General features: G+C 46.0%; 2 protein-coding genes across 4 annotated transcripts; one reads left to right on the top strand and one right to left on the bottom strand.

Annotated features, from left to right (window-relative positions):
• The first annotated feature begins 167,597 nt into the window (after positions 1 to 167,597).
• EZR (ezrin) lies at positions 167,598 to 356,276 on the top strand. Its single transcript, XM_069607887.1, has 14 exons — positions 167,598 to 167,745; positions 174,054 to 174,155; positions 271,799 to 271,882; positions 293,114 to 293,209; positions 306,414 to 306,688; positions 315,084 to 315,167; positions 321,742 to 321,888; positions 344,041 to 344,137; positions 345,106 to 345,269; positions 345,797 to 345,927; positions 346,276 to 346,436; positions 346,968 to 347,060; positions 350,233 to 350,490; positions 354,367 to 356,276. Exons 2-14 carry the CDS (start codon positions 174,144 to 174,146, stop codon positions 354,529 to 354,531), a joined length of 1,767 nt encoding a protein of 588 aa, XP_069463988.1. The 5' UTR covers positions 167,598 to 167,745; positions 174,054 to 174,143; the 3' UTR covers positions 354,532 to 356,276.
• A 14,636-nt stretch (positions 356,277 to 370,912) lies between these two features.
• SYTL3 (synaptotagmin like 3) lies at positions 370,913 to 1,149,400 on the bottom strand. 3 transcript variants are annotated; one of them, XM_069607884.1, is made up of 16 exons: positions 1,149,274 to 1,149,400; positions 1,066,721 to 1,067,324; positions 900,584 to 900,799; positions 892,693 to 892,757; positions 819,581 to 819,632; positions 759,716 to 759,782; positions 753,716 to 753,788; positions 742,284 to 742,411; positions 723,996 to 724,133; positions 570,402 to 570,574; positions 550,992 to 551,094; positions 541,718 to 541,888; positions 427,514 to 427,628; positions 400,309 to 400,414; positions 393,716 to 393,921; positions 370,913 to 371,386 (listed from the first exon to the last, which is right to left on the bottom strand). In XM_069607884.1, the coding sequence occupies exons 2-16, from the start codon at positions 1,066,828 to 1,066,830 to the stop codon at positions 371,256 to 371,258; spliced, it is 1,854 nt and encodes a 617-aa protein (XP_069463985.1). In that variant the 5' UTR covers positions 1,066,831 to 1,067,324; positions 1,149,274 to 1,149,400; the 3' UTR covers positions 370,913 to 371,255. The 3 variants fall into 3 exon arrangements, with proteins under 3 accessions (XP_069463985.1, XP_069463987.1, XP_069463986.1); XM_069607886.1 differs by lacking the exons at positions 370,913 to 371,386; positions 393,716 to 393,921; positions 400,309 to 400,414 and adding an exon at positions 428,072 to 428,135 and having other exon boundaries at positions 427,536 to 427,628; XM_069607885.1 differs by lacking the exons at positions 370,913 to 371,386; positions 393,716 to 393,921; positions 400,309 to 400,414; positions 427,514 to 427,628 and adding an exon at positions 476,080 to 477,596.
• Positions 1,149,401 to 1,153,433: the final 4,033 nt, after the last annotated feature.

The raw sequence follows: 1,153,433 nt of genomic DNA, 5'->3' as shown, positions 1-1,153,433 counted from the left end.
GTGGGTATGCTAGGGTCTAAGGTTGGTCTTTTGAGCAGTGGGATAACCCAAGCATCTTTGAGGTTGCCGAGGACTGTGCCAGTTTTAAAGGAGGAATTAATGAAGGCCGTGATGGATGGGGCCAGGTCGTGGGCCGAGTCCTTGACAATAGCAGCAGGGCACGGGTCACCATGGCAGTTTGAAGGTTTGATTCTCGTGATGATTTCTTCGACCTCAGCGATGGTGAGAGGGGAGAATGTAAATGGTTTGATATTAGGAGAATCAAGAGGGGCGGCCCTTGCATTTGTAGGTGGACGGTTGTCCATCTTGAGACTGTCTTGTTTGTCCTTGATTTTAAATTGCAGAGTGGAGATTTTGTTCAGAAGGGCGGACTGAATATTGGCACACCATTTGCTGTCTTTAGTGCATGTGTCAGGGGGTGGCTGGAGATTTGAGTTCTTTTAAAATTTTAAAGAGTTGTTTTGTGTTTAAGTCAGCTTGCAGGATACAGTTGTTAAGGGAGTCCTTTTTGGCTGTGATAATGGCATCTTTGTAGGTGATGGAGGCGAGGATGAAGCCGTCTTTATGCACGTCAGAAGGATGACTTTTCCAACGATTTTCAGCACAGTGTTTAGCTTTACGGAGCACTCTTAACTGTGGTATAAACCAGGAGTTGAGATGTGCACATGGTTTGGGCATTCTAAGTTTGATAGGGGTGATGGAATTAATGGCAGAGAGCATGGTGTGATTATAGGTGTCTGCCAGAGATGTGGGGTCAGTGCAAGAGTATGTGGCGGCATTGAGAGATGGGAGTAACAGTGGGAGTAGTTTCTCCTTTGTTATGTCTCTTTTATTTCTAGTGGGGAGGGCCGGAGCAAATAAAGTTGGGGCACGCGGGGCTGCTTCAATGTTGAAGGTGATGATGTGGTGGTCAGACCATAGACAGGGGTGTTGGAGAGGACATTAATGTTACAGTTGGAACTGGCTAGCCAGTCTACAGTTCTCCCTTTGGAGTGGGTAGGTTCTTGGATGTGCAGGGAGAAGCCGAGGTCAGTTAGTACGTTCTCAAGGTCGGATGCAGTACAGTCTTTGGGGTCAACAAGTCCTAGATTGAGGTCACCTAGGATGATAATTTGTGAATTATTTTTGGTTTTGTCAAGGAGAAAGGTGGACATACCACCAGCAAAGGAGGGTGCAGGGCCAGGGGGTCTGTAGATAAGGTGGAGGGTGGCGGTTTGGTTGGGCGTGAGTGGTAGTTTGACTGAAAGTAGTTCGGCTGATTCAAGTTTAGAATTAGTTGACAATCTTAGACCAAGAGAATTTTTATGTATGAAGGCCACTCCACTGCCTCTGGTGTGTATGAAAGTATAATTGTTAATACACAATAGTTTGCTTTTTAGGATGAAAAAAGGGGAGGGGGATTTGTATGAACAAGACATGACATACAAAAACAAGACATTCACGAAAGGAGTAGCCAGTTCTAAGAGGGGGCAGGGGGAGGAAGAAAGGGAGAGTGCGTAACACATTTAAGATATGAATCTAGTTAAAACATTGATGATTTTTTAAGAAATTCAGTAAAGGGTTTCCACTTGAGCTCATGTTTACGCAATCAAAATACAGTAGAGGGGTTACAAGTTTCCAGTCTATGGGTATTGCAAATAACATTGCACCATTTTCTATGGTAAAGTTTATCTAAGTTTTTCCATTTAGATGTAATTGTTGTTATGGCTAACATAATAAGTAAATCAAACAAAAACTTGCATGTGATATCTGGAACAATAGCACTGCCAGCAAAGAGAATCTGGGGGCAGAAGTCCAATGAAGTATTAAACATGTTTTTGATGACTTTCCAAGCACCTGTCCAAAACACTGAAACAAATTTGCAATCTAGGATCATGTGCTTAAAGGATCCTGGGCAGTGAAGACAACTCCAACATTTGTCATTTAATAAGAGGCCACATTTGAAAAGATTTACAGGAGTAATGAAAGTTCTATGATGAAAAAAGAACATTGTTTGCATTACACTTGCCGAAGGCGTGATTTTGGATATATGATTCCAGACTTTGGGCCATTCAAGTTGGTCAGTTGAAGGTGTATAATCCTGTTGCCAGGCCAAGAGGCAGTCTTGCAAATATTAGAAGATAGATTTTGACAAAGTGTTTTGTAATATGAGGCAGCAGAAAAATTCAATTTGTAGAGGTATTGTAGCATTTCAGCATTTGGATAAGTAATGAGAGAGTCATAGTTCTCAACAATAACATTAATAATAGATACAAATTGTTGTAAAAATGAGTGAGGAACATTACAACTGTCCATACGTACATTAAAATTAATAAGTGCACCTGGAACAATCAATTGATCAAGATATTTAATGTTTTTTGAGAGAGCCATGGCCTCCAAAAAAGTGACTTATTGTTCATTTTGATTAAAGGGTTGACCTAAATATAGGATGAAATATATTGATTTGGCTTATTAATTGAGGGAAACAAGAATGTTCTTAGGTAGCATGTGGATGATATGGTAGCCGTGCACTTGATACATTTTGTTTTTGCCTTAATAAGGCAGCAGTCGGCTAAACTTAGGGGGATACTATCACTCTTTCTAGACATAACCATTGGGGTTCATCATCATAAAATTCATGGGTAAACCACAATTGAGTGTTTTAAAACAAAAGCAATATGATATTTCCTAAAATCAGGAAATCCAACTCCACCCATTGCCTGTGATAGTTTAAGTTTATGAAGAGATAATCTGTGTTTCTGTGTTTCTTTTTCTTCCAGAGGAATTTGGTTAAACAGGAGTCAATGGCTTTGAAGAAATAAGAACGAAGAGAGACTGGTAACATATATAAAAGGTATAGGATAATGGGCTTTATCATCATTTTAATGGATTCTATCCTACCCCACCATGAGAGGTATAGAGGGGACCGGGAGTCATTTGTTTTCTGCATTCTCCATAAAAGGGAAGTGGTGTTATGTTTAATAATGTCTGTGATGGAAGAGGAAATGTGGATGGCAAGATACTTGTAACCATTAGGACACCATTTCATACCCATAGTTAATATATGATGTTTGGTACAATGTACATTAAGGGAAAGGATCTCAGATTTGTCTTTGTTCAATTTATATCCTGATACAGATGAGAATTCAGAGATAATAATTAAGATGTGTGGCAAGGAAGAAATGGGATCTTTAAGCAATAATAATATATCATCAGCGTATGCCGCTAACTTGATTTGTACATTACTACAATTTATACCCTTAATGTCGATATTATGTCTTATTCTCTCCAAAAAAGGATCTAGTGCTATGATAAATAGGAAAGAAGAAAGGGGGCATCCTTGATGAATGCCTCTAAAAACGTGGAAAAAATAGGGCTATGTGTCCGTTAATAAAAATGGAGGTCATCGGATTAAAGTACAGCACTTTTACCAAATTCAGGAAAGGGACTTCCAAACCATGCCATTTGAGGGCTACAAACATACATTTCCATTCGACTTGGTCGAATGCTTTCTCAGCATCAAGGGCAACCGCAGCATATGGGTCATAGGAGGTCTGAATCTAATCTATGGAATTTGAAACTAATCTATATAATGGAGGAAGAAAGTCTGCCTTTGATATAGGCAACTTGATCTTGTTTTACTAGTCTGGGCATTACTAATAAAAGTCTACTGGCTAATATGTTCGCAAAGATTTTGCAATCTGTGTTAATGAGGGAGATGGGTCTGTAGCTTTCGGGGAGTTCAGGATCTTTACCGAGCATGGGTAGTACTATTAGCATTGCCTCTAGAAACGATCCTCGCGCTTCACCATTTAGAATAAATTGAGAAAACAGCTCATTGAACTTGGGTGCTAGGATATTAGTGAAATGTGCATAAAATCACTAGAAAAGCCATCTGGCTCAGGGGCTTTACCTTTCTTAAGGCTTTTAATAGCTTTGTGGATTTCACTAATGGAGATAGGGGCGTTAAGGGGTTGGAGATTAACTGATGGATAAGAAGAACGAGGAGCGGCTTCAAAAAAATTCTGTATGAGCTCATTATTGGGGGATATTTCCAAAGAGTATAATTTGTTATAGAAGACTGAGAAAACTTTTAAATTTTCTTTATCTGAAAACTTTCCTGCCAATGCTATCCTTCACAACTGCAATTCTATTTTTTATCTTTTTTAAGTTTTAAGTAGGATGCCAAGGATTTGCTTGATTTATTAGATAGTTGATAGATCTTTGCTTTGTATTTGAGATGATGATCATGAGTATTGGGTAACAATTTTATTATATTGAAATCTAAGTATAATGATAGAATTTAATATTGAGACTGAGTTGGTGCGTGAAAATTGAGATTCAAGGGCTTTAAGCTCTTTCAGAATATTTTCTGACTGTAGTTTAAGCTCTTTCTTTTTGTTGGGCATAAAAGAAATAATGTGCCTCTGAAGGACCGCTTTATAACAATCCCAGTTGTTAGGGACTGAGGTTTCTTGACTTGAATTTTCGGAGAAGTAATAATTATGTTGTTGTATATACATGGTGTATAAAACAAATTAAGAATTGTAATAAGCCAAAATATCTGGATAATCAATTGAGGAAAGGTGAATATCATATAAGCATTCAGCAGTGACACATCATGATGGAGACGAAAGGGGAAAAGGGGAAAAGGGAGACTAACAAAAATCAGCATGAAAAACATCAAACTTGAGAAAATGAAACCTTGAACAACGCTAGTGGCTAACAGGAAGCAGCCACTCCAATTCATGCTGAGCAAAAAGAAGAAAATGGGGGAGGAAGAGCCTCAGGGAAGATGGCTAACCTAGCGCCCGCTCCAAAAAATAAGTTTCATGGCGAAGATCAGTGATAAATATAACAACTTGAGTAACAGAACTTTAGCTAAATGGTCGAGACGTGTCCATATCTTCTTTCCTCTGATTTTGGATAAAGTTCTTTAAAGTAAGAGGGTCTTGAAATAAAGATGTGTGCCCATTCAGAGTCATTTTAAGGATAGCCGGGTGTATGAGGCCGTATCTTGCATTAAGTTGTTTAAGAGCAGGTCTAAAAGGCAAGGAGTTATTTCCTTCTAGCAGCAGTGGCATTTGATACATCCTGGGTGATGAAAAGTGTTCTACCATTCCATGTAAGATGTTTTAATAGTTTGACTTTCTCCATTATCATGTGCACGTGAGTATGATCTAATAATGCAAAAATCATTGCTCAGGATGGGCTGCTATTGGAGCCACTAGAGGAATACGTAGAAGTGGGAGGCCCAATTCGATGAGCTCTTTGGATATTAAGCTTAATTGATGATGGAATTTCCAAAAGCTTCACTAGAAGATTATTGACGACAGAGATTGGGTCCTCCCCTTCACACCTTCCTGAAGACCAACAATTCGTAAGTTGTTCATCCTGTTACGATTTCCAAGATTTTCGGTGGGCTTCTGTTGGGAATTAACAGTGCTTCGAGTTCTTGGACTCTTCCTGTAATGTCTTCAGCGTTGCTTACCCTTTGTTCAACTTCCAAGCTTCTTGCCTCAAAGGTAGACCACTTATCATCTATTTGCTGTAGTTTTGTATTTGTTGCCTCCATAAAAGGCTTCAAGGCTTTGATTTCGGCGAGTATGGCTTGCATGGTATCATCCGATGTATCTTCTTTAGGCGCCAGCGATTCACTCTTTGGCCTTTTGTTTGGAGTGGAGATTGATGTCCCTTTGACTTGATTTTTCTTAGACGTCATACTGAAAATGGGTGTAATGTTTCACTATTTGTTTGAGCAAAAAGCACCTAGTCGGTGAATCATGAAGAAAGCAATACTTGTAGGTGTTTTGCTTACGTGAGGGTACATTTCTTTATTTCTGAGATAGTAGCACGATTTTCCCAAGTGCTTTGGTATGATGGTGCTCAGACCCCAAACTTTTGCTTTTAGATTCTTGAAAGCTTCCAGTTATTGTATAGAAAGTACCAACCAGGAGCTAAGTGGTGCATTGCAGACTTTTGAGCATAGGCACTTCTTTGTTTTATCACAACCTCTCAAGCTTTTGTTACTCCCTTATATGGGAGCTACAGCATCTTATAATTCTACGCTGGAAGTTAAGGGTGCAAAAGATGATTAAAGTAATCTGAGTGACCAAGTAGCAGAAAAAGATCAAAAAGTCTCAAATTCTTAAATTCAAGTTAACCAGCAATTGCCAGGTGTTTGACTGTAAAGCTTTAAAAGGAAGCAGCTGCTTAATTAATCATAGCATTTATGATTATTATATGCTATCACATGAGAAGGCAGTTCTTAATGATAAGAATAGGAGGGAGCAATCTTGACTTCCAAGATGTTGGCGTGAAAAATTAGCTGTGTCTTTAAATCGAGTGCTAATAAAAACATGTACTTGATAGTTTTCCCAGGAATTAGCATTTAAATGCTCCCTGCGCCTTTAAATTCGCTGAAGGAACGGTCTTTCAGTGTATATGAACTGCGCCGGGCACGTGTTATGTATAAAATGGTTGTCCCGTTGTGTTAGCGAGTCCTCTCACTTCCGCGTACCCGGCCAGCTGATTAGAACATCAGAGAGCACGTCACGGGACTTCCCTGCTTGGCAGGCCCGTCCCTCCTCATAGGCGTCTTACCTCATTTAAGCATGACCCTCGGTAGAAGTGCCCCACGGACCACCACGGATGCAGAGACAGGTAGGCAAAATGTTTTAGAAGTAAATTCCATATGCCATACCGTTCAAGCGATATGAAAGAAGATTTCGGAGCAGGAGCTTGCTCGTCAGGCGGCCATCCCGAAATAACGCTTAGCCACGCCCCCGCTTTTGCTCCTCTTGATGGTATATGAAAGTCAATAACCTGGGTACTAAATAAATTCTAGCAAACTCCATGTAGATTAGAGTTAGGGAAATTAGAATATTGATGTCCATTAACAGTGGTGAATAATAGTTAAGGCATTGATTTTATTATTATATGTATATCAGTATATCTCTTTTTGGACAATTGTATTAGTTTATTGTTACTATTAGTTTGTGTGTATATTTTATGGATGAAATTATGATCTGAATACATTTCATTTCTCTATCGGATTCTGTTTCTGTAACTCCTCTAGTGGAATCGCTGTTGCCACCTCCTGACCGATTTCCTCAAGATCTTTACACATTTAGCAAATCCTTTTGATGCTTAAAAATCGGGATTATGGTAATAATTTAAACAGCGCTGGTGGATGGTAAAAAGAGGGAATACAGATTAGAGTTATTATCATTTGGCTTCTGATATCCTGTGTTGTGTTAACAATTCTTTACACAGTAAATGGCCATATCAAAAAATGTATTGCTTTTGTTGAATATTTCATTGTGTGATATTGGCATGTGCTTTATGAAAATCGTCGGCAAATGACTGTAGTTCTATTGCTAATCATCCCAAAATCAAGAATAAGTCATCAACTTAGATTGTGAAGTAAGTGATATGTTTGCTATGGGGATTTAGCCCAAAAAATGTGGACTCAAATAAATTGCATATAAAATGTTATGAAACAAAGAGAAAAATGTGCTTCTTGGTAGACTACTTTAAACTCTAAATAAAATCTTTTTTTTGTCTTAAAAATCGTGCTTTTGAATACTGCTTCCAACAGAGGTAACAGGTATTCAGGATTTAAAAGCACCTCTTGAGTTCTTCTCACTGTGTAGGTATCATTTCCACCCTTTCTAACTGTGATAGGTTCGGGTAAAACATCCATGGTAACCAACCGGTCCGGTTGATTACCCAGTTTAACATCACACATTTTTAAAAAGAAACCTATGGTGTCACTATTGAAATGCTGTGTGTGCTTCATAAATTGTTGTAAATAAAAATCCAGCATAGCTGAAAGAGGTCCAAATGTTTTTTCCCTTTGTAAATGAATGGGTATTCTGGGCAGTGAAGGATTACATAGTCAGAAATTCCGACATATATTAGTCAATGTAATCCAAATTTACGGCTGTGCCTGTCACAGCTTTAGCCGTTTGTAAGCGTTTTCAGACTGTTTATTACCAGCGTTTTGCTATGTTGTTGTGTCATTCAGAAGTCTCTCCGCCTCTTTTAAATAGTCCAGTTTCACTTCTGCAGTGCTATTTTGTGGGTGGAGTTTGCCTGATTGACCTGGTAAACTACGTTGTTCTTGGTGTTTGTTGGGCGTGGGTGACTGCGGCTTATTGCTTCAAATGTCAGAGTTGATTCATACCGGTCCGGCTCTTGCAGATTCTTCTGGAAAAATATCTTAGGTTGCAGTGCTCTGAACAGTTGGTGACATTCCAAATGAGTGCTGAAACGTTTAGGTTTAGATGTTGGCATGAATGATAAGCCCTCTCCAATCTTCATTGCTTATTCAATACAATATTGATCTCTGAATCTTACACCTGTTGCACTTTCAGGTATTGCATCCTTTTTCTTTGCACTCTTCAGGATTTCTTTGATCTAAAAAGGTTTCTGAGGATAACGTTGTGCATGTTGTCGATGAAGTTGAGTAATGTTGTGAATCTCCTCAGGGAATCCCAGAAGTTGTAGCTGAAGGCTTTGTAGTCTCCTGATTAGCATCAGAGGTGAGAGTTGGAAATGATTTTGCGTGTCACCAGGACTTGTTATTTTTTTTAAAAAGCACTTCAGTCTGCAGACTTCTGATCTGTCATCCATTAAGATGTAAACCCTAGTGTATTGGTAATCCAAGGTATTTTCAAAGTTTAGTTTCTAATAACTCAAAACAGACATGTTCAGCCATTTCATCTAATTGTGTCTTCTCCTGATTGTCTTTTTGTTAGACTGTACTCCATTGGTTACTTGCATTTTCAGTACATCTGATGTGATTTGCAGTTCCTTAATTGTCAACCACGTGCTTAGTATCATTTACCAAAATGAAATCCTTATTTTGATTGTAGGTCGTCAATGAGGATGATGCCAGTATCAGCCTTCACCATCACCACATGAGTACCCCTAGTATCTCTCACAGTTGCCTGAGTGTAATGCTAGTGTGAATAATGCGAGCCAGAATAACAAGGTGTCGATGCGCAGCCATTTTGAACACTCATCTTCCATCGCAGTTATAAAGTCTGCATTTCCGCGGGCCTCACAGAATGAGCAAGTAGCAGCGAAAACAGGGTAATGTCATGTAAATATTATCTGAGTGGACTGACTCCGGAGAATAGTTATTGTATTTTCCATTGAAGTACGAATACAGAAAGGGAGTCGGAGCACACTGCAGGTTCATGATAAGGGGTCTAGGAATGAATGCGAGAGAGAGGGGCACTGGGTTTTTCCACTTCTAACTGGATTTTTCCACTCTCTGTCCCTTAGACTTGTTATCTGCTCTTCGGCCGAGAGCAGAACACAATTGAAAAGGGCGAGAAATGCCCCCATAAAGGAGATAATATTGTGTGGAGAAAGTTAGTTGCAACTTCAACCCCGGGTGATGCAGTCTCGCTGAAAGGAGAACGCTCCGCTCCAGACCCCGTCAGACGCAGTTATCTCTTTACCTTGTAGAGGAGGTCCCAGATATGGCCTGCACACCAGCCACCCATTTTGAGATACCAGGAACATACTCGCCAAGATATGTGACGTATGAGGAGCAAATAAACCAACAGAGAGCAGCGCTAGGGCTCTACCCAGTGCCCATCAGAAGAGCAATACCTGTTGACATTCCTATAACCAGACAACCGTGGGCAGCACGGTACCCGTTGAGACAACCGTACCAGCAGTTGACACGAAATGAAGACTACTTACAAACTGTCCCCGAAGAGAGCCAAAGGGCCTTAATGGAAGGCGAATAGTGATGACACAAGGGACTTGACAAGCGTACTAATGAATGAATCGACAAGCAGGGAACGGCACGTAAAGATGAAAAATAAGGAATAATGGTGTAATGGACTTAAAAAAAGAAACGATGTTGCAACACAGAGAACATAACCATGAAAGAAGGATGAAAATATGCAACTGGCTAAATGCCTGTAAATAGGCATGGAACGCAAGAAGCTAAGGAAATGGTACTGCTTGCGATGCTTAGTAGAAGGATAGAGCGGCAAGCGCCAACCATATATCTACCTCAAGAAGCACATTATACAAGTGCGACTCCATTTTATAAAATCAGAATTAAGGCCTGGATGGTGGAGGACAAAAAGGCCAGGATTCATATACTAGCTCAAAGACAGACGAAAGAGCAGAATTGAAACTCAGTAAGAAGCAGCTCATGCCTGGGAAATCGAGGTCAACTCCAGGAAGGAAGGAGAGCGGTAACTTCGAAGACACAAAACTTAAGAGCATAGCAGCCAGCCAGTGAAGGAGGCCCAGGCAGGTGGCAAAGCTAAAGGAAGAATCAAATACACAAATAGAGGGAAAATGAAGTAGATTCACGGTGAACTAACACGTGACCAGTCAAGCGTGAAGAGGTACCAACGTATGATGTCACCCAGAACCCGAGGATGCCATAACTTTTCCTGATAAGAAGCTACAGTTTCGAGGCCATCCTCAGCCAACTAATTGACACATAGCCCTAAGGTACTGATTAATGGAAGGGAGGCAGGGTGAATCTTGGGGCACACCGCGTCTGGGTGTCCATTCTGCATGCTGCTAATTAAATTGGAGATTTATGTCTAGGGGTGTAACCTACCCAATCACAATAGACCAAATAATTTAGGGACTATAGCTAGTAACACCAATGAGACATCGTGCTTGTAGTGACGTCTATCATGAGTGATGTAGAGGGATGGGCGTAAATGCCCACCCAATAAGAGTTATCCAATCCCAATCCTCACACTCTGTTACCATATACAGACATAGGGCCTCATCACGAGTTTGGCTGTAATCTTTAAATCCGGCGGTAGCGCTATTACCGCTGGATTTAAGGGTCCGCCAAATCAGGGCTTCGGCGGATTTCTCCCCAGCTCTGAGCTGGGAAAATCCACCGGTGGTAAGAGTGCGAAAAATTCCCCATTGAGCCCAATTGGGAATGGGGAATTCCCGAATGTGCTCAGTGGGGAATGGGCAATACCCGTTCCGCCAAACCCATGATCCCGCGCTATTAGCGCCGGGGGGTTTGGCGGTAGGGCTATTAACGCCGGCGCCAAACTCGTGATGAGGCCCATAGCACCTATACTTAAGTTTCCTTTTCCGGCCAACAGAATTGCATGACAAACTTATGAGTATAACACATCAACGATGTCGAAAATCTGCTATAACTGTTGCTGTCTGAATGACGAATTTGGAAGTTGAAGCGAGACGGGTGATTGTTGATTTCCATTTGTTTCACCGTTTTTTGTACTTGTCATTAAACGGATTTCCCTTTGCCAAACCATTGACTTGTCCTTATTGATTGGTGTTGGAGTAAGAGAGTCCTGCATCCCATCCTCCTGAAGGTGCAGCTATCGTGTCTTAAAGTACTTGAGGGTGAGCTCTGATCCCATGGGCCCGTCAGAGGTCGCTCCGCCCTCCTGTACACTTGGTAGTGGAGAGGATGGTTTTGACCATCAACTATTGAATATTGATTATTGATAAGACACTTATTGACCATCGACACGAAGTAACTCTAGGTCTTCGGCAATATCACAAGTCCTTCGCCATTTTGGCCGAGTAGACTGTGAAGCTTCCCGTGGACAATGATAGCTTAAACTTGTCCAAATAAAAACTGCAGTGGGTTTGAAGGCACCCGTTTTACAAACATAAACCCTTCCATTCCTGCGGGCAGTGGATCAGACGAAAGACTAAAAAAAGTCGATTACAGAGGCGGTGATCCCGAGGGTCCAGAGAGGAACGATGTAAGCGGTGAGTGAAACAAAAAAATTATGCTTTGGCAAATGTTGTAGGCAATAGAACAAATAAGGGAAAAGGTAACGGAGGGAGGTGGAGAAAAACAAAATAGTCAGAAACAGAGAAGGCTGTATATATATATAAGGGGATAATGACTCGAGAATAACTGAATAAATAGTGAATACCGGGGTGGACACCTGAGATAAAAGAGAGAGGATACTGGGGCGGACACCCGAGAAGAGAGAGGATACACCTTGTTCCTGTGCTTTAATATAGCGGTCAGAAGAAATGTGAACTCAATAGTCCCACATAATAAGGAAAGGCTAGGCTACTACGACGATTAAAGATGTCGTAAAAGGAGTTCATTTAAACTCCATGTCGGGGTATTGATTAGAAGGCAGAGATATCTGTGTCCAGCTGGTGTCTGTCTAGTCTGTTTAATGTTTGTCATACATGTTATATTGATGTGTCACACGTAAGGAAATTGGTCTCCTTGTTGTTTGCAATTGATCAAGGGATTTTACGAGATTTTATAGTTGAGAGGGAATCGCACATGAATTGATGTTCTTGAATAAATTGGTGATATAAAATGTTGGCGGGAAAAGATTGGATGGGAGCTTGCGGTATTGGTGCTCGCTCATATTATAAGGAGTGGTGAAGTTACATGGAAGTATTGTTAAAAACAGGTTTAAGCATGGAAGATATTACTCCACTAGCACACTTATGTAAACAACTGCCTAAACATGCACCCAAGTTTAAGAAATACAGTACCGAGTGGGTTAAGGGTACCGCCCACAAGATGTTTATGCCGTGGCCACAGAATGGGTCCTTAACAAAAGCCGTCTTACAACACATGATGACTAACTTGCACACCACATATACAGGCAAAAGACTAGAGAAACGCCTTGCTGTTCTAGAACTTTGGAAAATGTTCGAACAGTCGAAGGATGAAGAGCCACCTGCTGACTGGATATTAAACATATGCACGGAGGGGGGTGAGATGCCTACCGCGCCACCTGCCCCACCTGAAACAGAAGCCGAAGGAAGTAAGCCTGAGGGACTCTACCCATTAAGAGAGCTTAAGGCAGCCACGGGGTATAGCAACCCGCATACGAGTCACCTATGTACAGTAGTGACGAAAATAAAGGGAATGATCAGGATAAGAATCTTGCCCCCGCAGTCCCGCGGGACAGGGAGAGACACGATGATGAGAGGAAGGATCAGGCACAGATTAGTGCACCTCTCAATAAAGAGAGAGAGAGAGAGAGGGAAAGAAACGGAAAGGAAGTGAAGATAGAACTGATGAGATAGCATTTGCAAAAAGACAAATGGATGGGAGGCCAGATATTGTTGAAACTCGATGGAAAAGGACGTGATAATGTGAGATTGAGAGAGAGGTCTGATGAGGCACAGAGAAGGGAGAAGGAGAAGGAAAAAGAAATAAGGGACGAAAGGATAAGAAGGCGAGAACAGCTATATCGAGAGGAGCAAGAAAAGCAGCTCGATCGCAAACAGAAAGCAGCCTATGACCAGTACAGATAGAATCAGAAAAGGTTGGAAGAAGAGCAAAGAGTACGTGAAAAAAGAATAAAGAGACGAGAAGATGAGGAAGATAGAAGGGCAAATAAACATAGAAATGAAAGGAGAAGGGAAGAAAATAAGGTCAGACAAGAGGCGAGGAAGCGCAAAGAATTCGATGATGATATTGAACGTAAGCGTAGACAGAGGGCACGCGATCTCGAATATCTGGAGCGGGAAGTTAAAAAAACAGATCCTGTTGTAGAATGGGAAGACATTGAAGAATTCTTCCCTGCGCACAATTCAGTACCAGGCATGAGTGGGGCAAATATTGAAGATGACTTCGACCCCAGAAGCGTCGGGGAAACGATCGATAAAATATATGATGAAATGGGGCTAGAAACAATATCCCAAGGGAAAGACGAGCGCTTGGAGTGCACTCAGCTGTATGACACTGAGGACGTCACCCGAAGTAGTAGGAGCAGGAGGCTGTCCCTGGATAGGCTAGAAATCAGTAAGAACGACGATGACGCAAGGAGTTGCGTGAATTGGGAACAATCAATGTCCAACTCCAGAGAGGAGACAGAGTGCGAGGCAAATGAAGAAGGGAGACGGATCGAAAAGTGGCTCCCAAGGGACAAAGGGGTACGATGGTCAGATGCTAGAGAGTCTGCACCAAGGGCATCAGAGTCTACCACGCAGCCTGACCGGCATGAAGGAACACCCCATAGTCAGAGGGGGGTGTCAGCACCTGCCTATGTAGACAGGTTGAGGAGATTGCCAGGCAGACAGCGATGCGGGAATGTTACCCCAGCGATAGACAGAAGAGCTATGGGGAAAGAAAAAGAAGGCTGCGCATTCCAGTTTCCGTTGTTAGAAAAGGGCAAGCAAGACCACAATATATCCCATGGCCACACATGGATCGGGAAAACCTGAAAAACAAGCTTCCAATGCTGACATCGGGAGCCAGGAAGTGGATACACGAGTTAGAAAAAATGACAGGGGGTGTTACGTTAGCTATAGGGGACATTAAAGGTCTCCTGATCGCCATTGTCGGTGAGAGAGCAGAGGATGTGGGGAAACGGGCAGGATACCCTGGTGTAACCATTATTAGCACTACACACGACGGAGCGCCATTCAATAGTTGTAGAGCAGCAGTATGGAAAGGGCTACGAGTGCTTTACCCAGACACTTCCGATATGGGAGCTATAATGACTCGAAAAATGAAGAAGTCAGAAGATCCGTTGATTTATATACAAAAGTTCCAAGGCGCCTGGGTGCTCGAAACGCAAGAATCTTGGACGAAATCTATACCTGTATTTTATCACATATTGTGCCTGGGGTTACCAGAGCCAGTACAAAAACAGCTTAAGAAATTGGTAGGAGTTGAGGCTAAACCTTGGGCCTAAATACAATTGACTATTGCACCTTACTATAGATTGTTACAAGAAAAGAATCAGAAAATAGGAGGCAATTCAATAAGGTGACGAAGCGAAGCTTGTGCAAAACAAATTATCAAAGTATGCCTTGCTGACCAGCCCAGCTGAACAGAACGTACAACAGGTGGCTAACCCACAGCAGAACAACCAGGGTGCGTAGGATTGTACCCAATGGTAAGGGGATTTAGAGGAAGAGGATGGCAGAATAATCAGGGAGGTTTCCAGAGTAATCAAAGAGGCTTTCAAAACGTACAGATGGGCAGTCCAGATATGTCAAATGGACGAATAGCCCGACCACCGCCAGCGTGTTGGCTGTGTGGATTGACAGGGAATCTGGCGCGCTCGTGCACAAGCCAAGGCACGTGGCAAAATGGCCAAGGAATGGGAGCAGACGTGGAGAATCCGCCTGAAATCTCACAACAGGGCGGTGCACAGAATCACACAGTGCAGCAGCAAGAACCAGGCATGCTGCAAAGTGCGAACAAGGGGCTCAACCCCCTAATGTGGGGAACCTGCCGTAAGGGCAATTCCAACAGGCACCACCGCAAACTTCTCAGGGCACACACTCCGGAAGGGGAGGCAACCCTGGAAATGGAGAGAATCCACAAGTGTACAGTGGACCAAACTTATATATGAACTAGGACAGCTCACTGGGAACCCTGATGTGCTCTATCCTATCAGTGACACCACACCCTAATAGGGAACCTAGGGTGAATGTCGGCAGAGGGGGTAAAGAATATTCCTTCCTAGTTGACACGGGTGCAACACGCTCGTGCATACGAGAAGGTAAGTTTTCCTTGTCAGGCGAGGCCATAGATACTCAGAGTTTTACAGGAGCTCATAGTCGAGTTCCCTTTACAGACGCACTCCCAGTCTCCGTAGGAGAGTGCGAAATGAATGTACCTTTGTTGTATTCGCATCAGTCCCCAGTAAACATTTTGGGTCGAGACTTAATGACAAAATTGAATATGACAATCTCATTCACAGAGGAGGGCATAGTATGCTCCACTCCAGGAATGCATTATTCAAACGTGTGTGAAATAATAAGGGCATACTCAGGACACATAGCCATGAGGGCCATGCCTCTAGAGCCAGAGGTCTTCGCATATGGCATGCGTATGCTTATGGCAGGATTGCCAGGTCTCACAGATAGAACTATGAGAACCCCTGGTGAGTTTCTATTTAGACCAAGAATACCTATGCACGAAGAGGAGGGACAAGTATTTCCCTTGATGATACATGCTGCAGCAGTGCGAGGGAAAGTAGCAGTGGTTGAAGGATATGACGATGAAGGCAGACAATGGTGTGCGATTATCGCCATTGAAGAAGGGTATCGAGTGACTGACGTCACCGATGATGATCTGTTTCAAGAACAACCAGACTCAGAAGAGACAAGAGTGGAAGTGAGTCTCATATTTTGGGTAAAAATGATCAAAAGAGAAGTGCCTCAGAGAATGATGTTGGCACTGAAGCGTCCGGAATATTTTGATGACGACATGGCCCAAGTACCTGTCTCAGTATGGACTACAGGACCATATGACATAGGCCTCCTGAAGGGGGTGGGAGAAGTGAAAATTGAACTGAAACCAGGAGCAATTTTACCAAGATCGCGACAATATCCCATGTCCAGAGAGGCAGATGAAGGGATCGCGAAGACAATTTCCGTCATGATGGATCAGGGAATCCTGGTGACGTCAGAGTCACCCTGTAGCACGGTGATCTATCCTGTCAAGAAATCAAAGGGAGGATCTTGGCGTTTAATCCAAGATTTAAGAGCACTGAACGATATTGTTGAAGCCGAGTTCCCTCTAGTCCTTACTCCATCTACAATCCTATGTGACATACCCATTGAGGCAAAGTATTTCACAGTGATTGACTTGAAAAATGCCTTTTTCTCAATCCCATTGCACCGTGACTCTCAAGATCTGACTTCATTTACATTCAGCCAAATTCGTCTAAAAAGCATGAGGTTGCCACAGGGGTACTGTGAGTCCCTGTCCATTTTTAACAGAGTCCTACAGATGGACCTAAGCAATACTGCATTAGATAGTAATGTCTTGCAGTATGTGGATGACTTCCTAATCTGCAGCACCACTGAAGAACAATGCAGGTGCAATTCGGTTAAACTACTGACCATACTGGCTGAGAAAGGATATAAGGTTGACAAGGAAAAGCTATAGTATTGTCAACAGGAAGTGCTGTACATAGGCCAACTCATCTTGCATGAAGGAAAAAAGGTGACCCCAGAAAGGGCTGAAGCTATCATGAACACAGCAAAACCACTCACGATCAAGCAAATGCAGAGCTTTTTAGGCCTGTGCAATTATGTTAGAGCATGGGTCTTCGACTACAGCTCGTATACCAAGCCCTTGCTCCAGGCATTAAAGAAGGTACCGGTGACAAAGAGAAAGATTGAATGGACCAAGGCAATGGAAAAGGGGTTTACAGAACTCAAGAGAGCAATTTGCACTGCCCCAGTTCTTGGGATTCCTAATTATGCAGAGGAATTCTACCTATTCTCACACACAGATGGCAGCGTTATGACGGCAGTACTCACTCAAAGAACCTCGTTGGGGTACAAGCCCCTGGCGTACTACAGTGAGAGCCTGGACCCAGTGGCCACTTCCCATGCGAACAAAGCTTAGCTGCCGCATCGTTCGCCATAGAGAAGGCGACTACCAATGTATTGGGATGTTCCATGACGTTATACTTCGAGCACTCATTGTTTGCCATCTTAGAGAAACCAAAGGGTACATTGACATCTCAAAGAGCTTCCGCCTATGTAGTGATCATATCTAATCCATCGATCAAAATAGTTCGATGTAAAAGAGTAAACCCAACTACGTTCATAGCTGAGCCAGTCAGTGAAGGAGAGCCGATACATGACTGTGCAAACTATGAAGAATTCTATGATGAAATCCCCAGGGTGAAAGAAAATACCCTGGCGGGAGGTGAGATCGTTTTTATTGATGGTTCTTCGAGAATCGACCAAGAAGACGGACAAAGATATACAGGCGTTGCCGTAATGAAACACATAGCAAACAGAGAATTTCAAGTACTCGTCAGTGCACGAATACCATCTCAATATTCAGCAGAGGCTGCAGAATTATTGGCGTTGATACTCACCATTGAGAATCACGCTGACCAGGAAGTTACGGTGGACAGTGACTCTGCCTATGTGACGTCTACAGTGCACGCAGGCCTAGCATGCGGGAAAAGGAGGGGCTACCTCCGAGCGGATGGCACGCCAGTGCAGCACGCAGCCTTACTGGACAGGCTGATTAAGGCACTACAGGTCACAGTGGGCATAGCGGTCGTGAAATGCGCCGCCCATACCAAAGGGACAGATTTCGTGTCACGTGGAAACCATGCAGCAGACACGGAAGCCAAGCGTGTGGCATCCAAACGTGAGACGATCATGGAAGTAGAAGTGGCGTGCATCCATGAATGGATGATGATAGCACGAGCCACACCAGAAGTCTATAGCAATATGGGGCAGACACAACTGATGGAGCTTCAAGGGGAGGCACCTCAGGACGAAAAGAACCTGTGGAAATGTCGAGGGTGTTCCTTAAACCCCTCTGACGGTTTGTGGTGGCAAGACAGCACTGGTAAACCAGTAATGCCTGTAGCCCTACTAAAGAAACAATAATGGAGTAAGTGAAAAGAATAAAACATTGACATTTGTTATGTTTAAGATGAGGCCCCAGAACAGTAACCTGGTCCTGCCACAAAAAGAGGGGCGCCCCAGCTTCCCTGGAAGGGAATGCTGCCACCTTTCATACCGCACGATTATGTGTATATTTATAGTGATTATCATTGTCTTTCTGTCATTAACAATCAGAACTGCATTCTTTATTGGTGCACGTAGGGTTCCAATTTCAGTGCACCCACCGGATAATGTACACATAGGTCCCACAAAAGCACCCAGACCCTATATAGTTATTCCAGTCCCGAGAAAATCTGATGGTAAGGAAAACTAACTAAAATTTAATGTAATTAGCAGTGATACATACACACTTGAGGTAACAAATGAAGAGAAAAGCTGGAGACAGAGTCAGCGCGGAATGAATGAAAACGTAGCACTGACCACTACACACACACACTGAATGTACACGAACCAAATGTCAATGGCCACAGAACCTCAAGCGAAGACGACTGAAAGCACAGACTGCATATCGAACAACTAGTCCCAGTAAATAATGAAAGAGACCAAAAAGAATCCAGTTAAAGACCAACTAAAGCAGACATAGCAAAAGCCCTCAAGAAGACAGAAGCGAATACGGGAGAATTCACTGCAAGGACACACATATTGATAGATCATTTATTCCCGTTCATAGCTAGAGTGAAGAAACTACATGAGAAACTGAAAAATAAACCTGCAGAGACTGTACTGACAAGCACACCAGTTCCAACACAGGGAACAAGTGCCAAGCTGACGATGCAGCCTTACGTTGGGCTGGGGACAGGCAGGTAGGTGATGGTTAAAGGCACTTATAGAGGGCAGGAAAAGAATGCAAGAAGAGAGGAAGAGATTTGCAAAACCTCCACCTATCACATCAATGCAGATAAAGAAACCTGCTCCACCGACCAGCATACCCGAGAGACCCCCAGCAAGGAAAAGTCACACAGACGCGGTTAGAGATGTAGTTATAGCTAGCTACAGAAAGACACTAAGAATCAAGAGAAGCCCACATGAAGATAACAATGAACTAAACGATTACCTGAACAGCACAGCACATCTAGGAAACAACATTTGGTACCAACACATGAAAAAAGTTGGGATAAGGAAATCAGAAGGAGACTGCTTTGTTTGTGCACTCCTACCATAGAGCATGGGAAAATCAAAAATCTTTGTGGCATTAGAAATTGATGTCTCCACAGCACACTGTCTTTCACACGTAGAAATGTGCAACACAAGAGGACAGTTTATAGGGAGGGATGCCTCATTGATATGGGCAACTGAAACGGATTACCCCGATGAAGATGGCTATGTCCAGGACATTAAGAAGAGAAATAGAGCTCGTACTAGGAATCACATGATCAGGTATGTAAACCCTGAAGTTAAAGGAACAGAAATAAGATGGGAAATAAACCCAAGACTGAACGTCCAGGGAAAAACCCCAGAAGAAGCTCAAATTTGGAAAAACAGAGGCCAAATGCAGATTTGGGGAACAGTGGTTTCCCCAGATGGAAGGGAAGAAGGAGTGGTGATCTGTCGAGCTTGGATGGTCCTTGGAGCTTGCCAGGAAGCAATAGAAAACTTACAAAGACTGTGCAAACCTATATGGCGGAAGTTGGTAAAGTTACTAACATGGGTCGAAGACAGAGGAGGACCCTTGCAAATAGTGCCACTGGAAAGCCCAAAATTGTGCTTCAGGAACAATGGCACGAGGAAGATGGGAGAGAATCAGACCTGCGGACGAATCTTCGAAGCCCCAGGAATGATTCACGGAACTGCAGTAATTATGGATGACTACTGGGCGTGTGGGTCCAAAGCATACATAAGACTGCCGAGAAACTGGGGAGGCATATGCACAATAGTGAATATCCACATTCCTGCGCTGGTGATCCCGAAAAGTGACCTGCACATTGACAGTTTCCCAAAAGCAGATGCTCACCTGAGGAAAAGGAGATCAGTGGAGCTGGTATCCCGAATGAAGAGAGAAAATTACTTTTCTGCCAAATCTGAAGAAGCATTCCATGCAATCCCATGTGAACACAGGCTGTTCAGCCTCACCTCATCAGTGCTCACAACAATCATCATGCCAAGATTCCAGGTTGGAGCAAACACTAAATGGTTGCAAATAACCAGATGGGAATTATTACAGACCATTATTACAGACCATCAACACCACCATAAAAGGATTCAACGCGATTAAAGAAGAATTAAGAGCAATCCGATTGATGACTCTCCAGAACAGATATGTACTCGACATGATCACAGCGATGGATGGAGGTGTTTGCGCAAAATTGGAGAATCATGTTGCACATTTATACCTTCGCATGATGAAGAAAATTGAACTTTAACAGAAGCCATAAGCATGCTGACAAACCTACAGAACCAGATGATCGATGAAACTGATGAAGTGGATGATGACAGCTGGTTTGGAACCCTATTCCCATGGGTCCCACAATGGATGGCAGACATATTCAAGTTTCTGGGAGCCCTGCTATTGATGATACTATTAGGATTTTGTGTTATCAAGATAATCATCACACAATGCCAGACAACTGCGAAGAAAGCCATTGGGATGAAGATCATGATTGATGTCAAACCAGGATGGAAGCCCAGAGACCTGACTGATAAAGAAATAAGAGACTTTGTGAAGGCCAGCGAATTTGCGCCAGAAGGAACAAAGTTTGTGTATCCCTGAAAATGAAGAAAGTATGAAGGAAAATAGATCTATTAGAGCCCAAATGGACAGTGCCAGTTTATGACCTGGAACAAAGATGCACATGTAAAAACAGCAGGAAGTCTGAAAGGGAAAAAATATGGACTCCAAAGAAACACACGTTCACACCATCATGTACAAACCCAGAAGACGATGAACAAGATACAGAAGAACCAACTAAGACAAATCCGAAGGAGAAAACAGAAGTGGTCGAAGAACTGACCAGACGGGGGAGTGTAGAGGAGGTCCCAGATATGGCCTGCACTCCAGCCACCCGTTTTGAGATACCAGGAACATACTCGCCAAGATATGTGACGTATGAGGAGCAAATAAACCAACACAGAGCAGCGCTAGGGCTCTGCCCAGTGCCAATCAGAAGAGCAATACCTGTTGACGTGCCTATAACCAGACAACCGTGGGCAGCACGGTACCCGTTGAGACAACCGTACCAGCAGTTGGCACGAAATGAAGACTACTTACAAACTGTCCCTGAAGAGACCCAAAGGGCCTTAATGGAAGGCTAATGGTGATGACACAATGGACTTGACAGGCGTACTAATGAGCGAATCGACAAGCAAGGAATGACACGTAAAGACGAAAAATAAGGAAAATGGTGTAATGGATTTAAAAGAAGAAACGATGTTGCAACACAGACAATGTAACCATGAAAGAAGGATGAAAATATGCAAGAAGCTAATGAAACAGTACTGCTTGCAATGCTTAGTAGAAGGATAGAGCGGCAAGCGCCAACCATATATCTACCTCAAGAAGCACATTATACAAGTGCGACACCCATTTTATAAAAGCAGAATTAAGCCCTGGATGGTGGAGGACAAACAGACCAGGATTCATATACTAGCTCAAAGACAGATGAAAGAGCAGAATCGAAACTCGGTAAGAAGCAGTTCATGCCTGGGAATTCGAGGTCAACTCCAGGAAGGGAGGAGAGCGGCAACTTCGGAGAAATAAAACTTAAGAGCATAGCAGCCAGCCAGTGAAGGTCGAGATAAAGAGGCCCAGGCAGGTGGCAAGGCTAAAGGAAGAATCAAATACACAAATAGAGGTAAAATGAAGCAGATTGACGGTGAACTAACACGTGACCAGCCAAGCGCGAAGAGGTACCAACGTCTGATGTCATCCAGAACCCGAGGATGCCATAACTTTTCCTGATAAGAAGCTACAGTTTCGAGGCCATCCTCAACCAACTAATTAACACATAGCCCTAAGGTACTGATTGATGGAAGGGAGGTAGGGTGAATCTTGGGGCACACCGCATCTGGGTGTCCATTCTGCATGCTGCTAATTAAAGTGGAGATTAATGTCTAGGGGTGTAACCTACCCAATCACAATGGACAAAATAATCTAGGGTCCTATAGCTAGTAAAACCAATGAGACGTCGTACTTGTAGTGACATCTATCACGAGTGATGTAGAGGAATGGGCGTAGACGCCCACCCGATAAGAGTTATCCAATCCTCACACTCTGTTACCATATACAGATATAGCACCTATACTTAAGTACTTTTTCTGACCAATAGAATTGCATGACAAATTTATGAGTGTAACACGTCAACAATGACGAAAATCTGCTATAACTGTTGCTATCTGAATGAAGAATTTGGAAGTTGAAGCGAGACGGGCGATCGCATCATTGTTGATTTCCATTTGTTTCCCCATTTTTTGTACTTGTGATTAAACGGACTTCCCTTTGCCAAACCATTGACTTTTCCTTATTGATTTGTGTTGGAGTAAGAGAGTCCTGCACCCCACCCTCCTCAAGGTGCCGCTATCTCGTCTTAAAGTACTTGAGGGTGAGCTCTGATCCCATGGGCCCATCAGATGTCGCTCCGCCCTCCAGTACAACCTACCTGCTAAGGGACTAAGCAATGTTGCTGGTGGCCAAGATGAAGTTTTCTTCTGCCTTATGCATGACATGACAGTGATGTAACATATGTTCATATATTCATATATTCCTTGACAGATGAAGCCCCTGGTGCTAGTGAAAATGAAAAATACCTATAACTGATGCCTCAGTGTGGTTCCTGCCGCATAACCCTATTATTGGAAAAATGAAAGCCCAAATAATCATACTCCCTTACTATTTCAACAGGGGCACCGTTTACTATGGGTCTCGTGACTGGGCCTAGATTTCCCCCCAAATCATGTATTTAGATTTATCAGTATTAATGATCTTGCATTACAGTGGGCATCCAGAGCCGCCACGGGTGCTGCAGGGGCTTTCACTCTTCTTGCCTAGGGGAGCATTGGTTTGCAATGAGGAGGAGAGACAACCTTCACCCTTTAACAATGGAAACAGCCAAGGATACCTCTTCCAGTGCACCCTCCATTCATATACAAATTAAAGAGCAGTGGGGCAAAGATGAATAGAAGGCAATGACATCCTCAATGTGCTATTTCTGAGCACTCTACAAAAAGGCCTTTTGGATGGAATTGAATACCTGATGGAGGTCCATGAAGGCAAGGTTGAAGAGTTTTCCCTGAGCCCGTGTCCAGGAGGCATAATTGCTCCATCTTCCCCCACTCCCACCCTAAAACCTCCACGAGCACAGGAAATAGCGTTGCTTCTTATTGGAAGTCCTCTACCTTTTCCAAAAGGAATTTACTGTACGTTCTTGCGCGGCTATTCCAGGTGTGCACCACCCTGCACCTCATTTTGAACATTGGAATTATAGTAACTTCCGTACAGAATGGGTAAGCCGTGCCATTGGACCGGATGCTATACAAGGCCATGCATCGTACAGATGTTCAACGCTTAGTGAGATGTTTATAGAGTTCTGTCACAGACAGTCACTGTTAGACGAGCCTTGCCTGCCGGATGTGAGCTCAAATTACTCAGCACTTCCTGAATGCAAAATGTAGGTCATGCCCAAAAAGTGCTCGGCAAGAAAGAGCTGTATGCTTTTCCCCTAAGGGAAACCCCAGAAATTGAGACACCGACATTAAGTATTTTATTGTATGTAGTGTGTGTTTCGTTGTGTGCATGTGTTTCAAAGTGGACTAATCCATCCAGCCCACCATAGGGCATCATGGAATGTTGAAAAGAGACGAAAGTAGAATTAAGTGACAGAACTCTGCTGCCCAAGAATAGGTTGGGCAGGGGAGAAAAGAATCCATAGAGGATTTTTGAATAAGAAAAGACAGTTGGAAGACAATTCAAAAAGGAAAGGATGAAGAAAAAAAAGACTGGTGCATAAAAAGAAAAACGACAGCAGGGAGAACAAAAAAACAAGTTCCTTGAGGGCACGGTCTCGAGTGGCCCCCCAGTGCCCATAGACATTAATAGTGATAGTGAAGCCCGGCCGCGTTAAGGGCGACTGCTAAAGTTCACTGTTTGGCTGTGCTGCGCTACTAAGCTAGCCTGGACTCTTCCTCTGTGAGTTCCCCCCTCGCACCCCCCGCCCTGAGTGAGGTGAGAGGCTGGTTGCGAGTGCGAGCGAGAACCTCCGCGACGCGGGTTGAAGCCCCGCCCACTTTTTTTTTTTTTTTTTTTTTTTTTCCTTTGGCGCCACCCATTCCAGGCAACAAGGATTCAAAAGAGAATCCCGGCAACCCTTGCGGCGTGAAGCCCGGCCGCGTTAAGGGCGACTGCTAAAGTTCACTGTTTGGCTGTTTGCTGCTTTACTGCTGTTCCTGTTCAAGTGTCCGACAACAATGACCCTACGAGCAGAGGGCCCGCAAACAAGAAAGAAAACCACGCTACAACGCCGTCCGACTAATCCTTGGTCGATGATGAAGGGTACGGCTGGAATCAAGGTAAGCAAATCCACAGGACGAGCGCTACTGGTTGCAAACACCTCTCCAATACTAGCAAGTCCAATAATGACTGGGGGCCGCTACCTTCCATGCTCTAATGAGCCATGTACACCTGAAGACCCACAAACTCTGTCTGAACAGTCTCTTACTCCACGAGGTGCCCCCCAAACTCCACAAATCAACTCAGTTCCGTTGTGCTCTCGTACTTCCAATTGTATCTACAGTCCACCTCCTATTGATGCTTCACATGCTCACGAGAATGTCAGCTCTCACGTTTCCTTTGCACCCAATACAACAAAAACCGATCAAGCACAACTAGATCATACTATATCCGTCATCTCAGTTTCTTCGTCAATCACAAGTCTCACATCTTCTTTTCATCCAATGTCACGGTCTCCAGCGAGCTCCTCTCTCAACCTGGGCAAACTAACGAAAAAGGATGACCTCTGGAATGACAAAGGTCTCCCCTTAAATCTGGTTTCTGATGAGGAATTGTTAAAAATGCCTAATACAGACTTGGATCACCCAATGGAAAAAATTTCGTCTCTTAACGATTTAGTGAGCAATAAGCCATCATATACACCCTTGAAGGCACAAACCTCAGAAGTACTTGTTACAACCCCTTGTCACCAGGAACATGTTTGCAGCAGTTCAAAAACCAACTTAACCTGCCCAAAATCTTCAGGTTTCATTTCCGAATCTCTAGATTATGCGAATAACAGTGGTTTAGCCTGTCAAGCTCCAGAGGCTGGGTTCTCTGCCACGTCAATTATCAGCGACCAACAACATGGTAATAACTTTGAAATCACTACTCAACCAACAGTATCGTCTCTTAACCCACTATTTAAACATCTGGAGCGGAGTGCAGCTGCGCGCGCTAGTCGCTTACAAAGAGTAGCTGAGCTTAAGAGACAAAGCACTTACACCAAACTTCCTCTACCGGGTCATTCCACCCAGAATATAAGTACTCCCCATACCACGAACATTCACTCTGGTGAGGAAGTTCACTCCTCGATTCCTCCGGAAAAATACGGATTAACCAAACCACCTTATAATCCAGACATCTCAAATTGCTCGTCATCTTTTCATGAATACGAACCACAAGCCCTTGGAATCTCATCTGAAGCCCTTACTCAGATACATAATAATGTACTGGCTGCCTCGGCCATTGCCCTGGCTCCATTTACAAAAATCTTTGAATCACTTATTGGATCAATTGGCGACCAAAGCACCTTAATAACCAACCTAATGTCCAAAATTGACAAGTTAGAACACTTCTCGAGCTTTCTTCATGATCAAATGTTAATCAACGCCGAGACCGCCACGAGATGGCAGGACAGGCTGAGTGATCTTGCTGCAAGACATCATTGTCAAAATGACGCTCTCATGGAGGGCCTCTTAGACTCAGTGAAGTGGATGCGGAAGAACGCCCCCTCCCAAGCTTTCAATCATCCGGTGCATCGAGCCATTCCATCTGAACCCGCCGACTCTCTCCTAATTAAAGCCTCAGTGTCAACCTCTTGTGAATCTATACAATCTGGCTCTGCTTCGAGCATGCCCTCTTCAACCTGTGATGTTCAAAAAACAGCGTCGACTATTCCGGACATAGGCCTCCCCACGAGTAATCTCGAACTACATGCAATCTTAACAGGTAAAATGGACGCCCTCCCAATTGCCACGGAAGTAAATTCATTTAATATTTTTAAGGGCTCAACAAAATCCTTTCCTATTACGAGAACAAATAATCCGAAAAAGTCACGTAAAAAACAAGTACAAGCTCCTAGCTTACCAAGAAATATTTTGCCGAAACAACTACAACAAACGACGAATAAGTTTGTAAGAAATCTTACTACACCAAAGAAGCTAAGCTTATTCTCAAGATCTTCTCCCATCAATTCTGCCAAATATATTGATGGTAACAAGCAACAAACCTTACCGCATACAAATTCGAATCAACCTAAGTTAGCGGCCAAACGTAGGCGGATCGATACAAGCATGTCGCCCTCAGTACCTGGCTCTTCAGCTTCTGCAATCGACTTATGCAACTTATCAACCTACTCGGATGATCTTGGAAACTCCACTCCTACATTTTTAGGAGCTGACCCTGCCAAACCTCCCGATAATGCCGTAAGGAGAATCAAAGAGACAGATAAAGGCCCAAAGCCGCCCCGAGTAAACCCAGTTCTACACCATCTGAACTCTGCTCCAAATAAGGCACAGCAACAATTGCTAAGTGCAAGGCTAAATCCTAAACTAACATCAAATCAATCAAAACTACATGCTCCTCCAACCAAAAGAATGTCAGGTTTTGGAAACCCGGAAGCTAGAAAACATAAGTGGAAACTTCGTCTCCAAAATGTTCATTCAGATGGTAATGAAGTCAATCTAAACCGAAGAAATATCTTGAAATTGCTCGCATGTATTCCACCGTTACGAGCCATCTCATCTGATGACATTAAAATTGTTGAATACGTTTCCGAATCCGCTTCTGACCATGTTCTACTGCATATCGCCTCTGCATCCGTAAAAAATATGTTACTCCAAGCAAATGAAGATCTCTTGGTATATGGTTTCGATCTCACTCTGGAACCACCTACTTTGGGAATAACTTTGTCATCTGCCTCTGAGTTAGCTGACGAGGCAAATCGCAGATCTGCCGTGAGTGCAGCCCTACGTAAGTCCTTAATTTCTTCTCCAGATATCTTAGATGCTGCCACACACCAATCCTTTGAAAGAAGAGCCAACAATTTCAAAAGATATCCACAAGGTCCGCGCAAATAACAACGACAACAATCTACCAAGCAGGAGATAATATTATTGTCATGGAACACCAGAGGATTTAAACATTTATTCAATACATTCCAGGAACCCCTGGAAAAAGTCTTCATTATATGTCTTCAAGAAACGTGGCTACGCGAGCCACCAATCTGTGATGGATTTACTCTTCTAATTAATCCTGCCGGAAAAAACTCCAAAGGAAGACCATTCGCCGGCCTAATAACTTTAATAAAAATTGGGAATCAATGGACATTGGTTTACTCTGCCAACCCTAATTCATTTGTACAAAGTACTCTAATCAAATTTTCATCAAACACAATGGTCTCTAACACTCTGATCATAAATGGTTATTGGAACCCCGCCATGATCTCATCCACAGCCTTCATCCAATCTGTTATGACTGAAATTGATAATGCTTTTTTAAATCATGGAAATGTCTCAGTAATAATATGTGGGGACCTAAATTGTAGCTGGTTCAAATTTGATCCTTCTTCAAAATCAAATGTTCGGCGCTCAGACTCTGATGTCATCTTGAGGGGACAACTCTGGGCGAAAGATCTTCTAGATCGCAATTGCCATATGCTAAATGGAACAATCCGAGGTGACTCTCCCGCCAATCCCACTTGGCACAGCTTGACTCGGAAAAACACGTTGGATTATATCTGGGTCTCGTCTGATATGCTTGAAAGAGCAATCTCCTTAAACGTGTTGCCAACGACATCGAGCGACCACGACCTATTGCGACTAGTCTGGTGTGAGAACCTTGGTGTCTCTCCAGGAAATTACTCAGCTCCACTTCAATCAACTGCTGCAGGAAACAGACTGAGAGTAAGTGGCCCAAAGATCACCCACGCCAGCCGGAACTTGTATATACTTCAGACCGTAGAATACATTCCACTCTTGTCAGATTTCACTCAGACAAATCTCAATTTAAGAGTTGTTGGATCAACTCCGAAGCATCTATATAGTCCGGAAATAGCAGTGGCTAAAAAATTACTGAGAAGGGACATCAAGTTGATTAAAAGAACACTATGTGCTCAAAACCACAAGGTAATGGAGATAAAGAGGCGTAGGCAAGTATATCGTAACTGGTTAAGATCACATCTCATAATAATTGATCAAGGTCGAGCGGAAACCATGCTAAAACTATTAGCTCACAGAAACACCCGTGATATTTGGGCTATCTTAAACAAAGGTCGCTCGAAATCTAATCCATCGATCTTCAACGAAATATCAAGTAAAGAATGGCATGACCACTTCACTTCAATATATGCTGACTCGAAGTCTGATATTTCTATATCTCCCATCGCGTCAAGCTCTACTTGGAGTCCTACACCATCATGTGATGAGATCGAGCATGCAATTTCAAAACTTAACAGCTCCAGAGCTGCCGGCCCTGACCAAATTTCAAACTTGACGCTCAAAAAACATCGAGGAGTCTGGGCTGTATTCATACACGAACTATTTTCTCAGATTGTACTTCGCAAGATGATCCCATCAACATGGTCCAAAGCCATAGTGGTTCCGATCTATAAGAAGGGCTGTCGGGCTGATCCTGTGAACTATCGCCCGATCGCCCTTCTGGACACAATTAGTAAGATCTTCGGAACCTTCTTGCGTCAACAATTGGTAAACTGGGCCATCTCATCTGGTAAATTTGATTCTCGACAAACAGGTTTCACGAAGCATGTGGGAACTGACGCAAATCTTACACTCTTATCGTTCCTGAAACTATCAGCAATGGAGGCGAAGAAAAAAATCTTTTTTGCTTTCATTGACCTTCGTCAAGCCTTTGATGTTATCAATCGGACCAAACTGTGGGCAAAATTACAGCTGTGGGAATGCCCGAATCATCTGCTCGAACCTATCATCGCCTTGCATTCAAATACTTCAATCCAAATTAGAATTAACGCACAAGGCGATCTTACAGAACCAATAAGAACGTGTAGAGGCGTTAAACAAGGATGCCCGCTTGCAGCAGACCTCTTTAAACTCTTCATTGCCGACCTACCCGATTGGCTAAAATCTATCCACTGCTTTCCCCCGAAACTAAATGGGCAGCACATCAACCATCTGGTATATGCCGACGACATAGTACTAGTAGACCACACACAAATCGGTCTTCAACACCTTCTCTCTCGTTTGAAAGAATATCTATCTGCAAACGAGCTGACCATTAACGCTGAGAAAACAAAGATTCTGTGTATCGGCCGATCTATGACAAAAAAAGACAAAGCATTTAGATGGCACATAGATGAAAAAGTACTCGAGGCAGTCCAGTCGATCCGTTATTTAGGCGTCATGATCAATGACTCTCTTTCTGAAACTGCCTGGATTAAAGATCTGACAGTCAAAACAAAGATCTTAAGCCTTCAAGCGGCCAAAATTTATTCCGAATACGGAAAATTTTCTATCTCTCCGGTCATTATGTTTTACCTACAAAAAGTTGTCCCGACAATTACTTTCGGGAGTGAAGCTGCACTGAATATCAACTATGATGTCTGGAGTCGACTAGAAGGAAAGTTTTGGAGACGGGTTCTGAATCTCCCAAACTACATCTCAATATCAGCATTAAGATATGAGCTTGCACTAAACTCAATTTATATGTCAGTAGTTTGGAAATCTCTTTCACTTCTGCGTAAGATACAGATCAGTTCCTCCACTTCTGCCTATCACATTCTCCAACCAAGCAAAATTGTGACGACAAATGCGCTGATTAATATATGGAGGAGCAAGCTAAACCGAATTATAGCCGAAGCAGGCATATCCGAAGAAGAATTAATCCACCGTCCCCAACACGCCAAAAAAAAATTAGCCTCTTGGGATTGGATCACAACATATAACAACCGCTTAGCTCTCAAATCAGGGCTACCGTCTTCGAGAAGCATGATCAAGCTGCATTACCCACCAAAATATCTTATACACTGTCCGTCACGGCATCACAGGGCACAATTTTTGAGGTTACGCTTAAACGCCTTAAACACCAACGAGATGCTTTGGATGCGTAGAAACAAAGACGCAACCGATAACAAATGCCGCTTTTGTGGAACATCAGCAATCGAGTCCCTAAAACATCTAGCAGCAGTATGTCCTGCGTTATCCAACCCACGTGAAACACACCTCAAGGACTCGAAATCTCTAACTAACGAGGAAGATGATTGGTGGGATTATGCTGTGGCCGGACACAACATCAAGTTATCCTGCAGTCTAATCAATTTCTTTGACGAAATCCTAACCTTAGCGCCCACACATCAGTTGGCCTAGGCAATTGGTCAAATTCATGAACTTAATAGTGAAACTAGTAACCGGAACTCTGGTAAATGTCTAAATGAAAACTTGAATTGTGTGATCGAGATGAGGACCATATCCTACCCTCTGATTCATTGAAATGTAACAAAAACATGATATACCATATCAAGTTGTAGTTTTACAATAAAAAAAAAATAAGAAAAGACAGTTGGAAGACAATTCAAAAAGGAAAGGATGAAGAAAAAAAAGACTGGTGCATAAAAAGAAAAACGACAGCAGGGAGAACAAAAAAACAAGTTCCTTGAGGGCACGGTCTCGAGTGGCCCCCCAGTGCCCATAGACATTGATAGTGCTTGACCACGTTAGGGAATAACCCAACTTAATAACCGTGGGCCTGGGCTGCGTGCCAGGAGCAGCATGGGCACCCAGAGAGCTGGGGTGGCAGTTGGCCCACCCGGGAGACAGACCGGACGGGCACAGTAATAGAAAATGGCCTGGACAGCCTGTGCAGGGCTGCCCAGGCCAAAGAAGAACTACCCAGTTTGGTCCGCTTGATGGGGGCGGCCTGTGTCAAGCAACCTGGATATGCCCCATGACGCCCTCTGCCTTGTGGGCTGTGATGAGGGCCCTTCGTAAAAGTCTTCTGCATTCCAGGCGGCCCAGGGGGTGAAAGCGGGAAGCCTGGGTCAAAAGGTAGCCCGGAAGAAGTCCTGAACTGCCACCCCAAGGTAGCTTGGGTAAAGCTCAAGCAGCTTGTCATCTGCGTCCCTCGACTTAATGCTGAGGAGGCGGGCTGTGAAGACGACGCAGGCCATGGGCTGTGGTGATGAGAAATGGCGGCTTCCCCATTGCCATGGCGATGCTGCCTGAATTAAAGATTGCATCCGGAGCGCAGCAGTGGCTCGGCAGCTCCCATGGCAAAGGGGTCACCCTGAAGATGACAAGCTGGCCACAGGGCCGGCGGTTTGTGTGGGTGCCCCCCCAGCCTAAAGGGGGACCCTAAAGATAAAGAGTGGTGGTGAGCATCGTGGTGAGTGTGGGTGAGTCTCCATGCCAACTGTGACCTCCCTGAAGATTAAATAAGGCCACTGGTACAGCGCTGAGGTGGGCTAGCGCCCACTTGGGTAGGAGGCAGCACAAAAGCATTTGGAACGGTGGGCCACACGTGGTGTGTTTGAGCGTCCCCACGTGGTGGTCGGGCTACCCAGAAGCAAGAAAAGTGGGGTCAGGCCCCCATACACCATCCGGGTATAGGGCCCCCAGTCAACCGCCAGGGACAGCATTTATAAGGTACTGTTAAGGGGGTGACTGACTGCAGCAGTCACCCCCAATTGTGACATAATGTGTATTTATGCCATTACCGCTTTCTCTCTCTCTCTCTCTTTGTATCTCTCTCTCTCTCCCTCTCTCTCTTTGTATCCTGCTAAACCTTTCTCTTTGTATCCTGATCACCTCTCCCTGCTGGTATCCTGCTCACCTCTACCTCTCTGTACCTGCTCACCTGTCCCTCTCTGTACCGGCTCACCTTTCCCTTTATGTAGCCTGCTCTCCTCTCCCTCTCTCCATCCTGCTGGCCTCTCCCTTTCTGTACCTGCTCACCTTTCCCTCTCTGTACCGGCTCACCTCTCCCTCTCTGTATACTGCTCACCTCTCCCACCCTATATCCTGTTAACCTCTCCCTCTCTCCATCTTGCTCACCCCCCCTCTCTGTATCCTGCTCACCTCTCCATACTGCTCACCTCCCCCTCTCTCCATCCTGCTCACCCCCCCCCCGCTCTCCATCCTGCTGACCTCTCCCTCTCTCCACCCTGCTCACTGCTCCCTCTCGCCATCCTGCTCACCTTTCCCTCTCTGTATCTTTCTCACCTCTCCCTCGCTCTATTCTGCTCACCTCTCTTTCTCTCCATCCTGCTCACTCACCCTTTCCCAGCTGCTCATCTCCCCCTCTCTCCACCCTGCTCACCTCTCCCTCTCTGTATTCTGTTCATCCCTCCCACCCTCTCTCCACCTTTTCATCCCTCCCACTCTGTACCTGCTCACCTTTCCCTCTCTTTTTACAGTTTACACACACACACACTGTTCCCCTACTTCCTAGAAGGGCAAACGCACTTACTTAATGGTTGAGCCACTATGTTATGATGTTATGTTATGAGTTCTTATATAGCGCGCGGGCGCTCAAAGGCACCATGGCGCCGGAGAGGAAGAAACAGAGGAAGAAACAGAACCCAGCGAAACAGACAACCACATGCCATCAGACACAAAGATCAAAACAGGTGAGTTTTTAAGGCGTTCCTAAAAGCCAATTGGTTGGACATCTTTTTCATTACCAAAGGAAGTTCATTCCACAGCTGAGCCGCAGCAATGGAACAAGCACGTCACCCAATACGGGAATGGCGAAAGGAGGGCACGCACAACACACCCGCCGATGCTGAACGCAAAGAGCGCTCAAATTTAATGCAAAGGTACTCTGCCCTCGGGCCAAGCGAAGCCCGATGGACAATGCACAGCGCCTTGGATCCTATACGCTGGGCGACCGGGCGCCAGTGCAGAGAGCGTAGAACTGGGGTAATGTGAGCCCCATCGGGTGACCCAGTTGCCACACGTGCTGCAAGATTTTGAAGACGTTTCGAGTCGATGGACCAAACCCAAAAACTATTTTTGAAAATCAAATTAATTAAAATGATAATGGGTTGTTTAAATATATATTTAGAGGCAATGGGATTCTTACGTGGCCGTAGACTTTCAATGCTGGGCAATGAGCAGCGTTAGAAATCAATAAAGTATATTTTCTGGCATTTGACTGAAATGAGAAGATTTGCTGCCAATCCGTCATCAGCCGCGCTGTGAGGGTGAGAGTCAGTGACCTGCGTCACTTCATCTGAAGCAACGCGTTCCACTCTGCCCTAGTCACCTGGGTTGATCGAAACCAATATCAGCTCATTTGTCCTTGCATCCACGACAGCGATTTCAAAGCTAGGTCGGGCCGACTGGAGCAAAGCATCTTCAAAATTGCGCAGGTCACTGCAGAGCCCGAATTTAGCAACTTCCTAACAGCATCTTTTAACTGTTGAATATTGCTCCGAAGCTGGCCGGGAAGCAGGCTCAGACTGGCCTATCGGGCAATAGCACAATGCCCGGACCAAAAACGCAAAATGCTAGTGTGAGCCAGTTTTTTGGGTTATAGTGGGCTACTTTTATGGTCAATGTGGGTTAGTTTGATGGGTTACTTTACTATACGGCTAGTAGTTCTGACCATTGTTGCTAAATATAAATTCTTTAAATCGCACAATTTGTATGACATGTTATCAAAAACAACCCCTTGGTACTATTCAAACAGTCTGTCGCAAAAGAAGTGAATTGCCATCTGCAACCATGAACCATTTTTTTATTGGTGCCCGAGACAATTGTATGTCCCAGTCCGACCCTGGCGGGAAGGCATTCATCGTGCTCATTTAGCGAGGGCTGGAGCAGCTTCCAAGGACGGATTTTGTGCAAGGAGGAGACAGGGCTTACATGTTGGTGCGATTCGTGAAGTTACACAGCGGTGTAATTCTTCTGGCCTACCCAGGACACAGAGCGTCAATGTAGACTCCACCCACAACTCGTCACATCTTCTTATCAGCCAAAAGAAGGCAAGGGTTTTTATAACGGGCAGGTTAAAGGAAATCAGCAGCCGCAGTGAGAGTGCCCGGTGTGCAGTCATAATGTGGACATCAATAATGTCGACAGTCAAAATGTCGACAAATTAATGTCGAAAAACAATAATGTCGACAAACAAAAATGTCGACATTTTTCAATATTTTTTCGAAATTTAATTTATTGTATGAATAAATAAATAAATATATATATATATGATGTGTTGAGTATGAGGGGTGGTTGGGGGGTGTGGGGGGGTGGCAGGGGGGTGTTGGGTGAGGGGGGGGTTGGGGGGGAACCCCCCCATAGTAAATACTATTTTTATTTATTTAATTATTGACTAAATAAATAAATATATAATTGTTTGAGGGGTGAAAGGGTGGTTGGGGGGGTGTGGGGGGGTGGCAGGGGGGTGTTGGGTGAGGGGGGGTTGGGGGGACCCCCCCTCATAGTAAATGATCCTTTCCGCGCACCGGAGCAAAGTCCCGGTCAAGTCCCGCTTACCCGCAGCTTCTTGCCGACCTCTCAGGATCCTCGCTGAATTATTTGGACGATTACTTGGAAGATTTACACTACAACGCCCAGAAGGCTTTGCTTACCTTTTGTGTGGGCGGTACTATAAAGCCTGCCGAGCGCGCGCACCGCGCGCGCGCACCGGAGCAAAGTCCCGGTCAAGTCCCGCTTACCCGCAGCTTCTTGCCGACCTCTCAGGATCCTCGCTGAATTATTTGGACGATTACTTGGAAGATTTACACTACAACGCCCAGAAGGTGAAAGGAATCGTTGAACTTACCACTCACCATTTTCCAACATATATATTGGACATTAACTAATGCACTTTTCCTTTGTTTAGGCTTTGCTTACCTTTTGTGTGGGCGGTACTATAAAGCCTGCCGAGCGCGCGCACCGCGCGCGCGCACCGGAGCAAAGTCCCGGTCAAGTCCCGCTTACCCGCTTTGCCGCGCTTGTTGCAGCGTGCAGCGATAATATCTAAGGTGATTTGGTGGGACAAGACATCAGTCATCTACCTATCCATCTTTTACTTATTATTATTTATCTATATATTTTTTTTTATTTTGTACTGAATTGTTCAACATGAAACGCAGCATTGTTTCCTTAAAAACAGGCATGCCTCCAGTTTTAACCTCACACTTTTCAAATGATGACATTTCTGCTGAAAAAGTGACAGCTACAAAATCCAAAAAACCACGACTGAGTTCCACCCCTCGTGTGAGCAATGTCACTGGAAAATTCAAAACAAAAACGGACATACTGGCAAGTATGGATATCCGTCCATTTTGTTGTGACTCGTCTATCCCAACTTCCTCACTACATTCTAAATACAACAATGGTCCTCCTTTATTCAGTCCTGTGCTAGCACCCCCTATAGATCACGAAATCGCCTTAGTTGAGCCTGATACAAAGGTAGTAGTAAAAGAAGGCACAACACCAAGGGTTACAGTCGCTGACACTGGTGTAACTGATTCTGTGGTCTTTGCTGAAGAAAACGTGTCTCTCACAGATAGCGTTCTATTAAAGAATGTCTTGACAGGCACTACTGCTCAGCATATAAAGATATCTGATTCGAAGTCTTTGCTTCTAGATGAAGCTCACAAGTTAAAAACAGGTCCCAGCCTAAACCCTCTCTCAAATATTGAAACTGTGCCCATCATTGATTTGGACTATAATGCAACGGCCTTCTCTTCATACACTCGCTCTGAAAATTTGTCTAGATCACCAATCTTGTTCACAAACGTCAGTGCAGCCCAGTCGGTTGCCAATCTGTCTTTTACAGCCCCTACACCGCGGAGAATGCCGACCCAAAACACTAAAGAAGCTGGATTCACTGATTCCTCTACTGTAAACACAGGAGTAGCTCTAATGTCTATGAACACGGCCATTATGGCCTTAGCAAAGTTGTTTGAGGCCCTAATAACGAAAGCAGACCTGCACTCCGCCCAATTAAATCAATTACTGGCAGAGCATCTAACACTTGCCAGTAAACTAGAAAACATGTCCAAAACTGACTGCCTAACAAGCAACAAAAGGTCAATAGCATCTCAGACCTACTTTCCAACTGCAGTTCCCCTGCATGTTTACCAGACTATTCCTTGTTTTGCGAATCCCATAATTGACCTCTCGTGCGACCCAATTAACACTGGGGTGGAACATTCCCAAAAAGCCACATATCCCTTGTTTGACTCAAACAACAAACGGGGACTTAAAAAACCTCCACTTGCAAAAAAATCTAAAAATATTAAATCTACAATCAAAGGTTCCTCACAAATTAAAACCTTTGTTAAAAACATCTCCATTCCAGCTGCTAATTCTGTAACTGCGGCCAAAGCGATTGCCAAAAAATATTCTTCTCAAGCAAGAAACCGAAAAATAAACGATCATGTAGCATCGATAACTCCAGCTCCAGATCATAGTCCTTTAAATGATCTGATCCGTGCTGCCACTGATGTTTCCGAAAATGTCCAACAAAAACAGATCCCCAGTACACCTTCACCTAATATGGTTTCATCAAAACCATGCGTGAACAGAGACACACGACTCAAAGAGTTGAGGCACGCCATTGATGAATATATGGCACTTCAACCAGCCCCCAGAAAGCTAGAATTTAGTACAAACGAGGTAGCAAAACCAAAATTGGCTACATCTGAATTATATTGTACCCAAACAACTACACAGAAAGTCTCGAATATCGCACCTGGAAACTCTGAATCTCAAATGCCGATTCAAGTGTCCCCAACAAAAACATCAAATAAATCCCCTCATGAGCTTGGCATTGCGGGAAATATGGATATGTTGATTCAGTCCTCGTTGGTTAAGTTCTTTGAGAACCATGGTCTTTCTCAGCCTAAAGCCAGTCTGGAAATACCATCGAACCCTAAAACTTTACCATCGATAGGTAACAAAAAGATAACAACTGTAGGATTTAAACGTCCAGCTATTCATGCTCTGACCCTCACTTGTTTACCCGCACCAGCAAAGCAATACAATCTTAATCGAGCTTCTGTCCTTGCAATTTTTGGGGAAATTCCAGAGTTAGATGATATTGGAACAATTGATATTGAACTAGTTGAATTTGTGAATCAATCAAACTCTACATCTGTTAATTTATGGTTCAACTCGAGAGTAGTGGTAAACACCATATGGGCTGTAAAAACTCAATTGCTCGAGTTGGGTTTCAAGCTCCAGACAATGATAGAACCCACAAACTCCGTATCAAGTTATATCCCGACATCTAATTCAATACATACTTTAAAACAAGACCAACCCCCAACTGCAAAAACATGTAAGTGCAACACCAAAGCAAGTGATTGTTAGGATAAGGATTTGCGAAGTGTGACAGTGTCGTTTATTAGCTGGAACTCCAGAGGCCATAATCATTTGTTAAACAATAAGAATGTATGCTTGGTTGATCATGATGTCATCATACTACAAGAAACATGGCTCACAGAGATGCCTTCATGGAACAACTTTGATATCCTCTTAACCCCAGCAGTAAAAAGTCGGTGGGGTCGGCCTACATCGGGCTTGCTGACGGCAGTGAAGCAGTCGGCAGGCCTAAAAATCAAACCATGGTACTCTCCTAACCCGTTTCTACAAATGACAAGAGTCGGGATGGGGATGTTTACATGTGCTATTGTAAATGTTTATTGGAACCCGGCGGGTATCCAGGATGACTGTTTTCTGGACTGTATGGCTAAGGCACTTGACATTGTTTTACTTGAAGGTTTAACAGAACATATACTTGTGGTTGGCGATCTAAATCTTCATTGTTTGGGTCCTCCACGTACCTCTGAAAGAGAACGACTTGATAAGTGGTCGTCTTTTGTGAGGTCCAGGAGTCTGCTTGTGCTGAATGGAACTTTGCCACAGGATGTCCCTCCGAGACCCACTTGGCATCGGAATGGGTCCACGGGAATTATAGATTTCATGTATACCACGACCCGTATGCTAAATAAGATCACAGCTTTCCAAATCCTTCAAACAGATGCTAGTGATCATAACATGTTAAATATGATTTGGTCTTCTACTCTAAACACAAACCAATCATTGCCTGCATATATTCCGGGCATCTGTAACATAAATCCCACAAGGAATAAATTGACGTGGTCTGAGTCGTCCCTGACAGCATTTAGAAATTGTTATCAAGCCGAGTTAAAAGCTAGAAATGGAGTCTCTGGATATAGTGACTTAATATATTATGATCTGATGCAACTCTTTCAGCGAGGCTCAACTATACATAAGCACAAGCAGACTCCTCACCTTCACATTCATGATCATGAAATAAGAATGAGAAAAGCCAAATTCAGAGCTGATAAAAGAAGCATTGCTAAGCTTCCCCCGTCATTGCGCAACCATGCCCTAACTACAATTAAAACTAAATATACAAATTGGATAAGAGGTAAAAGAGCCAAACTTTACCAAAGCGATGGGTTTAACATGCTAAAAGCTTTGGCCACTAAAAACTCCGCGCAAACTTGGAACATCATAAACCAAGCTACATCTGGGCACCAAGTGGCCATTCAAATGAATGATGTCATGGAGGATGAGTGGATCCAATATTACTCCACTGCTTTTGCTGCTCCATCGGATCAATCGGGCATAGCTAGCCCGGGTCCGCTTTCACCTTTTCATATCACGTTCGATAGAGATGATATCCTTCTATGCATATCGCAAGCGAGTAACTCGGGAGCTCCTGGCCCAGATGGCCTTTCGAATAAACAACTCAAATGTTTCCCGGAAATCTGGGCCGACATTCTGTACATGGTATTTGAAACCATTAATGCAACACAGAATATTCCCTTGTCCTGGAAACAGTCAATTGTTGTTCCGATTTATAAAAAGGGCGAGCGGACTAAACCAGCAAGCTACCGCCCTATCTCGCTCCTTGATGTGCCTGGGAAGATATTTTCTCGAATTATTTTGAAGCAGTTGAAGGAGTGGGCATTTCGAGATTCCAAAATTGATCCCCTGCAATCGGGTTTTGTTAGCGGTTTGGGTACACTTCCAAACATTATAATGCTAAACATGCTCAAATCTAAATATGCAATTAGGAAACAAACCTTATATTTTGCTTTTATTGATTTTAAATCAGCGTTTGATTCTATAAGTCGTAAATTGCTGTTTCATAAATTAAAGACTCTGGGATGTCCTACCTCCTTGTTAGCAATAATCATTCAGCTACATACTGACACCTCCATGCGTGTAAGACTCTCCATTGGGGGTCTTCTTTCTGCAGCTTTTGCCACTTCGCTTGGACTAAAACAAGGTTGCATCTTGGCATCGTTTCTATTTAATTTGTTTATTCTTGATATGGGTAACTCCTTTCGTCAAATACTTTCAGATGCACCCGAGATAGGTGGACAGCGCATCCCGTGGTTACTTTACGCTGATGATTTAGTGCTAATTTCTCAAACTCCTGTGGGTTTACAGAATTTGCTATCTGCGCTATCCAAATATGCTCTGGAGAATCATCTATCAATAAATACTGAGAAATCGCAAATTATGATCTGCAGGTCCCTGGGAAAACGCAAACTACAAAACTTTGCATGGTACTTGCAGCAAAAACTGATGGACACAGTTGTAGAATATAAGTACCTGGGTATCTTCGTTCAAAATAGCGTGAATGATCAATTCTACTCAAAAAAATTACAAACCAAACTCATATCTCTTGTATCTCAGGCAAAAATTTTAGTTTATAAGTATGGTAAATTTTCTTTAAATCATTTATTGTTATTTTATGAGCAAAAAGTATGTCCTATACTTACATACGGTGCTGAATCCAAGTTATATACCAATGATCAGATGTGGAATAAAATGGAGGCGACCTTTTGGAGAAAGGTGCTCCATTTGCCAAATTGCGTCCCTATGCCGCTCCTTCGACTCGAACTAGGTATCAAATCAATAAACAGTAGGGTCAAATGGAGCATGTGTGCTTTTTTTCGCAAATGCCTACTTGGAGTGTCTAATAATAACATATTAAGCACAGTTGCTAACTATCTAATCTCATCAAATCAGTACTTCCCCGATAAATGGCGTAATCTAGTTTTGAACACTCTATTGGAAGCTAACATCTCTCTACAGAATCTGATAGAGAACCCAACTAGAGCCAAAACAAGATACTACCAATGGGCGTGGATTCATAACTACGAAAATTGTGCAAGGTATAAAGATTTCAATATAAACATCTTTCGCTCTAACTGTCTGGGACAAATGACTAGCTATCTTCGGAGGTGTCCTTCGGCTAAAATTAGAAATCAGTTCTTACGTGTAAGACTGAACTTATGGCCAACAAGAGAAGTTCTGGCGAGACGAAAAATGATAGATGTTGAACAGATTTATTGTCGTTATTGTAAATCTGGTACCACCATAGAAACACTGCAACATCTGATAGTGACATGTCCTCACTTAAAATCTTTACGATCAAAACAATTTACCGAACTTATAAATCTGTATGTGGACCGAGATGAAAAGGAGATATGGAGTATCCTAGTAAACAGTCCTAGATTTTCAATCATGAAATCAATGGTACATTTCCTGGAAACCATTTTACAAACAGAAATACATCTCTAAACTGGTATGACTAAATTTTACACAATGTATCTAATTCTATTTTGCCATAATATGGGAGAATGAAATCATTATGGGTTCGCATCGAGAAGATTTTATATAAACATGTGATTATTTGAAATTCAATGTATATATGTGATTTTAAATCGCTCGCATGTTCTTTTTTATATTTTGTACCAATGTGAATTTTGTATCAAATAATGAACCATGTATTTATTTATTTGCAACATTTCATTTTATTAATTGTATAAATATGTAAATTTGAAAAGTTGATTGAATTCAGCTAAATCAAATAAAAAAAAAAAAAAAAAAAAATGATCCTTTTTTAGGTTATTTATTTATTGAATAAATAAATAAATAAATAATTGGTATGTGTTGAGTATGAGGGGTGAAAGGGTGGTTGGGGGTGTGGGGGGGGGGTGGCAGGGGGGTGTTGGGTGAGGGGGGGTTGGGGGGGACCCCCCCCATAGTAAATGATCCTTTTTTAGGTTATTTATTTATTGAATAAATAAATAAATAAATAATTGGTATGTGTTGAGTATGAGGGGTGAAAGGGTGGTTGGGGGGTGTGGGGGGGGGTGGCAGGGGGGTGTTGGGTGAGGTGTTGATAGTTTTAAGGGTTTATAGTCATAATGTCAAAAAAAAAAATGTCGACATTTTTTTTCTCGAAAAAATGACTTTTTACATTATAAGTATAGGATGTCGACATTATTATTTTCGACATTTTTTTTTCGAAATTTTTATCTGTCGACATTTTTTTTTCGACATTATGACTATAAACCATACTAACCAGAGTGCCCATTTTCAGCCCTGTCTCCAAGAAAAGTCCCGGGGCCAGCCATCGGAGAGCCCCTGCACCCTTGCAAACTATCCCTGATTCTCCAGGTCGTCCTTTCCCCCCTAAGAACTCCTCCCAGCGGCGTTGCTAGGGGCGTGGGGGGGCAAATGGGGCTATAGCCCCTAATCTTTTGGTTGCAGCCCCGGATAGAATCCCAGGAGCTACAGCCAAAAGACTAGCTAGCCCCCAGTCCCAACAGTTCCAACATCAGCTTAGCCCCGGGTCTTTTCCAGACCTAGCAACTCCCCTGACTCCTCCATTTCCTCCTTTCTCTCTGTCGATGACTTTGCCTCCTACTGATCCACTAAAATCACCAAAAGAAAGGACACTGCGTCCAAAATGTTATCACTGCCAACTTTTCCCCTCATTCTCTCCTACTCTCATCCTTCCCTCACTATCCTCTCGATCTCACTTCTCCGCCACCTTCCCTCCAAAAGTCTACCCATACTTCACTTTGCCAACCCATCCTTCACTCTATTTGACCCTTTTGCACCACACATTCTTAAGAAACTTGCACCATCACCTCTTATGAACTCCTGCCTTATTCTACCTATCTCTCTCAACTTGTATCTTCCATCCCTGCTTCAAAACAACCAGATTTATTCCTGTCCTATAGAAAGCAAGTGCTGACCCCAACCTCCCCCCATCTACAGACCTCTATCTCTTTTTCCCTAACACCTTAAAATCCTTGAGAGGATTGTCATCAGCCTCAAAGTCAATTATCTCACGGTACACTCACTTGCTGACTCCCTTCAACCTGGATTCTGGTCCAAACCCCCCAAGGAAGCTTATCCATTTTGCCCATTCTCTTACCACAGTCCACAACTCTACCTCTCCTCCACTGTCATCCTTATGGACCTTTCCGGTGCCTTGCACACTGTGGCTCATTCCTCCCACCTTCAAACTCTCTCCTTTCTTGCCTTCAAAAGCGGTATAGGTTGTGCTCCTATTTCTCTGACCACTCCCTCTCAAGCTCCTGGGGCTCCATCACCTCCTCCCTGCCACCACTTCCAGTGGGTGTGCCGCAATCATCAGTCCTAGGCCCACTACTCTTCACCCTGTGCACTTGCTCCTTCAGCAAACAAGTTTCATGTTTTGGTCTTAACTATCATCTCTGCACTGACAATACTCAGATATTCTTCTCCTGTCCTCCCTTCACCTCTGCAATCTCTGAATGCATAGCAAAGTGCCCAACCACCACCTGCCGATGAATGGATCTAAGCTGCCTCATGCTAAACTCTTCAAAGATGAAACTACTCTTTCTCTTTGTCCCCAATGGCAGCCCACTATCCCCTCTAACATCTCTTTCTCCCATGACCTTCTCAGCCCTTCCCCCAAGACTCACAACATTGGAGTACTCTTTGACAGTGACCTGTAACTCTAATAGTTCATCCCGTCCAATGGCAGCGCAGCAAGACTAAATCACCTAAACATTAGAAAAATCTGCCTACACCTCACACACCACTGAAACACAATTCTTATCTCTACACTTGTGCTCAGCAAGCTGAACTATTGTGTGAGCCTACTTCTTAGTTGGCTCCTCTACTATTTTGATCCCCTCAACAAAGTCATCACATTTGTGACACACACCCCCTTGTGAACATACCCAAATCTTCCCCACCTCTAACGATGTTTACCATGCTGGATGACACCCCATGTAAAATTGCTCTCTCTCTAAAATCCTGCTACTCTATAAATCCACCCATGGCCTTACCCCATCCCCCACTACCTCTCAGAATGCTTCTCACTGTTCTCTTCCTCTCAAATTGTTCACTTCTAGTCTATCTTTTCACAATCTATAGTCCTCAGTCCCTCCCTGCCTCCTCCATCTTTTGCTCCTTTTCATTACTTGCTCCGTGGCACTGGAATGCTCTCCCCCTGGCCACCAAAGTCATCTCTAGAGTGGAACTATAAAAACAAGGCTCAAACTCCACCTGCTAGAAATGGAAGGATCCGCTCAAGCATCTGACTACTCCATGTAATCTGTAAATATCTAAAATCTGCCCTCATGTTCCCAGTATTAAAAATATTGTTATGTCCTCCAGTCTCTGTCCCTGGTATCTGCTACGATTATTGCTCCTTCACCACCTGGTGTATACCGTTCAATCCAACAGAGCATTTATGAAAAGGCACATTACAGTGGGATTGCCTCTGCTCTCTGTTATTGTCTACTTTGTGATTCATTTCTGTTCAAAATGTCATTTAAATACAAAAAATATCAAATGAAATTTCTCACCGTCCTACATCATAGCCCTTCATAAAAGTTATGTTTCTTCATAAAGGTCCTTAATCATATATCTTCATCATATTACTTCATCATTGGCCTTCACTCTCACAATAGGCCTTCCTCATAGTTGAGCACATGGCTCTTTAGTAACGTGCATGCAATGGATGGGATCGCAGAGTAATTCTGAGTCCAAATAATCAAACCAACTCAAAATGATGGCAAAGTTGCTGTTTTATTAACAATTATCTAAAACAGGGAGGTTACAAAGGACATCAACGGACGTTCGCTCAGCTTTTGGCGATTTTCTCATTAAAACATCCTTATATGCAAATAATACGTCAGAAGTGATGTCATACTACGTAGCAAATAATAGAAAAACGATCAAAGGCTGTGATAGGCTTACGGGGGAACATCTAAGTATACATTGCATAGGGACAAGGATTGTGATTGACTGCCAACTGTCAGGTGGACAGCTTAGGCCTACCTCTAAAAACATGTTATCTTTAACACTATTAAGTGTACAGTTTATCATTGGTCTTCACACTATAAGGCCCTTCATTTTCAGGCCTCTACAATTGGTTGGCACACTCGTGCCATGTCTGGAACATTCGGTTCACTTAGCAGTATGGACGCTCAAAACAAGGTGCCAGGAGATGGATTTGACTTTACCTACCCACCCAATTAGCCCAACATCTCTCATCACCCATACCTTCTGCAATGAAGATTGTCTTTGAATTTGGCCTTGCAAAGTATCCTTGTCTGTGGGAATATATGGGAGTGCAGGCTCTCACTATCGTTGTTCTAGGACTCCAAGCTCAACTCTATTTCCATCCTTGACTCACGTAACAGGAGACCACGATTTGGTCCATTTTGCAGCATTTAAATGTCTTAAATGAATAAACTTGGCACTCTTGGTGTTCTTTCTTTGCACCTTACCAAGGCATGATTCATCCTTCGCACATTCACTGCTTTCAAGAATAGATAACCGACCTTGGCTGCTTCAGTTGTGATACCAGGCCAGACAGCCTCGCCAGGCGCTTCAACAATCTCAGCTTATTCTTGCTGCAACACAATTCTCAGCCTTTCCTCCATGAGCCCAGGCTTACTAAATTCATGTCACTGATGTCCAGCTCTTTTACAATGGCGGCTTAACCTGCAGTCAAATCACTACATATAGCAAGCTTCTATGATGACTTAGTCTACTTGCGTTTCAGCATCTGTACAATTATTGAACGGGTAATTTTCTGTAGCACTTCGCACACGTGCAATCTTCCTTTCGCATATGAAAATTTGCTAGATTCTTAACTTTGTCATGAGTTTCTGTAAAATCCATTAATTCTCTTCAGCCAGTATTCTTGGGGCATCACGCATGTCTCTTGTGATGTCCCTAGCTTCTCTATTCGCTCCTTTTCATATACCTTTATGGAATTCCTCCCTCATATTTTCGTCTCTTCGGGGATACATGCGATAGGGTTTTCTCAGTGGATACATTCTTTTGGATATCCGCAGCGGTATTGGCACAACTGCTGGTGTCAAACATGTCACACTCTCAGGCTTCCAACATATAGGACGTAAGTGGGGGCGGGAGTTCATGCAGAGGCATGCAACTGATCTTCAACATTCCCCCCTCTGGTCGAGTCCTTGACCACCTCCTCAACTGTCTCCACATCTTGATACTCTCTCTTGAAGAAGTGCTTCCTCGGAGTCTAGATCTTCATCACCCCCCTCAGGGTGCTGGCATATTTAACATGCTCATCTGAACACCAGGTCATGTGGTTGCATGGTCCATTCGGAATAAAATAGACCCATCATCCTACATACTTCTTATGATACTTTGGATACAGAAACTTTGTTCCTTCAGGTGCTACGATGCTGGCCTTTATATATTTTCTGACATGTTTATCGATCAATTGCTTGGGTCCGAATCGAGATTCAACATTGATCATGATCTTCATTACTACTGCCTTCTTTGCTTTTTTCTTGCATTCGGCGATCACTATCCTGATGTCAAGGCTGTCCGGGCCTTGTATCTCAACCTCTGAATCAGACCCCAATCCATCCTCCTCACCTGAAGAATCAGGCTGGTGTGTTCCTGCCTTCTTTCTTTCCCGGAAGGTAGATTTCTTTTTATGTAAATACGGCCGACCGCGGAACAACGCCACCTTGGTTTCCGGATAAACCCCGGTCACCAGGGACACCGGTCCGCAGCCGCCAAAGCGGAAAAAGCCTCCAAGGCAAAAAAACCCTGAGCAGTTTCGCCGGAAGAGTGCTCTGTTCTTTCCGATGTGAAGGTAAGTGAATAGAGGATAATTTCTCTGTGCAAAACACAGAGTAGTAACTGCAGGAGTCTTGAGAGAGGATCCGTAACGGGTAAGGGAAGGAGAAACGGGGAAACATCCCAGACGAAACAAGGAACGGAGTAAGCAGAGAATAATCCGAGAGGAGAAAGCCCAGAAGAGCGAACCGGAGAGAAGAAAAGGGAAACAGAAAACAGTACCTGGAAAGAGCGCCAGGAGGCGGCGAAGGAAAGGAGGGTTCAGCGGAGCCGAGGGAAAACACTGGGAGCGCTGGCAACAAAGCGGAGGAAAAGCACAGTTGCAAAGCGAGCGCCGTTGGTTGCAAGCACCAGAAAAGCCGGCGGCGGCCATGTTGGAAGAAACACTAGACCGCAGAGCACGTTGATGCTAACATGATGGAACAATTCTATGGCGGCCACGTCTCCATCAATCCCATAGACGAACATAGAAGGGACGCATGACACCTGATCAGACAGAAACCAAACATCACCATCACCAATATGTCATGACCCTTGCCCCTGGCCCTCACTGCCAAGTCAGCCTTCCAGTTAGGGCCAGGTCAAAGGCCTTAAAACCTCATCGGAGACACTCTTGGAGTCAGTCCTGGCGCCTTTGGCACCAGGCTCATAACCATCATGAAGACCAACATTAGAATGGGACTATTTACTTGGGACTATTTAACGTGGGGGGGGTTCAGCCAAGGAGGCACACATAGCTCAGTTACAAGGAACTGAGCTATGCGGTCTAGTCTTTTGGGTGTGGCAGGCCTGGGACTACTTTACCTGGACTACTTTGGGTGTGGCAGGCCTGGGACTATTTTACCTGGACTACTTTACCTGAGACTATTTTTTTTTAAACACTTTATTAAGTTTGCAATGAACAACAACAACTACCAATAAAGTAAACAATGTCTCACAGTAAAGCGCCACAACTTAATTTACAGAACAATATAAGCATCATACATCTTCAATCTGTCATAATAGCTTTATCCTGTGAAACATAACAGCAAACTGACAAATATACACAGAACAACACAAGAGACAACACAAGTGGGGCGAAAAAAATAAATACATTTAAAAAAAACACCATCACCTCTGCCTTATCCCCCTTTCCTCCTCAGATGACATATCCACCAGATCAGCTCCACTGTCACATTAATCATAAAGAGCCAAAAATGGGCCCCATAACTTTATGTATTCCTCACCTTTATCTTTATTTTCCAATGAAACCTTATCATACTGTGATAGAATATGCAACGCCGTTAACCACTCCTCGACATTAGGCTTTTTCCTCTTTTTCCAAATTCTGAGAATGAATTTAATTGCTACCATCACTGCCCTATCAATCCAATAAGTACATTTTCTAGAAAGCACACATCTATTTTTATGTGACAATAGAACTATATTAGCTGCAGACCTTTGTAAGTTTATTCCATAAATCAGATCAATCCTATCAATGACATCCCGCCAATACAATTGTACTCTCGGACATTCCCACAGTAAATGTAACAGGGTGCCTCTACCAATGTCACAGCACCAGCATAAATCACAAGATTGAAGACCCAATTTAAATATCTTAACCGGTGTCCAATATAGCCTTCCAATGATCTTCTGTCAAATCAAACGCAAACCCATGTCTGCTCCCAAATGTAAATTCACCCTCAGTATGTCACTCCAGTCCTCATCAGTAATAACCCTCCCAATATCATGTGACCAACATTCCTTCAGTCCAGTCCATGTTGATTGAATATTTTCACCAATAGGCATAAATTGTATATAAGTCCGTACACAATATTCCTGACCTTCCAATAATTTGCTAAGTTCTGGTTTTCCCCCAACAGAACCCCCAGCCATACCTATCCTTAAATTAATCATGGAAGCTAGAGCCAAGTATCTATTCAATTCTCTCCGATTCAAACCATATCTACACTGTAGATCTTCAAATCCCAACAATGGGCTCCCATCCATCACATCCCCTAGCTTCAGAATTCCCTTATTAATCCAGTTTAGACATTTATTATGTATTTGCAGAGCTTCATTATACCAAATAGAAGCATCCGGGCCGAAGCCATAGCCCTGCCCATTTTCTCGAAACCATGACCCTATCACCTGTCTAGTTGCCACCACGGGAATTAGCAGTTTTATCTCAATTTACTTTATGACCCGAAATGTCACCTACCTCCTTAAACATATCCTTAATTACATCTCCACACACTTCTGGATTCGACAACAAAAGCATCATATCATCCGTATATGATAACATTTTAACTTCCACCCCCCCAACCACAATTCCCTTGATCAATTTACATTATCTAATATATGCAGCAAGAGGCTCCAGCACCAAGTCAAACAAAAATGGTGACAACGGGCACCCTTGCCGCGTACCTTTCAAAAATGGAAATGAACCCGAAATAACTCCATTGACCAATACTTGAGCTCTAACATCATGATGTATACATTATATCATCTTCATAAAAACCGTCCCAAATCCCATCCTTTTCAAAGTATAATCCATACATTTCCAATTAACCCTGTCAAAGGCTTTCTCAGCATCGAAAAAACCAATAATTTTATTCGAGTCCTTACCATGATGTTCACCAATCACATTCAACACAGTCCTAATATTATCATAACCAAACCGACCAGGGATGAAACCCACCTGAGATTCATCAACCAGATCTCCCATACATGACTTTAATCTATTTGCCCATATTTTTGTAAACATTTTTAAATCTACATTCAGCAATGAAATAGGCCTGTAATTTCCACAATTTCTATGATCTTTATTAGGTTTTGGAATCACTATAATCAATGCCTCTTTCATTGAATCACACATTAGTCCAGACATAAGAAAATAATTGTAAAGGTCACATAAAATTGGTGCCAATTGAGTGTCATATTTTTTATAAAATTCTGAAACTATCCCATCTGGTCCAGGTGATTTCCCATCATTCATTTGAGATATGGCAGTACATGCCTCATAAATAAGGCTTGTTTTTCTAGAGCTAATCTTGAAACCGAAATCTTTTCAAAGAACACCTGCAAACTATTTGTGTCAGGAGTAATATCTTCCCTATATAGTGTCTCATAAAATTTCCTAAAATAATCACAAATATCTCCATTTCTGTGCAAAGTATTACCCTCTTCGGTTTGAATAGAAGAAACGCATGTATCAGTTATCACCCCTTTAAGCTTATTAGCTAACAACTTGCCATTTCTGTCCCCAAACTCCCAAAACCGCTGTTTCGAATAAAACATGCCTTTACCTGCCAAGTTCTGTATTCGATTCTTCAGCTCCGCCTCTAACTGCTTCAATTTTAATTTATCACGGCTCAGATCATCATTAGCACAAACCTTTTGCATTCCTTTAACTTCCATTTCCAAATCTCTAATCTCTTCCTGATTTTTCTTTTTTGCATGAGTTGTTCTACTTATCAGCTCCTGGCCTGGGACTACTTTACCTGGACTCCTTTGGGTGTGGCAGGCCTGGGACTATTTCACCTGGAGTACTTTATCTGAGACTATTTAAACCACACCCAAAGAGCAGAAAATGCTTTGCTTTATTCTGCTATGGGCAGCGTAACGCTCACCGTGTCCAGGTCTTTGATGCCAGCTTACCTGAAACCAAGGACCTGCAGAGAGAGAAAGAACACTACAAAACTTACCTGGAACAGTATCCTGTCTTCAATCCATCGCGGACTTCAGTTCCACTCACCTGAAGATACGAACTCCATCATCCGGCAATGCATGCATCCTGGAATACCATAACCTGGAAAGAGGAGAAAGAAAGACAGCATTAGTAAGCGTTTACTCAAGTTTCCTCCAGAATGAAGAAAGCCACACAATTCTTACCTGGGTAGTCATCTCCTGGTCAGTATCATTGTTGGAACATTACGGCGCTTGGCGAGGAACATCGCAACCTGCAAGGAGAGAAAAGACACAGGTTAGCAATATAAAAGATGAAACAGCGCTGCGCATCGAGCATTACTCACTGGACAGCATCGCGCACAGCACGCTTCGCCTACCGGCCCATGATTGTTTTCAAACTGCATGACAACACCAAAATACCTTTCCATACCTAAAAGGAAAGAAGCAAGACATTATTATTCGAACTAAGAGGAACATAAGAACTGCTTATAAAGACTGTAAAGCAGCAAACCTACAGAGTCGCAGCAGGCCTGGATTCCCACAGGTGGGCTTGCACCAGTGAAGTAAATTGGTCGCTGCTCGCCCCCACATCTACGCGCCCCTGCCACAAGGATCAGGATGGAGAATCCACCTCTTACAATATTAAGACCCATCTTTAACCAGAGGCCTTACCAATGGACAGGGAGAGGGTTCGAGCGTACAAATCCTCCAACCAGGGCTGGGTGGCATCCCCGTGGATACCAGGTGAGCGTAACAGAACGCAAAGCCTCAATAATATTATCCAACTGGGCGTCATGGAGACTTCAGAGACTGACCAGTTAGTTCAGTTGTTGGGACAATTACGTGCTGAAGTACATTCAGACAGGCAAGAAACCAATGCTCTTAGGAGGGATTTGATTGTTACTAAGGATCGTAGCGACGAAATAAGTAGACAATTGCTCCAATCACAGGCAGCACAGACCCCATTGCCTGGTAACATTCTGCCAGCACCTGTACCAACTTCTTCCACCAATCCAGTACAAATAACCCTTCCTGCGGCAGTTCCTTTAGCGCCACCTGAACGATTTACAGGGGACCCCAAGAATTACGCAACATTCATGAACCAGTGTCATCTTCATTTCCTTTGCAGACCTGGGGCTTTTCCTAATGACCAAGCGCGGGTTGCTTTTGTCTTGTCATATCTGAGTGGCAGTGCTGTGGATTGGTCGGTACCATTGGTAAGTCAGGATAACCCATTGTTACATTACTTTGGGGGTTTCCAGATGGAAATGGAAAAACTCTTTGCTCGTCATACTCAAGGCCAAGCATTAGACAATGAACTTCTGTCACTCCGTCAAGGACGTCAAGACTTGCTTACATATATAGCAACATTTAACAGACTAGTCGTTGAAGCTGGGTGGCCTGAGGAAAAAAGGACCACACTATTTCATCGGGGTCTACGAGGGGAACTAAAGGATGTCCTTGCTCAAGTGGTTAACCCACCTAAAGACTGTGGAGAATTCATCAACCTTGTGGTGCAATTAGATCACAGATTACAAGACCGAAAAGCGGACTGGATAAGGTTAGACACTCGAGCTGGGTATGTCCGTTCAAAGGATAATGTTCCACGTACATTGGAAAACACGGTTGAACCCATGCAAATTGGAGGTGTACGGCCCCCTTTAACTAAAACTGAAATAGACAAGAGAAGGCAACAGCAATTATGCTTATATTGCGGAAAATCAGGCCACTTCCTCAAAGAATGTCCAGTAAAACTACCAAGGAGAACTGTTGGAGCCACAGAGAAGGAAGATAATAACAAGGAGTCGGAAAACTACCAATCCCGCAAGCGTAGAGGTCCGCTTGTCGAGCGAAAAGGATGAGCCACAGACCTCACACTTTGCATTACCAGTAATTTTGATCAGTCACCAACAACCGTCTTGGATGCATGCTGTCAAAGCATACATAGACAGCGGATCAGTTGGGAATTAGGTAGACCAAGATCTGGCAGCAGAGATGGGGCTTCCCTTATGCTCTAAGTCAACTACTGAAAAAGTTACTACTGTTGATGGTACAGAAATAGCTTCCGGAGCAGTAACCCAATGTACAGCAGCACTAACCCTACTGTGCAGGATGGACACCGAGAATCTATTGCATTCGATCTCATCAAAGCTTCTCAGTTTTGACTAATCTTAGGGATGCCATGGTTGGTAGCTCACAACCCTCTAATAGATTGGCGTGCCAAGAAGGTGGCCTTTTTACGATGATTGTGCTTGCACCTGTTATTACCAAGAAAAGGGGAAAACAGACTTATGTACATCTGCTACTCCCAGTACGGCGGCAATTGTACTAGGTGTGACTAGTACTCTACCAAATGTATACCAATATTTTCAAGACGTGTTCCAGAAAGAACAAGCCAATACTCTACCACCGCACAGGCCCTACGATTGTCAGATCAACCTCATACCTGGTGTGCAAATTCCTTGTGGTCGAATCTATGCACTTACTGAACCAGAAAACCTCCATTTGAAATCTTACCTTGATCAGTACCTGGCAAATGGATTTATCTGCCCATATAAATCACTGGCAGCCAGTCCCTTATTCTTCGTACCAAAGAAAGAAGGAGTTCTGAGAACTTGCATCGACTATCGCGCATTAAACCAGATTACAGTAAAAAAACATTATCCAAAACTTGGTCGCTGCTCGCCCGCCACATCTACACGCCTCTGCCATGAGGAGCAGAATGGAGAATACACCTCTTACAATATTAAGACCCATCTTTCACCAGAGGCCTTACCAAGGGACCGGGAGAGGGTTTGAGTGTACAAATCATCCAACCAGGGCTGGGTGGCATCCCCGTGGATACCAGGTGAGCATAACAAATATTGCTCCAAGAATCTTGAATATGTTTGCCAACTACTGCGGAATCCATGAGAATATGGAGGCAAACCAGCTATCATCCGCAATGTCTTCTGTCTCGTCTTCCATCTGTTTATGCAGGTTTGTTAACAACGTTATGGCCTCTGTCAAGGTCCCATTCTCGTCACCATGAGATGGTATGAACGTGCAACATGAAGGCCCAATTCTGTCGCAAACTCCTCCTTCCATTGCTGTGATCATGTCAAGGACATATCTGTTCTGCAAGGTCATTAGTCGTATGGCCCTCAGCTCTTCTTTGATAGCATTGAATCTCTTTATGGTGGTATTGATTGTCTGCAGGAGCTCCCATCTCGTAATCTGCAGCCACTTGGTGCTGGCCATTGTTTGGATCCCAGGTATGCATATAGACATAAATATTGAGGCAGTCTTACTGAACAACCTGTGCTCATACGGAATGGAGCCGTATGCTTCTATTGACTTGGCTGAGAAGTAATTCTCTATTCTGGTCCTATTGAGAAATTCAAGCGATCTTCCTTTTCTCAAATGGGTATCTGCTTTTGGAAATTATCCAATGCTCAGATAACTCAGAGAAATCACTAATGCTGGACCATGGATGAGCACCAAGGAACATACTCCACTCCAATCCTTGGGCAGGCAACTTTAAGTAGACTCTAGACCCACAAGCCCAATATTGATCCATCAGGATGGCTGTCCCTTCTCCCATCCTTGAAACGTCAACTGTAGTTCTGCATCCCTTGTTATATCCCACATGATTCTTTCCATGTCTACGGAAGCACAATGTTGCATTAGCCAATGAGATAACAACCAATTGGGCCTGATTCATCTTCTACCCATGTCAATAGCCTTTGCACCTCTTGTACATATCTTGTCTTCAATAGATGAGCTGCACAGGACATCAATCCTTCTTCCCATCCCTTTTCGGACTTTACTCATCCATAGATTAGGACTTGAGTTCGCTCCCAACATCCAGGTGATCCAGCTATTTCCATCACATCAGGGCAGTTCATTTTGTTAATCTCTCAAATTACCACCTCTTTCTGTCCTGCTGCAGGATACACACGCATCTTGCTCATTCATCTAGTTTCCTTTTCCATCGGTGTGATCTTGATATAATCATCCTTGTATGGAAATTACCATTTTGCTCTCCATCATAGAGTGGCCCAACTTCCTTGAAATTGTCCTCTGGTCATACATGCTGGGACATCTCTGGTAATGAAAGTTTGCACTGTATTCATGGCATAGGGGATGAGAGAGCAGACGTAGCAACTCTCCTTGGATGTTCTCTCTCCCACTTTTCTCATGTGCTGGTACTGGTGCTGGTACCACATGTTATTCCCCAAGTGTGCTGTTTTATCTAGATAGGCATTTATACCCTCATTATCCTCCTCTGCATCTCTCTTATGTCTTTTAGAGGCCATGTACCATTCATGAAGTATGTCAAAAGAAGTTTCCATAGTGGGAAGAACCATAGGGATCTCTGCCTCAGTATAAGTACTAACATGATCAAGACTGTGAAAGATGAGGAACAGAAAGACAAAGAAAGTAATCGTACAGCATATAATAAGCATAAGAACATAGGCATCCATCTCTTGCACCATCCTAGTACTCGTTGCACCTGTTCTTCACCTAGAACCGTGCCATTTTCTTCTTTAATAATTTTTAATACAATCATCAAATTTCTTTATACTTGCAACTATAAAATATGCTCAATAATTGCAATAAGAAGCGTTCTTATCACTGTTCCAGTTTTAGGATCCTGTAAGAAAGTATGAATACCAACGTCTCTTCTCACAAGAGCAAGGTAAGCTTGAAGTATAAACACAAAGACAGCAAGCACAAGCCGGTGAATGTCACTGTCAGTAAACACCATATGTTTAACTGTTTAGAAAAGGTATTCAGCAAGAAATGGATCTGGAAACTAATCACGTTTCCAATTTCTAATCAAGAACTGACATTTAGGCATAACTCTGATGCATCAATGTATCGCTAAATGTTAATTTCAAAATTCCTAGAATTCTCTGCGAGTCGTTGGACTCTCTGATAAAATATCCATAAGGAGTGTCCACTGAATTCTAGTCCAATACAAAATCTGTATTAACTGCTGGCTGCTTTATAGTCCTTCTTCTTCGTCATCAATCGAGTCTGCACACGCTGAAATTCTTCTTCTTGTCTTGTTTCTGGATCAGCTACAACGGGAAGGCGGGTCTCACCTGTATAGGTCTTTACGTCACTTAGGTGAAGCCAAGCTCGTCTCCCTATGACCTTCACAGCAGAAGGGGTTATATTCTCAACACAAAAATGACCATTAAAACGTGACTCATGCTACCTTCTAGTAAGATTCTTGATGAGAACTAGGTCTTCAAAATATAACTTAGGTGCCGATAATAGTTCAATTGTGTCAGTTGTTGAATTGTCTTCTTCTGTGTTCTGAGATCAACCCCCTTTGCGCGTGATTTGATCTGAAATGAAGAAATGCTAGAGTTCATACATGTCAAATAGTCAAACAGTTCATCACCTAAGGGTTTAGCTACAATCTGGGCATCACTTTTACTTGTAGATGGAGGAGTAAGGGCAGTTCTCATTGGATGCCCTGTCACTAGTTCATCAGGGGTGAGGTGGTGGTGCAATCCTGGCTGATTCCGAAGGGCATATAAGGCTAGAGTTAGGCAATATAGCCATCCCTTCTTCAAAGTCAATCTAATTTTGGTGATGCTCTCTTTAAGGAGGCCATTGAGTCTCTCACATATACATTGCACTTGCAGTGATAAGCAGAGACAAACTTGTGCTTTATACTAAATAAAAGCCCTATCTGTTCAAGTAGCTCATTGACAAAATGGGGCCCATTATCAGATCTCAGCACTTCACGCACACCCCACCTCAGGAAGACTTTACGTACTAAAAACTTTCTGTGCTAGTGGCATCAGGATGTGTACATGAACCTGCTTCGATCCACCTAGACAAGGGACACACCACCACTAATAGATACCTATGTCATTACATACTTGCAGCATATCGATATAGTTGATGGGTAAAGGCTGAAATGGACCATTCGGTCAAGGTATTACTCCTCTAATCATCCTCAGTGTATGCCCAGCAGTAAACTTTTGACACACAATGCAGTTTTTCCATAAATAGTGCAACGTGCTCCATCAAATAAGGAATTAACCAGTCTTCTGCAATTGTAGCAGCAAGACTCTCCCTAGTTACACGCACTGGGTAATGCAGCTGTTCAAGCGCAACCTTTAATAATGGTGTTGGAATCACAGGCTTTCCAGTGCTGTCTTGTTGCCATAATGCTTCTGTGGGGGATAAAGAACACCCCTTTGTTTCCGCAATTCCTGCTGTTCCTGTGGTGACTCCCTTGAATCCCCATTAGTTGGGTTATCGACAATTTATTAAGCCCCTTTTGCACTAACATGTTTGTGACTAGTTTTTCTTTAATATCCACAGTATAAAACTCGAAGTGTCAGGGGAATATGCAACCCTTTTGGCTTCTTCATCTGCGGCTTCATTCCCGCAGGAGCTCAAATCTGTTCACTTACTATGTGCTGCGCATTTAACAACCGCTATGTCTACGGGGAGTTGTAGTGCCTTGATAAGCCTATCCAGTAAGGATGCATGCTGCACTGCGGTGCCGTCTGCGTGGAGGTAGCCCTCCCCTTCCAAAGTGCTAACCCTACGTGTACGGTTGATGTCATATAGGCGGAGTCACTGTACACTGTCACTTCCTGCCCTTCAGGTTTCTTGAGTGCGACAATGAGTGCTACTAATTCTGCCGCTTGTGCTGAAAAGTTGTACGGTAGCCTTGCACTTGCTACAACTCAAATTCTCCATTTAATCTATGCCGCACTACTCTGGTGCCTGAATGCCTTTCCCCAATAGTCTGATACATATTTGAAGAACCATCAATAAAGAGAATGTCCCTCCTGCTAAAGCATTTTCCTTCACTTGGGGTATATCATCCTAACATTTAACATAATTAGCAAAGTCATGCACATGATCACCTTCTTCTATTGGCTCAGCTACAAATGTGGCAGGATTCACTATTTTACATTTTACAATCTTAATCATTGGATTAGAAATAATAACCTCATAAGCTGAAGCTCTTCGGGATGTTATTGTGCCCTTGGGTTTCTCTAAAAGGGCCAATAGAGCATGCTCCACAAAGAGAGTCATGGAGCAGCCCATGATAATACTTGTAGACGTCTCAATCGTGAATGCGGCAGCAGCCAAAGATTGTTCGCAAGGAAAGTGCCCTCTCATAACTAGGTCTAAAATCCCACTGTAATACGCTAAGGGTTTGTACCCCCAATGTAGCTCTGTGCATAAGCACTGCTGTCATGACTGTTCCATTTGTGCGCGAAAACAAATAAAATTCCTCAGCATAATTGGGAATTACTGAAACAGGGGCTGTACAAATTGCTTTTTCAGCTCCTCAAAAGCTTCCTCCATCTCTTCAGTCCATTCTATTTTATTTTCCCCACTTGCGCCTTTTATAAAGCTTGCAGAAGCGGTCTTGTATACAAACTGTAATCAAACACTCAGGCTCTAACATAGTTGCATAACCCCAAAAACTGTTGCATCTGCTTCACTGTATTTGGTTGTGAGGTCTTCATAATCGCCTCAGCTCTCTGAGGTGTCACTTGCTTTCCTTAATTTGAAATCAACTGACCTTTGTATAACACTTCTTCTTGACAAAATTGTAACTTCTCCTTGTCTACCTTATATCCCTTGTCTGCTAGAATGATCATCAACTGAATAGAATATTGTCTGCACTCATCTTCTGTGGTGCTGCAAATTAAAATGTCATCTACGTACTGTATGATCGCACTCTAGAGATCAATATTTCCTAAATGTATCTGTAAAACTCTATTAACGATCGATGGGGACTCTCAGTACCCTTGAGGCAGCCTAGTATATTTCAGTCGAGTTTGGTGGAACAAAAAAGAAGTCAAGTCTTGTGAGTCCTTGTACTACGGGATCGAGAAGAATGCATTCTTCAAATCGTTCACTGTGAAATATCGAGCTTCCACTCGGATACTGCACAGCATTGATGCCAGATTAGGAACTAAAGGTAACTCTGCATCTGCAATCTGGTTAATCAGTCTCATATCTTGTATAAATCGCCACGATTCTCCTTTAGATTTTTTAATAGCCTACACTGCGGTTTTATATGATGATTCTGAAGGCACCAGAATCCCTTGTTTCATCAGTGCTGACATCCTCTGAAATATACCTTCATGAGCTTCTCGAGACATTGGGTACTGTTTTGCTTGAGGTAAAATCAATCCTGGTTTAAGCTTTATTTTAACCTCTCCTATTAGCTTTAATAAACCTACGTCATAAGGGCCTTTGGTCCAAAGGACACTTAGCACCCTTTCCAAGTCTTCCTGAGAAAATGCTCGAAATTGCCGCATTATCGCCATTCGCTGTGGGACTTCCCTCTTTTATATCCTTATCCAGTATGTGATCACCACTTCATCATCTGTTCGGTCTTTCCTGAACATGTCGTCATGAGTTATATCAGTCAATCTGTAACCTTCCTCAAGAGCTATTATTGTTCTCCATGGTCCGCCCTCATCATCTACTCCTTAGAGCTTTGCCATTTCCCTTTGTACTATGGCTACTTCCAATTCTTTAGGGATAGTCTGTCCTCCCTCTTCGTCCATAGTTATTCGTGGTCTAAACAAAAAACTCATTAGGTATCCTCACAGTTTTTCCCACCAAGCCAGATAGCCATATCAGTAAAATGCTCACCCCATATAGAAAAATCTCTGCATCTACTGGAATGCTTCTGAGAGCCACTTACCCTGTGAACATCAGTATAAATTCTCCCACATTTAAATAGTGTATTCCTGGAGTGGAATGCACTTTTCCTTGATCAGTAAATTAAATTGTCATGTTTTGTTTTGTCATTAAATCCCTTCCCAACCTTTTAACTGGTGTCTGTCAAGAGTATAACAAAGGAACAGACATGTCACATTCCCCTATAGAGACTGGTAATTAATTGGTAAAAGGAATTCAACTCGCAGCTCCAGAGAACCCTTGAGCATTCATGGCAATTCCTTACATAGGATATTTTCCCTCTCGTATACACAAACGAGTTACTCCAGTGTCTACAAGGAAAGAAAAGGATTTGCCTCCTATCATCACACCAACCTTTGGTTCCTCTTGGGGGTCTTTTGTCACGGATAGTACTGAACACATCAAGTCACCATGTGAGCTGTCCTATTGCGGGTACAGGCTCATCCCCGTCCCTGTGAAAAGATTTCCTCCTACCACGGTGACACCTCCTATTCTGGGTGTCAGTACCTGTCCTGTGTTCACAAACTGCTGTGTCTGCATGGGGGCTTCTTGCAACTGCCCTTGTGGTGGATTCATTTGTACTCATTCTTGTTGCTGTACCTGCTGTACTTGCAGCGCTTGTGTCTGATAAAATGTGTAATCGTGGGCAAAGCCCTCTCTAGTCTGTGTGCTAAATGGTGGAGGATAAGCTGTCCTCCCTCTTGAAAATTTACCATTTTGTACTTTCCCTTGGCTTCCACACGTGCATGCAATATGCCCTGTTATCCCACAAGTGCAACATATTGGGGGTGCTCGTCTGACAAGCCCTCTTTCGTTATATACTCCTTGAGTACTCTGGTTCTCATTCTAAATATCTTGAAACCCACCTTGGTTATTCTGAAATCCACCTCCTCTTGCTCTGTTGCCTGTGCCTCTGCCTCGTGGCAGAAACCCATATCCACCTGGATCCATCGGGTGCAGATTACTCACCTGCGATGCACCCATTGCTTCATGCATTCCCAATCATTCTACGCTTTTCAGTAGCACCCTTTCTATGGCACATTTTGACCATTTTTTCTGAACTAACTTGGCTTCCTCGATTTTCCTATTATCATCTTTCTTCCTATTTTTCTCTTGTAATAAACGACAATGGTGTACTATCATCAGCTGTATCTCAGCCCATGGCTGAGCTCCCATCCCCACTTGTTTTTTCATCTGCCTCTGTACCGGCTCTAGCAGCCCCTGGCATAAAATGTGGTAAAATAATGCCACTATCTTTTCCCACGGCTTGCGAGTTTCAAGTTGCCATTTCTCCTGAATATCCTGAATTTAAGCAATAGGGTCTTCATCTTCCTTCATCTTTCAAGTCATAATTGCACCCAAATCTGATGTATCGGGGTACTGTACCCTTAGTGCCCTCCAAACATCTGCTCTGCAATTATTAAACGGTGCTCAATCTTGCGCTGTGTTTTGTGCTGTCACACTTGAATATCCCCCTCTTCTCCATATGTCATCAGTCCTCTGCCCAAGAATAGCTTCCAGTACACATTTTATGTCCCCTATGGCCAACGTGTTTCCCCTTGTCATTTTTTCTAATTCATATATCCATTTCCCAGTGTCCGAAGCCAAACTCGAGAGCTTACCCCTTAAATTATCCTTGTCCATCTGTAGCCATGGGATATACTGTGCTCTTGCTCCCCCTTTTTACAATAAGGGAAAATGAGTGTACTCCCTCTCAGAGTCAGATCCCATCATTGATCTATCCATGGCAGTGATGATCGTCTGTGTCTGTCTCCTCATCGGTCACAACGTTATCCTTCTCACATATGGCGGCGACTTTCCCCTCTCACTATACGATTGTCCTCGGGTACGCTCCAGATATGCTATGGGATCTGGCGTCCTATCTTTAGGCTGTTCCAGATCTGCCCATCTCACTTATTTATCCATTTGCAGACTTCCTTCAGGGGCGCATGCGATCCCTCCTTCTGCCCCAAAACCGGACTCGCTTTCCTCGTCCGACATTTCTATTCCCAAACTAGTGTGATTATCATCCCCTTCGCCCCTATCCAGATTCAGTCTACTTAAAGACAATGCTCTAGGCCTGTGACTGAATGGATTTTCTTCTTCGCTTCGTAATTGAAATGCTAGGGATTGATCGCTCTTCCCTTGGATTCCATACTTGCTATCTTCCTTTAACTGTTGATAGACTTTGTCGATCCTTTCTCCAATGCTTGCCGTATCAAATCTTTCTTCTTGCAATACTACTCTAGATGCCTCTTGGGTTGCTTCCTTTATCGGAAGGAACTCTTCTATTCTATACCATCGTATTTCTGGGCTTGGCCCTATTGGTTCCTTATGAGTGAGACTGGTATCAAAACCTTGTTGTCTCCTTTTTCGTTCAGTTTCTTTGTCTATTTCTCTTCGCTTTCTCGCATCTTGTCTAATTTATTCTTCCTTTTGCCTTCGTTCTTCTTCTCTCCTTATTCCTTCCCTTCTTTCCTCTTCTTCCCTTCATCTCTGTAATCTTTTTCCCTTAATCTTTGCGCTTCCTCTTCTTCCTTTCCCTTCTATCCCTATCTTCAATCGCTCTCTGTCTATTGTCATACTTTCATTGTTCTTCTACCTGTTCTTTTTTCTCTTGCTCCTCCTGATAAATCTGTTCTTGCCGCTCCCTGTGCTTCCTTTTCTAGGCATCCTATTTCAATCTTTTCTCTCATTCCTTGTCTTTTGTTTCTTGTTCATCCTTATCTTTTCTTTGCCTAACTTCCACTATACTTTTCCCATCTATTTTAAGTAATATCAGTACTCCCATCCATTCGTCAGCTTTATCCTTCTCGCCTTTCATCTCTTAATCTCCCTGTCTAGTTGTGTCGACAGATTCAACTGCTCACTCCTTTCTTCTTTGTCTTGTATGATCTTATAGATCTCTTCTTTTCATATTCTCCTCTGGGTTATCGTCACTACTGTAAGCGGGGGGGTTCGTATATCAGATTCTATGACAAGACTGGAGGCGAGCATTATGCTTCATCTTCCTTTATTTCTACTCTTCAGCAGTTCAACAAACATGTACAACAAAATCCTGAAAAGTGTCTTAAAACTAACAACTTTTTTTTTTTTTTTTTATCAAAACTACAAAATCCATGATCCTCTGTAGTCCATGCACCCTCCACCAGTCACAATCCACTTCCTGTGCCTGGACTCCTCCTCTTCTTTTACTGCTCTTCAAGCAGATAAGTACTATTTCCTTTCCTCTCCGAATGCCTGTGGATATATGGGCTGACTGAAGAGAGGAACTGTAGATGGAAAGATCAGATGTTGAGTGTGGTTTGCAAGGGGAACGTGAGATAATTAGTTTAGAGACGTTTTCACCGCAAATGTCACACTACGCGCGAGCGCGTCAAGCTTGAGATTCTCCCTAATACAGGAGCAGTCGCCGAGTGGGTATCGGCGGGGCCCCAGGGAATTCCCTTGAGCTATAGGGACCGCCGTGAGGCTGACGGCCCCGTGCCGTATACCCGACACTTCAGGGGCTCGGTCAGCCTCACGAGCAATAGGCAGGTCGCGCACGGAGTCAGAGCGCAAAGCGTGAGGCGGATCGCCTCATCAGCATAGCCCCCACCCGCGGGTGGGCGGAGCTAGCGCGTGAAGCGCGGAGCGGCTCGCTCCAACAACATAGCCCCCACCCGCGGGTGGGCGGAGCCTACACGCGCTGAGGCGCGTAGCGTCATCGCGAAGCGGCGAAGGCTTATTACCTTCGCCAGCGTTCGTGGACACGGAGTTTTTCCTCCCGACTCCAACTAGTATGAGAAAGGAGTCTAGCGAACAGACGATCGCGCGCAGCTCGATCAGCTGGGACACGGACCTCAGCACCGTGTATAGAACTTAACAGCAAGAGCTGGAAGACTCGGGCATTGGAGCCCTACGCTGCCAAGAGGCAGTTGGAGAGTTGAAAGTGGATTGGAGGCCGGAGGGCTGAAAAAAGACAAAGGTGCAGCCACATATATAAAAAAAAAAAAAAAAAAACAATAACATCATAAGAGAGAGTGGGCGTGCTAAGACACCTGTCCCAGGTATTTTAGGCACACAGCACAAAGGAACATGTCAGACTTTGAGTGGAGTGAGGAGGAGCAATCCCAGGACCTCGCTGCCAGCTTCAAGCAAGTGCTGGGTAGCTCTCTTATAGATGCAGTGGCGGAAGGGGTGAGACCCCTACAAGAGAGGCTGGAGACGTTAGAGGCTATACTCTCCCAGCCAAAGACCAGCACCAAAGCGGATAAACGCACGCCCACAGAACCCTTGAATGAAGGGCAGAAGGGGAGTAAACAAGCCCTAAAGAGAAAATCCTCTGACGACCCCCGGGGCTCATATGAGGAGGCGATAGAAAAGGCCTCGGAGGTGCCTGACGCTTTTGCTAAGCTTAAAGAAGCGTACCTACAAAGCAGGCAGTGCCGAACCTCACGACCCCCGCTCCAGGGGAAGACAATATGGGAGAGGACCTTGGCTCGGAGGAAGAGCTAGTAGATGAGCAAGGCTCTTTAGGAGATGAAGAAGGCGAGGAAGATGACTGGCCTAGACCCAGTGGGGGCAAGAAAGCGAGGAAGGAGAAACACCTCGTAGAAAACGAGGAGGATATGTTCGACCCAGACAGCATTCATAATCCGAGGTCCACCGAGTGGCAACCATCCCCCCGAGTGACCCAGTATATGGCGGCAAGATTACGCAAGCCACTAGACAAGGAAGTGAGACAGCGCCTACGGGCAGAGTGCCCGCGCCCAGATTTGCCAGGAAAGGTGGCGGAAGCACCGGAGCTCGACCCAAAAATGCTGACTTTTGTAGCCAAGGCCAGTAAGGATCCCCGGAAGGGGATTGATAGATCCGGGAAGTCCTGTCAGGAGAAGTTACTAGATTTAGCTGGTCCGCTCGCAAAAATCATGGACCTCGCAGAGAGGGCGAAGGACACGGGTGAAGAGGTTGATCCGGAAGCCCTCGCAGGGTGGGCTCAGAGAGCCGTCTGCCTGCTTGGGAACGCGAATTGTGCCATCGCGGCAGAGAGAAGGAAGGGCCTATTGCTCAAGATAGACTCAAAATTGAGCGACTTATCGTCATATGAAGCAGGGGAAGGCGCACAAGGCCTCCTATTCGGAGAGACCTTCGGGAAGGAGATGGGCCGGTTCGTAGGAACATTCGCATCACTAGAGAAGGCCCAAGCATCTATTCGCAAGATATTCCCCAGCAGAGTTTTTGGAGGGACCGGCCGCTACAGAGGTCGCGCTGCCGGTCGCTACCAAGGAGGGAGAAGACCTCAGAACACCAGGGCACAATACTGGGAGAACAAGAGCCAAGACACCTTTTTCCCATCCAGGGGGAGATTCCCAAGAGGCCGAAGGTCCAGAGGAACGGGAAGAGGTCAAGGATTTACGCCAGGTGAGAGCGATTATGTATCCCCCAGTAGGGGGGAGGACGCGCAGATATTTAGAGAATTGGCGCAAGCTTTCAAGCGATTCCTGGATACTGCAGACCGTGAGCGGTCTGCATCTAGATTTCATATAGACCCCAGTGCAGCGATACGAACCGCGGAGCCAGAGATTAGCGCAAGCGGAACAAGCATGGCTAGACAGCGAGATAGCGCAGCTAGTGACCAAGCAGGCGATAGAGAAATGCGAGACAGCCCCGAAGTTTGTGAGCAATATGTTCCTAGTGCACAGGAAGGAGAAAGTACGCCCGGTGATAAATCTCAAGGAGCTGAATGGCTGGATCATATATCGGCACTTCAAGATGGAAGGCGTCCATCAGCTCAGAGACTCCCTAAGAGAAGGAGATTGGTTGACGCGTCTAGATCTAAAGGACGCTTACCTCACGGTACCCGTTCTAGAGGAGTACAGACCATTTCTAGCTTTTCGCTGGCGAAGTCGTTTCTGGCAATTCAAATCGATGCCATTCGGTCTTGCTTCGGCACCATGGGCATTTACAAAGCTAATGAAGCCAGTATCGGCAGCGATCAGGGAGAAAGGAATAAGGCTTATTATTTACCTGGACGATCTCCTGCTGCTGGCAGAAGACCGGGAGGTATTAGTATACCAAACGAGATGGGTGCAGGACCTTCTGACCTCACTAGGATTTCTAGTGAACACGGAAAAGTCAGATACCGTACCAGCACAGAGGTTAGACCTCCTGGGATTCATTCTAGACACCAAGAAGGCGACCTTAGAGCTTCCAGCTCAGAAGATGAGAGACATCAAGAGAGAGATCAGAGTATGCTTAGAGAAGCAACAAGTATCCCTCAGGACATTAGCGAGAATAGTTGGGCTTCTAGCAGCATCTATCCAGGCCATTTTTCCGGGGCCACTGCACTACCGTGCACTGCAGAGATTGAAAATAAAGCATCTGCAGCTAGGTCTGAGGTACCATCAACAAGTGCCGCTGGATCAGGACTCGATTACAGAACTAGAATGGTGGTTAAAGAATATGGACGCTTGGAATGGGCGAGCCATATTCGGAGACAGACCGGATTTGATAATAGAATCAGATGCCAGTCGGAAAGGCTGGGGAGCCAGATGTGGGTCTTTACAGACCGGAGGCAAGTGGAGCGAAGAGGAGCTTCGTCTACACATAAACTGCCTAGAGATCCTGGCAGGATCATTCGCGATCAAAGCCTTTACGAAAGAAAGAGTGAAATCTTGTGTCCTGCTGAAGATGGACAACATATCAGCAGTGCGCTACATCAACCATTTGGGCGGTACGAGATCCAAGATGCTCGCAGAGTTAGCGAAGGACCTGTGGCATTTCTGCCTACAATCAGGGACGTCGGTGACAGCAGAGTACCTGCCAGGAACACTGAACGTAGTAGCAGATTGGAACTCTCGGTACCTGACGGATTCCAGCGATTGGAGACTGGATCCAGCAGTGTTTCAGAGACTGGACACGAGATGGGGACCATTACAAGTAGACCTGTTTGCTTCCCGGCTCAATACGCAGAGGAGCAAATATTTCAGCTGGAGGCTGGATCCGGGAGCGCTGGGGACAGACGCGTTCCTACAAGAGTGGATAGGAGGTCCGCATTACGCTTTTCCCCCCTTCGCGATGTTGAGCAGAGTATTGGCGAAATGTCGGAGGGAGAAAGCAGAATTGGTATTAGTAGCACCATTATGGAAGTCTCAGGTGTGGTTCCCCACCTTAATGGAACTAGTGTCGGACATTCCGAGAGTCCTCCCCGACGAGGAGCGACTACTCATGGACCCAGCTGGGTCGTGTCATCCTCTGAGAGCGAGAGGGACACTCCCGCTAGTCGCATGCAGGATATCCGGAAACGGTGGGCCTTGCCAGGAATTCCGGCGCAGGCTGCGCAGCTTATCGCGGAATCCTGGGCCCCATCCACTAGGAGGAGCTATGACTCAGCTTGGGCAAAATGGACAAGCTGGTGCAAGAACAGAGGTGTTCATCCTGTTTCAGCACCTGTAGTGGAGATTCTGAACTTTCTAGCGAACTTATTACAGAGCGGGAGAGCTTTCCGTACTATAGGAGTGTACAGATCGGCGATTTCTGCGGGTCACATGCTATTAGAGGGCGTCCCGGCAGGGGAACATCCGGCGGTGGTGAGGCTCATCAGAGGAGCTAGATTCAAAGCGCCACCGGAACCCAGGTATACCACGACATGGGAGGTGTCTACAGTACTGCGTCTTCTAGCGAGTTGGCCGACCAATAAATATCTCTCGCTTAAGCAATTATCTGGAAAGCTAGCGATGCTGCTATGCTTGATCTCCTGCAAAAGAGTATCGGACGTGAGAGCACTAGAAGTTAACAGACGATCCTTCGGGCCGGAGGGAGTTACATTCTCCATAGTCAGAAGGACCAAGACAGGGACATCTACGGTACATTATCCGTATTTCCCGAGTAATTCGAAATGGTGCGTGGCACGATGCATTAAGGAGTACGAGAATAGAACGGCAGAGCATAGAGCAGCGAATACTACTCAGTTATTAATAGCGCGCAGGAAGCCCTATCACGCAGTTGCATCGGCTACCATCGCAAGATGGGTCAAGGAGGTTATGCATGCAGCAGGTTTGGATGTGAGCACGTATGGAGCTCATTCGGTGAGGGGGGCCATGGCCTTGTCCGCCGTGAGAGCAGGAGTGCCTTTGAGTGAGATAATGCTGGCAGCAGATTGGTCAAGCGAGAGGACGTTTAAAGAATTTTATTTTAAGCCAGCGGAAAGTTTAGCAAATATGGTGTTGGGTAAGCTTTGAACAAGCATAATGCTCGCCTCCAGTCTTGTCATAGAATGTAGATTACCCCTGCTATCTGCGCAGGGAGTATTAATTCTATTAAAGACTAGGAGGCGAGCATTAAATTCCCACCCGAGTCTGGTACTAAGTATACAATGGCGATGATTTATTATGTATCAGTACGAGACGTTGGCACCACCCTATCATAATCTTTTGTTGCTCTTTTTCATAGGAGAGGATCAGAAGAATAACTGATGGTGAAGACAGAGCAGAGAGGGTCAGGAGCCCAGAGCATTTGCAGCGATTAAGTTAAAAGTCCAAGAGAGCCTTCGCACAGTTGTCAAGGAGCAGTTAGAGACTTTCAGAGCGAGTAAAAGCAGAGGAGGAGTCCAGGCACAGGAAGTGGATTGTGACTGGTGGAGGGTGCATGGACTACAGAGGATCATGGATTTTGTAGTTTTGATAAAAAAAAAAAAAAAAAAGTTGTTAGTTTTAAGACACTTTTCAGGATTTTGTTGTACATGTTTGTTGAACTGCTGAAGAGTAGAAATAAAGGAAGATGAAGCATAATGCTCGCCTCCTAGTCTTTAATAGAATTAATACTCCCTGCGCAGATAGCAGGGGTAATCTACATTACTATACCCTATCGCCACTTTCAACTCCTTTAAAGGATATAACCCCATTTCTTCCATACCTTTTGCTTCGGGTGAGGTAAGGGCAGCTGAGGGCTCAACACCTTCCTCCTTACGCTGACTAAGCATCCACTCTTCAGGTGACCGCTCTTCTCTTTCTTCTTGGTGCATCTTCCAGAGCTCTAGAATCGCCAATCTTTTCTCTAATTTCTTCCCCGTGTACGCAGCGCATAAGTATATGGTCATGTGTTGCAATACCGCTTTTGACAATGATCCCCCTTGGGGCCATGGCATGAACATTTTATCTGCCGTGCCTTTCACCCAATCCCCACTATGCTGTTTGAGCTTGGGCATGTGCTTCGGTACTGTTTTGCATAAGTGCATAAGTGGAGTGTATCCCATAATGACAAGTTACACTTGACTGTCAATAGTTACCAGACTGTTAAATAACCTCTATACCTTTTCTTAAATAACCACTTTTCAATGCTTTAAAACAAATGAATATGCACCATCAATCGCTGCTCAAGCCTCTAATTTCAACATTTTACCTATTTTCTTATTCAATAAATCTATTTCTTTAATTGACTATATCTATATTCTTGATTGGCGCCAATCACTTTGCTAAACCTCAATCACTGTTGCTCCTCAGCTATTTCAATTTTTCACAACTTCTATCGCTCTTTGATATTTTTACTCAACAAACAACATTCAGACTAGTCGACATTACATATTTATAAACCCTGTGATCACCTTATCTCTCTTGCCTTTATTTCATACCCTATACAGGATTTGAGACATCACCTTACGTAATGCTGATTATACGTTTTATGTTTCGGCTCTACCCCTGTTGGGATTTGAGACGTCTCCATCTGGAACTCCCTTGAGTCAGGACTCGTAGGCGCTACCTTTTCTCTTCACAATATTTCCTGTTACTCAGAAAATTATCATAATCCAATCCCCTTAATCTACTCACCATTCATTAATAGTCGCTAAACCTTTGGTATCGAATCCTCCTTCAATCCAACCACTTTATCGTCCATCCGCTCTGAGCCCATGGAAACCGGGCAGGGATTTCGTCAAAGGGGGACCTGACCACCATCTCGGTTCTTCTTGCATGTTCATTTCTATCGGCCGCTCTCCACAGGAAACCCTGCAACGTTCGGGCTAATGGCAGAGGATGCCCGATCGTCCGAAATACTGGAGACCACTTGAGCATATAGCCCTTTAGTAAGATGCATGCAATGGATGTGATCGAAGAGTAATTCAGAGTCCAAATAATTAAACCAACTCAGGAAGATGGCAAAGTTGCTGTTTTATTAACAATTATCTAAAACAGGGAGGTTACAACAGACATCAACGGACGTTCACTCAGCTCTCAACGATTTTCTCATAAAAATATTGTTATATGCAAAAAATACATCAGTAGTGACGTCATACTAGGTTGCAAATAATAGAAAACCAATTAAAGGCTGTGATAGGCTTAAGTGGATCACCTACATTTACATTGCGTAGGGACTAGGATTGTGATTGGCTGCACACTGTCAGGTGGACAATGTATGCCTACCTCTAAGAACATGTAATCTTTAATACTGTTAAGTACATAGTTTATCATTGGTCTTCACACTAGAAGGCCCTTCATTATACAGCCCTGTACAATCGGTTGGCATGCTTGTGCCATGTCTGAAACATTCGGTTCACTTAGCAGCACGTAAGCTCAAACCCAGGTGCCAGTAGGTGGACTTGACTTTACCTCCCCACCCAATTAGCCTTACATCGCTCATCACCCATGCCTTCTGCCATGAAGATTGTCTTTGAACTTGGCCATGCAAAATATTCTTGTCTGTGGGAATTTATGGGAGTGCAGGCTTTTGCTGTCAGTGTTCTAGGACTCGAAGCTCAACTCTATTTCCATCCTTGACTCACATGACACGAGACCATGATTTGGTCCATTTTTTAGCATTTAGATGTCTTAAATGAATAAACTTGGCACTCTTGGTGTTCTTTCTTTGCACCTTAACAATGGATGATTCATCCTTCGCACATTCACTGCTTTCAAGCATAGATAACCAACCTTGGCTGCTTCAGTTTTAATACCAGGCCAGACAGCCTCGCCAGGCGCTTCCACGATCTCAGTTTATTCTTGCTGCAACACAATTCTCGGCCTTTCCTCTGTGGTTCCAGGTTTACTAAATTCATGACAACGATGTCCAGCTCCGATGTCCAGCTCCTATACAATGGCGGCTTAGTCTGCAGTCTAATCACTACATATAGCCAGCTTCTATGATGACTTAGTCTACTTGCGTTTCAGCATCTGTACAATTATTGAATGGTTAATTTTCTGCAGCACTTCGCACAATCTTCTTTTTTGCATATGAAAGTTTACTTGATTCTTAACTTTGTCATCAGTTTCTGTAATATCTATGCATTCTCTTCAGCTAGTATTCTCTGGGCGTCACGTATGTCTTTTTGTGACGTCACTAAATTCTCTCTTTGCTCCTTTTCATATTCCTTCAGGGAGTTCCTGCCTCAGATTGTTGTCTCTTCATGGATGCATTTGATAGGGTTTTCTTGGTGGATACCTTCTTTCTAATATCTTCTGCGGCATTGGCACACATGCTGGTGTCAAACATGGCACAATCTCAGACTTCCAACATATAAGGGGTAGCGGGGTGGGATATCCTGCAGAGGCATGCAACTGCTCCTTTACATAGTCCTTCACCTTCATCCTAATAATTTATGGTAGTTCTTCACCTATATCATAGTGCTTCATCATAGACCTGCATCCTAGTCCTTCTCATGCATCAGAGTCCTTCATCCTAGTCCTTCTCCTTCACCATAGTACTTAATCATAGTCATGTTGCTTCATCCTAGTCCTTCTACTTTGTAATATTTATTCAACCAATTCGTTCCTTTTCATCATACTTTTTCATCCAAGTCCTTCTACTTAGTCATAGACCTTCATCAAAGTCCTTTTCCTTCATCATAGATCTTCGTCCTAGTCCTTCTCTTTAATCAAAGTAATTCATGTTAGTCCTACACCTCCATAATAGCCCTTCATCGTTGTTGTTCTTCTTCATGATAGCCCGTCATCTTAGTCCTTCTCCTTCATCACAGTCCTTCATCATAGTTAGTCATCTCAGTCTTTCCCCATAATCCTTTTTCTTCATCACAGTCCTCTCATGATTCTTCATCAGAGTTTTTCTGTTGTGTCCCGGCGATGGATGGGCCCCTAAACACCTTAACCCAAGCGGGCCCACCACTTAAAAAACGAGTGCACATTTGTATGTAGAGCAAATTTATTGTACAATCGTCCTGGGCGGAGCTAGATGACGCTGTCGTGTCAAACTAACCCAAGTCTCGCCGAACCAGATAACTTGACACATTATATACATTTCTGCAACAGTTAAACACTCCCACATATTTTAATATAATCCGCCCCTACACATGATTGGACAAAACCTATGCAAAGAAATCCCATCTTTCTCCAATGCTTCCATTCTCATTGGTTATTGATATCTTAACTACCATGTTCAGATCGTACTCATAGCACGTGGTAGGTCATGACATCAGCCTATGGTTACACATTAATATTCAAACATAATTTATTGCAGGTCACAAGTGGCCTGAAACCTCTTAACCCTAAATGTAATTGCACATTGTTCACATGGATACTTCAAATGAAATGAGGAAAGCAGAATAAATAGCTTCCCTTTGAACTGGTGATAACTATCTCATCCACCCCAACTTTACTCCGGGAACACTCTAATCGAATTAAATAATATTTCAGCATGCACAGAATACAATCAAGACCCCTGGGTATTGGTCACTCCGGAATTGAGCGTTACTTCACCCCATGTTTATTTCTGGTCAAAACCAATGTCTGAAACCCTTCTATAAGCTCCTCTGCACTTAAAAGAGATTTCATCTGCTTTTGCGATAGTGCCAGGCCATTAAGACCCTTGCCGGTTTGTTAGCTGAACTGACCGTCTGCAAACGTCATAGTTACTCATTTACCTGTCCTCTGGTCTATGAAACTCTGCAAAACCAGTTTCTCTAAGTCACTTAAAATTCATATTGCGAAACCCTGACTGGAGAATCAAAATGAATTAAAAAATGCTCACTACGTATAAATGTATAGGTTCGCTGTGTATGTAACTCAGTATGCATGCATGTTTAATAAACATTGTCCCTCCTTTACAGTGGGCCTTCCATGACCAGTCCCCTTCTTCGCATACACATTTCAAAACTCCTGGTCACTCAGTTTCCAGGCACTTCAGAGCACACCATAGCTGAATTGTGTTTTAGATTTCATTTGGTGTTTTGGGCATTTTGTCTTTCTACGTGTGTGCAAATCTAATCTGTATCAATTTGAACACAAAAGAAACACTTAAAGTAACATATCCCATTCAACTACACTGGATACACATGAAATTGCAACATCGCACCCATTTCGCTGCACCCCCAGTCACTAACATAGCGTACGCAACACAAACCCCTCTTCATCGTTGGGACCTTTCCTGATCACCCCAACACATACTCCTTCTCCTTTATCATATAGTCATTTACCTTAGTGATAGCCCTTCATAATAGTCTTTTGTCATATCCTTCCATCATAATAATCATTCTCCTTTGTCATAGTCTTTCATCTTAATCCTTTTAATTCCTTGCAGGTCTTTGCCTCAGCGTCTCCTTTGCCATAGACCTTCATTATGTTCCTTCTACTTTCTCATAGTCCTTCATCATCTTCCATCTCTTCACCATAGTCTTCATTCTAATCCTTCTCTTTTCGACTTGCACTAAGTCTAATTCATTATAGTCCTTCCTCATAGTTCTTTATCATTGTCCTTCATCAATGCCCATCTCTTTCTTTATAGTTAATTTCCTCCTCCATAGTCCTTCATCCTAGTTCGACTCCATCATCATAATCCTTCATCATAGTACATTGTCATAGTTCTTCATCATATCCTTCCCCTTATCAAAGTGTTTCATTATAATCCTTTTCCTTCATCAAAGTCATGTTCCCTAATCCTTCCCATTTTTCATAATTCTTCATCATAGTCCTTCTATTTCATGATAGCCCTTCATCCTAGACCTTCCCCTTCTTCATAGTCCTTTGTTCTATTCCATTGTCTTAGACCTTCTACTTCATCACAATCATTCATCCTAGTCCTTCTCCTTCAACACAGTTCTTCATCACAGTCCTTCTGCCTTTTCATATTATTTCTCCTTCATTGTAGTTCTTCATCATAGTCCCTTTCCTTTGTAATAGTCCTCCATCCTAGTCATTTTCCATCATTGTGATCCATTATACGAGTCCTTCTACTTTGTCATAATCCTTCATCATAGTACTTCATCCTAGTTATTCTCTTTAATCTTAGGCCCTTGTACTTCATAATCCTTTATCCTAGTCCTTCATAGTCGTTTGTTATAGTACTCCTCCTACGCCATAGTTCTTTGTCACATTCCTACATCATAGTGCTTCTCCTTTATCAAATTCCGCCACCTTCAACATAGTACTTCATTCTAGTGCCGCTTCTTCATCATAGTCCTTTATAGTAGACTTCCTTCTTCATCATAGTCCATTACAGTCCTTCTCCTTCCTTATAGTCTTTGATGAGAATCATTGGACCTCATCAGAGGTTGGGCAGAGCGGTAAAAATGCAGTGGTAATGATATAACTGTTGCATTACTGCTCCACCCAATCCTGAGTTTGGGTAGAAAGTTTGAGATTTACCTTCAGCTTTGAGCTGGAGGTAAATCTGGCCACTTTCTACCCATTTTCGGTGCATTTACTGGTAATTTCACCAATACAGCCCCATAGAGTCCAATGGCTCTTAAAAAAACGGGGAGTAACAGCATTGCTTCAACTCGCGATCTGGCGCTGATAGCGTTGGACCAAGTTGCGGTAATGCTATTTGAGTTGGGCGGTACACTGGCAGATTTACCACCCGAATACCGCCCAACTTGTGATGACCCCCATTATCTTTGTCCTAGTACTTCAACTGCATCCTAGTCCTCCTCCTTTTTGCTAGTCCCTCATGCTTGTCCTAGTCCTTTTTTCTAGCCCGTCATCCTTTTGTTATGTTATGTTATGTTATGTTAGTGTATTTCTAAAGCGCCAAAACTCTGAAGGCATCCTCTTGCCCTTGATCGTAGCCCTCCTCCATCTTATTCATTTTCCATTATCCTGGTCCTTCTCCTTTATTCATCCTTTGATGTTCCTCTTCATGCTAGTCCTTCTCCTTAGTCCTTCTTCCTAATCCTAAGCCTTCTCACATGTCTTAGTCCTTCATAAAAGTACTTTTCTATGTTGTCCTAGCTCTTCATCTTAGTCCTTATCCTTCATCATACCCCTTCTCCTTCCACCTAGTCCTTCTCCTTCTTTTTTGTCCTAATCCTTCTCCTACATTCTAGTCTTTTGGCTAGTCCTTCTCTTTCATCTTCATCCTTCCCCTTGGTACTAATGCTTGCTCATTGTCCATTGTCTTAGATCTTCATCCTTTGTCCTAGTCCTTCATCCCTCATCCTAATCCTTCAGCTTCTTCTTCTCTGCATCCCTCGTCCTAGTCCTTATTCCTTCATCCCAAGCCTTCGTCTTCTTCCTAGTCCTTCTTCCTTCATCCTAGTCTTTTCATTCAAGTTCTGCATTTGTCCTATTCCATCACCTTCATCCTAAGAATGCACGGACACATAGTCCTTCATCATATTCTTTCACCTAGTCCATCATCCTCTTCCTTCATTCTAGCTCATCTGCCTTGATCCTGTCCTTCGTTCTATTCCTTCGCTTCTGTTCGTCATTTATCCTAGTCCTTCTTTATCATCCTTGTCCTGTTTTGGACAAGCTCTAAACCTTTTACTTCAAGCTAGTCCTTCTCTTTCATAATAGTCCTTCTTCAAAGCCCTAGTCTCTCATCCTAGTCCTTAGTCCAAGTCCAAGTCCAAACCTTTTGCCCTACTTTTTCTTCCTAGTCCTCCATCACTCCAGTTCTCCACTGTTTCAGTCCTTTTCCTTCGTCCTGCTTCTTCATTTTAGTCATTCATCCTAGTCATAATCTTTCATCATTCTCTTCTATCATAGTCCTCCTCCTTCATCCTATTTCTTCTCATTTTGTGTACGCTTTGTCCTTTGTACTAGCCCGTCTCTGCCATCCTTGTCTGTCAACCTTCTGCTTTGTCCTAGCCTTTATCCTTCATCTAAGACCTTACCCTAGCCCTTTCTCTTTGTCTTTGTCCTTGATCCTAGTCATTCTCCCTTGTCCTAGTCCTTTTTCCTAGTGCTTTTTCTTCATCATAGTCCTGTGTTGTTTTAGACCTTCCTCTTGTTTGTCCAAATCCTAATTTATCATCCTAGTCCGACTGTCTCTCGAGCACAGTCCCTCAGTCAGTAGCAGTCACTGATTCCCACTGCTTCACCCCTGTATCCATTCATCTATTGTTTCTTCTTTTCTCCTCCATATGTCTATATGTCTCAATTGTTGTCTTTCTCTTTCACTCTGTCTAACTTTCTCTCTAGCTTGCTCTCTCTTTCTGTCACTGTCCCTTCCTCTCACTGGGGAGTGTGGTGCCGGTCCATTGGGAAAGGCGCCAGAGATGGCAAAGACGAATTAAAGCGACTTGGAGAATTTGTAAGGCGGCTGGACGCTGAATGCATATAATATGGTGTAATCTGTAAATATGCTGATCTGTTATTCTGAAATAACCAACCTCTAAGCCTACCTAAGGATTTGTGTGCGTTATTGTCACATTTCCCAACTGCAGGTCTCGCTTGGTTGGGGGTGTGCATGGAAGATAAGCTCTGTTATAAAGTGTGAAACTTTTAAGCAAAGACTGAGTAGAGCAGCTGCTTCATCAGATCATAACGTAAATGTTAAGGCATAAAAACTGCTAAAACCTTTCTCACCCATGAACGGGTACATGGCCTTTACGCAATGGGATCTTCTTTGATATTATATGATATGATATGGCATTTATAACGCATCTATACACAAGTGTTTCAAGGTGCGACGAGGCAAGGGAGGGGAACAGAAGGAGGACAGACAACGATCCTACTAGGCCAGGTATCATTCAGATCACGCAAGTGGGCGGGAATGGGGCAGGGACAGTGCAGTACATGGGAATATATAATAAAAAAGTGAGTAACAGCATCTGGCTAGTGCGAGGGTAAGTGCAGATATCATGTGTCAAGGGCGGGTAGGGGGACTGTAGGGATACAGAAACAGTGCCCAAGTGCGAGGATTGCCAGGTGGGGAGTGCAGGTGTGTGACGCTGGCGGGGGAGGGACCTGGATCCGAGATCAGAGGGTGTCCAGGTAGCCAGTGCAGTTACAGTTACAGCCAGGAGGTCAGCAGAGGAGAGGAGGAGAAAAAGCAGAAGCAAAGAGAAAGGCTTTGAGGTGCTTCCGGAACCGGAGATGGTTCTCCTGAAGTTTAATGGAGGCAGGGAGGCTGTGCCAGAGGGAGGCACCAGACGAAGAAAGATCTACCACCAACTCGTTGCTTGGAGAAGCGACTGACCCTGAGGGAGTTGGAGGAGGATGAGCGAAGAGCTCGAGGAGGAAGATATTTAGGAAGAGAGAGTTGAAGGTATTGAGGCCCCAGGCCGCAGAAGGCCTTGTGGATGATGCAGATGGTTTTGAACTTAATCCTCACAGCCACTGCGAGCCAGTGCAGAGATTTCAGTCCTAGAGAGATACGATCCCTGGGTTTGAGGCCAAGGACAAGTCTTGCAGCCCTGTTCTGGATAAGTTGCAGAGGGCGGAGAGTAGAGGCAGGCAGATTTAGAAAAAGTGTGTACAATTGGTATGGGAAAAGGGGCTTCAGTGTGTGCACTAGACCCACTAAGGGAAAGTGTGGCAGTGTAGCGTTACCAATACTACACAGTAGGAGTACCCATATGCTCCTATAGTTAGTGAACAAGGATGCCAAAAACTGTAGCAAGCAAAACGCGCATGTGCCAGTCCAATCATTGCAAAGTAAGCTAAAGTTGAACTAAAGCACGATCCATGATGCAAATTAAGTGTCCAAATATTTAATTCTAATTTTCAAATCAGCCGACACGTGTTTCGACAAATAGTCTTCTTCAAGGCAAATAGTCAGATATGCATCAGAGTATAGGTCCTGGCCTAAAGCATGAGTCTGCATCTGTAATTCTGTCAGTCATTTACTGTGGAATGACAATTTCCAAGATTTATATATAAACGGCAATTGCCACTTCAGTGCCGTGTGACCAGAAATCTCGGGTTGAATCCCTTCTGCTGCATGCCATTAACTACGCGCGCGCGTCTCTGAATCTTTCCGTTTATATATAAATCTTGGAAATTGTCATTCCACGGTAAATGACTGACAGAATTACAGATGCAGACTCATGCTTTAGGCCAGGACCTACCATTTAATTAAGGTACATATCCATCTAGGCTTATATTCTTCATTCGGTTTTTCGGATTCTGTTATTACTTACAGCAGCCTTACAACTCTGACGCATATCTGACTATTCGCCTTGTAGAAGATTATTTGTCGAAACACGTGTCGGCTGATTTGAAGATTAAAAAAGAAATATTTGGACACTTAATTTGCATCATGGATCGTGCTTTAGTTCAACTTTAGATTTAGAAAGAGGCTGTTGCAATAGTCCAGTCTAGAGAGAACCAGAGCTCTGGAGACAGTGAGCTTCTGGTGGAAGGAGAGGAAGGAAAGAATACCTCTGAGGAGGTGCAGCTGGTAGTGTGACTTCTTAGAGACGTCGGAAATGTGAGGAGAGAAGGAGAGTGTGGAGTCGAAGATTACCCCTAGGTTTTTAGCCTTGCAGGTGGGAGCAGGAAGTGGGCCAAGAGAGGCTGGCCAGAGAGCTACAGGAAAGGAGGGAGCGGATGTGCCGATGAGGAGAATCTCAGTCTTACTGGCATTAAGGCGGAGGTCATGTATAGCTAGCATGTGTACATGTCTTGTAATACCCTCTTTGCAAGGGAATGGCTGATATGCTGCTGCTGGGTCTTGGGACTGCAGACTATTCTCATCTTGCTGTAAACAATAGTTACCAAGCAGTGCATGCCCTCATGCACGTGATCCCAAACATCATGTCCATCTGTATTACATTTCAGAGTGCTGCAGTCCTACTTTTTAGCCCTTTAGAAAGCAGATTGTTAGGGGTTAAATCATTCTATAGGACATTATTTATGGCCCTGAATGATTGGGGTTTAAAATTGTGTTTTAACATTACTGATGATCCCATGCTGGATGGTACAGAGATCCACTGCATTTTACGGGCCTGCCTCTTTAGCAGGATGTGTAAGCGGCAGTCTTCATGACTCAGATGCCGATGCAACATTTTAGAGGTTTTTAATTATCCAGCAGAGGCTAAGGGGTCAATTAAAAATAGTCACATGCTGAGCATTGGTCCAGCTTGCATGTTCTTTGAGCTGGGCCTGCTCTTTATGGGACCAACACAAAGTCATGCCTATGAATGCAAAATGCAATGAACAACTGCAAAAGCCCAAACTATTGTTACTCAAGCTTGTAATGCCATGGCATGGATTCCAATCATTTTTCCGACAAGCGTTACCCGTACGGCTCTCGACCCCCTTTGTGAAGGGACAGGGACTACTGCCCAAGTTGTAAACTTTGCCAATTGGAAACACACGTTGAATCTCAGCTTCTCCCAGTTCGCCACATTATAGGAGCCTGAGCAAATTACCTCGCCGCGCCTTATTTTCTGTGAATGGGATCCACTGGCAGCGTTTCAACTCAGTACAGGGATTACTGCTAAATGCTCTAAATAGAGAGTGCTGCTCCAAATATAGAAGCAAGAAACCACTTGCGGCATATGTTGCACTTTACAAATGAGTCATATTGACCATAACAGCACTAACGACCTTAAAAAGTGCACACTGAAAGCAGAGTTATCTTGGGCCCTCTCATGACGGTTTCTCTTGTAAGCCATGGTTCTATCCGCAAAGAGAAGCGAAAATAAAGATACACTGCACTTACTATTACATACATTTTAAATCTATACCTTTTTGTAAATTCTCTACCCTTTGCCGATTGTCGTCAGTGCCACCCCCCCTATTCCAGGGTTAGATATTAAGATTCATTGAGCAGAGGGACCAGGATAGAGTGCACAGTGCACTGCAAGCCTAACCTCCACATGGAATGTACACTTTCACCTTTTGCCGATAATCCATTATATTTCAATTCCAAATTGTCCTCATTCTTTTTTTTTTAAACTGTTATTTACAGAACATCAAGTCACAAACATTAAAAGGGTCCTCATTCTTATATTTTCCTTCCCAAACACGCAAAGTTAATTTCGCATCTGCATGTTTGTGAGGCACCAGTTTGCCTGGGGAGCAGGAAGGAGCTCCTGGTGACTGTTGGTTTTAGTAGAAGCAGGAGCTGCTTAGCTCCCAGCTCCCAGCAATTTCTGACACCGATATTCAGTATGCTTCACCATCTAACAGTGATTTTGTGACCACTAATCCAGTCAGTCACGTGTTTAATCACCAATCTCTGCCATTTAAAGTGGGCTAATTTGACATGTCTGTGTTTTTAACAGTTCCGAGATATTTGACTAATGTTTTTCAAGTAAAGAAATTGCCAAGGGTCAGGAGCTCAATTCAAACAGGAAACAGAAAGGAAACTTGAAAAACAAACGGATTGAAACATTGAACTTTAAAATGATGCACCGTTGTCACTCCATCCAAGACCTCCAAAACGCTGCTCCCCCAAAGCCAACTCCATCACCAGACTCACTGCCCCATAACTGACATATTGCACTTATCTGACACCCCTTGTCTGGGCTTTAAGACCCGCACTTGCCACCTTGCTGGCTGCACTACCAGTTGTTGTTTGTATCACTTGCTCAGCACTTTCCACCTCTACCCTCTCCCTTGCACTTCCCCTCCCCCTCTCCCTTGCACTTGTGCGTTCTCAATGTCACTGGGCCTAGTAAGATCGTTGTTTTGTCCTCTCTTGTTCCCCTCCCTTGCCTCGTTGCGCTCTGAAACACGTGTGAGCGAGATACAAATAAAATATCATATCATACAAAATACATAGTTTTTTTTTATTTCTGCCTGCAGTCACCCAGAGCCATTGCATTAGGGCCGAAAAGAAAAAAAACAGTAGCAAAAGAGCTGCATGTCAAAACGCACTCCCACAATTCCAGCAGAAGGTGTGCAAATGTGCAGTGGCTGGTCGGTGCCTCCTACCATGTAAGGAAGGGTCCGTGTGACCAGGTCTGAAGGCAGAAGGAAGACAATAACCGTCCCCCTGACCAGTAGCTGGCCGCCTCCTCCTGCCTGCTCTGAATGAGCCTGCCAGTCGGTGGCGGTCCCATTCCGCCCATTATACGCACCCCATGTACCCCCACCAATAACGGTCTGCATGGGTTGGCTAAGAGGTATGGCTGGGAGGGGTGCAGAGGTCATTATTGCTTCTGCGGTTCTGTAACCTCCCTTGTGGGACAAGTGCATTTTGGGACACGTAGTCACGGGGGATATGCCTACTGAGTGAAGTAAAGGGAATTCTCATGTACGTAGCATGTATGTTGGCATGCGTGTCAATGGCTGGAAGAGAGTGGAATACTTTGCCAGACCAGGGCTGGGAAGTCAACTGTTATGTGGCACTAGATAGTCCACAGCACACTCTACTGGTCTAAAGCAAAATCTGAAACCGGAATATGTACATTTCATCACTACAATACCCACAACACACTATGTGGGTCTAATGGAAGACCTGGAACAGATATGTGCATTGTTAAACCTCCCTGAGACAGTGATATTGGATACAATGACCCTCCTCTGCAAGGAGAAGATCCTCCTTAACACCTAGGTCCACAATCCTCAACTCCCCACCTAACCTCAGACTGGGATATCTGCACCCCCTCCTCCTATTTCCTCCCCTGGTTCCTTCTAGATCCCTTGCTGGTGGCTTTGCTCTCCCATTGTTAGCTCCCATCACCCTTGTACCTCTGACTTCCTCCCTGTACACTTCCCCCATGACTTGTAAAGCGCAGCATTGCTTCCCCAAAGATGGGCCCGCGCTTAATAAAAGCCATTCTAATGATAATAACAATGAAGCAGAATTTGACATTTCCCAGAGTGCCCTGCGCTAGTCCGCTGCAAGGCCGCCCCCGAATCTGATTCTGTACGTTTCAGCCATTGTCTTGCAAAGAGAATGTGACCCGTAATGCTGCGATTGCCTCCCGTATAGCCTGTCACAGTGCGTATTTACCTCTTTATGCTGGGTCCACCATACCCACTGGATCCACTTACCTCTTTATGCTGGGTCCACTATCAAGGACCACATCGACTCCCTGGCTCCTGCCCAGAATGATTTCTGCAATCACTCCTTCAGCACTGGAGTCTTCCCATCCCCCCTGAAGCACTCTCCTGTGCACCCTCGTCTTAAGAAACCCTCTGCCAACCCTTCCTGCCCGGCTAATTATCGCCCAATCTCCATCACTCCCTTCCTGGGCAAGCTCCTAGAGAAACTGGCCATCTCCCAGCTTAATCTCCACACCAAATCTGTTGGTTGTATCCATGACAATCAGTCTGGCTTCAGAGCACAGAAACTGCTCTCCTGAACATCCGTGAAGACCTGCTCTCCAACCTTGACTCTAACACCCCATGCATCCTCATCTTGCTTGATCTCTCTTCTGCCTTGGACACTGTCAACTGTGCCATTCTGCTCAACCGTCTCCATGATAACCTCTCAACCGTCTCCATGATAACCTGGGTATCACTGATCAGGCTCTGGCGTGGCTGACCTCTGTCCTCTCCGACCGACCCTCCCAGGTCCAACTTGGGTCCTTCCTCTCCGACATCTTTTTCTCTACCTGTGGTGTGCCCCAGGGATCTAACCTCTCTCCCTGGCTGTTCAACCAATACTGGCACTCCTTGCCCACTGCATCGCCACTCTCTGCCCCAATTTTCAGTGCATTGCGGATGATACCCAGCTCATTTTCAGGTTACCCTCTGTCTCCTCCTCTCCCTCCCTCATCTCTGACTGTCTGTCTGCTATCCTGGAGTGGTGTGCCGCCAATGACCGCTGCCTTAATGCCAGTAAGACTGAGATTCTACTCATCGGCACACCCACTCCCTCCTTCCCTGCAGCTCTCTGGCCGGCCTCTCTTGGCCCTCTTCCTGCTCCCACCTGCAAGGCTAAAAACCTTGGGGTCATCTTTGACTCCACACTCTCCTTCTCTCCTCACATCTCTGACGTCTCTAAGAAGTCACACTACCAGCTGTACCTCCTCAGAGGTATTCTTTCTTTCCTTTCCTTCCCCCAGAAGCTCACTGTCTCCAGAGCCTTGGTTCTCTCTAGGCTGGACTGCGAGACTTGTCCTTGGCCTCAAGCCCAGGGATTGTATCTCTCCAGGACTGAAATCCCTGCACTAGCTCCCAGTGGCTGCGAGGATTACGTTCAAAACCCTCTGCATTGTCCACGAGGCCTTCTGCGGCCGCAATACCCTCAACTCTCTCTTCCTAAATATCTTCCTTCTCGTGCTCTTCGTTCATCCGCCTCCAACTCCCTCAGGGTCAGTCGCTTCTCCAAGCAACGAGCTGGTGGTAGATCTCTCCCTTCGGCAGGGGCAGCCTTCCTGCCACCCTTAAACTTGAGGAGAACCATCTCTGGTTCCAGAAGCACCACAAAACCTTCCTATTTGCTTCTGCTTTCTCTCCCCCTCTCCCCCTCTCCCCTGCTGAATTCCTGACTGATACTGCACTGGTTACCTGGCCACCCTTCTGTTCTCGGGCCCAGGCCCCACCAGTTGCACACCTGCACTGCCTCCCTGGGAACCCCTGCACCTGGGGACTGTTTTCAGTATCCCTACAGTCCCCCTACCAGCATTTATGTCTGCACTTACCTTGCACTTGCCACCATCTGGCCGTTTTACTATCTTATTTATTCTACCATCCCATGCACTGCACTTTCCCCTCCCCCTTCGTACTTTTCCTTTCCCCCTTCCCATGCACTTGCACGATCTGAATGACGCTTGGCCTAGTAAGATCGTTGTCTGTCTTCCCTTGTTCCCCCTACCTTGCCTCGTCGCGCCTTGCAACCCTTGTGTATAGGCGCGTTATAAATGCCATATCATATCATATCATACTCATCTGCGACTTCCATTTGCTTTCTTCCACTTGCACCATTTTCCATTTCCCGCCTTCAGCCTTTTCACAGCTGTTCTCACTAATCACACCTGCAAACAATGAAGAGGCACGTGATCTTCCAACCCTCTGTTCACACCCTCCCTGTATCTCTCCAGCACATGCCCATTCCAGGCTGGCTCACAGAGTAATAGAGCCAGGCCCAAAATATTTGGAAGGAAAACCAGGGAGATTTGAAGGGAGAGTTAGGGAGACACATTGGCTCGATTGAGGATACTTGAGGAAAGGGAAAGAAGGGCTAGAGAGAGGGAAAGAAAGAAAGGAAAAAAGAAAGAAAGAAAGAAAGAAAGAAAGAAAGAAAGAAAGAAAGAAAGAAAGAAAGAAAGAAAGAAAGAAAGAAAGAAAGAAAGAAAGAAAGAAAGAAAGAAAGAAAGAAAGAAAGAATAACACACACACAACAGAATGTCATAGAGATTGGGAGGGTACTTTAGGAAGATTGGGGCATATGAGAAAGACATCAGCTCTAGTTAATGGGAACGTTAGTGGCATTTGCGGCATGCCATCTTGCCAGTGGTCTCCCGTACTGGGAAGTGTTTATTCTGGGACGTCTGGGACGTGTTCTGTATGGGGTTCTCCAAACTATTAAGTATCATGAATATTGGGACAAGTGATCCATTTGGAGAGGGAGCTCCTCTACACAGAGGCATGGGCTATCCTATGGTCTGCAGTTCTGCCAACATGCTTAGTCCAATAGCAGCCATCTCTTCTGAGAAGGCTAGAGTGCATTTTGAGTCATCTAGCCCTTTTGAGGAGGGTCCTGAAGTGAGCTACACTGTGTAGATTTGGAAAGGTTGACATTCTCTGCTTGAACGTGTGCTCTTGCTCTGCTTCCTGAATTCGCTGACTACAGTATTCCAACGCAGCACTGCGAGCGTTTTGCTCTTGCTGCCTGAAGTACTCCCAGGAGGGGCGGTGCTTCACCCGATCACGTCACTGATCACATGCACAAGGAAGGAAGTACTTATTACTGGCATATACACCCTTGCGGCACTGAGCCCTGGAAGCTGTAAGGGCTGGAATTACTGTTTAGCTGTTTGGCTGTGACCTGTGCCCTTGCCCCTGGGAACTACTCATTGACTTGCCGACGGCTGTGTGCCGAGTGAATGTGTAAGTACTATAAGACTATACGAAACTTCCAGAGTGCTACCCTGGTTATCCTTATTATTTCAACTTTTTAAGTCCACAGGGTGAGGGAGGAGAGTCGGACTCTGGCAGCTCCTCAAGCTGTCGGGCGTTTCTTACCATGTGTCTTTGGACAACTCAATCTTGTTTGGATTACTGGCTGCTGTCTGGGAACTATGCTGTCTATACGTCCTTAAACACTAACACCTATTTTATATTCAGAAGCATAACTCTAATATTTCTTAGTTTAAGATTTATTTGTGAATGTTCTAATATTCGTGTTGCAACTCTACATCCATATTTTATGTTCTAACTTAACTCTTATCACTACTCAGTGCATTTTATTGAAATAACTTGTTTTTATTGTTGATATTATTGAACCTGTGATTTATATATCGAGGTGACATTTTTTCCCTTGTTGGTCTGGGAACTGTTTATCTCATCCCTAGCCTGTTTCTCTGGTTCTCTAGTTCTCTCTGCGGATTTATATTTGAATGACACGTAGGGGTCTTAGAAGTCAATCAGCCATGGAGGCTACCCTTGATTCTCTGAAATCTGGTGAGGAGCTTCTTTCTCCAGATTCCAAAGAAGGTATTCTTCCTCAATCTTTCGCCACTGTCCCCCTAGGCAAACAAGACACTACCCAGGCTGAATTCCTTAGTACCCGAATCCCAAGTCCCCCAGGGGCTATTGTATCAAATACTATTGTACATGTCCAGATCCATCCTCAGGACAGGAATGAGATCTTTAATACTATGGGTATTATTCCACGTACTCTGGGTGACAATAGCTGTATTTTTAATGGAAACCACAATATCTCCATTGATGCTCAGGAAGAGCAACTAGCGGCTACTCTAGCCCTTAATTTGGGTAATAGGAGTAGTTCCTTTTTGGGGGTTCCCCACAGTGTTGAACCAGACGATGCAATGATGAATGCTACCCAAATGACTCCTATTACTTTATGCCTTAATACATCGCTGCATGCCACCCAGTTGGTTGCCCCTGAACCTAAGACTACTAATATTTCTGCTGTTATTAATGCCCCAATTGCTCTACAATCTTCTTATCTGAAGGATTATAATATTCACACAACCTCTCCCCTAAGTTTTTGGGGGGTGTCCTCTTCAGGTGGGATGGCAAACCAGACTTCAGATACACATATGAATCTCTATGCCTGTACATTTGGGAAACCCCGACAGTTTGACTTGGAAAGGTCCGGTTTTTTAAACTCCCTTAAGGAAACCAATGCTTAATTCTTCTCAAAGTAAACCTAAACTAGGTTCCTTGGGGGAATCCATTCCGGTGAAAAAAAATCGAATTACTTTGGGAAAAGAACAGTCACTAGCACGTTAATTAAACCTCCTCCTTAGGCCCTCTCAGTGGTCACTCTTGATCACTTGCATTTGGCAGAGGTGGTGAAAAGATTGGACACTGAGGAGGTCTCACATAATCATATCAATGACATTATTATCATCGAATGTGCAGGCAAAGCAATTGCTGAAAGCAGGTTTCGAAATTAGACCGATTAATACTAACAATGTTACCCAGCAGACATATGATGCTTCATTCATGGGCTCTCCATCTGAACTCACAAACTTTATTGATGAGTACACTGAAAAGCAAAACTGGTTGAGAGAGAGGGGTCTTCTCCCAGACGCGATTAAGGAACATCCCAGTGACTCTTTGCTGCATCACACTCTTAAGGAGGCTGATGAAAGGAAAAGGCTCACTCAACCTACTGTTTCCGCTTTAAACATGGTGTTGAGCTCTTTTGTTAGTCTCTATGATGACATTTGGGCAGATGTTAGATCTCATTCTCTCCTACTCTCGGAAATCTATGTCAGGCTAGAGGGGCTTGATAGGTTTGAAGAGTTGGTGAAGATTATCAGGGAAGATAATCCGACAATTACTAAGCATTACTCTGCTTCGCCAATGCTGCCTCAGCCAAATTCTGAGGGGAAACCTATTTTAATGGCCCTGGGTTTAGCAACAGCTAGTGTCATTGGGGAAGGTTTATACAAGATCCCTCGCCCTTTTCCCTCTCACCTTTCTGGGTTGGTTGTATCTGCTCAAGTTCCAACGATATCCTCTCTGCAGACTGAGGGAGAGGCCACTGCTTATGTCTTAGGGGTAAAAGAGCTGCAAAACATCGAGAAGGCTGCTGCCCCTATAGATTTAACTACTTTGGCTGTCATGCCTGAGGAAATTTTGGAGAGGTTGACTTCTCAAACTCCCTGCATATCTGCATCTGCAGTTGTATGCCACTCTAATATTTCTGAAGAGCCTAAACGTGACAAGGGAGCAGATACTATTTCTACTCCAGGTTCAATAGCTGTGCAAAATCTGGAGAACGCTCCTGTTCTCATAGACTTGATGAAAGAAAACCTCTCCTCTAAGAGCCTTGCCCTAGTAGGAAAATAATCTCTTCAACAAATTAATAAAACAAAAAATCAGAAAAATATTAAAAAAATTAACTCGTTTACAAATAGATTCTTCAAAAATGTGGTTCTACCTACGCTCGCTTTTCCCTCTGCTGCGACTCGACTATGCCTCCTAAGGGGGTTTTGCCTTCTGGGGGAAAAGGGGCGCCTATCCCGTGGCTGTTACTGCTGGTATTATGGCTACTGAGGTCAACCCACTCCCTCTGAAAACAGCTATAGGTATTCAGACAGATTCTCCTATAAATATATCTGCTCCTGATGATAGCAGCGGCTCTATGGTCCCTGCCATTGCTGTCTCGGTTCAGGGTATCACAACTCTCCCTATCTCTAATGACAATCCTGAGGTCTCTGACCCTGTAAAAAGTGGTCTGGGTATTTCGAATTCTCAAAAAGAAAATCCTACTGAAACTCTTTGCTCTGTGAATTTACAATGTTCCCTCCCTGTGAATTTCTCATCTATTCCGATCCCTCTGGATTCCCTGTTCCCACAATTACTGTTCCCACGATTTTGGTCAATATTGATGTGGCGAAACAACTTCTTCTGGATATATATAGAGTGAAGACCACCTCTTTGGTGGATGTCAATCCTACTGCGGGTCCTGATCGGCCCAGTGGTGTTGACACTTGCTCTCTCCAAATACCTGTCCAATCAACTCTTTCTTCAGACGCTCATATCAGCTTGCCCCAATCAGTTATGGGGGACCGTATGGTGGGATTCAAGGCAGTGAGGGATCTCTATGTTCCTGGAATTTCAGGCTCTGCCCACTCAAAATGTATTAATTTAGGACCCATGGGTAGCCAGGAAAGATTTCCGATGGGCCCCCATTTAGTTCAGAAAGGGACTATGCTACGGGGTGCAAGAGGCCCGAGTCTCAAGATAATCTATTCAACCAATTTAGTCAGGATATCTCGGACTCCCTGCCTCAAACTATGGGAAATAGAGAAACCCTAGAGATCCTACAACTTGTAAGTCTCTGGGGTAGCGACATGATCTTGTATCTTAACCAATGGACTAGCCTTACAATTCTACATCAAATTCCTACACTATCTTTGGTCTCTAGCTAAGATCTAGAAAGGGTCTACTTTCTCTCTAAGGATCGTATAGATCTCAGCAATAATGTTCTGAAATCAAGATTGGTGCTGGACCTGAACATGGGAGAAAAAAAGGGCTTTAGGAAACTTGGTTTTGAAATAAAATTGGTAAAACCAAATCAACCACTCTATTTGCATGAATGATCTGAAGAGTATAGGGGAAATCTGACTACGGTTTACCACCCTGAAGGGCTCTCTCAACCTCAACGGAGGCATTTCTCGGCCAGGAATCACGTAGATGCTATAATTTGGCCCAGGTTACCTCTGAACTATGGAACTGAGTTATTTAGTATAAGTCCAGTCTCTGTAGCAAAGAAAACAGGCTTTAATAAATTGGCTTTCATGTCCTGGAATACAAGGGGAATTTTACATCTCCTCACTAATACTAATACAGTAGATATGATTAAAGGTACTGATTGTTTCTATCTGCAGGAAACCTGGTTGCACTCATCTCCCTTTATTGATGGCTTTGAAATCTACTCTCAAAATGCGAATCCTAGTTTGGGGGGGAGAGCCTCAGGGGGTCTACATATTGGGCTAAGGCGTTCTCTGGGCTTCTGAAGCATGATTATCCCTTTTACGCCTTTTGGGGTTCTGGCAGTGGAAACTGCATCTAGAGAGGGATTGATTGACATTCTACTGATTCACATTTATTGGCATCAAGGACCAGCTGTTCTTGAGTCCTTTTTGGACAGCCTAATGGCATTGTTCCTAGCCTGGAGATCTGTGAATATTAGGGGGAAAGTGATTTTGGCAGGTGTTCTGAATTCTGATTGTTCTACGTCCTCTGACGTTGACTATGGGGACCTGGGACACGATTTGGACGAGTCTGATCAGGGGGGTCAGAAATATGTTTGGTGTAGACTTTGGAATCTCTCTATGGAATCGGTGGGTTTGATGTGTTTGAATGGTACTTATGATTCTACCCATCCTCTCCTCCCTACTTGGCAGAGAGGTCTTTCAACCTCTATTGTAGATTATTTGTATGTAGGCCACTCTCTGTTACCTTTCTCCTCTAAAGTCCTGGTACTCTATAATTCCTGGAGTGATCATGGGTCCCTGACTGTTCTGTTTTGTCTTCCCTGTAAAAAATTGCCCTCTGGGGGTCCCCGAAACCTTAAAACAGTGGGACAAGCTACGGGGACATCTAGAGAGGGATTGATTGACCTTCTACTGATTATCATTTATTGGCATCAAGGACTAGCTGTTCTTGAGTCCTATTTGGACAGCCTAATATAGGGATACTTTAAAAAAGACCCCCTCCACAGGTTCGATGAGGAGGTTGCTAGAGAAAAGACCAACGTACGTAAACTCCTTAGAGATACCCGTTATCTTGATATTGACCAGGCCGCCAAAAGCGCTAAGATTAAATCTATATGTCAAAAATATAAAAACTACTGTATAGCAAAAAAATCTAGTATGCTGCAAAATTATGTGGAACTGATGCTCTGTGTCCTGGTCAAGAGGGATCTTGGGGTTTTTGGGCTCTTTTCTCTTCTCAAGAGTCTGTTTCTGCCACTGACCAACTGAATTCCATCGCGGAGGTCCAATGGGTAGATTTCTATACTGAGCTCTTTGGCCAAGGGGAAGAGGGTCCGCTAGAAGCTGCAATGAACACTGTGTGGGACCGGTCCATTGATTATGAGACGGTATTGGGGCTAATCGTCAAGGCTAAGAACTCCAGGGCACCAAGTGCAAATGGCTTGACCAATAATACACTGAAAGCCCTGCGGAAATCTGGGCTAATTTACTCTGTATGCTTTTCCAAGACATAGTGAGAACTGGCACCATACCAACTAGCTGGCAGACTGCACATATTGTTCCAATCTTTAAGAGAGGTCAGCGGACTCTTGTTAAGAACTATAGACCGATCTCTCTCATTGATGCAGACTGCAAGCTGTTTGCCTCTTTGCTCCTCTCTCATGTGAATGTCTGGATTAAATAGAATCATATTCTAGAGAAATTCCAAACAAGGTTTAGGGCTGCCAATTTAAATGGTCTTATTTTAACTGCTTTACAAGGCTGAGCATGGAGCAAATTTGGCGGAACATTATATGTTGCATCAATCGATCTGTCAAATGCTTTTGACTGGTGATTCGGTCAATTCTCTGGGCCAAACTTTCTAAGTGGGGGCTACCGGCAGGCCTACTCAATCTGATTATGACCATGTATGAGAATGCAGGGATCCATATAAGGATTAATCTAGAAGGGACCCTCTCAAGAAGAATTAGAACATGTATAGGGGTAAGACAGGGCTGCTCTTTTGCCCCATGCCTTTTTATTTTATATCTGGCAGATGCAGGGGAATTCCTTGGGGATGCAGGACTGGTGAGCATAAAATTGGGAGACCTAAGGCTCTCGTGGTTGGCATATGCTGACAATTTTCTCCTGTTTGATCAGACCAAAGTCGGCTTACAAAGACATATGTAAGTTCGAAGAATATGCCGTAATAAATGGGTTAAAAACCAACCCTAGTAAAACTCGCATCATGGCCTTCTTAAAAGGAAAAAAAGGTAATAACAAGTCTGGAAAATTGGCAGAGAACCGATTGTTAGAGCTCAGAAAATGGTCTATTTGGGATTCTTGATCCTGGCTCAACCTTCGGTTGGTGAACTCCGACGTTCTATCAGATATAAAGCCTTACCTCTTATTTCTCAGAATAGTAAGTTGGACAGCAAGTATGGTAGGTTCTCTTTCAAGCCAGCGATAGACTTTTTTTCGAAGGAAAGGTTGTTCTGAAATTAATATATGGCATGGAACTTCATTAGTTGGATGTCCATACTTTTTGGGATTCTCTTGAAGGTATCTTTTGGAGAAAGGTAATGAAACTCCCCAATAGTATTCCAACAGTGGCTATAAGGTTTGAATTAGGTCTGGTATCACTGCAAGCCAAAAGCCTTTGGCGGGTGCTGGCGCTCTTTCATTCTCTGCTCTGTCCTAAAGAGGACTCGCTTTATGTTGATTTGGGCAATATTCTTCTCTCACAAGGTTGCTTGGATCACAATGTTTACCTGCTGAAATTCAGAGACCTCTGTGATAGGACTCTATTAGATCTGTCTACGGACAGGGATACCCTGATGACTAATCTGGAAAAAGTGAAAAAGCTCCTCTAGTCCCATGATTGGATTAGTACAACTGTACAATTTCATTCATATCCTTCTCTCTGTGATTTAAAATTTGAACATAAGACGAGAGGTACTATGTCCTTTTTTTTTACACAATTTTCCCAATCGCTTTTATCGCTCTCTCCTTTTGAAATTTAGGTGGAATATTCTCCCTACTAGGGAAGTCTTACACAGAAGGAATGCAATAAAAGATCCAAATGTCCTCTGTCGTTTTTGTCATGCCGCAGGGGTCACTGAAACTCGTCGACATGTGTTTTTAGATTGTGTTGCACTGAAAGATTTAAGGGCACTTTATTTGCGAAAATGTAATACTTTGGGACTTCTGGAGGCGGAAATGTTCATATGGTCAAGATGTCTCTCAATCTCAAATGTTACAGAGGGCCTTGCGGTTGCAGGTTTTATCAAATCTCTAGATATTTATGCATCCTTGGTTTGAGTCTCTGGTTTATATGCTTTTTCAACTAGATTCCTTCTACCTCTGAGGAATGACTCTACTACTTGAGCTATATTAGTTAATTTTGAGTGCCTGTTCTGTCCTGCCCTGTATGTACTCAGAAGTCACATTGTATTTTTACATTGAATTTACACAAAATTCGATTTTTTATATTTCTTTGCACTGATTTTATATGCTACGTATACATTTTTAGAAGGTGTTTAGGGTTTTGTTGTACTGCTAATCTACAGATATGTATTTTCTCTTTTGTCTATTTATTAAATGTAATTGTAAAGGTTTCTTATGTAAAACATATACAAATAAAAAAAAAGAAAGGTTGTCTTATGGGTGACTCTATACCAAGTGATGCAGGTGCATTCTGGGTCATGCAGTCCCCTGGAAACATCTGTACAGTGCAATCGAGTGTGACTCTGTAGAGATGTACTCTGAGTAATATGCATTCCTTGACATGCAGTCTTGCGTGTGGTGGAGTGGAGGCATCTGAACTGTTTGAGGTAGAGCAGTCCTGTTGAAGCAGGCTGCTGCATGGGACGTAGTCTTATGGAGGCTCTTGCATTAAGGGAGTTGCATAGCACTCTGGGATAGGTCGTCTGGTATGGATAGCCACACCATGAGAAGCAAAGTGCATTCAGGAAAGCATAGCTCTCTAGGAACAACTATTCTGGGGTAGAGTGCATTTCGAGAGCAACAGTCCACTATACAAGCTTTTAAAGTAGGAACATGCATTCTACAGGTCTGTGGTGGAATTTGCACCTGGTGAGGTGAATGTCATACGGGCCACACAGTCGTTAGCGGGAACCTATACTGAGTGAGTTAAGAGTGAATGCCAGTGGAGACATTAGTAGAGTGGCACATGATCCATTCTGAGGCGTTTAGTCCTGTCCATATAACAGTGTCGAGTGACACAAAGGACACATCTGCACTGAAAAAGCAGAGTGCCAATGTTGTTCGCTGCTGCATGTGTGTGCACTCTGTACAAGAAGACGCTGGCCGGCATGTGTTTGGGGTCCCTCGGCATAGCAAGGCGTACCATGGCATGTTGTGAGGGTTTCTGAGCTGATCAAGCCTTCTACCCCCAGATACACTGGCTGAGGAGACAGAAACTCCTCAGAGTGGCCCCTACCCTATGCAGCTGCAGTCATAACGCCACCTCCATGCTACCGCGCCGGAAACTGCGCCACACCTGACTGTTCACTGAAGGACGAGGAACTTGCCTGAAATATTTCTATTTCTACGCATGATTTTCTCTGGCCCTCCTATCCCCACCTCACCTTCCTCTTGTTTCCTTGTGATCACGTTATGGTTACTTATAGTGCTACTCACAATTGACTGAATGGTGTGTGATGATACACATTAGATGCTGTACCTAACATACAAGGCTACATATGGCATATGAGCTGCACCAGAGTAGAGGATGGCTATACCTGGCACACAAGGCTATACCTGAGCATAGGCTGAGCAGGGACACCCACTTCTCGTATTCCCGAAAGGGTGCGCCCCCTCAAAACAAAAGTCCCATTGAAAGTATAGGGACTCTTACACAGATGGCCATTGCCAGTACGCAGATGGCCTTTCCAAGGGGGTGGGGGGGGACTCAGGCCCCGGAGCACCCGGGCGCTCGACGTCCCTGAGGCTGAGTGCAGTGGGGTGTATTTGCTCGTGCCAGGGCAAGCGTGTTCCCACTCATCATATGATGGCAGTAGTACCTCAACATGTGAGGCTGCACCTAGCCTATGATGACTGGCACATATGACTGCAAGTGGCCATAAATAAGTCTAGACCTATTGGGTTTGTCAGTGCTTGGTGTCATTTTTGCTCGTTGCAAATCTGCCAATGGCCTTGCTTCTCTTTTCCATTCACTTCTAGCAGATGTGCTACGATGGCTTTCATAGGTAATCGAATAACATGGAGCCAGTGTTCCATGATATAACGATAACGAGGCTCGCCTGATGATGAGCAGGAATGCGTGCACGTTTTAATGGCCCAACTATTTACTGTGTCTGTTAAGGAGCCGCTGGGCATCATTACGATGTTGGCGGTCCAGAAATAAAGGTGCCGTAGCAATATACCGGCACCCTTTCCGGACCACCAAACTACGAGTCTGCCGGGAGGGGAACGGTACTCCCAGCAGGCCTGACCTGCCGGGAGTTCAGGCCGCTACGGGCACGTTTTTCACTGAAGCACCGGCCCTTCAGGTTTTCCATTCCCATGTAGCCCTGTTGGACTCCATGGGAATGGGAAATAACCGTACCGCCGCATGGGATATCCAGAGGTGAGTCTTCAAACGTTTCCGAAACACAAGCAAGTCCCCGGTTTTACGCAAAGTAGCTGGTAAGGCATTCCAGGCCTTGGCGCCTTGGATGTGAAATGCTCTGCCAAGCCCGCAGGCTCGTTTCACGCGGTGGTGAACTAATAAGAGATCTTCAGCTGATCTGAGTCTTCTTGTGGGTTAATAGATATTTATAACATCTTTCAGGTAGTTAGGTGCAGACCCATAAATACATTTATGGCAGATAGTAAGTAGCTTAAACCGAATGCGGGCCTCTACAGGGAGCCAATGTAGTTTTATTCTGGCAGCAGTGACCGATTCAGAGTTTTTCAGTGCCCTTTCACCTGAGGTGACCTGGCTTTGCTTTTCGTACAGGGCGCTGTAGAGCTTATCAACCACTTATCCACTTACCGGCTTCATGTCTGTTTGTGTTTGGTCACAGCTGGAAGAAAAAGGTAAAGCTAAGCATTCCATGTCAGCCCCCAGGTAAGTGCTTTTATTTGCTGTGTCTTCTGCTCTTTAGATCAACCCTTAAATGGCTGCTCGTGGCCCGGCTCTTGGAAGCAGGGCGCCACAGTGCATTCTGTGCATTTGACTTCACACGTGTGAGGTGGCCTGCCGCATTTTGCGCTCTCCCTGCAATTTCTGGATACGTTCAGTGTGTGTCGTTAATTGCACTGAGGGGACCCCGTCTATTTGCACCTAAGTGCAAAAGGTCCCATCTGTTCAATTTTCGTAATTTACCTCAGGTAGTAGAAACTGAAAAGTTAAACAAAGGCGACCTTGGCACTACAATGCAGGAAAAGTGTAAATGCTCCCACAATTACAGATTGTCGGAGGCATTTGCAATGGATTACAAGGGAATCTGCCTGCTCGTACCTGTGGGGTTATTTCAGGCAGAGTCCATATCCATGCTGGAGATAAGGCGTTCACATTTGTCTGTCGGAGTGGTAAATGGAGGCGGACATGGCATGTCTGTCCTGCTCCCCAACTCCTCCTAATATAAGCACCATAGTGAGGCGGCTTGGAAAAAGTCACTGTAAGCACTTTTACGGCCATTTTTTCTGATCCAACTTTGAATTAAAAGGACCCCCAGTGGGGGCTCATGTACTTGGTGGCATAACGTGAAATGCATGTGTAAAATGCATGCATACAAATGTTATGCATGCCGTTCACACCACGCCACATCCATCTCACACCACGCCACATCTTCACTGATTTGTATTGCGGAGTGGGTGCGCGGATCGTAATTCATGATTCCTCTCCACCACTCCTTAGAAAACACTGAAAGTAAATATATAATTAAGTGGAAGCCGTGCTATTATGGCGTCTCAACCATAGTCTGAAAGGCCTCAAGAGAACATGACAAAGCTTGATGACTTTCAAGAGGGGGCCTAGTGCCATAAACTTGATATTTTTCGTTTTATCATTGACATTGTTTGCTGAGTTCAGGGTTGCAATTTTTGATGGATTCAATTCAAGAAAATGCTGATAGCCCCAGTGTCCAATCGACCACATAATGTTAAAGATGTGTTTGGGATCTTGGGTCAACGGTGTGTGTAAATGCGTACACATTTGTGTATTATTAGAATAGTTACAGAAAGAATAAATGAAGGACCAGGTTGCTAAATTAGCTCCGATAATCCTCAGATACAAATATTAAGCAGAAGACGAGATAATGGGGATTGCTGAGGTGCACCACATGATATCTTACAGAAAATGTATTCGAATGGTCGAAGAAACTTGAATTGTGTCCTGTAACTTTGAAAGGATTCTATCTTCTAGAGGGCAAGGTCATGGACCCTCTTTTCCCCTTAGAATTAGGAATGGGACTGGAGGGTAATTATTGTTCATCTTGGCCATTACCTGAAGATATAAAGGTTTTCAGGCCTACCAACAACTTCAACTAGCCTTTTTAGTTGGGGGCTAGATATTGTTCAACAGGCTCCTTGTGTTTTCACCAGAAATGTTTTACTACACATTTTTTTAGCCCAGATTTTATTACTGATTTGTTTACAACATAAGGTGGGAAGACACATCCCGCAGACCCCCATTAAAGTGCAACCTCACCGCCACCTCTCTTAACGCAATATCCCTTTTCCTAAAAATAAATCAGTTTTAATGTTTTTATTTTAAAATTCTCTGTGATTTTTATCACTGAATTTTCTGCACTGGAAAATATGTGCATTGAATATGCAGCAATATGTGGGGTGTAATCAAAGGCACGCTGGGAAATGGACCTTCCAGCATTGAGGAATCTGCACGCTGAAAAACGGGGCCAATTTAGGCAGACTATGCAGTGTCTTTCTGCAAGAGAAATCCAGAGAAGGCTAAAACAAAAAATATTATTTCCGAGTGCAGATTGCAAAAGCACATCACATTGCGGGCTGAGAAATAAACAGAGCAATTTTTTCACTGAAACTGTCACACATCAAAAGGGGGTGCACTGTGACAATTCAGACCCACTATTCAGCAGAAAAATGAACAGCAAGTAATTAAAAGTGTATTTTGTTAATGACTGAAAAAAAACAGCCCTGCACTTTCAGTGCAAAACCAAAGTGAATTCTGATCAGTAAAACACACTAGTTGGCCTGATTCCTGGAGCATTTTCTCATGAGATTGCGCCATTGTAAACCACTTCTGTGAATCAGGCCCACTGTGTGTCAAAGAATAATGTTTGAAAATGCAGTATGTGAGTTCGTTTCAGCCAACAATGGGGAACATTCACAAGTGGCTTCCCCCACTGCCAGCCTGTTTGGCATACCAGCTGTTTACAACTCCAATAAAGTGGGCTGCTAAGAGGTGTTTAAAACAGGCTTTCCCTAGACTTGGGGCCCGATTCTGAGGTGCATGCAAACACAAGAAAGTGGCCATCCATGAAGGATGAACACTTTTTTTAAAAACATCATATCTGATAACGTGCTAACATGGTGGTCTGGCATCAAATCTACGACTTTAGCATGCACCTGATTTACTCCTTGCCAACAGTCTTAGCAACCATGAGAAATGCAGACCTGGCCCTGCAAGGGGGTTTCTGCTCTCAAGACCAGAGCTTTAGCACATCAATAAGAGGAGTTACAATATGACACCAGCGAGGTGCCGTTAAACCATGCTTCACACTTTTTCCTTTATAGAAATGGCATTTCCGAGACTGCAGCACCACTTTTCTAGTTTAATGAAAGCTTAAGAAAAATGTCTTAAACTAGAAAAGTGGCAGTCTTTTAGAAAATGCCCGCAGTAGCACTGGAGCACTTGTTTCTATGTGAATGATAGATTTATGCAGCTTTTGCTGCTGGAAAGCACAACATTTCCTCTCCAATATTTTCAACCACCCCAGAATGGTGGTGCTGGGAAATGGAGGGGAGAATGTCGGCTTTGCACACTATAATCATAAGCTCAGAATCAGGCCTTGGGTGTCTCTGAAAGCTCATTTCTGTGCAAAGAAAATGGCTCTCGCCTGTGCAGATCTCTGTGTTACCAAGGCCCCAGGTTTTACGACCAGCAGCTACCAACTTCAAACAACAAAGAGGATAATAAAAGAAACCAAACCTGCTCATGGGCTGGATGTGAAAGACAAATGGCCTGGAGGAAGCAGAGCTCCCATTTGCTGAACATAAAGATTGACAATTAATTTAAAATGACTTTTATAACTTAGGCTTTTTTTCCCAGCAGCCACAAGTCCTACTGCTTTTATTGATGTGTCTTTTTTAGATAATTTCCAGGAGATTTTGTTGAAATAAAAACATTGATCTGCAATTTAGGGAACTGTAATGACCAGCTAAATTGGGATTATGGCTGATCTGAAAATGTCCCCAATTTAAGAGTTGGTGAACTGGTGGAGCATAAAATAAGTAATGTGGGAAGTAAGTTGCGTGTTCATAATTGTTGTGCGTTTTGTGTAAACAGTGGAAAATTGCCACTCAGCCGTGCAACATGATGTGGAAATGGCTGTTGTTTTATTAAATTCCCCATGAGTAACTGAAGTAGAATATATGTATATCATGGCAGTTACTAGTAAAATTATGAAGTTCTGCTACAAGACTAAATTTTGCCCAAAAGCTGACAGTGAAACAAAAGGGGATTTCAAACGGAAATTGCCATATGTCTGTTCCAGACACTTAAACCAATGGGCTGGATTCTTGAGGAGAGAGAAGGGTAACTGTCCAATCCTGGGTGCGAGAACCCTTGCAGAGAACTCCCCAAGATTGTAAACTTGATGGTGTCATCACTGCTATATAAAGTGGGTGCACTATGAGGAAAAGGGAGAGCTCCTAAAATTACCATCGTGAAAGGAGTGGCTAAAACTTACCTTCGGACAGCCGCAAGGAAACACCAAAAGGATATTTTGAAGAGATTACCTCTGGGTGGAGCTGCCTCTTGCTGGGAAGTTCTAAAAGCTGACTGGGTCCTGTGGCTGGAATGCGTGGGCCATCCTTGAGAGTGGAGTAACCAGACCTCTGCCCTATCTTTCCAGAGTGTCCTGAAATGCAGCTGAATTTCCTGAATTTTAAACAGAGGTTTTTAATGTAAGTAATCTGGAGCCCAGTGTAACCCACAGGTGGGGGAATCAGCTGGTCTTAAATCCTTTCCATTTATAGTGGGTCGGGGGGGCAAAACTGTGTAGACCCTTAGCCTATTTCACTAAAAAATATTAATTCAATTAATTCCCATTGTGTCATGCACTCAGGCCCACAGCACTACATTTCCCAGAATGCCCCAGCAGTGCCTTTGAACACGCCCACCTGCGTTTCCCGTCATGCACCCTCACAGCAGCAGGGGGAGGTCCGCCGGTGCTCCGGGGCGCTCCATCAGGCTCAGGGTTACAACAGCCAGCTGTGCCCGTTCCTCTATTGGCATCTTCCCCGCCACCTTTCACCGCGCATGAAAAGGGGTAGTGTTATAGAGTTGGCTGAGAGTTAATGCAGTCGGTGTAGTCTGGGATGGCTAGCTGGGGCCGACAGGAGGTCAGCTAATTAATCAGCGTTTGTTTCTTGGAACGTGCTGGCCGACCACTGCAAGTAACTGAGCATGTACATTGCAGTGGTGAGTGGAGGTCAGCAGGATCAGCAGCAATGTTGCAAAGGTAACCATCCTGAAGATAGCAGTCAGAGTTCATGCAGTTGCTTTAATCTTTCACACTCGTACCAGATGAAAGCAAGGATGAAGCTTTCTGGGTGGCATTAACTATCGGTTAACATTCAATTTCCGAGGTTATTTGCCTTACATAATTGAGGAGATTCCTTTACTATTTTTTTAACTCCACAGTCATCTATATCAGGTGTGATTATTGGTTCTGGATTGTAAAACAATTATTTTTGATTTTATGATTGCATCACAAAATGTTGATATTAAAGATTAATTGGCTTAAAACAACACTTCTTTTAAACAGAGTGTGACGTCTTGAAGAAGATGGGCATCAACTGTGATACAGCTAGATGCTCTGTACCATTGAAACTACTTTTTACAATCAGTGTCATGTTTTGTACCATTTTTGTATATCATCTTGCATTGACACTTCAATAGTCGACGTACGGTGCCCCAACGCCAGTCTTTGTGCATATTATCACTGTTTGACTATACTTTAGTCAGCAGTCCGCCTACACACCGGGATTCGCCAGCCCCCCATTTTAGTGATTCCCTTCACTCACTTGGGGTTGCAGGCAGTCTAGTTGTGTCTCAGCTGTAAGGACCAGTTAGACGGCCCTTTTGTTATAGATAAGCACTTTATTGTGATGCACTTTATCTTTAGAATTAAATATGCTAATATTTATTATGAGCTTGATGTGTAATTTAAACTCGTATTTTAATATGCTTGAAATGACAATAAAATGAATGTGGTTTTTCATAAAATTCTGTTGTCCTTGGGTTGATCTGTTGTGCAAACATTGGCTACTTCTTTCCTCTATAGTTGGTTCTGTCTTTGTTTATTAAGTACTGTTCTTTTCCGCTGACATATCCTTTGTTCAAATATTGTAGTGTTGCCATGGTGCCACGTATCAATCTCTGTCACGTGACACGAGATTCCGATCACGTGACTGGGTTTTCATGGCACCCCCTTAAAACAGTGAAGACTGCGCCTTTTGCGTGCTTCACAGCTGTTCTGTCTGGCGCTACTGGTGTTTGACTCTTGTTTGCTTTTGAACCTCTCTTGACCACGATTTACGTACTTTGGACTGCTTCTTTCGGATTCCCCTAGGTTTCGGTCTTCGCATCTCCAGCAATCTTCAGGTACTTTGACCTTGACTCCGCATTAAGGACTTCTATTTGGATCACGTTTTGTTTCAGAAACTTTGCTCACTTGGGACGGCTCGGGACTCTACACCAACATTCAGGAATTGTTTGGAACTTACTGAATAAGCTCGCCCAGTGATCGCTTCAGTTTACCATCTCGTCAGGGGCTTCCAGTGAGAGCACTTTACCACCTCCTGCTGCTGCTTTCTCACTGAGGGTACAGCCTACGCTATCAGGGGGAGCCTGTTCCTTGTCACACTCTGCTCCCTTCCAGGCTATCATACCCCAACTCTTAGGTAAGACCACCCTGCTTGCATCCCTGTACTTACTTGACTTGTATTGTCTGCCATTTACCTATTACATGCCTGCTTATTTCCTTTGCAGCTCTCGGGGTTTCGTGCGCTCCTGTACCTGCCACCTGTGACCCTAAAGACTGAACAGCGAGTTGCTCTTACTTCTCTGTTCGGTACTTAGGGGCGGAGGTCCTTTATTCTGCACGACACTCAAGTCTTGACACATTGGCAGAACACTGCAGGTGATTGTTGTTAAAATTCTAAATTAACAAAGCTCATTCCCAGTGTATGCTGACAACTATAGACTGTAGTGTCTTTGGGTACTCCTATGTTGCCTGTTAACCCTAACTTCCTTTAGGAAGAGGGGTGCCTTTGTTCCCAAACCAAACCCCCACCCCCATTTACCATCCAGCTTCCCCAACACAGACCTTTAAGTGAAGGGGGGGGTCTGAAATCCAAAATTCTCAAACCATGGCAATGTTTACCATCCACCTCCCCCAACACACGCCTTTAAGTGGAGGTGAGTCTGAAATCCAAAATTCTCAAATCATCCCACTTTTTACCATCCAGCTTCCTCAACACAGGCCTTTAAGTGGAGGGGGGTCTGACACATCAACATTCTCAAATCATCCCAATGTTTACCATTCATCTTCCCCAACACCAGCCTTTAAGTGGAGGGGGTCTGAAATCCAGATGTTTCTGTCCGACTTCCCCCACAAAAACCAAAGCAGGTGGGGTCTGAAAATCCCACTGCTAAATCACCCTGTGTTTATTTGAGCAAAGATGTGGGTGGAATAGTAATTGCCATATGCATTGTACCAATCTGTAAATGGAACTGCCAGCCCTGTAAGCGTGCAGGAAAATCGAAATTGCACTGCATTGCATGCGTAATTGTTTTTGTTTATCGACCAGTTTGATTATTTCTTGATGCGAAATCTGTAGAAAGTAAAGAATTGTGATTTGTGTTCTTCCCAACCCATGTGGGTGATTTATTTATGCAGAGAGAAGTGTATTGTGTTGCGCCACAGATAAAGTGGTGTTTGACATTTTAGTGCGGTTTTCTTAACAACTAATTCAAATAAATATAAATATATTTCTCGTACATCAGCCTGGTTCTTGGCTCATTGGTTACCCATGGGGAGCGATGCAAGGGGTATTAGATGAATTGGAGATAGGGCCGAATAAAGAACTGACATTAAGCTGTTTATTCCTAGGTGACACCTAGATTGGAGAGGGAAGGGATTCCCTGTGTTGAGGATGGCCTCTCAATAAATTGTTACAAATTGGGAGCTTTTCCAGGATTTGGCTGCCAATTTATGACTTATGACAAGTGCATTGTGACAGACCATTCATTTTGATGTAAGTGCATTAAGGTGGAGGAAAAGTAATCTTTGTTTTGTTAAAGTGTCATGAGGACTTGAACCCAGTTCCAGGGAGGTGTATAGTTGATAAATTAAGATTGAGTAAGAATTGATTTGGATTTGTCATTGTGAGTGGAAAATAAGTGGGATCAAGGTGATGTTTGCCCCTGACAAAAAGAAATTCTACAAAAATTGCAAAAAGGCAATTCTTCAAAACGAATACTATTGTATTAGATGATGCCAGGAGAAATTTTCTTACTAAGCTGTTAATTCGTGATGAGTGGACAGAGGCGGACGAAGGGAGCTGGCAAGCTACAATTATGCAAGATGTCACATCAGAAGGAAATGATTAATTGATTGATTGATATTTTATTTATATCACGCTCGTACACAAGTGTTTCAGAGCGCAAGAACGCAAGGGAGGGGAGCAGGGGGGAACAAAACAACGATCTTACTAGGCCCAGTGACATTGAGAAATTGACATTTGGTGTCAAGGTGGGATATGGCACAAAGCATTGGAGGCATTTTTTATGACCCAAAATGCTCAAGAAGAACTAAGTCATATGCCTCAGCTCACAGCTTATCTATACTTCCACTTGCAGTTAGTGCAAGAGCGAGTGCAGAAGAGTGAGGCCTGTGCGCAGAGTCAGACTGAGATTCTAAATGAGGCACAGAAAGAACGTAAACAGTTAGAAGATCAAGCACTGCAGAACCCTAATTTTGAGTTAAAACAAGAAAGCCTCATGGAACAACTCAGAAAAGAGTTAGAAACCCAGCAACAAGAGAATGCAGAAGGTGAAACACAGTTTTCTACATTGCAAAATGCACATAAAGAGTGTGTGGAAAATTTGAGCACACTGTAACATAAGGTAAATGATCAGACTTTTTAAAATAGAGGGCTGTTAGATGACAATATAGCCTTTCAATTACAAATAAAGGAGTAGAAAAATGAAAACATTCAGTTAATTATAAAAAGGAGTTGATTCCCAAAATGACTTTGATCAGATATATCAGCAGGTACATGCGTTAAAACAAAAGAAAATTCATCTGGTGAAGGAAAATACCTCTTGAACCAGGAGAATAGTGTCCTTGTACAGAAGTTGCATCAGTTAAAATTGGATGCATACAAGAGTCAGTCAGGTTCTCATGAACTGACTGGAAATAGGCCAGAAAATGTAGAACTCATGGAGCGTGTGAGGCAAGCGGAAGCTACCCTGTTACAGGAAGAGCAGTGTAAAAATGCGCAAGAGAGAGAGATTGGTCTTTAGAAAACAAACCGCTCTGAATATGCCCACACAATGCAGGCAGTAAAAAATGAAAATGAGTCAAGTCGGAATGAAATCAGGGAATAGAAAGAACGATTAATGGCCTAGAGTAAAGTGCTTGAGTCCAATCAGGCCCTGGTCTCAGAGTTAAAAAGCCAGCTCTCTGAACACCATAAGAAAATAACGACAGAGAGAAGCAGGTGTGAGAGTTTGGGAAAGGAAATTGAAAATTTCAAACTGGCATTGAGGCACCCTGAACAATTAGGCTACGGGAAAGGGCCCTCTGATCCAGGGGTGATGTCCTCTCCATCAAGAACCTCATGCCATTAAATCACAACTTCCTGTGAGGCAACTGTGACTGACATCATATTTTCCACCTACAACGCCCAAGGAAACATGAGGCACCTAGAAATACCCAGGCCTAGCCAAACTGATCCAGAAGGCCAGCCCTTATATGAGATTGAGGAGTACTCACCCCTATCACACCGAATGCAAGGAGGCCGGACCAGTGTGTCCTGGGAAGTTAAGAATAATCTATTGAGTACTTCAGACCATGAAAACTCCCTTGATGAGAAAATGAGGGGGTTGGACTTAAAAGAAATGAGATTGCAGAGAGACCACCTAGTTCGCTTCGCTGGAGAAGAACATGCAAATCTTCAGCCAAGGAGGGACATCTTAAAGACCTCCTTACATTCACAGTAAGGGTGAATTTCCCCAGTCTGTCTTGAATGGGGATACTACACAATTGAGTCAGTCTGAGGAAGAGACTGAGTATTATCCTGGGCCGAAAGGTGACTACCGAAGAAATGACCCTGAGAATTCACAGCGGCACAGGAAAGAGGAGTCCAGACCCTGTGATTCTGGAAGATACTCCCAGTCTCATAGATATATAGAGCAACTAGAAGACAGGGAAGGGAGTACCAGTAGCAGTTCTGAGTCAGAAGGTGAAAGGAGTCCGGTGCAGAAGAAGAAAAAGACAGTGAAACAGTGCAAGGGTTTTGTGAAAGACCAAATAATACAAATCAAGGCCATTAAGAGCTTCAGGACCCCATACCACAAGAATACCAAGTATTCAGTATGGGAGCACCTGGAACTTTATGAGCAGATTATGGCATCATTCCAGATCAGAAATGATGTGAATTGTATAGCATTTGCTAAATGGACTTTCTCACCTGAGTACTCCAGTTTATTTACAGGAGTGGAGGACCAGGATCATTATAAATGGTCCACCTATGAGGCGGCCATTTTAAAAAAATTCTCGTCACACAGAAACCTACAGGAGGCCCATAAGGCTGCATATAATTTTCAATTTGGATAGGATAAGGTGCTTAAGGAATTTGTGCAGGAGCAAAAACGCTCATTTGCTCCGAATTCCCGGCAAGTGAACACACATAGTAGGGAGTTTGTGACACCTATTTCCATGCGCTCCCCAAATATGAGCAAAGAACTCTGGATTGGGTAGTTGAACAGGCCATTAGGATCTATGACATCCAAAAGCCTGCTGAGAGTAAAAACACCTCCAAAAACCCCAAACCATCTAACACCCCTGTTGCTGCGAAGGTGGCAGAGGTAAAAAGTGGGCCTCTTGCCAAAAATCAAAATGGAAGGCAGAAGAGAACCCCCAACCCGGTGCAATCGAACGGTAGTCAGGCAGGGGTCCAAAACAATGATCCCTGAGACCCTGCCACCTATGTAAGCCCTAGCTACAAGGGCACCAAGCCAATCCTGGAGGTATGTACATTGGCAGGCATGCGCACATCTCAAAAGCTAGGAAATCTGCCCACTGGCTCCCGGTTAAGGACAGAATCAGATTCAAGACACTATCCATCACCCGCCGATGCATTGCCAATGATGCCCCCCAATACCTGACTGAAACAATCAAAAAACACTCCTCGACCAGAGTGGTAAGATCAGCCCTACAAACACTGTCTCCTCACACAAAGATACAACAGGAAAAGAGCAGCAGGGGCAAGCTTCCTAGCCCATACACCTGCTCTATGGAACAAGCTCTCCCCACATCTGCGTGATGAACACTGCTATCTTGCCTTCAGGAAACTTTTCAAAAATCATCTCTTCAACTGACACTCTCTCCCTCCAACCCCCTTCCCTTTCCCCATTTCTTTCTCTGTAACCAGCACCTACCTGCGGCTATGTGTGCTTCTTATAAATGTACAAAATAAATAAATAATAAATAAAATGTATACACTCCCCCGGCCCAAGGGGCGGTACCAATCAGTTAAGTACTGCCCCAGGAAACCTCCCTCCAAACTTTCCTCAGGAGAGAAGTATCACTCCACCTCCCAATTTGAACTCCTTCCTTTAGATATCCCCTGAATCAGAACTTCCAACATAATCCTCCTCTCTCTCCCCATTTTCAGGACAATAGATCCCTGAACCTGGGAGAAAAGAGATTCAGGATGGAAAATTATGGGGGAATGTCCAGTACCCGAGATCATCCGCGAGTAGGGACAGTTGCCCTTTTCAAGAGCAGCAGAGGTATGACTCGAGACCTCCCTACCATCCAGAAAAGGTTTTGCAGCTGGAGCGACAGGTCCAGCAACTGACTGATGATCTGGGACACATGCTGAGGACTGAGTCGTCTAACCCTCCACCTAACCCTACTTCCCAGAATTCCCCAACACCCAGGTCTGATACCCCAGGGCAGAAAGGATGGGTGGAAACGTCTGACAAACCACAGGTTCCTGAGAAGGGGCCCCGAGTGGAAGGGAGATGCCAAGCCCTGGAGGAAGTTTCCTTTGCCACGCAAACAGAACTCCTAAAAACCTCTCAGCCTGAAAGTGGCTCTTCTACCCCCAAAAATGTTAGAACCCTGTTTGCAAAGGGTAAGTAGGAGAGGCCAAAGAAGGACCCACTTTGTGGAGGATGTTAAGATTATCCCCTTTGAAAGAGAAGAGTCCCTAGAGGACTCAGGTAAACAGACCTTCTATTTCAGAAATGGGGGGATCGCTCCCAAAGACAAATTGGTCCCAAAAGACCCTGGGCCTCATGACGAGTTTGGTGGTGCGGGGGAAAAAATGGAGGTGATTCAGTTACCTCCATTGTTTCTGCAATGTGAAATTACACGTTTTGGTGGAATTAACACTGGTGGAATTACTGAGTGGTAATCCTACCGATTTTTTTAGGAACATTGGAGCATATACCTCCAGTATGATGCTGCAGGTGAATCATCACTTTTCTTCCCAAAATTGGCAGAATTACCACTAGGTAATTCTATCAGCTGTAATTCTGCCAAAAATCCCCAATGAAGTCCTATGGACTCCAGAAAATGCAGATGTACACCTCCTACCACCACTTCTAATCCTGTGGTAATTCCACAGGACCAAGTGGTGGTAACTGTAAATCCGTTTGGTGTTATCTCGGAGGATCTACCTCCAAAATATCATCAAACTCGTAATGAGGCTCCTGAGTGGGACAGGGTAAGCATGGAGACGAACCCAGTACCAGAAACTATTCAACCCCAAAATGCAAGCCAGATAGAATAGAAACAGAGGTGTCCATCCCCCAAACAGGTTTTGTAAACTGCCCCCAGGAAAAGGGGACAGCAAAGAATCAGGGGAGAAAGTGAATTCCCCAAATCAACTCGTTGTTAGTTGCAAAATTGTATTTACAGATTCCCAATCTCCAACGCAGAAAATTGTCAAAGATCATACAGTGTCGGAGTTCAATATTAAGAAAATGACCACCAGGCTGTCAAATAACTCACACTTTCTTTGCAACTTGGAGGAGAAAGAAGCCTGATTTCATGTGCCGGTCAAGGTGCAGGGTCAGTGTGAATTATCAGCTCTTGTGGATACTGGATCCTAAGCCACCCTCCTGTCCAAAAAGTCCTGTTCTAGATTTCTGGACGGGGGAGGCCCACCAAATCCCCTTCCTACCACTTCCCAGACAACTCCAAAATTTCGATGGGAGTGATATTTCCGTCGAAGGGACTGCGGATCTGGAAATAAAAATTGGGTGACATCAAGTAAAAAATCTGGTGATAGTCATGACTCCAGAGGACACACCTTGTTTACTGGGAACGATCTCCTTAGGAGGTTATCACCTCTGATCGACTGTGTAAACAAGGTTCCCTGGACCAAGCCTAACCGGCCTATAAAATGAAAAATGAGTACCAGTTATGTAAGCATGAATGGTACCTGTCATTTAATTGATCAACGTTCTGAGAATGTAGAATTCCATTTCAAGAACAACCAAATCCCAAATATCACTGTCATCTCTGTAGGAGAACAAACTGCTGATGGGAACCCTTCTCCATTCTTGAAAATCAGCCTTCCTCCCAGTTGTAAGTGGCAATCCACACTGGAAGGGGCACCCAAACCTTTTACACCAGTCCAAAATCAGAACATACCTGCAGCCCCTTGAAACCTAACAAGTAAGAACCCGCTCAAAGTGTGATGGACATTCAGAAAAAGGGTGAACAGTTGTTTTTCCCCATTCAGTTAAATGAGCGGGAGGAGCCGGTGCTCACCAGAGTATGCCTGAATAACAGAAGGAGCTTCATCAGCAAAATATTATTCCGGAAACTCCAAAAACGATCAGACCGTTCCCACATTTAAATTGATTGACAAATGGGAAACAGATCTGGAAACCCTACATTCCAAACATCTTCTGCCTAGCAGGTGTATGCTAAAAATGACTATTGGTGACAAAAGCATAGAACATAATAGTTGGGTAGTGAGAGATGTCCCTTCTGCCTTTTATATAGGCAGTGACATTCTCAATTGATTCACAATCAATTTGGACCTAATAAATAATAAAGTCTGGTCACCACTAGGGGTGGGGGCGGTAACTGCATGCGCTTTGACAACAGTGAAAAAGCATTCCGGTCAGCTCAATTGCTGCCTTATGCCGTTGAAGTTCAAGTGTGAGAAGAGGTTACCATCCCAGGACAGGTGTGACAATTCACTATTTCCCTCAAAATTCAGTAGGACAGACCCTCAAACATCAGGACGCCTATATACATTTAAATTTCCATCTCCAACAACAAGGTTGTACATGGACACCCAAAACATGCCTCCTTGGAGTGTTTGCATGTTCCAAGAAAGCCATGCCGGAAAATAAGATGATAGACCTGGCCTGGGTGCTGACAAAAAGAATGATAGCAATGGCATGGAAGTCACATGAGGGTCCAAGTATAGACAGGTGGTGGTATGGTATGAAGCAATCCAAACAGGGAGAAGAGAAAGTTCAGATGATATAACAACCTGGAATGCATTACTACAGACTATTCTCACCTCACCTGATGACAAACCCCCTTGATATACCAGAGGCACTGAATAAGATAAGAGAAGTTAGAGATATGGATTTTTTTTTAAAGAAAAAACACAAAAAGACGAAAGGAAAAGGCTACAAAGCGCTCAGTGGTAGAAATTCAGCATCACACAAAAGATAACGCAAGCTGCTGTTCATCAGATCATAGCTGTGGTTAAAGTTCTGGTTTGGTTAAAGGGTAAAGGGGAAGTTTGGTAAAGGGTGGGCAGGGAAGGGGGATTTGACGATTATGATGTGCAACATGTTGTACTAAACAATGTACTGTAAAGAAGATGGCTGAAACACAAAAATCAAGAAACATGTTTTTAAAAAAAGGTTTGTATTTAAATCCGACACCTCTAATAGATCTAGAACACAACACCATTCGAATATTGGTGGATAACAGCAACCCTTGAAGTATCACTTTGGGCGCAGACATCTTTATTGGAATGGCGCTTGATGCCCTACGTTATTCCATTGATTTAGGTAATGAAATCATGGGACCAATCCCAAAAAACTGTTTCGACATCAGCAACGGTATTCCTCCAGAAAAGCTTTTTACTAGGCATGGGGGGAATTTCATGGTGTACTCTTCCTGCCCCTATGTGGTGTAAGAGGTGACCTTTGACATTAAGAGGGAGGAGGTAGTGTTCAGAGTCAAGTGTCACTACCTATAATGCCTGGAACCAACTGTCCAGGTCAACACCATAAAAAGAGATTTCTCCACCCAACAGGACGATACCACTGAAATTGCTAAGCCTGAGGGCTTTCCATGTTTCAAGCAGATGGTCGAAGAAAGGATCAATCTTGCTGATGCCTGTGAGACCACGCAGCAAAGATAAAAGCTGAAAAGGTCTTCCTGGAATTCCAAGATATCTTTTCAGTGGACTCATATGAATGTGGGCACCCATCCATTCATTCAACCACCATACCCACGGACCCCGGGATGGCTCCAGTATCTGTGAAACAATACTGGTCACCTCTCGCATCCATGGAGTCACTCAATGAGATTATTAAGAACAAACATCAAATGGAGACTATGTGTAGACCTGATGGAGTTCAACAAACAGGTCCACATGTCAAGATGGCCCCTTCCCTACATCAATCAGGGACTGGCCCATATCTAAGGGTCAAAGGTGTACATCGCCATTGACCTGACTAAGGGCTACTGGATAGTACCTGTGAGTAGGGAAGACCAGTACAAGCGTGCCTTTACCTTCATGGGGCAGCAATATACGTGGACCTGAACCCCTTTTGGATACATCAACTCTGGCATTGAGTTCAACATCTTTCTACATAAGGCCATGCCTGACTTTGGTGAAAGGGGAAACCTGGCCTATGTAGATGATGTTCTGATCAACAACTCAAGTGTGGAGGAACATATAGCAGAAATCTGCTATGTTCTAACTCAGTTGCAGAAAGCCAGTGCAAAACTGTCTTTTCAGAAGGCACAGTGGTATAAGACCTGAGTGAACTTCTTAGGGCACGACATTAACTCTGTGGATGTTGCTGAAGTTTTCCAAGATGTTCGGGATCCAAGATGGTTTGCTGGTAAGGAGCGCTCTATCAGCCTGTGACCAGTGGGTGGTACCTACCTCATTCTGAAGCCTAATGTTGAACCACGCCCATGATGTGGCCACTGCTGGTCAAAGGGGGGTTTCACACAACATTAGAAACCTTGCGTGAGGTTGCCTACTGGCCACACATGGGACAGGACCTAGACACTTACCTAAAGGGGTGCCTAGTGTGTGCTCAATTTCAACCCAGCTCACACACACACACACACACACACACACAGAGCTCCCCTATGAACAAGGGGAATGACACTGCCTTGGTCAGATTTGCAAATCATTTTCATAGGGCCAGTGATTCACTCCTTTAAAGGAAACAAGTACATGTTGACTCTGACATGCTCATTCACAAGTGGGTAGAGTGTCTTCCAGCCTCGAATAGTAAGGCAGAGACAGCTGCTGCACTAATGATCAACCACATCTTTTCTCATTTCGGCCTCCCCCAAAGTATTGGGTCGGATCGAGGAAGCCATTTTACCAGTGAGGTGATGGCAAAGATGTGGGAGATTCTAGGAGTAAAAAGGAAACTCCACATTGCCTACAGCCTGGTCTCAAGTGGAGGGCGGGGCCTACAGAGATACAGAAAAACAATTGTGAGCATCTTAAAGAAGTCTGTGGTGGACTCTGGACCCAGTTGGGGCATCCGATTACCGCTTGTCTTGATGGCTTTTAGGTCTACACTGTCTTCTGCAACAAAGATGTCCCCATTTGAGCTCATCACCGGACAAAAAACAGTGTTATCTCAGCATCTGCTCTACAGAACTCAGGAGCACACACAGATAAATGCGTCCACTACTCATGAATACAATTGAACATCTAAGGAAGCACCTCCAGCATTATTCTGCTTATGCTCAGCTCAATTTAGAAAAGTCGGCTGAAGGAATAAAGACCTATTTAAGCAATAGAACCTGAGCGTCGGGGGGCATTACTGACTCAGGTAATGCCCCGGGGCATTACCAGAGTCGGTAATGCCCCGACGCTCGGGTTCTATTGCTATTAGTACCCCGGCCTGCAAAAATTGCGTGACCGGGGCACTAAAAGCTTTTTTTTTGTCCCGAAAGCATTTCGGGAGAAAAAAAAAAAAGAAAATGGCCGCCGCCATAAAATCATGCCCTGGTCCCTTTAACATGAGCACCATGCCTGGGTAAAGCATCTAAAGCTGAAGCATCTCTGTGGTACAACCATGCCCAAGGGTGGTTCCCTACCACCTACACTGTACCCCCATCTATCGCAGGTTTTTTGCATGCAGTTTATAAACCCTGTCAGGATAGTGCAGGAGACGCAGAGTAGGGAGAGCTTGCCAAGTCCTGCCTGCTAGGATAATACGTCATTCAAAGCAGTAACATCTGGGAAATACAAGGTCCACTATAAGAATAAACCTCTTTACTTGAAAACATCATGCATGTGCAACCACACACCCACAGACCTTTATTTCACTGATGTGCACATGTGGCTGGGCAATACTGTGCGTCAAAGCAAGACTCGGAGCTCTGCTACCGAACCACCATTCCCAGTGTTAGTGAAATGGAATTCCAAAATGGCCGTCAGCCTTCATCAAGGCTCGGACCCTGTCCCCACGCTGGAAGGTCAGAGAGGAGGCAGAGAAGCCGCAGAAAATACAACGTAAACAAACTAGTTCCAAGCCTGAATAAACTACTTTCTTTGGGGGAGAATGTCACTCTTCAGTTGCCATGGATATTTACCTTTAAAACTCAGTGTGCTTCTCCTTCAATGTGTAACCCCCCTAAATGCTTTGGAGTCTTATGCTCACATCAGGTGATGTGCATGGCCAGTACCACTTCAATCAGTAGGAATTCTGGTCTTTGTAGTTCTCCATTTCCGTACTGGAAAATCTGCTCAATGTATTCCAATTCAGGAAGCCAGGAACTCAACACTACCCAGTACCAAATGTTTCAACCTCTGTGTGGAAGGTGCACTAGACAGTAAGGAGGCGTTCCTTAATGGGGTATGCATAGTCCAGGTCCAAGAATGGATCATATGTATCATTAATATCTGTGTGTATAGATCCATATTGTCAAATTACTGTGAATGCAAGCAGACGTCCAAGGCCAAATGATAATATGTTATTGTATAGCACTTACGCTTAAGCTCTTATTTATAGAACAAATATGCATACAATATCACCCAGCCTGTGTTGGTACTCATTTATCGACTTAAGAAGGATGAAAGGCTGAGAATGCCTTGCTGGGATTCAAACCTGCAGATCACACACACATTGCAGCAGCGAGCGCTCAACCCACTGAGCTATCATATCGGCTATTATAAAATGAGCAATTATTCTGTAGTGGATACCATTAAACTGGTAACTGAGATTTAACAGTAGACTAAGTTCATCTGCAAGTCTGCTGCAAAGTTGACCGCATGTCAAGCCTGCATGCATCTACTTTCAGGCTTCAGAGGTTGGCAAAATAGGGAAAGCAGTGCACTCACAGGATATCCCATACTCATGCAAACAAACATCCTGAACAGCATGCCAGGGAGATGGGAAAGATAGACCCATTGACTTCATTTTGCCACAAAGCATTCATTGTGGCACAATAAAGCCAATGGCCGCTTTATGTGCTATAGTAACATATTTCTACACTGTACAGAAGCTTTTAGACACAAGGATGTTGTCAAGTGACCGAGAACACTGAGATGGAATGTCTTGTGATGATCGTAACAGAGACAACGGCAGAAAAAATAACATGCTATTTTCTGCAACTTGCGAAAGGTAAAATACATAGGGCCTCATCACGAGTCGGGCGGTAACGCTGGCGCTATTAGCGCCGGCGCTAATAGCCTTACCGCCAAACCCCCCGACGCTATTAGCACCGGATCACGGGTTTGGCAGAAGGGTTATTGCCCATTCCCCATTGGGCCCATTTGTGAATTCCTCATTCCCCATTGCGCCCAATGGGGAAAATTTGCTCTATTAACGCTGGCGGATTTCCTGCCAGCGGTAATCGTTCCGAAAATCGGCAATGTTGCCGCGGATTTCCCCCCAGCTCTTAGCAGGGGGGAAATCCACCAAAGCCATGATCTGGCAGGCCCTTAAATGCGGCGGTAATAGCGCTACCGCCGCATTTAAGGGTTACCGCCAGACTCGTGATGAGGCCCAAAGTCTGAAATGGATGCTTATTCTACTCTAAAACTGGCCGTTTCTCACTAATATCACTAATACATATTTATCAAAAATACAACAGCAAAGCAACTCCAGGGGGCACTGTGCCCACTGGAGTGGTGGCACAGTGACAGCCGCCAACCCGGTACACCTTTAGCACTGAGAAAGCCTAAACATTTTGGACAGTTCTGTGGTAGTATCAGGGGCCGATTCTGAGCCTTTTGTTAATCTTTGATTGTAATTTAAAAGTGTATACCTATAGTTCAAAGCATCAAGAAACACGTCCTGGAGGCATTTTCTTTCTCCCGAACCAAAGCCTAGATGAGAGACACACTCAGAGCATCTGTGACTCAGCAGCCAGCACATTAATGACCTGCTTACACATTTCTTTTGTTTTCAGTTTTAGATATGTTGTGCGCTGTCTGGAGAAGTAGTTATTATGCACTCTGGGTTGCTAAGGTATTGCCTAAACCCCACCCACCTATCAATCACTGCTAATCTGTGGGCGCCTTTTTGTTTTGCAACCCTTTTCCTCTAATTAAGCATCCCTCCATCCCCTGTTCCTTGCAGTTGGATAGCAGGTGCAAGTGGATTAGGTCACGCTGCCTTAGCCCCACCCATCTGTCAATCACTGCTAATCTGTTGGTGCCTTCTTGTTTTGCAGCCCTTTCTCCCTACTTAAGCAGCCTTCCACCCCTTTTTTCTTGCTGTTGGTTAGCAGGTTCAAGTGGAAGTAGTTCACATGGCCTAAGTCCTACTCACCATTTTAGCACTCTTCTTCCTTTCTGTTCTTAACTCTTAGAACAAAGGTGTCTCTCGCCTGGGCATTCAGAGTGAAGCACAGACGAAGAAAAGGGCAATTCTGGTTTGGACTTATTCGGACCGGGAGGACCCAGGACCAGAACACTTGCCCCTTTAAACATCAAGTAGGCTCCCTGAATATGTGTCCACCCCCTTTCCAAACAGCCCATTCCTATCATCACCACTCATCGCCAACCACACCACTCACCAGCAACATCATGGACTCTGAATTGCAGACAACTCACCCATGTCACTGTGGAGGAGCAGTTACACGCCTCTGCAGGATATCCTGCCCCTACCTCCTATATGTTGTAAGCCTGAGATTGTGCCATGTTTGACATCAGCAGTTGTACCAATACTGCAGCGAATATTCAAAAGAAGCTACCCACTGAGAAAACCCTATCGAATGTATTCCCGAAGAGATGACAATCTGAGGGAGGAACTCCCTGAAAGAATATGAAAAGGAGCAAAGAGAGAAGCTAGTGACTTCACAAGAAACATGTGTGATGCCCCAAGAATACTGGCTAAAGAGAATGCATGGATCTTACAGAAACAAATTACTAAGTTAAGAATTGGGTAAACGTTCATATGCAAGAAGAAGACTGCACGTGTGCGAAGTACTGCAGAAAATCAACCGTTCAATAATTGTACAGATGCTGAAACGCAAGGTAGATTAAGTCATTCTAGAAGCCGGCTATAAGCATTGAATAGACTGCAGACAAAGCCACCATTGTAAAGGAGCTGGACATTGGAGAGGAAAGGCAGAGAATTGTGTTGCAGCAAGAATAGGCTGAAAATCGTGGAGCTGCATGGCGAGGCTGTCTGGCCTGGTATCAAAACTGAAGCAGCCAAGGTTGGTTATCTATTCTTGAAAGCAGTGAACATGGAGAGAATGAATCATCCCTTGTTAATGTACAGAGAAAAAAAACCAAGGGTGTCAAGTTGTATTCATTCAAGAGATTTAAATGCTGCAAAATGGACCAAATCGTGCTCTCCTGTCACGTGAGCCAAGGATGGAAATAGAGTTGAGGTTGGAGTCTTAGAAAAACGATAGAGAGTGCCTGCCCTCCCATATATTCCCAGAGACAATGATACTTTGCAAGGCCAAGTTCAAAGACAATCTTCATGGCAGAAGGCATGGGTGATGAGAGATGTTGGGCTAATTTTGTGGGGAGGTAAAGTCAAGTCCACCTCCTGGCATCTGGATCTGGGCTTATGGGCTGCTAAGTGAACCATTTGTCCAGACATGGCAGAAGCGTCCCAACCAATTGTAGAGGACCGTACAATGAAGGGCCTTATAGTTTGAAGACCAATAATGAACTGTGTACTTAATAGTGTTGAAGATGACATGTTTGAGAGGTAGGCCTAAGTTTTCCACCTGATAGTGGGCAGCAAATCACAATCCTAGTCCCTTTAGAAAGTATATTTAGATGTCTTCCTTAACTAATCGAAACCCTTGATAGGTTTTCTATTATTTATTTACCACATAGTATGACATCACCTCTGATGTATTTTTGCATATAAGGATGTTTTTATGAGAAAATCATTGAGCAGCTGAGCGAACGTCCATTGATGTCCGTTGTAACTCCCTGTTTGTAAGTAATTGTTAATAAAGCAGTATCTTTGCCATCTTCCTGATTTGGTTTGATTATTTGGACTCAGAATTACTCTGCGATCCAATCCATTGCATGCACATTACTTAAGGGCCATATCCTCACGTGGTAGTGGTGTGGATGGTTGAAAAAGATCCAAACTAGTTCTACTCCAGTGTTTCGGATGATCGGACATCTGCTGCCATTAGCCGGAAGATCGCAGGGTTTCCTGTGGAGAGCAGCCGAATAGAAATAAACTTGCAAGAAGACCCGAGACGGTGGGCAGGTCCCCCTTTGAAGAAATCCCTGCCCAGTTTCCATGGGCGCTATGCGGACAGAAGGCGCAGTGGTTGGATTGAAGGAGGAGTCGATACCGAAGGCTTCGAGTTGATTAACAAATGGTTAGTAGACAAAGGGGAATGGCAAATAAAAGGGAATGGATTGTGATCATTTTTTGAGTAACGGGAAATTTTGTGAAGAGAAAAGGTAGCTCCTAGGAGTCCTGACTCAAGGGAGTTTATAAGGAGACGTCTCAAATCCCAGCGGGGGAAGAGCAGAAACATATAACACGTAATCAGGATCACGTAAGGTGATGTCTCAAACGCTAAATAGGGTATTGAATAAAGGCAAGAGAAAAAGGTGATCACAGTGTTTATAAATGTGTAATGTCGACTAGTCTGAATGTTGTTTGTTGAGTAAAAATATCGAAGAGCAATAGAGATTGTGAAGAATTGAAAAAGTAACAGTGCAATAAAATGATTGGCGCCAATCAAGAGAATGGATATATTGATTAAGAAAATAGGTAAACTGTTGAAATTAGAAACTTAAGCAGCGATTGATGGTGCATGCTCCTATCTGATGATTTAAAATGTTGAAAAGTGGTGATAACTATGAAGGTTATTTAATAAATCTGGTAGGTATTGACAGTGAAGTGAGACTTGTCATTATTGGAGACACTCCTGTTATGCACTTATGCAAAACATTACCAAAGCACATGCCCAAGCTCAAACAGTATAGTGCAGAATGGGTGCAAGGCACAGCAGATAAAATGTTCATGGCCTGGCCACAAGTGGGTTCATTGCCAAAAGCGGTATTTCAACACATGACCACCCTGTTACGCTCACCTGGTCTCTGCGGAGGTGTTGGGGCATGATTGTAGCCCTCCCTGAACTTGAATCACCCCCTTCAGGTCTTTCCCTCAGTAGAAAAGCTGTGAGCGGTGGTACATGGTGATACTGCTCCTGCATGGAGAAAAGAGTGTGTGAGTGCGCCAATCTGTGATTGTTGTACCTCTCGAACCCTTCACCCCAAAGTACGGTTTCTGTGAGCATAAGCCAGCCCATAAAGCCCACCTGTGAATTGTGGAAGATAAGCTCTCCGTCCTGCTACTTCTGGCAGGGGCGTGTCAAATGGGATCTAGTTCCTTCGCTGATCCCTGATAAGTATTAGTCCAGTCCAGCTGCAACTATGCTTCTCCGTATGATTGGTAAGTCTTTCTTGAGCTCTTGTGATACTGTTCGTTCTCTTTAATGTCTTTATATGTTTCTCCTATTTATGCCAGCAATAATGTCTCTCTTCTGTTTTCTTCCCTTAGATGGAAATGCGGCCTCAATGCAGCTGTGAGACGCGGCAGGATGGAAGATGGATGATACCACAATGTTGAACAGCAGATAAGTAATGGTTTAAGGAAAAGCGCAAAGTATGGCGAAGCGCAACCTTAAACTGACTGTTTTTTCGATGTCTAACCTTGTCTTCTGTTTTTCCTTGCATGCACTGCTGTCGGCGATGGAGCGTGTCGTGCTGTGGTGCCAAGATGAAGATTTCGGCATTCCGTAAAGTGTAAAGATGAATACTTGTACACCGAAGAGGTGTACAGGTAAGAACAGCTTCCCCCAGTTGGTAAGTATGCTAGCAGGAAGCAGGATGTCCAGGAAGCAGGATCTTCAGATTTAAGTCTGACCTCAGGCGACGGTGAGCGTTACGCTGCTTGCAAGTGCAGAATAACACGAAGCATCTGTATTGAGGATCGGGGCAGTTTATATAGATGAGATCGTGGGCACGCCCATTAGGGCCGGCTTACCAGCCACACCCTGCCACTCCTAGAGAGTGAGCACGTGCGAAGGCAATCCATTAGCAGCCACACCCAAGAATACACTTGGGGCTGCTTAATGGATGGAATGTTCAAGGTTAATGCATCCTGCTTAATGGATGGAATGTTCAAGGTTAATGCATCTGAAGTGCTATGTCCATAATAAAAGCTTTTTGGATGTTCTTGTTTACCTTTTTTCATGAGCCTGGCGCCAAAGGTGCCAGGACAGTGTCCACCCAGGTCTCCTGTGCATGCGACCCCTGCATGCCTGTGCCCCTGACTTCATGACCATGACACACACACTTGCACGCTGTGTACATAGGGAAGACATTAGAGAACAGATTAGCAATTCTAGAGCTCTGGAAGAAGTACCAACAAGAAAGAAAAGATCCACCACCTGAAGAGTGGATGCTTAGTCAGTGTAAGGAGGAAGGCATTGAGCCCTCAGCTCCCCTTACCTCACCCAAAGCAAAACGTGCTAGAATGTAAGAAATAGAGTTATATCCTTTAAAGGAGCTGAAAGCGGCGACGGGCTATACCAATCCCACATACAAACCCACCGCTTACAGTAGTGACGATAGTCCAGAGAAGATAAAGAGAAAAGAAGAGATCTATAAGATCACACAAGACAAAGAATAAAGGAGTGAGCGGTCAAATCTGTCGACGGAAATAGACTGGGCGAATAAGAGATGGAAAGGAGAGAAGGATAAAGCTGATGAGAGAGCGCTCGTGCAGAACGAATGGATGAGAGGACAGATTTTACTTGAAATAAATGGGAAATGTATCAGAGAAGTTAGGCATAGAGAAGATAAGGATGAACAAGAAAGAAAAGACAAGGAACAAGAGAAGAGATTGAAAGAAGACGAGAAGAAAAGGAACAGCAGGGAGCGACAAGAAAAGATATATCTGGAGGAGCAAGAGAAGAAAGAAGAACTGGCGGAAGAACAAAAAAGGTATGACAATGGTCAGAGAGCGATAGAAGATAGAGATAGAAGGGAAAGGAAGAGAGAAGAGGACGAAGTGCAAAGACTAAGGGACAAAAGATTAGAGGCGAAGGGAACAAGATGAAAGAAGGGAAGTAATAAAGAGAGGAGATGAACAAAGGAAAGAAGAAGAAAGAATTAGAAGGGATACGAGAAAGCGAAGAGAAATTGACAAAGAAATTGAACAAAAAGGAGACAATGAGGTCTTGCTACCAGTCTCATTCGTAAGGACCCAGTAGGCCAAGCCCAGAAATACGATGGGACATAATAGAAGAGATTGTTCCTATAAAGGAAGCAATACCAGTGGCATCTAGAATAGAATTGGAAGAAGAAGGATTTGATGCGGCAAGCATTGGAGAAAGGATCTATCAACAGTTAAAGGAAGGTAGCAAAGCAAATATGGAATTCGAGGGAAGAGTCATCAGTCTCTAGTATTTCAATTATGAAGCGAAGAAGAACATTTCTTCATTCACGGCATGGATGTAGAACATTGTCTTTAAGTAGACTGAACCTAGACAAGGGTGAGGAAGATAATAGTCACACTAGTTGGGGAATAGACATATCAGACGAGGGAAGGGAGTCCAGTCTTGGGGTAGAAGGAGGGAGCGTGTGCGCCCCTGAAGGAAGTCTGCATATGGATAAAGAAGTGAGATGGTCGGATCTGGAACAGCCTAAAGATAGGATGCCAGATCCCATAGCATATCCTGAGCATACCTGAGGACGATTTTATAGTGAGAAGGGAGAGTCGCCACCATATGCGAGCAGGCTAAGATCGTTACCCACAAGGTGACAGACAGTGATGATTGTCCCTGCCATGTACAGACTAACAATGGGATCTGACTCTGGGATGGGATTTACTCAGTTTTCCTTGTTGGAAAAAGGGGGAAAAGACCACAATATATCCAATGGCCGCAGATGGAAAAGGATAATTTAAGGTCTAAGCTCCTGAGTTTGATTTCGGGTGCTGGGAAATGGATATACAAATTAGAAGAAATTACAGGAGGCCATAGGGAACATAAAAGGTCCCCTGGCAGCTATTCTTAGGGGGAGGGCTGATGACATGGAGACGAGTGGGATATTCAAGTGTGACGGCGGAGCAACACAGCGCATGATGGAGCGCTGTTTTTAATTGTAGAGAAGATGTTTGGAGGGCTCTCAGATTACAATACCCTGATAAATCAGATATGGGTGCAATAATAACACGTAAGATGAAGGAAGATGAAGATCCTATTGCTATCATTCAGGATATTCAAGAGAAATGGCAGCTTAAAACTTGGGAGCCATGGGAAAATACAGTGGCATTATTTTACCACATATTATGCCAGGGGTTGCCTGAGCCAGTACAGAAGCAGATCAAAAAACAAGTAGGGATGGAAGCGGAACCATGGGCTGAGATACAGCTGATGATAGTACACCATTGTTGGTTATTACAAGAGGAAAATAAGATGAGAATAGGAAAATTGAGAAAGCCAAGTTAGTTCAGAAAAATTTGGCAAAATTTGCCATAGATGGGGTGGTAATGACAAGCGGAGAAGGATCGTGAATGCAGGAAGAAATGGTCCATTGCAGGCTAGTAATCTGACTCGATGGATCAAGGTGGATATGGGTTTGTGCCACGAGGCAGAGGTATAGGCCACAATCAAGGTGGGTTTCAGGGTACACAGAATTAGAACCAGAGTACTCAGGGAGGATATAACCAAGAAGGGCTTGTCAGACAGGCACACCCAGTATGTTGGACTTGTGGGATGACAGGACATATTGCACATGTATGTGGAAGCCAAGGGAATGTACAAAATGGCCATTTTTCCAAAGTGTGGGACAGCTTATCCTCCGCCGTATAACACACAGACCAGAGAGGGCTTTGCCCAAGATCACGCATCTTATCAGGCACAAGCACCGCAATTACAGCAGGTTCAACAGTAGGGACAAGTACAAAGGAATCCACCACAAGAGCAGTCGCAAAAAGCCCCTATGCAGGCACAGCAGTATGCGCATACAGGACAAATATTAACACCTAGAATGGGTGGTGTCACTTTGGTAGGAGGAAACCCTTTCACAGGGAAGGGGATGAGCCTGTAGCCACAATAGAACAGATCACAGGGTGACTTGATGTGTTCAGTACGATCTGTGACACCAGACCCCCAAAAGGAACTAAGGGTCGATGTGACGATAAGAGGCAAATCTCTTTCTGTTCTTTTAGACACTGGAACAACTGGTTCGTGTATACAGGAGGGAAAATATCCAATGTCAGGAATTGCCATGAATGCTCAAGGGTCCTCTGGAGCTACAAGTCGAGTTCCTTTTACTGATGAATTACCAGTCACTGTAGCAGATTGTGACATGTCTATTCCTTTTTTCAATTCATGACAGAGACCAGTTAAAATTTTGGGAAGAGATTTAATGACAAAACTAAACACTAAACATGACAATTTCATTTACTGATCAAGGAAAACTGGGCTCCACTCCAGGAATACACTATTTAAACGTGGGAGAATGTATACTGGCATTCACAGGGCAAGTGGCTCTGCTACTTTCAAATTTGCCTGCCTCCAACCCCTGATTTCCCTCCCACAGCCCTGGCTCTCCCCGCTTCCTTGTCTCCCCTCATCCCGCCTCCCACCCCGCCCACTGTGCCCCGATTGGCCCATAGGCCATGTGTGTTGTATCCAGGGTCCCGTTCCCTCTCCAAGGCCCCATTTCGTCTGTAGCCCCATCCGGTGAGTGTCTTCTGTTTTGCTGGTCATTTGTTAGATATTTTGCAGCCCTTAGCACTGCTACTTACAAATCTGCCTGCCTCCAGCCCCTGATTTCCCTCCCACAGCCCTCGCTCTCCCCGCTTCCGGGTCTCCCCTCCTCCTGCCTCCCGACCCACCCACCGTGCCCCGATTGGCCCATAGGCCGTGTGTGTTGTATTCAGTGTGCCGTTCCCTCTCCAAGGCCCCATTTTGTCTGTAGCCCCATCCGGTGAGTGTCTTCTGTTTTGGTCACTTGTTTGATATTTTGCAGCCCTTAGCACTGCTACTTGCAAATCTGCCTGCCTCCAGCCCCTGATTTCCCTCCCACAGCCCTCGCTCTCCCCGCTTCCTGGTCTCCCCTCCTCCCGCCTCCCGACTCACCCACCCCTCTCTGATTGGTCAAATGAAGAGCCTTAACAACCCTTCCAGGGCAGCCCTCTGCCCGTGCAGCCCTGCAGCTAAGGGCCAAAGGCAAAGGGCAGCTCCTGCAGATGCAGCTCCAGACAGTATCTGCAGGTATCTGCAGGTGACGCCAGTAGCCTGCCACCATCCACCTGCAATCAAATGTGATTGTAACCTTTGCTCTGCTGCCCACCAGTGTCCATTATTGCCATTAGCCCTAAACATCCGTGTCACAAGCCCCTGATTCTCTCCATCCTACAACCCGACCCGCCCACCGTCCCCTAATTGGCCCAACAACCGGATTACCCAGTCCATCACTGACCCTCCCGAAGGACCCATTACAAAAGGCGAGCCCAACTATGTGGTTCAGTTGAATTTAGAAAGTGTGCCTAATAGCGTAACTGTGGTTTATTTGAATTTAGAAAGTGTGCCTAATAGCGTAATTGTGGTTTAGTTGAATTTTGAAAGTGTGTCTAATAGTGTAACTGTGGCTTAGTTGAATTTAGAAAGTGTGCCTAATAGCGTAATTGTGGTTTAGTTGAATTTAGAAAGTGTGCCTAATAGCGTAACTGTGGTCTAGCTGAATTTAGAAAGTGTCCCTATTAGCGTAACTCTGGTATAGGTGATCTTAGAAAGTGTGCCTAATTGGCCTCACTGTACCAAAGCTCAATCTAGAAAGTGTGCCCAACTAGCTTCCCTGTGCCAAAGCTGAATTTAGAAAGTGTCCCTATTAGCGTAACTCTGGTATAGATGATCTTAGAAACTGTGCCTAATTGGCCTCACTGTACCAAAGTTGAATATAGAAAGTGTGCCCAACCAGCCTCACTGTGCCAAAGCTGAATTTAGAAAGTGTGCCTACTAGCGTAACTGTGGAAAGTGTGAATAATATCATCCTGTGGTATAGCTGAACTTGGAAAGTGTGAATAACCTCACCCAGTGGTATAGCTGAACTTAGAAGGTATGAATAATAACATCCTGTGGTATAGTTGAACTTGAAAACTGTGAATAATCTCACCCTGTGGTATAGTTGAGCTTAGAAAGTGTGAATAACCTCACCCTGTGGTATAGTTGACCTTAGAAGGTGTGAATAATATCTTCCTGTGAATTGAACTTAGAAGGTGTGACTAATACCATCCTGTGCTAAAGCTGAATTAGAAAGTGTCCCTAACTGTGGTATAAGTAAACCTAGAAAGTCTGAATAATATCTTCCTGTGGTTCAGCCAAACTTAGAAAGTGTCCCTAACTGTGGTATAACTGAACCTAAAGTGCGAATAATATCATCCTGTTGCTATAGTTGAACTTGGAAACTATGAATAATCTCACCCTGTGGTATAGTTGAACTTAAAATGTGTGAATAATATCATCCTGCAGTATAGTTGAACTTTGAAAGTGCTAATAATCTCATCCTCTGGTATAATTGAATTTAGAAGGTGTGAATAATATCATCTTGTGCTACAGCCGAATTAGAAAGTGTCCCTAACTGTGGTATAGGTAAACTTAGAAAGTGTGAATAATAACATCCTGTGGTAAAGTTGAACTTGGAAAGTGTGAAAAAAATCATCCTATGCCAACTGTAGCATAGTTAAACTTAGCCACGCCATGAGTCCACCCGGCCCACCAAGGTCCGCCGAAAGAGACCCACTCACGCCCGCCTCCCACCCCCCTCGCCCTACTTCTCTTCCCCCCTCCCCAAACCATCCTGCCCTCCACCACATCCTCAGCCCACTCCCTTCCCAACTCCCAAGACAGAAGAACCAACCCATCCCAAACCAGCCCACCCACCACCACATTCTTAGCCCACTCGCTGTCCAACCCTCAAGCCGAAAGAACCATCACATCCCAATCCAGCCCACCCTCCACCACGCCCCCACCCCAACCCCTATCCAAACACCAAGCTAGAGGAGCCTGATGGCGCGCCGACCATCCTAAAACCCCTGTACCTCCCATCACCTCCACCTACCTGCCCACTATCATCATGCTGAACCCACGGCCCTGCCAACTAACGGCCCTCCCAGCCTTCCAAACACACCCAGCCCCTCCCCCTCCCTCATATCAACTCCCCCAAACATCCTCCTCCGATCCCATTCCTTCCCCTCTCTAAGAACTGCACGTCTCGCCCCTTGCAAGAACAGTAGCCACATTCCTTTTACCCTCCGACCCTTCTACCCTCCTACCCTCTCTCACACACCAACTGCAACAAACACCCTTAAAAGGAAACATAGCTGGTCACCCTCAATCCCTCATTACTCCTCGCCACTCCTGTCTCGACCCACCACGTCAATCCCCCAATTTCGATCATCACCACCATCCCCCCCTTCCTCACCCTGCCTTAAACCCCTCTCCCTTGAATTTTCACCAACCACAACTGGAACTCCTAACCCCCAACACCCCACCTTTGAGTCCCTTGACCCAAATCCAACCACCCTCACACACCCGTCCAACCCCACACCCACCACCTCGACCAACCGCCTACTCTTCCCATCGACCATCCCCGCTCTCTCACCCCTCAGGTCCAACTCTCTCCCCTCAAACCCTTCCACCCATCTCCCCCGCCACCCCTCCTACCCACTCCCCCACTCCTCCCAACCACCACCTCTGCAACTGTCACGACCCTCGCCCAAAACCCTCTCTGGCAAACCCATTGGCCAGGTGGAGTCAGGACTCGGGCCTCTAGAGCCTGGCATCCTCTTCAAAAGCCCTCATGGGGCCAGTCCTAACGCCTATGTCGCCAGGCTCATACACCATGAAAAACAATGTGCTTGGGAACTACTTTATTGTATTGTCAGCCAACATGGAGGCATCCACATAGCTTGGTTCCTAAGAACCAAGCTATGTGGTCTAGTGTTTTGGGTGTGGTATTCTAGGGACTACTTTACCTGGACTATTTTGTTGGGGCTATTTAAACCACACCCGAGCAAGACAACACGCATCGCGTTACTTTGCAGCTTGCAACGTGACGCTCACCGTGTCCAGCTATTCCCTCGAACCTCGGAGAAGCAGAACCTGCAAGGGGACAAAAGGAACATCTTTAGCAGCAGCATCTTACCTGCAGTCTTCATCTTTAAACACTTGCAGCTACTGAGAACAGCTTCCTCGAATCTGCACGCCTCCCGGACAGAACGACCTGAAAGAGGAAGATAGAGGCAACATTAAAGAAAGCAGTAGAGAAATTTACAAATTACGATCTTCTCAAAAGGCTTACCTGGCTGGTCGCCTCTCGGCTGGCACCACTCAGGACATTCCACTCGTGCTGAAGAACACCGCGACCTAAAAGGAAGGAAAACACAGGTTAGCAAAGGCAAGACTTTGCAGCGCTGCATATGGCGCTTACTTAATGCATCATAGCGCTCTTAATGTGCCATCATTTACCAGCGGGCTCAACCAAGCCAGTTCACCGAGCTGAAGCTCTGCATACCTAAGGGAGAAAAAAGAGACATTTTAAACAAAGAAAGGCATGCAGGATAGCAACAAAACTGAAGAACAGCAATAAGACCTACCTGAACAATATCAAACGGCCGGCGTCAGTGAAGTAACTGGACCGCGCTCACCCATGAAAGACAACGCGCCCCTGCAAAGAAGGCAGGACGGAGAGCACGCCTAATTCTACCACAAGGTGAGGAGAGGGGGCCAGAGGGACTGAAATCATACGGGGCGGAGGGAGGATACTTACCCCAGTCGGTCAGTCTTGAACACAGTACTCCTGTATTTTCAGGCAGAACCTTCCCCGCAGACCACATCAGGGCAAAGCTGAGAAGCATACCAGCGAGTAACCCGGCTGGGTGGCATCCCTGTGGATACCAGGTGAGCATAACAGCAAACTCCTATACCGAAGTAAGATGACTCCTTTTTAATGCCCGATCTGTAGCAAGAAACAGACACAGCATCTTTGACCTCCTCGCCTCAGACAAACAAGACCTAGTCTTTATCACGGAAACCTGGTTCTACAACAACTTTGCCCCTATCCCCAATGAAGCCTTCCCCCGAGACTACTCCCTCATCCCACTGAACCGACCCTCTAGAGGAGGAGGAGTAGCGATCGCCTTCAAGTCAAACTTCTCTGCCTCAATCATCGACGGCCAGCCAACCATCCCTTCCTGCAAATCGCTTCTCGTCAAACTATCCCTCCCCCCAATGTTCTCCCACAGCTTCCTAATCATCTACAGACCTCCTGGCTACGACAGACAATTCTCAAGAAACCTCTGCAATTCGATAGCCACCATCCAATTAAACCATCCCACTATCACTCTTCTAGGAGACTTCAATATCTGGCTTGACATCCCCACTAACCCTATGACCCAATCTCTGGTCGACTGCCTAGATGCGATTAACCTCCGCCTCCACATAAACGGCCCAACTCACTATAAAGGACACACCCTTGATGCCATCTTCAGCTCCCACGACCAGATGCATCTAAGCCCCCCCACCCCTATCATCTGGTCCGATTACGTCATTGTCCCTTTCAACATTCGCTCACCCGCTCCCCTCCCCGTACCTGAATCAGAACCCCCAAATCTACGCAATTGCTGGAAGAAACTAAAACTCCTTCCCGACATAGCCGACGCGCTCTTTTCTTCTCCTCCCCCTACCTCCCCACGCCTCCCTACCTCCCCACGCAATGAACACTTAACCACTGACGCCTTTGACTCATGGCTCAATGCCTCATTAATCCCGCTAACACCTACTTGCCAATCATCCGCTCCCCAACTCCCAAGACAGAAGAACCAAGATGGTTTACACCAGAACTAAAGACTGCAAAACAACTATACAAATCCCTCAAACGCAAATGGTGGAAAGACAAAACCACCCTGAGCAGATTCACCTTAGCCCGGCACCATTGTCACTACAAAGCCGAAATACGGAAAGCAAAAAAAGCCCATTACAACTCTCGAATCCTAAATTGTGAAAACCCCAGCAAGGAACTCCACAACATCATCTCTGAATTCAGCAAACCATCATGTACCACCACCCAATCAACCCCATCTCAGTCACTCTGTGAGTCACTCTCTCTCCACTTCTACACCACTGCTCTCAAAAGAACACATTCTCTAATCAACAAACTGGCCCTCTTGCACCCACCACATAATTCACCCGCCCTACCTGCCATTCCACCGCCTGCAACTGCAACCCACCCGACTTTCGACTCGTTCACACCAATATCAACTGACCAATTTCTCAAACTTCTCTCCACCCAGAAACCATCCGGCTCCCTGCTAGACCCCTGCCCAGTCTCAACCCTCAAAGAAATATTCGCATCTACCTGTGCAGGAGAATACGCGAGAACCATCATAAATGACTCCCTCTCCTTGGGAATTGTTCCCGATGCGTTCAAAACTTCTCATGTCAAGTATCTTCTAAAAAAACCTTCCCTCAACCCTCTTGACCCCAAAAACTACCACCCCATCTCAAACACCAGATTCCTTGCTAAACTCATGATCGAACCGCATACTCCCAACTGAATGCCTTTGTTGAAGCCAACAATCTCCTAGACCCTGTTCATCAGGTTTCAGACCCCAACACGGATTCGAAACCACCCTGACCTCAATCTGGGATGACCTTAAAAACACTGCAGACTCTGCGGGATGTGCTGCACTAATCCTTCTTGACCTATCCGCTTGCTTTGACACAATCAACCACTCAATCCTCCTTGACCGTCTCCACTCCCTAGGAATCTGTGGAAACGCTCTCAAGTGTATAGCATCCTTCCTCAGCAATAGGAACCAAATAACCCTCCTCTCCTCCTTTGCTTACGCCACCCGACCAGTCAATACCAGAGTTCCACAAAGTGCGTGCCTATCAGCCCTCCTATTCAACCTCTATATGTCCACCCTCCCACGAGTAATCCGCTCGCACAGTATCCTGTGCTATAACTAGGCTGACGACACCCAACTAATCCAAAAACTCCTTAACTCAAAACCCAGCTACCGGCCCGACCTCGCTGCATGCCTCCTTGACATTGATCACTGGATGACCACAAACCACCTCCTTTTAAACCCCACCAAAATTGAAATCATGGTGTGTGGCAACACTGAACTTCTTCCGCACCCTCTACCCTGGCCATCATCCATGGGCAATCCACCAACAACCTCAACCTCAGTAAAAAACCTTGGATGCACTCTCGACTCTGACGTAACCCTCTCACGCCAAGTCAACAACATCTGTAAGTCCTGCCACTACCACCTCAAAATTCTTAGGCGCATTTTTCCATACCTCTCCTTTCCCAACAGACTCACTGCTGTCCAATCAATTGTAATGTCACGACTGGACTATGCGAATTCCCTCTACCTCGGAGTCCAAGCATACCACCTGAATAAACTACAAGGAGCACGAGATGCTGCAGCCAAACTGCTACTAGCACTTGGCCCAAGAGATCACACCTCCCCAGCTCTCAAAACTCTCCACTGGCTCCCGGTTGGACGAAGGGTGACCTTCAAAACCTAATGCATATATCACCGAGCAATGCATAAAACCGGACCTCAATACCTTCAGGACAAGCTAAAACCCTACCATCCACCGCGTACTCTAAGATCAAGCTCTGCACGCCTCCTAGTGATACCAAACACCAACTCAGTCAGGTTTGGTGGGTCATCATTCTCAGCCTTGGCACCCACTCTGTGTAACTCACTTCCACCCCACATTCGACACACCGAAGACCTCATGTCTTTCCACAAATTACTAAAAACTTGGCTATTCCCTTAAAAATTGACTCTTAAGACAAACAGAATTAACAACCACAATAAACAGAAACCCAAGGTTGTTGAACAAAGATAACAATCCTGCACAGAGACCTGATTGAACAAACAGAAAACTAAAACGGCCAATGTAAACAAAACAGATAAACTGAGTAGAACGAATGAGTGGATGAAACGGATGAAACGGATGACACAGATGAAGTGGATGAAACGGATGAAGTAGATGGAACGGATGGAGTGGATGGAACGAACGTGGAACGAACAAAGTGGATGCAACAGGCAAAGTGGATAGAAAGGACAAAGCGGATGGAACGGACGAAGCGAATGGAACAGATGAAATGGATGGAGTGGATGAAGTGGATGAAACAAATGAAGTGGATGGAACGGAAGAAGCGGATGGAACGGTTGAAGCGGACGGAACGGATGAAGCGGATAGAACGGATGAAGTGGACTGAACAGATGGGAAGGATGAAATGGGTGTATGGAATTGATGGAGTAGATCATGTGGATAAAGGGTTGAGTGGATGGAATGGTTGTAAAGGACTAGTAGATTAAATGGATGTAATGGACGAAATGGAGGAACAGAAAAAGTGGAATGAACGGACAGAGTAAAAAAAATGGATAGAATAGATGGTACGGATGGAGTGCTCAATCTCAAGCGATTTACTGATAACCAACATATCACACTACCATGCTTACTCTCTCCTATACACCACCACTCAACTAGAACACAGCGATACTATGACACATTCGGTATAGCTGTTCTCATACTAACACCCGCCACATACTCTTCATCATCCTAATTAAACACAGCTAGTTGAGCACATACTGCTAGCTTAAGCGTCTCCTCAGGCCTAACGCAGCCAGAAATCAGTCTGGGTGTCCACCCTCCAGAATGAACACTTACAACTGACCTCCCCACTACCACACCTACCGCTAAGAAGCAGCTATCATGTAACTGCCACACCGGCTGCACACATATCCGGTGCACCCATGCACCTTACGACTCTCTCTCTCTACTGACTTGAACTATGGTTCCCGAGGGCGATCAACCTACCAGTGCTTTGAGATCATACCGATGATACATAAGGCGCTACTAAAATGCCAAGTAACATAACATAACATAACATGAGGGTAGACCATGGAGAACAGTAATAGCACTCGAGGAACGGTACAGATTGACTGACATAACTGATGACGACATGTTCAGGGAAGAACAAATAGATGATGAAGTGATGTTCTTAATGAGCATCACGTACTGGATAAGGATAGAAAAGAGGCAAGTCCCACAGCGAATGGCGATAATGCGGCAACAACCAGCATTTTTTCAGGAAGACTTGGAGAAGGTGGCAAGCATCCTGTGGACCACAGGACCTTATGATGTAGGTTTATTGAAGGGAATAGGGGAAGTTAAAATAAAGCTTAAGCCAGGAGTGATTTTACCTCGAGCAAAACAGTACCCAAGGTCACAAGAAGCTGATGGTATATTTCAGACCATTTCAGCACTGATGAAACAAGAGATTCTGGTGCAATCAGAATCATTGTGTAATACCACAGTGTATCCTATCAAAAAATCTAAAGGAATGTCATGGAGATTGATACAAGATATGAGACCGATTAACCAGATTGTAGCTGCAGAGTTTCCTCTAGTTCCTAATCCGGCGACGATACTGTGCAGTATCCCGGTGGAAGCTCGATATTTTACAGTGATTGATTTGAAAAATGCGTTTTTCCTCGATCCCGTTGCACAAGGACTCACAAGACTTGACTTCCTTTACATTCAGCCAAACTCAACTGAAACATACTTGGTGACTTCAAGGGTACTGCTAGTCCCCATCGATCTTTAATACAGTCATACAGGTGGATTTAGGCAAGATTGATCTCAAAAGTGCGGTCATACAGTACGTAGATGACATTTTAATTTGTAGCACCACAGAAGATGAGTCCAGCCAAGAATCTGTTTGGTTGATGGCTATTCTAGCAGACAAGGGATATAAGGTAGACAAGGAGAAGTTACAATACTGTCAAGTCGAGGTGTTTTACATAGGTCAGTTGATTTCACAGGAACGAAAGAGAGTGACACCTTAAAGAGCTGAGGTGACTATAAAAACCTCAAAACCAAACACAGTGAAACAGATGCTACAGTTTTTGGGGTTATGCAACTATGTTACAGCCTCGGTGTTTGATTACAGTACGTAAACAAGACCACTTCTGCAAGCTTTAAAGAAAGCACAAGTGGGAAAAATGAAAATAGAATGGACTGAAGAAATGGAGAAAGGGTTTGAGGAGCTGAAAAAAACAATTTGCACAGCCTCTGTTTTAGGAATTCTCAATTATGTTGAGGAATTTTATGTTTTTTCAGACACAAATGGGACAGTCATGACAGCAGTGCTTACGCAGAGAACTCCATTGGGGTATAAACCCTTAGTGTATTACAGAGGGATTTTAGACCCAGTTAAGAGTAAACACTTCCCTTGCAAACAATCTTTGGCTGCTGCTACATTCGTGATCGAGAAATTTACAAGTATTGTCATGGGCTGCTCCATGACTCCCTTCATGGAACATGCTCTATTTGCTATTTTAGAGAAACCCAAAGGCACATTGACATCCCAACTCGATTTGGAAGATTTTTCCAAGGATATATTGAACTGATTTCTATGTTAACTATCTGTCTTACTGAATTTGTGAAGCAGAGCGTGAGACACCCCAATCCCGACCATATTTCTTCACTATTCACAAACACACATGGGCTTTCTTTTTTGTCTTTCTTATCTTTGGCTTTATGTTCTAACAGAGCCTCTCTGTTTTTATTATATGCTCTTTCAGCCGCCTTTTTAACCAGTCCATATGGATAGCCTCGATGAACCAATTTGTCCATGAGCAGGTTGGCTCCATTTTCATATCACTGGTTGGTACTGCTAATGCGTTTCAAATGCAAAAACTGTCCAATGGGGAGATTATCTTTCATGTGTTGTGCATGGCGGCTCCCATAATGCAACAATGCATTCTTGTCTGTGGTTTTTTGTGTAGGGCCTCACAAGGTGTTCTCCCTGCTCATGATAGTAATATCCAGATAATTAACTTGCCTGTTATTCAAGGTGGCTGTGAATTTTAGATATCTATTTTGTCCATTCAACCATTCTACAAAGTTATTTGCCTCTTCTTCATTACCCTTCCAAACTAAAACCACATCGTCTATGTATCTCAGCCAGCAGATTAGTTTCTCTTGGAAAGGATTGAGACTGGAATAGACAGTTGTTTCCTCGAACATGTTAACATATAGGTTTGCTAAATTAGGAGCCATAGTTGCTCCCATGGAGGTACCCTCCACTTGATTGTAAAATTGTCCCATAAACTGAAATAAATTGTTAGTTAATGCCACCTCAGTGCACCATCTGATAAAAGAATTGGATAATGGATGGTCATCACTTCTCTTTAGTAAGGTTTCCTCTACCACTTCGAGAGTGGCTTGTTGAGGAGAGTTGGTGTACAAGGATTGTATATCAAGACACATAATTTAATTTTCACACGGATTAAAAGGAAGACTTTCTATTTTATTGATGGCATCTTTAGTGTCCTGAACATAGCTCTTCATTCCGGCTATAAAGGATCTGAGCTAGTAGTCAACATACTTTGATAGGGGTTCAAGTACTGAGTTGATCCCCAACACAATAGGTCTACCCGGGGGTTTATCTAAGCTTCCGTGGATTTGAGGGAGGATATAAAAGGTGGTTACCCTCCCACCCTCTTTCACCAAATATTCTCCTTCTTGTTTCATTTCCACTGCCTTACCCACCTTGGTCTTAATAATGGCAAGTAATCCACCACTCAGATCACTATTGATTTTTTGATAACTGTTTACATCAGATAAGAGTCTCAAACATTCTTCAATCTAGTCACTCCTGTTCATTACCACTATCACTCCACCTTTATCCGCTTGTCGAATAATTTGGTCTTTATTGATCCCCAACGAACTTAGGGTGTCTTGCTCTTTCTTACTCAAGTTGGAGTGGTTGGGAATGCCATTGGATTCTAGAATATCTATTTCTTCCATGACCTTTCTTTCGAAAACCACTGATTCAGCTGTATAAGAGTTGCTCAGAGCACAAAAAAACAGAAAGGTTTCGTAGTCTGCTGCAGTTGTCAGTCTCTCTTATTGGAACTCTATTCCGAATTCAAAAGGATTAGGGTACTTGGATACCACAAAATTAAGACCCTTATTCAGAGTTTGATCTTCTATCTTGGTCAATGGCAAGTTGGATAGATTGACAACCAAGCCCTGTGACTGGGAGTCTACATCTGCTCAGGTTCCCATTCTCAACAGTTGTTTTCTCTCTCTAAAAAAGGTTGTGGTTGTCCATTCCTTGTGGGAAAATGTCCTCTTGATCCCCTCCCCCATTTGGGACGGTTGTCTCCCTCATTATCGTACCTACTGGGTCGCGGTCTACTGGGGTCTTCATTGTCCACAGATCCCCCCCACCCCCATTGCTATCTCTATCGGAGTCCAGTTTCTCAGTCCTATTGGTATACCCACACATTTGTGTGGAAAAAAAGTTCCAAGATGGAGTCTAAAGATCCGACACAGAGGTTGAAATAAAGGTCTGCTTTTTTCCACGACCTAATTTTCACCTCTATGACTGGACAGCACAGATGAACAGTTTAAAAAGTTAGTTTTTAAGCGAAATGAAGGCCCATTGTCAGTTTACTTTGGCGTCACATGAGCATGTGATCGAGGACACAAAGTCTGGAGGTCAATGTCGTTTTAAACAAATTAAGTTGAAGAGATTGAAGATGTGTTCCCAGAACTGGAGTACATTTGTTGTACATTTCATTTACCCTGGCTAAACTCATGCACTAAGCTGTGGTATAACGAAGCCCTCCCAGAAATGATGGAGCCGCTCAGTGTGGGCTCATAATGGCATATCACATATTGAGCATTCATAGGATGGTGCTGGCTGTCTGCACCTTTGAATTTATATGTTCAGAAAAAGAACCCTCTGCACTAAGAATGTCTGTATTCATAAGAAATGTTAGTCCAGGCAGCATGCTCTGCGGGCAGGGTGAAATGTCTGCTCCATAGTGGTGGGTACAGATGGTTCATAGTGGTTTACCAGTCGGTGCATGATGTTTTTATAGGTGATGCTCGGGACAACCATAGGTTTTTGGGAGATGCAGTAGATCCTATTTTAGAATATATTTGGTGCTAGGGTATGCATTCCTGCACCTGTTTCATATTTCTAAAGATTGGCACTTCTTCAGGACTTTATTTTTGGTTAAGATGCTGGTGTCTCCAGTACCACAGGGTACGTTCGTGAGAAGTTGGGTGCCTCCAGAGAAGAAAGGGGCTGTACTGGTGTGCACCTTAACTAAAAATACAGCACCATAACTAATAATACAGTGCTGAGGAAGAGGCGATTTTAAAGGCATGAAACATGTTTAGGAGTGAATATGCTCTAATACTGAAAAAAATAGCAAAATAAGATCAACTGTTCCACTTAAATAAACTGTGGCTGGCGCCTCTGGCACCTATAAACGTTTAGTCATTTCGGTTTCACTTTGCAATTGATAACATGAGTAAAAGAAATATACCTCAGTACAGAGCGGCGACTGCAAGGTGATGCGACCTCGTGGAACGCCACGCATTTGAGGTACTGCATATTAAATTGTTGAGCGCATGGTGGCACTGCCATGAGTCTCACCTTCCATTCTAACCTTTGCAGGCAGAGACCAGTTCAGAAATGTATTAACTGTTTACCCGTAAACGAGGTGGTTCACATGTGGTAGCGTTTTCCAGACATTGAGAGGGCTCTGGCTGTTAAACCCTACTTGGCTATAGTAAATCCTGTTCTTTTGCTGCACTAAAAGTCAAATAGTCTCGCTTGATGGGTCAGATGTGTTTTCCTTGTGGTCACTTTCCATGTTTCTCTGTATGGGTGATCCCAAAAGTTACACAAATATACAGCAAAGCGAGCACAGTGCACACTGTACCCAAATTACATTCTGATACGTTGATCTCCTATCTTGTTAAGAAGTGTTGATTTTCAGATCACTGCAGGGCTAGTGCTAAGATGGATGCCAAGGTTCAAGGGCTCTGTAGGAGGATTGCACCTCGCTGTGCAGCTATGCCACGGCATGATCCCCAAGTCTTTTGCCAAGTAATGCATGGCAACCAGTCAGTTGTGAATCAAACTGCAGAAGTGTGCGATTACAGCATGCGTTCTCAGTATTAACCTGCATTGGAGGATGGACTGGTGCACCATACACTCATGGCACAGACTTCTGCACCGTAGTGGAGTGCTTTTTGTTTGCCCTCAGAGCAAACCAAATATTTTAAGCTATAATGGTGCAAAATAGAGCCACCTCCATATTGAAAACTGAGTATGTGGAAAAGAATGCTGTTAGCAAACACGTTGCTTGCATATGACCGCCTCCTAAGAACAGGCTGTAACCCATGACTTGTTCTGCTGTTGACATAGGAACATGGAGTCACTGACAAACAATACAGTAGTTTATAAAAGGTTTGGAACTGGAATGTGTTCATCGAAGGCACGTGATTATATCATTGTCGTATTGAACTGCGTTAAATAAAGGAATTCCAAACTTAGCACACTTGGAGGATTTTATTGAAATAAGAATTGTCAGATTGCTACTAAGGCGACAGAAACAAATACTCTAGTGAATTTGGTCTCAGAAATCTATCAACTACAAAATATATTTAACAACCGTCTATGGCAATATTCTGGGACTGGGTGCTTTTATTATGTATGTAGTATTCAGTTTTCATGGAACATGAAGAGTAGCAAACATAACTCAGGAAATAAAACTGCAATCCTCCATTAGGAGTCTATTGTAAGCAAAATGAAAAGCCTTAAGACCATGGGCCCTCATTATAAGTGAGCCGGTCTGGAAATAAAGGTGCCAGTAACGTCGTTTCCAGACCCACTTTAAGTCTGCGGGTAGGGACTGTGAATTATCGGCAGGCCTGACCTGCCGGTATTTCAGGCCCCTACCGGCAGATTTTTCACTGAAGCACCAGCACTGTTACAAACGGTGCCCGGTGCTTCAGGCTTACCATTCCCGTGGACTGACTCCACAGGAATGGGAACTTACCGTTCTTCCGCTGCCTGCGATATGCCAGTAGCACCGGGATGCCACGTGGCGGAAACAATGGGGTGACGTTGCTGGTAATCCTACCGGCAACCTCATAACGAGGGCCATCATGTGTGGGGTGCAATGAAAAGAATAAACAAAATGTGGTCAATTTCGCCTGAACATTTATCAGGGCCCTAACTGACTCATAAGAGATTTCAATGTTAAGTCCCTTTCTCGAAATCAATCATTTAAGGTAGTCTTGCACAGGACCATCTCAATTCACCGGTGCATTCGTATCCCAGTGCATGGGTGGATTTCATATATCCTTCTTGAAATTACAAGTAGTGACTGCGGCAAGTAATGCATGCATGATAATCACATGCGATAAGCATAGCACATAAGGTAGGGATGTGGGAACCGGTACTATGACCAAGAAGTACTTCATATCATTATGGGAGTCTGCAGTACATCATTTCACCCAGATTTATTTTCCCATTGAAAGTGGAGGATTAAGGGAAGCTCAACTACAGAAACCTAGGACATTTCTTGGGAAGGCCATGCAAACAGACACATGAAAATGATACCTTTTTGGAGGCTGCCATGTCCAGTTTAATGAGTTGCAGTTTTACACTGAATCTGGGCGCAGTAATCCTTGGTTTCACAGGATTAAAGGAGGAGGTGTTTTTTCTAAATACATATTCCCAATATATCTATGAGAGCATTTTCTGCGGGATTTCAAAGATCCTGGAAATATTGCATTTTCTCCAAGAGTCATTAAGTACACATGCTTCCTTAAACAATTGTGTAACTCGGTCTAGCATTTTCAAAAATGTCTTTGATTCATCTTGGATATATTCATTTCCAGCTCTAAAATAATGTTTGACTTTTTCATAATTCAACTCCGCCCAAGAGTATGAACGGAGCAGAGAGTAATATTTCCACTATGTGCCTGGAGAAAGCTAGTTCCCTGTCTCTCACTCTCTGGGCCTCATACAGGGAACCTTTTCATATTATCCCATAGAAAACCTTGAACAGGTTCACAGTGTTTGCTTCTGCATTATTCAGACTCAGAAAAGGCTTAATCGATCAATTGGAGGAGAGAATTCAATCAAAGGTATTGTATCTTCTGACAGTTAAAGGAATATTGCACTTGAACATTTCAGAATAAAACACAGTGGGCCTCGTTACGAGTTTGGTGGTAGCCATGGAGCGCCGCCAAACCGGGCTCCTTTACCGGGTTCCCAGAATGGGGCATTACTGGGCCATTCCGAGTTCGGAGGGCCCGGTAATTCCTCCCTCTGGGAACCCGGACCCGGACCTTCCACATTCCCATCTGAGCCCCCATAGGGCTCAATGGGAATGATAGAGGGAGCTAACAATGGGCCGATTACGACTGGCCCGTTGTTAGCTCCCTCTTCCCCTCGCGGGAACCGGTAACGCGAGGGGATCTCGTATTGAGGCAGAATGGTGTTAACGGGCTCGCCACCATTAGCGGAGCCCGTTAACCCATTCCGCCACACTTGTAATGAGGTGTTTGCCTTGAAACATTCTTTCATGGCCTTGTGGAATACCAGAATTCCTGCTTTTCTTCAGCTCTACCAAGGACATCTCACTGCCCCTGTCTAATCATCTGTCACATCAATTAAAGCCGTTGAGATAGCGGGCACGGGGAAAGGAGGCCAGTGGGTGTTTACGAGCAGGGTAAAGTCCCTTCCCTTCATTAATCAGTGATCCCATTGTGCTACACGCCGTTTGGGTTTCTTCCCTAATTACAGGGAACACAAACGTTGAAATAATAATTGGTAAGCCAAGATCTCACTGTAGCAAATTCTTCAAACTGGAACTGAATCGTATCTGTGGCAAAAGCAATAAACATTGTACATGATCACACTAATGACAGGCCAGTCCTCCCCGGTTGCATAGATACACTTCTTTGCATTTTACTTGTTTTTGTTTGAGATTTTTAAGGAAATCAACTAATAAACTTTCAAGATGTCAATCATGTCAGCTAACATCTAGACAGGGTAGAAAATGTGAGATAGTATTGCCGTCACTACAGAGTTAACTTCTGCAGTAAGAGACACAGGAAGGTCGACCTATCAGGTCTAACTTTCTCCAACTCATTTTAATAAGGAGTTTTGAGAGCTAGGAATGTGTGCCTCCATAAATCGTGCAATTGTATGAAACTTCATTGCTTATGTAGAGGACTCATTTCCTCCCTGTTGCACCCACCACCACACTGTAATGACATCCTGGTAAAGCAAGGAACAACCCCGTATGCGCCCAGATGTTTCAATTGAGTAAGGACAACGTTGACCACCAATCCCTTTAGTGCCAAATGTGGAGTCAAATACAGGAGCCTTGCATTGCAAAGGGCCACATATTTTCTTTCTAATCACTATCAGGCTGTGGCCATGCCTTCTTTTTGCCCTCAGGGTCACTCTTCTGTGAGTGCTGTTCCGGGATTCCCTGTTTTGCTTAATATTTATTTGGTCACTTTAGTTTGCCTTAATTCCTCTTTTGAGTTCCATTCCTTTATTCATAATGAGGACACCCATATTCTTTTGAGATGTGACTATTACGGTCCCAAACAAAATTTCACAGATACGCCATCAAACATTGAATCTAAAAAAATAAAAAGACTTGTTGTCGTGTGCAGAGATATTCAACAACTAATGATCCAGATCTCTAGCTATGAGAGGTGGGAAATGACCTTTCCCTGTGCCGATGGTGAGGGGTACTGGCGTAATGGGGTGCCAAAAGACTCTAGCGCAAGCAGAACAGACAGGCTGGGAAATCCAGCACCCAATGATGGAAATAGTCAAAGTAAATGGAAACGTTCCGCTTTATTAATAATAAGGGACAACAATAAGCACATAAATCTGCACATCTCTCTGGCTCTCCAATAGAAAACATCCAGTTTTAACCACGAAATACGTCATAATTGACATCTTATCACAATCTTATTTTTTTTAAAAACCTGTGGGATTAAGGGTTGGTTGGAGGAATTGTCTACATATAGTTTTTATTTGGGTTTGGGCCTCATTACGACCCAGGCGGTAAGTTACCGCCTGGGCCGTGACTTTACCACCATGGCGTAAACTACGTTTACGCCATGGTGGTTGGCGGACTTACCGCCCCATTCCGAGGTCGGCGGGGCGGTAAGTCCCCAATCCCCATTTACCCTTCCCCATTCCCATTTTTGCCCCATAGGGCATAATGGGAGTGGGGAAGGCGTTAATTACGCCACCGTAAATTACGGTGGCGTAATTAACTCCATGGTACCTTAGCGCCATGGATTTTAACACCTGCTAAAAGCAGGTGTTAAAAGCGCCATGGCGCTAAGGGACCTCGTAGTTGGCGGTAAGGGGTCGGCGCAGCTAACGCTGGCGTTAACCCCTTACCGCCAGGGTCGTAATGAGGCCCATTGTCTTTTTATTGGCTCTGAATATCTGATGGCCCCACCTTGGAACACCCCAAAATTGATAAAGGTAAGAAAGACATCATCTTGGCAACAGATTATTGGCTAATGCAACAATTACTGGATGGAGGTTATTTTGAGAGTTGTGATTCATTTGGCGTATGTTTTACCATCTTGAATATCTGGCAGGTCATCAGCACATGAGCAAATAATATTGGTAGGGGAGCAACATCAAGGAACTGCTCCTTACCATCCCTTATTTCCTAAGCCACAGGCCAGGGCATCTCGCTTTGAACTTGGCCTTTTCTGGCATCTCTGTTCTGATAATTTGAGGGGAGTGAGGACATGGTCCTGTCTATGTCTGGAGTTGATGAATCGGCACTGTTCTCCAATTATTGTCAAGGAGTTCCCCCCTTCTCACCTGAGTTCGAGCTTTGCTGGATTTCTTGATCGATGCCTTCTTGCGGACGGATCGGGTCTTGAATAAGGCTGCACGAGTCTCTTCCGACTCCAGCGTGCGTTCAAAGTTCTGGGATGAAAAGATCCAGGAATCCGGGAAATTTACAGAGTGCGCTACTCAGCACACGAGTCCAGGAATCAAGAAAGGAAGGAAAGGGACTAGGAATGGGGTTGGCTGGGAAAGAACCAAGGAAAACAATACCGCGAGCTACGGATAACACGTCTGGTCGCTACTTCGCAATAGCCTTGAGGCGCGCGGAGCCGCGGGAGTCGTGGTCTATTAATAGAACACGCTACGTCCAACATGTAGAGCGAGGAAGCTGTTTCACAGTGGACGGCCATGTTGGGAGTAAGCCCCGATGAGACAAGGACCATGAAGTCCAAAAGGGGAGTGTTCTGTAGGTCATGACAGCATGCCCCCTCCGAAGACCCGTTCCTCCGGGTTTGCCCGGGTGTATAAGGTGAAATCTTCTGAGCAGTCGAGGGGCCTTGACATTAGAAAGTGGTTCCCAGGTTCTTTCACTAGGAGGATATCCTTTCCATTCAACCAGGTATTGAAGCTGACCCTGTTTATACCTGGAGTCACATATTCGGGATACTTCATATTCCAATTGGTTGTCGACCAGCAGAGGAAGTGGTCGGCAGGATTTCCGGGAGGATTGGGTGTAGGGTTTTAATAAGGATGTGTGAAATACTGGGTGAATTTTCTTCCAGGAGTCTGGTAGTCTGATCCGGTATGAAACTGGATTGATAATTTCCTTGATGGGAAATTGACCATAGTACCGAGGGGCCAACTTGTTTGGCCTTAGATGTTGGGGTAGTAATTTCGAGGACAACCAGACTTGATCACCAATTGCATAAGAAGGGCCTGGTCTTCTTTTGGAATCTGCATACTTCTTAGTCTGAGTTCTGGCCTTCTCTAAGTTTTCTTTGGCCTCCTGGTGTACGTTGATGAGGGTTTCTATCCAGTAGTCGACAGCAGGTACTGGTGTAGGATGAGGGAGAACAGAGGGTAGGTCCGATGGATGGAAACATTGGCTACAATAAAAGGGACTGGTCTTAAGTGCTGAATGATCGGAATTGTTGTAGGCGAATTCAGGCACGGGTATCAGGAGCGACCAGTCATCCTGAACCTTGGTGGCGAAACATTGAAGATACTGCTCCAGGGTCTGATTAGCACGTTCTGTGGTCCCGTTGGTTTGGGGATGATAACCAGATGAGAGGGCGCGTTGGATTCCCAAAATGCGACAGAGATGTTTCCAGAATTGAGAGATGTATTGAGGTCCTCGATCAGATATAATCTTGGAAGGAAGTCAATGCAAATGGAATATGTGTTCCAGGAAGATTCCAGCAAGCTCGGACGAGGATGGTAACTTACACAGGGGTGTAAAATGAGCCATATGAGTGAACAAGTCAATGGTAACCATGATGGTCGGTTATCCTCGGGAAGGTGGTAATTCCACAACGAAGTCTGTAGCAATGAATTCCCATGGCCTTGTTGGCAGTGTAGGTTGCAGTAGAAGACCCGGCGGTCTCTTGTTATCATGTTTATTTTGACTACAGATAGTACAAGCTTTGATGTACTGCTGTACGTTGGTCTTCATTCCAGGCCACCAAAACTGTCTTTCTATGAGACGGAGGGTGTTGGTTATGCCACGATGTCCGGAGTGAAGGGTATCATGACAGAGGTTTATTATTCTTTGTTGTAATTTCTGTGTAGGAATGACCAGTGCATTGTCCTTGAATAAATATCCTTCCTCAACTCTTAGGTTCCATTGATTCCTCCTTGAAATATCCTTCCAGACAACAGAGGATTGGTTTTGCACTCGAATTTCTTCCAGGAGATTGACTGCTTGAGCTACAAAGATCGTGTGGGGAAACATCTTAGGATAGGCCCTATCTTCAGTAGCTACATAGTCAGGACGTCGAGATAAGGCGTCAGCAATCAGGTTTTGTGATCCGGGAACATGAGTGATGTGGAACTGGTACTGGGCAAAGAAGTAGGCCCAACGCGCCTGGCGACTGTTCCTACACTCCAATGACTGTAGAATGTGAAGATTCCGATGGTCCGTGCGGACCTGAACTGGATATCTAGCACCCAGAAGTAGATGTCGCCATTCAGTGAATGCTTGGCAGATGGCTAACAGTTCCTTTTCCAGGACGGAGTAATGTGTCACACTGGGAGTCAGGGTTCGTGAAAGGTAAGCAATGGGGTGTTCCCGTTTATCCTCAAGTTCCTGCTTCAAGCCCGCTCTTATGGCGTAGTTAGAGGCATCCGTTTCCACTGTGAATGGTCGATTTATGTCGCGTTGGGCCAAGATGGGGGCTTGCGTGAACTCTGTCTTTAAACGTTGGAATGCCTTATCTTGCGGTGTAGACCAGATAAAGGGGGTGTCTTTCTTCAAGAGAGCAACGATCGGCTGAACGATTTCGGAAAAGGTAGATATGAACTTCTGGTAGAAGTTGGCAAGCCCCAGGAAGGATTGAACTTGTTTCATGGATGTGGGAGCGGGCCATGCCAGTATGGCCTTTACCTTTGAAGGGTCCATATCAATTCCTTCTGGGCTAAGGGTGAATCCTAGGTAGTGAACAGAAGTAACTTGAAACAAGCATTTTTCGGGTTTGGCTAAAGGTTTGTGTTCACGGAGTCGTTGTAATACTGCCTTTACATGTTCTTCATGCTTTAGAGGATCCTTGGAAAAGATCAATATGTCGTCCAGATAGACAATGACGAAGAGGAACAACATGTCAGAAAACACCCTATCCATAAAACGTTGAAAAACTGCGGGGGCATTAGCTAGTCCAAAGGGCATGACTAGATCTTCATAGTGACCAAAGGGTGTTCTAAAGGCTGTTTTCCATTCATCTCCTTCCCGGACACGGATCAAATGATAGGCACCCCAGAGATCCAACTTCGTGAATATTACGGCGCCTCTCACAGCTTCCAGGATGTCCGAGATCAGTGGCAGAGGGTACCGATCTTTGAGGGTGCGTTGATTTAAGCCACGATAGTCGAGGCAAGGTCTGAGTTCCTTGATGTCCTTCTTGGGAAAAAAGAACAACGAAGCAGCCGCTGGAGATTTTGAGGGTTTTATGGTGCCGTTTTCAAGGTTGGTATCCAGGTATTCTCGGAGGGCCTTTTTCTCAGGTTTGGAAAGGATGAACATTCTGCCAAAGGGAATCACTGCTGAGGGAACTGTATCTATGGCGCAGTCTTCGGGTCTGTGAGGGGGTAAGGCCTGGACTATGGCAGTTGAAAATACATCAGCATATCCCGGATAGGTTTCTGGGACATGTATGATATTGGAAACCATGAGTGGTGTTTGCTGGTCTCTTGGAGGTTCTTTAGGGGGTGTCGAGGAGGGATCCAGGAATAGACAGTGGGACATACAAAACTCTGAGCCTAGGAATAGTGATCCTGCTGTCCAATTGATATACGGATTGTGCTTCTGTAACCAGGGCATACCCAATACCATGGGGTAATGAGCTGACTTAATGATGTCGAATGTAATCCGCTCTTGGTGATGGTTTACAGAAAGCTGGATCTCTTTTGTCTGCAGGCTTATGGGTCCTGAAGTGAGGGGTCTTCCGTCGATTGCTTCCACCGGATGCATGGTGCTTCGTGTCTCGTATGGAATATGATGGCTAACAACCCAATCTTGATCAATGAAAATTCCCATAGCTCCGCAGTCTACCAAGGCCAGAATGGGATAGGTCTTATTCTTGGAGGGCGATAGGCAGGCCTGTAATATCACCAAATTGTTTTGTCCAGGAGAGTTCAAGGATGGAATTGAGGTGGAGCAAACGTCTCTCTCCCGAAGCTCTGCTCCATCTAGGATCGGGAGCTGGTGTTTCCCGAATGCCGAGGAGGGGCTAGAGGACACTCCCTAACCAAGTGTTTGTCTGAGGCACAATACATGCACAACCCCTTATGAATCCTTCTCATCCTTTCTTGCGGGGATATAGGTCCACGGAAGGCTCCTATCTGCATGGGTTCTGGTTCAGAGACTGAGCCTGGGTTTGTGTCCGTCTTGGTGGTACTCTCAAAGGACACTTTCGGAGGATTACCTCTGTATTTCTTCTTCTCTGCCTTCCTTTCCTGGATACGGAAATCTATTTGCATGGCAAGGTCCATTAGTGCCTGGAATGAGTTTGGGTGGGCCACTCTGGCCAACTCATCCTTAATCTCCTCATTCAGTCCTCTCCTGAAAAGGGTAAAACTTGCATCAGGGGACCAATCAGCTTCCTTGACTAATTGCTTGAATCGGGTTACATAGGTGAGCATATCCTGGGATCCTTGCTGGAAGTCTAACAGGCGTTCCTGGGCACTATAGACCTGCTCTGGACGGTGAAACATGCTCTTAAGGGTTTGTATGAACCCATCATAGTCATCTAGGAGAGCATCGCCGGAATTAACAAGGGGTGTAGCCCAGGTTAAGGCGTTTCCTGAAAGGTGGGAAATTATGAACCCCACCTTAGCCCTGGGAGTCGAAAAGTAGTAGGGTTTAAAAGTAAAGTGGACCAAACATGAATCCAGGAATCCGCGAATGGTTTTTGCCGACCCATCGTATTTGTCCACTATGCCTCCCAGCAACACACTTTCTTTTGTGGCAGAATCACGGGATAGAACTAATTGTTTGAGAGCAGCGTTTTCCGCCTTTAGTTTCTGCACCTCGGTTGATAACACTTGCATGCCACGCATCAGGTTCTGGACGGCCGCTTCCATGTCCATATCGAGTTCGGTCGGGTGGCGTCTCAAACTGTCAAGGAGTTCCCCCTTCTCACCTGATTTCGATCTTTGCTGGATTTCTTGATCGATGCCTTCTTGTGGACGGATCGGGTCTTGAATAAGGCTGCACAAGTCTCTTCCAACTCCAGCGTGCGTTCAAAGTTCCGGGATGCAAAGATCCAGGAATCCGGGAAATTTACAGAGTGCGCTACTCAGCACACGAGTCCAGGAATCAAGAAAGGAAGGAAAGGGACTAGGAATGGGGTTGGCTGGGAAAGAACCAAGGAAAACAATACTGCGAACTACGGAGCACACGTCTGGTCGCTACTTCGCAATAGCATTGAGACGCGCAGAGCCGCGGGAGGCATGGTCTATTAATAGAACACGCTACGTCCAACGTGTAGAGCGAGGAAGGTGTTTCACAGTGGACGGCCTTGTTGGGAGTACCAGGGAGTGTAAGCCCCGTTGAGACAAGGACCATGAAGTCCAAAAGGGGCGTGTTCTGTAGGTCATGACAATTATAAGTCATGTGTGAGGAGACCACGTTTTGAATTATTCTGCTCGGCTTTTACTAGGATTTTAGTTCATATTAAAACAGGTGTTATTACTCGTTTTGGCCACTGGAGGCTTGGTGGTCGGTCCATTCGTAGTGTAGTATCAAGCTTTTAATTAATGGGCACCTGGCTTTCAAAGGTTGTTTGTTCTCTACTTTATCTAAGAGAATGATGTCTTAAGCTTGGTTATTAGTATCTTCTGTTCTCTTCGGAGCCATTCAGACCTCCCTTTTCTTCAGTAATCTTGGAAGGCTGATGCGCAGCAATTATCTGGCCTCGACGGGTCTGTATTTCAGCTCATTAAGCAAGTCGCATTTTACTGCCGCTTCAAGGCTTCCCATTCACGCGAATGTAGCTTCATCATCCATTTTATTCAAGATGGCCACTCATTATTTTTGCATTTATACATTTAGCATGCCATATATGTATGTCGTTTATGTTGTGTTTCAGTGTATAAATTGATTATGTTATGTTATTCATGTCTATATGGTGCAGGTAATATTCTTCATGTCTAAATACATGTTTGACCTAATGTCCGTGTTTCTCCATGGTGAGTGCATATCTGCTTAATGTCTATTGTATCTTCATGCATCAGTGTGGCAGTGAGGTCACTTGCTCTTATCCTCTTCAGTTACAACATGTTAATTTGTTCTTCAGTTTGCAGGTTCATTTCTTCTTCGATTATTCCAGAGTAAGGTCGATAGGTCTGTCTTAGTGAATAGCATTCCTCATATTTGCCCTATAGAGGCGGATGAGGGGCCGACGCCATGAATGATGTATTCTTCTCGTTCTTACGATATGAAGGAGGTGCAGAGGCCATGAATGATGTATTAATTTGCCTCACAACATTTCACCCTCTAGTTGAGTCCTCGCCCACATCTCTTTTGGGGCACTCCCCCCAGTAAGCTACCTTGGGGCTCCATATCTTGCTCAACCCCCTCAGGACATCTGAATTTTTTATATGTTCATCCACACCCCAGGTCATATAGCAGCACTCCTCATCTGGTTTGGAGAATAACCAATGGCCCACGTTATTACGAGGGTCTCAGGGATAACAACATTTTAATCCTGGTGGGACGATGGGACTATAGATCATAAGTTTGTGTGCATTCATGAATTTTGATGTCCAAGTTTATCGCTATTTTCATTTCTACCACCTTTTTTGCAGTTTTCTTAAATTGGCTTATGGCTATTCTCAGGCTGCAGAATCCCATTAGCACTAATACTAGTATGGCTATGAGTAGGTTGAATACATTAGCCAGATAGGAGGGAATCCAGGAGAACAGATAAGGGAGCGAGTCATCATTTAGAATATTTTCCACCTCCTCTACTATTTTGGTTTGTAGATCTATTAACAGGGTTATATCTTCTGTGAGGGTCCCATTTTCCTCATCGTGGGCAGGTATGTACGTGCAGCAATATGGTCCGATTTTTTAGCAAACACCACCTTTAATGGCCTTTATCAGATCAAGGACATACCTGTTTTGGAGGATCATGGGTCTTATAGCCCTCAGATCCACCCTTATGGCATTAAAGCCCCTTACTGTTGTGTTAATCGTTTGCAACAGCTCCCACCTCGTAATTTGCAGCCATTTTCCATTTGTGGCTGCCTGTAGACCTGGGACAAACATGGCTGAGAGAACCATTTCTGCCATGCTGAGTAACTTGTGCCCATCTGGTATAGCATAATAGGCATGAGTTGATTCTGCTGAGAAATAATTGTCCCTCTTAAGACGTTTGAGGGTAAGGGATCTCTTTTGCCTTAAATGCATATCCATTTAGGAAATCATTATGTGTAGATCGCTTTGGGGTACTACCAGAGTGGGTACATGTATTAGCACTGTGGAACATAGCCCTCCCCAGTTTGGAGGCAGATTCATATATGCTGTGGACCCACAAACACAATAGTGGTCCATTAGTACTGCAATTCCTTTCTTCATGCCTGGTACATCAAAGATACGTTCACACCCAGTATTTTCCCCCACGTTTTTTGTACCATTATTTTGGAAACATAGGGTGGCATTTCTTAGGGGTATTATCTGTACTGGTCCCCCCTCATCGTCGACCCATGAGAGTAACTTTGTAATTTTAGGCCACTGATCAAGGCATACTTTATTTGCATTTATCACAACCTCTTCCCATTGTTCCAGCAGTGCACACCACTAATCCATGGGCCCACCCTTCAGATGTGAGTACAGTTCCTTTCATTCGCAATTTGCCTTGTTTCAAACATCCAGGTATTTCCTTTAGATCCTTGTCACTACACCGCAGCATTTTATTCTCCTGAAGGGTAATCTATTTGTTCCAGGTTGGGCAAATCTTATTACCGTATGCTTTGTTTCAGTTTCTGGCATGGATTTCAGGTCTTGTATATAAATATCTTCTCGTCGGGATTTTTATTTATTTATCCACACTAGTGAAGCAGTCTGGCCTTGAAATCGCCCTCTAGTTAGTGTGAGAAACCTGAGGGTATTCTCCCAGCAAGACCTCAAGAATCCCTTGTTCAGGTAGCCAGGGAATGGCTGGCACTCTCAGATCCCAACCCTGCAGGTGGACGACAGCGGGAGGATAACCTGGGTAGGGGATACCGGGGTTATGCTCGGGGGAATTCCCCAGGTGAGAAGCAGTATGTTACCAAAAGAAGAGGAGGGTGAGGTCCCTGAAACCTTTATGGGCTATACCACATCTGCCCCCTTCCGCCCAGCGAATCTCTCTTACCCAAATCCACCAACCCCTCTGTATATAACCAATCCCCTAGGATCCTAAATCATGTCACATTCAGAACCCATCTCTCTCAGAATCCCTCCTTTCCTTTTTCCCTAGCCAAATACTCCCCATATTTTTTCTCCACGTCCCTCTGGTTATTCTATCCTGAACACCCACTCTACTTGGACTAAACACTACCATTCCCACAATCCCCCCTGTTCCTTGCACAATAACAATCCCGGTCATTCCTATCAATCTCCTCCTTCTGATGTCATCAACCATCCTGATACAAGGGCTGTAATTCCCTATAACACCTCTTCCTCATCCTACCCCGTAGGATACGCTGACACTTCAACCCCACTCTCTGCCCCCTTTCCGACCTGAACACTTTCTCCTGACATGAAAGACAACGGACTAATATGCAACCTGTTTACCTGACATGTCCCAACCCAAGGGTCAGGCAAAGTCAGGCAGTTGATCAAAATCAGACACACCTGATGTCCCTTTCCTTTCCACACAGGGACAAAAGTTTTAGCAAAAGAGAACAAGATGAGCAAGGCAGACTTCAAGATGTGAGAGCTAACTCAGTACTATAGTTCAAGAGGTGGCGCAAGTCGAGAGGCTATCAAAGAGAGAAGTGACCTTGCCCTTATCAACAGAGCCCCGTGAATCCTCAAGAGAAGGAATCGTAAGACCGCGAACAATAGCCAGCATGTGTTGCTGTCATGACCTACAGAACACGCCCCTTTTGGACTTCATGGTCCTTGTCTCAACGGGGCTTACACTCCCTGGTACTCCCAACATGGCCGTCCACTGTGAAACACCTTCCTCGCTCTACACGTTGGACGTAGCGTGTTCTATTAATAGCCCACGCCTCCCACGGCTCCGTGCGTCTCAATGCTATTGCGAAGTAGCGACCAGACGTGTGCTCCGTAGCTTGTGGTATTGTTTTCCTTGATTCTTTCCCAGCCAACCCCATTCCTAGTCCCTTTCCTTCCTTTCTTGATTCCTGGACTCATGTGCTGAGTAGCGCACTCTGTAAATTTCCCGGATTCCTGGATCTTTGCATCCCGGAACTTTGAACACACGCTGGAGTCGGAAGAGACTCGTGCAGCCTTATTCAAGACCCGATCCGTCCGCAAGAAGGCATCGATCAAGAAATCCAGCAAAGATCAAACTCAGGTGAGAAGGGGGGAACACCTTGACAGTTGCAGCAGATGTCAATGCTACCCGGGCGCCTGCTCCACTGACAGCCAAGCCGGGGAGAGAGACACATGGCGCAATGATACTGGCCTTGACTCTACAAGACAAGAAAGCAAAGCAGTTCATCACAGCCAGTGAGTCGAGGGGAGAGCCGATAAAGAACACAAACTGTGTTGAACGAAAGTAGCAAGTGGGTAATTAAACTTTGAATGAACAAAGAAGTATTGATATGGGAAAAGGGGAAAGCCAGCATAACTTGCTGCTGAACTACAGTAACCAGAGGGCCTTAGGAAAAGGTGGAAGGGGGTGAAAGTGGTCATACAGGGGTCTTGTTAAATCCCCCGTACAGTCGAAAATCTTTGTCCGGCATATAAATGGGATACAAAAGAACCGAATCCTGCATGATATGAAAAGTACATGAATATTGTGTTGGCAAGAGTGAACCTGGAGGAGGGATGTCCACAGTGAACTGTTTTGCAACAATTGGCAAAGTGAACCCAAAGGAAAGAAACTGGTAATCAAAGGGGTCCGAACCTGAAGGAGTGAGATCCAGGGGTGGAAAGCACCACCCAAAGTTCACTAAGAAGAAATTGGCAAGAGTGAACCCAGCGGAGGGATGGTAACGAGAAGGGGCGAATTCTAAAGTCCCATAATGAACTGCATATCATAAAGGTTGGCGAGAGTGAACCCGGCAGGGGGATGCTAACGAAAAGGAGCAATGCCTGAAGTCCCAATGAACAGTATGTTGACAGGCATGAACCAAATCAAGGGAGATTCACACTGCATTGTTTGAAAGGACAACAAGATTCGTGAAAGTGGGAAATACTTCAAGATATGGGGAAATTAAGTGTTCCCCTTCTCATTTGGTGTCGAAGCACGGCTGAGGGAGATCCAGGTGTGGAAAGTCATCACCTTAAATACCATATGAAAATAACAATTTAATAGAATTGTCGAGGAACAACTGTGAGGGGTCTGCGCTCATAGGAGGGAGACCCAGGGGTGAAGCCATCACCGAAAGCCATACGAGGAATATAACTTTTGTGTTTGTTTATTGAAAACTATCAGGCCCTTGGGGGCAAGAGACGTTTTATCGAAAAGAGACTTTAACCCCTGAACAACCTGATAGCTGATACAGAAATGTTGGCTTGTGCTGAGAAAGCTTGAGCGTGTGTTGTGCTCCAAAGTCTCACCTTGTCCTGTGCTGAAAATGTGGGGAAGGCAGACCACTGGCACATCCTGGCTTATTATTTGTGAACACACCTTTCTTTATTGAACCCTTATCTCACACTCTTTGTATACTTAGTTGTAAGGAATTGGCAATAGGTTTTCCTTAGCATAGGCCCTTTTATTTTGACACAACGCCACAAGGACTGCCTTATTTTTCATTTGACATTTGCTCCTATCTTAGATTTAGGTTTAGATCACTCATTTTTCCACCCTGCATTTACAGTTTAATAAACACCCTTGAACTGTGATCACTTTGTGTCTGTTTTTACTGTTGCCACCATGAGTTCCTTACATTAGACAGTAGCTAGAAGCATTATTGCTGATGTGTCTGTGTTTTGTAGATAAGCACGTATGTTAAGTTGATCGCGGGACAAAAGCGTTTGTCTAACGAAATTGAAAAGGCACATCTTCTTCCTTTCACTGGAACTTTCTTGTGGTTTTCAAATGTTAGTCTCTTAGTCTCTACAGGACAAACTGCACAATTATCACAAGAACTCTTTCAAGAATAAAACAGTTTTTCAGGTCACCAACAAGACTGGCGAGAGTGACATTTCTGGTTCGCAAAGCAGGATAGGTATTAACTATGTAAGAGAACATTGCAAATAATATTGTGTATAAGGGCAAGATTGAGTGTATTTCTTCTCCTCATGTAAGTGCTATTTCTTTTTTTGTGCAGGTAAAATACTTGGGAAAAATATGTTATTCAACTTGTTTCATTTGCTGATTGCAAAGGGCAAATGGATTAAGTTATTGGCCCTCATTACGACCCTTGCGGAAATCGGAAAACGATGGCGGAAATGCAATACCGCCATCGAATAGCGCTCGGTGCGACTATGACCCGTCACCGCAAAGTACGAAGCCATTAGCGACACCGTAGTGAACGCCAACGCTAACTGCACCAAGCACGCGCGCGCGCGCCATGCGAAACCGCAAACACCACCATGGCGCAACGGTACGCCAATTCCGACCCTAGCGGACATGTACCTAACGCCATCAGGCATGGCGTAATGTACCATTCCGCCATGGTGAGAAGTACGGCCTCGCGAATCAACCGTAAACGGCCCCACTGAGTGCCTGTACACCGCTCCCTGCCCACAAAGTACAACTCCCCGTAGGTGCAATGAAGCCACAATGCAACCATTGAAATGTACAAGTCACCCATGCATGGCAACGAACAAAAGAAACACAAGAGGGGCCAATGGGAGGTGCAGGGCACAGATGGCACGAATACAGAAGCCATCCCAATGGACATGACCACAGTCCCCCACCAAGAAACGCACGCAAACACAGGCACCTGTGACCAGCCATATTCCGAGAATCACATCATTCCACCAGTCCACCTGGCTGACCGGCATCTGTTACACAAAACCCAATCCCCCGCCCCTGAGCATGACAACATTCAAACTGTCATATTGGCAGCCCCCATCCCTGACCTCACGGGCTTAGTAGGCAAACGCGCCCAGTACAGTACCACGCAACTAAACTCCGAAGCTGGAACCCAATGCAGATCTCCTCACAATACATCGCCCCCCAAATAGGCATATGCCACATCACTTGCAAAGAAAAACGCTACACGGGCCAAATCAGAATAGAAATTTAATGCACATCAAAGTCACCAAGCCCATACAGCCATCAGGCCATGAACTCCTAAACACCAATCACCATTGTGGGCTGCATCCGCAAGAAATGACCAGCCACTACTTGTGTGTCGCCCTGTTCCCCCATGGTACACAGAGCCACATTCACGTACGAAAAGGCAACATGGAAGCGCACAGAACCGCAGGGCCGTCCCAATGGGGAGGCACTAGTCCAGCTGAAAGGCCGAAATGTTGCTCCGAGCCACCAGTACTGCGTAAGGGCATGTGGGCCATTGGCGATCGTCCCATAAGATCGTAATGCTGCTCCACTGATTAACACGAAGCAGCAGGTGTCGGGAGTAAAACCCATCTGCAGGAGTGGCATACAGATGGCAGTGGCAAAAGGGGAGGAGATACCTGTCAACCAAAAGAAAAGAAAAAGAACAGAATGGCCATCAGAACTACATTCCAACAACTCACTTCAATGATCACACGAAATCCACAGCCATATGCATGCTAGCCCACTCCAAAGGATCATCACCACCCCAAAACCACTTGCGACTCCTAACCATCTATATCGAGGTGCAAACACCATCACAAACGAGTGTACCTGTGCATGCGTCTGTCAAAACAGAATCCATCAGATGGGAATGTTAATGTGCATGGACACTAGTGTCTGAGGGCGTGTCGCGACAGGGAGGGCTCAACAAGGCCAGATAGACGATGGTCCCACCATGGCAGCCCTGCATCACATAGCGTAGGGGAGGCGGATAGATCCCAAGAAGCCCTGTACATGGCAAACTCTGTATCAAATCACCTGCCCATGCATCCATTCATCATTCCCTCATCCCGGAATCAAAACGCCTGAATAATTACTCACATAACATTAGAAACATCCATTGAGTCTGTGCGTTATGCAGCCTGCAAAATCCACAGTGCCCCAGCCCGTAATTCCAGTGTTGTGAAGTAACATGTATTTGGGAACGGCCGGCCTCATCGCCCACGTAGCAATTGCGCATCCCAAACTATTCATATCAATCATTGCTTCCTCGCCATGGGCCCTGTCTCAAGGACATTGAACAACAGAACGTTATATTTGCAGTCAGACCTGTGGGCATCTCCTCGCCGCTAGCTGGAAACCGAAAGCGCCGCCCTTCGCATTCCACATTTGCAACATCACGTCGAAGAGGCATCTGTGGCCGTTTGAAATCACTAATTAATCCATCTAGTGCGGCTGTGTGTGAAAATGGCAACTGCCTTCACCCACAAATGGGACGCCCCGCCCGTCATTGCAACTCGGTACAGTGATGCATGAGGGCCCACCGTTACTCGAGTACTACGTTCCACTGACCCTTCACAAGTCTGTTCGCGACTGCACAGATAGTATGTGCAACAATGGGACCACAGCAGAATGAACATGTCAACCAATGTTACACGGCCATCGGGTACAAATACATGATTGCAATAGCAAGATGCCATTCCCCGATTTGCAGCGTTGTGCGCGGGACGTGCTCGGCCAAAGGGGAGAGCAGTTTGCACAGGTGGAATTAATCACCACAGGTGGAGGCCATACAGCCTGAAAACACATAAATTGCACAGCCTGTCTCCTCCCACAACCACACCGAAATGCTACCGGCAGGACTCGCGATGTTGGCCCTGGGGGACCTGATAGCACTGCAAGTACTCCAACTCCAAGAAGAAGACGAACACCAACTGCAACCGGCCGCACGAAGGAGACGCAGGAGGAGGAGGAGGGCAAGGCAGGGCCAGCAAGGGCCGCCAGCACAGCCACTACCACCACGCAGGCAGCCCGCAATCCCACGCCTCCGAGCACATCCGTTCAACCTCACTGATGAGCAGATCCACACCCTCTACCGTCTGGACCGGGACACCATAGCCGCCATTGTGGACATGACACAGGCTGACCTTGTCAGCATGATAGATAGCCCAACCGCCATCCCACCCCTACTGAAGGTGGTGTCTGTACTCCACTTCCTGGCCACAGGCACCTACCAGCACACAGTCGGACAGTTGCATGGCATTTCTCAGCCACTGTTCTCACGGACACTATTGCAAGTGCTCGATGCCCTCCTGCAGCACGCAGACGACTACATCTCTCTACCACGCTCGGAGCAGGAAATTACCAACACAAAAGTGGGATTCCATGCACTTGCCGGCATACCGGGTTGCATTGGTGCCATCGACTGCACCCATGTGGAATTGGTCGTCCCACATGCCATGGAGGCCCAGTACCGCAACAGAAAACAATTTCATTCCCTGAATGTACAAATGGTGTGTGACTCCAACAGGATCATTACACATTGTTGTGCCCGATTCCCTGGATCAACCCATGATTCTATGGTCTTGAGGAACTCTACAATACCACGCTACATGGAGCGACACGCAGGGAACAGATCCTGGCTACTCGGTGAGTCTCATTACATGCATGATTATGTGGGGAATGTGATTTGGCAATGACCTGGCAGGAAGGGGGGGGGTGTGCGTACGTAGCAATGGCATTCCACATCATACGTTTCTCGTCCACATACAGGTGATGCTGGATATCCACTGAAGAGATGGCTCCTCACACCAGTCCGGAACCCACGGGACCAGCATGAGGAGGACTACAACCATGCCCACTCACGTACCCGTGTAGTCATTGAACAGGCATTCGGCCTACTGAAGACTCGTTTCCGCTGCCTCAGCAGGTCTGGCGGGGCACTCCTGTACCGCCATGAGAAGGTTGCAAAGATGGTGATGGCATGTGTCATGCTCCACAACATGTGCGTACGTAGAAATGTGCCCATGCCCCCTGACGCAGAACTGCAAGCACCTGATGATGGTCATGATGAGGGTGGGGATGTGGCAGCACCTCATGGAGTCTGCGAGGCACCGGAGGCCCGTGACATTCGTCAGCATCTCATTGATGTATGCTTCTAGCACTCACGCCTGGTGGCTGATACATGGACACGGGACTCGTGGCACTGTGCGTGTCTGGGACATGCACAATATGGACTGTACGCCTATGATGGCCTAGTACACAAAAATCAATGTCCACACATCTCATTGGTTGATCGTGCACTTTTTATGGCATATGTGATGTCATGTTGAACACCCTATCGACCCGCCACCCAAGTGAGCCCAACACACCCCCTCCACCCTCCTACCTCCCCCCCGAACCCCAGTGTCCAAAGATGCTCATTGTCAGTGGGCTGTCGCTATTGCAAGCCCCCTCTGCGGGTATCAGGGGCACCCCTGCCTGTGGAGCGCAGGTTCCTTCCAGATCTACGTTGGGGGCTGCCCTGGACGGAACTTGCAACGGATGATGTGTCTGCCTGCTCACGTCCATGCATGTCCCTAAGGGTTTGCGAGAGCTCAGTGAGCAAACGGCGCACTGCGGCAAGTTCGGCACATACGTCTTTGGACGTCGCATGCAGTTCCCCCCTCAGGCTCTCGGTGCTTCTCTCCATTTGGACTCTCAGGCTCTCGGTGCTACTCTCCATTTGTGCCCTTAGCGTCTCTGTGCCTCTCTCCATTTCTGCCCTAAGTGTCTCAGTTGATGTTTCTATGTCTGCCTTAGTGCCCCCACATTCATCGGCATGGTCCTTGAGGAGCGTGGCCATTTGCTGCTGTTGCACGATTAACTTGTCGAGGGACTGTTGCCTCTGCTGGGCCATGCCCATTTGCGGGGGTGTCACAGAGGGGCTGTTGTCCTCATGTTGCCTTGCCACAGGGCTTGTGGGGGATGGCCAGTCGTTGTCTTGTGGGTGCCCCTGCGTGGTATCCTCATGTTGTACGGGATGGGACAGACAGGGGGATTGGGACAGGTCATGGATGGATCTGACTTCGACATCCCCGTTTTCTGTGTCGGAGCATGCTGCCATCAATGGGGTGTCACCTATGCTGCTGCTGCCACCAGAGGCAGTGCCTTCTGTGGCATCCATTGGGGGGACCTGTGGTGGTGGTGTTGTGGGCATGCTGGCTGCTGGGGTGCCTGTTGATGTTCCCTCCTCTATGCTGCCACCTGATTTGTGCTGCTGCCGTGTCTTGATGCGTGCAGCTGAGGTGGAGGGTCTCTGGCCGTTGGTCTTGGCCCTCTTTGCAGGTGTGCTGGTAGGGGTGTCCTGTAGCTCGTCGTTTGGATCGGACCCTGTGGTGGAGTAAAGGAGGGCGAGGGTTAATGATGGGTCTGTGGGAATTGGAATGGCATTGTATCACATGCTCTGGGGTGGTACCTGAGGGTGATTTGGGTCGGGTCCTTGGAGGTGCTTTGATTTGTGTGTGGAGTGAGGGTGCAGTTGTTTGGCAGCCTGCAGTTAGGGTGTGCCTGCTGCACGTGTAGTGCGTGTATTAGGGGTTTTTAATTATTTATGTATTTATTGTGGGTTTTTACGTGCGCTATCAGGCCGATGTGTGTGGCCGTTCTCCTGGACATGTGTTTCTGTTGCACTATGTGGACGCATGGTACTTCACATGGATGGACTGTGTGGATTTGGCATTGTTTTATCTGGTACACCTACCTGAATCTTCGGATGTCTGCACTCCTTTCTCCATCCCTCCGACTCCCTCTATGCTCTCCATTCCGATGGTGGAGGCACAGATTTCTTCCCAGGGGGTCAACTTGATGGGTGATTCAGGACCTCCCCCGGTGGCTGTGGCAATGTTGCGGTTGGCAGAGAGTATGCTGCGGACGCGTATCCGCAGGTCGTCCCATCGCTTGCGGCATTGCTGTGGGGTGCGGGGTGCGGTCCCCACCGCACTTACCCGCTGTGCCACCAGAGCCCATATGGTCTTCTTGTTTGCAAGTGCCGTTCTGGTCATTTGCGTGGAGAAGACGACGGCAGCATTCTCCTGGAGGGTCTCGGTTAGCACGGTGAGTTCCTCGCGGGAGAAGTGGACCTGCCGCTTGCGGTCGCACGCTTTCTTCGCTACTTTTCCCATTTGTCTTGGTTTCGCTAGGGTGGGTGACGGGTTGGGGTGTGTTTCAGGGTAGTGATTTTAGTGGTTGTGTGGTTTTAGTGGTTTTATAGGTGTACGCCGGGATGTTTCCCGTTCCGGGCCCATGTTTTTACTTCCGTTTCCGTATATTTCCGGTCACCGTACTTTCCGGTAGGCGCACACTGCGGTGACCGCTAAGAGGGGTGGCGGTATTGCACCTAGGGCGCCGTACGGCGGCGGTGTGGGCCGTTTAGGGGTCATTTCCGCCATCGCGGACTTTGCACTTCCGCCGTGGCGTGGTGCTCGTGCCCGATGGGTCGGAATGGTCCGCACTTTGCTCCTTCGTGCAATGGCGGAAACGCTATTTACGCTGTGGCGCTCCGGTCAGTCACTTTCCGCCAGGGTCGTAATGAGGGCCATTGTCTTTCTCAGTCTGCTAGTTGCTGGTTGTTCCTTGTGGCCGATCGTTTCTGCATCTGCATCACTTCTTCACCTTCAGATTCAGGCAGTTGCAGCAGAGGGGGTCTCTCCTTTGTAGGGTTGGACATCACCGATATGGAGCCAGGCTCACCTACCTATGACTCTTACTACAGTGAGGGAGACCTCCTCAACAAAGTATGGTCCCTCGAAGGGTGGTTTGTGCCAGCACCTCCCAAAGTTCTTCATTAGGATTTTATCCACTGGATACAGGATGTTTTTTTAGCAGAGTATGGGGATCTATTTGTGCGCTGTCTTCCTCCTTCTTCCTTGACCACCGGTGCCGGGCTCCCAGCTTTTGAGAAATAAAAGCAACAGTCACCGTCATTGCAGCCAAGTATTCATGCATTTCAGAACCAAGCACATCAGAAACACTATGGGCACCAGTTTGCACTCGAGTGGGAGGAGCAAGAGGTATAGGCATACGGCGTCCAGTCACCAGCTCGTGAGGAATCAGGGAATGGTCTGAGCCAGGCTGATTGTGTAAATCAAATATGGCTAGGGGTAGGCAATGGAGCCATCCTTTTTGTAGAGTTACTTTTAGCTTAGCAACTTATTCTTTGGGAAGGGTGTTGAGGCGCTCACAAATCTCGTTTGCCTGTGCGTGATAAGCAGAGGAAAATGTATGCTTAATACCCAATAAGAGTATGATCTGCTCAAAAACTTTATTTACAAAATGCATTCCATTATCAGACCAAAGAACTGCGAACACTCCACATCTCGGGAAGACCTCATGTATGAGGAACTTCACAGCACATGTGGAATCAGGGTGAGTGCATGGACCAGCCTTGATCCACCGAGAGAAAGGACAAATGACTACTAGCATATATCTGTAGCCGTTACAAACTTGGAGCATAGCTACATAGTCAATATGCAAATGTAGGAAGGGTCCAGTACGATGGGGTATTGCTCCTTTCACTATTCGCAGCATGTGCCCTGCAGTGCATTTTTGGCAAATTGACCAATTTGTGACAAAAGCAGCAATGTGTTCTGTCAGGTTAGGCACAAACAACTCTTAGGCTGCAAGACTCTCGTGTTCTGTTCTTCTAATGCTACATTAAGTAATCCAAGGGGCATAACTGGTTTGCTGGTGCTGTCCTTCCGCCATAGTACCTCTTTGGGGGACAATGACCACCCCCTACACTTCCAAAAATCATCCTCTTTTGGTGGTGCACGTCCCTGTGCTATGGGCAAGGTATTAAAGCCTTATTTTATTACCATGTCCCGTGCATGTATATATATATATATATATATACATATATATATATATATATATATATATATATATATATATATATATATATATATTAGTTTCAAAGTCAGATACTTTGGGAAAATACGCTGCTTTTTCGGCCTCTATGTCGGCGGATTCGTTGCCGCAGAAAATTAAATCTGCCCCTTTAGTGTGGGCTGTCCACTTCACCACAGCGATGGCCGATGGTAATTACAGTGTGTTTATAAGCCTGTCCAATAATGGCATGTGTTGCACTGGTGTGCCATTTTAGCATAGGTAGCCCCACCTCTTCCACCGTGAAAGCCCTGCATGTACTGTTGAGTCAGAATACGCTGTTATTTCCTCATCCTCATGCATTTAAAGTGCCACAATATGCGTTACTTATTCTGTTGCTTGCGCTGAAAAATGTAAAGGCAATCTCGCACTTTCCACTGTTCCAAAGTTACCATTTTGCTTTACTTTTACCACTGCGGTACCCGTGTGTCTTTCCCCTGAGCTCTGGTCGATCATCGAGGAACTGTCCATAAAGAGGACACCCCCTCCTAGGGCATTTTCTCTGAAATGGTGCATATCATCATAATATTCAGAGTCATGCATGTGATCTCCTTTCTCCACCGGCTCTGCTATTTATGCCGCTGGGTTCTCTACTCGGCATCTGACAATTCTGATCACTGGGTTGGAGATGTTCACCTTGTACCCATATGCTCTCTGTGTGGTCAACCTGCTGTTAGGTTTCTCAAGAATGGAAAACAGGGCATGTTCCATGCATAATGTTACTGAACAGCCCATCATAATGCTGGCAGATTTCTCAATTGCAAAGGGTACCAATTATTGTTCACAGGGATAGTGACCTTTCATCACTGGGTCTAGAATTCCATTGTAGTATGCTAGTTTGCGTCCTGGGGTGGTCTTCTGTGTCAGAACTGCTGTCATTACTACTCCACTTGAATGAGAGAATAAGAGGAATTCTGCACTGTAATCAGGAATCCCTAGAAAGGAAGCTGTACTTATTGGCCCTTTTAACTCAATGAATGCTTCTGCCATTTCACCTCTCCAGGCTATGTCACGGTCATCCTTCTGAGCTTCCTTGAGTCCTTTTAGGAGGTTCTGGTGTATGTACTGGAATCAGAGACCCATGCTCTGCAGTAATTGAAAAGGCCCAGGAATTGTTGCATCTCCCTTTTTGTCTTTAGTTTAGGTGTTTTCATGATTGCTTCTGCTCTCTCGGGGGTAATTTGTCTTCCTTCTTGAGATATCAACTTTCCTATATAAAAGACCTCTTCCTAGCAATATTTTCAGTCAGTAACTTTATTCAGCCGTAAGGCCATGAAAGTACATTATTCACAAACAAATCAATAGGTAACAAAAGACAATAAAATGAAATTAGTATATCCTCCCTCCATTGGGGGCTACATTTACAGTAGTGTCAGGGTACCTGCAGGAATTCCCCATGGACCGTTCCCCAAGTGGTAGTGCGTTCGCCCCAGATAAGACAGTGTAATGGGGCCCAGTTACAGCAGAAACAGCAATGTTATAGTCAAAATGAGGACCCATTAAGTTTCTGCTGTTATGTAATGGGGAGCTTTTCATATTGAAGCCCAGTATGCCATTAGTTGAGCTCTAATCCCGAAGTTCTACCTGAATAAAGTCATAAACACTCTCTCCCTTGTAATGCATCTTGTGCAATTTAATATAGCCTCTCGGGATAGAAATAAGCAGCCACGTGTGATGCAAAGCCAATATAAGCTTTTATTAATCAAGGCCTCCCTAGATTAATGCTGATTGTAGGATAGTTTGTGAACCTGGTGCAAATATACAAAACCGCCCTTAGGGCTCTGCCCAGAGTATGCTATGCAGGCCATTGGGTGGACAGTATTTTTTGCATGGCTTTGTACTGCATGATTAACCCCAATTGTTGGCTTTTCATTTGGCATTTGGCAGGAACCTGGTCTTCTCCCCTGGATAAAACCTGCTTAAACTGCTGCTCAACTTGACTTAGAGGACTTGAGGTCAGCTCAAGGTGGCCAGTTGGAGCTAGGTGAACCTCGGCGGTCCTTGCCTTTTCAGACCCGTTGGTATCTCTGCTTGCACAGGAATGCCCAGCCCCCTTTGTTCTCAATTTAGTTTTACTTAAGGGAGTATCCACATTACCATGAACTGGCACCTCAGGTGGTTGGTTAGCCCATATAGCACCCACCATTCCCATTGGAAAAAACCCCAATGCTCTCCTTCTGCCCTCAGCCTCAATAAAGGCCATACGTAACCTCTTTAGATCCCTGAGGTCTGCCTAAACAAGGCTGCATTCACATCCACAGAGTGTAGGTTCTCCCGCGATGACAGCAGCAATAACAGGAGCAACAATATGCTGAATAGGAGTGTCAGTTAATAATGGGGTGGATAAATTACTCAGGCATAACGGAGGGCTATTCTCAGGGTGATTCATATTTTAATTGGGGCCTACGGGAGGCGTATAAATGGTGGCATTGAAGTCGCATGCCAACAAAATTCATTGTGGTCTTTAATGCTGGTATTTTCTTCACGTCCAAGCATGGATCATGCAAATTTAAACTTGATTTGGATACCCATGGGACTGCATTTGCAATGTCTTCATCCTTTAAGGTCTGTAGATTATTCAGCCCTCTCCATGGGAATTTCCTCAGTTGCACCTCTCCCCCATGTTGGCCAATGGCATTTAGGCATGGTAGGGATTTTAAATCCATAGTTTTTTCAAACAGTTGCGGCTATCAGCAAACGGCCATGAAGGGCTGTTGCATAATCGCATCTATAAATAGCACATGCGTAGGCGCATCCACACTCTTCACTATTTAATTGATTTTACCTGTAGACGTGGTTATATTTGTAGCCACGTCTAAAAACATATATTTTCTGTGCAATAATCATATTGTTATATGGATGATACGGTACAGAATTTTATTTCTGTTTGTTATTTGATGTGGTTAGGTGTTTTCTTATTTTGTTTTGAGTTTTGAAGGCTGACTTAGTTTGATTTTGGGTTTGCAAAAAATGTACATGTAGCCACAGATACAAAGCAGGATCTGCAGTCACATCTAATAGCCATGACTATGAAAGATGCTGGGTGGGGAAAAAGTAGATTTCTGTGAGTTTCATTGTTTGTTATTGGTTGTTGGTACTTTTCTATTTGTGTAGCTGTCTGTGATAGGTTCTGGGAAAAATATGTCATCCATTTTAGTCGTTTTATTAGTATATAGTGCTCTTTTTTTGGTATCCATTTTAGAAAGTATAAAAACCACCATTTTCTGCAGTTTTACCCTTTTGATTCTAGAACTCTCACTTTGGAGGTGGCAGGAGTGGGACTGGTGTGAAAGTAAGTATTAATACATTTTTTAATTTGTTAAGGTTTATTTGCAGTCTTGTGTGTGTTAGTTGTATTTGACACTGCTATCAGTCTGTCATTGTGATTTTTTCCATCTGCTTTGATTGTGTGGCATGTATTTAATGTATTTTTCAAGTTTTAGAAATATGGATCTATAAAATTAGATTTGTCAATTAATGACATTTATATGCAGGCATTTCATTTGTTTATGTTAGTGAGGTTGAAAGGTTTATTTGATTGTGTTTTGTGTAATTTTAATGCACTTTCAGGTATGCAATGCTCTTGGGTTTTTAGAGTGGTGTTTTGTGAGGTAGTTGAATGGTTTGCAAGTTTATTTTAGTCATTTTTTGTGTATTTTATCATAGATGTATCGATCGCATCATTCCAGTGGACTCTTACTGGATGTTGTACAGTTAACTCCTGCGAAAGGTCAACCTATGTTCAAAACATAGCAGCACTGTTGGAGATGGGAGCAGCACATCTGTAGACTGTTCATGAAAAGTCTCCTTTGTGGCCTTTCTAGCATTTCAGATGATTCTTTAAATGCAGTGGTGCAGGTGTTTTAAGACTCTGACTGTTGGTGACAGCACCTTCAATGTGTGGTGGTTGATTTTGTACAACCACCGCTCACAGCTCCAGTGATGAGGGAAGATAACATTTAAGTCAAAGATGGTGATGTTGTTGCAGTGGTGGATGGAGGGGCTGCAGACAGAATGTCGGAAGGCTCATGGTATTGAGTTTTGTTGCAGAATGTGCAAAGTACCTCATTTGCCGATTTCTGGAACAGTGTTCTTTGACTTTAAAAAAGTGCTAACTGTTAACAGTGGTTTCCACCCTATTTGTCTTTTTCCATGGTGGTGATTAATTCAGAACCGAAATGATAATGGCATCACTGCTGTTACTATCATGGTAACAGTACTGGTGTGATTGTTTTCTATCCCTTGTCCTCCAAGTTTACTTATCCTACACTATTCTCTCTTGTTCTCTAAATTTACTTAACCTTCCCATCCTTTGTCCTGCACCCTCCCAGTATAATGTTGTTTGTTTATTTTTACCCAGTTTATATATCCCTATTTGTTTCTTTATGGTATTTTATTCTTTTTTTTAGTATTGTATTCTTTTTTTAATCCAAGTTGGATTTTTTTTCCCAATGACCCAATCATTAGTATGTGCAAAGAGAACAACAGTGTTGTACGTATGAATGCTGTATTTTATATTGTGCATGTGATGCACTGTGTACAAAACATGAGGGTCAAAAATAGTATGTATCAAATTGTGTTTATTAAAGTGTGTGTGTTCTTGAACTGATTATGTTTTCTTTTTTTTCAGACAGAAGGATATAATTTTTTTTAACAGAGATCAAAAGGTCTTGTCCAATGGGCTATTGGATTTTGGAGTCACGGGTAACCGCAGCAATGACTGGGGGAATCCTAGCCGCAGGTTCAATAAATTACACCCTCAGCTATAGCTGTAATGCACAAAAAGTACCCTCTTTTCATGTATTTTTTTTACTGTCCGTTTTGTTATTAATATTTTATATTCAATTCATGAAAAGAAACACACACAATCATATAGCGGTGACTGCAAAACATGGGGCGTCATTGGATTTCTTTTTAGCTGCAACTATAGTACATTTTTGCCCAAAAATGTAATGTGGAAGAAATATTTAAGATGTATTGAGTCTAGTGTTTGTAAACAATTAGTGTAACATTTAAATGCTTTTTATACATTAATAATGCATATGAGTGTGAATATTTGAAAAAGGTAAATAAATATACAAAGTTTGTTGAAAGCAGATTAATTTGGGGGGATGTGGTTGTGGGTTTTCTTTTTCTTTTAGTTGGAACACATGATATATCTTCTTCTTTAGCCCAATTATCTGGATTTTAACTGTCCATGATTTGTCGTAAATTTTCAATGTCCTTTTTCATTGATTGTACTTCTTTTCAATATTAATTTATAGTTGTTTTAATTCTGTTAATGATAATGATGTGTTATTTACATAGCGCCTTAATCCAAAGCACTTTACAGAGCACATATTTACAAACAATAACCCCAACCGAAATTGGTGCTCAATGAATCCATGATTAGTTTTGTGGGTATTGTTTGTGGTGCTTCTTGCTTGATTCTTCTTGATACTTGAATGACTTCTTCATCTGTTTGAAAATATTTGAAATATTTTTAAACAATTGAAGATATCACAAATTTTCTAAACATTTGTGTTGGTTGTATGCACATTTGATAGTAGGTAGATAAAGTATATCTGTTTGGTGACTGATATTTGTTCCTTAAAATGTTATCTTTAGTCTCATTTTAAATAAATATAAAGAATGGATTTACAAAATCCTGAATGTGGTGCATTTTCTTCTGGTTCATTTTCTTCAGCATCTCCTTTTTTTAATGTCTTCCACTGTAGGATAATTGTCCTCCAGCCATTGCATTTAGTTTTCCATTTTAGTGTGGTAGAAAGAAATACTGCTTGTCACTTCAGATATTAGAATTAGTAATGGAGGACGAGTTCATGAGGAGAGAAGGTGGAATGTGTTTTTGTACTTTCTGATTGGTTGTTCATTGTGTTGTGGGTGGCTGCCAATAGGATGTCAAGTACCTCAGATGCTGTTGAATTGTTGAACCTATCAGAGAATGTAAGTTTTGAGTGATGTTTATATATGACAATTAAACTGTGGATTATATTGTATTATTGTATTAAGAGTTGTTTTACATAGTACATTTTTATTGCTTGAGAGTGTGATGTAGTTGTAGAAGATTGTGGTATTTTTGGGGTATATTTATTGCTTGATTGGATATTTGAAACATGCAGTCAATTTTAGAAGGAGAGAATTTTCATTGTTCAGAACACTGTGGAGCGTTTGCGAATTTTGAGAATGGGATTAATAGTGATGTTGAGGGCATAGGTGATGTGTTCCCAAAACATTGGCTAACAAAGTTTTTTTGGTTCTATAATATTATTTTAGATGGAGTGTTTGAAAGGATAGGCTTATGCTGTAATTGTGGAGAAATATTTTTGACAGTGATTCCAGATTTTTTTCTCTTTGGGGAAAAGAAAATGAATTAATCATCTAAAGAAAGAGCACTGAGAACTGTTTCAATTTTTTTAATAGAGATGAAGAGTATTCCTCTGATTAAAAATATATTGTTTGGTTATATACTGGTAAAATAATACAAAGGTTCTTTTTATAGCGACCAAGAGAATTGTTGAAGTATTTTGGAAAAGGAAAATACAGTTCATGTTTTTTTAAATAGCCACCTTTACGACAGCAACCAATAAAATGGTGTGCCCTGTCAGGCGGATTGTAGCCGCGGCTAGCAGTAAGCCAATGAAACGTTGTGTATTTGTTGCGGTTGTAGCCCCGTCTATGACTATCGCACGAGCCACAGGTATAGCGATTACAATATTTTTGGTGGTTGTAGCCGCGTCTATGACTATTGCATTAGCCACGGGTGTAGTGATTACAATTTCTGTGCATTGATCATGTTGCATCGATTTTACACTACACAATTTCAAATGTGTTTCTGATTCTATGCCCGCATGTGTACATTTATGTTGTTTAAATTGATACACCTTGTCAATATGTCTTTTTGAATCTGTAAAAAATGTGTTTTAAGATATATTGAGTGTAATCTTTGTACACAGTTACTGTAACACTTTAATATGTTTATATTCGTAAACAGTACATATAATTGCAAATACTTTGAAAAGTTAAATTAATATGGAAAGAAACATTTTTAAGAATGGGGTTATTTGGGGGAGTATGGGTGCACAATTGCTTTTTATTTTTCTTTGTACACATCATACATTGTTTACATTAGCCCAATTATCTGTATTATTAATGTCAATTGTGCATGGAATAACAAAACCCTTGAAATTCAAGGAACACACTTTACTTGCATGGACGTTAAGGTGAGCAACACATTGTAAAAAAAAAAGGTTGAAATTCAGCTAAAACCACCTTAAAAGAGGGCTTGCTGAAGGGGTAATTCCAGACTAACTGTTTGCCCTGTTGTTTGTCCAAAATAAAATGCCGCATTTAAAAAGGTAAATAAAACCCCAAATGTAACTCTGAAATTGTTTCTATAGCCTGTCCAGTGTAAACCTGGAGAATATAGGGCTGGGGGCCCAGGGGAAAGCAATTTGATAACAGGAACACCAGTGTGTTGTTAAATACACTGCTCTGTGTCTCCCTTTTAAATTGAATATAAAGTGGCATGTAACTTCCTTTAAGTGCAATGCATTTTGTATCGAGAGATGAAATTTAAAACTGAATGCATGTTGGTGCCATTTAAATGCAGAACTACCTTTGTAATATTAAGTAGCATCTAAAATATAATCTGTGGTTTAATCTGGTGTTGAATCATCTGGTTTATAGTGTGCTCATGACACACTATTGCCTAAGAGATGTCATGCATTAAAGCAGCTCGGGGATATCTGGCCATAACTTAGATGTCTGCTCAACAGAAATGAGTATGGAGGGGGGTTTAACATTGTACATATTATTGGGGAATAATATGCCTCCAGCCCTCTTACTAAGAAACTAAGTCCATTGTTTTTATGTCCAACTTTATTCTGAGAGCTGTTTCACCTCTTCATAGTAACTAGCTGTACCCGGCATAAAATTCCTTTTTCTAGCATATAGTAAAAGTCTTTAATTAACTATCATCCCACTTTTATTTATTTATTCACTCATATGTATTTCATTGTAAACACAATTAACAATTTCGTTCTTCTCAGATACAACATTCAATGAGCCAAATGATCGTACTCTTGAGGGAGCAACCTATAGTTGCCCGTGACTGAATACAGGTTTCGAAAGATAACAGGTATATTCTCTCAAAAGTCTGTCCCTGTGACTTATTAATAGTCATTGAAAATGTTAAATGTATAGGAAACTGTCTTCTTTTGAATTTGAAAGGCATATTTGTATCAGATGGAATGAAAGGTATGTGTGGTATAAGAACAGGATCTAAATTCAATCTATTGATTACATGAGCTTCTATGATGTATCTTTGTAGACATGTAATTGTCAACCTTGTTCCATTCCAGAGTGCCTTTTGCAGAGTCCCTGTGATAGCATTATATTGTGTAGTAGCATAATTTCAGCGCATAACTAAGGCAGCTACTTTCAGTTTTAGCTTGTGAGGATGTATTCGTCGTACAGCGTTTCGCTCTTTAGAGACTGAAATGTTGAGCAAGCAATTAACTGTTCATTGTAATTGTTCTTTTATGCTGCACTTAATACCAATGAGTTGTTTCTAAGCAAGGGATTGGGATTCGAATGTGTGTCGCGTTGTCTTGCTTCCAAGACAAAACACGTTGCCCTTGAACTATCCTTCTTCACCGAACCGCATTGCCCTGTGTGAAATAAGTGGGGTTGGAAAGAAGTAACTTCAAATTATTCTGAATGTTTGCAATAGTGGAAGGTGAAGGTGACCAAGTAGAACCGTGCTCATTCTGTTTGTTAAAACGATAGTTGTTGTTGAAGTAGAAGGTCACACTTAGAAGCAGTCTATCATTTGGGCAGAAGAGGGAAACCTAATACTGATAAATTGTATCAGCTGACTATAGAAACATACCTAAGTGTTTTATATATATAGAGAGAGAAGATGGGTAGGTGGGCTGGATGTAATGATCATTTTGTGCCCTACATTGATGGTCTCATGAGAATCAGATCAAACAATTGCAATGTATGTGTCTACATTGTGAAGTAATTGTGCTTGTATAGAATAGCATTCATATTTTTTTTTGTACGCATAGATGTTTGTGTGAATTGGAATAACGAGAGGCTGCATTTTCCTTTCTGTAGACAAGCTGCCGTTATCCATTTGAAATATTGTGGGTGTCTTACCCAACCCTGTAAGTTAGGGGGACATCTTGTACTCTTTGACTTATTATTTGAAATAAAATGAAACATTCACATTAAAATAACCTGTTTCTTGTGCCGGATGGTGGAGTGGGATTGTTGCACTGGGGTGAACTTTAGTGTAATTTTACTGTCAAAAGAATCACTAGGTACATAAATATATTCCACAGATAAATGTAATTGTGTTACGAGCCGCAGATACGAGCCTGTGAGGATACCGCCGCTGGTGGTGATCCTCACTTTCTCGCCATCACTTGTAAAATCATTGTTGGGACATCAGCAAGTCATCGGGATTGGCTCTGCTGAGAACTGTAACTGTTTTAAAGTTTATTCGCAGGGTAATGACTGGACCCAAACCCTCTCCTACCACGCCCTCATTATCTCACTACTGATGTGTATTCATGGTTGTCACTTTCAAATTGAAGTCCTACGTGTATGTCTATGCCCATGCCCTGTTCCAGTTTTGTTTTTTAATCTGGTTACCCTACACTACCCTCATCAGATTTAGCCATGGCTGCTAGATCATATCCACCTTTAGGAAACTGGGACAGCACGTGGGGCCGTGTATCTAGGATTAATGAGTGGTGTCATACCTGAACAGGAACTAAGAGAAATAGTCATTGCAATAGCTAACTACTCCCTCCCCAACCTTTCTTACATGACTCAAGGCGCCAAGAAGACAGGAGACCACGCTGCATAAGGTCCAAGAAACTAATATTAACTATAAGTCTTGAGAAGAAATAGCGTTCCTTTGGTAATAAGTCTATTATGGTAAACTAGGGAGATATGCATTAGCTATTGGAGAGCAAAATCTGGAAGCATGCGCCCCAAAGACTCCTTCTTAATGCCCACGTGGGCGAGGCTGACTGGGCAGGTGTGATTTGCTCTACCAGGCAGAGCAGGGCCAGCCCAATCTCTGCTGGGCAGGGAGCGCTCCAGCCCCGGCAGGGCGTGTGACTGCCGAGCAGGGCCGTGCCATGAAGGGCTTGTTTGTTGGTGCCTGCGCCTCTGCGTGTTCAGAGCAGAGAGCTGGGAGGGGACACGCGGTGAAGAGCGGGAGGAGGGCGGGGGGAGGATAAAACCGACCTGTTGCACCCAGCCTGGCAGCCATATTGCAGCCAGAGGCTGAGGGGTGGAGAGCCCGGCGCGCGCAAAGGAGCAGAAGGCGGCGCCCTGCCAGGGGAAACAGCGGGCAGCAGAGACCGGGTGAGCTTCCGCGCCGGGGCCTTTTTCTTACTTGAGGACCACCATCGAGGGGAGGGTCCGGAGAAGAGGAGAGAGCGGGGACCACTTTCAACAAATAGGAAGTTGCTTTTTCCGCCTCCCTCCCTGACTCCACTTATTCCCTCAGAGGACAGGTGTTTTGCGGATGCCTAACCCGTTGGATGGATGCTGCCTGGAAGAAGGGGTCCTCTGGAGAGCGCAAGGGGGTCGCGCTGTGCGCACCTGTGCAGGCAGCTCCCAGGACCTGTGCGCTCTCGCCAGGCTTCTGCCCCTCCCTGGGATGGGCTAGCGAGCCGAGCCTTGGCAGAGATTTGCTGGGTCTGTGATCTGCCAGGGGAAGTGCAGCTTTTTACGTTGTTTGGTGTACGTGCTCCTGGTGTGAGGTGGGGTCTGCAGGTGTGCCGGCGGCCCTGGGTGTTCTTGGGATCCCAGGGCTGGATGCCCGGCCGCTCTGTGTGTGTGTGTGTGTGTGTGCGTGTGTCACCGCCCGGCAGGCTCAGAGGACGTAATCCGCACTGAGCTGAGCAGTCGCAGCTTTCGGAGTCCCTCCCTCGCCCCACCCGCTGCACACCACTGACACAGGCGCAGGTAACGCGGAGGGGGGCGTCGGATCCGTGGCCGCGCCACAGGAGGGCACGGGGGATATTTCAAATGGGCTAGCGGTTGACCTGTTCATGGAAGCTCTGCCTGGAGAATAAACAGGGAGTCTTTGTCCAGTGCTTGCTGGTGACTCAGTAATTTTTAAAAAAAAGTGTATTTCCAGGGAAGCTTTGTGGGTTTCACTGCCCGGTGTCGTTGACTTGGGATGGGAGTGGAAAGGACAGTGTTGGCCCCCACGTTCCTTTCTATTTGTATTTCGTGGTCTTGTTCGCTCTTAGAATTATTTATTTGCTGCTTGGCAGATGTGACTTCAGTTGCAGAAATGCCATGTGGCAGAGACGATCGGCATTTACTTGGCATGGAGTTTTTTAAACTTTCAAGCGGGGTTGCCTGGCTCAGGGGATTCGTCCTCAGGGCCGCGGGGTTGATTTCATTGTATGAGGGTGAATGCCTAAAGTTGCCCCATAATGGATGCGAGTAACCCATTGAGTGCTGATTTATGTTTGCTCGCTAGCATATGCAGTCCTGTATTCATGACGGCCGTGAAATGGAAACTACAAGGACCAGAATGCAAAGCTGGCAGGCCAAGCAGCACTGCTGCTCATTTATACCGAGGGGCAACTTGTTCTCCTCGACTTGTGCGTACGTGGATGTGTGCGGGGTGTATCTGTGGCGAGTGGCGCCGACGTCAAATCTTTTGGAGGTATTTCGTCCTGGCTTTGCTTGACTTTCTCCCTGCCCTGTGGGCGCTGGTGCCCTTCACCTCTGGGTCCCTGCTAGTACATACTGGAACAGTAGCAGGGCACGACTCCGTTGTTTGAGGCCAGAAACTGTGAACGACGTCCCCCGCGGCGTAGCTGCCAATTCAAGGCTTGCCTGGCACAGGGGTAAGAATCGTTGCAAGCAACACACCAAGTAAGTTGGGCACGGGGAATGCCCTGCTTGTGGGTGAAGTGCAGACTAATCTGTTAGTCAGACATTCGCGAATCCTCTTTTGTAAAATAGTTGTGAGTTTTAGATGGCCTTGTTTTCCCCCAAAATGTACGCATATGAATGGCTTCACAAATGTATCCTTGTATTTGAACTCAGTGCCGGAAAGCCCTCTGTGGGACCTGCGGATGAGCAGGCTTTTGAATGTGCTGTGAAGAGACTCTTGGGTGAAGGTGGTTCAGTCGTGGCATGGACGGCGTCCGGGTCTTTCATCTTTTTCAATTCAAATCGGCTGCGGAACTCTGGGGTGTACCCAGCAGCTGCAGCCTTTTGGCAGTTCTATGTCACAGGCGCGTACTTCTTTAATTTGGGCATTAAGGGCCCGATTCGTGGAATATTTGATCGGTTTAAAGTGAATTTGCACCGCTGAAAAGTGACTTTGCACTGCTAACATAAACCCTGATTCATGGAACCGTGCAAAGTGTATTTTTGCCGTGCAAAGTCCGGGAAAAGCCATTTTGTACTGGAAACATGACTATGCACTGCCCGGACTTTGCACTGCTAAAATACACTTTGCACGGTTCCATGAATCAGGGTTTGTGTCAGCAGTGCAAAGTCACTTTTCAGCAGTGCAAATTCACTTTGAACGGGCAAATATTCCTTGAATCGAGCCCTAAATGTGTGCAGCGTGCAAATTCACTTTGAACTGGGTAAATATTCCTTCAATCGGGCCCTAAATGTGTTCAGTGTGCACGTTACCTTTGCTGGCCCCTCAGGCCTGCCACCTCCCTCTTGCAGTATCCCCCATCGTTCTTATCACCTCGTGGCCTCTTTAACATCAGCAAGTGATACATTTCAGCAAGCCTTTAGTCGTTCAGCCCCCTGCTGTCTGTCCGTCTCGTGACTATCTGCAGCTATTAACCACCTCACTGCATTCTTTTGACTTCATTATCATTTTAAGCACCTCACATGTTCCTCTGACTGTTTTTCTCAGTCATAGGGCAAGGAGGGAGCTTGGGGGTGGGAGGGTGCTCAAACGTGTTGAAATGTGAAATGTGTCCCCATCAGCCCTGGCACACGTTCAGCCAGCCCTGCCCTCCAATGCTCTGTCTTACAGATGGCTGGGTTTATTTGGTACTTTCCACGCCTCTTGTTATGCTGCAAACTGCAGCAGGTCATTCTTGTCAGACAAATACAGCTCTACTGCGTCCGAGACGCACTTAAAATCACTCGTCAGAACTGGCATCTTGCATTTGCAAATAAATGGACATATTTACTTATATGGACCTCTGGATTTGTGTTTGCCAGTACGTTGATCACAGCTTTGCCATTGTTAACGCATCTTACTATTGTGACTGGTACTCCTGTGCCCATATCTACGCCGCGACGCTGCTTCCATGGCACGTTATGAGCAGTGGGGCATCGTTACCCGCAGTGCGGGCTCCTTCCCTTGCAGTAATGAGTAATTACATTATTATAATTGTTCTTTTACAACGCGCGTAATACCGGGGGACCAGTCGGGATTTGAACTTGTGTTGCAATGCGTTGTCTTGCTTCCAAGTTGCCCCTGAGCTAGCCTCCCGGGCCAAGTACCTTCGCCGCCCCGCCTCTTTGCCCTCCTGGAAGGTAGGGCTGAAGTCTGCTCGGTCTTGTGGGTGTGGAGGGCCAAATTACCTCCTTTTTCCGAGTCGCTTTTGGGCTTTATGCCACAGGGCGAGGCAGCTCCTTCTAAGACTGGAATGTCTTGCTCATGCCTGCTGCTGGGATCCAGCCCTCTCCACGGAGCTGTTTCGCAAGCAGACTGCCAGTTTCCACAGACTTTCAAATGACACTCCCTATTTTTGAATTGTACATTGTGTATGCCAGCATTTAATCTTTTCCTCTGCCCAGTTCCAAACAATTTCAATCCTTCATATTCCTGCCAAATGAGGCCCATGTTGTTTACCACTCCTTCTGCCAGTCCCTACCTGTCAGCCAAAAGCGCTAAGTATTCTGGGATGTGTAGTTTCATTTTCGTATTATAAATATGGGCATGAAAAGCCAGGACAGCCTGAAGGTGACACTTAATCAGAAAGGTGGCCACTTGGCAGTTGTTGAGCAGCCTGAAACCCTCCTCAAGTTGACACTCAGCGATCTCCAGGGGACTCTTGTCGGCCTCAAAATACTGCAAAAAGTGTCCACCTAAAATGGGACTATCATTGACAAATGCATGTCAAGCATGTGGCTCCAGGAGTAGGCCATCCAGGGATGGGAAAAGGGTGGCTCTGTATTCACGTAGCATGACTCAATTTCATTGCTACATTGGGGGTTCACAATGTTTTAAATAAGTGGCCGTTCTTAGTTTCATGTTCCGTTTCCGAGGACTGCAGTCCCACGCCCACTGCGCCTAATGGTTCTTGCTATTTTTTTTAAAGGCTCATTATTTTTGAGTGGTTTTTCCAAAGAGTAGTGAGAAAAGCCTTCTCGTTGTCATATTGAACACTTTATCCCTGAAGAAGGGATAGTAACCCGAAACATTGTGTGTAGATCATTTGTGTAGGATTCAGTCGGTGTGCAAATGCATGGTTTTATGAATAATGTCAGACATTTGGAAGACATTTAATTGATTCACTGGTATTTGTGAATGGTTTAGGGATTAAGTGAGCAATGGAACATCGTAATTGATTTCATTAACTCTTAGTTCAATACTTTAAAGTTCAGACGTGGTTGCATGATGTATGCCGGTGTAGTCTTGGGTTGCTACTTTAAGTCACTATCCCTTTTGCCTGAGCTTGCTCAGACCTCCTTTATTATAATAATTATTTACTGATCGTTTTATTTTCTTGAAGCTTTTGCTACTGGTGTGAGAGCCCCTATTCTGAGAGAGAAAGAGCCCAAAGAGGCACTCACACTTTTGGCAACTGTTCAAACACGAGCTTTCACCCCAATCGAGGGCAATCCATACATGGACTCCTTGGTCTCAGTCCCTGGAGAGATACTGCACCACAGCTGTAACACCCTGATGAAGCCCAATGTGATAGAAACACGTATCTATGGTTGTTGTTGGTACTCCTGTTCAGAGGAGAATTGCACAGTATTTGAATGCAGGCCTGTCCATGTGAGTGGAACCAGAATGATATGCAAATCGATAGTGCTACTTTAGTGTGGTACAGAGAGGTAAATAGGCCCTTGCACCCCACAGAGGGACCCCACACCCCCCATTGGAAGATATTATTTAGCCTTTTATGTTCTCAGCACAGGGGCTCTCACCCTTTTGGCACATTCTTTTCTTGAAAGTGTACAGCTGAAAAAGCACAACACAAAGCACCACTTAAAGAGAAAACTGAGCGCCCTTATGCACGGTCCCACCGCTTCCATGCCTAAAGCACTAAAATAGCAGCACGTGGTTACGCCAGCAGTCTGTCTCCCTGTGCTGACCTCAGAGCAAAAAGCAACAATGATCAGATCAGCCGTGGGGCAGCATGTTTTGTCTGTGGGAAATTGTGAGGCTATTTTTAAGGTGGTGATCTCACCACCAGCCATCATGGGAGAGTGGACTGCTGGCATTTTTCATTTGAGCAGAAATGTACCATGAAATCCACCCCGGCCTACTGAGTGTTGAGACGTTCCTTGATTTTGAGTTTTGGAACTACGTTGCTATTCTCAAACTGCGTCAAGAGTCCAAATGTAGATACAGCTCAAACTCTGATGCGTTCACACAAGTAGTGTGTGGTGATGCCCTGATCTCACCACAAAAGTTGCAGAAAAAGCAACAGAATCCTATATGCCTAGCGTGCAGACTCTCTGATATAGTGGAGATTAAGTACACCCAACATGTTGCTTCCTTATATCTCCATGAGGACGTCACATGTTTCAAAGATTTGAATCATCATAGTGACAGTTTCAATATCCTTTGTCCAAGTTGCTTTAATATGAGACAAAGAAAAACTACCTACACGTGTTTCAACCCACACAGGTCTTTTTCAAGGCTAATAAGGCAGGTGATTCAAGTTTTTGTACTATCTCATAAAGGGTCTGCCAATATAGTCCTAAGGGGATGCGGTATCATGTCCGTGCTGTGATCATCTCTTGTGAGTCAATTAATAGCTGTCTAATGAAAACGTTATATTGATATAAAAAGATCGCATCAGATATCTAATCTCAAATGTCACAGATCCCATTGCAGTAACCATATAGCGGTGCTCATATGGCTCTTCAAGTGGTCTGGACTATCGATGCAATATCCATGTTCGATTCTTATTATTATTATGGAGGACCAAAAAAAGTCCAGCACAGCTATGTTCGACCAACATTCCGCTGGTGTTCCTTGAGCAGCGCTTTCATTTCTCCTCTCTTGTTGCACTTATAGAGCATGTCCATTGTTAGACAGATTCCTTACCTGGATTTTGTTACTTATAGAGCACACCCATTGTTAGATTGATTTCTTAGCTGGATTTTGCTACTTATAGAGCATGCCCGATGTTGGATTGATTGCTTACGTGGGTTTTGCTACTTATAGAGAATGGCCATTGTTGGATTGATTTCTTACCTGGATTTTGCTACTTATAAAGCATGCCCATTGTTAAATTGATTTCTTACCTGGATTTTGCTACTTAGAGAGCATGCCCAATGTTGGAGTGATCTCTTACCTGGGTTTTGCTACTTATAGAGAATTCTCATTGTTGGATTGATTTCTTATCTGGATGTTGCTACTTATATAGCATGCCCATTGTTAAATCGATTTCTTATCTGGATTTTGCTTGTTCTTTTTACTAAAACAGGGCACTCCATAACAAGGATTCGTACCTCCACGAGCCACACAGAACTCATTTTTTAACAGAAGGGAAAGGAGACCCGGGAAAAACGCCAAGATGCCTAAGCCGGTAAGACGTTCAATATATCCCATGGCAAAAATGTAAGGAGATGTGCAGATCCAGGCGAGAAGTTTGGGCTGTTAAGGTGGAACTTTAACCCAAAGAAAAAAATTAATTCTTTGTTACCCAACCATACATATTTTGTTAGGCTGCCACGTGAACTATTGTGTCCAATTTATGAGGTCGTATATTTCATAGGGGAAAAAATACAGAGTAGTAACCCCCACACCTCAACTGTACATTCTGATATTTTGATGCCACCTTAAAAGAGTCATTGCTTTATGGAAACAGTGGCCTATAAATGCAGGCACCTAAACAACAAGGCGACTTAAAATATCTATTACAAATCTACTTGATGGGGGGAGTATGTTACTCTACATAATGCCAGCACCAGTATGATTATTTTCCTTTTTTGGTGGCTGACATGTGCCTCAAAGCTAGCCAGATGTAGAGGTGTTTTTTTTTGGTTAGTGACTGTGGGAGCTTTTCCAGGTGTTGAGTGACATCACTATTAGAGTATCATAGAAGCAGTCAGTTGCGTTGTCACAATTGGGGAATTAAGGTGATTTTGGCTAGTTATGGTATAACTATGACATTCTAAATAGAGACCCTTAGTTCCATTATGATATTATTGCATGGTCTTGGATATGTATGGTCTGGAGGAGGAGGAGGAAGGTAGGGGAGACCTTGTAACCCTGGTGGATATATTACAAGTTAATTGGCATGAGCCAAGCCTCCACTTTGCAATTTCAGATTGTGGCCCGGCTGAATCAGCCCTACATCGATGCAAGTTGTTCATTCTGACCTGTTATATTGGCCAATAATAAGAATAGTTAGCATTGCAGAGCTCTGAAGTGGGAGCAATCTAGCATGAGGGGCTTTATAACAACCTGATATTATATTTGCACACGGGGGAGGGCGCTCAACCAATCAGGTGGATGGAAAGTCGGGCGAGGACTGACAGTATACAACCCACATTTTCCAAGTCACCCGAGGCCCGTCCCGTGGTGCTGCAATTTTTTTGCTTAGATGTCTCTGCACCTTGGCAACCACCCGCTAACCAGCTCTTGTTTTTTTTTATTTTTTCCATGGGAGATTGGGCCTTTGCAATACGCGTGTATGCTGTATCCCGTAAAAAAAAAAGATACCCACCCGGACAGAGCCCCTGGGTGCAAATAGCTATTGACCCCTTTTTGAGGGCGTACAAGGCCAGTTACAGCCCTGAGCCCTCGTCAAGGCCTTTTCTTCGCTCAGGCCTGTCCAGGCTCAGGCTGATGGGCTGTTACCGGCCCTACACGCCCCCTGATTCCTACGGTTTTATAGACAAGAGGTCTGCCAACTGTCACTCTCCAGAAGTCTCAGACTGCAACGCCATGATGCCTCACCCTTGACTCGGCTGTCTAGGTCTGATTAGAGCTGTATTGTATTGTATTTTGTTATTTATATAGCGCTCTTTCCCCACTTGTGTGGCTTCAATGCGCTTTTCCTTGGTTGAACGCCTTTGGTGACCGTAGTCGATGTTGTTAGAGAGTTCTAGGGGGGGTAGTTTAGGAGATGCATGTGTGCATGTTGCCGTTCTAGGACCTAGGTGGCTGGCAAGGCTTGACTAAGCAGCCCATAGAGAGGTCAAACACATGGGTGGGCGCTGTTGAGGGTTAGAGATAGAATGCTATTGTTTAAAGAGTTTATGTGGGTCAGCTATATCAAGTCCCATTCGGGTGGTTGTCGCTGCGTGCTAGTGATAGAGGTGTTGTGGTATGTCAGGTGTTTCAGTCCGGACGGCTATAGTTAAAGCACCTGGAGTGCTAAAGATTGCACCACCCCGATATAGACATATTCCTGAGAAAAATGCAGGCGGTGAGCAAATGAATTGGAGATGCATTATCAGGGAGCCTCGTGGAGAGGAAGATCTGGAGTAAATGTAAGGAAGTTCTTCACAGCAAGGACGGTACATGCATAGAATGGGATCCTACCTGGGTCAGCAGCAGCCTCCACAACAGAGTTCCTCGAGGTTTATATGATATGGGGGCAAAGACAAGTACATTCTATGGGTCTTGAACATTACAGTGTTGCTCGTCTTTTCTCTTGCTGGCGAGATCCGCATGTCACTCTTTACTTCACATGCCTTTGTAGCCTACTGCTGCAGAGATTGGCTGACTGGTTCAGCCTGTGTGTTTCCTGAAGGCACCTTGTTGCTTCTCAAGGGAGATGCCTTTTTTGCCCCGGTGTGTCCCTCCTTGAGGTGTCCTGTGTCCGACAGTCCTATCCAGCAGCTCTTCCAGCCCTCCTGCACCCAGCAGTTAACTCCGAGATAGTGAGCAGGAGGGCAGAAGGGCAAGCTTAGTGATGTGAGCACAGGGATGTGGGCACAGACATTTGAGTTTGCACGCTTGCTCAGCCATTTACCGTGCAGTGCCATTCTGAGGAAAATATTATACCTCTGTAGGGTTCAGAACTGTCGGGTGCTGGGAGTCATTTAGCTCCTGCTTCTACCCTCGGAGAGACTGGTTAGTTTGAAACCAATTGCTACCAGAAGCTACTTTTGGCTCCCCATGCCAAGGGGTGCCTTACAAACATGCATATGTGGCATTAACTTTGAGCGATTGAGACTATCAATAAAGAAGAATTGGGACACATCTAGGACACATTTAAACATAATGGGACGTGCATAATAGCCAAAAAGTAAAACTGTGCATCTCATGTGGGAGTTAGCATAGTAGCACGCTGTGTACTCACACTTAGTTTCCCTGCTCTAGCTCCTGCCTACTGGTTGATGCCCGACACCCAGGGGCTGGTTTTAGCTCCTGCGCATCAAATCTTAATTTCGAGCCCTGCACAATGTGTGCCTGCTCCGCTGAGTGAGGCAAGCATAGAGGTGTCTCACAGGTGGCATTGTGGCCTGTTTGTTCATCATCTATCGAGGGCCCCTATCAGAACCTTCAGCAGCACAACGTTCTCAGGATCTGTCTCACAACTCCATCTAAGGTGATGGGGGGTAGGGCGGAGGCGGTGGCAGGGCCCATGCTTCGCTATATTTTCTCTTTTTTCACATGGATAGTTTCTGGTGTGGAATAAAGTGCATGCAGGGGTGGACTGGTTAATAGGGAACTCTGGTGATTTCCCGGTAGCCTCTTTTGTGTGGTAACCTATTTTATTTTCAGCGTTTCTCAGGAAAGGGGTTGGGGCTTGCTGAAAATGTGTGATATGGGTGCAGTTTTGAAAATAATTTCCAAGGCCTCTTTTGGTCCCCAGTCCACCCCTGAGTGCATGCATGGCTTGTCCTGTTTGGAATGATCATGGCTGAGTTCCAACCGGCTCCCTGTTTCAGATGGGTACACCCTAGACTGCAAAGAGAGGTCCTTTGCACTTTCACAGTGGAGGTGTCCAGGTGGACTGTCCCCCACGGTGTAGAGGTCCTCAGTAAAATGGCCTACCTAAGAATGAAAGGTTTGTTTATTTGAAATCCCCTTTACCTAAAATGTAGCCCCGGAGAGTGGTGTACCTGCAGAGAGCAGTCAGGTGTGTTATGCTCACTAGTCTTGGTGGCCCTTTTCCACCCTCCTCAAAGTTACCTGTTGCAGCAGTTTTGGAACAGTGGTCACTAGTGGAAAATAATTCTGGGGCTGGGCCATGACAAAGCAGCACTGACGTGTTGAAAAGAATTGGGTATTTTTTGTTCTGTGTCATTGGATACTTTGGGAACCTGGAAAAGTGACGGCTGTATGTGTTTTTCCCACGTAATTTGTTATGGAAGATTTTTTTTTTAACTGACTTTTTTGCCGCAAAATCCGAGGGAGGGCCCCCTTTGTCCCAAGCCCACTCCATATTGCTTTGTCCAATCAACCCGCCTTCTGCATTTTGTATCAAGAATGAGATGAAAAAAACGCGGTAAAATAACACTGCGTTGAAAATGGTTTGGTAAAAAAGACTGGATAGGAAAGGGAAATGTCAATGAGGTCAATGTGTTTTTAGAGGCTCCCTAAACCATTTAAAGGTCAAGTTTGTGCATGATGGGAATGAAGTGAATGATGACAAATTATTTATTTTGTAGATCCATTGAGAACAAACATGTCGACGACGTGAACATGTCCATTGGATGTTGTAAAATGAAAGTATATCTTGTTGTGTGGCAAGCAATTACCTGCATAGTTTACTTTTCAATCAAAAGACGCTCGGATCAGACGGCTTTCCTTTATCTCTATCTCCACCGTGCATATATTTTCTGGTCCAACAAAGCTTACTAGCGTGATTTGCATATATTGAGCTCATTCTAAAAGTAAAATTGGCACAGCTTCTTCTCGCCTTGTTAAGTAAAAGATCGCTCCAGTCACCAGTTGCGCTCTTGGAGTTTCTTGGCAAGTTTCTCCGGGCTTCAGAATTAGTGGCATTTCATTTGTTTTTAAAACATCCAGAAACAGCAACTGAATACTGCAACTTGACAAAGAGGTGAAATAACTGTACGTTGAAATAGGACATTTGATTGCGGTCACAATGTAGCTCCACGTCACCGGGAGATTGCGTTTCCGGTCCTGTGCCAAATATTTCTTGGGGGAGTTTGCTTCAATGTGGTCAGGGGGCTTTGCAACTGCTTCCGAGTGCTCAATTTTAGATTTGTCCCCCCTATTACTCCAAGACCTTTGGTATCCCGGATGTAGGATTGGTGATTGAAGTAGCAGACGGATTTGCAGCCTTGCTCATCCATGGTACCAGTTGAGCTTCAAGTACCAAAATACAGTTAAAGGAAAGCCCAGGACTGGATCGCATGTCTCCCGGTGACATGGATTTATATGATGAACCTACCACTGAAGCTCCAACCCTCCCACCCCCAAAGCTTTTTATTTTTTGTTGTTACAAAATGACAGATCCTTCTGGAGGGTTTCTTTGACTGGGTCGGGGTTTTCCCGCTCGTAACTTGCTCCATGGGACACTGCTTGCAGTCGGTGATCTACTTTGACATTGGAATGATTGCCGGAGCGGGGATAACCTTGAGTGTTAGCAATAAAACCTTAAAGCGAGACTGCCATACCTCCAAAGCTGCTCTTCCATTTCAAAGGTTTAAAAAGATTTGTCTGCTCTGTAGTCTGTTTCTAAAGAATCTAAAATGTTATTTTAAAAAAAACTTTAATAAAGAGAGCGAGTCTGATTGAAAGTAACCATCTGAATCTTCGGCCCGGTAAGCGCCCATGTGGCACTTAGACTTTGCCCTTCATAACTTGCTGGTGTGCGGCCGAGTGCAAACACAGGAGTTAACTCCATTTTAATCTGGAGAGTCATTTAGCTCTGAATTCTTTTAAAGATTAATCCTTGAGCACTGAGTTGACTGTTTCTACGCTTGAGGACCTGTTTCAGATTTTTTTTTCTTATAGGAAATAAAAAGCTGCTTTAGCGTTTTGTGTCCCCTTCCCATTTGCCACTGAAAGTGCACGTTCAGTTGGTGGAACAATAAAGTTAATTGCGCAGCCCACTCTAGGTGCTTGAACTCCACTTCCCCTACCACTGCTCCCCTGGGCCGGCCATCCCTCTAGACCTCTACCTCTAGGGTCGTGGTCTTCGAGCTGCGTGGCTGGCCCAGAGGATGTCCGGGCAGGGGGTGTGAGGCACTTTTGAAAGGGAAGAGGGGCGCTGCTTTTGAGAAAATATATGAGGATCAGGCATTCGGTTGGTGCCCCTAACGTTAGCATAAACAAGTTTCCGAATTACTGCCCTAGGGTGAGACAGGCACCTATTTTCCACGGCTCTTAACGTAATATTGTCACTACTCGTTCTAGTCGCGAGCACTTATTGTCCCTCTTCACATGAGTTTTATCTAGCCCCACTCTTTTTAGCCAAGCTTAAACGGCTTCTTCTTCCTGGGAATGTCCCACGAATGCTTGGGATCAGATATGAATCCCCCCCCACCTTTCTGTATCTCCCCTCTACCTCTCCCTCATGCTTCCAAGGGGTGTACTACAATTTGACATCTTACAAAACCTCAAAACAAGATATGACCCCCTCGCATGAGGGAAAAGAACATTGCTAACTGTGGTCAAGATTTGAGGTGTGGTCTCCAGTAGGTTTTGACCTCTAAAATACAGTACACAGCCACAAGAGTGAGTTTGCTGTGGTTGAGGCACTTGGCCAATGTAACCAGTGTACATATCTCATCAGACTTTTGTAGACGTGTAGTGGTCTCCATGTTTCTCCTTCCTCGTTCCCACCTCCCTCGAGCTCAAGTCCGAATGCAAGATCACTAATGCTGTGAGAGTTATTTTCCAATGACCAAAGCTTATCCTTGTATCTCCAGTGGTCTCCATGTTTCTCCTTCCTCGTTCCCACCTCCCTCGAGCTCAAGTCCGAATGCAAGATCACTAATGCTGTGAGAGTTATTTTCCAATGACCAAAGCTTATCCTTGTATCTCCAGTGTCCACTAGAATCCAATGTGTATATATATATATATATATACATACTCCCCACGTGACCAAGCGGTGTGTGAACCGCGAAACACGTCGTTTTTCTACTGTTTTCTCTTTTCCAAGGCACATTTATAAATAAAGAAAATTATGTTGCCTGGACTTTTGTGGTGACTCTTCTTCGTGCTGTGGGAATACCTTATCCTCAGCTGCTCTCTGGAGTGCAATCTGCACAACGTACCGCGGTACAGAGGTTTTTCAACATATATATTTATATATCTAGAGAGAGAGAGAGAGAGAGAGAGAGAGAGAGAGAGAGAACATGGGATTTTTTTGTTCTTATGATCAGCCCGATTGGAAGAAAGCACACAGTCAGACAGTCTATGTATGCATTTCCAGTTACATAAAAGCAAGATCACTCTTTCTCTTACTAAATGACACGCAATGGCAGTCATCGGTTAACATCTTCAATGGTGCCTGGCATGCTGCAAGTCCAGATCTGCAAATTCCACCACTAGGTGCGACCAACTGAGCAGTGAAGGCAGTGCTTCATCAGTCTGTGACAGAAGAACAATCGGTCCTGTCCTGGATTTTAAATGTGAAAAAGGTCGAATTATTATTGAGGGTGTTCCAATTGGCAGACTACTTTGTGTAATCTTGAAAGTATCTATTTTACCCAGGGGTCTACAATCTTTGCCTCTCCAGTTGGTGCCTGTTCTTACTAGGGCAGATGGGAGTTATAGTCCAATGCATATGGAGAGCCAAAGGTTGCAGACCCTTATGTGGCTTGCCAGTGGTGGGGGACGAGCAAAGAATGTGCTTTTAGTCCTCTGGTTTCCTGGTATGTGGTGCAGTTCAGTGACCAGTATATCAGCAGGTCTGAATGTGTCTCCTGTGCCACACACCAAGGCTTATGTTAAATGTTAAAGGTATTTGTACCGCGCACCGTCACCAACGGAATTGGTCCCCAGGCGCTCTGGCAGGTCTGCAAACGATAAGGTGGGATGGGTTAGTAAGGTGAAGAGGGAGTAGGATAGTGAGAGGAGTGGTGTTCTGTTGACAGCTTCAACTTGGTATACACCGGGTCCTGAGCTTTGGTGCAGGTATTGGATCGGTGTCAGTCCATGTGTGCTGTTGCTCCGGTTTATGTGTTGTTGCAGTGTTGTGAAGTGCGTGCAGCTTGAAGTGCGAGAGATGGTTGTGTGAGGTTTTGGGTGAGATAAGTATGCAGAGTTTGAGGTTATATTGGTTAGTGGGTTACCAGACTTTTAGCATGCTAACATTCACAGTTTTGTCTAAGTGTGGCATTTTTAAGCCTTCACAGTCCTATCCAGATGCGGTGCAGGCTGGTGTTCACAGTTCTAAGTGTGGCACATGTTAACATTCAAGTTTCATCCAGGCGCGGACATGCTATCCTTCAATCAAAGTCCTATCTAGATGCGACGCAGGCTAACGTTCATAATTCCATCTACGTGTGGGCATGCCAATATTTACACTTATGCACCAGTATGCATTGAGAACCTGGGTAGTCTCTTCCTTTCTGGTCACCGCAGAACAATATGTTGCCTCTTGTAGGCAGGACAGTGACCAAGTGATTCATTCAGTGCAAACAAACTTTGCTGATTGGAGGGAAGACTTTATAGTAACATACAGGCAAATAGTATCATGCAGTTGGTTAGAAATAGATACAGCTAATTAATGTTTTTATTTATAAGCATTTTTTATTCATACATTTAGACACCAATCACAAATCACTCTTCAATGTATTCTCTTACAAAATATACTGTGAACTCCTGCCTAAAACCAAAAAAGTGATGGGTGGAAGGTTTTGAATTAATCTAAACCACTGGCATTGCTCTGGGCAACCTTCCACACCGCCGTTTTTTAGCCCGTCTGTGCCATTGCAAAAGGGGTCCAGCCATATGCAAATCAGTCAGGTACTGCCACCAATGGGAGCAGCCCAGCCCGAACTGCTAGGCCAGGTCCCCTCTGCATAGAAACACAAGCAACCCTACATGTTTCGGCCTTGTTGGGCCGCCTCAGTGAGGCGCAGCTTGGTTCCCTATGGCGCTGCGAGCAAGGGACCCACGTCTGGGCATCCTCTCTCTCACATAGTGAGACAAACTGTAAGCACAAAAGTGATGGGTGGAAGGTTTCAAATAAATCTAAACCACTGCCTATTGCCATTCTAATCTAAAGCATTAGTGTTATCTAAAACAGTATAGTTAGAAACACACTGCAGAATTACCTTCTTTAGTTAGTCAAGAATTTTTCCTTTTTTTTCAAAATAAGTACTAGTGTGTTTTAGCGCTGCATGTGCCTATTTAGATTTAGAATTGCCAGCAGCAGCAGTAAAAAGCACAAGAAAGCGTTTTGTAGTTAGACAAACCACCTTGAATTCCTCTATGTATACATTTTATTGTCTTGTAAGCGAGAAAGTAGTTCAATAAACCATCAACATAGCGCCATGCTTGCATGCTTATATGAAGAAGTGGGACACCGTTTCTCCTGGTTAGATCCTTTAGAAAGAAAGATTTTCTGCCCAGTACTCACCGGATGTGGTAAGGGCAGCGATCTGTACACCTTTCATGCAAAAGACCCGTCAAGCCTGCGAATAATATACATCTCAGCCCCCAATGAGAAACGACATGGCGAACTCCGCAGCTGAAAATCAGATCCGGTCTCCAAAGGGAAGGGGTTGGATCAGGAAGGCAGCGGTTCTCCCAAACCTGTTACCCGTTAAACGTAGCCTATTTCCTTCAATCCCACATTTGAGAGCTCATCATTTGACATACTTCTAATTTTAGCAGTTTAAAACAAGACAGCAAGATACACAGAGAGGCCATTTTGCTTTGGATAGAAAACACGGTAGGACCTTTGACCGCTGATGAATCTGCCTCTTCGGCGGTGTGCTGGAAGCCAGCACTGTATTCCCGGCCTTGTTCGAAGAGAATCCCCTGACCAATCAGAATCCATCCACGCTTGGTTCAGCGTCCTACATGAGCAGAGTCCCGCCCCTGAAAGGAAACAATGATCGATTGGGTTTAAAAAGAAGAAATCAAATTATCCAAGCCCTTATGTCTCACGGAAATGGTAACTCATTGCTTGCGCCTGAGGCAATGGACCCTAGTCGTAAGCCAAAAAGGGCCATCTGCGTGAATAGATCGGATTTCACAAAGCACTTTAAATCTGAGTGCATAGCGCGCATGTTAAGTGTTAGTCTTTCACAATGGGCCGTGTCTACACTTTGCAAGTTCGAATCCCCTAGCAGGGCTGACTCTGCCTTTAATCCTTTCACACACGATACATTGAGCCCCACTAATTGTGATAATAATACCACCTGCTGCTACAGCGTTTTGTGGTGGGAGGACAGGATATAAGGACAGCAATTATTCATTGCAGGCCCGTTTCATATTGAAAATCTTAAGAGGGTGAGCTGTGGGTACCTGGAACAACACCAGACAAAGACGCATGACTATGGAGTATAGACATGTATCCTTATCACCTAGGGATTTACACGGTCATGGGGCCGTGCCAAATTCGCCACCCTCTGGGAATTCAAACCACAGGTACTCCCATTGAAAAATGCCCCTTGCCCGCAAAAGATGTGGCAAGGCCTAGTTGGAAATTTCTGCAGAATGTGAACCGCCACACCAGACGATGGAGCATTTAAAAAATTATATATTTTTTTTATTGTAATATATTTTAATTTTTTACAAAAAACCACCATGTCAGTAAAAAGTACAGTGCATTATGAGCAACTTTTATTCAAGAGGCAGAGACAGTGAAAGGGAAGAGAGGATGGAAGCTGGCTCCTGATGTGGGCGTGATCGTGAGAAGGGATAGCTCAGGGGCAACTCGTTTGTCTTGGAAGCAAGACAACGCAGCACAACACAGGTTCGGTGCTTAGAAACCAATCTCTGGTATTAAGCGCGTTATAGAAGAACAATTATTACATTATATTCTCCACTGCTGCGAAGCCTACGCCTCCCCTTCCTTCCTCCTTTTTCCATGGATTTTTACGTTGTCACATAATCGTATGGACTGTAAATGATCTTTACTTTTTGGCTCTATGGATAATAGTTTTAAAGCTTGTCTGCAAATGAAAGTATTCACTTTTCATGTTGAGCCTCTGCTTACAGTCTTTCCCTCAAAGGAATGATGCTTTCCAGGAGCTCCAGTCTGCATTTAAGCAGGCTGGTGAAGGATGATATACTCACAGGCAGCCTTTAAATTCAGCCTGACCCCGTCCAAGACCTTTCTCTCATCAATATGTGGATAGTCTATTGCGTACGTGGATGTTCCAGTGAGCTTTCGTGCAAAATGTAGCCACCAAGTTTCAGTATTCTAATGAAACATCTAAGGATTGGCCACAGAGCAAAATGGTGCAGCATACATTCTAACGGAACTAATGGCCATGGGTAGCGAAGCCCTGTCTACGTTGCAAGGTGGCGTAGGCAGCACAAGACGTTGTCGGTTATGTCTAGATTGCCCCATGATCTGTCTTGTCAAGGGCGTTTTGCAAGTCAGTGCTTCAGCAAGGGCCGGTAGTGATATAGTCCGCCAGGAGCATGTGTTGGAACGGAATGTGTCGATTGCTCACCAGGGTTTATATTCGTCGTGCTTCGCTTATAGAATCCCATACTTCGTCGTCACCGCTCATAATCCTGAGCCATGCCATGTGCACCAAGGGATGTTAAATTAAAATCAAGTCTTCCCTGAAATTCCACCATTTGATGGACAAGAAAGACTTTTGAGAAGTTAGAGAAGGACTAGTCTCCTGCTGCCGGCTGCATGAGGAGCCATTGGATGATGAGCACAAACCGACCAGCAATGCAGTTGCCGCCCCAACAGAAAGTGTCCACTTTTACTCTTTTTGAGAGAAAAATCTATAAGGTATGATATGATGGGTTATTTATAACACGCTTAATACCCAGAGGTTTCTAAGCGCGTACCCGGGGATCGAACCTGTGTGGCTCTGTGCCGTTGTGCTTCCAAGGCAGGCACGTTGCCGCTGAGCTATCCTCCCGAGATGGTAGTTAAGAACGGTAGCATTGCGATGCTTAGAACTACCATGACAGGGTTCGAAATTGTGGGAAGCTGGGAGCTATTTAGCTCCTGCTTCTAGCATAGTAGAGCCTGGTTAGCTTGAAACCAACAGCTGCCAGGAGCTACTTTTGGCTCCTAGGGCCAACTGGTGCCTTCCAAACATGTAAACGTGACATTAAGTTTGAGTATTTGAGAATGCTAAAAAAGAAGCATTAGAACACATCCAATACACATGTAAACACAATGGTTCATACAAAATGTACACAAATTGAAAGGAGTATCTCTGGTAGATCCTGGTTCCCCAGCCTTAGCTCCTGCCTACAGGGTGATGCCAGACACCCTGGAGATGGATCTTGGTCTGGAAATTGTGGAGAAAGACTGGAAACTGCCACTCAGGTTTGTCAAAATTGTTTATCAAATTACTATATTCAGGTTGATCCAAATTAATAAACTACACTGCACATATACGACCCCTGGCAAAGTAGCCAAATTTAAGTCAGACGAATCCGCAAACTGTCCCTGGTGCAATCGAGAGGGTGCCGATCTCATGCATCTGTTCTGGCTATGTGTGAAAGTAAGCAGCTTTTGGTCTCGAATTAAACAGACCTGTGTAACTGCAGAGGTCAGTAGATATCAATGGCACTCGCTTGAATGTTTACTAGGCGTATACGCCAGATCACGCAAACATAAACACATCACCATATTTATGGACCTAGTGTGCATACTTGCCAAACAGCGTTTAGCTATGTCATGGAAGTCTAAAGGAGGCCCACAGTTTAGCATATGGTTCAGGGAGCTTGAGACCTAGAGCGAAGAAGAAAGAGTGGCTTGGATTGGGGCGATAAAGGTATCAGACGAGGACACCCCGCTGCACTTGAGGCATGCAAAGATCTTATTCATACTGTGTTCCATCCATCCGATGACACACCACCTTGTACCCCCATTTACTGACACCAATTGTTCTATTAACATTAATGATCGGGAAGGTCGATCCGGGAACTGTACATGGGTGTGGATCCTAAGGTGACCCGATTGAACCATTCGGGAACTGCCGCACTGACCCGAGTCAATCCAACTCATATGCTTTGAAACTACGGGCTCTAGTCAAATATTGGAAAAGTTAATGGCTATTTATACTTGCTGAATCTTAATGTTGTAGACAAAATTGAAAAAATAATTGTCAAACTATTCATTGAATGTTGAAAGTGTAAATGTATAGTGAAGCAATGGCAATCTCGTCAATAAACAAATTTAAAAATAAATGAGCTCTCGCTCATCGAATCTCAATTTCGAACCCTGCATGGGATTGTAGGATTTAGAGCATGTTAAAATGTTTAGCTACAAACCAGAAGAGATTGGTTCTTCAAGTTAGCATTGTACCAAAGAGTCAAGAAGAGTCTGGGATCTGGGGTTCGAGTCCCAGCTTCCCCACTTGAGCAGAGCTGTGTGACCTTGGCAAACCACTTGTGAGAAGGTTCCTCCATTCTCTTATCTGCCAAATGTGGGTGTGCTTAGAAACTGGGAAATCCCAAGAAAAGGACAGGTTGGACAGGATTTCTTATCAAGTGTATCAATCTCTGTGTGAGGGTTTTAGAATGTATAATATAGTCCAACCCTCTATGAAGGCCAAGAAGAGGAGGTAGATTTTTTTCTACACCTTTCTTGTCCTGATTGGACAAAATATTGTTATTTCTAACCAAAACCGGCCGTCATTCAGTGTACAAGGATAACAGCTTGGACTTAAAAAAAAAAGAAAATGTATATATTTATATATGCTAAATGTCTGTCTTGGGTTGATAAAGCTATGTTTAAAATAGCACTGCCCTCATAGACAAGGACAATTTCCTGGAGAAAAGATTTGCATTTGAGTTAATTTGCATACCCACAATGCCTTGCTGTTGTGGCTCAGAACTGGAGGTGAACTTCCAGCGATGGCTACTAGGTGGCATTGTGGAATGTGTGATTTGGCTCGTGAACTTTCCTACATATATATATATATATATATATATATATATATATATATATGGTACATGCACACAAGGCCATTTGTATTGGCCACTTTTGCACTTTATGTGGTGGCCACTTTGACATACATAGCTTCTAACATCTCATTTTTGTGGTTCATTGTTTTTATGTCCATGGATTTTGCAGTTCTCCTTGCATTAGCATTTTATACATTTGCTGCTATCAGGTTGAGCAACTAATCATGTATTTATCTGCACTGGCACTTCATACATTTGCTGCTACAGGCACTTGAACTTGATGATTAATTTGCGGGTTATACAATGTTTTTGCTGGTCTATTGTGTAGTTGCATACTGTCTATTGACGGCTATTAGCAACCCTATTTTGGGGCTGCATGTAGTATGTGTACTTTACACTTAGATGCGTGCACTGGCATTTCTCCAATGGCTGCTACAGCATTAGCACCTGATCATGTGCATTGTGCTGCATTATGCCTCTGTCAGCCTAACATGCCTTTTCATACTGTCCCTTGGCCGCAATGAGCCCTTGCACTTTGTTCCATGGTTCAATTTATATGTCCGCTACTTTGGGCTCCTCCTCCGTGCAGTTAGTATTTATTTGCCCCTTTTCAACATGTATTTGTTGTATTTCAATTCGGTACATATAATTGGTCATAAAGAACATTTCTGTTTATTGATTTTGGATTTGTTTACGCATGTTCATCCATTAAGTATTATTTGACAATTTGTTACAAAATTTTTTGCATATCCAATATCTGTCTTTTTTTACACATCGGTATTGGTTGGATGTATTTGATTGTGATGGGCTCCATTCCAACATGTCCGCCTGCATTGCCTGCCTGGTTGGTTTCACTTTCATTACTGCAAAAAGGGTGAAGGGACTACTCTATATCTAGCCACTTGAATCTTTGTGTGAACAAGCACCTTTTAGGTGTGAAACGCGTTACCTAGACTTCTTTCCTGTTGTGCCCTGCATGCTATGCTATTTTTATAATTAAATTGGCGTGTTCTTGTTTCACAGATTTTGGTCATTTGTTAGTCTCTCCTGCCCTTGGAGTGCGGTCCGCCTGTGATTTTGCACTTTTCGCAGCATTTTCGTCCCGTTTTTGATTCATAGATATATACATTTGTTTCCACTCTGTCCCCTTCAGCTGTGCGAAATGAACTATCTCTGCGATCCTTGTCCCCCCTCCCTTCTGTGATCGGATTATACCTGTTGCCATGGCGTCTGTGGGGAGGAAAGTCAAAGCCTGTCTTATCTGCCTCGGGGCATCTTGGTTCAGGCCTGTGCAGAGGGTCGTTTTGTGTTTTGGTTAAATTTACAGCGCTCTAATTGATCTTCGGCAATTATTGTTCTAAGCAATGTACTGGTAGGGCGCTCCCATTCAGCTAGATGCGGTGCTATCGGTAGCAGGTACACACGGGCGCAATTGTGTAGAAAATCGTTTCCACCACTCGAGGCCAGAGTTGGAATTTCTCTTCTGCACCGTGTGGAAGTATTCAGAGTGGAGGCCAGTTCCGAGGGTTCTCACTGTCACAAGCATTTCTGTGTGAAGAAAAATGCTCTGTGGTCAACATTACTCTGTTAGGGCCGTAGTCCAATAGCATATCCACGATTCTTGTTTTTTAGGTTTGCATAGCTCTCAACTGACATGCTTTTGGCGGGTGTCACCCGCCTTGTAAACAGCTGTTTCACCCGCCAAGCCTCCTGCGCGCCCATTCGTTTCAATGGGCCGCTCACCCGCCAAAAATAAAATCGGGTGTTTTCACCCGCCTTTGCAACACAAATGGTTGAGAGCTATGGGTTTGGGGACCAGGCCCACTTAGTTCATGTCAGCCGATGTTTTATGGGTTCCAGGATTACCTTGCAGGCACGGGTGGACTCGGAACCCAAAGAGACCCTGGAAATAATTTTCAAAAGTGCACATTCCCATAAGAAAATTTGGAAAGAAAATAGGTAACCACACAAAAGAGGCCCAGGGTCCAAGGACCCACGAAATCTCTAGAGTTCCCTCTAGGCAAGTCCACGCCTGCTTGCAGGGTTTTTGCACTGCTAGCCCTGAAGACAAGATGTGGACGCCTTGCGGCCTTGATTGTATGCATGTGTTCAGCGTTCAGTGTGGTTTGGCATTTATAACGCTTTAGTTAGGGCAAGTTAAGTATATGACATGCTGAAGCGTGCATTCCAAGAAAGGTACAAAGGTTTCATCTGCTTGAGTGAACCGTACAACCTCCCTCCAGTTTGATGGAGCAGTCGCGTGCTGACCCGCACAAATCATATGCCGCCTGCTCTCCACTTTACGGGTGATCTTGGCATTTGGGTGTCGGTAGAACCTAAGGGCCTGAATCATGGAATATTTGCCTGGTACAAAGTGAATCTGCACTGCTGAAAAGTGACTTTGCACTGCTGACACAAACGCTGATTCATGGAACTGTGCAAAGTGTATTTTTGCAGTGCAAAGTCCGGGCAAATTCAGCGCATAGTCATGCGGCCCTTGGACCTCAGTCATTATAAGCTAATAAACTATACATCTCATCATGCAACTCCATGCGTAGCTTGCAGTCGTTGGGTAAGGCTAGATAGAACACGCTATGATGTTTCCTGGGATAAATTGTAATTGTAATTGTAATGGGTTATTTATAACATGCGTAATACCCAGAGGTTTCTAAGCACGGACCCGGGGATCGAATTTGTGTTGCTCTGCATCATCTTGCTTCCAAGACAAGCGCGTTGCCCCTGAGCGATCCTGCGAACATGCAATGGGGGAGTTCAAGGACGTGGGGGAAGGGATGGTAGTATGCAACAGTACTCATGTGGGTGGACAACAGTATGCAAGTTCTTGCATCGTTGCTGTTTTCAGACCCAAGTCAGTCGTGTATTGCTCGCTCCCTCTTTGGAGGACCCACACAACACCTGCACCATGTCCCCCTCCGTGTCGACTAGCAACTGTGGGAACAAGACAGGCGGTGTGTCATGCAGTCCCAGTAAGCAGCAGCTGTGCTACATCACATGCATGTTGGTTGCAGTGGATCTGTGATCACTGCACGTCCGAAAATGCCGCAAACGAAAATTCTGAATGCAAAAATGCAGGTTTGCAGTGATCACATAGATCTGACATCTATCGCAGAATCGCACAATCCTGGCCTTGAGACTGCGGGGTGACACTTCTGCAACCCCCCGAACACCTTATCGGCGTCAGGGTGTCTGCAACCCCCGATCCTCCTGTGCGGTATATCAGGGATTCAACATTTCGTTTACTGCAAATGCGAAGTAAACGTATATTCAGTATTTTGCAGTGATGCCGGATACAGTGTGTTGGTGTGTGTTTGGGGATTCCCCAGCTTAGCTCAGAACCTCCTACAGTGCAGTGTTGGTGAGCACTGGTCTACGTCCAGGAGTGACTCTCCGAGCTTGCATGACTGGCCTTGCGTCATGGCGCTGCCCTTGGAGCTCTGTAATGGCCAGAGTGAGGAGTCGCCCATGCTCAGGCTTGCCAAGGCTTGGGCTCACACATGTGGCCTTTCTTCCTCTCTTGATTCCTGTCGCTTCCAACCCACATCCAGCCATTTCACGTGGCCTTATGGAGCCTCACACATTGCAGTCCCTAAATGGTGCCAGGAGGCTCACTTCTCTGTCTTGGCCTTGTCCTCAATTCCTAAAAGTCTGGATTGCACCTAATTCCCCAAAAGAAATGTATGCAGGCTTGGCTTTCGTTGGACGGTGGCTTGATGACCTACTTACCACCATTCCCAGCACCTGAACGTTCAGCTACTCCGGCTCACCGAGCCAGAGGGGCGCTGCCGAACAGGAGTCTTGAGCCCTGCACCCATCAACCCCGCAAGTTTCACATCTGCCGCTTCCTCTACCCCACTAACAACCCCCTCCCCCTTTTTGGGTGCTATACACAACACTTCACATTACGTTACCATGGAATCCCCACTTTGTTATGGTTGCCACTGACGGCGCTTGCGGCTCATCCTTTGTGTATTTTATGAGCTCCGCAAATAATATTAATTGCATATGCTGGAGACTAATTCAGGAATCCTCCACAGAAGCCTGTTTTCTTGCCATCTGGTACAATTGTCAGTCGCTCTTTTATTTTGTTTCGGTTTTGGCTCACAATATGGCACCTGGTCGCTTTAAAAACTACTGTTTTGAATATTGGCAGATGATAGATGTGTATGAATGCACCCCCCCAACCCCCGGCCCCTGCATCATGTGTCATTATTCCCTCCTTTTGTGTATTTGTGAGATTGTGATTCGCTCAGAGAAGTGCATTCTATGTGTCCCTTTGTTGCGATTGGTTACCTTGGCTGTCCGTTTAAAAAAAGACCAGGCTTAGCAGAGTAGTGTTTGTTTTACTCTACTTGATGTATTTGAATTGTGTGCCTGTTTAGTGTCAGTCATTTAATGACGGCTATCACTCGGAATTTTGTCGACTTTATTGATGTGCTTTAGTCACCAGCATGAGGTTTATTGTGGTATTTACAGCTATACTTGACACATGACACCCAAAACATATTGGCTTTGCCAATGGTTGTTTTTAATCTCGCTGATTGCTGCAGTCTTCCACTGAGAACATGTGCATTTGAACAGGGGATATAGCGCGTATTAAAACTCACATAAATACTTAACTGTAGCCCCTCCCGGATCCTGGAAGAGAATTGCTATGGCAACACCCATTAACCCTGCCGTTCTCTTCCCTTTACCTCAGCTTCCCTTGGGCCTCTTTCAAACTTGACTCTCTCGCCTCACAAATGGCAATTATTTGGCATGTTGCCTTGTTATAAGTTTATTGTCTGTCCTTCACACACAGGGTTAGTGGTTAGACTGTGTGAGCCAATATTTGCTGGAAGGATTCCATAAATTGAACGGAAGAGTCCAGGAGTGAAGCAATCTGTTACTAAGGGATCTGCAACTTTTAGCTCTCCACATGTTTTGGAGTAAAACTCCTATGCACCCAAGTCAGCATAGGCAATGGTGAGGGATCCTGGGAGTTGTAGTCCAAAACACCTTAGACAACCACAATGTATATACCCCTGCTGTAATTCATGTTCATTCTGGTAATGTGAATGAATATGACCACTGAGGAATGGTAGTCATAAACCAGGCTGACATTACTGTTTGATTGCTTCTCATGTAACCTAGTAGCATCGTATCGGAGCATCTAGTCTCAGTGTGTAAGGTGGTGGGTTACAAAGTTGCTGACTCTCGCATCCTGTTCCCAGGAGCAATCGCGAAGCTGGGCCGTAGTTTCTAATATTTGGCTAATTGACCGCACAGACATTTCCTTCAGCACACTTGTTCTTTCTTGAGTAAACGTCTACCTTCATGGACGGCTAATAGGAATAATGTGTACCTTTTTGTGCCTCTAGTAACCTGATTTATTGGACATTATGATTTGATTCCTCTATACACAGTAAAGGGGATGCAAACATGAACGCATTGTACACTATGACGCATAACCCAGCACAGGTCATTCACAGTGCCAGCTAGCCCTTTTCTGGGATTATATAGGATTTGTTTTGTATTTTATTTGTGCTTCTATTTTGGAAATTTTTTCTGCACAAATGTAACTTCTGGAAGCAACCACACACTGTATACATACCATCTGGAAGTTTTGCGCTTTGCAAGGTTATGGGTATGGAAATAACCTCCATGATCTGTCCTGTGCCTTCGACACTGTCAATCTTGCCACCCTCTTAAATCAACTCAGTGATACTCCGGGCATCATGGACCAGGCACTTGCTTGGCTGCCCTATTTCCTTTCAAATCGACCCCCCCAAGGTTCAAATGGGCTATTTTCACTCCTCTACCTCACTCTCTACATGCAGCGTCCCTCAGGGCTCTATGCTCTGGCTGTGGATTTTCAACATTTACCTTGCCCCTCTTGCTCACCTAATCTCCACATTCTCTCCTCACTTACAGCTTTATGTGGATAACACACATCTTTTTTTAAGCTTCTCTCCTCTACCTCCTCTCCTTCCTCTCTTATTCCCGATTGTCTAACTGCTATTAAGGCATGGTGCGCTTCTAACTATCTCTGTCTTAACGCCAGCCAGTAAGACTGAGATGCTTGTCATTGGAACTCCCCTCTACTTTTTCCCCCCTACTCTCTGGCCGCTCTCCTTGAGCCCCCTTGTGAGCAAAAAACATGTGTGTCATCTTCGACCCCTCTCTCTCTCTCCTTCTCATCTCATATCGCTGACCTTGCCAACAAAGCTCATTTTCAGCTTCACCTTCTCAGAGGCATTCTCCCTTTCTTCACCTTCCCCCAAAAGCTTAATGTCTCTAGAGCTTTGGTTCTCTACAGGCTGGATTACTGCAACAGCCTGTTCCTCAATCTGCCTCTTTCCTCCCTCCGCCCTCTGCAACTAATCCAAAATAGGACTGCAAGACATATCCTTGGCCTCAAGCCCAGGGAATGCATCTCTCCAGCCCTAAAATCTCTCCACTATCTCTCGGTGGCTGCAAGGATCAAATTCAAGACTCTCTGCATCATCCATAAGGCTTTCTGGGGCCTGAGTCCTCACTACATCAAACCTTCTCTTCCTAAATTCCTCCCTGCTAGAGTCCTTCAGGCCTCTAGCTCCAACTCTCTGCACGTCAGATGTCTTTCCAAGCAAAGAGTGGGGGGTAGATCTCTTTCTATGGCAGGACCCTCCCTCTGGAATGGCCTCCCCGCCTCTCTCAGACTTGAGCCGGATCTCTTTAAGATCCGGAAGCTTCTCAAGACCCTCCTTTTCACCTCCTCCTTCCCTCTCCCCCTTCCGTGCTTATCCCCCCCTGCTGCTGCGGCTGGCTGCCTGGTCCCCCTCTGAGTTATACAGGGGCCAGGCCCTCCCTCGACTAGTCTGCCGCAGCACCACCACTCGCGTTCGGGCACCCTTCCCTGACTAGACTACTGAGTCTGGCCCACTCCCCTCCTCGCACTAGATGGCCCTTATCCCGCCCCTCCAGCGCATTTGCCCTCTAGGCTCCCCTTAGCACTTAACAAGCCTCTGGGCCCCCTCACTCATGCTTCTCCGTCCCCCTCCTCTTACCTTCGCCCTGAGCCCCCCCCTGCACTACACTTCCTGTTTCCTGCACTTGCACAATCTGAATGTCACAAGGCCTAGTTGGACCGTATATTGTTGTATATCCTCCTCCTTTCCCCCTCCAACTTAGTCTTGTGACGCCTGGAAACACTTTCTGCTGTATAGGCGCCACACAGATGTTCAATAAATAAAAAAAATGCATAAATAAATAAAATAAGGACAGCTTTGATAGAGGCTATAGCGCAGGGGCAGTGCTCTGGTCTATTACACAAGACTACATTGAGCAGCACGGGTAACCAGTCTTGTTACTGTACTTAGAGGCTTTTTTATGTTAATTACAATTTCATCCGGGAGGAATAGTGGATGTGCTGGGAGTGAATGGGAGGATGGCTCTCAAAGGCAGGCACAGAGCAGCGGCTCACCAAAGGTGGGCAGAATTGCAGCTTTTGGGGCAAGTCGTGAGCTCTGCTCTCATTGCTCCGAAGGTAGGAGCAAGTCAGATTTCTGGGTGGGGAAGAGCTTCTGCTGGTGCACAGGAGGAGTCTAGCAAGAATACGTCCCGGTACTTTGGAGTCTGCTAGTAAGGGAACACTTCTCTGCCAATCAGGAAAGGGACCTACGATGTTGCAGACAGTCTTCCTACATGCCAACCTTCCCGATTTAGGCGGAAGACTCCTGATTTTTCAGTGAAAAATATTGCTACTTTTCACGTTCTGCCGCCTAAAATAATTTATTCCCCAATGCATTCCTATAGGAAAATTGTTGTCTCCCAATTTCTCTGACTAAATCCCCCTCCCAGGTGTGTCAGAATGTTGGCATGGAATGCAGGTTCGCAGAGGAAATCTGTGTACTTTGATCTAGGCGGGCGTCATGCATTTGAACTCGCGACATCCTTGCAGACAGGCTGCCGCAGCAAGGTTGCTTTCCACAGGTGGCCGGGAAGACCTTGCTATGGCTCTGTGCACGGCGATTCCTGGTCCAGGTGGGAGAGAACCAGAAGCTGGACGGTTGATCTGAAGTTGGATCCCGGAAGGAGCACTTTGAATTTGCACAGGTGACAGAGTGGTTGGTTGGAGTTTGAGTTTGGAAGGAGAGGTGGCTCGCGGTATAGGCGTGAAATGATGCGGCACAAGGGGTGGGCTCTTCAACGATTACCTCAAAGTTCTTTTCAGACATCCAGGAGTGTCCAGCTGTAGCCCTAATGGTGGGATTGCCCATGGTGAGTGAAGACGGGGGAGGGTGTGGGGGGGGCTGAGGATGGCTGTCTACTCTTTGCATTCTCCTGCTTGTAGCACTGAGTTTATAAAGGGGCCAGGAGTATAGCAAGCACCCGGATCCTCATATGGGACCTGGGGGGACCGGGCTCAATAGTCTGATACCCCATAAGGGAATCAGTAATCTCAGGGCACCGGATCGCTTGGGCCCTTTCCCTGATCAGTGTTTGAGACCTTCCACCTTCTGCCTACCAGGAGATTTTCCTGCTCTTTCGCCTGCCAGCAACACCTGCAATTACCCCAGACAACAGCATAATGAGCACTTTAGCGTTTCTAATTAAGTTCAAAGGTGTGCCTTTGTGTGCCCAAGCCGTGGCCCAGAATGGCCTTCCCTTCCTCCTGGTTATCAGCAGCCTTCCATCTGCTGGTTGCACCAAGTCGTAAACTAGGCAGGGTCATAAATTCCCGCTCGCAAAATTCCTTTCAGCCCCCTCCCCCACAGCAAGGAAAGCTGCTGCATCTCTCCGAATGAGCTTTGTTGTGCTCATTTTTGATGCTGCATATGGCCTAGGACAGCCAAGGTCTGATAGCTCTGTCAGTTAGGGTGGCCAACATTTTGAGATCCTTTTGTAGGACACTTGCCCACAAGGCGCCCCATTTGTACTTTAAATCATTTGTTAGTGGCTCTTAACACCTGGCTTTATTGCAATGCAAATTGTTTGTCCTTGGGAGGAGATGGTCATGACTGGAGGAACAAAGCTTTAGCATTGGAATGAAGACAGGTGTCAGAGCGTTAGCAGCAAGTCTGGAGCAGCAGCAGCAGCAGCTGGACATGCAGGCTCAAAATAGGAGCCACCCAGAGAAGGAAAACTGCAGGCAACAGCAGGCAGCAGCAGGCAGCAGCAGGCAGCAGCAGGCAGCAGCAGGCAACAGCAGGCAGCAGCAGGCAGCAGCAGGCAGCAGCAGGCGGCAGCTCCGTGGTGTGCAGACGGCCACTTCACTTTGAAGAGTGGCTGTGCTGGACGCAAGTTGTCCCGACTTGCTGTTTCCCGAGAGTCACACTCCGGGGAACAAAGCAAGTCGGGGCAACCTGCGTCCCGCACAGCCACTCTGCAAACTCTGGGACAGAGTCCCCAAATACGGGACAATCCTGCAAAATACGGGATAGTTGGGCACCCTACTGTCAGGGCTCGCCTCTGTGTTCTGCTCTTCATCCGTCTTATGCAATTGTGATTATATTGTGCCTTTATTGTTTAATGATGTAAACTTCGAAAAACGCATCTAGGTCAACAAAAACTCCCAGTAGGCCCCTGTGCGACTAGTATTTCCAGTGTTGTGTAAGCAAAATATTTTGAATGATGCTGTCGACCTATAATCACATCTTAGGGATCTAGAAACTTGGTTTATCCCGTTGCCTGACCCTTAGGGGTTTCTATTTTAATTTTTTTATTATTAATTTTTAATGCACCTATACACGTGTGTGTCTCGAGGCACAACAAGGCAAGGAGGAACTATCTAACGAGACCTTGTGCATTCGGATCATCAAAATACAGGTATTTTTAACGGGCTTTACACCCGAGGTCGATTTTAAGCACAGAACCTGGATTCGAAGCAGTGTTGCTCAGCATGGTCTTTGCCAAGACCCGTGCGTTGCCACAGAGCTATGGGGAATGCTAGCGATTTCCTCCTAGGCCTCTGCACGCAAGGTCTCTTTTGTGTGGTCACCTATTTTTTTCCAAATGTTCCCATAGGAAAAGGGTTGGGCTTGCTAAAAGTGTAATATGGGGCGGCCGCCTTTGAGCACTATTTCTGGGGCCTCTTTTGGTTGCCTGTCCCCCCCTGCTTGTATAGAGCCCTAGACTCTGTGGTTTGCATTGTGACACCCAAATGCATAGGTGGTGCTCTTTGAAATGTATTAATGGTTGAACATTCTGTGATTCACAGGGATTATACGTGGCCCAGTTTGAGTTACTTCACTGTGCGGCAAGTCGTTTTGACCAGTGTGAATGAACACATATTCTCCAAACTGCACAATAGGCAGCAGATGTGTGTCAAAGTGATGCCCTTATTGGTAGTACTCAAACATTCAGACGTAATAGAACAAATTGCTATGGCAACCTTGGGACGCGTTTTCATTGGTGCCTCAGCCAATGTTATTCCCTAGTCTGACCCTGCCTTCCACTGCAGCCGAAACCTCCTCCATTGGCTTTTCTCACTTATGCTAACTGATACATACTCATTAGGAGCGAATGGGAAGAGCGCGCTGCTGGGCCTAGAGACCCAAGCTACTCCTCACTGAGGAGGCCCAACAAGGCTGAAACATGTCTGGGAATGCTTGTGGTCTTGTGCAGAAGGGATGTGACCTAGCAGTTCGGCCTGGACTTCCCCTTTGGGGGTGGGACCAAGCCTGATTTGGACATGGTCTTTTCCCCTTTCTGTAATGGCTTAGCAGGTGAGGAACGATTGTCTGGAGGGTTGCCAGAGTTTTAAGATTATTTCACAACCGGCCATCACCTCTTTGTTTTGCAAGAGTGCACTGCACAACATCATTCTGGAATAAATTTGAGTTACATATGCACTTAATCTGTTTTCTAAATCGAGGCTGCTTTGTAATAATCGATTTTCCATTTGAAATAACTTTTTTCATGACTGTGTTCCCCTTGCCATTTTGAGTTTGTGCTATTGTGCGTACTTCCCTTTTCTTTCTAAAACTGATTAAGCTTTTCTAAGAGTGGGAAGCTACACCTGTGCTCGTGAAAGGAAGGCGGAATGCTGGCGCTGCAGGTGGCCAGTCCCGATGACTGTTGCGGTTGGTTATTTGAATGAGGTCATAGTTCGCCTGCTGCAGGCTCAGTGCCTTCCCCATGTCTTTTATTAAACATTTGTCACCATCCTTTTTTAGTTTTGGCTATTGGGTGGCACTGCAAGTGCTGCCAATAAGCTAAAACGAGTTGCCTGGCAGGTGAAGATAGGAGACAGATGAGTTGTGAGGAGGGTCACGAGTAGCCTGTGTGTTTGGCTTTTCACCCACCACTTGAGTGCCCATTGCCATGCAAGTCTTTGTGGCCCTTTCCCACCCACCACTGGCTGCTGGTTACCCATAACACCCCCCCACCCCAAGATCTCTTTGAGCTGGCGCTTTGCCATAAGGGTAGCCATTGTTATTTCTAAGAAGTCTTTGGAACTGTAATGGCTCAATTGCAGCTACAAAACAGCTCATGGTGCACTAAAAATGTCTTAAACAAGTGCACCTTCAGCCACTTGATTTATAAAATGTGCCCTTGCATGTGTCCCTTGTGCTGAATTCCTATTAAAAACAAGCATTGGCAAAGCCAGCAATTTTGGCTCTTCATATGCCCTTGTACTGATACTGACAGCTCTTGTCATTTTATGGCTAGGTAGTATCATTATGGCAATGCCGGGGAAAATGTCAATCCCATGCATAGACAAAAGCCCAAACTGTTAATGCCTGTGGGTGATATGCTGGGGTTCTGCCGTGGGGCACTCCTACCTATGCCAATGGTAATGGAAGCAAATTGCCTGCGTTTGAATTCAGATGAAAAATAGCTCCGGATTCTGCTTCGTTAGAAGCACATTTCCAACTGCGGCCTGACCCCACGTAGAAGTGCCCGGATCGAGAGAGGGTTGGAGATATGAATGCGGTGTCCCGTTCTGAACAGTAGCCAATCTTGTACAGGCGCAGGCTAGAACAAAACATCTCAGTTGTAAGTTAGTGAGAAGCCCAGCAAAGACGCCACCGCTTTTCAGCTCCTGTTCAAGTTTCGGTGACCTTCGGCCGAGCGAGCCTCAAGTTTTTATGGCTCGCTGCTGAGCCAATCATTAATGAAGTATTGAGTGTTTGATCCTCAGATGCCGGGCCCGCTATCCGAGGGCAGCCTTACTTTCTGGGAAGAGGTCACAGAGGTATTGTCGAGGATTGTTTTTCTCAGGAACGTGCACGCTCGGTGAATGACGTCATGCCAGTGTGGCAGTGTGATGCCGGGAGACGCCATCTTGAGTAGTCTCTGTGGAATGTACACGGCTCGCCTAAAATCCTGGCGGCTCGAGAAGAGTTGCTCTGCCAGCTGCGTCTCTCTCAAGGAACTTTGGGCTCAGGTAGAATCAGGCTTACCCACGTGCCCACACAATTATTTGTAAAATATAACCGCTTCTGGGGATTAATAACTATGAAATGTCACGTGATTCATTTCTTCCCAGCTGGTCCGTTCATCCGAGGCGGCTGGTGCTTGTAGTCCAGAAATCCCTGCGGGTTTCTTGCCAGATGGTATTGTTCCATATCCATCATACAGAAAAGGGGGTGGGGGGGGCTGGCCTGTTCAGTTTGTGACCATCGAACTCTCCTTGTTCTTTAACATTGTGTCTGTGGCAGCCCCACTTAAAGGTTTTACGGAATACGCTATTGCAGATGGCACATAGGTCCAGGAGAGTGGCCTTTTGTAGGAGGAATTGCCATCTTTTCCACCTCGCCCTTTCCATTTTGCCCCTTAAAAATTCCCCATCCCATCGTTTTCTGCCCCGGCATTCCGAAATGCTCCCACGTGGGGCGCATTGTCAAACCACACCGAATGAATGCCCAGTGACGTGTTTGCTTGAAAGGCATACATCAGAGGGCAGGAGAGTTCAGTGGACCTCATTTATACGTGGAATGGCTGGGTATAAGGTATATGTATCATACGCCATTGTAATGTGGATCTTCTCTTTGTGATTCGGTAATTGCTCTGCAAAAATGATTACGAGGATGTCTGCAATATTGGCATGGCCAACGCATGACGCACTTACCTTACTATAAGACATTTTCTAAGGAAAGACCCACATTGTTGTGGATGTTTCTTTTACATTACCCAATGGAACGTGTGCAAAAAAAATTACACTAAAATATAAAAGGTTGCCTGGCCAATTGAGTAATCGATAGGTTGCACTTGTTGCCGCGCACTTTACACCAAGTATTTTCATGAAACCCAATGGCTTTTCTAGATTTTATGCATTTGGAATGTTTTGTGTAACTCTTGTGAAATCAACATACAATTAAATAATTTTAAAACTAGACAGAAGGCGTGTCAAGCCATACCAACTTCCCATCACTCCGATTTATTAGATCAATGCTCGGCCTACTTTGTGCTAGGAAGTACTTGCTATTTGCTCTCTTTCGTCTGAACTACATTTCAAACGTATAAGATGAGTCAGTCGGAAATCTTCTGACCTTATGCCAAGCGCTGTCTTCCTCTTTCCATCGGCATCCATTTTGAATCATTACGTTGCCTCTCTGTTGGGGATCCAGAAAGTGATGCTTGCTACTTCAATGGGCTTTCCATTTTGAGCGTGATCCGCTACTTTGGTGAGGCAGCTAAACAGAATAGGCCGCTAGCCTCTTTTGCCTCTTTGTCGTTGGGTTATCCATTTGGAAGCCTGATATTTGTCTATGTCCTTTGGTGCTGGGGAATCGGGCGCGGCTGTGCAGGACTGGAAGTAGGCATTCGCAATGTGGACACAACCCTTTCTAAATGTATCTACCGTCTCTGTTTGAAGAGGTTGTGCCAGTGGTCTGAGTCGAGCAGGCTTCAAAGGAAATTTGTTTTTCTGCAGACCAGAAATTTGGCTGAAATGTAACTCCAGCTATAGACTTTGCTTATTGTCGGGATATGGTGCGCTTTACCATGGCTGACTATATCGTCTGTTTCTGGCCTCGCTTTAGTGTGGATGCCGAACACTGGTTTCCCTTGGCAGTAGGACATAATGTTGCTACACTCTACAGCGTCGTTGTGCACCATCATCGCTATAAGTAAACTAACTGAAAAGAGCTACCTCAGTCCTGTTCCTTCAGTCCCCCTCACACAAGCCAAATCCATACTTACAACAAAATACAAGATGCCGTTCTTTGAAGTAGCAAGTGTCTTGGCCCTGATTGGTTTCGTTCATCGTTGGTTCAACCTTTTTATCTTTTGATTGTTGGTTTTGGGACGCCGGGCACCTGCTTGCAAACACCATGGTTATTTTGGTCCTGTGGCACAAAAGGGTTCCTTAAGGTGATCGGATTGACACCGATTATGCCACAACAATTGCAAAACAGATTTTGTTTTGCCAACCTGATGCATATGACTAATCTTTCACCAATTATTAAATGAATGTTTCTTGGTGCCTCAGGGATAACTGTCCAGGGGACAGGATATCCAAAGGCTTTGTGGGTGTCTCAGTCTGGCCACGGCTCAACGTGTATATATATAAGCAATCAATCAAAGTACTTCAGGTATTGCAAATCATTGGCCCGTCCAACGGGATTGCATTGTGAGTTCCGAACGCTGACTGACTGGTAGTGCCTGCAGACTGCCTCCTCATCTCTCTCAACCTTTGTACACATGTGTACTTATTTCTTCAGTCTGCGCAAAAGTAATCATTTATTAAACTGCTCTGGGTGTTTTAGAAGCGTCCTCTGAGTCAGGACGGTTTGGGTCTTAGCATAGTTGTACGTGTTTTTGGCACAGCTTGGCCAGAAAAAATGTATAGGTTTCAACACTAAGTCTAGAAGGCAAGATTAGCCCTCGTCCATGGGCGTTAAACTCCGCTTAAGGGTCTGGTACACGAAGTTGAGCACCAACAAAAGATTTGGATTTGGCCCAGTTGTGTTACGCAAATTAACAAGGGGGGTCCTGGGAGTCCCTCTACCAGACATTAGTTACGAGAGACTTACCCAGGGTCTTTAGCTCACTTTCTTTCACAGAGAAGAAATATCCCAAACATATCAGTCTTTGTCCTGCCCTGGGGAAGTCCAGCACCGAAATGCTAGGCAATTCTCCACTGAACAAAAGTACCAACAGCAACCCCAGACACGTGTATCAGTCTGGTTGGATCTCATCAGTAGGGTGGAGCTGTGCCTCTCTAAGAATAGTGAGCAAGGAGTCCACGTCTGGATTCCCCTAATAGCTCAGGGTGGGACCCAAAGCTACTTAAATATGCAAATTAACAAGGGGGGGTCCTGGGAGTCCCTCTGCCAGACATTAGTCCTGGTTACGAGAGACTTACCCAGGGTCTTTAGCTCACTTTCTTTCACAGAGAAGAAATATCCCAAACATATCAGTCTTTGTCCTGCCCTGGGGCAGTCCAGCACCAAAATGCTAGGCAATTCTCCTCTGAACAAGAGTACCAACAGCAACCCCAGACATGTGTTTCGGTCTGGTTGGACCTCATCAGTAGGGTGGAGCTGTGCCTCTCTAAGAATAGTGAGCAAGGGGTCCACGTCTGGATTCCCCTAGTAACTTAGGGTGAGACCCAAAGCTTCTTAAATATGCAAATTAACAAGGGGGGTCCTGGGAGTCCCTCTGCCAGACATTAGTCCTGGTTACGAGAGACTTACCCAGGGTCTTTAGCTCACTTTCTTTCACAGAGAAGAAATATCCCAAACATATCAGTCTTTGTCCTGCCCTGGGGCAGTCCAGCACCGAAATGCTAGGCAATTCTCCTCTGAACAAGAGTACCAACAGCAACCCCAGACATGTGTTTCGGTCTGGTTGGACCTCATCAGTAGGGTGGAGCTGTGCCTCTCTAAGAATAGTGAGGAAGGGGTCCACGTCTGGATTCCCCTAGTAATTTAGGGTGAGACCCAAAGCTACTTAAATATGCAAATTAACAAGGGGGGTCCTGGGAGTCTCTCTGCCAGACATTAGTCCTGGTCACGAGAGACTTACCCAGAGTCTTTAGCTCACTTTCTTACTGTCTTACTGTTTGCAAAAGTGAACCATGTGAAATAGTTGATGTTCTGGGTAGTTTAGGAAAATATCTTAATACCCGTTCTGGTTCTTCATGGAAACCAGTAAAGAAATTAGCCACAAAAAACATCTTTGCTGTTGCAAAGTGATCGATTAGGAGGCACCAAATGTACTTTCTGAAAAATATTAAGCAAAGCTTGACTGGTGCACAGCAGTCAAAATCTAATAGACAAAGCGCTGATTAGATGTGCTGCTGCGTAAGTCCAGACCTCAATCAAAACCAGCATGGGTCATTGACGCCTTCTTCTGTGTGACTGATGCTTCTGCACGAGGAGTGAGGGACCTTCTTAATCTTGCTGCTGATTGGCAGGAGACCAAGATGCCATTGCTGGGTTGGCGGTCGCTGACAAATGATGGAGAGTACTTTTGTGGTGAATTGCTTCCACAAAATGCAAAAATTGCTCACGCATTTCTCCTAGCAAAAATAGACTGTTTGTTGTCTGGGAGTACAATAGAATTCCTTAGTAGGCATGTTAGGCTTTGCAAGCGGAACTGAGTTATGTCCGCTTGACACACAATGGAGGTCAGTGTCACTCCGTCTCCAAACTACTGCCTTAAACAGAAAGAAGTACATAAGACTTGTGTGGCTGCTGCTGCGTGAAGCTGTCGCTGTTGCTTCACCGCACTACCACAAGTTAATGACCCGGGAACACCTTCCCAAATCTGTAGTGTTTTGTGTTCTATGATGACGTGGCTATCTTGTGGAGCTTGCAGAGGAGGTGGAGTAGGGTAGCTGGAGCTGTCTGCCTCTCTGTAGACTCTGCTTCCTAATGCTACCAGGAACCAGAGGTTGAACTATCTTTAGTGAAATCGCCCGCACACTGCACATTTATATGCATGGCAACACCAAAGCTTCCCCTGTCTTACCTCTCCAATGCCTGGAGTAGGATCGTTTTTTAATACATTTTTTTTATTGTGCTTATGGTTACAAATAACAAACCTTGTGCACATGAAAACAACTTCCACTTCCGCAAGGCAAAGATAAAATACATATAAAATACCCAATTAATAATAATAATACAATAATACAAATACATAGTATAATAATCCCATTAAAGTAAATAAAATATGCATATAAGCTATATAGTGTAAAAAGAGCAATATAAAAGCATATATGTTAACCTTGATCTCCTAATCGGAGCTGCCGATAAAATGATCAATTTGAGAACATCTTTCCATGCATGGTATGCAGCCGCAGAGATCAGAATTGATCGTGCACCATATATCGAACTCCAGAACTGATACAATCCACACTAGTAGTCAAACACCTATAACATTTCACATAGAGACATGTTAATTTAGGACATTGAGCGAGAAGGTGTCGTGCCCGCTCAATACGAGAGTTACGTAATCGTCAGGTTCTCTTTTCTCGCGGCATATCAGTCCAGCGACCCGTATGTTCACGAGTCGGCAGAATATTTAAATGTAGATATATAATAAATCTCCGGCGTAGGATAGTGCAGGGGTTTAGGAAATTGGTAAACCTGCCAGCAGATAGTTGGGCCTATCAGTTGCTGATGGTCCTTACGAAGCCATTTAGGGGGGTTATCGATTAAAAAAAAGGCACTTGGGGTTCCTAAAGGGGGAGAGATGGGCATGGCCTTCAGCCTCAAGCCCCAGAGGGCGTCCTTTTGCAGCTAGGGTGAAGTGCAGAACTAGTTTACAAATAATCCCGTGGTGCATGACATAACATACCGAGCCACAGAAAAGCAATAGCCATACTTTCCTCGATAATGTCCAGAAACCAGTTTGACTGGAAACCATTGGTAAAGGCATCGCACACTCACGCAAGTTGATTTAGGCTGCTGCAAGGCATGAGCATCTTTCCTCTGAGCGCAGGGGAGATGCTTTTGCAATGGTAAATACAATGCACATCTCACAGCTGTACAGCACCGCGTGTTCTTTACTGGATCCACCTGGACCTGTAAGTGCAGACAGATGTAAGCCCAAGCAACCTTTCGCCCTAGAAATATGCGCAATTGAGAACCTCTCTCTCAATGCGGGAAAAGGCTGGCTTGATCATCTCGCGACCCCTTTCAGCTCTCACTTGATGTCTCACCTAGATTCAATCAGCCTGATCCTGTTGGCCCATGACCCAAGAGATAGACTGTGTCCGCCAGGCTGGTATAGCCCTCGTTGGTATCGTTGTGAGCCTCCTTGACTGGACAGATCACTAGCAAAGCATCTTCAGCCGAAAGAATTATGTAGATAATGAATCGCAAAGCCTCAACCCTCAAACCATCAAAGAATCCCTCTGTTGCTTGACATTTCTCAACGATTCACCTGGCTGGCTCGTTTTTGCATGACCTCGCAAATCTGTATCCCAGTTCAAAAGACATTCTCGTCATCATCCTGTCTTCTTTCTGAAAAATTCCATTAGACTTACCGTACCCTATGTTAGTAGCATAAAATTTAAGACCATAAAACAATAACCATTTAATATTTCACATTTGCTGAGAGTTTACTAGCAAAAGATTCACTGTGACAAAGTAGTTTAAATATCACACTCAATGCACTTGAGTAAAATCCATGATATCACTTTCAAACGAATGTAGAATTTGCCTTTGGTTAACGTTGTTTCCTGAACCTCATTCCATTGGTTGACTACCACACTGCATCGTGATAGGTGCATTGGCAGGTATTTTCTCTAGCATGACTCAGGCATGAATGCCATTTGATTCTTGTTCCTCCCACTTGCTGATTCAATTTTTCGGTTGCCTTGCCCCTTTATATTAAGCAATTTCCATTAAAAAAATGCCCACATAAGTTTACACAAACAAATCCTGCTTCACGCCTTGAGAAGTCAGTTCTTTACTCTCCTCCACTGCACAACCATCAACCCAGCAGTTTTCCCTCCTTGATTCAAGACTGGGTAGGTAGTCAAATGTAATCCGAGGTCCACCGATGATAGAACATCTACCCTACTGGGTTCTGGGGCTGGGTATACAGATGGAAGGGTATATCTGAAAACTATGTGCCCGGGTTCCGTTAGCCCATAACTCTGGTGCCTGCTGTATTGTTTCCCGGGAGGATAGCTCAGCGGCAACTTGTTCGCCTTGGAAGCAAGACGACACGATTCAACACAGGTTTGATCCCCAGGCCAGCGCTTAGAAACCTCTGGGTATTTAAGCACGTTATAAATACGCAACTAAGACAACAAAAAAAAACAATTACGCAACTAAGAAAAAAAAAATACACTCCTGTAACAGCGCCTCAATGTCTGCGGGCTGTGTGAGTGCTTTAAAAATGCAAATAACTAAAATCTCCAGGGGCTTCAGTTCTTAATTAATACCAATAAATCATACACTTAGGGCCTCATTACAACCTTGGTGCTAAGTGCACCAACTTTACCACCATGGTGTAAACTCTGTTTACACCATGGTGGATGGCGGATTTACCGCCCCAATCCAAGGTGAGTGGGGCGGTAAATCCCCATTTCCCATTTTCCCTTCCTCATTCCCATTTTTGCCCCATAGGGCATAATGGGAGTGGGGAAGGCGCTAATTACGCCGCCGTAAATTACGGCGGCGTAATTAGCACCATGGCAGGTTAGCGCCATGGATTTTAACGCCTGCTAAGAGCAGGCGTTAAAATCAGAATCAGGCGTTAAGGGTTAACGGTGGCGTTAACCCTTAACGCCTGAGTTGTAATGAGGCCCTTAATGTTGAAATCCACAAGAAAGAGTAAAAGAAATGAGTCGGGACAGGAACTGGTCATGCTCCAACTTTCTACTATACTATGCTCCAAAATGAATTGCTGTGGGCGATCAGTAATGTTAGGGTAATCATACAAAAGGGGCAAGACACATGGATCCAAATTAGATATGCGACCAGATGAGGGGTCCCTTTCATGGCTTCCATATCTATGAGCAAGGCGCATGGTGGTATTAGCATCCTTATTAGTCAGCAGTTGACAGACCAAGAGTGTTTTGTGTTCCATTGCCCTGATTGGATACGCAGTGTGCGTGGGTGGTAAGGAACCATTGTTGTAATGGGTCTTCCAGGCCCTGGCCACGCCAGCTTTTCAGGATAACCACTGACTGTGTAAATAACTCCCCTTTAGGTGCACTGCATTTAAATGAATGTTGTATGGATGTCTTTAAAACTTGGAGATGTTTGGCCAGTGAGCCCCGGTCCTCAGAAGCAAGTATTTTCCACATGCTAGATCTGTTAACTTTCCTCCATATGTACATTACAATACATGAAAGTGTAATGCGAGAAACCTAGACCCAGAGGGACAAAATGCCCTGGCTTTTGCTCTCCGTGCTTTAATGCAGCCTCATAAATCCATAGAGGGGCCATTACTGCAGAATAATGACCAGCTTCTTTAGCAAAGGGTCATTATCCCTGTTGATAATTAGCCTTCCCAAGATCAACAAGGGTGTTCGCATATAGTGCTATTTGCAATAAAGGTTTTGGAGTTGTGATGGTGAAGTAAAGCATCCGTTTAATAATGAGTCAAGTGCACAAAATGTGTGAGTAAATTAAATGTGGTTTCATTTTGTAGTATTTAAATAACATGCTTGTCTAGAAGATTAGCACTTTAGTTGCAAACTAGATTGAACTGGGACTGTTTTAGCAAGAGCCTACTTTAGGTGCAATGTTAAAGTGAATAGTTTTTCTTTGCAAAAGTGAAAGAATTGTTCCCTGTTTTAGCTTTCACTTTGTTGTGTTAAATAAGGTTTGGGTGCCTTTTTGAAATTGCATGAGTGCAAGGACATGTTTTCTGTTTCCCTGGCTGCTTTGGAAGTCAGAGGTCCAGAATGGAGTAGATACCAGTAGTTATTCACTGCATTTTGAACATTCTGATTGGCTGGGAAGAGGTCAATATCGTCTTCCATCTGCTAATGTCTTCTGTTTGAACAGTTAACATTATAGACTATCAAAGTACGTTGCAATGCAATCGAGCCGGTTTGAGAAATAATGCCAGTCGATAAGTGACATATGATGTCTGCACAGAAGTCTGTGTTCTTTAATGGCCATTTGTACATAATATGAAGAGATGGCTTTGAAGCATTTTGCTGTTGATGGGCTCATCTGCATGAACGAGTATGATTGCAGCCACAGCTTCTTGGTCTGATCTCTTCTAGATGATAAACGCGTTTTGGTTTTCACTTGGGGAAGGTGTCCATCTTCTGCAAACCTGTGTGATTAGTTTCATGGAGGAATATTGCACACCCTTCAAGAGGTATCAGGTGATAATATCCCTATATAGATGGTCGCTGTATATAATGTTGCAAGGAAAAGGTTTTGACGACATTATCTATGTGACCATATATAAATAGGGACAGGTGGAGCTGGAGTTGCAGGGTGTCCCCTGCTCCCCTTGAAAAAAAAGGGTTTGGGGTTCACAGGTGTGTCGCCCGCATGTTCCATCTAATAATGTCCCTGCAAAAAACGCTAATTTTTAGGCGATTTATTTGCATGCCGTTATTTTTGAGGGGATATTATTACATGGAACCCTTCAAGAGGCTGCTAATCATCCTGGGGGATGCGCTGTGAATGAGAATGACCATGGGGGAGGTAGACTCCCCGTGTGGTATGCGTGGCACAGAGAGACTCTTGCTCATGTTATATTATGTAAGAGGATATTTGCATAGCTCCCTGCTGCCATTGTTATTGCTTTGAAGCCCAGTGGGGAGAATGGCCCTCTGGTAGACCGAAGGTTGACAGACATGAAATAAAAAGAGCATTAGATTGCATGCAAACAGTGTTTTTAATTTTGAGCGGCTGTTCATTTATTGGAGAAGTGGCCAATGTTAATTCAGTATAACAGCGTTAATATGGTGAATTTGCAGGCCCGACCTGTATTACTATGTCAGTGATTATGTAGCAGCTGGACTCATGGATTATTGCTTTGCTTTCTGAGACAGACCGGGCAGTGGCGCACGTGCTTAAGATTTGGAGTAAATGACCATATTTGTACTTTTGATACCCTTATGGATCGCTGGAGAGTCCCAGTGAACACGGCTGTTGGCCTCCCGCTGCTTCAGGATCAGTGGCATGAACTGGTTAGATGCTAGCGAAACGTTACAACATGTGGGTTAGAAGAGAAAGGCACCTACCAGTTCATTTTATGAATGCTCTTGTGTACGGTTGTGTACACATTTTGGGCTCCTTCACAGAAGCAGGGGGGATCAACTCCATCTCTGTGAACCAGCTATGATTCTCATGGCAAAGGCTGGCCAACCTTTCTTTGCCCTCAAATCAGAAAAAACAAAGATGAATGCATTTAGAAAACAGAGTATACTTTGGATTGTACAATAGTGTGGGAGCCCCTCTACTGAGAACGAACCTGGTTCAAATACCCTATTCTATGGGATTTCTTCTACACAGGAGGGTCTACAACAACATTTTCACTGCTCACAGGGGAGAAATACCATTTGCATATCAATCTGGTTGCACCCACGTGAGCAGTCAAGCAGTGGATGCTAGGCGATTCTCCTCTGAACAAGAGTACCATCAGCAACCCCAGATGCGTGTTTCGGCCTTGTTGGGCCTCCTCAGTGAGGTCAAGCTGAGCCTCTCTAAGGCACAGTGATCAAGGGCTCCGCGTCTGGATTACCACGGGTTACTTAGGGTGAAACCCCAAGTTTTACAAATGTAACAAGCGTGTGGGGCCCCTCTGCTGAGGACGAACATGGTTCAGATAACATGTTCTATGGAATTATTTCCACTCAAGAGGGTCTACAACCACATTTTAGCTCACTACCCCTTCACAGAGGAGAAATATCAATTTGCATAAGAGTTTGGTCCCCCCCCCAAAAGGGAAAACCTGCACCAAAAGGCAATAATTTGGTTTGTGTTCCAGACTTTCCCAGGACATGGCTAGAGGAATGCTCTGTCATGGGGAAACCTAACATCGGATCAGCATCTCACTCGCTGCTGCCCAACGTTTGCCCAATACAGATGTTTGACTTTCTAATGGAGGTTATTGTCTTTATTGCAGTCGCTAATTGGAAGAGGGTTGCACACATTGCATGTAATCTGTAAGGCGGCCAGCTCTGCCACTCCCAGCTGTTCATAAGTAGCCCATGTAAGATGCTTACCTAAACTTCAAGCTCTTCTCGGACCCCCTTCCCTCCCACTACCTTTATCCACCTAGACTTGCCCACCTACATTCTTGTACCCCCGCATATCAATATGCGATTACAAGTCCCAGACACGCCTGACCATATATTGGCCTATTTAACCTAAAACAATTGGCCTAATGACCAATTTGATCGAATTTTGCATAGGTAATTTGGCCTTCGGGGCAATTTGGTCACTATATTGCGAAATACCAACCCGGGAGAGCAAAATTGGAGGCGGCGGACAAAAAAAAATGTTCAAAAAATAAATGAATGTGCGCATAAATTGCGCCGGGAGCAGATAAATTGTGGTCACTTTGCTGCAATCAAAAATTATTTGCTCAAACACACCGAAACCCTGTGCTCTGCTTTCTCATTAGTGACCCGGAGAACAATTTCTACTGTCATGCGGAATATGGTGGTGATCAAGCTACCGTGGGGTGCCCCAAACCCTATCCTTGTTCTATTTCAGCTTATTCAATAAGGTGCTCACGATTCGTCTTGACCTGTGTATTGATATCAGTTCCCGCTTCCCCGTTCACTCCTTATCTTCCAGTGGCAATGTTCAACAGGTGTTTGATTGCAGTGTTATTGTTTTATTGTGGTTCTATCATCTTGAATTCCTTCAGCCTATGCTCTCCAGGTGTCGGACTAGCGGCCCCTGTTTGCAACAGTTGGCTTACCCGCTCCAGCTATCAAATCCCTTATACATATGATCTTCCCGTTGGAATTATCCCAAAAACTGCATTCAAGACATGAATTTAAGAAGGCATTGAACATTACACGCACACACACACGCGCGCTGCTGCGGTGGTGTCCCACTCTCTGACATCTACACGTGAATGAGGCGCATCCATCCAGGGTGAGGACCTTGCAGAACTAGATCCTTAAAGCAATCTCAGTTCTGCCATTGTAGTCCATAAGCATGAAGTGCTCTTCAGAAACGCAGCCTCTGTTTTGGTACCGTGTTGCTGCTGGCAGGGGTTGGCATTGCCCTTGTCCCTGGAGACTAAGGCTACTGCTTTGCAAGCAAGGCTCCCTGCTGTGCCGCAGGCATCTTCACAGCCTCCGTGCATGTCTGAGAATTGGCAGAAGTTGAGGACACGCTACATCATACCTAATTAGGTGCTTTGCCTACCGTGTCTTATTGAACTACCCCCGGCACGGCGGCTCCGTGGGTCTTTTGGGTGTGCATTGGGACAGCATGCGCAGAGCATCACGCAGACTGGGAAACACTGGTGGGGAGCATGCACCGCTGTTGGCCTCTGCCCTCCTTCGTCTTTGGGCCTCTCCCCACACCTCCAAAGGTGTGTGGTGTACGTCCATTCCGTTCTCCACGCAAGCCTCATCTGGCGCCCCACTGCCCGAAGAGCACCCCTAGACGATCCTCCCGCTCTGCACCCCAGAGATGTTTTTCTGCTGCCCATCTCATAACTGGCAATGCCCACTCCTGTCCCTCCATGTTTGTGGCTTTCTCAACCCTCGTTGCCCCGAGATGCGCGCTTTCATGACCCTGGGGTTCCATAATGCATTCATCCCCAAAGTTACCACATTTCCCCACCCCTCTCACCCTCCAGCCCCCATCTCTTTTCCCTTAAATTTGTTAACGTTGCCAAGCTGAATTTTTCGATAACAATATAAGTTATCATTTTGGAGTCCCCCCGCACCGCTCCCAGATCACGCCTCCTGAAGTATAGTGAGATTCTTGCATACCCCTTCCCCCCAAAGAGCAGGGATGATGTGCAGCAGCGGACGACATATTAAGACGGGAGGGGAGGGGGGGATCATGTGTGAAAGATTGTCCAAAATAAGTGTAAAAAAACAAATAACCATACAGTCAGTATGGGGGGAAAAGGCGAAAGCAAAAACGAGTGACTAAACATGTTTGCTAGGCAAGGAAGTGGGAAAGCATGAATAGACATGTGTGGGCGAGGACGGATGTTGCTGAAGGTGTGCAGAATGCGGTGCGACGAGTGTGGATGGGGTGAGCGGGGTGCTGAATAAGGGGGAACTCGTAAGCGAGAACAAGGTGTAGGCCTCTGATGCAAGGAACATTTTTAACTCTCGCTCTCCCAATTAATATCAAAGGAGGTCCCCCTAATTGCCGTGTGCGTTTATCTGCGCGGGAAACAGCCGGCGGAAGCTGCGCGCGCTCACCTCATGCGCCACTGGTAAAGGCGCCTCTTCGGGGTTTGGTAGCGGCGAGGCGAGCAGGCTGAAACGGAGAGTCCTTGCGCAGCTGTCACGATGAAATGTGGATTAACTCTGTGTGGAGCGTGCTCCGAGATAGCCGCCGGCCCCCGGTTGGGCCCCGAACAAAGACGCCTTTTGTTCTCTACGCATTATATATGTATAGATCCTTAAGCCCAGTGGCTCCCCGCCATTGTGTGGGCTGCTGTCATCAAGAAGTTATCACTTGGCCTGGTGGCTTATGAAATGTGTGTATCCATGGCAAACACAAGAAGCCGTTCTGTTGTCGAGGACGTGGCTGTGTTTTCATGACGTAAAGATGAAGCTGGGCGGCACTGCAGCATGGAAAGATCGAGAATGTGGCGGTTTGCCGGGAGCTGCCACTGCTAGCAAGACCCACTTTTTGATTGCTGCATATAAAATAAACGATTAGCATGCTGCCAGCAAAGTCATTTGTCGAAAGCTAACTGGGTTCCGTTAATTTTTATCGCCATGAAGACAACCGTGTGTTCTATTTCGTGGGAACCGAGAATGAGGGCACCGCCTAATTACTGTTTTCAGCACGATGAGGTGGAGCCTCAACCTTTAGCGTGCCATGGTAGGCTCGCCCTGCAGCTCGTAATTTCTGACTGCACCATGCTTACGTTTTAGCTTGGGAGCTTTAAAAAAAAGGCTGTAAACGTTGACAGTAGTCTCTTCATCAGTTGTGTGTGTGTGTGTATGTATGTGTGCCTGACTGCACTGGTGTGGTGTGGCGTGGTGGGAGTAAGGCGCGGCCCAGGGGAGGCCCAAGGAAAAGGTAGTTATGTGTCATGGCGACCTTTGAGGCCATGGAATGCAGGTGGAGGAGATAAGGAGCTCTTTTCCTTGGGAGCGGCTGTTATACCTAAGTCATGCCTGTGAAAGCCGGAACGCCAGCAACCAGTGCATACTCTGCACGGTGTCAGCTCAGCGGGCCGCTCAGCTACCCAGCCAAAAACCGGTTTGTCGGGTCGACTTCAGATATGTACTTGACTCACGGAGACCGGCTTCCACTGTTGAGCACTGGAGAAATGGGATGCGGCATGCAGAATGCTGGTTGACAGCAAGTTGGCTACCCTCTTCTGCTTTATCATGAATGGGCATTCACTTGCTCATAGGCGAAGCCTGTCCACAACTTCTTTACACAAGGAACCTGTGGTTACGCGTGGATGCTTAAATAATGGAAACGAGGGGCCACCTGGTATTCCCTTGTGTTCCCATTGAGCTCTGGCAATGTTGAGGAACCAGCACTGATGTTCTTCCCTACTTACCCCCTCAGCCCCCTCTTGCATAAATCTACTCTATTGCAGCAGGGAATGCCAGTGTTGATCAGGACACCGCACACTGGTTCACTCCAAGGTGTCTTAGGGCTATAGGCTGCAATCTTAATATTTATCATGGCCTATGCATGACGCATTGCTTGAATGTGTGGATCCCTACACACCCAGCTGTTGACAAGCGTTTGGGGTTAGTTGCTGTAAATTGAGTGTTCCGTTTCAGGAGGGTTATTAAGATGCTGACTTCTAATTCATGATTGTGATTTTGAATGCAAGGTTGGTTACATGGGGTGCTGCCATGTGGCATCGCTCAATCTAAGTGAGCCACTTCCGCTTGCCATTTCTTGATAAGCTTGTCTGCCACCAGGGTCTGACACATTTTTGTCTGAGCAAGTTCTAGACTGGTTCAGAAGAGAAGAGCGAGTGAGGTGAAGTTTGGGGTTTCCTCCTAATCGGTGCTTGATGCTCGGGTTCTGACCGAATCGATCCTGGTGGGCTGCATTGCACGGTGAGAGTTGTCTACATGGATGTCTTCTGTACAAGTCAACTGCGACACATTGGAGATTTTGTTTTGACTAATGCGCGACTGGGTCAATTAAATGTGGCTGTATATTTCGCTATCCGCGTGGCTGGCCTTGTAAATCTTGTAAAAGTGTATATGGTCATACAAATTTATAATGGTCCAAAAATAATTTTAATATGATCTTCAATCAGTAGTAGTACCATATTGGGAAGTTGGCTTTATGGTTTGCCATCTCATGATACAAGCTTTGGCCGCGTTCCACCAGTGCATCCATACCCAACAGTCCAGCTGGCAACGGACTAGAGACGGTTTCTGCAAGACCAGTTCCCTTTCTTTGCTGTGGCAATCTAGATGAAAAACGTGGGGAAAGTACAATACCACGCTTGACTTGCTGCACACCCGGTAGATAATGAGGACCTCCATTCTCTGTGGCTCTCAACTGCCACCAGAATGGGTTGATGTGGAGATTCGGCTCGTAGTGGTCTCAGAGTTCAAGGAGCACCCAGATTTTGTGAGGCGGCCATCTTTGCCATTTGGCTGTCCCTAGATAAAATGGCTGTTTCGCTAGAGCAGTAAATGAACTCCAAGAACCCGGGCTATAATTGCTGCATATTTGGAAAGAATGAAGGCTTGCAGGGCATCTGCAACCCACGCTCGTTGGTCACTGACATGTTTCAATTGCACACAGAACATGCTTTTGTCACACCTGAAAGCTTTCATGATATGTACATTTATGCCTTCACTAGACACAGAGTTATTCTTCAAACTGTTTTTGTGCCTTACCGCTGATTTACTAACACGCCTTCAACACAGAGCTTCCCTTTGCTTCCTTTGGTATGGAGTGCACCTGTTGCGGATTAGAACGGGTGATATCATCTGAGCATTTTGACTACATTGATGTCCAAACCCCTGCCCCAGGACCAGTGTGTCCTAGTGCTGAAGTTTCGCCTCCAACGCAAACAGGCCAGAAATGTCCATAAATCACTATACAGGGCGGACCTGGCGCACTTACCACGTCTTTCATCAGTCCTTGGCCGGCACAGCATCCGCTGGATTATTCAGGCCCGGCGCGGTTCACCTAGACTCCCTGGTGCAGGATTTTTACGTGTTGCTGGGAGGGAGACTGTTGTATGTGGGCGAGGTGAGGCGCCGTTAAACCCTTAACGCCTGATTACGAGGTCCCTTTGCGGGACCCGACCTTAATGGTTGGTTTCACCAGTCGTTAAAGTAGGGTGCCGCAAAGGGACCTTGGTGCTAAGTACGGTGCCGCAATTTGCGGCACCGTACTTAGCGCCTTTCCCATTCCCATTGAGCCCTATGGGGCAAAAATGGGAATGGGGAAGGGCCCATGGTGAATGGGGAATTACCGCCCCGCCAACCTTGGAATGGGGCGGTAATTCCGCCATTCACCATGGCGGACCCCGGCATGGACCATGGTGCTAATAGCACCATGGTTTAGCGCCAGGGTCGTAATGAGGCCCAATGTCTTTGTGGTCCCTGCCACTGGAGGCCTCATTGCTGGAGGCTGGAGTCCCTGCCGCTGGAGACCTTGTTGCTGAAGCTGGAGTCCCTTCCACTGGAGGCCTTGCTGCTGGAGGCTGGAGTCCCTTCCTCTGGAGGCCTTGCTGCTGGAGTCCCTGCCGCTGGAGGCCTCGTTGCTGAAGCTGGAGTCCCTTCCACTGGAGGCCTTGCTGCTGAAGGCTGAAGTCCCTTCCGATGGAGGCCTTGCTGCTGAAGGCTGAAGTCCCTTCCGATGGAGTCCTCGCTGCTGGAGGCTGGAGTTACTTCTGCTGTAGGCCTTGCTGCTAGAGGCTGGAGTCGCCTCCACTGGAAGCCTCGCTGCTGGACTCTCTTCCGCTGGAGGTCTTGCTGCAGGAGGCCAGAGTCTCTGCCGCTGGAGGCCTTACTGCTGGAGGCTGGAGTCCCTTCCACTGGAGGCCTTGCTGCTGGGGGATGGAGTCCCTTTCACGGGAGGCCTTGCTGCTGGAGGCTGGAGAACTTGCTGCTGGAGTCCCTTCCACTGGAGGCCTTGCTGCTGGAGGCTGGAGTCCCTTCCGCTGGAGGCCTTGCTGCAGGAGGCTGGAGTTCCTGCCGGTGGAGGCCTCATTGCTGGAGGCTGGAGTCTCTCCCACTGGAGGCCTTGTTGCTGGAGGCTGGAATCCCTTCTGCTGGAGGCCTCGTTGCTGGAGGTTGAAGTCCCTTCCGCTGGAGGCCTCGTTTCTGGAGGCTGGAGTCCCTTCCGCTGGAGACCTCGTTGCTGGAGGCTGGAGTCCCTTCCGCTGGAGGCCTTGCTGCTAGAGTCTGGAGTTCCTTCTGCTGAAGTCCTTGCTGCTGGAGGCCTTGTAGATGGAGGCTGTAGTCCCTGCCGCTGGAGGCCTTGCTGCTAGTGGCTGGAGTCCCTGCCTCTGGAGGCAATGCCTTAATTGTCGAGCAGTTTGCAAGAGTGCCCTTTCTGAATGTCATTTTGATCCCTGGTTTTGCCTGACCTCTGATTCACTCTTCGCTCTCTGTAACTGTTGTAGCATATTAGGACTTTTATGTTATGGAACAGGTTTCTATATCGCGCTCCACTGTCATTCGCATTGTCTGCTGGCACTATGTGCCTTGAAAAAGAGTGGGCCAGGTTTGGTGATACGGAGATGTGTTTGATGTTGTATTGCTGCGTGCCATTCATGACGACCCGGTCACTGCACTGTACGGTGTGTGGGTCCGGGTTCTAGGCACTTCGTGTCAAGAGCACTTGAGGTGCCTGCATCCAGACGGGAGCTTCTTGCCCGTAGCAATCCTGCATAACTATGTTGTAGAGTGTTGTATTTTACTATGTGTGGTACGAGGGGTGTTCAATTACTGTTTGTGGGTGGCTTAGTTGGTCTGTGCATTGGAAAATAGAATTTGGACACTTTGTGTAGGGAGCAGTGAGTGTAGACCCCAATAAGCAATTGGAGCATCTGTCTGTTGTAGCTGTGCCCGTGCTTTGCTAGTGGTATATCTCGGGCAAGGTCATTGTGAGGAGGAGTCTTGCTGCATTCTTGAGGGCTTGTATTCCTGCCAATGAGTAGGAGCAGCACCCCGGCCCTGGAAGATGAGGGGAGAAAACATCCTGAGAAGACAACAGTGGCAACCAAGTGACAGTGGAGGAAGATGGCGGTGGATAATCTCTTAGAGTATATGTTTGAGGGGAAAACCTTAGTGGAGTAGGTAACTGCGCAGATGTCCAGGAGTAGGCGGAAGGAGGGACACCCCATGAGGGAATCACAAAGGAGCAAAACATTACAGCGAGGTTACAGTGTGTAATATCTGAATAGCCAGCAGTGGCGAGAGTTCAGTGGAGCAACATAATGCGGCAGACATCCCTGAGGAGCCAGCAGTGGGCGGCACCATGTTGGAATCACAGTGGAGCAAAATCGCTCCAGGGGGAAATCTCTGAGCTGTTGACAATGGGACAGTTAGGGGTGGTCACGACGGGCAAGAGGCGGTGTGGAAAATCCCACAACTGGCACTGAATGGGGCACCTAGACACAAGTGGATAGTCGGCCCTAGGAACGAGACATCACTAGAGTGCCCTGGCTGAGATAGTCTTGGAAGTAATGGTCCAAAATGTCACCCTCAGAATTCCGACTCCCGAAATTCCTACTTTTTTTCTTTGACCCCACATTACACAACATATGTATGTGGGGGGGTAGGGGATATAATACTAGTATGGGGAGTTACGGGGGTCTCCCCCCACATATGTATGCAGTTAAAAGTGGGTTAAAAAAGAAGTCAACATTTTCAGATGTCAAAATTCTGGGGGTCGTAGTGATCACATAGATCCGTCTTGGGTCCAATTTGAGATACCTAGGGTAAATACAGTGGGTACCACCTAGGTCTTCTTTTTGCAGTAAGTCTCAAAGATATCGCCCCCTTCTTGTAACTCACCAGGCGGCGTGGAACTTTGGCCGGTATCTGTGAAAGTACTGCTGTAATGGTGGCACCTTAACAGGCACCCCTGGAGGTGAGCATGGTGGTATGTGTGGTGTGCAGTGTGGTGTTTCATACGGCTGGCTGCTCAAGGGCCTCAAGCTGATGACCAGGACAAGAAGTGCAGTGTGTGATGCCAGTCGTAGAGTGATTGATTCTTAGCGTGTTCTCGGTGGGTGGCCTCCCCAAAGCTCATGCTGTGAGCCATCTTGGAGCCAAACCTTGTTGGTGGTAACCGGCTTCTTTGTCAGCTGGCTTGCGTTGGTTTGGTGTCCTCTTCTGCGGTTGGTGGTTTCTATTGTAATGTTTGTCATCTCTTGTGTATTGATGACACCTTTTTGTAGAGACCCTTTATAAAACGTGTTGCAATTCTTGGACATTTAGTTTAGAATGGTGCACTAGCCCAGTTCTTGGGGGGTCAGGCTTTAACCTTGATGGGGTCCGGGTCACAGGCCGGTTTGATATTAACCTCAATGTGGTGGAACCCGGGTGGACAGTGATGAACCTAACCCGACCAAATGTCCCACCATCACAGTGGCTTTCTGTGGCACTTTCGAACTGCAAACAATGCACCAATTACATTCTAAATGGAGAAAGCAGGGTATGTTCGTGAAACCATTTCCATGGTGCAAAATGTTCACTTGCCACTAGCCGTCGGTTTGTGATAATTGACTCCTTGGCGTGTAGGAAATGGCGAGCTGTCTGGAGCTACAGAATTGAAGTGGCGAGTGACTTATTTTTTTTTTGATAATACATATTATTGATTTGAGACATACAAACAAAAAACATAAGCACACTGTCAATACAGGTCATTGATTGTTTCCCACCGTTATTACAGACAACATTTTAAATCTGAGTTCACTGCCCCTTTGCAGGAGCTACATTCGATTCCCCCGCTTTATTAGTACCCTGGATGTCGAGGGGCGCCACATTCTCTCTACTTGTCCGCTTATACAGAGTCACCTTTCAATGGCCGTCTTCCCACTTTTGCCATACCTTCTGCGCCTTGGCCGGACATCCTCTGGCCGTGTATACCCTGTGCTCCATTGCAACACAGATGTCTACGTCTGTCGACCATTGTCCATAACTCGGAGTCATCTCCGACCCCCATTTCTGAGCAATGTTTCTTTTGATAAGTGCGGTAGTGGTGAACACAAACAGTTTTTCATATTTTGTCAGGTCAACTTCATCATCTATTCCCAAAGTAGCAGCTTAGGATCTCTGGGAATCTCTTTACCTAGGACTCTAGATAGTTTGTTACAACATGCGCCCCAGAACTGCTGAATGTGTGTGCATGTCCAGAGTATGTGAAAGAAGGTACCTTCCTCTGTTTTGCATCACAGGCAGGTTGGATCATTTATCCTTCCCCATTTGTAGAGAGCCACTCTAGGATAGTATACTCTATGTAGTATCTTTAACTGAATCAGCCTGAGCCTTGATGATATGGCTACCTCCCTAGGAAACATCAGAGCCACAACCCATTCTTCCGGTAGTATTGCACCCACATCAGTCTCACGTTTGGTCTGTAGTGCTCGCAATTCTGTCGTGCCAAAGGAGGTTATGGCACTATATAGGACCAACGTCACTTTTTGAGTGATTCGCTCCGGGAAAAGGTTCCTTTCTATTGGGGTGAATTCCGGCAATGCGGTCATATCAGGGAGATTGCCCTGTAGTGCGTGTTGCAACTGAGTGTAATGGTATTGTTTGGTTTGGGGAAGTGCGAGGCTGAGCGCCAGCTCCGAGAATGGAATCATGGTGCCCTCTCTCACGACATCACCCAGTGTAAGTGTTCCATGTTGGGACCAGAGCGACCATTTGGGGAGATTATATACACCCGGGAGATTTCTGTTATTCCACAGTGGTTGGGCTAGCGACAGCTTGTTGCCCCATCCCACAAATTTGTGTGTCTGTCCAGATTTGGGTTAAGTGTGTCTGCATATTGGAGATGTTTGGTCGGGCCCTTTTCCTATAAAGATATTGCATGACAGGGTTTTCAGGAGCGTCAGCTTCTAATGAACAGTTATGCGGCGCAGATATGTCTCTGTGCAATTGGTCATTCACAATTGTCAATTAGCTGGCCCAATAGTATGTCTGTATTCGGGGAAGCCCTATTTCACCCTCCCAAATGGATCTTTGGAGCGTGGCAAGTGCTATGCGGGGGGGGGGTCCATCATTCCACAGCAACTTTCGGATTGATTGATCTATTTTCACAAATACGTTGGGGGGACGTGAAGTGGGACATTTTGTAATATATATAGGAGTCGGGGCAGGGATATCATTTTAAAGAGCGCTGCTCTGCCTAGAAGCGTCAGGGGGAGGGATGCCCAGTGTTGGGAATCTTCTGCGAGTCTTGTCATCACTGGGTGTAAGTTTCTGGGAGCATAATCATTAAGATTATTTGTGACAAGTATACCCAGGTACTTGAACTGTTCCCTTTCAACCTGATAGGGGCATTGTGGGGGTATCGCTTGTTCTAGCTGCCCCAGCGGGAACAGGATGGACTTAGCCCAGTTAACCTGCAGCCCGCTGAAGGCGCCGTATTTTTGTAGCAGTCCGGTCACTATGGGACAGGATCTTACTGGATCGTGCAGGTATACAAGCAAGTCATCCGCATATGAGGACACTTTGTCTTCCCAGCTTTCTGACCAGCGGAAGCCCTTCCATGTCTCATTGCCTCTCAATAGTATCGCGAGTGGCTCGATTGCTATCGCAAATATCATGGCTGACAGAGGGCATCCTTGCCTGGTTCCTTTTCCTATTTCAAAGGGGTTTGATATATAACCGTTTACCTTTGTGACTGCCATTGGTGCTTTATACAGTAGTTTGACCCAGCTCATGAATTGGGGCCCAAATCCCATTCTTTGCATTATCTCCCAGATTGCTTCCCAGTTCACCGAATCGAACGCCTTTTCAAAATCTACCGCCAAAAGGGCTAGTGGGCACTGAATGGTGGGCGCGTTTTCTATCGCCGTATGTAAACGATGTATGTTCATGCGCGTGGATCTTTGTGGCATGAGTCCACATTGATCCGGGTGAATGAAGGAGGATATAATTGGCTGGAGTCAGTTAGCTAGTGTTTTCGCTAGGATTTTGGTTTCGGTGTTGATGAGAGAAATCGGTCTGTAAGAATTGCATCTATCCGGGGGTTTGTCTGCTTTGGGTATTACCACTATAGTGGCTTGTTTCAGGTCTCGTGGGAGGAATCCCTCACTGTGGGAAGTTTCCTACATTTTCAATAGATGTGGTGTAATTATGTGTGTGCCTATTTTTTTCCACACCTCTACCGGGAAGCCGTTGGGCCCCGGGGTTTTCCCGGGTTGGAGGTCCGCCATGGCTGCGGACAGCTCGTCCTCTGTGATGTTCGTGTCTAGGAGGGCAGTTTGCTCGGGTGTTAGAGAGGGAAGGGTAACTCCCGCTAGGATTGTGGTATCAATGGGGGAGGTCTGTGCTTTGTAGAGCTCCCTAGAATAGGAGGCAAACCCCTCCGCAATGTCCTGGTCTGCTGTTAACAGTGTGTCCCCCTGTGCCCTAATCGCCCTGACATGTCTGAGCCCTTCATCTCGCTTCTCCAGCCATGCCAGCATTTTGCCCACTTTATCCCCAGTTTTGTACACTCTGGCCCGCATTGCTGTGTGTGCCTGTTTGGCATTGTCCAGGGCGATGTTCTGTAGTTGTTTTTGTGCTAGTTGCAATGCCCGGAGAGATTCTGGTTGGCCTTGGGATATATGAGCTGCCTCTTCCCTCTGCACTCGCAATTCCGCTTCCTAGATTGATTTAGCTTGTCTTTTCTTATGGGCCGCAATCCAGGAGATAATTTCCCCCCTTAATACCGGTTTATATGCTTCCTATACGGTTGTTGGGCTGCCTACAGCGTGTTCATTCACTTCAAAGTACGATTCTGTAGTTTTTTGTACATGCTCTAACAGTTCCGGGAAACCCAGGTAGTAACTGTTCAGCCGCCAGGTAGGTGGGGGGGTCGGTCTATCGGTGTTGATTTCTATTATGACTGCGGAGTGGTCTGATATGCCCCTGGGTAGGAACTGTGCTGCACTTACTAGGTGTATTTCAGATGTTGGCAGAAAGAAGTAGTCAAGCCTTGATAATGAGGCGTGTGCCCCAGATAGGAACGAATATTCCCTCGTGCCTGGGTGTAGGTGCCTCCACACATCTTTCAGTCCCATGGCATCCGTAAATGTGGCTAATTTAGTGCACGTGGAGGGGTTTCTCGCGCGGACGTGCGTGCGATCAAGCTCCAGGTTCATTACCTCATTGAAGTCTCCCCCCACTATCACCAAGTTCGAGGGATCTGTAGTAATTACAGGTGTTAAGTCGTCGATTAGGGAGGTAAATAAGGTCGATGGTGCATAAATGGCTAACATGGATATGGTGCGCTCCCAGAGAGTCCCGGTTATATGTACATATCTGCCCCCCGTGTCCTGTGCAACGGATAACAGCTTAAAAGGCAATCGCTTGTGTATTAGGATCAGAACTCCATGGGCCCCCATGGAAAAGCCTGAATGCAATGCTATGCAGTAATTTGTTCCCTTGAAGAGGTTGCTTTTCGTGCCCGCTAAATGGGTTTCCGTTAGGAAAGCTGCGTCTGGCGCATGTCGATTTAGTTGTTGTAAAACAAGGCGCCTCTTAATGCTACTGCCCAGCCCGTTCACATTCCAGGTCATAATCTTAATGGACTTGGTGTTATTCCTGTTGTTAGATTCCATCATATCAGATAGGCATTTTGGTGTGGCGGGTTGTGCTGTGTGTGTCCTGTGGTAGTGAACTTTGTCTCTCTGGTGGGAGCCAGAACCCGACCTAAAGTGTGCTGTAACTTCTGTGCCCGAGTGGAGCCACGGGCCATTTTAAAACAAGGAACTAAACAAACAACTTCTGGTGCAATTTCAAACTCCCCTAACCCCTCCCCATACTCCGCCCCAACATGAAGTATCTGTCGCCCGAACATCAGTCCGAGCTCACCAATGGTTTGCTCAGACAACAATTAACAACCCCTGCAACTTCTACAACTGTTCCCACGTAACTAGGGGGGTGCGTGCGTCCGAAACGGCCGCTATATGTTTCCTCATCCGTGTCAAATACCTTGCTGCATTGTTTCTATCGGAAGCCGATCCCCCGTCGTGGGGCCCGCCACTTGGGTGATCGTTGCTGCCTTGTCTCCCGTCTCAGCCCTCCCCCTCAAGTGGTGGCATAATGTCATCACGGTTCGGTGGCTGGTTCGTGGGGGGGTCTCTGGCCGGAGGATTTCCAGGGTGCGCGGGTCTGTTTCTTCGATTCGTTCTCCAGTCGCCATCTATGTGTAGTTCTGCCCACCTCCATGCCTCTTTAGGGTCAGTGAAGTGGACCGTCGTCCCTTTATGGAAAATTTTCAGTTGGGCCGGAAAGATTAGGCCATATTTGACATTCCGAGAGCGCAGCTGTTTTTTGATTTGCTCAAATGATTGCCTCGCCTTTTGCACTTCTCTTGTATAGTCCGGAAATATGGCAATTCTTGAGCCATTGTGGGTTATCGAGCCCCTCATGCGTGCCATTTGCAGCAATGCGTCCCGGTCCCTGTAATTCAGGAACCTTGCCACCACCGTGCGCGGCGGGGACCCAGGCGGGGGACGCCCAGTGGGCACTCGGTGAGCTCGTTCTATCGAGAATAATTTGGAGAAACTCTTTTTATCAAACAGATTGATGAACCATTGCTCCAGGAACAGTTCCATGCAGTCACCTTCGGCCTTCTCAGGCAAGCCTAGGATGTGTGCATTGTTCCATCTCGATCTGCCCTCTCCTTCGTCTACTCTCGCTTCCAGTACCTTGAGGCGGGCCGTGGTTCTGTGCAGTTGCTGCTCCAGGTTCCTCAGTCCATCCTCCGTCCCAGATATACGTTGCTCGGCCTCACCGGTGCGGGACGTCAACCTTTGGAGATCGTTGCGTAGTAGCGAGACATCCACGCTTATTCCATCGATTTTCTGTTCCATGAAGGCACAGGAATCGGCGATCGCCACCATAATGTCCTTCAGAGAGATTGCTCCTGTTTCCTCCTCCATTGTTTTGCTGCAGTCTTGCTCTACCGGCGCATTTTCTGCGGCAGTGGTGAATTGGTCAATTTTGCTTTGAGTACCGGTTTTCCTGGATTTTTCGTTTCCCATGTCAGAGGTCTTTACACAGGAGTTTCTGCATAACATGTGCTGCCAATGTGTCCGGTGTCCGATAAACACCTTCAGCTTTCGATTTGGGCGGCTGTGTGCTGGGGGCCAGTTAGGGCTTGGCACGGGGATAAGTCTTGGTTTGAGGCGCCTCAAGCTCCTCCTTGTGCAGGCTCCTCACTTACTCTCATGCGGTGGCACAGCTGTGTGCCGCACGCAGAGCGCTCGAGGGAATTTCGTCCGTGATCACTGCCCCTTCGACCGGGCCCGTCCTCATATGCGTCCTCTTCAGGCCTGACACTTTCTCTCCCCCGGATGAGCGGGTAGCGCACCACTCCTCTCAGCCCCGCTCCGCGCTTCGCAGTATGTTACTGTCAACCTGCACCCGCCCCGCGCCGGGGGACGTCCCAGGCATGCTCCCCGCACCTCTCGTCCCCTTTACCCGGCGTCCGTTCACAATCTCGTATCTTTGCTGCGTAGGCAGGTTTACATCGGCACGAAGCATGGCGCCATCTTGGAGACGCTTCCTTGGGACACTTCGGGGAGATCTCTATCCTCCGGACGCCTCGCCGTTGCACTTTTCGCTACGGTTTTCTCCCGAAAATTCGCAGCAGCGGTTCCCCTTGCCGAGGGTCTGATTAATAGTTGTCGTTCGACACGGATGGCAGGTGATTTAAGCAGGATGTATGTAGCGGGCCGGGAGCTCGAAGGCTCACGTCCGCATCGTTCCGTAGCTGGCCACGCCCCCCCAGCTAGTGACTTTTTATGGCTGGCTAGTAAGTTACGACTTGAAATTGTGCATCCTGAGTCCCTACTATCAGATAAAGACGCCGACAAGGAAAGGAAACCACATTACAGTTGAAATATTTTCCTCTCCTCTTTCATGCCTTTTTTTTATATATGCATTGAAAGAGAGCAGAGTGTTCGAAATGTAAGCATCCAAGAGATTCTTCCCCCCAACGCCCTCGCAAAATTCAACGTCCCCCCCACAAAAAAAACCTGACCCTCCACAACCCGCCATTTATAGCAGGTGGACCACATATTGTTAGGGTTGGCTTTCACCCTACCTTTCCGAAGTCCCTACAACTCTGCAAGACCCGACAAAGCCCCCACAGACGGGCTGGGTGCGATTCTCTTTTTTTTTTTTTTAAATCACAAGAAGTGATAGCAGCAGCGTTAATCTCGGCAGCTGTTCCTTTTGTGTTATCCACACTTTACAAAAAGTTCATTAGAAAGTTGTTTGTCCTGTGAAATCAGTTCTCGACAGGACGTTCTGGATGCATACAAAGAATAGTAACAATTTCTACTGTGGATAACATTGAAGGCAAAAACTGGTAAAAATGCACTGTCTGGCTCTTTTGCTGTGAACATTCCTCGGGGGAGTTATCCCTGTCCTAAAAAAAATCTCTTTGCTACTGTAAAATATATTGTGTTTTTGAGAAATTCTTGCTGACAGTGGTCGAAGTTTACACAAAGACGTAGTGAAACTATGTTACCTGCTGATCTGCCCCCGCTCCTCACAAACCCCGTCGCCACGCCTCCTTCCGACGCGCAATCCAAACCCCCAAACAAACACACCTGCTGTTTAACGGAATGTTCAATGCAGTGAGTTTCAACTTCTGCCTACTCTTTTATTTGGAAACTAAATCATTCCGGAACGGTTTCTTTTCAAAATAAAAGTATAAGTACAGTAAAACATTTTTTTTTAAAGTAGAGGAGCACCGCTCCCAACTGATCCCGCCCACTTCGAGCACTGCTTACTGAAGTGCTTAAAAAATGCACCATGTGAATTCTGCTTTGATAAAGTTGATGAGCAGCACAATTGCATTTGTTTTTATTAAACTATATCCCGTCAACGTGAGGGAAGGCTTAGGGTCACACGAGGGAGCTAATCCTGCAGGGGGTAGGGCTGCATAAAAACGTGACTTTGCCCAGGAGGGCCAAAAACACATATAATTGGTTTGAAACCGCCCCCTTCTGAGCGCCAGAGAGAAGCGTCATCTCCAACACATCTCTGCAGGTCCCTTTTTTTCCTTTCCCTAGGCCGTGACCTCCTTTAATCTGTCTTCAGGTTCACCTTGAATGCTGTCAATGTTTCAAAGGACTTGCAGGTGCAAAAGTGGGGCGGGCACATTCCTACAGCAGAAGTTGATTCTGGAAGAGGCTGCTGGGCCAAAGGCAACACCGTTTATTTGGTCAGAGGGCCATGAGAAAAGCGTAGTCTTTAGTAAATGAGTTACTTCTGCATATCTGTCTCAGATACTGCTACGAAAGGAACACGATACAAATACCATGTAGCTATGATGGCTCTGTAAAGTCAGAGAAGGGGGTTGGCAGTGCTTTAAATGGGATGTGAAAACGGGCAGAGCATCTAACAAGGACACCTGGCCAGAAGAGTACTGGTTGTGGCCTAACAGGGGCCAGCCACCCCACAAGCAACGCATCATGAGACCCTGCAAACATGTATTTTGCGTCACTCCGCCGATTCGCAGGTGGTCTTGTTTGCATCGAGTCTTCAGATTATAAATACATCTCTTTGGCTCAGTTTGTAAACAAATCACTGTCTGTAAATAAACAATCTCCCTTGCTCAGTATTAGGAACAATTGAACCAGTCAATAAATCACCATCATTCTGTAAATAAATTACCCATGCAATATTGGAGGAAGCCCAAATAGCATTAATGTGGTTTTCTGACTGTTTTGCATAAAATCAAAGAGCATTTTGGGACCATAAGAATGAACACAGATTCTTTTGTTAGACACATATGTCTGTAATAGTTGTTCAAGCATGCAGCCCTTTCAAGTGGGTAACGCACACTGGGCTTGGTGCTGATTTCAATTGTCGCAACACCCTCACTGACAGTAAAGTGTGCAAACAACGAACCATAGATTCTCATTTGGACTGTTTTTTTTCAGTTTTTGGGTATGAGACTTGGACTGCTATGCTTGAACACAGAACTCATTTTCCGTTCCCTAAGTATGCTCCTTTTGCAGCTTGTAAATGGATTGCTGGTACCTGCAATTCTCAACTAACGTGAGTCTCCTATGGCATGCGTTCAGACTCGGAATGTGCACACTGGAGGAATCTTTTTGGGTGCTTACTGAGAGCGGGAAAGAGGGAGCCCCAGCTCTGTAGAAGATTTACCCGGATTGCCCTAGCCCACTTAAATCCCTGGGGTTGGAATGTGCAACTTTTGTGGTGTATGGCCTCATTACAAGTCTGGCAGTCTGGAAATAAGGGTGCCGGTAGCCATGAACCAGCACCCTTTCCGGACCGCTAGACTATGATAATGCCTGCAGGGGCCGGCGCTCCTGCCACCTGACATCCCGGTCTGCCGGGACTTGTAATATCCTGGTGGCACCTGGATATCAGGCGCCGGAAATGGTGTTACGAGGTCGGCGGTATCCCATAATGAGGCCCATTTTCTTGGTGTAAAGGAAGGCGTGCCATGTATATTCTCCTACTTCTTGTCAAATCCCCATTTTGTCTGTTCTTCTTCATTATCCTTTGAGGCTTCACCTGGCCTCCCACGCCAGTTCTCCAGAGCAACAAGTGCACCCGATTTGGAAGATGTCCACTGACTGTTAATAACTGGCTTTTAGATCGAGTGCTTTTTGAGTTGATATGCACAGAACATGGAGTAACTATAGCTACAAAGGACCGCACTAGTTGACCGTTAATATTTCTTAGATTCCCAGAGGATAATTATATACCATGTTTTAGCTGCAGTGCACCCACTGTATTATTGGATTAAACATGTGTTGCTCTGTCTGTCTCAATAGACCATGGTCAACTAAGATTTAATTTGCTGGCGTCATCTTCAACATATATCAATGTAAAAGGTAGCTGCATAGGATGAAAGATGCCACATTTGGGGCAAATACACTGTGAAGGTTACCAGCATTTCATCCTAAAAATAATTTCCCCTTAATTGTGGATTTCCACATTCTCCGTTGTGTTGGGCCTCCCTATTTTGTAAACCTGCCACAATGTTTCAGTTTCATATGTATGGTGTGTTGTGTGCACTTTCACCCGGGAAGTGTGCAGAGTGTGCATTCAGCATCTTGTGGTAACCACCTGTTTCTTAAGCGTCCAACCTGTGGAAATGAGGCGGCAAGGCTGAGCTAGCTGCTCCAGCTGGACCTTATTAATATTTGCAGGGAAACATAAGTCTGGGGTGAGTTTCTTCTACCGTTCCCCTATCTTGGGTAGGTTATGGGAAACGTCTCTGGATTTTCCTCCTATTCTGGGTTTCTTGGGTACTTGCAAGCACTTAACATGCCCAGATGTAGTGTTCAGAGGGATTGCCATTTGGATACTACAAGGGAAGTGAAAAATCACTCGCGATCAGGGCTAGTTATCCTTTTATAAGCCAAAATCTCTCCTATAGCGGCTCAGGTACCTGTGCTTCTAACTCCCTTAATTTATAGAAAAATTATGTTTACATCCACTATGGTTAGATTCAGAAAAATCACTCATCCAAAACAAAATCTTAAGGATTTAATATCTGTCTTCAGCCGGCACATGTTTCGACCTCTTTAGGTCTTCTTCGGGGAAAAATTCTTGATATCCTGTTCAAGGTGTGAACTGTCTATTCAAAACTGTTCCCTATAAATCTCATATCTGCAACCTAGAGAACTTTATTTAAATGGTCACCCAATTGGCTATATCCTGTATTGCATATTCCTATTACAGTGGTATTGCAAGTATCCCTTATTCTTTCTCTGCACAGTCAATTTCTTAAATAATATGTAGTTTAGTCCATAAAGCCCTTGTGGACAAGACTGGCATTCCGCATGTCATCCATTTGAAAGCCCACCTCCGTACATTCATGGTCCCCAGGTAAGACAGCCCCTCTTGAGCAATGATCGTGCCTGATAGATCGAAGCTTAGCTGACACCCACATGCATGCACTACTGTTAGGCTCTGCTACCTATGACACAAGTACTCAAGGCTATTTAGCAGAGTCGAAATGGGAGCAGGTCCCAATGTAAGGCAATTCCAAGGAAAACCTATAGTGGCTTTCCAGTAACATTGCAGGAGGAGATTGTGTATACAGAATGGGCAGTTCTCCATTATGTTCCTGTTGCAGTGTTGCTGTGCCTTGATCCTGACAGTCAGGTGATCCCTGTGCAGACAGCCGCCGGGTCCCCAACCGTCTCGTTTGCCAGTCCACATCTGACTGTACCTCCCAGCCCCCCATTTGGATACCCCCTTCCCGCAGTCTGTCGGTTCCCATGTCTGCTGGCTCACCATGCCATCATGTCATAGACTGGCATCGATATGGCAGACGTCATCCCGGTTTCCCATTCGCCACGACGTATGGCTCCTGATAGTAAGCTTGGGTAAAGATTAAAAATCATACTCCTGCAAAGTGGGTCAATGTAGGCACTGCATGCCTTCCAGTTCTATAGCAGAGATTAACAGGTATGCCACATCCCTACAGCTATTCAACGTACCAGAAACCTTTACTCCATAAAACCAGGCAAATATTCCCAACCAAAAACAGGAGACAAAGGACACATAGAAGCCTTTCTTCTGCTTCTACCCACACAGCTCCAAAGACATGTTCAGATCAGTGGAACATGCAGAACAATGCCACAGGAAGGAGCACCAATATTAATACCTCCTCATATTGAAGAGGAACTTGAAGGTTAAAGTGCACCTTTTAATTTGCATGAATTATTAGGTGGAAAGAAGTAGGAAATACAAATACACATGTTTTACAGTTAAAATATATGTCTCCTCACCTAGTAGCTGCTTGGGAAAGGAATCATTGCACTTCCAACTTAAAAAATAGGGATTACAATACTCACCCTTAAACATCTTCACTGGGTCCCAAGATATTCCACATGGGCAGCATAGCACATGGGTCTGTTGGGAGCTGTGGTTTGTAGCAATGTACATGGCTCTTCCTTGACTTTAACCGTGCGGTCTTGAACACGCTTAGCTTTTCCACGCTAGGTCTTTCTACTCTCAGGCCCCTCCCTCCCACTGATTCTTTTCTATGAAGGGTGGTCAACCCCCCCCCAAAAAAAAATCGATGTGTTTTTTCGTTAAAAGATTTGCAGTAAAAAACCCGGCCAAAAAAAACCCACGATGAAAGGATGTTGAACCGTCCCCACTTAATGCCCCCCCCCCCGCATGCCCTCCTTCATCCTTCAGTTCTTTGAAGGGGGGACCCTTCGTCGCATCCTCTGTTGCCACCCTCGGGCCTCTTCTTTTCTGCTGTCCACTTCCCGCCCCCTTTCTCCCTGTCACTTCTGTCTTCTCCCACCCCGTGCCCCATCTGCAGCATGGAAATCACCTGTGGCAGCATGGGAAAGACATGTTACACTTCCGGTAAGGTGTCACCATTTTGTTTGAATTGAAGAATGGCCTTGTGCTAAACAAATCGACCATGCCAGCTGATCTAATACGGCACACAACCTGCTACCGACTACAATTTCCTCTCAGGAAGCTCTTACCCATGATGCAACCTCGCAGCCCATGACTAGACCGCATCACTCTGGTATGCGGCAGTAGTAGATTGGAGCGGTGCCGCGGCACCTACCGCGTGGACACTTGTGAACACAGAGTCACTTGATGATACTAGATTTACACCAGCAATTGCGGTGAGGGAAGCAAGGAACACTAGAAAAGAATTGAACACGAGAATTCATTATCTTCTCTTCTCTAGCTTTTTGTGTGTGTGTTTTTTTAAGTCCCACCCTGAAGTGTTATGCTTGTAGGAAATGCCTGCGACTGCCCCAAGAGTTGCAGCGTCAGAAACCTTGTGTGGTGCAGGATAGCTCAAAAAGGTTCGGGTGAAAATGATGGTTCTAGTTGCGTTTTGATTGTGATGCGTAAAGGTTGTTTTAGAAGAGGTTGATGGTCGTGAGGAGTTTTTTCTTTGTCTTAACAATTGGCAATTGCCTGCTTAAATCTAGGGGAATTGTAATGTGTTTAATCTATATGCTTATCTGGGAAGCTTCCTACTTTCCAATTACCATAAAACTCTCCATGGAAAAGTTTCTCTGATGTCGGATTTCAGCTGCCACTTTTCATTCAGCCCTCTTCCGGCCTCAACAGGCAAAAATGGCTGTGTTTAAGAAGACCTGAGTCTCCCACTGGCTGTATCCCTGCTGCAGCCCCTTTTTATTTTTATTTTGACAATTCGAGGAGATATCCCCAAAAAACTAAAAACTGACCATCAACATAAATTCAACTGAACAATCCTTCAGAGCGTTATGCCTTAATTCTTTGTCATAATGCAAGTGATTAAGACACCATGGGCCTCATTAGGACCCGGGAGGTAAGGGAATACCAGTACCGGTAAGGGCACTGGTGCCGGTAATCCCTTACCGCCCTATTCCGAGGTCCATTTGCGGATCCTCCCTTAACACCTGGTTTTACCAGGCGTTAAGGACAGGACCCGCAAAGGGACTTTGGAGCTAATAACGGTACCGCAATTAGCGGTACCGTTATTAGCACCTTCCACATTCCCATTGAGCCCTATGGAGGCTCAAATGGGAACGGGGAAGGGCCATGGTGAATGGGGAATTACCGCCCCCGACAACCTTGGAATGGGGCGGTGATTGCTCCATTCACCATGGCGGAATCGGTAAGGTTTTGGAGTCAACCATGGCGCAAATAGCACCATGGTTACCGCCTGGGTCGTAATGAGGCCCCATGACCCCTTTCGTGGCATGGTTGACATCACACGCATCTTTTACGGGCACTGGTTTGCCCGCGAACGCGGTGATGATTGCTACAATCACTTACATTTTTTACATTTCTTTTAAGCATTTCCTATCATTCTCCTTCAGATCAAGGACTGGTTCCATCTGACAAAAAAGGCACAATATGTCACACTTTGGTCAAGCCTTGCTGCTGTAACACTGCTACTGTGGAGATTGGTGCAGTATAAGAGTCAAGTCACGTCACATAACAGAGAGCTTTTGTATTTGTATGGTACCTTACTATTTGCTTCTCCATTAGTTGAGAAATGTAACTTTTAGCACTGCAACTCCCTTTTCTCTACTGCCTGTGATATTGGGTCTATAATTCAGCGCCACGTAAGAAAGATCTACATGTTAGGTTGAGGAAGACCAAATTGCCTCAATACATTTGAGGATCATTCCATACAGTTGTTCTTGACGTACCTTGTCCCTTGCTGACGCCCGAGTCCCGCTGCATCCCTTTTGCATGGAGGCTCACTCCTGGGTTGTTCCAATTTCTACAGGGGGTTTGTTGTTTGCTTGGGCTTTCTTAGGACCTGTCTGTATGGTTTTAGTGTGGCACTTGTGGGTTTCAGAACTCACAGCCCCATGTTGGGTGTTATTTGAATTGGGAGGCTTCATGGACACTCTTTCTCCATAATTATCTGATTCAGCGTTTGTGAGCGTGGAAGTTCTGGCTGCCTTTTCCCTGGGCTCATTTGGAATTCTTGGTGTCATTCTTTTTTAAAATTCTTTTTTTACATTTTTTTTGTCCCTTGGTGGCATTCTTGAAGGCCTGGGCAAATTCTGTTTATTTCTAATGTTCAATCGGCTTAAGTCTTTAGTTCTTGGAAAAGGGTTGTTCATTAATTAAAAAAATATTTAATTGTAGTAGATAACTATGAGTGATTAACTGTTTTTAAAATATGCTTTCTACTTTCTCCGTAAAATGCTTGTGGATAGATAGCTTGTGTATGACCATGTTTTCCTCATGTATCTTGATACTCGCATGATTAAATCAGAGTTACAAAAAGGGATTGAAATTAGCTTCCCACCTTTTCTCTTAATAGGAACCCAAAGACTTTACGTGAGAGTGACCTAACATTGATAAAACAATGGGGCGTGCCAAATACTTAGACCCAGCAATGAGAGCCATCTCATGGCGACCTTTGACCTTCACAACTCATCTCATTGTGCATTGTCTCGACCGCGCAATGGTGTTTCAACTAAGAAAACATCTTAAAATAAATAGGAATCCATAGAAAAATGTCTCCCGAAAGGTGAACAATACACTTTCTTTAGGAAAGCACATGTTTGTAAAGTGGCTTGGCCAGGGGAGTTGCTAGGTCTGGAAAAGACCCGGGGCTAAGCTGATGTCGGAACTGTTGGGACTGGGGGCTAGCTAGTCTTTTGGCTGTAGCTTCTGAGATTCTATCCGGGGCTACAACCAAAAGATCAGGGGCTATAGCTCCCTTAGCCCCCCCCCCCCTAGCAACGCCCCTGGGCTTGGCGAAGGTGCTATAGAAGCACAATAAACAGAAACTAAGATGAGTGAATTGGTACAATAAATTACGTGACGATCAAAAAACAAGAGGATACAATGGAAATTTAGAATCACCAACAGAGACAGAGACAAACTGAGAAATCCACAACAACTGCACATGTGAAAGGCGCGCAACTAAATGGTGAGTTGCAAGATAACAAAACCCGCCCATCCCCCACCAAAACCATAAAGGGGGTTTGGTCAAAAACAAACAAAAGATCTAAAAAATAGTCCAGCGCCAAACTAGGCACAGCGTCAGCTGGTAACCATCGTGGCTTACTAGTTCAAGCAGGCGCTAAAAATCAAAATGGCCAGGTTGCTGACAGAGGGCAGGCCAGGTGCTGAAGAGGGACTTCTCAGGTTGTTCTTTATATGGTGCGGCTTTGATGGGGCAAGCCCTGTTAGTGCAGTCTTGGGGCACCAATGATCTTGCATGTGTTTGATGCCATACTATATGTATCAGGTATCAGGTTTCAATGTGCCTTTTTTCTCTCTCTCTTTTACTCCCTTGTCAATCGAAGGACGTCGGAATCACCGCTCTCTATGGCCTGAATTAGAGGGTAATATTGCTGCTTAAGCACAGATGGGATTTTTGCCAAGGGCAACATGTTTGTCTTGGACAGTTCTGCCGTCTGTTCATTACTAGGTGCTGGCTGAAACTCGCTTGTCTGATAGAGCCAGTCAGCCAGTGACTCCATTTTGTACTCGTGCTTTACTGTTCTCTGCACCCTTTTTGCTGCATGGCACAGTAAGCAAATACGAATCACGTAATGGCGGTAATTCCCTTTTTCCAGAGCCCTGCCGAGTAAACGAACAGAAAGAATTTGCATTGCGTTTTTATAAATGCGTCATGCTACTCTTGATTCGTTTAGCAGATTTTTTTGCAACACCCCAAGCTATGAATATCTTACCCAAATGTGCATTGCCTTTGTTATGTAGGTTATGCACTCATTAAGTGCCATTTGTATTTGAATTGTTGGCTTTTCCAAGGAAAATAACGTGTTCTGAAACACTTTAAACAAAAAAAACGAATTAAATATAAACTCAGGGGGCAAAAATGCAAGTTGCTAACTTCTAGCCAGCCATGAAAAATTCACGTGCCACCTCAATTCTATATATTTATATATATATACACACACAGCACACCATCTCTTACGCGCCAAGAGTCAAATATCACTAGCGCATCCGTGGGTTTTGCAACAGTAATCAAGTTGAAGTAATTTACTGTGACGTAATTACTTTGAAAACACTTCAAATGATATAGGGGTTGTGGGTTAAAGGGTTAGAAGTGGTGGGGAGAGGTTTTGGGCAGGGGTAGTTGTACAGGGGAAGGGTGCTTGGCTGCCCAAATTTGAAAAAAAAAATTCGAGGTGATTTATCGAAGTAATTACTTTGAAGTAATTACCGTCAGAAAAACATGGGACCATCCCTAGCCTATGACTAGTGGTGAGTGGAAATCTTGCACCTGATATACATGTAGCTGGGAATTTCACCATATGTTGTGTCCACACCACATTCCTTTTTATAATCATGCGTGTTAGAATGGTATCCGGAACGGTATCCCCATTGATTTTTGCCTGCAGACCCTACATGCCTGCAGGCTGGGAGGATAGCTCAGGGGCAATGCATTTCTCTGACAACACAGGTTTGAATCCCGGTCTCGTGTTGAGAAACTGGTCCCCGGTATTAAGCATGTTATAAAAGAACAATTATAATGATGTGAATAGCTCTCTCCTTAGGCAGCTTTCAAACGTCACGTTGTTACTTGCTTCGACGGCCCCCACCCCATGGTGTCTTATGGTTGCTTTGTATTTGCTGATGACTGCGGCGCTACTCTCATAAAGGGCTGCATTCCCCATCTCGGGAGGAACCCATGCCAGATGTTTATCATGTCCACCATCTTTACAAATGGACTAGGGAACCAGAAGCTGATCCATGTGCAGCAATTAGACCTGACGTGCGCCTAATGAATGTTGTGACGGCACATTCTGTTAATGTTTGCACTTGTTGGGTGTCCTGACCCACGTTTGAGCTATCATGCTGCAACATTTGGTGCTGTGGGCTTAGAAAATCCAAGATGGCCAAAAAGCCCACATGTGCGCCAGAATCTAGGAGAACCACACAGTTTGTGCACACTAAAATGGTTGCCTAACTTGCCACCCACCAGTGCGAGCAGGATGGGCCGGGGTGCCATGAGTGAAATGTGTGCCAAAGGAAAAACCGCACTTTAAAATCACCTTTTGTTTCTCTGAATGCCAGCTCAAAATGCCTATTTTCAAACATTGCAACACATCCAAAAATCTCACTGAACACCAGCGGACATCTGGCAGAATAAAGTATGTGTGCATACTAAATCTGGGAAGTTGAAGAGCCCCAAAACAATGTTCATAACAAGACTGGCTGAGCTCTGCAGGTCTGCAGCAGCCTAACTGAAACTGGATTTAAAACTACCAAAAATCGAAAATGTTTAAATTAACTGAGTGACCTACTTTTGAGTGTCACATAATTTGTCACTGTTGAAATGTCATAGTTTTGAACTTAGAATCAGCATTCTAGCTGCATATGTAAAAATTGTCTTGACTTAAACTGGGGAACAAAAAATGACATTTTATCTGAAACCTGGCTTAATGAAACTGAATTCTGCTTGACATCTACCCCCACATGAGTTAAAACCTGCTCAGCCACTCTTCCCCTTGCCAAAAGGAGTTGTCACCTCTCTGATTAGATTAGGGGTGGAGCAGCTACAGGGAGTTGAACAAAGGCCTGTCCTGGGCCCAGGCAGATGGTTTATTAGGGTGGCTGTAAAATAGCTTCCTCTTGGCAGAAGCTGGGAGGGGCAGGGTCTCGGAGCTTGGCAGAAACTGGATAAACTGGTTTCTACACCATGTGACCTGAAAAGACACACCCCTGTTGGCCAGAATATGATTCTAAGAAAGATGTATAACTCACAGTGCGGACTTGTCAAAATTATTTAAATGATACCATAATTCTTGTGAATTTTCTGTGCACGTTTTAAGACGCGTTGGCAATTTGTGTGATGTTCTGGGGCAAAACCCCGCTATTTATGGATACTACAGACTCTGTGTTTAAGCTAGAGACATGGGAATTTACTGGAGTATGTATGGACAGGCCGTGTATATGTGTATAATTTTTAATGAAGAACCAAGGTTGCATAACCCACTAAAATCGAAAATGTTGCCGTTTCTGAATGCAAGCCCTCAGGAAGAGCAGATTTGGGACAGAGACTACCTCATGTGATAGGTAATATGTACATGCAATGACAAACCACTATATATTTGAGAAATGTGTATTTTGATCAAATATAGATTTGTGGGCAAACTGACCAGGGGAGGATCCTCTGACCCATAAAACCTACAGCATCACTGTGACTCACAATTCCTTCCCCAATCATGGGAGAGGGGAGAATTGGGCCAATGACAAGTTGAAAGAGGGGCTGGCTAGTGATGCTGCACACACACCCACTTTCAAAAGACATAAAAAGAGCCACTGGAAGCTAGAGAGGACATTCAATTCCATTTGCTGCATAGCATGCTGCCGGACCATACAACTTCCAGAAGATACCAGATTCAACACTTAGACTTTAAAACTCCAAAGAACTTGATTCAGAACTCAAAGCAAGGGCCTAAACCCACAAACTGAGAACTCTTCTCAGTAGGCCTCAGCATCCAGCAAACCTAACAGCGGTAGCAGCATCCAGGAGCCGTGCAGATCAGCGCTGGATCCAGAGAAAGCTGTGCAGAAAGATCCAGAAGCAGTGCTGTACCCAGAGAAAGCAGAGCAATATCCAGAACCAGAGGCCAGAGATCCAGAGTGACCCAGACCGCTGCTCACAGAACCAGAGAGCTGACCCCGATCACTGTGAAGTGCCGAGACCAGAACCGGAGTCCAGTTCAACACCTGACCAGATCCATGGCGAGGCCTATTTTAAAATATATTGTGAGTACCTAGCAGAACTGTGCAGAACCAATCTCTTAGTTAAAATAATATAATTTAATCTATTTTAAATCTAACCAGAACTGCCTCCTAACTGTCACCTGTCATTTGCAAAGCTGTCACCTGTCATTTTCTAGCTGCAAGCTGTAACCTGTCGCTTTGAACTTTTAAAATTTCAAATCCGAAAAACTACCTTTATTTAATCGTCCGTATCTCTGGAACCGTTTGGGCTAGGAACTTGGTTTCACTTTCCTCTGAAAGCTTATACTTTCTCCGTAATCACGATTCTCGCACCCGCGAATTTTGCCGCGATTTGCGATTTGGCCCGATTTCTTTACTTGTAAAAAGATAGCTGCTTTTGCCTGAACTACTAAATTTCGTTTGCCTCTTAAGAACCATTCCTGAATCATTGCTAGAGTGAGCCTGGACTAATATTAACTAGATACCACTCACCCTAAACCTCCTGAAGGGAATTAAAAGCATTTTCAGCATATTTCTCACTGCATTGTCACCATATTCAAAGCACTTGGGTCTGTGTTTCAAAACTCCTATCTGTTGTATAAGCTGCTGGGGGGGAATTGAACAGAACTCTATTTGATTGCATTCCTAAGAACTGAGTCCCATTCTATTCATCTCCTTACATTGCATTAAGGGGGGGGGGGTGAATTGTCCAAGAAAGTGATTACATTGTCTTTTGCTGAAATCCTATCAAGTTATTTTCTGTACTGCATTTCATTCCACATTGCATCCCTTTGAAACCATAAAAGTATTGTTGCTATCGTATCCATCCTATAACCACTCATCATTGATTATAAAGAAGTGTGCTAGTGCCGGACTATCCATTATTGATTACAGCTCAGATTAAGTGTGATATTCAATTATTAATTTATTATAAAGTGTGATATATATATATATTGTTTAAATTATCAAATAAACCTTTTAAACTTGCAAAACAGAACTACTTCTTGGCTCAGTGGGGTCAGGGGGATTCCAAGAGAGGGGTGTTATATAGGGGTAGTCATCCAGAACTCATGAACTGGAAGTAAAGATATATCAATAAGGGTTTCCATTCAGTATCCCAGACTAGGCATTGATTTAGCTGTAGTGTTGAATTGAATCCTCTTACACACTCCACGATCCAGGGGATGCCTACATGGCTAACCTGCCTGGTCGGTACCAACCACAAGCAACATAGAGATTTTCATATCGACGCACGGGGAATGGGTACTTCCAACCTGCGTCCATCAACACCGAAGGTTTCTGCATCTGCCTTCCCGCAATCTAACAGACCCTTTCTGGACATTATTGGCAGAAGGGCGCTGTATAAGACAACATTAGATTTCATTGGCCCACTGTGCACTTGTGAGTGATGGGCCGGCACGTGGACTTGCTTTGTGGATGGCCTTTCTTTGGACAGTATTCACGTGTTTGCAACCTGATCCTTGTGCTTCTATAACAATTGGTAAAACAGAAGAGACATTGGGGAAGAGTGTCCTCCAGGGGGAAGAGTGTCCTACAGAGAACGACAGAGGTGGCTTGCAAAATATTCTAGCTGCTCCTGGCCATACAACTTCACTGGCCTGGGCATTCTCCCAGCTGTGGCCTGCTTGTTGAATACATATACCTGTGTAAGCCACCAGAAGTTTGTTTTGGTGTCCCCGACAAACACGCCATCTCATTTGAACCTGGTTTGGAGATAATGCTTGGAGAGAGAGGAGGCTGTAGTGATTGATGGTGCCAAGTGCAGCTGAGAGGTCAAGGAGTATTCGGAGGCATCAGTCACCCTTATCCATGATTTGAAAGGCATCATCCTGGACAGTGGCTGTCTCAATGCTATACTTGGTGCAGAACCCCGAAGTTATCATCCCAAAATGCAGATTCAAAAAAATGTTGAATGCACGTTTACTGCGCATTCGGCGGTGAAACAAAATTCCGAATCCCATTACACTGAATAAGGGGAGCGAGGATTGCGGTGGTGTCCCTTGCGCTCCCCTTGTTCCGTGTAATGGGTTCAGAGGTTGCAGGGGTGTTCCCCAATTCCATTACATGGATAGCGGGGGAGAATAAAGTAAGAGAAAAAAGAAAAAAGGACCCTGTGTCACCAGTACCAACCCACGTTAGTGGAAGGGATTTGATGCCACAGGTATAGAGGGGAGTCGACAGCACACACAGAAGTGTGCCGCCGAAAGGCAAGCAGGGAGGAAAAGGGGAAGCGGATATGGGGATGCAGGCAAAAGTGTTCTATGTGATCACTGTGCCTCACCCTTTTTGTATTCATCATATTTTTTGTCAGCATTTTCGGCAGCGCAGTGATCACATAGACCCAACCCCCGACTGATAGTAGTTTAGGAGGTGTAGTTGTTCATTTCCGTTGAGTATTTTTGTTGCAACTACTTTTTCCAAGATTTTGTCAATAAACGGGAAGTCTGTAATGGGCCGGTAATTGACCATGCTACCTGGGTCCAGGGTCGTTTTTTCAAAAGAGGTCATAGGAGACCAGTCTTGAGGGTGTCCGAGAATGAGCCTTCTGTGAGGGAGGTGTTAATGATGCTGAGGAGTGCGTTGAGCACTGGTCCCATCAGTTGTTTGATGATGGAAGCCAGGATGATATTGTGAGAGTAGGATGTAGAATTGAGTTAGGCGGTTGTTTTTAGGAGGCCTGAGGCAGAGAGAGGAGAGAATTTGGTCAAGAGGGACAGTGTCTGTTCTTGGGTGCAGGGAGTCTAATGGTGTACAAAGTTGATTGACACTATTTGTTGGATTTTGTCAAAATTTTTCAATGAAGTTGTTGATTCCGTCACATTTTTCCTGAGTTGCTGGCACCTCAGGGTCGGGTGAGGATTTAGTACAACGCTTTTAGTACTTCAAAGACGCCTTTGATCCCGTTAGAGGCTGCTGCAGTGGTGATGGAGTAGTAAGTAGGTATGGCCTTGGTAATCAGAATCCTACAGTTGGTCCAGAGAGATTTGAATCGTTGAAAGGTATCTTTTACTATAACTAGCCAAAATTAATTCAGTCTCGGGTTTTGTCATGCGGAAATTAGAGCCATGGTCCAGTGGTCACCATTCTACCATCATGTTGTATCTGCCATCCCGGCCCTCTGGTCTGATATGTGACCTACAAAGCATCCCGACTCATGCTGGTCCTAAGAATTGCTTCCACGACAATGTTTCAAACAGGTGTAATTCAGGGATAGGCTGCAGCTAAACTACTGAAATATCTGGCCAGAACTTTTGGTGATGCCTGCGACAGAAAATGGCAACAGCAGTGAGCTGGTGGCTTTACTTGGGTATGAGTAAGATTGATTGAATCATGTTTTTGTTTTGGGGAGATGCCCAGGGGTAGCAATGCATAGAAGTGGTTGCGGAAAGCAGTATGCGGTTTGATGAATGCTCCAAATGTCATATCGTATAGTCATGTCTTGACCTGTCTCCCAAGTATCACTGCCCTTGCACTGCGATTGGTTGGGAAGCCTTCCAGTTCTGTGCCCTCTTTTGGTTCCCAGCAGCTGTGAAGGGATTATGCAAAGCCAGAGTAAACTGATCCAAGAAAAATGAAAAGCTTTTGGGAGTTTCGCAGACTGCTTTGTGGAGCTAACAATTGTGACCGCCAATCTAGTCGCGCACTGAATGTTTGCCGCTTCATGCCGAGTCAGCTTCTGCCGGCGCTCCACCTTCAGGGCGTACCACTGGTGCGGTGGAACGGTCTTCTGGTTCTAAGTTCTCCTACGACTTTCCCTGCTGAGGTGTAACATGCATGAATTCGCCATCAAACCTAAACAGCGCGCAGTCCCTCTGAAGGCGTACGTCAAGCAACCAGAATCACGGCAGCATGAACCAAAAAAATGGGCTCACTCTTTTCTTTTTTGCCTGCATTTTTATTTCGTAGTGAAAGGAAAAAGCACAATGCATTAATACCAAGCACAATTACATATTATGACGTTAGTCCATCAAATTAAATTAACAAGAAACACGTTGCTACTCTAAAAGCAATTTGCACTTTAAATGTATTATGAAAACTCAATCAATATGACAGTATAAAATAAACAGTAGTACCATGTATCACATTGATCCTATTTGATATAAACCTTCATTGCGTTTGGCTGGCCCAACTCTGCTCTTCAGTTCACGGCAGCCTAGGATTTAAAGGACAATCGGCTGCTTTGAGGAAAGAGAGTATATTGAGGAACTGGGGTCTCCATCTCGTTCCGGGTCATGCCCTATTCACGTTTCTGTGTGGTCGACCATAAATTCATCTGCGGTGGTTATGATGCCTTCCGATGTGCATGGCAGTGGGCCTCATTACGACCATGCAGGTCCGGTAACAACGGTGCTGGTAGGCCTACCGGCACGTTGTTACCGGACCAGCATAGTACGACTCTGCAGGTGGATGCTGTCCTGACCACCAGGGTCAGACCTGGCGGGCGGAACGACACCCGCCCTCAGAGTTTCACAGAAGCACCAGCACTGTTAACGGTGCCAGTGCTTCCGTGGTCCCCATTCCCCTAGGACTCAAATGGGAATGGGGATTAACTGACTTCCCGGAACGCCAGGGTCGTAATCCCCCGGTGTTTCCGGCAAGCCAGACAACGGTAACTATTGCAAGTCTGGCGGCAGCCCACCTGCAGCATCTGCAGGGTTACCGCCTGACTTGTAATGGGGTCTCTTTAAAGAGACCAAGTCGGCAACTACTATATTCTTTGCCGGGGCAAAAGTTGCCCTACTGCAGCCAGGTAGCCCCCTGAAACAAGATTTGAGCTGCCTGGTCATTTTGATGTAGGGCGCTGTGTTTTGCTGCTTGCAGTTCTGTCGTTGCTGAATAGAAGTACTTTGATAACATGTTGTTTGTGTTGGACACGGTGCTCTGTGTTGTGCATACCTTTTTCCGGACAAGACGTTCTCAGAGAAAGCTTGTAAATATTTAGGTTTCTGGGTATGTTCTGAACACATAGCCCTGAATGATAAACATCCCATGGACCGGAGGACCCCAGAAGTTCTGTTACTGCCATAAAGCGGCTGGTCACCACTGCAGCTATTGCAAGGGGTTATGCCACCTAGGTAGGGCGACCAGACATCCATCCCAGTTTTGCAGGGACTGTCCTGGAATTGAGCCCTCCATATCTCTGTCCAGAGAGTTTTTTTGATTTAAAAACCCAGTCCCGTTTTTTTTTATCACCAACAGTTCTAAACTAAATAAACATAAGATGTTCAGAATGTTGTCGAACCCCCAACCTTCCATAACTGCTTGTGCCACAGAGAAACGTGTAAATAGCAATTTTTTTACATGCTTTTCTTTAAAAAAAATCTTTGGTTGTAGTTGAATTGCTCAACTTTTCACACTAAATGCCAATAATAATCAAGTTCATGACATTAAGATACATCATTCAAACTACATGACAGAAACGCATCTGCCATGCATGTTGCTTAGATGCCGTGGGATGGGTGGAAGGTCGTCGGGTTAAGGGAGGAAGGCGCGGGTTAGTCCTTCTTTTATGTTGTTGGCCATCCAGTTTTCTAGCATGAAAATATGGTCCCTCTACCCCTAACTACAATCCCATGTTGGTGCCCCTCCTCTTCCTTGGGGCAGGATTCTTTGTTTGCAGGAAAACCCTGCCCCCCCTCTCACCCTCCCGCTCCCCTAGAACTGTATTACGGGTCTTGGCCACAGCTACCTGATAGCTTACGTTTATGTGACACTATGTCAATCTGCTCACTTGGGCTTCCGTAGCCTGCTTTTCAGGTTGTGATTGTCTTTCCTGAATTAATCAGGGAGAACACTTGCAGCAGGGGACCGACAAGATGCGCATTCCCTGTCCGCAAGTCAGCAGCCCGCATATCTCGCCCCTCCCCTCTCTCCTTGTCTCTCTCTCTCTCTCTCTCCTTGTCTCTCTCTCTCTCTCCCCTCTCTCTCCCTCTCCTCCTCTCTCCCTCTCTCCCTCTCTCCCACTGCATACGTTCTTACATACGTTCTTACTTCACCCTTCCAATTTCCAAGATTTCTCAGTTTGGTGCATAATTGTTCTGCCATGGGTCCGTAATAAAGTAAATTGGCAGTAGATGTAACTCTCCATGCTCAAATGGTCCACACACTACCTTTGCCTTCTATGTACAAATGACCGGTTTCGAATCTTGGTGAACATGTGAGGATTTACCCAACCTCCGAAGGATGCGAAACCTTGTCATGCGAAGCCTTGAAAGAGCCTCGCAGGCACGAGTCGAGGCCTGCGTGGGTCCTTTCAGCCGGCGGAAGATGCTGGGAACAACGTTTAGCCGTGCACTCGGAGCATTTACAGGACATCCACTCCCCCCTGGAGCTCCTAATCTAATTCTGCCCTTCCCCATCTAGTGCTGGGTACCGTGGATGTTTGCTTTCCCAGCTGCTCCCTGCAGAGGAGGCCCGTGTCATGATCACCTGTGGAGAGTCGAGGAGAGAGGTATTGAGTAACTCTGGTCAACAGAGGCCGCAAGTTGAGGTTATTCACCTAACAGACGCAAGCTCTGTGCACACATCCTCGGGGCCGATGCCTTTCGCTGGGGCGTTCGACTAGATCGATCTCTTGGACCCAGAATCCATCCAGTCTGATTTGTAAACCGAACTGTCTGACCACATCTCCTTGTTTTGAAGCTTTTGATACAACCCCTAAAAATCACATCTGTGGAACCAGTACCAGTTCATTACAGCAGGGGCGGAATCGGTCCCATAGTCCGCCATTTTACCAGTTCGGTATCCAGGGCGCCTGTATTGTGGCCCACAGTAGCTCATGCTCTGGAATTTCTTTTTGGTGCCAAGTTTTGGCATGCCGCCTGGAAGAGTTTGCAACTAGTTCCAGGATACGTTTTGGTATTGTGGTGAGGCATGCATAGGTACAAGGCATCATATGATGCCCTTTCACCTCCATGACCCCCCTCCGCCCCATCCCCTGCCTCCTTTTGCCACCACCCTGCAGCTGGCAGAGGATCTGTGTTGTCTATGACGCTTCTGATACCACAGCATGCAAGACCTTCTGCTGTCAGTGGGATTGTCTGTGTGGGCAGCACAGTGACTAGCGGTGCTTAAACGGGCACATTTCTATGTGTGTGTTTATGTGTGGGTTTGTGTGTTCAGCCCATCCTCAAGTGTCATTGGGTGGTATCGCTTCTGTGATTAAAAAAAAAACAACAGAACATTTTAGGCTACATTTATTTTCATAGCGGGAAATTGATCTTAATAGGCCTGGCTGGAGAAAGCGTGCCTTGCTTTCAGGGGTTTAAGCCCCAGCAGAGACCCTGGTTAATGGAAGAAGGAAGTCAATACCATTGTTCATGGTAGTCTACTGGTGGTAAAGAGTAGGGCACTGCTGGCCATTCATGTTTCCATGCCACGTGCCCGTTCCTGGCGGGTTCAGAGTGGAGGCAAGCCTGTACTTAGCGAGTTTGAACTTCAGCAGAGTCCGAGCTTCATCCTTTCCAGATCGAGAAGCTGCCTACCATTGGACATGGGGGGCACGGGCATGACGTGTCATATAAAGACCTGATATTATTACTGCATGGTGTTGCATTTGAATATCCTACCCTACCAGCAGAAGGTGATGGCCAGGATTTCTAAACCAGGGCATGTTCTGGGCAGTGGTCGTGGGTGTGCAAACCATTTGGCCTGGTAGCGATGCAGCCATCGGACTGATACTGGCTTTTGCATCCACTGACCTTTACCCCTTTTACCCTCATTCTCTGTGAAGAGGATATATAGGAGAATTGGGCAAAACTGTTTGATCTATTTTTTCCACTTCGTCCATATGTTTGTTAGAGTGCAAGGCGGCTATTCTGATTATTAGAATAGTCATGTCCGTGCATACCCCGGAATACCTGTGCCGCCACATACCTACGGCAGTCTCTTATAGATACCATGTGCGCGGCAACATAGGCCCTCACAAATGGCTGTATTTCATTTGGGTGTGTAGTGATGCAGGCAGTGTCTGGGTGAGGTGGACAGTGGCATTGGCCACGAGTTCTTTCCACAGTACAAATGCTCCTAGCAGTGCGCATGGTGGAGCGGATGCCCTTGGCCCTTTCTGCAAGAAATCCGTGTGGGTGGCCAGACCATGGCAAGAACACCCCGGGTTCAGGGTGACTGACCCACGCGGTATTGGCTGGGTTATAACAATAGTTACGCCATCATTCGCGAGACTTAGGCTGTTATGGTTGCAGCAACATTGAATGTTGGATGTTTTTGATTGGCTGATCTGCACTAAAATAATGGAACTTCCAGAGGCTAGAAAAAGAGATGAATGTTTCTCTCTTCTCAGATGTTAGAGCGCCCGCTCCGCTAAACGTGCTTCATGTCACCCAGCGCAAACTACAATGAATCTTTAGACTTGCCAGTTCATTGAAAGGAAGGGATGTGCGGATGATTGTTCATTTGTTGATTGACACTCCTGGATCTTTGTCTGTTCTGTGTTTGTGTCATTGCAATGCATTGCATGGGCTATCCTAGGCCTGGCTACATGCGTGTTGCTAGGTCTGGAAAAGATCTGGGGCTAGTGTAATGTCAGGGCTGTCGGGATTCGAGGCTAGCTAGCCTTCGGGTTGTTGCCCCTGAGCTTCTATCCGGGTCTACAACCAAATGACCCGGGGCTATAGCCCCCTCAGCCCCTCTCTAGCAACGCCTCTGCCTGGCTATCATGTGACCTAGGAAGTAAGTGCGCATGCCGTTCCCTGCAAAGTGTTCAAATGGCCACCTGGCAGTAACCGAAAGCATTCCACGGCTTGTTGTGCTTACATATTTTGGCCTTGAAACTACAGGGTCCCTGCGCTTGGTTGCACACTCAATAGCAACCGGGTCTTGTCTGTGAAATGTTGCCAAACATGACCTCAGTGTAAACAATGTCTTCTGCCACAAAGGGAATCCCTGTTCCTGTGAAGAGCACCAGCGGAGCGGAAGGAATGGGTCCATCGTTTTTTTGTCATTGCGGCCTTCAGTTTCGCTTTCAGAAGCGAGTCAATTCTCTTGCGTCATCCTCTCCAAGAGTGATTAGAGTGCCTGATTTTGGTGTGCTCTGGGTTTGCCGGGTGTCCTTGACTGAGAGTCTAATAAAAGTGTGACACGTGGGGCTTTTCAGTGTAAGCAGTTTATTTGAATGCGTACAGAGTCAGTTATTTTCTGGCGGGGTGGCGGGGTGTATAGTAAGTGCTGTATTTAACTACCAAACAAAATATACTTGGGCCTCCTACTTCTCCCCCTGCTCCATAGTGCAAAGAATTTGGCCACCATTAGTGGTGTCGTTTAGGCACCCCTCGTCCTCTGGAAATAGGGCCGCATTTGCTGCTTCTCAGGGTTATGTGTTCCACTGATCCAAGTGGCGGTAGACTCGAAGACTGCCTTGTACTGCTCTCCCCACAAAACATTGCCGCCACCCCATCGTTTCCCCGTTGCAAGAATTTGAATGGCCGCCGGGAGGATTATACATTAGTGTTCATTGACTTGGAATTAACTGCCTTGCTTCACTACCACTAGCGGAACCTTTCTGGCGCTCGAAGACAGTCAGGCCCGCCGCGATACCGCCGGTAAGCTGCTTTACTGTGATTAGACCTGCAACGATTCCTTAAGGCGCCCGAGCAAGCAATTATTTTCTTTTTTGCCGGGCAGCGGATAAATCCACGAGGTTAGAGAGCAGGCAACAAACAACCCTGTGCAGATGGCAGGTCTTTAGAATCCTACGCGAGATGGCTCCGCGGATATTCCTGTGGAATATTTGTCCCAAGTGATTCTGCAGTTTTTCTCTCGTACCCTCTGCTGCCAAAGTTTGGCTTTGCTAGGAATCTAAATACCCTTGTTTGAACAGATTTGTATTTTTGCCAGTGCTGGAATTGGACATAATGTACTCGGGGAACTCCTCCCCCGCCCGTTTGCGTGCGAGGGGGGGGTAGCAGGTGGGGGCAGGTTGTCAGTGGTGTGGGCAGCACTGAGTGGGGCAATTAGGTGGCAAAGAATGTGGGTGCCTTGAATATAGGATGCTGGATGCTTTTCATGAAAACAAAGTGCATTTTGGGAACATAAAAATGAGCCCCAGCAATGAACAGCGCTCCAGCAAGACCCTTTTGGCCAGAGTGCAGCTCCATCTTGTTTCAGCCCAATTCCTTCGCTGATTTCACTAGTTTTGCATCAGTAGCAATTGCAGGCCATTCAAAGGCATTGGTTAATGCCTGGGGCCTAGCCACAGATGCTCAGAAACACATTAGCTATGCCCAGGCGTGTGTCTGAAGAGGTGGGCTGATTCAAACATGGCACCTGTCAGGCTTGCAGTTTTTGAAAGTGCAAGATACACAAAGGTCAGTTCTGACCTCCGTTTGACCTAACGCTTTACCGCTGATTTTCTTTGTTTTCTATTTGAAAGGAGTGCACATGGGTACACTTGACTGCAAGTTACTCCTCCGGATGGGCCCTTTAAGGCCTATCGTGAGGATGTCCGCTCTCCTCTTTTGCAGCAGAGGCGTCCTGCTCGCAGCAGAGCTCAGGCCCTGCTTTAGAGGGTGCACAGCAGAAGCCAACATTAAACAGCAGTGGGTGAATGCCCCTATCCCGTGTATTTGTGTGGGGAGTAGTCGGCTGTGCAGCAATACGCGTAGTTGACCCTCCTACGGTGCACAGGTTCCATTTTGGAATCCAATTCCAGCATAAATATGACAATGGAGCTCATTTTTGATTGCGGCATAACGTGAATGGTAGGTGTAAAAAGCCTCGGATGCCATGCCATTTTGAATCATTTGTATGGCGGAAAGGAGGTGCGGAACACAACTAGCATTTCCGTTGCCTCCCTTCCTCTACGCCATACAAATGCTGCTGCATTTGCGCCGGCATGGCTTTTCATGCCAGCACCAAATGCTAGTGATCCCTATGGGGTCTGCCAGCTTTATCCTCCAGCAATAAGCAGGCAGACCCCATAGGAATCCATTGTACACGCTGCGTAGCAGTCAGCGTTTACAATTACAACTAAATGCTGCCCGACATGCTCCCATGTCAGACAGGGTTTACTTGCAATTGTGAGCCCTGCTTGCCATGCACTCATGGTAGGCAGGGTTCACAATGAAAATTGTGCGAGCATGTGAGACAGTATTTCATTTCAAGTGTGAGCGCTGCCTTCCAAGCGAGCTTGACAGCCAGCGGTTACTCCCTTTATGATGAGAGTTTGGCAGCAGGGAGAAGGCTACGTTAAAGTGTTGACGAAACGCTCCCGTCCGTCAAATTGAGCCAAATGAGCTCTGTTGCGATTCACACTCCCCCCCTCCTCTGATTTAAAATAGTCAGCAGTAGGGTCGAATAGTAAAGACTCAGCTGGAGAGGTGTAACATGCAGTGATAGCAGACAGAGAACTGATCCCTGCAAATCAGCAGAAAATCAGTATCTATGCCCGCCATGTACCCCATGCACTGCGAACCTGATGGTTTTGCTATCTCTCCTTGCTGAACTGCGTCAGCATCAGTATTGGCTCTTCTGCACCTGCGCCTTCCATATGTGGGCAAATCCTCTCCCTGTTGGGGTGCGTTAGCCCCTTAGCACTCAGAGAGGCTGCCGCTTTCTAGTTCGACCCATTGGGGGACCAGAGGCAAGTCTTCAACCTCAGGGGAACCAGATTTCACTCTGCCTCTGGGCGTAGAGAGCGGCCTCCTCCTGATTCCTCGTCAGCCACCGTTGACCGCCATTTTGGGTTCACTTCTTCTTCAACACTTACTTAGCTTGTGCCCCAAGTAGGTCTGATTGCCTGCTACTTTGGTAAAGCCTCGAGAAAGACTAAAACCGGCCTGACATCTTCGAGAATGTATGCTCATGTGAAGTCATGCGCCCTGTCCCTCCCGGCTCACAACCTGGCTGCGCACCACCGTCCGACAACCAGGAGTGTGGGAATGAAATGTGTGCTGCCACGCAGAGGAGGGTGTGCCTAGCTCCCTTCCTGCTTCCCAGAATGCATTGTATGTGCTCGCCAGCCTGCTATTTGTATTGTTGTAAAGAACTCTGTAATGTCATGTCAACAGGTAGGAGCGCCTAGTGGTTGATGAGATGCCATTCCATGTTTATTCTCAGCCTTCCCAAGCCCCTTTTAGGTAATGGGCCGAGTAATGCGCGTTCCCATTCCCTGGGATTCTGTAGGCGTCGCCCCTGTAAAGCGGCGAAGCGCATCAATGTCCAGGAGTGGCCTGGGGAGGCACGTGCTACGCCTGGATTCTGATTGAACACCCCATTATCCTAAACTAGTGAGAGGGAGAGTCCGTGTGTGTGTGTGCGCGCGCCCTCACTCGCGCCCTGCATAAGTCAGTGCCCCACCTGGGGCACCCCATTCAAAAGAGTCTGGACACGACACTGTCCAAGAGCCCGTGCCAGCCCACACCTGTGAGCCACACTGTCACGAGCACAAGCTCAAGAATGGTTCTATTCTAACAGCCGCAATCCTTTCCCACAAACCTCTTGCCATCAGCTCACACTCTGCTTTCTCATTAGTGTCTGTGCTTTTCTTTCTCTTTTCTAATATAATATGCGATCACACTCAAGAGCAGCCAATCAGGGTGCTCGGAATGGGGGTTGAATCCGGTGTTTATGGCCCGCACTCCAATCAAGTTGTTGCCTGCTCTAGCAGCCCTATTCTCTCTGTCATGACCTTCCATCGAAACTGTGGCACAAAGTCACCCGTCACCTTGTTCCTTGCCACTACTCTTCATCTTGCTGGGTGCTCTGGGCTGGCCACAAAAATGAAAAAGGGACTCTGCTCAGTGCTCCCTTTTTGCCATTTGATTGTAAGGCTGGTGACCGCCGTTGTGAACGCTCCTTGCTTCGCTCTGGAAGGATTAACCTAGACTGCGATGCGGGTTCCCCAGTGCGGGTTACTGTCTCCACAAGCCTTCCAGCAAGCCACTTTCTTTGGTGCGTGGTTGGGAATTGAGAGCTACTAACAACATTCACTAGAGAACCTCGTCAATGTTCTTAACCATCCCAGTGGTGCTTCTTTTGTGAGGCTAAACATGAGAGGCGCTCTGCACAGAGCCATTGACGCGCCACACAGATCTTGGCAGCATTTGCGTGAACCCACTGAACTATCTTATCAACACGTCCCCTGTTCCCTTACTTTGTCTGATCATTCTCTGTTTTTAAATGCCAATATTGTGCCTGAGGGCGTTTTGAGAATGCAGAGACTGGCTCATTTTTTAGGGAGGAAAGACCCTTAAATCCGACACAGGAGGAATTTGGTTCTAGCTAATACTGTTTTTAAAAAAAAGATCTGAAGGTTATATGTTATCTGGTGGAGTGCAGTTGCCTCCAATTGCCAAGGGCCTCCTACTGCTTGGAAGAACCCATCACAAAACGTTTACATCTTTCGAGGACATCATTGGCGTGTGAATGGCCACTGATGTCCAGAGGCGTGGCCAGGATTGTGTAGCAAGTGGGGCAGTGCTTAATGTGTAAGAAGATAAGTGCTAGGGCCCAAACATTGTCTTGCATGAGGGGAGGAGCAGTTCCCTTTCCAATGTTGACACCACCCACTGTTGCTCCATACCGTGTCACGCGGCTGATCCATACAATGTCAACATATTTGGGGTTCAAGCACCAACTTCCACTGGTTCATTGAAAGTAAAACCCACAAATTAGTTGTGTCTTGAAAAAAAAATGCTTATTTGGTTCTTTAAAATACATCATCATTAACATTTTGCTCTAATCGTATCAGTGTCAAGTGGAGCATGTTAACCATCCCACCACAGGAAAAAAGAGCAAAAATGCCTTCCTCGTATCGTAAATTGATGGACGAATGCAGGCAAAATCATTACTGAACTGATCAGCTGCCTGTCAAACACTTTATTTATTAATTTTGTTATTATTTATTTATTTGTAACGTGCCGGGAACCTGCGGACATCAGGGCACACAATAACACACCAAGACATAAATTTAGCTTGACAGGGCGGGAGGGGGGAGTGGCACTGATTACTGGCACTTCTGTTCAATATGGGTCTTTTCACCTTCTTTGTCCCTGTGTTGGGGCTGTTGGCTGGTGACTCTGCTGTGAACCCAGCCTGCTGGTTATTACCCTAGAGTATTTGCAGAAATGTCATGCCTGCTGAGTGGAGCATTGTGTGGACATGGCCAGCATCAGTCCTGCCCTGCCAACCTGGGTCCTCAGGTTTGTGAATGAGAGAAATCAGGACGCAGATACCCTGGCCAGTGCACACTGTTGTTGATTGTTATGCTACTATGACTGACTGACGGTTAAAATAATAAAGTTGGCAAAACACCACAACATAATCAAGCTGGGCTTCAAAATAAGTGCTGGGGTTGAGCCCTAGCAAGCCCCCCACTCCACAAATTAAGCACTGAACAGGGGCCTGAAGCTCATGCAGTGAGGCCAACTACAATGACTTTCACATCTGCACAGTACCACACAGCGCTGATGAGCGGGCATTTACAGATTGTGGGTGTGCCTTGCCCTCTCAGGCCCTACCCTATCTACGTCTCTGCTGATGCTCCACTGCAGGCTGCCCTACTGCCCTGCGGCCAAACGTGGCAGAATTTGAGTATTCTCTTAAGAGAGAGGCTACTGGAACAATCACACGGTGCCAGCTGTAGACAGGATGCAGCCATTAAAAGGCAGATGTTTGCCACATGCACGCATTTGTGTCGACGCTGAGATTCAGTTTTCACATTTATGAACACAGTGGCAAACTCTGCTCTTGGCCCCTCAATATTAATATGGCACTAAATGTAAAAACAGGCGCTATAATGGAGGACCTTGGGCCTCAACTCCCACCTGATTGCGGGTGGATTGGTCACATATGATGAAGTGCGCTATAAATCACAGAAAGGGCCTCATTACGACCCTGGCGGAGTGGGTTTACGCCAGCGGTATTCGCGGCGGACCCGTCCGCCCTACTACGAGTTCCCGTAGCGCCATGGAGCGTTTTCCGCCTGGTTTTTCCGGGCAGAGAAATCCATGGCGCTACGGGACCTTGTTGTTAATTACGCCACCGTATTTTACGGTGGCGTAATTAACGCCTTCCCCACTCCCATTATACCCTATGGGGCAAAAATGGGAATGGGGAAGGGTAAAATGGGGAATGGGGATTTACCGCCCCGCCAAGGTCGGAATGGGGCGGTAAATCCGCCAACCCCCATGGCGCTATCGGCAGCTTTCCGCCGTGCTCCATGGTGCATTTTGCGCCACGATTTCCGCCAGGGTCGTAATGAGGGCCAAAGAGTTCATGCAGTAATCGCTGCCTAATTATGAAGCCAAACACCTATGCCCCCAATATATACCTCAGCCCACCCAATAGGTGAATGTGAACACTTTTAAAACTCCAGCAGAGTTTTAATGTTTTTTCTGTATAGTGAAGGGAAGTGCACATTTTCTTTTTATAAGAATCAATCAGGTGAAAAGTGGCCAGCTCTACCCACCTTCTCACCACCTTTGCCACATATTGCACATGAGGGCCAGGATTGACGCTTCGGCACATTTCAAATCTGATGCAAGGCAGTGGTGTGAAACTCTGCATCCTCCAGTTGGAAAAGGATTTTAAAAATAGAAAAATAATTCCTGCCGAGTTCCAGAAAATACCACATGCAGTAAATCTATATGACTTGCAGCCAACCCGGCAGATTTCTGCAATGAGGTGGATTTGAAGAATGACGACGCGCAGCAATGGCCATTCTCAAAATAATAATCCTCTTAACTCCTGATGGGGATTTCCTGTTAATGAAGAAGGTATTGCACTTGGAACATAGGCTAGCAGCGACTGTAAGGAGCCGGGAGTCATCGAGTATCTCTCAGACTTTTGGATTGGTAGTGGCTAGTGAAATGGGACAGCTTCTAATGCCCCGGATATCCATAACTGGCAAAATGGAATGTTAGAATGTTTCTGCTGGCAAGAGACAGGGTGCATTGAATGGCAGGACTGCAAGACCAGCAGTAATTTGCTCATTTGTAGAAGGCTAATTTGCAGTATTTTGTGACTAAATAACAGTAGCTTATGTTCTATTGAAGGTTTTTGTGTGCATTTTCTGCGTCTTTTTTCATATTTTGTATTGAATTTTTTAAATATATTATTTAGGGACTAATATGCACTTTTATAGTTAATGTCAATGTTAATGTTGAAGGTTACTTGTACCACGCACTATCCCCACCGGAGTGGTCCCCTGGCACTATGGCGGATCTGAAAAAGGATGGTGTGAAACAGGGAGGCTGCGGGAGCGGTTAGTTGGGAGCAGTGGGAATAGGAAAGTGAGATATGATGTTCTCTTGCACCGGTGACTTAGCTTAGGTGCGATTTTCGAGTCTGAGCGATTCCCAGTGTGGTGAAGTACGTGCGGTTTGCTGTACAGAGACAACGCGTTTCTGTAGGAGAAGAGTTTGCGGTAATATTAGGTTTTAGCATTGGGCTAGCAGGTATTATTTTTTTTCCATACCTCTTTGCTTTGGTTTCTGTGGTCGGCATCTATGACCATTTTTTGTGCTTTGATATTTTTTGGCATCATAGTTGATAGGTACGTTGCAGTGTGGTAATTATCTTCTGTAGACATCTAGCGGTATGTGGACGTGGGTCGTGGAGGTGTGTGCCCCCCCAAGCCCTAGGGCTAGAGATGGTTAGGTTAGGAAAGTTATGGGTCGCTCCCTTGACTTCTAGTGGGGGGTCCCTGCTACTGTGGAATTCCTCTGCAAGCTTGGCAGTGTGTGTGCATGAGAGGTCAAAAATGTCCTCCTACGCCCACCAGTTGGGGATGGTTAGGCAATGGTTTGTAGGTCCCTCCCTGGGTTTCCTGTTTCTGCCACAATTTATGATTCCTACTCGTTCCCTTCTGATTCTGGGGTGAAGAGGGTAAGACTCCTCGACAGTGGCAGAAAGGGCTGGGTTTCAATGAGTTGCAGATATGAACACACCTACGTTACAGTCCGTACTGCAATCCATGTTTGTGAATTGATTAACTTGAATAAACAAAGGCACATGAACATACTGCAACATGCAGTACGTTGAGGAAGTTGCCATTCAGATTATTTTACAGAATCACCCCTGAGATGGTGGGGGGCGTTGGCCTTACCAGTCAGCAAAGGCCAAGGGACCAAGTTAAAGACCCAAGTGAAGCGGCAGCAGTGACAGTACGCGGTAGGAAGGCAAGCAGAGTCAGAAGAAGGAGGGGAATTTGTGATCAGTGCCACCAGGTATGGCCGGCTTTCTAGCCAATGGGAAGGCTGGATTGCATATTCCCAGTACTAACATAGAAGAAACTAGGCTAAAGCATAAGAGTGGTACATTGTAGGTATTTTGGATGTTGACTGCAGGAGGACAGATGGACATTCTAGGAGACTGCGAGCCGTACCTTACAAGATCAGGAATTACTGGATTCAATGAAGATTGACTTGTTTCTTGTTTATTGGTGGGAAATTTGACTACCTAGTCTCCAGCACAGAATCATTAGGCCACCCAGAGCTGCATTTGACACCTTGTAGGAGCCCGCACCTTTTGTAGGTGACTGATTACTCCAATGCTAGAATTATTTTGCATACGTCACAATGGCATTCTTTGATAACGGGAGGTGATCTTTTGGCCCAAGTAGACATGCTGAATGAGTCTTCATGGTTTCCATGCAACAGACACTGGCAACATCCCAATGCCACTCATTAGTGTAAGGTAGACTGCCTCTTGCCACTAGGCCTGGCGGAACATCAGAATTGTAGGTTTGGGAACATGTATGTTTCCGCTAGGCCTGCATCTCTGGAATTTGTGTGTCGCTGGCGTTCCAGAATACTCTGCACAGATTTTTGAGACCCTGAACCTCTAGGATGAGGTTGAAGGGTGTCGGAGACCTGCCTAGATAGGAGCTGGTCTCTTGTAGCGTTGTGGCCTGCTGTAGCCCGCTTTAGTAACAAGTAGGGTCTGCTTACATAGAGTGGCAGGTCGATGCTCTGCGAGGTTCAGTTTTGGAGCATTTAGCAACAATGACATTTTCTCACGGAATTGAGACATTTCAGAACATTTTTCTGCAAAAAATGGTCCTGGTACACAAATGTTCCATCACTACTACCTTTGATCAGAGCCTTCTTTCGGGAGTGGATAAAGGATCCCCACCCAATGGGCAGATCGAGGTTGTAAATGGGAATATGAATTAGCATTAAGACATTGTGAAATGCTTAATGGCTGCACAAGGGGAGATATTTCTGTTGCTGACACATGGCACTGCGGGCCATCAAAAAAGACGTTGGACTATATATGGGTGTCGAAAAACTTACATCATTACATCACCGACATAACAACGTGGAAGATCTTAAAAAGTGATCACGACAGGACGCAGGGAAAAGTCAGTCCGAGTATGTGCCTTTGCTAAAGCAGTTTACAACGAGACCTCAAAGAGACAAAATCGAAGTAATGAAATACAAACACCAATTCAGCTCGGAAGTAAGTGTGGCAAAGAAAATATTACAAAAAGACCTATGTATTCTAAAAAAAACTGAAGGCGTCAACAAAAAATATCTGTTAAATAAGCGCCGTCAACATTATCGAAATTGGGTAAGATCATTTAATGCAATTCAAAAACAAGAACAAGCAGAATTGATGCTACGTTTGCTTATCCAAAAAGACTCTAGAAATATATGAGAAATAATAAACACCGGACATTTAAAGCAAGTCTTTGCGTTATCAAATGGGTCAAACGCTGCAAATTGGGTAAAGCACTACTCAGCCGTCTTTGACACCCAAAGAGAAGAAGAAAATCTGGATCTAAGGTCTGTGTTTGGCAACTGGAATGTCTGTGTCCGGTGAAGACATCGAAAAAGCCATTCAAGGTCGAAAGAACTCGAGGGCCGCTGGCCCTGACGGAATATCAAATATAATGTTAAAATCTAACAAAGTTAATTGGGCCACTTTCATCAAGGCATTATTCGACCGGATAACTTCCACAAAAGTGATCCCAGAGTCCTGGAAAAGCACGGCGGTGGTTCCGGTGTTCAAAAAGGGAAACTGGGAGGACCCGGCGAATTATCGCCCCATGGCGCTCCTCGACATGATGGGGAAGATGTTTGTCACCTTTCTTCAAAAAAAGCTCACAACGTGGGCTGATGGCGCAAATTTAGTTGACGTAAGGCAAACTGGCTTTACGAAAGGACTTGAAGTGGAGCTGAATTTGATCCTTCTCAACCTGGAAAAACTGGACGCCCTAAAATGCAAGAAACGTTTGTTTCTTGCGTTTGTCGATCTAAAACAAGCTTTTGACAGCATTGATCGGCAGCTCTTATGGTGTAAACTGAAAGCCTGGTGCTGTCCTAACAATCTGATGCTTCCACTGATGGCTCTATATTCGAATACCACGATTCGTGTACGGCTGAACACACAAGGTGAGGTAACCAATTAAATAAAAGAAAAAAAAGGGGTGAAACAGTGCTGCCCTTTGGCAGCGCTGTTGTTCAAACTTTTCATCTCCGACCTGCCAGCAGCTCTATCAAATGCTTAGACTTTCCCGCCAAAGATCAATGGTCAGCCCCTAAATTGGGTCATTTATGCAGATGACGTTGTGCTGCTCGACTCCACTTAAATATGGCTTCAAAGATTATTGACAGCACTACTAAGTTATTTGGTCTCAAATCATTTAGAGATAAATGTGAAAAAATCAAAAATAATCTCTTTGGGCCCAAAAACTCAACAAAAAAAGAAGATCTTCAAGTGGAGGGTGAGCAACGAAGTTTTGACTTCGACCGATAGTATTCGCTACTTGGGAGTAATATTTAACATCTCAATAAGAGAGTGGAGCTGGATGCACGATGTTGACTCTCGAATGTGGATGTTTGCGCTACAAGGAGCCAAACTACATGCAATGTATGGCAAATTTACACTGTTGCCGGAAATAACATTTTATCTACAAAAAGTGATTCCTGCCGTATCCTTTGGAAGTGAAGCGGATTGGAATATTGATGCAAGGTTTTGGTGTCGTCTTGAGGGGAAATTTTGGTGAAAAGTCCTCAAACTACCACAAAATGTTCCAGTCGTTGCCATTCACCACGAACTTTGCTTGGACTCCTTGTATACCACAGTTCTTTGGAAATCGATTTCTACATTATGAAAAATGCATCTCACTCCCACAGCGAAGCCCTATTTGATCTTAAATGAAAAGAGTAAAAACTTATCTGCTAATTTACTCAACAGTTGGGAAGAAAAACTGCTACTGATATTAAGAGAAGCAGACGTGACAAGGCTGCAAGTCCTGCAAATGCCACAAGTTAAAAAAAAAAGTTCTGTCAATGGAACTGGATTGTAAACATTGACAAGCGAATGAAGTTGGCATCTGCAATAGACTTGGGAACATCGATGCATAAAATGGGTGAATTCCCAAAATATCTGTCCAAATTTCCCTCGCGATATCATCGCGATCAGTTTTTAAGACTGCGTTTAAATCTCTATAACACTAAAGAGGTCTTGAAGAGGAGAAAAGATTCAATAACAAAGATTAATCACTGTCGTTTCTGTGTGAGCGCTGTGGAATCGATAAAACACTTAGTGATTGAGTGTACCAAAATCACTGCACAGCGCTCCTTACACTTATTATAAAACATGGTCATATGAAAGAATGGTGGAGCTATCTCATTTCTGGAACTAATGCACAGTTAACTTGTGGTACCATTAATTTTATGGATATGATTAGGATTTGTTTTGTTTTGTTTTTCAATTTTTTAGAGAATATTGATTGAAACTGATGGACGTATGAAGTGGCAAAAAAAGTTTGTTTTCTTTTTCTAAACTATTGTCAATAAAAAAAATGTTTTAAAAAAAGGATAAGATTTGGGGCAAAGATTAAAAGGAAGCTTAGGTGCAGCCAGAACTAAGGCGGAATGGCGCATCCGCCCCAGACTCTGCCATATTAATGCTATATAGAGATGGGAGAGGGGCAATGCAACACCGTCGGCCCTACTCCTCAAATTGTTGCCAAGGTACCCTATTGTCCCTCACCTCATTTCAATCTGAAAGTCTTGCAGGACAATGAAGGTGACTCTTGCGCTGTTTCCCCATCTAACTTCACATGACACGATTTCCTGATAAGACTCACAAAGATTTTCCCTCCTTCCGATAGATTAAAACCACATGGGGAAGGCGCCGACTGTCTCACACTGGACCCTCTCCCATCACCCTATGACAGTCCTCTTAATTCTGTCTGCATCCTTACTTCCTTGTCCTCTTTACCCAGTGGTCGTAGTGGGCGGGAGCGGTTGGGAGCGGTGCTCCTATACTTTTTAAAATTAAGTTTTACTGTTCCTATACTTTTATTTTCAAAAGAAACCGTTCCAAAATGGATTTGTTTTAAAATAAAAGTGTAGGAAGAAGTTGAAACTTGCACTTCAGTGCACTGCACTGAACATTCCCCTTAACCAGCAGGGCATGTGTCTTGGGGTTGGTATTGCATGTGTGAGGGGGCGTGGTGATGGGGTTTGGAGGGAGCAGGTGGGCAAGCAGGGAACATAGTTCCACTACATCTTTTCATACACTTCGATCACTGTCTTTATCCCAAATCCTGTTTGCAAACCCAGGACTGATTGCCTTATGCCCCCACTCACGGCTTTGGTAAGATCGCTCCCTGGTGTCCCTGGTGTCCACAGATAGCGCAACTCCTGTTTCGCAATGCCCGGCTGGCAACGTGGGTAATACCAGGCACAAGGGGGACTATGGGGTGAGACAAACGTGTAGCTCGTCATGTATACATTTTGAAAATATCTTTAACTAAATTGTACAATATTTTAAAAAAAGAATAGCAGTATTCTAATGAATAAATGTTGCATCCTATCTGCTGCAAAGTACCATTGAACATAAACAGTTGTCCTGGTCAGCTACCCAACATTTTCCCATTCAGTGTTTGCAATCCCTTGAATTTGATAATTCCCAAATCAGGGCATTTATATCACACTGACCCATGAAAGGCATAAAACACATCTGTGAGCCTTGAACACCTTTGCACAATAATTGTAATTGGTTACTTATGCCCAGAGTTTTCTAAGCGCAGACCCGGGGCTCGAACCTTAGTTGCTCAGCATTGTTGCCCATAGGTTATCCTCTCGAGCCTCAGGTAGGAAAGCTGATCAATAGCTGAGATTGGCGAGCACATTTAGATTATACCTGCATTAGATGTAAAGCAGTCCTTAGTGATGATTCAAATGGATCCGTTTCAGATGGTTTCTACTGGATCCTGTTGTGGCACATGGAAGGGGGACTTTGCACGCTCCGAGGAGGACACAAAGTGGTGGAGGCGGTGTGGAGCTACAGCCAATTTTAAACACAAATATCATTAGAAATCAGTAGATACCATTGGGTACCAATAACTTGTGCAACTTTAATCCACTGAAATAGTTTGCGTAGCACTTCCGCGGATGTGCAAACATGCAAAAGCCATAAACCCGGGTCCAGTAGAAACCATTTGTAACTGATCAATGGGCGTCTTCACTGGAGATCAAAGCCTTTTTCCTCAGGGACACCTTATACCACCAAAGCTTTGTTTTTGCCTCGATTCCGGATCCTCGTTACTGAGTGCTTTGACATGTCGTGGGTATCCTGATACTCACGAGTGTTGGATTATCCTCCTCCACCAGTCTTTGTTTTCCAGAATGTGTGCACTTTTTTGCAACACCGGCATGATCAAAAGCAATCAGGCATGATCAAAAGGATTCTGATCTTGTACCTTGGGAAGGCCTTTTCCTGTGTTGGACAAGATGTGCCACACCTTTGCTCTACATTACACACTTTCCATTTTGTAAGCAATTGTGTAGTTCGCACTTAGAAAATGGCTGTAAAGGTGTAACTGCTGCACCAAGGCCTGAGGCATCTCTGAGGCCCTCGAGCTCAATCGCTGTACAGAAGTAACTACGAGCTAGTCACTTGTAGGTTTTTTCATTCCTCGTGTCCGATTCCGTGAGGCCTGTGATGCGACACGACAACCAGTGAATATTGAAATCCGGAAGAGCATACGGTGTGCGGTTGGCCTGGGAAGAGGCCTGGTGCAGAGTTTGCTGCAACATGCTCTCCTTTCATGCTGTTGCAAAGTACTTGGGGGCGTAACCTGCCTCTACATCCGGTCCACGGAGGAGTAGTGCTTAACAGCAAAGCCGATTCTACAGCACAACGGCACACCCTTTGCCCCCCCCCATTACATTTCACGCGGATACGCACAGTTTGTGATGCTAATTGCCCCACAAAATTTAAGGAAATAATTTAAATAGAATGTTAAATTCCTGTGGCTTTTAACGCTCAAACGAATCTTCTGTGCACCCGCGGTTGGAACTACTTGCGTCCAGTGCTTCCCAGGAGGAATTTACTTTACATCAGAATAACTAAGGCCTCACGATTAATATATATATATTTTGCATCCCCCTGGTTCCAAATGACTTCATGGCTTTCAGTGCACATTGGGTTTGTTCAAGCGAGAGGCCCACTGTACTGTGTCAGGGGGACATCGTCTCGCTTTCTGAGTACTATAAACAGCAGACTGTTCAGTGTATCCTGCCAATCCTCCCTGCCAGACCACTCCACTACATTCCACCTTTTCCCTACCCTTATGTGTCGCGTGTAGGGGGAAATGGGTTCATCCCGGACACAGAAAGTGTGGTGTGTCCAGCCACTTGTTGCCAACGCCAGGCTGCCATAGCTTCTGCTCCTGTGGCCCTGTGGGAGTGAGGAAGAACCACAGAGGCGTCAATCTGTGTTGGGCCCATGTTAGATGAGCTGGTTTTAATGGCCCAAACAGCATTGGGGCTGTGCGGCCCACCTTGGGCAAAAATGCCTCCCAATATAGGATCCTTGCAAACGAGGGGGACTTGGGGAGCCTTGGGATGGGGTTGAGAGTACCAATGGGTATGGTATGATATGATAGTTTATTTACATAGCGCCTATACACAATGTGTTTCAAAGCGCTTCAAGGCAAGGGAGGGAACAAGGGAAAATACAATGACATTCTTACAGGCCATGAACAGTAAGGATGTGAAATTAACTATCCTACTCGGCCTGGCGACATTTCAGATAGTGCAAGAGCTAAGACATAGAAAAGGAAGGGAGGGGGAGGCTGGGAATGAAATGGAAACGGACAGGCGACTACCGTACTAGGCCTGATGACATTTCTGGTAGAGACAGAGAAAAACAAAAGGTGAGGGAGAGGGGTGCAGAAAGGGAGGAGAGGAACAAAACAAGTGACTAACGTACTAGACCTGACGACATTTCAGATAGTGCTGGAGTGGGGGGACAAGTAAGGGGAGGGAGGAGGAGACAAACAAGGTTGCTATCATACTAGGTCCAGGGACAAAGGGAGAGGCCATGGATTCACCTGCTGGACTGCTGGGAAAAGACATGTTCCACTGAAATTACACGCTGACACGGCAGGGGGGCGACAGAGGAGATTGACTTAATTGCGTGCAATCCATTGGCTCAGCATTACACCAAGGTTTCCCGACCGGGCGCATCCCATTTGCGTCCGTGACCATAGGGGAGTACAGATGGCCTAAAGAAACCGCTTACTGTGTGAAATGAGGTCCATGCTTTTTTGTGTGTGCCTCATGCATGGCTTCACCCCCCTCGCTACTTCACACTTTCCACTGCATTACGGTTGCACAGAATACCTGGTAAATGGGCAACACTGGGTGGGTTCAATCAAAATATAAAATTACGTGATCACTACCTCCCCAATCCCCTACCCCCAATTTACTTTCCCTTTCCCGGAGGGGACGAGGGACCAAAATGAGCCATCCACCAACTCCACGGCTAGGAAGGTGAGTTATTCATTTTTTAAAATGTCTATATCGCGGCCACCACTAATCAGAGCGCTTCACAATAAACAAATACACAGTATTACAAGTAAAAATAAAAGATCAATGAACAAACAATAATACAAGACATGCATTTTACCTATCCTATAATTAATTACACACAAATAGCGCCCAGATACATTTGGATGAGGAGCGCTTTATAAATAAATAAACAAACAAACAAATACCTCCCACTAAAACCTGTTAAAAATGATGTCTTCAACACACTTTCTAAAACCCTTAAAATTACTAAAATGAGGTTCACGAGAGCACATATCTACATCCCTAATAATTTAAAAAAGCCGGGGGGCACCAACACCATGCTTTTGATGGGAGGGTGTTCCAGAGTTTGAGGGTGAGCATGCGTTTCCTCCTCCCCCAGGCAGCAATAGCTTAGAGGGGGGGGGGCATTTTGCTCGGGCATGTTGCTGTTACCCCTAGCAAGCCAATCTCCTTGGTAAATCGTGTCTCAGTGATGACACATCAGTGCCTCCGCTGGAGGTCAGAATCAGCAGAAACCCATTGAGGAGGCCTCGGAATCCCAATATGCAGGGGTAGAAATGTCAAGTGGCATGCCGCAGGCATGGCAGAAGTCGCCCACCACCCTTACGTGATTGCCAGTTCTCCACATGCACACTGTGGGCCGTTTCTTACTCGCCGGGAGCGAGATATCCCTCCCCAGCGGCAAGTGGCGCATGCAGCTGTGGTGACCTGGTTGTTTCTTCTTAACCTCTGTTCTCTAAACCTAATGCAAGATTTGCAAAGCTCTCTCCTATGAGCGCCAGGAGACTGCCCCTGGGTGGTGGCACTGCGCGGTATAAATCAACATCACATTTCAATGTTGAACCCACTGGGCTTTCTATGGCTTTACATCCAAATGAAAAGTACTATGGGTCCGTGAAACCAGAAAGACACCGGCAAGCCCTGATACCTAATTCCTTTGCCGCCTGTCATTCAACTCTCGGAAGTTGACCTAAATTGCGGCGCTTGTCCTCACCCTGGCATATCATTGGATATTTCCTGCTGCCTTGAGTGAGTGTGGCAAGGATGATCTAGATGTGTCCTCCTGCTTGGTGCACAAGGACTGGAAGCAGCTTCGGGTGTATTAAGTGTCCTTCATTGAAAACCCTCCAACATTTGCTGAAATGACATGGGTTGCAAACAGTGCCCGAGTCGCGGAGTGAACGCAGGGAGCAAACAAAACATTATGCTGGTAGGGGGGGGGGCTTCAGCAGGATTATGAATGAGCCCTCCCCCAATCGCCTCCCCCTCCCAAATCTCCAAGACTTCTATTAAATGTTTTAGTTAGGCCAAACTCTGCATTTAAGATCATACTTTTAAACTTCTTTTTACTAAAAGCGCCTGGCATAGGGGTAGATTATGAAGTAAACTATTACTCCATGGCAAGCGCCAACCGGCTTATGTGTGTATGTGCCCATCTCATCTAAGAGATGTGTGCCCGGGCGAATCCCTGGATCAACAGCAGAAACCTGTTTTGCCGCTGCAGGATTAGTGCCTGCTGGGCGGTGGATTTGATGGGTCTATGTACCAATCATCAATATGCCCGCAGGGATTAAATCAGTTTCAAATACTGTGCCAGGCGATTTAACGCGCATGGCACAGTTCATACCACCCCGTTCGACTTCCTGTGCCAAAACTAAAATCCCATTGATTGGCTGCCCTAGACTGCCGGCAACTGCTATCCCGTTCCAGAGTGCGGCTCAGTGTTACAGAATCCCGCTCAGTGGCCCAACCCATGCCGGGATGCCAGGGTGATGCGAAATATTCCCGCATTAACATCTCTGTGCTACTGAAAATGCCAGCATGCTTGTGTTTTTCTCTCCCTAGCACTCTCCTGGGACAGCTTGTCAAGGTATCCAGGGTTCTGGGGCCCACACAGCTCCCCTGGGCCACCCCGCCGTGGGGTGTGGAGGCGCAAGGGCTGTTCTATGTGAGGTTGTCAACATGATCCTATTGCACTTAAACCTTCACACAATGGGGGTTGCACAAAGGCTCTTTTCCGTTCCCTGTCCCCTTGCACACATCCCTTTCCCCCCTCTCACTCCTCGGTTACCTACACCCATCACTCCTCCGGGTCTGCGGTCACTAACGCGGGACACACCAGAACCCCTGCCACTCCGACCCCACCCCACCCACTCCCCAGTCTGTTTACCCGACCCACCCTGACTCATGCCCCACCTACCGCTCCTCCTCCGCCCCCTTTCGATTCCTGGTAATGCACAATAGATGTTTCTCCCTGGTTACGTGTATAAAGTGTGTTGCACAGATTCAGTACAGGGTGTGCGCCTCAAGGACACATGCAATGCCTTGCATGTCTCCACGCTAGTCTGAGGCAGCCAGATCAACCGGTTTACACCTGCAATTTGTTGTCTCTGCTGGAGGACCTGTCGATTCCTGTCCCATATTACATCCTCAACCAGCAATGCACAGATGTGGAGCGGCCTGGAAGTAGGAACGCGACTGGGGCAGCCTGCAGAGTGCATGCACTGCTCCTAAAAAGCCCACACCTGCTGCCTGCCTGCTGCAGACAGAGGTTGCATAAGTAAGTATAATGCTAGTAAGGGAGTGTATAAGGGTTGCACTTCTGCCCGGCTGCTTCTTAATAGTGCCCCTGTCTTAGCGTGAATATTCTCTCCATGTTTAATGTGAATATTCCTCAACATGTTCAAGGTATGTTCTGGCATTGGAGACGTCTGTTGTTGTTCACGCCTCGGGCACGACAAGCAGCCCTTTAATTATATGGTCCTTCCAAAGTGGCATCGTCGATCTCTGTATTGATGAGTTTGACAGGCTGTGGATTGGAAACACCTTGATATCCAACCGACCATGTTTAACCCTTTCATCACTGTTGCTGTCCTTGTTGAAGAAGGGCTTTGTACTCCACTTAGTCAGCATTGACAGCTCCGTCTACACCGCTTCCTTTCTGCGAGGACATTGGGCGCTCCTGGCTGGGGGCCCAATGCAAGAACCACAAAAAAGGGTCCACTCTGCTCACGAATGAGTGGCACATTTGAAGGTTTTTGCTCCAGAAAAAAAAATCTCTTTTTAGGTTCAGGAGCTGAAAGTGAAACAAAGTCAATCCCACCTTTATTTCCTGGAGCCGGTCTGATAGCACAGGGAGTAGAGTATCTGACGCAAGTTCGAATCCCGGCAGGGCCAAACTCAGCCTTTCATCCTTCTGAGGTCGATAAATGAGCACCACACACCGTGGGTAATAATAAGCTGCGCTCAGATGCCTGAGGGTTTGTAGCGCTATATAAATGCTAAATTATTATTTCTACCCTGAACGCAGTCCTTACTCGTTTTTCTGGGGGGAGGTTTGGCGTGCGACTGTAGCTTCTCGCTTCTCGCCAAACAGCATGGTGGCATCAGTGGTACATGGTTATGGAAATTATGCAACTGTCCTGCGCAGTTCCCACCGCCACACGCATCTCTCTAGCGAGCAGTGGTGGAAATGGAAAAAATGTGGTGGGGATCCCACAACACAAGGGCCGGGGTGGGGGAGGAGTTTGGGGGGTGGTGACTGAGGGGGCGTGGTCTAGAGGGGGCGGGACTCGTAGTGGACATCCAGCAATGCTGGAATACGTTTAAAAAAAAACGCCCGCGACGGCAGCATTGCCTTTTACCACCAGCTTTGGCACTGGTGTGTAATGCACAATGCTCGCTACATGTACAACTGATTCAGTTGTACATGTAGCGAGCATTGTGCATTACATTACACACCAGTGCCAAAGCCGTGGTAAAAGGCAATGCTGCCGTCGCGTGCTTTTCAAAAAATGTTATTAACTATTCCAGCGCCGTTCATGGTCTTGGGCGGCTGACTCTGGCCGGATCCTGAGATCCGCCTCCATATCTTGTGCCGGATCTCAGATCCGCCGAGAGCCGGCCCAATGACCAGCACTGATAGCGAGACCCGCAACCTTACCATCCTTTGATCTGTCGATTTCCCTGACTTTTTTACGGTTTTGCGCTATGCGTCAGGCTCCTTCCTTCCTTCCTTCCTTCCTTCCTTCCTTCCTTCCTTCCTTCCTTCCTTCCTTCCTTCCTTCCTTCCTTCCTTCCTTCCTTCCTTCCTTCCTTCCTTCCTTCCTTCCTTCCTTCCTTCCTTCCTTCCTTCCTTCCTTCCTTCCTTCCTTCCTTCCTTCCTTCCTTCCTTCCTTCCTTCCTTCCTTCCTTCCTTCCTTCCTTCCCTTCCTTCCTTCCTTCCCTTCCTTCCCTCCCTTCCTTCCTTCCTTCCTTCCTTCCTTCCTTCCTTCCTTCCTTCCTTCCTTCCTTCCTTCCTTCCTTCCTTCCTTCCTTCCTTCCTTCCTTCCTTCCTTCCTTCCTTCCTTCCTTCCTTCCTTCCTTCCTTCCTTCCTTCCTTCCTTCCTTCCTTCCTTCCTTCCTTCCTTCCTTCCTTCCTTCCTTCCTTCCCTCCCTCCCAGTGGTGACATTTTTCAACAGTAATCGAGCTAGAAAGCAATTGTTCCGTTCTCCAATTGTTGTTTGCCAGCATAAGGGCATGCCGAAGATGTAGTCCCCAGGACCTGGCCTGGTTCTGTCCAGGATCATGCCCCAGTGGTCAAGGGAATGGAGAGCCAGAGGCCTGTAGCTGAAGAGGAGTAAAGGGAGAGGAAAGAGGAGATGACAGGGGGAAATAGGAACGAGTGAAAGCGAGGGGGAGAAAAGAGGCGGGCAAGAATGAAAAAAGCAGCTCCTAATAGTGAGGTAGATCTTAGAGAGCAAAGTGAGGAGATGAAGTCTCTGCCTGCACTTCCCTCCTTCTCCACAGAGCGTTGGTAAGCGGGTCCTCCGTGCCCACTGGCTACCTACCTCTCCGATGGATACATTTACCTGGAAATGTTGTTTTTCAAAAGAGCATTTAGACTTCTCGGAAACGTGTGGTAACAAAATATGTGTGTAACCAATGACAGTGATCCCACCAGAATGTCATAAAGACTGAATGGCTTTTCTGACATTTTCCTGCGCACCCACAGGTGACAAATCAGCGAAAGCGCCTGCAACCTTATAGGTAACGGACATGAAAACCTGGATTGCCTCGAGATGATCAGGACTCTCAATATGTGATTAGTGCAAGAACATCTTTCTGTGCATGAAAGAATCAGTGGCAACAAGTGACATGGCTGCGGTCGGAAGCCCAAGATTATCCTCTGTTACATTCCTAGTTGGTATTTGAATTGTTCCAGAAGTTCAACATGTACAAAATCAGAATTTCCCCCAGAAAGTCCATTAGTTTAGGGCCGCCATTATGGGTAGTCACAGTTTTAGGGTGGCCAACAAATTACCAATCCCTGAAATCCCAAGCATATCTTTCTGGTCAAAGTTGTGTTTTCTGCTGTTTAAAAGTTACTCTTTCTGGCACCACATAGTTGAAGAATTAGTGAATTTGTAACCGTTTATTGAGAGGCCACCCTCAACACAGGGAGTTCCTTCCCTCCACAATCTAGGTGTCACACAATAAACCGTATAATGTCAGTTCTTTATTCAGCCCTATTCCTGATGCATATCATACCCCTGAGCAACCAATGAGCCAAGAACCAGGCCGGTGTACAGGAAACATATTTGCATTTATTTAGATTATAGGGAGTAGAAGATCACACTAAAATGTCACACACCACTTTATCCGTGGCACAAAACAATACACTTCTCTCTACATAAATAACTCACACAATTTGGTTGGGAAAACTCTAATCTCAATATTTTACTTTATACAAATTTCAAAATAAATGATCATCAACACCGGTCCCTGAATAACATCACTTTACATTTGCAATGCTGTGCAATTTCGGTTTTCATGTCTGCTTAAAAGGCTAGCAGTAACTAAACGCAGGATGATTTAGCAGTGTTTTTTTTCGGACCCCCGCCCCCTACTTTGGTCTGCATTGGGGAAGGCGGGGAGAAAAATTGGGATGATTTAAGAATTTGGGATTTCAGACCCCCTCTTCCCCCCTCCACTAAAATGCCTCTTTTGGGGAAGCTAAATGGTAAAAATTGGGATGATTTGAGAATTTTGGATTTCAGACCCCCCCTCCACTTAAAGACCTGTGTTGGGGAAGCTGGCACTGTAGAGATTATTTTAGTTTAGGGACACCCCTCTTCCTAAAAAAAAGTTTGGGTTAACAGGCCAAGTAGGATTAACCAATTACATTACAGTCTATAGTTTTCAGTGCACACTGAGAATGAGCTTTTTAATTTTTAATGTTAACAAAAATCACCCTGTGGTGTTCCGCCAAGGGGCATTAATTAAATTAATAGTTTTAGTTAAATAGGCTAAAGATTTACCCTATTATGCCCCCCGCACCACCCGGTCAGCATAAAGGGAAAGGATTTAAGGCCAGCAGATTCCCCCACTTTTGTGTTGCAAAGGGTTCAAGTCTACTTACATAGAAAAACCTCTGTTTAAAGTTCAGGAAGGCCAGATGCATTTCAGGACCATCTTGAAGGACACGGCAGGGGTCTGGCCACTCCACTCTCATGGATGGTCCCCAGCACTCCACCATAGGGCCCAGTGAGTTTTTAGGCCTTCCAGGCAATGGATAGCTCCACCCAGATGCACTCTCAGCAAAAATCGCCTTTTGGTGTTTCCTTGTGGCTGTCAGCTGTTAAATTTCAGCAGCTCTCTCCCTTCCTCATAGTGCATCCACTTTATATACTAGTGATTACACCATCACGTTTACAATCTTGGGCAGTATCCTGCAAGAGTTCTCGCAAATAGAATTGGAGAGTTACACTTCTCTCTCCTCCCAAATAAAGCTCCTCTCTAAGGATTGGTTTAAGAGTCTGGAGCACACAAATGGCAATTCGCATTTGCAATCCCCTTTTGTTTTCATGTACATTTTTGGCAGCAAAAATCTAGTTTTGTAGCAAACCTTCATAATTCACTAGTAATTGCCATGATAGACATATATTTTGCTTCAGCTACTCGTGGGAATTTAATGAAATGTCCACAGTTTACGCAAAAAGCATAATAATTATGGAAATGTAATTTACTCTCCACATTCCTAATTTCACCCTCCACCAGTTTCCCAACTCTTAAATCCGGGACAGGTTCAGAGCAGCCAGGTACACCTTTTAGATTGCCATTACGATTCCCTATGTTGCAGGTCGATGAATTCTATTTTAAGAAAATCGCCTGGAAATTACCCAAAGAATGACACATCAATCAAGAAAGTACGACTTATGGTTGCTGAGAAAAATGCCTAAATGATAATAGTCCTTTTAAATTAATAGCAAATCTAAAGGTTATGCAAATTGGAGCCCTCCTGTCTCCATCGCCATTTGCCTCTCTTGGCCAGTGTTTGGTATTAGTCTTTTTGTTGATTCAAGTGTAGGCTGCAGATCGTAAATGGGAGATGCATTTGGTACACAGAGACCATCTACTGCAGATATCTGGCATCCTGTCCTCATATCTGAAGGAGCCACCTTTTGATCTGAAAAGCTTCTATTTTCCTGTAATTTTTCAGAGTTCAGCTTTGATTGCAGCCCCTGTTTTCAAAGCTCCCCCTGCTTTCTGGTCATGCACCAGCTAGGCCATAAGCCCTGCACAGAAATGAGCTTTCAGAGACTCCAAGTCTGGGGGACACTTGGTTTTCACCACCTTTCAGGCAGACCACATTTTTTTTCCGTTGTAAACAGTTGGGATGCACAAAACAGGCTTTCAGAGGGGGAAGTCCTTTGTGAAGTTTGCCCAGATACCCACCATTTGTCCTTGGCTGAAGGGAACACCGATTGCATTTTTTAACATCAGCCTTTATTCTTTGACATGCTGTGTGTTTAACTGATCAGGGTTCCATTTGCTTTTACATCAATGGATTTCTTCTTTCTTTCTGCACAGCATTGATTTTCTTTTTAAAGATGACAGCTGAAAGTACAGGGCGGTTTCTTCCAGTCATTAATGAAATACACTTTTAATTATCTGCACCACCTTTTGTTGGGTGACAGGGTCAGTGAAAATGCTGCATTCATGTCTCAGTCAGCAGTGTGATGTGCTTTTCCAATCTGCACTTGGATTACATTTTTGTTTAGCTTTCTCTGGATTTCAACTGCAGAAAGACACTCACTTAGTCTGCCTGAATAGGCCTCTTTTCAGCTTGCAGGTTTCTAAATACTGGCTGGTGCTTTTGCCAGTGGGAACTTCAGCTCCGTTGGTTTGGGCCTTTGATTACACCCCACAAAGATCTCACTCAGTTCTAAGAGTGGGCACCTGGGTATGTGAAGCCGGAGACCTTAACATTGGGGCAGGCAAAGATCCTACACATCTTTGCCATTTACAGATGGACATTGGTGGGTGCACACAATTCTCTTGTTCTCTCTTTCACAAATTATCAAGTTTTCTTGGTTTGATTTGTAAATAAAAACCTTGTATAATAATTTCCCAGCTAAAACTTGTTGTCCAGTTTTCTGAAATGTGTCTAGGCTCCCTTGTTTTCTTCCTACAACTTTCACTAAGTAGGCCTTGAATGTATCTCACTTCAAATGCAGTAAATTGAACAGTAGAAAATGTGATAATCTATGAATGACAAAATAAAAAACTCTAGCTTGAATGCTATGCATTTTGGGAAAGTAAAAGTTTTTTTGCCATTCTTTCCTTTTTTTCACTGTATTTCAGCATCATTTGGCTATAAACAGTCGGAAAACAACAAAACCTGGGTAGCATTGTGCTTAAATATTTTGCTGACTTACTTTGAAAAGGGTGCTGAGGTTTGAAAGTGCTCATGCAAAAATAACACAAAAATTCCCAGTAGTATGATGAATACACAGGGCACACAAGGGTTAAACCAATTACTTTACCTTCTCTCCAAAATATTATTAATTGCCTTGCCCCTTTGTTATATTTGGCCAAAATCCCTAGGACAAATGTTTCTTGTCATGCAATCTTTGTGATACTGTCTTTTGCAATTGGTATTCACCGGCCTTACTGGGTCCAAGACGGGTTCAGAAGTAGTTTCCTCGTCCAAGTCAATGACTGTGATATGCGTTGCCTATCTTGTGAACCTTATTCCCTCTTTTTCTTTTTCTAAGATCAATGTTCGTGTCACGACGATGGACGCGGAGCTGGAGTTTGCTATCCAGCCCAACACCACAGGAAAACAACTCTTTGACCAGGTCAGTAGAGTCTTTGAATTTTTGACTAAGGAACAGTGAATCTGTTTGCATTGCAGAGTACACAGAGGGCCGGGGGCGCGCATGCGGCTGAGCTCTGGTTTACATGAGGTATCACCACTTACTGAATAGTGGTTTCAATGAGGTGCGAACTACCTGCGCCTACGATGTTAATCCACATCTTGGAACCATTAGTGCTTCTAAAACCTTCTTAGGCCAACAGCAGATCCTGAATGGGGTGGCAAGAATGTATGTGTACAGCCTTTTAGTGGTAGCAAACCTTCATCTCCTATGTCCAGATTGCCCAGAATTATTTGTGTATGGGAAAGGACTATCTAGAAAGCTAATTCTGCGCTCTAGACTCTGAGAGTCCTGTATGGTCAGATTTTGTGCGAACATTCAAAGCACTTGCGTCTCCTCCTGAATACCAAAGATGCAATTTGTAGTTCCGTTTACCTCCTGCTGGTGATGACTTGTAGCATGTCCTCTCCAAATGCAGACTTCAGCATCATCAGCAAACAACAGATTTCTTCCACGTTTCTCCTGACTGCTGTGGCCCTCCCTGTGGTTAATTGTTTTTAGTCATCTGCTTCAATTTTTCAATAGATGCTTAAAGCCGTGGCAGAATGACATCACATTGATCCTGCGGAGGCCTGATCCCTGTCTTGAGTGCTGTTGCGTGATGTGCTCAAACGCACACTGCCCAGCAATGTATAGTGGTTTCCTCAACCAGTTTGTGAGTGGGTATTTAGTTCTACAGTGAATTAGGTTGGATAAAGGCGATTCGCACACTGCCTTCTAAAATAGTCACAAATGATATCATAAATGAAATAAATGGGAATGTTCAATATGAGTCTTCTTAAAGTCTCAATTTAATCATGGTATTGTCAGCCGACACGTGTTTCACACCCAGAGGTCGTTCTCAAGGCACTTTTCTTAACGACTTGGTGTATGAACCGTAATGGTCTTCATAGACTTGTTCGGTGGTCAGCTGCTATGTTGCATGCTAATGTTCTAATTAACTAAGTTTGCAAATAGACGATTTGCACAACTTGAAGATAATGCAGAGGTTGAAATCCGTGTGCCAGCAAGGTAATGACTGCATGGGTAATTCACTTCAAATAAACGTGTATCAACATCCTCCACCTTACATGGCAAGTCTCAATCCAAGGGCTCAGTCCCGTCTACACACGTGTGCCTTGAGAACGGCCTCTGGGTCGAAACACGTGTCGGCTGACCATACCATGATTACATTGAGACTTTAAGAAGACTCATATTGAACATTCCAATTTATTTCATTTATGATATAATTCGTGACTATTGTAGAAGGCAGTGCATTTGACCAGAGCCCTGGCTTGGGTGGGCTCTTTGGAAGGGTGTACGCTGCAAGCCAACTTTCAGAATAGTAGAGAGTGGTCGTAAGCACACAAGTACTATTTCAAACCCAATCCCAGGCATTTAGTGCTACCTGTTTGTTTTCAGCACAAATCCGCCAGAGCACCAAGAGACCACACAGGTGGCAACAGTGTCCAGTATTAGAACATTTAACATACCATAGCATAACATAACAAGCAATTTGGTTCATAGTATCTGAAAATACCCAGAGAGAACGGCCAGCCAAAAAATCAACATCATTGTAGTGAGTCTCTCCTACAGCCTTCTCATCCCCCATCATACCCAATATCCTCTGTCATTTACGCTGCAGGTACATTGCTCACATAGATAAAATGGACACCAGATTCACTATGTCAGCTGAAGGCCTAGACCACATTTATTGAACAGTTTGACCTACTATGTCCTGGCAATCTTAAATGAACTAATTACCCTGCAGCTGCCACTTACTCAATAGACCCTCAATGATAATGTCACCTGGACCATCTGATCAAGACTAAACTTGTATCACTGCAACATTCACTTTGGCATGTGTGCTTCCTCGCCATAGCTATGAGGCTGGCTAGTGTTAAGAAGGTCTTTTCCATAGACAGTGAAAAGTGTATTGTAAAGACTCAACTAATAAACTCTCACAGGGAAATGCTGAGCCGTCCTTGATCTAATTCACAGGCAGCACCATTGATGGAAATTGCAACAATGATCCTTAAAATTAGACAGAACCAAATTAAGTATTGTGTATTTATACAAAAACTTAAAAATGAGCATCTACTAAAACAAAGTTCAATAAAAGCCACAATTGGTGAAGATAGGTTTATGACATGGAGCAAGCTTCCTATTTTTCCAGACTTAGAAAACGTACCTGCAAGGAGGACGCTTGAGTGATTGATCCCTAGTCACTCCACTCCCACTCATCTTTACGAGGTTCATCTGCGTACTTATCGAAGACGCTGTTTGGTTCACCAATTTGCCATACTTCAGGTGTACCCTAAAACGTTCCCTACTAGTTTACAGATTAATGTCCTGATGAAGTTTCCAGGCACACTGGAAACACGTTGCAAGGTGCAACTTGTGATTTTATAGTAAATGAATTATTTGAAAAATTATACAAATGTAAGAATTGTGATGTCAATGCACTTTTTCCGAGCAACCTAAATCGAATGGACACAAACATTCTGTTTCTATGATTAGTAAATATTTTCGCATGAATATAAAAGAACATACTGAATTTGATTAAGTTGATAATGACATTGAATTGAGGAGACTCGGGATCAGTTGGTGAAATGTGCTTCTTTTTAAGTTTATCCAGTCCAGGATGTTGGTTGCTTTCAATTCTAGGTGTCAGGGTATCCTCCAGGAGCAGTGCCTTAAAACTGTTGCTTAAGTATTGGTGATTGGACTTAAAATATCAAATTACAGAAAAAACCGTGAGAGGGGCCTCAGGGAAATGTAATCAATAGCGTGGACATGCCCTGTATTCCCTTATAAAGATGCACAATGCCCCCCATAGTTCCTGGGACCACTCTCTTCACTTTCCAAATCCCCTCAAACTGCAACATTTCCCGCCATGTCTTGTCCTTTATAAAAATGCAAAAGGCATCCAGCCATGTTTACTTTTAAAATCTCAAATTCTGGATATCTGGCATTTCTTTAAATACCATTGCCCTCGTTTCCAAATGGCAGGCAACGGCTTAGAATTGCTAGTTAACATTGTCTATTGTAGAGACCACCATAGTGGGCGCTCCTGATCGCCTTTACTATATATTCATAGAATGGGATATTGACACTGAGAAGACAATGGTATATTACGCTGGTTGTCCCAGGGCCGGTGGAAAATCTTTAAATTGCTACACAATGTATATGAATTGGTGAACATTTTTGTTCAGCAAAAGCCATTGTATTCAAAACCACACAATATACCATAAGTGTAAAAATAGCCATGGGTCAGAATATTGAGCAGAATTAAGTGAGATTAAATAAAGAATTAAACATGTTGACCATGACAAAATAAAGAGTCATAGTGAAGGCAGCAGAAAGATAAGGAAAAGGCCCTGATGGAGTCAGGGAGAATGGGTGAGACGTGTTTGGCGGGTGGTGGTGGGGTGGAGGGTGAGGACAACCAGGTGTGTAGGAAAGAGGCGTTCGTTCCTCTGTTAATGTAACATAAAGGGGTCTACCGTAGAGCCCTACCATTTTGTTGGCCTTGTTGCAATCAGCCCTGCAAGAATAGAAGGTGGGGGGTTGATTGGCAGGATGTAGGTAGAGGCAAAGGGACATTCTGTGGTGTTAATGTTTGCAGGCGGACAGTACTTAAGTCCTGGGTACTGGTGGGATTCTTAGGGGCCGCATCACGTGAGCTTTTTTTGGTTGTAACAAGTAGGCCAAAAGGAAAGGTCAATATTTTACATAAAATCACAGTGCATTGAATAGGAGGCTGATATTTTTTCATCTGGTCCCATGTATTTAATATAAATGTAATATTTGGACTTTCTGATTTTGCGGTTGACTTTAAAATACTATTTATTTTTATCCAAGTCGTTATGGCATGTCTGATTCCGCACTTAAATCACATCACCAACCCTATATATATATTAATTAACACAATTCATGCATTACATTTATTATAAAACCTTGTTCCCATCTAAGCACCCAAAATGAATGGTGCCATGAATCAAAATCAAGGGCAATAACCCACCAAAAGGTCTCCCTTCACTGTCCCCAATGCCGCGCTTCACATCTAAGGGCTTTTCTAGACCACTCTTCGTCCTCAATACCTGTGGCAGAAGGAAAGCAAATGGCGAGCTCTTTCTATGGATTTAATGATTTTGGCTCAAGAGGAAGCTTTTGTTGCAGATATAAATTATACTAACTTTATAATGGAATTCGCTTAGGAATACAATTGCGTGTGTTGAATGCGCCACCTGACTCTCCTATTAAAAGATTCATAATAAGGTGGTCCATGCAACTCCCCTGATTATACGTGTCACTCGGGAGGATGGCTCAGGGGCAACATGCTCGCCTTGGAAGCAAGACAACACGGAGCACCACAGGTTCGATCCCTGGATCCGTGCTTAGAAACCTCTGGGTATTATGTTATAAATAACCTATCATATCATATCTTTTTGAGCTGTTTGTGCATGGTGTGATCAATCCAGCAGGGATCGAGTGGAACCTGCTGGGCAACACCTGGCCCTAGTTGGCTGCCATTAAAGTCTGTGACGGTCAAAAATGGCCTTCACTTACCGATTCTGGCATGACAAAAAACTTAATCTGAGCCCCATAAAAGAAACTTGCTACAGGTCAATAACATATTATTTGCTGTTGTTTTCTAACTTTAAAGCAACTCGTTCTTTTGTGAACCAGTCTGGTAATCCGGTTCCCTTTTGGGACCGGTTAAAGTCCTAAAATCTGCAGGCCACATAGAAATGCGGAGCTTTGTGTCCCCATTTCCTTCAACTTGTTTATGGCCTCTTGGAGGTTTTGTGTGTGGAGAATAACTGCAGATTGTGCGTGCCTAATGAAGCGTGAACGTGGAAACAGTGACCCGCAGCGCGCGCATTTTCTTTTTTTCATTCTCACGCAGACTCTAATTGTTGAAGGCTAAAAAAAAAACGTTCAGACTCACAAAGTTAACCAATAGAAGAGGCCCTTTCCCTTGGGAAGATTGGAGCCGTTGCTTTTGAAGTAGGCATCATAACCTCCGATTGCGCCTAAATGTATTTCTCAGATATCAAATTAACCTTTTGTCTGTATATCTACTTCCGGAGCATGGAATTGCTCCTTTTCATAAGGAAGGGCAGTGTCCATGTTCCCCCACCCCCACACATTCCCCTCCCTGCAACGCCTTCCATCGAGATGGACAAGACAGACATAAAAGAACAATGTCGTCATCTCCCTTCCTTTCCTCGTGTGTAGCAACTGGTGGCAGATGTCCAGAGCATTGCAAAGTCGAAGCAGCCATTTTCTGCCCACACTTACCTGTACAAAACCAGCCACTCTCAGCACTGCACGTTCTGGTGCTGGTCTGACTTGTATGCTCACGAATGTAAATGGGCCACAACCGAGCCGCCACTAGGTTGGTGCACTGCAAAGTTGTGTGCTGTACCTCTGCCTGACTGTATTATAAAAGAAGGATAAGATGGTAAACTTTCTCTACTTCCACCCCTCCTTCTCCCCCAACGATTAGACACCTCTGACAGATTCTCCGGCACTACAGGTCTTGACAACATAGACTGCGTGCAACATTCCAAATTTCAAAAAACATTTTTGTTTAATACAGAATATTTAAATTAAAACATAAGATACTAGCCACACCTAACACAGTGTACACAACTACCACTAAAACCTACAAAATCTAAAAAGCTAAATTTCAAATAAACCACTTTACAAATGGACACAGACGAAATCACATATCACAGTACATAGAAAAAAACCTAAATGTGTCACTAAAACAACATATAATCCCAACATGTTTCTGTTCTTTAAAGCCCCTTTCGGGCGAACATTCTTCAGGGGAACCTTTAAAACATCCACTATTCTTCTCAACACCGTGTTGAATGGGTAGTTTCAGGCAACCAGCCTGCAAAGAAGAGAAACAGAGGAAACTAATCAGATCCCCAGGGGAGGGAGTATTACCAAATGTAAAAGTGGAGTTGACTCAGTCAAGAGAACAATTCCACAAAAAGGTTTAGAAATTAAACCAATTAGATTTACCTTAATGTGGTGAATCTTCAATGCACGTCTGTAAATGACAGATAGGCTAATTTTTCTTCATTGAAAAACCAAGATACTTCAAAAGGCGTCTCAATCCGCCGAAAATATCGTCACACCTAGAAAGGACACATCACACTACCAATGAGCCACAGATCACTACAGGACAACAGTCATGAATTGTTCAGGATATATTAAATAAAAATTACCTTCACGCAAGTGAAGCCACCCACAATGTGGGGCAAGGGGAGGAAATCCCTTGTAATGACAACCAAGTCTGCAGATGATTACAAAAGAGGACGCAGAACCAATCTCTAATATAAGAAGGGCGGTCACCAACCATCTGAAAGAGCATTAAAATGCACTGATACACCACGGCTCCCGAATGTGTAAAAAAAAGGAAGAAAAGAAACCATTTCAAGCCCAGCCTAGGTCGTGCATTAGAGCTCATGCTTCCAAACAGTAGTGTCATACACCAGCGGTCTTCACAGCCATTAAATGTGTAAAAACATGCTGAACGTGACCAAGTAGTGAGAGATAGTACACAACACCTCAACGTTCAGTAAGTAAAAAACTGCGGAAAAGGGATAATAGCCACCAACATCACTAAAAGTAATGTAGCTACTAAAGTTCAAGAACAACATGCTCACCTCTAGATTAGGAGAAACACTTGCGTGAAGGTAATTTTAATATATCCTGAACAATTCATGACTGTTGTCCTGTAGTGATCTGTGGCTCATTGGTAGTGTGATGTGTCCTATCTAGGTGTGACGATATTTTCGGCGGATTGAGACGCCTTTTGAAGTATCTTGGTTTTTCAATGAAGAAAAATTAGCCTATCTGTCATTTACAGACGTGCGTTGAAGATTCACCACATTAAGGTAAATCTAATTGGTTTAATTTCTAAACCTTTTTGTGGAATTGTTCTCTTGACTGAGTCAACTCCACTTTTACATTTGGTAATACCCCCTCCCCTGGGGATCTGATTAGTTTCCTCAGTTTCTCTTCTTTGCAGGCTGGTTGCCTGAAACTACCCATTCAACACGGTGTTGAGAAGAATAGTGGATGTTTTAAAGGTTCCCCTGAAAAATGTTCGCCCGAAAGGGGCTTTAAAGAACAGAAACATGTTGGGATTATATGTTGTTTTAGTGACACATTTAGGTTTTTTCTATGTACTGTGATATGTGATTTCGTCTGTGTCCATTTGTAAAGTGGTTTATTTGAAATTTAGCTTTTTAGATTTTGTAGGTTTTAGTGGTAGTTTTGTACACTGTGTTAGGTGTGGGTAGTATCTTATGTTTTAATTTAAATATTCTGTATTAAACAAAAATGTGTTTTGAAATTTGGAATGTTGCACGCAGTCTATGTTGTCAAGACTTGTAGTGCCGGAGAATCTGTCAGAGGTGTCTAATCATTGGGGGAGAAGGAGGGGTGGAAGTAGAGAAAGTTTACCATCTTATCCTTCTTTTATAATATAATCTATGTTCCTATTGGTGGAGTAAGATGTGGTACATATAAATAGGATCCTGTGTACCTATTTGATTACACAACCTCTGCCTGACTGTGCCATGGCTGTGTGAAGGCTCATAGACAACTCTTACATGGCTGCAGCGGCACCTCCTCATTAAGGGTGGCGGTGTGCCCTGCCTCACTTGACTGGCATACCGTGCAGTGCCCAAGGTTCTTGATTTACCTGGGAGAGATTGCTGCCTGGCTCTGAGCGGGTGTGTGTGCTCCCACCATGTATTTTTGTTTTGGTTTGTTAATGCCGAGCCCTTTGGGCTCCACATAGTTCTTAGGCTGCAGTGATGAGAGGCCGGCGGGGCGTAGGAAGTCTGGCTCCACCACCTCTCATTTTTGCATGAACTGCATAGATAGGCAGAATGACAGCAGAGCACTCCTCTCCTGTCATTCAGCGTATTCACGAGTAAAAGAGGGCCGGGCCATTCCGTCTGTGTGGCAGCGATGTGCGCACTGCAGAGTAAGGCATGCTTTATGTGTGTGTGTGTGTGTTAAATGTGATTGTTTGTATGTATGTGCACGTGTATGTTTGTGTGTTTATTTGTTTTTATGTACATGGAATCAGTTGCATGAATGTTGTATGAATGCACGGATGAATGAGAGAGTTTATGTGGTATGAGTGCATGTGAATGAGATTGTGTGGGCCTGCATGCGTGAAGGCGCAGTGGCAAGCTAACTATAGGGGGTGGGGCAGAGGCTGCTGGTGGCATGGTTTGCTTCACCATTGATGTTCAGTGAATAAGTCAATACGGCATACTTGTTATTAGATGATAAGGCTGGCTTACTTTGGTGGCGCCAGTCTACACATACTTTCTGTGGCATGACATTTTTTATTGGGCATCATGGGTAAAGCAAACATGATAGGTTGTATAAGGTGACTATGCTGGCCTACTTGTCTTTAGCCAGTCAGGTTACGTTTTCTCACTGTGGCATGGCATTTTCTACTTAGTATTCAAGGTAAAGCAAACATGGTAAGTGTTATTATATGGCTAGGCTGGCGTGCAATACTGCAGCCATTCTGGTTACGTGTTTTTTACTGTGACATCAAGGGTAAAGCAAACATGATATGTTATTACATTACTAGACAGGCCTGCATTTTGCTACTCTGGCACTGCATTTTTTTCACTAGGCATCAGGCACTAAGCAATTGTGATAAGTGTCATTAGGTGGCTATACTGGTCTACATTGGTGCAGCTAGTCTGGATCTATTTTCTACGTTTGGCATGGCAGCCTTCTGGCAAAGCCACCAGAGGTATGTTCTTAACTGGCCTATAATAGTGCAGCCTGCCATTTTCAAAAGAAATTTTCTCTTTTCAAGAACCCCGATCCATTAACCTGTCTTGGTTGGTTCAGGCTCCCTCGTTATGCTCCATTGCTCATCCCTTTTTTGTGTGAAACATTTACGCACCTCCAATTGCTTTTAAATATGTCCCATGGTCCTGGCTCTGTGAAGACCAGCTCAAACTGAAATATGTCTCCCCTGCACCACTTGGTAGCAAGCACAGATGGATAAATGTCTGACATCTTTTCTTCGTGCAATTGAAGCTGATAGCAAACCCATGCTTTACTTACATAGAATTAGTTGTTTGTAAATAAGACCTTCGATCTCAGAATTACACAGTTATAATCACATTAACTCTATCCTTCTCATACCGAATATCTCGAATGCCAAATGTGACTTGCTGATGAATTCACCAACACCTTCTGCTAAACCCCTGTAACTCACTATAACCAGCCAGGAACCATAAATGGTCCAGTTTCTAAGGTGCCATCTTTGGATCCAAAGACCCTGGGTTCTAATCCCTGCTTGCCCACTTGATCAAAATGGTGTGATCATGAAAACATATTTGCATTGCGTACTACCTCCGTTCCCAAAGCAGACCACATTGAGAGCCCTTGTAGCACACCGAATACTGGTGCGAAGCCATACAGATAAAAAACATCCAGCCATTTCCATCACCCTAGAAGACCATTCATCCCCTGGTGGTGTGCTGTACGAGCTTGCTCAATCATTTGTCCCTCCTGTCTAGTACTCCTTGCTTGCTTGCCCGGACCCTTTCTCGATCCTCCCTCATCTGTGTACCAGCTCACTATTTCTTTAGACTCTTCCCTGCTGCACTGCCCCTCTGCATTACTAGACCCTTAAACACCATGCTGCCCTAACCATGTCTTGCTCGTCCCGTCATTGTATTTGTTGAGCATTGATGGTGTCATTTGAAACAGAAGCGATGCACATGGGAAGCAATACACATAACAGAGGCAGTCTCACGGCCGGGTGCCTTTGAAATTGGGGGTGTCAGGGGGGTTGCTAGGGGTGGGGGGGCTGAAGGGGCTATAGCCCTGGGTCTTTTGATTGTAGCCCTGGATAGAAGCTCAGGTGCTACAACCAAAAGGCTAGCTAGCCCCGGGTCCCGACAGTCCCAACATTAGTGTAGCCTCTGATCTTTTCCAGACCTAGCAACACCCCTGGGTGGTGGAGATCTGAATGAGGAATAAACAGCTGATGAAGGGTAGCTTGGTGTGGCCTGTATCCGGGACAGACCAAGGGCAGACATAAACAGGGTAGACAATAAGGTCTGAGTGTCGTAAAGTATGATATGGGCCATAGACGTGTTCGCATTAGGTTCACGCTTCACTGGCATTATCAGGAGAGAAGGCTGGGGTAAGTTAGGGAGGTCCAATTAGGGGATTGGGAACGCCCCTTCCATGGCTTATAAGTGGAGCTGTAGTCTGGTGTCAAACCGTTCCGCCGATAGGCTGGTTTTTATGTCGGGTGGAAGGGGGCATATAGAGAGATGGAGCGGAAGTTGGAGGAGGCACCGAGGGTTGGGGAAGGGACGGGCGATGTCGATGAGCATGGAGAATTAGATTTTGGAGGGAGAGAGAGTTTAGAGAGGGAAACAGTCAGCAAGGTAGTTTGGGGGAAGGCCGTGAAGGGATGTACAAATGAGGAGCAGGAATCTAAAGAGAGCGATTTTGCATGGAGAAGCCACCCGGCGTGGGGGTGGTGTGCACTGGTGGGTGATGATCTTGGTAGGTTTAAGAGTGCGAGCATTGAAGGACGTTTCATTTTTCAGTCATCCCGGTACCCTTTCTTCAAACATCTGACTCATCTTACTTTGACCCTCAAATTATCTTCTTAACTTATCACAAAATATCACAACACTGCTTCCACCAGGACATGGTTTTATGCATCATCCGCCACATTTGCCCTTTTCACGCGTCACTCGCTTCACCATTCCATCCTGTCTCTTTTACATATGCAACAATTGCTTTGTTTTCCGTGGAAATCGGGGGTGTTGGATAACACATAATGTGGCATTTAATGAGGCATTCTGGGTAGTAAAGTAGCACGTAGTAGTGAAGTGCCTGATGATGGCCCATTCGATACTTATCTGCTACGTGTTATAATCCAGCACTTTGTGCAGTTTTCCTGCACTTTCAACGCATAATGCTTCCAAGCATATCTAAGGACAGATGTCAGTTAATCTACCTTTCTGGATAACAAAGTGCCACACGACAAACCCTTTGCTAAACCTCTTAGCCACTATCCTATCCGTTTCTGGTACCTCCTTTGGGATGTGCCATATCAGCACCAAATACACCTCTGGCTGCGGCCTTTCCAGATCCTAGGTACTGACCGGCTACCAGCTTGCCATCTGGCTTATTCCGAATGAAGCACCTTGCTAGCAGGGCTGTGGCTGTAACCTTGCTACCTGCTCCTTTCCTGGTCGGTTTGCCTTCCTCATTGTGTTGAGCAATTTTATGGCTATGCATTATAAGCCCTCCAGCACTCATGTGTTAACTGTGAATAAATAGCAACCTGCAAAGAGTCCTCATCATAATGCTTCAAGTTATCTTACCACCTGCTTATTCAGTCGTCTCTTGCTTCCCTTAATTTTTGTATTCCTTTGATTCTGCGATTTCTGCCATTTGCTCTACTTTTTACCCACCCTCATCCCAATTTAGGGACTTTAACGACTTTCGTGTGCAATATGTTATGTTACTTGGCATTTATATAGCGCCTTATGTATCATTGGTATGACCTCAAAGCGCTGGTTGGTTGAACGCCCTCGGGAACCGCAGTTCAAGTCAGTAGAGAGAGAGAGTTGTATGGTGCGTGGGTGCACCGGATATGTGTGCAGCTGGTGTGGTTGTTGCATGATAGCTGCTTCTTTGCGGTAGGTGTGGTGCTGAGGAAATCGGTTGGATGTGTTCAGTCTGGAGGGGGAGCACCCAGACTGAGTTTTGGCTGCGTTAGGCCTGAGGAGACGCCTAAGCTAGCGTTATGTGCTCAGCCAGCTGTGTTTTATTAGGATGATGGGGAGTTCGTGGGGTCGTGTGAGTATGAGAACAGCTATACCGAATGTGTCATAGTATAGCTGTGTTCTAGTAGAGTGATGTGTGGAGTCGACATTCTTTGCAAGCCCTCTCTGCTGCATTGGACTGGATGGCACCCACCTTAATTGTGGGGGCCAAATTTCGGCCATTTTGTTTAGCCGCGGTTAACACGCCTCCAAATGCATACGTGTTTTCCGTCATGGATGACCCAGGGTTTCAACAATGAGTGATTGGTGGCACACATCCACTTAGACATACGTTATATTTGATCATTCCTAAGAGCATGCTCTAGTTTTATTGGATTGGCTGCAAGTTATCTGGTTGTTCTGCTTTGACCTCAGATTTCAGGTCGCACTAAAAAAATGAGTGCCTGCGGTTGGACCACTTTGCAACCGACTGTGGCCCATTCGGAATCCCCCTTGCCAGACATTCCAATGCTCCGCTGCGTGGAAACCCTAAGCAGCGACCTCAGCAAGTGATATAGCGCTATGTTTACATTATGAAACTGAACCATGTCAGCAATAATGTTGTAGCTACCTCAGGAATCTAGTTACAAATATCAAAAAAGTAAACTTAGTCATTAAGTGATGTACTGTACAAATATCTGATATTTGTTTATGAACATGCTTGCACTATAGTGGAAAATACCTACCACATGTGGGCAAAGAGAGTAAATGAAGTTCTCCCAACAATTTGTCTTGCTTGTTTGGGGGCATCCATCCTACTAGCCAGGAAAATCACATTTGCATCCTCCTATGTCCTGATCTAAAATGCTGGCCTTTAGTCATCACTAAAGAAACGAGTTCCTGGTGATCAACCAATGCCTTCCCTCACCTACTGTTCAACTTTCCTGGTTGATTGGTGGTAAAGATGCTGATTCTTCATTAGACCCAGTGGTAGACAGGGTCTTGAGAGCCCATGCAGATCTTTTTGCTCCAATGATTTCCTCCCTCATTAAGTCCTTTGAGGATGGTCTGATGCGTCAATGTCTTGAAATTCTAATTATCCTTTGTTGCCAAAGTGCTCTAGGCCCTTGCGTTTTGGCCCACAAAAAATTGCGTGTTGTTGCTAAGATGACATTGATTGGTTAACTTCACTCCTTTCTGCAAGCTCGCCACTGTCTGGCCCACCACCAATCAGTGCAAACAGAGAATCGAATCCGACCTGTTGAAGATCTGGGAAGAATTGCTTGCGAGGGTAAACCTTGGATGGTCTGTGCCGTGTTCTACAGTAGACCGTTATGTTCTCCTGAATTGAATGACAGAGTCGAGGTCATCGGCCGATCATTATAATGGTTTATCAACTTCCTCACTAAAATTTCAGACTAAAAGTGAGCCGATTTATTAGCCAGCCTGTGGAATTGTTTGTTGTGTTCCACAAGTCTCCCCACGTTTATCTTTTATTTTTTCCATCTTCATGACCGTATTATTTGTACTGCTTAAACCATGCCCATGCACCATACATTTTCAGCCCAAAGATGTGTGCCTTTTTCCAAGGGGAGGGTTCGAAATTGAGGGCTATTTAGCTCCCACTTGTAACTTAGTAGAGCCTGGTTAGCTTTACACAAACAGCTACTAGGAGCTACTTTTGGCTCCCTAGGCCAACTGATGCCGAACAAACACACCTATGTGAATTTAACTATGTGCATTTTGCAAAACCTATGAATAAACATTGGGGCGTGTCTGTACCTCATAGTAAAGCATAATGGATTGGAAATTATGGCAAATGATAATTGTACATCTCATGTGAAAGTTAGATTTGTGGAACACTATGTACTAGCTCCTGGTTCCCCAGTGGTAGGTAGCTCCTGGTCACTGGTCAATGTAGGCTAACCAGGAGCTGCCTTTAGCTCCTGCTTATCTAAAGCTAATTTCGATCCCTGAAGGGTGTCTTCTGATACTGGATCCTTTACATCATTAGCAGAACGTTCTCCACCCCTTATTAAATGGATGAATTTCAGCCAACTCCATATTCAGGTTAGAAATACCAGAGTCTTTCTCTGACTGTGAGGGTAGGGCACTACTGGACAATCTTCAAGCTCGCCCTCAAACCTTCTGAAATGTATTTACAAATAGGAGTGAGTCTCGACTGTAAAATACAATGACCCTGAAATATTCATGGGACACTCCCGAACTCCTATATAGTCTCCCAAAGGGATTATGGACCGGCAGGCAGAGTTTTGGGGCTCTGATCTACCTATTGGCACATGGCATGGTAGCTCCCTCCATTATGAATTGTGGTAAGGCATGGCATGGTGGCCCCCACCCACCATCCCTTGAGATGCAATGAACTTGCCCAACCCTTACCATTGTGTGCCTCTCTCTCTGCCTGCATGCCACTGGTATATCCGCCTGGCCGACTGCCTGTGGTGCATGGATCATTTTTCCACTTCTATCACAGATATACAAAAATTATTTCTGGAGTGGTCAAAGCCTTATTTTCGCAAGGGGAATGGAAGGGTGGTTGCTGACATTCAAATCTGCCAGCACGAACAGGAGGAATGTTTCTGCTAAAAAAGTTTTTGTAAAATCTAATTTAATTCAGGAACTTTGGAAATTTGGGAGGTTCAAAGTATGCTGAAACATGTTTGGGCAGGGCTGCTTCCACTCTTCTGCCACTCTGGGTGGACAAAATAAAAACCTGTGTGGTGTACTTACTGTTCAGCTTTAGATTTCTGAACTAGTCGAGGCGTTTTGTTCAGTGTGCCATCTTTTGCACGCTTACAACTCTTCTGTCGCCAAAGTGCATGGCATTTGTAGCAAGGTTAAGGTTAGCTAGAGGCATGATTACTGCCAAAGGTAGTGGGCGTACACTTCTCAAATCTTTACTTCATATATCTCAGGAGGAGGGTGTAGGGACTAAATAAACCAGGGCATGTCTCTCGTGAGTCTGAATCGACCCCACTCGCACTATAATTGTTCTTTTATAATGCTATGTGCAGCCCGGGATTCGAACCTGTGCTGCTATGTTGTCTTGCTTCCAAAACAAACGCGTTGCCCCTGAGCTATCTTCCCAGCCTCTAGTTTTTTATGGTGGGAAGGATCACGGTGAACTCGAGTTATGTGGCCTATATAAGTGCTTTCTTATTCTGGTACTGGTCACCTCTTGAGAATAGGGTATTTGGCAAACTCCCCAAACCATTGATGCCAATCTCGTGATCACTTGCACGTTCAGAAGCTGAAGGTCTGCTTGTTCTGAGGGTTCAGCAGCGTTAGACCAGTGTCTCGAAAGCGTTTAGGCACTGTGTGGTGTGTTCATGTGGTTTATCATCCAGTCACTTCAAGGGAAGGTCATACAACATTTTCCCCCATGTAAACTATTGTCCTCATTTTGTCCAATCAAGACTTTTTTAATTTTTAAAATGCTTTATTTGCCGTTTGCTTTAAAGGCAATTCAGTAGAAGAGTACAGTAGAAATAATGAATTAATCAGTCCTATCAGACAGTTATTCTAATCAATCTTATCCAAAAGCAAAAGGCACCCGCAAGGTCAATTCTTTCACTCCTCATCCTGCCAATTGTCTTGCTTCCCTGCATTAATTTATTTGTTTATTTTTGCATTTATAAAGCACTCAAAGCCTGCAGGCATCCAGGCGCTGGTTGCAGAGGGGGAATGGGGGAGGGAGACATCAGAAGGCCTAAGGAGGAATACAGAGTCAGTTGAATAGTCTGGTTTTAAGTTGTTTTCTGAATGGCTAGAAAGCGGTTTCGGGCCTCAGTTGGGGTGGCAGGGAGTTCCAGAGTCGTGTGGCGATGGTTGGGAAGCTAGCGCCTCCAGCTTTCGATCGGGTGAAACGCAGGACGATCAGACGGTCGCTGTAGGCTGCTCTGGTTGGTCTTGAATAAGTATGTTTAGTGATTCTGCGTGAAAGGTAGAGTGGTGCAGAGGTCGAGAGGAAGCAGTGGGTCAGAGAGTATTTTGAAGTTGATTCCCTCTCTTATGGGTAGCCAATGGGCAGCTTTTCTGTGGACTGTCACATGGTTCCGTTTGGTCAGGTTCAAGACTGCGTGGATAGCATTGTTCTGTATAGTCTGGAGTTTGTTGAGGTAGCACTTAGAGGTACATGCAAGGAGGGAGTTGCAGTAGTCTAGTTGGGAGCTGATTACTGCTCTGACTATGGTTAGTCGGTCTAGTGTGGCAAGGAAGGGTTTGGCAGCATTAAGGAGCTTGTTAGTATGGGCAGGTGATGAGGCGATAGCATTGACATGGCGGGTCATGCTGAGGTTGGAATCGAGGTAGACACCCAGAGTTTTGACATGTGGGGAGACTGGATGGTGAAGGTGTCGATGGTGAAGGATTGGAAGGCCGGGCATGAAAAACAAAATATGGAAAAACAAAACAGAACAGAACATCAAAGGCTATCATCTGTCCTCCGCGCCTATGGTGAGTGAAATGAGGGAGTGGTGATTGATTTCACATGCTGGTCGGAGACTAGTTCTTCATTTATTTTTTGATTTGTTCATTCAGCCAAGTGTTTGACCACCTGGTGGCCTTTCTTCACTCCCAGTTGCCTGCTCCTCACTGGCATGATCCCGCTGCCCTGGCAGGGGCTGGAGGCGCAGGACTGCAGCTCCAGGCACATGCTCAGCTCATTGCCTTCTCATATTTTCTGCTCTGCCATCTCTCTCATATCAATAGTATACTCTCCATCAATGAGCTCTTGTTGTCATAATTGGCCTCCTTCCTACCTAGTGGTTAAAGTGGCGGCGTCATAGTTTGCACACCATGTGGTCTTGTACCATTTCCCTTCTGTGCGACACTGCATGCTGTGTACGGCAAACCACGTCACTTTATGCCGCCTCCAATATCCCTATAATCCCCAGCTGCTCTTCAATTGATTGAACACAAGTGTGTCATATTTCCTGCCTACCATTCATTTCATCCTGTCTTTCCTACTTGGACAGTCCTTATATTGAAATTGAGCAAAAACGCAACTGACATGTAACCTAATTTAATGGCAGAAAATCAAAACAAGCATTTGTATACAATTTCACCAAAAATGTAGACTACAATAACATGCACCTGCTATGACTACAATTGCCCAACATTGATTTTTGACCTTAGATATCTACAGCTCTACTTTACCCACTAATGGCGTCCCACTTGGCCCAGTGAACACACCTCGCATACACTCTCCCATCCCACCAAGTTTAGTGCGGGAGATGGTGGGCCCGACCCATACAACCCAGACTACTGATAAACCTGACACTCATAAGCCTCGGGTCACCACCATCACCCTGCACCAGGCCCTAGCACCATGAGCCTTTCTATCAGCCTACACTTTGGAGGCCTCTATTACTACCTGTATACTATACTATGGCCGTCAGCATCCTTCTAGTCTGTATCCCTGGACACCTCCTCGAGATTGTTCTTGTGTTTATGAAGCATACTTTTCTCAACAGTTCCTTACTCATAACATTTGTCAGTTCCTCTTTTTGTTCTCTCTTTCATTTTTGTCTTTCTTTCTACTTGTATTCCTCTTTTCCCCCTCACTCTCGTTCTCTCTGCCTCCCCCTGTCTCCTCCGTCTCTAGCTGCAGCTCGGTCACCCTCAAATAGTAATATGCATCTTCTGATTTCATTAGGGTAGACTCCTCCCCTCCCCTTTACTCTATTAGCTGTGGCTTGTGAGCCCACTAGTATTTTTGCTGTTTTAAGTGATGACCTACAGCTATTTTTGTTTAAGTGAATTTTCCCCAAAGTCTCCTTTATGACTGCAACCTTGTGGGGCTACGAGAGCATGAGTACTTTGTTGTCCTCGGCTGTGCCCCCCCCCATACAGTGTGTTCAGTGGAGGTTAGTGATAGCTGTGTGTTGTCTTTACTTGGATTCACCACAGTGAAGCTATATCTACTGTGAGGTAGCCCTTCTTTGTTCCCTGCATGGGCAACATGTCTGTCTGGTATTTTATAAGCTCTGCACTTGAAGCACTAGCTATGTTGGTGTCTTGAGGTAGTTTCCTAGTAGGAATCATCTTATATGGTTATTTACCTTTCCAGACTCTACACTGAGCCGAAACTGGTGCCACTGAATGATTGGAATCCAGTTTGGGCTGGATGATGTGGTCTCAGACACCTTAATCCACAGCTGTGTGTGTGTCTGCGCCCAAGAAAGTGGTATTGTGGCTGGCTAATCCTGATTGGATAGCTGCCTAAACTTTCAATGGTGCACAGAGAATGATTGGAGAGCAGGGCTGACTTCCATCTTCATGAGTGTTGACTTCCATCTCCAAGAAGCCAAGCCATTTCTTCAGACGGCTACAGGGCCTGACTCTGAAGTAGCAGAGAGACCACCACAATGCTGAGGACTCCTGGCAAAGAAGCTCCGGAACTTACTCCTGATCCTCCTCAGTGGAAGCTCAATCTCAACGACCAGAGGCAACCTGTTTCAGGTGATGTCCGTCCTTAGACTGTATGGAACAATTGGTTCAACCCCCACTGCAGCCTTTTGTGTCGCTCCCTTACGTTCTTGCAGCATGATCTCTCATCACAAAAGTGGGAGCCAGTGCTGTCTCATGGAGACTTGACAGCATTTCTCCTGCTGTGTCCATCTGCTGCTCCTCTTCAGGGCTTGTCCGGAAGGACATCCAGAGCTTCCGTTCTGAGGGGCCATCTTTTGTCCTACCTACATAAAGTACTGGCTTTATCATACAATGACCTGTGCCGAAGGGTCTGTTCTGTGTCCTCTTAACCGCTGCTGCCGTTCCTAGCCCCACCAATTCCATGGTCATATCTTTTGAATACTTTTATCTTGTTTGCCATCCCTATCCTCCGGCACCAGAGGGGCTACCTTCAGTCCTTCTTTCCAGAACCTTAACTGTGACATTGGAAACCCGATACTGCAACCAGTCCCTACACCCAGGTCATGTCGCTCCTTAGCAGCCTGGGCAATGTCTCTGAGGCTCTTTTTCTCTAAATCCATTGCTGACATCCATCTAATATACTTGGGATTAGAGGCGCTTCTCTTACAGACAATCTTCCCAGGTGCTACCAATCAAATTGTCTGGCTCGTTCTTTCATTGTTCTTTTCAAATCCCTCCTCCAAAAAGGTCTTAGGTCGGCAAAGCTGGGTCAGAGACCCATCTCCTCAGGTTCTCCATTGAATTGAATTGAATTGAATTGATATTTTATTTCTATCGCGCTCGTACACAAGTGTTTCAGAGCGCGACAAGGCAAGGGAGGGGAACAGGGGAGAACAAAACAACGATCTTACTAGGCCCAGTGACATTGAGAACGCACAAGTTTCACGGGTCTAGGGGGAGGGGAAAAGTGCAAGGAAGGGGGGAGAAGTGGAAAGTGCGGAGCAAAAGGAGAAGAGAATGAATAATCGGCAGTCCTGAGGTGGTTGCTTCTGCAGCTCCCTGAGACACTGCTAAAGTTGACCCTTTTCCTGCAGTGAGGAGCTGCTAATGGACTTTGCGTTCTAGCCTTTACAGAAACTTTCGGACACTTTAAAACTGTAACAAATGTAGCTGAATAATTACCTCCCTTTTTTTTTAAATGTAACTCTTTTATCAAGAGGGTTACCTGTATTTTCTGGAGACAATGTTACTATTTAAAAACTCAAGCCTGGTTTTTAGTACTTAACTGTTTGTAGATATTACTTGACTTCATCACTTGCATTTAAACAAAGGTGTAAATATTTACAGTAATTATACTGTATGGCAATCCTTTACTGCTGTGTGTGTGTTGTGCCATCTTATCACCCCCTTCGAACATTGAAGCCATTTTTCAGCCAGGCTACCATTGTGAGTCAGCATTAACCTGGTGGAAACCCTGCCCCTCCACTAGCCTCTTCTAAAGCCCTCACCAGAGAACACGAGAATACCTCCTAACACCTTCTGCCCCATCAGATGTCCCTCACCCCCACATCTCTAGCAATAACCTTCGAATAGATATCCTTATGTGAGCGTGTGGTGATATTTATTCAGACGGCCCCACAAAACGAACCAAAGATTAGCAATATTCTTCTTGAATCCAGCTGCCATTTCACTAGACAACATTGAACCTAAACAGGGGTTCACAGCTGCCTCCCGAAGGTTCAGTGCTTTGTTTATTTTACAACATGTAATTGATAATGATCCAGACATCTAAGTTCCCAATGAAAGAGCGCGGTACCTGGAATTCTGGGTCACTTGCAGAGGAGCAGTGGAGAGACAGGGAATGTGTGCAGTAAAGTAACAGACCTGGCTGGTAAGGTGTATTGCTGCATATTTGGGATACTTTGGTGTTTTTAGCCTAATCTTTCCAGAGGGATGAGGCCCTTTGCAGGCTGTCGATGAACCTGCAATGTAATAGACAGACAAAACCAAGCTTCTTCTCCTTATCCTCTGGCAAGAGAATAGTGGCCAAATGCTGAACCCACCTGAAGGGGAAGCAGCACTTGGGGTGAATTGCCAGCACCAAGAATGGCAACCCTGCCAACAGTTGGTACATGAGACCCCCTATTCCTTTCCCCATTCTATGGAGGTACATGGCCCCACGTGTGAACTTCATGATTGCACTTTCCGTGATTGAGATTCTGTTGTCCCCAAAGCTCCCTGAAATTGGTGAAAAGGGATATGTTGGCACTATATGAACATTATAAAATAAACGTCAAAAGTTGAAACAAGGAGTGCTTCATAATGGACCTTTCACTCTTGCCCATGCGTCTCCTGGGGTCCATGGGAGGATTCTGTGCTTTACCTGGGGATGATCGTTTTTGATAAATCCCCCCAGATCGATCTGTGAGGCAGGGCTGAGTGTTGCCTTGTGTGGGACATTTTGAAAAGGGTTGGAAGGTGGGGCTTAAGTGGGGCGTGGACAAGTAAATCTTACCTTCTACGTGATTTAAATCACTAATCAAATAATTGCATGCATGATGATTAAACACTTTCACTTGATTCTTACAGCTGGCAGGTGCCAGCGGGTTGACTATAGGTAGCTAATGAAACCATACATCCACTGACAGAAAAATCAGAAATCATGTTTGTTTGTTTTTTAGTTACTGAACAAGCATTATTTTAAAAAATATATATTTATTGTGTTTTAGTTAAAAAAAATCGACTTTTCACAAAACAAGAACAGTCTGTGTTTCAACATCAAATCATGAAGTAAAAAGCAATAAAACATGCAATAAAACGGAACATGCTGTGGGTGGCTTCAAGGAGCTCCGCCTGACCCGCTTGCTTTGGCGCCTGGCTGTCAAACAGTAGGCCGCAAGCACCCTGCAGAATGATACCCTGTGAAAGCTCCTCTTTGACATGTGCACCAACATTCCGTGTGTTTTGTACGCAGGTGGTGAAGACGGTGGGTCTGCGTGAAATCTGGTACTTCGGCCTTCAGTATGTGGACACCAAAGGATGCGCAACGTGGCTGAAGCTTGAGAAAAAGGTACGTGACGTGGGTTAGGCCTTGCTTTATGGAGCCTTCGTGGCTCACTTTGCTGCTGCTGTGCGCGCAGACACTGGTGCAGTGTCACTGCCTGTTGGGTGGCCTGTTGACTGCTACATGTATTTTAAATGGCAGACATGTTCATCTGCAAACTCTACTGCGTGCGTTCACGTAACTCCTGACAGAAAATTATGGCCTAATTACAAGTGTGCCGGGCTTGGAAAAAATGCAGGAAAACAGGGCAGAAATTCCGGCCCTGGCATATTTTCTAGACAGGCACACTTCAAGTTTGCTGGCGGGGGGGCCATGGATCTCCGGGCATGCCTGGCCGCTGCCGCTAAATCAGGCCCCTACCGGCAAATAATTGCCGGAATCACTGGCACCGGTACTACCAATGCTGGCAATTCTGGCAATCCCATCCCATGGAGCCGGGACTCCATGGGAATGGGAATTTACCAGTACTTCGCCACCCATAATATCGCAGTAATACCAGAATATCGGGTGGCGGAGACAGTAAGACAGGTTTGCCGGAATTATCGAGGGGATACCAGCAAACCTATAATGAGGGCCATAGTCTTTGATGAACAGGCAAATAGCTTTGCACATGTGTTGACCGGTTCCTGTTTAAATGCATTTTAGTTCACCTCATCCGTTCCATGCAGGGATCACTGGCTAGCTTGTTTCCTATACTTCTTTCTGTCCACTTGTCCCGCCTCCACCTCATAGGTACGAGCATCCTTGCCCTCACCCTGGCTTATCTCCTTTTCCTGTCATGTTGTGTTTCCTTTTGAGTTCGCTCATTCCTGTTTGCTAGTTTGCGTGCTTTCCCTGCTCAGCTGCCATACGCCTATACACAGTGCATCTCTCCTTCATCTGCCCCTCTGCCAGCGGCCTCCTAGTTATGCTGGAGACCATGAAGGGGGAACTACAAGAACTAAATGCTACCTAGAACCCAGCGATGAGCCCTGCTACACTGATCAAAATAGACAACGTTCTTTGCTTTGAGCGCGAAAGCAGTAGCGTCCAACTGATGGCTCAGGAGCTACTAGTAGCGGTCAACCTGCCGATGAGTATCTCTCCAGCTGACTTTAGCCACCCTCCGTATCGTGCCAGATCAAGTTAAACAGTTAAAATAGAAGAAAGACTCAGGATGTAGGCACTACGACATGCGTTTCTTGGTCTACTCTTGACAGTTATTACATGGCATACTCCCCTACCCAAGAGTCTTCTCTCTACGTTCACCATGACAGGATGCTGCAGAGGCAAAGGGAGTGTACAGGCAGTGCAGGGGGCGGAGCATAGAGATAATACACGCCACAGAAAACTCTCAATGTCTGGCACAAGGAGGCAGGAGGTAGGGGACAAGAGGAACCGGTGAGCATTCTGTAACCCAAAAAGGCTGTATTTATTCACATTCACAAATAGTGCACTAGTGATTCCATTTTTTTTTTTATTTTTTATTAGATGATGGATTCCTAGTGAAGGAGTCAGTATAAGAGATGTCATTTTGGTTTGCGATGTACTCTTCATTAGTTTATACGAGGGACTCTGGATTGGCATTACATCCACCAGTGCCCCAAGGAGCGTCATACATGCAAATAGGTATAACTGGTGAATCCCAAGAAGCTAGTATATACAGCACCTCGAATCGCAGATGCTGGTTCACATGACAACCTGGCTCTCCCTTGATGCACACAACTGACAAGGTGGTCAATTTCCAAGGGAAATGGATGATCCTATGCTAGTTGTGTTTTAACTTGTGTATAATGTACCTATGCACCATCTTTTGTATATAGTTAAGTGGGGCATCTTGTGAGTGCAGCATCTTTCAACCACAGTATCTTTTGAATGTACTGCATGCTCCAGGTTAGGGTGAGATGTTTACCAGGCTGCCCAGGCAGCCTGAAATGTTGTTTGTGGTTGCTTGCATGATTTGTATTTATTTATTGGATATGTATAAGGTGCTTATACAGCAAGGCAGTGTTTCAAAGCGCCACAAGGTCGAAAGGAACGGAACAAGAGAGCAAGTATACTATGAAATTGACAGTGAATAACAGAAACGGACAGCAGTCCTACCTGGCCTTGTGACATTCAAACGTGTAAGTGCAGTGAAAGAAAGAGGGAAAAAGGTGGAAGTGGGGTGGGGTGGGGGTAGGTGCTATTAGGGTCCCCTAGGATAGGAAGTACCAGAGATGCCCGCAAGGAGGGCATCTGGAAAGTGCATGGGCAGAGACATCCCAGGCGAAGAGAGAGGTCTAGCGCTAAACAATGCAGAGTGGAGGCAAAACCCTTAAGGTCGGTGTGGGCACAGAGGGCAGTGTAGGAGGAAAAAGGGGAGAGGATACAGATCAGATGGGAGGTCCATAGGTCTGGAGAGGGGACACAGAAGAGGATATCAGTGATAGTCTGTCTGGAAGTAGCACTAACATAGGTGTTAGCAATAGGTAGGCCAGGATTAGAGGCCAAGAGATCTTTTTAAAGGTTTTTTCTACCAGACTTCGTGAGCGAGGAGGGAAAGGTGATAGAGTAACAGTTAGAATAGATGGGGTAGATGGAGACTTCCATAGAAGTGGCAGAGAAGAGGGGCAGTTTGAGAGGCTGCACAGTGCACAGGCAAACTCACCAGGAAGCCTAGCAGCCGAGGGAGGCAAGAAGAATTTGACATGAAACACACAAATGCAGTACAACATGGAGGGTGCATTGATGTAAACACACCTAAATTCGAATTTTACCAGAAGTGCACAAATGCAGTACAAAATGGAGGGTTCATGGATGTAAAACACACCTGAATTCGAAGTTTGACAGAAGCACACAAGTGCAGTACAAAATAGAGGGTGCATGGATGTAAAACGCACATAAATTCGAATGTTAGCAGAAGCACACAAAGGCAGTACAAAATGGAGTGTGCATGGATGTAAAACACACCTAAATTCGTATTTGACCAGAAGCACACAAATGCAGTGCAAGGTGGATGTTTTTTGTTGTTGAGGGAATTAAGGAAACAGTCGTTAGCATACAGTAAGAGACACAGGAAGATGCATACATCAATTGGGGGTGAGATTAGAATTTGCATATAGGCGGTTAGGCAGAGGATGTAGGCAACGGTCAGAAAGTCAGAGTGACCAGGGAGGTGTGTAGTCCTGGACAAGTGCGCTGTGATGCTTACCGGAGTAACAGAAACCAGGTTTTTCGGTCTCCTTCCAGCTCTAGACAGTCCAGAGAGGGGGTCAAGGGTCTTATGTTTGGGCCTTATGGAGGAGTGCTGGTACTCTTTCCTCACTTGTGTCTGATCAACATTACATCCTCCTCTTAAATCTGACATGCATGGGGTGATTTTCAATGACCTGGATTATTAAACACATATGTAATAAATGTGTAAAAGGTGTGCACAAGTTTTTTATGATCTGGGTTATTTTCAATGTTTTGTATTGCAGAGCGGAATAACTGTTTTGCATGGAAAACCCCAACTTTTAGCACTGTCACATTTCCTTAGAATCCATGTGCACACACCCCAAAATGCAAGTACATGGCATGGGGCTTTTACAGATAGGCGTTGAAGAGGGTGTACAAGTCACAGATAAAGGTCTGTCCAGATTTTGGTGCTGTGGCCGCTCGTCAGAAACTATTCAGAAATTGCACAGAGGACAGCATCCACATGAATGTCAATGAATGTGGTTTCCTCTTGTAATAATTGAGGGACTGAAAAATGGCCCCTTTTGTCTACAATACCTATTCCCCAAGCCTAGGAAGTTGGGATACATAAAAGTGACCCATTTTTGTTTTACACACACACACACATGCGCGCGTTTGTATTGGACCCTGGCTGCAGAGCACGACTGATTTTGGAAGGAAATATGCATCTTGTAAAGTGATACTGAAAACAGCATCCACCAACTGGAAGAGGAATCTTGGAAGTCAACTGCACAATGGGATCCCCTCTCTCTCTCTATCCAACCCACTAGCAACGTGCCCTGCCCTGCCCTCAGGCTGCAGGCAGCACCTGTGCATATGGAGAAACACAAATAGTGCTGAGCAACAGCTGTAAATACCCCTCAGACTGGCAAATGCCTAAGACATGAATGTGGGTAGGTCCTTCAGCAATGGAAGGAAGGCTTGACTGCAGTCCGCGATTCCTCAACATCTCTCTCTGATTTTCAAATTGCTCAAAGCAACTCATTGGCCCTCATTACGACCCTGGCGGAAAGGGGAAAACGATGGCGGAAATGCAATACAGCCATCGAATAGCGCTCGGTGCGACTATGACCCGTCACCGCAAAGTACGAAGCCATTAGCGACACCGTAGTGAACGCCAACGCTAACTGCACTAAGCACGCGCGCGCGCGCCATGCCAAACCGCAAACACCACCATGGTGCAACGGTACGCCAATTCCGACCCTAGCGGACATGTACCTAACGCCATCAGGCATGGCGGAATGGACCATTCCGCCATGGCGAGAAGTACGGCATCGCGAATCAACCGTAAACGGCCCCACTGAGTGCCTGTACACCGCTCCCTGCCCACAAAGTACAACTCCCTGTAGGTGCAATGAAGTCACAATGCAACCATTGAAATGTACAAAGCACCCATGCATGCCAACGAACAAAAGCAACACAAGAGGGGCCAATGGGAGCTGCAGGGCACAGATGGCACGAATACAGAAGCCATCCCAATGGACATGACCACAGTCCCCCACCAAGAAACGCACGCAAACACAGGCACCTGTGACCAGCAACATTCCGAAAATCACATCATTCCACCAGTCCACCTGGCTGACCGCCATCTGTCACACAAAACCCAATCCCCCGCCCCTGAGCATGACAACATCCAAACTGTCATATAGGCAGCCCCCATCCCTGACCTCACGGGCTCAGTAGGCAAACGCGCCCAGCACAGTACCACGCAACTAAACCCCGAAGCAGGAACCCAATGCAGATCTCCTCACAATACATCGCCCCACAAATAGGCACATGCCACATCACTTGCAAAGAAAAACGCTACACGGGCCAAATCAGAATAGAAATTTAATGCACAACAAAATCACCAAGCCCATACAGCCATCAGGCCATGAACTCCAAAACACATTTCACCATTGTGGGCTGCATCCGCAAGAAATGACCAGCCACTACTTGTGTGACGCCCTGTCCCATCATGGTACACAGAGCCACAATCACGTACGAAAAGGCAAAAAGGAAGCGCACACAACCGCAGGGCCGTCCCAATGGGGAGGCACTAGTCCAGCTGAAAGGCCGAAATGTTGCTCCGAGCCACCAGTACTGCGTAAGGGCATGTGGGCCACTGGCGATCGTCCCATAAGATCGTAATGCTGCTCCACCGATTAACACGAAGCAGCAGGTGTCGGGAGTAAAATCCATCTGCAGGAGTGGCATACAGATGGCAGTGGCAAAAGGGGAGGAGATACCTGTCAACCAAAAGAAAAGAACAAGAACAGAATGGCCATCAGAACTACATTCGAACAACTCACTTCAATGAGCACACGAAATCCACAGCCATATGCATGCTAGCCCACTCCAAAGGATCATCACCACCCCAAAGCCACTTGCGACTCATAACCATCTATACCTAGGTGTAAACACCATCACGAACGAGTGTACCTGTGCATGCGTCTGCCAAAACAGAATCCATCAGATGGGAATGTTAACGTGCATGGACACAAGTGTCTGAGGGCGCGTCGAGACAGGGAGGGCTCAACAAGGCCAGATAGACGATGGTCCCACTATGGCAGCCCTGCATCACATAGCGTAGGGGAGGCGGATAGATCCCAAGAAGCCCTGTACATGGCAAACTCTGCATCAAATCACCTGCCCATGCATCCATTCATCATTCCCTCATCCCGGGATCAAAACGCCTGAATAATTACTCACATGACATTAGAAACGTCCATTGAGTCTGTGCGTAATGCAGCCTGCTGAATCCACAGTGCCCCAGCCCGTAAATCCAGTGTTGTGAAGTAACATGTATTTGGGAATGGCCGGCCTCATCGCCCACGTAGCTATTGCGCATCCCAAACTATTCATATCAATCATTGCTCCCTCGCCATGGGCCCTGTCTCAAGGACATAGAACAATAGAACGTTATATTTGCAGTCAGACCTGTGGGCATCTCCTCGCCGCTAGCTGGAAACCGAAAGCGCCGCCCTTCGAATTCCTCATTTGCAACATCACGTCGAAAAGGCATCTGTGGCCGTTTGAAATCACTAATTATTCCATCGAGTGCGGCTGTGTGTGAAAATGGCAACTGCCTTCACCCACAAATGGGACGCCCCGCCCGTCGTTGCAACTCGGTACAGTGATGCATGAGGGCCCACCGTTACTCGAGTACTACGTTCCACTGACCCTTCACAAGTCCGTTCGCGACTGCACAGATAGTATTGGAAACAATGGGACCACAGCAGAATGAACATATCAACCAATCTTACACGCCCATCGGGTACAAATACATGATTGCAATAGCAAGATACCATTCCCCGATTTGCAGCGTTGTGCGCGGGACGTGCTCGGCCAAAGGGGAGAGCAGTTTGCACAGGTGGAATCAATCACCACAGGTGGAGGCCATACAGCCTGAAAACACATAAATTGCACAGCCAGTCTCCTCCCACAACCACAGCGAAATGCTACCGGCAGGACTCGCGATGTTGGCCCTGGGGGACCTGATAGCACTGCAAGTGCTCCGACTCCAAGAAGAAGACGAACAACAACTACAACCAGCCGCACGGAGGAGACGCAGGAGGAGGAGGAGGCCAAGGCAGGGCCAGCAAGGCCCAGCAGCACAGCCACTACCACCACGCAGGCAGCCCGCAATCCCACGCCTCCGAGCACATCCGTTCAACCTCACTGATGAGCAGATCCACACCCTCTATCGTCTGGACCGGGACACCATAGCCGCCATTGTGGACATGACACAGGCTGACCTAGTCAGCATGATAGATAGCCCAACCGCCATCCCACCCCTACTGAAGGTGGTGTCTGTACTCCACTTCCTGGCCACAGGCACCTACCAGCACACAGTCGGACAGTTGCATGGCATTTCTCAGCCACTGTTCTCACGGACACTATTCCAAGTGCTCGATGCCCTCCTGCAGCACGCAGACGACTACATCTCCCTACCACGCTCGGAGCAGGAAATAACCAACACAAAAGTGGGATTCCATGCACTTGCCGGCATACCGGGTTGCATTGGTGCCATCGACTGCACCCATGTTGAATTGGTCGTGCCACATGCCATGGAGGCCCAGTACCGCAACCGAAAACAATTTCATTCCCTGAATGTACAAATGGTGTGTGACTCCAACAGGATCTTTACGCATTGTTGTGCCCGATTCCCTGGATCAACCCATGATTCCATGGTCTTGAGGAACTCTACCATACCACGCTACATGGAGCGACACGCAGGGAACAGATCCTGGCTACTCGGTGAGTCTCATTGCATGCATGATGATGTGGGGTATGTGATTTGGCAATGTACTGGCAGGAAGGGGGGGGGTGTGCGTACGTATCAATGGCATCCCACATCCTACGTTTCTCGTCCACATACAGGTGATGCTGGATATCCACTGAAGAGATGGCTCCTCACACCAGTCCGGAACCCACGGGACCAGCATGAGGAGGACTACAACCATGCCCACTCACGTACCCGTGTAGTCATTGAGCAGGCATTCGGCCTACTGAAGGGCCGTTTCCGCTGCCTCAGCAGGTCTGGCGGGGCACTCCTGTACCGCCATGAGAAGGTTGCAAAGATGGTGATGGCATGTGTCATGCTCCACAACATGTGCGTACGTAGAAATGTGCCCATGCCCCCTGACGCAGAACTGCAAGCACCGGATGATGGTCATGATGAGGGTGGGGATGTGGCAGCACCTCAAGGAGTCTGCGAGGCACCGGAGGCCCGTGACATCCGTCAGCATCTCATTGATGTATGCTTCTAGCACTCATGCCTGGTGGCTGATACATGGACACGGGACACGTGGCACTGTGTGTGTCTGGAACATGCACAAAATGGACTGTACGCCTATGATGGCCTAGTACACAAAGATCAATGTCCACACATCTCATTGGTTGATCGTGCACTGTTTATGGCATATGTGATATCATGTTGTACACCCTATCGACCCGCCACCCAAGTGAGCCCAACACACCCCCTCCACCCTCCTACCTCCCCCCCGAACACCAGTGTTCAAAGATGCTCATTGTCAGTGGGCTGTCGCTATTGCATGCCCCCTCTGCGGGTATCAGGGGCACCCCTGCCTGTGGAGCGCCGGGTCCTCCCAGATCTACGTTGGGGGCTGCCCTGGACGGAACTTGCAACGGATGATGTGTCTGCCTGCTCACGTCCATGCATGTCCCTAAGGGTTTGCGAGAGCTCAGTGAGCACACGGCGCACTGCGGCAAGTTCGGCACATACGTCTTTGGACGTCGCATGCAGTTCCCCCCTCAGGCTCTCGGTGCTTCTCTCAATTTGTGACCTTAGCGTCTCTGTGCCTCTCTCCATTTCTGCCCTAAGTGTCTCAGTTGATGTTTCTATGTCTGCCTTGGTGCCCCCACATTCATCGGCATGGTCCTTGAGGAGTGTGGCCAGTTGCTGCTGTTGTTCGATCAACTGGTCGAGGGACTGTTGCCTCTGCTGGGCCATGGCCATTTGCGGGGGTGTCGCAGAGGGGCTGTTGACCTCATGTTGCCTTCCCACAGGGCTTGGGGGGGATGGCCAGTCGTCGTCTTGTGGGTGCCCCTGCGTGGTATCCTCATGTTGTACGGGATGGGACAGACAGGGGGATTGGGACAGGTCATGGATGGATCTGACTTCGGCATCCCCGTTTTCTGTGTCCGAGCATGCTGCCATCAATGGGGTGTCACCTATGGTGCTGCTGCCACCAGAGGCAGTGCCTTCTGTGGCATCCATTGGGGGGACCTGTGGTGGTGGTGTTGTGGGCATGCTGGCTGCTGGGGTGCCTGTTGATGTTCCCTCCTGTGTGCTGCCACCTGATTTGTGCTGCTGCCGTGTCTTGATGCGTGCAGCTGAGGTGGAGGGTCTCTGGCCATTGGTCTTGGCCCTCTTTGCAGGTGTGCTGGTAGGGGTGTCCTGTTGCTCGTCGTTTGGATCGGACCCTGTGGTGGAGTAAAGGAGAGCGAGGGTTATTGATGGGTCTGTGGGAATTGGAATGGCATTGTATCACATGCTTTGGGGTGGTACCTGAGGGTGTTTTGGGTCGGGGCTTTGGAGGTGCATTGATTTGTGTGTGGAGTGAGGGTGCAGTTGTTTGGCAGCCTGCAGTTAGGGTGTGCCTGCTGCACGTGTAGTGCGTGTTTTAGGGGTTTTTAATTATTTATGTATTTATTGTGGTTTTTAACGTGCGCTATCAGGCCGATGTGTGTGGACGTTCTCCTGGACATGTGTTTCTGTTGCACTATGTGGACGCATGGTACTTCACATGGATGGACTGTGTGGATTGTTTTATCTGGCCCACCTACCTGAATCTTCGGATGTCTGCACTCCTTTCTCCATCCCTCCGACTCCCTCAATGCTCTCCATTCCGATGGTGGAGGCACAGATTTCTTCCCAGGGGGTCAACTTGATGGGTGATTCAGGACCTCCCCCGGTGGCTGTGGCAATGTTGCGGTTGGCAGAGAGTATGCTGCGGACGCGTATCCGCAGGTCGTCCCATCGCTTGCGGCATTGCTGTGGGGTGCGGGGTGCGGTCCCCACCGCACTTACCCGCTGTGCCACCAGAGCCCATATGGCCTTCTTGTTTGCAAGTGCCGTCCTGGTCATTTGCGTGGAGAAGACCACGGCAGCATTCTCCTGGAGGGTCTCTGTTAGCACGGTGAGTTCCTCACGGGAGAAGTGGACCTGCCGCTTGCGGTCGCACGCTTTCTTCGCTGCTTTTCCCTTTTTTCTTGGTTTCGCTAGGGTGGTTGACGGGGTGGGGTGTGTCTCAGGGTAGTGTTTTTAGTGGTTGTGTGGTTTTAGTGTATTTATAGGTGTACGCCGGGATGTTTCCCGTTCCGGGCCCGTGTTTTAACTTCCGTTTCCGTATATTTCCGGCCACCGTACTTTACGGTAGGCGCACACTGCGGTGACCGCTAAGAGGGGTGGCGGTATTGCACCTGGGGCGCCGTACGGCGGCGGTGTGGGCCGTTTTGGGGTCTTTTCCGCCATCGCGGACTTTGCACTTCCGCCATGCCGTGGTGCTCGTGCCCGATGGGTCGGAATGGGCCGCACTTTGCTCCTTCATGCAATGGCGGAAACGCTATTTACGCTGTGGCGCTCCGGTCAGTCGATTTCCGCAAGGGTCGTAATGAGGGCCATTGTGTCCAGAGTTTTAAAATGGAGCAATTCACTTCAACGACACCATCTAATTCGCACTGGTTGGGTGCTGCCAATATTTTGCTGAAGTTACCCTCACTTGTGTTTGCTTCCTGAGTGGCAAGAGGCAATGGCAGCGCACCCTCTAATCCAATCAGTAGGCATTTACTCCTTTTTTGAGTTCTATTTTTTTTAGTGGTGGGCAGCATTTATATTTTCCAAAAGGCCAATCTTGCATAACTTAGCATAAACATGTGTTCTTTCCACCCTTTTCAGCTTCCGAAGCATTTGCTAACCTCCAGTCAGCCTTTAACCATAACCTTCTGAAACGTGGTTTACGCCGGAGCTCAGAGCTCTCTGGCTTCTTCACAGGCAGGTGGAACGCATGTGGCTTATTTCTTACTGCCCTCTGGCTCTCCTGTCACTTTGTAAAGCCTCTGCTGTCTACCAGAGGCCCGTTATCGATACTAAGTGTCCTCACTACACCTCACGGGTTGAACGGGCAGTACATTTGCCTCGTGAACTCTTTAAATTGGTTAAGTAGCGTTCATCAGCCAGTTCTGTTCTGCCATCTCAAGAACTGTGCAACAACCTTTCTTTTTTCAGGATAAAATCGTGGTGTTCCGTCGGAAGATCTCTAACTTAGGCGCACCACTCACCAGATCGGCCCCCTTCATAAATTCCCCTGCTCCTGTCCTGGTTTGCCATTCTTAAAGAGGTCATTCCTTCTATTTCTTCTCCCCTGACCTTGGCAGTCAACACGTCCTACTCCTGTAGCCTGGTTCCGTCGATTTGTAAGCACGCTTTGATTATTCCTTTACTCAAGAAACCATACCCGGACCCTCTGCTTCTTTCAAAATTTTGCCCCATCTTCGGATATTCCTTTCCCACAAAACGTCTGGAGTCTCGGTTTAACCCTTTGCTGCGTTCCTTTCTTGACGACTCTAGGTTCCTCAATTCGTTTCAGTCTGTCTTACGACCCAGTCGGGGCACCGAGTCCGTGTTGGTTTCTGCTGTAGACAAGCTGGCCCAGATCGCTGATCTAAGTAGTGTTGGTGCACTGATATTATTAGATCTCTCTGCTGCATTTGACACAGTCGCCTACACTATCTTTGTCGACAGGCTTGCCTCAGCTGGCATTGCAGGCTCGTTCCTCAACTGGTTTTGCTCCTTCCTTTCTGACCGCTCACAGTCTCGTTTCCTCTCTCATTTTATGTCATCTGCTATACCTATCACATGCAGTGCACCTCAGGGTTCTGCTCTTCCCCTCTTCTCTTCAATGTTTATATATAGCCTTTAGTCAAACTGATTCACTCGTTTGGGTTTTGGTGTAACTCTTATGCAAATGACGCTCAGATTCCGGTGTGCCTTGACCTCTCCCTTCCTTCCACTGCTTACGTGTACCGTTGATGCCTGCTGAAGGTCCATACTCGGATGTCCAGCAATTGGCTTTGTCTTAATGGCGATAAAACTGAGATTCTTTAGATGGGGTCGGCCGCGGATGCTCCACTTTGGTCTGCTGATTTTTGGACATCAGAGTTGGGCTACTTGCCTGTCTCCAGCTTGGTTGTTAAGGACCTGTGAGTGAAGCTTTCTGCTTCACTATGCATGGAGGCACAGGTGAGTGCCGTCTGCCGGGCCTTCCACTTTAAACTTTGAACCATCTACCATTTTTTACCATACCTGCCCCTCCACCTTCGCCCTTTGGTAGTCTCAGCCCTGACATCTGGGCTCGCGGGACTACTGAAACACACTCTATCTGGCACAACCAGCTTAACTTCGTCAACAGTTGTAGGTTCTGTGGAATGGTGCAGCCAGGGTGGCCTTGCGGGGCCTCTCGGTTTACTTTGGCCACCTTCCTCCAAGCCTCACTTCATTGGTTTCCAGTAGCCAAGTGGGTTAATTTGAAGGCCTGAGTATTTGCATGCAAAATGTTGCCCTTTTGTCCCTACTCGCTGCCTCTGCTCGTCGGCGGCGTGCTGTATATCCGTCCCTCTCTTTAAACGGACCTGTATTGGTGAGCACACCTTTTCCATTGCTACTGCATGGCTCTGGAACACTCTACCTTTGTCACTTTGAGTTATATGGGCTAACTTGGCCTTCCACCATTCTCTTAAATTTCTCCTCTTATAGTTCTTCTCTTTTTGTCCAACTGGCCTCCACAGTATTACCCAAATTGACCTTTTACAATTGATCTTTTGTCCTAATTAACCTAATTATAGTGGTCCTAATTGACCTTCTGCACAATTGAACCTTTATATTATTTTAGTTATTTTATATATGTATTGGGTTTGTTTTGGATTATAAATAATATAAGTGGATTAGGTGGGGAGTTGCGCGGGGTTCCCCCCCCCCATAAATGTCCTAATCGACCTTTTAAATTAGGTCAATTCTCCTGAGGTCAATTCTCCTGAGGTCAATTGTGAAAAGGTCAATTAGTATACAACAGTCTCCACAGCGCCAAGATGGCCTAGCTTGTGTATGTTGGGCTTAAGAAATGTTTTAAGATAACATAACATATCTTTTTCGTAACACCACCCCGCCGCAGACGGACGCGGAAACACCGGCACCATTACAGTAAGGACTTGGCATTCTTCCATGCAGGGCTGAATGTCCTATATAGGCAGTGTATGATGTTGTGAATGTGTATCCTGGCAATGCAATTTCTATCTCACACAGATTACAGACATTTTACAATTGGCATATTTGCAAGACCTCATGTTTAAAGTTAGATGAAAGCCCTTTTCAGAAGGCAGGCTAAGTTGTTTAAATAGCCTGCATCTGATCTTTTCTACTTAAGCTGTATGTTTACTGTTAAGGCCTCAAGCTGTGCCCTCCATTGTAGATGGCCTGCATCATGATACCTTTTTTTCCATTAATTTGCAGGTGTCCGCTCAAGAGGTCAGGAAGGAGAATCCCCTCCAGTTCAAGTTTCGGGCCAAGTTCTTCCCAGAGGATGTTTCGGAGGAGTTGATTCAGGACATCACCCAGAAACTGTTCTTCTTGCAGGTGAAGGATGGCATTCTCAGCGATGAGATCTACTGCCCTCCAGAAACAGCCGTTCTTCTGGGTTCCTATGCAGTGCAGGCCAAGTTTGGGGACTATGCTAAGGACGTACACAAACCTGGATACCTGAATTCAGAACGCCTTCTGCCGCAACGGTACACGCTTGCAGCCAGCTAGTTTGTTTTAAGACCTGCCATTTACAAGATGGAGGAAGCCAATATTGTGATTTCTATTTGTTTATAGTGTACACAACTTTCTCTGACCTCTTATGTCCCATTTTGTACATGGTTCTGGAATGGCGTTTCAGGGGTAAGGCATCTGTCATGTGCCCCCGTTCTGTACCTTGCCCTTCATTTGTAATACTTCTGCAAACTAGAATTGTGCCACTGATCCTTTTTCTCTGAGGTCCCCTGGGCTGGGAATTTCCATTGTGGGGCTTGCATGCATTTGATCCTAATTTTTGCAGACTACGGTATGAATACCCCTGACTGGGGCAGAGTACACTGAAAAGCCTTGGTACTCTAACACTACTAAAGATGTGATTTGACACCGTGAAAAAAACCTATTAGCATAACATAACAGTGTTTGACCATCTATGGCAGGGGTCTGTGGCCTTTGGCTCGCCAAATGTTTTGGACTTTCAACTCCCATGATTCCTCACCATTGGCTACACTGGCTAGGTCAGATGGAAGTTGTAGTTCAAAACATCTGGAGAGCCACAGGTTGCAGACCACGGATCTATGATATCTGCATAGGCTTCCTTGGACCCCTGCACCTTTTCTCACTTTATCTTATGGCCATATATCACTAGATGCTCTGTTGGGAACCGGATTTAGTATATTATAGAGAGATTAGATTAAATGATTTCCTCAAACCCAGAACTATTATTCATCATGGAAGAGGTTATTCGGATCAGGTACCACATGCAGCACCCAGTCTGACCCCAGCATCTGCTACTAGAAAGAAAGCCCCCTCTGAATTATAATTTAGACTCTTTTGAGGCATTAAGGCATTAAAAAGGCTTGGCTCCAGCCCTTATGCACCATAGCACATTTCGGAAGACCATTTCCATGGTAATGACTAGCTGTTTCTTTGCTGGGTGAATTAATTTAAGCATTTGGTGCTGGAGATCAGGGACAGGACTGGTCAACTGAAGTGCATAGTCACACCTCTGAGGAAACATTGGCTGCTAGCAGAGCTCTAGGTTGGCCCTAAGTCTATCCCCCGGGAAACCACAACATGAAGTATTTCAGACACGTGCTACTTCCATTAGATAGTAGGCCAATACCAGACTAGCGCTTCATTCTTCAATGAAGAAACGGTATGGATTCTTATTGAATCATTTTTAATGTCAGAAGTCATTGGGGTAGGAAAGTGGTGAGGAAAGGGAAGAAATACTCAGTGTTACGTCCTAAGTAAAAGGTCCCGCGCTGTCCATTCTGGCAGCTCATGCCTGTAGAAGGCCGCTCTATTGGTAAAGTCACTGGACATAATCTCAACCTAGTCTAGACTTCTCAGAAGCTCACTGCAGCTCCACTAACACGAAAAATGGATAGCATTGATCACATGGAGGAGCAATCTAGAAATGTACATCGATAAGTCGTGAGAGTAGATTGTTGTGTATCAGACACACCGTTTATGCTGCTTGGTTGAATAGGGAACACACTTGATTTGAGAACTACAAACCAAGTAAAATGCACACTGTCATAGCTACATTTACATGCAAATCCTTTGAGACTTCGCCATGCCTCACTCTCACAACTCTGTGCCAAGTTCCAAAGCATGTACTGCTAGCTTATTTGTGAACACAGCATCTGGGATTTGAAAACTTGCCACTCTTGTATCCCTTTTGATTAGAAGGTGTTCTCAGAGTTGGAAAATGGATTAGGGTCTGTGGGATTCCACGTGCAAATTCTGTACATTGGTCTTCAAAACCAACATGTTTGGTTTTAAAATACTGCACAGTTAGCCTATGAAATGTTGTTATTTTGTCCCCCAAATTGCTAGTGAGTGGCCACTAAAATATGTTGTCTTTGGCTCACGAAATGCTGTGTGAGAGACCTGCTGAGTGCTATGTCATTGGTGTCCACAATTCTATAGTATCATTAGTGCCAAATAAAGTATTTCCGAGTCCAAGCATACATTTGGCTCTCATGGCAAAGTGTGTACAGGAAACATGTTGAAATGATAACACTTTCACTTTCTAATGTGGACTTGCTCAGGATTCATAGTATCTGCTTTTTCAACCTTCATGGGCTCTGTCTAGTCCTCAGAATCACAGGGTTTTCTTATCTGTTGTTGGCTCTCTAATGAGATCTAGTCTCAAGCAACTTCTTCACTCAGTGCTTTACAGTCTAGATTTTCTTGTCCCAAGTTAGATTCACATGGATTCTTCTTTCCATTGTGTGAAAAAATACCTTCTTGGGTGGCATATAATAGGTCAGGGAGAGTCTGGAGTCCAAAAGAAGTTGCGCGCCAAGTGATTTGACCCTTGGCAGTACTATATGAGATCCACCGAGGATCTATCCAGACTAGCCAACACGATACCCCAGAGCCAGAACCAAAGGTTAGTTCTTCCAGAAGTACCACTACTCACATCTGCTGTATGAGTAACCACTTGGGGTTCGCTAGATTGAAGTCCGAGAGAGAATGCTGTAACAGAGGGCAGAGATAAACATGTCGGCAGACTTGGGTAATAACCACAAGAATAAAATAAGTGTAGCGGGTGCCAAGGCTGAAAACCTAGGGGCGAGGAAGTGCTGAGAGCCAGCAAAGGCAAAGAAACATGGGAAAATGGCCATCCAGTAGACGGGGAGAGAGAAAGGAAATTCCACGCATTGTGAGCAGGTGGGAAACCAGCACAAAGATCCAGAACATGCAGCAATGTGAATAGTCCCAGGGAGCCACCTAGCTGTCATGGCAGTTGTTGTGTCTGATTCTAAAATGGCCACTGCCCCCTGTAAACCCTCAGACTGTGAAGCACAAATCGCTGGTGAAAATAGAAAGATGCAGATGCACAACACGTGGGCGGATGTGAAAGTGGGAATGTAAACACTTGAAGGGGAGGTGGGCCCCAACTCCCCTGGCCAGAGTTAAGGAGGAGAGCATCTACCTAATCACAGACCTCACTGAGGCATGCAAGCTCATGGAGACAAATTAAAGGAAGCAGAAAAAGACCAACATTGAGGGGGTTAGGACATGTAAGGATGTCAAGAGATGAGGGCCAGGCAGAGCAAGGGTCTGAGGTAAAGTGTCTATATTCAGAGGTAATACTTTAAAGTGTTTGTTGAAGAAACGATGACAGGAACTAAAGTTAATATCCTAAACATAACAAGGAATAACTCCACAAAATAGAGTTAAGGAGGGGACAGCACAAAGTGGGGCTTGTCATGTGCTTCCTGCACCTTTGGGTGTTGGCTCCGATGAAAATGAAAAGTCTTGAACCTCAACATGAGAAGTTCTTGTTTGTCCAGGGACACCCAGTTTTGTAAAGAAAATAAAAGTCAAAAGGCCGTGGCCTTAACTAGTTTAAACCGACTCTTAAAAAATCCTTTAGCTTCCTTATGCTTTAACATATATATATTCCAAGTCTTGGAAAACATCAGGTTTCAGCAGACCTACTATATTAATGTCTAGCCCAAATCTATGATAAATCCCTAGGGTAATTTCATGGGTAATCCAATTCAGGTAGTTCTCACCGTTCTGAGCCGTTCAGACACTCAACTTCTACTCTTTCTTTCCGATCTACTCCTCGTTCTTCACAGGGTTCTTTTCCAGACTTCCTCAGTCTCTTGTCTTGGACTCAGTAATTGGCTTTCTCCTAGGAAAGGGGACACACTCCTTCCCCTAGTCATGAATTTGGGAAGTGGCCCCATTCACCCTAGCCATGGAACCACTTGTTTCTACCTATTTGGTTATTAAGATCAGAAGATCCCTTCCCCACTGTGGATCAGAATTAGAGAATTTCGCTATTGCTCTCTCTCGCTCTCTCGCTCTCTTTATCTCTCTCTTCAGCTTTCTCACTCTCTTTCGGTCTCTCTTTACCTCCCTCTCTCTCTCTGTCTGTCTCTCCGTCTCTCTCTCTCTCTCTCTCTTTCTATATATATGTAGATATAAATGGGTCCATGGTTGCTTCGGTGTTTCCTTCTCTCAGTGTTCAATTTCTTCTGGGGCTCCTTCCCTTACCCTGGGATTAGACAGTTACTCCCTTTTCGTTATCAGCCTTCATTCGCCTTCTATAGGCTGAAATGAGTATTTCTCCCCCTCAATCCTGGGTCCTTGTCGGACAGACGATATGGTTACCCACACTGCCAGGGGTTTCTCGTTCTTGAGCTGTGGACCTTGTCGACAGAACTCAATCCTCAGCCCTTCTGCCTTTTCCCTCAGAGTGTTAGAACCCTTTTGTAGGTTCCAGTTCCAAGTGGCAGAGTCTCTGCCTAGTGTCTGGCAGAGTTTCTGTCTACATCACCCCAGCAAGTAAGCTTCCTCTGTCCAAGTAGCAGTCTCCCTTTCCATTCAGGCAAGTAGCATGTATAGGTCCTCCCAGGTTGTGCCCTTTACTGGCATTCTCTACCCCCTTTTATACACCTGGGTCGACTGGGCGTCTGTTAGCTGTCCTTCGATTGACTCTTCTTTCAAGCAACATGTCTTGGACTATTGATTGGTCCCTTTTCCTTTAGTTCCCTTATTGGGTTCTTAGGTCATTATTAATAATTATTTTGTGCTATGTACATAGTAAAGTGCCCCTATTATTCTCACATGCCGCTTCCTTGGCTTTAAATATGCACTGCACCACCCTGGGATCTCTGGCATGAGCGTCTGCAGTGCTTTGGTGCTCTTCAGCTTTCTGTGTGCGGCGTTCACATCTGACCACTCAGTCCATGGCCGGCCTAGCATCTGTTCCCCCCCGACCCCTGGCATGCCAGTATGTGACCTTTCCTAACTGTTCAGCTTTAGGAATTAGTTTGCTCCACAAACTGACCCAATTGCTGACAGGGGCTCCTGGGATTTGGAGACCCTTAAGGACGCTTGCTCCCGGTTATGGCAATCTCAGTGTAGATAACAGAATGCCATATGACGGACGAAGTGTCAAGCCCAGGTAACCCTACTCCTCCCCCCCTCTGGGTGGCCCATAAGGCAGCTGCAAGACTATCCTGGTCTGCTGTGGCTCTGCCCCCTCAAAAAAGGATGGGAGTTCCTATAACTCAGTACTGACAGTTGCTAGGAGCATTTGCCCAGAAACTAGCCTAGGCCAGGAAACATTATGAAGACTGCAATACCTCCAACACTCTCTTCGGAAATATCTTTCTACTCGAGCTCTTTGCTCCTCCACCTTTAACTCCTTGAGGGTCAGGCGCTTTTTCAAGCAACGTGTTGGGGGCAGATCTCTCTCTTCGACTAGCGCCTCCCGCTGGAACAGCCTCCCTGCCTCTCTGAAACTTGAGCAGAACCATCTCTGGTTGTGAAGCATCTCAAGACTTTGCTCTTTGCTTCTGCCTTCTCTCTTCCTCTTACCTGCTGATCTCCTGTCTGATACTGCACTGGTCACCTGGCTACCCTCTAAACTTCGGGCCCAGGTCCCTGCCCACCCAGTTGCACAGCTGCACTGCCTCCTGGCAACCCTTGCACTTGGGTCTGTAGCTGCAACCCTACAGTCCCCTTACCTGCACTTATCTGACATTTGTTGTCTGTACATAACCCTTGCACTGCCACCTGCTGGCTGCACTACTTCTTTTTGATCCTGTGTCCTGCCCTTGCCCTTCCTCCCCTTCCCCGGGCACTTTCACCCTCCCCTCTCCACGGCACCTGCGCAATCTCAATGTCACTAGGCCTAGTAAGATCGTTGTCTTTGTCCTCCCTTTGTTTCCCCTCCCTTGCCTCGCCGCGCCTTGAAACACTTGTGTATAGGCGCGTTATAAATGTCATATCATATCAAGAGTGACCAGCCTGCCGGGGCGATAACCAAGATCCTGATTGGGTCCATAGGCCGCCAGAACCTGCGAAAAGGTACCAGCTTGCTGGGGGCTACAGGCCACACATTCTGGTAGGGTCCTGAGACCTCCCGAACGTGTGAAGGGGAAGTACAAGCCTGCTGAAGCTGTAGCCTGAGGCCTGAGAGGCACTGGTAAACTAGAGAAATCCTGGTAAACTAAAGAATCCAATCACAACCTATAGTGGGCTCAAGCACAAGAGGGTGGTCGATGAATGGGGGGTGAGAATGCTGATCGTCTGCTGGATGGCATTCCGGCTGGTAGGATATGTTGCGCCTACATCTATAGAGCTGCTGAGGACGCCTACAGAACAGAAGCCAAGAGCATTTTATATTTTGGGATACAATAATGTTAAATTGACCCAAATTGCCAAACCTTTGGCCCAGAGTCTTTATGAGTATGGTTTAATAGATGCTTTCAGTTTGGCCTGAAATATATAACTAGATGACAAAATACCTGTGTTCAAAGCCTGTTCTCCATCTAGCACTGGCACCCTTCATCTTGTTTTTTTAAGGTGTCCATTTATTGCCAAAATGTTGTACATTTGGTCATGCAAATGCCACAAATCAGTCTACAAAAGCTGTCAATCAGACCCCAAAATGATACGGCCCCCAAAATTCTGGTCAAATGGAGCATGAATCTGGACTTAAATACCAGCCAATGATGCACTCTTCTTTCCCGCCAAAACGACATGGTCTTCCTTGGACCAAGGCCTAAGAAATGCTGATCTTTCAATAACTCCCAGAACACCCTGAGTTCCCTGATCCCCTCATCACACAGCACCCGTTTCCCAGTACATCGAACCCCTTAACAGCTGCTTAGGGACCCTTGTTGTCTTCTGTCCAGAAGTATTGATCTTGCCTGCACTCCCTTCAAGCCCCTACAAGGATCCTCCTGTCGTTCATTGGCAGATGTTCCTGCCTGGAGGCGTTTGGTGGGCTGAGTGGCTGTGAAGACCACTTCTCGGGGAAGCAATGCTTGCACAGATCCTCTCACAGCAGCTGTCAATCTGAGTACATGTGCCCAACCCCCAATGGGTCTTCATGGATGCGCAATCGAAGACGGGAGATTCGGGGGAATGTGGGTACTGGAGGTCATGGTAGGGAGAGGATGGAATATACCGAACAACGGCCATTCAACAATGATTTCATTTAATGGGGGTCTATGAAGCCCTATACCCAACGGCAGGTTTGGGTGCCAGAGGATGTTGAGGGTTCCTCGTGAGGCACTGCTCAATGACACGTCACTGCTTTGTGGGCAGCAGAGGTTGCCTCTCATGATCTGGAAGGTAGAAGGATCCCGGGCCGTGGCGGGGTGACCTGAAAGGAAACCTAGTTATCAAAGCAGAGCATTGGTCTACATTTGGTCTACAAACCCCATCAAGTGTGGGTCATGTTGCTATTCTAATTTGCTTTGTCATGTTTAAATCATTTTCCTTCAACTTCACGGTCTGTTGCTTCGGTTTGGGAATCTGGTGATTAGCGCCCGATCCTCTTGCTGTTGTCCCATTGCTTGTGTTTATAATTTAACAGGCAGGTTAGAGACGCTGGAAGAAATCACTAAACAGACGCTTTATAAATCACTGATGCAGGAATGCAGAAAATGATTGCAAAAAGTTTGCAAAACTGCTTAATTTGCATGCTGAAAAAAATCCAGACACTAACTGGGAAGTTTAATCTGTAATGGGGTCCTCCATTGTGTGCATATAATATGGATGTGTGATGTCCCTACGCGAACTTGGGAGACCTATGGCCATCACGACAGATGTCTGGCAGCTTTTTCCACCAATCGGAAGGCTCATTGGATATACCGCTCATATAGATGACTATGATGTGTATTGGCTACTGCAACCAAGGGGTTCTATGTGATTAGACCTCTTTTTAAAGGTCTCAAGAGAAAAAGACCTATTTACTTTTGATCGGAAAACCTCCATTGTAAAGGTCCTTTTCTCTTGAGACCTTTGAAATGCAGTTTCCCTTTTTTAAATATTAGGGGGATGACACCCTCCGAACACCCCATTGTTCTTTCCCACCCCCCACGACTCCCAAGCCCACTTCTCCAAACCAAAACACATACATACACAAAACACACACAGCAACACACATGCACCCACGAACCCCAAACACTCAGCCACAGCCCCTACTCTCCCAAACCAAAACACATACATACCCACAAACACACACACCAATACACACGCACCCACACATTTACCCGTTCTCCTGGTCCTGCGCTTACGGATCCCAACCTTCCTGTCAGCCCCTGCGCGCACTCGTGTGCAGCAGGGGCGTGACAGTTCGATTTAGAAAGACCGCTCCATGCGGTCACAGAGCGGCCTTTCTAAATAGGTCTTTTAGTGAAACAATCTTTTTAAAAAGATCGTCCCTGAGGACCAACCAAGGGGCTGGTGTGTTAGTGGTGATTCTTACTGTCTCACATGAGTCTTCCCCATGATAGGCAATCGAAGGTCGCCACTGAAAAGTAATGCACCAGAGTAAATGCAATGGAAGGTGAAGTGGAGCTGGGTGATCCTCATGTGTTTTCTTGCCTTTTCTTGTTTCAGAGTTTTGGACCAGCACAAGCTTTCCAGAGAGCAGTGGGAAGAGCGGATCGAGGTGTGGCATACAGAGCATCGCGGAATGCTCAAGTGAGTGTGGCGGGGCTTCACTTATTTATTTATTTGAACTTTTATAACGCGCCACACACCCATAGGTCTCAGGGCGCACATAAAAAAACAGACAAACAACTGGGTCAGAAGGAGAGCAGAGAGGAGAGGTTCAGTTATGCAAGGTTGAAAAGGTGAGTCTTAACTTTTTTCTTGAAATCCGACAGAGAAATGATCTTTCTCAGGTCGGGAGGGATTGCATTCCATGCCAAGGGGGTCTGGCCATTGAAGGAGGTACGGCCGAACCCTATCAGTTTGAATTTAGGTTGTTGGAGGCTAGCCTGATCATCTGATCGAAGGTCATTGGTATTGTTGCGTCAATTTCTTTATCAGGAAACACTGCAGATTGATGCCAATGTAATCAATTGGAAGCAAATGGTATTTCATAAAGTGACTGCATGCTTTCTTTATTATAGGTTTCATTGGTCTGGTTATGCTTTGGGGTGTCATTCAAAGGCCATGTGTGGCAGCCTATGTTGAAAAATACTCTAGCTACCGGAGTGAACTTATAAACATTGTGCGGTCACACGAAGAAAAGGTTACAATATAGCTCTCAAAGTTAGCAGCCGCCATGAAGTGCAAGTAAAACAGCAACACATGCAGTTGTGTTCCAGGCACTGGGGCAATGCTCCCCTGCAACTATAGAGTTGCTTTGTATGGTTGGTGAAGCGCAAGCTAATCCACTGTTGTAATTGCCCCAAAGGGCAACCAAGGGAACAGTGCAATCGCGTCATGAGTCGGTCTCCACACACCATAAGACTCCAAACCCCACCCAGGAGCGTCAAAGAAGCCTCGGCAAGGGCAGCCGCAGCACATGCAATGCAGCTAACAAATAATGGAGGTGCCGCTGCCCCCATTTTATTCTCCGTCACTTACACGTTTGGCAGGATTTTTATTTATTATTTGTTTGTGAATATGGGAGGCAGGAATCCTATTTCACGTTTTCCCTCTTCTACGCCCCATGTCCTGCTCTTCCAGAGCGTATATTGTTGGTGTCAGGTTTTTTCTGTTCGCTGTTCGGTGCAGGACAGCGCACAACCAATGCTTATTCCATCGCACTCCGCGCCACCTATTCTAATGCTACAGCCTCGTCTTCTTTCCAGCGGCCCAGCCGCATCTCCTCCTATCAGCGCCTGCCCTTTTCCAGCTGTGTTAATGCAGTTCCTCCCCACGCCCCTTGATTGCGCCTAGTCTTCCTTTCACTGGAGGGCACCTCACACCCGCCGTTCATGAAGTGCTGGACCCCTTTCTCCATTCCTTTCAGCACATTGAGTACTGGGTCTTGCCCACTTCCTATGGTGGCAGGGTCTCACCCCAACTTTCTTGATGTGAGGTCATGCTCACTGGCTTTCCTTGGAGGAGGGTCTTCCCGGCACTTTTTTGACATTAAGGCAGGGCCACTTTCTGTCCATGGCCATTTCATTCCTCTTGTAGAGGGTATCCCCAACACGTTATTGACTTTAAGACCGAGCGTCAGTAAGGTAACTCTGGACTGGGGTTGGTTCTGTGGGATTTTTGGGTACAGATCCAAGAACTAATTTAACCCTGCAAAAAAGGGTTGCTGAATGTTGACAGATAAGAACCTCTTATGTGTATGAAAACACTGATGCTCCTTGCTGGTGCATGGCATTCAAAACCATGTGCCCGACACATGGGCACTGAAATATGTCATCACATGGTGATTGTTGGATTGTGAAACATCCAACAAATTTGGATACTTAATAAGTGAATAAGTGCCCAAATAACAGAGATATTCGATGACCTTGGCGTGCAAGATGAAAGGGGACCTTTTTGATAGCATATCTTCTGCATGTGTTGGGACTACTGGCAGACTACCAAGATTCCCTGTTTTATTGTACCCATTTGATCAGTCTCAAACTTTGGAGAATCGAGATTGGGGGGGGGGGGTCTCCAAATGACGTAATTGAATGGCGACTATGTCAAAGAAACATTCTTTTTTTTAAACTATATTTTTTATAGCAATATAGACTGAGGGAGGCCTCATTATTGTGTGATAATTACCCCTCCGGAGGTCCATAAGGCTATTAGCACATAGTGGTAATATCAATATCGGTTTTGAAGTCGTGATGTTCAAGTGCACGTATTAGTTTAAAATGTGTTAGTAAATGTGATTTTCATTTTGTGATATTTAAACAACAGAAGGCTGGATTTTTTCGACATTGACATAGAAAACACAGCTTACGTGTGATTGATCTAGAAATGGTGGGAAAATGTTGGAGTTATTTGATCCCTTTGTCTTATTTCTCTATCTGTTTCTGATGTCAGAATGTTTGGAATGCAGTCAATATACCTAATTATCGACTGAATTCCAAGTATTCTGATTGGTTAGACAGGTCAGTGATTATTTCACTGTGCTTATATGGCTTTATAGACTCAGGGAGCGGTCATTATCATGAGATAATGGCCCGCTCACAAGTTACGGCCCAAGGCAAAGCAGAAGGCCATAAGTTGGAAAAAGGGGCATGATTCCAAGTGATGATTCCCCCTCCCGAGGACTAAAGGGCTATTAGCACATAGTGCTAGCAGCATTAAAGGTGTTGGTGCTGTGGTGGTGCAGTGAAACATTCAAATGTAATAATGAGTACACAAAATGTGTAAATTAAAAGTAGTTTCATTGTGTAATATTGAAATAACTAGGTTGACTTTTATATGGTAAGTATTTTTATTGTAAACTTTGTTGAAATGGAACAGTCAGGAAGACTCCCCAATCCCCTTTTGAATACTCCCCTTTGAACTCCTGTGCGGGGAGAAACCAGGGACGTCCTTGATGTGCTAAGAGTGACTTGGGAACAAAGGGAGGAAGCCGCGTTACCCATAGCCCAAGCTGCACACAACATGAAAACAAGCATGCAGGCTGTAAGTGGCCTCGTTAGCCAGCACCATACAAGAGCACAGGGACACCAGAAGGCCAGACCAGTGGCAGGATCTTTTTCGGGAGGAGATCAAGTATTGGTCCTCCTCCCCACTTCTGATAATAAGCTGGCCTCTAGATGGTATGGCCCTTACAAGGTACACGAACAGAAGAGGCAAGTTCCTCATTTCCTAACCTGACGGGCGGCAGAAAACACAGGTCTATCATGTGAATCTCCTTAGGATCTGGAGAGCCGACCCAGTCTGGCAAAGCACCATCGCAATGGCGACCCCGTTGGTTGAGTAGGAATCTGGTGTCAGCCTTATCCCCAAGAATCATACTACCAGCAGAACACAGATCTCCAAGACCTGCTTAATCAGTTTCCAGAAGTGTTCTCTGAAGAATCAGGAAGGGTTAGAAATTGTTTGCACCATATTGGGACTCCTCATGGGCAAACTTTTTCGCATCCCTGAGGCATGCAGAAAAATAGAAAAATCATAGAGGAGGAAACCATTAAGATGCTAAAAACGGCGAGTCCCTGCATTGTCCTCCCCAATTGTGATGGTTGCTAAACCAGACGGTTCTTGGTAGTGTTGTATAGATTTTCAAAGACTTAACTCCATCTTGGTCCTCAATAATGAACCAATGCCATGAATCGATGGACTGATAGAAAGATTGGGCACATCAGCACCCTAGAGCTTACAAAAGAGAATTTGCTGGTCCCCCAAACCCTTCTGATAAAGAATAAAAAAGCCCTTTGCACACCTCAGGGGTTGTTTCAGTTTACCATTCTTCCTTTTGGCCTTCATGGCGCCCCCGCCACGTTTCAAAGGCTAATGGACACAGTGCACAGGCCTTACCCTACATTCGCAGCGGCCTATGTTGATGATATTGTGATACATACCCATAGTTGGGAGGAACATGCACGCAAGGCGATAGTGCCAATGCTAAAAAAAGCCTTTTGCCCAAAGCGCACAATGACCACTGTTTAAAGGTCACAGTTTTTCAGCTATGGTCCCGAGGGGAATGAATGCTCAGATGCGGGTCCGGAGCCTGCTCTGCGCAGAGACCCAAGCTACACCTCACTGATGGCGAATGAGCCAGAATCATGGCTGGGTTGCTTGTGGTTTCGTGCAGCAGGGATGTAATCTAGCAGTGCGGGCTGGGCTGCACCTTTTGGGGGCGGAACCAAGCCTGATCTGCATATGGTCGATTCCCCTCTGTAATGGCAAGGCGTGCTCAAAAATAAACAAAATGGTGGCCTGGATGGTTGCCCAGAGCACCGGAAGTGGTTTGGTTTAATTTAAAACCATGCAGCTATCGCTGTTGTTTTTCTAACGTCACAGCCGCCACTCCCTGCTGCTCTGCACTGACTGATGCTGGTTCATTCAGTCACTAGAAAACTAGACACAATACATGCACATCTGCCAACTCTGGGGGAATCGAATGCCTACCCTTGGTGGCATGCGGCGGTCTAGTATGGGAGGGGGAATCCCATGTAGGGTTCCCAAGCCCACGCTGGCACTTCTTATATAGCTGGGTATTGGAATTTTTGATAAAAACCACACAAACCTTGTTTGCGTGGATTTTCTTTGCACCTCCCGTTTATTCAAAGTTAATAAGTGCAATGCCTCCATTCTGAGGATCTCTGCTATTCGGGTCTCTTTTGTAATAATGGTTGAGGGCAATTATATATATCTCACAGTGCGTAGCATGCCATGCTATGGGACCATGAATTATCCAATCCCATGAAGAGAAAATATCCAGGATTTTATGCATTATTAGAATTGACTGCACTTGAGGAAAAAACAGACATAACTTCAGCGGGGGCGGAATCAGAGAATTTGGTCTCTCTTTCCTCTAAAGCAGGGTTGTTCAACTCCAGGCCTCGAGGGCCAGACACCTGACGGGTTTTCAGGATATGCGAAAAAGCCAAGGCTATGGGGAGTAACAAATCTGAGATGCGCTATGTCTTCAGTAATAAAGCGATACTCTACCGCAGCAGAAGCAACATACGAGGCACCCCAAGACCTCTGAAAGGACAATATCATAGAGGTAGGTGTATGATGCAAAACAGTGCAGTAGACTCCTGAATTAGAGATACAGTCCATCAGTGGTCAACAACATTCCTGAATCTATTGGGAGTCTGATGCCAATCCTATTATACAAGTGGTATTTTTATTTCTGTACACAGCCAACACGTGTTTCGCCATTCGGTCGTTCTCAAGGCAAATTGGACTTGAAAATAGTCCTGATGGTGTTTGGAAGTTCACCCGTGTTTGGAAAATGTTAACAGATGCCCTTTTCAGTAAGGGATCCTTGCTCGAAGTTGAAAGGTTTTAACCAGCAAAATTACACAGGTCCTTAATTAGACTTAACTCAAAGACACGGGATTCTAACCCTGGTATCACGCTGTTTCAGGTATTGGAACCTGGGACTCTTGGACTTTAAATGTGCGCAGCAAACCCTGATTCTTTTGAAACATTTCTTTGGGTTTTCAGGATATCCCTCATTAATATTCATGAGCAAAAATGTGCATATAGTTAGAATGATTGCATGCAAATTTAGCTCATGAATGTTAATGAGGGGAGTCCTGAAAGTCCAACTTGGATCTGGCCCTCGAGGCCTGGGTTTCATGCATTACTGGAAGATTCACTCTTAAGTTTCATTTTTGAAATCCCTGTTGATATTAGTCACAATCAAAATTCAATTTGTGTGTGTAAGATGCTTTATAGTAAGATAGAATTGCACAATACATTGAAGGGGAAGCTATTACAAGGATAGATGCTAGAATGCTAAAGTTGGAGCGTCTCCTACCGACATGCACATTCATTTGTAAAATAGGTTGTAATTGTGGCAATGGTGTTACCGCTAGGCATATAGCATGAACATTGTTGCTGCCAAGTGGCGCCGAACCGACCAATGAGAGGCAGAGGACTCCTTTGGTGTTTCAGAAAAAGTAAATGTTTAGAAGTGCATTAATTATTTCCAAAAGTGATCAGTCCCTAGAGCCCTGTGCTTGATCCTCATACCCCAGCCTGGCAGGGTCCTCTCTTCCTTCTGCTCATGCGCTTCCAGTGGGAGGTTTTGCTGTCCCCCATAGCAAGATGGCCCCCCTTTATCAGATTCCCTCTTTCTAGTAGGCATCAAGTTTGCAAGTATTTGTGGTGGGGTGATCTTCTCTGGGCATTCGGCAGGGTATGCAGTGAACATCTCATCAAGAGCAATGCTGCCAGGGGGCGACATTTTCCCAAATATGCACTCTCAGCAAAATCGAACACTTTCCCCAAATAGTCTAAGATTGGAGTTTATAATCTTAAATGACATCCCTCATTGGGTAAAGTATATTAGGGGTCAGGAAACGAAGTTTGCCACCATGACTACATTTTTTCAGTCACATGGAACCTTTGGCAGTAAGTACATCCGTGACCACCAAAACCAAAGGTCTCAAGTATGAGCTTCTCCTCTCAACCAGACCAGTAAGGATTGTGAAGGCTATTTATGGCCACCAAACACCAGTGTCGGTGTCACTATTTCCGAGCATGTATGTGCAGAATAAGGTTTCCGTGGCTTCCCTTAGCTCTGCCACACTCCTCGGCATGGGCGGTTGCTCACTTGTTTAAGCTGCACAGCCAATGCACTGTTCCGTAATCTCTTTTCGATGTATTGTTTCTCCTGATGCAGGGAGGATGCGATGCTGGAGTACCTGAAGATCGCCCAGGACTTGGAAATGTACGGAATCAACTATTTTGAAATCAAAAATAAGAAAGGTTCCGACCTCTGGCTGGGAGTGGACTCCTTGGGACTGAACATTTACGAGCACAATGACAAGTAAGTTGGGGCTTGGATATACCGCGGCTGAACATAATTGTGCCTACTATGCGATAAAGTCAGACCTTGAGGCCTAGCTCTAATCAATTTCTTTATTTATTTATTGTTCATTTATAACACACTTATTACCAGCAAGTGGTTCATAAGCGCGGGATCGGGATTCAAACCTGTGTTGCACTGCATTGTCTTGTTTCCAAGACAAACACGTTGCCCCTGAGCTTTCCTTCCTATCAACGGCTATATGTCACTGATATGTGCAATGTCATATCTCTGCACAATTTTCTGATTAGCAAGGCACTTTGCGTGCAAATTCTCCTGCACCTTGAGACCTAGAGGACAAATTGTCCTGATAATTCAGTAGAACATGATGTTAGATAACTGAATTCTGACCTTTATCACAACAGCTGAATACAGCATCAATAGGCCACAGTTATGTAACGCTGTTACACAGAGGTCTGTTACTCCATCTCTAGAAATCGACATTAGGGGTGCAAACCAGCAGGCACAAATCGAACTGGGGTTCGCAAACAATTCAGGGTGAACAGGCCAGATTGGTTTAAGTGAGTATATATTTACCAAAGCCCTCCTCTGTGTTCAGTAAAATGTGGTAATATTATGCAAGCTTAGAATCAATAAGTTAAGAAAGTAAAAGGTTTACATCAAGTTTATATATACCCTCAGAGGCTGCAAAAAAGGCTAAGTAAATCCAAATACAAGTTTTAATGTGTATTTTTCATTGAACACTCATGTGTAGGTGTAGCTTTAAATAAATGAATGCAAAAATACATAAGGGGCATTCATTGTCTACAACCATCCCTCTCTTTTCCCCTTCATCAGGTCACTTCAAGGTCCAACCCACAGCAGCCTGAATTGCACCTCAGCCACTCTTACATGTTGCACCTGCAACAAGATTCTTCAATGGTCTTCGTTACTGCGCCCGCTCAGTGCGTTGGCGCAGTCTTTGGGTATCCACATAACCCGTAACAATGTGTCTCACCGAACCCTGCTACAGTATTACAAGTTTAACAAGAAAAAGATCACATTTCCTCTTTTAAATGCTGTTATTACCTAATTTCATGGTAGTTTTATTTTTGTGGCATCTTGATCAGTGAAAAATGCAGAGTGTGGGGGAGATCCAGTACATGACGGCCCCTGGGACATGCGTAAAATGGCTGCTGTGGAGGGAGGAGGCAGCATGTAAGATGTAGCAGGCCAGGCAGTGAGCTCTGAGTGTCTTTTCCGAGCTTCCTGCGGTTGGGAGTATTGCTGCCAGGGGGCATACAGCTACCGTCTTGCACTCTTTGTGTGTAGTTTAAGGGCCTTACTTTGTTGACTTGGTTACTAGGGGGTAGGGCCAGGTGGTTTGTGGATCCTGAAGAGTCCTGGTTTTTGAATTTTAGGGCTAGACTGAACTGGTAGTCTTCCAGCATGCCATTGGCTTTCAAGCAGATATGCTGTTGTGTTATTGTCCGTCAGAATGAGGGGGTGCTTCTGTACTGGGGTTCATTTGAGACGATATTGGGTTGGTGTCAGTGTCCTATGTCTGATGGAGAGAAAAAGTTGTGGAGGCTGACACGACCGGGTCTGATCTCGAAGATGTTCTTGATTCAAGCATCATGGAGACGCACATTCCACGTGTTAAGTGAGGCTGACCTGAAGGGCTTCCATCTCTATTTAAAACTGGTTTGAGAGGTTGGTGCTCTTATTGGTCTTTGAGTCTGGGTTCGTGGTGGCCATTATGTTGTCTTATGTTATGTTGCTGGGATTAATAGCGCATTCCACTGACATTTTCATGGTTTCCAAGTGCTCTGGCAGATCTAAAAGAGAGGGGGTGGCTTAGTCTAGTGGGGAGAGTGGGAAAATCAAGATAGGTTTGCTGTTGCATTGAAGAGTGCAGACCTGAAGTACCCGGAGCTGTGCACGTGTGTCTGCTTCTAGGTGTGCTGTGTTGAGAAAGTATGGGGCATTTGTGTCCACAGGGGAGGTTTGTATACCCATGGTACTAGGATGCATTGGCCAAGACGGTGGTGTGTAAGTGGGTTTTCGAGGAGTGGCCTTCTGATGTGTGATGACTTCTGGGGGCTGAGGGAGGGGTTCAATGGCCCTGAGTGGGCATCGCAACCAGAATGCATATTGTTTATTGGAACACAGAATTTGATCTTGTTAGTGCAGGGGGCATTCAGAGACTTCGATGGCCTGGTTGATGAGGGGTGCAGACAATATTGAAGCCACATGTAGCAGATCATAAAAGGCATGCCAATCATAGCAAAGCATTGGAAGTCATAGCCAAACATGGAAACAGCCGAACAAGGCAAACTAAACTTGTGACCTCACTGCGCTCCTACCACTGGCGTTTGTAGACAGCTCCTATATACACATATAGATCACTCTCTCACGTGTCTATTCTGCTTTGTCTGAGTGACTGTAGTGGTTCTTGGAGCCCCTCTCTAGGTGGCTAGAGGTTTAAGATTCTGGTTGGTCCAACCCTTAGACGATGCTGTGGTAGTTTCTCTGTTGCGGTCTACTGAACAGTCCACACTACTACTAAACCAGCAGCAATCCCAATCCGAAAGCTGAAACAGACACAGCCCGATAGGTATACCTACTTCGCCAAAATTGGCATTTATTTGTTTATTTATTTATTTTTGTTTATTCTGTTTTTATTTTCAAATGCGTATTCACAAAACCATGGAATGGTCATCATATAACAGATCTTCAGGTGCAAGCAATACATTGACTAGGCCAGAGTCACGCTCGGGCTCTGACTCTTACCATTCCCTCGTAACGAAACAGTCCTCTTGTATCACTGTTCTTCTTTTATTATCCCTGATCCCCAACACTTTTTTGGTTTTTGTTGTTGTTGTTGTTGCATCCGTTCACTCGAAAGCCTTTGGTGACTTGTACCAGAAGACCTTAGGTGTGCTTGTTTGGACCTGCCTGAGAGCAATCAAAGGGCTGCAGACCGCTAGAAATTGTGCTCTAAGCAGTTGGTATACCCGCAAGTGGACACCATTTTGCCAGTAGTGTCTGGGAAGCCACATCAATTCTCTGGCTTCTCTACAACGTATGTGTCATTTTAGCGCTGACTAAGCAACCGTGAAGCTTGACTTGCGTAGCAATTACTTCTTGCCTTGCATGCTTACCTCCATTTAGAGATTTTAGCATTTTCTTTGGCCAATCCAATACTGAAAAGGTGTTTTTGAATGGTTTGGAAAACCACTTTCTGCAGGTGAGATGTGTGCCTCCTCCTTAAGTTCTCTGGGGTGCTCTAGGCCCTAATGCATAAACCATGGGCCATTGGCTTCTGCAGAAATCAAATGGGTATTATGAAGTTGCTTCTCATGAGGCTTGACCCAAAAGGCTGAAATGGATCCAGGCTATTTTCTAAGAGACTTTACACAAAGATAAATTGGTGCTCCAGTCACATCTGACTTTTGTACCCAAAAGAGATTTAGACAACTAAGTGATCAATTTCCATTTCCCATGTACCCCCCAACCCTCCGCCCCCCAAAAAGCGACACACCACAATCAAGATGTCTAGGGCTCTTAAATTGTACCTTAAAAAGGGCACATGATTTCAGATCTTGAGATCATCTTTGTGTAAAACATGTAGGTCTTCTGGGGCAAAAGAGGCTACTATGTCATCCATTTTGGAGTTGCATTGCTTTTCCCAAGGGGTTACAGGCCTATTTAGTCGGAGCCAAAGCTGCATCTGTGACTTTTCTTTTCAGAGGCCCCTTCCTATTGAAGACATTTGCAAGACAGTCCTATTCGCATGCCCTCTCCACACATTACTCCTAGGTATTCATGCTCCAGAGCGGGTGCGCACCATGGGCCGGGAGCACTGCAGAATATTAGTTCAAGTTCCTCACTACACTGAATAATTACAACTAGTCCATATTCCTCTTTCCTCCATGCAACCTACTCGGCATCCCCGAATAAGTGTCTGATCATTATCACACATTGATAAAGTTCTGGCGGATAGGGCTGGAAGCGTGTGTGAAGGAGGTGCTGCTATGGCATGCATGTTTGCATGCGTACCACCACATTGTTTTTTCAAAAACACTGCTAGTTTGCACCATGTTTTCCTCCATGACCCTTTCCCAGGAACAGTATTCCACAAGTATGGAGCAAAGGGGCCTATGGATTAAGAATGCGGTGGTAAACATGGCCAGCGACTGGTACTAGGTCTGCTTTCTGCAACGCCTTGGCTAATCTACGTATTGAACCTTCTCGTATTCTAGTCTGCTACGCTTGATGATGTGAACGTTTAATTAAATGGAACGGGGTGCTGTGGATCTGTGCAAGCTGATGTGTACAGGAACATGCGCAATTAGCAGCGGATGTGGAGCCCCTTGCATAAATTAGAGTCACTTCTGCGCCAGTCTTTTTTGGTATCCCCACATGCTCCATGCATTTCCCAGTTGGTTGAACTGAGGTTGCGGATATTGCCATCACCTATTTGTATTGCTTTGTCACCCCGAGTGGGACGGGTATGCCCAGACATGGGTCCCGTGCCTGCTTTTCCTAGAGACCCGAACTACTCCTCACTGATAAGGCCGAAACATGTCTCGGGGTGCTTGTGGTCTCACGCAGAAGGGATGTGACTTAGCAGTTTGTGAAGGACTGTCCCTTTGGGGGTGTGACCGAGTCTGATTTGCATATGGTCTTTCCCCTTTCTGTAATGGCTTGGCAGGCGAAGAACAGTGGTCTGGAGGGTTGCACAGAGCAATTGCCAGAGGTTTAAGATTTATTCTAAACCTTCCAACCATCACCTCTTTGTTTTGCGATATCGCAGGGCCAGAAACTATTCTGCGCATCCATGGTTTGCCCTATTCACCACTCATGGCAGAAAGAGCTTGGCCAGTTGTGTGTAGGGAGAAATGATTAGTGTTGAGAGGTCTGCAGCCTCCAGCTCCCTACAGGCCTTGTCTGGGAGGTGCAGAGTAGAAGGTCCCATTTGTTTTCACTGGTGACCATTTCCCCCATGTATTTGGGCTTATGCAAGGTGTGTCTCCCTCTTTAGCCGTCCTCGGTTTAGAATTGTTTTCCGGGTCCCATTTTAGCAGCATATGTTGGTGAATGAGAGAGTAACCAGTGTTTCCAGGGGTTGCTTCATGTGGCTGGACATGAAGCTGCTGTGGGTGTACATGAAATGGTTCCGCAGGCTGAGGGTCTGCAGAGTGAGGGCGTGTGGTTCTCAGAGCAGGTCTTCAAAGCATGGCTGATAATGCGTTGGGCAGCGATGGCCTCAAGGTGTGCAGGACGGCTGAGAGTGGTTGGCAATGTGCAGAGGTTGGCAGAGGGTGTGGAGTGCCTTGATAAGAGTGGGTGCACAGGATGTAGTTGTGTAGCCGGTGGGTTGTTGGTGGTGCTTCAGAAATGTGGCCGGTTCAGGGCTTGTGCGGCGCCCTTAATATAGAAGCTGGCTGCTCAGAATTCGGGACTTGTTTTTCTCAGACTGCTGCAGGCTTCAAAGGCATGTTTGTGTGTGCACCTGACTGGGATGGTAGGGCGCGCATGCTGAGACCAGGTCATGCCGACGTGACATGGCTCCGTGTTCAGCCACTGGACTGCACTTGCATTTCCCGGAGGACTTGGCCCACTGTTTCACTTTGTGTTGCTTCGGTCTTGCTGGAGCGGAGTCCACTGCCCTGTCCTGCATGATTGTGTTCTTGGTGAACCATTGATATATGTGTGTGTGTTGGCTGGAGCAGGGTGGATCTGTGGAAAGAGGGTGCCCTACTGTATTTCCTCTGTTTGCACCAGGTATTCAATGGATGCTGGAGGTCAAAAGTTACTTTCAGTGAAGTACAGCCATGTATGTACAAGTGGAAATGGGATACGAAGGTTCCATCGCAGGTTATTCCATCGAGGGAGAATTCGTCGAATTTGTTCCACTGTATTTTGCTGTAAAATGTATGTGGCGGGTGGGTTAGGGGAATAATAAAGGATGTGGGGATAGGAGGGGCTGTGGGTGTCCCCCCCATACATTTGTGGTAAAATGACCTATTGAAAAACAAATCGATGAAATTAAACCGATGAAATTGCATAGAACCAGTTGAGACACGTGTTCACGTTCACCCCACCAGATCAGGACCAACCCCTTCTCTCCCCCCTTTCAAAGCTACTATTCCATTCCCTGCCCCAGTAGTACCCGCCTGAAAACCTGCTGGGATATATGACAATGGAGGACGCAGTGGAGCGTAGCCTCTCCTGCCCTCCATGACCAGTTACCCTACATGGCCGTTCCACTGTACTTTAACCCTTGTGCACAGGTTAAAAAAACTGTCCAGAAGTTGTCCATCATGTCCTGCTGCCAGTCCTTTAGCAATAACTGGTGCTATTCAGAAGCTTTGGGCAGCTCCCACTCACGGTCCACCTGCCTGTCCGTATACGTCGTAACGGTCCGAGCAGGGCATTGCTTATTGGAGCCAGGCATGTACACTGCCCGCCTGGAATGATTGCCTATGCTGCCAGACTCGCTGATTATTGGCCACTAGTGTAAAGGCCCGTGCACTAGGGCCAAAGTACAGGCTTTCGTTGGCCCGGTAGGACCACTATCAATCCTAAGCCCACAGCTCCCTCTAGCGGAGCATTCTGTGCGTTCGGGCAGCCTCTACTGCGCATGACGGCATGGGACAAACATACATCTGGCCTATTATATTATTAAGATGGTGCTGAATGGAGCCGCTCTCATACTGTCTGTAGTGCCGAAGGGTGTTCTTAGCTGGCCTGTGTTTCTTTGGGACATGCCCATGCTGCCTGTGCAGGTTTTTCCTGTGCTACGCATTGTGGGTATTTATGTATTGGCCGATCGGTGTCTCTTTCTTACACTATCTAAAGGAAGTCATTCTTACGCTCTCTGGTGGGCAGGCCCTTTCATTACTTCCTAATATGGATGATTGACGGCCTCGTGCCTGTAGTATCAGGTGGGGAGTCAATATACACAGTATGGTGCACATTTCGGGGTAGCCCTAGTTGAAGCCTGTACACAGCATCTGCTCACGGTATAGCTGCGCGGCTGAGAACATTCTCAAGGTGAGTCTGGAGTTGTTCCAGGAAGTTGGAAAGCAGGGTTGGGCCACTCCGGCGCCCTTAGCAGAAGATGATTAAGGGCCGATTGTGTTGTGTGCAGCGCAGATATGGGAGAGCCTGACTCTGAGGCAATCTAGGCGGGAAGGCGCCTCTGGCAGCGAAGCCTGGGACTGCACGTCACCACCGGGAGGATGCGGCGTGCCAGGCGCAGCATTGCGCCACTCTGGACACCATTCTTCGGCATTTCTTGAATGACTGGATCCTTTTGGAGTAACCATGGTAACGCAAACTGGTTTGTCAAGCTCTGCCTGCTGGATGGAGTGAAGCACCGCTTGCGAATGCCTGGGGGCGGGCCTCAAGTAGATGTTGCCACACACACTCTGTGTGCAGTATATGGCTCAGTTACAAGCCAAAAAAATAAGTGAAATGAGAAGAGCCAAGTTTACTTACCCATGGCGTTTCTGTTCCGACCATATAAACAAGGGACTAAGTTAAGTAGTTTTCTGATTACATCTTAAATTGTAGATTATGACAATGCGAGTCTTACATTTTAACTAAGACTTTTCCTTTGTTGTGACCACTAGGAGCCCAGCAACATTCCAGTATTTTCAATGAAATCCTTATTTATTTATTTATTTATTTTAATTTTGAGACGTAGATAAATGTCAAGTAGATCATTGAATTCCAGTAATCCCGTCACGTCACTCCAGGTAGGCCTACTGAAAGCGGGCAAAGTTTTGAAAGCTGCCTTTAGTTTATAAGAAGCAGCTGTGCCAATCAGTTCCCTCGTCACCTTGGGAGATCGGGCAGAAGGCCACATTTTGATCAAGCAGAGTGCCGGGTGAGGGCGGTGAGGGCTGGTAGAGAGGGGGCACAATACACCTGCGCTTTGAGGGTTATACAGTGGTCGAGGTGTATGAAAAGAAGAAGTGGAACTATGATTCCTGTTTGCCTGCCCCACTCCCCACAAACCCCATCGCCACCCCCTCCCACGCACAATACAAAACCCCAAACAAATGAGAACAGTTTCTTTTTTTAAATAAAAGTATAGGAGCAGTAAAACTTAATTTGAAAAAGTAGAGGAACACCGCTCCGAACCGCTCCCGCCCACTTCGATCAACGGGGTTATATTATTGGCAGATTTCAGTCCTCAAAATGGACGACCGGAAGGAAAATAACAGTGCACAGTGCCTGTTTTCAGGCACAGCGCTGTATATTCCCACGATTTGCTTGTGCCGCGTATTATTTCTCTGCTGAGATCATTGGAATGGTCCAGTGTTGCGCCTGCCTACCTCTCAACAGGCCGCCTCCCCATTTTCACCTGTCCATCCCACAAGTGAAAGCCCGCCTCTCGGCAGACTGCTCTGGGAGACCAGTCGGCACCGCCCACTCCCGTTAGCCTAAGGGGTAACATAAAGGGTAGGTGCAGAGGACTGATGTCCTGCCTTCCAACAGGCTTGTTTTTTTTATTTTAGGTAAGCTGAGCTCTCCTGGTCACAGAGGCCAACCTTGCATAAGTGGCATAACAAAAACGGAACTTATGATAGGTTATTTATAACCCCGGGGATCGAACCTGTGTCGTCTTGCTTCCAAGGCAAGCATGTTTCCGCTGAGCTATCCTCCCAAACTGTGACAGTGCTGTACCTGTGCATGAGTTACCCAATCCTCCTTATGCACTGGGAACCTTGAAATACAGAGTTCGTGCTTTAGAGGAAACCCTGCACCTCTCACAGTTGCTGATGCATGCCACCGCCCATTGGCATGATGTGGCATGCTCTAGCAATGGGTAAATTACTGCACGCCCTTCAGTGTGTGAGTTTCCTTCTACAATAAAAATGGATGCCAAAAGCTTGCTGTAATTTATAGACACACAGCGAACAACTTCCTAAGTGATCAGTAGCAAAATCTACCATGAGAAAAGAAGCAAAAAACAAGACTTCACTCAGTTTCCTAGAAAGGGAACCGGGATTTGCTCCCGAATGCCAAGAGCAGGTTGTTCCATCCTTTGGACCACCCCAGTAGCCCGTATGGTCGGACCACAATATCCCGATAGGTCTGGGAGCGATCTAATGGAATTGGTCACTTGGTGAATTTGATTGTAATTGGTTGTTTATAACACGCTTAATACCCAGAGGTTTCTAAGCATGGACCCGGGGATTGAACCTGTCTTGCTCCGCGTCATCTTGCTTCCAAGGCGAGCGCATTGCCCTTGAGCTATCCTCCCGGCCTTGATTCACAAAATGATGCTTTATTAGGTTGTTATGCCGGGCCTACCACCAAATAATCTCCATTTGAACAGATGCATTCCTTTTAAGTGGATCCCGTGGATCCCACTCTGAAATACCGCAGTCTTGGTTGTTCCATCTTGAGTGCTGTGATTGGCGCCCATTGAGACCTGTAGCGAGTCTCAATGTACTGGTTTGATCCAAAAGAATGAGATCTAGATGGGTTCCTTTTTTGGAAGAGCTTGGCAGAAAACATACACAGACTTACTGGAGACGTCCTACTGCTTGGACCAGCATCACTCTGTTTATGCTGGTGAAGAACAGGTCGTGAAAAAAATACAAGTTTGTGAATTGATGCTGCATTCTGGCCACTCTACACCCACACTGAGCCAGCGGCCATTAGCACAGTGTTCCGCAATTAAAAGAGATGTTCAGAGAAAATGGAGGTGGGTGATGATGCCAGGGTCCAAGGGAAGGGTGTTGCCTCACTGCAGTTCAGTGAGAGTGAACCCTTCTGCACCCAAGCCTGGATGTGTCCTGAATATTCTGTAATTGCAGTGGCCAACACAAGCTGTCTTGTAGGAAGGTTTTAGTGCTAGGAGCATTTGGCGGAAAGGTAAAGCTCCCTATCTTCTGTGCCTAGTTGAATCCTATTTCCATTGCATAGGCAGGAGCTTTGTGGAACACCTCAGTTTTCTCTCATATGTTAAACCTTGTCCTTCAGTCTCTGCCTTCTACCAGATAAGAATGATTTTTTCAAGAACTTCAGTGTGCTTACTGTGTCCTCAGAATTTCAAGGGCGTGTCGTGCCTTTACTCCCGTGTCTATCTACCTTTTACAGTGGAGACCTGACTATCAGAACCCTGCTTTTAAAACTGCACAGGGAATTCTAGCCACACCCGCAGCCTGTTAACTTGAAATGTTTTGGACAAGAGGTGCATTGACTATAGAAAACGGCCCGGGAGGCGGTGTACCTTCGTTAGACCTCAGGCTCCCTTTTTAGCCCAGAAGTGTATTTGTGGTTCACTGACTTAGAAAGATTCTTAGTATCTTATTATTTAAAAGTTGAGGATGTCATCTCCAAGCCAACAACCCGTCTAAACTGGAAGATCGCTGGTTTTTGGTAGTAGTCAAGATCCATGCTTCTCATTTTATTTATTTATTTATTTGGACATTTGTTTGGCGCCTACACACAAGTGTTTCCAGGCGCCACAAGACAAGAAGGGGGGCAACATAGGAATCACAAAGTAGAAAAACTAAAAACGGCTATATTGGCCTTGTGACAATCTTACCGTGCAAGTGCATGAACAAGGTGGTATGTTCTTGCGGGGAAGTACAGGCATAGGGAGCCCCCAAGGAAGGGCCTGGCGGTCAAGTGCTGGGCAGGCCAAGGCTGCAAGTGCCAGGGGGAAAAGGGGGAAGGGAGGATGATTGCAATGGACAGGGAGGGCCAGGTTGGGCTGGTCCGGGAAAGGGAGACTGAGGATAAGTGCTGGCAAGGGATGTTGGGGAGCGAAGGGCAAGTGCTGGCAAAGGATGTTGGGAAAGCACAAGGGCAAGTGCTGGCAAGGTATGTTGGGGAGCGCACGTGTTGGCAAGGGATGTTGGGGAGCCCAAGGGCAAGTGCTGGCAAGGGATGTTGAGGAGCCCAAGGGCAAGTGCTGGCAAGGTATGTTGGGGAGCGCAAGTACTGGCAAGGGATGTTGGGGAGCCCAAGGGCAAGTGCTGGTAAGGGATGTTGAGGAGCCCAAGGGCAAGTGCTGGCAAGGTATGTTGGGGAGCGCAAGTGCTGGCAAGGGATGTTGGGGAGCCCAAGGGCAAGTGCTGGCAAGGGATGTTGGGGAGCGCAAGTGTTGGCAAGGGATGTTGGGGAGCCCAAGGGCAAGTGCTGGTAAGGGATGTTGAGGAGCCCAAGGGCAAGTGCTGGCAAGGTATGTTGGGGAGCGCAAGTGCTGGCAAGGGATGTTGGGGAGCCCAAGGGCAAGTGCTGGCAAGGGATGTTGGGAAGCCCAAGGGCAAGTGCTGGCAAGGTATGTTGGGGAGCGCAAGTGCTGGCAAGGGATGTTGGAGAGCCCAAGGGCAAGTGCTGGCAAGGGATGTTGGGAAGCCCAAGGGCAAGTGCTGGCAAGGTATATTGGGGAGCGCAAGTGCTGGCAAGGGATGTTGGGGAGCCCAAGGGCAAGTGCTGGCAAGGGATGTTGGGAAGCCCAAGCGCAAGTGCTGGCAAGGGATGTTGGGAAGCCCAAGGGCAAGTGCTGGCAAGGGATGTTGAGGGGACTGGTAGAGGGGTGGTCTGGCCCCTGTATGAAGTCTGAAGGGACCAGCCCCAGTCCTCACAATTAAAGAGAGGCTGATCTTAGAAGCGAATGTCCCTCGCCATCTTTGTACTTCTTTGTCTTGGATCCATTTAAAGCAGGGGTCAAACCCTCAATAAAAAAGTAGGGCGGGGGCTGTGACGCACGCATTGGAAAGTGACATCACAGGAAGTGAACAGAGGAGACATTATATTGTGCCTTTATACAGCGTTTGTTTGTTTGTTTGTTTGTTTTTATTACTTGTATTGCGCACCAGACCCAGGGGTAACCGGGCGCATTTCATAAGACAACTTACAGCTTAGTTACAGAAACACATGGCAGATAAAAGAACAAGAAATATACACAGAATATACACAAAAGGCAAGGATAATGGTACACATATTTACAGTCCTGCTCAGGCAGGCAGTAGCTGCTAGGAAGTAGGTGTGTGCATTCATCTGGTTTTATGGTGAAGTGTGTTGCCTTCCAACCACACCACCTGGGTTCGAGTCCTGCCGCAGAAAAGCAAGGAAGGCGTGTGAAGAAAATATACAGATTTGTATTTTAATTCCATAAAAACACAGGCGGGGGATTGCGTTGGACCTCTGAAAGTAGTGGGGGACGCTGTCCACCAGCGTGGTCCCTCGACCTGTGCTCTGATTTAAAGGGATCAGAAAGCGAAGCGTGTAAAAACCTGCATAACTTCAGTGTGGGTCGCGTTCCGCGAAGTGTTCATTGCATGGAGGGGACCGGCTCCTTTTGCACTTCGGCGGGAGAACAGTTGTGTTTACAGGCTCTGGTGACAGATGGACGAGTTTTCTTTTTCTCACAGCTGGGTTTTTCATACACTGAATAATTTAACATGTCAAGTGTTGCTACCCACAAATTACTGGAGAGTCCTTGCTGCAAAAAACAATTCTGGCAACAAGCATCACTAGAGTTGCAGGTATATTGCGTGGTCCCAGAAAGTCACTATGGACATTTAGCAAGCACTGATGGATAAAGAAAGTGGATAGGATGCAGGAAAACAGTCCCCTTTTTATGTTCAGGAAGCTGTAGGAATGGTGACGCCACTATTTGAAACCCACGTCTTTGTGAATTAGTGTATGTAAGTAAAGTCCATCTTCTATTAGTGGTTCTTCGAGCCAGGCACCGCGACCCCTTATAATGCTTAGCTCCGCCTAAACGCCACCATTTGTAACGTAGGAGGTATGACTTAATAGAACCAGACCGCTATGTCCTCTTGCCCTGAAAGTTGGTTGGTCTTGCCTGACCTTCAGGTGCAGACTTGGACAGTTGTCTGTTGGTTAGAACCCTTTTGTGGCAGTCTTTTTCCCTCTTTGTCCGCTTAGCCTTTCACTGCAGGTTCTCCCCCACCCTTTTGGATGTCTTCCTTCCTCATTACAACCGTGTCCCTCTTTTCTTCACTAAATCAATGGCATCATTTAACCAAAGCAGTGCTGTAACCAATCCATCTATAGATTTGGTAACTGATTGTTCCTCCTTGTTATCAATCGCTCTTTATTAACATGCTGCAATCACACGTTTTCAATAAATATTCAACATCCAAATATTTAATGCAAAGAGCAGTAGGAACTCATTGCCCCAGGCAGACCTAAGCCACAGAAAGCATAGGCACTTCCTGTGGGAAGGTTTCAGGGTGCAGTGCCCCATCCAGCATAGCTATTGGTCCACCAAAAATGTGATGGGTGGAAGGTCTTGAATAAATCTGAACCACTGGCACTGCTCTGGGCAACCATCCACACCACCGTTTTTTAGCCCGTCTGTGCCATTGCAAAGGGGTCTAGCCATATGCAAATTAGTCGGGTGCTGCCACCAATGGGAGCAACCCTGCCCGATCTGCTGCGCCGGGTCCCGTCCACACGGAAACACAAGCAACCCCAGACATGTTTCGCCCTTCATAATGGGCCACTATTGGTGAACCACCACTGCTCTTGAAGATAGTTGGTGACACAATGCTGGGGATTCTAAATCTGCCTAGGCGCGTGAATGAGTTCAGTGGATGTTCAAGTAGCTCCATAAATAGTAAAGGAACCTATTCGAGCCTTCTACAGTGCTGGTGAACTATCAAAAGATGCAACAAAAATGTTTAGCAGCAAGTAAACAAACAAGTATCAATGCTTACTGAATTGTATTAACAGGGTTATGAGAGTCGGATAAGGATTTAACAAGACGAAGATCCAAACACGTGTCTATTTTCCACATGTGCTACAAGTGTGTGTGTGTGTGTGTGTGTGTGTGGGTGTGTTTTTTTTAACCAATGCACAATATTAACCTGTGCAGTTGGGCCCATAGCACCACACATGCAGTCTTTTTTTATTACGACAACATGGCGGTTTCCCGCCACCTCTAATTGTAAGAGGGGATCGGAGGCGCCCTTAGAGCCTTGATAACAAAGTGTCAGGACAGATGCAACATTTATGGTCTTCCTCACTGCGGGTGCTGAAGAGGCCTGCCACTGCCACAGTGCATATCACCAGTCTTTTTTCTCTTTCCAACAAACGTCAACAGGATATATAGTTCTGGTAATTTTGGGCTTGCATTAAAATGAGGTAAATTCAGCCTTACTATCTGACAAATAATCTATTGAACTGGGCTATCCCCTACTGTACTGCGAAGAACCGACAGGTCTTGGTAGCCAATAATACAAGCAGCCTTACTACACTCCTCCTGGGGCGCCTGACATTGGTTGGGGGCAGTGGGGCTGGGTGGGAGGGGAGTTCGAGGATTGGTGACCATGCCTTTGTCCCATTATTCTATAGACAGCCAAACAACCGCTATGCCACCTGTTTATTGGCGTACTGGTACAGCAGAGACACAAGGTGCCCCACAGAGGCAGCACAGTAAATGTCTATAATTGAGTGCATGTCTGCATTTTGTGTGCCGGTTGCCAGGACGCCTTTCCATGGTTACCATGCAAATGATGAGCGCAGCACAATCAGCATTTTCAAATGCATGAATGCCACTGTGTGGTGTGTCACTCAAGCAATAGCTCAAAATCAAATGGATGGGGCACTCGCCTTCTATGTGGAAATAGGCGGGACATTGCACACAGCATCGGACTCCAAGTCCGGCTCGTGGTTAGGGCAGACGGGCCTAGCTTGGTAGCGGCTTTTGGCATAGTTGATGCTAATGACAGCCCAATGCAGACTGGACTGCAAATAGGATGGGGGAGTTATGCAGTGGCATGCCCAGACTCTTTTGACTGGTGTGGCCCAAGTGGGGTTCTGACTTATGCAGAGGTGGCATGAAGTATGAGAGCACACACACATAATGATCATAGTTTAGGATAATGGTGTGGCACCTGGGGTGGCCAATCAGATTCCAAGTGTAGGACGTGCCACCCCAGACCACTCTTTGGACACGCCACTGCAGCTATGTGGCAGCCTGATGGGGTGACTGGAGTATGGATGAGGAGGGTGCAGATCTGGGTGGTATACAGTGATTTCATTGAATACAAAACAACGAATAAAAAAACAACGAAAACGAAAATAATGAATTTGGCAAAAAAATTAAAATGGGGTTGGGAGTGGGGCTAGTGGTTTGGGGCGTGGGGGAAAAGTATTATAAAAAAAAAGGTGGGGAGCTTTGGGGGGTAACCAAAAATGTTGTTATTAGTAGTTTTTGATTCGTTGAAATTTTATTAGTTGTTTTTTTTATTCGATGAAATCACATGTAACCAATCTGGGTCAGTGAAGACTTGGCTGTAGTGTAGGGGCTGGTGGCACAAGAAAAGACGGTCGGACTGAATAACTGCTGAGAAGCTCTTTATCTTGTTCTGCTTAGTTACAGGCATGACAGCACAGTCTGGGGAGGGCTGTGGCCTTGTGCAGAGTGGATGCACAGGGGAGGGTGTCGATGAGGAGAGAGAACATATCACCAACATAAATGTGAAGGGCACACAACTAAATGATCCAGTTCAATAATTAGGCAATATGTCCGGAGACTGCGGGCCCGCATAAGGTAATGTGGTAATGACCCGCAGTCTTGGGGCATATTGCCATTAGTACGCTGGACCGTTAGACCCGGGTACTCATGTTGTTTTTCCCCCAGCTGCGAGATGCCTTGCATTCCACAGCCGGAAAAAAAAGTCATAAAAAATCGCTGCCACTGACAGAAAACATAATCCGTTTTCTCTTTTGAGGCGGCCAAAGTAAACAAAGAAAAAGGCCACCATGGATGGGGAGAAGGGACTACGATGACCATTGAAGTACATTGAAAAAAAAGTAAACAAAAAAATGTCCGCCATGGAACAGAGAGAAAGGACTATACGTAGTCCCTTCTCCCTTACCATGGCAGCCAATTGCAGGAAGAACTCAGGGCCGCACGGAGCTCAAAGCCTTCTGGGGCAGGTAAGACCCTGGTGAGGGTCCATGAGCTTGCGTTTTACAAGCTCATAGACCCTCGCCGGGTACTTTATTGCTGATATTCATCACAAGTGGAAATATTAAGTTATGCTGTTATGTTAGCGTTTCTTATACAGTGCACACTCTTGTGGCTTCTTGGTGCTTGGTGGACAGGGATCTAAAAGAGGCCCTCGAAATAATGTTCAAACTGGCCCTATAGTCTATATTTTCAGCAAGCCCAACCTTTTTCCTATGAGAACATTTTGAAATAAAATAGGTTACCACAGAAAAGAGGCCAACAGTGCAGAGGCCCACCAGGAAATCTCCAGAGTTCCCTGTAGGACAGTCCACCCCCGCTAAGGAGGAACACTGGTGGTACAGCATAGCGTCCTCAGTGGGAAATATGAGTCTACAGACTTGTCCAAAATGAGAGATAGTCTGTGATATTTCTAATAGACTATGCAAGGGAATGCCCCCATTTTGAGGCTAGCGTAGAAATCAAGCGTCTGACATACTTAGAGAGATTAAACTTGGGGATGCACAGCATGGTATTTTTAGAGGGCCTGACTGCAGGGAAGTATCCAGCATTGTAAGAGTGGGGGCGAGCCATGAAAAAAGTCCTGCTACTTCTCCCCCCAAATGCACCTGGGAAAATGAATGCTAAACTCACACACAATCGTTCCTGCCCCCATATGATGACTTGGCTCTGTACCCTCTTCCTGCAAAGTTCAGACAAGAGTAGGACATGGATCTCTGTGCTCCTGCTCTGCATATGGCTCTGCCCCTTATTGGGCCTGCAGTGCAGTCAACGGCCGGGTGTGGGACACAGAGGGTGCTTCTGCTATGCCCCACATTGTGCATGGAGGGTGCAGAGCAGAAGCATATGGCCACATTCTTCTCCGGGTCTTGCTACAGACAGTTGTTCTACAGGCAGCCTGGCCGAGCAGGAGCACACAGCAACAATGCTATCCCAGACAGGATGCTCAGAAAAAAAGACATGCCACAGAAGAAAGGGCTAGACTTGCTGCCCCAAATGCCAGTCTAGCCAAGTAAATAACACATAACATACATGCAAACCTCCTAATTTGTATATGGACTGCACCAACAGAAGTGACTTCACAGAAAAGGACATTGCAAGGACGCACCTTGGAAGTGGGAGGCACCATGCAAGTGACTTTAGAACAAGCTGTCATAAGCAAGCCAAGTGGCAAATAACCTTGTGGTGCTAAACACGGTGCTCCTGCTCAGCACCCTCATTGTGCCGGTCTGGATCTTAAAATGCTCCCCCAACCCCTCGCTCTTCAGGCCACTGCGGTCTGAGCGCTCTAATGGTACCTGCAAAGGCTCCTCCTAGGTGTCCTCCGTGGCTGCTCGGACAGCATCCTAGCTACAGCCTCCTCAATCAGCTCAGAGCTGCGGAGCCAATAAAGAGCAGCTTGGCAGTGGCCTCACGTGTCCAGGCTCACAGCCCATGATGTCTTCCATTGATTTGCACGTCCCCAGACCTGATCCCCGACCATGGCTGCATATTGCATAATTGTGCCACTTGTCTTGGACATGTGCTCGATACAGCAGGCACCAGGCACACACTTCAACAAGGTCGCTTCTGATTAATGTGGGCCAGTGCAGGGTGCACCAGACATTAGTTGCCATCCTTTCCAGGTGCTGGGTTCCAGCTCACCGTGATGACTAAACTCTCCTCTTGGCATGACGTTGGCAAATGCACTTTGCAAAACTGCTGTGAAATCGAAATGCAGGCAAAATGGTGGCCGACCCGACACATGCGTTGGGTTGGGACCTGAGGAAAAGAGGGCAGGCCTTGCCTGTCAGGCCACACCCCGACTACGCCACTGAACGGGTTACATGCATACACTTGAGCGTAGCAGGGGCTTGGCTCTCTTGGTGTGCTTGTTTCTGTGCACGTGTTTGCTATCTCTTTGCCATGAGGGATGTATTGCAATACTTAACAACAGGATAGATTGTGAAAGGAATATGTTTTGCTTGTACGATGAGGAGTTTCCTTTCAAAGCTTGTGTTGTGTATTCCCTCTTTTATGGACTATATCCTGGTCCCTGACACGTTGCTTTACAAAACTGCACAAGATATGTATTATAAAAAGGTTATCTCAAAATTAGCTGGATACCGGAAGTGGGTATGCTTGAGCAATTTCCCAATGTATTCATTTGTTAGTTAACTGTGTTTGCTTTATAGAAACTGGACATGCTCAACCATCAAGATTGTTGTTTCTGTCATCCCTTGTACCCCCTCCCTTACCGCGCACTGAAACACTTGTGTATGGGCGCAATATAAATAAAATATCATATAGTATCCTTAATGAGCATAAATTGTGATTTAGATTCATTCGTTTCTAAACCAGAAATGTCCTGAAAACTCTAGATCAGATCTAACCGAGGTTTTAAGCCATTTGTGATTTCCCCAGGTACAATTATCCAGGGACCTCTTACCCTTTAATTGTTCTGCACTCCACGCATCAGGAACACGGCGCCATGTTTATCTTAAACACTAAACGTTCATTAAAGTCTCAAACAGTTTTGTTAAGGAACATTATCCACTTTCTAATGCGTCATATTGAAATAACGAGAGTAAAGCAAATCTATGGCCCATAACTAAAGTTATCCTTTCTAATATTGCAACTGACGCACGGGTCTCCTGTTGTTTCCACAAAGTAAATTAGGTATGTATTTGTGGGTAAAGGAGTAAAAGGGCGGTGGGGTAGGGCGTTGTAGTGTAGAAGTAGAACTTGTGGGGGTGGGGGCGTTCATAAAAAAAAAACAAGAAACATTTCGAAGTAATTTCAATTAAGTAAATTACCACAAAGTAAATTCCTTTGTGGAAATGACACTTTCTTTTACCTGTACCCCATCCCCCATGTGCATCTTCACGATTCCGTTCTCTCTCTCTGCTTGCTCCTCTCTATTGGAATTCTCCCCTTCTTTCTTTACGGTCTATTGACTCTTATCACACTTTTCGTACTGCCCTGAAAACTTTCTTACTTCAATCTTAATTGTATTTTAAGTCTCATCGCAGTTTTAAACAGTTGTCTACTGTAATACTATTTTCATTTTGTTGTACTGTAAATTGGTTCTGTACAGCGCCTTGCCGTAAGGCGCTATATAAATGACAAATATGAAATATATGGAACCGACACAGGATATTGCTTCCGGTACTTCTGATGATTGGAGTGCAGAACGAATGTCCGTTTTTTTTCATGCAGGAAATAGGAGTACAGGGATTACTCGCTTTTTTAATTGAATGTTTTTCCACAAGTAGCACGGGCAGTCATCTGCAAATAGTGATAGCCTGTGTTTGATCCAAAACTGTTAAATCACAATTCTTTTGTTTGACCTCTGCCACTGCCATAATGGTACTACCTGGCCGTAAAATGTCAACAGCTGGAAAAGGATGAAAATCCCTGGGCATATTATGGCAGTTGCTGACACATAAATAAACTAAATAAACTAAACCAAACTAAACATTCCTATCTAATACGTATACACAACTGAAAGTGTTGCTTTGCCAATGCGTGTTTTGGATAGGAATTCAGTGCTAGGAACAGATGTGAGGACACATTCAGCTTCATTAAAAGAAAATGTAAATTGCATGCAGGGGAGCACCAATGTTCGCACTTAGGGTACTGTTGACTTCACTGTGTGCAGTTTCAATACATTCACAAGGTAGAGGGGAGAAGGAAAGAGGAAAAGCGCTGCAAACCCATTTTCACTCTTCCATTTTTCCCCTTGAACCTCATGAAAAGTAAATGCCACCTGGATATACAATTTGGAGGTAGCTTTTACGAATGGATTCCTGTGGAATCTGCCTGGGTCTGACCAGGTGCAAAACCAAGGTGTAGTGCACAGGAATCCATTCATTTACGGCCTGCATGAAAATGTCATGCAGGCGTGAAATGAAACGCACTGATCTTATCTCCGCTTCGAGGCCCTCCTCGATCTGTTCACTGCAGGAAAATGGGCCAGTGAGGTAAATTAAGGTGAAAAGGCACTACACCTTGCTTTTATGCCGTAATTTAGCACTCCGCCGCATTTAAAATGAGGTTCATTGTCTATAAATCAAGTGGCTGCAGGCATATTGGTTAAAAGTGTTTACTGCACGGCGAGCTCATTTATCGAAGCCCAATAAAAGCACAAAGTTTGTTGTTACTGTGCAATAGAGCTAGGTCAAAGATCCCACCGGAATGTGTTGTGGGTGGAAAGGGTGGGTACTGGTTGGAAATGGCCAATGGGATTAGCATGGCCATGGACAGTCAGTAGGTGGGTAAAAAGACAAACACCACAAGGTCTAGGTCCCGCCTCCCATCACAAGTCTTGTGCAAATCGTTTAGGCTTATAGGTGGAGCTAAAGTGCTACTTAATAGCCAAGACTAAAATGAAAGGCAACATGTTGCAGGCACCAGTCATGCATGTCTCTTGAAACTGTCTTTCGTGTCTAGATGGTTCATTGGTAGGAATTCTAGTAGTGAGCTTAATATATAACCAATAGATCATATTGATCAACAACGTTCCAAAAGCACCGAACGTTGCCCGTACAATTCCCAACAAAGTGAATGCAAGGATTTGTCAAAGTCGATAGCAACCGAGGCTTTCTTTAGATATAATGCTCTATGGCTGTCCAGTACATTTGCTGATCGCCTGATACAGTTACGGGTAGAACGAACTGAAATGAATCCAATATCGTATGCCCTGATAAGGAAATTAGAGACCTTGGCCAACCTGGAAGCCAGCATTCCAGTGTATATCATAGAGATTGTTTTGGGATATTGCTTCGAAGTCATCACAGCTTTTATCGTTTTCCCCATTTACATAATAAATACTGTAGTAGGAAACCTCGATGTAGGTGGACGAGAACCCTATCATTGCTCCGCTGAAGATTTCTTAGAAAACTGGGACTGTTGCCAGACTGCCGCACTCAGGCTGTCGGGTCAAGGCGAGTTATTGCGAGTGGTAATTTCTGATTAACGTCTAAGGGAGACAGTCATTTGTCTACCGTGGATGAGCTCATATGAGATGACACTAGATCTATAACTTCCCGTAGACGCGTAGATTTTTTTTTTTCATTACCCGTCTTCCTGCAGTCACTGGTATGGTACTGCGGATAAGATGCATGAAATTCCAGGTCAGCTTATACTGGACCACCTAGATTTGCAAAGGTGTCAACACGCGGAATCGTATGAAGGGATGCGTGTTCTCCGATTCAGTCTTCGGATGCCTCGTTACAGCTTTGCCTCTGTTATCCCAGGTAAGGTAATGGAGCATATTAGCATGTAATTGAGCCCTTTCAATCTCCTTGACATCCATCATATTTCAATTTAGCTTAGCTGACATGTCCACTTCGAGTCTATTCCTTTGAGCCGTGAAACCTTGCACATTGGCAATTCGACGTTCCAGACGGTGAATTAGGCTAAGCCCGTCACAGTCAACGCTCTTTGCCTTCTTCATTTATATATCAGAAAAAGGCGATCATTCATCCCTGAACTGTCGCCTTCCCTGCCTCCCACCTAGCAAACAATTTTATTTTACCCAACTTTGTTGATCTCAACATAAATATTTGTACTCTCTGAAAGCTGGACCCAGATTTCAACTTTATCAAGACAACAAACTGAATTCTGCACGCAGGGTTAATTTTTGCCTAACCACTTCTGATCTTGCATAATACTGGAGAATGGGTGGGGCTCACACGAGAGATGTACGTTCAGTTTTCAGGACGTATAGTGGAAATTGATGATGAAGTAGAAAATGGCTCAGCCAGAGCTCATGTGGCAACATTGGGGAGAATTGAGGCAACCTGAGGGTCAAATCAAGGCTGTGCTGCTCCATGTGCTCAGCCAAGACGATCGTCGCCCGTCTCTTCAGCCGGGCTTCGGAAAACGGAGGCGTGTTTCTTTCCTAAGCCCGGAGGATGCTCTATTGCAAATTTTACATTCTGGCTTTAATATACTTTTTTGTGTTTAGTGACGACATTTTATATTTGCAGTGAAGTCTAATTCATATGAATGGATGGGGTTGCCCGCTTTTTTCAAAGATGTGTTTCTTGTGTTTCATTTAAGGCCGCAAATTCGAGTTAGATGCTTGCGCATTGGTCATCCCTTTGACTTTGGACTTGAGCAAAAATGTAGTTAATTTCTTTATTGTTCTTTTCCTGATATTTTATCACATGAACATGTTTGTAATACGTTCACTTTCCACTTTGTAGGCTAACTCCAAAGATTGGCTTCCCCTGGAGTGAGATCCGAAATATCTCCTTCAACGACAAAAAGTTTATCATCAAGCCCATTGACAAGAAGGCTCCTGTAAGTACATGTGCTTGCTGCAAGTAGACCGCTCCCCTGAGTCCCGAGTACCGCCATGCTGTTCAGTTCTGAGAGTGGGTTGTGTTTACCTTAAACCATGGGCCAGGCAAGCACACATTAAGATCATGCCGACGCGTGAGGGCTCTTCCTGTAGCTGTGTCCCAGATCGCTTGTATGATAGCTGCTCAGACAATTTCTATCAATTGTGTGCGCCTTGAGGCCTGTGGGCGATTAGACGTGTTAACAAGAATTTAAAAAATAAATAAATATTTCTCCCCTCAGGACCAAGTCGTGTTTTTATTTTTACCCCCTTTCATTTGTTTTTACATGGCAAACAAAACAAGGCTTGTGGGGTGCAAAGGGAGGGCATAGGAAGCAGCTTGGCCTCCATCATTCTCTTAAGATGTGGCGATGGTGGCAGAAGGCCATAGGTTTCCAGGAAGGGTTTAGATGGGTGTAAGCCATGCAAGAGCAGTGGGCGGCTGCTGCTGTCCATGCTTTTGAGGGCAACACAAAGGCTGATCCCTTGATCAGTTGGCAATCTGTAGGGCACGGACAATGGTGAAGGTTTCACGCACGGGTCCAGACTTGGAGACCGGGAAACATTTCACATTGTCGCATGTGCCTTAAAGTGAGCAAGCCGGCGCTTAGCTTATTTCCTGTTCTTGGTTCGCAACCTTGAGTTTTCTTCCAGAACTGGTGTAAAGTGCCCCTATAATTGATATTTTGATTTTCTTCATACTAAAGAAGGTCCCTTCCACTGGGAGGAATTAAATGCCTCTAAAGAATCTGGGTAGGGATCTCATAACCAGGACTAATGTCTGGCAGAGGGACTCCCAGAACCCCTCCCCCCCTTGTTAATTTGCCTGGCCAGAGATGCATGGCATCCTGTGACATCTCTCACCTGTCTGACTGCTCGACCTCTTCTCATGTTCTCCCCTTTTCTGTCTTTACTCTCTCTTGTCCAGGACTTTGTCTTCTATGCACCCCGGCTACGAATCAACAAGCGTATCCTGCAGCTGTGCATGGGCAACCACGAGCTGTACATGCGACGGCGAAAGCCCGACACGATTGAGGTGCAACAGATGAAAGCTCAGGCCCGGGAGGAGAAGCACCAGAAAGTGATGGAGAGGTACAGCAGGCTCCTGACCGTGTTCTAGATGCTCAGCTCTAGCCTCCGCAGATGGGGCACTCTTTTTTAATTAACCCTTTCAGGTTCAGCCTTCGGGGGCCACGTACCATGGCACATTATGAGACTTTCAGCTGGCCTATTGTGTACATTTTGGCCATGCTCTGGGAAGTGGTGATTGCTTGCTAGTGTGAGTCAACATCGCCTAATCTTTCTCTACCAGCGGCTCTGCCGCCTTAAAGGGGAATACCCCTAAAACTCTTTGAGGTATTGTCTGATTGGGGGGTTAGGCGCTCATGTTGGGATGATATGTGTGCCTTTCTGTCTCAGTTCCAATTATACTCCACTGAAATAGTAAAGGCAAGCCCGTAAACAGTAGCTGGGCTCAAAAGAAAGCACCGATGCTGCTCAATTGCCACATTTGTGCATGAAGGAGTTGAGCTATATTCTGTTCCGCCATTTTCTTTATAAGCATGTAGCGGGATGGGGGCAGTCCCATGTTTATCCTTCTTTGCTCATGTCCTTTACAGACAAATGCTGGAGGGTGAGAAGAAGAAGAGAGAGGCCATAGAGAAGGAGAAGGAGCAGATGCTGAGGGAGAAGGAGGACCTCATGCTGCGGTTAAAGGAGTACGAAGCGCAGACCAAGAGGGCCGAGAGAGGTGAGCCTTGACAGGAGGATCAGTGTAAGGTGATGTTGGCCAAGCCATCGAATAGTTTTGCATCCGATTGTATGCCACCCGTATGCAAATGACCCCTTTTGCCCCACAACATTCATAGCTCTCCATTTTCACAAACACTGCAACCAGAGGACTATAAAACAGGAGCCCATGTGTGACGTCATACATGGATTATTATAAGGCTGTTGAGTTCAGTTGTATGTGAACATTGCATGTGCTTCATTGGCATGCCTGGAGTAAGGGATCTTGGGGATGACACTTTGCTGGCATTGCATCATGGGAAGGTTTGGTTGCTGGTGCTATACTTATCAAGTGCTTCTCCCACCCCAGAGCTGTCGGAACAGATTCAGCGAGCCATCCAACTGGAAGAGGAGAGGAAGAGGGCGCAGAAAGAGGCCGAGCGCCTGGAGGCGGATCGCCTGTCCGCCATCCGGGCCAAGGAGGACCTGGAAAGGCAAGCAGTCGACCAGATGAAGAGCCAGGAGCAGCTGGTAGGAGCCCCACGTGATTCTTCTGCCTCAGCCTTATTAAAGAGTAGTGTACCCACACTTGCCAAGTTGTGTTCAGCTTTCACTTAATTGTGCAACCTTGCCTGAACAATATCAGGAGTTCAGAAGCCGGAGCTCTACTAGAAAGAACATCCAGGACTTCATTTTCCTGGGGTTTTCAGGGGAATCGCAGTGCAGCTCCTTTCTATTTTGAAAGAGCCACTACTCCTTTCCATCCTACAAGGCAGGGACCTGTAAACTGCAGACTCCAGATGTTATGGACTAAGGCACCCGTGATCCTTCACCATTGACTGTGTTGGCAAGGTCTGATGGAAGCTGTAGTCCAAAACATCTGGCGAGCCAAAGGTTGCAGACCCTTGCCACGGGGGATCTTTGTGTCTCCTACTGTGCAAACCAGTTCCCTCTTTTTTTTTTATCCTAACTGCTTTCTTTACGGTTTGCATATGGCCATGGTGCCTGTAGGAGCTGGTGAAAGTGCAAAATGATTCAGTCTCGCTGTTGCTCTTTTCACAGGCCGCTGAACTTGCAGAATTCACAGCCAGGATATCACTGCTGGAAGAAGCCAAGAAGCGCAAAGAGGAGGAGGCTGGCGAGTGGCAGCACAGGGTAAGAGGGTGGGCATGGACAGCGCTGGTCACCACATGTACCTGGCATGCATGGCATCAGGAGGCCCATTTGCTTTTGGCTTTCAGTTGCCCTGCGTCTAGTCTCCAGAGTCCCCATCCTCTCCCTCTTCTTGCATCTCTCTGTTTGCCACCGCCAATGGCACAGGTCTACCAAGCTCCCGAGAGGCAATGTCCCCTTTTGCACCATCATTGACGTGCACTGCGAGTTATGGCAAATTATCTGACTGCATCTGGTTCACAGAGTTCACCAAGCGCCCCTGGTAATGTTGGCAGAGTTGCCACTCGTGGCATTAGGCATGTTGCCTCCCTTTCTTGAGCCACAAGTTGAGGACCTTTGCCGCTAACCTACCTTATGTTGGAATTCTATTGAAGATGTGCCACGCCAAGGGTCTGCCCACTGCCTCTTGTAGCCCTATGGGTCTGTAGGTTGGCATTGATGTCTATAGAGTGAACTACAATACACAAATGAGACACTAAGCACACCTTATTAGAGCTCTAAAGTAAAATGGGTGTTAAAGTGGTGTAAATGTATTCACTGTTCAACTTGTCCTGTTTGAGGTGCAGGGGAGAAGTGCTCAACCTTGGTATCTAGGCTGGGGAACGAAACAACAAAGAAAGATTTCCTAATTAGGAAACCCGCGTCCACTGCTCTCTTTCAGTCTGGCCAAGGCCTACATTTATGTAAATGGATTGGTCTGGAGTCAGAATCACCCAGGTGGAGATAATTGCCCCGACTATCATCTTATTCAATTTGATCAAGGTCATTTTTGAACCATAGCACATATTATAATTGACAAATTTCGAATTTAGTTTTTATTTGTTGCAACTAGCCCAACGCGTTTCGAGTGAACTACTGCATTGAAAAATACCATACCTGCCTCTACCAAACACTTTCATGCAGCATGCGCTAGAAAACCTCTGCACATGGAAAAATACCCTACTCTGGTGTTTGATGTTTTGTAAACTAGGAATACGCTGCATTCCCCACCAGCATTTCTTTTAAGTACACGAATGACAATTCTTTAGAGAGCAACAGAAAAGTGCAAACCCCATGCTCTCTAGGGCCTGCTCTTGGTGACTCAGATGAGGGGCTCTCACCTATGGAAGCCGGATTTTGCACAGCCCTTGTGATATCTTGGGTTTAGCTGGGTGCTTTGCATGAGCCATACATCCCTGTTTTTCATGTGCCTGGGTTAGGGTTTTCTATGTCAACGTATTTATTTATTTATTTATAAAACACACAAATCGCCCTTGCGGCATCTTGGCGCTGTTGCAACGAGGCTTGCTTAGTTACATGAAGACAACAGGCATATGTACTTCCGCTATATTATTACGTTGTGAGGCCACTTTAAGGTACATAATAATCATATTATATGGCACTTCATGGTGGATTCATGCCGCGTCTAAGAGCTGCAGTCTTAGCTGGTATTACACACAATTCAAAGGTATTCAATGTATCCACCTCAAAAGGTTCAAAGCATGAAATGCCAGGGATTCAAACTTGCCAAGTACAGGCTTGCCCCATTGTCAGAGGTGAGCGCCTAACTTGTGAGCTATCCTTGAATAAGGGGTTAAAGCATTTGCCTCAAAAGTGACTTTCGTTAACCCCCCCTCCCCCAGTGTAAATGGGAACCTCTGGGGAACTTCAAGTTGAAGTCAACCATTCTGAAAGCTCGTTCCCTCCCTCTCCAATTTGTTGCTGTGCTTTGTTGCTTTCCCATCCAGTGACTACCAGGGTCTGTTGTGCTTCTGGTGCTTTTTCCAGAGTTCATTTTAGTCCTGGCTGTTACTTTTTCGAATTCTTACCCCCCCCACACACACACAAAACTCCAGCTCCGCCTTCTCCATTCTGTTAAGAGTTCTCCCTTCATTGGCGCATCTCCTCTAAACCCGGCACTTGTCACTCCCGGAGCATTGCATTCTGGTCACTCTGTGTAGTCTTCTGTCATTTCTCTTAGCAATCTGTCACTACCTGCATTGCTTAAAGCAGGATTCAGCACCCTGTGGCTATGCAGAGGTTTTGGACTATGATTCCCATGATCCCTCACCATTCAATATGATGGCTAGGGCTGATGGTACTCGTAGTCCAAAGCATCTGGAGAGCCAAAGAGAGACAAAGCCAAACACTGGTTTTTGAGCATGCATTCCCCTGTCCTCCCAGCCCTTCTGCTCTCAGTCTTTTGCCATGTATACATGTATAATAAATCTCACAATCACAGATACCTCTTACTGCGCCAGTGATTGTGAGATTGTTTGTGCACATTAGTTGTACTAACAGGTCAGGTCTTCGCTTCACCACTGCAGCCGCGTTGATAATTAAATATGGCCATGGAGGACTCATTGGGGTCAATTAGCACCACAACAAGGCGCAGGCAAATCGATTGATAAGAAACCTGTATTTTGTTTCATACATGCAGGGCAGGCCTTAGTGGCTGCAGCGCCCTGGGTGAATTGGCGCCCCCCCCTGGTCAACAGTGGGCAGGGGGGGGCAGGATGCGTCACATTTTTTTTAATACCTCCTCAATCCGGCGCCTTGCAGGGGTTTAATCACTGGAATAGGACGCACATGCTAATGCATGAGCGCCCTATTCCAATGAAAACCGCTACGCTCCCGTGTAGGAGTGAGGACGTAATCACGTGAATAGGGTGCTTATGCAATGAATCAGCACCCTATTGTTATTAAATGCACCCCGTCGCCACGGGCGCATTTAATAACAAAAGGGCGCTTGCTGCAGCTTCTCCCACTATGCCAGCTCGGGGGAGCCCTTGAAAGACTCCCCCAAGCTGGCGTGGCTGGGGGGGCTAATGATGCCCTGGGGGACATGGCTCCCCGGGCGGTCACCCGGCCCGCCCTGCCCTAAGGCCGGCCTTGCATACATGTATAATGTTATGTAAATCTTGTTAGTTAACCTCCCTGTTTAAAGAAAGCTGTGGGTCTGTGTGTGTGCGTGTTCTTGTGATGAAAATCTATAAATATCACACATCATGTCTGTTTTAATGTCCAACAGAGGATACACATTCGAGTGGCAAGCCATCTCTACATGTAGTGGCATTCCTTAACATATATTGCGGCACAGCCCACAGCATGACCAGTTTTCCTTTGTCAACGGCTGGGAAAATACAGCTCAACATATGCATTCTCTCTTTTAAAGGCACGAGAAGCCCAGGATGATCTGGTTAAGACGCGAGAGGAGCTGCATATGGTCATGTCGGCGCCTCCTCTGCCGCCGCCCCCTCCCCCACCAGTCTACGAACCCATAACTCAATATGTCCACGAGCACGTGCACGAGAATGACACGGATGACACCGGAAGTATAGAAATGAACGCCGAAGGCATCACTGACGACCGCAACGAGGAGCAGCGCATCACGGAGGCCGAGAAGAACGAGCGCGTGCAGAGGCAGTTGATGGTAAGCCGCAGCCGCCATGCAGAGGTGTTGTGTGAAGTTGTGCATGCAATGGAGATGTACTTTGTTAACAGATTGTGAACCTGGAGGTCCCTGACCCCTCCCCAGGAGCCAACTGATGCTAAGGTTAAAAAGAAGGGCCTGGCCCGGGAGCACCCCAGACATGAGTCAGATCACATATCTTTCAGTCTCCCCAAATTAGGTACACCTAGGGGCAAAAAAGCCATTTTGGGGGGCATTTAAATAAGCCTTGACGCCACTGATAGGGTTGAAGGACTGGAAGTGTGCACTGGCAGCACACGTTCCTTGTGGGATTAGGTCCATAGGCCAAGAGTTTTTTCCCATAAAAGCAAGTTCACTTTGTGGCAAACTAACACTCTGGAAAAGAAAGCACACCCAATAGAGCCCTCTGCTGACACTATAGTGGGAACTTTGACTTGGGTGCAGTTACAATGGGATGAATGCTGCAGCCAAGGCGGGGATATTATCAAAGAAACCCAGTCAACCGTGCCACTAAAAGGAGGCATTAGACTGTCTCCCTGCCACCTTTGGGACCACTTCCTGAACCCACCAGAAAGGGACTGCACCCCTTTAGAGCACCCTGGAGACCACACAAGGCTCCATCAGTGACCACGTGCATCAAACCTGCAACTCAAAGACCAATGTCGCAGCCAGTCACTAAACGGAGGCCTGGTCACTCGGTTACCTGGATGCACCGAGTCAGACTAAGAAGCACTGCAACGTGGCTGCAAAGCACCCTCTCGGCTCTCCCTAAACCATTAAACAAAGAAGACACTCATAGAGCAATGCAAGCATTGGCAAAACCACTAGTTAAGGCTTGTCTTTAGTGAAAATGTGTTCAGTTGCCATCATAAACCAAAGTGCCACGCACTGATCACACATACCAGTACTCGCCCCCTTTACACACTGTTGGCCTCACTTCCTCGGTTTTGCCAGGTTTTCATCATATAATAAGACTCACATTATATGGCAGGTGTTGCTATCCTGCAACAGGTATTGCCATCATATGTTCAGGTTCTCACAACCTTCCCGGTGTGCCCCCAGATACCCAGGTACTTCCACCACGTGTGCCCCAGATACCCAGGTACTTCCACCACGTGTGCCCCAGATACCCAGGTACTTCTGCCACATACTGTGTTTTACCGTTGCATGTCCTGGAACGAACACAATGTTTCACATTTTGACACCAAAGGCCCAAGTACCCCCATGCATTTTTCATATATTTCTATTATACGCCAGTTATTGCCAACATATAGTACAACCAACTGCGCCTAACGTTTTATTGCCAACATATGCTGGTACATCATACACAAAATACTGCTACCCTGTAACAGATATTGAGCGCATATGTCCATGTATTCACATCATAAAACACATATTAGCTTAATTTGCCAGGTATATACCATATAGCCAAGTATTCACATCATCACTAGTTATAGTCTCCATGCTTCCAGCTATTGCCATTATATGGCAAGTACTTACACAATGTCCGGGTAGTGCCAGTAAATCCCAAGGAGTCATATCATCGACAGGTATTGACATCAAAAGTCCAGGTGTACACACATGCTCCAGTCAAATGGCAAGAGGCTTACCCCCTTGTCAGTTGCTGCCAACAAAGGCGCTAACTGGCAAGGGGGTACTCGGATATCTTGCCATACATTATCCAATGTCTAGGTACTCCATCATTGATAGTAATTGCCACCAAAAACACCTAGTACTCACACCACTGAAAAGTATTTGCCACAAGCTGTCTAAGTGCTCGCACCATTTAGATGCATGTCACAATATGCCCTTGCACAAGTGGTATTTTGTATTTGTATTTTAAATTTCATTGGATTTTTATAGCGCCTTGCGCCAAAGTGCTGGGGAAATAAACAGAAGCAGTATAACAAAAGATAAATGCATAAGTCAGTCAGGGGCAGTTAATCGAGAGGCAAGAAGATTTTGAAACTGAGGGAAAGTGGAAATAGAGCAGAGCGAAAGTGGGAGCGCATTCCAGTATTTTGGGGCACGTAGGGCGAAAGAACAGAAACTGGAGGATGCACATGTGGGGGAGGGGAGGGTAAGGGACAGCCAGAAGAAATTGAGACCGAGACCTGAGAGAACGTGTAAGAGTGCCAAAAGAAACAAGAGACGAGAGATATGGAGGAGCAAGATCATTAAGGCATTTAAATACTATATAGAGGGAATGATACAGTAGACAAGGGTCAAAAGAGAGCCAGCAAAGAGGGACGGACTGTAATTGGTTATCTATAACGTGCTTAATACCCAGAGGTTTCTAAGTGCAGACACAGGGTTGAACCTGTGTTGTTCTGCGTCGTCTTGCTTCCAAGGCGAGGACGTTGCCCCTGAGCTGTCCTCCCGAGAGATAGGATTCCTAGGAGAGAGGGAGAAATGGAGACATGTAGAGGAATTGTAGATTGAGCGGAGGGAAGCAATTGTGGATGCAGGAAGACAAGAGAGAATAGATGAGCAACAGAAAAGTTGAGAAAACACTAAAGAGGAAAGTGGGACTTTAGTAGCATGAGTTGTGAGGAATGGGCGAGACCTACAAATGTTGCTCAGTTGATAACGACAAGAGCAGGAAATGGTAGAGATGTGTGAAGAAAAGGATAAAGAGGAGTCAAATATTACGCTTAAGTTACAGGCGGTAGGGGACAGGGAAATAGAGTAAGTGGAAAAGGAAACAGAAGGGGGAGGATGTAGAGGAGGGATGGTGGAAGCGGGAAAGAAATAACCTTGGTTTCAGGATTCAGATGGAGGTAGTGAGATGTCATCCAAGGTTGGTTGGAAAGGAGACAAGCAGAGAGAATGGAGTGCAGTTCAGTGGAAAAACAGGAGAAGGAAAGAAAGATCTCAGAGTCGTCCGCATAAAGATGATTGGGGACTCTGCAGGAAGAAATGATAGAGGCAAGAGGACTGCCACATAGAGGTGAAACATAGAGGACCAAGAACAGAACCCTGGGGAGCCCCTTAGGTAAATGAAAAAGTAGTTAGGGTTTCATTAAGCCAGGAGACAGAAAGGGTGTGTGAGGGAAGATGGGCAGTAAAGCACTTTAAGACAGTGCCATGAAAGCCAAGATTGTGAGAAGAGCAAAGAAGAATAGTGTGACCCACAGTTTCAAAAGCATCGGAAACGTCCAGAAGGACAAGAAGAGAGGAACATTTGGCATATCGAGCAGAGAGGAGAGAGTTAGATGAAGGGCAGCGTGGTGTTAACTGTTCTAAGCAGCCAGCCTCCCATCCAAGTAGGGGGAAAAAACTTCCCTGTCCTCGCAGCCAAAACCTAGAATGCACTACCACCCAACATCAGGCTAGAACCCTCCTTTCACAAATTCCGATATGAGGCCAAATCCTGGCTTACTCTGAATGAAAATTAACCCACTACGTTTGCCAGTCTCTGTGAACACACCAAATGCCCATACCGTAAACATTCCAGTTTTTATGTTAAGCTGATTATCCCCCATGATTGTAATGTGTATGAACTACTATACCTGTAACTGTAAATATGCAACTGTAATTTAATTTGTAACTGACATTTTTGCACTGTTATATGTACCCAAAGAAATGTGCCCAGTTGCCTCAGGGCTCGGTGTGCTATATAAATAAAATACAATACAATACAATCCTCATCTGCCTGTGCAGAGGAAGAGGGTGCCAGCTGGGCCCGGGGTGGTGTGTGGGTAGTGGGAGTGATGCAGTTCTCCCCTTCCACCCTCAGGCACCGTGGGAGCCCGCTGATGAGGGGAGAATTGTAAAGGGCGATTTGCTAATACCGATATATTCCGCTTGCGTTGATTGGGGACTTTGCCATTAGCTAGTGGCCCGTCCTGAACTATGTCCCTCTTTGCATTGCAGGCTCTGACTTCTGAGCTGTCCCACGCCAGAGACGAGACGAAGAAGACTCAAAACGACCTGATCCACACTGAAAACATGCGACAGGGGCGGGACAAATACAAGACTCTGAGGCAGATCAGGCAGGGCAACACCAAGCAGAGGATTGACGAGTTTGAAGCCATGTAAATGTGCCATGAACGCAAGAGTCTGGGGGAAGGTGGAACTTAACATGCAGACTTTCTGAATGGTCGCTGTATGGCACTCCTTTCCTCTCTGCAATTCTGGTTCCCTAAAACATTCCTACTTCTGCTCCCCCTCCCTGCCTTTTTGTGCACAACACCGGTTTTGTGACGCCGCCATTTTCTATGTTAAGTTTGCCCTTTTGAAGAAATATACTCACCAGTCCCCTCTCCCATTCATGTCTTAGTGCCAAAAGGCCTTATTTTATTGAAACAGAGATTAAAACGAATTTATAATGTGCATTTATTTTTGCAAGAATGATTTTTAAATACGTTTAGTTGCAAAGTACGTGCACAGAAAAGTATGCTGGTGGGTGGTTTGCATAATCCCCTTCCCAGGATTCAGGATCATGAGATGATGGCCTGGGTGAAATTGTGCCATTTCCCCCAGTATGCCTTCATTACAGAAGTCAAGCAGCTGGCTGTCCAAATGTGCCGCAGAACAGTGCTTGCACTTACGCCGAACTGCAGAAATGCCAACTGGCTCCATGTCCACAGGCACGTCTTTGTCTATTCCTGTTTTTTAGCCAACATGTTGCATGCTGGAACTTGTGGTTTCACTTTTTGTTTTTTTTTAAAACATGGAACAAAAAGTCCCAACAATATCGCTGTCTAGGATCTGATAATGGTGCGCCTGATGCCATGTGGCAGTTGCAAATAAACCTGGGCAAGAAGAAAACATTGGGTCACACTCCTGGATCTTGAGAAGGAAGACGGCAACAGTGTTTTCTGGATGTTTGTGGTCGGTGCATTAAAGACAGGCCGGGATAATATTGTTGCTCTGTTGAGTAACACGTAGCTGAAAACTCGTCCCATGCTATGATGATCACCTTTCTCCAGTCCTGGGTTTCTTTAGCCAACAGATTTCAAGTTGGGTCTCCGAGACCCTGGCCTACAGTGAAAAAAGCAAAACTACAAGTCCCAGCAGTTCAATGACTGTTGGCTAAAAAGCCAGGACTGGATCAAGATAAGCCTGATGACCTGGGGCCAGTTGGTCACTGACAATGCTCTTGCAGGGGGCCCTCAGATGTGTAGTGGGTTACTTGGTCACACCTTATTTTCAGTATGAACTACGGTGTATATTCTGTCAGCCTTCCAGACACACGATGTGTAATATATTACAGTATAATCACTGATCAGGTAGCAAGTGTAGTATTTATGTATAAATATTCGTAATATAAGTGGGTCATTACACTAGAAAAAGGGAAATGCAGTTTGCTTTGTATATTTTGACATATTTTACAGATTAATATTAAATACATTTACCTATGTAAAATTTTCTTGAGTGATGCGTTAGCCTGCCATATTGCAGGAGCGGTATCTGAAAATGATTATGACTATAAAAGAAATGGCTTGTAAAGATAATCTGTTTTTTTTACAATACATTTAAAGGAAATAATACTTGCGTGGAGTTATATACTTGCATCTTTTGATTTTTGTTTCGAGTATTTTTTTAAACAAAGTTTATTAACATTTCAGACTCCAAGCATGAAGGGACTGTTTAAGACTATTCCTATCTCCTGTTCGGCTTTCTTCTGTAGGGGCCGCCTTCCAATGGATTTCTCTTTTATTCTCATTTCCTTTGACATCACTTTGGTTTCTGCTCCACCATTTGCAACTTGTGTACTGCTTTAGAACCTTCATGTTGAGATTCTCTGCAAACACTGACACAAATAAAAGACCTGCAAGGAGGCTGCCGAGGATCTCTCTTTACTTGCAAGCGGCTTATTCATTAACCCTTTGCAGCCCGGGCTGGGAAAGGTTGGGCAACGTGCTTCTGAAAATTGCATCAATCCTATCGTGGCACACCCAGCGTTGACTTTTTCCAAAAATGTTTCTTATCTTGTCTTGCTGTTTATTGTTTTGTAACTCAAGTTCCTTCACTGAACTAGCAAACGAGCACTGCTAAGGACATCACTGAACCTATTGTGTTGTGCTACTTGTATTTGTGTTCATTATGTTAGCTGCCAAGTCAATGACATGAGGGTCTCCATCCATTTCTGGATTTTTAGCCAACACCTCTTGTAATGCTGGGACTTGGACTTTCATTTTTCCATTTTGCGTATGGGCCTACAAGTACCAGCATTCAAGGTGTTTGTAACTTAAAGATCAGGACTGGATGAAGAGGACCCTAATTACAAGGTGTGCAAAGTTTAACCTTGCCCTTCCATGACAGTCAACCTAAAGACCCTGGAAGAGTGAAATGCTTAGTGGGCTTGCTGGCATTAAAACATGTGACTGAATGTTGAAGACTGCATAACACCACTCGGCTCCTATATGAGGCATCCTGCAAGACCCTTTAGGTGGGTGGTGAGAGTACTCTGTGATTGGAGCTAACAGTAGGTGTTGCAGACAATGTGGGCACACAAAGTCTCTGCTTAGATTCTCTGGCTGGGTTCCTCAAAAAAGGACTCTCGAGTGTGGGGTGCTGTCTGAATAGTGTGGCATGCAAACCTCCCACTGCACCATTCAGCAAATAGGCTTCATACACATTTGATACTTCAGAGAAAGTGTTTGACGCTGTGTGAGTCCAGTTTTAAAATCGAACAAAATCCAAATGTTGATACCTTTTATTGGAGTAATATGATGCTGAGATGATCGGTGCATAAGCTTTCGAAGTCCCAGAGGCGTTTTCATCAGATGGTGGTCAAGCAATAAATGAGCAACAAAGAAAATCACACAAAGAGCTGGACATGCCTTTTACACAGAAAAAAATAAAAACATGACATTATCCGACTGTAAACTCCATTGGCTGCAGGAAGAAATAGAGAACAAATTCAGTCCTGCGTGACCCCTTTATCTGCAGTGAAATACAAGTGGGAAGTCACAGACACATAGTCAGCCATTGGGAAACAGGTCTCATTGCCATGGCAGGACATTGGGCCTCATTACGAGTCCGGCGGTAACCGAGGCGGTAAAACCGCCTGGTTACCGCCGGACTCGTATTACCATTCCGCCTCCATGACTCCCGGAATTACCGGGGCATGGTGTCCCGGGAATTCCGGATGCGGAATGGTGTTAATCCCCATCCCCATTGAGTCCAATAGGACTCAATGGGGATGGGAATCATGGAAACACCGGCACCATCCCGCCTGGCGGCGGGCGGTGTTAAACCCGCCAGGTCAGACCTGGCGGGTTTGACGCCTCCGCCTGCAGGAGTTGTGATTGCCCGGCGGCGGGTTTACCGCCACCGTTGTTTCCATACCGGGCGAGTTATAATGAGGCCCATTATATTTCAGGCAGAGCCATGATTTCCATCCAATGCGTTTGCATGCAATGTGTAATTTGTCCAAACACTTAAGCACGATGAGTCTAATAAGTGTGACCCAGTGTGCAAAGAAAGAGTGAAGCTATTGTATAGAAATTCCAAAATGTAAGATTGAAAGACGAAAAAGTTGGAGGAAAAAAAGCATATGCTTATACACACCTTGCCAGCACAGTATAACGTTGTTTAGAGGGCTTGCATTTCCAATGTTTCAGCTAGCGTCCAGTTTTTCCAATTACAGAGAATTAGCGTCTTCCTGGCACTCACATCTAAATAATTGCCTGCAGTGGTTTCAATGCTCAACCAGACGAAGAATTGTCAAATCTACAACAATATGTATTTATTTATTTTTTCATTTATAAAGCGTGCTAAACCCATAGGCATCAAGGCACTGTTACATTAACAGTATCAACACAGAAGACAGAACATTTAGGCGTTCTCATAGGCAATTAAGCAAACAGCCAGGTTTTCAAGATCCTTGTGAAAGCCCAGTAAGATTGTTCTGCTATCAAGGCGGTCGGGACAGCGTTCCATTGATTTGCTGCAAAGGTGGGAAAGCGTGCTCCTTCTGCTTTGGACTTTTTGAATTTCTTCTGGACGAGTCGGTGCGAGTAAGCCGATCTCAGCGGCCTGGCTGAGTGGGGTCTAATGATTTTCTGTGACAAATAAGGTCGAGCAGAATTGGACATACATCTGTGTGTGATAGATAGGGTTTTGAATATGATTCTTTCTAGATCTGGTAGCCAGTGATCATCTCTTATTGCTGTTGAAATGTGCTCACATTTCAGGATATTTAGAGCTGCCCAGAGGGGGTTATTCTGTATTACCTGCCTCTTTTGTATATTCTGCGCCGAGTGCCAGCAAAAAGGGTGTTGCAATAGTTAAGTCTTGACCCAAAACGGGTCGGGCAAATGTAAGGCAACTGTCTTGAGATAAGAAGTCTCTGGATACATTAATCAATGTTGTGTAGGCAGCGGAGAAGGCAATGGCGTTCACTTGGCGAGTGAGCGAGAGGGTCTCATCAAGGTACACTCCCAACACATTCACTGAAGGGGATACCGGGATCTGTGTGCCGTCAATATTGAAGTAGGCATATTGTGCATTGTGCTTCTTCATCACTGCAGCTGGGCCTACAAGAAGGATCTCTGTCTTTCGTCCAGACAGAGTTGGTGGGTGGCCATCCAGGCCTGGATTGTCGAGTATGCCATGTTCAAGGTGTGAGTGTCTTTAGAGTAGATTCCAGGGAGGGAGGTGGACTTGGGTATCGTCAGCATAATTAGTGTAAGAACTGCTGAGCCAGTCTATGATATATGTCATTAATAATGCCACTGTGCACAAGTATTTCTAGGGATTTGGTGAATAAATTATAAAGGGTCAGGTAAACAAAAGACCCTTGGGCTACTCCACATGCGATGAATGCTGGGGGGCACTGGCTTTCTTGGCACTCTAATGCTTCTGCCTTCCAGAAAGGAGGCCACTGCTAAAACAGACATGATATCAAGAGAGATGACACAGACAGTGAAAGTGTAATTTCAATAACTTTATTAATGATCAGGATGGTGTAACGCCTAATTAACCCTATACTATGGTGGAATTTCTCTGCCTAAAGAAATCTAAAGGAAGTCTGTGTCAGGAAGTGCAAAACAAAAATTGGTCTGTGTCAAAAACCTATGCTGTCCTCACAACTACAAAAAACAACTAGTGGGGGTATGCTCTCAACCAATATCAATGTTCCAAAGCAAATGTTCAACAAATGTTACTTTAAAGTTCCATAAAGGTCTCTTCTTTAAGTTCAACACAATTCCAATATAATCTCTTCTCAGCAAAAGTTGTACAAGTTCTGAAGTTACATTCTGTGGCTTCACAGATATCACAGTTCACATCAGAATGAATATTTAGGGGTCTCCCTTTTCCAAGTTCAAAGCTGCAAAAAAAGTTCACACATCACAGCAGTCTTGGGGCTCATTCATACGGGTGTCTTGAAACTCTCTTCCCCAAGACAAATGTAGCAAATGTTCTCACCTCTTTAATGTTTGACAAACTTTTAATGGCTTCTGGTCTAAGCACAGTTGTCAGACCACAGAGACCACCCATCACAGGTCACGCAACCAGCAAACACATATCCTGATTGTGAATTATGCCTTCATGTTAAGAAAGGGGATTTTGGGAAATGTTGTTAATCCAAAGTGATACTGTGTTCTTAATTTGTTCCCCCAATTGAGAGGGATTTCACTGGGGGTTAATCTAATGGCCCTTAATTTCTGCAGATAGAAGTTATAGGTTTGGCCTACCCTTTTAAGAAGTCCCTCTTTTATGGATATAAAGGTAGCCCCCTGGGCAAGGTTAAGTAGCTGGCAGGTGGTCTGTAATTTGCCTTTCAATAGGGGTCCCAAATAAAAACATTTTCTTTCCATTCCAATTGCTCAGCTAATCGCTCAAAATTCAAAAAGAAATTCCCTACGTCTTCGCCCTCCTGATATGGTTGTAGTAACCCTTGAGGTAATGAAGGTCTTGGTTGTAACTCGACTCATTTTGTTACATTTTCTTGAAGACGGTTTTTGGCCTGAATCTGATGGGTAGCCAGTTGAGTCATGATAGCTTCAAGGTTGGCCATGTCTTCTGGGAGAAGATGGACCAGGAACTGGAATCAGCCTGGTAACAGAAAGGAAAGGTTCAGGAAAAGGCAGATTCAGGGCACTAGTCTGAGGAATTCGACCATCCGCACAGGGAGAGTGCACTCACCTGGGCTTTTTTTGATAAATAAAAATGAATGATGGGAGACCAACCTCTGAGAAATGAGTGCGGCCATTCAGCACCCATTTCATCTGCTTCCAGCACCAAACACCTAGTCACCTGTACTCTGGAAAGACACAGCCTACAGGCGCCATCTTTCCCTGTCATATCACATGAAATTTGACAACCCTGGGTACATCAAATCATTCCTTAAGGGGGAAGGCACACCTTCCTCAAGCCATAAGCAGCCTAATTAAAACATCAAAGACTCCATGGAGCTGCATTCCTTTGTTCTCTGGCTGGTGGCAGTGCATACTAATTGAGGCAAGCCTGCTGAGTGGGTTTGGTTGCCAGAGAGACAACAGGAAGGCGGGACAAACCTTTTTTATTTTTTTTTATTTTTTAGTTTTAGTTGTAATCTACAACTTTTACAAATTGAAATGGGGTGTACATCATTCATAAAAACACACAGTAGTATTAACATATCGAATTTCTATATAAAATGTTTAAGATCAATAGTTAGTAATACACAAAAGACTCAATAAAATGTGTTTCACTAAAAACTAATTGGTTAAGAAAATATAGTAGTTCATACAGACATTCTCAATTTAAATTATGGAGAAGATAGTATTCGTGGTATTAAGACAGAACAGTGTTACTTATATCTTTGAATAAATGAATAAAACACATAAAATCGCTAATCAATTACATATTATATATAAGAACAAAGTCTAAAATGAATAGCCAATAACATCATGAAAACCTCAATAAAACAAATCTACACAAGGATAAATATATTAATTTGTTGGTTAATTTAGACAAAGTCAAGGTTCATTTACAATTAACACAATGTTTGTCTAGTGTACAGTTAGTGAATCAAGGACAGTATTCTCTTGTAGATTCAATGCTATTAGGAATTTTACTGTCAAGATGTTTAGTGACACAAGAGTTGAGTTAAAAATGTTAAGCCACATCTTTTCATTACACAAGTTTCTATATTCACCAAGGTATTTAAAATATATGTCTTTCCTTAGTTGTATTAAGGCAACACATTATGAGATGTTGTAATGTCTCCTGATGTTCGGGTATTTTGCAAAATCTGCATGTTGTATCTAGCTTTAGCACTTTATTGTAGCAAGCTAATAGGGCCCTGGTGAGGCAGAGGTTTAGCCAGAGTCTTCGAATGGACAGTGCATATTTAGGATCTGGGAATTTGCATAGGTAGGACGGCAATCGATTTAGAGATTTTGGTTCGAAAGCACCTAATCGAAATATCGAATATGTATTACAGAACTCCCAGGTCTTACACCAGTCCCATCACCATAATTTCAGTTTGGCTTTATCTGGGAAGTCACATAATAGTTCAGTCGTGATGTCAGCATCGTGCAATATGGTGAGGCAATGTGATTTCCAAGAGTCTAATGGGGTTTTTCTCTGGTCTTTTAGGGTCGCCATTAGTACTGATAAAAGAGTATTAGAATCATTCACACAGGTTATGCATTTCCTATAAGAGGCTAAGGGTTGCCAGGCGACCACTGCTGACAATAATGTGAGGCCTAGTTCAAATCGGATTATTGCTATGGGAACACTTTGTGGAAGGGACAAGATTTTCTTACAATAAACACTTTCAAGGAGGTTCCAATTCGGTTGATTAAGCGGTAATTTTGTTTGGGCTCCATAGGTTATCACAGGTATCCCTTTTGTTTGTAAAAGATTCTTGATGGAGTATAGGAGAATTTACCAAACTTGTTTTGTATAGCTTTGCCTTGAGTGGTCATAAGTTTCATTCTCGCTCTTACCTCGAATTTGTGTGGATAATCTGAGATATGTGTACTGACATTTTGACCAAGATACCTATAGTGTGTGACTTGTGTAAGTGATGCTTTTGCAAGAGTCCAATTAAATTTATAGTTGAGTTTACTTGGTTTATGATGGAAGACCATTGTGTTTGATTTATTGGCATTTATGATTAGATGATTGTCATTTTCATAATTCTCTAAGGCTAAGAGTTTCCTCTGTAGTCCAATTGGTGTACGGTTGAGAATGACAAGATCGTTGGCATATAAAAGCCATGATATCTCTATATTGCTTATTTTGGTGGGGAAGGATCGAACTGTTTCAAAGGCCTTGTTGATACCTTTAATGTAAAAGTTAAATAAAATAGAGGCTAAAATACAGCCTTGTTTTAGTCCTGAATTTGTTAAAATCAAGCTTGTAAAGTAGACTATTATTTGAAAGTTTATTTGAATAGAGGTGTTGGTACAAAATTGACAGATTAGATAAAAGATATAGATCGGGAATTCCGCTTTTAAAAGTTTTTCCCATAACACATTATGTGATACCGAATCAAATGCCTGTTTAAAATCAATGAATGCTAAAAAAACAGGTTGCTTGGACATGATTGCTTGTGTTTTAATGGTTGACAGAAGGGTAAAATTCAAAAAGGTCCCAATTCCTCTGACAAAGCCCAACTGATGATCATCAAAAAGATTAACTGAATTCATCCACATGGTCAGGTCTCTTAAAACAAGTCTAGCGAAGATCTTGCCAGGGATGTCTAGAAGTGCTATTGGTCTGTAATTTTCGCGATTATTGCAGTTTCCTTTTTTAAAAATAGGAATTATGATTGATTCTTTCCACAATGTTGGGATCTGGCCTGTCTTAATCACATGCTTATATATCGTTTCAAGAATAGTGGCCCATTCCGTGGGGTGGGCTTTAAGCGTGGCCTTGGCTAGGCCATCAGGGTCCAGTGTTCAGGACGAGCTGAGCTTCATTATAAGTAGAGTGATATCCAATTGGTCGAATATCAGCTGCTTGAAATCAGGAGTTGGGAGAACTAGTAATGAAATGTTAGTGGTGGGAATGAAAAGGATAGAAGAGAAATGGCTTTTCCAAGTTCGCTCACTTACAAGGTTTACTAGCAGGGTTAAAATAGCACATCTTTTTTTTTTCTTTTGATAAATTCCAGATTTGAGAGCATTATTTGCTCGCAATGGCTGTAATCATCCTTTCTGCATTTTCTTGTACTTTGTTATGGTTGGTTTGTTTAACAATATTCCTATAAGTTGTTTTCAATTTGCGCCTATCTTGCATGTTTGGTTTGGTGAAAGTTTTCTGAGAGTTTGACGTAAATTTGTTTTTAAGGTTCGAATTTGCATATCAAATGTGTACTGATGTTTCGTGTAGGAGTTATGTTCTGTAATCAAATTTAAGGCATCAGTATATTGTGGGGTGTTTAAAGAAGATCTGATTTGTAGTTCAGTTGTAATCTTTGACAGAAGAATGTTTAATTTGTAGGGAGACCAGATGAAACGGTTTCTTCCTTGGTTGAGCGTTACTGGGACAAAAAAGAATTCGGTTTTGCTCTCGAGTAGATAACCCATCCAAATTCCAGAATGTTGTGATCACTTGAATTTGAAGAGATAACTTTAAATGATGTGACTCAATTAAAGGAGTTGGATGAAATGAATACGTAGTCAAGAGTCGAAACCGCAGTTCCTCTCATCCAAGTTGCTGCAGGAGGAGTGTCTTGTTGAGTTGTGCCATTAAGCATCATAAAACTGCGCGTTTCCACTAAGAGCATCCATTTAGCAGCTCTAGTAGAGCTCTATTTCATATTAACTGAGATGCAGTTAATATTAAAATCTCCTACTACCATTGTTGTTTAGATTGTAGGATCTAATAAGATTAGATCCAACATGGTTTTAATGTGGTACAAAAATATATCTTCATTGATAGCTAGGGAATTCCAATAGCGATTTAAGAGTGCACATTGGTGACAGAATGGATGTTGTCGGTTCATTGTTGTTAGCCTAATTAACTGTATTCCAGAGTAAGGAGAGTCCCAGGTGTCGAGATGAATTTGAGAATCATGTTTGACTGCAACCAGTAGGCCCACTGCTGGACGTCATTTAGGACATTTAATAGCCGGAATCCAGACGATTTTGGCCATACCGGTTGTGTAGTAATCCAGGTCTCTTGAAATGCTAGAAGATCATGTTTCGTGAGGGCCTAGGCTTTGGTGGTGGTTAAGTGGGAGAAGCCTCTTGTGTTCCAGACTACCATTGTGCAATAATGAGACTCGTATTTTGGATAGTTCTAGTTACTAGATGCACGATTGGTGTCTGATATTGCTCTAGAAAGCCATGTCCATTTGGATTGGACAAGAGGCTCTTGAATATCTTTGTGTTGAGGTAAGTGTTGACTAGGTCTATTGTTGCTATTACATTAACAACAAAAATGTGAAAAGTTAGATTCTAGTTCTTGAGTGGGGTAACCTTGTGGTGGATATTGATGAGTTTGTCAGTAATTAACATTTTCTCTGGAAACTGCATTAGGTTCCAAGGGGGTACTGAAGAATTTGCAGAGAAAGTGGAATTCATTATTTCAGGATTCTCTTTCTCAGTGTGAGTTTCAGAGATTTGATGAAGGCTTACCTGGAATAGTATCTAACTGGGTTTCGCTAACTGCATCCACAATAAAAGATGGAGCTGGTACCATGTGTGGATGTTGTCATAATGGTAACATAGTGGAGGATTGTCCATATACCAGATTTATTTGTCCAATGAGGCAAAAGTTTGTAGTTTGAGTTGAAATAAGCACGTAGGTTCGGGAAACAACAGGCAAAACGACGAGGTGGTACAGCTAAACAGCACTTGTCAGTGCACTCCCCGGTGCGGGACGAATAACCCTTTGGTGTGCAATGTGTCAACTTGAAGCTAGTTCCCACCCCTCTGTATGAAAGGCAGCGAAATGCATGTCTGTGTCCACTATTTACTGTAGGCAAACCCCTACAGAGCTGACCCCTTTCAGAGGAGGGAACAGGTCCAGGAAAGAAGCAGTTGTCCTTACCCCAAGGCGAGATACGGCTGCAGAAGCAGAGGTGAAGGAAACGGCACCAGGGAGAGACCAGGCAGCTACTCCTGCCCAACAGTCCCACCCGTGGAGCCTCCCAGGTATGCAGACTGGCAGGCTACTGAGGATAGAGCGGAGCAGATCTACTCTTCTACCAATGAGGACAACGATCCTCATGAGGGGAGCTGCTCAGACCACAGAGGGGGCAGACCTGGGGGAGGACCTCAGTCCTCGGTGTGGAAGAAGAGACCCATTAGCCCGGATCCTACTCTGTTAGCTCTGTTTACCCCTAGACCTAGCGACGTGTCTCTGGACATTTTATCCACCCTGCACACACTGGTCACCGAAATCCAGAAAAGGATGCCACCATAGTGGACCACCGGCACCCCCAGAACCTCTGAGGGTAAACTCTCCTCTGCGGATGAGAATGTCAAAGGGGGGCATGGGTCCTCAGTATCATCTTTCCCCACTCCCACTACGACCTCATCACGACAAGACTCCTATCAGAGCTCCAGATCTGCACAAGAACATGGGCACGGGCACAGCTATCACGGCTACTGGTACCGACGAGGACGATCATTTCATTGCAGCGGATGGGGAAACTCTGGATGCAGACGAGCCCCATGGGGCGTCCCCTCGAAGGCCTTGGAACTGTTTCAGTTAGTCCCAGAGGAGACTAAGAAGGAGGGCTTCCTCTACCAAACAACGTGAGTCGAGGAAGAAGATCATTATGTCTGTTCCTTTCCTGGACAACGTCTGGGAAGAGGGCCTAGCCCTTATGAAGAATCCGGACAGACTGAAAGAAGTACAGGGTGCCCCGACTCAGCGCCCAGGTGCCTAAGATCTGAGCCCTCGTCCGATTTGCTGGTCTCGGTCGCAGCTAGGAAGCGCTTGGTGAACCCGTCATCAGCAGCCATGGTACCTATTGACCAGGACGGGAAAAATGTGATGGGCAAGAGGATAATTTACACGTCAGCCTCTACGTTCAAGGCAGCATATGCCCTAGCCATTTTTTCCTTTTATGACCTGGTACAAGCTGGGCCCTATCCTGGACTTCCTACCCAAAGATAAGGTTGAGGCATTGGAACTCTTTCATGAAGGTGAAGTGGCCTCGGATCACGCCATCACAGTGGTGGTAGGCATTGCAGACATAGGTTTTCGCCAGATGGAGAATAGGGTATCTCTGCACTGTCAAGGTTGGTCATAGGCTACAAACTTCCACCAGAACGTTCAGACAAAGGTGCTGGATAGGCCATTCAACTGGGAAAACCTCTTTGGAAAGGCAGTCGACAAGTCTTTGCAGGCTCTAAAGACCGACACGGAGATGGCACGTTCTCTGGGAACTTTGCAGCAGCAATGATCCTTGTACTTTTGCTCCTCCAGAGGAAAGCCAGGAAGATCTTCAAAGGGTTATAGTACCCAAGGGGGTACCCAAGGGGGTAAGGACAAGCAACCCTTGTGTTCTTCCACTCAAGAAGCATACAGTAGGTGGTCTTAAGGCAGCAGAGGTTAGAGGTGGCACCAATCACAAGGCAGAACACCTCCCCCCAAGCAGGCCCCCATTTATGCGCCCCAGTGGGCGGCCGACTTCTGAAGTTCATCAGCACGTGTGAAAAGATCATCACGGACAGATGGATGCTGGATGCTCCAGGACAGGGGCACACCTTGGAGTTCCAATGCTGGTGTCCTTGTGTCCCTCCGATTCAGCAGAAAGAACTACATGGGCCGCAGCTTCTACAGGAGGTGTGGTCCATGTTACAGAAAGGGGCAATAGAGCCCATCCCCCAGCGATTCCGGGGCTCCACAGTATATTCCAGATACTTTCTAGTTCAAAAGAAAAACAGGGATTGGAGGCCAATTCTGGATCTATGTCGTCTCAACAAGTACTTAAAGTCTCAAAAGTTCTGGATGGTCATGTTGCAGCACGTGCTCGGCCAGCTTGTGCAGAGAGATTTTCTGATGTTGTTGGACCTGTAGGACACCTACTTCCACATTCCCATTCACAAAAAACACTGCAAGTTCCTGCGATTCGTAATTCAGGTCCAGCACTACCAGTTCAAGGCTCTGTCTTTTGGCCTGAGGTTGGCCCAAGGGTGTTTACAAAGTGCCAGGCCCCGGTGGCGGCACATCTAATGCTGCAGGGCATCCACGTAAACCCCTACCTGGCCGACTGGCTGGTGCGTGCCCTCTCGCAGTCCCTGTCAAGCGCGCACACGGCAAGGACTGTACGTCTGATGATGGAACTGGGGTTTTCCATAAACTATCCAAAGTCTTGCTTGAAACCATCTCAGGATGCTCTATTTCTAGATGCACAACTCAACAGTGACATGCTTTGCGTCTTCATCAGAGGAGAGGGTGAAAACCATACAAATCAAAGTGCAGCGCTTATCGTCAGCCCAGGCAGTAATGGTGCAATCCATCAAGTCACTTCTGGGCATGTTGTCCTCCTGCATAAACCTTGTTCGCCTCTGCAAGCTGCGCATGAGACCTCCCCAGGAGTTCCTGGATGCAAGGTTGATGCAAGTATTAGGGAACTTTCCATGCAAGATCACTTTCAACGAAGAGTTCTGTCGAGCGATACAGTGGTCGTGTGTTTGGCAGCATCTCGTCCAGGGAGCTCAGTTTCAGGTTCCTCCTTACCAGGATACGGTCACCACAGATGCATCGCTAGAGGGGTGGGGAGCCCACACTGGACAGTTGCACACTAGAGGCCTCTGGCAACCAAAGGAAAAGGACCTACACATAAACGTCCTGAATATTCGGCCCGTATTCTGGGCCCTGAAGTCTTTTCTGCCATCATTGAAAGGCAACGTAAACGTGGTGAGGATCTTCACAGACAACACCACAACCATGGTCTACATCTGAATACAAGGGGGGACCCAGTCTCTGACACTCTCCAAAGAGGCAGAGGCTACATGCGTAGTGTTTGTCAAGGAACAGCTGGTGGGAGGGAGGAAGAGGCTAGGCAAAGGAAGCAGAATTTTCGTTGCACAAGTGAGGCAAATAGGGCTGCAGGTACGTTGCTAGGAGCACACATGGTAATCGTGCTTAACTCAGGCAGCAGCTTAACGTCGCCTAGAAGGGGCAGGTTTGTTCCATGGCTGTCAGCTGCAGGTAGAGCATGGCCAGGACCGGACGGGGCATGGCAGTCTCGGCAGAGACCGGCAGAGACTAATGCTGGCCTTATAACCAGGTCTTCAAAACAGGCTGAATGCGCAGTCCGGCTGCTGGCATTTGTTCCCATTAGAAGGACAGTTGGGCAATCACAAAGCTGGCTCAACAGAGCCTTGTAGCTGCTGTTCTTAGGTAGCCACCATAGTTAGAGTGGTGACATTTATTTTATTAGAGGAGTGTGTTACTCGGTATACAATGGGTAGCAAGCATTTGTGCTCAGACATCCAAAGCCACCAGGCATGCTGGCTGTGTCCTTACTCATTTTGTTTTCTGAAACATTTGCCTTCATTACGGGTCCGGCGGTAACTGTGCCAGTAAAACCGGCAGGTAGCTGCCGGACCCGTAATGATTTACCGGTGACTGACTTGCTGGAAAAACCAGGGCATTACAACCCCGGCAGTCCAGTAAGTCATTCGCCGGTAAAATGTTGATCCCCATTCCCATAGAGTCCCAGAAGACTCTATGGGAGTGGGGACCACAGAAGCACTGGCACCATTAATAACAGTGCCGATGCTTCTGGGAAAGTCTGCTGGCGGGTGCCTTTCTCCCCGGCAAGTCAGACCTGCTGGGCGGGAGGACACCCGCCATGCAGACTTGTACTCTGCCGGTCCGGAAACAACAGTGCCGGTAAGCTTAGCGGCACTGTTGTTTCCGAACCGGCAAAGTTGTAATGAGGGCCATTGTGTCCAACAGTTGTATATGAGAGATGGTACCAGCAGATCATCTTCTGGCACTGTCAATGTGGTGCCTTGAAGGTCCCATGCTTGAAGTAGGCCATATTGTGTCAAAATGTTGGTATTTATATTCGGACCAGCATTTTGCAGGTTAAGAGAATCTTGAAGTACTTGAGCTCCCTCGTTCTTCTTTGAGTGGTATTCAAGAGGCCACCTTTCAGTACCATCACTGACAGGTCCGGCAGTATGTGCCCATCCTGTGTGAGGTGTTTACCAACTGGCGTTTCCGTTTTGTTGTTCAAAATAATGCATCTATCTAGCTTCAATCTTTCACGTGGTTTCTTGCAAGTCCCGCCAGCATACTTTCCTTTTGGACACGGTATGTGTGACAAACTTTAGACTGCGCAGGAAAGGTGTAGAAAACCTTAGACTGTGTTTTTAATGAAACTGTATTACAACTCCAGCGGTAGCCGTGACAGAAAAACTGGCACGACTGCTGCCGGAGTTGCGTTTTTACCAGCACCCCCGAATGGGCAAGAACTGGGTCATGCCAAGTTCTGCGGACCCGGTAATTGCCCATTTGCGGGTGCCGGTAATAAGGGACTCCCCATCCCCATTCGGCCCCATAGGGCCGAATGGGAATGGGGAGCTTGGATGCACCGACACTGTTTATAACGGTGCCGGTGCATCCACGAGTTGTGCTCGTGGGTGCCGCTCGGCCTGCCAGGCCAGTCCTAGCGGGCTGAGAGGCACCCGCGAGCCCAGCTCGTAGTATGGTGGTGCGTGAACTACTGTACCGGCATGCTTACCGGTGCCGTAGTTCCTGGACCGCCATGCTAATAATGAGGCCCTGTGTCTTTGAATCTTCTCTACAATTACATCACTGTTTTTTCATACTGGGTCCCACTTGTTAGTATCGTCGTGTTTAAGTGTTTGGACGCATCACACATTGCATGCAAAACAGGGTCAATAATGTGGCCATACCTGAAATGTAATTTCCCTGCACTGGTGATGAGAACTGTTTTCCAATAGTTGAGTATTTGTCTGTTGCTTCCCAATTTTATTTGTATTGCCATGTAGATAAATGGGCCATGCTGGACTGAAGTGCTTCCTGCAGGCAATGATGTTTATAGTGGAAGAAGCTCATGTTTCTGGTTTATTCCTGTGTAAAAGATATGTCCAGCTCTGTGTGGGATTGTCACGTTGCTCCTTTACCATGTGACCACCATCTTATGAAAAAGTCTCTGGGTCTTTGAAAGCGTATTCATCTACCGGTTCAGCCTACTATTTTCTGTTAGTCCAATGAAAGGTATACACATTTAAATTTTGTAGGGTACTTTCGGTAAGGCTGAAGTTCTTTAAGACTGTGTACAATTGATGTAAATTGGAAAAGGAATTGGGACCCTCATTAAGCTGACCCTTCACACTTGACCAATTTATTTGAGTAAAAGAATTGCTAATTGGCTAAATTAAGCATAACCCCACAGTTTTAGTCGTGACCTTGTAGGTAAAGGGATCCGCCATCACTCTGATTGGTAAACCATTCCTTATCATAGCAACGAACCGTAATCATTCATCTGGCACCACTGATTTGAGAAATTGTAACAACTTGACATTCATTTAGGTATGTTTTGTTGAGATTCACTTTTCTTTTATTTCACTACCCTGCCAGCCCGCAGTGTATGGGTTTCACTCATATATATTTAACCAAGTACATCATTGAAAAAACTTGTCAGAATTTTTCGGTGTTTTCAAAGTTGCATTTTCCAGAGAACAAAGAAAACATAGTTTAAATGCTTACAGTTAGAGTGTGCGGTTTTTTATGAGGTCAAGTGGGTTAGTAAAATGTCAGTCTCCAAGTGTTTACATGGGAATGGTGCCTAGCGGAGCAGCGCTGTGAGCGTTCATCGATGTTGAGGTTATGTTTAGTCCTCATTCACCACAGCAAGTTTTCTTTCGTTGTTGGCGTTAGAGTTTTGAGGGTCTTCTGTTTGAAGTCAACAGCAGAGTGTCCACCGTCCATTGGTTCGGCCTTCGGAGTATCTTCTGCCACAGCAGTCTGGATTGGCACTGTGTGTCTGGGGTACCGGTTACTTCAGCTGTAACAAAGTCAAAACAATAGGGATGTCAAGATCTCTGCACTAAGACAACTGGTCAACCCTAGAAGTAAGCATACCGGAAATCCACCAGAACTGGAGGACCTCTTGCTTGAGGAAGCATTGATGGAGAAAATAAAATGGGCCATGTGTTTGAGGCAAAGCCCAGAAATTGGGAATAGGGATGTCAAGATCTGCGCACTAAGACAACTGGTCAACCCTAGAAGTAAGCATACCAGAAATCCAGCAGAAGTGGAGGACCTCCTGCTTGAGGAAGCAGCAATGGAGAAAACAAGATGGGCCATGTGTTTGAGCCAAAGCCCAGAAACTGGCCCACAAGCGATTTCTTCTTTGGGCAACGTGGTTTTCTAAATGTGGTCTACAAACAGTTCGCTGATTGGAAGATTGGCACATTTTGTGGTACCCTCTTGTTGCTTTCCTAAATGTTAGAGCATTTGTTACTTATATTTTTTTTACCTTGTTTATTTATACAAAATGGAATTACAAACAAGACAAATTAACAGAGCATCACAACACTAAATTCAAATTAATATACAAAGAAACTTGGAATATTATGTACAATAAAATACAACCTCAAAAAAGGTGAACAAATAAGAAACCCCCAACCCCCACCCTACCCACACCACAAGAAAGCACATACAGTAGAACTAGTACATATCAAGACATTTCCTCCAGATTTTTTCAAAAACGTTCCAATTTATTTGTCTTCTGAAGATTTCATTTTCCATTCCTGCAAGAGAAATACATTTCAGAAATCCAATCAGTTGATAATGGTACAGTTGGAGACTTCCAGTTGCGAAGTATCATCTTTTTATCAATTGAAGCTCCCCTGAACAAGAATTTGTTTTGCAAAACTGAAAGTTCATCCAATAAAACATCGCTGCCCATGATCATCGTCTTAAAATCTAGGTCAATTACAGTTCCCAGTACCCATAAGCACATACCACAAATATCTGTACAAAAGCCTCGCACCTGTGAGCTATGCCAGATCATATGTTTCAGAGTGCCCACCTCATTCATACACTTCCAACATTCATTTGAGTCCGTCATTCCTCGTTTCATGAAACTTTTCCGGACTCAGTATACTCTGTATAGAATCTTTATTTGTCTTGATCTCTCACTTAAATTCAAAGAACACAATTTCACATTTCCACACATACCAATCCACACCTCCTGTGAGATATTATACCCTATCGTTAGACTCAATTCCTCTCTTAATGTTACATTTTCTTTGTATTCAGCCACAATTTGCTTGTAAACTCTACTTGCAATTGCCCCTTCTCCTGGTCCTCTTTTAGCAGTCAATAGGTCTAAATTCACATCATCTCTCCAAATCACATCACCAATAATGTTTTTCAGACGTCTAAAGTCAGATTCTGTGAAATTTGCCATGTCCCACCTCTGGCGAACTTCCGCCCCAGAAATCCAATACCCATCCTGCCACAAATCACCTATCCAACGCACTCCACCAATAAACCAATCTGCCCAAAATAATACTTTCCCATTTTCCGTAATTGCCGCATTGAACCAAATGGAAGCATTGGGTGATTTCAAAGCATCTGAACCTAAATAGATATAAAGAGTTTTCCAGCTACTTCTTAGAAATTCAGTTAATGGGTTTCTTTTACTGACTGCATTTGTCTTTGTAAGAACTGTCCTTGTAGAGAGCGGGCCAGCAATTTTTCAACTTTATTTAGTAAAGAAAGGAGTGTACATTAACGGCTGATAGAGCATTAGTTAATTGAAAATAACCATTATATTCACGGTGGAACATGCAGCTATCGGATCATCAAAATTTTAGTCATTGATTCACAAGTCCGTACAGATCCAGTTTGATTTCAAAGTACACTAAAAGCTCTGCCATGCAGCACCAACTGGGCAACCAACGGTGCTGGAGGTGTCCAGTCATTATCTCGAAAACAAAATGTCGAATTACAATAATGTCGAAACAATAATGTCGAAAACAAAAATGTCGAATTGTTTTTTTTTTAATTTACATGTTTTTTTGGGGTTCCGGTGGTAAAAAAAACGGCTAAAACATTTAAAAAAAATTAAAAAAGGGGGGTTGGGGGGGGGGGGGAACCCCCCCATTTCGAATAAAAATCAACAAAAAAAAGAAATTCGACATTTTTGTTTTCGACTTTATTTTTTCGACATTATGACTTTCGACATTTTTGTATTCGAGATTATGACTATAAACCGGTGCTGGATAACCATCTATGACGGATCATTCTTTTTCACCCCATGTGACTGCACTTATTTTGGCCAGTAGTCTATTCCAATATCAACCTCATTCAGGCAATGCCCGCCAAAATAGAATAGAGAGCTCAGCACATCATGCCTTAAGGTTGGGTAGTGGTTATGGCGTTGGCATTTAGCTATTCTTTCGGGGATGAAATGGCGAGGCATAGAAAGAATAATAGCCTTTGATACCATCTTGGGGGAAATGCATGCAAGCCCCAATTTCTTTTCGGAAACAGCAGGTGAAATATAACAAATTGCTAAACCCCTTTTTGTGGTTGAGAAATGCATCTTTTTCTGGGTCTTTAAAAAAGGCAAAATGATGGGTAAAATCTGCATCAAAATTGTCTGTGCATTATTTCAGCATTAGGTATTTACCTTAAGTGCTGGGAATATGTTTCCAGAAGACTTTGGGTGGTAAACCTGTATGTACTAGAACTGCAAACAATGATTAACAACATGAAGCCAGTCTGTCTGGAAGGGCCAGGGGAAAAGACATCAGCAGGTAGCATAGCATCACCTCCCCTCCTCGGTCATCCTGTGTCCATGGGAGGAGAAGGCCTAAGGCAAAGACGTTGCTAGGGGTGGCTAAGGGGGCTACAACCGGGTCTTTTGGTTGTATCCCCAGATAGAAGCTCAGGGTCTACAACCAAAAGGCTAGCTAGCCCCAAGTCCCGACAGTCCTGACATTAGCGTAGCCCCAGATCTTTTCCAGACCTAGCAACACCCCCGGCCTAAGGATTCATAGATCTGGCTGGCATCAAGCGGTTTGGAGAAATGAAGGACTGTCCAGGAAGGCCAGCATCTACCAGTGTGTGACTTGAATGTTAAATGTATGATGACTGCAGGCCTCTAGCGAAATGTGTCAATGTCTTCTGTAATATGGCACACAACACAGACGCATGGATATGTCTGCCCTCCACAGTTCCCGGACTACTTACTGTGACCAACATGAAGACCCTAATCCTGAAGAGGGACTGATGCCCCAGAATCCACCATTTTGTCTCCCCACCTCCAATTTTCCTGCAGCCCCCACTGTCACTTCTACACTCACTCGCGCAGCAGTCATTGTGGTGCAGGATAGCATCCTGCACTGCCCCAACCTGATATCCTCCTGCTGATTGAGACCATGGCTAGAAAGGAGCAGTAACACTAGTTGGAATTAGTGCATGAAGCGTTTCTTAGCACCTGTGTACGGAAGAACAGCTACTCAACGTGGGTGTTGAGGACCATAAAGGTGATGCAGGAGAGTGGTTGTGGGTACGCCGCACAGTAGTGCACAACACTGCTCTGCAATAGCCTTTCATATCCAGCGCACTGAGGACCCTGGACACTAGCAGCTTCAGGTCCTATGCAGGGGTGGCAAGAATTAAGCGCACATAGCATTTGTGATCGGCTCCACGGAAGTACTTCTACAGGATCACAACCATCCGTGGATGCGGGGACAAACGCAGGTCCTTGAATAATCTGGCTGCCCCCAACCTTAAAAATCAGATCAGCTGGGTGTTGCTGAGTACCAATGACCTGACGACCAGCATCATTAGTGACTTGGTACAACTGCTGGAGTGGCAAGGCCATGCAGGTGTCAATGCAAAGGGCACTATGCTGTGCCAAAAAGAGTGGTGGCACTCCTGCTAATCTGCCACCTCCCCTGATGCTAATCTGCCACCTCCCCTGCCGCTAATCCGCAACCTCCCCTGCCGCTAATCTACCACCTCGCCTGCCACTAATCCGCCACCTCCCCTGCCCATCCTTCTCAGTCTACGAGACCCATTTTGAGGTTTCACCCAGGGGTGGACTCGGAATCCAAAGAGGCCATGGAATTTCTTTTCTAAAGTTGCCCCATATTACACATTTTGAGCAAGCCCAACTCCTTTCCCATAAAATAATGTGGAAATAAAATAGGCAACCACACAAAAGAGGACCAGGGTGCAGAGGCCCACCAGGACATCTCCAGAGTTCCCTGTAGGCCTGCACACCCCTGGTATCTTTTGAACATGCTGCATATATCTCACAGAGCACGTCCAAGTTCCTCTGAAAGCATACCACTGACAGGTTTGGGTTAGGGACAGGGGCATACATCATGTGCATCTGCTTTACAGCAATGACATGTTGGGAATGGGACTGGGAAATGAATAATGTCCACACACTGAGCATTGTGGGGTAGTTTGTGTAGGATGGGGACAAGAGTAATGTACACTTCACAATTAATGGGATTTTGCTGAGATTACAAAAATGGTGAGAACTTCTTCTCTGGCCAAGTCCTCCTTAGTCATTGGGCCTCATTACGAGGTTGGAGGTAGCCTTGCCTGTTTGTTTTACCAGCAAGGCTACCCCCAAACTTGCATCCAGCTCTGGCACACACGAAAGGGGAATCACCGGGCCATTCCGACCTTGGCGGACCCAGTAATTTCCCTTGCGCGGGTGCCCGAGCCGGTACATCCCCATTCCCATTTGAGCCCCCACAGGGCTCAATGGGAATGGGGAGGATCGTAGCAAGTGTACCGTTTATAACGTTACCGTTGCTACCATCATGTTCTGCTCGCGGGTGCCGGTACGGCCACCTGGTCAGACCAGGTAGCTGCAAGGGCACCAGCGAGCAGAAGTCCTAGTATGTTGCTACGATAGCAAAAGTGCCGGTAGCGATACCGGTGCCATTGTTGCCTTACCGCCATACTCCTAATGAGGCCCTTAGGGTCACATTATGAGGTTGGGGGTAGCCTTGCCGGTTTTATCGGCAAGGCTACCCCCAAACTTGCATACGGCTCCGGCACCCGCAAAAGGGGAATCACCGGGCATTCCGACCTTGGTGGACCCGGTAATTCCCCTTGCACGGGTTCCCGGAGCGGGTACGGCCCCATTCCCACTTGGGCTCAATGGGAATGGGGAGGATGGTAGAAGTGGTAACGTTTATAACGGTATCATTGCTACCATCATGTTCTGCTCACGGGTGCCGGTATGGCCACCTGGGCAGACTTGGGTGGCTGCAAGGGCACCGGCGAGCATAAGTCCTAGTATGGCGGTACGGTAGCAACTGTGCCGGTAGCGATACCGGTGCCGTTGTTGCCTTACCGCCATACTCCTAATGAGGCCCATTGTCTTCCTGGGCTGCTCTGTCATACTCCTCATTGCTGTATTGGCCAACCTCCACTTGAGGCATTATTGCAAAAAGCGTGCTTTATAAAATTCCAAAAATAAAATTAAAAAAACTACCAATGGCATGGATTCATGACGTTGTAGTACTATGTTTGTGCAACATGTTCTTTCCTTCCACTGTTATGCCCCCCTATTCAGGGATGCATTTGCAAAGCACCCCGCTGCTTTGTGGGCCTCAGACTCATGCACGGAGTGGACCCAATGCATGCTCTCTAGTGCTGTGTGTTGTGGTGCTATGGATTGACGTGCATACGCGAGGAGCCACAGCAGTGATGGACATCCAGAATCTCCTGTATAATGGGGTCGAGGTACCTTATAGCACTCATTTGTTCTAGAATTGTCCTCGCTGTCGGCCACAATCATGCAGCGCATAGTATGCATCCATCACATGGGGCATTTGTTTGAGCCATGACTATGCATCCAATCTACCAAAGTGCATATAATATGTGAGGTAATTTGGCAGCTCGTGAATGATTCTCACGAATATAGAGGAGAGAGCCAGAGTAACGAGTGAGCCTGAGCTAACCAGGGGAGCCGAAGGGGGTTCTCCTCCTAAGACAAGTCTAAAATAATAGGTTCAAATGGTGCATTTCACAGTATGCTTTCTGTGAAAAATTGGATAAAAAGCCACACAGTTTGCAGTCCATTTTGTAAGGTAAAACATGAAAAATTAGATGCAAGTCACCAACAGTAGAGGAGCACTTTCCAACTCATTTCCTGATGTATTTTCCTGCAATATGTGCAAGAATAAGAAAACATGTTAATGCAGGCTCTGCCCATACGTGTCCATGCAGGCTGCACCAATATATGCCAGCATTACATATAAAAAACATACTCCTTTTGGCTCTACCAGTAAAAAATAGCCTGCCACAGTAAGAAAATATGGCAAAGTGAGTGCACCAATGCAGGCCAGTTTGACCATGTAATATCACTCACCACTCTGGATTCCCAGTAAAACATGCCATGCCACAGTAAGAAAACATGCTCAGACTGTCTGCACCAATGTAAGCCAGTCTAGAAATGTCCTAGCACCTATGTTTGATTTACCCTTGAGGCCCAGTAAATAAATGCCTTGCCACAGTCCGAAAATATAACCTGGCTGGCTTTCATGGTCCACTGCACAAATGTAACCCCCCTAACACTAAATCAGAGGCCTGCTCCCCAACACACACGCAACCAAACAAGCACACACATTCATTTAGCATTCATACACATTTATCTGACCAACTATACAGCATTCATACACTCTTTTTCAGCTGCTCATCCATAAAACATACACAAAATCATTCACAACCTCACCATACAAGCACTCTCATTCATGCGTGTGCCCAAAAAACATACTCTCATTCATTCACACGCAGCAACGCACGCATACATACATTTCTATTCTTACCTGTTGTCTGGGACAAGAATCTGCTCTGCCTCAGGCTCCCTCTGCGGCTCTTCTGCCCTCACACAGCACGAAGGAGGAGGGCTTCTTGGTTCCTGCACATGCGCCGATTAGCTCTGAGCGTCATGACCCAGGCCTCTGAATGTGCGGGGAGGTGAGGGAGCACCCACTATGCATAGTTAGGCCTGCAGTACCCCAGTGTGCATTTGCATTGGCCATGCAAGTCTTGGGAAGCAAAACGCCCCCTGGGCCTTGCATGGCCCACTGGAAATGCATACAGAGGTGCAAGAACAGTCAAAGGGAAGCCATGTTTTCCTTTTGGCAGCTAAAGCCAGCCCAGGAGTGCTCCCTCGGCTGCTTACTGCAACTGAGGGAGTGGTCATTGTTTAAAATTGACTGGCCTGGCTCGTCCATAATGGGTGTCAGGTTGGCGCCTCATTGCCCATTATGGACAAGCCACACACATATCTAAAATGGTGTCTGATGGATGCATTGCATTATTTGCGGTGGCAAAATACTCCTGTCTTGGTGACCAGGCACGTGAAGCGATGTCATACATTTGTGTCACCTGCACAACAGAGCTGCCTCTAAATCCTACGGCTTTGTATCAATTTCTTCTCTAAAATTGTGCTGTAAAATGCCTTTCCCCGGATGGCAAAACAAGCGCTGGATCTTGGCCGTTGTCATCATGATCTTCAATGAGGCTGTTTGTGGAGAGTGGAGTTAGTGTGGATGCCATTGTGACAATCTGCTCCTCGACACCACATAACGAGTCTTCCACAATTTCTGTTGACTCAGCATTCTGCTGCCTAACATGTATTGGGCTGATACTCGCGTTTCAGCACACCCACCAGAACATCTGCATGAGTACGACTGTACATCTAAGGAATAACTGATGCTGTACATTTTGACTTGTGCCAGACTGGCATGGCCTTGCAACGTTCAGTCTTTCAGCTGGCTGCATTGTATTGCCCAGCACAGTCAATGTGACAGTCACTCAAGTGAAAACCCATTGCTTGTGCATGCTATTTCATTGGTTGAAGTGATGGTGATAGCCAACAGTCTGACTGCAGTTAATGACCACAAGGTACACAACCTAGCACAGTTCAGACATTATGCCATATATTCTTATACTGTTTTATGTCAATTGTATACATCATGAAGTGACCTGGGGTAGCTCATCCATAAGGGGCGAGGGGCCACAAATCGACCACCTATTATTGGTTCCATTTAATAATGTCGCCACAAAAATCTCGCCATGCAAAAATATCACCGAAAAATGGCTGTTTTTTGTGGTGGCATTATTGCATGGAACATGCGGGGGACACCCCCGCAACCCCCAATTATTTTTTTTATTTTTACATTTTTTTTATTTTTTATTTTTTTTATTTTTTTGCCCCTGTGCCCATATTTATGGTCACCCATATAATATCACCATGACCTTTTCCCGGCGATATTATTTACGGCGACCATATATATGGGGATAATATTACCTGATACCCTATTATTGATGAGCCTAAGCCAGCCTAGTGACAAACTGAACATTCCCTCAGCTTGCCTTAAACTAAGGAAGGGTTACATGTAATTATAATGAATCCCAAATAACTAATACTAAGTCCCAAAAACCGAATTCATTTTTCATTGTTTGGGGGGTGTGGTTGGAGGGGATCCCCGCACCCCCCCTTTTTTTGCTCTTAATACTTGTCCTGCCCCCAAAACCACTATCACCCCTCCCAACCCCTTTTTTAGGGTTTTTCTGACTTCATTATTTTTGAATTCGTTATTTTAGGTTTGTTATAATGGTATTAGTTATTTTGATATTTGTGATAATCATTGCATACCCTATGGGGGCCCTCCTGAGTCTGCAGTGTTGTGGGGGAACAAGGTTTGCCCTGGGGTGAATTAGCCCGGCTGTATATTTCTGATGAGTCATTCAAGGCTGGGGTGCGTTGCTTCCCTGGCTTGCATGGTCCACTGGCCATGCTGGCTGGGGTACTGTACCTTGAAAATGCCTAAGGGGATCTCCTGTAGCACCTCATGGGTTAAGTGGGCATCGGGTGGCCACTTTCTGTGCTTCATTTGCAGGAACCAGGAATCAAGGAGCGGTAGTTGATTGCCACCTCTCCCTGCTTTCTGCCTGAAGAGTTTCCAAGGTGGACCTTCAGGAGCAGCAGTGCAGCCAGGGGGTAATCTGGAGCTGAGCTGATGAGCAAGTAAGGGGGGGGGGGTTATGTGTGTGTGTGTGTGTGTGTGTGTGTGTGTGTGTGTGTGTGTGTGTGTGTGTGTGTGTGTGTGTGTGTGTGCGCGCGCGCGCGCTCTCAAGCACGCATTCTGTATATGTGTGAAGGTGTATGGTGGTATGATGAGGGGGACTGCTGGATGTGAAAGTGAATGAATGCAGATGATTGTTGTTGAACGTTCAGTGAATTAATGCTGGTCAATATGCGAGTGAATGACTGATGGTGAATACCTGAGTGTGTGAATGTTTGATATATGCTAGGGAATTTTCGTGATATGTGTTTGTTTAATAAGTTTATTTATGCATATATGCCAGAGTCTGTAAGGGTACATGACTGCCTGTGTGATGGGTGTGAATGAGTCTGTGCATGCAAGGCTATTTTAGTACAGTGGGTTAGCATGTTAGACTAGTGTTAAAGACAAAGACAACATTATGCATGTTCTTACATATGGGGGTGGGTGAGGGGATTTGTGTAGCCGGTAAAGACCTTTTTCTTACTATGGCATGGAATTCAAAACTGACAAGGGCAAGGCCAACATGAGTGTTTTTGCAAATGGGGGTGGGGCATTTGTGTATCCAGCAAAGCCATTTTTTCTTACAATGACATACCCAAAAATACAAATGGAGAAACTTTGGGATTTATACTATGGTGTGAAAACCTGAGAGCAACTAAACCATTGAATTACCATAGTTCACACCATAGATGCAAACACACAGGTCTGATGCACTTTAAACAGAGCGGATCCATTCTTAATCTCAATTCTTTATACAAAATATGTTTTATTGTTATTTTCCCTCTTTATAAAAATATTTTTTTGGGAGACATAAAAAGTAGGACCACCACAGAGAAGTTGGTCTACAACTGTTAGTTAGAAGGTTAAAAGGATATCAACATACCTGCACATGTATTAACATAGAAACAGGGACGACGGAAAGGGAAAAGAAACAAACACATATCATTTGTGAACGTTAATTCCCACATACAAGTAAATGACATCTAAATATAACAACTACATTTATATTTTACAAAAAAACACACTCAACTTCTCCTACCTGGATACACTTCAGGCAACACAATCACTGTGTTGCTGTTTATATATTCAACATGGACCTTTCTCAGGAGAAACAACTAAAACAATTTAGAACACCCTATTTGGAAAAACTGACCAGATACAGACACATTCTAAATAAATAGTATTATTTGTGGCTTACATCCCTTCACCCTATTGTGCTACAATACATGTAAAGAGCAAACTCTTGCTTGTTCAGTAGTTCATCATTTTCAAGTCGCTCTATTCTTTGACTTAGACCTGCAAGTAATACAACCAAAAAACACAGGTATTAATATATACCTTATGTTCAAACCACTCTGTCAGATGGGTTTGTACTGAAATCTGTACAATACCTTTTTCTTTTCTGTATACAAAGCTTGTACTCGATACAAGTCCGCTTAATGCAGCCACTCACCAGACCAGGGATGTGCAAAGAATTCAGATATGGTTCCGTCAATGCTAAAAGAACACTGTAGAGAGGAGCACCACCGAATCATCATCCATGTTAATGGCTAAAACATGTACCTTTTACTCTATTCTGTTTGCTGCTCACTTGATTATTAATGATCCATCAGGAACAAATTCATTCCAAAAAGGTAGGTATTAGGTGTAATTACTCATATGGTGTTACAGAATTAATACATTATAAATACCCAGCCTGCGGGGTGGGCATTTAAAAAGTTTAGCACCAATGACCTATATGCTCTTGAGCATTTACAATGGGGAAACAGAACTTACTAGAGATTTAGTTCCACATGGAATAATGTTTCTCAAACTGCCCACATTGCGCTTTAAATCTGTTGTTTTTGTTCATTTAACTAGGTTTTCGCGTTCCGTGTTCTAGATGCGCGCTCTCCACCAAATGCCTATAGCGCAATCAAAAAAACATCCATTACTGGTTTGGAAGCCTTACAAGTGTTGCCTTACGAGTGCTACATAGATCTATTGCATTGATAAATAGAATGTGAGCGTTGCGGATATTACCTAGCTAACTCTACAATAGCATTCGCGTTTACGAACCTCGTCCCGCGTTCTGATCCTGGCGTGCACTTTCAAAACTCTATGGGCCAGTCTAGAGTGTCGCCCTTATGTAGAGGAGTAATGAGACAGCCGGCATTAGGTGGTGGTGTAATATCTTAGTACATGGACATGCATTTAGTTAACACCTTTATATGTAATTGTGGGACAGTGATGTAATAGAAGTGGGAATATAGAATGTGGAACCCAGGAGAAAGGATGCTGATCTGAGTGAACTGAGAGAGGAACTGTTAGCTGTGGTGGAGCCGGTGGGTTTATCTATGGATCTTAAATAAACCCATTTATCTACAATACTGTGTGAGCCAATACTTCAGGTGGCCATTACTAAGTTTCCATTCTGTCAGATCTATAGTTAATTATCTGGGCATGCATGTGGTTAGCCAAATGGCCACAGTAAAGAGATCACACTATTACAATGTGTGTAAACCGTATTCTTTTGCTCCATGTGTAATATGTATTTGCAACTTTGGAGCAAACGTACGAAAAGCAGCTCCCTTTGTTGTCTCTGCAGTGGTGCACTCTTGAGGGCTAGTTGCCGTACTGCAGATTCTGAGAGCTTATTCAGGCTTCTAAACTGGATTCATATAACAACTCAGTGTATTTTTAATGTACGTTGTGCCAATCAACCCCTTCCTTGAGGCCATCTGACCAGATTCAGGCCAGGAATATAAACTGTTCTTCTCTTCTGGTCAGTATACTATCCATGTTGCTTCCAGATGTTCCTTTGATCTGTTGTAGCGCTGTCCAGGTGAATGAATCAAACTTGTGGTTTACATTAAGGAAATGTTTAAACATAGGGGCTTCCTCCGTTTTCTTTTTTAGGGAACTGTGGTGCGCAATAATTCTCGTCTTGACTTTGCGAGAGGTTTTTCCAATATATCTTTTCCCACATGGGCACATTATCATGTATACTACAATCACTGAATTGCAATTCATAAACTGACATAGCTTCCATTTAGTTTTGAGCCCAACATCTACTTCTGTTGACTTTTTAGTGATGTTACAGATGCTGCATTTCCCACAGGGGAAGTGTCCTTGAAGCAGCGGTAGGCACCACGCTTCAGGAATCCTTGGTTGGTTAACCAGTCTAGTGCTGATGTCATTGCGCATGACTAGTGCTCTAATATTATTACTCCTTTTGAATGCAAAGATCTGTTTTTCCAGCTTGTTGTGACCTCTATTGAATACTTGCCAGTTTTTTAGAATGATGTTCTTGATTTTGGATGAGAGATTACCAAAGGTTTGGATACAAACCAACTTGTTAGGAGTGGGCTGCTTCTCTCTTGGTTCCAACAGAGCTTCTCTGTTGTTGTTGAAAGCTCTTTTTTGAAGCTTGTCGAACAATTCTTTTTGGGTAGCCCCTATTGCATAGGTTACCCGTCAGGGCTTCAACTTCTGCTCTGTATGTATCAGTGGAACTACTGTTCCTTTTCAGCCTTAGAAACTGACCAAATGGCAGATTTTCACACAGGTGTCTGGGGTGGTGACTTGGAAAGTGCAGTAATGCGTTCTTGTCCGTGATTTTGTGGTACGGTCTGACCTTTGTTTTGCCCCCATCATGAAAGATTCACATCTTTCATGACAGTGGCAAATTAAAGGTCAGACCATTCCATGGACAAGAACGCATTACTACACTTTACGAGTCACCACCCCAGACACCTGCGTGAGAATCAGCCATTTAGGTCAGTCCAATTGGACATCACAATCTTTCATGATGGTGGCAAATTAAAGGTCAAACGTACCACAAAAGCATGGACAAGAACGCATTACTGCACTTTACGAGTCACCACCCTAGACACCTGCGTGAGAATCTGCCATTTGGTCCGTTTCTACGGCTGAAAAGGAACAGTAGTTCCACTGATACATACAGATCAGTCTGATACACTCTAGACTGGCCCATAGAGTTTTGAAAGTGCACGCCAGGATCAGAACGCGGGACGAGGTTAGTAAACGCAAATGCTATTGTAGAGTTAGCTAGGTAATATCTGCAAAGCTCGCATTCTATTTATCAATGCAATAGATCTATGTAGCCCTCGTAAGGCTTACAAACCAGTAATGGAAGCTTTTTTGATTTACGCTATAAGCATATGGTGAAGAGCAAGCATCTAGAACACGAAACGCGAAAACCTTGTCAAACGAACAAAACCAACGGTTTTAAAGTGCAATGTGGGCAGTTTCAGAACCACTGAATCATTCCATGTGGAGCTAAATCACCAGTAAGTTCTGTTTCTCCAGTGTAAACGCTCAAGAGCATATAAGTAATGTGTGCTAAACCTTTTAAATGCCCAGCTAGCAGGCTTGATATTTATAATGTATTAATTCTGTAACACCTAATACCTACCTTTTTGTAAAGAATGCATTCCTGATAGATCATTAATAATCAAGTGAACAGCAAACAGAATAGAGTAAAAGGAACGTGTTTTAGCCATTAATATGGATGATGGTAGCACAGGTGATTCAGTGATGCTCTCCCCTACAGTGTCCTTTTAGCGTTAAAAGGACCATATATGAATTCTTTGCAGATCCCTTGTCTGGTGATTGGGTGCATTTAGCGGACTTGTATAGAGTACAAGCCTTGTATATAGACAAGAAAAAGGTATTGTATAGATTTCAATACAACCACAAATGACAGAGTGGTTAGAACATGAGGTATATATTAATGCCTGTGTTTTTTGGTTATATTACTCGAAGGTATGAGTCAAAGAATAGAGCGACTTGAAAATTATGAACTAATGAACAGGCAAGAGTTTGCTCTTTACATGTACAATAGGGTGAAGGGATGCAAGTCGCAAATAATAGTTTTTTATTTAGTATTTGTTTGTATCTGGTTAGTTTTTACACATAGGGTGTTCTAAATTGTTTTAGTTGTTTCTCGTAAGGAAAGTTCAGTATTGATAACAAGCAAGAACCGAAACATGTTGGGTATGTAAACAGCAACACAGTGATTGTGTTGTCTGAAGTGTATCAAGCGAGGAGAAGCTGTGTGTGTTTTTTTGTAAAATATAACTGTAGTTGTTATATTTAGATGTCATTTACTTGTATGTGTGAATTAACGTTCACAAATGATATGTGTTTGTTTCTTTTCCCTTTCCCTCGTCCCTGTTTCGACGTTCATACATGTGGAGGTATGTTGATATCCTTTTAATCTTCTAAATAACAGCTGTAGACCAACTTCTCTCTGGTGGTCCTACTTCTTATGTTTCCCCAAAAAATAAATGATATATTTGTAAAGAGAGAAAATAACAATAAAATATATTTTGTATAAAGAATTGAGATTAAGAATGGGTCAGCTCTGTTTAAAGTGCATCAGACCTGCGCGTCTGCATCTATGGTGTGAACAATGGTAGTTCAGTTCTTACAATGGCATGGCGTGATATACTGGCGTTCAGAGAAAATCCAACATGAGTGTTCTTGTATAAGGGCAGTGGTGTGAGCATTTGTGTAGCCACTTAGACTTGGCCTTTCATACTGGAATTCAAGGCAAAGCCAACATGATGAGTGTTGTTACATATAGGGGCTATTTGTGTAGCCAGCAAAGATGTGTTTTTTTAATAAGGTATGGCTTTTTAAATTGGTGTTAAGGGCAAAGTCAACATGATGCGTGTTCTTGAATGTGGGGGTGAGTATTTGTGTAGCCACCAAAGAAATTTTCTACATTGACATGGCACTTTAGACTGGCATTAGGGGGAAAAGCCAACATGATGAGTGTTCTTACATGAGTGTTCTTGAATGGGGGCATTTTTTCAGCCAGCAAAGTTATGTATTATTACTGTGGCATGGCATTCTATACAGCCTTTGAGGTCAAAGCCAACATCATGAGGGCTCTTACATGGGGAGCATTTGACCAGCCAGCAAAGACATATTTTCTTAGTGTGGTTTTCATACTGCAGCATGGCGTTTTTTACTAGCATCAAGGATAAAGCCAACATAAGAGTTCCTATGTGGCCATACTGGCCTACATTGGTTCTGCCAAACTGGATACGTTTTATGTATGTCCACGTTGACTGCACCAATGCAAATGCACTGCAGAGGGTGGCTTGCCAGAAACCATACAGAAAAATAAAAACCTGATAAGGAACCTCCAGCTCCAGACCAAGGGATGCAAGGTGGGTAAATGGTTTGCTATACTACTAACTGACTGAGCTAATGCCATAATGCCCTTCTCCCAACCAGTGGCATATTTAGCTATAGGGAACTCTGGAAACTTCCTGGTAGGCCACTGCACTATGGGTCTCTTTTTCTGGTCCTCTTAATCTTCTCTTCCATTTAAACTGCCCAATTCTTCCCTTATCTTCTCCTTCCCCAATCCATTTGAAGTAAAAGATTTGCTATTAAGCTTTAATATGATCATCTTAACACTCAATTCTTTTTTATAGCAGTCTTGTGTTTTATAAATAGACAACAAACTTAAAGTTGAAAATAAACTACTTTATTAAATCAAATGTCAATATGGTAGAAGGCCTAACTTGCCCTATGCTAAATTGGGATTTCTCTACCTGAATGAAACTAAGGAAAGTCTGAGTCAAAGAGTTCAACCTAACTGTCTGTGTCCAAAATCTATGCTTGCCATCACAACTAAAGCTAAAGAATGTGTCGGGCTGTCAGTAATAAAAGAAAGTGTGTAACTCTCAGTTCTGAGCTTCTTCCATCTCACAGCTTTATTTCAGCTCCCCTTCCCCAAGTGTAAGATAGTTCCAAAAACGTCTTGAGATTACCTTTCTCAAATTCAAGGTGATACAGTTCCAAACAGTATTTGGAGTTCCCTTCCCCAAGTTCCAAGCAACATAGTTCAAACACAAAAAGGTCTTGAGGCTCCATTCCCAAGACGATAAGTGTAGTTCCTCAAGTCTCAGGGTTCCCTTCCCCAAGACTTTAACTTCACCACCACAATGTCCTTGTTTTTCAGCATTCAGGGCTCACAGGTCTAGGCGCAGTTGTCAGACCAAACGGTCCACCAATCACAGGTCGTGCAACCAGGATCCTTGGGCTCTTCAGCCCACACAGGTTCTTTGGCACTGGCTCCTGTGCACCAAGTCACCTTCACTCATTTCCTCTTTACCGGCCTCTAGGCTTTATGTGACGATTTACACTCCTCTGGCTTCTCTTTGTCGGCCTCATGGCTCTGCCATCACGTGTCACACACCTCTTGCCAGTTTTGGCCTTGCCGCTCTGCATTCACTCATTATAGTTCACTTTGAGGGTATTTTGTTCGCACCCCACCTTAGGACTCTCTGTCACACTTGCACCCTTTTCCATAATTTGTTTTCACATGGGCACCTTGTCTGTCCTCATTATTTGATTGGCCCATAAAGTTCTATTCCATTCTGCATTTAATATGTTTAACTTCAGGGTTTCATTTAATTTGGAATTCAATATGCATTCATGCGGTTTAATTTTAAAATGTCCATTCAGTTTGGTATTCAATATGCATTTATTTTGTTTAAGGTTAAGTTTCCAACAACCAGAGACTTTCGAAAACGTTCTCTCTGAGACACGTGACCACTTTAATACAGGATATTCCATCTCAAACTTCAACAATGGAAATGTTCCTGCTCATGCACTTGCAAAGCAAGTTATACCGGGTTTCTCATCTGTCAGAAACTCACTGGTCCCATCGATAACTTTCACAGTAATGAAGAGCACACAATCTTCGTCTTCTGATGTTAGGGGTTCAACATCTGCCCCTCTACGACTCCTGTGTCTGCTCACCAACACAGGAGAATGAGCACTTTCGCTTAAAGGGAAAGAGATGGCCTCCCCACATGGCTCCCTTCTCCGCCTTCAGTCTGCCCGAAGGAGCCCCAGCTCCCATAGCACGCTTTGTGAGTCCACCTCTCTCTGCAGTTCCCAGCATCTCGGCCTTCTGCAAATGGCAGACCGGCTCGCAGCAGTTCCACTCTCACTGCTTGCCATTTCTCAAACAAGGGCCCCTGTGGGCCTCCCCCACCCAGGCCTCCCTGTTCATCTCTGTAGTGTTTGCTGTCTGCCTCTCATTGTATACACCTGCAACCCTTTAATAAGTTGCAGGTGTGCTTTCTCAATTGAGCTTGCCTGACTATGATTAAGGAGATATGCCTGACCTTCACACCACTTTGCAGGCATCTTTCTTTTCCCAGTACTAAAGTGGTGACATGGCATAGTGTTAATTACTCTTAGTTACTTCTTCCTCGTTTCAGTACTGTCAATTGTCAAATGAGTGGAAATGAGGGGAGCTGGCTTACAATAGTCCATTAAGGTCAGGGGAGGATTTAGTCAATCACCAATGGGCAAAGGGGGATACCATGTCTTGCCCGTGTGCACCCCACTCCCAAATCCTGAAGGACCCAGGTGATCCTCCCTCGCTTCTCCACCACCAGGGTCGCGATCCAAGAGTGATGTCCTTTCCCTGGCCAACTGAGAAGAGGATCCAGCGGGTTTAGGAGTGAGAATACCTCAGGTTTCTCTCTCTCTCTCTCTCTCTCTCTCTCCCTCTCTCTCTCTGTCTCAATACATACATATATATCATATATATATATATATATATATATATATATATATATATATATATATATATATATATATATATATATATATATATATTCACCGGATGTGATGATAATCTCAACTGTGTGTCCCCCCGTTGATGACCCCTAGGATCTAATGCTGTGTTACCATTAACCCTAAGCGCTTTACATAGAATACATATACATACAATATCACACAACCAGAGTTGGTACTCATTTATCGACCTCAGAATTCTGAAAGGCTGAGTTGGCCTTGCTGGGATTCAAACCTGCGACCTGCAGATCACACACAGATAGCAGTAGCGAGCACTCAACCCACTGTGCTATCTTGCCAGCCTCCAATATTGTTTGGATTGTGAATCCTATCTGTTCTGTATGTACTCATGAGCTTTGCAACAGGAGTGGGGGAGGGGCAGAGTTTAAGATGATCATCACTTCCTACATCCGCTGAATTTCAGGGGTATTGTTGCATTAAATCTGATCACCTTAACTGTCCCTTAACTTAAGTATTTTCAATTAATTTCAAGGGTTTTGTTATACCATAGTTTATTCAAGGGCCCCTAGTCATGGTCTTTGGATGTGGCCACTGTACATGGTACACCAATAGGTTTCTTCAGTGAACACTAGCCTTGACCTTCAGCTGTGGCCAGTGTACATGTTGCACCCATACTTTTCCTTGTGGCCCACTATCCATGGCCTTTGGCCTTGGCCAGTGAGCACAGCCTTTGACGGTGCTAACTATATATTTCAATACACTATGGTTCTTTTAAACCCACTTGTCCTGGCCTTCAGAAGTGGCCACTGCACATGTTGCACCCATAGGTTTCTTTGGGGCCGACTGGCCAGGGCCAGTGACACATAGACCCATTTCCCCCTGTCTAGTAGATGTGATCACTACAGATGTCCCCCCACCCTCCCATTTATTTTTTCTTCCTCAGTTTCTGTTCCCCCAATAATTGCTGTGGTTCCATTTAGATGGGGTGAAACACTCCTCGATATCAGCAATGCTGCAGATGTGCCTGGGCGGCTCCCAAAAGTAGGCCTCCACAGTGGGTGAGTGAGGGGTAGAATACCCTAGGATCAGGGTCATGTTCATACTGCACAAAAACAATGTGCACATTTAAATGGCAGATTCTGTGATCATGGACAAGAATGTTGGCTGACCATACACCAGTGGGCTGTTACAATCCTCAGGTGCTTATCATGACTCCTACTTTCCAAGGAATTAATGTCCATGTCTTTTAGAGTTGGGCCTCGGCCTGATTCTGTAAGAATGCTTCCCCTATGTTCTGGTGAACTTCTTGATCACTGGTGAGTTAGTTAATTACAAAGAGTGGACCTTGTAAGAAATAATACCAACATAAGACATGCCCTATCACATAAAGAAGCCTGGTGGATTCATAAACTAAAAACTACCACCGACGGTCTCAACGACCTCACACCAACATTCATCGGTTGCTAAACCAACTAATGACCAGCAACCAGGATCATTTTTCTACTCTATTTTGGCCTGATCACCACATGGACATCAGTACTGGATCCCATTGCAGACTCTCCCTTATGGACACAGGGCCAGCGCATCCGTCTGTGCAGTCACGCGAGATGAACAACAGCCTCGCCAACACGCTGGTGAAGCGCAGTAGCACAGACTAGATCCGTACAGCCACCACCAGCCCCAGGGACTCCAGTGTGCACAGTTTGTAGTACCATTCGTTGCCAGGTCCCCTTGACAACCAAAGCAAGTCTCTGAAGGAAAGGATCAATGGTCGCATACGCTTCCTCCACACACGGATGCGCAACACTCGACCAAATAATGACTGAATGCACCGGTGCGCTGCAGCAACACTACCCGCAACACCACAGAGTCATCTGAGCACCTAGAGGGGTCACAACGGGACGCTACCTAATAAGGCTCCTACACTGAAGAATATAAGTAAGCTTTTCAGTATTCTGCATGAGACAGATCCGCCTGCCACATCAAGATTCCATTCTGGCCTGTTCCACTTGCACCCACAGACAGAACGGGACCCAAGTGCTTCACCTTTAGCCCACGCATTTTGAAACACAGATGCGGGAAGACAGAAAACGAACACAGCATTTCGTCATTCAGGTAAAACTGCTGACATATAGTGGTTGTGGTGTTCAGAGAGAACCCTTCATAAACTAACGGTGGCAGTGCACCCCTTCTCTGTTTCTCTTAGATAGAAACATCATGCACTACAGAAAGAAACACAAGTGCATAATAGAAAACGCCCAATAGCAGGGAATTCAGTCCCCCCCGCGCCTGAACAGAGCACAGCCGCAGGCACAAGATGGCAGATAAGGTCAGTGGCTATAAGAGGACATGTAGTAAGCCCTCTATCCTTTTTAACCTTCCTGGAACCAGGACCCCTGGTCAAAGAGAAATGTTTTTATATATAAAAAATCTGCACACTAGATATGAGAGCCTGTGGGTGATACATATGAACGTATGTCTCCTCCAACCACAGAGCTTTCCAATCCAACGCCCGGTTGCAGGCGCTTACACCATCAGCCGAAATGTCTATGGTGCAGGACCAACTACAACTCATCACCATCCAACCAAGTTACATACTATCTACAGTGACGTAGACCAAGGATTGGTCAAGACATGCTCTTGACAAAAACAAACAACTGTTCAAATGATAAACTGCATAAGAATTTGTTATGATTTTCAGATTTATTTTCACAGCTTTTCACAAATGTACTTCGTGAATGTTTTTTCTACATGTTGATATCTAAATGTTGTCTTATCAACGGTACTACGTATGAGAAGGTACCAGAGGCGACATTTATAGAGATGCCCAATAATTAAACAGAAAGAGTAAAAAATAAATAAAATCAGGCCAAGGAATTGTTTAAAAAGGCCTTATGAAGGACCACAAATTGTCGTGTACTCCTTCATATGTGATAACACTAAGAGTTGTTCTAGGAAGGTAACTGGCATTAAAGTATCACACAAACATTAGATTAAAAACCAATGAAGATTGATGCATGTGGAAAACAATAGGGCAGGACACCTTTTGTTACACTACAAAGAGTTTAATAGCACCCTCAATAACACTTATGGATGTTACTGTATGGTGCTTATAGAAATGGCGGTTGGATTGTTTGTGGTACAGTTGAAAAACACACAAACACACGCACACACACACACGCACGCACGCACGCACGCACGCACGCACACACACACACACATGCACACGCACACACACACACACGCATGCACGCACGCACGCACACACACACACACACACACACACGCACACACACACACAAACACACACAAAGATGTAGCATTCAAGTATTCATTATTAGTAGACTGCAAATTAAGGGGTTCATTCAGAGTTGGGTAGATTTTCTTTCATGAAACACCACTAGAGAAAGTTACAACTTTAACCAGTATTTCAGAAAATCCACCCAACTCAGAGTTTACCACCGGCAAAAGTGGTACTTTTAGAATACCTCAGGAGGTATTTTAGAAATACCACCTCCACTGGCGCTACTGTAAAAAGGTGCCAAACATATTATTCAGTCATTTACAAGACACAGCATCCAAAATATGGGGCCAATTTTGCTTTTTTTTTTTACTCTGCCTAGTAGGTGGAGGTAACAATAGGCAGCTTTTCGGCAGAAACTCACCCTTAAATACTGCCACTAGTATTCCCATGAAATACTTACGCTGGTATTCTATCAAACCCCAAACTGGGCGAACAGTAAATTTGGCAGGAATTTCGTAATGCCACTGATTTTACCATCGAGGGACAACTCTGAATGGAGCCTACGTTTCTCATTAACTGTTGTTGTCCAGAACACTATCTGACAAACATACAAATCAACAACATGCACATATTTAGATACATAGTCACATGAACACAGATGCGTCCTTCCACATATACTTTCCCCATCACAAATGCACTCAAACGCATAATCACAGTCACACAAACACGCCACCGTCCTTCAAAACACAAATAAATATTGCAGTGGTCCCCTCCTCTCTGAGGGAGATGGGTAGGTTGTTCCATAATCCAGCTGCTGAAGCATCTTCAGTCTTACCACCAAACATCTTTTTCTTGCAATCTTGAGTCGTGGGATCCTCAACTTGTGCCGTTGTGGCTCTAACGTTATCATTAAACATTTCACCACATCTAGACAAGACGTTTCTAGCAAGTCCGTTATCTCACAGGTCCATAGCCCTCTCTAGTCACATGACGGTGTTGCGGTTATTGTACAACTCCTTTACTTGACACAATCTATGCCCATCATCTTAACGTCACTGTATTCTAGCTTTGTTACCACCAAGGCATCTGTTGCCATAGCACCAAGATCATGGGTGAAACAGAGTTCCTACGAAAAATGTTTGTCGGGGCCAAGTCTTTTAGTGCTGCCTATTTCTGAGTTGAGAATCACAAATGCATCTGAGTAGCACGTGATGCATTCTCTAAATTCCCTGTTCTGTTTTCTTCCTTAATGTAACCTTCCCTTTCTGCTCACAGTGATAATACTTGATGGCTATCGCTGTTACGTTTCCTGAGGCTTGCTGTGCCTAAGGCATCTAGAAATTGCAAAACGTTAACCATTTTGGCACTCTTTTAGGCACAACCAATCAGTAAATCAAGCCTAGACGGCAACCAGTGTGACTTTGATGAGTGTCTGGATGTGGGAAGGACTTACCCATGCTCAGTCGCAGTCCGCCCAGGTAGCGATCGTGAATCCCAAAGGATGCTTGGTCCCAGACAGATAGGTCCAAGCAAGACTGGGTCAGGTCCATGGCGCTCACGTTCTGAAAAAGGAAGGTGTGTTTCCACTGCGGGCAGGCTTGCCTCTTCATCACAGGACTCCTGACTTGCAACTCTTGCTTGTTTGGAAGAATGAGACGCCTGAAAAAGAGACAAACCACTTTGGCGACCTAGGTATTTGTTTTACAACTAGATATGCTCTAAAAAGCCAGAAAATTGATAGGTTTTTGTTTTCTCCCCAAATCCTTCCCCTAATACGTGGTGACCTTTCTGACGTTATCTTCCTTAGAGGGGTAACAGATTATTGTTATTATTATTACTTAAGTTCTATAAAGCGCAACACGCCCGCCGGCCTCAGCGCGCAGGGACGGAAAGGGGGAAGGAAACAAACAAGTTAAGCCAGGGGAACACTAACAGGACATAGATAATGAAGAGGGGAGACTCTTAAAGAAGCGAAACAGAGGTCCCAACAACAAACGCAAGGACAGTACCAAGGAGGGGCTGGCCAGCACGGATGCCTGAACTGAGCACCAAGCAAGCGGCGAGAGAGAGCGTATGGCCCATGAACACATTGGCCCCTTTCTCAGAAGCTGGCAAGGATAAAGGCTTCCTCATGTGTTTCTTTTGTACATTTTTGGCTTTTATTATGCGATTATGTGAGGCCGAAGGGAAGGTCAATATCGCTTACTGGGCACCAGTATTTCTCTCTTTTTGGCAACTTGCACCTGCTCCCAAAGTTTCAATTGCAACGGCACGTGAGCCGTAGCCTTTGCCTTTAGATAATGCAGAGCCGCGTTGAATCCCAGATTCGTGAAATTGTGCAGAATCTGTTAATAAATGCTAACAATAGGCTTGTCCATTATTGATGGAGTATTATTATTATTAACGCTATATTCCTATTTTATGTCTAATTTGAATCACATTTTATGGAGAGCAATGGCCTTAGAATAATTCAATTAAGATCACAGACATAAGTCAAGCATAGGAAGGGGGACAACAACAAAAGTAAAGGCAATATCATTGCTCTGTCGCCCAACACTACAAATGGGATACGGGAACATGACTTAATCATTATATTCCTCCTTATAACAAAGTTATTCACCAATTAATACAAGCTGTGGTGGTTGACTTGGACCATTATTGATTCATGTTAGGTCTCCCTTTTTATGCAAACTAATTTTTATAATTATAATTGTTCTTTTATAACGCGCTAAATACCAGCGAGTGGTTTCTAAGCACAGGATCGGAATTCATACCTGTGTTGGGCTGCGTTGTCTTGATTCCAAGACTAACGTGTTGCCCCTGAGCTATCCTTCCGCCCCAAACTAATCAATACTTCATCCTGATTCAAAACCAAATCCCCTCCATGCAACATCCTCCTCTGCTGGTTTAGTATCCTAAAAAAGAAGGTAACTTTATTTCTTGAGATACTGAGGTCTCCAACGCTGAAGTGCCGGAATGAACAGCCAGCAAATGCAACGGCGAGCCTCCCCACATCCCTCTTACAATGAAAAGGGCAAGATGGTTTAGGCCTTCCTAAATGTGTCTATCCAACTTGCATCTGAACAGCCGATACATTGTTGCCTATTGAGGTTTTACATAAGCGATAGCTATCCAGCTACTCCCTTTCCTCGCTCAGATCTTGCATTGGAACCCTCCTTCTGCATCCATGCCCATTTGCCAAGAGTCCTTACATCAGGGGATGAAGATGTATCCCTCTTAAGGTTTGGTAGAAAACTTTACAATGGAACTTGGTTATCAATAGCTTATCCTAGAGTAAAACAGATCTGACAACCATTCAACCAGCGTGTCCAATGGCCGCTATTTATTTTGTATTTCTAAAAACTGTGCCACCTGAATGTCACCTTCTGCCACCACTTCTGAAAATTATATATTTATCTGCGAAGGGAAGAGAGGCGTCATCGCTGCAGATGCCCGCCTAAATCTGCATGTTGAATTGAATCATTGCTAGTCTTATATGTTGGAAATACCTCCAGTTGGCGAACCTGTACACGTATACTCTACGAGATGAATGGTGGCCCCATTGCCTCCAATAGTAACTGAGAACCCAACTTCTACAATAAAGGGCCAAGAAACTGTTCTAAAGATGTCAAGGTACTCTGATAATGGGTAGCACCAACTGACTTTGTATCTGTGTTCATTTTTCTTAGCTCTTCCAGTCACTAGTGATTGCAGGGCAACATTGCGTAACAGTCGTCCCAGTCAACCTAGCCACCGCTTCAGGCAAGGTCATCACTCAAACAGAAAGTCATTATTTATTGTGGGATAATTGTAGCATCACACACCTCCCCCCCAATCAGGCACCATCACCCCCTATCAGGCATTGCCTACCCCTGTCAAAGTCACATCATCCAAAGTAGAGTGGAAGAGGTGCATCAAGCGCCATTAGCTCCCAGCAGTTACTATAAACCCACCTAAGACGCAGCCTGTCTCGTGAGGCGTTATTTTAGAGCATTGACGGCATCTGGCCTGCACAGTTGCTACCACCAGTTCCTGTCACCCATTCAGGAAAAGTCGCCACAAATCGGTTGAGAAGAGAAAGCAAAAAGCAGAAAAATTGTCAATGAGAAGAGAACAGCAGAGAGAAAAAGTATGATTGGGACTTAGAGAGGAACTGTCATGAAGGGGAGAGAGCAGGAGAAAGGTAGGGGGAACACTCAGGAGATAACAGTGTGGGAGAGGTCACTGGAGCAAGAGAGAGCCAGGCAGTCAAGAAAGAGTGAGAGACTGGTGGACACAAGAGGGTTGATACTCGCACAACGCGGCAAGTCCATTATGCACTGAGGAAACCAGGAGGAAAGAAGATGAGATAGAGTTTCAGTTAGCAACAGAAGATTGGGGCAGCTATGTACATTCTAAAGGAGAAAATGGCTAAGTATAGTAGTATACATCAGACGAAGAAGAGAAGAAACGCAAAAGGGGAGGAGGGGCAAAACAACAGAGAGATCAAAGGAACGCAGCAATGTCCCTCTCTGGGGAAAAGGGGCCAATAAAATGGATCCAAGCTGCCACTGCCATGCCGCTGCGAGAACTGAGGAGCAGAAGAGGTGCTCCTTGTATTGTGAACTGTGAAGGCCAATGAAAGCATGTTTGCAACCCTTTACCTCCTGGCTGCTTTTCTCTTTCCTCCAATCTATCCACATTCCTCAGCTTTCTGAGTTCTGGGATGTCACATCATGATCTTTTGGCTCTCAAAATCATAAAATCACAGAACTGCCAATACTGACCTCCAGATAGTATATCCCCATTAAAAGACTGAGACCCACTTAGTGATTGGCCAATGTAAACATGTTTTCAAAAAAGGATCTCGGTGTAAGGGTGAGACCGTGGGTTACTCTTCCCCCTTTTCATACCAGTGCATCTTGGAATGCGTGACATCTCTAAACACCTAAACAGTAGTGATACTAAAGCTCTGATAGACCCTCTTAATGCAATCAGCCAGTCATAAAAGATGTCTGGTGAATTCACTACTGATTTTTCAGCCCTTTAACTGTTTTTTTTTTCCATTGACCACAGCGTAGAAACATCAAAAATGTAGCAACCTTTTTTTTTTTTTTTAATTTCCCAGGACACAAACTTGACCCATTAAATTTCAAAACCTTCGCAGACATTTTGGGGGAAATATTTATAAATGCATATTGCCGTCAAAGTCAATGTTGGAATTGTGTTCATGAATGGAAGATAAACACAGCCTCAAAATATAAAAAGGCGTAGTCTAGCAGTGATGATTGTTTCTCTTTAGGCACATATGTTGTAGTCACTACATATCTCCTATCTGGTACTCTTCTCTGGTAAGGTTATGCCATCTAGGTGCAACTAACAAAAATAGTAATAAAAACAAAATAAACCTAGAAAAATAAGCGCATTAATCAATAAATAGTAAAATAAAAACACAACATTATAATCACACAAAAGTAATGAAAAATAATTGCAAGTACAATAAAAATGAATAATGGAATAACTTTAGAAAGATCAAAAGAAGTTTTAAGATTACAATAACATAACATTATTGAAATTATTCATTGCTGCAAGAGGTAGCACAAAAACAATTTGAAGGCAGTGCAACATTTAGAATCACTGTTTTTATCAACCAATCCCAATGTATTGAAACATCCATTGAATATCTTTAAAAATGGCCTTAAATGTTACAAAAACAAAAGGTGATTAGAAACCTTTGGCCAGACAATTCGGCCATTTTATGGAACTTCAATACGAACCACACATTTTGAATTTGGAATGTTAAACATGTATTTGTGCTTATTAATTCCTTCCACTGAGCTGTTATATTAGCATGCCCTCTTTGTTTTCAATAATCTATTTCTTGCATGTCTGCTTTGTTTTAAAATGATAAGCAGTTTTTGTATTAAAATAATATAAAAACATTTATAAAATGTGTGTCAAAAAGTAAAACAAGAATAACTTTGTAAAGCATGTCAACACGTATGTTTTTTTTTAACGCTAAATGATTTATAGCCAAAATGATTTGTAAGACTAAATTAGCGTTCATATCTTAAAATATGTGACTGGACAGTAAAAGTATTATAAAAGAAATATGCTTTTTTCAAAACAGTTCCAACAATTTTATAAGATGTAAGAATATCTCGAATTCTTTGAGATAAAAATGTGTGTATGCTTAACTTGCTCCTTCCATTAATCTGTTCCATTAGCTTGATATGATAAGTCATTTATAATGCGTCTGCACACAAGTGTTTCTAGGCGAGACAAGACAAGGGAGGGAGGACAAGACAAACGATCTTACTAGGCCTTGTGACATTCAGTTTGCGCAAGTGCGAAAACAAGAAGTGCAAGGGGAAGTGGAGAAGTGGGGTAGGGGGGAAGTGCCAAGGAGAGGGACAGGGAAAAGGGCAGCATTGCTCTGAGTAAGTGCAGCACAGGGCAGCGTGGCTCTGGGTAAGAGCAAGGAGGTAAGGGACTATAGAGGTTAAAGTTACAGCCCCTAAGTGCGTGTAGGTCTGGAGGCAGCGCAGGGGTGATCAGGAGAGATCCTGTTACTCAGTGAGACTCTGAGGGTAGCCAAGCAACCAGGCAGTGCGGCAGACAGGTAGGTCAGCTAGGGTCAGCAGGGGAGGGAGAGAGAGAAAGCAGAGGAGAAGAGGAACGTTTTGAGCTGCTACCGGAACTTCAGGTGGTCCGGCTCAAGTTGGAGAGGGGCTGCAAGGTCATTCCAGAGGGAGGCACCTGCAGAGAAGAAAGACCTACCCCCACTCTCTGCCTGGAGAAGCGCCTGACCCTTACAGAGTTGGAGGTAGCTGAGCGAAGGTGTTGAGAAGGGAGGTATTTAGGAAGAGAGTGTTGGCTGTGGCTTCTCCTACTTGTTTTTAATTTTTTATTGCAGTCACAGAATAATACAAACACTGTTATTACAATATTCCAAATTGTACACATGTGCCAATAAATACCAAATCCCTCTTTTCATTATCATACTGAAACAACATATTAAAGTGCATATACATTTGAATGAGTTCTATGCTTTATGGTATAATGTCCGCTGACATGGGTGATACTGTACAAAATAACATACGATAACAAAAATGAGACAACAATACGTAATTTATAATACAGAACTACAGTGCATGCTTGGGGGCTCATTCATAAAGAAGTTACAACGAATAACTGAGTCAATGAGTAACTAAGCTACTTCTGGATTCACAAAGATGTTTCTCACGACTTACTTTTAGTAATCATGAGTTAGTCAGAGTTAATCATAATATATTCTTTGTGAATTTAATAACCCTCTCCAGGATTGAGTGAAGGGCAAGTCAGAGTTATTCATGGCAACTTTCTTTGTGAATAGGACCTTCTAGTCTCCGATTGGCAGTAGTACACACGTTAATTGTCTCATTGATGCACTATATAACTAGAAAGTAAGTTATTTGGACTTGAGCGCTGGATAGGGGTAGGGTTGAAGTATTGATACTCCCATTCAAATGCACAGCCATTACCCAAACAAAATACTCCTAGGGAGAAATTGAAAAGCAAAAAAACAGCCTTTACAAGGAAATAGACCAAACAGTGAAATTATGTTGTATTCCATGCAGCAACATGAGGACATCTTTCTTTATAAAACAACCAGGTTCTAATGGTTTAGTCTGGAGGATATAAAGTTCACCTCTGCTCACTGGACATTTGATTCCTTTTAATTAGAACCATTTTATAACATTTCACAACTCTCAACTTCATTCTCTGTGCATCAGGTGGTCTTCCTAAATCATCCATTGATGCGCTGGTACCCAGATGTTTAACCCCTAGCTTCTGAAATTTGTACAGCAAATATATGGCAATAGCATGAGTACCAACCAACAATGTGTAGTCTTGGAAATGCAGCTGTAGAGACTCAAAAACAAAACATAAAAAAAAAATCGAATTACACATATTCTAATTTCACATTCCTTTGGAGAGATAATTCCATAATTCGGAGATAAAGAAAACGGCAGTTTGAGTAATGAAGAAAGAATTAGCGAGGGAAGTCTATAAAAGCATACGTACCCCTTCACAAAAGAGCTTAATGTCCCATCTGCTCTTAGCGGCAGGTTTTTGGCGCTGTCTACTATGATGCGCAGTTCACCACTGGTCTGCGATGTGTCCCCCATCCCTGCAAAGTAAAGGATGCCGCAAGTTTGTAAAAGATTTGGACAAAACTAGAACAATGACCTGTTTATTACAAAATTCCAAAGAGTCTTGAAGTATCTAAGACAGAGGCAGGTTAAACAGCCTGATGGAATTGCTCAGGGTAAGATGGCTTTCCAAGTGAGACAAAGCAAGGAAATGGATCAAAAACATGGTCCGTTTCAGCTCCCAGCAAAGGCATCCTACTGGGATGAACTGATTTTGACTTTTTTCAAAGGCAAATTATTTTTTATTTAAAAAATTGCTCTTTTTTTCTTTTGATTCATTTTGATGAAACCAGCCAGTTCACTTTTAGGTGAATTCAATTCACTCAGCCCTGCCTACCCCTGCAATGAACCCTCGGATGTGCTGGAACTGCTCCAGCCACTTTTTCCAGCAAAGCGCCCCATTATTAACAGCCTAATAATTTTGCACCACCTGTCCTGTCATGCCTTCTACTGCCTGTGATGTTCGAGGTTGGATGTGAAAAGAACAATGGGTCTCCCGCACTTCACCATTCCGTGGTGGAATGAAACGGCCCTTAGAATGGACGCTCAGGAGCCAATCCTCTGGCTTGTGATTACGCTTCATTGGCCAAGTGAATGGTAAAAGAAACGTACCTTTAAAAAAAAAAAACTTTTTATTAATTTGGAAACAAAGGGAATATCTGTAAAGTTTGTTGTGTTACATTATGTATGAAAGAGAGTACGCGTCCAAGAAGAAGAACAGACAAAACCCAAATGATACCCCAATGACCAAAATCCTTTGTGTTACACACATAGTCAACAACGATCGTATCTGTGAGTTTTGGAGTTACACCACCGCCCACCCAGGTGTGCCTCTCATATCAAGAAGTGGAGGGCGGGTTAAATAATGATGCAAAGCATGCTGGGAATTGCTTACATCAGTCAGATTAATTAGTTTGCTGCGCCCGCATTAGTGGTGACTCTCATTTGCAATGGGCGCAAGCAATCACAGAACGGCTCCTATATGTCTTTGAGTCTAGATCACGAAACTACAAGAATCTTCTTCGAGATCATAGATGTTAGCCACATCCTTCAACCAGTCAGATCGCCTAGGGCCCGAGTACTGCAGCCAGTCCAAAGCTATCCTGCACTTAACCAGTAATAAGGCCACCCTAATAAATCCTGAGTTTAATCCTTGCCCATTTACACACAAGCATAATAGGCAGACCAGCGGTGAGAGTGGGATATCCGCTGGCATGATGTCACCCAACGTTCCTGTAGCTGCCACCCATTATTCCGAAATTGCTTTACAAATCCATGTCACATGCATACAAGTGCCAGGAGGGGTTCTACATTTGGGCATACATCTGACTTGGCTGAGCTTACGTTAAACGGGTCGGTAGTAAAGGCAGTATGCACATTCGTAGTGTGGCAGCCTAGGGCTGAGTGACATGTTGTTTAGATAGTCCACATGCTCTCCAGAGGTCGTGGAAGCTTTGAGATCCACTGTGGGAATGCTGGGTGTAGTGCCATTGGTCCATTTGTGTGTATAGGGGCGTTCATCGTCGTAACTGGAGCCCGCCATGGTATTTCAATCCATTATTAGTTCAGGAATATTGCTCTTGTTTGGGGTCCTTGGGAAATTTCCCTTCCTGCTTCCAAGTGTGGCAAGTTCCATTCTATAATAAGAGGGAGCGTTTTTACAAGAGTTCGATTCAATCGATAGAACAGCATCTAATTAGGAAAATCTCCACGTCCTTAAGCAAATCATACCATCTAGAGAGCCCATTGGCTCCCATGTCTTGCTTACGTGTGGATCAATTGTAACAGGCAGACACGGTTCATTCCAACAGCAAACATTTGTGAAGACTAATTCATAATCCTTGATAAGCCTCCCAAACATTCATAATCCTTGATGAGCCTTCCAATCATTCATAATCCTTGATCAGCCTCCCAATCATTCATAATCCTTGATGAGCCTCCCAATCATTCATAATACTTGATGAGCCTCCCAATCATTCATAATCCTTGATCAGCCTCCCAATCATTCATTATCCTTGATGAGCCTCCCAATCATTCATAATACTTGATGAGCCTCCCAATCATTCATAATCCTTGATGAGCCTCCCAATCATTCATAATACTTGATGAGCCTCCCAATCATTCATAATCCTTGATCAGCCTCCCAATCATTCATTATCCTTGATGAGCCTCCCAATCATTCATAATACTTGATGAGCCTCCCAATCATTCATAATCCTTGATGAGCCTCCCAATCACTTGATGAGCCTCCCAATCATTCATAATCCTTGATGAACCTCCCAGTCATTGACCATGCCCATTGTGAAAATTCTGCGGGATTCAGCAAAGCTTGGTGGCTCTTCCCCCGGCCTATTACTGACGTGTTAAGTGGGGCTCCTCCTTCGGCAAGGATATGCTCTACTTGCACATGTGGTAGGTCACTGTCTGATCAATATCCAAATAGCGTAAAGTGTGCCTGAGCTATGAGGTAACACATACACATCAGACATACTGGTACCCTCAACATAAGGTTTGGTAAGAACATCTCAAAGCAGTCTGGGGTCTTTACCCCACCACACTAGTCTGGCTAGGATACTCTGAACCTGCACAAAGAATGTTGTAGTGAGCTAAGCGGGTAACTATCATTTCCACAGCTGCGATATTGCCAACGGTGCTGAGTGGCCAACCAACACTGATCTATTTTCTGCTGTAATTCTACGAGTGCTGGACCATAATTTAATTGGTATAATGTTTTCAGGTTCAGGAGTCCTATATAAGAAGGTGTTTGAATAGCATCTGTTGTGTTTAGGATTCTTTAAGCTGCTTGTCGGAAGCAAATCGGTTGCGGATTAGTGTGTGGGTCCGTGACGGAAAGCGCGGTGCCTTCAGTGCAAATCAATATGAAAGAGTAGGAGCGAGAGTTCTGAATTCCCTGATGCAGAGGCTTCTGTCCTAGCAGTTGGTCAAGAGATTCAATGGTGCAAGCAAACCTCGGAGGGGACGGTGGGCATCCCTATCTAGTGCCCAGCGGAAGCTTGAAGCCCGGAGAAACAGCTGAATTTGTAACAACTCTTGCCAGTCGGGCCGGATAAAGCAACTCTTGCTGATTTATTCCCCCGCCAGATACCCCTGACGATCGCAGTTTTAAAACTTTTATTAAAAATTAATTGAACACATTTTTCTTGGTAGATATCATGGAAATGTGTGCACTTTTTTACACATGGAACTTTATCATAGCATTTTAATTGTATTTTGGGGAAATTATTTGAGATTGTTGTTTGTTTGTACAGAATTTTAAATGTGAGTTTTATGTTCACTGTATATAGTACTGTTTTATAAATTCCCTGTTTGCAGTAATGAATATGTTCAATTGATATCTTAGATGTTCAGTGTTTTTATAAGGTTTGCGTGTACACGCCAATATCACAATAAAAAAAAAGAAAAACTATAAAGCAACTTTATTTGCCAGATCGGGGCCGGGGTTAGTCCAAATGTCCCCAGTACCTTCCATGCACAGGCTCACTCAATAGAATCAAAGGCCTTCCCAACATCTAACAAGACCAGGATTAGATTTCAAATGGCAATCAGTCTTTGCAAGTTTAACTGAGTGGACCTTCTTGGAATGCACCCAGACTAATCGGGGTGAATTAGATAAGGGACGTGCTGTAGGAGCCGATTGCTAATATCGAGGCAAGTATTTAATCATCTGTAATCATTCATTTATAATAAGCTGCATCTGTCAGGGGATCTGCCAGGTTTTAATAGCACAATAATGTTGCTTTTGCTCCAAGAGGAAGCCAATTGGTAAATAACAAGCAACTAGTATATCAGCAAATGCTTCATAGAAATCAAGAAGAAGCCCATTTGGAAACAGTGTTTTGCGACTTGGCTTACTCTTTGCGGCCTCACATATTGCCTCTTGCTTGGCTGGGAGCCTGAGTGTATCCGCCACAGCTCAAGGTGGTTTGTGGAGCATTATGCGTTGGAGATTAGTGCAAATGAGACTCCCATTGCGACATTTTGGAGGTATAGAACGAATGATCATTTTCTTCAAATGCCCTATTCATTTGTAGATGATTAAAAATGCCCTCCTTGGCTTCATTCGTTTTCACTATGATAACCAAGGAGCCTCTTTCTTCGATGGTCATCCGGGAAAGCGGCCACCTTGGTCTATCATGCTCTCCATATCTTGGAGCTATTCTGGGTCACTTCAAGTACTTGAGCTCGGTGTCTCTGCTTTTGAAAACTGTACCAGCTTCTCTTGGGGCTGTTGACTTACCCGAGGTGTCTCTTGAAACTCTTTCCAATTTGTAATTTTGTTGATTCTTTTTCTAGTCTATTTCCAAAGAATGTGGTATTCTCTTTGATATACAAAACTAAATTTATATCGTAGAGAATAACAAATTCTTAGGAAATACAGATTCCCTAAATGTACACTTAAATGCTTCCCAGAAACCTTAGTCTTTGCCATGGTACCTGTGTTAAAGTCAAAGTAATTTTCAATAGCTGTTTGTATGTCATTTCTGAATACAGGATTCTAAAGTGCCTTTTATTTAGATTTCCATGGTTTGGGGTACGTGTCCTACTTGGACGGGTCATTCCCAAGATAGCTCAGCGATGGTCTGAAAGCGTTCTCTGAAATATAGCGCAGCCCCGTAGCCATGCAGCTGCCTCAGCTTTCACAAATACGTAATCAACCTCAGCACCAGTATCATGGGCACGAGAATGATGGATGAACTCCCTGGCAGCTGGGTATCAGAGCCACCCCAAATCTGCAAGATTGAGAAATTGCAGCAGGTGTAAATTGTGTGTTGGCTTAGGTTGTGTTCTAAGAACACCGCGGGTACTGTCCAGTGAAGGTTCCCAACCATTGTTAAAGTTGTTGCCCCCATATTGCTATCACTTCCAGATCATAAGCCAATAACTGACAACATTTTCAAAAAAGTGTCAGGTGGATCAAAATTCGGTGCATATACCTTGATATGAACTAATTATGTATCAGTCTTCGGATTATTTGGCTGAATATTTGGGATACAGATGTTTAATCGCAAGAGAATTAGGTGAATTCGAATTCGTTGAATTTGTTAAAAATTAATTTGGCTGCAAATATATGTGGGGGAGTGTGGGTCAAGGTAATAATTAAGGTGGGGAGAAGTGAGAGTCTCCCCCTGCATACATTTGCGGCCAAATTGAATAAAAGAAAAAAACAGACAAAATCAGATTAATTGATTTCTCCTCGATAAAATCACATAGAACCGAATATTTATGCTAAAAATGTAATGATGTATGTATAATGGCCATGCTCCTAGTATTGCTAGAGTAAGCAGAAAAATATCTTGTTGTGCATCATGCTGTTGAAATTGTATCGATTTTCTGAGTCAGGAGATGTGTTTCCTGGAGGCAGAGCTCCAGAATCGCACACCTACACACATACGCAAGAACCTTACATGTCTTTTTGAAGTCATATAAACCTTAAACAATCCAGGCAAACTATTTGGTCCATATTTATACATAAAACTGTTTGTTAATTCAAGAACCCGACTCCCCATATGCAAGTGTGAAACCTCCAGACGGATGTAAAAGGTCCCCACAAAGAGGGCAGCTTGTTCCGCGTCTGTGTGAAAATAGGTCTTGCCGTCATGCACAATATGTAGTTTCGCAGGGTAGAGCAATGGGTATAACGTATTCTGGAGTGCAGGAATCCCTGTGTTCCTTCAAAGGACTTGCTTGCCCTTTGGACTCAGAGGCGTCTGGGAACATTTGTAGCATCATCAAATATAAGTTGACCCATTTCCCGGCCTGCTTTTAATAACATGTCTCGATCCTGATAGTTTAGGAAATTGGAAATCATTTGTTGCAGAGGAGCGCCTGCTTTGGGCCAAGTTTGGGCCACGGTCATAACAACCTGTGCGCTCTTTTCAATTACGGAGTGATTTGTGAAGGGCGCCTTCAGAACTAGTGACTGTATACGCTTGTATAGATGTTGCTCCATCCTGCCTGACTCTGCACCCTCTCGCAGTCCAGGTATGAGTACATTGCAGCACTCCAATCATTCCTCCAAGTCCTCTAATTTGTCATACATCGTTGTCCGTTCTCTTCAGATCTTTAGCACATTTTCTGCAGTTTCCCTCCTACATTTCACAGCCTGCCTTTGACCAGTTAATTCTGGGAGTTTAGTCTGGATACCATCCACACAGAAGGCTATTCCATCCATTTGTTTAGATAGCTTTTTGTCGCTAGCCTTTAATTCAGCTAGAATATTCTTGAGTGCAATAGGTGAATGTTCATTCCCTAATATGTCATCAGTATGGGTGTCAGCACTATCAATCGTATCTGTCTGATGCGAAGCCGCTGGAGGTCAACTTTCTTTACTCCGTACTTTGGATTTTGTTTGCTGTGCGTTGACATCACCCAGCAAAGAGGGATAAGAGGTATGTCGCCTTGCTGATATCTATGCAAAGATCTATAATGCACTTTCATTTTGCAGGATTCCCATGAGCAGTAATGTTGTAATATGTGTGCATTGGATACTTGAGGGACTTTTCTCCATAATCAGACATCAGGGGATCTCTCCTAAGGACCACAATATGCTACTCTCTGTTCAGCAACAACATCAAAGCGTGTACTACTCACCGTGGACCTCCACAGCAGACTGTCGTCAGGCCTCCATGCTCTCCATCTGGAAATTGTCTGGAATGGCTAACTGTAGATCTCTACCCATGTGTCCAAACTAGAAGCCTCTATAAGGTGACCTAAGAAATGTCAAATCTAGGACCATTATAAACAGCTTGGCAATGTAAGAACACCCCATTTGTCCGATATAATTTAAATTGCACCTGAAGTCTATAAGAAATGTCCCTCTTGAGCTGGTGTCGCTTCTGACATCACACTCAAACCCAAATATCTGAAACCCTCAGGTGCCCATTTTAAGGGGGTTCACTATGCCGGTCTTCTATATTTTACCCATGAGTTAGTAGATTTCTTATTTGGGCAAGTATATTTTGATGCGGGCCATTGGCTGAAAAAGATCCACTTGTGCACAGAAACTACGCACTGAGCCTTCTCGGATGTGTTAGTGTCAAGAATATATCATCACAAGCGCTGCCAAGCACCTTAAATCTCCAACTTCCATACCATACTTGGCGTGTCACTGTTTTGCTAGTTTTCACAATCCCTCCATACCAATGAAAAGTAGCATGACTGACACTTTGCCTCCCTGTGTTGTAGCCTGAAAAAGGCGTCAAATCATTAAAGTTGATGTTAGTTATCGCAAAAGTTTGCTTTGTATACAAATGATAATGATTTGTTATTTATATAGCGCCTTAAGCCAAAGCGCTTTACAGAGAACATATTTACATACAGTTATTATCCCATCCGAAGTTTGTACTCATTTATCGACCTCGGAAAGATGAAAGGCTGAATTGGTCTTGCGGGGATTCGAACCAGCGACCTGCAGATCACACATAGATCGCAGCAGCGAGCACTGAACCCCCTGAGCTATCTTACCGGATGCAAGTTTGATCCATTGTGTTAACCTACTACCACAACACATTTCTGCTTGGAGTCTGGAGGAAAGCCAACTGGAACTCTCGCTGCTGCTGTACACTGGGGTGACTCCATGGCCGGCCGCACCATTTCCCAGCCATCTGGCAGGGTCTTACCACGCAAGACAGAGACATGCCTCTGTCTCTTTAAAAGGGGCTCCCAGCGAGGGTAGCGCATTCAGACTACCAACACCCAAGTTCAACCATTCCCACGTCACTTCCCATATAGTGGTTGTGGATTCCTCATCTCCCGCAAGGGGTACACGTATGGCAATTGTACACCTAGGAGCTGGAGAGGGAGAATCCCTTTAAAGTTGCCTGCAGAGATAACAATGTTCAGAGAACTCCACAATGAAGGAAACACATAATCTTGTCCAAAGATAGCCCTCATCACTGTGTCTCAGTGAGCGCAGGTAACCACACACCAAGGTACCATCATATCATCCTGCTACTTTTGCAAGTGAGATGCAAATAGCGGCCATGGATTTCCATGAAAGTAGCACTTGCCCCTGGCATGTGCTGAGTGGAGTCCAAAGATGTGGCTGACTTTAGCAAAGGCTCGGCCCACTTCCTTGTGGGGCAGAAGGATCAGCGGATAACCTATGAATTAAGGGTTGAGAGAAGGCTGGGCTCTAGATATGAACACTCCTGTGCTGCGCTCGTTGCTTGGTCTAATGCTCTTGATATTTCGCTGCAAGGTTACAGCTGTATAGAGGTGAACCCACACCTCTCGTAGGGAAAACGTGGATAGTCCTGGTTACCTTGCAATTACTGGTTATTATTGGTTCTCTCACATAAAGAGATTCTCATGCTAAATGTGGTATGTCCAGTGAGTTTTTTTCTAGGGGTCGAAACACGTGTCGGCTGACCACCATTAGACCATGTGTCTACACTATAACAGATAACAAATTTAAAAAACTCATTGGAAATACCGCATTTAGCGTGAGAATCTCTTTATGCATGAGAACCAATGATAACCAGTAATTGCAAGATAACCAGGACTATCCACGTTTAACCAACAAATTAAGTCTGCTTAACCAATCTGGTTCAAGGCCCAATAAAAACTAAAAACTGAGGGTAGCTAAGCGCGGGCAGTCCCCAGGAGCAAAGCCAACATATGTAAATGCTGAGCTCTCTAGCAGTTGTGTGAGGCATAAAAGAAGCTTGGAAGAGAGAGTTGGACGCAGAAAGAGAAGAATTTAGCAATGAAGCAGCAGGAAGGAGGCTAAAGAGAGGTGGCCAGAAAAACAGAGTGGAGGCAAGAGGTGGAGAGTGTTAAGAATGAAGTTGGAGGAGTCAAAATGAGGAAGGAGTTGGAGAACACTGGGGGGTGGGGTGGTTTAAGGCAAAGCCAGGAGAAAGGAGGTGGATACTAATGAGGAGCGCATTGGAGAAGATATCAAGGAGAAACCTGGGAGACAGAAAAATAGGGAGAATGAGGAGTAAAGTAGGAATGGCATAGAGGTACGTGGAGGAGAAGGGAGATGCTTTACCAAAGAGAATTAAAAAAGGAAGGAGGAATGAGCATGTGGTGAAGTGCTTGGGTGGTATAGGAGAAGGGAATGGGCAGAGACAGTGTAGAGGGGCACAGTAAAGGCCCCCTTAGGCACAGGACTGCTGTGAACCATATTGGAGGTAGTATAGGATGGGGTGTTGGGAACTACAGTCAGGACCCAAAGAACGGGAGTTGGAGGAGGTGTCCTGGCCCAAAGTGTAGAGCAGCTGTGCTGTCACCTGATGGCAGCTATGGGGCTTATCACGGTTTCCACCAGTCCTAGGTTTTACTGCCTCCCCAGCCTAAAACGCAAGCGCACTTGGGGCCTAGAGGCCCAGACAAGGGCTCTCTTGGGAATCGAGGACGAGAAGCAGAGGATCTGAAACAATAGAAAGAACAACCAATGAAGAAGTGTGGGGAAACGCCAGTAAAATAAGACAGAGAGTGACACAAAATGGAGGATATACACAGGGAAGTGACCCGTGGATTGAGGCCCACGTAAGTCAGAGACTTTATTGAATCTTGAGAACAGGTTGAAACCAGTAACTTTAGTTAAACATAGAGACTTTATTGTTTGGCAGGGACAACCCACAGTACAACCCTTAGTGCGTTCACCCCAGATTGGGAAAGGTGGGTTTGAGGGAACCCAGAGACTTGCTACTCATGGAGAAGTTGCTTTGGGCTTTGGCCTAGTACTCATACCTTGTTGAATGCCAGAACTAGTTACTTAGAGAAAGCTCCAAAACGTCAGGGGGATTGTAATGTTTCTATCAGATTTGACTAAGCTTATACATTCCCTCAATAAACATTAATTGGGCCTCATTACAAGTTTGCCGATCCGGAAACAACGGTGCCAGTAATGGCACCGTTGTTTCCGGACCGGAAAACTACGAGTCTGCTGGCGGGTGCCGTTTTGCCCACCAGTTCTGACCGTGGCGGGTGGAACGGCACCTGCCAGCAGACTTTGACGGAAGCACCGGCACTGTTTGCCTCAGCACCGGTGGTTCTGTCCTCCACATTCCCATTGCGTCCTATGGGACTCAAATGGGAATGGGGAGTAACAATTGCCACCGGCTGACTTACCGGACGACCAGGGCTTTAATGCCCCAGTTATTCCGGCAAGTCAGGTGGTGGTAATTGATCACGAGCACGGCTACCACTGGACTCATAACGAGGCCCATTTTCATCTATCCTTGAGTATGTGTCTGGTGTTGATCCAGCTCAGCTTTGTGACAGAGCTCGTCATTAATAATGCCACAAACATAAAGGAAGACACAATAAACCACGGAACTGGTGGTTCGACTCTGACTGCAAAGTTGTTCACTCTGAGCAACAGAAACTATTCAATCAAAACACATGGTTGAGATAAGAGAACTTCAAGAGCTGAATACCAAGTCACTTTATGAAGATCCAAGGACCAGACGAGAAAGAAAAATGTCTACCGGACACGTCTACCAGACACAAGAACAGGTGGTGACAGTGGAGGAGCCTGCTCATTGAGCTACTGTGGAAGTACATGGAGGAACTTGTGAACAAAAGACAGGGGTAAACAGATGAGCATGACTGTGTGTAAGGTATGGGAAAAAAAGCATTTCTCAAACTATTACAAAGCTGACTCAGACAATACCATTTGGACACTGTCAAAAGGTGGTCCAACTGGAGCGTGCACATAAAGACTTGCTCTAGATACCCAAATATCATGTGTAAAACTTCAAATGCTGCTTAGAAAATTAACACCAGGCAATGCACCAGGATAAGACTTGCTCTAGATACCCAAATATCATGTGCAAAACTTCAAATGCTGCTTAGAAAATTAACACCAGGCAATGCTCCAGGATAAGACTTGCTCTAGATACCCAAATATCATGTGCAAAACTAGAAATGCTGCTTAGAAAATTAACATCGGGCAATGCTCCAGGATTTGACATAATAATAAATAAAAACACTAAAATACAGTATACTCAGGGTACGATGAGCAATGTTGAAACTATGTAATATGAGGCGTCTCGAGAGGATAGCTCAGGGGCAAGACGCACACCTTAGAAGCAAGATGATGCGGAGCAACACAAGTTCGATCCCATGGTCTGCACTTAGAAACCTCTGGGTATTAAGCACGTTATACATAACCAATTATTATAAAATTATTTTTCATTCCCTCAGGGTAGTTGCCACAAAACATGACCAGAGTGGCTCATTTCTCCATCTGCAAAAGGCGAGAACATTGGATACCTTAAACTACAGGGGTTCCTGCATATGCAGTGACTTGTGGAAAATGTCCCAGTCCACCCTACCGTAGAGAATTTGGATATGCATCAAAGATAAAGAGATCCTACCATGAAATCAAAAACAAATCCCCTCCGACCACAATGGTAGAAATGTACCCTACACACAGGGCTCCCGATAAAATTTTGAAGTAGGAGTATCTCACAACCTATTTTCTGAAGTTGGGAGTCTGGTTGAAGGGATAAAAAGAAAGGAAAAGCATAACACTAAATGAAAAACATTCACCAAAAAGCACAAGATGATCCACCACACCCAGCATGGTGCACGGCCACCATACATGCGCAGTAGCATTTGCAGGGCAAACCAAATGAAAAATACACCGCAAAATGAAAATATTTTTCTAAAAGCACAAGGTTATCTGCCACCACAAACATGCAGTAGAGCCGGAGGGGCCCAACCAAATGAAAAATATACTGCAAAAAGCAAAAACATTGCCCCCTCCCCCACCCACACACGCGCACAAGCACACAGGGATACGCATGATAAAATGCTGTTCCTACACACAGAAATATGTACACCACCAAAAGTCAAGCACTTCCTATTTTCTACAAACCATTTGTATGAGGACCATGCACAAACTATTCTGCACACACAAACAAAACCACTTGCACAAAATCATTGAAAAATGCACACATAATAAAAGATTGCACTCAAAACAAATTTGACATACCTCACATTCAGATCATGCAACACATCCATAAAATCCAAATAAACCAATTAAAAGAAAGTTTGCTGCCTATCAAAGTAACGATGGGGATGCCAACATTATTGTTCAAAATTACATTCAACCTTCAAACATAAAATAAAACCAATATTATTGGAACCTTAACTCAATCTGACAAATATGTCCAAACGTACCATTAGCACATAATATCTTTACAACATACACCAATGACATACCAAAATACATAGCAAACATACAACAGATGCACAGTACAATTTACGCACACTACCACACTACTTCAAAAGACCCATTTGTAACTATAGTATAGATGCAAACTACCTAATGGTTGAAGTGAGCATCAACGTGTTTTTCCACCGATTTCCCTGTTTTGCAGGGTATTAGTGTTGCTTGTTACAAATCTGGTACTACTGGTGATGTGTGTATGTGAGTACGTAAGTGCATGCATCAGCCACTAACATGCATGTTGGTTGTGTTCATTTGTCATGCATGTAGTGTTGGTGAGGTGTGGGTCATCACACGTGTGAATGGTCCTTCAGTCGTACTTGCATTAAATGATGATGTATGTGTGTCCATGCGTGAATCACCCACAAATACACGCGTGAATGGTATTTATAACCCATAAGAATAGAATCTTCATCACTGCCCTAAGGTGTGGGTGTATATATCATTTGCCAATGTTTATGTCTTATGTGCATATTGTATGACTGCTTTTTCTATCTAACATGTTCATTACAGCCCTATAGTGTAGTGATGGCTGCACGTGTACATGTGTCTTCTGCAAATACACATCTGATTGTTGGCCCTGTCTTACTTGTGTAGTGTTTGTGTATACATCAACCACGGATGTATGTGTTAAAGGGCCTCATTACGACTCTGGCGGAACGGGTTAAACGGCGCCGTAAAAGGCTGCGGCGCCGCTCAACCCGTTCCGCCACATTACGAGGTCCCCTCGCGGTACACGTTAAGCACGCCTGGGAAAACCAGGCGTGCATACCGGGTCCCGCCAGGGGAAGAGGGAGCAAACAACGGGCCATCTCGTAATGGCCCGTTGTTTACTCCCTCTCACATTCCCATTCAGCCCTATGGGGGATGAAATGGGAATGGGGATGAACCGTGTCCGTGTTCTCGAGTGAGGAATTACCGGGCCATCCGGACTCGGAATGGTCCGGTAAGTCCTCATTCCGAGGACACGGACACGGATGCGGTTTTGCCGGCAGCCATGCCGCCAATAGCGGCATGGCTACCGGCATACCTCGTAATGAGGCCCAAAATGTTGTTCCTGTGCTAGAGCTATCCCAAAAACCAGAGGGGACATTTTCGTGGTATGCATCCCACCAAAGCGTGTTTTTTGTGTCTATGGAAAACTTAATAAAACAATTTAAAAATAATTTTTCTTTCATGAAATGTTTTGAAACTTCAATACATGTGGCATGATCAATGCCATGCCAAGTTTGGTGAACTTTCAGTAATCAAGCCAAATGCTACAGATGAATATGTTTTATACATTTTTCAGAGAATATTGTCATCTAACCTTAAGTATCGGGTCAATAACCACATGAAATAGAGACTGAGAACGAAGGGAACGATAAGGAGAATGGAAGGAAACTAATGAGCAGAGATAGAGGGGAGCAAGACCGTAGAGACACCTAAATACTAAGCAAAGGAATGAAAAATGAAGTCTGGCTTCAAAGGTCAGCTATTGCAAAGAATGCAAAGCAGAGGAAATCGAATCCTGGCGTGCAGAAAGGCACCTGCGAGCACAGCATGTCAGATGCACCGGCACCGTTTATAATGGCGCCGGTGCATCCAACCTCCCCATTCCTATTGAGCCCTATGGGATCAAATGGGAATGGAGAGTAATGGATTCCGGCACCTGGCAATGGGGACATACAGGTCCGCCAAGGTTGGAATGACCCTATATGTCCCCATTGCCAGGGGCCAGAAAAAATGCAACTCTGGTGGCAGCCCCGCCTTGGGTTGTAATGACCCCCAATGACATTCCTACAAGGCCCTGAGAAATTTTGAATGTAAAATAACTATCGTACTAAGCATGGCGACATTTCAGATAGTGCAAGAGCTATGACAAAGATAAGGATGGCGGGTGTAGGAGATGAGAACAGACAAGTGACTATCGCTCTAGGCCTGACGACATTTCTGGTAGAGCCGGAGATTGACAAGAGGTGCGGGGTTGGGGGAGGAGGGAGGAGAAGAACAAAACAAGCGGCTATCGTACTAGGCCAGGTGACATTTCAGGTAGCGCTAGAGGAGGAGGAGAAAAACAAAGAGTGAGGGTGAGGAAAACAAACAAGCTACTATCGTACTAGGTCTGATGACATTTCGGATAGAGCAAGTGCAAAGAATATAGTAGGGGGAGGAGGGAGGGGTAAGGGAAAGAGATAGGGAGAGGAAGAGAAGACTGAGAAAAAAGTGAGAGTGGTGAAAGAGAAGAAGAGGCAAACAGGGGGAGTGAAAGACAACAGGCAGGCAAGCAGACAACAAAGCATAGAGCAGGGTGGGGGAAGTTAAAAAAACAGGATGGGGTACAGGCAAAATAAGCATACAGCAGGTGCTGGAGGTGAGATACAACAGGAGGGCGTACAGGCATAACAAGCATACAGCAGGGGGGAGGTGAAGAACAACAGACATGCAATCAGACATCACAAGCATACAGGAGAGGGGGGGGCCTGCGCAAATGGCACAGCAAGTTTGCAAACAGAGCCAGATTTGACATTAAGCTAAATGCATAAAAACACAGCCAGATTTGACATTGAGCTAAATGTAAAAAAAAAAAACACAGTCAAAATTGAGATAGCAATCAGAATCAGATGCTAGCAGTGGGTGCAAATGTGCAGTGCAGTCAGGAGTGCAAACATGGGGGACAAGCAGATGAGGAACTGAAAGTCAAAAGAGGGTAGAAGCGTGTCCAGAAGGAGGGAGGTGACCCATGGTTATAGAGGTGTGAATGTGCTGTAAGTCCAGATTTCATAGAAGTGAGGTAGCAGCATTATGGAAGTTAAAAAACAGGGGTGACAAGAATATACCCCAAGCAGTGTTCTGGTAGCGGACAGGGAGCACACAGGGGCCTTTGTTGTGGCCTTGGTAGTCTGGGCCAGCTCCCGCCTCCCGGTTGCTCTGATTGGTCTATCAAGAACAGTGCAACCAATGGGAGGGGGAGACCATGGCCAGACCAAGGCAGTAGACGTGAACGAAGTGGTGCAGCCATCTTGAAAGACCAAAGGCACAATGAGGCACCAGTGCCAGGAAAAAGAAAATAAAGCAAAAACCCAGGAAATGGGTTGCATTTGAGAAAATGATTGCTCTTCACGCAATCATCCCGCTGCCAGCAGATTCAAATTCAATTTTGCAATTAACAATGTCGAAAACACTGCATCTGGCACGGTACACACCAAATTTCAGCGCTAGCCTCCACAAATGCATAGAGTTAGATGGTTACTTGCAGGCAGGGAGAAAAGCGTCTGGAGCAAATACAGCAGGCCTCCGAGTGAAGACAAGAGGCAGGAGAAGTGAATGCAGGGCCTCGTTATGGCCTTGGTAGTCTGGGCCTGTTCCCACCTCCCGGTTGCTCTAATAGGTCTATCAAGACCAGTGCAACCAATGGGAGAGGGAGACCCAGGCCAGACCAAGGCAGCGGCTGTGAACAAAGTGGTGTGGCCATCTTGAAAGGACAAAGGCACAATGAGGCACCAGTGCCAGGAAAATAAAATAAAGGAAAAACTCAGGAAAGGGGTTGAATTTGAATAAAAGATTGCTGTTCAGGCAATCATCCAGCTGCCAGCAGATTCAAATTCAATTTTGCAATTAGCAATGTTAAAAACGCTGCTTCTGGCGCAGTGCACACCAAATTTCAGCGCTTACCCACACACATGCGTAGAGCCAGATGGTTACTTGCAGGCAGGGAGAAAAGCGTCCGGAGCGAATGCAGCAGGCCTCTGAGTAAGACCCCTGGGACAAACCCTAGAAAAGCGGGAGAACATGGGAGGAAAGAGCAGCACAAGAGACAGAAAAAGTGTGGTGGGTGAGATAGGATTGAACGCAATTCAAAACAGAATCCGTAGACCATGGTGAGAGAGGTGAGAGAGCAAAATAGAGTGGTAAACAGTATCAAAAGCCACAGACAAATCAAGAAGTACCAAGCGAGAGGAGTGTTTGGCATAGCGTGAAGAAAGAACAGAGTCCGAGACAGCGGTCTCGGTTGAATGATCGGGGACAAAACCCAGGTTGAAAGGGAAGAAGAAAAGAATGTTAATCAACAAAAGGGGAGACTTGGGAATAGATGATACATGCTAATAGTTTAGATAAGAAGCGCAGAAGAGAAATTGTGCAATAATGAGAGGAAAGAGATGGATCAAGAGTAGGATTTTCATGAATAGAAAGGATTCAGGCATTGCTTAAAGGAGCCAGGAAATGTGGCAGAGGAGAGTGACAGATTGAAGAGGACAGTGAGGTAGGGAAGAAAGAAAGAGTAAATGGATGGGATGAAAAAAGAAGGTAGGGAGTCACCGAGGGCAGCAGTGGGATGAACCTAAGCAAGAAAAGTGGAGATATTGGAATTAGAAAGAGGATTAAAAAAAGGCCATCACTTCAGTACAAGAGGAAGACAGTAGAGGTAGAAAAACAGTTGGAGAAAGAGTGGTTGAAGATGAAATTGAAGATGGCAAGATGGAGAATTTTGAAGAAAAATAGTTAGTGTTGGATGTTTGTTGGGGGGTAGATGGATTGGAGTCTTGTAGAGAGAACTCTCTAGAGCTCCACTGAGGTTATTGAGGGGGTAATGTTATCAAGCATTAGTCTGCATTGTGTATTGGAATCCGTGTATTGAGGGAAAAATGAGAAGAAAGTGATTAGGTTAGTGGAGGAGCTAACATACATTGACAGCATTGGTCACTCTCATACCGAATCGATGATGTAAAACATCTACACAACCCTCTCATAGTAGTCCAATGGAGCTATATTATACTTAAAGCATACATAATGTGTGCTTCCAATCCATCCCCCTCCCCAACAACCCATTAAAAAAGCCACGCCTGTATTTAGCCATGCCTCTGTTGAGTGGTGTTTAATCTGAGTAGGCACAACCGGGTTTCCCCTGAAAGGAATGAGAGCAAAGAGCATATGGCTGTTCGTCGATTTTCAGCATATGTCTGCCAAACATCATGATTTGTCTGTTATTATCTTGAATTGTACTTTATTTAAATGTTTCTAAACTACAATGCATCTGGCGTCCTTTGGGAAATTGAAGGACTATATACGGGTATGCTACGGCTCCAAATGTGTCATTCTGTAGCTTATCACAAAGTAAGACAAATAGCAAAGGCCCATACCTGATAAAGTAGCCAATGTACCACCTAGCACCTGGGCTGTCTTTTACTCCTTCCCAAATGATGTTTGCAAACAAGCCTTTTGTTTGTCCAAACACAACTGCAGGGGTGCCCATCGAAAGTGGCAACACTATAAATATGTAACTTTAGAAGTATTATCCTTTTTTACATTACAAAAAAAAACAAAGAGATTGGTTGATTATCCCATCTCGTAGATTCACTTTTTTTAATTTTAATATTTTTATTAATAGAAAATGTCATGAATTATCAGTTAATAAGGTGTTCAGAAAATTATAAAGGATAGTATGTTCAAAGGTTGTACAAATGGAATGAGTAAATATTATATTAGAAGTTATAATTAACAAGCTCGGGTAAGGAAAAAATAAAAATATAAAACTATTACAATTCAGATACTTACAATAGGGGGCGCGCAAACATTAAGACAAACATGACACAAAAGGGGGAAGAGGAGGGGGGAGAGATAACTAAATGAAATGATCTATTATACATAAAATATTGTATGAAAGTATTCCATTTCTTATTGAATTTGTGCAAATGGTCAAAAAATAAAGCATGGCATTGTTCAATTTGATGAGTCGAACAGATTGAATTCCCCCAAAGGTTGCATGTTAGATTGGTAGCATTTTTCCAATTACATGTGATATTATGAAAAGCAATGTTAATAAACACATTAAACAAAGAAGAAGAATCAATTTGACTTATGATCGGATTACCCAAAGGGCCAATCATTAAATTAGCAAGAGATAAAGGTTCTGTAAAGAGAAAAATGGACTGCATTTGAAGCCAAACCTTAGACCAAAAAGAATAAATATATGTACATTTGAAGATTAAATGTGTAAAATGAGCATTGGGTTCATTGGTTTCATTACATGACCAACATTTATTGGATTCACCTGTTAAACATTTAGCAATACGGGAAGGAGAAAGAAAAGCCCTATGAAAAATAAAAAAATAAATGTGTGTGATATTGGCAGTAGAAGATGTGGAATGACAAATCTTCCAAATTTTGGTCAAATATCTGGGAAGGGAAGAAGGTTTGATTCTGCTTTCCACTGTCTGAAAGTAGTGATATTAAGTGAATTTGGGTAGGGAGGATTGTTTAGAAACATATAACATTGTGCAGCTTTAATCAATGGATAATTAATTAATACATTCAGAAAGGTGGAAGGGTTTATTTGTTTAAAGGTAGATGAACATTTAGTGATTGATTTAATTAGTGAAGTATGAAAGGATAGATCAGATGCAAGAATATTGAATTGTGAACAAATTATTGGAAAAGGAATTACTACTTCATTTTGAACACGTTGTTTGATGAATCTAATTCCTGAATTAGACCATCTACATATAGTTAACAGGTTGGATTTTGTGGAATTTTGTTTGTTAAACCATAAAAAATAGTCGTCAGGTTTGATTCTATTAAAGGAATTGACAGAAAGTGTATTCCAAATGGTCTTTAGGAAGTCAAGTGATGGATAAAAAGTGATATTGGGCCAGGAGGAAGTAATAAGGAAATGAGAGAGAGAAAGTGGGAAAATAATACTAGTTTCCTCTACTGTCCAAAGAGGAGCTGTGTCCTGAAAGGATTTATAAAGGTTAAAGGTTGCAAGTTGTTTTGGAGCAAACGCTTTATGATAGAGTTGAAAATTCGCAAATATGACTCCCCCGAGGATATAGGAAGTTTTAATATGTTCATAGCAAAGCAAGGACATTTGTGGTTCCAGAGACATTTTAGAAGTAATGAGTCCAATTTTTTGAAGAAGGAGGTATGGATTATGATGGGGTTCATGGAGAGCATGTATAAATGTATAAAACAATGGGACTAATCATCATCTTGATAGTGTCTAGACAACCCCACCAGGAGAGAAAAAGAGGTGACCACTTTTCAGTCATTTTAGTGACTTTTTCAATTTTAAAGTTAGTATTAAGATTGATAGATATTTAATATGAGACAATTGCCAGGAGAGACCCGATAGGGGGGTATTGGATTTATTACATGTATAAGTAAGGGGCATAACTTCTGATTTATCAAAATGTAATTTGTAACCAGATACGACAGAATGATCATTAATAGTGGAAATAGAAAGATGAATTAGAATATCATCAGCATAGGATGAAAGTTTGGCCTTTATATTTGTTATAGAAAGTCCTTTGATCCCTGGGTTTAACCTGATATTTGGAGTAGGGCTTCTAAAGCTAGTTTAAAAAATAAGGGAGAAAGAGAGCAACCTTGACTGGTACCTCTTGCAATTTTGAATGAGGAGGAGATAGAATTATTATTTTTGAGGATACGAGTGGTGGGTGACAGGTATAAGATTTTAACCAATTTGATGAAATTGGAAGGAAGGCCATGCCAGGTAAGAGAATGAAATAAGAAAGGCCACCAGACACGGTTGAAAGCTTTTTCAGCATCTAGAGCAATAAGGGCCAAAGGTACGATAGAAGTATGTTATTGTGCTAAAATGTTAAATAATAATCTTCAATTAGAAGAAGCGTGACGTCCTTTAATAGATCCAGATTGATCATTATGTATGAGATTAGGAAGAAAAATGTATAATTTTAGCATAGATTTTAGAGTCCGAATTAATTAGAGAAATGGGTCAATAAATATTGATATTCGAGGGGTCCTTGTCGGGCTTAGGAAAAAGAATGAGAAGGGCTTTGCTAAAAGATCCTGGACTTTGTCCAATATTGATAAAATGGGAATATAATTCTAAAACTTTAGGGGCAATAAAGTCTACAAAGGTTTTGTAGAAGTCTAGAGTGAATCCACCAGGGCTTGGGGTTTTGTTAGGCCTAAAATCACAAATGGCTTGTTTAATTTCCAAAATTGATATTGGAGAGCTAAGGGTAGAAGAGTCCATTATATCATGTGTGTTAATTTTTTTATTAGGTTGAAAGAAAGATTTGATATTGTCAGAGTTTATTAAGGGGTCTTCTGGGTATAAATTAGAATAGAACGGAAAGAAAGTGTCATTTATGTCTTTAGGATTAGATAATCTGTTAACATCAGAAGAGATTATGTGAGTTATAATCGATTTTTCTTTTTTCTTTTTGAGATATGATGCTAACATTTTAACTGCTTTATTAGAATAAAATTATATAGTTTTGTTCTTGATCTAAGGATAGAATTGGCGGCCTTATCTGTGCATAATTTATTAAATTCAAGACATTTAGTAATAAGGGTTATTAAAATAGTCAGGTCCAGTTTTGTGTAATATGATTTTTCAAGTTCTTTTATTGAGGCTAAAAGGGAGTTGTGTGCAGCTTCAGATTGTTTCTTTTTGATAGCCACAAACTGTATTATGAAGCCTTAATAAAGGAGTTGGTTTTTATCAATAAAGGATTGATCTTTCAAAAGAAATGAGTTGAATCCCCATCTAGGTGAGAGTTTATTTGGAGGAGACCATTCTAGTATTGTAGAAACTGGGGCATGATCGGAAATAGTTATAGGATCAATTACAGAATTTAGAATAGAGGAGGCTAGTGATGAATTAACAAAAATGTAATCAAGCCTAGAGCAGGATTGGTGAGGTGGGGAGTAAAATGTAAAATCAGAGGTTTGAGGATGACAAAAATGCCCCAAATCCAATAACTTTAGATTTTGTATTAAATTTTAAAAACTGGTTCGTCATCTGGAGTTGAAAAAATTGGACGTTGATTTCGGGTCAAGGGCAAAATCAATTCTCTGATTCATGTCTCTGCAAAAAATTAGAATGTCATACGTTTTCTGAGCAAGTTTAGTGAGTAAAGAGGACCAGAAAGAGAGATTAGGGGCAATGGGACCATATACATTGACAATAAGTGTGGGAAGATTATTAATAATACACTCGATAATGATCCATCTGCCTTCTGGATCTCCTTCACTGATTGGGGTAAAGTTTAAACATTTATTAATTAGAATAGAAACTCCTGCTTTCCTGTCTAAGGCACTAGCAAAATATGCGTGGCTAGATCAAGGCGCTTTAATCTTGATATTCTCTTCATCAGAACACAAATGAGTTTCTTGTAGACAAATAACATCCAATTTTTGCTTATATAAAAGTGAGATAATATTGCTACGTTTAATGGGATGGTTTAAACCTTTAACATTCCAAGTTGAGATTTTAATAGACATAAGAGGACATTAAGATAATGTTAATGGCATTAACAAATACAAATAAAGAACAATCATAAATAAAGTTCCTAATATACATTTGTAAGGGAGCCAAAAAAACAATGGAATAGAGATAACTGTATTCATTGTTGAACTTGGAACATACAGGCAAAAACATAAGGTAGGGGAGACAACAAAAAAGGAAGGTGAATGATAAAGCATAAGTGATGAATGTGAAAAGATATAAGTGAAAAAGTAATGACAAAGGTAAGGAGAAGAGGTTATCAGAAGAGAAAGAAAAAAGACATGCATCTCATAGGGGATGTTGAGTGTGAAGATGGAAAAAGCATAGCCAAGAGAGGTAAGAGCAAAGAGAGAAAGTCAATGTGGGAAAGAGAGCTAAACACATCACATAATTCGAATTATATTCAATTATGTGAGCAAGATGTTATAACAAACATATCCAATGTACAATACAAAGAATTAAATAGAGCAAACTGGTTTATGAGGAAGTGAAAGAAGGATCTGCTGTTTTAATTTGAGATCTAGATTTGTCCGTAAAATGACTTGAGGTGGAAGGTATCTCCAAATGAATAGATGAAGTTGATCTGCTATGTTTGTGAGTATATTTAATGTGTTTATTTTTGGGTGTTTTGAAGGTTGAAGCAGGAATTTGAGAATTTAGTGAAGGATCAATCGCAGATTTAGGAGATGAAATATCCATCAGGTACTCTGCAAATCTTGGAGTAAGTTATAAAGTTCATCTGTGTCGGTGAACTCCTTGGTGGGACCATCAGGAATGGTGATGATAATTTTTGCCGGTTCAAGTAAACCATATGTTATGTTGAGAGATTTAAGAATAGGTCTCATGTCTAGAAATCTCTTCATTTTGGCTTGGGTAGCACTGGAGAAGTCTGGGGCAATGTAGATTCTTTTATTTTGGAAGGCAATAGGAGATTTTTTCCTGGCCGCTTGAAGAATCTGCCGGACCTGTTGAAGACAAAGGAAACATGCGATGAAGGGTCTTGGAGACGAGTCAGTTCTGGTGAAGCAAGGTCTGATTCTGTGAGCTCGTTGAAGTTCTAATGGTGGAGTGAAGGTAATTCCGAGGATGGAAGGGATCCAGTTTATTTAAAAAAGTATAGGATCATATTCTTCAGCTTTTTCAGGCATCCCATAAAAACGCAGGTTGTCTCTGTGATTTCTATCCTCCCACTCTGTAACCTCTCCTTCTAATTGCAAAATTCTAGTTTGCATACTTTCCATGCCCTCAACTCTATCTTCCACTGTGCTGATTCTTTCTTCAGCATCATCTAGTCTGCCCTAAAAAATGATTTAATATAATTTTTAAAGCCCTTACGTTCATCTTGAATGGAGGATGAACGAGAGTCAAGTGTAGAGATAGAAGAGTGTATGTTTTTGAGTTCCTGGAGATTTTTTATCCATGCAAGCATTGAGAGGTGCATTATCTGAGGACGGCATTATTCTGAGAATGTCTGCAACACGTCAATCCGGACTGCTGACGAGACGCGTCAGGTAACCTCCCACTCTACGTCTCGACTTCGAGCCTCTTCAACGTTCCTTCTGTGTAAATGTAAGTCAGGAAGTACACGGAGCGGCACCGAGTTTCTTTGGAGACTGATTTCAGGATAACTCTGGTACGTGCAAAGCAGTTAGATTTCACAGACTTATGAAATTATGATGAATTAAGATAATCCATGAGGGAACGAAGCATCGTGTATCTGCGTATGCCATATGAAATCCGATGTAGTCAAATTATGTTGTCAGTCTTCAAAAAGAAATTCATTCTGCCGCATTCCTTAGACGTGAATAATGACATACATTCTCAAGCGAGAACAGAGTAAAGAGTGTTTAGATGTAAAAGAGACACTCTTTTCTCCGAGCTCCTCAACTACGCGGCCATCTTCGTTGCTGCTCGGCCACGCCCCCTTAAAACTGGAGTCTGTTCATTTTAAGACACTCTTCTAGCGAAGACAACATGCACATCCCCGGGTATTTAGCTTTGTCTCTATGGCTATTTTTTTGCCAGGCTGTGGCCTTTAAACATGTACAGTGAGTACCCAGGTACCTTTCCAAGTGGGGTGGGCTTCTGTTCAATTTGCAGTAATGCTGGGACTCCACCCCAGGCTTATTGAATTTCCTGTACTCCACCCATTGCAAGAACATTATCCCTTTGTTCTTTGTTTGTTTGTTTGTTTGTTTATTTAATATAGCGCAAAACCAAACCCGCAGGTAGCTGGGCGCAAACATTACAAGGATACTTGAGAACTTAGTTACAGTGACACACACAAAATAGGCAGTAGGACAGTTCAACAACATTACAGTCTGAATATACTTATACAGTTAATGCCAGGTGTCGGAAGAATAAAGAAATAGACAGTAGGACAGTTCAACAACGTTACAGTCTGAATATACTTATACAGTTAATGCCAGGCGTCGGAAGCATAAAGAGCGAAGTAACAATCAACCACAGTTTTGTAGTCCCGGTAGGATCCAGTGAAGTTCCTAGATACTAGCAGTGGTAGTCGGAGGTCCCTATGGTGGGACAGGTTAACAATGGGCATAGTCGGGAGGTGTCACTCGGACGAGTGGTCCTAGTAAAAGAGGGTGATCACATTAGATGTCATTAGATCGTATCCATGAAAGAATCTTGCGCCTGAAACTTAGGTAAGGTTGGTCCTTTCTAAGTTCTAAGGGGAGTTTGTTCCAGGTTTGGGCAGCTATGACTGGAAAGCTAGCGCCGCCAGCTGTACTCTTTTTGTATCTAGGCACCATCAAGGTATAAGCGTTAGTCATTCTTGTGGGGCGGTTTGAGATTCTCTTGTTGATTCTGTTTGCTAGATAGGGAGGAGCTGTATTGTTGAGGCATTTGGACGTGAGCGAGAGAGGTTTGAGGGTGATCCTGTCTTTAATTTTTTGCCAGTGGATATTCCTTCTGGCGGTAGAGACATGGGCTCTGTTAGGAATGTTTAAGGCTACTCTAGGAGCGTTCTTTTGGAGTGTTTGGAGTTTGTTAAGGATATACTTGTTAGATCCCGCGTATAGGGCATTGCAGTAGTCCAATCTGGGTATGATGAGTGCATTAGCTAAGGTAATACAGCTAGCCTCTGTTAGGAATGGTCTACATGCTCGGATCAGTTTACAAGTATAGGCTGTGGAGGAAGCTAGGGAGTTCATTTGTTTCTTGAAAGTGAGTGCTGAGTCCAGATAGACCCCAAGGGTTTTGACTGCAGGCATCACTTTGATGACATTGTTGTCAATGTTAAACGAGGCATAGTTAGGGTCAAGTTTTTTAATCGCTGTCTCTGTGCCGAGGATCAGTATCTCCGTTTTGTCGTCATTCAGGCACAGGCCATGGGATGCCATTCATGCCTGAATGAGGAGATATATCTTATTTACCAAGGCTGAGTCTTCCAATAAGTTACCTGAAAGGGGGGTGAGGATCTGAGAATCATCTGCACAGTTAGTGTAGATGACACCCAGTCTATCCAACTTGTCAAACAAAGGTTTGGTAAAGATGTTGTACATAGTAGGAGACACACATGATCCCTGGGGGACACCACAGGAGACTTGTATGGGATCAGCAGCTGCTAGGGGGGAGAAGACTCTCATAGTCCGGTTAGCAAGGAAGGATTGAACCCAGGTTATGGCATCGCTTGAGAAATGGGCAGCGGAGCATAAAACTGCATAAAACTGCATGATCTACCAGGTCAAAGGCTGCCGAAAGGTCAAGGAGGAGTAGCATAGCTGATTTTCCATTATCCTTCAACTCGTCAATTTGAGTCTTAAGATCAATCAGGGCTGTTTCAGTGCTGTGAAGGAGGTGGAATGCCGGATTGTCGTGAGCCTAGAAGGTTATTAGTTTCAAGGTAGTCCTGGATTTGCAGGTAGGCAACCCTGTCGATAATTTTGAGTAGGAAGGGACGGTAGTGATGGGTCTGTAATTTGTCGGGATGGAAGGGTCTGTTGTACTGATGGCCTCCTCTGCTATAAACATCTGCTATCTGCATATAGCACTATGACACCCATGTGGATGTGAGTGTGCTCTATACAAATAAGCAATATGTTACAATGGGACCACTGGTCACAATAAAGGGCATTCCTGTGGCATTCCCCATTCTTCTAGAAAGTCTGCTTCATTGTGAAATTTAAAGCAACTTCGAACCCTCAGGCTTTGCACAAGACCCTAATGTGAATCCAGGCCCTTTCTACAAAGGAATATATTTTGGTGAAAAGACAAATAGGGAGCTCTGATTACTAATGCTGTATAATTCGATTATAAATGAGTTCAATAGAAGCTTGGCTATCAGTACCCTAACGCCGTGCACCCCAAGACATAAAGAATTACCCAAAATAAAATACATGTGGCTGGTGGCCCTGGAAATTCATCAGTGGAATGCTCTTTTGAATAGTCTGTAAGGAAACCTGTTGCTTGCCAGGCTAGGAAACGCTGGCACATTGATCATGAAAGCCTGGCAACCGATACAGAGACACAGACCTGCACACTCGCAAAAGCCTAGTCGTAAGCGCCAGACCTTAGCTTATTCATTCAACATTTTTTATATTAGAACTCAAGATTTTTAGGATGAGTTTCATGCTGCCTTTGCTCGGATGACTGTATGAGGACATGGATTACCAGTGGTCGAAGTGAGCGGGAACGGTTGGGAGTGGTAATCCACTACTTTTATTGTTTACTTGTAACAGCTCCACTACTTTTTGCAACCATTTTCACCATTCCGGAGCTGTTCTTTATTAAGTTAAAAGCACACTTCTCCACCTTACCACCGGATATAAATTGCAGGTAAACTGAAATCTAGTTCAACTCATCAGCTGTCAACCAGCTATATAGGAAGGCAAGTGTGGGGGGTTAGCTCCCAAACTCCCTTAAGTCTGTGGTTTAAAAAAAGCATTAAAATCAGCAAACAAAATTCGGCGAACTTCCCATTCTGTAAAAAAACCTCAGCGAAACTTCATAGAACCTGAGGAAATAGCTTTCTAGGGGTTGCCGTTGCCAGATTGGCGGTGAGTGCGCATCCACCAAATGAATGATCTTCTTGTTCATAATAGCTTATTCGGACAAGAGTGCTGATTCCTCTTTAAAGGGATCCATAGGTTGGCTATGTGTATCTATACCTCTCGGATGTTGTAACTGGTATCTTAAAAGTGTTTTAAAATAAAGGTTTTAAAAAAATAAACTGGGAATTTGGTGCTTTCTTAGAAGATAATGCTCTTACAGAAATTCCCCAAAGTGTCTGAAACCTGGATTACAAGCATATGTGAGATACATTCGCTAGCGACAAGGGCACGCGGCTAAACCCTTACTAAACCGCCGCTCCTGGAGCAGACTACCATATGGACACTCTGAAGCGGAGCCGCACAATAAAAAAAAGCAACCACACTCAGTTTAGACCTACAATTTATACATGAGTAAAACGCGTCACGCAGGTACAATGGAAATTATCGGCCGGTATGAGTATTTTGTGGGGTGTGTGGAGCACCTTCCCTTTGTGAACCCCCCTCTCTGCATTTGCGAGAAATAATGCGCTGGGTGACTCCGGCAATTCCCTGCCCATGACAGATCAGTGACAACGTCATATTATAATGCAGTGGGCGGTACCTTCTGCTGTCTCGTGCCCATATTGGAACACCTCCGCCTTCGATGGCACCACCATTTTTGCGTGTATCATCAGCTCCCCATTGTACTGCTCAATACCATCCTCGCACTTCTCCGGCTGCAGAAACGAAAACAGACAGTATGCGTCATTTTGCAGTGTATGTAGTTGCTTTTTTTTAAATCTGTTTATTTTATGTCATGTTTGAGCATTTTTAGAGCACACTTCAGCCGCAAGTGGCTCCATGGCACTCAAGGTACTGACGGTAAGGGAGCAACTGAGTGTTGATATTGATATTGATATTTTATTTATATTGCGCTTATACGCAGGTGTTTCAGAGCGTGACAAGGCAAGGGAGGGGAACAAGGGAGAACAAAAAACAACAATTGTACAAGGCCAAGTGACATTGAGAACGCACAAGTGCATGTAGATGGGTAGAAACTAGAGACAGGCTAAAAGAGAATGGGCAAAAGTATGTTGGAAGTTGTTTCTTAACACAAGACAAGACAGGGCCTGATCTTAAAGGACCAGCACAACAGGGGCCAGATAGCCGACAGACCTACCTCCTGATCCTGCTGTACCGTCTCTGGGTATGAGAGAAAAAGCTCAGAAGGTGATCAAGGGGTCCTGGAAGCAGAATAGCAAAGTCATTTATTTGATATGGACAATGGGGTCTACCTATAGAATGCATGGTGGCAGGCAACCTTGGAATGAACTCAAAATGGCACCGCGGGCCAGTGCCGGGAGCAACGTACTAGGCTGATTTGGACTCTTAATTGTGTTCGTTTCACAGCTTAGGCTACTCTACGATGCGGCCCCTGCAAGCGAGATATCATGAAAGATGGTAAGACCAAATATGGAGATATCATGCAAGATGGTTAGACCAAATATAGGCGGTTGGCATACTTAATCATAGAGCGTACCAATGCAACCACTGCTCGGGTTGTATGACCTTGATGTAAAAGTGTGAACACCTATTTTATGGTCAGGAGGTGAACAAAAAAAACCCACCCCCTATGTAGGACTGCCGTAACATGCAGAGTCAGTGTGAGTTTGCAGTCAAAGATGGCTCTGAAACACAGCCATACATTTTCCTGAGGGCCACTGAGATTTCAGTTTTTGTTAGGCTAACTTTTAAAAGTTTGAAGTTTATCCAGGAATTGATAGCGACCATGTAAGCTGTAACGGTACACCAGCAGGATTGTAAAATCTCTACATTTACTCCTAAAACACATAGGCAGAACAATGTGAACTTTAATGGGAGTGGGGGCTTGGCAGAGCCCTGAGGCAACCTTTACATAAGGGTTCAGAAATACAATTTGAAAGGCACCAGAGTGACCGCTGCACATCTGCCTGTCAAGTGAGAAGAGATGAACCTGCAACCCTCATAGACTCCAGCCTTTGAAGCAGGATTGCATGACCCGGCTCCCTTCTTTCTTGTCACTCTCTGGCCGGCCTTTCTTGGCCCTCTTCCTGCACCCACCTGCAAGGCTAAAAACCTCGGGGTCATCTTCGACTCCACACTTTCCTTCCCTCCTCACATCTCTGATGTCTCTAAGAAGTCACACTAACAGCTGCAACCCCTCAGAGGTATTTTTCCTTTCCGCTCCTTCCCCCAGAAGCTCACTGTCTCCAGAGCCCTGGTTCTCTCTAGGCTGGACTACTGCAACTTTCTAAATCTGCCTGCCTCTACTCTCGTCCCTCTGCAACTCTTCCAAAATAGGTCTACGAGACTTGTGCTTGCCCTCAAGCCCAGGGATTGTATCTCTCCAGGACTGAAATCTATGCACTGGCTCCCAGTGGATGCGAGGATTAAGTTCAAATCCCTCTGCATTGTCCACAAGGCCTTCTGGGACCTGGGGGATCAATAACTTCAACTCTCTCTTCCTAAATATCTTCCTTCTCAAGCTCTTCGCTCATCCGCCTCCAACTCCCTCAGGGTCAGTCGCTTCTCCAAGCAGCGAGTTGGTGGGAGATCTCTTTCTTCTGCTGGGGCCTCCCTCCCTGCCTCTTTGAAACTTGAGGAGAACCCTCTTTGCTTCTGCTTTCTCTCCTCCTCCTCCTCTTCCCTGCTGATTTCCTGGTTGAATCTGAAACTGCACTGGTTACCTGGCTACTCCCTGATCTCGGGCCCAGGTCCCCTTCCCACCAGTTGCACACGTGTACTGCCCCCTGGCAATCCTTGCACCCTGGGACTGTTTCTGTATCCCTACAGCCCCTACTAGCACTTGACACCTGATGTCTGCACTTACCCTTCCCACCAGCTGGCCGCACTTTCATGTATTGTATTTATTTCACTTTTACCCTATGCATTGCACTTTCTCCCCCACCCCCTGCACTTGCGTGATCTCAATGTCACTGGGCCTAGTAGGATTGTTGTCTTTGTCTTCCCTCTATTCCCCCTCCCTTGCCTCGCTGGGCCTTGAAACACTTGTGTATAGGCGCGTTATAAATGCCATATCATATCATATCACACCCACTTTGTCAAATGTTGCAGATAGGTTGAAGGGGACAAGAGCAGTGGTCATGCCCTTGTGCATAGGCCCCCCTAAGATTATACATTATTGACTTGAGTATTGATTTGGTGCTGACTGGCTGAAAGTGCACCTGAACAAGCTCACGCATATTATTGGACACAAAAGGTTGGGGGGGGAGGAAATAGTTCACTGTCATCCCTTGTCAGCAAGAACAGCCATATTTGGGCAGATGGAGTGGAAAGAACCATAGAGCGAGGGGTAGTACACGACCAAGAAAAATCAGGCCGTTCTTGTCTACTTGTCCAGGTGATCTCTACACAAGGGTCATCCCCTCCAGCACATCCGCCAATTGCTGAGCAAGACCTTATGCCAGCCACGCCAGACATCCTTCATTGAAGCCCAACAGCTTGTCTCACTCCAACAGCACAACCACCTTCATAGGACCATCCCCCTATGGGCATCTCAACTTCTTGGGGTAGCACAGAAAGGCCTCTGCATGCAACTGAAGCATCTCCTGTTTTTATCGCATGAAGCTCTTGCCCCCTCAGAGAGTCACTCTAAATAGAGCTGTAAAAAGAAAGGTTCACGTTCTTCCCAAGTTGTACTTTCCACTTTATTGCAATCTCTCAAAGCACCAACTTTCTTTCCTTGAGATGTTTCAAATCAGTCAAAGACATGTACACACCTGGAACTCCGTCAGGGTAGGCAGCATCTGGGAGAGAGCTGCACAGCTTCCTAGACTTCCACAAACTCAGGCCCTGGTGGGCCAGCGCATCTGTCCTCAGGAAAGAATGGACCTCCTCCATCATCACGTCCCCCCGTTCTGGAGATAGAAGCCAAGCATTTGTGATGGGGATGATCCGGCTGGTTCCTGAAGTTGCTCCACTGTTTCCCCAAGATGGCAGCACACAATTTTGAAACTTGCATTGTTATCAGCTTGCCAAGTGGCCACACGCCATGGGTAACATCCTGAACCAGTCATGAATGTTCACTTTGCATGCTGGGACAGGGACTTGTTGTTTCCTATATTACCATTGTAAGTATGGGACTACACATCCCAGCATGCCAAGTAAAAACCAGGATTGGCTCGGTGTCAGGCATGATATGGGGCATCTTGGCAGCTATGTGCCCCTGGCCCTCCACATAAAATTAAGAAGTCTGCTTGGCCCAGCTCTGTTCACTTTCAACACCACTAATGTGGTTCAACCTTACAAAGACACTAGTCAGGACCTTCAGGTAAGGTCACAGCTCGGGCAAATAAGCATAAAAGGAATAACAGACTTAATCGATGGCTCACTGCCAGGCAAAACTGTTCAGATCCATTTAATTCCTGCCATCTCGCCACAATGGATCAAAGAGGGAGGGGACTGAAGCGGAACTTAAATATAATGTATGAATATGAGGAGGGGTCATCACATCCACAGGAAAGCTTCAAATCCCGGGTCTACTTATTCTCTCCTGATAGTGGGCCCGAGCAGGGGAGGAACACATGCTTCCAGAAACCTGTGTTCAATAAAGTCCTGATATAAGATTTTGGTTGTAATGATAAATATCTAAATACATAACAATGATTGGTTAATCCCAGAGGGGCCCCAGTCCTAGAGACACAACACTAACTCTGATGTGCAAAAAGGATGGTTGGCGTGAAGCACCCGATAGTTTTGGCACCTCCAGTAGATGTTGTTTACAAACTGTAGATTCCTGAACCACTCACACCATTAGACAAAATGGGATCTGCCCCAGTCCAGCCTGATGGTCTGCACCACTCAACCGGGTTCCAGTCTCATCTCCAGAAAACTGATACCTTTGGTTAAAGACAATATTGATTTTAGGAACAGATCCTCCACTTCACAATGGCCACACAGCTCACTTCAACAAAGCCACGCGGTCACAGCTTTACTCGGAAATGCTACCAGTGGGGCTTTAACAGAAATGCTACCAAACTTTAGGTTAAACCCCTCACCCGCCTGCCTCCTGCTTCAGAAATGCAGCATTTAATAACTTGAGGACTTCAGGATCTAAAAGATTATATACAAACCTCCCCCAGTGATCAAGTTATTTGACAACCAGCGTCTGATACCCTGCGATGTATACGATAATGCTTGAGCCTTTTGACCTTCCCCATTATCATAATCAAATTCTTGACTATTTTTTTCATATAACAATTGTATTGAATTTTTCAGCATAAAACAATGAACAACAACATATTGGTCACCAACAGTTAAGGTATTCTTACCAAGCACATTGTCTAATAGGGTGTTGCGCAGTCCAGGGTACAAACAAAAAGGAGCGGTTCTTCCCTCCCCATCCCCACAGAGGTATGCATCTGTCTCTTACTTTATGAATCAGTTCATTCAGTCTCCCCTCCAACCTTTGCCAAATCTTATCCACCTTTCCAGGACATCCCTGTTCCATATTTATGCGCTGTTCCATGGCTATACAGACATTCACCTCAGCAACACATTGGCGATGCCTTGGGCGCTCTGGGACGCCCCATTTCCTTACAATGAGCCGTTTAATCAGGCCATCCGTCGTGGATATTAGAAGCTTTTCATATCGGTTATAGGGTTCTCACCCCAAATCCCCAGAAGTATTAGCTTAGTGTCCTGCGGGATTCTTTTTTTTTAAGAACTTTTATTTATATATTTTTGTACAAGCGTCCAATACTTACGAATGTGAATAGCAATATACAAACTCCAAGGTCTTAGAATATTGAAATGTACATTGTCCAATAACTTTGCTTAATACAATTTATCAAGAGCCAAAAGAAATATATACTTTCAAATGTAGTAACTTTCAGTACATTCTAATCGCCAAACAGACAACCTATGGATGAATACTGTACAGACAAATGCACATACGACACAATAGAAGCAGAGAAAAAAAATACAAAAAACCACCTCCATCATATAAGTTATTGAAGGGGCTCCATAACAAAAGGTACCGATCTTCACGATCTTTATTTAACATCAATACTTTCTCATGTTTGGACAACACCTACATTTCCACTATCCAATCTTCTGTAGCAGGATTTTTCCTAGTTTTCCAGAGTTTCAGAATTAACTTTACAGCAATCATCAAAGCCTTATCAATCCATTCGTCAAATTCTCTTGCAATTGAACACCCCCCACCACGTAGTCATAAGAGTCATCTTCCAGTAACTTTAATGTATGCATTCTGACAGGAGTCCAGTACAAATGCCCCACATTCTTTTGTCTTATTAATCTCATTCCTGCATACATTTTCGCTCTACGACCCACTTTGTGCAAGTCCTCCCAAAACGCTTCTGATATCCGCAAATCAGTATCTTCTGACCATGCTTCCCTCAACATTGTCCACAAATCTAAATGGACATATTGTAAAGGCATTAGATTCATGTAGGTAGACACACTGGGCCTCATTATGAGATTGGAGGTAGCCTTGCCGGTTTTACCGGCAAGGCTACCTCCAAACTTGCATCCGGGTCCGGCACCCGCGAATGGGCAAGACCAGCCAGACCCAGTAATTGCCCTTTCGTGGGTGCCGGGCCGGTACATCCCCATTCCCAATGGGAATGGGGATGGTGGTAGCACCGGTACCATTATTAACGGTACCGGTGCTACCATCATGTTTTGCTCGCTGGTGCCGGTACGGCCACCAGGTCAGAACTGGTTGCTGCAAGGGCACCCGCGTGCAGAAATCCTAGTATGGCAGTTTGGTAGCAACAGTGCCGGTAGCGATACCGGCGCCGTTGTTACCTTACGCCATACTTGTAATGAGGCCCACTGTGTTCTATTCTATCAAAGAGGTTACACACTCCAGGCCTTTATTCTAAGGCTCTATCATTCATACTAATTCTTATTATTAGCAGTGACCGTAGCTCTGTACATCAGTTCAGATCACTTCTGTTTAGATCAAAACGTGATTGCAGCTCCTCAAACTCTAATACTATGCCCTCCATACAACATTCCCCATTTTTAAAAAACCCTTATTTAGTCCAATTTAACCAATAAAGACTCCTATTTTGTAGTTGATGCGATGGGTTATGCTAAAGTGAAGCATCATAATGTAACCATATCAGTTGGTCATTCTCCTTAAACCAAGTCACTGAGGCCGCCTTAGTAGCTACTACCGGTGGCAACCTCAAACATTTCCCTGATAATTTCTTTTCCATTGTGTATAAATTGTCTATCGAATAGGGCTTACACATATTCTTTCCATTTTCAACCAAATTGGGATCGCTGCGCCGCCATCCTCAAAATAATGTGTTGCTTTCTTTAGGAGGAAACCTCTATGATATTGCACAAGATCTGGATATCCAAATCCCCCGTTTTTGACACTAGGTAGTAAAATGAATTTTGGTATTTTTACACGTTTGCCCATTCCCCATAAAAAGTTCTGGAAAACTATATCAACTTTCTGTGAAACCTTTTTGGTCACTGACAGAGGAAGGGAATGTATTATTTACAGCTCTTTCGGTAATGGGACCATTTGTATTGCATGAGTTTTTGCCCATATGGATAACATTAATCGTTCCCACTTTCTAATATCAAGCAATAGTTTCTGTATTATTTTATCTTTATTAAGTTGAACTATTTTCTTTAGATCACTAATAATGTATACTCGTAAGTATTTCACTCGAGTCCATCACCACCTACAATTCCATGCCGCTAGTACATTCTTATCACATGCAGCTGAAATCAGAAACATTTCCATTTTACTCCAATTGATCTTATGTCCTGACAGTTTCCCAACTTCTTCAAACTTTGATTTCAATACTGGACCGCATTCCTCTGGGTTCGAGAGTAATGGCGTCATATCATCTGTGTATGCCAGTATTTTCAATTCCTCACCTCTCATGCAAATTCCATGTATTCTACCATTCTGCCTGATATAGGCTGATAGTGGTTCTAGAGCTAAGTTAACTAAATATGGTGACAATGGGCATCCTTGCCTGGTACCCTGTGACAATGGAATTTAATCTAATACTAGCCCATTTCCTTGAACTTTCGCCGATATGTTCCAATGTAAACTGTTTACAACCTTTATGAAAACCGGGCCAAATCCCATTTTCTGTGTATTCCAGAAATTTCGAATTTACTCTATCAAAAGCCTTCTCCGCATCAAAAAAGGCCAAAGCTGAAGTTATCATCTCTCTACCTTTCATCCCCAAAACATCCAAGATTGTTCCAATGTTATCCTAAATAAACCTTCCCGATATAAGCCCTACTTGTGACTTCTCTATCTGGTCCCTTATATAGTGACTCAATCTGTTTGCCCATATTTTGGTAAAGATCTTCAAATCCACATTCAGCAGGGATATCGGTCTGTAATTACCACATTATTTTTGATCTTTGTCTGGCTCGGGGATCACATTGATTAAGGCTTCAGTCATCATCTTACAAAACAATCCTGTTGATACAAAATGATTGAACAAATCACATAAGAACTTTGCCAATTGGGTTGCAAAAGATTTATAAAAATCAGCTTCCAGACCATCCCAGGGATTTTCCAGAATTAAGTTGGTTAATTGCATTTAGCACCTCACCAATTTCAATGTTCTGATCCTTCCTGTTTTTCCCATCAGACAAAAGGGTTGGTGGTGCAATTTTTCTAAACAAAACTTCTAAATTTGTAATTCTTGGAAATACTTCTTCCATATATGGTTTTGAATAATAATCTCAGAAACATTCACACATTTCTGAGCTTTTCAACAAGGTGTTCCCATCTTGGTCCTCTATACATCTAATGTTAGCATTTTCCACTATTCCCTTAAGTATGTTAGCTAATAATTTACCACTCTCGTCTCCAGCTTCCCAGAATTTCTGTTTAGAATAGAAAATTCCTTTCTCATGTATTATATCTACCTGGCATCCTTCACTTTTTTCAACTCAATTCTATCCTTTTCAGAATGTGACCTCACAAATAGTTTTTGTAATCTTTTGAGCATGTCCTCTAATGATCTTATTTCTTCCAAGCTTGTTTTCAGAGCATGCACAGATCTACTAATTAGTTCTCCTCTCACCACCGCTTTAAAGCCATCCCAAACTATTGATATATTAGTTGTCCCCACATTTTCATTGAAGTAATCCATAATAAATGTCTCCATTCCCACGGTTACTCTCATCTCTATGCTATGCCTGCATGTAACCTCCACTTGCTCGTTTTAGTCTTTAAAACTGCAAGGATAATTTGAAGTTCCGCTACGGCATGTCTCTTTCTTTTATGTCAGTGCTTATAGTCTCACTAATTGATTCTATGTTCTTAGATTGGCAGGCTTTTTTCGCAGAGTTTGCTGCACATTTTCGGCTGAAAAACCTAATTGAATCTTTTTAAAAAATATTTGGGTGATTCCACGAGCCCTCTTTCCTATTTTGTAGTCCTCTATACCCCACAAACCCCTATAACGTATATGCCCTTACCCACCAACACCCAAATGTTTTTGTCAAAAAATTTGTCAAAAAATGCCACACAAAAAAAGCCTCACGATGTAATAACATCTTACCCACTAATCATACTATCACTGGTCAGAAAATAATCTATTCTGGAGTCGGAAGTGTGCACCAGCTCATAAAATGTATATTCTCTCTCCTTTGGATACATTATCCTCCAGATATCAATTAGACTATACCTTTGAAGAACATTCTGGAATTCTCCACTTATACCTTTGCTAGAGAATCTACATTCTGTTGTTCTATCGAATTTACTGTCCAGTACACAATTGAAATCCCCACCTAATACGGTATTATCACCATGCATTCCACTTAACAGCTTGATCAATTTGCCAAAGAAGGGAATACTGAGTGAACATGAGGCATAAACAGAGCAAATAGGCACCTTCTTTCCATCATAGCCAATATCAGCCAAGACAATTCGACCATCATCATCTCTCGTCACCTTCTCTACCTGTAGATCTAAACTTCTTCTACACAATATGCTCACTCCCCTTAATTTCGATATGTAGAAGCTAAACAGTGCATGTGTGTATCTGGAGTTAATCAGGATATTTTCTGTTTCTTCAAATAGATGTGTCTCTTGAATAAACACAACATCAGCTTTGCTTCTCCAAATTCTTGCTTGCACCTTCTTTTTTTGTGCACAATTCAATCCATTTACATTCCACGTAATGAAAGTTAACGGTTTCATGCCCTAACTGAAATCACCTACCTATTCACAATGAAAATTGTACCTCGATAAATCCGTACAAAGCATGACATGGAGCAATCCCTTCTAAAAGTTAGAATGATTATCAAAACAAAAACATAAAACACATGACAAAACACAAGACTCACGTTCAGTAACTCATTTAAATAAAGAAATTGTAATAGTGTCTGGTAACTATCAGACACTCTGTGAGTAAATTTATATGCATGACAAAACTCATCCCGAACCATACACACCCGTTGGAGCTATGCCCAATTATATGCGGGTATTCCTGACTCTTGACCTTGCCCACGATCATGGTCTTATTTTGACTCTTGACCTTGCCCATTATCATGATCTCATTTTAGGAGCCGTTTATTTGCAGCAATTTAAAGACACAGAGCTAGTTGCTCGCTTTAACAAGTTTCCGAACACTCGGTAGGTGCCTCTAAAACGACATCGCCTGTAAATAAAAGAACAGGCACTGGCGTTGCATCGATGCTGGGATATATGCATTTGCTCTAACAAAGCAACATCTAAGAGCATTCAAAAAGAGATGGAAGTTTAGAACAAAAAGGAGGCCCAACGCACCACGGCCTAACACATTCCGCATCACACATGTCTAGCGCATAAGCCGGGATAGAAAAGCATTTTTCTTGTTTGAACATCTTCCCAGTCCCGTCGTCGTGAAATGTGCTACTAGCATTTGCCTTGGTGCTGCAGTTAGAGTTAGTTAGAGTCAACTGTGCGCAACACGTATTTATTCGGACCAAATGAATTAAGAATCGGATGCTGAATTCTAAATGGATGGAAATCAAGACTATAAGAGGGCCTCGTGGAGTCCTCCAACTCTGCTTTCATGGGGTGCTCCCAAGTCAACTTATTCAGCTATGTAGCTGTATTCTTACTTGTCCTGAAATCATTTAACCGCAGGAAAAAATATTTTTGGTAGTGGCCTTACTTGGAGAAATATAGAAGTGTATATTGTTAGCTGTGATGAGCGCCTCGGGCCGCCTCGCATACCGCACATGTGCACACAATGAGGGAGACTCAAATACGCATCTGCTGGTTGCAAGGTCCAGACGGCAACTGCCGGTCGGGGCGCGTTTATTATAGCAGCGCATGCGTGAGCCCAAACGAGGCTTGCGCATGCATATACGCTAATTATTTCGAAACATATATGGGTGACTGTCAACTATGGAGAAATATTCCACTCAGGGGTTCAGAGTCACATGTGATAGATTGTCTATGTGGTGACTCCGAAACCCAAAGTGGAATACTGTCCCTTGGTTGGTGGTCAGTGTCTTTCAATCGTTTCGATCCTCTAAGAAGAAAGGTGGGGTCCCTTCCTCTTACAGGGCTGTCACTTCCGGTTTCAGCGTGGGCAGGGGTAATGTGAGGAATCAGCAAGAAGCGGCCTGAGGAGAGACCCAACTGGCAACAGAGTTTGTGTGAGATCACTGCAGTGAAATATGACTCATATTTCACTACAGTGATGTCAGAGCGAGGAGTTACAACTTTTGAGTTCAGGCATATTTCAGTGGAAACCATAGGCAACAAAGACGTTGTATTCCATTGTACGAGTTAGGTTTCTTTTCCAGACTTGGCTACAGGAGCACAGTTATCAGAGAGCTTCATCCACCTTCTGTAGAACCCTCAGAAACAGGGCTTACACAATGCTTGTAGAGAACCTGTTTAGATGAACCATGTTTTTCAGGGAGTGAGGTTGGTCTCAAGTTCTGGTGAAGCACCCAGTATTCTGCCTTCCATCACAAGCAGGGGGCGCCAGAGGAAGTAACTGCTCCTGCTGGCAATCCCTTTGGTACCCATACTACTGCCTCTGTGATCAAAATTCACAGAGGCAGTGCAAGTTACCACTAGCCCTTTCACGGGACCTTCATGGTCCAAAAAGTGATTTATTTCAGCCCAAAGTGTTTTGCTATTTGCTTCAAATAAAAAATGTTGGTTTTGACACTGACTGCATTCCTTCTTTTGAACCATATGACTAGAGCCACCAACACAAGGAACTGGCGCTGAAGTGTGAGCCGCACCTATTAATCTGAAATGTTTCCACAATATCACCTAACAAGTCAGCTTGGAAATGATTACTGTATAGCAACCTGTGCAGGTCTATATACTTGCATGCTTGTGTGACATTTCTGTGTTTGCCCTTTGGTTAAGAGTGACTTTTCATATGATGCGTGTGACACTTAATTGCAAACTGTCAAAACACTTTTATATGTACATTGTTCGAAATGTTAGTAATAACTTTGTTATACAGTGTGCAGCAGTGGCTGCAGATTGCGCAGGGAGTTAAATGCTTGCTTCAAGTAACTGTATGAATCCAACAGCTTGTCACAGGGTTGAATCCCAGCAGGGCTGGCTCAGCCTTTCATCTCTCCCATGGTGATAAATTGAGTACCATTCATTTGGATAACAGTAAGATCTGTTATTTACAATGCTATAAAATGGTACAATTATGTTTGCGGCAGCGGTTAGTCAACTGAGAATGCTATTGACATACTAAAATTTCGCAATCATTGTATACTGATGGATAACGCAAGATAGGATGTGACGAAGTAGAGCCAGCTAGTTAAATTGGAGATTTCACACCGGTACACAGTGGCTCAAATCCCACCATCTCCACCTGATCAAATAGTGTGCTCCTGGGCAAATCACTTAACCTCACATTAGGTCACTTAGAGTAATTCAGTTTAATTTGCATATTTAAAAAAATCATTTACCACACAAATGCACCATTGTCAAACCCAAGATAATCCCAAATCTACATACCTCAAAACACATTAAGAATGAAATCTGTCATTTACGGGGCGATATGTAGGCCGGTTGGCACAAGGCTACGATTGGTGTGTATGATGGTAGCACCTCAGCATAGGAGCTGAGATATATTGACTATGCCTGGCATATCAAGCTTTATTCTGGAATGAGAGTGTACAACTTGTGCAATTGATGAGAGAGAGGCAGGCGGAGAGTGAGAGTGATAGAGATGGCATTGAGAGCTAAAGAATGGAATCTGTCTTCTAATGGCGTGGGATAGGAGTGCAGGGTTGCAAGTTCTTTTGCCTCATACGGCCTACTCCTGCCTTCACCGGACTAGCCAGCACCCCGCTAAGATCATCTACCATCTTACCCCAACACATAAACCCACAACAGGCAGCCACCATAGGACTAGCCATTAGCACATCAACAGTAACATACCACAGTCTATATTCAGATACTTCTCCATTACTTTATTAATCAGTTCCTTTAACTCCTCCAGGGGGTTCTTCCAGCTTCTCTCGGGAGTCCTCTGTCTTGTTTTAATTATAGTTCCTTGTTTCCCTACGTTAAGGTTTGATACCCCTTTCTCCTCTGGGGCTCTTGCCGTGTCTCTTTCTCACTTTCCCAATCTGGTTTTGCTTTCAACCATTCCTTAGCATCAAAGTGTTCTTCACTTCTTCCACAATCTCTTGTTTCAATGGGACCGGTATTTGGGGTCCCTTTAACCACTTCTCTTTCTTCATGACACTTCCACTTGTGGGGGGACTAGTGTTTGGGGTACCCTGTTGCTCTATGCTTGCTTTATGCTGCTCCCAAATACTGGGAACGAGTAAGACAAGTTTCTGGATATTCTGTACTATCCTTGCTAGATTCATAGATACTGGGACAAGTGCGATGAGTCCCAACATATTCTTTATCTGCTCTACTGGTTTCACAATTACTGAAATGAATTTGATGAGTCCCGTAGTACATTTCAGCGGCTTTAATGGTTTCACATATACTGGGATGAATGTAACGAATCCCGTGGTACTCTGTATCAGCTTCGATCGGGGATCTCCCAGATTCTCCTGGCTTCTCTCTTCCAGGCAAACACTTCTAACACTATCCAGGCAGTGACTTTTTGCTTGTTAATGGAGGATCTTGGTCTTTCCCAACTTATTGCAGAACCTACACACCAGCTGGAATTTATCTTAGATTTTATCTGTGCTTCCAAACTGGCTGTCTCGGTATCCTCTCCCTGTCCTCTTGTGTGGACCGACCATTTCCTGATCCCTTTTTCTGTTTCGCAACCGGACCACCCTTAAATGGCGACTAAATCTGCTTCTTGTGGACATAATTGGCGTAAAGTCACCAACCATGTACTAAAAGCGTCTCTACAACTACAGCTCACGTTAGGTGGCCCCTGCTCTCTTAGCACTTTAGAAGATGCCTTTTCTACTGTGGCTGATCAGTTAGCTCCTTTTCGAGTTAGTCAAGAAAAACACCATGTCTCTGAGCCCTGGTTCTCGGATGATCTTAGGAGAAAAAACGATGTTGTAGACAGTCTGAGAGGAAATGGAGATCTGGCTACTCGCCCAAGGCCAAATTCACCTTTCGCCATTGCCTGCCAGGCCATCAAAAAGCAATTATTGCTGCTAAAAAGTCCTACTTTAGTTAAAGGGTAGAAAGTGCTATTAACAAACCCAAGGCCCTGTTCAATCTGATCCAGTCCCTCTCCACTCCGACAAAGGCTGGCTCTATGGTAGCTCCCTCAAAGGACTTATGTGACTCTATTTCTTCTTTTCTCTCAAAGATCCTGACTATTAGAAATGATATTAGAGATGTGGCTGCCTCCACATCTGACACTCATTTTTGCAGCCTGCCCCTATTGCCACATGGTCCTCTTTTCCCCTGTTTTCTTACCAAGACATACTTACTGTAATTCAACGTCTTAAATCAGCCTCTGAGCTGATGCTATTCCTCTAACCTTACTGAAAGAGATTTTGAGAGATCTGATTTCTCACATTTCCACCGCTATCAATGTCATTCCAAGAAGGCATTATTCCCAGCCCTTTGAAACATGCTCTTTTTCTCCCATTGTTGAAAAAGCCATCTTTGGACTCTGCAGTGTTGGCTAATTTCTGCTCAATTTCTCTTTTACCCTTTTCTATGAAGGTTTTAGAGGCCCTGGTATCCCCTCTTCTCTCATCCTATCTTGAATCGTACAGCTTCTTTGATCCCTTCCAGTCTGGTTTCCGGCCTGGGAGGGGGACTGAATCTGTTCTTAATTCTGTTATGAACGATCTTGCCTGCTTGGTGGATCAGTGTGGGGTGGGAGCAGTATTACTGTTAGATCTGTCTACTGCTTTTAATACGGTTAATCACCCCACCCTGCTCGCTGGTACACTGTCAGCAATACACTGGTATTGCTGGCCAGGCCCTGGCAGATTGTTGCCAGTCAGTATCGCTCCCCCCTTTTCTCTCTAAATCTGTACTTCTCTCGTGTGGGGTCCCTAAGGGATCCGCACTCTCCTATTCTGTTTAGCACATACATTAGACTTCATCTTATTCTCATTCTCTCACACAGATTTAGATACCACTCTTACGCGGACGATACGCAGAATATGGTCTGTCTGGACCTTACCTGTTCAGATACTGCAGCTCTTCTGAGGAGATGTCTCGAGGATTTGGGTGCATGGATGTCGGCCAACTGGATAAAATTCAATGCAAGTAAGACGGAGGTGTTTGTGGTTGGTACCTCCTGTCCTCTTTCCTTTTGAACATTAGAGTTTTGGCCTGCTTCCTTGGGCCCGTGCCCCCTGCCTGTTGCCTCAGTAAAAAATATTGGGTTAATAAGGTCATCTCCGCTATCCACTGCAAAGCAAGTGGCGGCTATGTGTAAATCTGGACATTTTAGGCTACGCACTTTATGTAAAGTGCTCCCTTTTGTCCCTTTCCAATATCACGGACCGGTGGTGGCCACACTGCTGCTCAGTACGACCGATTACTGCAACTCGCTTTATCTCGGTCCGCCTAGGTATCTTACCAATCGGCTTCAGTTACTCCAAAATGCTGCTGCCAGATCTGTGTTGCACCCCCTTTTTCGAGCACATATGTCTCTGGTTCTCAGACATCTCCATCGGCTTCCCATTGAAAAGAGGATCCTCTTCAAGTCCATGTGCATTGTTCAGCAGAATATATCCAGTCAAAGTTTCCACAGTATGTTCCGGCTCGTCCCCTGTGCTCCCAGTCTGCTTTTCTGCAATCCGTCTCTCGTATCAGATTAGCATGTACTGGTGGCCTGGCCTACTCGGTGCTGGCTTTGAAGGCCTGGAATGACCTTGCGTTAGCCATGCGAGCCACAGACGACCACCTGTTTTTTTGTCCATCCTTTAAGACACTACTATTTTAAGCCCCTGGATGCTGCCGCTTCTTCGTTTCTAGCGCCATGATGCCTCAGGGCGTACGTGCGCTGGATAAATACCCATAACATTACATAACAGCTCCAAACTTCCTGTCCCGGCTTCACCTACTCGGTGAGGATTCTCTGAAACAAGTCACTACTTCACTTTGTATATGCTGTAGCTGATTCCTCCCCAGCGTAGGATCGTAGTCCGTTCTCACTTTCCATGCAGTATTCCTTACTACTCCGTTGTTCGTACTCTTCACAGTAAATAACTCTTTCCATGGGGGAGTGATCAGCATTACTCTTCCATTCTTCCTCTTCTCAGTAAGGTTGGATTCTAACCTTTTAGCACTCTTCGTGCTTTCTTTATTCTTCCTCTTTTCAGTAGACTTACATTTGGGTTGAGTATTGGAAGTGGTGTTACAGTAGCAAACAGTCTGTTCAGGCTGGATTTTCTGAGGTCTTGATGGTTTGAGGGGTTTGTAGGACAGTGGGTCAGGGAGTTCCTTCACGGAACAGGAGTCCTTAACCCAAAGAGGGGAGTCCCTCCCTGTGAGGTCCTGCTTTCTTCCACCCCTAGGAGAAATGTTTTGTAGCAGGTTCACCTCCCTAGCCTCACAGGGAAGGGCTCCCCTGTGTGGAGAAGTGACAAGAATCCGTGAATCATCACACCTGTCACTCTCTCCCACATCAGCAGCTAACCAGACCCAAAGTGCTGTAGTCTTGAGCACTTCCCTATGGATAGCATACTCTCAAGTTTCTCTGCCAAACCCATAGAAAGCATATTGGCACTCAGGAACTGGGTACTTCCGACCTGCATCCTTTAGGACCACGCATTTGGCATCTGCCTTCCCCACTGTCCCACTAATGAACATCCGCCTCTTTTTTCTTACAGAGTCAAGCGCAGTGAGGCCACCAGTAGTGGCAGAAGAGTGCCATACAAGACCACTTACATTACTTTACATAATACTTATGCAAAAGTGAAAAATGTTGCCTTTGTTAGTACTTGTTTTTAACAAGACTCAAGTGCAAGGAACACTCACCATAAGTATGTCATGCACAACCAGGCACTATGGACCACCCAAATAGAAAAGCACATGATGCAAATCCACCAGGAACCGTAAATTGGGAAAATCAAATTTACAACAGTCTTCCTTTAGGAATCATTAAAGGGATGGTCTAGTAAAAAATTTTATTTAAAAAATAGATAGGCCACATAAAAAAAAAAATACTAGCATCCTCCGTTTTAAAACTTCCTATGTTTTAAAACGGAGGATGCTAGTATTCCTCGGAGGAGCCTGAGAAACTTGGAAAGAAAAACCGCAGCGTTTTCCAACACAACCGCGTTGTGTCTGCCTGAATCTGCTTTACCATTTGGGGCTCTCGGGCTCCAGCTCCAGCCCGAGAGCCCCAAATGGGAAAGCAGATTCAGGCAGACACAACGCGGTTGTTTTCCGCAATGCCGCGTTGTGTCTGCCTGAATCTGCTTTTCCATTTGGGGCTCTCGGGCTCCCGTGGGGAGCCCGAGAGCCCCAAATGGTAAAGCAGATTCAGGCAGACACAACGCGGTTGTGTTGGAAAATGCTGCGGTTTTTCTTTCCAAGTTGCCCCAAATGGAAAAGCAGATTCAGGCAGACACAACGCGGCATTGCGGAAAACAACCGCGTTGTGTCTGCCTGAATCTGCTTTCCCATTTGGGGCTCTCGGGCTCCCCACGGGGAGCCCGAGAGCCCCAAATGGAAAAGCAGATTTAGGCAGACAACGCAGCATTTAGCATTTCCCATTTGGGGCTCTCGGGCTCCCCACGAGAGCCCCAAATGGGAAATCAGCTGCAGGTAGAAACACTACGCGGCATGTAAACATAACCGCGTGTGTTTCTGCCTGCTGTGGCTTTCACTTTGGGTCTCCGGTGCTAGACCCAAAGTGATAGCCACAGCAGGCAGAAACACACGCGGTTGTGTTGGAAAACGCTGCGGTTTTTCTTTCCAAGTTTCTCAGGCTCCTCCGAGCCGGAGGAGCCTGAGAAACTTGGAAAGAAGAAACGCAGCGTTTTCCAACACAATAACGTTGTATTTATGTTTGCGGTCGCTTCAAAAGCGACCGCAAACATAAATACAACGTTTTTAAAGCTGCGGTTTTATTTCTAAGTTTTCCGGGCTCCTCCAGCCCGGAAAACTTAGAAAAAAAACCACAGCTAGTGCTTATTTTTTGTAAAAAAAATAAATAGCACTTACCGAGATTCAGCTGCAGCTTTCCTGCTCTGGTCTCTGGTCCGCGTCCTCCGAGTCCCGGCACTAATGAAGGGAAAGCCACCCAGCGGTAGACTTTGTTTACTACAGCTGGCTGGCTTTTCCTTCATTAGTGCCGCAAAAGCAAAAGCCAGCACAGGAGGGCCTCCATTTCACAAAATGGCTGCGCCCCTGTGCTTGCTTTTTCCCGAATTCTGAGCTTGAATAGCTCAAAATTTTACAAAAGAAGTTTTAAAACGGAGGATGCTAGTATTTTTTTTTTTAAGTGGCCTATCTATTTTTTAAATAAAATTTTTTACTAGACCATCCCTTTAAGTATACATGGAAATCAGACCTCAAACCACAGGGTAGGATATGAACAGTGACAGAAAAGATTGGCACTTGCCAGAAGAAGGATTCTAGACAGCGGTATCAACCACAAACCACTAACCAGGACCCCAAACCAGTGTACCAACAAGCGGTACTCAATGTATGCAACTTGCTTACACTATATCACTAAGCACTCAACCGAAACCACGCAACAACTGCCTGGTGCTGCCTTCCTGTGCACCAGCAGCTTAGACTAACCATACTTCTCCTATCCTTGACAACCTCAGAACCACAGAAGTTTACTCACTCGGGAACAAAAGCAAAGAAAAAAAGGGGTAAAAATGGTGTCATTGACCTAGAGCAGAATAACATATGTGTGTATCATAACGATGCGCACAATGTGAAATGTGACATAAACTGACACACAAAACGAAGTAAAGAACTGCCTTGATAAAGCCCAAGGAAAGGTGAAACAATAGCACATGCAAAATGTTGGAACAATAGTTTTTATAAAAAACGACACATCTTTCATTGGCACACATGCTCTTTTAAAGGATGATACATCTCTCACCAAGAACATTCACCACAAATAACAGAAGGGAACACACTAAGTGAAGTAACTATATGATGAATGTGAAGCAAACTGAACAAACACTAGGTGAAGTAACTTGTATTGATGAGATGAATGTGAAACAAATTGAATAAAGTGAAAACATTGTATGAAAAACACTAACAAGTGTGTACCTCACAATCATTACACAATTTGGGAACCTGTGAGGACATCTGAATTAAAAATCGCAAAGGCTTGCATAGGAAACAAACCTCCACAGCAGATGCAGGAGCACACATCCCCCTTCCTTACAACCAATGGAATACAGCTGAGGACAAGAAAAATTGTGGTACAGTTGTCACATAGTCACTGACATAGCTGTCCTCTCTGCTCCTGAACATACTGCTTGGCATGGGTTTTATAATGTATTTAAACTGGGCACGTCTGCTAGTAACTGAATAGTCACCTATATTCTAATTACTATTCACATGCAATGTAATGCTCATTTATTTTCATGTTTGCTCAGACAACGGTCTTCAGAAGGACCTTCATCACCACAGTGTTTCAAGGCCATAAAAATGGCAGTAGCCACTATACAAATATCAAATAATATAAATCTAACTTTGTAACCGGCGAGGGACAATCAGATTGTACCCTGACTGGCCCTCGCCCGGTTGTTACCAGCCTGTGAAAGACTTACCCGCTACAGTTCGGAGCGCCGTATCCCTCTAAGTTCCTTCCCTTTCGTCTGGCCGCCATGGAAAGGGAAAAGGAACTACATGTAGTCCCTTCTCCCAGATCCATGGCAGCCATTTATGTTGCTTTTTTTTGCTTGAATTGAAAAACGGTTTACACGACGTTTCTCCACTCAGGTAAAAATACTATTAGTACCCTTGTAACTCTCGCCCGGGGGCATTACCCAACCAGTAACGCCTCCCCATCCGAAGATTCTATTCTAATACTCAGCTTGTGATGGCAGCACAAGGGCATACTAGGATGTGCTTTTATTAAGATAACTATGCCTGGCATACGAGGCTTAACATGGCATAAGATGGCACTGCTGGGAGGTAGGAGTCTGAACCTAGCAGCTGACAGCATCTGGATATGTGAGACACTACTGCAAAATAAAGGCAGTTGGTCTTGTCCATGTTTTGTCAAGGGGATATAACGACTGCCTCCCTGACCTCTCGCAGAAAGCATCCTAGTAAATATAACTTTAGTATTCTGTATTTTATTTTACATTTGTGATGTCATTTCCTGGAATGTAATCAGGGTCTAAAGTCATGTGATATCACGCTCTGATGTTATTGGGGTCAAGGTTCATATGATGGCATTTCCTCTGATGTCACTGAATGTGTTATGTCACTTCTGCTGCTCCTGGCATTTTGGTGAATTGTCATGCCTAATCGGAAGGAGATTCTCCATATATTGGGTCTTTTGTATCTGCTGCAATCACATATACAGGGTGTTTCCGCTGCTCCTACAATCATCATGGGCGAGGTGCAGTGATACAGTCGCTGCAGTTGAAGCAGTATTGTTTTTGTAAAACACAACGAGGGATGTTTTTGTTTGGGCAAGCTCTTTGAAGTTAGCTATCCTTCTCTGACATTTTCTCTCGTTCGCTCCACTGCTTTCCAACATTCTTTCTCACTGTGATTCATATGTTCGTTTTAGTTCGTTTTTAAATTGTTTGGTAGTAACATGCACAGCACTCCAATGCCTCTGCAAAATACAAACACATTAGCACCTGTGAGGAATCCCAGGGTGTTCTCACTTCTTTCCCCAATATATCCTCCACCGGGGCCAGGGAAAGGCTGTTGCTTTCAGATCCTGACCCTGGGGGTGGATATGCGAGGGAGGACTACCTGGGTGGAGGAGCCTTGGGTAGTTGAGACGAGGCACTCTGGGGTGAGACACAGTATCCCCCATTGCCCTTTCATGAGGAGTCCACCCTTTCCCAAGCCTTTATAGGCTATTGTCAATCCCTTCCATGTTTTTCCTGAACAACTTTCCCTAATAAACACCACTCTTGTACTGGGATGAGGAAGAGGGATGCTGAGTACCAAGATCGTTATGTAATGAATAAACATTATCTATACCTGAAGCCAAGGGGACGGTATAAATGGCCCGCTCAGGTGAGGCCAGGAGAATCATCAGTGGAACGCTTGATGGAGAAGCTGGAGGTGAAGCCAGAGAGACGCATGCCCAAAGCACTGACGAACTGCAGAGTCGTTGCAGCAGAAGCTGATCGTGGCGGAAGCATCCAAGAGATCTCTGGTAGCAGAGCTGGTCTGCATACCTCATGGAGTCAGAGAGACTCGCTCTCCATACAACAGAGGTGGCGAAGACCCTAGAGGAGTGGCACCCGATCCAGGAGAAGTGACAGCTACAGCGAGCCTGCCGTCGCAGAGAAGTGCACCTGGAGACAGCATACCCGGTGAGTCAGAAAAGCCTGAGTAACTTTGGGATGCCGAGGTGCAGACCATGTGGTTGCTGCAGGTTGGGTTACTCACGAGTGAGCGAGAGACCGTTTGGGCAACATGAATGCCTGTCAAGTTTGAACTCAGTCAAATTACGGAATACTTTTGATAATCATGATGACATGAAACTGCTAAGAAAACTGAGTGGAAGTTTTTGTGAATACCGAACTGCAAAAGAGATGAAAGAAAGGCTAACCTGGAGCCAAGTGAAACCCCAGGGTGAATTACATGAAAATGTGAGTTTAAGCAAGCTTTATCGAGTGCCAAGAGGAGGTTGTAAGCCTTTCCAAGAGTAAAAGAATGAAAGTAAGAAAATAAGCACTTCTTTAATACCAATTTGAATGAAAGCAAGTACTGTTGCAAACAGATCTAAATGAAACCCAGTTTTGTGAGGTCCTATGCTATAAAGGAACTGTGTAAACTGAGAGAACAAGCATTGGCAAGAGCTATATAAAGGTATGAATGTGCAACAAGTGAATAGTGGAAAAACAAGCAATGGCAAAGCATCATGAGGATGTGAAATGGGAATAAGGCAAGTACCACTGTAGAGCTGAAACAATGGCAACCTGTATACAAGGAAGAAGAGGCAAGACAGGTGTTTTGGTTACATCACCGGACTTTGTAGTCCGACAAATGCGCCTAGACCGAGGGCACCTACTTATGTGAAGGTCACTTAAAATGCCTGCAAAGAAACTTGTAATTGAATATAAAGGTAATTTGGTGAACTGAAGTTAAGGAACTGTGCTTTGTGAAATTGATGAAAGGTAACCAAACCAGAAGAACTGAAAAGTATCACAAAGAACTGTGTTTTGGATAAGCTGAAAGACTTGAAAGTGTGGGGGAAGGGATCCTCTTTGCATTGTGAACTATCTTGAAGCTTGTGGAAGGGAATCCATTTTGCATTGTGAACAATCTTGAACCTTGGGGAAGGGAAAACCCTTTCCAAACAATGAGCTGGAAGAAGATTTGAACTTTTATTTGAACACTTCTTGTTTTGACGCTGAAATGCCCACACAGTGTATACAAATAGCTGTGACTGCAAGCTTAGGTTTTGGACACAGACAGATTTTTACTTTGGACTTCCGGACACAGACTATTCTTATTTTATTTAGGTAGGGAAATCCCGCCTTAGCATAGGGCAAGTTAGGCCTTTTTATAGCCCAAAACCTGATTCAATTGGCTGTGTCTACTTCATGATGCTTTCTCAAACGGTCTAAGGAATGGAATGCAGCTCAACCAATACAAGTTGGGGAACCCTAAAGTTTGAGAAATTAATTCCCAAAGAGTCAGACCCTTCAATAGCCACGGAAGGCTCTATTGGGTTCAATATTTGCAGCAGTAGGAAAGCAATTATTCCTCTAGGTGAAAGAAGACTAATGCACACTAATCTGGTGTTGATTCCACACACATACATCAGATTGGCTCCCAAGTCGGGTTTAGCGTGGAAGTTTGGAATTGATGTATTAGCCAGGGTTATAGACCCAGATTTTAGGGGAGATATAAAGGTGTTGGTACAAAACCATGGGAAAGATCTCTTACACATCAGTCAGGGGGATAAAACTGTACCGGGGTGCTCAAAAGAGCAATGTTTCCTGGGGTATAGGAAGAGTCTGGGAAAGAAGTAACAGATCGAGGTACCCAAAACTTTGGGGAGGCTGGTGAAACCTCTGACACCCCGCCTAAACCCGAGCCTAGAAGGGTCATAGAAGAAGAACCAGAAACTCTTCCCGACCTAGTCTTTGCCCAAAGGAATGATCCACTGCTAGTTGAAGCCTTCTTACAATTCATACTAGAAGTAGAGGGCTGTGGGAAAGGAGGACCTTTTTTCTTTCTAAAGCATGGGTTGATGTAACCGGGAGACACCACTCTGGAAGGCCTGGTAAGAACACAGTTATATCTAAGAGTCATAAGCAGGTTGTCCTAGAGATAGCCCATTCCCACCTGACGGGCGGTCACTGAGGGCAGACAAAAACCCAGGCACAAAGCCTCAACAAATTCTACTGGCCCGGAATTCATGCAGATATTAAAACCTTTGTACAATCATGCCAAAAGACTGGCACCCATATACCACCACCAGTACCTTTACAACCACTCCCAATCATTGAAATTCTGTGTTACAGAAATGGCATGGACATTGTAGGACCTCTGGAAACATCTAAGTTAGGGACCAAATACATACTTGTAATAGTAGATTACGCCACACGGTATCCAGAAGACTTTCCCCTTAGAGCAAACACCATTAAGCAGATGCTGAAACACCTACTCCCCTAGAAAGGTTTGATAAAACCCTGAAAATGATACTACAGAAACTAATGTAACAAGAAGGAAGGAATTGAGATCAGTGGTACATTGGGCCTTATTTGCTGCTAGGAAGACCCCCAGGCTTTGGCAGGATTCTCCCTGTTTGAATTACTCTATGGACAAGAACCCTGAGATAGCCTGGATATGTTGAGCGAGACCTGGGAAGAAAGGGAGAAAGCCCCAAGTCCACTCTCCCAACCGCCAACCGTCTTAAAGAACACATGATTGTAGTAAGATCTTTAGTCCAAACCCACATGTCCAAGGCACAAGAACAGCATGAAACCTCATATAATAGAAAGGTCACCTTAAGATCTTTCTCAGAAGGACAAAAGGTGTTAGTGTTGTTGCCAAGCTCAGAGAATAAACTAATATCCAAATGGCCTGGGCCTTATGAGGTGCTAGAACAGACAGGACCCTGTAACTACAACATTTTCCAACCTGACCGCCGATTGAAAAACCAGGTATACCATATTAACATTTAAAAAGAATGGAAAGAAAACCCTACAGAGTGCACTATTACCATTCTGTCATGTTTACTACCTGATAGGAAGGTGCTTATACCTCCCGAGCTTAGTAATAACAAGAAACAAGAGCTCTATGATTTACTCATCCAATTTACTGATGTATTTAAAGAGGAGGCAGGGAGAGTGAAAGGAATTTACCACCATATCTGCACCCCTGAGGGCAAAGTGGTACACCTAAAACCTTATGGAATACGCGAGACAAGGAAAGCAATCATCACCCAGGAAGTCAAGCAGATGCTAGAAGTTAATATTATTGAACCATCTAATAGCCCAAGGTCTTCCCCCATTGTATTAGTGGCCCAACCCGCTGGAAGTTGCTGATTTGTTATTGATTTCAGGGAAGTTAATACCATATCTGCATTTGATGCCTACCCAATGCCCTGTATTGATGATCTCATTGTTCGGCTTGGAAAGGCTTTCTATCTCTCTCGACCACAGTCATTACGAAAGGATTTTTTCAGTTTTCATTGTACGGTCCTGATAAAGAAAAAAATGCCTTCGCCACACCCTTAGGTCTGTTCCATTTTAATGTCTTGCTGTTTGGACTACATGGGGCCGCTGCAACATTCCAACAGTTGATGGATAAGATTTTACAACCATACTCTGAGTTGTTTGGGGCCTACATAGACGATATTGTAATCCACAGTAGGACCTGGGAAGATCATGTTTACCACCTCTATACAGTCATATGAGTCCTGAGAGCAGCAGGGTTAACAGCTAATCCTAAGAAGAGTAAATTGGCTCAATCTGCAGTAAAGTATTTAGGATTTTTTGTGGGGAATGGCATGGTACAGCCTCAACCGCAGAACGTTAAAGCAGTCCTAATGGGGTCATTGCTAGTGGCCATGGTGTAGAGCTGCTCTTGAAGGAACTCCTGCCTGACCCTACAGTATCCAACAAAACAGGCAGAAGCACTCAGTTATTACCAATAATACATTTTTGGAGGATCAATCAGAACATTGGCGGGACTGATTCCTTGCCAGAGAAACTTGCAGCGGCATTGGATCACTGTGTAAACGCTCTTGTAGTTGCAACGAGCTCCCGAACAATTGAAACTAATCAGCGTCCCGAAGATGTGTGGTGACAATTGCAGTAACATCACCAGTCGCAAATGACTGGCAGCCCGCTGTGGCAAGACACACTCCTGCACTGCGATAAACCCTTTGCGGGAAAGACGCTCAATCAAAGTGGTACAGCAGCACTGCATCGTAAGGCAACGGCAGAGGAGCACCATTGACAAATCGATGTTGTGGGGGCGAGGAGGACACCCTGCACAACTGGTGAAAGGACGGGCTGCTTACCCCTCGTGGCTCTCGCAGCCCTCACAAATGCTCCGTAAATTAGCAGCTTGCGGGTACATGTTGGCCGGTGGCGAGGGAACTATAACGGCGAGCCTTCCAAACGCCTGCATTGCAAGCAGTGCGCTCTAAGTGGTGGAGCACCGGCGAACGTGTAAACACCTACCGCTGAGGGCCCACAGAGCTCCCTTCACATCCCCACAACCATACAGGGAAGAGTGGGTTCCCTACTGTGATAAGCGACAGCTGGAAGCTCAAGCACGGCCATTAACGCAGCCGCAAAGTTGGTGATCTCGCGTAAGCAGAAGGTTCAGGAGGAACCAAGGAGAAATTTGGAAAAACTACTAAATAAAATGGAACATAATAACAGAAACGGAAAGCAAAGATAAGGAGACTACGTGAAGGGCAGCCACTGCTCATGAAACTAGACGCTCACCGTTAGACATGCTCAGCCCCCTTGTACCAGGGCTCTGATTCTAGGAGGCACACATACCTGGGCATAACATCATAATAAGTGGTACCTAGAGTGGGCATTCCCTGTTTGCTGGACATCAGAGAAGGTGCCAGGAACCAGCTAGGCAGGGTGCCATAGATTTCACCCACGCCTGCACACTCCTCCTTGGGATCCATTATTTGAGGCAAGCACAGAAGTGAAGCCGGGAGAGATTAGTTGTGCACTGTGCAATTGTGGGGATATGTTCAGGGCGCGGTTGTCAGCAATATAAGCAGACACACCCAACACGTCAGGAACAGCACCACTATACACTAAATAAGCTGGATGCCTCTCAAGACAGCCAAAGTGAAGAGCAACCAAAAAATGTTTGACAACTACACCAGAATCCCACTTCAAATGTCCAAGGACAATATGGCACTGACGAGTGACAAGACAAAGGATGGGGGTGAAGCAAACAGCCAAATCCTACTGGCAATTGCTGAACTGAAGGCCTCGCTAGGCTCTAAGATTGATGAAGTAATAGTCGATGTCGGTCTGTTGCGACAGGATGTTATGAAACTATCAGAGCGAGTTGGAAACTCAACTAAAGGAAAACATCGCAATGGCACAGAGTAACAACGCCCAAATCCACATCCTCCACCAAAAGGTCAACCTATTAGAGAGCAGGGTGGAAGATGCGGAAGGGAGATCCTGAAGAAATAACGTCTGCATCGTCGGCCTACCAGAAAGAGAGGAGGGAGCAGACCCCAAGACATACATCGGGAACTTATTCTTGCAAGATATTGGGCCCCGGAAATCTCTCCCAAGGATTCACAATAGAGAGGGCGCACAGGGCCAGAAAACCGCCTCCCAGTGCTCCTCCATGACCTATTATAGCAAAAGTCCTGAATTATAGGGACAGAGAGAAGATCTTGTCTTATTCTAGGCAGGGCAGCACAATGCCAAGGGCATTCGCAAATTCAGTGGTGAACGCGGACTACACCTTCCAGGTCCAGAAAAGCAGGGTGCAATCTCATCGGCTAAAACAGGCTTCGCAAAGCCGGCTTGAAGTACATGTTAATGTACCCTGCTCGACTAAAGGTCCTGTACAAAACCCACACCCCATTCTTTGAACACCCTGAAGAGGCACAAGAATGGATGGACAGGGAGAAGATCAATCCATGGACAGAGGACAACACATCACCACCCAAGCATAAAGACACCTCGAAGGTGGACGCGGGCATGACTTGGCATTTGGATCGAGGAGAGGGGTCATCCGTACCACATGAGCTGGCCATTGAAGTCCAACTAATGCCCTCTGGGCAGGCATTGCAAACAGCGGCAGTGGATTTCCACATGGATCCACAGACTTTGCCTAGATGGCTTGATTGGCAGGATCCACACCATCGGCGTACTCAGTAATCCCGGAGGAGAGGTCCGCTCCCACGGCTGCTAGTATTCCGCCCACAGAGTTTTCTTTTTTTCTATTTGGGGTGCTTGTTTTTGTGCCCAACTGCTGCGCACGAACCTCGGGAGGAATTCCGGGGGATAGTGGTGAAGAGCGGTCACACCTGAGCATGGCCAACATTGCTGGGCAATCATTGTTAGTTGGGGAAGTTGGGGAAGTTACAAGGGAATTTGTGTTGCCAGTATCAGTACCAATACTGTGATGACCTATTTCTATGAAGTCAGGTCATAATATGTATGCAGGGTGATGAGAATAGAGTGCTGAGGAGCCTGGAGGATATGTCTCTCTTACTGCTAATGTTTGATGATGGCTAGTGAGATTAAACTGCTAACCTGGAATGTTCCGGGGCTGAATAATTTTGTGAAAAGGAATACAGTATACACTTACCTTCGCAGACATAAAACTGATATAGCCCTGTTGCAGGAGACCCACCTTACGTCAGAGAAGCAGGCACTGCTCACAGAAAGTGGGGGGGGGAATTGTAGGTTCCACATGCTCGGCGCATGCTCGCGGAGTGCTGACCTGGATTGCACCTGCTGTACCATTTAAGGTGACCCAGTTTAGAACAGACAATGAGGGCAGAATGGTGCTCATACAAGGGCTCTTAGAAAACGTGGACACTTGCTTGATAAATACATATGCACCCAATCACAACACGGCAGTCTTCTTTCAGACACTGTACCCTAGACTTGGCCCCTAGAGAAACTGTAGCATCACATGGGGGGGGGTGGTGACTTTAATTGTGTCCTGAATCCTTGCATGGATAGGTCAGACTCTAAGTTCTTAAAACCTTCCCCACCTACCAGAGCCCTACAGATGCTAACATCGTTCGACTTGGTAGACGTTTGAGAACTCTCCACCCGTACTCTAGACATTACTCCCATAACTCTTCTGCGCATGCGGTCCACAACATGCTTGATTATTCCTTTGTGGGGAAGGATTTGATGGACGATCCAATGAGTACAGAGTATAAGAGTACGGTCCTGTCTGAATATGTTCCTCTGGTACTGCAATGGAGGTACGCACCCCCGAGACCCCCCATCGCAACATGGATATTGAGAAGCGAGGCCCTGCTAGACCGCATGAGAGACAGTATCAAGGAATACTTCCAACACAATGACAGTAGTGTATCAAGCGCTGGTACGCTATGGGAAGCATTAAATGTGGTCATTAGAGGCAACGCAATTGCCAAAACAGTGAGCATTCAAGCTACGCTTCGCAGGGAATTGTCCTCCACGGAGGACACATTGCAAGCTTTGATGCAATCCTACACTGACGGGGGGGGCAGGGAAGCGAGGGAAACTGATCTGCGCCAACAATGTCTGAGCTGCTGAGAACGGTTAAGGAGGCATAGCTATATCAAATATGTAGAGAGGCAGCACGCTGAAGGGGATAGACCGGGCAGACTACTAGCATTGTTATGTAAGAAAGAGGAACAACGCACACCCATTTATTCAATAAAAACATATAAGTTATGTCAGCCACCTCTCCTCCCTCCTTCTCTGCCTTTCCCCTGTCTGTTCTCCCCAGATGAGGTTTCTAGACAAGTCAGATCAATGAAAGTCTCATCAAAACAGGTTAACCCCTGTGCCTCAAAAACCATCAAGGACCACATTGACACCCTGGCTCCTGCTCTGGCTGACTTCTGCAAACACTCCTTCGCAACTGGAGTCTTCCCTTCCCCCCTGAAGCACTCTCTTGTGTACCCTCTTTTTAAGAAACCCCCTGTTGACCCGTCCTGGCCAGCTAACTATTGCCCAATCTCCATCACTCCTTTCCTGGGCAAACTCCTGGAAAAGCTGCCCATCTCCCACACTGAATCTGTTGGTTGTCTCCATGACCATCAGTCTGGCTTGAGAGCTGCCAGAAGCACGGAAACTGCTCTCCTGAACATCTGTGAAGACCTGCTCTCCAACCTCTATTCCAACACTCTTGTGTCCTAATCTTACTTGATCACTCTTCTGCAATTTGCATGGTGAACCATGCCATCCTGCTCAACCGTCTCCGTGATAACCTGGGTATCACTGATCAGGCCCTGGCTTGGCTGACTTCTTTCCTCTACGATCGACTCTCCCAGGTCCAACTAGGGTCCTTCCTCTCCTCTATCTCTACCTGTGGTGTTCCCCAGGGGTCTAACCTCTCTCCCTGGCTGTTCAACCAATACCTGCCACTTCTTGCCCACCGCATTGCCGCTCTCTGCCCCAATTTTCAGTGCTATGCGGATGACACTCAACTCATTTTCAGGCTCCCCTCAGCCACCTCTTCTCCTTCTCTCATCTCTGTCTGTCTGCTATCTAGGAGAGGTGTGCCACCAATGATCTATGCCTTAATGCCAGTAAGACTGAGATTCTCCTCATGAGCACACCTGCTCTCTCATTTCCTGTCACTCTCTGGCTGGCCTCTCTTGGCCTTCTTCCTGCTCCCACCTGTGAGGCTAAAAACCTCGGGGTCATCTTCGACTCCACACTCTCCTGTCCTCACATCTCTGACGTCTTTAAGAAGTCATACTATCAGCTGGACCCCCTCAGAGGTATTCTTCCTTTTCTCTCCTTCCCCCAGAAGCTCACTGTCTCCAGAGCTCTGGTTCTCTCTAGGCTTGACTACTGCAACAGCCTCTTTCTAAATCTGCCTGCCTCTATTCACCGCCCTCTGCAACTCATCCAAAACAGGGCAGCGAGACTTGTCCTCGGCCTCAAGCCCAAGGATCGTATCTCTCCAGGTCTGTAAACTCTGCACTGGCTCCCAGTGGCTGCAAGGATTAAGTTCAAAACCGTCTGCATTATCCACAAGGCATTCTGGGGGCTGGGGCCTCAATACCTTCAACTCTCTCTTCCTAAATGTCTTCCTTCTCGAGCTCTTCGCTCATCCGCCTCCAACTCCCTCAGGGTCAGTCGCTTCTCCAAGCAATGAGTTGGTGGTAGATCTCTTTCTTCTGCTGGGACCCCCCTCTGGAACAGCCTCCCTGCCTCTCTGAAACTTGAGGAGAACCAACTCTAGTTCCGGAAGCACCTCAAGACCTTCCTCTTTGCTTCTGCTTTCTCTGCTCCTCTCCCCTTCTGAACTCCTGGCCGAGACTGAAACTGCACTGGTCATCTGGCTACCCTCTGTTCTCTGGCCCAGGTCCCCTCCCTGCCAGTTGCACACCTGCACTGCCCGCCTGGCAACCCTTTCACTCTGGGAATGTTTCTTTATACCTACAGCCCCCTACCAGCACTTGATAACTGATGTCTGCAATTACCCTTGCACTTGTCACCTGCTGGCCGCACTTCTTATTTATTGTTTTTATTTATTTTATTGTTTATCCTATGTACTGCTCTGCCCCTCCCCCTTTCCACTCACACTTTTCCCCTTCCCGCTCCCCTGCACTTCCACGATCTCAATGTCACCTGGCCTAGCAAGATCGCTGTCTCTGTCTTCCTTCTGTTCCCCCTCCCTTGCCTCGTCGCGCCTTGAAACACTTGTTTATAGACACTACGATCAAATGGGATATGTGCCTGGGAGAAACATTTTCTGGAACTTAAGATGATTACATCATGTCATGTACAGAATTGCTTCTTGGGAGTCACTGTGCGCCATTGCAGCTATAGATGCGAAAAAAGCCTTTGACTCCATTAAGTGGGATTGGCTGCATTCAACTTTACGCAGGTTAGGCTTCGGCCCATACTATCTACGATGAGTGGAAGTAATATACAAGGATCCAGTGGCAAGAATCAGGACAGGCAGGCACTTCTCCGGGCCCTGGGTGTTAAAGAAAGGCACGAGACAGGGCTGTCCTTTGTCCCGGTTGCTGTATATTCTGGCTATGGAGCCGGCGGGCACATACCTACGATTAGAGTACATGACAGCGGTATACCAGTCCTGGGTAGTTATCACCTGATCTCCATGTATGAGGATGACACGCTCATATAGTTGCAAAACCCCAACGATAATTTAGAATTGAAAATCGATGCCCTTGTTAGCTTCGCTCAGATCTCAGGCATTACGGTCAGTATGGAAAAGTCCTCTCTGTTTCCACTGGCCGAACTGGCTAAGATGCAACTCAACAAACTATCAGTGCTGGCCTTAAATGGAGTGCAACCACTTTTTTTCCGTTACTTGTGGGTGGACATTTTTCACGACCCAGTCAAGGAGCATGATAATAATACACAGAAAGCACTGGAGTGGATAAAGAACTCCATGACATTCAGGACCAAATTATCCTTTCAATAATGGGCAGAGCTGCACTGTTAAAAATGATCCCCCTTCCCAAGGCTTTTACATCACTTCGCAAACATCCCATATAATATACCAAAGGTCTTCTTTAAAGCTATAGATTCCTTGTATGGAGAATTCCTGTGGTACAATGGTAGATGCAAGATTGGACTGGCTTCACTACAAAGACCGTACGAGGAAGGTGGTATCAGGGTCCCTCACTTCGAGCTGTACTACATCGTAGGGTAGCTGCAAATTGTGGTAGGATGGTTGGCGGATGAACCTAACCCAGATACTAACCTACTCCAACCTGCGACAGCACGCGCTTTCCTGATCGAAATGTTGTGGCGCAAGCAACCACAACTAGGCCGCTACTCATACCTGGTGACTTTGGGTATCCAACTGTGGGATAGGGTATTAGCATACTTTAAACTGAAGGACCCATTTTCAGTACTGATCCCTTTGGCCTCTCTAGCCCCAGAGGCAACTCAGGTGCATTTGGGAATCTGGACACATAGGGAACCAAAGGGCTTTGCCACAATAGGAGACTTGCTCACAGACATCTCCTTCACACCCTTTCTAGAATTAGCCGACAACACGGGTCTGAATCATGGCCAGTATCTGTTATATTGCATTATAAAAAACTTGATTGTACGCAGATGGCCAAAGTATGTAGAGTTAGCAGAGACACACTCCATAATTGATACTATGAACGACATAGCTGAAGGCCCACAAATTATCTCTAGGCTATATGGATTCCTCCTAACTTGCAGACCTCTGTCAGATGCAACCATAAGGTCCAGGTGGGAGGAAGACCTGGGGACCCTGTTCCTGGGCATGCACTGGACACAAATACTGCTGTACTATAAGAAATTGTCCCCGGAACGTAGGATTACAATTGATTCAACTGTATGTAACGCATAGGGCATACTTGACACCTCTCAAGATAACCAAATTCTCCCGGGCTACCACACAACACTGCCCTAGATGTGCTGCTACAGACGCCGGCACGTTGCACATGTTCTGGTCCTGTCCTCGTATACTGCAGTACTGGAGGGGAATAGTGGATAGAATGAACAAAGGTGGCCTTAATATATACCCTCTATCACCTGAGGCCTGCATGCTTGGTCGCTTTCTGTGCCCCCATATGTATGCCTCGAAGATGAAAGACTTAGGGTTTATACTAGCCAAACAATGAATATTGATGACTTGGAAGTCTCTGAGGGGCCCAGACGTAGAAGATTGGTGGCAGGACCTCAAAAAATGGGCACTGGCTGAAACAACGGCCTGGAGGAGGGAGGCACATGTAAGCCCCTCTGACACTAATGCAGAGATTACGGCATGGAACACATACAATGGTTGTTTGCACCCGCTACACCAAGATCGGAGATAGAACATGGGTCCCCTTGCCATATCAACAGACCCACCCTTGCTTGACATGTGAATGGAGAATTATCTGTGACTTGACAGGCAACACTGGGTGGAGTGATTTTGAGGGAGAAGGGGAGGAAATGTTCGGAATGAAATGTAAATTGTGCGTTGTTATATCAGGTTTGCTCAGTAACTGTTAATGGAATCGTTTACCGATGTACAAAAGATTTGTTCGAGATATTTATAGATGTTCACTAAAACCAATAAAACCTGTTTTTAAACAAACAAAAAAAAGCAGTCCTAGATATCCCTACACCTAGAACAAAAAAAGATCTTAGGACTTTTTTAGGACTAATCGGCTATTATCATCGGTTCATCCCCAATATTTGAAGTAAAGCAGCTGAACTCACAGATAAGTTGAAAAACTCAGAACCCGAGAAGATCAGGTGGAATGAAGAAGACCAGAAATGTTACACCAGACTAAAAGAAACCCTCTGTCAACGCCCCATCTTAAAAATGGCTGATTATTTGAAGGATTTTGCCCTTCAAACGGATGCATCTCTAGCAAGACTAGGAGCTGTCCTTTCCCAAGACTACGACGGCGTGGAACACCCAATACCTTACATAAGTAGAAAACTCTTCACTACAGAGAAAAACTACCCCATCATGGAATTAGCAGCCCTTGCTATTAAATGGGCTATTGTCCACCTAAAATACTAGCTGTTGGGGTGAAAGTTTAGACTTGTCGCGGACGATTCATCTTTAGTGTGGATTAGCCAATGGAAGGAGACAAATGCGAGAGTTATGCAGTGGTTCTTGGATCTCGAACCATATTGTTTCACAGTGGAACACCAGAAGGTTTGAGATCAAGGAAATATCGACTTCCTTTCTTGGTTCCCTGTGAAACATCAAGATCCAACCAGCATAGCGCAAGGGTATGTGCGGAATCTGAGGTTGTCCTCACTGTTTTCCGCAATATATCCTCCCGCCTGGGGGCCAGGGAAAGGCATTGCTTTTGGATCCTGACCCGGGGGTGGATATGCGAGGGGGGACTACCTGGGTGGAGAAGACTTGGGGAGAAGAGATGAGGCACCCTTGGGTGATACACAGTATCTGTCACACCACTGCCATTTACCAGGGTGAGGAGACGGGGTCGCCAGGACCAGCAGGTCCCTTCATGGAGGGTTTACCCTCATTGGCGTCTGTGGCAGCTGCGTTTTCTCGTAGCCTCCATCTACCTGAGGGCATCCGGGTTTGCGGGTCTGCTCATGCACGGGCAGCCGTGTCCTGCCTTCCGCGCATGTGCATTTTGCCTGGTGTTGGAGCAATGCAGGCCTGAAACGTTGAGACATCTGGTTACCGTATGTCCCCAGTTTGAGGATAAACGTACCGATTGTTTCAAGGAAAAAACTGTTGGTAATTCGGGAGTGTCTAAGAATCTGTTTTGGTCCAGGTGCATGTGAGGCACCAGAATTTCTTTGGTCGTAGCCTTAAATCTTTTTTTAACCTGGATTACTTTTGAACTGCATAAGATAAATTTGGAAAGTATACATCGTGATATGTGGACTTTGAGGGAATAGAATTGAACTATTTTTTCTTTTGATATTTTATATGAATATGGATTTTGTTCTTATTTGGATTTTATGTGAGAACAATGTGAAAACAATGCTTTCTTTTAATAACTTTCTTTTTGTCTATTTATGTTGTGTGAGGTCTCTTGCAAAGTATGTATGCAATAATAAAAAAATAAAAATAATTGCAAGTCTCGCTGTGGTCCCAGTCCCATATCACGGCCCCGCCCACAGAAACAAACTGTGTCTCAATGCGGTTTATTTCCTGTTCCCTGCTCTTGCTCCAGTCCCTGCCTGATCCTTGGTCCTCTTACCCCCTTGCTGGTCCTTGTTCCTGGGTTGGATCTCCCCTTGGTTCCTGGTTGGGTTCCCTGGGGTTGGGGAATTCTCTCTCTCTCTCTCTCTCTCTCTCTCTCTCTCTCTCTCTGCCTCTCCCTTTCCTTGGGTTCCCTTCTTGGCTTCCCCTGGCATCCCTTTTGGTTCTCAGTTCCTTATTCCCTTACTTTAGATCTCTGTTCCTTGATCCACCTTGGCTTTGTCATTGCCTAGTTTCTAGTCTCCATTTGGGTACTTTGCCACCGAAGACCTACATCTGCCATCTGAGTTCTACGCTACGCTTCCTGAGCCCAGCACCAGCCTACTGGACATCAGTTGGCCTTCCCCACCAGTGTTTGAACTGTCCTGATGTCATGCTAATCAGGGAAGCACTGTTCTGTGGCATTGGGAGCTGGTCCACTCCCAACCTATTGTTTCATTGGGTGGGTGTTGGGCTGGTTCCTCACGTTACCTTTTCTTCATCTCTGCATTCAAGACAGACTGGCTACCTCTATGCGTCCATCACCAGGAAGCTCAGCTGCACAGCACCCAGGAGACACTTTCCTTAACAGATTGAGATGCCTTCCTTCCGACCCAGAGATGGATGAGGCCCAGGGACTCAGGGATGAACTTCATTCGGAAATGTCCACACCCCACCAACAAAACATCACCTTACGGCAGATGGTGGTTCAAGGAGCCAGAGTCACTCCTCAGGTCGAGAGCACCATGGCTCACACCTCACCTCCAAGGTACGATGGTGATCCCAGACATGTGGCCGAATTCTGCAACCATTTTAAGATACACTTCTTCTTTAAGCCTACTCATTTCAATCAGGACAAGGATAAGATTGGATACTTTTTGGCCAATTTGATTGGGAATGCGCTTGCTTGGGCCGCTTCTTTGGTTTCAGCAAACAGTCCTATTCTGAACGAATTTACAGCGTTCGAAAAGGCGTTTTTGGATGTCTTCAAATCCCCCAATCTGACCTCTGCTGCTCAGAATCAGTTGATGGATATCCAACAGGGTTCCAGTGACATAATCGCGTACATTAGCCATTTTAGGCAACTGGTAACTGACTCACAATGGTCAGAAGTTACCCAGAAGACCTTTTACTGTTGGGGTCTGAGAGAGGAGTATAAGGACGAGCTATTACATATACTGGAATCTGATACCCTACAGACTCTTGTGGACCAGGTGCTTCGTATAGACCATGGGTTGGCCGAAAGAAGAGGAGAAAGGCACTGGGTCGAGAGAGCGTACCATAGACCTCCACCCACCCCTTTGGGGGTACCAGGTCCTGCTGAATCGGGTCCAGAATCTAAGCAGTTAGGTGCTATAAGGGGTACCTTGATGGAGGCCAAGAAGAAGCGCCAAAGAGATCTTCATTTGTGTTTGTATTGTGGGGTCGCCGGCCATTACCTGGGAACCTGTCCTCTTCGCCCTCCAAGGAAGTCGGAAAACTAACAGGCCTGTCGTGTATGGGGAAGACAATGAAAGGCCCACCTTCTCTTCCAGTCCTTCCCAATCCCGTTCTGGCCCTACAGCCCATGCAGCCAGTAGTCCTGTTGGTATTGAAGATACGGATAGCTTGGCAGGACACGTGTGTAGACGCTCTGGGCCTTCTTAACTGCAGTGCCTCTGGCAACTACGTTGTTCAGTGTTTGCAGCCAACAGCGAAATTCCGCTACATCTCAAGAAATGTGCCACTATGGGGGAGGTTATCGATGGAACTCTGTTATGCTCTGGTCCCATTCGTCAACACACTGGGACCTTGCTCCTAAAGGTTAAAGAACATCAGGAGAACATTTCCTTAGATGTAATGAAGTTACCCTTCTATCCAATAGTCTTGGGTCTTCCCTGGCTATTGTACCATAATCCCTGTATCGACTGGGAGACACGAACCTTGGAATTTGCACCCACATGCTCTATCCAGGATTGTTGGTTCCCCGGAACATCCCAGACTGTCACTACTGCCACTCCTTTTTCCTTGGAAAACAAGTCGACTCATCTCTGTTCCTTACTTTCGGTACCTCAGGACTCTTCAGAGTTTCACAGTGTGTTCGCTGAACCAGGGGACATCCCTTTGCCTCCTCACAGACATTTCGACTGTGCCATCGATTTGTTGCCCGATGCTGTGATCCCTTTTGGGAAGATGTATGCAATATCTCCATCCGAAAAAGAGGTTTTGCTAGAGTACATCGAGGACTGCCTTAAGAAAGGATACATGACAGCCTCCAAATCTCTGGCAGGATAACCACAATTTTTTGTGCAAAAAAAAAAGGAAGGGACCTTGCGTCCTTGTGTCACTTATCATCAATTAAATGACATTACCCAAAAGGACAGCAATCCTTTGCCTCCGATCCACAATATTGTGGAATCCTTTCATGCTGCTCATGTCTTAACCAAGCTAGACCTCAGGGGGGCCTATGACCTGTTTCATGTTAAGGAAAGAGATGAGTGGAAGACGGCCTTCAAGACACCATCTGGGCATTATGAATACCGACTAATGCCATTCGGCCTGTGTAATGCCCGGCCGTCTTTCAACGTTTTATGGATGACATCTTTGCTGATTTGATTGAAGTGACCATTTGGGTATATCTCGATGATATTCTTATCTTCTCTATGAACCTGAAGGAGCACATACGACCTGTCAAGGAAGTGCTACAATGGTTGTCCCTTAACCAACTGTTTGCCAAGACAGTGTCTTTTCCATCGAGAAAGAATAGAGTTCTTGAGGTACATGGTTAGAAGTACAGGGATTCTCTTGGATCCAGCTAAGGTACTAGCCATTCGGAACTGAAATCAACCACACAACCTGAAATCACTCCAGTGGGTTTTGGGTTTCGGCAAATTATATCGCCGCTTTATACCGTATTTCTCGCATTTGGCCATGAATTTGTCTCACTTGACCAGTATCAAGGTACCTTTCCTTTGGGACTCCCTGGCTGCGGTAGCCTTCAGGTAATTAAAGGAAGCCTTCAGCACGGCCCCTATTCTTCAGCATTCCCAATGATGAGATTTCATTCATCGTTGAGGCAGATGCTTCCAATTTCGCCATTGGAGCAGTACTGCTAAAGATGGACCCAGGTTCTGGGATTGAACACACCATGCCATATTATTCTCGCAAGCTTACCTCGAGTGAACAGAACTATGCCGTTATTGAGAAAAAACTCTTGGCCATAAAAGAGGTGCTCAAAAAGTGGATACATCACCTGCTGGAGGGAGATTTCCTGTGGAAGTATGCACTGATCATCAGAATTTCCAGTTCCTACGCTCTTTACAGTGCCGTACCCCCCCGGCAATCTCGTTGGGCCTTCTTTTCCCATTGCTCCCTGGAGAACAATGTCAAAAGAGACGATATAGACCTGGCTCTGATTTCCCCGAAACATTTCTTACTCACTCTCTCTCCCCATCTACGGTCAATGCTGTAAGACACCTTGTCTGATTCAGCCACAACGGGACTGTTGGGTCAGCCTCATGTGAGTGAACGCAACAGATTGGTATTCTTTCAAAATCAGTTATACATTCTTTCTGCCAATCTTTGGACTGCAATTCTGCATGATTTTCATGACTCCAAGGTTAGTGGACATCGCAGAGTTAAGGCCACCCAAGAACTGATCGCCAGGCAATTATGGTGGCTGGGATGGGCCAGTCAGGTGAAACAATATATTGAATGCTGTCCCGTTTGTGCTCAAACCAAGATCCCGAGGAGAAGACCCCTGGGTCTGCTACACGCCACAGAGGTGCCACCCTATCCATGGCATACCATCGCCACTGATTTTATTGTCGCTCTCCCTCCATTTGAAGGACATACTTGTATCATGGTGATTGTGTATTGTTTCACTAAGATGGCTCACTTTGTCCCATTCCCAAAGATCCCTAACATTTTTCCAGATGGAACATGGATTTCTTCACAAGGTGTACCGGCTCCATGGATTTCCTGAGAAAATATTATCTGATCGCGGATCCCAGTTCATCTCATCTTTCTGGAACCAGTTGTGTAATCATCTTGGCATTCACAGAGCACTGATTTCGGGTTATCACCCTCAGACCAACGGCCGGACGCAACGGACCAACCAAACATTGGGGCAATACTTACGCTGCTACGCTAATGCCTCGCAAAATAATTGGTTGGCCCATATGGATGCTGCGGAAGTGGCGTATAACAACTCAGTACATACAGCCACATGTTCTAGCCCTTTTTTTTGTTGTTCCTCCGGACAACACCCAAAGCTACTTCCTTTTCACCCAGTATTGCCCAGCATTGTTCCATCTGCTGACCAACTGGTGACTTACATCCATAATCAACTACCCTGGCAGCTGGTACTCTTGTGGAGGTGCATGAGCTCATGAAAGTACAGGCTGACAAAGGGCATACACCCGAGCCTATGCTTCAGGTTGGGGACTTGGTTTGGTTATCCTCGAAGAATCTACCTGTCCGTAATATGCCCACTAAGCCCACTAAGCTTGCACCCCGCTACTTTGGGCCTTTTAAGATTACCAAACGTTTGTCTCCTGTGGCATTCCACTTACAATTGCCCACATCCTGGCGGATTCACCCCGTGTTTCATGTCTCCCTACTGAAACCTTATGTGTCAGACACTTATGGTCATTTCTGTCCTCTGTTGATGTGCAGGGTAGCCCTGAATTGGGAGGTGCAAGAGATTTGTGATTTGCGCATTCGACGTGGGATGCTCCAGTTTCTGGTGGACTGGAAGGGCTACCCTGCATGTGATCGCACCTGGGAACCACATAGTTTTGTGCATGCCCCTTGTTTGATTCATGAATTCTATCTTAAGCATCCCTGGAAGCCTGGGGCTCCTGGCCTTTCTGGAAGGGGGCATAGTATCATGCCAACTGCCACTTACATGGGTGAGGAGATGGGGTCGCCAGGACCGGCGAGTCCCATCATGGAGGGTTTACCCTTATTTCCTTAATTGGCATTTGTGGCAGCCGCATTTTTTCACGGCCTCCATCTATCTGAGGGCATACGGATCTGCGCTTGCGTGGGCTTCCGTATCCTGCCTTCCGCGCATACACAGTTAGCTGGCTTTGGAGCAACGCGGGCTTGCATTGCAAGCCTCATTGTGGTCCTAATCCAATATCAGGGCCCGTCCACAGAAACAAACCGCATCTCAATGCGGTTTGTTTCCTGATCGCTACGCTCCGCCTTTTGCGTCTGTTCCCTGCTCTTGCTCCAGTCCCTGCCTGGTCCTTGGTTCTCTTACCTCCTTGCTGATTCTTGTTCCTAGATTGGATCTCCCGTTGGTTCCTGGTTGGCTTTCCTAGGGTTGAGGAATTCTCTTTGTCTCTCCCCCTCCCATCGCTTGGGTTCCCATCTGGGCTTCCCCTGGCATCCCTTTTGGTTCTCAGTTCCTATTTCCCTTGCTCTGGATCTCTGTTCCTTGATCCACCTTAGCCTCGTCATCGCCTAGTCTCTAGTCTCCGTTTGGTTACCTTGCTACCGAAGACCTACATCTGCCTTCTGAGTGCTATGCTACTCTTCCTGAGCCCAGTACCAGCCTTTTCTGAGTCCTGTGCACTACATTTACTGGACATCAGTTGGCCCTGCCAGTGCTTGCATTGTCCTGACTTCACGCTAATCAGAGAAGCGCTGTTTCGTGACGTTGGGAGCCGGTCCACTCCCGACCTATTGTTTCACTGGGTGGGTGTTGGGCTGGTTCCTCGTGTTACCTTTTCTTCACCTCTGCATTCAAGACAGACTGGCTACCCCTCCACGTCCATCACCAGAAAGCTCAAATATGCAGCGCTCACAAGACGCTTTCCTTAACAGTATCCCCATACCCCTTTCACGAGGAGTCCACAATTTCCCAAGCCTTTATAGGCTGTTGTCAATCCCTTCCATGTTTTTCCCAAACATCTTTCCCTAATAAGCACCACTCTGGTACTGGGAGGAGGAAGAGCGATGGCCAGTACTACAATCGTTATGTAATGAATGAACATTGCCTTCCCCTGAACCCAAGAGGATGGTATAAATGACCTACTCAAGTGAGGCTAGGAGAATAATCAGTGGAACGCTTACTTTAGAAGCTAGAGGTGAAGCAGAGAGACGTGTGCCTCAAGCGCTGACGAGCTGCAGAGTCATTGCAATGGAAGCTGATTGTGGAGGGGGCATTCGAGAGGTCTCTGGTAGAAGGGCTGCTCTCCATACCTCCTGGAGTCAAAGAGACTCACTCTCCATACAGCAGAGGTGGCAGAGACCCTGGAGGAGAGGCCCATCGACTCGGGAGAAGCAACAGCCACAGCAAGCCTGTCGTTGTGGAGAAGAGCACCATGAGACAGCGTACCCGGTGAGTCGGAGAGTGTGGTTGCTGCAGGTCGGGTTGTGAGCGGGAGACCGTTTGGGTAGTATCAATGCCGGTCAAGTTTGGACTCAGTCAAATTACTGAATACATTTTATAATCATGATGACATGAAACTGCTAAGAAAACCGAGTGAAAGGTTTTGCGAATACCGAACTGTAAAAGAGATGAAAGAAAGGCTAACCTGGAGCTGAACGAAACCCCAAGGTGAATTACATGAACATGTGAGTTTAAGCAAGCTTTATCAAGTGCCAAGAGGAGGTAGTAAGCCATGCCAAGAGTAAGATAATGAAAGCAAGGAAAGAAAGACTTTTTGAATACTGATTAGAATGAAAACAGTTTTGTGAGGTCCTACGCTATAAAGGAACTGGGTAAATTGAGAGAACAAGCATTGGCACGAATTTGAATTCAGTTGTCTGTGTCTTCACACACCGCAAAAAGTTTAAGCTGTGTGACAGTGTGTATTAGTTGTGGGAGAGCACGTGGAGAGGTGGAAGTTGCAGGACAGGGATGGAGAAGGCCTGTGTGAAGGAAAAACACAGAGGAAAGAACATGGGGGAGGGGAGGTATTGCCAAACTCCTGACTCAACAGAACGATCAATTGAAGGGGGTTTGGCATTAGTGGGGGAGGGTGCACCAAGGGGGAAAGGGAGCACGGGGGTGATGGAGCACTAAAGAGGAACGGCAGTGTTCGAAGTGGGTGGGAGCGGCCGAGAGAAGCGCTCCTCTACTTTTTCAAATTAGGCTTTAATGTTTTCATACTGTATTTTCAAAAGAAACCTTTCCAGAATGGTTTAGTTTTAAAATAAAAGTGTAGGAAGAAGTTGAAACTTGCACTTCAGTGCAGTACACTGAATATTCCCTTAAACAGCAGGTGTGTTTGTTTGGGGGTTTGGATTGCACGTGGGAGGAGGCGTGGCTATGGGGTTTGGGGTTTGTAGGGAGCTGGAGCAGGCCAGCAGGGAGCATAGTTCCACTACTTCAATTCGTACACTTCAACCACTGAGGCAGAGGCACGTGTGAGGCATCATGAACTGACTGCCAATGACAAAGGACTATAGCCTAAAGGCCTACTTGGTGGCTAAAAGAGTAGAACGTCTTAGAGACCAACGAGCATGAAGGTGGGCACAGAAACATGTAAAGGAACAAACGAGCAATATGGGGCAAAGTACACTATGGGGGCACTGTTAAGAAGTGAAATGATCCCATGTGAGAATGGACCAGAGAGGGAAAGGACTACTGAGGGACAGACCTGCCTACATTTAAAAAAGAAAAACCCGGAGATCCACTTCACCTGATGCTCTACCCACACAAGTCTCTGCCCACTTGCCCTGCCCACATGGTTTTTAAAAGAAAGTCAAACACCACAGTGTGATGCCAGAAAAGGGGTGGAATTTGCTCAAAATGCTGTGTATCTGCCCACACCTCCATGTCATTGGCCACAAGCAGTATGTTTGTAGCCAATCAAATGTAGGTGTTGGGGGATTTGCTGCCACTGCCAGAAAACACAAAGACTCCATGCTCTGCCCCAGAGACCCGGAGAAGAGCATGGAAACCCAGAGTCCCCGGGCTAAACCTGGAGATGAGGCAGGTCTGACTGAGGGGGAGCATGAGCTGTAGAGCCGTGAAGCATACTGGGCAGCATCATATGAGCATCTGGGGAGAGGGAGCAAAGGAGCATTGGGGAAACATGTGCACTTTGTGTATCAAAGATGCATGTGAAGCTGCAAACTATACTGGAGGTCCAAAATATAAAGGAGCAGTAGGAAGGGGGGGCTCAGAAACTATTAGCCAGGGGTGCGTCAGGCACTGTGTGGGGACTGAGGGAACACTAGGAGTAGCTAATGGTCTCCAGGGAGAGGGTAGTCGGGTACTGGGAGTAGCTAGAAGGGAACTTTCTGGAGGCCAAGGGGGAAACTGGATGACTGCAGTGTAAAAAGAAAAGGGTCAGTGTGGCTGTTCTGCAGGTACCGTAACCCTGGAAAGAACTGAGGACACTTTGAGGCACTGAAAGGGACCGAAAGGTTCACTGGGAAATACTTAATGGATTCAAAGTGGCACTTGGAACTACCTCCTAGTGTCATTGAGTCCATCCCACTGTCCCTCTTTGTCCCCCTTGTTGTTCCGTCTACATACTCCTGTTGGGAACTTGCATTTCCACTTTGACCCCTCTGAGTACTTTTAAGGACTGTACCCATCCAGTGCTTCCTCACCCCCACTCCCAGAGACTCCCAGAGCCACCCCAACCCCCCCCCCTCGCTCCTCCCCCGTGCACTGAGAAGTGGATCCAGTTTGCTTGTGGCTGTTCTGGTAGGACATTTGTTAATAAATCCCTAATGAACTACCATCAAGCGCGACCAATACTTCTAAACCCACGTTAAGCTTTAAGAAATGTACATTTCCAAATGGATTGTAGCCGAAGCAAAACCTGTCCAAGCGCAGCAGAAAAGACAGAGAAGTAGGGCCATGTCTCTGAGGATCAGGCTGGCCACAGAGGTATGCCACAGTGTCTGGAAAACTCAGCATCCCTAAATACAAAAGATCATGTACACAGAGTACATTTATAAAGAGATGTAAAAGCAGTACAATTGGTAAAGAATTTGAAAAATAGAAGAGAAAAAAGCAATCTACACCTATATCCGGACTACCACAAAAACCCGTCAAATAGACCATTTCATGGATCATTACTCATTTAAAGCCATGAACCAAAAAGAGTGGGTTACCTTCAGAGAAAAATAATCATCCAATCCAGGGGGGAAGGAAACACTCATGGCCCCTCTTGAAGATATCTGATTCCCACCCTATCTGATTCCCACCGCTAGTGACAGCAGTAACTAGGCCATTGAGGATTGCCCTGGTTACGATAGTACAGGTTTTTTCCATCATAGAAATACAAAACCTTCCAAATTAATGTGGAAATAAAACAAGTCCTTAAAAATCCAACTAAAGCACTTCATGCACAAGCTAACCACCCCCCAATATGATACCACAGGGCTGGATCCTCATTTTACCATCCAGACTTCCACAGCTGTGATAATCCAAAGTTATTCATTGGCCGGCACAGAAAAATCTCAGGACATATACCTACATGTCATAAGCAGGGCAGAAAAACAGGCTGTGGAAAGCCTGGACTGAGAGAATACCATCACACCTAGAACTGGAGAGAAGGGGCACAGAAAGGTTAAGACCAGGATGAGATTGACCAGATTTCTGGAACCCTTGACTCTACCATGAATATTCTGGATGTGTTAGATGTCGACTCATCGTTAATGTTAACCTGCGTAAACCAGCTGAAGTCATCATCAAGCGATAGAGCTTCATCAATTACATTTTTCTTTTCTGGTGCAGCTTTCAGACGCCTTAAACTCTTTTGGGACACGGGTCAATTTACGGCTGGAGTTCTCTATGCTGGCAGATAATCATTGTGGTAGCTTTCTGGAACTGTCAAACACATCAAATAGCAATCTTCCGAAAACATGCTGATCTAAACAGAGGAGACTACCTCATTATACCAGTTGAAATCACAAAAGCTTGAGAGAGTTTACCACTGGGCCAATTCTGCTGAATTGCGTCAATATACAGAATAATAAAAAGAGAGACGAAAATACTAAGCAAAAACTGCCGGGAATAAGATACTGTAAAAAGTATCTGAAAGGCAAGAAGAAGAGCAACTATCAATTGAGGTGGGCTTCTGCTTGCCTCCATTAGCCAAACTAATGACTACTGTCTTTGTTATGGCATTCAAATCCTTAATCTTAATAACTCGATTGTAAAACTGGCACTGGCACCTTCTCAGCTCTGGCTACACAAAATAGGCCAGTCCTCTTTTTGTCTCTAGGAAAAGCAGGAACTTGAGAAACGCTCCAGGGGAGGGAACGCGAGCTACAAAACAATTCCACCGCACGGTGCTCTGGCCTCCTCCCGGTCATTTCATATGTGGAAGCTGAGCCACAAGCCCACCTATGAAGATTAATAGGAATTCACGTACCACAAGCTGGCATATCAATTGGAACCTTTCATGAATGAAGCGACCAGAATAGCCCTGAGGCTTCAACTTTCTGACCATATATCCCCCGCACATAATACATTAAATTTGTTTCAGTCCGGTAAACAATTCATCAAAGTGTAGATACTCAGCTTGTAGTGAGGGAACTAGCCTAAGTGACTCTCCCAGCTGTTCCAGTGCCACCTACCATCGAGAACTTTAAGATAGGGGTCACACTTGTAACCCTGCCCCTTTGGGAGTTACAGTTAGGTCTCGTGGAATATGGTACAAGTTAAATAACTTCTACTATGCTTGCATGATTTTTGCAAAGAAGTGAGGGTCAGTTTAAATAGCAAGTTAGGCATGATGTCTGCATCCACAGGGCTACTTGTTGTTCACCTCAGAATGGGTAGATTTTCCCGAGCAATAGCGAGGCAGATTCAAAGGTGCCAGGCCTGAAAGGGGGAAGCTGGGGTGGTGACTTGGCCTCTGGAGGTGGGTCCCTGGACAAGGAGAGAGAGCGAGAGAGAGATGATAAGACTACACCAGAGCAAACCTTTAAGAGTTTAGGTGGATGGAGAGTGGGAAGAAAGGAAAGTTTCTGTGCTGGAGTATGTAAGAGGCCCATTAACAGATGAGTAGTTGGGCCCCCACTGCTAGCCTCACACGGGTCCCCTTTCATACACCGATACAACAGCGAGCAACCCGAGAGTGGGGCAGATGGAGATTAGCTTTATTTCAAACTCTGGAAAGATTGGGGTGCCATAGGAATCCACCTACAGGTGACAAGACAATTTCCAGATGTATTTATTTATTTATGCATGTGTGGGAGTTACAAACACAAACCTAGCTGGGAAGCAACTGAGCACTGCAAAAGAGAACGCACACAGGGGTTACAAAGGAACGAGGAACTCCAAATAGGGAGAAGGGTTTGGGTGAGCAATCAGTGATTGACGAGTGGGTCTTTCAAGAGAAGGGTCTTCAGGTCCTTCCTGAAGTGTAGGATGGAGGAGGGTAGTTGTATGTGTCTTGGAAACTTGCGTCCCTCTTGCAGATCTTTGTTTTCAGCCTGGCAATGCTGTGGCGTCTGGTGGTGCAATGGCCTCTAAAGATGGTGCTTTCCTCAGCCAAGTAGAGTAGTGTTTTGTTTCTGGCTGCTTTGTAGGGCAGGCAGGTAGTCTTGAACATGGCAGCTGCTTGAAGGGGTAGCCAGCGCAGCCCCTTGACAAATAGGGGTGATGGGTTTTAATTTTCGTAGTCCTGCGATGATATGTGCTGGAGCATTCTGGACGGCTTTCAGTGGGGCCAAGGCGGCACTAGAGACTCCTGAGAGTAGGGCAATGCCACTGTCTGGGTGGGAGATGGCCAGCGCTTGGACAACTGTTCTGAAACTCGAGGCAGGGATGAAAGGCTTCACTTTGCAGGGGAGGGTAAGTGGTACCATGCTGCTTGGGTCTTCTTGGTGATATGATAATGATAATGAAAGTTCACAGTCGATAATAAAGCTGAGAGATTTGGCAGTGGGTGAGAGTTGAGGAAAGAGTCCGTCAAACATTACGTCAGTCAGCCAATTCTGCACTTGGGCATGCTTGGTGTGGTTCCCTAGGAGAGTGAATTCAATCTTTGAAAGGTTGAATTCAGAGAAAGAGATGGGTCATTCCCTACGGGTTAATTTGCCATTTAGGTGGGCTACCATCCTCCCAACTGGCATCAGAAAGCAGCTAGCTTGCATATCATTCATAACAAGGGCCCTTTCATTTCGATCCTAAACAGATCTGTAAAGTGTGGTGACACTAATTCTTTCATTCTTCTAAAGGGCAGTCAGACCCGTATCCACATCTTGGTACTCATGCTCAACAGAGCCTGTCGCAAAATAAATATTGGTTTATCATAATCCTCCACAAGTGGTTGGTACATCGGCTGGCAGTTTCTTCCAGCTGAATATGGATGCCTACGATCGAAGTAAGAAGTTGCCAGACATCTTGAAAGCTTAACCTTCTAGTTTGTTTCCAGGCTGGAGTATAGTTCCAACAGATTTTCCCAGGTATTAACTAAAAGGTGTTCTTGCTGGTTCAATAAACAGTAGAATAGAGCTCACAAAGAGGCCCACACAAAATGCAAAGTGAATAGTAACCAATGACATGTTAAAGACTGGTTTCAAATAAAAGTCCGGCTGTTTGTAAAATTAGTTGGATGAAGACATTGGGCCTCATTACAAGTATGCCGGTCCGGTAACAACGGTGCCGGTAAGCCTACCGGCAATGTTGTTACCAGACCGGCACACTATGAGTCGACGGGTGGGTGCCGTTCCGCCCGCAAGTGTCAGACCTGGCCGGCGGAACGGCACCCTCCCGCAGAGTTTCACGGAAGCACCGGCACTGTTATTAACGGAGCCGGTGCTTCCGTGGTCCCCATTGCCAAATGGGAATGGGATTAACATTTACCGGCACCTGCCACCCGGAACGCCAGGATCGTAATCCCCCGGTGAATATTGCAAGTCTGGCGGCAACCCGCCTGCAGCACCGGCAAGGTTAACGCCAGATTTGTAATGAGGCCCATTGACTACGACTGCAGAGAAATAAAAAGATATTTAATATAGTTTTGGACTGGACTGTTCGGCTGCGTGTGTTAGGCATAACGTACACATGGTCACATTTAAGCAGGTACATAGAGGGGTTGCACGCTGTTTACCATCGAAATATGGATCCCTTTCCACCCTAGCGGGACAAGTAGAGGAACCGTTGGCTATCATAAAGATCAGGTAGGGCATGTAAAGAAGAGGGCGCAAGACTGCGTATGGCCAAGAGGCAGGAAGGCCAGAGCTCATGCATAGTAACTCACAAAGGAATTAATGGAGTATGATTTTTCAGTTCACCTCTGCAACCCATCTCCTGTTAAACTTAAAGTGTAGCACCTAGAAATACTGAAACCAGGGTTGAACATGACCGGAAAAAAAAACATTGCAGCTGAAGGCTCTAAGGTGTTTATGAACTGATCCCTGCCTTAAGAAATGAAAGGCTTATGACCAATGGCCAATGCAGGCATACTCTTTCCCTGGTCTATGTAGAATTAATATCCCGTGTTATGAACTCGATATTAGCTCTTTGTTTTCATGCTATGTATGACATATGCATATTGTGTTGTCTTGATATATAAAGCTGAATGTACGTATGTGTGTGTGTGTGTATGTTTGTCCGGCTATACAAATCCACACTGTTGAACCCACGTCTACCACATTTTGCATGGATTCCTCTTTTGTCTGGAGCAAGATTGCAGTCTATGTTTGGATGCAAAAAACTCACTCCATAGACACCCTCATTTGCTGATGCTCACCCTGATTCACTACAGTAGGTACTAGAAGGAGGCAAAATTTGGAAAAGTGTCTGAAGCAAAATGTTTGATGTGTTGGTTATTCCTTTGAAATGTATTACTACTGTATACAGTTCGAAAGTGTTTATTAAAGCATTTTTAAAGGGGTAAACAAATTAAACATGTTTGTTATCACGCCACTCCAAATATGGGAAATGGCAAAGTTACAATTTTCTTAAATTCATTCACGAGAAGAGAGCACAATCAATCAATCAATCTTTCTTGGACATTTTCTCAAATGTGCTAAAGCCATTGAGTGACTGAAACATGCCGCACAAAAAACGAACATCACTTGCAAAAGCTCCATCTGATGCAAAGCGAAAATCAATATCAAGAGCTTCTAAAACACAACAACAAACAGCAGCACGACTTGCCGACCAGAGGACAAGAGCAACTTTCTCCAGGGCAAATGAGATGCCAGAGCAAACCGAAGCAAGACTTGCCGACAAGAGGACAAGAGCACCATTCTCCAGGGCACATGAGACACCAGAGCAAACTGAAGCAAGACTTGCTGACATGAGGACAAGAGCAACATCCTCCAGGGCACATGAGACACCAGAGCAAACTAACGCAAAACTTGCCGACAAGAGGACAAGAGCACCATTCTCCAGGGCACATGAGACACCAGAGCAAACTGAAGCAAGACTTTCTGACAAGAGGACAAGAACAAAATCCTCTGGGGCACATGAGACACCAGAGCAAACTAAAGCAAAACTTGCCGACAAGAGGACAAGAGCACCATTCTCCAGGGTACATGAGGCACCACTCGCTCAGGACACGGGCAACGCCGGGTACCCCAGCTATCTGATATAAAATGCACTTGGATACCCTGAAATGTTTTACTCCAAACTTCAGTAAACAGCTTCTATAACCCACACCTTTGTCCATCTATGCCCCCTCATTTCCATCCTGTCCTCACTCCCTTCTCAATGTATTTGGTTGCATGAAGCTGTTTTTATTCTGCATATGAGCATGTGCATAAATCACCATTAAAGTAATACAATATAACACATCAATGAATCCCACACTGTAAAAGGAGATATGAATTGCTATACCACTCATGTTAAACATGCAGTGCTCTGCTCATGTAAAGTAAGTGTTTGGTCTTTTAAACCAATGGGAGGAACTATTTTTGTAGAGACTATGGATCCACCAGTTAAACTCAAACTTGTGAGTATAATGGGCCCCTAATATTTATGTTGCCATTAAAATATGCTGCTTAATCAAACCATATCATTTATTTTATTTTCATAGCTTAGTCTCGTCTTTGTTTGCGATCAAATTAGAATTGTTACAATTTTTGTGAAGCTATCTAACCCTCTCTACAAACATAAATAAGAAAAAACCTACTTATAACTCACAAATACATTCATCATACATAATTAACAATTTTATCAAAGGTAAAAAAGCTCTTCAAAATATTCAGAAGACATGTCCTTCAAAATTCGTTCTTGTTTCTGAAAACTCCATTGCTGTTTCTTAGTCCCATTAGAACCATCTTGCGACATGTTTCAGCCCTAGCAGCTAGTTTCTGGGCTTTCCTCAGGGGGATATTTTGCTAATGTAGGTGACTGGTCAGCAATTGCCTGTGTACAAAGGAGACACAATAGAATGGATGAATGCCTTCCAATGGGACAGATTACTAAATGCATGACTACAATTTGAGCTGCAGAAACATAGAGCCTGGATACATTGCAAGTGTAATAGCTCACACCCCAAATCCAATGGGGGTAACTTGCAATCTGATCAAAATAGCTTTGTGCAAAACCCATCAGCACATAAAGAACACACTTTGAAGAATAAGCAGAAAGACTGTAAAAAAAGAAAAAGTGATAAAGGATACCACGAAAAACGATTACAAATACAATTGAGAGAGCCAAGAACAACAATCAATTGTGAGGCTCTACTGGATGGTAGAACAAAACAAGAAGAAGGTCATTCTGGATGTTCGTATCTTCCACAGCCTATTACCCAAAATCAAAAATTCTATACAAAAACATGAGAACATCTTAGTCAGAGGGCCTCAGAAATTAAACTCAAAACGGTTTACATTTCAAATCCACAAAAATATAAAAATAGAATTTGGTGAGAATAGATGCTTAGCTCACATTGAGCACCAATCATCCGACTATCACTGAATTATAGGGTTTAACAAAACCCAGTGAGATGTGGTGTTAGCATACCCATGGAACCAAACATCCCGCATAAACTGCAACACAGCAATGGTTACATACCAAATAACATGTCCATGCAAAACATGCGTATTTGAGCACAGAAGCTGCACTCATGCCCAGAACACGACAGCACCCTTAGTATCACCTTTTAGTCAGAATAAACAAAGCAAAGACGATGTCAGTTGGAGAAGTGCTAATGTACTTAAAAGCAGGGTGCTGCACATGGTGTTTGGTGTAACAGTTCTACATATTGCTGACTGATCCAGACTTCAGGCTAGCCTGGCACACCATCCCATGCAGCACCCAACCCACTGAAAGCGTCACCCCTGTGCAGGGTTTACTGAATGTAGCCTGAAACTTGGATTGAGCACTTAAAAAGAAAGGCTAGACGAATATGAACAGAGATTAATTTATGTCACTCGAGCCACGGAAAGCGTCTCAGAGAGGAGAGTGGGCTGCTTAAAATGCTCCTCATTTCCCACAGTTGGAAGATTTTTCCATATCTTATGTGGGTAGATCGACCTATTGAAATCCTCTTTGACCTTAATTCAGTGATGGTCAACGGTACTCACAGAACAAGCTCCAGCGTGCTCATGAAATGCGTTGCACACTGCTTGGCCTGATTTACTAAACTCCAAAATAGCATAAGCAAAACCTGGGCCCAGAAAATGGCTAAAGTTCTACTTACGCTATTTTACTGAGCTTAGTCATTTTTGTTTTACTTAACGCGATTTTCTTTAGCTTAGTAAATTATGTCAATATATATACATATTTATATGTGGTCGATCTACTAAGCTAATAATAGTGTAAGTAAAATGTACTCCTAAAATATGGCTGAAGTTCTACTTATGCTATTTTTTGAGCTTAGTAAATAATCAGCACCTGCCGTGTTTCACTAAAGATGTCCGCTTATGTTTTATAATCATTGCGAAAGAACATTGAGGGGGTTAAATATTTATTGGACATGCCTCATCATATACAGCACAGAAGTAATAGTTTTCTACTCTGGATCCTAATCTCCCTTCAATATGGTCACTTCCTGTGTCATCAGACACATGAGGTTGTTGTTTTACAGTACCCCGCACAGCCATTTTTGAATGGGCACTCAAACCTTTGACAATAAATATTATTCAGTTCTACGTTTCATAATTGCTTTCGCCTACGTGTCCAGTCTTCCATTTTGTACTAGGCCCGAACGTTTGACTGAAACTGAAAAGGGACTTTGCTGCAAAATAGACAACTGATGCGGGTTCCAGCATTGCTAGCATTCTGAGGCTAGTACTGACAGCTTGCGGGTGATCGTCTCCTATGATTCAGACAACATGGCATCTGGAGCAGTCAAGTGCCTACAAATCAGGAAACGAATTGCCTGACCCCACTTCATGCCTATAAATTGTAGCATTCAAAGGCCATGATTAAGCTTAGTTATCCATCCTCCGAGATAACTGCACTTTTCATTTGACATGAATCCTTTCCTCAATTATCGAATGGAGAACACAACCACAAATGCAGCAATCCTAGAAGTTTCATGATATACACAAAAGGTATTGTCACCTCAAGAAGATACTGACATTACTTGTATTGGTGTGAACACTACATTTAGTAAAACGTTCCACAACCTAAAAATAATTTGCCATGTATATATCAGTGACAAAACCTTGAGAGAGTTAAGGTGATCAGATTTAATGCATCAAACTGACTGAAATTCAGCAATTGCATTTTGAGCAAGTCCACTGTATTTATGTGCCCGCTGTTGAGCAGCATATGATGTACTTAGTGATGTCACCAGTGATGACATCAGTGATGTCGTTATTGTGGTCATATGCTGCGCAACAGGTGGCGCATAGCTAAGGTGGACTTGCTGGAAATGCAATCAATGAACTTCAGGGGTTTTTATTGTGTTACGTCTGATCACCATAACTCTCTCTTAACCAAGGTTTTTTCACTGAATTTCAAAGGATTTGTTGGTATGTATTTGTCACTTTAACTCTCTCCTAACTAAAGTTTATTTACTGAATTTCAAGGGTTTTATCATAATATTGTTTCTTTGGGGACCACTGGTCATGGCCGTCGGCTGCAGCCACTATTCATGTTTCACCAAAACGTTTCTTCGGTGCCCACTAGCCATGGGCTCCATGGCCATTGTCCGCGGCCAACTGTATATGTTGCAGCAATAGGTTTCTTTGGGCTCATTTGGCCATGGCCAGTGGCAACAGTCTTCAGAGGTGGACACTGTACATGTTACACCAATAGGTTTCTTCTGAGCCCACTAGCCATGGCCTTCGACTGTGGACACTGTAAATGTTGCACCTATAGTTTTTTTCGGCGGCACACTAGCCATGGCCCTTGACGAAGGCCACTGTGCATGTTGCACCAATAGGTTTCATTGGAGCCCATTAGCCATGGCCCCTGTTCATGGCCTCAGTTCATGTTGCACCAATATGTTTCTTTGGAGCCCGTTAGCCACGAGCTTCGACACAGAGATCCCTTTAGCCCTTGCCTCAGAGATGTGAACATTGCAGGTGTAAAATTACTTTATTTTCACTCTCTCCACATTCCTGCGGGATTCCCCCAGTGGTCTCCTGATAACGCTAGAAAATCAGAAACTCTTTGCTGTCTTCACAGGCACTCACCAAGTGCCACCTCCTCGTTCCATGCTGCCGCCACTCCTCTTAATTGCTTTTTCTCCCCCTGGCCTTGTCATGGCCTTTGACCACTATCACTGTTTGGTTCGTGTGATTCATTTTCTTCTCCAAGGAAGACTTGATGGGAATATGAGTGCTGAATTTCAGTGTTTTTGTTGCTTTAAATCTGTTCACCTTAACTCGCTCTTAACTAATGGTTTCTCACTGAATTCCAAGGGTTTTGCTACACCTTAATTTCCTCAGGGCACACTAGACATGTCCTTCTGCTGTGGCTACTGTACATGTTGTAACAATAGTTTTCTTTTGGCACAACTAGCCATGGCCTTCAGCCAGGGCCCGTGGGTACGGGCAAGCATGTGCCATAGTTTCTTGTGGTCTCACTAGCTATGGCCTTCGGCCGTGGCCTCTATATGTGTTGCACCACTATCTTTCTTTTGGTCCCTCGAGCCATGGGCATTGGCCATGTAACACCATTAATGTGTTACCAAACACTCATTGCTCCGTGCTCAGTAGATGTAGGCACTTTAATGTTTCTAACTCCTTAGTTCTGCGCTCCTTTCACATAAACATTTCCAATAGAAAAAATTCCTGTGATACAGTAGCGCGTCACCGAATTCTGTAGTAACGGGAAAAAAATGCTCAGAATTAAAAAGTCTTCCATATCCTCACATGCACTCAACATGTGTCACCCTTCTGTTTTCCGGGTCCCCTCACTCCACTCAATTGCTTCCCCCATCCCTCTCCCGTTTGCCCCTATCACTTATCTCTTCATGCAATTTTTTCTTAAATCGGCTTGCGGCTTTGCGGCTGTAATCTCGTGAGATTCACACTCTCTTCCCCTGATAAACCGAAAATGTTCCAGCTGTAACTGGCCCCGCAACCCACCCCCCAATCTCCAACTTCACATGGTGTCTTTGTCCTCTTTACCACTCCCTACCTTTAGCCTGATGTGATTGTTACTGGTATTGGTATTTATATAGTGTCTGCGGCCAGGCCATCTAAGCACTGTCGTTCAAAACAATCATTGTTCCCCTAGGAATGACTACCTGAACAGAAGAGTTTTGAGTCTCTTTCTGAAGTCGAAAATGTTATTAGAATCTGTAAGGTCGTGGAGGAGTTCATTTCAAAGTTTGATGGCATCCTTTTCCTCCTCCAAATTGAGTTCTTTCATGTGCGGCATCTCAAGGTGATATCACATCGAGCAAAAAGGAAAATGGTGGCTTTTCATTTCTGAAAAGTCTCTCAGCCTCTCTGCTGCAATGCACTAATGCCAATATATATAAAGGTTTTAAGGAACAGGAGGCACCCCCATGTCTCTGTTGAATATTATTTTTAAAACTACCTGATGGATTTACCCCAAACCAGTCAAGGAAATTAAGTCAATGCCCTGTGCCCAAATTGTTTCTTATTTGGTCCACATCTGCAATGTGGTTTTCACGCTACGGCTGTTCAAAAACAACACTTTTTCTCTTTGGGAAAATGAATTGGAGTAGACTGAAAATTGCGTTTTTTAATGTTTTCTTAATAACTTTTTCATTTTTCAATGATTTCTTCCAAAATCTCCAGTTTGTGGGATGTGAAAGCATTGACAAATGTTTTGTTTCAGAAATGTAATCTAAATCCATCTAAATCCACCCAACAAGTCAAAAGTTATTAGACTCGCTCAGCCTCTCTGCTGTAAAAAGCACCAAGGCAATATAAGTGTTTTAAGGAGTACCCCCCTTCTCTGTCACATATTTTTAAAACTACTGGATGGATTTACCCGAAAAAAGTCAAGAAATTTAAGTCAAAGTGTTCTACCTAAATTGTGAACAATAAATAAATAAATAATTTGTTCTGTGATTGGTCAAAATATTCAAAGTGTTTTTTGCACTACGGCTGTTCAGAATCTGCTCTTTTTCTTTATGGAAATAGAGTTAACACTTTGTGCCCAAGCTGTTTCGTACTTGGTCCAATTCCGTCCAGCGGTTTTGGCTGTGCGCTGGAGCAAAATGTTGACTTTTTCCTCTGAGGGAAAATGAATGGGGACTAGGCTGAAACAGTATTTATTTTCATTATTAATAACTTTTTTATTTTTATCGCATCTTTCCCAAAATGTCCAGTTGGAGGGCTGGGGTGGGGGCTAAATGTCAGCCAAATCCGTCATGCGAGTCAAACGTCATTAGAAATACATTTTTTGGGTTTTGTATGGAACTTGACATTCAACTTAACCATAATGCGGCAACCATCACAATAGAATTTATATATACATATATGTTTGATTCAACAGTGCTCAAAACTGATCAAAATGTGTTGCCTAAATAACATGTGTCAACAAGGTGACAAAAGGTGCTGTGTCTAGGCCAGACGATCAGAAATGTACACGTCTGGAGTAGACAGTACCTCTCCAGTATCTTTAACATATCTGTTAGTTCTCAAAGTGTAAAACATCTGCAAGCAAAAAGTAACATCGAATAGTTTGCCATTGAAAAAGTGAGAGAACCCCAAAGGAGTGGAATCTGTGAAATGACTCCCATTATACAAAAACAAAAATGGATCTACATCCTCCACGCTGTGCAATGCAGTGTCAATAAGGACATCGATTGGAATGAGCTCATATTGCAGACATTTGATTTATGAAACAGAAGACCCCTCCGGTGGCTATTGGTCATATTACACTCTTTGCACAACAATTCTTTTGAACTGGTTAATTCTTACACTTTGGAAGCTGTCTTGTGAGGGGACTGTGTTATGACTACTGTGCTTCGAACAGTGACTAAGTATTGGCATGCCGCACCTAATGTTCAAAAACTACAACACAACTTCATATATTTACACAATTTCCATTACACCCAAAAAGGTTATATTTTTGAATGTGCATGACGACAGTACAGGACTTCACCTTTCGCTGCATGCTGAAGGGGGCTACATGTACAATGATTCTTAGTAGTATTTTTCAGATTTATTCATTCAGTAAACGGAAGACTTATGGTTCTGAACTGTGCTGCTGTCAGCAGCACTGTACATTTCATGCTCAGCTAAAATGACTGCTTCTTTCTTGAATGATCTCCTAACTACACTTTTATTCAAAAAAGCTCCACAAATAGATTATCAATTTTTTGTTCTGTTCTCTTTTTCTTCATCAAAGAACCACAGAATCAACGGGCAATTAATTACATGTGCATTAATGGCTCTGCACAGAGGCCCACTTGAAGATTAACCTGCTCAGAACTGTGTCCTGAGACGGTAGACTGTTCTATCTTCCTGTTCCACCCTCTCTGATCAACATCCTACAAGGGTAAACAGGATAAACGCCGTGCCTTCTTTCAGACATAGGGGCCATGCTGTTGTGCATCAGCATTTCACCTGTTCTTGTGTGTGCCTACTTCCTGCACTCATAGTGAGGTAATTGTCATACTGTGTTTACACTACACAATCAGGAGCTACTGTTTGAAAGGTTTTGAAGACATGCTGTTCCAAAATCATGGCTACTGCCTCCACCTCTCATATGTGTTCAGCAAAGAAATATCCTTACCAAATCAACACAAGGAAGAGCTGGACCCAACTGAGAAGCCGACCGGTTACTTCCATTTAACGTTAATTATAAAACCTGTCAATGAATTAAAAGCAAAGAAGCAAACCAGTGACCTGGATGATAGATGTGCCAGTACTTTGTATAGATTTAATATGGGGATATATGGTGTGCCCAAGTGGCACAGAAACACAGATTAATGTGACTACAATATTTGAATGTATTGCTTAATTCTGACTTCTATCTTTGCAGTGGTAGAAAAGGCAAGGGAACTGTGACAACAAGGACTGAGAATGAAAGCTCTCCTGCAGGAGCTCCATCTGTGCGACACCTAGTACATTGGCCTGGCAGTGGCCAGGGCTGATATCGGTCATAAAGAAGAAGCAGTGGACCGCCCCTTGTTGACAGAAGACCGGCCTTGAAGCGATGCACACAAACTACTGATCCGCCAACATGCTGCTAGTTTGGAGAGTCCAGTATGGCGGTCAGGCAACGAACATTACAGAGGCTGGCCCCTTCAAAAGGACAGTGCCAGTGAGCCTGCATTACCAATGCAATGCCAGTAGGGGTCCTGAGGAGGGCTGGTAGAATACAGGAGCTGCCGCTGACTTGTAATATGTGACAGCTAGTGGGACCTGCGGGTGAAGTGTGCAGGGAAGTGCTGAACTAACAGTGCCTAGGAAGGGATCCTGTGGATCCCAGCACTCGAGCATGACAATAAAAAGGCAGAGTCTAGATGCATAGCCAGTACAGATTGAGGATTCCTGGTAGCCAAGCCAGTGTAGCAGATCTGAGGGGCTCAGATGGGCTGCATACTAGGAGAGGCCAGTGCAGGTTCAGAAAGGCTAAGAAAATCCCAATGTAGAGGAGCCGTTACATGCCTCTGCAGGAAATCTCGCCCCCCTTCCTCCTATATGTTGGAAGCCTGAGATTGTGCCATACTTGACAACAGCAGGTGTGACCATACCCGGGCGAGTATTCGAAAGTAGATACCGACTGAGAAAGCCCTATGAAATGTATCCCCAAAGAGATGAGAATCTGAGTGAGAAACTCCCTGAAGGAATATGAAAATGGGCACAAAGAGGAGCTGGTGACATCACAAGAAATATGCGTGACGACCCGAGAATACTGGCTGAAGAGAATGCATGGATCTTACAGAAACTGATGATGAAGTTAAGAATCAAGTAAACTTTCATATGTGAAAAGAAGATTGCACGTGTGCGAAGCACTGCAGAAAATGCAAGCGGTTCAATAACTGTACAGATGCAGTAATGCAAGTAGATTAAGTAATCTTAGAAGCTGGTTATATGTAGTGAATAGACTGCAGGCAAAGCCGCCATTGAATAGAAACTGGACATCGCTATCATGAATATGTCAGGTAAGTCAGGACCCAAGGAGAGACAATGGCGAGAACTGTGTCTCAGCAAGAATAAGCTGAGATTGTGGAAACGAATGGCAAGGCTGTCTGGCCTGGGTCAAAACTGAAGCAGTCAAGGTCAGTTATCTATTCTTGAAGGCAGTGATCATGCAAAGCTGAATCATCCCTTGTTAAAAGAACATCAAGCGTGTCAAGATTTATTCATTTAAGACATTTAAATGCTGCAAAATGGACCAAATCGTGGTCTCCTGCCACGTGAGCCAAGGATGGAAATAGAGTTGAGCATGGAGACCTAGAACAACAATAGTGAAAGCCTGTGTTCCCATATATTCCCAGAGACAGGAATACTTTGCATGGCTGCGTTCAAAGACAATCTTCATGGCAGAAGGCCTGGGTGATGAGAGATGTTGGACTGATTGGGTGGAGAGGTAAAATCAAGTCCACCTCCTGGCGCCTGCGTCTGAGCTTATGTGCTGCTAAGTGAACCGAATGTTCCAGACATGGCACGAGCATGCCAACCAATTATAGAAGGCTGTATAACGAAGGGCCTTATAGTTTGAAGACCAATGATATAGTGTGTACTTAATGGTGTTAAAGATGACATGTTTTAGAGGTAGGCATAAATTGTCCACCTGACAGTAGATAGCCAATCACAATCCCAGCCCTTATAGAAAGTATACTTAGATGTTCCCCTTGAATTTATCACAATCCCTTGTAGGTTCTTCTTATTTGCCACGTAGTATGATGTCACGTTTGATGTATTTTTTTGCATATAAGGATGTTTTTATGAGAAATGCACTGAGAGCTCGAGCGAACATCTGTTGATGTCCGTTGTAACTCCCTATTTTAGATAATTGGTAATAAAACAGCACCTTTGCCATCTTCCTGAGTTGGTTTGATTATTTGATGTCAGAGTATTCTGCATCCGCATACATTGCATGCATGATACCGAAAGGGCCATATGCTCAACAATATCAGTCTGGAATATTTTGTGAATATGCGAAAAAAATTGAGCAAGAGGCACTAAAAACCTAATTACAAGGTTGACTTCTACGCCTCATGTGGTGTTGGACAGGAGGGGGGAGCAGTGAAGGAGGGAAAATGCCACTGCAGGAGAGAGAGGATCTAGTGAAGCTAAAAAGCAGATCATATAATCCCTGGGGGAACTCCTTAGGAATTCTGGTTATTTGGAAACTCGTCAAGTTCCAGGGATACTGGAAACCCTTTCTTCACAGTGTAAAGGATAGAGCAGACTATGATGCCGACTGAAGATCAGGTGTGTCAAACAGGATGCACAAAAGCCAGGACTCTAGTAGTATGGTTCACCGGGTTTATATATATAAAGAAGAAATTAACAAATGTGGTGAAGCAATATATTAATAACAATAATAATAATTTGTTTTTATATAGCGCGTTAATCTAAAGCACTTTACATAGAACATATTTACATACAATATAACATAAGAAGATCAAGGCCAAGTCTTTGCACCTCACCTTGCAGTAATGCTGTGGGTTTTGGGGAGTTTCTGAAACTTTTCGAGAATCTCAGTTGTTTTTTGAGGTTTTCCCATGGGTACCTGAACCATTTCTTCTATCCTCATTCCACAAAGGAAAAAAGAAGTCTCTCACTCACTTCGGTCATCTCTTCGACCAGTTTATGGTATAGCTGTAGCATCTCCATCGGTGTGAGGTGGGTCCAGGGGTTACCACCTCCATACCCTAGCTCTGGGCTGGGAATTCCTCCTTTCACAATACTAGGGACTGCCCAACCACCACCCGACTACTACTCTACTTTATTGCTTAACCAGGTTTTCTTCACCCTCCCGCCTCGTTTGTCTGCCATGGACCAAGCCAGCCTCCTGGTGCCTTCATGATCTTTCTGTCTAGGGGGCTACCCTCCTCCTCCTCCCCATGTTTTTTTGGCCTCTTCCTGTGTGGTTTCCTGCACCTCTGCTTTTACCACCTCCTCTTCTGAAGTTAAAACCTTTTGCACTCCTGCTGTAAAACTGTTTCTAAATAACCTGAAATCTTTGTTTCTTCAACATTGGTTACTTTAGGTCTGCCCAGAGGGAGCTTCAGGCATTCTCATTTGGTGATGAAGCTCATACCCGGGGATTGTGAGGAATTCGACCATCCGCACGGTGGGTGTACGCTCACCTGGGCTTTTTTTCACATAGGCTTTTTTGAAACTTTATATGAAATTGAATGATGGTATATCAACCTCCACAAAATGTGTGGGGCTATGCTCACCGCACAACATACACATAGACCTGTGTACTCTGGGTGGACACAGCGTACAGGCACAGCCCCCTGTCATATTGAGTTGGGATATGATATGACAGCCAAGAGTACACCATGTCATCTCAGAAGGGGGAGGGCAAAACCTTCCTCCTGCCATGGCCAGTCTAATTAACTATCAAAGGCTCAATGGATCTGCCCTGTCATTTTGCTGAGCCCTGCAGAATGGTGGCATCAATTAACATAATTAGCATACTAATAGAGTATACTTCAAACAGGCCCACATGGGGCCTGGCTGCAGAAGTAAATACAGGAGACAGGAAACCCCAACAACCTTTGATATGCACTGTGTCAACCTGAAGCCAGCTCCCACCCTTAGTATCAATGGAGAGTGAAAGGTCATGTCCGGGACTGTGTGTTTAGAGTAGTCATCCCCGAGAGGGATCCCATGCAGAATGAACAAGTATGTGGATTGATGGATATACAAAAGGCCTCATGACAAGTTGGGCGGTAATCTGGCAGTCGAGAAATACCGTCATGCCGAGTCATGCGGCTGTATTAGTGGTCCATCAAAACCTGGCTTGAACACAAGGTCCATTCTGGCGGTAATGCTATACTGGCAGGTGGAAACAGCGCTGAAATAAAGGTTAGCGCCAAAGCATTGGCGCAAATAGCACTACTGTCACTGATCCCGTCGCTATTAGCGCCAGAGGAAATTGCGTCATCACCAGAACTGGAAGCATTGTGACGTGTGAAAAACCAAAAGGTGTCTCACCCACTAGTCCCCAGGGATCTGTCTTCCAGGTGGCCAGGACATGGCCATCGCTTTTGGATCCCATTCCTGGGGATGGACCAGTGTGGGAGGATCACCTGGGTGAGGGGTCTTCGGGCGTGGGAGTGGGACTCCCATGCCACGTTGCGCTTTGAAACACTTGTGTATAGGTGCGTTATAAATGCCATATCATATCATATCCCCTTCCTTATAACACCTTTACCCGATCCTACCAGGTAGGATATTTAGGAACTTTAGCCCACCCTCCCCGTTTTACAATGTTAATGTTAATGTTAATGTTAAAGGACATTTGTACCGTGCACTATCACCACCGGAGTGGTCCCTTGGCGCTCTGGCGGCTCTGAAAGAGGAGGGGGAGGTTGAGTTAGTGGGAGGAAGCAGGAAAAGTGCAAGAGAGCAGTGATGTGCTGTTGGCGGCCTCAGCCCGGTGGGTCCGTTGGCTGGGCCTGGGGTGTTTGCGGCCGGTAGCCGTCATGTACTGTTGTGCAAGGCTATGTGTGTTTTTGTTTTGTTGTTGCAATGTAGTGAAGTTTGTGCGGTTTGTTGTGCTGTAGGTTTTGGTTGTGTTTGGTTTGGAGTTTGTGTAGTGTATGCAGAAAGGGAAATTGTTAGTAGGGTTGGTTAGTTTGCGTCTCTATCCTGAATTGAAGCGCTCGGCTTGCGTATTCTCCCTGTTGCGGCTCTGTCCTGATCTGGGTCTGACTGGCATACAGGTTCCTTACTCCTCTAGCCCCCACCTCTAACATGCTCTCTCATAGCTCCCCTTATCCTCCATTCATACTCCTGTGGCCAGTGCATCTGCCAATGACAGCCTCTCAGGTGGTGGGGTGATTGCCAATATCTCGATAATTCCACACCAATGTGGAACCTGGTGGTAATTAAATTAAGGGGCGGGTGAAAGTGTTGGTGGGATTGTCTGGGTTAGTTGACTCAGTCTCTGTGCGTGCCGCCTGTGTTCCTGACTATCCGGTGTCACCCTTCCAGTTGCCGTGGGTTTTATTCTCACCACAAACACTTTTTCACAGACAGCCCCCTATGAGAGAAAACAGACTAACACCCAAGCTTATACCTGACGTGTCCCAATACAATAGTCAGGCGAGGTCAGGCAATTACTGACCATCACACACACCTTAGCACGAGAGCATACTCTGAGCGAGGCGAAGCACATGAAAAAACAGCAGCTTTGAGACAGCAGCGGAGCTGGAGAGGAAAGATGGCAGAACGGAAGGGGATTGCAAGGAGGGAAATTCCCTTGACCTTTTCGATAAGGAACCCCTACTTTCAAGAGATCTCGAGAATAGAAAATGTAAGGCCAAGAAACCTGGCTGAAGAATCCTGCATTGTGTGCCGGAGATACCCGGGGGTCCTCCCACGTCAATAATCAAGGCAGGGAAAATCGGCAGCCTCTGCTGTACCGTCCTTGGCTCCAAAAAAGCAGTTGCAGTGAAATCAACACAGCCGGTGAGTTGGAGAGACCAATACAAGGCCAGTCTGTGTTGAAGCCAAGGTTGCAAGCAGCAACATTGTGTGGCGAGCGCTGGAACGAACATTGTTAAAACGGGTGTGATAAGAGGTGCAAGTAAAGTTGAACTGCTGATGAGTGATTGAACTTTAAAGCAAGCTACAGTAACTTTGACAAAGTGGTCCGGCACCGCGTGGGCACTCAATCAAAGGTCTCTGTAAGGTATCCCGCTGAGAAGTGACAAAAGTAGATAACTTGGTGTGAGCCCGGCAGAGGGAGATCAATTGAAAGAGAATGAATAAATGTGAGTCGAAGTGGTCCTGCGACAGGTCAAGCTAAATCCTGCGCACAATCGAAAGTCTTCGATTTTGATGAAGTGGAGAAAGTTTGGAGTGGAGAAAACTACATGAATTTGGTCTGAGTCCGGCAGAAGCAGATCACTTGAAGGTTGTGTATTAAAGTGTGTCTGAGCCCGGCGGAGGGGGATCTGGGGTGAACAGCAAATCACCCGAGAAGTTGTATAAGTGAAAATCCTGACAAGAAAGGAACTTTAATGCTTTGTCGTGTTGCATCAGGGCCTCTGAATAAGAGACTTTGAATGGCAAAGAGACTTTGTCACAGAAGGGCCTGATGTGGAAGTTTTGAACAGCATCCTCGTTGTGAGTAGTGTGGGGGTTTGCATTGCGTTATGCAATACAAGCCATGGAATCTTAGATGGTGATAGAACCCTGGGTCCCTTCAGAGTTCGACGGAGGATGTTTAGGGATTCTGGATGGGAGATACAATGAGAAGGATGCCTCTACCTATGCTCTCCCTTCACTGCTAACTTGTAACCTGAAATAACAATAAAACCTACTTACCTTTTGCATCTGTTGACTCCTGTGTGCTCTATGCCTCTTGTTTACCTGTCCTTGGTCCAGACACTACAGTGTGCCGCCTTGTGCCGTGATGAAAATGTGGGGAAGGGAAGCCAACGGCTTGAATATCCTGACATATTATTTCTTGAACACTTGTCTTTTGCATAACATTGTTTCGCCACTATTTGTATTTAGAAGTAAGGATTGGCAATAGGTTTATTAGTATAGACCGTTTTTATTTCGACTTGGACTACGTTATTATTATTTGAGGGTCAGAACTTGCTCCCATCTTTAGATTTAGGATTAGATAGGTGTTTTTCAAACCCAATTGACGTTCAATAAACACCCTTGAACTGTGATCACTTGTGTCTGTTTTACTGTTTGATACTATGCATTCCTTACAGGCGGCTACTTTTAAAAACACAATCCATCAGAAATCGGTACTTCCTGCAGCCATCTGGACCTGGAAACAAGCCACAATGTCACAGGAGAGGACCGGAGAAAAGGTGCCCGAAAACCATTTGTGAAAAACCCAAGTTTAGTGAGAGGTCATTGCCCACAGTGATGAGCTATATGGCTGTTGGCAGCGAAAGACCACAGGACAGTGCAGGATAGCCATCTGGCATGCCATCAGCCAGAAGGTGACTGCTGTAGTGAGCACACCCCGTGACGGAGGGACTGCCAGAAGCGGAGGAATGACCTGAGGGTCAGGGTGCGTGGGCTGCTGTCCCAACACTGCCAGGAGTCCCTGGCGACTGGAGGAGGTACAGTGGAACCACTGGTCCTACGGCCTGGGAGGAAAAGTGCAGCACTGTCCTGGATCTCGACGGAATAGAGGGAGGTGGGGGTGCAGACGGGGGCACCAGCAGTCAGGAGGCAGGAGGTGAGTAAACCCCCCCACCAGCACAAATGACAGCCAGCATGAGATGCCCCAATGAACAAGGAAAAATGTCAGCAGTTCCAGATTCTGTGCATGCCAACAGGGTGGAGTGACAGGGTGGCACATCAGACACCCCCCACAGCAGCCATGGGCAGAACACCAAGGGCACCACTGAGCGTTACAGCAATTGGAAGGGGTGGCAAGTAACCTATCCAAGTGCCATGCACACCATACCTGTGCTGAATCACCCTGTGCCAGTGGGATTGTGGTGCGAGAGCAACCATGACACCATGCAGCAGGCACACCAGCATTCTGTGGGCCCAGTTTGCCTGTCCCATGTTGGCATGGCAGACAAGGCAAATGGAAGTACACGTCCCCCTACCCAACATGGGCCCAGCTAGCCATGAACTGTTCACCACAGAGCAACCCCGCAGGCTGCACACAGCAGTGCCCATGAAGCCATGCCAGTGCCATAGAGTAAGCCACCACACGGACTCCCACAAGGTGAGTGCCACCTGGGAAGGCAATGTGGGGGAATAAAGGACCACAAGCATGCACACAATACATCAGCTGTCTCAGCATGGACACCCTGCCCTCCCCACATAGGCCAAAGAGCATCTGGTCATGTGTCACACACTCATTGCTGCAACCATCCCCACAATGCTGTGCACACATGCAATCTCCCATGACCAACCATACGAATTTGCTCAAATGGGTGGGGTCTCACTCTGTACCATAGCAAATGTGTCTTGCATGTCAATATATGTGGTAGAACCATACCTGACAAAATGTACAATATCCCCTACAGGCACTCACGAATTGCCAGAGGCATCGGATGAGGACGAGGGGGCAAGCCCAGCTGAGAGTGGTGCATCCAGGCCCTCAGGTCAGCCACCACCACCCCACAAAGGCGCAGACAGACTATGCTAAGGCAGATGTCCCGCCGTGAGACACGCAACCCAGCAGGGCCTAGCCCACGTCAACATCCCAGCTCACCGGAACCACCTCAAGGCCGACTACATCCACTTCCGCAGCTGCAGGGACTGACAACGAGGCCACACCACCAGGTAGGACAATTGAAGAGGCACAGGGGGACATCAGCCCAGTGTCACTGCAAAGGCCACGAACAACCAAGACTCACCACCGCCAGCGTGCCCACACAATGAGGCGGACATTGACACACCATACTATGACTCTCCGGATCACAGCAAAGCCCCAATACACAGTCCCTCTCCGATTCAGCACACACCAGCAAGCAACACTGTGCTGTAGAGGCATGAGATGGAGAGGTGACAGAGAGAGATGGAGGCAATTGGGCATACTCACTCTGAACAGCTGCAGGCGATCCATACCTGCTTTCAAGGGGCCACCCACAGGAGTGTGCAGGCCACGGCGAGGAACCGGGAGGAGGCAGCTGCCAGTACTGCCGCCCTGACAGTGTATGGTCACAGGGTCAGGGAAATGATGGAAGGTGTCTCGGCACTTGCATGGCCATCCTCCGGGGCACAGAGGTCACTCTCCAGCATCTCTGATGGCCAGGCTCGATAGCAACAACCTCAACGACACCCACTGAGGAGTAGCAGCATGCAATACCCAGATGCCAGTCCCCGTGCCAATTGAGCTCAGGATCACCGCAGACTGGCATGGGGGAAAGATGCCATAGATGTGATTGACATTGAGAAATGTTTTGCCCTGAGTGGCCGTGCTGGGGAGTTGGTGGTGGGAGGAGGGAGGGGGATAGTGTGCTGGGGAGTTGGTGGCAGGAGTTGGGAGGTGGGATAGTGTGCTGGGGAGTTGGTGGCAGGAAGTGGGAGGGGGGATAGTGTGCTGCAGAGTTGGTGGTGCGAGGAGGAAGAGGGGATAGTGTGCTGGGGAGTTGGTGGTGGGAGGAGGTTCGGAGGAAGGGGGGATAGTGTGCTGGGGAGTTGGTTGTGGCAGGATGTGGGGGGGATAGTGTTCTGCAGAGTTGGAGGTGGGAGGAGGGAGGGGAGATAGGGGACACCATGTCATTAAAACAGTTGAACTGCATTGATGCGAGGACATTCATGATTGTGTCATTGAGCCTCATTACGAGGCTTGCGCTGATGGAATGAAGAGGGCCGGTACGGGACCGGCCCCCTTCATTCGTCAGGGCTGATTACAAGCTTCCCATCGCGGGACCCGGATCGGACGCCTGGTAAAACCAGGCGTCCTTTCCGGTTCCCGTGAGGGGAAGAGGGAGGTAATAACGGGCCAGATGTAATCTGCCCGTTATTACCTCCCTCCCCATTCCCATTGAGCCCTATGGGGGCTCAAATGGGAATGGGGATGGGTTCCTGCAAGGAGGAATTACCGGGTCCTCCTATGTCGGAATTTCCCGGTTATTCCTCATTGCAGGAAACCGGTAAAGGAGCCCGGTTTGGAGGCCGCCATGGAGCTAATAGCTCCATGGCTACCTCCAAACTCGTAATGAGGCCCATTTTGTCCAGTTTATTTCCATAAGTGATTTTCACACAGTGGTGCATGGTTTGTGCCATGGAAATGAGTCTGAAAAAATTGTCTTTCAGGCCCTGGAGGGCCAGTCTGCCATCGCTCACATCATCTCTGACAATGCGTGCTGTAGCCCCTGCCTCAGGCTCTGCTTCCTCATCCCCTGGGGGTGGCATGTCCACGTCAGGGAGTAGTGGTACATTTCTCCTAGTGCAGATGTTGTGAGCATGGCACATACAAGCACTATTCTTCTCACTTTCTCAGGTGCGTACATCAGGACTAAACCAGTACGATCGAAGCAGCAAAAATGTGCCGTGAGGAGGCCAAAGATACACTCAATGCACACACTGGTTCTGCGTGGTTGTAGGCAATATCATGCAGTGTTTGTGGATCACCCACAGGGGGCATTAGCCAGGGCAACTGTGGGTATCCGGAGTCACCTGCTTGGGGAGAGGCACACCCATTAGTCACTGTGCAACATGTGAGGGTGGACTTACACAGTATCAGGGCAACAGACATCATATATATGTATATGCAGATTCAATCCGTGGCATGTGTCTGTAAAATGTCTGCGCATGCTGTGTCGCTCTTATAATGCCTGGTTTTACCTTTGCATGCACCCTGTTCCCTTCCAGCAGCTGTTTCATGATGTATCTGTCGGTGACATGTGATGCTGACATGGTGGCCATCTTGCGGCAGTGTATTGCTCTCGTGCATGTGGCATACTGGGTTGCCTATCAGCCCTCCCTAGGCTTCTGGGGTCAGTGGGTCGGCATTGAAGAGTGGGTGTACATGGGTACATGGCTGTGGTACTGGCAGCATTGCTGTTGTGAGATGCAATGTGGCACTTTGTTTGTTGCTTCTTCAAATTATGCATGTTGCATTCTGGTACCTGTAGTCATGTTGGTGTTTTAAATTGCTACTGTATGTGTACATCAGCTCATCCGTCCAGGTATGTCGACATGTGCATGCTCCCTGGACAGTACTGAGACATTGGTGGGGGAGGTGGCTAGGTACTACTTTTGCATTTGCTTGGCATATAGGGCTTTGTGTTATTCTTCACATCCCCTCCAATTTGGTCAGGTGCTTCATAGTGCATGCGTGCAGCCAGTTTTACTCATCCACTATCCACGTCCGTGGTCCTCTGTGCCTCTTCATGTATCCTGGCAGTGTGCTGTTTCATAGGACCATGGAATCGTCGGGGGGAACCTGGGTACAGCAGTGGGTGATGATGAGGTTGGGGTCACAGTCATCTGCACATTAAGGGAGTGGTAGCACTTGCAGTTACCATACATTGCTTCATGGGCCTGGGGGGGTCACCAACGCAACATGGGTGCAGTCCAGGGCTGTGATCACATTAGGCATCTGGGACGACGGCATAGAACTGTGCCCTCATGGCATTGACCTGGGCTGGGTGGTGGGCAGTTCGATGTGGTTTTGCACATGCTGCAGGAGGGCATCCAACCTGTGGGTCAACACTGTACAGAATGTGGGCTGTGCCGTGCAGTGCATCATGGGCACAGAATGCTGGAAGGTTCCAGTACCTAGAAATTGTAATACAGACACTAGCTTCAGCATTGGGGGCACAGCTGTATTGATGTTTAGTCTGCTCCATATGTAATCCTGTATTGTGGTGAGCAGCGCTGGAATGGCCTCCCTGTTGAGGCATTGCAGAGTCACCAGCTAGCTGTCAATGAGGGTCCAGGGTGAGGGCCTGCTCCTGGGGATTGGTGCACGCCTTGCTTGGGCTCTCCTCCTCCTCCTCCCCCCCTGTACTCTCTGTGCCCTGGCCTGGTTGTCCTGACTCGCTGCTTCCAGGCGCAGCATGAGCAGCTGCCTGTCCCAGCTCACAGTGGCTAGTGACAGCATGGTGTTGGGAACAGTGTTTGGATTAGGGGTGTGCCTTATGTAGCCCTCTGGAGTGGATTGGGATCACATGTGGCTTCATTTCTCACACCTGTGCTCATTTACCTCCAGCTAGAGGCTGGAGGTAACTACGCAGCATTTTCAGCAGTATTTGCACCGGCTTTCGGTGCTGTTACCACCATACATGGACTTGTGATGCAGCTGTGTTTGCGCTTTGTGTGGTCGGCGCTGATACTGCCGGCTATAATAGCGCCAGCTGTCATTTCGCCATCTAGTTTTATGGCTCATGATCCCGCGCAGCGGCATTGGCTGCGCTAATTCTGTTTCTGCCACTTTTAAGGGTTAACACTGAACGCATGATGAGGCCCAGAGTCTGTTCTCACTGTAGCTTCAAGAGAGATCTGCAGTTTTAATCAGGAACCACAGAGAGCTCAATTAACGAGAGAGACCCTTTGATCCACAACAGACAGGAAAATGGTTGGGAGTTAGTATTACATGTTTTCAACCCTTTACCTTTTCTCTTGCAAAGCACTCTGGTTATGACCTCCTGCATACAGTAGATTGTTGGTGGGGGCCCAGGATTGGTTCATTAAGGTAGACTTACCCTACACCAATCACTGTGGCCCATTTAGCTTTAAAGGAGGGCTGAGCCCCTCTTTTTGGCAGATCATCTGAAGAGTTTGCGAGGAGTAGCAAGAGAAACTCAGCATTGGGCCCTTGCTGAAGGTACAGTGTCCCTTACATCTTCTGCCAGTGAAGAAAGGCCTGGACCTCCAAGAGGGAAGCAAAATACCTCCCCTAAACATCTCCCAGGGAACAGAGGGATAATCTGAATCCAGAGGACCCTCCAGCAGCTCCACAAGCGGTACCCAGCCAGCACATAGTGTGCCCTGCTAGGCTCTACAGCAAGCTTCCTAGGTGGAAAGTGCCAGCAGAAAGTCTCTGAACCAAACCAAGGACAAGCAGCTACCTGCAACACTCTCCTCAACATTGGCCCGTCCGCCTTAAAGGACGACACCAGCCCAGTGAAGAAGCTAGGAGTGCATTGACAAACATCTACCAACGTCTGCCTTAAAGGACATTTTCGAGCCAGTCGAGCGGCAACCGACTGCACCGCTAACTGTTGTTATGCTGCAGTCGTTAAAGCTGTCCGGGACACCTCAAACAGTGCTTTAGAACTGCCGGCCAGCACTGAGACAACAATTCCTGATCCCAGGCTGTGTAGGCCAGCTTGCAGCAGTCCATCCAGCCTCACTCACCGAAATGCCTGCCGCCTTATACCCGCAGCTGTCACCTGTCTTGGACTCTGTCGCAGAAGATGCAAAGCGCCCTGAAGTGACTCTACACTGTCAAGCACCAAGAACTTCTACAAGCACAAGGTACATTGTGGTGCTGTCCCTCTGGTTCTTCTCTGAAGGTCCGTAGTGTCATTTTACAACCCATTGCTCCCTTTGGGCTATTTGAACTATTGCGATTAATTGTATTTTTGCTGTGTTGCAACTATCCAACAATCCACGACCTTTTGGAGCTAAGCCTACCATTCCATCCAAGTTACTAAAATTGGACAAGGAGGTTTATAATTGACTTGTGCTTCCAATCTGTTTGGATCCCTTCTGGTGTACTAGAGGTGTGGGGCAGATTGATAGTTTAGAAACCGATAGAACCACAGGTTCCCTCTGGAACTTGATTGGTCACCAGGGTCGGATTGACCCCTCTGCCTTTCGGCCCATGGCCGGCCCGAAATTGTCCCTGGGGAGTGGGGGCCAGTTTCTGGCCATGCCTGGGCCGGTTTGGAAGAAAAATAAATTGACAAAAAAAGATGGTTTTTGTTTGCATTGTTTTTTTTCCAAAAAGTCTTTCATCCTTCTTAGGTTGATAAATGAGTACCAACACAGGTTGGGTGATATTGTATGCATATTTGTTCTATAAAAAATAGCTTAAGAGTAAGTGCTATACAATAACATATTATCATTTGGCCTTGGACGTCTGCTTGGATTCACAGTAATTTAGTGTACTTAGGTACAATGCTATTTGATGCCACTTCCTGTTTTGTCAAGGGGTGAAAGGTCGTGTTTCATCACTTCCGTGGATGTCACTTTGGGATGGGGTCAAATGACATCACTTCCGGTGATGTCATCAGAGGTCAAGGGTCGTGAGGCGAGGGGTGGGCCACTTTTTTGAGGCAAGGTGTGGGCCACTTTTTCTGGGTGACCGGGCCTATTTCTTGTCCCAGTCCGACTCTGGTCACACCTATACACACACACTAATAGTCACATGGATTATGTGAGGGTTCGCTGCCACATGCTGGGGAACAACAAAGGGTGTTCAGGGGATCCAACACATACCTCCCCCAGTCTCACCATTTACTGGCTCAGGGAGGCATCCAGCACCCTTGGCTGTCATTAAACATCCTCCCGCCTTGTCACAGTCCTTATTAAATAGCCCTACTTGCAAATTTCTCTTTCGTTCGAGTTTGGAATGTTTGATTTCTTTGACGTCACTTCCAGAGTTGATGTTTTTAGCATTTTCTTGGGGCTAGGGGAGAGGGCGTGCTACAGCAGCCTGGAACCTTGCTGGTGTTTCTGCCGCCTTCATGCGATGCCGCGCGGTGTGGTTTGTGGTTTCTGTAATGGCCTTCTGTCGGCCATTCTGTTTTCCTCTGCTCCCTCCTGTGTGTGTGCAGAGCTGGGCATGGATACGAACGACACTAACAAAGGTCTTGTGGTGATGGGCGAGGTTCAGCGTGTGCTCCTTTGAACAGTAGTGCCTCGCTGCAACCGGCACAAAGTGTCCTTCACTACCATTCCTACATTGCCATGACTCACAGCACCCCTCCCGCCTTTCTGGGCGGTCTGTGTCTTTGCCCACTGCAGTGGTGTGCGAGTAGACAAAACAGGAAGTTCCAGATGAAGGGTTGAGCATAAAATGGCAAACGTAGTTGCCTGACAGGCATTGCCTCTGACAGTAGCGGAGGCAGCTTTTGGTGCCGGTGGATAACAGGGTGCCAGCGGGAGGATGGGGGGTGCGGTGGGCACTAGGAGTCGCTGGTGGTGCGGGGGTGGTCAGCTGCCACCCTTTGTCCCCCTTGGCTCCACCACTGGCCTCACCCGCATGTGGTAAGTACTATGAGAAGAAAGTAATGTAATGTATGCATGTTTTAGCACTCTCGTGTAGTGCACATCATGGGCCCTGGTGCCCCAAACACCGAAATAAGCAGAAAAGGCTTTTAATTATGCTCTGAACCTTTGAGAGGAACTACATAAGGAGCGTGAATAGGGGGAAGAGACAATGGGTCGCATTCCTAGTTTCGCGGTATTTCAGCGATAAATCTGCCGAAATACTGCTCTTTATTGCCACTTGGTCCCATGGAGTTACCACAGGATTACAAATTGTGCTAGGGTGGTGGTAATCCTATTTGGGAATTTTGGCGGAATTACTACCCGGAGGAATTCCCGAGTGGTAATTCTGCAGATTTTGAATTTACCTCCAGCTGAATCTTCCACTTTCCCTCCAATAATCGGTGAAATTTCCAGTCGGTAATTCCGTCAGTGGTAATTCCTTAAATTTGGCGGTGTGGGAAAAATGGAAGTAAAAGAATTACCGCCACTTTTTTCCTCCACGGCCAAACTCAGAATGAGGCCCAATGCATGCGTTAAACTGGTAGTAGCAGAAATATTGAGGCACTTAGAAACGAGGCATGCCAGTTTACAGAGAATCCCTTGCCACACAACCAGCCAACTCAATAGATTAACTGGCCACAAAGACATTTCCTTCTTCTGGAGGAGACGAGTCAGCAAAGCTGCAGCCTTTTCGATGCGCTGGAGGGCCCCCAAAAGATTGGCAGGAAGTCCTGCATAAAGAGCATTAGCATAGTGCAGCCACGCCTCAGCTGTTGCTCCCACTAACAATGCACTGTGGTTCTCAGGCAAGGAAGGGGTTAACTTTTTGTAAAATCCTTAGTTTCTGGGAAAAGCTGCTGACAACAGCACTGAACTGGGGAGGCAAGGTTCCCCTTCATTGAAAAGGATCCCCGGATTTGTAACTTTATCACATTAATTCACTACAGAGTGGGCCTCGAGATGAAGAGGAGGCGTTTATGGCTCCTTGTAGCAAACATAATAAGTTTCGTTTTAGAGATGTTTAGTTAGACAGGCAGAACCCCCCCTCCCTCCATGGCAACCTCAATGTTTACCTGGGTATCATCAGCATAAGATTGTATCAACACCAGAACCCTGTCCAGAACTTTAAACAAGACAGCGAGCTAGAGGTTGATGAGAAAAGGGGACAGTAGAGTTTTGAGGAATGCCGCAGTCCACTGATGATATGCAGGAGTCAAAGGAACCAAATGGAACCAAGTGAGTTCTATCACCCGGGAAAGAACCGTACCAACTCAAGGCTCACGCTATCAGGTGAGCTACCAACGAGAACCTTTGCAGGAGTATGGTACTGTCCACTGTATCATTTGCCAGAGAAAGCTACAACATGACTCATAGAAGACTTTTTCCTCATGCGCAATGGCCAGGCAGCCAGCAGAGTGGGCTCGTCCATTTTTGGATCGGAAACCAGACTGAAAAGGTGACAGACAGTGAATGCTATACATAAATGTCTGCAATTGACTGACCGCCACTTTCTCCATCACTTTGGAAATAACAGGGAAGTTGGTGATCGGAACGGAATAAGTCATGATGTTGAGATCGAGGAAAGTATTTTTTAACAAAGGGGATAAAATCTCATGAGAGAAACTGGAATACAATCTGGGCTGAAACACAGACTCATCAACGAGGAGAATAACGGAGAACAATTAAGAGTTGTGGGAAGAGCCAGCCCACAGCAGGATTGGTAAGGAAATCTGTGGGCTTCGATACGCCAAGAAACAGGTGTGAGGGGGATTTCCTGGGTGCCGGTGGGCATAAGTGAAAGATGAGAGGAACTCAAATTGGAAGAAGAATATGAAATTAAGGAAGCCGAGAAAGGTGACACATGTGATAGATTGCGCCTAGATTCTGCCTTAATTCCTTCCGTTATTTCCTCAAGCTACATTTTTTACAATTACTGGGAAGCAGTTTTGGGCTTAGTAAGGGAGAAAACCAAGCTAAGGAGAGTCGAACAGTCAGTATTACCAGCTCTGCAGTTCCTTTTGGCTGTCAGGATTGCTCCTTTATACCTCGGGTCATCCACTGGCCTTACTTGTTTGTGCCACCTGGATTGAGTTATATGGTTTTCCCAGGTCACTTTTTTCAGATGCATATTAAACTTGGGGATTTATCAGTCTGATTACAAAAGGCTCATCTAGGAACAAACGCTTCGGGGAGGTTTTTGAATCCTAAGGAAAGCACCTCATAGGATTGTTGATAGTTCTCCTTCTGACGTAGTGGTACTAGATTCAGAGAGAGTAAATAGCACCCTAGCTATAGAATATATAGGAGCAGTTGCATGCCTCTGCAGGAAACCCTGCCCCACTTCCTCCCATATGTTGGAGACCTGAAATCGTGCCATGTTTGACACCAGTAGTTATGCCAATACTGCAGAGTGTGTTCGAAAGAAGATACCCATTAAGACAACCCTACCGAATGTATCCCCGAAGTGATGACAACCTAAGGGAGCAACTCCCTAAAGGAATATGAAAAAGAACAAAGAAAGAAGCTAGTGAGGTCACGTTAAATGTATACGAAGTCCCGAGATACAGGCTGAAGAGGATATATGGATCCTACAGAAACTAATGACGAAGTAAGGAATCAAGTGAACTTTGAAATACGAAAAAAGAAGATTACACATGCACAAAGTGCTGCAGAAAATCAACCGTCCAATAAATGTACAGATGCTGAAACGCGAGGTAGACTAAGTCATCATAGAAGCTGGCTATGAGTAGGGAATAGAATGCAGGCGAAGCCCGCATTGTATAGAAGCTGGACATGGGTATCATGAATTTAGTAAGCCAAGACCCATGAAGAGGGAAGGGAAAAACTGTGTCGCTGCAAGAATAAGCAGAACCGTGGAACTTCATGGCGAAGCTGCCTGGCTTGCAGTCAAACTGAAGCAGCCAAGGTCAGCTATCTATTCTGGAAAGGAGTGAACGTGCAAAGGATGAATCATCCCTTGTTAAGGTGCAAAGAAAGAACACAAAGAGTGCCAGATTTTATTCATTTAGAGTCTTTAAATCCTGTAAAATGGACCAAATCGTGGTCTCCGGTCACATTGGCCAAGGATGCAAATAGAGTTCGAACTTGGAGTTCCAGAACACGATATTGAGTGCTCTCACTCCCATGTATTCTAAATATTTTGCAAGGCCAAGTTCAAAGACAATCTTCATGGCAGAATGCATGGGCGACGAGGGATGCTGGGCTAATTGGGCTGAATGGGTGGGGAGATAGTGCCTGTCTCCTTGAACCTGGGTCTAGGCTTACGTGCTGCTAAGTGAGCCGAATGTTCCAACATGGCACAAACGTGCCAACCAATCATAGTAGTCCATATATTGAAGGGCCTTATCATTTGAAAACCAACGAGAAACTGTGTATCTAATGTTTCTGAAGATTACATGTTTTAGAGGTAGGCATATGTTGTCCACCTGATAGTGGACATTCCAATCACAATCCTAGGTCTTATAGAATGTGAACTGAGATGTTCCCCTTAGCCAATCCCGACCCTTGATAGGTTTTTCATTATTTGCCACATAGTATGACGTCACCTCTGCATACTTTTGATATAAAAGCTGTTATATGTGTAAAGATCGCTGAGAGAACCTGAGCGTATGTCCGTTGATGTTTGTTGTAAACTCCCTGTTTTTGATAATTGTTAATAAAACAGTACTTTGCCATCTTCCTGAGTTGGTTCGGTTATTTGCACTTGGAGTTACTCTGTGTAATCCCATCCATTAAATGCATGTTCCTAAAGGGCCCTAAGCTCAGAAGACTGCAGAGCGGCTTCCTATGGTGCTGGAATTTCTTTCCTTTTGTTAATGACACCAGGAGCAATGGAATTTAGGCATGGGGCGCAGGTGTGGAGAAGGAGGAATTAATAAAGAAAGGTCAGACCAGATAGAGGGTGTAATAGTCACAACATGGACAGACTCTACACAGAGATCTGTGCCCAATGGGAAAATTACACCAACGATATGGCCTTGATATGTTTGAACCTGATGAGCATAAAAGTAAACACAACAACCAACAGTCTTCAGCACCCAGAAGCCACTTTGTGACAAAAGACTGTGCTCTTCACTACAAAGGAAAGGGAATAGTGTACCTCAGTGGCCAGCCCCTGAAGTCGGAGCATAGATTTAATCACCCAGTAATAGGACAAAATAGAATTGAAGCATTAAGGCGGTCTGACAAAGTCCCATGTCTGAGCCCAGACTCTTGGGGTGGGGAACTGCTTCCTGCTCCATGATGCAGGCCGTGGTGGAGGGCCAGACTGCAAACACCCTTGGCATCCTAGCGGAATGACAGACACGTCAGGCAGAGAGAATACAATGTCAGCAACATGCCAGAATATCACACCAAGACCCTGCAACTCATGGCTGGCAATGTAGGCATCCTAAAAGCTGTGAAGTCAAGGCCTGGTTTGTACAAAGAAAGAAGCTGGTGAGCGTGGCTTACACAGTCATCCGTGAACTGCATGTACACCCGCACGCAAGCACTGTAAGCAATCAGAATCCTTCAAAGAGTGAGCTGGAGGGGCCAAACCTCTGCTCCCCTAGATGCATCTGCGGTGCTGCATAGCACGTGAAACCAACATGGCGCCAGGCCTTAGGACATATCTGGTCGCAGAGCTGAAGGGGAGCACCATGACCAAGTATACACAGGTGCCGATCTTGTATTCCCAAAAGGTTTGGACCAATCACACGAGAATACAGATGAGCACTCTTAGGCCTTTGAAAGAGGAGATCGGAGAGGAGAACTGAAGAGGTGGAAAGAGAAGAAAAGGTAGGAATATGAGGAGCACGGTGGAGAAAAAGCTGGAAGGAAGAAGAGAAAGAGGCTCAGGCATGATGAATCAGAATGGAGGTAAAGGAGGTGGAGAGAGGGGAAGAAAGGATAAAAGCGCGTGTCTGCATTTAGAATACAAAACAAATACAAAACAGCCATACGCAATGTCAAAGCCACCCATTACCTCCAAGAGCCCCAATCAGCCACCAATCACACCAAGAAACTATTCAACATCTTCAAGTCACTCTATAAACCACCATCCACCACTTTCGCACCCCCATCCACGGAAGTATACAACTCCATCATGAGTTACATCAACTCCAAAATACACATCAGTACAGCCCTCCCATCAGCTCTCCCACTCACACACCGCACTCCCAAACATCATTCCAACATATGCGACACCTTCCACCCCATCAGCACTGACACCCTCTTCACCCTAACTGCCAAAATAAAACCTACGCACTTCCTGGATGATGCATGTCCACCTCAACCTGCAGCCAATTACATCACCACCCTAGCTCCCCACTAGCTCAACATCATCAACTCCTGCCTCTCACACTGTACTATCCCTACTGCACTCAAAACTGGACAAATGTCACCACTCCTCAAAAAACCATCTCTCGACCTCATGCTTTCTGAAAACTACTGCCCCATTACTATCCTACCATTCCTCACCAGAATCATGGAGCGCTTTGTCACTACCCAACTGCAACAACATATCACCACAAACAACCTACTCATCCCATTCCAATCTGTCTTTCGACCTGGACAAGGCACTGAGACCGCTACTCTTCACATTCTAGATGACATCCACAGAATCACAGACAAAGGACACACAGCCCTACTTGTACTCCTCAACCTCTCTGCTGCCTCTGACACCATTCTACTAGACGTCCTAGTGCACAGAATGAATCTTTCTGGCACCATACTCGACTGGTTCACCTCATTTCTCACTGTCAGGACACATTTTGCCTCTAGGCCCCCTTATAGACCAGACCCCACTCCTGTCAAGTATAGCATCCCGCAAGACTCCTCCATGTCTCCACTCCTCTTCAACATATAGGTGGAATCCCTTGGACAGACCCTTAGCAAACACAACATACATTTTCACCAATACGCATATGACACACAACTATACTTCCAAATGTCATCCCCTTCACACCATCACACCCTCCTCAAAACCTGTCTCTCCACCATCACCAACTGAATGGCCACCCACTCAACTCTTCCAAAACAGAATACTGGCTCACCTGCCCGCCAAGGCACAAAGCCGACTTCACCCTCTGGATCCAAGACCTTAGCACGGACAACCCACACATATCCTTTCCACATCTGTCAAATCCCTTGGCTTCACCATCAACCCCTCACCTTTCCTTCACACACCACATAACTTCTGTCACCAAAACAAGCAATATACAACTACACCTTTTATGCAAAATCAGACATAACCTTCCTCCTGACGACTTCTGCATCACAGTCCCAGCACTGGTTCTCTCCAGAAACGCTCTCCTCGCTGGACTCCCGAACAACAGCCTTGGCCCCCTGCAAGCCATACAAAGCACAGCAGCCAGACTCATCTTCACCAACTGAAACATTCACACATCACCCCCACTCTTTTCCAGCTCCCCTGGCTTCCCATACCCCAGAGAATTGCCTTCAACGGAATCTGCATTGTATCCAAGGGTATCCACCTCAACAGTATATCTTACATTCATGAAAAAAACAAATCCATTCACCCACACAAACAAAAGACAAGCCAGCCAACACCTTGTACAAATTCCACTTTAGAAACTCACATGCACACAAAAACAAGTGTTTGCCCACTGGGCAGCCATGGCATGGAACACTCTATCTCTTTACATACACACTGCACCCTCCTTCACCACTTTCAGAAAGAGACTCAAAGCATACCTGTTTCCCCTACCCTTCTCTAATACTATGACTTGTCTATCCTAATCTTCCTATGCTCCCCTGAAAAGATTTTGTCACCTGTTTTTCAATTCGCACCTTTTCAAACTTTGAACCATGTAAGGCGCTCTGAGACCCTCTGGGTGGGCCATTGCTAAAAAAGGTATTCAATTAAATAGACAGTCGTGCCCCACCGCAATCAGCAGTAATTCTTCCAGAACGCACTCACTTGACTAACCTTAGCAGAACACCTTCATCAGTTGTCTTCTTTACAGTATTCACACCCCTGATGAAGTTGCCCCAGTTTTTATGCTAGTACTTATCACAAACATGTATTACATCTAAGCTCAACAAGAGCCTTGAGGATGCACTAGTAACAGTGAGAAACACATATCGGCAACATGGCATTAGAAATAAAATAGATCTAGTGCAAAGCACTCTTCTTTCCCCAAAAAAACCCAAAACATAGAAGAAGGGGTAAGGGAAGTAGGGATAGGGGATAAATACAGGGGTCAGGAGCAATTCTCCCTGACATAAAACTGAGAAAACAAATTAATAAGAACAATCAACAAACGCAGTAAAGAGGTTGCTCAACGTGTAGACCACAGATGAAAAGGCACAACAATGCACCCAACACAAGCCCGTTTTCATACGTTTTTGTGCACGTAGCATGCTTAACATGCTCAAGAAATGTTAAAAATACCTAGCTATTTGGTTGGGTTTGAACAAATAAGAATCAGACACTGCACAGGCCTTCACACCCTTCAAATGTTAATATCACTTTGTATTTGTTTTGTACATAAAGTGAACACTATATTTCATTATCTGACTTAATATTGGCAGACTTGGAATCTGGCAAGGGAACTGGGAAAGAAATAACAGGAAATATATTCCCAGGAGAGAGAAAATTAAACAAACACTTAGAATAAACATGGTGCACCAGATATCATGGTGCCTGCTAGAGTCAGGCAAAATTGGTAGTGCGCATACAACAGTATAAAACTGAAGGATGAGTTAATCTGGACCATTGCCCTGGCGTCTGGACACACCGTCTCAAATTAGAATGGGGAGAATGTGGCTCCTCATGGCCATGTGGCCCTACACATAAAATGCGTGTTGTCCTGCCCCTTGCATCTACGTTTCTGTTTGAGGCAAAGGAGTGTGGGGTGTACTGAGAATTATTCCATGGCTTGATACAAGAAGGCAGACTTTCACATTATGGGGGAACTGGGTGCAGGTGTTAGAGACAGCGATCCGCTACCTCTGATCCCGAAATCATGAGGAGCGACATTATGGAAACCGCCAGGCAGGTTGCCTGGTTTGTAAAAGATCCGGGGCTAAAGCCCATTGCAAGTTTGGACATCACATAACTACATGATATGAACGCACGCGCCGCGTTGCTATTTCAAGCGTTACTATTGCAAACTATACTGCTCAAGGTGCTCATGCTCATTTGGAAGATTTGCCACTCCAAAACCTCAACATTCATCCAGTAGTGCTATGTAATACTTTATGAGGTTATATAAGTCAAAGAAAAGCCTTTGGACAGGACAGCCAAAGACTTGGCGTGGATTGAGAAATTGTATTTAAACAACAACTTGAGAGATATCTGTTTGCTACATTAACCATACAGTCACTTACTGCTGGTTGTTGGACTGACAGGGGGTAGCTAGTGGGCTTACGAAGTGGTGGGACATAATGAATGTAATTATCCAATGTAGCGAGCGAACGCATATTGATGCCAAAACACCACCCTACATTGTTATCAGTTGTCCCATCCGACACCAAAAAGGGAGGCCTGACATTTTCCCCAAAATAAATAGCATTGATTCTAATGTGGCTTTCCATCTGTGGGGTCGACCCAGAAGACAGGGATAGAATCATGAATGAAATGTTAGCTATCTAGTAAAATTGTTTCCACCTGTGCAAGGATTGCCAACTCACGCTGCACCAAACACTTAGTTCTCATGTACCTCACCTCAGGGAGAGATTCAGCACTGGTCAATCATAGCAGTAAGCATGTTTTTGTTTGAGCTATTCGGTCGCTTTAGCACCACCTTTAAACCAAAACTATTGCATTAGAATACAAATGAGGAGAAATGGCATATGAGGTGCGACACACAGCTTGTATGTGTTGTTTGGTTATTTGCCCACCCTTTGACTGCCCATGGACATGCTAATCCCTATGGCCATTTCCATCCAGTTTCTGCCCCTCGACCCCTCCCTGCCCAAAACACCTCCTCATGGGAACTCTTTGAGCTTGCTTTAATCAAGTCTTCCCATCAAACTTTGCGCTCAACGTGCCACCCAGGTTTTTTTTTTTTAAAGCAGTCGTCTGAGCATTAAATACTTAAATGGAGCTGTAAATGCACTATCGATGTACTAAAAATGTCTTAACCATGTCTGCCTTCAGCCACTCGATGTATAAGCAGTCTACATGTCCTTCACTGAAGTGCTGTTAAAACAAGCATTGGCAAAGCCAACAGTTTGCGTTTTTTGTGTAAGCATAGAGTAGGCACTTACCAGGCACTGTCAGGGTGGTTCTGCATGCTCAGAAGCAAGCAACCGCTGGAAGATGGTGCAAGTACGTGGGCATTCTTGAGAAACACCCACCTGGTCCCTGCATTTTAGCCAAAGTATTCAAATTCGAAAAATGTGTTCATAAGCCTTGGGGCCCATGAAGGCAAGATTTGCTCATTCAGTCACACCTACAATGTTAGAGTGGCCCGCCACACTGTAGAATTCAGACTTGATTTTGTTGATGGTGTGAGCATCTGTTGGGAGTTTGTTGTGATCCTCGAAACTTGAGATGATGGCACCCAGCACCGATGTGAGAATGCTACTGGATTTGTGTTGGGAGATTCCAGTAACGCATTCGACAAAGCTCTGGAAACACCCACTGGCACAGACATGTAGTTACACTCATTACCTTCAACAGTGGTGAAATGGCTGTTACAATATTGAGCTGTGCTCTTAGATCTGTGGCTCCGGCATCAGTCAGGTGTGGAGTGTGTGCTGTGTTGACATCCCCGGAAGACGTTCCCTTTGGAGAAATGTACATGGTCTTCACCCCATCTTTGATGTGGCCTGTTGGGGGGCAATGTGTGTAAACATCCAGTTGTATGGATGCACATGCATGTACATTTGATACTCCTACAGCACACCACATTGGCGGAAGTTCCCATACTACACACGTCTTGCCCATGCAGCACAGCAATTCCATGGTATGCAGCACATGGATGGGTGAACTGTTGCTGATGTCTTGTGGCTGCACTGCTAGATTACATGCGCGAAACCTGTTTGCCTCTCCTTCCAGGCCCATAGGATTCCACACATGCAATGGGCTTTGCTAGACTCTCCGTACATGTGGTGCTGCAGTCACCTGGTTCTTCTCCATCTTCGGATGCCCCTTCTTCATCCTGTGCTGCCAGTCCCGCTGCTTGCTTGTTTGCTGTGTCCATGTGTGCAGCCACTAATGCTAGGCTTGCTCCTTCATCCGCCATCTTGCTCTTTTGGATAGGCAGGCACAATCTCTATTGATATGTAACCCGTTAATGCTGTATCCATTGCGGCAGTGATTTCTCGTGGACTATCCAACGCTTTCATAGTGTACCGGCCGCTCCTATTTGTCAGTTACATGCACACTGGTGGCTTGGTTTTCTGACATTGGCACGCCAGTGTTCCACATGTGGCGTGGCAGCATGATTGGCAGATAGGGGAGGTTTACATCAGTGAGCGGCACATCACTTTCCCCAGGCTAATTTCTGGTGGAAACACAGCGCTCTCTGTTGGACCATGTTTTTGTGGGAAGATTCCTATTGTACAACTTTGTATCACTCTAAATGAACTCCGTACTTATCACAGGGCTACCATTCAATAGCACTATTCAAAAGCATCAAAGGAGGAACCTCACAGATTAGCAAGGATCTACATCCCATCAAATCCTTGCCCATTTAGAGCAGAGCGAGGTCGATTTATTTCACCTCAAACCAGGGACGTCATTTGGGGGTCGCCAGGGGTCGCAACTGCGACCTCTGTGGTGTCCCTTGCGACCTCTGTGGTGTCCCTTGCGACCTCTACTAAAAAAAAAAAATTTTTTTTTTTTTTTTTTTTTTTTAAAGTTATGCAAGCTCCTGGGCTGTGGCTCTTTACTTCTGGGGTGGCTGGCTTTCTTGTTCAGGCCCCTTAAAAAAAAGACTTGAGGCACTTGTTCTTATTTTTCTTCTAACACTTTCAGCACTGACCCTAAATAAGAAAGAATAGGAATACCAAATAATGTGTCTTTCTGGAATTCTATACAGTAATTGCTGGCCTCATTAAATGTTTATTTCAGGCACACTTCAGGGGGTGAGTCACTGATTTAGTCTGTTCTTAAACGCCTCACTAAGCCTAAGCCGTTCATCCTTCTGAGGTCGATAAATGAGTACCAACACAGGTTGGGTGATATTGGGTGTATATTTTTTCTATATAAAGCGCTTAATGATGTGTTATTATATAGCACTTACGCTTATCATTTGGTCATGGACGTCTGCTTGCATACACAGTCATTTGGTAATACGGGCCAATAAACACTGAACTTAATGATACATATGGCGATCCATTCTTGTCTGAATGTACATCATATAGTGATATCATAACTATATTTTTCATAGTGTACAATGCTATGTGATGCCATTTCCTGTTTCGTCAACGGGTGAAATGTCGTGTTCCATCGCTACCCGCTATATCACTTTGGGGCGGGGTCTAATGACATCACTTCCTGTGATGTCATCAGAGGGTCAAGGGTCGGGTGATGTCACTTCCGCTACCCCTGGCATTTTGGTGAAATGACGTCCCTGCCTCAAACCATGCAAAACCATACATTAGCAATGGAGTGCCTTGTGCAAAGGCAGAATACGTAACCCGCGCAACCATCTCGGCCCCAGGCGCGCCCTATCAGATGGGCCGGACTGCCCAACGAGGTTGCTTCTACAGCCTGTGCCTGTCCGATGGTGGCTAACATGAATCGGCCTGGCTTGGCATATACCCCTGAGCAATAAGGAACACTATTTGGAAAAAGGGTGTTGTCCACCTTTTATGTCTGCGAGAGATGGATAGAAGGGAATGTGGGATATTCCTGCAATGCTAGTTGGACGCCCTTTAAGAGATTTCTCAGCAAAAAAAGAATGTTGCAATGTAACTCCAATTATTGTTTAGCCAATGTTTTTTGTCAGAAGAGCTTTGCATGGCCGTGAGTCGTGTGCATCTGAAGACTTAAAGGAAAGAGCACAGGGAAATACAGGGGCAAATGTACAAAGCCCCCACATTTTCCTGTACACAAGCACCTTGATCTACAGAGGGGAAAGAGCTGGCTACAGTGGCAGGGGACATGCAGCTATCCAAGACTTCAGCATATGCGAATGTTGGGCATGTTCCCAACACCTAGCTATGTTTTGGACAAATAAACCTATGTGGGTGATGTTGGCCCAACCACATGGACAGAAGACACAGAGACTTGAATGGGGAGCACCCACTTGAGAGGTGCCCATGCTGCAACCTGCTGTGACACCCACACCTCCCCCTCACGTATCTCCTTACGTCCATCTCATATCTATTCAATTAGTCTGGTTGGCCTCTGTTACTTTCAGAGGCATCATTTCATATCTGGGATCGGTCTTCTTCTGCATCCTCTGTTTGACCAGAACTTTATCTCCCTCGTTGAAAACCTTCATTTTTGCCCCTCGTTTCCAGTCAGTCCATTCCTTCACCTCCAGGTCTGCCGCTGTTTGTTTGTTTGTTTATTGATTTGTATAGCGCACCAAACCCGTAGGTATCTGAGCGCGTTGCACGAAGTTGCAAGGTTACAGTTACATACAGAGAGAAGTTACAATCATTGTAAAAAATACAGAGGATAGCCTATTATGCAAACACGAGACAGGCACATAACATAGTCAAGACAAGAATGGTATCACAGTGGTAGGTGACTTGGAAATCAATCAAATGTCATTCGTAACCAGCCAGTTTTTGGTATTTTTCCTAAAACTCTGACAGGTCTGGTCAGTTCGCAGGTGAAGGGGGTGAGAGTTCCAGTATTAGGCGGCCTGAACAGGGAAACTATTACCCCCAATCCTTTTCAGATTGAATCTGGGAGCTGCAGCAGGAGTTTATAGTTCTAGTGGGACGTGCTGAGGATTTTTTTTTTATTTTTTCTCTCAAATACTGCGGGGCAGCATTGTTTAGGCATTTATGGGTGATGAACACTGTTTTGAACTGAATCCTGTCCTTGATAAAAAAGACATTTGTAAATTCTTCTGCCCTCAGAGATGTGTTCTCTCCTTGGAATGCTTAATGTTCGTGATATGTTTGCTAGCTCCTACGTAGTGGGCGTTGCAATAATCAAGTTTAGAAAGGATTAAGGCTCTCGCTAGTGTGATGCAACTCTCAGTGGATAAGAAGGGTTGCAAGCATGTATCAACATGCACGTGTACGCGGTTGCCGAGGCTGTAGCATTAACTTCTTTGCCCATGTTCAAGGCTGAGTCCAAGTAGAATCCTAGAGTTTGGTCTCTTCAGCAGTTTTAATAACAATACCGCCAATGTTCAAAGATGTGTATTTCTCGCCTAGTTTATTTAGGTTAACCGGGGCTCCTAAGATCAGGATCTCCGTATTATCATCATTCAAGTACAGGCTATGGGTTGCCATAGGCTAGGTCTGTGTCGTAATTGCCGGAGAGGGGTAGGAGTATCTGGGTGTCATCTGCATAGTTGGTGTAGGTGACACCCAGATGTTTGCTCTGCCATGGCACTGGGAAGCCTCGTCTTTGCATTTTAGGCTATCATCATGTCCCCTGAGGCCTTCCTGTGGCGCTGTGGGGTGTATTCCTGTACTGTCGCAGCATTCTGCACAGTGCTTGCTGTAATGGCATCCGTTCGACCATGGCCTTCTGTATCATTTCCTTTATGGACGCCATGAAGCGCTCAGCCATGCCATTTGCCTGGGGCCACAGTGGGGTGATTTGATGCACAAACCCTGAGTGTTTCGCAAATCTGTGAAACACATGACTGTTGAATGGCGGCTCATTGTCGTTTATCACTATGTGAGGAATGCCCCACTTGCTGAAGACTTCATCAATCACACCGGTCACTTGAGCAAATGCCAGGAAGGTTGTCCTTTTTACAATTGGGAATCTCGAGAACTCGTCCATGATGACCAACAGGTGATCACTGACCCCAACGACCCATAGAAATTCATTGCAACTCTGTGCCACACCCTCTCAGGGACCTCTGTCACTTGCAGCGAGAGAGGTGTGTTGCTTTTGGAAATGCATTGACACAGGAAACATTTCCTGACCACTTCTTCCACCATACCATCCATAAATGGAAACCATTAAGTCTGTCAGAGTACTTGCTTGGTGGCATCTACTCCCATATCTCCTTCAGGCATGTGCCGTCAGCACCATGCCCCTCCTATGGGTTACTGGTATGACTAAACGGTACCCCCATAGCAGGAACCCTTGATCAGACACTGCCAGTACCATATTGATCTTAGCTAGCCGTTCCATATCCCTCCTGTCAGTGCTCCTATGTCGTTGTAGCTGCCGCTTGTAGTCCTTCCATCAATTGGCGCTGGTAATCTCCATGGCCATGGGCTACCTCCTCCATCGTTAATGCTGGCGGTAGGGCGTGCTCAGTGACATAGTGCAGGTATAGTGTGTCACCCACCCTCAGTGTTTGCTATCGTTGACCTGGGTGATGTGAAATGTAAACAGACAGGCTGTTCTCTCCCCCTGGTCTATGAACGATGTCGTAGTCGTATTCCTGGCGTCGAATGCCCCACCTCTCAATCCATGGTGGCATCTTCGTCTTCGGGTTACCGAAAAAGTGATAAGAGTGCCTGGTGGTCTGTCACAGACATACATTTCTTTCCTATTATAAAGTGGTGAAAGTACTCACATGCCCAGATGGCAACCAAGCTATTCTACTCGGCCTGGGAATAGGCTCCCTCAGTGTGGGTCAATGCCCAGCTGGCGTAGGCCACTATAAAGCTTGCCGGTACCTCATACTGCTTGCGCTGAGCTAGTAAAGCCCCCAGCCCCACAGAGCTTGCATCAACCTTTATCTCTGTGTGCCATGCCGGGCTAAAGTAGGCCAGGTGTGTTGCGTTTGCTAACTCCTCCTTGATAGTATCAAATGCCCTCTGACACTCTTCTGACAACCGGAACAGCTCATCCTTCCGCAACAGTCTCCTCAGGGGCTCCGTAGTGATGGTGTACTTTGAGAGATATCTGGCACAGTATCCCGCCATACAGAAACAATTTCACGCCAGCCACCTGCATGGGCGCAGGCAGTTCACTGATGGTGTGTACTTTCTCCGGGTGTTACGCTCACCTGGTATCCACGGGGACGCCTGTATGCCCTGGTTGCTGGGTTCCCCCCAGATGTTCTCAATTCGGGATGATGTCTTCTATGGCAGGTGGGCCTGAAAACACAGGAGGACTGGACTTAGGCAAAGATTTCATTTCCTCCCACCAGCCCCTTGGACTGGACCTGATGGCCCCCCTCCTCACCTTGTTATGATGGCGTGCTCTCCGTCCTGCTTTCTGCGCAGGGGCGCGTAGTTTTCGGCGGGTTGAAGCGACCGAGTTAACTTCACTGGTGCCAACCCATTCAAGTGTCTTTAAAGAGGTAAGTTCGATTATAGCATTCTCTGAGGGCCTTTGCTTTTCTTTCGGGCTATTAATGTCTTTCCCTGATTGTTTCCCCCTTAGGTGTGCGGAGGTTCGCTGGGTGCGCTGCTTGGGTTTGGCTCCTGCCGGGATTTATGGACGCGGAGAGTATGAAGAAAGGTAGGTTCAGCGCGAAGTGGGGCGCGCTAATGTCTTTTTGGGCTAACCTGTATTCTTTATTCCCTTTCAGGTTACAATGGTCTTTCTGGGCGTGCAGTGATTTCTGGAGCGGAACCGGCCAATATATGCCCAGCCAGGTGAGGAAATTTTGGTTGCTGCTGTGATTGCCGTGAGTAACCTGTTTAACGTTGTCTCTTTTTCTCTCCCCTCCAGGTACTTCGTTCTGGTGCGAGCGCGATGTCCTGAAGATGCTGCCAATGGGATGGAAGACCGCGAGCAGCCGGGATCGAAGGATGGAAGACTGCAGGTAAGCTGGAACTGCTAATGATGTTCTTTTGTCTCCTCTGCAGGTCCGCAATTCCAGGAACGCCGGTTGCTGGTCTCTGAACACAGTGAGCGTTACGCTGCTGGCTGCAGAATAACACAAAGCACGTTCTTTAGCTTGGGTGTGGTTTATATAGCCTACCCTGTAAAGTAGTCCAGGTAAAGGAGTCTGGGCTACCACACCCTAAAACACTGCACCGCACAGTCTGGTTCTTAGGGACTAGACTGTGTGGGTGTCTCCATGTTGGCTGCAGGCCCCCACACAAAATGTAGTCCCTTCAATTCCCATTCCAAATATGAGCCTGGCGCCAAAGGCACCAGGACTGACTCCAGGAGAGTCCCCGGTGAAAATGCAAGGCCCTCGGGGCCCCAAATGAACCCTGAGCCCTAACCCTACCTGGCATGTGACCATGCCAGTGGGGTTCTGGGTCACGGGTCGTGACAGCACTCCCCCCCAAGCCCCCTCTTAAGGTGATTCTCCTGCCTGGTCCAGGCTTGTCTGGAATGTTTCGATGAAATGTTCTAATTAGACGTGGTGCATGAATGTTCTCACTAGGTTCCCAGGATCTGTCTTGAGGGCCATAACCCTTCCAATCAACTAGATAGTATAGTTTGGATCTGGTATATTTGGAATCTAGGATTTCCTTCACTTCGTATTCGGGTTCTCCATCGATTATGATGGGTGCAGGTGGTGGTTTAACTCGTGTACCGGGTTGTACTGGTTTTAGCAGTAAGACGTGGAACACTGGATGAATTTGCATGTTAGCTGGCAATGTTAGTTTAACTGCTGCCGGGTTGATGATGGCTTGAACAGGATAAGGCCCCAAATAGCGAGGGCGAAAAGTTTGGGTTCCCTTTAGTGGTATGTATTTTGTTGCTAGACAAACTTTGTCTCCTATCTGATAGTCAGGAGCCTTTTTTCGATGTTGGTCTGCAAACCTTTTTGCTTACTTTTGGCTTGGATTAATTGTTCTGTTGCCTTTTTAAAGGTCTGAGTGATGTTTGCATGAAGCGTCTTTACAGCCGGCATTTCGAGGCTGGGAGGGCTGTCAAGTTCGGAAGTATGCGGATGTCTGCCGTAGAGGGTGAAAAAAGGTGTTTGCCCAGTACTGGAATGTACAGAATTGTTATAAGCATATTCGGCTATCCATAATAGATCTCTCCAGGCTCACTGAACTTGATGCAGCATGCATCGCAGGTATTGTTCGAGAGTCTGGTTGGTCCTCTCTGTTTGACCATCCATTTGGTGGTGATGGCTGGTGGATAGCCGTATGTCGATGTGAGCTATAGCGCAGCACTTTTTCCAGAAGTTTGATACAAATTGGCTCCCTCGATCAGAGACCAGGACTGAAGGGAATCCATGCAGTTTGATAATGTTTTCCAAAAACACCTTTGCTAGCTGGGATGCATCTGGAAGGCCTTTGAAAGGGATAAAGTGTGCCATTTTAGAAAATAGGTCCACTACAACTAAAATGGTATTGAACCCTTGGCTGGGAGGTAAATCAGTAATGAAATCGAGAGAGAATGTGTGCCATGGTGCCGGAAGTATTTCTAATAGTTGCAGGAGGCCAGCTGGTCTTTGCTTCAATGACTTGTTGTGTGCACACACTCCACATGACTGATCGTATCGGATGACGTCTCGACGCCAAGTGGGCCACCAATAATTGCATTTTACTTTGGCTAAAGTTTTGGCAATTCCGGGATGACTCTCCATCAAAGAGTCGCGATATTCTGAAATGATTTGTTGTTGTAGCTCGGTCTTAGGCATGTACAGGCGTTCGCCAAAATTTGGCAGTTGATTTTTGACAGTGTATTGTTTTCCTTTGGTATGCCTTTCCAGTAACTCGCTTGCGGTTATTTCCTGTTGGATCGCATTTCTAAGTTCAGTTTGTGTTAAAGCTGTGGTGAGGCCTAAAAGCTTGTCCTCAGGTATAATGGCCGCTGGATCTGGAGCTGCATATTCTCTTTCATCGATGCCCATGCGAGATAGTGCGTCAGCTTTCCCATTTCTTACGCCTGGTCGATAAGTGATTATATAGTCCTATTCGGCAAAGAAAAGGGCCCATCGTAATTGGTGCGAGTATTGCGCCTTTGCTGTTTTTAAATATTGTAAGTTCTGATGGTCCGTAATTACAGTGACCGTATGCCTGGCCCCTAAGAGATAATACCGCCATGCCTTGAAGGCGGATTTTATAGCAAGCAGTTCCTTAGCGGTAATGGCATAATTGAGTTCAGGAGGTGTGCATTTTCGTGACCAGAAGGCCACAGGGTGTAATTGGCCAGTTTCAGGGTCTTTTTGAGAAAGAACCGCCCCCATCGCCATACTGGAAGCATCTGTTTCCACAATGTAAGGTAGATTTGGACGAGGATGTCGTAGGATCGGGGCTGAGGTGAATTTTTCCTTTAGTTTTTAGAAGGCCTTTTCGGCATCTTCTGACCATATGAATTTTTTTATTGTTTTTTAGTAAAAGTAACGTGATTGGATGCACAATCTGAGAAAAGTCTGGGATGAATGGACGGTAGAAATTTGCAAAACCCAGCATACTCTGGATCCCTTTTACTGAGGTCGGGGAGGGCCCTTTTAGAATGGCATCCACCTTGTGTGCATCCATTCGAATGCCTTTCGGAACAAGAACGAAACCAAGAAATTCAATTTCGTTACATGGAAAAAACATTTTTCAAGTTTTGCGTATAGTCAGTGTTGGCGCAGTTTGGCAAGGACAGCACAGACATGCTTAACATGGTCTTGTTCTGAGGTTGAATACACTAGGATGTCATCTATGTAGACCAGGGCGCAAACATCGATCAGCTCCCTTAGGACGTCGTTCATAAAATATTGGAACCCCGCCGGGGCATTGCACAGCCCGAAAGGCATTACCTGGTACTCAAACAATCCATATTTAGTATGAAAGGCCGTTTTCCATTCATTTCGTTTTTTGCCTCGGACCAGGTGGTAGACTCCTCTGAGGTCTAACTTTGTATAAATCTGGGCATCTTTGACTTGATCTAGCATCTCGTGAATAAGGGGCAGTGGCTAACGGTTTTTCACGGTGATCTGGTTCAGGGCGCGATAGTCAATACAGGTTCTCAAGTCCCCTTCCTTTTTTGGTACGAAGAACAGGGGACTGGCTGCCGGAGATTTGGATGGGCAAATGAACCCATTTGCCAAGGTCAAAATAGGACTTTAGATGCTGGTTTTCTGATTCGGTGAGCGCGTAGATTCTACCGCAAGGGATCTGTGCACCAGGTATGAGGTCAATCTGACAGTCATAGGACCTGTGCGGTGGTAGCGTATTAGCTTGTTCCTTCTAGAACACATCCTGGAAATCTTGATATTCTTCAGGGAGAGTACTGGTTGCGCCAAGTGTAGATATGCCGACTCTAGGACTCATAGAAACCTTGAAACTGGACAGGTTTTCTTGGAGATAGCAGGTGGAGGTGCAATCCTGAGGAAAAGTCAGTTTTCTTGCATGCCAATCTATCCGAGGGTTATGAGCAACTAACCATGGCATCCCTAATATTAGCTGAAACTGAGGCACCTTGATGAGATCGAAGGAAATCGATTCCCAGTGTCCATCCTGGCACAGCAGGGTTATTCCTGCCATACATTGGGTTACTGGTCCAGAAGCAATTTCAGTCCCATCTACTGTGGTCACCTTTTCTGTGTTCAGCTTAAAACTTAAGGGAAGCCCCATCCGTGCAGCCAGATCTTGATCAATATAATTCCCAACTGCCCCGCTGTCTATATAAGCTTCAACGGAATGCATCCTTGAAGGTTGTTGGTGATTGATTAGGATTACTGGTATTGTAAAATGTGAGGTCGGTAGCTCATTCTTCTCACTCGACAAACTGACCTCTACTTTTGTCGAGCTAGGCAGTTTTTTCCGACTCCTTACTCTCATCCTTTTCTGTAGCTCCGACAATTCGCTTGGGAGGTTTTATTGGACAGTCTTTTAAGAAGTGCCCTGATTGTCCGCAGTACAAACATAACTGCTGTTGCCTTCTCTTGTCTCTTTCGGCTTTTGTTAATGGTGGTCGTATGCCTCCAATTTGCATTGGCTCTGTGGTATTCTCTGCCGTGCGCGGAGTAGCATCCTTTGTTCGTAGATACACGGCCCGTGTGTCAGATTTGGACTGATCCGCTTTCCGATCTTGTAATCGATGATCTAATTGCACCACCAGATTGATGAATTCACTACAGTCTCTAGGTGGATCAACTACCTGAGCCAAGACGTCCTTTAATTCCCCTCGAAGACCTCAGTGAAACAATGTGGTTTTCTTGTCTTCAGGCCACCTGGTTTCGGCCACCAACCTATTGAAGGTTGCTATGCATGTTAGCAAGTCCTGATTCCCCTACCAGAGTGACAAGAGTTTGTTGTCTTCAGCTTGTTCATGGGTGTGTCGGGCAAAGAGCTTTTCCATTTCCCTTTGGAAGCCCCCAAAGCCACGTAGTAACGGATCATCATAGCTCACAAGTGGCACTGACCAGTCTGCTGCACTACCACTTAGATATGATAAAATAAATGCTACTCGTGCCTGATCGTTAGGGAATGCAGCCGGTCTGCAGAGGAAATGAAGGCGACATTGATTCATGAATGCTGCATATTTTCTTGGATCTCCTGAAAACCTTTCTGGCGGTGCTAAGGGTATTGTTCCGTGTAAATGTATTTGCACTGGAGTGGTAGACGACATGGTTGCATGTGCCGGCGAAGTTGTTCCAGGTAATGGAGCTTGCCCGGCCTGTGATTGCAGTAGTTGCCTGCTGAGTTCTTCAGTGCGAACTTTGGTGACAACAAGATCCCTTCGCAGGGTATTAGTCTCTTGCCTAGCCGAATGCACTTCGGCGCGTAATTGTCCTAATAACTGGGCAAGTTGGTCCATTTCTGAAGTCTCCATGGCGCCCAGGTGGATTTTCTTATGAGGCTTTGCTTTCTGTTACGCTCACCTGGTATCCACGGGGACTCCTGTATGCCCTAGTTGCCAGATTCCCCCCAGATGTACTTAATTCGGGATGATGTCTTCTATGGCAGGTGGGCCTGAAAACACAGGAGGACTGGACTTAGGCACAGATTTCGTTTCCTCCCACCAGCCCCTTGGACTCGACCTGATGGCCCCCCTCCTCACCTTGTTATGATGTCTGGTGTGCTCTCCGTCCTGCTTTCTGCGCAGGGGCATGTATTTTTCTGCGGGTTGATGCAACTGAGTTAACTTCACTGGTGCCAACCCATTCAAATGTCTTTAAAGAGGTAAGTTCGATTATAGGAGTCTCTGAGGGCCTTTGCTTTTCTTTCGGGCTATTAATGTCTTTCGCTGATTGTTTTTCCCTTAGGTATGCAGAGGTTCGCTGGGTGCGCTGCTTGGGTTCGGCTCCTGCCGGTATTTATGGACGCGGAGCGTATGAAGAAAGGTAGGCTCAGCGCAAAGCGCGGCGCGCTAATGTCTTTTTGGGCTAACCTGTATTCTTTATTCTTTTTCAGGTTACAATGGTCTTTCTGGGCGTGCAGTGATTTCTGGAGCAGAACCGGCCAATATATGCCCAGCCAGGTGAGGAGATTTTGGTTGCTGCTGTGATTGCCGTGAGTACCCTGTTTAACATTGTCCCTTTTTCGCTCCCCTCCAGGTGCTTCGTTCCGGTGCGAGCGCGATGTCCTGAAGATGCTGTCAATGGGATGGAAGACCGCGAGCAGCTGGGATCGAAGGATGGAAGACTGCAGGTAAGCTGGAACTGCTAATGATGTTCTTTTGTCTCCTCTGCAGGTCCGCGATTCCAGGAACGCTAGGTGCTGGTCTCTGAACACGGTGAGCATTACGCTGCTGGCTCCAGAATAACGCGAAGCACGTTCTTTAGCTTGGGTGTGGTTTATATAGCCTACCTTGTAAAGTAGTCCAGGTAAAGGAGTCCGGGCTACCACACCCTAAAACACTGCACCGCACAGTCTGGTTGTTAGGGACTAGACTGTGTGGGTGTCTCCATGTTGGCTTCAGGCCTCCACACAAAAAGTAGTCCCTTCAAGTCCCATTCCAAATATGAGCCTGGCACCAAAGGTGCCAGGACTGACTCCAGGAGAGTCCCCAGTGAAAATGCAAGGCCCTTGTGGCCCCAAATGAACCCCCGAGCCCTAACCCTACCTGGCATGTGACCATGCCAGTGGGGTTCTGGGTCACGGGTCGTGACAGCACTCCCCCTCCCCCCCCAAGGCCACTCCTAAGGTGATTCTCCTGCCTGGTCCAGGCTTGTCTGGAAAGTTTCGATGAAACATTCTAATTAGACGTGGTGCATGAATGTTCTCACTAGGTTCCCAGGATCTGTCTTGAGGGCCCAAATGAACCCTGAGCCCTAACCCTACCTGGCATGTGACCATGCCAGTGGGGTTCTGGGTCACAGGTCGTGACAGCTGGTCGGGTTGCATCCTGCGGCCCTCAATCCTTATTGAAGTTGCACTTGTCGTAATTTAGCATGAGGCCTGACCTGCTCAGAATGTCACACACAGCCCTGAGAGCCTGATGATGCTCCCCTTGGGTCGTACCATAGACCAGGATGTCATCTGAGTAGTTAAATGCAACTTGACAGCAATTAGCAGCTGTCTGATGGCCTCTTAAAAGATTTCTGCAGCAGCGAAATGCCAAAATTGAGGCGTTTGTAGTGAAGCAACACCTTGTGGGTGGAGAATGTTGTGATAGGACTCGATTTGGAGTGCAGTTCCAGTTGATGATACTCCTGGATCAGGTCTTACTTTGACAACTTGGTGGCTCAGTTTAGCTAGATGATCATGTCTTCAACTTTTTGGACTTGGGTGTTTATCCCTCTGTATTTCCGTGTTGGCCACCCTCATGTCGATGCAGCGTCTGATCTTGTTTCCCTCTTTTGGCACTACCACCAGGGGTGAGATCCATGGTGTTAATCCCACTGCTTTTTCAATGATTTTGTTGTCCATTAATTGCTGTAGCTCCTGGGATACTGCCTGCTGCAGGTGAAACCCCACCCTCCTGGGGTGCTGCGGTGCAGGCTGTACCCTCTCGTCGATGGGAAGTCAGACCATGGTTCTGTGCAGTTTCCCTAGACCTCAGAAGAGTTACGGAAATGCCTGCTTGATGACATCCTTTCTCATTGTCGTACCTGTCAAGCGGAACTGCTTTGTGTGTGGGCGGGGTCCTCCCTGCATCAGACCACCTCATTATCCTGGTAGTGAACGTCAATGTGGACTAGCTCCTTTGCTGTCTGATAGATGAGTAGACACTTCCAACTGACTGGGCTTCTGAGGACAAACATGCTGGTCGTCTACCCTTTGTGTAACAATGTCCAGTGGAATTGCCCAATGGATGGTAGTGGTTTATTGGCCCACCACTGGAAAATGCACACCTTCGACTGGGTTAGGTTGCTTCTGTCCCCTTCTGCAGAAACTCCTGCTCTCCCATGATGTTGAGAGCGTCGCCTCTCCTACCTTGACCATCACTTTCAGGGCTTCCACCCGTTCCTGTTCACCATGCATGAGGTTGACAAATTCATCAGTGTGTTCTGGGTAAAGGTCATGTGCGAAATCCTCGTATTCATGCTACACGTCTACTGGGTATTCGTATTGATCAGGGTAGTATGCCGCCTGGAGTGTTTGTTCATCAAATTGCTTCTCCCCATAGTCTAGACCCTGGTCCATGGCCCTTACCATCTTCCTCGGCATTTGTGGGTAAACCGGTGGTGGCCCCCATGGCACCTACAGGGCCTGTGTAGCTGCAGTTCTCCAGCCTGTGGGCATCAGTTGTCTCACGGTCGGAAACAGCCTCCTTTCTCTGTACACAGTGTGAAAACGGCCTTCCATTCCACACTTAGAGCACCTTTGGCTGGTTGCTGGACACATCCCTGAGTGTGGGAATGCCTGATCTCACCAGAAGCATGTCCTCTGGGTGAGGGGTGCTGGGCTCAGCTGTTGCTATCGGTCACTTGGCGGGACTCTTGTGGTAGGGCTATGTGCGGGTTCTCTGATCGCATCCATGGTCACTGAGAGGGCTGCTACAGACTCACCTTTCTCCCCTTTTTTCTTGGGCATCTCCATGGAATTTGCTTGTATCTCCACTTACTCATGGACTCTCACTAGCTCAATCACCTCATCAATCACCAGCGGCTTCTTCAATAGCTGTTTCCAGAACACCAGTGATACGCAGCCTTCAATGACACGCAGCCGAATGGCTCCATCATCCGAGAACTGTGAAAATTGGCAGTGCACCAGCTTCTGCCTGAGTCGGTGATGAACTCATCCAGGGTTTCGTGGGGTGATTGTGAGCACTAATGGAAAACATACCTCTCATAATCTCTATTTGGCTTTATCACTAACTTCTTGTTCAGTGCTGCCACAAAATCTTCATAAGAGGCTCTCTCCTCCCCCGGGATCATCTTAATTATTCCCTTCATTTCTTTCCCTGCCAGATTTGTAAAGACGTCTTTGATGACTGGTGACTTCTCCTCTCCAGCTGCTCTAATGAAGTCGTCAAACTCCTCGACCCACTCAATCCATCATGGACCCATGTCCTGTTGGGGCTGCAGTGCAAACAAGCTTGGCTTCCTCAGGAAGGACACCATTGCACTTGCCTGTGTCAGCGCCATTGATCCTCCAGGGCTACTCTTTGAACTGGTTACAGCCACTCACGTGTTGGCAGGCTGCAGTCTCTGTTGTTGCACAGGGTAGCCCTTCTACTCACCGTCTATCGCACGTGGAGCTTCAGCATGTGCAGCTTCAGAGGTCTGCGTGAGCCATATCAGCACCCACTCCTCACAGTCTCATAATACTCTCAGGTGGGGGCAGAGCAGGCTAATGATCACAAAGGCATTTTATATTTATGTTTTATTTTTCTCAATGTCCCGGGCCCTTGGGCCGCACGGTGCAGGACAGAGGGACCTCATACCCGGTGATACCGTCTAGGCTGGGTATGGGCGGTTGGGATGGTATTCAGGTAATGTGGTGTTGAACGCTGACTCCACTGGCAGGAACTCGCCGGATGCCAGCAGGCTTAGAAATGGCACTGCCGCTACAGATGCAGGGCCGTCATACACCGACTCCTACGGTAGGAAGCTGTCTGCGGGCAGCAAGACGTTCAGAGCGCCTCACGCTCTCCGGAGATTATCTGGCACACTGCGAGTACATGGATGCCGGACAATCCGGCTGCAGGATGCGGCAGGATGGCAGGATGTGAATTGGAAATGCGGGAATCAGAACGTTACAACCCATAGTGGGGCGGATGCTGCAGACAGCAGCGGGTGCCTTCTTGGTTGGACACGTCTCCGATGCGGGAGACATGACTGGTTCCGGTAACCCTTTATTATTAATCAACTTCCCTTTCATTCGCTCCTCCCTTTCCTCCCACATGGATTCTCCCTTGAGAGGCGCCCATGCGTCAACCTGCTGTGACACCCACAACAGGTGGGTCTCAGGGGTCAGGCAAGTTGTGCATTTGCAATGAAGGTTCTCAAGGAGGCCATCAGTGCAAATGTAAGTTCAGTGATGGTTGGTGCAATATGGTTGGCGGAGAACCAGCACCCCCTCAATTCTCAGGTCCTTAAGGTGTCCAGCAGACAATACGCAGTTTCAAATGGAACTCCAAAGCTCAGTTTTTGCATTTTCCAATAATCTACAAATATGTACATGCAAATGCAAAACTTAGTGGCTGCTATCTTCCGCCATGCACAGTCCTGTGAATCTGCTACCTTCCGGGGACACAGTAAATAGCCTATCAATAAGCCAAGCGCAGAGAAATTAGAGCTGCTGTAACAATGACGTCAGAGGCGGAAGTATATACACATGATAACAACGCTCATGCTTTACATAAATGTTGCCATCTGGTGCATTGAAATGTTACCCAGGATCTGTGCAGACCCCTTGGAGCAGTGCCTGCTGCCTGTCCTTTGACAGGGGAGACAAGGAGCAGGGGAAAACAACCACAGAGTTCTGCAGAGCAGAGCTACTGTGCTGGCATCACATGCCACCCTCCAGCACATTTGACGGTTATGCTGGATACCCACCAGTCACTAAATGTGAGGTTTCTGATCGCTTGCCTGTGCAAATTGCATTCACAGGAGATCACAAATCTTTCTGAATCAGGCTGAGTGTGCTCAGGGTTTCCTGGAAGCTCTACGTTTAAATCGTTGAAGACTGGCAGTGGGGACAAAAGAATGACTGATCATAATACTTTCGGGTGCAATAACAAGAACCTTTGTTTTAGGGATACTAAACGCATCCAAATGTTGTCACGTCCAGTCTTCGAATAGTCAAACCAAGGCATGGGGGCACCGGTGACGGGAAAATCACTTGCTGGCAACAGATGTGCAAAATGTCATGCATACCTGAAGAAGAAGGTCCTCGGGGACTCCTTGCAGATTTCCAACCTGAGCCTTGAAAATAATAATGACTAGGGGGCGCTGCACATCGCAGACACCGGACTTAAGGGCTTTATGGTCATTGCATTGAATTCCTTGCATCTAAATGCATTTGCATCTAATTCTTTCCATCTAAAAAATGTGCATCTAATGCATTTTTTTCTTTTTTTGGGGGAGGGCGGGCGAGACACCCGCAAACCCCTGTTTTTTACCCTTTAAAATCCTCCTGAACAAAAATTAACCCTTTACCCCCCAAAAACATGTATTCGATGCACATTTTTTAGATGGAAAACATTTGAGGGAATGGCATTAGATGGAATGGCATTAGATGCAATGACTAGACACCGACTTATGGCCGCTTTGTTCTAAATGTCTTTTAGTGATGAGCTAAACTACCCCATGGAGGAGGCCTCATTTTTGAGCGCCTTTGTCCGATCGAGTGCACTACGTGGTAAAGTGGCTTAATGAAGAGAGAGAGGGCTGATAGCATCCTCAATGATGCTTTCTCTCCTCTGAAGCAATTCCACTGGAGATTTTCTTAAACATCAGAATGCCCCTTTTTTGTGCCCTGACAGACCTCAGAAAAAACCTCCATGTGCCCCAGTACTCTACTGGCCTCTCCAAAATCCTAGTGCTAGGCATTGACTATATGGTGGGCTGGAAACTGACCCCGAACCAAATGGGCCCAGTGGACTTTGTTTTCTTTTTTAATATTTAGGGGTGATGCAAGAAATTCAAAACGCAACATTGCTAAACTTTATAGGAGCCTAGTAATTGCCGTCTCTCACAGTCCCAATAAGGCAAATATAGCTGAGGTACAATGAGTTGGTTATTTTTGGAATCTTTCGCCAGTGTTTCCTCATCTGTAGTTTAATAAAAGTAGAATATGGTCAATATTTATCACAACAAAACCCTTTCAATTAAGTGGGTGAGGTAAGTGTTGACCAGCTTAACTCGCTGTCTCCCCAATGCAATGCACATGAGCACGTTAATGATATCACAGTAGGGATTCACAACGTGGGGGTGGGGCGTACCGAGGTATAATGGCCGTCACTTCCCACACACGATGAATTTCAAGTGGTTTGTCACAAAAAATCATATCATCTTAACCCTCTCTTATATATATATATATATATATATTACACGGCCACGGTAGTGGGCGTGTAGTTATGGTTAAGTTGCTGTTTCCATAGGAAGAGCACTTTTTGGGCGGCCTATAACTCCTCTCCCCCTGGACGATTACTCACCAAACTTTGCAAAAAAAAGTATACGGGTCACTCTGAATTCTTTTGCAAAGTTTGGTGATGTTTGGTCCAGGGGGGCAAAAGTTATAGGGGGGGTCCCAAAACATCTTTTTTTCCCATAGACTGAATGGGGGAAAATCTTTGCGCACACCTACAGGTGAAACCGTTGGACGGATTGTTACCAAATTTGTGGCAGGAGCTTGGTCCCGAAAGCGTGCTTTTGTAAATTTGGTGCCAATCTGTCCAGAAGTATCCTTTAAAACGACCAAAGAACATGTCTAAAAAAATTAGTGATATCTATGTCTGCTCCGTGGTTACACTTCACTGTTCGCTCCGCAGACAAGATACCGATTGGCCAGGGGGGTAGCGTCATGACCGCGGAAACGCAACGTCTTCGCCGATTGGCTACAGCGGGCCGTGATGTGCGTCAGAATGTGTGAATGCTCCCGACATCTTGGATCCGAAGACAGCGCGGTCGCTACCAGAGGCGAAATGCCATTTCGGAAAGTGTTTTGCTCTGCTACAGTGCGTGGGCAGGATTACAGAGTAAGAGAAGGGTTAAATACTGTACTTGTTTGGGCGGTAGGTGTTAATGATGTGTTCGCCATGCAAAATGGTGTTTGGGAAATTATTTTAATCTCCTATAGTGATTGGGGAAGTGCAGAGAGTAAGAGATGGACGAAATACTGTGCTTGTTTGGGCGGCAACTGTTAATGATGTATTCTCAATTGCTGCCTTGTTCAGGATATTTGTATGTCCAGAAAATGAGGGGTGTAATAAGGGTAGTATTTCAGTACGTGCTGTGTGCAGGCACCTTGTAAATGATCGAAGTACACGCGTGGTGTTAGTGGTCATTGAAATTAAGTACATGTCGTTATTACATTACATTTTCATATGGGTCTCTTATTGATTAGTACGCCACCATGGTAGTGACATGCTGCGGTGGTGGTGGGCAGGGCCTAGAGTTTTGGATGCATGGCCGTAGGCCGTAGGCCGAAGGCCATACTTCCAAAACTCTGCGCCCTGTACACAACCACCGCAGCATGTCACAACCATAGATACACCTGTATTATTGATTATGGATTACATGGTTGTGGGGAGTGTGTGCTGTGTTGGGTGCTTGGCCGAAAGCCATGCACCCAAAAACAAAGTTATAAGGGCTGCAGGTGTAAGCCAGTGCACACCAACACATTGTAATATCTATGGGCATATAGCTATGCATGCAGTCTCTGGCGAGATCAAGTGAAGCATACCACTCCTATCAATACACCCCTACCACTGCACATCACTGAGGTGGTTGTGGGCAGGATGTAGAGTTTTGGCTGCATGGCTGCAGGATGTAGCCCATATACAATACTTCTAAAACCCTAGGCCCTGTCCAGAACCACCACAGCATATTATAGCAACGCATACACCCGTACTATAGGTTAGCATGTTACATGGTTTTGGGGAGGGTGTACAGTGTTGGATGCACGGCCGAAGGCCATGCACCCAGAAACGACCTTATCAGCAGTGCAGTTATAAGGCAATATATACGTATACATTCAAATGTTTGTGCGCACATATGCAAATGTCTAGGTTCAGCCCACAAGCACTGCAGCATATTAGACAGGCACGTTAGTGGCTGTGTTGTTATGGTGCAGTTGCTGTTTCCATAGGAACAACACTTGTTGGCAGCCTTATACCTGTGGTACCTTTGGACGGTTTGTTACCAAAGTTTGCAAATAAATAAATCTAACACTCTGACTTTCTTTGGAAAGTTTGGTGATGTTTGGGGGAGGGGGGTGAAAGTTATAAGGGGCAGGGGTTCTCAAAACATCTCTTTTCCCCTTAGATTGAATGGGGGAAAAAGTTTGTGCCCGCAAACATGTGGCTCTTTCCCTGATTGGTTGTAGAACAGCATGAAATACGTCAGCTTTCTTTTATGGCTCTCCTATCTTTTATTCATGTTTTACTATATGCGCATATCGCCAGAAACTCATCCAAAAGAAGACAGCATTGGACTTGTCACACTCATGTAATAGTATTTCAGAAGGTGACCTTTGAGGAGGGCAGAATGGAATGTGCAAGTACAAACTGAAAAAGTGGACTTTTCTTGTCACCAAAGTGATACGTTTAAATGGAAGTTTCTGCTCACTGTACCAAAATTAACTACGGCGTGTGAGTTACAATGTTTTTTAAATTAAATTGCAGTCAGACTGGCATCGTAAGTTTACAAAACTAAGGACACCATCTACAGTGTTTGCTGGAAACAGCGCTTCTGGAGGAGTATGGGAGTAGCAGTTCTCATAATTGGATTGCAATACGTTGCTTCAAAGAAAGAATGTATTTGGTTTCTCAGTGAAGGCCACATGAGTTGCTTTTTCGGATGGCCGCTCAATACGCCCACGCATCCGAGTGAATCTATAAGGGCCAATTGTTTTTTGACCTTGACCGAAAGGGAAAGTTAGTAGCAATTCACGGAATGAAAGGGTCGAAAAAAATAGCAATTGATAAGGTTATGTTTTAAAAAGTTTGCAAGGGACTTGCAATATCATTATACGAAGATTCTTCGATGCAAATACATTGGTGTGTGACTTGCACAAACAGAATGGAGGCAGTAAATATTATGTAAGTTTACTTTTTGGCCACTCTACAGCCACCCGCGCTTTATTGTACCATTACCGCACATCTCATTGTGCTAATATAATTGCCCTATTATCTTTATGCACTGTTACATTTTTCCAGTAACGTTGCAGAGTGACCAGGTTGTACATGTGTAGCTTATGAGTGCACTCATCCTTTTTTAGCATTAATATTTTTTATTTGAAATGGTGACTTTGTCCGCATAGCTTTGTGTGTAACTTTGCACTTTTTTTTGGTATTCTTTGAAATGAGGAAACGTAATTTTTTTTTAATTGTCCTTTATAATTAATTTCATAAACGATTTATCCTCTTCCTGTGTAGTTGATATTTTTTTTTACTCTTACGGTTAGGGTGGCCAACTGTCCTGGATTTCGGGGGATTGTCCCGCAATTAGATGCTCCTTCCTGCGGTTTGTAGAGTGGCTGTGTGGGACGCAGGTTGTCCCGAGTTGTGTCAGAAGAACCTGCCTCAAGCACAGCCACTCTGCAAATTGAAGGGGTCATGTACACAGCACGGCGCTGCCGCCTGCTGCTTTTTTTGTCCGTCGGTTCTGCAGCCCTGGCTCCTTTTCAGCCTACAGTTGGAACTGTAATGCTCTGACACCTGTCTTCATTGAAATGCTAATGCTTTGTTCCTGGGGTCGTGATGGGCATGTTTGCAGTTAAAAAACGTGACCATCCCCTCCCAAGGACAAACCATTTGCATTTCAATTAAGCCAGGAATTAAGAGCCACTGAAAAAAAATTACATTTACAAAGGGGTGGCCCAAGTGAATGACGTGACGTCATGACCGCCTTCTGGGCAAGTGTCCCGTGACAGACTATCAAAGAGTTGGCGACCCTACTTATGGCGCATGCAAAATGTCGCCATTTGTAGCCTGCTACTATAGGTTCTCATGGAAATTATTAACATTTTACTAACATGTCATGTTTGAACACGTACATTTGGTTGTACTTTGCACCTTTTCGGTGTCTAGTTGAAATTTTTTGGTAGAGGTTGGTTATTGACACATACTTTCTGTAACTTTTCCCGCCTAGGTATATCATGCCATACTGTGTCTGCCATGGGTTTCAAATTCCGAGTGAGGGCTTCTTCGGATGGCAAATGCAACTGCTGGTGAGCGGTTGCCTGTCCATAATAATTATGTGGAATGAGACTGTAAGCCCGATATGTCCGTACGCTGAACTCGCTATTCGGAGCAACGTCACTTCATTTATGGTGCTGTAGGCTCCAGGTCATGACGACTTCTCGGAAATAACTGTGGAAACAAAGCGACTGCTTCAACGAAGAGTTAAAAAATGTTGTATGGCAAAAAAACAACGTGCTCCTCTTCTTCACCATTTCCTATGCCGCCCTTACAAGCATTGTTATGATCGTATTGAAAATGGGCTTACTCCGATGGAGTCTATAATGTTAACATTTTCTTTTACTTTCCACTCTATTATTTCCAAATGTAAGTTATTAGGTTGTACGTCGCTGTATGTTTATTTACAAGTGTTGCGTCACGTCACGTACTTGTGCTTTGAGCAGCCTACGATGGAAAGGGAAGAGGGCGTATGTATGCAATAACCGCATTCCCTTTCTATGGCAGCCATCTTGAAAGAGCATTTTGTTTTGTAATCCAAACTGCCAAAGCCGCCCCGGATTACAAGAAGTAGGCGTACTTTTCAGTAGCACACATTACTGCTTTCCTAATTTAGACTATTACTGGCAAAGATTATTTAGCCTATGTATTTTACTGAGAAATATGCACTACTTGGAGTTTATGTCATTTTTTTTTCCTTACACTGTGAAAGGCCGTTATTAACGCATTATTTCCTTTGTTTACGGGCGCCTTTCTTTTTTGGCACGGCAGGCAATAAAGCAATTTACGAACGGCAATGAGCAAAAAGGCAACAAACGGTAATATGGGCCGGTAGATGTACGGCGACAAATTTATCTGTTTGTTATGTGCAAGGTAGCGCCACTGTTTCATATGCTTTTACATTACACCACTGCTGCTCTTTCTTAGGGAGGAAGGATGCCTTTAGCTGATGTGTTTTTCAGATAACTACAACTTTTGCTACCGATATATAATGTGTAGTGCATTGCTAATCGCTGCATCCCAATACATGTTGGCGTTGTGTACGGCAAATGTTGGAGGTGGACATTGCTACATGATTATAAAATGTATTTCCACACTGCCCACGAGGCATAGATCGTACAGTTAAGTGTGTTCTGATTCTGGGAAATGTCACGGTTTAGTATGCCAGCATACCTTCATGTGGCATTTTTCGCAAGGTGTATACTGTTTAGCAAACGACCCTTGCTAAAGGGACGTTATGGTTACGTTGCTCTCGTGAAAATCTGTGACATGCAGTACACAATTTATTTCTTAACAAGACCTTATACTTACACTGACCTACTAAAAACCTGTACAATTCACTAAAAAAAACTTTGTTAAGGGGACGTTATGGTTAAGTTGCGCTACTGAAAACCTGTGAAATTCACTAAACAAACTTTACAAACGTGCCATAATACAAACGTGCCATTATGGTTCCAAGTAAAACCGAAAAACCCCTGAAATTCCCCAGTTATGGTAAGCTAAGCAACCATAACTCGCGCCACCACCGTGCACTGCTAAGACTAACAGCTTATCATAACTGGTGAATTTCAGGGGATTTTCGGTTTTACTTGTAACCATAACATCCCTTTAACAAAGTTTTTTCATTGAATTTCATAGGTTTTTATAAGTGCAACTTAACCATAACGTCCCCTTAACAAAGGTTTTTCATTACATTTGATAGGTTTTTATTAGTGCAACTTAACCATAACGTCCCCATAACAAAGTTTTTTCATTGAATTTCATAGGTTTTTATTATTCCATCTTAACCATAACGTCCGTTTAACAAGGTTTTTTGAGTAAATTTCAAAGGTTTTTATTAGTGCAACTTAACCATAACGTCCCCTTAACAAAGGTTTTTAATTGAATTTTATAGGTTTTCATTAGTGCAACTTAACCATAAAGTCCCTTTAATAAAGTTTTTTCAGTGAATTTGATGGGTTTTTACCAGTGTGTGCTATTTTCCTACAACTTACTAATATAATATTTACCCAATATAGCAATATTTGTGTCCAATTTACAAAGTGTCACCTTGAAACCCTGCCATTTCCCACCTTCTAGAATCATTTTTAACACTTATATATACTTTTTGCAACTTGTTCAACTAGTATTGCATCCGTAGACGTCTACGAACATCTGACTTCAATGCGGACCTTCCGGACAGTGCCACATGACCATACACTGGCACACGGCATGATGACGTGTCCGAGAACCGGTCCGCACTTCACGATAAGATTGTGCTTCGCAGACAGTTCGGAACTGCATTTTCTACTGATCTAGGAACTTTCATCTTCAAAATTTCCCTTGCACAGCTCCAACACCTATTCCTATTCATTATCCATTAACAACCTAGTACACAGTATATACTTTTAGCAAAATTGCTATTTATCTTAAAATGGCATCAGCTAATGCCATCCCTCCTCCCCAAGAGCCACCACCACTGCTGTAATCAAGGAGCATGAGAAACACTGCCCCCTACCTTAGAAATAACACACACGCAACATTTTCCCCTGTCCACCTACCGCTCCATATTAGTGTTTGGTGCCTCTTCCCTCATTTCCTCCCTCATTTCCTCCCCACTTAGCTCTCCTGTCAAAAAATAAATAAAAATACATCCAAAAACAACAAAAAAAATTTCCTTTAGGAACCACCTTTCACAGTTAAAAAAAAAAAAGAACTAAAAAGATACCTTATAGACTCCATCTACTTTATATTTCTCAGTAAAGTACATAGACTCAATAAGATTTTCCAAGATTTCCATTTACATTTTGTGTTATGCTAATGGAAATATTGTGGCGTTCATCCTCCGTTCCACGGACTGGAATGGTGGATACCGACCCGGCAGCCCAAGTTATCAGCCCAAGCGAAGCGAGGGTGGATAAAGAGGTCTCTGGACCATTATCCCCCGATTCCGGCCCCTGTAATGGGGGATGAAGGCCATTAGGACCCTAGGTTCCCAAAGCGGGAACCTAGGGTGCTAAAAAAGGATTTCCCTTTCTACAACGGGACGCCTGCAGCGTCCCGGTGTAGGAAGGAAAATCCTTTTCCAAGATGGCCACCATGGAAAGGGAAGGCAGGGTTCCATACAGGGCCCCTCTTCACTTTCCATGGAAGCCTGTAAAAGGCGAAAAGAGAATGCTATGATCTTATTACCACAAGCACATTTTTCTTCCCTTTTCAAATCTATCCCAATTTCGAATAACTTTACCACAAAGTCAGTTCCAGGTGGACATGGCCACTTTAACCCCAAGTGTTGTCCCTCGTGGTCATGGCCAGTAGCCAGATTGTCCGGATCATGACAAGCTACACCTCAGTTACCAAAGATATATCACTATTTTTTTACCTACATTATGACACTTTTCAAAAAATAAAACACGGGCATATTTGCAAAACCATACTTTCGGGTCCTTGCCAATGCTCCTTAGACAAGTTTGCTGGAAATCCACCCATGTTTTATTTTTTCAAAAGTGTCAAATGTATGTACATACAATCGTCACATAACCTAGCCCCCACTTGACAAAATCCATTCAGACTTTACTAAAACATTTATATCTAGATCTATAATCTTTTTGCAAACCTTTGGGTAGATTTGTCAAATGGCACCACATTAATAAGCCTTTACAATATTTTGAGACCTCCCATATTTTGCCCCCTCTTGACAGAATCCCACCAAACTTCGCAAAAACATTTATATCTAGATCTATTATCAGTTTGCCAAATTAAGTGTTGATTCGTCCAATGGCACCTCATTTATAAGCCTTTACATTATTCTGGGACCCCGCCTCTAATTTTACCCCTCTTGACAGAATCTCACCACACTTTGGAAACTCATTCTGGATCAGATCAAGAATATAATTGCAACATTTCATGCAGTTTCATTGAGTGGTGCCAAAGTTATGTGCCATCCAAAACTGCCCCCAAACATCTGAAGTGTCCCTGAACTTCTCAGGACCGTTCGCAAACATCCGAACTGTTCATGGACTTTTTGCAGCCATATCTCATCCCATCCTCATCACCCCTCACCTCCCCAGAGATTATTTGATACGTTTGACAAGTGCAATGTTGTGTTTTTTTATATGTCTTTACCGTGATGTCCGCGGACACCGGCCGCTGTCTGAGAATCCAAGAGGGTGGGCTTTTCCCAAAATCTGACACACTTCACACTTTTCACCATCCAATCAGTGGGCACGTCCGATGTCCGCGAACCGGGAAGTGTGTCCGCAAATCAGACCTACATATCACTCATTTTTTGGGACCTACTTTTTAGTCATTTGAAAACAAACTACTGGACAGATTTCCACCAAATGCACAAAGCATGCTTTTGGGACCAAGCCGCCGCTCTGCCGCAAATTTGGTGGAAATCCGTCCAGCGGTTTGGGCTGTAGGTGTGAGCAAACTTTTTTCTCCATTCAGTCTATGGGAAAAAAATAAATTTTGGGACCCCCACCTATAACTTTGCCCCCCTTGACCAAACCTCACCAAAGAGATTCAGAGTGGGCCATATACTTTTTTTGCAAAGTTCGGTGAGGATTTGTCCAGGGGGAGCAAAATTATAAGCCGCCCAAAAAGTGCTCTTCCTATGGGTTTAGCAACTTAACCATAACTACATGCCCGCTACCGCAGGCCATGTAATGTATATTCAGGGGAACAACTTGTTAAAAGAAAGTTATGGTTATGGTTGCAGCGCAAATCCACACAACTATAACTCGTACCACTGCCATGCACTGCTCATAACGACACACATGTTACCACAGATGATATCACAAATGGCCTCATCAATGACCTTACTGACATCACATCTTTGCATGACTTTCAAAGCATAGGCTTAACCAAAACGCCCCTTTGACAACTTTTTTATTTGATTTTAAACGTTTTCATAATTTAAGGTGTTTCAAAAATGAGCTGCACGGTACCTAACTTATTAAAATACAATTTTTTCTTTATCTAACTTAACACCAACAAACCTTTAACAAAGTAATTTTTTGCAATACACATTTCTGTATGTCAGTAAGAGTGCATGATATGGTTGATTTGCCCGGGATATGGCCATCGCCACGGAAAGTAGACGTTGGGTCTAGCCTGTGGCACTTTACTCTGATAACAACTCTGTTAGCCACTGGCCACACTGCCTACGACATGGCCTTCAGCCATACCACAGGCCCTGACAAACGAGCCATTGGGTTTGTAGTTGTCACTTAACCCCCAAAGTGGATCTGTGGGGCACTGGCCACACTTCCTAGGGAATTACCTTTGGCCATGCCACTCAAACTAGTGTAGAGGAGCAGGTGGATGCTTGCTCACTAGTTCCTGCCCCCTGACCGCCATCATATTGGAACAGTAGAAGAAGAGCAGCACATGGTACCCCCTGTATTGTTCCTATACCGCATCGAGTGTATGAGAGACGTTATGCAATCAGACAGCCCTACAGAATGTATCCTCGCACTGAAAGTGTGGAAGGATGCCACATGGAACAATGTCAGCACGCACCTACGGACATCATGGAACGTTAAAGTGAAATCTGACTAGGGCAGAGTGAAGCCATGAAGAAGATATATAAACCTATGTTGAAACAATATGAAAATATTTAAGAGTGACAATGTAATTGAAGCACCAAGAGAAAAATGTACCTAAGGCTAAAGTAGTCGTGAATACAAAGAAGATGAAGTAACTTACTGGTCAATAACTGTAAAATACGCAGTAACGCAAGGTAGAAAGGAAACATATAGAGGCTTGCTACAGAGGAATATATAACATGGCAAGGACAACCATTATAGGTAAATGGATGCTGGCTCATGTCAAATTCAACCAAGCTACCTCAGAGACAAACCAAGATTGCAGAATCAGGAGAGGCTGGAAAGCTCTGTGTACAGAACAACAGGAAGACTATGCTGGCCTAAGATCAAGGATGCTATTTTAAGGATTAATTGCAAGGCACAAGGGGTTAACCAGGATAAGCTATGAATGAAGGGCATGCTTCTCTTAGATAAAGGAGAAGAAATCATATGCCACAGCTAAATTATTGGACAAATAAAAGTGTATGAAGTCTATGTAACGTAGAGTGAGCAAGTCTCTAGAGGCAACGAGGAGCAACAGCAGCCGGCATAATTGAATCAAATAACAGTAAATAAGAGGCTGAAATGGACACATTTGTGGTCTCTTCAGATGTGATTCAGAAGTCAAAGACAAGGGCCATTCATTACAGCCTCAGACGAAGATAGCTGTGTGCTCACACTCCCTTGAATGTTCCAGGACAGTGAGCAGAGTGCAAGGTCAACTACAGATGGAAGACTTTGGCTTATGGTCGACCGATGAGAGATGATGGACTAATTGGGAAAATGGGGAGTAGTCTGACGTGATTCAAACACCTATGTTTTGTTTCACATGCGTGCTGCTAAAGAGCCAAAGGTCCAAGGTTGGGATAGCATGCCAACCAATTAGTAGGTCTAAGGGGCAACCTAACTTACAATGTTGTTGTAACTACCATTTTGTTGGCTATAATCAGTACCATATGTACTTAGAGGTAGTTCAAAGTGTGTCCCACAGATAAGGGCCAGCCAATGGTGTATTAATTTGTATATGTTCTATATGTAGATATGTTCGCTCAACCAATCTCTTCCCTCAATAGGTTTTATAAATTGCCACATAGAACGACGTCATAGACGGCGTATGTTGGGGCATAAGACCTCTATGTAATCAAGCTACTGTGTGAGTGTTCATGCATCAGTCCAATGCCCGTCAGTTCTCCCTGCTTTATTAAATGTGAATAAAGTAGTACTTTGCCATATTCCTTGAGTCTGTCCGATTATTTGGTCTGAGATCATTATTTGTAATTTCAAGGTGCACAGTATGCAAGCAGTAATGTCAATGAAGGAGCAAGTTGAGGATATATGCCATAATCATATTGAGGGACGGGAATGCGCTTTGTAATAGGGGATCAGGACGAGAGTGTGCTTGGTAATTGCATGAAGAACCCAGATGAGAACATGCACAGTAATGAAGGACCAGGACGGGAATGCATGCCGTAATGTGAGAATGGAATGAAGATGGGTGCAGTATCAATAATGAGGGACTGGGAAGAAGAAGAGTGTAGTAATTGCAGTGAGGGACCGGTATGAGTTTGAGCATGCTAATAATGGACTAGGATGAAGAGGCAGCCAATAATGGTAATTATGGCCTGGTGTCGTAACTTGAGCGTTGTGCAGATATGAGAGACCTCTGTCCCCAAGTGCCACACAGAAAGATACTCAATTCGTTCTCTGTGCAACCTTTGAGGTCACAGGTGGGAGAAGTCCAGAACCACGGAGCGCTGGAAACCCCAAGGAAGCTGCAAAGGAAACTGGGTTAAGTTCCAGATAAACACGGTAATTCAATACGTGAGGAATACAGAAAGGGCTTACCAGGTGTTGGCAGATCGAATGCGGCTAAACAACTGGGGTGGAGAAAGGTAGTTCCGGGACTCACGTGGGCAGAAGCCCCAGTTAGAATATGGCTGAGGAATCCCACTGGTTGCTGCGGTAAAGGGCCCACCTGTTAAGGAGTTCTGACGAGGATCCGGTGAAGCTCCAAATAGAGCTGAGTGATGTTCTGGATAACGAGGTCTCAAAAAGCAAAAGGAGAATCCAATGGAGTCCGTGTAGCAATCCAAATTTGTTTACCAGAGTAGCAGTCCAGAGTTTGAATAGCAGTAGCCAAGAGGGTAATCCAAAAGAAGTCTGTGAAGCGAGAGCCGAGTCCAAGATTCCAAATGACCAATAAACTGGATAAACGATGCCTAACAGAGTTTCAGGAAAACAGGTGTGAAGCGACGTTACCAGCGCGAGTCACCGCTTTTGTATCATTCACTTCCTGATCACGTGAGGCAGAACCGCATCACGTGACCGCGAGATGGAATCCACAACTTGCAATGGAGAAATGGCCGTAATCGGGACTGCGGGATGCGGATAGCGAGGCGGCCCTGACTGCACACGTGAGCCCCGGAGGTTATGTGGAGTAAGTGAGGGACACGGTCGGGCTGAGGGGAACCTGGGGTCATTGGCTGAGGGGAACCTGGAGTTGAGAATGTTGTGGGGGAACAGGACGAGGGTGCTTGCTCTAATGGTAATAACAGATCAAGATAAAATGCATGTGGTAATGATGGACTGGGAAAGGGATTCAGATGATAATGAGAGACCTAGATAAAGATGAAGGCAGTAACAGTAATTAGGAACTGGCACAAGGATGCATGCAATAATGGCAGGCGAGAATGAGGATGGATATGGTCATGATATTATGTGACGGTGCAAGGATGAACACATTAATCGTAATTAAGGGCCAGGATGTAATGAGGGTCTGGGATAAGGGTCCTCGCAGTAATCACAGGCCGGGAAAAGGATTGTGCTTGATACTGGGTGACTGGGACGATAATAAAGATGATAATGGTAATGAGGGGCTTGAACAAGGAGGATATGTGCAGTAATGGTAATGAGAGATTTGGGATGAAGATCTAGTGCAGTAAAGAGGGACCAGGGGTTGTTGATGCATGCAATAATGAGCTACTGGGAAAATGATGTGGGCAGTAGTGGTAATGAGGAACTGAGAACAGGATACACATTTTATTGTATAGTATTTGGTTATTTAAATAGCGCTCTTTCCCCATTTGTATGGCCTCAATGCGCTTTGTGATTGGAACGCCCTCAGTGACCGCAGTCAATCTAGTGGAAGGTTCTAATAGTTTATATTAAGAGATGCTTGTGTGCATTTTTCGCAGGCTTAGGATTTAGGTGGCTGGCAAGGCTCCACTAAGCAGCCCAGAGGTCAGGCATGGGAGTGGGTGCTGTTGGTGGTTTTGGATGAAGTGTAATTGTTGAAGATTCGATGTGTGCCCAGCTATACCGAATTTCTTTCGTTGGTAGTCGCTGTATGCTAGTGGCAGAGGTGTTGAGGCACTTCAGGGGTTTCAGTGTGGATGGCTATGTGCGCTGCTAGAGCGGAATGGCATAGCCATAGCTGCATTCTATGGTGCATGGGTGTAAGGTCATGCCTGCGGCCTGTGTCCGCCTATGTGATGTAAGGTATACATACTGTATGCTTTAATGTAGTTTGGCTGCAGTGTTCTTTCCTTGTCCAATGTGGACAGCATGGTCTAATTGCTCATGGTCTCTGTGGAGGGAAAGTCTGGGCAGCGAGGGCGATTGAGTTTGTTGTGGTGTGCGTCAGCAAATGCTTCCCTGTGTACTTGTCTTGCAGGAGTGTTGTTGTGCATGGGGCGATAGTTTGTCAGGGTGAGTCTAGGCGAGCGCTGCCGATTGTCGGTGCTGTGATTGTAGAAGGAGTAGGGTTTATTGTGGTGTGCCTCAGCAAATGCTGCTGGCTTCTCTGCTGTATTTATCGGGATGGAGTGTTATTGTCAATGAGGGCGATAGTCTGTCAAGATGAACACGGTAACGAATGTCCTGAATGACGATATGCGCATAATGTAAATTAGGGACAGAAATGAAGATGAATGCAGTAATGGCAATGAGCTACCGGGATGAAGTTAATCATGATAATGGAGGCCCAGGATTAGTATGCAGCCAACAATGATAATTAGGGCCCAGGACCAGAATGTACTCGGTAATGAGACGAATATGCGTGCAGTAATGAGGATCGAGCATGCACATTCTAATCCAGAACTCAGATGACAATGCACACAGTAATGATGAGCCGGAATGGGGAAGCGCCTAGTACTGAGGGAATGGAACAAGGATGCATACAGTAATGAGGAACTGGGATGGGATGGCAATAGCAATGCAAATGAGGAACCGGGACGAGGATGTGTGCAGCAATTCTAATGAGAGATTGGGATGAGGAAACTGTTATAGATACGTGTGATGTGCAGCAACAGATAGCACACACAAGAAGGCCGATGGGTCCTGCACAGGGCAGGGATGCCACAATCCTCACCATAGCTCTGCCGCTTTGGCGTTCAGGCCACCTTAAATGTCTCTGGCTTGGACATTGGCGGTAGCCTGTTCGGTCGAAGCAGTTCTTTTTATCAAAGCTAAAGGTTCTGGCTTTGCCAAAGATTGTGTGAATAGTCTTTTTATTAGGTTTAACACAAAGTTATTACAAAATGGCATTAACTGTAATATGCATGGCAGATGGCCTAAGTAGGACATTTTGTTGTTTGAGAAAGCTGCGTGCATATCTCACCGCTATGCAGGGAATCTGCATGTGTCTCCTCCCACGGAGCCCTGACCATTGATCGAGACGTTGCTAGGGGGGGGCTGAGGGGACTATGACTCCAGTTCTTTTGGTTGTGGCCCCAGATAGAAGCTCAGAGGCTACAACCAAAGGCTAGCTAGCCCTGAGGCCCGACAGTACTGACATTAGCGTGGCCCCAGATCTTTTCCAGACCTAGCAACAGCCCTGAAAGCGTTTCAGTCTGATCGGGTTAAGCTTGCAGTGCCTGAGGGTCATCCGGCGATCCCCTTCCAAAGGATACTTGTGCAGGAGTAGATTTGTTCACTTTTTAAGATGATTCTGGGCACAGTCAGCATAACTGGCACATATCAGACCCAGTGGTGGAAGTGTACGAAAAGAAGTATTGGAGCGAAGTTCCCTGCTGTCTTGCCCTCGCTCCCCACAAACCCCATCGCCACATCCCCTCCCACACGCCATACACACCCCTAAACAAATGGGCCTGCTGTTTAAGGGAATGTTCGGTGCAGTGAACTGAAGTGCAAGTTTCAACTTCTTCCCACACTTTTATTTTGAAACGAAACCATTCAGGAACGGGTTATTTTCAAATAAAAGTATAGGAAGAGTCAAACTTAATTTTCAAAAGTAGAGAAGCACTGCTCCGAACCGCTCCCGCCCACATCCACCAGTGGTTCGACCAGTGGTTCGACCAAAGGACTGGTTAGGGGTGTCAGATAAATGTCGAGTACTGTGGTTTGCCCCATTTTTGTGAGCAGGTTATGACTGAATACAGCATGGCCGAAGTGTGTTTGATGCTTGGAAGGGTGAATGGACAGAAATTAAATGACAGGTACTTTTAATGGCTGAGTTAATAGAATCATCGGTAATATCCTCTGTACGATTTCCTGTGTGTGTGTGATTCGTGGAGTAATGCACAGGTGTGGCTTGCGAGATGCACTTACCCTTGCTTTCAGCTGGTAGCAGCTGAATGACTGTGAAGGGCTGTCTTCAAAGTTCCAGGACTCGAACGGAATCGTCACTTCTCCCAGGAAGGCTTTGCGCTTCAGCGTGCCCACGTGCCACACGGACACATGCAGCACTCGAGTCTCCAGCAAGCAGTAATCAACGCTATACTGTGAAAGCACAGAAAATCAGAGAATATTCATCACACACCGGATCTGGAATTTTCCGGGAACAATCCTAATCTGTTCTACAGTCGCACATGCTGTAAAAGGGGTAACGACCAGGAAAGGGCCACACTGTCTCTCATAATGTGCATTTCCCGAGCAGCCGTGGGTTGAACACATGGGGGCTGATTCATGGAACTTTTAGCGCGGTGCAAAGTGACCTTCAACTGGTGCAAGCCAACAAACACCCAAAGTGTATTTTTTCAGTGCAAAGTGACTTTACACTAGTGCAAAAGTGGTGCCAAGTAACTTTGCACTGCCAACAAACACCCAAAGTGTATTTTTGCAGTGCAAAGTGACTTTGCACTGCAAAAATAAATTGTGCACCGCTCTGTGAATCAGGGTTTTTGTTGGCTGTGCAAAGTCGCTTTGCAACCTGCTAAAGGTTCCATGAATCGGACCCATGATCTCTTGACTTCATAGTCATTGTGTCCACAAGTAAGCCCTCTTTTTCAGCAGTTAAGCATGCTACATTACCACCCATATAATCCATGCTGCCCCTGAACACTCTACATAGAACGGCTACTAAGATGCTGTTCGGTGGTCACCTCTACTAATAGAATTGTTTTATTTATTTGCAATTTTAAAGCGCTCGCACAGCCCGTGGGCATCAAGCCACTGTTACAGAATGTTTCTTTTTTTTGTTGTTGTCTCAGTTGCATATTTATAACGCGCTCAAATACCCAGAGGTTTCTACGCGCGGACCCAGGGATCGAACCTGTGTTGCTACGTGTCGTCTTGCTTCCAAGGTGAGCACGCTCCCACTGAGCTATCCTCCCAGGACAATTATAAGAATTATAAATTCTGTAGTCGCAAGCAATGTAATTGCTCTGTTTATTTTCATTTATGTTCAGACTACGGTCTTCGGAATGGACACACGTCGACTTCAAATCCATAATAATGTCGGAAATGCGTTATACAAATATATCGATAACATAAAATATGGAATTTGGAGCAGAACTCCATGACCTAGGTACATCATCCGACGTAGACTCAAACATATGGATTTTAGGATGGTCGTATTTTATAACAAAAGTATCAATTTAGATAGATTAGGAAATCTTGCATGTGTCACGTGTAGTGTTTTATGTCGAGTGATGAGCTGCGTACCGGCGCAATCAATAGATATGTTATGCTATTAAGCTTTCATATCCACCAGATGCCACCATAGTTGTCTTAAGGTGCTAGACCTTGTTGAGAGTCGGCGTATTTTGCCCATCTGCCAAGGGCAGCTGGCATAAGTGACAGAGCTATGAATTGGCTGTGTAGAAAGGTGACTTGCGGGAACCGCAGTAGGTGAGAGGAAAAAGGGAGGAGGAAGTGACATCAGCCCTCTATGAGCCATACACGAATACAAGCTGTGGGAAGGCTAACACGAGGAGGATGAGGGAAAACTATGTGTTGATTGAAGACATATATGAGCCTCATTACGAGTTGGGTGGTATTTTGGTGGTAAATCTGCAGGAAAACAGCACCTGATGGAATTACCGTTACCGCCAATTGGTCCGGTGGAATTACCGCTGGATTACTAATGGCAGAGTTAATCCCCATTTTTATTGAGTCCATTGGACCTTATGGAGCATTTTTGGCGGAAAACCGCCGGCGGAATTACAGCTGCGGTAATTCCACTGATTTTGCTGATTTCATCATGCTAAAGGTGGATACCCCCACCCCAGGGCCATACTCGTACTATGGCGGTGCGGGAAAAGTAGCAGTAATTCTGCTACCGCCAATTATTTACTGCACCTCCATACTTGTAATGAGGCCGATAATAAGACACATCATGAATGGCATTCAATGCAGGTTCATTGATAGATGATAAAGGGAGGTCAAATATGGTGAGGAAACTGTGTTGATTTCTAGAAATACATTGTCTAGCTTAGTTTCTAATGTCAGAGCGATTTGGGAACGGGGGGTAATGGCCTGGCAGCCCTGGTTAACAGCCTGAGGGAGGCAAGGTCCATTAACGAGGGCTCTGGGCCATTACCCCCTGTTGCAGCACTTGGAAAGGGGGCTTAAGGTCCTTAGCACCCCAGGCTACCAAAGCGGTCACCCGCGGTGCTAAAAAAAAGTATTTTCAGTCATTGAACGGGGGTGCCCTGCGCTTTCCCTGACAATGGCTGAAAATACTGTCTAAAGATGGACGCCATGGAAAGGAAAGGCGGGGCTCCATAAGGTGCCCCTCTTCTCTTTCCATAACGGCCGTCTGGAGCAGAGCGGAAGGTGCGACTGCGGCAGCCGCCGCAGCCGAAATAAGGTAAGTGGGAGAGGGGAATAAAAAAATAAAAATAAGGGGATGGAGGTTGGGGGGAAGATGACGGCGGGGAGCTGGCCGTCCGGTGGGATGGAACGCAGGCTTACACCGGCGGTTCAAGCCTGCGTTCATAGCCACCTGATTGGCTGGCTCCCCCCACCATGGTGCTAATGTCAGTTGGTGGGAGTACTATTGTTCTTACAGTTTCCCTCAATAGTTTCCATGAAGAATCACTCTATGCCCGAGATGCTACTTCTGCCTTCTTCAAGGGCATCGCTAGGTATTGTTCCTAGGAGCGAAGCAAGGGTAGGACCAAGAAGAATTAGATGTATTGTCATACCTTCTCCATCTCGTATGTACTCATCAGTGAGGGTTGCAGACCCTGTACTATTAAAACAAGAGCTTTGTTAATTTCATCAACTGCAATGTAGGATTGGCCAATGGTGTTCTTACCCCATTGACGCTGTTGAAATCCCAATTGCGATGGAACAGTAATGTTAATTTCAGCCTCCCACTCAATCGCCCCTGAAATACCATTCCAAAAAGTTGATTGGTTTATAGAGAATAGGAAAGCCCCAAAGTCTGTAGACCCGTTAGTCTCTGCTCAGGACATAGGCATGCTCAGTATTGTATAACACGCCACGTATGAGGGCAAGGCCCTCTTGCCTGAAAGTCAGAATAGGGGTCACGTGGGTACTGGTCAGTCGACTGTGGCTCATTATGTATAATGGAGTGATGGATCGCAGTGGGAGATTGTTTCATAAGCATAGGCAGATCAGAATTGTACAGGCATAGCATGGTGTTGTCAAGCTATGCCCCTCAAGGTTACAGGAGGTTCTGTTAGGAAGTATATTGTTCAAAGGTAACCGATTAAATGTGTCTTGTGTTGTGTGTATGTTTCTTGTTGTGTAAAACCCCATAATAACCAGCGATGAGAGAGGAGACAGATGAGGGTAGCAGTCATGTAACCAACAGCTATAGGTTTCTTCAGAAGACAGTGATAGTTGCAAAATCACAGAGTCTAGAGCAGGGGTCTGCAACTTCTGGCTCTTCTGATGTTTTGCACTACAACTCCCATCAGCCCTACCCAAGATAGTCAATAGTGAGGGATCTAAGGAATTGTAGTCCAAAACATCTGGAGAGCCACAGGTTGCAGCTGCCTGGTCTAGACGAAATATAATGTGGCTTTGTGTTTTGCTCTAAGCACACTTAAAACTGAAACGCCTCCCCATGTTTGTGTCCTGTGCATATTTGGGTTAAGTAGTGAGTGCATTTAAGTGTTTCTGGATTGGGAGCTCTGAAATCTTGTATCCCAGTATGCACAATACATGCCTAGGAGGCTAAGGAAATAATCTAAACTGTGTACTCATTCTTGTTCTGTCTCTCTATTCAGGGATACATTCCCAAATGTGACCAGACACGGGAGTGGACCGAGGGCATTTGTCTGACCCAGCAGATAATTCAGTGAGCAAGATCTGGATCGCTGCACTTGGAGGATCAGGACCACAGGCATGACATTTGCCTCGAACGCCAGCATGCCAGTTTACATTAACGTCAGGGGCTCGATAGGAAAGAGGGGACAGATTTGTCTCTGACTCAAGTCTGCAGGGTCCCATGTGGAACAGGACCCCAGGACGCAGCAGTGGCGCAGCGATCACCACAGCGAACTACGCTTTTGCAAGCGCATAGTTCCTCATAAGAAACTGACAGAATCAATTCTTGTTGGAAATTGTGTATGACGGCCCTGATGAAGGCAGAGGTCTTCGATGGAAAGCAATCGACCTAGCCGAAACTCGAGTTGGCCAAGCTTTTAGCTTGTTTTTTCTATTAGTACCTATAAGGTTGGACGTTGATTCCCAACTGATGCAATGTGCATCAGGGATTTAGCTATTAGTCAAAAAAAGCAAATGCCAGCAGAAATGTATTACTGTGGTCATTGTTTGGTGATTTAGAGTGTTTAGGAACTTGTTGAAGTGAATTTGTGAACATGTAATTGAAGAGAGGATGAGGTGTGCAAGCTGTTGATGTTAGAAAGTGCATTTGCAATTGAAACCTCTGTATTAAGGTATATGTGTTCATGACCTTTTGGATTTGTCCTACTTCCTTATTATTATTAGTTGTTTATAACATTGGTGTATAATAGAAGACTTTGTGCAGCTGTCTTAATTCATTGTACTTTGATTACTGTATTGTTACAACATTGAATGTTTTTTTTTTTGCTGATCAAATACAAAAATGTTTCATAAGGGTCAATGATTTTGTTTATTACTGATTGATCCCCATTTAGGGCCCTTGCAGACCATATACATAGAAGGATTGACCACGTGCTCTTGGGTCCCTCTATGTTCAGGAAGACAAGTAACATATGTCAATCCCTGCTTATTGTGAAAGTTCATTTGGGTGTAGTGAACACCTGCCCATTTGCAAATGTACTGACCTGTGTCCACAAACTCATTTCATATTTGCTAAAATAAATGTATCAGAGGGTCTGGTAATACATTATGGTCACTGCTGGCCTAGGTCAATTTGTAATAAGTGACCTAAACACTTTTATCTTGGTGTAGGGCTGTCAAATGGAGCCAAGGGAAACTCAGTCTAAGTGCCTGGGACCCAAACTTCTGAAAACATCTGTGCTGCACTTTCAATGCAGGCCTTGTTGTGGTGCTACTCCTGTTTGAACACAGTCAGATTGATGGTGGTTAGAATGCTGCTGCCAGTTTAGGACTGGTGCAGGATACTCTGCAGCTACTGATGGTCATGCCATCAGTCCTAAGTAGGTCCAATATATCCTGGGAAGCAGAGGTAGTTGCCTTGCAAGATTCCCCCATCGAAGTGCCTACTAGTGGGTACTGTTAAATGTCTCAATAGAGTTTGGGGAAGAAAGTAGATTAGCACCCAGGGTGGGGGGAGCAACCAATTAGTTTGCTTGGATCGCAGGCTGAATCTACTGATCGAAGCCTGCGTACCGAGCAGCCTGACGGCTGCTTCCGCCACCCCGCCATCTTCCCCCACCTTCTCTTCTCTTTACATTTCCCGTCCCTCCCATCTCCAGCCCCACTTAACTGATTCTGTCAGCGGCGGCAGGGCCTCTGTCGCTGGTGCCACTCCATCTTCAGCCTGGCTGCAATGGAAATGGAAGAGGGGCTCAGCTTGGAGTCGTTTTCCAGCTCTGTGGTGGCCATCTTGAGGCAGTTTGTTGTATGAATAGATGTGCTGCTGTCAGGCGTCTCATTTAATCATACAACAAATTTTGCTGTCAGAACTGCAGGTTACCGGATTGTCAACCCTGGGTGCTAATAGCAATAACCACCCTTTCCATGGGCTGGAAGGGGTGGTAACTGCACCAGGAACCCGTGTTAAAGGTCCTTGCTACGCTCAGGACTTTAACTCGGGCCCCAGGCCATTGCCATCCATTCCAGCACATGGAATGGCTGGTTTTTGCTTAATTAGGGGTTCTTCTGTTGCCCTGCCCTCACTGTGAAGACTTGTCATGTGATGCACAACTACAACCTTAGTCAGGCAGTGAGCCAGATGGAGACTGTCATCCTCAGAGATAGGAATTGGAGAAGGGATTCAAAGCTCCTGACACTGGGGGTGGAGGGTCTGTGCTTGGCTCTGGGCATCCTCTATTATGATTCCAGCCAAGCCTTTGAGAACTAGAGGTGTTCAGCAACAGCCTCAAAATCATCAAGCATACGTCAAGGGTTGAGTTTGCCAGAAAGCCGCTGGTACTACTGGCAGGTTACCATCAACCTCGGCTTACCATTTCCGCTGCCCGATATCCCAGGATTACTGGGATATTACGGGCAGTGGCAGAACAGTAAATTCCCATTCCCATGAGACTCCATGGGATGGGAACCACTGAAGCGCCGGCACCGTTGCTAACAGTGCCGCTGCTTCAGTGATTTATCTGCCAGTAGGGGCCTGAACTACCGGCAGGACACAGCTGCTACTGGCAAACACGGAGTGAGCCGGTCCGGAAAAGGTGCCAGTAACGCTGTTATCAGCACCCTAGTTCCACAACGGCTCACTTGTAATGACCTGCCCCATGTCTTGAGAATAATACTTAAGAAGAGGGATGCCATGTCCCAAGCAGTATGCAGTGATTTAAACGAATAGAAAATAACGAACAGCATTTATATCTAAACATTTATAATGAAATAAATACTGATTTTTTAAATGTATATACATATGGGGGTGGGGTAAGGGGTTAAAACGGGTGGGTAGGGTTAGGGTGGGATTATAAACGAAGGGAAACAGGGGCTTGGGAAGGGGTCAAATAAATAAATTAAAAATTAGGTATTTCTTTCATTAAAACTGTTTAGATAAAAAAGTGTTCGTTATTATTCTGTTTGTTAAAATCACAGTGTGTGTCTATTTGCCTGTGTGCGTGCGTGCAGAAAAAAAAGGCACTGTGTGCACTAGTTGTAACTTGTGGAATGGTGAAATGTAATTTTACTGCTCATTATGGAATATGCAAATGTGCTTTACATGGGTATTGTGGTAAATAATTCATGCTAAAACCCCAAAGAAATTGTGCAAACTGACAAATATTGTTTGCTCTGTTATGTTGATAGCTAGCAATGTTTTTACTGGGGAAGCTGACGTTCTGAATTTACTGCAGAACTGTGAAAATCAACAATGTGTCATTTGAACTGTGGACAATTGCCAATATGTTTATTTCTGGAGCAATGTGGACACTGGAAATGCACATTTAGTGGGACAATGATATGATATGATATGGCATTTATAACGTGTGGATACTGACAGATATTTGCATTGCAGAAATGAGTCAATCTGCGCATGATTGATGCATAGGTTGATCGCCTTGGGCCGTGTGAAAGATAGGGGTGTGTTTCCTGGGCATTGTGGAAAATGACAATGTGTGCTGGTTTGTGGTATGTATGTTTGGCAAGACGTTGCCGGTACGAGGCAGGAAGGTTTGGAATGATATGTTGCAATGGGTTTACTATGTGCTAACACTTAGATGTGCCTTTGTGACTGCGACAATGAGCAGGGTTGGGTTGGGCGTACAATGTACTGGTGTGGCACACTGGGTTTCAAGATACAAGCACTGATCGCTAGAGGGAACCGACACCGACATGGAGGGTGGAAGGACTGTGGCTGATTGGTCAGTGTGATGATATGATATGATAGGTTATTTATAACGTGCTTAATACCCAGAGGCGTCTAACCGCGGACCCGGGGATCGAACCTGTGGTGCTCCGTGTCGTCTTGCTTCCAAGGCGAGCACGCGACCCCTGAGCTATCCTCCCGAGACCCGGAAAACATATTGATAGCCTACAGATGCGTACTTACAGTGACAAAGAAGCCCACTTTGGGGATCAAGCACTGATAGGTGGCAATCACACATCTTATTTGCCGATCAAGCACGCGTATTGCTGTATTTTAAATCCTTACAATTGTCATTGATGCATTTGGCCTAATGTGGCGCCATTTGCCATTCATTTTTCCAAAGAACACCAGCATCCTCTACAACATTTTGTTTAAATCTCTGTTAGTTTGGAGCAACATTCTGATATAATGTGATTTAAAATGCACTTTTCTTTTTACACATTGCCCAAAAGATATCCTTGGTGAAGGTTGCTTTAAAGCATTACTTTCCTAAAAATACCTTGAAATCTAGTTAATTTTTGTTAACAATGCTACTGCCTTAATAAGCCCAAAAAGATATTACTTCCAAACAAACGATACCAGTCTTTCTGTCAAAAAATGTACCATGTCCTGCTCTTATTTTCCACAAACACATGCACATGAGGAAGCCTAGCTCACAGGTAAAGTTACCCTTTAATAAATGATTGTTCAGACATATTTTCCTGCCTTACTGTGCTTTCAAAAACATATTTTCCAGAAAGGTGGCCAAGACTGGTTGCCACAGACCCCAGAAACCTTTTTCTAAAACTGCATTTACACCCTGACCAGTTTTCACCAAGTGTTCATATCCAGGGCGGCCTAAACTCATCCCTTTGCTTCTAGTGTTTCCCAACATTTCTTTTGGCAAGAACCAGAAAAGGGACCCCCACACATGGTTTTGAAGGACACTCACAAAAGCTCCAGGCAGGCCTGTCCTGGTGGCATTGATTAGAACTGAGAATGGCAATGGTGACACTGTGGCCCAGATTCATGGAATTTCTTGCACGGTGCAGAGTTACCTTTCACTGGTGCAAAGTGACTTGCACTGCCAACGAACACCCTGATTCATGCAACAATGCAAAGTGTATTTTTTACACTTTAAATTGCAAAACTTCCACCCTGATTTATGGAGTAGTGCACAGTGTAGTTTTGCAGTGCAAAGTGACTTTGCATGGCAAAAAGACATTTTGCACTGTTCCATGATCATGCGACAAATTCCATGAATTAGGCTGAATAAGAAAACAAAGGCCCCGACTCATGGAACTTTTTGCACGGTTCAAAGCGACTTTGTACTGCCGACACAAACCTTGATTCATGGAACTGTGCAAAGTATATTTTTGCAGTGTAAAGTCTGTGCCAAGTCATTTTGTACTGCAAAAAGGACTATACACTGACTTTGCACTGACTTTGAACTGCAAAAATACACTTTGCACTGTTATGTCGGCAGTGCAAAGTCACTTTCAACCGTGCAAAAAAAGTCCATGAATCATAGGCATTTAACTGTTCATCGTGAATCCCACTGAACCTGGGACACCTTCATAAACTGGTTCTCAAATGTCATGAATTACTTGCGATGAGATTTCATCCGACTGGTGCTCTGCACAAGAAAACTATTTTCAGAATTCACTTCTGGAGGCGCACCTTCAAGATTTCATAGAATGATGGGTCCACGGTGTTCTTTTTGAGGCTGGTCTTCTGCTTACTCTGGGAAGATCTATCAGGAAGCAAGTATGTCTTCACATACCTAGGGAGGGACAGAGAGAGAGACAGAGAGAGTAGAGAGGGAGAGGGAGAGAGAGAGAGAGCAACCTTCAGCACTGTTCAGGTCATTAGATGCTGGCATTAAAGCAATGCTTTCCATTTCAAAACTGTGGCTTCACCTCCAACATTGGACTTAATATACCTTTTTCTGCATGTGGGACTTGCCTTGCTCTAACACAGATACTTTAAAACGTCATCATTACATATCACTCCAAAGAGCAACTCTTCCAAACTGTGCCACACCCAATGGACCACATGGCATTCCAGGCACCCCTGGAAAAACATATTTTCCAGAAAGGTGGCCAAGACTGGTTGCCACAGACCCCAGTCATCCCATCGCCAACTGTTAAACCTCTGTATGACACTGATGTGGGACTTCTATGGTGTAAGGTACATCATTGCACCACTGTTGGTGTATTTTTAACACTCATGTGGGTCTCTGCATATGTGTGACTGAAGCAAACTAACTAAGCCGATTGGCTGGATGAAATAAATATTATTGCAAAAGACTATGCAAGAGGACAACAGCTGAAGAGTCAGGAAGCCATATCAATTTAATTTCAGGCTTCTTTAGATTCAGTGTTGTAACTCCACTGTACACTCTTAAGTCAAACGCAGCATTAGCACTCAGGGAATGTTAGGGAAGCCAATGGATGTATATTACAGGACCTGCGGTACTTATGGTTAAGTTTCTCAACTCATAGATAGAGCACTTTTTGTGTGGCTTATAACTTTGCCCCCTCCCCCGTGGACAAATCCTCACCTCCTCAAATCCTCACAACCTCAACTCCAATCTAACTAAACAAGTGAACATGACTGCCTCAGCCACCGCATACACAGGCAAGCTGATCAGGGCATGCAAACTTTTATCATCATCCTACAGCTGCCTTACACTAGCCAGAGCACTTATATAGTCCAAACTGGATTACTGTAATAGTCTCTACCTAGGCACCAATATGTCCATACTCAACAAACTGCAGATATTGCAGATGAATGTGCTGAGAGGCCCCTTAAACATACCCAGAAGAGAGCGTATCTCAGCAACCAGAAAACTCTGCAAATGGATCTCCATACAAGAAAAGACGTGAAAACTCTATGCCTTACCTACAAAGTGCTTAATCACCTAGCCCCACCTTACCTCATTAACAAATTCACAATCAGATCCTCCACTCGCATTACGAGATCCTCCAACACTGCCTGCCTATTGGTACCTAAATACGTCTTAAAAAGAGCTGCAGGTACCAGCTTCCCTCATGGTCTCCCGACTATGGAACACACTCCCACCTGACATCAAATCCATCCAAACATTTGTAAAATTCAGGAGTATTGCCATCACCTGGCTACTCAATAAGAATGAACCTACTTCTTGTTCAGCCACGCATCCCCCGGACTAACACTACCCGTGCATGTACGCTTGCATATTCTCCCCGTTCTGGACTGAATTCATGATTGCATTATGTGTATTACTGTATTCTTGCCTTATACCTGAGCCCATGTAATACCCGTTCTGGACTGAATTAATGATTGTATTATGTGTATTACTGTATTCTTGCCTTATACCTGTGCCCATGTAATATGCGTTGGAACTGTAACATGTAACCGTCTTCTTACTCACTAGCGCCCAGGTACCCCTGGGTCACGTGTGCTATACAAGTAAATAACCAAACAAACAAAAACCACAACGTCCCTATAACAAAGAAATTTCACGCAATATATATATATGGTGTGACGACCCAGCGCTCCAAGAGCGTGAACCGTGTTACCTTTTTTTATTCCTTATGTGCCCTGCATATGCTGTGTTTTGTCTTTGCCAATAAAAACGTTCCTAGCGATTTTTGCTCGATTGTTTTTTTTGCTTAGTATGCAATTTCCCTGACCCGGAGTGCAGTCCCCCTGCCTGTGGCAGGTGTTTTGTTTGTTTGTTTTATATATATATTCAGTGAAAAAACTTTGTCAAAGGGACGTTATGGTTCCAAGTAAAACCGAAAAACCCTTGAAATTCGCCAGTTATGGTAAGCTAAGCAACCATAACTCGCGCCACCACCGTGCACTGCTAAGACTAACACCCAGGACATCAAAGATGACATTACAAATCCTTTTCAATAGATGAAGACCACTAACATCTTATGTCCTCAAAGTGGGAATGCCGGGTGGTAAAAAAACCAAAAAGATTTTCCTTCCTACACCAGGAACGACTGCGGCGTCCCGGTGTAGGAAGGAAAATCTTTTACCAAGATGGCCACCATGGAAAGGGAAGGCGGGGTGTATATAGAACACAACAGGGCATGAGCGGGAGGTGGGGGGGAACAAGGGAGACACATGGGCATGAGCGGGGGGTGAGAGGGAACAGGGTACAAAAGGGGCATGAGCAGGGGGTGGGGGGAAAAGGAAGGAAACACGGGGCATGAGCGGTGGTGGGGGAACACGAGAGAGACACGGGGCATGAGCAGCGGGTAGGGAGGAACATGAGGGAGACACAGGGTATGAGCGGGGGTGGGGAGAAACACGAGGGAGACACGGGGCATGAGCGGGGGGGTACAGGGCACACACGGGACATGAGCGGGGGTGGGGGTAAAGGAGAGAGACAAGGGGCATGAGTGGGGGTGGGGGGAACACGAAGGAGACACGGGGCATGAGCGGGGGGTCGGGGTAACACGAGGGAAACACGGGGCATGAGCGGGGGGTGGGGCCAACAGGAGAGAGACAAGGGGCATGAGCGGGGGGTGGGGAGAACAGGAGACAGACACAGGGCATGAGCGGGGGGGTGGAGAGAACAGGAGACAGACACAGGGCATGAGCGGGGAATAGGGGGAACAGGAGACAGATACGGGGCATAAGCAGGGGTGGGGAGAACAGGAGACAGACACGGGGCATGAGCGGTGGGGTGGGGGGCAACAGGAGACAGACACGGGGCATGAGCGGGGGGTGGGGGCAACAGGAGAGAGACACGGGGCATGAGCACGGAGTGGGGGGTACAGGAGACAGACACGGGGCATGGGTGGGGGCAACAGGAGACAGAGATGGGGCATGAGCGGGGGGTGGGGGGAACAGGAGACAGACACAGGGCACGAGCAGGGGGTGGGGGGAACAGAAGACAGACACGGGGCATGAGCAGCGGGGTGGGGAGCAACAGGAGACAGACACGGGGCATGAGCGGGGGGTGGGGGGTGCAGGAGACAGACACGGGGCATGAGCAAAGATGGGGGGCAACAGGAGAGAGACACGGGGCATGAGCGGGTGGGGGGAACAGGAGACAGACACGGGGCATGAGCAGGGGGGCAACAGGAGAGAGACACGGGGCATGAGCAGGTGGGGGAACAGGAGACAGACACGGGGCATGAGCGGGGGTTGGGGGGAAAAGGAAGGAAACACGGGGCATGAGCGGTGGTGGGGGAACACGAGAGAGACACGGGGCATGAGCAGCGGGTGGGGAGGAACATGAGGGAGACACAGGGTATGAGCCGGGTGGGGAGGAACACGAGGGAGACACGGGGCATGAGCGGGGGGGTACAGGGCACACACGGGACATGAGCGGGGGTGGGGGGAAAGGAGAGAGACAAGGGGCATGAGCGGGGGTGGGGGGAACACGAAGGAGACACGGGGCATGAGCGGGAGGTGGGGGGTAACACGAGGGAAACACGAGGGAAACACGGGGCATGAGCGGGGGTGGGGCCAACAGGAGAGAGACACGGGGCATGAGCGGGGGGTGGGGAGAACAGGAGACAGACACGGGGCATGAGCGGGGGGGTGGAGAAAACAGGAGACAGACACAGGGCATGAGCGGGGGATGGGGGGAACAGGAGACAGATACGGGGCATGAGCAGGGGTGGGGAGAACAGGAGACAGACACGGGGCATGAGCGGTGGGGTGGGGGGCAACAGGAGACAGACACGGGGCATGAGCGGGGGGTGGGGGCAACAGGAGAGAGACACGGGGCATGATTGCGGAGTGGGGGGTACAAGAGACAGACACGGGGCATGGGTGGGGGCAACAGGAGACAGAGATGGGGCATGAGCGGGGGGTGGGGGAACAGGAGACAGACACGGGGCATGAGCAGGGGGTGGGGGGAACAGAAGACAGACACGGGGCATGAGCAGGGGGTTGGGGAGCAACAGGAGACAGACACGGGGCATGAGCGGGGGTAGGGGTGCAGGAGACAGACACGGGGCATTAGCAAGGATGGGGGGCAACAGGAGAGAGACACAGGGTATGAGCGGGGGGGTGGAGGGGGTACAACAGACAGACACGGGGCATGAGCAGGGGGTGGGGGGCAACAGGAGAGAGACACGGGGCATGAGCGGGTGGGGGGAACAGGAGACAGACACGGGGCATGAGCGGGGGGGCAACAGGAGAGAGACACGGGGCATGAGCAGGTGGGGGAACAGGAGACAGACACGGGGCATGAGCAAGGGGTGGGGGGAAAAGGAAGGAAACACGGGGCATGAGCGGTGGTGGGGGAACACGAGAGAGACACGGGGCATGAGCAGCGGGTGGGGAGGAACATGAGGGAGACACAGGGTATGAGCGGGGGGTGGGGAGGAACACGAGGGAGACACGGGGCATGAGCGGGGGGGTACAGGGCACACACGGGACATGAGCGGGGGTGGGGGGTAAGGAGAGAGACAAGTGGCATGAGCGGGGGTGGGGGGAACATGAGGGAGACACGGGGCATGAGCGGGGGGGTGGGGGGTAACACGGGGCATGAGCGGGGGTGGGGGGAACACGAGGGAGACACGGGGCATGAGCGGGGGGTGGGGGCAACAGGAGACAGACACGGGGCATGAGCGGGGGGTGGGGCCAACAGGAGAGAGACACGGGGCATGAATGGGGGGTGGGGAGAACAGAAGACAGACACGGGGCATGAGCGGGGGGGTGGGGAGAACAGGAGATAGACACGGGGCATGAGCGGGGGATGAGGGAACAGGAGACAGATACGGGGCATGAGCGGGGGTGGGGAGAACAGGGGACAGACACGGGGCATGAGCGGGGGGGTGGGGGGCAACAGGAGACAGACACGGGGCATGAGCAGGGGGGTGGGGGCAACAGGAGAGAGACACGGGGCATGAGCGCAGAGTGGGGGTACAGGAGACAGACACGGGGCATGGGTGGGGGGTGGGGGGAACAGGAGACAGACACGGGGCATGAGCGGGGGTGGGGGGAACAGAAGACAGACACGGGGCATGAGCGGGGGTGGGGGGAAACAGGAGAGAGACACGGGGTGTGAGCAGGGGGTAGGGGTTTGCAGGAGACAGACACGGGGCATGAGCAGGGGGTGGGGGGCAACAGGAGAGAGACACGGGGTATGAGCGGGGGAGTGGAGGGGATACAGGAGACAGACACAGGGCATGAGCGGGGGGTGGGGGGCAACAGGAGAGAAACACGGGGCATGAGCGGGTGGGGGGAACAGGAGACAGACACGGGGCATGAGCGGGGGGGCAACAGGAGAGAGACACGGGGCATGAGTGGGTGGGGGGAACAGGAGACAGACAAGAGGCATGAGCGGGGGGTGGGGGGTACAGGAGACAGACACAGGGCATGAGCGGGGGTGGGGGGCAACAGGAGAGAGACACACGGCATGAGCGGGGGTGGGGGGAACAGGAGACAGACACGGGGCATGAGCGGGGGGTGGGGGGAACAACAGAGACAGACACGGGGCATGAGCGGGGGGTGGGGGGAACAGGACACAGACACGGGGCATGAGCGGGGGGTGGGGAGAACAGGAGACAGACACGGGGCATGAGCAGGGAGTGGGGGGCAACAGGAGACAGACATGGGGCATGAGCGGGGGGTGGGGGGCAACAGGAGACAGACACGGGGCATGAGCGGGGGCTTGGGGGAACAGGAGACAGACACGGAGCATGAGCGGGGGGTGGGGAGAACAGGAGACAGACACGGGGCATGAGCAGGGGGTGGGGGGCAACAGGAGACAGACACGGGGCATGAGCGGGGAGTGGGGGGCAACATGAGAGACACGGGGGATGAGCGGGAGGTGGGGGGAACAGGAGACAGACACGGGGCATGAGCGAGGGTGGGGGGAACAGGAGACAGACACGGGGCATGAGCGGGGGGTGGGGGGAACAACAGACACGGGGCATGAGCGGCGGGTGGGGAGAACAGACATGGGGCATGAGCGGGGGGTGGGAGAAACAGGAGACAGACACGGGGCATGAGCAGGGAGTGGGGGGCAACAGGAGACAGACATGGGGCATGAGCGGGGGGTGGGGGGTAACAGGAGACAGACACGGGGCATGAGCGGGGGCTTGGGGGAACAGGAGACAGACACGGAGCATGAGCGGGGGGTGGGGAGAACAGGAGACAGACACGGGGCATGAGCAGGGGGTGGGGGGCAACAGGAGACAGACACGGGGCATGAGCGGGGAGTGGGGGGCAACATGAGAGACACGGGGGATGAGCGGGAGGTGGGGGGAACAGGAGACAGACACGGGGCATGAGCGAGGGTGGGGGGAACAGGAGACAGACACGGGGCACGAGCGGGGGGTGGGGGGAACAACAGACACGGGGCATGAGCGGCGGGTGGGGAGAACAGACACGGGGCATGAGCGGGGGGTGGGAGAAACAGGAGACAGACACGGGGCATGAGCAGGGGGTGGGGGGCAACAAGAGAGAGACACAGGGCATGAGCGGGTGGGGGGAACAGGAGACAGACACAGGGCATGAGCGGGTGGGGGAACAGGAGACAGACACGGGGCATGAGCGAGGAGGGTGGGGGGCAACAGGAGATAGACACGGGGCATGAGCGGGGGGTGTGGGGAACAGGACACAGACACGGGGCATGAGCGGGGGGTGGGGAGAACAGGAGACAGACACGGGGCATGAGAGGGGGGCGTAGGGGGCAACAGGAGACAGATACGGCACATGAGGGGAACAGGAGACAGATACGGGGCATGAGCGGGGGGTGGGGAGAACAGGAGACAGACACGGGGCATGAGCGGGGGAACAGAAGACAGACACGGGGCATGAGCGGGGGGCAGGGGGAAGGTGAGAGAGACACACGGGGCATGAGCGGGGGTGGGGGGAGGGAGAGAGACACATGGGACATGAGCGGGGGGTGGGCGGGAGGGAGAGAGACACACGGGGCATGAGCGGGGGGTGGGTGGGAGGGAGAGAGACACACGGGGCATGAGCGGGAGGGAGATAGACACACGGGGCATGAGTGGGGGGTGGGCGGGAGGGAGAAAGACACACGGGGCATGAGCGGGGGGTGGGCAGGAGGGAGAGAGACACACGGGGGCATGAGCAGGGGGTGGGCGGGAGGGAGAGAGACACACAGGGCATGAGCGGGAAGGAGAGAGACACACGGGGCATGAGTGTGGGGTGGGCGGGAGGGAGAGAGATACACGGGGCATGAGCAGGGGGTGGGGGGAGGGAGACAGACACACGGGGTATGAGCGGGGGTGGGGGGAGGGAGAGAGACACACGGGGCATGAGCCGGGGTGAGCGGGAGGGAGCGAGACACACGGGGCATGAGCGGGGGTGGGCGGGAGGGGGAGAGACACACAGGGCATGAGCGGGGGGTGGGCGGGAAGGGGAGAGACACACGGGGCATGAGCGGGGGTGGGCGGGAGGGGAGAGACACACAGGGCAGGAGCGAGGGGTGGGCGGGAGGGGGAGAGACACACGGGGCAGGAGCGGGGGTGGGGTAGGGAGAGAGACACACGAGGCAGGAGCGGGGGTGGGGGGAGGGAGAGAGACACACGGGGCATGAGCGGGGGGTGGGAGAAGGGGACGGACACGGGGCATGAACGGGGGTGGGGGGAGGGAGAGAGACACACGGGGCATGAGCAGGGGTGGGGGGAAGGGGAGAGACACACGGGGCATGAGCGGGGGTGGGCGGGAGGGGGAGAGACACACGGGCATTAGCGGGGGTTGGAGGGGGAAAGACACACGGGGCATGAGCGGGGGTGGGCGGGAGGGGGAGAGACACGGGGCATGAGCGGGGGTGGGGCGGAGGGGGAGAGACACACGGGGCATGAGCGGGGGTGGGGGGAGGGAGAGAGACACATGAGGCATGAGCGGGGGGTGGGGGAAAGGGGAGAGAGACACGGGGCATGAGCGGGGGTGGAGGGGAGGGAGAGAGACACACGGGGCATGAGCGGGGGTGGGGGGGAGGGAGAGAGACACACGGGGAATGAGCGGGGGGTGGGTGGGAGGGAGAGAGACACACGGGGCATGAGCGGGGGGTGGGCAGGAGGGGGAGAGACACACGGGGCATGAGCGGGGGTGGGCCGGAGGTGGAGAGACACACAGGCATTAGCGGGGGTGGGAGGGGGAAAGACACACGGGGCATGAGCGGGGGTGGGCGGGAGGGGGAAAGACACGCGGGGGTGGGCGGGAGGGGGAGAGACACACGGGGCATGAGCGGGGGTGGGGGGGAGGGAGAGAGACACATGAGGCATGAGCGGGGGGTGGGGGGAAGGGGAGAGAGACACGGGGCATGAGCGGGGGTGGAGGGGAGGGAGAGGGACACACGGGGCATGAGCGGGGGTGGGGGGGAGGGAGAGAGACACACGGGGAATGAGCAGGGGGTGGGTGGGAGGGAGAGAGACACACGGGGCATGAGCGGGGGGTGGGCGGGAGGGGGAGAGACACATGGGGCATGAGCGGGGGGTGGGCGGGAGGGGGAGAGACACATGAGTCATGAGCGGGGGGTGGGCGGGAGGGGAGAGACACACGGGGCATGAGCGGGGGTGGGGGGGAGGGAGAGAGACACACAGGGCATGAGCGGGGGTGGGCGGGAGGGGGAGAGACACACAGGGCATGAGCAGGGGTGGGGGGGGAGACACACAGGGCATGAGCGGGGGTGGGGTGGAGGGAGAGAGACACACGGGGCATGAGCGGGGGGTGGGGGAAGGGGAGAGAGACAAACGGGGCATGAGCGGAGGGTGGGCGGGAGGGGGAGAGACACATGGGCATGAGTGGGGGTGGGGGGGAGGTAGAGAGACACACGGGGCATGAGCGGGAGGGAGAGAGACACATGGGGCATGAGTGGGGGGTGGGCGGGAGGGAGAGAGACACACGGGGCATGAGCGGGGGGTGGGGGGAGGGAGACAGACACACGGGGTATGAGCGGGGGGTGGGGGGGAGGGAGAGAGACACATGGGGCATGAGCGGGGGTGGGCAGGAGGGAGAGAGACACACGGGGCATGAGCGGGGGGTGGGCGGGAGGGGGAGAGACACACGGGGCATGAGCGGGGGGTGGGCAAGAGGGGAGAGACACACGGGACAGGAGCGGGGGGTGGGCGGGAGAGGGAGAGACACACGGGGCAGGAGCGGGGGTGGGGGAGGGAGAGAGACACACGAGGCAGGAGCGGGGGAGGGAGAGAGACACACGGGGCATGAGCGGGGGGTGGGGGGAAGGGGAGAGACACACGGGCATTAGCGGTGGTGGGAGGGGGAAAGACACACGGGGCATGAGCGGGGATGGGCGGGAGGGGGAGAGACACACGGGGCATGAGCGGGGGTGGGGGGGGAGGGAGAGAGACACATGAGGCATGAGCGGGGTGTGGGGGGAAGGGGAGAGAGACACGGGGCATGAGCGGGGTGGAGGGGAGGGAGAGAGACACACGGGGCATGAGCAGGGGTGGGGGGGAGGGATGGGAGACACACGGGAAATGAGCGGGGGGTGGGTGGGAGGGAGAGAGACACACGGGGCATGAGCGGGGGCTGGGTGGGAGGGGGAGAGACACACGAGGCATGAGCGGGGGGTGGGCGGGAGGGGGAGAGACACACAGGGCATGAGCGGTGGTGGGGGGGAGGGAGAGAGACACACGGGGCATGAGCGGGGGGTGGGGGGAAGGGGAGAAAGACACACGGGGCATGAGCGGGGGGTGGGCGGGAGGGGGAGAGACACACGGGGCATGAGCGGGTGTGGGGGGAGGGAGACACACTGGGCATGAGCGGGGGTGGGAGGGCGGGAGAGAGACACACGGGGCATGAGCGGGGTTTGGGGGGAAGGGGAGAGAGACACGGGGCATGAGAGGGGGTGGAGGGGAGGGAGAGAGACACACGGGGCATGAGCGGGGGTGGGGGGGAGACACATGGGGCATGAGCGGGGGTGGGGGGGAGAGAGACACACGGGGCATGAGCGAGGGGTGGGGGGAAGGGGAGAGAGACACACGGGGCATGAGCGGGGTGTGGGCGGGAGGGGGAGAGACACACGGGGCATAAGCGGGGGTGGGGGGAAGGGAGAGAGACACACGGGGCATGAGCGGGGGTGGGGGGGAGGGAGAGAGACACACGGAGCATGAGCGAGGGGTGGGGGGAAGGGGAGAGAGACACACGGGGCATGAGCGGGGGCGGGGGGAGGGAGAGAGACACACGGAGCATGAGCGGGGGTGGGGGGGAGCTAGAGAGACACACGGGGCATGAGTGGGGGTGGGGGGGGGGGAGAGAGACACACGGGGCATGAGCGGGGGGTGGGGAGGGAGAGAGACACACGGGGCAAGAGCGGGGGGTGGAGGGAGGGAGAGAGACACGCGGCGTTCGCGTGCAGGCGGCAGATCCCGTTCCTCGGCCCTCCGCTGGCCACCGTGTGCCGATGGCGTGAGCGGGGTGTTGGTGCTGGAGGAACAGGGGAGACACGGAGCATGAGTGGGGGTAGGGGGGACAAGAAGGACACACGGGGCATGAGCGGGGGTGGGAGGAACAGGAGACAGACACAAGACTTACTGTGCAGGCGGCGAGGAACAAAGATGGAGGGCTTCTCTGAAGCCAAACGCACTGCACGCTTTCACCGCATCCAATGAGAGAGCACACGGGGCATGAGCGGGGGTGGGCGGGAGGGGGAAAGACACACGGGGCATGAGCGGGGGTGGGCGGGAGGGGGAGAGACACACGGGGCATGAGCGGGGGTGGGGGGAGGGAGAGAGACACATGAGGCATGAGCGGGGGGTGGGGGGAAGGGGAGAGAGACACGGGGCATGAGCGGGGGTGGAGGGGAGGGAGAGAGACACACGGGGCATGAGCCGGGGGGAGGGAGAGAGACACACGGGGCATGGGCGGGGGTGGGGGGGAGGGAGAGAGACACACGGGGCATGAGCGGGGGGTGGGGGGAAGGGGAGAGACACACGGGGCATGAGCGGGGGGTGGGCGGGAGGGGGAGAGACACACGGGGCATAAGCGGGGGTGGGGGGAAGGGAGAGAGACACACGGGGCATGAGCGGGGGTGGGGGGGAGGGAGAGAGACACACGGAGCATGAGCGAGGGGTGGGGGGAAGGGGAGAGAGACACACGGGGCATGAGCGGGGGCGGGGGGAGGGAGAGAGAGACACGGAGCATGAGCGGGGGTGGGGGGGAGCTAGAGAGACACACGGGGCATGAGTGGGGGTGGGGGGGAGGGAGAGAGACACACAGGGCATGAGCGGGGGGTGGAGAGGGAGAGAGACACACGGGGCATGAGCGGGGGGTGGAGGGAGGGAGAGAGACACGCGGCGTTCGCGTGCAGGCGGCAGATCCCGTTCCTCGGCCCTCCGCTGGCCACCGTGTGCCGATGGCGTGAGCGGGGTGCTGGTGCTGGAGGAACAGGGGAGACACGGAGCATGAGTGGGGGTAGGGGGGACAAGAAGGACACACGGGGCATGAGCGGGGGTGGGAGGAACAGGAGACAGACACAAGACTTACTGTGCAGGCGGCGAGGAACAAAGATGGAGGGCTTCTCTGAAGCCAAACACACTGCACGCTTTCACCGCATCCAATGAGAGAGCACACGGGGCATGAGCGGGGGTGGGCGGGAGGGGGAAAGACACACGGGGCATGAGCGGGGGTGGGCGGGAGGGGGAGAGACACACGGGGCATGAGCGGGGGTGGGGGGGAGGGAGAGAGACACATGAGGCATGAGCGGGGGGTGGGGGGAAGGGGAGAGAGACACGGGGCATGAGCGGGGGTGGAGGGGAGGGAGAGAGACACACGGGGCATGAGCGGGGGGGAGGGAGAGAGACACACGGGGAATGAGCGGGGGGTGGGTGGGAGGGAGAGAGACACACGGGGCATGAGCGGAGGGGTGGGCGGGAGGGGGAGAGACACACGGGGCATGAGCGGGGGGTGGGCGGGAGGGGGAGAGACACACGAGTCATTAGCGGGGGGTGGGCGGGAGGGGGAGAGACACACGGGGCATGAGCGGGGGTGGGGGGGAGGGAGAGAGACACACGGGGCATGAGCGGGGGGTGGGGGGAAGGGGAGAGAGACACACAGGGCATGAGCGGGGGGTGGGCGGGAGGGGGAGAGACACACAGGGCATGAGCGGGGGTGGGGGGGAGGGAGACACACAGGGCATGAGCGGGGGTGAGGGGGAGGGAGAGAGACACACGGGGCATGAGCGGGGGTTGGGGGAAGGGGAGAGAGACACGGGGCATGAGCGGTGGTGGAGGGGAGGGAGAGAGACACACGGGGCATGAGCGGGGGTGGGGGGGAGAGACAAATGGGGCATGAGCGGGGGTGGGGGGAGGGGAGAGAGACACACGGGGCATGAGCGGGGGGTGGGGGGAAGGGGAGAGAGACACACGGGGCATGAGCGGAGGGTGGGCGGGAGGGGGAGAGACACACGGGCATGAGTGGGGGTGGGGGGGAGGTAGAGATACACACGGGGCATGAGCTGGAGGGAGAGAGACACATGGGGCATGAGTGGGAGGTGGGCGGGAGGGAGAGAGACACACGGGGCATGAGCGGGGGTTGGGGGGAGGGAGACAGACACACGGGGTATGAGCAGGGGGTGGGGGGAGGGAGAGAGATACATGGGGCATGAGCGGGGGTGGGCGGGAGGCAGAGAGACACACGGGGCATGAGCGGGGGGTGGGCGGGAGGGGGAGAGACACACGGGGCATGAGCGGGGGGCGGGCGGGAAGGGGAGAGACACACGGGGCATGAGCGGGGGCGGGAGGGGAGAGACACACGGGGCAGAAGCGGGGGGTGGGCCGGAGAGGGAGAGACACACGGGGCAGGAACGGGGATGGGGGGAGGGAGAGAGACACACGAGGCAGGAGCGGGGGAGGGAGAGAGACACACGGGGCATGAGCGGGGGGTGGGGGGAAGGGGAGAGACACACGGGGCATGAGCGGGGGTGGGCGGGAGGGGGAGAGGCACACGGGCATTAGCGGGGGTGGGAGGGGGAAAGACACACGGGGCATGAGCGGGGGTGGGCGGGAGGGGGAGAGACACACGGGGCATGAGCGGGGGTGGGGGGAGGGAGAGAGACACATGAGGCATGAGCGGGGGGTGGGGGGAAGGGGAGAGAGACACGCGGCATGAGCGGGGTGGAGGGGAGGGAGGGAGACACACGGGGAATGAGCGGGGGGTGGGTGGGAGGGAGAGAGACACACGGGGCATGAGCGGGGGCTGGGTGGGAGGGGGAGAGACACACGAGGCATGAGCGGGGGGTGGGCGGGAAGGGGAGAGACACACAGGGCATGAGCGGTGGTGGGGGGGAGGGAGAGAGACACACGGGGCATGAGCGGGGGGTGGGGGGAAGGGGAGAGAGACACACGGGGCATGAGCGGGGGGTGGGCGGGAGGGGGAGAGACACACGGGGCATGAGCGGGGGTGGGGGGAGGGAGACACACTGGGCATGAGCGGGGGTGGGAGGGAGAGAGACACACGGGGCATAAGCGGGGTTTGGGGGGAAGGGGAGAGAGACACGGGGCATGAGAGGGGGTGGAGGGGAGGGAGAGAGACACACGGGGCATGAGCGGGGGTGGGGGGGAGAGACACATGGGGCATGAGCGGGGGTGGGGGGGAGGGAGAGAGACACACGGGGCATGAGCGGGGGGTGGGGGGAAGGGGAGAGAGACACACGGGGCATGAGCTGGGGGTGGGCGGGAGGGGGAGAGACACACGGGGCATAAGCGGGGGTGGGGGGAAGAGAGAGAGACACACGGGGCATGAGCGGGGGTGGGAGGGAGGGAGAGAGACACACGGAGCATGAGCGAGGGGTGGGGGAAGGGGAGAGAGACACACGGGGCATGAGCGGGGGGTGGAGGGAGGGAGAGAGACACACGGAGCATGAGCGGGGGTGGGGGGGAGGGAGAGAGACACACGGGGCATGAGTGGTGGTGGGGAGGAGGGAGAGAGACACACGGGGCATGAGCGGGGGGTGGGGAGGGAGAGAGACACACGGGGCATGAGCGGGGGGTGGAGGGAGGGAGAGAGACACAGGGCGTTCGTGTGCAGGCGGCAGATCCCGTTCCTCGGCCCTCCGCTGGCCACCGTGTGCCGATGGCGTGAGCGGGGTGCTGGAGGAACAGGGGAGACACGGAGCATGAGTGGGGGTAGGGGGGACAAGAAGGACACACGGGGCATGAGCGGGGGTGGGAGGAACAGGAGACAGACACAAGACTTACTGTGCAGGTGGCGAGGAACAAAGATGGAGGGCTTCTCTGAAGCCAGACGGACTGCACGCTTTCACCGCATCCAATGAGAGAGCACGTCAGATGTCCACGAACATCACGCAAGCTGCTTGCCCAATCACTGTCCTGTCCGCCGAGCGAACAGGGACGTGTGTCCGCGAAGCGAACACAGATATCACTAATTTTTTTCACTTACATTTTTGTAATATTTTTTAAAACTACTCGACAGATTTACACCAAATAAAGCAAAGCACGCTTTCGGTACCAAGCCGCAGCTCCTGCCACAAATTTGGTGTAAATCCGTCCAGCGGTTTTGGTTGTAGGCGTGAGCAAAGTTTTCTCCCATTATGTGTATGGGAAAAAAAACGTTTTGGGACTCCCCCTATAACTTTGCCCCCCCTGGACGAATCCTCACCAAACTTTGCAAAAAACTTCAGAGTGACCCAAATACTTTTTTTGCGAAGTTTGGTGAGGATTCGTCCAGGGAGAGCGAAGTTATAACCCGTCCAAAAAGTGCTCTTCCTATGGAAACACCAACTTAACCATAACTACATGGCCACTACCGTGGCCATGTGATATATATATATATATATATGTATATATATATATATATATACCTGTGTGGTCTCTTGGCACTCTGGCGGGACTGTAAAGCAAGAGGGGAGGCAGGTAAATTAGTAGGAATGAGCAGGAAAAAAGAGCTGTGATGTGATGTTGCCAGCTTCAGTTCGGTAATACTGTTCACCGAGTGTAGGTGTGTTTTTCGGTTGGTAGCTGTCATGTGGTGTTGGGCGAGGCTATGTGTGGTTTGTTTCGTTGTTGTGGTGTTGGGAAATGCGTGCACTTTCTTGTGCTGCAGTGGTATGGTTGTGTTTATTTCAGAGTTTGAGAAGGTGTATGCCAAAGGGTGAGTTTTTATTAGGGCTATTTAGTGGCAGTACCTTTTCTACCCCTGCTGTTCTGAATAACTGCGGCCCATATCCCTTCCCCTGTCGTACATTCTGGTGTGTAGCAATTTACCACCCCCACAGGTTCCTCCAGGGGTGATGTGTTTCCTGTGCCCTGCGGGCCGTCCATGCAACATATGGCCCATTAGCACAAATCGGCCAAATGCAAGATTTGGAACACTGAACCAAGGGGCTAAATGTGAGGTACAGCTCACTAACACAGAAGGGCTAAATGCATCCAAAAAGAGTTGGTAAGAGAACCCAAAGGAGGAGATTAGAGCCCCAAGACCAGAGATGTAGAGTGTAAAGAGGAACGGACCCAAGACAGAGCCTTGTGGAACATCAACAGTTAGAGAAGTGACAGAATGCCATCTGTGAGGTATACTCCTCTAAGTTTTTGGAATTTGTAAGAACAAATGGAAGGTGGGTTGCCCGATGGCCTCAGGTAGAGGGGGTCAAGAAGGCAAAGATGAGGCTGGATTGGAGATAGCGCCTTTCCCAAGTGATACAGTTGCAAATATTCCGGACAAACGGTTCTTGCTTTTAAGTTGTCTTTTTTTACTATTATAGTTGTGTGTTTTAGGGTCTGACTCTGGCCAGAAACTGCCTGATCACATCAGCAGGTATTTCTCACATAAAGCCATTTTGTGGGGCTCACTCACTCCCACCCGCTAGTCTTGGTCATCTTGTATCAACTCTCCCTTTACCCACAGTGAAAATTGCCTTTGCACAGCTTGAAAAATGTGAATGTACACGGCATATCCCTGAGCAAAAGCCTGAGAGAAGATTCACAATTAATCATGCCCTAAGAATAAAAGATATGTACCTTTTATTCAACATATACACATTTGCGGGAGGGGGCCTGTGGTACCACAACTTAGATGGCAGCCTAGTCAGCGATCTTGGGCACAACTTTCACTAGATTTGTTCTACACTGCGTGAAAACCCCTGCACTGAGCAGCTTACCCACCACCTCTGCTGGCTAGAGGCACCCCAGCACAGCATTGAGAGGTTCCAACAGCAGAACACACTGTAATATCATTGGATCCCTCTGCCTGGGGTTTCTTCTGCTCCCACTGCTGCAGTGACCAACACCCACCTCTCATGACTGTCCACCAACCGTGAATTAACCTGTACCCATGAATGGGCTAGAAGGACAGTTCTTTAGGAGTTTTGCCTTCTCCCCTACAGAGCGGTGCAGCAGAGAGCTCAACAGGATCTTTTGTCCATGTGGGACCTTGGAAGTGCTTTGCATTGGGGCTTGTTCTCTGAGTCTATGCGATCAGGCAAACTCATCATTACAGCAGTGCGATAATGTGAACAAATGAGCTGACTGGGACATCAAACCATTGTCCACAGCTCACAAAGATGAAGTACAGCTCTTTAACAAGGGGCAACAGGGCCTCGCACAGTGTTCTGTGGAGGGCGCTCAGTTACCACCTCACCCCTTTGACATTATTGGACCACGCCATTTGCCTACTAGTACTATGTCAGTCCTCACTCATTGGTTAACCTCACTGTGTTGCATCACTAGTTTCCAATTTCTCTCTTTCCTCCCTTCACCTTTCCCATGTCAAATGAATTTTCACAGATTGAAGAGAATCATAAGCAATGGAAAAACAGCTGCGTACAATAAACTCGGATCATGACCGTTATGTATCTGTATAGCTCTGTAAAGCGCTCCGTTGCTTCTTGAAGCTAGGTCAGTGCTCATAAAATAAAATAATAATAATAATAACAATGACAGGTGAGAAAATCAAGCAATGTCGGTGATATGGACTCCTGCCAGGCAAACATGTACTTTCTTTTACAGTCATGGGTGTAGGATTTCCAAACCAATAGACAAGAAATGAAATGCACTGAAAATGACCAAACCGGCATCCTCAATTACATGGATGACGTTGAACAAAGGATCTCTGATTTTGGAGACAGGCATAATCTACAGGAGATGGCCCACCACAACTTGCGCCATCTCCGCAACAAGTAGATGACCAGATAGAGGACCTAGAATCCAGTGACTGAAGAAACAACATTTACATTCTAGTGGTTAAGGAAGGTTCTGAAGCAGGCAATTTCAAAAGGATGCTAATCAAACTACTTAATGGCGAGCAACAAATATAGATAAGAGATGCCCCTGAGTCTGACTGTGTTCATCACTCCCTCAGGTCTTGGCCTGACCCTAGTAATCCCCCATGGCCAAGCCTTGGTTATTTATTTGTATCATTCTGTGTGTGAGAATGTTCATCAACTTCCCAAAGTGAAGATACAGATTTGCAGATGTAGTGATAGCATATGGCTTTACCATGAGCAAGCATCAGAAATCTTAGAGAGGAGGAGAAAGTTTCAAGAAGAAACACAAAATATCCAGAAATGAGACATTTGGGAGTTCACCCCGATATCCTTCAAGTTCAAGATTTAAAATTGAAGTCTCAGAAAGAAATTCATGCAATTTTGGAACAGCTGCTCCCAGAAACCGGACCAGATCTCTGAATACACCAGGACAGGAGATGACGTCAGTGGGAAAGGAGCTCTCAGAAGCTCTGTCATCAACTTTGAACATCACTTCCTGAAAGGCATTAGCTACTTTTCTCCAATCATGATTGTGGTCAATATACAGTGGCTCTTCGGGCATCCTTGACGATGTAGGCACACAACACAAACTCCGTGAACTAAGCTCTCTTGGCCATTGCCAGAAGACTCCTGATGTTGTTCCCTTGGCTACAAATAATTAACTTAAGTTAAATGACAACTATCACTGCGCAAAACAAAGAAATCGTATGCATAACAATACACCCCTGATGAATGTCCAAGAAAAAGTAGCTCCAAGACAGACAGGAAAAGCCACTAGAAATCACCGGGTATTGCTACACAATGCTTAGGACTAAGTTTTCTGATGACCTACCCATTGGTTGAAATATTGAAGTATTCCTGAAATACAGGTATATGTTGTTTTGTTCATGTGAGGATTGTGATTTGAATGAGTTTGTCTGACAAATGTGAAGATGTGTGATAGGACAGATTGTTCCTGACAATGACATCATAGGAAAGAATTGAATATTTTTGTTTTACTTCTTTAAAAGGTTTTAAAAAGTTAAAAATGGTTCCGTATCTGAGGTATCCGGAAAAGGATGAGGTTGCAGAATATCACATAATGACATGGCGATTGCAGGCCAGCAAGGCTGTATCAGGCGCCGTGAGGTATCCCACCAGTCTATTTCTGGGTTTTCCCATAGGTGCTTCAGATGATACAGTGGTTCCTAATCAACTCCAGATGGTCCTGTTGCCCTATAGTTGCATCGCGGAGAAAGGTGGCGCCCCTCCTGCCCTTCCTTGTATTAGGGTAGGCCCACAAATGTACTGTGCTGAGCACAGATGGCGGGGAAGAGACATGATAGGGCTGAACAGGGTTCCATGTCGTTTTACCGACATGAAGGACTTCGAAGAAATATACTTTAAAGAAATTCCTTAGAAAAAACTCATTTATTTTTTTATTTTTTATTTGGTGGGTTCCCTCCTCAAGTACCCCTTTCCATATGCTACTACCTCTACCCCAAACCCCTCCCCATCCATTTAAACCCTTTACCCCCACACCTTCTATATATTTCGATGAGTTTGTTTGTTCGAAGGAATTACTGTCTGTAAAACAACGGGATAGGCTGAACAGACAACCGCATGTTTTACATGGCACGCGCAAATACAGGTGGGAAATCTTAGGGATTTAATTATGACTAAACCTTCCTTACAGTCGCCATACATTATTACCATTCTAATAAGAACTATTGCCAATTCAATGCCATACCTCTTATGGATGTGGTTAAGAGGTACTACCATTTTACCAAAATGCTGGACTCCAAAGGGCCACCATTAACTTCCCCTTCCCCTCATTTCAGGCACACCTCAACCGCGAACCCTTGACACAAAAACCTGCAAAACATGAAGAAAACAGGAAGGGCAGCACCAATGGCTTTTCTTTCTTGCAGACTTACGGGTTGCACTTTTTCTTCTTCTCGTCGCCGTAGGCTAGGTTCCTGCAAGCCTTTATGCAGATTTCCAAGTTGCTGGTCTTAAAGTTGAATTTGATTGAGAGCTCAATTTCTCCAGTGACGCTGGCATCTTCGAAGTTGCCTGCATCAGTGCTGGAGATGCTGCACAAACTGTCCTGAACAAGGAGAGGAGAGACAACAAACCATACGTTATACGAGAATATCTGTAGAGCGGATCACTAAAGAGACCCGTCTTCTGTTCGTTAAGATTATAAATACATGCCAGAAGCTTTGAGATCATGCTGCCCGAGGGGTGCCCAGAGGCAAGAAAAAGTTCCCTTGAGTACAAAATTAGCTGCAGAGCAAGCACGTTTCTAAGGAAGGTGCACTTAGGCTGTTTAGGGGGGGAAACATGCCGCCACCTTTTCTTGAACACTGATGGTTGAAAAGTTGGGATGGTTCCAGAAAGTGGTTCAAGAATATTACAAGTGCATCTCTCTCAAGATTGGTGCATTCCTGTTTGGTATGCGAGTATACCTGTCTGGTTAAATGTACAGCTCTCTCGGGATTGATGTCGTCCTGTTTGGTATGTGAGTATAGATGTGTGACTAAATGTATAGCTCTCCCAAGATTGGAGTCTTCATGGTTAGTGTGCGAGTATAGATTTCTGCCCAAATGTACAGCTCTCTCAGGACTGGTGTCTGTATTGTTGGTATGTGAGTTCAGATGTCTGGCTAAATGTGTAACTCTCTGGACTGATATCTTAATCATTGGTATGTGAGTACAGATGTCTGGTTAAATGTACAGCTCTCTCAGGATTGGTGTCCTCATGGCTAGTGTGCGAATATAGCTATCTGGATAAATGCACAGCTCTCTCAGGGATGGTGTCTTCAAGAATGGTATGCAAGTGTAGATGTCTGGTTAAATGTACAGCTCTCTCAGGATTGATGTCGTCCTGTTTGGTATGTGAGTATAGATGTCTGACTAAATGTAAAGATCTCCCAGGATTGGTGTCCTCATTGTTAGTGTACAAGTCCAGACGTCTGGTTAAACGTACCAGTCGCTCGGGGTTGGCGTCTTCATGATTGGTATGCGAGTATAGATGTCTGTCTAAATGTGCAGCTCTTTCAGGATTGGTGTCTTCATGATTGGTATGCGAGTATAGATGTCTGTCTAAATGTGCAGCTCTCTCAGGATTGGTGTCTTCATGATTGGTATGCGAGTTTAGATGTCTGGCTGGATGTGTTCAGCTGGAAAAGGTCATGTCCTTCTCAAGATGGCCTTGGCCATGTTGAAGTTTTAGTTTTTCCATCTCCTCCGGAAAAGACTGAAAGTGCAGGTCACGAAATAGCCAGAAACAAACACGTAATGCAAATTCAGAATGCGTCATTTTCCCTGCCTGCCTGGGTATTCTATGGTGAGAAGAAAGAGAGCCCCAAGGACCCCAGGTATATTGTTTGGCCCAGGTTTTCCGAGCGCCCCACATGCCTCTCTTACCCACCCATGTGTTCCTAGTCATTGCGAACTGTGGAGTGGGTGGAAAGGGGATGCAGATGAGGACAAACACAGCATCACATTGTAGATGGTGTTTATTAACAATTTTTTCCAACTCAGTGGCGGCATCCATTTGAGTTGCATCCTGCTTCCATTACTTCTGCAGGGATCCGATAGGCATGCTCTAGCCGACGGGGTGATGTCTGCGTCAGAGAACCCGCACACTGTAAGGCTTTCTCTCTGCTCACCTTTTGCTCCAATGTATGGCCAGCCATGGTTAGCTGTGCCTGACTTTCACTGCGAGTCACCGGAGAGGAAAACAAGGCAAGGTTCCCCTTCCTTCGTGCAGTCGGGCTCTGGAAATCACATTTACATGAAGCAATACACCTCAGGCCTGTCCGTGATTGGAGGCACACATGGATGGGCCCCGCAGCATATTGCTAAGGTCTCTATCATGTTTTAACAAGCATTGCCAAAGCCACACGTTGGAGGTTTTGCGTAGGCATGGGATAGGCATTTGCCAGGGACTGACAAAATGTTGCTACCTGGCAACCGTAACATGGCAACAGCTGCCGAATGGTGTGAGAACGAACCTGGTACAACTCATTGCGGCCACTATCCCGCAGCATCGTTTGGTGCTGCTGCCTGATTCGAGAGAGCTCTATGAGATCCCAAGAGGGTGTGTTTGGGGCATTGAGGGGATGGCAGTGGGTGGAAATAACCATAGGGCTTAGCATGGCAATGGATGGTCAATGGGTAGGTATAAGGCCATAGGGGGGGGTGGGGGGTGTGTGTGTGTGTGTTTTTTTTGTCATAGTCTCTTGGTATCTACAGCACTAAACAAAACACAGAATTAAAAAAAGAAATGTAAAACTCTGTAGCCACCAACACGGACATGATTATGTGTTTGGTGTACAGTTCTACTTCAAGAATTACCCTCTTCATTTTCACTTGGCATCCGTATTTAGGACATTTAGTTTGGGTGCCAAGACCGGAAATGTGTTGCTCGGAATATGTTGATGCTTGACAAACATTTGGTATGGAAAAATATTTGTTCATACTTAGCTGTTATGATTGATTGCACCTGTGTAAAGGAGATGCTTTCTTCTGAGAAGTTGCGGGTGTGGGCCAGAGGGGCCACGAGCAGACTCCCATCATGGGATATATGTGATGAATAACATGCTACACTTTTTAAGGCCACTGCAAGGCATGATTTAATTACGGTTAACCTCATAAGGTTTTATTAAAAACATGTTTTCCTCTCTCATTTACAATTGTATGTGCAGGTAACAAAGGCTGTGTTTTTTGGCACAGAATAATGTCGACTACCGCGTGCATGGTGGATAGTGCACCGGTTAAGGACTTGCTTCTAGCATGAGGCCAGTCCAGGCAAGGATGTCTACGACCGTCATCCTTACAAGGTCAATACATTGAGTACCATTACATTGGATAGCAATAATAACAGATATCATTTGTGAGGGGCTATAAATGTGAGGCGGACAACATTGTAAAGAGTTTTCAACTTTTTCCATTTTATTAAATAAATAGGTTGGATAAACGCCTCACTATCCCTACCCCGGCGAGGAGTTCCATGCCTAAAAGAGACTAAAGGGAACATGCTAACCAAGGGATATCTGGTTTATGGTCTTTCTATCAAATTGATTGCATCGAGGGATATTTCCATTGAACCTTTTGCAACGAAAATATTTGCATCGAAGGCATTTACTTTTGTTTGTTTTTTTAATGGGTGGGGTCCCCCCAACCTCCTGTTTTTTACCCTTTCAAAGCCACCCCAAGCAAATGAACCCTTTAACCCTCAATGGGTGGGGCCCCCTGGTGGGGTCCCCCCCAACCTCCTGTTTTTTACCCTTTCAAAGCCACCCCAAGAAAATGAACCCTTTACCCCTCAAAAACATGCATTCGATGCATATTTTTTCATTGCAAACCCCTCGATGCTAAATAATTCAATGGAAGGCATTCGATGGATAGACTAGATACCGGGATATCTAACCCTCACAGATATAGAACAATCAAAGCAAAAACGAATTATAAGGCAATTCACTTCAACAACAGTATACAACATAAGACCTGCTTCACAGTGTGATCAATGTCTGTTGTGGGGGTCTGGGTGAACCTCCCTTCCCCAGATCCAAAGAAGGGTTTTCTCCACAGTTCAAAGAAAGACAAGGAAATCCGGTTTTAACACAAAGTTCCAATATCATTCTTGAGGTCGGGTACTTAAAGTCATAAAGTTTTGTTGCTTCAATAAGGTACTTTGAAAAGGTTATAAGCTCTCACTCCTCCTGGAATAAGAAATCTTCACAATTTTGACAAGAAATAGTTTGGTCAGGATGGTTCCCAATTATAAATGCAGAGAGAATTGTAACCTTTCTACAACCAGCTTTCACAATTCTTCAACACATATCGTAAATCAACATTTTGTTTTCTATTAGTACCACTCTGCAGCACTTGCACCTTCTACTACTTAGTTTATCCATTCACCAGGTTTCTTAGGGGCAATTACGTTTTGCCATATGGGTATACTAGCCAGCCCATCTACTTCAACACTACAATAGAAAAGTGCTTCACTGGTAACTTTCAGATTAGAATTGCAACACTTTAATAGTCTTTGTTGGTATTACAATGTTAGCAGCTTTCTGGAAATAGAATATTCACATTGATAAGTACTAGGACCTTTCTACAAACAATGCTCATCTCCCTCTGGATAGGTTTGTCCAGAAGGGCAGCCTGTTTACCACCTTTCTTTCTCCTCTACAACTGTACCAAAATAATAGTCAGGATACAGTCTTCTCCTGCTTCTGCCTTGGCTGTAATAATGTGAGTTCATATCATCCACAATCATAGATGTCCCAGAACGTTAGACACAACCTTGACAACCCTCGGGCTTTTTTAAAATTCCCCTTCTGTGATGGGAAACTTCTGTTAGATGGAGATTGCCTGATCTTTGCTTTCTCTTGGCTTGGATATTGGTGATATGGCTGAGATTCTAATAAGGCCTCCCCACTGGGTTGTTAATGTTTGAAGATGAATGGTGACGTCACAAGGGCCTGGACAGACTCACAAATGAAAGAAACGACAATCAAAAGATGACATACAGAGACGAAACATCATGAATAAGGACATCATGAATTTAGAAGGAGAGACGATGTTAAAATATAAAGAAACTTAAACTGTTAAGCAGGATGAAGCCATTCAACCAGTTAACGCCTGTACATATGCTTGTAACCACAAGAAGCTAAGAAAACAGTGCGGCTTGCTATGCTTAGTAGAAGAATAGAGCAGCAAGCGCCACCTATATATCTACCTCAACAAAGCACACTGCTTAGTAGAAGAATAGAGCAGCAAGCGCCACCTATATATCTACCTCAACAAAGAACACTATATAAGTGCGAGTGCGAAATTGTGCTTCAGGAACAATGGCACAAGGAAGATGGAAGAGAATCAGAACTGCGGATGAATTTTTGAAGCTCCAGGAATGACTCATGGGACTACAGTAATCCTGGATCATTATTGGGCATGTGGATCCAAAGCATACATCAGACTGCCGAAAAACTGGGGAGGCATATGCACAATAGAGAATGTCCACGTTCCAGCACAAGTGATCCCGAAAAATCACCTGAATATGGACAGTTTCCCAAAAACAGATGCTCACCTGAGGAAGAAGAGATCTGTGGAACTGACAACTCGAGTGAAGAGAGAAAGTGATTTCTCTGCCAAATCAGAAGAAGCATTTCATGCAATCCCATATGAACACAGGCTGTTCAGCCTCAACTCATCGGTGTTCACGACAATCCTCATGCCAAGTTGGAGCAAATACTAAATGGTTGCAGATAGCCAGATGGGAGTTACTGCAAACCATCAACTCGACAATAAAAGGATTCAACGCGATCAAGGAAGAGTTAAGAGCCATCCGACTGATGACTCTCCAGAACAGATATGTACTTGACATGATCACAGCTATGGATGGAGGAGTTTGTGCAAAAATTGGAGAATCATGTTGCACATTTATACCTTCTCATGACGAGGAAAATGGAACTTTAACAGAAGCTATAGGCATGCTGACAAACCTGCAGAACCAGATGATCAATGAAACTGACGAAGTTTGTTGATGATGGTTTGGATCACTGTTTTAATGGGTTCTGCAATGGATGGCAGATGCATTCAAGTTCCTAGGAGCCCTGCTGGTAATGATATTACTAGGGTTTTGCGTTATCAAGATATAATCTCGCAATGCCAGAAAACTGCAAAGAAACCCATAGTGATGAAGATCATGATTGATGTCAAACCAGGATGGAAGCCCAGAGATCTAACTGACAATGAAATATGAGACTTTGTGAAGGCCAGCGAGCATGCGCCAGAAGGTACAAAGTTTCTTTACCCCAGGAAACGCATAAATTATGAAGGAAAATTGATCTGTTGCAGCCCAAATGGACAATGTCAGCTAATGACATGGAAAAAAGACAAACATGTAAAGACAGCAGGAAGCCTGAAAGGAGTGATAAAAATATGGACTCCAAAAAGACACTCCTTCAAACCACCATGTACAAACCCAGAAGATGAAGAAGAAATGGATACAGAAGAACCAAGTAAGATGAATCCAAAAGAGGAAGGGGAAGTAGTCAATGAACCAACCAGAGGGGGGAGTGTAGAGGAGGTCCAAAATATAGCCTGCACTCCAGTTGCCCATTGTGAAGTACCAAGAATGTTCACGCCGAGATATGTGATGTATGATGAGCAAATAAACCAGCAGAGAGCCGCATTAGGGCTCAGCCCAGTGCCTATCAGAAGAACAATACCTAGTCAAATACCAATAACCAGACGACCATGGGCAGTAAGGTATCCATTGAGACAACCATACCAGCAAATGACACGAAAGGAAGGTTGCTTAAACACTGTCCCAGAAGAAACTCAAAAGGCCTTAATTGAAGACGAATGGTGATGTCACAAGGGCCCGGACAGACTCACAAATGAAAGAAATGACAATGAAAAGATGACACACAGAGACAAACGTCATGAATAAGGACATCATGAACTTAGAAGGAGAGACAATGTTGAAATATAAAGAAACTTAAACTGTTAAGCAGGATGAAGCTATTCAACCAGCTAGCGCCTGTACATATGCTTGTAACCGCAAGAAGCTAAGAAAACAGTGCGGCTTGCTATGCTTAGTAGAAGAATAGAGCGGCAAGCGCCACCTATATATCTACCACAACAAAGCACACTATATAAGTGCGAGTCCACTTTACACAAAAACAGAATTAACTCAGGTTACTAGAGGTCAAACAGAACAGGATTCGTACTCCAGATAAAGCGAAAAGAGACAGCAGAATCGAAACTCAGCAAGAGCAGCTCGTGCCTGGGAAGTCGAGGTCAGATCAAGAGAGGGAGGCGGACAGTAGCTTCAGAGAATCGAAACTTAAGAACAGAGCAGCCTGCCCCGTGAAGGTATCGAGATAAGGAGGCCCAGGCAGATGGCAAGCTGAATAAAGAATTAAATGCACAAATAGAAGGAAAACCAAGCAGATTCACAGTGTGCTGGCAGGTGACCAGCCAAGCGAGAAGAGGCACCTACGCCTGGCTATCTCCCAAACAGAAGATACCATAACTTTTCCTGACAAGAAGCTACAGTTTTGAGGCCGACCACAGCCAACTAATTGACACATCGCACTAAAGTACTGATTGATGGAAGGGAGGCCGGGTGAATCTTGGGGCATCCTGCACCTGGTTGACCATTCTGCGTGCTGCTAATTAAAGTGGAGATTTATGCATGGGGTTGAAGCCAACCCAATCATAGTGGACCAAATAATCTAGGGTCCTATAGATAGTAGAACCAATGGGACATCGTACTTTTAATGATGTCCACCATTTTTGAAGGCAGGGCTTAGACGCCTACCTAATGATGTTTATCCAATCCTCACACTCCGTTACCATATACAGATATAGCACCTATATTTAAGTTACCTTTTCCAACCAATAGAATTGCATGAAAAACTTTTGAGTGTTACACGTCAAAGATGACGAATTTTGGATATAAATGTTACTGTTTGCATGAAGTTGTTGGGAGTTGAAGTGAGACGGGCTATTGCATCACTGTGGATTTCCATGTTTTCCTGTTTTTTGTACTTGTCATTAAACAGACTCCTCTTTGCCAAACCATTCAGTTGTCCTTATTGATTGATGTTGGAGTAAGAAATCCTACACCCCATCCACCTCAAGGTGCAGCTATCTCGTCTTAAAGTACTATAGAGCGAGCTCTGACTCTATGGGCCGGTCAGGCGTTTCTCACTCTCATAGTACACTTAGTAGCAGAAGATGGTTGGTGACTATCGATCATTGATTAAAAATAAGAAATCTATTGACTGTCGACATGAAGTAACTCTAGGTCTTCAGAAATATCACAAGTCCTTTGCCATTGGGCTGAGTAGACCGTGAAGCTTCCCATAGACAATGGTAGCTTAAGCAAGAGACTGCAGTTGGGGCCTGAAGGGACCTGTATTCCCAACACATCCCTTCACATTCCTACGGGCAGCTGATCGGGCGAAAATCTGAAGGAGGCGGTAATGAAGGCGGTGATCCCGAGGGTCTAGAGGAACGATGAGAACGGTGAGTGAAGCAAAAATTGAGTGCTTTGGCAAACAGTGTACGCCTTTAGAACAAGTAAAGGGAAAAAGGTAACGGAGGGTGGAGGAAAAACAAAATAATCAGAAGTAGAGAAGACTATATATATGTAAGGGGATAATGACTCGAGAATAATTGAATAAATAAAGGTTACCGGGGTGGACACCCGAGAAGAAAGAGGTTACCAGGGCGGACACCTGAGAAGTCAGAGGATTTGCCTTATTCCTGCGTTTTAACATAGCCGCCAGAAGAAACGTGTACCCAGAATCCCACATAATGTGGAACAATTAGGCTACCACCACGTTTAAAGACGTTGTGAAAGGGGTTTGTTTAGACTCCATGAAGGGGCAATGATTAGAGGCAGAGATATCTGTGTCCAGCTGGTGTCCGTCCAGTCTGTTAAGTGTCTGTCTTACATGTTTTGTTGTGACATCATATGTGAAATTTTTGTTAAGAGAACTGATTAAAAAAAGAAATCGCGATTCAATAGCTGAGACAGAATCACACATGAATTGATGTTTTTTGAGCAAATTGGTAATATAAACATTTTAATGGAAAATTTTGATTGGAGCTTGCAGTGTTTGGTGCTCGCTCATATTGTCACAAGGTGTTTAAACCACACAAAAGCATTAACAAGTGTTATATTAGAGGAAAGGGAACAGATTTAAGCATGGAAGACATAACCCCATTAGCACACTTATGCAAGCAGTTGCCAAAACATGCACCCAAGCTAAAGAAGTGTAGCACCGAGTGGGTTAAAGTTACTGCCCACAAGATGTTTAGGCAATGGCCACAAAATTGATCTTCATCTAAAGGTGTCTTACAACATATGACAACATATTTGCATGCCACATATACAGCCAAGAAGCTAGAAAAATGCCTTGCTGTTCTAGAACTTTGGAAGATGTATGAACGAACAAAGGAGGAAGCGCCGCCAGCAGATTGTATACTAAATGTATGCACAGAGGGGGGTGAGACGCCTACTACGCCTCCTGCCCCGCCCGAAACGAAAACCGAAGAAAGTAAGGATGAGGGATTATACCCGTTAAGGGAGCTTAAAGCAGCCACGGGGTACAGCAACCCCGCATATGAGTCACCTACATATAGTAGTGACGAAAATCAAGGAAGCATAAGGACAAGAATCTTACCTCCGCAGTACCAAAGGACAAGGGGAGACGCGATGATGAAAGAAAGGATCAGGCACAGACAAGTGCATCTCTCGACAAGGAGAGAGAGGGAAAGAAATGGAAGGGAAGTTAAGACAGAAATGATGAGATAGCATTCGCAAAAGACGAGTGGATGGGAGGACAAATCGTATTAATATTCGATGGGAAAGGAAGTGATGACGTGAGACCAAAGGAGAGGTTAGATGAAGCACAGAGAAAGGAGAAAGGGAAGGAGTTAAGAGATGAAAGGATAAGAAGGAAAGATAGACTAAGGCGAGAACAGCTATATCGCAAAGAGCAAGAAAAACAGCTCGATCGCAAACCCGAGAGCAGCCTATGATCAAGACAGACAGAAACAGCAAAGGTTAGAAGAAGAGCAAAGGGTACGCAAAAAAAGGATAAGGAGACAAAGAGATGAGGAAATTCGAAGGGCAGATGAACTTAGAAATTAAAAGAAAAGGGAAGAAGATAGGGTCAGAGAAGAGGCGAGGAAGTGCAAAGAATTTGATGACGATATCGAATGTAAGCGGAGACAGAGAGCACGCGATCTCGAATATTTGGAGAGGGAAGTTAAAAAACCCGATCCAGTTATAGCCTGGGAAGACATTGAAGAATTCTTTCCTGCGTACGATTCAGTACCAGGCACTTCTATGGCGAATATTGAAGATGACTTCAACACCAGAAGCATTGGGGAAACGATCGATAGAGTATATGATGAAATGGGGCTAGAACAAATACCCCAAGGAGAGGGGGAGTACGAGCGCTTGGAAAGCACTCAGCTGTATGATACTGAGGATGTCACTCGAAGTAGTGGGAATAGGAAACTGTCCCTGGACAGATTAGAAATTAGTAGAAACAATGAAGACACAAGAAGTTGCGTGAATTGGGGACAAACAATGTCTGACTCAGAAGGGGAGGAGCACAAGGCAAACGAGGAAGGGAGACGGCGCGACAGACGACTCCCTAGGGAAAGAGGGATACGTTGGTCAGACACTAGCGAGTCCGCAACGAGGGCATCAGAGTCAGCCGCACAGTCTGATCAACATGAAGGAGTACCTCATAGTCAGAGGGGGGTGTCGTCACCGCCCTATGTAGACAGACTAAGGACATTGCCAGGTAGACGGCGATGTGGGAAAATTACACCTGCGATAGACAGGAGAACTATGAGAGAAGAGAAAGAGGCTGCGCAATCCAATTTCCGTTACTAGAAAAGGGGGAAGCAAGACTACAATATATTCCATGGCCACACATGGATCGAGAAAACTTGAAAAACAAGCTTCCAATGCTGACATCGGGAGTCGGAAAGTGGATACATGAGTTAGAAAAAATGACAGGAGGAAACACGCTAGCTATAGGGGACATTAAAGGTCACCTGATCGCCAAACTTGGTGAGAGAGCAGACGTAGTGTAGACACGGGCAGGGTACCCTGGAGTAACCACAATCAACACCGCGCATGACGGTGCGCCATTTAACAATTGCAGAGCAGCAGTATGCAAAGCACCATAGTGCTTTACCCAGACACTTCCGATATGGGAGCTATAATGGCTCGAAAAATGACGGAGTCGAAAGATCTGTTAATTTATATACAGAATTTCCAAGACGCGTGGGTGCTCGAAACACATGAATCTTGGACGAAATCAATACCTGTGTTTTACCATATATTGTGCCAAGGGTTGCCAGAACCAGTGCAGAAACAACTCAAGAAATTGGTAGGAGTTGAGGCTTAGCCTTGGGCTGAAATATAGTTGACTATCACACATTACTGTAGACTGTTGCAAGAAAAGAATCGCAAAAAGGAAGCAACTCGAAAGGGTGAGGAAGCAAAGCTGGTGCAAAAGAAATTATCAAAGTATGCTCTTGAAGGGGCTATGCTAACTAATGCAGTTGAACAAAACATGCAGCAGGTGGCTAATCCACAACAGAATAACCAGGGTAATGTAGGGTTTTACCCACGGGGAAGAGGATTTAGAGGAAGAGGATGGCAGAGCAATCAGGGAGGTTTTCATAATAATCAAGGAGGCTTTCAAAATGTGCAAAATGGTAACCCAGATATGTCAAATGGACAAATCATCCGACCACTGCCAGTATGTTGGCTATGTGGAATGACAGGGCATTTGGCACGCACGTGCAGAAGTCAAGTCATGATGCAGAAAGGCCAAGGAATGGGAGCAGGCATGGCGAATACACCTGCAGTTTTACAACAGGGCGTTGCACAGAATCACACAGTGCAGCAACAAGCACCAGGAGCGCAACAAGGGGCGCAACCACAAAACATGGGGAATTTTCCACAAGGACAATCCCAACAGGCACCACTGCAACTACCACAGACCCAGAACCCTGGAAGGGGAAGCAACACTAGGAATGGGGAAAGTCTGCAAGTGCACAGTGGGCCAAACTTATATATAAACTAGGACAGCTCACTGGGAACCCTGATGTCCGCTATTGTATCAGTGACACCAGACCCTCATAGGGAACCTAGGGTGGATGTCGTTATAGGGGGTAAAGAATATTCCTTCCTAGTGGACACGGGTGCAACACGCTCGTGCATACGTGAAGGCAAGTTTTCCTTGTCCGGCGAGGCCATAGATACTCAGAGCTTTACAGGAACTCACAGTTGAGTTCCCTTTACAGACGCACTCCCAGTCTCCATAGGAGAGTGCAAAATGAATGTACCTTTATTATATTCACTTCAGACCCCAGTAAACATTTTGGGTCGAGACTTAATGACAAAGTTGAATATGACAATTTCATTCACGGAGGAGGGCATAGTATGCTCCACTCCAGGAATGCACTATTCAAAATGATTAGAGCATACTCAGGACACATAGCCATGAGGGCCATACCATTGGAGCCAGAGATGTTCGCATATGGCATGCATGTGCTTATGGCAGGATTGCCAGGCCTTGCAGACAGAACCATGAGAACCCCTGATGAGTTTTTATTTAGACCACGGATACCTATGCATGAGGAGGAGGGACAAGTATTTCCCTTGATGATACACACAGCAGCAGTGCGGGGGAAAGTAGCATTGGTTGATGGGTACGTTGATGAAGGCAGACAAAGGTGCGCAATTATCACCATCGAAGAAGGGTATCGAGTGACTGATGTCACTGATGACGATCTGTTTGAAGAACAAACAGACACGGGAGAAACAATGGTGGAAGTAATTCTCATCTTTTGGGTAAAGATGATAAAAAGAGAAGTGCCTCAGAGAATGATGTTGGCGCTAAAGCGTCCAGAGTATTTTGATGATGGTATTGCTAAAGTGCCTGTCTCAGTATGGACTACAGGACCCAATGACCCTGTAGGCCTCTTGAAGGGGGTTGGAGAAGTGAAAATTAAACTAAAACCAGGAGCAATTCTACCAAGAGTCTGACAATATCCCATGTCCAGAGAGGCAGATGAAGGGATTTTTAAGACAATTTCTGCTATGATGGCCCAGGGCATCTTAGTAACGTCAGAGTCACCATATAATACCGCAGTTTATCCTGTCAAGAAATCAAAGGGGGGGTCTTGGCGGTTAATCGAGGATTTAAGGGAAATAAATGACATTGTTGAGGCTGAGTTCCCTCTAGTCCCTAACCCATCTACAATTCTATGTAATATACCCATCGAGGCAAAATATTTCACGGTGATTGACTTGAAAAATGCCTTTTTATCAATCCCGTTACACCGTGACTCACAAGATCTGACGTCATTCACGTTCAGAGAAATGCGTCTGAAAAGCACTAGGCTGCCACAGGGGTACTTTAAGTCTCCGTCTATTTTCAACAGAGTCCTGCAGATGGTCTTAAGCAATATTGCATTAGAAAGTATCGTCTTGCAGTATGTGGATGACATCCTAATCTGCAGCACCACAGAAGAACAATGCAGGCACGATTCTGTTCAACTACTGACAATACTGGCTGAGAAGGGTTATAAGGTTGACAAGGAATAGTTACAATATTGTCAACAGGAAGTGCTGTACATAGGCCAGCTATTCTCACATGAAGGCAAGAAGGTGACTCCAGAAAGGGCTGAAGCCATATTGAACACGGCTAAGCCACACACGATAAAGCAAATGCAGAGCTTGCTAGGCCTGTGCAACTATGTTAGGGCATGGGTTTTCGATTACAGCTCTTATACTAAGCCTTTACTTCAGACTCTAAAGAAGGCCCAAGTGACAAAGGAAAAGATTGAATGGTCTGAGATAATGGAGAAAGCGTTTACTGAACTCAAGAGAGCAATTTGTACAGCTCCAGTTCTCGGAATTCCCAATTATGCACAGGAATTGTACCTGTTTTCGCACACAGATGGCAGCATCATGATGGCAGTGCTCGCTCAAAGAACCTCGCTGGGGTACAAGCCCTTAGCATATGGGAACCTGGACCCAGTAATGAAAGGCCACTTCCCATGCGAACAAAGTTTAGCTGCCGCAGCGTTCACCATAGAGAAAGCGACAACCATTTTCATGGGCTGTTCCATGACGTTACACGTCGAGCACTCTTTATTTGCCATTTTAGAGAAACCAAAGGGCACATTGACATCTCAGAGAGCTTCTGCCTGTGAAGTGATCTAATCAAACCCATCGATTAAAATAGTCTGATGTAAGATAGTGAACCCAGCTATGTTTATAGCACAGTCAGTCACTGAAGGAGAGCCGATACATGACTGCGCGAATTATGAAGAGTTCTATGATGAAATTCCCAGGGTAAAAGAAAATGCCTTGGCAGGAGGAGAGATCGTTTTTATTGACGGGTCTTCGAGGATCGACCAAAGTGATGGGCAAAGATCCACAGGCGTCGCTGTGATGAAACACATAGCAAATGGAGAATTTTGAGTACTTATTAGTGCGCGAATACCATCTCATTACCCAGCACAGGCTGCAGAATTATTGGCGTTGATACTCGCCATTGAGAATCACGCAGACCAGGAAGTAACAGTGTATAGTGACTCCACCTATTTGACGTCAACAGTGCACGCAGGCATAGCGCACTGGAAAAGGAGGGCCTACCTCCGAGCGGACGGCATGCCAGTACAGCACACAGCCTTGTTGGACAGGCTGATAAAGGCACTACAGTTCCAAGTTGAAGACGTGACTCCATCCGCAGCCAAGCTGCAAGGAAGAAGAGCTTGGATCTTCCTGGGTGATATCAAGCCATACCCCCTGCCTTCACCCCACCGCGAAGAGACTACAGACAACGGGGAAGAACCACAGCACATGCAGACAAGATCCATGACGAGGAAGAAGGACGCATGACCAGCAAAGTAAAGACAAAGAACTTTTGCAAGTTGTGGCTTAACCTGGAACTTCCACTAAGCAAAAAAGGGGATAAGGACATAAAAACTGACACTCTGTGCATCCTAGTTGCAGGGTGAAGAAGAAAATTGCGGGTATAAGCCACAACATGTTGTGTTGACCTGAACTTTTGAACTTTTGAACGAAGACACTCTCAAGCCGTGAGAAGAAAAGGACCATGACAAACTTTGATCAAGGATATTTACATTGGAAATAGATACAGCATTCCGATTCATCCAAAACCAAGAATTTGTTTGGAAGCACTTATGGTGTCCCACAGTAGAGACATCACAAAGGACGTGGTCATATATTTCAACCTAGTGTTAAGATCATACCCGTCACTGGTAGGGAGGCTCACCAGTGTCACAGACTTTCTCCAAGATCCTGAAAATGAAAAAATAATAAGACAACTGCTTACTGTCATTGCTGAACAATTCATCGTACTCCCTGAGTACAGTAAGAAGGAAACAAATGCTTCCACCACAGGCGGAAATAGATGAACTCATCAATACATTTCCCTTTCGCATAATCGAAGACTGTCCATCTATTGTCAGGAGAACAACTGATACATTAACATTCCTTCGAGATCCAGCAAACACTGAACATTTGAGCCATCTTTTAAATAAAGTAATTATTTTGGTTGCACTCCACGCGACCGGACAGTGCAGACATTGTTTACGTCAAGGAAAGAACATATAATCCTGAATCTCAACAAAGATTGGACAAATGTCCCTGTCACCAGAAGACAGCAGATCGGCGCACAATGTCCTTTTTCGCCTAGTTACTGACTTTCCGGAATTAGGGGGGAGACCTATCGAGGTTGACATCCTCATCTTCATCAGAGATGCAGCCAATATTGCACAGATGGGAATGCTCCTGCATGGTACAATACTCCAAGTAGAACTTTCCAACCATCAGAGAGATTATCTGAGGAGATTTTGAAGAAACTTTCTGCCGACGGACAGATCGAGGGAGCAGAGTCAAGGGCCCTCATTACGACCCTGGCGGAAAGCGACTGACCGGAGCGCCACAGCGTAAATAGCGTTTCCGCCATTGCACGAAGGAGCAAAGTGCGGCCCATTCCGACCCATCGGGCACGAGCACCACGGCATGGCGGAAGTGCAAAGTCCGCGATGGCGGAAATGACCCCAAAACGGCCCACACCGCCGCCGTACGGCGCCCTAGGTGCAATACCGCCACCCCTCTTAGCGGTCACCGCAGTGTGCGCCTACCGGAAAGTATGGTGGCCGGAAATATACGGAAACGGAAGTTAAAACATGGGCCCGGAACGGGAAACATCCCGGCGTACACCTATAAATACACTAAAACCACACAACCACTAAAATCACTACCCTGAAACACACCCCAACCCGTCAACCACCCTAGCGAAACCAAGAAAAATGGGAAAAGTAGCGAAGAAAGCGTGCGACCGCAAGCGGCAGGTCCACTTCTCCCGTGAGGAACTCACCGTGCTAACAGAGACCCTCCAGGAGAATGCTGCCGTCGTCTTCTGCACGCAAATGACCAGGACGGCACTTGCAAACAAGAAGGCCATATGGGCTCTGGTGGCACAGCGGGTAAGTGCGGTGGGGACCGCACCCCGCACCCCACAGCAATGCCGCAAGCGATGGGACGACCTGCGGATACGCGTCCGCAGCATACTCTCTGCCAACCGCAACATTGCCACAGCCACCGGGGGAGGTCCTGAATCACCCATCAAGTTGACCCCCTGGGAAGAAATCTGTGCCTCCACCATCGGAATGGAGAGCATAGAGGGAGTCGGAGGGATGGAGAAAGGAGTGCAGACATCCGAAGATTCAGGTAGGTGGGCCAGATAAAACAATGCCAAATCCACACAGTCCATCCATGTGAAGTACCATGCGTCCACATAGTGCAACAGAAACACATGTCCAGGAGAACGTCCACACACATCGGCCTGCAAGCGCACGTTAAAACCCACAATAAATACATAAATAATTAAAAACCCCTAATACACGCACTACACGTGCAGCAGGCACACCCTAACTGCAGGCTGCCAGACAACTGCACCCTCACTCCACACACAAATCAAAGCACCTCCAAGGCCCCGACCCAAATCACCCTCAGGTACCACCCCAATGCATGTGATACAATGCCATTCCAATTCCCACAGACCCATCAATAACCCTCGCCCTCCTTTACTCCACCACAGGGTCCGATCCAAACGACGAGCTACAGGACACCCCTACCAGCACACCTGCAAAGAGGGCCAAGACCAACGGCCAGAGACCCTCCACCTCAGCTGCACGCATCAAGACACGGCAGCAGCACAAATCAGGTGGCAGCACAGAGGAGGGAACATCAACAGGCACCCCAGCAGCCAGCATGCCCACAACACCACCACCACAGGTCCCCCCAATGGATGCCACAGAAGGCACTGCCTCTGGTGGCAGCAGCACCATAGGTGACACCCCATTGATGGCAGCATGCTCGGACACAGAAAACGGGGATGCCGAAGTCAGATCCATCCATGACCTGTCCCAATCCCCCTGTCTGTTCCATCCCGTACAACATGAGGATACCACGCAGGGGCACCCACCAGACGACGACTGGCCATCCCCCACAAGCCCTGTGGCAAGGCAACATGAGGACAACAGCCCCTCTGTGACACCCCCGCAAATGGCCATGGCCCAGCAGAGGCAACAGTCCCTCGACCAGTTGATCGAACAACAGCAGCAACTGGCCACACTCCTCAAGGACCATGCCGATGAATGTGGGGGCACTAAGGCAGACATAGAAACATCAACTGAGACACTTAGGGCAGAAATGGAGAGAGGTACAGAGACACTAAGGGCACAAATTGAGAGAAGCACCGAGAGCCTGAGGGGGGAACTGCATGCGACGTCCAAAGACGTATGTGCCGAACTTGCCGCAGTGCGCCGTGTGCTCACTGAGCTCTCGCAAACCCTTAGGGACATGCATGGACGTGAGCAGGCAGACACATCATCCGTTGCAAGTTCCGTCCAGGGCAGCCCCCAACGTAGATCTGGGAGGAACCTGCGCTCCACAGGCAGGGGTGCCCCTGATACCCGCAGAGGGGGCATGCAATAGCGACAGCCCACTTACAATGAGCATCTTTGGACACTGGTGTTCGGGGGGGAGGTAGGAGGGTGGAGGGGGTGTGTTGGGCTCACTTGGGTGGCGGGTCGATAGGGTGTTCAACATGATATCACATATGCCATAAAAAGTGCACGATCAACCAATGAGAAGTGTGGACATTGATCTTTGTGTACTAGGCCATCATAGGCGTACAGTCCATATTGTGCATGTCCCAGACACACGCAGTGCCACGAGTCCCGTGTCCATGTATCAGCCACCAGGCGTGAGTGCTAGAAGCATACATCAATGAGATGCTGACGAATGTCACGGGCCTCCGGTGCCTCGCAGACTCCATGAGGTGCTGCCACATCCCCACCCTCATCATGACCATCATCAGGTGCTTGCAGTTCTGCGTCAGGGGGCATGGGCACATTTCTACGTACGCACATGTTGTGGAGCATGACACATGCCATCACCATCTTTGCAACCTTCTCATGGCGGTACAGGAGTGCCCCGCCAGACCTGCTGAGGCAGCGGAAACGGGTCTTCAGTAGGCCGAATGCCTGTTCAATGACTACACGGGTACGTGAGTGGGCATGGTTGTAGTCCTCCTCATGCTGGTCCCGTGGGTTCCGGACTGGTGTGAGGAGCCATCTCTTCAGTGGATATCCAGCATCACCTGTATGTGGACGAGAAACGTATGATGTGGAATGCCATTGATACGTACGCACACCCCCCCCCTTCCTGGCAGGTCAATGCCAATTCACATACCCCACATCATCATGCATGTGATGAGACTCACCGAGTAGCCAGGATCTGTTCCCTGCGTGTCGCTCCATGTAGCGTGGTATTGTAGAGTTCCTCAAGACCATCGAATCATGGGTTGATCCAGGGAATCGGGCACAACAATGTGTAATGATCCTGTTGGAGTCACACACCATCTGTACATTCAGGGAATGAAATTGTTTTTGGTTGCGGTACTGGGCCTCCATGGCATGTGGGACGACCAATTCAACATGGGTGCAGTCGATGGCACCAATGCAACCCGGTATGCCGGCAAGTGCATGGAATCCCACTTTTGTGTTGGTTATTTCCTGCTCCGAGCGTGGTAGAGAGATGTAGTCGTCTGCGTGCTTCAGGAGGGCATCGAGCACTTGCAATAGTGTCCGTGAGAACAGTGGCTGAGAAATGCCATGCAACTGTCCGACTGTGTGCTGGTAGGTGCCTGTGGCCAGGAAGTGGAGTACAGACACCACCTTCAGTAGGGGTGGGATGGCGGTTGGGCTATCTATCATGCTGACAAGGTCAGCCTGTGTCATGTCCACAATGGCGGTTATGGTGTCCCGGTCCAGACGGTAGAGGGTGTGGATCTGCTCATCAGTGAGGTTGAACGGATGTGCTCGGAGGCGTGGGATTGCGGGCTGCCTGCGTGGTGGTAGTGGCTGTGCTGGCAGCCCTTGCTGGCCCTGCCTTGGCCTCCTCCTCCTCCTGCGTCTCCTCCGTGCGGCTGGTTGTAGTTGGTGTTCGTCTTCTTCTTGGAGTCGGAGCGCTTGCAGTGCTATCAGGTCCCCCAGGGCCAACATCGCGAGTCCTGCCGGTAGCATTTCGGTGTGGTTGTGGGAGGAGACTGGCTGTGCAATTCATGTGTTTTCAGGCTGTATGGCCTCCACCTGTGGTGATTGATTCCACCTGTGCAAACTGCTCTCCCCTTTGGCCGAGCACGTCCCGCGCACAACGCTGCAATTCGGGGAATTGTATCTTGCTATTGCAATCATGTATTTGTACCCGATGGCCGTGTAAGATTGGTTGATATGTTCATTCTGCTGTGGTCCCATTGTTTCACATACTATCTGTGCAGTCGCGAACTGACTTGTGAGGGGTCAGTGGAACGTAGTACTCGAGTAACGGTGGACCCTCATGCATCACTGCACCGAGGTTCAACGACGGGCGGGGCGTCCCATTCGTGGGTGAAGGCAGTTGCCATTTTCACACACAGCCGCACTCGATGGAATAATTAGTGATTTCAAACGGCCACAGATGCCTTTTCGACGTGATGTTGCAAATGAGGAATTCGAGGGGCGGCGCTTTCGGTTTCCAGCTAGCGGCGAGGAGATGCCCACAGGTCTGACTGCAAATGTAACGTTCTATTGTTCTATGTCCTTGAGACAGGGCCCATGGCGAGGGAGCAATGATTGATATGAATAGTTTGGGATGCGCAATAGCTACGTGGGCGATGAGGCCGTCCGTTCCCAAAAACATGTTACTTCACAACACTGGAATTACGGGCTGGGGCACTGTGGATTTAGCAGGCTGCATAACGCACGGACTCAATGGATGTTTCTAATGTTATGTGAGTAATTATTCAGGCATTTTGATCCCGGGATGAGGGAATGATGGATGGATGCATGGGCAGGTGATTTGATACAGAGTTTGCCATGTACAGGGCTTCTTGGGATCTATCCGCCTCCCCTACGCTATGTGATGCAGGGCTGCCATTGTGGGACCATCGTCCATCTGGCCTTGTTGAGCCCTCCCTGTCTCGAGGCGCCCTCAGACACTTGTGTCCATGCACGTTAACATTCCCATCTGATGGAATCTGTTTTGACAGACGCATGCACAGGTACACTCGTTTGTGATGGTGTTTGCACCTCGATATAGATGGTTATGAGTCGCAAGTGGTTTTGGGGTGGTGATGATCCTTTTGGTTGGGCTAGCATGCATATGGCTGTGGATTTCGTGTGATCATTGAAGTGAGTAGTTGGAATGTAGTTCTGATGGCCATTCTGTTCTTTTTCTTTTCTTTTGGTTGACAGGTATCTCCTCCCCTTTTGCCACTGCCATCTGTATGCCACTCCTGCAGATGGATTTTACTCCCGACACCTGCTGCTTCGTGTTAATCAGTGGAGCAGCATTATGATCTTATGGGACGATCGCCAATGGGCCACATGCCCTTACGCAGTACTGGTGGCTCGGAGCAACATTTCGGCCTTTCAGCTGGACTAGTGCCTCCCCATTGGGACGGGCCTGCGGTTCTGTGCGCTTCCATGTTGCCTTTTCGTACGTGATTGTGGCTCTGTGTACCATGGGGGAACAGGGCGACACACAGGTAGTGGCTGGTCATTTCTTGCGGAAGCAGCCCACAATGGTGATTGGTGTTTTGGAGTTCATGGCCTGATGGCTGTATGGGCTTGGTGATTTTGATGTGCATTAAATTTCTATTCGGATTTGGCCCGTGTAGCGTTTTTCTTTGCAAGTGATGTGGCATATGCCAATTTGGGGGGCGATGTATTGTGAGGAGATCTGCATCGGGTTCCGGCTTCGGGGTTTAGTTGCGTGGTACTGTACTGGCCGCGTTTGCCTACGAAGCCCAGTGAGGTCAGGGATGGGGGCTGCCAATATGACAGTTTGAATGTTGTCATGCTCAGGGGCGGGGGATTGGGTTTTGTGTGACAGATGCCGGTCAGCCAGGTGGACTGGTGGAATGATGTGATTTTCGGAATATTGCTGGTCACAGGTGCCTGTGTTTGCGTGCGTTTCTTGGTGGGGGACTGTGGTCATGTCCATTGGGATGGCTTCTGTATTCGTGCCATCTGTGCCCTGCAGCTCCCATTGGCCCCTGTTGTGTTTCTTTTGTTCGTTGGCATGCATGGGTGACTTGTGCATTTCAATGGTTGCATTGTGGCTTCATTGCACCTACGGGGAGTTGTACTTTGTGGGCAGGGAGCGGTGTACAGGCACTCAGTGGGGCCGTTTACGGTTGATTCGCGATGCCGTACTTCTCGCCATGGCGGAATGGTACATTACGCCATGCCTGATGGCGTTAGGTACATGTCCGCTAGGGTCGGAATTGGCGTACCGTTGCACCATGGTGGTGTTTGCGGTTTGGCATGGCGCGCGCGCGCGTGCTTGGTGCAGTTAGCGTTGGCGTTCACTACGGTGTCGCTAATGGCTTCGTACTTTGCGGTGACGGGTCATAGTCGCACCGAGCGCTATTCGATGGCGGTATTGCATTTCCGCCATCGTTTTTCGATTTCCGCCAGGGTCGTAATGAGGGCCAAGGACCTTATTTGTTGTAGTTGTTGTCATCTTTTCCCTATTTTGTCATACTGACCAGTGTCCAACATGTCCTCAGGACTGAAGCAGATTCGAAGAGTGGACTGGGAGCTCACACACTTTGAACATGCACAGTGAAGGTGTCACATTGAAGTATTATTTTAATCTATTTTTCCCATAGTTTAGCAAAGGAACTGTATCCTGTATTAAGAGACAGTTGTCACTCACAAGAGGAGGGACACTTGTAAAACACCTGACACTTTTGACACAGAACTCTAAGAACGATATTGGGTGGGGAAACAATAACATTGACATTTGCCGAATGATCGAGATGGGGGCCCAGAGCAGTAATCTGGTCCTCCCACAAGCAGAGAGGCACCCGCGCTTCTCTGGAAGAAAATGCTGTCGCCTTACAAATCAAATTATAATGTATTTTTGCATTGTATTCATCATTATTTTACTGTCTTTAACGATCAGAACTGCATTTTTTTCTTGGTACTCGAAGCGTTCCGATTTCAGTGCACCGACCTGATGACACACGCATGAAACCCACAAAAGCACCCAGACCTTATATAGTCATTCCAGTTCCTCGATAATCTGATGGTAGAGTAAACAAACTTGAAATGAACGTGATTAATAGTGATATGAACACACTTATGGTAACGAATGAGCAGGAAAGCCGGAAACAGGGTCGGCATGAAATGAATGAAGGCAAAACACTGACAACTACATGCCCACACACACTGAATGCACACAAACCAGGCCTAGCATCAATGACCAAAGAACCTCAAACGAAAGCAGCAGAGAAGATGAGACTGCCTACCGCAAAAGCGTTCACAGGAGCTAGTGAGAAAAAACAAGAAGAATTAAGAGAAAGGCCAACAGAAGCAGTCATGTCTGAAGCCCTTAAGAAAACAGAAGCGGCCTCAGAAAAACTCTCCACAAGGACACAAATGTTAGTAGACCTTCTATTTCCACACATAGCCAGAGCAAGAAAACAACAAGAGGAACTGAAGAACAAAACAGCGTCAGGGGCTGTATTACCCAGCAAGCATATTCCAACACAAGGGACAAGTACCAGGACAACCATACAGCCATATACCGGACTAGAGTGTTAGGCTGGTTAGCATGGGCACTTGCACGCAGCAGAGAAAAGATGCATGAGGACCAGAAAAGAGCAGCCGGACTCTTGTCCACTCAAATGGCGCAGATGAAGAAGCCTGTACCATGGACCAGGATACCTGAGAACCCTCCAGCAAGAAAAAGCCATACAGAGGCACTCAGAGATGTAGTTATAGCAAACTACAGGAGAACATTAAGAATCAAGAGAAGCCTACATGCAGATAATAAGCAGCACATCTAGGGAACAACATTTGGTACCAGCACATGAAAGAAGTTGGAAGACGAAATTCAGAAGGAGAATGCTTTGTTTGTGCACTTCTACCATGCAGCATGGGGAAATCCAAGATCTTCTTGGCTGTAGAAATTGATGTCCCGACAGCACACTGTCTGTCACACGTAGCAATGTGCAACACCAGAGGCCAGTTCATGGGAAGTGATGCCTCATTCATATGGGCAAGTGAAACAGATTATCCCGATGAAGATGATTATGTTCAGGACACTAAAATGAGAAATAGAGCCCATACTAGGAATCACGTGATAAGGTACGAGAAACCTGCAGTTAAAGGAACAGGAATAAGATGGGAAGTAAACCTGAGACTAAATGTGGATGGGAAGAAGGAGTAGTGATCTGCCAAGCATGGATGGTCCTTGGAGCCTGCAAGGAAGCAATAGAAAACTCACAGAGACTGTGCAAAACACTTTGGCCAAAACTTACAAGATTACTGACATGGGTCGAAGACAGAGGAGGACCCTTGCAGATAGTGCCACTAGAAAGCCGAAATTGTGCTTTAGGAACAATGGCACAAGGAAGATGGAAGAGAATCAGAACTGCGGATGAATTTTTGAAGCTCCAGGAATGACTCATGGGACTGCAGTAATCATGGATCATTATTGGGCATGTGGATCCAAAGCATACATCAGACTGCCGAAAAACTGGGAGGCATATGCACAATAGTGAATGTCCACGTTCCAGCACTAGTGATCCCGAAAAATGACCTGAATATGGACAGTTTCCCAAAAATAGATGCTCACCTGAGGAAGAAGAGATCTGTGGAACTGACAACTCGAGTGAAGAGAGAAAATGATTTCTCTGCGAAATCAGAAGAAGCATTTCATGCAATCCCATATGAACACAGGCTGTTCAGCCTCACCTCATCAGTGTTCATGACAATCCTCATACCAAGTTGGAGCAAATACTAAATGGTTGCAGATAACCAGATGGGAGTTACTGCAAACCATCAACTCGACAATAAAAGGATTCAACGCGATCAAGGAAGAGTTAAGAGCCATCCGACTGATGACTCTCCAGCACAGATATGTACTTGATATGATCACAGCTATGGATGGAGGAGTTTCTGCAAAAATTGGAGAATCATGTTGCACATTTATACCTTCTCATGACGAGGAAAATGGAACTTTAACAGAAACTATAGGTATGCTGACAAACCTGCAGAACCAGATGATCAATGAAACCGACGAAGTTGATGATGACAGCTGGTTTGGATCACTGTTTTAATGGGTTCTGCAATGGATGGCAGATGCATTCAAGTTCCTAGGAGCCCTGCTAGTAATGATATTACTAGGGTTTTGCGTTATCAAGATAATAATCTCGCAATGCCAGAAAACTGCGAAGAAAGCCATAGGGATGAAGATCATGACTGATGTCAAACCAGGATGGAAGCCCAGAGATCTAACTGATGATGAAATAAGAGACTTTGTGAAGGCCAGCGAGCATGCGCCAGAAGGTACAAAGTTTCTTTACCCCAGGAAACGCATAAATTATGAAGGAAAATTGATCTATTGCAGCCCAAATGGACAATGTCAGCTAATGACATGGAAAAAAGACGAACATGCAAAGACAGCAGGAAGCCTGAAAGGAGTGATAAAAATATGGACTCCAAAAAGACACTCCTTCAAACCATCATGTACAAACCCAGAAGATGAAGAAGAAATGGATACAGAAGAACCAAGTAAGATGAATTCAAAAGAGGAAGGGGAAGTGGTCGATGAACCAACCAGAGGGGGGAGTGTAGAGGAGGTCCAAAACATAGCCTGCACTCCAGTTGCCCATTTTGAAGTACCAAGAATGTTCACACCGAGATAGGTGATGTATGATGAGCAAATAAACCAGCAGAGAGCTGCATTAGGGCTCAGCCCAGTGTCTATCAGAAGAACAATACCTAGTGAAGTACCAATAGCCAGACAACCATGGACAGTAAGGTATCCATTGAGACAACCATACCAGCAAATGACACGAAAGGAAGATTGCTTAAGAAGAAACTCAAAAGGCCTTAATTGAAGACGAATGGTGATGTCACGAGGGCCCAGGACAGACTCACAAATGAAAGAAATGACAATGAAAAGATGAGACACAGAGACGAAACATCATGAATAAGCACATCATGAACTTAGAAGGAGAGACAATGTTGAAATATAAAGAAACTTAAACTGTTAAGCAGGATGAAGCTATTCAACCAGCTAGCGCCTGTACATATGCTTGTAACCGCAAGAAGCTAAGAAAACAGTGCAGCTTCAATGCTTAGTAGAAGAATAGAGCGGCAAGCGCCACCTATATATCTACCACAACAAAGCACACTATATAAGTGCGAGTCCACTTTACACAAAAGCAGAATTAACTCAGGTTACTAGAGGTCAAACAGGACAGGATTTGTACTCCAGCTAAAGCGAAAAGAGATGGCGGAATCGAACCTCAGCAAGAGCAGCTTGTTCCTGGTAAGTCGAGGTCAGATCAAGAGAGGGAGGCGGACAGTAGCTTCAGAGAACCGAAACTTAAGAATAGAGCAGCCTGCCCCGTGAAGGTCGAGATGAGGAGGCCCAGGCAGGTGGCAAGCCAAATAACGAATGAAATGCACAAATAGAAGGAAAACCAAACAGATTCACAGTGTGCTAGCGCGTGACCAGCCAAGCGAGAAGAGGCACCTACGTCTGGCTATCTCCCAAACAGAAGATACCATAACTTTTCCTGACAGTAAGCTACAGTTTCGAGGCTGACCACAGCCAACTAATTGACACATAGCAATAAAGTACTGATTGATGGAAGGGAGGCCGGGTGAATCTTGGGGCATCCTGCACCTGGTTGACCATTCTGCGTGCTGCTAATTAAAGGGGAGATTCATGCATGGGGTTGAAGCCAACCTAATCATAGTAGACCAAATAATCTAGGGTCCTCTAGATAGTAGAACCAATGGGACGTCTTACTTTTAGTGACGTCCACCGTAGTCATTTTTGAAGGAAGGGCTTAGCCCCCACCTAATGATGTTTATCCAATCCTCACACTCCGTTAACATATACAGATATCGCACCTATATTTAAGTTACCTTTTCCAACCAATAGAATTGCATGACATACTTTTGAGTGTTACACGTCAATGATGACGGATTTTGGGTATAAGTGTTGCTGTTTGCATGAAGTCATTGGGAGTTGAAGCGAGACAGTCTATCGCATCACTGTTTATTTCCATGTTTCCCCGTTTTTTGTACTTGTCATTAAACGGACTCCCCTTTGCCAAACCATTGAGTTGTCCTTATTGATTGGTGTGGGAGTAAGAAATCCTACACCCCATCCACCTCAATGTGCAGCTATCTAGTCTTAAAGTACTACAGAGCAAGCTCTGACTCTATGGGCCGGTCAAGGGTTTCTCGCTCTCATAGTACACCATGATAATAGTAACTCTGCAGTGACTCAGTCAGAACAGAGGATACCCTTGTAAGTTTGCATTTCAAGCAAGTTGTTCCCAATTAGCTCTCGCAGCAGAGGTTTGCCAGTTCATTTAGTTAAAACCCATTGCATTGTTGTAAAAGCAGTACATGAAGAAGGCCTCTTTTATAATTAAAAGTTCTTCAAGAGACAAACCACACAGCCCAGTCTCAGAGGTTGGCATGCATCTTGCCTGCTGTCTCTCAAATTTAGAAAGAGCTGCCATTATGGTTGTATGATTGCATACTGCCTACTCAGAGTAGTCACATTATCATTGATTTAGGAAAGCCCTTTTGGAAGTCCAGAAAAATATAACAAAATACAAATATAGGCAAAGGGAAGGCAAAGACTAAAAGAAATTGCATGTGTTTAAAAAATGAGTTCCGGTTTTGTAGTCTCGGATGTAACCTTAAACATGCCAATTATATTATTGTTTTGGTAATCAGAAAAACAGCCAAACAGAGCTAATCCTTGGCGACTCCTTAAGTAGTTCACACTTGGGGTGGTTGTCAAGCAGACATGTTTCCCAAAGGAGTGTGGCTGCCACATTGGTAATTTGGTAAGAAAAGGCAAAATATTGGGAATAGTTCTCAATGCGCCAACCTTTGTAGTCAATTGATGAGAACAAATACTAGTTATTTGCTGGTTAGTCAAATAATAATACAATTAGTTGACAACAACTTTTATCATTGAAGAGCTAGTGCTCTATTAATTGTTTTTATTAGCCAATTTTGCAATTCGTGTTTCTTCACACATGTATTTGCATAGATTTTCCAAATGCATATCACTTCAAAGTTGTGGAAAAGTGCAATTATTGATACTCTCTAAATAAATTTGTTCTGTTGGTGTTGCTTCACACCTTTTAATGGATCACTCAGTTTATATATTTAATCTCTCATTGCTTTTGCTAATGTATTCATTTATTTATTTTTGTTTCTCTTATAGTTACCTTTTCTCCCCGGAAGAACCATTTATGCAAAAGAATGGTGAAACACGTGTCGAGAGATTAAATGAGAGTTTACATACATAAACTGAGTGATCTGGTAAAAGGTTTGAAGCAACACCAACGAGAGATTAAATATATAAATTAAATATATAAACTGAGTGATCCATTAAAAGGGGTGAAGCAACACCAACAGAACAAATTTATTATTTGAGAAAATTGAATGGAGGTAATGTTTGTGTGAATTGCTATTGATTGATTAGTAAGCAATTAAAATAAATGGTTGTGAGTATGGTTGGGAGTATTTGGGAGTATTTGGAAGTGGTATTTGTTGGTTCTCACCTCTCCTGGCCCTGACTCGATCCTGCTGCATTGTTCTATTACCCCACCCAGACAGCCCATGTCAGCGGCATCTTAGCAGCATTTCCATCCTTGTGTCAGTCTGCATGCAGAGATGCTGTTGTCAGATGACCTCTATGCCAGCTTGTAGCCATCCACATGCAGATGCATTATAATAAAAATGTCTTAACCATGGGTGCATCCGGCATTAGATTTTTAAGCAATTCAGCACCCTGGTGCAGAAAGCTGATTTGAAGTACTTAGCTTGTCTCATGTTTTTCTTTTGAATAAAAAAGGCAAAGAGTAGCAGCAACATGTCATTATTTTCTTGTTCTGTAGAGGAAATGCAGACTACTGTAGTTGTAACATGTAATTAATTTTATTTGGCTGGCTTGCAAGACATTGTAATATATGAAACTAATAATGTTAACAAATATGAGCGTGGAGATTATGTCTCGCTAACAGAAAATCTAAAACAGTTGACTTTTCCAATGATTGTTTGGCATGTGCTGGCATGACCCTAGGAGAAATGCAGGTGAGCTTTTTGTAATAAAAGGGAAATCCAACTGAAAATAATTAGAGGATTTTTCAAACTTGGTTTGTAGACTACACCTTTGTGGGGCTACTAAGGATCGATTACATATGGCTGAACACAGACGTTCTTGAACCATCCTCTTCCAAAATATCAATGGTAGAAAAAGACAAGAAACAATCATACGTTATTGTTAATAACTTATGTAAGGGATCAAGAGTAAGACTCAGACACAGTGACATGTTAGGTTTTAATTATAGACTTTTATTTCCAGAAAATAATAACATGTGTTGGGAGAAATCCTATCTATCCAAATCCTAAGAGGGGTTACCCTCCCTCAACAAAACTAAGGAGCTTCTGTGTCAGGATGTTAAACAAAAGACTGTCCTCTGTCAAAAAAGTCTTAAACTGGCCCTTACACTCTACACTCAATATAATGTGCACAAAAGGGATTCCGGGTTGCTACGTACTTGTAGCTTCTTTCAAAGTTCTCAACCTAAAGTTCTGAAGGTGCCAAACAGAAAGGAAAGAAAGTTCCACCATTAAAGCCTTCTGGTAGTTTAAATGTCACATGATCAGAGTTCAATTTCTCACACTCGGTCCTCTTTCGATTCCTTAAAAGGGGGATGAATCCTCCCTTTTATATTCCCAATTTCAAGTTCACTTCTCCTATCACTCCTGGTTTACTCTCCTGCCAGCATATTTCTTCACTTCTCTTCTCACTCCTGCTTTACTTTCTGGACAGGATATTACTTCGATTCTCTTGCCACTCCTCCAGCCTCACAGGTTATTGGGTGCACTAACCTGCCAGGGCTTTTACTTTCTCTGTTCACTCTTTCTTTCATCCATGTGACAATGTTTTCAACTTTGGGTCCCTGGCCCTTTCTTAACAAAGTTCACAAATGTGTTAATTCCTCTTTTCAAGCGATGGGTCTCTGACCCTCAATCAATACTATTTTCATCTGTATCAAGTCTTCGTCTCAAGCATAGGGTCTCTGACCCACCTTTAACACTGTTTGTGCATATGTGTTAAGTATATCAAATCCTCAAGCATTGGCGAAATGCCCCTCTTCCAACAATGTTTTCATCTGTGTCAGTTTCTTTACTGTCTTTAATTGGGCTCTCCCACGTTATCACTATGACACAGTATTCACCTTTACATGCCTGGTAACCAATTCTTCTCCCTGGGCTTACCAGGTGGCTTTGGCAGTCCTTGTGTCTCTTCCTACGCTTCTCTCTCGATACGCTGACTGGATGTACATACCGTCATCCGGTCAATTTCTCCTTTTCCTCGCTTTTCTCTGGACAGCTCCAGCAACCCACTTTCATCCAGCTGTAAACTTCCTTCTGCTCAATGTTCTTGCACACCGTTCATATCAGCCTCTGGGCTGTTTCTTAAGATCGTCTCATCGCTGGCATCCTGCCCGGCATTAGAACAAGTTACACACAGCTTCTGACTCTGCCTCTCTCACACTCGCGTTCTGTTCAGCTTCTCTTCCTCCCGTTTCCCAACCAATGCTGGGAGGTTTGAGTCTCACACTGGGTTCACGTACATCTCTTTTGAATCTCCTGGAAGCTGTAAATCTTTTCCATATACTAGAACGTGGCATTGGCTTCCTGCTTCTATTGATCTTCCTTACTCCATCCCTGTTCCTTGTCAGTACTGTAAAGCGGAGGGAAATGCAAATAATGATGGTGATTTGTTATAATTGGAGATTCTATATTTGCATTACAGTTTACTATACAAAAATGTTGAAAAGGCAAATGGGTGTTAGTGAGAAATACAAGTGAAGTGTTATTCTGATCTAATGCTTTTGTTCTGTCCCCCTGGAGTTTATCCTCCCCTACATGGTCCTTCCACAGATAGCCACCCCCAGGGTTAGAGTCAGGTGGTTTCTGCCTTTCCCTGGCCACATAAAGGAAGCTTCCCTTCAGAGAATCAGTGACAATATTACTAGATTCGTCACATACCCTTCCCCTACAATCTGGGTTGTCCCTTTTGGACACACAGGACTGTGGGTTTTCTTTGGGGTTTCTTATTTTAAACCCTATTTGTGCCACCTGGTAGACCCACTTGTCGGACTAGGGTATGTTACTCCATATAATTATCAGGGCCCCGCAAGTTGAGGAGTACTGCCACTGTCACATATAATTCCTTTCCCAAGTTGGTGACAGGGATTTGTGTCTGTGGGTGGTTTTTAACATGGCCATGAACACAGCCTACTCTTTCTCTTCCCATCTTCTTCCACCTCCATGGAAGTAGCTCTGATTTTGTGGCACAAACCTTACACCCGCTGTCAACATTGGGCCTCAAACATTCTTGTCATTAAAGGTGGAGGGGACTCTGTATGTGGTGTTGTCCCGGGTATATAAAGAAACAATGGTTCTCCTCTTTGGTTTTCTTTCTATTCTTGACATCCCTCCCAGACTCTATAATCTCCTCGGCTTGTGCATGACAGATCTGATCATAGGTTAACCCAAAAGTGTGTTTATCATTCCCTGCATTGTGTTTGTGTTTCTTGTTCAGGATAGGGGCAATGGTCTAAGCACATATGCAGGGCAATCTCCTGCTGGGTGTCCATACTCTCCACAGGAGTAGCATGCTCAGGGAGGGGATTGGAGAGGGTGTTATCAAACTCTCTTCTTCCCATTCTCTCTGGCTATCATCCACATAAAACACTTTAGGATGGATTTCAGAAATCTCCTATGCCTGTAAGTCATGGTGTGGTATACCTGGGAGGGATGGTTGTCACGTCTCCTGTTCTAAAGGGAAATACCCCGGAGGGAGTCCAAATTCCTCCCAAGAGGGATCTGCTTCGTCCTTTGTAGGAGATGACGGTTTAGAGGATGGTATTTCTTTAGCTTCTCCTCCTACTTTGCTGGTCTCTTATTTACCAAGGGGAATAAATAGCTTGGATAGAGTGTCTTTCTCATGGTGGAAACTATCTTTCCCCTCTTTTCCAGATGTAATTGGATTATTATCCTGGATGGGGGATAGAACGCCTGGGTTCTTGGAAGTATCACACTCCTCAGTTTTTATGGGTTTTCCCAAGAGGGTGGAGATTCGGAAGGGTGGTTATCATCCCTGACAGGGGTCCCCTCTAAGCTTTCTAAGAAAGGGGGGGTTGTTTGTGACCCCACTGCCGATTTCTCAGATATTCTACTCTTCTCATTATTCCCAGGTTCTATAGGATTATCACCCTATAAGAGGACCTTGAGTTTTTATGCTCCAGTTTTTTATTTCCAACGAGGATAAACCTTTAAGAGATATTAGGGTATTTTTCCCACAAGGCCTTGCCCTCGGTCTGATCATATTCCACCTCCCCTTCTGAGGGATAACAAAAATGTTCTGGGGTTCCACCCCCTTCAGATGGATTCTTAAGGCAATCTCTCTTGCTTTCCCTATGGGTTTTATTAGAGGGAGACTCTCATAGGGTCTCCTATATTAGGTTTCCCACGACCTCGCTCCTTTTGATTTTAACTGAGGTTGGTGAGAAGTTCAGAAATCCAAATTTGTGTTTACCTCACAAGTAAGAAGGGGTCATATCTTTAGCTCCTTTCCTCCACAAGGCAGAAGGTAGATTGCCTAGCTGGTGGGGAAACGCGTCTGTAGCTCTAACGAGATTATGATTTTGTCTCTTTCTGGCACCAGATACATTTGGGGATGAAAGAGATGATGGTATTTCCAGCCATTGTTTTTCTCGCTGGAAGAATGGCATGGTAGGTTAATGGCTGAAAGATAACCCCCATTCTAGAACTCGGAATAGTAAGGGACTCATGACTTATCAAGCAATCCTGACCTTGCAGTCTATACCCAATGACTGATTGGGTACTGTCCCTCGGGTAGATGACCAGCTGGCGGAAAATATAACATCAGTCCATTCCTGTGGGGATGCATTACTTGGGCTAGTGATTATGTCAGCTAGGTTGTTGTTCATGTTGTATCAGCAGTTTGTGTTAGCTGAACCAGTTCCCACTCTAGACACCATATGTAAGGGTTCACAAGTAAGACTCAGACACAATGATATGTTCGGTTTTGATTATACTTTTATTTCCAGAAAATAATATAAATGTTTGGAAGAAATCCTACCCATCCCTAATCCTAAGAGGGATTTCCCTGGATCAACACAAGTAAGGAACTTCTGTGTCAGAATATTAAACAAAAGATCGTCCTGTGTCCAAGATGTCCTAAACTGACCCTTATCCGCTAAACTCAATATAATGTTCACAAGGGGGATTCTAGTACTTGTAGCTTTCTTTCAAAGTTTTCAACATATAGTTTTTAAGGTGCTAAACATAAAGGAAATAAAGTTCCACCAGCAAAGGGGCTCCCCTTCCCCTAGAATCCTTGAGGTAGTTTTAATGTCACTTGATCACAGCTCAATTTCTCATACGCAGTCCTCTTTTGAACCCTTGTATACTTTCCTGCCAGGGTATTTGTAGCTTTCTTTTTGATCCTTAAAATGGGGATGAATCCTCCCTTTTGTAATCACAATTTCAAGTGCACTTCTCCTCTCACTCCTTGGTTTACTCTCCTGCCAGGATATTTCTTCACTTCTCTTCTCACTCCTGGTTTACTTTCTGCACAGGATATTACTTTGCTTCTCATGTCACTCATCCAGTCTCACTGGTTGCCTGGTGCACTAACCTGCCAGGGCTTTCACTGTCTCTGTTCACTCTTTCTTTCATCCATGTGACAATGTTTCCAACTTTGGGTCCCTGACCCTTTCTTAACAAAGTTCACAAATGTGTTAATTCCTCTTTTCAAGCGATGGGTCTCTGACCCTCTCTCAATGCTATTTACATGTATATCAAGTCTTCTTCTCAAGCATTGGGTCTCTGACCACCTTTAACACTGTTTGTATATGTACTAAGTATATCAAATCCTCTTCTGAAGCATTGAGTCAGCACCCCTCTTCCAACAATGTTTTCATCCGTGTCAGTTTCTTTACTGTCTTCAATTGGACTCGTCTGCATTATCACTGCAACACAGCATTCGCCTTCATGCACCCCGGTAACCCATTTATTCTCCCTAGGCTTACAGGGCGGCCTTTGCATTACAATATACTATTCAAGAATGGTAAAAAGGCAAATGGGTGTCAGTGAGAAATACAGGTTAAGGGTTATTCTGATCTAATGTTTCTGTTCTGTCCCTCTGGAGTTTATCCACTCCTTCATGGTCCTCCCACAGATAGCCACCCTAGGGTCAGGTGTCTTCTGTCTTTCCCGGCCATGCAAGGGAAGCTTCCCTCCAGAGAAGCAGTGACAATATTACTAGATTCGTCACACGCAATATAGCCATGTGTTCCAGTGTCACAGGGACTCCTCTCACACAGCTCCAGAAGCCAGCCACTCTCTCCGCTCACTGAACGATTGTTAGGGACATGGATTAACTGTGAGGGCTGTTTGATTGATTGGTATAAGGATCTCTTTGAGGGAGGTGAGCGGTAAAGGGCTTAAAAGCAAAGAAAGGCAAGGTAGTAATTGAGAAATTGAACACAACAGAGCTCGTGAATGTGGGCAAAGAAGGAAAAGACTAAAAAAGAAAAATAAAGAAAAAGAGATGGGATGGAAAGGAGAAGATAAAATACATTTTTAAAAAATCATGGAAGGAAAACAGGGACATGATATGATGTAAAATAAGGAAGATTGATTAGAGAAAGAAAGCTGTAAAATGGAAAAAAGAAGGGAAAAGAAGAATACAATTCAGAAGAGGAGATGCAAAATGTAATAATATAATAAAACGAAAAGGGCAATTACCAGAAAAAAGAGAATTAGGAAAAGAGAGAGAAGATGAAAAAAAGACAATAGCACAAACAATAACAGAAAAGAAAATGACAAAGGAGGGTGAGGGGTGTTGGAGGTATGAAATGATATACAAAAAACAGTCCTACCTGCATGCAAACATCTATGTTATGCATTTTGTTGTTTTGTATTTCAATCAATTTCAATCAGAAATGACTTACATTAACACATTTAAAAATGGTGGAGGCATTGCCCAGACAGGCGTCTGTACAATAGCACAAAGACGAGAACAAGTTGTGAGTCACTTTAGGAGGGTGTGAACAAAGTGGAACATAGACACGGAACAAAACAAAAGAAATATTTAAGAAACAGGTGCCTTACAAAGGAAACATTAGCCTAGAGGAGCAAGTACTTCAAACAAAAGAGAACTGTAAAATAAACAGTATTACGCATCACTGGAAGAAGTGCTGGGGTGAAGCGGGGGGTGGGGGGGTGGAAGAGAGGGTGGTGAGAGATGCTGCTTTGACGACGATGTGAAGTTTAAGCCAAGCTTTCACTTCACTTGGATCCATGAGTCAGGTTTCCAGGCTCTTAAAGAGCAACAAAGGCCAGGGCTCTGCACGATAAGGCTTAATTATGAGCTATGCAGGCACCTGTGTCAGACAGAGAGGGGTCTATGGCATTGCATGTGAAATAATACCACTGAATGGAGACAACTTGACCATTTGTTCCTGCATAGTGTTTCAGGACAATTGTCATCCAGTGCTGCAGTGCCAGCGATAGCAGCAAACAAGGAAATCAGGTGTTATAAACAGGGTCGTATTGGCAAGCATTTCCAATTTTAACTGGAGGTTTGCTTGCCACGGCAGTTCACAAGTAGATGTTGTGTTACTAAGTAGTGTTAATAGATTTGTGTACGGCACCAGTCACCACTGCAATGGTGAAACAGCACCCAGGCTTATGTGTCCCCCTGCTAACGTTAGATGCATGGTGTGTCATGCACAGAGCCGGTTCAGGAACAAGAAGGATGTACTGGTGGGTGCATGATCCTAAGTGAGTAGGTTAACATCCTATGAGCAGGTCTGTACTTTCTACCATTTCTCTGTAGACCACATCCTGGTCATCATGGGGGAGCCAGGGTCAAAATAACTGCATGCACACTGAAGGTACAGGATATTGCAGCCCTTGAAAAGCTGACCACATCCCCAGACGGTATGCAGTGATAAAATCGCGGCAAAAATGTCACCTGTACAATAAATAACGGCAAAAATGCAGTGGTTTGACCCATTAAAAGGTGTACCCCATTACACCATTTAAGGGGATCGGGTTTTGCGGGGGTATCCCCCTCTTCCCTTAAATGGTATAATGGTTCCAGGAGTTTCAGGGGTGTCCACTGCATCGTTTACATGGATTGTGGCGGCAAAACCACAGGCTTTTTGCAGCAATATTTTGTGTCCACAACCATTTTTGCCGCGATTTTAACACATGGGACCCCCCAGACATATTATCCCCCGGCATATTTAGGCAGAACACAGCTGCACAATGCAATGGCATCTCTCCGTCAGCATGCAGCACTAACTTGTGCAGTCCCTGAACCACAGACCAAGTTGCCCCACCAGTGGGAGGAAATATGTCACACTAAAGAAGCCATGATATGCATTCCCACACATTAAGTAACACAGTTGGGAAATACATCCTCTTACATGCCCACATGCCAACCAAGTGCACCATGAAAAACGAATGGAAAACACCCAGTCAACATTTATCTGATATTTGTTGCAATCTGTATCATGAATAATGCAGGCATCAGATTGTCAGACTTGGCCAAAGACGGTCGTATCCTTTACAGATCCAGGGTACAGTATTAGTAGAAGCAAGGAGACTACAGTACTGGGAGTCTGTGAGCCTTGGTAAATGCAAGCTCACTATTTATGCGCAGACTTCATGAGAGGGAAGATGTAGCATATTGCTGTTACCACACATTAGTACCCTGATGGGAGGTGCTGGCAAGCCAAGAAGCTCTTACCACGGGCTGTATTCTCTGGTATGAGCATGCTTCCTGAGTAGCCTGGCACCCTCATTTCCTGACTCCCTATTCCTCTGAGCACCCGCATAGCTAACACTGTCACAATGGCTTCCTGGTTTACTGGACTCCTCACCACTATCCACCGTGACCCTTATGCCCTCCTGCTCACCTGCTGTCTCTTCTTCTGTTTGGAGTCCAAATCTCCTTCTTCTCAGGGCCTCTTCTCGGGAATGCAGATGGGGTCTGCCTCGAGAGGAAGCCACCCTGCCCCTCTGACTCGGGGCCTAGGGGGGCCCCCGAACCGGGGCAGACCAATGAAGGGGAAAAAGCCACAAGGCACAAAAAACCCCTTCCGATGAGATCGGATAACAGGATGCCAGGTCAGCAATGATGTGAAGGATTCCACACGGAACGAGCTTCCTTCCAGAACGAAGGTAGGATGGGGGTGATGGAACTCGACAGGTAGAAAAGAACAGGAAAACTGCTGATGCCTAGTTGATTGTCAAAACAGAAGGACTGCAGAGAGAAGGGGAGCCAGAGAGGTAAGGAAGAGGATGAAATGGCAATGCAGAACGTTCTCAGGAGAGAGAACGAGAGAGGAACAGAAGCATGGAGAAAGACACTAGAGCGTACCAACCCGGAAGCCTAACGCGAATAGGTTGCAACGCGCGGGCTTCCGGTTTGGCGCTCGTAATAAAGTGCGCCGCTGATCCGACGGCAGAGAGCTAGACCGCGGCGGGAGAACGTGCAGCTGCGTAGCGGCCGTAGCAATGGCCACTCCGCGCCAGCGTCTCCACCACCGCCAGCGGCCGCGGCAGCCGCTAGACCGCAGCTGGAGAACGTGCAGCTGCGTAGCGGCCTAAACAATGGCCGCTCCAGCTCCAGCGTCTCCACAGCCGCCAGCGGCCGCGGCTGCCGTGCATGACAGTATGCCCCCCTCCAGATCCTACCCCTCCGGGTTTCCCCGGATGTGTTCGGTGAAAACATTTTAACAGTCTAGGAGCATGTACATATGACCTGGGTTCCCAAGAATCCTCCGAACTGGGATAGTTCTTCCATGACACAAGGTATTCCAATCTGCCTCTACGATATCTGGAATCTAATATGGCAGATACCTCATATTCTTCGGGTATGGCCTGGGGATGACTCGCTATCCCGGTAGCCTTTCTGACAGGAGTGCTTGAATCGCCTAGCCGGAAGAGGGAGGAGTGAAAGACTGGGTGTATCCGAGACATGGACTTGGGAAGTTGTAATCTATAAGCCACTGGGTTAATCTTCTTGATTATTTTGAAAGGTCCGATAAACCGGGGCGTTAGTTTGGTTGGGTGTACCCATCTCGGCAGATATCTGGTGGACAACCAGATCCGCTCTCCCTCCCTCCAATCAGGACCGGATAAACGTCTTCTATCAGCCACCTCCTTATACCGACGTCTGGTAGATATCAGACTTTGTTGAGCGGTAGTGTGGGCAGAGGTTATTTGATCTAAGGTGGATTCGATGGTGGGTATATTTGAGGGTGAAGAGAAAATCGGTAATATACCTCGAGGGTGGAAACCATACGAACAAAAGAAAGGGCTGAGTCCCGTCGCCGAGTGAACAGCGTTGTTATATGCGTATTCGGCGGTGGGCAGAAGACTCACCCAATTGTCCTGATACTTGTTGACATAACATCGGAGGTATTGTTCCAGGGAGGCATTAAGGCGTTCTGTCTGACCATTAGTCTGAGGATGGAAACCTGATGACAAGGCCCTCTCTATCCCTAACCGTTGACATAGTGCGCCCCAAAATCGAGAGGTATATTGAGAGCCCCGGTCCGAGATAATCTTATCAGGTAACCCGTGGAGCCTGAATATGTCTCTAAGGAATACTTCAGCCATTTCTGTAGCGGATGGTACTCCTTTCAGCGCTGAGAAATGGGCCAGCTTGGTAAATGAATCAATGGTAACCATAAGATATGTCAGCCCCTGGGATCGGGGCAGGTCTACTATGAAGTCTGTGGATATTTGGGACCATGGCTGGCTTGGCAATTCTGGTTGCATCAACAACCCATAGGGCTTGTGAGTGGAGTACTTGTTTTGGGCGCATACCATACACGACTTACAGTGTTGCATTACGTCGTGAGAAAGAGAAGGCCAGAAGAAAGAGCGAGAGATCAACTCCACAGTACCCTTGACGCCCCTATGTCCGGCGGTAACATGGTTGTGACCCCATTCCAGTACTTTCAGTTGTAGGGGTCTAGAGGGAATGTACAAACGCTGCCCCACCAGTAAAAGGCCTTCAGACCAGCGAAGTTGAGGTTGTAAGCCACCCGGCACAGTGGTTGCTAAATTTGGTTGGGTTGCTGTCTTAACTTCTTGAAGGAATGACGAGATTATCCCAACTATTCGATTTCGGGGAAACATCATGTGACTAAATGAAGAAGAGTGATTCTCGGAAGTCTGACATCTTGACAGGGCGTCAGCCAAACCGTTTTGAGTGCCTGGAATATAGGTTATAGAAAAGTCATATTGGCTGAAGAAATGAGCCCAACGAACCTGCCTGGAGTTGGCGCATTCCATGTTTCGAAGGATCTTTAGGTTCTTATGATCTGTACGTAAAGTGAATGGGTGTGAACCGCCTTGTAGCAGATGTCTCCACTCTTCACATGCCGCCTTGAGCGCTAGAAGTTCCTTTTCAATGACTGAATAATTCTGTTGACTGGTGGATAGAGTCTTAGAAAGGTATGCGATAGGATGTTCCAGTCCCTCTTTGAGTTGCAGAAGTACTGCTCCTAATGCGCTTGCGGAAGCATCAGCCTCTACTATAAAGGGCTGATTCTGATCAGGTTGGGATAGTATAGGTGCGGAACAGAATCTCCTCTTTAAACCAATAAAGGCTTGATTGGCCGTTTCCGACCATAGAAACGGTTTAGCCTCCTTCTTGAGTAGTGAAGTAATGGGCAGCACTATCTGCGAAAAATGTTCAATAAACTTTCTGTAGAAGTTGGCTAGTCCCAAGAATCGTTGGACATCCTTCAAAGACCTGGGTGCGGGCCAGTCCAAGATGGCAGACACCTTCCTGGGATCCATGGTTATGCCTTCATGGGATAAGATATAACCCAAGTAAGGAACAGAAGATACGTAAAAAAAGCACTTCTCGGGTTTGACTAATAGGTGTTGGGATTGTAGTCGATGAAACACTGTCTGAAGATGCGACGCATGTGCTGAGGTGGATTCTGAAAAAACCAAGATGTCATCGAGGTAGACTATGACATTGATGAATAACAGGTCAGAAAACAAGCGATCCATGAAACGTTGGAATATTGCCGGAGCGTTAACCAAGCCGAATGGCATTACTCGATATTCAAAAAGGCCAAAAGGCGTCCGAAAGGCCGTCTTCCATTCGTCTCCATCTCTAATCCGGAGAAGGTGGTAAGCACTCCGGAGATCTAACTTTGAGAAGACGGTTGAACCCTGTACAGCTTCCAGTATATCGGCTATCAAAGGCATTGGATAACGGTCACGCACCATGACCTTATTTAGACCCCGATAGTCGATACATGGCCTTAATTCCGAGGAATCCTTTTTTGGTATGAAAAATAAAGATGCCCCAGCCGGTGATTTGGAGGGTCGAATAAGGCCATTGGTCAGATGAGAGTCCAAGTAAATCCGAAGCGCCTTCTTCTCTAATAGAGATAGTGAAAACATGCGACTAAACGGAACCAGGGCATCTGGTACCAGCTCGATGGCGCAGTCTTCCGGACGGTGTGGAGGGAGATCCAAGACCGGATTGTCTTTGAAAACTTCTTTGAACTTAACCAATTCTGAGGGAATCTTGCATACTTCATGCATTCCTTCTTGTTGGGGGTTTAGGACTCGTACAAACTCTTCTGAGGTATGGAGTAAACAGTACTGTTTACAATACGAGGATGTAAAAGCCAGGGTGTTCTGAGCCCAGTCGATTAGCGGGTTGTGCCTCCTTAACCAAGGGATTCCGAGGATAACCGGAAAATGGGCTGCTCGAATTAAGTCGAACTGTAGCTGTTCTGAATGTTGGAGAATGCACGCCTTCAGAAAAATAGTGGAATGGGTGATGGGCCCCGATGACAGAGGAGAGCCATCAACTCCTTCTACCTTCTGGACTTCTTCCAGTTTCTGCAGTGGGAGACCATGTTTATGTGCCCACTCAGTGTCCATAAATACTCCTGCGGCGCCACAATCCAAAAGCGCCATAGTGTTGAAGACTTTTGTCGGGGTTTCCAACCGGATGGGAACAGCCATAAGGCGAGAGTCCATGGTGGTGGAATGAGACGCTACGGTCACCGTAACATAGGGACTTGTGGTCGAACCTCGGTTACTCGTCCCCTTCAGTTTCGAGGTCGGTCGTTTCCCGAGCGTCTTGGTGGGACTTCAGTACAACTTCGCAGTAAGTGGGAACCGGATCCACAATACATGCAGAGGCCCGCTTCCCTCCGGCGTCTTCTTTCTTCGGGGGTCAACGGGGACCGCGCGGACCCAACTTGCATGGGTTCCTCCTTGTTACTGGAGTGAGACAGTGAGGGCATAGGGTAGGCACTAGGTAGTGGGGTGACGGACACCCTTTGTTTCTTCCGTTCTGCCTTGCGTTCGCTAAGGCGGTAGTCAATCTGTGTTACTATGGAGAATAAGTCCGACAGGGTAGTAGGACGGGCTATACGGGCCAGCTCATCCTTTATCTCCTCCTTCAATCCTCGACGGAATATTGTATACTGGGCCCTTTCTGGCCAACCTGCCTCAGAGGCCAACCGTTTAAAGGTGGAAATGTAAGTCTGCAGGTCCTTGGTACCCTGTTGCACATCCAAAAGTTCCTCTGCAGCCACATGTGTGATCTCCGGTTGTTCGAACTGCTGGCGCAATAAGGTCAGAAAACCCCCATAATCTCTGATAATAGGGTTATTGTTGGTCACAAATGGGGTGGCCCAAGCCAAGGCATTTCCCGTCATATTAGAAATCATGTACCCCACCTTAGCTTGATCGTTAGAGAACATCAGTGGTCTGAATGCAAAGTAAACGGAACATGCTTCCAAGAATTCTTTTAAGCGCTTTGGGGTGCCGTCATATTTGCCTGTGGACAAGGTCATAGGCGGTAAGTCGGAATCTCTAGCTTCTCGATTAGAGATCATCTGTCTCAGAACTGCATTGTCTGCCTTTACATTCTGTAGTTCCATATTCATGGCCTGATCTGCGGCTACTAAATCTTGTATTTGCTCGGGGGAGGCCATACTTCTTTCTAGGCGTTGCAAACTGTCACAATGGCTTCCTGGTTTACTCGACTTCTCACCACTATCCACTGTGACCCTTATGCCCTCCTGCTCATCTGCTGTCTCTTCTTCTGTTTGGAGTCCAAATCTCCTTCTTCTCAGGGCCTCTTCTCGGGAATGCAGATGGGGTCTGCCTCGAGAGGAAGCCACCCTGCCCCTCTGACTCGGAGCCTAGGGGGGCCCCCGAACCGGGGCAGACCAATGAAGGGGAAAAAGCCACAAGGCACAAAAAACCCCTTCCGATGAGATCGGATAACAGGATGCCAGGTCAGCAATGATGTGAAGGATTCCACACGGAACGAACTTCCTTCCAGAACGAAGGTAGGGTGGGGGTGATGGAACTCGACAGGTAGAAAAGAACAGGAAAACTGCTGATGCCTAGTTGATTGTCAAAACAGAAGGACTGCAGAGAGAAGGGGAGCCAGAGAGGTAAGGAAGAGGATGAAATGGCAATGCAGAACGTTCTCAGGAGAGAGAACGAGAGAGGAACAGAAGCATGGAGAAAGACACTAGAGCGTACCAACCCGGAAGCCTAACGCGAATAGGTTGCAACGCACGGGCTTCCGGTTTGGCGCTCGTAATAAAGTGCGCCGCTGATCCGACGGCGGAGAGCTAGACCGCGGCGGGAGAACGTGCAGCTGCGTAGCGGCCGTAGCAATGGCCGCTCCGCGCCAGCGTCTCCACCACCGCCAGCGGCCGCGGCAGCCGCTAGACCGCGGCTGGAGAACGTGCAGCTGCGTAGCGGCCTAAACAATGGCCGCTCCAGCGCCAGCGTCTCCACAGCCGCCAGCGGCCGCGGCTGCCGTGCATGACAAACACACAGTGCTAAGGGCTCCTTAGATTAAAAAAAGAAAGAAACACACCTTAGATAGTGGTTCCTTAAGCCAGTGCACTTGTATATTATCGTTTCTTCGTTCATGGCTTCCTGTTCATCAACAAAGAAAGGGGACTTGAAAGAGCAGCAGATTCAGGAACTGCTGCGTATGGTCTGTTTCTTTCTTTTTTTATCTAGGGTCCTTAGCCCCTGGTTGTGAGCACGTGGGTGCTAATGGAGATGTTGCCCTTACTCAATAATATTCTTGCTTTGCTTAGGCCCTTAACCTGATTGGAGGGCCATTTCAGGCAGGGCCGGCCTACCACCTCGGCTAATATCACCTCAGTGTGTCAACACACAGAACAAATATGGCACCTTGTCAAGTGCGTACACACAATGGCCACAGCCAGAGCGACAATCACGGTTGTGAAATGAAGAAGTAGGCCAATAATCCAGCCAAAAACTTCAATGCAACTTGGGAGGGAACCCAGCTATTAGAAAATAAACTGGTACGCTCTCCAGGAGAGAACCCACCCTACTGTGACAAGTACTGACATCTATTATGAATGCCTCCTATTTGTCATATTATGCAGGTGTGAGGAGTCTGTCAGTCAAGAATTGTAAACTCATTCCCCACTGGGAGAATCAACTACAGGCCATTTCCTCCTGGCAGAAGAGGGTAGTGAGACCTGATGAATGGATGCCTAGATCTACCATGTATTGTATGTAAAGCTGAGGAGCTATGATGCATCCATAACATAGTAAATCCATGATATGCTTTTATGACAGAAAAATACAAATTGAGAAGGGTATTATCCGATTTCACTCAAGCATACCCATTAACTACACTGTCAGTGGATATTTGTCAATATCTATACCATTGCAAGGCGGCAGCCTGTCATTCTGTCAAAGTCAGATGACACCCATCCCTCATGCACACCAGCCACAGAACGAAGGGGGGTCATCATGGGAACCATTGAGCTGTGCAGACTTGCAGAACCCAGTGCGTGAACATGTCATGCTATCTGGGCATGGGCATAGAATCAATGCAAAACATATGCACTGCCAACATAGTCCCTCATCCGCCATGACACCACAGAAGGTTATTCTCTGTATGTGTGCAGGGCAATCAGAAATAGTGCATACCTTTGCTCATCAGGGACACAGGGAGAACTGGATGTGCTGGCTAACAAGCTAAAGACTACATAAGAATATCACACACATGGCACATGACCAAAAACCAAAGACTGACATTGAAGACACAAACACATGCACCCCTTTCCACGCAACACAGGCAAGCCTTTCCTTGCTCACACCTCTCCTACGTTCCCTGGCAAATGCACAATGAGTTCCAAATCCAAAAGAGGAATGCTTTATACAATACATAGACTCCAGGTATTTCCAAAAGAGAGCTTTGGACCCCTCTTACAGGGAACCATAGGGACAAAGAAGCAATGCTCTCTTTGCATGTACTGGTAGTACTACAATATGATTTGGCGCATTAAGTCAAATACCACAAGTGTCCTTTCCACCACACTCCAACTCCCAACCACACACATTGTGTTCCAACACAGCCATGGGAACCGGAAGTACTTGTACTCATAGTGATAAGAGGAAATGATGCCTCTCTGCAGCATGATGCCACCCTAGCCTCAGCAGTAGCATGCACAAGCCTTTGATAGACCTTAGAGCAGCAACCACAGGTGCCACAAGGACAACATATGGAGTAGATTAGGCAGGGGTCTGGGCTCGATTAGTCTGGCCTGTGTTGAACTTTGGCATCAAATTGCTAGAGAAACAGACTACACAGCTTTATTGCCCAAAGATATGTACTAGAATGACAGTGAGATTGGGATAATTGAAATGTATGTCTGCAATTACATTTGTATATGACCAGGACACCTTTTGCATATTGCCTTATATCTATTGTGAAGTTGTGTCGGAGTGGGACAGACTTTGGTTTTCTTTCGAAGATGGCAGATCGAAAACGAAGGTAAGGTGGTTCTGGAAAATAGCTAAGTGGTCACGCACGAGACGAGGAGGCGTAAATACTTGAGAAGTCTGTGACTGTCCCAGTGACATGTATGTAAAACAGTGGACATTTGTTTAAGTGCTCACTAAGGTAGTGCTGAGGCCAGGAGTGGCCAATTCTATGTCTCCATGTCAGGGAAATCCAGGGGAACTCTCATCACTGTTTCTGAGCAATTGTGTCCTTCTGTTGTCAGTGTCAGCTCAGGGCCTTGAATGATAAGGGTTGGTGAGACATCTGGATTTTGTTTCATGGAGTCACTTGACTTGGGTTTGTAGCAGTCTCCTGAGCACATCAGTAAAACTGTTCTCCTCTGCTTCGTGCATAATTTGTGTTGGTATACACATGTTTCTTTGTAATTGTTTATTCTTGTGCCATTTGTCTGTTCGGCGACCAGTCGCTTCCTGAAACCAGTGCATTTCATACTTTGGTGGGTGTACTTACCTATATCTCCAGTGTCAACTCACACTGGTCCATTCAGTTGCTCTTGTCTGAGAGATGCAAGAGTGTCACGTCTGAGGGTGCTGATGGGCCTTATCTTGGGGCAGTTGAAGGTCAGCATTGTCTCCCTTACTTCTTTGTTGCTTCTCTCATTAGATTAATCCACATTGTGCAGACATGTTCAGGCATCTTGATAAATATCCCAACTTTAATAACTCGTTTTTCAATCCTTTGTCCAACGTCTACTTTTTTGCTATGAGTACGTTTTGAATGCTGAGTCCATAACATCTCCACAACTCGCCAGAGAGTATGGTACGTTCTAGCATTTCCTAAAGTGATCTTTCACCATGGAAGTCATTTCTTTTTGCTGGTGATCTGAGGGAAGCAGGAGTGCTGAGGGACTGCTCTGAAAAAACGTTTTCAGGTTGGAGGGTGAAAGGCAAAAGTGGCTTCTAGAGAGACCATGCAAGAATAGAAGAGGAGCGGCCAATAACACAGGAGAGAAGGAATCTAGGAATTTGGAGGAGTTTGTAAGGGGAAGAACGATGGGATCTGGAAGGAGAATGTGGGTCAGTTCTTCTAGAAAGATGGGTAGGTTGATATAACTGGAGAGACAGTGGTAAACAGAAGAGAGAACTTTGAAAGGAACATGCAGTTTCACCGGAAGCCAGTAAACGTTAGTGAAGAAACAAGAAATGTGTGAAGAGCAAAGAAGAACATAGCTGAGAAGGGCAGTTGTGTTCCATATCCTTATGTCAATTGAGGGGAACTGTAGTTTTCTGACACTTTCTCTAGCAGTGTTTGCCACTCAGGCCCTGCTCCTCCTCTACCTAGAACTGATATGTGTGCTGTTGCTCTGCTGCTGTGCCCTTTCCCTCCCATATCTTCCTTGCCCTACACCCATGCTTAGCTCTTACCTCCCATGCCTGTACAAGAGAGTTCGGGATTTGTGAAGTTCAATGCAGTTTAGGATTTCTTTTCTTTTCACGTTTGGGTACCTATGTGTGGAAATACTGAAATGTATGCACAATGTACAGTGATCAGCTTGTGAGGTTTAATCAAGGCCCCAACAAGCAGAACTGAAGGGGCCACTGGAAAAAAGACCTGGCAGCCTTAAATAAAAAACCTTCACACTACCTATTAAGGCAGACTTTAGGGGTTTCTGCAAGTCACAGAAGGAAGCGTTATGTGAAAAGGTCAAGCATTGGAAATCTAAAGGCCTATCTGTCATTACAAAAGGGAAGCTTGTATTGAAAAGCAGCCTTTTAATTCAAAGTGGCTTAAGAAATTCAAAGGCCCCTTTTACATGAAAAGGAGGATTTTCAAACACTGAGACTAAAAAGGCTTTGCATGTGCGTTTTCATTTTTAAAGCAAGACATGAGAAAAATGGTCCCATGCTAACATAACGATATCAGGGAAAAGACTTGGCGTATGTTGACAAGATGTAATGTATATTATGCCTTACATACAGAATACCAGTAACAATTGAAAAGATAAGTCCACGTTGTTTCCATGGGTCACATGTACATTTAATTTAGGCCTGAGACAGACCCTTTTGCTTCTTGTTGGGCAGAATTCACAACTGGCTTCCCCCTGGAAGTCTCTTGGTTTCTGATCTTAAGAGAGAATTATTTTGAAGCTCTTGCCTCCCTGGCTATTTACGACCTACAGCCCACCAACTTCAAACAACAGAATGGAAAATGGCATAGCCAGTGAGTGACTGGAATGTGGGGAGGAGCTGTGAAATTCAGGGAAGCTGAACTCTGAAACCATTATAAGAAAATAGAATGTTTGCAAATCAAAATGGTGGTCAACTTCAGATAACAGGTCACATGCTGGCCAGGAATGTCAAATGGCCTGAAGACAGGAGAGCTCCGATTTGCATACAGATGAATAGTTCCCATTAGTTTAAAAGGACTATCATAACTGATGCATTTTTCTCAGCAACCACAAGCCGCACTACATTTCATTGATGTGTCATTTTTTAGATGATTATTTCCAGGCGATTTTGTTGAAATAAAATTCATCCATCTGCAATTTAGGGAATTGTAATAACAAGCTAAAATGTGTTTCTGGCTGCTCTGGAAATGTCCTGAATTTAAGAGTTGCTGAACGGGTGGAGGGAAAAATTAGGTATCTGGAGAGTAAATTGCATGTCAATAACTATCATACTTTTTGTATAAACGGCAGAAAATGGCCACGCACCTGTGCAACATGGTGTGAAAATGGCTGTTGTTTTATTAAATCCCTCATAATTAGCTGAAGAGGAATATATATATATATCATGATATTTATTAGCAAATTACAAAGTTTTGCCATGCAGGTACTTTTTGCCAAAATGTTAAAAAAAAGGGGGATTTTAAATAGGAGTTGGAATATTTCTGTTCTAGACTCCTAAACCAATTCTCAGAGAGAGGATGAACTTGGGGGGCGAGAGAAGGGTAACTGTCCAATCCTGGTTGCAAGAATTCTTACAGGGTACTGCCCAACATTGAAATCTTGATGGTGTCCTCACTTGTATATAAAGTGGATGCACTATGAGAGAAAGAGAGAGCTGCTATACATTACTAACTGACAGCCGCAAGGAAACACCGAAGGAGATTTATTGAAATTGCATCTGGGTGGAGTTTGAAAGAGGGCTGGAGCTGTCTATAGCTGGGGAGGCCTAAAAGCTGACTGGGCCCTATTGTGAATAGTTGGGAACCATCCTTGAGAGTGGTGTGACCAGACTCCTGCCCTGTCCTCAAATAGGGTCCTGAAATGCAGCTGGCTTTCCTGAACTTTAAACAGAGGTTTTCAATGTAAGTAGAATTGAGCCATTTGAAGCCAAAAGGTTGGGGAATCTGCTTGCCTTAAATCCTTTCTCTTTATAGTGTGCGGGGGTGGGGGTGGTCAAAACTGTGTAGATCCTTAGCCTATGTGACTGAATATTTATTTAATTAATTTCCCTTTAGCAAAACACCAAGGGGTGATTTTTGTTTACATTCAAAATTAACAAAGCTCATCCCAGTGTACACTGGAAACTATAGCCTGTAATGTAATTGGGTAATCCTATTTTTTCTTTTAACACCAACATTTTTAGGAAGAGGAGTGTCTTTGTCCCTAAACTAGAATAATCCCTAAACTGCCAGCTTCCCTAACACAGGCCTTTAAGTGGAGGGGTGGGTCTGAACCCCCAACATTCCTAAATCATTCCAATTTTTCTGTCCAGCTTCTCCAACACAGGCCTTTAAGTGGAGGGGGTTCTTAACATCCAAAATTCCTAAACCATCCCAATGTTTCTGCCCAGCTGCCCCAACTGAGGCCTTTAAGTGGAGGGGGGGTCTAAAAATCCAAAATTCCTAAATCATTCCAGTGTCCGACTTCCCCAACACAGACCTTTAGGTGAGGGAAGTCTGAAAACAAACTTCTGAAACTGTCCCCACTCCCTAGACCTTTCCTTTGAAGAATTGTTGCAGATACGTAAGTACAGGAAAGAACGTTTGGGTGGCCGGGCTTTCTCAGTGGCCGGACCCAGGAACTCCTTGCCTGAAAAGTTGAGAAAAATTGAGGTTTTATTATCCTTTAAAAAGAATCTCAAAATGTTTCTCTTTCGATAAACGCACCCTCTCTTCCACCTGGGACTCATTTACATCTGTCCTGATTATTGGTTGCTTGAGCGCCATGATGCTTTTGGCGATAGAGCGCTATACAAATAAATGATTGATTGATTGATTGATTGATTGATTGATTGATTGAGAAGGGTGCTGCATGTAATTGATGTTTGGGTTCTGAGCCTGGGGGGAGAAGTGCTTGCAAATATGAGAACTCATGTATCCAACCTTGTTAACCAAACTGCTAGTCTTTTTAAGCGGGCAGGAAAATCGAAATTGCACAGCACTGCATATGTAAATTGATTTTGTTCATTGACCAGTGTTGATTATTTCTTGAATGGAAATCGGTAAAGTATTGGGATTTGTGTTTTTCGCAAACAACTTGTGTGATTTATTTATGTAAAATGAAGTTTAATTGTGAGCCACAAAGAAGGTGGAGTGTGGAGTTTCAGTGCAATAGTAATTACCTCTAGTTCAAATAAATATAAATATATTTTCTGTACACCAGCCTGGGTCTTGGCTCATTGGTGGCGCAGGGGGAGGGATCCACAGGGCATGAGATGAATGTGAAATAGGGCTGAACAAAGAATTGACGTAAAGCCATTTGTTTGTGACACCTTGATTGGGGAGGGTAGCAACTCCCTGTGTTGAGGGTGGCCTCTCAATAAACTGTTACAAGCCTGAGGCTTTTATTTCCTTGCCGGTGATTCTGCAAAGAGCGCATCAACATTTAGCATTACACACATTCTATTTTACTCTCACATGGGCTGTCAAATTTGAGCAGTTGACATCTTCAACATGGTGTAAATTGCAGCATGATGGCCAACAAACACATATGCTTCCAGGATGCTCCAGATATGCACATTCGGGCTTATGGTTTTCAACATGTTATTGTTAATTCTTTAGGAAGAGATCATTTTTAGCTGCTGGCAAATTTCATTTGAAATTAACCTCTCAGAAATATGCACTAGTTCTCCCTTACTTGAAATTACCTCAGCCATTACCAGGATTTTAAGTCTTCAACAATGATCAACTCCAAATCAAATACATTGAGCCTCTGAAATGGGGCAGTGACAATTCTTGCAGGTTTTTCAGGCAGGGGAAATCATTATGGTGGGTTTAGGGGAATTTGGGGCACTTTAGTGTTTCAAGAATCATGATGATGTTTTGATTTGGTTTTGTCTTTGACTGCCAAAGTGAATGCATGGTATTGATTATTTTTACATTCCACAATTTATGTATAAAATGAAAGCTAGGTCTTTTGCTCCAGCTTCAAAGCATTCCATTCGCCGATAAGATAACTCAGTTGGTTGAGGGGTCGCTGCTGCGATCTATGTGTGATCTGTAGGTTCAAATCCCTGCAAGGCCACTAAGCCTTTCATCCTTCCCAGGTCAATAAATGAGTACCAATTTTGGTTGCGATGATTAATGTATGTAAATAGGTTCTACTAGTGTACAGGACCAAAAGTGCAGGTTTTCATTGACACAGTAGAACCACTAAATATCCTAAGCCTACAGCTCCCTCTAGCGGTGACAACAGGCAAAGCTATGCAAATTGGACCACTGTAACAGGCGAAACTACGCGGATTGGACCACTGTGTATCCTAAGGCAACAGCTCCCTCTAGCGGTGCATTCTGTGCATTCGGGCAGCCTCTACTGTGCATGACAGCATCGGGCACACATACATGTGGCCTTTTATTATAAGTAGATGCACAGTGTTTAGACATAACTGCTATATAGATTACGATTTATTATCTGGGTCCCAGAGCTTTTCTGCTGGCGTCAGTCATTTTTGCCAAGTGGCCCATGTCATGCATTTGGACGTTCGTCAACTCCAGCTTGTTTCAGTGACAACTACTTTGTGTTTGGGGCTTATTGGACCAGACTTATAATGAGAAGAGGGGGGATCTACAACCCCCAAAACGCAATGCACTGGTGTTTAAAAAAAACAGGGCTGGCGAATACAGTGCCACTTGGAAGCTATGGTCCACGCGTGGCTCTTTCTGGCACAGTATTGGTCTCATCTGCAAAACAGATATTGTTCCTTGACCTAAGAAGCAGGATTTATTGTAAAATGAAAGCCGAGGGTGAAGAATAAAAAAGTGCTACAGTGCCTTCTAAGTGACCACGCACCGCATTGCTCAGCAGGGTGGTCCACCGCAGACCTGGGGTGAACCAAACGCTGTCACAGTGATGGCGTGCGCGTGTTTGGCAGGAACTACACAGCCTCCTGGGCTGAAATCGTATACTTTCAGTTTTTATGCTTTTATGACCGACTTCGTTTGGTGAATTGCTGAAATACTGAGAATGTGGAAGGCGACCAATACGTTCAACTGTTGAGAGGGCATTAGAAAAGGTCACCGGGGTCACCAGGGACCGCCGAGGATATTGTAATCCCAAAACGCACCCAGTGATTTGTAAATAGGCTTTGCTGTCTGTTCCCGGAAGGCTGCTCACGGCTGCTAATTCCAGGACGCGCAATCTGGCCGCCCATTGCACTGAACATCAAACGGAGTCCACATGGGCGGGGTCCGAAATAAAGCAACGATATTTTGAATAAATCAAGGAAATACACTTTGGGTTTTGTAGATATTTTAGCACTTTTTAGATGTGTCCCCTATTGAACAGGTGCTAAATACACATCTTCAGGGGGGTGGGGGGAGGGAGTACCGTAGAATCATATGGTGGGACACACGTGGTCCCCTAGCCATAAGTACTGGGCAACACAAGTAAAGCATCGAGCCAAGCACAGGCAAGTATGCCATTCAAGTCTCCAAGGTTACATTTCATTTGAACTCACAGATGCAGAACTAATGGTCTGAGCATCGAGGAGGCCGGGTGGCACTTCAGGAAGCCCCTTGCTGCTCAGGCATTGGTGCTGAACGTCACCACAGGACCCCGGCAGCCCATCCCATTGGCACTTTGCTGCTGCCACTTGGATCTCAGAAGTGTGAGGTCAATGTTACATATGGGATTATATTACCAGGCACATTATGGCATTAATAGTGGGAATTTGAGGATGCACTTGTTTTTTGATTGCAGCTCTGGGGCATGTTGGGCTATACCTCACACGCTGTAACACTACTGCAAGGTAGATGATGGCATTATTTGGGCATCTGTGGCTGCGCGTGTGTGGGGACATCACGTGATCGCGGGAGCGTGTTCTCGCGAGATCTCGCGAGACGGGATCTCGCGAGCCCACGCTCCGCGGGAAAACGTTCCCGCTTGGTGGTTGGCGCCAGCTGGCCAGCAGAAGCGGTCACAGAGGAGCGCTGCTCCTGACTACAGGATATGAAGAAGTGAGTTAGAGAACTCACACCACAGCTCCTAGGGCGTAACACCAAAGCCACTGGAGGCTTCATGGGGGCCCTAGGAGACTACAGTGTGCCATCGGTGTGCACAACCCTTCCACAGTGAAGCAACTGGGGAAGCACAGGACTTGGTCGCAGTGAACAGTGAGTAAGCGTCCCGCGCCACCAGGCCACGCATAGCCTCCTCACTTGCTGTTAGTCAATAAAGACCGTTAGAGATACTACAGCGTCCTGTCATCTGTTTAGGCCACAACATAACTGGCGACAAGGATGGGATGGGAAAACCTCCAGCAGACGCAAGGAGGCGGGAAGTCACCTGCCCGTGCCCGAAATGGCGGCGCTACAATGGAGAGGTCGCAGAGACAAGCAATCCCGCGACGGCCCCAAAGACAAAAGTCCCACGAAGAAGGAGGCAGCGAAATGCTACAGATGCGCCAGCCTCAAGCACATGGCGAACGACCGCGACTGTCCCGCCAGGAACAAGGAGTGCTCCAAGTGCGGACGCATTGGCCACGTGGCTCCAGCATGCATGTGGCGGGAGAAAACTGTGTCCCGTGTTGACGGTGACTGCACCTCAACCGATGATGATGAACTGCAGGACAGACCCATGGTTGTCATGGTCAATGCCCCCCATGCCAGAAGAGAAAAACCACACTGCACCATTAAAGTGGACGGAATGGAGACGCGAGTCATGGCTGATTCGGGATCCGACCTCACCATTCTGCCCATCAACACGTACAAGGAGATGATGGGACAAGAAAAAGTGGAGATTAGGTCAACCAGGCAAAAACCCACCGTGTTTGGAGGGGCAACGGTCGACCTGTTGGGCTACATCGAGGCCCGGATCGATTTCAAGGGGAGGTCTACCATCACCAAAGTGTATTTCTCACCCAAAGGTCCAGCCGTGTTGGGGTGGGATGACCAACACAAACTCAGCATGAAACTAGATCCCAGCACTCCGGAACAGGTGCTCATGATCTCGTCAGGAGCAGCGCAAAACTACAAGGAGATCTTTCCAAACCTGTTTTCTGAGAAACCCGGAAAAGTGAAAAACTTCATCCACAAAATTCGGTTGAAACCCGACGCCACTCCAGTCAAGCACAAAGTAAGGGCAGTACCTGCCACCGCAAGACCAGCTTTGGACGCCCACCTGAGGAAGATGGTCGAAAAAGGAACCATTGAAACCGTGGAATCCTCAGAGTGGCTGAGTCCGGTAGTACTAGTGAAGAAAAAGTCCAGCAACGACCTCAGGATCTGTATCGACCTGAGAAGCCTGAACTTGGAGGTGATCACGGATAGCTTCCCACTCCCCAGCATCAATGAGATCGTCCTCATGATGAAAGAGGCAGCCATTTTCTCGAAGCTGGACATGCGTGATGCCTATCACCAAATTCCTCTACACAGGTCCTCACGCCCCCTGACGGCGTTCATCACTCCTTTTGGCACCTTTCAATACACCCGCATGCCTGTCGGGCTATCGTCCGCAGCATCCGCATTCCAGAGGATGATGAACTCCCTACTGAAAGGCCTCACCAATGTCTCATTCTTCCAAGACGACATTCTGGTATACGCCAAGGACAACGAGACCCATGACAAGGCGCTCAAGTCAGTCCTAAGCAGACTTCAGGAGGAAGGCATTCACCTACGCCACGAAAAGTGTGTCTTTGGGGTGAACAAAGTAGAATATCTTGGGTACTGCATCTCAAGTGAAGGGGTAAGCCCCAAGAAGAACCTCATGGAGGCCATTACAGAGGCACCGGCGCCGATGTCCAAAGAGGAACTACGCTCATTCTTAGGCCTAGCCGAGTAATATGCCAAATTCGTCCCTAGGTTCTCTGAGACCACATCTCCCATGAGAGAGCTTCTGAAGAAGGGGGCAGCGTACTCGTGGGGCCCAGAACAAGATGAGGCTTTCGGAGAAATCAAGAATAGGATTCTACACGCGCCGTGCCTTAAACCATACAACCCCGAATGGGACACCTACATCACCACTGACGCCAGCGCATATGGCCTAGGGGCCACCTTGACCCAGAAAAAGGGCGATACGGAGAACATTGTGGAGTTCGCATCCAAGGCATTATCCTCATCTGAGAAGAATTACTCTACGGTAGAGAAAGAGATGTTGGCATGCGCTTGGGCCGTCGACTATTTCAGATCATACGTATGGGGGACAAGATTCAAGTTGATCACCTTTCATAAACCCCTAATTCACATGCTGAGCCCGGGCGGCACCAAGACGGCCACCCCCAGACTGGCCAGGATCGCCGCAAAGCTCCAAGAGTACACCTATGAGATACAACACATTGCGGGCTGGAAAAACGCACAAGCGGACTGCATGTCCAGGCTCCTCAACCAGAGCGTCCCCGGCACCACATTCCTGGAAGACGAATGTGTCGTTGCGTCCATTGGCGACCTGAGGAACGTCGAATACATGGAAATGAGCGAGCGCCACTAGCAGGAAGAGTTCGAGCAGGACTACACCCTAAGGCACGTAAGCACCTGGGTTCGAAATGGATGGCCCAACGAGAGAGCGATCCCCGAAGGCCTTCGTCCCTACTGGAAGGTGAACGAGGAAATCACCGCCATGAACGGTCTCATTCTCAGAGGTGATCAAATCATCCCACCCAGCGGAATCCGCAAAGTCATACTGTGCAGAGCACACTTGGGCCATTTAGGGTGCAACATGACCAGACGAAGGATACGCGACGCCTACTGGTGGCCAGGTATCGACCAGGACGTTCGGCAGATGGTCGATAGGTGCCACGAGTGCTCCAACAGCGACAAGCGCCTGGCCGTGAGACAAGCCCCCATGCTGCCCACCGAAGTCCCCAAAGGGGTGTGGCGAAAACTGGGGCTGGATTTCATAGGGCCGCTGGACAACATGCCCCCAGAGCACAGATACGGGATAGTCTTGGTCGACTATTTTTCCAAATGGGTGGAAGCTGACTTCACCCCGGACATCACCACAGGAACAGTCATTGAAACACTCACCGCCATATTCCAGCGAGAGGGCCTGCCCGAAGAGCTCGTCACGGACAACGGAGTCCAGCTAGTCTCCAGAGAAATGGAAACATTTCTCAAGCTCAACAACATCAATCAGCGAAAAGCAAGTCTGTATCACCCACACGCAAATGGCCTAGTTGAGCGGGCCAACCGCTTCATCAAAGGGGCGTTACAACTGGCTCACGCCTCGGGCCTAGACCCATACAAGACGGTCAAAGAAGCCGTAGCGGCCCACCGTCTCACCCCCAACGCCGTCACAGGTGTTTCACCGTTCCATCTGCTGAGGGGGAGAAGGGCAGCATCCTCACTGGTACCACCATGGCTCCAACAAGTAAGGGCCGACGAAGAAGTTGACATGGCTGACATAACGTGTCGCATGCAGTGCAACAAAGAAGCAATGAAAGCACAGGGGGATTTGCGCCGAGCCGCTCGACACACACAAGTCAACAAAGGGGATCTGGTGAAGATACGACTTCCCCACAAGGACACCTCCACTGGTTCCAGATACAGCAGCCCCATAGAAGTCTTGGAGAGAGGGACAAACCACATCTGCACCAGCGATGGCAGGAGATGGAACCTAGAGAGGGTAGCCATGTACCGCAGGAAAGAAGACACTATACACTCGCCAAGAGACACTGGAGGAGATCAAGTCTGCCAAGAGCCATACGAGAACCATCACCTCCCAAGTGGAGACACCCTAGAGCCGCACCATCACAACGACTTCGCAAGTTCCCTTCCCCCAACTACACCCAGGGGATCACAGCAAGGAGCTGGACAAAGAGAGCCCGAATCACCAGCACCCCCACAAGGACACTTCATCGATCCCGCTCCATACCCTGATCCTGGCAGGCCCCAGAGAGAGAGGAAGAAACCCAGGAAATATGCGGACTTCATCATGGAGTGATCACCCATTCCTTTTTTCCCAGCAAAGGAGGTGTGTGGGGACATCACGTGATCGCGGGAGCGTGTTCTCGCGAGATCTCGCGAGACGGGATCTCGCGAACCGACGCTCTGCGGGAAAACGTTCCCGCTTGGTGGTTGGCGCCAGCTGGCCAGCAGAAGCGGTCACAGAGGAGCGCTGCTCCTGACTACAGGATATGAAGAAGCGAGTTAGAGAACTCACACCACAGCTCATAGGGCGTAACACCACAGCCCCTGGAGGCTTCATGGGGGCCCTAGGAGACTACAGCGTGCCATCGGTGTGCACAACCCTTCCACAGTGAAGCAACTGGGGAAGAACAGGACTTGGTCGCAGTGAACAGTGAGTAAGCGCCCCGCGCCACCAGGCCACGCATAGCCTCCTCACTTGCTGTTAGTCAATAAAGACTGTTAGAGATACTACAGCGTCCTGTCATCTGTTTAGGCCACATCAGCGTGGAATATGGTGGCAGCACATAGACATGTTGACCATATCAGGCACATAATTGCATGATGTGGACATTCGAGGCTGCACTCGACAAATGGTGGCAGCACCTACAAATGCAGGGCTGCAACTTGCGTATCCGTTTCGTGTGCACAGGCACTCCCACATGTGCCCACGTGTTTGCATACGTTTCTCAGTTATTAAGAGTATTCAGAGTACAGATGTCCTGCACCCTGCCCACTCACCCAAAGAGACTTCGGATGGCAATGTCTGGCAAATGATAGTACCACCAAATGGAAAATCATGCTGCTTCCTGGGCACATGATGGTAGTGCCTGCAGCATTCCTGTCTGATGCCTATAGAACAGCTAAAAGTGTGCACTTCGTCAATGCTTGTTTAATGTGGTGAGGGTTTGGTTCAAGCCCGGCTCCAGCAGGGGGGCTAGAGGGTTCAAGCCCACCCAAACCCCCACCCAGCCCCCACCTAGAAAGGAGCCCTTGCCAGTGGTGTGAAACCCCACTGCAACGAGGGTGTGGTGGGGAAGGCAAGAATGATTTCACTCTAAACATGCTGCAGCAACTGCAGTAGGCCTGGCCAGGATTTGGTTGCTTGGCCTGGACAGTCATGTAGGCCCCACAGCCATGAAAGCACAAAGGACCAGGGAGATGGAGGACCATTTACACATCTAAGTGAGATAGCACACTTGCTCACGCAGGCTACCTACAACTATCTAGCAAGAGCCTGTGTTGCTTTTGTTTTTAACTGCACTGTTCCTTTTACTTACATTTCCCAACATCTCAGTTAAAAGGTAACTGTTTTCTCAAACCTAAAATCACAAGATGATTTCTGTAATTTAAACTTTGTTTTTTTTGTCATAATAACCCAGTTATTATCATCATGCTTAATAAAATGGTTAACTGTATCAAACAATAAATGACAGGTGATATTGCTTGCACACGCTATCCAGTGATATATGCGTTGGAAAAACACATTGAGGGTGACTCGATATTCTTTTAAAGGCACTATCCAACACTTTCCCCAAATATTCTAGCACTGGAGTTTGTTTATATAATTGCACCGGTCCTAAAATATGATGGGATGGGTGTTTAGTGCCTTGAAAAAATAATATCAAGTCACTGTCGATGTTTGTACCAGCAATTATATCACATATAACCCTTGCACACAGGAGAGTGTAGTAAAATCAAAAAGTGATAGATACAAGGCTTTGAATTAAACATTACCACTGTCATTGCTCCGGGAAGCCTTCTGTGCCATAAATCTATAGTATGACTTTGCCATTACAAAAGGGGACAAGCTATTCGCAACTGAAGGTGCAGTTCAACCTCAACTACTAGGCCCTGTACCCTCAGAATTTGAACACAAGCCATGGCAGGCATTTCTAGGACTTGTGGTCTAGCAGTTTGGGCAGGGCTGTTCCCATTAGTGGCAGGAGCAATGGCTGATTTGCAAACAATGGCCTTGAAGGCTGACCTTGCTGGTGGTTATGATTGATTCAGAGACTTACATCCATACGTTTTTTTGTTTGGGCTGTTACGTGTAAACCAGAGCTCTTGCACTGGAACACAGATAGGATGGAGATGGGATGTGAGATGGGATGTGATTTGGGAATCATATCGTATGGGTGTGTTTGGTCATTTACAAACTCAATGAAGAACCATTGCCATGTTAATACCTATGGCATTCCGACCTACTACCCGCCCCTCCCTGATGAAACATCAGGGGGGGACAGGGAACTCAATGAGTAAGAATTATTACAAAGTAACACCAATGTGTGTGCTGTGCAGCACCTGCCAGTGTTATATCTATGGATTATTTTGAGTGTTTAATGACTTAAATGCCGCTGTAATTGAGCTCCTGGTGTAATAAAAATCTAAAAATAATGTGCTTCTGTATCCTGTTCATAAGCAATATCTGTGTCGTTCATCTGTTCCTTGCATTGGAGTCCTATCTAAAACAAGCAGTCACAAAGCCAAACGTTTTGGCTTTGAGCATATAGCCCTTGGAAAATGTATCTGTTTCTGGATGGGATTACACCAGAATAACTGGACAAACTCAAGAAGATGGCAAGTTTCTGTTTTACTAGCAATTATCTAAAACAGGGAGTTTATAACAAACATCTATGGGTGTACGCACAAGATTTCCACAAAAAATGCAATGATATACTTCTTTATGTGTCAAAACAACGTCATGCTACATGGCAATAGTGAAAAACCAATCAAGGTTTGGGATTGGTTAAGGGACACATCTAGAAATACAATCATGTAAGAGCTAGGTTTGTTATTGGCTGTCCGATATCAGATGGACAACTTATGCCTACCTCTTCATACCTGTCATTTGAGAAAAATCAGTTCCACATTGTTTCATTGGTTTCTCAAGCTACAAGGTCCTTTGTTACATGGACTAAAACAATTGGTTTGGCACGCTTGGGCATGTCTTGGAACATTCGGTTCAATTAGCAGCATGTAAGTCAAGATCCAGATGCAAGTAGATGGGATGTGAGGCTTCCCTACCACCCAATTAGCTCAACATCTCTCATTACCCAAGTCTTCTGCCATGAAATTCTCTTTGTACTTGGCCTTGGCCTTGCAGAGTATTCTTGTCCTGGGAATGCAATGGGAGTGAGGGCACTCGCTATCGTGTTTCCATCATCGACCCATGTGACATGAGACCACATGAGACCACAATTCAGTTCATTATGCAAGCTTTTATGCAAGCTTTTAAATGTTTTAAATGAATTAAGACTAGCCATCCTTTGTGCTCTTTCTTGCACCTTAACGTGAGAGGATTCAATCCTCCGCATACATGTTCCTCTTCAGCGTAGATGGCTGACCTCGACTTCTCAGTTCTTGACTTCAGGCCAGGCAGCCTCCCAACACAGCTCCAATAACCTGTTATTCTATTGCGACACATCCTTTCATTCTCTCTTCATGATTCTTTGCCTTATTGTTTCATGATACCAATGTCCATTTTCTGTACAATAGTGGCTCTGCCTGCATTCTGTTCACTACTTATAGCTAGCATATACGATGACTTGATCTAGCTTGCATTTCAGCGTATGTGCATTCTGATTTCTGCAGCACTTTTTACTGTGTAATGTTCTTCTTTTACACTTTAAGGTTCACTTGGTTCTTTACTTCGTCTTTTCCCTTCTTGGATCCATGCATCATCTTCAGTATTTCAGGACTTTGGGCACACTTTCTTATGACGTCATCAGTCCATTTTCTTAACTCCTTCTCATATCCCTTTAGGGAGTTCCTCCTGCAGGCTGTCATCAACTCGAAGGTACATTCGATATAGTTGTCTTAATGGATACCTTCTTCCAAATACTTGCTGCAGTATTGGTATAATAGCTGGTGTTAGACAGGGCATGGTCTCGTGTCTCCAATAGAGGTGTGATAGGGGGGTAGGATCTCCTGCAGAAGTGTATGTCTGCTCCTCTCCATTCCCCCCCTCTCGTCGAGTCCTCGACCACCTCCTCAAGTTGTCCTGCTTCTTTGAATCTGCTCTGAAGAAAGGTTTCTTTGGTGTCCATATCTTCGTCACCCCCCTCAGGGTGCATGCATTTTAGATACGTTCATCCACACTCCAGGTCATCTAATTACATTCTCCACTTGGGGTACATAAGACCCAACGTCCCACATAATTCTTATGATCACTTCAGTACAGGAACATTTTTGCTTCATTTGCCACAATACTTGCTTTTATGCGGTCCCTGATGGTACTTTCAGTCTGCGTGCTGTCTTCTGTTTCATCCTTCACATCAATCATGATCTTCATTCCCACTGCTTTCTCTGATGCCTTCTGCATTGTCCAATTATTATCCTTATAACACAGAATCCGAACATTATCATCACCAATATTGCTCCAAGGAACTTTTATATGTTTGCTATCCAGTCAGAAATGCATGCAAACAGAAAGGAGAACCAATTGTCATCTCCAATGGCTTCTGTCTCCTCCTCCATTTTTGTGTACAGTTCTGTCAACGTGGTTATAGCATCCGCCAGAGTCCCGTTCTCACTGTCATGAGATGTTGTGAAAGTACAGCAAGAAGGCCTGACCTTGACACAAACACCTCCTTCCATTGCTGTAATCATGTCAAGGACATACCTGTTCTGGAGGGTCATTAGTCTTATGGCCCTCAATTCTTCCTTTAAGGCATTAAATCCTTTTATAGTGGCATTGCTTGTCTGTAAGCCATTTGGCATTCACTACTGTTTGGAGTCCAGGCATAAATATAGATGTCATTATCATAGCAGTCTTGATGAACAACTTGTGTTCATCAGGAATGTCTTCATAAGCCTTTGTTGATGTCGATGAAAAATATAATCTCTTTTCATCCACCTGAGTGCAAGTGACCTTCTTTTTCTCAAGTGCTCATCCACTTTTGGAAATCACTCGATGTTCAGGTCGCTGTGGGGAATCACCAAGGCTGGAACATGGATGAGTACATTGGAACACACTCCTCCCCAGTTCCTCGGCAACTTCATATATGTTCTGGATCTACAGGACCAATATCGATCCATTAGGACAACAGTCCTTCTTTTCATTCCTGGGATATCAATTATGTTCTTGCACCCTTTATTCTCTCCAACTTGGACTTTACCTTTGCTTCGAACGCACATTGTCGCATTAATCACGTGACGGCCGCCATTGGTCCTGATTCGTCAGCAGTTTAGAATTCTTGGCCCATGGCTTTAGAGACTAATCGTTTACTTTCTGCACTTCGTGCACTGGTTCCTTCCTTAGTAGATGAGCTGCACAGGATATCATCCCATTTTCCCATCCTTTGGTCATAATCACTCGTCCATAGATTAACAGCAGCGATCCCAGCATCCAGGCATTCCAGTCTTTTCAGCTTTGTCAGAGCAATTCATCCTCATTTCTTCAATTATTACTTTGTCTTGTCCCATGGAAGGATACACAAGCATCTTTCCTGTTCATCCAGGCTCTTTTACCATTTGTGTTGTTTTGATTTAATCATCCTGGTATGGGAATGCCTGTCTGAATCGCCACTGCAGGGATGCCCAGCTCCCTTGTAACTGTCCTGTGGTAGTACATGCTGCTAGATGTCTGAGGCACTTCGCATCATGTGCCGGCATCTCTTTTGAATTGAATGTTCTTACTGTACTCATGGCATAGGAGATGAGAGAGCAGACATAACAGCTCTCATCAGATGCCCTCTCCCCCATATGTTGGTACCACATATTATTCCCCAAGTGAGCTGAATTATCAAGATATGCATTTATCCCCTGGTTATTTTCTTCTGCATCCCTCTTATGTCATTTGACATGCCCAAATAGGTCAAAGAAATTATCATCATTTGTATTTATACTAGGAAAGTTCACATGTGTCATGTTTTCAGTTGAAACACAAAGGGTATTTTGTATTTGAGGACCTCTAAAAAGGTCAAACTTGCATTCCTACCGTGTATTCATAATACATGTTAGCACTTAATCACGGTCTGTGGAGAACAATTTATGTTGTACCTATTACATGTGTATACTCAGTATACCATATACCTTTAACAACACTCGCTGGGGGGCCGTCACTCTGCAGAGAGATATGGGACCCCCAGTCTCGAGAAGAAAACAGAAGTGACTGATTCTGCTTCTTACAAAGACAAAATTCATTTATTAAAAATCAGACTTAGTGTTTTAATAACAACAGTAATTAATAAGACCAAATTGGTTGTCGAGTTGTTTTATGACATAGATCGTAAAAAAGCATGAGTCCAGCTCATACTATAATAAGGTCGACCGGTTTCATAACCACACTTGTTTAAAAGAAATTACTTTTTGCATATATTCGCTGCACAATAGGGCTATAAGGTGTACCAACAAGAGCCCTTGATGCATGTATTAATGAATCACATCATAAGGAGTCCCCCTGGGCACGCCCCATCCCTATCCCTTCCCTTGTTAAGTGCCTTCCTTGGTGCTGTTTTGAATGCTAAACAGCAGCCTCAGTATAAAAATATAAAAATTGATCTTTTAGCTAATAGATTTAGAAATACTTTTATAAGCACTGTATTTAAAATAAAATATAAATGTAAATCTAGGGACCAGAGGAGTGATATAACCCCCCCTCTTTTTTCTTACCTCCCTGTAGGAGTAAGAACACACATCTGGAAAAAGTCTTTCCATTAGGGAGTCAACACCCCTTTTTTTGAAACTACATGTCCTGAAGAAGATGACCTAAACAAGTGTGGTTATGAAACCGGTCGACCTTATTATAGTATGAGCTGGACTCATGCTTTTTTACGATCTATGTCATAAAACAACTCGACATAATCAATAAGAATTGAAAGTGACCTTAGGTATAGGTCTGTTTTATTGTGTCTATATGTATGCAAGGACCTTATTGGGTAGGATCCTTAGGTGTGTGATATCAGCAAGAGGTGTATGATTTTTATAGGTGCTAGCATTACGTTGTTTAAATAAATTTTAACAATATACAACGTGCTGCATAGAAAGCCCTAAAAAAATCCAGTACCGGGCATTATCTAATGTAAAATGCCCCATTTTTTCCAATTTGGTCTTATTAATTACTGTTGTTATTAAAACACTAAGTCTGATTTTTAATAAATGAATTTTGTCTTTGTAAGAAGCAGAATCAGTCACTTCTGTTTTCTTCTCGAGACTGGGGGTCCCATATCTCTCTGCAGAGTGACGGCCCCCCAGCGAGTGTTGTTAAAGGTATATGGTATACTGAGTATACACATGTAATAGGTACAACATAAATTGTTCTCCACAGACCGTGATTAAGTGCTAACATGTTTTCAGTTGAACCATCAGAATGATAAAGACTTTGGAATGTAAGATACAAAAAGAAGAAGAAAAAAAACACATGCATATGTATTATGCATAAGAGTCTAGAAAAACATTTTGTGTGCCACACTATTTCTCGTTGCATTGCTAGTCTTCCTGCAACTGCATTTTCTTCTTCCTGAATCATGTTTAATACAAATACTTGAATCACATTTGTAGTTGCACAGTCTGCTCAATTATTGCAATAAAAAGCCCTCTTATAACTGGGCCGCTTTTTGGATTGTGGAGAAAAGTGAGAATATTAACATCTCTCCTAACGAGGGTAGGGTATGACTGGAGTATAAACAAAAAAACTGTAACCAAATGCTTATGTGTGTCACTATTGGCTGGTGTCATATGTTATTTTAAAATAGATATCTTCCCAAAAATGAATCTGGGTACTGATCTCTTTTCCAATTTTTAAGAAGGAATGGCCGCTTGGGCATCATGCCAATATGCTTTTGACTTTTTCAAAGAATCTCTAAAAAGTACTTTTAAGTCCATGCACTTCCTGCTAGTATTTTAAGGAGTGTCCAATTAATTCCAGTCCAAAAGAAATGTTTTAATCACATGCTGTTTTATCGTCATTCTTCTTAGTCATCGATCGAGTCTGCACATGCAGCAATTCTTCTTATTGTCTTGCTTCCCAGTCAGCAGATACTAGAGGGATGATCTCGCCTTTGTAGATCTTTACGTCGCCCAAATGTAACCAAGCTCTTCTTCCAGCCACCCTAACTGCAGTAAGGGAAACTTCCTCTAATTGAAATGGTCCATTAAATCTTGGCTCGTCCCATCTACGGGTGACATTTTTGACAAGCACTTATTCTCCAACATACAACTTTGGTGGTGGCAATAATTCACTTGGATCAGCTACTGGGCCTTACTCTTCCGTGTTCCTGAACCTCCCCCCCCCACCCTCCGATGTTTGACTTGATCTAAAATGAAAGAAACACTGGTAGTCATACATGTCAAATAATCATGCATCTCATCACCTGGAGTCTACGCTATACTCTGGGCATCACTCCTGACTCTCGGTGGGGGCATAAGGGGCATCCTCATGCATGCAGCGCCCTGTTACTAGCTCATGGGCTGTAAGGTGATTATCTGAACCTGGCTTATTTCGAAGGGCATACAAGGCTGGGGTAGGCAATATAGCCATCCCTTTTTCAAAGTTAATCTAATCTTTTATATTCTTTCCTTTAGGAGGCAGTTGAGCCTCTCACATATCCTGTTTACTTGTGGGTGATAAGCAGAAGAAAACGTATGCATTATGTTCAATAAAAGTCCTATTTGTTCAAATAGCACATTAACAAAGTGTGGCCCATTATCGGACCTTAATACTTTGCACACACCCCATCTTGGAAATACTTTGCGCGCTAGGAACTTCGCTGCACATGTGGCATCAGGATGTGTACAAGGACCGACTTCGATTCATTGCGAAAAGGGACACACCACCACTAATATATACCTATATCCATTACATGTCTTCATTCGATATGGTTGTCTTAATGGACACCTTCTTCCAAAATCTTGCTGCGGTATTGGTACAATAGCTGGTGTTAGACAGGGCACAGTCTCATGTCTCCAATACAGGAGAGGTTGGGTAGTAGGATCTCCTGCGGATGTGTACGTCTGCTCCTCTACAGCTTGTATATAGGTATTTGGCAGACATTTTCCAGGCAATGACATCATATGCCAAGGTACTCACACCAGTTTCTAGCTGTTCCATCTCACGGCCAGGTGGTATCCTTATCGCAGTACCTGGCAAATGTCTATCCCATGCCCACTCAAAAGCCCAAACTGTTGGCTTTGCCAATGTATGTTGGTTTCAGTAAGTGAAAGTGTATATTCCCAGATGTGTGTGCATTGCTTGCTCCGCCTAGGCAATCAATCATCGCTGTGCTAATCCACCAAGCTCACACGTGAACATGTCAAAGCTAGGATGACAAGTATGGACCAATTTCAGATCTTCTTCTCATGCATACTTACAGGTTGGGTTCCAGCCATAATAAAATGTATCTTAGTGTGGAAGCCTAGCCTGCCCTGACAGAAATGTTCATGATTCAAACTGATAACATCATGTGTATTGTCGGTTGTGTTTAGAAGGTATAATTTGCTGGGAGCTGGGTGTTTCGGCAGTGTTGTAAATGAAAATTATTTACTATGGGATCTGACCAGTGATAAGAGGGGCAGGAAGCGACATGGGGGGATTGTTCCCACCCACCAATAAACATTTGCCTTTCAGAAGATTAATTCAGAAGTTTAATCATGAATATCTGGAAAATAACACAACAGAGGGGCGTTTCCTATAATGTCGCTGGTAAAGTATAAAATGGGCACATCTTTTAAACCTAAAAAGCAGCATTTAAATATTACCTGCAGAGTGCAATCAGAGGTGGATTTAACAGTCGGACCAGGGAAAAAATGCCCAAGGTGACCCCCGCTGCTCTGCCCCTCCTCCCTCAAAGACAACAAGCCAGGGCTGTGCTGGGCCCTCCCAGTGAGGTCTTATCGTTTCAATATGCCTTAGCAGCAGATTATTTACAACAGGAAGTGATTCAAGATGGGAAAACATAACTTACTATTGTTGTGGCATTTTATTATGCAAGATTCTAATAAGCTCTTTAAGTGTGATTGTTGGGTGATTAGAAATTATGGGGTACAGAACAAGCTTTGTGAAACAATGACCTTGACCTGCATTTCAGTTCTCTTTGTGTCTGATTATTTGTAAGTTCTCATTAACTTGCATGCTGGAACGTGCAGTCTTCCATTCAGAATGGGAAAATAAAGCTACCATGGTAGGGGGTCATTTTCCAAGTGAAGCTAGTTGGAAAAAGTGACGCTAAAAGATTTACCAACACTTTTCATGTGGTACAGGATTTTGTATGATTTGGCAGTCAAATTTGAAGAGGAGATCTGACTTAAAACGTTTGCCTGCTCTTACAGGTCGCCTTGCCAAATCTGATTGGTTTTCCACCAGCTTGTATTTGTATGATGGTGGAAAAATCACCTGACCTACACACCTGGTAAAAGCAGGCAGTTTCCAAAGAAATTCATTGTAGAGGGTTTTCACAATCATTAATTGTGGGAGGGACTTACACTTTTCCAGACATGTAACTGAAAAATGAAGCGCAAAGGCAATTTTGCCTGTGTTTTATCATTCACTTTTCCAGTGCTTGGTGTAAACAATTAAAATTGCATGAAAGGGTCCTTTTGCAACCATTTGCAAACAGAAGTGGTCCCTCCCCTCCATCCAATTCATGAATAAAAACAAAATGACCCCTTTAATCTTTTCATTAACACGTTTCTACAGTAATGTGTAGATTGTCAGGTTGATTTATCATGTCATTTGGGCATTTTTAAAGTAATATGTATATTGAATATTATTTTATGTATTCAAAACGAAACTTAGACTCACATTTGAGCTTGGGAAGAAATGTGGTTAAGCACCTAAATGAAAGGTTATTCTCAAATGCTGGCTTTACCACTTAAGCAAAGTGTATGATCATGGGCAAATCATTCAATGTCACTGTGCCTTACCTTCCAACATTTGGTGCCCCTAGAAGTGATTCAGTTTGCAGTAAAATCTATTCCAAAAAGGCCTCACTCCTAGTTTGATTGGTGGGGAGTCTTAATGTCATGGGCTGCCAAAGAGACGCACACACATCTTTCTTTGGAAAATATAAGGCTGCATTTATTGAACAAAATTGCACCATTCAACAGAAAATCAAAAAACATGTGAAACAAGAAGTCATCATGGACAATTGCATATTATATGTACCAGAAAATGACATATATGCCCCCTCCTCCCTGCCACGCCATACCTGGACCATCGACCAGGAGACCAGACACCCCTCAACCTGCACCATCTAGCTCCTGAACCTGCACCCCCTGCCCTGCCCCTCTCTTCTGCATGCTAGTGCTCCCTTACATCCTCAATTCAATTAAAATGTGTTGCAAAAATTCAACAAAAAATACAATTTTGTGCTGCAAAATGTCATTTTGTAAGAAGTAAATGTCCTATAACTTGCTTCAGTATCACAGAGGGGGTTCTGTGTTTCATAAAAAGAGTGCTGGACCACAAAAGCCTCCTCCGTGGTCTACCGGGAGTAGCCACAGTGTTCAGGGAGGCATTGTTGAGAGAACACCATCTGAGATTGAATAGGTAATGGAGGCTTCGTTGCTCGGCCGTCAGAGAGGAGGAGGAGTCATCATCCTTGATTCCCTGAGCCAGGCCAAGTAGGCATTGTGGGGGAAGATGGGAGTAGCAGTAATTGGGAATGGTGGTCAAGGGGAGGTTATTTCACTGAGGGTGAAAAGGGAAGGTGGAGTCAATATAATAGAAAGCGAAGAGCAGAAGGTAAAGGAAGATAGGAAAACTGATGTTGCACACTATTTTGCTTGCTGCTCCATCTCTCTACTGTTTTTATAACTCATTTATAGCATTTTTTTTATTAAATAAGAAGATAAAGAACATTTGTTCTTAGGGCATGATTAGCTGTGATTCACCACTTAGGCTGTTATTCAGGGGTCTGCAGTATACAGTTGTTAGTTTTACATGCTTTGACAATAGCTTTCCTTATGGGGAAGGGGAAATGGAGGGAAGCTGACGTGAGAAGCGAATGGAAAGTCAAAGTAATGTGGGACTTTATGGAAGGGAAAAAGTAGTGGATGGAAGAGGAGAGCAGAACACTTTAAAAAGGGTACTGGGAAGCATTTAAGGAGGGGGACAGCAGATTTCCCACTTGAACAAATTGAGTGATCCTGGTGAAATCACTTTGTCAGCAAAACAACTTTAAAGCATGAAACATTTGTAGCACTAGTGACAGCCATTTACTACTCCCACCCTAAACTCTACCCCATACCCAGACTACCCAGGGCCCTCTGTCAGTCTTGCCCATGAATCCCTTTGCCTTAATGCCGCCACTGAGTGCAATCCTAGCAAGCATCCTGGTCATCAGACGTTCAAGTATTCTTAGCGATAAGTGTATCACCCTGGTCCTAACAACCTGGGTTTGAATCCAGGCTGCTTAAAGTGGTCTAATACACTAAACAAATTGAAGGGTGCAAATGGATCGTTCCGGATCCAGGAAAGACATTTTTTGCTGGATCATGTATCTAGGAAATCTCGCTGAATGTGTTTAGGTTTCTTCAACACCCACTCCCACTGGAAATTGGCCCCCCTGATCGCAAACAGGGCCCACCCAGATGATGGAAGGAGCCGGGACTGGTCAGGTTTGAAAAAAACATGTACGGATCACTTTTAATTTCTGCAACGCTTTTGCTGATGTGCCAAACTGCAGGAGTCTAAAGTTGAACAGGTTTTAAATGGCGCCCATGACAGATATCACACCTATAAAAGGCCAGCATGTGCTGCATAGTCTATCCCATTTGATGCTTTAAGTGGCCAACACAACTGCACACAGTTCACAAAAAACCTAGTGAAAATCTATTGCTTCACCACACAGGTCAACTTCTTTGGATGTCAATATAGGGATATGTCGTCCAATTAAGAGACCTGCATTGATCTCCTGTGCAAGTCAGTGTTCCGTTAATGGCGATTACCCTGATACGCAAAGAATGGATTACACTTCATGAGTCCGCCATTCTACACATTGGCACTGATTTACCCCTGGAGTTAGAGCAACTCCTGAGCTCCTCGCTGCAGAATGAACCTTCAGTATGTGAGGCAACACAATATTTCCACTTGTCTTGGCCATATTCAGCCATGTTGTAGGAGCTCAACTCCTTGGCATAAGTGAAATGTAATAACTTCTGAATCTCTGTATTCTTTAGGGCAGGATCTTTTCAGATACTTTTCGTTGCCAACTCCTGTAAGGTACAGGTAGGTGAATGTTGAATTACTACGATGTTGGCGGTTTTTACACAGTTGATAGGTTTTTTCTATGTAGTGTTGGCTCAAAGCTCATTGAGAAATGAAGTCCACTAGTTCTTGGTTTGTTGCATTAGTTCTTTATTATCACTATGGGTACCGACACGTGTTTCGGTCAGATAGATCATTGACCATGGAAAAGACACTGCAGAGGCACTACGCCTTCCAGAAGCACTACTCAGTGCTCGCAACCACCCCTGGAAATACGCCCTACCTAATCTATGCCAAGGATTAATCACATTTTGCCTTAATAAAGATCTCTGATGGTCGAAACACGTGTCGGCACCCATAGTGATAATAAAGAACTCATTGGTTTGATCCTGGTGTGTGAGGTTTTGCTGCCGGTGGTATAGCCTGCTTTAATGTTTGTGGTCATTTTAATTGGTTTGCTAAATCTGCTATTCATAATGTCACTTATCTCCCCCTCATGCCTCACACTAATAAATACAAGCATTTTCCCTGCGAGAGACAATCTGGTCTCCTACCCAAAGCCCACTGAAGGTTATTGAGGTCTGAGGTTAATGCCGTTCCACCGCGATGCATGTGGAGTCTGTGCCTACTTTTGCACTGATCTGTGGTGCCACTCCAAGACCAGATCAAATAATTAGTCCATGGAGGCCACCAGGGGGTGCAGGCAAGATGGCTGCCTGAGCCGATAGCTCCGCACCCAGCCCCGGGAAACTTGCTGAGTTGAGCAGGAAGAAGGAGCCCATCCCTCACAAGCCTCTCAAAAAAGGCTGTGTGAACCCTTGCCCCCAGGGGGTCCAAACCAGGAGTTTCTCACACCCACAGGCCGAGTTCGGTCGCCCGGGCTCTCCGCGGCCCCTCCCCCGTGGTCCCGAGCAACACGCAGGCGGTGCACGCAAAGGCAGGCCAAGGCCGCAGCAGAGTACAGGAGCGGGGAAACACAGCGGCCGCCTGCGGGGGGCGTACCCACTTGGAGCGAGGAGAAGTCGGGGGCAGGGGACCCTAGAGGTTCCGCGTGCCCCGAGGCCTCTGGTGCCCCGCTCCCAGGCGTGGTGAGGCGGTGCGGGGCCGACGTGAGGACACGCTCGACACTGAACGAAGACGCCTGAGGAGCTGAACACAGACCCACATCGCCCCGGCACTCTATCCATCCACAGGCAGAGTTGAACGGGCCCGTCTATCCGCACACCAGAGCTCCCCAGCCCAGGCCGTCGCGGGAGCGCACCCACACTACATCCAACTGGGGGACATTGGAGACGGCACGTTCCAGGTGAGAGGCCCTTGGGCCAGGACTTCATGAATTGGCCCCCACGAGCGCTGCTTGACTAAAGGGTCCCCCATACCCACCACAGGGGACCCCACCGACCACGACCAGCCATCAAGTGGTTTCCCTAACCACGGGGGGATAAACCCTCTCTCCCACTGGCGCTGAAACCCTTGAGTTACTTGGCTGGCAATCCATAGACAGTCACTCCGAGGGCACCTCCCCACCGTGGATAGCTCCGGATTTTCACGGTCTCTCCTCCTACACGAGTCCTATCACGGCTGTGGGCCCCGCGGCGGACAGTTGCCATACTCTGCCGCAACCAGCACCCCATGAGTTGGAAGGAGGCCCTTTCCAAGTACCAGTTTGCGGCCGGAGGGGACAAAATGGCCGCCGGGTCTCCATCAGTGCTGCCTCCCGACCTGGGAGCCATCCAAAATAACATCCAGATGATCTTGGAGGAGATACGTGGGATTCAGACCGACATGGGCGCTAAGTTGGCCGACCTTACCACTAAAGTCACCACCCTGGAAGACCGCGTGGAGGGAGTCGAGAACAACCAGCTCTCCACGGCGATACTGGAGACGCAAATGGAGGCCAGGTTCCAAGAGGTACATCGTAGGGAGGAGGAATTACGGTTCAAGGTGGACGACCTGGAGAACAGGGAAAGGAGGAACAACTTGCGTATTTTTGGCCATGTGGAGTCCGAAGGGGAGAGCCCGCAGGCACTGGAAGGCAAGGTTCACGATATCATAAGAGTCGTCATGGGGGCGGAGGCCGACAGCGAGATTAAACTCGACAGGGTGCATCGAGCCGGTGGAGGAGGTAGGGGCCCGAGGTCGGTGCTGCATTACTACAAGGACAAAGCCAGGATCCTGGAGAAAGCGAGGAACTTCGGTGATATCCAATATGGAGACTCTAAGGTGGCAATCTACCAAGACCTCTGAGCCCTCACCCTCGCAATGAGAAAGAAATGCGGAGCCCTCACCAGATGGTTACAGGGTAAGGGGGTCAGGTATCACTGGGGCCACCACTTCTACTTGGCATTCGAGTGGTCGGGGGGAAGACACCACCTGATGACGGAGGAGGACATTCTTCGGGCCACTGGTGACCTGGTGGGAGACCGTGCCGGTCCGTCCGGTGGATCAGGGGGTGAGGCCAGGAACCCACCGCGGGGCCCCGACAGACTGGGGCAACCCAGTGGCAAGACCAGGGTCAAGGGGGCACGCAAGTTCCAAAAAAACAGACACCCATCATCGGCCTCTGAGGACCACCTGAAATGACAGCAACATCACTTCATCACTTGAGCATGAGATTTCCCAGTGACCACGGTCAGTGGGGGCTATGCTGCTGGCTCTCTAGGTCCGGTAACTGGGGGCCACATGGAGGAGTGCCACGTTGGCGCTGAGCTGGGCCGCGGGGGGTTTTGGGTCTGTTCACTGTTTTTCTTTCCACAATGTTTATTGACTTGTTCGATGGACCTGCGCGTCGGATCCGCGCCTGGGGACACGGGGGGAGGTGGGGGACCTCGGGAGCAAGGTCACACCCCACATGTTTGCTTAAAGGTTCACACACGTACATTCTGATTTGAAAAGAATGGGTTATCCACATGTTCACACTACCCGAGGCTGGGTTAGAGTCCTTGGTGGTTCGTTGACCGTCCACGAAGGAGATCGGGAGACATGGACGAATGCCTCAAGACGGGGGGAGTGGGGTGGGGAAAGGGACAGGGGGGGAGGGAGTAGAATGACCATCATCAAGGTCGAAACGGTAACACCTAGAGGGGTTTACGAGGGGGTGGGGGGAATAGCCAGTTCAAACAAGAATCTTCTATTTTACAGCAGGCCGCAGGCAAGCATTACACTACGGTGAAGTTAAAGATGGACTACCTAGACGACAATGGTTGAAGGCAAGATAGGCACACTCAATGTCAAGGGCCTCAACTCTCAAAACAAGAGGTCATTGACCAGTAATATGTTCCGCAAACAACAGCTAATGGTGCTGTTCCTCCAAGAAATCCATTATAATCCATTCCCTCACCCATCAGGGGGAGGGAAATTGGAGCCAACTTCTGGGCCTCCCACAGAAGCTGGAAGACGGAAGGGGTGGGGATTCTCTTGAGCAAAACATTCCACCTTACTAATACAGAAACCAAGAGAGGCTTTGGGGGGAGGTTCCTGGGGATGAAGGGTACTTACGAAGGGCAACGCACAACCCTGGCCACCATCTACGCTCCCAACTCAGGCCAGATAGGTTTCCTGACCCAGATCCTAGGGGTAATGGATGAATGGGCTGAAGGGGCCATGATACTGGGGGGCGACTTCAATCTTATAATAGACCCCGGGCTGGACTGGTGGACGGCAAGGGCAACTGAACCGAAAGGGATAACTAAAGATAACCTAACGTTCCAGACCCTTCTGAGGGAACATTACTGGGGGGACGTCTGGCGAGTGGCACACCTGGAACCCGGGGGATATACATTCTTCTCCCCCCCACACCACACCTACACCAGAATTGATTTCCTTTTAACTTCTAAAGAGGGGAGTGGGATAGCTACAGCCCCAAGGGTTGAGGCAATAACGTGGTCTGACCATGAGCTTCTTGTGGCAGACTGGTCGCTCCCCCTGCCCCCCAGGTCAGCCGGGTGGCGGTGACACGATACGCTCCTGAGGGATCCGGTCTTCAGGGACTTCCTGAGAGGCGAAATGGAGGCGTATTTCGAGATGAACGACAATGGGGAGATGGATATGGTGACAGTGTGGGAGATCGGCGAAGGACATCTTTCGTGGTCTCCTCATAGCCGAGGGTTCCAGGCGTAAGCGGGAACAAGGGCTCATTGAGGCCAAGATACGGACGGAACTCGAGAGCCTGCGGGGTAGGCTTACCCAGGAGGGGGCTGACAGGGAGTCCCTCCTATCGGAAATGCATGAGAAGCGCCACTCTACACACAGTCCTTATAGGGGAGGTGGTCAAGAAACTGAGATACACGCAACAAAGGGAATACGAAAAGGGGGATAGGGTGGGGACCTTACTGGCACGTAGAGCCAGGGGTTGCAGACTGAAGAGGAGGGTCAGGCCTATTAAAGATGGGGGGCGTATGGTCCTCAATAAAAAGGCAGAGATAGTGGGCTCCTTTGCAAACTTTTATAGGGACCTGTACACAAAACAAGAGGGGGAATCGTTGGTGCAGATCCGGGCTTATCTGGAGGAACACCGGCTGCCCCACTTAACTGAGGCCGAATTGCAGGGCTTGGAGGGGGATATAGCGGTGGAGGAGGTGGAGGCAGCCATCAAGAGACTTAAAGCAGGGAAGGCCCCGGGGGGAGATGGGTATACGGCCGATTTCTACAAACAATTCCAGCCCATACTGATGGAACCCTTGGCCAAATTGTTTAACCAAATCCGTAACAACGAGACGATCCCCCCACATTCCTACAGGCCCTCATCTCGGTAATTCCCAAGCCAGGAAAAGACCCGACAGAGTGCGGCTCCTATAGACCCATCTCCTTCTTAAACATCGATGCTAAAATCTTTGCCAGGATCCTGGCCACTCGCCTGGAGAAATGCTTGCCCCACCTGGTTCACCCAGATCAGACAGGCTTCATATTAAATAGACAAGCCTCGGACAACATGCGCAAAACCCTCCATGTGATGCATTCAAGGGAAACCCGGGACGAGGGGGTCCTCCTGCTGTCCCTGGACGCAGAAAAGGCCTTCGACCGGGTGAGTTGGGCCTTCATGGAGGAGGTCCTCTCGGCAATAGGGATGGGCCAGAGGTGGTTGGGATGGATGGCGGCACTATATTCCGCCCCCATGGCCAGGGTGGCCGCCAATGGGATGGAATCAGAGGCCTTCCCCCTAGGGCGAGGAACGAGACAGGGTTGTCCACTATCCCCCCTGATATACGCCCTTGTCATGGAACCCTGGGCGATCTCGGTGCGTAACAATGAGGCTATCACTGGAGTTCAGATGGGCGGCTCCCACTGTAAGATCAGCTTGTTCGCCGATGACGCTCTCCTCTATGTCACTAAACCGTCACAGACGATCCCTCATGTGTTGCGGGCACTGGAGCGTTATGGGAACCTCTCGGGGTACAAGGTTAACCTGGGAAAATCTGTGGCTTTTATGGGGGGTCGACTATCGCAAACCGAGAAGGAGTTTGTGGAGGGTTTCCCCTTCCAATTGCAGACAGAGGGGTTCCGACACTTGGGAATTCAAATCACACCTGACCCAAAGGACCTCTTCCTGAGCAATTTCACCCCTTTGTGGACAGAGGTCAAGAGAGATCTAGAGAGGTGGGCGGTCTCGGGGTTCTCATGGATGGCACGACTCAACCTGATCAAAATGGTGGTACTTCCCAAATTTCTATTCCTCTTCCAGATGCTCCTCACTCAGGTCCCCATCGCGTTCCTACAGTCAATGAAATGCACCCTGCTCAGGTTCCTCTGGGCAGGAAAGAAACATAGCATTTCCTACGACGTCCTAACGAGGCCCAAGGAAGACAGAGGTGTGGGATTCCCAGATTTTGACACATACTGCAGGACCTCCCAGTTGAGGATTCTGGTCGACCATTTCAACCCTGGGTCAGAAAAGCAATGGGTGGCCCTGGATAATAGGCTACTCGCCCCGGTCACGCTCGACGAGTGGTTGTGGGTCCCTAGAACACACATCCCCAGGCGGGTTCTGGACCACCCGGTACTGGGTGTTCTATGGTCCGTCTGGAAGGAGGGGAGCTACTACAGATGGCTCACAACCTGGCCCTCTCCGTTGAGTTGTATTTGGGTGCCACCATTCCTGGCCAAAGTAGCGGAGCCTGCCGCATATCAGAGGTGGTACGAGGCGGGCCTCATTAGGGCATGCCATTTGTGGGTGGGTGGCTCCTTCATGCCCCTTCTGGATCTGGAGGAAGCCCTGGGGCTGGGCAAGCTATCACCTTTCCGCTACCTTCAACTGAAGGGAGTCCTCTCCGAACCATCATGGGGGGACACCCTCAGGAGGGACCTCACGGACTTCGAGAAAACGATCATCTCCACACGAGGCTCCAGGGGGGTCATATCCCGTTTGTATAAGCTCCTCTTGCTCTCGATACTTAGGGATCCCCCACCAGCACGGACACAATGGGAAAAAGATTTGGGCCTGGCAATAGATGACAAAAGGTGGACTAAAATGTGCATCCGGGCCCACCGCTCAACGACCCCCCCCCAGTACAGACACCAAGCTCTAAAGGTTTTACACAGATGGAACTACCCTCCACAGTTGATAGCCAGAATGAGCCCGGGTTACGACCCTCACTTCTGGAAATGCCGAAAGGAAAAAGGGGACTACATGCACATGTGGTCGTCTTGCCCACGGGTGCAGTCATATTGGGGAGAGGTCCTATCCTGGATCAGGGGGGTTGATGGAGTTACTAGGCCCCTCTGTCCCTGGTTGCTTCTATTCGGCATTGAGGTGGGAGATGACTAGGAGGACACCCAGGGCTACATGTTACAGGTCATGCTCATGGCGGCCAGGAGCTGCTTGGCCCAGAAATGGAGGAACCCGCATATGCCTGAGGAGAAGGAATGGGTTGCGAAGGTTCGGGCGATATACGATATGGAATTTCTAACCCATGTCCTGGATGAATCCAGATCTAACATTGAGGAACTCTGGCTCCCCTTCTTTGAAAAGTATGAGCGGCTGACCTGAGGGATGAGCCCCTGATCTGTTGGCCTGTTCGGGTTCTGGGCCAGGAGGAGCTTGGGGACCTCATATGTATCTATTGTACGAGGCACGCGCCCCCTCACGGGGTGCTGCTAGGTTGAGCCCTAGACTATGTGTGCACTAGTCTATTTGACAGTCCGAACTTAAAAAATGCACAATGCGTCCCGGCAAGACAAGTTTGAAATCGACACCTGTTCACTGGCTAGGGGTGGGTGAGGGGGGGAAAGGGTTATTGACTGAACGTTTTTTCTGGGAATGGAACCGAATTGAAATGATGTTTGTTTTAATAACCTTAAAAAATGGCAATAAAAACTATATTTAAAAAAAAAAATTACTGGTCCATTTTATCATTTGGCTTTGGTACCACACCACATTTTTCGTAAGAGTCTACAATCTGATTTAGCAGAGCGCATTTACATGCACACACTTGTATGCTAGTTTAAGACGTTTACAATTCTTTCTGTGTATTTACTGGTAACCAGTGCAGATTTCAAAGCGCTTGCTATGTATGGGCTATGAGGAGCTCCTTACCACAATCCATGCAGCCCAATTCTTATTAAGTTGTAATCTTTGCTCTAGAAATTCCAATGTCTCCGAATAGAGGAAGTATCGCGAGTCCACTTCCACCCCCTCCCATTATCACTCTGATAAATGGGGCAAGGCTGGCACCTGTAAAACAGAAGCTCGTCCACCTCACTAAATGCAGGCTGGACTTGAGAGCTCTTTGCAAAAGTGTGAATAGGATCCCCCATAAATGCAAAGGAGTCCAAAGTACTGTCACTCCCAATATATGAACTTTGGAGACAACTGGATTACAGGCGATTTGAATACAGACAAACGCTTAACGCTTCTCTCCCCTCCATTCCATCCACCTTGAAGTTTTTTTTTCCTTGGTTGAGTCTCTCTTTGAGGCGATCACTGTAAAGTTATGCAACCAGAGGAAGAGCTGAACCACAGCATGTGCTTTCCAATAAAACTGAAGCTAATTTGTGTACCCACTTTCTCCAGTACCCACGCCTGCGCTGTCAGAAACATGTGGGAAATACAGTCCTTTGATATAGGTCAGGGGTCAAGTTCTAAAAAAAGAAGTGGGGGGTTTCATTAGCATAGCCAACGGGAAGTCACATCACCAGAAGTGACATCACCGGAAGTGCCATCACCGGAAGTGAAATCAGCTGCACTGTGTGCTTGTTACGGGGTACTACAAACATCTGGCCTCAGTAGGCTGCATTTGCTGTGGTGCATCCAAGCCAGGGAAAACATTAGTTGACACAGATGCAGAGCAAAGTGAATGAGCTGGAGAATAAAAAGGAACTAAAGATAGATAACAAGGGGTGAGGCCCTAAAGGCACTTAAAAACAATACAAAGAACATTTGAAAGTAAGTGATTTTCAAAGGAAAGCCAATGCAAGGAGTGGAGTGCAGAAGGGATAGAATCTTGAGGACCACGAGTAGAGAGAACATGAATAGAAGATTGATAAATGGAGTGAAGGGAACCAAGATAAGACACGGGAAGACCAAAAAGCAGAGAAGAACAGTAGAACAGAAGGCTAAAGAGTAGATAGGAAGCTTAGCAGAAGGAATGGTAAGGAACCGATTACCTTTTTGAATAATAAAGAGTTGTTAGTGACAGGAACAGGAAATAGAGGATACATGCACGCACCGTTCTCCATAGTGCCAAGAGGCGACCGGGCTATATGAGCTCTCGAAATAATAACGATAGGCTCCCTCACTGCCTGCAATATAAGGCTGCCCTTACAATCAGACCCAGGGAGTATTCTGGTTCCAGTCTAGCCCTGATACTTGAACTCTGCTCACTTATGGATATGCCCATTCTCTGCTCCATAGATTTGGGGCTTCTCCCAGAAAGCTCTTGATGTTTATGAAAGCATTATCGGCGTGGGGCAAAAAAAGGGAAAACTTACATCAAATGCAACTATCAGCAGTGTCAGTGCAAGCTTTCTTCGAAACACAGAACAATTACAGAATGAGAAGCAACAGGGCAAGCTTCTCTCTTACACAGAATAGGTACAACATGAGCGGCAATGGTGCAATCTTCCCTCCCACACAGGAAAAACACTCTAATGAAAGCTACTTGGTAAGCTCCCCATGCATAGAATAGGTTCAACATGAGAGCTTACCTCCAACACAGGACAGGTACAGTAATCGAAGCAACTGGCCAAGCTTCCTCTTACACAGGATAGGTACAGCATGAGTGGCAATAGTACATGCTTCCCTCTGACAGAGGACAGGTGCAGTCATCGAAACAACTGGGCAAGCTCCCTCTTACAAAGAATAGGTACAGCATGAGCAGCAATAGTGCAAGCTTCTCTCTGACAGAGGACAGGTGCAGTAATCGAAAAAACTGGGCAAGTTGCCCCTTGCACAGAATAGGTACAGCATGAGCAGCAGTGATGCAAGCTTTCCTCCCAGACAGGAAATACACAGTAATGAAAGCAACTGAGCAAGCTGCCTCTTACACAGAATAGGTACAGCATGAGCGTCAATGGTGCAAGCTTCCCTACCAGACAGGAAATACACAGTAATGAAAGCAACTGGGCAAGCTGCCCCTTACACAGAATAGGTACAGCATGAGTGGCAATGGTGCAAGCTTCCCTCCCAGACAGGAAATACACAGTAATGAAAGCAACTGGGCAAGCTCCTGCTTACACAGAATAGGTACAGCATGAGTGGCAATGGTGCAAGCTTCCCTCCCAGACAGGAAATACACAGTAATGAAAGCAACTGGGCAAGCTCCTGCTTACACAGAATAGGTACAGCATGAGTGGCAATGGTGCAAGCTTCCTTCTGAGGAGGACAGGTACAGTAATCGTAGTAACTGGGCAATAGGTAGTACAAAATGAGCCGCAATGGGGACCACTTTTATCTGGCATAGGATAGGCATCAGCAGCAGCCATACACACCCTTCCCTTACACCTTACAGCACATTGAACCTGTTGAGCTAAAACAACACTAGTGCAAGCCCAATTTCTGCACTGTAGAAACGGTGCAAACTTTGCTCATGCGCAGCCAGACCAGGAAATGCACAGGCAGAAGCACAATAAGCTCTAAATGAACGGTAGACAGATGCCAACGAGCAGTATGGCGCAGTCAAACTTCGTTTACACACTGTAGACGGTAAGTGTCCATAGTTGGGCAAAGGGATTATGCAGCTGGTTAAATAGTAAACCCACCACAGTCACTGCAGATTAGTGATTGGTCACTGAAGAGGTAAAGGAGGCTGCAGGCCCAGCTCACTGTGACACAGAAAATAGCTGCTGTTGCCACCTTCCTGGCACAGAAAAGGGAGGGCACAGATCAGCCTTTGAAACTGCCCAAGGAGGCTTGATAGGAACATCATTAACATGAAATTAAAATCCTTGAGAGCTAACCCTTTCACGAGCACATTGGAAAAGTGAATTTTTATATTTTACGTGTCACAGTTTCTTTTCTTGCAATAAAATATACAACTTTTCAAACATTGCGATGTTGGGATTGTACATTGCAGAGCATATTTGACATTTGAATAGGCCGTCATCATGCCCTTGTTTTTAACGACACCTTAATGAAATGGCTGACAGCGCCTTAGCAGCGAGCATAACAACTAATAAAGGATTGATTTATTCGAAGGCAGGGGCCGGGCCAAGAGCACAAAAGCTGCACCCATGGCCCTATTGCCTGAAATACACCAAACTGTATGTGGCTGGCTCGTGGACACACGGGCCAGTTGCATGCAGGTTGCAGGCACCAGGCATACAATTAGTCTTACACAGACTTTGGGATAGTATAGACAGGAAAGAGTCGACTCATTTAAACGTTCACTTACCTGTAAAACAGCAAGGAGGCAGTTCATACACACACAGGTCCACGCTCAGCTTCTTCTGTCTTGGGAGTTGGGGCTTCTCGGCTGAGACGTGAGCAGGCACAACTAAGCCAAACTCAACCACATCCTGGCTCTCAGGGCCTATGCTGCTAAACTGTACAGACCGCAACAAGTGAAGACGGCTCTGCTACAGCTCTCGTGCGCCACTGCGCCCACACCAGCCAGTGTTAACACATTTAAATTGCTTACAAACAACAGCCAATGAAATTAAAATAAATACAATAATTACTCTGTTACTAGGCAGAAGCAGGCTGCAACCCAGCCTGTCTAGTGTTGACACACCGTTTGAGCACATTTCATTTATCAGCATAGTTTGTGTAGTGGTGAAGAGCCCAGCCTGTGAACCTGGCGAATATGGTTTGAATCCAAAGGACAGCATGAATTTGAAAACACAATAGCTTGTGTTTTTGTACACACAGCCAGACAGCCTCTAAAACACCCAGGGGGGGCGGCGTCCACCCCCTGAAAAAAGTGGGTGGATGCCATCCACCCGCGTGTACCCTCAATTTGAGCCCTGATATAGTGACTAGTATCGCTCAATACTGCATCACTATCTCACAGTCCTTCCCAACTCATTCCTGGAACAGCCCACTTTCCTCATAAATATTTTCTCAACAGGCCGCTTTCATTGAGCGGCGGCCTTTCGGGGACCAGTGCATGTGTATACTGTGCAGGTGGGCTGATCATGGCAGCGAATCGGACTGTCACATAAGGAAGGGATTTGTGGGGGTTAGGCGTGTGTGTGGGGGGGGGCCAGTCCCGGATTACCAAATAGGCAAAGTAGGCAGCAGCCTATGGGCCCCACTCCATTTAGCGGTCCTGCAACAACGGATCAAAATAATATTGATTTGATCTTGAAAGAAAATTGCAATCAAGCTTTCTTCAATTGTTTCCAAAAGATAGAAAAAATGAATCAACTCAAAAAACAAACGAAAACTTTTCATTAAAGACTCTATAGACTATAGAAAAAATACTGCATTCATGTAATGTACCCATTAACAACTTAAAGTACATAAGACATCAGTTTCACATAACAGTTTGTCTCTTAAAAGCTCACGTATGTGTAATGTACAGTAGTGATGGTCATCTCTATCTAGCGGGTGACGTGCATGCTACTTAGTTCAATGATATCCCACTAGAGTGTGCAACACGCAGTCCCACATAAGAAACTGCCAAAAACAAAGCTTTCTGTGAGTTAGTGTGTCGCAAGTCCCCGCCGATTCCAGAAACAAGCAGAATATTCGTGAGTAGAAGCTTCGAGAACACCAAGGAGAATATATACGGTACACGACGTCTGCGTTACTAAGTTAGCTTTTCTGAGTTATAATGAAGTCTGATTAACTTCACTGTCTAATTTCTACAGCAACAGAAGAAATCTGTCTTGTTCAGGCACTTTTACAAATGTTTGACTTTGACTTAAGAATTCTTTCATTTTTTTGAACAAAGCGTAAATAGTTTTTGTCTTCACCCTTTTGTAGACCCATAATGTCGGCGCCCGAAAAAGAAGAGGTACCAAGCGGTGCAGAAAATGAAAAATGTATCAAGAGATAATTTGCGGGGGGCACCAACATTTCGACTGCCAAGGGGCCTCCAGAGGGTTTAATCTGGCACCGGGAGGGGGGGGCGTCCTCTGTTTGTGTATGTAAATGTTGGGAACGGGAGGGCGGGTCAGGGATCTCAGGGTGCGGGCGTGTCCCCCGCTGAACACACAACTGAGCCTGAGGGGGAGGAGGGCAGGGCAGGGAAGAGGGGTTGAGGGTTCTCCCCCACATTGGGATAGGTCAGGGATGGGGGCACTGAAAGGGAATGATGCTTCCCCATAGTGCCAAAACCGGGCTTGGTAACCATGCTTTGGTGTAATCGGCCTGCGGCGATCCTCAGACCGTCAATCACATCTTCTCCAGGCTCTTTAGCTGTGCCGCCTGCTCCTGGTGGAAGTGAAGCTTCTCCAGGGTACTGGTCTGGTATTGGTCGGCCCAGAGGTTAATTGCTCACATGAGTTTGCCTGGGAGAAACAGCTGCTCAGTTTTCCCAGCTGCAGGTATGAGCGTACTGCCATTGTATGGTTGTCATCATTGGTCAAAACAAAGGCATGATTCCCTGCAGACTAAGTGAGCACAGACGTTCAAGCCATCATCTCTTCCTGCTTTCAATTGCATAATACTTGTTCTTCAGGATTTACCTAATTTCAATGCATGGGGTGTTCCACTGCATTTTGCCACATCCCTTCAAATGGGGTCCCTGCCTCCATGCTCCCTGTTCTTCCGTCTCCCTGCCACTTCTTATCATACCTGCCCTGCATCCGCCGTAGAAACATGTGTTAAAAGTCCCATGGTGAAACAGCAACAGTAGGCTTGGGGATACCATTCATTGCAAATGCAAAACAGGGGTGTAAAGGTACTTGTTTTTAAGGGTCCCCCTAAGCCAGGGGTCTGCAAACTTTGGTTCTTCAGATGTTTTGGACTACTGTTAGGCAAAGTTTGAATACAGTACCCTCTGGGAACACTAGAAGCAACTATGACTACAGGTATAGGCAACCCAACCCTTGGTGTAAGCTTGTACTACACAGTTTTGGTAGCGTGTTGGGCAGCCAGGCTTATCTCAAGAGGGGAAATGTGAGCAGTAGTGGAGTTACACAAAGATTCACAGTTACAGGTATTCAAATAAACTCTTACACTCAAGGTTTCTTACATAAACAATTATTAATTTATTTATCAGTCAGTTATAAAGCCTTTTTTAGAAGGGGGCAATATACTAGTAACACACAAACACACTGCAATACTGTACACTCTGAGTTTCTGAATCAGAGAAGACCCTTTTGGGAAGGCCCACAGACACAACCTACACCCACAGGTGACTTCAGTAAAAAGGGTGCTGGGGACATTAATATCTTACTGTTGGCATTCAGAACACTCTTAAAAAAATTGGTAAAAGGCAAAGATTATTAGAACATAAGAGATCATCAATTTCTTAAGCAGGGCAAATACTTTCAGATAACAATACATGAGTCATTCAATTCCATAGGCTAAGCCAAAGGCAATAGGCAAAAGTCTTTGTATAGAATGCAGCACTTCAGGTAAGTAAATGGAAAAGTATTTGCACAAGTTCTTAGGAGTCTTTGATAAAAAAAGAAGTATCAAATGTAGGGCCAAAGGCTGATTAGACTTGTGAGTTGTGGAAGTTACAAGCACTTCTACAGTAAGAGGTAAGTTCTCTTAGACTTATTTCACAGTGACTTGGTAAAGAAGAAAAGATGCAGCTGGTGATGTCTGTTCCTGTGTATCTCTGCAGATCTCACTTTTCCTGGGCCTCAGTTGTGGGGACAAAAAGGAGGACATCGGGGGACTCCTGCACTGCACTGGGACTGTCAAAACTGGCAACCAGCAAACTTCACTTTCAGTGGCTGTTTCGCATTTCAGCTCCTTGCGGTACAGCAAATAGCAACAAGCGCAGTTCCTGGCTCTCAAGGTGGACTTTCCTGTCTTCTGGGGTCCCACAATCCACTGAGGGGGGGGGGTCAGACTTGGTCAGTCCTGCTTCTTGGCAGTCCACAGGATCTTCTAAATGCTTTAGGCCAGCTTAAAAGTAACACACACAATCTGGTGTTCCTCTCCCTGGCTGTTCGGTTTCCTGCAGCACTCTGAGGAAAATCAACCAGATCCGAGATGGATGTCCAGGTGGCCTACTTTGGAGTTGATTGGTCCCACCAACTCAAAGGGAGAAGGCGTCCTTGCAGGGGCTTGTCTGTTGATGCGAACTTGGCGATTCGGACCTGCAGCAGGGCTTCACCGGACAAACCAATGGTCCAGGAGTTGCAGCAGCCATCCTCTTCAAACTCTTCTTCGGTTCCTTCATCCAGTGGTCGACTCTGCCTTACAAGCCAAAAGACTCGCCTTTTATTCAGTTCTCTCCCATTCATTCCAGCATAGCTGTCACTCACCCAGCAGGTTGGCTGTCCTTGCCGGACAGTCAGCCGGCCAATCCTAACAGAGTGCATTCAGGTCTCCTAGGAGACTAAGCACAGGGAGTTTTGGGCACCTCCCTCTCATCCTGCCTACCCCAGACACTCTGGAGCCAGAGGTGGGTTTCTCTCAGAAACCTCGCCAAAGGCGAAATGAACAAAGAGACCAAACCTGGTTTGGCGCACAGAGAAACTCTCTAGAAGGACCTTCCCACAAAGACCTGGCGAAAAAAGAAGACCGGGCACCATAAAGATGTCTGTATGTCATTTTGAAAAAGATGGCTCCAGCGGTTACTTTACCGGACCCGCGAATGGTTGCGGTAAATGCAAACTTAGGTAGTTCAAAACAAAACCACTGCCACCAGCCAGTCAATTGAGGAAAGGGTAACATATTATATCCTACACAAGAAGTTAGACAAAGGGGATACTAAGTAACCCCTCCAGCACTCTATTGGAAGATAGTGTGTGCTGCCTCTAGAAAGATACAATGCTAAGTAAAGTCAATTTCACTTTACTGCTCTGGGAAACAGTAATTGATCCCAGAGAAGGTATTTAAACCTCGGGAAATCTGGAAGATTTCCCTGTGGCACTGCACTAAAGGTGCTTTGTGACACAATTGTAAAAGATGATGCCTATGGAGTTGGTTAGACTCCATAGCCAAAAGAAACACAAAGGTAAAGTTCACATTAAAATACATGAGAGAGTGGGAAAAAGGGTCACACTCTCTCCAGGTTAAAAAAAATCAAGTCCTCAAAATCCAGCAAAGTTGCTGGGGGTCTCTAAGGTGAATGGAATTAGCACATTTTTGAGAATTCTCCCTAACAACTAAGACTTCCATCATCCCATACCAATTGCTGATATAGCTAGGGCTAATGGGAGTTGGAGTTCCAAACATCTGGAGATCCAAAGGTTGCAGACCCCTGCCCTAAGTCATGCAATGTTGTGTTTGTACGAAGTGTTAGTATTTTTCTGCTTTCACTTTCTATCAGATATTTGTGCACGCACCTTGAGAAATGACCACAACCAGTGCCAAGATACATTGCATGGCTGTTTGCCATTTTAGGCTGCACTTGGCATATGAAAGCAGCACAGGCAGGCGTGATGTATACGTTGCATATGGTAACTATACCAGCCATATCATGGCGCTACTCTTTATACAGCTACAGCCAAAAACTGCTCGTTTTTCCAGGGTCTGCTTTATTGGGCTACTTAAAATGTTGCCATTTTGGATCACCTTAAATAACAAGTATAACTATAACCCCACTTAATGATACTTAATTTATCAACATTAAAGCACTGAAACACTGATCCCAGCCTTCCAAGCTTGTGATAGGCAAGTTGTGCTAAGTTCTCTGGCCAGGGTGCATCACCCACTGAGCTAGCCTATTGCCTTAATGTGTCAACCATGTACGTCTATTGTCCTCATCACCGCGTTCATATTGTCCTTCGTATACTCTCCAAATGAATATCTGGATCCTCATCTAGTCCTCCTCTGACAACAACATCTACTAAATCATTTGTTTTCAATGTATATTTAAAATCATCTTTAGTCCTCTGACATGTTTGTATATGTATTTTATTTATTTATTTTCATTTTTAGTAACACGCCAACTCGCCCAAGGGCCTCTGGGCATACACAAAACGAACAAGACAAGAGAACACAAGATCAGAGTCTGAGGGACACGGGGGGTGACTTTGGATTGAGGGTGTATGTAGGCGCAACGTACCCCCCCTCATTCGACCTTGCTTTTCAGTGATGTGGTCCACGTATTTCTGCACGTTAAGCATGTGTACGTGGTGTAAATAACATAGGTTGCCAGACATGCCAAGCAAGGATCATTAAGTGTGGAAACTCTTATTCGCCATACTTCTGCTGTTTCTGCATATATTTGCTACTATAGGCAGTCAATGCACTGCCTTTTCTTGTAGATTTGCGCCCCCTATCTCCTGGGGCAGCCCCACTGTCTGAAGAGCACTGGAGGATGCTTTTCCTTCAAATCTGAGTTAAGCATTTTTTGGCGAAAACATTTTTTAGAACTTTCAACCAAAGAAATTTAAGTATTTCTTAAGAATGTGTTGCTGTGCATGGTCATACCTTACATATCAGGGCAGATCTGTAGTCATAAAAATGGTGACGCGCACTGATAAGGGGCGAAAAGGGAGTCGTGGAATCGATTATGGATTTTTATGCAGCCCAAGAAACTCTTTTTTTTTAACCTGTCGGAACAAGCATCGGTGATTTAGATCATTTAGAAGAAGAACAATTATAAAAGGAGGACTTATAAAACAGAACATCACAAAATGGTAAGCATTTATTTTAAAATGGAAATGAACGACATTAATGAAAATCATGTTTTTTTAAACACACAGGGCCTCATTACGACTTTGGAGGCAGCCATGCCCTTAATAAGGGCATGGCTGCCTCCAAAATCGTGTCCGGGTCCGGGTTCCCTGAATGGGGAAATACCAGGCCATTCGGAGTATGCAGGGCCCGGTATTTCCTCCTTCAGGGAACCCGGGCCCGGTCCTTCCCCATTCCCATTCGAGCCCTCATATGGCTCAATGGGAATGGGGAGGGAGCTAACAACGGGCCCGTTGTTAGCTCCCTGGTCCCCTCGTGAAAAACCAGACGTCCAGAGCGGGTCCCGCGAAGGGACCTTGTAATAGTACAGAGTGGATTTAACGGCGCCGGCACCATTACCGGCGCCGTTAAACCCATCCCACACAAGTCGTAATGAGGCCCACAGTGACTTTACAGATTTGTAATCAGGGGTAGACTGCCCTACAGGGAACTCTGTAGATTTCACAGTGGGCCTCTGCATCCTCGGCCTCTTTTGGATGGTAACAATAGATGTATTTACAACAAGGCCGACTAGGCGCAGGCCTCGGGTGGCAGATTGCCAGGGGGCAGCATTTTGTTGAAGTTTATTTTCAATGTACTGGTTGTCATTTTTTAAATATAAAAACAATTTTGTTTCTCGGAGTCTGACGGACCCAAAACACTGCGAGAAATGTTGAGCTCTTATTCCACTCTGACAGCTAAAGTCTTTGATGACAAAACTTGTTAGCTTTGTTAGGGTGACTTTTGTTTAAATAGAAAAACAGTGTGAAAAGAGGAAATGCGTACCAAACACAACGTGCTTTAGGTATTACGTGATTCAGTCATATAACTCTCACAGACATATATGACAGATATAAAGTTCTTTGGTCATTCTTATCTTCACAAAATGCCGTTTAATATGAGAAGCTGCAAAAACCTCATTGGCATTATTGGTGCCACTTCACATTATGTTTAGAGTTCTTTCTAATCAATGCACACATACACTGTGTTAAGCAATCACTTTTATATTCAAATACACAACAATAATTTTTTTAACTGTTGCAAAAATTAGGTTTTTCCTTCAGAAAAGTAAAGGTTAAAAATGATGCATCATTTTACAATATTATACGCATGCCTATGCTTAAATTAAGCACAGACTTCCCACTGGTGGCACTAAAATAGTTCAGAATCCAGCATTATTTTCCCTTCCTGGCCCCACATTTCATAGTTCTGTGGCTGCCCAAAAGGTGCAGGCATGAAATAGATCATAGAGAAATTAAAATGCCAAAGAGTTATTTCGGGTATGTACCACTTCATTTGTTATAAAAGGTCCCTGCATTGTGCAGCTAGGGGAATGCTTTCACCTTCCCCCACATGAATGTTCAGGGTCGCACTTATTCATTATTCCACTGTGAGAATGCACAGCCAAAGATTCAAAGACCCTTCTTCAACTGTCTTAACTGAGGTGTATAAGCCCAGGCAGAGTTTACAAATTTCACTTGTGATTTTGCCATATTTCAATGGCGTTCCATCTCAACGGATTGGAGGTACATCGGCTGCAGCAGGTAAATTGCCCCCTGCTAAAACCAGAGCTGTAACCATGATGCCTGCGGGCTACTAGCGCGGTATAAATAAATAAAATAAAATAATAAAAATAATAAAATGACAAGGGGGTTGTTCTTTTTATTCAACATTTTTATATGCCACTTGCATATATTTCATATGTAAACTTTACTATTTGACAAGATTGATTGCAGAAATGTAGTTATGTTGCATTCATATTTCAGATCAGTCTAGGTGCTTCTCGTAGAGTGACAGCAGGCAAGTTGGGCGAGAAACCAGATATTAGCATTGAAACCAAAATTCCTCATTCCAACCTTCTCTCACTTCTGTTCAGTTGGCAGACAACCTATTAGCCATAACAATAACCTTTAGTGCACTCAACTGTAGAACACACTGCCTCCTCTAAATCATGAGCAGCAAAGATCTGAAAACACGTTCAACTAAAATAACATGGAAGATGACCGACTAGAATTAATAGAGGAAGCAATAACCTTCTAATCCATCCAACCTTAAAATGTCCTTGTAATGTTCTGGAGCCGAAATGGGGGTGAAAGGGCGTAGTTGGGGGAAACACGGACATAGTGTGCTGAAGGGGCAGAGTTTGGTGAAGGTGCAGTCTGGCAGAGGTGGAGTAATGTTAGGGGGTTGCATGCACCTATTTGGGCCTAGGGCAGCATAAAGCCTAATATACCACTGGTGGTAGCCTATTTTATTTCCACATTATCTCATAGGAAAAGGGTGAGTCTTGCTCACACTGTGTAATATGTGACCACTCTGAAAATGTTGTACATCGCAGTTGACTAAGCTTCTCAGGGTGGCAGTGAGAATGATCATTAAAGTGTGGACACATAAGGTACACAATTGAACAACAACAGTGCAGGGTATCTGTGAAATTGAGCTGAACAGTACTAAAGTGTTTTCGGGGGCTTTACATCACGCATTTCACTTTCAGGCTTTGAGCTTGGTATAGGGGTGACAGAAGAGACTGTATAGGCCTGACCACCTCGGCTAATTGCCTGGAGGCAAGATGTCCGACTCCCATTTTGTGAAGCAGGCTTCAGAAGCAATTGGCCTGAACGGGACTAGTGGGGGCAATCTGGCACTACATATAGGTATCTAGACACCAAGCATGAGCCTAAAAGGGACAGGAGAGGGGTGCGTGGGGCAAGGACCACCTGGTGCTAAGTAAATGCAAAGAGAGTGTTTCCTTCACACGAGGAAGCAGCTCAAGTCTTTGGAGAGAGATAGCACTGATTATCATGTGGCCCAGCACATTCTCAGCTGCAGGACAAAACAAAATTAACAGGGAAGGGTCGCATCCAGAGGGCAAAGCAGATCTACCAGGCTTGGCAGTGAGAGAGAGGGGTGAGGCAGTCAAAAAGGGAAGAGGGGAGGATGGTCACACACCCTTCTCAAGGAATTCCCCTCAGTGTGTGTGCAGTCTCTATGGTGCGAGAGGTCAGATGGTTTTGGAGGGTAATCTAGTAAAGTTAATTGTGTGTCACAAGGGGCTCAATGAGTCTCCGGACAAACAAATACTTTCCAGTTTGTATTTCGGTACAAAAAGACGTTTTTCAAATACATGCAATATGGGGCTCGCCCTCTAGGCCGGATCTCTATAGATCTTCTGCTCAACTTTGAAGGGGCTCCCACCTCTCTAGCTCAGTCTCCCCACACGAATTGTCAGATGCAGTGACAATTTTTCTAGAGCAAGGGTACCCTTACCGTCTGGTCAATCCTTATACCGAGGAAGTTCAAAAGGGCGTGGCCTTCCTCTGGGACTCCGTACCAGAACTAGAGGGGCAAGATGGTTGTCCTAGCACCCTCCTCTTCTCAAAGGCTGTCCCTTGAACATTTTCATACTCATCTGTCCTGTCACTCCTACACCCTCATCCTTCTCTCTCTCTCTCTCTCTCTCTCTCTCCACATCTCTCGTTTAACCGCTCTCTCTCTCCCCCTTCTCCTGTCATCACCCTTCAACTGATCCCTCCCTTCTCACTACACTGTGCTTCATGGTTGTATCTCCCTCTCATTGCCTCCTGTTTCCCCCCATCAACCCCCTTGTGATCATATGGGTTTCCCCCCAGATATCACTTCCCCCAACACTGCCCTGACTTTGGTCTCCTTCCCCCTCCTCCCTCTAACATCCCTCTCCTTTCCCTCCTCCCCTCAACTCGCCTCCTTCTCTCCCTAGAAAATGACCTCAACCACTCTACTACTCACACACGATTGGTACCGATTTCTCAGCCTCAACACCTTACAACCTCTCTCTGAAAACACTCCAAAAACCCCAAGTCCTTCTCAAGTGCCTACATCATCCTCTCTAGTCTGTTGGTCCACTGCACCTTCTATCCGATAACACCATACAACTTTAACTCTCAACTGACTCTGCTGGTTTTTTATAGGCCTCCCATTCCAGCTTAGACGCCACCCTCTTCTCCCATTGGCTACTCGAGTCACCTGATTGCCTGAACCAAGCTCTGCCTAAGCTATCTCCTTGTGGGCTGCAACTTCCCCTGGAAGTCTTTAAAAATATCTCTAGCCAAGCCCCTTTTTCAGCCTCCATCTTTACCAGGAGGTCTATGTGGTGACTGGGACCATTTGTTTGAAATTCCCCTACTGGATCCATTAAGTCTTTGCCTACAAAGGGTTTTGGAAGACTCTCTCTCATCTCCCCTAAAGCAGGGCAGCTGCCGGCTGGTTACAGCTGCACTGCTGCTGTCCCACTGTTCCCATACTGCCACAGTCTGAAGTTTGTTGGATAGGTGTTTGGTCCATTATTCAGCTTCCAAAAGAGAAAGTCTAGTCCATTACCATTTTTGTAACCAGTTAATTTCTCCTGTTCCAGACAGTGCCTTGTCAGTTTGGCCCAGGTGCATTGTGGAGCTTGTAGTCCCAGTTGTTCTTTAAAGGGACTTAGCCAGGACAGAGGCTGATAGGTATTGGGACAGAGACAGAGGCACCAATGTACATGCGCAGCTCCAGACATACCAGGGATTCGGGGACTGAGGTCCTCCTCAACTGCCAACACCCTTTCTGGGGTCCATGACCCCAATGACAAGGTCAGACCTATGACCATGTAACATGTGAGAAAGACGTTTTTTGACACTGATGACGGGTTTCTCAGATGTGGGTCCTATTGAAGCCTATGGAAGTAATAATTTTTGGTGGTAATAGTCTCGAGAGGACAGCTCAGGGGCAACTACGTCGAGCAACACAGGTTTGATCCCCGGGTCCACGCTTAAAAACCTCTGGGTATTAAGTGCGTTTAAATAACCAATTACAATATGGGGAAAATGAGCCCAAGGCTGCAAGGTTCACTATGTCCCTATGAAACTACAATTAAAGTTCCTGAGAATGTCAATTACGGCACATTTCTTGCAGCTGTATATACATTAACTCTTCCCATACTGGAGTAATGCTAGCAAGAAGTGACATCAGCACCTATTGCACAAAAGGGCACAGTTCTCCCAAGCACTCCTTGTGTGGCTTAACAACAAAGCACACCGCCTAAAGTATACAGTAGATTACATTTCCTGCGCTTGCTCTTTGTGTTCATTTTATCTTTTGCAGTTTTTCAGATACTGTTCTCAGAACTGCAGTCTATCGCTCTTTCTCCCATGTCTGGGAAGTCACCTCTGCTGCCTTTGAATGTAAAACAGCAGGCATTGCCTTTAGAAAGCTGCTGGGATAAGGACTAGGGCCGTGTCCAGTGGCACACCTCAGGCAGCTGCAACCGAGTCGGGGAACATTTTCATTTTCCGGTTTCAGGTTCAAAATCCAATTTTATACTTTATTTGCAGTAGTGGACATACGTTATAGAATGTATTTCTCCAGTTCTTAGTCACAGTTTCCCATTCTTCTAATGGTGATGAGAAGCACTGCAAACAGAGGAGCGTCCACGGCAACCAGAGGAAGAGAATTTGAGAAGAAACGCTGCCATGGGAGTAGGACATGGGATGGGTAGGGAGGACAAATCCCCCCACAATTTTAAGTGGGGAGGGATGTAATGGCATTTATCCCAACCAGAATATGTGTTTGGTGTGTCGTGCACAGTGCAATGCACTGTGTCTCTGCACAGCACTGTGTGTGTGTGTGATATCGTGTCTAGCCATGGTGACTGGCGTAACGGGGCCACGCACCTTCTGTGGTGCGGGAGCCCCGCTAGCACATGTCCTTGGAGGGGGCCCCACTTGGAGAAAAAAAAAGAAAAACAATATTTTTAATTTTTTTAAAAAAATCTTTCCTTTTGAATTCACTCTGTATTCATAAAGAAATTATTTCTGTAACAGAAATCATTTCTTTATGAAGGCAGACTGACTACAAAAAGAAACTTTCTTTTTGAAGTCTGAGGGCTCCCCACCCCATGACATGGAGGACCCCAGGCTGGAGGCCTCCATATCATGGGGTGGGGAAGCCCTATCACTTCAAAAAGAAATAGTTTATTTTTAAAGTCAGTCTGCCTACATAAAGAAATTATTTCCATTATGGTTCGGTCCTTAACGGAAATAGTTTCTTTATGAGGCCAGAGTGACTTCAAAAAGAAACAATTTCTTTTTCAAGTGATAGGGCTCAGCTCAACCCCATGACGTGTGCGTGTGTGAGTGTAGTTTGAAAGTGTGTACACTTAAATGTGTAGGTGGCTGCCTGTGTGAGTGTATGGTGAAAGGGTGCACACAAATGTATGGGTGGGGGGGGGGGGGGTGTGTGTGTGTGTGTGTGTGTGTGTGTGTGTGTGTGTGTGTGTGTGTGTGTGTGTGTGTGTGTGTGTGTGTGTGTGTGTGTGTGTGTGTGTGTGTGTGTGTGTGTGTGTGTGTGTGTGTGTGTGTGTGTGTGTGTGTGTGTGTGTGTGTGTGTGTGTGTGTGTGTGTGTGTGTGTGTGTGTGTGTGTGTGTGTGTGTGTGTGTGTGTGTGTGTGTGTGTGTGTGTGTGTGTGTGTGTGTGTGTGTGTGTGTGTGTGTGTACATACAGTGAAAGGGTGCACACTTAAATGTATAGGTGGGTACTTGGGTGTGTGTGCCTCTATGGTGAAAGGGGGCACACTTAAATGTATGGGTGGCTGCTTGAGTGTGCCTGTATGGTGAAAGGGTGCAACACTTACATGTATGAGTGGTTGCCTGTGTGATTGTATGATGAAAGGGTGCACACTTAAATGTATGAGTGCGTGCCTGGGTGTGTGTGCCTCTATGGTGAAAGGGTGCAAACTTAAATGTAAGGGTGGCTGCTTGGGTTTGTCTGTATGTTGAAAGGGTGCACACTTAAATGTATGGATGGCTGCACAGGTGTGCCTGTGTGGTAAAAGCGCGCACACTTAAATGTATGGATAGCTGGGTGTGCGTGTGTGTATATGGTGAATGGTGTGTGCTTGTGTTCAAGGGTGCAACAAAACTTGCATTTCGGGAGCTAATCCTTCAAATGTTGGGATAGGCGCTAACTTCACGGGCGGTGGAGGAGCGGCAGACTTATTTGTGTTGGGGCATCTAACTTCTTTACACATTTTAATAAGACTATTCTGGTGCCGCTTCAATGTTACAAGCTGTTAACTCTCTCCTTTAAGTCTGAAAGCACCCACTTATGGACAGCTGCGAGAATGAGCGGTTTCCTGTTCCTTCTCTACCCTTCCAATCCCTCCGCTGGCATGCAAGTACCAAACCCACATCATGATTTAAATTTTCCTTAAAAATGTGACATTTGAATGCCGGTACTAACAGGGAAATGCTTTATGCTAGTAATTGCTGGCCCCTTGTTAACAGCGAAACCCAGGTGTTGTTTAACATCTGTGTCCTGTTCTATCCGGCAACTGCTCTAAAGATCAGCCAGGTTGAGTCAACATAGCCCAAAATTTCAAGGGGGGGTGCTGAAGCCCAGTCAACTCTATGGTGTTACGCCACTACTTGTGTTTAATGCCTTGATTACTTACTGGTAATCATCATTACTCCTAGTCCTATTCTTCCTCCTCCCTGTACTTATGTATGTGGCAGTACTTGTGTATGAGGCAATCTGCCTCATACAGAAGTACTGGGATGTGGTAGAGGTACATGGAGGTAATGGAGGTAATGGAGGTACCTGTAATATTTATTACTCCTAGTCCCACTCGTCCTCATCTCAGTACTTACCTATGAGGCAAGGAGTCTCATACATAAGCTCTGGGACAAGCAAGAGGGACATGAAGGTAATTCTGGGCCAAGGAGCTGATTTTCGAGGTTGGGGTAGGGCGTGCGAGGCAGAGGGGATGTGTGAGAGGAAGGATTGTGCGATAAATCATAATGGTTGTCTATGTCCAGACTAAGCAGGAATGATATGTGGTATTAGTGGCTAGAGAGGCATTATGGTGCAGCCAGTCTGGTCATTCCTCAGTTTAGTATGACTGTTTTTTAACTGCACATTTCTGATAAAGAAGTCCTGCTTAGTGTAATTACCTGGCTAGACTGGTATTTGGATGCTGCCAGTCTAGCCGTTTCTTACTGTAGCATTGTACATTTTTCTGGACATCTGTGACAACATTTTATGATATAAGTCATTTATAACACGCCTGTACACAATTGTTTCTAGGCGTGACAAGACAAGGGAGGGAAGACAGAGGGAGGACAAGACAAACGATCTTACTAGGCCATGTGTCATTCAGATCGTGCAAGTGCGAGAACGAGAAATGCAAGGTGAAAGGGAGGGGGGAAGTGCAAGGAAGAGGGGAGGGGAAAACAGGGCAGTAATGCTCTGAGTAAGTCCAGCCAGGGCAGCGCGGCTCTAGGTAGTGCAAGGAGAACAAGGGACTGTAGGGTTACAGTTACAGCCCCTAAGTGTTTGGTAGGCCCGGAGGCAGTGCAAGGGTGACTCATCAAGAAAGAGCCTGGACTCTTTGAGACTCTGGACGTAGTCAAGCAACCAGTCGGTACAGCAGGCAGGTAGGTCAGCAGGGGAGGGAGAAAGAGAAAGCAGTGGAGAAGAGGAAAGTTTTGAGCTGCTTCTGGAAATTCAGGTGGTCCGCTCAAGTTTGAGCAGGGCAGGGAGGCCATTCCAGAGGTAGGCACCTGCAGAGGAGAGATCTACCCCCCACTCTCTGCCTGGAGAAGCATCTAACCCTTAGAGAGGTGGAGGTAGCATGGGGAAGGGCTCGAGAAGGAAAGTATTTTGCAAGAGAGCGTTGGATGTAGTATGGGCCCTGACCCCAGAATGCCTTGTGGACAATGCAAAGGGTCTTGAACTTGATCCTTGGAGCCACCGGGAGCCAGTGGAGAGATTTCAGGGCTGGAGCGATACGATCCCTGAGCTTGAGGCCAAGAATAATTCTCACAGTCCTATTCTGGCTTAGTTGCAGAGGGCAGAGAGTAGAGGAAGGCAGATTGAGAAAGAGGCTGTTGCAGTAGTCCAGCCTAGAGAGAAACAGGGCTCTGGAGACAGTGAGCTTCTGGGGAAAGTGAGAAAGGGAACAGTCCCTTTGAGGAGGAGCATCTGATAGTGGGAATTCTTGGCGATGTCCAAGATGTGAGGAGAGAAAGAGAGAGTGGAGTCAAAGATGACACCTCGGTTTTTTACCTCGCAGGAAGGCGAAGGAAGAGGGTCCAAAGTGGGCAGCCAGAGTGAGAGAGGGAAAGCAGGGGCAGGGGGCCTAATGAGAAGGATCTCTGTCTTATTGGCATTAAGGCAGATATCGTTGGAGGTGCACCAATCCTGAATCGCAGATAGTCAGGAATGAGCGAGAGAGGAGAGAAGCCTGAAGGAAAGGTAAGTGTCATCCACATAACACTGAAAGTTAGAGGAGATCGTAGAGATCAGGTGGGCCAAAGGGGCCAAGTAGAGGTTAAAAAACCAAGGTGAGAGGATAGAGCCCTGGGGAACACCACAGGTAGAGATAGAGGTTGCAGAGAAAAAGGGACCAAGTTGGACCTGGGAGGGGCAATCCAGGGCCTGATCCATGATGCACAGGTTCTCATATAGTCGATTGATCAGGGTGGCGTGGTTGACTGTGTTGAAAGTAGAGGAAAGATCAAGGAGGTTTAGGACAGAAGGAATGCTGGAATCAAGGTTAGAGAGCAGATCTTCACGGGTGTTCAGGAGAGCAGTTTCCATGCCTCTGGCAGCTCTAAAGCCAGACTGATGGTCATGGAGACAACAGATTCAGTGTGGAGAGTAAGCTGGGAGATGGCCAGCTTTTCCAAGATTTTGCCCAGGAACGGGGAGATGGAGATTGGGCTATAGTTTGCCGGGCAGTTAGGGTCGCCACACGGCTTATTGAGGAGTGGGTGCACAAGGGAGTGCTTAAGGGAAGGGGGAGCGTTCCAGTGGCGAAAGAGTGATTACAGAAATCGGCCAAGGCTGGAGCAAGGGTGTCAATATGGTCCTTGATGGTTCTGGAGGAACAGGGAGCACCTGTTTGGACGACACTTTCATAGATTGCCTTTCTCTAGAAACCTCATCAGATGTTGTCAGAGAGAAAGAGGAGAAAGGAGGAGGAGAGGTGGAGATGGCCAAAAGGGGGGCCAAGAGAGGGAGAGGGAGAGGAAGAGGAGATAGAAGACAGGATGTCCTGAGTTTTAGCAGAGAAGTGAGAGGCCAGAGCCATACAGAGAGCCGGGTAGGGAACAGGAGAGGTAGAGACTGCAACAGGATTGAGCAGTTCCTTGCAGATTTTAAAGAGTTTCGTCCATGTTGTTAGAAGTCGCAGAGACCCAGGCTTGAATGTGTGCTCTCTTGTTGATGAGTGTTATTGCTTTGACTGGCATTTTGGTTCAACCAGTCTAGGTATGCCTAAATCTAGCCTGGCATGCTTTACTGTAATGTTATTAGGTGTCTACACTGATCTACATTGTGCAGCCAGTGGGACATGTTTTCAATGTGGCATGGCATTTTTAATAGCACAGCATTCATGTTCCTGTGCACTGTTGGCGACTTCCATGTATTGAATTGCTGTTACCCTACAAAACAATCGCAAACACTGTGGCTTTTTAGGCATTTTTTCTCAGAAACTGTGATGTATATTGCATTAAAACACATATTTATATCTTTCTCCTAGTACAGTGTGCGGCATACCCCTTCAGCAGCACGTTTGTGGGTATTGTGCAAGCGTGATAATCTAGGCCGGCCCAGAGTGTGGCACGACCGTGATTTGTTGCCGAGTTGGAGGGGGCTGTTCAGCATGGCTTGCAGGGGGACCCCCCACATGTTGTGTTACGCCACTGGCCCAGGTCACCCTTTGTTTGTTTGTGACACTTGGCAGGGGAGAATGAGTGGCCTATCCTAGGCTGGTCTAGTAGTATAAATAGCAAGGTCAGTACCTGAAACCTCCTTCGCTATTTATAGTGTGTGCACAGCTGTACATCTATTTTTTTGCGCAAATGTTAGTTGTTTGTCATTGAACTGTAAAATAAAGAGCGCTCTGAAAGAGTTACCCAGCAAAACTAAATGTCACATGTACCCACCAGTATGTCACTCGTCCTTAAAACGGTAAAGCCCCAGAAGAGATATCATTTGTATTGTAGCTCAGTTAGTTAATGCTCCAAAAGCAGATTGTGCACAGGTATATGTAACACCTGTGTTCAGCACCTGGCTTAATCTTCCAGTGGGATAACCGGAGAAGTGAATGCATTCAGCTTCTGAAGCAACAGAGCATTTTCCAGGTCAATTGGTTCAGAAAAAGTGGTGGAAAACACTAATACTGTCACTTTTTAGAATTGGCCGGATTTTCGTGCATTTTCTGGGCAGAGTTCGGGAGCCGAGTGGACACACCAGTACCCCCTGTATTTCCCACTCCACCAGACAAATGCGGCCTTAATGCCAACATGGATTCTCATGCTGGAAATAAGGAAAGGGATTCCTCTGGGATCTGCTTGAAAATTAAACCTGGCAAAAGCGGGCGGAGTCCAGAGGAAGCCATTGTCAATTCCGCCAACAATCGCTAATTGCCCGCAAGGTATTTGCACTCTTCCAGAGTGGAAAAGCAAAGTGATTTCACCCGCCTTTTATGCTAAAATCTTCCATTTTGTGGCAGAAAAGTAAAAAATTGCGCCAATGGAAGTGGACCACTCCATGCATTTTACTTTGCGACTTGATGCTTGGGGGTTTTGCGTGATGCTATACATGTAATAAATAAATAAATACATTTAACATGACCCCAGATAAATGGCAATTCATGATCTGAATGAGTGAGCATGGCATGTCGCTGGTAAGAGGGTGTCCTGTGCTTCTTGAGTGCATTGGCAAATGCCTTGCATTGCCATCTCGCATTAAACAGGTGCTTAAACCCATCAGTGTGGATTGCTCATTAATAAGTCGACAGAGGTATTTTAAATGGCCAATTTCACTCTTTGGGTGACATTGTCAAAGTGGGAGAATGTTGCCCAGAATGTGCACATTTTATCTGCAGAGTGAATTGTGCCCACCCCGAGGAAGAAGTGTGAAAAACCCACAAGGGCACCGTGCCCTGCTCTTTCTGTGTGTGTCTTCCCCACAGGGCGACAGATGCAGACTCAGACATGGGTAAGTCTCAGATGGCAAGCCTGTATCCTAGTTGATGTGGCAAAGGATTCCAGAATTCTGAGGCTGATAACATTAGTAGCATTGAGTTGCATGCCACCTGACAGATATGTGTGATAAAGTTGCAAAGCAGAGCTATTAGTGGGCTAAAGCAGGAGGCAATGTCTGCCTGTGCTCAAAGGGGATGTAGAACCAAAAGTAATAGCCCCCTCATCATGGCTGTAGAGGCCAGGCTCCAAACCAGGGCAAGAATTCCGTCCAATCATCCATGCCCACGAGTAGGGTATCCCTTGTGCTCTAGGAACCCTGTTGAGAAACCTCTGTGCTTTCCAGGGGATACTAACGTTATTTAAAGCCAGAAGTCAAAAAGGTAATCTCTTAATTGCAGCTGTAAATTAGCGTGATCAAAATGTCTTAACCAAGTGTGACATCATCACCTTCATTTATAAGCAATATGTGTGTTCTTGCGTTTCTTCATCCACTGAATTACTGTTAGAAACAAAGGAAAGGGTTGTGTCTCTTGTGTAGACATTAGGAAGGCAGTTGCCAACTTATGGCATAACATGCCCATGTTCTTACAATATTGGCTAGCTGTTGCCCTCTTATGGCCAGGTAGAACCATTATGGCAGTGACTGGCAAATGCCTCTCCCCTGCAGACAGAAAAGCGGAAATAAGAGGCCAATTCAAGACACGGAACAAATAGAAGTTAAGACAGACTGCAGCTGCCATTGCTGTGTTAGGGAGAATATTTTGAGTGTTCAAGCAAGGAGGTATGTATTCAGCAAGAAAGCAGTGAGACAAGGGAGAGGCAAAGAAAGGCCAGAGGGGCTCTTTGAGTAGTGTAACAGGGCAGAGGACCCATGCTCCGCCGTCCTAGTAACATATGAGAGAAGCAAATAGATCAGGCTTTGCAGCAAATGTTAAACGAAAAAGGAACAGAGTCCAGCTCTGCATTCGGAATAACAAAGGTAAAGAAAGGCTAGGCTCTAAAGCCAGCATGTCATGGAATAAGAGGGAACAGACTCACCGTGAGAGGTTAGCCCGGCCCTTGCAGGGGCGCTAGAGGGGCAGCCCACATAGCGGGCTGACCCTCTGGCCACCCCCCTTGGTCCACATACTCCCCACCTACTAGGCATCCCACAGGTCTGACACATCCGGCCGCAGTCCTGGGGAGCTCTTACAGGGGGTGGGCTTGCGATCGCTCGTCCTCCTTGTTTGCTGCACCCCCCAGAGGACAGTCAAAGCAGCAACATCAAACACCTGGTCCCTCTACTCCCATAACAGGGCTTACTCAGAGGTACAAGCAAGATTTCCTCTTTCTTTGAAACCCCCATCCTTCCAATCCAAGAGACACACACGTCTCCTTGCCCCACACAAAAAAAAGTAGCAACTTGCAGTTGGTAGAAAAGGCTGGAACTCCTTTATTTGGCAGGAATCCACTTACAGGTGATCTGCCTCTTAAAGAGCTGGCGTCTTAGCTGTGGCCCACTTGAGGTACTCATTTCCTCTCTCTTACCATGTGCTCATAGTCAGATGAAAAATCCAGAAATGCAACATATAAACATTCTTTGCTGCTGCATCCTTTAATTTTCTTCTGTTTTCTTCTTTTCTCTTGTTTTATACAGTGATGATATTTGTAATTTAATATGTACATCTATTTTAATTTTAATTTTGTGAAGTTGAGTTCATTGACTAAAAAACAATAAATAAATTTTAAAAAGTGAAGTCCCCAAGGTGTCCCCTGTGCCCCCCAGATTTTATGTGTCTCCTACGCCCCTGAACGCTGCCCCCACGTTATCAAGCAGACTTGAGTGGGGATCCCCAGATTTCTAGGCATTTCAGTATTTTACCTCGTGTTGGAGGATGTTGAGCCTGTCTGGAAGAAGAGCAATCAAGTCAACCTCAGTGATGGCCTGGAGGCAGCACCTAAGGCAGTGATTCCCAACAGGCAGCTTCCGAGCAACATGTGGCTCACAGCACCCTAAAATGTTGCTGCCCAGTTGCTCTGATCCAGGCTATGGAGGCCAAGATGAAAGAGGCACTTCATGTATGTCACAGCAATGGAAAGCTAGCCAACCAGCCTGCTCTGGAAGAGAGACATGATATACCATTAGCTCTGGAGGCATCGACAGAGTGGACTAATGTGTGGAGAGGTTATGATGTTTTTAAAGTACCCAAGGATCCTGGAGCAGGCTACTTAAATGATTTGTGAGCTTGCAGATTAGACGAACCCCATGGTGACCACAAGAGTGCTGTTGAAATCCGAAGTAAGAGTCTACTGGGGGCCACACATTGCTTGGCCTATGCTGGCATGTAATACAAATAGTCCTAGCAAGGAAGTGATATAGGACTACCTGAGGCCCAGAAATTAAACCGCTTGACCATGCAAGTGTGGAGAAAAATGCAGATATATGCAAATGAAAGCCTAAAAGAATGTTGATGGGAAATGTAATTGCAAGTGGAAAAAGTATACTGAGTAAAAAAAAAAGACTAGGCCACTGTATTCAGTACTAGGTCTTATGTAACTTAGTGAGACTCCATTTTGATTTATATGGTTGCAGTCAGAATGGAGAGATGGAACTTTGCAACTAATGCTGTGTTTGCTCATAGGTGTGTATTCTGCAGGCTTAGCAAAGTTATTTAAAAAATAAGTTTACACTGCCAAAATATATCCATTTCTCACAAACAGAAGTTACTTCAAACCAATCTACACATCTGTTTTGGTTGTCTCTTGAAGACCGGAGAAGTGAACTTGAGGTCTAAATTTCCTTGGTCCCTCATAGAGGACCAATGTTCCAATAGGAAATTCTAAACCCCCCCCTTAGTGAGGTCAGAGAATATTCTGTTCTTTGCATTGAAATCAATGTACTGTGGCAGGTCAGAAGGAGGGCACGGACACAGTGATGACATTTCTAAAGAGTGTTTTATTGAATGATAAGAAAAAGGCTTATCTTTCCGTATTTCTATGTGGGTGTTCCCTGCCTATGTAAATAACTACTGGAGACTAGTAGCTTGGTCTCATTGAAAGTAGGAAAAGGGCAAACCTCATGTAAGTTGAATAGATGAAATCGACAGACACGGGCAGTAGATAGAATGTACAAAGATAATGGCAATCAGGGGTCAAATATGATACCATGGTTATGAGCGGAAGTAGATAGAGTTAGATATGTTGGGGGGAAGATTATAAAGCGCACCATTTGCCACAAAAGATTTGCCACAAATGATTTTCTTGTTCTCCCTTAGTGGAGAACCATACAATTCAATGGTAATGTTTATTTTAAATGATCCAACTCATGACTTTTCTTTACTGTGCAAATGTGCTTTATTAAAAGACACTTGTCACTCTTGACATGTTCTTGAAATATTTTACTGGCCTCATGCATCTAAAAAGGTTGGCTTGGAACTTCATTTCCTAATTGTTCCATGCAAACACCAACTCAGGGTCAAATGCAGTTAAAGGCCATTTCAAATAGCCTGGACCAGAATTGCACTTGGTGTATATTACCGTTAAATACTGCACATTAACATATCCTCATAGCAATATTAAATTTCCTTGTTATAATTTGTATTGCAATCATTTTTTCCACCAACTCGACTCTGATATGGTTAATCAAAGTACAGATGCTGCTCGCTGTTACTTTTTATACACGCGTTTTCTCATTGCCGCCAAAATGTTGGGGACCCCTGAGCTAAGGCCTGATGAGCGGGCACATATGTATTGGTGTTTCCCAGCCCCTGGCACCACCTCACAAAAGTACTCAACCAATCAGAATGCAGGTGAGACTTGGTTCTTTCCCACCAACAACACAAAGCAACCGTACTACCCACCCCATCATTTGAGAAGAGAACCAAATGTTCTCCACCATCAAACGAAAAGTAAGGAAGTAATGACCCCAACTAAGACCATCTCAAAATGGACTTGAATACTGAGTGGTGTGCCAATGTGAGTATAGAACACCATTAAGAATACACGCAACCACTTTGTTTGCATTCAACAACCCACAAACAATATAACCATCATGCGGACACATCAGTAGTTGGTCAACTGTGTTATCCAAGAGGAATTTTTGGCAAGGAATGGGCATGAACAATGTGCATTGAAATGTTATTTATCTTGGTTCCTAATCCCTTAGGAAAACAGCAGTGACCTTTAGCAGGGGCCTTTCGTACCATGAATAATGTCATGCAAAGCAGGTGAGTGACTTCAGCAAATCTGGGTTCAGGGCTTGGCGCTGAGCTTCTGAGAACCTTGCCCGACCGAATTAACACAAATAATCACTATGCGGACAGAGAAGTCTAACCCAATTGTTTGCACATGTTGGGTTACGCGGGCAGCGCTGCTGTTGTATCACTGTTACAAATTAAACTCTCCTCCTGATATAAGTATTACAACAGTGCCAATGTACACAAATAAGAGAGGCACCGAATGGCAACACAGCCATGGACCATATACCTTGCAACGCTGCATATATGCTGTCAAGCAATGCATGTGCCAGGAGCATCTCCAACATATCCCTTGCCACCTAGCAAATAATCCTCCTGGTTGGATCTCAGACCCAAAGCTAAACACATGAGCTTTGGGCCACATTTACAAAGCTGGTCACATGTGTCCTGATGGACACTGACTTTTCTCTTAGCTAAAAGGCTGCATCACTTGTGACGGGGGAAGGAGGATCTGTCCTGGTTTTGACCCTAACGCGTGCACTCCTTTGCTTCAGCTTTGCCTGAAGATTCCAAGCTGTAATGATTCAGACTCTCTCCAGACTTGAGTATACAAATAGTGTTTGTCCATGCTCACCTCTAGCTCCGATATGCAGGCTACAGATGCTAAAGAGCACATCTGTGCATGCTCTTTAAAGACGCATCTCATCAGAAACAGCTTTCTGCTCTCTGAATTGCCTACTGGTTCCAGACATTTCCCCATTGTAAAAATTAGGGTTTCACTTCAGAAAAGTAAAGGTTAAAAATGATGCATTATTTTGCAATATTAAATACATGCAAGTCAAGCACAGAGTTCCCACAGGTGGCACTAAAATCATGTTCAGAGGCAAGCACTAATTCACCCACCCCTTCCCCCCCATTTCAGAGTTCTGTGGCTGCCCAAAAGGTGCAAGCATGAATATATCACAGAGACGGAAGAGTAAATCTGAATGCGCAACTGTAAGGTAGGGTTTTTACTGTGAAACAGTACTTCAAACGACAGCAGCACATCTATATATACCCACACATCTCAAAATGTCCTATGTATTATACAGTCCAACCAACTCTACGGACTTATCATTTTAAATTACCTTAAACGCAAGCACAAGATCAATAGCTTACACCACACAATCAAAAGTAATATTGTGCTAGAAACCGAACCCTTGCTAAATTCTACTCTTGGAGTGTTGGGTATTTTGAAAAATTGCACAAACAGCAAAATTGTAAACAGTATGTACCACTTAATTTGTTATAGAAGGTGACTGCATTGTGAAGCTATGAAGAATGCTGGTGGTACCCACACATGAATGTTCAGGGTAACCCTTATCAATGACTCCACCGTGCAAATGCACAGCCAAAGCTTCCAAGAACCTTCTCCAATTGCCTTTACTCTACTGAGTTTATGCCCAGGCAGAGTTTACAAATTTCACTTGTGATTTTGCCATACATTAATGGCATTCCAAACCAAGGGATTGGATGTGTATCGGCTGCAGCAGGTAACTTGCCTTATTTCCACTTTGCACCCCTGCTAACACCAGAGCTGTAACCATGAAAAGGGGGATACCTCCTTTTTTTCAACATTTTATAAGATGTGCCTGTACCACTTGCATATATTTCATATGTAAACTTTACCATTTGACAAGACCGGATGTAGAAATGTAGTTATTTTGCATTAATATTACAGACCAGTCTATGTGCTTCTCATAGAGTGACAGCAGCCAATTTGTGAGAGAAACCAGATATTAGCATTGAAACCAAAATTGTTAATTCCAACCTTCTCTCACTTGTGTCCATTTGGCAAACCGCTTATGTTCTATCACTTCCGCTAAAAGATTGTTTTCGAACTTAACCTAAAGTAGACAGTTAGCTGTAACAATTACCTCTACTGCAGTCAACTGTAGAACACACTGCCTGCTACAAATATTGGGCAGCAAAGATCTGAAAACATTCTTTCAACTAACATAACATAGAATTTGACAGGCTTGAATAAATAGAGTGGAAACAATAACTTTCTAATTCCTGCAACTTTAAAAACGTGCATATAATGTTATGGAGCCAAAATGGGAGACAAAATGGGGGTGAAGCATGGGTGTAGTTTGGTCAACGCAGACAAAGTTTCTTGAAGGGGTGGAATCTGGTGAAGGTGCAGAGTCTGACAGAGGTGGAGTAAAGTTGGGGATGGGATGGCAAATGCACTTACTTGGACCCAGGGCAGCAGAACGCCTAAATATGCCACTGCTCATGGTACGTTCGAAACAAAGCATCAAACCAGGCCTCATGAGCATTACATCATGTTGCCTCTTTACAGTGACAAGAAATGATGAACAAATGAATATGGGGTGGAGGAATATGGGTAAATGAATGAAGGTGGAAGAAATCTGTCATGGCTATGATGGCTCATGTAAAAGACACTTGGGGGGTACTTGGCAGAGGGCCACACATGCTGCACCCTACATAGTGCCTCATTACAGCTCTGGTCAATGTATTGGCCTAGATTACTGTGGATGGTAATTACTATTTGTTCCAGTGGTAATGATACAACCTGACATTCAGAAAACATGGCTTTTTAACAAATATGACTGAGGGCCTCATTACGGGTTTGGAGAAACACAGATTCACCCACTATCCCGATTCTGGCGGAGCACCCTGCAGCAGAACCCTCCATCTCCCTTGCTCCTGACTCCAGAAACTTGGCAAAGCAGAAAGGCCCATCATATAACTGAACCATTTTCAGCTAGGCCTTAAATTCCAGGACCAGAACCAACCCCAGAAACCTATGGGGAACATCAAACATACAGCCGGGCTGTGCTGTACTGCTTGCCTGCTAAAAGAATTATCATCAGAACCAAAAAGGGCTGATCCAACCCAGCTCTGCCGTGCTGTGACCAGAGCCATTGCAGATCAGATCCAGTCAAGTTGTGCCGTGTGGTGTCCCGCGCGCCTTAATGCTGCCAATCCAATGTGCCCAGCAGTCTGCCCTGACCAGAATCCCTGACCAGAATCCCTGACCAGAATCATGACGGTTCAGTTTTAAACACATATAGTGAGTATCTATAGATAGAACTGGGTCACTAGCCTATGTACTGCTTAGTTAATCCCTATCTGAAACTCATTCTCTCTTTCTTTCCCAGCCAGTATTGTTAGAACTATCTTTGCATGGACTCTTCTCTCATATGTGTTCCTAAACCCTAACTTCCCATTGATTGATTAAGAAAGTAATTCCCAAACCAAACAGAAAGTAGAGTATCACACCCGAACTGCTATGATCGGCCGTGAATGACCTTCCTGTGTGGCATTATACTTTTTGGTAGTCTTTAACATAGTGTAAGAAATCCTTTTTGTTATTTAAAAGTGCATTCCAGTTTTCCATTTCTTGCGCCTAACTCGAAAAACGACCTCCACTAAAACATCCATAACTTCCTCAATTTTTGTGCTAGAAACTTCAACTTCTGCTTGTAGCTAACATCCGCAGCTTTAATTCGCATCTAAAACCGCATTCCAACTCCATATAGTTCTCCCGTAATCCCGATTACCGCGCACTGAAAAGTTTGCAGCGAATTTTGTTTTAGGGAAATTCGGACACATGTAAAACAGCTTTTGATTGCTTCCGACCTCAGTTTTAAGATTTCACATTGCTTCTTAGTATTAAATCATTGCTAGTGTTTGTCTGCAACTATCTAAAGTGGCTCCCATAAGAATTTATACAATTTCAGTGATTTAGACCATATTTGGAAGATAATTCATAGAATTTAGCGCACAAGTGGTGCACGCGGCTGGCGTACAGTGTGCGCGTGCGAATCTCTGTGCCAGCCGCGTGCGCTAAAATCCATTTCCGCGCACAGCGTATTCATGGATTTTATCTACCAAAACCAGCCGTGGCGCACAGTGGTGCAGCGACCCTGCAGCAGCACCAGTTACGCCCCAAGAACGCCCCTCGCGCAGTGAAAAGCCATCAAAATCCCCAATCCACCGCAAAGGGCTGCGCTAACCCTGTACCAGCACGGCAAGTGGGGAACATGTATTACTAGGGTTCGCGGGAAGTTTCACAAGCGATAGGCCCTGTGTGAGTGGGGTACATGTATTACTAGGGTTCACGGGAAGTTTCACACGCGATGGGCCCTGTGCGAGCAGGGTACGTGTATTACTGGGGTTCGCGGGAAGTTTCACACGCGATTTCAGCAGAGTATGTGTATTTCGGGGGTGCGCGGGAAGTTTCACACACGAAAGGGCCTGTGCGAGTGGAGTACGTGTATTACTGGGGGTCGCGGGAAGTTTCACACGCGATAGGCCCTCTGCGAGTGGGGTACGTGTATTACTGGGGTTCGCGGGAAGTTTCACAAGCGATTTCAGCAGGGTATGTGGATTTTTGGGGGTGCGCAGGAAGTTTCACACGCAATAGGCCCTGTGCGAGTGGGGTACGTGTATTAGTGGGGTTCACGGGAAGTTTCACACGTGATAGGCTCTGTACAAGCGGGGTACGTGTATTACTGGGGTTCGCGGGAAGTTTCACACGCGATTTCAGCAGGGTACGGGTATTTCGGGGGTGCGCGGGAAGTTTCACACGCGAAAGGGCCTTTGCGAGTGGGGTACGTGTATTACTGGGGTTTGCAGGAAGTTTCACGCGCGATAGGCCGTGTGCGAGCGGGGTACATGTATTACTGGGGTTCGTGGGAAGTTTCACACGCGATTTCAGCAGGGTACGTGTATTTCGGGAGTGCGCAGGAAGTTTCACACGCGAAAGGGCCTGTGCGAGTGGGGTACGTGTATTACTGGGGTTCACGCGAAGTCTCACACGCGATTTCAGCAGGGTACGTGTATTTCGGGGGTGCGCGGGGAGTCCTACACGTGAATTGGCAGTGTGGGTCCTCCCAGGTGTTCCCTCTACACCCTCCACGGCCCCTGCAGGCAGCCTACACCACAGGGACTACCCTGCACCCCTGGTCATGTCCCGCAGGCAGCCCATCCACCATGGGCATGCCCCCCAGCCAAGCCACATGTCAGCTTGCACTACTGATCACCAACTCATGTCCCCCTGCACTCCCACACCCCAGCAGTGCAGGGCACCTGTCAGCAGGCCCCCACTCATGTCCCCTTGCACCCCCAGCCCCAGCAATGCAGGGCACCTGCCAGCAGGCCCCCACTCATGTCCCACTCATGTCCCCCTGCACCCCCAGCCCCCAGCAGTGCAGGGCACCTGCCAGCAGGCCCCCACTCATGTCCCCCTGCACCCCCACATCCCAGCAGTGCAGGGCACCTGCCAGCAGGCCCCCACTCATGTCCCCTTGCACCCCCAGCAGTGCAGGGCACCTGCCAGTAGGCCCCCAATCATGTCCCACTCATGTCCCCCTGCACCCCCACCCCCGAGCAGTGCAGGGCACCTGCCAGCAGGCCCCCACTCATGTCCCCCTGCACCCCCACCCCCCAGCAGTGCAGGGCACCTGCCAACAGGCCCCCACTCATGTCCCACTCATGTCCCCCTGCCCCCAGGTCATGACGATCCTCAATCATGGCCCTTATGGCCAGCCTCCCCAGCCCAAAGACCCAACCAAGTATTGCATCCACCCACATAGAAAAGGCAATTACATGATACAACCCCAATGGCAAGTATGTAAATGAACACATGTCCGTCACACACACACAATGGGTGCAAGTGAATGTGAAAACCCATATCATGACATGCATGAAACCAATGAGATAATACCACACATCAAAGTATGAAGAAACTAAATTATTAAACACAACATGAATGTAATTAAAATCCAACACACAACAATGGGAATAATAAAAGAAAAGCTGCATGTCCGTAAAAGAATAAAAAACAAGAAATCATAATCCAAAGAAATCCAAAAGAAATGGTGTCCAAAGTCACAGTTCAACAAAGCAAATCCAAGGGAAAAAAGAAAGTGAAAACCATTGCTCCATGGTGAAAATAAAAAAAAGAGAATAATCAATGGTGAACTATGTACAGATGAACAATCCAGAGTCCATGAGCCCAACTGATGAAATGAAATCTATCAAAAATACTACCTAATAAAAAACTATATACAAATACGTGGTGCATTTTCCAAGCGCAACCAAAATAAAGAAAAAACGAAAGGAAACCTAACACTATCTAACTATATACAATGGCGGCGGGCAAGTCCAGCGGCTCCCTCTGTGGTGTCCCGGGCCAGGGCATCATCGAACTCCATGTTTATTTGCCAGAGGCGAGCCTCTGTCCTGGCCCTGAGGTCTCGCAGGGAGGCACTCATGGCCTGTTCCAACTCCCTGCGAGTTGCCTCGAGGCACTCTGCCCGCCTCAAAGCCCGACGCATGGAGAACTCCTCCCTGACCATGGTGAGCCGCGCCTCTTCCGCCCGCCACCACTCCGCACCTATCTGCTGGCCCAAACCGTGCCACACGGAAGACACTCCCATTTCTGGGGTCCCGCTGCCCTCTGGCCGATGCCTGCCCCTCCGATGTTGATGGCCCTGAGCCATCATTGCTCCCACCTAGAGCCTGTTCCTGCTGCTGCTGTCCATGTGCCGTGTCTGATGGTGCCTGCACATCCTCATCAGCTGGTCTCCAGTTGTGGTGTCCACCCCTGCTGGGCCGCCGACTCCCGACTGTGGCAGGGATGTGAGCTCCACCAAGCTGGCTGTGTTGGTCGGGCCAGGTCCACAGGGGGCCCTGGTGGAATCTGGGCCAGAAGACGGTGTGGAAAACGACTGGCGCATAGTCTCCACAGAGGAGGAGAGGTCCGCCAGAGTGCGCGACACATGTACGAACCCACCAACCAGGGCCCCTCCCAGCAGTGCCACGTCACGACGCTGCTCTCCGTGATGGCGTGCGTTCTCCACCCAGGAAGAACGCACGTCATCACGAATGACACGCGAGCGCAACACGACACCAACCAGGACGGAGCCCATACGTTCGTGGGACCCCTCGTCCGCAGGTAGTGGAGAGGCTGTTGACATGTAACTCTCCCCTACCTGCGGACGGGCCTGGGACGGGGCCTCCCTGCTGGTGCATGGTGGTGCAGTCACAGGGTCAGGGACTGTGACATGCACAGGCCCCTCGGTGGTGACCTGTGCTGCCTCCTGACCCTGGCCCGAGACTGCACCACTTGCACCAGTGTAACTACCCCCACTAGGCCCCATGTGCGGCTCAGTAGCGGGCTCCTCCTCCTCTGTGGAGACCACCAACCTGGATGTCTCCACACCGTCTTCCACCATTGGAAGCCCATGTGGGGGCTCACCCAGCCCTTCCGCCACAGCAGTTGTGGCAGACGCAGCACCAGCCCCCTCACTCCCAGATGATGGTAATTCCTGGGAAGGTGGCTGGGCCTTGCGTCACCGCCCAGTGGAGGCATCCCCGCTGCTTGGCTCCACAGCGCCGTCTCCGCCTTCTTCTTCACTTGACGCTGCGTAGAGGGAGACATAGAACGCAAGCATCAGGGTACAGTACAAAATATCCTAGACAGGAAGCAATAACACATGAGTGGCACTGTCAAATGTCACTTCCATCATGTCATTCCACAACACATGGGTGAATGCACACAACACACATGCAGAAACAGTCCCGGCGCCTGCAATCAACATCCATGTAGAAGGGCCCCTGTAAACCAAGATGTTGCCTTCAAAGTCATATACATCCATGGCGTTTCAAAGTCACACACACACTTCTCAGGCACACACACAAACATGTGCACCATACATTTACATGACATCAGCACCCATTCCTCACCCCCCCTCCATGTCCAGGAACAGAGACAGCCATGCTTTCATGTGTGCATTCCGCATAGAGCTCCCCATGTTGCATTAAAACACATGCACCAACCATGTGGTTCACACATAACTGGTCTCACATGCATGCCCATGATGTCCCTGTACACACACATCCATACATGGCCTATGTCACACATACAGGCAAGCATCAGACTACCAGCACACTGCAACATGCCCTGTCTCACACAGCAATGCTTGGACACTTACCGCTCAACTCCAGACGGGTCTGCCTCCGAAGGATCTGGGTGTGGAGCGCTGGGCCTATGCGTTCCAGGACCCTCATCTGGATGTTACTCATGCGTACCCGGCCCCCCTCCGCGAGGAGCCGGGCCTTGTGGAGGGTCCTGGACCTGAAGTCCTCCCAGCACCTGTTGACGTGATTGATGTCGTGGGTTGCCACCCCCTCTGCGTTGATGGCAACCACTACGTTGTCCCAGATCCTCTCCTGTCCTTCCTTTTTGGCGCATGATGTTCCGAAGAGGGCATCATAATGCCCCAGGACATGCTCTACCAGGACACCAACTTGGGTGGCCGTGAAGCTGGTGGCCCTCTGTCTCTCTGGCTGGGGGTTGCCAGTGGTGCCAGATGGAGATGTGCCCGACATGGCCACCCCAGAGGCAGGAGTGGGTGGGTAACTGGGTCCTGGGGCTGGGCTGTGGAGTGATGGTATCCCAGTCGGGAGTCTTCAGTTCCAGCAGGGGTGGACACAGCAACTGGACCCCTACAGATGGCTGATGTGCAGGCACCAAATAGCAGGGCACGTGGGCAGCAGACAGTCAGGCAGCAGCAGATGGCAGGTGGGAGCGTGCTCTGGGCTCTGGGGGGCAGGAAAATGGCCTTCAGGGCAGGAGCGTGGTCTTCCGTGTGTGACGCGTGGCCAGCTTGATACGGAGTGATTTGGCACGTGAAAGAATTGCACGTCAGCGTGTAATTCGAGGAAAGGCCCTTAGCGTGTAAGCGCGTCAGCACACCTACGCGATTTCATTGGACCAAAGGTCCTTAGCGCGTAAGCACATAAGTTACATTATGCGCACTGCCGTTTCCCTCATAGCACGTGAAGACAGAGCACACGTGGAAAAACTGCACGTCAGAGTGTCATTGCGTGTAATTGGAGGAAAGGGCCCGCGTACACGCGTATCTGACGTGTACGTGTGGGCCGGTTTAAAAGCTACATGTAGGACACCATTTCCTTGTACGTGCTTTTCGTGGAGAGAGAGTGGGTGAAATCTGTACTTCTTGTCAGTTCACACACGATTACTTCACAGCGTTTCTAGTTCGTAATCCCTGTTACCTCTGACAGCTCTTTTCTGATTTTTTGTTGGGCCTGTTTCCTCAAACAGAGTTCACTTCTCCTTTTGTCCTGTCTCCTCAATTCTTCTTTTGGCAGGGGTGTTGCCAACGCGCACACGCGTGTATTTTTCATGTTCTTTTTCCAGGCAGACAGTGCGTTCCGCACGTACTTAGCAACTGTGCTTGCCCCGTGTGTCGCATTCCCCTTCAGAGGTCATTGTAGGCTGCGTGTATTACGCATACGCTTATTTTTGTGTTTCGGGTGCCACAGTGTAGTGCGGGTTCATTTTTTCACGCACGTGGTCTACGAGGGGTTGCGTGCACATTAATTTTTGATTTTGGGCTGCGTGTGCGTTGCGTGACCCGTCATTTTCCCCCAGGGGTCACAGACAGCCTTGTTAGAGCACTAGGGTACGAATTCCATCTAGTATCGTATCCCTTTGACCCCCAATTGCCCACGACAATAGTTTACTGCAACTCCCATACACACAACAACATCAGTGCCATGGTTGGGAGGCGACCAAGCGGTAAGGAAGGCAAAGGTGGCCGACCTTCAAAAGGTGGGCGTGGTGGGCGCAGTAGGGGATGTGGCCGGGATTTGCAGGGTGCCCCTATACCCCCATGTGTGGAGGAACAATCAGGGACACCCATGCTCCCCCATGTTTGAGGGAAACGTGGCTGACACCATCCCAGCTCAGCCCCTGTTGGACCAGCCCACTGTGGCACCTGACCTGGCACAGGATGACTCCCAGGCTGACTTCCAGGTCAGCAAGTCTAGGCCACGTGTGGCGGTGCAAGTAGTTGTCACCAAGCCACGTAGATCTGGGGCAGCTATGTCATCTGCTGCCCCAAGTCTGCAGCGTGGGGAGACTGCAGGGGCAGCTGCAGCTACATCCGCCCCAGCTCTGACTCTCCCAGCCAGGACAGTTATTACGCTATAGAACTACGACAGAAAAGTCGATACTGTTTCCCACAATGAAAGCGAAATGTGATTAATCTCACCTTGACAGAACGAGGAGACCACCAGGAAACAATCAAGTGCAGCTGTGAAAGCTACCCTAGGACAGCCCTGCCCTCTCCGACCCGGAGTGAGATTAACCAGGGGAGAGAACAGGGTAGCCAGGGAAACCCTCAATGGGGAAGAAAACCCTGGTCGAATCTGGATGTGTTGAGAATCCGGATGGTAGATGACTGTCTTCAACAAGTGGCTGTGGGCAGGAAGGCTTCGTCTGGAGAAATGAGAGGACAATGATCAGAGAAGTAGAGGAGAGATGGGAATGAAAAGTGGAATTGAAAGGCTTAGTGAAAGGTTCTCACCAGCGGAGGGAATGAGAGGATGAATTATTTAAGGCTTCGAAGGAGAAGAGATCGGGAGATGAGAGCTCTGGAATAAATATGACTTGGGTCAGAATCTGAATTGAAAGAGGTAGATCAGGATTCAGATTTTATGTAACTTACAGCTAGCGGGTGTATCAGCAAGATGAAAGTTGATTTTGGCGAAACCGAGACGCCGAAGGATATCTGGAAGTGATGAGAAATCCCGAGAGAAAGCGAGACCGGACTGGGAGCAGGAGCCTGGAGATGGGAACTATAGAGACAAATAGGTTACAGGGTAAGTCAAAAGGTTGACAGTAAGAAGTAGAGCTCAGAAATCCCTAGAGGCGAACTCACGGAGCGTCTGTAGAAACAGTAGCGACGCGAGGAATCGCCGGCTTCCGTGTTTGATAAAGGATCACGTGAGCCAGCCGGAACGTCTCGGAGAAACGTGAAGAGTCTAGACCGCTACTTTCAAAACGGAAGTCATCTTGAGAAGGATTATCGGGATTAGCGTAGAGAATGTTACTACACAACTGGTTGCAAAACAACCGATTGCGAGCCCATAGTGACCACCTCCCACGATGTGTAACAGTATACCCCCTCCTCCTGGGGGGAGAACCCGGTTTACCCGGGTGAAGAAGAAAGAATCGTCGAATCAACTTGGGGGCATGCACAGCAGAAGCAGGCTCCCAGGATCGTTCAGCAGGTGAGTAACCCTTCCAGTCTATCAAAAACTGCAATTTACCCCTCTTGTAACGAGAGTCACAAATACTGGCCACTTCATACTCTGATCCAGTAGCCGTCAAGACCGGAGGCGGAGGAAGCTTCACCAATCTCTGAAAACGGTCCGGAACCACCAATTTGATTTGAGATAAATGGAACACTGGATGAATCCGAGACCAGGAAGCCGGTAAGGCGAGTTTGATTGCAGCAGAACCAACCCAGGAGAGGAATTTAAAAGGCCCAAAATATCTAGGAGACAATTTAGATGGTACAAGATGCCGGGGAAGGAATCGGGATGCCAGCCAAACAGAATCTCCCGGGATGATATTAGGGGCTGCCCGACGATGCTTATCTGTATTCCTCTTAGCCCGATCTTGAGCCTCTTGAAGAGATAGTCTGGCCAGTTTCTGTCCCTCTTGAATGTCTGATATAAGACTGTCAACTCCAGGGAAAATGGAAGCAGGGACAGAAACGGTAGGTACAAAGGAAGGGTGATACCCATAAGAACAATGAAAAGGACTGGTGTGAAGAGCAGAATGTTTGGCGTTGTTGTAGGCGAACTCTGCAAATGGGAGCAACTCTACCCAATTGTCCTGAGCTGCAGAGATGAAACATCTTAAATATCCTTCCAAAGTCTGGTTTAATCTTTCCGTTTGCCCGTTGGTCTGGGGGTGATAACCGGAACTTAAGGCTCTCTTAATGCCCAGAATGTTACATACTTTCTGCCAGAAAAGAGAAGTATATTGGGGGCCTCGATCTGATACAATAGTATCTGGGAGTCCGTGTCGAGAAAAGATTTCAGAAAGGAAGATTTTTGCCATATCTGCTGCTCCAGGAAGCTTAACCAACGGGATAAAGTGTGCCAGTTTGGTAAAATAATCAATGGTGACCATGATAGTGGTTTTATTCTCAGAAGGAGGTAGGTCCGAGACAAAGTCAGTGGAGATAAACTGCCAAGGTCGGTCTGGAATAGGCATTCTAGAAAGTAAACCCAAAGGAGACATCCGAGGAGACTTAGACTGAGCGCATATCGTGCAGGCTGAAATATAATCATGTATGTCTGCCTTTACTTCCGGCCACCAAAAATGTCGTTGAACAAGCTCCAAGGTTGAGGCGTAACCCCGGTGGCCAGCTGCTCGGGAGTCGTGACACATTCGTAGAACTTCTTGCTGAAGCGATGGAGTGGGAAGCAGAACCTGAGCTCCCTGAAAATAATAGCCCCCTTCTTCAGTGAGATGATGAGTAGAAGCAATTTTTTCACATAGAAGTTTGTTTTGATTAGTAGCAATCAGTACTTCTTGAAGAAAGTCCGTTAGTACCGCGATAAACCGTGCTGTGGGGAACATCCTTTCAGAACAGAAATTAGAAGTGGGAGAATCCTTCCGAGAAAGAGCATCGGCCCTTAGGTTATGTTTTCCAGGAAGAAAAGTGAATTCAATCCGAAAGGGAAGAAAGAAATAAGCCCAGCGGGCTTGTCTGCTGTTGGTCGTCTGGGCATTCTGGAGTACTCTGAGACTTTGGTGATCCGTTCGAACTGTGACAGGAAAGGAAGACCCCAAGAGCAGATGTCTCCACTCTTCGAAAGCCCGTTTAATAGCTAACAGTTCTTTCTCAAGAACAGAATAATTCAGTTCGGCTGCGTTGAATGTTCTAGACAGATACGCAACGGGTCTTTCTTCCCCCTGGTCAGAGAGTTGTAACAGCACAGCTCCCATAGCGTATTGAGAGGCATCAGTCTCCACTATAAACGGCTTGGTCTGATCAGGGGTAATCAAAATAGAGGCAGAGGTGAAAATTTCTTTCAAAGTCTGAAAGGCCCTTTGGGCGGCTTCGTTCCAGCAGAATGTGACGTTCTTTTTTAGCAATTGAGTGATAGGCAGAATAATTTCAGAAAAACAGGGGATAAATTTCCTGTAGAAATTTGCAAATCCTAGAAATCTCTGGATGTCTTTGACACAGGAAGGACTGGGCCAATTTACGACTGCGGATACCTTCTTTGGATCCATAGATATGCCCAGGCTCGATAACACAAAACCTAGGTAAGTAACTTGTTCTTGATGGAACACACACTTTGAGGCTTTACAATAGAGATGGTTTTTCTTGAGTCGACCAAGGACTATGTTTACATGATTTACATGGTCTTTCGGGTTGGATGAATAGACCAAAATATCATCCAGGTAGATGATTACAAAATGAAACAAAATGTCCGCGAACAGGTGATCCATAAATCGCTGGAACACTGCTGGAGCATTTACAAGACCAAACGGCATCACATGATATTCAAAATGTCCGAATGGTGTGCGAAAGGCGGTTTTCCATTCGTCTCCAGGAGCTATTCTGATGAGGTGGTAAGCTCCTCTGAGGTCGAGTTTTGTGTACACAGAAGCCCCCTGGACAGCCTCAATAATGTCAGATATTAAAGGCATGGGGTACTTATCAGGAATGGTAATCTTGTTGAGACCTCTATAGTCTATGCAGGGGTGAAGTTCCTCAGAGTCTTTTTTAGGAATAAAGAAAAGAGAGGCGCCCGCTGGGGAGATTGATTCAGAAATTAGACCATTGCGTAAATTGGTCTGGAGATAGTCTTTAAGGACTGCCTTTTCTTTTTGGGACAAAACATACATCCTGCCAAAGGGAATGGGTTGGTCTGAAAGAAGGTTAATATGACAATCATCCCTCCTATGAGGAGGTAGAGTGGGAAATTTGGGGTTCTCGAAAACTGACTGAAACTCTTGATGGCACAGTGGGATGATCTCTAGTTGGTTTATGGTGGACCCGGTTGGAAGATTAGACACCTCAGTTGGAATGTGAACACCCACAGACTCCTGGGACAAACAGTGGTTTACACAGAACTCAGACCCTAAGAATAAAGTACCTGCTGACCAGTTAATATAAGGGTTATGTAGTCGTAACCATGGGAGACCCAAGATAACAGGGAAATGAGCTGCCTTAATGAGGTCAAAAACCAAAGTTTCTTTATGATTGGCAATCAGACAAGTAATTGGTTTGGTCTGTTCCTTGATCGGGCCAGAGCTCAAAGGGTTTCCATCCACTCCTTGTATGGGAGTAATGATGGATTTGGAAACAAGCTGTATCTCGTGTTTCGTTGCCCAATCATTGTCCAAGAAATTGCCAGCGGCCCCGCAGTCAATCAAGGCTGGTATACCCGCCAACACTCGTTCGGAAAGAATCATAGATAGAGATACCACCACCATGGTTTGGCAAGTAGCTGTGTCAAGCGACATTCCCATTCGGTATGGGGAAGTAGGATTTGAAGCCACTACCGTTCTTCCCCTTGGGGTAGGGCTTTGAAGTTTCCCGACTTAGGATTTGGGGTACGTCGCGGAGGAACCAGGTGACAATCCTTCAAAATATGTAATGAAGAACCACAGTACATACACAGTCCTCCTGTCCTTATTCTTTCTCTTTCAGAGGTGGATAGTGGTCCTCTCACTGCTCCAATCTGCATGGGCTCTTCATTTTGGACGTGAGGTTTATTTCCTGTTGGATAGTATTCATTAAAGGATCTGGTACTCTTGCTTCTTTTTCGTTCATAGGATCGTTCCTGCAACCGGTACTCAATTTGCATGGTTAGCGTTATCATGTCTGCTAGGTTGGCTGGTCGAGGAACCTTCGAAATCTCATCCTTCAGCTCGTCTGTTAATCCTCTACGAAAAAGAGTAAGAAGACCCTCATCTGGCCATCCCAATTCTGACGATAACTGCTTAAATTGGGTAATATACCCTAATAGGTCTTTTCCGCTTTGTTTTAAGTCAAGGAGTCTTTCTTGGGAGGATACAGTGATTTCTTTTCTCCCAAACATGGCTTTTAGACTGTTAGAGAAGGCAGAGTAAGAGTCAAGAATAGCAGTGTTTGATGTAACTAAGGGCGTGGCCCATGCCAAAGCGGGCCCAGATAAGTGAGAAATCACAAACCCCACCTTATCTTTGTCCGTTGGGAAGAAACGGGTTTTAAGTGTAAACTGTACCGTACAGCTATCTAGGAATTCTTTGAGTTTGTAGGGGTCGCCATCATACATTATCGGGTGCAATGTGGACGGGGGGGTATCGGAAAAAGCTCTAGCAACCTGTTGTCGTAATTGTACATTGTCTTGCTTAAGTGATTGTACTTCTAAAGACATGGCCTGCATAGCGGCCATTAGTTGCTGCATTTGTTGTTCCATAATGGTCTTCTTCTGTCAATATTCTTTAGGCGTCGCTAACTATTACGCTATAGAACTACGACAGAAAAGTCGATACTGTTTCCCACAATGAAAGCGAAATGTGATTAATCTCACCTTGACAGAACGAGGAGACCACCAGGAAACAATCAAGTGCAGCTGTGAAAGCTACCCTAGGACAGCCCTGCCCTCTCCGACCCGGAGTGAGATTAACCAGGGGAGAGAACAGGGTAGCCAGGGAAACCCTCAATGGGGAAGAAAACCCTGGTCGAATCTGGATGTGTTGAGAATCCGGATGGTAGATGACTGTCTTCAACAAGTGGCTGTGGGCAGGAAGGCTTCGTCTGGAGAAATGAGAGGACAATGATCAGAGAAGTAGAGGAGAGATGGGAATGAAAAGTGGAATTGAAAGGCTTAGTGAAAGGTTCTCACCAGCGGAGGGAATGAGAGGATGAATTATTTAAGGCTTCGAAGGAGAAGAGATCGGGAGATGAGAGCTCTGGAATAAATATGACTTGGGTCAGAATCTGAATTGAAAGAGGTAGATCAGGATTCAGATTTTATGTAACTTACAGCTAGCGGGTGTATCAGCAAGATGAAAGTTGATTTTGGCGAAACCGAGACGCCGAAGGATATCTGGAAGTGATGAGAAATCCCGAGAGAAAGCGAGACCGGACTGGGAGCAGGAGCCTGGAGATGGGAACTATAGAGACAAATAGGTTACAGGGTAAGTCAAAAGGTTGACAGTAAGAAGTAGAGCTCAGAAATCCCTAGAGGCGAACTCACGGAGCGTCTGTAGAAACAGTAGCGACGCGAGGAATCGCCGGCTTCCGTGTTTGATAAAGGATCACGTGAGCCAGCCGGAACGTCTCGGAGAAACGTGAAGAGTCTAGACCGCTACTTTCAAAACGGAAGTCATCTTGAGAAGGATTATCGGGATTAGCGTAGAGAATGTTACTACACAACTGGTTGCAAAACAACCGATTGCGAGCCCATAGTGACCACCTCCCACGATGTGTAACAACAGTGTCAGTCCAGGTCCATCAAACTGACGTTCCCCCTGCCAACATTACCCTGCAACCAATGCCTGCATCAAGACCTATGGTCATTGTGCATTCCCACACTCCTACTACCCAGTCCACCGCTGATTCTGCCCCTACTGACCAGAGCGGCGTAAGCCACTCTGGCTCCGCTCCACCTTTAAAGAAGAGGAAGAAGGGTGCTCTGGCACGACAGGCTGAAATCCCAGACACGGCTACACACTCCGGCACGTCAAGAAAGCCTTGCTTTAATGACACAGAATTTGATGCACTTGTGTCCTATGTGTCGGCACGTAGCCACGAAATGCTGGTGACTGTAGGGTCCAAGACCACAACTGGTCAACGTAAGGCACACTGGCAGATCATCGCCGACCGCATAAGTGCCCTTGGATTTGTGAGGCGCACAGCTGATGATTGCTACAAGCGGTGGAATGACATGAAATGCAGAGCAAAGAACAAGCTGGTCTCAAATCATGCCGCTACTCTGGTGAGACACCACAAGAGGACAACAAATTCACTGAACATGAGTCTGTTGCTGGGGCCTTCGTCACAGAGGAACAGATCCAAGGTGTGGGAGAACTACCTGATTATGATGCATTGTCTAGTGAGTGCCCATGCATGTGTGTCTAATGCATGTGTATGTTGTTTGGGTGACGGGTTCTGATTGAGTGCCAGGTGAGGGTGTGTGTGCCTGAGTGGTATGGGTCACCCATGTGCTTCATCCAAAACATTCAGCGGCCTTGGATTTGGGTGTAACAGTATCCCTTCTTCCCACAGTAGTAATTTAGCGCAACATTACGGCGGTTGCCCTTGAAGTGGCATCTTGCAACAACATTGTTTGTATTTTTCAGTGTTCGTTCAGGCTGATTGTTTCAATTCTCCCACTTTTGCTACGCATTCCTCAGCCCTATTGTCACATTTGTGACATGCTTCTGTCATTGATGAACCCCACGTTGGCCCACATGTGTTACCTTGTTAGGTGAATGATTTGACCATTCAGGCTGATTCAGTATTGGCATGATCACATACATTTTTGGGGCCTGTTTGAATGTGGAACATGATAGTTGTTTCCTGTCATGTTGAAGTGCACAACCATTGATGTGTACATCGGCCTGCAATCACTGTATTTTTGTAACCTGGATGTGTTGCAGTGTGTGGCACATGCGTATTTTGTCACACTATGTAGCATTTTTCATCTCGTCATGTCCATCTCACATGGATGGCTGAAAGTACTCATTCACTGACATATGGATGTACTTGTGGAATGTACCATGGCTATGGTACATGCCATCTGTGTGATGGCATGTGTCATGCATGTGTATTGGACATGCCACTCACAGGCCAATGTGTGATGGCAGTGCCATCCAGCATGCAGCAAATGTGTTGCTCTTCCATCTTGGTGTCATCAGTGCCTGCCTTTTGCCTCCCCTTCCAACTCAGTGACAGTGCAGGCATGGGAGGGTTATAGTCATGTGGGATATGTGTAAATCATGTACTGGTTCTGTAGCTTGTCAGGCCTATTTGTGTGCTATGGTGCTAATGCCTGTTTCCATTTTTTGTCTTTCATGTTTTTGCAGGGGATGACACACTTGATGCTGTTGAGGTTGAGGAGATGGTGCAGACCCAGGAGGAATCTCAGGCACGACCGGGCACCAGTGGGGGACGTGGTGTGGTGGTGGATGAGAACCCAATCTTGCTGCAGAACATTCTGTCCAGGGGTGTCTCTGGGTGCACCTCCCCAGACCTCTATTCAGGTGCTGATTCGGATGATGAGACCTATGTGCCGTCGCAGGTAAGTGTTTCTGGCAGGGATTCTGTTCTGTCCAACCCACCTGCACCAGGGGTAGAACCCTCTATGGGGATGTCAGTGTTGGTAAGTCCGCCTTTGGCGGTTACGGATGCAGGGTCACACTCCACAACATCTGATCCTGTTCCTGGGCCAGCAGATCAGAGGGGGAATGCAGTCCTGCAGCCTCAGGCAGTGCCGGCACAGCAAGGCGCAGATCGCCTTGCCCCAAACAGGTGTGGTGCCCGCCGACGCGGTGGCCATACGCCACCAGGCAATACCATATGGGAACAATCCATGTACGGTATGGCAACCCAACAGGCAGCATCAGTTGAGATGATGGCTCAAGCAATGGAGAGGGTGGCCACTTCCATTGTCCCTCCTGAAAGGCAGATGGAGCAACTACAGCAGGCAACAGACTCCATTTGCCAATCACACAGGGAAGACATGTTGGCGTCCAACAGGGACCGACGGGCGGCACTGAAGACTCTACGCTAATCGATATCAATAGAGTCCCAGGGCCACAGGGAAGCCCTGAGGGTAGAACTCCATCACCTCAGGGAGACTCTTGTTGACCTTGAGGCTTCCACTAACTTGAGGACAGAACAGCAGCTGGAGCGTCTCACACGTTCGCTCTCAGCTGAGATGCAGGCAACTCGGGAGGAGATCCAGGCATCACGTCAGGTGCTGCATGGGGATCTCCGCACTCCTCCAGAACGAGACCTTCCACACCCGCATGCTTGCTGCTATGGAGGACCATACCAGGGCTTTGCGTGGGCTGCCTCCCATAATACCACCACCTCCTGATGCAGCAGCAGAGGGTGATGAGAGCGACAGCAGCAGTTCTCCCACAATGGCATAGCCGTGCAGGCCATGAGCCCATGGAGGTGTTTTTTTTTCCCAACATCCACACAGGTGGCTGTTGGTGCGCACCCTGTCCTCGGACCTCCTGGGTGGTCCGCCCCCCCGGCCCGCACGTGGCCATTTTTCATTTATGATTTTCTTTTACAGTGTGTTGCCTTGTTTGGCTCCCGTGGGCATCCACTATATTCCGGCTGGGCACATGCAGGCTTGTCCTGAGTTTGGGTTAGATGCTTGGGTTCGTGAGACACACACCCATCCTGCTTCCTGTTTCCATGGGCTTACAAAGGGTGTGCCCAAGTGACAGTGAAATACACAGTGACGTTGGACTCCCATGAGCTGTGTGGGCAGTCTGTAGTCAATACTGTGTATACATTCCTAGTGGATATTGTTGTTGTATTGTACACTGCATGGTGTATTGATATGTGCTTGTGCATCCATGTCTTCCTCCTAATTTGCAGGTTCATTCCTCATGTCTTCACAAGGCCGTCTACTTTGGAGATGGAGTTCATGTTGTAAGCAGTGCACTTACACATTTGCGTGGCAGCAACACTGTACAGTTGGAAGGGGTCGATGTGCTGGCATAATCAGGTTGTAAGACTACCACTACTTTAACTTAGTACTGTCATGTTTTTGCTATGTTTGAGGTTGTGTAGCTGCATTGTATTGTTGGTAAGTATTTGGTCATGTGTGTTGTTAGTTCTACATTACTGGGAGCATATTGTGTGTGGCCAGTTTCCATTAGGGACACTGTACTTTGTGACACTTGTGTCAGGTTTTGGGGATTGCTTTGTTTGCTCTCACCTAGCATGACATGCCATGGTGTGTTGGGTGGCAGTACTGCAGAGGTGGTTGGGTTACATGGCACTGTTGTCATGTTGTATTTTGCAAGACGGTACTGAATTTAGCAGCATAGAAGTGTGTCTTTTGATGACACAGCATTGGTGGTGTTTGTGTAGGTAGGGATGCACACAATGTAACACTTCCAGGTGACCAATCTCAGGCTGGTATGGTTGTGACAGTTAAACTGTCCCTTATGTCATCATCATTGATTGTCACCTGGTATGTGGCAGGGCTGTGTGCACTCCACAGGGGTGTGATTTTAGGTGAAGTTATTAGCCACCTGCTGCGTACGGGCTGCCTCACCCCGTGCCCTTTCCTCTCCCATGCGCAGTGGCCGTGCATGTGGTTGGGGATGTGGGGGCACCACCATGTCCACCGGCAGGCCCCGGCGTGTTGCAATGTTGTGCAGGACACATGCTGCCACTATGATCCTGCACACTACTGGGGGAGCGTATAACAGCTGCCCCCTAGAACGGTCAAGGGAGCGAAAGCGTGACTTGAGCACTCCGAATGTGCGCTCCACTATGCCCCGGATTGCAATGTGGGCTGTGTTGTATCTTACATCGGGTGGCGTGGTGGGGTTCTGAATTGGCGTCATCATGTGGGTGCTCAGAGGGTAGGCACTGTCCCCTGGGGAGGTGGTGATGGGTATCATTAGTGGGGTTGTGACATTACTCAGTATCTGACATGCATGCATGTGCTGTGGCATTTATACTCACCGAGCAGCCATGTATCATCGCCATGCCGCCCAGCTTCTAGGTCCCGGTTTAGGGTTGACATTCTGTAAATAAAACTGTCGTGGGTGGACCCTGGATAGTTGGCATATACTGAGGTGATGATTCCCTTGGCATCACATACTACCTGCACGTTGATGGAATGTCAGTGCTTGCGGTTTCTATAGATGTGCTCTGATGCCCTGGGGTGACGTAGAGCCACATGGGTGCAATCAATGGCACCTAGGACTTTGGGGAATTGTGCCACCCCGTAGAAATCCTGGACGGCAGCCTGCTTTTCTGCAGGTGTTCTGGGCAGGTATATGTGCCTGCGGACTGATGGGCGTGCAGTCATGATGGCCAAGACCTGGTGTAGGCAGCGTGACTGTGTGGCCTGTGATACCCCCCCCCACTATAGCACTTGTCCGCTGAAATGATCCAGTAGCCAAGAAGTGCAGTACATTGAGGACCTTCTCCAGGGGGCTGGGGGCTTGGGAGCACAGGGTGGGTGATGTGAGGTCATCCTCCCACTCACTCACCAGGTCGAGTATTATGTGAGGTGGAAACCTGTACCTCCCATACACCTGGTCATCAGGCATCCCAAAAAGGCTGGTTCTGGGTGTGAAAATTCTGGGCCTGACTATCCTCCTCCTCCTCCTGCGGTATCCCACGACCACTGCTGCTAGGAACGGTATGTTCATCCTGGCGTCTGAGCTTGTTTGTTGTTTGCGTGCACTTTTATGCTGCGCGGGTCCACGTACGCCTGCTTCCTGCTGGTGTAAGTGTTTCCGGATTAGCGCATCTTTTTTGGCGCATGCCTTAGCCCCGTTGGATTCCATGAATATGTTTTGAATGTGCGTGTGGGCGTTCCACGCATTTGCCTCCTCTACTTCCCCCGTGACGCCCACATTTTCACAAGTCGTTCCCCATTCCGCGTGTCACGCCCCCTGTTCCTCCTACTTTTGTTGTGTGCGCTGCACTATGTGCGATTTCGCTGTGCGCATAGCGCACGCTGTTTGGAGACGTGTGCGCCATCGTGCGCCACGCAGAATTTTGGCGCACATCCTGGGATTTATACGCGCACGGACTTCCATGAATCGCTGTGCGCGGGTTTCGCTGCGATTTTCGCACTGGCACTGTGATTCGCACGCTTTCGCATAGTTGCGCCGAAAATTTCAGCGCACATTAATTCCATGAATCGGCCTGTTAGTGTTTTACCCAATCCATTCTCAAGATAACCTTAAAAACCATTTTGACAGCCTGCCAATCAATTGTGTTTCTCTCTTGTGTTTGCTGGGGGGAAATTGGGATTGATATTTTGTTTGAATTCTGCCATTCCTGAATACCTGCTCTCTCTCCTCTTATCTCTTTACATTGCATATTGGGGGGTTGAGGGGCATGCAGGGGGAAATAGTAACCACACTGCTATTTGATCTGAACACACACACAAAAGTATTATTTCTGTGCTGAATTGTTTTGCTATTACTCCTTGTGTATTAAAGAGATGATTTAGTATTACATCACCCCATTGGTGATCATTGTGTACCCATTAAAACATAGTGTGATTGATTTGTGAACTACATAAATAAATATTTTAACTTTGCAAACCAGCTTGATTCCTGGTTCAGTGTGACCAGGGGGGTTCCAGGAGAGGGGCGTGATATGAGTGGTACATCGTTCACAATAAAAGAACTTTTAGACACAAATAAATAAGGATTTGAGTTGTGCATTACACGCTAGGCGTTGACTTAGGTGAGTGCCGGATTGAAATCACTTACAGATTGGGGGCTCATCACGAGATCCTGAATTGGACATACCACTTGTGGCAGTCTAACACAGCGTGCTAACTGACGGGGTACATACACCCTGTTCAGATACCATACTGTGCTACACTGTAAAAACACCCTTCAATAGAAATACTCAAAGGAGTTGGGCCTGTTTGCAAAAATAAAATAACCCTGATATAAGTCAGAAGGAAATTAATATTTCCGGAATGACGACCCCAGTGAAAATTAATATGGCAAAAGAACACCTACTGCACAAATTGTTTGTCAGGGGTGAATGGGATGAGCAAGATGAGAATGTTTGGCTGCAGGAAATCAAACAACAAATCACTGCCATAGAATTCGATACATGGCACGATCAGGGTCCATTACACCAGGAACTTAGAGAATTGTATATGGTCTCAAAAGTAAAAGAAGAGCAATGTAAAATTGCCAAAATAGCGGCGTACCTGTACCTCCAAATTGGAGTAATACAGGAAAAATATGCCGAAAACCTAGACCTGGCAAAAAGGCAAGTACAATCCCTAGAGAAGGCCCAAACTGATCTGGACTCTGCAGAACAAAGGCTACAAAAGATCCAAGAATCAGAGAGTGAAACCAGACAGTACCTGAGAAAAGTAAAGGAAGATCTTGGTCTCCTGCAGCAAGAGAGGGTAGAGCAAGACACCAAATTATTGACACTGTAAAAAGAGCGTCAAGAAAGGCTGGACTCTTTAAAACAGAGCCAACAAAAACTGGTGCAACAATTAACTTTTAACAGAGTCTGTGCAGAACACTTCCACGTCTTACAAGACCAGATAGACCAGGTAAAAGAAGAAAATAATAATTTAATTCTTAAAGACCTTCAATCCCAAACAGAGTTCGATGAAGAGCACCAGAAAGCTGGTGCATTCAAAAAACAAAGGGACAACCTGGCTGCACAGAGGGGTACTCTAATTCAGGAAAGGCCTTAGCCTTAGGCCAGGAAGTCAACTATTTAAAAACCCCAGTGAAAGAAAATCACCTGGCCCATCAGGGATTGGGTGAACTCAAAATGGACTATGAAAAGCTGTTAGAGCACACCAGGAGGGTGGAAGAGGCTCTGGCAAAGAATCACCAGGCCAGTAAAGACAGAACTCAGCAGGTGAGCCTGCTGCAGCAAAAATTGGCCCAATACTTCCAAATCAGACAGGAAGCAGAGAGACACAATGAGGCTCTCTGTGAAAAAAATGACAGGCTCCATAGACAAATAGCCATGCAGGAACAACTAATAGAGACCAGTGAGGCCTTAATAGAAGAACAAAAGGGTCAGATTCTTGCATGCCATGAGGGAGTAGGGGTTGAGAGAGATGAGGTCAGAAGGGAGAGGGAAACCCCTGAGCATAACCTCAGGAACCCTGGCACCAGAGACTTTAATCTATTCCATTCCATGGACTCTGCCACTCCATGTCCACTTGTTCACATGAGCCAAGGGCCACAGGGATGGTAGACTTCAACCCAATGGGGAATATGGGGCTAATCGGTCAGCACATCCCAGAAATGGATGGGCGGGCATCTATGTACGGGTTCCCAAAAGCTAGGGCCATCTTCTCTGATCAGGGAGACTCCAGTGAGGGGAGAATCAGTGAAATGGATCCTCAGAAATATAGCTCATCAAGAGATCAGGCAGTGAAATTTGGTGGGGAATTCCAAGAGATTAGGCCCACTAAGAGCATACTAAAAACCTCTTCCCAGCTTGGACAGTGGGGTGGAGGGAAATGGGGGACTAAGCCAATCCTGGGAGCAAGGAAGAGTCAGAAGACTCTTCTGAGCACCACAGGACCCAAGGAACTAGGCCCCCACATTCTTCCAGCCATTCCCAAGCTCGCAGAATCCGGGAGAGTCTAGAAGATGAGACAGCCACCTCTGGTAGCAGTGCCTCTGAGTCAGAGGATGAATGGACCAAGGTGACAAGAACTAAAAAGGCTAACAAAGTTAAGAGGGCTTTACTTAAGGATCCCCTGAAACAAATCAAAGCTATTAGGAGCGTCATCACGCCCTACCACAAAAATGCAAAATATTCAGTTTGGGAGCACCTTGAATTATTTGAACAGATGATGGAGACTTTCCATCTGAAGGACAGCCAAAGCTGTATTCAATATGTAAACTGGACATTTTCTCCTGAATACTCCAGCTTCATTGCGGGCTGGAGGATCAGAATCATTCCAGATGGTCCACCTATAGGGCGGCCATCCTGAAACATTTTTCCATTCATAGGAACCCTCAAGAGGCTCACAAGGCAGCCTACAACTTACAATGTGGGGAAGACCAGGCCCCACAAGAATTTGTTCAGGAATTAAAACGCGCCTTTGCGCAGACCACTAGAAGGGTGCGCACTGACAGTAAAGAATTTGTGAACACCTTCTTTCATGCTCTCCCTAATTATATTATGACCCAGATAGTGAGGGACTTTAATGAGAAAAGATCACTAGACTGAGTCATTGAACAAGCAACGCGCATCTATGAAGTACAGAAGCCTTTGGAAAATAAAAATAGTAGCAAAAACCCCAAAACAACCAACACCCCTGCTGCTACCAAGGTGGTGGAGGTGAAGGTTGCCCCCATTTTAGATCTGGAGATGGGGGGGCCTAAAAACCTTCCTGTGCAGAATCAGACAAACCCCAAACACAGAAGGCCCTCGGGCCAATCCCAAACAGGGAGCCAGGGAGGTAACCCCACAAATGGGACCCCTAACTCCCCTGACTAAATCATCCCAACCTACAAGGGAAATAGACCCATCCTGAGCTATGTGTGGGCTCCCCCAGCCCAAGGGGGTGGAGGGGTCCAACCAGACAGCAGGAAACCCAGCGAACTTCCCTCCTCACTTTCCCCAGGAGGGCAGTAATTCCCCAAATACCGGACAACATTTCTTTCCCCGATACCCGCCAAACTTCAACCCCCAAAACAACCCATCCTTCTTTCCCCACTTTCCTGAGCCCAGACAGCCCAATCCGGGAGAGGGGAGGCCAAGGGTGGAGGGGTACCAAAACTTTCCTAACCCGGGGTATGTTGCGAGAAGGGATAGTTACCCTTCCCAGGATCAACCCTGGGTAGATCTGAGGACACCGTACCAGCCAGAGCGGGTATTCCAACTAGATCGCCAGTTCCAGAACATGGCACAGGATATGGGTCGCATGCTGAGGGCTCAGCAGAACCCTCAGATGAGCATTGCGGCTCAGAACTCCTCAAATCCAGGGTCTGGTGCTCCAGAACAATGACGGGGAAAGAACCCCGACAACCCACCGGTTCCCAGGGAGGAGGCGCAAGGGGAAGGGGGCTGTAAAGCCTTGGAGGAATCTTCCTTCCCCACTTGTGAAAAGCCCCTGGAAACCAAAGAACCGGAAACAAAATCTCCTGCCCTCGAAAGTCTGCAACCCAAGGAGCAGAGGATGGGTAGGAGAAATAAAAAGCCTAAAAACGCCCATTTTGTGGAGGAGGTACACATCTTCCAGTTTGAAGGAGAGGGATCCTCAGAGGATCCTGGGGAAAGGATCTTCTCCTTCAGGGATGGGGGAACTCAGGTGGGGGGGTGGGGCAGCCCAGAATCCGAAACAAAAACTTCCCTCATATCTAGCTGTCACCTTTTTCTTACAGGTTCCCAAGATCCCAAACAGAATCTTGCCCAAATCACCTCTCTGTCAGTATCCAAAGCTAAGAAATTAACCCACCAGTTGACCAAAAATGTGCATTATCTTTGCCCCTTGAGGAAAAGGAGGGAAAATGTTATGCCCGGTCCAAATACAGGGGCAAGGTACAATTTTGGAACTGGTGGACACTGGATCCCAAGCTACCCTTCTGTCAAAAGGGGCCTTTGATCAACTGAATTCGGGAAGGGTGGAGAAGTACCAAATTCCTCTCACCCCTCTTCCTGGACAACTTCAGAACTTCGACGGGAAGGAAATTCCCGTTGAGGGGACTGCGGATTTGGACATTAAAATTGGGCGACACAAGGTGAAGTACCCGGTCAAAGTTCTGACTCCAGAGGGCACACCTTGTTTACTAGGGAATGACATCCTGCGTAGATTGTCTCCCCTCATAGATTGTGTAAACAAGGCCCTCTGGACCCAGACTAACCGACCAATAAAATTGAAACATAGTGTCAACCATGTTAGTTTAAATGGCACATGCCACATGGTTGAACAAAAACCTGACCAAATAGAATTTCACTTCCAGAATAATCAAATCCCAGACGTGACAGTAATTGCAGTAGGACAACAAACTGGTGATGGGGATTCCTCTCTGTTTCTGAAAATCAACCTTCCTCCCAGTCTAAGGTGGCATTCCACACTGGAAGGGAACACTATGAAATTCTATACACATTCACAATCAGAAAATCCCATTCCTATAGTCCAAAAAGATGAGAAATCAGCTCAAAGCTTTGCTGATATTAAGAAAATTGGAGAGCAGTTGTTCATCCCTATTCAGTTAAATGAAGGGAAGGACTGTGTTCATGCCTGAGTATGTGTGAACAACGGTAAGAGCTTCATCAGCGAGGCCATGTTCCGCAAACTCCCAAAGATCCAGCCATTCCCACATTTAAACAGTTAGACATATGGGAAATGGACCTGGAAACACCCAATTCCAAACATCTCCTGCCTAGCAGGTGTATGCTCAAAATGTCCATAGGGAACAAGAGCATAGCCCCTAATTGTTGGGTCGTGCGAGATAACCCTGCTGCATTTTACTTACGCAGTGACATTCTCAATCAATTTGCCATTAGTTTGGACCTGATAAACTTCAAAGCTTGGTCCCGATTAGCGGGTAATCCCATGGACTTTGATGACCCAGAGAAAGCATTTCGGTCAGCTCAATTGCTGCCATATGCAGTTGAAATTCAGATTGGAAAGGAAGTCACCATCCCAGAATGGACCCGACAATTCTCAATGAAAGACAGAAAATGAAAAACCCTGACGCCTATGTCCACCTCAATGCTCATTTCCAACAGCAAGGGTTGGGGGTAAACCCAACACCACTAGTCAACATAGAACACAACACCATTCCAATAGAGGTGGATAACAGAGACCTAAAGAGTATCACTCTGGCCACAGGCACCATTATTGGAATGGCGGTTGATGACTGACATTTTTCCATAGATAAAGGTAATGAACTGTTAGGACCAATCCCTAAGGACCGTTTTGACAATGCTAGCGATGAGGACACAACACCAGACAGGATCTTCACCCAGCATGGGGGGAATTTCCTGGTGTACTCTTCCTGCCCTTATGGTAAGGAAGATGTGACCTGTGACTTCAGGAGGGATGAGGTGATCTTTCAAGTACTCGAGGACTGCCTTCCCCACCTGAAGCCATCAGTCCAAATCAGCACTTTGACCAGGGACCTCTCCACCCAGCTGGAGGAGGCCGCTGAGATAGCCAAACTAGAAGTCTTTCCAGGCTTCAGGCAGATGGTTGAAGAGAGAGTCAACCTAGCTGATGCCTGTGGGACTCTGGAGCAAAAGCAAACATTGAAACAAGTTTTCTTAGATTTTCAAGATCTCTTTGCGGTGGACTCATATGACTGTGGTCGCACCAATATCCACACAACAACCATTCCCATAGACCCTAGCATGACTCCAGTGTTTGTGAGGCAATATCGCTTGCCTCTCACATCAATGGAGTCCCTTACTAAAATAATTAAGAACCTTGAGTCCCGTGGGATAATTCGTCCAGTCTACAGCACCTTCAATAATCCGGTGCTGGGGATCTTGAAACCTAACGGCCAGTGGAGACTCTGTGCTGACCAAAGGGAGCTCAACAAACGAGTCCATACTTCCCGATGGCCTCTTCCCTACATTGACCAAGGGCTAGCCCAGATCCAGGGGTCACAGGTATTCACTGCCATTGACCTGACCAATGGGTACTGGACTGTACCTGTCAATAGGGAGGACCAATACAAGCTGGCCTTTACCTTTAGGGGGCAGCAGTACAGTTGGACCCGGAGTCCCTTTGGATACATCAAATCCGGCAATGAATTTGACATTTTTCTACACAAGGCCATGCCCGACCTGGGTGAAAGGGGTAACCTGGCCTATGTAGGTGATGTTCTAGTCAAAAGCTCAACTGTGGAGGAACACATAGCGGAGATCCGTTTTGTCCTGACACAGTTGAGGGCTGCCGGAGCAAAACTCTCCTTTCAAAAGGCACAGTGGTGTAGGACCCGTGTCAATTCCTTGGGGCATGAGATAACTCCTCAGGGTCTCTGTCCCCAGGAAAAGAAAGTGGAAGCACTCCAGAAAATAAAAGACCCCACAACTCTGCGGGAACTAAGGAGCCTCCTTGGACTAAGTAATTACAGCAGAAAGTTCATTGAGGACTACGCAGAGATCACAAGATGCCTGATCCATCTTTTGAAGGGGGGGTCAAGTGGGAGTGGGGTGGGAGTGGGGTCCAGAACAAGCCGAGGCAGTAAGACAACTCAAAAGAAGCCTCTCACAAGCGCCTTGCCTAGCTTACCCTGTCAAACACAAGGAGTTCTTCTTGGAGACAGGGTTCTCAAATACATGCTTGACTGCAGTATTATATCAAAAGCATGACAAGGTAAATAAAGTAATCTCCTATGCGAGTAAAACTTTATCCTCTGTGGAGGAAAAATTCAACGATTGTGAGAAGGCACTCCTGGCAATAGTGTGGGCCTTGAAGAATTACCACCCATTTATCCAGGGGGAACAAATCATAGTGGAGTCTCCACACCAACCTTTGCAATATCTTCAGAGGGACAGAATCTGGGCTGGAAATGTGAGTAATTCCGAATTACTTCCTGGATTCTGTCAATCCAAGGTTTTCCTGTGAAGTTCAGATATGGCCCAAACAAGAAGAGTCCCCTCGCGCAAGGTCTGGCTGACTTGCATGATTGTGCCAGAGAAAACTGTCTCGAGGACAAAAGTCTTAAAATCAAGGACAACATGGAGGCATACCTTAATTCCCCACACAAAGTCTATGAAGAAGACCAGTGTGAGGCAATGTCCACTGTCTATATGGACGGGTGCTCCTACCATGTTGACAACAATGGGGAAAAGGAACTTGTGGCCGGCGTAGGGAATGCCTGGGTGAATGATGCCCCAGAAACCTCTGCTGGGTACAAAATCGGTCCCCGAAGTAGTCAAGTGGCAGAGCTGATGGCTGTGCATCAAGCCATCTCACTGCCATCCAACACCAACTCCACAAACTGGTCATAATCACAGACTCAGATTATGTACGGAACGGGTTCGTGGAGCACCCGGTTAACTGGAAAACCAGAGGCATGCTATGTGCTAATAACAAACCATTGAGACATGGAAAACTAATACAGAATATTGATGATCTGGTCACCTCGAATGGGATGACCATCTACTGGAAAAAGATAAAGGGTCATTGTAAGCTAGAGGGACCAGACAAAGCTGGAAATGACCTAGCTGATCAGCTGGCCAAAACCAGAGCCATCCAAGGGGATCTACTTGAGATCGAGTCCCTGTTGGGGGAAATCCAGGTCACTGCCATCACCAGGTCCCAGACAAATGCTCACAATGAACTCTAAACTGCACAATGGAGTAAGGAGACCCCAGATGCTGATTTGATTATGGCTCAAAAAGGGGATCCAATAATTGGTAAGTTTTATCAACACATTAAGGACCCTGAGAACTTCCCCCTTACGGATACCGATTACATTGGGAAAGAGGACCTCAGGGTGTTGATGAAATCTCCAAAAATGTTCCGAATCCAAGACGGTTTGTTGGTAACGAGATCCATAGCTGGCCATGACCAGTGGATGGTCCCTACCTCATTCCGAAGCCTAATGCTAAGTCACGCCCATGATGCGGCCACAGCCGGTCATCGGGGGTTTCATACGACACTAGAAATCTTGCGAGATGTTGCACACTGGCCACACATGGCGCAGGACCTCGACCAATACTTGAAGGGGTGTGTTGTGTGTGCACAATTTCAGCCAACATCACTCACACACCGTGCTCCCCTCCAAAAGAGTGGATGACACTGCCTTGGTCAGATTTACAAGTCAATTTTATCGGGCCCGTGATTCACTCCTTTAGGGGGAACAAGTACATGTTGACCTTAACATGCTTGTTCACTAAATGAGTGGAATGTCTCAGGCCCCAAATTGAAAGGCAGAAACAGCAGCTGCCCTGATGATCAATCACATCTTCTCGCGTTTTGGACTACCCCAAAGGATTGAGTCAGACCGAGGTAGCCACTTCGCTAGCGAAGTGATGACAAAGATGTGGGAGATACTTGGGGTCAAAAGGAAACTACACATTGCTTACCGGCTAGCCTCTAGTGGTGGAGTTGAGTTGAGAGATACAACAAGACAATTGTGAGCATATTAAAAAAGTTTGTGGCAGATTCTGGGCCAAGTTGGGACATTCGATTACATCTTGTCCTGATGGCCATCAGATCTACCCCTTCTTCTGCAACAAAAATGTCTCAGTTTGAGCTGATGACTGGACGAAGGAAGATGCTTCCCCAGCATCTGCTCTACAGAACCCAAGAGTAGACCTTTATAATGCCTCCACAACTCATGAGTATGTTGAGAGTCTGAGAAAACACCTTCAACATGCTTTTGCCTATGCTCAGCGGAATCTAGAAAGATCTGCAGACAGTATGAAGACCCACTATGACCTTAAGACAACTAAAAAAGAATACCAAGTAGGAGTCCGGGTCTACTTGTGCAATTTCCAAAGGAACCAAGCCAAACAGCGCACATTTCTCCCAACTTGGCAGGGACCTTTTGAAATTGTAGACAGAATCTCACCAGTTGCCTACAAAATCTGCATCCCCAAGGGCAGTTTGGCAGAAGGGGTAGACAAGTGGGTGCACATCAACCAGCTGAAGAGTTGCCATCCCAGGCATACTCTGCTGCAAATAGAGGTGCCATCCGGAAACCCAGAGGGGGTGGGGGGGCATTCCGGATCCCTAGAAAAATTCCAACTGTTAAAACCATTCCACCTGTCAAAATCTTTGGGAATTACAGACAGGGGGTATTGTAAACAGTATTCAATGTATGCCTCTGCCCCACTACATGAATAGTAGTGGGGAAAATTCCATAACCATGCTCTGTTCTGTCTCACAGCAATGAAATCAAGGATTCTAAGTAATAAGGAGGACCGCTTAGGGACCGGGAGGAAAGACCCAAGGGGCCCAGAGTATCGCTCCATACTCCCAACCAGAACCATCGAGGAGAACCTGTAGATCCAGCACTGATAGGAGAAGTAGATGACTTACTCCACCTGGACCAAAGAAAGAAAGAACATCCCAATCTCCCGACTTCCCCTTGACAGGCGGTCAAACTTAAGTCGGCAGGGGGGGCTCTGTGGGATGTTTTGACCCACTTTTGCTCTGCCATGCAGCATCCATGTGTTCTCATGGTGCCAGAAACATCAAAATGGGCGCAAAACCCTGGTGCGCGCCAAAACCTATGAAAATCGCGTTCTGCAAAGCACAAAAAGATGGCTGCCCAATCTACCACGCACGTTGTAAGTGGTGGAACAGAGATCTCACTCCTGAAATATGCCACTGGGCTTCACAATATGTGAAAATGGAGTACAGAGAAAAAAGCAGTGCTCTGCCAAAGGAAATCCAAAAATTTTGCTTTATATCTTTTCTTTGTTGCTGAAACTGCAGAATGCCAGTATAAAACACCCGCAAACAACCAAGAAATCATTACGAACATACAATGTCCTGAAAGGCTGAAAGTATCAAAGAAATATCCACAGCAAATGTTGCCTGCCAGTGGAATCTGTCAAAATCTGGGCACAGCACCTTCGGCTGCCTGAATGACAGCTGTCAGAAGCCTGCATGATAAACTTTAAAACCGGTATAACTGAAACCAAAAGTTTGAAATCTAAGTGGCCTGTTCCTGAGAGTAACCTATGTTGTAATTGTTAATCCCATGGTTTAGAATCTGAAATAAGTGTTCTAGCTGCTAGTTTGAAATCACAAGTTTGTTTTTAAGCCAAGGAAAAATGCAACAAAACTAAAATTTAATTTAAGCTTGGCTAAAAGCCACCCAAACTGGAATAACAGCTCTCCTTCCTGCTGCTCTCCACGAGGAAATCACACCTAAGTGATGATTATAGGGAAGGGGAAGAAATTGGTCTGCAGTGGGAAAGAAGACAATGGACTTCCTCTTTCTATCCGAATACATCTGCGGTTCACAACTCTTCCACGCCTTCATTCCTGCCCCTTTGCCTGGCTGATATCTGGGGCTACCTGTCGGTGAGGTTTGGGCGCAAATCGGACCTCCGATGCCGAGTTACGGCTTGCTTGGCCGGCCCCTGTGTTGAGCCGGCCCTCGAGGCTGTGGAGTCGTGCGGCGGCCCGAGCGGCATTTCACCCTGCCTGGGTCTCCTCGCCATCGTGGCTTGTGGCGGCCGCCTGCTCCAGCAATCTACTGCGACTGCCGAATCTGTCCGCCCGGTGACAGCACCGCGTGGAATACGCCTCATCTGCCTTCTATCCGGAATACCCGTGGGCGGCGCTGCGCCTGCGTGAGGCCGGCGTTCGGATCCCTGAGCTGCTGGCTGCCCTGACCTGCACTGCTGGAGGCCGCCCGGCTGCGGCTCGTCTGCCCTTACCTCCGCCTGCGCCTGGTGCCGTGTGGTGGTCCCAATTGTCCGCATCCGTGACGCCGTGCTGCTGTTGGTGCGGCGCACCTTGCCTCTCTGCGCCGTGCGGTGGCTCCAGTGGGCTGCCTGAGGTCCCGGATACTCGCAGCCTGCATCTTGGGCCGCGCTCCAGATGGGGAGCTGAGTGGACGGGGGCGTGCCTGCCCCACTGGCCCCCCGCTGGCCTGCCTGCTGCCCACCATCTCTATGGGGCTCTACCTCGTCAGCGACGCAAGATAACGTCGCCCCAGCTACCAGGTCTACAATCTGGCTGGGTCGGTGGTGTGGGGTGCCCCCGCTTGTCCCCCGTCCATTTCTGGTCCTCCTGAGGTCCTGTGGCTGCCTTGGCCTCGCGGCCGGTGCTCCTGGGCGGCTCCTGGCATTTTGCTGTGCCCCGCTTGGTGTGGCTCCCGCTGTGGCCGCGGGTCGGATCGGGCGCTCCCTTCCGGGCTTGCTGGGGATCCGCAATTTGGATGCTGGGGGCTGCCCAAGCTACAGGTGAGGAGCGAGAGAACTGATTTGTGCGGGACTGCCGCTGCTTCTCTGTCCCTACTCCTCCCCCCCGCTCCCTCATGGCTCTCGGTTACCTTGGGCTGGGCTCATCATGCATTGAACACCACGTCTGATCTCTGTCATTGGGGCAGATCCCCCCAGCGGTCCCTGGCTTGCCCCCCTGGGCACTGTCCCCCCTGACTCCTGGCTCCTTGCACTTACAGCTCCTGCCTGCTAACTTTCTTTGAACTGCGTAGCAATACTCTTACTTTGACCAGGATAGCTCTCACCTTGACTCCTGTGACATGTGACATATGCGGGCATACCACTCATAGAGGCTATACACTGCGGTTTGAATTTCTAGAGGCCGTACCGTACCATGCCCAATAGATCCAGGAATACTAATAAAACCGGCGCCATGGACAAATTTGCGAGAGCTGCCCCGAGATCTGGATCGGCCCATGCGTCGGGGGACCGGGCGGACTCACTGCCAACCGCTGAAGCACCTCCCACAGACCTACAATCCATGATGGAATCAATGGCCAGGAATTCTGCTGCCTTCCATGAAAAACTAGACGATATTAATGCAAATGTGGCATCTCTCAAAGCTAAATTAGACCAGCATGGGTCGAGAATTACAGAGGCTGAAAATAGGATAAGTGCCAACGAGGATAATATAACCACGCTACAGGGCACAGTATCCACTTTGGTCATGGACATGAAGATGGTTAAGGCCAAATGTGATGATTTAGAATCCAGATAGCGAAAGAACAATATACGTATTGTTGGGGTTCCGGAAAATGCGCTGAAGGGCCGACTCGAATTGGCAGTTGAGAACCTTTTGAAAGATCTCCTGGGCAACCCCGACATGTCCCCCTTCTTCACAGTTGAGAGAGCCCACAGGGCACTATCACCACGCCCCAAGCCTGGAGACTTCCCGAGACCCATTATTGCAAAGATCTTCAGTTTTAAAGACCATGACCTGATTCTCCGGCTTGCACGCGAAAAAGGTGAGCTCAGAATGGAATCGCAAGTAATCTGGATTTTCCCTGACTTCTCAGTTGGTGTTCAGCAGGAGCGTCGACAATTTATCGGTGTTAAGAAGCTGCTCAAAGAGAGGAATATCCCTTATGCCATGCTGTTCCCGGCGAGTTTGAAGTTCACATTCAACAACAAACTCTATTTTTTCACGGTCCCTTCGGAAGCAGTGAAATTTATAGAGGCACATGTTCCTCCTCATCCTCTTGCCGATGACATCATGAATAATGACTGAAATTGGCTTAGGCCCTGCACTCTCTAATTGTCCTGTTTACAGGTGTGTTGTGAGGGTTGCTGGTCGTCGACCCTATTAATGGTCCTCCTGGTTATGTCATCTATCCGGGTATGCGGATCCGGCTGCTCACATGTCTGATAGCGTTTCTAATACTTATTGCTAGTTGAATGCACTATTGAACTGTTCATCCTGAGTTTTCCTGGTGGTTATGGGTGTTCGGATTGCAATGTTCCAAGGCCTGGTAGGTGGGCCCTGTTGATGGTTAGATTTATGGACTAGCACCATGATACCGCAGTTCACTGCTTGTTTTGCAACGGCCCTTTTAGGTCCCAAGCGTGCCAGTGCACGGCAATGGCGCACCCCACTGCGATTGCAATGTTCCTTATACTATTGGTGTGTGTTAGCCCTGGTTGGGCTTTTGGACAGCTTGGGCCAAGTTGGGGATGGTCCAGCTGTTTACAGTTAAGGGCGGGTAATGATCACACTGCTGCTTATGGGGTAGTGGTGAGGGAGGGGGTTGGGAACGGGGTGTTATTCAAAAGGGCACACAAGGTTGCACGGCGCACACATTGTCTGGCTATGATCACACTTTCAACGTCACAGTTGGGAGCCCATGCTATCGCTGGATCTGGGAGGTACATTAACTGTGCATTACGGGATTAGATATCCGATACTGGAATGACCACTCTCATTATGTCCTGGAACATCAGGGGGCTGAGCAACCACACTAAGGCCCGCAAGATTTTGGCCTATGCTAACAGGCATGCGTGTAAGATATTGTTCTTACAGGAGACACACTCTGCGGGCCACATGCCAAGGACCATAGCCCCGACATGGGGCCCCGCTAGATTCTTCACCTCCTATTCTACCCAAGCTAGGGGCGTTCTCACGTTGATTCACAAATCCATTAAGTTTATTTTACATAAAAGCTACACTGACCCGGAGGGACGCTATGTTATACTACACTGTACACTGGTAAACAGTGAATATCTGCTCGTTAATACCTATTGCCCTAACATTGACTCTCCTGAATTTTTTGACACTATAACCTCTATATTGCTGGGTTATGTTGGTATTCAGATAATATGTGGTGGTGATCTGAATCTCATCCTGGACACAGTCCTGGATAGAACTGGTACGGCTGTTCGGGCTCTGTCCAGAGATGCACGTAGACTGCTAGACCACATTGGGATGCTCAATGTTTATGACGTCTGGAGGACACTACACCCCCAGCAGAGGGAGTACACTTATTATTCGTCTGTGCACAACAGTTGGTCCAGGATAGACCTGTTCTTGGTGTCAAGTGATACGATGGGCAGAATTGAGAGCTCCCGAATTCTACCCCGCACACTTTCAGACCACGCTCCAATTACATTGACTGTGGGGCTGGGGATCCCTGTCCCCAAATTTCCCACCTGGCGCTTTAAATCTGAAGCCCTCCGGGACATTGTGTTCAGCGCTGAGATACTGGCGGATATCAAATCTTTCTTTGAGCACAACTCCCTTCAGGACACCTCGGCGGCGGTTAGGTGGGACGCCTTCAAAGTATATATTAGGGGTATGTCTATCTCTCGGGAGGCGGGGGTATTGAAATCAATCAGAGCCGCCCTTGGTCGCTCCGAAACCAAACTGAAGCAATTGGAACTGCGATGCTCCACTGGGGCAGATCCCACTATCCTCGCTCAGATTAGCGAGGAGCTCCACACATACAATGTTCTTGCCACCAATGAGGTCCAATACTTCAGCCGCCCACAGGCCGCCAGGAAATATGGCGAGGGGGACAGACCTGGGAGAACGTTAGCCACACTCGTGAGGAGGGAGTCTGGCCATACTCAGATTACCTCAGTCAAAGATAAACAGGGCAACATACTGTGGACTGACCAACAAATCCTAGATATTTTCACCGAAATTTACAGTTCCCTCTATACCCAGCCTGCTGAGCACACCGACCAACACACTCGCGACCTTCTTGACCAGATTCCCACTACAGAAATCTCCCCTTCCACCCGAGATCAACTAGATTCCCCAATCACTCTGGACAAAGTAGTGTCCGTTATCTCGGACTTGCCCAAAGGTAAGGCACTGGGTCCTGACAGACTTACTGCCGAATTTGATCAAGAACATATCGCCATACTAGCCCCTAGGCTGCTCGAGGTCTGGACCGAATCACTACGGGTCTCTGTTCTCCCCCCTCCATGCGAGAAGCAGTTATCACGGTCCTGCTCAAACCTGGTAAGCCCGAAGATAAATGTGGATCTTATAGACCTCTCTCCCTCATGAACCTTGATACAAAAGTCTTCGCTAAAGTTATAGCGAATCGATTCCTGCCCATCATGACATATTTAGTTCATGAAGACCAGCCAAGCTTCGTTCCTGGGAGGGCTACCTCCCACAACATCAGGAGATTATTTGACGCCATGTCTCGTATAGATCAGGACGTGCAGGCCGTGGCAGTCATGCTTGATGCCCAGAAGGCCTTTGATATGGCCTCCTGGCGTTACATGTGGCTGGTACTGGAGACAATGGGTGTCGGCCCAAACATGATCAGGTTCATCAAATTACTGTACACCTCCCCTGTGGCGCGGGTACGGGTTAACTCCCTAACCTCTGATCCCTTCACACTCTTTAGGGGCACCCGCCAGGGATGTCCCTTCTCACCGATCCTATTTGCCCTAGTGATAGAGCCAATGGCAGACTGGGTCCGTGCACGCCACGCTCATAAGGGGATCAGACTAAAAGATAACCCTGAAATTATCTCCCTGTATGCAGACGATGTTCTACTGTACATTAGAGATCCCACAACCCACCTTGACCCCATTTTGAGAGATATCACTCGTATCGGGGCCCACTCTGGCTTCACAATTAACTATTCAAAGTCCAAGATCTTTCCACTTACTAAATCGACTCAACAACCCGCTACTGAATTCCCTCTCCATTGGTCCCCGGATGGTATCAGATACTTGGGCGTTCATATCTCCATGGCTAAGCCTGCTTTACTGGCCGACAATTACTCGGCAGTAGCACAAACTGTTGAGTCTAAGCTGTTGCTATGGCGCGCTCTCCCGTTATCCATAGCTGGTCGACTCTCCCTCATTAAAATGATTCTACTCCCCAAGCTCCTTTACGTTTTCGCCAACATACCCGTATGGCCCGGGAAGGCCTACTTCACCAAACTACACTCGCTCTGTGCACAGTTCTTATGGCACTCCGGTGCGGTTCGCAAGAAGTGGACTGACATGGCACTCCCATACAAACGAGGGGGTCTCACGGCTCCTAATCTGACCCTCTATTGGACTGCGGCCCAAGCCCAACACGCCACTCATTGGTACCCAGGTTCTCCAGTGCGCCCGCATGTCAAGTTGGAGCGTCTAGCAGCCGCTGGTGTCAACACAATGTCCCTCATTCTGCACCAACATTACACACCCGACTCTCCTATTGATCCAATCAATGTGACCCTCCGTGCCTGGACGCATCTGCTCTATCCGACGCCTGAGTCCTCTCCATATTACAACTGGCTTCCTGCATGGTCCTTCCCCGGGCTGGAACCCACACATGATACTGCCTTGGTTCGACACTGGAGTTCATTGGGATATTAGGCTCTATCTGACTTTTACCCTGAGGGCAGATTTATTGAGCCCCGGACGTGGAAACCGGGGCACACTGGTTCCGCGGTAGAAACTCTTCAATACTATAGACTCTGGGCCGCGTTTCGAGCCATGTGGCCCTCATTCCCAGACGAGCCCCCGGATGCTCCGGCGATTGCATACATCGCTAATTCTGGTGGCGCCGGCGGCGTCATATCCTCCCTGTATAAGATCCTGCAGGACACTACCCCGGCTCTTAGGGCACGTGATGAATGGGCAGACGAATTGGGTCTGGAGATTTCTGATGAGATTTGGGAGGGAATCTGTCTTCACACCCAAAGAGTCTCCCTAAACTTTCTGTATCGTGCCATGCAATACAAGCTTTTAAACAGGCTATACTATACTCCACATCGCACCTCGAGGTTCACCCGTGCCACTGTGCACTCTTGCCCACGCTGCGGGGCCGAAAAAGCTGACCATTTACATATGTTTTGGTCCTGCGATAGATTGTCAGAATTCTGGAAGCGCATCCTAGAAACACTTGCTGCAATAACTGACACGGTGATTGACCCTGATCCTTTGGCAGTCTTGTTTGGGGTGTGGGGGGGGGGTCTGCACCGGGAGCTTGGCTAAGTTTTTGAACATAGGCTTTATGGTAGCCAAGAAATGTGTACTCCAGGGTTGGAGGAGCTCCTCTCCTCCGGTCTTCCAGACTTGGCTGCGTTTGCTCACCTGGTCACGAAACTGCGAAGAGGAATATCTGACCATGCTCCCGGGCCATTCACGCCCCAAAAACATCTGGGTTGAATTTAATGCGTACCTCAACAGTCAAAGTCCCCTACTCCATCGAAGACTACTCCTGTACCGTGAACTCATCTTTTCATTTCTCCCATGTGAAGCTCAGTTGATTTGTTGAGACCACTGTGATTTCGTGTGACTTTTGTACCAATTTGTAATACGCCTGTACTGCTCACCTATTGGATTGATGTGTGTGCCTAATGTATACCTCTGCCGCCAAAAATAAAAGTTAAAAAAAAAAAATACATATAACTTACTATGTAAAATTGTGCCAAATATAGAAATAACAGCATTGTTAATGTAATTTCTGGATGCACGGGTGAAAAGGCGCCAGAACTCTGTGGCATGTTCTGGGAAGAAACGGTGGAAAATGCAATATTACACCATATGTATTTCTGATAGAAGTCTGAAACTTTATATAAGTATGCCCATGTTCAACGCGCACACTTGTACACATTTGCTGATAAACTGGACATTGGGCCTCATTACACGGAAGGCGGTAAGGGTTAACGGTCACCGGTAATGGTACCGGTGACCATTAACCCATAACGCCTTACTACGAGGTCCCTTTGCGGGTAGGTACTTTAACACCTGCTGTTTAGCAGGTGTTAAAAACCAACCCACAAAGGGACCAGGGTGCTAATTACGGTACCGCAATTTGCGGCACCGTAATTAGCGCCTTCCCCATTCCCATAGAGCCCTATGGGACAAAAATGGGAATGGGGAAGGGCAAAGGGGGAAGGGGGAATTACCGCCCCGCCAACCTTGGAATAGGGCGGTAATTCACCTTTCCACCAAGGCGGTGCCCGTATTTTACCGGCATGGACCAAGGTGCTAATAGTACCTTGGTCCTCCGCCTACCGTGTAATGAGGCCCATTGTGTTCCTGATAAAAAGAGCGGAATTCGGTGGAAAGCAGACACAAGATCCTACAGCGATGGGGTTTTGAGGAGTATCTGCTACTCAAAATATGTGATCTAAATATGTGGTTGTTATAGAGGTCGTACATGTGGAAATATGTATTGTACCAAAAGTAGATTTTGTGTTCAAGAGGCTAGGGGTGGATTCTAGGCCTCATAAACCCACATCAGAAAGGTGACACCTGTTGTTCTCCTCATATCAAAGAAGAGAGGAGACCTTGACCAATCCCTGTCAAAGGGGCGAGTTTAGGATAAACCAGCACACACACCCCTTTATCATAAGCATAAATAGAGACAGCTCAGGACTCAAAAAGACACACAGATTCACCCACTATCTGGATTCTGACGGAGCACCCTGCAGCAGAACCCTTCATTTTCCTTGCTCCTGACTCCAGAAACTTGGCAAAGCAGAAAGGGCCATTATATAGCTGAACCATTTTCAGCTAGGCCTTAATTTCCAGGGCCAGAACCAACCCCAGAAACCTAAGGGGAACATCAAACATACAGCCAGGCTGTGCTGTACTGCTTGCCTGCTAAAAGAATTATCATCAGAACCAAAAAGGGCAGATCCAACCCACCTGTGCCATGTTGTGACCAGAGCCATTGCAGATCAGATCCAGTCCAGTTGTGCCGTGTGGTGTCCCGAGCGCCTTGACGCTGCCAATCCGATGTGACCAGCAGTCTGCCCTGACCAGAATCCTGACAGTTCCATTTGAAACACATATAGTGAGTATCTATAGATAGAACTGCGTCACTAGCATATGTACTGCTTAGTTAATCCCTATCTTAAACCCATCCTCTCTTTCTTTCTGAGCCAATATTGTTAGAACTATCTTTGCGTGGACTCTTCTCTCATTTGTGTTCCTAAACCCTAACTTACCATTGATTGATTAAGAAAGTAATTCCCAAACCAAACAGAAAGTAGAGTATCACACCAGAACTGTTATGATCGGCCGTGAATGACCTTCCTGTGTGGCATTATACTTTTTGGTAGTCTTTAACATAGTGTAAGAAATCCTTTTTGTCATTTTAAAGTGCATTCCTGTTTTCCATTTCTTGCGCCTAACTCGAAAAACGACCTCCACTAAAACGTCCATAACTTCCTCAATTCTTGTGCTAGAAACACAATTTCATACAACCACATTCCAAATCCATATAGTTTGCCCGTAATCTCGATTACTGCACACTGAAAAGTTTGCAGTGAAGTTCATTTTATGGAAATTCGGACACGTGTAAAACAGCTTTTGATTGCTTCTGACCTCAGTTTTAAGATTTCACATTGCTTCTTAGTATTAAATCATTGCTAGAGTTTGTCTGCAACTATGTAGAGCGTCTCCCATAAGAATGTATACAATTTCAGCGATTTAGACCACATTTAGTGTTTTACCCAATCCATTCTCAAGATAACCATAAAAACCATTTTGACAGCTTGCCAATCAATTCCATTTCTCTCTTGTGTTTACTGGGGGAAATTGGGATTGATTTTTTGTTTGAATTCTGCCATTCCTGAATACCTGCTCTCTCTCCTCTTATCTCTTTATATTGCATATTGGGGGGTTGAGGGGTGTGCAGGGGGAAATAGTAACCACACTGCTATTTGATCTGAACACACACACAAAAGTATTATCTCTGTGCTGAATTGTTTTGCTCACTATTACTCCTTGTGTATTAAAGAGATTATTTAGTGTTATTTCACCCCATTGTTGATCATTGTGTACCCATTAAAACATAGTGTGATTGAATTGTGAACTACATAAATAAATATTTTAACTTTGCAAACCAGCCTGATTCCTGGTTCAGTGTGACCGAGGGGGTTCCAGGAGAGGGCTGTGATATGAGTGGTACATCGTTCAGAATAAAATAACTTTTAGACACAAATAAATAAGGATTTTAGTTGTGCATTACACGCTAGGCATTGACTTAGGTGAGTGCCGGATTGAAATCACTTACAGGGCATGGCTACCTGCAAACTCGGGTCCGGGTTCCTTGAATGAGGAATTACCGGGCCATTCCAACCTTGGAGGACCGGTAATTCCTCATTCAATTTACCCATACCCATTCGAGCCCACATAGGGCTCAATGGGAATGGGGAGGGAGCGAACAACGGGCACGTTAATGACGATCTGTTGTTAGCTCCCTGGTCCCCTCGCGGGACCCGCAAAGGACGCCTGGTCTGACCAGACACCCAGAGTGGGTCCCGCAACGGAACCTCGTAATAGAGAGGAATGGGTTTCACGGCGCTGGCACCTTTACCGGCGCCATTAAACCCATTCCGCCAGGGTCCTAATGAGGCCCTAATTTTTTCTAAATAGTGTTTCGCTGCTCCATCCTACCTTTTCATGTCTTCTGTACAAACGCTGTGATACATCCAGGTCTGGGCATTACATAAATGCAATCAATAAATTAATAAAATAAGCAAAAGGCCCCCCCTAGATTACAGGTATATTGCTCATACAGAAGTAACAGATGCAGATTTACTGAAATACCACTGGTGGTGTTTCATTAAATCTGCATGCATTATTTTAATATTTCCATCTTCATTTTTAGAATGACAATGGGCCTCATTCTAAGTGTTGTGGTCTGGAAACAACGGTGCCAGTAAACAATGTCTTATATATAGTAGCAGATCAGACTGCTACTCTACAATGTATTTAAAATGCAGAGAAGGATCATTATAGACCCTTCTCAACATTACATGTCAAAGGAGGATAGGACATAGGGATCAGAGAGGCCCACCTATTCACCCCCTTTGTAGGTCCACAAGCAGAAGATCTTTGTCCTGCAGTGACCTTTAATACAGGAACATTCACCTAATGACCATCAGGTGGCCTTATACAATGTGTGCCTCAACCTCGAGGGAAATATTTGATGTCTTTCATGATGCTAATCCATTTTTAATTAGGCAGTGTTCCTTTGGAAAACCTCAAGTGGTAAATGCATCCAAGCCTGTAATGGGGCCAATAGTGAAACAAGTAGAATGTGTAGACTACTCTGGGCCTGATTTACAAAGGGCTTTTCAATGGGGATTTCCCACTAAAAAAGGTTTTGGTAAAAAAGGCCCTCTCATTTTTACATGTAATACCAAGGCTGTAATGGGGGCCAAATTGTGCAATGGGGGCCAAAGTGTGCAAAGGTAGAAAAGAGAAAAACATTAAAACAATGTGAGCACTCTTATTAGTAACCTGCGCTGACACACACACACATGTAGACACCCACTTGCACATACTTTTGTATTGTTTTATTTTTGTTATTGTTTAAAGTGTGGACATAGCTGGAGGGCACACTCTGTGTGTGGGTAGCCAGCATTTGGGCAGGCATCCTTTAATAGTAGCGCAGTACTGTGAGGTCTGTGCGTCAGTATGTGGGTCCATTGTAATTAGTCCTTGGTCAGGTGTTGTTGAAAGAGCTATGTTTTGAAAGAATTGCACAATTGCAGGATTGTGGGGGCATTCTGAGCCTACACCGGGATCGAGTTCCAAAACAGAAGGATTGTTTGTGGGTGCTCTCTTTGCGGACAAGTTGTGATTCAAGTCGGTTTGTCCATTTACTGTACGAGGAGCGCGTGCCACCAGATATGTGGAGCTTAGCCACCTGGTACACTGGTGTGCTACTCGTGACTGCTTTGTAGATGATACATGCAGAGTTGAACAGTATCCTAGCTTGGAGTGGAAGCCAATGTAGTTCACGTAGGATGGGGGTAATTTGGTCAAATTTCATGCTCCTGTAATAAGACGTGTTGCAGCATGTGGACTGCTTTTAGGGCAGCAAAGTGAGTAGCTGGCAGGAGAGCTTTTTCTCCATCGATGTGTGAGACCACAAGGCCTGCACTACGGTCCAGACACCCTGCAGTGGGATGAAGGGTTTGATTTTGAAGGGTAGAGATTCTGAGCCAGGGTATTTGGCCCTTCTTGGCTATGTGTTTCTGGAAGGATAGATACAATGGTGAAGCCTAAGTATTTTGCTCAGTCTGAGAGTTGTGGATCAAATCCTTGTAGGCACCTATCATTGAGCCATTGCTGGACAAGTTGTTTTTTACCGGGTAGACCAATCAGGATGCATTCAGTCTTGTATGGGTTTAGTTTGAGGAAGGCAGTCATCATCCAGGACTGGATGATGGCTAGGTAATCGCAGAGACCAATGATGTCCTGTGCGCTATTTACTCGCATGTACAACTGACTATCAGCTGCGTATTGGTGGATGGCTATATTGGGATCCTTGAGGAGAGTGCCAGGGGCTCCATGTAAAGTTTAAAAAGGATTGGTGAGAGGATGGAGCCTTGGGGGACTCCGCAGGAGACCTGGATTGGTTAGAATGCAACAAGATCATCAAGAGGTAGGAGGTAGGAGGTAAACCAATTCAGGACAGTGCCAGAGAATCCCATTCTGTCAGCAAGGAGGCAGAGAAGGATGTGGTGGTCAATGTGGTCGAATGCAGCCAAGAGGTCAAGGAGGAGGAAGAGACATGAGTCTCCCTTATCCATGATTTGGAGAGCACCATCCACCACCTGGATAGTACAGTCTTGATGCTACAATTTGGGCGGAACCCTGACTGATAATAGTCATTTTGAAGGTGGAGTTGTTCGATTCTGGCAAGTAGTTGTGTAGCAACTACTTTTCCAAGATTTTGCCAATAAATGGGAGGTTCACAATTGGCCTGTAATTGGCCAGGTTCTCTGGATCTACGGTTGGGTTTTTCAAAAGAGGTCATATGAGACTAGTCTTGAGGGTGTCCAGGAATGATCTTGAGGGAGGCATTGAAGATGCTGAGGAGCGCATTGAGGGCTGGGCCCCTCAATTGATTAATGATGGAGGCCAGAAATATATTGTCAGAGTAAGAAGTAGGTTTGAGGGAGGCAATCATTTTTAGGAGATCTGGGGGAAAGAGAGGAGAGAATTTGGCCCAGAGGGGCAGTGTGCATGCAGGGGTGCAGGGGATGCTAATACTGTGAGATGTTGACTCAATGGTGTCTCGAATTTTGTCTATTTCTTCAATAAGTGATGTGTTGATTCTGTCCCATTTTTCCTGAGTTGCTGGTACCTCTGGGTCAGGTGAGGGTTTGGTACAATGCTTTACTACTTCAAAGAGGGCTTTGCTCCTGTTAGAGACTGCCCCAATGGTGGTTGTGTAGTAAGCATCTTTGGCCTCGGTAATCAGAGTCCTAGGGTTTGCGCGCAGAGCTTTGAGGTTGGTGAGTTATGGTTTTTGTGCCACCGTTTCTCTACTGCTCTGATTGAGCATTTGTTGAAGGTTAGCCCGTGGGTCTATCATGGGGCTGATGGTTTGGTCTTAGCCCGGCTGGATTCTAGAGGGGCATGAGTGTTCACCAGTTTCATAGCAGAGTTGCTGAATAATTCCAGGAGGCCCGAGGCATTCCGTGTGGTGGGGAAGTCTGCAAGGTTTGCTTTTAGCTCATTGACAGGGAAGGTTTTGAATGAGCGTTGTTGAGCGAGGGGACGTTTAGCCTGAACTTTGGGAAAAATAGCTACTAAGTGAAAAGGTAGCTCTCACTAGCCCGAATTCAAAGTAGATCAATTTAGAAAGACTGCTCTGTGACCACACAAGTGCACGCAGGGGCTTACAAGCATCAGAGAACAGGTAAGTGTTGCTGTGTGTGTCTGTGATTATATGTGCATGTGTGTGTGTTGCTTGGTGCGTATTTGTGTGTGTGTTTTTGGGAACAGGATGTCAGGGGTGGGGAAGGAGGCAGGAGTGGGAGAGGAAGGGAGGTTCGGATTTGGAACCCCCGATTTAGAAGTAATCCGGACAGAGAGGGTGGGTGTGGTGGGCAAGGCAAGGGGATATTTTTGCTTTTTGCGGGCCGGCAAGAAATCGGCCCAAAAAATCAGTCTTTTTGGTAAGCAAAAATATGACATAGAACCGATGCAGGGGGATGATACCTTGATAGGCAGAATAAAAGGAAAGAATGAACAATAATGGGAAATCAAACCACCAAAATCCCTTATTCCTGAAGCGAAACTTACCTATTTTGGATAATTTTTCAACCGTTTACCTAATTTTGTCTCCAGTGTGTCCTCTTTGAAACCAATGAATGTTATCCTGGCACACTTTGTGGGTAACTTCTTTCCGGAGCTTTATCATTACTGTGTCACATCCTTAATGTCTGCCTTTGTCCATCAATTTTTTCTGATCTTTTAAAAAAGGTACTGATTTTCCCACTTCTCAAAAACACTGACTGGGGCTCCCCCGTTCTCATTAATATTTGACCTATTACTAGTCTGCCCATCCCGGGTATGAGTCTGTAAAAGCTAGTCTACCTTCTGCTCCATATCCACATGGACTACTTAAACCTTTAGTGTTCCTACAAGTCTGGGTGCTGATCTCGTCACAGCACTGAGAATGCCTCCCTCCAGGTGAGGGATGAGATCCTCAGGGAGGCCAATGGTAGCAACGCCTGCTTGCCTGTTCTCCTAGATCTCTCATTAGAATTGGCACAATCTTTCATCAGCATCTCTCTTCAAGTTTCAATCTGCAGCATGAGGATGGGTGAAGGCATTGCTTGCGGATGTGGGTTGTTTGCCCACAAACGTTTTGTTCGCGGGTGAATCGAACTAATGGTAGTGACCAAATTCGGTCAAATCTACCATTTGTTCAAATTTTTTCCATCAATTTGGGCAATACCTTGCTTGCACCTTACATATTCACGCCACTGGAGAGTCAGCAATCTTCACTGCAACAAAGAGGAATGTCTGCAACTTTGTGCATGGAAGTGTTTGTGAAGGCTTTCACTGCCCGCCGTGCATAGCTCACACAGGAGCTTTGCACAGCCACACCAGCTAAACGTGCCGGGGAGGATTACTGTCTGTAGACTCACTATACTGAATATAGACAGAAAAGGTTGTCCCATCATGTAACTTTCGAAACTCCGCATACCAGGGTGCTGCAACTATCTCAAGCTCGGGCCGGGGGGTAGAGTAATGTGCACAAACCAGTGGGCCTGCTTTGGCAAAGCTCTGCAACTCATGCCAGATGTTGCCGGAAACATGCAGGCAATAGCGTAGTGTTTTGCGAATGAGGCTGCCTTTGATCTTGGTATGCCAGGAGAATAAACTCGGAACCAGGGTCTCTCTGGGCAAAGTAACTGATAACCGCAATCAAGTGCAATTCTTTTGGTTTCACTTTTTGCCTAATAGTTTGTAGAGGAATTGAAAAGTTGCCTAGAGGCTACACAGCTGCCCACAGACCTTATTTGCGGAACTATAAGAATTATGGGTAGGTTGCCACCACTGCAGTGAGGCATCATAAGGCGCATCCAGGGATGGGTGAGATGCTACGAGATGATCCGCTTTTGGTCGGAGAAACATACTTTTTTGATTGCATTTATAAGGCACCACCACCCCCGTTCTTCAGATCATTACAAATAGTGGCTTGTGATCAAAGAAACGTACACAGTCCTCATAAGTAAAGTGTTCAGTTAATAAAGAAGAGGAAGTTAAGCAGGAAATGCATCAGGAAGCAGTCGTTTTTCAAGAAACCATGAGCAGGTATTAAACTGGGTGCAACTGAGACAGACCTGGGTAAAGAATGATAGTGTTGGGGTGTGGAGATAAAAGAACCAATGCATAAAAGAGAATAACAAGAGGGATAAAAAAGGATCAATCCAGAAAGGAGAGCGCATTGACCGAGCAGGAAAAAAGGGTAACCAACGAAGGCAGATAGAAAAGAGGTGGCCAAGAAAACACCTAAGGACAATGCGCATATCAAAATAAATAATTAGGAGTCAGGGCTGAAAACGAACCACAGAAATATGTTATCATGATGGCAGGTTGAGAACGAAAAATGTAAAATAGGGACAAAGTACAAGCAAGGAGGCAAAAAGAGAATAGAGAGCAATACAAGAAAGTAGGACCAGGGTTTTCCAAGTATTAAGAATTGGTCTATTCAGATCTGAGAAAAGGACAGAATACAGGAAGAAACCGATGAAGGAGGATATAAAATAACACATGGGCATGCGCTGATGTAGAAAGAGGACAAGACCTGGGTTGAAATGGGGTGTGAGGGGTCATCGGGCCAAAAAGAACAATTTTAGTTATTGTTGAAATGAGATGTAGCAAGTGGGAAAATCAACCAAGTCAGCAAGGAGGAGTGGGCCGTGCAAAGTAGTGCCATGAAGTGTTTGAGGAAAGTAAGAAGAACAACGAATTTGGGTGCTGTCTGCACAAGTGCCACCAGAAGGTGCAGAAGAAGTGATAACTGAAATGAGTGACAGTACAGTTTGAGAACAGTAGGGCTCTGAAAACTGAACCTTGTGCTACATCATAAAGAGCACGGAAAGGAGACAAAGGTTGAGTTCAGTGGACGTGAAGATGAGGAAGGAGACAAAGGTTGAGTACAGTAGAAGGGAAGATGAGAAAGGAGACAAAGGTTGAGTTCTATAGACGGGAAGATGAGAAAGGAGACAAAGGTTGAGTTCAGTAGACAGGAAGATGAGAAAGGAGACAAAGGTTGAGTTCTGTAGACGGAAAGATGGGAAAGGAGACAAAGGTTGAGTTATATAGACGGGAAGATGAGAAAGGAAACAAAGGTTGAGTTCAGTAGACGGGAAGATGAGAAAGGGGACAAAGATTGAGTTCAATAGATAGGAAGATGGGAAAGGAGACAAAGGTTGAGTTCAGTAGACAGCAAGATGGCAAAGGAGACAAAGGTTGAGTTCAGTAGACGGGAAGAAGGTATGTTAAGAACAAAACCAGAAATGCCATGATATGAACATTTAGGGGCGAATCTGAGGGTTCTTCAAAATAAGAAAAGTGTTGCTTTGTGGTCAAAAAACTGTTTTGTTATTTGCACATTTTTTTTAAATTCTGTATTATGGTTTATGACAAACCTTAAACACAAAAAATGTCAATCAAACTCATGCTAACAAAGACACAAAAGAGAAGAAAACACAGCTAAACAAATCAGAATCATTGCACATAAAAATGGCGAAATTAACACATCAGACTCATTACACATATAGAACTTGTATAAGTAATTGCATAAAAAATCAACAGTACAATACTACAAAATGAATGGCAGCAGTATTCCTTCGTTACTCAAGCTGATTTAAAAAAAAACATTTTTCATACATAAAAAGATGATGCCATTATTATCAAAGTTTCAGTAGAGAACAACATACTCGAAATGTATCTGAATTCATTCCACAATACTTATGCACAAGTTGATCATAGTCCCTAATATAGACATGTTTTGACTAGGGCAAGCAGTAAGCACATGATGACTTGATTCAATAGCAGTGTTGCATAGCTTACACACTGTTTCGGTACGAGGTGTTCCAGACCAAGACCCCAGTACCTCTAGAGTAGGAAGTTGGTTAAACCTGAGTCTGACTATAAAATTCCTCATATCCTTACACATTATTCTGTAGAATAGCAAATCCACCACTTTTATGAAGCATGTGACTCCCTCCCCTCATGGCATAGTAGCACCCCTAGCGAACATAACGTTCCACACAAATACAGGTGAGGGTATTCCCCTCCTTTATTGCCACATTTACTCAATTCCTTTCTTTCACAGAGTCATGGCACGCTGTGAGGTGGCATACACATTGCAAAAGGAAGAAGAGATGTACTGATGATGAATGAAGCAGTGGAGTGAAGAAGTGGATTGGAGGACAAAAATTGAGAATGTTTTAATGGAATACTTTCGGCATTACTGTAAGCCGAAGTTTTCATATTTAACAAAGAAAAACATGATTATGCACCCAAGAGTTGCACCACGGCAGAGCACTGTCAACAACCATCCTCATCAACATGGCTTCTTCCTGCCACTCTTTCCCACACCTTAGAATGGTGGTGTGGGGAATTGATACCGTCCATGTTGACTTACACACCAGTTTTCATGGTGACCCAGAATCAAATAGAATCAAAATACTAGGTCCATATGACCTTTTGACCGCAAACTTACAAGTGCACTTGTGATAGCAGGGAAGAAGGCGAGAGGAGAGCAGGGTTTCTCAGGGTTGGACTTTGTGTGCCAAGTCATACCTTGTTTTTTGGCATGTTACTGGACACTTTTCCATCTCCTCCATCTCCGCCAACTCTCTGCAGATGAATTGTTTTTCCAAACAGAGATATGGGGGTAGATCCTTATCCTCTGCAGGTGCCTCCCTCTGAAACAGCCTGCCTGCCTCTCTCCGTCTTGAGACGGAACTCCTTAAGTTCTGGAAACTCCCCAAGACCATCCTCTTCTCTTCATGTTTCTCTCTCCCTCTCCCCTGATAACTTCCTTTCTCTTTGTTTCTTTCCCTCCTTCTTTCTCTTCCCCAGCCTGCCCAGTTGGCTGACTGGTCGCCTGGTGCCCCCTCAGAGCCTCAGGGGTCCCAGGCTCCCCCGCCAGTCCTGCACTTGCCTCCTGGCCTCTGCACTCTGCTTGGCACTACGGCATTATGCTCCATGAGAAGGGCAACCACTCTGCACTTAACTCAAGCCCCTGCTTGACTGTGCACACTCTCCCCCTCGCCATCCCTCGCACTTCCTGTTCTGCGCTCGAAAAAAAACTTAAATATACTAGGTCTAGCAAGTCTGTCTGCCTGGTCCTCCCTCTGTCTCCCCTCCCTTGCTTGGTCGTGCCTGAAATACTCATCGTAGGCGCATTAGATGACCAACCACCAAGCAATCTGAAATGTCGACAGGCCTAGTACTGTAGTTTATTGTTCTGTATGTTCCTTTCCCTCCTCCCTGCTCTTTCCCCCTCACTCTTTGTCACGCACTTACACTATGATATGCCTCTGGCCTAGTATGCTAGTGATCATTCGGAATCTTCAAGGCCCAAGAGTGACAACTGTTTTCCCTTGTTCCCTTCCTGCCTTGAAGCACTTCCCTTGCGTATATGCGCTTTACAAATAAACTCTTACATTTACAATTGGCTTGGGAGTGGAGGTAATTTTTTAGTTGTTTTCTGAGTGGTTGCGTATGGTTCTCAAGTTATCCAGGATTTTATTCCAAAGGTTAGGACCAGTGATACCAACTCATGTCCCACCTTTTCTCCTTTTACTGAATATGGAGGTAGTGAAGAGTTGTTTCTATGCAGAACTAATTTCATGGTTTGAGAATCATTCTTATGCACTCTGGGGCTTTATGAATGAGGCAGAAGATCCTAAAGCTGCTCTTCTGGGAGCTCCGCTTCTGGGAGCCAGCAGCAGGAATCAAGGCATGAAGACATATGATCTCTTCTATTTATTTCAAGGATGAGTCTGGCAGCTGTACTCTGGACTATCTGGATCTACTTCTAAGGCCACCCGGCAAGTAACTAACACAGTAGTCCAGGGGTGGAAGGTCACTGGGCATTGCTAGGTCAAGACACTGTTCGGTATGAAGGAGAGGTGTGGTGTTTTTCAGCCTGTGAATCTGGTAATTGAATCCATTTCATGGTACAAGCACATATGCATAGGCACCTTACGTAATCCACATAAGATGGCGCATTGTGCTCTTTTGTTCATATTTCAGGCATGCATCTCTTCTGCAAAACAGTAACTCAAACAACCACCAGGTTCCCTAAACAATGCACATGCTCTGTTACTGACTATTAGTGAGTAACTGTATTTTTTAATGTGAATAATCTTTTAACAAAGTAAATAGACTTACACGCTTCATGCCTCCAGAAAATTGGTGGTTACATTTTGGGCTAGCTTCTCCGCCCTGCACGGAATGCCTCCTTGCACACACCTCCTCCTCGTCCTTAGCTTTCTTGATCAGCTTGAGAAGATTTGGCGCTTTCTCGATCTGCAAGACATAGACCATATTAACCACATGGCAGAGGATTATTTTGAAGTGTGTAGGCCTTGCATTTGGGCGCAGGCAATTCCGCTCTGGTGTAGTTGTTCTTTGGGTGCATAGGGGGGACTTGCAGAGGTTACAAACAAATAACAGGCCAGCATTTTCCTGAGTGTCCTTTGCAGTGGTGACAATGACAGCTTAAAAGGATACCAACAAACACTATTTGCATCAGAAAAGAAATACCAGTCAGAAGGTACACAGGTAGGAAAGAGTGCAGAACCAATGTGTACTTCCCCCTTTCCATCAGGAAAAGGCAACATGTGCCCAGCTACTGCAGGCTGTCTCCAACACAACAGAGGCAGGTAAATAACAAACGCACAAAAGATGCTTAACATACCACTACCTTGGTCAGCAGGTTTTGTCATAGGACTTAACCATGAAGCCTGTACTTTATGTGCGCAGGGTCGAACATTTATATATGATGCATGAGTAGTTGCTTGGGGTTTTATATAGTACAACACTAGCTCTGAGGCAACAGAGTGCTCTGCAACAAGGTGATATAGTAATAGGGTACAACAATATGCATGTGGTCGTAAAAAGAATAGACCCTTAATGGTACATTAAAAGGGCATGGAGGAAAAGGCATACAGGTTAGGGACGGAAAGACGGATTCAGTTTTGATGCATTTGTTGGTTTATCCGGTGTCATGCTCCTCTAGATGATACATTCATGTGTGTTTCACACAATTTGACCTTCGTGAATGCACTGTTGAGTCCCTGGGTCTACTTCTGCAGTTCCTGCCATTACCTTTTTGTGCTACGAGAGAGGAAGCAAATGATGTTCCCTTTTAACCCCCCCCCCAAAGGGGGACAAGTCTTTAGGAAACCGCCCACACATTGTTCCCACCTTTTTCTAGCCCTAGGTTTACTGTCTTCAGAAAGCAACCCTGAATTATTTATTTCCGTTTTCTTCTCCAGGATTCCACACATCTGGTTATAGTCACTGCCAGAATGGACACCGGGGTCACAGACCACTCTGGAGAACAATATATGGTACACGGTGCAACTCAAACCTACCTTGTATTGTAGGATATTAGAAGTAAAATTCTCAAGAATCAGTACAACACTTTCTCCACTAAAAGGCTTCTAGCTGTAGCTTCCAAGGAAGGTCCCAAAACCCAATCTTAGTCTCGTCCCTAAGGGTCTTCACATGGTCTGGACGTTGCCCAGTTCCAGAATAAAACCATGCAGTACAGATAAACGTCCCTGTCTAATAATCAAGGGTGGAATTCCTCATCTTACTGGACCACTGGTACATGTCTCAACTATCCCCACTGTATCTCTGCTCAGCCCGACAGTGTGGTCAAAATGGCAGAAAAATAACACATTGATTCTGTGTCCCTCTGCCTAATCTGGCTTAGTTTTTCATTCCTCCGCCTAATCTGGTCCAGCTAGGACAAGGCCTACTCTCCTTGCTGCTTTGCCATGACATTGTTCCTCGGCCCAGCAATGCTCCCCTTCAGATCGTGGGCTCACCCCTAACCCAGTTCTTCCTTTCCTGGGTTCCTCCTCACATTGCTCTTAATATTCTTCCAAAATCGGATTCTACTCTTTTCATATAGCTCCTCCAGCCTTCTCCTTAACTCTGCCTCCTTTCCTGAATTCACCTCATTCCTCCTCATACTGTTGCCTGACCTCCTTCTCCTTAATTCCACCTCCTTTCCTCATTGTCTTTCCTTTCCCCAGCAGATGCTGTTTAGCCACCTCCTCCTTGACTCTACGTATTTCCATCTGACCTTTTACAACCTTTTCCAACAGTTCTCTGACCTCCTCTTTAACTCTGCCTCCTTCCTTTTGATCTTTCCCAACGTCCTCCAACAACTCTCCAACCTCTTCCAGCCACTCTCCAACCTCCTCCTTCTGATCATTGTGAACCTCCTTAAATAACTCTCCAACTTCCTTCTTCCAATGTTCAATCTCCTTCGGATCCTCCCAACCTCCTCCAACAATTCTTCAAATTCCTCCTTCCAATCTGCAGCTTCTTCCTTTCCAACCTCCTCTAACACCTAAACCCCTCTAGCACCTCACCCTTCCTCCTCCGCAACACTCTGCTCCACCAGTCTCTGCAGACCAGTCTTTCTCCTCCTGCTCACCAATTCACTCCGAATTCTGTCCATTCACTGCTGCAACAACTCAAAAACATAGACACAATGGAAATTAAATGTTGTTTACACCTACAGCCCAAACCGCTGGATGTATGTTTACCAAACTTGCTCCAGGAGCAGCGGCTTGGTCCCGAAAGCGTGCTTTTGTACATTTGTCCAAAAGGTAGGTAAAACAAAAATTAGTGATATCTGAGTCTGGTCCGTGGACTAATTTCCTGATTCTGAGTGCGCGGACACCCCTGGGCCAATCAGGGGGTGGCTCGACACAAAAATGCACGCTGATTTGATGTTCAAAACCATGAGGTACGTCAGATTTTTGAAAACGGTCGCCATGTTTGGTCTGCGGACATCACTGCTGACGGCGGACAGCGCAGCAAGAAAAAAGTCTGGAAAATGCATTTGGGGTTATTTTGTGGACAAAATAGGGTCTGGATAGGGTGCGGGAGTAGGAAAAAGTTGACAGGGAGCTGTTTTTATAGGGGAAAAAAAGTTTTGCAGGTGCTACTGAGTCTGCTGTCATTTTTACTGTCCGCGGACGTGATTGGGAGTGGGGAGGTTCAGGGTGAGTGTTGTTATTTGTAGGTGTATTGTACGTACTTGTTAAATGGTTTAATTATATTGTGGTGGTTCTGGCCACAACCATAGTTATATGTGTATAGTAATTATAGGTACTCTAGAGGGAGTATATAGTATTTGTAATATGGTGGACTGATATAATTGAAGTTTATATGGTATTTATAATTGTAGCAGAATTGAGGATAGTGTTTATGGAATCTGTATTTGTTTCTTCAAAATAGGATAAAAGTGGGTATGGTTATTTGGTTGCATGTGGTAATACAGCTGGAATCTCTGGTCCTTTTTCTGTGAAAAAAATAGTACAATTTGTTAAACAAGATAGTTTAAAACCTTTAATTACATACAATTGTACGTATAGATTTACTTTTTTTACCCTAATTAGTAGTACATTCTATGTACTATGGTTGGTACAACATTAGTTTCTGGTACACTGTAGTTGTATTGACATGAACTAATCATGGGGTCATTGGGAGAAAAAAAATCCATACGGGATTTTGAAAAAACCTACTCTATATATGTATTGTTTTTTACATTTATATACTTTTAAACAATGGAATGGTGTTACAGTGTGTTGTAGCATGGATATATGATGTGAGGGTAAGAGTGATAGGATGTTTGTTTGAAGTGTGTTGTAGTTAAAGGTATGTTTAAAGTACTTAGATACCCGTTAGCGTATTCTAACTATAGTGGAGTTTACAAGACGTTTTGTAGTAACAATAACTGTGATGGCATATTTGAAGTATATTATAATAAAAGGTATTAAGAATGTAGTTAGACACCCGTTGGTGTATTCTAACTATACTGGTGTTTACAAGAAGTTTTGAATTAACAATAACTATGATGCCATATTTGAAATGTATTACAATGTAAGGTATTATGGGTGTAGTTAGATACCCGTTGGAGTATCCTAACTGTCTTGGACTTTAAAATTATTGTTGTAGTATTATGGATGTAGTTAGATAGTATTATGGATGTAGTTAGATACCCGTTGGTGTATTCTAACTGTCTTGGATTTTAAAATGACTATTGTAGTAATATGGATGTAGTTAGATACCTGTTAGCGTATTCTAACTTTGTATTGTGATATACCTTAGTGAGTAAATTTGGATGAAGGAATATTAAGTAGGCATTTGTTAGATTTGCTGGTAACCTATGTTTTGGATTAACGGAAGTGTTGTTACATGCAAACCAACCACCTATTATCTTAAAATATGCAGTATAGTGACGTGAAGTGGTTGTGGCACCAGTGTGGTATATTACGCCTACTGTTGTGAAGGTTTTATTGCCAAGATATACTTGGCTGTGTGTAAAGCTAGTGAGCGTACAGTTATTTTTGGTACCATCTGCATTGAACCTTAGAAGCATTTGTATCACATATTGGCATGTGAGTTTATTTGCATGCTGGAACGATTGTCTGAGTTACAAAAAGGGCTTCATATGCTATGATTTATATTCTGCAGAAGCTGGTGAAATGGAAAGGATTCCCAATTTGGTATGTATACATACACAAATCGTTCCTTAGGGATATGCTTTTGTGAAACATGGTTGCAGAGAGTGCATGTATGTTTCCACGTGTATGAAATCGGGAAGATTTCATTTTCTGGGTTGTTTTTGGTTTCTAGTACTTGTAATAAGTACATTATGAATTATTGTGGCTCTTCCTGTGTGTTTATGGTGAATCTTAAGAATTCCTGTACAGTAGTCCAATTCGTGTCTTATACCTGAGACACTGTAAGTGCTGTCAGGACCATTTGTGGCATTTCTATGAAGGACGAGCATTTGCAAACACAACTGGCCTGAGCCGTTTGAGTTAATGTTGTGAACAATTTGTGGTAATTGGAAGAGAAGATTGATTGCAACATTTGCAAAGCAATTTACTCCAATGGTGTTGCTGAATTTAAATGGACCAGAGAGTTGTGCCTCACTTTGCTTTGATGGGCCTGCAGTTGTTTTTTGAGGAGACAGTTGTCTCTTTGTCTTTTGATGGATGTGCTGTTGTTTTTGGACTAGAGAGTTTTGTGGTTGTATTATTTGATAGAGAAACAGTTTTGTAAAGTTTGTTTAGCGTTATTGTGTGTGATCTGCTATAGGTTCTATTTGTATTAGTTTTCTTTTTTACGCTTTGTTTTCTGAGGTACAGGTTATATATCTAGATCGGGGTGTACAGTGTGCGTAGCCTGTTGTATTCTAGGATGCAAGGAATGCCAGTGTTCACTTTGTTTATGTCAAAGTTAACTAGGAATAGACCATTGAGTGTATGTAGATGTGATAGTGCTACGTAACTCATACCTTTTTTGAAGACTGTGCTGCCAATGTCAATCAATGCATGATCTAGGGTTAGACCTTGCGATTTGTGAATAGTGACAGCAAATGCAACAGATAAAGAAAATTGATCTCTTTGTACGTACATGTCTTTGAAAAGAAGGAAACATGCTACTGTGTGGCCTATTTTATTTAACTTCTATAAGTTTGTCAAGTGGATGTTGACAAACTGAATGTTGTTGTCAAGTGGATATATTTGGAAGCCAACAACTGTACCAATTGCTCCATTGACTAAACCTTGTTCTAAATCAAGGTTACATTTTAGGAATACTCTGCAGTTTAGACACAGAGTTATTACTTTTTCTAATCCAGCTGTGTTGTAGATACATTTTTCTAAGCTATTTAGTCATGCTGTTGCTTGTAATAACATAGGGAGTGTCATGTTGTGCACTTCTAGTTTGTCTGTGGAGCTGATATGCAGTATGGGTTGCATTTCTTTTTTCAATATTGTATTGTTGAATTGTCTACAGCTTGCAAGGGTTAGCAGACATGCCGGTCAAGTGGCACAGCGAGTAGAGCGCTTGCTTTGACATCCATGCAGAGCCTGCTAATGCAGGTTCGAATCCCGGCAGGGCCAAACTCAGCCTTTCATCCTTCCGAGGTCGATAAATGAGCACCACACACCGTTGGTAATAATAAGCAGCGCTCAGATACCTGAGGGTTCGTAGCGCTATATAAATGCTAAATTATTATTAAGGACATGCATTTTATATTTTGTTGAGTTAATTGTTCCTTGACATGGGGGCAGATGTATTTTGCCCATATAGCTCATGAATTTGTCTAGTTTTTAAGATTTATTTTGTATCTTTAGTAAGCAGACCATTTCTAATACTCTTTAAAATGTTAGCATAGGTGGGATCTGCAGACTGACGCATGTTTTGAGTTAGTTCTCTGAAGCAAAAATGTTGCCAGAGATTTACATTTCCAATGCTGCTGAGTGTGTTATGGCATTGTTTATGTCCTAATGTTTTGAAAATAGGTTGAACCTTTACTGGTGTTAACTGTCGGAGTCTCTGAAAACAATAACGTGCTTTCCTCCGAACAGTTCTCCGTAGTACATTTTTAGGACTTCTTGCATTCTCAGGTGAATTAAACCAACATGAGGTTGGAAGCCATGCTCATTTCATCTATGAGGAGCACTTTAATTTTTTTCAGAATTCTGTGGCTTCTGCTGATAATTTGTAGCATTCTAATTTGTTTTGGTGTTCTACTCAGAGAAGCAGTAGTCAGTGTAAAGTTACACCCGTGGGGGCTGTTACAACAGCTGAAAGGTTGTTGTTTGTTAAGATTTGTAGATATTTTCTGATTATTTTAATTAAGAATGTTTTGCCAGAACCAGCTTCACCACTTACATACAGGAGCACAGGTTTATAATCTTTATGGCTACACATTTTAGTTTCATGTTTAAAACCATGTTCAATTTCTTCAGTGACTTCTAGATAAATGGTGAGTTCCTCATTTAGCTGTGATTTGAACGCTAAGAAGTCTTCTTCAGATTGTTTAGATTTATACATGGTATTTTCTACCTCAGTCATGGCTATTTCTACTTCATTTAGAATGAGTGGTTCCCCAAGTGGTTATTGGCTTCTGTAAGAGAAGGTCGACTGCCTCCAGGAATGTCGTTATCTAGCAGAGCTTTCATTTCTTCATCTTGTTGGCATTCCAACAGCATTCTTGATCCGATAGCACAGCGAGTAGAGCACTCACTTTGACATCTGTGCAGAGCTTGCTGACGCAGGCTCGTATCCCGGCAGGGCCAAACTCAGCCTTTTATCCTTCCGAGGTCAATAAATGAGCACCACACACCGTGGGTAATAATAAGCTGCGCTCACATACCTGAGGGTTCGTAGCGCTATATAAATGCTAAATTTTTTTATTTTTATTATTCATTGTCCAACATTTGTTTGTATCATTTAAAATTGACATTTGTTATACTGCTTTCATTTACATTGAATGCAGCTTCAAATGAGTCATGATCACCTAATAAGTCTTTTTTTCTCCAAGGTTTCAAAAGTTGCAGTAGGGCCATGTAATACATTTCTCTATGTTGTGGAGATTTAAACGATAACTTCAGGTTATTAATTAGACTGGGCTTGGTAAGTTTTACTAGGCTTCCTTCACAAGTTCATACTGAATATTTGCCAGTTGTCTCGTATGGCGTGACATTGTTTTTGCAGAAGTAATTTTGAGCTATGTCGTACAGGCACATGTTTTCCAAAGAAGTACTCTTGTTTGGGTAGTATGTGTCAATTAGATTCTTTTTGTAAATATCCTGGCTGTTGGAATCATTTGTGGATATTGTTACTATCACTTGGTAGGATTTTAGTACTCTTTTTCATGATGAAACTGGACCAAGGTTTAGCCAGACAATGTTTTCAGATTTCCCATCTAAGGGTGCACCTGTTAAATGGTCTGCAGCTTCATAACATCTGCATTCTCTTTGGAAGAGTTTGTTTTATACCAAAGCTGCACAATTTCTGGGACTGTGTTGTATCAGATGATATGTCATCCCAGAGGTCTTTTAGCTCTGTTTTCTTAGCTTTGGTGAGATACGCGGTGACATATCTTGCAACTGCAGTGGAATTGTCTGCAAGGTATTGTATGTCTATTCCACAAGAGGGCAGTGATTGTATTGTAATCACTGATGAACTTGGATGCTTTGTCCCTTTGAATGTTGTATGTGTTTTAGGGAATTTGCCTTTTATACTGTGTCTAACAAAAGACACCAAGCTATTTACTTGTCCTTTTGTGCAAACTGGTCTAGAGCAGCCAAAGCGACATTTGGAATAGTATTTCCCTTCCTTTTGTATCGACGTCGGCAGTATTTGCCACACGTATGCTTTTGGAAGCATAAGATTTGTGTCCATAGGTCACTATGTGTGGTTTCTGAAGGGATGTCACAGGTAATGTATTTTTTAATAAATTGTAAAACATTGGCATCACTGTCATGGGAACATTTGGGAGCATCTTTTATCCACAAAAGCATGTGAATGTGTGGTGTTCCTCTGGATTGATACTCTTTTCTCCAAAAGAAGTGTTCCACTTCTCTGAGTGGAGGGGTACTCTTATTGCAGATGAAGTGCAGCATGGCAATGAAGCAATGGTGAAAGTATCCTTACACACTGACAGGTTCAAGAGAACATAGTTCTCCTGGTGTTTTTATATCTGTTCCCTCTTTATTTTGGTTTGCTGTGCATAAGATGTCGTGCAAGTCATCCCATGCATTTTCTGCACAATTAAAGTAACAAACCATTTTGGTGGGCCTAGGTTCCTTAGCATACAATGTACATCAGCTTGACATCGGAACCAGTATTCTTTTGTACCATGCATGTTTGTCAAGAGATTTGTGATACTTGACTGCATAACTTCATCTTTGTCTTTTTTATCTTTTGAAGCAGTGTGGTAGCAGATATGTTTGCAAAATAGAGCCTGTTTTTAATGTGTGTGCAACCCCATAACATGGAGTTGCTAGCTCACTTTCAAATAGGAGGTGGAACATGTACTCTACATTTTGTCTGAATCTGGGGTCTTCAGAACACATTTGTAAAGAGCGATATTCTGATGCACTAATTTGTGTGGATCTTTCATCATATCTTCCTCCTTTTCCTGTAGGAAAGAGTAGAGGAAAGGAACATGCTTCTACACTTTCCTCCCATTTGCCCATTGGGGAGCCTTTGGCCTGACATGTTTAATATGTTTCTAATGCATATTCTATGGTGTCTTTGGAGTGTAGATGTTCAAATTGGCCAGTTTCTGGCAAATCTTTAAAAATGTTGGTGGTTCTTTTAATTGTTCCTCTATGTTTGTAGCATTCATTGTTTTGTTTAAGATATTGTAAGGCTTGTCTAACTTTGTTTAACTTGACAAGTTATTGCCACATATTTTTTTGTTTTTTGTTGGTACACCATTAACTAGTACAATCAATGATTGATCTATTGCCCGTTGTACTCCTAGAGTTTCTACACGTTCTTTAAGATCTAATGGCAATATACTACTTTGCCACAAATGCCTTTTAGTAACTCAAATGGAGGAAATTTGGCAATTTTCCGCTGAAGATTTACTATAGCTTAAAATGGGTGTACTGTTTGGATTACAGTGCTCTCATACAAGTTAAGTTGTTGAAGAGCTTTTGGGAGCGGGAAGATTTCTACGTAATCAGTAGCACATGATGGCATTTGGTTATTGTCAAGCTTTGTATTGCAGTATGTGCAAACTATTGAGGGTCAGTTATTTTGTATTTATTTTCTGCTGTTAGATATAAAGCTAATTGGAACCATTGGGATTCTTCACTGTCCTCTGTTTTGTAGGCCATATCTACTATTTGTGAGCTCTTTTACAAAAAGTTCTGCAACAACAGACACATAATTTGTCTGGCATTTCAGCAGATGTGTTTTGAAATGTAGCTATTTCTTTTTTGTATGTATGTGTAAGGTGAGTGGTGTTTGTGAGATTTTCACTATTTTTTCCAAACTTACTGAATTTTCTAATTCAATTTCAGTTTCAAAATATTTAGTTTGGATGTGCTCTATTTCTCTAGGGAGTTCTTTGGAGGTTCCATGTGGGAGAATGATATTTCAATTTTGCAGTTCCAGAGCAGGGCTTTTTGCATAGTACAGTCTATGGACAAGATTTCGTATAGCAGAATGGTGTATTGCTAACAGTTTGATGTAGTGAAAGGTGCTTTTACAAGCAGTTCATGAAATGCAGGCTAATGAATGTCCTTGCAGTCCAGCGTGGATGCGCACTGAGCAGGAGTCCATGGTTTGTAAAGTTTGTATGCTACTTTTGTCTTTTAGTTTCACATAATGATTGAGGAATTGACGCAAAAGATTTCAAGGATTGTTGGCATAAGTTACATATTAAGCAGCACATCGATTTGTACATTGAATGGTTTGTTTGGGCAAAAGTAACATTTGGTTGAAAGTTTGTTGGGGATGTTTATTCTATAAGAGTTTTGTTTGCCATAATGGTGTCTCCTATCATTTCATACCCATGGCATGGTCTATGGCAATTGGGATTTTTTTATTCTTGTTTATAAGCGCCTTCATTGAAATATAGTTCTGTGCTGCGTGTGTGAATCCATTCACCTTCACAGACGTTTGAAAACATATCTGTATTGGCATAGCGCATGTACTTTTTGTAATTTATTGATTAATTTATTTAGTTATTAATATAAAAAAACTTTCTCTTTAGTACAAATGTGCTGTCAATTAGAGCTTCAAGGATTAGTTGTCTACGGTCATTTTTAAGGGTAGATTGTGACTTTGTAGCTGTTTTTATAAGATTGTTAAGAACTCTACGGTGAAAAATGTGTAGTAAAATTATTTCTTTGGATTGCTTTACTGTGGCTACGTTAACATTAGTCGATATAGAGTTAGGTTCATTAGTAGGTCTGGTTTTGTTTGTACATCTTTTTTACTTTTAGATTTTGCAAGAGGGGCCTTACTTTTTTGAGTGGTAGAAGGTTTCGTTTTTTTTGAGTCAGGTTACTAGCTGTTTTGTTTTAATGTTTTCTATAAATTGTTTTAGAGGAGGATGACTATATGGCTTGTTTTATTCTTATCTGCTCTATTTTTTCTTTATTTTCTAGTAGGCATTATGTTTTGTCTGTTGGGAAAAAAAGAAAGTTTGAAAGTTGTGGAATGTTTATGCATGTATTATGAATTGGTGTGTGTGTGTGTGTGTGTGTGTGTGTGTGTGTGTGTGTGTGTGTGTGTGTGTGTGTGTGTGTGTGTGTGTGTGTGTGTGTGTGTGTGTGTGTGTGTGTGTGTGTGTGTGTGTGTGTGTGTGTGTGTGTGTGTGTGTGATTGGAGAGAAATAGATAAGTATTTACAACATCCACCTTGATATGCCATCCGTAAACCATATACAAAAGTACATACACCTTCTTTTTCATGGTGCCTAGCTTCTCACAAAACGAGAGCGATTCTTGGGTCCATTGGCTTAAGGTTTACTGTAAGCAGTGTGGATTATGTGGGAATCTTGGATTTCAAGAATTTGAAGTTTCCTGGTTTGGAGTTCGAGGAATGAAGTGGGCGGAATTGCTCCCGTTTTGTGAGATTATGGTTACTTTCTACCATTTGGACATCATCGTTATTCACTGTTGAGGCAACAGTTTAGGCTATGTCACCGGAATTTCCTTAGAGTGTGCTGCGAAGGATGCATTTGCAAAGTTGATGGACCTTTTCCTACATCCCAATGGGTAGCTCAAAGACAAATGTGGAAGCGTTCTAATTTATTTTGTCCACAAATCGAGAAAGCAAGGCGCAATGTAAACAAAGGTGTATGTGCATTTTTGCAGGATGTTGGCACGACATATTTTCACAATGAAAATATCAAATTTGATATTGTCAACATTTTTTGAAGAAATACAGTACATTTGACTGATGTTGGCAATCAGATTTTTCTTTCAAATTTTCAAAATGCATTGAAACCGTTTCTGTGAACATATGAAATATGGATTAATGTATTTTTTAGTAGCTCAAGTAAACAAAAAGGAAAAAGAGAAAACAAGTAAATGTTTTTTTGTGAAAACTATAAAAAAGCTATAAAAATGAATTGACTATAGTACAACATTTATTATTTCAGTATATCAAACCAAATAATCCCAAAAAAATATAAAAGCAAGAAAGACAATTAAAAAAAGTTTATTTTAAGAGACACCACTTTTGAACAAAAAACAAGTTAAATAATTTGAATTCCCCCACCCCACTCCTGGAATTTTCCAGGTGTCTGCGGACATTCGTACTGTCTGTGGACTAAGCAGGCTGCAAAAGGTGCTGTGTTTTTTTTTTAGTTCTATTTTTTAACTATGAAAGGTAGTTCCTAAAGGTACCCTTTTTTTGGTCTTTTTGGCTCTCATATTCTTTTTAGATTTTGTTTTTCGTTAGCAAAGGCAAGGTAAGGTGGGGGAGGAAAGGGGCAGCAACGACAGATAAGGTGGGGCAGTGGAAGATGTTGGGTGGCCTTAAATTTTACGGTAGGTTGCAGTGTTTCTCGTGCTCCTTTACCGTGGCCTCAAAAGCACTTCCAAACTGCTCCTCCCTGCAGATCGGTGTGTTGCAGTACAAACCGTGTACTGTCACCCTCGAAAGCTAAGAGTCAACTGCATTCTGTATGGCCTGCGAGGTGTACAATGGGATCCTCTGCCCCACAGGAGTAGCCTGTGTGATGGTAGGAGAGGTTGAGGAAGATGGAGTAGAGGTCCTTAACCTGCTTCTTCCTGAGAAAGGAACAGCCTTTCTCAGAGCACCTGGCTGGTTGGATCTGGTGTGGCAGCGCATGGAGATGGCCCCGTAGGAGTACTGCCAGGGTTGTCAAAGACTGAGTCAGTGCATTTAGCCTTGGAAGCCCGAGCCTTCAGTACACCCCCAACAGTGGTAAAAAAACACCACACCCATGACTCTTTCCGGGTGCTGGAGGTAGACACTTCTTCTACCTCTTCTTCCTCTTCCTTCTCATCCTCCCTCGCATCACTGTGCCTGTTCCCCTGTCCAGGCCCTCCAGGAGGTTGTTGTGGTGGTGGTGGCCCCTGAGAAGGAGGGATGGCCATGACAGATGTCAATCTAAGTCTCCTGTAAGTCTCCTCCAAGTAGCTCTCAAAAGATGCTCTCTACTGATCTGAGAATGACTACAAGTAATGGATGGGTCACTTCGGACTACTGAGTCAAAAATAGACATTAGAAAGTTGTAAAAAGTTGACAGATCAACTAAGAATGGGTATAGGAGCTCTTGAAGGATAACCTATCCTAGATTGGCCAAAAATGCAGTTTACAAATGTCTGTGGTGACAGTTGATGTCATCATCTTTGATGTCCTGGGTGTTAGTCTTAGCAGTGCAAGCTGGTGGTGCGAGTTATGTTTGCTTAGCTTACTACAACTGGCGAATTTCTGCAGGGTTTCAGTTTTACTTGTTACCATAAAACGTCCCTTTACTAAAGTTTTCTCCCTGAATTTCATAGGTTTTTATTAGTGCAACTTAACCATGAGGTCCCTTTCACAAAGTTTTTTCAACAAGTATATATTGTAAACACAGCCAAAGGATTCCTCCTCGGCAATAAGGCGGTGGCACTTGCTCCTCAATAAACGGTGTAAGGAAAGGAATCCTCCAGTGTCTTAGGTAATCAGTTTAATCTTTTATTCTCCATATTAATGGACATCAAGGACATGACAGAACAGAACAACGTGTTCCACCCAAATCGGGCTTCGTCAGATTCAACATTTGCCTGTGCTACAGCCTAATGTTATATGCACCATTAGTCCTTTCTTTGATTCATGAGCCCCCCCCATCGTTTCCCCTATCCTGGATTTTCCTCTCCAGGGGTGCCATTTTGGAACATGTTAACGTTGTACTACAGCTCTACGTAAGTAATCTTTTTCAAATCATATCCATCCCATTCATTGTGTTACACATAATGGGCCTCATTAGGAATGTGGCGGCCACGGAATGAACGGTGCCGGTAAGGGACCGGCACCGTTCATTCCGGGCTGCCACATTACGAGTTCTGCAGCGGGTCCCGCTCTTCACGCCTGGTCAGACCAGACTTGCAGAGCAGGACCCGCTAGCAGACCAGGATGCTAACAACGGGCCCATCATTAACGGGTCCGTTGTTAGCATCCTCCCCATTCCCATTGAGCCCTGTGGGGGCTGAAATGGGAATGTGGACGTACCGGGTCCGGGTCCCGCGAAAGGGAATTACCAGGCCCACCAAGGTCGGAATGGCCCGATAAGTCCCGTTTTGCAGGACCCGGAACCCGAGATTGGAGGTAGCCATGCCGCTAAGAACAGCATGGCTACCTCCAAACTCGTAATGAGGCCCAATGTATTTTGGTTTCTATGCATGCTTGTAAAACAATAACGATTTTAGACATCTTTCGGTCTAATACATTGTCATTACATTAAGAAAGAGAAATGCATTTATTTTAAATTAAAAATCCTTTTTTAAAAAAAAAACATCTTTTTCCTCATTTAGTCTTTGGCACCATGAAATATGTCTGGGAGGTCGCTTTAGTATATCTCCGATGGGTAACTATTTTCTGCTTTTTTGTGTGCATAGTGCTCTAAAAGGTACATTTTGAAAAACAAGATGCCAGATTTGCGTAACATGATGTATTTGTATACTCATGCAAATAAAACATATGTACTTGATAGCCACTTTATCGGCTTCCTAACATGCTACGTGCAAGGTATAATCAAGCTAATGACTCACTATAATGCAAGCATCAGGCATAACGGGTGCAATAGGAATCATGTGGTGAAGTGTATCTCCACCAGTATTCAACTGCGGTAATCCCTGTGTACCAGGGATGCATATTACATAATGCTGATTCACTGCGATGTTTGCCCATAAAAAGTGCATAGTGCATGTTCATTACAGTACATCTTTGCATAAAGTGCATGCTGCCTGGTGCAAATTAATCACAATTTATGCTCATATCCTTAAAACCTCAGATAAAAAATAAGGCAGACCTATTATTACTAGGATATGTACATATAGTAAATCAGCCCCATTTGTATTTCTGTTGTCTTCATAAAAGTCCTCCTTTTTGTTTGACTATTTTGTCAGATGGCATGAAAATTGAAATGGCAGCAGCAAAACATATCTCTAAATGAATCGCCATGCTACAGACAATAAATGGTTTAAAGTGCAGAAAAGAACTTTAACATAAATGTTAGAATCCAGTAGAATTACACAAAATAGTAATTCATTATAAGGAACAGTAACATTATTTTTCTGTCTAATGGCTCTGTTCCATTTATGGAGATTATTTAATTTATTTATTTTTATTTATTGAGTATTTATAAGGCGCCTATGCAGCAAATCGTGTTTCCAGACGGCACAAAGCAAAAGGGAGAAAGCAACAGAGGAAATAATAAAACAATAAACAGTCCTGCTTGGCCTTGTGACATTCAGATTGTGCAAGTGCAGTAAAGTGAAGTGCAAAATAGGAGGGGGGAGGGATGCTGGAACTGCATACTGTGCAGAGAGGGAGAAGGGGGGCACAGGGGCTGAGAAGTGCTAAGGGGAGCTCGGGGGCAGGGGGGGGAGGGTGGGAGTGTGGGCGCTGGGGGTGCCAGAGGTGTGATCACCAACTAAGTGGGAGGACGGGGAAGGACCAGACTTGTGATGCAATCCGGCCAGGGAGGGGGGCCCGGGAGGGCAGGGCTGAAGGGGGAGTGCTGGTAAGGATTGGCCAGGGAAGGCCTGGTGGCCTGTAAGACTCATAAGGGATCAAGCCGCCAGTCACAGTGGCAGAAGTGGAATTAGCAAGGAAGGGGACAAGAGTTAGAGAAAAGCTGGGAATTTTCCGGAACTCAAGAAGGTCCGGCTCAAGTCTGATAGGGGCATGAGGCTATTCCAGAGGGAAGCACCTGCTGAAGAGAGAGATCTACCCCCAAATCTCTGCTTGGAAAAAATATATGACCTACCACGAGTTGAAGCTGAGGACAGAAGGGCTCCAGCAGGGAGGTATTTAGGGAGAGAGAGTTGGCTATAGCAGGGTCGCAGGCCCCAGAAAGCTTTGTGGATGAAGCAGATGGTCTTGAATTTGATATTCGCAGCAACCAGGCGCCAGTGGAGAGATTTTAGGCCTGGATAGATGCGGTCCCTGGGCTTGAGGCCAAGGATAAGTCTTGCAGTCCTAGTCTGGATTTGTTGAAGGGGGCAAAGAGAGGAAAAGGCAGCTTGAGGGAGCAGTTATTACAGTAGTCCAACCTAAAAAGGACCAGAGCTCTAGAGACATTGAGTTTCTGGGGAAAGGTGAGGAAGGGGAGAATGTCTCTAAGGAGGTGAAGCTGAAAGTGGGCCTTCTTGGCAAGGTCCATAATGTGAGGGTAGAAGGAAATAGAGAAGTCGAAGATGACACCAAGGTTTTTGTCCTCACAGTATGGTGAGGGGAGAAGACCCAAGGAGGGCGACTAGAGAGTAGGGCAAAGCAGGGAGCAGCAGACCAAAAGAGAAGGATCTCAGTCTTACTGGCATTAAGACAGAGATCATTAGTAGGGCACCATGCCTGAATAGCAGTCAGACAGTCGGGAACCAGAGAGGAAGAAGCAGAGGAAGTGGAGGGAAGATTGAAGGACAGCTGTGTGTCATCAACATACACTGGAAATGAGGAGAGAAAGAGGATATCAAGTGGGAAAGAGGGGCAAGTTAGATGTTAAAGAGCCACAGCGATAGGATAGAGCCCTGAGGAATGCTACAGGTAGACAGTGAGGCGGAGGAGAGGAATGGGACCAGTTGCACCTGGAAAGGATGATTAGATAGGAAGGAAGTTAGCCAGTCCAGTGCCAGGTACATGATGCTGAAGGTATAGCAGAGCCGATTTATGAGGATGGAATGATTGACCATGTCAAAGGTAGAGGAAAGATCAAGGAGAATGAGAATGGAAGGAGAGATGGAGTCAAAGTTAGAGAGCAGGTTAGGAAACAACAAAACAAAATAAGCATTGACAAAGGCAATTGGATGTTTCGTAAACATATGCAAGTCAGTCACCATTTGCCAGTCATTGGCATCATATGTCCATGATCTGCCTTAATTTTCACTGGTATTCACATCATATGACAGGCATTGCTACCATATGCCATTTCTATCCATCCCACCATTGCCATGTTTTGGAATCATGTACCCACACCATTGCCAAAGATTGCCACCGAATGGCCAGGGATTTACTCATTACCATGGATTGCCATCAAAAGCACAAGCTATCATATTATTGGTCGGATAAATGCTTTTCATGTCTGGAAATCAGTGCTTAGTCTAATTGAGCTCCTCAGCCATGTCCATGGCATCACTGCCACCCAATCAGTCCAAATTAAAAAAAGATCTCCATGTCAACACACCCAGCTCCCAAAGGAGAGGTATGAAAAGGCAACCTGTGTGTTTTTTTCATCTTCTCTTCGTGACCACCATCCTTGCTTAATGCAATGCTGCATCTGGGAAACAGGTAATCAGTGGTCCTCTTCGAAGCGCAAAAAAAAAAAGAGTTCAAAAGTCATTGATTGAGATGTTGGTGTTTATATTGGTCTTAATGACTTTCACAGGCTCTTGTCGGCTGTAGCTCTGATAGAAACTACTGTACCTTGTTAGGCCAAGGAGTCAAATAAATGGCTAGTGAGTTCTCACTTTTCACATTTGAATAAATGTTATGTTCTGTACCTGTACTTTTTTTGCACAGAAGAATACCACCTACTATTTTGGATCTATGAAGGTTTCCTGATTATTTTTTGCCGGATGGCATTTCGCACGATTATTTTTGCCAGTTTTACCACTTTTCTTTACCATAAAAAGCAGAGGGAGACCTCCCACAGACCCTCCTGCCTCAAATTCCCCTTTCTATTAACCTTACTTAAACTTACATATATATTTTTGCGGCATAAAAGTGGTTACAAATGCACCAAAAAATAATTTGGGAAAAGTGGGTAATACCACTATTTCTGCTATTTTCAGTGCAGCAGTGTGTCAAGGTGGTCAGTGCTTTAGCCAGCTCTGGCAGGGTTGGACTGTGTAGCAGGTGTCTATGTGTCTGCCATGTCATACTCCTCCTTGACAATGGCTCTATAAATAGACGATTTGATTATTTCCCTCTCCTTATCTTGGCTCACTGGCTAATAGAGGGGAATATTTGTAGGATCGGCCTTACATTTTGGATGGTGTAGGAAGATAAAGATCTCTGGATTGGCTTAATCCTTGCCCAGCCACGATGATTTAGGCTCAGGGTCTGTAACCTTTGCCTCTCTGGATCTTTTGGACTACAACTCTCATCAGCTCCAGCCAGCCCAGACAATGGTGAAAGATCATAGGAATAAAATTACAAATCATCTGGTGAGCCACTAGTTGCAGATCCCTGATTTAGGCTGTGAAGCTAGGGCCGTTCTCACTAAGTCAGTTGCCAGTTCGTCCACATACTATCATGTCAGTATGATAACATGCATTCAGGACCAGGCCAACCACTGCCGTACAATCTTAATATTAGGATATGAACAACAAACAGAAATGCTCTAGTCTATCCGTGTGGTGTCAGACATATTTGAATTTCTGTCATGGTAGTTTTAGTGTTGAAGAACTAGAAATGCAAGGCAACATCAACACACACCCTGCTTGAAATGTCGATGGCCGTGTCCGACTGGCTTCTTCGCTCCTTCCTCCTCTCTGCATTCTGTCCATAATTTAAGCTGAGATGAAATCTGTCTGTTGTCATATCATTTTGGGACACAGAAAATTCTGTAATAGAAACACGAAAGCTTTAATTCAAAGGCATTGTGCTACACGCGTGCTAAAAATACCCCAAGTACTAGTCCCACATTTGACAGGATAACAAACAAAGCTAAAAATAACAAATAATTTGAAATAAGAAATATTCCTATTGCTGTATGCTTCAAAATGGCCGCAAGTCAGGCTCCTACTGGGCCTCTCTACATGAATAGGAGCTGAAAGCAATTCCAGGTTGTGCTCAGGATACAACATCTGTGGTAAATCCTTGCCTTTATGAGCTCTGAGGGCAGTCAGAGTTATGTTATGTAAACAAAATGTATACAGCGCAGATACACCACAAGGGCTGCATGGCGCTAGGAAACTTAACAGTGAATGGTATTAGGAGCCTACCTAGAATAGGAGAGTTTTAAGAGAAAGCCGGAATTGAAGATGATTCTTCAAATATCGCATTGCTGCGGGCAGTTCGTTCCAAAGGTTTCCTGCTGCAACCGAAAAGTTGCGTCCACCCAACCAGGCCCACCATAATTTCGGGATGATGACAAGATTGGCAGTTTCAGAGCGGAGAGCCTGAGCCGAGATGTAAGGCCTGAATTTGTCCCGAAGGAACTCGGCACCAAGATGTTAGTATGCATGATGGACTAGGCAAAGGGCCTTAAATGTAATCCTTTGAGCCACGGGAAGCATCTGAAGCCATGAGAGCGCATGAGTGCAACCAGAGTTGTAAGAGTGACACACATCATGTATTATATATCAAACTCATACAGATAAGCACAGACAGCACTTTTAGTGGTGTCACCAAACACGAAACATTATCAGGTCGGTACGTTTTAAACCTATTGAATGAATTACTTTTGTAGCCTAACAATTCTTTCGTAACCCTACGTTGAGCTTCACACTCACGATTATTTACATCCTTAATTGCAGGAAGGGAGTGAGTTCCTATCACCTGAAAAAGGAAGTGATTCCCGAAACAAGTAGTGTAAACAGGAAAGCTCATCTACTACAGAATAACTAATAATTTGGCATCTTACAAACTGTAGTATTCACCATGTATGAACTCTATTCATGCAATGTTAATTACTTCACTCAAAATACGAGTATTGTGTACATTTTCTTTGAATTTCAGACAGAATGACTGAACTGGTTATGATTAATTAATTATTTGTTATTTACTTTAATGTTGAGTCAACATATACAGATGAGTGTTATGGACTACCTTATATGATATATTACTTTATATTCATGAATTGTGACTAACTGTTTTCTTTGAACTAGGCTATATCAACATTTATGAATGATCACATCAATATAGCGAGATCTCCCATTGGAGTTCCTTGGTTCATTTCTTGATTAGCGTCAAGGAACTTTTTTGATACACATCTGTATTACCCAGCTGCCCAGTGACATTGTGACCTCCTTACTAAGCCGCTGTGACACCTTTTGGTCTGTCTGTAATGTCCCCTCTCAGCAAGATCTTTACAAGTGATCCAATTCATCCCCTTCCCAGCAGCTCCTCTGAAGTAGAAATTATTTAATCCTGGAGGAATTGTCAGCTGGCTAAAGGGAGGGCGGTGAAAAGCGCGTTTTGCACCACTAATTAGCACCTTAATGTTGGCATCTCAGTACTTTTTCGGTGACTTATAACTTTGGTGCCCTATGACAAATTGGTCGAAACCTTTCCAAAAACAAGAGACCCAACTTTGAATTTATTTGGAACGTTTTGTGCAGTTTTATCACATCATTGCCAAGGATTGCCACTGAATGGCCAGGGATGTACTCATTACCATGGATTGCCATCAAAAGCACGAGCTATCATATTATTGGTCAGATAATGTGGAGCTGGGGTGGTAAGTAAAGCCAATGCCTTTATTGCGACAGCAGACCCTCTATACTGTATTAGCATACACTGCTCACCACCTACTTCAGGATGGATGAACTCTTTAACATTCAGTTATAGATCAATGCTTTTCATGTGTGGAAATCATTGCTTAGTTTAATTGAGGGGCAAAGTTATATGGGGCCCCCAAATATAAGATTTCCCATTTGCTCCCCATAGACAAATGTGAACTGGAGTGTCCGATCCAGCCCTTTAAAACGAGGTAGCAATACTTTGAGATGGATGGAGAGGCAGAATATACTCAAACATCAATAATCAAACTAACTCAGTAAGTTGGCAAAGTGTAACTGTTTTAATATCAATGATGTAAAACAGGGAGTTACAACGAACATCAAAAAATTCACTCGATCTTCACACTCAATGCATTTCATGAAAAAGGCAAATGTTATACTAATAACTTGTCATCATTGATGTCAATATGCATTGCAAACTACAAAAACCTACTTGGGAAAGTGATTGGCTTACAGGGAACATCTAGTTATATGTTCCATACTTGTTAGGAAGGTGATTAGGTCTCTAACATCAGGTGGGTCAACTAAGCCCTCCCTTAGTGCAAGTCACTACGAACGTCATCAAATACACGATGTCCCATTGGTTACACAAACTATAGGGCTCTCTATCACGTGGCCATCTATAATTGGTTGGCACCCTTGTACCCCTCTGTAATATTTCACCTACGCAAGCAGCACGCAGGTTAATACCCAGGTGCTGGTGGGCTGTTCATAACCATAGCTTCCGACCAATTAGCCTGTCTTCCATCATCACCCTTGCAGTCTACCAGTCAATTAAGCTTTGAACTTAACCTTGAAAATATTCTCTGAGCTTGATAATATGAGGGAGTATAGGCATACTCTGGGCCTCATTACGAGTTTGGCGGCAGCCATGGAGCTTTTACAACATGTTTATGAGGTGGAGGTATTCTCCTCAAGGTCACTGATATGCATCTTCCTAAGTTTCAATGCTTGACTGATAAGGGAATGAATTGCCCACATTATACATTCATCTTGCAGTAGTGCGGCCTAAATTGATAAAAATTCTCTCGATTCTAAAACTGGAGTCAAAGTTCTTTTGCGAATTTTAGTGTAAGAACAAAAAGAATAAAATGTGACAGAATGTTTCACTATCCGTTTGACATACGGGGCAGGTTTGAGGATCAATTCCCTGATCCCGCCATTTCACAGTTATTGAATTCAGAGGAAAAAAATCCCCCGTAAACGGAGCACGTATGAACATTACCAACCCTAAGTGGACATGAGGTGTAAGAAAGTTGCCCTATTTCCCAATTTGATTACACTTACTTTACACACGCCTGTTTTACAACTGAAATGACTTTTGTTAAGTCCCCAACCAGAGTCCCCAGGGCACCAGCTCCGGCAAGCCTTTTCAAGGGCTATCCCAAGCAGGCGTGGTTGGAGAAGTGTCATTTTGAAAGTAAATGCACTTTTTAAAGCGGGCGCATTTAACAACAATAGGGTGCATTGAGATAATTACCACCCTGTTCCAGCGCAGGAATGGGGCGATAATCAACTTAATAGGGTGCTCCAGCACCCTACTGTTGTTGAATGCACTGGCTCCCGTGAGCGCATTAAATTTTAAAATTATTCTCCGACCACAAAAAGAAACATTTGAGCCTCCTACCAACCCCCAAATGACATGGGGCACGACGGGGAGGTCCAAATTGTTATTTTTCAGCCCGGGGCGGTGATGTCACTAAGGACGGCACTGTCCCCAACAGCTGTATTAAAGCAGCATCGCTCATGTCATAGCATTTGCTGACTGGCAGTTTTCCTCGATTTCTGGGCATTATGCTTGTAACCACGTTCTGCCAATAACACACTTTGCTTTTTTCTATTTACTGTGCCACATGCAAAAATCCTTTTTCTGTGATATTTGAATATGGTCAAAATGCCCTGAATCCTTGCACATTTAGTGATTGTCAAAGTAATAATCACCGTGTATGACACTCTGACCTGTTCCTAAACTATTTGTTGCAGACGGTGTACGCATCGGTGATGTCATGTGTGTTGTCATGGGTGGTGTCCTGACCAGAGCAGCGTGGTGACTGAACTATGCTTACTTTAGTAACCTTAACTGGTAAATGATTATTTATTTATTTTTGCATTGCAACAATAATGCCCCCCATATAAAGTGTTCCCACTGAATTTCCATGGATTTAGTAATGCATCCTTAGCCAGAACGCCCCTTTAACAGTATCTTTTCGGACTCTATATTATATATGGTATACATTACTTACCGTAATCGTATTTCTGATGCTTGTATCTGCTTAGATTCACATGCTGTGTATAGGCCGACATCTAGTGGAAGCTGCAGAGTATTACAGTTGTTGTTTTCTAAAATCGAAAAGGGACGTCGACAGGGCGTGCCAGTATTACTAGCCCTAGTGTGCCGTCTACTGTACCCATGGTCCTTCACGCATCGAGGTCCCTCAGATTGTTATTTTTCTGATATGAGGTAGCATGAAGTGTAGCCTGTGTACAGTTGTATACAAGCAGATACATATCAGACAACCTCATAAGCATCCATGCGCCTTCTCTCCGAGGGGAGGAAGGGTGGGCGCATGTGAATCTAAGCAGATACAAGCATCAGAAATAGGATTACGGTAAGTAATGTATCCCTTCTGTGGCTTGTGGGATCTGCTTAGATCACATCCTGTGCATAGATTAGCGAGCAGTGTTAGGAGAAGGTGGTGGGATGTGAGAAGGTTCATGGGAGAAGAGATGTCCTAGAACCACTTGTCCCACCTCTGTATCTGTCTTGGAATGAGAGTCAATGCAATAATGCTGAGTGAAAGTGTGTACTGATCTCCATGTAGCTGCTTTGCAAATGCTGTCCAGAGGGACATTTGCAATGAAAGGCTCCTGTGCTCCTTGTGGAGTGAGCTCTGGGTGTGAAAGGCAGAGTCTTGTTTGGTAGGGAATAGCACAATTGTATACATCTTACTATCCATCTGGAGATGGCATTCTTTGAAATGCGGTCTCCTCTGCCAGTTGGTCTGTTTTTCTTAGCAGTCTGGTCTTGTTTACATAGTAAAGGACCGCCCTCCCCACATCTAGTGTGTGGAGTTTTACCTCAGCTGAGCTGGTGGGTTTCTGAAAGAAAGCCGGTTGCTTAATAGACTGGGTTACGTGAAATTTAGAGATGAACTTAGGGGAGAACCTCGGATGAGTACGTAAAACCAGCTTGTCCTTGTGTATGGTAAAGAAAGGATCCTGCAATGACAATGCTTGTATTTCACTAACTCTTCTTATGTAAGTAATGGCCACTAAGAAGGCAGTTTTGTAAGTCAGGTGTTTAAGACTAGACATATGCATCTGCTCGAAAGGGGGTCCCAGGAGTTTAGCAAGAACAACATTGAGATCCCATCCTGGCGGTGGGTTAGAAGTTGGAGGGTGGAGTCTCTTTACTCCCTCTATGAAAGCTTTGATGACAGGTACCTTCCACCATGAGACTTTATTGTGGGAGGTGGTATAGGCTGACAAGGCTGCCAGGTGGACCTTTAAAGAGATGCATACTAACCCTGAGTCTAGCAAGTGGAGCATATATGTTAGAATGTGGGTAGGAGTACATTCTATGGGGTTCATTTGTTTAGACTGGCACCAAATAACAAATCTCCTCCACTTGTCAAAATAACAGTGCCGAGCGTCAGGCTTTCTTGCTTCCTTCAAGATATCCATACACCTTTGTGGTAGATTAAGATGTCCAAACTCGTTGACTTCCGAAGCCATACTGCCAAGTTCATTGAGTGAGGTTGAGGGTGCACTGTTAGTACCCCGTGCTGAGTAAGCAGATTGTATGGGCACAGGAGCTCAATGGGATCGCACATCGCCAATTTACGCAGATGTGGATACCAAGGTTGTCTTGCCCACTAGGAGCAAGTAGGATTAGCGTCACTTGTTCCTTGTGGATCTTGTTCACCACTTTCCTCATGAGAAGAGTTGGGGGAAAAGCGTAAGCAAATTTCCCTGACCAGTTCATCCATAGAGCGTTCCCCTTGGAGCCTGGCTGGGGGAATCTGGACTGGAAATCTGGCTATTGACTGTTTTCGCTTGCAGCGAACAAGTCTTTTGTGGGGAAACCCCATTGAGAGAAGAGGTGCTCTATGACCCCTGCATGTAGCTGCCATTCGTGTTCCTCTGGTAGAGGATCTCTGCTTAGTGAGTCTGCCAGAGAGTTCAGTTCCCCTCGAACGTGCTATGATGATAGGAATATTTTCAGTTTCAGTGCCCATCTCCAAATTTGCTGTGCAAGTTTGGACAGATTTGGATAGCGTGTGCCCCCTTGTTTGTTGATGTAAAACATCACCATAGTGCTGTCTGTCAGGACTTGCACAGATTGGTTCACTAGGTGAAACTCGAATGCCTGACGGGCTTTGAATACTGCCAGTAGTTCCAGCAGATTGATGTGGTTCTGTGCTGCTGCATGAGACCACAGACCCTGCGCTGTGTGGTGAAGGTAATGAGCCCCCCAACCAGCGAGTGAGGCGTCTGTTGTTACAATCGTTTGTATTTCCGGATCGTGGAAGGGTTTCCCCTTCAATAGATTCTCTCTCGTCCACCAGCGAAGATTTAGTGCTAGTGTTGGTGAAACGACCACTAGATCATCCCCACTGACCACCTGCCTGAGACCACTGTTTTGCCAACCACTCCTGCATGGTTTGCATGCGCAGGCGCATGTGAGGTCCAAGGTAAATGCAAGATGCCATCCTGCCTAGCAAACGCAAAACTTTGTGCACCCTTATCTGACGGCCGGCCTGATAGTATGGTATTTGCAGTAACATTTTCTGGACTCTTTCCTCTGATGGAAAGACCAACTCTTCTTTTTTGTTTATTACAGCTCCTAGGAACTGTTTGGTTGTACTTGGCACCAGGCTTGATTTTTTCTCGTTGATGGAGAAGCCCAATTGAAAGAGAAGGTTGTTAGTTCTTTGAATGTTTTGTTTGCAAATTAGGGGAGACTCCCCTGTAATCAGCCAGTCGTCCATGTAAGGGTACACTGGGATTGCCTCCCTGAGCAGGTGTGCTGACACCACCACCAGTACCTTCGCGAACACCCTTGGAGCAGATGCTATCCCGAAGGGAAGCACTTTGAATTGGTAGTGCTGGTTCACTATCTTGAAACGCAAGAATCTTCTGTGTGCTGGGAACATTGAAATATGAAAATAGGCCTCTTTCATATCCAGTGTTGCAATGTAATTCCCCTTTTTTTAGTAGAGTGATTACCTCTTGTAGCGTAGTCATACAGAACTTTTGTGGCTTGACATATTTGTTTGCAGGGCGTAAATCGAATACTGGGCACATTGTTAGATCTTTCTTTGGCACAAGGAAGTAGGTTGAATAAATACCCTTGTTTACCTGGTTGGCCGGGGCGATTTCTATGGCGTCCTTTTTGAGCAGCGTGGCGATTTCCTCCAGGAGGATGTGCTAGTCTTCCTTGCAGTGGGGTTTCTGTCATGGGTGGTGGTTCCAGGGTCTCTGGAGGAGTTCTATACAATATCTGCCCGCTTCGGTGGACAGCACCTATCTGTGTGAGGTGATACCCTCCCATGCTTGCGTGAAGTTGGAAATGCGCCCTCCTACTGGAGAGGCATGGAAGGGCATCTGAAGTGGGATGTCACTGTTTCTTAGGTGGGGTATCACCTCTGTAGGAGGGACTCCTTCCCCGTGCTCTGTGCGGTCCTCTCTGGCAGTTCTGAGAGGCTTGGCTTGATTGTTCCCCCCTGCTGTTCCCTGATTTTGGTTATAGTTGAAACCCCTCTGGGAAAATTGTTCACGTGAGTAACGAAAATTGCTGTTTCCCCTCTGGCCAGGAGATTTATTGGTCAATTGGCCCAATGATTTCAGTGTATTGTATTCTTCTTTGGCTGTTTTCAAGGCGTCCTTCGACGTCCTTGCCAAAGAGTACATTGGGCTCGACAGGCATATTAAGGAGAGTGGCCTGCGTCTCTGGTTTAAACCCTGATTGGCGTAACCAAGCGTGATGCTTCATAATGGTACCCTCCTCTATTATTCTGCCGGCGTTATCTGCGGCGTTGAGTGCTTTTTTAGCAAACAGCTTGAAACTGCCCTTCCTTCTGAAGCCACCAGAGATAATTGGGTCTTTAGGGGTTCCGGGGTTGAGAAGAGTAAAGCTGAAACCTCATCCCATTTATGGCAGTTGTAACTAGAAAATAAAGTAGGGTTATTAGCTATCCTGGTTTGGAATGCAGCGGAAGAGGCAACCTTCCTGCCCATTGTGTGAAGTCTTTTACTTTTCTTTTCCGGAGGAGCCTCAGAGGAGGCTAGGGTGTACCTGCTCTTTTCCTTGTGGTAGTAACAAAAAGCGACTCAGGCTTTAGCTGCCCCCTGATGTACAGCGGGTCAGAAGGTGCAGTGTTTGAAAAGTTATTCAATGCGGGTGTTGACCGCTCGCGTCTGATTAGGTGTTTCCAGCGAGGGTTGTATCTTTTGCTAGACAGACTTTAGTAGGGGAATAAATTGAGATACAGCCTTTTTAACTACCAAGATTTCGTCAACGAAATCCTTGTCCTGTGGATCTTCTTGGGTAGATATTTGGAAATGCTCAGCCACTTTGATGAGTACTTTGTTCACAAGAGGCTGATTATCTATAGGTGAGTCTACAACAGGGGCGTCCTTATCAACTGCGGAGCGTTGTGTACATCACTGTATCTTGGTAGACCTCATAGTCCTCATTATCCTCATAACAAGGGTCTGCAGCTTCTTGGCTATAGAGGTCTTCATGATCAGTGTCTGTGTCACATAGGTTGATGACAGTGGGATCTTGTTCTAGCTCAATGGGGTGAGATCTCTTAGCAGGGGGTTGAACAGGGTTCTGAGACCCAGCGGATGCTGTTGTGGGGGGGTGGAGTGAAAATTTGTGAAGTAGCTATGGTCTTTTTAATAGAAATTGCCATTAAGAACATTATTTTGATGACCCTATCTATAATTTCGGCTGACCATTGGGAAGAACTAGGAATGATTATAGGATGAGGTGAGGGACCTAAATCTTCTGGAGTAGGTGTAATATAGTGGAAGGCGTAGCCTTTTTCTTTACGGCAGAGGACAGGGAAACCTGTACCTGAGGTTCCTTAGCCTTGTGAGGGGACCTATCTTTTTTGTGATTTATGCCTATGAGGGGTCTTAGAAGAGCTTTTCTTAGACTCCCGTGACTAAACAAGGCCCTCTGGGACGTGCTTTTTAACTAAATGGACTAGTCCGGCCTGTGTGTTTTTTTTTTACCGCTATCAACGCAGAACGTCAAATCTCGACTGCGTTCAGATCCGAAGTGTTGTCAGTTGATTTACGACCTTCGGGAATGCTTTTATCCACGACATCTGTTCTGTCCTTCGACAGTCGGGGCCTGTCATGTGGCGATCTAAATTTGGAGTGCCCAGAGGACAGCGATTCAACAGACTTCTCCATAGATGTTGTGCGTTGCCGTTTGCTCGATACGCATGTCGAGTCTCAGCCGTGGGTTGTGTGTTTGGTGGGGAGTGTAGTGAGAGCACCATCGCCGTCGGGTGTCGTCCCCATAACAAGGCCGCTGGCCTGTCGGTTGTGGTCGGGGACCTGCGCTTGGGAAACCGGAGTAACCCCTTCGCCATTGGATACCGCAGTGTTGCTGCCTTCGCTGAAGGCTCCCTCAACTACCATGGCCTCGAGTGGCCTGGCGTGGTGGGCCCAGCATTTAGTTAGGCGGTCCTTAAATGTCTTGGGCTTCAAGAGCCTACATGCTCGACAGGAACCCTGGACGTGGTCTCAAGGGAGATACAGGTTACACACAAGGTGTTTATCGACCCACGGAAACTTCTTGTTGCACTTAGGGCACAGTTTAAAAGGGGTCTATCCATAATGGAATGACACAGCAGCTAGGTGAATGTGGTGTACGAAAAGATTCTAAAATGTCCTCCCCCCTCTCTCCCTACTGTGTGGGCCGAAGCCCGTGGTGGCCCTCCAAGGCCGGAACGGATCAGTCGATGGGAGTCTTCGACGGTCGTTTTCCTTCTTCACCGCCATCGGATGATCTCGATAAGCGAAAGGAGAACTCTGCTTTAGCCTCCATCTATGATGGCGGAAAAAAAAATCTGAGGGAAGTACCATGGGTACAGTAGACGTCACACTAGGGATAGTATTACTGACACGCCCTGTTGACGTCCTTTTTCAAGTTTCGAAAACAACAACTGTAATACTCCGCAGCTTCCACTAGATGTTGGCCTATGCACAGCATGTGATCTAAGCAGATTCCACAAGCCTCAGAAATATATATATATATATAATATCAGCATATGCTGCATTAGCAGTTAAGAATAAGAGAATAGGTAAATGCAACAAATGGCATTTCAATTAAATGTTTTGAATAGAAAATAGTATACACTGCTTTAGTAGTAAATAAAACAGTTTGAGACTTTTTCCATCAGCAGTCTTTTCACTCAATAGGAAAACTAATTTCACTTATTCATGGAGTATGTTGGGGTACTTGATTCGATTCCAGGGGAGAAGGTCTGACTTAAGAAAAGGAAGTGGGGTGTTTATTTTATGTAGGATTACACACGCTGAGACAAGCTGGTCATGTATGATCGAGTCACGCACTGCAACAGCTGCAACAGCTCATCCAACTCCAGAAAACTGCAAATAAGATATTGTAACTTCATTTAATATAATTATAATTTTTATGGATAAACTATGTATTATGAATTGTGTATGATGTAATAGCAATGGTCGTATTGTATGAATGAGATCAGAGTGTATATGGTTTGATTGTAAGCATAAAACACACGATAATATAATTAATACAAATATTTTGATGATGCCTGTGGCTTGTACAGGCTACTCCAGACGAACAAAAAATGACCCTGATTGTATGTGCAGTTCTACAGCACCTTCAGAGGAGCAAGATTTAAACTCTACTTCCTGCAGTGTCTGGGGGAGGATGAATACCTTCTTATTTACCTATTGAAGCCCTAAAAGGAAAATAAAAAGTATCTTTCCCAGGTCCTCGGTACATAAACTGTGCACTCGGGTGCTTCAATTTTGCATTGGCATATGTGCCATGGCAAAAATTACCACAAGCAGGTATGTATGGCAGCAATGCATATTTTCACTGCTTCATTTTTTGCCAAGGTGCAATTGCAGTGCTAAATGGTGATGCAAGGATACATATAGTTTATGTAGTCCGGTCTCATCCTTTGCAACAACATTTCAAGAGAAAATCGTTCAATATCAATGAAAATTGGTATACTTTATTTTTTTAGGAGTGGAGTGATTTCATCTAACTGAGCAACTTCTGTTGGGTAACGGTGGATTTGTTATTTGTTGATTGTGTTCGTAGAACAGCTCCAGAAATATCAATTGCGCTCCTATTGAGCGAGCCGAAAGACAGGCGAAGTGCCGAACACTTACTCTTCATGTGTGTGGATACCGAAAGAAACAAGTTCTCCACTGACTTATTAAATCCTTTCGATTTGTCGAGTTTCTGCAAGAAAGAGAACAGAGAAAATATAGCTCAGATACTTTTTACAATATCTGCATTGTTTACCATCAGATTACATGCAAATGAGAGCCACCAGCATATCATATCTTTGACAGCAATGTCAAAGAGCCCCCAAGAAGCAGAGGACTCTTGGCCCCCGGAAAGGAACAAAGATTGTATTGATGTAACCACTGATTACATGGGACTCATGGTATTCTATGCTATGCTGAGCTATTATTATACAGCAACTTACTGTAAATTCTTCTATATGATGTTATGTTAAGTAATATGCTCCTATGCTATTGTACCTTCTACAAGCTGTTAATATTTCGAACATAAAACATTGAGATACTGAAAACATGTGATTATCATATTTCAGTACTAACCAATTTCCAAATTAACCTATGTCCCCACGTTACCTGTTTATATTGGTTGAAAAGATAATTTCCAATCAAATGTGGGCCAGAGAATTTACAGTGGTTCATTGTTTTTATAGGCCCCTTTCACTGCAGTTTCCTCTCCTGAGGACAGAAGATAGTCAATCCGTGTAGCAAAGCAAATCTTTAACAAAGAGAAGTGCAGTCTTTTTATTTTTTTTTCCAGGTCGATTTGGAAGGACAATAGGCAGGGTCAGAAACAGGGACATCATTTCACCAAAATGCCAGGGGTAGCAGAAGTGACATAACACGACTATTGACCTCTCATGACATCACAAGAAGTAATGCCATTTGACCCAACCCCGAAGAGGAAACGATGGAGCACAACCTTTCACGCCTTGACAAAACAGGAAGTGGCAACACATAGCATTGTTCCTAAGTAAACTATGAAAAATATGGTTATGATATCACTATAACGTGATATGCATTTCATACAAGAATAGATCACCATATGTATCATGAATATCAGTATAGGCCCATATTACCAAATGACTGTGAATGCAAGCAGATGTCCAAGGCCAAATGATAATGAGGTGTTATTATGTAGCCCTTACGTTTAAGCGCTTTACATAGAATAAATATACACCCAGCCTGTGTTGGTACTCATTTATCGACCTCAGAAGGATGAAAGTCTGAGTTGAGGTGTTTAAGAATAGACTAAATCAGTGACTCACCCCCTGAAGTGTGCCTGAAGTAAACCTTTAATGAGTCTAGCAATTTTTGTATAGAATTCCAGGAAGACAAATGATTTTTTATTCTTATTCTTTCTTATTTAGGTTCACTGCCCAAAGTGTTACTAAACTCCTGTTTTTTTCAGAGACCTGAACAAAAAAGACAGCCACTCCTGAAACAAAGAGCCAAATGGCACTGGACACAGTCCAGGATCTACCCCTAAAATAAAAAGAAAGAAAAAGGTTTTTTAGGGGTAGCAAGGAAGATCACAGTGGTAACAAGGGAGACCTCAAGATCGCAGCTGTGACACATGGTGACCCCCAAATGATGTTTGTGGGTAGAAATCTTTTCAAGTTAAACCTTTGAGGTGGGCTAGGGAAAATGCCTAAATACAACTTCTCATCTTTTATAGGACGATGCTTCATTTTGATCAGATATAGCAAAAAAAGAAAATCAATTTAATTAGCATATAAAGTTTTGAAATCAGGGCCAAGTACAATTTAATATGCATATATAGAACTATCAATTAAAATCAAAGCTGTGTAGTCAAAGAGTTTGTAAATCAATATTTTGAATTAAAGTTGTATGCATTGAATCGCTGGACACTGTGCTTTGCGGATTAATGTATTATTGCTGGAGCGCACTGGTCATGTTAGAGGGGGGCAGGGAGCAAGCACAACAGACATGAGAGTATGCTCCAGGATACAGAATCTCTAAGAAGTACCAAGAACCAAGTGATGGCTCTCCTGGCAGAAATATGCATCAGTGATAGACAATGCAGAGGGATACCAATCAGAAGGGCATGTGCCACTACGAGGATCCATAGACTGTCCGCGGTCTTTGATACGGTGAACCACCACATTCTCCTGGGCCCACTTCAGGTGGTAGGAAAAGTTTCTGATCATGCACCTGATTGGTTCAAATCATTCTTTACAGATCGTCATCAGCAACTGAACTTATCCTGTTTGGACCAAGACACCTACTTATTGCTTCCAAGAAAACTGCCTATCCCGACCTTCCTAGGAACCAATTTAAAATTTGTTTCTAAGGTTAAGAGCTTGGGGTGTCTTTGGCAGGATAATCCAAGGTCCAGGCGGTGCACTATCCTTTGAGACTCTTACAGCAGATACTCCCCTATATTCCCAACGAGGATCATGCCTCGGTGGTGGGGGCCTTGACAAATGCACAACTGGACTACTGTAATAGCCAATTCATTGGTATTCCATCTAAACAAGGCCAGAGACTCCAAAAAGCCCAGAATGCTGCAATTAGAATGATTTTCAAGCTGGGAAAAACTGCCCATGTCTCATCCTCTCGCCGTGCCCTGCACTGGCTAGCAGTAGAAGTTCGCATTAGATTTAAGGTAGATTGCCTTATCTTTAAATGACTAAATGGGCTCGCTCCAGCATACTTGAGGGAAAAGAACCAACCCTACCAACCTTCAAGATATTTGCAATCTAGAGATTGTCATCTTTTGTGTTTTCCCCACTCAGCTCCCACAACAAGGGGAGACAGAAGATTTGCAGTCTTTGGCCCAGAACTCCAGAATATGCTTCCAATAGAAATCAGGACCCTCGAATATAGAGCCCTGAATACATTTTTGTATAGAGAGGGTTATTACATGGCTGTATGTTTGCTTGCACCCCTCTTTGGGCTTGGCTCTGCTTTGCATGAACCTGGTGTTCCAAATGCGCCGCTATACGGTTTGGTCCGTCATGTGCACGATACAAATGTAAAATGCAAATACAAATACTGTAATCAATAAGCACGAGCTATAAGATGATATATACAGGCTATATTTAATGGAGGGGCATACTTAGAGTTTCCACCTCTGTCTCAAAAGAACCCCCCCAGGCAAAAGATATTACACAAACATGAGAAGCAACCAGTAGCTAAGAGGCTTGCCTGCTGCATTATGTCTTTCATCAGCCAAAAAGTCTGAGAAATCGATATTCAGATGTTTGGAAGGCAAGTAACGAAATAACAAATGTGTTCCAAAATAGACACTAAGTTGGCTGTTGAAAATTTTAAGCTGTCTTCCTTTCTCATAGCCTGCTGGCATGTTACCATATCAGTTGATTGTCAACCCGCGCTGCCATCTTTAAACTCTTCTGCGCCAGGGTGCCTGTGCCAAAGGTTCCAAGAGATCACTGATTAAAACCAACGGGAATTCAGGACACATCATGGCGCCTCAGAGCACTTTAGGAACACTTAATCAATGCGTTATTTATTTATCCAAGATTTGTAATATGCCTCACACAACTGGTTGCTTCAGAGTGCCAAGCGGTCAAATGTGACATGGTGGGGAGTGAGGGGGCTGAGGCACCAGGGTAAAAGGGTTACTCCACTAGATTAAGGTGGGATGACTGACAGGATCCAAAAGTGAAAGGTCCTTTTCACAGTTTACCCCTAGATCTAGAATCCCATTGACTCCATGACTGAATGCATTGGTCACCTATGAGCGGTCGAGATCGTCTGGAAAGCCCCACTCAGGTGTGCCCATCTGGTCGGAGACGGGCACTGATGAGGGTAAAGACGTATTCATGTGGTTTGCTTCCAAGATGGACATGGCATGTCAAAGCATTCAAACATTGGGATATATTTTGCTTTGCTGTGATAATGTGAGTTTCCGAAGCAGGACAGATTCAATGCAGTCATATATATTGCAAGTAATTCAACATAGAGGGAATGCCTCAGCTTGTGATGCTGATAATGCGATGCCAAGTAGCATGCGCCTCTTGTACCGGGACCACAGGTCCTCTGGGTCAGTGACAGTCGCAGAATTTAGACTGTGTTTGAGTGGGTTAGACTTTGACATCCCACATAGAATTGAAAATCACCTAAAGTGAACAGGAAAGTGAGAAACCGGGACAAGTACAGTTAATTCTTCAGTTCATAAATCTCATGCAGAAGATCTCAAATGGATGCTCAGATTTGCATTAGGCAAATAGAGGTGCGACACTGAAGCGGGGAACCCAGCCATTGGCCATGGTTTGTATTGTGGCATAAGGGCTACATGACTGGTTGCACAGGAAGTGCACGACGAGGCTGGCCCACAGTGAAGCAAAAGGCCAAACATAGGGAAGAAAAAGATCAAATAAACGGGCTACTTTTATAGAAAATGTTCCTGCTCCTGGCACACCCTGACCTGGTCCTCCACATGACAAAATGTGCATGCCAGTTTGGCTGAACTGTAACTCAGCAGTCACTGCACATGCGAGACCACAATGGTATCAACCTCCCGTTTCTTAGGGCTTTCTTGTGGGTGTTCTAGCCTTTTGTGAGGGGCTGGGGAGCTAAGGGTCCAACGAGAGTGGGCACAGCACCTCAAAGCACACCCACAATTGCTGCTGCTATATGGCTGTTCAACCTCAGCCTGGCTCTGCATTAGGGAACCCTCAACCTTGCTTTGGAAGGAGGCAGCCTAGGGGGGTGCAATTAATCAATGCCTCCTTCCATCTGTTACTCAGAGGAGTCTGTGAGGTCCTTACTGGCCCAGCCCGAAGACCCCTCCATGGCGATCATTTAGTGCCTCTTTTGAGTGCATGTCTGTCCACCTTAGTGCATGGCATGTACTGTGAACACATGCCAGGGCAAGGGTATTCTCTGCTTTAGAAAGACCATCCCAACCCCTGGGATTTCCCCATCCCATTGGCACTAGCACCTGCTCCCATTTGGCACAATTGATACAATTTGGCTACATGCACAGGCGGTGGACAATCCACAATACAAGACCTGGTCAAAACCAAATATCTCCCAATTTCGTAAAAGACTGAAAACACATGTTAAATTAACAAGAAAAAGCAACCATTACCTGTTTGCTTCCGGAATGACCGCTTCCACAAACCAGAAAATCACAAGAAGCAGTAGATCTGGATCCCCCAGGCTTGAATAGCAATTTAAATGAAATCCAGATAAAGAGCCACTTTCTCCATGAAAGAAAATAGTGTTTTCTGATAAACCTTATTACTATCATGGATAGGGGGGGTGGCGGCCTCCAAGCCAATGAGGAGGCTCAGAGTGGGATATTTACCACGCAGTACATCCCCCACTTTGAGCATCCTCAGAGCAGGAAGCTGCCATCTTCCCTCTCTGGGGTTTTCAGGTAAGTGTGCTTTCCTGCTTTCCTGTGCCACTGCGTCCCATCCCTCAACCCCCTTTTCCACACAATAAGGCACCGCCCACCCCCTTCCGACTTACTTCCTCCCTCCTTGTCCATTGGCTGCGCCGGAAACAGTAGTGTTCCCGACACAGCTCCATTGTTTGCAGGACTGCCCTGAAAAGGGAAAAGGGAATGGGTATAGTCCCTTCTCCGTGATCCATGGTGGCCAGCTTGTTTTTTTGTTGTTGCAAGTTGCAAGATTTTACAAGTTACAAACTATTAGTATCCCGGTAAAATGTTCTGGGATACTAAAAGCAATAAACCCCTGCTGGGGTTTATTGGGGTAATGTACCAGGGCTTCGTTAAGGCACTCCATTGCTCAGGCCTGTAACTATGGCTCATTACCGGACGCAGTAATGGCCCCCCAGCTCGGGATTTATTGCTTAAGCAACCTACCTCCCAGCACCAGTAACTATACCTTACTTCAAAATCAAATCAAAAGAAATGATTGGGCCAATAGAAGCACGTGTCGCGGCAGCCACATTTCTTTCACTGGCTTCCATTGCCTCGCTCTTGGTGGCTCTTCGCTGTAGGAGTCTGCTCTGTTTCCACTTGCTGCAGTCGATTGATCCCATTCAAATAACTGAAAGAGGGCTCATTGCTATGGTTACATGTAAGCAAGACACTTATGGCACACAAAGGGCATGAACATATGTTACCTTTGGGTCGCTTTCGTGTACGGTTTCAGAAAAGGGAGGTGGCGTCGGTGGGACCACAGAAATCATGCTAGAGCATTGAGAGAAAAACACAACAAAAGAACACATTACCTTTTCCAAATAATACTGCATCAGTATCTACTTTACTATCTGGTTTCTTACGTTCTGTTTGTTCTCAATTGGTCGTGCCCTTTTTAAACTGGCACACCTTGGGTACACACTGTATATTGCCATCAGGACACCTACTGAGTTGTTAGCCATTACTGACTTTTAAGTGTGGACTGTGTGGATTAAAATATAAATTGGGCCCTTTATCTCCTGTACTGCTGCCATTGAACGCTTCTCTGTGGCCTAAATAGCTACACTTCTTTTGTTGATTTTCTCTCTGCCTTGTTCTTGGTCTCCTAAGTCTGGCTTCGCTCTGTCCCCTGTCCTTGCTCTTCACGTGCACTGAAATGTTTACTCTCGTCTTGCTCTTTTCATTTCTACTCTTCACTAACGGGAAATGTAGGCTGCTGCTTCTTTCTTCTACTTTGCTCACTGCTCCTGGGGTTAACTTACATTTTGCTTGCTATTGGCCAGTGCTTTTGTGTCCATTTTGGTGTGAGCCATTGATTTACTGCTTTGACAGGCTTGACAAATAAATCACTCTATCAGGAAACACCATGTCACAGAGTCAGATTAAACAGCATGCCAACAACCTGGAGGACATGCAGACCATCTCATGTGCTTGGTCTATCAAAAGAAAAATTAAATCCTTCCCCTTTATTCATTCCCAAGGACTTAGAATGACCTATATGTGTAATAGATTTGAATGGAAAAGTGATCTGAGTAGAATCGGACAATGATCTGGCACATATACCTATTCATCTGGCAACTGAAAAAGAAATTAACATTTTAAGTTCAGAACCATTTTATCCACTCAAACCTTTCTTTCTTTTAATGAGCTCCTCTGTGACCCCAATACTCCAGTTCACTCAAGGGGAAACATTTATAATAGCTTATTTTTATTTATTTTATTTTGGGTCCTTGTTGAGTATCAACCTACCACACAGGAAGAAGCGAAGCGCTCTCGAAGTTGAATGTGAGGGATACACGATGCATCGTTAGATGGATTCCAGATGGTGTATAATAGCTTGAGGGATTGAAGGTTAAATGGTTGTTGGGGTGGAAAGGGAGAATGTGGTGTGATGAGGAGGAGGGAGCCGACTGGCTTCACAAACAGAGGTGAGGCTGCTTCTTGAAGAGGCTAGTCTTGAGCTGTCTTCTGAAATGCAGCAGGAAAGCAGCAAGTCTGGCAAGTTGAATTGTTTGTAAACTTTCCCCACAAAACCTCATTTCAAGAAACAGATAACCTTTCTGAAAGAAATGATCTGATCAAATATTAACATAGCTCGCCTCATAATGTTCCCTGGGCTACAGTAGACTTGGCAAGAAAAAAATCTTAAAAGCTTAGAAATCTAAACATATATGTGGAATCGTGTTTTCTTTTGCTCACTCAGGCTAACCATTTCTCATTTTGCTTTGTTATTTTTGTTCTCCATTTAATCATTTTAAAGTATTTCAAACAATAAGAATGGGTGGCACTCATTGGAGATTTTCCATTTAAAATATATTTTCGATCTTCTTTATTCAAGATATTATTAAAATCTTGTAACAGCATGCTAGCATTCCAAAAAGCCAGCCATGTGGCAATATTGCCCTTGCGCGCCTTCACCACCCATGGACCACATGCACCCGCTCTATCATGTTGATCAATGCTCGCTCAGTAAGGATCGCTGACCTCATCTCGTCTAACAAACTTAATGCCCTGTTTAACACTGAAACATGGTTTACTCCATCCTCTGGACATGTTTTCGACATTCTCCTACCCCAAGGCTACTCCGTTCAACATGCCGACCGGCCAGGAAGGGCAGGAGGTGGAGTGGCAATCACCCACAGGAGCGATTGGCATGCTCCATCACCTCCTCTCTCGGACCTAGCTCATTTAACTCACTCGCCGGCAGTTCCCTCTATTGCACAAGGAATTCATCACCTAACACCTCATCTACAGACTACCTCACACGAGTGACTCTTTCATTGCAGACATCTCCAACGTACTCTCCTCTGCCAAATTAGCACATTCAAACAATGTCTTTCTCTGTGATTTTAACGTCCCTGAGTCGCAGGCGGACAACCACACTCAAAGCACCCTTTTTGCGCTGACCGCTTCCATGGACCTGAAGCAAATTGTGCTCCCCCATACACAACAAAGGCAACACCCTAGACGTGGTCTTCACATCATCCCCCTGCATCACCTGTGTAAACCCTATGCCACTTGACTGGTGTGACCAGGCCGTCATCCCATTATCAGTCACCCACTCAACTATAGCTCACAAAGGTCAGGATAAATGCTTCCTCACTCAACGTCGCTCATTCAAAACATTCCAGGACAATGAGCTAGAAGAAAACTTTGCAGACTTCCCCACCACAGGGAAAACCTCGGACCTCCTGGAATTATTCAGCAAATCTGCTATGAAACTGGTGGACACTCATCCCCCCCTAAAGTCCAGCAAGGATAAGACCAAACCATCCGTCCCATGGTACATCCCCAAGCTACTCACAGACACTAGAGGGGACACAAGCTCAAAATTGGACTAAACAGGTTTTGCTCGCGCTAGTATTTTGTAACAAGAAAGGAAAGGGCAGACCAACCCAAATGTTGAATGAGGGCGACTATCGCACTCAGTAGGTAAACTGTGTGAACAACCAACATTCTAAAAGTGAGACAAAAACCATAAGTGTAATCAAATTATGTAAGTTAGTGGAGGATTATATAATTGTTCTATCATCTGTTCTTCAAATTGCTTAGCCCAGTTAATTGGCATAATCCATACGATGTTCCAAGAAAAAGGACAGAGAAATGTGCTAACTGGCCCTGCCTATATTGTGGGCTTGCCTTGATTTGCACTGGTGGGCCGCCTGTATATCAGGGGATTGAATAAGAAGACAAATCAATTCGTCAATGGTGTTTATTTAATTTGGTGATGAGCACAACCAAATTCCTAGTTCTATAATTTCTCACAATACTTTTTTTCAAGAGCGAAGAGGGCTATCTAAGTCCCTTTGATTTACTCAAAAAAAGGGAGACAAGAAAAAGAGAGAACTAAAAAGTGGTAATGCACCCAGTAAGATATTTTGGCAATATTGGAACATTAATAGCCTATTTCCTAGTTGTTTTAGCCTGGATAAAATGTATGCAAAACTGTGTTTTGAAGACTAAATAGCTGGCCGGATAGTGTGCTAGCTATTTGACTCAACTGGTATTATGTAGAATGTGGCAGATGCTTACTCGCCATCCCTACATGTGTGTCTACTGGTTTCAGTGGTTTTGTGTGTGATACCACCTTCTTCAGGACAGTCTTCGGTGAGTGGTTTGCTCCCTAGAGTCATACTCAAATGGCGTTTAGTTAATTCGCCAAATTATTTCTTTTTTGCTATCATTTCGCTTGATCAAATAATTCTCTACACATGTTTAATCACAACAATTCAGAATTAAATTCCTTACACGTCACAAGCATTTTAAATCCATTCACAATAAGTTAATGTGATACCACAATCATGTAACAAGGGGCTCCAATCATACAACCATCTTAAACTAGTTTCAATCTGACGTTAAGTGCTCATTAAATATCAATAACTGTAATGTATATAGTGCACCTGTATGTTCATACGTATTCGAACATACAAGCTCAGGATTACATTCCTTAAAACAATGAATATCAGATCAACCAAACAATTTCTAACTGGTTTAATGCATTCAGCCAGCTCTCCTTTATGCCCAACAGGAGACCAGTTCTTCTATTTCATTGCGAAACTAAGACACTGATTGATCAAATATCCTAGAAACAACATCCCTTTCATGCAAAATGTTATTTACACTATCTTTTATTATTGTATAGCATTCTGTGTACATCACTCTCGGGAGCTAGTCGCTATTCATTATTCCTTACTTATCTAAAAGTCGCTGCAGTCTTCCTTAAAATGATGGCCTTCTGGATAAGGAGCCCATTAATGAATTTCCATTTTAGCACCCATTTGCAACAATAGTCTTTTTCTATTGACGCCTCTTTTATTCGACAGGACCTCTTGGATTTCCATGAATTGAACAGTACTCGGGTCACCAGCATAATGAAGGGCAAAAGAATAACTTTGATCACTATCTGTAACTGCTGAACTGTGTTCCTCTTTTCATGCTTTAAGATTTAGAAAATGTACTACCTACATACACCTTGTCACATGGACCTATAGAAGGAGCTACATCACATAGGTGGAATTGCAGTTGTAAACTGGTCAATGCGCCACCCATTTCTGCTTCTTTCATATTTATGCTCCGTACCTCTGTTGCATCCAAACTTTCGTACTGAACACTTGCTACATGTAAAATATTCCAACCATCTTTATTAAGAGCTAGTGTTCTTCCCTGGACTCACCATAGGGACTCCCTACTAGAAGATCTCTACCTGTACGCAACTTCCTGAAAGTAAATTGTGGTGTATCACCTACTATTTCCCTCACATTCGAATCCTGATGTAAAATAGACCTATGCTGAGGCATTATTTGTCTCATTTTTCTTGGGCACTGAAGCCAGTGATAAATCTAGCGCCATTCTTTAACGCCATCATCTCCTTATTTTTAAGCTACAACACGCTCTTCCTGTCAATTTTCTTCATCTTCTCAATTGTTTTTGTGAGACACCATCTTAGACAACCTATGCTTTTGAATCTTTCACCGATAGCTTTTCATGCTTTATCAAAATCTCTCTCCAAATAAAAATGCTGTTTCGCTCCAAAAAGCTCACTAAATAAAAGTAGTCAATGCAAGTACAGATTCATTAGTTTTACTACACAGGCCTCATTTATAATGTTTCCAGATTGTGACCCCCCAGTACCACGTGCAGTAATTACAGCTACCGAATGTGATAATATTGAGATTCCATCTGATTACAAGAAATCTGCCAGTTTGGTGGTAGTGGATTTGGATTTGCAGCAATAAAGCATGCAGTATTTCCCCAAAATCTGCATGTAAATATTGTATTTTTTTAGCGCCATGTCCACTCTTGCTTAGAAGATGGAAATGGATTGTGTAGAGTTGCACTCACACAAAAGTAATAACTTTAGATGTGACCTGTCCCACTATTCCACATTTTTTGATGCAAAACCCCAACCCAACAATCTGTGCTAATCACTTCCGCATACTGTTATCTTGTGAGCTGAAACATGTTGTCTTACAACGGACGCCTCCACCAGTGAAAATAACAATTAGGCCCAAAGCTTAGTTAATTAAAACATCTTTTCGATCATCATCAACGGTCCCTCAAGCTGTGCGTCAAGAAGCTTTTAAGGAGTACTCCGGTGAGGGGGTTTCACAGTCTCGTGGGCACCCTAATTCTGAGAACTATGCTTCAAAGTCTGATTCATGCAGAACATTGGTATGTAATAACAGAGGGGCAACGCGCTGGTCTTGGAAGCAAGAATACGCAGTGCAACAGAGGTTCGAATCCTGGATCTGCGCTTAGAAACCGAACTCAGGTATGGTATTAGGCGCCTTATTAAAAAAAAACAATTAAATAAATAAATTAAACTAAGATGAAATGTTAAAGACAGTGCTACAAACAGAAGACAGAATTGCATACAAATCACACCTAAAGATATATAATTAAAAAACGCCACAGTTGAGGCAAAGAAACAATAACAGGCAAATTAAATTGTCTCTGCAGATAATAAGGTTCCATGTGATAATATCGCCGCAAAAATATCGCTATCCAAAAATTTTCCCATATTTTTGCAGCGATTTTACCCCATGGACCCTGCGTGGGACACCCCTGCAACCCCCATATATTTTAAAAGGGAGCAGAGACACCCCTGCAACCCCCCATCCATTTACCCCATAAATTATCCCCACCAAAAATATCGACTATGGCCGTTCCCGACGACCATATGTACGGCGATATTTTTGGTGGGGATAATATTACCTGATACCGATAATAAGCCACAGACTATTTCCCCACACACGTGGCAATTCTATGACTAACCCTTGCATATGTTTCCTATTGTTCATTCCTTCTCATGACCTTCTCATGACCTCTGTGAAAAGCTGATTTACAAACTATTAAGCAGAACTTGGGTGTGTGATAGCTGAACGCTCAGACTCACTAGTTTGTCATCACCACAAATTGAATCCAAAAGAAAGGCCTTCATTCTGCAACCTGCTAATTCGTTTGCCACAACAGGGTTATCAAGTACCCCAAAACCTACAAATGCAGAGGTTGATCAGGTCCACGACCGGTATTTACATTGACACTCTGAACCTTTTACATTTGCATTACACCAATGACAACTTTTGAATCAGTTGCTGCGCGCCCTAACCTTAAAGAAGGAATTATTTCTCCACTACTGAATAAACAGAATTAGATCTTGCAGTCTTGGCCACATTTCGGTCTATGACCAATTTTCCAATCCTTTCTTAAGTTATAGAAAACCTGTTGATTCATCAGCTTCAGACAATTCTTGATAAGGAACCATGCCGGTATCCACTCGTAGTGCTTTTGAATTGTAATGTTTTTGACTAAAACAAGGAGTCTCTGTGAAATGCACTCTGGGTGAGCCCAGAGCAGCAATGGGCATTTTCCTTCCTCAGTGAGATATGAATTTTGATGGGAAGTCTGAACACTGTCTGTATTCTTGCATTAGAAAACATGTTTTTCTCACCAATGTTAGTTTGCAGTGCCTCAAGGATGGTTTTGAATAAAAGTGCCAGCTAACGCCTGATTACTTTGTGGAGCCGAAAGAAAGTAATGCTGTCTCTCGCACTGCCATGAGAAAGGGAATACTTTACCTCTTCAAGTGACCATGGGTCATACGGCCGATGATCCATGGGAACTGGCAACAGGTTGAAACTTGGAAAATTCCATCAAGCAGTTGCGGGTGGCTTAAAAATGAAAGGCATCCACGCAGTCAGACAGAGAAGGCTTATTGAAAGGGGTGGACGCACCATCTTCCAGCCCCTTGTGCTTTGAAGATCTCTCTGCCTTCCTGGTGTGAAGCTTTCTAGTGAAATCTTGGCGAGTTGATGTTGTGCTTTGCAGCTGTGCCAACGTGAAGTATTTTATCTAAACTATTTTTATTCTTGTTGCTTTTATTCATTTATGTATGTTTTATGGGTGAATAAAGAGGCCATATAAGAGCCATTTTATAATCTAGCGGGGTTTGTATGTGTGAATAAGTGCCTTTCATGTATCCGAGGTTTTTCATTCAGTCTACTGGGGAGATAAATGAGCAATATATCCGTGCACTCTTTGGAAAGCAACCCCACACTGTAATCATGAGGGCCTTTTGGGCTTTTGGGATGATGTTTTGGCCACAGTTGACAGACGCCATAGGGTGCTGTTGGTCATGTTTGACGTATTGCCAGCCTTTGATGTGATTGATTATTGCATTTTAATTAGCACTTAGTCATTGGATGTTAACAGGTCCTGCATCACCCTTACCTGGTTTCCCCCCTTTCTGGAGATGAGAACACAGAGACATTAATTAGACCATTTTACTTCTACCACTACAAGGGTTACATGTGGAGTACCACAGGGTCCCCCTCTCTCCTGTTTGCTTCAATATTTTCTTGGTTGCCCACTTTCATTTTCTTTCATTTTAGGATGTTTCTCTGCAATTGTACGCTGACGACACCCATATTGTATAATGAGATAACTGGAGCTAAGGCTGAATTTACAACTCTACAAGCCTCTGTTAATATAACAGCTTTTGCACATGTTTAGACTGGAGGGGGGAAATAATTTGCAGCCAATGTTGCCTGGATTTGGAACCTGAGCCCCCGTCTTTCTGCTCAATTACATACCACTTTCCTGATAGTTTGGTAGATGGAAAAAACGAAGCGGAGACGAGCACAAAAGTATGACTGCTATTATTTTTTTTTAAAAGGCATTGCGCTGTAAACATGCTTTGGTGAACAGATGAGGTCGGAAGGATTTCTGGACAAGACATAGCTTCTAAACTTGCTGAGGATGAAAGAGGGCCTCGTGGCTCAGTGGAAAATGGGGAGGGATAGAATTATTTTAGTAACCGGGAGACAATCAAGAGAGACAAGGACAGAAGCATATTTTTCAAACTTGCTCAGTCTCAGGAGGATGCAGATGGTACTATTTTGTAAATTCTGCATCCTGAAGATAGCAAAGAGAAGCAGTGAAGGCGTTGATGATAGTCACTTTGTCAATTAAGGAAAGACAAGATAGGACTTCACTTCAGGTGCACAGGCAGAAAATAGCAGGTGCACATAATGTGGTTGTCCTGGAGTGAACAGAGATTATCAGATGCTTTTCAAGTTGGGTTGCTTAATTTCTAAATCAGTGAATCTGAGCCAATTGAGCTATTTGGCTGAGATGTTACACAGACTTCACAGAGTCGGGATCAGCTAATTCCTCAAATCTCTGGTGCTGTTAAATCCCAATTGCAGAAGCAAGCTTTCTAGGTTGCAGTGTCTTCCCATAGCATTTAGAATTACTCCTACTCTTTGGCATCCCAGCATGGGTTTAAGACGTTTCTATTTCTCTTTGAAGTGTTCTATGGAATCAATACCAATACCGTCCTAGCCACATGATCACCAAATGTTTAGGCTCCTTGTCTGACCCATTTACTTGGTGTTTCTCTAAGTTTTTGTTTCTTTTTTGATTTTGTATTCATTTTTAATTACATTTTTACTTAAACATGTCTTGTTTTTAGTTATGTTATTTGTTATATGATTGTACAACATTCTCTGAGCTCCACTGGACATGGTTTCCCAACTTACCAAATACAAACAACATAATTACAAAGAAATGTAATTACAAGAAAAGTTGTCATTGAGTTAGAATCTAAGATGTTTAGTCTTAGTTGATGTTGTGTGAAGAGAACACATGCAAGGGGACGAGAAGCAGGCGGGCGCGAGGTCAGCGGAACCACTAAGGATAAGAGTTCAGTTTTATCTCCATTAAGTCATCAACTGAATGATATCCAGGCACGAATAGATTTCATGCAATGGAAGAAGGATACGGATAGTGAGGTTCGCAGTGCCAGTAAGGATAAGAGTTTCAGTCTTATCGCCATTAAATCATCAGCTGAATATTATCCAGGAAGTAATAGCTTTCATGCAATGGGAGAAGGAGAAGGATAGCGAGATCAGCTGAGCCAGTAAGGATAAGAGTTTCAGTCTTATCGCAATTAAATCATCAGCTGAATATTATCCAGGCAGTAATAGCTTTCATGCAATGGGAGAAGCATAAGGATAGTGAGATCAGCTGAGCCAGTAAGGATAGGAGTTCCAGTCTTATCTCCATTAAATCATCAGCTGAATATTATCCAGGCATGAATAGCTTTCATGCAATGGGAGAAGGATAAGGAGAGATCATTACTTTTGTCCAAACAAAAAAGATAACATACACGAATATGAGGTATGGATAGATGGAAATAATTGATATGTGGAATATGTAATTGGACAGTTTATATACATTTTAGAATGCACATTTATGTATGTGGTATTTGGTAACTTTTGGATAAGCTGGTGTTATTGATATATTGGATGACAAGCATAGATTTCAATTTGAGAAAGTTCAATAAACAACTAATTACAATACATCTTCTGATTTTTACCCCAAACAACTTCAACTTTGAAACCCCTGTTTTTGATGATATACTAAACAAAAACTTCAAATATTTTCTACAGAGAACCGCCCGTTGGGTGTTTTGTGGTTGCGCACGCCGCAGGGCTGTGTTCCAGTTTTAGTAAAAGGTATGCAAGTACTTTGTCCTTCTGGTGCGTCCTGTAATGCAATGTACTGTCTGTGCACCGTGTACTTTTAATGGTTGATGTGCCATATCTATTTGTCATGGGGATGGCTCTGAGTGTTCATGTAATGTCAGCATGTTTGCTCTTCCCGTGCAAAGGTAGAGGATTAAGAGGGAAAATCTGTTTTCTGGCGCGCATAAGAATTGCAGACGGATCCCCATTAGCAGGCTTGCGGTGATAGCAGAAACCTGATGTGAATTAATAAATGTACTGAGTATTTGTATCCTCACTGGATGCATTAGAGGGAAAATTAAGTAGATGGGAAAATACAAAATAAGGTGCATAAAAGAAGGGAAGGTTGCTGTTTTGCCAATACCGGATTTGTCCTTGGAAAGGCACTTAGCTCTGAGGTTAAGGGGCACCCTCATCTCTGGCCACAGCATAAGATGATCATCTCACGCGAGGAGAGCACCTAATTCCCTGGGGATGGAGCAATGATGTGAGGTTGGTTCTGATCGTACTGCGTAGACAGGCTCTAGCTTGGATATGTATGGCTTTGCGTACCATGTAGTTTGTTTACTTCACTACTATTCAAAGTGGGGACTCATAATTTAAGGCCAAATCAGAACCATGGTCTGGTGGACTGGATTGATGATGAAATGGTGAATAAGTAATCCTGGATGGTTATGTGCATAACAACAAGAGTGGGGAGCATAACAATACTTCAATACTCACTGCACCTCATAACCTATACAGGGCTACAATTATACCCTTCAAATCTGCTTTTGGGGCAACATGCCTGCTAATGGTAAACCAAGCAGGTGGAGCTGTAATTGAATTACATGTAGCAGTTTATTATCACTCTCTTTGACGGCACACATTGATGTATTCACAAATAGTTCTCATCATCCATGCAATGCTATAATGGTACGTTTTTTATATTGTGTTCTTAAAATCTGGACCCATCATTTACATAGTCAGTGGTCTTTATGCATCCTTCTAGCACAACCCAATATTGCAAGGTTTTAGCACACAGACAATATTCCATGTGCAAGTGCTTTTGTTCAAACACCAGCATCTCTCCATAGTGGCACTAGATGTAAATGTCGGGCATGGAACCCAAATTCCCCCAAACTCCACGGTGCAGAGTTATTCTAGGCAAAATGTTCATAAGGGAGTGGCATAACATTGGATCAAGTCGGTGGAATAAATTATCTCTACCCCCAATCAAGGTTTTTATCAGTCTGTGGTACTTTTGGATTCAGTAGCATGTTTCATAAATAACCCCAAATTTCCCTCACCACTGACTTTCTTTCCTTGATATTCAAGCATAGGTTTAGCAATATACCCCGGAACAAATCACATGGAGAACCATTTGCACAAGGTATAAAGCAACCGGTTACGAGATCAGCTTTCCTTCAATGCCAATGTTCTTGTAAACAATTCAATTGGCTTGGCGTGCCTCAATCAAAAACAGGTCAACATCATGCACAGGCGTTAAGGTTAGTAGTCTTAACATGTTCACCATGTCCAAGATCCAAATGTTCTTAATCTCTGTGACCTTTTCATTCCCGAACACAATATCCTCATGGGAGGATTTCTATTACTGTCACTGAGATGCTCTACTTAGTTGATCAATGGCAAGTCCAGTGAATTGCCGTCGCCACGAGACGAGCACGCACCCAGGATCTAGCGCTGCCTATTGTTTCCAGTATATGCTATCTCCATCCCATCCAAGGATAATTAAAGCACCACTCCTAAGTACATATATCTAATAGCAACCTCAAGAGTGTCTTTAACCCAACACGAATTCATGTATTAACTGCTCTTTTGCCGAATACCAGCATTTCAGTTGTGTCGATTAAGTACCAAAAGATGGTTTCTATCACAAAGACCCCCTAAAAGAGTCAAGCTTTTGCTGAAGGCCCAGAGAGGTTAAATCCCATAACATTATACTAGGAGCTTCAAATAGAGCTGCTGGGCATTTATTTTCCATCATGGGTGAATATGAGATGCTATTTTCAATGCAGGCCACCATGTCTGATGTGAATATTTAAGAAGAAGAGATGCTAAGATGCATCCTTGTTGTAGTCCTTTCACAGTGTTTAGGGATTTAGTACATGCATGTGCCCCTACCAAAGTGTACTCTCACCCAGGTCGCCTGATGCCTCAATCCAGAATGTCCTTATGCGGCAGCTTTAGTTATACACCTTCACAGCACACCCTGTCAAATGCTGCACAAGTCAACAAGAGAGCAACATAGTGTTTAAGCCTTTGCCCATATATTTCTAGACAGAGAATGGCAGCGTGAAACAGTGATCCTCTGCATGGTACCTCTTCTGTAAGCAGAAACCAAGCTGCTCCCTGAGCATGACCTGTGTCTCCTCCACCCACATTCCCAGGTAATTCAACAGCAGCCTTCAGCAGGATATTTTTTCGCAGAGTGCTGGAGGGCAATTAACCTCTACAAGCTAACCCCACTGCAGTGGCCCTTTAAGTTTCTGCTATTATGTGGCACTGGAAACACTGCCAATCAGATTAAACTTTTGTCATGGGAAGTGAAGGTAGGAGAGAGATGAGATGTGAGGAGGGAAAGACACACAGTGTGCGTTGTTTGGGAATGCTGGCCTCTTTTTCCATTCCAACCCAATACCTGCCCATCTCCAACCAAAACGTATCCCGCTGAGATCTCTTTGAGCCTGCTTTTTCAATCAATAACATCAAACTCTGTTCTGTGAAAGTCCTGCCAGTGTTATTTCAAAGCAGTTTTCATAGAGTTACTGACTTAATGTCAGCTGTAAATGTGTAACTGGTGTAGTAAAAATGTCTTGACCAAGTGTGCCTTCGACCACTCGATTGATAAGCATTGTGTGTGTGCCTTTGCATCTGAAACCCAGTTAATAACAAACACTGGCAAAGTCAACAGTTTTCACTTGTGCATAGGTATTAGGTAGGCATTTGCCAGGCCCTGGTATCAAGGAACTCACCCCATTTTTCAGCTGTTGCCATCTTATGTCCAAGAAATACTATTTTGGTGGTGACTGGCAAATTCGTACCCCAGTAAAACACAAAAGACAAAGCTATTGTCTTTGCCAATGCACGTTTATAAATAGGGACCATTACTGATGCACTCCATGAAGAGGGAGCCATTCCTGTCTTAACCACACCTGAAAACTCTCTAAACAGAAGCAGAGCCCACCACCGATATTTAAAGTATATGGAAGTACTCACAGTCCAATGGGCTTAAGGCCATGGGAGGCCTTACTGTTCTCAAAAGCAGATTATATACCCTTAACCAACAATGCAAACGGTAGCCATCCTGCTGCGCACGATGCTGTCCTCATATGTTTGAGTAGCTCCATTGTCCCTATGCATACAAATATTGTCAACATTACTCCCAATCTTTCCAGCCCTTCTCGTTCACATGGTTCTGAGTTGAAAGAAACGATTGTGACTGACTTGACAAAAATAATGGCGTAAAACAGTCAATGTAGTGTAAAGATTTAATTTTCTTATAGTTTTCTTGAAAAAGGAGAACGATGACTTCAGTGTTTAGGGTTGAGCTGTCAGTTTAACTTTATTTATTTAATTAATTTTAATGTTAATTTATAACAGGCTTAATACCAGTGGTTTCTATGCACGGGATCGGGATTCACACCTCTGTGGCGCTGGGTTGCGTTGCTTCCAAGATAAACGTGTTGCCCCTGGGCTATCCTCACTGTCTCGAATGCTTTAGGAGTTCTTTCTCCAAGTTCCATCATGCAAGAATGTGCTCTTACCTTCACTTTCACAACAGGCATTAGAACGTATGCCTCCAAGTTCATGCATGTACTGTTCACCCTTAGCTTCTGTTTCTCAGCTTGTGCGCTTACCCAGGTTCTTGTGGGTGTCGCTCAGAAGAGTTTGAGCAGCGCAAACAGACAATTCCCACCTACCCAGGAATGAATAAGGAAGAAGGCACAGCACTTATCTTACATTAGCTTTCTCTCTTAATAAAACTAAACTAAACTAAATACTCGTGATTTTCTGGTCTAGCCTATTTACATTACCCTGCTATGCGAGCATGGCCTTAAAACTCTAAAAGCTAATGAACTAATATGAAAATGTGGCTCCATGAACAGAAGATCTAACTAAAATATGCCTGCACGCAATTAACCTAATAATCTCTCCGCACACACGACTCCTATACCTTACCACACTTATAACTTATGGCTAACTTCTAGGCCACACTTAGAAATTACCAGACATGGTTGGCTCTGCTTGCAATGGCTCTGTGAAAGGTTACCAGACTTGTACCTACATTAACTTGTTTGATGTAATATGAATAACTTTCAGGCGCCAGAATTTCTCTTGCTCGTGGTGCCTTAGCAAAAGCATCGCCCACACTATATAACTTAGCTTTCAGCTCAGATATGGGATACTGCCTGTTAGTAAGCACCGTACTTGGATGCGCATCCTCTCTCCATGCGTCCTATTCTTTGTACATGGGTCACACAAACGCTTGGAAGCAGTAATCTTGCAAGTTACCGCTTTATAAAACTCCAATATTAAATTGCCCAATAAGGATTTTGAGTAGGCAAATGTCATGCTCAGCGTTTCCTACTCTAGCATTGCTAACATTACCCTATAAGCGGAGAGCAACATTGCAATATCATTTCCATGGCCTGCAACGGATAATGGATATGGACTATGCCTGGCATTTTCTGAATATAGTATTAGGGCAATGAATAGTCAGACAGCTAGAATGATTTTAACACAATCTGCATTCTTTACACATTTTCAGTTCCATAAACCTTAACAAATTATATGTTAACTATCTGCTATACAAAAACTGTTTCACTCAGCACTTGTATAATCCTACCCAACAATATTAGGCTGTACTATGTTGCAAACATTTTGCATGGAATGCAAAATAATTGTGTACGTAAAGAACCATGACATTTTCTGAAACTGTCCATAATATCATTGCAAGGCTTAAAATATGTTTTGCTTGCAAAGTATTCTGGGTATGCAAATGTATTTATTTATTTATAGACGGGAGGAGCAATGCTATTTTGATCACAAAAAAGTAGAATGGATAAGAAATTAGATTTGAATCAGTGAGCTTCTTACACGAGGTGAGTTTGAGGGATATTCTGACCAGCTTGTGGAGGGGAGTAAATGGAACAGTCACTGCGGACAATATATAAGTGGACATACAGGTTAAGGAAAACCAACATTAGACAGTTTTAAGTGTAGATAGGAGGTACGGCCAGCTGTGCTCGGGATGTTACCATGATGTATGAAGTGCTAGAGTGGAGGCAGAGAAAGTGAGGGACAGTGGCAGGTTAGAGGCGAAGGAAACATGTTAGCTAGAAGGCAGATGAGAAGTAGGTTAAGCAGGTAACTTGGAGGCAAGGAGGTGGGCTTTTAGTTTGGTTTTGAACAAATCCATGTGACTGTTTCTCGGATGTACGGGGAAGAGAATTCGATGCAAGTGGAGCAAGAAGAGAGAAAGAGCTGAAGCGAGAGGAAGCACAGAAAGGGCGAGGAGCGACAAGGATAGTCGAGGAGGCAGAGCAGAGATTATGAGAAGGCTTGTAGAGATAGATAGACGAGGATAGATGCTATGGATGGATTTGTGAGCCAGGAGAAGAAATTTAAATATATACAGCCCATATACTGCCTAAAACGAGCTCCGTTTTGCATAGTCAGCCATCCATACTGGTGATGGTATGAGGAAGTAGGTGTGACGTGAAGGAGTACAACCCAGTAGCAAAGTTAATGATCGTGTCGAGAGGAAAGAAGATATAGTTGGGGAGATGAAAGTGGGTGCTGGCACAGTAGCCCAGTTTAGAGAAGACAAGAATGGTTAGGAGATGCTTGGTGGTGTTGAAAGAAGGATGTGCCTGATTTTTATAATATTTAGGAGGTTGAGATGAGCTACTGTTGCATTTTCAGAGATGAAAGTATAGAAGATGCGAGAAGGGTCATAGATGACCCAGAGCTTTCTAGCTGAAGACGAGTAGGGTAGAGTATCAGGTGGGAACTAGATAGGCAGAGAAAGATATGAGAGAGGCCATTTGGCAGGGAAGAAGATCACCTCTGTTTGGCAAAGTTTAACATCAGACAGTGCAAAGCCATCCAATATTCAATGGTAGAGAGACAGTTGAAAATGTTGATAGAGAGACCAGAGGAGAGTTCAGGAAAAGAGAAAATGATTTGGGTGTCGTCAGCTGAGAGGTGTTGTTGCTTCAGGAGACAGAGAATTGATGAGATGCTAATCCAGGCAAGGGCTTGATCACGAATACCAAGAAGAAATAGAGTATTAAGGATATCAAAGTGAACAACAGTGTCAAAGGCAGTGGACAGGTCAACGAGAATTATGATCAAGGATAGATTGGAGTGGTTAGTAGAGGCGATTAAGTTGGACACATTCCTGAGAGAAGTTTCCTTGGAGTGACAGGAGCGAAAACCTAGTTGAAGGGGGTTTCGAAGGTTGTGGATGTCTAAGAAATTGGTGAGATGGTTGAACACAATCCTTTTGAGCACTTTAGAATAGTACGGAAGGAGAGGCCCTTTTTTAGAAGATGGATGACTGTGGCTGTTTTGAAAATAGAGAGAAGGAAAGTGAGTCAAAGGACAGGTTGAAGAGTTCAGCTAGGTGAGAGGCCCCTAAAGGGGCAATAGGTTTGACTAGCTGATGAGCAAGACAGTCTGATCGGGCACACAAGGGGTTAGCCTTCATCATTAGAGATAGGACTTCTTCAGTATTAGTGTGACTATAGTGGGAGATAGAGGCAGAGGATGATGGTAGAGTAGGCGGAATGTAGAATGTAGAAGAAGTGATTGTGAGGAAAATCAGGAGAGAGTCTCTAATTTAGTAAATGTTTGCAGTGAAGTATTCATCTAGGTCATTAGCTGTGAAAGTGGAGTTGATAGTCATAGATGTAGGAGTAATGAGGAGTGATCTTGTTTAACTTGTAACAGTGTATTGCAGAAGAGAGGTCCCTAGTTACAGAATAATGCACTCAATATGTTGTACATCTGAGCATTGCTGCTATAAACTTAAAAGGCACATATGCATATGTGATTTTCTTCAATGGGGAGCTGTATGAAACCTCAGTAAGGCTCTTATTGAACTTTGCCTAAACTGTGGTGAGAAAAGGTGGGCAAAACTATAGGCTGTATTATGTATATGCTTTCCGACTTTCAGACTTTCTGTAAAATGTGAAAAAGCATGGCTAAAGTCACCGAGATTGTTTTCTTTTTCCTCGAGGGAATGTGGAAAACACTGGTTTCAGTTGAGCTCTCTGTGCCTCCGAGCAGTTTCATTGTTCCTGGAAGAGGGAAGCTTTACAAGGCCTGCAGGGGGCATGCTCCGATTGGCTGTATGTGCTTCTCTGTGCAGGGGGCCTGACGTACCTCCTGTAAGGGAGGCATGGTATCACAAGTAAAACACTGACACAAGAGGTAAACGTTTCAAAACCTTTATTCAATTCTTGGGGTTTGGAAAAACTCCTACTTTGCCCTAAAGCTATGATGTGAGTAGTCACTACCATCAAATAATAAGGAAAACACAGTGCTAGTCAGTCTATGTCAAATAAAAATGGCCTATACTAAAAATAAACTGAATGTCTGCTCTATCTCTTATACAAAAAGGGTGTAAAGGGGAATGTGTATGCAAAGGAAAGTCAGTGTTATAACATAAAATATCAAGGTGGCTGAGTCAGCTCTCCTCCCCATTTTGGACAGCACGGAGTAAGGCGGGCCCCCGTAAGAAGGATGACACACTCTGGCTCAGGTTATCCAAAAAAAAGACAGTTCAAAAGGTGGCTCGAGACCCGCTTGGACTTCCACGTTAAATTCACTTATTCCAGTTTTCCAAAAGTTCTTCCACAGTTCAACAAAAGTTCACGTAGGTCTCCCTCTGTTGGGCATCGGATCTTTCAACACAAAAAGTACCTGATTCAACGTCACATAGGTCTCCCTCAGTCGGGCTCGGACCTCACAATCGCAGCACTTACAGGGGTTCTCTTCCCAAAGCTTTATCCACATTTGTTAGGGGTTCACTTGCCCTATCGTATTTCATATTCCAGGTCTCCCTCGGTCGGGCTCAGACCTTTCATGGATGTCAAAGACTTTCGAATGTGTGAGGCTTTTTCCATAGATTTCTGCAGTACCACTTCAATTTTCACTTTATCTCTCCCCAGGGAGGTATTTTGGGGGTCACCAGGGGTTGCAACTACAACCCCTGAGGTCTCCCTTGCAAACCCTAAAAAAAAATATATATATATGCATATCTTTTTTTTAGTTGAAGCTCCTGGGCAGTGGCCAGCACCATGTGCTCTTTGTTTCTGGAGTGGCTGGCTTTCTTATTCAGGCCTATTGAAAAAAACTGGGGGTTGCACAAGTGTAACACTTTGAGCATTGACCCTAAATAAGAAAGAATAGGAATAACAAATAATTTCTCTTTCTGGAATTGTATACAATAATTGCCAGACTCATTAAAGGTTTATTTCAGGCACACTTCAGGGGGTGAGTCTATGATTTAGTTGGTTCTTAAACACCTCAACTTAGCCTTTCATCCTTCTGAGGTTGATAAATGAGTATCAACACAAATTGGGTGATAGTGTGTGTATATTTGTTCTATATAAAGCGCTTAAGAGTAAGTGCTATATAATAAGACATCATTATGGCCTTAGACGTCTGCCTGCATTCACAGTAATTTGTTAATATGGGCCTATGACACACTGATATTAACAATACATATGGTGATCCATTCTTGCATGAAATGTATATCACATTTTAGTGATATCGTAACCATTTTGTAGTGTATTTAGGAGCAATGCAATGTGATGACGCTTCCTGTTTTATCAAGGGGTAAAAGGTTGTGTTCCATTGCTTCCAGTGATGTCACTTTGGTGTTGGGTCAAATGACATCACGTTCTGTGATGTCATCAGAGGTCAAGGGTCATGTGATATCACTTCCGCTACTCCTGGCATTCTGGTGAAATGATGTTCCTGTCTCTCCCTTCTGGTTTTTGCCCCAGTGTCTCTTTGTCTTGGTAGTTTACACTCAGCAAAGTTCAAAGATATCTTCTCTCTTAAAGCAATTACCTTTTAACTTCCCCTTTCACTGGGTTAATCTTGACCATTGCGCATTTCAAAGTTTGTTCACTTTGTTACTTTTTAACAAGGCATTACTTTCGAGTGGGCTATTTCCTTTCGCCGGACCACTCCACTACTCTGTATCACTGGCTTCACAGTTATCAGGATCTTTAAAGTTCACTACTGATTTGCTTTCATTCACGTCTCATAAGCACATGCGCAACCTTCAATTGTAAGATACACTGTTGAGGCTCCAATCTTTCCTTGACACAAACTTGCCTTTCATGTATTTCACTAATTTATCAGTTGTGCGCATTCCTTTCTTTTCTCTTCGGCTTTGACTCCCAAGTCAAGGTTGATACACAGGCTTGGCCTCACCTCCCCTACTCTGCCATTCACCCCGGAGGGTCGGTGGCATCCTTGAAACACAATGCAGGCTTCTTCTTGTCTGCAATTTGACTTTCTCTGCATATCCTTTGTGGTTTCCCAGAGGCAACGACTTCCTGTAGGGATCTTCGGGTTCTCTCTACCCCTCGTTCTAGTCCCTCGATCGGTCAACCTTCTCCAGTGGGTTTGCCTTCGCCCTGGAAGATCTGCTCCTTCTCGTATCTCACCTTGCTCAGAGTGTATCTCTATGTTCCACCTTTTATCCGTGTGGGGGCCGCTAATGAGTATCAGATGTATGTGATTAAGGTCAAGTGCCTGACTTTGCCTGACCTGATTAATGGGACATGTCCAATGAGATATATAAGGGTTAGCCTCTTTACTCCTAGTCGTCCTCTTCTTTAGACCAGTGTTTTTGTAGAAGGGGGGGCAGTTGGGACGTTAGAGAATCCTAAAAAATAGATGGGGTATGGGCACAGGAAAAGGAGGATTACCAAGTGTCACCATCGGTTGTCTTACCCCCACTCCCCGAAGATCCTTCATCCCGGTGATCCTCCCGCACTGATCCATCCCCAGGGTCTGGATCCAAATGCGTGGCTGTGCCATTGCCACCTGAGAGAGAGATCCCAGAGAACTAGCAAGTGAGACACCCTTTCGTTTCTCACACTCCTTACAATCAGGAACTGTAAACCATAAATAAATAATTATGTTAAACACATGCCTACGAAATCCTGTCCCCATATAAGCAGCTGTGCTTTGTTGGAAACATGTGTGGCTCCCGACACCTCCTGGATGGTATCACTGTTGCTTGTGTCCAGCCCACTCAGCCCAGCACGCTTTTCAAGGTAAGTTCAGGCCAACTCAAATTGTGGGAATTCAGTAGAGGCGTTTTCTTAGATTATGTGCAGAGCTCTAACCAACTGCATGTAGGAGTTTTAATCCCAGTCTATAGAGCGTTTTTTTGAAAAAACATGTGCACGCCTCCAAAGTAACATGCAAATTCATGTCTTGCGCCTTTGTGTTCATAGCATTTAATATGGGCGGCACCCTGGCTTCAAGCACCCCCATTTATGGCAGAAAGTGCAAAAGAACAAGATCACACTACTTGATCAAGTGGTGAAGCCCGGATTAGAATGCAGGGGTCCTGGTGCGTGCAACTGTAGATCATTCAGCAATTCAACCACATCGGCTCGGCAATAAGGAGGATTTAAAAATCAAAACAACATTTTTATTTCGAAGGTTTGCTGTAAACCAGGTATATATGGTGCGTTCGTTCTCTGATTTTGTGAGCCCTATGGCGGGTGGGGTGTGGAGGGGGGACTCTACGATTCAGATGAACGGACTCCTGAAGCATCGTTGTTAAAACCACATGTCACCCTGGACACTCTTCCCCTTCATTTTCTCAGTGCATTCTTTTTTAATACAGAAATGTTCGAAATATCTACCGTCTCCCAGCTGAGTTGCACCTAGCAGAGCCGCAGTGGTGCATTAAGTCTTGCTTTGATCCAGTAAGGGCCGGGGCAGCGCACCCACCTGCAAATCTGAAGTGTTTTATAGTTTGGGCAGCCCCGAGTTCTGGGGATCAGGATGCCCCGATAAGTGCGGTTTTATCCTGAAAGATGGGGGGACGCGGATTGCCAGAGTGGTGTGTGCAGGACTGAGGGGCATAGCTAGGTGTTGAACAAATGATCCAGGGCACTTGCATTGAAACTCACCATACCCTTACAATGTGGGCAGAGTACAAGACATATAAACAGCTTTGGACAGTTTTACGCTTCAGGCTTGGGCTGCCCGGGTGAGCAAAGGAGAATGTTACATGCAGTTTGTAAATCAGTTGTATGTTGCAGCGCGCCGACTTTGCCCAAATTGTGCTGAAAGATGCCCAGAGCCTGCACTTTTGATTGAGTTGCCCATTGAGTGCAAATAAAGCAAAGCTGGTGACGAGCTGACGGCCTGGTTCTGTAAGCACACCCTAGGCTCCAGTTCATAGATTTGCCCTGAACCTGGGCAAACTAAAACACAGGTATTTTGTTTTAGCTGATCATTTATTTGAAAGCTAGCAACAGATTTTAAATGTGTTTTCACATCGTCATGCTGCTGTGCTACAGATCAGATATTCTTTGGTGAGATTTTAAAGTGCGCCTTTTATTTGACCTTTCGTTCGTGACTTGATGGTCTAGTTAAAGAATTTCAAATGCTTAAAGGCATATGTAAAAAAAAGTTTTTTTTTGCCACAAGTAGTGTCAGTTGGAGCGGTTTTAAATGGCCATTCCCTAAACCGCGCATGTCTGACACACAATGAATATGTTAGCAATAGGAAGAATTCATTCAGTGCCATGCAGGAAAAGGATTTTCTGTGGGAGAGGAAACTTTGGGTTTTATATATTTTAATTGATGATGTTTCCTAAACACATGATGATCAGGGGATTCCTGGTTCTATAATTGAATTTCCATATAATGAGCCACATTGCGTAATTCACTAATCTCTGCGGGTATTCTCTGCTCCCATACCAAAGGGTGGCCAGGGAAAGACCGTTGCTATTGGATCCTGACCCTGGGGGTGGATATGCAATGGAGGATCACCTGGGTGGAGGACACTTGAGGAGTGGAGATGAGGCAGCCTTGGGCGGGACACAGTATCACCCATTGCCCTTTTCTAACGAGTCCAGTATCCCACAGGTGGATATGTAATGGAGGAGCACCTGGGTGGATGACACTTGAGGAGTGGAAATGAGGCACCCGTGGGTGAGACACGGTATCCCCATTTCCCTTTTCTAATGTGTCAAATATCCTCCAGGTCTTTGTAGGTTATTACCAGTCCCTTCCCTATCTTTCCAGTAAATCATCTCCCAGTAAACACCAGTCAGGTACTGAGATGAGGAAGAGACAAACCTGAGCCATACATCCTCTCTTTATTGACTCTTACACAAACAGACACACCTCTGGTACTGGGACAAGGAAGAGGGATGCTGAGTATCAAAATCAGTATGTAATCAATGAACATTGCCTGCATCTGAAGCCAAGGGGGCGGTATAAATGGCCCGCTCAGGTGTGGAACGCTTGCTGGAGTAGCTGGAGGTGAATCCAGAGAGACGTGTGCCTGCAGTGCCTATGAGCTGCAGAGTGGTTGCAGCAGAAGCTGAGCGTGGTGGGAGCATTCAAGAGATCTCTGGTAGCAAAGCTGGTCTTCATACCTCCCAGAGTCAGAGAGACTCCCTTGCCGTACAGCCGAGATGGCAAAGACCCTGGATAAGAGGCACGCTGAGCCAAGAGCAGCAACTGCCACATTGAGCCTGCCGCCACAGAGAAGTGCACCTAGAGACACCGTACCCAGTGAGTCAGAGAAGCCTGAATGACTACGGGACGCTGAGGTGTAGACAACGTGGTTGCTGCAGGTCGGGTCGCTCGCCAGTGAGCGAAATACCATTTGGCAATATGAATGCCGGTTCAGTTTGAACTCAGACAAATGACTAAATACTTTGGATAATCACGATGTAACGAAACTGCTAAGAAAACCGAGTGAAAGGTTTTGTGAATACTGAACTGTGAGAAAAATGAAAGAAAGGCTAACCTGGAGCCAAGCTAAATTCCAGGGTGAATTAAATGATAGTGTGAGTTTAAGCAAGCATTTTCTAGGCCAAGAGAGGGCCAGATAAAACTGATGGTTTCTACAAAATGAATGATTTGAATGGAAGGAAGCCTTTTTGAATACAGATCTGATTGAAAGCAGTTTTGTGCAATTCCCTGATAAAAAAGGAACAGTGTAACCTGAAAGAACAAGCATTGGCAAGCACCATAAGAATACAAAGAACTGTGTAACATGAGAGAATGAGCAGTAGCAGGAACCATGAGCATATTTGAAAGTGTAACAAGTGAATGGTGGCACGAGAAGCAGTGATAAAACATCAAGAGGATGTGAAATTAGAACAAGTTAAGCACCACAGTGAAGCTGAAACAGTGACAACGTGCCCATGAGGAAGAAGCAAGTAAAGTGTGTCGGTTGCATGACCTGTAAGTGGTGGACCGTGTGGTCCAACAACTGCGCCTAGACCGAGTACACCCACCTAAGGAAAAGCCACTTAAATCACCAGCAAGCTTGTGATTGAATAAAGGAAAATGTGTGATCTGAAATTAAGAAACTGAACGCTATGAAAATGGTGAAAGGTAGCTAAGCCAGAAGAGCTGGAAAGTATTGCAAAGAATTGTGTTGTTTCGGAAAGCTCTGAACTTTTATTTGAACACTTCTTATTTTAATGCTGACATCCCTACACACTGTATACAATTAGATGTGAGATCAAGTATAGGTTTGGACAAAGACAGACATTTGCTTTGGACTTCCTGACACAGCCTATCATTCGTTTTATTTAGGTAGGGAATTCCCACCTTAGCATTGGACAAGTTAGGCCTTTTTTCAACCCTCTTTTTGATTTAATAAAAGTTTATAGCCCAAACTTGATTCAATTGTCCGTGTCTACTTCATGATGCCTTCACAGTGCCCTCCCTCGCCCATTGGTGAAAGGGACATTGATAGCTGGTGTTTAATGTTCTGCTAGCTGGGAAAAGTTTCTAGTCAGCCATGTAGAACGTTTGATATGGTGGGACACTTCACTAACAGCCAGTGTTGTTATGTTCATGTCTTTTTTCCCTTTGCAGCAAACAAATCAGACATCCAACTGAATTTGAGAAGGTTGCTATCAAGCAATCAGAACAGTCACTGGACTGAAGAGGCCAAGCAGGAGACATCCGAATTCAACCAAGGTAAGTTAAGATTAGTATGTCCAGCCTTGTTCACTATGCCCAGCCCATGGCCCGCTTGCTGTGATATCTTTTATCTTTATTTACTGCATGCAGCCCTAGTCTAGCCACACAAGACAGTAGCAAAATAGCTTACTTTAATGGATTCATGTGTCATCATCAGGGAACATTGTGTAGTCAGCTGGGGCCGACTGATTGCTTTTTTTGAAACTTTATTTCATTTATTGAATTGTTTATTCATAGAAATCACATGGAAAGCAATGCATTTTTGGTACAAGGACATGGGTCCTTGACAATTCGGTGAGAGAATTTGACTTGAGGACCAGATGTTGCAGGAGAAAGCACTGGGACTGAATTTGAAAGACAAAGTTAGTGCCGTGGTTTCTCAAAGTTTAAGTAGTTTTCTTTTGTAATTGTTCCAATAGGCTTCTCTGGCATTGAGAAATGCCCCGCAAAACCAAGACCGCTGAGGATTATGCAAGCACTCCATACGACACGGAGCAACGCAGGTTCGATCACCGGGTCCGCGCTTAGAAACCTCTGAGTATTAAGCACGTTATAAATAACCTATCATATCAAAGTCCCGAGCAAGTTTGGGAATTTGGGAAGAATTGGAGTGATGTAGTGTATTTGCAGTGATTCTGCAAGTTATATGAAAACGTTATGTGATGATCTGTCTAAGGTCAATGCTGATTTCAAGGCCTTCCCCATGCAAGACCCTTGCCACTTACTCGATGGAATTTTAAAAGGAGCTTTAAAGTCCTCAGAAGTGATCAGGAATGCAATTGACTTTGTGGTCCATTCTGGTGCACTATTTAGATATACACGTGAAATGAAATGCAAATACTTAACATTTTGCACTTTGTACGGCACGAAAGAAAAGGTTGTTCCAACGGTCTCCTTTTTGCCGGTGGTGATGTGGCGACGTTTTGTCGATTTTCTACTTACTGATGAGGCCTCAGGCAAGTACTGTGAGGATCTGTGGGCACACATTGATAGTGGGCTGAAGAAAAGTACAGTCTACTGTGTTCTTAGATCTTTGCAAGAGAACGTGACGGCTGTAGATGATATAATGAAAAGGATGGAATCTGAAAACACATATTTACCAAGTGTACCAATGTCACTGGTATAGAGTTCCAGCTCTTATTTGAAGGTAAGCTGGGTGAATATTTCAGTGACTTTGGCCCTGTAGCATGTGCACTACTGGAATGTCTGCCACTTGGCAAACCGGACTGTTGAGTGGTTTTGTATATTCTACTCCAAAAGGTTTGGAAAATGTCAAGTAATGCTGTGTAGTAACATCCCATCAGTCACCATGTCATTTAAAATGAGTGAAGCCTCTTTGTGGTTTGCCGTGCAAGTACTTGATCCCTTCCGTAAAAAATAAATGTGTCAAGGCTTTGAAAAGAATATGCTTATTTTTCACCGTTTTAATGACTGTAAGACTCTGGGCACCCAGTTCAATGCCTATTTAGCAGAGCCTGTTCCTGAGCATCTGCATCACCAAGTACATGAGCATTGGGTGGGAAAGCGCCAACAGTGGCCAGATTTATAGTTTGTGTGTTGCATATTTTGGCCTTGCCCGTGTACAGTGCCAGTGTGGAAAGGTCGTTTCCACAAATCAAGTTCTTCATGGGAAGAAAAAAAAGGGCAAGGATGGGCAAAGAGTCCTTGAAAAGGTATGGCATGATTTTGACTTTTAGAAATGTTAGATATTACTGGATTAACGCATTAATTCTCCGGAAAGTGTTCCTAACATTTTGCTCTGAGAGATATTACCCTACTTATGCAGGTAATGAAAAAAAAATTGAAAATGTGATGTTTACACTTATCTGTGATTTTTTGAACGGGGCAAATGGGAAAACACTGAAAAACACAGATTCTGCATTTTTTTAAAAAACACTGGGAAACTACCACTGGAAGTAAAAAAATAAAATAAACAGGAAACCCTAATTACATGCCCTGTCATTTCACTTCCGAAGTCAGGTTTCCAAGCAGGGCTCTGATAAGATGTTAATCCCTACTTGGAAACAAATGATTTTAAAGGGAATAAAACAGTAATTTTCTTTGCCAATAGCGATACCTTATGCTTTTTAAAAGATGTTCGTTCCCCTTGAAATTCCTCTTCAGATAAGCAGTAGTATTAGTAGAGTTCCTTCCTATTTCACTGCTCTGCTGGTCACAGATTCAAAAATATGGCGGTTAAAAACAGGGGTTAGGCTCCTATATGTTCATTGCTTCCCATTTTTGCTGGACACATTTTCCTGGTTTCAGGCAGTACAAATGGATGGTGTGTACGCCTCTGAGCTGTGACACTGTTTTGGGAAGTGTTCTCACTGCTCTTTGTACAGGACAATATAACGTGGATAGTAAGCAGAGGAACAAGAATTCTGGTCTTCATACCCTGTGGTGCCGTTATTCTGACGCAATTATCATCCTTACACAAATGATGAGAGGCATGGATTCCTGGCTGAAAAACTACTTAATTCATGTGGCACTTGAACTATTGACATGTTTTCTGACACATTCTTTTTAGTTTCAATTATTCCATCTGCAAACATTGTAGATATTTGAATTTTTTCTAACATGGTAATATCTGTGTTTTTTGCCAACCACATCAATTATGATACGCGATAATTGTTTTTTTAGTACACTTTCTGCATTGTTTCTGAGCAATGTGAACAATAAATAACCACAGTCATACAATGTTTGTTTTGTTCATAGACATTTTTCTCTGCACAGGACTACTTTTGCTAGGTACTATGGCATTACTTGAAGTCCTGGGCTGGTCGATGAGCTCTCTTTAGAATCACACACAATATTTGGTTTTTTAGCCTTCATCTTTGTAAAAAGTGTTGTAAGATGCACCTTTTACACTGATATGTAAATAATTGCAGTGGTAGGGAAGGGGGAATTCCCTTCCAATCTCTCTTTGGAGATGATCGCTTACTAAATATACATGCTTATAAAGTGGCTTACCTCGTTAGTCAGTTGCACACATGGAAAATAATGTGCACACGAAAGCCCACCCTTTTTGCATGTACAGAAAAATTGAGTGAACGTTGGTTTGGGCTCTAACTGACAATATGTAATATTTTCCTTCTCCTTCACTTGCTGTTCAGTATGCTTTTAACTCAAGTTCCAGCATGCAAAGAGTTTCTTTCTTTTTTTTGTTGCTTTCTCAACATTTATTCAGAATTCTGACTCCAAGTTCATGCATTCAAGTTTTTCCATTATTTTCACCTGCTCCAAGTTGTATCATTTAATGACTGATTCAAACTAATAAAAGGAACTAATGAATGGTCAGACCAATCAAGTGACATGAAAGCGCAGGAAGTACTATATGAACCTGGGGTAATAATGGCATGTATTCATTTTTTGGGGATTTTTTACAGCAACATGTCATCTAGTGGCCACTTCGCATCACTGGCCAGATTCATGTCTTTTCATTGGTTCTCTAACGGTGCAGATTCAAAGTTTCTTTTTTTATTAAATGGGGGTTATGTTTATCTGTTCTTTTGAAGCTCAATCCACTCGACCAGTGGCCGTTTCTCGCCATTAAGAGCCACATCCCTAAATTCATGTTGAGGCTTATTAGAGAAATCGGAAGGTTCTGAGCTGTTTTATAAAGTGGCCCATGTCGTCTATGCAACAGAGCTGGACATGGTATTCCAAATTCTAGGTGCCGAAACTAAAAAGGATCCACTGTCCCTACATGTTTTATTCTTTGGATTTTGACTAGCCTCGCGTTGGCAGATATCAGAACCCTTTGAGGGTCACTGAGTCGTATTTTCTGTCCAAGAAGGTGAGGGCCGTTGCCATTGATTGCCTAATGGGTCCCACACAGAGTCTTAAACCTGATAAGTTCACACTGGAAAGCAGTGCAGTGATCTAAACACTAGCGAGATGTGAGCTTGTTTTCTTTTAAGTGAAACAGCAGTTGTGCTGGTGCATTTTGGAGATAATTCAGGCAATTAATTTGGTACTGTAGAAGGCAAAATATGCACTGTTTGTATGGAGAATGTGTGAAAAACAATGGAGGCGGTTGCATGTATCCTAAAACGATAAGCTAGATCAGAGAAAATAGCTTTTATTGGCCTTAAAGGGAATAATAACCCGTTTTTCATTTCAATTGATATGTGTAGTGTCATGGTTAACTACAAAGCACAAGTTATGGGGAATTGCAGCAGATTTTGGAGATTTTCCCAAGCAAGGGCCAAAGATGGTAGGGCCGTACGCTCACAGAGTCACCCCTAACTAAGATCTTGGCCTAGTCAAGGTTGTGCTGTAGACTGTTTTAATACATCCAATGGTCTTTTTGGAGTCATGCAGGCTGTTATGCGTACAGTAGATGATTGGCTGTCACTTTTATACCAGGGCACTACTTGGGTAACATCGGCATAGTTAAAAACTGTAACGCCCATCTTAGATATCATTTGAAGCAGGGGCATTAGATAGATGTTGAATAAAAGGGGAGACAAGGCTGACCCTGGTTCAACCCTGCAGCATGTACGGATTACTTTAGATGTACAAGGTGGCATATAAATAATCTCCCGATGCTCATCCAGGAATGACTGGAACATTTCCAGAACAGTGCCACGCCCCTGACGTTCCGGAGTCGAGAAGGTAGGATGGCGCGCTTCATGGTGTCAACTTCTGCAGTTTAGGTCCAACATCACCAAAGCCCTGGCCCCTCATCCATCATTTTCATTGGTTGTTCATCTAAGATTGCTGTGATGATAGATGTGGCTCCTCTGAAGGGTCTGAATCCAGCCTGCACATGTTCTCATACATCATTGTCTTCTGCAAAGGATTGCAGTTGCAGCGTGGCTGCTCTCTTTTGCATTTTGGCTAAGAATGGACATACATTGTATAGATTATAGAGATGGTTATAAGGGCCTTAAAAAATGCAGGTGGGCAGATGTCACCCAGTGAAAACGGCTCCCCACCAGTGCACGGATTGTAGGGTTTTGATCTATTCACTGTTCAGCAAGGTGAATTAATTGAACCCAGAAGTGTTTAGATGCTCTGTGATATTCCCTCGGATCTTTTGGCTATCACAGGTTTACGCTCCACTCAATGTCTGGGGTTTTGCCTGAACATCACTCTAGATTTTGATGTTTTTCTATTGGAAGTATCATCACAAAGCGATTTTGAGACTGAGGGCCTCATTACGAGGAGGGCGGTAAGGGGTTAACGGCGCCGGTAAAGGTGCCGGAGCCGTTAACCCCTTAGCACCCCATCACGAGGTCCGCTCGCTGGACCCGCTCAGGATGCCTGGTTTTACCAGACATCCTTAGCGGTTCCCACGAGCGGCCCAGCATGCTAACAACGGGCCCATCTTTAAAGGGCCCATTGTTAGCATGCTCCCCATTGAGCCCTACGGGGGCTCAAATGGGAATGGGGATGGACCGGGTCTGGGTTCCCTGAATGGGGAAATACCGGGCCCTCCAAGGTCGGAATGGCCCGGTATTTCCCCATTCAGGGAACCCGGACCCAGGTTTGGGGGTAGCCATGCCCTTATTAAGGGCATAGCTACCTCCAAACTTGTGATGAGGCCCAGAGACCTGGTTGGTCTATTATTGTATAGATTTTATTAGGACATTTTCAAACTGAAATTCTTGAAAAATTTTCAGTTTCTTTGATTTACTGATTTGTGTTATACTTTGCATCTGCAATTAGTAAATATTCCTCTAGACACTGGATTATAACTTTTTGAGTGCTTATTTTATAACTGTCCTTTTTATCTTTATTACTCCCTTGGGTGAGTGAAGGGTATTATCGTCTGTGTATGGGTTAAATTTTCTGTTGTTTTGTTGTATTAATTAAGCTTTTATTATGAGCTTAATACCAAAGACCAGTTTCTAAGTGCAGGACTGGGATTCAAAACTGTGTTGCTCTGTGTTGTCTTACTTCCAAGACAAATGCTTTGCCCCTGCGCTATGTTATCGGCCCTTGTTTCACCAGGTCCTGTCCTTCTGAGATCCAATTGTTAGGTGTAGAGGATACATGTGTGTCTATAGCATGCTTTCCCAGATTAGTAGATATCGTTTGAGGTATACCACCTACCAATGAATATATTAACTGCTTCATCCAAGCACACCTATATGAGAAGAATGGATTGTTTTAAATGTGGATAGTTCCGTTTAGGAATGCAGAGGGAGATGGATATACTGACTGTGGTGGACCGACCGTGTCAATCATGTTGCTGAACACATAACTATTGGTTATAACTAGAGCAAACTAATAAAGCGCTGTCACAATGTGGGTGTCCATTGGATTTTATCCCTATAAGAAGTCCCTTTAGGTGAGTGATTATGTTCTTTGCGTTATAAACGATTCAATGATGAGCTGCAAGGTCGACAAGGTTTTGGGTAACCATGTTATCTGCTGTTGGTGTTCTGTAAATTATCATGTGGTAGCCTGTCTATGGGCCTCATTACGACCCTGGCGGTAAGTGAAAAACGATGGCGGTAAATGGTTACCGCCATCGTTTTCCGCCAGGTCCGATCATGACTCCTGACCGTAAACTACGATGCCAATAGCGGCATCGTAGTTAACGCTGCCGCTAACTGCGCTAAGGGTGCGCGCACGCGACCGGCCACACCGTACTTAGCGCCATGGCGGAAAGGTACGCAAATGCCGACCCAAGCGGACATGCACCTAACGCCATCACCGAGGCCGCTAAGTACCTTACCGCCATGGTGCAAATAACGCCATCGCGAACCAACCGTAAAGGGCCAATTCAAGTGAATGCAGAAACAGCACAGGTGAAGGCAATACAGACTCAGGGGAGTACAAAAAGAGCACACCCCACCCCTACCCACACCCAGTCACACTCCACAATGATGGCAATACGACTAGCAATGTTGGGGCTGGAGGACCTGATAGCAATGCATGTGCTACTACAACAGCAACAACAACAACAACAGGCAGCACAGAGGAGACGCAGGAGGAGAAGGAGGGCAAGGCAGGCCCAGCAAGCCCCACCAGCACAGCCAGTGCCACCACGCAGGCAGCCCCCAATCCCACGCATCAGAGCCAATCCAAACAACCTCACTGCTGAGCAGATCCACACCCGGTACCGTTTGGACCGGGACACCATCACCGCCATCGTAGACATGACACACGACGACATCGTCAGCATGATAGAAAGTCCAACCGCCACCCCCCCCCTACTGAAGGTAGTGGCTGTACTCCACTTCCTTGCCACAGGCACCTACCAGCACACAGTGGGGCACCTGCATGGCATTTCACAACCATTATTCTCACGAACACTCATCCAAGTGCTCGATGCCCTCCTCAAGCACACAGACGACCACATCTCATTACCACGGACTGCCCAGGAGATTGCAAACACCAAAGTGGGTTTCCATGCACTAGCCAGCATACCCGGTTGCATTGGTGCCATCGACTGCACCCATGTGGAATTGGTGGTTCCACGTGCCATGGAGGTACCGTACCGCAACCGGAAACAGTTCCACTCTATCAACGTGCAAATGGTCTGTGACTCCAACAAGATCATCACACATTGTTGTGCCCGATTCCCCGGATCAACCCATGATTCAATGGTCCTGAGGAACTCCACAATACCACGCTACATGGAGCGACATGCAGGCCCAAGATCCTGGCTACTCGGTGAGTGCAATGTCATGGAAGTGGGCATGGGAATGACGTACCAGTGCATACTCCACCTGGCAGAAAGGGGGGGGGGAGATGCATACTCCACCTGGCAGAAAGGGGGGGGGGGAGATGCATACTCCACCTGGCAGAAAGGGGGGGGGAAGATGCATACTCCACCTGGCAGAAAGGGGGGGGGGAAGATGCATACTCCACCTGGCAGAAAGGGGGGGGGGAAGATGCATACTCCACCTGGCAGAAAGGGGGGGGGGGAAGATGCATACTCCACCTGGCAGAAAGGGGGGGGGGAAGATGCATACTCCACCTGGCAGAAAGGGGGGGGGGAGATGCATACTCCACCTGGCTGTGAGTAACACAGAGAACGGATACAGAGGAAGGGCACTCACAATGCACAAAACCCCTCTGCATACATAGGGTGATGGCATGCAAAACAGGCCATGGCAGCAATGAGCATATACTGGTTGCATAGTGTGAATCAATTAGTGCATGTAGAAGTGAGCCAAGGTAACAGTTCCATGCCAGCCATGGTGGAACATCATGTTCCTGATCAGACAACATGACTGACACATACATTCTCGCCTACATACAGGTGATGCAGCCTATCCCCTGAAGAGGTGGCTCCTCACGCCAGTCCGGAACCCGCAGAACCAGCACGAGGAGGACTTCAACCGTGCACATACACGTACTCGTGTGGTCATAGAGCAGACATTCGGCCTCCTGAAGGCACGGTTCCGAAGCCTCAGCAGGTCTGGTGGGGCACTCCTGTATGGCCATGAGAAGGTGGCAAAGATCGTCATGGCATGTGTCATGCTGCACAATATGTGCGTCAGACGGAATGTGCCCCTGCCCCCTGACGCAGAACTGCAACCACCTGACGATGAGGATGAGGAGGGTGCAGATGGGGCGCCACCACATGGAGGAGGCGATGCACAGGAGGGGCGTGCCATGCGCCAAAGTATCATCGACCACTGCTTCTAGCACACACGGCTGGTGTTCATCGCATGGAGACTGCACTTGGGGCACTGTGTGTCTCTGGGACATGCACACTGTGGACTGTACACCAATAAAGCACACATACGCAATGAAAATGTCCACACATTTCTTTTTTTGAAAGAAAAAAGTGTATTGGAACTATGAACTGTCGTGTCACACCCCCTCCCACCTCCCCCCTGCACACCCCAACACACCCCCTCCCACCTCCCACCTCCCCCCTGCACACCCCAACACACCCCCTCCCACCTCCCACCTCCCCCCTGCACACCCCAACACACCCCCTCCCACCTCCCACCTCCCCCCTGCACACCCCAACACACCCCCTCCCACCTCCCACCTCCCCCCTGCACACCCCAACACACCCCATGTAGCTGTCAACAGATGCCTGTGGCCGTGTCCACAGGCCGTCACAAGCCCCCTCTCCCGGCACCCGGGGCACCCCTGGCTGTGGAGCGCAGGTTGCGTCCAGAACGGCGCACGGGGCTGCTCTGCGCAGAACTGGCAGTGGAGGATGTCCCTGGCTGCCCATGTGCATGCAGCTCCTGTCGTGTGTGGGTGAGGTCAGTGACCGCACGACGCAAGCCCGCAAGTTCGGCACAGATGTCCCTGGACATGGCCTGCATGGCATCCCTCAGGGTGGCAGTGCTCCGCGCCACTTCCGCCCTTAGTGTCTCCGTGGCCTGTTCAATGCTGAACCTAGCCCCCACACATTCCGCGGCATGCTCATCCAGCATTGCGGACAGTTGATGCTGCCGCTGAGTGATGTCCTCGAGGGACGGCTGGCCGTGCTGGCCCATGGCCAGTGCAGGTGGAGTGATGGAGGGGCTGGTCCCCTCCTGTGGAGTGTGGACAGGGCATGGGGTGGAAGGCCACTCCTCTGCCTCAGTGTGCCCCTGTGTGTCGCCCTCATGGGGGCTGGCGTCTGAGAAACAGGGGGAATGTAGTTGGTCAGTGGGGCTTCTGACCTCCTGCTCCATGTCCGAGTCAGAACATGCAGCTGTTGCAGCTGTCTCCCCGATGTTGCTGCTGGCCGCTGACCCCCTGCCTTCTGTGGCAGGCAATGTCGGTGGAGGTGGAGCAGCTGCTGCTGGCCTGCTGCCAACAGGGGTGCTTGCCGGTGGGACCTCCGGTATGCCTGCAGTGGGACCTGCTTGTCGTGGGGTCTGCCTCACTGCAGCTGAGGTTGAGGGTGCAGGGAGGTTGTCGTTGGACTTCGCTCTCTTCGGCGCAGGGGTGTCCTGGTCCTCTGGGTGTGATTCTGTGCCTGTGGTGGAGCAAAGGTGGGAGGGCGTTATTGATGGGTCTACGGACTTCTGAATGACAATGGTTGACATTATTTTGGCCAGTGGATGAGGCAGATTTCAGGCAGTGCCATGCAGGTTGTCTCCTTTTGGTGTGGTATGTGGATGCAGGTATGCGGGTGCCAGCAGTGTATGCAGGGTGGTGCTCGCATGTGGCTATGGGCAGTATTGATTTGTGTTGCATTTACACTCTAGGGCAACCTTGTGCTACACATGATTGGACTGCTGTGACTATGGCATGTCTTGTATGAGGCACCTACCTTCATCGCCTGATGTCGGGGCTCCCCTTTCCATCCCTCCAACGCCTTCGATGGATTCCATGCCGATGGTGGTAGCACAGATCTCCTCCCACGGTTGGAGTTTCAGGGGGGATTCCGACCCTCCACCGGTTCCCTGGGCAAGGTTGCGGTTTGCCGAGATGACGGCTCTGACCCGTATGCGCAGGTCATCCCAGCGCTTCCGGCACTGCTGTGGGGTGCGGGGTACGGTCCCCACCGCGCTGACGCGCTCAGCCACCAGGGCCCAGATGGCCTTCTTCTTCCCGATTGCTGTCCTGGTCATTTCAGGGGAGAATACAACACCTGCGTTGTCCTGCAGGGTCTCCGCTAGCATGCAGAGTTCCTCCCGGCTGAATCGCTCCTGGCGCTGGCGGTCACATGCCTTTTTCACAGATTTTGGCATTTTCGGGTACTTGGATGGGTGGGTGTTTGGTTGGGACAGGTGTCCGGGTTGGGTCTCGTGTTGTTTGGTAGGATGGCGATGGATTGTGTTTTTAAAGATGGCCGACGGGCTGCTTCCCGTTCCGGCGCGATGACGCTATTTCCGGTTTGGCCTTTTACGGCCGCCGCTAATTACGGTGGCCGTAAATTACGGTGGTCGTAAATTACGGTGGCCGCTACTTACGCTGGCGGAAGGGCACCTTGCTCCCTTAGCGATGACGGTAGGGGCCTTTTCCGCCATGGCGTTAATTGCATTACCGCCATGGCGTAATGCTCGTGCGCGATGGGTCATGATGTGGCGCTCTTTACGCCATCGTCCCACGGCGTAAACGCTCATTACGCCATGGCGGTAATGACGGGCGATTACCGCCAGGGTCGTAATGAGGCCCTATGTCAGTGGCACACTATGTTCAATAAATAACGATTCACAATTGGTTATGGGAACTTTTGTAAAGATCAGATCATGACAGGACAAGGCTAACTCTCTGTCCCTTCTGTTTTAACAGTCTACCTGAGTGATTTTATATCTTGAGGAAATAAGGTTTACCAACAGCAGGACCTGCTCTCATTAAACCATGACTCGATGAGTGCAAAAATGTCAAGGATGTGGTTTAATATGACGTTCATCACCGCTGTGAGGGGCGTCCATGACTGGTAATGGCCTGCCAGCCAGAGTCAAGGGAGGCCCGAGCAACGGGACATTTGCACCCTGGGATTTATCTGGGGTGCAAATATTTTTTTTCTTTCTCTGGAGAGTGGCGGCACAAGTGAGACCAATCTCCAGAGGAAGAAAAAAAAAGAAACCAAGATAGCCACCATCAGAGGGAAAAGTGACAAAGTCCCTTTTCCATTTCTGTGGAGGGCAGGGCGGGAGGTGTGAGGAACCGCAGCATAAAGGTCTGCCTAAACAGCATAAAACTCTGGTCTTGCAGGTAAGTGGGGAAGGAGGGAGAGGCTCCTTGTTTTCTCCCCACACATTCAAAAAGAACACAAAAATGGCACCACCCGGGGATGGACCTTGGGTGGCTGGAAACAACAGGTGGAGAATGTACATCCTTGCCCACTGATTGGCTCAGCGCCCTGCCCCGGGTGAGAATGTAATGTATTGAATAAGAACACTGATTCAATCAGAGGGCAAAAGGCTTGTGTTAGTTCTGTCATCTTTTAGGTGAATATCCTACCCTTGCATCATTTTCCTTCTGTGGGACTATTTTAGGGTGTGTGAGTGTGTTGCATGTTGTTTGTTTGCATGTGGCTTTATTATCTTGAAGCTATTTATTGAATGAATGTGAGCACAAAATGTTTCTCATGATGAAAAGAAAGAAGACCAAGCACCCTTTGTTCAAAATTTTCAACTGGTTGAACTAAAATTGTCTCTGCCTAAACAGTACGACAACAGAAAGGTTCAGCGTGGGAAGAAAAATAGCAGAAACCAAAAAAAGGAAATATGAGTCGCATAATATAGCCGTGCTAAAATGAGCACCTGTCACTATAGTGCATACACTTTACACCCTAGGCTGTTTCTTTGACCCCATTAATCCACGCAACACAGGGTCAAAAGTTAAGTCAAGTCTACTGGTAAGAAATTGTGCCTCTTTCCTGATCAATGTTGCTGGCAACCTTCAACCGGCCAACTGGAAGAGCCAACATAGATGACGGTCATGACTTATACATTGACGCAACACGGCAAGTCTCATCCCAGTTACAATATCTCCGAAGGCTGCAACAAGGGTTGCTACAGGATCGAAGAAGGCGACACGCACATCCCCAATCTCGACAAGCCTTCTTCGGCCTCCTTTACAAATCAGAATCCAACTTAAGATTTAGAACCTCAAACACAAAAGCCTATACCCAACATTGCAACAGTACATACACAAATGAATACCGAGGTACCGGCCAAACAAAGTATTATGCTAAGCCTTGCCTCATGAACTGGCAACTCCAAAGTAAAGTGTTAAATCCAAGTACTGGTCACTGGCATTGAACAATCTCCCTCTAGAATGTAACCATCCCAAACAAAATGTAAGTAGTAATTTAGGACTTGGTTACTGTTGTTTATCCCGAACCATTGTACTCTCTCAAGCGCTGCACATTCTATTCCTGCCCTGAATTGCCCTTTTTACAGAACTTTCCCATCCAGGGCTTTCAGTGATAGCATGAACATTGTCACTGTGCTCCAACTCCCACATCATCACAATCCCATCTGGTCACTAAGTAAGGCGCCTTGCGGTGGCACGGAACGATGCACAAAATCCTTCAACCAGAAAAAACTGCAAGCTCAAATAGAGAACAACTTCAGTCAGTGTCTTAATCGAACGCCTTGTCTTGAAATTCGTTTGCACAATCATGAGTTAAATCATGTTTCAGCCTGTTCGTTCTTCGTTTCACCGATGCCTTGCGGCCTCTTTGCTGGCAGTGTATTTGGCTACCGCTTCCAGTTTGACTCGCATTGTTCTATTGTTTTCTGTGTCTGTTGTTTTATGCCCCAAAGGAGAGTGTTACATTATTATTTCACCATCTTGGCAATTCATTGTTTTCCGGCAAAGGTTTACACACCCTTACTTTCAAACCACCAACGACTCAGGTTTGCAGCTGCTGCCTAAGACAAAGGACCCTTTTATGTTCTGTTGTCTGTACACGGTTTGGGCACCCACAATCACCTCTCCTTGACATCATGAGGGGAACTCACCTAACGATAATATCTCTGAGAACGTGCTGACCTTGTGCGATACATCCATGGGGACCAATAACAGTGTTTTCATTTTCTTTCTACCATTCGTTCTCAAGGGCAAAATTCCAGAACAATCTACAATATTTTTAATGTATTTGTTATTGTGTTAGGGTTATGCACTCTGTTCGGCTTTATTTTTCTACTTGTTATACTTAAGGTTCTTCTTTGTAACAGCTTCTGACGAAGGCTCACTAAACATAAACTATTAGACTTCTCCTTCTGGCCTGAACAGGTTTTTGATAATAAACAAAGGAATCAAAGAACAAACTCCATCTTTTTAATGATAAAAAGCGGTCTCATGTGTGAGGATGCAAAATGCGGTCACGTGGTTTCGCCGAAGTAAATTACAAGGCAGTAATTTACTTTGACCAAATTACTTTGATGGGGGGAATACATCTGTATGTTTAGGGTAAGAGCAATAAGTGGGGTGGCGGAAGTGACGGAGTGATAGTGTTGCGGAACACGATGTTTGAAAGTAAAACCTGATTTAAAAAAAATAATAATTGAAGTAAAATGAGGAGGTAATTTGAAGTAATTCTGGCAAAGTAAATTACCACGTTCTAATTTACTTCGGCAAAAGAACATAGAACACACACTTTCACTTGCCTATTTCATAGTTGAACAAGTATGACTTATCCACCTACAGTCAACATGGCCTCTACGGGAGAGTTCCAAAAATATCCCTGCTCCCCACCATGGGAACCAAAAATAATGTGTGCCTCTTATCAATGTCTTTGTGGCAAAAAACACTTCATACCTAGAGCAATAAGTCCTCTCAACATGAACCACAAGATGAAGTGTCTGATGGGACAATAGCAAATATTAGTGATCCCTTGTAATTCGCCCACAATAGCCAATGTGGCTATTGCGATCATGTCCAAGGATGAAGTGAAAGTCTTCCAATAGTGGTGTCTCCAGTTGCTGTCCATGTTCCCAACTCGTCCCAACCAGGCTACCAGAACCTTCCAACCATGGTATTTTAGCACCCATTTTTCATCTTGACCATTTGTTCCCCTGATATTTTGTTAATTGCGATTCCGGCGGTAGCCGTGCCGGTAAAACCGGCAGGCTTCCGCCGGACCTGTAGTGAATAACCGGCGCTGGACTTGCCGGATTTACTGGGGCATTACAACCCCGGTGGTTTGGTAAATCCGGCACCAGCAGTTCTGTTAATCCCCATTCCCGTGGAGTCCTATAGGACTCCACGGGAATGGGGACCGCATAAATACCAGCACCATGTCGTAATGATGCAGTGTTTCTGTGCATCTCTACGACCGGCTGCCGTTCCGCCCGCCAGGTCAGACCTGGCGGCCGGTACGGCACCCACCCGCATAACTCGTACTTTGCCGGTCCGGAAAACAGTGCCGGTATGGTTTTTCCGGGGTCGTTAATTCCGGACCGGCAAACTTGTAATGAGGGCCCAATGTTGCTATTGTTCTGGATATCTAATAGCGAAACTGTCCAGTGGTCTTTCCCTTGAACCTTCTGACCGTCACCTTTCAATACTCGGCTTACTTGTCTCCAAAGGAGAGCAAATACATTTGAGCATCCTTTTTCCTGGAAGGCTAGAGCATGAGTACATTCAGAAATGGATAAAGGAGGCGGGATAATGGTTTGATGACCCGACCCGATCACTGTGAAGTAACATTTGGCGTCCTTCATCCTTCTAGCCTACTGTTCCATCACCCTCTGGTGACCCGTAGGCCACCAATGACTGCCTGAACAAGGCGGCCTCTATATGTATGTATATAAGTAGTGCTTATAAAGCATGATGCTGGCTAGCGCGAAGCTTGGCACTGCAAGCACAAGTAGAGTAACAACCATTTAGGACTGTGGGTACAGGCCAGGGGAATGATTTGCGATCAGGAGAAAAAATAAGTTTGCAGCAAGGGGCAGAGTTGTTTGCTTTAGACATACCCTTAAATATTACCTGTCCACAGAATATGCCTTGCTCTTATTCTTAACAAGATCAAAATGGAGGTAGAATTTCACTTAACTTTCATCATACTATTTTGGAAGTTGAAAAAAGTGGCTTCCCACAAACCCTGTTTGAACAAAGGTTGATAAGAAGTATAATGTTTTTAGGGACGAGGTGAAGGTTGTGGCTGTCTTGGAAGAACCTACAAATATAATATTATTATTTTTGTTTTTTTGTCTTATTGGTTAATCAAATTAAACCTTTAACACTCCTTCATGTCAGTTCATCAATATTAGATGGGTGCATGTCCAAAGTTACGTAGATGCAGTGACTTTTCCCAAAGCCAATTCTCTTGGTCTGTCCAGTTTAGTCAGTTTAGCTCACACTTCAGGATCGTCAACCTCCTGGTCCAGTTTTAGTGCTTCGACAAATTTCAATGCATCTAAGGTCTTACCGACCTTTTCGACTGTCATTAGCCGCTCCCAATACTCCTCTTCCGTCTCCTCAGTAATATTGATGGTATAGCTTCCCATGTATACTTGTCGTTTCAGTGCGAGCGTCGGACAAACTAGCATCACATGTCTGATAGATTCTATTTGGGTCCTGTTTTTACAGAACCTGCAGTATGCCATCGATTTGTCAATAAGTCGTCTTCTCCATTTTACCTCTCGGGAATACCATACATTAAGCCTGCAGCGCATGAGCAAGTCTCTGTAATGGGCAGATGGAAATTTCAACAAGTATGGTGGGAGCATATTTAAAGCCTTTCTTTCCCAGATGATGTTGTGGCACAGATTCCTTGACAGGCTTTTCTCCTGTGTTTCTTCCCAATCCTTTTCCCGAACAGATCTTTTGGCCTTATCTGGATTACACTTTAAGGTCTCTTCCGAGATGTCTAGCTTTTCCAAAGTCGCTTCACATCTTATCTTCCATTCGTGTAAGATCTTATCTCCATTTTGCGTCTCAGTCTGTATTAAGATTTTAAACGGCTGGGCTGGGCTGTCAAGGATGCACTTTGTATAGAGGGACAAGGTTTTCCATATTGCGATTGAAGCCATAGATTGGAGCCTTAATTCTGTCCTTATGATCTCTATTGGGTGAGAGTTCGGGAGGCGTAAGATCTTTCGCCAAAAGTAGGCTTCGCATAAATTCCAAACTTCCCATGTTAGGGCTAGAAGTGCCTCTGCTCCATACGGTGTTACTGCCACCACCTTTTGTTTATAAAAAGTTGTTACCGGAGCCAGTGAGAAGTTGCCATATCTGCGGTGTAGAAGTATTCCTTGGTTGGTCAAGGCTGATAGTTTTTCTCGGATCAGCATGTAATGTGCCTGTTCATTGCTGTGTTTATTAATCCTTATCCCGAGGTATATTGTGGTATCCACCTCCTCCAGTTTTTCCTTGTCTAAGGACCACGTCTGGATTTTTCCTGATGATTTTTTTCCACGACAGGCCCTCATGGCTAGAATTATTGATTTTTTTACGTTGATCTTCAGAGGGAAAGCCCAGCTCTGATCCTGGGTGGTCTTCATGTCTGCCATATATAGGACAAAGAGGAAGGGGGCTTGAGCACATCCTTGTTTTATGCCTCGAAAAGTTTTTATCTTCCTGGAAAGTCCTCCATTAGCAGTAATTTGGATCTGTATCGAGGTATCGGTGTATAGGGCTTGTATAGCTTCCAGCAGATCCTTTGGGCACCCCCAATTCCTCAATTTTGACCAGAGGCGCTCTCTATTTATACCGTCAAATGCCTGTTCGAGGTCAATGAAGGCCAGGTAGGTCGTTTTTTTTCCTTCCAAAGCCTTTGCCTTCAATAAGTTGATCAGAAATAAGTTGAGGGCGGTGCCAACACCGCTTACGAAAGCTGTTTGTCTCTCATCCAGGATGTTAATCTGGGTAGCCCATTTTTTAAAATCCCTTAAGAGGATAGACGCGAATAGCTTGCCGATTGAATCTAACAACGCTATTGGTCTGTAATTCCTGGGAATATAATATTTTTGATGCCAGGGAAAGAACAGGGGACAGGATTTTCTTTCCTGCTGAACCGATGAGAGAGAATCCCCTATCCAGCTGTGTGCCTTACAATGAGAAGGCCTAAAAGGGCTGCACTGAAGGCCAACTACAGTCATTATCTTTATCGTCCATTTTCCTTTTCTTGAGGAACTCTTCTCATGAATCTCCAGATAAAAGCCTTTCAAGCACCAGGGAGGGTCAAGCAAGGTCTATGGTGTCTTGCATGAGCACCGTCTGTGTGGAATCACTTCTGATGCCTTGTAAGAAGGGAACTGTGTAGGTCCCTGCCTAGATGTGGAGTGTGGAACCTGCAGTGTAGGATGCATGCGTGCAGCATGGCAGTGTTCCTGGACTAGCAGATGTACCTGCTATGATGGTCTGTAGGTTGGATCGGCTCTGCCGGATGTCACTGCAGACACTTTCTACACTACACCTGTCTCAACTAAGAATACATGTCTTTTGTCTCTATTGTTGCCTGCTTCCACTTTGTTCCTGGGAGAGGCTATCTTCCATCATCATAACGTCACATCTACTGCTGAGTCAGGCTGCTGCACATGTTGGTACATCAGAGGCAATAACGAAACAGAAATTGACACAAAGATGACAATGGGCCTCATTACGACCCAGGCGGTAAGGGGTTTACGGCAGCGTTAACAGCGCCGACCCTTACCACCTGAGTACGAGGTCCCTTAGCGCCATGGCGCTAAGGGACCATGGAGTAAATTACGCCACCGTAATTTACGGTGGCGTAATTAACGCCTTCCCCACTCCCATTATGCCCTATGGGGCAAAAATGGGAATGGGGAAGGGTAAATGGGGATTGGGGACTTACCGCCCCGCCAAGGTCGGAATGGGGCGGTAAGTCCGCCAACCACCATGGCGTAAACGTAGTTTACGCCATGGTGGTAAAGTCACGGCCCAGGCGGTAACTTACCGCCTGGGTCGTAATGAGGCCCATTTATCTTTAGATTATAAACGACATCCATTAGTAGGTTAATATTCATCCCCCTCTTTACACAGAAAATCCAGTTTGTTTGTGGAGGGGCAGTCAATGCATTGCCTAGTTTCCCTGCCTACTACCATCCAAGACGTGCTGCTGAAAGGAGGAGCTTTTTTGTTTACATTTGCATTCCATTTGGTTTGACCCTCTGATGTCAAACCAATGGCAGCCTTGAACTCTACACCTTCCGCCTAGACTTAAACTCTAATAATAAAAGTCCTTGACGACTCTGCCTTTCCCAACTAATCGTCTGAACCTTCAAACTACCAGTGCCCATACACTGCACGCATGGACGCCCACACAACAAGCAACTTTATGATTTATAGCACCGTGGGGGTTGCTGTTGGTACTCTTGTTCAGAAGGCAGACCCTCCAAAATTTTGGAGCATGAAATGGCAAATTTTGCGGCATGAAATGACAAATTTTGCGGCACAAACCTTTATTTTTGGTGCAATTTTTGCAGCACAAATTTTATTGATTGGAGGGTGCAAGATTGGTACATTGCAGAAAGGAGGTTGTGTGCAAGGCTACAAGAAAGCCAGGGTGTCAATATATGTATCTTTTATATCAAATAGGAAGAGTCCTAGATGTCTCTGGCTTGGCAGAACAGTGTTTGTGTTGGCTACGTTTTTTTGGTATAATGTGTATGCCTATTTAATATTATTAACGTTATTAACCATTATCATATGTACTGCTGATAATATTCCCCTTCTATGTTCCCCAATCACGCAAACACCCACACACCTCTCTCACCCAACACACCTCACACGTCTCACCAATTCCCCATCACAACTTGTATTTTTGAACCTCACGCTCAGTCATACACATACTCACATGCTCTGTCACACTGCCAAGTCACAATTTGCGCTTTCTAGTCCCTGCCAAACTCCAAATCATACTCCCAACTCACACTGTACGATCCCCAATTCCTCCCGCAGTATACAGTCCTTCATTCTTGCATGCTCCTTCTGCATCTTTCATCCTTTCTCCCATTCTATCACACTCTTCCCTCATCCTTTCTCCCAATCTGCAGCCCACTACTACCCCTGAGCCCACGTTCCTTCCACTTTCTGTACCTCTGCTCTCTCTGATTTCTGGCCCACCGCCCCACTGCTTCCGCTCTGCTCTCTTACCCACTGCTTCCCCCTCTGACCCACTGCTCTCCCTCTGATCTCCCTTCGCTTTCTTGCCTACCACGCCACAGCTCACCCATCACTCCCCTCTCACTCCTTTCTCACTCCTTTCTCTCACATATTCTCACCATTTTTCAATTTTTGTAGAAAACTGTAGATTTTGTTCTAAAAAAATGGGGCATCTAAAAATAGAGCAGAAGATGTGCTGTTTTTAGATCAGCCATTTTTGGAAATGAGCAGGCCACCTTAATTTCAAAGGTGACCTGCGCATTTCCACGGGGCAGAGCTGTAGCGCAAATGATGCACTGGCCAGCCGCCTTGACTAAGTTTCTGTTCGAAACGCTCTCCCGACAATGGTCTACAGGCTCCCCGTGCATTTCACCGTAACTGGACCATAAGGTTCCTGCAACTGTAAAATGCAACCCAAAAAAACACATTCCTACCCCATTTGGGGAACAGAAATGCAAGTGAGACAGCAGCTGTCACACTTAAAAATGTTTTTTTTTAAAGTATTGCATGAGTCACTAGGGTCAGTAAAGACCCTGTAAAGCAGTGGCACCCCTCGTGCACATATTTAAAGTGGGCACATAGAGTGGCCTATAATTTCTGCACATTTAAAAGCGCATCTTGCTTGTCAATTTGGGATGCACTTTTAAATGCGCAGAAATGCCCCCTGATTTGCGCAAAGGGGTGAAAAAGGACATCTGAATGGGCGCATATAAGAAGCGTCCATTCAGATGTCCGTTGTGGATCGGACTGCTCTTTTTTTTTTTTTATTTTGCTCAAGTGATGAAATGTGCTTGCGCATTTCATTTCTTGAGTTCAAAAAATAAGAGTTGAGCCCCTTGGTCCCTTGAGTTTAAAAAAAAAAAAGAATATTTTTTTTCAAAAACTGACATTTTTGTGGGTGTTTTTGCAAAAACTGCTGTTTTTATGCTTTTTTGCAAAAACTGCTATTTTTCGCTGCATTTTGCAGGATCACAAAATCGCTATAAGCTGGAGGGTCTGAGAAGGGAATTGCCATAGCATTTCGGTGCTGGACTGCCCATGTGGGCGGGACAAAGACTGATATGCAAATTGATATTTCCCATCTGTGAAAGGTACAGTGAGCAAAAAGCAGATGGCTGCAAACTCTCAATGTGGTTAACAACCACTGAACAGGTTATCATGCCTTGTTCTTTCGAGAGAGGGGCGCCTGCTACCTTTGTTAAATTCTTTGAAGGAGTTTGGGGTTGGTCACCCTAGGTTACCTGGGGGCAACCAGACGTGGACTCCCTGCTCACTGTGCTTAGAGAGGCTCAGCTTCACCTCACTGATTATGCCCAACAAGGCTGAAACACGTGTATGGGGTTGCTGATGGTACTCTTGTTCAGAGAGGAATTGCCATAGCATTTCGGTGCTGGACTGCCCATGTGGGCGGGACAAAGACTGATATGCAAATAGATATTTCCCATCTGTGAAAGGTAGTGAGCTAAAGTGTGGCTTCAGACTCTCGTGTGGGAACCTTCCCAAAGAACAGGTCACTGGGCCGTGTTCGTTCTCGCAGAGGGGCACCTATGCAGCACAGTAGAGGAGCGCTATGCCGTGGTGGCACAGTCAAGATGGTGTTACCAACAATATTGAGCACTAGCCATGCAGCCATGATTAACAGTATGACTCTGCAAGACCACAAGAAGCCATAACTCGTTGACTGCAAGACCACAAGAAGCCATAACTCGTTGACCGCGACTGGAAAATCACCAGAAGGCTGTGCGACTGTGACGTTAATCTCTGCTCGGGACATAGGTATGTCAATTGATGTATAGAAAGTGGCACGTCACGCATGAGGGTGAGGCATTCTTGGCTGAGAACCGAAATGAGGGTCACATGGATGTCTGTCGCCATACCGTGGTTTGGTATGTATGATGGAGCAATCTGCCACATGTGGGACTGTGTCGCCTGTGTAGGCAGAACGGAATTGTAGAGGCATCTCGTGGTGTTGTTGAGCCATGACTCCCAAGGCCAATGGATGTTCTGTTAGGAAGTGTATTGCTTATATATAACTTCATGCATCTCTCCTCCTGTTTTTTATATGTTTCTCTTTGTGTAAAACTCCATAAAAGTCTTGAGAAATATGTTCTAGGGGGCAGCTGTAAAGTCAAAGCTGGCTCTAATGCTGCTGCTGTGAATATTACATTGGGTTTGATTCATTGATTGTTTGATTGATTGATTTATAGAGCGCCTTATACCAAGGTTTATTAGGAGTGTTTTCCCAGTTGGAATGACAGAGTCGACTGATTCTCACTTCACAGACAGAAAGTTGCCCAATACTTTTATTTATGTATTTTGACATTTGTTAACTGCTCTAGGCCCATGGGCATCAAGGCACTCGTTACATATGAATAAAGTTGGTAACACATTGCAGACATGGTGTTTTTCAGGAGATTGTTGCTTGAGGAAAGTGCTTAGATGCAGTTAGTCAGGCTCAGAGATAGTGGTCTGAGAACAGCAGTGTCTTGAGTTGTTTCCGGAACACCCAGAATGATGGTTCAGATCTTAAGGAAAGTGGAAGGTTATCCATTGTTTTGCTGCTATGACTGGAAAGCTGGCACCCCCAGCTTCGTTGCGTTTGAAGCGAGGTATGCAGAGTTGGTGAGAATAGGTAGTGCAGTAAGGTCTTGAGAATTGAGACTTGGTGAATTTTTGTGATAGGTAGTTAGGGCATAGTTATAAAAGGCATTTGTGCATGATGGTAAGTGATTTATAGATGAGGCGCTCTTAGATGGATGACCAGTGGACACTCCTTCTAGCAGCAGATATATGGTCGCATTTAGGAATGTTGAGGACAGCTCGGATGGTTCTGTTTTTGACAAGTTGTAGTTTGTTTAGGTTGCGGGCAGTGGTACCTGTCTAGGGGGCGTTGCAATAGTCCAGTCCTGAACCTATCAGAGCCCTAGAAATGGTGATGCAGCTTTCGTTGTAAAAGAACGTATGCGTTCACTTGTCATGAGAGGGATAGTGTTAAGTCCAGATAAACGCCCAAGGCTTTGACATTGCTTGAGAGTTGGATGCTGTTTCCATCAATGATGAAGGACTTGTATTATTAGTCTAGCTGGTTAAGAGTATGTTGTGAGCCAATCAGAAGGATCTTTGTCTTATCATCGTTCAGACATAGGTGGTGGGTAGACATTCAAGTTTGGACAATGTGGTAGACTGAATCAAGGTTTTTTGAGTCCATTTCATAATTGCCTGTGAGGTGAAGAAAGATCTGTGTGTCGTCCGCATAGTTGGTGTAGGACGTTCCTTCAGTGTCAAGCAGGTCAACAAGAGGTTTTGTAAAGATATTGTATAAAGTTGGGGAGACACAGGATCCCTGTGGGACACTGCATGTGACAGGGGCTGGAAGGGCTGATGCTGATGAGGAGGAAACTCTCATGCCTCTCTTTGAAAGGAAGGAGTTGATCTATTTGATGGCCTCCAGTGAAAAGTGGGCTTCTGATGCAAGGTGACGGCTTAGAATTTGGTGATCGACCAAGTCAAAGGCAGCCGACAGGTCGAGTAGCACAAGGGGTGCTGAGTAGCCAGAATCTTTAATAGCATCCAGTTGGTTCTTAAGATCTAGCAGGGCGGATTCAGTACTGTAGCCAAGTTGTAAGCCTGACTGGAGCGACCCCTAGAGATTGTTGGCCTGAATCTGCAGGTAGACTGTGTGGTCCAGTATATTGAGTAGGAAGGGGACCGTGGTTATAGGGCAGCAGTTTTTGGGATAGTTGGATCAACTGTAGGTTTTGCTAGTAGGGGAAGGACTGAGGCGTCCTTAAGGCTGGTAGGTACAGTGCAAGTGGAGAAGGAGGCATTGATAAGTGAGCAGATAAATGGGGCCAGTGGACCAGCATATTTTTTAATGACTGTCGTGGGGCAAATGTCGCCTTGGCAGTGCTCTGGTTTTAGACCATTGATGATTTCTACGACATCTGTTTCAGTGACTGGGTTCAAGCTGGAAAGTGGTGTGGGCTGCATTAGGCCTCAGGTGCGAGGAGTGTGGGTAGTGAGATGTTAAGTGAGATTTTTCAAGTGAAGATCTTTTTCTGTACGGTGTGCATTTTCTGTGTCAGGGCACGTTGGATATTTGTGCATCAGTCGAGGTCCTGAGTGCAGTTTATTGGAGGGTGGGTGGGTGATTCGAGTTTGCGTAGAATGTAAAAAAACGCCTTTGTGCTTGAGCTTGCGTTCTCTATTCTTGCATTGTAGATTCAACTTTTTTCAGATAAGATAGCTTTTTTATAAATACTAGAAGCAAGTGAGAAGGCCTCTTTGTTCAAAGTGGTTGGGTGTTTGTTCCACTTTGACTCAGCTTCCCGTTTGCACACCCTAAGTGCTTGGAGATCAGGGGTAAACCAGGAGTTGCAGTGTGCTGCAGCTTTAGGTTTTCGTAGTTTGAGAGGGGCTACAATATTAATTGCGTGAGTCAGCACTCGGTTGTATGTTCTGCTAAAGCAGACGGGTTGTTGGAGAATGACAGGGATGGGACTAGCTCTTCCAATAAGAGAAGGATGCTATAGTTGGTAATGTTGCGTGAGCTCCTTGTGCAAATGGAAGGCAGGAGAGAGGTGGGCATAGGGGGTGTGGCAGAGAGAGGTATGGTAAAGAGTATAATGTTATGGTCAGTCCATGGGCAAGGCTTGTTGGTGGTAAGGGCAGTGTGACCGTTTAGATCAGCTAGCCAGTCGAAAATCCTGCCTTTGTCGTGCGTGGGATTGATGATTCATTGTAGGAAGCCTAACTCCTTAAGTGAATTGTTGACGGAGCACGCGTTAGTGTATGAGGCATCGTACAAGGCCCAAGTTAAAGTCCTCAAGTAGTAGCATCTTGAAAGATGGCTTGAAGTTGGAAAGCAGGTGTAGGATGTCCTCTTCGAAAGTGAGAACAAGGCCGGGAACCCGATAGATCAGGTGTAGGTTATGGTGGAGGTATGGGATAACTTCAGATCCGTGGATAGAAGTTTGCCGGTCGGGAAGGTGTTGTGACGGTTTCTCTGAGACCTAAGGTCTCTTTGGTAATGATGGCTACCCCTCTGCCTCTACCGTCTAGTTTATCTTTCTGGAGTATGGAATAGCTATGTGGAATAGCTCAGATTAAGGCTGGGCCAGCTGAGGCTTGGAGACAGGTTTCAGATATTGCCAATAGGTCCAGATTATTGTTTTGGATAAGGTCAGCTATGTCAAGAGGATGCGCTGGGATGGATCTAGCATTTACCAAAGCCACTCTAATGACTGAGGTAGTTAGCGTGGGTGTTAGTGTGGCAGTTGTATCAACTTTAATGGAGAAGGTAGTGTTTGTCCAATGTGTATCTGTGTCAATTGCCTGTGTCCAATGGGTGGTAGCAGTGCGTGCAGTGAGTCTTTGTAGTGTGGCGTGTCCAGGGTAAGGTGAGGAGACATGATATGCGGGATTGTCTAAGATGCTGGTAGGATTATGTGCAGCTTGTTGGAAGGTGCGAGCAGAACGGTGTGCCTATCTAACAGGCCCTAGGAATGGCCTGGATAGGCGTTTACCAGAGTGGTTGAGGGATCGCCTGCTTGATTTTGCATGTGGCTGCCGGGTAGCGTTTGCTTGTGAGGAGGCCTGCCAGGAATAGACATTAGTGGAAGTGGTGTGGCACCTGCTGTTGTCAAGGCATGACATTAAGGAGGCATAGTTGTGGTGGTGGCGGTTTGCGAATGGCAGCTCGCTCTAACGCTCACCTGATTCCCACGGAGGCGCAGGTCTGGCTTCGAGTGCTTTTGCTTCTTCAATGGTGAAGCGCAGGACTCTGAAGATGGACAGGAAGGGGCCTCCACTCTGGTTTCTCCAGCTCGCAGGAATATTCCCCTGTGCGTGAAAAGGGAGTATTACCTACTGACTGAGTTATGCTCAAGCCTCCCACTCTCTTCCAACCCTCCACGATACCCTTCCACGATTCCCCGTGAAGTCTCACCTTAGGGTCAGGAAGGATGAGCTCTCCATCCTGCTTCTGATGCAGGGGCGCGTTGAAACCCAGTTACTTCACTGGATTGAGGATTGATGGGAGTTCAGGTAAGCTTGACTATTCAGGTAAGGCTCTGTAAAAGTTCTGTTGCAAGTTCAAAAGTCCAAGCTTAATAATAATGTTCATTGTCTTTTGCAGCAAGCGCTAATGCTTATGTCTTTTTTCCCCTTAGGGGCCGGGGTTCGGAATGCCGGAGATATGGCACCGACCCGAAGTGAAACGTGCAGTTCCAGTTCCAGTAAATGGCAGGTTAGTTCTGGATGAGCGCTCGGGAACTGACTTTGCATACGCTCATTCAATGTCTTTGTCTTTTTTCCCCATAGGGGCCGGGGTCCGGAAATGCCTGGAAGCGGCAAGACCCGAAATGAAATGGGAAAGACCCAACAGGTAAGTCTTATTCCCTTCCTTCTCTCACCTCTTATTCTTGTCTTTTTCTCTAGGCTCTGGGAAGTGGCTGTGTATCCGGATGATCGCTGCTGAAGATGGAGGAACCCAGGAAAGGTGAGTGAAATGCAGCGCTGCAGCGATCGTAACGAAATGCTTTTAAAAATAATGTCTTCCCTTTCAGGATCGTCGGTGATGTCTCTGTGGTGCAGATTTAGCTGGTAAGGTCTCTTGTCTCCCTTTGCAGGTGACCCAGGATGCTGACAGGCGTGGCTGAAGTCCAGATGCAGGAGCTGACACGGTGAGCGTCCAGCTGCGAGGAGCAGAACAACGCGAAGCGTGAGTTGCTGATCGGGTGTGGTTTAAATAGCTTTGGAAGAAGTCCCAAGTGTGTATCCTTCCTCCGATCAGGTACGTATCCTTCCCCGACCACACCCGGGTGGAAAGTAGTCCCACAGGTAAAGTAGTTCCATTCAGGCCTCAAGAGGGCCTGGATGTGGCAGCATGGTCTGCATCAGGTAAGTGCACATTAAAACACTTGAACACATGTCTAGCTTTATGAGCCTGGCGCCTAAGGCGCCAGGACAGAGGTCCAACAACTGCGTCCAAAGGGCCCCAGCTTGGGCCCGCTGGCACTCCCCTGGGGGAAATGATGCCTGCCTCTGGGGTCGCTGGGTCGGACCTGGCTCCTTGGAGGTAGGCATCATGACAGTACCCCCCCTCAAGGCCCCTCCCAAGGTTTTTCCCTCCGGGGGTTTGCGCTTGTTCGGAAATCTCCGGTGAAACCTTTGTACTAATCGAGGTGCGTGGACATGGTCACTAGGCTCCCACGATCTCTCTTGAGGTCCATATCCCTTCCAGTCAACAAGATAGAAGAGTTTCGACTTTACCACCTTGGAGTCTAAAATGTCTTTAACTTCGAATTCTAATTCCCCTTCAATGTGAACTGGATCTGGAGGCTTGGACAATCGGGTTCCTGGTTGTACTGGCTTCAAAAGTGATGCATGAAAAACTGGATGAATACGCATGTTAGACGGTAGATCCAGTTTAAAGGCCACTGGGTTGATTATAGCTTTGATGGGATAAGGTCCTATGAATCTGGGATTGAAGGTTCGCGGGCCCTTGAGGGGTAAATGTTTAGTTGCTAGCCATACCTGGTCTCCTACTTGGTAAGGAGGAGTTTTACTTCGGTACAAATCAGCGTTTTCTTTATACTTTTTCTTGGCTTGCTGTAAATGAGTTGCAGCTTCTTTGAAGGCTCGGGTTATTGTGGAATGCAGATGATTTACTGCGGGCATTTCCAGGGTCAGAGGTGGATCTAGGTCAGAGGTTCGAGGATGGTGACCATACAAAGTATAAAAGGGGGTTTGTCCGGTTCCTGAATGCACTGAATTGTTGTATGCATATTCTGCGATCCAAAGGATGTCTTTCCAATTTAACTCGGATTGGTGTAACATGCACCGAAGATATTGCTCGAGAGTCTGATTGGTTCTCTCGATTTGTCCGTCGGTCTGGTGGCTGGTGGATAACCGCACATCTATTTGTGCTAGTTGGCAACACTTCTTCCAAAAATGTGAGATAAATTGACTTCCACGATCTGAGACTAATATGGAAGGGAAACCATGTAAGCAAACTATATTCTCCAGGAATTCCTTGGCCAGGGTGGAAGCTGAAGGCAAACCCTTTAAAGGGATAAAGTGGGCCATTTTGGAGAATAGGTCCACTATTACAAGAATTGTGTTGTAACCAGCACAAGGAGGCAGATCTGTTATAAAGTCCATTGACAGGGTGTGCCATGGCGCCGGTGGAATATCCAAGGGTTGAAGTAGGCCGGCTGGCCTTTTCTTTTGAGCCTTGTTTTGGGCGCAAATTCCACAAGACAGTACAAAAGACTTTATGTCTTTTCTCCAAGAAGGCCACCAGAAGTGGCGTTTGATTTTTTCCTCCGTTTTAGCGATACCAGGGTGTCCTTCCATTAAAGATTCATGATGATGGGCAGTAACAAGTTCTTGCAATTCTTTACTTGGCAGAAACAACCGCTCCTGGAAGTAGGGTAAATCATCCTTAACGGTGTAATGAGGACCCTTTTGACTCCATTCCAGTAAGGTTGAAGAGTCTAGAAGTTGTTTTACTTGCCTTTGGATATCCTCAATAGTTTGCAATGAAGTTAAGCCTAAGATTCTTTGCTCAGGTATGATGGGCACAGGTTCTAAGCTCGAATTAGGTTCTTCCATGCCAATCCGGGATAAGGCGTCCGCTTTTCCATTCTTGCAGCCAGGGCGATAGGTAATTACAAAATCAAATTCCGCAAAGAATAGAGCCCATCGGAGTTGTCGTGAAGATTGAGCTTTGGCCGTTTTTAAATACTGTAAGTTTCTGTGGTCCGTAATTACGATGATGGTGTGCCTTGCCCCGAGAAGGTAGTGACGCCAAGCCTTGAAAGCAGATTTGATGGCCAGTAACTCTTTATCGGTAATTGCGTAGTTGATTTCAGGAGAAGAAAATGTTCTGGACCAAAAGGCCACTGGGTGTAGTTGGTTAGTCTTTGGGTGTCTTTGCGACAGGACAGCTCCCATGGCCGAACTGGATGCATCGGTTTCCACTATGTACGGGAGATCTGGGTGCGGGTGCTTCAATACAGGTGCAGAGGTGAATTTGGTTTTCAGGTCCTGGAAGGCTTGTTCGGCCTCAAGAGTCCATTCGAAGCGTTTGTTTTTCTTTAGGAGAGCGGTGATGGGTTGGACTGTTCGGGAAAATTCCGGGATGAATCTTCGATAGAAATTGGCAAAGCCGAGCATGCTCTGAACTCCCTTCACCGAACTTGGAGATGGCCATTTGAGGATGGCGTCCACCTTTCGTGAGTCCATTCGGACTCCTTGAGGTGTCAGGATGAATCCGAGAAACTCTACTTCTGTGGTATGAAAAACGCATTTTTCGAGTTTTGCAAATAATCTGTGCTGGCGCAGTTTCTCAAGAACGGCCCTAACATGTTTTCTGTGATCAGATTCTGAAGAAGAGTACACCAGGATGTCGTCAATGTAAACAATGACACAGACATCGATAAGTTCCCGAAGAACATCATTCATAAAGAACTGAAAGGCGGCAGGTGCATTGCACAAACCGAAGGACATCACCTGATATTCGAAGAGCCCAAACTTGGTGCGGAATGCAGTCTTCCATTCGTCGCCTTCTTTTATGCGCACCAGGTGATAAGCTCCTCGGAGATCTAACTTGGTGTACACACAAGCGTCTTTCACCTGGTCAATAAGCTCAGGGATCAAGGGCAGAGGATAACGATTCTTAATCGTTATTTGATTTAGGGCGCGATAGTCTATACACATTCTAAGGTCGCCTTCTTTTTTCGGCACGAAGAACAGAGCTGAAGAAACAGGAGACTTGGACGGGCGAATAAAACCATTGGCTAGGTACTGATCTAAATACTGACGCAAATGCAGGTTCTCAGGTTCCGTAAGAGCATAAATCCTACTACAAGGTAGTTGAGCATTGGGTACCAGATCGATTTGGCAATCATAAGACCGAGGGGGAGGTAACGTGTTAGCCCGTTCTTTCTGAAAAACGTCTTGGAATTCTTGGTATTCTGACGGTAGCTGTACAGGGGTGGAAGTTGCTGAGGCTAGACCCATAGCTGGATTTCTTGGATAACAAGTTGGTTCACAATCAGGAAAACTTATCTTCTTTGCTCGCCAGTCAATTCTGGGATTATGTGTTTCTAACCAAGGAATTCCAAGAATTACTTGAAATTGTGGGGCCTTGATCACATCAAACACGATTGCTTCCCGATGTCCATCCTGACCCACCAGTGTCACTTCAACAGTGGAATGCGTTACAGGCCCTGAGGCTATTTCGGTTCCATCTACTGTAGTAATGACATCTTGGGTTACTTTCGGGCGGAGAGGAAGCTTAATCCTGGAAGCCAATTCATGGTCTATGTAATTTCCAATAGCTCCACTGTCGATGTATGCTTTTATAGCATGCAACTGCTGAGGCTGTTTTGGGTCCACGAGCACCATTGGCATGACAAAATGCGAGGTCAAAGAGTTAGTTTTCAAGCTCGGCAAGCGGACCCCTACGCTTGCCGGGCTAGGTCGTTTCCCGAATCAGGTGTCACTAATTCGTTATCAGAAGCTCCAACCACCTTCTTAAGTGGTTTAACTGGACAATTTCGAAGAAAGTGACCGGAAGTCCCGCAATACAGACAAAGTTGCATTTGCCGCCTTCTCTCTCGTTCTTTCTGCGTTAATGGTCCTTTAACACCACCGATTTGCATAGGTTCAGATACGTCGGTACTCTTGGAGTTAGCGTGGGTTTTGATCGGTGCTCGGTTTTCATACTTGAACCGTTCTGCTTTTCTATTTTGAAGTCTGTGATCAAGTTGAACCACCAAGTCTATGTAGTCTGCGCAGACCTGGGGTGGGTTTACTATCTGAGCTAGAACATCCTTAAGCTCTCCGCGCAGGCCTCGATGAAACAATGTGATCCTTTTGCTTTCTGGCCATCCAGTTTCCACAACCAGTCTGTTAAAGGTGGCTATGTAGGACAGAAGATCCTGATTACCTTGTCGTAAGGATAGCAGTTCGTTATCAAGGGCCTGTCCTTGAGAGTGTCGAGCGAACAATCTTTCCATGCTGGCCTGGAAGCCCTGAAAATTCTGAAGAATGGGATCATCCTGATTTACCAATGGAATAGACCAATCGGCAGCACTGCCACTGAGGTAAGATAGTATAAAGGCTACCTTGGTCTGGTCGTTAGGGAAGGCTCCGGGTCTGCATAGAAAGTGTAAACGACATTGGTTCATAAAGACGGCATATTTCTTGGGATCCCCCGCAAAACGTTCAGGCGGGGCCAAAGGCATGTGTCCAGGTAGGTTAATTTGTACCGGGTTACCCAAACCCATTGATGTGGAAATGTCTCCAGAATTAGGTAAAGGAGTGTGCCCTGCCTGGGCCTGTAATAACCTTTTGGCTAGATCATCTGTTCTTTCCTTGGATAAGATCAGTTCTCTTTTGAGAGCGTTAGTCTCCTGGCGGGCTGAGTGCACCTCTGCCCGTAATTCCCCCAAAAGCTGGGCCAGCTGGTCAGTCTCGGAAGTCTCCATAGCGCCCGGGTGGGAAATTGTGGGTAGGCTTCGCGTTCTGTAACGCTCACCTGATTCCCACGGAGGCGCAGGTCTGGCTTTGAGTGCTGATGCTTCTTCAATGGTGAAGCGCAGGACTCTGAAGATGGACAGGAAGGGCCCTCTACTCTGGTTTCTCCGGCTCGCAGGAATATTCCCCTGTGCGTGAAAAGGGAGTATTACCTACTGACTGAGTTATGCTCAAGCCTCCCACTCTCTTCCAACCCTCCACGATATCCTTCCACGATTCCCCGTGAAGTCTCACCTTAGGGTCTGGAAGGATGAGCTCTCCATCCTGCTTCTGATGCAGGGGCGCGTTGAAACCCAGTTACTTCACTGGAATGAGGATTGATGGGAGTTCAGGTAAGCTTGACTATTCAGGTAAGGCTCTGTAAAAGTTCTGTTGCAAGTTCAAAAGTCCAAGCTTAATAATAATGTTCATTGTCTTTTGCAGCAAGCGCTAATGCTTATGTCTTTTTTCCCCTTAGGGGCCGGGGTTCGGAATGCCGGAGATATGGCACCGACCCGAAGTGAAACGTGCAGTTCCAGTTCCAGTAAATGGCAGGTTAGTTCTGGATGAGCGCTCGGGAACTGACTTTGCATACGCTCATTCAATGTCTTTGTCTTTTTTCCCCATAGGGGCCGGGGTCCGGAAATGCCTGGAAGCGGCAAGACCCGAAATGAAATGGGAAAGACCCAACAGGTAAGTCTTATTCCCTTCCTTCTCTCACCTATTATTCTTGTCTTTTTCTCTAGGCTCTGGGAAGTGGCTGTGTATCCGGATGATCGCTGCTGAAGATGGAGGAACCCAGGAAAGGTGAGTGAAATGCAGCGCTGCAGCGATCGTAACGAAATGCTTTTAAAAATAATGTTTTCCCTTTCAGGATCGTCGGTGATGTCTCCGTGGTGCAGATTTAGCTGGTAAGGTCTCTTGTCTCCCTTTGCAGGTGACCCAGGATGCTGACAGGCGTGGCTGAAGTCCAGATGCAGGAGCTGACACGGTGAGCGTCCAGCTGCGAGGAGCAGAACAACGCGAAGCGTGAGTTGCTGATCGGGTGTGGTTTAAATAGCTTTTGAAGAAGTCCCAAGAGTGTATCCTTCCTCCGATCAGGCACGTATCCTTCCCCGACCACACCTGGGTGGAAAGTAGTCCCACAGGTAAAGTAGTTCCATTCAGGCCTCAAGAGGGCCTGGATGTGGCAGCATGGTCTGCATCAGGTAAGTGCACATTAAAACACTTGAACACATGTCTAGCTTTATGAGCCTGGCGCCTAAGGCGCCAGGACAGAGGTCCAACATGAGCCTGGCGCCTAAGGCGCCAGGACTGCGACCAAAGGGCCCCAGCTTGGGCCCGCTGGCACTCCCCTGGGGGAAATGATGCCTGCCTCTGGGGTCGCTGGGTCGGACCTGGCTCCTTGGAGGTAGGCATCATGACATTCGCTCGAAATGGAATGCAGAGACAGTGTACACGAGAAGCAGCAATGTGGATCAGATGGGACAAGCATTAGGCATTATGATTGTAGTCGGTATGGGCAGGTGGCAGAGAGCAGCAGATGCGAATGACTCACACTGTGGTAGGAATAGGGTAGGGTCGGACTTCACTGTGAGTCGGTAGAGTTAGGGCCATTGTGATGTTAATCTTGGAGAGCAGGGTTGGGGGAGCACAGTACCTTATGTGGGTGGCTGTCAGGTGGCTCTCCATGGCCGGACACAGCCAAACAGGAAACTCCACACTTGGCCTTTGAAGTGGGCCTTTGATGGGCGCTGGCGTCACCTGCCGGATCTCCTGGCCTGGGTATGGAAATGCAGGGAACATCCAATCAGGATGCGCAGGAGGAGGGCAGGCCTCCAAGGTTAATGCAGTTCTCTCGGATGGTACGCGGATGGTAGCCATTTTAAGACTGCACTCTTTATCCATTTTTGCAATAGTAAAGGGGCAATTCAATGGTGCAGACATCGGTTTGGCATAGTGATGAGTCAAAATCTGCAAAAGCCAATCTTGGCTTACCTTGTTTGGGATTATGGCAAGGTCGAGCGCCATTTCCTCAGCAGGGCAAACAGTGTTTGTAAAATAAGCCAGCAGGTACTCCTGTACCTGGCTGGAGGAGCCACGTGGTCAGACAGGGCACTCCACACTTGGCCTTTGAAGTGGGCCTTTGATGGGGGTTGGCGTCACCTGCCCGCTCCCAGGGCCTGCATGTGAAAATGCAGGGCACATCCAATCAGGATGCGCAGGAGGCAGGCAGGCCTCCAGGGTTGATGCAGTGCTCTCGGATGGTACGAGCATGGCGGCCATTTTAAGACGGCACTCTTTATCCATTTTGGCAATAGTAAAGGGGAAATTCAATGGTGCAGACATCTGTTTGGCATGGTTATGAGTCAAAATCTGCAAAAGCCAATCTTGGCTTACCTTGTTTGGAATGATGGCAAGGTCGAGCGGTATTTCCTCAGCAGGGCAAACAGTGATTGTAAAATAAGCCGCTGCTACTCCGGTACCTGGCTGGAGGAGTCACAGGGCCAGACAGGGAACTCCATACTTGAAGCGGAGGTGGAACTAGTGCTTAATATGGGGCGGTGTTGCCCGGTGCTCAGCAACGGAACATATTTTACAGCAGCAGCACCATTATAGCATTAGCTGGCAACTTCCTTTCCTTCCAGTGTTGTACACTGCCACCAAGACATGTCAATCGTTAGGAGCCCGAGAGCCCCAAATGGGAAAGCAGATTCAGGCAGAAACAATGCAGCATTGCGGAAAACAAACACGTTGTTTGTGCCTGAATCTGCTTTCCCATTTGGGGCTCTCGGGCTCCCTAAGGGGAGCCCGAGAGCCCCAAATGGGAAAGCAGATTCAGGCAGAAACAACGCAGCATTTAGCATTTCCCATTTGGGGCTCTCCTCCAGCTTTCACTTTGGGTCTCCGGTGCTCCCCTGGGAGCACCGGAGACCCAAAGTGATAGCCACAGCAGGCAGAAACACAACGCGGTTGTGTTGGAAAATGCTGCGGTTTTTCTTTCCGAGTTTCTCAGGCTCCTCCGAGTTGGAGGAGCCGGAGAAACTTGGAAAGAAAAACCGCAGCGTTTTCCAACACAATAACGTTGTATTTATGTTTGCGGTCGCTTCAAAAGCGACCGCAAACATACATACAATGTTTTTAAAGCTGCGGTTTTATTTCTAAGTTTTCCGGGCTCCTCCAGCCCGGAAAACTTAGAAAAAAAACCGCAGCTAGTGCTTATTTTTAAAAAAAAATAATTATCACTTAATGAGAATCAGCTGCAGCTTTCCTGCTCTGGTCTCCGGTCCCCATCCTCCGCGTACAGCACTAATGAAGGGAAAGCCACCCAGTGGTAGCTTTTGTTTACTACAGCTGGCTGGCTTTTCCTTCATTAGTGCCGCAAAAGCAAAAGCCAGCACAGGAGGGCATCCATTTCACAAAATGGATGCGCCCATGTGCTTGCTTTTGCGAATTTTGAGCTTGAATAGCTCAAAATTTTACATAGGAAGTTTTAAAAAAGAGAATTCTAGTATTTTTTTTTATGTTGCCTATCTATTTTTTAGATAAACATTTTTACTAGACCATGCCTTTAAGCCAGCAAAGCTCAGAATTCCAGCTGTCACTGCAGCAGTTAATTAAAGCCGTGAAAAGCTTTTCAGATTCCTTTCTTGTAAAATTGCTTTCTGCTACACTTTACACCCACTATTTGACAAGGAACTGTTTATGGTAGTATGTCTATTTCGTGCACTGCTGGAGTTTAACACGATAGAGAAAGTTATGCATGCTATTACTTATTTTAAAGCACAACCATAAAACTTTTAAGATTTTATTAAACTGCTTAAACTATTTTTCTACAACACATTAGAAGCTGCCAATGCACTTGTTCTTTTGTATTCCCTGCTGATTCTAAATTGTATATGTGCATCAGGAACTGGACGATTTCCTATATTACAATGAGCAAGAGGCAAGGCACTCAAGGGGATGACAGTGCGTGGCCATGTATTGTAAAGAATATTAGTGCCCGGCGAGGGTCAACCAGAATTTTAACAAACATTCTGATTGGCCCTCGCCGGGGTTTCACCTGACCGGGAATCCCTCGGCCGGGATTCCTTACGATTGTTCCCGGCGGGGGGCATGCAGGGATTCAGGTAAGTGTTTTTGTTTTTTCCTCCCCCATCCCCTGCAAACAATCCCCTTCCCGCCCTTCCAACCCCACTTACATTCTTATTTCTCCTTTTTCGGGAGCAAACCCGCTAGGAACACTTCTGTTCCCAGCACGTCCACTCCCAAAGGCCCCCATGGAAAGGGAAAACGAACTACATTTTCCTTTCCCCAGCGGCCATTTTCTTTGACTTTTTTTTCTGTTAGTACCCCGGTCTTGAGGGCCGGGGTACTAATTGCAATAAGCCCCTCCCTGCTGGGACATTACCGAGTCATGCCCCGTGGCATATAACTATGGGCCCCAGGGCATTACCGCAGCTCGGGGGCTTATTGCTTAATAATATCCCTACCTACATAAAAGGATATTGCAAGTCACCTCAGAGTTCGGTGATCTTAAAAAGGAGCTCGCCCTTTGGCCTTGTTCTGGAATCCCTCAGTGACTTGCAATATCTTGATAACATATGGTAGCGGGTACTTTATCCCATTATGCGTGGTTTCATTTTTAACGATTTTTACATCACATTGATATATACTCTAAGCACTAAAAACACAATAAAATAAAAATGTGCAGAGGTAGCTGGGAGTGTATTTTTTAACAAACAAAAGAACTGTACAACTGCCAAGCAACTAGCTATTTAACATTGTCTGGTAGGTTCGTGTGTTCCCAAATGCCAGGGCACCTTGCCCTTTTGCGAGTCTCACCTCAGTTTCTGATAAGACTTCAAGAGCGTTGCACCAACTGTGTCTTGTTTACCTGTGCGGTGAGAGAGAACGCAGAGGTCGTTAAGAACACACATTTCTGGCGGACACACAGCGATCAGGAGCACGCATAATACTGGCAGCGCCTCTATCGGCACGTGCAAATGAAGTCATTTGGCTCAAAGCAAGGCGCCACAGTTTTAAACAGCCTGCGTGTTTACTTTACATTAGGAATGCAGTTTTGAGCAGACAACAGTATCTGTAAAAAATGGAAAGTTAATTGATGACGTGCAGGTCCCAGTGGGAATGTTGCTTTTGGATTGTATGCGCTTTTTGTTGGTTAAACACAGACTTTACAAAGATAGCATTGTATGTCAGCGTCCACGCAGTCGCTGAAGAGCTGACGTGCAATACCAGCCACATTCGTTTTTGCTCAGTTCAACGACGAGTGGCAAAGTTTTGTCGAGGGCGCCCCCCAGTGTCAGCTCTGCCGCTTCATTCAGCAGAACAAGTTGTTCAGTTCTAAAGAGCATTTCGTTGTTTGTTTAATGGTGGCCCACGTGGCCAAATCAAGCTTAAAATGAGGTTTGTGAATTTCTATAAGGAGACAGTGCTTGTTTTCCTTGCTGCAGTGTTTTAATGATACTTTCCCACAAAACTTTGTGCAAATGTTCTTAAATGTTATGAATTTTAAAGACACCCATGTCATCTTAATTGATTTCAAACTAGACTTTCTGACAACACAGCACAATCCCTGAAAATACACTTATATAGGCTGGTTATTAGCCACGGATCCAACGCACATCGACAGGGGGATACTTGACTCATTGATTACTAGAAATAATACACCCCTATATGAGAAGAGTGAGGTGGCTGGGCCCCAGGTAAGTCATTAACCAATCAAGAACCAGACTGGATCAAGGTATTAAGAACATAGATGTAACTCTATTGTTGCAGACCCAGTTTAGAAAGACAGGGAAGGAGAGTCAGGTAAATACATCTTCCTAGTCAGGACTCCCATCCTGCAGTCCCTAACTGACACTCATGGAACCCAGAGGTCCCTCAGCCTCCACATTTCATACCATACCTCACAGCTCATACCCTCGTGCATCTTCAGGTAGAAGCCCAAGTCACTACACACCTCCCTTTCTGAAGAAACAGACAGGAAGACTCACCCTCAGTCAAGTACCTTCGAATCATTAAACTAAACTCGACCGGAAAATGGACACACCAAGAAACATGACTCCTTCTGCCTTGGAGTGCCACCTCTAATCATCTGATACATGCATTTATTATTTTATGTATTTATTTGTGTATTACGAGCCAAAGCCAGCAGGCATCGGGGCGCACATTAACACCAAGGACATATCGCAACAAGACATGGTATCGGGAGGGCCACAAGGTGGTCTTTAGCCATTCCGAAATGTAATCAAGTTCCTTTCTTTATGTAAGTCAGGCGGCAATTGGTCCAGGCAATTGCCGCGTGAACAGGAAAAGAGCGGCCACTTCCCCTTACACATTTTGTTCTGGGGCATGTAAAGTGCAAGGTGTTACTAGGACGTGTACACCTACTCAGGGCATGTTGTGTGAGACTCTCACAAGAGGAAAGAAGGGACCGACCCATAGAGGCATTTATGGGTGTGAGTGCTTACCTTAAAACTGATTCTGAATGACACCGGCAGCCAGTGAAGCTCTTTCCGGAAAGCATAAATGTGCTCTCTTCTCGGTACATTCTTGACAATAAGAATTGAATGGTTCTGCAACATCTGAACTTATTTTCCGAATGCAATTTTTGCTAGCACCACTCAGGAGCGCATTACAATAATCCAGACTGGGCATGATCGTTGCCGTTACCAGGTTTTCGCAATTGTTTGCAGATACATAAGGTTTGGCTAACTTCAGAAGTCTCAAATGATAATGTGACCTTTTTATTGTGCTATCGACCAGTGTCTCAGCACCAATGGAGGACTCAAAGGGGACACCAAGGGTTTTAAACTAATACAGCACTTCGATACAATTGTCCTCAGTAGTAAAACTCGAGAATGTAGGGTCTACTTTGGCCCTCGCCCGTGTTGACCCAAAAATCCAGAGCTCAATTCAATTCTCATACTGTTCAGACACATCCAATTTGCTGACATCCATCATTTGATGGCCCTATTGATGCTTGAGATCTTATTAGAGTTGTTGGTATAACCACTGCACAGTTCGATCAGCAGCTGGGCATGGGCAGCGTAATTTGTAAATTGTGCTCCCATTTCCTCGAGTAAGTCACAGAGAGGTGATGAGGGCTGGTGAAAGGCACGCAACCTGTGTGACTCCACAAGTGATTTGTGCTGGGTCAGAAGTAGCATCACCTACTGGCATAATAGCAGCCCCCGCAGCCCCGCGGTGCGGGGGGCCCCGCTAGCATATGTCCGGTGAGGGGGCTCCACTTGAACAAAAAAATGAAAAAAAATATGTTTTCAATTTTTTATTTTTACATTTCTTTTTTAAATCACTCTGCCTTCATAAAGACATTATTTCTGAAACAGAAATAATGTCTTTATGAAGGCAGAGGGACGTCCAGGGATCCCCCACCCCACAACATGGAAGACCCCAGGCTGGAGGCCTCCATGTCATGGGGTGGGGGAAGCCCTATGACTTCAAAAAAGAAATAGTTTATTTTTGAAGTCTCTTTGCCTTCATAAAGAAATGATTTCCGTTATGGTTTGGTCCTTAACGGAAACAATTTTTTTATGAAGACGGAGTGATTTAAAAAGAAACAATTTCTTTTTGAAGTAATAGTGCTCCCCTCAAACCCACGACGTGTGCATGTGTGAGTGTATTGTGAAAGGGTGTACACTTAAATGTGTAGTTGGCTGCCTGTGTTAGTGTATGGTGAAAGGGTGCATGTGCATACAAATGTATGTGTGACTGGGTGTGTGTGTGTGTGAATGTATGGTGAAAGGGTGCACACTTAAATGTATGGGTGGCTGCCTGTGTGAGTGTATGGCGAAAGGGTGCACACTTAAATGGATGGGTGGGTGCCTGGGTGTGTGTGCCTGTATGGTGAAAGGGTGCACACTTAAATGTATGGATGGCTGCGTGGGTGTGACTGTATGGTGAAAGAGTGCACACTTAAATGTATGGATGGATGGGTGTGCATGCATGTATATGGTGAATGGTGTGTGTGCTTGTGTTCAGGGGTGCAACAAAACCTAGATTTCGGGGGGTTGATCCTTCAAATGTTGGGAGAGGCGCTAACTTCACCGGCGGTGGGGGATGGGCAACCTTATTTGTGTGGGGGCATCTAACTTCTTTATGCATTTTAATGAGACTATTCTAATGCAGCTTCAATGTTACAAGCAGTTAACTCTCTCCTTTAAGTGTGAAAGCACCCACTTATGAACTGCTGTTAGAATGAACGGTCTCATGTTCCCTTTCTACCCTTCCAATCACTTCCCTGGCATGAAAGTACTAAACCCACATCACAATTTAAATTGCCTAAAAAATTTGGCATTTGAATGAAGGTACTTACAGTGAAATGCTTTACGTTAGTAATTGCTGGGCCCTTGTTAACAGTGAAACCCAGGTGCCGTTCAACATCTGTGTCCTGTTCTGTCCAGCAACTGCTTTGAAGGTCAGCCAGGTTGAGTCAACATAGCCCAATATTTCTCAGGGTGGGTGCTGCAGCCCAGTCAACTCAATATTGTTAAGCCCCTACTTGTGTTTAATGCCTTAATTACTTATTGGGAATCTTCATTACTCCTAGCCCTATTCTTCCTTGTCCCTGTACTTGTGTATGAGGCAGTACTTGTGTATGAGGCACTATGCTTCATACACAAATACTGGGATGAGGTAGAGGTACATGGAGGTAATGCCTGACTTAGCTACCTCTATCTCCATTACTCCTAATCCCACTCTTCCTCATCCCAGTACTTACCTGTGAGGCAAGGCGCCTCAAACGTAAATTCTGGGACAAGGAGGAGGGACGTGAAGGTAATTCTGGGCCAAGGAGCTGTTTTTGGAGGTTAGGGTAGGGCATGGGAGGGAGAGGGTATGTGTGGGGGTGGCGGGATTGTGTGATAAATCATAATGGTTGTCCATGTCCAGGCTAAGCAGGCATGATATGTGGTATTAGTGGCTAGAGAGGCATTTTGGTGCAGCCAGTCTGGTCATTCCTCATTTTAGTATGACATTTTTTAAACTGCGCATTTCTGATAAAGCAGACCTGCTAAGTGTAATTACCTGGCTAGGCTGGCATTTAGGTGCTGCCAGCCTAGCTGTTTCTTACTGCAGCATTGTATATTTTTTTGGGCATCTGTGATAAAATGATATGATATAAGTCTCTTATAACACAACTGTACATGAGTGTTTCTAGGCACAACAAGCAAGGGAGGGAAGATAGAGGGAGGACAAGACAAATGATCTTACTAGGCCATGTGTCATTCAAATCATGCAAGTGCGAGAATGAGAAATGCAAGAAGAAAGGGAGGGGGAAGTGAAAGTTAGAAGGGAGGGGAAAACGGAACAGTAATGCTCTGAGTAAGTGCAGCCAGGGCAGTGCGACTCTGGTTAGTGCAAGGTGAAAAAGGGACTGTAGGGTTACAGTTACAGCCCCTAAGTGCATGGTAAACCGGAGGCAGTTCAAGGGTGACTGATCAAGAAAGAGCCTGGACTCAGTGAGAGTCTGAGGGTAGCCAAGCAACCAGTCGGTACAGCAGACAGGTAGGTCAGGTAGGTCAGCAGGGGAGTGAGAGAGTAAAAGCAAAGGAGAAGGGGAAAGTATTGAGCTGCTTCTGGAACATCAGGTGGTCCACTAAAGTTTGAGAGAGGCAGGAAGCACTTTCCAGAGGGAGGCCTCTGCAGAGGAGAGAGATCTACCCCCATTCTCTGCCTGGACAAGCGCTAGCCCTTAGAGAGTTGGAGGTAGCTGGGGGAAGGGCTCGAGAAAGAAGGTATTTTAATTAGAGTGTTGGATGTAGTGTGGGCCCGACCCAGGAAGCCTTGTGGATGATGCAAAGGGTCTTGAACTTGATTTTCTGCAACCATTGGGAGCCAGTGGAGAGATTTCAGGGCTGGAAAGATATGATCCCTGGGCTTGTGGCCAAGGATAAGTCTTGCAGTCCTGTTCTGGGTTAGTTGCAGAGGCCAGAGAGTAAAGGAAGGCAGCTTGAGAAAGAGGCTGTTGCAGTAGTCCAGCCTAGAGAGAATCAGAGCTCTGGAGACAGTGAGCTTCTGGGTAAAGTGAGAAAGGGAAGAGTCAATTGGAGGAGGAGCAGCTGGTAGGTAGTGGGACTTCTTGGCGATGTCCGAGATGCGAGGAGAGAATGGGCCAGTGGAGTCGAAGATGAAACAAAAGGTTTTTTGCCTCGCATGAAGGCAAAGGAAGAGGGCCCAATGTAGGCGGCCAGAGTCAGAGAGAGAAAGTAGGGGCAGGGGTCCCAATGAGAAGGATCTCCATCTTAATGGCATTAAGGCAGAGATCGTTGGAGGTGCACCAATCCTGAATCACAGATAGAAAGTCAGGAATGAGCGAAGATGAGAGGAGCCTGAAGGAAAGCTGACTGCCATCCGTATAACACTGAAAGTTAGAGGAGATGGTAGAGATCAGGTGGTCCAAAGGGGCCAAGCAGAGGTTGAAAAACCATGGTGAGAGGATAGAGCCCTGGGGAATGCCACAGGTAGAGAGAGAGGTGGCGGAGAGACCGGGACCAAGTTGGACCTGGGAGGGGCAGTCCAAGAGGAAGGAGGTCAGGAACTCCAGGGCCTAATCCATGATGCCCAGGTTCTCACGTAGTCAATTGATCAGGATGGCGTGGTTGACTGTGTCGAAAGTAGAGGAAAGATCAAGGAGGATTAGGACAGAAGGAATGATGGAATCAAGGTTAGAGAGGAAATCTTCACGGGTGTTCAGCAGAGCTGTTTCCATGCCTCTGGCAGCTCTGAAGCCAGAGTGATGGTCATGGAGACAACCAACAGATTCAATGTGGAGAGTAAGCTGGGAGATGGCCAGCTTTTTCCCAAGAGTTTGCCCAGGAAGGGGATGATGGAGAATGGACGATAGTTTGCCAGACAGGTAGGATCGACAGACGGCTTCTTGAAGAGTGGGTGCACAAGGGAGTGCTTAAGGGGAGGGGGGAGCGTTCCAGTGGTGAAAGAGTGATTTCAGAAATCGGCCAAGGCTGGAGCGAGGGTGTCAATATGGTCCTTGATGGGTCTGAAGGAGCAGGGTAGCACCTGTTTGGATGACACTTTCATGGATCAGACTTGTCTAGAAACCTTGTCAGGTGTTGTCAGAGAGAAAGAGGAGAAAGGAGGAGGAGAGGTAGAGAGGACCTGGGAGGGAACAGGAGAGGTGCAATCTGAAACAGGATTGACCAGTTCTGTGCAGATTGTAAAGAGTTTGGCCATGTTGTTAGAGGCCACAGAGACCCGGGCTTCAATGTGTGCTCTCTTCTTGATTAGTGTTATTGCTTCGACTGGCACTTTTGTGCAACCAGTCTAGGTATGTCTAAATGTGGCCTGGCATGCTTTACTGTAATCTTATTACGTGTTTACACTGGGCTACATTGTGCAGTTAGTGGGACATGTTTTCATTGTGGCATGGCATTTTTAATAGCAAAGCATTAATGTTCCTGTGCACTGTTGGTGACTTGCAAGTATTGGATTGGTGTTTTAGCCAATTCTTCTCAGAAAGTGTGCTGTATATTGCATTATAACACATATTTATATATTTCTCCTCGTACAGTGTGTGGCATACCCCTTCAGCAGCACGTTCATGCGTATTGTGCAAGCGTGATAATCTAGGCCAGCCCAGAGTATAGCACAACCCGTGATTTGTTGCTGAGTTGGGTGGGGGGCTTTCAGCAGGGCTCGCAGGGGGGCCCCCAAATTTTTCTGTTACGCCACTGGCATCACCCCAGCAAATGTTAGATTTTCTATTGTTGAGAAAGGAGCTCATCCAATCAACACCCTCCCTGAAGCAGCCTCCTATGCTAGATAAGGTTTTCAAGAGCCTCTTGTGACCGAGAATATCAAATGCTGCTGATAGATTGAGCAACATCAGCAGCCCAGTGACCTAGCATCTGGGTCTGAAGATCCAACTGAGCATACAGGCTCCCTTCACTATTCAACTAATAATCTGCATGACACTAGACTATTCACAATTTCACATGGATAAAAACCTCAACCTTTCATAAAATCTCACCTGGATCCGTGCATCCAGCACCTCGAAATCTTGTCATTACTATTCCTAGTGCCACTATGACCCAATGAATGACAAAAAATGTTTAAGAAAAAAACACCACCAACTCCTACCAATCTATTGTTTGAACACTCAGTGGTATAAAGTCACATCTTATGTCTCGAACTCTGCACAAAACTGCGTTTGTGGCCAACAACTCCTACACAAAGGTATAACTACTGCACCCTATGTCCTTGGGGCTCACAACTCTAACTCCAAATAAAAACTCCTGCACACTCTGCTTTCTCTTCATATAAAACTACACAGCAAGTGCTTAAATTACTAAATGCTTAAAACTCCTAAACCCTTGCATGCCATGCGCTCCTACTATTGCTTTTGCACACCCTGTGCATCTACTTCATTTACTCTTGCATTCCATGTCCTTTCACTTCCTCTACTTTTGCACACTATGCACTTAAACTTCACAAATCTCCATAATGCTTAAACTTTCCAATTCTCAAAAGCACTATAATCTCTATGCACTCCTAAACTAACATTACATCTCCATACTCAATGCTGCAATTTCACTCTTACTGTATCAAACATAAGGTACGCATAAGTTCAAAACTAGAAATGCATCACAACCCCCAAATAGAAGTGGTGATCAGTCACTGCACTGTAGAGATCTAGCAGTAAGAGATAAGCATTCTAGACAGTTGGCATACGGTGCATGGTTAACCATTTCATCCATTTATATGAGCTGGCAAACACTTTCTATCAAACAACAACTGCATTATCTTAGCCAGAGCCCTGATCCTATCCTATCTGATCCATAGCTTGATTACTGCAATGCCCTCTACATTGGTGGCAATAAATTCACTATTCACAGAATACAAATTCTTCAAAACAACGCCCTGCGAGCTGCTCTCAGCATGCCCAAGAGACCGCACATATACAATATCAGGTGCCAAAATAACTGGCTGTCCACCCAAAATAAAATTCATCTAAAACTGCATCAGTTGTTCACAAAGCCCTGAACAATGCTGCACCTAGTTACCTTACGGACAAATTCCTTAGGATGAGTTCCACCAGACCAGCAAGCATATCCAATGCCAATAGCCTCATTATACCTAGATTCAAACTAAGGTTGGGGGAGGTACCTTCCATGACCGAGCAGCCCAACTCTGGAACTCTCTGCCCCACCCTCTACGTGATAAGCAGCCCTTTCTGAAATTCAGATCTAAGTACATCAATTTCCTGAGAGCTGCCGACAACTAGCTTACTAGCACTTGCTCAGTCCTGTAACCTCCTAGAGTACATATGCTAGATACCACCTAGTTGCCACCCACGTGTAAATGCTCCCCTCTGACTAGTGATGGTTGTCCGGCCAGCGCCTGTATATATGCCGGCCTTGTCTAGTCTGTAGTTGACCTCCATGGTCAGTGTATATTTAACCTGTATATAACCTGCACATCACTGTACATCTTGCACATCATTGTACATTAGCCGCAATCTTGTATTTAGCCTGTATGTAACCTGTACATAACTGTATATTTATGCACATCATTGTACATTATCCATAACTTTGTAATTTAAGCCTCGCATTGTCTGTACTGTTGCGCCCAGCTACCTTTGGGTTTGGTGCGCATTATAAGTGAATAAAACAAACAAACAAACATTTATGTTGCTTTACTCCTAATAAACCTAAAATACTATATCCTATATTTATCTAAGAACTTCTAACACACTTCGCTCAGACACTGACCAATGTCACAGGACACTGCTTACTGTAAACACTCTATTTAAATACATCACCTATGATGCTACTACTTAATATACAACATCATTTCTCTAAATACCACTAACATTAGACTAACCATTTGTCTGAATTGCTATACTTCCCCTCTGTACATCACAAATGCGCTCTAGCATTATTAGAAAACGCTTTGATCTTAAAGAATGACTGCTTTACAGGTTGCATCTTCATATTGGGTCACGGTCCTTAATACTCATTGGGTCCGGCTGGGCCAGATTAGCCCGGTAATTGCCCATTCGTGGGTGCCGGACCAGAGGCGAGTTTGGAGGTGGCCTTGCCATCCCTTTGCGGCATGGAAAAACATGTTCCTATTCTCACAAACCACCACGCAGCATGATAATGTCTGTATTCCCCCTAAAGTGTCTCAAGTGCTGATAACAAGCTGCAGTTAAACCTTTCTGCCAGTTGACGAATATACATATTCAATGTGTGACGAATCTGTGAATGTTGCCCCTTCTCCCCTTCTGACCCCAGTGCAATAATCCCCCTGGGGGTGGTGCACCAGGGGAGGATCACATAGGAGAGAACAACCCTTACGGGATTAGGAACGACCCTACCCTGAGGACGCTGTATACCCCCGCTTCAATACACCCAAACACTTCTCCAATGTCAAATCTTCCTCCCCCCCTCTCTAGATAAAGCCAACGTGTTCTATTGTCAAGTTAGTCAACCTAACCTACTTGACAAGACTAAAACACCAGAGAATACAAAATATGTTACATATAGCTCTGTCTCGAGTACTGTGAAGAAGATGACCAGGAGTCCGAGGATCATTCTCGAGAAGCAGAGTGTACGGTCTAGCCTCCTGCGGTATCTGATTGGCTGAAATCAGCTCAATCATCCAGCACAGGAGTTCAAAGACAGCTCAGCTAAGACAATGGGAGAGAGCTATCCTCTGAGGATGAATTGCACAAGCCGTACATCGGGCGAGCAGATGAGAGGCGAATGGGAAGCCGTGAGCAGAGGCAAAGAAGAACCCAAACGTAGTCCAGAATGGAAGAACTATTCTGGTTGCTTCCAACTGGAACCTGTGGGCACCCCAGGCTTCAGCAAAGCACCTGAGAGGGAGGAAGCTCAGCCGGGAAGAGTCAGGCTTCTACAGAGCCACTGCAGACCCAGTTGCTTACCCGAATGCTACCGGAGCCTCGAGAAATGATGCAGCTTCTCAGGAAATGCTGATACCTGTACGATAGAGACAAACAGGTATGCAGGTTACCCGAGGGGTGCAAGAGGTCCAGGGAAGCAAGGGAGTGAAAGCAAAAGCTGCAATAAGCGGGCTTGGGACCCCGAGAAGAGATTGAGATTCTGTGACCTGCACCCATAGGGAAGTCAAAGTATAAGAGGTCTCAGACCCTGGGAATAACCAGGAGAAAGAAACAGGAATCGCATGTTTGGCAGGGGAGTGAAGCAAACAGATACAATGACACATTGCGAGTCTGGGACTGGCACCCATAAACGAGACAAAAACCTAAAGTAATGAAGTACAAAGGGGTCTGGGACCCTGTAAAAGAAAGGGCCACAGTTCATGAGAAGACATTTGCTTGGCAGGAGAGTTAACCAAGCTGTTCAGAATATTGTGATTCTGGGACTTGCACCCAAATGAGAGTTTGGCCAAGAACCCTGGAACTGGAAAAGACTAATTAAAAGAAACCCTATGCTTGGTGTGGAATTGTGCCAAGTTGCATAGATAAAGAACTATAAATGTCAAAATGTCAAAACATTTGCCTAAGAAAATACAGGGCTCAGAAACCCAAAAGGAAAGAAAGTAGAACAAGAAGGACTCTAAGGGAATGGAGCACAACCCTAGCAAGGGAGTCTTACATTTGTGAACATTTGTTTATTTTATCACTTTTCATTACCCACGAGACTGGGAAACACTACTGCCCATAAAAAGCAAGTCAGGGCTGCAACAGGAATCTTGCTTGTCAAATATCATTGCAGACGAAGTCCTTCTCCCGGCACTGCTTGTCACAAAGATCACAGCCTACCAAGTTATTTCATTAATTTTTCCCTTCCACCACTGTCACATACAATAAAGGCAAATGTTACTTAAACTTGTCCGGAAAGGAGCGTGAGATCATAAAGTTTCTCAAGTTGATTAGTCCTTTCCTCAAATCTTTTTTCATCTACCAATGAGCAATACTGGCTCTGGGCGCCCTTGCGTTCCAGCAACAGCAGCGCTGGAACGCAGGGCCAACGACCAGGCACGCAGCACTAACAGGCACCCCGGATCCTCATTGCTTCAGCAATGTCCCAGAACCTCCCCCGTGGTCCAGGGGTCAAGCGGCCCGTGCAGTGGCCGGCACCCTGCACGGCCACGACTCGTTGGGAACTACATATCCCAAGATGCATCTCCCTGAGCACCACAGCGCGTCTTCCTCGTACCCCTGTCCCTCCGCTTCAGTGAGGGCTCTGTTCCTGCGGCCCACCAACTGTTTCCAGCACTGTGATGCCGCACTGCCTCCATTACTTCTGTCTCGGGACTTCTCTTATTTGGATACTTCTCCAATGCCACCATCATGCTCCCGCTTCCCTGCAGTTTTCTCTCCCATAACTTCTGAATCAGCTTTTTTCGGGACTTCATGGATATAAATCTAGCAGCCTTTCTACAAGAATCCCGCTACGGCCCTTCATCTTCTAGGTTCTTCAGCTCCTCATCGCAAAAATTGATGTACATGGGCTATGTGGTAAGTTATTAACCAATCAGGAAGCAGACTGTACCCAGGACAGACAAAGTCGCCCCTTTAAAAATTAAACAAATAAAAATAAAATTCCTCGGAAACTCATGGTTCTCAAAAACATTGGACTATCAGGGAGCTGAATTTAGACATTTAGAATGTCATTGGAGGAGAAACCAAAACACCAAGAACAATGACGCTTATAAACATGGCATTCTAAAAGCAAAAAGTGACTCTTTCTCAATCCAAACAAATAACTCAACTAATTCAACTGGAGAACATTTTAAAACTACTCTCAAAAAGATTCAAAATCCATGTATTAGTCCTACTTTTTTTCACCTCCTGAAAAGTGGGCAGAGAAAATGCAACTTGTCTTTAATAAAAAAAAGATCAAAAATAGAAGAGAAAAACATAGCTATCAAATTTCATCAGCCCTCATTCATACTGATAGAAACACTTCTACCCAACATTACTTTAACCCGACCAATCCATCCAGCTCATGCCATAAAAGTACAGAACAGTTTTCCTTTAGAGTGATGAGCCTACAAGTCACCATAGGAATCATCTCCTCCATTCGCCCTACATCTGGTCCTGCAGATCCCGGTCTCTCTTTTGTTATCAAGGAATGTGTCCACTCTAGGCCCTATTATCACACATTTTATAAATACCTATTTCAAGGAAAGCACCATCGCATCAGTATTAAAACAAGCTTGGGTCACTCCTCTACTCACAAAATCCCCCCTTTACCCTGCTGACCCAACAATCTACCGTCTGATCACTGATTCCTACTTTTGAAAGAGTCTTGATAAGACAGCCACCATACAACTGCAATCAAATATTGAAGACTATCATATGCTGCGTGATCATCAATCGGGCTTTCGCCCTTACAGGAGTACTGAGACAGTGCTCTTTAAACATAAGAGATTCTTTCTCCAGCTAATGGGCCAAGAAGGTGTCCGGTCCAAGGATCGAATGCCAAAGGATAGAATACAATAGGGTCGAGTCAATAGGACCTAAAACAAAAGGGTCGAATTTTTTTTTTAAATGTATATTTTTTTTGGGGTTCCCGTATAGGAAAAAAAGGTGATTTTTACACCAAAAACAGGGGATTTGGGGGGAACCCCCAAAAAAAATTCAACCCTTTTGTTTTCAGTCCTTTTGATTCGACCCTATTGTAGTTAGATCCTTTTGATTCGATCCTTTGACCAAGAACACACTGCATTGCTTGTGCTACTGGACTGCCACTCTATTTTACTACAATGTATTGAAGAAAACACCAAAGCTTTTACATTAAGTATGAATTGGTTCAAAGATTTTCTGACCAATTAGTACCCGGCGGGGCCGTGGTTTCGGCCTCCCAGGCAATGAGGAGGCGGAGACCGGGGTCCTTACCACATGATAAAGCCTCTGCTCTGAGCATTCGCAGAGCTGGAAGCCACCATATAACCCTGCCGTGTCCCAGGTAAGTGCACCGCTGTGCCCCCGTGTTTCCATCTCCCCATCCCCAGTGGTCGAAGTGTAAAAAAAAAGTAGTGGAACTATGTTCCCTGCTGGCTTGCCCCCGCTCCCTACAAACCCCATCGCTGCACCCCCTCAGACACAAAATCCAAGCCCCCAAACAAACACACCTGCTGTTTATGGGAATGTTCAGTGCTCTGCACTGATGTGCAAGCTTCAACTTCTTCCTACACTTCCATTTTAAAACTAAACCATTCCAGAACGGGTTCTTTTTAAAATGAAAGTATAGGAACAGTGAAGCTTAAAAATAAAAAGTATAGGAGCACCGCTCCCGACCGCTCTCACCCACTTCTACCTCTGCCCATCCCCCTTTTCAACATGTTTAGCCCCACCCCACTTAACTGCTGATGCCATGTCCCTGGCCTGCACTGGGAAAAGTAGTGTTCCCGGTGCGTCCCTGACACTCACGTACTTCCCTTCTCCCTGATTCATGGCGGACATCTGTTTTGGTGTTTTTTTTTTAAGTTGAGAAATGGCAAACACCTTGTTTCTCACAGGGGGGCATTACCGGGGCAGGTAATGGCCCGGACTATCGTTAAATCCCTTGCTTCGCTCAGGCTTCTACCTGGCCCAGTAATGCCCCGCCCCCACTTGGGTTATTTTGCTTAAAATCGCCCTTCTCATGTTGCTAGACCTCTCGACAGCTTTTGATTTAATTGATCGCTCCTTGCTGCTGAAGAGACTACGCACAATTACTGACTGCTTGGAGCATAAAATTGCCTGGATGGCATCGTTTCTGGGCCCAGCACTAGCCAGGATGGCCAGTGGGGGCTTCCAATCACAATCAGAGACATTAGAGTGTGCCGTCCCAAAGGGAGCATGTTTATCGCTGACTCTCTTCAATGTGTATACATGGCCTCGTTTCGATCTACTTGATGGCATGGACATAAAAAACACTAATTAGGCTGATGATACTCAGCTTGTCTTCAAACTCACCGGCAAATATGAGGTAGACACAATTAATGTTAACAGAGTTTACAACCTTATCCAACATTGGATGGGCGTTAACTCCCTCGCCCTTAATAATGAGAAAACGGAACCGATGCTGGTTGGCTCAGCTCAATGGCTAAAGAAGATGGATGTGAAACATAGACACTTGAAAATTGCTAACTGGTCCATCCAAATTAGTTCCCAAGTGAAGACACTTGGCATCCTCCTTGATTCTGGGCTTGACATGCTGAAGCACACAGGCGAAGGCATCCTGCGCGTATGTAAAAAAAACTGATACGGCAAATCAAACCCTACCTTACTACCTACAATTCGTCGTCAGTTGACTCAGCACTAGTAAACACTGGCTTAGACTACTACCACAGCTTGTTAGCTGGTACTACAAAAAACAATATTAAAACGCTTCAGGCGGCTCAAAATTGAGCCGTCGGAGCTGTAAGCAGAATAAATAACAGAGATCACTTAACCGAGGCCAGGAGATTCCTGCACTGGCTCCCGGTCTGTGATCGCATTAAACATACAATTCTTACCATCACTCACAAATGTGTACCAGGAAAAGCACCAGAATATCTCAAAGAGTGCATACATAAGCCCCCATTCTGAGAACCAGGCACTCTATTTTCACGAACAAGTTGGTTGCTCCAAGGCATAAGCTAAAGACCTTTGGGGGCACAAGTTTCAATGTATGTTCCCCATATCTCTGGAACCTGATCCCTCAAAGTAGGAATAATATACCTAGCCTTGCCAATTTTAAAAAGGCAGTGAAAACACACCTTTTTAATTCAAAGGATTAAACCTTTTTTGATCCCTCTCGGCCTGCTATCCTTTGACCTGGTACTGCTTAGGTTGTTCGTTTTGTGTCTGTCTTGTGTGCGCACTGAGGCCTTCGGGCGTGCTTCGCATTGCAAATAATGAAATAAAAAAATTGTACATCCAGAATTTGTACTGTTCGCTATGTTTCCTCCCTGTTCCCAGTGAAAAGGGGAGTTCCACAGGGCTCGTGCCTGCCCCCCTTACTGTTTAATATTTACATCAAACCGTTTCAAGACCTCCTGACAAATTTGGGTGCCACCTTCCAAAACTATGCCGATGACACCCAAAGTGTCTTCAAGCTAAACAGAGATTTCTCGTCTAATATCACTTGCATTCAATTTCTCTTCTCCCAAATTGAAAAATGGATTGCAGATAACTGGTTGGATTTAAATCAAAATAACACAGACATTCGGGTAGTATGCACTCCAGTCCAATTAAAACCCATTCAACACATCTGTATGCAAACACCCCCCTTTCAGGAGAAACAATTGTTACACAGACTAAAATAAAAACACATGGGATGCTATTTGATTTCAATCTCTCTATCATTCCCCACATAAATAAAAGGTTACATTCTTGCAATTATGACCTCAATTATTGACCGGTCAAGTGGCACAGCGAGTAGAGCGCTCGCTTTGACATCTGTGCAAAGCCTGCTAACGCAGGTTCGAATCCCGGCGGGGCCAAACTCAGCCTTTCATCCTTCCGAGGTCGATAAATGAGCACCACACACCGTGGGTAATAATAAGCAGCGCTCAGATACCTGAGGGTTCGTAGCGCTATATAAATGCCAAAATCAAATAAATAAAAAATAAATGTTTCTTAGACAAATTAAAGCACTCCTATCGGCCGAACACTGCACTCATATTGACAGCCCCATAATAGGAACCAAACTTGATTATTGTAATGTTCTTTATGCTGGAACCACAAAATACACTCTGCAGCGTCTGCAGGCGATCCAGAACACAGAAGCACGTGTAGTCACAGGTGCACAGAGAAATCCTCACATTACAACTATCCGGCACAAACTTAATTTGTGTGCCAGTTAGGTATAGAACATAGTTCAAATTGTTAGCCATCACCACGCACCGAGCGATTTAGGGTAAACCTCCTATTTAAAACAAAGATCCAAGCTTCAGACCTCAAACTGCCGCCAAAGAGCTGCCACTCATCACACACTCTTTTTAAAAGATCCAGAGCTTTCAGAAAATCCTGTACTGCTCTTTCCACTAAGCTCGGGAATTCACTTCCAGAATCTATTTGTTCGATAACGGACTTACTCTTATTTAGACAAAAAGTCAAAACACTCGCCTCTTAAATACAGGGATTGGAATCCTTGGGACTTTCCTGCTTTTGTTTTTTCCCTACCACTTTACTCTGTCCCTGGACAAGTGCGCAAGCACCCTTGGGTGGTAGCACCTTTCTTCCTCAGGTGTGCATTCTCCCAATCCTATTGGCTGTTCTCCCTTGGCTAGCCCCCTATGAAAAGCTTGACTACCGTTGTGGTGCTGGGGTTCAAAATGAAAGTCGGAAGCAGCGGGTGAGGGATAACCAGTACATGTATTGATATACAAGTATTTCCCTCATTATGTACATATAATTCCAGAGGGGAGTCTACAGAGGCGTTTAGTAGGAACACTCATGAAGGTTCCCTTTCCCAGCCTGTGACGCGCTCTGAGTGTCCTTTTGCATCCCATGTCATTCCTGATTTGACTGAGAGGCGTACACGGGAAGTCTCCACATGCCCCCTTTCCTTCAAAAATCTTTTCATGTCTCTGCACTCAGTTCAAACCACAGCCTTTACACTTCACTAGTAATTTTCATACTCTAACAATCTCTTCACCATGTTCAAAATCGGGGCTGGGAGGTTCACATGACAATTCTTAAAGAGAGAATGAACATATTCATTAAGTACTTTTGAGGATGCGGTGTCGATCTTCGTTTGATGTTTGTTCTTAGCCTGGCTTGCTTCCTTCTGTACTGGCTTTGGTTGGAGTTTCCACTTGCTTTCACGTGTCCTCAATCTCTCATGGTGATGATGTGGTTGGGTTCTTCTCATCTCCTTTATGAAACAGGGATACCCTCACTACATGCTTTAAACGCCAGTTACTATGTGGTTGGTCCCTATAGGTTTTACCCTTTGGGGGAAGGCTGTGTTTGGACACAGTGTTGGGCCCTAATGGTTCTTTTGTATCTGGAGCCAATCTCCCATGTTTACAAAGAGACGTTTGACTGACTTCCTCCTGTTAGAGTGAAGTTTCCCGGTCCTCTGTGCATGTCTAACCCTCCACAGTATGTTGTCAATGGAAATTGATTTGAAATCGCTGATATTTAGCAACCATGGAGGAATCAACATGAAACAGGCCCTTCTCGCTCTCATTATTTGAAAGGGGGTGAGCGGGTGGGTTTCTGTTATGTAGATCGGTGTGAGTCAGTGTGCTTCTACAGATTCCATTACAGTTTCATATGGGTCCATGTTGGAGGAGGCTGCCAGCTGAAGACTACCTTTCATAACCTATTTTCCCTCTTAAATTGGCCATTGGCCTGCGGGAGTGGGGGTAATACAGGCCGCTTTCTATCGTGATATCCCACAAGCACAAAGGTATTCTTTAATTTCGTATGATACTATTTGGACCAAGTTCTTGGTTACCAAATCCTTATGGAATGTGTCCTTGGGTGTAGTGGTATTGGACACAAATATCCACCAATCCACACAAATATCCATGAAGTCCTGATAGCCAAATAGGACAACCCCATATCAGTGCTTGTCATGCTTTTGGTCTAAGGGACAAACAAAGTCGAGCCCTACCCCTTCCCAGGAGGCAGGTGGCATCTCTATGCACTTGAGTGGAGCTTGTCTCATCTTTGAACTCTTGTCCCTGTCTCAAGGCATCCCTGTCTGTTTTTGACTATTCATGTAATCACCTTTTCTATCTGAGACAACCTGTAGACTTCTCTAACCATTGTTTGTGAGGATGCCCTTTGTGTCCTGGGTCTATAACTTGTTTGCATAAATACATGATTGGAATGATCTTGTTGTTGCGAAACAGCACGTCATTCATTAAAGCAATTTTTGGGGACCCTTGGTAGTATGGGCACACGCCTAGAGGAAGAGATCTATCATCTGGTCCTCCTTTAACACATTCCTTCTCTGGGCATTCTTTCTCTTTGAGATGCCAGGAGTCTTCATGAATGGATGCTGAATCATTGTCTCCCACATCCTGGAGGTTTCCCACTATGTATTCATATTTCAGGAAGGTACTCACCAGTAATCTTGGGTCTGGAAGCCTGGCCATGCAGTGTGATTGTCCATTATTCTATTCTGGCATGTGCTCCAACTGAAAGGTGTACTCTTGTAAATGTGTGGCGAGGCTCACCAGTCTTGATGTGGCAGTTTTCGTATCTGCCTGGCAGAGTGGGTGGACCAGTGGCTTGTGATCCATGAGGAGAAAGAATTTCCTTTGCCAGGCATAAGTGTAAAATAATTCAATTTCCCAGGCGTATGCCAAAATGTCCTGCTCAATAAGCAAGTATTTTCTTTCCGGTGTTGAGAGCGTCTTAGAAATGAAGGCGATCCCGGTTTCACCTTCCTTTGATTTCTATGTGAGGGGTGCTCCTAGAGCGTAGGTGCTGGAGCTTACTGTGATTGATAGTCTCAGGTGTGGTTGAATGGTTGGAAGAACAGCACCCAGAGGAGGCTCTTTTTAATATTGCAGACGGCACCTTCTTGTGTGGATGACCATTTATAGACCTCATCCTTTTTTAGGTTTTAGGGGCAGTCTCAGAGGTTGGGTTTTCTCACAGACCATAGTACTCTGCTAGTCCTACCTTATTCTGCGATGCCGGGGCATCTGTTATGGTTCCAAGAAGGTTACACTTTGGTCTGATTGCTTTTTCTTACGTGGTGTAGAATAGAGATTATTTAAACAAAAAGGAGAGATAGAGGGGTATGTGACACCAGCATACCCTCAACTTGAAGGGATCAACCCTTAACACTTTGCAACAACAAAGCGGGTGCTACTCATTGCTACCTACTCTAGGTGGACTCTATTCCCGTCCCATATTCACTTATGGGCCTAGAAACGAACACTGTTTAGACACGGGTTAGTAAAATAGTAAAAAAATATACATATTTTATTATTCAGTTACACGCAAATATTAAGAACACCATCAGTGTAATATTACAGTGCTTCTTAAATTTCCCACAATAAACGTCTAAAAGACGTGCTCATAGAATTATATGCACAACCTTCAACCCTTCAATCGGTAAATTAATTAATTTGGATTCTTAACCGTTAAAGTCTACTGTGCTGTGTTGCTTATCACACTCGGACATACCTCACTGAGCACACTTCACTTAAACTCATTCCATTAATTCTATATCTTCAACCACTATCACCATCTCATTCCACACACGCAACTGGTGCCCACAGACATATCCCACTATGTCTGTGCAGAGGGTGCACTTCTCTTTTTGTAACACCACCTGTGCGGATTTCAGTCTTTATAGTACCGTGGTCATTGTGATGGTGTACTCTTTGTGGACTGTCCATACGCTGGTATGTCATCCTGGAATTATGTGACATTTGGGATGTCTTTCAATAAGGTCTCAATCGTTGGTTGGAACACAGATGTCACTGAGTGGAATACGAGCTGCATTTGTGCATATTGAAAAGTCTGACCTGGAGTGATCAAGACTGTGAGAGCCATAGGGGAGTTGAACAGTTTCACTGGTGATCAGCATCCCTCATGTCGAGCTTCAGGGAGACTCTCTTAGCATTTGAATGAGCTCAGAAATACCTGGTAGGGAAAAGCTATCAGTCAGAACATCTTGATTTAGGCTGCGCAGATCTACGCATAGGCAAATCTGTTGTGACAACAGGTTCTTTGTCAGGACCAGAGGATTTAGTCATTAGGTTCCTTTGACAATTTCTATGGTTCCCTCAATAAATCTAATTTAGCAGAGTCTGTTTGAGGCCTTCTCTCACTGGGTGTGGTACTGGTTTCACTTTATTGTTAACCAGAACAGTTCCCTGTCTAATTTTGATTTTATGCTCAGGTCATTTGATACAGCCTATGCATCTCAAGAAAACATCCTTGCTTGTGTTGAGAATGTCCTCTACAAGGTCTTTGTGTACTAACTGAACTTGATCTTCTTTGTTCAGGGCCAGTATGATATCTAGCCTTGCTTGATTCTACCAACCCAAGATTTTCGGCCCATCCTCTGCTACTTTTGTCTAGGCCAATCGTCCTTTGTAATGTATGCAACATTGTTTGTATCCTAGAAGCTTCAAGCTTGACACTTACGCTGTCAGTTTAATGTGAACTTTCTTCACCTGCACTGTGTGTATGTTGACCATTTTCTTGAATGTTTAAAGTGAATTGACTGTGAGGTCTGAACCAGAGTGGGCCATCAATTTGACTTAATTGTCAAATACCTTGATTATGCAATGTGGCTTGGATTTTGTGTTTCCTTCCTCCTTTCTCTCTTTCGTTCTCTTCCTCAATTCCTCTTTTTCTTTCCTTCTTTCTTTCTTTGTTTGTTTCTTTCTTTCTTTCTTCCTATCTTTCTTTCCTTCTTCCTATCTTTCTTTCTTGCTTTCTTTCTTTCTTCCTTTCTTTCTTTCTCTCTTTCTTTCTTTCTTTCTTTCTTTCTTTCTTTCTTTCTTTCTTTCTTTCTTTCTTTCTTTCTTTCTTTCTCTGTTCTGAAATCACAGTATGGTGGTCTCTTCCTTACTGTGAGAGCTGTCACTATTTGTATCGCCATATAGATTTGCTACTGCGTTTCAGCACCTCTGTCGACATACCTTTGAAATGCATCCTCGCTTTATGCAAACAGTGAAGTCTTTACTTTTTGCAGGGCACCTGGCATTGAGTCTTTGGTGGTCTATGCCTCCATAGTAGATTCATGTTTCTTCGTGGCTGCGCCTTCTCACCTCTTGCCTGTCCCTGCAGACTGTAGTCCAGGTTTCTTCTCCAAAGCATGTTAGTGTTAAATTTAGAACATGCACTTGAGTGGCAGTGCTGTGTCATGCTATTTTTTCTACTTGATGGTTCTTCAGCAAATCTGGCTGCCTGAGTGCTCTGTATAAAAATAGGTCTTTTTCTTGAATAGTTCTGTCTTGAGTTTTACAGATGTTGGTATAGACAGGTAACATGTCTCTTACGAGGTATTTGGTGTCTGTCGAAAGTTGCACAGAGCCGCATGTTCACTCAAATTGACAAAATAGTTATCCACTGGTTCTCCTAGTTGCTGTGTCCGAGAGAACTCTATATTTTGTGACATTACATTTTCTTTTTTAATGAATCTTTTCACCAGTCTTCTCAGCACTTCCCCATCGTTGGCTTGTGCAGGTGGCGCAGATTTACCATGTAAGCTTTTGAATAATTTCTGCCATACTACCAACGCATTGAGTATCATGGACTTCTTCCTCCATGCAACATAAACCATACCTCAAACCGCTTCCACGTGTACCATGAACAGCTGATGCCAATGTTTCCAAGGAACAGACGGTTGGCTTGGCATTGGAAAAAACTGCAGAGGTGGCATCACACCTTCCCTGAGGAGGCCGATCATGTTGGCTCGGATCCCGTCTCGACACCAATATGGTGCTTTTGCTGCAAATGAAAGGCAGAAGCAGCTGGCGAAGGATAACCAATTTATTGATATACAATATTCATTATGTGAATATATTCCCTAAGGAGAGTTTGCAGATGCTTTCAGGAGGAGCACTCACAGTAGCCCCCTTTCCCAACATGTGCAGTACTCCAAGGGTCCTTTTACACCCCAACTGTTCTTTTACACCCCAGTGCTCCTGCATGGGTGGCTCAACGAGGCCCTGCACTCCCGGGGGCATCTATGCCATGGGTTCATCTACAATACATGCAAGGTCACCACAACCATGGCACCTACCAATGGAAATAGTATGATATGGTCACACCATCCCTAACCTCCCCCTGCCTCACAATCAATGAAGCAGAGCCAAGAAAGCAAGTGAGACATGGTGAACAGGAGGGGTGCGCTCTGGCATCTATTCACTTCCTTGATATTGATGGCCTAACCACTCCAGCTGTAAAGGCTGCATGGCTAAGGATCAGGGGGTGCTAAAGAGAACACTGGAATACTGCCATCAAGCTTGTCTGGACTCCTCTGTCTCATCATCATCACTGCCTAGCATCAATATCAATACTAGAAAAGCCGGGGACCAGGGCTGGTCTGGTGGAGGGCAGAGATGCCCATCTGGCACAGCCGACTCCCCTCCTAATTGGACAGAAAGGGATCTGGCCTCAGTGCAAACCAGACGTTTGGCATGTAGCATTATTCTGTTAACCGTGCCTATAAAAATCTGTCTTTACCATGATAACTGGGCATATTTGAATCTGTCATTGCGGTGCCAATGGCACCTACAAAATCTGGCTAAGATGTGCTAATTGGGAAGAATGGAATCTGTTGTTACTCTGCCAACTGGGCATCCTTTATGTGGCCTTATTGGCCACATTGGCATCTGGCCTTATTATGAACAGTGAGCGTTTCGATTCGGGTTGTGAAGTGATCCCTGTATATAAGGAATCTGGAATCTGATAATGCTTTCATAAATGGGCATAAATGAATTTAGTCTTACAGCTGAAATTGGCCATAATGACATCTGTCTCACTCAGCAGAGGATGCATAAGGAATCTGTTTTTAGAACGTTAACTGGGTACTGTACATTGTAAGCTGGGTTTACTGTGGCAACTCTGCATATGAAAACTGTCCTTACAAAGCAGACTGAAATAAATTACATTACATAATATGAACATCTCTAACCTCCTAGTCAGGCCACATAGCCTCTAGCCACACATGAAACAGCCCTATTTACTTATGATATGATATGATATGATATGATATGGCATTTATAACGCGCCTATACACGAGTGTTTCAAGGCGCGACGAGGAAAGGCAGGGGAAAAACAGTGGAAGACAGACAACGATCCTACTAGGCCAGGTGTCATTCAGATCGGGCAAGTGCAAGGGTAGGGAGAAAGGGAAGAGTGCAAGGGGAAGGGAAAGTGCAGTGCAGTACATGGGAAAGAAGAATAAATACGATAAATAAAAAAGCCTGATGTGGCAAGTGCAAGGTAAGAGCCGACATAAGTGCTGGTAAGGGGACTGAAGGGATTCAGAACCAGTCCCCAAGTGCAGGGGGTTGCCAGGGAGGCAGGGCAGGTGAGCAAAAAGCGGGACCTGGCCCCAGGATCAGAAAGGGTGGCCAGGTAACCGGTGCAGAATCGGCAGGGAATTTCAGCAAGGGAGAGAGGCAGAGAAAGCAAAAGCAAAGAGGAAGGTTTTGAGGTGTTTCCGGAACCGGAGATGGTTCTCCTCGAGTTTCGGGGAGGCAGGAAGGCTGTTCCAGAGGGAGGCACCAGCCGAGGAAAGAGATCGACTACCAACTCGTTGCTTGGAGAAGCGGCTAACCCGGAGGGAGTTGGAGGCAGAAGAGCGAGGAGCCCGGGAAGGAAGGTATTTAGGAAGAGAGAGTTGAAGGTAATGAGGTCCCAGGCCCCAGAAGGCCTTGTGGATAATGCAGAGGGTTTTGAACTTAATCCTTGCAGCCACTGGGAGCCAGTGCAGAGATTTCAGTCCTGGAGAGATACGATCCCCGGGCTTGAGGCCAAGGTCAAGTCTCGCAGTCCTGCTTTGGATCAGTTGCAGAGGGCGGGGAGTAGAGGCAGGCAGATTTAGATAGAGGCTGTTGCAATAGTCCAGCTTAGAGAGAACCAGGGCTCTGGAGACGGTGAGCTTCTGGGGGAAGAAGAGGAGAGGAAGAATACCTCTGAGTAGGTGCAGCTGGTAGTGTAACTTCTTAGAGATGTCGGAGATGCGAGGAGAGAAGGAGAGTGTGGAGTCGAAGATGACCCCGAGGTTTTTGGCCTTGCAGGTGGGAGCGGGAAGTGGGCCAAGAGAGGCCTGCCAGAGAGCTGAAGGGAAGGAGGGAGAGGGTGTGCCGTTGCGTAGAATCTCGGTCTTACTGGCATTAAGGCAGAGTTCATTGGCGGCACACCACTCCTGGATAGCAGTCAGAGATGAGGGAAGGAGAGGAGGAGGCCGAGGGTAGCCTGAATATGAGCTGGGTATCATCCGCATAGCACTGAAAATTGGGGCAGAGGGCGACGATGTGGTGGGCAAAGAGTGCCAGGTATTGGTTGAACAGCCAAGGAGAGAAGTTAGAGCCCTGGGGGACGCCACAGGTAGAGAAAAAGATATCGGAGAGGAAGGAGCCGGGTTGGACCTGGGAGGGTCAGTCGGAGAGGAAAGAAGTCAGCCACACCAGAGCTTGTCCAGTGCTACCCAGGCTATCACGGAGACAGTTGAGCAGGATGGCGTGGTTGACAGGGGCAAAAGCAGAAGAGAGATCAAGCAAGATAAGGACACACAGGGTGTTGGAATGAAGGTTGGAGAGAAGATCTTCACGGATGTTCAGGAGAGCAGTTTCCGTGCTTCTGGCAGCCCTGAAGCCAGACTGATGGTCATGGAGACAGCCAACAGATTTGGTGTGGAGATTAAGATGGGAGATGGCCAGTTTCTCCAGGAGCTATGCAGAGATACATTTCATAATGTGCATTCCAACTGTAGACTTTGACAGCCTTCTCCTTTCAAGCACAAGTGGAAATATGCAGAACATTTCTGAACCATTAGAATGCATTATGGGGATAAATTCAGTCATTTGTTCATAGATCAAAATCAGAAAAACCTGGTGAGTTTATAAAATGCATTTATTTATTTCTATGCAAAAAGCACAAGAACAGAAATATTGTAGCTTATCTACTAACCGTGTGCCATTAGCAAATTGTTTTCCAAAACAGATAATCTGTCGCCTTTGTTATAATATGTGAATATCAATGTGCTTGCATCATTATGAAAACATAGCAGCAGGAAGTGCAACAATTCCAAACAAGAACAGAGATTTTGTAAAACAAGAGTATTATTTTGAAAATATTGAATTACAAGCTGCAAACATATCTGATGTTTATGTGAAAAAAATGACCCAAATACAGCCTGTTATACATAAAACACTTACCAGGGTTGAATGCTTAATAAGCACACTCTGATAGCAGATAAGGTTATAGATGAAGCTAAGCAGTGATGTCTGATCATTTGGCAAAGACCCGTCTTTTTCAAACATGCAAGTTCATACATAGGTGACAAGATTGACTTATTTTCCAATGTAAATAAGCAAGATGTTCTGTTCAACTGTTTCCACTGATTACATGAATGACATAATTATCTGTTAGAATTTGATTGTCTAACAGTGAAACCAGGGTGGGTCGTAGCCTTTATAAGCCAGTTTCAGACAGTGAAGGGGAGCCTGGAATTCTTCAAAATTCTGATTTGTAATATTTGCTTCAATTATTTGGAGGCAAAACAAAATTACAAAGCTGATTTGCCTTGGAAACAAGTGGCAAGCAACTTTGAAATGTCTTCAACCTGAGACAGTGAATTGCTCATGGGACTAAACAATTTTCCACTGACAATTTTTCCAAATGCTAATTAATTGTTTCAATATTTTGAAGGCTGGCTATGCCTTATTAGCCACTTTTTCAACATATATATTTTAGTCCATGGCTGTAAATTGCTTTTAATTTCTTCTTAGTTAACTGCCAATAGAAACCATGTATTATTTGACAGAGGTTTCAACCTTTTCCACCTGATGGGTTATCCAGAGGTTGGTCTGTATAACCTGACCTGTCCCCTGGCTTGCCAGTTCACACCACCACAACTGTGGTAGGAATTGAAGTTTGATGGCTACATACAGAATAGTGATTGGCTGTTGGTAGTTTTAATATTTTAGAAGTAAACAGGAGAGTAGGATGCTGAATATCTACTCAACTATTTTATTGCTAAATAATGAACTGTATATTGTATGTCTATTCTATTTTGAATGCTCATATAGTACCTACAGTAAAAATAAATATACATGAATGCTAAACAGAGAATGCAAGCATTATAAATATGTTTCCATTTATCAGTATATAAAATACTGTTTTGCAACACCTGTTGGTTCAGTGATGAAACTGTGTAGGGAATACATTGATAGTGTTTAATGTTTATCCTACAAACAAAGCTAATAAGCATTGATACATAGATTCGCAAGGAAGGTAGAGCCACAACAATATTGGTGCCCAATAATAAGCCTTTTAGGTGCTTAGGGGTAGTAGTTTCTCTTGCACTTGCACTAAAGTGCTGGTACAGCACTATTCTCTGCTGCAAAAACTGCCACAGGTGGATATTTCGACCGGCTTTGGTGTGGAGGATAGGGTATGGCATGCAGGGTATGATGTACATCATGACAAGACACTGGGCCTCATTCCGAGTATGGCAGTAAGGCAACAACGGCACCGGTATCGCTACCGCAATGTTGCTACCACACCGCCATACTAGGAGTTCTGCTCACGGGTGCCCTTGCAGTCACCAGGCCTGACCTGGTGGCCGTACCGGCACCCGCAAGCAGAACTTGATGGTAGCAACGGTACCGTTATTAACGGATCCAGTGCTACCACCCTCCCCATTACCATTGAGCCCTGTCGGGGCTCAATGGTAATGGGGATGTACCGGGCCCGGCACCAGTGAAAGGGCAATTACCGGGTCCGGCGGGGTCGGAATACCCCAGTATTTGCCCATTCGTGGGTGCCAGACTTTCATGCCGTTATGGAGGTAGCCTCTTAACGGCAACCTCGTAATAGGGCCGATTGTGTACTCATAATGGCCTTGCTGTGCTAATTGGGCATACACTTTATTCCGAATTTATCGTGGTTCGTGTGGATAATTGATTCTCATTTAAATTTCGTAATTGGGCATAAAGGCATCTGGTAGGGCTTTTCTGACTGGGTAAGATGACCATACACTTTCAACTAGGCTAATTGAATATGGCCTTGCTGTAGAAACTAAGCTTTTAGATTATTGACTTACTATGATAACTAGTTATAATAAAATATGGCCTGACCGAACTAACTGGGAATAATGAAACATGACCTGATTGTTCCTGCTCAAAGCACATGCATCTGGTTTTACCATACTAAATGGGTATAACAGTACCTGGCATTTTAGTGCTAACTGGTTATTTTTGAATCATGCTCTTTTCTGCTACTTGAGCATTATGTAACTCTGCACTGACATGTTAACTGACATGTTAACTGTGCATAATGTAATGTGGCAATGCTGTACTAATTGGGAATAATCGTTTAAGCAGTGATATTGCAAGTTCACCATAGTGAAATCGGGACTTACTGTAATAAGTGGCCATAATGGATTTTGGCACTAATGTGCTAACTGAGCATGATGTCATCTGGCACTAACTGGGCATCATAGAATCTAAAAGTACTCTTCTAATTGTCCATGATCGAATCTGGCATTGAGTTCCTATGTGGGACGATGTTATCTGATTACAAAAACTTAGGACCAAGAGGTGAAACTCTACAGTGCTGTGTGGTCCCTTGCAAGTAATTCTGCTATTTCAACACAATGTATCAAGTTAGTGATCAAGTTCAGTCATTTGTTCATAGATGTTACTCTGTAAGGACTGAATTTCGTAAAAAGATTAAATCTTTAATTGGGAGATGACATGTAGAGCGTCCATTGCATTGTGGACCTCAAAAAGTCCTTCCTCTGGGACCACATCTATGAAAATGGAATCAATTTTGACAAAACGAAAGTGGAACAAAGCACACAACTAAGGAACAGGAAAAAAAGAAAAGAGAAGAAAACGGTTAGACTTAAAAAATCATCTTGCAGATTATAGCTGCAAACTCAACGTATTCGGAAAGAACTTGAATTCCTACATTACCCATCTCCTTTTCAGCCATGCAAGTCAGAGGTGGACTAACATACTTCCATCTCTGTGTGGAAGTGAGTATTATCCAACATTAGGAAGACTGCAGTGTGGTGCTCAATGGTGTTTGAATCAATACACAACAGAAAGGCACCCATATGCCTGAAGTAATACATTCTGTTAATGCATGTGTTGTATGAACTGCCCAAAATTCATGTAGGTTTAGAAGGCAACAGGGAATAGCTTGCGAACGCAATGTGAAAAGACTGTATACATAGAAGAAAAAAAACAAAAAGACCAGTAGGATACCAAGAGGTTTATGCCAATGCAGAAAGGATATAGGGATAGTAGAAATGCAAGTTATGGTTGTGGTATCTAGTATATGATAGTGAGACCAGTCATATGATGTTGCATGTCATTCAATATTTCTGAAATTATAGTAGTCCCTGGGCACGTGGTTGCAAGCACTGGCAAATGCGTCAGTAGCTGAACATATGATGCCTGATAATTAGGTCTAATTGAATCTAGCACAGCTGTCTTAAATGGTTATAATGGAACCTCAATATTCTAAGCTGAAATCACGTCATAGTACCCGATACTGCAATGCTACGTGGGCATTTGCTTGGAAAACGAGTGAGTGGATGGACAATGCATCGGCCAGAACTATCCTGCTCAACAAATATCACCAACAGAATGATTATGCCTCCAAGAATATCCTGAGACTGACAAGTAAAGAGTGTGATCTTTCTAGAGAAGGAAGTGCAGTACTAGGGCTACCAGTCATAGGGCCTCATTACGCGGTAGGAGGTAGCCATGGTGCTACTAGCACCATGGCTACCCCCTTACCGCATACCGGGTCCGGGTTCTCAGAATGGGTACTTAACCGATCATTCCAACCTTGGAGGACCCGGTAAGTCCTTATTCTGAGAACCATTCCCATTTGAGCCCCAAAAGGGCTCAATGGGAATGGGGAAGTAGCTAATAACCGTACCGTTATTAGCTCTGAAGTCCCTTAGTGGGTCCCGTCCTTAACACCTGGTCAGACCAGGGGTTAAGGAAGGGACCCACTAAGGGACCTCGGAATATGGAGGTAAGGGATTACCGGCAATCCCTTACCTCCTACCGCGTAATGAGGCCCATAGTATCAGAACATGAAATAAAAGAAGCAATCATGGAGATGAGAACCATAAAGTCAGATTGAGGGATGGATTATCTGTGAAAGACCAAAGGATGGCGTTATGCCGAAGACAGTAGGGTAAATATATCTGACTCTGAATAAAGAAGCGTATGACCACATAGAGGGTGATAGAGAGCCACTATTCAAGATGGCAGTGCTTTAGTGGAGTTCCGTCACTTCTCTGCTGCTTTTCCCTTGGGAAGTGGCAGTAAAGACAACATCCTTACCTAACTCTGCTGAAGGCAGAATCGGTAAGAAATGCTGACCCCACATTCTGTTCTGGAGGCCTGGCCGTCTTGACATGGGCTGGTGAGCCCGGGATAATCATAGGCTCTGCAGACATAGTGACTGCTGTGCCGTGTGTCTCGATTGATAGTTTCAAGATCCCTGGATGTGGAGACAGCTTTTCTCCTTCATCAGATGGAACCTCCAGACCGGTTTCTGGTGCCTGCACGCAACTCCCTCTCTGGGCTACACAGTCCTGGATGATACAATTAAGTATTAATGTTCACCCCATTTTCTAATTGAGATAGTGCATATATTATTGACACTACCTCCAAAACTAGGCCAGTAGAGTGTGTGGCAAACCAGAAGAAGGAGTCAGACGACTTAGTGACATGTTTAATGTGATTTTATTTAAAATAAAAAGGAAAGCTCCTATCTTGCCATATTTCCGTGAGGGAAGTTTCATACCTAGCAAAACTAAAACTAAGGGTGCTGGGCAATGTTCAAAATAAAAGTCTTCCATCAGAATGCTAATTTCTAGACCCTAACATTTTAGAAAAACAAACAGAAAGGAGGAGAGCAGTACACAGTCTCTGGGTTAGACTTCTGCCAGGCCCAACATTTGAGTTTTCTCTAAAGTTTGCCAATAGTTTAGTTCTTTCTTGCAGACCTTAATTCAAAAAGAAATGTTCTTCAGTAAGTTTTAGTTAATGCCAAGTTTCATGAGAACAAGTCTGTGGCTCTCAGACTCCCCGAAGTCGTATGGCTCTCTGAGAGAATTGTTCACTCTGCGGTTTAAACTTTATATATGGCGTTTGTTAACTATGGTTACTCACTGGCTTCCTGTAACCTCACCGGCTTCTCCAGCTGGGATGCAAAATGTTCGTATTGAATTCAATTTTGTTCACACAGGGCGTCTGGCCCCTTTGGGTTTCTCAGGCTCCATCACCTTGTCGGTTGTCCTTGCTAATATACAAAGAGTTTGTGTCTGTCTTTCAGATTCACAAGGGTGCTTGCCCGTTCGGATTTCTGAGATTCCCGTAGCCTCGTAGGTTCTTCCAACCTATGCACAAATTGTTTGTATTCCTCTTGTTCTGCTTTAGATAGAGCACTCACTTGTTTGGGCCTTTCAGGCTCCCGTAACCTTGTAGGTTCTCTTTATTCAAAGTTTTCATACTTTCCTTCCCCAGCTTCATACAGGTGTTTGCTTGTTCTGGCTTCCCAGACTCCCTTAAACTCGTAGGTACTCTTAACCTTGATTCAAAGTGTGTGTTCCTCTCGACGGCCTTCTGTCCATGGGCGCGTTCGCTTCCTTGGCACTGTGTCCCTCGGCAGTTAACATCCGTCGGATATGGAGTTCAGGGATTCGTGTCCCATTGACTGGTTTCAACATCAGTTGCTAGTCCCCCGGCGTACCCCAAACCTCCTTGTGGTCGCACCACCAGAGGAAACAGGGGCTTACCAGTCTCTGCCTCTCCCTCCGACCCTGGTTGCTCGGTCAGACGGGACCCCAAACTCGCAGTGTTCGGCTAGCATTAGGGTCACTTCCCACACCACTGCCAGCTCTGCGGTCTGGTGTGGCTCTACCTCTCCAGGACATCTCTTCCACAGAGGCTCATCTCTGCTTGGGATTCACTCTCCTTACTGCATAGACGTTTTCTCCTCGTTCACAGTTCCTCCTGTGCTTAAATACATCATCACAGTAAAAAGGAGGGTGTCCTTCTTTGTCTATGGAGTTCAGACGAGATCCGCCATTACCTTGAGGCAAAGAAATTAATTAAATGACACTGTTTGGTGGTTTTAAAACAAAAGTAACAGCAGTCCCTTTAACACCCATATTTGCTGACATGGTAGTCAGGAGGTCCTTCTCGGAATGGGAGTCCTTGTCCCAAAGAGGGAAGTTAATCCCAGTGAGCTCCCACTTGCCCAGATCCCTAGGGAGGGTCTTGCAGAGCGGGCGTGCCTCCCTAGCCTCACAGCAGGTGGCTCGCCTCCGGGGACATGGGGCAAAGTGACCAGATTTGTCGCAGGGGGCACTTACCATCACGCCGCTCCTTAACTACCATGATTGTGATTTGTTTCTATGGAGAGCCCGGGAGCTGGGTGATCTCCAGTACAAAGACTCCCCATTTATCCCTATTTTACATCCTCTGCACAGGAAGCAAGGTGTAATTTTGTCTCTGTCATGCAAAAACCAGGAGATGGTGGCTTCAAATAGGCTATGCTGTTTCTAGTACGGCTCCACGTCATCTGCAAGTCCTAGTTCTATATCTTTCATCTCAAGATGAATTCTTGGCATCCCTTTAAAGACTGCCTGCAGACTCGTCCCTTTCAAACCCCAAGCACAGTGAGTGTTCAGCCCTCTGAAATTCACTATTCCATAGTTAGCATAATCTTTCATTTCTTATTTCAAGGTACCCCCTAAAAAGAGGTGTTTTTCTTTAATTCAATGTCAACCATCTTTACACCTCTAGATTTACTGCTTTTTCTTATCACTGTGCATGTTAATTATGTGTACGTTTTATTTTTCACAGATATTCAGGATTGTGTGCCTTTACTCGCAGCTACATTTTCTGGTGCTTCTAGTGTAGTCCCCTTCCGACTACTACACCCACTATTTATTGTTTTCTTCAGAAAATAGTGGCTCTTATCCCAAGGCCTGACTAAATCTAGTCAGTAATCATCTCATGAATGTCAAATGTTCCACTCAGGCTATGTATTGTTCATTGCACTGTGGGTCTGGGACAATTTAGAGAGTTTGTTAATCAAAGAGTATGCAGTGGAGCGGTCCAAATATCACTGTTTGATCTTAAGGTTTGATGGCAGACTTAGCAGGTAAAAACAAGGGGGGTTCTGGGAGTTTCTCAATTACGGGCCTATATCCTGGGTTAGAGTCTCAACCAGAGTCTTTAGCTCACCATCCTTTCACAGAGAAGAAATGGCCACTGCATATCAGTCTTTGTCCTGCCCAAGGGCAGTCCAGGACCGAACGCCTGGCAATTATCTTTTGAACAAGAGTACTAAAAGCAACCCCAGACACGTGTTTCGGCCTGGTTGGGCCTCGTCAGTGAGGTAGAGCTGTGCCTCTCTAAGAACAGTGAGCAAGGGTTCCACGTCTGGATTACCCTAGTAACTTAGGGTGAAAACCCAAAGCTACTTGCTATGCAAAAACAAGGGGGGTTCTGGGAGTTTCTCTACTACTGGCCTATATCCTGGGTTAGAGTCTCAACCAGAGTTTCAGCTCACCATCCTTTCACAGAAGAGAAATGTCCACTACATATCAGTCTTTGTCCTGCGCAAGGGCAGTCCAGCACTGAAATGCTTGGCAATTCTCCTCTGAACAAGAGTACCAACAGCAACCCCAGACATGTGTTTCGGCCTGGTTGAGCCTCGTCAGTGAGGTGGAGCTGTGCCTCTCTGAGAACAGTGAGCAAGGGTTCCACGTCTGGATTACACTAGTAATTTGGAGTGAAAACTCAAAGCTACTTATTATGCAAAAACAAGGGGGTTTCTGGGAGTTTCTCTACTACCGGCCTATATCTCGGGTTAGAGTCTCAACCAGAGTTGTAACTAACCATCCTTTCACAGAAGATAAATTTCCACTACATATCAGTCGTTGTCCTGCCCGAGGGCAGTCCAGCACCGAAATGCCTGGCAGTTCTCTTCTGAACAAGAGTACAAACAGCAACCCCAGACACGTGTTTCGGCCTGGTTGGGCCTCGTCAGTGAGGTCGAGCTGTGCTTCTCTAAGAACAGTGAGCAAGGGTTCCACAGCAATGGCCTGTCCAAAATAATGTTTTGATACTTATCGTTTTTCTTATGTTGTGGGTGGGGATACACTGCAAGTTGGGTGGTCCGGTATAGTTCATAAATGGCTTTGTGATTTATAATTGGAAAACTGATCGCAATTTGAATGCACTGCATTGTTGCATAAATCCATATTATGGGGTGTTGCACCTCCCGATTTGCGATGTCAATGACTAGGTCTCGATAGAGTCAGCCTTCTATAGATTTCCTTTTGATAGTCAGTTAAAACATTTGAGGATTAAACAATTGCATTAAAACACTGGGGGCCTCATTACGAGTTTGGAGGCAGCCATGGTGCTATTAGCACCATGGCTGCCTCCAAACTGGGCTCCATTACCGGGTTGCTGCAATGGGGACTTACCAGGTCATTCCGAAATAGGAGGACCAGGTAATTCCTCCTTGCAAGAACCATTCCCCATTCCCATTTGAGCCCCCATACGGCACAATGGGAATGGGGAGGGAGGTAATAATGGGCACATTACAACTGGCCCGTTATTACCTCCCTCTTCCCCTTGCGGGACCCGGAAAGGACTCCTGGTTTTACCAGGCGTCCTTACAGGGTCCCGCAAAGGGAACCTCGTAATCGGCGCTCCCGTAAAGAAGGGTGCCCGTCCCGTACCGGCACCCTTCATTACGGGAGCGCCACCCTTGTAATGAGGCCCTGGGTGTCAAGACTGCATTCCTGCAAGAAAATCGAATGATGTGCCCAAGAAAGGAGCTCATTATGAAATCCTGGGGATCTTCGTATTTGTAGACTTCCACTCCTGTTTTTGAGGGGTGTCTATTCTTGATTACAAAACTCTAGTCTTTGTCCCTATGTTAGTCAATATAGACAATTTCTGAAGATATGTCATAGTGTCAGGCTCCGCCCCGGGGATATGCATCACATTAGTGAACCTATAGGTACCCAATATTGACAATGCTGGCTTAATTTTGTAGATCTTACAAATAGGCATTGTAGGTTTGTCAGCACATGTATTATCTGGGGTCAGCACTTTAACAGTATTCTAAATATGTTAGTAGACAGATCTCGACACAGAACTTGAGACCATTCAGACTACATCACTCCTAAAGTTAGCAGATACCTGGAGGCTCTTTTTAGTTGCCAGTGCATGACATGCTCTCTAGAATAGATGTAATTCTGGGTTTTCCATTCATGCTTCCAGCATGAGTGAGGTTCACACCCACTTTCTTATGCACTTTTGACATAATAATAACTTGTGAGTACTTAAAGTTATAGATCAGGGGTGCAGATATCAGGGGAGAGGGAGGACTCTCAAAACTATCCGTCAGGAACTTGCTAGCGCGGGAAACTCCTTCTGCTCCCTTGAGATGGACATTGCTACATCAAAAGATTTAACCCGTCTACATGGGATTAAATTAAACTTGAAGAATGTATCACTGCAGTGAATAGAGGGATTACATTTCTTATTAAACCAGCTGTGGCCAGGTGATATGGAGATGAGTGGTGGGCCAGGTGGGGTTTTGGCACAATACCTTTGCAGAATTAGGGGCTACATATCCCTTTCAGCAACTGGAGGTTAGGCTTGCAGTGGTCATCTAATACCAGAACAAATACACCAAGTGTGGGCCACCTATTACACTAATCTTTACTCCGAGTGTCAGGTTTGTTAATGATTTCACACTCTCAACACAAACAAGGAAGGCAAGCAAATAAGACCCTACAACCTTGGTTGGAAAAGGATGCTTGCATTATAGTATAGGGCACTACAAGGCAGCAATGGAGGTAACATGGTTATGTAGAGGCTGGACACACACATGGTACAGGTCCTTCATGCTAAATTTTATCATTTAGATGCTGCTCATAACTAGCCTATGTGGCCCCCAAACGTTACTAACTGGCCCCTACGTGTAAGGCTACTTAGGCTAGTTATAAGCAACATCTAAATGATAAACGTAAGCATGATCGACCTGTACATTGTGTGTGTCTAGTATTTGGGAATTTGCACAGGGTCTGCTTATCCCATTAAGGTCTCTTTGTGTGTCAATTATTTTATGCAAAAGCTGTGCATAGGTGTGGGGAAGTTAGGTCAACCAAAAGAGGATTGGATAATGATGGCAATTGGGTAGGGGGAGTTCTTGGGAAACACAATGTTGTTTGTGATGCTAAGTATTTTGGTTAGTAGTATTAGTCAATCACAACTTTTAATTCACAACCTTCAGCTACGTATTTTCAACATTCACACTCCACAAGCACTTGGCAAGCATGTTGCATTCGTTTTTTAAACCATATTTATCCTGATACCACTGTTAGCTATCATAGCAACAGCAAGTCTTGTGGAGCCCTTAACCTGGGCTCACAGTACTTTTCCGTGAGAGTAGATTTGATTTTAAGATTTAAAAAAATAATGGGGACCTGTACGTGTTGTTATTGCATTCGCACATGATTGTAAAGAGCAAATCTCAATGAAATACACAGAATACTAAAATAACTGCACTGTCACTGCTTTTGACACTCTTCTCCCAGAGGGCTACCATATCCTGTCTGATTCCAGGCCCTCTTGGACTGGTGGTAGAGTGGCTCTGATCTTCCCTGAGTGGGTTCCAGCCTCCATCATCCCCACTCAAACCTACTCATCCTTTGAAAGCCTAGTTAGCAGGTTGTCTGTCTCACCTACTTTCTCTCTTACTCTCGCTACCACCTACAGACCCCCCAGACCGTCCTCCCTCTCAGAATGGGCCGATATGTCCTCCTCCCTTCTTGACTCCTCCCCCAAACCTATCTTCCTTGGGGACTTCAACATCCATCTTAACTCTCTCGATGGGGCCACTGTTCTCTTCTGCAACTTCTGCGACACTCTTTCCCTCTCTATCCTTCCCTCTGGCCTAGCCCACTCTACCAGACACATATTGGATGCTCTCATCTCAACAGACATCCCTCTTTTGTAACCCTCTCACTACCCCTCTCTCCTGGTCTCACCACTCTCTTCTCTCTTCCCACCTTGACCTACCCTGTGTCCCCTGACGTCTCCTCCTGCACTGCCAGTCTCCTTCTCTGTCATTTGACCGATGAAGCGTGTCAGTTGCTGCATTTACTTCTTCCTTCATCCCTCCTCTGCCCTCTTCATTAGACTATCGTTCTGACTCTGTTCTTGCTAACCTCCGTCTCTCAATCTCTCACACCCTGGACATCTTTGTCCCCATCATGAGTATACGCATGAAGCCTGCCTCCAAATGCAACTCTTGGTATGACTCAGCTGCAGAGCCAAATTGGCAGGTCTCTAGCTCGTCCTCTGACAAACTGGCCTGCTGCATACTCCAAAGGTAATACTGTCTCCCCATCTGCTCCAAGAAGAGGGCTCATGTCCAAGCCTGCATCTCTGGAGCCAGCAATAACACGGCTGAACTCTTTAAAATCTGCAAGGAACTTGCCAATCCTACCACAGTCTCCTTCTCTCCTCCCCCCTCCCAGGGCCTCTGCTCTGCACTGGACTCCCACTTTTCTTCCAAATCTCTGGACATCCTGTCCTCTGTGTCTTCTGCTCCCACCCCCACCCACCCCTTTTTCTTGCCTCCCTTTGCCCACCCCTCTCAACCATACTCTCCTCTTTCTCGCCCACTGCACCAGATGAGATCTCTACAGTTGTCCACTCTATGAAAGTCTCCAGAACCATCAAGGACAACATTGCCTCTCTTGCTCCAACCTTAGCTGACCTATGCAACCACTCATTTTCAACTGGCTCCTTGCCTCAACCCCTCAAGCACTCTTGTGTGCAAACTCTCCTAAAAAAGGCATCTGGTGACCCTACTTGAACGACTAACTATCACCCCTTTCTTGGGCAAACTCATGGAGAAGCTGGTCATCCCACAACTGACTCTCCACACCGAAATAGCTGGCTCTACCTCCATGACCACGAGTCTGGTTTTAGGGCTGCCAGAGGCACGGAAACTGCTCTCCTAAAAACCCGTGAAGACCTACTCTCTAATATACACTCTAACAATCCCTCTGTTCTGATCCTCTTCAATCTCTCTTCTGCTTTTGACACAGTCAACCACTTAATTCTCATAAATCGTCTCCATGATACTCTAGGCATCACAGATTGGGCACTGGCGTGGCTGATCACCGTCCTTTCAAACAGACCTTCCCAAGTGCAAATGGGCCCTTTTCTCTCCTCCACTTCACTCTCTACCTGTGACATTCCTCAGGGCTCTATCCCATCGCCTTGGCTCTTCAACATCTACCGAGCCCCTCTGGCCCACCTGATCTCTACTTTCCTCCTCATTTCCAGTGTTGCACAGATGACACACAGCTCTCTTTCAAGCTGCCTTCCTCCACCTCTTACTCCACTCCCTCATACCTGACTGCTATTCAGGCATGGTGCTCTGCCAATGATATCTGCCTTAATGCCAGTAAGACAGATATCCTTCTCATTGTGGTGGCTGCTCCTTGCTTCCCCCCACTCTCTGGCTGGACTCCCTGGGTCCTCTCCCCTCACCCACTTGTGAGGCAAAAAAAGCTTGGGATCATCTTTGACTCGTCTCTCTCTTTCTCTGCACACATCATGGACTTTGACAAGAAGTCCAATTTTCAGTTGCATTTCGGGGGCATTCTACCTTTCCTCACCTTCCCACAGAAGCTCAATGTCTCCAGAGCTCTGGTTCTTTCTAGGCTTGACTACAGCAACAGCCTTTTCCTCAACCTGCCTCTTTCCTCCCTTCGCCCCCTTCAACTTATCCAGAATAGGACTTCAAGACTTATCCTTGACCTCAAGCCCAAAGACCGCATCTCTCCACCCTAAAATCTCTCCACTGGCTCCTGGTGACTGCGAGGATCAAATTCAAAACCCTTTGCATCATCCAAAAGGCTGTCTGGGGCATGGGACCTCTTTACATCCAGCTTTTCCTCCCTAAATACCTCACGGCCAGAGTCATTCGGTCTTCTGGCCCCAACTCCCTGCAGGTCAGACGCTTCTCCAAGCAGAGAGTGTGAGGTAGAGCAATTTTCTTGGCTGGCTCCTCCCTCTGGTACGGCTACCCTACCCCCCTCAGACTTGAGCCAGATATGCTTAAGTTCCGGAAACTTCTCAAGACTTTCCTTTTCTCCTCTTTCTTCCCTCTCCCCCTCCTTTGCAAACCCTCCATCTGCTGCTGTGAATGGTGCCTGATCCCCCCACAGTCATACAGGGACCAGACCATCCCCTACCAGTCACCACAGCATCCTTTGGCAGTACTTGCCCTCTGGATCCCTTCCCCAGACTAGCCCAACTTGGTCCTCCCTGTCCACTGCACTCATCCTCCCTTGCCGCATTCCCCCAGCACTTGCAACCCTGGCCCGCCCATCACTGTCCTCCCCCACCCTTAGGGGTCCCCCACTCCTGCACTTCTCCATCCCCCTGCACTTACCACCTTATCATGCACTTGTACAGTAGGATTGTCATGTGGCCAAAATAACTGTTTTTGTTGTTCTATGTTTTTGATTCCCATGCCCCCACTCCACCCGTCTTGTTGTGTGGTGCCTGAAAACACCTCTGTATAGGCGTCATACAAATGTCCAATAAATAAATAAAACTTTGTTTTCAGGTACTTAAATGACAGCCTGGGACTCTCGACTGAGTTCTAAGAGCGGAAGAATAAAGACTCTGGGCTGCTTGAGGTGCCAGAATCAATAGAAAGGGCAGCACCTGCTTTGTCACCAAAGTGGGGGGGGGGGGTCCAGGAACCGGTCTGGTAATGCAGTGGTCCACACGCAACTTCTGCATGTGACGAGGATCCTCAATGACTGGTAAAGAGGCACGTGCAGGTCATAGCTTACCCAGAGTTCTCAGCAAGCTTGTCCTCCACCAGAACTCTGGGTGATATAGTTTATTGGCATTTGGGCAACATCATTTTTTCCTAGAATGAGGATGGTGTCACAAGCCACAAATCACTTTCACACTTCTCCTCTAACTCTCCCCTCTGGCCCACATCACAACCACTCTGGTTTGATCCCTGAAACCAATAGAGATGTGCAGCCTGTAGATACTCTTGTTGGCTACTTGGAAATCATGGCTATTAAACAAGTAAATTCTGTAGCCTTAATAAGTCTAAAGGTGCCCAGGAAATGTTCAGAGTTATAAAAGCAGTCGGAACAGCCAAAGCCTCTGGGGCGGAAGACCTTCCATCTGAATTATATGAAGAGTTTGGCTCACGCTTACCCCTTCATTTTCTCAAACCTTTGGACACAGCAATGGAGATGTGTACCTTACCAGTGTCACTGTTGAACTGGGGTGTCCGACCCAGCCCTTTAGGATGAGGTAGCAATACTTTGAGATAGATGGAGATGCAAAATATATTCAAACATCAATAATCAAACTAACTCAGGAAGTTGGCAAGGTGTAACTGTTTTAATATCAATTATCTAAAACAGGGAGTTACAAAGAACATCAACAAATTTGCTCGATCGTCACACTCAATGCATTTCATGAAAAAAAGCAAATTTTATACTAAAAACTCATCATCATTGATGTCAACCTACGTTGCAAACCACAAAAACCTACTTGGGAAAGTGATAGGATTACAGGGAGCATTTCGGTATACGGTCCATACCTGTTGGGAAGGTGATTGGATCTCTAACATCAGGTGGGGCAACTAAGCCCTCCCTTAGTGGAGGTCACTAGGAAAGTCATCAAATACATGACATCCCATTGCACATACAAACTATAGGGCTCTTTAGTATATGGCCCTTCATAATGGGTTGGCACCCTTCTACCCCTCTATCATATTTCACCTATGCAAGCAGCATGCAGCCTAACATCCAGGTTCTGGTGGGCTGGTCATAACCATAGCTTTCCACCAATTAGCCTGTTCATCCATCATCACCCTTGCAGTTTACCAGTCAATTAAGCTTTGAACTTAGCCTTGAAAATGTTCTCTGAGCTCGAGAAAATGAGGGAGTATAGGCATACTCTGTCTTCTTGGTTTCGATACAGCTCGTCCCGGTGTCTATTTTCATCCAACCATGTGACTGCAAACTGTGTTTTTTATTAAATGATGCAGCTCTGACATTTTCAATGGTCTCACTCATCGTGTAATACAGGAGTTTTGTTCTTTCACACGTTCTGTAACTACTGTGCGGACATTCAGGCCCAAGGTAGCCTTGACTTCTTGGTGTTGAGCCAGCCAAGCCCATCCTTGGTTCACCTCCATGGTTAAGTTTTAAATTTCTAACTGTGACACACTGAAAACCTTCCTTTTCACTGGATCTAGCTCTACTTAAAGTGTGTTGTGAAATAATCCATAGTTCATTAGTTTCCTATGCATATACATTGGTGCATCGCCGCAATCAATTCACTACATAGCTAGCCTTTAAGAATACTTTGTCTACTTGCGTTACTGCTTCTGTACAGTTGTAAAATGACTTGATATCTTCATCATTATTTCTGTAAGCATGAGCATCTTCATCTCGAGCCCGAAATGTTGCTCATCTTTGACATCTCCTCTTCAGAGTGTTTATAGAATGTTTATGTTCTCTCGTCTCTGCATCTCTTCTGGGTGCGCCAGCTCTATTCTTTACGTCATCACCAATCTTCTCTTTTGCTCAGTTTTCACATTTTTTCCGGGATTTCATTCAAATGGCCATCATATTGTCGTGTATGCATGTATGGCTTTCTCAATGGGAATCTTACTTCCAGGATTCTCTTCGGTATTGGTACTCTCACTGGTATTGCACGTGTCTCACACTCTGGCTCCCAACATATAGGCAACATGGGGGAAGAGCTTTGGGTGGGGGTACTTGCCTCCACCTCTACACTATATAAAGCAATGATTACTTTACATTTCAACCCCTCTAAAGATCCACTAGCCTGTGCCTTATATAGACCTATGTCACTAATAAACACAGATATGAAAATGTTTGGTAAGATGCTAGCTTATAGATTGCTCAAACACATGAAGAGTCCTGTGTATTCTGACCAGTCGGGGTTCATCCAGGGTAGAACCGCAGCCCTTAATCTGAGGTGTATCTTTTTGGTTCTCAATCAGTTGAACCCTCAGACGCAGGCAGCTGCTACATTTACAGATGCAGAGAAGGGCTACGTTTCCATATCATGATCCCATCTTTTTGCCGTTCTGAAGAATATGGAGCTGCAGGGTTACTTTCTGCAAGCACCAAGGTGTATGTCAAGGGTGCCAATCCGCTAGATTCACTGTGGGCCGGGGGAACTAGAGATTGTGGCCTCCGAACCCCACTTTTATTTGCTCTCACATTGGAGCCAGCGGCCTACTTGATTAGGAAACATAATGCACACTGTGGAATAGCACTTGTAGGACACATAGCTCCACGTTCATTATTTCCTGATGATATCATTTTACACATCAAAGATCCAAAACATAATATTCAACCTATCCCTGAGAGATCATTAGTTTTGGTGACTTCTCTGACTTGAAAATAAATTGGTCCCAGTCTGACCCATCCCACTTAGCAAACTCCGCTCGAGGCCCTGTCAAGATTGGGGATCACTGATGGATTGTGAAAAGTCTGTAGAGATGAAGCTAAATTGCTATAACTTAATTACTACGTGTTCTTAGAGACACTCTTAATAGAAGTTAAGAGATGGGCACCTCTGCCCTTGTCTATTTTTGACAAGATCTGACTCTCAAAAATGATAGTGTTCTCCAAAAGGCTCTATTATATCCAGAATATTTCTGTCTGGTCCAGCCACAGGTATTTGGCCAAACCGTGCTCTCTTTTGACTTATCTAGCTTGCCGTCCTAAGGCCCCCCCTGATTAGGTTGGGATATGTTACTCAGGTTCTATTGCCAGTGTGGCATTTCTGCCCCAGATATGGAATTGTATTTCCTGACTACACAGGCACAGTTTTCAGCCTATTTGAGGGGACCGTGAATGATCTCTTCCACATGTATCCACAGAGTCAAAGTCAGTTTGCCCACACTCACTTCCCACTTTTCGCTGATTGGTAAAGTCCTCGAAGATAGCAAATTGGATTTGCTGCAATATAGGGTATACACAAAAATGGACTGATTAAGGAAACACGTGCCAACACTTCTTACACATCAGAAATTGCCTTGTGGCGATTTGAGGACATCAACCTACTTGTGCCCCCACTATTCATAGACCATGGCAAGCGTTAGGCATTTGCTACCTGGGACATATGTATCCAGACAGGCATTTTGTACCATGCAAGCTATTTGTTGAGTATGTGTGCAGGTGGTCAGACTGCATCCCTTCAGTACCATTGCATTCGGACGAAGTTTAAGACTTATCAAGCAGAGCTTCTCCTTGGACCTGCACAAAAGCAATTACTTAAGAATATTCTAAACACAAGGGGGTGACTGGACCTTGTCTTGACTCTTTATCCAATGGTGGAAGATGCTTATGCGTCCATGGAATCAGTGGTTAAATAAATGTGGGGCAGGTATCTGAGTACTACAGTCACCTATGAGCAGTGGGTATGCATACTCCAGAACGGTTCCTCTCAATGTATGACAAAAGTGGATCCAGGTTCTGCTCCTTTCCAAAGCATATATTCCACCTGCAAGGGAGTCTATGTTTATGAATGTGCAAAATTAATTGTGTCCTAGGTGTAACTTCTTATTAGCCACCTTTATCGACAGGTTTTGGGGATGACCCATTGTTTATACTTTGTGGTCAGAGACAGCACTTAAATTATATAAAATGACAACCCTTTCTTTGCTTACTGCGCCACTTGGGCTTGTGCACCATTGAAATGCCTCTTCGGTATTAGTGTGTGCATTCTCTATCCCCCCCCATCAGTGAACCCACTCAGCCAGACACAGTCTGGATGCCCTCATACACTCTGAGCTCTCGATCTCCACTAGTCACCCCTCTCTCCTGGACAGACCATTCTCTCCTCTCCGCCCACGTGGGTCCCTTTGGCCGCCTGACCGCCCTCCCCCCTAAAGTCCCACCAACCTCATTTGCCAACCTCCGCCTTCACCCCCTCACTGAACCACCTCTGACTCTACCTCTGACCTCGACAACCTCCACCTGTCCATCAGCAATACTCTTGACATTATTGTCCCAGAAATGAGGATCCGCCTGAAACATGCCTCTAAGCATAACACCTTATACAACACCACACTTGCGCCCTGAAATGAAAGTGCAAGGAGGCAGAATGGAAGTGGCTACCCTCAGGCTCATCCTCCGACAAACTGGCCTGTCGCCTGCTCCAAAGGCAATGCAGACTCGGCATCTGTGCAAAGAAAAAAGGCCACATAAAGGCTCGGGTCTACGACGCATCTAACAACACAACTGAACTTTTCAAGATCAGCAGGGATCTAGCCAACCCTTCTGCAGTCTCCTCCCCTTCTCCTTCGCAGGCCCTCTGCAATGCACTGGCCTCACACGTTGCCACCAAAATTCAGACATCCTGACCACCCTTTCTACACTCCCTCAAAGCCCATCCCAGAACCCCTAACCTCCATTCCCCCCTCCCTCCTCCTTCCTCCTTCTCCTCCTTCTCCCCTGTCACAGCTGAAGAAGTTACCAGAGTTGTCCGCTCCATGAAGGTCTCTTCTAAACAGGTCTCCCCTTGCTCATCCAGGACCATCACGGATAACATCAGCTCTCTTGGCCCTGCTCTCGCTGATTTCTGCAATCACTCTTTTTGCCACTGGATCTTTCCCCTCTCCCTTAAGCACTCCCTTGTGCGGCCATGCCTGAAAAAAACATCCTCAGACCCTTCTTGGCCTGCCAGCTATTCCCCTATTTCCATCACACCTTTCCTGGGGAAGCTGCTGTAGAAGCTGGCTTTGCTCCAACTCTACTGACACACTGAACTTGTTGGTGGTCTCCACGACCATCAATCTGGATTTCGAGCATCTAGAGGCACAGAAACTGCTCTTCTGAACACCCGTGAAGAACTGCTTGCATCTCTGGACTCCAACTCCCCAGCAGTCATTATCCTTCTCGATCTCTCCTCTGCCTTTGACACAGTCAACCATTCAATTCTCATACAAAGGCTCCACGATACCCTCAGTATCTCGGAACAGGAACTGGACTGGATAACCACCTTCCTCACTAACCGCTCTCCCAAGTCATCCTGGCCACTTTCTCCTCTCCTCCTTCCCTCTTCACCTGTGGTGTCCCCCCGGGCTCTATACTCTCCACATGGCTCTTTAACATCTACCTTGATCTCCTTGCATGCCTCATCGCTTTCTTCTCCAGGGACGTCATTTAGCGGTTGCCAGGGGTTGCAACTGCAACCGTCTGTGTCTCCCTTGCGACCTCTAAAAAAAAAAAACACAAAAAATAACTTTTTTTTTGTAATGCAAGCTCCTGGGCTGTGGCCAGCACCATGTGGCTCTTTACGTCTGGAGTGACTGGGTTTCTTGTTCAGGCCCCTTAAAAAAGAAGAAAAATAAGAACAGGCGTGCCAGAAGTCTAACACTTTCGGCAGTGACCCTAAATAAGAAAGAATAAGAATACCAAATAATCTGTCTTTCTTTAATTCTATACAATAATTGCTAGACTCATTAAAGGTTTATTTCAGGCGCACTTCAGGGGGTGAGTCACTGATTTAGTCTGTTCTTAAACGCCTCAATGTAGCCTTTCATCCTTCTGAGGTCGATAAATGAGTACCAACACAGGTTGGGTGATATTGGGTGTATATTTTTTGTATATAAAGCGCTTAAGCGTAAGTGCTATATAATAACACATTATCATTTGGTCATGGACGTCTGCTTGCATTCACAGTAATTTGGTAATATGGGCCTATACACACTGATCTTAAAGATACATATGGCGATCCATTCTTGTATGAAATGTACATCACATTAAAGTGATATTGTAACCATATTTTTTGTAGTGTGCAATGCTATGTGATATCACTTTCTGTTTTGTCAACAGGTGAAAGGTCATATTCCATTGCTCTTGCGATATCACTTTGGTGTGGGGTCAAAAGGCATCACTTCCTGTGATGTCATCAGGGGGTCAAGGGTCGTGTGATGCCACTTCTGCTACCCCTGGCATTTTGGTGAAATGACGTCCCTGGATAACCTCCAGCTTCCAGAGTAACGCAGACGACACAAAGCTCTTTTTCAAACTCTCTGCTGACCCTCATGCACCCTCCACATGTAAGTGAGTACGTGCTGAAAGCTAAAAAATAATTATAGGAAATCTTGGTAAGAATTTCACAAACAATGATAGATGAGAAAACTGAGGTTTTTTAAAGCTACAAGTGAGAAAAGTAGAGAAGATTTGGCAGACGTTGCATATTCAAATATCGTCTTAAGGACTAAAACCGTAAGGGAACAGACAAAACTATTCCAATACTGGACAACTTTGAAAAACTGACTGCCGATGCAGCAACACACCTTATCAACTTTATGAGTTTTTCAGTCGTGTCCCACATACTAAATTCAACAAACGTTGCAAAAATATCTTTCGATTGTTCAGTGGTGTTCTCTGGCAGAAATTCACCCACTATTTAAAAAATACAATCTGTGGATCCTGAAGATCCTGGTGATTTTGGTCCAGTTTCGCATATACTGTACTTGGCCACCCAACTGAAATGTGCAGTGACTGACCAACTTCATACATTTGTACAGGACCATGAGCTCCTCAACCAGACTCAGCTGGCTTTCTGACAGGAGGCGAATGGAAGTAGTTACCATAACTTACCTTGATCAGCCGCGAGAAGAAGTGCTTGACCTATCTGCGGCATTTGTCGCCGTGGACCACCAGTTTGTTTTGGAATGCCTGGGATCGATAGGAATATGTGATAGGTTCTCACCGGATCAGATCATTTCTATTGCGTCATTCGCATTCTGTAAATTTAAAAGCTTTTGCATCCTCACCTAAACCACAGTTCCACAGGGGGTTGTCCTTGGCACCATATCACCTTAGCCTTTATATATTGCCTTCTGTATGAACTTTTTTTTCTCCAGAGTAGCTTATTCTTTCTTAATTACTCAGATGGCATGCACATTTTAGTAGAAACATCTGTTGACAGATATATACAATTTTGCATATACTGCAAAATTGTCTAACAACGTTTTAAAGATCATCTCCAACAAGACAGAGGTGTTGGCTAATAATGCATGGAGGAACCCCAGGAACTCCATGTTCTCAATGGTGACCTTTGGTAAGTGACCGCTTCTCTCTCCGACATCGAGGAGTCTGGGCATTATTATTGATAATGACTTGCACTTAGATCGCAGATATCCGTTGTGTTGAAATGTCTTTTCTTTCACCCAAAGAGACTCAGACACTTTTGCCCCTTGTTATCCTTCCCATGTAAAGTCATGGCAGTTAACACCTTTACATCTTCTAGGCTTGAGATTGGGGAATAGTATTTGTCTTGGCCTACCAGAGAAATTGATGGCACATCTGCATAGGGTGTGGAATGCTTCTGGAGGTGTGAAAACACAAACATCTCACTGAGAATTGCTTTGCTTCACAGGCTAATGGTCAGAGCTGGAGTGATTGTTTAATCCATGTGCCTAGCCCATAATCCATAAGAGACCAACAGTTCTGCTGGAGCAATTGGGTTGCTGCTTCCCGACTAGACAACTAAGATTTAAAAAAACGTCTGCCTATTGGATATCCCTAGGTTTAGGAGAGCAAATGCAGTGGGGAGGTTCTTGAGAAGAAATGCACTTCCAGCAAACCTGCGGTGGTTGAATGAGTTTATGACTTTTAGGAAAAAACTAAAGACTTTACTTGACCTTCCAGGGAAATTAAATTTTCTTCCGCCGTTTGAAAGTTCCTTCATTTCAAAGCGCCAAGATATCCTTTGCCGAACATTGCGCTCTATAAAACCCAAAATACAAATGCATGTACAAAATTAACTGGATCAAATTTAAGGTGCCATGAATGTTTACTCAAAATCAACATGAGACTTTAGAACCTACTTGGATCACATTGATCCAATTAGCGAAAGAGCAATATACCTTAAACATAAAAATTGATTGATTGGGTATTTCTAATGCGCACAAGTGTTTCGAGGTGCAACAAGACAAAGGGCGGGGGAAAGCGAAACAAAAATGATCCTGCTAGGCCTTGTGAAATTCGGAAATGTGCAAGTGCAATAAGACTAGTGTAAGGGAGAAACAGAGTAGGGGAAGTGCAGGGGCCCGTGGGAAAGCGAGTGTCGGGGGAGGCAGGTGGACAGAGCCTGGGGAAAGCAGAGAGTGCAGGGGAGGAAGGTCCACAAGCTAAGTGCGAGGTAGGGGCTGGAGAATTACAAGAGTGCAGTCGCAGCCAGGCAAGTGCGGTGGGGTGGGGGGGGGCTGGAAGGACAAGTGGAGGTTTAGGGGTGGGGGGTTCCGGGGTGACAAGTGCAGGGGTAGACTAGAGGGGGTGGGGGGGCTGGTGTCCTGCAGACTCTGAAGGAACTAGGCCTCCAGTCAGGAAGAAGACAGGGGCATTAGCAGGGAAAGTGAGACAGGAGGAAGATAAGAAATAGAATGTCTTGAGAAGCTTCCGGAACTTAAAAAGATCCAGCTCAATTCTGAGAGGGGTCGGGAGACCATTCTAGAGGGAGGCACCTGCGGAGGAGAGAGGAGATCTACCCCCCACTCTCTGCTTGGAGAAGCGCCTATCTGCAGAGAGTTAGAGCTAGCAGACCGAAGGGCTCTAGCAGGGAGTTATTTAGGGAGAGAGAGTTGGATGTAGCAGGGTCCCGGGCCCGGGAAAGACTTGTGGATGATGCAGAGGGTCTTGATCTTGATCCTAGCTGCAACTGGGACCAGTGGAGCGGTATTAGGGCTGGAGAGATGCTGTCCCTGGACTTCAGGCCAAGGATACGTCTTGTAGTCCTATTCTGGATTAGTTGAAGGGGGCAAAGAGAGGAGTTAGGCAAATGAAGGAAGATTTTGTTGCAGTAGTCCAGCTTGGAGAAGACCAGCTCTATAGAGACATTGAGCTTCTGGGGGAAGGTGAGGAAAGGGAGAATGCCTCTGAGTAGGTGCAGCCGGAAGTGGGCCTTCTTGGCAAGGTTCATGATGTAAGTAGAGAAGGAGAGAGAGGAGTCAAAAATGACACCAAGGTTTTTAGCATCACATGAGGGTGAGGGGAAGGGGCTCTTGGAGGGCTCCCAGAGTGTGGGAGGGAAAGAGGAAGCAGGGGTCCCAATAAGAAGGATCTCTGTGTTACTGGCATTAATACAGAGATTGTTAGCAGAGCATCATGCCTGACTAGCAGACAGGCAGTCAAGAATGAGAGTGGAAGAGGAGGAGACAGAGAAAGGCAGCTTAAAGTAGAGCTGTGTGTCATCTGCATAACAATGGAAGGTAGGCTAGATGGTGGAGATCAAGTGGGCTAGAGGAGTCAGGTAGATGTTGAAAAGACAAGGTTATAGGATAGAGCCGTGAGGGACTCTGCAGGTGGAGAGTGAGATGGTGGAGAGAGAAGGGCCCTGTTGAACCTGGGAAGGTCAGTCCAAGAGGAAGGAGGTCAAACAGTTTAGAGCCAGGTCTGTGATGCCAAGCGTATCTTGGACCCGATTTATCAGGGTGGCGTGATTGACAGTATCAGAGGAAAGGTCAAGAAGGATGAAAACGGAAGTAGAGCTGGAGTCGAGATTAGAGAGCAGGTCTTCACGGGTATTCAGAAGAGCAGTTTCCATGCCTGTGGTAGCTCTGAAGCCAGACTGGTGGTCGTGGAAACAACCAATGTTTTAGGCATTAAAGCATAATAGTTTAATCAGTACAAAAAACTGTGTTATATGCGGTCATATAATGCAGAAAACAAATACAAATACAATGTCAAGAGGTCAATGTTGTTTAGATAAGTATCAATCATGTATGCAGACAGTTCAAAATGGAAAGGCTGACGCGTTTCGGGATCAACATCCCTTCTTCTTGAGCCAAAGATGTATGAACTTTTAATTGTGGGGTGAAGACGCTTATGTTGGGCAAAGTAATGTATTTGTCATTGGAATGCCGAATCCACAGAGGATTCTGGGGTATAGGGCTTTCCTATTTACAGGTACGGATCTTATTCTCAGTCACGAGATATAGTCCGTGGGGATAGCTGTGCTTACTCAGAGATGGGTGTACTGGTGATCAAGAAGAACACTGCTTCTTTACTTCAGTTAAAATGGGTTTCCTGACCATCTTTGCCTTCAGGTGCGGTTGCAGGATTTGCAGCGAGTCCACCTCGTTCTGGCTATCAGAACGTTATCGATTGAGAGAACGGGTTTGCAGTGGCCGCGCATGTGACAAAGCGGGCGAAGCGTTCCAGGAGTGAACTGTTGTGAGTTAAAGGCGTCTCCCTGGAAAGCTAGCAGCATGCTAGAAATTTGGTATTTATCCATCAGTCGATGGAATACTAATAGTGTGCAGGGGACGGGAGGGCTCCTACCTTTGGATCATCTTTCTGTTCTCTACGTATATGTAATAGTGATCCTGTGCCAGGGTCACGTTTCCTCCCCCACACCTTAAAACAATATATAATACTTTTACACACCTCACTAACATCACATAAGACTAGGCGAGTGCATCTACAACCCTCCGCACAGGTCATGGAAACAAGCAACAGAGTCAGCGTGTTGGATAAGCTGGGAGATGGCCAGCGTCTACAAGGGTTTGCCCAGGAAGGGGGTAATGGAGATAGGGTGGTAGTTTGCAGGACAGGAGGGGTCGGCAGAAAGGCTTTTTGAGGAGAGGATGCACAAGGGAGTGCTTGAGGAGTGAGGGGAAGAATCCAGTGGCAAAAGAGTTATTGCAGAAATCGGACAAGGCTGGAGCAAGGGAGACAATGTTGTCCTTGATAGTTCTGGAGGAGCAGGGAAGCACCTGTTTTGATGAGACTTTCGTGTAGCGGACTTGTCTAAAAACCTCATCAGGTGTTATGGGGGATAAGCGGGGGTCGGGGAGGGGCGCCACAGGAGGTCTAAGAGTGGGTGAGGGAGAAGGGTGATGAGTAGAGGAGATTGAGGACAAGATGTCCTGAGTTTTAGAAATGAAGTGAGAGGCCAGGGAAGTGCAGAGAGTCAGGGAAGGTGGAGGAGAAAGGGAGACTGCAGTAGGATTTGTGAGTTCTTTGCAGATTTTGAAAAATGCAGCGATGTTGTTGGTGGCCTCAGGGATGCAGACTTGGATAAAGGCCCTCTTCTTCGAGCAGATGGAGAGTCTGTATTGCCTTTGGAGTAGTCAGCAGACCAGTGTAACTCTACTCCCCTGATCTCTGAACAATGAAATCTATTTAATGGTCCTGCAGGACCCCCTATGACTCCAAATCCCTAGGGATGTCTAGTTTAGTTTTGGGATTCTCCCCATAGGATGTGTTTTAAATAGATGGAACCGAACTAGGGATCAGAGCTGTCCGTTTTGTGTCGACACATTGGAAAACATTCAGCATTTTCATGTTTCTCTGCCCAGCATATAGGAAAGCCTGGGCCGATGGCAGAGGCAGGGAATTTGTGTAGAAACTCTGACGAAGTTATTATTCCCACAAAGAACACTGCATTTCTGCATCGTGCCTGGCTGATTAGACAAAGATCTCAGAGACCTTTTAGATACAAATCCAATCAGATAAAATGTGCCAAGTAGCATTAAATGTGTTCCACTATGAAGCAGATTGTCCATTCTGGTCACGAAATCCAGAAATAATAGAGTTAGTGGATATGCATCACAGATCCACCAACCGAGGCCGAGAGGATAGCTCAGGGGCAACGCGTTTGTCTTGGAAGCAAGACAACGCATAGCAACACAGGTTCTAAGCGTGTTATAAAAGAACAATTATGAAATCTGATGTATCCATGTTGAATAACGCCTTAATATAGGGCCTAAGTGGAAAGATCCAACTCAGAGAAGATAAGTCCTATCAACCCTCTTTTGCATAAGGAAATGTGGATAATTACTGTAATATTACTAATTAGAAGGAGGCATTGAGCTTGAAATGTTCAGTGGCAGGGTCGTTATTAAACACGATGATCAATGGCGTCATGCGTTTGATAGGATCTAGAAAGCACTTGCACTTTAATTAGGAAGAGATGAAGGGTTAGTCCATGTAGAGTTTGACAGCCTTGTGGCCATGTATGTGAAGAGTGTGACTCTAGTAGCTAGTAGTAAGGGTGCAGATTATCTAACAGCAGCCAAATATCCACGGTGGGTGGAGTCAGTGTGCAAAATATTAGTCTGCAGCAGAAAAATCACAGAGTGCCGTCAATCACAGCGCAGATACGGCCAATACATTAGGCAAATATCGCATCATCAACTTCAACCTTCTCCATCGGCGTAATTTTAGGAGGGGCAAGGGTGCTTGTCTCCCCAACGTTTGTGGCATGCCATTTTGTCCCCCTCATTTGGCAGGGGCCTCTTTCTTTTAGATGTCATGTCCCCCCACTGCCCAACATTTTCAGTAAAGTCACTCCACTAGCCTTCTCGGGGGCGTAAATCCACGTGGGTTCAATACGCGCCTAAACACAGCATGGCATATGAATGGGAACTCCAAGATAAGCTGCCTGTCATGATTCTGAATGTTCATTCCTGAGGGCCTGATTCGGTGGCGCATGCACAATTAGAAACCTGGTGTTCCCTGGTGCAAGGACACTGAAATCTAAAAGCGGTGGACTGGGTAACAATCCGCCGCTTTCGTGCAACGTGGCTACGGCTTGACAACTCTCTTGGCAACCGCCAACGGGCACAGGTGTCCCTCCAAGGCCATTCTCCTGCCTTTGCACCCTCCTCTCAGCGCTGAAATAAAGAGGCCCCAGCGAATGGCACCACGGAGGCGTCATTAGTGAGCTATCCCTTCATTCCGACGCCTTCGGGCTCTATTAGAAACACAACTTTTCTATTTTCATGCCTTAAGAAACAATTCAGAAATTGGCCACAAGATGGCAGTGATCCGCTATGAAGTACATTGTACATAATGCGGCTGCAATTACAGCGGATTCTTAGACTTCTAAGCAAGCAAAGAAGAAGGCTATGCGGGACGTTTCCGGTGAAAAGCCAATGCAGAAATGTAACGAACGTTCTTTTAAGTTGTATCTTAAGAAACGGTGGTTTCTTTGCACATTTCTACTTTACCAAAAGTGCAAACGGCAGTACGCTAGGCAACACTTTTGGTAATGTAGAAATGTGTCTTTTAAGTGTGGAATTGACAGTATAGGGCCGATGCTGAGGTGCTTGAAAAAATATGAGTGTTCTTACCTGAAAGATGAACACTTTCCTTCAAAGCACCAGGGCCTGATTCAGAGGTGCATGTTAAAATGGAAAGGTGCTGTGAGACACTTTTCCATGGAGACATGCCTTCCGATGTATTACAGGAGTGGTGGCAATGAACGAAGCCCGTCACTACTGCAAGGCCGTGATTTACGGCATGGCAACAGCCTTGCCAACCACCTCACATGCTACTAAAAGCTTAAGAAAGCATTCTTAAATTAGAAAAGTGGCAGTTCCACTGTTGCACATGTGTCTATCAAAATGATAGATTTTGGCAGCTTTTACAGCTTTTACTATCTACCCTCCAATTCTTCCACCCACTTCAGAACGGGGCTGCTGGAAACTAGGCGGGAGAATCGGCTTCATTATGAGTATGCCGATCCGGTAACAATGGTGCCGGCAAGCTACCGGCACCGTTGTTACCGGACCGGCATACTCCGAGTTCTGCAAGCGGGTGCCTTTCAGACCGCCAGGTCTTCCAGCCTGCGACCTTTCGGCCTTTTAGCATTGGCTAGATGGTCCATCAGGCCACATTTAAAACATGTGACCTTAGCAGGGCATTAACTCGAGTTAACATGAATTACTCATTGTTAACATTGGTTGCCCTGGTCACTTATCCCTTAGCCCTCTCTCACCCCGAGACCCTTTCTCAACAACATATTTTATACATGTATTCCTGATTTCATTTTCTATATTTAGCACTACCTAAGGTCTCTTGAATTGTTGAACTGGATGTGCACATCATTAGCTGCTCGCACGTGCCCTCGCCTACCTCTCCATTGAACGTGCACGTGGCTAGGCGTGCGCGTACAGCAAGCATTGCGTTCTCTACAGAATCTTCCAGAGTTTGTGCCCTCCGAAAAAGCACGTATTTGGAAATGATTCTTATAATCTGCAGTTGGAATTCTTGAAGCTAAAAGTGTGTATTTGTTCCATGTTGAAAATCTAAGTAGTAAAGGAAACTACTATTTCAATAGTGGGACTCACCAAATGAAAGAGGATTTTGTTTTATAATTCTTGTTTAATGTTGTTAAAGTGCCAAATTCACTTTTTTGGACATGTCAATTGGCTGTGTTCGTTCTCGCAGAGGGGCGCCTGTGGACTGTTTTTTGATTGTTTAAGGAACATAGGTTTAGTCACCCTAAGTTTCCATGGGTCATCGAGACGTGGACCCCTTCCTCACTGTGCTCAGAGAGGCACAGCTCCACCTCACTGATGAGGCCCAACAAGGCTGAAACACGTGTATGGGATTGCTTTTGGTGCTCTTGTTCAGAAGGGAATTGCCATAGCATTTCGGTGCTGGACTGCCGCTGTGGGCGGGACAAAGACTGATATGCAAATTGATACTTCCCATCTGTGAATGGTACAGTGAGCTAAAGTGTGGCTGCGGACTCTCGAGTGGGTACCTTCCCAAACAACAGGTCAATGGGGCATGTTCGTTCTCGCTGAGGGGCACCTATGGACTATTTTTTGATTGTTTTAGGGACTTAGGTTTGCTCACCCTAAATTTCCTAGGGTCATCCAGACGTGGACCCCTTGCTCACTGTGCTCAGAGAGGCACAGCTCCACCTCACTGATGAGGCCCAACAAAGCTGAAACACGGGTATGGGATTGCTTTTGGTGCTCTTGTTCAGAAGGGAATTGCCATAGCATTTCGGTGCTGGACTGCCCATGTGGGCGGGACAAAGACTGATATGCAAATTGATACTTCCCATCTGTGAATGGTACAGTGAGCTAAAGTGTGACTGCGGACTCTCGAGTGGGTACCTTCCCAAAGAACAGGTCAATGGGGCGTGTTCGTTCTCGCAGAGGGGCACCTACGAACTATTTTTTGATTGTTTTAGGGACTTAGGTTTGCTCACCCTAAGTTTCCTAGGGTCATCCAGACGTGAACCCCTTGCTCACTCTGCTCAGAGAGGCACAGTTCCACCTCACTGATGATGCCCAACAAGGCTGAAACAAGTGTATGGGGTTGCTGTTGGTACTCTTGTTCAGAAGGGAATTGCCATAGAATTTTGGTGCTGGACTGCTCACGTGGGCGGGACAAATACTGATATGCAAATGGGAATTTCCCCATCTGTGAAAGGTACAGTGAGCTAAAGTGTGTCTGCTGACTCTCGAGTGGGTAGCTTCCCATGGAACAGGTCAAACCCAGCGTGCCTCATACAAATAGTACCTTTTTTTGCTCCTTGTATCCTGAAGCATCATTGTCTGTCCAGCGTTCATTGGGTCTCGAATCTCTGTAGCATTTGAACTGACGTTTGAAACAACAACTCTGTACACTATGCCTTGAGGCATAAATATGTCATCAATAAGCCCATGCTATCCTATCTGCTTGGGCAAAAGACAAGGGGTGATGCCTAGAAGGTTTATAATTAATCTTAACATCTGGCATTGCTCTGGGCAACCCTCCAGACCATCCCTCTTCACCTGCCAAGCCATTGCAAAAGGGGGAAGACCAATTGCAAATCAGGCTTGGTCCCACCCCAAAAGGAGCAGTCCAGCACGAATTGCTTGGTCAGAAAACCCCTTTTGCACGAGACCACAAGCACCCCCAAACATTGTTCAGCCTCGTTGGGCCTCATCAGTGAGGATTAGCTTGAGTCTGTTGGCCTAGCAAGCATGGCACCCACGTCGGGGCAGCACAGTCCCACTCAGGGTGACTCCAGAAAAACAAAAGGAGTGATGGCTGGACGGTTTAGAATGAATCCTAACCTCTGGCATTGCTCTGAGCAACCCCACAGACCATTGTTATTCACCCGCCAAGCCATTACAAAAGGGAAAAGACCCTCTGTAAATCAGGCTTGGTCCCACCCCAAAAGGGGCAGTCAAGCCCGAAGTGCTTGGTCACTTCCCCTTTGCACAAGACTACAAGCATCTCCAAACATTTGTCAGCCTTGTTGGGGCTCATCAGTGGGGAGTAGCTTGGCACGGGACCCACGTCTGGGCATAGCCATCCCACTTGGGGTAACTGTAGCAAAACAAAAGGGTAAGGCTGGAAGGTGTAGAATGAATGCTAACCTCTGGCATTGCTCTGGGCAACCCTCTAGACCATTGGTCTTCACCTGCCACACCATTGCAAAAGGGGAAAGAAAGTATGCAAATAACCAGGTTTGGTCCAACCCGCACCAAGTACTTTGTCACATCCCTTTTGCACGAGACCACAATCACACCCAAACATTTTTTGGCCGCGTTGGACCTCATCAGTGAGGAGTAGCTTGGGGCTACAGGCCCAGACACGGAACCCACATCTGAGCATACCTGTCTCACTCGGGGTGACTATAGCTAAACAAAAGGGGTGATGACTGGAAGTTTTAGAATTAATCTTAACCTCTGGCATTGCCCTGGGCAACCTTCCAGACCATCGTTTTGTGCATGCCAAGCCACTGCAAATGGGGAAAGACCATGTGCAAATCAGGCTTGGCCCCACCACAAAAGGGGCATTCCAGTCCGAACTGCATGTCCACATCCCTTGTGCACGAGACCACAAGCATCTCCAGACATTTTCCGGCCTCATTAGGCCTCATCAGTGAGGAGCAGCTTGGGTCTCCAGGCCCAGCAGGCATTGTGTCCATGTCTGGGCATACCCATCCCACTTGGGGTGACTATAGCAAATCAAAAGGGGTAATGACTGGAAGGTTTATAATTAATCTTAACCTCTGGCTTCTATCTGCTTGGGCCTGTACAATCCACCAACGTTCTGCTGTTCCCAAGGTGCTAGCAGCATGCATGCATGTATGGATTGGAAGCATGGAATTGAAAAATGCTGCCCCTTGTGACCAGGCTGAGCATCCACCTGGAAGAGCAACTTCTAACAAAGGACATTGATGCCAGAGAACCCTGTCCTTTCTCTCATCTGCTCTGGGAGGGAACATCAACAGGTCAAGGCTATCACATATGCCTCGGCCTGGACCATCCACCACCCCTTGCAGTTCCCAATGTGCGAGCAGCATGCATTGCATTAAATGGAGGTATAGGATTGAAGGATGCAGCCCCTTGTGACTCGGCTGTGCATCTTCCAGGAAGCACAGCCCGTATGAAAGGCCCTTGATCTCAGCAAACCCTGCCCTTTGTCAAGAAGCAGACATGGATCGGACATGAGCCAAATATGAAATACGTTTCCCAAAAGGTCCTTATTAGTGTTAATGCAACAAACTAAAGCTGTTCTGTTATGGTCAAGAGTGTGCTTAAAAAAGAACTCAAATGTTGCCAGGACAGTTGTGCCAAAAATATGTACCTTTGCCTCTCAGGAAGGTTCAAGAAAAGTGAAAACAAAAGTTGATACAGTTTTCATTAGGGACAGGCCCTTGTCCTTACTAGCAGTGTAACATAAAAAAAAACAAATGTTGCAGTATCTGCTCAGTTTCCCTAAACAAAACCTAAAGAGTTTCCAAGGAAATTCTCTCTTGTGGTTCTTCTGGTCATTTCGGTCCATAAAGCAAGTCTCTGGTGAGCACAGTTTCCTTGGAGATGTTCTTGTGCAGTTGAAGGGCAGCCAGGTGTCCTCCTCCCAGTTTCCAAATCTGCACCACAGCCTGATGGTTATTTCTGTAGTGGATGTTGCACTGGAGCTGGCCCTATACTTCGGCCTGGAGCCACTTCAAAACAGGAGGCCCACCTAAGGTCATTACAGGGCTCTCTCTAGACCTCCCACCACATCCCTCACTCTGGTCCTTGGTTCTACATCCTCTCAACTTTCTCCTCCTCAATGTCTTGCCATGAGCTCACACCTGAGAGATCGTCTTGCTCCTTCCTTCTCTCTATCTTTATCCTTTTGCTTCTCCTGTCAACCCCCCACCTGACAGGCCACTAATGCTCATTCCTCCACCCATCACAGGCTCCATTTGCATCTTCTCTCAGTCTCCTCTGCTTGTCCTTCTATTCTCCCCCGATCTTCATTTTCACCTCGTCCTCACTCTTACTACTGATGATTCTCCACGTTTACTGTCCACTTTGATCACCCTTCTCTTTAATTGTTTCCATACTGTTCATCCCCTCTGTATAGGCATGTCATCCTTAGGCACCTCCCTATTAACATCATAATCTTTCTCTTCCAACTTTCTGGGTTCTTCTCACCCCAGCCTTCTAGTTCTCCTTCTCCTGAACCTCCTGGATCTCTCTCCCCAGCTTTCTGTGTCTTCCTCTGTCACAGGAGCCCTGGGATTCTCTCACTGGAGCCTGCTGGGGTTTTCACTCCCCAGCCTGTCAGGGTCTACCTCTCCCCAACCTCCTGGGTCTCTCTCCCTAGCATCCTGGGTCCCATTCTCTCTCTCCAGTCTCCTGTGTTTCTCTTGCTCTAGCCTCCGGTGTCTCACTCTCTCTCCCCAAACCCCTGGGTCGCTTTCTCCTCAGACTCATAGGTCTTTCCCTTTTTCTCTTTCGCGCCTCCTCTATCTTTCCTCCAAAGCATCATAGGTATTTCTTTCTCCAGCATTCTGGGTCTCTCTCTCTGCCACTGCACTCTCTCTCTCAGCCTCCAGGATATTACTCTAGCCAGTCCTATGGGCTCTCTCCTGCCATCTGGTTAGTTCTCTCCTCATATCCCTGTCTCTTTCTCTCCACAGTCTCATGTGTCTTTCTCTCCCCAGCAACTCTGTGTCTTGGCCTCCCCAGACACCTGAATATCTCCTTCCCAGCCTCCGGGGTCTTGGTATTCCCAGACCCCTGAATCTCTCCTTCAGACACCTGGTCCAGCCACTTCTGCACTCTTCACCAGCCGGCTCTAAATGAGCTCTTACTCTGGACTACCACGTTCTTCTTCCACAGGCCTTGTCTTTTATAGGGCCTTGGCATAGCCTTCCAGTCTCTCTCTCTGGCCTAATTAACTCAAGCGTGTCTCCCTATGCAGCTGGTACGTGGACTGCTTGATGGGGCTGCCCCTGGGGATGGCATGCAATTTTGAGGTGGGATTTGGGGTTGTTTAGTACGTCCCCATGGCTATTCCCCTTTTTGCTGACCACATCCTGGCCCTGCATTTGGGAAGGCCTCCCTTAGCCTAACAGGTATTATGTGTATTTGTGTGGCAAACATGTGAGGTGATTGATTCACTGATTGAGGTTCCTGTCTTATTTCAGGTCCCACGCTTTCTCCCTCCAGTTTTGGATATGATTTCTGCACCAGCACATGGAGAGCTGAGTAGGCAGGCACTTCCGGCCCCACGGGAACAGCCCCACACCAGTACCTTAAAGCGAGAGGAGCTTCTTAGGTGGCGATACAATGACCTTCTGCCTCCCGCGTGCGGCATGATGGGCTCTTCTTGTACAGTCTACAAGGAAACATCAACAACCACACACAACAGCAACCCCCATGATGTGACCAGCATAGCATTTGAGGAGTTGAACTGGAGGATGCAGCAACCTTTGGCAGGGGCAAGCATCCTCCTGGAGGAGCAGCCCCTAACACAGACCTTCGCTGCTTGTGTGGCGCGAAAAATAACGAATACATGAAAAAAATGTACGATTATGGGAAAAAGAAGCCTATGAAATGAAGGGGCGATTTCAGGAGATTTCTAAGGTAGAACAAAATGAAGTGAAAAAAAATAAATGTTTGTGCCACCCTTGTACCTTTATCCCTATTAGGTTATTATTAAAGTAATACCCCAGGGTACAGTTAAGACAGGAGGGAGCATTACCAGACCTGGTAATGCCCCCAGCCATATGGGTTTATTGTTATTACCACCTTGGCATGTTTTACCGGCATGCTAATTGTTTGTTTTTCAAGTGGACTAGTGGCATATTTGCCATTTCTAAACTAGGAATAACTACAAACCAAATTAGCCACCATGGGCTAGGGCGAAAGGAACATTTAGTCCCTTCCTTGTTTCCGTGGGGGCCATTGCCGGGAGGCGGATTCATCAGGAACACAGAGTTCTGGGTCAAGCGAGTGCCAGGTAAGTGGGGCGGGGGTGTGAGGGGTGTGGAATTTGGAGGTTGAGGGAGATGGAAGGGAATGCACTTCATTCATTCCGGTGGGGAAGGTGGCAGCCTCCCGCTTCAGAGGAGGCTCGGAATGGGGGCAGGACCATGAGGTAAAGACCACATTCCGAGCTTCCTGCTTGGCTGCTTGGCTGATGTCTCAACCCCTCCGACCCCTGCTGAGGTGCTAATTTTCCTCAAGCCTTAGCTGACATTAAGATTCCCCTGCCCCAACTGGTATCAGGAATTGCTAGAATCTGCCCTGTGCATTTGAGCCTAATCTGCTGACTGAACATTTGGCTGCCTGGTGTGATTTTGCAAGGCCACAGGCTTTGGGCCAGTGGATCACGTTGGTGTAATACAGATCTAATGATGGACTGCAGATCTGCAATGCAACTGTTATGGGTTAGAGGCCCTACGCCCCTCACCTGATGAGGATGGGACCGGAAGTACATAGATATCACCACAATTCACCCGGAAGCGGACCACAACATGACGCCTTATGGACATGGACACAAATGGCGGACTAAACCCTTGAGGCAAATACTTCTACTGTTCTAAGAAAGGCGGGAATAATACACCGGACGGCCCGGTATGTACCTTTCAACGTTGTGAGGTTAAGCATCTGTAATTAATTTAAGGAACAGCCTTGGAGAGTGGAGAGGTTTAGTGGATTGAGACGAGGTTAATGCAATGGTTGCTGCCAATTTGTCTTGCAAGACTAACTGTAATAAGCTCTTTTGCTCAATCCATTGCTTGAAATGAAGACAGTACTTTTTTGACATTCAGACCGTTGTGCCGTGACTCGAATCTGACACACAACGTGGTACAGCACCAGACCGGTGGCCTGCCTCACTCGAAGACCCCACGTACACAACCAACGAAAAGTAGAAGGCCTTAATAAAAACTCCAGGAGAATTATCATGAGGAGGTAAAGCAGGTCAGTCTGTGCTGTGCATGCGTGGCTCGCGTGCGCCGAGTTTATTTTTCTATCGCAGTGGATGGGCAAAAGCAAGATTTGTTTAAGGAGTGTGCTAGTAGGGGTTACAAATTCTGAGTTGGGCATGCAGTTTTAATACTCACTTTTGCCTGTTTTATTGCTCTAGTTGTGGCAATTGTCTATTTTTTCTACCCTGAAATAGATCTAGCAAAATACTGGTAAATTCAAGTGGGCTGGTTCTGAAAAAGAACCTGCATGTCTCAGGTGTACTCAGTCTGACTCTGTTCTGACCCTGCTAGGAGATGGCGCTCAAAAGAGGCCTCTCGATCTATGTTTCTGGTTTAGAAAGGGAAAACAAAACAGGAACAGGAAAAATGGGACCTGCACCTTTTATGTTTGCTTACTTTAACAGTAATAGTTGTGACTTTTTAAACACCTGCCATTTCTTGCTAAGACCCAATAAACATAATCAGTTCACCATTGAAGGGACTTTTAACTTGGGCACATTGGTGAGTCCTCAGACGAGCGCTGGAGCGACAAAGCAGTAAGATAACCCACAAAGAGTGGGGTGGGGGGCATTTGCAGTCTGGTGAGAAGAGGTGACACCGAGATGCAATTAATGTAATGTTAGGGGGCTAAGGGAGGTGAATGAAAGATTGTTAGAGCAGATGCAATACTTAAGGGCCCATGGATCATCTAAGAAATTGACACTTTTGAGTACTGAGCAGGAAGACCAGGACAGTGAGAAGGCTGAGAACGTTGATTTCTTCACTAGTGGACGCATTGCAGTGAGAACAAGCCAGCGGCAGGCTGGGCATGGGGCACATGCAACCGGAGCTGATCAACCCCTTGTGGCAATACTGTGCCAGCACAATGAGCTCCCCACACCTGCACTACCTGGGCTGAGCAAAATGGGAGCCAAGGCTAGCCACTGCTACTTGACACACCTCCATCTTATACTCTACTTGTGATGAGTGTACTGGAGAGACTCCCAGTGCACAGGAGAGACTCACCCCTTAGACACATACCAGCAGGGAATGAAGAAGAGGGGCAGCAACAACCCCACCTTGATGCTGTACATGTTCCATGGACACTTAGGCGACCTGCGGAGCATGGCGAAAGAAATCCCCAAAATTCAAGAACGGCAGAGATTTATACAGGCACTATGCAGTCATCTGGTGCTAGAATCCATCATGGGCAGATATAAATCAGCTCATGAAAGTGAAGATGCCCCCCGAGGTGAAGAAGAGACTAGTTGAATTGGCTACCTGGCCGGATAACAATACCAGTACTGGGGATGCCCTCATCCAAGCTAGGGAGGGAATAATTACTGCCATCCCTGAGATCTGCCCCTAAAAGACTGATTGGGCCAAGATAGGGAATTATAAGCAGAACAAAGGGGAATCGCCTGCAGACTATATGGACTACTTAAAAGTGGTGTTTGTTCAGCATTCAGGTATTATTAAACCTGATTAGACCACACAAGAATCACTAGCAAACGCCTTTAGGAACTGGACTATTGCCCAACGTACAAGCACATTTGAAGAACATGTGACTTGTTTGGCAGACCAAACTCTTAGCAGAGCTAGTGGTGGTTGCAAATCACAGCACAGCATGTCAGGAGAACATGAAACACCTTTTAGAGTAATGGCCCTCCAGGTGCAGAGATTGCAGGGACATGTAAAAAAAAATGCACAGAACACTGCCCAAAGGGGGGTTGGAACAGGAATAGGGTGAGAGGAGGTCCACCCCAGAGACAGATGGGCAGCAGGATCAGAAAAGACAATGGGATTCTCAAGGGTAAGCCGGACAACAGGGTTCACAAGGACAGCAGGGTCAGTGGGGCTAGCAGAGGCCGCCAGGACTGGGAGGACCATCATCACTATCTTTGAGGCACATTTCACAATTTTGGCTATGTAGCCACTACAAGTAGGTCATGAAAATTCAATTACAAAACAGTAGTTTGATGATACTTTTTAACCTAGTTTCTAATTTTGATTTTCATTTCTTTTCCATGATTATTTCCAATGGTGACTGCACATGCTGTCCGATGTGAATTTAACACGGTATGGCTGAATTATGTTATTTTATTTTATTTTATTTTACTGTAATATTCAACCTAATGATTCAGTGATTGTTTGATCTCATTGATGTCATGCTATTGAAATGGATACGCATTGTGATTTTGAACTTTACATTATTCAAATCCTGACTTGGGTACACATGTTGGTTCTGGCAATGGGTAACTTGTACTGTATGATTCCAACTTCGGAGTCTGACCCTTACTTATCTGTCTGTTGACTGTTGAATTGGCCAACGCATGATACTAATATTAACATGAACAGTGCCTTAGCCCTGAGGACGTACTTGGTCAGAAATACATTGGCATACCACACCTGTGGCACTAGCTTAAATGGATGCAATTATTCAGCCTCCAAGCTGATTTTTTCTGCAACTCTAATGGAGAGCCAAACCCGAGCACACCTTGAACTGGATTGATTTCTAGTTCTTCTTTCAGCGTGTTATTGTAACCTCGTGCCAAGGTCTCAAGGAGTGCTCTGATAATCTCATTTACTACAATTGAGAATACCTAATGACTAAAATACAAGCAGTGCCCACCCTTATCCTTCAGGACCACCATCAAACTCATGTGTTTGTAATTACTGTAAACAGGTGGAGCATTGGAAGAATGAGTGTCCATATGGACCCCAGAGACCACACTTACAGGGCAATTAGGGACATAGTAACATTCCAGATCCCCCTGCTGCCAACCCTGCCCCTTTCCCTGACACAAACCAGAGAGCCTCAACTCCCTTTTCTAATTTGAATGAGCCATCATTGTCTCCGGACCACCTTTCATTTCCCAGGGCGATCAAGATGCATTCTGACTACATCAGGACAATGGGGTGCCAATGGATCCGTTGCTCCCAATTGACCAGAATAGCAAATGTGTACAATGCAGTGTAGAGGGGATATTGGTACCTTGCCTAGTAGACATCAGAGAAAGCAAATCAGCCCTGGGTGTGGATAGTTTCCCAAAGGTATCCACAGAGACTGTGAAAACAGTAGGTATACCCCCACCATACATCCGGTAACGGAACTCCTAACAATTACACCAAGGCTTATTTTACATTAGAACCTAATACTGAAACGCATGCCTTCCGGGTAAACCCGTAGCACCAATAAATCTACAACACAGGGATTTATTATCCAAACCCAGGTGCACCATATACTGCACCGCATACAGGATATTCCTATGTGTCCCTCACACTAACGCTGAATCAGTGCAAGCAAAACTGCAAAAAGACCCAGAGGAAGAACTGCCCTGTAAGGGAAAATGGTCAGTCGATTTAAAAGACTTGATCAACTCCATACCTGCTGCTCTATGGTCAACCCATGACAATGATGTAGGATACATCCACAAAGCAGAACCAGTCCAGAAAAAGGCAGATCCTTTCAAGAAACTTCCCTGAATCCCTCATCACCCACTGAAGCCAGAGGCAGAGCAGAGAATCACTTCATTATCAAAGAACTCACGAGCCAAGCGATTATTGTCCCCACTACGAGCCCATGCAACACTCCAATATTGCCAGTTAAAAAGCCAGGAAAGACCACCTACCACTTTGTACAGGATCTACGAGAAGTCAATACAGTGGTAGTTGTTTTGATTCCTGTAATGCCAAACCAGGCTCCGATATTGCCATGTATTGCCCCAGATGCTACCCACTTCACAGTAGTGGACTTAGGTTTAGCATTTTTCTCACATTCTCACATAAAGGGAGGCAACATACTTGGACCTGTTTACCCCAGGGGTACACTGAGTCCTGTACCATTTTCTCCAAATAGCTAAGGAAAGATCTAGATGATTTAAAGTTTTCCAGAAAGACTGTTGCATTCCAATACGTGGATGATTTGTTAATTGCTTCACCATCATACAGGGTGTACAAGCAGAATGCATAGGTCCTGCTGACTGCTCTAGGTGAGAAAGGATACAAGGCATCGAAGATGACGTTATAGTTATGTAGCGAGACAGCTCATTACTTGGGGCAGGAGATTATGGGGGTCTCTGACTCATTGCTCCCTCTAGGAAAGAGGCAGTGCATAAGATTCCAAAACCTCAAACTATCACACAAATGAGACCATTACTGGGCGTGGTCAGTATTGGCAACAATAGATCTTAGGGTATCCCTAGATCACTAAACCCTTACAGTAGTACACTCAAGTGAACACCAGCGAGCCCCTACAGTTGTCCCCAGAGGCTGAAAAAGCCTTTCTTATGATATAAAATAGCTTAAAGCATTGTTATTCGATCAAAATATTTTAGACCCTTGTTTTCTGACTTTGAAATCTCTGTCTCCAACGGTAGGTGGAGGTCTTTGATGACAGGACAAAAGACTAAGCATGTCATCACTGTGGTTACATTTTTGATTGAAGTCCTTCCAGAGATTGGAAGTGTTGAAGCCTCTTGATTGGATTTCTTGTTTTTCTTTCTTCTCTCTTCTTTCTTTTTTTCTTCTTCTTCTTTTGGGAGTTTTTCAACATTATCTTTTTTTCTTTCATACTACTGAATTCGGAAATGTCTTCTGTTGCTAAAAAAAATTGTTGACTCAATTTTAAATGCACATAAATAAATAAATAAAAATAGCTTATCTAGTGCACCTGCTTTAGGCTTGCCCGAATACAAGAAAGGGTCTACTCTATACTGCTACGAGAGATATGACTTTGCCCTAGCCATCCTGACACAGAAACACAGGATGCATCATAAACCAGTAGCCGTCTACAGCAAAGAACTAGACCTTGTTGCCACTGGAATGCTTCCTTGAATAAGATCTATTGTGGCAGCTGCAATTGCGATGGAACAGTGCAAGGATATGGTACTTGGATCTCCATGAGAGGTTGCAGTACCCCATTTAGTTTTCTCTTTACGTGCTGAAAATAAAAACACAGCACATGTCCATGTCCTGGGCTAAAAAATATGAGATTGTGTTGTTTAATTATTCCAATAATACACTGACTAGATGCGCAATACTAAATCGAGCATCTCTGCTCCCCTCGCGCCTGGAAGGGATGCTGCAGGATACTGAACCTCGTGATTGTGACTCCATTACTAACTCACTACTGACACCCCAATTTGATCTAACTGATGTTCCCCTCCCTGAAGCAGACATAGTTTACTTCATTGATGGATCATGTTATCAAGATCAAAATGGGGAATTGATTGTGGGATATACGGTGTGGGAGCCTGGGCAGGTGGTGGAGAGAGGAAACTTGCTCCAGTTCACCTGTACCCAGGTTGCAGAATTAGCAACAAGAGTGTGTAGCTTAGCCGATCAACAATCTGTGAAGAAGTATACTGACTCCTGTTATGCATTAGGGTTAGCCCATGTCTTTGGTCAGCTCTGGAAGCAGAGGGTTTCTGACATTGACAGGATGCCCTATCAAAAACAGCCAGTATGTAAAAGTCCTTCTAGATGCTATTATGTCACCTGAAAGGAAACCCATTATCAAATATGCTGCACACCAGAACCTGGATGATTATGTCCGTTTCAGCAATGATTTTGCGGACAGAACTGCCAAACAAGCAGCTATATCTGACTCAGAAGATGAATATATTCTCCCTGTTAAAACCAGTCTTGTCCCCTTCATATATAAGAACCTGGATGAGCTGGCTAAAATGCAAGAAAATTCACCCACCAGTGTCAAAGATAATTGGATAAGAAAGGTTTTTGTTTACATGACAACTCTCTGTGGAGAGAAGACCAAGGGCAATTAGTGGCACCCAAAATATTGTCACACCTTGTTAGAATGTTTCATGGTCAGGCTCATGTGGAAATAGAAGTGATTGTTATGTCACTAGACAGATTCTCCACCGACTGCTCTACAATAGCTTCTGAATACTGCAGATGCTGTACCCTTTAACTCCGAAACAATGTGTGGAAAGATGTACCAGCCACCCAGAGAGCATGCGTTTCTCCTTACGGCCAATCTGTGGGCCTCCAGATTGATTGTGTCAATGCAATAACGTTCATTACCTTCTTGTTATACTTGATCTGTTCTGTGAGTGGGTGGAGACATACCACTGCAGGAGAGCAGGTGCAGTAACTGTTTTGAGGAGACTTGTCAGAGACTTTGTCCCTAGATTTGGAGTGCCTCTTAGCATCAACAGCGATCAGGTTTCCCATTTTGTATATAGTGTGGTGAAATCACTTCTGTCCACTTTAATCATGCAACACAATTTAAATTTCCCATGCCATCCCTAGTCAGCAGGTGCGGTAGATTGATCACGAATAAACTGACCAAACTATGGCATGCGACAGGCTAAAATGGCCCGGGCCCTTCCCTTTGTATTATTTAGCATGCAAAGCACCCCAAGCAGAAAGACACGACTCAGTTCCTATGAAATATTATATGGCCGATCTGTGTGATTCCCAGTATCTCCATCTGTTAAAGCTATTGATTCCAATTTCCACTTAACTTATGACAGATTAAGGCAGCAATGCCTAAATAACCACTGGTTCCCGACCACTCTCTGCAACCAGGCAATCTTTTTATACTGACGAAACATGAAAGGAAATTGGATTTGGCTCTGAGGTGGAAGGGGCCATTCCAAGTTTTGTTAGTATCACATTCCGCTGTAAAGTTTCAGGGGCACCCAACTTGGGTTCATGTGACCCACTGTAAGCAGGTGGCACCACCTGTTAATCAAAGTGATCAAAATGCCTGGTTTCATTTTATTTACTGTGTTAGCCCCTGTGCTGATTTGTAGTGTGTTTTGTACTTCCACTGGACTGCGACAGAATTATAATCTTTCCAATCAAGTGACTACCTCAGATCTCAAGGCCTGGCCTAGCTATAAAAAGAGGTTTGTAGTCTGCTGGCAAGAGGAACATTTGATATAAATGGATATGAGAATGTGGGGTAGAAATGTGGTTTGGGTTTGTCCTTAGACCTGCTATATGCCTCCACGTTGCCATTCCCTATTAATGTGAGGCCATACCAAATTGATTGTAGGATGGTGAATACCTCCAAGCATTGAATGCTGGGAAACAGTCCCGAAAGGTTACCCCTAGCTCAAATGAGTTGTTAAAGAATGGAACACCTGTTGCAAGACCTACATCAGTACCTAAAATATGCCCTAAACCATATAACATTCCTGACTTAACTCATTCTTTTTATTCTCTTTTGCAAGACATGTTTGGAAGGAGACCATTTACTGGTACAGATACCAATCGAACATGATGGTAGTGGTGAGAAAAAGGTCTCAGAGCAGTAATGGGAGCAGGCCCACTGAGATGGAGCCCCTGCCTGTGGTTTCCATCTTGTACCCGTACCAGGGGAATGTACCATAGAACATCAGAGTGCAGTGTTAGGAAACGACTATATTAAGTCTATGGATCTCTACTGCTATCTACTTTCCACTTTGGCTCCTATAAAAGTGACAAGGGTGTGTTTGATTACCACACATTCTATATGCCAGCAAAGTGAATATTTAGACAATAGAAACGTGTACCTTAATACAGTACCGTGTGTCACCTACGTTTGATGTTACTGAGTTCATAAGAAACACAGATGTCTAGTCAGTCTCCCGGGTCAGACACAGCGAGCAAGATAGACAGATGGACAGATAGTTATGTATGTTATTTTGAACACCACATTAGTCATCATAATATGTACCCTTCCTCTGTCTGTGTTTCAGGTCACTATTCATTTTCCAAAATACACTGAGGGGGTCTGCCATCCGTCTCCAGCAAGAGAAAGAGAAGCTGAACAGAGGAAGACAGAAAAGGGAAGTAGCCAATCAAATTTAGGATGGGGCCAGTACAGCCCTTGCGACTTGGGGTGTGTATAAGGGGCAACGGTTAGATGGCCCTTTAGGCCACCTAGAACAAGCAACCGGACTTATCTGTGAGGCACAGCTCACCAACACGAATACAAACATTGGTGAGCTCCACATTATCGCGACTCTCAACGAGATGGCCATATGTGTCCTAATCCAACTGATCAACAGAGTGATGACGTCAGGATAAAGGCTGCAATGGGACATTGCCTGTGAAGAGGTACAGGACTGCCAGAATTCTGAGTGTATACGTATCTTTGAAGATGTGCAGCACAACTTATGGGCATGAATGCTGGGAAATGACTCCTGAATACCAGCAGCTGTGCGGCTCTGGAGAAACCTCTGGCAGTACAGCGGTTGTACCTTTGGGTGCCGAGAATGTACCTTCACAGCAAAGGGGAAAATCAAGGGCATCTGAGCTCTCACCAGCAGAATCATGCCCAGTCCTTGGGCAGGCTGTAACTGGTTCTGGGTCACACAAAGAGAAGCATGGGAAGCATGACTGCCTGCCAGTCCGGTTAGGTTCCTTGCCTTAGGAATAGCCCCTGACTTGTGCTTTGAACTTGGAAATTGTGGCCCCTTTAGCCACCCCAGCTGCAATTTCCTAATGAACTAGGAAAGATTGAAGAGTCAGTGGGTAACAGGATTTGTTCTGGTGGTAAGGCAACTGGAATATCATTAACTGGTAGGTTGTTTCAAGGCGAGGATAGCTGTATGGAGTTGGTTACCATCTCTACGACTGACATACATTTCATCATAAAGACCGGTGCTAAACCGTTTATTGTATATTGGCCAGCTATAGAAAGAACAACGGTACCGGTAAGCTTGCCGATACCATTGTTACCGGACCGGCAAACTACGAGTTCTGCTCGTGAGTGCCGGTTTAATGTACATTGGCAAGCTATAGAAAGAACAATGATACCGGTAAGCTTGCCGATACCATTGCTACCGGACCGGCAAACTACGGGTTCTGCTCGCGGGTGCCTTCCTGCCCGCCAGGTCTGACCTGGCGGGCGCACTGGCACTCACGAGCAGAGCATGTCGGGTGCACCAGCACCATTCTGAATGGTGCCGGTGCATCCGACCTCCCCATTCCCATTGAGCCCTATGTGGCTCAATGGGAATGGGGGCATTTTTTTCCAGTGGCCGCGAATGGGCAGTTACCGGGTCTGGCGAGGCCATAATTACCTGGTAAATGCCCATTCAAGGGCACCGGAAAAAAATTATACCGGCGGCAGCTGTGCCTGTTATACCGACACGGCTACCACCGGTATTATACTGAGGCCCATAGTGTTTAATTAACAGAAAAAGGCGTCTGATACCTCAAACTGATGAGCTGCCGCTCATCGTATGGCTGCTCTGTGTACCCTTCAGGATATTGTGTGTGTTATTAATAATTAACAACCTTACCTCACCATAACTGTGTGTATAATGGTGTTCTTCTTCTTATTGGCAGGTCTTGTCTGCTGCCATCGGTGGTATTGCAGTAGGAGGAAGAACGTGATCAGTAATACCAGGGCCTCCAGGTCGGTTCCATGACCAAAGTCACTGTGGCCACGCAGGCCAAGGCAGACTGGGTAATACTGGGAACTCTATGATGCGACCCACAGAGGTGGTGAATGGGAGATTCACAAAGTTTACGAAGTCCTCCAAAGACAAAAGAAACCTAGAGCACAGGTGTCTCCTAAAGGTAGTAGGCATCAGAGAATTTGCAGCCAAGTGAGAAAGCTCAAATACACAAACCCAAGCAGCTGAGGAAAGAAGAAAACCATCCATGATGTGTGCCTGACATTTAATACCAATTGCGGACATAGATAGTGAACCGGTCTCTGAAGCGAAATGTACGCAGGGACAGAATAACATGTTGTGCTGGGAAGCGCAACTACAAACCACAACTCTCAAGTCCATACAACAAATAGACATATAATAGCTAGTTCTCTGCAATCTGGCAGATGGAGCGCTGGCATGGGAGAGACAGTTTCCTGCTAGCTTGTAAGCCAAATCACTGGTTTAGGGAGAAGCCAGGGCCCTCCTGCCTGACCCTAACATGGAGTTCAAAGAAACTAAACAAGTAGAAAACTCCCCTCACTTGCAGTTAAGACGGGGGAATAGTGACCCATAAGACGAGGAAGTGGTGCCACAGGGCCAGAAACAATCAGAGTCATGGGAACCAGGAAAGATTATTAGAGCCCGTATTGCCCCAATCGCCCTTTTACTGACAGTATAAAAGTCAGCCAGTCTCCAGTAGCTTTGTGTTCAGAGGACGGCGGGCATTTCAGACAGAGGGAGATAATGGGCCTCATTACACGGTAGGCGCTAAGGGATTACCGGCACCGGTAAGGTCACCGGTGCCGGTAACCCCTTAGCGCCCTACTACGAGGTCCCTCAGCGGGTCCCGTCCTTAACGTCGCCTGGTCTGACCAGATGTTAAGGACGGGACCCGCTAAGGGACTTCAGAGCTAATAATGGTACCGCAAATTGCGGTTCCGTTATTAGCTCCTTCCCCATTCCCATTGAGCCCTATGAGGACTCGAATGGGAATCGGGAATGGTTTTCAGAATGGGGACTTACCGGGTCCTCCAAGGTTGGAATGACCCGGTACATCCACATTCCGCCTACACGGACCCGGTATGCGGTAAAGGAGTAGCCATGCCGCTAATAGCGGCATGGTTACCTCCTACCGTTAATGCGGGCCAATGTGTGTGTGTGTATGTGTGTGTGAGAGAGAGAGTGAGAATACCTAGATGGAGACTGGAGCAAGAGGGGAAGAGAAAGAAGGGCAGATCAAGTAGAAGAGGAAGCCAGAGGCAGAACAGGAAAAAAGGACAGTGAGAGCACATGCCGGAAGAATAGTGTCAGTGAGAGGTGCATCATATCCCTTAACATGTGAGAGGTGCAATACCGCTTAAAGAGGAAGGAGGCCAGTATATCCATTACAGCGTAAGAGGGGCACTAAATCCCATAAGGGTGGTTTATGGGTGACTGAACCGCCTCAGGTTGCTGATTGAGCAGGATGCCTTAACTCCAAGACCCAGAGCGGTGGACATAGAGAAACAGGGCTGGGATTCAGACGAGGGTGACAGGAGCAAGCCATCTTCTAGACATCGAAAACTCTAGAAATAGTACCATTGTAGGAGGAAAGGAAATTCTACCGGGAACAACCTGGAACAACCCAGGTGGGCAAAATGCCTAGTAGTACACCTGTCCCAGGTGAGACATCCAAGCCTAAAAGAGACCACTAGGGCAGGAAGGGGAACTGTGCACCTGCCCATTCTAGACTCCAGAAGACACAACAGGTCGAGCGACCACCAGAGGCCATCTAGGATCCCAGGGGATGACAACACCCAGGCAAAGAAGCTGCGCTATGACCAGGGACTTGGAGGTCCAGACACCAACATGACAAACCAGGTTCCAGGGACTCTATAACTCCCTGAGTCTGTGAGTGACTTGGGAGAACTTTGCCCTGACACAAGTCTACACCTAGGCCCAAGAGGGAAAACTACACCTGCAATGTAATATGACACTGCTTTCAATCTAAGAGTCCCTCTCTGGAAGAGGATCGAGTGAACTGGCAGTCACCAGCCATTAGCCTCTCTCTGTCTGTCTTGACTAAAAGGTGCCTGTAAATAGTCACAGTGCAGGTCCAGCATTCAAGATAATGAGCGAACAAATGCAACTCACGCGAGATCTGTGGTCCCAAAGGACTCCAGATTAGAGGAATGACCACTGCAGTAATTCTGCGGGCAGTTATTCCTCATTTATCAAGTGCTGGAGGCTTTTCCTCCACATCAGCTCCAAAGTCTATATGGCGGTGCAGTAAAAGTGGCAGTAAATCCACTACCTCAATTTTTTTAATTGTGAAATTTGTTTAAATAAGTAAACCTTACACAAAATGACAAAACGAAATAGGCAACCTAATAAAAAAACATCTCAAATAACAAAACAGTACAATTCTATGCAAAATAATAATTCTCAAGGAGTAATTTAAAAAAGGAAATAAAGTGCCTAGAAGTGCTTGAAAGTTAATAAAATACACAGTCATATAAAAATACATATAATGATTTACAAGAATGTTAACATTATCACCTAAGAGCAATGAAATTAATTTGCTATAAAAATGTAAGAACTGCAATTGTGAGCGAAACTTCATCACCATTAGATACGCCCAACCAGAGTCCTTGGGACGACAGCCATTCATCCGTATATACGCAATTCCCCCGGCGTAACCATCCGCAAATTATGCAACGTATGATATTGCGTCAACAGATGAGTTAAAGTTTGGATAGACTCCATGGGCCTCATTACGGGTTTAGAGGTAGCCATGACGCTATTTGCGGCATGGCTGCCTCCAAACTCAGGTCCGGGTCCGGGTTCCTCAAATGAGGACTTACCGGGCCATTCCAACCTTGGAGGACCCGGTAATTCCTCATTTGAGGAACCCGGACCCGGTACATCCCCATTCCCATTCGAGCCCCCATAGGGGGTTAATAACGGGCCTGTTGTTAGCTCCCTGGTCTCCTCGCGGGACCCGCTAAGGGCCCTTTACAGGTCCTGCGAGGAGACCTCGTAATAGGCGGTAAGGGGTTAACAGCGCCTCGTAATGAGGCCCAATGTATTTCCCCACACCGCCATACTCATGATGAGGGACACTGTGCTGAAGACAGTGTTATTTATAGCAGCACCCTGACCGCTCTGTGTTAAATTCAATAATGGCATTTCTGGGGACGCACATATAGCGTCCATGTCAGAAAGACATATGGCTTTGACGTCTCCAGTTAATTAATAAATATCGTCCATCTTGTTTGGCGGTTTCTGAAGAAAATAAACATCTTTTTATCTACATTATTTTGCATGAGCGCAAAGTGGCGTTTTCCAATGCTCAGACTGTGCACAGTGTCCCTACTGCAATGCACTTGCAAGACCAAGCTCCAAATCTGCACAACACATCCATACAGTCATTCTTTGGTCTCTGTAAAAGACACAATATTATCCGTAACCGCAGGACCATCCATAAGACACTGGTACATCAATTCCCTTTTCCAAAACAAATCAATCTCCACACCCAGTGGCACATAGTGAAGATGCTTAAAGTAGACCATTGCTAAGTGGGCTCACAACAACACTCTTTCCATCCAAGCTGAAGCCTTTTCAGTAGCAGGGGCATCAGTAATCCTGCTCGGGCTTACCTCGGGGCATTCCCAAACCATCCTCCATTCAAAGAAGGGGACTCAGAACTTCACTGACCCAAAAAGTAGTCCTAGTAATGTGACTCCCATCGATATAAGCTGTCAACACCCTCCATCGAGCTGCATATTCATTTAAAAGGCCATAGTAATATAGTTCATTACAGACAATTGCATATATAAACACACTCAGTACCTGCATTTGGGAATTTCTTTGCCCGCTGTTCAAAGAACCATTCACCTGTTTTTACTTTCACTTCCCTGAAATAAATGAAAACAATTTACTAACATACTGCTGGTATAGCAATGCAAACAAAGCATGCGGTGACGTTCTTATTAGAAATGACACCTCAGACGCATTTTACACGCAGCCATTGTTGGCTTCTCCATAAATGGCCCTTGGGCCAATGCCCAACCACGCAGCATGAGGGGGGCAAGCAGAGTCCACTCAGCCTCTGGAAAGCAGTAGTTGCCCTTAAGATGAGCATCTGGCTCTCTGAGGGGCGGGCAATCATACATTTGAATCCAAATTCTAGAATTCTACTGCGGCGACCCAAACTTCACACATGTCCATGCCATTCCTTTATTTTAGGGAACAAAGTCAAAACAGGGCAGTGGAGAGGGAGATCAAAGGGGGTGTTGGAGGAGACCCCCAATTAATAAAAATGTCGACTCCAAAAAATATGTGTGTGTGTGCCACTACTTGTCAGTTAGTGGGTGTGTAGTGGGCATCTGCACTGCCTTAGTTGTGGTGGAGTTATGGGCGGTGGGCAGACCAGGGCAATGAAAGGACCAATTAGAGCAGTGTGAAAAAAAAAGCAATTCTCTGGGGGCAATGTGGAACTGACATGAAACACTTTTTCTGGGCACAATGTGAAAGTGCTGCATCATTTTCGGAAAGGAATGTTTGCTTAAAAGTAACATATTTGTGCCATGGCACTGTTTAAACATTCATAACAATGTGCTGGAGGCAATGTAAAACTACTGTGTACATTCCCAGAGGCAATGTACAAACTAGCGTAGCAATGTCAGGGTCTTCTAGGTAGCCTCTGGCTTAGCTGAGTATGAATGTTCCTTTCCCCCATGCTTTGAAGAGATCTAGAGTGCAACGTTGTCTTTATAGAAAAACAAATTAAAAAAGAAAATGCACTTAACTGGGGCAGTGTAAAACCTGTGTGGCAATGCAGATAATTGTGCTAAACGGTGGCATAGTGGTGAGCAACATGACATTTTTGGTTATCACTTTCTCGAGTTTGCCACATTGAGCATTATAGTGTTACCAACATCCTGAAATATTTAAGGAGCTCCCTGAAATCACAGAGTGTAATATTCTGTGCTTGCAACACCGCTTAAATTATGTATACTTGGCTGCACTAAAATATGCCTGTCTTGCCAGGTAATAACACACATCAAGCTTGCTTCATCGTAGATGAACAGTAAAAAATGCCATGCCACAGTAAGAAATTATAGCTAGACCGGCTGCAACAAAAGACCAGTCTAGCTATGTAATAACACTTATCATAATTGAAATAGCTAGAGTGGCTGCACCAAAAATGCCATTCTAGCCATCTAATAGCACTTATCATGCTTACTGTATCATTGATGTCCATTAAAAAGAGCCATCCCACAATATCTACATCTTCCCCTTAACCCCTTTCCCTCATCAAAATCAATGGCCGTCACGAACACAAAGTGCACACATTTCCCTGCAAGAGTCTTTCCTCCATTCACTGCAGCTTGGCCTGGCCTCGTACCATCTGAGACCGCATGGTGCTATCCAAGGATGCCAGCATGGGCCTGTAAAATGGCCGCCGCATTCGGCAGCAACAACAGCTTATCCTAGCATTTGCAGGGATAGCACATGCTGAGCCGGATTGGGTTTCCTTTGTTTGTTTTCATTCCAATGCTCCGGAAGCCAGCAGGGGAATGCCGGCTTCCTCAAAGGGCCTCCATCTAAGGTCCATGGCTCTCCCTGTCTGCCCCAGTCCAGGCCTGGGAGACCTGCTGGCCCTCTACTCAGTTCTGTCCACTGGATCTGGCACCCACCAACTACTCGTGGTCGCTCCTTGTGTGCCATACCTCTTCTATGTGCATCCTAATGTAAGTGCGACTTGTGTGTGTTCTGTCGGGCAGTCTGGCATCCGATCTGCGTGAGCTCCATCCTGCCTATAACACAGCACACTCCAACCAGCTGCATGTTCCCCTGGATGCACATACCATTCCATTCAGCCGTTGTGTTCCAATGATGCCCTCCCCCTCACCATGCCCCCCCTGCATGCCTTATGTGCCCCACCATTTGGATCCCTGTACTCTCCTGCGCCACAATTCTCATCTGCACCTCCTGCATGTATGCTCTGTCGGTCCTTCCCCAACCTTGATCCCCTCACCTTCGTATGACAATCTGAATCATGGTGCCTTACATCACGGCACCCTCCATCTTGCAATGCATTTGTACGCTCTCTGGGACTTTCGAATCATGGCGTCTTCTGATCTCTGCACCCTCCATTTTGCAATGCATTTGTATGCTCTCTAGGACTTTCGAATCATGGCGTCTTCTGATCTCTGCACCCTCCATCTTGTAATGCATTTGTACGCTCTCTGGGACTTTCGAATCAGGGTGTCTTCTGATCTCTGCACCCTCCATCTTTTAATGCATCTGTGCTTTATTCGCCTTTCTCTTCCCTCTTCCAACAGGCCCTCCTGTCCGTCCGTTCCCCTTTCATCCCTCCTCCCCCGCACCTATTTTTAAGTCACAGCACTTTCACTGTCTGAAGCTCAGACAGGCCTAGTACGACAGTTTTGTTTTCTGTGTATCTTTGTCTCTCCCTAACGCTTATTGCACTTGCTCATTCTGAAAGGCTCAAGGCCCAGTAAGAATGTTTCTTTTTGGCATCCTCCCCTATTCCCTCCCCTGCCTTGAAGCGCTTTGAAATACCATTTTGTGTATAGGCGCTTTAGAAATGACCAATAAAATAAATAAATAAATACAATTCCCACAACATCCTCACTCACTTGCAGATTTGCACATAGCATTCGTTCGCTCATTCACCGGTGATCCATACACCATGCCCGCATGCACCCAGTGACACATTCATCATAAATTCACTCATTCACGGACGCACACATGTATACGCGCACCCAATTTACATTATAAAGCTAACTGTACCTTCAGCCTGACTCTGCTTCGCCACCTTCCACAGCCATGGAAGCCCTGAAGTTCCTGCGATTCACAAACAGCAACCATGAAGGAAAGAGCGCTTGCAGGTTCCTGCATAAACACATAGGAGCCAGAGCACTCCCAGCGTACTGCCCCAGGCCGTCTGAATGTGCGAAGAGGTGCAGTAGCCCCCCCCACTCCCCTATTCACATTGAGAGGTGCTGTTCACCAGCCTGCTTCCCTAATGGGCCATGCAAGGCTAGGGAATCAAAATGCCCCCAGCTTTGCACGGTCCATAGGACATGCACACTGGGGAACACAAATGCCAAAGGCTACACTACGTTTGACAGCATAAGCCAGCCCAGGAACGCCCCCTCAGTTGCAGCAAGCAGTTTAGGAGCACTCAGTATTTACACTGGGCTGGCAAGGTTCCTCCATAATGGGCGAGGGGATTGGCGGGTGAGTGCCCCGTCACCCCTTAGGTCATCCCTGCCACAAGAAAGAAATGATAATCAAAGGTAAGTGAGAGAAAAAGAAACAGCAACTGGGTGCAGTACATAATAGGCTATGACAGGAGAGAAGTGTAGTTGCCACGCGTACACAGCAACCAGCATAGTTCATTAACAAGACAAATAACCAGCAGATTCTCACCAGTCCACATCAACCAACCATTTCAGCACAGTGGCTTGAGAAACCATAGACAAAGGAGGCTTCAGCCCAGTAACTTTGAAGGTTCAACTGCCCAACCCTAAGGGATCAATAACTAGGCAAACACCAGCAGACAAACACCAGAAGGAGAGACCTCTCACAGCAATTGCCACTTGCGTGAGATTGCAGGCATACTCAGCCGACAGAGACAAGGCTCTCTGCATGCCAGACGCCTTTGCAAGAAATACGGACATGTATACAACGTCATCATTCTGCATCACGGTGGCCTGAGAGCATCCCGGCGGCCCCTGGAAGAAGACTAAAGTAAATAGTCCTTGATTTTTGAAGACACTGTCCTGAGCGCTCACAGCCATGCCAGGGGCCAGCACCTCGCTCTGAATCTCTTTCCCCACTGTACATCCGGTAAGGGAGTGGCGTGCGAAAGCGGAGCAAAAGAGATTCAGGACTGAGGATCCTTCTTTACTCAGCTCGCGGCCAGTGTCATGTTTCCCAAGGCAAGTCCTTTCACACGAGGCAGAAGACAGAGGCAGCATTGGAGGTTGAATCAGGACTGTAGTCCTTGTGTTTCAAGGTGCAGTCTAAGGTGAAGGTCTTCAGGACATTTGGGTCAAAGGGACTTCCGCCGTCCACCTGAATCACTCCAGCTCAGCCCCCAACTAGCACACCACACAGAACACTCATTCAAAACACTCACTTAGCGTTCCATCTTTCTCTGAGCTTCCAGGCACTCGCCATACACCACCATTCTAGCTCCCATTCACTGAAGCCAGCTGGACATACAGACAGGACAAAACAACGCTCCCCTGTCTATTCGGCATTTAGACTTTATATGTTTAACTGACACGATGTTTCTTGTCCTAAGGCTCTCCGTTGGTATATAGTAGAGGTCTTACATTATGGCAGATATTCCGGACCTTTGTACCAGAACTTTTCATTGCATTCTGAAATCCATCAGGAGCCAGATAAAAAATATACATTTAAAAAAAAAATATCTTGGGTTTTCATATTTAGACTCAGGCTAGCTGCCTGGGTTTGCACTCATCAACTCTGTGTAGACAATCTTCACTGGTGCAGAGATGCCATGACTGGCAAGCTGGTTAATGTACACCAGATAGTAGGAGTGCAGGATTTGTAAGATATCGTAGAGCACCGATAGGGGGATCTTGGTACCCTCCAGCACCGGGTTTATCTAGAAGGTAGTATTTTAGATCTGAATCACACATTGCATCCACATTCCCTAGGGATGTGACTACTGCAAGTGTATCACAACAGATATAAAAAGGCCCTGTTTTTGTACTTATTGCCACCCAGTAACAACACCTCAGTTTAACGATTGATAGTTACGCGTAATCCAATAATGTATGTGATCTTTGAAGACTGTAATTTTGTCCTGGCTCCCTAGCCTGCTTTCCATTTAGAGGTGGATGTACCACACTGTAAAGGAAGTGCTTTGGTCCCCTGGACACAGGAATCCATGAAAAAGGAGGTGGAAGAGAGTATCTTTTTGACACACGACATGACGCCCACTTCTCAGAGGATTGAGACAATCGGGTCCAGATTTGCTGGCCAAATTTAGGAGCACATATTGGATCGGTTTCAGAGTGGTGCCATGCATTCATGCATTCAGTAAGATGTTTATGGTCTATGCTTGTTCTGAGTAGAGGCATTTCACCCTAAATTAGGAGAATAATCCAGACGTGGACCATTTGCTCACTGTGTCCTGGAGCGGCACAGCACCACCTCATGGATCACACCCGATAAGTCAGAAACATATGTTTGGGGGGGATGGCAATGTGGTGCAGGACTGTCCTTGTGGCTGGGATCAGAGTGATATGCAAATGGTTATTTCTACTCTGTGAAAGACCCTACTGTGTGAGAATGAGCCTTAAAGGACAGGTTATTTGGCCGTGTTCATTCTAGGAAGAGGGGCGCCCACATTTTTGTAAAGGTACTTGGAATGTTTCTTGGTCTGGATCAAGGTTGGTGAAATAGTCTTCTTTGGTATTGGTGAGTGCAGTCATTATCCCTCTTTGTCAACTAAACCGCTATTGATGGCTATGAAGTTGTTTCGCTACATGCACTTCGAAGTTGGGTAGTTACTGGGCTTTCTCAAATTTTTCTTTAATATGTTAAAATTAAAAATAGGTTGGAAGGTGGCCAGCATCTTTGATCCTGTGGAGGCATTCTTTAGGAGGTGGATAGTGAGTGGATGATTAATGTCCTGGGGGACCACATCCTTATGGAGGGGTACGCTGAATAGGCCGGTCACGCCCAGTACAATCATTGAGAAGAATCCTTTATGCATACCTCAATCTTATTTGCTTCTGACATGAATTCTTCAAATTTGATGAACACTGCATTACCCTATCTCTTTGCTGGTTTGGTCTCACTCTTCGTTTTTTCATTTTGGGGGGCACTTCCCTTTTCCATGCCCTGGCACTATTAAGCTAGAGGGCCAGATTATGTCTGATGCGCATTGCCCATTTAATGCGTTTTAAAATATTGTGTCTGAAAATGATGATGTGAAAATGAGTTATTTCTGTAATGGAGAAATCCAAATACAAACTTTTATGGAACACTCTTTTTTAAGAAGGGCTCTACTGTGAGAGTTTGGAGACAACTGCAAAGAACTAGATCAGGACAACCACAATTCATTACAAACCCATTTCTGCTCTAACAAGCATGGCATGCTCAGTCCCCGAACAATGAGGCTGCCTCATACTTGGAAAAACGATACTTCCCAAGGTAAGGATGCAGAACTTCGTGTAATCAAATCTGGTAGCCTATGGAGCATACACCTGAACACAGAAGTGTGATTACAAGTCCATGCAGTAGTGCCAGTTGGAGTGGAGTTAAATATCCTTTAGGAGGCCCAAAACGAGGAGACTTGTCATATTAGAGTCTGGAATTAATCAGGGGGCTGACCACTATTAACATGACTATAAAATCAAGGACCAACAACCTGCAGTGCCTTGCTGGTCACAGCATACTACCCAAGTTAAGGGCCTGAGCAAAGTGGGTTATTATATCACCATTAGCTCCCCTTGATGCCAAGACATTGGTACTAAGGGTGATTCAAGTTTATCGCTATCCAGTAATTTTACTGCAAACAAAACCGAGTGGTACATTTCGGAGCGGACAATAAAACCGAAAAACAGTGCAAAATTAATTAAATAAATGAAGGGTAGTGGGCTAAGCGGCTAAAATGGGCCGGGATGGGGTTGTGGTGGCCTTAAAAGGTTAAAGAAACAGGGTTCTTGGGGATAGAGGGGAACTCCACACATGAAAACCCTCTACATTAAAAATGAAACTTAAAAAACAGGGTTTTCCAGTGTTTTGTAGAAATGCACCACTCTGTAATTGTGGTCGGTAAGATTACATATAAGCAGTTTATCTTTCATGCAACGCTGCCCGTGGTGCTCTTTGTCAATTCAAAGGAAGATATTGTTTCAGAGAAAATGGATGCCAAAAGAGCAATGAAAGGGGGCTCTTCCATGGTAGCTAGCTGAGGAATGAGCGTGGAAAGGGGATTGCTAAGGCTTGCCTAGGTATAGGTCAGGGTGGGGTTTGGTTTGGTGGGTTACTGGTGTGGGATTAGGGATAGGGCATAGGCGGTGCCGCGGCTAGTGTTAGACAATCAAGTACGAGAGAACGCGGGCTTCTACCTGTGAATACAGCTCGCGCTTTCACACACATGATTGGCTACGAATCTTGTTCTGGGTGCTAATGAGCAAGGGACAACTTTGAAACAAATATGTAGCTAAGATTTCCAACTGGAATGTAAAGCCAGGAGAGATTGTCTGAAAACTTGAGTAATGGTAAGAACATGGTCTCCATCCAAAGATTATGTTGGGACTCAGGAAAAAGTACTTACTTTTTTTTTTTTTTTTTTATTTATTGATTTGGTTGAATTTAATCAACCTTTCAAACAAAAAAGAAAGAAGTACAAAAATACAACATTTAACATAAATTCCACCGATCATTATATAAAAAAAACACCATTTGGTCAGTGCTCAAAAAAAAAAAAAAAAAAAAAAATCTTACAATTAATTAAACTTTGAGGTAATTGAAGCTGTTTGTCTGATAGCTTCAATTCATTGAAGCTATCAGACAAAGATATGCTTGAGAGTGATAAAGATATACTTGGTTTTGGAAAGCTTCTGCGGTGCATAAATAGTTGTGAAATATAATTTAACCATCATAACATATAAAAACAAAAAAACAAATGTGAGCTATATGCTTGCAAAATAGTGTTGCTTACCCCAAAGCATGGCAGACTGTGCATTTCCATACTTGAATGCCAAGGCAGACCCGGCACTGAGAGCACACCCGGTGGCTGCACCCTTGGCACACCGCACCACGGTTCACCATCCGTCCCAGTGATTTCTGGCATCTGGCACAGGACCTCTCCTTGTACTCCTTCCCTGCATTCTTCGCCCCTTTCCACCGAAGTTGCTGCAGCTGCATTTTTAATTGCCTGCACAAATCACAAGAGAGGGGTCACAGCAGGTTGGAGCCCTCCATTAGAAATCCTGGGTATACCCACACGGGAGTCTATATACATTATCCGTATTTATGTAGCTTACAGGAAAGTTTAATCACACCATGCCGTATATAAAGTGAAATACATAGAAAGTAGTTTAAATAAATCATGAGTATAGAAAAAGCATCCCAATTCACATGTAATAAGATCATACAAATCAGATCTCAGGAGAGTTGCTCAAAATAGGCATCAGCGTGAGACCGACCCTTTCCTATAACAGAAATCTCTATACAACCTCTTTCATATGAAATGTATGACCCCCTTACCACTTACTTCATTTTCATATCCATAGGTACACTTATAACACATGAAATTCTCATTGTTTTTTATTGCACTCTAAACATCTAGAAGTGCAACTCAATGAGTTCCGCTCTCTTCCTCCTCACAAGTAGACCACAGCTCATTTTCATATAGAGGGTGGGATTTTCATTTTATAAAGTCACAATTTTATGAAGGCATAGGATTGCATCTCACTATTACTCGAATGACATACATACTGAGTTACATATGAGTATGCGCGTGTTACTTCTAATTTGGCAGCTTTTCTAACATAATTTTTATGACAACCCTATGCAGAATAGAGCATGGGATATCACCCAGACCTGAGTGTGCCATTCTTTCGCTGGTAAATACAGTCACAAATTCAGTAACAGATTTCTCAAACTTCAAAAGAGGGCTTTGGGCACACCCAAACAGCATGCCAAGCTGCCCCTGCAGCTCAGCTTTCCCGGTGGGTAAGGGCGCACAAGAAATATCCTTGCATCCCGCAAGGCCTTCAACAAAGTAAAGGCCAAAATAGCTTGAATTCCGTTGAAACAGTCATAGGCAAGATTGACTGTGTTTCCCGCAGAGTTGAAGTTGTCACAAATGAGAAAGGCATCCGATTTTACGCACAGGGAAAATAAGATTTGTGCAAAACCAAAACGTTAATGCACTTTTAAAGGGCCTGCAATGGGTAAATCCTTAGAGCGGGATAACATTGAGCACATGATTTGCATCTGAAAGCTCCTGACAAAAACACACAGGCACACACTTCTAATGGGAGACCACGTAGAGAAAAACTAGGGCACATGAGTATTTTTTAGGAAAACATCTCCCACAGGTGCTGATTTCCACCAACAATCATACTTGTTTTGTGAATGGTCAGGCACATCTACCATCAAACAATATGTGCTTGTACATTTTTCTTGTAGGGATGCGGCCAATGGCTGTCTTTGGCTACTTTGCAAGTAGCCATTTCCAGTGAGTTGCTGACATGACAGGCAAAGTAGGTCCCTGCCAGTGGGTACTGAATGGAATACCCCACAGTATGCATCGAGACATACACACAGCAACCAATACAATGGCAAAGGAAGCTACCAACCACAAACCTCACCAAATATCGCTTCTACAGAGTTATTGGGAACTGGAACAAACCAAACACACACAACATTTACAAAATTACATAATTTGGCTCTCCATCTAATAATAATAATAATAATAATAATTTCGCATTTATATAGCGCTACGAACCCTCAGGTATCTGAGCGCTGCTTATTATTACCCACGGTGTGTGGTGAAATGAATGCATGTATAAAATGTATAAAGTGCACACCCAGCTAGAAAGCAATGGAGTTCACAGGTGGAAGGATCCTCAGAGAAGTGATAATAGGGTGGGGAGGTTCAGGTAGGATGGGAGAAGCAAGCTCTGAGATTCAACCATCAGCAGGTGATGGTTTCCACTGAAGAGCAGATTGTTAAGTTCTTTCCTTTAGTGCAAGAGAGAGGAGGTCAGTCTGATCTGAGCGGGTATGATGTTCCATAGACCAGGCCTGTAGACCGGTTCACTGTTTTTCTCCTTCTTGTCGTTCATGAATTTGAGTGTGCAAATGTCATGGTGTTGTGCTGATCTCTGCATATGAGTATTTCAGCCAGGTAGGATTGTGTCTTGGTCGCAGATGCCTTGGACTTTTGATGGTGAAGAAAAAGTCAGAAAAAAGGTCAGGCAAAAAGTAGTTGCAGTCGGGTTACTTGGGCTTTCCTTATTTTTAAGGAACTGGTTCTCCTCTATTAGCTAGTGTTATGTTATTTTACTTTTAGCCAGGCTTAGGGCATGATGAATCAGCGATATCTCAAGCCGTGTAAGCCGTTAAGCAAGTACATAGTGAAATGCATTGAAATCTATCTAGGAAGTGAGCATATATCAACAATTATGAATAGAGTTTCTTGTTGAGTTTGAATGTCTGGGCTCTGGGCCAGACTTAACTATTTTTTTTAACACATGGGTACATTTCAATAACAATACCTCTGGGATGTACTCCAGTGGTCAGGGACGTGTACCAATCGTACCTTTTGTTGTGGTAAATAGTTTCAAATGTTCCCATAAACAATAACAATCTCCTAAAGACTACAATGGACTACAAGACAACAAAACCCGATGGGGTTTGGCGATAATTTAGCAAGTTGCTGTGATCTGATAAAACAGCAAGTTGCTGCGGACCGATAAACCAGCAACTTGTTTCGGACTGATAATTCAGCAAGTTGCTAAAGAGGGAGGGGACGGCTTAAGTAAACAACACTCCATGGTTATCAAAAGCTGGCTTCTGGTGGGGGCACATACACACCAGGAGAGCGAGCTGTTCGCAGAGTTGGAGGAGGCAGATGGAATCTGGAGGACCACCCAGGGCCAAACTGGAACCCAGAAGCAGACTGGAACCACTTTCTCCATGCAAGTCAATGGAGGAGGGAGAGGGGAAAATCCTTCCTTTTTGCTGCTTCAATTTTGAAGCTTCTGAAATTGCATTTCTGGACTTCTGAGTCTCAAAGAGTTTGCTTTTTGTGCAGAACTACTATTTTTTAGCAGAACTACTATTTTGGACTGAGCTGCACAGAGGGACAATCAGCTCACCACCTATGGCCATATATTCTTCCTAATTGGGTGTTGCTTGCACCATGGTCAATACTAATTGACACTAATCTTTTAAAGGTTTGTTTTCCTATTTTGCCTGCTTTTGCTAAGAGACCATGGTGATGTTGATAGGTGGGTTTTTCAATTTGATTTGATACTTTTTGGATTGTGCAGACCACAAGCCTTCAGGTTCCAGGCATCCAGCCTCCAGCTCTCATCTCCCTACCCTCTGAGGGCAGTAGTGAGTATGAGAGCATGTTTTACCCATCTTTAATATCACATTGGGAAAGAGGTGAGATCTAGTGAGATCTAATGAAGTAGATAGTTGCTTTTGAAGTGGCTTTTACTTTTCGGAAATGGTTGTCTGGTCTTGATTAGACATAGAGGCAATGACAACGATAGCTGCATATTCATTGATGATGTTTTCCATATTAAGTGTGTTATGTGTAGTTACAATATTAGTAGCAATGTTTCTTTACTATTTATTTCTAAATTAAATGAATTACACTATACAGGAGAGTGTAAGAGCATTCCTTGAGTGTTCATTATTGGGAAGCCAGTCAAAAACATTAGAGCACATACAGAAGTGTGGGGCATCTATTTGAGCTACTGTATATGGTACATGGTTTGTTAAGAAAAGGGTTAATAGAAGGTTTGAGCAGTAGACCATCAATTAAATATATGTGACATTAGTAATTTAGTCCTGTGTAGACGAGTCAGTGTAGCTACCCACTGCAGGGCGGGTTGTTGCCTACTCTCTCTTCCAATGCACAGCGACATGTATATGCTTTTCTCTACCTCTATTCCTACTAAAGCACCTACTGGGGTGGTCTAGGACAATCCCTGAGGGGTGAAGGAAGGGCTCTGTGAGGTAGAGGTTATACAAATCACATCACTAGTTGCATATGGTATCATTGAGCCTGGGCTCAGCCCCTCACCTTTATATTCAACCTGAATCAGGAATAGGAAGTTCATTAAGTGAGGGCCCTGGCTTACTACGTTTTTCTTGCTCAAATGAAGTTGTCAGAGATTGCTGTGTCATTTTCATTCCCACACATTCATGTCTGATATGAACTCATTGGTAACCAATGAGAGAAGGTTTGCAGAGTGTTTGCTGATTTAAATAGTCTGCACTGTTCTGATGGTATTTGCAAACAAAGAAAAGATAAAAACTAAAGGTTTACATTGGTTATGTTTGTAAGAATGACATTCCTGCCCTGCCTTTATCTGGCTCCCTCGCAACATTTGATACAACAAGCTCATTGCCTTACAAACAAAAGTGATGGAGTTACCTTTATTTAAAATTGTTTAAAATGTGTACTTTGTGCAGAGTAATTGTTGACTAATGTACTTTTCTTCAGGGCCTTACTGTTTGCTAGTAGGCTGGCCAGTCTATGCTATTTTTTCACCATCCATCGCATACTGATTCCATGTTTCCAAGAAGGACGTGCTGGCCATATTACTCAAACACCTGCAGCAAGAGCAATTCTAAGTTTAGTACATTTAAACCTGTGGTTTATAACCCACCTGATCAAGTTTTCAAGAGTCTAACGCAGAGTCCCATCACAACACGACAAACATACATTTTCACTGTCTGTCTTTGCTAGTCTAAGCTGCTAGAAGATGAAAGAGAAGAGTTCCTGGCGGAGAGGAAAAGGGACGTAAAGAAACAGTGCATGCTAAGAGGAAGAAATGGGACTAATAAACAGACAAACTGCTAGAAAGACCGATGGTACCATCCAGCGACGTTCCTGGCGATGCCCGGAAGGATGCCCCACTTGATGTCAGTTTATAAAGTTATAAGCAGTGGCAGCAAGCGAGAGCCTGTGAAGGAAGGAGGAGCAGAGCGATTAATGACGCCGAAGAGGACAAACGCAGTGCAAGGACAGCAAAGGGAGAGGAGACTACTGGTGAGCAGCAAGACAGCAGTGGAATCACGTGACCAAGCTGCACAAAAGTGTTGAGAGGATTGGAGAACTCAAGGAAAGAGGTGGAGGACAGAAGGAGTAGGCCAAGTAACGAACGAGGATCATTGTCAAAGTAAAAAAATAAACCACAATGGCAGCACCCAAACGTACAACCAACCCCAAGAGCAAAACATTTAGGGAAAGAGGCAACCCTCATGATAAACCCTGGAACAGGAAATGACAGCATCCAAGCAAACAATAACAAGAGTAAAACATGGGGAGAAAGACAGCATGTGCTAAACCCTGAAATCTGCTCGGACGATTCTGAGCATGCAATGCGAAAACTAAAGTACTATGAGAAAAAGGAAAGCCTCACCCTCAAGCATGCAACCTTTACCGACATGTTCTAAGCAAAGGCTCACCCTCAAGCATGCAACCTTTACCGACATGTTCTAAGCAAAGGCTCACCCTCAAGCATCCAACCTTTACCGACATGTTCTAAGCAAAGGCTCACCCTCAAGCATCCAACCTTTACCGACATGTTCTAAGCAAAGGCTCACCCTCAAGCATGCAACCTTTACCGACATGTTCTAAGCAAAGGCTCACCCTCAAGCATGCAACCTTTACCGACATGTTCTAAGCAAAGGCTCACCCTCAAGCATGCGACCTTTACCGGCATGTTATAAGCAAAGGCTCACCCTCAAGCATGCAACCTTTACCGGCATGTTATAAGCATACAGCAGCAAAAGTTAAATGCTGTGAGAAATCTTGCGCTGAGCCCTGGAACCTGTTATGACCGTTTCCAATCATTCAATGGCAAAGTACACCATCGTGAGAAAGAGAAATCTTGTGCCAAATTCTAGAACCTGGAAACCAGGTTTCCCAAGCAGAAAATATCATGAACGATTTAGAAATCCTGCACTGAAGCCTGGAGTGAAGCTTCCCAAATGTGTAACAACCAAGAGTGAACATTGTGTAAGAGAGAGACACACACAAGTCAGAATAATCTATGTCCCAGCAGCAAGCCCCACTGACATGCTAACTGTAATGTATTTTCACCTATACTCTTTGCATTATGTAACCACTGTATGTAACTTGTACAACTGCGCTCGGATACCCTTGGGTTTGCAGCGCCATACAAATAAAACAAACAAACAAACAAACACACTGCATCCTGGAACCTGACGTAAAGGTTCCCAAGCATGTTGGTGTGGAAACTGTCATGTGTAAGAGAAAACTTGTCCTGTATCCTCGAACCTGGAGTTAAGGATTCCAGGAGTGGAACAAATATTCTAAAAAGAGGAAGACGTGTATAGAATCCTGGAATCTGGCTAGAAGGTTTCCAAGCTTCCAATGACTACAGTGAAAGAGAGGGACATTTAGCAGTTTCCTGGAAATTGGAGTGAGGGTTCACAAGCGCAAAACAAACATTATGAGAAACAGGGAAGCTTTGTGGGGCAACCTGGAGGGAAGGTTGCCAAGCACGTAATATCCAAAGCTGAAGATTGTGAGTGAGTGAAATCCTGTGCTGAATGCTTGAACGTGAAGGGAACGTTTCCAGGCAAACCATAACAAATTACAACAGTAATTGTTCTTTTATAGCACGCTAAATACCAGCAAGCGGTTTCTAAGCACTGGACCAGGATTCAAACCTGGATTGTGTCGCGTTGTTTTGCTTCCAAGACAAACGCGTTGCCTCTGAGCTGTCCTTCCTCCCTGAGGTTGGAGAACTGGGGAACAACTCACTGTCGGCTGGCAGGTCTAACACCAGAAGTCATGACCATATAACTCTTAGACATAGAAATCTAATGTGTATTTCTAAATGGAAGTCATTTGTCTAATGTCACACACCCATCCATCTTTGCCAAAACCAACGTCAAATAACATCCTGTTGACTGTAGAATGCTTGTAAATTTTCCTTTACGAGACATGATGCTTGCATAAATTGAGAGGCTTCATCACTCTAATACATTTCCATATTTACTTTTTTTATTTGATTTGGTATTTGTATATAGTGCTTAAAATGCTTGCTGCCGCTTCCGAGCACTCTCTACTACTTGAAAGCACAGGGTCAAAGTTTCAAGAGAAGAGAGGGTGAAAAAGGTCCTGAGGGGATTGGGTATAACAGAATGCCATCTGTGGGGGCCTACTTGCCTGAGCTTTATGATTTTTGTAACCCAAAATTAAGCTGGTAATTCTACTCCTAGGAGTGAGCTCACTTAATCAGACTCACTTTTTGTTTGTTTATTTGTTCATGGTTTGTCATAAACCTTTACAAAATATGCACAAAATGGAAAGATTAAAACACAAAAAGAAAAATGAACCATTAAAATTTCACACAATCACAGCATATAGACAATGAAACAGATATCCAAAAACAGAGAATGTCTAACTTAAATCATATACTGTTTTTAAAAAGGAAATTACACAAATAAACAACGTCAGTGAATATCCATTTCTAATTCTATACCATATATAATTAGGATCATTGCTAAAACTATTGTCAAATAAGTCTGCAAAATATTCAGTTCTTTGTTTGGCCAAATCAGGACATTTCAGCATAATATGTTCTAGAGTCTTGTCTGTTTCACACACCTTACAGAAACGACACCATTTCTTTCTCTCCAACGGATTCCTTATATTTAAAATACAATTGGTATGCATGACATTAAGTCTAAATCTCATATAGGAGTTCGGAGTTTCTAAAACTCCGAGATGGGTATTTTGTCAAGTAGAATTCCATAGCCGGAAAAAGTTTCCAAAAAGAATGGACTTGATTGTACAATTTGGAAGCTAACACTTTACTCTTTGTCAGAGACCAATACATGCCCCTTATAATCTGTTTGCATTTGATGGGTTTGTTCATAACAGTACATTTAGCAATACCAATTTCTTCTAGCATCAGCTCAATTTCAGTGTTTAGAGCAACCATAAAGGGGCAAGACACATCAGCCCCTGCTTCTGCATAAAAGTTGGTGACTCCCAATAATTGGCATTTTCTCCATAACATAAGCCTTTTAGTTGCGACTAACGAGTGGAGGGATTGTAAACCCAATTCGTATCTCAATACTTCGATCGGGATACAATTTGGTAAAAAGAACAAAAGCCCCCTCCAAACAATACCTTCCAATGTTTTCATAAAATCATCAATATCAACTGAAAAGATTTCTAGGCCATAAGTGATCCGCGGGACCACTTTACTTAGATAAAATTCTCTCATTGGTTTCATCGTAAAACCTCTATATTTTCTTTCCAGCATTCGCATCTGTTTTAAAGCCACTTCTGCTTTTGATTTAAGTTGGTTTTTAAACAGCGTGACCGATTCAGTGCCCATAAAGCAATAACCTAGATATTTGAATGCTTTTTGGGGCTTAATTTGTTTGCCTTCACAGAACCATGAGAGAGAGTTCTGCTTCTTATTGGCCCGTCCCATTCGAATTATAATCGTTTTGGAGGGATTAATTTTTAGGTATAGATTACTTATAAACAATTCAAAACTCTTAATTAGGCGCTGTAAACCCACTTTGGTATTGTCCAAGAGGAGAAAATCATCAGCATAAGCCAACCACGAAATTCCTCTTCCATTCAGTTTGGGTGAAACCAGACCCATGTTCATAAAGGCAAATTGAGCTACACTGACATATAGGTTAAAAATCGTTGGTGCCAGCATGCATCCTTGTTTTAAGCCATTGTTGATTAAAATTTGGGAGGAGAGATCCCCAAGCGTGTTCATTCTTACCACTAGCCTAGTGTCTGTGTAAAGTTCAACAATAATGTTCAATAGATGCATTGGCATTTTTAGAGATTTTAGATTATGCCATAGCATTGGCCTGTCAACAAGGTCAAATGCCTTGCTAAGGTCCATAGATGCCACAAAAGTTTGACTCTTCCTCTTAGCCCACGCTTTGCTTTGGATACATCGCAAGACTAACCCACCACAATCCGTACCGCAGTTTTTCTTGCAACCCACTTGGTTCATGCTAAGTATATGATTATCATCCATCCACCTCTGAACATCAATCAATACCAAGGATGCGAATATTTTAGAGTATGAGTCCGCTATAGCTATGGGTCTGTAGTTACTGGGCTCCAATCGAGAACCCTTTTTAAACACCGGGATGACAACAGACACCCTCCAAGATTGCGGAATGATTTTAAGTGCACATACATCTTTGAAAAGTATACATAAGATTCTTGCCCATAAGAGAGGGTCAGCTTTTAGCACCTTATTACTGAGATTGTTTAACCCAAGGGCTCCTGTATTTTTAGATTTTATTATAAGATTCTTTATTATACCTACCTCACATCTCAATGTCCAAGGTGAAGGACTCACTCTATGAGGTGAGTAACATTGGTCATTGGTCTTATACAACTTAGAAAAATGGCCTGCCCAGATGGCTTCAGGGATTGGATTTATCATTATTTTGACTTGAGTCGGGTCCACATTATTCATTAGTTGCCAAAAGTAATGCGAGTTCACCCCTCTCATTGCTCCTAACATCCGTTCACCATCCCGTTGAGCAATGATACATCTATGGCTCCTCAGCCAGTTTTTGTATGATTGCTTTACTCGTTTGATAGAAACCCAATGATCTGAACCGGCTATATTCAGTTTACGCAGTCTGCGGAGCTCCTTATTAAGTTCTCTTTTTCTTTCGTGAACATCTATGTCCATTGCATGTTTGTGTTGATATGTCCGAACAGATCTGCGAGGCTTATGTTAAAATAAATCCTTAATTTTGGATCTAATGGTGCCGTTGAATTCTTTTACCAAGAACATATGCAAACGTTGTTCCAAATTTCTGTTTTCATATTCAGCGATGAGCGTAGAGGTAAATTTGTGTGTGGAATTAAAGGACCATTTAATCCTATTATTTGCAGTGTTAAGCAAAAGATCCTCCTTATAGCATTGTTTAGCCCTTTCGCAGATTAAAAGTTCAAACTCCATCACAAGCATACAGTGGTCACTTGTCGAGACTTGCTTCACTTCAAAACTTAACAATGAAAAACTCAATTTGGCAGTTAGAAAAATATGATCAATAGTGGACTTACAGCCTCTTGCATTCCATGTACATTGGTCATTAGAAATCCGCTTTAATCCCCACAATTCGGTGTATTTATGCCATAGGAATCCTCTGATTTTCTGGCTACAATTGCACAAGTTGTCATCTTGTGGTGCAAGGATTCTCCCATCAAACTGTCCACATCACAGTCAGCGTTTAAATCGCCTGCTATTATTATTTGACCACAAGTGTTGTTGGTAGACCACTGATCTATTTGTTTACCTAAATCAATTAAGTTGATTTCCAGCTGTTGATCGGATAAGACATTCGCGTTCCAATACACGTTAATTATCAGTAGTGAGAAGAGATTCAAACCATCTCCCACCGAATAATCAGTTAAGAGAAACGATTGACCTTGTTTCCAAGTGTTTATTTTTTGCAGACCTGGGGACTTCTTTGTGGCCGTGAGTGTACCCCCCTTAGGTCGGCCTCTCGCACCTTTTGTGGCACATAAGTCCTCCACTACGAAATCTTCCCAGCCCACATGAGAGGTCAGCCAGGTTTCTTGTAACAAAATCAGATCAAAGCCATGTAAATCTAACATGAGGGATTCGGTGTTAAAAAGATTGAAATTGCCACGAGAATTCCAGCATAGCAATTTCAAAGCATGATTAGTAACTATACAGGTTTACCCAATTCCTTTAGATTGGAGATTGCGTCTCGCAAACCTAACCTAAGCAGGAAGAGTTACGGCGTCAGTGGGTGAGGAAAAACTGCTGCTAAAGTAAGGAGAGTTAAGGGCAGACACAAAGGGAGTAAAACATACACTTAACACACATAGCAGAAGTGACCAACAACATGCACACATGTACAAAATTGGTAGGGGCACCACTGGAGAGAGCTGTCCTGACTGTTCTTTAACATATGCCGGAAGAGAATTGATTACTACAGCAGAGCACGACGCCCATGTATGCCAAGGTGCGAAGAAGATTGCAAGGGAAGACAGCAACATTGAGATTGAAAAAAAAAAAAAAAAGGGGGGTAATACCCTATGGAAGATGATTACATAAAGCGGCTAATTGGAGAACAACTGTATGTGGAAAGTGACCAGAGAGAGAAGAAACAACGAGCAAATGCACAAGTGAGCAAGCTGCAAGAAAAAAAAAAATAAAAAATAAATAAATAAATAATAAAAGAGGAAAGAAAAACAAAAAGAGAGAAGAAAAAATAAAATAAAAGAGATAAAAATATGATAAGTGCCTAACGGAGTGCAACAAAAGAGCAAAGATGGTCACTTGGGTGGAGAATGAAGAAGGATGTATACTGTTAAGGTACCAACGTTATGTTACCAGCACAACAGTGACAAGAAGTGGACAATCATGCTGGATGCAAGAAGGTTGAGAGAGGTTGCGAGATGAAAGCAGGAACATCACTGCTTATGGACTACTATTGAGCACATGCATCTAAAGATCAAGGGAAACTACCACTTAATTGGGGCGGAGAGTGTTCATTGGTGCGCATCAGCATGCCCTTGTTGGTGATGACCAAGGAAGATGTGAAGAGTGACACATTCACCAAGATGGAAAACAACGGAAGAAGAGAAACAGACAGAGGAGTAAAAAGAGGGGGGAATTACTTCTCGAGCGAGACAGAAGAATAATTGGGTGAAGTACCAGCATATAAAAGAATGATCAGCAAAAATACAACTGAAAAGAGAAAGCAAAGAACTAGCTAGTGCTTGCATGGTAATGGAGGACATCATGACTGCCTGGTTGATTGAAGGTGATAACGGAAGGACTAGTACAGAGCACAGCACCATTGTGCAAGATAGAGATACATTGCAAGAGAACAACAGAAGAAGTTATCGGAATGCAAATAAGAGACATGGTGAAAGGAAGAGCCGGACTAAGATAGCGGTGTGCAACATGGTTCCAGCAGTAATAAAGGTGGCCACTCCCTGTGATCAGAGGAAGTACGAAGGGAAGTGAGTGTGGTGGAACACAGAAGGAGGACACTCCTATATGTACTGTTCATCAACAACAATGCAAAAAATTATGGACACTTCAAGGAATTGACAAAGATATGCAGACCGGAAGGAGGTGAATGTTGCTTGGTGGTGTGGTCGACAAAGTCGACCAGAGGGGGGACTGAAGAGGGAAAATCGAGATCAAACCCCTGCCCCCTTACCCCAGGCGCATATCCAGAAGAACAACAGGAAGAACAAAGAGCGCACCTATCATTTGAACCAGGCCCCAGCGCACCCATGGTTGACAAATATGCTGAAACACACCCACTTCACCAACAGTGCAACTTCCATGCTACATTAGAATCAATGCTGCAATATCAGAATCTACAAACACAAAAATCCCTGTTTAAAGGCTTGCAAATGCCTATATGAATTAACATGGTCTAATTGCACAGTGTAAAGCCATGTTTCAGGAAAATTACAGCCAAGTTCATTTTTCTCACTGAACACTGGCTGCGGGAGCCTTCAGCAATGTTCCTCGCAAAACCTCCGAGCTGCCAAGGTCGCACATTCAAGATAAGATTGCTTTCTGCAGACAAACATTTTTAATTATCCACAAATGCGAATAAATCACGGCAACCCAGTGTGCTTTTTTTTTCATTCTGGGAAAGAAAGACATTTTCTCAAGGACTCGCACAACATTTGAAACATAATTGTAACAAGAATGGATCAGCCCAGCTAATCAGCGCTCAGAGCCCAGCTGCGAACTGCTTGCTTCAGCTCATGAACAAAGTCATAATGTAACAAATTAGAATTAGGTAATGGGGGCTGGCACAGCTAAACCAACCCACTGACGCAAAAGGCTAATATCCAATTATCAGGCTCTCTATAAGGGCTACATAGGTAACCTATCACTTAGCAGCCAATAGCAGGAGGAGTTAGGTTTCTGGGAACTGATCCAATTCTGTGAGGTCAGCCTGCAGTGTGATCATAAAGCTGGCTTGCAAGCCAGCCCCGGGGGAGACGGCGCCTGAACTCTCGATGTGCACGATGCTCTGCGTGTTTTTTTTCTTTTCTGCTGCCCAGAAATAAACGCAGTTTGGAACATGCTGCTGCCTGCTTGGGACTCTGTTGCATTTCTGGGGGCCATATGGGAGGTGTTGGGGTCTCCCATAGCTGGTGAGGGTATGGCTGCTGGCCCCCACTGCCCTGGTGGGGGTCCAGCTTCTCCCCAACACCATATTGTAATTATTTAAGATCACTCAATACTACCGCCGTAGGACTAAGGTATTGATATATACAACACCCAACTTCAGTGGTTATGAGGTGTATTTGGATTGCACCAAAAATTTAAATACCTGTTAAAGAAGCGTATTTCTGGTACTTGCTTTATTTTATGTTGCCCTCGCATCCAAAGCACATAATCGACGGGTCAGTTCCCCCTGCGTACACAAGATAGATTGGTGGTTAACCGCACCCGAACACCCGCAACACGAAGCACGAACCGCGAACAGCAAACAGCGTGCTTTCGAGTGCTTCCGTGTGCGCGCGCGGGTGCGCTACACACACTGCTTTTGGGCTTTAGGTGGGCGGGCATAAGGGTGAGCTTAGCGTTGCGAGCCCAATCAGAAAACAGCTAGAACTGAGTAAACAAGAAAGATTTAGGTCAAGAAAGATTAGGAGGGATAGCAGTGTGTCCTAAACTTGTAATGTCAATGTCAATTGAGAGTGTATATTTACTTTCCGCCCAGATAGGTCAGGCAGCTTCCTGTGTGCCTGTAAAGGACGTCCGCTTCACCGTGGATTCAGCGCTCAGCAAGCGGCGTCCAGTCTGGCAGAATGGGAGAAAAAAAACGTCCTACCCAGCAAACAGCGTGCTTTCGAGTGCTTCCGTGTGCGCGCGCGGGTGCGCTACACACACTGCTTTTGGGTTTTAGGTGGGCGGGCACAAGGGTGAGCTTAGCGTTGCGAGCCCAATCAGAAAACAGTTTCCGCCCAGATAGGTCAGGCAGCTTCCTGTGTGCCTGTAAAGGACGTCCGCTTCACCGTGGATTCAGCGCTCAGCAAGCGGCGTCCAGTCTTTTTCAGCTGGCTTTCATATTCCTCTCGCCGCTCTCCTGGTTTGCTTATTTTGATTGGAGCTCTGAATATAAAATCCAGAAGACTAGCAATTCCTTCTCCCCCACCTCCACTAAAGGTGTTTGAAACAAGACTCACTTTTAAAAAAGGTCCATACTGAAAAGCATACTTCAGACATGTAGCTCTGCTGAGCCCATCTACTGACACCCCTCTGTAGATGCCTCGTAGTTTAGCTAAATGGTAGTTGCAGAGTTACATATGGGTTCCTACAAACAGCCTGGTGGAACCCACATTTCCAACAGCCAGGCACTGTCTTTAAACATGGACAGCCCTGATCCAAATTATATAATTCTGTACTCCCAGGGCCTGGTGGAAATGAATAAATAAATATAGGTCTTGTCGAGTTTTGACATGGTGACCTCTGAGAAGTCGTGTAAACAAATTAATGTACCCTTACTGGTGAGAAATGCTCTAAGCAATTTGTTTACATGGACAGATGCAAGACTTTAGGGCATGTCCAATGACAAGTCAACAATTAAAATGGCCAACACCCTTTGGCATCATCTTAAGATCAGCTTGGTTTCCAGTGACTCACTTTTCCTTTCAGGGTTTGAGTACCCAGCTTCCTGGAACTTGCAGTCACCCAAAAAAGACATAACACAGCCTTTGTTCTCTCTGGGAAGAATTGTCACCTTCCGGGAGAACATGATCTGCCTACAGGAGCAATAAGGGGACCCATGCTTCAAAACAGCAGGCTCTGGCAGCAAGAGGGAGTGACAACAGGATGGCAATTAATAGAGACCCTTTAAAGTAGTCAGACGAAGAGAAAGCAGAGTTAGAGAATCGCAGGAGAACAGATTTCCTTTTTGTTAATGGTTATTTATATCATGCTTAATGCTGGACTTGTCATACTTTTAAGACCCGGTCCGAGGATCAACCCGATGTTTCATGGTATAATCTTTTCTCAAGGTAAGCATATTGCCACTGAGCTATACTCCCGGGTTTCCTCCCATTTGCCGGGCCGGGTAGAACGACCCTCCCACAACATCACACAGGACCTTTTGGGGTGATGGTCTGAGTGAACAAGGCCTACTTGCTCCCTTAGAAATGGAACAAGGATCCTGCTGATTAGAGGTGCTAGCCTCGGCAAGTTCTCTCTGAGTATCGTCCTAGCTGTGCAGGGCATAAGGGATCCCCTCATGCCTGTAGGCCCTGCACTGGGTACCAAGTTAGGAATAATGGAGCAGCTCTGGGCATGGTTTTCTACCCAAATCCACTTTCGAGCCAGCTCGACTCCTTTCAAGCCATTTTTTAACCACTGCAGGCCCCCCAGAGCTGCTTTTGACACTCATCGCTTTTTGATTAGATTCAAGCAGTCAAGTCGCGGACTTGACCATTGCATCACTACATTCCAGCTGTTCCCGAATCAAACACCACTGAACAACTGCATTATTTATTTATTTATTTTAATTTTCATAATGTGCCCACATGCCCGCGGGTCTCAGGGCGCACACAGAACAAGATACAAGACACACTAGACATAAAGCAGCAGAGAGGGCGCAGTTAGAGGAGCTTAGTCAAGGTTGAAAAGATTGTTTTTTACGGCCTTTTTGAAGAGGGAGTAGTTTTGGATTTGACATATGACTACTGGTAGTAAGGTCCAGAGCATAGGGGCCCGAGAGTCAAAACTAGAACCTCCAAACCTGGTAAGCTTGGACCTTGGTTGGCTGAGCATGGTAGCTGCAGTAGAGCGAAGATTTCTATTCTTAGGCTTGATTTTAATGCGCTCTGATAAGTATGTGGGACTTGTAAGAGCTACGCATTTGTGCACTAGCGTGAGCATTTTGTGTGTTATTCTCTGTTTTACTGGAAGCCAGAGTAGTTTTTTTCCTAAAAAAGGAAATATGGGTGCGCCGCGATTGTTTAAAGATAGTACGTACAGCATTATTTTGTGTGACCTGAAGAGCCTGTATATACGCAGAGATGGTACCGGTCAACAGGCTGTTACAATAGTCTAGTCTGGAGTTAATCAATGCTGTCGACAGGTGGGCACAGTTTTCAGATTTGATGAAAGGTCCAATATATTGTATTTGTTTGTTGATAAATCCGCATCATGACCGGATATTGGAAACATGAGGCTTCATGGAGAGTTTGTCATCCAGAATGACACCCAAAATTTTTACTTTCTTTAGGACAGTTATGACATTGTCTGCAATCAGAAAGTTGGAGTAATCTGAGGTCAGCTTACTTCGAGTGTTTTTGGTAGAGACAATCATCAACTCGGTTTTATTAGTATTGAGGGCCAAAGAGTTACTGGCCATCCAATTCTGGATAGCTCTGTAGATGTTTTTGAGGGTGTTAACGTCCTTCTTGTATTGGCCACGAGCTGAATGACAACCTGAGTGTCGTTTGCGTAGTTTGTGTACTGGACACCAACGCTATTCAGAAAATCTGGTTGTGGTCGGATGTACAGATTAAAGGGTAATGGTGACAGGCAGGAGCCTTGTGGAATGCCGCAAGTCTGAGAGATAGGAGTGGAGTGGTGGTTGTCCACACAGACCCTTACCATGAGTGGTCCCAAGAAAGAGGCAATCCATTTGGATGCCAGCGTGGAACAGTTTGCGACCTCTCTGAGCCTTGTCACTAGTAAGGTGTGATCAACAAGATCGAAGGCTGCAGAGAGGTCTAGTAGCATCAACAAAGCAGCTTGTTTTTTGTCTGCTATGCCAGCCAAGGTCGACCTCAGGTCAAGCATGGCAGTTACAGTGCCATGACAGGCCCATAGCCAGATTGACGAGTGCCCAAGATGTTATGCTTTTCAACATGATCTTGAAGTTGATTGTATGCTAGTTTATCTAAGATTTTCAGAATAAACGGGACATTAGTAATGGGTCGATAATTATCTTTATTATTGGGGTCAAGGTTTTCTTTTTTCAGCAAGGGAGTTATCCATGCTGATTTCAAGACGTCTGGAACCATGCCTTCATCAAAAGAAAGATTGATCTGCATGGTAAGCCATGGAACGAGAAGATCGGTAGATTCTTTGAAAGTGCTGGTGGGACAATCGTCCCCAGGGCAGGATGTGGCTTTAAGATCCTGAATCACTTTGAGCATTGCTTCATTTAACTTTTTTGAACAAACTCAATCACTTCGAGTCCCTAACTCAACCATCACCTGCCTGTTTTTCACCCGATTTGAGTCAATCCACACTGCCGGACTGCATTACATCGCTGGATAGTGTCAAACTGAATCAACCATCTCGGAGCACTCGATCTATTGGGAACACCCAACTTGACCTTCTTGACACTGACACAACCCATTTTAAAGCCCGTAGAAGCCTGTTTAAATGCTATTGAGCCCAAAGAACAATTCTGAAAGGTAATTATAGTTTAATTAAAGTCTCCTATTTTTTATAATACCTTTGTTGGACATTATTTTATTTTGGTATTGAACTACTATAGTTGTTTGGATGCTGCTTTGCTACCTCTCATTCCTCTTGAAGAGTATAGCCTGCCCTCAGTCTATGCAGCCGTAAAAAAGACGAAAGAGGTGTACCAATCGTGTTGTGCCTGTTAGTAGTACTGAAGGGCTGAGTAGTGGTTGTACACCTGCAGAGCAGAGTTTTTTATCACACCAGGTCATTTCACCCCAAATATCTACAATTGGAATGTATTTGGCTGTGGGTGCCGGAGGTAACAAATGGATTATGACTGTGTACTGTTTCTTTCTTCCAGTTGGACACAGATATCATGCTGCACTCTACCTATGCCTTAACCTCTGAAATGTCAAAGATCTTGAATTCTGGCCTAGGCAGTTACAATTGCTTCTCTCTTCAACAGAAAATTGACAAGGGGGGGTCCTGGGAGTCCCTCTGCCAGACATTAGTCCTGGTTACGAGGGACTTACCCAGAGTCTTTAGCTCACTATCTTTCACAGAGAAGAAATATCCCAAACAATTCAGTCTTTGTCCTGCCCTGGGGCAGTCCAGCACCGAAATGCTAGGCAATTCTCCTCTGAACAAGAGTACCAACAGCATCCCCAGACACGTGTTTCGGTCTGGTTGGACCTCATCAGTAGGGAGGAGCTGTGCCGCTCTAAGAATAGTGAGCAAGGGGTCCACGTCTGGATTCCCCTAGTAACTTAGGGTGAGACCCAAAGTTACTTAATTATGCAAATTGACGAGGGGGGTCCTGGGAGTCCCTCTGCCAGACATTAGTCCTGGTTACGAGGGACTTACCCAGAGCCTTTAGCTCACTATCTTTCAAAGAGAAGAAATATCCCAAACATATCAGTCTTTGTCCTGCCCTGGGGCAGTCCAGCACCGAAATGCTAGGCAATTCTCCTCTGAACAAGAGTACCAACAGCATTCCCAGACACGTGTTTCGGTCTGGTTGGACCTCATCAGTAGGGAGAAGCTGTGCCTCTCTAAGAATAGTGAGCAAGGGGTCCACGTCTGGATTCCCCTAGTAACTTAGGGTGAGACCCAAAGTTACTTAATTATGCAAATTGACAAGGGGGGTCCTGGGAGTCCCTCTGCCAGACATTAGTCCTGGTTACAAGGGACTTACCCAGAGTCTTTAGCTCACTATCTTTCACAGAGAAGAAATATTCCAAACATATCAGTCTTTGTCCTGCCCTGGGGCAGTCCAGCACCGAAATGCTAGGCAATTCTCCTCTGAACAAGAGTACCAACAGCATCCCCAGACACATGTTTCGGTCTGGTTGGACCTCATCAGTAGGGGGAGCTGCGCCTCTCTAAAAATAGTGAGCAAGGCATCCACGTCTGGATTCCCCTAGTAACTTAGGGTGAGACCCAAAGTTACTTAATTATGCAAATTGACAAGGTGGGTCCTGGGAGCCCCTCTGCCAGACATTAGTCCTGGTTACGAGGGACTTACCAAGAGTCTTTAGCTCACTATCTTTCACAGAGAAGAAATATCCCAAACATATCAGTCTTTGTCCTGCCCTGGGGCAGTCCAGCACCGAAATGCTAGGCAATTCTCCTCTGAACAAGAGTACCAACAGCATCCCCAGACATGTGTTTCGGTCTGGTTGGCCCTCATCAGTAGGGAGGAGCTGTGCCTCTCTAAGAATAGTGAGCAAGGGGTCCACGTCTGGATTCCCCTAGTAACTTAGGATGAGACCCAAAGTTACTTAATTATGCAAATTGACAAGGGGGTCCTGGGAGTCCCTCTGCCAGACATTAGCCCTGGTTATGAGGGACTTACCCAGAGTCTTTAGCTCATTATCTTTCACAGAGAAGAAATATCCCAAACATATCAGTCTTTGTCCTGCCCTGGGGCAGTCCAGCACCGAAATGCTAGGCAATTCTCCTCTGAACAAGAGTACCAACAGCATCCCCAGACACGCGTTTCGGTCTGGTTGGACCTCATCAGTAGGGAGGAGCTGTGCCTCTCTAAGAATAGTGAGCAAGGGGTCCACGTCTGGATTCCTCTAGTAACTTAGGGTGAGACTCAAAGTTACTTAATTATGCAAATTGACAAGGGGGGTCCTGGGAGTCCCTCTGCCAGACATTAGTCCTGGTTACAAGGGACTTACCCAGAGTCTTTAGCTCACTATCTTTCACAGAGAAGAAATATCCCGAACATATCAGTCTTTGTCCTGCCCTGGGACAGTCCAGCACCGAAATGCTGGGCAATTCTCCTCTGAACAAGAGTACCAACAGCATCCCCAGACACGTGTTTCGGTCTGGTTGGACCTCATAAGTAGGGAGGAGCTGTGCCTCTCTAAGAATAGTGAGCAAGGGGTCCACGTCTGCATTCCCCTAGTAACTTAGGGTGAGACCCAAAGTTACTTAAATATGCAAATTGATAAGGGGGGGTCCTGGGAGTCCCTCTGCCAGACATTAGTCCTGGTTACGAGGGACTTACCCAGAGTCTTTAGCTCACTATCTTTCACAGAGAAGAAATATCCCAAACATATCAGTCTTTGTCCTGCCCTGGGGCAGTCCAGCACCGAAATGCTAGGCAATTCCCCTCTGAACAAGAGTACCAACAGCATCCCCAGACATGTGTTTCGGTCTGGTTGGCCCTCATCAGTAGGGAGGAGCTGTGCCTCTCTAAGAATAGTGAGCAAGGGGTCCACGTCTGAATTCCCCTAGTAACTTAGGATGAGACCCAAAGTTACTTAATTATGCAAATTCACAAGGGGGGTCCTGGGAGTCCCTCTGCCAGACATTAGTCCTGGATACGAGGACAGAGTCTTTAGCTCACTATCTTTCACAGAGAAGAAAAATCCCGAACATATCAGTCTTTGTCCTGCCCTGGGGCAGTCCAGCACCGAAATGCTAGGCAATTCTCCTCTGAACAAGAGTACCTACAGCATCCCCAGACACGTGTTTCGGTCTGGTTGGACCTCATCAGTAGGGAGAAGCTGTGCCTCTCTAAGAATAGTGAGCAAGGGGTCCACGTCTGCATTCCCCTAGTAACTTAGGGTGAGACCCAAAGTTACTTAATTATGCAAATTGAGAAGGGGCATGCTGGGAGTCCCTCTGCCAGACATTAGTCCTGGTTACAAGGGACTTACCCAGAGTCTTTAACAGGACAGCATGATGTCCTGCTCAGACCTGCTCAGGACATTGCCTGGCTACTGTCTAAACATGGATGTCAAACGCTTACCTTAAACTGAACTCAACTAAGACCGAATTTGTCCTCATTGGTTCCCCCACCAAACAACAACTCGTGCAACAATGGCTGGATGTCATGTGCCTGGGATTCACCCCTCAGCTGTCAAAGTCAGCCAAATCCCTTGGCTTCATTGTTGACAGTAGCCCTTCCTTCCAAAAGCACATAGCCAAAAAGTCACAAACCGCATGGCTATAGATCGATGCACTGCACAAAAATCAAACCCCTTATTCCCTCAAACAAATTCTGTATTGTGGTCCAAGTCCTTGTCATGTCACACATCGATGGGGTATCAAGAAAAATAGATGAATATCCTCTTTTTTGTTTTTGGGGGCCTGACTCTTGAGGGTTGTATCAGTTCAGCAAAAAAAAAGACACAAGTCTAGGCTGCCCCTCCCTTCAAAGAGCAGGTAGTGCTAGCAACCTGCAGAGGGCTAAGGTGTATTTCCGTCATCCATTCCTGATCAAACTAACAAGTAAGAGTACTGTTAAAACAAAGTTTATTCTAAATGCAGTATCTACATTAAAAACAATATAATACAATATAATAGACAATTACCAACAAACATATGACTTGAGTTGTCATTCACAACACAAGATGTTATGTGCTGCAGACAGTGACAGCACATTTCATCTGACAGATGAAAGGTACTGTTACTGTCTGCAACACATAAAATCACCTTTTTGTTACTAACCTCACTCTTTTCTGAGCCAAAGGATCTGGTGTTGTGAATGACAACTCCAGTTATATGTTTGTTGGTATATGTCTCATATTATATTACATTTTTTTTAATGTAGATACTGCACAACAAAATGCCAGTCTAGCCAGGAAATGACACACATGAATTTGGCTTTGCCGGAAAATACCAGTAAAACATGCAAAGTCAATAAAGGATGTGCCAAAAATGCTCTAGTGATCCCCAGTCTCCCAGGGCCTTACACACACACACGCGGGCATCCCCTTTCACCCACCCATTAATCTCCTCTCACATTCATCCACACTGCATTCAACACAGAGGCATGTGCCCACCCACCCAGAACACTCCCACACAAACTCAAATTCATACTCACTCACTCACCATTCACTCACCCATAAACCTCACACATCTGCTTGCACTGCATTCTCCACAAAGGAATGCACCCACCCAGAACATTCAAACACACACTATCACATTCCTACTCATTCATCCACCACTTACTGACCATACACTTTCTCTCGCATCCACTCGAACTGCATTCTCCAAACAAACACCTTGCCATCCAGAACAGTGAAACACACTATTACATTCATACTCATTCATCCACCAGTGACACGCTCATACACCTTCTCTTACATCCACTCTCACTGCATTATCTACACAGGCACATACGCACCCATGCAGAACATTCAAACATACACATCATCACATTTCATCCCATTCACCCACCGCTCACTAACCCATAGCACATACATAAATCCGACACACACTACACATGCAAAATACACATCACATTAAAAAAAAAGCCTCACTCCAGGCCAGCCTTGGCTCTGCCGAGCTGCTCACACACAGCAACCAGGAAGCTGTCAGAGCTTCCTGGTTCCTGTATATGAAGCGCGAGGAGGGGTTGGAGCTGAACGTGGCATGTGACATGTGCCTCATTTCACGGTCAGTGCCAAACCCTACTGAGTGCTTCCTTCTCGCGCTGGAAGCCCCAACCCAGTCTTCACCATGATTGGTGAAGACTGTGCCGGGGAACCCCCAGACCTGGTGTGGTGGGGACCCCGCACCCCAGTGGCTGCGGGGGCCCTTCTTCTTCAGGAGCTTCAGTTTAAAAATAAATATATATATATATATATATATATATATATATATATATATTTACAAGGGTAGCAAGGGAGATTGCAGGGGTAGCAAGGGAGAACAGGGGTCGCTGCTGCGACCCCTGGTGACCCCCAAATGACGTCCCTGTGGTGCATTTAATGTATGCTTTACATGGACGGGTTTTATTGGCTTTTGCTAAAAGATGATAAGCAGCTCAGAATGTGGGGTAGTGCTTACTGAAGACAAGAACTATGCTCCCCGTGTGAAAATGCCTCCAACAAAGCATACAGCTGAGGGTGATTTTAATGTTTTCAGTGACACATTAAAATATTGTTGCTAATTGCAATATTATTAGTAATGGTATTGTTACTAATTGATTATTCCCAATTGATATATCAATACTAACCATTACATTGTTACTTATAATAATGCAAGTGTGTATAGTATTACTAAAATGGCGTGCATTCCTTTAATTTAACACCCTTTATTAACCGTCCGTTTGACGAGGATTTCAAGCAAAATCTGGGCACTATTACTGAGTATTTGCTCAGAATCCTCTGTCCTGCCCTGTGTTGGGATGGAAATGAGTATAATCCCACCTCTCTAACCGCTTTCAGGTGAGGCAAATCCCCTATGAGATAGTGTAGTGTATAAGGGGGGAGAGAACCGCACTATAAAACTCGGTGCGAAAGCAATATAGAGGGAATGGCAGATGCATGGCAGTAAGAGACACATAGAAAGAAACGCCATTTTGTAGTTATGGCAAAAGCCCAGGTTTGCATGACCGTGCTGACCGTGCTGCCCCAGCCGAGCCCCATGGAAAGATTTCACTAGGCCCAACATCGTTAGAGCAGAATTAATGTACTCGACAAGTTCCCACGGAAGTCCACTTCCCCCATGTCCCTTCACTGTTGCAAACACTTAGTATATTTCAGAAGAATGCGCCCTGCAAGAGCGCGAGACAACAGCAGGCTCAGCACAGCACCCATTCATCACCACTAAGCTGCCAGAAGGCCTCTAACCCCCACCCAGCCAGCCCAAAGCCAACCCCACACCACTGACCCGGCCCCCACATCCCTGGATTCCATGATAAGCGAGCAAGCCCCCTGTACTAGCATAAATCAAGTGTCCATAAAAGATCTAAGGATGCGCAACTATTTCACCCCCAGCATAAATACATCCTTTGTAACACAAAGTACAGGGAGGGATAAATTAAAGATGAAACCCCAGGTGGAAACCTTGAGTACGAGAAGTGTGGTATCAAAGAAGCACAGATGTGTGGGTCAGTGTGACTGTATTTCATCCTCCCTTCCCCCTGCCTCCAACCCCCGAGCCACCCGGGTGCATGCCACAGTGATGTAGTCGTAGGTTTAGCGTGTTAGGGTAAATGTAACATTGTATTTTACGAGCGACCTGACCTTCACCAGACAACAGGATGAACCCAGCTGACCTTAGTGGAGCCTGATAGACGGTGATGAATCCACCAATAGTAGCCTGGCATCCCCTATGGAACAGGCCCATGTATATGGTCTTGCCAATCAGTGGCACCAGTATTTACTGTATATGATGAGGTATTACCCAAATTGACCTTTTACAATTGACCTTTTGCACAATTGACCTAATTATAGTGGTCCTAATTGACCTTCTGCACAATTGACCTTTATATTATTTTAGTTATTTTATATATGTATTGGGTTGGTTTTGGATTATAAATGATATAAGGGGATTGGGTGGGGGGTTGCACGGGGTTTTGGATTGGGTGGGGTTGTGTGGGGGGTTCCCCCCCGCATACATGTCCTAATTGACCTTCTAAATGAGGTCAATTATCCCGAGGTCAATTGTGAAAAGGTCAATTAGTATACAACCATATGATGACGATACACAGCTTTTTAAGCTTCTGCTTGTACTCAGATTAGCCAGAACGTTCTTGAGCAGAAGAGTCCTTTGCTGATATTTGTATTCTGTATTATTAAACCTTGTTATCCTTGCAACGCTATCTCCTGGCCTATTTCCCTAGAGGGTTGTATTCACTCTGGAGTGTGCGTAAAAAGGGACTTGCCTTCACCTGCTGAGCCAAGCATAAGGCTCCTGTGCTCTCCAGTAGTACTCCACACTTCCCTGCACGCATACGGCACATCTTACGGGATATCGCAGAATTGTCATTCCCCCTGATCCTCCTCCTTTCTGCACGCGACAGAAAGGCACATGCCATGACGTTCTCTCCCCTGCTGACATGGCAGCCCTCAATGTGGCCATGGTGCCATGGCTGCTGCGTGCTGAGGTGATGCCATGGTCGGCCTAAATCCACATTCCACCTGGGGATAGTGGGCAAAGCTCTGAGTACTTAATGCACTCCTGTCATTGAGCGCCCAAAGCCCTTCCTAACCCCTTTTTTCACTCGGGACATTAAGTAGGGCTTCTGGACACCTAATGCCCGGGAATTTCTGCCCGCCCCACCTCTCTGGGCATTAACGCTTATTTAAATTTATTTTGTATTGGATTTATCAGTACAACAACACAAGTTTCTGCTGAGCTTGCTTTCTGTTTTTTTCCCTTTCACGTAATACCTCACTCAATTGATGCTGGGTTCAATTTGGGGTTTATCTTTATGTTGTGTCTCAAGCCTTGAAGATGAAGGCAGCCTCTCCCCATAGCCACCTGGGCACTTGCTGAGGGGAACAGAGGATGTCAGGAAACAAGAAGAGGTGTCACAACTCTGCCAGAGAAAAAAAGTCAAGGGAACAATCCTCTTGCTGAACCAATAAGGGGCAGAACTGTAATGGGGCAAATTAGGTTGACACTTGAATGGTGGCTCAGAGGTTAGTGAAGTGATATTGGATAACACTAGCAGGGATGACAACTGCCCTGGGACCCGCAAGGGCAGTAGGCCCTGGAGGTAGAAGTCACAGGGGATTAGGCCAGTGTGACACACAGAGGATCTCCTGGGGGAGGGCAGCTCAAGTGCATAAATAACACATCAGCACTAGTTTCGGGTAGGCAGGCAGAAGGCAGACTCCTGGGTGCCCGGGTGGAGGAAGTGGCTGCTCGGCCCCTGGTGACACATACAGGCTATAAGGGGAGTATAACAAAGGAACAAAGGAAAAGGTGAGATAAGGCCACCAACTGAACAGGTTGCGGCCTCCCGTGCAGGCAAATGTACGCCCGAGAGGCAAGCACCTCCGGCATCATTTTTCCTATAAATCGCGGGCCAAGTAAAGCCCTGAAATCACTGTTCCCACTCTGCACCGAACAGGATTCAGGTTAATTAGGAGCGGGCTTTGGAAACGCAGAACCGGCTTTGAAAAGAAATCAGGCTTGCCTCCTAGTACTTTGGAGGTGTCTCGCAGAGAGCAAGCAAAGCAAATGCTGTAGCTGCTCTTGAAAGGGCCCAGACTCATCAGATCTCTGATGGGAGAAGAACGGGTACCGCGGGGCACACAGAGAGTACCGGAGCAGCCAGCAGACAAAGGGGTGTGTGTTCAGCCTCACCGGAGCACCCCATTGCGCTCACCAGAGCATACCAGGACAGGGACCTTGGCTTTCAGCCTTAGCGGCGCAGCCTGTTTTTTCTGCTACGAAGGCAGCACGACCTGGGCTGCGGGGCTCTTGATATTTTTATAGGTTGCCCAATCAAAAGACAGTTTTTTTCCAGACGATATTAGGCATCCTACAAAAATCGAAATAATGACATTTTTCCACCCACCAACCCCCCTGTTGGGGGTTTGTTGTGACCCCCAGTGCCTTCCCTAAGCCCCAGACCCCGAAGGACTCACTCCGACACGTCCTCTCGGTTCGGGCTTCCCGGTCGCTCTCACGCGGCCGGGAACGCCCCGTTTATTTATGTTGCACGTGGCGGCGTGCAACGTCACGCCGCCGCGTGCACGCCCTGTCATCGGGCAGCGCCACACTCCTCCTTTTTCCGGGAGAACAATAACAATACTAATACTAGACACTGCAAACCAAACCAGAATGTGTACATAACATCTCACAAAACCCCATGTTCAAAACACCCCTTTATTGACATCCACCCGGGTCGCCTTACTTAACAGTTCTCATCATTAGGACAATCAGCCAGTTGACCCAACATGTAATCGCTGAGGTGAGCAGGTTTCCCTCGCCCAGCCCCCTGGAGGTACCTCCTGCAAACCTCCGGCACTGGTGATTTGTCCACGGGCATGCCCCGGGCCGGGGACTCAGACAGACAGGGTGTTTCCCCTTCGTCCTGAGGGACCTCTCCTGGGTCTGGATCAGGAGGTGGATCAGTTCTTGGATCCCGCAGCTTCTTGAAGAAACTCACGTTGCGAGTTACCGCAGACCGGCCGTCCGATGCAGTCACCATGGATCCCCGGACTGCAACGACATCCAGCGGTTCCGGCTCATACGGTAGGGAGAGCTTTCCATGGGGATGCCTATTTCGAATGAGGACCTCATCGCCTGGCTCCAGCCGCTGCGGGCGAAGCCCTCTCCGAACGTTCTCTTGCTCGATTCTCAGCCGCCGGTCCATCTCGACCTGTTGGTCATTGATCACCCCAGGTTCTTTCTCTCCTACCTCCGGTAACAAGCCCCGAGGACCCCGCTTGAAAAATGCCTCTGCCGGGGCCACTCCAGTGGATGCATGTGACGTGGTGCGGTACACCCTCAGAAACTGGTACAGGGCTCTCTGGAGTGACTGCCCCTACCCCTGAGCGATTCTAAAGGTCTTATTTAGAGTCCTCATGAGCCATTCTGCTTCGCATATTGGCCCAGGGCCAGAGAGGCATGATCTTCCTGTGCACCACCCCATAGCTCTCTACCAGCTCCGAGAAGCGTTCGCTCTGGAAGGGCGCCCCGTTGTCCGAGCACAGCGTTGGTGTGAAACCATGGGCCGCAAACAACTTTTCCACGGCCATCACGACATGCTCAAACACCACAGAGTCCACAAACTCCACCTCGGGGTACCTAGAGTACTCGTCGACCAGAACTAGGAGGTTGGTGCCCATAGTGGTGGACCCAAAGTCCGCATGAACAATTTCCCAAGGGCGCGTCCCCCTAGGCATTGTCTCTATGGCAGGTTCTCGCTGCAGAGGAGATGCCGCCTGGCACCAAACACAGGCCGCCACAAAGTCATCCACCTTGCGTTCCAGCTCAGGGAACCACACCTTCAGCCGTAGGCGTGCCTTGGTCTTGGCGGCGTCCTGATGACCACGTTGTGCCAGGGCGATCACCTCGTCCACCTTCGATTGGGGCACCACAATCTGATCTCCGCGGAGTAGAAGGCTGGATGTTGAGAACGATAACTCCTCCCGGACCATGCATAGTTGCTCAAGTCCAGTCCTGGCCTCCTGAGTGCGCCCCACCAGAGACTCCAGCACCGACATCCAGGAACCCTGTTGCATAGAGTGTCTTAGGATTTTGAAGCACTCATCCTCCGCTGCAGCTGCCTCCAGCTCCTGGAGAGGCATGGCATTTGGCGTGGCCGCCTCCACCACCACCCGGACGTGCTCCTCTGCCTCCTGTGCACAGGCGTCATGGTCTTCTCCTGCAGACGCCCCAGGGTGTCTGGAGAGATAGTCTGCAGCGTTGTTCGCCCCTGGCCCGTATACCAAGGTGACTCCATATTCCAAAAGGGCGAGCATCCACCTCTCAATACGTGCCGGTGGCTTGAATGACGACCCTGCTAGGATGGGAAGCAGTGTCTTGTGGTCTGTCACCACCGTCACCGGGCGTCCAAGGATGTAGAGCGGAATTGCCGGCATCCCCTAAGTACTGCCAGTGCCTCGCGTTCGATCTGCGAGTACCGCTGCTCCGCATCGGACAGGGCCTTGCTGGCATACGCCACCGGGCAGACACCCCATCACTGTCAATCTGCGTTAGCACGGCGCCCAGGCCGAATGGGCTGGCGTTGACGATGATTTCTGACGGTAACACAGGATCAAAAAACGACATGGTGTCTTCAGCTTCCAGGGCACCCTTTATGTCATCAAAAGCCGCCTGTTCTAACGGGCCCCAGTTCCAGGTGGCATCCTTCCTTTTCAGTGCCCTGAGCGGTTCCGATTTGGATGCCAGATCTTTAATGAATCATCCACAGTATGTAACCATGCCCAGGAAACTTCGCACCTCAGACACGGACTCCGAAGGCTGCACCTTCTTTATGTCCTGCACCTTCCGGGGATCAGGAGACACACCCCTCCTTGAATACAAAGCCAAAGAATTCTATCGATGGTCGCAGAAATTCACACTTTTCTTTGTGGAGGGTGAGTCCCAAGGATTGTAGTCTTCCGGAAGTCTTTGCCAACCACCTCAGATGGTCTACCTCCGTTCTTGCAAACACCAGGATGTCGTCGCTTTTGTTCAAAACGCCCTGTAGATCAGCCAGGGCGTCCTGAATAATGTTCTGGAAAACCTCTGCTGCCGAGGACACACCAAAACTCACTCTCTTATAGCGGTATAGCCCTCGGTGTGTCGTGAAGGTGGTAATATACCTAGACTTGGGGTGGAGGACAACCTGGTGATAGCCCGCTCGGAGGTCCAGTTTCGAAAAGAAGCGAGCACCCTGTACCTTCGCAATGATGTCATCGATCGTCGGGGTGAGGTGTCTCTATCTCTTAATGGCCTTGTTCGGGAGTCTCATGTCGACGCAGATTCTAACAGCATCGGGTTGTTTAGGTTTCTGTGCCACCACTATCGGGGACACCCAGGGCGTCGGGCCCTCAACCTTTTCTATAATGTCAAGATTGACCAAATGTCCAGCTCCTTGTCGACATGTTCACGGAGGTGAAACGGTACCCTTCGATGTTTCAGGGCAATGGGCTGCACTGATTCATCAATGTGTAACCTCACTGGTTCACCGGCCATCTGCCCGATCCCCTTGAACAGTGCGGCATACTTCTCGAGCAAGTCATTAATGTCCTCTAAATAGACAGAGTATGCAAAGCTGACGATGCCGAGGGCCTCTGCTGCAGCACAATTTAACAACGTATTGGTGCTCACCGGTGTCATGTAGAATCGTGCTGTGATTTGGGAGCCCTCATGTTCTACTTTTGCCACGAACACACGGTCCAGAGGGATAGGGTCAACACCACCAAAGGCGAAGATGCGGGCCTTGGGAGCAGCCAGCTGGTCCATGGCATCATAGTGTCCACGGGCCATTACATTCACCGACGCCCCAGTGTCCACGAGGACCGGGACTGGAGATTGGTTCACCTCGACCACTCACCTTGGCTGTCTCCTGTTCTTACTTTTCAGGATCTCCACACTCGAGACAAAGAAGATGTTCTCTTCCTCCTCTTCTTCTTCTTCCTCCACCTGGGCATCCTCCCCAGTCTGATCCACCTGAGCGACGTTGGATGGTCGACCCTGGTGATTGAGACTGGACCGCCCTGGGCCCCTCGGTACCAACACCGGCATTGCTGCTTTGCATACCCTTAAGAAATGATCCGGTGGCCCACACCGTCCACAGGTCTTTCCAGCCGCAGGGCATTCCGCTGGGTGGGGCAGGTCATACCCATATTTTTGGCAGATTTCTCCTGCCCTCCCGGCTCGATCCCGGGGACCGCTGCCAGGTCTTCGGGTACCCCTGCCACCTCGCCACATCGCACATACCTCTTAGGTCTTGATGGGGCGCGACCCGGCCTCCATTCTAGCTGCCCTCGCCTCCGACACCTCATGGAACCTCTCCAGTTCAAGGATGCGCTGAAGCGTGATTCCAGGCTCCCTTAACACCTGGCGCCTTAACTTGCCTGATGAACACGCCTGGATAAGCATCGTCCTGATCATGTCCTCAGCATCACCCCAAGCACAGGCCAGCGAGAGACGCCTTAGGCACCCATAGAAAGTGTCCAGAGTCTCATCGTCTTTCTGTTTGGCAGAGATCATGACAAAACGTTCATAATCCGCATTGGCGAGAGGCAGAAAGTAAGCCTGCAGAGAGGCCTTCGCCTGATCATAGGATCCATCCCCTGGCATAAGCGATTTAAAAGTCTCTTAGACAGAGGGACCTGCTGAGTACAGCATGGTTGCCAGCCGGGTGTCATCATCCACCACCTGGGCAGCCCGAAAGTACATGTCCAGGCGGTCCACCCACCTCCTCCATCTGGGCCCCAAACTGGAAGGCGGGCCCGATACATCAAACTCCGGGATGGGCTGCAGAGCCGCCTGTGCACGTACCTGAGCCATGGCGGGGGGAATCTGCTGAACAACAGGTGCTGCCACGGGCTGTGCTGGAGGTAGAGGACCCTGAAGACCTGCCTGACCACCTGGAGGCTGCTGTGCCGGCTGCACTGGAGGCAGCAAACCTTGAAGTGCTGCTGGCACATGTGGAGGCTGCTGCACCGCTGCTCCGTCCTGGTCCTCAGTATCACTCATCAGTTCGAGCGCACAGGCACCCCCAGCGTGGAAGACAGGGGCCGCAACTCAAACACCAAGTCCAAATAACTCCAGCATGCACCATTGGAGAAACAGCTGCCGCAACACACCTCTGTGATGTTGAAGAGGATGAAGATGAGTGGGGCCACCAGTCTGATGATGAAGAAGATGAAGATAAGTCTCAGTTTCCAACTGTTCCAATAATTAGGACAAGAAAGAAATGTGGGCTATGCAGGCCCAGCCATTGTAGTCCTCCTCCTTGCTTGCACTCGACATAGGAGATCCAGGAAAATGAGAAATCGCCAACTGGGCATAATCACATGCAGGTATCACTGCCTGCTGACAGGATTGCCAAAAATTAGGCCTGGATGCACTTCTCAGCTCAAACCGGAGCTCAGAGAAGTTTCACGGCCTGATCCGCAAAATGGCCGCCAGCCGCATGGGTAACGCACGGCCTGCGGCCGGAGCGAAGTCTCAAGACAACCTTGCTGCAAAAAGAAAAAAATTGCCGGTCAAGTCACCGCCGGGCCCAGGCATTGTTTCTCCCACTCGTCGCCACTGTTGGGGGTTTGTTGCGACCCCCGGCGTCTTCTGTAAGCCCCAGCCCCCGAAGGACTCACTCCGACACGTCCTCTCAGTTCGGGCTTCCCGGTCGCTCTCATGCAGCCTGGAACGCCCCGTTTATTTATGTTGCACGCGGCGGCGTGCAACGTCATGCCGCCGCGTGCACGCCCTGTCATCGGGCAGCACCACCAGGGGCGTAAGAGACCCATAAAATCTGGGGGTGACAGGGGACACCTTGGGGACTTGGGCGGGGAGAGGCAGGAATTGCCTGCTCACAGATGCTCCTTTACATCTTTCCCCCGTCACTGACATATGCAGTAGATTGTACAGGAGCTTACCCAAATGTATGAAAATACTTTGGTCTTAATAATATTCCCCCCACAGGCCTTATTTTTCTCTTCCACCTCAGTTGGTGTGATGATCCGTTTCACTTCTTGTGTTTCTCCAGGTCTCCCAGCGATGATCTTTTATAATACTCTCACCTGCGCTTTAAGTGCAGATGCTTTATGGAGTTATGCCAACCCATCCTATCCTATTCCACTTGAACCATCAATGATGGAACATGAGAGTGCCCCTTTACAGCAATGTATGAGCTGCAATCATACCTCGGCACCAGGGTATTCACTGGATTTACATGGATAGCGGAACAAGTGCTGTTGTGAATCTCGAGGCCCTGCTTTATTTTTTTCTGGGTCACCCAGATGGCTTATGGTGGTATCTATTAAAACTTGTCTAAAATTCATTATTCAGCTTGTGGTGGGTACCAGAAGTTCAGTTGCATCCCTATTTTAAAACAAGCGTTGGCAGCGCAAACCGTTTGGGTTTTAATGTAGGCATGGAAAAGGCACTTGCCAGGCACCACCATAGTGGTATTAGGTACCCTCGGATGGTAGCAGCTGCAAAATGGTGCAAGTACCTGGACATTTAATGGCAGTGCCTGGCAAATGCCCAATATGTATGCACAAGCAAACACTTGCCATTGCTGTTTTTTAGCAGGACTTCAGTGAAGGAAATGCAAAGTGCTAATAGAGTGGCTGAAGGCATCCCTGGATAACACATTTGTGTTACACCAGTAGTATGTTCCCAGCCCCAATTAAGTTATTAACTACACAGGGCTTGGTAGTATGATATGATATAATATGGTATTTATAACACGCCTATACACAAGTGTTTCAAGGCGCGACGAGGCTAGGGAGGGGGAACAGAGGGAAGACAAACAACAATCCTACTAGGCCAGATGTCATTCAGATTGCGCAAGTGCCTGGAAAGGGGAAGGAGTAAAGTGCGGAGGGGTTGGGGGAGGGGACAGTGCAGTACATGGGATAATAAGATAAATAAAGTAAAAGTAAGGCCAGCAGGTGACAAATGCAAGGGTACGTGCAGACAACAGGTGTCAAGGGCTGGTAGTGGGAATGTAGGGATACAGAAAACAGTCCCCAAGTGCAGGGGTTGCCATGAAGGCAGTGCAGGAGTGCGACTGGCGAGGGAGGGGGCCTGGGTCTGAGATCAGAGGGTGGCCAGGTAACTAGTGCAGTTTCAGTATCAGCCAGTAAGTCAGCAGGGCAGAGGAGGAGAAAAAGCAGAAGCAAAGAGAAAAGTTTTGAGGTGCTTCCGGAACCGGAGATGATTCTCCTCAAGTTTCAGGGAGGCAGCGAGGCTGTTCGAGAGGGAGGCCCCAGCCGAAGAAAGAGATCTACCACCAACTCGTTGCTTGGGGGAGCGTCTGATCCTGAGGGAGTTGGAGGCGGATGAGCGAAGAGCTTAAGAAGGAAGATATTTAGGAAGAGAGAGTTGAAGGTATTGAGGCCCCAGGCCCCAGAAGGCCTTATGGACAAAGCAGAGGATTTTGAACTTAATCCTCACAGCCACTGGGAGCCAATGCAGAGATTTCAGTCCTGGAGAGATACGATCCCTGGGCTTGAGGCCAAGGACAAGTCTCGCAGTCCTGTTCTGGATGAGTTGCAGAGGGCGGAGTGTAGCAGGCAGATTTAGAAAGAGGCTGTTGCAACAGTCCAGCCTAGAGAGAACCAGAGCTGTGGCGACAGTGAGCTTCTGGGGGAAGGAGAGAAATGGAAGAATACCTCTGAGGAGGTGCAGCTGGTAGTGAGACCTCTTAGAGACATCAGAGATGTGAGGAGAGAAGGAGAGTGTGGAGTCGAAGATGACACCGAGGTTTTTGGCCTCACAGGTGGGAGCAAGAAGAGGGCCAAGAGTGGCCGGCCAGAGAGTGACAGTAAAGGAGGTACCAGGTGTGCTGATGAGGCAAATCTCGGTCTTACTGGCATTAAATCAGAGATCATTGGCGGCACACCACTCCTGTATGGCGGGCAGACAGTCAGAGATGAGAGACGGAGAAGAGGTGGCTGAGGGTAGCCTGAAAGTGAGCTGAGTGTCATCCGCATAGCACTTGAAGTTCGGGCAGAGCGGTGGGCAAGAAGTGCCAGGTATTGGTTGAACAGCCAGGGAGAGAGGTTAGACCCCTGGGCAACACCACATGTAGAGATAGAGATAGAGGAGAGGAGGGACCCAAGTTGAACCTGGGAGGGTCGATCAGAGAGGAAAGAAGTCAGCCACACCAGGGCCTGACCAGTGATCCCCAGGTTATCACGAAGACGGTTGAGCAGGATGGCATGGTTGACTGTGTCAAAGGCAGAAAGGAGATCAAGTAAGATGAGGACACAGGGAGTGTTGGAATCAAGGTTGGAGAGCAGGTCTTCACGGATGTTCAGGAGAGCAGTTTCCATGCTTCTGGAAGCTCTGAAGACAGACTGATGATCATGGATACAACCAAAACATTCAGTGTGAAGATTGAGCTGGGAGATGGCCAGCTTTTCCAAGAGTTTGCCCAGGAAAGGAGTGATGGAGATTGGGCTATAGTTAGCCAGGCAAGACGGGTCGGCGGAGAGTTTTTTAAGGAGAGGGTGCACAAGGGAGTGCTTCAGGGTTGAAGGGAAGACTCCAGTGGTGAAGGAGTGGTTGCAGAAGTCGGCCAGGGCAGGAGCCAGGGAGTCAATGTGGTCCTTGATGGCTTTGGAGGAACAGGGATGAACCTGTTTTGATGAGACCTTCATAGATCACACTTGTCTAGAAACCTCGTCTGGGGAGAACAGGGGAAAGGCAGAGAAGGAGGGGGAGAGGTGACCGAAGAAGGTTCAGAGGAAGAGCAGGGAGTAGAGGGAGGAAGGGGAGAGGAGGAGAGAGAGGACAGGATGTCCGGAGTTTTATAGATGAAATGAGAAGCCAGTGCTGTGCCGTGCAAACATCCCTAAATCAATGGCTTTATCTAAACCCGAAGCACATCCTATGCCCTACACCACTCTCCCTGTGTTCTGGTCTTTCCTAAACCCCTCGCTTACCTGCACACACTGGTCACCCCGTGCTGCAAACCATCCCCATCTTTCCTCTGCACTCTGTTCTTGTTCCCATCTCTCCCCTCCCTTGCTCCTCTCTTTTTCTGACCTCTGCACCCTATCAACCCTTTTTCACTTTGCATTCCCCACTCTACTGCACCAGAGTCCCTCACTTCCCATTCCCCCATGGCCAGAACCCCACAACTCTCATCTGTGCACTTACTCAGCACTTTCTCCTCAGTCTTCAGAGCACCTTCGATATCCTTGAGCGCTTTTCTACAACTATTAGTCATGCTCCATTGTCGTAGCTCATTTTGGGGTCTTCTCCAGGCCACTATCGAGGCAAGGCCCAGCCAGTGCTGTGCACACATGCTTGTATTTATTATTTACACTATAATGCTGCTTGCTGCTTGCCGGATGCTGCCCCCCCCCATAGTGGCCTGCACTGCACTGGTCTGAGACCACATGTTTGCCTCACCTGCACTGTATGCAGTGTCAGTATACATACACTCATCGCTCTGTTGTGATGAAGTCCAGGTATGGACCCAGCAGGGGACTGAGGGGAGCAAGTGGGTAATGGGGTTTATAAACCACTTGAACTTCCATAAACTAGTGCACTGTTCTGGAGGTGCTAAGGGAACGGAAGGGAAGATGGCAACATGCTTCTTCTCACAGCAACAGCATTAATATTGTATATACCATATGGACCCCTGGGAGCTCTGGGAGGCAAACACACAACACAAGGGAAAGGAAACTGCAACAGAGCATGGACAGGAATGTGCACTGGCACGCAGGTCCATGGGGGAAAGAGGCCCGCTAACAAGGCCATACAGTGCTGTCTCGGGTCACTGTCACCAGGTAAATAGCACGATGTAAGTGACTGGCCTGCACTTATTTTCGGGGTGTTGAGCAGTGGGGTCAGGTCTTTGTAGTATTTACACATTAGCCTGCAGTGCAGTAATTTCTCATTTCTGCATTCATGTAATACAGACTATTCTTTGTGGCCGACACGATTTCCAAACGGTCATCTTCCTATCATGGCTTTTTAATTCCCACAAGGCGCAGGTGGCGTGGTGGTGGTGGTGCTCTGACCTCACACTACACTTATGGTTCCTAAATCCGAAATCGAGCTCTGCAGAGCCTAAACAAGCTCCCCCATGGACCCGGGCCAACCGCTCCCTGCGACGCACACCTCCCCCTCAGCCACAGACACCACAGTACTGTAGTTGGGTTCAACTTCTTCAAATGAATCCACAGACATGTGAGCACATCCCTTTGCTCCGGGTGCAGGCTGAGGCAACTTGCATTTCACACCAACTTTTGTGGTCCTCATGAATTTCCTCATTATCGGGAAGACCACACTGCACAATGCACCCCATTATGAGCTTCAACATAAACAAATAGCTTAATTTTCCAATCAATGGAGACCTTCCCAGAATAGCGCTCCGGTGTATGTGCTCTAGGTATGTCACCACTAACCAGTTTGCCTGCAGCGACCTACAAAGAGTTCCCCCAGCGGGTAAAAATCGGTAAATATTGAATCCCTCTGAGCAGGGGGCTTTTTTCTGAAGTCGCGTAGGTTTGCGATGCACTCATGAGCACGTTGCGCAACACAGGGGTCTTGGGTGTTGATTTATCATCTATGTTCTGTAATGGGGCTATGCGAAACGTGAACAGTGCATGCAACACATCAGGGACGTATGTATTTTGCTCATCGTTTAAAAGTGCACATTGCATACAAAGAACAGAGCAATTTAGCACTTGTGTGCTGTTGGGTCACATGCATGCAATTTGAAACCTTCACATGGCATGGGGCGAAGCCTGTCTTTTCCTGTTATCATGAAATAAAAAGAGGGTTCGACTCTCAGGTTTCTCAATTCATGATGAAACATTAAGAGGCCAGGATTCCCTGATCAGTTTGCAACGTGCTGCACATGTTTAGAAACTGTATAAATATGACGTTGGCACATTCCCCCTATTAAATCCTCCCTATGCCAGCCTGCACTGCACCTGGGAGAGGCGGGACATTTGACTTACCTTAAGTACGGTAGCTGAGGTCTCAGGAGGTCGAGTCGCATTCAGAGTCTCACTTTGTCTCCCTCGATATTAACACACGCTGTCAGTCAGTTACTCTCAGCAGGAGCACGCATCACTGCCTGGCTTCTCCTTCATTCTGGAAGCTGAGGCTGGGCAGCAGTGCACTGCGCAGGGGCACGGGCACGTTCCAAATGCACAGGCGCAGGGCACGCATGAGCAAGCAGCAGAAGTTCTTGTTTTAGCCCGCTGCTGCAGACAGTCTGATGTTAACTTGTACTTTTGCACGTATGACCTGGGATGTCATTTCACCAAAATGCCAGGGGTAGTGGAAGTGACATCAAACGACCCTTGACCTCTGATGACATCACAGGAGGTGATGCCATTTTACCCCACCCTGAAGTGATATCACGGGAAGCGATGGAAATTAACCTTTCACCCCTTGACAAAACAGGAAGTGGCATCACTAAGCATTGTTCCTAAGTACACTACGAAAAATATGTTTACGATATCACTATAATGTGATGTACATTTCATACAAGAATGGATCGCCGTATGTATCGTTAGGATCAGTGTGCATAGACCCATATTACCAAATTACTGTGAATGCAAGCAGACGTCAAATGATAATGATGTGTTATTATATAGCACTTACGCTTTTGACCTTTATATAGAATAAATATACACCCAATATCACTTAACCTGTCTTTGTACTCATTTATCGACCTCAGAAGGATGAAAGACTAAGTTGAGGTGTTTAAGAACAGACCAAATCATTAACTCACCCCCTGAAGTGTGCCTGAAATGAACCTTTAATGAGTCTAGCAATTATTGTATAGAATTCCAGAAAGACACATTATTTGGTTTTCCTATTCTTTCTTATTTAGGGTCAGTGCTGAAAGTGTTAGACTTGTGGCACCCCTGTTCTTTTTTTTCTTCTTTTTTTTTAGAAGCCTGAACAAGGAAGCCAGCCACTCCAGAAGTAAAGAGCCACATGGTGCTGGCCACAGCCCAGGAGCTTGCATTACAAAAAAAAAAAAAGTACACATTTTCCCCCATTTATTTTAGGGGTAGCAAGGGAGATCACAAGGGTAGCAAGGGAGACCTCAGAGGTCGCAGTTGCGACCTCTGGTGACCCCTAAATGACGTCCCTGCGCATGACATCTGAAGCCTGCAGTGCAGGCTGCAGACGTATTTTACACGCTGAAGTGACACAAATTCTGGGGGGGATAAATTACATTATATCCCCCCCACTTAAAATTGTGGGAGGGATTTGTCCCCCCTGCCTCCCCCATGTCCTACGCCCATGAGCGCCACACCCCCTCCCTCATCCGCCGCCGTCTCCATCCCCTTTCAAGCCCCCCAAAACCCACACAAACACACACACTCACACCCCACGCATACGCAAACACACAGACCCAGAAACTTACCTGATCTCCCTCGTGGCTGCTTCTGGTTCCTGCCGTGCATGTCAGCCTCTGCGCACTCGTAGGGGCTGACAGTTCGATTTAGAAAGACCGCTCTGTGCGGTCACAGAGCGGCCTTTCTAAATATTTTTTTTTTTTCGTTTTTAAAGAAAAAGGTCTATTGACCTAATACCGGGCTGGGTTATGCGTCAACTGAGAGTTCCCTGCGCAACACGGGTCCTCTGCCAACAAAGTCTATTCATTTAAAGGCACCAGGCTCGTTCAGAGCAGAATTACGGACACAGGGCCTGCCATTAACAGGGAGCAGAGCTCCTACGAATTGGAGCTAAAGCGCTGCGCACCGGAGAGCAGGCTCACATATACAGCCTCTGCATGCCGCAGGGAGCAGTGCATCTCTGAAGTAGGAGCAAAAGGGCCACCGCAGAAAACCAGCCTGGCACAAGACTAAAAGGATTTTTTACAACAGCCATTTCAGCATCAGGAGCAGGCGAGATGGCTAACTGGCAATGAAGGAGCGCCTGCTTCTTGAATGGGCTAAGGAGGCAGAGCAAGACTACACCATGGACGTAGTCAGGAAAAGCCTGGCTCTCAAGATGGTTGGTGGAGAAGCAAGCCAACCCATACATTTGTCTGGAACGGAGGAAGAAGAGTAATCAGGTGTGTCAGAAGAAGGGGAAACGCAGCAGTCAAAAAAGAAGTGCCGCTCAGAAGAGAGCAGCACACAGGCAACCAGAGCTGGAAGAGGAAACAAAAGAAAAGCAAAATCAGGTACTGTTCAAGAGGAAATGGGGAAATCATTAGAAGAGCTACTGCGCTCGCACAGAAGAGGGCTGGGGAAAAAGCGAGTACTAGGAAAGGCAGGTATGAGGGAAAAGGGAAGACGAAGAAATACTTGGGAGTTTCTGACAGTGAAGAAAGTGACATGAAGAATGGGTCAGACACCAGCGACAATGGAGAACAGGAACCCTTAAGCCTTAAAGATGGATTAGGCACAAAGGGAACATAAGTAGCAGCAAAAAAGGAGGTGTTAATAAGAGTAAGGGAAAATTGAAAACAAAGTTTGGGAGGTACACAGTTGGCAAAGGCGCACACAGAGGGGTAAAGAAAACATTAGCATGGCACATAGAAAAAAAGGTAAAAAGGAAAATGTGGCTAAAGAAATATATTGCCATCTTCTAACTCCATGAATATGAGCAGATGGGTCTCGACATCTATAAGAAGGACGAAAAAAGAGGAGGAAAAGAATCTGCCCAAGAAACATTCAGTAGAACAGAATTTGCAAATTTGGCAGGCAACGTTCAGTATCCTGGCAGACATCATTTTGGAGAACTTCCCAGAGAAGGGCACAGCATTAGTAGCAAATCACCACAGAATCGTCCAGAAACACCAAGCATTCGTGGGCGATGGCTGTCTTAATTATGACAGGAAACTTAGAAACTCTATGCAGAAATACCCCGATCTGGGGTGGGAGAAGTCCAATTTATACTTGCTTCATGTCCTTAAAGCTAAAGCGGCGCCAACATCCTCACAGTACACAGGCAACAGGTGGTGGAACTTACATACCTACAACTCTCAGAAGCCTTACGAAGGCAGCCGACAGCAGAGCAGGTCCCTGCTGGCTTTCGGAGGAACCTCGTTCGGGGCAGAGGCATTTCCCGACGTAATAGTGCACATTTTGCACCCACATCAAAGGGAGGGGTATCTCCTGGAAGCGCAGCATTATGCTGGAAATTCCAGAAAGAGTTTGTAAATGAGGAAAGGAGTGTGGGTACAGACACCAGTGTAGTCAGTGTGGAGGAGAACACAGTAGGAACACGTGCTTTCAGAACATTACATCGCGTGGGTCTCCAAGCTTATAGAAGTTAAAAAACGCTTGAAGTATTTCCCTTAGGAAAATCGCTGATAAAGGTGCAAGCGCTGGCAGAATGGTTACAGTTTTTTCCCGACAAGGCAACAGGAGAATTCATTGAAGAGGGTTTCATGCAAGGGTTTATCATCCCCTTCCAGGGCCCCAGTTCACAGTCCATTCCAGAGAACCTTAAGTGAGCTACAGCAAGACCTGACAAAGTGAGGACGAAAATGATGAAAGTGATGGATCTGGGAAGGGCAGAGGTCCCATTTGACACAGCCCCATTAGTGTATTTCATATGTTCCCCGCTGGGCTTGGTTCCCAAAAAAGAGGAAGGGGAATTCAGACTTATACATCACCTGTCCTATCCCCAGGGACGTCATTTAGGGGTCGCCAGAGGTCGCAAATGCGACCTCTGAGGTCTCCCTTGCTACCCCTGGGTCTCCCTTGCTACCTCTAAAAAAAAAAAAAAAAAATCTTATTTTTATGTAAGCTCCTGAGCTGTGGCCAGCACCATGTGGCTCTTTACTTCTGGAGTGGCTGGCTTTCTTGTTCAGGCCTCTTAAAAGCGTAAGTGCTATATAATAACACATCATTATCATTGGGCCATGCATTCACAGTAATTTGGTAATATGGGTCTTTATACACTGAGCCTAACGATACGCTTCCCACATATCACTTCGGGGTGGGGTCAAATTACATCACTTCCTGTGATGTCATCAGAGGTCAAGGGTCGTGTGATGTCACTTCTGCTACCCCTGGCATTTTGGTGAAATGACGTCCCTGCCTATCCCCCGGGCAAATCTGTCAACAATGGTATTCTACACCAGCTTTCAGGAAACTGTAGATTTAGTGAAGAGGGCTGGCAACAATGCATGGATGGCAAACGCTGGCATACAATCAGCTTTCAGGCTACTTCCAGTGCACAGGAACTCTTATCCCTGGCTCTGGTTTCATTTTGACAGACATTTTATTTTGACAAATGCCTCGCCATAATGTGTACCTATTCTATTCTGAAGAAGTAAGCTCATTTTTGAAGTGGGTTTTTCAGATAATGACGCAAGAAGCGCCAGTTGTTCACTATCTGGACGACTTTTTATTCACATGACCAGAGGGCTCTGACTTATGTGGGAGGGCACTGAGCGCTTCAAGGAAACCACAACTTACCGGGGCATACCCAAGACAGTGGGTCCAGCGCTGGCCATTTCATTCCTAGGAATAGAGATTGACTCCGTAAAAGGCGAACGTCGCACACTTCAGATCAAGGGAAAGGATTTACTAGCCACAATAAGTCCACTAAAAAGGAGAGAAAAAGCAACAGTGAGGGAAATCCAGTCACTAGCGGGTAAACTTAATTTTGCAACCAGGGGAATGCCACAAGGATGTGCTTTTCAAAAAAGCTCAGAGCTAAAAATGAAAGGGGCACCAAAGAATCACACCCCCATAAGTTTAGGAAGGAATGTAAAAAAGGGCCTCGAAGTATGAGAAGAAGTTGGGAGGGATTCTAATGGCACAGTCACTTACTTGCCAGACACCAATGAGTGAGGAGAACAGATGAACATTATTCACAGACGCAGCAGAGAGCAAAGGTTTTGGGGCTATCTTGGGCAGCAAGTGGTGTGCAGGGCCATGGCTCATGCCGTGGCACGGAAAAGGGTGGACCAACAACATCACGTTGCTGGAAATATTCCCCATATGGCTTGCCATTCACTTATGGGACACTCTATTGAAAGATACGGAATTGATCATCTGGTCAGGTAATATGGCAGTGGTCCGGGTAATCAATAAAGGATCCACATCATGTCAGTTGCTACTGGAGATATTGGGAGCAATAACAAAAATGCCATTGAACACACAACATTGTGACAAAATCTAGGCACATAGCCAGGAAAAAATGAATGGTGCTGTTGATGCATTATCTCGTTTGCCGTTAACAACATTCAGTGCACAGAAACCGCAGGCCGAGCAAGAGGTGACGGTGGTGCCAGAAGAAGCACAGAGGTTGTTGTCAGAGAGAAAATGATTTTCAGCACACTGAGCGGCACGCAGACCAAAAACTATGACAGTACTGCAGGTAAATGCACCCAATGCACGGATGCTGCAGGGAATGGCGAACGCGTTGGCCAATAAAATGGCTAAGCACTACAGCAATGGCCCCTTCAAGTCTGCATGGATCGTGGGTCACTCGTTCATGTCCAGAGCAGGCAGATGGCTTGAAGACACCCGCAAAGGCATGCAGTTCCAAAAAGCTGTCAACGTTGATGGGGGACACCCGGCATGTTGTGGGAAGGCATCATGACAGATTGGCAGACTTAGTTGGTTTCAGGGACCCTCCTGAATTCCTAATAATACACCTAAGGGCTAATGACCTGACACTTCTAGGGAGAAAGCAGTTATTAATAGAGATATAATAATATATATAATTGGTTATTTATAATGCGCTTAATACTCAGAGGTTTCCAAGCACAGACCCGGGGATCGAACTTGTGTTGCTCCATGTTGTCTTGCTTCCAAGGCAAACACATTGCCCCTGAGCTATCCTCCCTAGACATGATGTATACATCACTCAATAGTATGGCACAATGTTGGAGAGGCATTGAAATTCTATTATCATAAATATTGTCTAAGTGTTAATAGAAGGAAACCAACTCTAATAAAGCAGTAGAAATCTCTAGGAGAAAATTGAATAAAGCCCTTGTGAATGTTTGTAGGAATACCAGACTGACCTTTATCAGGCATGGAGGGATATCATTAAACAATTCCAGATTTGCTTCACCAGGATAGTGTTCACTTATCAATAGAAGGTATGAAATTGTTCACAAGGGACATTTTTGGTGCCCTAGCAGAAAAGGGTTGCATCTGACAGTACTTTTGGGGGGAATCTGAGCGGCCGTAGAACCCCCTCAGGTGTGGCGGCAAGGGACAGGTTTGAGGAGGCCCATTCCTGGACATTGGCAATATGGGCACCGCTTCTCACCTGCCCAATGATGCCCAAAAGCACATCCTGAGTAATGCTATTTCATTTGTTGTGCATAATAAAGCCAACAGCCCATTTCCCCACTTGCCTCACTCTCTGTGTAATTACTATCCATTGGTTTGTTTGGGGATTATGTAACTGCCCTGCTTATGAAATGGTGGTTCAGGAGGGGAAGAGATAGAATGAATTGTGAGCAAAGGGCAGAGACAAAGAAGCCAGAGAAGAGGTCAGACCAGGCAGATGGCACTAGAAGAAGAACCAGGAGGCAACTAGACACCAAACAGGAGTCAGGACTGAATAAAGGAAGAGCGGCAAGAGCAGAATCCAGAAGGAGAAGAAGACATGGGATCCGCGAGCAACAAAACCTGTCGGATCAGTGAGCAAACTGGAAGCTTTGCAATGCAAAGAGGCTGCTCTCTCAGACATCTGCCGCAGTGCTGCCAAGAAAGGGCACAGGTGCAGAAGGTGATCTGCTATCTTGGAATGGGTTTATCATAAAGGCGTGGTGGCCAAAATTGTTGAGCGAACACACATATCTGCGTATGCAGCTCTTTCGATGCCAGTGGCACCATATTTTGATATTCCACAGCCTCCAGGGCACCACATGGAAGAGGGGAACTCTGCCTGCTCTGTAGTGTTTCTACAGAAGGAGGGCGAATGGCAGGGACCATCACCGCTGTGGTGTCTGTGTCACATGTGGATAATAAGCGGGGCAGAGCGCCCGTGAAGCACAGACAAGCAACTACGTGTTGTGTGTGCTCTGTTGCCTGGAGGGGCTTGCGGCACAGCGCAAGGCCTTAGGGAGCCTCAGGCCACTATACAACATCGGCGACGAGGACGTCCCATCCTGTTACATGGACCCGTGGGATCAAAGCGGTGGTGAGTTCAAAGTGAAACATTTGTGTTATGGCTTTTCTCACACCGCAGGGTCAACGCCTGTGACGTGATCGGCCGCCATTTTGTGCAATGTGGTGAAGGAGGTTGCGGCTCCTGTTGGAGTGCTCATGCGCCTCCCACGCAAAATTTTTGGAATCCCCGCTGCGGCGGGGAAGCATCAAGGAAGAAGAAACCCAGACCCTCATGGAAGCAAGTGGTGAGGGGGAACTGGAAAAATAATTAGGAGAGATAAGAGAAGGGGAGGGACACAGTATCAAAGAGGAAGGGAGACAGCTGCCAGATGAAGATTGATAGTGGTGTCCCTGTGTTTCAACCTACACACCCATCCTGAGTGTGACGAAGCGGACGCTGTGTGTTCGTGGAAGAGGTGCTCACACGCCTGTTAGCACAATCAATGTTTCAGGTGAGTTGCAGCCCTTGACAGTAAGGGGGTGCTTGTGTGCTCACCAGCATGTCGAATGACCAGCAGGCAGGAGGGGCACCTGTGGCAGCAGTGCCTTTTGCACTGGGAGGTGCTCGAGACCCACGCCAGCAGGAGGCATTAGCGCCTATGCTAGAATTTGATGTGTCAGGAGCCCCATTGAGTTTGGGCCCGAGGTGGAAGGAATGGATCGACCGCATGGACATATACTTCAAGGCCACGGGAGAGACGGATGAGGAGACCAAGGTAGCCACGCTGCGTTACTCTGCTGGACCAGCAGTCCATCAACTATACCAATCTCTTCAACTGGCTGATGGATCCTACGCTGAGGTGAAAAATGCACTGTGGGAATACTTCATGCCCCTTACAAATGTATACTATGAACGATTTATCATGTGCAGCACAAAACAGAAGGCGGATGAGTCCCTGGATACATTTCATGGTTGCCTTAGATGCATGGCAATATCCTGTGCCTAGGACAAAGAACAGGCAATGATACGAAACCAGCTTATGCAGCAATGCACATCCGGAAAACTCTGACATCAAGTATTGAGGGAGCCAGGCCTAACGCTCCTCCGAAACCTGGAGCTGGGGCGATCACACGAAGTGGCAAAAACGAAGGCATCCAAGATGGACGCTGCTCTTCGTCCTGGCAAGGCTGAAGAGGTATGTGCTGTCAGGCATGGTCAAGGGGTGAGAGGGGCACGTCGGCCAGCAGGTCTGCCAAGGGACAGAGACAGCAGAGCTCCTGAGTCATACCTGAAGTGGGGCTATGATCGCCACACCCTGCAGAGTGCCCCGCACAAGGAAAAGCGTGCGGAAGGTGTGGCACAATGGACCATTATGCACACATGTACCGAGTACCACTGCCGGTGGTGGTACAGAGGGGATCCGTTCGGGCAGGTTTCTTAAGACAACAGCACCGGTCCAATGTTGCCCTCGTGGACCAAGAGGAGATAATCCCTCATGAGCCTGAAGAGGATGAGGATGATGAGAACATCTTTTTTCTTTTAAGTGTGAATGTACTAAAGTCGAAGGCCCGTAGACAGCCAAAGTGTCAGTGCAAGTGGACGGTTCACTGGTGCCGGTGCTGGTGGACATTGGTGCCTCTGTCAATGTGATGGCCAGGGTGCACTACGAGGCAATGGCTACGCCCCATGTTTGCATCAACCCATAGCATGCATTTTCAAGTTCAGGGGAGAACAACCTATTCCGGTGGTGGGAGCCTTCGTAGTGAAAGTAGAGCATGGCAGCAGCTCCATCAAAGCCCATTCTATGTCACAGATGTGAGCCATAACACCCTGTTGAGCTGTGCGGCTGCAGAGGCCTTAGGAATCTTCAGTTTCACCTATGGAGTTTATGTTGAGGATGTGCAAGGCGTTCTCCAGAGGTTTGAGCGGCTGTTTGAGGGCATTGGCCAGATGGTCCATGAGCCAGTGAGACTCACATCAATGAGTCAATTCAGCCAGTGGCCCTGAAACACCGAAGGGTTCTGTGCCATGTACGGGACATGGTAGACAAGGAACTCGAGAACCTAGTAAGGTTGGACATTATTGAAAAAATGGACGGTCCAACACCCTAGGTATCTGCAATAGTGGTCGCCTGCAAACCCAAGCAGCCTGACTCGGTCAGGATCGCCGTAGACATGAGACTACCAAACAAGGCCATCGAAAGGGAAAGGTACCTCAGGCCGACGATAGACAACATCATCATGGAGGAGCAAGGTTCTTTTCCAGACTCGACCTAAGAGCGAGATACCACCAGGTTGTATTACTTTCAGACTTCAGATGCATTAGGATGTTCACCACACACTATGGACTGTATCAATATAAGTGCCTGAGCTTTGAGGTTTCATCGGCAGCGGAAGTGTTTCAAAATCTGATACGTGAAGCCCTGGCAGACTTAGATGGAGTTCCGAATATCAGTGATGATATCCTGGTATTTTCCAAGTCAAAAATGGAACATATGTCACGCCTTGTGAAGACTCTCGAACGCATTCAAGCATTGGGCCTGATGCTACACAAGGAGAAGTGTGAGTTCCTGCAAACAAGCATTGAATTGTTTGGGTTCGTGTTCAAGGAGGGTGGTGTGTCACCAGACCCCAGGTAAGTCAAAGACATTATGGAGCAAAGCCCCCGGAAAACGTGACAGAGGTCTGTAGCTTCCTGGGCATGGTGACATACTGTGGCTGGTTCATTAGGAACCTGGCCACGAGATCAGAACTGCTGAGGAGCCTCACACGAAAGGATTCCACTTGGCAAAGGGGCCCCCTGGAACAGGCGCCGTTTGAGTATGTGAAAGGAGCACTCACAGCCGATGACACCATGGCATTCTTTGACCCCTCCCTTCTGTCGGAAATGGTGATGGACACCTGCCCGTTCGGACTGGGAGCTGTCCTGATGCAGAAACATCACCAAGGAGAAGACCGGCCCATAGCATACGCCAGTCAGGCAATGTCTGAAACCGAGCGACTTGTGGGGGTGCCGGCATTTCTTCCTGTACGTGCTTGGCAGGCCAGTGGTGGTAGTGACGGACCACAAGCCATTGCTGCCAATCATGGCGGGATCATCATCCAAGCCACTAGCTCGGATTGAAAGATGGATGCCTGCCCTGTTGGAGTATGGAGTGTGGCTAGTTTACCAGACAGGGATGAACAACACGTCTGACTATCTGTTACGACACCCACGGGCAGGGGTGCCCAAAGAAGATGAGAGAAGTGTCGAGGACGCCGACAAATACGTCCAACTTCTGGTGGAGTCTGCCACCCTGAACTCCATGCCATCCAAGAGGCTTAAAAAGTATCTGAGGAGACAAATGTTTTCAGATCCTCAGAGACGCGCTCCGATGAGGAGAGTGGAAATCAGTGCTGGAAGGCATAAGGAAAAGGAGTCAAGAAGCTTGAACGCCCTTAGAGCAACTCTGGCAAGTATGGGAGGATCTGACGTTCGTGGAGTCGGGTCTACTGCTACATGGGGACCGAATGGTCGTGCCAGCCAGCAAAATACACCAGGCGATTGAGCTGGTGCACCAAGGACACCAAGGGATGGCTCGTCTGAAGGTGTGGTCCCCAGACCTGGAGAGGTGAGTGGAGGAGTTTGTGTCATCGTGTGTGTGGTGCCAGGTGGCTTCGCCAGTGCAAATAGATCCTCAAATCGAGAGTATGCCTCTTGGCACACGGCCGTAGGAGACGGTGCATGCAGATTTTGGATCCACAGAAAGGGGTGTTCGCTTCATATTAGTGGTAGACCAATGGTCAAGGTACCCTGAAGTGGAGTTTTTAGACTTCGTATCATTTGATGATGTAGCAGTGGCCCTGGAGAAAATATTTGCGATGCATGGCTTACCCCACTTCCTGTGCTCAGACAATGGGCCACCGTTCCAGGTTGGTAGCTTCACCCAGTTAATGGAAGAGTATGGAATACATCACCGGAAACTCACACCAGTCTGCCCACGAGCTAATGGCGAAGCAGACTGATTTATGAGGACTCTAAATAAGGTCTTTAGTTTGCCCATGGGCAAGGTCAGAGGCTACGAAGAGAGTTGTACCAGTTCCTTCGGGAGTACTGAGCGACCCCTTATGGCTCCACCGGAGTCGCCCCTGCCAAAACCATGTTTCAAAGATGCCTGAGAGGCTTCTGCCGGAAGCGGTGCCTAGGGCACCAGCGATAATTGATGCTGACCAGGTTGAGTGGGACCGAAGACATTGGATGGAGGGAGAGAAAGTGAGAAGGGGCCTCTGTCAACATCAGCTGACCCTGGGTGATGAAGTGCTGATAAGAAATCGGCACCCACAAGGAAAAATGTCATTGACGTATGAGCCCAATCCCATGGACATTGTCGCAGTGAAAGGATCAATGATAACAATGTCAGATGGAAAGACGACGGTCATGAGAAACACCAGTTATGAATAAAGGCAGTGATTTGCAGAGAAACCTAGTGTAACTCACTGCGTTACCGCTGGAGTCATTCAGCTTGCAGGAGAGAACAGCTGTTCACTGCACTCCAAGCGGGTGCTCCATCATAATCAGCAGCGCCCCGTTCATTGTGGACGGAGGGGATCCGTGTTATGGCCAGCACAGCCAGCTGCTGTGAAGGAAGTAACTTCAACAAAGGGTGTTACTCTGTGTGCTTATTTATTATTGATCTTTCATACTCTGCCGGATCACCACCGTAGCGATCTCAAAGAGTCTATCCTTGTCCGAGATTTTATTTTAGGGTTTATTTTTCCCCACCCAAAGGTGAGTAAAAAACGGGTTACCTTTTTCCACTAACATTGTACCACAGAACAGTAGTTGTGCGCTTCTATGTGGCCAGTTTAATGCATGTGCAGTTGGGCACTGTGGTGGCAGGGGGTGAGTAGTCTGGGTTTTCAAAGTGATGCTATATTAATTGCTGTCAGATCAAATCCAGACACAACAGCTGAAGGTCTTACACTCAGAGAGATGTTTAGCTGGAATTATTTCCACAGTGTGGTCTTCACTGAGGCCTCGCTAGGGGACGGCTGCAGGGGCTATAGCCCTGGGTCTTTTGGTTGTAGCCCCGGATTGAAACTCAGGGGCTACAACGAAAAGGCTAGCTCTCCCTGAATCCCGACAATCACGACATTAGCATGGCCCCAGATCTTTTCCAGACCTGGCAACACCCCTGGGCCTTCAGATCCGTAAGGAGGGTTCTAATGCAAGAATGCATTTCTGGCCAGTCTTTAATTTGTCAGTTAGGGAGAGGGAGAGGCAAAAATGGTTCTGAGACGGAGGAGACAGCGTAAACTTCCAGTGACACCATTGAAACGTGCTATTAGCAGTCGCAGCACTGGTCTGACACGTTGAGAGAACAGATAAATAAGCGAATATTGTGACCCTTCATTGCAAGCCAAGAACCGCAGTCAGAGAAACCAATTGGATTTTTTTTTAAACTGACAATAAGAATAAGGGTATTCACAATCACAATGGGTATTTAAATTTAACAAAAGTTAAGGGAACCAGGTCGCAGCATGTAGGGTAGCTGGAAACTAGGAACCAAAAAATTTAATAAATGCAATTTAAAACAATGTTTCCAGTGCTTCTCTATAAAGTCAGGGAGGGATGAAGAAGGGGCGGAGGGGCGTTAAAAACTTGCTCAATTTGAAAGAAGGAGATTAAAAGGAGATTGATTATAGGGCGAGACTGTTGCATGATGAGAAACAAGCCTTTTGCCAATATGGGGGTAAGGGTAGCTTTGAGTGCACCCTAGCAAGACGTGAATGTATTAATTGTAATTGTTGAACTTTACAGATAAAGCAAAGATTATTTAAATCTACGAGCAAGAAGTCAGCGTGAAATTTACATCCACGACCCCCAGTGTGTAGATTATTACCTAAAAGAGGAAATTAATTAATAGGAGCTGGTAACAGGTTTACAACACAATAAACCTTTCACAGGAATCAAAAGTAACATGCATAGGCAGGGGTGTTGCTAGGTCTGGAAAAGATCCTGGGCTACGCTAATTTTGGGACTGTCGAGACTGGGGGCTAGCTAGCCTTTTTGGTTGTAACCCCTGAGCTTCTATCCAGGGCTACAACCAAAAGACCCGGGGCCATAGCCCCTCTGCCCCACCCCCTAGCAACGCCTCTGTGCGTAGGGGCAGATTCACAAGGATCTGCACTGGAGCGTATCGGGAGATGCCCTGAACATCTCAGACTGGCTCCCGCTACCCTTCACCTGATTCACGAAGCCTAAACCTAGAGCAAATACGGAGCAGCCAGGAGCAAATGTTAGATGCCCTTGAGCCAACCTTTGTGAATCGCGTTTGCACATGAAAATCCCAAAGATGCTCCAGGCAGCTCCATCTTTGCACTCATTTTAGACTTTGTGAACAAGGTATATAAGATTGCAGGAGCCAATCTGAGATGCTCCAGTGCAAATTATTTGGAATCCGGCCCATAGTGAGGTTCCATATGATTATATGTGATCTTACCGACCACAAAAACAAAGTGGCACATAACAGAGCAGACAAAACATCGAAAACAACTACATTTTCTTTTGTTTTTTTATTGGGCGGGGGTCCCCGTAACCCCTCTTTTTTCCACCCTTTTAAAGCCACACCAACCCCGCCCCGACCCATTTTAACCCCTTGGCCCACTACCTTTATTTATTTAATTAATCTTTTCAGTGTTTTTCGGTGTTACTGTCCGCTCTGTTATGTACACTTTGTTCCCAATGAAATGACTGGATACTGTTCCATATTTCATTCCAAATAGATACAAAATCCATCCCAGCCTCCACATGTTGTGGAAGCCAGTATTGCTTTGCTTTTTGGTGTAAGAGGGTTTTTGTGGAACCGACTTTGCAACGCAATTTAACACTATGATAGGGTAATGGCACAAGATTTAATAATGGCAGACTGTGATGAAAGTGGTTAGAAAATCACGCAATGCTTCAGGTAAGACCACAACATCAGTGAAAAGAGAAGCAGGGAGAAAGAACGTATTGAGTGGGTCTTTGAGCAATTGAATATTGTTTGGAAAGTTGGCATGTGTGTGGTTGATCTATTTAGGCTCGAGTTTGTGTAGACCAAGTCGGGGGTGGGAAAGGCAGATGGGGAGATAAAGGGCAAAAAATTCAGGGCAGAGGGGTTTGCAGCTGAAACATGTTGAGCGCTCCAGCAATACAACTAGAATGAGGACTGGAGAGTGGAAACTGCTTTGGTGAACAGGGACAGCAGGGTGCTAATAATTTCCAGGACAGAAATGATTAATCAGTGACCACTGATACTTCAAGATCAAGTAAAAGTAAATTTTGAGCGAAAGAGCTAGTAGAAGTGGTATGGGGGATGAGCTGTGGAGGAATTAGCAAAGGAGAGGGGCTATCTATATAGTTATAGTAGCAAATGTCTATGCTTTGGTGCAATGTTGCTAAATGAGCAAGCAGGCATCCTTGAGATTTCTGAGCTGAAATTGATCTGTGATTATGGACAAAGTAATAGAAGGTCGTGAGAACTAAACAGGAAAAGCACAACCTATGATTACACAGAATAGCAGGCAGAATTAGTTGAAGCAAATGCATTCTTGCTGCCATTGTTAAGGATAAGGGGTTAAAAATGGAAACCAGAAATGTGGTGAACTGCTTTATTTATAGCCCGTGCAATGATGCACCCTCAAACCTTGATCGTTGTTGTCGTGTGATTATTTGTGTAACGCAGTGGGAGACTCAAAAGGGAGAAGAAACAATTGTGAGAAAGTCAGCTGGAGGAGGTGGAATCCTGAGAACATCAGAATCCTATGAGCTGCAGAAGGGCCTACGTAGAGCTGAAACGTGTGATTTTCTGTGCGGAAACAAGAGACATTGAACACTGGCCATTGTCAGAGACAGAAACAATGAACAGTGTTAAGTAAACAGAGAAAGGCACCCAACCTGACAATTCCCAAGGTGTGGAGTCACCTAACGAAGTCAAGGCAGAAAGTCCTGGAAACATATGCTGCGCTGTACAGAAAGGTTGACTCAGTTTAAGGCGCGTTAGAAAGAGGACTCAGAGAAAGGCCCACAGCAGTAAAAGCGTGCCGAGCTGGCTTGCAGAGAGAAGCAGCTGTTGAGAGGCAAATTAATGTGTTATTCATAATTTCGGCCCCTCCCATGTCTCGATGCTCTAGGAATGGATGGTGCATATCACTTATATCAACCGCCTCCTCTCCACCGCCATATCGCAGATGTAAGAGACGTTACTCGCTGAGGCAGCCATACCAACCTTATCCTGGATCAATCGAAGAAGAGATAAATTATCAAACTATGGAAGACATGACCATGTTGTATCCAAAGATGCAGATGACGTCACTACTGAAACTGACGCATGTAGGTGCATTAGACACGGAGCAGATACACATCCACCATGAAGCTACATGAACAATAGGTCAAATTGCACTTAGACATGGAGAATATGCTTGCATCCAATAGGCCAGCAAAACATATACTCCACATATGAGCTGAAACGCAAGACTCAAATAATTCATATAAGGCTTCCTTAATGCAGAAACGCAGCAAGAATGAGTGGCCATGTTAAACAAGATGGACGTTTGAATAAATGGGAGACATTGCAAAGCCTCAAAGCTGCAGGGCGACCTGGCTCACTGAAGTGGCAGAAAATTCAGACCTGAGCTGCCAAGACAATTATCGTACAGCCTTTGCCAAGGTTATCGTGCACCCAAGAGCAATATACACAAGTGGATGCCTGATTCAAAACACCTGGTCTTTCAGGCTAAAACAAGATCAATATACAGTATGCAATGGACCAGCGGTAGAGAGGGATGACATCCACTATTCAGTTTGTCTTTTTACAAATACCGACAAACAATTCTAATCAATACTTCATCAATTCAGTTTAATTAAAACACAAACATTTGAAAGCAACAACAAATTCCAAACAAAAATTGTTTCACAAAGAATTTCATTCCAAATCCCTATACATGTTGTAAGGCTGGATACAGATAGCCCAACTCACCATTCAAATCTTCTACCATTCATTCATACTCACTCCAACATCACATCCATACTAATATGTTGTTTCTCTTGCTACCAGTTTAGGTTACATAACCCTTTTCCTAATTACACAATTATTTTGGTTCCTAAGGTCTGCTACTTGGTAAGGTATTCTGTGTAGTGCTTATCTCACAGACTTAGATCGTCTACAGCTGTTTCAGTTGTCTATGGACATATTGTTTAAGTCCCCCAGTACAGCAACCTTCTTCAAGAAGGGAGAAACAAGGACCTCTCCGTGCCATGCCTCGATAGGTAGGGTAAACCATGGCACCTCCACTATATATTTGGTGAGGGTGGTTCAGACGTTAGGATGTATCCACATTCCAAAGCAGGTTACAAGACTCCCACATCAGTCCGACTTAGAACAGTAGGTGTGCACAAGACATCTTGTTTTGTTTGTTTGTTTATTTTATTTATATAGCAGTCCAGACCCGGGAGTAAAAGGGCGCTTAGGAGAGGTTACAAGGCACAATATATATAGAGTTTGCAGTAATACATTTGTAAAGTTATGTACAGTATATACAGACAGAGGTAGTTAAAGCTTACAGATAAGGCATAAGAAAGGCATGTAGAGTATAAGCCATTTGTCATAGGCTAGGTCTAACTTAAGGTTGGTTTTTAATCAGTAGCCAACCAATGACAAGTTTCCTGAATAATTGGAAGGATTTGGTCGATTTAATGTTCAAAGGCAGGGTGTTCCAGAGTTGAGAGGTGAGGACCATGAAACGTGAACCGCCAGCTCTTTTAGAGGTGAATCTGGGCACAGTGAGGCATAACGTGTTGGAGGATCTAGTGATTCTAGTGGCTGGTTTCAAGGTGAATTTGTTGGTGAGGTAGGGTGGGGCTAGGTGGTTGAGGGCTTTGTAGGTGAGGCAGAGAGTTTTTAAGTCCATTTTTTGTTGGATGGACAGCCATTTGCATGATATTCTGGTGGCGGATATATGCTCACGCCTAGGGATGTTTAGTGCTGCTCGTAGCGCATTATTTTGGAGAACCTGAAGTTTGTTGATCATGGATTGGTTGGCACCTAAGTAGAGGCTGTTGCAATAGTCGAGCTTAGATTGTATGAGAGCCCTAGCCAGCTGAGGCAGCTGTTAGTGGATAAAAAAGGTCTGCAGGCTCTAATTAATTTCCCTGTGTAGGTGGTAGCTGAGGCGGTGGTGTTTACTTGTTTGGTGAGGTTGGTATTGGCGTCAAGATAAAAGCCGAGGGTTTTCACATTTTTGGCGACAGGGATAGTGTTACCGTCAATGATGATGTTGGAATAGTCAGGGCTCAGTTTTTGTAAGTTATTAGGTGATCCGACAAGGAGAAGTTCAGTCTCCTCATCATTCAGGCAGAGGCCATGTGTGGCCATCCATGCCTGAATGATGGAGAAGATTTTGTTGATCCTGGGGACATCAGCATTGTAGTTGGCTGAGATGGTGAGGAGTATCTGGGTGTCATCCGTGTAGTTGGTGTAGGTGACACCCAGATGGTCCAATTTGTCAAACAGAGGCTTTGTAAAGATGTTGTATAAGGTGGGGGAAACACAAGAACCTTGTGGGACACCACAGGTGATGGGGATAGGGTCTGATGCTGCCGCGGAAGAAAAAACCCTCATGGTTCTGTTGGCCAAGAAGGATTGTATCCACGTGACAGCCGAGGAGGAGAAATGGGCAGCGGAAGAGAGGTGGTTACAGAGTATTTTGTGGTCGACCAGGTCGAAGGCTGCTGAGAGGTCTAGAATGAAGAGGATGGCAGCCTTGCCTTTGTCTTTAATGTCATCAATCTGACTTTTGAGGTCAACAAGGGCGATTTCTGTTCCATGCTGAGGTCGAAAGCCAGATTGACGCAGTCCTAATAGTTGGTTAGTCTCCAAATAATCCTGAATTTGCAGGTTGGCAACTCTATCAAGGATTTTTAGAAGGAAAGGGACCGTGGTGTTAGGCCTGTAATTAGTGGGAATGGCTGGGTCTAGCGATTGTTTTTTTAGAAGAGGGAGAACCCATGATTGTTTCAAGCTGTTGGGTACTGAGTTGGTGGTGAATGATACGTTTATTAGCTTTGCAATGAAGGGGGATATGTCTCTTGCTGCATCTTTAATGATCTGAGCGGGGCAGCTGTCCCCTTTGCAATTTGATGGTTTGAGGGATATTATAATTTTTGGGATTTCTGGAGTGGTTACCTTTTTGAATGTGAAGCCTGAGGTGGTGTTAGTGGTAGTAGGTATGCTAGGGGTGGAGGGACTACTGTTGGAAAGTTGTAGTCTTTTAGCCTCGATTTTCATTTGCAGGCCAGTGATTTTATTAGCAAGGGTTTCTTGGATGCTTGTGCACCAAGGTTTGTCTTTCACAGACGTGTCCGTCAGTGGGTTAGGGTTTTCTAACTCCTTTAGGATGGTGAAGAGTTCTTTAGCACTGGATCCTGCATTGTCTATTTGGAAGTTGTAGGCTTCCTTCTTAGTGCGGATTATCTCCTTTTCATAAAGGGAGGAGATATTCGTGAGATTGGTTTTATTTTCAGGTGATGGAGTCATTTTCCATAAGGTTTCCATCTTGGATTTCTTTTTTCTAAGTATTTTGAGTTCGGGTGTATACCAAGAGTTCAGATGAGCTCTAGGTTTGCCTTTGCGTAGCTTTAGTGGGGCAACGGTGTCAATGGCTTTGGTCATGGCTTCATTGTAGGTATTTACTAGTAGATTGAGGCCAGCGGTGGCAGGGAGCGGATTTTGGATAGGGAGAACCAGTGGCATAAGGGTTTCCGCAGTAATGTTGCGCTTGTTTCTGGTCAGACAGGCTGGTGCAAGGGGGCATTGTTTGGGGTTCTGGTTGTTAATGCTAATGTCAAATGATAAGAGGAGATGGTCGGTCCATACGAGAGGTTGAGGGGCTTTGCAGGTGATATTGCAGTTGTGGGCAACGAGCCAATCAATGGTTCTGCCTTTCTGGTGGGTTGGTAGAATGTTGAGTTGAGTGTAGTCATGTTCAGAGAGGGTGTTAGCAAGGGAGGACACAGGAGTGTCATTGGGGTCGTTGTACCCCAAGTTAAAGTCACCTAGAATGATATTCTGTGAGAGGGGCTTAGAGTTTTCAGCTCTAAGAGAGGTAATGTCTTCCTCGAAGGTACCTGTGGGACCTGGGGGTCTGTATATTAGTTCCAGAGTGATGGTATTCTTAGGGGTAGTTTGTATTTTAATGGTGAGGTGCTTGCATGATTTCAATGGAAGGGAGGTAACAGATCTAATGTCAAGTGTGGATTTAGATATGACAGCTACACCTCCTCCGCGAGCATTATGTCTGTCGGCCCTAAGGATGGAGTAATTGTCGGGAACCGCAAGGGTTAGATAGGGACCTGCTGCATCATGTAGCCCTGTTTCTGTAGTGGCAAGGAAGTCGGGATCTGCTGAGCGGATGATGTCAGCAATTTCAGTGGGGTGAGCAACGAGGGATCTGACATTAAGTAGAGCACCTTGTAACGAAGCGGAGTTAGCAGCGTTGGTGGTGTTCTTATTAGTGGCCTTAGTCATAGAAGTTGTGGACAGTTTGCTAGGTATGATGAGGAGTCTGGAGCCTAGTCTATTGTTGCGGGTAGTAAGGTTAGGGTTGGCTGTGGGCCGGTATTCTGGTATCTTGGGGGGGTTCTGGTTGGTAATGGTGTAGTCATCTTTAGGAGGGTTGGGTAGAGGGTGGTCTGAGGTGGCGCTAATTTTAACGGTGTTGTGTGAGTAGGCACTGTGGGGGAATGGTGGCATGGTAGGCAGGAAGGGTGTGGGACAGGGGATGGGGTGGTGTCTTGGGCAGCCACGTTTGGCTAGTCCATTGCTAAGTGAAATGTCGCTGTTTCTGCTGCATGGCGTATTGTTGGGCATGACACAAAAAGGGAACATGATGAGGATGAACCGGGTGGGCATAATTGAGAGAGCAATGTAGGTTGGGCTGTGGAACTTTGGGGTGCTAAGTTCTGTGGGCAGGACACATGCAGGTAAGCACAATGGGCAATTGCAGGAGATTAGGTTAAGTTATGCTAGTGGTCTAACAGGTAGGCTACTACTGTTGTACAGGTGGCACGCACAGATAGGCAGAATCAATTTTGCTAATGCAGAGCGAAAACAGGCTAGATTTGACTATGCATGTATGATGCAGCAATAGGCTAGTTGAAATATACAGATAGAGTGCAGAGATAGGCAGATTCGATTTTGCTAATACAGTGCAAAGACAGGCTAAATTCGACTATGCAAGTATAATGCAGGCTAGTTCAAATATACTGATAGAGTGCAAAGATAGGCAGATTCAATTTTGCTAATGCAGGGCAGAGATAGGCTAAATTCGACTATGCAGGTATAGATCTACAATATGCTAGTTCGTTAATTTGGTGATAGGATGCACAAATGGGCACTCACAAATGGGCATAACATATGGTGTGCGTAGACACAATAGGGCAGATGCATGCACAGGAAGTCGAGATTCGGGAGCAAAAGCAGCGGTGTGCTTGGGATCTAAAAATCGCTAGAGGTGGTAGTAGAGGGGGCTGTGCACGCGCATTTGGCAGTGGGTGGGGATGATTTGGGAAAGGGGTGATGGTGCAAATGACTCAAGGCTGGAGACATGGTCGGAACAGTCAGGCGGCATAGACCAGCAGTTCTTGTGATAAACGGTTGCACATACATGCAATAGAACAGAGTTAGTCAGCTTTGGCAATACAGCGGCTAGGGAGGGGTGGAAATGTTACCTTGTAAAAGGAGAGCCAGGGGGTCTGGCAAACGGCAGTCACGGCATCAAACAGGGTCAAAACAGGTGATGGCCTTGCCTCCCGTGGGCCTTGGAGGGAGTGGGCCAGCTTCGCCTGCCGGCGGCCAATGGGAAGGAAGATAGGTCAGTTAGCCAATCGGCTGGCTGCTGGTGGCCTGGTTAGGCAGAGGGGGCTGCAGGCATCAGGCGGGCGGCCATCTTCGAATGACTAGGTACCTTGTGTACCTTAATGGTGGCGAGGGGCTCACTTTAGCCTTTCAGGGGAATATAATACGTATATTTCCTTTTTCAGATTCCGGATTCAGTAAAAGCTCACCTGCAGTAAAACAGGGCCTATGTTGGTGATTTTTCAAAACGTTGCGCAGGGGACATCAGCGCTTACCATATATCATGGTAAATATGCCTGGACAGGTGGTTTCCTCCGTGGGTCTGCTGCTCCGGCAGGGACATAACCTGGAGCTCCTGCTCCTCAGGTGGGTGATGGGGACTGATGACTGGCTGAAAACAGGTGAAGGCCTACTTCATAGATCTTCTTGGTGGTGTCCCCAGCAAATACGTCTCAATTGGAAGTCTTCCTTTCAATGTTGCATGGAGTCAAATGTTCTCTTCCTTAATCATTTCGTGATTTAGAGCACTCCATCTGTTAATATTTCGGTCATATATTTTCTTCACTTTCCAATAGTTTGAAAGATGACAGTCCAATGGTCTCTCTGTCGCCCTTGAGACCCTTCAGTTGCAGCTTCCTGCTTTCACGTCTTCCTCTCAGCCGTAAGACACTTTTCTCTTAGATTAAACAAAGAAACAAATAATGCTGGAAGGTCAGATTCCCTTTAACTAAGGCTCAATATTGGGAAGAAGGTAGCTCGAACAACTCTCTGGAGTCTAGAAAGGCTAAGACACCCGCATTGATATATGCTAAAATCCTAGAAAATGCCGAGCAGAATAATTCAAAATGTGGTCTTTACACAAGTGACCTACAGTGAGAGAATAATGTCTATTCATCTGATTCAGGGTTGTACAAACTGAGGCCTTCGTTCCCATCTAGTTCACGAGACAAAAGATACAAGATAGTTTAAAGTTAAAAGCTAAACAACCTGGCATGCGGCCTAGAGAATCAGAAATGGTAACCCTATTGTGAAAAGTAGCACCTTGGTGCCGTTCTCACCAACCCCTATTGTGCTCATGTGCGGGTAACATTCCAAACTGCCAAAGCTGAGAAAGACACCACTGACCAATCCCTACCCACCTTTAAAGCTTGTCTTACTAGCATATTACTGGTGGTGTATTGCCAATTTATCTCTCTGGGCTAGTAAACCAACATCTTTCAATGAATAAACTCTCCTCACAGACGTTTCAAGAATTGTGCTCATCATTGCAGATTTCAATCAACACTTTACGTTACAGAAAGATGCATTAAGGGTAGGAATGGGGGCCTCCTGTCCTAGATTCGACACTGATAAGAAAAACCTATTTATACAACAGAACACTCTCACCGAGAGACACAATATGCAACAAGTTAGTAGGACTACCTAGCCAACAAATTGGAAATTAAGGTTCTATGCTACCACTTGTCTGGGAAGCCTTTTAATCGAGTGAAGCACTGTGCAAGGACACCAATGTTGTACACTAAGTCTGTTCCTTACACTTCACAATAGCATTTGTGGAGTGGAGTAAACATCTGAAGGCAGATTTTCAGGCTCAATTCCACCCTTCACTAGAGGACAAAGAGAAGATGTGGAATTTAATGTGAGATGTGGGCATGTGATGAAGTGTTCTCTGAGCTTGTGAACTACAGATGATAATGAGAGTCTTTCTTTTATAGTTATTGTCATGTGACCGCACCAACGGCACTGCAGGAGAATCAAAAAGAAATGGAAACTTCTTTGAAGGAGTCAGCTAGAGGCGGTGAAGTACTGTAAATGCCAAAATCCTGTCAGCTGCAGAAGACTGAGGTGGAGAAAAGGAACTAGATTTACTGTGGTGACTGGTGAATGTGTGTGACGCTGAGCACACTTAGTCATGTCACATACAGAAACAATAAGCAGTGGCAGGCACAAAGAGAAATACACCCATCATGTAGATTCCTGAGACTAAGAGATGCTGAACGGATTACAGGCAGTGAGACAGGAGCGAGAGATGTGCCTGTGTAAACTATCCTGTGTGCTAAGTGGATTCTGTGGAGAGAGAGGTTGAACCGGTTGAAGAAGCAGGGAGACAGATGCTTCAGAGAGGCCAGGTGCAGCGAGGATCAGAGATGCAGAATAGATTCTCAGTGAGAAGCAGAACAATGTAGAGACTCATGCCAGGTGTTATATCCGCCTTGCGTCCTGCTACGCGGTGATGCAAGGCGTCCTAATAAAATCCCCGTCCCCGCTCCGCGGAGGCAGTTCCGGGGCAGGACAGCAACACGAGAATGTCCGTATCATTACTGCTCCTGCGGGATCTGCGTAGCGAGGCCTAACTGTCAGGGCCTACCCTCCCTGCTTCCCGCCGACGCCTCGGCCGGAACCAGGGACATAACACTGGCGACAAGGAAGCAAACACAACGGCATGCGTGACGCCGCCGCCCAGCATTTAAAGCCCTTTCCTATGCGGTGACGCAAGGCATCCTAATAAAAGCCCGCTGGAGCACATACTCTTGACTGAATGCAGAGAAAGAGAAAAAAAGAGAGGTGATTCAACGAAACCAACACCTGATGCCAGGAAGCATAGCACAGGGACCCAGTGAATGGGAGAATCCTATCACCTATCATTCAAAGCAGTAACGTTTTTAATGTGGATATTTAAGCCTCAAGTTCCTGATCTGAGTGAAGACGAGGCAGTGTGGATAATTGTTAAAGTGTAGAAACGCTGCATTGTGGGAAATAAAGTGCGCGTTGCAGGATTCTTCCTTAAAAGAGGCTGTGTGGAGAAATGATAACACGGAGAAGCATTGCATTGTGAGAAAGAGACAGCGTGTGCCACCATTTTGTATTTGGAAATGAAGTCCACATACCAGAAGCCAGAGAAAGAGACTGAGTACAAGATTCCCAGAAATTTCTAAGAAAAGAGACGAAGTGTACTACGATTGTACAGAGACGTTTTTATGGGAGGGCAAAAGGGGCACTTGCCCAGGGCCTCCACCTTCGAGAGGGTCCCACAAGGCTGCCTGATCTAAAGAACTAAGACTCCTTTGTTTACAAGACTTAAATAGCACGCATCATGATATTTTATGGCATGCTGCTGAGGCTCTAAACCTATTGCCTGTCTTTTTTGGCAAGTACATTCTTTTCAATTCATCATGTAATGCTTTCTGTGTTCACTGTGGTATGTATAGTGTGCGTGTTCCTTGTGGCACAACTCCTGTAGCATTCTTTCCTTCCTGTGGGAATTATGTTGATCATGTGCAATAGCCAAATTTGAAATGCATATTGGTAAATTGAGTGCCACAATGGTTCAGAAGTTAGCTCAGTGTGTTAAGCACACATTGCAGAGATATGTACACTACCATCCAATCCTGGATGGCGGAGAATTGGCTGTGCCTCAACAGCGTAAAGACCAAACTCCTCCTCATTGGGTCACCCTTCACTCTGGGTAACCTCGGAGATCAGTATGCCTCCTTCACCATTGATAACATTCCAATCAAGGTCTCGAACCATGTTAAGACACTCGGAGTCTACCTTGACTCCGACCTGTCTATGGATAGACAGGTCAATGCTATCGCTGCATCCTCAGCCTACTACTCCAAAGTCCTCAATGCAGCCAGACCCTTCCTGGCCTCACGATTGCCAGGGCAATTATCGGGTCAAGACTTGACTACTGTAATGCCCTTCTCGTGGGGACATCCAGCAAAAACCTGGCCAAGTTGCAGCTAGCCCAGAACAATGCGCTAAGGGCAGCCACCGGCACCTCAAGAAGAAACCATATCTCCGAAATCAGAAGGCAAGCACACTGGCTCCCTGTCAAAGAGAGAATTGTCTTTAAAACTCTTGCTCTCACACACAAATGCCTTCACGAACTTGCCCCTCCTTACCTGACCAACAGAAATACTAGGCACACCGCCACGAGACCTCTCAGGTCCCCTTATGCCAACTCAATTGTCACGCCTACTACTCGGAAAGTGCGCGCTGGTGGCTCCAGCTTCCCCACCCTAGCAGCCATGCACTGGAACGCTCTGCCACCTCACCTAAGACTCATTGAATCCCACCTAGCCTTCCGTAAGGCTATCAAAACCAGACTCTTTGTTTAACCTGAACCTGTATCTTCCACTGCATATATGCTTGCCAATCTGTAACTAAGAGCCCTCCTGGCACCTGTCTGTAATCCTAAGTTTGCGTATCCTCTGTAACAGAGCCTCAATGCCTTATGGGCTGCAAGCACGCTTAACAAATGCAAATAAATAAATAAATGTATTAATATGCAAGATTAGAATAGCACATTCCTGTAAGGCTGGCGGGGAGGCTTTCCTATGTCTTAAGTTTATAAACCTGCCTGCATATGTACTTGGTCTTGCAGCACAACAAGTGCTATTATCAGCAATGTACCTGCACCAAATAGGGGTTGCAATAAAAACGAGCATGTCATCCATATGGTGAAGGTCTAGAAATGTGTTTGTTCATATGGGGTGTTGTAAAACCTAGGCAATCACCTCCAACGATGGCCTAAACTGTTAGTCCAACAGATGAATAAGTATCCAAATTTGGAACCAAAGCATTCATGCTTGTAGTCTGATTTGCCAGCAGACAATACAGTGATCCTGGTCAAATCATCTAATATCTCGTACATTACTGTGCTGTCTTCTGTGAAGTTTGCCTTCTCGCATGCTGGTGGCATCGTTTAGCCAATTACTTGATCTTTCTTCTTACGTAGGCCATTTGAGTGGAAGGGGTGGTAGACAGAAGGGAGCGGACCAGATGGTGCAGGACTCGGGCAAGCATATTTAAAAGTCTTCTCATTTGACACCAAAAACACTTTGCATTTTTGTAAAAGTCAAAGGTATTTCTGCACGTTTATAAATGACAATTTTACAAGCCAGTGTTTTGGAAGTATGTAAAGCTTTAAAATGCAAAAGACAAAATGAGATTAAATCTGTTAAATCACACTGTTTGGTATGCTGGTACTTCTCTTGATGATGGAGAGAATGAAGCTTTAATCATTCTGTGTTACACCCTTCTATACTATTTTGTTTTTAAATATTGTCATGTTTGGTAATGTGATTGATGTACTTTGCAAGTCCGTTTTATAAAATGAGATTATTTTAGTTCATGGTAAGAACTGGTAACGAAAGTGTTCAAATGCAGAAATTGCAGAGTTGGCACAAATCCCAGATTCATCCCTTAACCAGTGTGTGTAATGCTGGGCATCTCATTTAATTTTATATTGCCTAGCCTCTCGAAATTGCCAGTCCCTAAACCTTTCAAAATTGTCAGCCCTTCAGAGTGATTTCCTTCTCAGGGTATCATCTTCAAAACAGCCTCACTCATGGTTTCACTGGCTATAGTGTTGCTTCCACTATAATAGTGAGCATTGATATAGTCACCACAGGCACTTGCTCCTTTGATCTCTAACAGTAACACTATTTGAAAACCATGTCCCACTTCTAATCTCAGTCTGTCTGGATACAGACACATTCATGGTAGCTTCTAATCTGCATCCACTATCCATGCTATGGTATATGTAGCTTTCGCCTTCCCCCCAATTGGTCTGCTCTATCCATGCTTGAGCACGTGTGCGTTCTATCAGGCAGCAAATGTGAGTTCTCTGTCTATTCTGGGTTACATGTACCTTTTACAAACAGTCCTGCATTAAGCTGCATACCTTCCTGGATGCTCTTGATAAAAAGTCTCCTGTATCTATGCCAGAACAGAAGTAACCTCTTCGTAGACTGATAATGTTGGCCTTCAAATGGTACTTGTTTATCATTCTGATTAGAACAAGAATGAAGAGGGTAAGGGGAAGCTGTGAGGCAGCATATCAACCTACGGGTTGTGATCGCAGCAGGGGGGGACGGGGCAGATACTCTTGATCACTTAATTCCTTTGGTTTGGTGGAGGGGGGCCCCAAAGATGTCCATGCCCAGGGCCCCAATATTGCTTAAGATGGTCCTGCGATTGTATTCTAGGAAATGAAGTCTGCAGTCCCAGAAACCCCTGAGAAAGAGAAAAAATGCAACAAGACTACATACATTCCGGAAGCTCCTCAAGACTTTCCTTTTCACTTCCTCCTTCCCTTCCTCCATGTTCTGCAAATCCCACAGTTGCCGAGATTGGTGACCAGGGCCCTTATGTGTCCTCCTGTGGTCTGGCCTCCTACGCCCAATCACCTTCAGCCTCCTCACGCTCCCAGAACTTGCCTTGGCACCCACTGGCCTATGCCAATGTAAGCCTGCACTCTGCACTTACATATTTATTGGCAGCTGACCTCTCCTTAGCACTTCCTTCACTGGGCACTTACATCTGCTGCTCACTCACGAGCGCGGGCACTGCTAGCACTTCCCCCATCTCCCTCTTCCCCTCTCCTCTCTCTGCACTTGCACGTTCTGAATGCTCACAAGGCCTAGTAGGTCCGTCTTTATCCTTCAGTGTTTAATTGTTTTTCAATCCCAGGTTCCCTCCCTGTTGCCCTGTGGGCGCTTTGAAACACAATTTACTTGCTGTATAAGCGCAATAAATAAATAAATCCCAGGAGATGAAGTCTAAATTACATGAAGGGCCGGGGTAACAGGTACAAAGAACAATGCCCAGCGACCACCCTATCAAAGTTGACATTCTGGAGTTTAATTTGAGGTACAACTGATAGAGATGTCCATGCAAATAAACCAGCAATCTCCCAGGTTTGTCCAAGCACACTCGCAAGCCCCTCATGCATTCAACATTACATGGTGGACTAATTTACAGTTCTCCAACTCGGTCTTGAAAAAACTTCCCATTTAGCAAAACACCCAAGGACATATCCACCTCCTTCATTTTGCAGAACTTTGGTCCAACAAACAGGACATGCATCAAGGCTATTGAAAACCATTCTGCCCATAATCCCCCGCTGCACCCCTTCCTCCCTGTTTTTGCAGCACCTCTTTCTCACTTTCCCATCATCTGATCTTCCCCTCGCTCGTTTTCTCTCCTCCAGCAAACCAACATCTGGATACCCCTGGCGGAGACACTGTAGACAATTCCACAGACAGAAAACTACTACAGAGTGGATTTGGCAAAGTACAGAAACAGATTAACATAACATAACGCAACATACGTAACATGCCTCAGACCTGCCTTCTTTGTAATCCTTATTGATGCCTGGCTTTCCTGACCTTGAAATCTAAATGGTATTGAGATCAATACCACTTAGATTGCAAGGTCCGGAAAGAAAACCAATTTCTTTTTAACTGAACTCAAGACATACATGATTCCCTAAGAGTATTACCAAGCACCAAATCTGGTAATGGGCAGCACCATTATACCTCACAGGCTTAAGAGCACTCAGAAAACATTCTTATAAATAGAAGAGTGAGGCGTAAAATAAGATCAGAAGGTAGACAAATGCATTGTCTATACCTGAAAGAAATTGACTGATAGGGTGATAGCTAGAGCAATGATTGATGGTGAAAGTACATATTGCATTAAAAATAGAGAGAAATGTGATTAAGGGTGGCATATGGATTGGACATTTTTCAATAGAAGGATAGGGACACTGAAAGAATTTAGAAGGAATGTGAAGGGGATATAGTAACACTGTTGTATAACAGGGTGGCAATAGCCGATGACATAGGCAAGGAAAGAGACCTTTTGTGAAAATGACAAGGCTGAGTTCGGAATGGTAGTTGATGAGGGAAGCCGAAGATGCGCAACGGCCCACAGAGAAAAGTCAATGGACATTAGAGGTAAGACAGGGAGGTTGCACTTTAGAGGTAAAACAGGGAGGTAGGATAGATAACTGAGATAGCTGCATAGAAGATAACAGAGTCATGAAGTAATTCCCAGGTCTATCGCTATAAATTCAAGCATTGACCTCTGACATGAGGGAAGCCCGCACTTCGCAGGTTCAAATCCCATGGTAGGTCCAAACCTTACCTTCATCTTTCCGAGGTATAAAATTGGATACTAACAACATCTGTTATTACAGTGCTTAAGAGGGGGAGGAATCCAGCATAAATCAGTTATTGTTATGAAAGCGGCCTGCTGCCCTCTTATAACGCTATAATTGAAATTAAGTGCTGAGGAGGAACACGTGTAATTATTTTTGCAGTTGAATACGGATTCCAGACCAAAGCGAAGGCCAAACAATTAGAGGGAGGACCGCTTTGAGGGATGGTGCTGAGCCTTATAAAGATTGTTTTAAATGGCAAGTAGGAGAGTAAATGCCATCACTGGGAAATGTTAAGGAAGAAAAGGTGGCACGTCCAAGGTAAGCGCCAAGGTGTCCAGGGCAGCCGAAACAAAGGATACCCACATGAGTAGTTTTGGGCTCTTTGCTCACCATTAGCGCCCCAAGGCTCGAAAGAGGTAGAGTAGGTATGAAACTGCATTCAGCATTTCATTTATGAAACCCCTGAAGATGCTAATCAAGGGGAAAGGGCCCTCTGGGGCTTGTTAGATGTTTTGTCGTTACATTGCACCCCAGAGACATTGTTTCAACTCCCATCTTGATGAAGGGAGACTTAGCAAATATTCTCCCTAGGCCTGTCCCCCACGTCTCACCAAATGACCACACCCCACTCTACAGCTGAAGCGAATGCCCGCCCTTAGGCGGATTCAAGATACTCATTAGAAGCCCCTCCCAGCTCATCAGCAGAGGCACAACCCTACTGCTCACCAGACCCCCACCCCTTCTCCAAGGACCCAAACTGCCTAGAGGTCCATCACTGCTCCAGGGTTCATTCCTAATACTAGGCCAATTCCTTCCCTTGCTTTAATCCCTATCTGATTGCCAGTTCTCTCGGAAGCCCATACCTGCCCCAAGTCCAATCCCTGCCCCTGGGAGTATACCCGCCATGAGGCCCATTCCGCCTCAGATGCACAAGCCCGATGGTCCAGAGTCTGATCAGCTGGTGGGGCCGTAGGAATATTACGCTAGGTCTGTCATGTGCAGCCCCTTCTTGTGCATATCCATTTGAGATATCCCGTCTCCCCCAATGAGCGTGGCATAACACTGTGGGTGATCTCATTCATCTCTCCAGGTTCTTTGAACCCATGCCCATGGAAGTCCTTCCCATTCCATTAGCTACTTTGGTTTATCTGGCGGAAAAAGTAAGCATCTCTATTGAACAAAGCATGCTTTGTCATGGCACAAGGGCTTCATAAAGTGAAACTCTGCAATTTACAGGATCTTGTGGTGCTCTGTTCAGTTTAAGGAGTTTTGATGTGCAGCAAAGGTGCCAGATTTGAAGCAGGAGGTTTTCATCCTTAATACACCTTCTCACACCAAAATACAAAAGTTATGGATGCTTTGTTGATAGTTATGAAACGTTGAGCAAAGTAACCTCCTGGCACCACAGGAATATATTTGTATGAAGTCTGTCTTTCTCTCACACAACTGTACAGGTTAAGTCAACTGGTTGTTATTCATCAGCTATTTACATTTGAACTAAATGGCCCTCTAACCATACTATCTGGGCCCTCAGTGTTGTTGCTGCCCCTATGTGCAGGTGGTCTACCGCCTATCTAGGGTGAGGGGAAAGAGAGAGGCTGACCCTATTGCTGAAATATGTTTTAAAAGAATAAAGAAGCATTTTGCGATGTGGCCAATATTCTGAGTTCTAGCAAGGACCTCAATGACTTTAATCGTCCTGCTTTTGTGAACTTCAACTGTTTAAAAACAACATTTACTTATAAAAATGTGGACTAAACTAGTGCACATATTTTTTAACATGGTGTGTCCTATTGTTACTGGGTAATCCCTAAATGGTATTGGCCAACCGGTTTCAGTGGTTCTTGTTGATGTGACCACTTTCTGCAGGACCTCAGATGCTTCATTTGTTAGCGAGCATCCGTGCAGCTGCTTGTGGATGGCTTAAAGGAATAAGCAAATGCTGTATCTGTATCCAACATGTGGCACAGGCATCGCCCAATTCAAGAGCAGAGTGGCCTTTTTGTTCGTAGTATAAATAATTCCTGATTGCTTTCGTGTACGAATTCAGCGAGATGTCAGGTCTGCACCAAACCCAATAGCAGGGTGGCTTCAATGTTCGTAGTGTAAATAATGCGCCACATACTGGACATAAAAGTAACCCTTGATCAGTAAAGATTTCTTTTGGCAATACAGTTCGGGAAAACAATGGAAGTAAATGTTTCAAGATCTGCTGTGAAGAATTATTCCGGAGGGGAAAGGCTTCAGGGTAACGGGTTGCATAGTCTAAAATGACCAGTATATACGTATTACCCAACCTTGATGTTTCTAATGGGCCTACTCTATCCATCTCAATTCTAGAAAAGGGAACATCAATAATAGGTAAAGGTTATAAAGGAGCGGGAGGGGTCATTTTGGTACTAGTTTTCTTACGCAGGGTGCAGGTGTTTATAAAATTCTTTATATCAGCAGGAATTCCTGGCCAATAGAATTGATTTACCATTTGAGCTTGTGTTTTAGCTTCCCTAAATGCCCCCCTGTTAAAAGAGCATGCACCATTTCCAGTACAATATTTTTATGACTTTTAGGGATCACAATTTACGTCCTAGGATTACTGGAAGGATCTACAGCACCCCTATACAATAATCTCGTTTTTAGAAGAAAAAAAAAGGAAAATTCGCTCTCATCCCTTCTTCCTCACTTGTTACCTGATTAAAGGTTTCAGCCAGCAATGGATCATTCCGCTGTGCAAACGCTAAGTCAAGAGTAATCTCTTCTTCTCTAACTCTATGTTAATTGGGACTATTGGGTCAAGGTCTTCTTCCCCAAAACCTCGAGTTCCTCTTCTAGTCAGATCACAATTTTGAACCTCTCGTTTGGAAACATAGCCCTTGCCAATATGGCTTGGGTTATCCGTTCCCCAATCTTAATTTGATAAGCTTTCTTTCCATTATTTTGGATCAATAGTTTAACATCTCCTCTATATTCCGCATCAATACCTTGTGCCAACACGTTTAGGCCATTGCGCAAGGCTAGACCTGACTCAGTGGCAGCACGGATATAAGTGCCCGTGGGAGGAATACAAATTTAATCTGCGCGGAGTGTATTCATTCAACGTGAAGTGTCTGCCCACCTGTGTTTCTGTTTTGTGTTCAAGATGATGTGTCTATGTAGGTTCATCCTTTCTCACAGCTCCTGGTAGCTCTTACCTCCATGCATTCCTTTCAGGCATTTCTTGTATTGGATGAGGTTTAGAATGTTGTCCGATATGAAGTTGTATGTTCTCAGGGCAATCTCCTCCTCTTTGCTAGGCGCTTCCCTTACCTCATCAATTTCCTTTCATCTCCTGCTGTCCCCTCCTCCTCCCCCTTGGATACCTTGCCCTCTCTTCCCTCCTCTTCTGCCCCACCTCAGGCTCCTTCACCTCCGTAGGGCATACCTCTGATTTGTACCCCTCCCCGGAAGGCCTTTAAGGCTGACAACCTTCTGTTACAAACAATCTCTCGAATCAAGAAAAGAAAGCATTGGAAGAATTAACATCTAACCCCCATTTGATTATCAAACCAGCAGATAAGGGGGGAGGGATTATCCTCTTCTCCTGGATGCGGTATAACCGCATCGTACTGGACCTCTTGGAAGACCCTTTAAGCTACTGCCCTCTACACGGAAGGATCCCTCACCAAACATAGAGAATGAGATCAGGAAGACCACACAGTATGCAGCAGATCGCTCATGGATCACCAAGGAGGAACTTGATTATTTAAATCATTCGGATAAAAGGATTCCTTCCCTCTACGCCCCCCCCCAAAATTCATAAACACCAAATACATCCCCCAGGGAGGCCAATTGTGTCAGGCTGTGGTTCCATTTTGGAACCGTTGTGCAAATATATAGACCTTTTCTTGCAACCCATTAGTCAACGAACTGTTACATATCTTAAAGACACTACAGCAACTATAAAAATCTTTGAGGGTGAACCCTTCGATGTTGAACATGATCTCCTAGTTACAATGGACATCAAATCGCTCTATACTAACAACCCACAGGAGGAGGCGATAGAGATAGTCCATAATTACCTCACCCATCAGGCCGCCCAACATAGGGTTCCAACAGCCTTTATTGTTGAATTGATGACCATTGCACTCCAAAGGAACTTTTTGTGTGTATTCTGGACAATTACACTTGCAAACAAGACGTATGGCGATGGGAGCAGCTTTTGCCCCTAGCCTTCCGATTTTGTTCATGGCAGACTTTGAGGCAAGATTTGTGCTTTCAGAAAACAATATCTATAAACCACATATCTGAAAGGGGTTTAGATATATCGACGATGCGATTTTCCTATGGTGAGGCAACATCGAATCCTTGAACAAATTCCTTGACTATTTGAATCATCAACATAGTACCATTGAGTTCACAATGGAATGTTCCAAAACATCAATTAACTTCCTGGACCTCTGTGTGCAAGCAAAAGTAGGACATCTTTCTTGCTCTCTGTATAAAAAAACAACTGACAGAAACACCTTTTTGCACTTCAAGAGCTTTCACCCTAGGTCATTAAAGGAGAATTTGCCATATTGCCAATTCCTTAGGCTAAGAAGAAATTGCACAGTGATTGCATACTATTATGGACATGCTAATAAATTAGCCAATGACCTGAAAGAACGAGGCTACCCCAAGAAATTGGTGTCACATGCCCTCAAGAGAGCGAGATTCACCCCCAGGGAGAACCTGCTGGAACCAAGTCTGAGAAATCAAACCCAAGATCCGATAACATGTGTAACAACTTACAGTACCTAATCATTTGCAATTTAAAAGACACTCTTAAAGCACTGGCCGATGGTGAGCAGTTGCCTCTCAGATAAAAGCAAACCTCTGTTTGCTTTTAAAAGGTCCAGGAGCCTGAGGGACAAACAGGTTCATTCAACAAGCCATGGTGCCCCTAATACCAGCCATCGAGTCCTTCGACCATTGATAGGCCATTTCCCATGAGGAAATTGTCAGGCCTGTCAACTTACCAAGAAGTTGTCCAGCTTCCAAATTGAAGACAGAACATGGGAAATACTGTTACGCTCACCTGGTTCCCACAGGGGCGTGGATCTGACCCGGACAGCTGTGGTCTCCACCAACGTGATGCGTAGTGAAGAGATGACAGTCTGGACTGGCCCGCCTAATCTTGTCTGCTGGACTCGTAGAAGTATTCTCCTGCAAGTGGAGAAAGGGATTTAGCCACCCGTGGACTTTAGTGATGGCCCCCCAACAGTTCTCGTTCTCCCCACTAATCACCTCCGATATTCCCTTTTGGTAACCTCACCTTATGTTTTTAAATGATGAGCTCTCCATCCTGCATGGCATGCAGGTGCGCGTAGATACCAGTTACTTCACTGGGTTGAAGGTACTGGAGGAGTTCCGGAGGAATATTGACTCCAGTGTCTATAGAGTTCAAAGAGTTCAATATGTCCAATGTTCACTCTTGTTCCATTCCCTCGTAATTTTTTTTGCAGCTGCGCCCAAAAGAATGGCGTTCAGGTAAGAGTCTGTATTACCAAACACTGTCCGGTAAAAGTTGCATGAGTTTAACTTGCTGTTTTCTCTCCCTTTATAGGTGCGGCATAGGAAGATGCGGTGAATTAAAGAATAATACCTCCGGTGGTAAAGCAGGTAAGCCTATGGTGGCAAAGAGATTGTCCTTGTTGGATTTCTCAGCTCACCTTGTTATTCCTTTTGTTTTCCCCCCAGGTGCTGGGTTTCGACGAAGAAAATGATGGAGGCAGCGCCGAGTCGAAAGATGCGGTGGACTGGTGAGTATAACGCGGCGCTGCTGCTGGCGAAGCGACGCGTGCTGAAATAATGTCCTTTCCAGGCTCGGAGATGTGCTGGGTCCGGAATCAGGTAAGGAATCAAATAATGTCTGATCTAACCTCTTCTCCTTTCTTTGCCTTTTGTCTAGGAGCTCCGGATTCGAGGCGGGCGTGGCAGAAGACTGGATGCTGACTTGCAGACACGGTGAGCGTCACGCTGCTGGATGCAGAATAACGCAAAGCATGGGCTGCTGTTCGGGCGTGGTTTAAATAGCCTGCAAAGTAGTCCCAGGTAAGAAGTTCCCCAGAACCACACCCGAGTGAAAAATAGTCCCTGCAATAAAATAGTCCCATCCTGGCTTCACGTTGGCTTGGACTCATTTGCAGCATGGTCTGCATAAGGTAAGTAAAGTCTATGAGCCTGGTGCCTATGGCGCCAGGACTGATTTCTATGATGAGCCTGGCACCTAAGGCCCCAGCCGGGCTGTTGGGGTTTTAATGAGTATCTAGATGCCTGCTCCCAGGGCTGATGGACTCGATCCGGATGCCCGGGGGTAGGCATCATGACAGCACTCCCCCCCAATGCCCCTCCTAAAGTTGTTCTTCCCCTTGGCCCCGGCTTGTCGGGGAAGTGCCGATGGAATTTTTTCACCAATCGAGGAGCATGAACGTGGCACTAGGTTCCCATGACCTTTCTTGTGGTCCGTAACCCTTCCAGTCGATTAACTAAAAAAGTCTTGATTAAACTATTTTAGAGTCCAGGATGTTTTTTACCTCGAATTCAGGTTATCCATCTATTAGGATGGGGTCAGGTGGTTTGGTTAATCTTGTCCCGGGTTGAACTGGTTATAGAAGTGAAACATGAAAGACAGGATGAATCTGCATATTAGAGGGTAATTCTAATTTGACGGCCACCGGGTTGATAATGGCCTTAATGGTGTAAGGTCCCAAATATCTAGGATTAAAAGTCTGAGTTCCTTTCAGAGGAATATGTCTTGTAGCCAGCCAAACTTGGTCTCCGATTCGATATGGTGGGGTCTCACTTCTATGTTGATCAGCATTTTTCTTGTATTTCTCTTTTGCTTGTTTCAAATGTTTTGTTGCCTCTTTAAAGGTTTGTGTAATAGTAGAATGCAGATGAGTTACTGCCGGCATTTCTAAATGCTGGGGCGAATCGAGTTCTGAGGTTCGAGGATGATGTCCATATATGGTATAAAAGGGGCTTTGTCCGGTTCCTGAATGTACAGAGTTATTGTATGCGTATTCAGAAATCCATAAAATGTCCTTCCAATTACCTTCGGTTTGGTGGAGCATACAACGTAGGTATTGTTCAAGAGTCTGGTTGGTTCTCTAAGTCTGACCATCGGTTTGGGGATGGTGACGGGTTGATAACCTTACGTCGATTTGTGCCAATTGACAACACTTCTGCCAAAATTGTGAAATGAACAGACTACCTTGGTCAGAGATCAATACGGAAGGAAATCCATGTATTCGAACAATATTTTCGAGAAATTCCTTGGCCAAGATTGAAGCAGAAGGTAATCCTTTTAAAGGAATTAAGTGGGCCATCTTGGAAAAAAGATCCACAATAACTAAATGGTGTTGAATCCATTACATGGCGGTAGATCTGTAATAAAGTCTAAAGACAAAGTGTGCCATGGTGTGGGTGGAATATCTAAAGGTTGTAAAAGACCAGCTGGTTTCTTCTTTTGGCTTTTGTTCTGGGCGCAGATGCCACAAGACAGTACAAATGACTTTACATCTTTTCGTCAGGTGGGCCACCAGAATTGTCTTTTAATTTTAGCTTCAGTTTTTGCAATACCTGGGTGCCCTTCCATCAGAGCTTCATGGTAATTGGAGATGACTTGTTCTTGTAGTTCCTTGTGTGGTAGAAATAGACGCCCTTGATAGTAAGGTAGGTCATTGACAACTGAATAATCTTGGCCCTTTTTAACCCAGTCCTGCAGGGCTGCTGAATCGAAAAGTTGTTGGATCTTTAAATGAATATCTTCTAAGGTCTGTAGAGTAGTTATCCCAAGAATTCTTTGTTCAAGAATTATAGGCACCGGTTCGGGTTTCGAATATGCTTCTCCCATCCAGATTCAAAGTTGACGCGATGATTGGGCCTCGGCTGTTTTTAAATACTGCAAGTTCCTGTGATCGGTGATTACAGTAATGGTATGCCTGGCACCGAGAAGATAATGCCGCCAAGCCTTGAAGGCGGATTTGATGGCTAACAACTCTTTATTGGCAGCCGCATAGTTTAATTCGGGGGCTGAGAATTTTCTGGACCAAAATACTACTGGATGAAGTTGACCGGTTTCTGGATCCTTCTGGGACAGGACAGCCCCCATGGCTAAACTGGATGCATCGGTTTCAACTATGTATGGGAGCTCGGGGCGTGGATGCTTTAAGACAGGTGCCGACGTAAATCTCAATTTCAGTTCTTGGAAGGCTTTTTCAGCCTCTTCGGTCCACAAGAAGCGTTTGTTTTTTCGCAAAAGTGCTGTGATCAGGTGTACAACATATGAGAAGTCAGGAATAAATCTGCAGTAGAAATGAGCAAATCCAAGCATGCTTTGCACCCCTTTAACTGAATTGGGTGATGGCCACTTGAGAATTGCGTCCACCTTTCGAGAGTCCATTCGGACTCCTTTTGGAGTCAGGATAAATCCAAGGAATTCAACTTCTGTAGCATGAAAAACACATTTTTCCAATTTTGCATATAACTTGTACTGGCGTAATTTCTCAAGGACTGCACGAACGTGCTTAACATGGTCTGATTCTGAGGAGGAGTACACTAGAATATTGTCTATGTATACGACAACACAGACATCAATGAGTTCACGAAGGACATCGTTCACAAAATACTGGAAGGCTGCTGGTGCATTGCACAACCCGAAGGGCATCACCTGATATTCGAATAATCCGTACTTGGTGCGAAAAGCAGTCTTCCATTCGTCACCCTTCTTTACACGTACCAGATGATATGCCCCTCGGAGATCTAATTTAGTGTAGATGCAAGCATCCTTTACTTGCTCTGGTAGTTCGGGGATCAGAGGCAATGGATATTGGTTCTTCACCGTGATCTGGTTTAATGCGTGGTAGTCAATGCACGTTCTGAGGTCACCTTCCTTTTTGGGCACGAAGAAAAAAGCTGAAGATGCAGGGGACTTAGATGGACGAATGAAGCCATTAGCAAGGTATTGGTCCAATTATTGTCGTAGGTGACGGTTTTCGGGTTCCGTAAGGGTATAGATTCTACTGCAATGAGGTTGTGCACAGGGTATGAGGTCGATTTGACAATCGTATGATCTATGAGGTGGTAAGGTGTTTGCCTGTTCTTTTTGGAAAACATCCTGAAATTCTTGATATTCCTGAGGTAACTGTATGACTGGATTAGCGACTGTGGCCAGGCTTTTGTTCAAGGTTGTTTCCGGGTAACAGGTGTGTGCACACTCCGGGAAGGTTACTCTCTTCTCTCGCCAATCAATACAAGGATTATGTGTTTCCAACCAAGGTATCCCCAGTATTATTTGGAACTGCGGGGCTTTGATTAAGTCAAACACAATAGTCTCTCGATGGCCATCTTGACCCAACAGTGTCATCTCTGTGGTGGAATGAGTTACAGGCCCAGAGGCAATTTCAGTTCCATCGACTGTGGTGATAACATCAGAAGTGGTCTTTTTGCAGAGAGGTAGATTCATCCTAGAAGCCAATTCGTGGTCCACATAGTTTCCTACGGCCCCGCTATCAATGTATGCCCTAACTGCGTGCATACGTGATGGCTGCCTTGGATCAATAAGGACCATTGGTATGATTAGGTGCGAGGTCTGAGTGTCCTTCTTTAGGGCTCGGCAAGCGGATCTCTACTCTTGTCGGGCGTGGTCGTTTCCCGAATCAGGCTCTGTTTGATTTCTATCAGCAACTCCGACTACTTTCTTGGATGGTTTTATAGGGCAATCCCGTAGAAAATTTCCTGAGGCCCCAGAGTACAGACACAACTGCATCTGTCGTCACCTTTCTCTTTCTTTTTGAGTTAAGGGTCCCTTAACCCCCCGATCTGCATTGGTTCTGATGCATCTGTTCCTTTGGGAGTAACATTGGGTTTAACCAATACCCGATTCTCGAACTTAGCTCGATCAGCTTTTCTATTCTGAAGTCGGTGGTCTAGCTGGACCACTAAGTCTATATATTCTGCGCAATCCTGAGGTGGGTTCACAACTTGGGCCAAAACATCTTTGAGTCCCATCCAGGCCTCACGTTGGCTTGGACTCATTTGCAGCATGGTCTGCATAAGGTAAGTAAAGTCTATGAGCCTGGCCTATGGCGCCAGGACTGATTTCTATGATGAGCCTGGCGCCTGAGGCGCCAGGACTGAATCCAAACAGTCCCCAGCCGGGGCTGTTGGGGTTTTAATGAGTGTCTGGATGCCTGCTCCCGGGGCTGATGGACTTGATCCGGATGACAAATTCGCTTCTTATCCAACTGTAAAACAGCAAATGTGGTCTATTGTATCCAATGTCCATGTGGACTGAGATACGTGGGACAGACCACGAGACCAGTCCACACGCGAATTAATGACCATCATTCCAGGATCAGATGTAAGAACCACCAGGCCTGATGGTATCTCATTATGTCGCCTTTGCCCCTTCTCCCGAGGACATGCAATGGTGGGTAATCGATATTGTCAGAAACAGCTCCAACACGCAGGGAGCATTGAACAATAAGGAATCTAGATGGATTCATCGTTTGAGAACGCTTGACAAACTTAAATGGCTCAACAAAGAATCCCCTGCCTACTAACTGCAGTCTTAGGTCCGTCCACCCTCAGCAAGAGCCTCTATGAGGGGCCACTTGGTTATGTACGACATTAGTAACAGTTGGTATACATATATGGGTGAGCCTGTTACTTCAGACTTGGCATTACCTTGAGTACACTGTAGACCCACTCAGGTCCAGCTCATGGACATGGAGCCCTCACCTCAATATGAGGGCCCTGCAGTATTCTTTCTTAATATCCCGTCACTGTCCTGCAGCACATCAGTAGGGGCATTGACCTTTGGCCTCCCACCAGGCATCTACGTGCAACCATAGCAGAGCGGGTTACATGCCTGCTGCACGTCACCTCGCTATATATGCCTTGATGCAGGCAGATACACCTGAGTTGAGACTGACTGTCCTTCTGGACCAAAGCTGTTATCTGCTGCTTCATTATGCCACAGGCAGAGAGCTGCCAAGCCCTTATAAGCTGTAGACCTAACAGAACATAAGCTGCACTATAACATAATGGTCAGTTTTAGGACAATACACCAACTTGAATGTGAGCAACCTGACACATACAGGTGCACACTCAGTCATCAATACTGGGCTGGCACAGACAGTCATTTCATGCAGCCCACTAAGTTTAGGGGGCCTTTCAGGCCCACACACAAACTTCAGCAGAGGGCAGAAAGACCCCTATTTTCTGCCCAGACATTCAAAAGTATACACAGCCAGCTTGCCTCAGCAGGCCACCAATATGGACTCAGGGTGCTATCCCACCTTTGTCCACCACCCCTACGATGGCGCGCTCACCTACAGTAGATAGCTGCGGCTCTCTAGCCTTGTATCCATAGTAACTAGGATACACTTCCAGGCGATTCTCTATCCCCTGGTCTTGCTCCCTCCGAGTGGTATGTTTCCAGCTCGCTGCTCATCCTCTGCAAGGCATAGCATTGCAGACGTTCTCACCTGGCCGGGGAACCTCCTTCACTAACTCTTCCTCTTGCTGTTGCTCGACTTGCGCTTGTTTCTGCAGTTATCCACTTTCGGAAATGCCCGCGCCTTGACTGGAAGGCGGCGTTAGTTGCGGGCCGTGATCCACGCATGGCCCCTGCAGCACCAGCAACCCAAGGTACAGCCAGCCTATTTTTTGCATATCTATCCTTGCTTAACAGGACTATATATCATACATGAGCAGGTATATATTGTGCTGTAGTGATCCCCAGGGAACTGTGTATAATACTCTCTAACACACGGTTTCCTTTCTAGCCAATGCCGGTTGTTGCTGATTGCAAATATTGCAGTTTACCTGCTCGTGCGTCAGCACGTTTGTACAGATGCTCTTACATTTATGGACTCCTCCTGAAAGCACATATGCTTCTCCCACATTGAGCACTATTACAGGTAATGATGCCTGCCTTTTAGCCGTGTGCCTTTGGTGAATATCTTGCATGCTCACTGACAGCATGCTACTACTCACACACTTTGCCAGGTTAGTTGTAGCACTTCCTGTCCACATTTTACTTCCTTGAGACTGACCTGTCTGGCATTGACACCACACCACGGCCCATACTTCTTAGGTCCATGGAGTTGTTCTGTCTTCCTTTTGGATGCATGCAATCAGGAATCGATTATTCCCTTGGGGACTTTTCCTAGGTGGGTAGACACAACAGTAGCATATCAAGCCTGCATGCCCATGAGTATACTGCTCACCACCTTACGGACAGATACCTCACTTGGTCTACTTTGGTATCTCCAGTTGTTCCTCCTATCTGACTCTAGTCAGGCTGCTCTCCCTTTTTGCCTGGCATGACGCCTTGTTGCGTTCCAAGTGTGGTCATTCTCTCCACATATCTATGTACACTTCCTGCTTTGTACTTCGGGAAATCTAGCTCCCTTCATACACTGTAGCTCATCATAATTAAGCTCTGTGATGTTTTCAATTTTTTAGATATCTTGAACTTCCAGCTTTCTCAAAATCACCTCTTTATGGCTTAAATGTTTAGCGGTATTGGGAGAGGTTCCGAGAGTAAGATAGTTTAATCTCTCCACCCTTAAGTGACTAGATCTTCTCCCTTTCTTTTCTTTTATTTTGTTCCCTCTACTCTAGGGGCATTGCTCTTACACATCTGAGGAAGGCAGTCTTCTTTAGATCAACATGCGAAACGTATTACACCACGCCATTTTGACTTTTTCAGCGGGTGTGAGTGATGAGCCTGCACATGGAAGGATAGGTTATATATGTAGACCAATAGCAGAACTGTAAGAAAGAGTGGGATAGTGTTCATACATGAACCAATCTCTACTAGCCAGAATCCCAAGTTCTGCAACTAAAACAATGTAATTATTTTTTTGATACATTGGGACCTTTTTTTCGACTCTCAAAATTGTAGTTGAGTGGAAATATAGTTATTTTACAGTACTCTGTATTGTAGGATATTGATCAATTTTTGTGTTATTTAGTTCAATTTCATGCCTACTGGAAAGCTCTTTATTTCGTTTTCTTTCCTTTTTCCTTTTTTGCTTTGCTTGTTGATATCTACTTATTATTGACATTTCTGTTTCTGTTTCAATTCACATAATTTGTTTCTATTTACATTTTGTAATATGTTTTAAACTGTATTTGTTTTAAACAATATTGCTACATGTTTTGTAATATGCTAGTGAGTTTTTGTACAAAGAATTAACATATGTTTTGGAATAAATGATGAAAAGTACTATTGAGTTTTCTGTTAGATCTCATGTTCAATGAAGTAATAAAACTGACAAAAATGGCTCAGATAATTGTAAAAATGTTGGGCCCCTATGCATATGTGATGTTAGCTTGAACATATAGAGAATATTGGGACACTTTCTGGTATCATTAACTAGTACATCCAGAGAGGAGTGATCCTTGACCGTCCTTTTTTGTGCTTTTTACGTTCAGACAAAACATTGGTGGTGTAGGTAATTTATAAACCGCATCACCCTTTGATCATTACCTGTGGGGACAAATTTTGCTGGTTTACTGAACCTTCTTCATGTTGCCACTCTCAACTCTTGCTCTGCAGTCAATCACTCCTCTGACATCTGCCACCTCCTGGAAGAACTTGAACTCAATGTCCTCTGTCTTACCGAGGCATGGTTCACGGCCAGCTCTGTCATGAGCTTTGACACTTTCCTCCCTGATGGCTACAAGATCCTCTCTGCACCCAGCTCCACCCGGTCCAGAGGGACTGTAGCCCTGATCTTTCCTGAGTGGATTCCTGCCTCTATCATTCCCACGCAGACATACTCCTCTTTTGAATGCCTTGTTTCTGCAGGCTTTCTCTCTCTCCTAGCCACTCTCTTACCGTGGCTACTATCTACCGGCCTCCTGGTCATATCACCTCATTTTCCCCTGAGCGGGCGGATCTCTCCTCCTCCCTCCTGGCCTCAATCACTCAACTCCTCCTTCTTGGTGACCTCAATATCCATCTAGACTCTCCTTGTTCCACCTCTGTACTCTTCCGTGACTTCTGTGATTTCCTTTCCCTTTCTATCCTCCTCTCTGGCCCAACTCACTCAGCAGGGCCCACACTTGATGTCTTGATCTCCCCTGACTCCCCCCTCTCCATCCCTCTGACCTCACCTCTCTACTGGAGCGATCACTCCCTCCCCTCCTCTCCTCTCATCTCTCCCTCTCTTACCCCAGGCCAAGACCACCCCAAAACTGCCACCTACCTTCGTGGAAATCCGGCCCATGAAGCGTGTGTCAGTTGAGGCTTTCGCTGCAACCTTCACACCCCCCCCCTCCACCTCTGGCTGACTCACATCTTGACAGAGCTCTGTCTATGCTCTACTCTTCTATTTCTGATGCTCTTGATGCTCTTGCCCCTGTCATGAGGATCTACTTGAAGCCCTAAGCCAAGTGCAATTCTTGGTATGACTCTGACCTAGTGACACTTAAATATAAGTGTAGGGTGGCTGAGAGGAAATGGAGGGCTTCTTGTTCATCCTCTAACAAACTGGCCTGTGGCCTGCTCCAAAGGCAATACCGACTCTCTGTCCACACTAAGAAGAGAGGCTGTATCCAAGCACGTGTCTCTGCGACATTTAACAACTCGGACGAACTCTTTCAAATCTGCAAGGATCTGGCCAGCCCTGCTGCAGTCTCTGCCTCTCCTGTCGCCTCCCAGGCCCATTGCATGGCGCTTGCCTCTCACCTCATCTAAAAAACCCAGGATATCCTGTCCACCCTCTCATCCCCTCCCCCTCTTCTCCTCTCTCCTTCTGTGAACTATGGCCCTCAAACAGCCACCCCACACCCTCCTTCTCATCCTTTCCTCTTTTCTCCCCCTGACAAGGTCTCTACACAAGTCTGATCTAAGAAAGTCTTGTCAAAACAGGTTCCTCCCTGTTCTTCTAAAACCATCAAGGACCACATTGACACTCTTGCTCCTGCCCTTGCTGATTTCTGCAACCCCTCATTCACCTCAGGAGACTTCCCCTCCCCTCTTCTGCACCCTCTTCTCAAGAAACCCACAGCTGACCATCTTGCCTGGCTAACTATCACCTAATCTCCATCACTCCTTTCCTGGGCAAACTCCTGGAAAAGCTGGCCATCTCACAGCTTAACCTTCACTCCGATTCTGTTGGTTGTCTCCACAACCATCCGTCTGGCTTTAGAGCTACACATACACAAAGAAATAACCAGTTACCCCTCTCTAAGTCCATGCATTGTGCCTTTATACTTTCCAGAAAACAGTAAGCTGCCTTGTTACGTCATCAAACTATAAACGAGACGCGTTCACATTTTTTAAATCAAAAATAACAGTTTTATTAAACACATATGTTTGGTCTAAAAAACCACCAAAGCGATGGTGCACAATTTTGTTACTCGTACAGATAGAAAAATGTAGAACATTTATGTATTTAAAACCATAACAAAAAAATATATATAAGAGGGTGTGAAAAGAGCTCTTATCCGTCTTTAGAGTTGTAGAAGCACAATAACCTTTTTGTTCGACACAACAACTTCTCGAATGGGTTTCTTTAGCAGATTATTTAGGAGGATAAACATAACTGTCTAAAAAGAAAACTCACTTTCACAAAAAAGCTGCTACTCCTGGAAGACTGTTAAGCCAACGTGTCTTCGTTGTTGTTTGTTATAATGCTGCTAAAGTGCCAGCTTCTCTTCCCTTTCTCTTCTCTGTACTTCCTCCATTATCTCTGTCCATTCGTTAGCTTCTCCCTCTGCATCTTTACGATTTGCAGCTTCCTCCACTGTGCGTCCTAGCTCGTTCGTGGTCTTCCTGTCCAATTTATGCAATATCTGTCTGTCTACCCATTTATTTGTCGGAACTGTCACCTCATGAGCCCCACTATATCCTGTCCATTCCTCATCGTCTTTTCTTAATTTCGCTTGCAATTTGCTGTGCTCCTTATGTTGGCCACTGATAACTTCTGCCTTTTTATTCACCTGCTGTGTGTCCTTGCTGCTATATGCTGGTGGTGCAAAAATAGGATTGGTGTATCCTGCCACTGCTTTCAATTCCCTCAAGGGGTAAATTCCTTGACTTTCTGCTGTTGGATCTACATTTAGTTTTGCTCTCTGATGCGCTTTTCTGCTTTTGTGTCTCTTGTTTTGTGGTTTTGTGACGCCCTGATGCATCCAAAAATGAGAAGATGCTTTCACATTGAAGAGGGAAAGGAAGGACACTTGCCACTTGAATCCTCTGTAGGTTCACAAGTACAATGAAGTCAGAGTAGATCTGAAAAAGATCATGAGAGAATGAAGTGCAACAAGCTCCAATACAAGCAATACCACAACATCAACCATGTGTCAAAGGAGCTTGCAGTTTCTGCAGGGTACTGTGAGGGGTCAGAAATGTGAGATGGAGACACATGGACACACAGGTATAGTTTTGTCACAAGTTGCCATTTTTATTTTTAAAAAAGGAGTGAGACAAACGCCTATCTTTCCCTAACCTAACAAAGATGTCCCTGCCTAGCAAACTAAGGATAAACCAAAAGGACCTAGTGTACAAAAAGTATCTGACCCTCACAATAACATACACAACTAAATTATACAAGGGTTGTTAGGCTGTCTTAAATCCCACAGAATATCACATCAATTTGAACTCAATGGTTGTGCCCAGTAATCCTTGTGATCAGGGTGGATTCCCTTCCCCTGGATCAATTCAGGAATATTTGGAACAAAGATAATTTTCAAGAAAGTTCAATGAAGCATACACAGTCTTTTTCATCCAATATCCTCTCACTTGGCAAAGGGATCATCACTCTTCCAAAGGCTTGCCCACAAATCAAAGCAATTGTTAATGTTTTCACAACCTCCTGATTGGGAAAACAAGTAGTTTCCTTCCAAATACCTTCTGCTTGGCAAAACACAAGTCTTCTCCTCCAAACATGAATTCACAAATCAAACGCAAGTGTTCTTTTCTCAAAAGGCCAAGCATTGTTAGTACTTCATACTTCTTCTTCAAAAGAAACACTTTAGTTAGGATGGTTCAACAATCACTTTCTGAAATGCAACTATTTATCAAGACAAGGTGATGACGTCAACACTTCTTTTCCACCACAAACGTTTACCACTGTACTTTCAATCAGTGTCGTCTTCCTTGTTTACTCATCTTCCAGGACTAACTACAATTTGCTTGTTCCCAACTCTCTGGGGAGATTTGATCTAACCACTGCTTCTCTTAATAGTTTTTTGATTTTTAACAGAATGTGTTACATTTCTTCCCAAGTTGATATTCCACAAAATGATAATGATCCTCTTGCTTGTCTTTTAGCTTTAGGCAATGCAGATTACAGTTCTCTCCTCCTTGGTCTCTCCTACAAGAAGGGATGTGCCCCTGCAGTGTTTGTTCTCTGGCTGTGTAACCTCTTGGCTGCTGGACATTCTGGTTACAATTGTCTCCCACTGGTCATCTCTTTCTGGAATAGTTGTACCCAATTTGCTTTTGTATCACTCTTCTGCTAACTTGACAATAAGGATTATGTGAGAAACCTGAAGGTGTCTCACCCGCTAGTCCCCGGGGATCTGTCATTCGGATGGCCAGGACACGGCCATCGCTGTTGGAAATAGTTCCTGGGAGTGTACCAGTGTGGGAGAATCACCTGGATGGGGGGTCTTCAGGGAGTGGAGGTGGGACACCTAAGGCTGAGACACGGTATCCCCTTCCTTATGGCACCTTTTCCCCATCCTGCCAGGTAGGCTATCTAGGAAGTCAACTGCCCCCTTTTCGGACACAAGCACCATCTCAAGGATAGTTCTTTGTGAGTGACAATGGACTAACATCAGAGCCGTATACCTGACATGACCCAACATAAGCATCAGGCAGAGTCAGACAATTACTGATAACTACACACACCTGACTCCCATTGCACTCACTTCAACACACAGATAAAAGGCGGAGTGCGAAAGCACACTCTGAGCAAGGCCCAAAGCACAAGGAAGCAGCTATGCTGAGACGGCAGTTCAAACCGAGGAGAAAGGCAGCGAGATCGGAGAGGACGACAAGGAGGGAATTACCCTTCCCCTTTTCAACCCAGAACCACGACTTTCAAGAAGCCTCAAGGAAAAGAAACATAAGACCAGGAATTGTAGCTGCCAAATGGTTTAGCGTGTGTCAACGGTACACAGTGCCCTCCTGCACTGATAGCCAGGATAAGGAGAAGAGATTGCTACCATGGTACCTTCATTGACTTTGACAGCAAAGCAGCGCCAATGAGTTCAGCACAGCCGGTGAGTTAGGAAACTGATAGCAGGCCAGACTGTGTTATGCTCAAGGTTGCAAGCAGCAACATTGTAGGAAGAAAGAGAACTTGAATATAATTGAACTTTGTGAAAATAAGATTGATAAAAGATACAGAGTGGTCAGGTGCCGCGTGGGTGCGCTCTCGAAATTTGCAGTTTGGTGCCCCCCTCTTTGAGCAGGGAAGAATTGTTAAACTGTAAAATCAAAGTGGTTCTGCAGTAGGTTGCGTTGAATCCCATGCACACTCGAAAGTCTTCGATTGTCTGTAAACTGAAGTTGGTCTGAGCCCGGCTGAGGGGGACTAATTGTAGAGAAGTTGGTCTGAGCCCAGAAGAGGGGGGGTGATTGGAAAGAAAGGGTCTGAGCCTGGAAGAGGGGGAATCCTGGGTTAACAACACCTGAGGAGATAGTTGTACCAAACGTGAGCCCGACTGAAGGATGTCTACACATTGAAGTTGGTCTGAACGCGAATGAGGGAGGCTAACAGTGACAGAAGGATCGGAGCCCGGCTGAGGGGGATCCTGGGTGAAGAGTAAATCGCCCTACATTAATATTGAGAAAGGAACTTTTCTTTATTGTTTATGGGACATCAGGTCTTGTAAGTGAAGAGGCTTTACACTGAAGAGACTTGGGAACAGAAGGCCCTGATGTTGGTGAAAGAAACTGTGATCTTGTGCCGGAGGAGCCCTGGAGTGTGCTGTGCTCAAATGGCCCGCCTTGTCCCATGCTCAAACGTGGGGAAGGGAGGCCCCGGCCTACACATCCTGACTTATAATTTTGTGGCCGCTTCTTTCTTTTTGTGAACATTATCCAACACTATTTTGTAGCATAGCAGTAAGGATTGGCAATAGTTTGTGTTTGTTTTTTATTATAGGCCCTTTTATTTGATTAGACTCCTCAAGGACAGTATGATTATCATTTGATGGTCGTAGCTTGCTCTGATTTTAGGATTAGGTTTAGATTCAGCGTTTATCTCACCCATTTTTGCAGTTGAATGAACACCCTTGAACTGTGATCACTTGTGTCTATCTTACTTTGGTATCATGCCTTCCTTACAGTTACAATAATGTCCTAAATGGATTCCCTGGCTAGAAGAGTTGCACCCAATGTGTCTGTATATCATTCTGCTCTGGCTTTGACAATATGGGTTACAATGTTCCCCTATTTGGAATCCCTCCTTAGGAGAGTTAAACCCAAAATGTCTGTGTATCAGTCTTGTCTGGCTTTGTCAATACGAGTTACAATATTCTCCTATTTGTAATCCATCAGTAGGAGAGTTACGCGCAGTTTGCCTTAATGCAATGGTTTGGTATTCAAAATACTTATTCTCACCAAGCAGTCTCCTTCAGAGCACCCCGGGGGCACCTGCTTCAGGCCAACTCACTGTTATGCCCTGGCATTTCCTTCTGACTCGCTGGTGTTGCTGTGGGTCTCTTGGGGCCTCTTTTGCTTTTGACAGCTCCTGTTGGTCTACCGCAGTGTACGCCGACCTTCAATGGAACCCTTGCAGCTCTGCACACTTTTTGGTGCAAATTCAATGCTGGAGCATTTCATGGCATGTTGGGTGCTTCTTTCCCACACAGCGTGGTTTGCTTCAGCATCGCTTCGCGCTGCATGTCCTCTGCATGGTTCTGTTTTCCAGACCTCTCCCACATCTCCTACACAGCTTCCTGCTGCCGCACAATGCCAACATCAGCTTTGGCTTCTCCCTGCTACTGCTGCTGCTACTGCTCTCGCACCTGAAAGTCCTTTAGGGTTTTAAAGGTCCAGCTCGGGTGAGTCCCAATTAAAGAAATAGACCACTCATAACATTTCATGGACTCTGAGTCCCTCTTCCTCGTCTCAGCACTGTGTGCGTTATGGGACTTGAGTCAAAAATGTTCTTGTTTGTTTGTTTATCAGTTAACCCAATCTGATTGGATATCTGAGAGTGTTCAAACTTAGGGAGGAATATTAAAGGAGTTGATCTTTCTCCTTTGGGTTTAGTTGTAATATTAACTTCCTGATCCCTTAGTGTACCATTTTCATGCTTATTAAAAAGCTTTTCATGTTTGGTACTCTGGTTAATTCTGGAAGGGGAACCGTACAATGACAGCATGCCATTAGATATTGAGGTATTATGGGAATGTCATCCTCAGAAGAGGATGAATACTGTGTCTCTCCTAACGGAGTCACCACTTCCCCTTGACAGCCGTCTCCTCCCATGTGATCCTCCCTCATGATACCACCCCACAATTAGGATCAGGTAGCAACTGCCTTTCCCAGGCCACATGGGAGGAGACTTTAGGCTGGGGTTTAGGGACGACTCTGCAGGATTCATCACAGTACTTAGAGTGAAGGATCCAAGAATGGTACCAAAAGGGTTGTCTACATTTAGAGCGTCTGCTAAGGTGGCCCAGAATGGCAAAGGCACTGTGGTGCTTGACGATAGGGAGCAATAGTCATGTAGTGATGTAGTGAGGGTCAGCTGCGATCAGGATGTTCCCAGCAGAAATGGTGATGGGCCCCACTTAAATCTGTCAGCACCACACACTACTAGTAGTGTCAGTGTTGGAGCTGTGCAGGTGGGTACCAGCAAAGCGGAGGCAAACCTAGAAACACCCACGTGGTCAAAATCCAGCCTCTTTTCCTATACACTTTGCCCCAAGCTTTGGGTAAGCCAATTATTAGGAATTAAAAGTAATGATGCAGTCTAAATAATTGCAAAATTAAGTTGCCCGAGATAAAATAGTCAGATTTACTCTGCAAGCCAACACTAGATCTTATTGTTTTCCTTTGTCTGCTTCCCCACAGGGTTCAGTTGTTCCTTTACCGCCCTGAGGAAGACATCTTTCGCATTCACCTGAACTTACTCCCTGCCAGGTGGCACTATTGCCGAAACGTGTTTTGGATGTCCCATTGACACCGGCACATATGCAGACCTGCTATGTGTTTTGACAAACTTAATTAAAACACTTGTGTTTTGAGAAACTCAATCAAGATATTTGAAGTTTAGATATTTCTGCAAATTTAATTTTTTTCATCTTCTGGCAGACCTGCTATGTGTTTTGACAAACGTAATTAAGACACTTGTGTTTTGAAAAACTCAATCAAGACATTTGAAGTTTGGATATTTCTGCAAATTTAAATTTTTTCATTTTCTACAAATATAATGCTTTTTTCTGTTCAATTGTTTTAATAATGTCTTTTCATGCAGACATATACTATAACTTTCAAATATGTTTTCTCTTATATTAACCAAAAAATGTTTTTGTGGTTAAAAAAAACTTTATTAACATTTTCTGTTTGAAACTGATTAAACTTACTCAGTTCATAAAACAATCTTTTGATGGTTTCCAGAATTTAAGTTGGCTGTTATTAGAATCCTTGTGATATCATCATGGATACACACACTATTTAAGTGCATGATTCATTGAACTCACTTTCGCTAAACGGTGGAAACTCTTGCTGTTTTTTTGCTAAACCTAGAAACATATACATGTCCAGGAAGAGGCACAAGCCAAGGTGGAAATACTTCATATGTTACTGACACCCCTTCATGTCACTTCCTCCTGCCCAGGCCCTTCTCCATCGATGCGTCTATAGAATGGATAACCTGACCCCACCTGTTGCCTCCCTTCTCGTGCCGCTTCCTCACCCAGCATGTTCACCCTGTTGTCTATAGGGGAGGAAGGTGTTATTATCTGTCTCGCCTACAAAGCTGGTGTCCTGAAATATATACAGCCCTGCACGGACTTCACCCCAGTGATTTCATTTCAGAATGAATTCTCCACAGGAGACTTTATTCTGAAATAGAATCTCCAGGGGGAGGAATACTTTTGCACCCCCTATAAAATGAACTCTTCCCCCAGCGTCAGTGATTTTTACTGTTATGTGTTACAATAATCAGCATTCTCTTAAAACGTCTGAAGCAGGAGTCGAACTAGTGAGTCAGGCCATGTTATTACAAAAAGTTGGAGTTCAGTCCATTGAGCTATTTGATGGACTGCTCTGAACCTGTGAAAAATATTATGTCTTCTGAAAAATCCCAAAACAGTCCAGCAGTGACCATTGGTATAGTTTATATTATGTTAACATTATACTCCTGTAATTAACAAAAGTCCAGAGCTGACTGACCCAAGCTCTGGCGCTCAGCATTCATTCATTTTTTTTTTTGCATTTGAGTATTTATTGAGCATAAACCTGGCTTTGGAAAGGTCTTTACAGAGTAATTGATGACGGTTTGATTTTTTTAAAATTTGAATAGTCTTTTTTTTATACAGCAAGAACTCAGGGCCAACGTTACGCCAATTCTAAAATACTGTTGGACTATTAAACTTGCATAAATGCCCAGTGAGCTGAAATCATAGAGCCCATGACCAAATTTCACGCCAATTTTAATTGGCCAAAGGCACTATGATTTCAGCGCACTGGGTACTTGTGGAAGTTGAACAGACACAACAGTATTGTCATGGAACAGTAAAGTAACGCAAAAGCCAAGTTTGATTTGTTTTTATAATTTTGCACATGACACAGAACTGTCTAAATGACCGGTTGTGGTGTCCGTGACACCTCTCTGCAGGCACTGTACTGCTGTGAAACAAAAGTATGCCTGCATTTTCTTGCTTGAGCATGCCATAAAGGCAGTGATATACTCAGTGGTGCCTGGTGAATTATTTAATTGGAGGGGCAAAAATACTTCATACAAGAGTGACCGAGCTTTGGAAGGGACACTGAAACGATCAAAGGGAGGGTCGTCAGGGTTCTTCCCCTGAGAAATCTTTTTGAACAATGGGTGAAAATGGTGCTTTTTACAGTGCACCTTAAGTGAAAAATTGGGTGAAATGCCAGACAGTTTGAAATTGGTTGTGTAGGGTAACTCATGGAAATAAATCACCAGCAGTGCACAGCAGCATTTCCCAACACATTCTCATGATGTTTTTGCCCACAACATATGCCAGTATAAAAACGTGTACACGCTGGTTGTGCCCATACATTTATATATGCAAGTATTCCCATACATGAACAAATTCATGTTTGCTTTGCACATAATGTCAGTAACGATACTATAAAAAATATGTCCAAGCTGGTTCTGGCAATATATGGCAGTATTCCCACGTAAGAACATACTCCTGCTGGCTTTGCCATTAAAAATGTCATTGCACAGTATGAAAACATGTTTAAACTGGACGCACCAAAATGTCAATCTAGCCATGTAAAAACACATCATGCTTGCTGTAACACAGATGCCCAGTAAAACAGGCATTGGCAAAGACAATAGTTTTGACATGTGTAGTTGTTTATAGCATTTTACATTTAGCATGGAGAAAAGGAATGAGGAGTGACAGCCCAGAGAGGAAGAAATGACAGTGCAGGGGGAAGGAGAAGCACTGCTGGGGGAGGAATAAGAAATAAATGGCATCACAAGGAAGAATACAAAATTCAATAGATGAAAGGTAGGCTAGTAACAGTACGCAGGAGCATTGTACAACATTTGAATGAAGGAGTGACAGTGCAAATGGGGGAAGGAGTGACAGGCCGAATGGGGGGCAGATAAACAGCACAAGGGGGGCTGATCAACAGCGCTAAGGTGGGTGGAGTAACAGTGCTAAAGGGAGAAGAAGTGACAGTGCAAGGGGGAAGGAGCAACAGCGCAACAGGGAGAAGCAACAGCAAAAGGGCAAAGAGCCACAGTGCAAAGGGAGAATTCTCAGCACAAGGGGAGGAGCTACAGCACAAGGGGGCAGAGCAACCACGCAAAGGGGAAGGTGGGACAGTGCAATGGGGAAGGAGGGTCAGCGCAAGGGGGGAAGAGGGACAGCGCAAGTGGGAAGGAGGGACAGTGTAAGAGATAGAAGTACAGCACAGGGGGAGAAGGACAATACAAGGAGAATGGAAAGCACAAGACGGGCCATGCAAGGGTGTGAGGGCCATGGAATGGCGTTAGGGAAGATCAGTGCAAGGGAGGCAGGAGGGATAGTGCAACTGAGGGAGGAGGGACAGCGCAAGAGGAAATAATTAATAGCACAATGGGGAAGTAGTGACAGCACAAGAGGTAAGGAGCGACAGCAAAAGGGGTGTGGAGGTGGGACAGCGCAAGCTGGGAGGACAGACTGTGCAAGGGGAAGGATGGATAGTGCAGGGGGGAGGGACGGTGCATGAGGAGATGCAACAGCAAATGGGGGAGCAACAGCACAAGGGGAGAAGGGATAGTGCACGGGGAGGTGGAAAAGCACAAGGGGAGGAGGGAAAGCGCAAGCAGGGCCAGTGCTAAGGGACTAGGATGGCCAGCGCAAGGGGGTGAGGATGGTCAGCGTAAGAGGGTAAGAAGGGACAGTGCAAGGGAGGGAAGAAGGACAGCACAAGTGAGGAAGGATGGGCAGCACAAGGGGGGAGGAGGGAGGGTGCAAGGACCACACAGGGGTAGGAACAGCACAAGGGAGGAAGAGGGACAGCACAGGATGGGGAGGGACTGCTCAAGAGGGGGAGTAGAGACAGCACAAGGGGGAGAAGGGTCAGCACAAGGGGGAAGGTGAAAGAAGAAACAATGCAAGAGGAGAGTGCCATATGTTGGTTATATGTATAATTGCAGCTTTTGCTGGCAGGTGTCCAATATTGTAGTTTTGATCTCAATGGGATTTCTTACAAGGACACCTGTATGATGTCAGTGGTACTGCGCCTAGCCTATGAACTACAACATGCAGATGTCCTCACAAACTATTTTAATGTAGAGCTGCAGTACTGCGGGAAACATACAGATGACCTCAAAAGAAATCACATTGAGATTGGAGAGGGCAGTACCACTGACAATATACAGACAGGTATCCTCATAAGGAATCACATTGAGATTTCTGATAAGGCCATCTGTATGTTGTCAGTAGTACCGCACCTCTCAAAAAAAAAACAAGAACCAGGCAAACATGAAATAGAAATGGAAACAGGTTGTGAGCAGGAAAAAGCATTTGTGGGTGGTACTGCACACCTCCAATGAACTACAATTTACAGATGTCATCACAATTTATTTTATTGGGGAGGTGCAGTACTACTGACAACCTACAGATGTCCTCATAAGAAATCACATTGAGATTGGAGAAGTACAGTATCACTGACAAACTACAGATGCCCTAATGAGAAATCTTGGATTTCTCCTGCGGACCTCTGTAGGTTGTCATTGGTACTGCATCTTCGCAAAAATAATCGCTTAAATGGTTACAGTATTGAGAAATGAAAACCTACATGTAGCCCAACAGGGCAAGGAATGTAGCCCAAATAAAGCCCAACTTCCTCTGGCTCTGAAAAGGAAGATCACTAAGCCATTGCAGCTTTGAAAGTGACATAGTTGCATGACATGGTACAGAACTCCTGATTGGGAGAAAATGGGTTTATCAAGCCACTATTGGATTGCATCTGTGTAATGGAACAAGAAATAACATTTAGTGCAAGACGTAAATTAGTTTTACAAAATTAGTTAGTCAAGATTGCTAAATAAAAATATTTTAATTACCAATCCAATGTATATGATTAGCAATTTTGTTATGTCATTATTTTAGAATGAATGGGGCGTTATTTGCAATCAATAAAGACTGTAAAAAAACAGTTGGTTAGTTTCATAATACTTATTCTTGGTTTCACATAAGCAACAGCATCATATCATGCTCGGAATATCTTGCATTTAAGCTCAGTTCATTTTAATTTCTGTAATGAACTAGTGTTATTTCTCCTATTTAAATGTAGGGCTACAAATACCAGAATGCAGAGTGAGGTGATCTTAAAAGACAGGACTTGATGTACAAGTCATAATTGACATTAGACAGCTTAGATCTACAAACTCTCCTTCTCGTTTCGAGAGGTAAGAGCCTCTCAAAAATGTCTCAAAGTCAAATACTTTAGTCCTACTACACTCGGAGTCAGCTTGCGGTTATGCATTAAAGGTACAGTTAAAAAAAAATCAATGTGATCAGCAAGCAGGGACAAGTTGAGGAAACACACGGGTGACTGGCGACTGGCTCTGTGTGTTCTGAAAGAATGAAAAATAATTACATGGCCACGGCAGTGGCGATGTAGTTGTGGTTAAGTTTCTGTTTCCATAGAAAGAGCACTTTTTGGGCGGCTTATAACGTCGCTCCCCCTAGACGAATCCTCACCAAACTTTGCAAAAAAAAAGTATATGGCCCACTCTGAACCTTTTTGCAAAGTTTGGTGAGGTTTGGTCCAGCGGGGGCAAAGTTATAGGGGGGGTCCCAAAACTTCTTTTTGTCCCATAGACATAATGGGGAAAAAAATGTGCTCACGCCTAGAGCCCAAACCGCTGGACGGATTTACACCAAATTTGCGGCAGGAGCGATGGCTTGGTCCCGAAAGCATGCTTTTTTTATTTCGTGAAAATCCTTCCAGTAGTTGTTTTTTAAAATGAGAAAAATGTAAGTGAAAAAAATTAGTGATATCTATGTCCGCTTAGCGGACACACTTTCCTGTTCACTCCGCGGACAGGACAGGGATTGGGCAAGCGGCTTGCGTGATGTCCGCGGACATGTGATGCGCTCTCCCATTGGCTGCGGTGAAGCGTGCAGTGCGTCGTATTTTCAGAGAAGCCCGCCATCTTTGTTTATCGTTCGCATCGAGACCCTGCATAAAACCAGTCCCGGGCTGCTGCAGACTGCCAGGAGACACGCCATCGCCACATGGTGGCCCGCGGAGGGCCTAGGAGCGGGATCTGCTGCCTGCACAGTAAGTGTCTCCTCCTGTTCCCCCAGCCCCCGCTCATGCCCCGTGTCTCCCTCCTGTTCCCCCCACCCCCGCTCATGCCACGTATCTCTCTCCTGTTCCCCCACCCCCTGCTCATGCCCCGTGTCTCTCTCCTGTTCCTCCCACCCCCCGCTCATGCCCCGTGTCTCTCTCCTGTTCCCCCCACCCCCTGCTCTTTCCCCGTGTCTTCCTCCTGTTCCCCCCACCCCCCGCTCATGCCAGTGTCTCCCTCCTGTTCTCCCTAACCCCCGCTCATGCCCCGTGTCTCTCTCCTGTTCCCCCCACCCCCTGCTCATGCCCCGTGTCTCCCTCCAGTACCCCCACCCCCTGCTCATGCCCCGTGTCTTCCTCCAGTTCCCCCCACCCACCGCTCATGCCGTGTCTCCCTCCTGTTCTCCCTAACCCCGCTCATGCCCCGTGTCGCTCTCCTGTTCCCCCCACCCCCTGCTCATGCCCCGTGTCTCCCTCCAGAACCCCCCACCCCCTGCTCATGCCCTGTGTATCTCTCCTGTTCCACCCCAAACCCTGCTCATGCCCCGTGTCTCTCTCCTGTTCCCCCCACCCCCTGCTCATGCCCCGTGTCTCCCTCCAGTACCCACACCCCCTGCTCATGCCCCGTGTCTTCCTCCAGTTCCCCCCACCCACCGCTCATGCCGTGTCTCCCTCCTGTTCTCCCTAACCCCGCTCATGCCCTGTGTCGCTCTCCTGTTCCCCCCACCCCCTGCTCATGCCCCGTGTCTCCCTCCAGTACCCCCCACCCCCTGCTCATGCCCCGTGTATCTCTCCTGTTCCACCCCAAACCCTGATCATGCCCCGTGTCTCTCTCTTGTTCCCCCCACCCCCGGCTCATGCCCCGTGTCTCCCTCCTGTACCCCCACCCCCGCACATGCCACATGTCTTCCTCCTGTTTCCCCCACCCCCTGCTCATGCCCCGTGTCTCCCTCCTGTTCCCCCCACCCACCGCTCAGGCCCCGTGTCTCTCTCCTGTTCCCTCCGCACATGCCCCGTGTCTCTCTCCTGTTCCCCCAAACCCCCACTCATGCCCCGTGTCTCCCTCCTGTTACCCCCACCCTCCGCTCATGCCCCGTGTCTCTCTCCTGTTCCCCCCACCCCCGGTCATGCCCCGTGTCTTCCTCCTGTTCCCCCCACCCCCGCTCATGCCCCGAGTCTCTCTCCTGTTTCCCCACACCTCACGCTCATGCCCCGTGTTTTCCTCCTGTTCCCCCACCCCCGCTCATGCCCCGTGTCTCCCTCCTGTTCCCCCCACCCCCGCTAATGCCCCGTGTCTCCCTCCTGTTCACTTCAACCCCCGGTCATGCCCCATGTCTCCCTCCTGTTCCCCCCACCCCGCTCATGCCCCGTGTCTCTCTACTGTTCCCCCCACCCCCCGCTCATGCCCCGTGTCTCCGTCCTGTACCCCCACCCCCGCACATGCCATGTGTCTTCCTCCTGTTTCCCCACCCCCGCTCATGCCCCGTGTCTCCCTCCTGTTCCCCTTACCCCCTGCTCATGCCCTGTGTCTCTCTCCTGTTCCCCCCACCCCCCGATCATGCCCCGTGTCTCTCTCCTCTTCCCCCCGCTCATGCACTGTGTCTCACTCCTGTTCCCCCCACACCCCGCTCATGCCCTGTGTCTCCCTCCTGTTCCCCCACCCCCCACTCATGCCCTGTGTCTCTCTCCTGTCCCCCCCCGTCATGCCCTGTGTCTTCCTCCTGTTCCCCCCACCCCCCGCTCATGCCCCGTGTCTCCCTCCTATTCCCCCCACCCCCGCTCATACCCCGTGTCTCCCTCCTGTTCCCCCCACCCCCGCTCATGCCCTGTGTCTCCCTCCTGTTCCCCCCACCCCCCGCTCATGCCCTGTGTCTCTCTCCTGTTCCCCCCGCCCCCCATTCATGCCCCGTGTATCTCTCCTGTTCCCCCCTACCCCCTGCTCTTGCTCCATGTATTTCTCCTGTTCCCCCCACCCCTGCTCATGCTTCGTGTCTCTCTCCTGTTCCGCCCACCCCCTGCTCATGCCCCGTGTCTCTCTCCTGTTCCCCCCACCACCGGTCATGCCCTGTGCCTGCCTCCTGTTCCCCCCACCCCCGCTAATGCCCCGTGTCTCTCCTGTTCCCCCCCACACCCGCTCAAATCCTGTGTCTCCTCCTGTTCCGTTCCCCCAACCCCCGCTCATGCCCCGTGTCTCCCACCTGTACCCCCACCCCCGCTCATGCCCCGTGACTCCCTCCTGTTCCCCCCACCCCCGCTCATGCCCCGAGTCTCTCTCCTGTTTCCCCACACCTCACGCTCATGCCCCGTGTTTTCCTCCTGTTCCCCCACCCCCCGCTCATTCCCCGTGTCTCTCTCCTGTTCCACCCACCCCCGCTCATGCCCCGTGTCTCCCTGCTGTTCCCTCCACTCCCACTCATGCCCCGTGTCTCCCTGCTGTTCCCCCCACCCCCACTCATGCCCCGTGTCTCCCACCTCTACCCCCACCCCCCGCTCATGCCCCGTGTCACCCTCCTGTTCCCCCCACCCCCGCTCATGCCCCGTTCTCTCTCCTGTTCCCCCACCCCCTGCTCATGCCCTGTGTCTTTTCTCCTGTTCCCCCCCACCCCTGCTCATGCCCCGTGTCTCTCTCCTGTTCCGCCCACCCCCTGCTCATGCCCCGTGTCTCTCTCCTGTTCCGCCCACCCCCTGCTCATGCCCCGTGTCTCTCTCCTGTTCTAGCCACTTAATAACATTTATCATGCTTCCTTTATCAAAGATAGGCAGTAAAGAAATGATGCAATCATGGCATCATTTTTACTGAGCATCTTTGATTTTGCCATCATATCCTCAACCCCAACCCCAAATTAGATACCCGGCCCAGCACAAACAATCACACACCACATATATGTATACATCATGCACTCACTCATTCATGGACACACCCAGCACCCACCCATACATCATACACTTACTAATTTAATCACACACTCACACACACACCATAAATAATTCAGATATTTCTTATCTTCAGCTCTGGTCTGTACTCTGCTCATCAGCATGCGCCAGCTTCCAAGGAACCAAAGAAGCCGCTCGGTTCCTGCATCACACGAGCCAGACCCAGGAAGCAAAGGATGATTCCTGCACATGCATGCAGGAGCCGGAGCATACTGTGTCACTGCCCCAAACTGCTTTAATGTGTGTGGAACTAAGGGAGCGCCCCAGGCCCATTCACATGTGCAGTTCCTCATGCTGAATTCCCAATGAGCAAGGCAATGCTGGGGAAGCAAAATACCCATAGACCTGCATATTACACTGGACATGCACGCTGAGGAACAAAAAATATATTTCCCTTTGACAGTTCAAGCCAGCTAAGGAGCGCTCCCTTGGCTTCATAAAGCACCCATTAGAGGGGTCAGTGTTTACACTGGAGTGACTCATTGATTCCGCCACAATGAGCAAGGGATCTGGCAGCCTCCCCTGACTTTACTGAAGTTCCCGTATGGGAACTAATAAGCCCCATACTGCTTGAACATTTAGTAGAGAGACATCTACATGCAAAAGTTGGAAAAGAAGGCTAGTAAAAAACTCAAATGTGACAAGTGAGGGGAAAAGGATAGCACAATCCATACAACACTGTTGAGGAGGAGCCGTGCCCTGATGGGAGTTTGGTTTTCCTCTAGCCTACTTATTCAAATGGAAAATAAGAACCACAAGGTGGATAATAATAATTGGTAATTTTACCATCTGTTGTCAAGAGCTTTGAAACAGTTTCCCCTGTAAGTTAGCACTATAAGAAAATAAACAAATATTATATAAAGTTCCCTTTCCCAGTGTTCCTCTTCACTCGAATGCAGTGTCTATACACTGAAAAGCCACATTTTGACATGCACAAACAATGTATCTGAGGAGGGACCAACCATATAAAACTAACATCTTTTTGAATGCCACACGTGTGTTACCTTTGGTATGCACCTTACTTGCCGGAACACAAGGGTGTCCCTTTGGCTGGAGATCAATTAACTCTGAATTTAAAGATGTCTCCCTGAATTGTGAGGAAATATTCTGCAGCTTAAGGGTGTCTCAATGACAAGTTAATCTGGAAGATGTTGACTTGTCCACAGACACACTCAGAATTTAGTAATGGACATCATTCCCCAAATCAGCAAATGTAATGAAAATATTAAAATTATAAATGCTTTTTGGGTTGAATGCATTACATACATTGTATGACAATCTATTTGATATCACGGTCTCCCTGAAGTCCTATTTCCAAACTGGAAAAGGTGCTATTCAACCTCTGAGAGAAAAGCAGTTAAGGTTTGTGACTTAATCTATTGCTGTGGAAAACAAACATGGGCCTTGATTTTGGGTGATGTTATTTTGCAAAATCTTTAATAGCAGCACTTTAGGTGAACACATACAAGAAGATTATATAGGTTCCCACGCAATCCTAGACCATGTTCCACCACCCCAAAGTCAACATCTCTTTATACATTTTTTGTTCCATTACTTTTAATGCACTAAGCAGAATATTACTATGACCTCATGAAGGAGGGTTCAGTCTTTTTTCAATTAGCACAATGCCTGTCTATTTCAGACATCAAGGTCAAAACCAAGCCCTCATGACATAACTTGTGCATCTGCGTACAACAAATACAATTGAACAGTTAGTCTGGAAGCAACTTTATTCTTCTAAATAGTGATGCTTTTGCAGTAGTTTCGAAACGTGAGGATAAATAAATGGTTACATTGCAAATCTATTTGTTTTCTTTCTGCCTGCATTCAAATTATTCAAAATGGATTATCTTTTTTGGCTAAATGTAGCCCTAATTTTCTCAAAATGAGCACATATCCCATTATGACCTTACATCAACTTACAGTCCCATTTCTCATCATCTTTCTGAATGTATATGCATAAATGTGGAATATGTCCGAGTCAGTGACACACATTTCTAGTCTGGCGAATCAGCAGATCGTTAAACAAACATTCAGATATTCTGTTACTGGGCTTCTCATGGGTCATGGAGGCTCAATGATACTCAGGGTCTCGCAGTCAGCCCATGCACTGATAACAAGTAACATACAAATTCCACTCCCACGCTGAAAACTGCAATCTGTCCTAGTGCCCATAAGCATAGCTCCAGCTGCCACCAGATGTATCTCAGAGGTTTAAGTTGTGAAGCAGTTGGTAGCTACACCAGACAGGAGAAATCAGGAGATAGAGCTACTGAGGAAATGCCAATTCTTTTCAGCCTTTCAGCGTTAAGGCTTCTGGGGCATCAAACAAAGTCCCCTTCCTAGCACTGTTTCCCACCAAGCTGGTGACTTACAGGGACCGGTTGCAGGATGGGGATGACCCCCTGATGCTCTCCCGTAGTCCTTGTCACAAGGCAGGTGACACTCTGCGTGCCTCATTACAAGCTAGTCATGGAGGCTTTGGTTCTGCTCACACCACCATTCAATTGAGGCAGGCAAGCTCGAAGAGCCTTAACCCATCCAAATTCCTTGTGAGACCGTGCAGGGCAATAGTAACACACCCTATCCACAATTAAAAGGGACTGCAGCTCTCTTTCTGAGCAGACCCAAAGCTCCAGCATAAGAAAAGCTGCCTTTCCCTTTAAGGGAACTCACTTCCATACACTTGACATAATAGTTTGTGTTTAAATGCAGTTACAATCTCACACGCAATCTCTGGAGACTCATTGTCAACTAAGACGTTGCGCGAATACAATGTTACAAGTCCACAGCTTCCCAAATGTGGAGACTTCAATGAAAGAAACAACGTTTTAACAGCATTATTCCTCAGCAGAATCGTGATAATATAAGAACAGTGTTTCTGGTGAGACTGTGCACTCCTAAATATGGTCAATATTTCTTTAATGATGTTCAATGCAGAAGTAATAACTGTTAACCGGCGCATCCATATGCAGGAGGCTGTAACACCACAATCAGCCTATGAACAACTGAATTGCGTAAAGAACTCTAAGATGCAGGTGCGTTCAGTTAATCAAGAAAGCTAAATCCAAACATATGTAGAAATAATACATTTATATGCATATCAATAATCTCAGAGATTCTAATAATTCCACAAAAGGACCTGGTATAGTTAAGAAACAATATATTTAGTTAATTCGCCTAGAGCTCTGAGCTCACTAACAATCAATTATGACAGTTATAGCTCAAGATCTTATGCTCCAAGTCTTGTTAACCTCTAATGTTGAGTAACAATATTTGAACCTACTGCTTCCAGATCTTTATAAACTCTGAATTTAAATTATAATCTTTGAACCAAAAAAGAAGCCCTGTGTCTGTGTCAACATTAACCCATTGGTGCACTTGCCAATGGTTTTCCCCCTCTGGGCTTTATCTAGGCATCCATAACTTGATATTCATCAAAAACACATACATTTACTATAGAGAATCCATAATTCTCTTTGTCCAAAATCCACCTGTGTATATTTAATCTGAAGAGAGAGAGAACATGACGAACAGTTGGAATAAAGAAAATAAGTTCTAATTTAGAGATTGTGTCTCCACTTATCAATGCTTCTTTTAACATCTATAAATATCTCCTGATACATTAGTGTTTCATGCCCAATCATCTCATACTTTCTCCACCATAGTGGGTTCTAAAGTGCACCCATAAACCACCCTGTGATCACCAATCACCCTCTGTGTGATTAGCACTCTCTGTTGAATCATATGTGACACCCTTTCAAATCCAGTTTAATTTGGAAAGAATTCCATATTTTATTTGGTTTTATTGAAATCTTACCTATCAATTGAAATTACGGCATTCTGTATGTACTTAGTGGTAGGTGAAATGCCTGCACCACTGCCCTATCATCTACGGTTCATTCCTTCTGAGTGCACATTCAACAGAACTCTAATTATTTTATGTTACTACCTCTTATTAATGGCCTTATAGTATACCCTTGACATGACTTGGGTTAAACACAGTATGTCAATCTCAAATGTTTTGCATATGAACTGGGAGCATTGACTGCTCAGCACACCTGTTACCTCTACATAATCTCCATTTGGAGTCAGACAATATTTCATTGTCATAATTATTTTCCCTTACTACATTTAAGTAGTGATAATGATAAAGACAACTGTCATACAGTATTTGAGGGAATACATTCAGGCCATCCCTGAGTTAGGGATGCTATGCAACTCTCTGAGATCGGTCAATTGTTCAAGCTATCGAGTAATTAAATAAAGCATTGGTCATCATTGGGTCATTGGGTAGCACTTCAGGGTGCCTGCTGAACCCCCCCTCCAGCAAAATTGATTGTTATGCATTTGACCCTGTTATTTGACCTAATTTCGATTCAACCTTTTTAAAAATTCATACATTTCTTTTTTGCACAGGCCACACAATATCATATGTGTTTTTCATATGCTTATCAAATGATAAGGAAGGGGCTGGTTTTGGGCTAGGACATCCTCCCCAACCATCGTTTGACTTTCATGATTGGTATTTGTCTGTCGCAAATAGATCGTTTGACTTTCATGATTGGTATTTGTTTGTCGGAAATAGCCTGGTTCCATCATTTAACTTCCACGTTAATATTGTACATTGTCATATGTGGGAGCTGACTCAAGTAAAGAATTCCATCATTTGACTTTCAAGATGAATACTATAAATTGGTCAAATAACCTGGTTACCATCATTTAACTTCCATGTTTATATTGTACAGAGTCATATGTAGGAGCTAACTCCAGTAAAGATTTCTATAAGAAGACTTGTAATTGGTTGTGGTTATTCAGGCCATTGGTGGTACTTCTCAGACTACATATTAGTTTGGCCTCTTCGTGTCTTAGAATCAGTTCTTGGTCCCCCCATCGCTCACTTGTTGATATGTGGAGGGACAAATGAGGGAATATTATGATCCTAAACAGAAGTGATTACATTAAAATGGCTGAGGACCATCTTGCATTTCAACACGTTTTGATTTCGCATTTTTGATTAACTGAGCGTTCCTACATTTTAGGGTCCTTTCCGCATTCCTCAGCAGAATGTTCTCACGGCAGTAATATGATGTTGCTTTTTCACTGTATGCTTAGTGTTCTGAAGACAGCATTCTGAAAACAGCTTACATAGTGTGTTTCCAGCCTTTAATTTATGTTCTGGAATCACAGGAGATTTCTTCTCAGGTCAAGCAACATAACGGGGAGCGGTCATAGAACAGACTAACATGCCAGTTATAGGTTTGGTCCAGTCACCTATGCCCAAAGCAGCCCCAGTTGCAGTTGGAAAAAAACAATACTAGCCGTCACCCAAAAACAAGACAAAGGTTCAAACCCTCACTTGAAAGTACGACCCATTGAGAGCGGGCAATCAGTATAAAAGCACACAGCCCCAGTTGATGAGTGAATGTTGTTGGAGCAGGAGGCTTGAGTTTGGAGGTGGTTGCAGAAAAGCAAAGACTGGAAGGGTGCAAGCTGGAGATATGGAAGTAATTGGAGGGACAGAGGTGTAGAAGGGAAGAAGAGGTTAAAGAGAGGAAAGGAAGTGGTTGAAGTGGTTAAAGTCGTAATTCCAGAAATAACGATGGTACAGAGAAGGTGGTGGTAACAAGAGGAGGAAACGGTCATATCAGGGTGGGGGTGGTAGCCCCAGGAGGTGGTAGTGAAACAAAGACAAAGGCTATAACATCAAGTAGGGGAGAGAATATTGAGGTGGAGAGGGTGTCTCCAAGAGATGGGAGTAAGAGAGTGTCAGTAACATTGGATGGTGGAGATAACGCTGAGGTGACATCAGGAGTGACTTAGAAGGTGACACCCATAGGGAGTAAAGGTGCCAGGAAAAGGGGGAAGTGACAACTTTAGGTGGAAAGGAGGATATGATGACAGGGGTAAGTGGGACCCTTTCTCTTCTCTCTCTATACTTCCCCTCTTTCTAAAGTTATCTCACCACTTCTATGCTGACAACACCCAGCTTTTTCTCTCTTTCTCCGCCTTTTTATCTGACATTCATATTCAGCTATCTTCATGTCTATCAGCTATCAGATCATGTATGTCTTCTCACTACCTCACACTTAACACTACAAAAAGTGAAGTACTCTTTTTCCATTCTACTATGATTCCCTATCCTAATCTTCCTCCATTTATCTCATCTCCCCCTTCTCACCTTTCTATTGTACCTACAGCTCGTACTCTGGGAGTCTACCTTGATTCTGCTCTATGATTTCAACTTCACATTTCTATCTCTTCTCAGGCCTGCCATTAGCATCTATTTAATATTTCTAAAGTCTGCTCTTTCTTAACTTTTGATGATACTCAGCTACACATATCTTCACTAATTCTCTCACGTCTCTTTTATTGTTCCACTACACTTTTTAGTCTCCCAACCTCTCGACTCGCTCCTCTAAAATATGCTTTCAATGCTGCTATTCGGGTACTCTTTCGTCCAACCTTACATGAATCCTTATCCTCTGCTCTTCTCACTCTAGGCTGGCTTCCTATTCTCACACAGCTCAAATTCAACTTTCTTTGCTTGGTTTTCAAATCACTCTACGGTTTTATTCCAGATTACCTCTCCTCACTGGTTTCATTCTACAATCCTCCCCGCTCCCTTCACTCAAGTTTTCAGTTTTGTTTTGTAGTTTCAGCCCCACAAACCCCATTCACGCTTCCGTAAATTTGCTCACTTTGCCCCCCTGCATTGGAATATTCTTCCTCTCGCTCTACGTTCTATCACTACCTACACCTTATTCCACAAATCATTCAAACGTCATCTGTTACAGCACGGTTGATCTCAGGCTCCTTATGTCAAGCTTTCATTTGTTACTATTGTACCATTTTTATATTGTTTCTATCTTAAGCGCTTTGGATTAAGGCGATATATAGGTCCCAAATAAATAAAAATACAAAATACAAATACAAGTGAAGGTGGTAGCAAAGGCTGTAGTAAAAAAAGAGAGCAACATCTTGAGTCAAGGTCGTGGTGGTGGTGAGGAAAGAAAGGTTGGAGTGGGAAGAGGGCCAGAGGGATTGACAGATTGGAGAGAGGGGATAGGAGGAGGAGACACTGGAAAAGAGGTTGGGGAAAGACAAAAGGGAAAGGGATTGCTGCATACTCAGGAACAGATGGCAGAACAAGAAGTTGGGCTTAAGAGAAAATTGAAGGACGGACCCTAAGTGGCCAAAATCCAGCTAGCTATCTTAAGCAGGTTCCAATGGGCCAGGTTGCACCTAGGCAGGGCCATTTGGCAGGAGGAGGAATGAGAAACAGTCAGGAAGCTTTTTGTAGGAGGAGGAGCCTTCATCGCCTGGAAGCCTGCACCAAGCTAACTAACCATAGACGGTCTGAGATCCCCAAAGACTACAAGAAACGGAAAACAAACAAGGGGTGACAAAACCCGCCTCGGTCACTTTAAGGATCAGGAAGGACTTTCTGTGCACCCACCACAGGGGCTTGTGAGGCCCGCTCAGTCATAGAACTTTGGCCTACCCTAGCACCTTTTGTTTGAAAGAACCCCCATATTTATTTAAATTGGCCATCTCGTAAATATTCCCCGGAATAAAAGTCTGTTAAAACTATATAAGATGTTGGTGTTGGTCTAATAATGCCAGAGCACACTGTTTGCACCCATTTGCGCCACTGAACACTGGAGAGGGTAACAGCAGAATGAAAGTCTGCCATTATTAAAACCTGAAATGCAGAACTTTAATACTTGCTCCCCCCGCCCCCTAATTGCAGCGCAACAGCCCACGTGCAGCTGGTATGTAAGACATCAGCTCCCCATGGGACATTACTTAATAGGTGCTCCAGCAAATAAATGCTGGAGTGTTCTATTGTACTTCATATTTTAAAGTAAGCCATTACTACAGTAGTGGAAAGATGACGTGAACAGCAGGTGAGTGAATCTGTACAGCCTTTGAGTTTGAATGCGATAAATGTTAGTGTTTGTAAGAGACAACAAGGAATCTGTTACCAGATAGTGGAACATCTGGTTATGCTCCAAATGAGAATTAGTTTAACATGGGGAATCCTGCTTTTGTGATTCAGGTGCACTCATATGTGTGTTCATGTAATTAAGATAAAAAATACAGTCACTTATCGGAAGTCCTTTTCTCGCCATGCCTAGCAGCTCCAAAATCAGAGATCAGAGTAGCCTACTGGGGCACCCGACAAACACCACCATTTCCCCTATCAAACCGCACTGTTACATGCCACCTCCACCCACCCAACCTAGCACTGACAAGTGGACACGACCCACCCCTCCATCTATCCAAGTATCCCCTCCAGCTTTACCCACTCAACCACCCCCCTCGCTTTCACACAGGCTGCACTCTCAGCACTCTATCCTCCACAAGTCTCTCTCCTGTCTGGACCTCTCCACTTTCACCCCGACATGCACTCCAGCACCACAATCACACCACTCTGATCCACACTTTGCATCTTTAAACACTCTGCATGCAATCCAGGTCACAACCCCATTCCATCGCCCCTTAAACCCCTATGGACATTCCCCCAGCTCCCCTTAAACTCCTAAAGAACAGACACAGTGCCTCCTGTGCCTTTTCTAGAGAACATACCTCCCCCTACCGAGCATCAAGACACAAGACATCGCCAATACATACACCCTTACCACCTCCCCCAAGCCACCTAACCCAGTGGGATCACTCCTCAACCTGCTAAATAGCCTGCCAAGCACACACGCCAGGCACCTCTCCCCTCACAACTCTAGAAGACCTTCACCAGTCTCCCCTAGGAATCCTAGAAGACTGTAACCCCTCTCACCTCGACTGGTAACCCTATTCATAGCCCTGAATCCCACTCAACCCCTCATCCACTACAGAATGCACTTCCACCATCCCGCCTTACCCTCACACAAGGGACTCCACTCCTCACCCCCACATACACTACCATCCCTAATATCAACCTCACCACCTTTTCCCAGAATACGAACACCCTTCACACACATGCCAACAAGAGTATTTTACTTGAAGGAGTCATATTCATGGAACAGATTATTCTTGGTCCATAATAGATAGTGTGACTTGGGTTTCTTTTCCTATTAGCTATGCCTCACAAGTGAGGAAGATTATTATCCTTTCTGTCTAGTCCCCAGTGAAGTACAGAAGGCAGTCAAACTTCTCCGACAAGGTCTAATACTGTAGCAGTTCCACAGTAGAACAGAGTCTTAAGGCGCAGTAAGGACATTTTGTTCACTACTTTATAGCTCTGCTTGTCAAGAAGAGATGTCAGAAATATATTACGTGGCTAGTAGCAAGTCAGCAGAGACCTTGGAAGGAGTGAGAACTGCTGCTTAACTCCATTGTGTCTGCGGGTATACACTGTAGTTCCATGGCAGTACTTCACAATCAAAACCATAAAGTCCCATCCAAGGTGGCAGACAGCCCTAATATAGGCTTGGTCAATGGTGGGAAGGAGTGCAAGGAGGAAGGCTGGAGGAGATTAAAAGGTAGTTTGCAGGAGAGTAAGTAGGAAGGTTAGAGGAACTTGCTAGGAGGTTGGAAGCAGAGGACAGAAGGAGACTAAATTTGAGGGTTGGAGGAGACCAGAACGGAGGAGTCATGAGGATGAGCGTTTAACTGGTAGTAGGTGGAAGTTAAAAGACAAGAGGTAGAGGGAGGAATAAGCTGGTTGGGAGAATAATGAGAGAGGAGAATGACGTACACCTCATAAACAAGCAAGACGGGATTAAAGGAGGAGAAGTATGGTGAGAGTGAGAAGGAAGGAGAAAAGAAAAAGCATCAGAGAGAGTCTTAGTAATTAGATAGTTGAGCAACATTGAGTAGGATGCAGAGGAAAGCAGGGGGAAGAAGAGATAAAGGCATTGGAAGAATGGAAGGGAGAATGGGAGAGTAAGAGGCAGTGCTAACTATCCTTTAGGAATGAGATTTGTGGAATGTTAAGGAGGAGGTAGAGGAAGGAAAGAGGCAGTAGAAGAACAGGAGTAAGGAAGAGGAACAAAAGAGGTAGAGGAAATTGATCCAACATCTAATCAGGAATGAGAAGAGTGTGATCCCTTAAGGAGCAGGCAGAGAGGTAGAGCTGAGAGAAAGTGCCAGCACTCAGAGAGGAAAGTGGTGAGAGAGCTCAGCTGGCAAGGCCTCACTTTTTGAGATCCCTGTCAATTCGGTGAGATGCCCACCCTTTCCCAGGCCAGGCAAATTGCTGCTGAGGTAAAGCCCAGATCCAGGTGCTAAATTCAATTGCTTGCTATGCGCATCCCAGCAGGAGGGAGGATTCACAGGGCACTATGGGTGGATTTATGACTGCATGCCCTTAGAGGAGAAGCTACCCTAAAAGTTGTGTTGTGTTTTGCATTTGCTTCATCTTACATGTTTCCCCAACCTTGCAAAAAACCCAAATAACCCATTTAACTTTTGCAATGCAATATGGCTCCAACAGTCTTCATGGCAGTACACATTCCCTACTTTTTTGGTGACATTCTCAGGTAGCAAATCCAGTTGTTGCTTAGATTGATAGTCCTAAAGCAGTGGTTTTCAAGAAACGTGTTCGTACCAAGCCCTACTCAGCCCCTCCCCCAACCCCCAGCGTAAATATATTGTTCCTGGGCCCCCCAACCTAGGTTGGCCCCCCTAAAGAGCCAAAAGGATGTCCGGGGGAAGGCTCTTTCAAATGTAAGCAGATTGTCTACTGCTTATATATTCTATTAAAAGCAGTCATCTTAATTCTTTATTTTATTAAAAACAGTTATCTTAATCCCTTTTAAGGAGTCTGATCCACCCCCCCCCCCCCGGGACATCCTTCCAGCCCCCCTATAGGGCCAGCGCCCCCTTTTGAAGACCACTGCCCTAAAGGCAAAGGAATCTGAAAGACACAAATATTAGTTAACTGAAAAGGATCCATCGGCAACACAAGGGCTACCACACAAAAGTTGAAAAAGGGTTCTGAGGGCAACTTTAAAGGTTGCGAAATCTGACAAATAGCCCAGCAAAATCGAACTAAGGGCAAACAAAACAATCACAATCGTGATTAGAGTCAGGCGTTGGGACCAACTAGCACTGCCTCCATGTGGACCTTGCAAACCTAGTCAATACATGTCACTGACCATGTTTTAAATGACATTTAAGATGTTCTTTGTCAGCTGGGTGACCCCAGATAAATTATGACAATTCTGCACAACAGATCAAATCAATCATATCCAGCTGTGTACATTATAACAGATTACTCTCTGTGTGGACATCAGCCTTGTTATGATGTGCCAACAGGACAATATTGTACCTCAACATATGCACTGCTCCCAAAGAACACAAAAGAAACAACATACAGTATAACTCTGTTAACTATAACATACTGCAAGCTCAATAACATTGTACCAAATTGTCAGCAGATAACGCAAAATTAGTGCAAATCGAAAACTAAAAACCACCACACCACTTGTGAAGTAGTGAGAATATCATAGCGAATAGCTCAGGGGTAAAGTGCTCGCCTTGCGAACAAGATAATGCCTTGCAGATGAATTTTAACAAATGGGAGCGTTCACTCTGATACTAATCCTTCACTTCAAAGGGGAGAGTTTATTCTGATACAGTCTCCCCCACCAAGGGGCAGAGTTGTTCCTGCTATAGAGTCTCCCGTAAAGCTGGTGAGTGCATTCAGCTACTGAGTCTCCCCTTCAAAGGGGAAGGTTTATTCTGATACAGTTGGGCTCATTACGAGTTGGCCAGTAAATGGTAAAAGTGCCAGTAAGATTGTCTACTAGCACTTTTACCAGACCGGCCAAGTATGAGTTAGCTGAAACAGAGTAGCCGCAATTACCGGTGCAGGTATCAACTCATCCAGAATTACCGGCACCAGTAATACCAGCACTGAAAATACCCAATGGGCCAGAAACCTTTGCCAGTAATACCGGCACAATGTTATCACCGGCATATCACAAGATTGCATTTGCTGCTAATACCGACTGATATTTGCCAGTAAAACTGGCAGAAGCATGGCAGAGATACCTACACCTGAAAGAAGGTGGTAAATGCATACAGGTTTGGGAAATTAGGCCACATGTGCACCCAATTTACCATGGAATAGTACAAGCACGTTTCCCTACACCACCATGCTGCCACTGATCGCAGTCAGCGTTGACATACAGCTGCTTCAGGCCAACATGGAGCCACAGGGGGTGGAGGACCACCAGAGGGAACAAGAGGCGGTGGAGAGGAGCAGGAGGAGGATTGCGAGGAGGAGACACCACAGAAGGCGTTTACCCATACCCCATGTAAGGGCCACACCAGGGACTCTCATGGCATGCAAATACTCACCCTGTACCGCCTCGACAGGGAGAGCATTGCAGATCTCCTCAACCTGATGGAGGAAGGCATATGGAGCAGGATCAGCATCAGGACAGCTATAGCACTGCTGGTAAAGCTGTTGTCGGTCCTGCACTTTCTTGGCGGGGACACGTTCCAGTGCACTGTGAGCCAGCTGCATGGCGTTTTGCAGCCTGCACTCGCCAAAGTGCTGGGTCAGGTGGTGGACGCACTCCTGTGCCGTGTGGGACAGCACATTGCACTCCCCATCACCAGGGCACAGGTGAACGCCACAAATGCAAGATTATATGCCATTGCATGCATGCCCAATGTGGTGGCAGTCCTGGATTGCAGGCATGTAGAGCTGGTGGCACCTCAAGCCTCAGTGGAGGTGTATAGGAACTAGAAGAAGTTCCATTCACTTAATATCCAGGTCACCTGTGATGCTCACCTCGTGATCACCCACTGTTGTGCCCGGTTCCCCGGATCAACCCATGATGCCATGGTCCTGCGTAACATGGAGGGGGATTGAGGCCAACAGACCTGGATATTGGGTGAGTACATGTACCATCACACTAACTTTGCTGTACAGATGACATGCAATGGGAGGGCAACACTCAAATAGAGATTGTGTTCCCTAACAATGCCCCATAAATTCAGGACCCATACACACAACCCAACACATGACCGGCAGAAACCCACAGAAATAGGGCCTGACCCACAATTCACCAGTGAATGGCCAAGACATGCTTCCCAACAGGTAAACCCCACACAATGGATTACAGGTACCAGAATGCAAAATCACACATCCCACTGCATGCATGGATTGACCGCTGAGATGCTGCTGTTACAGGCAATGCTACCACAAATCACCATGATGTACACCTATGTCTATCCCCCTTGCAGGTAACTTCCGTGGCTAATGACTCTTCTGAGGACTCCCCTGACAGCACAGGAGGAGGTATACAACCGGGCCCATATTCGCACTAGGGTGTCAATTGAGCACACCTTTGACCTGTGGAAGGCCCGCATCCAATCTCTACACCAGACTGGGGGTGTGCTCATGTACAGGCTGGACAAGGTGGGCCAGATAGTACTGGCATGTGCTATGCTGCTCAACATATGCATCCAGCGCAACATTCCCCTGCCCCCAGATATGAACATGCCGCCCCCTGAGAAGGATGACGCAGTGGCTGCAGGTGCCACACATGCACGCACTGAGCATGTAGAGGCCAGGCTCAGGCAACTGGCGTGCCAGGAATTTATTGACAACCTCTTTGGTCGAAGCCACCAGATTACACTCCCCTTGCTCCTTTGTAAAGTGAAACTTAACTGCACACTTTAAACACTTGGACTCAATAGGGAATGTCCCGTCATTGCTTCAAGTGATTTTTTTTATTTTTATGTGCAATGTTTAACTTACATCCCACAACAGCATCAGCCCTCCCCAAAATACCCACCCTCAGAATCACCCTCCCCAAAACAGCCACCCTCAACATCCACCCCTGAAACACACCTTCCCCATAACACCCACCTCAAACACACCCTGTCCATAACACCCACCCTCAAAACCACCCTCCCCATAACACCCACCCTCAAAAACACCCTCCCCAAAACACCCACCCTAAAAAACACCATCCGCCAAAACACCCACCCTCAGTACACCCCTGCAGTGTCCAAATGTCATTTCCTGACCTTCTTGACCTTGGCAGCCTGCTCCTGCTCTTTGGAGTTGAGGTGGTGCAGTGAACAGCGCCTTGGAGTGCTTGGTAGGAAGCCCTGTGTGGGGTAATAGAAGTGGAAGTCTCAGACCCCTGGGCCCAGATGTACTGCAGGGTTAGCTGAATGGCCTGGTTCAGCCACTCTGAAGAGGCTGAGGAAGAATCGGTGTGCTCAGGGACTCTCTGCCCCAGTGCTACCATGGTGGCAGTGGCATGTCCGAGTAAGCGGACAATCCTGCGGGTGCACCCCTGCAGGCAGTCCCGCATGGCCTGAATTTCTTGCAGCTGCTGGCCCGCAAGTGAATGGATGTCTGCCTGTTGCCTCTCGATGACATCCAGCCTCGCACATATTACGAGAATGTTTGTGTCAGCCACTGGTGGTGGGCTGTGTGGGCTTTGTGGCTGAGCCGGGCTGAAACATGGTGTAGTATCACCCTCCTACTATTCATCCTCCTCCTCTTCAGTGGTAGGAACATGGGAACTGCTGCGATGTGCCAGTGGCTGCACTCCACGCAATGGCGATGGTGGCGTGCTGGCTCTCTGGGGTCTGCGTACCACTGCTGTGACAGTCACAGTGTGTGCCACTACAGGCAGTGGCTGTGGTATGGCACTGGGAGCTGTAGTGACAGCTGTGTCACTTGCCTGGCTGGTGGGTGGCCACCTACCGCTGGCATGGGAAATGTGTCCCCCTTAGGGCTTAATGGTATGTCCAGAGCTGGTAGGTGGTGGTGGTGGAGTTGGTGAGGTGGTGGTGGTGGAGTTGGTGGAGGTGGTGGGGGCGGGAGAGTTGGTGCTTGTAGTGGTGGCCCGGCAGCCTTGCCCTGCTGCTTGCTCCTGCTGGTGAGTGGTTTGTCCTGCGCATCGGTGGGGACAGTTGATCTTGCTGCGGTCGAGGGTCTGGCCTCTTCACTGTTTATGGACTGTGTTCCTGTTGGAAATGTAATTACTTGCTATTAGTCATCTAGCAGACATGTCTGTGGGCTTGCATTACACTCATGTAACAATGTGTGTCCCAGGGTTCCACATTTTATGTAGATCTCTTGGGTATTATTGCTCTGATGCGTTCTCCTGCATGAGTGTGATTGTGGTGTCTGCTGAGTGTGTACACAGGGCATGCATGTGAACACTGCCTGTTGGCCTGCTAAGGCAGATTTATGTTGTGGGTGTGGTGGGGCATCACTTCCTAATGTGGACGATTTTGGCACACATGGGTGCTTCTCATGTGTCCATGTGCATGCATGCGCGTTTCAACTACACTGCATGTGCATTGGTATGTTTACCCACATGCCCTGGCACATGTGTGCGCGCTCTCTGGCAGTTTGCTGTGCCTGCCACGTGTTGAACCGTTTCCCATTCCCATTCTGTGCATCTATGCTGGTGGATGCATGCAATTGGGGACTACATGCACATGTACATGCAGATGTACTTACTGCCATCCCCTTGGGTCCATGCTCCAGCCTCTGCACTCCCTATCCCCTCAATGCCCTCCATGTGGGTGTCCATCGTGCCTCCTCTGGTGACAGCACACTTCCTCCTGTGCTTTGCAATGGGGCTCTGGACCCTTGCCTTCAGGTCGTCCGACCGTCCCTGGTACTACAGGGGACACAGCCTTGCCATGACTTGTGCCCATATGGCACTCTTCCTCTGCACACTGGTATTCCAGTGCTTACTACCAAACAGTTCATCAGAATGCTGTACCACAGCTTTTGACAAGGCAGTGAGCTCTGCCTCTGAATATTTAGGCTTCCGGAGATGGACATCTGATGCCTGGGACTTCTTTTGCTAGGACATGTTTTGGCAGCACTTATGGGACTGGATGGCAGCAGGAAGTGGGGGATTCAGGAAAGATTGGGCATCATTATGAGTATGCCGGTCCGGTAACAACGGTGCCAGTAAGCTTCTGGCACAATTGTTACCGGACCAGCACACTCCGAGTTCTGCGGGCGGATGCCATCCCACCCGCCAGGTCTGACTGTTGCACACAGTGCCGGTGCTTCTGGCCTCCCCATTTCCATTAAGTCCTATGGGACTCGAATGGGAATGGTGAGTAATTTTTACCGGTGCCTGGCTATGGGGAATTACCGGCACCGCCGGGGCTGTAATGCCCGGTAATTCCCCATTGCCAGGCGCTGGGAAAAAACGACTCCGGCGGCAGTCGTGCCGATTTACCGGTACGGCTACAGCCAGGGTCGTAATGAGGCCCATTGTGTTTTTAAAATGCCTGATGCCGGCCTTCCCACTCCGGCCTTCCCACTCCGGCAGTGATGCTATTTCATTACCAGCGCCAGTATTAATGGCAGTTTGGATGGCAGTATCGGTATTACCGGCACTAATCTGCCAGTAATACCGGCAACTTGATGTGGTTGCCGGTAATACAGGCATGCCGGCATTACTGTTTCTAGCAGGGGGATGTGCGCCTGATCACGGACTCGAAATATGGACTCAAAATACACCAGTAATTCCAGCATTCGCCCCGCCGGTAACTGCCGTTTTACCGGCATACTCGTAATGAGCCCATTGTCTCCCCTTCGAGGGCAGAGTTTATTGCACGACAGTTTCCCTTCAAGTGGGGAGAGTTTATCCTGATAAAGACTCTCTCCCTAAAGGGGGAGATTATATTTTCCTTCAAGGGGGAACGTTTATTCTGATATAGAGTCTCCCCATCAAGGGGTGTGGTGGTTTAATCTGCTACAGAATCTCCCCTTCAAGAGGTAGAGTTTATTATTTATTTATTTATATATTGTCAAAGCCTGCAGGCATCTGGGCGCACAACACAAGAGACGGCAAAAGTTGGGATAACAAAGAGAACTAAAAGGCAGAGGGGTCAAGAAGCAGTCATAGAGAAGGGAGTTATTCAAATAAGAATGTTTTTAGTTGTTTCCGAAACGGGAGGAAGCGTTCTTCCAATCGCAACGCTGTGGGGAGTTCCATGCTTGCGCTGTAAGAACTGGGAAGGAGCGACCAAATCCATGCGTTTATCCTGCTATAGAGTCTCCCATATCAAGGGGGAGAATGTATTCCATTACAGAGTCTCCCCTTCAAGTGGGAAGATGAACAATATTTCAAAATAAAGACTTCCCTTTCCTAACTGGACTTTTCCAACATCCTCCTTAGAAGTGTAGAGTCTTTCTTTAAAAAATGCCAGATGATGAAGGATTTTAAATGGGTGGAAATTCATTTCTTGGCATGGGGTAGAAAGTATTTCACAAGGGGAGATTCAATTTCAGAATACTTTCTCTAAGGGAGTCTAAGGCAGACTAAAGTCTCCTGGGGAAATCTTTGGTATGGGGGAAGGTTTATTTCGTGACACCAGCACCTGAAAGCTTGGAATGGTATGACCTAGGAACATTGCAATGGTCATCTCATGACCAAAACGAGTGGTCGTTTTTATCAGCAGAGGTCAAGGCTGGCATTCCCAGTAAAACTACAGGCTAAGCTGCAGGCTGCGTCCCGCCAATCTGTAATAGGTTGCATACAGCTCCTGAGTCTCAAATCTTGCACGCCACTAGGAAGTTGTTGGCACACCATGCATACAAGGTCGGACTGGGGGCTGGGAATAAAATCGTCTTGGGCAACAAATGAAAAAGTGGCCCACGGTTGCAAATGGCAATGAATTCCTTTTGTGACAGACTGTTTGAGTAGTACCCAAGGGAGGGGCAGAGGGTGATAGAATCTGTGCATTTTGAAGAATATTTATTCAGTAATACATGGTCAAAACTACTAGCTGCATGGTGAAGTAACTCGTCAAATTGGCTCACAATGGTCAAAAAAGTTGCCCACTTTGACAAGAAAACTGCCCCACACAAGGATTTTGTGTTTTTGTTTCGGGCATTGTCCTATTGCCCTATAAATCAGCTCGAGCCTGCTTGCACGTATGTTCTGATCAGCCAGAACGCCTAGCTCTCCTGTTTTCTAGGTCCCCTGATGCAACAGCAGTGGGCAGGGACGTCTCTATGGGGGGGCAAACGGGGCATGTGCCCCGGGCCCCCAACCTGGAGGCCCTGGATGGGGCCCCCACAGATCCTGCTGCTGGCTGCTGCTGCCAGTAGTGCCAGGCTGGGCCCAGGTCACCGATCCCAGTGAGGGGCAGACAGAGTCATTTTTATGTCATGTGCATCCGTTTAGCCAGTGAGATTGGGCCTCATTACGACCCTGGCGCTAAGTGGTTAACGGCGCCGTAAAAGGCTGCGGCGCCGTTAACCACTTAGCGCCTTACTACGAGGTCCCTTTGCGGGACCCGACCTGAACGGCTGGTCTGGACCAGCCGTTAATGTAGGGACTCGCAAAGGGACCTCGCAGGCAATTACGGTACCGCAATTTGCGGTACCGTAATTGCTGCCTTCCCCATTCCCATTGAGCCCTATGGGGCAAAAATGGGAATGGGGAAGGGCCATGGGGAAATGGGGAAAAACCGCCCCGCCAACCTTGGAATGGGGCGGTATTTCCCCATTTCCCCATGGCAGACTCGTTACAACACCGACACCAACCATGGTGCTAATAGCGCCATGGTTTAGCGCCGGTGTTGTAATGATGGCTATTGTGTCTGTTGCTGTCCTGTCTGGACACGCGGCCCTGAAATGCATGCACTGGGGGTGCAGAAACGTCCTCCATGCCTACGCGAGGAGCTGCCAGCACATGGGAATGGTACGATAATTAAATCTGCATAAAGTCATGTCCCCTCCGGCCATAGTGCTGGTGCTCAGAACTGCTACTGATTCTTAGTTGTGCTACACATGGGGCTCTCTAGTCTTGGATTGGGGTTCACTCAGACCATGGCGCTTTCTGGTTTCTGTTCATGGAGTTGCAAGTTGGGTCCAGCTGCTCAAGACGTTATCCTACTATCGTTTGCGAATGTTAGGTTTGGTTTTGTCGCTGGCTTTAGGTCTTGTTTTTGAAGGTGCTGTAAATTAAGATAGATTGAAATCCCCACCGAGCCTTGAGCTCCTCCATTACTGACTATTTATGATATATGTCGGAGTTGTTTGGCCCATGCACACTTCCTCCCACTTCCAGGCGCTTTAATAGTTATTACCCAATGTGACGGTATGCAAATGGATTCAATATCAGTATGCCGTTTTCGTGAGGAGTTAAAGAACGGGCACCTTGCAGCCTGTCCCAAACATGATAAGGTGTTCCGCGTGCCTGCGGAAATATACTTCTGTACTCAAGTTAGGCCCCAATTCCGACTCTCCTCTTTAAGGAGGAATGTAATTTAATTTGTTTTACTAGTATATTTTATTTTCAGAATAATATATGATCAAAAACGACACACGTGTGAGCATTCTTTTTAGAATCTACGGTAGAAGCTTCCAGATAGGAGTGTGGGCGCAGAGCGTGTATGCAGGGCGTATTATAGACAAGAGAGACATTGGCAGTGAGGGGGTTGCACAGCACCTCCCCTCATTTCCCTAAGTGCATTGTAAGGGGTTGTGCGAGGCGTGCACATTTGTCTGAAACACAAAGATCTGCCGGCAATAGAAAACGTTCGTATATCTTAGAATTTGAGATGGCACACAGAGTTGTGTCAGGCGTAACCCTACCTTTCATGGGAGATGTGCCCAATGGACAACCTGGGCTCTCTGCCCGCCGTTCCTCAGGCGATCAGGGCTCAGGTCACAATCCCCAGTCCCTCTTCCTTTGCGCCAGTAGGGCCTCCTGCAAGTTGTTTTCTGAAACGAAGCTTACCTGAACATCCTGCTAAAATGAGTTTATTTTCAGTAGCGGTACAGTACAGGACGTATAAAGGGTGGGTGTTCGAGGAGTAGCCGCATGGTGTGGGCCTATGGATATATGGACCAGGGCAGCAGGCTGTATGGATCAGGAGGGGTGCAGGGACCTGTGAGGGATGACACAGCAATAGAGTCTCTTGTGAAAAACGTACAGGCTCCATTATCACCAACCCCCCAATAAGCACATCTGTTACGTTCTCTGAATAGGGCAGGCTCTGTCATATAAGCACAACCCTGTCCTTTGGATCTCTGACAAATCTCCCCTTTGCCCCACACGACTCCCCTACACTCCAATGGCATATGAATACAGTGTATTCCCTGTGTTTGTGAGGGTAGGATAATCCGTCACCTGAGCACATTATAACCTCTAGACCTGTGACTGGGACACCCCACACCCTGGCATGTGCGCCAATGCACCCGTTGGATGGCTACGTTGTAGTGTAGTGTCTGTGATTGCACTCCAGGCTCCTCGAGTCCTTAGGGATGCCCAGTTAGCCCCTCGACTCTTATTGCCACTAAATCTTTCCTCGGCAGGGTCCACTGGTTATTTGTCAGGGGCCCCTGGCTGGTATATCTTGCAGGTGTGGATGTGCGCTCGCACATCCTCGAGGTCTGTTAAGTCTCATGTCTGTGGCCATGGATGGCATCTCTTGTCTTGTTGCCCCTCTGAGTCAGGGGCCCGGAATCATTGGGCCCACAGCTGGCTTCCCTACAGAGCCATGCTTTTGAGTGCATCCTAAAGGGTCTTCTAGTCATTGTGCTGGAGGCCGCCACCTTGGTAGCCCGGTCTTAGTGTCTCAGTGCAGGGCTCCTCGGTTGTGGTCCCTTGACCTGAAGCACTCAGCATTGTCCGGGGTCTCTGACTCTGAGCCCTTGGCTGGCTCCCATTGTCTGTGTTTCTAGGACACACTATTTATTTGTGTTAATATTGTAAAGGCTGGCATTTATTTTAACCATAATAAATAATTAAAAAAAAGGCATCTCTTATTTTCTATGAATACCTTTTACTTGCTGCTTACCTTTTCTATAGGTGGCATAGCTGGGTGACCATGAGGACATTTCACGTGTGGGTGGGCTACGGTTTGCAAGTCTTGTCCTCACATTGATGTAGGTAGAACAGGAGTGAGAGAAGTGGAGGCCAGAAGTGGGGTGGGAAGCAAGCACCTTCAGTCTATGTTCTGTTGTATGTTTGGTTGTTTATTGAATGCTTAGAAACACCTAGAGCCGGTTTCAAAGCACTTTGGGGGAAAACGGAAAGGGATGTGCGGGAAAGGCACAAAGGTAACAGGAGAGGCATAGGAGGCTGGATCATTCAAGTTGCATTTATTATATACTAGGGTAGGTTGGTTTGATAAATTGCGACTCATGCCTTTGAGTAATAGAAACATCTGTTATTTACAATATTCTGAAATGGAAAACTATGGTACATGAAATAAAATGACTGAGTTTGAATGGCCTGGATTGTAGCAAATTATTTACGAGGTAGGTAAACATAACTGCAGCAGGTGCAGTAACTCTTGAATCTACCTTGCTGCTTATGTTGTGTGGCACTTGTAAAGTGCTTAACTGTTGATGTATCCCCAACGTGATGCAAAAAAGATCTGTGATCCAGGAGCACTGTGGTCTGACATTGTATTTCATAATCAATGCATACATTTAGAAACAGACACAATTGCATTAGCCGATAAAAGCAAAGTTTCACATAGGCAACACAGAAATTATAATGTGCCGGGATGGGATGGCGGTGTGCCTATCTGCTTCCAGGTTATGGTGAGGGAATGCCTGAGGGGTCACAAACAAGGATCACCCAGCTGGCTGGTAAGTGATGCAGCCTAGCAGGTAATGCTGTTAAACAGAAAACAATGTCTACATCTAAAGACACTCCCATCCCCTGCACAACATTAAAGCTGATACAAAATCAGTCAAGTGTAATTATAATTTATTACTGGTGAAAATGAAACTAAGTCAAGACATGCACAATGTCATTACCAAAACACTTCTAGTTAACTAGTTTTATGTTTTTCACAAACCTCGTGTCAGGGCTTGTATCCCAGCACCTGGACTAATTTAAGTTTTTGGTTTAACTATTAACTTTGATTCTTCAATTTGGTGTGCACCTATCGATTATTTCATTTCCTAGCAGATAATGCTGGGCAGGCGATATGATATTGGAGTGAACTTTCCTATTATAATATTATCTAATGACATACAGTTTTATATAGCGCTACAAAGCCTCAGGTATCTTAAGTTATTATTATCCCACACTGCGCACATATGTTAGAGTCGGCACTCAACTTGCTGTGCTATCTGACAAGCTAGTGCAGCTCTTTGAAGTTAAGAAACTAATTCAGTGGATTGCTCACAAGTATATTGTTCACAGCATAGCACACATTCCATAACGTCACCTAGCATAGCGAAACATAACATGACCCAGCACAGCATTCCATAGTGTAATAAAAGAAGCATAGCATAGAGTCACATAGCACAGCATACTTACATAGTACAGCATAACATGGCTAATGAACATACCTTAATACATTTAATAAAATAACACAACTAAGTATAGCAATGAATCATAGCATAACCGCGCATAATGATGTGTCATGAGGAACACGTGTCACTTCTTTTAACAGTGATCGAATGCATGCGACAAGTCTTTATCTAGGCCATGCTGCAAGGTGGTATGGGTTATTGAAGTACAACTATGCAAGCTTAAAGGAGTATCTGTTGAATAGGACTCGAGATATGTAATCCCTTCATTTTTCACATTGGGAGGGGGCATGGGTGTTGTGTCACGGGGGGGTGATATGGGTTTGGAGGGGGGTGGGAGTAGGACATGGTTTTGGGGGGGCCACATGGGTTTCGGGGGGCCCCCAGGCTGTCTGTGCCCTGGGCCCCCAAGACTGTTAAGGCGGCCCTGGCAGTACGTCACAACTCCAAAGCATTTCAATGCCCAATCTTGCCGCCATTGCCATCGAGGCGCGGTTTGATCACGCGCCACTGATTAGCCTCATGCATATTCATAGACGTGCACGCTCACCAAAGGCAGACAGGCCCACGCTCTGCCAACCCTATCCATCATCAAATGTCTTTATTTTGAGGATATTTTCGAACATTGAAGTATGTTAGCCCTGCCCATTTAAAAGAAGCATCCCGTTTGCCTCTAAGGGCTTACGGTTCGGTCCAGTCCAGGCGTGTAGCATCCAGTCTCCATTGAGTCTGAGGGCCACCTCAGAACTGTGACTTGCGAAAGCCCTACCTGTCACGTGACGCTACAATGCTGTTCATATCCTTAGGACCCCGGGGGAATCCAGCACGCGCCACCAGCACCAGCACCAATCAATCACACCTGTCTGGAATCAATTACTGATGTGGCTCAGTTTGCTACCATCAAAAAAGCTACTTGCTTTCGTTCCCTTCAGCAGGTGTAATGATCCGACACCCTGGATGGGGTCCAGTGGGGTAAAGAAAGAAACATGATTGTTTTATTGTGTGTGTAAATCGTATTAGGCCATTATTCAGAGAGACGTGTTTGCTCACCCTCCTACACTGAATTGGGCGGTTGTTCAGTTGGCCACATCCGCTGGTGAGTCAGCACATTAGAATAAGCATGACTCGCAGGAATGTAAAGCACCCTTTTACAACCTCAGACCGCAAGGTTCGCGAAGAAAGGGGCTTGCTTAATCCGCTGGGGAAACAGACAGCAGTTTGAAAGCTGCCTATCAGTGCCAGCAGTGAACATAATAGAAAAAAACCTATCGAGACAGGTGAGTGCCTTCAGGAAACAATCAACACTCAAGCGCATCACTGGACCACGAGACTCCTCGTTCTAGAACATATCATGGGGGCGGGCAGAGGGGAGGGCGACCTAGAGCACCCCGCACCCCACACTACTTGAGGCCCTGGATGTCAGTTTTACTGATGTGGTTGAAACTCGACATTTCAGCACCTTATTGTAACGACGCTGATGAATTAGGCCCAATGTATACCGGCCATTGTTCAGCTACTTGTCATTTTCCAAGAACAAATCTCTCTTAAATATTGTATTTGACTTCTGCCTCAAGTATTGCGGAATACAGTAATGCAGGTGTTATAATAAAAGAGTGTATGGGCATATGGACGGCCGGCCTTCTCAGCCCAGAGCCAACTGACAACGGCTGTAGACCTCCATGGGCATCGCCAAACCTATTGTAGATCTTGCGTATGTCAACAATACATCAAACACACATACGCAACATACATCGCCCTTAAAATATAGATCGAAAAATCAATCTATGCCCCCCAGATCAATTTAGTGGCCGAGCTAACTGTACAAAACCTCTCATCTCATTGGACGCACAGACAAAAACTCACTGATGCGCTGGCTACCCACACCCTGTGCACCACTCTGCTACTCTCGAGCTGGATCAGTGCTTTAAACAATAAAAATAGATTAAAACGAACAGATTTTTTCTAGCCACCAAAGCTTGGGATAAGGATAGCAGAGAGCAGTTTGATAATGGCCGGTATGTATTGCTCCACCCACTTGCCAGATTAATCAAGTAGGACGAGGAGATATGTGGCTAAAGGCCTTGAATATCTTGAACCACCTTGAGCCATACTTTCTCAGGGATAGCAGCTGTACCAGTATGAGTGGATGGGCCACCAACCATTTTGTTTTATCACTCATTTAGCAAGGCATACAATTCTTGAATGCCTCTGTCATTTGTGTGCCGTAATAGGCCAGCACCAGCTCACCTTGATTCTCCTATTTGTTAAACTGCGACCTCGGGGGCCTTTCATGGGCTTGGTTCGCACTTTTCTCCCTAAGCTCTGCTGCAGTATGATCGTTCCACCCAGAAGCGTAGACAGGGTAGGGCCTGAACGGGCAAGGCCCACCCAAAATCTTTGAATGCCCACTCAGCAGCGCTGTATGGGCATTTACAGATGTTAATGCCACTGCAGTGGGACCAACTACATTAACTTCAGGCCCCACTTATTAGACAATCCTGGGTACGCCTCTAGTTCCACCCCTCACGAGGCCCGCATCCACTGTCGAACAATTCTCCTATCACTTGATCCAAACCTGGCAATGGATGGCCTTCTTTCCAACCAAAAGTTAAACCTTTTTTAATCAAGTTTGCTTGTTTGTCCTTTTTGATACCGGTTACCAACTCTTCCCTATATTTAAATGCGGTCAAAACATACAAAAGTGTTCACTCTTATGTGTACATATAATGGGTGCCAACATGGGTGCTACTGTTATACCGTCTCATCCAACCTCGCAGCTAGACCTATCTTCAACAATCCATAGCTTGGCACGGTGTCTAGTCATAGGATCGAATATAAAGGGTCGACAGGTCAAAGGATCGACACCAAAGAGTCGACAGGTCACAGGATCGAATTTTTCTTTTTTTTGTTTTCACATTTTTTTTTGGGTGAAAAAAAGTGGGTTTAGCAACAAAAAAAATGTGAAAAAAAAATAAGAACTCGATCCTTTGACCTGTCGACCCTTTGGTGTCGATCCTTTGACCTCTCGACCCTTTTACTGTCGATCCTTTGACCTAGAACCGCTTGGCACATTAAGAAGGTATTATTTGTAGTTTGTAGAATATAAATAAGCGGGCTGTGTGTTCGTACATTACTCAAGAGATCAGTGGAAACCCTGGCTGCCGTAGTCTGGTACCTATTCTGCTGGGCTCAGCCTGGATGGGGGCCTCAAGGGTTCTGTTAATACTATAACCCTATACACATTGCTACGATTTTTCGCCAACCCCGAATAACGTCAGTATATTTTCCTATCTTCACCCATCATGGGTCAATCAATCTCGTCCTCCATTGAGTGGCTAAGCAGATGTGGCACTTGCAGGATCGAGATTATTTCTTCCTTCTTCGCCTTCCTTCTTTCTTTCGTTTCCTCACGTCCACCTGTGCATGACCAGCTTTTGGTTCTGGCACTCTCGTCAGCTAGTTTGGTAACCCCTGATTATCCACCTGGTTTACCGTGAGGGACTTTTAGAAAAATTGTTATCGGACAACGAACCCTCTGCATCTAAAGGGTACGCCATAAGCACATCGCTGGTCCATCGTACAACTATGCACTGAGAAATGTTAGAACCACAGTCCCAATGCACTAGAAACTGCCCTTGCAGAACATTGTCTGGCATCATATAGGGTCTTTATTCCCTCTTTAACTGATCAACATTCATTAAATACAACAAACAATGATTACACATGCACACATAGTACAGGAACAGCCTGGGTCTAATGAGAGGGTCATTTCTTTGCCCCCAGACCTCTCTGTGCCTCAGGGTCCCTTATTCGTCTTTCCCATTCCAGTTAGTGCTATGCCTTCTTCATCAACTCTTTCTTCCTTTGGTTCTGCTACAATCATTTGCATCCTTCCTTGATTTGCTCTTTTGCACATCTTGCACAGTTGTCCCGTGGCTCCACATTCTGACGTTCCACTTCTGATGCAGTGCATTCTCATCCATGGCTACTGGGACACGATTTATCAAACCTGTTGAAAGCGGAGTCGCTAACATGTGCGTTCCTAGTTTTGCTCATCGTAGATGCCATGCTTCTGGAACTCTCTTGATCTTTACTTTCGTGGGTCGTGATTATTGCTAACCACTAAGGCATCTTCACGTAAGGACATGTGCTCTCCTAAGTCAACGACCCTGATGCATTTGGGAGAATTCTATTCTCCTTGCCATATTTAGTGCTTCTTGCCGATATTGGTCTTTGGCCAGCCATGCTTCTTCTTGTATAGAGCGTTTGGAGGTGGGCCCATAAGTAATCATCATAAGAGCTAGTGGATGTGTACCTATAGATCAGCGCTCTTCATGCTCTTCCATGCTTGTTTGCTCTTCGTCTGGAATGTAGATCTTTCAAGAATTGCATTGGTCATATTGCCAACGCGCAAATACAATGACCTGAGGACCCAGCTGCATGTTGCTTCACTAACCACCTCATCCCCAGATTCATGATCTCTCCCCACATCTTGTAAAAGTCTGAAAATCCTTTGACCCTCATTCTCTGAACTATGTTATATTAGGCACTGTTGCCACCTGCGTGGTATGTCACAGAGCAGATTCCATTTGGCCATCTCCAAATCAATTTTCTTTGACCGCCGGAAACAAGATCCGGATGGAGTCTAATCACCATTTTCCCCATGGAACTACAGGTTCACCCAGGACTGCTAAAAAAGAATGCAGCGAGGATAAAGTATGCATTTTATTTTGGAGGAAGGAGTTAATGAAGATGGTGACTTGATGAAGCGGCAGAAGACGTTCTGTGGCTTTGCTGGGACTGCCAAGGCCAGGAGGTGCAAATGTGCATAGATGTCCCAGGAATGTTGTTATGCTATGGGTCGAGTGACTTGCATGCTCGGCTGAGATTCTTAATTTAGCCATATATACATTTGAGATATCCAAGTGCTTACGCAATACCAAGTGTCAATTCACGTAACTTTGGGACTTACCATTAAGACCAGGAACGACATTTCCCAGAAAGCTTAAGTAGAAATGTCATCAACCTATTCACTCAAGCCTTTTGTAGGATACCTCTGACTGTTCTCTTTCATTATTTGCAGGTACACACACTGAGTACCCTTCAAGCCACAGGCCAATTCACATGCTGGGGGGCCCTGCAGCGAGTGTTCATGAATGCAAAAGGATTTATGACCACCATGTGCCGGCAAATGGCTGCTTTAGTGGTGAGAGCTAAACATCGCATAAAATGCATAATTAGCAAGCCCTGTCCTTGAGATCTTCCGATTAGCAGCATAATCTGCGCATGAGTTGGATGCAAGTAAGGTGGCCAGCATGTGAGACTCCAGTGTATTTTTCAAACAGCTGCATGGTAAAAGTAAATGCCTGTCGGCACTTTTTCAGAGTGCACCATGCATCCTTGAGGATATATGATGAGGTGCTCAAAACAATTATGAGGGCATGTAGTAATAACCTCTCCAAAAACCCATACACATTTGGCCATGTGTGTTGACTGTCTTCTTCCATAAGCTTTCTTCCCTTGACCTGCAAGGCTGGGTCAAGCTATTAACACTGTCTGTTGCAGCCCCGAAGGGAAGATTTCACTCACCAACTCCCAGCCCTGTCTGATTGTAAACTCCACTATAATTCCTATATTAGGTTCAAGCAGACAGCACTGAGGAGGCTGTTGGTCACGTGACCAGGTCCTGACACTCAGTTGCTCCTACCACCAACTATGTTGGTGCCTCTTTTCCTTTGCAATTGGTGAGCAGGTGCAAGTGGATATTGGTCGCGTGACTTAAGCCCCACCGACCCGCTTTGCCCTGCCCCTTCCTTTCCTTTCTTAACTTTTAGATCAAGGGTGTCTCTTGCCCGGGCATCTGAAGTGAGGGGCAGCCGAAGAAAAGGGCAATTCCTGTTTGGACCTGTTCGGAGCAGAAAGTCCCAGGACCAGAACCCCTGCTACTTTAACATCAGGTAATCACTCAAATATGTTGATCACCCCTCTCTCCCAACAACACATCCCTACCATCACCACTCATCTTCAACCATGCCACTCACCAGCAACATCATGGACACCAGCAACCTCACTCATGGTACCATAGACCCCATCAGCAATCTACCATCCACAGCTAGAAGAAAAGTGATGCTTACCAATGTCCTATCAGCAACTAACCATGCAGCAGACATTGTGAACCTCATCACCACATATGACTTGGATGCCATCTTCATTACTGAGACCTGAATGACATCCAGCTTCACTCACATCCTAGATGGCCTCATCCCCAACGGCTACAGAATTCTACAACGACATTGTCCAAATAAAATCAGCAGAGGCCTCCCATCAATCAGAAGGCATCATGGCCATGCACCCAACTAGACCTCACAACCATTTGCTCTTTCTTTTGAAAACCTCTTCTGCCACTTCCTGCTCTCCCCAACCGGCACAGTAACGTTTCACCTTACCGAAAGACCACCCAAGCCCAACACCTCCTTCATCGAAGACTTCATGGACTTGGTCACCCCCATGTCTCTCACACATGCCAACAACATCTTCCTTGACGACTTCAACATCCCTGGCAACCCAGCAACAAAGTCATTGAAAAAAGATCTCTACTGCCTACTCAACACTCTGAACCTCACACATCACACAAAAGATCCTACTCACAGGTAAGGTAACTTGACCTTGTCATCATCACCCTGCCCACCCTCCATCTGGCTATTCCCTTTGACATTAGTCGCACCACACCAGTCAAGCGAACCCATCTAAAACCTTATAAACAAGCCTTCAGATCTTTCAAGAACTTTCCAGTGGGGGCTCGCACAGAAGACCTCACCAAACTCTACTTCACATGGCTGATCTACCTCTCAGGAACCAGGACTGCAACTTGTTTTTCTAAGAACTCAACCCCACCCTTACAACCAACATAAATTGCCATGCCACGCACCCTCAAGCCCAAACCTTCCACACTCTGGTACACTCAAGAACTCAACTTCAGCAAATGAACCATCATAAAACAAAAGAAGACAGGGAACATCCTGCAGCATATCTGACCTCACTCTGATCAAGGGAATATGTGCTGCATGCAGATGACTGATCACCACTGCCAAGGCCAACTGCTACTAAAATACAATAGCCAAGGCAAACTTGAAAGCGGAGCCCTTTTCAAAGCCATCAAGCACTGCATCAACCCACTGCCTAACCCACCCGTAGTGCACTCCATCGAGAAATCCACTGTCATCAACTTTTTCTTCATCAATAAGATCAGCATGATCCGACAACACATAGACAACAATCGAAGAACTGACAACACACTACACATCCTATCCCGCAAAAATCACAACTATCTGGACAACATTCAAGACACTCTGGAAGACCTCATTGCCATCCTAGCATCCCTCAAGGCCACATCATATGCGGACGACACCCTCCCTGTCTGAAAATCATCAACAGCTCCCTAACTCATGGCACCTTCCCCTCGTCCTCAAGACCAGACAAATCCTTGTGCTCCTCGAGAAACCACCATTGAACCCTGATAACTTCAGCAACTACCACCCCATCACCCATCTTCGCTTCTTAGTTAAGATCCTTGATAAAGCAGTAACCACACAACCCCTACAACGCATCAAAGCCAATAACATCCTTCAGTCCTACCAATCTGGCTTTAGACCTAGATACAGCACAGTAATGGCTATCATCAAGGTGATCGACGATGCCCTTAACATACTTGATGATGGCCATCCTTGCCTCCTGGTTCTCCTTGACCTCTCAGCAGCATTAGACACAGTGGACCACCAGACACTCATCGACAATCCAGTGTGCTGCATGGGGATCAGTGAGATCTACCTCATTTGGCTCCATTCGTACCTTGCTAATTGCCACTGGCTTGTACAAATGGATTGCTTCAGATCACCAACACCACCTATCTCCTGTGGAGTCCCGCAAGGATCCATCCTCTCCCCTGTGATCTTCAATCTTTACATGGAACCGCTTGGAACCCTCCTCGCTCCACACAACATCTACATCCACCAATACGCAGATGGCAGGCAGCCCTACTTCAAGATATCCTCCATCAAAGACATCCATAGGCTCTAGCCTGGTATTACACGATCTGATCGTTTCGAATTGATCATATGGTACATCTGGCCAAATTGGGCAATACTAATCGATCGATTCAAAACAATCAAATTGGGTAATCACTACCAAATATGTTTGGTAGTGATGGCCTTTGCGGGTAGCAGGGGTTCCCCCACTTCTGGAGGTTTGGAGGTGGGAGATGAAAAAAGAAGTAACTCGGACCCTGCAGCGTCAGATCCGACCCGCGTAGGAGGGACGGAACTGACGCCACAGGGTCAGAATAAAAGCGGACATCAAAAAGGTAAGTAGGGGGTCGGTTGGGGATGTATTGAGGGATGTGGGGGGTTAAGGTTTTGCTGGTTTGGCCACAGCAAAATTGTCTTGGTGGCAAAATTGACCACGGTCAATTTACCCGTGAAGAATTCTGCCATGGCCAAAGCGTATACATCCTCTAGCCCTGCCTCTCGTTGATCCAGTCATGGTTAGCTGAAGTTCAACCCCTCCAAGACTGAATTCTTACTGCTGGCCAACAACACAGAACACTCGGACATCCAGACCTGGCACTCTGCTATGCACTTCGGAGGCTTAACACCCAGCTGGGCACCTGCGTCAAGTCCCTTGGGTTTAACATCAACAGACATCTCTCTTTCAAACAGCACATAGCAAAGAAGACACAAACAGCGTGGTACCAACTTTATTTCCAGCGGAAAATCAAGCCCTTCACCCCAGAAAACAATTTCAGATGTGCTGTCCAAGCTTTGGTCCTCTCCCATCCGGATGGTGGCAATGCCCTGTTGGAAGGTCTTCCGGTGACTACCCTTGCTCCCCTGAGATGTGATGTGATATGATATGATAAGGCATTTATAACGCGCCTGTACACAAGTGTTTCTAGGAGCCACAAGGCAAGGGAGGGAAGATAAAGTGAGGACAAGACAAACAATCCTACTAGGCATTGTGTCATTCGCAAAGTGAAAATGTGACAATAGAATTGCAGGGGGAAGTGGAGGGGGAAGTGCAAAGGAGAGGAAAAGGGGAAGTGCAATCAGGGTAGCATGGCTCTGAGTAAGTGCAGACCAAGAAAGCACGGCTCTAGGTAAGTGCAAGGAGGCAGGGGGGCTGTAGGGGTTACAACTACAGACCCTAAGTGCATGGTAGGCCAGTAGGCAGTACAAAGGAAGACTGGTCGAGGAGGGGCCTTGTACCCAGTGAGACCCTGAGGGAACCAAGCACCCAATCGGCGCAGCAGAAGGTAAGTTAGCGAGGGAGCGAGAGAGAGAAGGCAGAGGAGAAATGGAGGGCATTCAGCTGCTTTCAGAACTTCAGGTGGTCCAGCTCAAGTCTGCGAGAGGCAGGGAGGCTGATCCAGAGGTGAGGCACCTGCAGAGGAGAGATATCCACCCACACTCTGCCTGGAGAAGCGTCTGACCCTCAGAGAGTTGGACATATCTGAGCGAAGAGCTCTAGAAGGAAGGTGTTTCGGAAGACAGAGTTGGCTGTAATGCAGGCCCCAGCCCCAGAAAGCCTTGTGGATGATACAGAGGATCTTGAACTTGATCTTTGCAGCCACCGGGAGCCAGTGGAGAGATTTTAGGGCTGGAGAGATATGGTCCCTGGGCTTGAGGCTAAAGATAAGTCTTGCAGTCCTGTTCTGGATTAGTTGCAGGGGATGAAGAGTAGAGGTAGGCAGATTCAGAAATAGGTCGTTGCAGTAGTCCAGCCTGGAGAGAACCAGGGCTCTGGAGAGAGTGAGCTTTTGGGGGAAAGTGAGAAAAGGTAGAATACCTCTGAGGAGGTGCCGCTGGAAGTGGGTGTTTTTGGCAAGGTCCATGATGTTAGGAGAGAAGGAGATAGTGGAGTCGAAGACGACACCAAGGTTTTTTGCCTCACAGGAAGGCAAGGGTGGAGAGCCCAAGAGGGCGGCCAGAGCGAGAGTGGAAAAGCGGGATCAGGGATCCAAATGAGAAGGATCTCTGTCTTACTGGCATTAAAGCAAAGATCGTTCGAGGCGCACCAATCCTGAATCGCAGATAGACAGTCAGGAATGTGTGAGGAAGGAAAGGAGGCTGAGGGAATCCTGAAAGAGAACTGAGTGTTATCCCCATAACACTGAAAGTTAGAAGAGAAGGTGGAGATCAGGTGGGCCAAAGTGGCCAGATAGACATTGAACGTCCAGGGTGAGAGGATAGAGCCCTGGGGAATACCACATGTGGAGAGGGAGGGTGTGGAGAGAAATGTCCCAAGTTGGACCTGGGAGAAACGATCCAGGAGGGAGGAGATCAGAAACGCCAGGGATGCCCAGGATCACATGGAGTCAGTTGATCAGGACGACGTGACTGACCATGTCAAAATCAAAAGAAAGTCCAAGGAGGATGAGGACAGAGGGAGAGCTAGAGTTAAGGTTAGAGAGTAGATCTGGTGTTCAGGAGAGCAGTTTCCGTGCCTACGACTGCTCTGAAGCCAGACTGATGGTCATGGAGGCAGCCAACAGATTCAGTGTGGAGGGTAAGCTGGGAGATGGCCAGCATTTCCATCCGTTTTGCCCAGGAAAGGAGTGATAGAAATTGGGTGATAGTTTGCTGGCCATGTAGGATCGGCTGAAGGCTTTTTTTAGGAGAGGGTGCACAAGAGAGTGCTTGAGGAGAAAACGGAAAGATCCAGTTGTGAAAGATTGATTTCAGAAATCAGCCTAGGCTGGAGCGAGGGTGGCAATGTGGTCCTTGATAGTTCTAAAGGAGCAGGGGAGCACCTGTTTGGATGACACTTTCCTAGATCGGACTTGTCTAGAGACATCGTCAGGTGTTGTCCGAGAGAAGGAGGAAAAAGGAAGAGGAGAGGGAGAGGCAGCGAAAGGGGACCTTAGAGAGGTAGAGGGAGCGGAACATGAAAGCGAGGACAGGATGTCCTAAGTTTTAGTGGTGAAATGAGAGACCAGAGCCGTATCTGCAAGGAGCCGGCCAATCCTACTGCAGTGTCCACCAGGAGAGGTGGACACTGCAGTAGGATTGGCCGGCTCCTTGCAGATTTTTAAGAGTTTGACTGTGTTGTTAGAGTCTGCAGAGGTGCGTGCTTGGATATGTACCCTCTTCTTGAAGAGTACAGAGAGTCTGTATTACCTCTAAAGCAGGCGGCAGGCCAGTTTGTCAGAGGATGCGCCTGAAGCCCTCCATTTCCTCTCAGCCACCCTGCAGTTGCGTTTCACAGCAGCGAGGACTGAGTCGTAGCAAAGGTTGCATTTGGAGGTAGGATTCAGACAGATTCTCATGACAGGAGCAAGTATGTCCACAGTGCTGGAGACAGAAATATGCATGTTAGAGAGGGCTGTGTCAGAGTGCAGTCAGCCGCAGGAGTCGGAGGAGCAGAGAAAGTAGAGGCAAAGGCGTCCACTGACACTCGCTTCATGGGTCGAATGACAGAGAAGGAAGGTGGCAGTGCTGGGGTAGGCTTTGCTTGAGGGGCGGGACTTTTCAGGTGGGTGGAAAGCAGAAAGTGGTCAGTCCAAAACAGAGGAGTGGTGAGAAGGTTAGAGGGGGATGTCTGAGGAGATGAGAACATCAAAGGTGGGTCCGCCAGAGTGTGTTGGACCATAGAGTAGAATGGAAAAGGAGACAGAGTCACATAGGTTGCAGAAGAGCTCAGAGGTGGGATTAGAAGCATCCAGGTGGATGTTGAGATCTCTGAGAAGAAGTTGAAAGGTTGAGCCAAGAAGAGAAGAACAGAGGTCAGCCCACTCTGAGAGGAAGAGGGTGACCTGTCCAGGTGGCCTGTAGGTGGTGGCCATAGTCAGAGAGAGGTCAGGAAAGATAGAGAGCCTGCAGACTAGGCATTCAAAGGGGAAGTAGGCCTGCACTGAAATGACAGAAACAGGGACCCACTCCGGAAAGATCAGGGCCACTCCACCTCTGGGCCGGTTAGTTCTGGGCTTGGAGAGGATCTTCGAGCCCTCATGGAGGGAGTGTCAAAACACCTGACAGAGCTGGCCATGAACCATGTTTCAGTGAGAGCGAGGACATCAAGTTCAAGGTCTTTGAGGAGGTGGCAGATGTCAGAGGAATGTTTGACAGCAGCACGACTCATCAAAGGACTCAACAAATTCGACCACATCACTCCGACCCTCATCAAACTGCATTGGCTCCTGCTACAAGCATGTATCATCTTCAAATCCTGCTTTATTATCTACAAGGGTGTCATGCTGATTTCCCCAAGCTATCTCACTGGAAAACTCGGCATCTCCGGAGGCCTACAATGCACCAGAGGTAGGGACATGTGCAGACTTGAATTCTGCCAGTGCGGGAAGGAAAAAAACAGAAGGCAGTGAAGAGAGGGTGCCTGGAATGGGACCCCTATACGAATGACAGCCCGACGAGCAAGAAACGAGAGATGCCAGTCACTGTTTGGCCAGTCTCCAGGAGGGCCAGCCCACAGGAAGGTCAGTACACTCTACATATGTGAGCAGATTTTCTCTTAGACAACAATTCAAACTTTATCCAACTGACGTCTTCGTAGGCACAGGTGCCACATCACTGGAACAGGTTGACTAATGATAAATATCCAGCCGTGCTGACGTCATGAGAGACCCCACGACATCGTAACATTAGCCATGAAGCAAACTTGCATCCCAGCACGAAGTTACACAGACATACGTGCACACACAAAGAACATACTTATACAGTTCTGTAGATAGGGGACAGGTACATATATACATCAAGGCATAAAGGTATCAGGTAATATTATCCCCATATATATGGTCGCCGTAAATAATATCGCCGGGAAAAAGTCGTGGCGATATTATTTGGGTGACCATATATATGGGGACAGGGGCAGCGGGGATTGCGGGGGTGTCCCCTGCTCCCCATGAAGAAAAAGAAAAGGTTTGGGGGTTGCAGGGGTGTCCCACGCATGTTCCATGTAATAATGTCCCCACAAAAAACGGCCATTTTTCGGCGATTTTTTTGCATGGCGATATTTTTGCGGGGACATTATTACATGGAACCGGCATAAATTATTTTTCAAAAATTGATTAGCAGAATTTTCTAATTCAAATATTTTTGATTAGCAAATAAACGTATTTGATTAGCAATTTTGTACTCCTATTTCAAATGTCACCCAAAGTTAGTTTTACCCCAAGACAAACAATTAGCAAGAATACAGCATTTCTATGTACCTCTCAATGGTTGCCAGACATTTGGTCGAAAAAAATTGTTCGACCAGACAAATGGTCGAACCAATTTGATCGAAAACCAAATGGTCGAATTTTTTTTATTTTTTATTTTAACCCTTTTTTTCATTTTTTTGGGGGGGTCCCCCCAACCCCCTTTTTTTCTCTAAAAACCCCTTTTTTTACTAAACGAAAACCCGAAAAATAAATATATAAATAAAAAAAAAAATTCGACCATTTGGTTTTCGACCAAATTGCGTCGACCAAATTGCAGTCGACCAGTTTTTTTTCGACCAGTTGACTGGACACCCCTCTCAAGTACAATGAGTGTCTGTAAAATGTAAAGGTTCACTGCATGAATGGACCAACTGCATGAATGGACCACATAAATAGATCTGATTTAAAAAAAAGCTCTGAGGTATTTTTCAGTTCAAGGCTCTGTGCAGCTGGGTCATGCAGCAATCAGTGGTGCATAGCGCAGTGTCCATCAAATTGTCAAAAAGACATCAATACAGATGCAATTGTGAGTGTGTCATTTTTATTTTATTATCAAGTTTCATTTAGCTAGTATTCTGGCATATAACAGTCACAAGTAACTCCCCAAGATGAAGACAGCAGCTACAAGGAGTTTGGAACACATTGGGGACATTAGTTATCTTATTCTGCAGAACCAAATGTCCAGTTGCCAGCCTCTTGGTCTGCCCAGGTCAGTGAGGCCATGGTACAGCACCTACCAGTTACTAGTGCCGTAAAGTCTCATGCATCTGCGAGACAAATGGGCCCAGCAAGTTACATTTACTCATCCATTTATGGTCTGGCTTATTGCAAGTCAGCAAAAAGTGAGATGATTTAAAAGATCAAAATAAATAATCTAAAGAGGGAGTGCCATCAAACACCTAAAAGCCAATAGAAAAATCATCAGGGTGCCCAAGAGGTTGGAAATCTCTTCTCTAAACCTATGGCACACAGGCACCACATTTTGTGACTACATGGCATTGTGGGAAGTATTGAGTGGCAAGTTGGCAGCAAATTGTGCAATGTAATGCCCATCAGGCCACCAACACTGCTGAAGGATTAATAATGCACATTTCTATTCTTGCCAGCACACTGGTGTGGCTGGGTTGGGTCAAATGATTTGCCCAGGATCACACAGTTTGGTTAAGCAGTGAAGCCAGAATTTGCCAGCAATTTAAGCAACTTGCCACATACCTTCCAAGTTCTAATTAATAGTACACATATTTGTTTTGTTTCAAGAACTACAAAATGGTTGTGTATCTGCAAAGAACACAAATCACTCGAAGCAACCACCTTTGGGGGATTATTTGCAACACCCTGAATACAGCGTGGCCACCTGCACCAATAACACATCCTGCTTGCAGAAGGCTTTTGAATAGTCTACAATTAAAAAGATATTTTTAGAATAAAAAGTTGGGCTAGGCTTTGCTTACCTCTCAGGCCCGTTGTTATCAAGTCACAGTGGGTTGGGCTTTTCTGCCTAATCTTCCTCTACACTCCAGACCAAGGCAAAAAGCAACTCATTACCCACAACAATGCACACTCACTCTGGGGGGGGGGGGCTCGAGAATAAAACCAGCCCTTCAGCACCCTCAATGGAGTGAAAATAATATTTCTCCCACCCGAACGGGTGGGAGAAATAAATGCTTGCGCAGCCACTTGCTAACATTACACTCAGCCCAGCAATCTGGAACAGCGTTGGGGCCTTTAGCCTTTACAAACTAAAGAGGACTCAAGCCTCTGGGAGGAGGGGAGTCCAGCAAATGCCCCCATCTTTCCAGTCCGCAAAGCACAGCAATAAAAGTCACAATTTTCGTTCTGGGGCTTTTAATATGCGCTTTGCAGTGCTCACATTAAAGTTATGGCCATTGTAAAGCTTCCTACTGGCTCTGGCTGCCTGCTTCTTGATAAATTCGGCAGCTAACCTCCATGCACCATTGCAGGCTCGGACTGGCCTATAGGGCAATAGGCCCATGGCTTAACCAAAAACGCAAAATGCTTGTGAGCAGCCATTTTTTGGGTCAAAGTGGGACACCTTTTTTTGACAATGTGGGCCAGTTTGATGAGTACTGGACTATATTGTGGTTAATAGCTTTGACCCGTGTTGCTGAATACATATTCTCTAAAATGTACAATTTGCATCGCACTGGATCAGAAACCTCCTCCTTGGGTTATTCAGAGAGTGGCTGGCAATTATATATCTCCCGCCCAAATGGGCGGGAGAAATATTATTCTCAGCCACTTGCCAACACCACCACCCGCAGTAATAACCCAGCCTTCTCACAGAAGACCTTTTGAAAGGCCTTCTGCAAGCTGTGTGGGCCTGTTTTTTGGGTCAAATTAGTGTCCCACCTTTTTTGCCAATGTGGGCCAGTTTGAAGAGTTAGTCAACTGGACTATTATAGTTCTGAACAGTGTTGCTGAATAAATATTCTCTAAAATGTACAATTTGCACATCAGAAACCTTCGCCTTGGGTTATTCAAACGGCGTCACGAAAGGAATGAATTACCATTTGCAACTGTGGAGCACTTTTTAGTTGGTGCCCGAGTCAATTATTGTATGCCCCAGTCTGACCCTGCACCGCTTTCCACCCTCAGCAGGGGGTCGGGGGAGGCACACATCTTCAGTCGGGCCTGTTGCTGGGTCTTGTTGCTGGGTGTTAGAGAGTGGCTGGCAATAATATTTATCCCGTCCGTTCGGGTAGGAGAAATAATGTTGTTAGCCTCTTGGTAAAATCAGCACCCTCAGCAGTGGTCAAGTGTACGAAAAGAAGTAGTGGAACTATGTTACATACTGGCCTGCACCGCTCCCCACAGACCCCATCGCTGCCCCCCATCCCATGCACAATAAAAAGCCAAAAAAAACATGTGCCTGCTGTTTAAGGGAACGTCCAGTGCAGTGCACTGAAAGTGCAAGTTTCAACTCTTCCTACACTTTTATTTTAAAACAAACCCGTTCCGGAACGGTTTCTTTTTAAAATGAAAGTATAGGAATGGTAAAAAGCAATTAAAATAAGTAGAGGAGCACCGCTCCCGCCCACTTCGACCACTGACCCTCAGTAATAATGCAGCCTTCTTGCAGAAGGCTTTAAATATTCTTTCATAAAATGAAAGAATATTTAAAGCCTTTTGCGAGCAGGCTGCGTTATTACTGAGAGTGCTGGTGTTAGCAAGTGGCTGACAATAATATTTCTCCCGTCCGTTTGGGCGGGAGAAATATTATTGTCAGCCACTTTCTAACACTAGCACCCTCAGTAATAACGCAGCCTGCTCGCAGAAGACCTTTTCAAAAGCCTTCTGCGAGTGCTGGGTGTTAGAGAGTGGCAGGCAATAACTTTTCTCCCGCCCGAACGGGCGGGAGAAATAATGTTGTCAGCCACTTTCTAAAACCAGCACCCCCAGTAATAATGCAGCCTGCTCGTAGAAGGCTTTAAATAATTCTTTCATAAAACATGAATGCAAAACAGGCCCGGTTCCCCCACCCAAACCTCCCCTAAGCACTCCTTACCTCATAAAACGCGAGAGCCAGTGTGAGAGGGGGACTGAGATCCTCCTCTCACGCGATGACGTTGGCATCCGGGCTGGGCTCATAACATTGATACAATGTTATGAGCCCAGCCCCGGGTGCTTCTGCCTCGCCTGCAGTGCACGCTGTGCACAGCCTCACTCAGGCAGAGTAGAGGCAGAGTTTAGGCACAATCTTTTGTTTTGCTGTATATTTAATGAATCATATCTCAGTTTGTGCGACATGATTCATTAAATATACAGCAAAACAGCGGTATTGTATCGCAAATTGCGATGCGATACCGCTTATTTTATGCCTTGTACATACTGTCAGATACATACTGTCAGAAGCCTTTCCTTTTTCACTAGCAAAACGCAGCAACGCAAGAAAGCAAGAGATGCAGAGCAAGCTGGCAGCCGCTTATTGCAACAAACCACATGGAACTACGGGGTCGTATCAAAAACCTGGAAGAGCCAACTACCAATAACCCATAAGGAAAATACTACAATATAGACATATGGAAATGATATCATGACTGTAGCAGAGTTGCATGAAGCCACAGGCCTCCTAATAAGGGACGAAGGAAAACAGATTTTGCAACACGCTGCTCAGGACTGGTGTTCACCGCCAAGGTCTGAGGTGAGCAGAACATTCCTGGCTCCTGGGACAGGGAGCCACCTGCGAAATAACAGAAATAATCCTCACTAAAAGCAGACCGAAAAGCTCCGTTTTGCAGTCTTCACCCACATGACCCGGCCAACCCGAACAATAGTCATTGACCCATGGTGAGAAGAGGAGCTGTTCCCAGCGGAGCAGATGAGAACTGATATATGTGTTGTCTAAGACTGTTGCAACCTGCAGGCCCTCTCTAAGGCTAGGTGGTTACATCAGTGGCAACAATAGGAACACACAGTCTTTCTCACCACCTTGAGAAGGTACACAGAGCGCTGTGAACAGAGCAGGGCCCCAGGTCTGATGAGGCCCGCTCCAGCCAATCAGGGAGCCCAAATCCAGGGGTGTATGTTAAGGGGCAAGGGCCAATGGCAGTCCTGCGACCCTGCAACAAAGTAATAGATAGTTTTTGGGGAAGGCTCAGGCAAAACCACCTGACATGGAAGGACCAGTTAGCTAACCCCTATAGGTCCCTTCTATAGGTACCACCACCCCAGCCACCCAATAGCATGGGCTCGTAGGTTTTTGGGGAATGGTTCTAAGTTGTGACGACATTTGCTAACAAAAACTCCTGGCACGGGCTCAGGAGCTGTGATTGCTGGAGAAGTGTTTTTCCTGTATGATCTGTGTCTGTTTGGAAAATAAAAGACAGTTCTAACTTGCCCTTTGCTGAGTCCTCCGTCATTGCCTGGGGAGGGTTTGTTGGGCCCTGGGTACTCTGCTGAATGGTGATTGTGTAGCGCGAACCCCGATCCTCTGGCATACCTGTATGCAAATTGGTAGCAGAAGATGGTTCAATTGGCCCGTTCGGCATAGAGCCGCCTCTTCTGCCGCAACGCCTGCAGGGCTGTGAGGTGCCCATGGAGCACGAGTCACACAGAGGTGCACCCTGTACAGAGGCCCTCAGGAGCTGCCTTGGAGAATATCCTGTCCGTGGTCTGTGAGGAGCCCAGCAGACCAGAAGGGTGGTGTGGCAGTTTTGGGGAGAGCCGGTGGCCGAGCAACATCAGTGGATCACGGAGTCTTAGTATTGACTCAGTCACACGGCAATGAAGGGTAGTGGTCAATGGGTGTTGGGTGTGGGATGGTGGTAAATGTTGTTAAGTATTGTTGAGCAGCATTCAGTGTGGAAGTGTTGATGGTCATGGAGCATATACTGTATACAACAGTCCTACTGTATACAACAGTCCTTCTCTGTCCATGCCGCAATACTCTGGCACCTCCTCCTCATCAACATACAACTCGTCCGCTCACTTCTAAAGTTCAGGAAGGTGCTCAAGACCCTCTTCAAGAAATGGCTCCTCCCTAACACCTTGGTCAACACAACCTCAACTCCACAACCCCCCCCCGGAGACTGGGTGGTCTGATCCTGTTTCGTTCCCTGGTTACTTGTAGATCCATTGCTGCCAATTGCCCTCCCCTCCCCTGTCTTTATAGTCCAATGCACTTGTTTCTCTGCTCCCTAAACTTTTTCTTCCCTTTATGATTGTAAAGCACTCTGTTCCTTCCGAAGCTAGGTCCGCGCCAAAAAAATACTCAAATAATAAGAATAACAAAGGGTCATTGAAAGTTTAGTTGAACCTTCTCTTCCCAAGCCCGCCCACGAGCATTTAGAACTGCCGGGGACCTCCAGGCATGACACAATGGGGTGGAAGATGCCAAAATCTGTGGGCAAAGGGGCATCCTGGGCTCTTTTTGCCAGAGAAGTAACACAAGACAAGTGTCATATGAATAAAGATTATGGGAGTGAAGGACATTGCGAACTTCTCATCTCGAAAGCAATTGACACTGGCAGTAGAGCGTCAAAGGTATCGCCAATGGCACTGTGGAGCTTGGGTATGTCATCAATACAGCAAGTGCACATGCACAACATGACCCATTTTTTTGTTGTTTTCTGAGAAAAGATGTTACAAATGTACAGTAACTCCAAGGCTCAGGGCAGCCGGATCAGCAGGCTGGCAGCCAGAAAAGCAAGCCCAGAGCGCTCCCGCTCACACCACATTAAAAAGAAACATGTGTCTAATAGTCTAGTGTGATCCGCACTGAACACAGTGAGTGATTTAGTCGGAGTAACTCTGAAAGGAATTTTTAAAAAAAAGACAATCCTATTGCGGCAAAGCCGACACCTTACCTTTGCAAGCCAATTCATGAAATGTCATCATTTGAATGGTCCCAATTCTTAAAATTCTGTGATGCAAGCAACACTTCTGGTACAGCGGGTACTTTACAACCCAGGGGAGAGAACTTTGAGGATTACTCCCCAACATCCATCGGTTGGTTTGTTTCTCAAACAGCTGAGACAAAATCACATTGGAAATAGGGTCAGCACTATCAGAATTACACAGCCAAGATCAATCGCTTAACTGTGATTGATTGGTTATTTATAACGCGCTTAATACCCTGAGGTTTCTAAGTGCGAACCCTGGGATCGAACCTGTGTTGCTCTGTGTCTTTGTGCTATCAAGGCGAGCACGTTGCCGCAGAGCTATCCTCCTGTGAATCTGATTCATTCTTTAACAGCCATATGAAGTCTCCTGCCATCATTGGTCGTCCTTACGCCCCATCTTGAAAGGCCACGCGTCTATTCTTTGTGTAACCCACTGGTTTACGCTTCCGGCTGTGAACGGGTTGCTACACTCATCCAAACACCTTTCAGCATGTCCCCATCTGCCACTTGCCATTGTACAACTCATGGCTCCTCCCCCACTGGGTTTTGGCGCTTCTGATGATAATGCAGTGTGGCATCACAAGGTGCCGTTTGCCCACCCACATGTCTTTGGCCAAAGCTGACTGATTGCTGCCATGCCGGAATGCTCAGCAGGGATGCGCCAAACCCACCCCTGCGGTTGATGAGCGGGTGCCATTGTTATGCACTGCTAGCCTGCATCCCTTTACTCATGTATTACTGCCTGCAAATAAGGTCATTAACCAAGAGATCGCGTTTCTGAGACTCCGCTTCCGGCCTGGGACATTATTGTAGAGACTGTCTGGCTTCCCCTTCATTTAGCCCAGGGTAATGGCTCAAACGACCAAGCACACGGTGTATTCTTAGAACAATCCTTCATGTGAAACTCTTATGACCATGAGAATTCCTCCAAGCCTTTCTTAGTCTGATTGGTGTTGTGTTAACTTTGGAAGTTAATCCATTTCGCGAACCCAGAATGGCACAGCACCCAAGCCTTCGCCTTTGCACGCAAACCCATGAAGACACATACATACAAAGGGCCAGGCCCGCCACCGATTCATTACAGCCTAATATACACACCAGCCTCAACCGCAAACTCACAAATGATCCTCCCCACAACCACGCCTGCAGACAACAACACACATATCAAGCAGCCTGCTCATTCCATAGACACATATACACATGACTTCAGTCACACACATCGCCCGTCAGCACATATACAGAAATATCCTCCTGACCCAATGGCAATTGCCATGTCAATGACCTATGACTACAAGCACATGCCATGCCTACCATCTTCCTCTTACCTCACAACTCCCCCACACATGGACCCCCTCTTCATTCCACACTGGCACCCCATATGAAGCGACATAGCTCTCGCCCCATTATACACATTCATCCTCATCCCCAAATGTCATCAGGCATAAATACTTGCACGTGCACAAAGACGACCCTCACACCACACACCCACCCACCACCCCACAAAGAACACAGGACGCCAATCTCTCCACCAGTTACACAGATACGTAAATGTATAAAAAGCACACTTGGTCACATGCGACAAACTCCCGCAACTGAATTGAATAAGAGAGTGTAGCGGAGAGGTAGGCACAAACAAAATATGAGACGGAAACAGAGGGAGGAACGAGATGCCAGTACAGAAACATTGAAGTAGATGCGCAGAGAGAGCAACAAAGAGAGAGAGAGGCGGAGACGCAGAGAAAGAGAGAGGCCAACAAGCAAAACAAGCACGTTCATTGCATTTTAGATGTGTAAGGAAAGTCCAGTCATGAGTGATTGTTATTAGGTGAGCTATTAGCCTATGGTAGCTGATTAAATACTTCTAACACTTTAAATGGGCAGCTGCGGCACAAAGCCTGCATGCTACATAGCTGGCTAAGAAGACCCATAACAGGTTTTCATCCTGGGCCATCCAGCACGGCATCATCAATAATGTTAAAACACACCTTCAAGTTCCAGATATGTAGGGCCATAAACAATGTCCAAAAGAACAGGGGCCAAACAGTAGGAATGTGCAACTCTGAAATAGAACCCAGGCATGCATGTTATCTGATCCCAAGCGTATGAGTTCATGTACTGCTTGAAAACAATGAATTGGAGAACAATTAGAATACTGTACCTTACCAAGACCCAACACCAGTTTAGCAGATATGACCAGGCAAAGAGGGCATCAACATTCATGTAAGCATGCTAGTCCAAAGTGATGTAAGAAGATCTAATAGTGTTAAGGTCAAATGCCAATTTATGGCTTGGAAACCTTTGAGCAGCATGCATGCCTTACCATTAATCTCTGGGGCACCTGAAGCCACTGCTCTACTCAGTCCTTGCCTGCAAGTTTCACGTCCACAGTTGCAAAATATAGAAACACAAGCAGAGCAATATGCAGGTCTGGGATGGTAGGGGGATTTCTATCCGCACAACAAATCATACATGCCATACATGTCATCACATGTCATGCTTTCAGTGGCCAGACTCTAACAAACTCTCCATGCAGCCTGTAATTCTTCATTAGCCTTCTCTTGGGACATGTGTTCCCTAATGGGCACCACACACCCCTGTGAGAGAAAGTGGAAGAGAGAAAGAGATAGCAAGCAAAGGAGAAAAAAGATAGAGAGGGGGAGAGAGAGAGAGAGAGAGAGAGAGAGAGAGGGAGAGAGAGAGAGAGGGAGAGAGAGAGAGAGAGAGAGAGAGAGAGAAAGAAAGAGAGAAAGAGAGAAAGAAGAATTTGTAGATGGGTGTAAAGAATAAAATGCAGATGAAGTGATACAGGAACAGACAGATGGGACTGTGACTGACTGAGCGACTGTGTGAGACAATCTGATTCGGAGGAATAACTATGGAAACAGAAAAGGACAGTGGTAAAGTATAAGGACTGTGATGAAGAAGGACGGTGAAGAAAGGGAAGCACTGTGACAAATGGGATGGACTGTGGCAAAGAAGAAGAACTGTGATGAACTGACAAAGTAGGATGACTGTGAGAAAGGGGAAGGACTAAGGGAGTGGAAGGACTATGATGGAGAAGGACTTGATGAAGGACTGTGAAGACTGGAAGAAGGGCTGTGTTTAATAACCGATGAAGGAGAAGGACTATGACCGAGGACTAGGATGAATGTTAAGAAATGCAATGAGGGACAAGGACTGTGATGAAGAACTGTGACAAAAGAAGAGGGGGTAAGATGAAGGTGAGGTCTAGAATGAAGGAGAAGAACTAGGATAAAGGAGAAGGACTAGAACAAAAGAGAATTACAAGGTTCAAGGAGAAGGACTAGGATGAAGGAGAAGGACTGACGAAGGATTGTACCATATGTGAAGGATTGTGAAAAGGGAGGGCTGTAGTGAAGGAGAAGGTTTGTGACAAGGAAGGGGGACTCTGATGAAGGACTGTGACAAAAGAACAGGCACTATGATGAAGGTGTAAGAGTATGATGAAGGCAATTGATTAAGCTGGAGGAGAAGAACTACTGTGGAACAATCATGTGCGCAGGAACCGGAGGGGACAGGGGGGACACATCCCCCCACCATTTTCGGCAGGGGGATATAATGTCTTTTATCCCCTACACAATTCTCCACAATGAGAAGCAAGGTGAGGGAAAGGCAGGGGTTATTTTCCCAACGGAAGGGTGTGTGTGTGAAGGCTTCACTTGTGCCAGCGCTACGTTGCCTGCAGTGATATTTCTTTTCTGCGCATGCATTTAAGGGACACAGGCAGCACCAGCCGGGCAGGGAAGTAAACCACACGTGCCCCCTGCTGAGTGACTGCTGCTCCCTCCCCCCGTGCTGGCATCACATGATGCGCAGCAGCCAGTGCCAAGCCTGCTGCGCATTGAGGAGGACTACGCAAGTGGAAGTGGGGGAGGCAGGCAGCAAAGCGACCCCAGGCTGGCGCTCGGGTTGGGCGCTGCCACACTGATTTTGTGCTTGAAGTTGACTGACATTGATTTCAGGTGAGGACAGGACTGGTGCGCGCGGTGCAACCATGTGAATGCCTGGCCATTACTACATACATGCCGCCCTCAATAAGACATCACACAGTGACTCATTTTCAGTTCTGTCATTATTTGTGTGTATTCGTGCGGCGCACCGATTGGGAAGGCGCTGGCAGGGTTGGAAATACCCCAGTAAGTCTTAGACGAGCCTGGAAAGGTGCCACGTTTAGTATTTGGGGGGCCGCCGCCACATGCAGAGTTTGATGTTAAGTTACGCAAAGCAGGCCGCAGACAGTCGCCGTGGTCTGTGAACGAGGTGAGCAGGCTGGGCCTGCTACAGGATGGCACCGGGGAGACTCCCCAGAGTCACTGTTGTTCGAAGGAACGTCCACCCCTGAATTAGAATTTGCTCCTGTACTCGTTTTGCTTGCTTCAAGCTCTTTACTTTTAGACAGTATTAAGATTAAATGTCTACTTACTATGAAAGTGCAAAAGTCAAGCGGATAGTAAAAACTGTATATCAGCAATGAACCAAACATGGGTGCCAAGAGGCTTCTTATCAGGTGAGGCAGGGCGGCACCTTGAGGTTGTCCTAGAAAAGCAAAACTACAAAACCCAGAATTCAAAGTGCTGCTGTCAGGAAAGCCTGGACTGGCTCACGCGTGTGGGAGCACTTTCAACTAAAAAGTCTCAACAATGGTTTGAAATGCAGATGTTGAAAACAATTTGAAATGCACGCGTGCGCCAGTAAACCAGCCTCTCACACACACCTGGGCATAGATGCCAACATACCCTCTATTATATTGCTTATTACGCTTACGCCCAACATAGTAAGTAGAAGTATACTGTCTTTGACTTATGACAGCTAAACTGTACAGCATGTATTCGCATGACTTCAGTCCCACCACCCTAAGCATCGTATGCACCTGCTCACCATCGCCTGTGTGACTGCGGAAAGGGAAGTCCATCCTTTCACGTCGGTTTGATGGTTTGCATTCTATTTAGTGTGCACGCTGGCCTGCCTGCCGCCAGAGAGAGGCCTGGCAATGTGCCCTTGGCTTCTGACCCTGCTGAATAAGCCAAGCTGCAAGCTCTGGCCAGCGAAGGCATGGCCATCAGAGCTCTGGGAGAGATGACATGTATCAGCCCCTGTGACATATCGCCATGAGAAGCATCATGAGACGGGTTGCTGCAATCCCTGCTGCACCCGAGGGGGTGCAGTTTCTAGTCCCTATGGCATCCCTGTGACCGGCTCCACCACCAATCAGCCACTGGAGATGCATAAAACTGCCGAATGAGCCACAGACACAGTCAGAGAACACGTCAAAGGGTGTGAGAGCATCTTGCTATTGTGACCAGCCCTGCAATATCTTCTTCCAAACCAAATATTTCACCCAAACCATCGACCAAAGTGACATATTTCCCACTTTCAGGCAAAGTATAGAGTCACAGAGCATAACCATTTGCAGGGCAGCTTAAGGGGGTTTCACTACTGGGATTTGTTTAAATTAAGGCCCACATCTTGCATTTCAAACCCATTTTACTTCAGTGTGTCGGCCAATAACACCCACATTGCCCTTTACAGAGCACTAATGATACAGCTAGGATTAGCAAGAACAAGGGGATTAGGGCAAAGGCACATCAAGCAGAATGTGAGGATTTGACGAGCAGGCGAATGATCAACCATGTTGCAGTTTAGCGACTAGGTTGCAGACAATAAAACCAGAAGATATGATGTTTTACCTGCCTTCCACCCTTGCCCAAGTTTGTGCAATTTTGACACATCACTTTAGTTCTATGTACCTCTGTTTCTTTATCTGCCGAACAGATGAGTGCTTAGAAATAAAATGACCGTCAATCATCAGCTACATCAAATCAAAACAGTTGGAGAATAGAGGAATGTTCCAGATGCACACTAAAAGCTATGTTGCCTATTTTAGCACCTAAAGGTCGAGGTTCTAATCCAGGCTTTCCATTTGACCTAGCTGTTTGGTCCCAGTCAAATCACTGACTGCCAACAGAAGGTAGAATCGTACACCATCATGAAAAGGCATGGTACAGAGGTAAAAATCTACACTTTGGCACTAAAATGTCTGGATTATGGTGATGGCCATCATTTAGATGCAACAATCAATTGCTACCCCTGTGTTTCTGCGTGCAAAACATATGAATAACTTTGCAACACCCATCCCAATTTAACAATCCAATTACCTACCTGTTATAGGTGAGCATGTCGTTAGCTTTTAATAGTTGCATTAGCTGGCTGTGACTGGCCATTATCAATCACTATAGTCTCAGAGGTTTAGCACATAGATTTGTAATGGCTGTGGATCATTTCAGGCTGCTACGTGTGATGTGATTGAGGGGGTCAAGGGTTCTGTGGTTTCCAGTATGTAATGCTTATGATTTTTGGTGAAATGATGCCATGGATTCTTATCTCAGTAACCCTACTTGTCCACATTTGGGGTGTCTTGGGAATCTATTAACCCCTGTCTTACTCCGCTTTCCTTTCGTATCTGAGGAAGGTGGGAATTCCGAGAAAGACAAAGTAGACACTTGTTTGAAGGGCTATACCAAATAAAGAAGAAAGGTGAGCAGGATAATATAGGAGATGTAGTGAAGTACCAACTTGCTGACGTTGGAGCCAGAGGATCTTCAGCCCAACCTGGCTTAGTTTCTTGTTTAGTGTTGCATGGTCTGTGAGGTTTATGGTGGTTTTATGCTTTGCTCCGGGAGACGTATAGCGTGTTTTGTACTGTGTTTTAGGTGAGTAAGCAGGATATTGGAGGGTTGTTAGTGGGTCAATGGAAAGTGCATCACATTCTGCTAAGTGTGACATGTTGGCTACCCTCAATATTCCTTAAGTGCAACACGCTGGCTAACCTCACACTTCTTCCAAGTGCAACACATTGGCTATCATCACAGTTCTTCTGAATGCAATACATTGGCTGCCCTCAAGATTCTTCTAAGTGCAACACATTGGTTATCATCACAGTTCTTCTGAATGCAATACATTGGCTGCCCTCAAGATTCTTCTAAGTGCAACACATTGGCTATCATCACAGTTCTTCTGAATGCAATACATTGGCTGCCCTCAAGATTCTTCTAAGTGCAACACATTGGTTATCATCACAGTTCTTCTGAATGCAATACATTGGCTGCCCTCAAGATTCTTCTAAGTGTAACACATTGGCTAATTAGAGAGTGCACAGCGGAAATCAACACCATGTTAGGAGCAGGTGAAAGTAATGTAGGATTGGCAGAGTTTTAGGGGCACAGTGATGGCTGTGCTCCCAACCCTTGCCACCTTACCTGGTTGTAGCTGCTGAGTGTTTCATCTGGCGGTCAGTGCAAACAGGGCAAACAGGGAAAGGGAGCTACCCAGAATGGAGCTGCCCTTTGTTGTAGCCTTTTGCTGGCTGCCTAGGCAAGGGTGCACTGGGAGAGCCTCTGAAGAGGTAAGTTCCAGCCTCAGGTGCACGGAACCCAGAGCAATGAGATAATGGAAGGGTATGCAGGGTCAGAACGGAAGGTAGGACAGAGAGGGAGCAAAAGTGAAAGAGGCAACAACAAATGGAGGATGCCAGAAAACCATGGACAGAATAGAAGTAAAGAAAATACACCACGCACAAGTCACAGCACTTACCCTAGCTTTCATGCTGCAGGGGCTGGGGCCAAATGTAGTGAAGCGCTCCTAAATTTGGCATAAGAGACACTCTGGTGCTCGTTCATGTTACGGACTCATGGGCACGGCACCCAGACCAATGAGAAAATGGAAGGGTGGGCAGGGGGAGATAGGAAGGCGGGACAGAGGGGGGTCAAGAGGGAGGGAAACAACAACAAATGGAAGACGACAGAAAACCATGGACAAAATAGAAGTGAAAAATAACCCATGCACGAGTCACAGTACTTACCTTAGCTTTCATGCTGCAGGGGCTGGGACCAAATGGAGCAGGCAGCTCCTAAAGTTGCAATAAGAGGCACTCGGGTGCTAATTCAGGTTCCGGCCTCATGTGCACGGCTTTGCAATAAGAGGCACTCCGGTGCCCATTCAGGATCCGGCCTCATGTGCACTGCTTGCCTCAAAGGCGCAGGATGAAACTGGAACCTGAATGACAAATTCAAGCAAGTAGCATTTGGCTACTCACAGAATAGACCATCTTTCTGAATGGTAGCATGCCTGGACAACTGTGAATGGATTGCCTTTAAGGGGGAGGAGCCTGACCATACAAAGCGGCCACCAGCCACACCACACATAAAGGTAGCAAACGCAAAATCTTAATAGGGTTGTTGTTACTTTGTTAACACTGCAGGAATACAGAGACTGTTGGAGAACAATCAAATCTACCGCATGGTCATGTTTTACTTGTGTCCCTGCATTGTCGGTGTAACCCATAATGACCTACAGACTGTTCCTACAGATTTATTTTATTCAACGCGAGCTACTTCTCTGCTCTTGCAGTTATTCATCGTACTTACCTAAATTCGGATAAAGCATTCTACTTTTGGTAACATGGCGTGGACATTCATGTACTCAATGTAATAATGTGCTGCTTTATGTTTCTAATCCCCTTCATAACCTCTTAAGAGTTATACTTTGGCTGCTCGACCCCAGGTTCCTCTAGGTAAGTGGAGGATATCAAGGGGGGCTACAGCTTGCTCAGTTTGGTGAGGGGCATGCCCAGGTACTGACCAATGTGCCAGGACACATTCCTTCCAACACTAGTCCATTCACTTATTCAACACCAAGAAAACAGAATTCAACTCGGTGAAAGAACAGGTTTCCCCTGAAGCCGTCTATGAAGGATTCCATCACGGTGATCCGTGTAGCGATGTCAGTGATAAATGTACGCGCGGAACCTGTGGTGACCTCATATTTAAGTGCTCTCCGATATTTTTTAGTACTGTACATAGTGGTCCAAAGCAGCAGATACAAATATTTAAGACAAAGTAAGGAGTGGCTTTAAACTAGACAAACAAAGGGATCTTGGCAATGCCCCGATCGCCGACGAGAAGTAATACAGTGCTACTACCATGTCTATAATCTGCTCATTTTGTGTGCAGCTTTGAAACTCTAGTCATGAGAATAATAATGTGACAGAACTGTTTTGGGTGTGCAGGGAGACATGAACAATTGAAAAGATCCATAAGAGAAAAGAGGTGTGCAATAAGCAACATGATACAGAGGAGAGTGCCGGGGGGGGAGGGGGGGTGGAGGGGGGGTCGGGGGGGGGACATACACTGGATGAAACAGGTAACCAGGCTCTAGCAGGTATTGGCCGGGCTGTGGACTAGGACATAATGGATAGTCAGTGCCCTTGTAGTTCAGAGATAGGACAACAAGATATTCCAGTATATTCCAGTGTTTATTAACTTTGATGCCTATTTGGCATCTCTCTTGGGCTTCATAACATCTTGCCCTTGCCTTCTGATTCCAGCAGCTGCAACAAGGACTGCTCTTTCAATGGTGGCCAAAGAGACCATCTTGGTCTATGACAGACAAGGATCGAAGGGATCCAACTGAAAATCTCGAATTTCAATTGGTGAACAGTGAACATATAAAGCATGCACCTCAAAATGGTGAGCAGCTATATTTTACATTAGTACCCGGCGAGGTGTGTGTGTATGCCTCCCAGCCAATGAGGAGGCTCAAACCAGGGGCATTACCACATGGTAATCCCGCCGTCCGAGCCTCCTCATAGCGGGAGGCCACCAACTTCCCAGCCGGGTGCCCAGGTAAGTGCTGCCCCGCATCCATGCATCCCCTTCCCCCCACTCCTTAGCCCCACAGCGCTTTTCCACATATTTCCCCCCTCCCACACCCACCCCACTTACCTTGTGCTGCCTGGTACCTCACTGACGCCGGGAACCGCTGTGTTCCCGGCATGTCCCTCCAGCCTTGCAAATGACCGTCATGGAAAGAGAGAGAGGACCATGTAGCCCCTTCTCTGAATCCATGGCTGTCAACTTTTGTCTCTTTTTTTTAAGTTCAGAAACAACTGCATCCTTTCTCAATTTAACAGAAAAAACTATTAGTATCCGGTACATCGGTCCGGATACTAATAGCAATATTACCCTTGCAGGAGGGCATTACCAGGACTGGTAATGTCCCGGGCTAGCGTTAAAGCCCTCACTTCGCTCAGGATTCTAGCTGGCTAGGGGCATGACCTGGCACGGTAATGCCCCCCTGCTCGAGTAATGTTGCTTAATTAAAATTAGAAAAAAATTGAAAATAAAAGAATGGAGTGGAATAAAATAAAACACTAACAAACTCATTCTGAATGGGACAGATTCAGTAGTAGAAACACATGGAGCAAGACTTTCCGTGCTTTTTTGCTACATCTGACTCCTCGGCCAAGCTTCACAAAAACACCCCCGCTCCCTTTAATTAGAAAAGTTCATAATTTTAATGTGACAGAATATAAAATATATATATATATATATATATATATATATATATATATATATATATATATATATATATATATATATATATAGTTAATTAATGCCCCTTCCCTCCCTTCCATCTTACATCCCCCTGAAACTCCAACAACATCTTTCTCAACGCTCTCCCCATCCTCTTCCTGAGCCAACGCCCGTACCTCTTCCTCATTCTTGTACTCGCAGGCTAGCCTATCCGTCCAAACAGCGCTAACACCCTCTTTGACCGAGCCGATGACCTGGTCCCTCTTTGACCGAGCTGATGACCTGGTCGGCTTTCACCAACCAGTCTTCCAATGACGCTCTGCCCGGCTACCTCCTGTCTCACTCTCGCCCCTTTCTTACTTTACAGTCCATCTCCTCCCTAATCCTAACCTGAAGGCAAAGCTGACCTGTCACATGTGCAACAACCGACCACATACAGTACCATATCCCCCTAATGCCCCGGCCTGTCACAAAAAAAAAACATGCTCACTCCTTAACAGTCCCCCCCTTCCTTAGACACTTTGTAAAAAAAAAAGAAAACATTGTACTTCCGACCTAAAATTTTAACAGGGGTGGGTGGCCGTGCGGCCAACTTGCTACAGAACCCAACCGTCGCCTGATTCCGAACCTTCCCAGGCCCCTTATAGGCTGAGGGGCACTCTGTCCCCTATGGGTGGCTCGCTGTGCCCTGCAGCGCCCTAATCTCCCGGAAGGGAGCGCGTCACGCCGGGACCCCCTTTCTGATGAGAGAACCAGGAGGATTTCCCACACCGTGCTGCAACTCCTCATGCCAGTAAACAGTATCATGTTTATCATGTTCTGAATCCCACGGCAGGATTGCAGCGTATTGTCCTTCTTTTTCCTGCTTCAGGAAAGAAAACGGCACAATCAGTTGAACAGAGCAGGCAATGAGGGCAGCCTTGCTTGCCATGGTTCCAGTACTGCAGCTCTCTTACATGCGCGCGTGTGCATGGCAGGAACTACTCCAGACTTACTGGTGCTCATGTTCTATAGGGGTGTAACATTAATGGAAGGCGTAAAAACCTTGCGTAAAATGTACAGGGAACTCAAAAATTAACCCCACTGTGTTCATGAGTTCAAAGGCATGGAAACCCATAGGATACCAGGTTCCTGGCTTTTCACTTCACCCGTGCAGTTGTCACGTATCCTTACCCAGACCACCCATTTGGGCTCAGACTAACAGCAGCAGGTGTGGAAAAAGCTGCCCTTCTGTGTCCTAAGCAAGCCCGTGGAACAATAAGTGAAGAGTTGAGTACTTGAGGCTGAGGCCTGGTAGAATTTAGTTGATGCCATATTCAGCGTGCAGCAATTGCCAGCACTTACAAGCCATATAAACAACTTTAGAGCAAGGCGCTAGATGCAGAGAAACAAACAACATCCTGTCTAGAATGGAATGGTTTTAAAAGTATTTTCTAAACTAGCTTGGCTATTCATTTATATAACTCTTAGAATTGTCGTGTAAGGTGCTATATATCCTAAAACACACATAAATGCTTATTGTGCATACATCATGTATGAGTGGTGTGTAACTCAGTCATTCACGATAAAAGCCACGCCCTGCAGCTTGCGGATGCGATAGAAACCGTCCTAACAGATTCTACATACAAAACAACGCCAAGAGTACAGGCTCTGAGTCTAGGCACTGATTAGTGTGTGCTTTCATTATTCAGACCTTTAAAGACTGAGCAGCTTTTCATTCTTAAATTGTGATTTATGCATCACTTTTAACAAAACTGACTGGCATGCTTTAAAGTGCCAGTGCAAAGTTACTTTATGTTTAATTCCTATTCTGGAAGGTCTTTTAGTGCATTTCACAGTATCGTTTCAGTCTCATGGCCTTTCCTGATCTCTAGCGTCCGCCGGGCACTTACTGATTGTTTCTCAATCCTTTCTTAGATGTTGTCGTAGCACTGCAGGTGAAATGTGAAAATCTAGTGGTGCTGGGGGATTTTAACATGAGATTCAAGCTGCCACTGCTTCCCGCGTTGGCCCAATTTTCTGAGGCCATGCTGGATCTGGGCTTCCTTCAATCAATGCAGGAGTCTTCCCACAATCAAGGGGCACACTTGATCTTATCTTTGCACCAGAAGCTAATATTTATGTTGTCTCAGGGAAACAGGGGCTATGGTCTTACCATAACTCGATAGCTTTTAAGGTACTAGGGCACGCAGCCTCTGTTAAGGCACCACCTATCACCTTCGGGAGACGTAATTGGCGTCAGGTGGATCATGATCTTTTGTTGTCCCTGCTCTAGATAGACGCAGGGGCACCTCAGATATCAATCTTTCTTCTCTTTCACTGATCCTTAATGAAGTGGCTAATCAGATAGCCCCACTCTAACTTACCCAAGCACGTAGATGTCGCTCTGAGCCTTGGTTTACCGACCAACTTAAAAATACACACCTGCAAGTGAGGCAGGCGGAGGGTAAGTGGCATGGCTCTTATAGTCTCATTGAGAAGGCTTCTTTACGACAACTTGGTAATAGATACCACCATGAGATCTGGGTGGCTAAGCAAGCTTTTTTCACTCGGAGGGTGGAGTTGGCCCTCAACCAATCGAAAGAACTTTTCTCAGTAGTGAAATCATTCTCTTCTACCACTCGCCTTTTTCTGGGAGTCCTACCAACTCAAACACTATGTGACTCTCTTTCCAAATTCTTTCTTTCGAAAGTGGATGACACTCAGATGATCACACACAGCAGTAACTTGAATAGGGCTATTGCACCTCCTCTCGAAACAATGGCTGCTCCTGTAAGCGTCTGTGCTCAGTTTCCCATAGTCTCTATTGATGAGGTCTTCCAGGCTATTGCTCAGCTTAAGTCGGCCGCCCCATGAGATCCGATCCCTTTGGCCACTCTTAAAGCTGTCTTGCCAGGCATGATCTCTAGGGTCACGGAAGCGGTGAATACTGCCTGTCAATGTAGTTCAATTCCTGCTGAATGAAGCAGGCCACGGTTAATCCCCTCCTGGAGAAACTGTCACTGGACCCTTTGGTGTTGGCTCATTTTCATCCCATTTCTCTCCTCATGTTCTTCATGAATTTGCTTGAATTCCTGGTTGCTCCTCTCCTATCAGCTTTTCTGGAAACTTCTAAATTCTTTGACTCCTTTCAATCTGGGTTTCGACCATGACGTGGTACGGAGAGTGTCCTGGTGGCCGTAGTCGATGATCTGACCATGCTGGTTGACCCGGTGGGGTGAGGTCCTTGATACTTTTAGATCTGTCTGTCGCCTTTCAACACTGTCAACCACTTCATCCTGTTGTCCCGGTTAGCGTCAGCTGGCCTCGCTGAGCACGTCCTGGCCTGGTTCACCTCATTTCTAATGGGCAGAACACAGTTGCTATCCCTTTTTTCTTTTCGCTCTTTTCTCTGTGCACTCTCCTGTGGTGTTCCTCAGGGCTATGCCCTGTCCCCTATGCTCTTTAATGTCTATGTTCAGCCGCTGGTTCGCCTCATCCGCTCCCATGGTTTCCAATGCTACTCCTACACTAATGACACCCAGATCCTAGTTCGATTATATCTGGACCAGGATGGGCTGTGTGAGTCCCCTTCGTCTTGGGGGTTGGGGGGTGGATGAATGTGATCTGGTTTAAACTGAACGTAGACAAGAAGGACATCCTGGTGATGGGTTCCCCTTCAAGTTCTGCTATGTGAACCTCTGCATTCTGGCACCCCACCCAGGATGATTTTCCTATTCCTGTGACGGTCGTCAAGAATTTGTGGATTCTTTGTCATCCTCTCTATCAATGACTCACCAGGTGAGTGCAGTGTGCAAAACTGGACATTTCCTCCTCAGAATACTTAGGAAAGTATTCCTGTTCCTACCCAGTCATTTGCAGCCGTTGGTAGTATCATCTCTGATCACTAGCCGCATTGACTATTGCAACGCCCTCTACCTGGTTCATCCGGCAGTCACCATACATCGCCTGCAGCTGCTGCAAAATCTGGCGGCTCGGGTGGCCACAAACTCTCCCTATGGCGTGCATATCAGTCCAGTACTCCGGGCTCTTCATTGGCTTCCCGCGGCTCAGAGGATTACGTTTTAATCCCTCTGCCTGCTTCATCGGGCTTCCTACCGCCAAGGGGCTGACTATCTGCAGGACACATTTTGCCCTTATATTCCTGGGCGAGCAATCCGTTCAGGTAGTGCTAATTTGGTGGCAATCTCTAAAGTTCTGCAATGCCGAGTCAGAGGACGTGCCTGCAGGGAAATTGTGGAATGACCTTCACTCCAACCTTAGAGGCATTGAGAACCATCTTCAGTTTAGGTGGGAAGTGAAAACTCCCTTGTTATAATCCTATGTGGTCTAGCTTTACCTTTGAATACTTCGCGCCAAGATGCCCTCGGGTGAACGTTTGCGCTATAATAACATATTCCTGCCATGAGTTTTGATTTATGATTTGCTGAGCTTCCAGCAAGTATGACTTATGGTTTTCCTTATGAATTTACCTTAGCCATCTATGCATAGATAGGGTTAAAAAGGGATGTATTACTCATAAGTGGTTACCGTGAGCTTGACATACAGGGGACTTTGTCCCATGAAATTGCATTGCGATAGAGTTTGCACCATTCTGAGTGCATTGCCTTTTGATTGAGTTTGCACCATTGCAGGTGTTCAGATGACCGTGGTAGTGTATTGATGACCCCTGCTTTGATTAGAAGGTTGTTTCCATCTGAGTTTTAAGAGAGCCCACCCACCATATCCAGCGGGTGAATTGGGATATGTTTATTGGCGAAATGTTTTATTGGTGATATTTGGTATGTCTAGTGAGAATGTCACAAGATATGATATTGTACTAAATCTATTTTTACACACACTAACTCGTTCTCTTGCTGTCTTGAGGGACAGCAAGGGTTCTGTCCATTTATAAATAATCTTCTGCTGTGTATACATGCTTCTCTCATTTATCCCTGTGTGCATTAGGGACTGGCTGCATGAGTATATAAAACAGAGCACCGCTGTTATAACTATAATATGATATGACATTTATAACACGCTTGTACACAAGTGTTTTTAGGTGCGACAAGACAAGGAGGGGGAAACAAGGGAGCACAAAACAACTATCTTACTAGGCCTTGATTATATATACTATTGTAACTAAAGAGCTATTGTGTATCTTGGATTGCAATTGCAACAAGTGTAAGAGTAGCTGTTTAGCTTTTCAATTCTGACCTGGTAAATAAAAAAATAATGTGTTGAGGATGTCACTTATACCCCAGTGTAAAAGATAAAGCACGTTATGCTGAGTGGATAAAGACATTCCTTTGTTCAAGGGGAATCCCAGTGCAAATTGGGGGGTATTGTTGTCAATCAGCCCCAGGGGAAGTGGGGTGACCCTACGGCCTGGAGGTTCAGGTTTACTCCCATGACACAGTGACTCCATGATCCGTGTCCAACACGTGCAGAGACTGATCGGAATTCGGCTGAAAGTGACTGAACGTACAAACGAGCGATCAAACCAGTCAGGCTATTTAACCTGAATTAGACCTCATGCATCTGAGAGTCTGGGAATAAAATAACCCCACATCCAGCAAACCTCCAATTTATCTAAATTCCAATCCTAAATGGCTGCAGGGGTGCTTATCACCCCTCCTCCCCATACTCGCCTCATCCTTATCTGAGCACTGCCCAGCAATAGCAAACCCTGTGGCCTTATCACTCTGTACCCATCAGGTGGCACCTGAAACCCCATTCCTAACCCTACTTTGCATGCTTTTATTTTCATCAGATTCTTTAATTACTTAAGATACTCGTCTTTAAATGACTGACTGTTTCGGGAATCTTCTAGAATCATTCATTCACACTTTTGCAGTCGGGCTCTTTTGGTAAGTGTCTTTATTTTACATTCGTCTTTTTGATGCTGTTCCTTCTGCATGATTGAGCAGTTACCGACTGCAAGCTGGTGGCACAGTGGCAGCTAGCCAGCCGCATGCTCTCGTGGCTTCGCGGCATGTGTACCTTCTTGATTTCCGACCCATTCTCCCGCGTGTCCTGTTTGGTCCACGGTCAAAATATAAATGCTGCTGCAAAACTTGAATCTCTTCTGCAGCAGGCGAACACTGCCCGTGCTGAGAATCACTAGTCTTCCTTGATGGCCTTGTTTTCACGCCCCGCCTCTCTGCTTCCCGCCGCCCTTCCCCCGGAAGCCGGATATTGCCTGCCCGTGAGCTGACAATGGAGTGGGGCCTTGGGAGTTCCCTGGAGAGCTTGCGCGCACACGAACTAGCCGTCTAAATACTCATGGGAAAAGGATAAGTCGAAGTGGGCGGGAGCGGTTGGGAGCAGTGTTCCTCTCCTTTAAAAAAAAAGTTGTACTATTCGTATAATGTTATTTTAAAAAGAAACCGTTCAGGCATGGTTTCGTTTTAAAATAAAACTTGTAGGAAGAAGTCAAAACTTGCACTTCTGTGCACTGCACTGAACATTCCCATAATTGTGTTTGTTTTGGGGGGTAGGGATGGTTGTATTGTGCGTGGGAGGGGGACTGGAAATGGGTTTTGTGGGGCGTGGGGGCAGTCCACCAGGGAACATAGTTCCACTACTTCTTTTCGTACACTTGGACCACTGGGAATTTGAAAGCGTGTATGGAGACGGAGCAGGACAATGGCGCGGCGGGTTCGGCGCGGGCCGATTTGGCGCAGTCGGTTCAGCGCGGGAGCCGGTTCGGCGCGGCAGCCCGCGCCAAACTGGCCAAAAGGAAGAGCGGCTATTTTCAAGCCAGTATCAAATACAATCTATGTTGCACTGTCTCGCCGATTTCTGAACGGCGCAGCCATCAGCAAACTCCATATTTATCTTCACAAGTGTAAATGCAGAATGTCATGGAAGGCCTGGTACCACCGCAGGAATCTGCGGAAAGCGCCAAGAAGTAGATCAGTTAAGCAGTAAGCGCACTAGTAACAAATAAACACACAACTTTCTTCAGAACCCGGTATCGGTTGAGGGTCTAGAAAGGAGGCGGGCCTGCACAGAAGCTCACATCTCCAGCCTTCTTGCTGGTATGCCAAGGAACGAAGAGAAACATATGATATGGGGTAGATCAGATACCATTATAAGGTTGGCAAACTGCACAGCCAGATTGGCATACATCCCTGCATCAGCCTTTGTCCTGAAATCTGCTGTGATGGGCCCATGTGTTTTTACCGGCCATATTTTTACTAATTGTTTACTGCACGTTTTCTTAGCACATGTTCTGCAAAATCTGATATTGCCTAACCCAAAGCTATCATCTACTTTTTGTGGCAAAGAAACAGTACATCATTTGCGGTAAAAATTGCTCTGATACCTCAGACCCACAAAGATGCTTCAAATGGGGGGCCCCAGGGGGAACGCGAAGCGTTTCCCCCGGGGAAGTTTCTGGCGCTGCACACGGCCAGCGAGTGGCCGTGGGGGGCAGAGCGCCTCCCTAGGGTATTTAAGGGCCAGGGAAGGTTCGGGAGGCAGGCAACGGTTGGACTTGGTGATTGGCAGTCCTGTCGCCTGCTACCGAGCCTTCCCTGGTTTTGGGCCTGGTTATAGGGTTTTTGGTGCAGGTGGGGAGTAGTGGGTAGTTAACAAGGGGTGGTTAGGGAGGGAGTTTAAAAAAAAAAATAGAGAGAGGGAGATAGTGTGGATAAGGAGGCATCGTAAATAAGGTACTTCCAATTTTACCTTCATTTTCTGTGTTTTGGTTTCGGTCCTGTGGATCAGTGCTGTGAGGGCGGGGGCTCGGGTTCTGAGGTTGGAAGTTTTCTGGCGGGGCTCTGTTTGGGATATTGGTCGTCTGCGGTCCCTTCGGGTGGTGTAGGTATGGTCTCCAGCACGTTTCGGGCAGCGTTTGTGTACAAGTGCATTACCCAGGTTATTGCTTCAGCTTCGTTAGGGAGCCCGGGGTTATCGGCTTTCGTGCAGCTCCTCGGTGGAATACTTTCCTATTTAGTTAAGCCAATGTGAAGGGGTGTGGCGGGTGGGGGTTCCTCTTTAGTTAGAGCGCGCATTTCTTTCTCCTAGGGACATTGGCATTTTCGGGCAGAGCTACGTCGCGCATACACGCGGTAGCTTCTTTCGGACGTAGGCAGGCAGTGCGGTCATTTAAAGGGACTGTTCGGTTTTTTACTGCACTCTGCGGCGGCCTGCTCGCCTCCTTTTAGTTATTGTTAAGCTGCAGATTTATTGCCCGTAAAGTTGATCGGGTGCCTATTTGCTGTGTGGTTCATTGTCAATTGTGTTTTTTGGTTAAGTCAATCAAGGACAGGTCTCAATTATATGCGGTAACATCAATAGGTGAAAGAGGGCACTGCAGTCCCTTAAAGGGACCGCGTTCATTTTCCGGTGCCAGTGCGTTATGGCCTCTGAGCAGCTAGGGGGCAGTGTGGTTGCTTAAAGGGCCAGCTTTATTTTCCTGGTGATTGCTTTAATTGTGGTGTGTCTCGCGAGCCACCAGGGGGCGGTGTGGGAGGTATTGTGTGCAAGTAGAGCTTTGTTCAAGGGGATCTTTGTTTCTGGTGGGCAGGGTTTTTTGCTGGGCATTGTAGAGCAGGAGTAGGGGGTCTCTGAGGGCAGGGGCATTAAAAGGGGGCAGTATTAAGGGGGGTAAAAAAAAATATATATATATATTTATATATATATATATAAATAAAAAATAAATAAAGAAATAAATATTTAAAAAATACATATATATATATATATATAAATAAAGAAAGAAATATTCTGTTTGGGTTACATAGTACCAGTGGGTTTTATGATTTGTTAATTTTACGCTGTTCAAAGTTAGCAGTTTTGGCATTTTGGGTATAGGTCCACGGGTAGGTTTTGGCTCGGGGGCTTAGTTTAGCTTGCTTAACTTTCAGGGGGCATACTCTTAGTGCACAACCAGATTATTGGTGCACAATGGTGGGCCAGGGAGCTAGCAAGAAGGGTTTGGTCGATGCTAGGGCACTGAGGGAGGCGCTGGAAATCATTAGCAGGGCATCTAAGGCCCAATTGGAAGGGGCGGTAGGGGAAGTAACGGGAGAAGGGGAGGTAGGCGGGGGCAGGCCGCAGCGTAGAGCTGCGGCTGATGGGGCTCTCGCGGCAGTGGTGGCTTGCACCCCCACAGTGGGGAGAGGGGAGGTTTGGGAATACAGGGGCAGGAAGATGAGGAGGGAGATAGACAGGAGGGCGTCCAGGGGAGAAACTATTTCGGGTGGGGAGCCAGTGAGGGAGGGAGTCAATGATAGCCGAGGGGAAGCTAGGAGTGCGCAAAAGGAGGTGCCTCAAGGGAACCAAGGTGGGGGCGGTGATGGGGCGCAGAAGGGGGTGACAGGGCAGAGGGGAGGATGGGGTAAATATCTGCAGAAGAGTACAGGTGGGAGAAGGAGGGAGAGGTCCCCATCAATTGAGGAGGTTAGAGTGGGGTGCAGAACGGCCCCCCAGGGTAGGAGGAGTGAGGGCGGAGGGCGCGGCACAGCCCCCGCTGGTCAGGTGGAGGTAGAGGGTTTTAGAGCGGCCCCTCCTCGGTCAGCGCAAGGAGAGCCTAGAGGGTGCAGCACGGCCCCTAGCGATGAGGATTCCAGGGTGGAGGACGGCACGCCTCGCCCGAGAGAAGAGGACCAGGCAGGGGTTTCTGCGGCCCCGCCTAGAAGACGTCACAGGAGTTGGGGGGCGGAAGCCCCGGGCTCGCATGAAGAAGAGCAACTGAACTCGGGCATGAGCTTGCATCCACAATGGTATTTAAGGGATGATGAAGTTGGATTGGAGGATTATGTGGGGCAGTGGGAGGTAGAAGGTTACGGGGCTGTAAGGGAAAGGAGGGAGGAGAGAAGAAATTTGAGGTGGGATCGGGAAAGGCAGGTGCAGAGTGGTCGGGGGGCAGGAGGGCGGGGGAACTATTGGCTTGGTGAGTCTGCTGATATGTTTTGTCCCCGCAGAAGGAGCCCGCTAAGGACAGAGATGAGGTGCATTGGTGTGGACGCCAGACCGCTGACGGCCTGTGTGGAAGAGGTGAGCGGGAAAGGGAATGGTCATCTGCATGGCAAAGGGGGGACACGAGAAGGGGGGCAGGAAATTAAGGGTCTGGACTGCAAAGGGTGAGGAAAGAAGTTGGTGTACAGGCCATCGGAGCCTTGGGGGATGAGAAGGGCATTTGCTCAGTGGAAGTTCAAACGGACAAGGTGGTGGAGCCATTGGTGCACGAGGTGCCAGTTGAAAAGGAAAAGGAGGTTGAAGCGAAAGGCAAGGAGAAAAAACTGCCATACATGGGTATAACAAAACCGTTGGGAGCGCACTTGATGGCAGAGACCAGGGAGAAGATTCAGGCGGGGGAATATGTAGATGTTTTTAAGTTGCTCTATAGGGAAGTGAGAGCAAAGGAGGGTTCTAAAGAAGAAGAGAGGGAACTGGCTTCGCGCCCAAGGGTCCCGGTGACTGTTGTGAATTGGACGTCGGCATTTATCATTTATGCCAGTGTATATTGTGAAAAATTCCCGGAGCGTTGCGTGGCCTTGCTTAAATATATGGACGTAATTAGGAAGGCTTTCACGAGTTTTGGGGGTTTTGCCTGGGTACGCTATGATGAGGAATTCAGAGCGAGAATGGCGGAGGACAGTCAGGCGGTCTGGGGGGAGATCGACATGGATCTTGGGCTGCAATGGATGGCTCCAACGAGGCCTGCCCCGACATGGCACACAGCAAGTGGGCTGCCTGTGCCTTACCGGCCCTTTCTTGGTCGCCCCGCCCATGAGGGGGAGGGAGCAGGAGGCAGAGGACAGCTCTCGGCAGCATGTTGGGCGTTCAATAAAGAAGGCTGCACGAGGTGGATGTGCAAATTTAAACACGAGTGCAGCAGGTGTGCGGGTCGGCATCCGGTTACAGATTGTTTTCAGGCAGGGGACAGTGGGTCAGGGCGAGGAGCGGGGCAAGGAGGTGGGGGAAGGACGGCATGCCAGGTAAATTGGGGTGTGCTGGTAGGTCGGGCTCAGTTTATCGTAAAAGGAGGGGGGGCACAAGATTTGATGAAAGGTTTTTGGGGGCGATTTAAAGGGGGTAGGAGAAGGGTGAGGAGGAAGACGCGTAGGTAGGGAGGGCCACAGGGGGGATGTAACTGTGGAAATTGTTAAGGGGTGGTGGCCGTCATTTGGAGGGCATGGATGCCGGTGGCGAAGCCCTCATGCTTGCCGCACGACAAGGTGAGTAAGCTTCAGGCTGCATGGACGGAGGTGCGGGAGCGCCTCTGGTGCAGCAAGGGGAAGTGATGAGATGGGTCTGCATGGACGGGGGTGCACTAGGGCCCCTGGTGCAGCTGGGGGAAAAAAGTGGAGCAACGAAGCAAGGTGCTGGAAGAGGAATTTATGTGGAATGGACTGCATGGACGGGGGCGCAGGTTTGGCCCCTGGTGCAGCGGTGGAGAGGAGTAAGGCAGAAAAGGGGACTGCATGGACGGGGGTGCACTAGGGCCACTGGTGCAGGTGGGAAACAGGTGGTAATGGACGCAAGGAGCTTGAAGATTAGTTATATGGAAGGGACTGCATGGACGGGGGTGCAGGTTTGGCCCCTGGTGCAGTGGCGAGAGGAGTAATAAAGTAAAGGGCCTGCATGGACGGGGGTGCACGTGGGCCCCCGGTGCAGGGGGGGCAACGCAGGGCCAAATTAATAAGGTGATGGAAGGTGGGGGGGCAAGGGTGAGCAGGAGGGTAATAGTTTAGAGGAAAAAGGGGGGCTAAGTGGGTTTAGGTGTATTGTTTAAAGGTTAGGTGAAAGGGGCGAAATATAGGGGGACAGGTAGGAGAGGACCTGGGGTGTTTCCGGAGAGGGTTAAGGAGATGGCCAGAAAGGATAGGGTACTGAGGAGGTGTTACTAGTGGTGTGGGAAAGGTCAGGAGGTTGGAACTCATTCATTTAGGAGGGGTGCAGCATCTGAAGGTAGCAGGCTGGGCTATTCAGAGGAGTAGGTGAAAAGGTTGGGATGCTGGGAGTAAGGGAGATACAAAGGGTATGGCAGGGACCGGGTCAAACAGAATGTCTTTATAGAATTCTTTCAGTAGGTAGCAGGAGTGTTGCATTTATTAGGATGTTGTTGATTTGTAAGTGATTTTGTAATTTCTTTTTCAGATGCTGCTAGGAGGTCCGGTCAGATGTCAAAAATCTGGTTTTTGGGACAGTCTAGGGTTAAGTGGGCGGGGAAAGAAGCTGAGTAAAGGGTTGTTGGCAGGCAACTGGGGTGCAACTATAAAGATGTTGTGGTAAGATGGTCCGGGTTTGGGGGGGCGGGGCTGGGATCAGTTGCTTCCTATGTTGGCTGGGTTGAGGGAAAGATATGGGCCTCCAGATGGGGGGGGATTAGTCTTGGTGGGGAAAATTATCTGGAAGGGATACGGGTGTGGCTCTTCTTAAGAAAATAAAAAGGGGTTTTTGTGATGGGTCCCGCAAGTGTGGCCTCAAGCAACTGTAGTGGGGACTAAGTGTTTGCCGCAGAGAGTGGGAGGGGAGTGAGAAATGAGGGTCCGATAGAGCGGGCAAGGAAGGGGATAAACAGAGAGATGGTAGAATTTTGTACATCGGTGGCAGTACAGGTTTTGGACCATAAGGAGATGGTTTAGGAAGGATTGATGAGATTTAGAGAGGATGGGTAAACTTTCCGGTTTTTGGGGAACAATAGTTATCTGGCGGACTTGAGCTCTTGGCTGGGAGATTGGTTGAGGAGTTGGAGGTAGGAAAATTGGTGAGGGGGTGGGGCAGAAAGAACACCTCGGGGGAGGGTTTTTCTGGTGCTGGGGGCATGGCCCTTTTGATGTGGGGGGAGGGAAGCACAATGCGGGAATGACACGGGAAAGGATGGGGTGGCGCTGTTTGCACAATCGGGCCACCACGGGGGAACAGGTATTGAGCCTGGAGGGGCATGGCCCCGGGGAGAAAGCGGGACGCCTGGAAAAGGGGTAAGGAGACGGTAGGGTCCAAGGGATAGTTAGGGAGGAAATGGTGTTATTTAATTATTTAACTGTTGGGTAAAAAATGAGAATGTTTAATTATTTAATTGGTTGTTTGAAATATGTCTTTAGTTTGTAAGGCCATGGAGCCAGGTAAGCGTTTAATTGTAAGCTTTGGCCTGTCACATTAAAGCGACCTTTTCGACTTTTAAATGAGTCTGGGTTTTTGTGCAGTAAGCCAAAAAGACCGATGTCTTGTTCACAGAACTTGCACACAACTTAAGAGCATGAGCGCCCAGTGCAGAGCCTTAAGAAACTCACCGGCCTTGGATTCTTCCATCCAAAAACAATCACACCGTGTGGATCGTGCTAGGGTTATACAGCAGCCACACTGTGTGCTGCACTGGCACGGGAACAAAGGATTGTCGAAAAGCAAAAAAACAGAGAATCCCACGGCGCGCCAAAACATCCTGTCGCGGAACTGGCCGCGCCGAACTGGCCGTGGCGAATCAGCCCGCACCGAACCGGCAGCGCCGAAACGGGGTGTACCGGTATGGAGACCATACATTACAGAAGCCTCTGTTGGGTGCTTGCCCGTGCGCGTGTTCACTGGCGTTTAAACCAAAACAGCAGACGTATAGGTTGAATAATACCCTCTGCAGGATTCTGCAACACACGCATACGTTCACATGCAAAATAATCTCTTTAGGAGTCACTGCTGAGTGTTCGGGAATGAAGCAGGCGAAATGCATAAACCCGCAAGTACTCCAAGCAAGGCATGCATTAAGCTGTACGTGTCATCCCACCTTATGTGATGCAAAAACATGGCTGTTAAATTTACTTTCACTTGATTAGCTCCAGTGGCAAATCGGGTGCACGTAAAAACAGCTCACATCCTACCCCCCCTCCCCCCCACAGGCATCCTTCGTCCACCTTTTTTTTGTACACAGTTCAGTCTGGAATTGAAGTTAGGGGTTGGTGAAACGTGCAACAGTTATCCTGCCCCTTCAATCACATTAGGTAGTGAACAATCGTACTTTTTAATCTTATTTTTTAGTGGCAATCATGAAATGCCATGTGGAAGCTAGTCAATTATTATTATTATTATTATTATTTATTGGTTAATTAAAACATTCAACCTTAACAATATATATCCATAAACATTTAACAATCCTACTTCAATGAATGAAAAAAGACAAGAATAAAATAAATTGAAGAAAAAAAAAATACACAACATTTCATTAAATCCAAGGAGCAGTTCTAAAATCCATACAAGAGCAAGAAAATAACACAGGCTTCTCTCACCCCGAGGCCCACCCTCCAAAAGGCCATTATGTACACACACTCCATCGCGTCCATCATCAGATCCGCCTGGATTCGCTTATTGGGTATGGAAAGAGAACTGCTATGGCCAGACAGTGGAGGAAGCGTTCGTAAGTACCTATGGACAGGGGCGTTGCCAGGTCTGGAAAAGACCTGGGGCTACACTAATGTCTGAACTGTCGGGACTGGGGGCTAGCTAGCCTTTTGGTTGTAGCTCCTGAGATTCTATCCGGGGCTACAACCAAAAGACCAGGGGCTATAGCCCCCTTACCCCCCCCCTAGCAACGCCTCTGCCTATGGAACTCTGCATTATAATCACCTTGAAGGTAGCACATATAAGCGCAGCGAGGACACTAATAGTGGCAGAAGGGCGCTATGCAGGACCCCTTACATGGCATTACATAGAAGCCCATGTCCTTGCCTTGAACCCCACCATCCACTCTACTTAGTCCGCAACTGTACTACGCACTTTTACATTATGAGTATATATCATGCACCCGTAGGTAATACAGAACGAATGGAATACAGATTCCTCTTGCCGGCTCGTGCCAATGCCCGCTGTAACACCAATCATGGAACCAGGGGCTCCAGATCTGCTCTTGCTATCACTTTATGGGCGGATCATATATTTGCTGCTCAATAAATGCCACCAGTTACCAGTGACATTAGACATGGTAGAAGCATCGGTCAGCAGAGCACCAAGTCTACTGCAGAGGTCTGAGTAGCTGACATTTCACAGCTTCAAATCCCCAACCCCCAGGCCAGCTCAGCCTTTCAACGCTCTCTGATGTGGATAAAACGAGGATCATTGAGCTAGTAATAGTAGCATCCGTTCCTACACCACTTTGAGATCACGTGGTGAAGGGTAAATGAAACGAGCCAGGGGAAAGGGTAGATCGTTCCCCATCAAAGCAGCTGGTAGTTGGAACAAGCTGACCACATCTCTGCGATCTGAGGAAAGCTACAGCACTTTCCGTGCACATCTTAAAACAGCTCCGTTTGAGTAATCTAACTCATTATCACTAGCCGTAACTGATTCTGTTGTCTGTTGAGCGCCCTGATGCCTGCGGGCTACGGCGCGGTAAAAATAAACAAATAAAATGATCGCAGGAAACAGCTGACACTCTTTTCAAGAAGATTTACACTATTACCAGTCAATATAAAAAGCCCAAAACATGACACACAGACTGACGTGCAATCAGCAGCCGACCTGTGTCGCGAAGGAGCGCATTTAACTAAAGCAACCCTACCAGCTGCTCCTCTGAAGACTCCATATTATTATTTGTGTCCCGGTAAAATGGTGCATGTGTACTACTTAGGAGCCAAAAACGAAAAAGAGAGGGTAGAATACATATTGCCAGTATCTCAGTATGAGTGGTAGCATGTGAGTGGGCACGAGTAATAGAGTGTGATAAGAGTGGCAGTACCTAAGTAGCCTGGTATGAGTGGTAGCATGTACCTAAGTAGCCTGGTGTGAGTGGTAGCATGTGAGTGGGCACGAGTTATAGAGTGTGATATGAGTGGCAGTACCTTAGTAGCCTGGTATGAGTTGTAGCATGTGAGTGGGCACGAGTAATAGAGTGCGATATGAGTGGCAGTACCTAAGTAGCCTGGTATGAGTGGTAACATGTGAGTGGGCACGAGTAATAGAGTGCGATATGAGTGGCAGTACCTTAGTAGCCTGGTATGAGTGGTAGCATGTGAGTGGGCACGAGTAATAGAGTGTGATAAGAGTGGCAGTACCTAAGTAGCCTGGTATGAGTGGTAGCATGTACCTAAGTAGCCTGCTATGAGTGGTAGCATGTGAGTGGGCACGAGTAATAGAGTGTGATAAGAGTGGCAGTACCTAAGTAGCCTGCTATGAGTGGTAGCATGTACCTAAGTAGCCTGCTATGAGTGGTAGCATGTGAGTGGGCACGAGTAATAGAGTGTGATAAGAGTGGCAGTACCTAAGTAGCCTGCTATGAGTGGTAGCATGTACCTAAGTAGCCTGCTATGAGTGGTAGCATGTGAGTGGGCACGAGTAATAGAGTGTGATAAGAGTGGCAGTACCTAAGTAGCCTGCTATGAGTGGTAGCATGTACCTAAGTAGCCTGGTGTGAGTGGTAGCATGTGAGTGGGCACGAGTTATAGAGTGTGATATGAGTGGCAGTACCTAAGTATCCTGCTATGAGTGGTAGCATGTACCTAAGTAGCCTGGTGTGAGTGGTAGCATGTGAGTGGGCACGAGTTATAGAGTGTGATATGAGTGGCAGTACCTTAGTAGCCTGGTATGAGTTGTAGCATGTGAGTGGGCACGAGTAATAGAGTGTGATATGAGTGGCAGTACCTAAGTAGCCTGGTGTGAGTGGTAGCATGTACCTAAGTAGCCTGCTATGAGTGGTAGCATGTGAGTGGGCACGAGTAATAGAGTGTGATATGAGTGGCGGTACCTAAGTAGCCTGCTATGAGTGGTAGCATGTACCTAAGTAGCCTGGTGTGAGTGGTAGCATGTGAGTGGGCACGAGTTATAGAGTGTGATATGAGTGGCAGTACCTTAGTAGCCTGGTATGAGTTGTAGCATGTGAGTGGGCACGAGTAATAGAGTGTGATATGAGTGGCAGTACCTAAGTAGCCTGGTATGAGTGGTAACATGTGAGTGGGCATGAGTAATAGAGTGCGATATGAGTGGCAGTACCTTAGTAGCCTGGTATGAGTGGTAGCATGTGAGTGGGCACGAGTAATAGAGTGTGATAAGAGTGGCAGTACCTAAGTAGCCTGGTATGAGTGGTAGCATGTACCTAAGTAGCCTGCTATGAGTGGTAGCATGTGAGTGGGCACGAGTAATAGAGTGTGATATGAGTGGCAGTACCTAAGTAGCCTGCTATGAGTGGTAGCATGTGAGTGGGCACGAGTAATACAGTGTGATAAGAGTGGCAGTACCTAAGTAGCCTGGTGTGAATGGTAGCATGTACCTAAGTAGCCTGGTATGAGAGGTAGCATGTGAGTGGGCACGAGTAATAGAGTGTGATATGAGTGGCAGTACCTAAGTAGCCTGCTATGAGTGGTAGCATGTGAGTGGGCACGAGTAATACAGTGTGATAAGAGTGGCAGTACCTAAGTAGCCTGTATGAGTGGTAGCATGTGAGTGGGTACGAGTAATAGAGTGTGATATGAGTGGCAGTACCTTAGTAGCCTGGTATGAGTGGTAGCATGTGAGTGGGCACGAGTAATAGAGTGTGATATGAGTGGCAGTACCTAAGTAGCCTGGTATGAGTGGTAGCATGTGAGTGGGCACGAGTAATAGAGTGTGATATGAGTGGCAGTACCTTAGTAGCCTGGTATGAGTGGTAGCATGTGAGTGGGCACGAGTAATAGAGTGTGATAAGAGTGGCAGTACCTAAGTAGCCTGGTATGAGTGTTAACATGTGAGTGGGCACGAGTAATAGAGTGCGATATGAGTGGCAGTACCTTAGTAGCCTGGTATGAGTGGTAGCATGTGAGTGGGCACGAGTAATAGAGTGCGATATGAGTGGCAGTACCTAAGTAGCCTGGTATGAGTGGTAGCATGTGAGTGGGCACGAGTAATAGAGTGTGATATGAGTAACAGTACTTAAGTAGCCTGGTATGAGTGGTAGCATGTGAGTGGGCACGAGTAATAGAGAGTGATATGAGTGGCAGTACCTAAGTAGCCTGGTGTGAGTGGTAGCATAGGAGTGTTAGGGTACAAGTAATAGAATACATTTCCTTGGACCAGCGCCTCGATGCCCCCAGGCTTCTAGTGCGCTTTACAAATAAAATAAAAATAAAAAAATAGAATATGAGTGGCAGTATTTAAGTAACAGTGAATGAATGGTAGCACACCAGCGCTAGCATAAGAGTCAGGGCTTCAATTGGGCCAGGCTTCATAAGGGTTTTCAAATGAGTGGTAGGATATGACATGATATGAGCCATTTATAACGCACCTGTACAAGTCTATGAGTGGGAGCAGTGAAGGAGCGGTACACCTTGAGAATCACAAACACACACACACAAATACCTTACTTTTGTATTAGCAGATAGAAAAAACAGTACCTTATTCTTTCTTCCTCGACCCTTTGCAGTAACTGATCCCGATATAAAACGTCCAACACCTTCTCTCGTTCTATTTCCTTGAGGAAGCCCAGACTCAATTCTTGGCTCATTTTTCAGTTTCTCCCTCTTGAGCCTTTCAAGGGTCTGCTAATCTGCACTCTCTTCTGTCTCGCCGCTTCCAGCCAATGATAGCGTGTGCCCAGGAGCGCCAGCACCGTTCTGCCAAGGCTTTTAAGCCCCACTCAGTCAGTGGTGATAAGGTGTCCCTCTGCCCTGCTCCGGGTTGCCGGTAAAGAAAGCTTCCATCTGCGAGAAGGTTCCGGGCTCGGGCCCTGCAAACTCGATCCTTCCGCGGCGCCTTCTGGGAAAGACTCGCCTTCTGCACTGACAGTGCGTGTGTGCTCTGCCGGACCGGCCCTTCAAACTGCAGGCCTCCCACGATGACACAAGAACTGCGTGATGTCCCAGGTGGCTTGCCTTGTGTAATTATCAAACGCTGCTCCAGGAAGGGTAGGAAGACGGAGGACAAGCTCCTCTTGACCTCTTCAGGGATTCCATGCCATGAATGTCATCGCTGTGGCGAAAGCCTGTCCCTCTCCGGAATCTAGAGGAGGGGGAAAAAACGACAACAGAGCATTATGCCAGTTGTGTGTTTAGTGCATTGCCTTTAGCACCGGATTTTCCAGGGAGAGACAGGGACACAGCAGCCATTCCAATGCTCAGGCAGTCAGCCTTTGAGAATTCAATATTGTACATTAAACAGCCTCTTAAAGCGCGCTGCAGCTCCCACTTTCTCACAAACCTTTATTACAAATCCACGATGCTCCGCCTTATGTGGAATAAACATAACAGAGGAGACATTGCGAAGGATAATGGATGGCAGCCTCAGGGAGTAAGTGAAACGGTGGAAGAAGTAAATCGAGGTTCAAAATCAATAGTGAAGGGGCTAGGCACCAGCCAATCAGGAAGCCAGGAGCACCTGCTGCATTCATTAGTGTAAGCCAGTGTCCAGTGCCTACCTCCTGCACCTCGCCCGCAAGGAGTATTTTTTTGGCCTGTGCCGAGTCCCTGAACCCCCCCCCAGTCTTCACCGTACTTCCCCCCCAGCACCCCAATCCCTGACCACACCCATTTCTCTACCGTTCTCTCTCAGGCACTCTCCGCGGTGTCCCATCCGTAAACCACCAAAAAAGTCAAGGTACCACTTCCCTTGCTAGTTCACTTTTTCGGGCCACCATCTTCGTTTGTTTGTTTGTTTATTTTATTTCTATAGCGCACCTGACCCAAAGGTATCTGGGCGCTTTTAGTCGCAAGTAGATTGTTACAGACATAGGCATTGAAGTCAAATTACAATTTGGTCGCAGGTAAGATACAGACATAGGAATTGTGGTTAAATTACAGTTACATAAGTAGAATTCCATAAGGCAAGAATCCAGACAAAACAGATATGGGGTGACAGGAGAAGCAGGTATGTGCAACTAGTGGGAGAACGGTTCATTAGTTCATGAACTGTAGGTCAGAACTTCTAATTACTATTCATTCTTGCTGAGTAACCAAGAGCTGACGTTTCTCCTGAAGTTGGAGAACAGTTGGGTCGTCTTGAGGACAGGTGGGAGGGTGTTCCACAATTGGGCCGCCATAACAGGGAAGCAGCTCGCATCAGATCTTTTTAATTTATATCTAGGAATCACCAGGCAAGACGTGTTAGTTGATATGGTGACCTGTGTAGATGATCTAATAGTACATTTTTCAGTTAGGTAAGGAGGTGCTGTATGGTTCAGTGATTTGAAGGTAAGACACAAAGTTTTCATCTCAATCTTTTCCTTTATGGAGAGCCATTTGTAATGTCTTCTGGTTGCTGAAATGTCATGCAGCCCTATGTGCATTATTCTATACATTATTTAGATTGTTTCCTCTAGAACTGGGTCTTTGCTGTATAAGCGCTGCCATTTAACCAGCGAAAAGAAACCTTCTTACCACCTTGGACGTTGTCCCAGGGTGCTAATAGCATTCAGCGGCATTGTGTTCTGGTTCGGGCTTTGGCAGTAAGGGCCGTAATCCCTATTCAGTGTGGTGTACCCCAGGGGTCCGCACTGTCATCAATGCTATTTAATATCTACATTGAGCAGCTGAGGAATCTGGTGGAGGGGATTGGCGTCTACATCCAACACTGTGCCAATGACACTCAATTACATTGAAAAGTGTTACCCCTTTGAGTACTTGCTGCTTCTTCACTGGCCCGTTGAAATCTGTTCTATGTTTTGCAGTCCAGTTGGTGGCACCCAGGATTCCATATGCACATTACGATGTATAGCATCAAGGCAACGGTGTTGGTGTTCTCTAATGTACATGGCCCAGAAACTGAGAGTAATTGGTGGCTGTAGAGCCGCACAGAGCAGATACACCAGAAGAGGGGCCACTAGGAAGTTCATTCACATGCAATGATCAAACCATGCCTTTTTTCCATAACGTCCATGGATGTGGAACTCATTTCCTGTAGCGCTCCAGTTGTGCTCCTCCCTATCAGATTTCCTGAAAGGTTTTAAGAACATACATAGTTCTTTACCAATTTTGGTTTCAAGTGTTGTTATTTTGGTAACTTGTCCTACATCTTTGACCTCTCATTTTATTTTTCAATTTGCTTACTAAATCACATTTTTATATTTAGTTTCAATTTAATTTTTATGTTCCCTTATTTGACAGGGGTTTGTGACTGGCACTGAAGGATTTGAATGTGCTGCCTGCTGGCTAAGGGATCATTTTAGAAGAACTTGTAAATAAAAGTGAGAGAATACTGAAAAAAGGAGAAATGTTGGAACAGGAACAGAGCTAGGCAATAAGAAAAAAGGGGGAGAAACAAAGTAAGCAAATAAGAAAGAGAGGAAAGGGGTTGATGAATGATAGAGAAACACTGATATACTAAAGATAGAGGTACAGAAAGGGAGAACACATTCGAATGTTTAAATGTAGAAAGAAAACTCTTCCGATGCAATAAAACAGACAAAGGAATAAAGTAATGTATATCGTAGAAAGAAAAGACAAAATGTCACAACGCTAGAAAAAGAAAGCCGAAAATACGAGTAAAAAGCATATAAGAGGAAAGAAAACTGCAGAACCTGAAAAAAGCATGGGAAGGGACTAGCAGCAAGAACCTCTAGGGTGGCACCCTTGCATTATTAAGAATAAAACAACTCTTCTTGGACTTACAAACGATATTTCAAGCCACCTCAGAACTTATGAAGGCACTCAGCCTCTATGTGCCCAGGGTGAATCCTCGGTGACGTCCACAATCCTAATGGCGTACACTTAACGGTAACTTGTCCCATATGTGCACGCATATGCATGGCAAAAGAGTAAGACAAAAGAGAAAGACAGCAGGAAAGAGAGAAGAAAGAGAGAGAGAGAGAGAGAGAGAGAGCACGCAGGCGCATCCGGCTAATTGTATGCATGCATTAAATATTCAGGCGATTTGAAAGCTAATGGATGTAGCATATTAATCATGGCTGTGATCGTTTCGTTGAAACCATAGTAAAAGTACCAGTGAACGACATGCAGTTTATTGCCTCTGATTTTGTAATATAGAGGAATGGGGCATGCTGTCTGAGGGAAATTAATAAATAAAGGCACATTCACCAGCGTGGGATATTATTGTATTTATTGTTTCTGTGTTGGTGCTTAAAGGGGGCGCTTACCTGGGATATTATGTTGGATTAAACCATCCAGCCCACTACGGGTCTGGATGGGATGTCGAAATAAGAACCAAGACAATGGACAGAATCTCCCCTGCCCCAGAAGTGGACTGTGCAGGGGAGAGTATGTTTACAAAAAAAAGAACCACTGGAAGTAACAGTCGAGTTTTGAGAGGTAGAGGATGATTGTGAGGCTCTTCCTGGGGCTGTGCGGACCATGACCTTGAGTACCCCGGTGGATAAATGAACTGAATATTCGGGCCGCGCATGCCAGCAGCACCCCGGCTACTCCGTGGGCCTTAGGTTGCGTTGCCAGTGCAGCCGGGCACCCATGGGACCTGTCTCTGTGTTAGCCTGCCCAGGGACCTTCGAGGGTGGGCCCAGAAGAATGAAACCCTTTGCGGGCCGGCCTGGGTGAAAAACATGGTCACCTAGCCCCGAACCATGTGCGGGCAGCAGCACGGATCCAGGCTGCCTGCCCTCACTCTGTGGCACCCAGACTAGGTGGGTCCTGAAGAATAGCAGCCCAGGGCTGCATAACTGAAGTGTCCCAGGCAAGCGAAGGAGCATGCACACCATCCAAGTCTGCCCCTAACTGCTGCCGGCCAACCGGGGGCGGTGAAGATGGTCCCGGGCCACTGTGGTCCCGGGCCACTGTGTCCGTGCAGCCCAGGTGAAGAGAGCTATGGTACCTCCACAACCAGCGCCACAGTCCCGGAGAGCTAGCACACGCCCGCCCACCTATGCCGCACAGGCACGTAGAATGTACAGGGCGGGTTCGCCCATTACTAGACAGGCCTGAGCGTGGTGAGGTAGGCGGTGTCCCCATGTCAACAGGGATGCTACCAGAAGAAATCAATGCACACCCAGCGTGACTGTGAGCTCGATGGCTCCGCAGGGCCTGGGCCACTGGTAAGATTGAGACAGCTCCCCAGGCCAGAGGCGGTGAGCGTTGCACCACCTTTGGGTAACTGTCGCCGCAGAGGTTCTTAATGCGAATGCGTGGGCCACACAGCAATGATTACGCGGGCCACCCCGGGGCTAGAACTGCCATTTAAGCTATGGTTCGGCGTGGGCTGCAGGACGATGCCAACGGCATCCCATATGACAGACAGGGTACTGCAGAAGGAAGAGACATTCCTCCCTGGGTCTCGCGAGGTGGTGGTGCTCCATCTGGTGGATGGGGCACCACAAATGTAAAGAATAGTGCCTGAGGTGGGCCAGCCCTGGGGTAAACCAGCAAGTAAAGGCAGACCTCATCCCATAACATCATAACAGGAGAGGTTCTATGAAGAGGGCTGACTGACCTCAGCAGTCACCCCCATGTGTATATTACACAAATCCTGAAATGTAGGCAATTATGTATTTCTTTAAGTGTGCATGTTTATATTTGTATTTATAGTTGCTTAGGTGTTTATTTAGGTATACATGTATGTATGTAGTTTGTTATATACATGTGGTGTTAGGTGTAGTGGGACAAAGAGTTATACTTTGGCGTGCGGCAGGAAGCAGAAGTGGCGGCCTGCTGATAGCCACCTATGGGAGAAGACCGCTCACAGAGGCCATCTCCTGGCCTCTCCTCCACAGTGGGTGTTGCTGGTTGGTAGAAGGGCTCTGTTCTGTCAGCCCAACCCTAAGGATCCCTTCTCGACCACCCTCAGGGAGGGTGAGCTGGTGGGGCAGAACGACCAAGAGGAACATTACTCCAGGGTAGGAAATGAAAGGGAATAAGAATGTTAGGAGCCGTTTTGTTACTTCCAGTTTAAAAGGTGTAGATGTGTTTATGGTTTTGTGTAATCTAGAGAGGGGTCCTCGATGGGGCTCAGAAAAGCCACCTTGGTGTCTGTTGTCCATTGGAGGGGCATCAGTGGTAAGGTAAGAACTCGGCCCATCTCCTGCTACTTGCAGCTGGCATGTAGGGAGGGGGTGGTAAGTGGGTGCCTCCCTAGTTTAAGGAATGTGCACAAGCTCCCAGGCCTGGGCAAAAACACCAGGACTATAGACAGCACCGTTTTTTTTCTCCTGTTTTTTTTCCTCTGAGAGCAGCACCTGATGCAATCATTCACATCTGGACTGTGTGCATTCTGCATTGTATGTGGGTAAAGTGTAGTGGAGCAGCGGAATGCCTCTGTAGGAAGTCCCGCCCCCATCCTTCCGATATGCAGTAAGCCAGAGATTGTGACATGCACGACACCAGTGGTTGTGCCTATTCCATGGAGAGTCGAGAAGAGGTATCCGTTGAGAAAACCCTATATGATGGATCCCTGTAGAGATGACAATCTCTTGGAGGAGAACCCCCAAAGGAATACGAAGATGAGAGAAAAAGAAGCTGATGACGTCACAAGAAGCACGCGTGACGCACTGAGAAGAGTGGGTAAAGGAGAGGATGTATGGACCTTATGGAATCTGATGACGAAGAAAAGAATCGAGTAAACGTTCATATGCGGAATGAAGATTGCATGTGTGAAGAGCACTGCAGAAAATACAAGTGCTGAAATAGCTGTCTGGCCTGGTGTCAGAGGATGGAGCGGCCAAGAACCAGTTATCTATCCTTGAAGAACAGTGAACGTGAGAAGCTGAATCAGCCCTTGTTAAGGTGCAAGAAAGAAGGCTGTGAGTGTCAAGATTCAAGACAATTAAGTGCTGCAAAACGGGCCGAAATACGTTCTCCTGTCACGTGAGTCAAGAATGGAAATAGGATTTGGTCATGCAGACCTGAACTATGATAAGAGTGGGCCTATATTCCCCTTTATTCTCAGGAGCAAGTATACTTTGCAAGAACAAGTTCAAAGACAATCCGAATGGCAGACGGCATGAGCGATAAGAGATGTTGGGCTAATTGGGTGGACAGACATGGTCAAGTCCACCCTTTGGCACCTGGGGTACCAGCCTACGTGCTGCTAGTGAGCTGAATGTTCCAGAAGGATATGTGCGTGCCAACCAATTGTAGAGGGCCATATAACAAAGGGCCTTATAATTTGAGAGCTAATAATCTACTGTGTATCTCATAACTGTTGAAGATAACTTGCACTAGGGGTGAGCATAAGTTGTCCACCTGACTGTAGAGACCCATTCACAACCCGTCCCTATATAGAAAGTATACTTAGATTTTCCCCTCAAGCCAATCACAACCGAACGTAGGATTTTCTTGTTTGCCACATTTGCTATAAAAGTATAATTTTTTATGAAATGCATTGAGAATGCTGTACGACATCCGTTGATGTCCTCCCGGTTTTAGACAATTGAAATAAAACAGTCAGAGGAGACGTTTTTTCCAACTTCCTGTGTCAGTCTTATTATTTGGTGTAAGAGTTATTCTGCATCCCATTCTAAGTATGACGTGTTACTGATTTAAGGACCCCCCGGGTTCAAAAGATTTTGGTTCCAGTATCATGACCGAAGATACCGGCGGGCGTGTAACCTCGGGTGAAGTGATGTGCATGAAAAGCAGGCTTTGACAGGCCGATAGGGCAATGCCTGAACCAAAAACACAAAATACTAGTGTGGGTTCAGTTTTTTGGGGCAATTTGATAAGTTACTTCACCATGCGACTAGTAGTTTTGACCAGTGTTACTGAATACATATTCCTTAAAATGCACAATTTCCATCACATTTTATCAAAAACCTCCCCCATGGGTACTACGCAAACAATCTGTCGTAAAAGGAATGAATTGCCATTTGCAACGGTGGGCCACTTGTTCATTGGCGCCTGAGACAATTTTATGCCCCAGTCCGAACCTGCTCATAAGTGGCACTGCCGAATATTAACGAGGATGCAACCTTGTGGAAGCATGCACAGGGAGTCTTCAAAGGTCACAACCTAAAATGGATTCCAAGTGGATCTGTGCCTGGTTTTCCACAAGTGTAGTTTGTTTGGATATAGTCAAGGAGAAGAAGACTTAGAACTGTCCTCTTCACACTGGGGCCTTGCGCACAGACTTATAAAACTCATACGGTCCCCTGGTCTTTCTTCCTCGTTACAGCCCTCAAGAATTGAGGTGTTCCCAACCACCTGACAGGGGACAACGTTGTCCAAAGCAAAAGAAAATGTCTTATTAAATCGCACCATATGTGCTAATCTCATTTCCAAAAGGTTTCCTCAGAATATGGCAAATAGAGACGTTTTGAAACAGGAAACAGAGGCACAGCTGTTGTTACACAACTAACTACAGCGTAAAGTTTATCTAAAAGCCTAAAAAGCACAAGTGTAAGTGACAAATATGAATTCTTAAAAATGGATCTTTGACTCAGAAAAGTGTCAAAGAGAATGTTCTTCTGTGTGGAACAAGTTGGGCAATACAGATGGCATGATATTGTCTCCTAACCCACTCCATCTTCATTTGAAAATCTTTAGAGGTAATCTATAAAATTAATTACTTGCTATAAAAAAACAATTAAAATAATGCTAAACACATAGGGCAGGGAATGTCTACCATGTAGGCAGCCGGCACCTCTTTTTCTTGTACTCCTTGATCCCAGTCACGGATCCCATTATTGATGCCTCCGCCGTTGGATAGCTCATCACTGGAGCCTTTTTAGAAGCAGCCTGACTGAAGAATGCCCAGGCCACTGTTTATGCTATCTTCAGCGCCTCTGTGCCCCCTGACACCAATGCATACAAAATACTGCAAGTACTCCACAGTTTCCCCGTCATATGCATCATCTTACCAACTCAACATACAACCTCCAAAATCTTTTAAAGAACTTTTACAAATCATTATGGAATTAGAGAACTCCCACGTCACTTTTGTAACGTCTCTCAATTGCTTAAGGTGACCCTTTTGCCTTTTAGATGGACCATGCGGCGATGCTGAAAAATGAAGAACACTGAGATTTTGGTTGCTTAATATGATGAGCCTGAATCACAAAGATTTGCAGCGGAGAAAATCAGAGATGCCCTTGAACATCTCTCATTATCTCCGGCTACCTTACTCCTGATTCACAAAGCCTAAAGGTAGGACAGATCTGAAGATGCATGGAGGCTCACTGGGTTGCACTTGAGCAAATCTTTGTGAATCGCATTTGCAGCTGGGCATCTTACAGATGTGCTCCAGTTGTAGGCTTTGTGAAACAGCTGAAAGGCAGCAGGAGCAAATCATAGATGATGATCAGATGCATCACTGATTCGCTCCAAGACAAATTGTTGGGAATCAGACCCAGCGCCTTTATTTATTCTGTGTAATTGCGGGAAGGGTTTGAACAAACACCTAAATGGACTAGGAAATTATTCTAAAAGAAGGGATGGATCTGAAAACCAGCGTTGAGGACGGCACAACAGAAATAGTGATTCTCTGTGTGCTCGCTACACCCCAGGATGAAGATATCTTTTATCAGAAAAGTCTTCAACTGAATCTTATCAGTCACTGGTCCTCCAGAGAATCCCTTGTTTTAATAACCAGTCCAAAGATGAGGGACAACAGAAAGTGCAAATCTTATCTTAATATGTTTTTGGCCTTCTGCCGAGTGCTAAGTCACAGTGAACATTTTCAAGTTTGGCCAAAGCATTTGCTCCGAAACCCAAGTCTTCAGTGTGCATCCCTATTCTAACAAATAAACATGAGACGCTCCCGTGCACGGATCTCTCTAGGGTTTGCATACGGTTTTCATTCTCTTTCAGGTCCTTGGATTTTGATTAAACATTCTCCTAGACTTATCCACAACTTCGGACTCGCTTAGTAATTCCCTTAGGTCCCTTATCTTCTCAAGATGTACATGATTCTGTTAGGGCTCTCAGTAGACTTCTTCCGAGGTCCTTGACAACGTCGGCCTCTCTGTGTCTGTTTCTTAATTCATCCCAAATTGTTCCACGGTTCTTTGTGGAATCTTATCAGTACCACTCTCTTAGGTCTTTTCCTAGATTCTGGTTCTGTCAGTGTTCTATTTGGTCTCTCCATGACCTCGGGTCTTCTCAGAATGTTCTTAGGTCTCCCCACAACCTCCGATTCACTTAGAATTCTTTTTGGTATCTCTACAACCTGTGATTTCCCCCCACCCACCCCCGTCCATTAGGTCTTTCCACAACCTTTGGGTAACTCTGGTTTTTCAATGGTAACATGTATTCCCCCACACCCTTGGTTCAGGGCCCTATTCAGACAGACACGGGCTTATCTGAAAGGCTTCTTGGTGCCCAGTCTTCAGGCCTCCCTTTTGGTCTCAGGTCTGTCTGGTAGAATCTGCCTCCCGTTTTCTTTCCTCACTGTATCACTAGATATGTTGGTAGGATCTCTGGCAACGCTCTGTTTGGAGTGCATTTTGCGTTGTATTGAGTTACATATAAAGACTTTGCTGTTCTCGTGGCAACCAAGGTCACGTTTTCTGGCCTTCATTCTGTATTGTCCTGTTCTTTCCGTAGTGCACCAAACAAAAGGTCTTCCACTTGTGCACTTGAGCGTACTGGTAACCAAGAGCTGCCCGCGAAGTTGTTTTGATAGAGGGCTCTATATTACACTGGATAGGCTGGCAAATCAGGCAATCCCAGGATTTAAGGTAGCAAGATTGGTTGCCTCTTTAAAAAATAGTATGGTTAATTGGCCGAAGAGTTAATTTTATACACATATTTCCAAGAATGGGTAAAAACCCAATTGCCTTAGAAGCTATAACATTTTGTGCCTATGACATGATATGATATGATAGGTTATTTATAACGTGCTTAATACCCAGAGGTTTCTAAGCGCGGGGATCGGACCTGTTTTGCTACCTGTCATCTTGCTTCCAAGGCGAGCACGTTGCCACTGAGCTATCCTCCCGGTAGCAATACTTGAGGCCCATTGCAGTTCTTGTTCTAGTGAATCACCCAGCAGACTACTTTAACTATAAAATTGAATACCATCATACATCCCTGCACTCATAGGCTGGGGAGCACTATCTTATATTATTGTGCTGCCATCATATAACAGGATTTAGTCAATAAAAATAGTGGTGTTGCTCAACATAGCCTCATCAATAAGGAGCATTGGGCTGCTCAATTTTGCCAAGATGGTGCTCATTTGTGAGACCGGTGCAGCTCAATTAGCACCCACGGAGGGTGCGTGGGCCAATCAGCTCACTCCAGACACGTGCAGAAACGAATAATCTCCGTCCACATCAAAGCAAGCTGAGCACTAAACCACCACCACTACCGTTTCCTCTTCCCCACCTCTACTCTTCCCCAACCCTCCCCAATCTTTTCCCAACACCCCAAATGCTGAACAGATCTCTCAAGTCCACCCTCCCCAACTCTCCACCCTCCTATGTCCCGCTGCCGCTCTCTAGCCACAGCTCCACCCATTACCTTGCTGCCAGAGAAATGCAGAAGGGACAACTTGTAGTTCGTGTCTCCTTTTTCTTCAAATGACCATTATCATTTCTAGTTCTTTTTTTAACTTGTGACGTGATAACTGAACCATTTCACAACTGAAAAAGAAAAAAAACGAATAGCACTCCGAAGGGTCACCATGCAATTTTGCCAGTTATGCGCTGGAAGCCGCATACTGCATAACCGAGCTAACTAGGGGCATCATTCTGCCACACGGTAGCAACAATGACTCACAATACAAGGCACCAAGGGAGTTGCTAGGTCTGGAAAAGACCCGGGGCTAAACTGATGTCGGAACTGTTGGGACTGGGGGCTAGCTAGTCTTTTGGCTGTAGCTCCTGAGATTCTATCCGGGGCTACAACCAAAAGATCAGGGGCTATAGCCCCCATAGCCCCCCCTAGCAACGCCCCTGCAAGGCACAGTTGATTCACAGCAGCTGTCAGGAATGCACATGTGACCTTTGAACCTGCCCTGTGTCACTGAAGAGCAGGTGCTGCAAGGGCACATGTATGCATTGTGATTTTTGAAAGGAGCTTTATGAAAAGGGAAAAAATATTACCTGCAGCATTTCATTATTTAATAAAAATCAAAAAAGCCAATGCTCCCATCAGATGGTGTAAGCAATCATTTGCCGCTGTTATCTACTAGAGTGACGGTAAGCATGTTAAGTACTTGCCAATAGCTGAGCATCCAGAATGGCACGGCCATGCGTATGGCTTTCGGAAGCATGAACAAGCAGTTTCTTTTGTTGTACTGAACAGTTTGTATTTGTTGTTTTAATGTATTGATGTAAATAAGGATCTCTAGTAGAGTCACAATATAAGGTGGTCAAGGAGCCACATTTGTTTAACAGCACATTACAAATGTAACTGTGCCCGATTCACTCACTCACAGACTTTCACTGGAGCAAGTCAAAGATGCGATGGAGCACCTCTGATTGGCTCCTGCTACATTAAGCCTGATGCATTACGCCCAAAAGTGGAGCAGATTTGAGCACGCCTGGGAAATGCCTGGGAAGCGCATTTGCACCTGTGAACCTCAGAGGTGCTGCAGGCCTCTCTGATATGCTCCAGTCCAAGCCTTTGTGAATCAGGACCCAGGAGTCCATCCCTTTCATGGAGTCCGCGTACTTCTGACCTCTCGAGTCGCAAGGCCGTTGCGATTTATGTGAATGACCCCTTTGGGGGGGGGGGGGGGGGTTGAGATTGTCCAACCGAAATGAAAACCATCGGGAGGATAGCTCAGGGCATACGTGCTCGCCTTGGAAGCAAGATGACACGGAGCAACACAGATTGGATCCCCGGGTCCGCGCTTAGAAACCTCTGGGTAGTAAGCGCGTTATCAATGACCTATCATATCATATATGGTGAGTACGCACTTCCATGTCCTGTAACACCTTTTATACGATTAAGGTAGCTCGGTGAGGACGCGGGTTGAATTTCTATGGATTTGGTTGTTCTGAACACTGATACCCAAGAAAGCATTTACCGCTCTTTTGTCCGTCTCTCTTTCTCTGATAGCCTGTAGTTACCCAGTGCTTAATTTCTGTTACCCCTTCTGAAATGTTCTTGCCTTCCTCTTGTCTAACGACCTCTTTTGCCACGGCGCCTTATGCGTGCACTGACTGTTCCTTGCCTTGGTCCTCTAGTGTCACGACTACTGAAGCCATTGGTGTGTTCTTAATGGGCAGCCATCTTAATCTGCAACCCTTCCTCATTCTGCAGTTGCTATTAGGTGAGCCCCACATCCTCTCTTGTCTCTGCTTACCCATCACTGGTGCCCTGGTCACACGGACAATGTTCCTGGTCACCTCTCATTGGCCTTTTTCAAGCATCCAGAACTGGGCATGCAGTGGCAGGCCCTACCCCTCCCCGCCACGCCACCATGGCCATCTCTGTCTTTGCCTGACATCTCCTCGCCTCTACATGATAAGGATGTGTTAGTTATTTAGCGCTTTCGCCAACGCCCTTTACATCGAACATATGTACATGCAATATCACCCAACCGAAGTTGGTACTCATGTATCGACCTCGGATGGATGAAAGTCTGAGTTGGCCTTGCCGCGATTCGAGCCTGTGGCCTGCAGCTCACACATAGATCGTAGCAGCGAGCTCTCAACCCACTGAGCTATTTTACCAGAAAAATATGTATTTATTGGTCATTAGATTAGAACCTGATTGCTGAGAAGTGTATTTCTTGTCTACGTGCCAGGCTCTTAATGGCAAGTTGAATTGCCTTTGCTAATGGCGGTTTGATGTTACACCAGGGCAAGATGACAGCATTCCATCCCGGTTTACACCGGAAATGCAAGTCATGCAGGACTGCGACCCTCCGCTATTCCTCCACATTTTGCAAATACATTGCAAAGTTATTCCTATGAATGTATAATGTGCAATTGTGCTCATTACATTTTTCCTCGGCTCTTGTCAGAGTTTTTTCAGTAACATTTTATATGTGTGTGTATCACATTTCTACTGACGCTTCCACAGTGCGAGAAAGCAGCCCCAGTGTATACATGTGCATTTATCGGGATAGCTGCAGCGGATACTCAGGGCCCGATTCATGGAATATTTGCCTGATTCAAAGCCACGTTGCACTGCCGAAAAGTGACTTTGCACTGCCCACACAAACCCTGATTTATGGAACTATGCAAAGTGTATTTTTGCAGTGCAAATCCTCATTATACACTTTGCACAGTTTCATGAATCAGCGATTGTGTCGGCAGTGCAAAGTCACTTTTCAGCAGTGCAGAGTCACTTTGAACCGTGCAAATATTCCATGAATCGGGCCCAGAGTGTCACAGACAATCACTTCCACTGCACGACTCACCCCATCAACAAACAGAGGGAACGCAGGGTTAGGACCGAGCAAAGCTGAGGTAATACCATGGACGGGCCGCTGCATCCAAGTCTGGGCAATGCTGCAGGGCCTCCAAAAGGGAGGCAGGGTAACTGCTGGTACCATCCAGCAGGCCCAAGAGAGGGGCAGCTCCTTCCCCCATGCCTGACCCTCTCCTCATCACAGTCGGAGACACGCAGTCTCCCCCACTACAAAGACAGGGAAGGGTGAGGTGTGAGCAATCACTTCACCCTTCCACAAAACAACAGGGTGCTAAGCACCCAGAGCAAACCACCAGTCAGGCAGGAAGAACACAATGCCTGCTCCCTCCGCCCCTGGGGTGGGGGGGTGGGTGTACCAGACATTTGGCTACTGCCAGCCTGGGGGTTGGGCTCGAGCCCCCACAGCCACACTTCAAAGACCCAGGGGTACCACTGGGTCTTATAAAAAGAGCTGCACAGCTCTCACAAAATACAAACTGTCGACCCTGAACAGGGACCCAAACAGTCAGGAAGTTCACTGTTAACTCAGTGCCTTCCATCTCTTTCTTCTTTCCCCAAAACCCTCCCACCCTAGTAAAGAAGGGAGACGAACAAAGGAAGAGAAAAACAGGACACTGTACGGTGACCACAACAAATCGTGGGACAAGAAGGCGGCACGGGCCAGAGAGGTTACCTCAGGACCCGGTACCCAAAAGTATGATACCATTAGGATATTGTTTCCATAACCATATCTGAAACAATAATCCTACAGGCTTTTATTGCCAACACTTGTAACCTGTGTGGTCCACCTTACTTTACGGGGAGGGTAGGGTCTGTTTATGGTTACTGCATGCATATGGTCCAGCAGCTACCATTTTGGAGAAACTAATGATAAGCATATGTTCTGTTCTGGGTTTTTTTCCACTTCTTGAAAACTTTCAATGCTCATAATTTTGTCCACATTTTTCCTTCCTTCCTGAAGCCCGGGCCGTTGCTTGCTCTAAACTTGGTTTTTGTGTCCCCTCTCCCCTGCTCTCTCTTCTTGCTGCTTGTGTACAGAATGTTTTAGGAGAGACCCTGACTTCTGTTGGCCTCTGATTTCTATATTCTTTGATGGTGAACTCACCACCAGCTGAATCTTGGCGCTGCTTCCCTTATGTGACACTTCTACCCTTAGCTTCCCTTGGGTGTTGGCGAGGCACCCACATTGTCCCCCAAGACCCCGGCATCCCGCCCTCCTCAATGGGGTATGATGTTGAATCATCGACAGTAGTTTTTTCGACGGGTAGGTTTCCGAAAAAAATGTCATAAAAAAACACATCGAATTTTCTTCAGGGTGGGGGCTGGGAAAGGGCATAGAAAGCGGGGGACACCCCCAAAAATAAAAAAATAAACCTTTCAATGAGTTTTGCCAACAAAGTGTCTTCGGAAAACGCACCTGTCGAAAAAACGGTTGTCGATGATATGACATAGAAACCTGCTTGTTTCCTCCTGCATGATGGTGTGTGGTGCGGCACTTTTACCAATATTCAGACATGCAATCCTGTCACCTCTTCCAGTATTGGGCCTTCATCCATGCTTAATCTAATGTATGCTCCGATGTATAGTGTCAATTCCCTTTGCTGGTGCTTTACAGTCTGCTTGAATGAGTTGCTGGGTGTCAGCCTGGGCGCTCCCCGTCTGATCTGACCACGTTAGTTCTCATGTTTTTTTATGTTATGTTACTGTTGGGTTTTATACTGCACTCCTCGACCATTTGCATGGTCTATTGTGGCTTTGGTGGATCTGAGAGCAGGGAGGAGGAGGCCGGGTTGGGTTAGCTGGGTGAGAGGCAAAATGCAACATAGCTGGATTGACAGCATAGTGGCGTTTTGTTGAGATCCCTCCCAAGAAGCACCAAACATCAGAACACCACACCTCTACAACCAACTTACCTACCACAGCCCCTTCCTGGCACTAGGGGCAAACATAGTTGACATATACAAAGAGTTATTTGAATGCGCATTTAGTATTTACAGTTAAGTGTTTTTATATGTGCTCGCAGATTGCAAGACGTCGTGCATAACTGTAGAAAAGATACCCTGTGTGAAAATGACAATAGTGATAACAAAAATAAAATAATTACAAATGAAGAAAGTCCTAGATACAGAAGGAAATGGACAGAAACATGTTGGGCGTAGGAAATATATGATGAACTATAATGCTGTAAAATAGTGAATGAATGAGACAAGTATAAACAGTAGTGGTGCCCAACACCTGTATATTTAAAAAGTATCAATTAAAGCTCCAATAAAAAAGCTAGGAGTCGACGAATCAGACATACTGAAACAATGGAGACATAACAACTGTATTTATTCCTTGGCAGTGGATTATGGTTATAAAAAGAAAAATGTAACAATAGTAAAAAGATTTTTTTAAGAGAATAGATTCTTGTCTTTTATATACGCTGATGAGAATTAAAGACACATAGGTAAATCTGGAAGTTCGGGTAAAGTGGTTTGGGTCACATCAGCCTTCAGGGCTATATATAAAGCAGGCATGGCTGGAGGTTGAGATCCAGAGGTAGAAGCAGGAGGTTGCTCGAGCAGTTGAAGAAGAGGTGGCAAATTGAAATCGGCTTGAGTTGAGGTAGAGGTAGAAAACTGGAGTAGGATTTAGCTGAGGTAGAGGTAGGAAATTGCAATAGGATTTGGTTGAGGGAGAGTTAGAAAATGAAAATAGCATTTAGCCGAGGGAGAAGTAGAACATTTAAATTGGCTTGAGTTATGGGAGAGGTAGAACATTTAAAAAAAGATTTAGTTAATGGAGAAAAAGAAAATATGTTCTAGTTGAGGAAGATTTAGGAAAATAAATAGCATAGGCCATCGTTTTGTGACTGCTAATGGAGGAGAAAATGCTAGTGACCACCCTGCATGACGTACACGCATATAACATATCTTGTCTGTAACAAGGGAGCAAGGAGAAAATCCCATCGTTGTTTGGAGGCAGGCAAGAGATTACCTTCAGTGGCTGTAACTGGGTATGTCATTTCTTTGTGGCTGGACAAAATACCATTAGAGGAATACATTCAGTGTGCCACCTTTTGGTGAAGAGAGAAAATACTGATACACATTTGAAAATCATACAATTGTTTAGAGATTGGGGAATACAATCACCATCTGCAAGTGAGCGCAACATTTATGTGATGAGAACAAAAATCTATTAGTGATTAGCAAAGAGAAAATCATAACATTGTTTGAAGGCAAGGCAATATATTCTGTGTCTGTAACTGAATATTCCAACTTTTTGTGACACAGAATGGTAAGTAAAAGAGATTTAAAAATAATCAAAGGGAAAAAAAAGGGGGAATCTGACATTAAGGAACTTCACAAAACAAGCACAATAAAAATTAAAGTGTCATAAATAGTGAATGAAATGTGAAAAAGACATACAAGCAATGCTTGCTATTGCAACAGCCCTGTCTCTATAACATTCAAGAACACTCGGAGAGAAAAGGGAAGTGAGTCGAACCTTTTATATGGCCACCGAACCTCCCCATAGCTCCCCATCTATGACTCCGATTGGCTGGCTGAATCTCGGAGGGGTTTGGAGATTCCAATTGGCCTGTAAAAACTCAAGCCCGCTGCCTGAACTTGCACAAAGGTATGTGCAAGACTTCAGCTTGCTGTTGGGTTGTGCAAGATCTCACGAACCGGCTGGCTCCTGGCTACTGAATTCAGTTTGGCTCATAAATTTGGAGGGCTGAAAGTACACCAGGCCATAATCCTCACACTAGAGACGGGAGCCTTGTTGCACACGCGCCTAACTGCGAGTTGCTATATTAATGGGAGGAGAACCACTTTTATGGAATAGAATGTCACCAGTCTGTATTGTGAAGAATTGCACTGCTACAGTTATGTCCCCGGAAGTACCCTCAATGTGCTAGGACACCCATGCCAAATGTCTGCAGGGCGAGGAAGCCCTTAGTCATGGCCGTTTACCCTGGCACAGTGAGTGAGGTTCAGAAGATGGCATCATGATTAAGAAAGTTCGATCTTCTTTCCTGGAGTGAAAAATGCAAAGGCGCCTAGAAATCTTTTATAAAGCAAGGGCAGCCAAACAAACAGAAAAGGTTGGTCTGTACAAAAGCTCCTAACTTTAACATTGTTGTGCACTTGAAGCCAATGAAACGCTGCAAGGAAGAGTGACGTGAGCGCATCAGTCCGTGCAAGCGGAGTGATGAGGGGCTGCAAGCTAAGGCTAGATCAACATTGAGGAAGGCAAGGCAACCTAAGGTCTGTTGCAATATTCTCAATGGCTGGATAGGGGGCAGGGACAACCACCATCCTACAGCCATCACAAACGAGGTCTTCCCGTCCAATGCCCCGCCGCAAAGACCAGCCATGGCTCCTAGTCAGTTCATGAAAAGGATTTGGTTGATAATGTGAAAAATGGGATCTACGTTAAAAAATCGAATATAAAAAGCTCGAATTTTTGGATTTCGGTTGTTATCCTCCGCTGGGCATCTAATGTATGCAGCGGACACCCCGCAGCCCATCGTACCGAACTAGGGGAGTGGGTGCACCCACGCAACCCTGCTCCCTTTGTTCGCTATTATAGGATTCAATCTTTTATACCATTCTGAATGCACACTAATTGTGCATTCAACCATTTTTTCTCCTCTATTTTGGGGCAAACCCTAAAAATGTGTCTCGGGAGTTTGGATTCATCTCCTAACAAAATGGAAAACACGTTTTTAAAATACTGAGCAGAAATTGACAGAATTTGACCTCACCTCCAATCTCTTTGGCAAGCAAAAGATGGCAATGAAGCAAAGCACTCATGTTCTTTAGCGGTGCCAAATGAGACAGGCGGATCCCGAAGGAATCTGGCCAGAGTTTAACTATACTAGAGATTTGATCTGCAGTCAGTGTTTAATGTCTCAGTCTTAGTTGTAATTCAGTTATGGAGCGGTATTCAGACAGAGGCCTGCACGATTCATCCGTGTATTCAAATTACCCAGACACTCCATCACTATAAAAAGATGTTGCTATCATGAGCATGCACTTAAAAGTCAAACAAATTGAATAAGTAACTTGAAGACAAATGTACATGTTAGACAAAAGAGCAATCAAGGAATGGCCCTTCTGGACAGAGAGGTACGCTATTCCGTAATACCAAAACTCTGAAGGTGATCGAAAAATGGCGGAATGGCCATGATGTGGAATGGTGTTGAAAGACCTCAAACAAATTCCTAGCGCCCACACCACTGTCATTCGTCAATAGACGAAGCTCCTTCCGTCTGTGATTTGGCACCTGCTATGAGCGGAAGAGCACCCTAATCAGGGTGAGTCAGTGAAGTCTTTTCCCTCCAAAAGGCCTGAATGTGCGGCACTGCAGTGTGTCCTTTGAGCATGAGTGAAAATTGAAAATCCAAGACTGGCTGATAACGGGACAGAGCTGCTTTGGCCATCAATGACTTATTCAAAGTGGGCATTGTAACCGCTTTGGTCAGTTGGAGAAGCTCCCCATCCCTTTCTATGAGGGGCCCAAGACACAAAGGATAGGGTTTGGCCTGCCGCCACCCGAGGTTCCTCGTGCAGAGTGCATGGAGCTCTCCTCATCTGCAAGAACTTGAAGCCCTATTACAGTCAACTTTTGAGGTCTGTCATTACGTAAAAGGTGGACATGGGATTAAAAGTCACAGTATGCCCCGGGATTGTCAGACTGTAACAGCAAAGGACATGGGCATGTTCCCCAAACCAAAATACAAGAATTTAATTCAAACCACAGTGTGGGGGGGGCAAGGGGAGTAAGGTGTTGCTGTGTTTTTTATAACCAATATCTCTTAGTAGGATTAAATTATAGAATTAAGGTCAGCCACAAGCATACATTGAACACCAAACATGAGGAGAAAGGAATGTTTGGACCAGTGGTGTCAAGTGAAACTACAGGCCCCACTTGCCAGGGAAAGGCAGACTTCCAAGAAGCAATGCAGAGCTTCAACTCCGCTCATCTCCAGAGCCATATGCATATCAACTAAGTCCTGGCCAATGCGAAGAGGGCAATAACAAGGAGGTACATTTTCAAACAAAACCTTACAAAACCAATTAAAGAACTAATAAGCTGCTCAATGGGAAGACCAGTCCCGGAACCAGCTTACAAAGACAGCCAGCGGCAGAGGACTATAAGAGATGCTGGGAAAAGCAGAAAGTGTGACGACTGGAAGAAAGCAGACATTCTTCTCACCATTCCCTGGATATAGGGGAAGACTGCTAACTGGGCAAAGTACGTTCATCCATGTTCGGCTGTGTGGCCCTGGCAGAGCGGCGCCAGAGATCCTACCAAAGATCAGTGCTTAATTTGTGGGGGTGGTTGCCAGTGCCCAACACCGGCACTCTTTTTTTGGGCACCGGAACTCGTGCAGGGCCAGCACACGTGCAATTGCTTTATTTGTTCTTCCACTTAGCTTTGCTTCAATTATAAATCATTGGGATTTGTCATTCTGATCTCGATCTCTCTCGTGCTTGCAGGTTGCAGGCCATGGCTGGCTGGGCCTGGGAGGGACCAGCAATAGCAATGAACAACAAACGGTTACAAACAACAGCCAATGAAAACTACCATTCTGTTGGTACTATGCAGTATTTGATACATTCTGTATAGTAACACAGAATGTGCAGTTTTCATTGGCTCTGAGCCAGTGAAATTACATGGTGATGCGTTGTTGCCACAGGAGGCACCACGGCGCCACCTTCATTTCACAAGTTACTGTGAAGTGAAGGTGTCGAGGTGTGGCGTCGTCAGTCCTGACTTGTGAGAGAGAGAGCCTGCCCTGCTGCACTGCGTGGTGCGGCCTAGTTGCTTCCTGGGGCCCCATCTCCCTGCTTTTTCATTTGTGCGGGTGCCAGTGTGCATACCCGGCCCCCCCACCCTGAGGCCCGTCAGGAGACCAAGTCCCAGCCGGCAAAGCAGGTAAGTCACTTGTTGCTGCGTGCGGTGCAGCCTGAGCCTGTCACAGTCAAGTGATCAGGCAAGGAAGGCCCAGGTTGAGGCCCGGGCGGCGGCACGGTCCCCTGGTGCTGTCCTGACTGCCCAGGAGTCAGGACCCCACCACGGGTGTCCGCGCCCGGGCTTCTGTCTGTGTGACCTGTGTGCAGTGTGCTGCTGACTGCAGTCAGTGCCAGGGCCAGGCCAATTTCTGTGACCAGGGGCTGCCGGCTGCCGCAGACTGAGTCTGATGACTCTTCCGCGTGCGCCGGGCCCATGGATTGTGCTCAAAAGTATGTTTTTTACTTTTTTCTTTGAAAACCTGACCTTCCGTGGGGCCGGTGGCCGGGGCCCCGCCCCACGGAAGGTAGGTTTTAAAAGAAATAACTTATTTTGAGTGGCGGCTGGGGCCCATCACTTTAGTGATGGGCCCCAGCCGCCCAAATATACGTTTTTTCTTTTAAAATCTTACCTTCCGTGGGGCCACTGCACCACACACCTATTTTTGTCATCATCAGGCTCAGCATGGCTGTGGCGGTGGTGGCCCCACGGAAGGTAGCCTAAGTGATTGAGGCAAGGCAGGGCAAAGCCCAGACCCGGGCGGGGCACGGAAGGCAACGTGGTCCCACTAGTGTCTGTCACAAAAGGAATTCATTGTCGTTTGCAACTTTGCCCACTTTTTTCATTGGTGCCGAGCCCGACTCGAGACAATTGTATGCCCCAGTCTGACCCTGGATAGCATTCATCTAAGCGAAACATGAACTGTGAATTTTTGCCTGGTTGTTTCCGTTCTTCCTTTTAATGTTATCGGCCTCATTAGATCACAAACAAGCTTCAGGGAGGGGACCCGGAACGGTGCACTTATTGGGCCGAAACCGAAACGGCTGTACTTCGCGAGAAAAGCCCATGCAAAGACGAACTTCTGAAATGCCATTTCAGGCTTAAAGATACACACATGGAAACTAGACGGGGATAAACATGGTGCACGTGCCCACTAATCTGTCGTCATAAATAAAAGCACTAGTTGATTATATGGAGTATTTTGCAAGATTCCCTTTACAATTGCTTCTGAGACGATTGGGTTTTTATCCATTCTTGGAAATATGTGCTATACAACGAACTATTCTGCCAATTTAACTATTTTTTAAAGGGGAGACCAATCTCTCTACATTAGGCCATCGGCTTGCCTGCTTCGCCAGCCTATGCAGTGTAATATATAGCCCGGTATATAAAAAAGTCCCGCTCAGGTTACCGATATGCAGAAGTGATATGCTATGATAGAATATTTATAACGCGCTTGATACCCATAGGTTTCTAAGCTCGGACCCGGGGATCGAACTTGTGGTGCTCCGTGTCGTCTTGCTTCCAAGGTGAGCACATTGCCCCTGAGCTATCCTCCCGAGGCAGTGGAAGAACTAAGGGTCTCATTACGAGTTTGGAGGTGTTTCAGAGGAATTTCCTCCTGATTACAAGTGGTGGGAGTAGTGTAAATCCCTGTTTAATTTGGATCCATTGGACCAAATGGGGCTTCTTTTGCGGAATTAATGCGGCAGACCTCCCGCCACAGTAATTCCAACTATTTAGGCGATTTTTTGGCATTGATTGGCAAGTTTTACCTCCAGGTTTTGCTGAAGGTAAATCTTCCACTCAAAGCCAAAACTCATAATTTGGCATAATGGTAAAATTAGAGGTAACTCAGTTACCTACAATTTTACCACTTACCACCATACTCATAATGAGGCACGTCTAGTGCGCTACAGAAAAGACAGACCAGTAAAGAATGAAGGCCAGAAAAGTAGACACCGGCTACCCTGACAATGGCAAAATCTAATGATGCTACTCAACACACCACAAAATACACACCAAACCAACAAATTCCGACTGCGCAGGGCATCAGGGATGGGCCGGGAAACAGAAGGAAGTCCTGAAACCCTTTGCAATTCGAGCGCCAGAGATAATGACTTTTCTTTCTAAGTGCTATTTTATAGCACTGTAAATAACAGCTGTAACTATTACCCAATTTAAGGGTACTCAATGCACATTGGATGGATGAAAGCCTGAGTCAGCCATGCCTGAGGCACAGCCTGGGATCTGTTGACAGACGCAGGGGAATTTGTTTTCTGCACATTTTAAAGAAGGGCCTGTTTGTAAATCAGGGATGCACTTTAAAATTCACAGAAATGCACCATTTGACAGAGGGGGTTTGTGAATTATACTCAACGTTATTTGGCATAAATGAAACGGATGCATTTGCACATCCCATCACTTGGGCCAAAAGCATTTTGAGAATGCTGTGTTTACTGGCTTAATTGCGGTTTTCTCCCCTTCTCTCTGTAGTGTCGGCACATTCCAATCCTGACTGGGTCCTCCGGTCACGCAGACAGGGACGGGCGTGCAAAGCTGCGCAGTAACAGAGAAGCGGAGACAGAGCTAACTCTCTGACGTCTTTATTCATCGGCCTCTGTTGCTTGTCTGCCCTTCCCCTTCCCCTTGCGTCACTTCCCTCCCCACACCCTGGTCCCGCCCCTGCCCTTCCAGACTACAATTCCCAATGCTACACCTCCCCCCAATTTAACAACCAACATCACTATTCAACCATTGCAACTTTACCCCATTTCTTCAATCAGTGTGAGGGGTCTAGTTTGAGCTCTTTGTGGCTGAGCATTCCCTGGACTCAGAGTTTCTTGCGGGATGTCTGGTCCCTCTTGATCTTGTCTGGGGACATCTGACTCCTCTCCATCTCTGTGGTAGGATTCATTGGAGGAATATCCTCTTTTGTCTTCTACGGTTCCTGACCATGGTTCTTGATAGGTTCGGGACACTCTCTTGAAATGTGACGAGTTTCAAGTTATCTGGCGTCAGTCACCTTCTGCAGTGATGAATGAACCTTTCTTCCGGGTGATGATGAGTGGCTCTTCATGAAAGAATACATCCCCTGTGCTGGTCCTGGCTTATCTCACGATCACGGCATCCCCTATCTCCATAGTGGAGGGTCAGGTCTGTCTCCTCTGGTCGGCATAGTCCTTCATCTTTGTTTTTGACTGGAGGTTCTTATCCCTCTCCTCACGATCTACCTCTTGATGGTCCACGACCCCTTTGCGCTGTGGTGGGTTTGCACATTCCGTCCAAACATTATTTCAGCTGGGCACTTCCCTGTCCAGCTGTGAGCTGTGTTCCGGTACTCCCTCAATAGTTAGTGAAGCACTTGCTCATATGTTTGCCTCGTCAGGTTGGATATTTGCAGTGTCTGTGTCAGTTTTACCATGAATCTTTTGATCATGCCATTTGCCTGGTGTCAGGATTCGATCATGGATTAAACACCCCCAGCATTCCAGTACACAGGCTTTGGTCACAGAAAGAAATCACGAGTCATCATCTGGGAAAATGGACGTATATTCAACGAAACCATTCGATCCTGTGGGCGTAAGCTTTGGGGGTTTCCATGGCGACTGTGGCGTCCGTTGCATTTTCATTGCAATGTACGCCGTGTTAGAGGCGGGCCAGGTAATTTCACAGAAGTGTTACTTAAGCTTCCGGGTTTCAGGAAACAGCGCTTCTGGTTTTGCAAAAGTCATGGCTGCATTATGTACTTTTGTCTTGCCCATTCCTTGTTCTTGTTATTGCCCTATTGCTTCCTTGACCTCTAGTACGCCGATTCCTGTTTATCTCCAGCAAACAAACTTGGAACGAATAACAACCTGCTTTTCCTTTTGACGATTTTGTCCCTGGATTTGACCGCATGGCAAACAAACTCGGAACAAATAACGACCTGCCTTTTTTTGCTGATCTTGTCCCTTGAATTGACTGCACGGCAAACAAACCAGGAACGTATAAGGACCTGTCTTCCTCTTGCTGATTTCGTCCCTGGATTTGACCGCACGGCAAACGAACTCGGTACTCCTCTCGACATCGCTCCTACTGACTTGGTTTTGCTCAACTCGCACTGCTCAATAACGAACCTGGAGCTTCCTTCATTTCCAGCAACTGACACAGCTGTCACGTCGAACACCTCATTCCAAGTTGGTAGCTATACAAGCCATCCCCGGAAACTTTATTTGTACCCCACGTGTGTTTTAGCTAAATCCAGCGCACAGACTAGAGACTTCCTTCCCTGGTGCTCAACCTCGTTAGGCGTCCTCGTTCTGTCGTGACAGGTGGTATCCTGGAACTAGAAACTAATAAACCACTACTCGTCTTTGGCGTCCTCATGTCATCGTGGTCAGGGTTGATTTGGCAAACACACACTGGGTGCAAATCACTTTGTTTATTTGTTTGTTTATTCATTTATTTGGTGATGCACACCAAACCCTTAGTTAGCTGGGCACAAACAGGATAGGTATACTTAAGCTTAGTTACAGCAAATTCAGTGGGTACAGGCATACAGGGATATAGCTTGCTACCACTTGCAGGTTACAGTGAGGGCGTGGTGCAATAGGTCACATCTTACATAAAATAGTCAGGTAGTACAGTAGGTAACAGGTACAGTAAGTGAGGTAGTCTGTCAAGACTGATACAAGGCAGCCAGATGTCAGTGGAGCAGAGATAGGGTGGCAGGTATCTGGTGCAGTACTAGTTAGGGTGGGGTGAGTGTTAACAGTCGTTTGTATTTAACCAGTTCAGCATGTTGCGTCTGAATATAGGGTAAGGTTGTTCAGTTCTAATGTCTAGAGGCAGTGCATTCCATGATAGGGCTGTTTTGACCGGGAAGCTAGAACCACCAGCTGTGGTTCGTTTAAATCTAGGAATCTCTAGGCGGTGGGCATTGGTAGATCTAGTTGGTCGTGTTGAGGTTCTCCTGTTTATTCTTTCTGAGAGATATGCTGGTGCTATGTTGTTCAGGCACTTGGATGTAAGTGAAGCTGTTTTGAGAAGGATCCTATCCTTTATATTTAACCAATGGACATCTCTTCTGAATTAGGAGATGTGCTCTCTATTGGGGATATTTAGGGCTGCTCTTAGGGCAATGTTTTGCAACCTTTGGATTTTGTCAGTGATGTATTTCTTAGCGCCTGTGTACAAGGCGTTACAATAATCCAGTTTGGACATTATAAGTGTCGTAGCCAAGGTGAGGCAGCTGGTTTGGCAGAGAAAAGGTCTGCTGGTCCGGATCAGCTTGCAGGTGTAGGCAGTTGAAGATGCTAGTGAGTTGACTTGTTTCTTCAAGGTTAATGTGGAATCAAGGTAGAGACCTAACATTTTAACTACTGGCATCACCTTACACTTGCTCTACTATTCATTGGTTGTATGGTAAGTGTTTTCCTTAGTACATCCCATAGTCTTGCTCTGGTGTGCCCTCTGAGTGACAGTTTTGTGTTCTATTCCATAGGGCTTACCCAGAACTACTCATCCTGCTCTATAGAAATCAGAGGCATTTACCTAGAAGGGATCTTCTTCTTTTCGTCTCTAGTGGGGATTACTCCAATTATATTCAGGTTAGCCACTACCACAAGAATTGGATGTTCTTGTTTTCCTATTGTTTTGTGCCAATCATTGATTGTTCTTTGCTTTGATTACAGTTCCTGGGTTCGAGTGGTGTCCTCTCTCCCAACTAATAGATATCTATGTATGTGTATTCATCCAGAGGGTTACATTGGTGGGGAGAATTCTTCGCCTACACTACGGGGTAACAATCAGGATTCTGACACCTGGGGCCACAAGCCTTCCTATGTTTGAAACCCATATACTCTGCAAAGTCCCAGAAGGCTTGGCTCATGAACGATGGCCCATTGTCTGATTGTACCTGCAGGGGTACACCAGAGGCACTGCATATCCTGTATAGCACTGGGATTACATGATGTGCAGCTGTGGATGATATTACTTGTGCTTCGGGACATCTGGAATATTCGTCCATTATTGTTACCACATACGTCCCGCCTTCCGTCGGCCCAAAGAAGTCTATGACAACCTCCTCCCACACTCCTTCTGGTAGTGGTGACATGGCAAGGAGTTCCGGGTGCCTTACCGGGGTGATAAGGCTGCAGGTCGGCATTCCTTTCATAGATTCTCTACCATACTGTCTAGTTGTGGGAACCAGACCTTCCGGCGGCACATGCATTTTGTTGATACTATCCCTCGATGTCCTTCATGCGGGAGCTGTAGAACCCGCTTCCTGAGTTGGCGTGGTATGATGATCTTGTTCCCTTTCAATAGTAGACTGTCCTCGGACATTGCTAGTTCCTCCTTGACCAGTAATAGGCTATCCACTTCCTTTCTTATTTCATCCGACTCTCCGCTGCTCCTTTCCTTCACCGTGTTCTTGTCTTTAGCCCCTCTGTTATGATTTGGAATGCATTGTCATCCTCTGCTGCTTTTGCAAGTTTCAGAGGCTCCACGCCCTTTGGCATGGTTTGCTGGATGAGGTACATAATGCAGCGGTCCGCTACTGACGATTCCGGAGCATGTTCACTTCTAGGATGATATGAGAGTTAGTCAGCCCGGTTGGCCTCTTTGCCCGGTTTGTGTATGATATTGAATGAGTAGTCTTGCCGTCTCAGGCCCCATCGGGCGATGCGCGGTGGCATCTTCGCCTGTGGGTTGCCATGCCATCCAGAAATAGCAAAGCCTGATGATCTGTTATGATAGTGAAGGGCTTTCCATAGAGGAACAGATGGAAGTATTTGCATGCCCATACGACGGCCCAGCTCTCTTTTTCTGCTTGAGAATAGGCTTGTTCTGTTTGCGACAGGCTTCTGCTTGCATATGAGACGACGTGTCTCTGACCAGAGTCCTCTCGGCACATTTCTGCCAGTATGGCCCCCAGGCCTACCAGGCTTGCATCAACTGTTAGTTCAGTCTCTCTGTCGGCATCAAAGTAGGCCATGTTCTCTACCCTCCCTATCCTGTCGTGAATTGTTATGAACCTATTCCGGTGACCAGTGCATGTTGTTTTGTTAACGCCCTCAGAGGTTCATTTATCGTCACAAAGTCCTTGATGTAACAAGCACAATGGTCCGCAAGGCCTAGAAACGACCTAAGCTCTGACACATTTGTTGGTGGCGATGTCTCATTTAGAGCATGTACCTTTACGGGTCAGGCGTCATCACATTCACCGAAAAGATATGACCATAGAAGCGAAGGGTACCTTTCCTAAACTCACACTTCTCACGATTCAACGTGAGGTTGGCCGCTTCCAGGGCCATGCATACGCATGCCAGGGTGTTGTCATGTTCTACTGTTATTGTGCCAAAAACCAAAATATCATCGCTGTAATTGATACAGTTCAGGATATGTTTGATTACATTGTGGATTTCTGCCTGGAAGATTTTGGCTGCCAACAAGATGGCAAAACTGGGCCTTTTGGACCCGACTAATCCAAGATGGGTTATGAATGTTGTGATATACCTGGTCTCTGGGTCTAGGACTAGATGGTGGTATCCTTTATTTAAGTCCAATTTCAAAAATAATTTTGCGCCATTCAGTAGGTGGACCATGTCCGTAATACAGGGGGCCAAGTACCTCTCCTGCTTGATGGCCTCATTTGGCCTCCTGATGTCCACACATAGACTGATAGATTCCGACCCTTTCTTTGGGACCGGCATGATGGGGGACACCCATGATGTGTGCCCTGATGCCAGTTCAATGATTTTTTGACTCAATAGCATGTGAAGCTATTTTTCCACCTGTCGCTGTATGTTCACCGGGATAGCCCTGTAGTGCTGTACAACCGGCCGTACTTCAAGGTCGATGTGGAGCGTGATCTGTGGGTTTCTGAGCTTTCCGATTCCTTTGAAAAGAGACGAGTAGAGTTGGTCTATCTTTTCCACGGTGTCAATGTATTTATGTACCATGAGTTTGTACAAGATGTGTATCAGGCCCCTTTCGATGGCTGTTTTGAAGCTCATGTTGCATCCGGACTCTGAAGGTGTAGAGTTAACGTGTACTGGTATGTCCTTGGTTTGTGTTTTGTATCTACAATGTTTGTAACTGGAGGGACAGCCCTAATAACGGACAGGATGTAGGGGGCTGAGGGATCAAAATGTATGTACACATTGGGTGGTCCTGTCCTCAAAGAATTTCGGGTACTGCACGTGGTTTAGGGCAGTAAGTTATTTAACCTTCCTAGGTGTCCCATGTCAAGGTCCAAGGATCCCTAACATGAGGTGAGAAAACAACCATTAGCAATTAGTAGGTTTTTTATGGTAGCCTTTTTTTATTTCTTAAGTGGCTTTTTTTCTTTTTTAATATTTATAAAAAGCAGGCATTCAGTTGAAATCCAATGTAAAAATGAAAAAGCATGAAAAGCATGGAAATACACAGTGAGGCACCAGGATTTTAACATTGCATGATTCAGTCAAAGGCTGGTCTAGGGCTGTGTTTTTTTTAAACAAAAAGAAGAGGTTTGCAATTTCCAAATTCAACCTTACATAAATCAACATTTACAGTGTGCAACAACTTCTTGTGTTTTTAGAAAAAGTTGGTAGGAGGTGTGTACATTATTATTTCATAGCAAAACATATCCTCCTAGTATCATTACTGTAGAGTATTATATTTGAATTCAATATCTTAGCATATAATACTCTGTTCAAGTGATTAACATTTTGTTCAAGTGATTAACATTTTCTGTGTTGAGGTAGTTCAGAAATAGTGGTGGCCAGCCTAGGCTGGTCCAAGACCGAGAGAGACTGGTCCGACGTCTGTTTATAAAGTAAAGAAAGTTAAATGTGTTTCTTAGATGTGGTCTTACAACAAATTGCCACAAGAAACACTGACGTTTCGATTGATAGAGATTCTCAATCTTCTTCTGGGGCCTTATATGTTCAGGTCTCCCTATCCCCTGGGGCAGTGTGGAACCTCCTGTGTCTCCAGAGGTAGGTGGGGGTACAATGTTCAATCAGAATATGCTGGGAATGTCCCATGCAGATTTAAGTTCTTGATGGCAGCCTTGTATGAATCAGGGTGCCTGGTAAGTAAACCCTTTATGATGTACGGCATAAGTTTGGCTCAAGCGCGGTCGCCGTCCATGATGTATTGTGGCCGAAGTCTACAATGGACTTCAAACTGTCCCAGACACTTTAGCGGGGTCTTTGAGACACATGGGTATATGTCCAATTCCGCCGGGTGCAGGTTGTGTGCATGTGGCAGGGCCAGATATATCTGCTCACTGATGACATTTAATGTTACCCTGTGTCAATGAGAAACTCTGTGTTTTCGTTGAGTTGCATTAGGAGCGTGGGGCTGTGTTTGGTCGCATTGTGGTTCCCTAATGTGTAAAGGTATCCCTTTTTCCTTTGTCCCGCTTCTGAAGAGTTTCATTCCATATTCGTAGGCGATTGTTCCACTAAGTTCCGGATGTGACGTCTCAAGCAGTGTTCTGGTCTCGTTGAGGGGGTCCTTTATCACCTGTTTTCTCTCTGTGGGTATTCTTCTTTTCTTTCTCTCCACCTTCTCTCCTCCCCTGACTCATGGTCTCTCTTCTCGCTTTCCTTACCCCGTAGCATTGACTGCACCACCGCAGTAGAGATGTCTGTGGCCGAGGTGGTGGGCCTCCTGCGTGATCTGCTGGATGCGCCTCCTTCATTTTCCTGCCCTAGGCTTCGCGCTAGATGGCAGACAGATTTGAAGTAATTTTCTTCTCTGCAGTCAGAGCAACATTGTTCAGTCGCTAGGCAGGAGCCCTTGTGTGGATACTCGTATCCGCATCTGCAACAGAATGGTTCATATGGCACTCTAGAGGTACCTGCAAGCTTCTGTATGTTGTCAGGCTGCGCTGTTAGGCCTTTTTGGCGTCCAAACGATTCGATCTGTGAGTCTATGGCCATTTCTGCCCTGCCCAGCATGAGTATCTGCTGCAGGGATTTTGCTTTCTGTAGCAGCTTCCTTCTGAATGACTGCGATTCACATCCCACTATGATATGCACTCTCCTTCTTTGTGAGCCCTTGATTCCTCAGCACCACGTGTCCATTCTGTGGACAGGTCTTCCCTTATTGCGGGGCTCCCCCTAGGGGGCAATGGCAGCCTTCTGCAGGCACACTGTTGCCAATGAGCAAAATCCCTGTTTTCTTTGCTCCCCTTGGGCCCTTTTGCACTCACCGCCGCAGCCCAGGGTCTGTAGCAAGCACTCCGGGCTGACACGCCCTCTAGTGGCGCACTCACGCCGGTCGGGAGCTTCCCGCTCAGACCGACTTGGAGTCCCAGCCACCGCAGTAATGACCGCGCATGTGGGTTGCTCTCCTCCACCTTAGTCACCAGTTGTACTGTCGCCACTTCCCAATTCGGAACGTGTCCGCAGGTCACACAGATAGGCCCGGGCACGCAATGCTGCAGAGTAACAGAAAGGCGGAGATGGAGCTAACTCTCTAATGTCTTTATTCATTGCCCTCTGTTACATGTCTGCCCTTCCCCTTGCAACACTTCCCTCCCCACACCCTGGTTCCGCCCCTGCCCTCCCGGCCTACAGTTCCCAATGCTGCACTCCCTTAGTATGGTTCCTGTGATGAGGTCACAAGCTGGAGGTTCGAGGTTAGGAATGAGGTGAGCCTGAGGGGCGAAGACTACCCACTGCTCTGTGATGCAGGCTCATAAGGAGGTGTGCAAGGTATCCCCCTAGTTTCAACAGCCCATCCCTACCCCTCGGTGTGTCACCAACTTCCCTTGCAGAAGCTCAATGATAGGCCCTGAAACCTATGATTAAACTATTAATATGTCATGTGACTCCAAATGGAAGCAAGCCACTAGTGCACCCACTGGAGCAGAAGCCCAAAACCACATTCTGGTCACAGTAAGCAGGAGGAGAGGTATGCAGGAATGGCATAGAGACTGCGCCCTGAGCGTTTGCTCGTTCACGGGAAAACACGATCATCAAAGGGAAGTCCGATGTTGCGTTTTGCATAGAACACTTGAGGACAGCCTGGTGATGTTCAGGGGACGGGGGGACGGGAACGGGGGTAACGGGGAGGGATTTTGGAGTCAGAATCAAATGGCTGACGTGCTGATTTCAAAATGGCGGCCAGGCCTGCAGCAGTAGGGCAGACCCTGTAAAACCAACCTTACTGTGACAAGTGCACACAGGTTATGAGCAAATCCAACCCACGACTACACACTCAACCCAAGAGGGAGTAATGAGGCTCAAGCCTCGATATTCAATAATCACAGCTAATGGATAGAATCTGTCAGCAAAAAGAAGAAAGGAACGGTATGGCAGGCTGCTCGCCAAATGAAGGATTCTGAATAGCAACAAAACAACCTATATACACACTTCCACCGCATATAGATCAGCAGAGAATTGCACAGTCACACAGCCTGGCCCCATGCGTAGAGACCCATTAAAAGAGATCTATGCAGAGGTGCAGTAGGGGTGTTAGCAGTTGGAGTAGGGAGTAGAAGGCATAGCGGACAGTGCAGGAGAGTAGAGTATGGCAAAGAGGCGAGGAGGTAGAGAGTAGAGAAAGAAAAGGTGAGTGGAAGTGAAATGAAGTAGGGAAAAGAAGACTGATGGAGCACTGAGAAGAATGAAAAGGAGTTGAGGACCGGAGAAAAAGAGTGAGGGGGAGGGAAGGAGAGGGTGAAAGGTGGGAGAAAGAGCAGAGGAGGCGAGTAAAAAAAGAAACGGATACAGAACGGAGAAGTGAAGAAAGGCATAATGGAAGAAAACAGAGGAGATGAGGAAAGGCAGAGAAGAGGAGAGGACAAGGAGAAAGCCAAGAGGAGGGGAGTAGAAGAAGAGAAAAATTGAATTTAGGAGGTGAGAGCAGTAATCGAAAACAAAGACCTTTGAGGATAAGTGGGAGAGAGAGAAAGGCAAAGAAGGGGTAAGTAGGAAAAAAGGAGACAGAGGAGAGGAAGCAAAGGGGTCTCAGAGAGTGGGGAGGGAGGAAGAGATATTCAAAGGAGAGAGAGAAAAGGAGGAAGAAGGAGGTGGGAAAGAACGAGAAGAGGGCTAAGGAGGGAATCTAGGGGAGATAGAGAACCCCTATACAAGCGTTTTCCTAAGAAAATGTATCCACTGGTGGATAGGCTTAAGCTCTCAGCCAACGACCTTGAAAGCCTAAGGGCCAGTTGATACATTTCACCAATAAGAGGAAGCTTGATAAACCTATAGGATCATACGAACTGCACCACACACAACCCTGCAGAAGGGGGTGGTTCTCCAGGACAATGCTACCAGGTACTACCACCCACAAAATGTACAGCTGGTAAGACTCAAGGGGTATATCATACTTGCCCTTACTCATGAAAGGTATCACTGACCCTGTGGTCTTTTTTGAAGTCTTTGGGCTGTGACCTTAAGCCCATCCACCAATGGGTGAACTTTCTTAGTAGAGAGATGGTAGCGGTTCTCTTTCATTGACGACTTTTGCAACAGCCAAGAAAGGCCTGACGAAAGTCAAGAAAGAAGTGTGTGATACTGTACATCCCACAAACTATGAGTGACTATTTTATTACCAAGAAGGTGGAGCTAAACTCTGGAGGGAGGGACCGACTGAAGCCCATGATAATAAACCAAGCCAGAGTGATTTGCTACGGTTGGCAAATCAGTCAGGCTTGCATTATTACCATGGGCTTCAATCGGTCCCTCCATCCAGAGTTTAGATCCACCTTCTTGCTAATAAAATAGTTACTCATAGGTTAAGACCCGTTCTGCCTGCTAAGTCAAATTGTAATCCTTGTTAGTTGCACTGAATTAAAGGATACTTGAAAATAAATATATATAGTTTTGAGTTGTCTGTTGATCCCCCTGCTGTGATATTCTAATTGTTTATGCATCCATTTACAGCATCTCTCTATCCTTATGCAGAGAACTGGAATTGGAATACCTTTGCCACCCAGGATATACACACGACTGACATTACTTACCATTGCTGAGTCCAGGCTCTGTATGACAGTGTTCAAGCTCACTTGCCATTTTGGATTGCTTGCCATTTTGGAACTAAAGTGTTGTGGATCAACATTGCGATAGAGGTCTTGGGGATCTCCAGAACCACCAAGGTCGTCGGGGGCCAAGCAGAGAGTGGGCGCGGAAACAGCGCACAAGGGGCGAGACTTCTACCTGTCCTCAAAATTGCCATTTAAATCCTTGTCAGTGTGGGCAAGGCTGCAGGTTGATACAGTTACCCAGTTAACTCCATGAGACATCCAGAAGGACTCAAATACAGAGGCATTGGACATAACCAATACCAAGCCTTGTTTCTCTGAGACATACCCGCATAAACCACTAAAACATTCTCCAGCAATTTCGATCCAGGGTCCAAGTTACCAAACCAACGGGGAAAGCAAGATAGCAGGAAGAGAGAAGGAGTAAACCACAAACTGAGAAATTGCGTGAAACAGGTGCGTGGTCTTTGCAGGTTACCTTTGCTGATCCACCTGCAAGAGCACAGTGACCAAAACAAAGCTTGCTGGCCAGAGGAGACGGACAGAGAAGAACCTGCTGAGGTAGCCCGGAGATACCACATGGCCTAGGAAGTCTACAAACCTGGCAAACCTTTGTCTGCAGATCAGAGACTTTCCAAAGGAGCCCCCAGAACCAGAAGATGAGAGTAAATAGGGTTGGCTGACGATGACCGTGGCTATGGAGCCCTAAAAGTGTAGTGAGCTAGGCACTCTATCCATGAAACAGACAAGGAGCAATATGGGTGCTGTTCCTCTGACAGTGAGCTGGACACTGTACCCTGGAAGCGCGGGGAACTATAACGCTGGGACTCTGAAGAAGTTTGCTAAGTGCTATGACCCTGAGAATGCGTTTAGACTGTCAAGATGTCAGCTTGGCGCTTTAACCCTGAGACTGTCAAGAAACATGAAGGGTGCAATAGCCCTGGAATTGGAATGGGAATTTTGACAAAGTGTCCCTGAAAGATAGAAAAACCTTGATGCACTGCAATCGATCCCTTTCCTGCACCATTAGTTTCGGTAGTTCAGAAGCAAGACCACTCCTTTCCCTCATAGAGAAACCCTTGGGACCTATATGTGTTTATCCCACTACCAATCCTGAGAACAATACATTCTTTTTGGAAATATATCCCATGTCGTGTGATCTGTTGATCACCACGCCTTCCACATTATTATGCGGGAGAACAACAGCTTGTATCACACACCGAAGAGTATATGTTATCGACAAAAGGACACTCCTAACAGACGCACTTGATACTCACTGTCCATTCACGGAGATGCCATCAGTGCTGCCTACACTGCCATCTACATTTGAGTATTATTATTATTATTATTATTATTATTATTATTATTATTATTATTATTATTATTATGGTATCAATTGAGTTTGGACCTAGATTCGAGAAGCAACCGAGACCCTAACAGAGGTATACAACAGAACAGATATACAGAGGGGCACCATGGAGGCATACAGCTGTACCGGGTGACGGGGCGGGAAGGAGAGTGGTGGGCGGTGTCTAGCGAGTCAGGTGGCGCGAGGGGTGTTGTGATGGACTAGGTGTTGAGGTGGAGTAGAAACTGCAACTCACATACAGAATAAATGGAAAGTGACAGCAAGCGGCCTCACAGCTTTTCAATAGTTGAATGCTAATGCCCTCATGGCACTCACATAAAGCACTTTGCAAACACTTTGCAAGCATGTCTACCAGGGAGATCCTCTCTCAGCATCATATATCTGATGAAGGTTTCCTGCTGCTGTTGTTAAAGTGTTCAACCCCAGTAGCCAGGAAATAGCAACAATGTGATAAATATTTCTTCAGCAACCCTAAGGTAACCGGGGAGAAGGGCAACCCATGGCGCAATGCCACTGCTAGCTGGCAAGGCCCAAAGTGCGTGACGGGTTACCCATTATCACCAATGTAAACTCTGAGAGAGTTAAGGTCCACAAGGGACCTGTCATGAGCCCTAAGAGAGTGCCAATGCCCACCAAGAGCCCACTGTGAATCCTGGAGGAAGGACAAGGGCCATGATGAACAAATTGTGAACCCTGTGTGAGTCGAGGGCCAGTGGAACCGAATGAGAAGTTGAAAGAAGCCAAGGTTGCTGAGACACCTACAGAAAGGAGTGAGGAATCCCATGGGCTGGCAGAATCCCACCTGTGTTTTTTTTTAAGGTCGAGGGAAACCTGAAAAAAAGAGAACTGTAAAGCCCTAAATACTGGGAGAAGGAAAAGGTGAAAGTATGGGGGCGCTAGAGAGCCTGCAGCCAAATGGCCATATCTCCGTGAGCTCCAAGCAGGGCCTTTACGAGGGGAGGCAGACCTAAGACCCATCGGGGACCGTGTGAAACCTGAAGTGGTCGGAACCCAGCTGAGAAGCCCGGCACACGATGGCCTGAGTCTGGACGCAAAAAACACTCTTGAAGGGAGAATATTTAGTGGAGATGCCACAGACGCGGGAGGCCCGAGAATGCGGCTTGGTGCAGCTTGCACGCAAGTGCCTGTGTGCGGCCCAGTAGTCGCTGCCAGAGATACATGCCTCGGTTGCGGAGCCCGGGGAGAGTGACTGCAAGTGAGCGGCGGGGAATCCTCCCCTCCAAGTGCGAGGTGTCATCTTTTGAGCAGAAAGGGCAACCCGCGGCACCACCAAAAGTGATACATCGGGTGAGGGAAAGGTGCCCCGGTGAAGAGAGGGCGGGCAGCTGAGTTTCGCGCCTCCTCTGACAGAGCAGATGAGGCTGAGCTCGGCCTCTAGCGACAGCAGAGGGACCAGGCACCCGGGTAACTGGTGAAGAGCTCTCGAGCGGGAGGAGTGATAGCTGGTCTCCAGCGAACGCCGCCAGCCTGGGAAGTACGGAGGCATTGCGTGGAGCCTGCGGACAGCGCCGGCTTGGTCCCCCGTGACGGCTGCGATGAGGACTGCTCCAGCGATCACCAACAGTATGTTGATGCGGTCGTCACCAGCAGACTGGTAATCATCAGAGACAGCGCTGGCGATCCCCCCTCCCCTTTGGGGGTGGAGAAAGACGAACGCTGCTCCTGGGGCGAAGCCGGAGACCATATAGCCCTGCGATAAGCCCCATAACAGCAGCCCCAACTCCCCCCAGCGAACAATTGGGCAGCAACTGCCAGCCGCAGGAGGCGCATTGGGGAACAGTGGCCTATTGCAGCTTCCAGGGGCCCTGCGACGTACATGTAGCGTAACACAGCTGACCGGTACAAAGGCTGGGGCCAACGACGTACATACAATAGATGTTGAAAACTCTGGGCCCTTTGAAAAACGTGCCGCAAGGAGGCCTCTGGCCCCCGTGGGCCATGTGTAAACCTTGCAAGTGACGCTAGGGCTGGGACATAGTGGGGTGCGAGGATATGACCCCATAACTGTGCTGAGCATGCACTGGCGTTGCCACCAACTAGGGAAGGAAGGAGCTCACCGAGATGATCATTGGAACCAACATAGGGGGGCTCCAAACCTAGGCACAGACCCAGAAACAAACAGACGGGTCGAGCCCGTGCATGCCGCATAGAACCGCCTTGATAAACTGTTGACTAGAAAGGTCCCATAAGTGGCTACGACTGGCGAACAGGGAAGGATCATGAATAAGGGGCTGTGACAACTGGTAGCCGAGCCCCGCCAAGGGGTACACATCAGGCCTTGCACTGCAGACTAATGGACATGGGAAGACTGCTGGGAGGGCAGTACAGAAACCACCTGCAATTCTGCAAACTAACCGAGCGATGAAATAGTGCTTATCAGTGGCCACAGTTAACGGGCTGGTTTAGAACTGTACGCGGCTCAAGCGCATTTCCATGAGGCATGATAATTGTGCATGGGGCCAAGAGAAGCGAACATTACAAAAGCTTTATGGAGAAAGGAAACAAACGGCAATCTCACCTTACATTCACCCAAAAGGAAGGCCTGCGCAAAGAAGGCAGCAAGCTGACGGCCCCCCTGGCAACTTATGAACTGCCATCCATGGAGCCCCGGGCGACAGTAACTGCCGGACCGAGCAGGGAGCTCTGGAAACTGAGCTAGGTCAGGTGCTGGCTGAAATGAGATCAGGCTTCGCTGATATCAATACGAAATTGGACAGCACAGCATACAAGGTTGATAGAATGAAAAAACGCATCAATAAGGAAAGTAGCAGAACCTCTGAGGTTAAAAATAGGGTTAGTGCGCTTGAGGACACCAGCAACGAATCAACGCAAGCAGTCTGTGAGTTGCGCAGGGAGGTGAAGAATATCAGGGACAAGAACAAAGATCTCGAGGCGAGGTCTAAAAGAAACAACATCAGAGTGGTGAGGATCCCGGAGTCAATTTCACAACAAAACATGGAGGTGTTCTTGGAGAACTTAATCAGGGAGGTCCTGCAGGGGCCATCACTGTCATCCCAGTTTTTGGTAGACAGGGCCCATCGGGTGTCACAGGTCGCTCCCAGACCGGGGCAAAACCTTCGCCCGGTGATCGGCCGTGTTCTGAACTATCAAGACCGAGACCATACTCCGAAGAGCAAGAGAACTTGGGGACCTCACTTATAATATGATATGATATGATATTTAATTTAATTTATGAAAATGCCAAGGTGTCCTTCTACTCAGACTTTACACCGGCGGTACAAAAGGCCTAAATGTCCTTCCTGGCGGCAAAGAGAGCACTCAGAGAACGAGCGATACAATATTCAATGCAATACCCCACCAAATTAAGTGTTCGGCATAATGGGCAGGCCCACTTCTTCACAGACCCCGCAGTTGTTCACAATTTCATTGACTCCCTGCCGAAGTGACCTACGGGGCACAAAGTGTGCACTGGGACTAGGACGACATTGGGAAATCGCTTTTGAATCCGCAGGACCTGTGTGCAGTCTGTTGGCTGATCGATTGGAGGCTATAAGCGGACAACCCTGATGGATACTGATATAATTGTGCTGGAAATGTAATGAATCGGTCTGACTGTGCTTGGTAGAAAAGTCATGTTTTGGGTCCCCCCCTCGTGGTCCAAAGAGGGGGAGGTCACTTGGGTGGCGGTGTCCAGCACCCCGGGGCCATAGCCCATGGTAAAGCGGTTGTTATGGGTTGTTAGGGGGGGTGGGTTCAGTCACTGCAGGTTGGGGGAGGGCAGTGTGGGTGGGGGGTGGTCGGGATGGGGTCCATTGGGGCAGGAGGGGGGATGGGAGGGTGGTGAGTTTATGGGGATTTTGGTTCAAGTTAATCCAAAATGATTTGCATCTCACGAAACTGGCTAAAAGTCGTGTCTCTGGTTGTTTGAGCAGGCGGTGGGGCAGTGCCTTCACCTTCAGCCCTCACCCTAGCAATGGCGAATAAAGTAATCAGCTGGAATGTGCGGGCCTTAATAACCTGCGCAAGGCTTGTGAGGTGGTGCAATATTGCGAGCGGCATGGGGCCAGGATAATGATGCTTCAGGAGACCCACCTCATACGGAGGGGAAATTAGGGGGTTGCCAGAGGTTGGGGAAATGGCAAATACTAAACCACATATTCAGCATACTCTGCAGGGGTGATGACATTGGTACATAAGTCACTGGGGTTCCGTACAACTGACAGTGTAATTGATCCACAAGGGAGATACGTTATTGTCTCAGGGTGCCTGGGAACTACGATGCTCATGCTTGTTAATATAGACTGTCCTAATGTGGGCGACCCTGAGTTTTTCAACACTTTGGTAAGGCACTGTCAAAAATATTTGCATACTAACATTGTGTGGGTGGGGGATCTTAACGTGATACTAGACCCAATGAAAGATAGAACCGGGGGTGTGAGACAGCGTTCAAGGGCAGCGGAAGCAGTTCTGAGCGGAATGAGCATGTTTGAATTGGAGGATGTCTGGAGGTTACTGTGGCCGGAAAGGGACGAATTCTCACACCACTCCATTGCTCATAATAAGTCAACCCGGCTGGACTACTTCCTGGCCTGCCCCTACTTGGTTCACCGGGCAGAGGACTGTGTTCTGCTTCCGAGGACACTACCTGACCACTCCCCAGTGTTGTGGTCCTTGCATCTAGCCTGGCTTCGCCCAGCCCCTACTGGAGGATCAAGCCTGCAGCGCTGTCAGATGTAGTGTTTAGGGATGAGGTCCACAGTTTGGTCCAAAACTATTTTCGTGAGAATCTGGGCATGGTACCGTGGCGGAGTACCCTGTGGGAGTCGTTTAAGGTGGTGCTCCATGGGGGGTGTATATCCTTAGAGCTGGGGGTGCTGAAACTGATACAGAGGTAGCTAAATGACACAGAGCTTGAAGTCAAGAGTTGGGAAAGGGAGGCTGATAGGGGAGACACACCGGGTGCACTAGCTAACTCAAGGAAGAACTGGACCGCTTCAACGCACTGGCTGAGCGTGAGGTGAAATATCTAGCCCAACTGGCAATGGGCCGCAGGTATGGGAAGGAGGGCAGATGGGGTAGACATCTTGCCGCATTGGTAAGGCATGAAAGAGGCTATAGGGAGATAACAGCCCTGAAAACAGAAGAACAGGGCGTGGTAGTGAAGCCAAGCCCGATAGCAGAAACCTTCCGACACTTTTAGGAGACCCTGTATGCCTCCCAGGGGCACTTTGCCGATGCGATGATAGAGTTTGAGGAGTACATTAAAGCAGCTGCACTACCAAAACTCAGCCACGAAGCAGTAGAGGCTCTAGCTGTGCCCGTCACAGCAGATGAGATCCTAGCCGCGATACATGCTCTCCCATTCTCTAAAGCACTGGGGACATACGGTATTACTGCCGAGTTCTACAAGGAGTGGGGCCCTGAGGTCGTGCAGCACATGTTGGGGGTGTGGGAGGAGGGCTGGATGCTAGGGTACCTCCCCCCACGATGCGTGAGGCGGTGATAACACTAATTCTTGAACCTGTAAAAGGCCCCCTTGAATGTTCCTCTTATCAACTGATATCTCTGTTGAATCTAGATAGGAAAATATTTCCCAAAGTGTTGGCGGACCGACTGCTCCCACACGTTACGCATGTTATTCACATGGACCAATCTGGGTTTATCCCAGGGAGATCGACCTCTTTGAACCTCCGGTGACTGTTTGCAATATTGGCCCAGATTGATCCTAAAGTGCAAGCCGTGGGCATACTGCTGGATATGGAAAAAGCATTTGAATCCGTAGAATGGAACTACTTATTTGAGGTGCTATTCCAGCTGGGGATCCCAGCGTATTTCCTGTCAGCGGTGCGGCTTTAATACGCAGGCTTGTACGCCCAGATATGCATTGGTGGCACATGATCCAAGCTCTTTCAGCTGGGTCGGGCAATCCGACAAGGCTGCCCGCTCTCGCCACTACTTTTTGCCATGGCAATCGAGGTGTTGGCGGCCTGGCTGTGGGGATTCCGCGGTCATAGGGGCTTGGCTATGGGGGGAGCTAGGGAACTAATATCTTTATATGCGGATGATGCGATTGTATATATGAAGGAACCCGCACATAACCTGGCACCGCTAACGCAGGAAGTCGCAAGTTTCGGTGAGACCTCTGGACTCAGAATAAACAGGGCCAAATCCTCCCTGTTCCCTCTGAATGAAGCTACTGTACGGCCCCTAAACACTGAAGGATATAGCTGGGAGCAGCTTGCAGTCACTTACCTGGGGGTACGCGTGAGCAGAGATGCTGGGACCCTGCTAGAACATCACCATAATAAATACCTACAAACCTTGAGGGCCAGTGTGGACAGGTGGGGCCGGCTTCCCCTCACGCTTTTGGATAGAATCGCGATAGCCAAACTGTTGATGGTCCCCAAACTCCTTTACATATTTCAGAACAAACCGGGGTGGCCACGGGTGGCATATTTCAAAGAAACACGTTCCCTACTGATCAAATTAACCTGGTATCCAAACAGCCTGCGTATTAGTTGGGAGGTGCTAACTCGGCCATGGGAGAATGGGGGAGTCGGTGCCCCAGATGTCGAATTGTACTTTTTGGCGGCACAACTGTTCTGCGCAAAGTTTTGGATGCCGGGAGCCCAAGTGACTCCTCATGTGCGCATGGAACGACAATCGGAACTTCCGTCCTCTCTCCAGGGAGTGCTAATATCCGGCAAGACACTGTACAAATGTAGATTCGACCCGGTCGCTTGCACGGTGCATGCTTGGAAAAGGGCCCTGAAAAGACTAGGGGTAGCCCGCACGTTTGACATGGGAATTTCTCCCTGGAACACAGAGATTCTAGCGCCGACATGCAATGAGGCCATCGTGCAGGACTAGGGGGGCGGGCATTGCTTGCTTAGACGATATGTACCCAAACGGGGTGTTTGTTACTGTAGAACAGTTTGTAGAAAAAATGGGAAGTGGCTTTCAGCATACACTGCAATACCTTAGAATGAAAGCAGCTTTCAGAGAGTGGTCCCCAGTGTTTCCGGAAATCCCATGTGCAACCCCGTTGCTGCGATATATTAGGAGCTCACCCGGGTGCAGGGGGATGGTCTCTACAACATACAAGCTAATCCAAACTGACTCACCCCGGGAACCCTTGAAGTGTAAGCGCAAATGGGAAGAAGACTCTGGGGTGTGTTTTACAGATAAGCATTGGGCAGTGATTTGCGCATTTCATTCTCGGCTACAACAAATTCAGTTTAAGACATTGCATAGAGCGTACATCTCTCCTGCACGCGCACGCATCAATACGATAACACAAGATCTGCTACCTACCCGAGATGCAACGCGGGATCGGCCTGCCTGCTACACATGTTGTGGACCTGTGTTAAGCTCTGCTTGTTCTGGGAGGGAGTGACGGGTACCAGGTCTGGGATGTTGGGGCAGAAAGTGCCTTGCGTATTGCTATGCTGCATGTCTGATTGTCTCCCTGGGTTGCCAAAAGAGTATCGTGAGTTGCACTCGACCTGCATGGTAGCTGCTAGGAGGTGCATTTTGAAGAAATTGGCAAAGGCTACTCCTCTGGGGGTGAAGGCATGGCTAAATGACGTAATCTGGTTGAGTTACACTGATAAAGAGTATGGAAACCTTTGTGGGTTGCAAAACCGCCCTAAAAATATTTGGAACCCCCTAACAGCGTATTTGCTAACCTGTGGGAACTTGCAAGACTGATACCAAGCCCGCATTGAACATCCGAGTCCACCAAAGCGGGATATACCCCCCAGGTGAGTAGAGGTCTCTGCAGGGATTGGGTGGCCCTCCTGAGGAACTGTAATCTCCCCGTCATGTGCAATAATACTATATAATGTTTGATGGCTCGTCATTATGTTTTAATTGATGTTGTAATAGCTTCAAATTACAAACACATTGTTGTAAATCACTGGTTACAGTAGGTTAACCATAGGTTAGGTAGTCCGATGTTGATGAGATGCAAATCGATTAATAAAGATTTTTTTTTTTAAAAGGTGAAAGTAGAGAGGCCTGAAGGAGAGATCAGACAGAGTAAGTGACACACACACACTTCCCACATGAACACTTCCGTTTAATAGGATTTAAGAGTAGGTTTCAAACTCTTTGCTTTGCCAACCCTTGGAAAATGTGTTCCTAGCCGAGGGTACTCGATAAGATTAGATTGTAATCTTTGCGTTGGCCACATTGTTTGAACATTCCTTTCCAGAATAGGGTGTGACCAGGACAGGGAAGCCCTTATTTTTTTTTAACCTGGTTTTATTAGCATTCATGAGGAGAACAAGACATTTTCAATATATGAGAACATGCAAGTATAACCAGCTTTGGTATCAACAGTCTAAGTCTTCTGATGCCTCCCCCATCCCTTCCCCCTCTCCATATCCCTCCCCCTACCAAGCCCCCCCACATGCTGCCCATAGCCCCTCGCTGGAATCAACGCTTACTCCTTGGTGTAGGTTCCTTTTTTCAATGTCTCAGAAGCCAAAGTTCAAATTGCGTCTGTGTATTACCAATGTCGGCTCCCTTCCGGGTCTTCCCCCCTCGGACCCCTCTGCCCCCCTCCTTTCGTCCGCTGGGTCAATTCACTTGGCTGTCCACCTCTAGTCCCCATTTGAGCAACAAAGCGCACCAATCAATTCGAAATTCATCCATCCTATCCATCACCACCTCAGAAAGCTTCTCCATTATCATCATGTTCTGTACTTTTCCATCCCAAACCACTTTCGACAGGAAGCGTTTCACTTTTCTGACACTGGGCTATGGCCAATCTCCCTGCTCTTAGCATTGTTTCCCACATCTTCCGGAGTCTATGTTCTTCCCTATCTTTCTGTGGGAGCCCCAATAGAGACTGCAGCGGGTCCAGGTCCAACCCTATCCCCGGGATCTCTTTCATCCAGCTCAACACCTCTTTCCAACCCTAGGGCAACGCTACAACATGTGGGCCAGAGTCCCTGGGTTCCCACAACCCCTAGGGCACATAGGAGACGCGCCCACAAACTTCATGGACAGTTTCACCGGGTCCCTGTGCCATCCCATTAGCATTGAGAAGTTGTGTTCTATCGTGGAAGTGACCAGTCCACCCTGGAAGACCACTCTGTATATTCTTGCCCACTCCTCAGGGATCTCTTCTCCCACCAACTCCACCCAGTACCTCTGGAAGGTTTGGGGAAGCACTTATAAGAGTAGGTTTGAAATCTTATGATTTTGATTCAACCCTTACCAGGCGTTGGACCCTGAATGAGTCCCCACTTTGTGTTGAGGTATCCCCTGTGGCACTGCTTATCTTAGTAACAGCCTTATTGGTTATAGATTCAACCTAGAGCCGCTGTAGGCGTTTGGTCCAAACTCTTCCCAGAATCATTATATAAATTAAGGTATTGTTACAAACACTGATATAAAGAATCAAGTGTGTCACTGCTTAGACTACCACAACAGGAAGAAGGTGAAGTGGGGGAAGGGACTGTGGTCTGCAGGGCGAGGGAGCAAGGGCACTGGCAGATGGGTTCTTGATAGCCAGTAAAATCAGAGACGTCTTTATGGGAGGGCAAAATGGGAACTTGCCCAGGGCCCCCACCTTGGAGGGGGCCCCCACAAGGCTGCCTGATCTAAAGTAAGATTCCAATGTTCACCAGACTTAAATAGCACACACAAGGAGATTTTATGGCATGCTGCTGAGGCGCTAAACCTATCGTCTGTCTGTTTTGACAAGAACATTCTGCCTTGATCAATTAATCATGTAATGCTTTCTGTGTTCACTGTGGAATACAAAGTTTGTGTGTTTCATATGGCACAACTTCTGTAGCATTCTTTCCTTCTTGTGGGAATTATGTTGTTCATGTGCAACAGCCAAAGTTGAAATCCATATTGATAAATTGAGTGCCACAATGGTTCAGACGTTAGCTCAGTGTGTTAAGCACGCATTGCAGAGATGTGTGTTCATATGAAATATTAGAAGAGCACTTTCCAGCAAGGCTGGCTGAAGCTTTCCTATGTCTGACGTTTAAACACCTACCTGCATATGTACCTGGTTTTGCAACATAAGAGCTACTATTATCAGCAATGCCCCTGCACCATATAGTGGTTGCTTTAAAAACTAACATGTCATTCGTATGGTGATGGTCTAGAGATTGGTTTGTTCAGATGGGGCATTCTAAAACCTAGGCAATCCCCTCCAAAGATAAGCATAAACTATTAGTCCAAAAGGGGGGCGTGGCTTGATGGCTCCGTGAGAGGACGTGCTCTCGAGGAGCTCCCGATGATCCAACATAGATCCTGGGAGAATATGGATATGCACGGAGAAAAGGCTTGACTGCAACACTTCCCTGGACGGAGGAAGGTCCGGAGTGCATGATGAACGACCCTTGAAGCGGATCCGCACACAACTGAGGGAATCGTGGCTGCCGAGGCGCAGCCAGGCTCCCGCGACCTACAGAGCGAAAAGATGGCGGCCACTGGACAAAGGGTCGTAAAAATGACCAAGGCGCCCCGGAGTGAGCGCGGGCTGGCGCGGTGTCAATGAGTCTGCCGCGACTGCTTTGCAAGCGGGGCATTTGGGCCGTGGGCGGCGTGAAGACCCAGCAGCGAGGAGCCTGCTGGGGTGCGAGGTGGCCCCCCGGGGCCAGGACGTGAGGAGAGGCGGCAGGAGCCCCGGCATAACCGGCTCCCGGATGCAGCAGTGGACCGCGGAGCCCTCCGCCGGACGGCGCCGCGCTTGCAGGTCTACATTACTGTAATGGTGCTCGCCGAGCAGCAGACTGCGGACACACGCCACCCGGCGGAGCAGGGGTGCGCGTGGTGTCTGGCCCAAGGGGGCTGAGGGAGCGGAGAAGCGCGGCCACGGGCTGGGACAGGACTGGGACATCCCCGGCGGGGCCCTGACTCGCTGGAGTGAGGTCCGAGAACTGCTGCCTGAGCATCGGGACACCATCAACATACGGAAGCATCCCGGGAGGGGTGCCTGGCGGACCCTCTCGACGGCACTGCGTGAGCCCGAAGATACGGACGCGGCCTGAGGAGGGGCCGGGAAGTGTAACGGACCGCCCGCAGCACACGGGCTGGCGGGGGTGATCTGAGTGACCGGTGTGCGGCCCACGGGGTCCTGGACTCACCGGAGCAGGCCCGAGGTCCATAAGCGGAGTGCAGGAGCGGCTAGGAACTGCCTCCCCGAGCACTGGGGCACCAAGAGGAATCGGATGAGCCCCGAGGGGGTTGTTTGGTTGCCTCCCTGGGCAGCGTGTATGGAACCTGAGAGGGCACATATGAGGCCCTGGGGGAGGCTAAGAAGTGCGGGGGGACGCCCGCTGTACACGTGCTGGCGGCTATGAATAGAGGAGCCTGTAAGGGGCTCAGATGGCGCACCCTGGCCTGCGGGTGGAGTGGGGCTGCACCCAAGCTGGGGCACAAAGCAGCCCAAACCGAGCGCAAGAACGCACAGAGGAGTGCGAACGAGGTCCGAGTCTGGTGGGACCTCACTACGGGCAATAGGAGTAAGACAGTAAAGGAGGCTAACTCCGGAGCACTTGCTGGTCCCAAGATACAAGATACAGTATAAAGCTGCCTCCTTAGTCAAGGAGCGTGAGGAAGGCACCTAAGGCAAGACTGTGGGCTAGATGGCCTTGAGGCCAACAGAGTGCCGGAGTGGGAGAGCGCTGGGTCAGTGGGTGCACATGACCACTGGCTACTGAAGGAAATACAGCGGGGGCCAGTGGAGCGACACTGTGTGAGCGCTGGTACGTGGGAGGACACAGCCCATTCTAGGTGTGGGGCGAGCAATAAAGACACACCTGAACACAGCTGAAACGGCCCCTAATATGTCAAGAGTGGCCTGGCGCCACGTGGACTTTCGCACGTAGGGTGGCGCTGCTGGCTTACGCCCGGACAGTATAGCATGATGTCTAATAAAATTGTCAGACCCAGGAACAAACAGCCCACGCTAGAGGCCTATGCCAAGACGCCTCCAGGTGCAGAAGGGGACAAAAGCAAAGACACTACCGCAGCAGTGGCGGAGACACCGGGCACGATCCAGTAAGTGCTGGCAGTGATTGCAGACTTTAAAGTTGCCTGGGAGACCAAACTGGGCCTGGCAATGAACAAACTGAGAGTGGGTCTGGACATTAAGATCGGAGCGGTCCAGGAGGAAGTTAATTTGTTGAGACAGGATTTGCAGACGCTGGCAGAGCGCACTGGAAACTTGGAAAAGGAGATGGCCCCAAAAACGCTCCATGCCCCTGTGCAGTGTGTGGGCAACCTGGAGAACAGGGCGGAGGAGGCAGAAGGGCGCGCCAGACGCAATAACATTCATATTGTTGGTCTGCCAGAAGGAATGGAGGGGCCTAACCCAACAGAATATGTTGAATCCATGCTTCTGCAGGAGATAACTGGCGGAGCACTGACCCAGGGGTTTGCAGTTGAGAGGGCGCACAGGGCCTTGACAAGGAGACCGCCCGCAGGAGCCCCCCCACGGCCGCTGATCGCAAAGATTCTGAACTACCGGGATCGGGAGAAGATACTCGAATTCTTCCGGAAGGGAGGAACGATCGAAAGTGGGCCGGCGAAAATCACGGCGTACCTGGACTATACTTTGCACGTACAGCGCAGCAGGATGAACTTCGGGGCAGTGAAAAGGAGGTTGAGAGAGGCCGGCCACCGATATATGTTGCTTTACCTGGCCAAACTGAAAGTGTTCTACAAGAACAAAACTCTGTTTTTCGAGATGCCGGAGGATGCTATGGAATGGGTGGACATGCAGGGTCGCCCTCAAGAACCGGATATCCAGACGGGAGCCGTAGAAGATAAGTAGCATGCAGCTGGGTCATCTCTGGTGACATAGCATAAGACATTGGGACTAGAATATAGTATTAAATAAAGCCTGTGGGGAATGTGTTGCAGCAAATACATGCTGGCAAGATCCGCTAGATGCAACAATCCTAATCAGATGAGTGGGAGCACCTGGGAGACAATCCCTGAACCCCATAGTATTACACTTAGTTAAGTCACTGTAAGTTCGGTGACGCCCCGCGGGGTCCTAGCCCTCGGTTCACGAGATAGGACCAGACGTGGGTGGGCCTGAGATCCAGGGATGGAGCTGGGCATTTGTTGGGGTGGGGGGAGGGGAAGGGTTGTGTGCAGTGGGGCAGAGTTGGGGAAAGGGGGGGGGGTTGTTGAGGTTGGGAGGGATAAGAGTCGGAAAACGGGCCATCAAGGAAGACATCAAAGGAGGGGTGGATGGGGAGAACATCAAGAAGATGGCATCAGGTAATCTCAAAGTGGTGACCTGGAATGTGCGGGGCCTCAATAGTTATCTAAAACGTAATAAAGTGATGATGTACCTAAAGAGGATGCGGATTGACATAGCTTTGCTACAGGAGACCCACCTCACCAAGGAGAAGTTGGAGGTGGTCAGGAGAAAATGGAAGGGTAATGTCATAGGAGCCACATACTCGGCATATGCAAGAGGGGTGATCACATGGGTGGCACTGCATGTGCCGTTTAAGCTGCTCAGATCAACGATAGACCCGGAAGGTAGAATGGTGGTGGTGGTGGTGGTGGGACTCCTGGAGAACAGGGAAGTGAACATTAGAAATTTGTACGCCCCTAACCATGACACGGCGGCATATCATGGGTCCCTATATAGTAAAATGTGCTCCCTGTTGGGTGGCGCAATAGTGTGGGGAGGGGACTTCAATTGCACCCTGAACCCCGGGATAGACAGGTCAGATGCCAAGTCAGATAAGCCGGCGCCGGCAGCTAAGGCACTGAGGACACTGTTGACAGACCTCGGTCTGGAGGATGTGTGGAGACAGCTGCACGGACAGGCAATACTCGCATTACGCAGCGCAACATGACCTGCACACGAGGCTGGATTATGTGTTTGCTGCCGCCGAGATAGTGGGAGAGATGGTGGGTGCTGAATACAAGGCCAGGGTACTTTCCAACCACTCACCTTTGGTCGTAGAGTGGCGACATCAACCCCCCAGGGTGCGAATCCCGACATGGAGGCTTAGATCTGAAGCCCTACAGGATGCGGGATTCCGAGAGGACTTGAGGGAGGCCATCGAAGAATATTTTGATATCAACACGGGCAGTGTACGATCCACGGGAAACGTATCAGAGGCATTTAAGGTGGTGGTGCGCGGGGTAGCTATATCAAAATCTAAAGGGCTCCAAGGGGGTATAGAACAGGAACTGCAGGAATCAGAAAGAGAATTGGAGAGCCTGATACAGAGGGGGCGGCACCTGGGAGGACAGCACTAAGAGAAGGGACTTACAGATGACCTGTAGTGAACTCTGGGACAGATTATGCAAGCTAAATTCTAAGAAATATACAGAGAGGCAACATGCGGGGGGATAAGCCGGGCAGACTATTGGCCTGGTTATACAAAAATAAGACCCCCCCGCCCGGTGATCAGAGAGGTCAGGGATGCGGCAGGCCGAATCTGTAATACCCAGGAGGGAGTAAACAAGGAGTTCCTCAAGTATTATAAACGATTATATGAGGACGCAGGAGAGGATATGGGTCAAGAAATACTGGAAACAATAGAGGACAAAGGGCTGCCCACCTTGGATGACTTAGAACGTGCAGACCTAGATGCCCCCATCACCTCGGACGAACTGGAGGCGGTGATCCAACACCTGCCTACATGTAAAGCGCCCGGGTCGGATGGGTTACCCAGCGAGTTCTATAAAACATATAAGCAGGAGCTACTCCAGCTGCTGCTGGCCATGTTCAATGAAGCCTATGAGCAGGGGGAACTGCCGGAGTCCCTTCGTGAGGCAGTGATCATCCCGCTCCTGAAACCGGGCAAACCGGACGTGGAGTGTGGGTCTTATAGGCCCTTGTCTATGCTTAATCAGGATAGTAAAATACTCACAGCAGTGCTGGCCAACAGACTTAAGAGAGTAATAGGCAAGCTGATACACCCGGATCAGACAGGCTATGTTCCCGGTAGAAATATCACAGACAGCCATAGGAGGCTACATCACATCATTGATCAAGCCGAGAAAGACCCAGGCGAGTTGGCCATCATGTCGCTGGATGCGGTGAAAGCCTTTGATTCTGTCAGGTGGCCATGGTTGATGGCGACCCTGAAAGGATACGGGATGGGACCGGGATACATTAGATGGGCCCAGATGCTATATAGCTCCCCGATTGCGAGAGTCAAAACAGGAACTATAATCTCAGATAAATGGCAACTCAGTAGGGGGACCAGACAGGGTTGCCCCTGGTCACCCATGTTATATATCCTGGCATTAAAGGCGTTGGCAATTTGCCTGAGGCAACAATACGGGGAGGTGGGGATTCGTACAACGGGAGGCTCACACCTGGTATCACTGTATTCAGATGATATGCTCCTCTACTTGCGCTACCCAGAAGAGAATCTGCAATATGTGCTGGAGGTGATGGATCGCTATGCCACCCTCTCGGGCATAACGGTGAACCCCTGGAAGTCTTGTGTGTTCCCCCTGGGAAGGTATAAAAGTATCCCACTGGAAGAGCTGCCCATCCTGCAGATACCCTGGCAGACCGAGACGTTCAGATATCTGGGTGTACATATTTACCATAAGATAGAGACTGAGCACAAACATAACACGGAGAAAGCAATTGAAGGAATTAAAAATAGCATGGTGTTCTGGTCCAGATTACCCCTTGCTATGATGGGAAGAGCAGTGCTGCTCAAAATGGTGGTTTTGCCCAGACTTTTGTCTTTTTTTTGTGAATGTTCCATACCTGATCCCCAGACGCTTTTTTGTGAGACTTCATTGCCTGTGTAGGGGCTTCCTGTGGCACAACTCCAGGAATAGGGTGGCCCTGTGGAAACTACAGAATACGTATGATAAGGGGGGCATAAACCTGCCGAATTTTGAATTGTATTACTTGGCGGAACAGTTGTTGTATGTGGCTAGGTGGTTGTCTGCAAAGGACTCGGCAAAAGCTAGGCTCTTGCAGGGTGATTCAGCCCCCTATTTCCTTAGAGAGACGGTGTGGCTGCAACAAACTAAAATAGCGGGGATGGGGAGACTACTGGTGCTGGGCTGGGAACTCTGGCGCAGAGCATGGAGAACTGTGGGTGACCCAGACCCGCTCTCTCAGCAGGTCCCACTGGTGGTGTTATGCGGGGAAGACCCCCAACGGTTCAAAGGGGTCCGCAGATACTGGGAGCAGGTGGGCCTAGCCATCCTAGGAGACATATGGCAGGAGGGGGAGGCACTGGAATTCCAGAGGCTGCAGGAGGAGACAGGGGTGCATAGGGGCCAATATACTACTTATACCAGGCTCATGAAACGGGTGAGGGAGAGGTGGTCTAAGACGGTACTAGCGGAAGAACCTGATGCCACCCTGGAAATGATGTATGATGTCTCGGAGGGTGGGCACGAAATATCTCAGATATATGAGCTCCTGAGTGCAAAGGCAGGGAAGGAGCTGCTCCAACTGAGGCTTGACTGGGAGGAGGAGGTGGGCGAACCCATGACAGAGGGACAGTGGGATAGAGTCCAAAGGTATCATAAGAAGGTGTCCCAGAACGCGAGACTCCAACATATCTAGTTGTATGTCACCCACAGAGATTATCTGACCCTCGGAAGAGTAGCCAGGTTTGGAGGCTCGGGTATACAGAAATGCCCCAGGTGTGGGGAAGAGGAGGCAGGGCTGCTGCACATGTTCTGGGCCTGCCCAGAGGTGCAGAGATTCTGGGAAGAAATAAAAACGAGAATGGCCAGTGGGGGAGTGGTGCTTGACGTGAGGTCTGCTTGGGCATGCATGCTTGGGAGTTTTCCCAGGCCACGTAATTCAAAACATATCAGCAAAATGAAAGACCTGGCCTATATCCTGGCCAAGCGCAGAATTGCAATGTGCTGGAAAGTGGCCCATAGGCCTAGGGTGGAGATTTGGTGGGTGGACCTCTTTAAATGGGCAGAAGCAGAAACTGCGGTATGGTATGAAGCAGTCACTAGGGGGGGAGAGGAGGAAGTGGGCCCGTTGATAGCCTGGAGGCAACTCGTGGCCTCAATGGCAAACCCCCACCAAGTCAATCATGAAACGGAAGACTCGGAAGAGTTGACAAGCATCGAGATACCTGAAAATGCTCATGCAGATGGCACGGATAAGACGGCTCGTGTTCGTGGGGAGGGACGGGGGAGGACGGTGGATAACACTGAATAATGTAATACCTGAAACTGATTATGAACGTCCTAAATGGTTGTAATGTTTGGTGTGTTGTTTGTTAAAATAATAAAAATTGTTTTAAAAAAATAAAATAAATAACTATTAGTCCAAAAGGTGAATAAAAGACTGTGGGACCAGGCTTGTATCCAGGCTTTGCCAGCAGACGATACAGTGATCTTGGTCAAGTCATATAATATCTCTTGCACTACTGTACTGTCTTCTGTGAGGTTTGCCTTCTTACATGCTGGTGGCATCGTTTAGCTCATTACTTGATCTTTCTTCTTATGTAGGCCATTTGAGTGGAAGGGGTGGTAACCAGGAGAGAGCGTACCAGATGTTGTAGGCATTGGGCAAGCATATTTTAAGGTCTGTTCGTTTGACACAAACAACTTTTTGCTTTTTGTATAAAAGTCAAAGGTTTTTCTGCACGTTTATGAATGACAATTTCACAAGCCATTGTTTTGGAAGTATTTAAAGCTTAAAAGTACGAAAGACATACCTAGATTAAATGTGTTATATCACATTGATTGGTATGCTGGTACTTATATACTTCCCTTGATGATGGAGAGAATGTAGCTAGAATCATTCCCATTTTTGCGTAACACCCTTCTGTAATATTTTGGTTTTAAAAATTGTCAGGTTTGGAAATGTGATTTATGTACTTTGCAAGTCAGTTTTATAAAATTAGATTGTTTTAGTACATGGTAAGAGCTGGAAAAGAAAGTCTTCAAATGCAGAAATTGCAGAGTTGGCACAAATCCCAGCTTCACCCCTTAAAGCAATATGTGATCCTGGGCATCTCATTTCATCTTGTATTGTCTAACCTCTGTGTTGCCTTTCCCTAAACCTTTCAAAATTGTCAGCCCCTCACTGTGATTTCCTTCTCAGGGTATGATCTTCATAAAAGCCTCACTCATGGTTACACTGGCTATAGGCTTGCTTCCACTTTAATAGTGAGCATTGATATACTGTACACCACAGGCACTTGTTCCCCTGAGCTCTAATGGCAACGCTATTTGAAAACTACGTCCCACTTCTAACCTCAGTCTGTCTGGATTAAGACACCTTCCTGGTAACTTCTAATATGCACCCACTATCCATGCTATGGTATGTGTAGCTTTCTCCTTCCTTACAATTGGTCTACTCTATCCATGCTTGAGCACTTTTGCATTCTCTGAGTTAGCTAATGTGTGCTCTCTGCCTATTCTGGGTTACATGTACCTTTCACATACTGTACTGCATTAATACTACAGGCTGCATACCTTCCCGGATGATATTGATAAAAAGTATCCTGTTTCTATACTAGAAGAGAAGTAACCTCTTTGTAGATTGCTAATGTTGGCCTTCAAATGCTACTTGTTTATCAATCTGATCAGAGCAAGAATGAAGAGGGTAAGGGGATTTAAAGGGAGTAAACATGCTTATTTTGAATGCGGCGAGGCGGCATGTCTACCTATGGGTTTTGCTTACGGTGGGGGTGGGGGGGTGCCACCAGATATACTTGATCACTTAATTACTTTGGTTTGATTGAGGGGGCCCCAAAGATGTCCATGTCCAGGGCCCCAAAAAAGCTTAAGATGGCCCTGAGGAAGATCCATGGGTGGCTATGCAATTACTGCCTGGAAGCCCTGGCTCTTGATTGGTTCTCATTATTCCATGATTAAATTCCAAGTGCAAATGAAAATGGTTGATGATCTACCATCCAAGAAGCCCAACTCATTGGCCGGAGCGTCATGCGAGGGCATCTATGGAGGCCTAAGAGCCCATACTAGCCATCATTACCTGCACACTCGGCCATTGCTGCTATCACCTCTCTGGCACTGAGGCAGGTGTTATGTTTGGACACTGGATTTCATGTTTGCACACGGAACATGAAGTGTTGGGCATGCGAACATGAAAGATCGTGTCCACATATGTGAAAGAACATTAAAAGATTGTCACCATCAAAATGAATTTTGCCCATTTCAAGAGAGGCATCAGTTTTCAAATTGAAAGAGCATACCTCAGGCTAGGCTTGTGGCACAGTGGAGTCCGACCAACAAATGCTGGACCTATCAGGGGATGAATACGCTGCAGCCACTCATGAGTCATAATGGGACAGCGCACCTTGGAGGGACGCCGGAACCACAGGAGCGGTGAAAGTGCTAGGAACGGATGCACAATAGCAGACATTGATATCCAGAATCCAATCATTCTGATTGGCTGCATGTCAATGAACATGTTGTGCTAATTTTGGTTTCGTGTCCGGTCAATTTTTAGATTAATCCTAAACACTGTATGCCTACAGGAAATGCTCCAGATAAGATTTTGAAGTGTGAGTCTTTTACTTCCTATTTTTTTAATGTTGACACTAAAATGCTTTTTAAGGAGTTAAAAAGTATCTCCCAATCCTAATGAGAGTATGTTATAATTGAGTTTTAACTGTGAAACGGAAATGTACTTTTAATAGATATTTCTTTGAACCTAGTTATTCATGCACATTTAAAAGATGCATATTTACCTCTTAAGATCAGGCAGTAATAATAGTAGAGTTTCTTTCTATGGCTGTGTACCTCTACTACTGCTCCACACATTTTTTTTTAATCATTTCTAAGCACGGATCCGGGGTTTGAATCTCTGTTGAACTGCATGATCTTGCTTCCAAGACCAGCACGCTGCCCGTGTGCTATCCTCCGTTCACATGATTGCCCATGAATGCCATCGAATGCCTCCACCTCTTCCATCAGGTCTGTTTCTTACCGATTATTTTGTACCCTTTGGAAGCTGGTGTGTTAAAGGCATTGAGTGTGACAGGTACCCAGGAGTCACAGCGTTTCTGGACGGTTAGACTGATAAAGTCAGACAGTTGGTGTGTGTTTACTCAGAGGGCGGACATTTATAAAAACATGTCCTCACTGAGTTAAGCTTATTTGACTAGCAATATCTTTTTAAGTTGTAAAGTGAGTGACTTGCTGGGTCACCATGTTGACTATGTGCTTAAGAAACCACAGCGAGGGGAAGTCATGTGCTTAAATTATTTATTGTATTATGACAGCTTTTTTGAGGGCGAATACAGAAATTGATCCAAACCAACATGACCACCGCAGAGAATGGGAAAGGACATTAGGAACAAGGTCTCTTTCCCTTTCCATAACGTGCTAGGATGGAAGGAGAAGGCCAGTAAAGTGGGTTGCCCAGAAAGAGAGGAGGCTCTGGCCAAAACAACAAGCAGGAAGTGGGGTACAAAGGGATGGCAAGGGAGCCGCAGGAGTTTTCAGGCCAAGGGAGTCACTTGGATGGCTGCTCCAGCCAAGGAACGTAGTTGTTATATAAGCAAATATTGTCCACATTCCAGTCATTAAGATGGAATAAGACAGCATATGCCAAATGATGATAACAGCAGATTCCAAGCGAACCAATCCTTGCCTTGCATTTGGTAACAGCGGATTCCAAGCAAACTGATCCTTGCCTTGCATTTGGTAACAGCAGATTCCAGTGCGATCCCTTTACGAAGTGAATTGCAGATAAATGAGATTCCCGGTTGTAGGCAGGGACAGCGTCTGCACCTTTAAACCTTTTCAGTTAAAGGTCTTGCGTAGTACATACGCATTGTGCGCATGCGCGAGCCTTGTTCCGGGTCGCGCATGCGTGTTGTTAATAAAGGAGGTCCCGGACGGCAGTTGTGGCCGGGACCCCGTACCAGCAACACGCGTCCCGTGTGTATTCCTGTGTGCATGCATGCGAGCGTGTGTGTGTATTCGGGGGTCAGGGGGTCACACGCCACCTCTAGCACTGGCGACGAGGAACTGCGATGGTGGGGAACGCGACATTGCTCCGGCTGCTGCCGAGTAGGAGAAAGTGCTTTCCTTCCCCACGCGGTCGCGAACCTATGCACGTGGCCGGCGGCTATTTTGGGATACACTCGGATCACAGCGGTTGCGGCCCACACGGGTGCTCGTGTGCCTGCTGTGATCCGGATCATCCTAGGACAATTTTTGGACACTCCATGGCCCATTTGGGATAAAGGGCCGTGGCTCATCAAAAATAAAAAAAGATAAAGGCTGAAGGTGCATCCTACACCAGCTGCAAGCCCACCAAGCCTCCATCCAAAGCCTTTGGTGCCTGGACAACGTCCTAGACTCCTGAAGGTCAGTGCAGGCGACCCATTTGCAATACCTTCAGCCCAGTCACCACCATGGGTGAGGAGGAGGGAGAAGAGAGAGCCCCAGCGCCAATTCCACGCAGGTTGCACAGTACCTTGGCACCCATGCCTGAATTCGACACCACAGGCCCACCATCCAAGCTGGGGCCGAAGTGGCTACTGTGGGTGAAAAAGCTAGAAATGTTCTTCAGGGCCTCAGGAGAGACGGATGATGATGCAAAGGTGGCCACGATGGTATATTCAGCTGGCACCGAAGTCCACAGGATTTATGACTCGCTCAGTCTTCAGGTGGTCACCTATGATGCAGTGAAACAGGCCCTCCAATACCATTTCCTCCCCATGGCGAATGTCGACTTCAACAGATTTGTAATGTGTGCGAAGAAGCAGCAAGGGGAGGAGTCTTTGAACCAGTTCTGTGCACAGCTGAGACACCTCGCAAGCACCTGCAGGTGGGTGAATGAGAAGGAGATGGTGAGGAACCAGCTGATTCAGGGGTGCAGCTCCGGAAAGCTGAGGAGGCAGGTGCTTAGGGAGCCAGGCCTGACGCTGCTGCAAATTATTGACACTGGGAGAGTGTATGAACTGGTGGAGTCCAGAGGTGCGAAAATGGACGCAGCAATGCACCCAGGGAAGGGTGAAGACGCCTTCGCCATCGGGTGCTCCTCCCAAGGTAGGGCGCTCTGGGCCCCCAGGAGAGTAGACAGTCCCTCTGCACCCGGAAATGCCCAGTCGTGTCCGTACTGTGGACATGACTTGCCACACATGGGGGAGTGCCCTGCAAAGACGAGAGTCTGCGGACGGTGTGGCACCTGGGACACTATGCGAGAGTGTGCAGGGCCTCAACCCCAGTGGCTGTATTGAGGGGGCCAGTGAGGTCAGTCAGGGGCAATGCCCGGCGAGTGAGGGATGTGTAGTCAATTGAGCAGGGCGTGCAAGATCTGGACATCGCCGAGGAGGAAGAAGAAGAAGAGGAGGAAATCTTTTTCATCTCGAGTATAGCTACCGGGTCAAGGCAGAGCAGGCAGCCGACGTGCACGGTGAACATTGCCGATGTGCCCACCCCAGTCTTGATAAATACTGGGGCATCTGTGTGCTGGCTGCTGAACACTATGAGGCCTTCCCGGGTCCTGCCAAGTTGGAGGAGTCCAAAGACCGGTTATACTCCTTCGGAGGGGACACGCCGCTGCCGATTCAGGGTGTCTTCGAAGCCCCGGTGTCGCACGGGCTGAACAAGAACAAGGCGAGGTTCTTTGTGACGAGTGTGAGCCCGCACTCCCTATTGAGTTGTGCTGCTTCCGAAGCCCTCGACATCGTGCATTTCACTCTGGGTGTATTGTTCACCTGCTGCAACGTTTGAAAGCATCTTTCAAGGGGTAGGAAAGCTGAAGGGTGAACCCGTCAGACTCCACATTGACGGGTCAGTAAGGCCGACAGCCCTGAAGCATCGAAGGATCCCGTTCCAACTGAGGGCGCAGGTGGAGAAAGAGCTTCAATCGCTCATCAATTTGGATATTATCGAGAGGGTGGAGGGCCCAACCCCGTGGGTCTCACCCATAGTGGTGACACCAAAGCCCAAGCAACCAGGGGCCGTCCGCATCTGCGTGGACATGAGACTGCCAAATGCCGCCATTAAGAGGGAGCGTCACTTGACGCCCACGCTGGACGACATAGTGGGCGAGTTGCAAGGGGCAAAAGTCTTCGGTACATTACCACCTTTATGACCCATGAAGGGCTTTATCAGTTTAAAAGGCTCAGTTTTGGTGTCTCGTCAGCGGCGGAAGTCTTCCAAAACATCATCTGGGGAGCCCTGGCGGGACTCAAAGGAGTCATAAACATGTCTGACGACATCCTGGTCTTCGCACAGTCAGAGTCTGAACACCTGAAGAGACTGGAACGTGCCTTGGAGAGACTTCAAAGTTTGGGGCTGACCCTACACCGAAAGAAATGTGAGTTCCTCAAGGACCGGATAGAGTTTTTCGGGTTCGTATTCCATGCCGGAGGCATATAGCCCGACCCAGAGAAGGTGAGAGACATTCGTGAGGCGGCCCCACCCGAGTCACCGGCAGAGATAAGAAGCTTCCTCGGCATGGTGAACTATTGTGGACGGTTCATCCGCGACCTGGCGTCACTGTCAGAGCCTTTACGGGCCCTGACGAGGAACAACGTCGCATGGGCATGGACGTCTAAGGAACAAAAGGCATCTGCCGAGATCAAGAATGCTCTATCTGGCCAGGAAACCATGACGTACTTTAGCCCGGATAGGGAGTCCGAGATAGTTGTGGATGCCAGCCCGGTGGTGTTGGGCGTGGTGCTCATGCAATTAGACTCTCAGGGGCTCATGCGTCCAATCGCATATGCCAGCAAGGCACTCACAGACACAGAAAAGCGGTACTCCCAGATCGAGCGGGAGGCCCTGGCTATACTGTGGGGCTGCAAGCACTTCAGGATCTACATTCTGGGTAAACCGGTTGTAGTGATAACTGACCACAAGCTGCTGATTCCAATCATGGCAGGCGCCTCCTCTAAGCCACCGCCACGCATCGAGAGGTGGATGCATTTGCTGATAGAATATGGGGTCAAGCTGCAGTATCGCCCGCACACCCATAACCCCGCGGACTACCTGTCCAGACATCCAGGGGTGCCCCAGAGGATTACTGCCAGAAGTGGAGGGGCGCTGCCCGGGGATGATTGACAATAACCATGTACGTGCAGAGCGTGCGGTCAAGAACGAGCGGGAAAGTGCCCGCAGGAACCTGCCCGAGAAGACGATCGTGGTAGAGGACACTGTGCTGGTCCCGAACAGAAGGCCGGAGGGGAAGCTGGCACTCTCGTACGAGGCCCAGCCGCTAGGTGTCCATGGTCACAGTGGCCAATGCAAGAGGAACCATCATGCGCAACGTCTCGTTCTTCAAGTGGATCAAGTTCTCCCCTCCTCCCGTGCCGCCGGAGGCGTCCTCTCCGGGACCGGGACCAGGACCACCACCGAGGGACGAAGACCGTCCAGAGGTCCCAGGGACACCAAGACCGCCTCGAGAGGAGTCCCGAAGGTACCCGAGCCGTGAGAGTCAACAGCGCCTGCAGAGGTTCCAGGATTTTATCATGGACCCGGTCTCCTAAGAGGTCGAGAACTGTTTCCGTGTTACCAGGTTGTGTGTATTATTTGTTAATGTTGGACTTGTTCATTGTTTGGGGGAAAAGGAGGGATGTTGCGTAGTACATACGCATTGTGCGCATGCGCGAGCCTCGTTTCGGGCCGTGCATGCGCGTTGTTAATAAAGGAGGTCCCGGACGGCAGTTGCGGCTGGGACCCCATACCAGCAACACGCGTCCCGTGTGTATTCCTGTATGCATGCGTGTGTGTGTGGGGGCCTCGAGAAGCAGGGGGGTTCCCAGGGGGGTTCCCAGCAACTGCCCCCATGTTGCCAATCAGCAGTCTTATAGCACAGCAGTATATTCCTTTCTATATTACTTTTATTCTAGGACTTTAAATGTGCGCTTTGCAGTGCTCACCTATCAAACTTCGTTCGCTGGAGCCCTTTCGACCGTCACTTCCCTCTGGGTTATACAGAAGTGTTATCACCTTGTTGCCTTTTAACGCTGGTTCCTCCACATCAGCCACTTGCTGGCAAAGAAGGATGTATAGCTTTTCGCAGGGAATTTAGTGTTCCAGCTGCCTGTTGGCTGGCCGTCTCGTAATAATCGGGAGCTGTTAACCCCTGGATGCATGTCTTTGTCTCCATTATAATGAAGGTAACCCACGGGTGCCTCAGACTGTTTTCCACTCTAAGCAAATGGGGCCCCCAAACATCATGTTGAAATGTTCCCACACATCTTCAACCCGGCCTGGTTGCATGTTCCATTTTAATTACATTTAGAATTTTCAGCTTGACTGTGAACTTGGTCGATTATTTCAGTTTTTTACACATCTGTTTTTTGTTTCTCGGAATGTCAACACTAGCTTTCCCTTTTCACCTTGGCTTGCACTCATCATATAATTATGGTGCTTCTCACATAGAGTCACAAACACACATTTATTTCTCAAACATACCAGAGATATAGAATGTTGTCATTGTTGTAGGTGATTCCATTCCTGCCAACTGTGCCACGGAGGCAACAGAGACACGTAGCAAGAGTCCAACATACTCTGAAGCCACTTGGAAGCATGACATATTCAAGTTCAAGTTGTGTGGCTTAATACTAAGATGAGTGTCACTTCAATTTCCATCACAAATGAGGGGCTTTAAGGGAGCAAATGAGGAGATGCTTGATCTTAAATTATGGGTGAAATTGGAAGAATTACACCGAAAAAGAACAAATGTGAGCTTTCAGGTGCAAAAGAGTCATCCATATCAACGGCACCACTCTCCGGAGTGTCGACACTACTCTCAGGAGGATCGGCACTACTCTCCGAGGACCTCTACATTCATTAAGCTGCTTTAAAAAGCATGAGTCAACGTCGCTTCTAGCGGAGGCTTCCCAAAACACACTTTGTTTCACCCTCATCTCCAACTAATTGCAGCCTGCTCCCTTTAGGCTGACCATTCCTGGACGGCGGCCTTTGTTCGAGGAGTACTTTCATTGTTTTCTTCCCTATAGAGCGAGTATTTTCATTACTGGGAATCCCACCAATGATCGGCCATTTGTCAGGCCTTGTCCTCCGTCACCAAACGCTACAGGAAGGCGGTGGATGAATAATCCCTGCACATCAGAGCTCAGACTCCCGGAAAGTTAGCAAGGTGCTCAATGCTGTGGTGTCAGGCCTTATTGGATGCGTAATCAGGAGGATTAACGAAGGTATCACAGTTTAATACATTTAGGAAACCCCAGGTTAAAATAGCTGTGCTAACTCTTGGCCCCGAGGAAAGAAAGGGGACTAGCCCTACCTAATTTATGACAATACTATGAGGCAACTCAGTTTAGGTTAATTAGGGAATGGCTACATGAGGGGGGAGGAAAAACACTGGGTTAAAATGGATAGGGCAGTTACGAAGCACAACTTGGGGGAGGTCTTGTGGTTACCTAGGCAACATCGACCAAAACATATGTATGAGAGCTCCATAACCAAACTGGTCGCGGATAACTTGGACAGGCTGGTCAAGCAGAAGGAAATCACAACTTTTCCGTCTCCCTTCACACCCATATTCAATAATAAATTATTTACCCCTGGCCTGGAGATGGGGGAATTCCGGAAATGGCAGGAGGGGGGCTGTCAGAGGATGTGTGATATGTTCATAGGGGGGGAAATCAGCACGTTTATAGACTGTAAAAGGGATTTTGATCTGGGGGAGGGTGAAAGACTGAGATACTCTCAACTGTGCCACTGGCTCCTACACCCCACAAATAAGGAAGCGGCCACCAGATTACCGACCCCTTTCGAGAAGTTCTTGATGACTAATGATGGCTCGAAGGGACTAATCTCACAACTATACAAGATACCGGATGACGCCACCCCGAGGCACAATGGGCCTACATGGGTAGATGGGAACGTATACTGGGGAGGGATATAGAGAAGAGGGAATGGGAGAGACTATGGAGAAAAATCCCCAAACTAGCGAGAGCCTCACAAACCCAGGAGGTTTGGTACAAAATACTCTACGGGTGGCATTACACTCCAGCTCGCCCGCACAGGATATACCCTGAGACGACGGGGGTTTGCTGGAGGGGTTGTGGGCAAGAGGGCACAGCGGAACATATTTGGTGGAGGTGTCCGAAAATAGACCCGTTCTGGACGGAAATCCGAAAAGTGCAGGAACAGGTTTTATAACGGGAGGGGGGGGGGGGGTAGTACACCCCCCGAGTGGACCCTTCTGGGCCTTCAAGCAGATGAAACGAAAGGAGAGCTGAATGTTAGAGAAAGAGCGCGCGTGATGCTCCCTATAGCTGGAATGACTATTATAGCCCAGAGGTGGAAAAGCTCAAACATACCAACGTTCCAAGACTGGCTGCGTAAAGTGTGGGAGATGGTGGCGCTGGAATGGGCCACGTATGTAATGAACAATGCTATGCAGAACTTTGCAAGTGAGTGGGGGGACGTACTAACCTTCCTCAGGGACGATTTCAGGATCAGGTGGCGTCCGCAACACCTAAGACTCTTACACCTGCAATGATCCTGGGAAGACATAATGAGGCCACATGGCGCGACGGAAAACATGGGGTGGCACCGAGGGGGGGTGAGGGGGAGGGAAGGGGGGGACATTGGGATGTTTGTTTGTTGAAAAATCTAATAAAGCGAAATTTTTTAAAAAATAGCTGTGCTAAGGCCGAGCAGTGATACGCATGACACATTACGGATCTGGTTCCACAAAGCACTTATTAACTGGGTTTTCAAGGAAGGATTGGACGAAACGCCTTTAGGATCCAGGGAATGAACTGAAAATGATAAGGATATGTCGAAGGAAAGCAGTGTCAATGATGGGCCCACGCAAAGCGGGGCTTTGTTCCGGATGCCCAATAGCCCTGCACATCAGCGGTTAAATCATAAAGTTCTAATCTTACTCTTTTAAGTCCTTGTCCTTCTTTGGGACACTCTATTCCACAGAGTAATGTCCAAATTATATGGCCGGCAGAAAGTTCCAAACCCAATCCTAACAAGTCCTTTAGTCGCCTGGCTACCTTATGCTTCAAACACAAAAAGTTCCACAGCTTTGCCAAGTTCACAAATTCAAGTCTCAAAACGTCCAGCCCCAAACAAATAAGGCAAACACTTTCACCAGGGGAGGCTCTTCCAGGGTTTACTCAGAGTCCAGACTCTCATCCAGTCTCCCTGCTTTCACCCGCTCAATGAAGACCTCTCCCACATGTCAGGTTCTGCGATTCCTTGGATTAGCTTCTTTCTGAGAGGCTTTCACTCTGCCTCTGGTTTCTTCAATGTGTGGAGTCTGCCTGCCAACACTCTTTACATGATTTAAGTCTCTCCTCAACCTTGGGGTCATCAGCATTCACAATAGGTCTCTCCCAGACCTTGGATTCCAATCACTTTCACAGTAGGCCTCTCCAAGGCCTTGGGTTTCCCAGCATTCTCTTAATCGGTATTCTCCCACCCCCACCTCTGCCCATGCCCCGTTATGGGACCTTTTCAAGGTGACGATATTGGGTCACCCTCCCGACACAGTTTTCTCTAGTCGATGAAGCTTGTCTCCTCAAAGCCAACGGAAGACTGTCCACTTGGTCCACATCTCCTCCTGCAGCCTCTGATCTTGTGTGGAGGGCATCTTGATTAGCTCCTTTTTTCCCCTGTCTGTTGTGGTGCTGCTAAGGAATTGCACTTGTTTGGGCTCTATGGATTATCCAGGGCCATCGTGGTTTAGTTTCAGGGTTTGGGATTTCTTTCTTGCTTGTGCTGCCCCTAACAGGCATTTGGATCTCAAACATGGGCTTGCTTTACATTGGTTATTTGGGCGATTTTGCGAATCTGTGTCTTCCGAATCTACAAATGCACTATGTTGCGGCGTGGCCATCTTGGAAGTTCTCCAGTTCCTGTGTGGACACCTGCGGCATTCCGCACGCACTGAGTGGTGAGTTGTGGCTCATGAATGCAGATCTACCTGACTGCAGGGACTGTGGTGGATGGAACTCTTCTAGCTGTAAATTAGTGAACTTCTTTGTTGCTTCTACGGGGGCTCTGCACCCGGATTTCCCAATCATATGCAAGCTAGCCTGCAGGACATTCTTTTACAGTCCACAGTGAGTCTAGCAGGGGAAGCGCTGTCAATGTTATGGGTAATGCCGCTGGGCCACCCAAGGCGAGGCCATGTAACTGTTGTTACATGGCAGCAGGCGCGCGAGAGGGGCACAGCCTTCCTCCAAGGTCAGTGCCCCTCTCTGTCTCTCAGATACGGGAGACAGTCAGCAGGGTCTGGAACATGAAAGGCAGGATGGGTGAGGTAATAAATACCTCACCCTTCCAGGAGGATATATGGGTGCAGTGCACCCGGGAGACCCTGGATGTTTTCGAATGGGCCATGATGTTTTAAGAATAATGGTTGGGGGGAGCACAGCATAAGTGGGTGCGACCTGACAGCCAACAAACTTCGCAAGCAGAGGAAAAGGCACCTGAACAAAGAACAGTACTGGTAATTGCATCCTCCCAGGAGCTCCACACAGGGGTGGGGGCACCAAGCAAATACAAGCTCTCAGGCGGGCAAGCCAAGCTAGGACATTATACGAATATAGTTTTAGGCAGTTACCCAGAACGGGTGACAAGAACTCGTGTTTCTGAAAATCACACGGAGGCCAAATATATTGAAAACTATTTTCTTTTTGCCAAAACAGGAAACCAAATGGCTCCCAAGCGAAAATCCCAGGAACCTTTAATCCCGCCACTGAAACCCAAATCACCTCACCTACTGGCGGTAATAAAGGCGGCAGAACACTACAGTTGGCTTTGGGTCAGAGAGAATTTATATGGCCTGCCTAGGGAAGGGGTGCCCATGCCACCTGGCCACGGAGAAAACCCTGCGCCGTTGAGGAGAAGGAAATCAACGGATGGCTCAGGAAAAGGTAATAAAGGGGTGAAATTGTCAAAACTATGCAAGAACCTGGGGGTGATGCAACAAACGTTACTTGAAATTAGGGGCGAACTACAACTCTCCAAAGACACCAATGGGCCACCAACCCTCAGCGTACCGGTGGACCCCAGTATAGTTACAGATCCTCCCCCCGTGATTTCAACAGCTGAAGTCCCCACAAATCCAATAACAGCTCTGACACACACTGCAACAGCCCCATCGATACCAGCAGCCATAGTTAGACATGCACCTTTAGTGGCAACAACAACACCGGACCTGGCAGGTGCATTAAAAGCATGGGCAGCCCCTGCTTCAAGCACACCAGGGCAGCCAGAAACAAACAGCCACAGCGCATCCGATATTCTGATGATCAGCACCGCCCAACTGGACCTTAAGCTTAAATCATTTCATACAGAAATTCTCAATAGATACAAAAGATGTCTAGCATGGAACACTGACATCACGATCAAAGAGGCTATATGGGTAAAAGAGTTTATTGAAATGTTTTCACTAATAGAGGCCCAACGCAAGGGGAGGGATGCTTTTAGGGATCCTAAAAAATAGAGGAAAAGGCGATAGCCAGAAATGCCCAGGTAGAGCAAAACTGGGACAATTGGTTGAAATCATTTGCCATTTTAGCCACCATATACCTTGAAAAATTCCCTGGCGACGGGGCCAAACTATGGACAAGATGAGAGAAGTGAAAATCGCACAAAAGGGTAAAAGCTGGTTGATGTACAATATTAGATTTAGACAGAGTATGTCGGAGAGGCCAGCCATAGAATGGGATAAGGTGCAGAATGATTTATACATATTAAATGCCCAGCCTCCATCGGAAGAGGAGGCTGCCCAAGCTACTTTCAGAACCAATAGATATTCACAGGGGCACAGAAGTGCTGACAATGGGGCAGATAGGAAAGGGGAGCAGCCCTTTCGGAGAAACCAGCCATGGGTGGCAAAGTCAAATCCCCACAGACAGAACAAAAGCCAGCACGTTTCCAAACCCAATATTCCATGCAGATACTTTAGCAAAAACCTATGCACGTGGGGGAAGAATTGTTGGTTTAAGCACACCTGCACGAACTGCAACGGCGATCACCCAGCTATCAAATGCACCAAACTCCCATCCAAAAATACAAAAGATTAGCAGCAACTCGGCCCAGCCAACAACAGACTACCAGCCTAACATACAGCTGGTTGGTGATAGCATAGCAACTCCAGTGTTAGAACCAGGCAAAACTCCCATTAACCCTAACAATTTCAGCAATGCATTGATGAGCTATCCAGACAGGGAAACCAGCATGGCTATCCAGCAGGGTTTCAAATGGGGTTTTATCATTCCTTTTCGGGCAACAGGGTCCCGTGATATTCCAAGAAACCTAAAGTCGGCCAGGGACAACCCAGAGATGGTAAGAAACATGATAGAGAAAGAGTTACGCCTGGGCAGGACTGCAGGACCATGGGACTCCATGCCTTTTTTGGAATACCTAGTGTCACCCCTAGGCCTGGTTCCCAAAAAAGAACCCGGTAAAATGAGGTTGATTCACCACCTGTCCTACCCTAAAGTCCAATCACTGAACGACGGCATCCCCCACACTGAATCTGCAGTTTCCTACACACATTTCCAGGAGGCACTGAGACTTATACGGGACTGTGGTAGGAATGCCCTTATGGCCAAACTTGACATTGAATCTGCTTTCAGGCTTCTACCAGTTCACCCAGTTTCACAGCAATGGCTAGGGTTTACCTTCAAAAACAAATTTTATGTCGACAGATGCCTCCCCATGGGGTGCGCAGTGTCGTGGGCCCTATTTGAGCAGTTCAGCTCATTTTTACAGTGGCCATTTAAGAAACAGCAACCAGGGGCCAAGGTGGACCTAAAAGTATGGTTGAATTTCCTAATTTTTTTTTATCGGGACCACACTTTGGCGTACGCCATTGAACACATGGTCAAAAAGGGTCCTTTTCACAGATGCTGCCGGGAGCAGGGGTTTCGGGGCTATATTACACACGGAGTGGGTGGCTGGGCAATGGCCCAAGTCATGGCAGACGGCAGGGTGGACAAAGAACATTACCCTGCTGGAAATATTTCCCATCTGGCTAACCATACGCATCTGGGGCAGGCGGCTAGCTAACACAGAACTTTTGGTTTGGTGTGAGAACATGGCGGTAGTAGGCATCTTGAACAGAAGAACCACAAAATGCCGGCTAGTGCTTAAAGTCCTACGAGCCATTACAACAGTCACTCTGCAAGCAAACATTGTTGTCAAAGCCAAGCATATCACTGGAGCAGATAATAACATTGCAGATGCTTTATCTCGCTTTCAGTGGACAAGATTCCGGGAGCTAGCACCACACGCCCAGGAACGGATGATGGTAATACCGGCGGACGGTTGGTCGATGATGGAAAACTGAAAGGAATCGCATCAACGCCATCGCCAGACGGCCAAGGCTGGGATGCACAACAAAGACCAGGCACCTCAAAAACGGGTGTCAGCAGTTTGCTGCCAACAGAAAACCAGAACCCTGCCACGGGGTTCCTAGCTGAGATGGCGGGAAAAGCCCTGGCAAACACCACCTCAGCACAATACAGTAAGTGCTTAAAAACGTTTTTTAGAGCAACGGGTCTGAAGCATGTAGAATTAATAACTATAAAAGATATAGAGATCTTTTTGAAGTGGACACACGATCAGGGGTTTAAAAAAGATTGGGCAAAAAGACACCTTGTAGCGATATCTTATTTCTCAAAGCTGGCGGGTGACTCAGATCCTACCCAGAGCGCTTTAATCTCATACGCAATGAAAGGCTGGGCAAAATGGAGGGACCCCAGGTAGACACCCGCCGCCCGTTAGATTTTGACAAACTGGTAATAATAACCAACCTACTAGAAAGCATATGTTTTCATACGTACGCGATTTTGTTATTTAAAACAGCATTTTTTCTGGTATACTTTGGGGCTTTCCGAATAGGAGAGCTCATCGCATCCAGCACCAAGGCCAACAATGGTTTGGCCATCATGGAGACCAGGGTTAGACAGGACAGCATCACCATAGAGATACAGCAGTCAAAAACTGGGGCCAGAAGAACACTTAACATTTGTTGCATTGACGATGCACCAAATTGCCCGGTATGCATCACTAATGTATATTACGCACAAAAGTCCAAAGTTGGGGGAAGATTTTTAATTCGTAGAGATTCCTCAGCTCCAAGCCGCTATCAGTTTAAAGGAGTGCTGAATAAAGCGATAAGCAGGGCAGGATGGGATCCAAAGGAATTCGGCACCCACTCTTTTAGAATTGGGGCCGCAACCTCCGCATGAAGTACCCAGCAACTTAAGGGCATAAGGGGTTGGAAGTCAGATTGTTACAAAAGATACGTCAGACCAGAACTAATTTAGTTCTTTCCCCCCCACACACCTCTTTTTTCTTTCTCCCTCCACTCACAGAGACACCAGATGGAGGGAAAGCCCCACTGTGGTCAGCATGGATAGTTGGACACTCGTTCGTGCTCAGGACAGGGCGATGGACGGAAGAAACCAAGGAGGGCCCTCCTTTTAGGAACGCCATTGCATCCTGGTGGGGTTACAGAGGCCTCCTGTGGGCGGACATCCATGACAAACTAGCAGACCTGGTTGCATACAGGGACCCGCCAGAATTCCTGATATTACATCTGGGGGGTAACGATCTGGTGTCTGTAAGGATAAAAAACGTATATGAAGAAATTTGCGCCTCGTTATCTGGCATTTCCCATACTTGGAGAGACACAGAAATCTATTTCTCTTCAATCCTGCCTAGAAGGAAATGGCAGGGGACCATCAGTTACAAAGCAGTGGACATTTCCAGAAGGAAATTGAAAGGGGGGTGGAGAAATTCTGTGTAGCCAAGGGCCTGGGGTTCATAAAACACCCATCCATAACATTGGGGGAACCCGACCTGTTCCACAAGGACGGCACCCAACTATCAGAACGGGGCATGGAGCATTTCTTTAGAGAAATCTCCTCCACATTAGCTCTCAGGGGCTGCAAATAGCGAAACCTTTTGGGGGAACACGGACAGCCGGGAACCTGCCTGTGAGTGGCGGCACGGGCCAGAGGGGGTCATCTCTGGACCAGGTGCCCAAAAGTTTGATTTATTATGATTATGTGTATTGTTTATGTTCCTATAACCATAATTGTATGAATAAAAACCTACGGCCTTTTATTGCCAACACTTGATCAAATTGTTGTGGTAAATCTTTTAGGGGGGAGGGGGCAAGGGCCGTGAGGCATGACGCCATCCCGCAAAACAACATAGGTATGTCTGTTGCATATGGGTTCAACAGTTATCGTTAATGCCGCTGGGCCGCCCTAGGCGAGGCCATGTAACTGTTGTTACATGGCAGCAGGCGCGAGAGAGGGGCACAGCCAGTGCCCCTCTCTGTCTCTAAGATAAGGGAGACAGTCAGCAGGGTCTGGCACATGAAAGGCAGGAACGGTGAGGTAATAAATACCTCACCCTTCCAGGAGGATATATGGGTGCAGTGCACCCGGGAGACCCTGGATGTTTAGGCAGGTTAGTCAGCTGCAGGCTGGCCTTGGGGGGGTTGGTGCACAGCCCCCCACAAAGTACAAAGAATAAGGGCCTCTTGGGGCCTATATAGTGAGCTGTGAGCAGCTCCGTAAACACAAACTTTTTTGTCGACCCTGCACGGGGACCCAAACAGTACCTGGGAAGTTCACTGTTAACTCAGTGTCTTCTCATTCTTTTTCTTCGCCTCAAAAACCCTCCCACCACAGAAAAAGGGGAGAAGAACAACGGAAAGAAACTCAGGACACCGTACGGTGGCCACAACAAGCCGTGGGACAAGAAAGGCGGCACGGGCCAGAGGGGGTCATCTCTGGACCAGGTGCCCAAAAGTTTGATTTATTATGATTATGTGTATTGTTTATGTTCCTATAACCATAATTGTATCAATAAAAACCTACGGCCTTTTATTGCCAACACTTGACCAAATTGTTGTGGTAAATCTTTTAGGGGGGAGAGGGCAAGGCCCTGTCCCTCCGATGCATTTCCAGCATCACAGTCGACCCCCAGACTGAGGTGGAGGGTGCCTAATCTCCCAAGGGATAGACACCCTCATCCAGACGGTCAACATACCTTCTGGAAAGGCCATCTGTATTATCGTGACTCTTCCCTGGTCTGTGCTCTATGGTGAAGTCTAGCCTTTGCAGGCTAATGGACCACCTGAGCAGTTTCGGGTGTTCACCCTTCATCTCCATAAGCCACTTCAGGGGCTTATGATCTGTTTGGACCTTGAAGGTAGACCGCGCAAGGTAAGGCCTAAAACGCCTAAGGCTCCAAACTATACTAAAACATTCCTTTTCAACAGTAGCCCACCTAAATTCTCTACCCTTGAGTTGTCTACTGATGAATATGATAGGATGTTCTCTCCCTTTGTCATCTAACTGGGACAAGACAGCTCCAATTCCGGTGTCGCAGGCATCCGTCTGGACGATAAAAGGTCGGCTGGAGTCAGGCGCACACAACACGGGTGCCCGACACAAACTTTCTTTCAAGCCATCAAAGGCCCTCTGACAGTCTTCAGTCCAATTGACCTTCCTAGGCTGCTTGGGTGAAGTCAGAGCTGTCAGTGGTGCAGCTATGGTTCCATAGTCCGCCATGAAATTGCGATAATACCCGGTGAGGCCCAAATAGGCTCTCACCTGGGTTTGAGTAGTGGGAGTCTCCCAGTCCTGTACATCCTGTACCTTACTGGGGAGAGGTTGGATTTGACCCCCTCCTACCTCATGACCAAGATACGTGACTTTCCCCTGAGCTATCTGGCACTTGGTGGCCTTGATAGTGAGGTTAGCCCTTTTTAAGGCCTGCAACACTCTACCAAGATGTGTCAAGTGCTCTTCCCAAGTGGAACTGTAGACGGCAATGTCGTCTAAATAAGTCACACAAAAGGCTTCCAGCCCACTGAGAGCATGATTGACCAATCTCTGGAAGGTGGCAGGGGCATTCTTCAGCCCAAAAGGCATGACCCTAAAGTGGTAGAGTCCCTCTGGTGTTGAGAACGCTGTCTTTTCCTTGGCATGGTCCGTCACAGTTATTTGCCAATAGCCTGAGGTGAGGTCAAAGGTGCTCACAAATTTGGCAGCACCGATGGTGTCCATGAGCTCATCAGCCCTGGGCAATGGGTGCGCGTCAGTTTTGGTGACGCCATTGACTCCTCGGTAGTCCACACAGAACCTCCAATCCTTGGTACCTGCCTGGGAACTCGCCTTGGGGACAAGGACCACGGGACTGGACCAGGGACTGGTTGAGGCTTCAATAACACCCAGATCCAACATCTTGGCGACCTCAGCCGGGATGTGGTTCTTAACCGTATCTGACATTCGGTAGCTCCTGCTCTTGACAGGCATGCTGTCACCAGTGTCAATCTCATGCTTACACCATGGTGTAAGGCCTGGAGTCAGTGAAAACAGAGAGGCATACTGCTGGAGCAACGTCCTGCAGGCCCTCTGCGGCTCGGTTGTCAAATCTGGAGAAAGATGCACTCCATCCACTGAGCCATCCTGAGGGTTGCTATGCAGCAAATCAGGAAGGGGCTCACTGTCATCCTCTTCTTGCTCTGAAGCTAGCAAGAGACATGAGACTTCTGCTCGCCTGTGGAAAGACTTGAGCCTATTGACATGGAATACCTGAGGGGCTACCCCTGGGACTCCCATGTCAACCAGATAGTTGTCCTCGCCCATCTTGGAGATTATCCTGAAGGGTCCAGTCCATTTATCTGCCAATGCCCGAGACTTGGTAGGCTCCATCACAAGGACCTCCTGTCCCGGAGTCCAATCCACTTGCGATGCTTTAAGGTCATGCCAGTATTTGTTCAATTCCTGGCTGGCCTTGAGATTCGCCGTTGCTTGACCCGTCATCTGTGTCATCCTCCGTCTGAGGCCTAACACATAGTCCCCCACTTGCTTGGCGGGACTGGGAGGGTTGGCTTCCAAACCTTCTCTGATCAAGGCGAGAGGCCCCCTCACGGGATGTCCAAAGAGTAACTCAAAGGAGCTGAAACCAACACCCTCTTGAGTTACCTCTCTGTAAGCAAACAGCAGGCATGGCAGGACGAGATCCCATTTCCTCCTTAGGGGCTCTTCCAAAGCACTTAGCATGCCCTTGAGAGTTTTATTAAATCTCTCAACCAGACCATTGGTCTGGGGTGGTAAGAGGTAGAGAACTTGTAGGTTACCCCGCACTCTTTCCACATGGTTTTCATGTAATTAGACATGAAGTTGGATCCTCTGTCAGAGACAACCTCCTTGGGGAATCCAACACGGGTGAAAATGCCCAGGAGAGCCCTGGCAACCACCTTGGCAGTAACAGTCCAAAGGGGTATAGCCTCAGGGTACCTGGTGGCATGATCTACCAGAACCAGGATGAACCGATGTCCACCTGACGTGGGAGAGTCAAGGGGACCGACAATGTCAATGCCCACCCTCTCAAACGGTGTGCCAACCACTGGCAATGGCTGCAGTGGGGCAATGACACTGCCTCCAGTTTTGCCAGACAACTGACAAGTTGGACAGGTCCTGCAGTGGGACTCCACTTCTACTCCCATCTGAGGCCAGTAGAAATGGGCAGAGAGCCTCTGCTTAGTCTTCTTGGTACCAACATGACCAGCCAAGGGCACCTCATGCGCCAAATGCAATAGGAAGGGCCTGTAAACCTGGGGTACCACCAACCTCTTGAGGGCACCAGGTTCAGGCTTAGTGGGCTCACTAACAAGGAGCTCACCCTCCCAATAAATCCGGAATGTCCTAGGCACTTCTCATCGTGCCTGGGACAGGGCCTGTTTCCTCAGACCCTCGAGAGAGAGGGACACTCTCTCTGTCCTTTACAGAAGTCTGCCCGGGAGGGTCCCCCTTCAGCTAACAAGCATTGAAGATCGGGATGATCCTCCGGGTTGAGAACCTCTCCCACAGGACAGTCTTCTGGCTCTTCTCCCACAGGAGTTGAGACAGGGTTTACCACTGGACCCAGCCCGTCCGGAGCATGGATCCCAATGGGTGCTGTAGGAACAGCAGGAAGAGAAGGAGCTCCCTCCACAGAGGTGGCCTTCTTGCTCTTCCTTCGTCTTGCCTTAGGCTGCGCCTTCGACTCGGGTACCTGACTCACAGCCAGACCCGGTGTCACCTGTGACCTAGTGACCGCAGCAGCAGTAATGGGAAGACCATCCGCGATCAATCCCAACTCTACTAGATTGTTACCTAACAGAATGTTAGCAGGGACATTGTTCTGAACCAGGACAGGAAGCTTTGCTGTCTTGTCTCCAATTACGAGTGTGACTCGGGCTACAGGCGATAATTTGGGAGGCCCACCAGCTAACTTGGTGGTTCTCAGAGGCGCATCTACATAGTCCTCTGGCTTGAGCAGGGTCCTGTCCACCACTGTCATGCTTGCCCCAGTGTCCCTCAAACCAGTAGAAGGCTGGCCATTCAGGAGGACACTTCTCAAAAATCTATGGGTGTTCTGTGGGATAGTCGCCAGTACTTCCGCATACTGGTCGCAGGCCCCAAGGGACACTTAGGAAATCTATACGGGAGCACCAAATGTGATCCCTGTAGAGGAGGGGAGGACAGTGGCCTCCACCTCAGACATGGGGTAAGGGTAGGTCAGGCGGACAGCCTGTACTCCGAGTGCCTTACCTTTACACTTGGAGTCACCCCTTTTGTGATCCAGAGCCCCACAGTCCCAACAAGTGCCGGGAGTGCGGGGTACGGTACTGGAACCACCGGGAGCCTGCTTCGCAGCAGGTAGACCACTACTCTTATTCCCACCAGCAGATGACTTATCCCCACTAGATTTTTGGGTCTTAGGAGAGGAGGGTTTAGGTTTATTCGACTGTGACTGCTTTTGGGACTCCTCAGCTTTCTGAGAGGCCCCCTTTTCTTTGTCCTTGTCCTTCCCACTGGAGTCCTTAGGGGACACCCGGTGGGAGACCCACTTATCAGCCAACCTAGCCAGCTTAAAGGGATCCAAAATGTTCTGTTCAGCAACATACTGACGCAGCTCTGGTGAACAGGCTTCCGAAAAGTGCTCAAAAAACAACAGGTGGGACAATTCAACAAAAGTTTTCACCTTGTAACCATCAATCCACCCCATCATATTCATGTGTGCAACACTCACCCAGTCAACCCAAGACACATTCTCTCTTTTCTTAAAATCCCTGAACCTTTTAAGGTATTGGGTAGGCGTCTTGACAAACTTGGCAATCAAAGCAGATTTCATACACTCATACTGACCCCTTTCATCCACACTCAGCTTCAGAATACAGTCATATCCAGTTTGAGGCACTCTGCTTAGCAAACACTTAGCCCAATCTCTTTTGTCAACATCATGAATTGCGCAAGCCATTTCAAACGCTTCGATCCATTGGAGGATATCAGAACCCTCCAAAAACACACCAACCAAATCCTTCATAAATTTAGTTGCCGGGGACCTGACACTCTCACTGAGTTTCGCTGAAGTCTCCACTCGAGCTTTCTCTAGCTGGATTCTCTGACATTCAGTGTCCTTGTCTTTGAGTTCAAGATCCCTATTCTTGAGTTCAACTTGTTGAGCCAACTCCTCTTTCTTAAGCTCAGCATCTATTTCCAACTTGCGATATTCAAAGGCCAATTTCATCCTTAATACCTCAAGCTCCAAGGAATTGCTGGGGTTCGGAACAGAGGCAGCAGGAATGGCGGCATTCCCAGAAACAGATTCAGTAGAAACCCCAGGGGCAGAGTCCTCATTGGTTGCATTCCTCCCTTCATCAAGAGTTTCACCATCGGTCTGGTAGTCCACCAGGGCAGCTATCAGCTCCGCCCTAGACTTATCCACAAAGTCTTACTCCCTGGCTTCACAAGCACTCTGGAGAGCCTCTAAGCTCATCCGAGTCAATTTACCATTCGCAATAGACTCCATTGCTTGTAATGCAGTTATTTTGTCCACACCCAAACCTTAATCTAATAAAGTGCAGATATTTTGTAAGTGGCACAGTTATACACTGAGTCTTAAAACCATAAGCATCCCACCGCTGCCAGCAGTGTAAAGACTGGTAGGGGGTGTCTGTACTTCCGCTCTCTATATGGTAGAGGAGAGGCACAGAGGACCCCAGCCAAGATTCTCTATTATTGGTACGTGGTCGAGCAATCAAGGCCTAGCTTCTCAGGAGGTGATGCAGGCTGGTTCTTAAGTACAGTGTAGTCCCCGAACCCCCACAAAGGAATGTCCACACACTTTATTACTGAAAACACAGTCTTTATATAATTAATATTCAAAGGGATGTACACGATCACAATAACGCACTTTGTACTCGGAAGTCAATAATGATAAATATATACAATTCTAAAGTGGTACCGCGAATGTTATCGAATCTCATTAAAGTGCATTAACTGTACTGTTAAAATGTCACACAGATCAATAACGAGGAAACCAGCAATAGAGATAGGAAGGAACACAAGATGGTTGAAACAGTAGGCAGAATGCTGACCCCGGCCACGAGGCACAGTTCTGTGTGGAGATCCCCCCACCTGGGCAACCTGTAAATAAAGATATATAGCACAAGCCCAGTCCATATGTTCAATAGTCTCACTTCCTCCTATTAAGGTTCTACCCCATCAATGTACCTGGTGGAGTAGAGGTCTCCGACGATGCGTCGACCGATCCTTCTTGAGTGACTCCCTTTTAGGAAGGAGCCACGGATCGTCGAGAGGTGTCGAGGACCTTGGCGTTCGGTGTCGGGGAATCTACGGCCCTTCTTGAGTGCCCTCCCTTTAAGGCGGGAGTCACGGATCGTCAAACGTCCGACGGTGAACAGGTTGAACTAGGGCAGTGAAGTGGCAGCTGCGTTCCTTGCGGTGCTCGTCGACGACACAGCGTTAGCGTCCTGCAAGGAAGAGGCATGCGGGGCACCTCGGTGACGATAGTTCTGGACCGCAAAGAGATGATGAAGAACTGTGGCCCAGCAAGAGCGTTGAGTCGTCGGCGTCTCTATGGTCTTTAGGTGGCGGGAAACCCACCGGCGGATGCTCCTCGGCGCGTTGACGGTCAGGCCTTCTCCAGCGGGAGACAAGCGGATGGCGATGCAGACGAGAGTGTCCGATGATCAATTGAAGTTCTTAGGCAAACGGGAGCACAGCGGCTCCGGTCGGCGACGGCAGTCGTCAACAGTGGCGGACAACAATCCGACTGCTTTTCCTTGGAGTTCCGCAGCAGTCCCCGTATCGGGTCGGCAGCCTGTCGAAGGTCTGGCTACCAGGGAGCTTTGGCAAAGATCAGCTGTGCACGATGGTTCCTCATAGCTCGGGAAGAGGGCGCCTTACCAGGTCCTCTCTGGGTCAGTCCTTGGAGGCACAGCAGCTTTCAGATTGTGAAGGAGAGCAACAGCAATTCTTCTCGTCCAGCAGGGCTTCAAGGTCAAGCGTCAGTTACTCCAGTTACTCGTCGTAGTGGACTTCAGCTTCTGAACACGATTCCTAGCAGTGAGAGGTCCCCAGATATACTGTTGATCTCCCATCCATTCCGCTGGGTCACACTCAAGCATCCAATCACGACTACGGGCATTCATGCAGGTAGGCAGCCAATCAGGCACACAAGGTATTCAGGCCATTCACTTCTCTCCAGACACTCACAACAAGTTATGTGTATTGGGACACGTACCGAGCCATTCAACACTCCAAGCTGCATTCATACAGGTTTCGGGCAGGGTTGTCTCAGTCATTGTGTCAACCACCAGATAGACACCCACAACACAGAATGCATATTCGTCACACACTCTATTCACCCAGGTCCCACCCACAGGAGGTACCCACAACATACATCACCGGGAAGGCTCCAGCTAGTCTGGCCGGGCCTTCACGACAACACCATATATGGCATTTCCACCCAACAGCCAGTCAGGGGGAAGGGACAGAGTCATGGCTTCCCAGGACTTTGGGAAAACAAGGTAATGGGTAATAGAAAGCAAGAGGCCACAGGGGCCATCTTGTTTTCCATCAGGAATCAACTGATCCCAATGGCAGGGCCGGGGTATCCCAAAATGGAGGATACTCTGCGCACCTGTCAAATTCAGCATGGAGCTGCCACAGCCCATACCCTCCTCTGCGGGCCACCCACAGGTGCCCAAAAGCACAGGGTTGTACCCCCACCCATGGGTGCCATAAGGGTATCCCACGGGTCCGTTCACCAAACCAAAAGAGAGAGAGCTGCACCGCCAGGATTCCCACATGAACTCCTGCGCGGAAAATACGACAGAACACACGATAAAAAGCAGTAAAGGACAAGGATACAGAGGCCCTGTCCCTCCGATGTATTTCCAGCATCACACCCCCACAGCAGGGCCTGCCATAACAGTGGAAGCACCCATGGCAGTTAAGCAAAAATGTCCCGTTCTCCCCCCCTTCCAACCCCTGCTCCATGCGGGACACCACAACTCCACTTCCAATTGTTATTAAATGCACCCCGCTCCCGTGCTGGAAAGCCCGGGACGCATTTAATCTCAAAACAGCAGCGGGACGCATTTAATTTCAAAAGGGGGCCTTGTCCACCAGGCCAGTTCGGGAGGCCCTTGAAAGACCCCCCCCCTCAACTGGCATGGAGGAGGTCTAATGGCACAATGGGCGCTCACCCCGGCGACCCTGGCCTACGACCAGCCCTGCCCCATAGTGTCCTGATGTACCATGTCTTTCTATGTACGTCTCTGTGCCTCAAGGTAGAAAAGGGAAACGGTTTGAGTGATTCCCAGAAAAAGCCCCAAAAGTACCAGAGTACCTCATGCTGAGAAGCCATCAGGATGGGCTGAAGGTGAGGAGGAGGGGGTGGCACAGAAGCTGGTCTTTCAGGGGAATAAAATGAAGTAGAGGGAAGCAAAGTGAAAGGGGTGGACACCGTGCGAAGTAACCAATGCCTTATGTGGAGAGATGCGTCACCTGGGTAGCTCTGCTACATAAAGGATGATATACCTTTACCTTCCAAAGAGGGTGTGGCAAGCCCACACAGACCACGAAGAATCCCAGCCCACGAATACACACTCAACCCGAGAAGGTGGAGTCAAGCCTCCTATCCAATAATCAAGGCTGATGGATAGAATCTGTCAGCAAAAAGAAGAAAGACCGAGACAAAGAGGGTGAAGGGAAGCAGAGTAGTCAAAGTCCAATTTACATTTACATTTACATTTCGCCATGACTGTACATTTAAAGGTATGGCACTGTAAAATGCACTCTCAACCCCCAGGTGGCTGATAGCAGCCTGGGAGGCCTTAGTGCATATATCGAGAGGGGCTAGGAGGGGGGGGAGGAGGGGCAGTGCATCCTTTGTACCAGTGAATGGACCACAATGATTATGCAGGTCGGCTTTCTATCAAGCCACTGCACAGCTCGGCTTTTCTTTGGGAACTGTATGCTTGGAAAACGTCCCCCTACATCACATGTCAATTATGATCATGCAATTACTCCGGGAATCAATGTTAAAGTGTATCCTTAATTTCCGCAATGCACACTCAATGCACTGTGGCCCATCAATAAACATGCATGCACGGGGCGCGCAGTCCAGGCGCGCAGACCATTGCTGCATGTGTGTTTGCCCACCGCACACCAGGTTGAGTAGCGACAGAAGTTCACTGGTGACAGCGGGCCCCCCACCTCGGACACCCCGTGCCGCGGGGGAGGCCATGCTCCCACCTGTTCTAGTCAATGTGCTCTTCCACAATGGCTCGGCAACCAACTACTGGTCAGGCTTGGTTGGTGTGCTTTTGCATAGCAATTGCACCATTCTGCAACTGGTGTTCTGATTGCATGATATCGGGTGAGAAAATGTGGCATCATTGTGTGTTAATCGCTTAGGAACTACAACTTGCCTGCAACATTTCTTTTTGATGAATGCTACGAACTGACACAATGGTTGTGAAAATCCTAATTACATCAACCCCAATTCTCTTAACCTGCTCCATAGTTCATTTTTGATGGATGCAAGCAACAATTTTCTTAATCACATGTTTCCTTCCCATAAAGGGTGCTGCTTTGAGCCCATCTCAATTAGGTTCGGGGAACTTTACATCCCATTCTCACCAAGGTGGCCACCATCGTATTATGACACCAGCAAATGACATCATCCCGAGACATTTTGCTTTGTATTTGGTCTATATAAAGGCAGGGCTGTTAAGCCCGTGTAAGTAGAAAAACCGGAGAGCTGGTCTATTGCCAATAGGTTTCCCACCAGCATTTTCAATGGGGCTGGCATCTGCACACAGAAAGACTGTGCATTGCTCCCTCCCTGCCCTCATTCATTTGTTCGATTTATTTAATGAAATTAGGAAGTCAAACCCCTCTGAGTTTAGGGCAGTGGTCCTCAAACTGGGGGGCTGGCCCCCTTAGGGTGAAGAAGAAAATCTGCTTATATTTGAAAGAGCCTGGGGCTTCCCTGGACATCCTAAGGGCCTCCTAGGAGGGCCGTCCAATAGGTTGGGGGGGAGGGAGGGTACAGAAACAATACTTGTGCTGAAGGGGGGCTTGGTATGAAATAGTTTGAATACCTCTGGCATAGAGTGAAGGGTGTCCAAAGGGTGATCCCTGCTTGTGAAGTAACCAACCTTTAGATTCGTGGACAGTTGCTTGGGCTGCTTGAGTTGGGAGAGGTAAGATGGATAGACGGTTTTGGGATAACGCCCTTTAGATTTGTGGATAGTTGGTTGGGGTGCTTGAGTTGGGAGAGGTAAGATGGATAGACGGTTTGTGGAGAAAGACCTTTAGATTCGTTGATAGTTGGTTGGGCTGCTAGAGCTGGGAGTGGTAAAATGGATAGAAGGTTTTGAGATAATGACGTTTAGATTCATGGATAGTTGGTTAAGGTGCTAGAGCTTAGAGGTGTAAAATGGATAGACGGTTTTGGGATAACGCTCTTTAGATTTGTGGATAGTTGGTTGGGCTGCTTGAGTTGGGAGAGGTAAGATGGATAGACGGTTTGGGGAGAAAGACCTTTAGATTCGTCGATAGTCGGTTGGGCTGCTAGAGCTTGCAGAAGTAAGATGGATAGACGGTTTTGGGATAACAACCTTTAGATTTGTGGATAGTTGGTTGGGCTGCTTGAGCTGGGAGAAGTAAGATGGATGGAAAGTTTTGAGATAATGACGTTTAGATTCATGGATAGTTGGTTAAGGTGCTAGAGCTTAGAGGTGTAAAATGGATAGACGGTTTTGGGATTACGCCATTTAGATTTGTGGACAGTTGGTTGGGCTGCTTGAGTTGGGAGAGTTAAGATGGAAAGACGGTTTTGGGATCACGCCCTTTAGATTGTGGATAGTTGGTTGGTCTGCTTGTGTTGGGAGAGGTAAGATGGATAGAGGGTTTTGGGGTTATGGGTGAAAGGATCGAATACAAAGGGTCGAAATGCAATACATTTGAGTCAAAAGGACTGGGAAAAAAACGACAGAATTCCTTTTTTTGGGGGGGGTCTCCCTCCAAACCCCTGTTTTTGGCCAAAAAACATTAATTTTAGCTATACCAAAACCCCCCAAAAAAATACATTAGAAAAAGGTCTTTTTTTTGGTCCTTTTGACTCGAATGTATTGCATTCGATCCCTTTGTTTTCGAATTAATGACTGGACACCAGTTTTGCAGTTCATTTGAGTCAGATTAATTTGTTCCAGACAGGCTTCAGAAAGAGCATGGGACCATCAACCAATAGGCTGCTGTTGAGCTTACTGAAAGAATAAACTTTGCTGAATAATTAATCTTCCTTTTGTATAGCTTGTGTAGATGTTACAGCAGCTTTTGATAAGGTCAACAGGAACATTTTGAGGGAAATATTGATGAAATGGGGCATTGATCCCAGACTTTTAAAACCAGACTTTTAAAACGTATTGTTTATTTACATCAGAGAACAATAATTCAAGTCTAGCTTGATGCACACAGTTCTCTAACCAGGGATATTATAATGGAAAGGGGTGTAAATCAAGGGTTTGTGCTTGCACAGTGTCTTTTCAATTTGTATATCCCAGACATGCGAGAGTTTATATTGCAGGCCAGACATTTCCCGGCAAAATTGGGGCCGCAGAAGCTGGTCTGACTGGCGTATGCAATGTGTTTCTATGGGATCTTAAATATATCAGAGTTCAGCGTTTGTCAGGCAAAGCTTTAGAATATACACACATTAATAAATTAACTCTCAACACTGAAAAGACAAACATTATGCAATTTTTCAATAAAATGAAACAATATAATTTCACGTGGACGTTAAGCGATACGTTTTTGAAATGAAATAGCTTGGTTACATGATTGATTATATGCAAAACATTGGTTGCCAAGGAAACAAAAATATTCCAATCATTGGCTACGATACCAACTGCTAAAGTGAAAGGGTGTAATAATAAAGATGGGCGTTTCGCTCTAATTCCCATACCTTGGCTGACCTGGCTACAGAACATTAGACCAACCTTCTTACATAGCGTAGAACAAGTGGAAAGGCATGATCTCATCAGGTGTGGAGGTTATTACAACTAGCGAAATCTACTCCTTGTGCGGGCTTACATGTGGTTTAACTTCCCTTTTAGTACAAGCCAAATTACGGAAAATCTCATTGTATGTGAACATCCGCAATGCGGGGCCACTAGCATTAGTATATGATTTAAATAGCGCATATAAATCGAAGGGTCCTCTTGGGTGATTACAAGATATATGGAAAGTTGTGAAGACTTAGTGAAGGACATTGACAGCAACCCAGATACGCGTGGAGAGGCACATTTTAGGAACACCGTGAAATAAAAATGCTGAACTTTGATTGGGGTCACAGCCAGATAAACGGCAGTTAGGATTTGGGCGGTTATACGTCTAGTGGCCTCAGTCCTGGCCTTGCTTGGTTCATGTGTCTGCTATTGCTACTCTTGAGTACCAATGTAAAGCATTGGTGCTTCACGGGAGCGTCCCAAGCGCTGCCCCTGGTATCTGATTGGCCACCCATACACGGGAATGTAAGAGAGTAATGTTACTAATTGAAGCAGGTGTGGGTAGTGGAGACCAATAGTGAATTAATGCTAGTGTAGCCGGTCAAGTGGCACAGCGAGTAGAGCGCTCGCTTTGACATCCGTGCAGAGCGCAGGTACGAATCCTGGCGGGGCCAAACTCAGCCTTTCATCCTTCCGAGCTCGATAAATGAGCATCACACACCGTGGGTAATAATAAGCAGCGCTCAGATACCTGAGGATTTGTAGCACTATATAAATGCCAAATTATTATTCCTTCATTGGGCCACACCAGACCATATAGTCTGGATCGCCCACTGATGTAAGTCACACGAGCATGCCACTGCTGGCAATACTAAGCCACATGTCCTTGTTTACAGAGTGTATTGCTAACGCTCTCCTTGCTATCGCATTCACTTTCCAAGCCAGGCAAAACACTCTTCTGGACTTCTACTGAACCACCATCCTAAACGGTTATTCATTTTCATCGCCTTCAACGGCCTTGGCATCTTACTTCGCCCTCCATTGTGAGTGAGCTGTTTGACGGGTCCTGGTACGTTTTCAGGTAAGGTTTCTTACGGCCATGGCGCAACGCGCCCCCAAACAGCAAGGCTCAAAGAATCACGAGCGCCGGCATTTCCCGAAACTGCGTGCCCGCTGCAGAATCGCAGTTCTGTGTCAGAGTGCCTCGAATTGCCAAATTTAGGCTGGTGACTGTTCAGACAAATACAAGCCTCTCCTCTCTTCATTTGAGCACCCGTGCATGTCAAATAGGCTCTTATTACACTATACCAAACAGACCCCCAAAAAAGTCAAGCATACCCTACCTTGTCACTGCGTTTGGGCAGTTGCCGCTCAGCGCTGTGGAGCCCGACTCACTCAGGCAGGCAACGCTTTGCCTGGGTGTTTTTTAGCTGTGGAAACTTCTGCGTCAGTTCCTTTCCTTCCTGCCCCGTCACTGCGACCCCCGCAGGATCTCATTGCAGCTCGTTTTTGAAGCCACAGACCGTGCTTTTCGTGCAATGCAACCACGGTCCCACCGATGCAGAGAAGGGCGTCAGCCACAAGTCCTCTTCCTGCAACAGCCCTGAGACGTCGTGCGTCTGTTCAGAAGGTAACTGGGCTGCACAAATGCCGTAGATTAAAAACACCGTAGGAAAACGACAAAACCCCGGACTGAAACTATCCTCAAAAATCGTGCATGTATGTTGTACATGATGGCAGATAAAATCTAGCTGTCAGAACCCGCTAAGGATGTTCTTGTGGGGGCCAGTTGCAAAATGATGTTTGGTGGGTCAGGCGTTGATAGGGGGGTCGGGGAAGGGGGGGGGGGGCTGAGAGGGCTATAGCCTTTTGGTTGTAGCACTGGAAAGAAGCTCAGGGGTCACAACCATAAAATCTAGCTGTCAGAACCGGCTAAGGATGTTCTCGTGGGGGCCAGTTGCAAAATGGTGTTTGGTGGACCACCTTCCCTTCAACTGGGAAAAACAAACTAGGGCACCTATGGGATACATAGATCACAATGGAGAGATAAAGGAATGCATGCAGGGGGTTAATAGCTGCACATGATCGTGGGGCAGGCAGCCCGCGACACACTAAGGGCCCGAAACAGAGACCTGTGTATAATTAGAAAAGTGATATTCCCTTTAGGAGCAATACTCTTCATGGAAGCACCATATTCTGTGAAAGAAACAATGTTGCGATCTGACAAAGTCTCTTCTCTTACTCTCTTCCGTGCCCTGATTTCTGGCCTGACAACAGTGCTAGACTAGTAACCGTCAGTATTGCTGGGCAGACACGGCAAGAAGATTCTCCTTGCAAAGCCTTACTTTTGCATTGAAAATAAAAGGAACATACAGCATCTGTGAGGTGACATTAACAGCTATGGAAAAGGTCTTTATGATAATATAACACGTAAGTGGGCATGTTTTGATGGGAGCACCACTATTTTGATTTACTGAGGGCTGACGAGAATTTCGTAAATCAGAAAAGTGGCTGACTTTTTACGAAATTCACACAGTGACACAAGTGCATATGCGACCCCCCCACAATGATGGATTTTAATCTTTTGCAGTTGGAAAGCACAAGAGCTCCCCTACAAACCTTCGCCCACCTCGGAATGGGGGTGCTGGAAACTCAAGGCGAGAATGCCCACTTTCCCACACTACTTTTGCCCCGTGCTCAGAATCAGGCCCCGAATGTCCACTGAAAAGCTCTGTGTCCGCTTGATGCTAATATAGATGAAACTGGAGTACAAAGGCAATAAGGTCATAAGAAGACTGCTGGATACTGAAAGAGGCCTCAGGGAGGTGGCTGCCTGAAGGTGGCAACAAAAGGCAGCCTGTAGCATGCACGATACAAAGCACACATTTAAGGTACTGAATTATAGAAGTATTGTGCTTTGTGATAAGACCACCAACGTGGGGACAGCTGCTCAGGGTCCTCTGATGCTCAAGGCACATTTCCACTAAAAAGCGGACATGCCCTGGCTCCATCCCTGCTACCAATTCTTCAGCCATCATTGATGAAAGGAAACCTCTGTTTTAAGCATTGCATCTAGTGAGGCGCAGGGGATCAAGAGTGGAAGTCAACACCCAAATGACCTGAAAAACCATCAGAAGAACAACACCAATACTTATCCGACCAGATGTTGTACTAGAAATGGGCAGATCCATCAACCGATGTAAATACAGATAAATGGCGGAATTAGAGAAAATGTGCACCACAGCCAATTGCAATTTTGCATGGTATTAGCACTAAGGCTATATAAAGGCAGGAAAGGGAGGGATTCAACTGCAGAAAAAAAGCGTATTTTCAAAAAAGAACAAGAACTGATTTCTTTGAACAGCAGAGGACTGAACGAATTCATTGAATGGAATAAGAATACACGTCACTTTCAAATGGATTTGTACTTACCAACAAAACTAGTACAGTAGTTATGCAGAATCGAAAAATGTTTCTAGCCCCTTCCTTTTAAGTTTTTTTTTTCAAGAGTGTACAAAGAAATAATATCACTGTTTGAATCCGTGGTAGTTTGAACAGTGATATAACAAGTAGAATGGCCATATCACACTTAATGTTAGGTGCCACTGCAACTGATTTTTGATTATGGACATTTTCATAGTGATTGAAGGCGATTGAATTGTAAAATCAGAGACGAGATCCTGTGAACGTGACGGATACGTCATGCGTTACGTTAAACGTGGGATATAACATAAGTACAGAAGCCAGCACATGCCAATGTCAGGTGCAACACCGGATGAGTCTTCAGAAAGTCCAGAACAAGGCCCTGCGGATAGCAGCTCAATCCCCACTCTTCACAAGCACAGCTGACCTTCACAGAGAACTGGACATGGAGATGTTGGGCAAACATCTAACAGAGCTGAGCAAGAACTTCTGCCAAGGACTGGATCAGAACACAAATCCTCTGATCAGGAGACTCACTGCCACCACTGCTAACCATTTTGACCGCTACCCATGGCCCATCACAGCGAAGACCCTGTGAAACCAAACTCACTGCGACAAGACCACACAGACCATGAAGAAATCCAATCCGCGACTACACATTCAACGTGAGAGGATGGTGTAACAAGAGTCAAGCCTCGGTATCCAATAATCACTGCTGATGTATGAAATTTGTCAGCAAGAAGAAGAAAGAAGCCGCCTCACAAGACACTCTACGCTGGGAACCCTACTGCTTCATTATCTACCCACAAATATGAGTGATAAGCAAAATAAAGGAAAAAGAAGGGGGTAAATTCACATCAATGTACGATGAGATGACTATAGTTTCTTTACATTTATTTGCTGAAAACGACTATTCATTTGTGTTTACAGCCTGTTCATGGAAGAGTCTTCACTGAGAAGAAGACGGTACCGGGCACCTAGGTTGAATAAAAGAAAGAGGATATGCAAGTAAGTTAGTTTAAGTTCGGTCAGGTACTCAACGCGTAGGGTAATAAGAATGTTAGAATGTGTTGACGTTCCGCAGCGATTTGGTTAATAATATGAACCAATTTCCATGTGTTTGACTTCTCAGACATCTCAATATACATGAGTGGTGAGACCAGAATGCCCATTTGAAATCGAAGACAGTTGCAGCTCTATAATAACTAGGAAACGTACATAAAAAATGGCGACATTGAATTAGAGCAATTGTTGCTAAAAGAGACACCGGAATAGGGCATTTTAACGTGCAGAAAACATAATAAGCATAATCAATACGGCTTAAATCACAGCTGAACTATAGGCAGCACAATGTACTTTATTGTATAAATAATGAACTAAAGAACTTGGTAAATGATAGAGTGTGAGGCACATGGTAGTGCACAGCAAGTGCATTCCGAAGGCTGTATTTATAGACAGAGACTTGGTTCACAGTGATGAGGTGGGCCGATAGATCTGAGAGGACCCTAGCCCCAGGATCTACATCCCAAAAAACAGCCAACCTTTTTTTCACCTGATGACGTTCCCTGACAAAACATGACTGAAACATGTTGGGTTAACTGCATTTGTTTACAAACAGGTGATCAGGAGTATCGGTTAGATTAGTACACGAGAGCTGTGGTGCTGGAAATAGGGTAAGAATACACACCATGTTAAATATGTACGTTTGTTAATGTTGAACGCTGTAGGCTGGGAATGGCAGATTCATATGAATAATAGTGGATTGTTCCTCCTGTCTGTATTATTGTTGATAAAATGAGGCATTTTTTTAGAAATGGATTGTTTAAAGTATATGTTTTTGTATGATCATTGTTACGGTAAAGAAAATTAGACATGAACTGTTGAAAAAAAATGTTGCCTTATAAAATGTGTATTTTTTAGTTCAAAAAATGTATCCCTAAATTATGAGGAGTCGAATGAGTGGATGAATGGACCTTGTGGTTGTTTTATATTGGCACTAAGGCAAACAAATATTCTTTCAACATGTTTTTACACCAGTGAAAAGTTTGCCCTAATGCTAATACAGAGGGCTTAACAGTCC

The sequence above is a fragment of the Ambystoma mexicanum genome, chromosome 4q, assembly GCF_040938575.1.
Source record: "Ambystoma mexicanum isolate Mex_15411 chromosome 4q, UKY_AmexF1_1, whole genome shotgun sequence".
Classification (NCBI taxonomy): domain Eukaryota; kingdom Metazoa; phylum Chordata; class Amphibia; order Caudata; family Ambystomatidae; genus Ambystoma; species Ambystoma mexicanum.
This window is presented reverse-complemented; position numbering and strand designations above follow the sequence as displayed.

Coding starts and splice junctions, on each gene's coding strand:
- EZR (XM_069607887.1), top strand. Junction 344,138..345,105: donor CCATTGACAAGAAGGCTCCT/GTAAGTACATGT, acceptor TCTCTTGTCCAG/GACTTTGTCTTCTATGCACC. Junction 346,437..346,967: donor TGAAGAGCCAGGAGCAGCTG/GTAGGAGCCCCA, acceptor CTCTTTTCACAG/GCCGCTGAACTTGCAGAATT.
- SYTL3 (XM_069607884.1), bottom strand. CDS start 1,066,830: ATGAGCCAAGAATTGAGTCTGGGCTTCCTCAAGGAAATAGAACGAGAG. Junction 900,800..1,066,720: donor GTCGAGGAAGAAAGAATAAG/GTACTGTTTTTT, acceptor TGATTTGTGCAG/GCAATTAAAAATGCAGCTGC. Junction 892,758..900,583: donor ACAGTCTGCCATGCTTTGGG/GTAAGCAACACT, acceptor CATTTATTTCAG/GGAAGTGAAAGTAAAAACAG.